Consider the following 1,138,488-nt stretch of genomic DNA (forward strand, 5'->3'; position numbering starts at 1 on the left):
ATTTTAAAAAAAACCATAATTTTCCATGTCGACTTAGCATTTTCAGGTTTTGTCATAATCCAAAAACATAAAGAGATATCATTTGTCTGATAAGATACAATAGTTAATATATATAATATTAAGAATTTTTGTAAAATAAGATACATTAGTTAATAAGTATAATATTCCTAAGAGACAGATGTCTAACCTACCACTGTCTGATCTAAACAGTCCAACCCAAACGCTTTTGCCTAAAAAGCTCTGCACATTAGCACGAATGAATTCATTTTGAGCTCGGCTGTGAATGCTGGCAAGATGACCTGCATGGTTCAATGAGCAGGCAAACTCTGCCTCTGCCCACGAGATGGAGGTGAAAGAGACGCCAAAGAAGTAGCAGTGGCTTCCATAAGGAACCCATTCATCAGTTGGGCAGGTGCCTGGGCGTGGTGCAGGTGTAACTGGCTTCTCAGCTGAAACAAGGCAAAGATATTAAACATTTATTAATTTCTATCAATGGTACAATACAATAATAATAATTAAACAATAACGACAATCCCATTAATAGAGGATCTTGCAAGAAGAAATTACTTGTCACGCAAGATTCATTAATGAAAGGGTGGGAAATAAAATGTACATTCAATACATAAAAAAATGGGTTTTTTAAAGATATTATAATGTATGTGGTTATTTCAGTACATATACAAAGAAACAAACAGTTGACATTGAACATTCTGTCTGCAGGCATAAAGGGCCTTTCACACCTGTTACGGCACAGTTTCTGTCCGGCGCTCCACACGGCTATGTGCCAATCGATAGATGGATTTGCAGGTGTGAAAGATCCTTTAGTCCTTTGTCATATATTGACCAACTGCCTGCCAACTTTGCAATTGTACAAAATGCGGTGGACTTAGAGATCATCAACTGCTGAAATTCTGCGACACCAGTTTTATAAACTTACCAGTAGTAGTCTTGCAGAGAGGGTAGTGAAGGCTTGTGCAAGTAGCATCCTCCCAGGTACCATCATCATTCACTCTGACACATCCCTCGCCAGGTCCCTTGCTAGGTTCATTCTCTGCCCAGTTAGTGTACCAAATTGGCCATCCATCTAACCACATATATTCTCCTTCCACCTACAGAAAGGAAACATGAATAATAATTATAGTTAAATAAAAGCTATAAAGGACAACATCAGTGGGCAATCAAGACTAATGATTAACCTTGGACTTCAATTAAATTTCTTTTGTTTTGCAAAAGTACTATATCCATATGCATGAAAACAGAAACAGCAAAGCCTTTTCAACACTACAATAAATTTCTATAGAAATAAGATTAGATAACATTTTATATGTATAAGAGTAAGGGATAACTAGATCGTTAGGTTACAGTGCTCGATACCATTGGTAGAGTTAAATATATATCAAAAATAAAACTTTGTTACTTCATAGTACTTTATTACAGAACAAATTTGTTTTGTATGCTAACAGGGCTAACACACTCATAAAGTGAAAAATACAAACATAACTGGCATAGCTCTACACAATACATTTCAATTTTACATTATGTAATTTTTTTTATGCGTGTTAAATTTCATGTTGAAGAAAGGGAAACTATAAATCATATCTTAAATTAATACCAATTTTAAACCCACTACAGTATTTAACAAAAAAATAAACATACTTTCATATCAATCATGCCTATCCAAACTGGCTCATTGTTATTTCCATAAACAAGTGATTCCACAAAGACTTGTTCATATCCATCAGGAATGCTCGCCAACTCTGAATTCTGGTTCTCACACAGCTGCCTGGCTGAAGCAAAGTCACGCTTTGTGGTGTCCATCATGTAGCAAGAGTCACCATACTTTCGGAAATTTGGTTGACCACAGTATTCAATATTGTCAGGATTAACGGGAAGTGTAGGGTCTGAAATATATCAATTATTAGGTGTAATTTAAGAATCTTTTGTTCTTTATTTCTCGCCATTTCTCATTTCAGTTTCTGAACTAACCTGTCTAGCTTCTACTAACGTAAAATATAGGCATATATATCATGCTTATATACTTCATTTCAAACTAAAGAAATCTCTCTCTAGTTTGACAATAAAAGTATGATGTGCTCAAATATGGTAGTGATATACCCAAATATGGTAGTAATATGACATCATCATGTCCATATATGGGCAAATCATATTTTTTTGTAGACAGAGCTTAACAGAATAAGAACTGTCTGTATTGTTTGACTTACCTAGAGGTTGTTGACAGACATATGCATTTAGACTGCTACAGTCAACATCATCCCATTTACCAGTCTGTTCAGCACTGTTCATCATCTTTACACAATCACTTGAGCTCTGTTTGGTCAGAAAATTAGAGGATTTAAGTTAAAAATGGTCCTAATGGCATATAAATGGGGGTGCAAAGCATTCCTCTTCGGGCAATATCATGCAATTTACTATTATTTTCAGCATGATTCTACACTGGCGACATACTTATGTGAGTGACCCATCTTCATCCAGTAAAAATATATTTATGTACACAACTCTAAACTTGGTTTTATGAATGCCAGGATCTGCCCATACTCTCCTCCTCTGGTTCCTGTCTACACCCTATTTACACAGAGGTAACAGTAAGCCAAAAACTGTGTAGCTTGTCCCATGTAGAATCTGTATCTATCCTCCGCGGAAAAACCAGTCGTCCGCTCTGAGCTTTGTGTAAATGGTCATAGGGAATAACATAATAACAGATTCTATGTTTTTATTACCGTTACCGCTCGTCTGTGTATATTGACCTATAGTGACCACGTTTTATATAGTTATTCGCTTAGTAAGGTAATTGCAGTATTTTCTGTATCTTACCCCATCTGGTAACACAACTCCACTCTTTGGTTCATACATAGCCCAAGCCTCAAAGTCTAGGCTTGTACCATCAACCCAGGCAAATTTACCATCAGTATGTCGGTCGTTTAGACCAGTCCAAATATCAGTGTTTGCTGTTTTTATATATGTTGACAAATAAGCTGAAATGACAACATTTTTAATGATAAATCCACATATTAAAAGTCAAAAGTCAAAAGTCTAACCCGCCCAGTGATATACTGAAATTTAATTAATTAATTTGAAACGATAAAGATGAGGAAATCTGTGAGAATGAGAAAAAGTCGCCCCAACCGAGATTCGAACCCGGAACCTTCTGCTTGATATGCAGATGTCCTAGCCCTTAGACCACTGGGGCTTTCATGGTTCAATCTCGATTGGATAGCAACTCTTTAACACTCTCGGTGTGGTACAGCGGAACAGCACTAGTCCCTCAATTGTACACACGCGCACCAGAGATCAAATTGATATCAGCTTATCTATCAGTATTATTCACGAAGCAGGATCATATGAAGTACTATACCTTGTAGTTCTTTGTTATGAATGGTGACCAGATCTGCATTCTTTGCGAGACACATGCTGCGAGCATCACTCCATTGGAGTCTGTCAGCAATTTCCGTTCCATACACTCTATAGCAACGGTTGCTGTGTTTAACCCAGCCATTCAGGCAGTTTCCAGTAGGTGGTGGAGTAGGAGCGTTTGTGATTGGCTTGATATTATCCTCCGCCTTTTTGCAAACGAACGGACCAGGAATACCACAAGCTTGATCATTCCATGCAGCCACTTTAATTTAAATATCACATATACATATTTCGTTAAATGCATTTATGGTTCATACTGCATTAACAGACAATTGTGTTCTCCGTTTTGTAAAATCTTAAATAAACTCTAGTTTACATAGATTTTGCAATCAAATGCCTGTAACGTAGGCCTATCACTCTTTATAATCCGTATGTTTTATTATTTTCTCATATAAACAATGTAAACACTTTCAAGTAACGTTTCAATCCTTATTATCTGTTTGTTATCTGCTATTTTCTTGTATAGATACTGTAACCAAACATTTTCATCATATAGATACTGTATTTAAATACCTGCATTACTCTTTATGATCTGTGTTTTTCTATAGAAGAATTGATTGTTAATTTTTGTATTAGTCTCTAATTGTATTGCAATGTATTATTGAAATGAAAGATTGAAAATAAAATAAAAAATTAGTTTATTTTAATGTTGTTTAAATCACTTGATTAGCTCTCTTTAAAAAATCTACCCTTACAATGAAAAAACACCTTAATGTGACAATTTGCAGAAGTCTCATATAATGCTAAATGGTTGTCATGACAAAACACAACACTTACATTTTTGTACTTCCAGTTCAACACATTGCTCTGCTCCATTGAAATCATTGGGTTCGTTATTGGCCCAGAATATGTAATCAAATGGCGTACCATCACTCCACCTGTTAAGAAATTGTATACATTTTTTAAAATAAAAGCGTTGTGAGGTGTTTTCCCAAATGATCGCATGATCAAAACGGTACGATCAACTACCGTTCATGTTCCCAACTAATCATCCATTCATAGAAGTACTGATGAAAAAGTCAACAATCTGTGGTGACTATAGAAGCTGTACTCGCATTCATTTTTTGAACTTCAGAATGTTTCATAAACAAAGAATCAACTTAAAATAAATCATTTTTACTAAACAATTTTTACTAAAAAGTCAATCTGTGGCAACTATAGAAGCTGTACTAAAGCATTAATTTTTTTAACTTTAGAATATTTCATAAGCAAAGAATTAACTTAAATAAAACAGAAAAAAAAATGTGCATACTTATAATCTCCTCCAGCTGCTTGTTCTCGTAGACCAATCCAGTAAGACCCAATGACTTTGCTTACCTAGATTATTAGATTATAATACAAAAAGAAAGCCAATAACATAAAATAAATGAGATAAGCAAAAGCAAAAAAAAACCATAAAGAATTCTGTCAACAACTTATTATAAATTATTACTAATATTATGATTTACTTTCATCTCATTATCTTCCGATACTGTGCAGGACCTCTTTTGAGTATAGTCACACGTGGGTTGGTCACATTTATGCATGCATTTTATATTGGTTTGCCATAAATGAATACTTCACCAAAATATAAAAAATCTACAAAAATGTGCTTTTAATAAAACATAAATATTTCTTACAAGTCTAAAAACGTAGTTCTGCTCAAATACATCATGAATTGATGCCAAGTGGCCGCCTCTACTTTTACAATAATCCTCAGCATCTTGCCATCCTTTACGTCCGGTACCATAGGCTGGACTCACGTAGTAACAATATGGTGATCGATAGACCCAGCTATTGTCTGACGGACACGGTATAGCTTTAATAAAAAAAAAAATCAATCTTTATTATTATATTCAATGTGATAGGTTAAAGCTCTGTCTACACTATCAAACTAGTTTGACAAAAAAGTGTGATGAGCCCATATATGGTAGTGATATCCCAAATGTGGTAGTGATATGACATCACATCACATTTTGTTGTCACATAAAGTTTGATAGTGTAGACAGAGCTTTATTTACTTGGATAGATCAATAAATACCAATTTTTCAGTTTAAAACAAACCTAAAATAAAATATTAGCCAGGTCCGTAGCCAGCTTGAGGCTGACGAGGCAAAGAATAAGTTTGAAACACCCACATCCTTCGGAAAAATATGCATAATATAATTTATATTCTGACAGCTCATTAAAAGTTAATTTGTTTTAATTAATTTTTAATTAATTAATTTAAAACATCATCTTACGTGCATCTGGATCAGGAGATGGTGTTATAGGAGTAACTCCTTTGGCGATTTTACAGATCCAGTTTCTGACCGTTGAGCAATCCATATCATTCCAGCCTCTCTGACCATCAAAGAACATCTCTACGCATTCCTCAGATCCACTATCATTAGGTTCACCATCTCCCCAGTTTGTGTAACCAACAGCTGTACCGTCACTCCATTCATAGCCTTTGGAAAAGACAAATAAAATACAGTAAATTAAAGAATTTTATAGGCATACACATGTGCATATTATTTCATTTTTTCATTTCATTAATTTTATTCATCAAAGAGAAATATCATTAAAAAGAATAGAATAAAATACATTAATAGATGAAAAAGTCATCAACAAAAAGCTCACATGGTTGATGAACTAAAAAACCAAAAAAAGTACATATGAAAAAGTTACAGAAGCATCGGCAAAAGACATTCATTTTTTAAGTTCCTACTAGGTCGCAACACAAGTAATTTGACCAATCAGAAGCAATGGATTATTCAAACTGTCGCTTGTCATTGGTTAATTCATTTACATCATTGCGTTGCATCCTAGTGGGAACCAAGCTTAAATAACAAGGAAACTTACCGCCCTCAATGGTACGGTCGTTTAGACCAATCCAGTAGCCTAACCAGTAAGCGTTTTCCTGATCACTAAAGCAATATAACAAATATTCAAAATTAATAAATGTTACTTATTTCTTAATAGTGTACCACAATTACTTAGTGATAATCTTAAATCTATTGGAGGACAATATGTTATTCAAAATAATTTGCTATACTTTTCAGTTTATAAACCAAATACAAAACATCTCTTTTGTGATACACTACCAACATTACCTATATACTACTAAAAATAGTTCATACTAAACTCTCAATGTGTGTACAAAAACTGAAGTAAAAAGGGAAATTGAAAAATAGTCGTAATTGTTTCTGAGTTGTTGTTTCTGTATCTGTTAAACCAAGCTGTAAGTGGCTGATTTGTTTCTGCTGTTGGTTCTGGTTTTAAAAATAAAATTAAAAAAAACTTACATAGGTGTAAATCTACCAAGTATATAAGCCTCCTCTGCAGCACTATGGAAGCTAGCAAGATCACCACCCATTTTTAAACAAGACTGCTGGGCTTCTAACCATGACAACCTGTTATTTTGACTGGATTCTTCGTTTGGCTGAAAAAAAATTATACAAAATTGACTTTGAATAGATTTGATATCAAAGATAAATTTTTAAACATATCTGCTCAAATATCTATTGTTTATTCAAAAATCACACCATATTTAATGTACATAGGTACTAAACATTATAGTCTTTAGAATGGTAGGCTTACTGTTAAACAATAGTACATAACCTTTTTTTTTTAAATTAGGTAAATATTAAATACCTAAGTGCATTGAAAAGAAAAACAAAATCTAACCAAGTCATTCAAAAATCACTTTTATTAACACCATAATTTAATGTACATTGGTCCTAAACATTATATTCTTTAAAAAGGTAAGCTTACTGTTAGTACATAACCTTTTTTTTTTAAATTAGGTAAATATTGAATATCTAAGTGCGTTGAAAAAGAAAAACAAAGTCTAACCAAGTAACAAGAGCTTCCATAGCCAATCCATCCCGGTGCACATTTCTGGTCACTTGGGGGTGTTGTACGAGGGGGGTTTGTGTGAGGTGGGTGTGTGTAACCAACTCGGCTCTTCTCACACACATATGGAAGTCCAAGAGCACAGTTTGTGTCTATCCAGAAACCTGGTGAACTCTGACCCGATGTTATAGATACGCAATCTCCACCACTGTTATCTGAAATAAGATTGTGTTCATGAATTCAATATGGTAGGAATAATGATTGTTAATGTATAACATTTTCTAGGCCTAAGCACTACACCTTAGCCAAGTAGGCTAGAGGATGCACAATATTCACGTCCATACAAAACAAGGCTGTTCATATGTTTTCACATCTGTACATTAGGTATGTATAAAAGGATGCTCTAAAATGAATTTTTTTTTTACATTTTAGGTTTATTCCATAGTTAACATAAGATAATATAAATTCACTCCAATGAAGAAACAGAAAAAATATCAAGAACAGGCTCATTATATTGTAGCAGAATATTATGAACTAACCTGGCTGTCCTTGAGCCCAGTTAGTGTAACTAACCGAAGCACCATCTGACCACACATATGTGCCTGGAGTAACAGTGTCACTCAAGCCAATCCAGTAATTGTTTCCATTTTCTAGACTCAACTCACTTTCCAACAATGCTTGACCAAACCTAAAAAAAAAAACAAATATTTAGATTATGCTTTTAAGGGGTTAAAACATTACAGTTAGCTAGAATCACTATTGCGAAGTCTAGTTACAAAATGCATTTTATTTATTTATTCAACACAATCGGTCAAGGGGTTGCGACAGCAACAATGCGCCAGAAAATGTGAGTGTCTGCGACCTCTAAATTATTATCCAGTTGGTGCTTCCTTGGGCTCGAATCTAAGACTAGCCATCAGCTTTAGTATTAGTATCACAAGCAATGTCATATTATAATTAGCGTTGTAACAGCAAAGTGTTCAGATTTGCTTAACTAACGCTTTCGTTTGAAACTGAAGTGTCACCGATACTGGGCGAACATCTGGTATGCAGAAATAAATTTGATTGTTTAGAGGTCAAAATTGTTGATGCATGACTTTTGTATCATAAGCGTCGTTCACTAATCTTGTACCTTGAGCTGTTGTAAAGAACAAAAGATCAGTGTCGAAAGAGGTGGCTTCCACTATCTTTTCCTGGTTCAGACCTATAGAGTTGTACATCGCGTACAATAGGAAAGCATAACTCCGTAGGTCTGAACAGGACCTAAGACATGTAATGAGTAACCAGCGCCCATACTTACTGATCGTGGATAGACATAAGATTTCCATTATTTGCATTACAGTCTTTTTCTGCATCTTGCCAAGTTTTTGGGCTGTTCACTATCTTCACACATCTGTACTCATGACCAATCCAGCCCTTTATTGAAAACAAAAATAATTTTTTATTTTAAAGATATATCTTCCCTCTAAAACAATTTTTTTTTTTGGAATATGCCATTTTAATATCACAAAATAGTTGTTCACTTTGACCAAAAACTGGATCGAAAAAAAAAGATTTACCTGAAAAAAATGTTAATATAAAGCAAAAAATACTTAAATTGTCTGTCAGACAATCGTTGGCTTTTTTTAAATGAAATCATTATTTTTTGAGGTTTTTTTTGTACAGAAGTGAATAACTTTATTAAAACTAGAAAATTGCCTATTTAAATTCTGATTTAATTAATCTTCATTTTTCATGTTTTTAGGGGACAATACATCTTTAAACAAAAATCAAGTGATAAGCATTAAAAAAAAAACACTTTTGAAACTTATGGTTTGTATACAGATATTTTGACTTACAGCACCGCATCCTTTGTCAGTAGGTATTGCAGTATTTCCCACATCGATCTTCTTCATTTTGCAGATAGATGTAAATGCTCCACTACAAACGTTATCATTCCAAGTTCCCTGAAAAAAAATACCATTTACGAGGATGATTAATAATCTGCCAGAAGCTGTCTTATTTTACTATAAAACATAAAATCAAATTTGTTCCCATCAGATTTCAAGAAACTGAAGAGTCAAATACTGTTTGATGCCATGACTAAAGTCAAACTAGTTTTGACAAAAAAAGTGTGACGTGCCCAAATGTGGTAGTGATATGCCAAAATGTGGTAGTGATATGCACAAATATGGTAGTGTGATATGACATCATCATGTCTATAAATGGACATATCACATTTTACTATCACATAAAGTTTGATAGTCTAGACAGAGCTCAAACAAGTAAAAAAAGCCATAATAAAAAAAGCTTACATCCCAGTAGCGAAGCTCAATGCAGTCTTCTCCATCATACCAATTATCAGGTTGGTTTTGTCCCCAGTAGGTGAAATCGACCTTTGACCCATCAAGCCAAGCAAAGGTTCCTTCATTGTTGTTATCACTCATTCCAATCCAAGTAGAGTGGCCAAAAAGATCTGAAGAAATTTATTTTGTACTATTAAAAGAACTTTTATTGCATAGGGGAAAACCCCAATATCCTCACTATATCATTATAATGCACTATTATAATTATATTATTATCATACTAATGAATATCAAATAGTGTTTCAAAAACATAAATACTCCACCTTGTTGAACAAGATTCAACAGGAAACTATTCTCTCCTACATTGTGGACTGATGCCAATTCAGCACCTGCATAGCGGTTGTGGCATTTCACACTGGAAGCATCAAAATCGGCCACTGTGTTATCAGCATAGTAGCAATAGTTATCGTATGGTTTCCAACCACTGGGGCATCCATAGTATGCGGGTAGTGTAGTAGGAGGGGCATCAGTTGGCACATTCATATCTAGTACAAAATCAAGTATAATAATACATCTTTAATGAGTTAATTTCTGAATTTAGGACTCTACACTGAGTTGTTCTCTTTCAAATAACATAATAAAAGATAATAAATAGAAGAAAACAATAAGGAAACAGAAAAAATGTAAGAAAATATTTTCGAAAGAAATAGATTTTATGTACGACACTAGACAAACATAACAAATTAACTGTTATGTTTGTAAATGTCTGTCTGATTTTTATTAGCAAATTAATTTTAAAAATGTCTTTTTATCAAACCAAAAAACTTAGACGGTAAAAAGGTTCACGAAAAAACTTCTTCAGAAGATTTGACTTTTACCATCTACGCTTTTACTTCAGTTTGTTAAAAATAAATTTAAAAATTCATAACCTCGTGTACAGTCCCTCCCAATACCAGACTCTCTGAAAACCAGAAACTCTCCCAATATCAGACTTTTCTTGAAGTCCAAACATAACAGTCCCAAATTCATTTTAACCATTAAAAACACATTCCGAAAACCAGACTTTCCAGAAAACCTATTTGGGTATTGGTAGAGTTGACTGTATATATTATTTAAATACCTCTTTCATAATGGTCGTAAATATCGCCAGTGTAAGTTGGAGTAAGCCCGCCAGCACTATCCTTGTTGAAAGAGCTTAATTGACATGTTTTCTGATTACGATTGTAATCAAAACTTAAACATGTGAAGCCAGTTCCCTCAATACACCTTTTGGCACAGTCACTTGGATAGACATCCGTCAGCACAATGTCGTCCTTGCCACTGATGAAAGCATAATGGTAGGAATCGAAGTACTTGTTGATGTATTCTGTAATTAAAGAAAAAAAAATTTGAAAGAATGAGTTTGGCATAAAAAAGGAATGTGAAAGAACATGGCAGAAGTGGAGGCCCAATTGGTGGGTAGAAAATTCCATAATAACATTTATATTACTGTGCTAGGCATACTAACATGTACAAACTAATGAAAACTCCAATAACGTTTAACAGAATAAATTTAATTTTTTTTTTTATATTGTTAATATAAACAATTGAAAATGCATGTAGACAATTGTAATATTCAATTGAAACAAAGACATTGTGAGTGTCTCATTGAAAAATAAATTAGTTTGGAGTTTATATTACAAGTATTGGTAATAAAGAAAAAAACAGTTAAAAAAAACAGTAAAAGTATTCATTCAGCAGAAATACTGTTACTTATACTGATCTTATTAGATCTCGTCAGTGTAGCTCAGATTTTAACATAAAATTGAAAAACATAATTGGCTCAATATATAGCATGAGTCAGGTAGTACAGTATGTGGAACATGGTAAACTGATTATGAACACCAGAGTACACAAACTTAACATGACCTATGACATTTTCCTTACTATCTTTTTTGCAGATATATCCAATAAAATTCTTTTCACATTTATGATCATTCCAGACTCCTTGATTTACAATTAATTCTCCACAATTTTCACCACCTGAAAATGGCCCATCGTTGTTTGGTTCACCTGTAAACAAATTATATGTAAATTACTTTAAAGGCTTGGTCAACAAGAATGCTATCATATACTGTTTTTTATTTATATTATTATTTTATAGAAAGTTGCATACACATACCACTCTTCCAGTTAAAGTATACAAATGGTTCCTTATCGGTCCATTCCCAGCCACCCTCAGTCGTCAGATCATTGGCTCCTATCCACATTGTAGGCTCAGTGACACCTCTCAAAAGAGCTATTTGAAAAAGTACATCAAAATAAATAAATACAGTACTCTGTGATCAAAATCATGAAAAAGATAATTATTATTATGTATTAAAATAAGAATTAAAAAGAATTTTCAAAGAAAAAAATTTAAATAAAAATATTTAAAGATGTATTGTCGTCTTAAAAAATTAAGATTTTACAATTTTTTTGATGAATATGCCATTTTATTGTCACATAATAGTTATTCGCTTTGACCAAAAACCGGATCGAAAAAACAATTATTTTCCTGAAAAAAATGTAATTTAAAGAAAAAAATAATCTTTATTTGTTCATGTTTTTTGGGGACAATACATCTTCAACTAATTCTCTTTTATAATTAGCTACTGTAGTTTATTCAAATTCTTCCTTTGGTTTATTTATGGGAATGGTTTAGATAATCTAACCAATCAGAGCATTTTTAGTAACAAATGTAACACGTTGATTGGTTTGATTTCCAGTTACTTACATATAAGGAAGTTTTCTTCTTCATACGATGTAATACTAACAAGGTCACCGCCTTCAATCAGACACTGGTCTCTTGCGCCAGCCCAGTCCTTATAGTCAGATGGTCTTAAAAGGTAACACTTGCCAGAGGCACTATCATACACCCAATCAATGCCACAGCGGGTGTCAAAAGCACCTGATAAAAGTTTCAAAATAATCATTCACTTATATTTTATCAGATTTGATAAGAATATACACCTAATAATATTTTTTAAAGCTATGTCTACATTATAAAACTAGTTTGACAAAAAAAGTTTGATGCGCCTAAAAAGGTTAGTGATATGCCCAAATATGGTTGTGAAATAACATCCTCCTATCCATATATGGGCACATCACATTTTTTTGTCACTTAAAGTTTGATAATATAGACAGAACTTATATGTTAATAGCTATCTCAATGACTATCTAAATATTATATTCATACAGTATGTAAACAACATAAGCCTATTAAAAATTTTTTTTTTTGTGAAACATACCAGTTGGGAGAGGTGTTGCTGTGTGTACAGTATTGTCATCAGCTGAAATAATAACCATAATAATATTAATACAACTGAAATACTATAGCAAGGCTGTTTCTAATAAAAGAATATTTCGAGAGAAACACAATAACCTGGAATACTTACTTTTAGGCTTTTTGCAGACCCAACTTTCTTCTCTGCTACACGTCAGGTCATTCCACATGCCTACTTTGTAGTAGTTAATCTCCAGATGAACACAGTCCTCATTGCCAGCATTGTTAGGCTCACCAGGTGCCCAGTTGGTGAAAGTGACCTAAAACAGTATCAACATGGCCAATTAATCATATTTAAAAACCTATTTTTTAGAGAATACCCGATGAATATTCATTAATGGCCATAATGACACCTATTTACAATGAATAGGGTGTCTCTGTATATAGGCATATCCATTGAATTTAGAGTCTCTTCACCGTTGTTCACTGGCTACAATAATCGTTGCATAATAAATGTATTGGTAACCAAATATTTTTAAGAATTATTCATAGTAAATAGGTGTCATTATGGCCATTAATGAATATTCATAGTTTATTCTCTAATTTTGTTCTTTATTATTTGGAATATGATACTCTAAAAAATGTATGTATATGTCTTTAATACCCAAACACTCAGGACGATAGCCTAAAAATTGACTATTGTGCGAACAAACAAAGCACATTTAGCAAAATTCTATTTTGCCAAGTAATACAATACTGTACTCTTAGGTTGGTTATTTTTCATTCAATACAGTTTATATGGTATTTTTCTATACGTTTCTTATTGGTACAGTTTATATATTACTTATCTATAATTTGAATTTCCAAAAATAATAAAGATGAAATGAAATAATTACCGTAGATGCATCTGTCCATTCAAAATTTCCTTCGCCATTAGCGTCATGAAAACCAATCCACATGTTGTCCTTGGCAATGTCAGCACGTACTAAACAAAATTCAAATAAAGTATTAATTTAATTTTAATGTCAGATAAAACAAAATAAAATTTTTAATGAAAATGTTGATCTATCAATTATGTTTGCATGGTAGATTTTTTAGAAAGAAGAAAAACTTTCCCACTGGCTGTCTCTGTAACTCATATGGGTATATGTATATTGTTGTGTGCTCATATTTTGACTCTAAGTATATTACTTGCTTTGTTTGCGTGTAGGTTTTTCTTGCTTGTATATAAGTTTGTTTACATAAGTTATCATTAACTTAATTTTTTTCCATGCTTCAGAATAATCGATATACAGTCAACATTTCCTAATATCGGACATCTTTGGGCCGGCCAAATATCTGGTTTTCCGGAAAATCTGATATTTGGAATGTGGTTTTAATGGTAAAAAGGAATTTGGGACATTGGTCCTCAAGAAAAGTCTGGTATTGGGAGAGTTTCTGGTTGTCAGAGAGTCCGGTATTGGGAGAGTTGACTGTATATGTTGACATCACAAAGGGTTATTAAAATCTTTAGTTATCTGCATATTTGATATTGGCCGAAATATTAAATAGCTCTCTGCATGCTTTGATTTTTTTGCTGTATACAAATTTGAAAAGATTTTAAATATTTGCATATTTACCAGACAAAAATGACTGTTCATCGGCATCTAAAATGCTTGACAACGATGCCTGCATTGATTCACACGTAGTCTTAGCTGCACTCCATGATTTAGGGTTCGTTCCAAAGTAATAGCAATTGTCTCCAAACAAAGCCCAGTTAGATGGACAACTTCCAATTTCTAGCACAATAAAAAAGAAATATTAATTCACTGTGCAGATATATTTGATTCAATATTGTTATATTTCTGGTATTATACATAATAGAAAATTTGAAATTATTATTCCAATTATGAGATGTAGATTATTGTTATGTAAATATTACTTCTATGTGACTTCTAAATCAACATTTTTTTTTATGAAAGGTTAATAATTTAAAACATTATTTTTTTAAGAACATTTTTTAAAAGTTTGATTCACACCATACATGGCAGGCACTTAGTACTTGCACAGTGTGAACCAAGGTTAAATAGAAAAAACAATCATTTACCTTTGGATGGAGGTATTGTTTGCACTGCAGCTCCTGTCAAAATAATGAAATATTTGAGATATTGATAATTTACAATTATAAATTCATAATTATTAGTTCATGTCATACTAAGAAAGAACAGTTCCCATTTGTCAATGTTATAATATAATTAAATTTGGACAAACCTGCTTTAATCTTGCAAATAAATGCTTGAAGAACGTAACAATTCTTTGTATCCCATGCTGCAGTAGCAGAGTCTAAAAAAACAATCAAAGCAAAAGTTCTTGTTACGTATTAAGTACCAACCAAAGCAAAATTTCTTGTTACGTATTAAGTACAGTACTGTACTGTACTGTATTAAGGCTTATTACAACCATACCGAATACATAGTATGGATTTGTAGACAATATCTCAATTTCTCATCTTCTCCGTGTTTTATGATGGTCTAAAGCTGTCTACACTATAAACTAGTTTGAAAAAAAAAGTGTGATGTGCCCAAATATGGTAGTGAGATATACCCAAATATGGTAGTGATATGACATCATCATGTCCATTAGGCACATCACATTTTCTGCCACATAAAGTTTGATAGTGTACAGCTTAAAACTCTGTTTGCACTTTTATGGATTTTGGTCTGCACTGCTTGGCATTCAGTTTAATTTTATGTATCATATTTTATTCAACAGTAGCAAACAAATGAACCTACTACTCAGCAAGTTACTTATTAATCTTTACAAAAAAATATTTACCTGTATAAATACTTCCACAGTCAGTTTGACCTTTGGTATTGCTAGGCTGACCTGGGTTCCAAAAATTAACTGTTATCGGTGCACCTTCAGACCATACAAAATTGCCATCACTTGCAACATCTATTTAAAAAAAGAAAAAAATCATTACAATGTGTTAAACATTATAATATAAATACATAAAATTAGTCTACTTTACTTATACAGTAGAAACCAACTTTCCCATGAAATGAACTATGGCCAACCCATATTAAGTGGCACACCTATTAAGGAGACCACTTTGTTGGGTCCGAAGGTATAAAACTGTAATAATTATGTATAGCTTAGTATGTGGCAATATCCAATTAACACTGTTCATTTTCATGGCATATCTTAAGTCAGTAAGAAGCAATTGCTGGGTCGTGTTAGTTAACCATGCGCATGTGAAGAAGTTGAGACTATTTCACGACACAATTTTGGTGGTTTCTGGGTCCAGATGACGACGACAACACATTAATTAATGCGTAGGTCGTCAGACATCTACTGACAGTTACAGAAAGTGTCTTCATTTATTTATTAGTATCTGATGATCTTTACTACAAATACTTTTTGTCTGGGATCAACTGCTTTCTCTGTCAAAGAAACTGCATGACTATTGTACATACCTGACATGCCGAACCAAACATCGGTCCGTCCAGCTTTTTTCAGTTCGGGTAGTTGACTGGTAATAAACTCATTCTCACGATCCCTAAAAAAACAGATCTATAAAGTAAAGCAATTCAGCACTGGAAATCAAGGGTAATTAAATTATTTAATAGATTAATATCATATGGTATAAATAGAATTGTCTGGGATTTATGCACTTGTCAATTGTATGACCCACTATACGACCCCGGGAAGAGGTGTGTCATTTGTCCGATGTGCGTCATACCTTATAAGTTATAAATACCATGATGCACCCGTGCGTCAAAAATGTGACTTACCTTTAGGTGACCATGACGCACCCATTTTGACGCACTGTGACCATGTTGTGTATGATATTTGAGTGGTAAAGTGATGGACATTGACACACTATTGTTCATTGATGTGACGTACCTTCTAGGTTTTTTGACGCACCCCTGCTTCAGTAAATATTTGTAAATGACACACCCATGACCCACCTCTCCCGGGGGTCGTATAGTGGGTCATACAATTGACAATTGCATTAGTGCAGTACTGATTTGACAGTATTTGGATAATTTGCGGAAGTTATAAAATTTAAAGTGAATGGTTTGCGTGTATTAACAGCAGGCAACTTACGAAAGTATTGATGTAAGGTATCCGCCTTGAGCTTCACAGTAATGTTTTGAGTCAGTCCAGGTCTTTGGACTATTTGCATTGATTTGGTAACAGTTCCCATCAAATAGTCTCCAGCCAGTGGCACAAATACCTAGAACACACATAAATATACTGTAAAAGCTAGTGAAGGACCCCGAAAGTTGAAACTCAACATCATCATTTGTTTTACTATATTTTGTACACTGCTACTCCTACTAGGGTCTACAATTATAGCCACTAGCCTGAGGACTAGGCCTACTAAGTAGGACTACTTGTAGTAAGTTATAGGCTGCTGAGCATAGGCTGTTGCTGGAGGCTAGCTAGCCAGCCAGGTCTAGGAGGCCTAGGCTAGTAGGCTAGGCTGGTAGGAAGGCCTAGAAAGGCCTAAAAACAAATTATAAAAAAACATACTGTACCTTCGGGTCTTTGGCAAATAAAACTTAATGTCTGCGAACATGGTGCAGTACTCCATTTACCAACACTGTTAACTGTGTCAAGAACTTCAGCACAATTACCACCTGATGCAAAATATCTAAGAAAAAAGTAAAAAACTAAACCTTATTTCTTCCTTTTAAATTTCGTGCGTGTGTGGTATTACACACGTGACATGCTGCCAATCAGTACGCCCTCTGTAGTTTAAAAACTTCTGAAACTTCAATTACGGTTGGTTCCCGGCGGCGGTGTTCAGAAATAGAACAAAACTACGTACGTCAATTTAAAATATAAATAAAATGAATCTTAGAGATTCCTTACTTGTTGTTGGGTTCTGTAACTGCCCAATTATTATATGATCCAAGAGATGTATCATCACTCCATTTGTAGTCACCCTCAGTGTTACTATTCTATATTTAAAAAAAAAAAAGCAAAATGATACTTATTAGTAATTACAAAGGTTCTTAGTTATTATAAGCAGGTTATAAAAACAAAAGATCGATTGTGTGTATTTGTTTTACTAATTAAACATGTAGGCCTGTTATACAGATTAAGAATAAATGAAAACTAATTGGCTTACAGAATCCGACAATCCGATCCAATAGGTCCGTCGGTAACGTGACGTTAGCACGTTTAGGTAATCCTGTGTGTCTTGGCTCTCAACTTTGACTAACTGTCCGCCAACTAATTCACATTCGCTTGCTGCTCTATCCCATGATCGCTGTTCCTCAACAAATAAGTAACATTTGCCGTTGGAGTTTGACCATCCATTTGATTCATCGCATTTTATTTCAACATCTGAATAATTTATAAGTATGCAGTTTATTACACATCTATTATATTTATCTATATAAAACACATTATATTTATCTATATAATAATTATAATCTCGAGTCACCCACAACTAACTGTGGCCGGTCATCACCATATACAGTATTACGGTAGTTATACACAGTAGGATAATGTATTTCTATGTTGATATCTGTATATCTGTATATATCATCATCCAATATCGTCACCATCGTCGCCGCCGCTGTCCTAAAATTCCTGAACGTATAAACGTCAAAATCTTGTTATCACCACAACTAATATCACCATCATCAACATCATCATCACATACTTACTTTGTTTTCTTGAGCATATATACGGTAACGGTGTAACACAGTTCTCATCATTCCAAAGGCCAGTATCCGCCCTTACTTGCACACAGTCTTCTCCTAAGAGATTATAATCATTTGGTTCGCCTGGCTTCCAACTCCTTTATTGATTTAGAAAAATTAAAAGAAAGAACAAATGAGAACTCTCACTTGATAAATAGATAAATAGAACAAACAGTAATAATAAGAAGGAATGTATATCTTTTTCTAGAATGTCATGACATTATCTTGACAAATTGATGTTTATTTAAACATTTATAGCTTGATAATATTGCAGATGTGAAAAGGGTTAGAATATCAACGACATAGACCAGTGGAGAATCATTTTATTCACTGCCCCCAAACGTAAGTAAGTTAAAAAACATTATTTTGATGTTGACTTACGCCTGAGATTGATCCAAAGCTGTTCCATCAACCCATTGGAAATTGCCCTCATTCGATGTATCATGTAATCCTATCCAGAAATCTCGGTTAGAATCTTTTATTAAACCACTTAAAAAAGTCTAATTCATAAAAAAAAACAAGAAGAATGATTAAAGTACGTTAAAGCAGATGTGTGATAAATGTTCAAAATACCTCACCCATCTCCTCTCTCCTCTCTCTTCTCACTAGACTTGCCTTTTGTAGTTATTGTTTTTTTTTTATGTTAGTCCATCAGTCGACGTTTCGATTTTCGTCTGAATACTATACTACGAATATACGTATTATACGTATGAAATGCCATATGTGCCAAAATATTTATCTTTTTACTAATTTCTGTCTAGAACATAGATTAATTCCTCCCCTTCATAATTCCCTTTTTTTTGTAACATTTGGTTGTACCTGTAATTGGAAGTTATAGCAATAAAAAAAACTTAGGCCAGACTATAAATAATGCTTTTTTTGATTTTTACTTTATTGTTGTTGTTTTTTTTTTATTTTATTTGTCAATTAGACGAAAGAAAGAAGTGTTTGTTTTTTCACTCACTTCAATTAAATAATAATATTTATTTATTTATCTCTGTAGGACCAAACTTAAAGCATTGGTTTAATGCGTCCTCCTCACACAATTATATTTACTAATTTATGTTCTATTCTGTATGTTGTAATGTGTGAAACAATAAACTTGAAACTTGAAATAGACAAGCGAAGCTTACATTAACGTCTTGTGACGGTATAATGGCAAGATCCGCTTGTAGATTCTGACAGTTTTTTCTAGCTTCATCCCACCATTTTAAATCGGACTTGATCAGGTAACACGTATCACCGTACTGTTGCCAACCTTGTCCACACTGCTGACTCAACACTACAAAAAGGGTAACAAATCATGAGGGATGACAATGCATTTTACTTATTATACATTGATATTGACTGATATCACATAATCCAGTCTATATTATGTATACAAAACACTCTTTAATATATCTTATTGATTACATCATCTATCATCTTGTATTGAAGTAACCTATTTGACTAATTTGTTACATATTGCTTTAATTAAAGATGTATTGTCCCCCTGAAAAAATAATTCTTCAACATTTTTTTTTCAATATACCATTTTAATGTCACCTAATAGTTATCCACTTTGACCAAAAATTGATCGGGAAACAAATGTATTTACCTAAAAAACTGTAATTTAAAGCAAAAATAGTCAAATTGGCTGCCAGCCAATGGGTTTTTGGTTGAATTTAACCATTTATTTTGTCATTTTATAAGTAAAAACATTCATCATTTTTTGGTTTTTTTTCTACGGAAGTGATTGACTTTATTGAAACTACAAAATAATCTATTCAAAGTCTGATTTTATTAATCTTCAAGTTTACATCTTTAAGCAGTATTATATAAAGTAGAATCGACTACAGTGGGTAATGATATCAAAACGTTTTTGTTAAAAGCCTTTATTGATTTGCCTTCAATACATTATCGTTATCTATATTTTGACTATTTGTGATTATTATTATCACTTGCTCTAAACTGCGCATGCTCGATGCTTCCCTACAACTGGTACGACAGATATCTTATCCGATTAGAGAGGGAGGAAGTTGGAACGGCGAAATATTGACAAAATGCGCTTTTCAGTTTGTTTACATTCCGAATGCAAGTCTAAAGTTTTTGTTTAAACATTTTATTTTAATATCCTTATTACAAGTTTCTTATAAATTTATAATCTTTATTCAAATATGAACTATAATTGTAAAAGGCGTATAGGCCAAATACATATTGGTATCATACCAACAAATTTTAGTTTATTTTTTTCGCGTCTATTTTATTATGAAGCAAAGATCTAAAGTTTTTCAAATTGTATGTGTCAAAAAATGTGATGTGTCCATATATGGATATGATGATGTCATATCACTACCATATTTGTGCATATTACTACCATATTTGGGCACACAAAGTTTAATAGTGTAGACAGAGCTTAATACCACTTTCACATCGCCTAGCAACATCCTCCGATGTTTCTCCGGAGTTTTTAATCACGGTGTTTAAGTGGGAAAAGGGGTCCAAGAAGCAAGAAACCAAGAAGAGTTCCTTGTTCGTAAAAAAAATGGCCTAATATATATACTTATAAACATAGCTACAAAGTTAATGATATAAAACATATACACTGGTAACCTTTGAACGAAATTTAGAAAGGAACTATTTGTTGTATAAGTAGGCCTATTAGTATTACTGTAACACGGACGTACGTGTTAATTTTGTTAAATCGTTGATTTAGCAATACTTATATAACAAGTTATTATGGAATAGTTCTTGCTGATTATTTACTATAATATATTTTTTTTTAAATATTAACATTGCGTTATACGCTTTCTGTACTCCGTATATAGGCCCTTCTTTAGCTTTTACTCAGCCTACGTTTTACTATACAGAGTCAAAACAGTTAATTTTAAAAAGTGACGTTAAGATATTAGGTCTACATTTAAAAGTCTTACCTCCATACAGAATTGATGAGAGAATCAGTATCCTTAGTATCATTTTGATGTGCTTTTCACTGTCCGTGCCCAATATTTTAAACCATTGGGAGATTTGATCACCTACTGCGGATTTTGGGGCTGATCTCTGCCTTTACCTGATAACAAAGTTACATTAAGATAAGGATAAAGCCAGGTAAACCTAGGATGGCCTGGACTTTTGATCATAATTATCATCAGCGGTCCATCTAGTTAATCATTGATATTAGGTCCAAATTCTGTGACATTGTGGTGGTAATTAACACATTGAATGCAATATTAATATATGACACTGGGTCTAATTAAACAGACAGCAATTTTTAATGTGCATGTTGTGACATAGAACAGGGAGATGTAACATCTTCCTGCATAGAATTGCAAAAAGTCTATTTGTCTTTTATATGTTTCAATTTTTTTTAGCTCAAGTATTATACGTATGAAACGCCATGTGCGCCAAAATATTTAGATAATATGTCTTTTACTAATATCAAGTCGACACAGAACCTAGACCAGTTGTCATTCATCCTTATATGGTAATATTATCATTGTTTAAAAAGTGTATGTAATCGTCTTTGGCGATTGTAATATGGGGTGGTAAAACATCAACTATGGAAAAATAAACTTTGATTCAAACTTTTCCAAAGTTACAAAAAGCAACACTACGTTAAAAAGAGTGTAATGTAAAACAGTTAACAAATAACAAGTTTCATTTATGTCTCTGTGATACATCACATTGAAAAACTACACACGTACGTAAATGTAAATTTTATTGGTTATCATATATATACAAATTACATTACATTTATTCTTTTAACTATACAGATTATCACCCACAATATTTTATTTATTGTATTCCTTTCGATTTGTTAATATTTATATTGTACCATTAAATTACTGTGATACTAGGGTAGAACGATTTCTTATGTACAAGCAATGTTAGTACTGATTTGGATTGCTTATTTTTGTCGCTTTTTCACAACCAGAACAGTCAACACAGAAGCCAGGACAAGTACACATATGAATCCAATAGTGATGCCTGCGATAGCACCTCCAGATAGAGTTCCAGCTGAGGAGAGAAAAGTATGTTAAATGATGCCATGGGATACCGTGCCATCAATACAAGTTTGACAACCGTTGACTTCGTATTTTGTATTAAGCTCTGTCTAAACTACCAAACTAGTTTGACAAAAAAAGGTGTGAAGTTCCCAAATATGGTAGTGATATGTTGAAATATGGTAGTGATATGACATCATCATGTCCATATATGGGCACATCACATTTTTTGTCAAACAAAGTTTGATAGTGTAGACAAAGCTTTACATTGTACTATTCTAAACTCTGTTTATCAAAGGCTTTGAAACCATACAATACATTAAAATGACACTTTCTGTTGAGGAGTGACAATGCCTCCAAAATCCAAAATCATAATTTTCTTCTCTATCCACCACCCAAGTGTCAATTATGTTATTGTCATATTTATTAATAGATTTTTTCTCCATGTTAGGACACAATTCAAAGTAATTTGAATATGCAGGTGATTCTATGTTAATCAAATACTTACATGGTCCATCGGTTTTACCAGAAGAGGGTGGAGTTACTGGGTTTACAGGTCCTCCACCGCTATCTGAAAAGCAACATATTATTACACAATTAACATTCTGATGGAACTATGACATCAGGTTACTCAATCCTAATATTTTCTACTTGTGTCTTGATCAATACCCAACACCCCACTCAATAATCAGTAAAAGTATCAGTAAAAAAGATGAAAATTTAAAAAGTATTAAGACAAAAATACATGCTGTACTTACTGTATGGTCGTTTACATATGTAAGGTTGATGTCGTGTACAATCCAAATCATTCCACATGCCAAGTCTGGAGTATTTACTAACGAAGCTAACACAATCTTCACCTGATCCAGACTCATTCGGTTCCCCTGGGGCCCAATTGTTAAATGATAACTGAAATAAAAACAATTTACATGTGACAATTTACTGAAGCGAAAATAACAAATACTGTATTAGTAAATACTTGGATATTTAGTATGTAATTATTCTTGGTGAAAATTTTGATTTTTACACTGTTTATTAAATTACATTCTGTAACATTATTAAAGTTATTTATAGATACTTACAGCTGATCCATCAATCCACTCAAATTTGCCTTTTGTATCATGTAAACCAATCCACATCTCAGCTCTCAAAACATCAGCCCGAACTATATGTAAATTGTAAAGACAATAGTATAATAGAAAATAATATACATAATTTGGAACTATTAAAGATGTATTGTCCAACTGAAAAATAATTTGTAACATTTTTTTTTGTTGAATATGCCATTTTAATGTAACGTTATCCACTTTGACCAAAAATTGGATATAAAAAAATGTATTTACCTGAAACTGTAATTTATTGGAAAAAATGGTCAAATTGGCTGCCAGTCAATGGGTTTTTTTTTAATGAATTTTACCATTTATTTTGTCATTTTATATGAGAAAACATTTTTTTTTTTTTTACGGAAGGGATTAACTTTATTAAAACTACAAAATAACCGATTCAAAGTCAGATTTAATTAATCTTCATTTTTCATGTTTTTGGAGGCAATACATCTTTAAAAGTTGAGAGTTAAGTTGTGAATAATTTTCAAAATTCATTTTGAGTTAATTATGTTTTGCACATACCTGAAAGAAAATCCTGCTCCTCTTGGTTAGTGATGGTTACCAGTGAGCCACCTTCATTGGCACAAATAGCCTCAGCATCCCAGTATGGTTGGAAATCAGTGGCTCTAAACAAGTAACAAGAATCACCATGCGCTTGCCAATCACCTTCACATGAATGGACACCTGTATACAAATGTAATTTAAATTCATAAATATCATTATAATTATATGGCTTGATTTCTAACATTCTTGAAATCTTAAATTTTATTTTTTTTAATGGTTATGTGTTTACAGAGTAAATGATCTTTAAGACCTTACCTTGATCTGCTGGCAGATTTGTGACAGCTCTGCCTGCTGTTATCTGGCAAATAAAAGCCTGCTCATAGTTGCAATCTATAGTATCCCAAAGCGCTGCATTGTTTCCTGAATCAAAATAAACATCATAACTAAAACGAACCATATACAATAATTGACGGTGTGGAAAGATTTAATCATTGTAAAGGTGCACATGGTTATCTTCCAATATAGTTTAATCGCTGCTGTATTTTAGCAAGTATGTTGCAAGTTAAGTGCCCGCAGGTGGATATGAGGTGTGAAATCACTGCTTGCTTTTGTATTTGTTTGTTTTTATACTGTATATTAGGCAAAGTACCAAGGATAACCATAAGTAAATTCATTCACTATCCTGATGCAGAATTATGACATATCAAGTGATTGTTTATGGGTGGCAATCTTGTTCGCAGGACAAACATGTACACAAGATGCTCTAAATAGAAAAAGTCTTAAACCAAGTCTTTGGGAGTGGAGTTGTTTTTTTGTCATGAGAAGGACTCTTGGATTGGTTGGCAAAGCTGCTTCATTCTTTTTGATACTGCAAGATATTTTAATTATAATCTCAGCAGCTGTTTCTTTTCCTGGTCTCCTTGTCATATATTTGTTTTAATCGTCTATTTCATACGCATCCAACAGTAAGTAACTCGCCAGTTACAGGATGGATAAACTATTTTATAATATATCATGCTTATGAACTAAGTCTCATTTGAGGCTTGGAAGTGGAGTTTAAAGAGTCGTGAGTTACAACCCTGCACTAGGTCAGGATTGAACCCTGGACCTTGGGATTGGAAGGCAAGCATGTTGTTGGATTTTACCTGTATTCATACTGCCACAGTCTGCCTTATTTGGTTGGTTCTTTGGATTGTCTATATTCCAGCTGGTATAGTCAAGATCAATGTCCTGCACCCATTGGAAATTTCCATCTCGTTTAATGTCTAAAAGAAAATGGAGATATCATATTTAAAATTTGTAGAAGGCAAAAGAAGTAGATCTCAAAAGGTACTGCATGAGGGGTAAACTACTGTAATTCAAACTAATCTTAGTGAAATATTCATGAGCAGTTTATGATCAGAAAATATTGGCATTACAAAAGCTAAATATGGTAACTAGGTAGGTACTAGGTGGTAATTGGCAATGGAAGACAACATATTCTTCGTAAGAAATATTGAAAACTCACTTCTTACCTGAAAGCCCAAACCAAATATTCTGTCTCACATTTCTCCAGAATTCCGAGAATAAAGTTGCAATAAACAGATTTTCACCATCGCTATAAAGAATGAATTAATGAATTAAACAACATTGCACTTTCTACATAATAACCAAGTGCACACAATAGAAATAATATGCTTTTTCATTTTTTGTGGTAATATTGTTAAATTGTTATCTAAGCTGACAAAACCTCTGGAACCAAGCCTATATAAACTTATTAGTTATTATGTAAGAAGTAATAATAGTAATACCTTGTGATTGTAATTAAATAACCTCCCTGGGCCTCACAGAAACTTTTTGCATCTATCCAAGTTCTTTTATTCATATTTGATTGATAGCACTGGCCATTGTAGTATTTCCATCCCGACGAACAAGTACCTTAAAACAGTAAAATATTACAAGAAATCTGAGCAACATAGAACAAATTTCAGTAACTCTGAGACGAATTTTAAAATGTTATAACAACTATAATAATAATGATATCTTTTGTATTATTGTCTGCCTTCAGTAATCTCGTCACATGAAATATTAACACTGAGTGTACATTTGCATTGACAACATGGTATATAGAGCTAGCCTAAGAATTATGAACCACTTTAGTGGCCTTACCTTCTTTGGCTTCACACATGTAGTTCTTTGCCAGGTAGCAAGGTGCTGTCACCCATAAACCATCACTTGATATGTCATAATTCTGCATCTGTGCACAATTTCCACCATTGCTATAGTACCTAATAAAACAAACAGTAAGGAAGATATTCTATTACTATTCTAATACTAATTCTATTGTGCAATTTTGCTTCTCTTTCAATTTTAATGACAAGTGCTTAGATATTGTACTGATGGTGGTGATAGCATCTTTTTATTTACCTGGTGTCTGGCTGGTTGTTGTCCCATTTCATGTAATCTGCAGGACTGCGATCAGTCCAATAGAATGAGCCTGCATTAGTTGACTCCTGTTCAGAATAATAATTCATTTATCAAGAATTAATAAACAAAAAGAGAAAAAAAAATTACAATTTACTAATCTATATTTTAGAATATTTACCATGTAGGACGATATTCGTCAACCTGTAGGTCGTAGCGTAAATCAAAATGGCGGCTTGAGAAATCATTAGGCCTACAATAAAAACAAGTATGACATACCTTGTCTGTTAAACCAATCCACATTCCCATCCCCTTAAATTGTTGCAGCATGTCATTAACAAAATTCTGTTCATCATCTGAATTGATGCTGATGAGGTGTCCATTGAGTAGAGTGCAGAATGTCTCTGCCTCTGTCCAAGTCTGAAGCTCAACATTCCTCCACAAGTAGCATTTATTGTCATAGTTAATCCAGCCATTACGCTCATCACATTCAACATCCACATCTAATGGTAGAATTGAAAGAGATAATAAAACACCATCATTTTTGTAAAACTCTGGAGATTTGAAAGGCAATGTGAAAGGGGAATCAAGCACCTTTATTAAAATGATTTTAGGCCACATAAACAAATATCATAAAACTTACAATCTTTGGAACAGATGTAAGACTGTAGTGTTGTAGAACAACCTTCATCATTCCACTGTCCCCCTCTTTCGGTGTTAATCTCAACACAGTCCTCACCAGCTCGATAATCATCTGGTTGTCCGGGCAGCCAATTACTAGAAAAGAAAAGTCACATAATTAAAATGTTATGGAAGGAAGCAGTTACTGTGGTTCTTGACTGAGTTGTGAATGTTATGGAAGGATCAAGCAGTTACTGTGGTTGTTTACTTGACGTAGTTGACACTTTGACAACATATCGATGAGTATAAACGGATCTAAAGGAAAAGGAAAGTCAACAATACTATAAATAAAAATAGCTATTATACATCCATACTCTTTTTCTGTTTTATTACTTCATATCGAACATGTTAAATCACCAGCTTAGGTAGTAGCAACGGGAATTTCGGGAATTAGAAAAATGAGTACCTAAGATTAGTAGTAGATAGTATAGTAGTAATGATAAACCTTTTGATTCTATGAAAACTGAAACTACTTACGCTTTTACAGGATCAAGCGGTGTGTTGTCCACCCATATAAAATTTCCTTCACCTCTGGTATCCTGAAGACCTATCCAGTACAAGGAACCAGTAAAACCCAGCAGATCTTGCAAAAATTCCTAGCAAAAAAAAAACATATGTAATTATAAGAAGAGATGCTTTCAAAAATATATTAGTGATTATAAATAAATATCTGATATAAAATTGGAGGTAAATTTAGAGATTTAGAAAAGTTGGTTGTTCTAGTAAAAAGTAACAAACTTTTATTTTAGAAATATTGTTTACTAACATTTTGTTCTTTGTTTCTGATGATGGCTAAGTCAGCATCCATTGACTTGCATATATCTCTAGCCTGATTCCAAGATTTAAACTGCTGTGAAGCGTAGAAGCATGTGTTGCCAAATTGTTGCCAACCTTCTCCACATCCTTGGCTATAAGCTAAAAATAACGTTCTTAGTTTCCTGATAAAATTAGCATATTTTTTAAGGCTGTAAAGTAAACAAACATATCAACTGTTCTATACTAAATAATATAAGTAAATGTAACTTACCATATCCAAGAAAGACTGAAAATATTACAATTCTTGAGAACATATTTCTCTAAATGTCAGAAACAATTATAGAGCACAATAAACAGTAAAATTATATATTAAGTTTGTACTACCAGAGACCCAGTGCAGTGAGGTTCAGAATCCAGAGTTCAGTATTATGATACTGGGCTGAAAGACCTGATAAGGTATTTAATGAACAGATCAGGTCCTTGTGATAAGGTGGATATGGTACCTGGTATATATTATTAATATTTTTATGTGCAATCTTTAATTACAATAAAAAGCTACCATCTTACACAAGTAATCAAAATACTATTTCATATTTATATGCAAGTTTTTTAAACACGGTTATTATTTACTATATACTTTCAATGAAAATAAAAACATTGGAGTGTTGAAAATAAATAGGTAGTTTTTAGTGGAAAGTGGAAAAGGTTATTTTTACCTATACTACTTTGACTTAATTCAGGTGCATTGATTTATAGATTTCACAAATATTATAAATCTTACATTTAAATATCATTTGATACCTTATATAAAATAACTATTATCAAACATGCATAAATCATAGACTATTTACACAAAAGCATATCGCAGTGTCCACAAAATAATCACACAGTATTTAGCCACCTACAGGTTGTATTTGATAACCTTTCATATCGACTTATATCAATTTTGATCCAGATCCACCCCTGTTCTTATTTGCTTGGTGAGTGATAGAATGTCACCAGCATCTCCAATGTTCTCTAATTAGTTATGTAATCAGATAAGTAGAATTCTGAATGCAGTATGTATACATATTCTATATATAAATCCAAAGGCAAATTACTGAAAAAATGATTAATGAAGGGCTAGTTTTGCTTGAAAGCTCTGTCTAATTTTTCTGGCTGTTTTACTTTATCATTTTGATTTAGGTTTTTGCTTATTTTATTTTGTATCTCCATTGTGATCCAGCCACTGATACCCACAGCTTTGTCATTAATTTCAGGTATTTTACTCAACACTGAATATACACTTCACATTATGTGAGTTATTTCATTAATTCATTAATAATATATGTTTTGTTTTTTTTGCTTCAAAAAAATAAAACCTTGAAAACACTGAATATACACTTCACATTATGGAAGTTATATGTCAATATTTTATAATTATTTTATTAGATAAGGTATATTCAGTGGGGTTAAATAGCAAAGTCATTCAGTGGCGTAACACAGTGGGCAAAGGTGCTGGGTAGTTGCATTGGGCTGCTCATGCTCAGAGGCCCTTAAGCTATGGGGCCCCTTAAGCTATGGGGCCCCTTAAGCTCTAGGGCCCCTTAAGCTCTGGGCCCTTAAGCTCTGGGGCCCCTGGGTTTAGCCAGTGAGCGCTCAAAGCGGTTACGCCACTATGCACACTACACAAATCTACAGTAATACAGTAGAAGTATACAACATTAAATGAATCAATAAAAGATTAATTGTTATTGACATAGATATTTTAATTTCTCATATTTTTTTAAAGGTAAACCAAAGCAAGTTTACTGTACACACAATCCACAAGGCAACATAAGATATATTATTTGCTCACATAGACTCAAAAATTTAGCCTTGACTAAAAATACTTGAACAAATAATATTATCTCAATAAAATTGTTCAAAAGAGTAATTTATCACTACATGATAAAATCCAACCTTGTTTCAATTTTTTAAATTAAAACAAATATATTTTTTTTTAAAGAATTAAATATCACTATATAATTTACACAATTCTAAGTACCGTCTAAACACAAAAAGTTAATTATTAACTCGACCCGTCCCAAACAAATAAAATAAGGGGGCAGTAAACCAAATGTGTGAGTTACAAAATGTTTGTATGGCTATCGACACAATTTATTCTAAAAATGTATTTAATTCTCATGGATTCTATTACTGTAGTTTATTTTATTTAGGCTGTGTAAAATTTAAAACAAAAACGAAAGGAATATTTGAGTTGCTGCTATAATTAATTGTGGTTGAATATATAAAATGTATATACTGTGCATTAGTATATATATAAGTGCAAATTGAATACTTGTTCTTGGCTTGTTTCATGTATTAAGGAATTTGAAGTTGTGGGTTCAAATCCCAACTGAGAACGAATTGCATATTTGTTCACAAATTGTTGAACAGTCAGTACAATTATGCAAGAGTAGGGAGAAACATTTGTCTGAGGTATTTAATATGATACATATGCACACATTGTTCCAAACTAAAAAGCTCTGTCTACACTATCAAACTAGTTTGACAAAAAAGTGTGACATGCCCAAATATGGTAGTGATATGGTCAAATATGGTAGTGATATGACATCATCATGTCCATATATAGTCACATCACATTTTTTGTCACATAAAGTTTGATAGTGTAGAGCATGAAATAAATTTACAAAATTATAATAATTAGAATACACAAAAACACAAAAGAATTATTCCACAATCATTGTGGATGCCATAATTGACTAAAATAACTTCAACAAAACAAATCAAATTAGTATAATCCCATAAGATCTTGATAAAAAAATTTGGCAACATTTACAGGGTGGGATTTATACTATGATAATAACATGGCAATATCATTTATTTTTAAATAATTTAAATCAATATATCTAATGTCCATCATTCATATTTCATTTAACATTATTTTATGAGTTGTACATGCATGCAAAATGTCTTTATTTTACTAGAGAATATAAAGAATTTGTTTTGTTCACAGACTCTGTTTAATTTTTGTTTAATTGTTTTACTTGAATGAAATATTGTTTTTTTTGGACTGGGAATAAATACAAAAAATAGAATAAAAACATTATCAAGATGGCATTATTAAAAAAGTGGGGGGGGGGGGGTTACATTATATCCAAGTGCTATACTCAATTTGCTAGGTTCTACCCAAAAAGTTCAGCAGGACAAGCACTTCTAAACTATAAACATAAATTAAAACAAACTCATTGAATATATTTAAGCACATACTATAAAATATTAAGCCTGCTTGATAGATTTTTCATAGATATCAAGTAGTTGTATTCATAATTTGGTTTATCTTACTGTTTAACATGCTCTAACATTTTACATCACTCTACAGTCCTGTTTATCTGGCTGTAATTGATGACGATACACGGTATATGACATTAATGTCGGCTAAACCAACAAAATAATATTACACATTTACTGTCTATATCTGATATACATAATGTAACACAGTATAATTTATAACTAAATAGTTTAGTTTTTCAACATATTTTATTAAACATTAAGTTAATGGAAACCCAAGAGGGGCAATTGAACCATCTTGGAGTTTATATTACTTTATGGTTAAACGCATCATCGGGCAAGAGAGCTACATTTTTCAATAAATTGGTTATTGTTGAATTACATAATAAATTCAATTATGTCGTTAATGATACAGCAACATGCCAATCGAATGACATAAACGTGGAACTATATATGTCATTATTACTGCCTTTCAATACCATCCGTTCGTATTACTCAACAAAGAGGGCAGCACAATATATATCCACAGCACCAACGTAATCGGACATTCACTCACACTGCATGAGTAATATAAACGAAAAAGGACAAACCGCAGAATTTACTGTAAAATGCACATGGAACATTGGTCATCAGTTCATAATGTCAGGGGTGTGTGGAATTTCATCGCATTAAACTATCAGCTTCCATATCAGCAGCATTAGCCTTGATATCTGTTAATGTACGTACAAATCTTGACCATTCATCCATTCTAGGTGTTGCAAAACTCTGAATTGGAGGTTGAATAAAAGGAAATTTGTTATTTAAACTAATTTATTTCAAATTTAAATTTTGAAAAGAAACCAAACAGCAAAGTGTAGACTGTCTTTTCTATCAATCATGCAGATTGAAAGCCTTTGGAGCATAACGTTTTGAGAACGGTGCATTATAGTATGATAATAGGTTTATTTATTGATTACTACCAAAGAATAGAAAGTCACTTCTTAAATACACTGAAATATAATTTATAATTTTTATAATTGTCTGTATGCATGCATGCTTATACAATGACAACATTAGAATTGTTTTACTTACTTCTCCTACATCATATATCCATATACGGCCATCTGCGTCGCCTGCTGCTATTTGATAGCCAGAATGTGCCCACCGTACTCTGTTTATTGCTGGTTGAGCATCTAAAGTTACTCTAGCACTTGGCACCTACAGAATATAATATAATGTGAAACCCCACCATAGTAATACAACCAAACATCATTAACATACGTACAAATACGGGCATACTGCGTTGAAACACCGGTTCTCGGGCCCGGTTACCATTGATCAAGGGCTTCTCTCATCCAGTGCCCACCTTGACCAGAGGAAAGGCATGGGCCAATATGTCTGAGGCAGATACTAGATGCAGAAGCTGTGCTGCATATACAGCACCCGATATTCCCAGATGGTCTCCCATCCAAGCTCTAACCAGGCTCGACATAGCTTAACATCGGTGATCTGACGAGAACCGGTGTTTCATTGTGTTACATATTTATGTCCATATTAACAAATATTGTGCTTAAGTATAATAGGACCTGTGTTATATAATTCATGCCTAAAAATATATCAATTGAATTTGTACAATACCATGAAGCCCCAGTGGTCTAATGGTTAGGACATCTGCATATCAAGCAGAAGGTTCCCGGGTTCGAATGTTGGTTGGGCCAACTTTTTTTCATTCTCAGATTTCCTCATCTTTATTGTTTCAAATTAATTAAATTTTACGATATCACTGGGCGGTTAGAATTTATTCTGTGTCTGTGATGTTTATATAAAATATATATATTCATATAAAAATAAACAAATTATAGATATATATATAATTACTAACCTCGGTGTCGTTATTAAGATTCCAGACATCAAGTCTTCCCATACTATCAACAGATGCAAAGAGTGCAGGGTGAATAGGTGACCACATTACGTCATATATATAATCACTGTTGTCTTCAAATGAATATACTAGTTTTTGTTGCTTTGAAAAATTAAAACAATATTTTAACATTAGATGAAAACAAATAATCATAGCAAATAAAAAGAATAACATTTGTTGTATATATCAAAGAAAACAAGAAGTTGTTTAATTTATAAAATTACTACTGAAATAAATTAGTAATACTTAAAAATTACCACTTTAATATTCATTCATTCATCAGTGGAAAATTACTTCCATTTATTTATCATTTGCATATAAAATATACAAAGAAATTATGTTTGCTTTGAAATATACAAAAACAGATACATAAAAAAACTAACAAATCAATTACAAAGTGTCACATCACTTTCGTATGGTACACTGACAAGCATTCAGTGCCCGATTGGCAGCTGGATAAAAGCTGTTACGAAACCGGTTTGTTCGAGAGATGATGGAATTTGGTGCAATCATGGAAACTACAATTTATATTGGGCTCTATAACGCCCATAAACAGATCTCAAAATACCTTTGTGCTCCACAGTTTAATGGTCCAATCAAATGATGACGTCAAAAACAGGTGAGAAAAGTCAATCTGCCCTTGTACATGGTTACAATCAATACCAGTGACAGGTCCTTGATGGCCTTCAAACACCTCATTAATGCCTGCCTTGCTACCGTGCCTACTGGCGTTATAGACAGCGCCCTCTTCGCTGCCAACTACAAAATTGTTCACATCGTTTGTTGGGAAATCCATGCAGGTAACTGCAACAGGTTTTGACTGTTTATGTTGGAGTTCCATGCTGTCCTACAAAATGAAGATAAATTTTTGAGAATGTTGAGATGTATGAAAAATGAAGACTAATAAAATCAGATTTTGAATAGGCCATTTTGTAATTTTAATAAATTTAATCACTTCCACAGAAAAAAAAGCAAAACCCCATTGGCTGGAAGCAGGTAAATAATGTTTTTTTTCGATGTGAGAATTTTAATTTTGAGAATCCAACAAGAAAAGTGAACCAAGTTACCTGCGGTTGAGAGAGCATGTCCAGATTCCATGAACACATTTTACCATCCGTTGACACGCTGATCAAGTTGTGGGCATTCTGAGTTCCAAGAACACTTACACAGTATACTGGATGCTGTTGAATAAATTGGTCACATTTAATGATTATAACAAAACACTATTATAAACACATTATATAACATGATTTCATCATGTTTTTACTTTGGACATAGTTAGGCCAAATGTTGTTGCAGAGGGTACAGGGGGTAGAAAGACATAGCTCATGAAGCCTAAATCTAAAAGAATCAAATGTGATATAATCTAGTATCAGTATTTTTTTCTATATTCAAATGTGTTTTTTTTTAAATCTTTTAAACATGATTGAGAGTATAATGCACCTAGACTAGACAGATACAGATTGGCAACAAAACAAATAGTTTAGGCCTGTTTTTAGGGTACATTTTCACTGCTGTGATTAGCAATGCTTTCAGCAGAATAAATTTAACTTACCGTGTGAGCAGCAGCTGACAAGGGCGTCCTCTGTACTGGTGTTCTCTTATAACTTCTGTTGTCCCATAATACAATCTGACCGGAATATGTACCGCCAACTACCAAATTAGGATGAAAGCGTGCAAATGACGCTGACATTACAGGTGACTACAAAGTAAATTAAGAATAATAATAGGTTAGGTTATTTATACTTTTAATATAAATAGTATAAATATGAATTTAGTGTCCTATTGAATTGGAAAATGGATACAAATCGTAGTATCTAATAAATACAGAATCTTTGCCGGTTCAACTCAAGCCTCCAAAGCTTTGCAAAATCTGTATGGACAGGCCATTAAAAACCTTAGGAACTTTAAGTTGCTTTAACACACCTTTTGTTACACTAAAGCTCTGTCTACAATATCAAACTAGTTTGACAACAAAAGGCGTGATGTGCACAAATATGGTAGTAATATGCCCAAATATGTTTGTGATATGACATCATCATGTTCATATATGAGCACATCACATTTTTTTGTCACATAAAGTTTGATAGTGTAGAAAGAGCTTTAAACAAATAGATAAATTTCTATGTCTCACCTGACAGTGGAAGATGTATTCTGGTGTGGTTTTCTTGAACTTCATGTTCCATATAAGAGCAACGCCATCAGGTTCATGTGGTGATTCTTCATTGTTATTATAAGATGCTACCAATAGTTCAGGATACTAAACAACAACAGATAAACAAAATACAGTAATAAATATTTCAATAATAAAATATACTCATTCAGTCGATAAGCAGTTTAGTATAAAGTGAGTGCATAGTTCATGGACTATACCATTTGTGGAGAGGGTGTTCAATATATTATATCTTGCTCTTCGAGGGGAAAGGGCTGATGTCGGTTTATCCAGGTAAGCTAGGCACGAAATAGACCTTAATCTATATATGACTTAGAATGTTGTACATTAGTATCATGAAAAGACTACATGTTTTTCTTGATTTCAATTGCAAGAATTTTTAAAGACTTTTTCAATACTTATACAAAGCTTTGCCCACCATGTTGCATAATTATACCTTAAAATTATTATAATATAATATCTTCAAATAATTTCATGGAGATTTCAGATTATTTTGTTTACTTAAAATTTAACTTTTAAATATCATATATTTTTAATACTTTGGATAGATATAACATCTGCCAATAAAAAATACATGTTAAAAATGAGTTATACCTGATTTGACCAATCTAAACTGGACACTACTCGATGCTTTGACCATCTGTCATCAAAAAACTGTCTATTAAGTGAAAGTTTAGCACTAGCATCCTTATCTCTGGGGGAGCAAAAAAGATTGAATCAAATCAAATATTCTTCTTTAAAAATAAAATGTTACAATACTATAGGCAGGAGAGGATCTAGGAAATGTATATACCGGGAGCACTAACATCATAATATTAATAGTCTGTCAAAAATAGATAACCAAAAGAAGTTATAATTTCATCCTAGTTGTCAAAGGGGGCAAACAGGTGACCCAAACACTACCCCACTGGATCCACCCCCATCAGGGGTTTAAATCTCTACCACAGTACATGGATTTTATCAACTGGTGGATAACTGATATATACATCTTTATATACATATTTTCAATGAATTCCGAACTCCGAATCAAATCACAGAAAACATGAAATAAAGATACACAAATAATAGTTTTAAAATTCACCCTTCTCTGTCTCGTTCTTCTCCTGTGTAGTCCATGAAAATGTCAGATTCTTCAAAGAGCGCCCTCTCCATGACTCGGGAAGCACGGTCGAAAAATGAAAGGAAGTCACTTGAATTAACGATCTGTTGTTTTTCATCACTGGTCAACTCTTTTACCACTAAAAAACAATACAATAGAAAATACAGGATGGAATTATAGGAAGTATTACAATTGTACAATACAATAGAAAATACAGGATGGAATTATAGGAAGTATTACAATTGAACGTGTTAGAAAAATGTATTATTACATTATCTTTTCTCAGCAGCATCAGTGTCATTCTAAGGAAAATCATGGTTAGGTTTGTCAACAGAATATTACTGAATGGGAAGACCTTAAAGCTTGATTCCCACTAAAGAAAAATTCTGCCACACTTGGTATAACAGATGCAATGTAACAATATAATCTTCTATCAATTTGCGTTGGATCCTAGTGGGAACCAAGCTCAAAGGACATCTTATACAAAGTGGACTTTGTGACCAAAATGCTTCATGTGAATTTGAATTGCCATAAGTTATTGTATCTTTTTGCATAGCACCACCAGCTGCATTCCAGCTCAAATATGACATTTCATGTGTGACAAAAACGAATACCAAGTCAAATCAGCGTGTGGAACCTAGACTGTATGTCAATTACCTTTAAAGCAAAAATTAGGTAAAGAAAAGTTTAAAGTACCTTCAGGTTCCTCTTCTTTCTCTTCTGGTTGCGGTTGTTCTGGTTCTGGCTGCTGCACAACAGGTTCTGCTATATCATCTTCATCTACGAACAAAGCATGTTCAGTTATATTATAATTTATTTTAAAAAATGTTACTTAAATTCACAAAAATAATGGTTGACATAATATTATAGAGATATACCCTAGCATGCACTTCACAAGCTCTGTCCTTTGAAACAGAATTTCAAGTTTTGGGGTTTCAGCATGGCATATGAGTTATTTTCAAATCATGGACAAAGTTTGTGTGCAATGTACTGTACAAGCTATTGGAACAGGCATTTGTGATAATACACAAACTCCTATATCATGCACATACATTTGTATTTGTGTAAACTCCTTTTTCAAAACAATACAATATATCATAATGTATTTTAAACAATATAGTCCATTGAACCGTAATAGCTTTTCTTTTTTTTACAAAAATACATTAAGGCTTTTGTTGGGTAAAACCCATTAATGATTGTTGGAAATGTTAATTGCCGACTTGTTACCTAGATTCCCAATCTACAATGCAATCTACCAATTATGAGTACATACAGTACATTTCTATTTTTCGAGGCACGAATGAGATTGATGAAAACATTATGTTTAAACTCATTTCGTAGATTGTCAATTTTCTGTTTACCAATTAAGTCACTAATTGTAACATTTCTATCATGCACTTTCATCAGCTAACAATTCGATGATTACATCCCATAATCCTTCACTAAAACACAGTGAGGAAAGCGAGCAAACACAGACACCTGTTTGACCTGTGCTGACCTTTGGTGAATCACTCTACTGAATAACATGAAGTCATAAATATATGATACTGAAACAAAATTAATAAATTAGACTATTTTTTCAAAATTAAATTTCATTCTTAATATTTGTTTTGTTTTTTGTTTTATTTAGGCAAATTGCCCATAAGGGAATTAATTCACTATCCTTCACAAGACAAACATACACACACACAAGATGCTCTACATAAACAAAGTCTGATTACAAGTTTTTGGGAGTGGAGTTATAAATTGTCATTGTCATTGTCAAAATATCCTGACACTGACATGACTTGAACACAGGACCCTTAGATTGGTAACCAAGCATCATAACCACCAATCCACAACTCCAATGTTGTATTGGTTCCAAAAATAGCATCACATAATACATTTTTTTCCGGCTACCCAAATTTAATCTTTTATCATATCAAATTCAAGTTCATGGCAATAGTGCATCTTTAATATTAAGAAGATATTTTGATAAGGACTTTAATATAGCTATAATGACTAAATTAGCAATTAATCTAGAAACTAATCATCTGTTAAGGTCAACGTTAATGACTTATTTTAAATTAGACTTTTTTCAAAGTAGTTTTCAAAGAATATGATGTAAAACTGTCCAGATGTATATTCCAAACTGAATTTGATTACAGTAGGTCCCCAGGCAACATTTTTCTAGGATACAGTGGGAACCCCTCTTGGGACTTCCTTATTAAGGAGACACTTTGTTAGTTTCCATAACAGGGGTTCTTACATCTCCTATTTCTTTATGTTTTGTGTACAAATTGTTAATACCCCCCATCACATCATATCTGTTGTTTTCAAAAGGACAAGATGCATTTTGGAAAAGAAGGTTAAAGTTCACCTTTCCATTGTGCTTCTAAAAGCTAATTTAAACAAAGTAAATGTAGCGTCCCTGGTGATTTTACTGTCTTACAGTTAAATTTTCTAATATTCAAAATCATTGTTGTTTATTAGTATATTATATTACAACCCCAAGGATTGATTTATAATTAAGGTTATTCTCAATAACAAACCTCAATTAACTTCATTACAATACCAAAACCTTGAATATCAATGAACAAACATATTGCTATCCCTAGATACAAAAGTACACTGGAATATAGATTCCAATTATCACTTAAGAAGAAGAACTATTAATAATTTAATAGTAATTTAGGTTTCAAATATGTAGGCTTTTATTTTCTAAAAATGATGATTCTGTTTAATAAATATAAATTGTCAGATCTTTGATTAAGAGAAATAGCTTCGTTTAACATATACTGTAGTAGATGCATTGGTTTGATTATTAAAACCTTTTGTTCATCTTATCTAATGACTGTATGAGATATAACGGTTTTTTTCTGTGTTTCATATCTGAGGATGCAACTGAATGTATAGAAATAGAATGGATAATCATGTAAATTGAGTTATTATTATTAGAAAGAAAAAGTTGTTAATCAGATGCTTGTTATAAAATTTAATGAAAAAATTAAAAGAGCAAATGTCAGGCAAAATCAGGCATGATTGCAATGGACATTTCAACATGCAATGATGCCATTTACCAAGCCAATCCCAAAGTTTTCCCTCATCTACAAAGCAAAAAATGATAATAACAATGATGAATGACAAAAACATGTACAACACAGTGATACGCAATGGTGATGCTAGGCCTGGGTACTAAAGATGGCATGATCAAATAAAATGCATATATATGGCAGGTTTTATTAACAGAGCATGCAAGATTTATGTTGCGGAATTATCTTTGAAATTTTAATTACAAAATTCTTCATTATAAAGGCATGAATCCTAGGAGAATTCATCACTTTCATCACATATTTCCTTGAAAAATCCGAAGGTGGTCAGTTTTTGTTTTGGAGGAAATCGAGATTAAAGGGGCAGTGTAAGATGCAAAAACACCATATTTGCATTTATTGCTTTAACAAAACACTCAAATTAACCTGAACTGCAGTAGAAGTACTATTTTGGGACACCTTTTTCAGGGGACGCACTTATTAATGGGACACTTTTTTGGATTTTGTTTTGTCCCTTAATCCTACCTGCTATTAAATGTTGTAGCAATAACATTAAAACTGACACATGTACAGATACACTCATGACACATATTCTCTAAAGTACTTTTGTTACGTTAGGAGTGAATAGATGGTAGTTTTAAGAGGCCTTATGGTTTAAAAACAACTTCTTTAAGTTCTCATAGGAATAAAAAGACCAATGCTTAGTTTTACAAGGCTTGGCATTTAACCCAATCACATCTAGATTTGTAATTTGAATCACTGCAGACTTTATAGTGAAAGTATATGTAACACAACAAATTATTGTGCTACACAAGAAATTGTTTGTCTCCAAATGTGTTATTGTAGTGATACAGTAAATTATGTTTAATAAATTATGATGATGGCAGATTTAAGTCAAAAGGGTACTTCAGTATGGCAACAAATGTTAAATGTATTTATTATACAGTAGGTCCTTAAGCTTAACTGGAAACTGAGGAAAATTTGGAATGGACAGTTTAAAATAAATACTTAATGCGCTTATCTTTTGTCATCATACATTTCATTTTATAAAAAGATATAAGAAGATATCATAACCACACATTAACATTATTTATGTTGGTTAAATGATGTTTACTTATGTTTTTCACAAAACCATAAATTTGTTAGAAAACAAGGTTAAATATACAGTGTCACACAAAAAAAACATTAAACAAAAACTGAAAGAAATGTTTACAATAAGAAAATTAAGCTACTAATAATAGCATAAAAATTCATTAAACCGTTATTATCCCTTAGAACCTATTGTCACTACCTAAAAATTTCCCTTTTGTAAAATTTAAAACTTAGTAATATAAAGGTAAATATTCAAATAGTAAAAAACAAGTTTGTAAGAGAAAGTTGAGGTTAAAAATTGATTAAAACAATCAAAACAGTTACCCAAAAAGAAAATAAACGAGAATAAATGTAAAAACGTTTTTTAAACCGTCAAATTATTTAGGTAAGCTCTGTCTACACTATCAAACTAGTTTGACAAAAAAAGTGTGTGGTGCCCAAATATGGTAGTGATATGCTCAAATATGGTAGTGATATGACATCACCATGTCGATATATGGGCACATCACATTTTTTTTGTCACATAAAGTTTGATAGTGTAGACAGAGCTTAAAAGAAACCCTACTTTGAAACAATTTTCAAATTTAAATCAACATGTTTGGAAAACTATAAATTGTTATGAATTTATAAGCAAAACGTTCTTGCTGTTCATAACCTCTTTGCCTTTGCATGTTGCATAGTTGATGACAAATACAAGAAAATATAATGTGTCTGCACGTACAGGATATTAACTAAGCACTATTACACCTCAAATTACAAATTTTGACTGTTGAAGGTAGACTTACCTTATTATAACTTCTAAGGGAACATTTCTATGGTTGGCAAATATACTTTGATATTTGTGATGCACCAATTTGCAACTTTGTAGAATCATTGATCATTGATTTTGATATAAATCGTTATTATATAAGGTGAAAACCCTTGTTCTTAGAAATGAATGATGTGTTAAGTTGGACAAAACTACCAAACATATCGATTTAAACAAGATTTGTCGCATTTTCTAAATTACAGTAACTACCGAAGAGAACAGAATTTCCCATAGCAAAATAGAAAAAGAAAATAATAATAAATACTCTATATATACCTTCAGAGGTCATGACTACAAGAGAAAACAACATAAATGAAAGAAATATAGGGAAAAAATAAAAGAGATTATAATATTGGGATTTACTGTAAACAACACTGATATATTATAATATATAAAGAACAAAATAATTTGTATTGGTGTAAAAGAGAAAACTATGTTAAATATGTTATTACTGTACAGGTAGTAGCATCTAATCTACAGTATAATAATAATATGTAGTGATAACGCTATCTAGAAGTTAAAATAAAGAGAACAAGAAGATAACAGTCATTACTTACCATCTTGTTCTTTGTCCTCCACTGGTGTTTGTGTTTCTTTAGCATAAGTGACTAGCTCTTTAGGTGGAAATCCCGCCAGATTTACTGAAGACATACCAAGCTTTAACTTTCTTTTTGGGCTACTACATAAAGAAAAGAAACATGAATTGAGTCTTTAAGTCTGAATCATGGTAACAAGTTATTTGGTGTATGGCAACAAATACACATCTTAATATCCATCCATTTTGCAATCTACTATATGCACTTTCAGATATTCCTCTGAAGTGAAATTCAAGTCATCGTAGAAGATTAAGATTTCAAATTGTCTATTTCTTGGTTCAGAATGTTAGTATAGGGGAGCTTAATAGGGGTGTCCCCTGAATAGGAGTTTCCCCTGAATAAGAGTGTCCCCTGAATAGGAGTTTCCCCTGAATAAGAGTTTCCCCTGGATAGGAGCATCCCCTGAATAGGAGTTTCCCCTGAATAGGAGTGTCCCTTCAATAGGAGTTTTCCCTAAATATAGATGGCCAAAATGAAGGGTTCTATACTGTTTATAACTCACGAAAACTGTTGAGCAGCAGTTTCATCATTCGTTTTCTTGATTTGACTTTTATTCGGACTAGCAGCGTTTACAGTTGTAGAACCGGCAGAAGCTAAACAAAAATAATACATTAACCTTAATCTTAACCCAAACCACAAACACTATACTAAATTTTAGAAAATTACAATGATAAAGATATGAAAAGTTCAGTAATGTCACCATTTTTAGCCTTTGATTGAAAACAGACCAATGGCATATCCAGCATTTTTCAAATTGTATTTCTTATTCTATTCAAAATGTCGACATGGGTGTGCCCGATTTTTAGTCTTCATTCATAATTATAATAACATATATTGCACACTTACAAACTTCTGGTAGAATGCCACGTAGAAGTTCATCTGCTTCTCTTCGTTTTCTATCAAGTTCAGATTCTGAAAGTGTTACTGCAGCTGTAGTAGCTTTAATAGATTCCTAGAAATATTCATTAAAATTGTAATTAAAAAGAAAATCAATTGAATTCTAAAGTATGCCGATTCATAAACTTAACACTATTAATTGTGTAACTTTGAATACATAATTTTAGGAGATTGTTTAATTAATTTTAGGAGATTGGTCACTTAATTTTAGGAGATTGGTCACCAGGTCATATGCACTTTTGACCCAATCTCAAGTTCTCACACCACACACCTAAAATCTCACACTTGTTTACAAATCTATATTTTTATTAATATATTAAAACAAACTTTACTAAATACTTTAAAATTCTGTTGTTTATCATGTCTAGAATCAGTTGCATAACGCAAGGGGAAAAGGTCCAATGCTGGGTAGTTGTATTGGGGCTGCTCATTCCCCGAGGCCCCTTAAACTCCCCTAGATTTAGTCAGTGACCACTCATAGCCATTACTCCACTGCCTCGAATTAACTGACTACGTTTCTACCCAGTCGGCCAGGAGGGGTTGGGTGTAAATGTAAATCTGAAGCCAGCAGCAACCTCAAACTTGGGCACTATTACAGTAGATCAGGGCCACAAAACGAGAATTTAGTCAATACATATACAGTTGTATTCATTTTTAATACATTGAAATTGATTTAGTGTAATTAGCATTAGCATTCTCATATTAATTCTGATAATTTGCATAAGTAAATAAGATGTGAATTTATTACTTCTAATCTAATTGCAATAACAATTATAAATCATATTTGGATAATGTGCATAGTACCAACATTTACATAAATGAATACAGCATTCATTTCAGTATTGGATGATTTTAGATAGCGTTTATTGATTTAAATAAAGTGTCTTGTCTGCCTATCCCTAATTGGGCATATGACAGAAGATTGCATATGGAGAAATTCAAAACTTGTTAAAAGCCCACGTCATATCAAGTCATATCACCTAACAGACGTCATCACCTGACAGAATTTGAGAACCATAAAGTGATATCAACTTGGCAAAGAAAACAGTTTGCTAAAATTTATAGTACAGTAATAAACAAACTATTTCTATACAGACAGATGTACTTTTATTTCCTTGTTGAAAAGAGGTCAAATCAGGTTTAAGTTCTAAATATTTTCTTTAAGGAAACACAAAATTGTTAAATTTGACATAAACTGCAGAGTGGGAATCAGACGATTACAGTAAACCTACTGTAGTAGGATAAGAATTGAAATGAATAAATGTGATTACTAATGTATTGACATTATTACCATGTGTGCATGAAAAGGCTTAAATGCCTGAAGGTATTCCATATTCTATAGTATTAGTAAAATCATGGCAGTTTTCATTTATGTGGTAAATTTGTACAGTTTTAACCATATTTTGACAGTTGTGAAACTTGAACTTAAAGAATTAATAATTCATAAGGAATGTGGAAGTGGCAACAAGATCATCTTACATATAAAACCACATTTTAGTATTTTCTTATAGTGAAAGAGTTATCACACATATATTGAGTAGGAGGAATTTTACTTAACTTTACATATAAAATTTACTTTTATAGAACATAGAATATCTCCTGGGGATTTCCCATGTATAGGGATTTCCCATGTATAGGAATTTCCCATGTATAGTATATTGTACACAAGGTTTTCCATTTTAGAGTACATAAGGGTTTTTCTGTACTGTTTAGATCCTCCAATCAAAGTTGACCTATAAACTACAAGTTACTCAAATGCTGACAGTTCATGAATGATTATTATATTCTTTAGTAATGGAAAACATAAATATCAAAATGTATATATATTTTTTTTTATTTATAATATTTTTTTAAACTTACCTCTTTCTTTCTTTTGTCCTCATCCTTTTTCTTTTTCAAATCCCTAATTTCCTGAAGCCTTTTCTTCTTTGCTTCTAATTCAGCTTTTCGGTCAGACATGATATCTTATCTTGGAAAAACTTCTGTGAAGAAAATCATGTAATTATTGGCGAATTGAATGTTAGCATAAACAAAGTACAGTACAGTATTCTTTGAATAGAATACTGGATGTAATTGTATTATATCATACTAATTGTATTGCATCATTGATGTGCATAGTATGTTTATTATTTGTTGTATACATATTTGGATGATTTGGGATTTATAGGTTATAATAGTATAATACAGTGACTTTTAGTATGCCTAGTATAGTAGTACTCCAGAAATAGTAAGACTATGCTTGTGGCACTGTATACTGTACTTAGTAGTAGTACTGTAATTCTGGAGGTAAAGCATGGTTTCCTGTCGACGTAAGAACACCACTTTTGTTGCGACTACGTCGATTTGTCGTAAGAAATGCGGATTTTACAGGAAACCATTTACGATCGCAAATTTATAAAATCGACACAACGTAAGAAAAATGGTAACGACAAACGATTTTACAGGAAACCGATGACCTAACAATTGTTGCGTCACGACGTTTTCTTCCGATTTTACAGGAAACCAGGATTTTTTATCTTACGCTTGAATGAACGCCGTTGCGTCACGTTTCTTACGTCTCTTACGAAAGTTGACTTGAAGTCAACTTTCGTAAGAGACATAAGCACAATCGTAACAAGCAACCAATGAGCGACAAGAGTTATGACGTAATGTGTATGACCTTATAGTGAAAGCCGGACAATAACAACATTTGTATGTATTTACTACTGTAATTTTAGCCCACTTTACGATGTTGTACACACTTTACAAATGCACAGTAGTTAGCAACAGTAGTAATCAGGGAGTTTACAACTCATATCAAAATATGATACTCTTTGTTATGGACATGCAATAAACAATCAGCATTTCAAAGAAACCGACATTCTTCTGTTCTCTATGCTCTATTCCTATGCTTTCTCTTCGTATAGTGCTACTTTTTATTACAGTATATATGTCTAGGCATATAATTATGATAATAATGAATTAAACATTTTTTAAATAAAATTAATAAATAAAATAATTAGCCTAGCCTAGTACTAGCTAGCTAAGGCTTAGCTAGTATAGTAGGGCGGCTGTAGCCTTATAATAAGCCTCCATCTATATAAAATTGTTGAATGCTTTATTATTACATAATTAGGGCATGACTATATCGTTTTTATGTTACTTGTGAGGTAGTATTTTACGAATCGCATATCTTCGATAATCCAGTATAGGCTAATTCACAATACGCAATGCTAGGCCCGATGTCGCCAGACACAGCACAGGTACCACGGTGACTGAACGTCACTCTCTCAGCCTTCTACCGGGTAGCCGTGTTCAGGGGAAAAGCATATTGGTAAATTGTAAAGCGAGTTTAGCTGACCGAGATACTCCTTACAATAACTTATACATAGGATAGGATCACGTTTAATTTACTTTATTTATTCGGTATCAATAAAGATAAACAATAGTTTAAAAATCTATAAATCATTGTTTAAATCTAAATAATACACACCCAATTCTGAACTCCTTATGCAGCCTAGGCTCCACTCTCCAGTCGCGCTCGCGCTGAAAGGTGAACGTGAGTATTAATTTGTATTTTTAGTAGTATATTTTAACCAGTTAATAATATATTTAAAATATTATATTTATTTTTAGTTTAAAATTATAAAACCAAATAATTATAAGTTTGTTTGTATTGATATATGCAATTAAAATTACAATATTCTACTTAGCATCAATATACCTTTATATAGAAAATGTTTAGCAATTTTGTCGACTGCTAAACAAAACTCAGAACAACACGATTCATGATATTAAAATCCCTAGCTAGTAAGTTAACATTTGTTGTATGTCTATGCTTTATCTAGGGTAGAAAAATGCTTATGAATACCTCAAAGGAAGATGGAGCTTAAATATGAGCTTGAAATAGCCAGCTTTAATGACGCTGGAAGTGCTAGGCCATCATCACCATACCACTACCAGTCAGTTGTGAGTGAAATACACGGCGCGGTCGTGGTTGTGAGGTGACACACACATTCCATATATAGCCTACTGGGCCTAGACCGTTTTACCAAAAAACATTCTGCATGGTGGGAAAGAAGATGGGAGAGAGTTTTGTTAAGGAGCCGATGTCTATCTACAATATTCTTTCTCCCGCTAGGTTATTTTATTTATAGACCCTAGTAGGCCTATATACCGACAGTAATTTAGGTGGGTTATCATTAATTTTCAAAGACTTTGTCAAATGAAAATATCGAAAAAGTTATTCGATCATAATGTTATCGCCATTTTATTATCTATCTACACAGCACTCACTATACTATAGAATTTAGATGATGATAAATGATGTCATCATCTCATGTACTGATGGTAAGAAGCTTGTATAAAAGGATTCTCAAACTGCACCAAGGACTTCCTATTGAACTGAAAGCCATTGGTGATCAATATGTCAAATCAGAGTTCAAGAATCACAAAACAGCAAAGGAAGAAGAAATAAAGATATTTATGGCAGAATGGCTGGTACGGCACTAAGACCATCAAACGATACTACGTCTATTATATAAAATAGTCTGGGTATATTTAACTAAGAAAGCTTGTCTACACTATCAAACTTGTGTAACAAAAAAATGTGATGTGCCCATAATGTATTGACATGATGATGTCATATCACTACCACATTTAGGAATATCACTACAATCTTTGGGCACATCAGACTTTTTTTGTGTAGACAAAGTTTTAGCCTACTATTCTATTAAAGATCTCAATCTCAATGTTCGTTTGGTTCTTTTTGTGAAGCGAGATATTGATAAATAGAAACACGTTGTAGGCCTACAGTAATCTTAAATAAAATATTTGTTATTATAAATGTAGTGCTGTAAGTTATTTTAAAACAATAATCTGTTCTATTGACCGTTAATAACTTCTCCCGCAAGTTTTTAATTGATAATAGATAGATTTCTATACAGCGCCAATATTATGTTTGTTTTAAAAGATGACAGGTGGTAGGCCCTATCCCTTGATTGACAATTAAATTGTTGCTTTAAATCGATTGAAATATTACTAAGATTAATAAAAGACTACGTGAGTAATCAAGAACCAAATTAGCATATGAAATATACGACTTCCCGCCGACAGTTAATTACTTACGATATCAAGCATTGTCCATACATTTGCATAAATTCTATTTTCTTATAGAATTACGCAAAGCACCTCGAGGAACAGTTATCTAGAAAGTCATCATTGGGCAGTTCGATAGATGTCGGCCGGTTAGACAGCTTCAGACCTGAACAAATCGGACAATTGTACGAACTCCACGAGGAAACCAAAAAACCATCACCATTTATACCACCAGAAAATTTATCATAATAAAATGAAGAAATAATATTCGGATAACATATTATGGATTATTATATAACACAAAAAAAATACATTGTGATGGTAGATTAGAACCAGTGCTAGTGCAATGATGCGACACACCTGTGTACCGGCACTGTGTACCATGGTAGGCCTGCCATTAAAGCTACAATTGTTCTGTTTCACGGAACGGAAGACGGCTCCGGGAAAATGTATATACAGTTGAACGGTGCCGTCTTCCGTTCCGTGAAACAGAACAGGCGTGAATTTAGCGTTAAGAATGGAACTATAATTAGGTTAGACTAATTTATACCTCCATGCTTTAAGCTTATTTGTTATAGGCCTAACGTATTTGTAAATGTATTTCAAATTTGAATTGTTTTCTCAGTTAAAGCTGGCTAATAGGTAATTAAGCTTGGTTCCCAACATAAATAAATAAAAACATAAGCGCAACACAAGCGAGTTGTCCAATCACAACGCGATGGATCATTGAACTGTCGCTTGCCACGGGTCATCTCGCTTGCGTTGCGTCTACGTCCTTGCGTTTCGTCTCCTAGTGGGAACCAAGCTTTAGTAATATAGCTGCGTATGACGCATGACGTCATTATATTGAACTAGAAACTGCTAAGTAAACTTTACAGTTATCTTGAGAAGTATTAATAATACTTAAAGGCTTAATAATTCCAGTAAAACTATATACGATAATTAAGTATTGTAAATCTATTTTTCCTGATTGATAAATTAATTAGGTTATGGGATTGGCACGTGGATCCTGTAAACTGTTTAGAAAACGCGATGAGAAACCGTGAAAAGAATCTGGTCAAATGGTTAATAGGAAATCTGCACATATTCTGTGCCTGTGAAGGTTCCGGGTTCGTATCTCGGTTGAGGCGACTTTTTCTCATTTTTACAGATTTCCTCATCTTTATCGTTTCAAATTAATTGATGACATTTCAGTATATCACTGGGCGGTTTAAAACGTATTGTGTGCCTGTGACGTTTATATATATATAAGTTGGGTTATCTAAAAACAATTAAGGGCTTGTACTAAGAAAAGGGACGGAAATATAAAGGGTTTGGTCCAAAATGGAGAGATCATGCCACTATAAAGGACGGATGTTTTGACCTGCGTCACTCGTGTTATCTAATTCAGAGTACGTCAATGTGGGGTGTGGTGTTGAGGGTCAAATGTGTTAATGAGGGTTGATGAAACGGAAGATGAAGAACAACATATATAAAGGTATACATTGTATAAGCTACCTGCGGGGCTACCTGTCAGTAGATAAACATTTTAAAGGAGAAAATGAACTCGAAAACTGTCAGTGATACTGAGCCTAAAATACATATAACGGTAAAGGTGGAAGAATCTGCGAGAGTGAACAAATCGCACTAAATTCTCAAAAAATAGTTTAATGACACAATAAACAATAGTAATAAACCTAAATGTTTAAACTTAAATATCCAATTAACTTAATTCATTCTGTAACAATTTTGTTAACCACAACTTGAAATGTGACGTCAACAAGTGTTGATGCGCCGGAAATGATAAATTGGTGTCATAGAAGCTGCGAATAAAGAACTATAGGGGCCTATAGATATAATGCAACATTTTGTATTCTTTGGTAATGTGCTTATTTTATCATTATGGCCGGCTAAAACGAGAGTGTTGGCATGTAGGCCTATGCTCAGGGGCTACATGCGATATTACGTCTATTATGTTTACGGAATCTGACCATAATTCGTTCAAGTTAGTTTGTAGGCCGCACTTAATCTCAAATCCCATTTCCGTGTTGAAGTGAAAATACAAGTGTTGAATACTGACTTTCTGTATAATTTACAAAACTTAAATAACTAGCACATGTAATACTATAATTCTTCCACCGGAACTAATTTTCACCGGTCAGTTTATCTATGGTTTGTAGGTCTAACTGGTCACGATTTGAGCCCACTTATTTCTGGAGGTCAATACCACGTATGGTTGGCTAGTGGGCAAAAGAAAGTTTGTAAAGTAATGGTCAAGAACGACAATATTTACCAATATAGGACCAATTGATGTAATCTGCAGGTCATTGACTGATTGATTGATTGATTGAAATAAAGCCTTGTATACACTATCAAACTTTATGTGACAAAAAAATGTGATGTTCTTTTATTTTGGAATATCACTACCATATTTGGGCACGTCACATTTTTTGGTCAAACTAGTTTGATCGTGTAGACAGAGCTTAAAAGCTAAGTATATAGGCCCCTAATATGATATGAAATTATGAAACATTAGGCATGGCCTACCATACAGAGATAGTTCAGGTCGCTCACATTCTTAGACCTTTTCTGAGATCCGTTTCTACTAATTATTAATGTTGTAACTTTAGGTTAAGTCGTATTATTGACGCTGTTAAAGTAAAAAGTTTAAAATCATAACTTTATCTATTAGGCCTTTCTTAATATTTGTCTTGACTGACCTTAAAAACAGATCAGCAAACATGCCACCTGAAATATCCAAAAAGTATACAAGAACGTTATAATGTTGTTTGAAGAAAATATTTACGTTAAGTATTAGACCTAACATCGAGTTTAGATTAACATTTTGTGAAAGAATTTAAATTACAAAGAAGAACCCGAGATACACAAATTAAAAAGATACGCAGAATTATAGATATTATAGTGGTAATTAATTAAGAACAATAATTATCATAATAGGGCCTACAATCTTTATATTAAATTAAGCGGCGAGCTGCTTATTTTCTGAGTAGTTAGCCTATTCCTATTGACCTTCTAAGATCAACAACACAATATTTTCAATAATTGACACCTACATTAATAGAATGCTTCTTTTATATTCACGTCAAGTACAGACATAATTGAAACGAGTATGTGAAATTGTTTGGACGTTTGAACTTTGATGCTATTTAAATTCATAGTTTGCCCCATAGTTATACTAAAGTCTAACTAGGTCCATTTCAATAATTGTAATAAGCAATATAACAATTGATTCTTTTCTACATAAAGTTGTAAATTGTTAACATGTTTGGACGTTTGAACTACAGCTCATCTACCTTGTCATGAAACGTTTGTACCTTGTCAAAATATAATATTGAAAAAATTATTAATTTGAATGTAAAACATAGCAGGCAATACAGAATTCCGTGGAAACTAATTTGAACGCCAACGTCTTGTCACTTCTTTAAACCACTGAGTGATGAAATTTCATGCTCAATTATCACGTACCGTAGTCATTGCCTTTGATTTAATCACATTGGCTTTTCATGGCAAAATCCTATCGTTGTTACAAATGTCACGTACGTAAACATATAATAATCAATATCAAATTTTCTTAGAGACAAATTATTGGTGCTTTAATGAGTGTTGAGCTCAACCGATGCTATTTAAATTCATTTGCCCTGTAGTTATACTATGTCTAAGTCCATTTCAATAATTATAGTAAGCAGTATAATAATTGATTCTTTTCGACATAAAGTGGATTGTAACAATTTATCACTGTACTAATTATTCAAATTAAGCCGAATAAGAATTTATAAAGAACTTATAGAAAGCTATATATACTATATATGTTCAACCTTTAAGTTTCCCAGTTACTAGAAAAGCTTTCACCAAAGATACTAATCTATAATATTAGGGACTTTCCCTTTTTAAGTCATGACGTTTTAAAAACATCATAATAGAGCCATTAACACGGTTTGTAGACTTTTATATATTCATAATATTGTAAGTACTGCGTGCGTTAAAAGTGCACCACGTATACCGATATACCGTAGTAGGCTAATACCTGTATGATCGTATACCTGTTTATCAGTTAGAGGAAAAATGGCAAAATCAGCACTGTGGTCAAAACAATATAGATTATCTGATAAAATTCTTAGAAAGTAGGAAAGCCTTTTGCCATTTTTCCCTTGACTGTTAGGTGTAGGCCTCATGAATAAAATTATCTGAAATCTGTTATCGCAAATTTGTCGCGACGCATCCCGGACCTAACTTTACGCTGGCTCATTGTTAACGTAACCATGCACCACACCTATGAATTTTAAATGGAGAATCATATTATATTTTTAATGTGAAATTTTTCGCTGTAGTGATAAAAGACTGGTCTGAAAAACGTTACCGTGCGGCCACGGCGGTAGACGTGTAATTCGGAAATTGAATGGAAATTCGCAGCTACAGAGGTTATTAATAAGCTGCAGTAAATAATGCAGGTTTGAAAACGGTGGTTATGGAATGCATTATCAAAGTAGGCCTACAGTAGTAAGGGAAGGAAATTATTATATAAGTATTAAACCACAATAAGCAAAGTACAGTTTTGTTTCCAAGGACAGTAATGCTATATGACAGTCATAATCATCTGGTTATACTTTCCCACACGTCTTACATAATATAAATTATTACGGTAGATATTTATAAATTCATATTAATCTTTTTTTTTTCTTTTGCACATAGAAGATGTTTACAACAATAATATCACGGATCCATTTAGATGGTTTTCAATTAGTGTGAACTTGATCATACCATTGACTTTTTACAAAAAAATAAACTATAAGTAGGCCTAATTGTCAAAAATTCATTTCAACCAAAACATGGAATGCAATCACAACAATTAGGTCTACACAACAATAAGAGTTAGTACCGTAAATAAAATAGATACAAATCAATCGTTATCTTATTATTATTATCATATATAGCAAATTATCAAAACAAACTATATTATAAAAACAACTAAAATGTTTTTATGTTGTAAGGAGAGCTCGTTACAACACAAACGACATCTGTCGTCGATATCTTTATCGAATAAATATTCCAGGTGTAGGCCTAATGCTTTAGATTACACTTGCAGAGGCCTACTTTGTGCGTGGGAACGAAGTCAGGGTCGCTCCCGAAAAGCAACTTATGCGATTTCATATTAGGCCTATATTTACCCGTGATATGTGTATTTAAAATTACAAGGACCAGTGTATTTACTTATACATAGGCCTTGACTCCATATACTATTGTTTCATGAGTATGATACAATATTTTTGGGTTATATATCCGTTTTAAATCCAGCGTATTGCCGCCCGATTGAGCGATTGTATACAATTGTATACAAACTATAACGTAATGACCTTCAAACAAATTTTATTAAATAAGTTATTACAAAATGACAAATTTTTTTTCAAAACGGATGATGTTGTAACACCGTCCCAGTAGCGAATCAGCGATGGGATAAAAGAACCACACCCATGAATGGGTAGCAATGTCTATTGTTTCAAGCTCAAGCTAAAAAAAGTGTGATGTACCCAAATATGGTAGCTATATGCTCAAATATGGTAGTCATATGACATTATCATGTCCATATATGGAGATTTTTTTGTCACATAAACTTTGATACTGTAGACAAAGATCTATAAGAAAAATACCTTACATTTTCATGAGTCAATTTTGGTGAATTTCATATCCTAACATTAGGACACGAATGTGATATTGATGTATATGAAATATTGACATCATTAAGATTTCAAACGCGAAATTTGTAAATACTTTCCTAAAATTATCACAGCTTTTTTCATACAATTAAAAAATGTACGTCATAAAATATAATAGTTTTGTTGTTTTATCAGTAGTAGCGTTTCACTTTCGTCACTGCAGTTAATAATAATACACATAAAACATGTTTTTATTACGTTGTTTCTAAAAATTGATTATTTTTGTTTTTATTGTTACATCACGTTTTAAAGGTATATATTATCACTATAATATCTCTGGTAAAATATAACAACACCCATATTTCCTTTGTTCCAAAATTCTACCTTTGCAAGGTTCCCACCAAACCTCTGTTATTACATGTTAATTTTTATTAATACACTAAACCTTTTTTTGTGGAAATAATAATTATTATATGCTAATTACGAACTTCTTAAAATTGAAAAGTGATTGATTGTTACATAATTATATTAATAAACTGACCAAACAACACAAATGTATATTGTGACCTTTAAATCTATTATTATTATTATACAATTCAACTTTTGTTCTTTTTCTTTATAATTTCTTTGCTTTATGAGAACATTGTTTTGTTAGATTCGGGTGTTTGGTTTTTGCGTCGCCCACACATCACTGATTTTAACACCAAAATGACTCATAATAATGCTTGCGTGACTAATCAATCAGAAGTTATCAATTTTGTAAAGAACGTAAATTTAAGTTATAATTAGAAAAGAAATTGTTCATTACTTCGAACTTTAAATAAATGAATGTATTGTTTTAATATCAATCCTCTATCACTGTTGAAGCATGACTACATTTTATTGCTTCATGCTTGAGTGCACGTCATCTCCTCTTTCTTTTTGCATGCTTACCAATCAGGGCTTTGAATAATAAATAATATAACATACTTTTTGAAGATTACTGTTTTAAAATCAATATTCTCATTACAAATCGAAAATAAAAAATTGAAATTAATGGATGTGAAGCTACGTGTGCCAAAAAAAAGACCGACGTGAGTTGGATTAAAATCTTTTACTTTCGACAATTTCTTCGGGACATTGGTGGGATCGAAGCATGTTTTAGCGTTCAGTTTAACGCAAGCTTTTACAGTGAAATCGTCGACCGATATTTTTTTTTCCTAATTTCCGTTTGCTGATTTTACAATACAAATCTATAGAGAATACAAAAAAAATGACAGTAATTGTCATATTTAAAATAATAAACACACACGTTTGGAATCTATAATATGACATGACAAATAACATATATATGGGTAAATTTGGAAACGTTCCGTTCTCTTATAGTTATCCTCTTAATTAGCTATTCTCTATGACCTAATAAAAAATGGGGTAAGTTGCTATAAAAAACAGAAATTGCTGGTTGTTTTTTCACCAATGTATTTGGACTTTTCATAAGAATGAGATTGCTTGATCATGAAAAAAAATTATTCCTCGTAAAATGATGGATATCACCACCAGGAGTGAAATCCCGACTCATAGTATTGTTACAAATACGTCACAGCCGGGTAACCGTCATAATGGCGGATTAATTCATCCATGTGAGTCACATAATCCTAAATTATTTGATTAAATCCTCACAAGCATAATCCCTGGTATTTGAGTATAATCGAAAGTTTGAATGAGGAGTAACATATAATCGTGATGACCTCAGAAATCGGGTTTGCGTTAAATGAAATAAATATTGTCTGCAACCGGAACTTGATCCATATAAGGAAATAGGCCATATTAGTACGCGTGCCTTGGCATAGAATATAAACAACACTTGGCTTCTTCTGGTGTCAGTTGTAGGATAAATCGCACGCTGCTTGGAACTCTATTGAATCTGAGAATAATTTCTAGAATTATTATTTTTGTGATCAACTACCTTTTGAAGATGAAAGTCCAAATAACATTAGCGTGTTTATTAGCTGTTGTGGTGTACTGCTCAGGAAGAAGAATTAAACGTAAGTAACACAATCCAAGTATAAAGTATAAAAATAAAGATGTCATATAAATATTTTGTTTTAGGTCACATACCGTTTCCTTTGTAGAAAAAAGGATAATAATAGTATACTGCAGTATGTGTTGGCTGATAATTCTAATATATATTGTAATTTTTTTGTGACTATTATTCTTGATTTTTTCTCTAACTTTATCCGTGAGACGTACCAGCCAGTATGTATAAAATCCTCCATGCTTACCGGTACAGTACAGATATAATAAGAAGATGCAGTCCCTTGACCTAGTAATCTGATACCGAATTCCTAACTTCATGCTATTTTTGTTTATAAGCTATGGTAATCCGTTCTGTCGTATGGAGCTATTATATGTCCAGTTATACTACCTGTACTATATTTTGTGTTTAAAACAAAAACGGCAGTAATATGCAATGGTTAAAATTCTAAATTATGTACGCATAAAAAAAACCGGAAACCGGTTTAAAAAGATACGACGTTATTACGTAATCATAGTTAGGCCTACCCGCTTCTCCAACCAAAATCTTGAGTAACATAAATAATTATAAACAATTTTGTTTATATTGAAGGTTGCCTCAATTTGCAATGTTTTACAATACATATTTCCTTAAACAAGTACATGTTTTTCGATTTCGTTTTGCTTTAATGTTTAAAAAAGGTTACAACACAGAGTATAACATTTTTTTCATAAAAAAAAGGCAGACGAAATAAAAAAAAATTAAGGAGTTTTGTTGGCAACATGAGACATGTGGTTATGCCAATGATTAATACATTTGTTCGCTGTACTTTTCTTGGTGGTTACTGAATGTGATAGGTCAATTAAACTTTGTAATACAGCCCTATTAAACCATGGACCTATAAATTAGAATTTATAGGTCCATGATTAAACATATACAGTAACTTTGTTGTACTGGTATTGTGTTTTAAAAAATATTTTAAAATTAATTTTAGAATTACTCTATTGGTTAATTTAAAGAGGGCGACAACACATACCAATATTTAAGAACTTTTGTAATTTTGTAAAGTCATGGAAGAGTGAAATAAATTTCACTCTTCCCTGGTAAAATGAAATGTAATGTTAATAAAAGACTACTGTTGTGGCTTTATTAGCCTATTGAACACTTTCTATATTTTCAAGATCAGTACCCAACTTTGGACACATTGAACTTTCGAATATAAATCTGATGGGCTGGCTTAAGTGATTTAAATCCTGATGATGAAAAAATAGTAAACTGTCTAATAAAATGCAGGGAACGAATATTAATGATTTTTTTAGTCCAACTCCTGAACCTGGTATAATACCGGAACATTGCTGAAGGGAGAGAAGACTCCATCGTATAGATGTATGGTAAATGTCATCACTGAGCCTAGCACTTTATTATAAGAAGATTTTATTTAACATTAGAAATATCAGCGCATTAGTCTGTCATTCGCTAAGTGCATTAAAATTACTAGAACTGATGATGTAGTAGTATATTACGCGAGATGTAATAATGTTTATTAATTAAATTAACTCAAAGATATATCAATTGAACCATGTAAATGAATATGATGCATCATGACTTGACTATTTTCTAAAATGGGAGGAATTCCTCTTGGTCAAAATATTAGTGTAAACTGGCTATTTTCTGGTAAATATTTATCAAGCTAAAAGATGATTTTTGGCTTCAGAATTTCATTTTTTTTTTCTTAAATGTTATATAAAAATCGTCATTTTGAAATTTATAACAACTTGTCTGCGACAATCTTGATACAATCAATGGAGAATCAGCATCATACGAGTAACCATTCGAAAGATAAGGGTACATGTATTTTAATTGTTTTTTTTTTGTGTTTAATTGATTTACTTCTATAGTTGAGTGGAGCCATGTCCGGTATCCAATAATATTAGCATCCATGGTGGAATCGAATGTTTTTTTTTTTCAAAAGATGTATCTCAAAGGCTAGCGGCCAGTGATACTGTACAGTATAATGTACTTATGGGAAGTACTTCATTTTTAAACGGTGAAGATGAGGGGATTTGTGAGAATTACAAAAACCTGCCGCAGCCCCATTGACCTACGTGATTACTTGAAGAAAAGGACAGACTAATCTATAGATGTAATCATTTGTATTTCATTCATTCAACATTTATTTACAAACAATAAATAAAAGAAGAATACATTTACAATAACTTTCTTTAAAAAAAATCATAAATGTTTTAGATATTCGATGTGGTGCATACAGAAAAGAAAGACTACTAAATGTTTTATCTCCAATAAACCCACAGTTGACAATAATATAGTGGACTATAATCATCTGTTCTATTCTTGTATATTGTTTGTCATTGCATTTTAATCCGGAGTTCCGTTGCCTTAGAGCATAATCGCCACAGTTGTCTTCATTTTCCGTCCCATTGCCAACTTGAAACTAAAAATCACACTTTTGTCACGCAATATGCCAAATATAGTTAAATACCTTATTATTATAACTAATTTATATTAATATAAATCTTTAATAGATAAGACAGATAAGTCGAAGTAGTTTTGATAGTTTGGCGTAGGTGATATATTGACGCACGACAATAGTTATCAACTATAGTATACTAATAAAAGAATTAGATGTACGCCCTTTTCTTTCAACCCGGCGGCCCTAATACTATATAATTCAATTCGAAATGATAGAGTACGTACTGTACATGGCAATCAATGTCTTGATGAATTTACAATTTCAATGAATACTGTGAGGAAATCAAGGTTATTTTTAACCATGGAAAAAATGTTATCAAACATAAAGGTCCAATCAATAATTAATAGTGCGTGTCTTATAAGATAAATAACTTGATTAAATGATAAGTTAATTAGACGAGTTGATAAACAAGGCCATATACATGGCTGCAGTCGCGTGCTCAAGTTAGTGTTTACCGACCGACCAACCGACCGACATTATAGTGAGCTGTAGTGTAAAGTACACGTAAACACAAAAGAAGCTACGAAAGTGTGTATTGTGTGTAAATCAGTTGTGAAGAGGCAAACGCTACATTTTATCTATACTGTATACTGTAGGCATGGCCAATTTCATTTCTGGGTGTAAATTAATATCTCTTGATTAAATTAATTCATTTCTAATGAGCAAACCCCAAAAATAATCTCAGTCTTTCAAGTTGTACACTCAATGGGTTTCTGCTCTGATTAATTCATAAATAACAAGAAATATTTCTTACAAAAAACGCCGCTCATCTCACGATAACTACTGTCTAAATGCATCTCAATATCCATCAGCAAAAGTGTTAATAGACTCTCTTTTCCCAGACGTGTTTTGGGGTGTGCGCAGGCCCAGTCCAAGTTTTCAGATTATAAGCTACCGCATGGTAACTGCTAATGTTTCCATTCTCTTGAATATAACTGCCTAAAGGAGTGGCGCGAAACATCACGCCACCGCACAAGTTCGTCCCGCTGTTGTCTGTGTATAGGCTAACACTAGTAACTGTTGCATGTCAACAGAATCTGCCGATGATTGAACCTGAAATCTTTATACCTTGATCATGCTATCTTATAAATTTTACCGAAGGTTTACAATTTCATTTCAGATAAAGTTATGAATTTATGACAGGAGTGATATATTGAATTGCAATCGGATGATGCTCCTTTTATCCACATCGAACCTTAAACTTACGATGTTAGGATTTGTCTATGGATCCCTTTGCCTATAATATTAAGATTACGAGATTACATGACATTACTATCTTATGATTCCGATGAAGTCTCAACGGCGATTATCCTGGTGTTAGGTGTAAAACATTTGTCAAAGTGTTATTTCCCGTTGATCCTAATCCGCGAACCAAATAAGGCATGTCCCCATTGCCTCTGTACCCCGCCGCAATAATATAATATAGGCCTAATGATAGTGTAATAAAAATAATACCAACAAACTAGGCCTATATAAGATAAAATACGATCTTTCGACAGTCAACAATTTCACGTGCGCGCGTAAAATCATTTCACGTAAAATAGAACCCGTATTTTAAAGGATCCAACAATGTTCCCCCTTAATAGGGGTGTACCGGAATATGGGTTGGCTTAGTGCTCTGTATATTTCTTCTCGTTTCACTGAAATTGTCCCCTTAATATAGGGATGTCACCCTTTCATTAGGTTGCCAAGTTAATTTTGATAATCTGTTTTTTTACAGGACCGAATTGCGATTCGTCAAATGGGAAAAAGGTAGATGGATTCAGCTGTGGTGATGGACAATGCATATGGAAAAGCTTGGTAATAATCTACTTATAACTACAGTACTGCTAGTATAAGATATATCGATATGGATCGAAGAAAACTTAATAGTACAGTAGATGAAACTGTGTCATCTACTTACGTTAAGTAACTCCGTAGAGTCAGTATTGATTAGTTTTCAGTTTCAGTCTATTTCATAAAGATAGATGTCTATTTCAATACAGTTTTAAGCTTACATTTAGTTTTTATTGGTTTTGTTATGATACAACAACGCCACTGTTGTTTTCCTAAACAAGTTTAAAACTGTGTTTTTTCAGCAATGCGATGGAAAACAAGACTGTTGTAATAGATGACTATTTCAATACAGTTATAGCTTAAATTTAGTTTTTATTGGTTTTGTTATGATAAAACAACGCCACTGTTGTTTTCCTAAACAAGTTTAAAACTGTGTTTTTTCAGCAATGCGATGGAGAACAAGACTGTTTTAATCGATTTGATGAAGAAGACACGTTATGTGGTGTTGATACATACGTTTGTAAAGAGGACGAGTTTGATTGCGGAGACGGCTCTTGCATCAGCGCCTCCAAAAGATGTAATAATAAAAGGGAATGTAAAAATGGGGATGATGAGAAAAATTGTGACGATATGTACTGTAAGTCGACTACTTAATTTTATCTCATCGATTGAATATTGTTAATTCGGTCCGACAATTTGTAATCAATAATTTAATCCGACCAATGATTTATTAACTTTATCATTATAGCTTTGATATATCTTCATTAGTACGGTGTCGCATGACATACAATGTAAACGCATACCGTATTCAGTACAGCTGTGTTAATAAATACTATTTAGGCTAAATTCTCATTGCTCTAAATTCAAATCCAATGAGAATAATTAAAACAACAAACATCTCTGCGTATAGTGGTATCGGCACACATTTCTTGATAAAATTGTAGGCCGACATTTAATCATCTTTAATGAATACGGGCCAAAACGATGTATACAGCCAAGCTTAACGTTGTTATTATTTAATATTATTTTACCATTTCAGTAATCCAACCAAATTGTGACGAGACCAATGGTAAACCTGTCAATGGAATCGATTGCGGTGACGGTCAATGCATATTAACAAACCAGGTTAGATAAAAAACATTACTTTTGTTTATGATTTACATTTCATTTATATAAAGAACACCATCTTTTTAAATGAGAGACTAACTAAAAAAACAGTATATACTCTCAGTAGCACTGTTGTTTTGTTGAAATACATACAATATACGAATAAATCCGAATGAAGATCCGAGTGACTATCCGAGTGACTATCCGAATGTAGACGTAACAACGAGCATAAAGTATATTGGTTTTTCCTCTTACATTCTCTTCTCCTATCATTTTAGCTGTGTAACGATGATTTACATTTGTTTTATATACTAAAGACCACCATCTTTTTAAATGAGAGATTAACTAAAAAACAGTATACTCACAGTAGAACTGTTGCATAGTTGAAAAACGAATAAATCCGAATGAATATCCGAATGTAGACGTCGTAAAAACGACCTGTTGAAACTGCAACAAGAAAGTATTTCTTAAAGTATATTGATTTATTCTTCTTACATTCTCTTTTCCTATCATTTTAGCTGTGTAACGATGTTCAGGATTGTTTTAACCGGATGGACGAATCATCTTCGACCTGCCCTGACAAGTATGCAAATCTTTGTACTGAAACAGAATTCCGATGTGGTGATTCTAAGCAGTGTGTACCGTTAACAGACAGATGCGACGGGAATAAAGATTGTAAAAATAACGCTGATGAATACGAGTGCCCCAACAAATCGTGTGGTAAAGGCAAAATTGGCTGTGGCGATGGTGTTTGCTACAAACTAGACAAAGTAAGTTATCCCTTAAGCTTGGTTCCCACTAGAACGTAACGCAAGGACGTAAACGCAACGCAAGCGTTTTAACCAATGACAAGCGAAGTTATAGACAGTTAGCAATCACAAACGAATAAGCTATCGCTTGTGATTGGTCAATTCACTTGCGTTGCGTTACGTCCTTGCGTTGCGTCGCTAGTGGGAACCACGCTTTAACAATAAGCTTAATGTTGGTTCCCATTAAGCTTGGTTCCCACTAGGGCGGAACGCAACGACGTAAGCGCGACGTATGAAATTTAACCAATTACAAACGATGGCCTATCTGAATTTCGCTTGTGATTGGTCAACTTGTTGCGCTTACATCCTTGCGTTGCGTCCTAGTGGGAACCAAGCGTTAGGACGCAAGATCGTAAGCGCAACGAAAGCGTATTGACCAATGACAAAGTGAGCTCTGATAATATATTGCTTGTGATTGGTCAAATTACTGGCATTACGTGGCAACCAAGACATAGTTTCCATCGCAAGGATGTAACGGTAACGCAGGTAATTTGACAAGTCACAAAATTAATCACATCTGCACAAATAGTAAAAATAAATGACCTCACAGATTTTCTCATCTTTATTTTTTCATATTATTTATCGTAATAATTGTAATTTTCTGTCTCTCCATAGTTATGCGATGGTCGACAAGATTGTTTCAACAACTCAGATGAAAAACATTGCACGCCAAATTGACGTCACTAACCTCAAATGAAGTCATTTACCTTTAACCTTTGACCAATGATGACCAGTGACTTTCGAAAGGAACTGTTCAATCAGTTTTTAGCAAACTTTGTTTTACATTTAATAATTGTACAGTGATTTTGTGGAGCTAACGTGTATATAGGAATAACGTGTCTGTCTTGTATATTTCAGTGTTGATAATTAAAATAATTAAAACACAAACTTGTTCATTCCGGTTCGTTCCGGTTTATGTGTATGTTTTCTGCAATTGTATTGTTAATAGTACTTTAGTTCCGGAATATCACAAACAATTTATTTCTTCATGAAAGGTGTTGGTTCGGAAATGACTCCTTCAGTCGACATAATAACCGGTATCAGCATGCTTCCACTGTCCCACGTGACTGAACAAACTAAGTAATTATTAATTAAATGATTTTATAAAAAGTATGCCTATAGTTTTTCCTCGAATATTCCGTTTTCGTGGGTTTACACACCCTTTTCTTCCCATCCATAAACTAGTACAGTCAACTCTGCCAATACCGGACTCCTTGAAAACCAAGAACTCCCTCAAAACCAGACATTTCTCGAGTCCTAAAAGGTACCAAATTAATTTGTACCATTACAAATATATTCGTCGATACTAAAAGAAAAGCAATTTACCATAATAGTGACCACCAATGTCTACACCGATATTATTATGGTCTAATAAGAAATTCCACGAATAATCACAATAATTGTATATTTTGTCCAAATTGTTTCCAAATTGTAAAATTAAAAAGACTTCAACTAATGCCCGCACTGTCACAGGAACGAAATGGTGTTACAGTTAGTGGTGGAAAACAAAGTATACATATTAAGAATAGGCCTAATAGTATTGTATCTACACTAGCATTACCCAACATTTCTCAACGGACACACAGCTTTTGTTTTACGCTTTGTCGGCACCTACCAATGTAGGCTGGATATTAACACATAACAGAAAACAACAAACATTGAGAAGAAATACTTTAATTAGATACATATACGGTAGGCGTGTTACAAAGAAACTGAAAACTTAACAACAAGAACATGCCGAGGCAAAAACATTCCCGTATGTGAAATCATCCATGGTCTGGTGAAAGTAGCTACACAGGTCCCATAGAGGAATCGTTACAGTAAACCTGACGTAAATCTGATTGGTATTGATTACAAATGACAGCTATTAAATGTATACCATCTGCTAACAGAAATTAAAGTTAATGATTGAAGGATAATATGTGACGTAATAATGCGTCATAAATGTGTTGCTCCAAACGTGTTGTACCAAGGTTTTGATTTATAGAATGTCAAGTGCGAGGTGGTTACACAGGTGAAAACAAACTTAAGGGGTTTAGGATGCAGATTTCCTGGCCATATGGTGTTAATCTGCTTCTGAAGAAACAGATTTGTAAACGCTTGTATGCTATGTTGTTGAAAAGGGTTAGGCCTATTATTTCCTAAAATGTTCAACATGGTTTGTACTATTATAATGTGTAGTACCTGTAATTGAAACAGTTCATCGCAACTTTGCGTCTCGATCAACCCTTCCTATTATAGCCGCCTTTATTTTTCGTTGACTTAGGCCTATTTATAAAAATGAAAATGCTGCGGTCAGTGGCTGTCGTTATATGGAGAGGCCTAAATTCGATTTCAATAATAACATCTGATTCGAAGACGAGCGATTGAGTCGAAATTGTTAACTATGTAAAAACACTCTAAAGTATAAACACTTGTTTTAACTAAACACGGGTAGGTTGGCCTTTACCTAAACATCACGGTAATCTAAACACACCCTTAGGCCAAAGATAGTCCTACAATATTAGTTGCCGTAAGAGAGGGCGCCAATGCTGAAGTATAACAGCGAATGCGGAAGTAACGACGACGACAGACAACAACCAGAGCGCGAATTTTAAAGATTAAGATCGAAACCCTCCATTTTTTGCTAAGTAACAGACACATATGGAACAAAGTTATAGATGAAAATCAGGTGTAGTCCTCTTATAATCTACACCATACAGGTTAGTTATTAGTTTATTGTTGTACTGCATTAGATTAGCCTACACAATCCTTCAGTTAATTGCGCCTAGGCCTACGTGATATATATCGTACGTTGCCTCTGCTGTAGACTTAACTTAACTGTCTTTGTTTCATATATAAAATAGTCCACCAGTCGTCGACGTTTATACGTATAAAACGCCATGTGTGCCAAAATATTTATCTTTTTAACCAATATTAAGTTGAAATATCCAGTCCAGGATAGACAAGGCCCTGCTTCTGACCTGCGACTGAGAGATGCGAGTCACTGGCAATCGAATGATATTAAAAACAATATATTTTTAATCTTCTGTTTTAATCCTATATTATAATATTCAGGTATTTTATCATGTTAGGCACTCAGTTTAAGAAGTCGCGTATGAATTTGTTTGTGTTCATGAGCCATTACGTATGGAAACGGTATGATTCATAAAATAAAGACTACAGCAGGTACAATAACATTTTAGTATTTTATTCGACATAAAAAGTGTAATAATATATATAATTTGCCTGGGAGTTAAAGGATATATACACCATTACTTAAAATACACGTAAATACACATAGATACAGCACAATTCATCATTTGCTGCTTCACTACAATAGGCCTAAAGCTATCTGCACTATCAAACTAGTTTGACAAAAAAAGTATGATATACCCAAATATGGTAGTGATATGCCCAAATATGGTAGTGATATGACATCATCATGGCATATATGGGCACATCACATTTTTGTCGCATAAAGTTTGATAGTGTAGACTTAAGCATATAACGTTAAGAAATACGCAAAACAATTTTCCTTTGGCAATAGACGCGGTTAACTATGTGGCTGCTTTTTAACTATTTTCTATTGGCATAAAAAAAGTAGGTCCCAAATACTATATATAAGTTAAAACAAAGCTGTACAAAAGTACTATTTGGTCTACTATTTGGTCTACATTGTATTTAGAAACACTCTTATTTTACAATTAATACGGTGGAATTACTGACACATTTAATATTTGTATTGGTTTAAACTCGATAAGCTGCCATGTAATTCAATGACTTTCCTATTTACAATTACAGGATATATATAGTTTATTCAGATATAATCATGATACTACACCTTCACCTTTTGAAAAACTCTCATCAAGAAGATTTATAGACAGTTTACGTAGACGTTATAATTTGCATTGTTCATTGTTCCAAATGATATGAAAATTATTAAAACAACAATGCATTGATGTTAACATGACGTCCCAAATGACGTAAGTTATGAGATTCACCTGCCTGCAGTGTTTATTGTTTCAGTATAAAAAAACATCTATTTTTATATTTTATTACTATAATAATGAATGATAGATGTACATGTCATTGTTAAAGAAAAGAGAGAAATCCGCCCAGATTTGATTCTTTTGTTGACTTTTTCATACATGTGGTTTGTTCTAGATATTGTGAACTTTCTCAATTTCGTCTTTTTCCTAGTATTAAACGCATGGTTTTAGTTAATATTGTTGACGAATTGATGGTCTCTGAGGTTGTATAATTGAATTCGCACTCGTCACACCATAATAAAGTTCTTAAAACTTGTGTCCCAAAGGAGAGAAGGCGCATAATAAACTTTACGTAGATCCATAGATAAACAGAAGAGTGCTAGCAAAACCTGTTCCGGCTTCTAGTCGGGCGCTATATATAGATTTCATATAGTTTATTGCTTCCAACTTGGATATATTGTCAATTTGTGAAGTTATTGCGTAGCAAAATACTGCCCATTGTGTTGAAACTGGTTCTAGTGTATATAGTGATAAGTCTATGAGATTAGCGCCTGGTGCCGTCGTCGGATCTATAGCCCAACTGCAAACGTCTTCTATATTCCGCGCCCATTCCTAATAAAATAAAACACATTGTGTGCATCTACCATTTTCGATACATATTTTATTATGTATCGAAAATGGTAGATGAGAAAAATCAGTAACATTAAAATGTTGGTGTTGTATGGATATGCATATACTGTACGACTAAAGCTTCGGTTTGCCCAAACTTCACGCAGCGTATGCATGACGTAAGCGCAAAGTAATTTGACAAATCAATGCGATGGTGGATTATCTGAACTGCCGCTCGTGATTGGTAAACTCACTTGCTTACGTCATTGTGTTGCGCCCAAGTTAGAACCACGGTTAAAGAGTCGCTTTAACCTTTTTTTAACGGTTATAATTTACCTGATCCATATAATGTTTTGACACGGATGTGATTGGCAAAATTTGAAGTCCAACTATACATGCGTGTCGTTCTGGAAATTGGTCTGGATTACAAGGCCAGCTTAGTGTATAATAGAATATTCCATCCTCTTGCATCTGCCCTAGTACTCCAAAGTTTTGAATAATTGGCGGGAAAATATGTTTGTTGTGTGCTCTAACGTGCCAATATTCCCTCGTTGATCTGATCTCGGTAGCTAACATCAGACGGCCAATATTTTGCATTGTTACGTCACCAAGAGCGTGTCCGAGCGCAGCCACTGCGTGGTAACAGTTAATTGCCTAACAAATAAATCAATGATGGTCAAACATTATGCGTTTACAACCAATATTAGAGAGCGATTTGCGACGACTACTAGAACCTATGGAGAAAGTTGCAGGCTGAGTCTCCAGGCATGTGATGTATGTGTTATTGTATGTTTGGTAAAATCCGAAATAAGTTGAATTGAAATCAATACAATGTGGGGGCCATAGGGGCTTGCTTTATCGCTCGATTCCTCGAAAATTATTGCGGATATAGGCCCTACTTAGGTCCAGGCGACAACAAACAACTATAATTGTGCGCGGGCGGCTACATCCCGTCGTCGCAAATCAAAAGCTTCCATATTATTTCACGGGATGGAACAACAATTTATCATAATTTGTAAGCGTCGCCGTGCATGATCAAAGTTTCTAAGTAATTGAATAAATGAAAATGATCAGGATCTTACTTCACTGGTTGATTCAGTAAGCCGTGTACCTCCTCCAATTCCCGTAGCCCAAGAATGACCCATGTACCAATCTTTATGGCGTACGGTTGGGAAGAATGTGTCATTTTTACTGGGATTTGCAACATCACGAACAAGTGCCGTAATTCGTTCATAAGTATCTAAAAGATAATTTTTAACATATTTACAAAATTGATATATATTATTCGTGTATGTATTGTTAACAAACATACATAGCGCCGCCTGTAATGTATTGTCATAAGAGGGCAGTATAGAAAGAATTCTAAAGATTATCCTCGTTTTTTAAGAGCTAGACATGGAGGTAAAACACACATAATCCACTTCAAAATTAGGTTGAACGGACATTAGAAAGTTCCCGCTAAACCACCACTCAACATTTAAGATATAGCTACATAGATTCTTCTTACGGAAAATAAATCACATTTATATATATATATATGTATATATAGAAATCCACCGAACTAACCATTTCGTGTTGCCCATTCCATGTGGTGCTTTGCATAGTAAGCTATGCCATAGATCCAATATCCAAGATGAATATGATGGTTTGAATAAGAGACAAATCCAAAATTGGTCCAGTAATAAATTGGTTCATATGTTCTATTGCTATACAGGAACATACCTCCCCAAATAGAATCGTACCTGATTAAAAAGCATATCATATATCAACCATAACATACAGTACATCTTCGAGAACCAAAAAAGTGTAGTGTGTTAAAACATACCGTATATTTGTCTCATTCATGTCTGGAAAGTCCCCTTAATAGGGATGTCCCTGTGTCCCAAAGAAGGGGTTCTACTGTAAGTGTATTATATAAATTAAAAATATATACCATATTATGCAATATGTAATATGTCACAAAAGTGAAAAGTGTTTTGGAACGACTCGTAGGCTTATAGAACTGCGTTTAGGACCTAATTCACAGAAAGTCATACCTAAATACGTTTGCTTCAGTTATTCCTTCAACTATACCAAGCCAGCGATCTAAGCAACTCCGTAATGATTCATCTAGCTTAGTATAATGATTTGTCCCAAATGCTCTGGATATGCTGGCTAATCTTGATACCATTCCAATGGATTTACCAGCCCAGTAACTTTGAGCGCCCTCACGCGTGCAGTCTTCATCAAGTGTGTGACTGGCGGCGTCCCTTGCAATTCCATTTATGATGTCCTAATCGATTAAAAACAATTTAAATTGGAATAAAGCTTTGTAAGTACATTATTTAGAATAGAACACAGCTAGATTAGTATAAGCACGATACGCTCGCTTAGGTTTACTTATGTGGTTTTTACTTTGCTCTTGTGTTTTTAGTTATAAACATCATTATTTAGTGGGAAGCTAATAATCATACAAATAATTAGACCGTTTCATCTTTTACTATTTACTGTATTTAGAAAGATATTCAATTGCACAAATTTTGCGTACAATATTGTTTTTATTGGGAATTCATCTAATTATTTACATTAAGCATAAAAACCGAAGAATTTTCAATTAAAAATGAAATTAATTCCTCGGAGAAAATAAATATATTGTAAAGACAAAAAAATAAAGTAATATATTTTGTAACCCACACATAATTTCTTACCTCTAGAATTGTTGAATTTTCTTTTATTTTCGTTACCTCTTGTGGATCTGGGTCCATTTCAGCACGAACCAGTGGCTCTTCCATTACCCATAGGTCTGATGCATAACCTTTGAACCCAAATATTGTTGGTATCAATGCGTCTTTTTCGAGTAAGACTTCCTTTGAAATAATATTGTTAGAATCAAATTTGGACATTTTATAGAAGTTTTAGACCACAAAATTGTATTTATTGGAATGTTGACAGGTTTACGATCGTTACCTTAATATTAGTCTTCTTTGAGAAATAGTATTTCTCCATCATCACTTTACTACTATAGTTACAACACCATTATTCAACTTACCATCAAGCTTTCACCAACATATTACCCAACACTACCAACAAACATTTGACATTTTTTCAAGTACTGTATTGGATCTATTCCGCGACAGATTTAGGAACATGATATTGTCTGATTCGTATCTTCAGGGAAGAGTGAAATCAAATGATGTAATTTCACTGTTCCCTGGTATCTTATGAACTTGAAAGCAATGTATAAACAGTTAAGGAAAAAATGGCAAAGAGTAAAACAATATAGATTGTCTGAAAAAAGTCCTAGAAAGTAGGAAGCCTTTTGCCATTTTCCCCCTGACTATAAACCTACATGATGCGGTAGTGTAACGATCAGCAGCTGCGGTTCCTGTCTGTTTTGTAAATACTGGAAAATATGCGTATTCCAATCCCAACTTATGTATCCTGTATCACCGAGAACACAGGTTCGAGTCCTAGGTTTGTAAGAATATATCCCAACGTGATGTTCAAGCTGTTTAACTGCTTCGAAGTCACCTTTCCCGCTTGTACCGGCAAAAGCTAATTGCATGATGCCTGTAAAGTTTTCAGATTTAGAATTGAAAAACGCTTTCCCGCCTTTTATAGTCATCGTCATTTCTTCTGAAAAGAAGGCTGCAAACTTTCTAGTGTTTAGTTTAGGGTCGCCTAAAGGTTCAGCTAGTTCTAATATAAACGAGTTGCTGCTTATTTCCAATGGCGGCTCTTGGGAAGAATTCCTGTTACTCTCACAAACAACCTGTAAATAAAAATGAATTAGTCAATTCTGGAGTTTTATTCTCAATTATATTTTATAGGTCCATGTTATCACAAAGGCTGATGGAAGATGGAAATTTATTTTCTTTTGTTCTTCAGAAAGTAAATATAGTCAAATTTTAGTCAGTTTAGTCAATACCGTACCTCAAATGGAGATCTCTTCCAATTAAAAGGAATAGGCTGGACAACATATTGACCTATAACATTAACAGCATAGACAGGTGTATCAATAGACACGGTGGCCGTGTATGTAACTCTCCTTCTATCGTATGATAACTGACATGTATTTTTGGTACACTTTTCCCATATTCTTTTGTTATGCCATTCACTTTTATTTCCATGAAGGAACTGGATCTGTAAAATAATTATAGATTTTAATATAACGCATTGAAACATACATACTATTATCCGGTACATGTCGATTTTAAAAATAAAGCCAAATTCTCCAGTGACTAAATAAATATTCAATGTCTATGACTCATTTCCACATTGTGCCATTTTTTTTAATAATAAATAAACACTTGAATGCATGTGCTTCTTTTAACATAACAAGAATTAAATATTTGTGTAAGTTCTTTGAAATTTGTATTAAATTATGTTTAAAAATAGAAAACTTAGTCATTCAATCCTGTTGAAATGTCACATTTTTTAATTTTAAAAAAGGTGTTAACTAAACATTTGAAATTTGTATTTTTAAACCTTTTATCAATCACCATTTAAGTCACAGTTTTAATTCACAAGGGATTAAACAGTAATCTTATCAATATTCAGTCATAACGACTTATTACTAATAAATGTCATCAATGATAAGTGGTACCGAAATATGTTGTTATAAGTGATAATTATGTATGATATTATATAGAAGATCTTATTGTTTATAAGTAGGCAGTATATACTTTCATCACATTTGACATATGTTAACCACACTCTGATGACTAGCAATGCAATGAACTCAGTTTGAATGAGTTTTAATTTATCAGCCTGGGTCCTAAAATCGAGGAAGATCTGTATACTGCTATTCTACTTATGAAAAAACACACCTCTTCCAATCCACCAAAAACGTTTTTTGACGTAACGATAATCTCAAGCGTGTTCCTACTACAACTCGCAGATACTGATGCACTTCCGTAGAACCAATTCGGCATCCGGGTTCCAATATTCAATTGTCTTTCAGTTTTATTGTCACATGTCACGTGCATTGGGTTCGTAATCCAGTAGCCATAATAATCGTTGCTAGGAATCATATAGCGATCAAGAACATTGATGGAATACACCATATTTCCACCATTATAGTTTGGAATGGCCATCTCCACCATCATCTTGTCATCTGACAATTTGCATATAGCATTGTTGCATGTTATCATTTCAGCGTCTGTATACCACCTGCAATTTAAATTTTAAAAACATACTTTTAACATATTTAAAAGGAAGTTAACAAACAACTCTTGTAATTCTTTAGTACATTTCCTCTTGTATTAGACTTAATGCAAAGAAAACAATTTCATAACAAGTGGAGAACAATATCTCACTCAGCCCCTTTCACTACTGCGGTGCTTTCAATATATTATTACGATACTGCAGTACGGTATTCATACTTACATATCAATTCGGGAAGCTCCCCATTGTACATCGGTAACTTCTTCAATCGGTTTTGTCATGTGAAGTGTCAAGTAGAGAGTTTCTTCAGCACTGCTACAATAGGCTTCTACAAATCCAGATCCCGTATCTGCACCTAAAAACGACCAAGTCAATAAATAAAACAAGCATAGAAAGAGTTTTTGAACTTTGACGACCATGAACATGAACCTAATCCATCAAAACTGTGTCTATAGTGAGGAAGCGCGATACCCCGCGCAGACAAGACGTATCGAGCCCTATTAGGCAGGAACGTTACTCACACTAATATTCAAAAACTTTGTAATTTCTAATCAGTAATTACTAATGTTAATTCTTACTTGACTCTTCTTCTGGGCAACCAAGTGATACATCTTGACCATTAACGGCAACCAGACAATGTGGTGTTAGAATGGGATTAGCTTGTGTGAAAATGTGCGTCAGCATTGCTGCTCCTCTAACCAAAGGAAGCTCCAGTGTTCCACCGTCAGAAGAAGTGTACAGAAAATTAGCATACATTTCTTCAAATGATGTCATTTCTGGATGATTTGTGTTGGCAATTCCAACGTGTACACCAGACAAGCCTACAGTAATTGATAACCAAAGTTAGTCCTAATTTTCCAATAAAATTTTACATTGATTGTGCATTTAAAAGCTAGCGAGTTGTTAGGGACAAAACTACCAAACAAACGTTTTTTTAAATCGTTGATAATGTAATCAATAATTTATTATTTTTGAAAAAATAAAATAGCTTTTTTGTACCTGTAAATTTGCCAAAAGGATTGCTATCTGGACCGGAGACCATCTGTTTCATTCCTGTACCAAGGGAGTCTAACTTTATCCAGGGTTTATCTTTCTTCCCCGGTGTAAGTTGATGGAATGTATCACTCCGCGCACTCGCATTCCATCTTTCTAATGTGTATGCATCGTATGTTATACCGTCCTCATTCATAATAGCTATATATGTCAAAAAGTAATCCCCAAATAAATTATGCCCATGTAAATTGATTACATTTTTATGAACGGAAATTGATGAATGTAAATGTCAAATTATTTAAGCATAAAGTCACAGTAATGCATTACTGGATGCTGGTACTATCATCTCTATCAGGCACGAATAGAGAGATTTAACTAGGCTCTACTACTTTAGATATTTCCATTACATATTTTATCATTCTAGCTATCATTTCTAACCATCATACTCGTACATAATTATCATTCAATCTCTATATATGATCATGATAATGATCGTATTTTATCGTCATCACCAAATATCATCAAATATCGTTTTCACCCAATATCGTTTTCACCCCACCATTTAATTTAAATTACAGAATTACCTGAATAGGGTATTAAGCGTATAGGAGCTGGGTTATTATGAATCGCATTGCTAGCAAAATGACCAGTTGGTAGGGCTCCCTCAGACCTCAATGTGCCAGTGTGCAATGGAGGAGCGATCTTTTCCAATATCGAGCTTGTTCCAAATATCTCAGATACATCTTCAGTAGATAATGGCTTATCGTGAAGAGTATTACAGGCTAGCGGTAAGCCACCTGACCCTGGAAAAAGATAAATCCAAAATCATTAAAGAAAAACTATAAAGATACATAAATTTCATTCAGATCTTAGTAGTTAGTCTGTCTTTACATTTCAATATCTGGAAGTAACACCGGTTCCTTGTAAATCAAAATAAGTATTTTCCTGCATATTGCGTCATACGTTACTTATAGCCAATCAGAAACCCTGATAAAAAAGTGGGCGTGTAATGTTACCGATATCTATGACGTCAGTTCTTGCAATAATTGGCTCAATTATTTACAACATTTATACACACAAAAGTGTATTCATTAATTAAAGCTTTACTGTATTTAAATGATAGAAGCGGCCCGGATTATAGTTGCATATTCGTTTATTATGCCACTTGCATTTTAAATTAACAGGAATGTTCACACCAAGAATGTAATTATTTGTTAATTATAAATGAAACTACTATAAATATTAATAAACGCCACAAATTTAATAATTTGTCTGATCGGTTCGATAAATCTTGTTGGAGACGCTTCCATTTAGGGCCTATACATATTGAATGAAAGAAGAAAAAAAAAACATTTATTAAATACTACAGTAGAATCCCTATAAAAGAGACACTTGGATAGGGGTTCCCGTTTACGCGGGAAGTAACGGTATGGTGTCCCCTAAATAGAGATGTCAGATGGAAGGGATTCTTTCAAATTGTTTTTCTTTCTTTTTTCGTATTTATACGGTGTTTGGTCATTTGTTAATGTCACGAACTTGTATAAAAACTATCAGTTTTGATTGAACGAGTTGTACTGTGCCTAAGTAATCAGTCTCGTGTCTAAGTAAAGTTTATATATTATTCGCAGGTAAACCGAGAATTTAATGTGTGAACAAATAATTTAATGGCAGGTTATTTGGAATAGTACTTATTTGGAATGCAGTAGCTTGCTTGCTACAAAATATAACCTGTCTTGATGAAGCTAAACCCGTTAATTATTTCATCTTTAATCCTTAAACATAACCAAAAGCAATGCACTCGGATAGTGTGGGTAGATTTATAGTGATCAGTTTTTCCAATTAATTTTTATGACTAGAGTTGTAATAATTGATTTTCGCAAGTTTGGTAAAAATCCATTTATTTAAAGCGATAATAAAAATAAGAGAATAATCATTTATTTTTGAGGACAAACATTAATAAACGCTTCCACTTTTCTCTTTATACATTTTAATATTTAGAGTAAATTTAGTTCATGATCAACAATTATTTTTGTTAATCAAACTATGAATTTGTAACATCTAATCTAAATCCATACATAACATTAAATATAGTATCAATTAGGCTATACAGGTTTCTTAACACACCTTAATTGCAGAGCTATATATACTGAATGAGAAGCAGAGATAAATAAATAATATGTAATAATTGGCGATAATAATAATACTAATTCCACATTTTCCAAATTTGCTTGCAACGTTTATTATAGGCTACTTATGTAATTCTACAAGTGACAGATATGACATTCGTTTATGGTCAATGGAATAATTCAGGCCAACAAGGTCAGCAAATAATATACCGGTATCTACACAGTACCAACCTTTAACGGACTCTATTGGAATTAAGTTGATTTTTCTTTCGACTTTATGGGTTAACCTTGGTTTCTTATTTAATGTATTTGCTTGTAAATTGTTTGTATTCATATTATCATGTAAACCGAATAAAATCAACTTATACCAGAATAAAAACACAAACTCCTACATTGGGCACATGCATTAATATCTAATATTAATACATCAATAAATATATATCATATTAATATAATGGTAGCACCTAATTTCCCAGTTTAATCTTCTGAAACTTACCTGCGCATGCCCGTAAACAGTTTTCTTTAGTTAAAAAGTTGTTTCTATTTCCATTACAACCTTTGTAAGTAAACTTTTTGCATGTGTTTCCGTCGAAACTCCATCGTTGATGTGTTTCGTGGCAATCGCCAACTTTAATAGGCAATAAACACAGGTCTTCTACAAAATAAAAATAGTTTCTCTGAAAATTATATTCTATTCTATCCATTTATTACTAAGACAAAGATCAACCACCCACTGGTCAGCGACGTCTATCAAAACTTGTCCTGTATAAAGCTGTTCAATTATACATTTTTGAAACGCTCTAGTTTTTAAACTATTTGGATCTGCTTAGGAACCTGTTAATTTGAGTACATCGACGCCATTTAGGCTTTAGGAATTACGAAACAACTTTGATAGATAATTCTATATAAGTACTCGTAAGCCCATATAAAAACCATCTCCTTTTGTACAGTTTAGAATATCGGTTGACATAAACCAGGAGGAGTATATAGTTCATTAAATTTTATAGGAATTACTATTGAATCCATATACACTTTAAAATTTTTGAGGAAATTAGGTTAAGGTTAGCCATCCCAGAATACCAATTATTGTCCCTTTTTAGAATAGACACACAGACTAAAGCTCTGTCTATCAAACTTTGTGGGACAAAAAATGTGATGTGCCCATATATGGTAATGATGACATCATATCACTACCATATTTAAGCATCACTACCATATTTGGTCACATCACACTTTTTTTGTCAGACTAGTTTGATAGTGTAGACAGAGCTTAAGGCCTATATATTAAACATGACATGACGTTAAAACTATATAATGGAACATTAATGCTTCATCGATTAGTTTAATAATTTCTCATTTTAAATCAATTTACCTGTCTGAACAGTGATTAAGATTGATATACAGATTACAAATTTGACTCGACCCTGATCAATAAATTAGCGATCGATAAAGATAGGTTTGTAAATTCATGTTGACACCATAACAGTTGACACCATAACACGATAATAAACTCTTAAATAATATATTGACATATCTAAATAATTAACTGTGTTTAATATTAACATTGTATATATTATGTTAGCATGTTTTTAATATCAACATGTTTACATATTTAATGCAGCAGAGTGTGCACCATGATGGCTTCCATTTTCCTAAAACAATTACAGCTTTCTACATAATTTATGAAAATGACTCTTTGTTAGTCCTAATCATTTCTCAAGATATTTTTCGTTGTTTTTTCTTCTTTTACAGGATCCTCAATAAAGTCTTAATTATATTATGTATATTATTGTTATTTTGCCATTATTGAAACTAATAAATGCTCTTGAATTGAAAAACGATTTTTTTTTTCTTTCTCGTGAACAAAGTTAACATCAAGTTTTATCTTTAACTTTTGAGATCACACAAAAAGACAAACATTGTCATCACTCTGATTTACTGGTGTCATAATTGCTCGTTTGTTGCCGTCTTATTTCTTAAAAAATATATAGAACTGAAATGTATAATATAGATTTAAAGGCATGGAATTGTTACATGTGATATTGTATCTTTTTATTTTGTTAATTATACGTATAATTATCTCGTATAGTCCTATTATTATGTAACGGCGAGAAGCAAGTATGCGAAGAATGATACATAAAATCATTATTTTATGAACTATTTTATTCTTTTTTGCATCATAATAGGTATTTCTACACTTACAATAATGACTGTGTTCAAACTCACTTTCATAATAATAAAATTATGTTATTATACTATTAATGTTATGATATTTTTTTTCTAGATCAAATAAATCGACTTGTGACTTGTGTCTGGCAATAAAAATGATAATAACGGTGCAATGTGATTAATAAGGTTAAACGAAGAGATATCTTTATTATAGGTCTAAATAACATTAAATCCAGATGCTAATTTGACATGGGTCACTAAAACTCTCAATCTCTATACACACGTGACCATTAGAATCAATAACACCGCGCTATTTTTAAGGAGCATGTCATATTCTACCTACGACAGCTATAGTTAATATTAAGTAATCTTATAAAGTTTTACTAAATGCAATTTAATTATAAGATATTATGGACCACCTACCTTTATGTTATATTATTATATCATCTACAATTAAGATGAAACTGAATATTTTATGTTGTTTAATGTACAGCCTAATAATAGCATAACTTAGAATAGAATAACGGCTGTATAAACATTAAAGTACATTATTCGTTTCAGTTACCGGGTGATTTTATTGGATAATGTTCTACTAAAAGACAATATAAGTAATTACTTCTTTCTTTATTGTTCTCTGACTGTATATGTACACTTCTATTAAAGCATGTAATAATTATTGAATGATTATTTACAAAAACCTGACAGTGATCCCGTTGAGATATAAAATCGTGCTATGTTTTATAAACCTGCTTCTTTAAAACAAAAAAAAAGCAAAAACGATTGACACGACACTTTTCATAAGATAATAACAATTTATTTCAAGAAATGATATTTCCAGCCAAGCCATTTTTGCTTTAAAGCCCAGGTGCGGGCACAACAATTTTATTGATCATACATTCTAATAATTATCGATCTATAATTTCCACTATGTTTCATAATTTTTTAGATTTTTATTGTGCCACATGATTTGTGAATAGAGAATAAGCATTTTGTTATCAGTGGGGGGATATTTCAAATTACACAGTAAAATCCCTAAAACCCTATTCTCTTGTACACAAATGTTGTAAATTTGTTTTCAATTTTTAAACAATTAGGAAAAATAAACAGTGTGGTACCAATTAGGGTTAATATCTTAGTGATTATTCGTTATAATTTAAACTATATACAACAATAATAGGTTAAACTTTTAATTCTCTATATGGAAATTGTACGGCAGTATAATAACCATGTGATCCTTTGGGAAATATGACTTTGGTAACAGAGGACAAGTTAAAACGTATTATGACAGTCAAAGCATAATGAAAAATACGTCTATTTGCTTTGATGATAATATAACCTTTTAAACACACCTGAACAAATATTTTGTTTACATTTTTTTGTAATATGCCATTTTAATAGTTATTATGTTACTGTATATATGTTTTTATAAGTATTTTAAAAGTGACACTTTAAATATTTTAAGATCCTGCAGAGGAATGAAAATAAGGCTTTTAATTCATCTTTGTTAATTTTTTTAAACAAATCTTGTTTTATTTTCCAATCTTCTGAATTATGTGTGTTTAGCCTAGTAAGCAATCGTTACACATCTTCTATACCGTTTACTATTAATGAGCATACAACATTAGTAGATACATTATCGACATTAACATATATGCCTACAAATGGCTTATACTGTAGTTCATCACTCTGTATTATGCATCATCTATATGTGAATATTCCATACCATTTAAATCAGACAGTATATAAATCATATTACCTTATTTGACGATAAAAGCTTTTAGTGTGTTCTGCGCATGCGCTTTGATACACGGCCGTCAACACTGTCAATAATTCATTTCAACTCATTCATTCACAATTGCCTTCGTTTCTATTCTTCTGGGTATTTTCGATTCATAAATTGTTACATAAATATAAATATTTTCTTTTTTTATCTAATTTTTTTTAATAGTTTGGTCTAAATCTTACTTAAATTCTTACCTTTGTATTACTTTCATTAATTAAGAAGCAAAAAGTGACTTTTGATGGATTTGCTTTCATTATGGTATATTAAATATTATGATTTGTAATATAAATATATGACAATAATATCATTATTTAATCATAGTTTAAATACAATTTTCAAAATTTAATTTCATAATCATTTATGTTTGTATTAAACAGTATAAAATTTAATTATTTTTTAACTAGAATATATATGAATATACCGGTAGGTATACATTAATTAAGAAATGAAAATTATTCAATAGGTATCACGAACCTCAACCTTATTGTATTCATAATTTCTACTGTTTTATTTCTTAATTGTCTTTTAAAATTAGACAGATTGCTATCAATAACTATAGAATGTAATGATTATTATGATGACATAATTACTTTAGGAATATCTTATTTTATTAATGCAACTTTACACAACTACTTACCTTCCTTGTTAATGTATTCTTCTCCCAAGTTTTTTATTTTATGATCTAAGAAAATTGTATACAACGCAGCAACGATACCACCAATGATCAACAAGACAGTCGCGATGACAAACACACAGCAAGTAGTTGTCTTGGGCGTTGGTTCTTTCTTAGATGGCACTACTGAGGTTGAAAGACTTTCGTTTAATTGTTCTTTTAACTCCACATCTACAAGATCAGATTTACTGTTTGCCATTTCTAGAGAAGTTTGTTTTCTTCAAGTTTCGTTCAACGTTTGAAAAAGTTCTGAAGATTAAAAGAAACTTCCGTATAGTCGTTGTATAGTCTTTCCCTTGATGTTAACTGTATAGTCTGTCTCTTGTTCAATAACTATTGGTTTTTAATTGACACCTTTTTTCTGCAGAGCTATGCATGGAATTACTAGTCGGCTACGGTAAAATACGTCATCTGGGAAATATCATACACTGCGCGGTACTGTCTAATGGACTTTAAACCAGTTGTCGAAAGCTTTCTAAAATGCACCAATTCAATGCAGCCTACATAATTCCATAACATTAAATGCTTAAAAATAAGCGCGCTTAGTGTTGATTATAGTCTGCTTTGACATGATTTGTGTGCAGTGAGTAGATTTTGGTGAAGAGTCAAATTTTATGAATTAATTAAATATTCATGTATTTCTGTAATGGTTCAAATGGTCCCCATACATCATGCTACTAAAAGAAATACACATATAATTTAAAATGTTAATCATTACAATTATACATATCGACGTAAATATAATTTGACAGGCGAATTGTGAATGATTAGTTATAAAGACAATCTGACAGTCCATTGTCAGAGTCGCCTCAAAGACAGTCGTCCCATCATCACGTGAAAATGATGGATAATAATTTCCTTGTGGAAAAGTAACTTAGTGCAACTTCACAACGTCTTTTGTATTCTATTTCAAGGCGAATCTATTCGCATGAATTATGCATTGAGCTTTGAATTGTTTCGTATGTACACCTCCACGCATGTTACACACTGTAACGATTGATTTCACATTGGAAGATTATTACGGTACTCCGCGGTTCCACTCGGACTCGTCATAAGAACAATTTTGCACTTTTGTTACCATTAGTCATGAAAATTAGTTTTCTATTAGTTAAATCATAAGTGTTCATAACTGTTCTTCTCATAATGTATGTAATAAAAAAATGCATTGTTCAATACTTATTATCCGAATCTCCTTATCTTTATTTTTTTTTTTTTTTTTGCATTTCTAATTATTCTATCTTGATTTTTGCTTACTGTTTGTCTGTTGGACGCAAATTTTGAATTGAATTTAAATAATGTTACATTCCTTTAGAATGAAATTGAAGTTCGGTTATTTAATTTAGAATGTTCCCACATGGCGTTATATCTTTTTGAATGCTATTCCTGCTATTTTGTTCTTTTTACCCATATTAAGGTCTTTATTTATGTAGTCTTTTTGTCAAGAATAAAAAATAAACTTAATAATTATATGCAAGTTGAATTCCTGTCTGTGATCATAGATGGGACTCTTGGGCTATTACAAAATAAGTTTAGGTGCGCCCTCAACAAAATCGATTGTATTGAAGTATTTGACAGGCAGTAAGGATTTCATTGCAAATTCCAATTTCTTAAAGTTTTCCTTAAATTGACCTGAGTGTGGTCATAAGTCAGTCTGGGTCGATCTTTTTCCAATTCGTGTATCCGCCTATGTGGTATCTATACTGATTAATTGATGAACTGATTATCGCCACTGAGTATACAGGAGATCTGCCAAAATATGGTAAATTAACAGTGACAAGTATCTTGTTAAATACGACAAGTTGTCATAACATTTATGTTCAATGTTTATATTAAAAAGACCGGAAGTTGTACATCCCGGTCATATAAAAATACTTCATGAATCATTTTAAGCTTTTAAAATGACAACATGGAAAATTCATCACAAAAACATTCCAAAAACTTAACTGTTATGACGTCAGTCGGAATAGTTAAATGTGACAACCACTACGGATTTTGTTCCTGATATTTCATTAAGGTATTAATTAGGCCCATAACAATACGGTTCACGTCCGTCATCTTCACAGGCTTCGATCTGTAACTTCCATAATTTTATATCATATTTTTATTTTTCTGATCCTAATATTTTATTTCTCTGTAGAATTCATAATTATCTGGTAAGGACTACTATATTATCCAGCATAGAGTGGAATTTTTCAGTGTTTTACCCTTTATTGGCTCTCAAGCAGTGTGAACCCACGCACATTAACATTTCGTTGTGATCTGGTCACACAATGTGGCACTTTTTTCCAATTTTTAGGCCTACCTTCAGCTCATCAACTTATCACACACAGAGTGACATTTCTTTAAAACTTTAAAAGTATCAACCCCAACCAGGGTGAGGTTGTACCTTACACACATCACCTTTTTATTTTCGCCTGGCTTTGTATTTGGCCTACGTAGTTTTCCAAGGTAGTTATGTTCGGACCACCGAAGAACCTTTAACATGCGGCTTGATTCCATGCCGTTATTTTGCCCATCTAAACCAGACCACCGAGTGAAATACACTTTTTGTTTTTTTCTGTTCAATTTAATTTGTCCATGGTTGTTCCACCAACACAACAACTCAAACCCTTACGTTACCTATTGGCTAGACACAAAGTCACCAGAAAAAACTCCATCCGGCATACATACATCACTGATGTTATCGACTTGTCTTAATAACATGAGATAAAGTTGATTATAACATTTACAATGTGTCATTTTGTAGTGCATGATGAATGATTACATCATTACAAAGTAATAATGAATAACGATGCATCAACCAATGTACACTCATTATTCGTTTGGTTTCTAAGACAAACGCCCAAGGAGATATTTCTCTTTCAAACTAATTATCTAGATCATAGATATTTCATTGAGATATAAACATTAGAGTACCGGGTTATCTGTCAAACATTGGTCTGTGAAAAAAAAAATTTCTAAAACATAGAGAAATAGGCATATTGATCATAGGCCTAATTATTATAAGCATTGATTATTATTTCTATCATTGTTTTATATAGTGTAGATGTTTACTTTATTTCTTTTATATAATTGTTGTTTCTTTCTTATTGAATTATTGTTGTTAGATCAAAATTTATGCATTTTGACTAATTAATTTTTTGTGACAGGAGTCAATCCTCGATTAGCGAAAGCTATTTTTTGGCTCCTTTTCAAATATTGTACTGTTTGTATGATGTGAATAAAGTTGAAAGTAAATAATGATAATGATATCGGTAAAATATATCGCCGACAGAAAGTATCTTTTAAATAATTTTGATGGTTTTTACAAAAACGTATTACGTTGGTGTGGTTAGGCCTACTACGGAAAATTGTCCAATATATCCGTGTTCGATGAAATTAAAATCTTGTTCTATGGAAAGGTAAGAATTTTGTTTACCTCACCACAAGCTCTAAATCCTTATTTTAATACTTTCATAAATTCATCAACCGTGGTACTGGTTAGTTTTATTTGTTTACCATTATTTGTGTTGCGTCGATAGGGTTTACTTTATATAATCCGGGTTTGTGAACAAACAAATGACCAGGTTTCAATCTATAGCACGTAATGGAGGATGGGAGCTATTATTAGAATATACCATTCTTTTCTCCATTAATACGTAGATAACTTGCTCGTCTGATTCTATGATTTACAGTAGCAGACGTGTGCTAACGAATTAGACAGATAAATAAATCATGTTGTATTTATCTCCGAATTAAGTTCTAAATCCAAAGGTATAGTAGGGTGTGGTAGGCCTTATAAATTGATGTTGTCAACCATGACACTGGTCATTCATGCCGGTCAGAGTCCTCCTTAGCGCGTGCATCGTCTTGAATCACTCCTGTGTAAGAAGGCTACAGTCATTCTTAAGTTTATTTAATAATTATGCTATTACAATTAATTGTATTTACCGAACTTAATTGAGTCCAAACAATAGAACCTCTAGACTCAAACAGCGAAGCAAATTGATCTCCTCACACGAGCCCAGTTGAGACCCAGCAATTTCGGTTTAACTGGATCAGTGCTGCTTCATATATAAATAGTATATCGCCTGGGTAGGTTAACAAAACCCAATTATAATGTCGAGTTTAGCGGCTAATTAATGAAAACAAACGTATATAGACTTGTGACTGTTATGGATATTTCTTGTGCACAGCCTACCTAAATATTGATTTAATATGTTGATGATTAAGAAATTTGGCTGAAATATCAGAACATTATGTTAGTGTTTAAATTGTGCATTGTACTCCCAAATCACCTGTTACTGTGTTTAGTTTAGTTTATGCTATTTTAAGAACGAAACGGTTATTTAAAGATACTTGCCTTTTGGCAACAGTTTTTGCAAGATCACATGTATTTTTTTTTTCCAAACGTCAAAATATTATTTCAAATGATGTAGAAACAAAATTTAAAGAAGAGTTTAATATAAGGAAAATTTAACAGAAAACTAATGCAGAAAGTTCCGGTTATTTTGATTTATTTTGTGAAAGGGGACTTTTTTCCCGTCATTTCTTACAGTTAATACATTAGAGAAATCATGATACCATCAAACTTTTAAGTTAAAATCAAAATTGTGAGGCATTTGATGAATAGGCAAACTGCCTTAAAATACCGTGACATGTTTCGAGAGTACTATTCTCATCATCAGACAGAAATCAACGCCGAGAGTACTTATATACCAATAACACAGGTTGTATTTAAATGAGGCAATAATTAGCAATAATTGCTAAGAAAAAAATAAAAATTGTACACTTTTATGAACAAAATATTAAAATTTATAAAATAATATTACAAAGAATTCTTTACAATAAAATACACGGCGTTAAATCTTATTTGCTATTTTGTTTATATTATGCAGCCGTTTTGTCAATAAATAATAAACTTAATATATGCAAGTTGATTTTAGCATGCATACATAATGCGATATTATATTTTATGTTATGGGGGTGTGGGTGGTGTGTGTGTGTAGGCCTATAATGTTTCCCCTTGGACGTCATCCTTATCACATTGATTTCTCTAAGCTCGAATGATGACATAATTCGTCGTTAAAGTAATGGAATGAAATAAATTGAGTAAACATACGTAATATTGATTATAATCTACACGTTCTTGCTTTAAAGCGAATTATCAATGGAATTACTCGTGAAAATAAAGATAATTTGTTCTATTTATAGCCGGTTACTGTTTGACAATGAGGGTGCGGCGCTGTATTCGTTAGTAATTTTTGTTCTATTTACTCACCACTCGGTCATTGACTTTTCAATTAGAATCTGCGATGACGGTTGTTTTTTAAGAACTTTCAAAATACGGGTTAAATCTAAGTTAAAGGTCTTTCCATTTACCATATTAATCAAATATTTTTTCACTCCAGCCTGTGATTACGTTATATTTAAAAAAAACATTTTTTATTTATTTCACTCTTGACGAGAAAATAAATGTTTACTTTTATGTAGGCATACAGCATCACAAATGCTAATAAACCAATTCATGTATTATAGTATTATAGATTTAAGAAATCTGCAGGTTGTCGACCAAACGTCACTTAAGGTAAATAAAAATACGTTATCTTGGTTCGCCCTCGCACAATAGTACCGGTAACAATTTTAATGAATTGGCGTCTAGATTTGTATATTGTATTTGTATTTATACATTCAAATGTTGGTGTGTAGATTGTTAGGCCTTGATATGAGATGATACACTTTAAATGGTTTTCCCACTTTTCTAAGTAACAGTATTCAATATATATTAAAAGCTCACGGTTATTCCCCGTCAATTCCACCTTCTTCGTAGCTAACTGTAGCTGAATTTTTTTATTTATGTAATGGTGGTATAGTTTAAATCAAGTTCCAACCCCAACATAAAATGATTGACTAGTTATGCAAGATTTATAGATCTTACGCCTTCAGACGATTTTGACTGCCAACTAAAAAGTTATTTACTACAAGTATTGTATTTCCGGTTATTCTCTGTCCGCTGATTGGGTAAATATCTTATGAATAATAATTAAGTACGCCACTATTGAGAACCACGCCTACTTAGATTGTGTAATTTTCTCTCATTTTTCTGTTACTTCATCTTTCATGATTTGCATTTGATTTATTCTTGGTATGAGCCCACGGCTGGTTTTCAAAAGTGTGTAAACAGTGATTACTCGTCATATTATATTAAGCGGTGAGGAGACCCTTAAGAGCATAACTTCAAGCTTGCGCGTCGTAAGCTTTCGTCACATCGAGTTGTGTAACGCGTTAGAACAATCGCAATGGACTACAGTTATGCATATTTTTATGTTCCATGTCTTCTATCGTTAATATTTTGTCATATTACAGAGTGCATGCGAATACCATGGCGAAATGGAGGCTCGGATTTGATTCTACAGGTAAGTGCTACATATTATCATATTATAGTACTGCAGTGTTAAATTCTTGATACACTTTGTTACAGCAATATTTTCTATTGAGACAATTTGTACATTAAAACCACTTTACAGCTGTTTTATATCTACCTCCAGCCATCCATATTTGAAACTAACTTAATATGCATTAGTTCAATACACAATTGATCATCTTAACCATCTCAATAAACTTTTCATGCCATCATTAAGGCAGGATTTATTTTTGTAGGTTTTTATATTGATATTAATCCTATGTAATCTGCAATATATTCTAATACTTGTCAAAAAAGATAGATTCTTAAGAATTTTCTATAATCTATTGTGAAACATATGATGAAAAAAATGATAATTTTGTATTTCTTGGTGATATATCTGTCATGGAAGATAATTAAACTTTTTTTTTTATTATTTAATTGCACTTACAAAAAAATGTGTATACTTTTCTAAATTGATCAAATCTATATATAGATGTATGGCAAATCAACTAGGTATTGATTGCCCTTTCTATCAAAATCGATTACGATACGAGACGAAGAGCCTACGTGTAGGATACAACGGTCACGCTTTGGTGCACGTGCGTGTCTGACAATGTTCGCCCCTTATCATCTTCAACACATTTGAGTGTTTTTGATAATTAATTTTGCAATTATAGGTCTACACACAAACATTATTATTTGCATGTTATTTTTTCCAACGGACAATGATTAGTTCATAACACCGTATAACAAAATACAATAGCGCAAAAATACAAAAATAATAATATTGAAGAAAATATGGCTTTTCTAAAAAAAAAATGTCCACCATTTATATTATATAACAACTGAATGAAAACTGTAAATTGTATTGCTAAGTTATAATATTTATTGTATATATTTGTTGTTTTTTTATATAATATTTGTTAAAGAATCTACTACTAGCTTTTACAAATAACAGAAATATTTCAATTAACATTAACAACATACAGTAGGCCTACAACACGTTTAAGAAAGAGACGGAATTTTAAATACATTCCTTTTGCTTGTAAATATAAGTCCTGACAAATAACACGTGATCTTGTAATAAGTCGAACAGTTGCCTGTATTTTGTTTGCATGCCTATCTTCCCACAATCTTACTACATAAACACCAATAAATTTGAGCAATTTGTATAATAAGTTATTGCTTTTCAGATAAAATCTAAAATTAATATGTCGCCACCGTTCCCTTTTGTCGTATGCCCCGAGAACTTTATGTATTGTTTTACTTTTGGCGTAATTGTTAACCAAGACAAATTCCGAGTTGTGGAAACAGAGACAAAATTGCCAAAGGCAAAGAGCATGTGTCTTGACTGGTCAAAATGTGGCTTGTATTATTTGCAATTGCCAAATTTGAACATTTGACCTATTTTGTGGCATACATACCCCGGGTCATGACCTAGACGTAGGGCAGATTTGAACATCAAGGTAGCCATGTGTTTAACTAATGTACACCCCTATTGCGAAGGCCGCAACCCCCTCTATTTGGGAACAATCTTTACTCTGTTGTGAGAGCCTCTCCCCTTTTCGTTGGGAACAGGTTACCCGGGCATTAGCCTACGCGGATTCCAACCTTCCAATTGTCAGGGAACAGTATTCAGTTAAGCATCCAGCTTCTGTATTGGTTAGTTTTAAAAAAAATTCCCCTTTTCAGTTTAATTGGGCTTAGAAAATAAATATAGCTTTCAATATTTGTCAAAGCTTTAAACAAAACTATTCATTGTAATTAAATGATAAGACGTTTCACGTATCCAAAATTAAGTACCCATTTATTGTCCTGAATATAGAGACCGTCTGAGAAAGGTCTTGTTTAATTTTGCTTTTTCAAAAAGATAATAAACAGTACTTCCAGTCGTTTGTTTATACTGGCTCCAAATCCAGCATGTGAAAATTTCCGTCGCTTTTTCAAAAGTGTTCACTAGCGAACATTTCGCCAGTATCAACACACAAGATGTAGGCCTACTTAGGCGGAAAACTTTCTTTTTCTGAGTGACGTCACTGATACTGGCGAAACGTTCGCAGGTTGTGTAAGCCCTGAGATGTGGTTCAGTACGGTAAGAATCCCCGCATTTTGTTCAGACCAATACAAGGGTTATTTCAGGTTGTAAAATCGATCTCTTGAACAGCAATCATGATGTATCCTACTTTTTTTCAATTTGCATACAAACGACCGACAAGAATAAACACAGAACTACCAATGACGTAGGTTGTGTATATCCATACAATAAATAATAAAACCTGGGGGAAGTGTCATCCCTACAAAAAAAGGTTGAAATGAGTGACTTAGGAGTTAAAGTAGGATTGTAGCCCTAGTTCAGAGTGTTGCAAAACTTATTTTCACTGGCTCTCGGCAAAAATAAGATATAAGACATAGGCCTAAGTCATAAGATAATTTTATTATCTCCAAATTACAAGAGCTTGCAGTCAAAAATTATATTAAAAATTGCAGATATAAAAATAGAAAAACTTCAAAAGTTAACCTTTTGTGATCTTTGCCGTAACTAACAACAACTAATACACATTCAACTGTACTCCCCATCCACTTTTAAAATATACCAGCGTCCAACAAGCAATATCAAACTCGCCCGCTTATTTCTCATTAATTTCTCTTTTGCTTCATCTTATCTTAAATAATACTTTTCTCAAAACAATTATCTTTTCAAGTAATTCTGTGTCTTTGAAAGCAGGTTTTGTATGATCAGGGTAATAAAATGTACTTTTTATTAACAGATCAAATTTTGTTGAGAAAGTGCAATCGTAAATTGTAGAAAACTGTTTCAGATTAATGAGATATATAATATACTATTAATTATATATCATCTTATTGTTGTTGTTCTTACAGAACAAAATTAGAAAACGTTTTCGATATTTATTTGTGGTCTCCACACACAATTTAACACACAAAATATAGACACTTTTATCTATTCAACATCCCAACCAATATACTGTAGGCCTAACAACAGTAAAAGAACACTTGATGGATTAGACTAAGTGGATTATACAACATTTTAACATAAAAGCAACATTTTATAGATTTTTAAAGCAACAGTTTATAGATTTTTAACTTTCCATATTTTCATAAACCAAAAGTTTTGCAAATGTACATGATTTTTTTAGATTGTACCTACTCTGAATTTTTAACTTTTATACAATCAGAATTTTTAACTTTTATACAATCAGAATTTTTAACTTTTATACAATCAGAATGTTCAGACAGAAATTGTATTTTTAAAACACTTTTATTAACATTTTATTATAGCATATTTTTCTATGTATTTTTCTAAATTTGTTTAATGTCGGTTTTATTGTATCGTCCTAGTTGACAGGGGCTGGTCAAGCACATCACAAGATGACAGTTTTATTACTTTTGCTTTTTCGCTACTCCCCTGTTATACTTATATGTTTCTTTTTTGTTATGTAGAAAGATTGAAAATAAAATAAAATACAAAACATATACTATCAAACTTTTTTTTAATACCTTGTCAAATAAAAAGTTAGAAGGATTGATAGAAAATGAATGTCAATCCCAAAGTTTTTTGGAGAAGATCCCCTCATTCGAAATAAAAATGTAAAATATGGGATGCTCCAGGCGTCTATAACTATTATTAAACCACAAATAATATTTCTGATTTTAAAATATAAAAATAAAGCATGGGACGTGTTCATTGACGTTGGTGTATTCAAAATAAAGCATGGGACGTGTTCATGGACGTTGATGTATTCTTTAGGTTAGGATAACATTTATTCCCACGTATAGTTTAAACGCATTGTTTTACATGCCACATAACAACGGCGAGACAAAATGGAAATGTGGACATCTCCATCAGTCTGATCTTTAGAAGTCACAGACTGCACTGTTTAAATACCATGATCGTTATGAAAACGTCCAAAATGATTCATCAAGTTGAAGCAAGTACATAGCAAATTATATAGCTGAGCACTTAACCGCGCGGCAGGGTAGCGGTTGTTAAAAAATATAAGCGACTGCGCTGCGTGCTGGTCTGGTAATGAAAACGATTCACGTCGCCGCCATTATCTACCATTTAACCACCCGGGCAGCAGTGTCAACCAAGGCTGGAGGGATTGCCCACCATGTCTTACCCAGTCTATGATGGTTTTATCTTTGATATGTTTTTCTGATTCTAATTAATAGACGTTTTAAGCATGCTGGGTTCTTGTATATGAGCTGAATTATGTCGAAATCCTAAGTCTAAATCGCGGCCTGAATATCGAAAGTACACGGACGTAAAAAGTCTATTTTTAAAAGGGGATCGTAAATTATATATTATTAATATGCAATATCGAGCACAGTACACGTTAAAACAACATATTAAACTGTTATGTTTCACATTGCATCATCAACGATGCAGCAAGCCAATTGTAAAATTAATTATTTTTAGAATGGGTGTTTGAAAAAAATACACTTTTTACCTAATACTGTAATTAGTTCATCGCAATAAATGCAATGCATAATTAAGCTTTTCTGATAGTTTTACGTAACTATGCTAATTTTTATTATTTTCATGATCAAGGGGCCATTTTAAATATAAATACGCTGATACATAAGTCGTTTACATTCATGTGACCCCACCTCCGCTTTTTGAACTTTATTGTGAGATTTAAATGTACAGAAAATTCATCAAATATATTAGTGTCCAGTCTGTATTATTCTTACCTTCGACCCATGTCGAGACTGTTTGATTGTTTCTTTGGTTGTTCATGTCAATTTATGTTTATTGCAATTGTTTGTGAGTATAACCCCCTTGGAACAGAGTCATTTATTTCTTAGTTCAATATCCTCATATCCCCAAATTCGGGTCAGTAAAAATGGTAGTGTTTATCGATATTGCATCTTACCAATGAATCAAAGTGCCAATGAAGGAAAGCTATAATAATATACAGTGGTTATTATGGGCTTTGAGGTGAGGATCTGTGACTATGGTGCAAATGGATCGTCCGCCGACTTCAGACGTTTTGAAGCTCATCAACTTGTCATCAAACACTATCATATAAAGCTAAAAATCTTTGATTGTTGGTATTTCCAATGTATTGAATTTTGGTGTTAGGTCCTGATTTTTGAAGACTCTGTTTTAACGAAAACTAATTTCAAGCTAGGTTCATCTACAGGTTAATAGGGTTTTCCACTCCCTTTGGCTAGCTTTAATCGATCTGACAGTGGTATCTATAATCAGAATGGCGTTAAAGCTACGTTCACGCTGAGCCCGAATTCGGTCCGATGACCGGAGAAAATTACGTTACGTAGGCCTATACATTTTGTACGGAATGCGTTAGTATGAACGGTTCTATTCTTTAAAACTACATCCATTCTTCACGATTTGTTTTATCCAGATCTGAAATCCAAGCTTAGTGTGAACGTAGCTTTAGTGTGAACAGAACAACTAATGTATATATTCAAACTCGGGGAGTTTTAAATTAAACAGTCTTACAAAAATGTACATTTTATGGAGATTGTATTTATTAAAATAATATGTGTTTATTTTGTACTATACTAAATTTGTAAAGATAACGTGTACCATAAAAAGCCAATTACGATATAGAATAGAAGTCGGATATGTTTACGTAACGTACAAGTTTATTAATATAATCTGTTTAAGTGATGCCTTGGTGATGACATTTGTTGTAAATCTTCACTTGCTGTTTATTTAACATCACACGTTAATAAAGATCCATCCAATTTCAAGCAAACGTCGTCACAATCACCTGTATATTTAGATCTGACATTTAACAACTTTAACACACGTTGAATATTCATATTGCAGTTAGTATAGGCCTAATGGTACTGTATCTTCGTACTGTCTGTTGATCCTTTAAAGTTTGTGGTAACCTTTGACAGGGTCCTAATTCGTGGAAATTAGAATGTTCATATCAGTATAATGTCGACTGTCTATTGATCCTTTGTGATGTTTGTAGTGACATTTAACAAGGTCTCAATTCACACAATTTGAATGTTCATATTAGTAGGCCTATGTTGACTGTCTACTGATCCTTTGTGAGGTTTATGACGACTTGCCTTCTAGGTCCTAATTCACACACAATTTAAATGTTAGTAGGACTAATTAGTATAATGTCGACTGCCTATTGATCCTTCGTGAGGTTTGTGGCAACTTCTGACAAAGTCCTAATTCACACAATTTGAATGTTCATACACCTGCCTATTAGTATAATGAGGACTGTCTATTGATCCTTTGTGAAGTTTCTGACGACTTCTGATAGGGTCATAATCCACACAATGTTAATGTTCATGTTAGTATAATCTCGACTGTCTATTGATCCTTCGTGTAATTTGTGACTACTTCTGACAAGGTCCTAATTCACACAATTTTAAGTATGTCTTGACCCTTTCTAGTACTCATTAATTTAAGTCTACAATTCTGATCTTGAAATGGAGCGTGCAGCAAAAAAATAACGAACAACCGTAGGCCTACCAACTCTATCCCACCATGTTTATCGGTCAGTTTCCACACGGGTTGCGTTCCCCTTGTAAATCCGGGATTGTCCAGCATGAAACCACTCACGCAATACAGACCACAGACAGTGATACACAATTGATTTAAACCGATAGTAATTATTCAATGAAACATCACCACAGTGTTATTACATTATTTTGAGCTATAATGTGACAAGTTCGCCTGTACTTTTCAATAAACTGTGTGGGCAGGTATCCAAAAATATTAGCACGCGGGTGTATCTGCTAATTATTTAAGGTTCCTCACGTTATTTTTTGTTTACTTGTTAATGTTTAACTTGAGCATGGATGAATTAGCTTTCAATTATATTTAGACTATATCATACATTCTAATAAAATATAAATTAGTTTCCATATTATTTTGGATTATTTATTAATTCGGAATATTAATTATACCATTATTCAGATGTTGATTGCATTGTCCTACGGTACGAACGAAGATGATATTTATTTAAACCAGGGAAGAATGAAATTCACTTTCCCTAATTTAGACTAGGATGGATCGGTTATTGTACACAACCGTTTTACATTGTATCTGCCTATATTAATGTGATTAATATACCATTACATTTTAAAATGTTCACATAAAAAAAATTCATTTCAATGTATGGTGAACTAACTTTTGGCAATTTAGGCCTATGTGTTTTAATTTATTAGTTGATAGACGGGACTATGACCGTGTTTACATGCCGGATTGTATTTCGCTATTTTATTTCGGTATTTTATTTATGGTTTAAGGGTTTAAGCCTTATTAGTCTGGGTTCCAGACGGAGTTTTGACTTAATATTGCCAAACAGATAAATATTTTGGCACATATGGCGTTTCATACGTACTGCTTGAAATTTTTAAAAATTAATTTTGAAAAAGACAATAAATACAGATTTAGGGCAAGTCTAAAGCCTTATATGTACTAGCCTTATTTCGTTTTTTCGAACTACCAAGGTTTATAGGCCTTTTTATTTTTACTTTTTGAAACTCTGGAATCATTGCGTACGCACGCGGCTTGTCAAAGAACTTATTTTTCTAGTCTAATATTCTAATATAAACAGCAGTAAAGTCTAGAAATATTAAACAAACGATCATGTGATTATACAACATCAAAAAACCGAAAAGACGGTGTTTAGAATAAGGTACGCACTCTCTTTAGAAGGCCATAGTGTTACGACTTTGTCACAATACATTTACATTTAAAGATCGTATAATTGAAAGACATTTCCAATATGCTATAGTTTTTTTTATTTTCTGTACAACTGAGGTGGGTTAATTGGGAGAAAAAAGAGAGAGTCTAATGAAAGAGGTTTTCACCTGTTCTTCTTTTTTACCGTCATATTTATTTACTGATCCGAACGTAACACTAAGCCCGAATTCGGTCCAGTGATAGGATAAAACTCTCTCACCTTTGAGTTTAGTGTGAACTGTGAATGGTTTTATTAGACACTACAGCTATTTTGCACGATTGTTTTTACACCCGATTCTAGTGCTGTAACTCAACCCGACAATATTTGTCCAGGGAAAAATCGGTAATACAACATCTCATGGTGTAGACCTATACTGGTGTATGTATCTTGTAAGGTTAAGTCATGGACCTGGTTAAGTTAAGGGTTAGATTATGGTCTATGAAACTAAGGCAATCTAACAACAGGACACTGAGCTCACCTTGCCAAGATAGAAACTCGTAACAGTTCTTTGATCTTTATGTCTGGCTGCGACAAATACCAACTGTACTGTACATATTGTCTGCGGCGCGCGGTGTTAGGGGGTGTGGAACTGATCGTGTCGCAGCCACAGATAAACCCTTTGATCTCCAGAGCTCAGTATCCTGTTGTTAGATTGCCTTGATAAAACTAGGCGATACATTTTAAACACATGTGATGGTGTATTAGATAATTTTCATACGATACTGGAGAAATTTAGATACAGTTCTATTCTTTATCCGGGCTCAGTGTGAACGTAGCCTTAATGTATTATTAATTATCTAAATTTGTATCTCTACAGCGTTTTCCACTTCCGCTACAGACGTTTCGTTGTCTAGATGGTCAACTAATTGATGTTGAAAATGTATGTGATGGCTATAGGCATTGCTTAGACGATGAATTATGGTGTTCAGGTACGACTTGGTTTGTTTGTTTACACGATAATAATCAATGTAACACTTCTTACGCTATTAACCACTGTAGCATTGTGAAAAACAATGCATTTTCAATTAAATGAATCGAATATATGAGAATTTCATCCACCCACGTTCTTAATAAAACACAGTTGCTCTACTTAACTATATTAGCCGCCTGGTATAATAAGATCATACGTTATTGTTAACTACGTCAATACAATCCTTCTCTAATTGATAATAATAATAATAATAATAATTATACCACATTTATATAGCGCCCTTTTCATGAATAAACATGCTAAAATGCATGCTTATTAATCACTGTCGCTTTGTGGTTAAATGCGTTAAAATTGTATTTTTGTGTTCAACTTTATTTTCCCAATATAGGCCTATTGAAACGATTTCATTTTTTTCATTCATTCATTCATATTTTCCAAATAACATTTTGTGAGGAAGCTAAATAGTAGGGGCCTATATCGTAGAGGTATAACATGCTTCAATTATTTGAAATACAGAAATTGGTTAGGCCTATTAATTACATAAATGTGAAACCTCTCATCGCCGGGATCACCCTTATTATTTATTTGCCATCAAACTTTGTTTATATACTGTGTACACTGTCACTCTTATGCTAAATTTTTATATTAAATATATGTCATTCATCGGTAATGTCATCATTAAGTCATGTGGATCAATATGTTAGTAAAAAAACGTAGAGTTTGTTTGAAAGGTGATTTAAATACGCTTACTTGCCAATCTGGAATGATCATGAATCAAGACATTGTACAGTAAAACGTATATGATTCACCTCTGGGACCGTGAAAATGAGGCCTAGGCCTATATTAAGTCATATATTATATATTATAATTAAAATACTCTGCGACTTCGATTTTTTTGTTTAGTTGACCGTGTCAAGAAAATTAAATAATGAAATTCGACTATTCAAATTATGTGAACATACACATTAATTTTATTTATATTAAGCTGATCTGTGGCTAACGATTGTTTCCAGTTATGTTCTTATATTTTAGATATATAGGCATATAATTATGTTTAATGGGTATCGCCCGGTAGGCTATACGTCGTTTAAAGTTAATAATTGGTTCATTATACATAGGCCTACATAGGCAGGTTCGTTTAATCACTCGTAACACTTCAATCCATTTGTTATATTGACTATTATTGTAAACTTAAAGACCCCTTCCCTGCAATTTTGGACGTTTTTTGGAAAATAATACATATATATCACTTTAAAAACATTAAACCATGTCATTCCTTGTCTTAAATGTACGTTTTATGGTAAATTATGATAAAAAGTGAGAAACAATGCACTACCTAAGTAGCTCGCGGCGATCGACCTCTCGTGGACGGTCTTAGGCCTAGCCTAGCTAGGCTTAGTTTTGTAGGCCTAGCTGGTAAACATCGGTAACGTACGAACATCGTACGCTAGCTATATACCTAGCCTGACGTTGTATAGTTGCTGCATTAATTGTATTTCTATTTTTGCAACACTCCGTTGATATAAATTGGGGAAAGCCCGGTATTTTCGCTGAAAAGTTAGGAGTCTTCCATTTGTTTTGGCCTCACGATCGATCGAAAAGTGGGCGAATTACAGGTGAAAAACAAAAATATCAATCCGCGCGCAATGCATTTTGGGATTTATAGCGGGCCGCTATAATTATTAGAATCGACTTATTTTTCACATTTTTAACCGTTTAAAGACGAAAAAAGTTATCGCAATAGGACCATATAGTATTATTTTTACATTAAATATAGTTTGTGATCTTAAATTAGATCTAAAAAACGTAGGGAATGGGGCTTTAATTACCGCAGAATGATATATTTACGAAATAAAATGAAATATTTAAGCGCTGCATACCTAAGAAACGGTCCTTTTTTAAAGTACTGCCAATGATTTATTATATTGCTTGTAAATACTGTTAGTTTCGTTAGTTACTTACTTGTTTTCCAACATATTCTTTTGTTTCTGAACCTTACCGCCACCGATTCAAAGGTCAATGAATGGTCAACAAATAAATTAAAAGTAATGAAATGTCATGTTTATTCTTTATTCAAAAATTGGATTTTTAAAATTGTCTGCCTTTTTGTAATTTTTGAAATACACACACGAAATGTCACTAAATCATTTTTTTTTACATAATTCCATATAAAGTTACATGGACTTTTTTTTAAAGTGTGTCTTTTTAATAATTAGCTTGTAGTGTTGGAACAAAGGATGGTGCATTATCTTGTGAAATAGACGGACAACCGACGTGTGTTGAAACCGTTCAGGTGAGAACTTAGGGGAATTTATTAGATTGTAGTTAGGCCTAGCAGGGAGTTGTACAATGTTTTACAACTTCCTGGACGCGATATTTCTTTTCGTACATAAGTTGGGGACCCCTCATGAAACGTCACAAAATAAATGAATATCCATTAGTCATATGTGTGACGTAAGAATTAAGCTAACTACAATTCACTCATGCCAACTCTTCATATCGAGCCGTCGTGTAGTCGAGTGAATTAGACTATGAACTTTATATGTCGATGTATGGGGGTAGAATACCATGAGCAACTTCTTTTTACTTTATAGGGAGAGAGAGAGATTATTTAGAAGGTTAGGTTTAGTTATTTATGAAGTAGTTTGGCTATCTTTCACTTAAGGGGTCCCCAACTTATGTACGAAAAATAACATCGCTCCCTAGGATTACTAGTCAGGGTGCCTACAGGTCACATATTGCTACACCTCTCCTTCGTTGTGTTTTGACGATAAATATTTAATGTTTTCCTATCCTATTTTAACACACTATCAATGTACTTTGCTATACTATTCATTACCCATTATCCCATTTACAATCAAATCAATCAATCGGGCGCGCCCGAACCCTTGATCAAAGCTCTCCACGTGTGCCCGTCTGCCATCGTCTGCCTTAGCTCTTCCATTGTGAGATCTGTGTCATTTTCCAACTGGGTGACATCATTAGTCTTCCTGCCTCTCGGTGTCCATGATTGGGCTTCCATTTACAATAAAACGTATACAATTATTACAATTCTGATTACTTGGGCTTATATAAAATGCCAATAAAACAACTGTGATAATATCTAAAGTCTATACATTCCCCACGGGAACAAAATCCCAGTTTAATGCGTTGCTTATGTGATGTGTTTTTGACCATCAGGTTGATTACTTGGTTATTAATTACAAAGTGCATTAGCTATGATTGTAAACATACTGATAATTTTTGCACATAATCATGCCAGCTTAACACTATTGACTTGGAAATACATCGAGTTCTGAGAAGACAGAACACTGCAGATTCCCCTTCCACTACTTTGCTTACCTTACGCCTAAGTTTATTCACAAACGTTGGCATTCAAAATTTGTCCGTTGATTTGCTATCCTGTACTGCTTTTCCTACAAAATGTCAATGACGTTTTGTATGAATTGGGAGGTTTAGTCAATATATTTATTTGCCGTTGGTATACATTTTATTTATTTTTACTTGTAAGATTTGTGATGGAAGGCGCCATTGTGACTCTGGTATAGATGAACATAACTGCGAAAAAGAACAGTTTGTGTCTACATTAGCTAGAAGGAAAAGAATGCAACAAGCATCAAAAACTAGTAAGACTCAGTTTTTGTTTCGATATAGCTAAAGCACTGTCTACACTATAAAACTAGTTTGACAAAAAAAAGTGTGAAGTGCCCAAATATGGTAGTCATATGACATCATCATGTCCATATATGGGCACATCACATTTTTTGTCACATAAAGTTTTATAGTGTAGACAGAGCTTAAGAGTACAATTGCGTACACTTTCCTCCTTCCTATTTTTACGATATTAATCTTCTATTTTTAATAGTGTCTTTAAAACAATTTCCTAACTACTATTACCAGGAAGGTGTATTGCTTCCTTGCTATTACTAACTACAGTACGAGACGTTTACTGGTCTATAAATGAGTTATGTCTATGATATCGTCAAACCAGGTGGCCAATAAAGCGGAGGGCGCTAGAGTAAACTTTATCATTCCAACCCAAAGAGTTTATATATAGATTGGCTATAAGATCTTTGGTCCAACCATGGATTCATTAATCCATGGTCCAACATGTAAAATAAAATAATTGACACTATCGTATGCCGTTAGCTAAAAAATGAACTACAAAGACGAATTTGAATTGAAGTTTTTGTGTTTTTTTATTTTGAAGGGGATCTATCAATAATTGAAAAAAAGAAGAGTTACGAGATACCTTGTCATCCTAATAGTAACAATTATTGTTGGAATGGAGGAAACTGTTTTTACATCGACAATCCTAAAAAACGTTTCTGCCTGTAAGTTAGTATTTGAAATACTGAATAATGTTGATGACGCAGATAGTGATGAGTGATGATGACAAGATGGTGACAAGGGATTAATAATGGTGTTGATAATTTTGTTTTAATTCCCAGTGCTGTATCTCCATATAATATCTATTTCCGAAGTATCATAGGAATATTTGGTAATACAGCATCATATGTGGTGCCTGTATCATGTAAGGGTTAGGTTACTCTAGATACATGTGAAACACATGTGATGTTGTATTACCAAATATTCCTATGATACTTCGGAAATAGATACAGTGCCGAGAATCGGCTGTTTAATGGTTGTTATAATTACAAGACGATGATGACGACGATGATGACGACGATGATGATGATGATATACGAATAATAATATATGATTATGAATATGATTTAATTATCTATTTTTGGCTCTAAAGCTCTTTCTACACTATCAAACTAGTTTGACAAAAAAAGTGTAATGTGCCCAAATATGGTAGTGATATTCCCAAATGTGGTAGTGATATAACATCATCATGAGCACGTCACAATTTTAGTCACAAAGTTTGATATTACGGTGTAGATAAGGCTTAACTCAATGTTCCAATTATAAATGCTTTCCCCTAACCTTCTTTTGTATGTTTTTATTTATATAATAATAATCTATTCTATTGTATTTTATATAGCTGCAAAACTGGTTTCGAGGGACCTCGCTGTATGCATCTTTCTCCAAGCGATTATTCTTCTTATTAATACGATACATTTTTTATCTTAAATCTTTATCTTTCAAAATTACGATATAACATGTGGTATCTAATCTCTATACGTGGAAGTATGGATCAGTAGAATAAATTGTTCAATTGAGATTCTGTATACTAGATTGATTTATCTATAACAATTATGGATTTAAAATTCATATCTGTAGAGTTTTTATGTCATACTACATTCGAGACTTTAAATAGTTAAATCTTCCGGTTTAAAAACTTTAAAATTTTAATCTGTGGTAACAATTGTTGTGATTATTTTACAACGCCGCTTTTCACTGAAACGAAAAACAAGTGGGTTTATTATGAATGCAGTTGATGCAAATGAAAACAATTTTAAACCCGGACTTGCCCTTTAAAGTCTTAGCTTTTTGTGGAAGTATGTTTATAAGTGCATTATTATGAGATATGATGGCGCTCTACAAATTATCATCTCAATTTGTTGTCTTGTAGTAGTAGAGAGACAAAAGGACACTGTATGTTATCAATGTATTAAGTAGCAATGTGTTTGAAAATTATTTATTTATGTTGTAAAGAACTAAAGCACTGTCTACACTATCAAACTAGTTTTACAGAAAAAAAGTGTGATGTGCCCAAATATGGTAGTGATATGACGTCATCATGTCTATTTATGGGTACATCGCATTTGTTTTTTGTTACATAAAGTTTGATAGTGTAGACAGAGCTTAACGAGACATTGTGTTTGCTGGACTGGAAGCGCCGCGTGGAATATGAGTTCGCACACACAAATTAAGTCATATGTTTGATATTTGTTTATCATAATTTAATTCTCATATTTCTGTGTGGATTATTTATTATTGTTACAGGAAAAATGAAAGTAAGAAGAGAGTAATATGAGGTTGTTATTTATGTGCGCATATTGTATAATAGTCGAGCATTGTTAACGCATTGTTGGCGCATTGTTAACGTGTTGTTGACGCACTGTTAACGCGTTGTCAACGCTTGTGTATTTCTGTAATTATTAAAGTTGACTTTGTTATTTATTTGTAAACTTTGTTAGATTAAATTTGAAATAAATTTATTGATAGAACTGCAATAGTAATATCGTATAATTATCATATACCTATAACGGTCGAAATGCCATCGTTCTAAATCTCCAAACATTTGTGGCCTAAAATGCTTTGAAGTCGCACGGTGAATTTAAACTTAAAAATTGACAAAACACCAAAAGGACCAAAAACAGAAAAACATTATGCAGTATTTTTAATTTGGTTTGAAGAGGAAAATATTTTAATTTATTGTCCGTTTTCCCACAAATGACTTGTTAAACGGCACATTCTGCCTGGTTAAGCCTAGTCTATATACATCGCAAACTCGTAACAAAAGTCAGATAAAGTTTTCTAGTGTAGACTGTTTACAAACGAATTAGTATTAAGCTCTGTCTACACTATCAAACTAGTTTTACAAAAAGTGTGATGTGCCCAAATATGGTAGTGATATGCCCACATATAGTAGTGATATGACATCATCATGTCCATATAAAGGCACATCATTTTTTTTTGTCACACAAAGTTTGAGTTTTATAGTAGGGCCTATATTTCGCGCGTGTGTACACACGTTCTACCAATCAGCGTCTGTTTCTGACTTCGTGTGTACAGGCGTTGGTGTAACGTCCGCCTTACAAGGGTAAAGTGGTTCACAGCAAGCCCCAATAAGGTATATAATAGCCCACTTAAGTCATATATAAATCTTCGATCTTCCTTTAGTCACTTATATAAGATACGCCTACCACTGACATACATTCTAACCACATAATAACCTCCTCTTCTAGAATTGAAGTTGCGTAATGAAACTATACTTATATTGTACAAGTTACATTCACTTTATTTTTGTTGTTTGGTCAGTTAGTCAGTCTGTCTGTCTGTCGGCCTGCCAAATCCTGTTCGATACAGTGTACGTACGGTACGTGGACAATGGCATAGTACTAATATATGAACTTCCGTCGGAATATGATCAATGATATGTGATGCACCTACACATCTCTACTTTCGGTTGTCTGTCTCTGTCGGCCTGCCAAATCCTGTTTGATACAGTGTACGGTACGGGGACAATGACACAGTACAGTACTAATATATGAACTTCAGTCAGAATAAGATCAATAATGTGTGATGCACCTACGCATCTCTACTTTCGGTTGTCGGTCGGTCTGTCTGTCTGCCAAATAGTGCCTGAAATAAGCCAATAGTTTTCTTACATCAGAAGTCAATGAACTTAGAACGCAAATCCAAATGAATTACAATTTAAATCCACTTCAGACACAGCTACACAGATGATAAAGTATATTTATACATTTAGAAATAAAATCACGGGGGAAATCTATTGTTCTGGGTAATTCACGCTACTTTACCATTTAAAATGATATGCAGCACTGGCGCATTAACGTTAAAACACAAGATACGACATTCTGAAGCACATTACACGGTACCAAAAACGGTTATTTGTAACGATAGTACATATCATAATGATAATAGTTCATCCTTATATAGCGCATATAAGCAAGCTCTCAATGCGCTGCACATTATTACCCCGGTCATTTTATGGATCAAACACTTATGGAAACATACTCCCAGAATGCAGCTAGTAATCAGTGCAGAGTTGTGTCTTGCTAACCGGTACCCATTTGTACACATGGGTGGAGAGAGGCAAATGTAAGTAAAGTGTCTTGAAGGATACAAGCAATACATATCACACGGGCTTGAGTACGGTACACATTTGTTGAGTTAGATTTTTTTTTTTCAATGAATAATTCACATTCCCACCTAGTATAATGGCTTTACTGATTTAATCAAAATTTTCATATTATTTTTCATTCGTACAATCTGGGTTTTCAAAGATTGGCATTAACTATACTGTGAATATAAACTACTGAGCTGTTTCTCATTATGGTATCGTATGATCTATAGTTACTTTATTTTTAAAACCCAAATCAAAATTCCCTGATTGTATAAAGCCGTTACGTGGATGTGTGACGTCACATGTCCTGAATATACTACACGAACGTTAAGACACTAACGATCAAAGTAAACAAAACTTCAGAACGAAAGGAGTACATGGTCTTACACAGTGCGGGACACAGTGCCATACATAAATTCGATAGGGTGTTGGTCGATTTAAAGGAGGAACATGAAGACTAGAATTATACTATGTATTCTGCTTATATGTATCAACGCGTCAACAGCACAGTTTTTAGGTAAGTTTAGTAAAACTATGCGTTTAATCGTCCATAATCAGGCCTATAAGGCTTATTATGTACATAGTAACCAGTGAGATAATTGAACACCTTGAAATTATATGTAACGGAATTAATAGGAAGTTACGACCTGGCAATACATCGCGTAAAAGGGCAATAACTATAGGGTTATTCAGAGGATATGTCCAATACCGTGATTTTACTGGTATCAATGTACTTTTAGTACAGCATTGTTTGTTTTTATAGCCTAAAGTTTAAAAGCATAAACGTTTTGGTTCTATTTATTAGAGGCTCACAGAAGGTATCACAAATTATGACTAGGCCTACTATAGAGAGTAATGTTTTATAAATGGTAACTCGATGGTTAAGATGTTTAATATCATAGGTCTGGGTTCTAATCTCTGTTTTCTAATTTAAAATATTAAGTACTTTTGTTATCAAAATAAACCTGCATTTTGTTAGTCAATCATACATATTTTTTCCTTGAAAATAAAGGATTATTTAATAAGCTTACACTCATGGTCGTAACATTACCGTACACAGGAAAGGTAAAATGTGTTGATCCACAAGGAAAGTATAGGCAACCCTAATAATCCTTTAATATAATTATGTTATTCCATTTAGACCTTTACAACTACTTATAAACGAAAGTCTTTTTGTAGACTATATTATTGTTATTGCTTTAACTATTTGATTCTTTGTTATACCCATAAGCCTGTATTTAATTTTGATGCATTCTCAGATGCTCTTTTAATCGGGATGTCATGGAACTTAAAAGAAACTAAAGTTCGCCAAGATGCATTGACAAACATCAAATTCCAAATCGTCGTCAATGCATCAGAAGAAAGCCAAGTTATTCGCGGCACTGGTCTCTGGGACGTGGCCGTATTTGGTAGTGCCCATTCTAGAGGCAGAGGTAAACGATTCGATGAGCGGGATAACCTTCTCACTCCATCGCAACAGGCAATCTCAACTCTACCTGGACAGAGTATGGTGTTTGACGAGATATCAACACCATTTAAACTATCAGTTCTAGGCTGTTCAGAATATAAGTATTTATGCGTTGAATTCAAGCAAGGTGATGACCCCAATCCCAGCTTCTTCTTTGCATCTATGGACTTCGAGGACACTATAATTGTGTGTGCTAACATTGCCTGTGAACAAGGTAAACACAAAAGACAATCCTTTAATCAACAAGTCCCTCAAGTTTATCAGTGCGTGTATCGCGCTACTTGAGGTGTATGTGTTTAATAATATTGGTTGCAATAATCTAAACTGTATAAAAACACTCTCGGTACTGTACATAACATTCATATGTTATGGTATGTCAACTACCTATACATTCTTTAAAACAGCATTCTTCTATTTCGCAGTATACGATATAAATTTTGTTTAACATTCTTCAGCTCATAAAGTTGACAAAGTTCGTAAATAGTGACGATTTGTTCGTTCAAAGATCATTAACAACAAAAATGATGAAACGACGTGTTTTTTTTTATTTTGCAGGAACAGGGTCGGACGACGTCATGTTAATCGGTATGTGGTGGACGGTTGACGCTTATGTGCGACAAGGTCTTCCATCAGACGTCACCATTACATCTACTATTAAAACATCACCGAATCACGGCGGTGTATCGGGAGAAAATCTTTGGAGGTAAGATTACAATATTAATCAAGCAACAACTTTGTAGGGCACTTCTACTTCAAAAGTTCTGAAGGTCTGTTGATGAGTTTATTTTTAGATAGTATTGTATTTCTACCATTTTTCAGAATGAAGCTGTTCATAAACTCACAGAATGATGGAAAAGGAGATAGTCTTCCACAACGAAGAGATCAGATTCTAAACAAGACAGAATCTTCAAAAGATATTCAGCCAGGACAAATGTTAAATATTACTGGAGCAGCCACAATTGACCTAACAGGAGTTGGATGTGGTGAATTCCGGTTTCTTTGCATCGAATTTGGTAAAGGAAGTGATCCTAAACCTGAGTTTGGTTTTACTCTAGGTTCCGGTGAGCCTTCGATGATCTCATGCAGGGAATTGTCTTGTCCAGGTAAATCTTTTGGGTTTAATGTTTCTGTAATTCTTGAATATAGCAGATTTTGTATTTGTTAGATAGGCTTATAATGATGAATCTTTTTCTTTCTAAGTTGGGATGGTGAGATGGAAAGGTAAATAGGTCTACGAAGTGGAGATTGTAAAAATAATAGCAAATGCATTTCACAAATTTAAATCACGTTTGTTTAATGTCCCTGGTCCACTAATATCGATGCGAATTTACCTTTGATATACGCCTTTTTCTGACTATGGTTGCCACTCTTTCTTTTACAAAAATTGTTACTATAAAGTATCTTTAATGGCATTATAGATGATCGCAGAGTGAAGGTACCTGATGAAATCGTTTCAGATGGAACAGCAGCAAATACTGGTGATTCTCAAGGTACTACCTTGTTCGTTAAAATTGAAAATGTTGAAGATGGCAATAAAGCAAGATATGGAGGCAATGGTTTGAATGGAAGACAGTAGGAGGAATGGCCGTGGTGATTGGTATGGTGGTGGTGGTTGGGGTGGAGCTGGTGGTGGTGGTTATGGCAGTGGTGGGAGAGGTGGTAATGGTGGTGGTGGCGGTGGTGGTAGTGGTGGTGGTGGTGGCGGTGGTGGTGGCGGTGGTTATGGCAGTGGTGGGAGAGGTGGTAATGGTGGTGGTGGCGGTGGTGGGAGAGGTGGCGGTGGTGGTGGTAGTGGTGGTGGTGGTGGTGGTGGTGGCGGTGTTTATGGCGGTGGTGGGAGAGGTGGTAATGGTGGTGGTGATGGTGGTGATAGAGGTGGAAATGGAGGAGCAGGTGGTTTTGGTAGTAGAGGAGGCAGTGGAGCAGGCGGTGGTCGTAGCGGAGAAGGTGGTATTAATAAGGGAAATGGAGGTAATGGTGGGAGAGGTGGTAATTGTAGTGGTGGTAGCGGCGGTGGTGGTGGCGGTGGTGGTAGAGGTGGTGATAGAGGTGGAAGTGGAGGAGCTGGTGGTTTTGGTAGTACAGGAAGCAGTGGAGCAGGCGGTGTTCGTAGAGGAGAAGGTGGTAGTAATATGGGAAAGGGAGGTAATGGTGGCGATGGTAGAAGGGTGGGTAACGGTAAGGAAGGTAGTAGCGATGGTACGAGCGGCGGCAATAGTTTTAGTGGTACAATAGATGATGGTATTCGAAGTAATATTAGTGTCATTAGCAGTGGTGGTGGTGGAGGCGATGGTGATTAATAATTATAATGTGGGTAAAGTTGGTGACGGAGGTAGTATTCACAATAAGAGTTATATTGCACGTAACGGTCAAGGTGGTAGCGGTGGTGATGTGACTGGTCAATATTCTGATTCATCTAACAACAAACTAACATCACAAGAAGGTGTGTATAATTAATAATATGTACATACTGACTCACAATATTCTACCATTCATTCTTATTATTCTATTTTTGCACTACTCGCATTATTAACGAATTATTTTAACGAATTCGTTGCTCTAACATATTAATCCTATCCAACGTTTGGAGGTCTTCATACCTGTCTTGCACGCACTCTACATTCTATGGTTACTGGTGCTTGTTTACAATTAGCTAACAACACATGCTACAACAATTAATATAGCCACGATGATTGTCTCCATGTCTTCTTTACAGATGGCAGAGTATTTCGCGTAGATGCCTTGACATGGGAAATGACCGCCCGAGATGTAGCCGTTGGTACGCCAAGTGATCTTATCATAAACGTCATCGTATACGTCGCAGACGACAGTGATTTCATTACCGGAAACAACCTCTGGCGCATTGGTCTTTATGGTAGTGAATCTGCAGACGGCAGTACCTCTTTACGTTCAAACTACGTGCGTCAGGTTTTACCAGGTAGTCAACGGAACCAACTATTTGCACAGGGACTGGACACAGTTATGATGGTTCGAACCATGTATGATATTAGTCACGTGGGATGTGGAAGCTTTAAGTACATCTGCTTAGAATTTACAAAGAATGATCTGGCGACACCTGATTTTGAAATAGTATCGAATATGGGTGACGTATTAAGCTCATGCCAGCAGGCTCGTTGCATTAGACCAAAGCTGCCAGTAGGTAAGCAATTATAATTATTTCAGACTGTTGATGCGTACAGTAAAACCCATCTTTTTGGGACACTCCTATAGATTCAGGGGACACGCCTGAACGAAGTGCAATCATCATACCGTATCATACTATACTGTACAGCCAAATTCTATTCTTCCGGAATCAGAAAGTGGCCCTACATAAAGGTTCTATTATATATTAGGTTAGAGGATTCAACATGATTCAATTAAATATGAATAATTATGAAGGGAGTATGTTTCCATACATGTTTGATCAGGAAAAAATGACTGGGGTAATAATGTTCAGCGCTTAGAGGTTTCACAACATTAGGCGCTATATAAATCCAGGATATTATTATTATTATTCCAAGAAGGCGTTGGTTGACAGTGTTATGTTTTATAAGAACATATCCTTTCTAGTTCTCGGATGATTTCTATGAAATGATGTTTCATTTTTAATACAGTACCAACAAGGACAATACCCGTTGCTTTGAGTGGTCTACCATCATTTTATTTGTCTTCGATGGACTGGCAAATGCGAGCTCACATCAGTAAAAGCCACTTAAGTAGCTTTTTACTTGACATTTTTATCACGGCTGACAAAAGAAGTAACGATATAGATGGAATATCTCTTTGGCGTGTTGCAATGTTTGGAAGTCGCAATCCAGATGGAAGTGGACGAAGAATGGACATTTCAGATCAGGTCAGTTTATATGGTCATTTTACATGGTCAGTTTACATGGTCATTTTACATGGTCAGTTTACATGGTCATGCGCAATGCTAAGAAGGCAAACGTTATAACGTATTGTTGAACGAAAATATCTGTGATCATTTATTGAGATTTTTCCATTTATAGATTTTACCTGTATTACATCAATCGGCGTCTTTTTCAAAGACAATACCACTTCAGTTTACTGGCATCCGAGGGCAAGAGGACATGAGAGGAATGTACTGTACAGACATTCGGTTTCTATGTATCGAGTTCGGTAAACATCGTAAACCGAATCCCGACTTTAACTTCTATGCCGGACCAGACTCGGACACACTTGCTTCTTGTCAAGAACTTCCGTGTGGTATGTTGAAACAAGAACATTATGTTGGAGAATGTTCATGTATTAGAGAGGCATGAATAAACACGACACATTTAATCGTTCATGCTCTTCCGGTTCTTCTTATCCTGTCCGCAGTTTATGCTCACATTGTATTCGATACATCATAAGAATTATTTCTGGTTTTGATATAAGTCGGCAACATACTGAATAATAACAATATGTTTGGTTTCAGAAAACCCGGAAGATAGGACGACTTCCAATAGTGCGACTGAAGAAGATGATGATAGTAATAATGGAGGTGCGGGCGGGCACGGAGCTGGTGGACATGGGGGAGATGGTGGACAAGGGAGTGGTTCGTCTAACAGGCTAGGAGGGGGCGGTGAACCAGCTGTTGGACCACCTGTTTACGAAAGAGGTACATTCTGATGGAAAAATGATTGCCATTGTTTCTGATACGGGATAATGAAAATACATTCAAATACATAAACATGTGTCAGATTAAAAGACGGGTGTCCTTTCTACTCTGGTTGACGATGACAATAACAATACGTACGTACGACCATAAATGCCACATGTATCATCATAAAATGCATACTGAGTGTGAGTACAGTAGTTAATATAACAATAGGCCTATATTAAACTAAACTTTACTTCGGTTTTGTTCTTCTTTTAGGTGTTTTAACTGCATGTACCGTGTCAGGGGTCAGGATTGCCGTTAGAGCAAATATAGCAATAAGTCCTTGTCAGACTTGTCAGTGTAGTAGTAGTGGCGTTGTTGTCTGTGTCGAACTTTCGTGTCTTCGACCCTTAACATGCAACGAACCTGTATTCATCGCTGAAAAGTGCTGCGCAACTTGTTTGGGAGAAGTTGCACAACCAAGAAGTAATCATGTTAACATATTACTGTATAGTTATTACATAACACATGCGGTATAAGATTACAAATTACAGATATATTAATTTTTACAGGTCTAAATGTTTTGTCTTGTTCTTCCTTTAGATAACTTGCCGTGCATTTTTAATGGACAAATAGTTTTACATAACCAAGAGTTTCACACGAGTGACTGCATACAGTGTATTTGTCAAGATGGCTCTATGACATGCGTTCACACCTGCTTTCAATCATCGGATGTGGTTGGCCAAAATGTGACGCTGTCCACAGTTTCACGTAAGTTATAATATTGGCATCTTAAGCAACCACTCTTCCCTTTCACCGCCCAACCAACATTTTCACCACTATGATTCCAGGTATTCTTAACATGTTTGTGTTCTCACAAACATATGCTTTTTATGCCAATGTCTAAAATATATAGAAAGATATAGGTCTAAAAGTTCAAACAAATCAACATGTAGGCCTATTCCGTTTTCAAATTTTCTAAAACTAATTTTCTTACATTTTAGCCACATTGAGAGTTCACGTGACGGCCACTGACGTACTAAACCCGCCTCCTGTATACCCAAGAGATGTAAACCTAATCAAAGTAAACATCAGAATACAGTTCAATAATGAATTAAGTACTAATATTTTGGGGGAAGATCTCTGGAGTCTGCAAGTATGGGGAAGCTTGAAGGCCAACGGAGGAGGGCCGAAATTAAGCTACTCGAAAAATGCACTGAGAATGGCACAACGGTCACAGGACTTGATATTAGATCAACCATTTGTGTTCACGGACGTTATTGTGGTGTTAGATATGTCAGATAAAACATGCAAACAGCTGAAATTTGTATGTGTGATGTTTGAGAAATCAGAAAACCCTCCTTTTGAGTTTGAGTTCAACAAGACCCATTCGAAGGCAAATGTGAAGTGCCAACGTCTGACATGTATCAGATAATTTTAGAAAATTCCATTCTAACTCAACAATATTGACCTTTTTTTCATAATTATTTGATTATGCTTATAATTGATTTTGTATTGGCCTACGCTTACTCGTTGTTAAGCTTGGTTCCCTCTAGGACGCAACGCAAGCGTGTTGACCAATGACAAGCGACAGATAGAGTAATTTTGATTGAAAATGTCGTTTGTGATTGGTCAACTCACTTTATTATAACCTACGTCGTTGCGTTACGTCCAAGTCACACCAAAGCTCACCACGTCAAATACATTATGTTTTATTATGCAATTAGAATAGTATTTTCTTATCTTTTTCGAGGCAGATAAATGACTTCTGATGATGTACCACCTACTTATATATGTTATAATGCATTTTTAGATGTTTAGGTCTACCTATATTTTATCACTCATTAAATAAACAAATGTTGATAATTTTAATGCGTTCAATGTGTAATGTACTATTAATCAGTTTAAGATAAAATACATTTAATTTAATTTTTTTTAAACATATTTACAGTATCCTATAGTTCTAGGAAGAAAACTTGTTTTGTTCTTTTGTTTTCTGTAATAAAAATGTGTAGTATGTTTTGGCCAAATAATATGTAGACTTCTATATTAATAATAAAAAAAATTATTTTGCAACGGAAAAAACTCGTTCACCAGAAAGTTGAAATTGAAAAAAAATGAGGAGCCGCCGGATTTATTTTTTTCAAACTTAATTCATCTTCAGGAACGAATTCAATTATTTATCCATTTTTAATCGAGATTCTGAGAACGGAAAAAACATGCATTTCGCCCTCATTCGGGATAGGGAGTTTGCTGCAGCACGTCCTTGAGGATATACCCTACATATATTGCATTTGCCTTGAGGTATTGCCTGTACCATTTGTTCGTGGGTGTTTGTTTTCCACTGTAATTTCGCGTCAAGTGGCGTTACTTTTGTGTTTCTAACTCCCGAAAACCGTCATATAAATCTGATAACTGTATTTTAACGCGACAGCAGCAAAAATTGTTGTTACTGCTGCCGTGTGTTTTGAGGAACGGGTGATGATGTAGGCCTAGCCCTGGGCCTGGCCTACTAGCCTAGGTCTAGAGGAAGGTTTGGCTGGGCAGGGCTTAACGTCGAAGAAACCTAGTCTAGGCTAGGCGGATCGTCTAGGCCTAGGCTAGGCTGTCTTTTCAATTCATTCATGGTATTTTTTAACTTATGTAGGCTAGCCTAGGCCTGGTTAATTAATGTTGAGCCTAGCTAGGCTAAACCTACTAGTACTACCTAGGGCCTAGCTAGGCCTTTGTTGGGGCCTAGAGGCCTAGCTACGCCTATACTATAGTGTAGGCTAGCCCTACTAGCTATAGAATAGAAGAGTGTAGCAGTAGTAGTAAGCCTAGATAGTAAGTAGGCCTAGTAGTAGCAGTAGTTTACGATATATTATAAAATGTCAAGAAGTAAATGCTAGCTAACAATACATTATATTTATTAATCAATGTATTAATAATAATATACATGTACATTTTAATTTATACATTTTTACAATTTAATGTAAAAAACTGTAAAAATACTTATTAGGTTTATTCCAAAACTGATGACCGGCATCCTCTGTGATATTAATTGATTAACTGGTTGTTACAAATGAAAAGTTTAACAATATTAAAATTGATTTTAACTTGTTTCTTGAAAGATATCCTTTTATATCATAGATTAATGTGACCACTGTAGCATCTCTTTTACTGTTAATTAGTGTTATAACTACCTACTATTAGACCTATTGCATAAATTAGATTGTGAAGTAATTATTGGTCGTGTTGTATTTAAAAAAAACACAAAATTAATTATGGTATATAATATTCATATCATACTCGTCAGAACAAGTGCATAGGTGTGTTATTTGTATACATGTTGCATACTTCTATATAGAATATTTAATTTTATGATTTTTTTTTCTTTTTACCGTAGGATAATAAAAATCAGCTGTACCAAAACACTTTCATGACCTTGATTGGACTTGCAGTCGATAATGCTGTAAGGGCTTGTGATTTTAGCCAAGAAATTCAAATACATTTTCAGGTAAATGAATTTATATAATCAAAATGTCCTACAATAAAAACTGGTGAATAAGAATGTTTAGTTTTATTTATATGATATTAAGAGAAACTTTGGCTGATATAATACTTTTGTTTTTTTTGTGCCCAATCTAGTTCCTGGTTGACATTTGATATTTGTTTGTTTCTTTTTAGAGTGTATGGTAGCTGAATTATTTTGTCTTGCATAGCTTGTTGGCTCCTTAACAAACTGCAGCATCTGTTGAAAACAAATTTGCAATGATATAAAATATCAAGGTGCAAGATGTTATATATTTGTCTGTTACTCTAAAGTATTATTTAATCGGGTCAATTTATGTACAGTATATTTTATTCACATATTATAAATATTAATATAACACACTATCAAGGAAAAATTAAGCAGTTTATTTTAGTTCCACGTCATGAACACTAATAAAATCAAGCTTATTTGAGTAATTGAATGCTGTTTAATAAAACAGCATTCAATTGCTTAAATAGACCTGATTTTTTCTTGTTTGAGTTTACTTTAGTTTCATGTGATAAACACTAATAATTTCATTCAATAAAAATAAATTTTAAGGTACAGTTACGTAGTTTCTGAGGTTTTCCTTGAGAGCGAGTTTTTTAATTAAACAGAATTCAATTACTTAAATAGACCTGATTTTTTCTTGTTTGAGTTTACTAATTCCATGTGATGAACACTAATAATTTCATTCAATAAAAATAAATTTAAAGGTACAGTTACGTAATTTCTGAGATTTTCCTTGAGAGCGAGTTTTTTAATTAAACAGCATTCAATTGCTTAAATAGACCTGATTTTTTCTTGTTTGAGTTTACTTTAGTTCCATGTGATGAACACTAATAATTTCATTCAATAAAAATAAATTTAAAGGTACAGTTACGTAATTTCTGTGATTTTCCTTGAGAGCGAGTTTTTTAATTAAACAGCATTCAATTGCTTAAATAGACCTGATTTTTTCTTGTTTGAGTCTACTTTAGTTCCATGTGATGAACACCAATAATTTCATTCAACAAAAATAAATTTAAAGGTACAGTTACGTAATTTCTGAGATTTTCCTTGAGAGCGAGTTTTTTAATTAAACAGCATTGAATTGCTTAAATAGACCTGATTTTTTCTTGTTTGAGTTTACTTTAGTTCCATGTGATGAACACTAATAATTTCATTCAATAAAAATAAATTTAAAGGTACAGTTACGTAATTTCTAAGATTTTCCTTGAGAGCGAGTTTTTTAATTAAACAGCATTCAATTGTTTAAATAGACCTGGTTTTTTCTTGTTTGAGTTTACTTTAGTTCCATGTGATGAACACTAATAATTTCATTCAATAAAAATAAATTTAAAGGTATAGTTACGTAATTTCTGTGATTTTCCTTGAGAGCGAGTTTTTTAATTAAACGGCATTCAATTACTTAAATAGACCTGATTTTTTTCCTGTTTGAGTTTACTTTAGTTCCATGTGATAAACACTAATAATTTCATTCAATAAAAATAAATTTAAAGGTACAGTTACTTAATTTCTGAGATTTTCCTTGAGAGCGAGTTTTTTAATTAAACAGAATTCAATTGCTTAAATAGACATGATTTTTTCTTGTTTGAGTTTACTTTAGTTCCATGTGATAAACACTAATAATTTCATTCAATAAAAATAAATTTAAAGGTACAGTTACGTAATTTCTGTGATTTTTCTTGAGAGCGAGTTTTTTAATTAAACGGCATTCAATTACTTAAATAGACCTGATTTTTTCCTGTTTGAGTTTACTTTAGTTCCATGTGATAAACACTAATAATTTCATTCAATAAAAATAAATTTAAAGGTACAGTTACTTAATTTCTGAGATTTTCCTTGAGAGCGAGTTTTTTAATTAAACAGAATTCAATTACTTAAATAGACCTGATTTTTTCCTGTTTGAGTTTACTTTAGTTCCATGTGATAAACACTAATAATTTCATTCAATAAAAATAAATTTAAAGGTACAGTTACTTAATTTCTGAGATTTTCCTTGAGAGCGAGTTTTTTAATTAAACAGAATTCAATTGCTTAAATAGACCTGATTTTTTCTTGTTTGAGTTTACTTTAGTTCCATGTGATAAACACTAATAATTTCATTCAATAAAAATAAATTTAAAGGTACAGTTACGTAATTTCTGTGATTTTCCTTGAGAGCGAGTTTTTTAATTAAACGGCATTCAATTACTTAAATAGACCTGATTTTTTCCTGTTTGAGTTTACTTTAGTTCCATGTGATAAACACTAATAATTTCATTCAATAAAAATAAATTTAAAGGTACAGTTACGTAATTTCTGAGATTTTCCTTGAGAGCGAGTTTTTTAATTAAACAGCATTCAATTGCTTAAATAGACCTGATTTTTTCTTGTTTGAGTTTACTTTAGTTCCATGTGATGAACACTAATAATTTCATTCAATAAAAATAAATTTAAAGGTACAGTTACGTAATTTCTGAGATTTTCCTTGAGAGCGAGTTTTTTAATTAAACAGAATTCAATTACTTAAATAGACCTGATTTTTTCCTGTTTGAGTTTACTTTAGTTCCATGTGATAAACACTAATAATTTCATTCAATAAAAATAAATTTAAAGGTACAGTTACTTAATTTCTGAGATTTTCCTTGAGAGCGAGTTTTTTAATTAAACAGAATTCAATTGCTTAAATAGACCTGATTTTTTCTTGTTTGAGTTTACTTTAGTTCCATGTGATAAACACTAATAATTTCATTCAATAAAAATAAATTTAAAGGTACAGTTACGTAATTTCTGTGATTTTCCTTGAGAGCGAGTTTTTTAATTAAACGGCATTCAATTACTTAAATAGACCTGATTTTTTCCTGTTTGAGTTTACTTTAGTTCCATGTGATAAACACTAATAATTTCATTCAATAAAAATAAATTTAAAGGTACAGTTACTTAATTTCTGAGATTTTCCTTGAGAGCGAGTTTTTTAATTAAACAGAATTCAATTACTTAAATAGACCTGATTTTTTTCCTGTTTGAGTTTACTTTAGTTCCATGTGATAAACACCAATAATTTCATTCAACAAAAATAAATTTAAAGGTACAATTACGTAATTTCTGAGATTTTCCTTGAGAGCGAGTTTTTTAATTAAACAGCATTCAATTGCTTAAATAGACCTGATTTTTTCTTGTTTGAGTTTACTTTAGTTCCATGTGATGAACACCAATAATTTCATTCAACAAAAATAAATTTAAAGGTACAGTTACGTAATTTCTGAGATTTTCCTTGAGAGCGAGTTTTTTAATTAAACAGCATTCAATTGCTTAAATAGACCTGATTTTTTCTTGTTTGAGTTTACTTTAGTTCCATGTGATGAACACTAATAATTTCATTCAATAAAAATAAATTTAAAGGTACAGTTACGTAATTTCTGTGATTTTCCTTGAGAGCGAGTTTTTTAATTAAACAGCATTCAATTGCTTAAATAGACCTGATTTTTTCTTGTTTGAGTTTACTTTAGTTCCATGTGATGAACACTAATAATTTCATTCAATAAAAATAAATTTAAAGGTATAGTTACTTAATTTCTGAGATTTTCCTTGAGAGCGAGTTTTTTAATTAAACAGCATTCAATTGCTTAAATAGACCTGATTTTTTCTTGTTTGAGTCTACTTTAGTTCCATGTGATGAACACTAATAATTTCATTCAATAAAAATAAATTTAAAGGTACAGTTACGTAATTTCTGTGATTTTCCTTGAGAGCGAGTTTTTTAATTAAACGGCATTCAATTACTTAAATAGAACTGATTTTTTCCTGTTTGAGTTTACTTTAGTTCCATGTGATAAACACTAATAATTTCATTCAATAAAAATAAATTTAAAGGTACAGTTACTTAATTTCTGAGATTTTCCTTGAGAGCGAGTTTTTTAATTAAACAGAATTCAATTACTTAAATAGACCTGATTTTTTCTTGTTTGAGTTTACTTTAGTTCCATGTGATGAACACTAATAATTTCATTCAATAAAAATAAATTTAAAGGTACAGTTACGTAATTTATGCGATTTTCCTTGAGAGCGAGTTTTTTAATTAAACGGCATTCAATTACTTAAATAGACCTGATTTTTTCCTGTTTGAGTTTACTTTAGTTCCATGTGATAAACACTAATAATTTCATTCAATAAAATAAATTTAAAGGTATAGTTACTTAATTTCTGAGATTTTCCTTGAGAGCGAGTTTTTTAATTAAACAGCATTCAATTGCTTAAATAGACCTGATTTTTTCTTGTTTGAGTCTACTTTAGTTCCATGTGATGAACACTAATAATTTCATTCAATAAAAATAAATTTAAAGGTACAGTTACGTAATTTCTGTGATTTTCCTTGAGAGCGAGTTTTTTAATTAAACAGCATTCAATTGCTTAAATAGACCTGATTTTTTCTTGTTTGAGTTTACTTTAGTTCCATGTGATGAACACTAATAATTTCATTCAATAAAAATAAATTTAAAGGTACAGTTACGTAATTTATGCGATTTTCCTTGAGAGTGAGTTTTTTAATTAAACGGCATTCAATTACTTAAATAGACCTGATTTTTTCCTGTTTGAGTTTACTTTAGTTCCATGTGATAAACACTAATAATTTCATTCAATAAAAATAAATTTAAAGGTATAGTTACTTAATTTCTGAGATTTTCCTTGAGAGCGAGTTTTTTAATTAAACAGCATTCAATTGCTTAAATAGACCTGATTTTTTCTTGTTTGAGTTTACTTTAGTTCCATGTGATGAACACTAATAATTTCATTCAATAAAAATAAATTTAAAGGTACAGTTACGTAATTTATGCGATTTTCCTTGAGAGCGAGTTTTTTAATTAAACGGCATTCAATTACTTAAATAGACCTGATTTTTTCCTGTTTGAGTTTACTTTAGTTCCATGTGATAAACACTAATAATTTCATTCAATAAAAATAAATTTAAAGGTATAGTTACTTAATTTCTGAGATTTTCCTTGAGAGCGAGTTTTTTAATTAAACAGCATTCAATTGCTTAAATAGACCTGATTTTTTCTTGTTTGAGTCTACTTTAGTTCCATGTGATGAACACTAATAATTTCATTCAATAAAAATAAATTTAAAGGTACAGTTACGTAATTTCTGTGATTTTCCTTGAGAGCGAGTTTTTTTATTAAACGGCATTCAATTACTTAAATAGAACTGATTTTTTCCTGTTTGAGTTTACTTTAGTTCCATGTGATAAACACTAATAATTTCATTCAATAAAAATGAATTTAAAAGTACAGTTACTTAATTTCTGAGATTTTCCTTGAGAGCGAGTTTTTTAATTAAACAGAATTCAATTACTTAAATAGACCTGATTTTTTCTTGTTTGAGTTTACTTTAGTTCCATGTGATGAACACTAATAATTTCATTCAATAAAAATAAATTTAAAGGTACAGTTACGTAATTTATGCGATTTTCCTTGAGAGCGAGTTTTTTAATTAAACGGCATTCAATTACTTAAATAGACCTGATTTTTTCCTGTTTGAGTTTACTTTAGTTCCATGTGATAAACACTAATAATTTCATTCAATAAAAATAAATTTAAAGGTATAGTTACTTAATTTCTGAGATTTTCCTTGAGAGCGAGTTTTTTAATTAAACAGCATTCAATTGCTTAAATAGACCTGATTTTTTCTTGTTTGAGTCTACTTTAGTTCCATGTGATGAACACTAATAATTTCATTCAATAAAAATAAATTTAAAGGTACAGTTACGTAATTTCTGTGATTTTCCTTGAGAGCGAGTTTTTTAATTAAACGGCATTCAATTACTTAAATAGAACTGATTTTTTCCTGTTTGAGTTTACTTTAGTTCCATGTGATAAACACTAATAATTTCATTCAATAAAAATAAATTTAAAGGTACAGTTACTTAATTTCTGAGATTTTTCTTGAGAGCGAGTTTTTTAATTAAACAGAATTCAATTACTTAAATAGACCTGATTTTTTCCTGTTTGAGTTTACTTTAGTTCCATGTGATGAACACCACACCAACAGTTATCCAATTTCTGTGATTTTCCCATGAGAGCGTGTTTTTTTAGTTAAATAGCATTCAATTCAAATCCCCATTTTGTAACCATGAGTGCGGGTCCATTTAAACAAGATGGGCAAGCTGTAAATTTTATTAATCTACTATGTATGTATATGCATATTGTTTACTAATTGAATTTTAACCCTAAATAACACTGTATAAGTAAGTCTTTTATAAAATTTCAGTGGTTAGAGGTTCATATTTATTATTAGGATTTTTACAGGCACATTTAAAAATAGATTAGAAAAATATGGCATAAGCAGAATTATATCATCAATAAGAATATACAAAAGGAGCGGCGTGACGGGAAGAGACCAACCGGTGAAAAAGTACCTTTAGAGCGGTCAGAACACAATTACAAATTCATAAGTTTATTTTTAGTTAATTATTGTATATATATATAGGCCTATTACAAAGTGTTATTAAATTTGACGACATTTAGACTGAAAATTAACTTTATCCGATTTTTACATCGGCCGGGTTTAACGCTAAGCCGCCTGTCCTATTCTATTCTGAATTGTACCACCAATAAGACATGCTATCAAAGTGTAAGATAAGACAAAAAAATCTCTCAGCACCAAATTTTTGGTTTGGCGGTATATATATATATCATTTTTTATCACAATTTGAGAAGAAAATGCATTCAAATTAATTGGTATATTTTAAAAGTATAGAACATTATACGAGTAGGCCTATTTATATTATTACACCACACATCAATAAAATACGTAATATCAGGGGAAAGTTTACAATAATGTGTCCGTGGTCGCTCGCCGTGACGAGGATGGGCCTATAACCATGCGTTTGTCATGATCGCAATAATTACACTTGACATGTGTGCGTTTATGAAAGGTAAACCCAATTTTCTTGCTATTGGTTGGTGGATCAGTTCAATTTTTGCACTCCAAAAAATGTTCATTAATAAAATAATTTCAAGAATCAGCATGCTGAAAAACGTTGAATTATAGATTAACAAAAAAAGAGTAACATACAATCTAAAATATTTGCATCGCTTACCGTACCAATACAAGAGGTGCCATTCATCATGAATTTTACGTGCGATAGTAATATTTCCGGCCATAGTGCCAGTGAACTAAATTTGTTTCCGTCGCAAGCACCACTAGGGGGAGGGGGGCTGTAAATACTTTGTGTCCGATCACGCCCTCACCCCCTACAAAAATAGTCTGTCCCGCATTTTAAATCTCTCAGGTTGGTAAATATGGTGGTCATCGTTAAATTGGTTATTACAACAATTAAATACTTTATAAGTACCGTAAAACGAACTCGCTCTAAAAATAACAGAAATTGCATATTTAACTTAGGACTTTGTTTATGTTTAATTTTAGGTTTGGTATATTGGAACAAAATTAGAGCAGTAAAATGAGCATTGTTAAAAAGATGAATCTGTCATTGAGTAAGATGAAACTTAAATTGAATTAAAAACCGACATTCTTAATAATCATACTTAGAGATGCAAATCATCAAAATAATGTTTATATGAAATGTAAACACTTTTATAGCCTATGCATGTACGCCTGTGCCATGTTATGCTTTTAAACAATTATCCAGTATAGTATGACCCGTGCCGGGTATTTTCTTTTTAATACCCTCGATGGAAAATTCCCTTGATCATTTTGAATTTATATCGCCATCTTTTGACCTTGTGTTATTTCTTATTAATTGTATATGGCAATTGAAATAAAACCTTAAATCATACTACAAAAATACACCGTAATTTATCAAAGTAAAAATGTGAAAGAAAACACAGTAGGTTTCTACAATATACAGCAAATAGTATCTTTAAATACCCCTTTAAATACAGTTAAAAATCCATGGAATAAAATATATAGAGGGCAGCAATCAGGAAATCGTTTGTATTATATGCAGTTTTTCAATATTTATTATAAATTTGACGTAATTACCCACAGTAAAATGGAATAGCCCGTGCTATTCTTCAACAGGCAATACCTCAAGACAAATACAATGTATGCCTCACTCTCAGGGACGTGCTGCAGCAAACCGCAATTGTTTTATTTCGGAAGAGGATGGATTCGGAGGAGTAGTGTTGCTGCATGTGTGTTGTTTTGTAGATGATAGTGTTGATGTTTTTTGTAAATTGTAAATATTTACTGTCTTTAAACACTGCAAATAAACCTCATGCACTTTTGCCGCTTTTGCTTTGTACTTGAAATAGGCGTTTTACAATCAGAAGGTCTTAAATAGATCCCCGATATGTTTAGGCCTAGCCTATTCTAAATTCCTATTCTAAACGGTGCGCAACATCGTGTGCGCCACCAACTTCTGGTCTACCTAGGCCTACCGACACAATCTTTTGTGTGACAGACGTAACGTTTTAAATCAGGGTGTTTTGATTGATTGATTGATTGATTGATTGCGTCATGGCGAATGACCCTAAAATAACGTATAACAATGTGAAGGATTTGAGACCTGGTTTGAAAAATATAAATATGATATTCATTGTATTGGATATTGGTAGGTAACCTTACTAAATTTATAAATAATAATTATTAATATATTTAATTAATGAATTAATATTATTGATAATAATATTGAATGCACATTTCCTACACCTTTAAGCATGGTTCCCACTAGAGACACACCTCAAGGACGTAACGCAACGTAAGTGATTTGACCAATCACAAGCGATGGATTATTGGAACAGTCGTTTGTCATTGATCAACTTGCTTGCGTTGTATCTACGTCCTTTCATTGCGCCTCTAGTGGGAACCAGGCTTTACTGAGTGGAAGGGCTTTTTAGCTTGTGCACTGTGACTACTTTATACCAAAATAATTATTCTACAGTCACTTTTACCCTCCACCAGATTCAGATATATTTTTTTTTACTCACAATTGAACATTCTCCAGTTTTAAATTAATTTTTTCCACATCAGTTTGAGTGGTACCTTTATTTACATATACATACATGCATTCATTCATATTTCACTGTATATGATACCAATTTTTTTATTTTAGGAAATCCAACAAAAACCAAAGATGGACATGATGTAAGGTCAATAAAAGTTGCAGACAGAACTGGCGCTATAAACTTAAGTGTATGGGATGAACTCGGTGAAGCTATTCAGAGTGGCGATATCATTCGTCTAACAAAAGGGTAAAATCTGTTCCGACTGAATAATGGCAAACATCAAAGTGTAAATGTATTAACCAAAAATATAACCCTTTTGGTTGCCTATTGAAAAATTTGGTGGGTATATAGATAGAGGTATTAAAACTAGAGAGCCCTCTAGTTGTATAATACCTCTATGGTCTTCCTGACATACTCTATCAATGGGTGATTAGTCATGTAATCTTTATAAGATCTTTTTCAGGGGTGGATCCAGCATTATAAATTAGGGAGGCTAAATATTTCATAAATGATAAAAAAGATCTGTCAGGTTGCAGAAAAACAAATAGTCATTATTTTATTTTAAAAAGATGGTTGTTTGTTAAATTTTAGAGGGCTCTTTAAAGCGTGTTTAGCCCCCACTAAAATCCGAGCCTGTTTTTATTGTTACTGTTTTAACATGTATTGTCTTTTTTTAGGTATGCATCATTATTTAGGGGCTGTCTAACAGTTTATACTGGAACAAGTGGGAAAATACAAAAATTAGGGGAGTGAGTATGAATTTTACTTAAAAGTACTAACTGACATAAATACTGTACAGCGATCAATTTGGTCACATGACAACTCATATCGGTGGATACCCTCAAATGTGTGTTAAAAGAAATGTCACTTTATTTGCAGAAGATGACATCTTGATAGTTCTTGATTGTCTGGTAAAACCACACCCTGGGGTGTTTACTGTGAAACAATCATGTTTACTGTTTTTACAGTACCAAGATCTCTAGAAAGCAAAGATCTGTGCAAATGCATTCAAGTTCCATGATATTTTCTTCTTTTTTTTAGATTCTGTATGACATTTTCCGAGGTTCCTAACATGAGTGAACCTAATTCTGAATTTATTGCCCAACAAAAAGTTGTAAGTTATTTTTGATTTCTGTAAAACATAACATAACACACCATCAATGTTAAGTAATGTTATGCAAAAAATTGTGTTTGTATGCTAAAACACTATATTTTAGTCTTTAGATACAGTGTCAGCCATTATGATTTTTTGTATGTGTGATGTCTGTAAATATGTTAAAAAGTTACTGTTTTGGTTGTCATTTGTATATTGCTGTACTTTTACCATTACACACACAAGTCACACAAGTCACAAATCAGTTTATTTGATCCAAAAGAAAAAAAAAATACAAAGCAAAAAATATACAAAAGGACCAGGGAGACTTCCATTAAGGCCAAAAGCCGCATGCATGGAAGCCACCCGAACATTTTAAATAATATATAATTCTGTATATAATATAATTTAAAAATTAACAAATCATAACATTAACAAAATCATATCAGGTCAGCTACAACCCATCTCTATTACATATATAACAATTTTGGATATAACATACATCATCATATTCTGAAATAAAATTATTTTTTAAATATGTAGAAAAACCTTTCAAAGAATGTGTATTTACCTTTTTACGTTTTTACATTGCTAGAATCTTCAAGATCAACGAAGTAATTCTCCAACGAGTACTCAACCACCAAACACGTTAGCCAATCATCCAGTAACAAGTGCCCAGAATGTACCCCCTCATACGCAGACCGCAGCGCATCCTCATCACCAAGGCCCACGTGGTAAGTCTGATCACAAAGTAGGCAGTGAATCAGATGACAAAATCGATTCTGTATTATTTCATATCTCTGGTATTGTGTTTAAATGCACAGTTAAATTTTTTCTGTTAATAAGATTAAATATTAACATTTTATTAATTATAATGTGCCATTGGTAGCCATATCGATTCAACTTGACGAAAACATTATAAATTATTCACTATTAGTATCATTATTTATGAGAAGTTGAAATCTGGTTTTAAAATTGTCTTTATTGTTAGAAGTGGTATAAAGTTTAAGGTTTTTTTATTTATATATTATAACAAGATACACATTTTTGTTTTACAGGAAATCTCCCACCAAATTTGATAAACCGGCAAACAAGTAATGGAGGAGGGCAACAGGGTCATGACCAAGTACAAGGGATGGGGATGGGACCTAGAGGCTTCCGTCCAACAAGAGGAATGCCTGGTGGCAGGGGTCGCGGAAATGGAATGCGGGGGATGAATATGGATAGGGGAAGAGGTCGTAAGAGATAAAACATATAAGTTTGGTTTTTTTTTTCAAATAAAGATACTGTATATCTTTTGAAAATGCTCAAGCAAGAATTTAATTTCGATAACATTTTTGAAATTTAGTACTGTATGTCTAACTTGTTCTAGGATTTTTTTGATTTTTTTTATAACAATACCATTTAAGGGAACGATGGGTGGTCTGCGGTTTCATCTTAAATAATTTAAGTCTATGATATTCAGAAGATAGTTTCGTTGAAACCAAAATATGATAATGAATTAATAGGAAATACTGTATACAGTATTACTTTATGGGAGAATTATGTATCTTTTTTGTTTGAATTAATGCATATTAAATATGTATTTATTTTATTTTAATAAAGTATTATTTTGTTAAATAAAGTGCATTTATAATGTGTCTGACTGAAAACTGTTTGTGTTCTTGTTTTTTTATTGTAAACTTATTTAATTTTGAGAAATATTTTGGCCATAATTGATTTATAAAGTATGTAATGTACTGTTTTATTCAAATTGATTTTTATGTCAATCAGAAAAATTAGAGTGTATTCGTATTGCGTATCTCACAGTGCGTAAATTATGCGTCTGTACAAAAAGGCTACATTCTAATCTGGGTCATGTGTGTGTCAGGTTTATTTATTATGTTCGCCGCGCCTCCTGTCGGTCGTGTAGTAGGATCGTAGAGAAGTTACGATGGACCCTTTCTAAATAAAGTAGCTTTTTCACGACCAAATCAAAGGTAAATTTCCAAATCTTAATGTAGTTTACATGTTTGAATAAAAATTGTGTATTTGAAATAGCTGTAACTACTGATCATTTCTAAATTGGAATGAAATAAATCCGTTAAAATGTCTACTCTACTTACTAGGCTAGGCCTAGGTAAGAAGGTAGGCCTAACTAGCTAGGCTACTAGGCCTAGGCCTAGCCGTCAGACAGTAGGTTACGCCTCCCTAGGCCGAGGCCATATATGCAGTAGGCCTAGGTAATAAACCCCCACTGCTAGCCTAGATAGATGGTACCATGTATAGATAAGAAAACCTCTGTAAATACTTAGAATACATTTAACATTAGGCCTACTGTACATTCACAATTTTCAAATCCCCCATAAGTTCAGAAAGAAAAGACAAGTTGCAAATGACATGTGATGGGTCACATGTAAATTGTAAGGTAAAAGCTTTTTAAAGACCAAACATCAGGAAGCAAGGATAAACACAAAATCTGGTTTATTTTATTCCAGATCTACAGACAGTACAAACCATAAAAATTATATTTCTTGTTTTTACAGTAGTTTTAGTCAAGTAATTTCAATAGTTAAAGTTGAACTCGAAAAAACTCTAAAATGAGTTTAACAAGCGGACTGACACGTTCCAGGCGGTTGACACTAGGGGTGTTTGTCCTCCTGCTGGTGGATGTTATCTGGGTGTTATCGGCAGAACTCACAGGTGTAAGTATTACCAATTGCATTTGGAATCATTATTATTAAGTTGAATTTCACATCCATTTTTATTAATTAATAAAAACAAAATTTATCTTGCATTATATTAAAGAACACATTTTAAAATGTCTTTTATGTTGACCAATTGTATCTAAAGCTCTGTCTACACTACAGTATCTAACCATTTTGACAAAAAAAGTGTTATGTACCCTGCCCAAGTATGGTAGTGATATACCTAAATATGGTAGTGATATACCTAAATATGGTAGTGATATGACATCATGTCCATACAGTATATGGGCACATCACATTTTTTTTGTCACATAAAGTTTGATGGTTTAGACAGATCATTAGATTTTGAATCGCCACCTACTGTACAGGTTAACAACGTTTATTAAATTAATTTTCTTTATCTGTGTTTGCCTTTTATAGTATACCTTTAAAGAATTCAACAAGCCATTTTTCACCACGTATGTCAAGACCTCAATGTTTATGCTGTATATGTTGGGTTTTTTATTCTGGAAACCTTGGCAGAGACAATGTATGGAGTGCATGCAAAGAGCAAACAAACCTCATAATTTGGTAAGTGTTTACTGCACTAAAGCTCTGTCTACACTATCAAACTTTATGTACAACAAATGTGATGGACATGATGATGTCATATCACTACCATATTTAAGCATATCACTACCATATTTGGGCACATCACACTTGTTTTGTCAAACTAGTTTGATAGTGTAGACAGAGCTTTAAGCAAGATAAATATAAATACATCTTGTACTACATGTGTTTTCTCATTTATATAATAATATGCAAAAGTGATCAGTTATATTTGCTACATAAGCTAATATTTTATTTATTATTATCATATCAACATTAAGTGTCATTTTTCCAGATTGTAAGTGGTGATCATTCATCCAGTGAAGAAGATTTACCTGAAGATCATACATTGGTATAAATCAGTCTTTTTAATTATTTAGATATACCAATCTGCCATATCATGGCATATGATTAAATTCCTCATGTGTTATTAAATTCCCTGTATTATTAAATTACCTATATTATTTAAATTTCCCATATTTAAATTTCTTTAGATATGACCAATCTATCATATCATGGCATATGATTATATTAAGGTTATTTAAATTTCCTATATTATTAAATTCAACATATTAAATTTCCCATATTATTTAAATTCCTCATATTATTTAAATTCTCCATATTATTTAAATTCAACATATTATTTAAATTTCCTATACTATTTAAATTTCCCATATTATTTAAATTCCCCATAATGTTTAAATCCCCTATATTATTTAAATTCCCCATATTATTTAAATTTCCTATATTATTTAAATTCCCCATATTATTTAAATTTCCCATATTTTTTAAATTCAACATATTATTTAAATTCCCCTTATTATTTAAATTCCCCTTAATATTTGAATTCTCCATATTATTTCAATTCCCCATATTATTTAAATTCTCCATATTATTTAAATTTCCTATATTATTTAAATTCAACATATTATTTAAATTCAACATATTATTTAAATTATTATATCTTATAGTTACCTATAAGGTAATTTCCATATTGTAATTATTACATTATATTTTTTAGAGTGATCCTTTGTATGTGCCTGTCAAATTTGATGATAGTGACAAAGTTAGTAGCAGAAGTGACAGTTTTAGTGACTCTGCTGACCCTTGTAAGTTAGAAATTGGTGACAATTTATCTATTAGATTGACATATGGAGCAAGTGGGTGTTGGGTAGACAAGTGGTTAGGACACAGAGAGAAATGAGTACCTGGTTGAAAATACAAGGGAAGATAAGGCAGCGTGGAAAGGAACTGGCCACCCTACCACATAATGCAGGATCTTAGTAAAATGAGCCCCTAACAGCTCATTCCCCTACATTCAGAAATGAATACGAAACTTACTTATTAATGGTTGCTTACAAGTTTCTCAAAGCGCTTGCGAAATAATACTTGCAGTGCTCAAAAAGAAGGAACTACAGTAGATCTCAAAACAGACTAGACGAATAAGCCTAGTATTGACTCCAATTTCCATGGGATTTTCACAATAATATGTTTGCTCCCCTCTAGTATATAGTAAAATTAAAGGAGTTGATTTAAAAAACTACACAGCACCCTGTTTTAAGTTTTACAAATTTGTTTTCTTCTTTCTACAGCAAAACATGTGAGATTCAGTAATATAATGGAGGTTCGACAGTTATCAGGTGAGAATGGTGTCCTTTTGAAATAGTGAAACTGGAGTTTAGTGTGTAATAATGCGCTACTGTAATGCTGTATTTTTCGTGTCGTGTGTGTCACCTTGCCCTTGATTGGACATTAGTAGCGACTTTTTTTTCACAACACAGCATGTGACTATGCAAGGTTTGAATTTATTCTGCACCTGCTCAGAACAGAAGATGACTATGAGACACAAAAGCTGCATAGTCACTTGGAACGTTATGAAAACAAATTCAATTCAATAACATTTATTAATTTCAACAATGGAAAAATAACACTACATATATAATATAATTAAAACCATTAAGTTTATGGTCCGAATTTTTAAATTGTTCTTATATGTACACTTGCCAATTTTAACAGTCTAGTCTATTCAAGGTGTGCTGAACATGTACAGTAGGCCTACATGTTAATTGTAGACACATTTAAATGTTATAACCCCATTTAATGATATTATATTACTACTTGTAGAAAAAGAGGCACACGAAGCAGTGTTGGCACGGTTGTCGTACACCGCCAGCTTACGTGCTCAGCAGGAAGAAGAAGCCAGACTTAATAGTAAATTAACTGTACCACAAGTTGCCAAAGTCAGTCTTATGTTTTGTTTAGTGGTAAGTTTTTGTTTTTTTTTCTTGTTGTCCTGTGTACATATGTTGAAATTGATTTTGACCAAATGAGTGAATGAAAAAAGTGAATAGGTTATTGATTATTGTACTGATGATGAAAACTGATTCTTGAAGCAAGTCTCTTAAATTTAAGACTGTATCGTTATTAAATGCCTTGTTATATTTATGCTCATCTGTAATTTTGGTGGTATTAAACTGTAAACGAAAACAAGCTGATTTTACGATTATTCTTGAAATTTCTTTCATGCAATGTCTTCTTTTTATTTTAGTGGTTTCTGGGTAATTTATCGTACCAAGAGGCGATTGACGATACGCAGGTGGCTGTTGTACAGGTGTTTTCATCAACCTCAGGTGAGAACAAATTAATCAAATCTCTTGAATGTAATTTCAACAAGAGTTGGTTGAAAATACTAGGGAGGATAAGGCGGCGTGGAAAGGAACTGGCCACCACATAATGCAGAGGCTTAGTACAATGAGCTCCTAACAGCTCTGCTCATTCCCCTACGTTCAGAATGAACCTTTACTTCTTTTTTTATTAGATTTCAAAACATTACAGTGTGTATTGTAACCTAATTATATTTATATTTCCTCAGGTTTATTTACTTTGATTTTAGCTGCTATTTTCCCCAGTTCAAGTGGTGATAGGTTTACAATATCAAAATTATTTGCAGTTTTATTAAGGTAAGTACCTTTATAATTCCTATCTAAATAAAGTTTTATAAAGCATGTAGAATTCGGGCATTAAATTCAAATTCCTGGACACATTGTCTAGAACGTGATAATGGTTCCCATTTCGTCATGCATAAGATCCATGACTACAGTGAGGTCCGAAATTTTCAAATTTAAAAAATGTTTTTATTTTTCTCCAGATCAATACTGATCTTCCTGACAATTCATAGCCAATGTCATTTGGTTTCATCAAGTTAGTCTGTAGGAAAATTCTGTACAGTAGTTTAAACTATAAATGTTGACAAAATTCTCTGGATGCCAATCTGAATAAATTGATGTCTCGAAATGATGATGGTGGTTTGTTGGGAGGCTCCCACCTGAGGGCATAGTTCATGGACTATACCATTTGTGGAGAGGGTGTTCAATGAAAATTTCTACTAACATGACTACCAACACCACTTTTGGTTTGTGTAATTTATAATTTTGTTTTGTTTTAGCCTTGGTGGGATTACTTTAATCAGCCTGTCAGGGAATGGAGCAACTCATGAACACTTCAAACTAGGCTCACTATGGGCACTGTGTGGCGCAGTCTTGTATGCTATCTACATGGTAATGCTAAAGAAAAAAGTTGATAACGAAGATAGAATCGATATCCCTATGTTTTTTGGTGAGTTATATACCTGCTATATATAAACCATTTATTATTTAAAAGCCTATTTTTTTATGATACTTACCATGATTTTAATAAATGTGGAAGTTCATTTCATCAAAAGGAAGCAATTTTAAAAGTACAACCTCACTTTACACATGTAATAACCCTTTTCTGAAAATCTTTAGTCCTTGAATTACAATCTGAAAATATTTAGGCAAATTCCCATGGAAAATATAAGCGAATGAATTCACTATCCTTCTTAATTGTGGCAATCCTGTTCACAAGACAAACATATACACAAGATGCTCTACATAAACAAAGTCTTATTACAAGTCTTTGGGAGTGGAGTTATAATTTGTCATTAAAAAAAATCTGACATAACAGTGCTTGAACCCAGGACACTTGGATTGGTAGCCAAGCATCAAAACCACCAAGCCACAACTTCACTACACATATTATGTATGTCAATCTACACTATTCCCTTTAGGAATAATTTGGTAATCATGCTGCAGTTGGTCTATTGTATATCTGGCACATAAATAATGATAACACCGCTAATGTTTAACATCTTTTTTTTATATTAAGGATTTGTTGGTCTTTTTAATTTTCTGATAATTTGGCCGGGATTTTTTCTAATGAGTAATCTTCACCTTGAGTTGTTTGAGCTACCTTCTAGAAAAGTGTGGTGCTATATACTTGTCAACGGCTTAATTGGTACCGTCTTGTCAGAATTCCTGTGGTTGTGGTAAGTGGTACTTTTTACCTTTTTTTTCTTTAACAAATAAACATACAATAAATACAAAGCCATGCAACGCTATAGGTATCAATACAATATCAATAAAAATAAGTAAGCAAAAAGATGAAATGACCAGGCTAATAGAAAATTAAGAATTAGATTTAAAATGCAAAATCTTCAATATAATTCAATAAATATTTCAATCAATCAAAATAACATTTATTTCCTTCATTCATAAACAAACATAAATATTATTTATCACCTTCTTTTCAGTACAATTCGGGTCATTTTGATACCCCATGTGTATTGATGTGTGCAATAGGAAATGTATAATGGACAAACGTACAAACTTTTTTATTTATAATATTTATTCAAAAGTTGGGTTTTTCAATTTGCATTTTAATTAATCTTGAGAAATACAGATTGGTGTTTTTATCTGCCATTTCACAGCACTGTGTATTTCAGTGATATTAAAATGTGTTGACAATTAGTAAAGAATTTTTACGGTTCAATTAACCCCTATTTAACATGCCATACTGAATTTATTCTTCATTAATCAACATTATGAAGAAACAATCTTGATAAGTTTAGATTAAGAAGATGGTAAATGAAAAGAATTGTGATATTGTCCAGTTAGACACGCATACATCCTGCCTATGTGTGCTAAGCTAGTCTAGGGTATCTTGCACCAGCTGTGAGGGGGTGAAGGAAGCACTCATTAGCCCTCTTATCTCTGTCTCCAGATAACTCTCATCAAACTACTTGGCTAAAGACTGTTGGCAGGTTAATATTAAAATAGTTTATTAACACTGTACATACTATATTAAAAAGATTAAAATATGCTTTCATGACAGATATATTACATATCACATTCACAAATAAACATTCAATAAAAATTAATTGAATATTGTCAAGCAACCAATTTTATATTTGAACATTCTTTGATTTGCATAAATCTAGATCAAACTTTATGTGATGTGCCCATATATGGACATGATGATGTCATATCACTACCATATTTAAGCATATCACTACCATATTTAGGCACATCACACTTTTTTTTGTCAAACTAGTTTGATAATGTAGACAGAGCTTTACCGTACACCAGATTTTGTAAGCAGTTTCTGCATGAATTGAATAGTTTTAATATTATACCCAAAATATAATCCAATGTTCGCATATCATCCCACCTCTTTTTCAGGCTTAATTTTTACACAAAGAATTATACCATTACCATATTTGGTAACTGTACTGTGGTCTGTTTATTCAGAATACAATTAGAAAAAACAGCACGTTGCCTCTAATTTTGAGGATAGTGACTTGAAAGCAATATTAAGATTACAGATACCATCCCTTAAGGTCTTTAACCTAAATACAGCCGTGACCACATTGTCACGCTTTAGTAGCTTTAAATGTCAACATATCACAACTCATCATGCCATTTCTCATTTCTTCATACCGAATGATAAAATTGTTTTCATAGGGGGTACAGCAACGCTTCCGGCAGGATGACATTGTCTCTGGTCATTTTATCCAATAGGAGTCTGTATGGACAAGCAGTCCCATTGGGGAATATCTGGGGCAAATGTTTCAAGCAACAATTAATTTGTTCTGAGCCTTAAGTTATATTAGAGAGATTTGGATTTGCAACAACTTAGGACTTTTAAATCATGCAATTTATACATCATTTGTTTTCATCCACAAATATTAAGATTTTTTAACAACAGTACACCCAAATAAAGTTTAAATGTTTGTGGTACAGAATGCAAGGTTGTCACATGTACCTATAATTGACAAAATTTTAACTTGACGAGAATTACTGAAACAAACTCAAATGCATGCACACAGTAAATTAACATGTCTTCAATCAAAATATTGAGTATTATCTTATCTTATGATCTATTATCAAGGTCACTAAAAATTTGTTAAGCACAAATTACAGCCATAAGTAAATGAAAATCAAAGATCCTTTCTACGCCATTACTACAATACAGTGAGGACATATATCGTCATCGAGTATGGCCATGTACAATAAATTATGTAATAAAGATAAGATGACCTTTTCTCATGGAAATGAAAGTGGTTTTATATCTTTGGTCTACAGTTAATAGGTAACCTTTAATATTTGTTTCATCTTCATAACAATCTTATTTTTATCCACATTTGAATAAAAATGTAATTTGTGGTGTGTGATCTTAGTTGTATTGATCGAGAACATGTGATAGAAACACTGTCATATGCTGATAGCTGGTCCAGGAATTGAAACATTATCAGCAGTTGTGTTGTCTAATACTGTAACTAGAATCCCTATAGTATTAGAGGAAACTTTTAGCACCCAACAAATTGTCCCCTTAATAGGAGTGTCCCCTGAATAAGGGTTGCTGTAGTAGTGTTGATATATTGCCTTTCTTCCCTTCACATTAAGGTGTCCCTTTAATAGGTGTGTCCCCTGAATAGGAGTTGATATAGTTGCCACTCTTCCTTTCACAGTAAAGTGTCTCCTTAATAGGAGTGTCCCCTGAATAAGAGTTATAGTGTTAATATATTGCCACTCTTCCTTTCACAGTAAAGTGTCCCCTTAATAGGAGTGTCCCCTGACTAAGAGTTATAGTGTTAATATATTGCCACTCTTCCTTTCACAGTAAAGTGTCCCCTTAATAGGAGTGTCCCCTGACTAAGAGTTATAGTGTTAATATATTGCCACTCTTCCTTTCACAGTAAAGTGTCCCCTTAATAGGAGTGTCCCCTGAATAGGAGTTATAGTGTTAATATATTGCCACTCTTCCTTTCACAGTAAAGTGTCCCCTTAATAGGAGTGTCCCCTGACTAAGAGTTATAGTGTTAATATATTGCCACTCTTCCTTTCACAGTAAAGTGTCCCCTTAATAGGAGTGTCCCCTGAATAGGAGTTATAGTGTTAATATATTGCCACTCTTCCTTTCACAGTAAAGTGTCCCCTTAATAGGAGCGTCCCTTGAATTATGGGTGTCCAATAGGAGCTGGTATTTATAGTGTACTTGGTTATACAGGGCATATAGAAGTGGTCTATTTTAAGTAGTCTTAATTGGACTGGTCCTTAATTGGAGAAAGACCTGTGTCATTTCATAAACCACTTTCTGTTTATGCAAGCAGTTACTTTAGTAGACATCTATTAAAGAATTGACCCACATTTAACCTATCGCAGTCCTTAAGTAAATATCAATAATTGTATAAAGTGTAAGAATACACCGATTGCATATTATCAGCTCCATGGTCACAATATAATATAACCAATCCATTGAATATGTGCCATATACTTAACATGTTTAGTTGTATTCTGTTTCTTCAGTGAGCTGTGCCTCTTTGCTTTTGTTTGTTTACTTTACAATATTTTCTTATCTTTTCATACTGTTTGCTTTGTGTAATTTTCTCATGGGCTTATGGTATTATGTAGTTGTTGACTTCTTTAGTGTTGACTAGTTTCTTCATTCAGTTCAGTAACATTTATTGGTATTCAGAGTATTGGTTTTTTTAATATATTTTTTGTTGTCATACGCATCTAACAGCAAGTAACTTATCAATTACAGGATGGATAAACTATTTTATAATTTATCATGCTTATAAAGTCTCATTTGAGGATTTAGTTAGCACTAAACCTGGAAAAAATTGTGAAAACCCTTCATATGAACCTAAAACACCACAAAAAAAAGTTCTAAGGGAAACTTTTTTATGCCGCTTTTTTTAAAATGGCCGCTTACAACTTGATATGCTTATATCTTGGTAACCATCAGTCACAGAGACTTGGTTTAGATCTTAAATTTTTTAGAATGGAATCGTCGTCGTTGTCCTGTGAGTCATGACTGACCCTTTGTGCTCCTGCTTATGATGACATTCCACCCATCTCTATCCTGAGCATAGCGAGCAGCTGTGCACACATCCAATCCTGTGATCTCTCTATGGAATATTTTGTCCAAAAATGACCGGAAATACCATTTCTTTTTTACCTTTGACCTCAGATTATTATATCTCAATAACTAGTGGTCACAAATATTGGATAATACTGTACTTCATCAAACAGTTTTTCATCATCCTATTGTTGGAAGCATAAATAACCAACGCAAAGAATTAAAATAAGATTTAGAAATTATTTACAATTTTTAAAAACATTTTTAGGGTTCATACAAGCAATTTCCAACCAACTGACAATAACATATTTTTTTTCAAAAATAAATCAATGACATTTTTTGCCTGAACGCACAATTAAAATCAAAAGACTGTACTGTATTGTAAATGATTTTAAAATTGAAAGTGCATTAGATTTTGATCTTTGTTTATGTCCTTATTTTGATACTTTTACGTCACATCAAACAAAGCTTTACGTGAACAATGTATTACCACAGTTTTTGTGTGTAGGCGTCATGATATGATACCGTCAGCTGAGAAGTACATGTTTTAGTCTTTATATCATTTATTTCCTTGTGAGTGTATTTTTTTTCAGACTGAATCTGACAAGGTTGTTGACTATTGTTAACTGAAAAGCAATTAAATACAAATTATAATGCCTATGTCTGATGAATGCTGGTTATGTGTGTATCATGTGTATATTGTGAATTTTTCTCTTTTATTTTTCACGTATACACTATTTACCATGTTTTCAAAGTCATTTTGAAAAAATTGTCTTTAAAAAAATGCTACTCAATATACTCAAGACCTATCGAGTGCATTTCCAAGTTTTTCAAGTAGGGTTAAAGTAGTCCCAGTAGTAGTAGTAGTCCATATTTGCTGTGGGCTGCACCTGACATCAAGGGACGTAAAATAGCCATAGACATATCCAAAAGGATTTTTGACTTCATACTTATATTTCATTGGAATCGCTTGTTTTTAAGATTAAAATGTGCAAAACTCAAGAACTATGTGACTGAACAGAATCACGAGTTGTTTTCTGTTGCACTCAAACCGACAATCCGCGGATTACCAGCCTTTAATCATATCTTTATCATAATATTGATATAACATATATAATTTGACCTTTATGTAAAATGTTTATACAATACATATAATTAAAGGGAAAGCCCTTACATTTGAGATTGCAACACAAGTGTTTGATAAAAATTGATTGGTCACCTACATTTTGAGCACTGTTATTTTACTAAAGCTTGGTTCCCACTAGGACGCAATGCAAGGACGTAGATGCAACACAAGCATGTTGACCAATGACAAGTGACAGTACGAATAATCCATTGCTTGTGATTGGTCAACTCACTTACATAGTGTTACGTCCTTATGTTGCGTCTCTAGTGGGAACCAAGCATTATGTGAGATACATGTACCTCAACTGTATATTTCAAACACTCTGAATATGAAAGTTGTACTAATGGTTAAACGTAACACATGAAAATCATTTCATTACAATATTGCCATAAAAATACTTTTCTACCAGTTGTGTTTTTATCTTTTCTGCTCATAATATCATCAGATATCGTTAACATCATCATCAGTTAATTAGCAAACTTCGTTAATTACTATCTTGCCAGTTATAATCTAATCTTGTTGCTATTTTTGTCTCGTAATCAGGGGCTGCTTCCTGACGTCTTCTCTCATCGCTACGCTCTCGTTGAGTTTGACAATTCCGTTATCTGTAATCGCTGATATTATTCTCAATGATGTAAGATCTATTTTCAGTTTTATTGACAGTAATTTTGCTTTATTATGAAAGTGAGACATTTGTCTTTTTTAGTTTCATAATAATTATGATGTTACTTTAACTCATAGTAATTTGAAATAAGGTTGTTTAATCAGTTGAATAATCAAGTGTATTTTTATTATTTAAATTAGATTTTAGTTATATATGTATTAGTCAAGTATTAATAATTAATTGTACTAAAATAATTTCACCTTTATAATCTTTGTCACTATTGAAATGAATTAATAATATTTACTTGTTTGGGAACATAATACTTAAAACCTAGTATGTAATATTACTGTAAACGTTGATCATTTTATTCTATACCCTTTAACACACACCAATCTTGCTTGTAATTTAAACAATGTATTTCATCTGTATTTAACCAATTTTAACCTTGTTAAATTTTAAACCTATTTTTGTATTTTTATGTAAGTTTTATTTAACTTTGAACAAACGGAAATAATTTCAAACCATGTACTGTATTTTACTGTGTTTTACCATGAATAAATAAAATATCAAACATTTTGAATTCTTTTTCTATCTTTAGGTTGAGTTTAGTTGGATGTTCTTTGCTGGTGCTGGCCCTGTGTTCCTCTCATTCATAGCTGTTAGCATTTTAAATCATTACAATGACTGGGATCCAATAATGGTTGGCATCTGTAAATTATTTTCTGGTATAAAAACACTAGGTAGTGCAATATTTAAAAAGCGATCTGAGATAAGGTGAGTGGATTTGATTGTCTTGCTAAAGGGTACCCCAATGGAAATAGGTTTTTTCTTAAACTTTCTTGGGTTATCCTCAGTTCATTCAGTTAATATGGTTTTCTTGTACCTTTTCTGTTTTTTTTTTTAATTTTTGTCTGTAAAATTGAATGAACTCAAATAAAATGAAATGAAAGCCATAGTGATTTACACTACAAGTATTAACAAATTATACATAACTAAAGAATCACACCTTGTATATGATTACAACATTATTATTCATGCGTAAACATAATATATAGATAGTTTGTGAAATAATCTAGATTTAGGTTAAACATATTCCCATGCTTTTACCTTTTCACACTACTCACCATTGTCTAGTGGATGGGTCCTGATGATTGGATTAGAATTCTCCGATAGCTAATTTGTATTATGTTTATGGCCTGCCTGTCCATGTTTTGGGTGTCCATAAAACATGATGATTTTTTTTTTTTTTTTAATGAATGAACTCCCATCTTTGCCCACAGTGAAAACTACAAATATAAAATTACTTATTATATTTGTTTATGCTTTAGGACACCTGAAGACAGGGAGCTGTTGTTGAATGAATGAACTCTCTTTGCCAACAGTGAAAACTGCAAATATACTATTACTTTTTTTTTTTAGGACTCCTGAAGACAGGGAGCAAAAGGAGAGTTTAATATCCATCCACGACGTTGAAAACGATGGTGAATCCAAGCAAGGGTCATAGGTCAGTATAAAAGTCCAGAATTATTCCGTTCAATGAAACGTGTCAAGTGAAGAAGAAACACATCTTGGGGGCAGGATGTTCGGAGGATCTTTGATGGAGCCTAAAGATAATCTTGCTGTCAAAGTTCAAAAGATGATTACTAGCAGATATTCTTTCGAATAAACATGAAAATAAAAGCTGTTTCTGTCAAGATAGTCATTGACTTACCAGGAACAGCAATATGTTTGTAATTAATCAGTAATGTCTTAATGTTTGGTGTATTCGTCTTTAAAAAAATATCAATTTGATCGTAAGCTATTAACGTCTCTCATCATGTGGCCTTGATGAATGTTTTAATAACAGAAAACGACGACAACTTAATTTTCACTTTAAAATTTTATATTATGTAGAGTACAGTGCTTGAATATAGGTTATGATTGGTTTGTGCCAATGCAAGTAATTGGCCTATCATAAGTGAGGGAGGAAGGCTCCTCTCTTACGATAGGTGGAATAACTTTGCGAAAATGTTTAGCTACAAGTAACCAAGTTTAGGTGATACAAATATGAAAAAGATTGTGACCCACTTTAATACCATGAGGATCAAAGTGGAGCATCTTCCTTAAAAAAGGGTTTTTTTGTGGTTTTTATGGTACTTGAATTTGTGTTGTCAACATTGTTTCTTCTAATAAGGTAGATATTTTATGGGAACAACTACCTGATGAAAAAACTCGTCCAAGCGATGTATACATACTTACGTACACAAAGGTTTAGGTCATAGTTCATTGCAGCTAATTCATGACATTCCAAATGTAACTTTAAGTGGGACAATTTACCAGGTCAATGTTGACATAAATATATGTAAACTAAAGATGATAACATTTATGACAAAAACTTGTGCATTCGGATAATCAATTTAATTTTAAATAAATTTATTTTAAAACAAACATCCTTAAGCTCTCTCTACACTATCAAACTAGTTTGACAAAAAAAGTTATGTGCCAAAATATGGTAGTGATATGCCCAAATATGGTACATCATCATTTCCATACATGGGCACATCACATTTTGTTGTCACACAAAGTTTGATAGTGTAAACAGAGCTTTATAATGTGTAACACTCTTCTATGTGTTGTTGCCATTTAAAAAGACATATCCACCTCAAATTTATACAAAAATAATTTACGTTTAATTGACAGTATAGTATATGAGTCATTGTTTACGTTATTAATACCAGTAATGCGTTTTAATATTATGACTCATTTTTAGAAATATGTTATATTTAAAATTCTGCTAAGTCGACAACATTAATGAAGTTCAAGGACAGTTAGTTTTAAAAGTAATGTTGTTTCATCAATGGTATTTTAACATTGTTGCCAACACTGTACAATAATTGGTTTATTGGCACGCATTTTAACCCGCTGTTTTCAAAAAGACTACTTTTTGTGTAGTGGTACATGATGTCAGCAAGCACAATTACAAGCACACATTTTATCCCGCTGTTTCAAAACTTTTCGTTCGGTGGTGCCGGAACATGATTTTTATAAGGCTGAAATATACAGAAATAAAAAAAAAATATGAAATAATATTGTAAAATTAACATTATTAATAATTTTTTAATGGAAAGAATTCCATAGTTTAACCATGTATAGTCTTTGTTTGTTTTTTTCACGTCCATTTGGTTTACCAGGAAAGAGTTAAATTACAATTAATAACTTAACTCTTCCCTTGGTTTACACACTATAATTGTGAGCTTTAAAACAGTTTACAATCATACAAATGAATGAAAAAAAAATGTGTTTACTTTAGAATGTATATTTCGTTTTTCACAAACAGGTAATTTTTTAAAATCATTTTTTGCTGCATCTATATACAAATCAAATAATGTAATCAATAATAGCAGACGAGGATAAGATGCTTTAAATATAATTATTAATATGAAATATGATGATCTGTGCAGGGGAATTGGGGTGGGTGGTGAAAGTTGAAAATTTCAGACAAGATGAGCACCTCGTCTGCCTCATGCTGGCTACGGCCCTGGATTTTTATTTATTATTTTATTGTTTTATATCATTTTATCTATTATTTAAATGGATTTAACATTTGTTATTGGTATTCAAAGACAATTTTTTTTCATGAAATTTAAACTATGTTGATAATAATATTGCGCATTAATTTTGATATATTTGTTACAACTATTTTCTTACCATGTATATATATTACCAAGATGTTAATATTCATTTTATTGTTCATTCAATCAATTCATGAATATTCATGAGAATATTTGCATTCTACCGTATAATTGCAATTGTAAATATAAAAAATAAAAGGTATTAATGGTATTTTGTAAATAATATATTTATTAAACTAATTATCTTCACTTTGTACATAAAATATAACAAAATGGCATCGGGTGAGAATGATGAAATAAAGTCAAGTAAAGTCCTTAAATGGGTGTAAATTTGTTTGTTTTTATGTGTGTTTTAGTTTATTTATTAATAATAATATTTATTTGATCACCATTGAAAAATTACCAGAATTGCTAAAGCCCAAATAGATTCTGCACTTACTCCATACAATACAAATAAAACCTTAGAGTAATTATAGTTAATTATAAGAACAAAACTGTCTAAGGCCTATTATTATTATGAAATATTTTTGTTGCGTGTGTGACAATTTATCAAAATCCTTCAAACTTTATTTGTCCCAAGACCAAACAAAAGTGCATGGAACAATTTACAATATAAAAAGCATTACAAACTATATTTAAAATATTTCATTATTTTAATTTAAATTTCTGATTACCACAGAATTAATTACATTAATTAAAAAAGCCTTAAGAAAAATAATCATATAAAAGTATTTTGATCTAAAAAATGAATAAATAACAAAAATTATGAAGAATAAAATAAAAAAAAAATGTAAATACAAGAATCTCCCTGAATATAAAAAAAAATCCTTTTTCCTGTTTCTTTCTTAACAAAATATTCATAAAAATATTTTGATTTCAATAATTTTACTACTAAAATACATAACAAATGCAAATACAGTACATAAATCTCCATGAATAAAAACAAATCGTTATGAAATTTGTCGCGTTGTTAAATAATCACTTTTACGCAATATGTTGAGTTTAGTAATTTTAAAAACTTTCTGACTGTGTCTTTCATCGCTGAGGTCAACGACAGGTCACCAGTCGATCTAATTAGAATACATTATGCTTGGAATGTTATAAACACCACCTGTAATACGGGTAACTGGTAGCTGCATACTCATGTCATACCCGATGACAAACCAATTATTGCTTCTTCCGTTTTCTAAATAAACATCACGTTGAATGATAAACTAAAGCTCTGTCTACACTATCAAACTTTATGTGACAAAAAATGTGATGTGCCCATATATGGACATGATGATGTCATATCACTACTATATTTGGGAATATCACTACCATATTTGGGCACATCACACATTTTTTGTCAAACTAGTTTGATAGCAGTACTTTAGGCGACATAAGCTTTCTAATACTTGATTTTATCATTCAATACATGCATAGATAAGTATGTGATCTGTTTTATTTTAAAATATTTTACTTCTATTCGTTTCTTTTCTCCAATTAAACAAGCTAGGCCTACTTTATAACAAACAAATATCGTTCACGCGAAATGTTTTCTAGGTTTCCCTACAGTTTTTTTGTAAATCACTAATAAGAAGCCAGCAGCATTATTACTTTTAGTGAAGTACGGTATGCCTTTGTTTGCTTAAATCTCTGACAAAAAAAGTGTGATGTGCCCAAATATGGTAGTGATATGCCCAACTATGGTAGTGATATGACATCACCATGTCCATATATGGGCACATCACACGTTCTTGTCACATAAAGTTTGATAGTTTAGACAGAGCTTTACGCTTCCACATGAAATTATAAATTATATTTACCTGCAAATTATTTAAACAACATTTGCTTACTCTACACCAAAATTAATTTTTAAATAATTTTGTCAATGTCGTGACTTTTTTTGTATTTAAACATCAATATTTCATTTTTGTTATGTTTTCGTTGTTTATATTTTTGTTTTATATTTTTTTAAATATTCATTTCATTTTTTGTTTTTATGTTTGTTTTTATGTTTTGTTTTTATGTTTGTATATCTTATGTGATCACATTAAAGAATTAAAATTTAAGTAAATAAAAACAAAATAGAATTCGTTTAGTAACCACGATTTCGTAATATTATCTGGATTTTTTGGTAGGCCTATAGGGCCCTGGGCTTACTTGAAAAATCTGATGTTAATCATTCAACAACTAACCAATCAGAGCCAATCATTCCCATGACATACTGTTGGCCTAAAGATGACAATATACATTTAGTAACCATGATTTCGTAATATTGATTATTATCGGGATTTTCATGTAGGCCAGGGCCCTGGGCTTACTTGAAAATCCCGATGTTAATCATTCAACAACTAACCAATCAGAGCTTATTATTCCCACGACATACCTTTGGCCTAAAGATGAGAATAAATTTATTAACCACGATTTCGGAATATTTAGGCTATTAATATCAGGATTTTTCAGGTAGGCTTATAGGGCACTGGGCTTACTTGAAAAACCTGATGTTAATCATTCGCAACTAACTAATCAGAGCTCATCATTGCCATGACATACTATTGGCCTAAATAAAAATGGATCATAATTAACATTTTTTTTTTTATTTCGCAACTTATGTCACCATAACATTCTTTTCATTCAGTTTATAATATTAAAGCACACTGCAAAACGGATTTTCTTTTTGGTACAGTATTGCAAGTTTTTTAAATTATTTCGTTTTAATTCAATAAGCACGTCCCACGTTTACATAGTATGCCCCTGTTTTACTCGATAAGGATATCTGTTGTGAAATCAGGAGAAATGATGTGAATTTCAATTCAACATTTCGTTTCTTATTTTAAAACATCACATGACAACACATATCCAAATATAAACCCGTGTAAACAAGCGCGTGCTAATTTTTTTGCTTTAAATTACACTTTTTTTTCAGGTAAATAATTTTGTTTCGATCCTATTTTTGGTCAAAGCGAATAACTATTATGTGATAAATTCAACAAATACATTAAAAAAAATAATTGTTTTCAGGGTGACAATCTACAAGTTTTCTATTTTTTCCAATATAGATTGATCAATAAACTGAGTGGCTTCATCGATTATTGATTGATTTAAAATAAAGTTTTAAAGATCGTTGTTGGGAACGTATTGAAGTCTCATACCATATTGCCGGACTGCCGAGATGTATATCTGTTTGTTTTTTAATTAGTAAAAAGAATTTAAAGAATCAATCAATTTTCCATCAAAATTACATCCGGGTCGCCAAGTGTGTAAAATATCGACATGGACTATCATTCCCATGTTGTGACATAACACTACCTAACTGTAAATTCAAATCCCAGACAACTTTTTTTTCGCCGTTTCTGAATGAAATTTGTTATTTTTAATACTTGTCTATACTATGTCTATATTAAACCTTTACTACCATAAAGTTTCAATTTCCGCTATTTTAATAATTTTTAAAAAAAAAGTTATATTTATATATGTTTAATATTCTTTTATATATTTTATTTCAGGCGGTTTTAACAAAACGCCTTATAAATACAATATAATAGACTTTATACAAAATATACTTGCAAAATACGGTAAGGCCTATAAAAAATAAAATAGGCCTATTGTGCACCTATGCCGGCCTGATAATTGTTTTAATGACGATAAGGTTTAATTGGTCTTTTTTATTTAATGTTTTAAAGTCACGTATGCAAATCATACAGTGGTATAGTTTGTATTTTTAATTGTTAATTCCGGGTCTCGTATTGTTGGTAGTCGTGACCGCCGAGTTCACGATGATGACATCATCATTATTCGCTTACTCCATGATGTCGTCATCATAATTTGCTTTCGGGTTGGGAGATTCGCAGCTCTGGAAACGTAATGCACAAATTGCACATTGGGGCATGTCATCTGATATTCAAGTGGTAGGCAAGTGCGGACTTCAATGCTGAGTACGACTTTGGATATGTTCCAATTTTGGGACAGATTATTTGCTTGTATAGGATATAAACATAATATGTTAACTGGTACTTAATTTTGAGGGATATAGTATTGCAATTATCATTATAGGTTTTAAAACATTTTGAGTTCCGCATCGTTGAGCCAGTGGCGGGTTTAGCCAGCCTCCTCTACCACCATTTCACTGCAAGGCCCAAGGTGAATCCTGTCACTCAAGCAGGTATGAATGGTTGACAACTTGTTGCTGGGTTGAATGTTCGGAAACTAAAGATACATGATATCATATAAAAATGGTAAGCACACCACTGATATTATAGGCCTAGCTTTTAGGCCTAGTATTTAGGTAAGTGTTAAGTAATACCATATATAAGAATAGCTCCAATGTCGTCATTTAAGCTCATTCTAGAGTGTAAAAATGTGACAGTCATTCAGGTCGAAACGACCGAGTGAAGATTGATAGGTAACAATAGGCCTAGACTTGTTGCTGTATTGGAACACACATTGGGGCATGTCATCTGATATTTAAGTGGTAGGCAAGTGTGGACTTAATGGAATTTAAGGCTTCACAAGCAAGAGAGCTGTGGTGTAATGAGACAGCAATGTTTACAACTTAACATATTTAAAAGAGACATTTTTAATTTTATAAAAACAATTTTAGCAAATAATTATCAAAATAAAATCAATAGAAGGAAAATTTACGTCATTCAAATAATTTGTTCTATGCATTCTAGTTTTAGGGTAGACCTATAATTGGTGATTGGTGATCTTAAAAATAGTAACCTTAAAAGATGTTTTATATTATTGTTACCATTTCTGTTTTAATTTTATCTACTAATTCTTTAAATCTATTAATCCATTAATTACCTTTATATACCTTTTCTCCTTTCAAAGTATAATTTTCTTGTTTGTTCATCAGTTTGATAATTGTGATACTGTAGTTGTATTTCTTTCCTACGGCCTCGTGAAGAACACATTTTGTTGTGAACGAGCCTCCATTTTAAAATAAAGATTTTAGTACTATTATTATTATGTCGTGTGTTTCAATGCACTAATACTATAGAATATAACTGCCTGATAGATAATATGTTTCATACCTTAACAGGATTGCCTGGTTTAAGAGTTCAATCCACACACTCTGTAAACAATTAAGTTTATTATTAAAAGTATGTTTATATTAGAGATTGGTTTATAATTAATAAATCAAGTAGAAATGGATGCATTATTAAAAATCACCAATTGCTTACTGTGCAGTAGGAATAGAATTGAAAATATTGTGCGGACAAACTAATACAGTATAAGTACATTTTTCAGAATGCATACAAAGAACAAAAAAAGGTAGGCCTGTTGTTTGGTCCACTGAATTCCGCATAGACTCTACATGTCAAGTTAGAGAAAAGCACATGGTTCAAGATATTAACAGGAAATTTAAAGTGTTTGGAGGGTGGTATTTTCCCCATCCCATTGAAAGGCTGGCGACACCTACTACATTACTACTGTATACAGTACTGAAAGAAGCAGCGCCTTCTCCCAACTGTGAATCCAAGATATGAGAAAGAACTATTAAAAAAAAATATAACTTGTGTTTTATAATATAATTTAAAAATATGGCAAATTTCAGAGCTATGTGTCAATTCAACCAAAGTGCCTTTTGTACCTGTGAACCAAGGCGTGAATGCATTTCTAACATTTTATTGATTGTTCAGGAATTTTTAGTGTCCTCCTACTCATAATATTTTACTGTATGTACATATCTGTATTTACACATTGACATAAAAAAAAAATAAACATGTGTTGGTATTTTCCATTGGTTTTACAGGCATCAGATATTGCTTTAATTTTTCTGTGGTATTTATCATGTCATGTTTTTCAAATTTATGTTCCGGATTAGAAATTGTAAGGAATATCATATTTCAAATTCATAGTACAGTAACAATGTACTGTAGTCACATACTGTAGTTAGTACAGTAAGTACGTAGCCTGATTACAATAAGGAATTATCTCATCACGTTCTTATCGTTTACTTGAATCTCGGTTATAATCGTATAATCCTGCCACAATTCAGTTTCAGTTTTGATGTGTGTAATGTTGTTGCTATTAAAATTCATCAGCCTTATTCTTTATTCTACCTTTAGGCTTAAGCGATAAAATTCAATAAACGGCAAACAGTTCTGCCTTTAAGGTTAAGTCGTGAATTTTGAATGGTAATAAATTATGTTTGTGTTTAACAAGATTTAGAGTAATAGACAGATATTCATTGGATTTAATGTGTGAATACTGTGCATTTGCCAACAAAGATGAATTTACAATTTAACAGTTAACAAATTTAAAATGTTGCATGTACAATTGTACTGTAGACTGCCCTGTACAACTATGGCGAGGTTGTACTGTACTTGAGCAGTCTCACCAAAATATAGTAAATGTACCAAGTACCATAGAAAATCAAAAATCGTAGGGCTACACTGAGTAATGTAGTCCTATATGAAGCACTTCTCATGCAGGATGCTAATCGCTGGTGTGTGGCACACTGGTATTGTGACTGTTAAAATCTACTATTTATTTTATTATTGTATTTATTTTGTTTTTAAAATATGCAACTACTGTATTTCCAATTACAGTAGTAAGTGATTACAAACTACAATTTTGTTAAATAGTAAAAGTAAATTTTGCTATATCGGCATACCGATATTAATATAGACCAATAAAAGATGAATTGAATTGAATTGATGAATACAACAATGTGTGTAGGTCTGTTACTTTACATTCAACTCATCCCAAAGCGGAAAAACTAGCTATACTATTGTACTCTTCAAAAATATATTTTTAATAACCAAACCCAAAATATGTCAGGTTTTAAGGCGATTAGACGAACAGACAAACAGCCAATCAAATTAAAACATTAGATCACAATTTGATTTGTTTTGTATACTGTACACAACAAACCTAATACTGTAGAATATATATATTATACTGTATACTGTAGATATTTATAATAATTTGCTATTCCAATGATTGTATATTTAAATAGTAATTTCCAACACTGTCAAGTACTACCTATATGAATTATACTGGCACCTGCCAAAATTTCCTATGGCTATAAAACGCATGGCATTTTAAACGAGAATTCATTCCAAGATTTATTGTACACCTGTAGTGTTTTAAATGCATTGTTGTTTACTTCAAACGAGGTTTAATTTAATAATCGAGAAACAAAATTAAGGAGTCATAATAAATTATTTTAGTTGTTTGTCGGAGGACTATACACAGTATGAATCCATCATATAAATAAATCATTTGGGAATATATTTCTTTACACACACGTTTTGTGTAATTTATTTGATGACGGCTTTTAAATTTGTTTTAAATCATTCTTTTTAAAAAAAAGTGAAATGTTTTATTTTTTTGCTTCAAATTTCCTATACAGTACCTTGAACTTTGACATTGTAATGTAGTTGAACAGTCTACATTGAAGAACAACCCCATCTATGAATGGTGCCAAATTTAGCGATGCATCATGATTGAATAGCGCCACATTCAACTAAAAACCTATTAAATAGCGCCACATACAAAAAACATACATTCAGTAGCTTAATATTCAAATAAGCACCGTCGTAAAAAAACACTAAAGTCCTACTGTAGACTATAAAAAATGCTTTATTTTATATCATGTTTAAAGTTATTTTCTAAATCTTTTGGTGACGCACATTTCTTTATCAAAAGTTGTGACAACATTATCATTTTTTTTTAAGCTGCAGAAACTATCTGTATCCGTAACATACAAACATCATCTCTGGTTATCGCGTACATGGGTTAGGGTCATGTGCAAAAATATTAATTTATAGCAAAGTGTACTTTTGAGAAATTACTTTCGATGTCAACGAAAATGTAGAATATTAAATCTGTACTATCGAACGACAGATTAAATGAATTATGTATGGAACAGGCTTTGTAAATAACACTGTATTGTGGCTGCCAGTCAATTGTACCAGGTAGTGTTTGGAGTTTTGATGGGAATCTAAACATCTGTATACGGTACAATATGGATACAGATCTATGTACAGGTCAACCTTTTGTTTACTATGATTTCATTTACTAGATTACACTGATGAAATTTACTTAGGGCCTGTTCAGACCTACGTAGTTATGCTTTTGTATCTTACATGAGAGTAAACCACCTTGATCAACATGGTATGTAAAACAACAGGGATACAGTACACGAATGATTTATTTATTTATTTTATTTATTAACCCTAAAGCGGATAACCCTAAACAGCATATGCTGATGATCAAGGGGCCTTCATACAGTATAAACATATAAAACAAACATATGAAAAAAAACAAAGGACTATATAAAACAATAATATATAAATACAACTATAGAAAAATATACAATACACTATACAAAACATAGTGATTTTGCTTTCGGCGTCAAATACTGTACTTATAAATTATTTATTGACACCGCATTTCTTAGTTTGGAGGGTAGCATATTCAGATAGGTTGGTGCTCAGTAGATAAAACTTACTGAAAGTTTTGGTTCTAGGAAAAGGGTGAATGCCAAATTGCTCTCACTGGCACTTCAAGTACATCGATTTGGAATTCTGGCTAGAGTATGATACAGTATATGTCTTTAAGCTTTATATAATTCTTTTCTGCCTACAGTAGGCATTGCGCCATCATTATTACAAAAATGACTTTCAAAAAACATGGTGAATAGACTATAATAAAAGAGTACAGGTTATTTGTTAATTCTTGACAGTTTCCCAGGCATGCAATTAAACTGTATAGCTGAAATACAATGACTACCAACTTTACACAAATAACAACCATTCCATAACCAAGGACTAAAGGACACAATATAATACCAATTGTCTACTTACAGTATTATACTTTACCTTCTCATGTTCAGTAAAGTACAGTCTGTCAGTCTCTCATAGGCAGAATAATAATACAATAATAGTATACAGTGAATGATATAAATGATCATGTACATGGACGAAAATGCTGAAAAATGTATTGATTTATAATTTTACATAAATATACGAAGAGCTTTAAAGTGAAAATAATAAATAATAAGGTTGAATTATAATTGTTATATAATACAGTACTGTACATGGATATTTGTAAAAGATTTCTTGTAACATAAATTTTATTATTATATTTACTTAAAGGGGGATTCTGGGTTTAAAATTGCTTTTAAATATCGTTTATTTATTAAATAAAAAATATTATAACAATATAGACATGTCAGAATGAAGAAGTAATAACGAGAAATTTAAAAAATTAAATTTTATATACATTTTAGGGTAAATTCATGGAAAGTCTGTTTTTCAGCAGCTTAGGGACGCTCATTAATATTCATGAGATATTCACAAAATCACGTCATCAGTGGATTCCAAACTCGCGACGTCAAGCTTGTACGTTGTGTTTGTCAACTTGCATCTCTAGCTCTCTCCAAACGACGACCACCCGATCATTGTGAAATACATTTTTTGTAGATTTTCTAAGCTAGGCCTAAAGTGTAATAATAACAGTAGTAGCATATATTTATTTGACATTTAATGAAATACAACATTTACTAGTAGTACAGATTTACTGAGTCATAAATTATACTATTTTTATACCTCGAATAGTACAGATCGTATATCGGCTTCACGTACTAGGCTAGGCCTAGCCTAAATCATTTTATTCATGGGTGAGAGCCATTTCTGACTAGGGATTCCATGCCACGATGGCTACGTTAAAACATTGGGGCCATCATGGGCCTAGCTAGCCTACTACTACTAAACGATTGGCCCATAAATAACAAAACTCAGTGGATTCCACACCCATCCTATTAACAAACTCCTAAACAATCTAAGCCTAAAACGTTCTACAAAATCGGCTGTAAATATTGAGGCAAAACGAGGTCCGATCGCCTTCCGCACGTATGGTGTCCCGATCGTCTAATAAGTAGGCCTAAAATAGGCCTAGTTTACTCTCCAAAAAAGCGGATACTGCATCAAGCAAGTAGACCAGGTAGTAGGAAGGAGACCTAGACGATCCGGCCCAGTTACAAATTGAGCTAGCTAGTGTAGTAGACCCTATGCGAATTGATACTACCAGGCCTTTTACTATAGGCTACACTTTTTAAAATTAGCAATACTTATGTTTACAAATATTCCAACTCTCTCATTCGAGCTATATTATCTATACCATTCCGGTAGGTCGAGTCGACCTTCAATCAAATACTGTACATCGTTCATGTTGTGATTATAGACGGGGTATACTCGATCCGACCAGTTTGGTATTGTATATTGTATCTGCTTATCACGTGACGATGCCAGGCATGGGCAGAGAGTGAGCACGTGTATCGTCGTCTCCTCTCCTCGCTCAGGAATGTATACGTTACGCTTCATTGATTTTGAAAGCTTTCCCTAAGTCAGTGCGAAAATCGGCAAACGTAAAGTGCAAACATATCTAATTTTTCACTGTTTTGATGGATTTTCATAAAAAATTGACTTTATAAATGGGAAGACCGACTAAAATTACATCAGATAAGTATAATTTTACAAAAGTAATTCATATGGTTAATGATAACGAGTCGTCGGAAGATTGACCATTTCACGAATTTCCTATTCTGTAACCACAGTGTGATTTTGCCGTAGCTGCACTTGTAATCTGGCCTCATTTCACAGCCTTCGTTCTGCTTCACTGGGCGCTTATATAAATTGAAACTTTTACCGTTCAAGAGACAAACAAATATATTTTACATTTTTTGCTATTCATTTTAAACCCGGAACCCCCCTTTAAATGCAGACATTTAACAAAATTTACTTTGAGATACAGTATAGTAATATACTAATAAATTATTAATTGTTATATATATATTGTAGTACTGTAGGCCTCTATAGTTTCACACAGTTGAACAATTAAGTGAATGCGCATATATACACTCTGTTTTCTAAAAGTACATTACACATATTTATATAAAATATAATTGTACAGTAATGTAAATTCTAATATTTTAAACATACAGTATATAATTTACTGTATAACGAACAGTACTCTACAGTGTGTAGGTTGAAAATAATAAAAGAATTGTTTCGTTTCTAATTTAGAAATCGTTCCTCCTTTTTTGCACTTGAATTTCAAGAGGTTGTAATCAATATAAGAAGTAATTTTTACTCTGTAGCTCATTAAGTATGCGTTAATCCCATTCCTTCCATCTTATAATTTCCAATTTTATTATGCCACATCATTCATTCCTTTTGTTACAATCGTTCCTTGTGCTTGTTGCTAGGCAATCAACCTGCCATCTTAAGTGTTGTCATGCGTGATGAGTTATTTTGAAAGTTCTTTGATTGAAGCCAAGACAGTCGTGTTTGAGTACATTTGTCTGTCTATTCCAATTGGTTTGTGTAATTTAGTCATTGCTATTAGAGAAAGATTATATTTTCCCATGTGGGAAAGCAAGTACTTAAAGTTGGCAAAATAATTTTTTAAATTTAATATTTAATTAATCAATGGTTTTCTATTTTGCTTCAGACATTACAAATAAGTATAAATTATTTAAAAATTATTAAATTGATAAATTCAAAATATAGAGGTGTTTAATAGAAGTTATTTCTTGTTTTTTAAACAATATCTTTTTTTGTATATTTTTGTTTTTGTTGTTGCAGTACAATAGTTGTACAGTACATTAATGTTTACTGTATTAAGAATTTTCACATGAATAATGTTGCATATTAAATTATAAAATAATAACAAATTATAATGTAAAGAAAGCACATTTGATTATATAATTAACCTTGCACTAATTACTTTCCTCTGTAGTATTCATTATAATTAATTTAAAATATGTTATTTTCATTTTGAGACATAAAAGCAAGTTTTACGGTGATAGCACTTAGGTTTCAACTTTCATGATTGTTCTTGACATAAAATTCAATAATTTATTCAAAATAATTGATACACAAAAGTCCCACAGGCTAAATTGATAGCTTCCTTTGCTGTTTCAATGACGACAACATACAAGTACAGTACTACTAGTATGAAGCTCTGTCTACACTTTATGTGACAAAAAAATGCCCATATATGGACATGATGATGTCATATCACTACCATATTTGGGCATATCACTACCATATTTGGGCATATCACTACCATATTTGGACACATACTTTTTTGTGTTAAACTAATTTGATAGTGTAGATAGAGCTTTAGATAATAATATTATATTTAATATTTTGTATGAAAACTATTGAAACTATTTCTATTTGACTAATTTTTTATTTTAGATGAATGTACTACTATATTAAAACCTTGTTTGTGTTATTTTTTTAGATAGAAGGCTCAAATGTTAAATTAAGTGAAACATTAAAATTAATATTTTTCATTTCATTTCAAAATTTGTCCAATGGAAACGATAAATCAAAATCTCTTACTTTAAATTTAAATAGGAAATTGGAAGGGATATATCAGTCAAGTTATTAATACGACAGCATCTCATCAGTGTACTGATAGTAGCAAGTCCAGGTGCCTGGAAGTAACCACTTAATTATCTCTTTAAAACACTGCAATTATTTGCTTGCACTTTCTCCAAAATCTACACCAGGATCACATTTTCGCTTTTCTTGTACCCCTTTCAAAGCCCTGTTTTACCCTCTCCGGTAACTGAAAGTGACATGGGGGTAATTAGGCCCCGAAAAGGATTTTCTTGTTACACGATGCAGGAGCTAGCCTTCACTGCTCAGGAAATTTAATTTTGGAATCGGTACTGTTTAGCCTTGCAGCTTGTTATGTGCATCATTAGTTTCGAATTTGCATATTTCAGATGTCTGCGTGGTAATCATGACGTGATAATTAGTTGATACCATCTTTTTTTTTACTTTGTCACTCTTAGCCCCGTTCAAGATGTATAGACTACAGTACAGCTTCCAAACTGCTTTCCAAATAGATATTTTGTATATATATATAATAATCAACAAATTTGTTTTATCCCTTCCCGAACTAACATAACCAATACATTACTATTCGAGTTATTCACCTATTAATTATCCTTTAGCCATTCTGCTAAAGACAGAATGGAAAATTGATTAGAAAAATATGATCTTTAGACAAATTTTATTACGATGGCCAAGTGTAGCATTCAATAATTCTGGGAAATTTTCGGTATGTCATAATCAGGTCAGAGAGAGGTCATCGAAAATTCACCTACAAGATGGTGCCCGTCAATCAACTTCTAGTAATTAACCAAATTGCCACTCATTATGTAAATTAGAGAGTTACTTTTAAATAAATTTCTGACAATTTTTTTTTTAACCAATAATCTGTTGACAGTTGATAAGTTGTCATTTCCTTTGTCAGAAAACTATTTTACATGCTCTATTAACTTTACCTTAGAAACCACAAAAATCAAACAATATTCATAACAATTCATAATTCTAATGGCAATCCCTCGTAGCCTTTTGTTGACACAATGCTAAGATATTGTAAAGTTATTTTTGCCAGTCCTTGGCTTTTATGAATATGAATTACAATTTGAAATAAAATGTTAAAAAATACTATAAGCTATGTCAACAGTTTTTGTTGTCTTTTTGATTTTGTTTAAAATTTATTTTTTTACAATCAAGGTTTATTGTTGACCAAAATAGATTAAGTTTTACCCATTTATTCACGGTGTGATCCGGAAACTATTTTAATCTAGTACAATTATTTCTTTAGAAATAGTTTCAAACTTGGACCGTAAAATGGAACTAAATAAAATACCAAAACAGACACTACTAGAGGGCGTGATTTGTGGACGGCATAAATGACAACTAAATAAAAACCAAAACAAACTTTTTTTTCATAGAGAATGGTGTTCCCACTAGAGGGCGTAATTCACAGACAGCACCATTATATAATATGGGTGCTCTGCTGCTATTAATCGACTATTGTTCGTAGTATAATTTAGTGACTATTCACATGTCCATGGTACAGCTTTCATATGAAAAACTTAAACTTCAGGTATACAGTATAAAAAAAATAATTTATTATTTAAAATGAATGCATTGTACTATAGTTTCCTGTTATTTTTTCCAGTTGTATCTTAAAAAATTCTTACAACCCATCGGGCGGCGGGATGAACTCACAACTGAGGTGACATACTGTAAGGCATTACTATTATTTAACTTGATACTTGAGGGAAATTACCACTACTCTCCATATATTTATGTTTTATGCCAAAAATATTTCTGATTCTAGTTACTCCTTTGATGACGTCAATTATGCAACTATTCAATAACTCAACTAAATTAACAATAGGCCAAATCTAGAATGTTCCTTTTATACAATAGTTTATAATCCACTGTCCCAAAGCTTAATTCTTATTCGTCTCAATGGTCCCAAATTCTTTCTAACTCTATACAATTTATATTATTCTAGACGTTGTATTTGTGGTTTGTTGATAGCAATCAACAGTAATTCTTTGAACCTGATGATTTCTATTTTCAAGGTGTGGTGGATATTTCCTGTTTGTACAAGAAAAAGTAAACATTTTAATACCATAGTATTGACTCTCTTTTCAGACAGTTAGTAAATATTATTTGGATATTATACTTTATTGCCATGGTACACTCCAAGAAAGGGTGGTACAATAAAAAACAAATACAATTTACACAAACAAAAAAACAAATTGTTATTAGTAAAAATAATGCAAATTCAAAACAAACCATTAAATATCAAAATGGGTCATCCAGAGAAATAGTATAGTATAATTAAATAAAATCATTTTAGAACCATATCATTTTATTATTTATTTATATTGATTACTGTATGTTTTAGCTTTTTTTTTGTTGGAGTGGCACGCCTAATTGGCGACGGAAGCTATTTGCCTCTTTTGCCACTCCTTGGCGCAATCTTTTTTTGTATCATTATGTCTATATAACTGTGTTTGTCGAAATTAATATATATAATAAGATAAAAATAAATTTTTATTTTTATAATTTTAGAATCATATCTATAATGATACATTGATATGAATATTAAACTATAAATATGAATAATGGATGAGGTTGCAACTGGCATGATGTAATGTTTGACCTTATAAAGGTCACCAAGTTATTTGATTGGAAAGTTTAATTTGAATTTTAAATGAATGAAAGATTATCTTGTGCATAATGAGATTAGTATACTGTATAATGGTAGTATAAATAGCTGGAGCCATTTTAACCTTTGAACCCTGGACCTAGAAATTGTGTTACTTTAAATTAGGTCGAAAAAAACGTAGGTCTATTGGCTTTAAATATAGGTCCATGTTTGAACACGGAAACTGGGTTAGAAGATCTTATCTGAATTGGTAATTATTATTTTACATTTTTACCATTCCTTTTTATCTCTCTTTTCAAAATTAAAAGATCCCCATAAATACCAATACAACAATACAATGATGTAAGGTATTCGCATAAAAGGGTGTAGGTCTATGATGTATTAAACAGCCCCTGTGTAAATCATCTTTGGAGTTCATTTTTATTTACAAATTATCAACTATACAAGTAATCTGTCCTTTTCATTGGCTACAATACGAAGGATCCGATTGGTCGAAATTGACTGCTTGATTGACAATCTGGAAGTGTTAATTAAATAAAACATACATTATAAATTTATTTTTTACAAACCATATAATTTATATTTGTGTAAGAAAAAAATGAAAAGATCTGTGCCTGTTGTAAACACCTGTTGAGTTTACCCATTGGGAATGAATGTGATTCATTGTAAAGCAATCAAAATATATAGATGGAGATTCCAGGCCTGCTATGTCGTCAGTAGACATTACATCATTGCCTATAGCATTTGATACTGGGTTGGGTGGAGTAATAGGGCAGTTGTGACAGTTACAGTAGTTCACATGGCTGTTGGTTTGTGACTAAAAAATCTAGTAGATCATTTTCTATATTCATGCTACAGTACGTCTGTGTGAGCAGTGGTGTAACGCACAGGATAAATTCCCTTGGTTTAGCACTCCTAAGGGGCCCACTAACGCTGGGTAGTTGCATTGTACTGCTCATGCTCTGGGGGCCACTTGAGCTCTGGGGCCCCTGGGTTTAGCCAGTGAGCGCTCATAGCCACTATGCAAATATTAATATGAGTTGTACTTTTTTTTACAGAAGTTTCAAAAAGAATTTATTCATTGAATTTTTTTCGTTTAATATAAAATGTGAACTAATAGAAATTAGTGATGATTTCAGCATTGAATAAAAAAAAAAATACATTTAACCTAACATATTGGGTACAAACTAATTCCATTTTCTCATAAACTCAATATTTCTAATTAGATAGATTGACCTTGTTTCTGAATATTACAGAAATAGTATTTCTTTATAGACAGATGTTTTTTTGCAGTCATATGGTACAAATGAATTTACATTGCCACAGTATGCAAATATTTAATATGCTCTACTGTATAATTTGCTGTTTTTATTTTAAATAAATAATATTTCTGTTTTCAAACTTTTTAATCTTTTAAATTTGTTGTTCTTACAGAAAATGCTTCAAAGTTTGCGTGGAATATTTTAGTGATAAGTTGGAACAATTTATACTGACTGCAAGCACATTATTATATTCATCAACAATACAAATACGATGGAATTTTATTAAAAAACCTTGGAAAGGAAACAAGGAATTTATATATACTTTGACTCTTTGATGTTTTTCTTAGTACTGTAGAGGATGTCAACGAAAATGACCATGAATTATAGTAAGTATATTTTCTTAAATTTATATTTTCATTGGCAATAGAAAGAAAAACATAAAGAAAAAAAATTCTCAATAAAAAAGGCAAATTGTAAAAAGTTATAATAAATAATTTGTGAAAGATTTGTGAAGATGTGTAGTTTTTCAAACTCAAACCCGTTTTTATACTTTAATACTGTAAATACAATTTCTATTTTCAAATAAAAAAATCTACAATAATTATATTTAAATAATCATATTATCTCTCACTTTCCTTCATTATATACCAAAAATGTACTAAAACACTCTGGAAATAACTAGCTGCTTGGTGTAATTAATATTGGCCTGCTGCTATAGTGTTAATACTACTGTAGATGAAGTGCTAATACTAGCGTATAAGTAATTACAATTAGACAAGTAATCACAGAAATGTTTTAAGAAAACGAGACTACTTTTCATTATTACAAAACGTTTGACTTTTGAAATACCGATTTCGGTACGCCGCATGAGCAACTTTTGCTTCTGAATATGTTTAGAAGAAATTTGATTTTAAATCTGCAGAGGTCTCCAGAGGGGATTGATAAAAGAACTTCCTTGACGTCAATAAGCTGCTTTCTTTTATGCCATTGACTTCAATTGAAAACCTGGAAAATAACTGACCCCTGGTATAGCTACTGTTTATTTGATCTTGGGAATTTTCTTTTTGTTACATAATGTATGTAATTATTATATTAAATAAGATAATGCCGTTGCAATGTGAGTTAAGGATTGTTTTAATTCAGTGCTTAATTTTGTGCTTCCAGTTTAGAATACCATATTGTATACATACATGCTATGATTATTACACTTTATTCATATCAGGAGGTATAGTATTTTTAAAATAGACCAAGTACATTACAGTATGTCGAATTTAAAAACTCTAGCTGAGACGTGCATTACATGAAAATGTACTAATGCTTTCTTTATAGTATTACACCCTATTTCACTCCATCTAAGGCTCTACTATGGAACTATTGTTCTATAGTAACTAATTGGTTAAACCCAATTTCACTGTTATGTTATGTTATGTCCAATCACTATGGAGATTGTAAATGTTTCAGTTGTGTTGTGTATTTGTTGTTATGTTGTCAGTAGTAATGTGTCAATATTTTTGAATATTTCCTGATTTGTTGCCACAACATATATACATTTATTATTTACTTTATTGGTGGAGCTTTTCTTTCTTTTTATTCAATTTTTCACACTTCAAAAATAATACAAGTTATGTGAAACAATGATAACAGGTATCATAGTGAAAAACAAAAAGGTAATCAAACTAATTTGAACAAAATATATAGAGATACTTGTAAAAAAAAACAAAGAAGTGTGAAAGGAGGTCAAATAAGTATGATACTTTAAGCTTGACCCCCTAACAAGACTGCAGGTTACGGTATGACAAAATATTTTAAATCTTTATATTAGTTTATCCAAATAATTTTTATTTAGTTTATGTTTATTATACTAACTCGAGTGTACTTAAGGACCCATATCTCATAGCTGTATATTTTTGCCGTTGTGACAATAAAGTGTTATCGTATCGTATAATGTACTGATATCATTGACAACACTTTATACATACTGTATTTACAGTTTTGTTGTTAGGGTAGGGGCTAGAAATACTCACTGTATACAGCTAGCACAATAAAGCATTACCTCACTTTATTGGTGGGGCTAATCTTTCAAATTCTCTTTTATAGGTTAGACCTACAGGGCACAATCAGTTTATCATCACAAAAGTTTATTAACAACTTTATAGTTTGTGAACAATACTTAAATACAATTGAACGTTATGGTTGAAGAATCCCCAAATACCACAAGAGTTACACAACATGTATATTTAGATTTAGTTAAAATGTCAATTGGTCGTATGATTTTTACTTTGTTATGATTATTTTTTTTTGTCATGTTCAAGTCTGATGTGACATTAACACACTGCAATTGAAACTAGTTGAATGTCTTTTAGTTCAGAAAATATTTTCTTAACTTGGTGGTCTCCAGAAATCTGCTTTATCAAGGTAGGGTTTTTTAAATTAAAGAATGATCAATGATATTAACAGATACTGTATAAAATTAATGTATAATTCTATTTGCATGGACAACAGATGGTATTATAGTACTATTGTTTCTATTTGTTTTCCTTAATAAGTATTCTCAAATTGTATAGTTTCTGAATTGTATTAAGTAAGTAGACATAGATGCAATAACTTTAATATTATCTTTAATTTAAATTGGCCCAGTTCCAAATATTGAGTATGTACGCACGTTTTTTGTTTTAAACTGGTATAAGAGTACAGTAGCTCTACCAATAACGTATTAATAGAGTTATAGGAAATGCTGTCTTCCTGTTTTCTTCTCTCAATTGGCTAAAACAAGTCATGTGGTCTTGTAGCTTAAGAGTTCAGCGACGTTACTTATAATTACATTTGTTCGAGTTAGAAGCGGTACAATGTGTCAGTAGTAGTATGGATACGGTCACGGCGGCACGTCTTATGTGGATTTATGAAAGTACGAAACCGACCACGTACATTCTTGATACGATGAAACAAGGGGACATGACGCAACAGTTGTCATTTAGTACGGCAACACAGCTCATGTTGCAATCTAGTCAATTTTCATTTGGTAAGTGTATTGTACCTGGACTTTTTGGATTATTATACAGTAAGCAAAAGGGATACTGTACCTTTAATTTCTCTGCAATTAACAGTTTTTCTTTATATTTATTCTTTGTTACATTTAAGGAAGTTTAAGTATCTTTGATTATAATACTTTGCTTTGTGTATAATTTACAGTATGAATAATATCAGTTACTAAATACAGTATAGTCTTTGTTTTTGCTTTTTTTTTCCTTCACAAAAATGTTCAAATCATGTTATATTTTGCACTACAGTTACTCAGTTCTCTGTTGTTCTCGTAGCAAATTATAGAAGTAACATGACTTTAAAAATAGGAAACATGTTTACCTACTCCGTTTTGAATTAAAAGCACTAAACGCGATCATGTACACAGTAGGAACAGTGTCACAGGATGGGCCTGTGGCTTTGCGATAGGTGCTGGAAAGGGTCTTACCAATTACCATCTAATTATATCGTGCCCCTCTTGTTGGCGTCTGTGGTTTGTTTTGCACAAACTTTGCTTATTTATCCCGCGTTCTATCTCAGTGGATATGCTCTGTATTTTATTGTCTTTGATATTTCAAAAGGAAATTAATATTGTTTTGACAAATGTTCATTTTGCAGTAAATTGTTAGCCAGCTTTTAGACAAAGTAACTATTTCATATCCTATTGTAAGTTTATCTTTTTGATTTTTTTTAAATATCATTTTTATTAAACTACTGTATTTTCTACCCCTGTTTAGGCACTGACCTGATACCCAAGGGCATAAATCTAGCTAGTACTAAATTTCCACTAAATTTAGAAGTTGCCTGTACTACTATACTACAGTCTGTAAATAATAATGTATTTATATATAGTGTTGTTTTTTCATTTTAAGCCCCATAGATACCTCAAATTGTCATACATTTCTGAGGATACAGAACCACAACTTTTATTTCCATGTACTTAATGTATTTGGTTGTTACATGAGCAAAATCAATGTCACAAACAAGCAAGTATGCTGCCTCAATTTAGAAACCCTGACTTTTTTAATACTCAAATCCTGACATTAGTCTTACTGGCTTAATCATGTGACCGGTCATTGATTGTTCATACATTATTTGTGACATTCATTCAAGGTACATCAAAGTACATGGGCATTGTCATTGCTGACTTCATGCAAATAATTAACATTTTTGTCAATTCATATTTTTATTTTTAAGTCCAATACAATTATTATTATTATTATTATATATGCTATGATCTTAGTAATCATAATCTAATATTAATGCTGCTGACTTATTACCGGTATTGCAGGATGTGGTCTAATATTTAGGTGTTTTCTGTAGGTGTTAAAAGAATGGACAACTCCACCCATCTGTACCACCCTACAGTACAGTATGTGGTTAAGAGTAATAATGACACAGTAATAATAATAATAATATCCTGGATTTATATAGCGCCTATTATTGTTGTGAAACCTCTAAGCGCTGAACATTATTACCCCAGTCGTTTTCCTGATCAAACACCTATGGAAACATACTCCCATAATGCAGCTAGTAATCAGCGCAGTCAGTCAATCAGTTGTGTCTTGATCTAACCGGGTTCCCAATTATACACCTGGGTGGAGAGAGGCAAACGTAAGTAAAGTATCTTGCCTAAGGATACAAGCAATGCGGCGAGAGTTGGATTCGAACCTCGATCTCAGTAATCGAACGTCCAACACACTGCGCAACATGTACAGTACATATGAAAGCTTAACTTACTTATTTTTAGGTTAATAGCAGAGATAGTTACAGTATAGTAGATATTATTATAAAATAAACAAAGTCAATGTATATAAATCAAAATAATTCAACGATGATGTTGTGTTTTTTTCTTGGTGGTGATGTTGGCAGATTGTATTGTTTACCATATTGGGAAAATTAAATTAATATTTTTAATTCAATGCTCCTCAACAAAGCATTTTTACCATCCATAATTTATGCTACCAACATCATTATAATTCTTGTAGTGTTTCGTCAACAACATAGTTTCGTTAATAAGATTGATGATTCCAGATTAGTTTAAATTAAATAATTAAATTACGATAGATAGTTGATAAAATAAAAGATTCAAGGAACTGATTCTCTATTTATTTTATTTCTCTTTATCTGCGTAAAAATGTTCCCTGAACTTAAAGTATGAGTGAAGAATATGAGGTTGCCAAGAGGTCACTCATGTGCCATATGTAATTCTATTATAAACAATAAATAGTGGTTAGTCACTAATTTAATAATTGTGCTTTCTACTAATTTTAATAAAAAATAAATTGGTAAAAAAACGAATGGCAGGATGCACATAAGCATTAATGGACACATCTCCACATGGTCATGTGATCCACTGCTCAACGGCCATACTGCGTTGAAACACCGGTTCTCGTCAGATCACCAAAGTTAAGCAACGTTGGGCCTAGTTGCATTCTGAATGGGAGACCGTCTAGGAATAGTAGCGGGTGCTGTATATTCCAGAGAGTGATGATGTAATGATAATATTGGACTAGCATGTGATAGGTATGGGTTCGAGCCTATCTGTATCATACTACTGTAATTGCATCTTTATAAAAGATGCTTTACTCTCATTGCCTCGTCCTTCGGATGGGATGTAAATCCGTTGGTCCTGTGTACTGTACTTAATAGTGCACGTTAAAGAACTTGGTACACTATTCGAAAAACGAGTAGGGGATTGCCTCCCGGTGTGCTGATCTGGTAGTCACTGCACTGGCCTAATCCAATTTTTCTCAGTTTCCAGTTAAACTTGAGGACCAAGAATAATACATTTAACATTTTTTAACATTTAACACAAAGAGGAAGATGAGAAATGAATCCTTGTACATTTTACAGTTTTGTTCCATTGAATATTTAACATTGTATGATAATAGGTTGTTAACAATGTTAGTAGTCTATTTTATGCCCATTGTACTATAGTACTGTACCTGGAAAAGTAACAATTAGCCCTATCCTAAAAAAAAAGAGAGATACCTATATTATGAAAAGAATGCTCAAAGTAAATGTTAATCTCTTTGAGTAACATGCATCAATAGGGGTATTGTATGTTTAAATCCAGGTAGGTGACTAACTAATGGAACTTATATACTGTATAGTTACAGTATATAAGTTTTATTAGTTAGCTCTTTTCAGAAAATTCCAAAACTCCACATTTTTGACATTCTGGGTAAATCTCTTTTTTATTTAAAATGTCAAACAGTAGTACAGTACTGTATGTCAATAGTTATAACCTTGGTATTTTATGCAAGCTTGTATATTAATAGTTTAAATGATATTCTAGTATCAACCCTGCATATTAATTTCTTGTAGTTATAGTTTTATTGTACCCATGAGATGTAGTGGATAATTGAGAGAGCAGCATATTTAACATGACATGACTGTCGAATGTAATATCTTTGTATAAATATTACAGAGTTTACTCTGCATATGGCCTTTACTAATTTAAAATGTCCTGTCCTATTTTGATGGTACAGTACTACATGGGTTATGTTTTGTTATGTTGTTTGATAATATATATCTCTTATACAATACAATCAAAAGATTGTCCCAAACCGCTGAGAAAAAAAAACAAGAAATTTAATGAGTATTTTTAAAAGTACAGATTTAACAGAGATGCTTTCCTGTGAAATGAAAACCACTATTGTCAACCCCCAGTCAAAGGAGAACTCAAAAGTATTCTTTAATATTAGGTTTTACAGTACTCTATTTTTTGAAATGATTCCAACTACATATATTTTTGTGCGTCACTTATTTATTTACCCTTTATAACCTTTTTATACATGTTGATATCTGTAAGCAAAAGAGTGTTCCACTAATTAGGTTGACCTGACTATAATTGAGATGTCCCTTAGTAGAAAGATTTCTTATAAAGATGTCCCAAAATAGTGTTCCTTTTTATACACGTTTTACTGAAGTCTTTAACTTAATTTTTTTAATCGTGTATTAGGCATAGTTTCTTTTGCTAAAATGTCCATTAGATATTTCCAGTGGTCTTAATATTTATCTGTGTAATAACATCAAGCTTGTCAAGTTGAGGATGACAGTGGATTAGGCAAGGGGTAGCGATACGGGGAAAGAGCCATGACCCGGGGTGAGACGTGTGGCGACTCAAAATTTGGAAGGGTGCATGCGAACCGTCTATATCTCTTCCTTCTCTGGAACTGTGAGAATAACAAGAGGGTTGCTAAATTAGCTAGGGAAAACATATTCGTTATTTCAGAGTCTTAATTTCTTATCTGCCAATATGCCCCTGTTTTATTAGTACAAACCAATTCATGTTCGGCTAGATTATATTTTGAACTCTTTGTTCAGTTACAACTATTTTCGGAACTAAAAAGAACTATATTGTGGTTGTTGACACAAACAAAACCAAATTTACAATTTTTGTGATGGAATATCCTAAATTATTTTGAAATGATTATTTTAAATGAAAAGTTTAAAATATTTTATTTAGATTTATTGATGAAAAATGAAATACATTTAAATTTTATAATATAATAATAACAATATCTGTTATTTTTTTACTTTTTATATTCTTTTTGTAGGCCTACAGTAAGTAAAATTATTTTTGTTTGGTTTGGCAGAAGTCAATAACTTTATTAAAACTTCAAAATGGCCTATTTCAATTTTGATTTTATCTTTATTTTTCATATTTTTAAGGACAAATCTTTCAATATGTATTCCCTATAATAGTCTTCTATTTGTAGTACTACTGTCTATAATAGATTATTTCCAAGTTCTAATTGAAAAGTGGTTTGCTGATTCCGTTTAATAATTCTTTTTTAACTTTAAAAAAAAATCAACACTGTATAGAAGTCGAAACAAGTTTTAAAAGATTAGACACGTTGGAATATTTCCCCGAGAGACTGTCCTTTATCGTGTAATTAACCCTGTCATTGATATTGTCATATAAAGGGTTAACTGGGTCATTTGGTAGATATGTGGCCATGATTACTGAAAAATGCGATAGTACAAATATATGAAGGGAAATGATATAGCAACATAGTCACTAACTTATAGGCACATAATCACTCAATTAAATAGTAGTCCTATAATCTTCCTAGTCAGACTCTGGAGAGAAAAAATGTTTATATAATTCACTTAATTGTTTGTATATACGTAACTATGTTAGCATTGTACAGACAGACTATACGTATGAATACAAATTGGTTTTTTTTTCTGTCAGAACACTATAGGCAGATTTGAATACCACCTGACGTATGTTTTATGTGTAAATAAATATCTTTGTATATTTGTGTTATGTTGAAATGGTTGCTATGACCGAAGGGCCCTTACAGACATAGGCATGATGGCTTATGCAAATTGAATGTTCATTATAGTCCTGTTCACATCACATTCAATTAGCTTACCTAATAATAAAACAAACTGTATGTTTTTAATTATTTTTATACAGTAATGTACTACACGGTGAATTATAGAGTTATAATATAAATAATTTATTTTGCTTTCAACTTTTAAAAACGTATTTCTTTTTTTACATTTATAGATAAGAAAGAAAATCCAAATGTGTTGCAAGACATAGAACAAGAACTTGTTCTGTTAAAACAGAAAACAAAACAATCGGTAAGTTTTATCTTTTCTGATTTATCCTTTAAAGGAAGTTCCTACTAATATCTGATGCTATGACCATATATGGTAGTGATCTTTCATTTCCAGATATAGCAACTCCAATTTTCTCTCAGTTTTCATAAATTAATTTATATCAATCCAGTCAATACAGATGTACAAAATATGTTTACATTTAGAAAGCTATATAATTATTATATAATAATTGGTTAGTGAATATCTATTTCTAAATGTACAGAAGATCTTCTAGAAGATGCCATTATATAACTTGTTTAGGACCAATTATGAAATTATACTTGATGTATAATATTTTGATAATAGTATAAAATTTGGAATACCTGCAATGTTGGCAATCTGAAAGAAAATTTCATTAATTAAATAAACATATTTCTATTCTAAAGAGTGTTATCAATTTCAAAAAGTGAAACAATGTCAGATTAACACTCAAATTAATTACTTTTATAGATTTTCTCTAAATGAAAGTAATGGTTAAAACAGAAAGGAAAGAGAAAAATGTATTGAAGATAAGGTTTATTTATGTACAAAAATAAAGAATATGGAGTGTACGGTGTATTGTTGAGATTGTCTTGTGTACAGTAGTTTAAGATGGAATCAACTTTTTAAAGAAATACTTCTTACAAAAATTGCCGCGCTGGCAATAAGTTCTACCATCTACATGCATCTCAATATTTACCAGCAAATGTGTTCATAGACTCTTTTTTTTACCCAGAAGTACTTTGGGATGTGCGCATGCCCAGTCAGAGTTTCCAAATACCCATTTTTTCAGCCGTAAAAGACTATAAGCTACCGCATGGTAACTGTTTCATAATGCTTCTGTTCTCTTGAATATAACTGCCTAAAGGAGCAGCGCGAAAATCTTGAAATCATTGTTTTCTTCTTGAGGAAAGTCTGTTCAATGACATGTTGAACATACAGTATTAATGTTGAACTAGTTTTTATATTCCTTGTTGATGAAATATTATTATATATTATTTATGATTAAGAATGTATTGTGTGTCTGTTTCAACAATGTTCTATTATTCACATTAACCTAGCTAGCTAGTCATCTTGGCATCATTTATAGCTAGCTTTACATTATACTTCATTTGATATTTCCTCTAAAACAAGCAGTATAGTGTTTTCCAGACATTTTAAATATCTTAATATGAGACAGTTTCAATTCTAACAAAACTCAATAATACAGGAAAGTAGACATGATTTAAAGCATTTAAAACGAACAATAAAAGCATCAAGTTGATTGCGTTTTTTAGGCTTTGGTTTGGTAAACACACAACAGCTTGTACTGTCTGTATTGCTGACAGCATTTTGATAGACTTATGGTGACAATCTATAGAGCTTTTATTATTTCCATTGCATTGTCATTGATGTTTTTTTACAGGCTTACATGCATTGTTTGCATATTTCAGATATTGTTAAATTTGTATGACATCATAGGTCCCTGGGATGCAAATGAGCCCATGTAAAATATTTCTGATTCTTTTATAGTGATATTATTTTTATCTGAATATTACATACATAGAGACTATATGGATCAACAGGTTGTCAAAAAAAATGATATCAATTTCATATTCTTACAAGTAATTTACAATCTTTAAAAAGTAGGACATTTTATGACATTTCATTTTGTGACATTACCTTGCGAACCAGGAGAATCAAGATTAATTATTCCTATTCATATCAAGGTTGTATGTATTATACTAGAAAAATACTAGTAACATGGAGCCAGAACAAAGACATGCACTGCAACTTTGGATATACTTAATCAACCTAAGTGTTTCAACCTCGGAATTACTCGAGAAAATAATCCATATTTTTAATACAGTATCTATTTTAAATTAAAATTTCATAATTACAATATTAGAAAGAGATTAGGAATACATAGAAATTATAAAATCGTTAATTTATTAAAACAATGGATGGCTTTTTACAGATATTTTATAATGATACTGTAGCTACAGTACTGTAATGAATATTTCCTTATTTGAACATGAAGAAAGATACCAATGTTCACAGGATTTCCGTTATCAGAAATATAGAAACTGAAACTACACATTAATATAGTCCAATAAAAATGTGTGTAAACAGAAAAAGTCAAATACAGTATCCATATTTGCAAATTAGTTATTCACGCTAGAGGGAGATCCGTCTTTTTAGACTTGTACGTACCCAGTGGATATATGTAATTGTGTTAGGCAAAGGTGGGTGGGATCTTCCACCTTAAGGTCTTCCACCCGCCTTAAAACTTTTTTTGCTCCCTAAAGCTTAGCCTAATTTCAACAGCACCCACCCACCCCAATAAACCTCAGGGTACCTGAAAAAACTGTTTTATTTTTTCCTTCTCTACCCTTAACTTTTTAATACCCACATCTAGACTTTTTGAGCTATATCCCTACCCTGTTGAAAAAAAATATATATAATGAAATAACATTTTGTATCTTGCAGAATATTGTTCGAGTAAAATTTGAATATGACAAAGAAAAAAGGTATGATTTTTTTTAATAAATAATATTAATATCATTAAAATAATAAATAAATAATGTTTTCTATAATTTGTGAAATTTCTAGAGAAGTATCAAAATAGTGCACAAAATATTTGAGAAAACATATTTGCATATCTTTTACAGATGTTTAGAAGTTCACAGACCTCTAAAATTCCAGGATCTTTTAAATAAAGCAAAAACAGCGTATGGTTTACCTGCAACGATGCAAGTCCATATGAGGTTTACAACACATGAAGTTAATTCATCTGTAAGTATTATTATTTTTATTTTAATATGGTATATAAAAGTACAAAACGATAGCACACAGCTAAAAATGTTTGTGTTGTCCCCTAAAATCATTTAGGGGACAAATTGGACTTTGAATAAGCCATTTAGCAGTTTTAATTAAGTTATTCAATTCCATTGAAACAAAATGGGACAAAAATGATGATTTCACTTATAAAAAGACAAATTAAACAATTAGATTTAACCAAAACCCATTGTCTGACAGACAGTTTGACAATTTTTTGCTTCAAATTACAGTTTTTTAAATAAATATTTTTTTTTGCCAATCCAATTTTTGGTCAAATTTGTACATCTTTAAATATTCTCTATTTTTATAACGGTTACTCTACAATAATAGAACTGCCAAAACCTCAAGGTTGTTTTTAGTAAAAATACAGTTTGGAGATAATATACTATCTGAGTTAATTCATTGAATAAAAATGATGTAGATGTCATGAAGTATATACAATTTGGTGAACTATTGATTATATCGGTTGCCATGGCTATAACAGTTTGTTTTCAAAAGCTTTTGTCTTGGCACATTGTTTTCTTTTTAATAAAAATTGATTATAAATTTATGAGATTGCTTTGTTCATCCAAAAAAGCTTGCATTGGATATATTGAATAATTAATACATTTATGCACAACCAGAACACCATATTTTAGGAAGTACAATGATGTATAAAGGTTATTAAAAAGAAATGGCCAATTTGATGTGTTTCATTATTATATTGGTTTTATATCATCATTATTACAATTGGGCATATTGATTAAAATTAAGTATACTTTTAAACAAAGACAAGGATATGCAGTGGTACAAACATCTGGATTGTAGAAGAGTTCAAAGCTCTGTCTACACTATCAAATTTGGTAGTGATATGCCCAAATATGATAGTGATATGCCCAAATATGATAGTGATATGACATCATGTTCATATGTGGGCACACTTTTTTGTGACATAAAATTTGATAGTGTAGACAGAGTTTAAGGAAGGAAGGATAACATGACCATCTCTACCAAGCATAATTACATGTAAAAGCATTAATACTTAGTAATAAAATAATAATAATATTAATAATTTATTTCTGTCTTTTTTTTAGATAATCATTCCAATTAACGGTCAAACAGATCTGGACCAAGCAGTAGAGCTTGTAGATCGAAATCCAAATTCCAAAAGTCTTCGAATATGTTTAGAAGCGTTGAAAACAGAGTTATACGACACAGCAGTAAGTAATATGCATGGAGTGCAATTTGTAGTCCACGTAACCCACTAATATATAACGTGCCTTACTGTACAATCAAACAAAACATTTCTTATATCCCTTGGTTCAAAAACATTGATATTTCGTTCGGAAATTGTAATAAGTTCCCCATTACAAATTTTGAGACGCATTGATGAAGGCAATTGTGCATTTGTTCTTTTTGGAAAGGTTCACTGGTACGCAATGGAGTGTAAAAATATTTTAATTACACCACCCCCTCAAAATTCATGGTGAATAACTTTAATAGGGCCAAGTTCCTATTTGTAATTTTTAAAAAGGTTTAGATTCACTCTCGGTCAAAGTCATCGTGAGTAAATTTAAGTTAAGTGTATTATTAAAGCATGCATACATCTTTTTTATGAATAATTATAATCATTGGAATAAAAACACAATTAAAGGGCCAATTTTCTACCTATTAAACAATAAAAAGTACATGTACTGTAAAGTACACCAAGTGAATTTATACTTATATAACCTACCTCTAATTTGATTGGTCATATCTTCAGATTTTAAGTGTATGACCAGTCAATTCCAATAGTGAGTTATCTCCTGATTATTAGCACCTTTTTACCCACCTTAACTGGACAAGGGGTGAATTTGGAATTTTTGGATGTTATCCACACATGTAACTATGTGTTAATTTATTATAAATTTGTGTAAATGAATAATTGTATTTTTCCAGATACGTAATAAATACCCTGTAGCAAACAGGTCACTATCAGCATCCCATGTTGTGGCAACAGTGTCTAGTAATGAAAGTAAAAGGCATTCAACGCCCGCATTAGGGTCAAGAGAGTCACCCCCACCAGGTTATGTTCCCCCAGATTACCAATTACATCAAACAAGTGATCGAGATCTATTTATTCCAGAAACTCATGAGGTAAGTTATTGTTATATCAATTATTTTATAATAATTTGTCATTTGATTCTTCCCATTCAACTCATGAAAATATTTTCCCCATTCAACTCATGGAAATATTTTTCCCATTCAACTCATGAAACTATTTTCCCCATTCAACTCATAAAAATATTTTCCCCATGCAACTCACGAAAATATTTTCCCCATGCAATTCATGAAAATATTCTCCAAATTCAAGTCATGAAAATATTTTCCCCATTCAACTCATTAAAAATATTCTTCCAATTCAACTTATGAAATATTCTCCTAATTAACTATATGTATATTATTATTAAAGTCAGTTCTGAGTTAATATGCCTAATGTAAACTAGATTCTATACACACAAAACATTTAGACGTTATGTATTAAATGGGAAATCAATTTGCATTAATAATTAATTATTAACTGTTGATGATTTTGAACATTTCTCTGTTGGATGACTCATATACCTGTATTTCTTAAAATATACTTCCAAGTCCTAATTATTAGCGCTTAGTATCACATGATTCAACTGGTGTTATTATAACCAATTTGAAAACCTTGCCACTATTGTTGATCTGACTCAGAATGAAATGACATACTCTCTGTTATAAGTGAGTGACGATTGATATCTTGGTAATAAAATATAGCAATCTGGAAACGAAGGGTATACACTTTCTGATATATCTTATAAACCTAGGATGCTTATAAAATAATGACACAAAGTTACATTTAATGCGCGTTTAATAGAAATGATTTACTGTAGTTCTATTTCAGCATCTCTGATCTAATCTTGTTAGAGGACGGCAATTTACAATCGACAATAGCTTTTAACACATAATTCATTGATGCCTTTAAGTGATTTCTAGCAATTTGAGAAAGATTATTTAAATGAAGAATATTACTAACTGTAATTATAGAAATGTAAAAAGGTTTTGAACTTATGATTGGACCATGCCATTTGTAAATTTGTTCAGCCAAAAGCTTATGTTTCCTCTGTATGTACTGAATTGTAATTTTCAAACAACTATAGCGGTACATAAAGTTTTAAATTGCAAATTTCGCTTAATGAAATGTTAACAGTTGGAATCAATAAATTATAATAATAAAATTAATATATTAAACATTATACCTGTAGATACTAAATATCCATTATATTTAATATTTAATCCTACCATATTTAAAAGAGGAAAAAATACAATATATACCTATTAACGCCCAAAAATTTAGAACGATAACTTATTTAAGTTAGTGGACAATAATGGCAAACTAAAGCACTGTCTACATTATCACATTATGTGACAAAAAAATGTGATCTGATGTGACATGATGATGTCATATCACTACCATATTTGAGCATATCACTACCATATTTGGGCACATCACACTTTTTTTTGTCAAACTAGTTTGATAGTGTAGACATAGCTTAAGAAACAAATAAAAAAAGAGAGCAAGTACAAAATAACATTTTGCCAAGTAATAAAGTGTTTGATTGAAGTTGAACCTCTTCAATCAACACTTTAGCTATTTTGACAACAAATAGATCAGATTTTATTAATAACGTATCCTCTACGATTAGGAAATAAATAAATACTACTACTTGTAGTCGAGAAACGTGTAGACATTTATAAGACAAGTTTACTGACAAACTGCTTGATTTAAGCAATTAATAGTGTCACATATATTTATACATCAATCATCTATTTGTGTATATATTATATCTTGATTTGACGGCTGTTAACTAGTTTTCTTAATATCGTGTCCTCTGGGAAGGATTTTATTTAAACCTGTTGGGATAATATTCAATTCAGTTCTGTCTGTGAATGGTTTTAATTTGAAAATAAATGTATATTTTATTAGTTGGTTTATTGTACAGTAGCACTTAAACATCATCTGAATAACAGTACATTTTCTAAGCATTAATTTAACGAACCTATAGTTATTCATGATATTCAGTGCATTTATTTGTTGTAAAATTTGAATTTCAAAACAAATTATTTAACATTGTTAACCTTTTTATCTCATTTTTTTAAAATAAATGCTTTTAAGCAATTTAGAATTTTGTATTTAATACTGATAAAAAGATATAAACCTGATCATGAATTATTTCTTCATTAATTTTTGATACAATATATTCAAAATCACAAATGTACCATTTTAGACAGGAATTTTAGTGATCTTCAGTAGTTTATAGGTTAGCAAATATTCATGTATATTACATGCCCTTGTACTGATGAAGGGCTAGTGTTGCCCGAAAGCTCTGCAAATTTGTCTGTTTTACTTTATCGTTTTGATTTAGCTTTTTGCTTATTTTATTTTTTTGCATCTCCATTGAGATCCAGCTATGATACCCATAGGATTGTCATTTTTTCAGTAATTTGCCTTTCAATGTATATATATTATTCCATATTCAAGATACATCTATAATTTAGGTTCCTTAATTGTCCAGAATTGATTTCTAAATTGGAAGAACACTGGTTTGACTGAAAATAAAAGCATAATAATAATTCCATATGTTTCAATGTATTTGATAATTTTCAAAATTCTATGTTCCAATGTATCTGATCATTTCATACAGTATTAATTTAAAGATAACATATAACAATGTATTCAGTACAGCAACAGTTGTTTGAATATCATTGAGTTATCAAAGTGATGATGTGAATTTGATTAATTGTATAAATTGAAGCTTTCCACTCAATTACAGACATGAGTCATGTAGAATTTTGAGTTACTACAGTACGTTCAATGCAGGGGATTTCAACACAGATTGCTGGATTATTGTTAACAATGACTCTGTTTTGTCATGATAATTATTCTAACTGAAGCAGATGCAACTGTGACATGTTGGTGTTCTTAATTAAAAACTTGATCTAATTTAGAAATGTGTCAATTTACAATCATTAAATTAAAATCATTAATGACATTTATTTAAAATGTTCAGATGTAGACCTATTCACCAAGTGTTGAAAAGTTTCAATAAAATAGTGCCCTCTTTTGGAATACCCTATAAAGGGGACACTTTCCAATAAAAAATCATATGTTACTTGGTTACAGGCCAACCCCTATTAATGAAACATGTTATTGCATCCCAAAGTGGTCCTCTTAATCACGGTTTGATACATTTTGTACTTCCATTTATTGTCATTTGCATATAAAATATACATAGAAATTATGTTTGCACTGAGATATACAAAAACAGATAAATGAAAAACTAACAAAAACAATTACAAAGTGTGAAAACTACTCTCGTACAATATACTGACATAATTTGAACATAAATAAAATTCTATTGATTGTCAATATTGTTATAGTATAGTGATTTAGGCCTAATGGCTATTGTTGAAAAAATGTGATTGAATGAACTCATTTATGACTACATTCATTAACCTTGTCTTTATCCATTTTCTTGCGTAAATGTTTAGAACTTAATCTTCAGGAACTTGTTGATAGACTCGCATTTAATTAGAATTGATTTATACCTTGACATGCTATGACCTCATCTTCATCTTGCCGAAAATAACCATATTTTGATATAATTTTTGTGTTTTAATTTGTGGTATATTTTTCATACAAATTAGCAACAGTCAACAAGCACAAGTTCAACCATAGAGATATTTAATATTTTATACCTTCATGGTTCAACTGGCTGATGCTCAATCTACCATACAGTAGCAAACACTAGACTAAAAACATTGTGTGATGAGGCAGTGATCAGTTATTGATAAATGGTTAATATATGTTGTTTTTTTTCTAGGATCATGATTATATTATGAACAGTCCACAGGGAAGTTCAACATCATTAGACAAAGTTAGTTCATATCGAGGAAGTGTATCATTAGGAAGGTAAGAATGATAAAAAAAAAAATGTTAAAATATTTGGAATGAATTTTAATTTTAAAAAGTCATGTGTTTTGGGGTGTTTTTTTAGTATTAATTATATACTTTATAATTAAAAATTCCTATCGTAAACTTTACTTTATTTTATAAATTATTTGTTTTACTGTTTTCAATAATCTATATTTTAACTTTTTTTTTTTCATTACCCACAGTGCATCAGGTGCAAGATTAAAAAGTTCCATTAGTCATGAGGATTTCACAGGTTCGTTTTTTTTTTCTGTTTGAACTTTTTTGAAAATGATACCATGAACAATATTTTCTATTTCCATTCAAATATTCATCAGATTCCTAACTGTAATAACTCTGGTTTTAATATTTATGTATAAATATTAATGGTTAAAATTATATGGTTAAAATAAATCCAGTAAAATCAAACATTTGTACTATAATAGAACTGCTATAGTGAACTCGCTTCGTTCTTGTCACGTGTTATTCCTATAGATACTAATTTGGTTATTAAATCTTTCACAGATTCCTGTTATGGACATTATAATAGAGATGGTAATAAGGGTAGTACATTTCCAAGCCGAGGGAATAGCACTAAATACGGTCCAGTAGATTATACAGATGGTTAGTGTTCAATTATTCAGGTCATTTTATAACAGTTTATAAAACACCTGACTGTATTCTTGCAATTTGATTGGTTAATTACGCATCATGTGTCATTCGGCATTTGCCCTACCTAACATACGGTAGATAAATTGAATCAAATTAGGTGTTTTATAAAACAAATAATTTTGTATTTGTTAAAAGAATAGAATATTGACTGCTCTATTTTTCAACTGAAATATTCTCACCATTCAACTCATAAACATTCATTATTGGTATATTTGATTGTCCAACTAGCATGATTTTCACCTTTATAACATCTTCTTGTAAGATGGCCGTCTCGAACATCGTACTAAACCTATACTGTATATAACCATGATTATTAAGCCAGCATTTAATTCATTCTGCTTATAACCATAACTATATATTGCAATTTTGTTTAGGTCGAAGAACTTTTCCAACTAGAGTACCAAGTAGTAGACCAAAGTTAAGTGCGTCAATTATCGGACACGAAACAAGTCCGCATGGTAGTGAAATATCGTTCAAGACTGGGAGTAGCGAAAGTAGTGGCATCGGTGGTGACTTGGCAAATGACGTTGGTAGAACGAGACGCGGAGATGAGATGGAAATTATTAGCAGAATAGAAGAAATTAAAATTGGAGACAATGCAAAATGTAATTTTTAAGATTTGTTTTTTATTTATTAGTTTTAGTATAATATTAATAAAGGTCAATTTAAGCGCTACTAAGCGCAAATTAAAAAGGTGAGTTTTGAATGTTGTGAGCGATTCAGCTTTTCCGATTGAGTTTAGAAGGGCATTCCAAAGAACAGCAGCTGACCAGGAAAAGGCGCATTCAACCAAAGTCAAATAAGCATTTGATATATTTTTGTAAAGCTTTGTCTACACTCTCAAACTTTATGTGACAAAAAATGTGATGATGATGTCATATCACTATTATTTGGGCATATCACTGTCATATTTGAGCACATCACACTTTTTTTGTCAAACTAGTTTGATAGTGTATACAGAGCTTAAGAGCCGCAGTTGCTTAAAATGGTCACATGTGCAAAAGATCAGCGCCAGAAATATTGGATAGTACAGTTAAGATAACAACAGTTCACATGTATTTATTTCTTAGCACCTCGGGCACCTGAAAATTGGACGAAAGGAAAGTTACTAGGCCAAGGGGCTTTTGGTGTGGTCTATCTGTGTTATGATCAGGACACGGGACGAGAATTGGCAGTGAAACAAGTAAATCTAAATGGAAACCATGACGATGCTAGAAAGGTAAACAATTCATTTGCATTTTCAATAATATAAATACTGTCGAACCCCTATTAGACGTACACCTTCAGAACAAAGAGTTAATTTTCAGGATTTAAAAAAAAAATAGACCCCAAAATATCTTAGAAATGCGATAATCAGAGTGGTTTTTATAAGGAAATCTGTTTGATGGCTTTCAAAATGAAACTGACAAGTTTGTTGCAGTACTGTTTTCAACAGTGTTAATGCGTTTTAATTGTTGGGAATTATCCTTCACGCTTTACTTTAATTAAATTAAGTGAACCACCTGTGAGACAGACTGGCGTTGTGGTTGTCTAATTATAAACGAAACAACCCAGAACAAAGCATGAGAATGTGTGGGTATGTTTGAGAGTTTGTAGGTATGTGTGCATGTACTGATGGGGGGGGGGGGTGGCTGGGGCTGTGGCTGTGTGGCATAGTATGCATGTGTGTGTGTTAAGCTCTATCTACACTACCAAACTTTATGTGACAAAAAGATGTGATGTGCCTTTATATGGACACGATGACATCATACCACTAAAGTTTGATAGTGTAGATAGAGCTTAATACACATGCACACTATGTAGAATACACACAAAGTTTGATAGTGTAAACAGAGCTTTAGATGGAAGGTACATAGAAGATTTGTGGGTATGTATACAAGAAGTGTTTGACTGTATGTGACATGTATAGTATGGATGAGAAGAAGATAGTGTATATATTTACAATCAAGAATGTTCGTATTAACAATTTAAATAGTTTTAACAGCGAAAAATTACATGAGGCTTTTATTAATATCAGTCTTACTTAATTAGTAAAAAGTAAATATCAGAGGTGTAAAGTATAAACAGACACATTGAACCCAATTTACTGCCCTGTTGCTTATAGTCTCAAAAGTAAATTCTTGCTGCAAACTCCACAGGGAAAACAAGAAATGCATAAGTTCCATTCTCAATGGAAAAGGAATTATGTGAAAATTATAACAGCTTCCGTGCACACTGCGGTACTTGACATTTCTTCTACTACAATTTAGTTGTCAAAACCGTTGTAAGATAATTCATGAATAATTTGTTTGACTGAGTGATAACCGGTCAAATTAGTTGAACCGGGCAAGCCTTTGGGCAAGGATACGATACTCTTTGACATCTACTGGTCAGGCTGATTTGTTATTGTCACATGATCAAGTTGAAACTCAAATAAAAATTTTGTAAAATAGTGATAACTTTCTTTTTTATTTTATAAATTAATACCGTGGATTGTCCTTACTTTATACATTAATTGGTACAATTTCACTATCTGATTTCCAGGCAAAAGGCGAATAGACTCACAATTGGCCAATTATATTTTAGTCCTTGTGTATGAGCCTACCCAAACCAGTTTTCTATACATTATTGATCATTCATGTTTTTTTTTTTCATTTATAGGAAGTTGGAGCATTAAAGTACGAGATTGAATTATTACGGAATATAAATCATGAAAGAATTGTTCAATACTTCGGATGTCATGAGGATTCCAATACTTTATCAATCTTTATGGAATTTATGCCTGGTGTAAGTAGCTAAAATTTACTAACTCCCGCTATTTTCTGGGTTCGTACCCTAACAGTTTTAAGTCATATCATACATTTTTAAAATATATTTACAGCAAAGGAACTAAGCCAAACAAAAACTTTATTCGTCTTTTTGGTAACTGATCAGTTGCGACAGGACCAAAAAGAAATCAAAAGAAAATACTCCAAAAAATCATACACTTTCCTAACTATATCTGATTAATTAAACTTGTCCGAGATAATCAGTAACTGCGGAAACCAAAACGATCAAAATCACGTTTTCTCAGCACTTTCCTTTCACCGTTATCACTTCATCTTGCGATTGATAACATTTCCTCAGGGGGACAAACAATTAACTTATGCTTTCTGTGATTGCTGCGTGATTTTTGTTACAGCTCAAAATTGAAAGTTCAAATGGTTTCTAAAAATAAATCATCGACGTATGTAATTTATTATAATTAGTTTTATATATATTTTTTAATCAATTGTCCTAGTTGTTTTAATATCAGGAAGATTTGTTTTAATGATTTGAATTATAAAATAAAAATATAAAAAAGAATAAAAAGACATTTTAGTTATGTTTAAACATCTTTTTTCTCTTATATATCATCTACAAATAGATTAAGAAAAAGAAATTAAAATTTGTAATATCTTCTTCCTTTTTCAAATCTACAATTTTAATTGAGAGAAAAATGACATTAACTGAAGGAATGAAATGAACTTAATACATTTCAAGATAAACATCAATTTACAGTAAATACATATTTATAATATTAAAATGTCCATATGGGGGCAGCAGACTGCTTTAAATGTTTATGACATATGCCTATTTTGCTCTGCTTCATTTTCTTTTTGTTTTAATATGCAGTGATTAAAAATAAGAATAAAATATACTGAAAACAAATTGAATCACAATATCACACTCGGTTTAGTACTGGTAATCTGTACAAACCTATAAAAGAAGTCTATTCTGCCTATTTCTAATTTATAGATGTTTTGTAACCCTTTCATTAAATGAGTACGAATGCGTGAAAGTGTTGTTAAAGATGTTGTTAATTAATACATTATCCATCATTATTTTTATATTGTAGGTTTTTTATAATTATTTATGATATGCATTTTTATACTGTTTGTATTGTATTGTTGAGGGCCCCAATGATCAGCTTTGCTGGACGGGCTACCCTCATAAAACATGGTGCAATAAAATGTTTTAAAGACATCATCATTTAATGTTTTATGTGTAAATTGTTATTTTATTATCAATAACTAATGTAATTTTGATTATTGCAGGGTTCTCTTAAAGACATCATTAAAGCCTATGGTGCATTGACGGAATCCGTAACGAGGAAGTACACCAGACAGATACTAGAAGGTGTCTCGTTCCTTCATGCTAGTCATATTGTTCACAGGGATATTAAAGGTAATGCTCCCTAAACTTTGGTATATCTTTTTATGTGTAAGGTTTAGCACTGCTTTCCACTATGGTTCTCTATTTACAAAATACATCAATGTTACACATTGAAAATTAAACAAAAAAATATCCTACTGTACATCTACATCTCATATTTAACAAGCTCTTTCTACACTATCAAAAAAATGTTATGAGACCATATATGGGCATAACACTACCATATTTGGCACATCACATTTTTTGTCAAACTAGTTTAATAGTGTAGACAGATCTTAAGGAACAACTAATTACGTTATTATCTTGAATGATTTAATAAAACTTGGACATCTTTGTAAATATAAACAAATTAAAACTATTAAATGGGCACAAATATATAAATTGGCATTTTCTTTTTACTTTTATCTTACAGGTGCTAACATTCTTCGTGATTCCATGGGTAACATCAAGCTAGCTGATTTTGGTGCATCAAAGCGGTTACAGACGATTTGTACAGCTGTTACTGGTATGAAAACTGTGACTGGAACACCATACTGGATGAGTCCAGAGATTATTAATGGTGAAGGATATGGTAGAAAAGCTGATGTATGGTATGTTACTCTCCCCATTTATTATATAAATAGTATCCCTGTACCAAGTTCAATTGCGAATCAACTTGTTTTTGTTCACTTGGAAAATATATTCCTACTGCCCCTGTGCAAAACATTGTAATAATAATTAGTTATAGACATATTGAGGGCTTCTTTACGCAGGCACCAGAGATCTGGAACCAACTTCCTTGTTCCATCCGTTACACTTCATCCCTGTTTTAATTCAAATCTCTCCTGAAAACTCACCTATTTCAATAGCTATTCTTTTCATGGAGAAAATCAAATGTGGAATGTCTTTGCATTGGGATAGGTTTTGAGAAATGTGCACAGTATGTTGATCAATCTAATATTGCCAAAGATTCTTCAAACTAATTGTTGATAAAATGTCTTTAAGAAATAACAATGTTTGTACAGATATTTTCTAAATATTCATTATGATGCCAGTCAAGTGAAGACCAACTGAATGATTTTAAATAGTTATATTAAAGTTATGTATTTTTGTTTTTAGGAGTATTGGTTGCACAGTAGTAGAAATGTTAACAACCAAGCCGCCATGGGCCGAGTTTGAAGCGATGGCCGCCATATTTAAGATTGCTACCCAACCTACAAACCCATCACTTCCTGGAAACGTGTCAAATGACGCTAAAGACTTCATACGATGTACATTTCAACAAGCGCCAAAAGACAGGCCACTGGCTGTACAACTTTTAGGTCACCGCTTCGTTAGTCAGTTTAATATGGAATAAGGAATTGTGTCAATGCTGTATTCTTCAGTAAAATATATTATGGATCCAAACAATGAAATATGTTGAATCTTGAAGCATGAAGAATATATGCATAAAAGTGACCTATAAATGCAAGCAGTGGAAATCGACTTTTAGGCTGTTGGCAGGTAATTTCAGCCTGCTTATATGAAATAGAGAATACACCTGGAATGCAGTTACAGTGCGTTGTTTCCTTATCTTATAAAAGACGCTGATATGTGCTTTATATCACTCATAGAAATTTAATTTCTTGAGTACTTCACAACAAAACATGCAGACAATATATTTCATGAAAAGACTAAATGAAAAGCATGTTTGAAAATGAAGTAAATGGAAACAAAGTGGAAACACAAACAATATACTGGAGGTGATATTATTGACAACAATTCTCAAATGAAGTACATTTATATTTCATCATTCAGACAGGTTGAAATTTAAAACATATTTTGTCTACTCACTTACATATCTGTAGCTGTTTTTGCACTTTCTCATGTTTTTCTTTATATTTGAGTAAAAATTCACTGCGAAAGTGAACTTGCTTTTATACTAAGTCATTTTATAAAAGTTAAAAATGTCTGATTCGATTTCAAGATGTTTTTGAAAACCTGATCAAGAGGAAGTTACATATGAAGGTTTCTATACAATCATTTATAAATTGGAGAGGAAGACATGGTCTATAAGAGTGTTCAGATGTGCAAATAGTAAAAGTGTTGTAGTTAATGACATATACATAATTTTCAATGCATTGGGAATAACGGTAGCTTTGAAATATTTGAAAATCTCAATTTGCTTTTTTCCTTTTGTCGATAAATGATGTTGTCCACTACCCAAGTTCGTTAGCTAAGATACCATTACAACTCGCATCTGAACACACCTGTGACTATTATATTAATTAGTCAATTAAAAAAAACATAATGAAATGAGTAAATATAAACACTTAATGTTATGTTATAATCATTGGAAAATATAGCTACAAAGTTGTGATTGGGTTATGTTTAAATGAATACCAAAAATTCATTGCAATACGTAATTTCTTATCTCACAAATTTTTTAGCTTTTTTTATGGGGTAAATCCAAGCAAGTTTGATTGAAAGTGCCTTTCTTGTTATCAGATAAGTTTTTTTAAATGAAAATAATAAGAAAAACACCTTGGAATTTTATGCAAATTTATTCCATTGAAAACGTACTATTCAAGCAACTTAGGGAGTCATTAGTTCTATGGCATATTTTTGCTGCTGGAGGTTTTTGTATCAATTTGCCAAAAAAAAGTATTGTATACAATTAGATTGTGTTTGACAATTACCAATTACATATTGTTTAAATTGTGTAATTTATTTAGTATTTTAAATGTGATATTAAGATGAATAAAATATTCCATTTTCTTTCCTGTCATATTAATTTATAATAATAATGTAGGTTTGAATTTGATTTCATATTTATTCCATTTTCATCCAAAATTAAAAAATTATCAGACTTGCGTTGTAGTCTGATCTATTTTTTAAATAGTAAATTTACATATATTTCCCAAATACTATTATTTTAAAAATGTATAAAAATGCAGGAGAACCCTTCATTTGGCCCACCCCCATTCAGGGGACACTTTCTTGATGAGCAAACAACTATGGCTTACAGTATCACGAACAATGCTGTTCATCAAAGCATAATTCCTTAACGGCCTATTGACATAATTTTTGTCGTTTGTCCGTTAATGATTTATGAATTTCTAAATAAAAAAACTATCCTCCGGACTATGCTACTTCTGTTACGCTTCATTGCATGGTGTATTAAAGGGATACTTTGCCGGGCCCCGAATGTTTCCCCTTATTAGGGGTTCTTCTGTAGTACATATGAGTTATCGATATCATTTGCGACATTTCAGCCCCTCAGTGCCTTTTCAATAAAATCATTCTTTCTCCTCCTTTATAAACTGGATATTCAATATCTCAAGAAACTGTAGATTGCCATTGTAACACAGTACTAGATTGTATACACTTGTGCAGCATCAACATTTACAGCACTGTTTTTTTTTTCACTTTCTGGTAAAATTCCTTTTTAAGTTAACCATAACAAAATATGAATTATTTACATTATTTTTGGTGATTCTTGGTACTGTATCTATAATTTGTAGAATATCATAGGCAAATTCTGTTAAACAGTCTTACGTATGTATCGCATGTGATAATTCAGGCATCACATGTGATAAATATGTGACAGTGTATTATAGAATCTGACTATTATACTGTACATATTATATAATATAGAGATATAGTATAGGGAACATGGTGTCATGATATTGCTTCACACATGGTGCTTTATGAATATGGTATTTGTATATAACATATCAAAATAGATATTGATAAAATACATGATTGTTAGTCATTTTATTGACTAAACATGACAAATAATATCGACCTTTGGATGTGGTAAAAGAAGTGATCAAGTATTTATGAATTATAGATTATTACATGTGTGTATATCACAATTAAATTATATATTAATTATTTGTTACAAAGCATTATTATAAATATTTTATTATTTTAGCTTATATAAAGTGCTATATATCATCTATTTTATTCATGATTACAATAGATACTATTATTTTTTATTTAAATTATGTCTAAATTTTTCAGTCGTATATCACTTTGATTGTTACATTATATATAATAATTATTGATAATATATAATTTATATAACAATGCATCTGCAGTAAAATAAGTATTTTTACTTTTATTTGATTGGTTTATTCAATATGATTCTTTAGAACAAAGAGAAATACCATGTGGTAGAAATCTGCGTTCTGATTGGTGTAATGAATGGTTAATCGATCATGTATCAATATTTATGCAAATTAACCAACAATGTAACAAAATAAAAATTCACCTGTAATTTAACAACAATAGTGTGTAAATTAGTTAAAAATGAAACAAAATTATGATATAAAAAGTAAATATTTGTAGTTTCCCCTTCATACTAGTGATAGACATTTGGTAATTTCATAACTTAGCCCACCTTAAATTCTCCATTTTATGTCTTTTCAATTAATTTTTTTTTTAACATTTAAACAATTATATATTCCTTTGGACGAGAAAGTAAGAATACAATTTTGGAGATATTAAGGATATACAGAGGTGTAATTCTTATCCCTTTATTTCTTGAATAGTGATTTGTCATCATTTTGATAAGTTTATCTAATTGTGCAAAGTGAAAGTGATGGATGGTTATTCCAGATTTCACTGATAACAATCTATATAACTGGTATAAAAATAAAATAGACAAAGTTCATGTTTATAACTGGTAATTGTAGTTGAATGAACCTCATAAGGTCATTTGTTGATAGTTTATACCACTCCTTGGTAAACCGTGGAGAGATTAAAAAACTATTTCCTACACCGTAAAACACAAGATTTTGCCATCTATCCCAGCGCAGCTCTTTGAAGGGTGGGGGTGGGAACATATTTGTAGGGGAAGATTGCAATATAGATTGCTTTCTTCTTACTGCCTTTGATAGGGTGTATTTGATTGACAATATTGTCTTAAATCTTGTATACTATTAAACTATTAGAAGACCATTGTAAAAATAGTAATTAACCGTAAATAAAAATTGTTCAGTTTTCTGAATTCCAAATTCTTTTTCCATAAAAAGTATTTATTGATTTTCACAAACCACCCAAGATTACAATTTATCATTGTAAAATAAAAAAAAAATGCTCGAATATTTTAATTCTGAATGTTTTGCAAATGATTATTGGATAGATAACCACATGTGATCAAATTCAAACAGAAATCTTGAATGTCGCTAATGTTTTACTCAGGTTTTTATTGTTTTGGTTTTAACAAGTACACTAAAATATACATTTACATGTTGTTTATTATCATGGATGTATTTTCTGTTGCCAATGTAACTTTTTTTTTGCAAAAAGGCATTTGAACAACTCCAAACTATTCTATTCTCTCTTAACATAGGGATCTGAGTCAAGCTTGATGTGAGCATGGACTTATAAATTAGGTCTATGATGTCAGCTAATTATACTGTTTAGACTATTGTCTAAGAATCAAGAATGTTCTTGTGTGAACAAGACCTTAATAACACTAAAACCAACAGACTTTTTTACTTGTAGATCAAGAATTTGAAAATTTTATAGTATGAATCGGTATAAAATTGTCTATAATTTTGTAAATATTGTTAAAACCAAATTTTAAGTGGTATATTGTAGACAGAAGAAACAGACATTACCAAGCGTGAAATCTGTAATTTATAATTTTGTCTTTTTACTAAATTGTATTTTGTAGATGTCTAAAATTCACTTAATTTAATAGTGAAAAGTAAGTTATAGGTAATTGTATAATTGATAATTTGAAAGAATATATAATATGTCTTTATATTTCGCTGGTAATGATATATTAAGCTTGGCCTACAATATAATATTGGCAAACATCTGCGATTAAGTATTGTTTATTCTATTTTATACAAAAGTGTAAAATAAAGACTAATACACAAATCAATTGTCTTGTTTCTTATTTCTGTGTTTTATGGATTCATTATGTTGAGTCTATTGATGTACAATATTGTATGGTGCCAATGTAGTTTGTGTTTTTGCTTGTTGATGTTGTTTTTTGAGTTGTTTAATGTTGCTTATATGTATCCCATGGTGCCTATTGTTGCAATATGTACTTGGTGTTTTTGCTTGTTTATGTTGTATTTTGAGTTGTGTAATGTGGCATATGTATGGTGCCTGCTGTCACAACTAATGTTGTAGTTTCTGTTTTGCTTGTCAACAACCTGAACTGTAGTTTCTATTCTTGTTAATAATAATTTCCATTGTCTATTGAGTTACCAAACCAAATTGTTTTTAATTTTTTAAGAAATATATTAATTATAGGGAGAAGTTTTATCTATCATTAATCACTGTCGAGGCATTTCCTTTATTTGGATATATCCAGGATTTCCTGTTAGTTTCCTTCATACCAAGCCTTGCCACCAAGCCTTGTTACCAAGCCTTGCTGAATACAAGGAAATGAAAAAGTACACAGTATTACACTTGACCGCAAGAGGAATCATACAATCAAGAATTTATTCTTGGTAAAGATGTCAATCCCACCGGTATTTTATGTGTTTGTGTTGCTACTCTTTGTAACTGGTAAGTTGTTATTGTAATTTAATTGTGTTTCCAATTGTTTGCATATGTACTGTATATTTTGCTGTAGTTTCGAACAATCTTGTCATGTTCATACAACATTGCATTGCCAAATCAATTATAATATTATCTTATTATATAGTGATAAAGATAACTTTTTTGTAAAATTTATTTTCTGTAACTTTGTTCTTTTTTAGTGATAAGTGCACAAGATTGTGCGTACAATGAAACCGAAGTAGACCGAACCGGCCGTAGATGTAATCGCGAAAGTGCGGAATGTTCAGATACAAAGAAATGCAAGGGCAAGAGACGGTGTAGGTGTGATGATATATGTGGTTCAGTTTGTATCCCAGTTTGTAAGTATTTTTTATCATTTTAACCCCCAAAAATGGGGGAAGGGATATTTTTTTACACCCATTATTTTATTTTCGAAGTTGATACATCTATTTCCAGGCGTAAATGCAATCTGCATGCTATATCTATGCCTATGAGAAGATCTGGCCTAAGGCCCTTGAAACTTAAAGGAAAAAAACATCCCTAGGTAATGGTGAGAAAATACGATTGTCAATAAAGAAGATGGTGAGTAAAACAAAATGGTACTAATGGGGTTCGAACCCTAACCTAACTCCATAGCATGATGTTGCACTGCCCATTCAGTCATTCGGCCAGCTTGCGTTACACCGATGTCATATAAAAAGCCATATAGGTGTATATACAGTGTGGATTGTACAATATTTTATTTTATATTTATTTATTCCTAGGCATAGAAGCATAGCAGCAACTTATATATTATTTTGTTCCAATTATCATTATTTAAACAATTTGAAACTATAAGAATTATTAGCACTATTATTGGTATTAATGGCACTGAATGCTATATATTGAAGGGCCTGGTTCAAATCTGGATTTGGTCCAATATCATTCGTCTCTCTAAACACACTTTCTGATGACGTAGTATACCGTCATTTACAGTTCGAGACAACTACTGTGATGTTGCTGACCTTGGAGAGCCTACTGTTGGATTGAGTGTGTCGTATTCAGATGATCGGATACGTTTTGCAACTAGCGCCACTTATAGCTGCAGCCCTGGCTACAAACTATCTGATGAATCATTAAGCGTTAGAATGTGTCGTGGGGATGAACGTTGGAGTGGTGAGACACCGACTTGTATCACAGATGGTGAGTATGATTTTATTATTATCGCTAGATATAATGCTTGGTTCCCACTAGCGACGCAACGTAACGCAATCTACACAACGTAAGAAAATGCCCTTCCAATCATTGTGTTTGCCCCCGCCTGCGTGAAATCAAACCTAAGATGTTTGCAGCACTATTGCGTCGTCGGTTCCCACTTGTGTTTACGCAATACAGCACTTTGCGTAGATACGTTGCGTTCTAGTGGGAACCACGCTTAAACACAATAAATAACAGTCAAAGGGATTGGGTTGGTGAATTGTCATTCATTCATTGTAAAGTAAGTAATTGTAGGATACTGGATTCGTATTTTGTCCTTTATACAATGGCAATTAAAGCGCAGTGGACTACTGTAGGTGTTATATATACAACCAAACAGCGCTTTTTCATCTACTTTTCAATAAACAAGATTTTCAATCAATAGACTACTTTCTTCAGTTTAATCAGTTTTGTGTTTTGACTATCTATTACATAAATTATATATGGCACTACATATGCACTATATTGCACTTGTTGTATTATTCAATTCAATATCATCCATATTAATAAACTTATAAACAGAAAAAGAAAAATCGTAAACTCTAAACTTAAGTATATAGAATGCTTCTCCATCTACAATACATTTTGGAGTTATGGAGCATATGTTTGCAAACACAAGCAACAAGGATGTTACCACTATTCAACATACGTTGCATGAAACCATAGGTAGATTTTCATTCAATAAACATTGCACTGGCACTACTACTTCTAGAGACATTAAGTATACGGCGCATAGCATTATTGTAGCATACATTAAGAGATCTAATAGTCTTCATACGATAGTTACACCAAAGGGATGCATTATCCCTATCATTGTAATTATGTTATTTACTTCTATTTTAGTGGGTTGTGGTGAACCTCCTTTTGTGGAGTATACAGTACACAATGGTACTGTAAATGGTAAAAATCGTGAAATATATGGCATTGGGGAACGTCTTCAATACACTTGTGATTATGGTTATTCTAGTCGCAAAAGAATTCCTTATATTACTTGTGAACGGGATGTATTCAACTCATCAATCGCTAACTGGACTGAGGTTGATCCGTCTGTGCCTTGTACTCGTAAGTTTTTGAAAGAGACTTGTAAATGAAATCGATAAAAAAGATCATAAATGAACATTTAGTAGTGGTCATAATTATGATAATGTTTTTTAAAATTTCATATAGGATAAAACACAAGTAAAATAAAGTTTGTCAGTTATTTTCTTCTTAAATTTATGTTTTATTTACATTCAATTTAGCTGTTAGCTGTGGCTTTCCTGGGTCTGTATCAAACGGAAGAAGAAATGGAAATGTTTTTAACTTTGGAAGTTCAGTCACATTTGAGTGTTATACAGGCTATGCGCTATCTGGAAGAAATTATAGAGTATGCCAGGCAAATGCTGAGTGGAGTGGGTCCGTTCCTGTATGTAATCGTAAGTATTTATACTAAAGTGCATTTTAGAGTATGCCAGGCAGATGCAGAGTGGAGTGGGTCCATTCCCGTATGTAATCGTAAGTATTTATACTACTACAGTGCATTTTAGAGTATGCCAGGCAGATGCAGAGTGGAGTGGGTCCGTTCCTGTATGTAATCGTAAGTATTTATACCTACAGTGCATTTTAGAGTATGCCAGGCAGATGCAGAGTGGAGTAGGTTCGTTCCTGTATGTAATCGTAAGTGTTTATACCTACAGTGCATTTTAGAGTATGCCAGGCAGATGCAGAGTGGAGTGGGTTCGTTCTTTTATGTAATCGTAAGTATTTATACTACTACAGTGCATTTTAGAGTATGCCAGGCAGATGCAGAGTGGAGTGGGTCCGTTCTTGTATGTAATCGTAAGTATTTATACTACTACAGTGCATTTTAGAGTATGCCAGGCAGATGCAGAGTGGAGTGGGTCCGTTCCCGTATGTAATTGTAAGTATTTATACTAAAGTGCATTTTAGAGTATGCCAGGCAGATGCAGAGTGGAGTATGCGTATATAAGTATCATGCATTCTAACAACATGATCATGCCAATTTAAATAAACAATACTTTTTTTCATTAGCAATTAGGTGTCCATTTATACCAGAACCGGAAGATGGTTATTTATTTGGAACAGAATATACATATGGCAAAACAATCAGGATTAATTGTAATAGCGGGTTTGTAGTGACTGGAACTAATTTGCAATTGGTTAAAGCAACCTGTCAAGCAGACGCAACATGGAATCACAGCCCACAGACATGCGAAGGTACAGTACCTTTATATAGATGATTTATTAATTTAAGTTCAGACTAAGTTGGAGTGGAGCTTTAGCTTGGTGGTTAACATGCTTGCATTCCAATCCCAGGGTTCAACTTCTATCCTGTTGTGCCAGGGTTGTAACTCACGACTCTTTCAACTCCACTTCCTAAGCCTCAAATGTGTCTTAGTTTATAAGCACCGTAATAGCACCAACAAATAGTTTATCCATCCTGTAATTGGTGAGTTACTCGCTGTTGTATGTGTATGAAATAAGATAAAAAAATTAGCACTGTCAGGTACAGTCTGATTTTTGGTATGTTCAGTCCAAAATCATTGATGTGACTTTGGTATTGTTAGCATTGTACATTTCAATGTTGTACCTTATATTATATATATAGCAGCAATATACTTCTGATGATACAGTACTTATGGTGACCAATGATACTGAGCACAATAACAATCTGTCCAGAAATATATCCCAAGTTTTATCAATTTTAATTTCAACACTCCTTGCTTCCAGCATGTCAAATATGAATCTAAGGAAAATGTGTGTAGCCATCTTTTTTTATAAAATACATATAACTGATTTGTCTATTTAAGCTGTGAACTGTGGAAACCCGGGAACACCTCTGAACGGTACACGGAATGGAGATGACTTTGGTTATCAAGGCTATATAGTGTTTAGATGTGATGATGGTTTTAGAATTGAAGGAATAGCATCTATATATTGCGAAGCAGATAACCAGTGGTCAGAGCCTCTTCCAAAATGCATAGGTAAGTACAGTAGGTCTCCCTCCTTTGCGACACCCCTATTCAAGGAACAACCATATAAGGGAACACTTTGATGGGTCAAAGCTAATAGTAAAAGTACAATGCACATTTATAAGCACAGTATGGACAATTCTCACAATTTCTCACTGCATTCAGACTTGTCAACGGACATGAATAACACCAAAGTTAACATCCACACCGCACAAAATGGCACTCTTTCCTTAAGCTCTGTCTACACTATCAAACTAGTTTGACAAAAAAAGTGTGATGTGCCCAAATATGGGAGTAATATGACCATATATGGCACATCACATTTTTTGTCACATAAAGTTTGATAGTGTAGACTGAGCTTTACACAGTTGATTATTAAACATAACATATTTATCATGCATTATTACTAATTTATTCCTCTTTTTATTTTATACAGGGCAATGCATTTTACCTGAAATTCCAGAAAACCTCAACCTCATTTCGAAATACATTGTTGGAGAACGAGTAGATGAAGGAACGCAGTACAGTATAAGTTGTAAAGATGGGTACACGTTGAACTCTGACACAAGCTTGTGGACGTGTCTTGCTACAGGACTAATGTCATTTAATCCTGTTTGTACTGAAGGTATGTAAATCTATGTTTACTTTACAGTAGTCACTCATTTATTCTTCAATAGATGTGGAAAGCATATGTACCATCAAATTGGAACATACCATGCAAGCCCAGTGATCTAACAGAGCCGAAAAAATCTGCTTCTTTCTTACTCTTTCACATTGTCATTCAACAGTACAGAGTTCTCTCTTCATACATAACCTGTTTCCATTTCAGATCCTTGTGACCCATTAGAAGTAACTGAAAACGGTGCAATAGAATATTCCAACACACAAAATGATGAAGGTTTATTTTTGCCTGGGACAGTTGCAACTTACTCTTGTATTGAAGGATATGAAGAAACTGATGGAGATACAATGAGAACTTGTCAACTGGGAAATTTCAATGGAGAAGAAGTAACTTGTACAATAAGTAAGAAGGATCATTTTAGTATGTTTTTGGCATAATATGTCTTTGGCAACTTTTAAATCTTCACTACAGAAAACATATATGTATTAACCGTTTTGCCTTCACAATTAAATAGTTTTATTTCTCTTTTCTTTCTTTCTGTTTTTCTTTTTAATTTGTTATTTTTATTATAATTATGTTTACTGAACCATTTTGGAAATCAGTACATTTGTATTGAAAGTGTAATTCAGTTTAAAGAAAGAACAAATAAATAAAATGTTAGTAGGAGATTGTATGACTGCTGCTTAAGCTCTGTCTACACTATCAAACTAGTTTGACAAAAAAAGTGTGATGTGCCCAAAAAATGTATGACATCATCATGTCCATATATGGGCGCATCATATTTTGTTCTCACATAAAGTTTGATAGTGTAGACAGAGCTTTTCATCTGATTTACATACAGCAAATGGTAAATACTCTTTACATAACCTTTTGTTTGTTTATTTTTTAGGAAGAAGGTCTGGCAAAAAACTAAACAATATAAAAAATGATTGAAAATGTGTTTGACTATATGTTCATAACAATGCATTATGTTATACTTTTATTTTACAGCAACATGTGATGTACCTCAAATTGATAACGGTTATCCAGTTGACAATCCTGTCACAGTTAACCATGACGATTACGTCATTTACAATTGTGACTCTGGATATACCGTCAGTCCCTCATCTGTAGCATATTGTTTTAATAAAGTATTAACACCTCCAATATGTATTGAAGGTAATTATAACTCATGGTACATAACATATACATAGTTCCTATTCATACAACTGGTTAAAAATGTTGACATAGATCTTGTCATAAACATGAATTATTAACCATTAAATCCTCATTTCCCTCAAGAAAATGTGTTTTTGATATTATCCAATACTATTTTGATGATCTTATTAGATTTTGTGTGCAGTGCAGCTTACGTTTCGAAATGGTTATGAATCACAGAACACTGATTATGAACGCACACACTGAATATGAGCATGTTATGCTAAATGCTTATACACTCAACTGTCCCAATAACGGACTCTCCGAAAACCCAAAACTCTCCCAATACTAGACTTTTCTTGTCCAAACAGTCCCAAATTCGTTTTTACCATTAATAAAACATTCCCAATACCAGACTTTCCAGAAAACCATATTTGGCCAGCCCAAAGGTGTTCAGTATTGGGAGAGTTAACTGTAGTATGTATTTGACAGAAAATTGATATTTCACATGAGTTCAAATGACTCTTTAGTGAGACTTAATAAAAAATTTTAATTAATAATGGTAATATAATAATTACAGATCCATGTTCCAGCCTTTCACCGATTAGCGATGGTGAAATCATATACAGTTCAACGCAAGATGCCAGCGGAATGTTTCCACCTCAAACAACAGTTACATACCAGTGTAATGAAGGCTACAAGATAAGTCCAGATACATCAAAGGAAAGAGTATGTGCTAAAGGAGAATTTTTACCAGAAAGTTCCCCAGAATGTTTGTTAAGTATGTTTTAAATTAAATTGATTATATACTTAATACTAATGTTTACAAGTTGAAAATATTATTATTTGTTTTTATAACACATCTACTATTTCTATAGTCACTTTAACTAGCTGCTTTCAACTTGAATGGAATTTCCACAAACCGTTTCAGATTTTCAACACTGTACATAGCACAGCGGCGCAGATCCGTTTTTAATAGTGGAGGGGATGTATAAAAATGAATTACTTTGCGAGCGAAGCACCAAGAAGCCCGGATCTTTCAGTCATTTATAGGTTGTTTCAATCGATTTCTGAGCACATACAAATTTGGCCCAGAAGAATACAATTATTTTGGGTTACGCACTTTTTAGGCACTGGTCCTGATGCGCCATTGGTTATATTCACGCAAAATCTATTCTTCTTAGATACTGCATTTTCTGAAATTTCATTTCAACAATTTTATGATTTCGCTGTCGAAAAGTGAGAGGGACAATCCCCCACTATAAAATATGTGGGGGGACATGTCAACCACCCCCCCCCCCCTCCAGATCTGTGCCGGTGACATGGCATGCAATTTATTTAATCAAAACTTTAAAAGATAGTAACTTGTATTCATTTATTTAAATATTTATCACTTTGATACAAAACATATCTCAAAATTGTAAAATTTTGACCTTCTTGTATCTTGTAAGTAAATTTTCCATTATGCAATATTCAGGCCTGCAGCACCTCATTGCATAACATTGCAATAGTAACCTCAATCATTGAAATGAGAGAAAGAAAACATGATACCTCGACATAACAATTAACCAAAAATGTTAAGGATACCCTTAGATGTGTAATAAAATTATTGTTCTACCCTTGATAAAATCAATTAAATTCTAAATCCAGTGGCAGTTATAAGTTTTTAAGACTCGGTCACCTACTGTGATTGGATGGCATTAACAAATAGATGTTCTTCATCCAAGTATGGTCATTTATATAAAATGTAGATAGTTTTTTAGATTAAATTTTCACAGTAACTGAATTCTTTTGTTATTGTTAGCAACATGTGATACTCAATCTATCAGTAATGGAAAAGTGGCCAATGGCACGGCTACCGTATACCACGGAATGACAGTTGAATGGAGTTGCAACATGGGATACGAGTCAGAAGATGAATTGGATTATATAACATGCTGGAATGAAACGTTTGTACCCTATCTACCAAGTTGCACAGAGAGTAAGTAGTTAATTTGCACATGTAGAGTTTGAAAAAAACTCCCTTTTTCTGAGGTGCCCTTTTTAAACTCAAAGTCTGTAAGACTTTTCAGGTGCTAGCTTTGGCCATTTCTGTCCAATAGTACTACTACTTAGGTCAACACAAAACAATGGAGGTATCAACCCAGCTTTACTGTTAGCTTATGCTAAATGAACTTTTTTTGGGTGAGACTGTGTGAAACAATCCTGCCTTGATATGTTAATGACATCATGTTTTTTTTCTAATGAATATCAATTTAAAACACATATATATGGTTAGGACATCTGCATATCAAGCAGAAGGTCCAGGTTTGAATCTATATGATATATGTATCAATTGTTCTATGTGCAGAGCCTTGTCCCGAGATTACAGAAAAGTTCAAAGTGGTATACAACCAGGGTGATAATAATGGAACCTTCCCACCAAATACAATAGCAAATTGGAAGATTACAGAATCAGAAATTGTGGATGATGATATTCCTGTATTGAAAGTGTGTTCCTATACTGCTGTCTGTAGTCTAGGCTCTTTTGATAAAACAAAGACTTGTATAAGTAAGTAATATTAATAAATTAAATAAACACTTTTTTAACACATACAATTAAAACAAAACGTAGCTGCCATTTATACATGTACACTACAGGTTGCCATATTTTGATTTTCATGTAGCTAAGTTATTCAATATGAATTCAGAGTCAAATATCAAAGTGGTATACAACCAGATGATCTAGCGTTAATCTCAGAGAATTTATATTTACTACAGCAACCTGCCCACGTTATGAAATGACGCATGCTGATGTGACGTACCACCCACATTCTGGTGAAATATTTCCAAAATCAGAACGAAAGGTTAGATGCCAGAATCCTTATAGGATGCAAGACTCATCATTGAAAAAAAGTATTTGCTTAGACAATGGAGAATGGTCAACGGAAACGCCATCATGCATTTTAGGTAAAAATGATTAGTTAACCAGCGCCTTGAGCACTTTGTGGATACTTATCCTAACCACTATAATGATCAAGGGTTTCATTTAATACTTGGTAATTGTTCATATCATAGACTGTACTTCTTCTATGAAAAAAAAAATGAAAACAAATCTTTTTTGGTTGAGATATTACAATATAATTTAACTCCCCCAATAACAAAAAGCCTTGATAGCTTCAAGGAATGTTAAAATTTTGTTGTGATCATGAACAATTTCATTTATTTAAAATCAGTTTTTATTGTATATATGAAATATTTTTTATAATATTTATTTTCTATTTTTAAAAAAAATTGTTAATTAAATTGCAGCGTATTAAGAATTTTTTTTTTTTTTTTATATGAATTAGACCAATAAATTGAATTTGTATAGATAGATACAAATATAAACAACTGTGGTTATGCTACGTATTTCTCATGTCTCATCCTTTTTCTACAGGGTGCATTGTACTTGGTCCTCCACAAAATGGTCGTTTGGTAGAAAATGTTTTGGAAGGTTATAAAATAATGGATGATAGAACTATTATTCACGAATGTTTTGCTAATTACGTCTTAGTAGGAGAAAATAAAACAAGTTGCATGTTGGATAATGCAGTTTTACACCAACCACAATGTGTACATGGTGAGTACCAAACTATACACTCACTGAGATACAAATTATCATTGGTTACAATACTCCATGGTTATAACAATAAAAAATAATTAAAGCTAAACTTCCATAAAGGTGCATTTATACTACTCACGATTGACGATAAGTTGGTAAATAGGCATTTTTCCTACAGAAATTGTAATAAATCAAAAAGGTTTTCATCCTAGAACTATAGGACAACCATTTATGCTGTCCATGTTGATTTGTAAGAGTAATATTATCGTGACAATACAAAGATTTTATTGTTCTTATTGATCGTGACGTCATTTGATTGGATACATATTACCTAAAAGACAGATTGTATAGTAAATCAAAAGAAAAAAAAAAATAGCCTCTAGTTATAGATTTATAAATGTATTATGTTTTTTATGTTTCTTTGTTTGTACAGAAAGTAACTATACTAGCGGTAAATTCTGTCCATTGCTTCACAACACAAACTTTGGATGGTATGACTATTCAGACAGCTTGAATGAGGGCAGTGTTGTACGATTTGGTTGTGCTCATCAGTACATATCGAGCATCCCTGCTTTCCAGAGGGAATGTAGACAAGATAATACTGGTCGTTTTGACTGGTACCCACTAATTACAGAAGAGCCAGTGTGCAGGGAATCAAGTAAGTAAACATCATCATTGCTAGCCATTTCAACCCACTGCAGAGTGAAGGCCTTTCCAAGTTGAATCCATAACTCTCTATTTTATGCTGTTCTCACTGCCACATTATACATTTTCTTGGGAAATTCCCTCTTGCCATCTCACTTCAGGCCTTCCTTTGGTGTCTTACACTTTCTTGGTATCCATTCAGTGACAGCTTTTGTCCATCATCTGTCTGCCGTGCTAGATGCCCAAGACCATTTCGTTAATACTGTATATCTTTCATTATATCTATAAACTTTGTGTGCCTTCAGATCCTGACATTAGATTTCCTATCGCGTTTTAATCCACATTGTTTTAGACTGCCGTGACTTAGAAGAAGACGGAGCAACTTTGTCATCTTCTGCAAGCAACAGTCTTAACAGCTGGATAAATACCCGTCATTCAGTTGAGTTTCAGCCAGATAGCACAGGCAGTGAACCCTTGCTTCAAATTCAGTTTAACAACATCAAAGCAGTGTCTGGTGTTGTGCTCAAGTCAAGTAAACGGGCCTGGGTCACTCTGTACCGTGTTGAATACAAGAGTGAGGATGGAACATGGAAAGTTATCAAGAACAATGTTGGTGATGATGTGGTATGGCAAGCACATTTTTGGATTTAGCTTGCTTAATAGAGAGGTTTTGCAACACTATGAATACAATGACAAAAACAGATACGTCACGCACACGTATTCGTTTCGTAAGCCAGTAAAAATCTGTCTGGCATTTTAGTAAATTACTTTTAGTAAATTACTTTCAATAAATCTATAATTATATTATAATCATGAATCATTCCTGATTCAAATGCAAAATGTGCAAAAATAGATCAAAAACTATACTCGTTTTGTAGTTACGAATATGACTGGTAATATTCGTCGACACAAATACGCTTTACGAATATGAAATGGTGACTTATCCATTTTCGTTATCGTATTCGTAAGGTTGCGAAACCCCCCTATTATTAACTTAAAATAAACAATACAGTTTGTTGAACAGGAGTATTTATTTTTAATTACATTAGATTTATTTTTAATTACATTAGATATGCATCAGTGCCATTCAGTTAAACAAACCACATAATCATTACTTTTTTTACTCAAATTCAATTAAAACTATAACTTTAATAGATGACCCTTTATAAATTTCCATCCAGGAAACTCTTTTTTCCATCTATGAAGGGCATTTGGTGCCAAAATATGGGTAGAAATGTGAGCACAAGTTAACATTTGCCTGTGTACTTGTTTACCAATTAACTGTTATCTAAATAAACAAAACCTTTTCTGGATAAATTCTCTTTTTAGAAATTCTTAGGGAATATTAACAAAAACATGGCTGTGGCACAAACATTTCCTCAAGACATTACTACTGACGCTTTGAGAATCTATCCACTGAAAAGCTACGATGAAATTGCCATGAAGATCGAAATACTTAAATGCCCAAGCCAAGCCACAGGTAAATACTAAACATATTTAATATATTTTTTTTTATATTATTTATTTTTGTGTATTATTAATACATTTTCCACATCCCCCATGCCAATGAAAATAAATTATTTTTATTCTTATAGATGTTATAGAGAACTAAGGACTAGTAAAGAATGTGAACCAACTAAGTCCGCATTTTGTGTTATTTGTATGTAAACAATTGGATAGAAACTTGGCAAGCATGGGAGACTTGAATTACTATTTCTGCATCCTGGTTTATTATAAGGGAGGTGTTACGTTACTCGCAGTGTGTTCTTGAACACCTTTTTAACGTTCTCTATTTAGCTTTGTATGCATTAATGGCAATTTCTGTAGGGTTTTTTTTTTACAATTGACATAGAAAATAAAGACACATGTATTTACTTCTTCTAGGTTGTTTATTTTGTTTATTTTGCGTTTTGTTAACATCGACAACAACCACAAAGTAAATTGTATTTACTAAAATCCAATATCAAATATTGTTAATATAAACACAATTGTATTGGTTATTTTTTCTAGGTTGTTTATTTATTTTGCGTTTTGTTAACAGGTACAACAACCACAAAGTAAATTGTATTTACTAAAATCCAATATTAAATATTGTTAATATAAACACAATTGTATTGGTTTTTTTTTTTTCTAAAGCTAATTTACAGTGTACACAATAATGTATATATTTTTTAGCAATTTTTTTATTTAGCACAACCATTTTACCTTTTTAACACAATGGCATTTTGATTTTGATTTCTTGTATTCCAAATATCCCAAAACATTCTACAGTACATAGTTTCAAAGAAATTTATCATCTACTAAAACTGCAAATAACCTAAATAAAACTGGCTGTTTATACAATAAATACGAGTATTAAAGATGAATTGTCCCCAAAAACATGAAAAATGAAGATTAATTAAATCAGATTTTGAATAGGTTATTTTGTAGTTCAAAAAATCCATTGGCTGGTAGCCAATTTGACCATTTTTTGCTTTAAATTTCAGGTAAATAAATTTTGTTTAGATCCAAATTCTGATCAAAGTGGCTAACTATTATGAGACATTAAAATGGCATATTCAACAAAAAAAATTATTTTTCAGAGGGACAATACATCTTTAAGTAATGCAAAAGATGTAATTACTACAGTACACTAAACTAATATATCTGCTAATACAACTGTTGATGTTGTTTCCTATAACACACAAGTGGACTTTAGCATCAAACAATTGACTATTTAAAATTTACTTACAATCAATGTTTAGTATGTGTGTCTATACTCATAATTCATTAATAAAATACTGTACTCAGCTGCAGTAACATAATTTGAAATATTTAGGCACAAATGCATTTATTTAGGATTTAGAGTTTCTCAACTACTAAAATATAATTTGTTTTTATAATATAGATATCTATTGTTTCATAAAAATAAAGTTAGTATATATATGTATATGACTTTGGAAAGAAGCAAATATTTATTTATTGGTAATTTCTTTTCTATATAATCATTTTCTACAGTAATTTATTAAAAATTCATTTTTAGCAAAATGTTGAAAAGGCATTTCTAAGCTGGTTATAGCTTTTCCAGTAGTTTGGCACACAACTGTATTGAATTACAGTATATACATAGTAATGTTCATTTAAATCATTTTTTTTACTATATTTACAATTTGAATTTAAAGCAATAAGGAGTTTAATATTGACATGGACAAATTAGGCTAATTAATGTGTATAGGTAATATTCCAAAAAGTATCACATATGTAGTAAGTCAATGGAGACAGAATCAACCAAATTGAACCCTACAAAAGAAAACCTCAACCAAATTCTTGGCATTACCACCCTAAGCTGTTCATGACAACACCGGGTCCAAGTATCACAATATACTCCCTAAAATATCATAATCTACCACTATTTACTAAACCTCATAATACTGCCTAAAAAAATCTTTCATTAGATGGAGATTGCATTATGAGACTATAGATAAATTGTCATTATCATTAATAGTAAGAAATAGTTTTGGGATGGTAGACCAAATCAAAGATAGTTCAGATAATGAGAGGCATATAAATCATAAATTACTGATGCCCATCCCCAAACAAAAGTTTAGTAACCTTAATATATTAATAACTAAAATTGGAATAAAAATATTTAAAAACATGCCTATAGACATGAAAACTAATGTTAAATCTACATAAAATGAATACAAACTCTGAATAGGTCTCTGTGTATATTCCATGTAAATTTTTAAAATTGATGTTAAAATATTTGAGAAAATATCGAACAAAAATAAATGGATTATTTTTTATCAATAAAAAGTCTTTGCAAGTTACAAACCTAATATATTCATCATCATTACCATACTTTTCAATTCACAGCATCTGATTGGATAATAACCGTGGTATATACACAAATATTGACTGGGGGTTTAAAATACAGCCCATCTGGGGACATATCCCATATAGTATATACTCTAGATCGTGGGTTAATTTGAACCATGCACCCTCACCCCAGTCAAAATTTGTTTAACATGTGCTGTCCATCGCCCACCACCACCCCCATTATAAGCCTACACAAAACAGCCACATGGTCTTATATTTTAACCCTCCCAGCAAGATTCTGTATTTATTGTTAACTATAATTAATTTTACTTTCCTAATTAAAAATTACACATTATGTAATTTAGATTTATATAATATTATACAACTATAAAATAGCCTTTTGCTGATTATAGTCTATTTGTGGCATCTACAGAAACCGTATTCTGGCTTACATATAAATTTGTCAATATTAGGTGAAATTATTTCAGTATAACCAAAGATAATATAAACACAAGATAGAGTGTAGCCTTCTGGCAGGGAAAGAAGAAGGCTGCACTGTCATAAAATCATTCATTATTGTATTTGTATACCGTAAAAGCCCATGGGCTTCTTTTTGAGGTTGGCTTCAGTGAGATTCTTTTCTAGGTTTTACGGTATCAAGTAGAAGCCACATTAAAAATACATTAATGGTGAAAGGAATCATTGTATTCATAGAAGTGATTATGATTTATTACATTATCTTTGGTATAACTTGTCACCAATAACAATATAGCTTGCAGCTCTGTCTACACTATCAAACTAGTTTGACAAAAAAAGTGTGATGTGCCCAAATATGGTAGTGATATGCCTAAATATGGTAGTTATATGACATCATCATATCCATATATGGGCACATCATATTTTTTTGTCACATGAAGTTTGTAATGTAGGCAAGGCTTTAGTCTATTGGCTGATAATATTCTGACACAGTTTGCTGTGTCAAGAATGTGGAGCATGTGGAACCGGTGCTTACATGCGGTACACTTGGAATCTGAACATTATTAGGATTGACAATAACCGGGCATGGAAATATCTGACCGTGGTTGCACGCTTCACATGAATGACCATGTCGGGTACGACGCTGACCTTCTCTGAACGGACCAATTTCTGACGGATACACCTAAGAGAAATAGAAATGTCGGTGCATAACTTTTGTGATCTTCTAGTATATGCTGATTAATATTAATAAGTACCATGTGAATTTATATAGGGATTATAATTAAATAAAATAGTAAATTGTAGTGGAGCTGTAGCTTGGTGTTTAACGTGCTTGCCTTCCAATCCCTAGGTCCAGGGTTCAATCCTGAACTAGTGCCAGGGTTGTAACTCGCAACTCTTTAAACTCCACTCCCTAAGCCTCCAATGAGACTTGGTATATAAGCACGATAAATTATAAAAATAGTTTTTCCATCCTGTAATTGGCGAGTTTGTGCTCGCTGTTGGATGCGTATGACATAAAAAAAAATCAAAATATATGTGTCAAATGTATAAATTGGTTTAAAAAAATTTGCATAACAAGCAATACTTACCATTTGACCGCATTGACTGCATCTAGCGCCAACATTGTTTCTAGCCTTCCCAGTAAAGACATTGCCACATACACACCGGTACGTCCCGGTACCATATTCATTTTCACGTGGCAGCGCTTCATATCTCTCTTGACATTTATGGCATCTGTCAATCAACATATAAATCATAAACACACACAAAATTAGAATAATAATGTTTTTAACTTGTTTACTGAGGTAGTGCGAGAGATTTGTTCAAGTATCAGATGACAATAAATGTTCATCTAGTTTGCAATCTATGAATATAGAATTTTTTTGTTAAACTGTCAAGAAGGTATTTACCATCTAATTTCGTATTTTACCATTGATTTGATAAAAAAGAAATTTATATATTCATTACCAATGAGGCACTCAATCTATATCCTACCTTGAAACTGTTTTATGTGAAGGTACCCATCGCCACCACACCTCTTTACATGGGCCACAAGAAAACTGGCGTCGGCACTCTAGTGTCTTGTTGTGACGTTTAAGATTTTCCATGGTCAAAGCTTGTATGCCTTCAGGGAGGTCTCTTTTTTTTTGCAAGCCATCCTGATATAATAAATGATTTGGATTAGTGAATAATTTAAATTTTCAAATGTATTCTGTCTCTTTATCTAGAGTTGTTACTGTTATTTTGTCGCTGGTAAATATGTAGAATAATGTTCAGATATGAATAATTAAATATTACACTAATTAAAATTCATTGAAAAATATGCAATAATTACCCTTCTCAGACGCCTTTGAATCAAAGCAATGCCTTTCTCAATAAGAGGAAGTGGACCATACACAGAGAAACGAAGCGTACCATTACGTTCAATGCTAAATTCTATGTTTAAATCCTTTCCAATATTTTCTTTTATAGCCCTGCAGATTGTGTGAATCTACAACAAAAATTATGATTTAATAACTTCTTTCTCTAAAATGGAAAAAGTATGTTATCCATCCAACCTACACCCGTTTGTGGCATACTTCATAAACTGGCTCTTTGAATTATGTCGGCATTAACCTGGTGGATAACAAATCTGATAAGGACTACATATACGTCTTTTCAAATGTTTGCATGTAACACAATATATTTTTTTAATAGAGTTTAATAACTTCCAGCAGATTATACCTTGTGGTGTTCCATTAAATGACAAATGACAGTTTGTGCATACATTTTTATAACTTTTTTTTAAACCTCAATATTTGTTTCTATATCTATTTACCTGCCCTCTTTTTTTTTCTTGGCTCAGTTCTGAATATTTAAAATCTTCATTGCTTATATAAAAAGTCTGAAATAAACCAACAATGTTACATGTAAAGTTTTTAAAATTTTGTGTTGAAAATGAGACTTGTCAATTTGCTTAGTAGTGTGTTGATTTCAGACATAGGTTCTTGTCTTGACAGCTGCAGCTAGCCTTAAATAAACCTTTATTTACTCCATGCTAGCTAGGCAGCATAGGATCCCGGTAGCATACTCTGCATTACATAGAGGGGCCTAGGTTCTAGTATCGAGTCGACTTTGTTGCCCTTGTTGGCCTACAACAAGAGGAAGAGTGGGTTTCATGCCATGTCAGTAGGCCTAGGCCCTAGGCCTAGCTAATCTAGGTACTAATAGCCTATGCTAGACAGCTGTAGGCCTAGTAGTTGATCCGAGACATTAAACTAACCTTATTTCCCGCCATGAGAATTTTTTTAGTTTTTCAGTGAAAAAATACTGTAATCTTTATGTGAAAATAGCCTAGCCTAGGCTCTAGGACTACCGGAAGTTTCTCAAATGCAAAGTGAAATGAAAACTACACCAAAACAAATCATCCAATAATAATGAGGGCGCTACAAACCAAAACAAGAACTCGTTTTTTAAATGTTAAAGGGTAATAGCAGGGAGTTTCTAATAACAACTCCCTGGTAATAGTATGGTTATTTTGTTGCAATCTAATAAAGACGTTTTATTTATGATTTTGGATACAATATATATTTTGTGACAATACGTTTTGAATATTTATTTAAGGACAGCATTCAAATTAAATTTCTTTTTATTTCATTTTGTTACAAAAAATATCAATACTGTAATAATAATGCAAAAATTTAACTACAAAGATAAAATAATTTGCAAAACAAGTTATGGATATCAATTAATTACAATTAAAGTAGTTAATTAAACCTCTTAACAAATAGTCTTTCTAAAGCAACCTTTTAAATTGGAAGAGATATATATTGGTAAGATTATTCCATCCTAAAGCAACCTTTTAAATTCGGAAGAGATATATCTTGGTAAGATTATTCCTGTAACACTGCCTTGTCATGGAAGCTGCTAGGTTCAAACACAGAAAATGGCTAGTCATAATAGTCTACAACATTTTAAACAATCAATTTCATGCTATAATTGACATAAAAAAAACATCTTTGATTCAATTCAATCATCAAGAAAAGTATTGATGAAAACATTTAAACTTTGGTATAAATCAGAACAATTGTGATACAGTTATTAATCAGATTCTTTGGATAGGAGGTTAAGCTGTTGGTTTTATCATCTGTAACACTATAGAAGTCGGAAGTTCCAAAACGTATACAGTATAACATATAAAAGTAAATGTACAATATTTAATGACATGAATAACTTTAGCTACCTTTTATAGCATTAATTATTAGTACCAGATAAACTATTAAAGTCAATAAAAATGTTTGCTAAATGTGAACTGCAGCAAGTTGTCTGCTATACGAGTCGTCAGTGTTTTGCCAATGACTATCAACTTTGGCTCCGACCTTTGTGAACCTATTCAATTTAAAGAGTTCTTTTTCATCATTGCTATCTCTTCGTCTCCTTGCTTCTGACACCTTTGTGTGTCTTATTTTTGGAGCAGAATGCGACGTTGTCTTTTGGTTTTGTTGGTCTTTGCAAATTATTTCTCTGTATTCCGTTGTGATCTTATTTTTATTCTGTGAAGAGTCTTTGTTTTTTTGTTGTTCTTGCATTCTTTGTTGATGCAATGCTTCTTCCTGTCGCTGTTTGAACCACTCGTCTTGGTAACTCATACTCATCAGTTTTGAGAAGGTAACATTTTGTTCCTTTGGTGAGCTCGACCTGATAACAAAGTAACAACAAAGTAAGTCTAAAGCCTTACCAATCTTAAGGGTATATTATTAAAACATTGTTAGTACCAAAACTGGTATTGAAGACAGACTTTCGGCATATTTCTCTAGTACTTCCATATTAAAACCACAAACTAAGACAATTGTTAAAGATGTATTGTCCCTTTGACTAATTCCAAAAAAATAAAAAATAACAAATTTCGAAAAAAGGTGGGTCATTTTGAAGTATCATAATAGTTATTAACTATCACCAAAAATTTGTCGAAAAAAAATCATTTAACTGAAATACAGACGTTTTTTTGTTTAAAAAATAACTTTGACTTCCAGTCAAAGTTTTCGATCAAAACATATCCCATAATGAAACGCGCTTGTTTGGCTACTCTGTATGCATAATCATAAAACTTCCTCACGACCTGTGTGAAAATACCTTCTCAACCGTGACGAGTTGTAAACAATCCTAATTACCATATGCATAATGCGTACTCGTGGTTTGAAATCTTTGTTTGCTTTCGCTCGCGACGATTTTCCAGACGAAATGTAATCAAATCAATTTACCTGTTAATTACGTAAACCTGTTGTTTTTGGCTCGAATTTTCGACTTAAAGTGAATAATTTTAATATTACTTTGATATGGCCAATTTAAATTTAGAATATTTTGATCTTCATTTTTTGTGTTTCAAGGGACAATACATCTTTAAATTAAAAAATGGCATAAATGGTTCATTTATGCACAATGATTTTTTTCTGAATTTTTCGTTAGAGGAATATGGGTGAGCTTTAGGTTTCAATTCATTTCCTTAATAATCATGCGGGAATAGGGCATTAATGCTACTGCTGTAGAAACATTGGTGGATTTAAGGGCAATGACATTTATTTTAAGGCCACATTTATATTTGTTATTATTTACACAGTATCCAGCAATTTAGTAACCTAATACACAGTTAATTAAACATCATACCCAGTTTTATTTTTGTCGTTCTTTCTCTGCCCCTTTTCTGTTGGTCTCACAAATCCAGCATGTTTATCCTTGCGAACCTTAAACACAACACCCTTTTTGTACTGTCTATCAACTTCGGGCAACTTAATCGTTTTATCCGTTACAGTATTTCCATCTCGTTGGAAAGCAGATAAATTGTCGTTCAATGAGTATGGAGGTCTTTTAGGCTTCTGTGAATATTCTGGTTGCTCATGCGAGTTAAATTCTTTATACACCATGTAGTCAGGAAGATATGATTGATGAGGCCTACGGAGAAAGAAAATATTAAATAACATTCTTGGAAATTGTACAGAACATTACTTAGAAAGAACATGAATCAGTATTTCTTCTTGCGAAGAGTAATTCAGGGATTGAACTCACTATGTACCACAAGCAGTAGTGAATACACTACAGTAAAATAGTGTCATTGTTCAAGGAAGAACTGGAAATAAAAGAGTTTGTGGTCTCACAGTAATTTTAATTTACATTTTATTGTTCAATGTGTGATAACTTTAATTTAACTGGGATACACACTACGGAGTAATAATATTACGTTAGATAATAATAATTACCCTAAATCTTCAGCACCATCATATTCAACATAATCAAACCACTCGCATCGGGGATATGCTTTAGCCTCTGAGTTAGGTACTTTGTTTTCTCTATGGCGGAGTAAATCTGATAATGAAATAAAATTGTTCATTAATTAATGTGGTTACATTTAGTCATAGTATCTTTATTTGTCCACTAAAACTGAAAATAACAGAAATTTGCTTTGAAAAACTGGCATATCATCATATAAAAATATAAATAAAACTGTAAAAAATACACAGAAAATTGCACAACACAACACTCTATTTCAGTAATTATATTTTACAAAAATTATTTATTATCTATTTAGTTAAATAAATATTACTGAAAGAAAACAAGTGAAAGCAAATTGCTAGGCCTAAGCCTATGTATCTAAACTTTTTTCTGTTTACCTTTCCTTCCTCCCATTTTTGCCAGCCTAATATATTTTGTGTCTGTTTCTTTTATCCATCCCACTTTCGCCCCGGTCTCATCATCAATATCTTGTGCCAAGCTGCTTAACCCAGGTATTTGCGAGACTGCAGGGTAGTCGACAGGCTCAGCATTCCTTCTGTCTGGTGCATGATAAAACCAGTCTAAATTTTTTTTTAAAAGATTAAAATAAGAAAATTCATAACATAGCAATAAAAATGTATTTATAAGGTCTAAGCCTAGGCCCTATATATAGGCATACCTAGCTAGCTATTATAGCTAGGGCCTAGGCATATATATAGCCTACACTAGCTAGCTAGGCTAGCCCTTCTACTACTAGGCCTAGTAACCCGGCTACTAGCCTAGAACTAGGCTAAGTTTAGTAGCTGGCTTCCTATATCTAGTAGGCTAGCCTATTATAGTTTAGTAGTATTTACTATTTATCAAATATTCTTTTTGAATGTTTAAAATTAAAAATGATTTATGTTTACCCTGAGTTCCTCCTCCAGCTGACATATTTTAGTATTTTATTTAGCTCTTTCTCTGAACATTCAACAAATAAAACTAAGTTCAAAAGTCTGTGAGTGACATGACATGTGTATTTTTATTATGATTATCAATCGTCATAACAACCAACCACACCAAATCGACTATGCGGGTGGTGGCGCTGTGTATTGTTACGCCCTCTCTCGGTCAGTGACAACAACAAAAAAACTCGAGCGTGTTTTTTTGCGCACTTCGTTTTCGTAATATTTTAGGCCTATTAGGTAGGTAATATAAGTATTTAGGTACCTTTAATGATAATAATAATGGTAATTATGATTACTGTACTAATCTAGGTTATTATTAAAACTAGAACTACCATCCTGACTAATAAATATGGTCCTACTAGGATAGTAGATAGCTAGCCTACTTACTACTACTACTAGCTAGGCCTACTACTACTACTTCTAGAGGGCCTAGGCCTAGTAGTAGAGGATGAGACCCCTGGCTATACTACAAGCTAGACTACCACTGGACTGTTTTCATATTTGGCGTTGGAACCGGGTCAGGCATTTCGGCCCATTCCATTAATTAAGGCATTAATTATTGACGTCTCGGACCATTTATTTTGATTTGGGAGGTTGGTTTTACAAAATGGTGACGCACATTTTATGTTTTAATAATGTTTGTTTAAATTGTTTTTTAATTAATTATACTCCAGGAATTCACACTTCTAAGTTGGCCTAGGCTACTACTAGGCCTAGTACTACGGTAGATAGAGTACTACTAACTGCAAAATCCTTTCTTTTTATATCTACAATACAGTCTGCACCAGTATGTTATCCATTAGCGATACTAAGGTGCCAGATAGTGAAACTAGTGCAGTACAGCAAGATCAAACCAAAAAAGAACCAAAAACAGAAATTGAGGTACCACCATCAGCAACTAATAAATCTGAGCCAATCAAACCTAACCAAGAATCAACAGCCCCAGTATCTAGTAAGAATTATTACAGTTTGTCTTATGAAATAGAAAAAAATATAAATTATTATATTATAAATATTTACTTCTTTAAGGCAGGATTCTATTCTGAAACTCTATTGTTTTATATTATAGTATCATCACCAGTAATAGCATCTCCAAGAGTTATAACTACTGCGACACCATCGCCAGCCTCGTCAACCGCTAGTACATTCAACAGTCCAAAGAATTTCCCAGTTTCAGCCTCCTCGCTGCTCACACCTCCCAATACAGTTGACCCTTTACAGGTAAAGCGAAGAAGCTCATCTAGGCCAATCAAACGAAAGAAGTTTGATGATGAGCTCGTGGAAAGTAGCTTAGTGAAGAGTACAAAAGCAAAGTTACCAACATTGCAACAGCCTGAGGTAGTGCCTAGTAGTAGTAGTACCACCACAGAACCAGCTCCAGTCGAAAAAAAGAAGGTAGTTTGTTTATTATTTCTTGAATAATTGACTTAGACGTCATTAAAACCTTTGGTTTTTTTATTTACTGATATGACACAGACATTTTCTATTATTTGCTGTTTCAGATTTCGAGAGCAACCACTGTAAAAAGAACAAAGAAACCCAAGGCAGTGATACCAACGTTGAAGGACGTGGGTCGCTGGAAACCTCAAGATGATCTAGCCTTGATAACAGGGGTTCAGCAGGTATTTTATAAAAACTAATTTACATAAAATAATAATATTTACTTTAATAATAATATTTTATGTATATATCTGTACTTTGAATTATTAATTGTTTTACAGACAAATGATCTGAAAGCAGTGTATACAGGTGTCAAATTCTCCTGTCATTTTACTCCAAAAGAAGTTGAAGAAAGATGGTATGCCTTGTTATATGATCCTGCCGTATCTAAGTATGTTTATCACCTCATTTTTTACTAAACACTCGTTTGGTTATTATTTTATATTGATTATGCATAGGCCTTCTTCTAAAATTATTATTTATTACATAATTGAATACAACATTCTTGCCAAAGGCTAGGCCACAAAATGAGTGAGTGATTGAGCTACTTTCTGTTGAATGTGTATGAAATAATGTTAATTAAAAAACAGAGTATGGACGACTTCAAAATATAGTTCATCCAAGATTAATTGCAAATATTTTTTATTTAACATTTAAATGTATTTCTGTTTGTTGATAATTTCTTCAGAGTTGCACAACAAGCAATGGCCGCGTTGCATCCAGACATAAAAGTCGCTGTTCTGAGTAAAGCACTCTACAGTGTTGCAGAAGAGAAGCTTCTTGGAACCATTACATCTGTGAGTTTCTGAGTTTTCAACATCCATAATTGTATTGTAATAATGAATTAACTTGACCTAACTTGTTTCTAGGTAATCTGTCTTCACAAATTGAGATCTCACTATTGACACATGTTTGTAACTGGTCTATTTCACTGTCTTATTTTTAGATGAGCCAACCTACAGTTGATATATTCCAGAACTTATTAAATGATAATCCAACTGTATTCCATCCAACAAGAACAGCTAAAATACTTCAAACTCATTGGCTCCTGATGAAACAATATCACCTTCTTCCTGACCAATCAGGTACTGGCATGGATATTCAGTGTGTTTACTTTTTTTTTAGGTTATATGCATGATATGCATATAACCTCTTGATTCTGTCAGGATCTTTACTTATTTATTTATTCTTTCCTTAGCACTATTTTGTCCGTGAATTATCTTGGCATCAGTTTCATCTAGCTAAGTCAATTTTTCAGAGTATATTCCTTATGGCCAGGAATCGATGTGGTTATGTTTTCACGGTGCGCAATCATAAATTACGCGGTCTACGCGCGATTTAATGAAATCACGTTTGTAATCATATCTTCACAAGCATGAATCACTTTTAAACAAAATTTGGTACTCATAAATTTCAGGTCATATTTCATCATATGGCAATATAATTACGTGCGTAGCGCATATAACGCATGCATACGCGCGCTTAAAAGTTTTAAAATTGTCAAAATTTATTTTCGATGAAATTAGAGTACGTTTCAGGCAATTTTAAGCGTTTAAAAAATTGCCACGAGTGCGCAGAATTTTGCACGCGCACTGCGCGTTAAACGTTAATGCGAACTCTTTTTGCCCGATTTCTGTTTTACAACCTTTCTTATAATATCATCATATTTGATTCAGAAATTGCGTTATACAAGCACGTCAAAAGTGACAGGCTACGCACGTATAAGTTAACAAAATAGTGAAAATATGCTAATTTTTAAAATTAATATATATCGTCAGAATGCGGGGGAACACCTATTTTTTATTTCATTTTTTTGAAGTGTATGTATCATATGTATGATTTATTATCAAATTAAGAGAACAAAAGTTGATTAAGTCATCATTAATTGCATATTGAATTAAAAAAAATTTATTTCGATAATCAAACAAATTTTGACATTTTCTTAGGCCGAAATAACAAACTTAACATTAACTTTCTTTCTTAAGAAGTTCATATATTAAAGTTAAAAGTATATAGTTTGACAGTGCATCCTTTTTTTAAATTTTTAAAGATGTCATCATAGTAATAAATTATAATTCATTGCGGTATGTAATAATCTCTCTGCACCAAAGTGGCTACTGAATAGTAAATACACGGAGGAATCTTTCTACATGTTTTAGTAAGTTGTGTATGGCTCGGTGGTCTGTGCTCGTGTCTATAGCATTCAAGGTACCGAGATCGAACCTCACCTTGGGTAACGAAACGAAATAAGATTTTTTTTTATTATTTGTATTGTTTGTTCAATTTTATTTCTTAGTGTATAGATTATACACATGATTTATAATGAAATCTAGATAAAAAGAAATTATTATTATGTAACAAATGTGGTTTATGACATTATACGCAGAGGGATCTTTGATCGGATTGCGATACCGGCTATTGTATTTGCGTTAGCAAGATCCTAGCATATATTATAAATAATTAAAGATTCTGAGAAAATCAATCAATCAATATATCTTTTACAAACCAATTATCTTTATTTTAATCAATGCATATAACCTATAATTCGTCATAGTGACGAATTAAATCTAGTTTCTTTTTTTTTATTATTCAAATCATCAAAAATTATATAATAAAACAAATCAAAGATGCAGTTTCCATTAAGACCGGTTTAATCAACTAGTGAATTATTCATTAATTAAGGTAAATATTGTATATGTATTATAATAAGGCGATGAGTGTACTACCTCTAAATTAATGATTGTCACTCTATTGTTAATTTATGCAAATAGGTAACTCTGGCACCTTGAAATATTTGGTGACACCCTATTTTATTTCTTTATTGCTATTTATTTTTTTTCAGTTCAACCAATGCCTAAAGGAGACCATGTCTTAAATTTCTCTGATGCTGAGGATATGCTGACAGATGCAAATTTAAGGTAAATATGATATATCATTTTATATACATTCTGTTAATTGTACTAAAATGTCCCCAAAAATGTGCCCAAAAGGCTTTGTATTTGTGGTCCTGTGCATTGTTTCCTATCCAGTTTATACTATGCATCAGGATATCTTTTTTTTTTATTTCATCTTTCATCCATTATATACTATCTATCATATATGTGATGCAGTCAGTACAAACATTGTTCAGATATTAAGTATGAATATTATGCATTAACAGACACAGTGAGAGTAAAGAACAAAGCACAGTATCTTGTCACATTGTAGATAGAGAGGGTACATTGTTAGCTATTATAACTAATTAACTTTTCACCAATGATATTGACAGTATTATGTTGAGCTTGTTTTCTCCCATTCCCCAAACATTGTTATTGTTGTTTAGGATTCTATGTTATTGTTTTTCTTATTAAGCTTTCTTTTTCTTTCTGAACTTTAGAAATCCATCAGATGAGGTAGTCGAACAAGGTAAGTTTGTCATTCTCATTTTATTTGGGAACATAATCTGTTTATGGGCTGTTTGTCTTTCCATTTGTGCGTGTATGTGTCAAGTCGAGTAAAGGCAGATAATACTAAATGTACTATGCGTCAATCAAGGCCCAAAATAAAACACAGCATATAACCCCAAAGTGGTCTTTTCAGTTATTCTTCTCTGTTCACAAGAATAGTATAAATACTTATTCATAAGTGAAATTTTGTATTAAAAATTATAGAATTAACAATAGCAGATCGACGGCAAAAACGAGAGATAAGACATTTGGAAAATGAGATAGCAAAATGGCAAGTGCTTGTAGATCATGTGACAGGTAAGCTATTATTAGCCTGGTTACCTCTTATTCACTCCTTTCAATTTTCAAAAAAAGTTTTGTAGAAAAGTATGTCGCTCAGTTTATCCGTAATTTTATTAGGCTCATCTTTCATCTAATATGACTTTCTATATTGTATTGTATTAATGGGTTCATCGTTTTGGGTTTTTTTTTTTCAGGCCTAAACTCGGTGGATTTTGACAACCAGACTTTAGCAGTCCTCCGAGGACGATTGGTTCGTTACCTTATGAGATCCAAAGAGGTAAATACATCATGTAACTCTCTAAACTAGACACCTCTGACCCACAATATACTTTTTTCTAAGATTCCATTCTTCATGTTTTCATTGTTTAAGTGTTGATTGATGTTTTGGAACAAATATGGTAGGCATTTGCACGTCATGGGTATTAAGTATAGAATTCACAATGTTAAAGACATTTTACAAGATTTAAAGTCTATTTTTTAACAGATTACACTAGGCAGGTCGACTAAAGATAACAATATAGACGTAGATTTGTCACTTGAAGGGCCGGCCTGGAAGATATCTAGGAGGCAGGGTATTATAAAACTGCGAAACAGTGGTGACTTTTACATTGCTAATGAAGGAACCAGACCAATATATATTGATGGCAAACCTATTTTGAAAGGACAGAAACATAAACTTGATAACAACTCGGTTGTTGAAGTAAGTATACACAATATTATATGTATTTGATTGTTATTACATAGTACTGTAGTACATTATAGTTGGAGTTGGGTAGCCAAGTAGTTAGGACACTGACTCGTCATACAGATAGACCCGGGTTTGATTCCCGACAACTCCCAGTCTACTCAGCTGTAAATGAGTACCTTGTTGAAAATACAAGGGAGAATAAGGCGGCGTGGAAACCCTACCACATAATGTTAAGGCTTAGTAAAATGAGCTCCTAACAGCTCAACACAAATAAATACAGGACTACCTTCTACCTACCTACATTATATTAAGAAAGAAAAGCTTTATTTTTTAAATTAAAGTTATTATTAAATTAGTTATTTCATTGCCTATACAATAACTAACTATATAATATATATAACTATAATTTGTTTATCATCTAGCTAAATGAAATTGTTTTTTCTTTTTTTTTAGATAACTGGATTAAGATTCATCTTCCTAATAAATCAAGACCTGATAAATGCCATCAGATCAGAAGCAGCCAAGATCGGTTTTTAACAGATTTTAAATTATTTACTAATTATGAACCTTAAATTGTGGCAGTACAGCATACCGATAATGTCAGTATACTGACTACACCCACCAAAGTAACGGCACACTTCAGTATGGTTTCCACTGTCTGCACCAATCACAACAGTTTCATCATAGAAAGAGCATTTGCCAAGACAAGCGCCACCAATTGTGATGAATCCAACCACTTGCTTGCTACAACAAGGCAATCTAACAACAGGACTCTGAGCTCGCCTTGTTAAAGATGTATTGTCCCCCTGAAAATATGCCATTTTAATGTCACATAATAGTTATCCAATTTGAACAAAAGTTGAATCTAAAAAAAATTATTTACCTGAAAAAAATTGTCAAATTGGCTGCCAGCCAATGAGTTTTTGGTTGAATTTGACCATTTATGCAGTGTCTGTTAAGGAGCGTAGAACAGATCGTGTCGCAGCCATAGATAAATCCTTTGATCTCCAGAGCTCAGCATCCTGTTGTTAGATTGCCTTGCTTGCGGGAACCGGGCTTGAACAAAAAAGTCTTTTTTTTTTGCGAGTTCAGTTCAGAAATCTGTTCCGACATTTTTTTTTTTTTGTGCTGTATGGAATAAAATTTTGTACAAATGTAAAATACATTTTTTAAATAATGTTGTATGGCTGCATTTTGTTGCCCCAAGTCTGCATTTATTGTCTTTTTATGTTAGTCCACCAGTCGACGTTTCGATTTTTGTCTTCAAATACAAGCTCAAGTAGTATACCTATGAAACGCCATATGTGCCAAAATATTTATCTTTTTACTAATATTAAGTCAAAACTCCGTCTGGAACCTAGACTAGCATTATTGTATATAATTGAAACACATCATACAGACAACTAGAGGAATATATATTTATTTTTACCACAAATGTAGTTGAAAATTCCTATCACAATTTAACCAAACTCAATTTAAACCCACTATCAATGTCCCATCCCCAATGCGTGATAATTAACTCGCTGGCCAATCATTCTATTACCATCTGGTGACGAAATACTTAGATATCGATTCGACGTTTGTTTCTTATAATAACTCTACCTATATCACATGTTTGTTGAATAAATAGATAATAACAATAGTAGGACTAGCATGCGTACTGATGACGTCAATGATGGACTCGCTTGCAAGCAGTAGTATGCCTATTACATTGCCCCATCACTATTATCTCCAGCATGTTATTTTTTTAAACAATACATATACAGTACTATTAATTTATGCGGTATTTTATATTCTTGACGATATTACAATTATAGACCTACGTTTTTATTGTACAGTGTTGGTGATTTTTAATATGAATTCTAAAGCTCTGTCTACACTATCAAACTAGTTTGACAAAAAAAACGCTTGATGTGCCCAAATATGGTAGTGGATATAAATATGGTAGTGATATGATGTCATGTCCATATATGAGCACATCACATTTTTTGTCACTTTATATCGTAGCAACGTAAATTCAATTTTCTTCCATCAATATTTTAATAAATCTGTTTTAAATAATCTGTTGATTATTAAAATCGCTAAAATATAAATTTGACAATTTTGACAATCACTAGTCAGCGATGTAATGGTACACTATTTTCCATTATTAAAGACGATTATATGAAAGATGGAATATGCTTGGTCACATTTTAAGGCTTGATGAAAATTCTCCACCACTCTGCGTTTGAATTTTGCATTTAGAAGCTCTATTTATCAGAACGCCGCGGAAGACACCAAATTTGTCTTTGTCAAAACTTTAAGTAACGACTTTTCTAACCGTGGCCTTGTTACAAATGATTTTGATAAACTGAGAGAAACAGCAGCAAATCGTGCACAATGGTCAAATTTGTATTATTATTATTATTATTATTCCTCAGTTTCCAGTTAAACTTGAGGACCAGTAATAATACATTTAACATTTAACATTTATTACTTGTCTATGCAAGAAAGACATTACTTATTATTTATATAAGAGAAATTTATTTTTCATTAAGAAAATGCTACATTTATTTCATTTGCCTTACCAGAAATTGAGAGTTTTTTTTGTTTTTAATGCACATCACGTTCTTTATCGATGTATTAATTTCCAATAATTTACAGTTGTTTGTTCAAACACATTGTATGGATATACCTAGCATTGAAACATTTAAATACATCGGTAACGTTCTAGTTATCGATGCAAACAAGTTAAATTTACTAAATTGATCGATATTCTCGCACCTGATGAACCTATTCGTAAAGCTACTATTTCAACAGACTTTATGATTATGATGACATAAGTGGTAATAATTGAATACACGGAACCATTGAGAAATAACTTATTTGTCTATGATATAACTTAGAATAGATGGCTATAGAATACAATGCCGTAGCGAGAGGTTAAAAACAGACGAGGTAAAAATACTTTATAAATATAAGTATTAATATAAAATAAGACAATCTATGCTGGGGAATTGGGGTGGGTATTGTGAAAATGGAAAATTTCAGAGGCTCTGCTCTGACTACGGCACTGGAATATGCCTAAAATATTTATTTTAATTAAATATCGTGACTTTAATATGCATATGAATTAAGGCGTATAAAAACAATTTTTTAATTATATAGGCTACACACTGCACTCATCTTTCTCCTTAACCAGGGAGATCCCACGAAGGTGTGGCACCACCGTCATTAGAAACACTGTACTATAATTAATTCTAATCAGTGGCCTGATTTTAGGCCTAATATATATACAGCTTATGTTGGAAAAACCCCGGCGTTCTGAGCAAATAATTCGGGGTCATCGCGATAATACTAGGACAATAACGAGATAGGCCTACCATCCTGTACTGTCGATCGATACATCAATAACAAAAATTAACATTTCTATAGATAGCATCAGATAGCCCATGTTGGCCTAGGCCCCAGCGGCACAGATAAACCGCATGTTGAAGTACTGTTGCAATACTGTCAAAACTCTCAAAGGGTTTTAGAATTGTTTCCAGTCGAGGCCATGGGGGATGATTTACGATAACCTTAGATTGTTCGCTATTGTTTAGATGAAAAATGTATTTGCATTGTGAATGACACTGATTCGCGGTGTAGATAGAACAAAAACAATCAAAGTGTAACTGTTACTTGTCGGTAGCAGGACGTAAAAAGATATACAGGTAGTAGAAAAATAATAATATATTGTTTATATTACTGTGAAGAATTGAAGAGCCGCCGCGTTGACTTTGTAAAGGTATGTTTACTTTTTTTATTCATTTATTCATATTTCAGATATTTATTTTTTCTAAATGGTGATTGATTTATTTATGACACTAATCGTCACAAAAATATCCAGATTTCTTTAAAAATTGTTCTTATATAATTAAAAAGCAAAGTGGCCTATGAGGGCTACGCGTTAGGTTCTTCTGGCCAATTTAAAAGTGGACTTTTCGGGGATAATCAATACATTGGGAGTTACCGGTACAGGTAGACCTCTGCATTATTGCGAATGAAAGTTATTTTACTGTATTTGATTAAAAATTATTCTAAGTAATTCTGCATGTAAAATAGCCTATAGTGTAGGCCTAAATTGTGTAACCATCTATAATTAAATTCACAATTTATTATGCAAATGACGGAGAGAGAATGTACGGTCGGTAATATTAAACCTAAATTAAAAATCAATTTGTTGTAATTTGTATAATGGACAGGCCTAATGAGACAAATCAGAAAATTCATGTAGGCCCCTTCTAAGAAGATGGTGGGGAGAGGGGGTGTTGGCGGGAACTAGTGGCCTTTGGCCTATACCTATGTATTATCCTTGTCGGAGTGATGTTAAATATAGATTGCATGTGCATGGTTAATGGCCATTTAAACAGATGGGTATAATCAATCTACAAAAATGAAATTCTGAAATCGATTTGGCATCAGAATTGCTGACATAAACGGAATATTACAATATTAATTAACAAATACAAGCCGCTCCGTCGCTTTAGGCTTCAATAGATAGTCAGCTGGTGTTAACAGTTTTGAGTAGGCTTAGACCTATAATCACATTTTAATAATGTATAAAATCAAATTGAAGGTAATATGCGATATTGCAGATATCTTTTTTATTTGTATAAATAACCGTTTTTTGTTGTATTATGTAGCCTATATAACAATATCATTATCTATTAAATTTAAAGTAGGACTAAAACGAGTAAATCAGACATTTTGATTACGGAGATATATCGAAATTATAATGTAGGGTGTTTTGCCTGCTTGAATATGGGTACCGTTTTTACTGTTTAGGCCTAATCATTTTCATCATAAGCAACCGAAAACGAGAGGCTATTCGCCCTCAATCGGATACCAACAGAACATGAATGCATTTTTACCAACACAATTTGATAAACAAGTGGATCAAGGCCTAAGAGACTTTCTATAATTTGATTAAAAAAGTCTTTTTTAGGCCATTTACACGGTCCATCCATGGAGGTATAAAAATAGTTTATAACTAACTCCATGGTCCATCGATAGCCAAAATAAAACTTGCTTGATAATCTTTCCAAATCTCTAATTATGCCTTAAGTACTTTAAGCCTATTTTCAAACTCTCGATATTATACGATAATTGTGGGCGTAGCCTAGCCATTATATCGAAAAACAGCTGATGCCGCTGTCAAATTGGAATGAAAGTACCTAATCAATACAAAATCGATAATTGATCATGCCGCCGATCGAAAGCGAGGCTCTCTCTCACCCCCGCTCGAGTTTTAGAAAAACCTTTTTAGACAAGTCGTAGCGGTGTGTGTGTGTGATAGGCATAAACAAGAAATAAACAGTGTCGGAAATGGCTAGGAAATCTACAACAACAGGTTCGTGAGTAAACGTTTATAGTGTAGTCTGGTAGATATTAATATTTTGTATGTATTACGACTGGCATGGGCAACTGTCATACTTTAATTGTGTATTAAATTGATGAGTTCTTTGAGAATGGCGGTAGACTAACGGTCAGGAGGTGGCGTAGCATCGATCAAGAGCAAAAAGCCTCATCATCCAGGCGAGCAAAAAGGTGCTATGTTGCTTCTACACAGGCCTGACTTTATTTTTTTAATTAGAAGATAAATGGATAATAATTTTAAATAAAAGGGAATAATGTAATATTAACAAAATATTTTTCAGGTCTACTAAGTGTCGTAGCTAGTAATATAGTAGTAGGCCGTGCTGCTACTGTATAGCTACAGTACAACAGTAGTATTACTAGGCCTAGTCTATTACATTCTAATATAATTTAGTTTATAGTGTAGGCATCATGAATCAGGACACAAATTGTCCTAGGCCTAGGCCTTGTAGTTTTGGTTGGTATTATTTTTAATAAATAGTTCCAAGTATTAAATATATCAATGTCCTTTTGTTATGGTTCAGTTGAGTAAGCATGATATTTATTTCTATGCAACAGCAGTATAATAACTATTATGTTCTATAATAACTCCACCCAATAGTGGTACAATAGATCATACCTGTCACAGACTGGTAAAATAAAGTTGTATAGTTTAAAAAGAATAATTATGACAGTCAGAACTGGGTGATATAATTGTTACCAAAAAGATACTTGTCACCTCAAACTGGCAACAAAAAAGAGGTTTGAATAGAAATTAGTTAAGTCACTGTAGTGTAAAAACATTTAAAATACCAGACTTCAGATAATTATATAAACATATGTGTAGTTCAAAACTAGTTAATTGTTATCATAATTACATTACTTGTACCCCTCCTTCCCTGGTGGTAATCTTTAATGTAAGATTTTGTTATTAACAATTGTGTATTCTTTTTCACATTTGTTATAAACATATTTATCATTGGAACCAAACTTAGTTTCAAATGATTGCTAAATTCAACATTTTAAATGAACAATTTCAACTGCAACAAAAACAGCTGGAAATGTCAATAAAGTCTCAGTAGACTACTTAACCCTTTTTAGTTGTGTTAGCATCAATACATTATTAGCTCAAAGATTTCAAAACCTTTGCTAAAATGAACACAAAATATCATAAAACTTACATGTAGGACATAGTGTACACTGTCTACACACACCACATCATAATGATATAAATTTTACAGTATACAAAACTATGGAAAATGTTTGTGCCACAAACTTTAATATTGAACTAGAACAGATTTAAGCCATTTATTCTTTAACTTTGGCACAACCTATGACATTATTGTTGCAACTTTGATGATTTCTTGAGGGTTAGGGTTGGATCAGGTATTATATCATAGTCAATAGAAAATATATTAATAATTACAGTACTAATATTTATATTGTTATAGACTTAGCTTTTTGATTCTAGTAAAAACCTTATTATTATTAATATTACAGTATTATGAAATGCCAACAGTTTTCCCTCAAGGTGTGTACCCTAACCTCATTACAGTATATTGCCTCAATCTCGCATTTCAATTCAATTTCTTTATTGCTGCAAATAATAATAATAATACAAGGGCTAATAATACTATCCATTTAAACATACTACATCATACAAACAAATACATATTTACATTTAAAATTGTTGTTATCATTACTATAGCTATTATTGTCATTACTACTGTTGTTGTTATTATTATTATAATAATCATAATAATAATCATGCGAAAGTGTCTCCTTTAATACAAGTGTTTGTTGAATTATGGACATTTTTATTTTGTGACTATAGATATTGCATTACAATTCTCGGAAATCATGGTACTGTAGGTCTACCTGTATCTTTACATTTTTTATAAAGGCTTTAAAATTAAACTTAAAGCTTTAATTAATAACTGAAAATTATATAATTGACTGTATAAAGCAAAAAGGTATTTAAATAATAACTTTCTATCATTAAATTTCAAAAAATTGCTTTTGCATTCCATAGCTGTCATTGCAAAACTCAAACCAAAATTAAATTACCAACTTTTTCTAGTTGGCACAATATGATATACTGTGGAATAAGAACGCTTGTGGCAACTTACGATTCTAGGTATGAATTGACTGAAAGTTCAGAGATTAATTGAAAACTGATGTATAGATTGGGTGTTGTGTGACCCCTGGAATTTCATTCATAACTTGTGAGAGATTATTATTTGCCAAGGCCGTGGAGCAGGTCATCGCAAGGCTAGTCTCAAACTGCTTCCTGTAATGGATCTGGAGATGAAGTGATTTTTTTATTGTAAAGATCATCATTTTAAAGCTTGCATTTAAAAAGGTTGTTGCGTTACAGTAGTTTAAGACTGCTATTTCTTGTTCAGAAGACGAGACGGTATTGGACATACAGTATCAACCATTTAAATTTAGGTATACATTTATTTTTCATCTATTTTTTTTAAACATAGAAATATTAATATCGCTAATTATTTCTGCTGTTTTTGCAATGTCCAGATTGTTAGTTTGTGTTCAGACTGATTATGCTAATATCAAATTCAATAGAATGTTGGCCTTTCTTGATTAAAGTACAGTACTATCACTTTGTCCTCCAATGCCTATAGCCTGACCACTGAATGGTACAGTATAGCTTCCTATCTAAACTAATATCAAAATTAATTTTTTCCCACATTAAATGCGTGTACTTCTAGTTTAATATTTTCCTAAGATTTTGGTGAATACAGTAGGCCTACTGTACAGTACATTCAAGTGCATTCTCCTCAACAACAATTGGATCGGTCACCCAGTAGAGTATGAAGACGAAAAATAGTAACGTAAAGGTTCTACAGTGTAAACTTCATAGTAATTTAATAGTATGCATATTGCAAGTCTTGCTTCTGTTTGATGTAGCTATTTGGAAAATGGTACAACATTTTGGCTTCCTCAGTCACCTTCCCTGATTTTACTACATACATTACTAGGTAGTTTTGTAAATAATACAGTAGTTATACCTAGCAAAGTTAAGTAAATATAGCTATTTGGAAAATGGTACAACATTTTGGCTTCCTCAGTCACCTTCCCTGATTTTACTACATACATTACTAGGTAGTTTTGTAAATAATACAGTAGTTATACCTAGAAAAGTTAAGTAAAGCTAGTTATCATTCTAACACTAGGTATCCTAAAGCTTACAGTAAGCTTTGTTTTCATTTTCAAGTCGTAGTAAAATTCTCTTTTAAAAAGCTACATAGTGTGATGAGTATTAATCTTTGCGGTTGGGAGGAAATGTTTTCAATTACGTCAAGACAGGAGGAAGGTTGTCTAACCACTGTTGTTACTCTCTCAGACCATTACACACCATAACTTGTGCGTGTGTAAGTCAGGACTACTACTTGGGTGCAATCGACTATTGGATTAAATCACATACTTTATTAATTAAAGATTGGACATATTTTTTATGAATTTGAGGTAATGTTATTGTTAAAGTAAATGTTTTTATTTTTTGTTTGTAAAATATAAAGCTTACTGTATAATAGGGCAGTGAACATTTTAACAGATAGTACCTATATAGTTTTGAAACTACTTTACAGTATCCGTCCGAAACTGTTTCAAGTAAGTTTTTATTTCAAATCACAATTTAAAGTTATAGTATTCTGTTCTATTCTTAGTATTTCCTTTTTACCTCTGATATAACAATCATTGTATGCCATGTCTGTGAACATGTTTAGTTGTTCTCAACTGATTCGTGGCATTATTAAGTTTTTACATGAAACAAAAGTTTCTGCCAATCAGGACTGGCGATTTTTTCGTCATTTTCAAATGGCAAAATGTAAGTTTTGAGGGTCATTTATTTCTCTATTTTATAGCCATATTGGATCACAACTTGTTAGACCTGTGATTCATTTTGGCCTTCTCAGAACTTTACCAGGAGATTGTTCATAAAATCCCAGATGTACTGTAAACATTTGTTTAATGAAATAATTAACAATTATTAATATTCATTTATTCAATAGTATGTAGGCCACTGGCCAAAGTACAATAATATATAATTAAAATAGTACATACATTTACATTTGAGTAGTTACTGTACTTAGTAGTACAACAGAAAGATAATTTTCATCATAAAGAAGTCTAAAGTGTTCAGTATGAAGTTAGTCCGCATGAATTACACCCAAGTTTGTTTTCAATTTCAGTTTCTATCAATTTTACTTTAAATATGTAGAAAATTTATCATTTGACAGTATAATACAGGGAATAATTTCGCCAGTGTAGCATAGCAAAAAGCTATACAAAACAACCTTACTGCTACATTTCTAAAATCGTGTAGAAAAAAATACAATACAAAACTATGTTTCTCGATTAAAAAATCAGTTTGATTAGCAATATTGCTAAACAAAATTTTATAATGAAATTTTCCCCTGTAATATAATACTGTAGCACTGTATACTGTGCTATTTACTGTATAGCAGTTTTCTCAAATATGTAAAGTAACCTTTAATATGCTTTTATTTTTTACATGACGTAAAATACCAGTCTTCCTCTAGATATTATTTTTAATTCACCTTCCCCTAGACACTTCCGTTTAAAGTATACATTAGACAATTTATTCGATGCCAAGTTTTGTAGGCTTTCCTATGGACATATTTCCAGTCGGTAACCGTTCACTGAACCTAACGATAATAGTATCCAGTTTAAAAACAGAAAGTGACAAAATTATAGTCTACAGTAGATTGTATTTTTGGGGATTAAGAATTTGACTATGCCCACCATACTGACTGTAATTAGACATTGATGATAATGTTCAGTGTTCATTTTGATTAAGCTCTGTCTACACTATCAAACTTTATGTGATGATCTGATGTGCCCATATGGACATGATGATGTCATATTACTACTATATTTGGGCATATCACCACCGTATTTGGGGACTTTTTTGTCTAACTACAGTAGTTTGATAGTGTACACTACACAGAGCTTAAGAAGTAACTCGGTGGATCACCTTCAATAAATAGGAACTGAAATAATTATGTTTTATAGTACAGAAGAACCTGTACAGTATATGAAAATGATGATGTCATATTATTATTTAGGCATATCACTACCATATTTGGGCGCATGTCATTTTTTTGTCAACAACATAATTTGTTATATGCAACACAATATTGTATGTCCATTTTACTATACTATCTTGTATGTTAATGACCTCCTGAACCCAGGTTTTTTAACAATGACACTTCATGCGTGGTATTAACCGCATGAATACACTAAATGGGCGTTTTCATTTTGGGATTTTCCGAAATACCTCTTCTTTTGTTATAAACACTCCTGTATATCCTATTCATTCTTTTGTATGGAGTAATTCATTGATAGCAAATAGAACCACAATTAATTAATACTATCAACTGGAACTATTTAAACAAATTATTTTAGAGATTGACCATAGCATCTTTGTCTATTCATACAGTATTTAGTATAGTTGTACCATGGAGGTATAACAAATTTATACCTCCATGGTTGTACAGTACATGTGGATTACTGTTGAACTACTTTACAGTACTTCGATAACTAGACAGGAAGAGAGGAAGAGTAGAATTAAGCCGTAATTTATCTATAAATAATCACTTTGTTATTTCTGTAATTATTTCTGCTGCTCTGTATAATAATCTTATTGTAGGAGAAATATAGGCTGTAACTTTAAATTAATAAGTAGACTAATTGTATAAAAAGTGTATTAGTACTGTAGATGTACTGTAACTGTTAATTCTTAATCAAACTACTGTAGTTAGACAAAAAAGTTTGATGTCCCCAAAGACGACATTGATATGCCCAAATATAGTAGTGATATGCCCAAATATAGTAGTGATATGCCCAAATATATGTACACAAAAGTTTGTATTTGCTACTAAGTCACTGCAGTAGATTTAATGTACCACACATTTAACCCTATATCCTACTTGACACTCCTAACCCAATCATTGGTAATCATTAACTGCAAGGCTTGGGTCACACTAGCAAACTTTAATCCAGATCGGGAGCTAACACTAACAGTTAGCTTAACGGATCGCATCGTGCGTGAGAACGCGATCCGATAGCTCGATCCAGCTTGCACGATCAGGATAGGTTATCCAGATCGCGAACGCAAATGGTTAGAGATTTGACCTTCGTTTCATTAATAAAATAATAGCTAATCAGCTTCCATCATTTGACACTGATATGCCATGACCATTGAAATTACCATTTACATAAAAATAAATGTAGTATTATTATTACATACATTTGTAGTGTACAGTATATCATACACTGCAAATAACTCGCCAATTACGGTAGCCTACATTAATGGTTTTTTTTGTTCCTAATTAAAATCAAGGCAAGAATTTAATTGTAATTGATAATATGACTAATCTAAAATAAATTCAATAATGGTTGCGTGCAATCCAAATTAATAGTTAATAAAATGACTACATTTAAATGTAAATGTTAAATCATTGATGACTTTAATGGCTCAACATGGGTCATGTGTTATCAATTGAACAAACTTTACAACAGCATTTTACCTTTTACTGGAAATGATCAATGTCCGAAACATAAATTTATGATTATCTGTAGTAATATAGTAATATTACAGTACACAATCTTTAAAGAATTTTAAAGCAGATTTAAAGTTGATGTCTCCTACATAAAAATACTAAATATTCTTTAGTACTGTGTGTACTTTTTTTTTAATGTATTGGAACGTGTATGTGAATACAGAATTTTGGAATACAGAATTTTGGATAACAAAACATACCCAGAAACGTCATTTGAATTTTTACGTATTTTGTTGTTGTCTACAATCAAATTCTAATTATTCTATTTAATTAATTAATATTATTTTTATGTAGTTTTACCTTTCTCAGAGACGTTTTAAAATGGTTTTGAAAATCAAATCTATTTCTGACTTCATTTTAGTAGTACAGCAACTGTAGTTTATGAGAAAAACATGAACACTTAGGGAATATAAATAATTACATTAGGAAAAGTGTCTAATGTGTGATATGAAAACGATTTGGCAATGTTCAGTATGGTACAATATGTGTGGGAGTATTGTGTGTGTGTGTGTGCTGAGGGTGACGGGAAAAGATTGTTTTGTATAAAATGTCTTTAGACATTTAAATAGTTTTATTTTCTCTAGGCTAGTCTGTGTGAAATGTACTAGCCCACATTGTATGTTTTGGCAAGGGTTGCCAATGTACTATACAGTGTTTACAGTTACCTGTAAATTATTAGATTTTTTTATGTAAATTGTTTTTAATCAGTATGAACAAATCATAAGAAACAAAACCTTAATTGTTGGAGTAATATTATACGATATTTCTGACTTACGGTCAGTCATGGTCATATCCAGTGTCCTTGTACTTCGAGTAGCCATCTCTTCCCATGAGAGTCTTCTAGTCATTGTAATATAATCTAATATTGGCACTTTTTTTACCATTTTTTTTTTCTACCCCAGAGGAAACATTCGTGTTGCATTATTACTCATCAGAATGACCAAATTTAATTTACACTCTGAATATGCGAGGTTTCATAGCCATTTTGACAACAGGGCATTATAGTATGAATAGATCAATTTTAACAGTCTATGCACCACATACTGTACACTTTCACTCACCCTATTTTTCCCTTAGCTACCTCTCATTTACGACTATGCTAAAGTCATCTGTAGTGTGTACTGTATAGATTGTAGAGTACAAAAGCATTATTGTATTATAAATAAATTGTGTATTGTGTACACTGTAAAATAGATTATTACAGTAGCAAATTGTATACAATAGGTTATGTCATTGCCAAGATCATTGCCGAGTAAACAAATATTATTATGGTTCTAGCTTTATTTAGTTGACTTTAGGGTATGTTCAGATCCATGGAGTTATGCTTTCGTATCGCAAGCAATGTCATATTGTAATTAGCGTCGTAACAGCAAGGAAACAGATTTGCTTACAGTAACTAATGCTTTCATTAGTGGTTTTTTGGGTTTTTAATAATTTTTTAAATTAATCTTTTCCTGGTTCAGACCTATGGAGTTGTACGCCGCGTACGATAGGGAAGCATAACTCCGTAGGTCTGAACAGGCCCTTAGTCTTGCCATAAGCCTCTTCATTATTGTTATTATTCATTGCTTATTAAACATGTTACCTATTATTAATTATTAAAAAATAGTATAAAACCAGTTATTTCTCCATATTTTTAGGCTCACCATCAGATGTGTTTTTTGATACAAGAACAAAAGCCGTAATGACACACGTTAGCAAGCACTCAAATGAACAACTCAAGGAAAAGGTAAATTGGTTTTAATTTAACTAGTATTGAAAATATTTATCTAAAAAGAATAACAGTTGTTGGGCTAAAAACAATTGCTACTGTAGATTAAAAAAACAGACCGAGAATAAATGAGATTTGGTCCGACGATGATGACTGCAAAACCAAACTCGTATTAACATGTACACATCATACTGTAGGTCCTATAGTAAGTTGTCACAAACCGAAAGGTCCCTAATTTAATATATTGTCAATTATTCTACTAATATTTAAAATTAAGATGACAGTAAAACCATTTCCATTTTTCTTTCTCACTTTCCTTCTACTCCTTCATGCAACTGACTGATCCCTTTCTATTTTTGTCTTCACTTAATCCCTACTTGTGTTATTCACAATTTTTTTCCTTATCTTCCTTTTCCTGTTTACCTTCTTTCCCTCTTACCATAGCTTTTCTACTTTTAACTAATCTCCTCCTACTACTTCCTGATTGGTTTGTCTATCTGAGAATTCTTACCACAAATTTCGTAATTTCTTGATTTTTTTTTCATATCTTCTGCATCAAAAAAAAAGTGAAGTTTGTATTGCCATTTCTAAAGCCATTCTCAAAAGGAGGTTCTGATATCCTTCTAAATATACCAGTATGATTTCCTATCTAGAAGGGTCATGTGGGTAAAAAGGGTATTGGCCATCCTTACAGTGTACAGTTTACACACGAATATATTTGATTGGAGGATTTTGGGTCACATGATGTTATGTGTAGGTGCATATACTGTACTATTAAACTCCTACGTCAGAGTACATATTCTATGTGTGTACAGTAGTGTCTATAATTGTTCAACTCTGAGAAAGGAATATTTTTGTTGATTTACATAAAAGGTTAAGCCTTCTGCAATTTGTATGTGACAAACTAGCAGCTTAGAAATGCCTTTTCACCAATTTCCTAGTAATCTCTTGTAGATTGATATTAAATCGAAATTTAAATGGGATAAGCTTGAACTGTCACAATGCCATATGCTACATTATATCATTATTGTGTATCTTGCAACATTACGACGCAGTCACTTCTTACTGACCCCTAAATACTGTACTCTACAGGAAACCAGACAAATAGGTTTAGACAATACAATTGCTTTGATTTATATCAGAAATATTAGGATCACAGTCTGGTGTTAAATCCTATGTAGCCTATGGTATTAAACGTCAAGTTACAGCTGGAACAAATATGAAAAGGAAACCTTGGTATTATTCAGGGAAGAAGTTTTACTTTTCCCTGGTATTAATAATATACAATAACGTACAATTATATATATATGTTTATATAAATCCAAAGGCAAATTACTGAAAAAATGACAATGCTGTGGGTATTAGTGGCTGGATCTCAATGGAGATACAAAAAAAAAAAGAAGCGAAAAGCTAAATCAAAACTATAAAGTAAAACAGCCAGAAAAGTTAGCAGAGCTTTCGGGCAACACTAGCCCTTCATCAGTGCAAGTGAAGGAATGAGTGTATATATATATATGTATTACTATTAGTTTATTTGGATGCACTTTGACAGGCCTATAATAGAACATTACTACAGTAAAGCCCAAACAAATTGTCCCCCGAATAGAGGTTTTTCATAAGTGTTAAAACATATATTTCCTTGTTCATTTCACAAGAAACGGTTCCTTTTATAGAGGTGTTCCAAAGTAAGTTTCTACTATACTGTACAATTAATAAAAAATTATGTACTAAAAGAGTATAACAGAATATATAATAAAAATTAAACCCAAAATAAACACTTAATAGATAATGGTTTGATTATTGTTAAAGTTATAGTACTACAGTACTTATAATAGTGTTGTTAGTACCTGTAGTACAACAGTATATGTAGTTTGAGTATACAGTGCATTGTATCATTCATTTGTACTGGTTTTATAATAATATCCTGGTTACATGTAAATAACACTTCTTTTACAACCACTAAAATTCAAACTACATTGTTGTTGCAACTTTGTAATCACTCTTGGAATTAATATAAAATATTGATTTTTTTTATTACAACCATAGGGATTATTATGGTAGTACAATGGAAATTTCTAAGAATTAATAATAATAGTCTATTCCATTGTATTATGAATAGAAATTTATAATAATTGTGTTATGTTAAAGATGTATTGTCCCCCTGAAAAAAACATTCTTAAACAATTTTTGGTTGAATATGCAATTTTAATGTCACCTAATAGTTATCCATATTGAACAAAAATTGGATCTTAAAAAAAATGTATTTACAGTACCTAAAATAGTAAACAACTGTGTAATTTAGAGAAAACAAGGCCATATACATGGCTGCAGTCGCGTGCTCAAGTTAGTGTTTACTGACCAACTGACCGACATAGTGAGCTGTAGAGTCGCGTCGCATGCGACTAAAAATAGTCACATTGGCTGCCAGTCAATGGGTTTTTGGTTGAATTTAACTTTTTGTTGTTGAAAACATTAATTTGTTTTTCTACGGATGTGATTAACTTGATTAAAACTACAATAATCTATTCAAAGCCTCATTTTATTAATCTTTATTTTTTCATGTTTTTGAGGGACAATACATCTTTAAATTGCTTTTTTTCTTGCAGATTGCTACTGTTCGTGAAGTAGTACCAAATAAAAGCAATGATGAGATAGTCCTCGTTTTGCAGCACTTTGATGATGATCCTGAAAAAGCTATACAATCATTCACTGAGGGTAAATTAACTTACAGTACATTCAAATAAATATAATTTGACGATTTGAATTGTGTCCAATATTCTTTATCTTTCTGAATTCCATATTTTGGAAGATTTATAGATTAAAAAAATGATACTACTGTAATACTCAATGTAAACTTCCACTTTCTAACCTTTTGATAATCTGTGACACGCAGCTTTACTGTGCTGAATTGCATAACGGTGTGGACAACACAACTTCCATCTTTCATAAAGTTACCTTCGTGTTTTTCAGTTACCAATGGCAAGGCACACATTCATATCACCTCAACGACAGTACAATTAATAATTTACGTATTTATTCGAATAAACAGTAAAAAAAAGTACAGTAATGTCAATCATTGAATTGTACTAACAAATGGAAATGTGTTGAAGTACAATATTATCTAGATAATGCATGTGACTGGGGGTTTATTCGAGAAAATAAATAAAGGCCTGGGGTGTTTATTTGAGGGGACGTTTATTATTCAAAATGATGTGCTATTGGGTGAGGTGGGGTTTGGGGTGTAGGCGAGAGGAGGTGTTTATTCAAAGTGGGGCATTTATGGTAATGGGTAAAATGTCAGACAAGGAAGTGTGTCCTCTTATTATTTAACCTACTCTATATACCATCCATGTGTAGAGTTTACAAAAAATGTGATTTATATGTAGGATACAAATGATTTCAAATGATACCAAGTAGAAGTGGCATGTAGAGGATACTGTTATGTTCCCCCTCTAAATTCACTAATACTCTAATTTCTAAATTAAAAATTCCTTTCCATAAGCGAGCAAGCAAATTCTGCTGTTCATATTGAGCTAGTGTCAATGGATTTCATATCCCTCTGTGATTGTAGCCAAACTAAAGATGTCATAATTGACTTAATACAGGGTTGTATGTAGTGACATACTTTGAAAATCAGCAGACATTGACTTGCTTCTAGGCACGTAGCCAATGATTTTTATTAGGAATAAGTTTACAGGAAAGGTGGTAACCCAAACATAATACATGATAAACTATGTCACATTCACAGATTTGTGAATGAACTTTTTTTATAAGAAGAAAAATTATAATTTAATGAAATATATTGGAATTTTATGACACCAAGCTGTGCATAATGTTGGTATAACCTTATTATAATAAAATACTTATGAACTTTGAGAAATGACACTGTTTTATGCAGTATACAGTAATACTAAGTAACCATTGAATGAAAATAGGCCTAATGAAAAGGAAACAGTATGTTTCAGTGGTTCGACATAGTTCATATAATTTTGAGAATTTACAGTATTGTAAATTCAATCATTGAAGTTTTACCCCAATCAGTGGGAATGATTTGCTTCCATCCACACACCCTGTCTGCCCTCTCGTAACCCCTTAAATCATTTTTGGCTAGACAGTCCCAGCTTCTTTTTTTTAAATTCTCTTGTTTCTAACAGATACTTATGTGAAAACAAAGTTTCTGTTTGAATCTATTGACAGATGCAGTGAATTGGGTTTTTTTTATGGTCATAATTCAATAGTTAATGTGATTCCCATGACTATATATTTTTATGTGCTTTAAGTGACTGGATTAAGGGAAAAAAGGCTCATTTTACTGTAAAAATATGACTGTTGGCACAGTATCATGTACCACCATTTATTCTTTTCTATACTGAAAAATCTTACAATAGGCTCAGTGACGAATCACTGTGTGAGAAGGCCCAGATTCAAAGCTCATCTTAGGGTACTGTATGTCCACACGGTTTGTTTGGCGTAAAGCTGGCTTATGTCGTACGTGTGAACACACCCTTAGTCTACCAAGGAGGGCCATAGAGAAAATAGTCAAGCTCCCAATGTTTATGAATACTATTTAAATATTATGAGTAGGCCTATAGTCATAAGACGGGATTGATTTTAATGATTTTCTTGGAAAGTGAATCATAACCACATTATTATCTTTAAGCCATTCACATTTCCTTTGATATCAACGGATAACATTGCTTTAAAGGAGGCAAAACAGTCATGTAAATTGGTGCTTCTATACCACAATGTAGTTAATCCAAACCTTTGTACAGAAATGTACGGTAGAAAAGAAATTCTGTGTAAAATGACAATTGTCACTGTCAGTGGTGGTTCCAGGATTTTGAATTGTTTTTTATATGTAGTCCTACTGTATGGTTTTTGGAGATTCCCATAGTTTTTTAGTCCTATTGTTTTTGGAGAGTCCTATGGTTTTTGGAGAGTTCTATGGTTTTAGGAGAGTTCTATGGTTTGGAGAAACTACTGTATGGTTTGGGGGAGAACTATGGTTTTTGGGGAGTTCTATGGTTTTTGGAGAGTTCTATGGTTTGGAGAAACTACTGTATGGTTTGGGGGAGAACTATGGTTTTTGGGGAGTTCTATGGTTTTTGGAGAGTTCTATGGTTTGGAGAAACTACTGTATGGTTTGGGGGAGAACTATGGTTTTTGGGGAGTTCTATGGTTTTTGGAGAGTTCTATAGGTTTGGAGAAACTACTGTATGGTTTGGGGGAGAACTATGGTTTTTGGGGAGTTCTATGGTTTTTGGAGAGTTCTATGGTTTGGAGAAACTACTGTATGGTTTGGGGGAGAACTATGGTTTTTGGGGAGTTCTATGGTTTTTGGAGAGTTCTATGGTTTGGAGAAACTACTATATGGTTTGGGGGAGAACTATGGTTTTTGGGGAGTTCTATGGTTTTTGGAGAGTTCTATAGGTTTGGAGAAACTACTGTATGGTTTGGGGGAGAACTATGGTTTTTGGGGAGTTCTATGGTTTTTGGAGAGTTCTATGGTTTGGAGAAACTACTGTATGGTTTGGGGGAGAACTATGGTTTTTGGGGAGTTCTATGGTTTTTGGAGAGTTCTATGGTTTGGAGAAACTACTGTATGGTTTGGGGGAGAACTATGGTTTTTGGGGAGTTCTATGGTTTTTGGAGAGTTCTATAGGTTTGGAGAAACTACTGTATGGTTTGGGGGAGAACTATGGTTTTTGGGGAGTTCTATGGTTTTTGGAGAGTTCTATGGTTTGGAGAAACTACTGTATGGTTTGGGGGAGAACTATGGTTTTTGGGGAGTTCTATGGTTTTTGGAGAGTTCTATGGTTTGGAGAAACTACTGTATGGTTTGAGGGAGAACTATGGTTTTTGGGGAGTTCTATGGTTTTTGGAGAGTTCTATAGGTTTGGAGAAACTACTGTATGGTTTGGGGGAGAACTATGGTTTTTGGAAAGTCCTGTGGTTTTGAGAAAAGTCTTATAGTTTTTTAGAAGAGTCCTATGGTTAGAGGAAGAGTCCTATAGTTTTGGGATAGTCCTATGGTTTCAAGGATTGGCATTTACAGTAGTACAGTTGGAAGGTCATCATCCTTAGTATCCGCAAAATTCTAAATAATTATACAACAATGAAACAATGGACTGCTTTAGAAAGTGAAAGAATACTCTTGTATACACAAGTAATTGAAAACAATGCTACACAACAGCTTTGTGTTAATTAACATCAATCTTTAAAATGTATCGCACTATTCTCAGTGTTGTATTGCCACATACAATACAAAAATAATTAAATGTAATAATGTAATGTAATAATGTGGGGGAATAGCTGAGCTGAATTGCGCTCAGATGGGGACGACGCATACAACAATTTTCTCTCCTAAGGTGTAGAGTGGCACCACCAAATGGCGCTCATTCATCTTTTCACAACGTGGAGGGTTCAGGGACGAATCGGCCCTGAGACGATTCGGCCCGGGACTATTCGGCCCGCTTTTGGTGGGACGATTCGGCCCACTTTTGGGCCGAAACATCCCACTTTGTGGGCCGAAACGTCTCACTTTAGACCAAATTCATATTCATTGTTTTGGGTATATATCAAGTTTTTAAAGGTGTTTAACAATCCGCATTTTATTGATATTGACAATGTTGATATAATATATATAATAAATTACTAAAAAAACGTAATTTTATATTCAATTTATTACTTCGAAAACCTTGATTATTTCGTGCATTCACCAAGCGGCCAACAGAGGGCGTAACTTGTTTACATCGTTAGCGTGACTAAAAATTGATCATTTTCGACAATGTTTTCAAAATGTTTGCCTTATTGCATCTTTATCCCTAGTAGTATTACCCCATAGTCTCTCTGAAAATAAAGTTTGGGGAAAAAGCTTATTTTATGCTTATAAAATGCATATCAAAGCCGATAAATGTAAGTGTGCCGAATTGTCTCAGGGCCGAATCGTCCCTGGCCGAATAGTCCCGGGCCGAATCGTCCCAGGGCCGAATCGTCCCAGGGCCGAATCGTCCCGGGCCGAATCGTCCCGTTACCACGTGGAGTATCACAGGAAATCCTGTTAGAGTACCGATAATCGGGGGCTAATGTTGGCTTACGTGATGATTAAAATTTAAGAGATTCACGTACTGTACATTATAATCTTACTGTAGATCGTTTTGCAAGAAAATTAAAAAGTTAAATACAGTATATTTAAAATAAAACACTATACAGTAACTTCAAATGGTAAAGGTAGATAATTAGAGATGGATTGGATTACGAAATAGAGAATTGTGAGACCTTTATTGCTATAAAATGTTTTTTGTTTCATTACAGATGGTGCTGCAGACGTATTAAATGAATGGAGTTACCAACGCAAGAAGGGAAAGGTTTGTGAAATTTTACTCATGTCAACAATTTGTTTTGTCAACAACATTTAAGCTCTGTCTACACTATCACACTTTATGTGACAAAAAAATGTGATGTGCTGTATATGGACATGATGATGTCATATTACTACCATATTTAGGCACATCACACTTTTTTTTTTCACACTAATTTGATAGTAAAACAGAGCTTTAGATTGAAACTATAAAAAACCTTTTTAAAATATAGAAGATTGATACTCAAGTTGCAAGCAAGTCAAATTAAAATCATTTTGATATACTGTACATAATCACCATCGTAGGCACAGTGGTTAATATACTCCATAGCCTTTAACTATATATTTGCAGTATGATATTTTATTATTAGTTTATTCAACTTTGACCAACCTTTGTCATCATATATTGAGTTTTTAACAATAGAATGCACATATTACAAGAATTAGAAATGGCATAAATGGATTCCAAAGATCAGAATTAATGAAAAAAAAATGCCCTTTTCAGTCATTATACCATTTTGTAATTAAGCATACACAACAAGCCATTATTTATAAACACAAAGTGCTTATCCTTATGTGTGTACTATGTTTAACCTTTTATACACTGATGGTGTAAACACTGATGGTATATACATATTCTGTGAAGTAATAAAATAATTATATATAATCTTATTTCAATCATATTATCATAATGACATAAATCAACATGAAATGTAGTCCCCTTTTCGTAAATATCAAAATGTATTAATTTTGTTTTGATCAAAAACGTTGTACAGTACCATAGAGATATCTCTATGATAGTACTAATAATTTATGCTTTAAAAATGTATATTCGCAATGCATCTCAATCTTATTCGAATATACATAATTAATAAGAAGTTTGAATACAAGTGTAAAACAACATATAAAAATACAGTGCAGTATTACCCCTATTAAAGTGTCCTTTTAATAAGGGGTCCCTAAATAGGAGCTGGCTGTAGTGTTAATTAATATTGTTCCTTATTCCATTCATTGGAAAACGTGTCCTTTTTTGTAATAGGGTTTTCTCCTATCAAATAAAACAAATACCTGAATGGAGGTGTCCCAGAAGGTGGGGTTCTTTAATGTCTAGCACCACCATGTTTTTATGGGTCATTTTATTAAGAACTTTGACATCAATGGTCTAATTTCCATACCCCCTCAATCGCTACTTGTTTCTGTTGGCCATCCACATTATTTGATGTACAGTAATAATATTATAGAATAACTACAATATTGATCTACCAATATTCAACTTTGCTATACTCTGTAATTTACCTATTGTAGGATATATTGATTATTTAAATCCACAACAAAAACAAGATAGAATAGGTTTGTCAGTCTGTTTATTCTGCATATTTATTACAAATATATTCATTTACTGGATTTTTTTTAGGTTTATTTATATGTATATCAAGGGCTGTGATGATTAAACTGATTCTTGGTCCTGTACTCTATGTATAATTTTTCTAGTATTCATTTACATACAGTAGTATGGGAGTATATGTATTACATTGTCACATATGTATCACATGTGACACCTACTGTACCGTAACCCAATCTTAATTTAATTTGACACTGTATATTACTACATCAAGCTGGAAAATTATGCCATAACACAGTACATGTGGAGAAACAGTAGGCCTATAGAGAGAATCCGATGGCAGATTATATGTTCCCAGTCACTACAGTATAGCCTTATTAAAGAGATATTTCTTACAAAAAAATGCCACTTGACTTTTTGACGTAACAGTTTTAATTGTTCTTTCGTTGACATTTTCGTAGAGTGTGATACCAAATCCATTTTTCAATGATAGGATCTGTTCAGAATTTGGTGGATTATACAATTATTCTTATTTAGTATGAAATATGTATTTATAACATTAGTAGGTCAAAGGTAATTATTTATAAATGTCAAGGTTCTCAAACCCCCCATGGAATTTCCCCATGGAATATCCCCTTTAACTACTTCCGATTGGATCAATTGTTAACCTTAGTTCTATTTTGTGTTTAAGTCACGAAACGAAACGTAGATCTACATGACATACTAAATTCACAATTTCTACTTTATTTGTTTAAAATATTATTCCTGGAAAAATATGTATTCACATTAAGATATTGAATTTTCACATTTTCATGTTTACTTTTTTGAAAATACAATATTCTATTCAAAGCCAGACAAACAGCCATAGCAGTGTTTAAATCTCATCCAAACTTGATTCTCTACATCTGTTTCGAAACATCAATAATACAACATTATACAGTATGCTGAAAATTAGCTTGTGATTAAAATCTGCAAATATTTCAACAATTCATCCAACCTTTGACCCTGGAAATTAAATTTAATTGATGAATCAAATTGGCCTTGTCACTTTTTGTCATGAACTTATAATTTCAGTCTACTTCTATCACATATACATTAATAATGTTTTGTTCGTTATCATTAAAGTCATCCTTTTTTTTAAAATCAAATTGATTTTAACATATTTTGTATTAGCTGTTGCACCGCCTGTTGTTATAATAGGATTTGTTGAAATCTCACATATTGATAGGTTTGAACATGATATCATATTTCCATAAATCTGATTTATGATGCTGTATTAAATGAAATTAAATTATTAGTTGTTATAATGGTATATTTACAATGAGTATGGTTCTTCAAAATGTTATTTATTTATTTTTTGAAATAGAGATACGTATTTAATATTATTTTAGTGGCTTAACTTTTAATTAAGACAGCTTAATTTTTAATTAAGATAGCTTAGTTTTTATATAGATATCTAAGTTTTAATCTAGGTAGCTTACATTTTAATAGAGATATTTTAAAACTTATATAAATAATCTTACTAATAAATGAAAACTTGGCACGCCATACATCGATCGAGTTGTAATAAGTGTTGTCACTATTGTTACGGTACCACCATTTTGTTCATTATGTGTCATATTGGAATTTATGGAATATGAAAATTATTATTACTACATCTTTTTATAACTCTAACCTGTTGGTTTTCTAAAGATTATTGATTTTATTAATTATATTAAATTATTATTGAATATATTACAGACAAATAGCAAAAAGAATAAGAAGAAAAAATCCAAACAACCTCAAGAAAAAGAAACCGATACGAAAATAATTGATGCAGTACCTACAGCCGCTTCGAGTGCTTCAGTTTCGGCAAAACAGTCCGCTTCTACGAAACCTGTTATTGAAAATTCAACCAAACGTAAGTTGTTCAAAATTGAAGGTTATGTTTTTTATTGTACGCTAAAAAATATTCTGAAACAGAAAGCACATCAGAATTTAAAAGATTGAGGTTTTCCTTCTGACATTCTTTTTTTAAGGAGAAACATTCCCTTTTTGATCATTATTTGGATTATCTACTTGTAAAGCTCTGTCTACTAGTTTGACAAAATAAGTGTGGTGTGCCCAAATATGGTAGTGGTATGACCAAAAATTGTAGTAATATGACATCATCATGTCCATATATGGGCACATTACATAAAGTTTGATAGTGTAGACAGATCTTTAGTTAACAATGCTTTACTAAATCCAATACCAGATTGGTATTAACATTTTTGGAATTATTTATTAAAAGTTGTTTAGTTAGTTTTAGTAATCATTATTTTAAAATGCTGTTAACTTTATATATGAATGCGCAATAAATACATTGTGCCTTGTATATGTTAAACCAAGCTGTTTTGTTTCTGCTGTTGTTTCTGGTTTTAAAAATAAAATAAAATAAAAATAACGATTACTGCTCAGTGCTAAATCAATGTAAAAGACTGATTTACTTCTGAATGTCAGCATATTGAGTTAATTGACTATATGTAGACATACTGTATAAACATCTGTTTATATTCGATTGCTGTTCAGTGTTATATGATATTAAAGGAAGAACACTAAAACAAGCTGGTGTTGGGTATATGTATCATGATCTTTCCCCTATTTGGCTATACACATGGATTTCGTGGCACACTACACTACGAAACTTCATGTGACAAAAAAATGTGATGTGCCCATATATGGACATGATTATGTCATATCAATACCATATTTGGGCATATCACTACCATATTTGGGCAAATCAATTTTTTTTTGTCAAACTAGTTTTATATTGTAGACAGAGCTTTAGATTGATACTTTTTTGTCTTGTGTGTAGATTTAAACTTAATGGTTAAATTGATCACATACAAAATCATAGTTTTATTTTATTATTTCTGAAACATAGAAAATATTACAAATGGGGATTCGCAATCATCTGCTGGCGATAAGAAGCCATCGCCTGTAGTAAAGACCACAGAAAGCAAAAGCTTATCCGCAGGGTCTGGTGATGGAGCTCAACGTCCAGAAGTGTTGCCGGTTGAACATGTTACGTCGACCAAAGATCATCGGAAACATCATCATCACGAAGGTGGTAGACACGCAAAACGTGAAAGAACCATCAGTGAGAAAAGTACATCAAGTAACAAAGGCGATGAAAAGTCTGAGAAAAAATCTGGTAAGTTGATAGGTTACCTCAACAAGGCAATATTGTATGTGTTTTAATATAGGATAGTAGACATTGTTTTAGATCCAGAGTCATTGATCTTTGGCTTAAGCTCTGTCTACACTATCAAACTAGTTTGACAAAAAGTGTGATGTGCCCAAATATGGTAGTGATATGATGTCCATATCACTACCATATACAGGCACATTTTTTTCACATAAAGTTTGATAGTGTAGACAGAGCTTTACTTACGGTACTACAATAACTAAACAATTTTTTCCATAGTTGGGCCATGGTTTATAAAAACAAAATCATTTTATTATATTAAAAAGAGAACACAGGACATCCTTCTACCAGACCACAGCGATACTCAATTAGTATATTTTCCTATAAATAGTTAAAAGCAACTTTTATCTTTAAACTCAGACTTGAACTTAGATGCGCTTGAATTGTGTTATCAGACATCTGCTTATATCCATACGTCTATCGCTTTCCTTCACTTCTTAAAGCTATGCTTGAAAGAAGTATAGAAACTGCAAACTCACTCTGCTGTTTTCATTACGTTTACTCAAGTGTTGAATTGTGGTATATTTAATAGAAATTATAGTAAGGACGAACCAATTACCGCGGTTAACTAAGACAGGACAAGTCTTTTCTGTGGCCAGCGGCACTAGCAAACTTTGAAATCATGACAGAACATTAGTATAATAAAATTCATCAAGGAAACGTTAATTATATATGGTCGTTAAATATATCATTCAAGCACTAGATACTTCAATAATACTCTACTAAATGTTGTGATATAGACTCATTTTGACATTCTGTTTTAACTTTGTAAGGTGTTTGGATTATAAAATAATTTTATGTTATCAAAAAAAATATTTATATAATTATATAAGACGTGCTGTTCTCTCTCGGTTGTAAAATGAATGCTTAAACATTGACGCGCGATATACAATTAGGGCACTAGTGCTGTTCTGCTGTACCACGGCGAGAGTGTTAAAGAGTTGCTATCCAATCGGGTTTGAACAATACCATGAAAGCCCCAGTGGTCTAATGGTTAGGACATCTGCATATTAACAGGTCAAAAGGTCTGGGTTCGAATCTCGGTTGGGGGCGACTTTTTCTCATTCTCACAGATTTCCTCATCTTATCATTTCAAATTAATTATTATATATTTTTATTGAAAATAAGTATTGCATTGTATTGAAAAATAAAATTTAAAGATGAAATCTAGAGAGTCTTTTGTTTAGACCTTATGTGTTAAAAAGCACCCTTTCTTGTTTATAGTGTAAAACACAATAAAACCTGGTGCTAATATTATATTGAAACACATTTCTATCTACAGATAACTTAAACCAGTTAAATAAACAATTTATGTACAGTATCTGACAACTGTTAAATTTTCAAATTGAATTATGAAAGAAAAAAATAATAATAAGCTTTGAGGTAAACTGTGTGTTTAAAAAAAGGAATTAAGTAAAGTTGAGAATATCTTGATGTTTTAGGTGTTATGCTATTGTACAACTTTAATGTCATTTTGTAAATGCTAATTGTAAAATGTAATGTTATTATAAACATTAATGTTTATGGGGTTATGTATCATTGGCCTGGAAAAGTGACACTATCTCTGTGTAAAGCCTTGTCTACACTATCAAACTTTTTGTGACAAAAAAATGTGATGATGTCATATCATTTCAGTATTTGGGTATATCACTATCATATTTGGACACATCACACTTTTTTGTCAAACTATAGTTTGATAGTGTAGACAGAGCTTAAAAGCTAACTTTTTTCCAGTTTGTCTCTGGTATAATTTTAGCGTGGGCTTATTTGTTAACTTTATTGACCTTAAAATGTCTTATATGATAAAAATGTTGTATGTAAAACATACTTAGTTAAATGTGTTTTATTAACTTTGTAATATCCTTTGTCAGGAAGGTAGATTTACATTGAGAATGTCTGAGACCACAGGGACCATTAACCTCAAATCTTATTTAAGCTTAGGTTTAAAATGGCTACTGAATTAATTATTTAGATTCACGTAAAATAAGGATTTAACAAAGAAAAGAACGAAATTCAACGGCCACATTGAATAATATTGCACTTGCATATACCGAAATTGCATGGTTGATGATGTCCGAGTTCAAAGGAGTAGTTAATTAGTATCATGTGACCCACAATCCTTCAATCTATGTTTATAGTGTTTAGGTCTGTCTTATTCTCAAAAGTGAGAGGACACCCCTATTAAGAGGACACCCCTTTTAAGAGGACACCCCTATTAAGAGGACACTCCTATTAAGAGGACACTTTGTTGTTATTCTGATGTAAGACTTCAATGGAATAGTTATTTAATATAACATGACTCACAATCCTTCAATCTATGTTTATAGTGTTTATACCTTAAGTGAAGAAACTAAATTGTCAAGTAATTTAAATGTTTTCAAAAGTAACTTTAAGGCATTACTGTAGTTTAAGTTCTATTATGTTACTGTTATTTTTATATTTTAGTTTAAAATGTACTATTGTACCCAGGGCCCCAAGGGAGACCAGTCTTTTTGACTGATTGGGCCACCCTGGTTAAATATTGTTAATAAATAAATAACTAAATACCTGTTTTATGCTCAAAAGTGTGAGGACACCTCTATTAAGGGTTGGGTCCCAAGGGTGTCCCTTTAATAGGAGTTTTATTGCACTGTATGTTTGTCAAATGCTAATAAAAAAAAATCTCTTTTTTTAATCAGGTAGTGCACTAGACAAATCAGCTAAGGATTTACAAAGGACGTCTGTGTCTCTAGGACATCATCGTAATAAACATTCAGAAGAAATGGACAACGCCTTCAAGAAAATCAAAGACGAATTTATTGAGGTTCATAAACTGTAAGTAATAATGTTCAGAATTGTATAATAATTGTGACAATATCCAATCAACATTTTAAAAATCATTTTGTTTTCGATGTACCTTACTTGGACTGTGTAAAGCTCTGTCTACACTATAAATCTAGTTTGACAAAAAAAAGTGTGATGTGCCCAAATATGGTAGTGATATGCCCAGATATTGTAGTGATATGACATCATCATGTCCATATATGGGCAAATCACATGATTTTGTCACATAAAGTTTGATAGTGTAGACAGAGCTTTAATCATACCTGCCACTGCATGTTGTCATCGCAATTTCCTCATTCAATACAGTAACGTTTATTATCTGTTATTAGTATCAATATACTTGATAGAAATAAGATTTTTAATATCACAACCCTTGTCCCTGCTGAAACAGTGGCGTAACGCAAAGGCCCTTGGATTCGGAACCCTGGCCCTTCAACGCTGGAGACCTCAGGCATTTTTAGTCTTTTTCGACATATTTTAATGCCTGGCTCTGGGGCCTCTGGGTTTATCCAGTGAGCGGTCATAGCCATTGCATATAATACCCTGTCCCCACCTAAAATTAGCTACATACATTTTACAAAAGACAGTCTAGTTATTATACAGTACTTAGTAAAGGAAGTATGATTTGAGTGAACAGTAATGTAAAATCAGACAGTCTCAAATAACTCCCAAGATATTCTTAACTACAGCATTACAACTATAAATGTGTTCATGTCCAGTCAGACAAGTTTTACAGGTTTCCGTCTCCCTGCTGTCCTAATAAAATTAAATTCCTGTCTGTCAGCATTAAAAGGGAAGAAAGATAAGTCTATTTCTAAGAAAAAACATTTAAGTAGCTAATAAAAAAAAAATATTGAGTTAACATCTAAACAATGTCTAAATACTGAGTTTCACAGGTTTCCATTTCTTGTCTATCCATAATAAACAGAAAAAAACATTTTTGAGAAATAAAATTTATTAACAACAAATGACTAATTATTATTGTCTAACACTATAGAGTGTAACAAAAAATATTGAATATGGTAAGAGACAAAATAAGTTCATAAAAATGACCTAATAAAAGAATTTCAAACTGACCTCTAGTGCAATATTCATAGCATTGACCACTAGTATTAATTCCATCTGTTATTATATTCATAATTGGATCCCTGGGATATCTATAGTGCCTGGTATTTATTGTGATGGTCAACAAGCAATGGTCAATAAGCATTGGTCAACTTGGTATAAAACCTGATAATCGTTCATGTTGCAACCCAAGCCATCAAAATAAATCATATATCAGAAACATTACAGTGCATATTCATGTGTGGTGTGTACATGAAATATTTTCTAACTATGGGCATGTTTAATTATTTACCTGTGTGAGGTGGTTTCATTGGCCATTTATCGCTAATTTTGGTGGGTTGATTACCAACTTACCAGAGTAAATATCTATAAGCCTAAACAGCCCTATTTTGTATCATGTATACATGCTTTATCACAACATGATCGTGAAACCATATGGTGACATTTTTTGTTTGTATATGTATAATATTTTGCTTTGTATACATTTTGACCACTTTACTGTCATTAGGGAATAAAGCTAAAGCGCTTAATAATGTAATTTTTGCGATGAATAAATTAAACCAATTATTGCATACAATTTCTATAAAGTCTGTTGGATGAATATATAATCTCTAAAATTAAAAATGTACAAAATAATACCATTAACTTCCTCCACACATTTTGGGTTTTTCCAAGATGACATAATACTAATACATGTCATATGCATTATATCTGACCAGAGTTATACTTATAGTAATGTTTACAACTACTGTACTTTGACAGCTAAATAGTAATACTAAATAGTAAATCTTCAAATTTATAAAAATAAGCAGAACACACACAGACACTAAACACAGATGTTGTACTTATATGGTGTGTTCAATGAGATATATGTAACTAGGATTAATATACAAGGTGGGAATTTGACAAGGGACGTACGGGAAACAGAGGCTGTATACAGATACAGGAGGCTCAGGAGAAGGTTATTGCAAAACTACCATATATGTAATTTAGTTTAAAGCTTTATTTCAGATGAAAATAAAGGACAATTTAAATAACAAATTATGGAGGAAAAAAAATTGATAAATACTGTATATTTATTATAATTAATTTCTTCTTTTAGACTTGATACTCGTGAAGTTCAGTTGATGCGAGACCTGACGTCAGTCAAGAAACAAGCTAGTAAGATATTTTCTATATTATAATACTGTATTAATAATTATTAAAATGTAAAATCACAAACTAATCCTTATGTCTTCATTCAAAATATGTAAATTGTTTTCTACTCGGACCCTTATCGCTCCGGTACATCAAATTTGAGAATACCACTCAAATAGCGTCATATTGTTAGTAACACAACAAATTTATCTGCGTGAACTATAATTCCTACTTCATAAGGTTTATAAGCATGCGGGTTACAGGGGCACTATTTGAATGAGTGCTACTGTAACAAACAGTCATATTGAATCATGAAAATGCATGTGTTCAATTATCTACAACCACGTTCAAGACATATTTCATGTGTTCAATTATCTACAACCACGTTCAAGACATATTGCATGTGTTCAATTATCTACAACCACGTTCAAGACATATTTCATAAGTCAAGTGTTTAATTATGTTGCATTATGGGAGTACGTTTCCATACGTGTTTGATCCAAAAATGACCGGGGTAATAATATGTACAGCGCTTTGAGGTTTCACAACATTAAGCGCTTTAGGAATCCAAAGGATATTATTATTATTATTAATTAGGAACAATAACAGCCATACTGTCTCTATACAGTATATTTATAACTACAGATGTTGTTTCATTGTTCAAATGGTCATTCAAAAGATAATATCCTAAATGTGACCTTCTAGATTTTATGTAAAAAGTGACATGTGATTAACCCTTGTGTTTACATTAAGCAACATATCATATCTCCTATTGTTATAGACCATTCTTTTATCGCCAACAGTCAAATCAATGTTTATGTTGGCATTTATTTGTATTGCATAACATTTCATAATATCATATGATTATAATTTTTAATAATCAATTATTAATTCTTTCATTTCTTGCTTGCTGTGTTTATTTCATAATATTTCTTTACGTTATAATTTTGTATATTAATATTTTGTAATTATTTATTTTAATTTATTTTTATTTTATGTTTTTAAAATGTACCTATTTCATGATGATAATTATACATTTCAATTTTGTAAAAAGAGTAAAATCTATTTTGATTGATAGATTTTCTCATTTCAATGTCATCTAATTTCAATAGATTATACCCTATATTATCATTATCATTCAAATGTTATCATCACTTATATATTGTTTATAGGTTTGCATGGCTAAATCAAATGTTGATATAAAGTTTGCGGTACACCACGTATATTAGTTCTAAGAACTGTTGAAACTCTCGACGTTTCGAGAAACTAAACAAGCATTACTTACAAACCACCTTTGACACAAAATGTACCCCCACCCCCTTATACACATTGCTGGATCCTCCCCTGTATGGTATAACAGAATTAGTAATATGATTACTAGCCATTCATTTAACTATTGTTTACATTATTTTGACTTTTTATTTTCTGTTTAGCCTCGATGTTTGATGAACGACAAGCTAAAGCTGTTGAATTAAAGCGACGTGCTGATCAAGTAAAATTTCTCAATGATATGGAACTGTTGGAGTTAAGGGCTGATATAAAGGTATAGCCAATTTATTTTAATAACTATACCTTTTACTTCTATACTATATCTTCTTCCCTCTAAATATGTAAATTATATTAGCATAAATATCAAAGGTCCACATATATTTCACATCATGGATAAATGTAGGCCAAAGCCTCATATGGCCAGTAATATTTTTGCCATAATATAAAACATGTTGTTAGATAATTTTATATAAAATGTAATAATTAATATTCAAAAAGACAAAAGCTCTGTCTATACTATCAAACTAGTACATGCCCAAATATGGTAGTTATATGCTTAAATATGGTAGTGATATGACATTATTCATGTCTATATATGGGCACATCACATTTTGTGGGGTTTTTTTTCAAGTAAGAGATGACATTTTTTTCCAGCATTTTGTGTCCGATAGAAAAGTTGATGAGGCATTAGGAAGGACATCTAGATTCCAAGCAGATGCATCTAAGTTAGAAGAGGTGAACATATTATTTGTAATACTTGTATATATGAAAAATATGTTATTTACTAAATATTTACAACAATTATAAACAATAAACAAGATACCATGTAAACTTATCAGGTCAAAGTTGACATTAATTTCTACAGGTAAAACATTTTCAATTCACACATCTATTTTTTCTACTGTAGCAAATCAATTCTTTCGGTGAAGTAACCGAAATAACGAGTAAATATTCATCGCGTCGACCTTCTTTGACTTCACTCAGTAGTACCATAAGTCGATCTACCTCTGTCAACGAATACCCTCTTAGCCCTCACGGTAGGACCGAAGTTTTCGTGGATGTTGCGAATGGACCGTCGTCAGCTGGTAAATCTATTCCAACTGCTGTTCCTGGTGTACAAATGACGGCTGCTGAGATGGGTGAACTACAAAGTAAATTGGTTGAATCGCTCAAAGCTCAGGTATGTTCTATCATTCTGGATAACAAAATGATAATGCATTTAACATCGTAACATGCATATATATATATATATAAATCCAAAGGCAAATTACTGAAAAAATGACAATGCTGTGGGTATCAGTGGCTAGATACTCTCAATAGAGATACAAAAAAAAAGCGAAAAGCTAAATCAAAACGATAAAGTAAAACAGCCAGAAATTTGAACAGAGCTTTCAGGCAACACTAGCCCTTCATCAGTGCAAGTATATATATATATGTATAGAAATTGGATTATTATAATTTAACAATGATCTATAATTTGTTATTTAATTAATGTATTTTTAAGGGGGAAACCTCCAAAAAAATTGATTGAATAAAAAATAAAAATATGTTGACCCAGCGTACAACTTATCTATCATCATGCTTACAATCTTACTACGAAGTTAGTAAAGAGAAACATGCATATTTTATGCCTAATGAAGCGTGAAGCCCAGGAAGGGTCTCGTCTGCTTGTTTCTTCTCATCGTTAATCAAATTGTTCACGTCCTGTGTTTTGGTTCATTTAAATCGCGGAGATAAACTTCTCATTGCTAATATTGAGAATTTAAATGTATTTAAAATGCAAATGCTTTTGAAGAACAAATTTGAACACAATACAGTATATTTGAAGTAAAAAATTTAATTTAAGTAGGATAAATTCTAGATAATGGTATTTAATACAATATAATACCATTATGACCAATGGTATATTGTTTTATAATTCATAATAAAAAATATTATCTTTTTAAATAAAAGCAATTTATTATATTCTACAGGGATTACCAATACCTAAGTCACCGCCACATAGAAATAAGGGACGCAATGCTAAAGGTCCAAACCAGATTAATAAGTTTCCAGAGAACAGAAACAGAAAACCTAACTATGGTCAAGATAGAGCACAAAGTAGGCAGCAGGACCAAACAAATGATAGGAACAAGCCGAAAGATAAACAACAAAATGATAAGTTACAAAATAGGCACCAGAATCAGAAAGATAGGCACGAGAATCAGAAAGATAGACATGAGAATCAGAAAGATAGGCACGAGAATCAGAAAGATAGGCACGAGAATCAGAAAGATAGGCACGAGAATCAGAAAGATAGGCACGAGAATCAGAAAGATAGGCACGAGAATCAGAAAGATAGGCACGAGAATCAGAAAGATAGGCTAAACGATAAACCAGGTAAGCAACATGACAAACAAGATCAACGACAAACAGAATCTCAAACAATAAAAACTGTACGAAGACGTGAGCAATACAGACGCCGTAAACGAGAACGAGAATACGCTGAGATGGACGATGAACGAGTTACTTCAAATGACGCAGCTGAGAAGGATTCGGTACGAAGTAAAGAATATGAAACAAAATCTACGAAGCCTAACAGAAGTCCTCGTACAAGGAATGATTCACCGGAGAAAAAACAAGGCGGACAAAGTAAGAAAGATATTACACCTGAAAAGAAAGACACTGTTGAAAATAATATAGCACCGAAGAAAGATAAAGTAGAAAATGTTTTAAAGAATAATGAAGATAAAGCGACAGAAGGTTCACAGAACGAGGCTGAAAAACAACCCAAAAACAACGTGGAAAGCAAATCACTGGAAAATGGCACGACACCGGTATCTAAAGAGAAGCGTGCCCAACGATCACCGCGTCGAAAACCACGCCCAGCCTCTGTACCAAATGGTGTTATTCTCAACGGTCAGGCTGAACATGAGAAAGAAGACATGACCAACAATAATGAAGATAATGCCTCTATTAAAAGTGTTACAAGTACTGATTCAAATGTAAAAACGATTGAACAGCCACTTCAAAACGGGCATGTCAATGGTTCTGTCGAGGTGGATGAGTGAAAATATTTAAATCATTATCATAACGATCCCTAGTATAAACCTGGAATAGAAGACCACACCCAAAGAGTTAACTTGGTCCAATCTGTCATTTTCAAGGAGGTGGGCTTATAACTGTGTCTAAAACTAAAGGGACCAAAGTGAGCTTGATTTTTGATTAAGCATCATCCAATGATAAATATAGTACTATGAAACTTAATTGGATTTGTTCTGTTATTATATACAGGAGAATGAATGAATTGTATATATATTTGTAGACTAATGAATCCGTTAAATTTGTGTCAGGTATACCTACTGAACACAGTTAAGAAGTACTGTATAGATATATCGAAATTAGTAAATTAATGTGCCTATACAAAGTGTTACTTGATAATTTAAACATCTTAATTTAAGTTTTATTTGTACATTTGATCAAAAACTGATGATCACGACTCATTATAAAATGTAACTGTTTGTTTTAAGATAACATATTAAGCTGCATAATAAAGTGTAATGTTATTGTACTATTATAAAAGAGTATATTTTTTTTCTTAAATATTATACAGAAATTATAATATTTTCATTTTTTTATTGTTATTAGTATTGTTCACCTATTGTATATTGTAGAGGGTATATTATGTTAAAACCCATTAAATTCATAATTTTAATGCAAGAAAAAAAAAGTTTTGAAAACAAAAATGTATAGATATAAATCTAAAAATAAAATACCAAATATGGTGTGCCTTACGTATATGTTAATGTACAATTCAACTTTTAACAAATGATACAATTGGGAATCTTCTTTTTTTTTCTTTTTCAAGAAATTACATATTTTCAGAATTTAAATATTTTATAAAGAAAAAAACTATATTGTTGAGAAAACCATAAATGCTGACTACTTATTTCTGTCACTTATACAAAGTCTTCCATTAATTGTATTTTTTTTAATGTACTGTAAATAGAAAAGGGCATTATTGAAATTGCTTTAAAAACCTTTTCCCCCTAATTTTTCTTCTAGTTTTTTTATAGTTGAAAAATTTGGGTTTTGTTGATATGTAAATGAATACTTGACTGGTGACAATATTGTGATAATCATCCGATAAAGTAACTGTTTCATCTTCATGTATTATAGAAAGAGAATTGTTATGCTTACGAGTTGAGTGTATGTAAAATATTCACACATGAGAAATTCTCATAAGAAATCCATATAATGAGAAATCTGTAGGCCTATGTGAGAAATCTGTATATGTGAGAAATCATATATAAGAAATCTGTATAATGAGAAATCCATATACTGTATAAGAAATCTGTATATAAGAAATCCATGTATCAGAAATCCATATAGTGTATCAGAAATCCATATACTGTATAAGAAATCTGTATATAAGAAATCCATGTATCAGAAATCCATATACCTGTACTGTATCAGAAATCATACTGTATAAGAAATCCATGTATCAGAAATCCATATACTGTATCAGAAATCCATATACTGTATAAGAAATCCATGTACTGTATCAGGAATCCATATACTGTATCAGGGATCTGTAGGGCTATATATGAAATGTGTATATGTGAGAAATCCATATACTGTATCAGAAATCCATATACTGTATCAGAAAACTGTAGAGCTATATATGAAATGTGTATATGTGAGAAATCCAAATGAGAAATGTGTATATGTGAGAACTCCATATGAGAAATCCATATGTGAGAACTCCATATGAGAAATCCATATGCGAGAACTCCATATGAGAAATCCATATGTGAGAACTCCATATGAGAAATCCATATGAGAAATGTGTACTGTATATGAGAAATCCATCTTCACCCAGTATTAGCAGCTAAGTATCTTAACCACCAAGTTACACCATCACTGCTTATACTGTATGTACTATGTAATTAACATACAGTATAACATACTGATTGTGTATGTAATTATCATATACTGCTTGTACTGTATGGCATTATGCTAATTGTAACAATCATTCCAGTCAGTCGTTTATTTTTCTCGTTTATTCTGCTCTTTTATTCTCTTCTAATTTAAGTATATTTGTTAAGTAAGTTTGTGTATTCAAATAGTTTAATAAATGTGTTGACTTAATGTTCAGAAAACAACATTTAAATTGTGATGGTAATTATGCTTTTGTAAATCTTCAACTCATATTTTTCATTTAACAAATAACTTGTACACATACTTCTTACTTTTACCTTTGAAAATATCATCACTTATTTTAGTCATGTATTATGCCATAAAGGTTATTTTATAGATAATTTTTTTAAAGATTATTTTAAAATTATTATTTATCTTTTAGTGGAAAGGTAAATTAAAATATTTTACACGTTTGTTTTTAGAGAGTATAATACAATTGCCAATCTTCAGGGTTAACATATTTTCTGACCAAATATAATCCCTCCCCTGACCAAGGAATCGAGGAATTGAACCGTCCCCGACTTGTTCCCAATTATTCAATGACGCTAGGAATATACAAAAATGTTATTTAAATATTGGTATGATAGTACAGCTTTTTGTTATATTCTTGGATTAATTTCCCCCAGGGTTTAATGATTGTAATCCGATATTTTCTGAATTCTTTCAAATGTTAAGTTTACTCGTGTAGAAATAAGTTTTCCTTGGTTTACTAGATACTACTGTATATTGTTGCAACATGTCATGCATGCACTGTCGTAGGTAATTTACTATGTGCAATAACGCATGGTTCGTAACGAAAAGATTAAAATCACTGCATATAACTTACCTCTGAAGTACAATATGTATTAAATTAGGAAAATTATTTTCTTCATTTTTTTCAAATACAATCCTTGATGGAAGTCCATGTTAGATTAATAAATGTAAGATTTGTTATTTGGTATCAGTACTTTATCAGGTTTGGTTATAACTTGTCAGTATAATCAAGGCAATCGTTAGATTGTCTTGGTATAATGAAACATTTGATTAACCAAACCTACCTATAATCTAAAGGTTATAACTATAGCAATTCACTTTTGTTTAATTGTGAACGTCTTTTTCAAATACATAGTATCTTGATGCTGCAGACTAAGTACTCATTAGATAACTGCAAACCTGTACAATTGTTCTTTTATTCGTATGAACTTTAATACATCTTTCTTATAAATTCTTACAGACTTTAGATATCATACATATTTCTTATAAATTGTTCTTACTAACTGATGATAGGTTAAGAAGAAGAGTTAATATGATTATATATTTGGATTGTACGCTTCGATTCAGTACTCTCCTAAATTGGATTAGTTTCAATAAAAAAAAACCTGTATATTCTTACAAGAAATAAGGTATTTGCTGTTTCCATTGTTTTTATTTCCAATTGTCCATTTCTAGTGCTTGTATCAATTATACCGTTTCAGTGGGGGTACGTTTCTTGGTGACGCGGTTATATATTTACTTGATTTACTTGATGTTGAGACTCGCAAAGCCGTAGCTCAAGTGTCCCTCGACGTGTTTCTATATCTTGTCTACTATAGGGGCATATGCGCGTTAAAATGTTGATGAAGATTGCGTCAACTTTGTGCTGCTTTAGGATGTCGGGATGTTACCGAAGTTTATGCAGTGTGCGACAGCGTTGCTTCAATAAATTTAGATCTGTGAGAGAAAAACAAATTTAGGCCTACGTTTATCATATTATAGGCCTACAATTATGTATAGCTAGTAATATACACCTTCAGTTTGGCCAGAGAATTTACCACCAATCTTCAACATTGCAAACCAAACGTTTGTTCCCCTACCACCGGCAAGACAATGTGTAGCTAGTGAATTTGCATAATACATTCGGAAATCCAGGTGGTCATTATTAACTCATCAGTTCTATACCTCTCTGAACTGACCGTAGATACTATATTGGTTTCTTTAGAGGTTGTGTAGAGGGAAATTAAGCATCATTTGGCTATTGCTGAGATTTTGCTTTAGCCTTCCAATAAAACCAATTAATTCTGACTAATAATGAAGCCTTGCTACTGTTCTTCTCAAAGTAATACAACAAATGTTAAAGATCAAATCCATATTAAATAAAATTAAATGTACCATATTTTCTTGTCACGAAAAACGGCAAATGTTGCATCTGTCAAATGTTAAAACCAACTGTTAAAACTGAGCAAATGTTTAATCTGTTATTTCAATGTCGAATATATATATTGTAAAGAAAATAACGACTAGTTCACCACAATACTAAATTTAAAAAAGAATTTATTGCTACAACCTGTTAAATGTACAGTAATTTGTCTACAAATTGAAAAAAAATTGAAACAATATGTTAAATGTTAAAATATTAACTTGAATCAAAAGTAATTAACATTTAAAAAATACCGGTAATAATGATAACACCATAGAGCAGCAAAACTGTGATTTAAAATAAAACATAATTATTTGTTTTAAAATTATAAAATATAAAAACATTTTCTTATAATTATATAATTATTTTCTTGTAATTTGTAATACAGTATATCATTATTTTTTTTAAATTATTTATATAATTAGCAAGTGATCGGCACTCTCTCCCCCTCTGTAAAATGATGAACACATTTAAATTTTAAATCTTAAAAACAATTGTATATATAAATAAGAATAATACCGTTACATAAAAAGGATCACCGTATTGAACAATTTAATTTAATGTCCATTAAAAAATATAAGTACAGTTTTTTCTTAGTTTAAAAACCAAGCAATTAATTAAAAGTTGATAATAGTAAACAGAATATGATACTGTTTCCTTAATAAAAAATAAGATGCTTAAAGTTTAAAACTTAAGTACAGTTGAACATGGAAAACATGGTAGTAGGTGGTAGAACATTTCCTTTACTGAACTGAATTACTGAAATATGATTTCATTTATAAATGAATACATTTCATGTTTGTATTTCATAATTTGATTTGATTATTTATTTACTATTTAAACACACTATACATTTCTATTTAAAATTATCTATCTAGAAAAAAAAATTATAAAAAGTAGGTGATATACATTACAAATTGATCACTGAAAATTATCATTTAGGAAGTTGTTGAAATTGAATAATTAAATTAAATTTGTTGCGATAGTTTAAGAAAGAATTAAGTATAATACAAGCCCATTGGTGGTGAAAATGATAAAAAATTAATTTAAAAAAACAAGAAAACTAACCAATTAAATAGCACACAAATTAAATTAGTACACAACACAATAAATAATTTGTTAATAATAAACTCTTGAAATAATGCTGGTTTAAATTGAAATTTGACGTTGAAATGGCCATACGTTAAATTGTCACTTCACTGCCTGGATAGTGTGGCGGAGCAGGCTGGGTGCCCCCACCCAATCAAATCTGCCTATGTTCATTAACAATTCAATTTTTAACGGAGTATACTAATACAGAAACATGACGACACATTAATTTAATAAAATTTAAAAGAATAAAAATATGAAAGACATCATCAATTACACTATAATCCTAAATACATTTGGTTTAAATTACTGTTATACGTGTCCTTATCAACCGACTACATCAACCATAATTTAATTTGTTCCGAAGACCTTGATTTGACAAATTTGATTCTGTTCATACGAATTAAACTTGATCTTTTTAAAGCTATATCAATACTGTTTACATGATAGATATGTAATTACTTACATCCGATAACATTTTACCATCGTATTAACGAATGAAGGTATATAAAGGAGTTGATACTTATTTTAATATATTTCAATTAAAGCTTCAAAAGTTTTAGAATATATTTTACCTCTCAAAACTTATTTAACTTAGAAATAGAGTTAATTTTTAAAACCTTATTTACATATAATATATTATATCTATATAAGAATCCCAATGCACAAAATATGCTCTATACAAAAATGAATTTCTATATAAAAGCAATCGTACGTGAAACTACGATTACAAATTCTATAAATCAATAATTGTAATGCTGTACAGTAAATGATTTGTTAATTTCTTAAATAGTATTTATTTTTCTGTTTTACATTTAATATGTTATGCATTTACAACTTCATTTGAGCTCAAAGTTATGGGATAGAATTATTGCACCCTCTTTATTACTTCAATTTGTTCATAATTACCTCTTTTTTTTCTTTCAATTTTCTATATTTTTAAATAATCTGGTTATTTGCCAATTGGAATGTTAAGAATCTACAAATAATTCTTAAATATTAAAATTATTAATTTGACAAATTGCCATGACTAATAAAATAAATTCAAAATGTAATTTTAATGCTTTAAAAGGTATGTAAAACTATAATCAAAACTTATATTGAAAAAAATGTCTTGGACCTCTCATTGTTTTAAGCTCTGTCTACACTATCAAACAATTTTGACAAAAAAAGTGTGATGTGCCCAAATATGGTAATGATATGCCCAAACATGGTAGTGACATGACATCATCGTGTCCATATATGGGCACATCACATTTTTTTGTCACATAGTGTAGACAAAGCTTTAGTTTTTTTTCAGTTGTACATTCCATTGATAAGGTAGTCAACTTTGGAGTAATGACGTCTCTGGTAACCTTCGTACCATCTCTTACCGAGTAAAACACAAATGGCACACGCAAATAGAACACCAAAACATAACGATGCTATTAGAGCTCCTGTAAACATAAAATATAGTGATGGTTATAAATGATAGAAAAGAAACAAAAAATCATTTTTCCAGTTAAACTAGCATGACATTTGTGCATCGTCATCTTATACACAATTTTTAAGTTATTGTCCTAAATTTGCCTATCGATTTTCCGGACAATCGATATATTTGTGATGACAAAATCTGATTAAAATCTAGAGTTATCTATTTATTCAACATGGGGTAAAGTATTAAAATAGGACGTCCTCTGTCGCTCTCTGTATTTGGCCAGGTGTAAATTTCTGAGAGCTAAATTTATTCTATTGTTGAAAATTGTAATTATCCGTATATACACTTACCATTTGATGATAACTTATTGTATGCCACCTCGCTATTAAGGACCACGTTTGATACGTTCTGAGATTTTTAAAAGAATAAATAAATGTTAAAAGGAATAATAAAAAATTTGTAAAAATTATATAGAGACATGAAAGACATGTACTGTAAGGCTATCTCTTGAAAAAAGGACACCTTTCACATCCCCTACCAAGAGTAGGGGTTGGTGGTTGGAGTCTTAAGCTCTCTGTCTACACTATCAAACTTTATGTGACAAAAAAATGTGATGTGCCCATATATAGACATGATGATGTCATATCACTGCCATATTTGGGCTCATCACACTTTTTTTTGTCAAACTAGTTTGATAGTGTAGACAGAGCTTTAAAGTAAACTGCCACCTGGGCAAAAGATATTTAGGTTAACCCCTACAGCATAAACTTTGTCCCATGTTTTTCCAGGGTCTTGGGGTTAAAACCTGTCAGATACTATTTTTTTTTCTTGTGACAAAACAACTCCACCCCCAAAGACTTGTAATAAGTCTTTGTTTATGTAGAGCATATTGTGTATTTGCTTGTCTTTGATTATTTAGGTAGAGTTTTATTAGCTACTAGCCTAGCCGACTATATGGCTATCTGGCCTCTACAGGAAACTCTCATAAAAAAATTCATTTTAATTTAAATTAATTTATAAAAAACTTTTAAATAACTTCAGTAAACTTATCGTACCTTATTTGATTTAGTTGTAGCATCTGTAAGCAATTCAGTAACTTCAACATAGCGTGTTTCTGTTGTTGTACTTTTCGTGATTTCTGTAGCAACTGTTGTAGTTTGTCGATTAGTTGTTGTTGGTTGCGACGGTTGCAGCGTGGTTGTTGGTGCACGAGTGGTAGTACGTGGTGCAACAGTTGTCGATGGTTTCAGTGGCGTTACAGATCCATCTAAGGCAATAAATATGTGGAAAAGTTGATGGTGATGCATTTGCTGTTAATATTGTAATTTTGTAATGAAATTAATAATAGGATGTACGCCTACAACATCAACCGTGGTTACATGAGTGGCATTATTTTTCTTATCTGTCAATTTGTACATTTAATTTCATTTCTGATTTTTAAATTACTTTTATTATTATTTTCATTATTTAAATCAAAACTGAATAAAATAGCATGGAAGGAAGTAGGTGATGTAGTAACAAATATAAATGAAAAATAAACAAAGTGAGCAAGTGATCATGTAATAAAGCTCAAGCTTAATGATGAATGGCTGATCTCGGTACTTGCTTTTATGTCTCCATGCTCAACAAACAAAACACACCCTCTCTCATAACCCCTAAAAATGGTGTACAGTCAAACCTCCCAAATCATAATTATCTCAAGCTAATGATGTCTATCATATCGTGATTCGTTGTGCGACAGCACAATTTATTTAATATACGGTCAAGATAAATACAAAATTATAATGTGAGTTGCAAATAAAACCAAAAAAAGAAGAAAAACGTTTTTTTTTTCTTGTCCTATTAGACCTTATATGCTATAAAAAAATACAGATAAACGATGTTTGTATAAGAATGAAACACATGCATATGGATAGTGAATATTGTGTAACAGGTTTAAACAATGTATTCTTAATTATTTTTCCGAAAAATAAGGGTGTCTAAATAATATTGACATAATTGCTCAAACATGCATAAAAAGACTAGTTAGAATGAAGGCATGCAAGAAATAATAAATGAAAAACAGATGCAATGGATAATACATGCAAAGACTATACTAATACCTTGTATCCTCGGGTATAATCCCACTTCTGGTCTAATCCCACCCCCTACTTTATGTCTGATTTCACAAACAGGCATCCCTGGGTATAGTAGTATTGACATTTGGTTTGGATGTAGGCTTTATAGCCAGTTCAGATGAGTTTTTACAAGAAATGCTAACACATCATTTTGTTTCTATCCTGGATAAGGGTTTTCTTAGTCTTAGTCCTGCCACCCCTCAAAGTCAGCCCAATCTTTTGTTCTAGGGGGTGGGATTATAGCGGAGGAGGATATACGGTATACCGCCTGGATAAGGTGGTCTAGATGGTAGATCATCATTTCAAATGAATTGGTTTACAATCACAACTGTGCTTTATTCATGCATGATTTTAATTATTAAATTGAGAGGGTAGAGTGAAATAGCATAAACATGACACTTTGTTCAATATAAAACATGCAAAAACCAACTGAAAACAACATATACCTGTTACAGTGAGAGAAGAACTTTCACCAGATACTGATGTAGAGGAAATTTCACCAGATGTATTAAGCACCACAGATGTGGAAGAACTCCTATCGGTGGTTGGGGTTGTAGAAGATTTACCAGATGTATTAGGTACAACAGATGTGGAAGATTGCCCAACGGTGGTTGGGGTTGTAGAAGTTTCACCAGATTTCTTAGGCACCACAGATGTGGAAGAATTGGAAACGGTGGTTGGGGTTGTAGACGATTCAACAGATGTATGAGGCACCAGAGATGTGGAAGATTGCCCAATCGTAGGTTTGATAGCAAGAGGAAGATATGTTGTGGTTGACAAAGGTTGAACAGAAGGATTTGAAGAGGTTTCTGAAAGAGACAATGTGGAAAGCTCTATTGGTGTAGATGTTTGTTTTTGTATGTCAGATGATTCTGGTGGTAATGTTGTCATTATTTTGATGTCTGTAATTATATCTGTTGTGGTTTCTAGCGTGGTTTCTGGTGAAAGTGTTGTTTTCAAAGGTGGTAATTTTTCTGGAGAGGTTTCTGGAGAGGTTTCAAGGTGAGAAGGGGTTGAAGTAAGAGATTGAATAGAGGTCAAAGGTTTACTATTTGGCGTTGTTGCTGCATCAGTGTCATTTTCCATTGCAATAAACAATTCCGGCCAAGTCATTGCAACATAGTCCTCTTCTGGTAAGTTTTAAAGGAAATTTAGAAGAAAAAAAAGTTTATTCTATCTATGATCAAGATACACTGTATTATTATACCAAATATGAGACACTGTTAAAATGTAGCTATAAACCAAAGATAAAAAATAATCATAACTTATCTATAATAAAGCCCATATTAGTAGCTTCTAATTAGAATCCCCTTTAATAAAGGATAAACTAAATCAAATCTTGTTATTAAATGTAAACAGTTTCAATAGAGATTGTTTTACTATGTATTCTGGCCAGCTGATTCAGGCATATCATTAGTGCATTATTTGGATCAATTGTAACAACCAAAATTATGAGCATGTACATCGTAGATATACAGATAAACATATTTTAGCTACATTGTTTATAACATAATAAAACACACACAACAAAGAAAATCATTTATCATTTTAACTTCTAGCAGCTGCTCATGAATGAAATGAAAATCAAAGAAATATAAAAAATAAAGATTTCACATTCCTTTTATCATATTGTTTGAATATCGTAAGATAATCATTCATTCCATATTCACCAATCTCAACTCTTCACTCGCATTATAAAACAGAAGATTATTACTGTTTTATCACATATCAATCATGTAAAGAAACATATCCATACACTATCAAACTTGTTGGCCAAAAAAAATGTGATGTGCCCAAATATGGTAGTGATATGCCCAAATATGTTACTGATATGATATCATCATTATCATATATGGGCACATCACATTTTTTGTCACATAAAGTTTGATAGTGTAGACAGAGCTTTACATCTGTTATTACACATGATACTGAAACATATAAGCAAACAGAACATAATGAAAAAAGGGCCAAAACAGAAGTAATTATACCGTGACAAACTAGAATCCATTTCGTATTGATCCAACTTATATTTTGCTCAGCTGTTAAAGTCAACTACTAGTTTACGGCCAACAGCTGTTGAGATAAATATCAACTAACATGCTAGGACAGAGTGGATGAAATTGCAAGGGGAAATCCTTGAAAAGATATCATTTTATTCATGTGCTATAGATGTTCTGTTGCCATTCCTCTTTTCACAATTTATAATGTAATTAGTACTTTTATTCATACACTATAGTTATCGAAACCTTGGTTTAACCTTTCATATTAGGACTTAAAGAAACATGATATAATGAAATAATTTTAAAATAAAAGAGAAAGGTAACTCAAAGTGTGAGTATTGTTTGAAGGGTTGCATGGCGAAATTAAATGTTGATATAAAGTTTGCGGTACACCACGTATATTCGTTCTGAAAAGAACTGTGAATTTCTCAACATTCCGATCAATATGCTTTGATCGTCCTCAGGAGTGATAACACATAGTGGTGGTCGGATGGACCCGAGTGGTGGACACACATTCTGCAGTTCAATCAATAATCAACCAATCCTGGCTGTGGTGAGTCTATATGTCTCACATTTTTCCGTTTTTTTAATTATTTACCTTTTTAAGATTTAATTTTAATTTTTTTTTTCCATTGAAAATAAGTCGGCCACTTTAATAAATTGTTATGCAGACTTAATAGGTTACCCCGATGTTCTTTTTAAATATTTGTATCAAATACAATTCTACCAATCATGTAATGTACAATCATTTTTCTGTGCCAGCCCTCCTTGCCAGAAGCATTAATGTAACATGATGTATGTCATTAAACAATAATTAAATCAGGACAAAGTATAGCAGATTTTATTTAAACACTGCTTTGACATGCAGATGACATTATGTGCAGAATGTTCTGATTACATAATGTCTTCTTCTGCCCAATGTATCGATTGTTAAACGCTGCGAATCTGGACAGACTGGCCTTGGAATGTTACCGATTGATTTTTAGGAAACAGGTGTTAAAATCAGAAAAATTAAGAAAAAAAGATTTTGTTTAAAACAGTCATAATTGGGTTTAAGTGAACTTTAAATGCCCCTTGCTCGTATAGCTTACTGGCAGGATGTGATGTGTAACTAACCATGTACCGTACTGTCTACATGGGTTTCAAATTGGCCCACTAGGCCTTCATCTTTCATGATCAATTCAAGGTCATAATTTGGGCTTCTCACGGTACTACTACTGACTATGTAAATTATATATTTCATAAATGTTTAAATTTGACCTATTTGGCTTACAGTAATCATTGTCAACAATCATCAGTATTACACTGAATTCTATACAAAAGGAGGGACTGGACTTTCTTTAGCAATGTTTACTTTGTATTCTTGAACATTAATAAACACTTACCATCTGTATCTGTATCTATTTGCCCATCATCTGTAAATGACAGAGATAAAAAAATATTTAAGATGCAGAATTGTGAATTATTGTTGAATTATGCAATAGTATATGCTTTATAACAGCAAAACATAACTTTTTGAAAATTGGAGTGCATGATTTTTTTAAATTAATTATTCATTGTATTTTATATATTATACAAAAGGAAGGGTGGAATTGATATGCTTAAAATAATGTGGCGTAAAAACAACAAACCTTGGTCCAGGCCCTATTATGACTAAAGGTTTTGTATATAAATAAATTATAAATACCTGTAGAAACCACAGACACGGAAAACGACTCAAGATCTGTATAGGAACAGACTTCAATAGGATGACACCGTATCAGATAACAATTCTCTGACGCGTTTGTCAAATGAAAGAGTGCCAATGTACAACCTAAAAGATACGTAAATTAAGAAGTAAATACAGTTTGTAATATTAGGGATATCACACACACACATATGCATATCATATCGGTGCTTGTGTGACCAGTTAACTCTTGTACCTCCTTGTTAACTCTTTAAGATTGATACGTTATATCACACACATTTAAATGCGGATGTTACATATAAATACGGACATTAAACTGATTGCCTCGAGATGTTTACCTCCCAAGAGAAAAGAATGGTTTTTTGTTGTTTTGTTTATGTCATTTATTATCATTATGGGGCAAATCTTTGATTAGCGAAAGCTATTTTGTTTGCTCCAATTTGCTATTGGTAAATAAAGAAAGAATAATAATAATGTGTGTAAACATATACGATGGTATAGCATAATACATTTAGACTAACACCCCAACATGTTAAGCGAGATTAACTAGATCCTATCCAACAACTTGAAATACTGTGACTAAATCTATCAGCAGATATATTTTGGAATTAAAGCACATTCTTTTGTTCCATTACGAAACTTGTCTACAAGAAGCATCAACATGTGCAAGAAAGTGGGGGTTTCATTTGGAATCTTTTGAATATTGTGGATGGCTGACTTGGGGAAAAGGTATGGATAAAAAAAGGTAAAATGCATATGTGAATACAAACCATCACGTTGACAACAACTTTCTTGGCAGCTGTCTAAATTATCTTTGGTAACCGCGTCTAAGAGTTTAGCGCCTCTCTTGTTTGATTCTTCAAATTCAACTGCAACATCTATGCGCTGTTCATACGTACAAGTTTGATCTACGTGTTGCCGCTTTTTGGAAGCTCGTCGTGAATTGCCAACATCAACACAAATAAAAAATGCCAAAAACAACAAAACGTTTCTTTTTAACATCATCACGAAGTACTGTAGCTAGAAAATAAAAATGAGTTTCATAAAATGATAATAATAATATTCTCTAGTGTGTATTATTTTGATATAAAACAATGTTATGTTGTGTAAAATTCATATTTATTATTATTATTATTTAAATATAACCTGTGATCCAAATTTAAATTTTGAATATCTGATAGTAATTTACAGTTTCACCAGCATTCTAATCACAGGAAAAGGAGAGCAAATAGACTTACCTTTATTCAGTCCCACTGCGCAGTGCTAAAATTACCCAATGTCTTATACCACTTTAGGGTTATATTGTTTATAGTACAGTGTTTTCTACACAGGGTCCAGGCATCAAGTGAGCTAACTACAGTAGCCTATTCTGGTTATGTAGGTCAGCCATGCATTTTAACCGGCTGATTTACATGCAAAGCAAACCAGACAGTTTATTCAAGAGACCAAGTTTACCATAATTGCGAGTATAGAAAAGACAGAAAGGTTAAAATACTTGCGTATTATTATACATTTTTTGGTCAATTCATATACAAAGTTAAAATGCTGTTTTGATTGACAGTTGGATGACTCAGTGGTGAGGTTTTATGGACCCGACTTCGATTCTCAGACTCTGCATGATAATTATTTTAAACTTTCAGGGCTGAATCGTCTCAGGGCAGTTGTCCCGTGCCGAATCGTCTCACTACCGTTTTTCTTTAAAGTTTCAAAGGTCAAAGGCATGACAGGTTTTTATGCTTTGTGTGAGGACCAATCACAACGCAGTTAACATCTTTGCGCTAACGGAAAGTGCTTCGAAATATTATAAATATAATTATCCCCTCCTTACTATATTATTACTACTAGGCTAGAGGCTCTATAGCCTCTACTACTAAACCTAGCTAAGCTACCACCATATAAAGCTTTAGGGGAGGGCTAGGCTATACCAACACAACAGAGTCTAGAGAGGGAGATGATGATGTAACCCGGTCCCTGATGAGTGGTAGTTAGCCTAGCTAGGTACAGTAGGTAGAGTAGGCCTACCTAGGCCTAGCCTATTTGATAAGGTATAATACTGTATTGCACTCATTTGTAATTTATAATGAAAGTACTTACTTGTCGTTTATTTATATGAAAAATTTTTAAAACTCATTTGAAATAAATTCATGGCATTTGCCTCTGATTTTACATTAGAGGATTGTTTTAACTCTCTTTCTTCTGACTGGTAGCTATCTAATGTTTACCTACTTTTTTGTGTGCGCATGCAACGTATGAATTATCTGTAGCGCCACCTAGGCTTATATTTATCTTTGCTTCCGGTTTCGTTACGCTACGTGTTTCTGACATAATTCGCGCGATTTTAAGAATTTGCGCCAAAAAATTCTTGCACAAAAATTTCAATGAAGGCTGCAATTTTGATACCTTATATCATCTTTGCTTTGGTGCATTTTTTATACTGCCAGTCACAAAATAAACGTTTGGTTTTATTTTGCTTTGAAACTTTCCTGATGTAACAAAAAATCGATGTAGCGCCCTCAGTAAAAGATCACATTCACGCAAATCGTCTCCGCCGAAAAATCCCCGTTTTTTGTGTGTGTTGGATATTCATCCATGGCGGAAAGGAGGCCGAATGAATGCAGTACATTGAACGGTAGGTTTTTGACACGAAAAATACTACACTTGAAAGTTCACTGTCCAGTCGTTCATTCATGCAACATTTTGCGTTATTCAAATGAAACAGTTTATTCGTTTATTATGATTAGTATGTGAATAATAGATATAATACTAGGTAGTGTTCTGTTAGCCGGAGACGATGTGTAGTCTGAATAATCTAGCCTAAGTTTGGGAAGTTATCGATGAAATGAGTTACGGCGACCCCTGGACCGAAGTTGTCCCTGGTTCAATAACGTCGCCGGATAGCTTAGAATGTGCTGCGGCCTAGAATGCTTATACCGGTTTATTATTATGGTCTTTTAATCCTTGAAAAGATTGACTTTATTCTGCTATTATATGGGATGGATTTATTTATCCAGAACTGTGCATGAGAAACATACTTATTGTGCTTATTAGAGGCTAGATTATTAATTTAAATGTAATTTTATGTGCTGACATTTACAGTAGACTATACTATACACTGCATGCTTTAATGCAAAGTTTTTGATTGACAGTTTTGTGTGTATTTACTAAAACACTTCTTATTGCAAGTTTTTCTGTGAGATATTTCTTAATTTAGGTTTATGTTCATGTAAGTGTAGGCATAGCGTCCTACCAAAAACTGCCTGCACAATGCTCTACGGTACGGGGGACCCAAGTATTCTCCTGGGCCCCCGGGCCCAAGTATTCTCCTGGACCCTGGCATTCCGGCCATTTCTGGTAGGACTGGACATACGTATACTGTACATTTGTTGTGACGTATTGCACCGTCTCTTCTCGGGACAGCCAACCAGTGGCCACACTTACTGTAGGCTAGTGAAATATTTCTCTTCTAAATACAAAGTATTTAACTTAAGTCAATAATTATTCAAGGATTTCCCTTTGTTGTATTTACTTTTTCACCCTTTAGCCCAAGTGTGAATGATGAAATACGGCCACTGGTCTTTGACTCAAAACCATGCTAATAATAATATTAACGCAGCATTTCTAATTATTTTTAGTATTGAAAGTTAAAAACACAAGCGATTGTACTTTACTAATGAATTTCCACATTAAAAATGTATCAAAAGTAACCTTCAGAATAAAATGTTTTCAACAAAGTAGCTCTTTATTTCCTGAGGCTTAATAATTTAACATAAATGACTAATGAAATTTGTTCAATGAAACTTTATAATTAGATTAATATAGTAATTATGATTGAATGATGTAAAATGTGTCTTTGGTTTATTAGAAATTAATGTTTTAAAACTATAACAGTATACAACAATGTTTGTTTCACCATCCAATTAAACATTCACAATTATTCATTTAATATTATGACATTCTTTGACATACTTTAAAAAATTAAAATAATATACAGTATTTACTGTAATTTTTTAAACAAATGAATGTGTAATGCAGAGGCCTGGGTTTAAGAATGCTATGTGGCACTTCAATGCTGGATGAATCGCGCCTTTTTCAAAATATTTTAAAGCCTGTTGTTTTCTCTAGACCCTGCTCAGGGCCCCCATAAGCTCAAGGGCCCCTGGATTTAGACAGTGACTGAGAGCTCATGGCCGTTATACCACTGACAGTAGTTACAGTCTATGGAAGGTGGGAAAAAAAATTGTACTTTCAGGTACTGTAAATAGAGGCACAGTATCTTGGATGTGTTGTGTGTGTGTTGAAGTTATGCTGTGTGGAAGATTTTGAAATTTGTTTGGACTGTGCGTGCCTATGTCCACCTAGCACAAAAACATACATCTTAAAAATACAACAATCAGCATCATAATTTGGCATTGTATTCTGTTAAAATAATGTAGTTTTTTTTAATTACCAGTTCCATCAATTGTTATTGATGCTTTTAATGGATTCTAAAAACCACATAATCCCTGTGTGTAAGATTTTATTATGCATATTGATCATACCTTTTTATCAATATCAGTGTAGAGAGTGTAGCTTTTGATCAGGTATGCTGGACAGGCCTGTAAAACCTGTTCCGTTTTTTTTTAGAGAGTAAATATGTTTACTACAGAAAATGTCTTTTTTGGCCAGTAAAATTGAATTTTGACCAGTTAGAAAACTCATCTACTGGCCTGATTGGTCAGTTTGATATTCATAGTACAACCCATTAATAATAATGCAACATTTATATAGCGCTATTTTGATCAGAGCGCTTTGAGTGTATACTGTCTGTATGATGTGTACTGTAACACATGGTATGTGAATGTGTACATTAGGAATACATATTACTATACAATTAGTGCCTTAAATTGAGGAATATAAAGAGGTGATCTGTGGAATGCTATCAAGAGATCAGATTTGATATTCTCATCAGCCATTTTTAGTTAGTGAGCAGGTTGTTTAATGTCATGAACCTTAAATAGTGTGCTGACAAGGTCCTTGTCATGTTATCCTATTAAATTGTATTTAAAGCCATTTAAAATAGCTTATCCTAACTTTTCTATCGCGGTTTAATCATTTTGTGCAAGGGAAACTTAAAAAATTAGTGGGACATATTGTAAAACCAACTATTAACCAATCAGATGGCATGAATTTAGATAACCTTCTTTGAGACCTGGAGAACTGGACTTTTCACTCAATACTAAAGACTTGCTAGGTTCTACTAGTTCCTACTCAATAGCTAAACTACTATTAGTACTACAAGAGGTACGTTGTAGTGTATGAAAAAAATGAACAGTTTTTGCCATTAGTTATTTACAGTATTTGTTGTGTAAAATTGTTCCAACCATACAGTAGTATACAGTATGTAGTGTGTATAGTTTCAAACAGTTTACTGTATATTACAATGTTTGTTGGATTTGATTAATTAAATTGGCAACGTTTAAATTAAAAATGTCAAAATTGATTTAGAAATCAGTCTCGCACAAACGTGCGTTAGGAGTTTTATTAAAAACATTTTTTACGTATGCAAGTGCATCATTGAACTCATCAAAATTGCGAAGGAATAAGTTAATCAACAAGAGCAGATGTTTAAAAATTCTGATATCACATGATTAGATCGACCAATAACAGCGAAGCTAACATAGAAATAGGATCTGACTTGCTGTAAGGTTTTGTCCAAGGTCATATATGGGTCAAAATCTAGGTCATCATAAAGTAACAAAGAAAAAATGTATTTTATTTTAGGATCTAGTTGAAGGTTATGGAATTATAATTATGATGGTTAATAAAATGATATTGAATGGTTGAGCTTAATATTGAACATGTACTGACAGCAAAGTGATTGACAATCTATACAAACATATTTACACTATAAAATATATTTTTAAAAATAAGATATGGATTGCCTACCAGTACAGTACTAGCAGTTAAATTTTTCTGTGTTTATTTATTTTTTATGTATTTTATTTAGAAGATATTCGTTAGTTATCAATATATGTACGGTACTAGAAGTTATTTATTTATAGTACAGTATGAAATTAAAATGGTCTAAACAAATTATCAAACTGTATAATTTTAGTAACTTATTTTATAAACATCAGGGCGGTAATAATAATATAAAAAATGATAGCCGATATTTTTTATCCAGCCTAAACTTTCACTTCTCTAGACATTGAACCAATACCATTTCATAGGGTTTCATTTCTTACTGTGAGTTTGTGCAATTTGACCTACTGTACTGTATCAAACATCTTTTATTCTCTATGGATACAAAACAATATGTGATATATTGTTTGAACTTGAGAAAATCAATACTGTACATGTTTTATAGGTTACTGTATTGTATAATTCCCTCTAATTGTTCAAAAACATATTCTACAATTTTCTCTGTAGTGTACTGTACATCAATAAATTAAATTTTATTTTGGTCAAACACAGTGTCTTGAAATTTGCCTTAATTGTCAAAGAAAACAAGATAAAACATTTTAAAAATATGATAAAATATCATAAACAGATTCAAAGCTATTTCAATTTCTGTGGATACAATATTAATTTAGAAATTCTTTAAAAATTCAGATAATGTTTTAGATTTTTGTAAAATGTTCCCTTTAATACCGGTTAAAGGTGAATTTATAAAGTTTTTCCCACCTTTACAATTTCCATGGATACAATGTGTGGCATTTTCTCTGAACTTTGTTAAGATCAATACGTGTTCTAGGTTGTTAAAATCAATAATTTTCATTAGAGTCAGTTTATTGTTTATTGTGCAATATTATACTTCATTAATTCCTTATCATTGATCTCTTTACTACTGTATGGTATGATCTCTATTTTTTTGTTATAATTATAAAAGATGTATTGTCCCCCAAAAACATGAAAAATGAAGATTAATTAAATCATACTTTGAAGGCCATTTTGTAGTTTTAACAAAGTTAATCACTTCTGTAGAAAAAAATTAATGTTTTCACTTTTACTAAAATGACAAAATACCAAAACCAAAAACCCATTGGTTGGCAGCCAATTTGACACAGTTTTTTCAGGTAAATCATTTTTTTTCTGATCCAATTTTTGGTCAAAGTGAATAACTATTAGTAATGTGACATTAAAATGACATATTCAACAAACAAATTTTAAACAATTATTTCTTCAAGGGGACAATACATCTACTAATTGGTTTATATATTTGTCCCCTTGTATTGTACAAGAATCAAAACCAAAAATAAAATATTGTTCGTTTTTTTATGTATTTAAAATTTAAACGACTGTGTATCCAGTATTGCTAGGGAGGTAATTTTTTTCTAACCATTCCAGCCCTTGCCTAATTTCAACATCTAAATAAAACATTTGGCGTTTAAGTTTGGTTCCCACTAGGATGTAAAGTAAGCACAATGCAAGTACACGAGATTTCATTGGTCAACTCACTGCATTGCGTTGGTGTGTCGTGTCCTACAGTAGTGGAGACCAAGATTTAGCGATACCAATACCATGTTTTCTGTCATCCTTATCCAATTTTGTAGTTGGTGGTTCAAATTTTTTCATACAATTTTGTCTTATGCAACGAACAAAGTTCAATTTTAATAGATCTTTCTAATGTTAATTGCTATGCTCCCAGAATATTGAGATGCTAAATTGCGTAATAGCTAATATCAGGTTTCCTCATTAAAATACATTGCATTCAATTTCATTAACTGTATTTCATTGTACAGTAACATAGAATCTCGTACCTTGGTAATAACAGACAAATTATTTTTTTGTACTCATCATCATCATCTTCCTGCAGAACTTCATTTGAGTATAGTCATACATGGTGACTACTGTGGAAGAAAACAAATATGTGTATTGAATATTTATTTATATTATATACTGTAGATCCTTCTTTTGATTTCTAACCATTTAAAACTAAAATTCCTTTTTTAAAATAATTTGTCAAACATACTCATCATACCATGAATACAAAGAAAAATATGTTCACACTAAAACACAAACGTGTTTATAATTTAAAGCTAACACAAATAAGAACCTCGGTTCCCGCAGGGGTCTGGTTTAAATAATCATCTTAATAGCAATAATTACAATAATGATTAAACAATCTTTTATTTAACCTATTTTGATACCAATAAAGAAAAATGTTTTTTTGAGTTTCAATAATAAAATTAAATTGAAAAACAGACTTATACTGTACTAAATGTACTGTTCATCAGAAAGTAATAATTTTTCCATTTTAATATTAACCGTAGTTTCATATCACAGCATTGAGTATCTGATTTCCATCATATCGTCTTAGCAGCAGGGTTTACCTGTACTTTACTCTACAACGCCTCTGGCTACATACAACCAATGAAAGCATAACAACGAGAGGTATCCATGCTTATGGGCATTTCTCGTAAAGTGGTATTTTCACAATTTTTCTCGTCGTATATGTGAAAGATAATTGTAAAATGGCAATTCTACTTTCTCAAGGTTCAATCAGTTAGCAATGTGTTTATTTGGTCGTCTTTAGTCAGATTGTATGTTTTTGTAGATAAATACCATTCTATTTTTGTTTTATAAAATAGATTTTATTAAAACTTATAGAGCTAACTTATAACTAAATACACACTCTGGAATTCACTCCCCGCACAAATTAAACACTATTTAAAAAATTGCTTAAAACTTATTTTTTCGACCACTAACATGCATAGCGCCATTGATTTTGTACCTCGGTCTTTGAATTGACGCTTTATAAATTTTGATATAATAATAATAATAATAATATACTCTATCAGAAAATTTAGTAGATATGTACTGAAGTTATGTTTAACATAAAATAGTCATACGTGATGGTTGAGTGTTTTAAATTGCCAGCCATGGAGAAACCCTAAACTGCCCAGTTATTTATATACTGGAAATTAATTATGTAAATAATAAACGATAAAGATGAGGAAATGTATGAGAATTAGATAAGCTGTCTCAATTGAGATTCAAATCCAGAAATAGACTTTTTGGGTTATTTATACTTTATACAGATTTGATTATTTCCACAAGGACCAGACAGTATGTATCATACATTAATGAAACAAAAATTTAAATCCTTCCTACAGTAATTGTTGCCACAGATCCTACTTCTCCTAATTTAAAATAATTATATTGGACTTCATCAACTAGTGGTAACCCCTCCTTTAGGACACCCACTATTAAAAAGGAAAGGGAATGTTCAGCAAACCCCTATCTAAGAGACATCCCTGTAAAGGGCAATTTACACAGCCAAGCGGTAACGGTAAGCATGCTTTTCCACAAAGAATCTGTATCTATCCTGATCGGGTTTCCGCTCTTCCTGCCCGTCTGCTCCGTGTTTTGTATATGTGGTCATAAGAAATAATATACATTCTATATTTTTGTTTTCAGTTTACCACTTACCGTTACCGTTCCCGCTCGTCTATGTAAATTGGCCTTTAGTTTAAGGAGACACTTTTACCGTTACCGATTGTCTGAGGAGACACTTTTTCAGGTTCTGAAGTCTACGATATTGTACAATTTATTTTTTTAAATGCCAGGTCATTGCAAATGTTGAAATGGTTAAAAACTGTTTTCAGATTTCTACGTAATTATTATACATTATGCTTGCATACTGTAGCTGTATGTGTCTGAAATTGAACATTAAACAGCTAACCATGCAAAACATGTATAAAACGCATTTCAAATCTGTTAGCAATTGATGCCTAGAAATTTTAATTTATTCATGGGCATTTCTTCACACAAGAATGTGAAAAATATACCTAACGCTATTTTAGTATTATAAGTCCAGGCATAATAATATTGTCCAAAACTGCTAGGAAACATGAAATGAAATAATTATTTTATTAAAAAATTAATTGAGAAAATTAACTAATATAATGTATGGTGCCGAATGCCTCATTTAAAGTCAAATTTATTCTTCCCCTTCCTATCATCTGTCGTTAATTATTCATTTTAAATAGACTGTTTACTATACATACACGCAAATTTGATGAATATTAATGGTAGTAAAGTTTAAAATCTGTTTCCAAATAAATATTCATTATAGACTGTCTAGACTCGGATTACTGATACTGTAATTCTCATCCCCCCTCCAGAACATAGTGTGTGTAGGTTGGGTTAATATTCGGTTAAAAAAGAAGTGGAGATGATTGGAGGGAGTACTTACTGTACTTGGTATGTTATAACAATAAATGGTACTACTGTTTGCAGACAGAAAATTCAATATATGGACATTATGACATCATATCACTACCATATTTAAGCACATCACACTTTTTTTGTCAAACTAATTTGATAGTGTAGACAGAGCTTAAGAGGGAGTTGGGGCGGTAAACTTTGAATTCCATACCTGGGGAGACATTCAATACTATACTGAGGAAGGAACGGGGGAGATCACTTCCAAATGTCTTACTGTATTTTGTGAGAGAGGAGTGGGATGAGGATAGAGACAAAGACTCCTAGAAATAATGTGCTATATAAACACTATTGTAATGTCATTAAAGTTCATATTTTCTGTTTTTATAATTCTTTACAAAAGAATGGTGAGTCATTCTTTACATTCGACACTAATAAAATGTATGAATTCTGAATATGTCTTCCTATCTCTAGTAATTCTCCCGAGATATTGTAAACTTGTAAAAACGTAAATATTTTATAACAAGAAGTGTGTCCATCCTGTAGATTTATAATGTTTAAATTTGTTTCTTAAAATAATAATTGAAAATTAGCTAATTATTAAAATTATTGTATTTTTTAAAGTGCTGGAATGTGATTTTTTTCTTACTTTATGCTGTCGTAAATTTAATGTCGACAAAATAAATTGTGTAAATATATTGCGTTCTTATTCAGGAGATTTCAATAGAGTAAAAAATGTTTATAAAATAACACAAATAAGCCTAGCTTACCTGGATAAACTGACATTGGCCTATTCTCGCCGAGGAGAGCTACAACTAGAATATAACATTTTATAAAACACTCCACCAGATAATGCTACATTCCTCTTTGGCTTGTGTAATCTTGGGTAAGTACAAGCTGGAAAATTCTCCACACAAACTAGACAAACATAGAAATGATGATTTCCCCTCCCCCAAACCCCCCTCCCCAAGAACATTATTTTTTTTTTTTTCAAATTATATCCCCTTCCCGCATATACTGTAATTGTGCTTTGTATTATATAGATTCAAAATGAGAAAACATGAGAGAACATTCCAGTGTATGATTTTATTTACTAATGATTTCACATCCATTTATGGCTTAGACAATAAGGCATTTTTTTAATGTAATGGTTCAAACTATCATTATCTCCTGGATGTCTTTGTCTAGTGGACTGCTGTCCTTGAGGCCTAATCCACCAGACCGTCTCCCATTAATGATGTAAGCTGCTCTCCCCATTATAATAATGCACGCTGCTTAATTATGAAATTTTCTTTTTAGAAACTGAAAAAAATTTTATTCAAAGAAATTGTTTGCATTTCATTTGTTTTTATGTATGAATAGTGGACTTTATATTTTTGCTGTAAATTTATGTCATGGTAACTTTAATCTACTTTAATATATACCACCATGGAGGTATATAGTATACGTACAGTAAGGTGTAAAGTACAGTACTGTATATACTGCACCATTACCAAGAACATTTAAAGGAGGGATCATTTTGTCAGGGTAAAGTACTGTTGCTTATGATATTTTGGTCAGGGACAGATTTAGGCGGGGGATAAACAGGCTTTAGCCCCTCCCCTCCCCTCCCCCTCCTAAAATTTAACAGCCATGTTTTTTTTAAATAATGATATTTTTATTTTTCTGCAACCCGATGGATCGTTTTTACCATATATGAAATATTTATCCCCTCCCCCCTAATCTATAATGTTGGATCCGCTCCTGTTGGTCACAAGCTCAAATATGTTTTAGTTTGTAATAATAGTGTAGCAAGAAAAAAAACCCAAAGCCCATCCTCGTTAACCTTCAATTCAATGGTGAAATCTATTTTCCTTCAGGTTCCACTTGTTAAATGATCAAAGTTGCTGGTCTGAACATCTCTACCTTGTCCACCCACTTTACACAGTATCCATTTCAATATTTGGGATTGTTTTTATATTGACATTGACAATGTATATTTACTACAGTATCTTCTTATTTGTGGTTTCAAAGCTCCCAATGTGGTTTGTGGTTTTGTAAGTAATATGTTAGTAGTGTTATTTTTATGTCAATATGGAAGAAAGTTGTCCAGTACACCAGGATGTTCATGATATTCTTAAATGTTATTATTCATACACAAAATTACTCCCTGTGTTTACAATATTTTGTTCGATATTCAGGTACATCAAAGCCCAGAAATTCCTCTTTGCCGGAAAATTTACGTCATACTTATTTACTCTACCACCAGCCTAACAGATTTACTGAATATTGCGCTAGGAATAACACAAAATAAAGATATTCTCAAGTTTAAATATGCATCTATTGTTATCCATTGTTGTTTTTTATAACCATGTAAATCATTTTCACTGTTGCAGTGTATTGTTAGGCTGTCCACATTATTATTCTTAGTGTAATTCTCTTTGTTTGCATCATTTACTTATTTTCAATTGACTTTACAACTGAATCATTATTTGTCTTGTTTTTTATGTTATTTGTATAAAACATATTTTCCAAATGATATTTTAGTACTTTATAGTAATTCATACGCTACAGTACATGTATTTTTTTAAACCTCTCAGCTTCTCTGCACATTCCCCATCCCCACACATTCCTTATCCCCAGGCTACACATTTCCCATTCCCACATTATTCCCACCCCCACATATTTCCCACCCCTACACATTTCCCACCCACATATTTCCCACCCCTACACATTTCTCCATCCTCACACCTTCTCCATCCTCACACCTTCTCCATCCTCACACCTTCTCCATCCTCACACCTTCTCCATCCTCACACCTTCTCCACCCTCACACCTTCTCCACCCCTACTGTATATCTTCTTCATGCTCACACTTTCTCCACCCCTACACCTTCTCCACCCCTACACATTTCACACACCTTCTCCACCCCTACATATTTCCCACACCTTCTCCACCTCTACACATTTCCCACACCTTCTCCACCCTTACATGTACACATTCTCATCCTCACCTTCTCCACCCGTACACATTCTCATCTTCACCTTCTCCACCCTTATACATTCTCATCCTCACCTTTTCCACCCCTACACATTCTCTATTGTACATCCATCTGTATGAATTATGCAAGGTACAGCATCATGCTTTGTTATTCATTATTATGCTGATTAAGGAGATACATTTTCTATTATCTTGCTCCCTCCTTAGCCTAAGGAGGATATTTATTCAAAATGGCAATATTGCTCAAAAATTAAATTTCTTTCAAGAATATACATCCCTTAAAAGTGTAGAGAATTTCAAACTTCAGTTAATATCTAAGTGCGCTTTTAAATCCATTAAATAAGACGGATAAGGATCTGAACATCCAATCGGAAATGATATAATTCGCAGTGACGCCCCTTCAGTATTGACCAAGCTAGGAGTTTAAAACAACGTGCAGTATGTTTGACAGACATAGTTATTCAAACTTCTATTCCCAATGTAACAATCGTTTCCTTTGTGATTTTTAGAGTGATCATTGGATTTTATAAACAAAATTGAAACTAGGTCAAAATTTACAAAGTTGTCTTAACTAAAAAACGCATTTGTAAAGGCAATCCAATTATTATGTATCCCAATGCTACAAATATATATATAATAACGAATATCAATCCAAAGGCAAATGACTGAAAAATGACAATGGTTTAGGTATCAGTGGTTAGATCTCAATGGAGATACAAAATAAAATATTAAAGCAGAAAGCTAAATCAAAATGATAAAGTAAAACAGCCAGAAAAATTATCAGAGCTTTCGGGCAACACTAGCTAGTGATATAACGAATATCATGCAATTTATACTATAATGTCCAGTTCACATAGTCTTTTTGCACAATGTTTTGGAATATCTGAGAATAGAGATGTCTCCTGAATGAATAGAGATGTCCCCTGACTAGAGATGTTCCCTGACTAGAGATGTCCCCTGATTAGAGATGTCTCCTGATTAGAGATGTTCCCTGTCTAGTGATGTCACAAAGGAGACTTCTATTGTATTCATATTATCTACAGTATAAATCTATAATTCTTACTACAGTGTGCTCACTGGCTTCTGTTTATTTCAAGCTTTTTCTCAATAGCCAAAGCCACTATACAACATACTTTAATGTAAACATTTTTTTACTTCGTCACTTTGTTATGCTTTGTAAATTTACAGTAGTCTCGTGGAATTTGATGGTTGAACTAGATTTCTACTTCAGGTTATGTAAATTGGCCTAGATTATCACAAATAAAATTGTTATAACATTTCATATTGTAGTTTTTAGCAGTAATTTTTACTAGAAACACAGGTTGGACGCTACTTATTCCTAAATTATTTAAATTCATTTGGTATTTATAATACAAAAACACCTTGTTCGATTGACTGCAGAACAATTTATATTAAGTCTGTAGCTACAGTACATCTGTTTTGACTATTCGTATGTTTCAACAGCCCTCTTGGAAAACAGTCTTTGACTGAAGAGGCTATCTAGTATAAAGAATAAATAAATAAATATTTATCACATGTGGCACCTTTAGCAAGTTAAGGTTAGGGTTATGACCATGTGTGACATGACAAAATATAGCACTGGACCAATTATAACAGCACCGAGAATCAGCTACCCTACCCTTTATTTTGGCCAGGTGATTCAATTCAAGATCGGTGTACATACAGATCGAATTTGTTGGTATGTTTTGTAAGTCTTTGCTAGTTGAACTTTGAACGCCTTTAGGCCATAATAATCATTTTGCAATGTGCATATGAATGAACTTCCTTGGTCAAAGATTAAGACCAGCCAATGGGTTTCTATTTTTAACATATACATAAAAGTAATCAGTAGGATTTTCGACCTTGAATTTGTGAGAAAATGTAGTTCATTTTGAAAGCTTAAAAGATTTAAAATGCTAAAAATATATTACTGTAGTGTAAAGTGGGAAAATGTTTTTTTCACCAAACTTTCATACAAATTACTTTTTATATTTCAACAGATTTGGTTCATCTTTACTTACATATTTAGAAGTCTTCTCAAGTTTCCTACTAAAGTATTTGGATGAGAATCTAATCTGGTAGGTAGAGTATTACACCCTTTACTAAAGACCCTTTGTATCTACAAGTATAAAGTTGGCACAGGTTGGGAAACACACTACAATCACATCTGGAATACTTGGAAGTTTACTCCTGTGATAAGTGATCAAAGAACACAATTTAGATGGGGTGAAAAGGAGGGTTTTGATATAATATACCTTGCTCTGTCTACCCTCACCTCCTATTATGATCTGAGTTAGATTAAGCAATATCAATATGTAGGATTTTCAAGCACGAAAAGCCTGCTTTCGCACTTGTGTCAAAACAAAGCGTAATATCCTCTTTCCTTCAAGAATCATTCTGCGCACGCTCCTACTGTAAGCATGTACGCAGAATGACTATACATTTTTTATTAAGACATTTTATCAAGTCAACTCTGCAATACGATTCTGAGAATTTCAACATTCATGTATATATTCATCTTGTTTGTTGCTGGTATTATCAATGTGTTTTAAAACCTTTTAGTATTCAAAGCAGAGTTTTTGTAAAAACATGATTAATATACTCCAGCTTGTGTTATTCCAGCTTGTGTTATAAACTATAGAGGGAGCTGTTTTCTTTTTTGTTGCTTAGAATGTCTTGATTGCATTTGAAAATGAGATTTAATATACAGTATTCCCTATTTTTTGATGATTTCATTTTGGATCATTTGTGAAATACGGTATTGGAATAATTTCCATATTTTTCCTATTTTAGACCCGAAATATATTTGTTAAATGTGAACAGGGGCCATCTACATTTTTTCAAAACTTTTAAACTTTAATTTTAAAATATATTTTTGTATGTATTTCGCCGATTTCTTCATAAACATTTTAAATTTTTTATGACTATATTACTCACTGTACCTAACAGTATTAATGGTTTTGTTAATTTGTGTGTTTTTAAATTAAATTAATTTTAAAGAATCTTTTACCCACAATTATTTTGATTTTCCATTTGCTCATGTTGGTAAATTATATATAAAGATAGAAAACACATTTTTTCCTACTAAAATGTAAATTCAAGTAAAAAATATTTAAAATACATTTTTAGTTAGATTTAAATTTAAATAAATAAAGATAATAGCTTTTAAAAATGCAGATAGTGCAGTATTTAAAGAATCCTGAGCCGTATCTGTAAAGCTCTTGAAAGAATACACTTGAAATAATATCAATGACATAATCTTCTTGTCTCTACAGCCTACTATGATATAAAGTCAAGCTTTAACATTTCACCTTATGAACTTATCAATCATTCTTCTATTCTCTGTGTAATATGCAATGTATATCATCAGCATTTGAAAATTTTATTGAGTAAATAATATTTATATTTTCATTTAAAGCAAATACATTATATATAAATTAGTGGAGAGAATTTTTATTTTTTGTTAATCCAATCGATCGAAAAGATCTATGTAAAAATGGTACAACGTTTTGTAAACATTCAGTTTTTTTAATTGACCTTGATAAAGGAACTAAAAAAAACAGTTTGCTTTCTCAAGATTATGAATTAATGGCGGACTCTTCCTTCACAGCATTATTACTTTTGTAATTAGAATATTATGCATCAAAGGAGACGTATCAGATATAAGAATTTTATCAAACAAATGCAAAAATGCTTGTGAATGTCTGTGAATAGTGACCTAAAGCCTTGTCTACACTATCAAACTTTATGTGACAAAAAATGTGATGTGCCCATATATGGACATGATGATGTCATATCACTGCCATATTGGGTATATCACTACCATATTTGGGCACATCACACTTTTTTTGTCAAACTAGTTTGGTAGTGTAGACAGAGCTTTACTCCATAGGATCTGCATCACTACATAACAATAACATAAGCTTGTATTGTAGGCCCTATAGAATTTAATTAGAGGTAGGCCCTGTGTCTACCAAAGTAATACAGCAAAAGTTAAAGCTTAAAATAGGATAATTTCGTTACACAATACTGATTATTTGTCTGTTAATATGAGTGTGTTTGTTACACTGAGATCTCTATTGACTAAAATGTCCCAACTGCTAGTGACACAGCCTTTGTAATGACCAAACCTTTTCTTGATGTTTGTTAGCCTATGCAGTAGCATTGGTGTAGTGTAATCACAGGGTCAAGTCCTATTATCTAGAGATCGTTAAAGGAACAGTATAGTTACAAGGTCTCTATTGACCAAGATCTATGTCCCCACTGTCATCCAAATAGCAAAGGGACAGTGTAATTGCAGGGTCTCTATTGACCAAGATCTATGTCCCCACTGTCATCCAAATAGCAAAGGGACAGTGTAATTGCAGGGTCTCTATTGACCAAGATCTATGTCCCTACTGTCATCCAAATAGCAAAGGAACAGTATAATTGGTGGGTCTCTATTGACCAAGATCTATGTCCCCACTGTCATTCAAATAGCAAAGGGACAGTATAATTGGTAGGTCTCTATTGATTAAGATCTATGTCTCCACTGTCATCCAAATAGCAAAGGGACAGTATAATTGCTGGGTCTCTATTGACTAAGATCTATGTCCCCACTGTCATCCAAATAGCAAAGGGACAGTGTAATTGGTAAGTCTTTATTTACCAGGATCTATGTGCTCACTGTCATACAAACAGCAAAGGGACAGTGTAATTGCTGGGTCTCTATTGACCAAGATCTATGTCCCCACTGTCATCCAAACAGCAAAGGGACAGTGTAATTGCTGGGTCTCTATTGACTAAGATCTACATCCCCACTGTCATCCAAATAGCAAAGGAACAGTGTAATTGCTGGGTCTCTATTGATTAAGATCTATGTCCCCACTGTCATCCAAACAGCAAAGGGACAGTGTAATTTGTGGGTCTCTATTGACTAAGATCTACATCCCCACTGTCATCCAAACAGCAATGGGACAGTGTAATTGCTGGGTCTCTATTGACCAATGTACTGTAGTAATCTTGACTAATATGCTGGTGGTGGTTATATCTGTCATAGTGATTGATTGATATGACAGCAACTGTCATATGTCAATCTCATCCTGTAATAGTAGGCTTTACAGTCAACTTTGATAACTGAGTGACCATAACAGTTGACAATGCAACCACACTACAGGGACTGTTCTATGAATTTCCAAATTTGTTAGGGTTAATTAAAAACTGATTAGGTTTGGACACTGTTCACCTTTTTTAGCTGAAAAATAATAATAATAATAAAGTCAACTACGGTAAGATCTTGACCATTTGACCACATGAGTGTACAAACCAGAGAATAATTATAATAATCAAGTATGTGTACTTGTATCTTTTTAGGTTGAGTAGCTTTTGTTAGCCGACTTGTTTACAATTCCCCATGTGTGATTCCAGTACCAACGGAATGACGTCTCCAGTACAATCGCCATATCCAGGTAGGCGTTTTTCAAGTTGTTTTTTTTATTTTATTACCGTACCGTAATAATTTTATTCAGGGCTCCTGAATATCAACTGGCATTAATTTGTCCAGCTGGAAGGGTAACGCTCTATAAATAAAGTTGAAATAAAAAAAAATAAAAATATTCATTCTTATATAATGCTTATTGCATAATGCTCCTAAGTGCTTCACATTATTGCCCCGCCCATTTTTTTGGATCAAACCTGTATGGACACATATACTACCATACGGCAGCTAGTAATCAGCGCAACGTTGTGTTTTGACCTATACCAGGTACCCATTTATACACATGGGTGGAGAGAGGCAAACGTAAGTAAAGTATCTTGCCTAAGGATACAAGTGCCACATGCCCTACTGGCGTTAGTTACACAAAAGATACCCTGCAACTCTTGTAACAAGAAAAACACAATGAAATACAAACTATTATTATATTACAAGATGAGGCAAGTGAAAATGCATTATATGATACTCATCAGCACCTCAATTCTGTGTACTGGATGTCGGTAAACTTTGAAATTTCAGCATCAGATTTTAATTGCATCAGCATCTTTTATCTGAATTGGAAAGGTTTTATCTTATGAAATTTAAAAGCGTTTGGGTGAGCAAATGGTTAATTATTTAAACGTCATGAATTTACGTGGATATTATTAATTATTGCTACTACATGATATTGAAATATGACAAATTAAATTTAAAATATTGAAGAGAGAACCAGTGGAACGTTTTAAGGTGTCATAATTGATTGGATCCTGGACACTACTTTTTTAAAGATGATGAACATGGTTTTCTGTTATGGTCTATTCTATGAGCCTGATGATTACATTAATTTTTAACTTCATTTAAAATCAAAAGACTTTAAGTTTGTTAATATTTTTTCATATATTTGTTTATAAATATGGTGAATATTTCATCTGGTTATAAGTAGTTGTTCTCGATTAATAAATGGAAACTAAGAACTACAAATAAAAAAGACAAATACAATTTTAGTTGCAGAGTAGTATGTAATAATCAAACTTCCTGGAAAAGTAATGCTGCCCTCTGTTTCTCCAGTAAAACAATGGCAGAAGTTGGTGGCAGCATTCATTTGATTGAAATCCACAGTCAACTTATTTTACCATAATACACAGTGGTCACATAATGACAGAGTGTTTATTAATAAACATGTTTATTCACAGAGTTGAAGCTTAGGTCAAGGCTGGCATTGCAGCCAATGCCAGACCAGTGTGATGGCTAGTACGCAACACTACTGCAATGTTACAGCTGAATTCATTATCACCGATCCGTTCACATTAATCATACGTAGTATGTCTGCATGATGGCGCAGTCCCTAATCCGCACATTTCTTTAATGTTACACCTCGTTTGTGTCTAAGGTTGAATAAATAATAAGGCTTGTCGTTCTATAGTAATCCTAAGCTTACGTGCCAGTATGCTAAATTTATCTTCATAGATTTAATTTTAATAAATTTACATATTATCTAATTCTGTAATAGCATAATTTGAAAAATATTTTTGATGTTTCAAAATCATACAATTACTGTATTAATTAATTATATATAAAATTACTGGTAGTCCTTTACACAATAATGGTACTTAAATTCTACATCAACAAACTAAACAATTTATCACATAAATTTAATAATTTTAGAAAATATACTGTAGTTTCTTTCAAAAAAACAAAATAAGTATTGAATTTATTTATAAGAATGGGACTAAAATAAAACGATTAATAAAACAAAAATGTTTATTCATGTATGCAATAATAATAAAACCACACAAAGAAATTCTATTTTAATTTTACATTATAATATATTTCTGATACAAAGTGGTTTCAATTGTCATTTTGACCCAGTTTGATTTAACTTTGTACGAAGAATGCATTTTGTTAAGATTAGTAACAAAGATAACCTTTTCTGTGTTATTAGACATGGTATGCATTTACATGTTTAACAATTGAATCATATTTTTAAATTAATATCGTTCATAATATTAGCTTTTTATACAACATGCAACTTTTTTTTAGCTAGTCACATTATCTCTCGTAAATCCTTTTAGTCATGGCACGGTGTTTGCGTTTTCATTGTACGATGATATATATTCTATGGACGTTTATTCTGAGGAACGACAGTTACGAGCATATTGCCTTCATTTTATTATCGCTGTCCAGCCCAAGTTCGTTCAGCGGTTAATCCCGAGATTACGGACGGCAAGTGTGTGAAGGCCAGTCCAGCTGCTGTTGTGTTTTTGGTTTCCATTATATAGATTTACTTGATTATTGGGACTTTCTCTGGACCATACATTAGATCAGTTGATAGTTTAGCCAGTTCAAAACATCCCGTTACTAGGCCAAGTGGGAAAAACTACTAGTTTATCACTTGAAACGGACAATTATTTATATAGCAGCAGAATTTCATTTTTTTTTAATTTTTTTTTTTCAGCAGAAAACGAACATTTATTTGACGTTTTATGATGTTAAAAGTTGATTTAATATGACACACTGTAGAAATATTAACATGACATGATTAACTATATTAAATATACATATTTTGTATCACCATTAAGGTATTTTCATAAAGGTTGCAAAGTTATTGTACACATATTTTAATTTATGAGCAATATTGTATTCATTTTCTTCAATAATATATTGTAAGCATTTAAATTCAAAACATACAACATTATTTTTATCTCTGAACATTTTTTATCAATGCTTTATAAGTACAGGTGTGTCATGTTTAGACAACAGCCGGCAATTTCCTGTCAATTTTATTCCTTCTCTTTTCATTTTTTGACCTTGATGCTGTTTTCCTCAGCCTAATCGGCTTACAAATTATGTTCAATTTTAAAATGATACCTCACTGTTAACCCCCACTCCCTCCCCCTTACCCTACTGTAACCTCTCCTCCCCTGTACATTCATAATCATATTTGTGATTATGTTATAATACTAAATGAAAAACGTTTAACCCTAAATTTATTGTTGTTTTGGTTTTGACAATTTCATACTTTTGTGATATTAAAATGTTTTCAATAATCATTTAGTTGCTTAATACATGGAGTGAAAATTAAATGTTAAAAAATATCATCAGTAAATACATATTCCTAATATATTAATAGTATCCTAAAAAAAAAATTGGGGAAAAGTATTAGGTGGGATAAGAAACAAATATTTCTTGTCGATTGGCCTTGAGCTGGAAAACACACACTCTCTCAGGACTATATTGCCTAATCCACCTAGGAATGTTGGCAGCGAAATGCAGGTCTAGGCCGGGATTAAGGTCTTGGATTTATGGGCAAAATTGCGGAGTGGGTCATTCATTGAGAAATCCTCGCACGGAATTAGCTCATACGTACAAGCTTTTGATATCTTGTGTAATAACGCGAATCGAAATTACCTATTTAACTATAATTGTAATTTATAATATGCCCAGAATATTCTTCTTAAATTAGCTATATATTTTTTTCAATCACACATGGATTAGGATTTTATCTTGAGTTAAATTCGCTAAATTTTCTTATTCATGTTTATTAATAATAAAATGCTAGAGATTTTAGAAAAAAATTAGTTTTTTCAACTTCAAATATATTTTATTTACTGAATGAAATACTGTTTAAATGTAAAATTATTCCACTTTTCTCTGTGTTGAGCATTCTTTCATATTGTTTCAGGTATAAACCTACATATTATTGACTAAAGCTCTATCTACACTATAAAAAAAAGTGTGCTGTGACCAAATATGGTAGTGATATCACATCATCATGTCCATATATGAGCACATCACATTTTTTTTGTCACATAAAGTTTGATAGTGTAGACAGAGCTTTATTACTACCGGTATACAGTAGTTATATTAATACCACTGTTTGGTATATTCCCTTTTATTGTGTGTTCACACAGAGTACAAAATTCATACCGAGTTGCAAGGAGAATTTTGATGCGATTACAAAGAATATTCAATACCTGTACAATTAATTTAATTTGATCTGTTTATATACCTTTAGATGATTTTGAATTTTTCTGCTTTGAGTATGATTTATATTTTTGTGAATGCTAAGAACTTCATCAATTTAAAAGGTTTAGTTTGAATTGAACTGAGATTTTCAATAGAACCTTTCTCTTTTGATCTCTTTCACGCATAATGCCAGCTCAGTCCTTTTCAAGGATGGTTTATATAAAGCAATGTGCAATCAGTAAAGTAGACTCTGACCTGGATGGGTCCATATTTAGAGTACAATTATTAGATAACAATTAACCTCCACAAAACACTTGCTGTTGGGTGAGACAATAATAATGAGGAGCTCTGCTTCTAGATAGATTCTAATCGTCGAAAATGAAGTTAAAATGATCAGGATGTTTTTGGTAAACTAATAGGACAGAATGACTTTAAATTTGCATTTAGCCCTTCGAAGGGGACATGATAGTCTATACAAATTTCCTTTCGTTCGTGTAACATCTTCAGAAAAATACAGTGACCTAATTTTTTGGGTGTTCCGAGCCTCCTGTGGCCAGGCTAGCATGACCGGATGACCTTAGGGTCACAATATAAAGGAAGTATTTGACTGATAAGAGATATTGATATAGAATATTTTACTTTCTGACCCCGTTTTTTGCCCCAGAGCTGAACCTAAGAATATTTGATTGAGTTATGTTTGGATGATTGCCTACACCTATTTCCGTTTGTAAGCCTTTTCTATGTTAATATTTTTAGCAATTTAATTGCTTTTCTAAAGCGTTATAGATTGGTATCTGTGGTAAAATTGTGTTTTACTGATCATAATAATAATGTAAATAATAAATGTTAAGTTTAAAATAAATTAAAAAAATAATCTTATCTTGACTTATTTTATGAAATTTATCCTCGCTAAATTCAATATTATCTTCTTTAAAATCAATATTTGCGGTATTCGTTTTATTTTATAATACAGTAGTATTTTATTGTTAAATATTTACAATTCTATTTTAATGACAGCCTTTCAATAGATAACAATAATAAATTTTATTTAGCTATGTGTCAGCCATATTCACCGACAAAAAAAGTGGATTTACTCCGTCTAGTTATATAACCGAAATCTACATAATTAACGGTTTCATCTATAAAAAGTTACTTCACATAGTCAGGCTTATCTGTAAAGAATTATACAAAAGAGGATAAAAAAAGGAGTAATCACTCTACCATTTCATTCGTTAGTGTGAGTACCCAGTGGAGAATAATCTTTACCACAATGTTTAAAATATTTTCAAGGCCAATAGAATGAGCATATTGGGTCTGTTTCTGCTGCAGAGAATAAACCGATTATTTCAAAAAATGTAATTTTTATATTTGACTGCATTTCTGCTCAGTTTTTGTTCCAAAATAACCGTTTAAATCAGTGGGTGGTCGTTGACAAAAATCGTTAGAATTACCCAAAATGCAATTGGTCCTGGCAGTTAATTCAAATGTTACTGCAGTGTAGTTGACTCAAGGTCAGCGTCTGTCAATCAAATAACCATTATTTTGTATTGCAGCTAAAAGTTGCCCAGCAACAACCGGTTAAATGGCATTCTAACACCGAATTGAATGGGTGTTTTTAACCGGTTATTTTGCGCTGCCTTTTAACCAGTTACCACAAAATTGTCCTGTTTCTGCTCCGAAGAAAAGGAAGTTAATTTATTCACACCGTTTTTAACCGGTTATTTTTTTGCAGCAGAAACAGGCCCATTGTGTCTGTTGTATTCTGTTGAGTACTGGTTATAAACACAAGCAAAATTAAGCAAATTAGTAACTTTAAAGGCCCATTTACACTGGGGTGAAAACGATCGACGATAAATAGACAAATATGCATTTTTTTAAACATAAAACAAAAGAAAATAGAAAGGTTTTCGTTCTAGAACTATATGATAATCATTTATGCTGTCTTTGATAAAAACAATATTTTTAAAATTCCATTAAATGATGTCATGATAAATAAAAACAATTAAATCGTTGTATTGTCACGATATTATTGCTCTTACTAATCATGACGTCATTTGATTGAATGTGTGAAAATATAATTTTCATCAAAGGAAGCATAGATGGTTATTCTATAGTTCTAGAATAAAACGTTATATTTCTTTTGCTTTATGTATGAAAAATGAATATTTGTCTATTTATCGTTGATCGTTTATCTTCCTAGTGTAAATGGGCCTTTAGGGCTGACAATATTTGTACTTTAGCACAATGTTTTTTTTACTTACATTTTAGTACTTACTTACTTTTAAGTTTGTGTTCGATAACGTTTTATTATTTTTGTATTATGTTTTCTGCAATTAAGTATACATAAAAAAATTATTTCTTGGCACAGAATTGTGATGGTACTGTATGTTTAAACTTTTAAACTTTGTGTATAATGTTCATTTTTAGTAGCATGTTGTCTATTTTTGTATTAAAAACTCAATACTTTGGAAATATTATTTAGGTTTATTAATTTCAACATAAGTTTGTTGACAATAATTTAAAATTGCAATTTTTTCCCAGTTCACCATATTCACAAAAAATGTGATGTGCCTATATATGGTCATATCACTACCATATTTGTGTATATCACTATCATATTTGGGTACATCACACTTTGTCAAACTAGTTTGATAGTGTAGACAGAGCTTTACAGTGAGATGGTATAAAGTCACGCATTCCTGCTGAAGAAGCAAAAGTTGCTCCAATCATATAAATAGTTTGAACTGTGAGTTTATTGTTTGACATGCAGAGACCCTTTCCATTAGACCACTGGGCCTTTCATATTAATTTTGATTGGAGATTGATTCTATATATTATTAGTAAAGATCCTTCCCATTTCAGGCTGCATCCGATAGAAGTACTTCTCCTCCTTGTACTATCCTGCTACTGTAGTCTCAAGTATTAGTGGTGTTTTTGATTTGGAAGTGATCCAGATCCTATGTAAATTTGTCTAATTTCTTTGCTCCTTCTTTGATGCTGTTCTTCACATCTAGATTTTTATCATTCATCCTCATTAGGTCCATTATTTACTGTACTCTAGCAACATACTGAACTAGTAGTAGCATTTAAACATTTCGGTTATTTTTACTATGTTCTGAAGAAAAAACATATCAATGTCAATTGGTTTTAGATGCCGGTACATTATGTTAAGGTCAACAGAATATCGGTCATTTAAAGGGAAATAACAAGCATTAAATTCAAGAAACGACTTTATACTGACTTCATAATAAACATATAAAACATTTACGAAGGTCATGGAAAAAAGTTTCGGCAAAGCAGCGGACAAAAGAAAGTGAACATGATCAGCCGGGTAAACACCTGGTGTTCAGCTAAGTAAAGGTGCAATTCATATACGGTTTATTAATAGCGTTTTTATATCAGGTATTTTGCTATGGTAACAGTATGTCTGAATAATGTTAAGAAAGTCAAGGTCTATGATGCTCGGGGACAAGACACACTAGACCTTAAACTTAATATCCTGTGGTGTTTCCTTTTGAATATTATTTTATGACTGATATAAAATCGTTTTTTAAAAGAAAGAGTGAAAATAGGATAATAAAGGTGTATATTATAATTCCGTTTTAAAGCTTTTCTTAGAATGTATACACAGAATCATGTTGTAGATATATACAAAACAATTGTATACAGTAGGTCTGATCTACTATAAACAAGAAATATTTCTTACAAAAAACGCTGCTCGACATTTTAAAATTAATCATTGTTCTTTCTTCAGATATATTAATAATTTATAGAAAACATGTTTTTTTTTTTTTACCATGGAAATGTGTAACAAAATAAAAATATGTTGGTTAATCGGAAAAATACACAAAATCTAACATAGCTATTTAATTATAAATCACATCACGCCCATTTTGGTGGGTGTTAGTAATCTGGTTGTATTTCATTGAATAATTGATATTTCTCCTAATTTTCAACAGAATTTGAAAGAAGACATGTGTACCTTTCTGGCTGGGTCACCCTTGTGAAATATGGTTGAATAAATAAATAAATAAATGTCTAATTACTAGCCAATCAAATTGATTCATGCAATTGGTGATCGCCCTATTATGTAGACACTTCTGTTCAAAGAAAGTGATTTACCTACAGTCTGAACATACCCTTAATACTATTTGAATCATAACTCCACAGGTCTGAACATACCCTTATTTCCATTTGAATCATAGACCTTCAACAGGAAGTTGAATTTAATAGTTTGTCCTCTGGCCAATTTCGAACCTACGACCTCTTGCAATATTATATGATCTATTCGACATTCAAAACCTAAAGCCCAGGATTGGTTATATCATAGAAAGATCTTGGCGGAAGTACATAAAAAATGTAATCATCGATATAAATCAATCTCCAATTGAAGATAATCAATCATTTGCGAAATGAACCATTTTTTTGCTGCAAATGTTTAAATTCAAGTTATAGAATCAGAAAACTTGCTCTAAAATATTTTCCTTAGGTTTTCTTTTCCTTAGATTAAAAAAGTAAGATATTGAAATGGTAGAAAGACACAATTTAAAGGCCAATTTTACACAGACGAACGTTACGTGGTAAACCACATAGCTTGTCCCACATAGAATCTGTACCTTTCCTGAGCGTAAAAACGTACGTCCGCTCCGCGTTGCGTGTAAATGGCCATAAAGAATAACATAGATTCTATATTTTTATTACCGTTACTGCTTGTCAATGTAAATTGGCCTTTAGAGTGTATGTTGTCCAACTAAAATTGTTTGCATTGTTATTCTGCCACCCAAGAGATAGTAAGCACGAAGGAACCTCCATGATACAAGGCAGCAAATAGTACACATGCAAATTGCACTTCCTTGCATGCTAAACGCCCTAGGGGTACAAATATGATTATAATATAGCAGGGATAGCAATTGTTAGATTACACGAAAACCACAAAGCCGCATCTAAGATTGAAAACATTTTACAAATAGTTTTGATGATGTAATAAAGCTTTTGGGTACTGAAAATATTGTTTTATTCTTTTGAGATGATGATTTTTTTGTTTTTTTATCACAACCATTCTGACAAAAATAACTTGGTTGATTTATGTATTAAGAAAATAAAGTTTTATAACTGCTCATAAAGTTTTCAAATTAATGAGTAAGAAAAAAGATGCAAAGCTGATGAAAGACTTTACTGATTCAGGAACAATGTTATTCACACTCAATTTCACATATTTTGAAATCGTCTTTTGATATACAACCCATATTTAAGTGGACACCTTCGAGACAAAAAAAAGTGTCCCCTGTATTAAGGAACACCTTATTATAGGAGTATATTTTTGTAACAGGGGGTTTCTACTTGTATAAGCTATGCTTCCAAGATTCTCCCTTTCCATTCTTTTTTTTTCTCATTGCACATTCCCTAATTGCACATTAGGGGGAAGGGGGTGTGGGGTATTTTCTCTGCAGTACTATCTGTATGTGGTGTACCACTGCCTTATGGTATATATTTAAATAAATATTGAACTGATGAAGAGCTAGTGTTGCCCGAAAGCTATGCTAATTTTTCTGGCTGTTTTATTTTATCGTTTTGATTTAGCTTTTTGCTTTTTTTGTGTGTATCTCTATTGAGATCCAGCCACTAATACCTAAAGCATTGTCATTTTTTCAGTGATTTGCCTTTGGATTTAAATAAATATTATAAATATGTGTCCCCACCATGCAGATCTTAATTAAAGCAATACAATATTATCCTTATGGGCCACTGGTCCCCAAAGAGGATTAACTTGGTCATTAAGAAAACTGATTGATTGAATGATTAATTGGTTGATTGATTTGATGATTGACTGATTTAATTAATTGATAGTGTGCTATTTAGTTATTGTAGTCGTAATCCTTTACAACAATATCTATTCTTGAAATGTCAAGGTCACCTTCATTTCAGAGAAAAACAATGGCTGCATTGCAGCTGGTTCTTCATTGTAGGAATAAAAAAAACCTTATAATTGATGATACTTGTGATGAAAATTGATTTTCATTGATAACTTCGATTTTTGTTTCATTTAAACTACAGTACAGTTCACATTTTACTCTTTCATTAATTTGTAATAGAGTAGAATCCTATTAAGGAACACATTTGGGACCATTACAATATGTGGAGTGTCCCCTAAATAGAGGTGGTGTCCCTGAATAGAAGTTGGTAGTATTTTTTAATATATTGTTTAATTTAATTAAACTTAACATTTGTTTCTTCCTTCAAGAAAATGAGGTAAACATAATAAATTCCAGTAAAATATATAACTAGTCAAGAATGAACATTTATCAATAAAAGGAAGTAGGCAGTGCCCAAGAAGATAGAAATCTTGTGGCGGGCCAGCCTATTTACAGACACAGGTACAGTAATACGGACTAAAATTCAAAATAACAGAATTCAAAATACATTCATTTCATAGCAAAGTGTTTTTTTTAATAGGGTTGTCCTAAAATAGGAGTTTAAGGGTACTGTACTAATTACATGTTTGTACATTATTTAAAGAATTGATTGACTTCATTTCTTTATTTTATGCTCAAATATTTTCAATTAAATTGTAAAGTAAGTTTGATTGAAAAAAAAAATATATTTTATTTTTGAATTTGTAAAACTATACTTGTATATATTATGGAGGAATAAATGAATAAAATAATTAATTCCTCCATTTATATTAACTGTGAATAATCATTTAAATTACATTAGAACAGATCAATCTTTCTAAAATTATTATCTCGATTAAACTGTTTTAAAAAACCATGTGCATGCGATTAATTTGAGCTCCTTGAGGCATAGACAGGGATTCTGTTTCAATCCTACATGCTCTACCCAATTTTCCAACTTGACCTATATAACATGACCTCTGTATCGTCGTCAGATGTGTACGGGCAGCGCTTGCAGGCTGGATGGCCTTGACTCAGTTTCAGCGATTCTGCGGTACTCTACACACTGTTTCCTCCCGCCCACTTTAATTAATACCAAAGCTATCTTATTGAGCGATTCCTTTCCTATGTTCATTAGTTAATAAAACTGGTTGCAGAGCTGGTTTTAATTTGATTACATCTAATCATCAAACTTGTGTTGATTATGTGCATGTAGTATGCTGAATGCACAATATACATTTAATTGATTAACCTTTTATGCAAGAATAAACATTCAAGCAAATGTTGACCTTGATAAAAAAAATTTAAAAAACATCTAATATTAAAAAATACATAAAATTAGCATTATGATATTGTTGCTATACTGTACTGGTTGTGGCTAGGGAAAATGGAAGGGGCGTGTATTGGATTAGTCAGTGTCCATGGTTTGCCTCCATGCTACTGCAGTACCATACCATACTACTGCAGTACCATACCATACTACAACCATCTAATTTTATACTTTCGTCCACTTAATATGACAGATCCATGTTACTAATTTTGCAAGAAATTACTACACATTTGGGAAGGAAATTTACCTTGGGGTGTGGATTGGTATTATACCCGCCATACACTTTATGACCGAGATCCATGCTTGAGTATCACCCATTTCCTAATTTATGCTAAATATGGGCACAAGACAACTCCTCCCTCTTCCCCTGAAAATTGTTGCCAAATTTTGTATTCAGACCCCTTGGGACTATACCTGGTCATATATGGTTAATAGCAGTAGTTCAGTAATTTAATTATAAAAATCTAATGATAAAATAATTTTAAGGGAAAAAATAGTAATTCCACCAAAGAGAAAAAAAAAAAAATAGAACATAGTACAGTACCAGTAAACATACAAAATATATCTTGAACTGTAAAAGTACATAGCCATTTAATTATATAATACATAAAATGATGTGATAACCATACTTGTTACAATTATTCTGAGCAAGTATATTCTTTTAAACATGAATTTTAAACTCATTAATTTTGATATCCGCATGTTTATTTTATTGGCAGGCTTTCAAGTTTACTCTGTTTGAAAAAAAATATAATTCTAATGTATTCAGTTCATTTAATATATTTTGATTTATTAAAACATACTCAAGGTCTTATATTGTTACATACTTAACCACCTTTATGGTATAAAATAAATCATTTTGGAAAGTATATCATCTCCTAATTGAATTTAAATGATTTCCTATAATGAAAAAAATACATTTTTTTAAGAATGGTATGATCAGTTCAACTTTATATTTCAACTTCTTTCTAATCTTTCACTCCCTATTATTAATACCTTTTGCTTCCCAGTCTTAATCCTCTTCTCACTGGTTTTTGTCCCCATTAATAATCCCCTTTAATAATCCCCTTTTCCAAATTGTACTACTTTTCCCTCCTTACTCTCTTTCTTCAGTAACTATTCCCTCTTAAGCTCTGGCTACACTATCAAACTTTATGTGACATGTGATGTGCCCATACAGTATATAGACAGGATGGTGTCATATCATTGCCATATTTGGGTATATCACTACCATATTTGGGCAGATCAAATTGTTTTTGTCAAACTAGTTAGCTTTAGAAACTAGAATAGACCACATTTTGGAATAAGTGTATAATTAATAATATAATTCCTCATTTATGTACAAAACTATAAAAACTAAAAAAATAAACCTAATAAATCATCATGTGATGCATTGTGGGTTTATCACATTTTTAACTGCTTTATGCGATAGTTGATAGTGTTTTATATCTAAAAATGTTGTCTGAATTATTTTACAAAATGTAGACATAGGGTTTTAAACTACATCTGGAATGGAGTCTGTGGACTACAGTATGTAAAACATGAATACTAATTTGTATGCTTTATATTTCATCTGGTAGCCAATATAATTTCTTGACAAATCATTTATTAATATTCCATAATTTGTTTTGAATTTGTTTCATAATTTATCACCGAAAAAAAAAAGATCTGACCCTATAATAATAGTTTGATCAATTCTCAATATCCTAAATTACTTTATATTAATAATGATTTATTTTTTCAAATATCATACAAACCAGTCACTTTCCATTTAATAATAGCTTTAATAACAAAGATTCTTTATGATTATTATTATGTTTCAGAATAGCAATCATATTTTCTTATATTTCCTATCCAATTTGTTTCAATTATCTCCGTATCTCGATCGGTAATTCGTCGGCAGAAATTAAACTTGACATTCTAGATAAAAGAAAAAAGCGATTGGTCTCTAATTAGCAAGGCTCGTTTTACAATGTGGTTGGCTGGCTATAAAACATCACAGTATGCGACAATCTCCACGCTGGTGTTTTTAACAGCATGAGTGAACATGGCCTTGCCACATGCCTACAATGCCATACACAGATTTTTTTATATGTAATGATTGGTTCACGATAAATGGAGTTATTTTACGCATGTACGGTTCTCTGTTCTGCGAGCATACACACATCGAGACCAGTTGTGTAAATACAAAAATAAATTGATGTAGATTTCGTGACAGTAACTGTTTTTATATTAGTTTCTACTTCTTAGTGCACTAAATTATTGACTGAACTCTTATTTTCGATATAAAATTAATTTGAATTTAATTTGTAATCGTATATTAATAAAACTGGCAATTAATGTTTTAGAAATTATCAATTATTTTCTTCAATTACTAAGGAGATAAAAGCAATCTACCGCTTGGATAATATTTGCAATTAAAGAGATATAAAGATACATATATTAATTAATTAGCAGAATGTACGGTTAGTAGAAAACTAAGTAGTAAATATTAAAGCATGTCCTGTGTTGGATTAACCACTTAATTTATACGCGAAGGGGAAAGAGTGTTGTCTACGATGAGAGGTGTGATATTTTTTAAAACTTGGTCGTGTTTGTCAGTGAGATGAACAGCAAATGTGGTGAGTATTTATACTCTGCATTTATATTTGTTGGTGGATTTGACAGTTTTGATTTGAAAAGTGCAGTTCAACCAATTTAATTCCTATGCATGTAGTTGCACACCACCTTCTGTGCAATGGAGCGTGACTCACATAGACCGGTGCGCATAGATAATGAGAAACAAGGGTGGTGAAGTGATTGGTGATACAAGGCTAATGAGATTCAGTTGACCTTTATTTGACCTTGTGGCCATTCAAGGCCAGCTAGTACTCATGTAAGGAATCAGTGTGGAGTTAGCTATTTCGGTGTGAAGCCCAATGCTAAATATCTCTGCAGCATTAATAAGTATAGCCACCACTCGGGAGGGCACAAGGCCTGTGTAGTGTAAGTCATTTCCGCCAATCCGTGCGTCCTTGTAAACTGTCTGGAAAGTACGTTGCCTGCTGATATAGTACCCGGTGCAGAATATTGGAGTTCGCCTTCAGGGGCTTGTTACGTTGTGCTTGAACTTGGCGTAAGGTGTACTTTTATTTTCGCGTGTGCTGTACATAGGGAACTCATGGACTACTCTCATGGCTTCACGCAAGTTTATACATCAGGTACGTTTAGATTTTTTTTTTGTTCGTGTCTTAGATTCTGCGGTGTATGATGTACGTCTAAATTGTGACAACTTAATACTAGCATATCAGTGTGTTCCAGTTCTTTGCGACCCTTGGTAATGCCGTATTAGGAGATTCTTTTCGCATCAAAAACTGTCAGAATAAATAACATTTTACTGTTATTTGACAGCTGTACATTTAATGTGGATAAAATGATAATATGAAAGATTACATTGATAAAATTATTGAAATATAAGATAAAAAGATGTTTTTGAGTTTGATATGACATACAGTCATTATTTCAATTAAGAGTAGAATAATAGTAGTAATTCTATTGCCATCGAGAAAAAAAACTAGATATTTGTTTTTAAAATTATGCATACAAAACAGTATAATAATACCAACCTATGAAAATAAAAATTTAAAAACTATTACATTAAAAACAAACAGTGAAACATGCCAAAACTTATTAAATCAAATCTATATTTAGAAACAGTATAGGATTGTGATATCTCTTATAAAGTATAAACATACAAAAACAAAACCGACATATTTAAATATTTCATTTAATTATGTCATCTATATGTCATGTTATGTCATCTTTTCTAGCATATTATGAATGTCCAACTATTTTTAAAAATGAAAATATAACCACGATTTTTTTGCTAACAAATCTGTTTATCAAAAAATACTCGTTAAAATTCAAATTATGACGTATTTTGTGCAATTCTGTTTTTCAAAAGTGGATGTTTTAGTCTTCGAGGTTCCAAACACGATGTTAAGAGTCGTACATAAGTGGTGTTGGAGATTTATCGAGATGATAGACATTTTAAAAGATTGTTAGATTGAATCATAAGGATCTCTCGAACATAGGATGTCTACGAATAATTTTATATTTTTGCCTCTGGAGAGTAGAAGATATGGTAATAGAAAGGTTTATAACCAAATTAACATACTTAAGTTTTCTGCTTAAATCTGTTAATGTAATGTAGTTTTTTTTTCTATCGATCAAAACATTTTTAAAAGTTTAAAGGTGGATTTTATATCAGTAACCGTAATGTTTACTTGTTATATCACAGAAATGTACACAAAATGAAATAGACAATGATTGACAGGTTTTTTTTAGTATGTTTGATTGACCTTTGAAATAGCTTTGCTTATTTTAACTTTGATTTAAATTTATATATAACTTATTTTAATTAGTTAATTTTGACAGTTGTATTTTATCATATAAACAGTAACTTTAGAGAATGAAATCTTATTCGGTGATGAATTATTGAGAGAAATTTATTATTATAAATTTTAATTTACATTTTTATTACAATTGTTAACTAGGCAATTTATTAGATATTATGAATGAACAAAAATGACAAAAATATGTAATATTTAGTAGGCAATTTATTAGATATTAATTTATAATGAAAATACATGATTTCTTTAAAGAAATAGTTAATTTCTACATAGGATTGTTTGAAAATTATATAGGTTAACAATAACATAAAATCCATATATAAAATACATATACATTTTCATCATGACGTATTTATAAAAAGCATTTAAATTATTTCTAAATAAAACTAGAATTCTTTAAAATGAAGAGAAATTGTTCATTAAAACCAGAGTAGAAAGAAAAGAATTTCCAATCTGTTTAGAACAGCACACAAGCTATAGCGGTCAGTTGATTGTAGATTTCATTATTGTTCACTGCTTCTGCACTTTACAATTTCCAAATTCAATACGCTTCTAATTCTTTGAACAAAAAAATCTTGAACAACAAAGATTGAAATTTGTTTTGGTTGACTGCTGCTTTTATTAAGCAAAATAATTTTCTTAAACCCTAATACAGACACACAGTCCACTCACATACAAAATCCTAATCTCCTATACAAGTGTTTGCTATTATTTTTATATCTAACATAATATTCGGCAACTAATTCCAAGTCATGCCATATTCAAAACTAATATTCTAGAGATTTCGCGTATAATGTGTATCGTTTGATCTCTGTTTTCACCCGCACTATGTAAATCCAACTATGTTTTCATATTTAGCAGATACGCTAAGCTTCGTATTCTTAAAATATTGTTTTCGTTTGATTTTCCATACAAATGAACGGATTTTCAAAACAGGTGCCTTTAGAACATTATTGGTATGCAAAGGATACTGTGTATGCTATGGAATTATGTTTAAATTTATTATGTTTTTTTTTTGTTAGGGCTTAATAACAAGATCCTTTCATTGGCTTTGTTCGCTTCAAGGTTCACAAAAAGAAAGGAAAACATAACATAATGTTATTTCAAAAAGAAAAAAAGATTAATCAGCTTGATAAAAATTATGTACAACACGACTATGAACAGTTTTAGAATCGGAATTAATGGTTTGAAATCGCTTGACCGTTTTAAGAATTTAAATCCTATTTAGAATTCAATTACTGTACATCATCTTTATGTCCAACATCTGTTCTGTTTTATCTGTTCTACATCATATTCCTCATTAAATTAAATATGGTGTAATCCCTTTTTAAAATATACTATTAATATATACCATCTTCATACCAATATAACCTCTTACAGCATTCCGAACATTCTGAAATAATTTAAATTACATTTTTTGCAAATTGAAAACAAGACAAAAACAGGGATTGGTTTTCTATAGGTGTTGTGTCCTCCATATTTATTTATTTATTTTATTTATTTATTAAGGTATAAAAAACATCAAATTCCAACCAGCAGCAAGAGCTGAAAAGGTTGGATTACAATCATAAACTGAGAAGAAAAATACATCATATTCACCTTGGTTTATGAGTACACCATTTTTACCAAAATTAATTAATTAAAAACTATATATTATTATTAATCTAACATAATTTTGCCAAATATATTTCTGTAGCATGTTTAATACATTTCTTTTAAAAATACTCAGAACATGCAGCTCACATTTATTTATTTTTTTTTTTTTAAACAGCATTCATTTAAAATGTTAAAAATATGCAGTTAAATATTTATATATAAATAGAAAATTCCGTTTCAAAGAATTGAGTTTAGGATAATGTAAGAATTAGGACAATTGATGTCTAGACTGAGCATAATGATTTATGTGCGCATTGTGGTCATTTAGTTTTTTTATACAGCATTCCTGGTTTGTTTTTCAGTTTGTATTCTGTATGAACTGTGTTTGACCATATCACTCATTAATATATGTACAAAATGTAAGATTAGATATGTGTCATTATTATACACATTTGCCATCTGATATTCTACACAGCCATAGGCTCATTTTTGTTATGTGTCCGCAATATATTTGGTCAGAATATCTCTTGTTTTGAAAGGAATTGGATTGCATGGATGACATATATTAATTGGTAATAAATCCATGTGAATAGTAGAAATTTGTAAGTCCTTTGGAAATAGGAATAGTTAACTGGTCTGTTATACTATCACCTTCCCATCTGTCTGTCCATTTATAGTTTTTTTCCTTAAAATCTGAAATTGTATACATACAGTATTTTTATGTTGTATTGTATCCATCTTTACTCTCTCTTGTTTTATACATTTCTCTCCATTTTTCCATTGGTCCTATATTATTATTATATAGTTTACTATATAGTACTTAGAACCCAAATTAAGGGGACATCTTCAGAACTCCACAAAGTCTCTTCTGCTTTGGCTATTGACATTATATTTGTCACTGTTCATATCACAGGAAAATACCACTTTAAGGGTGTCTCAAAGGATAGATTCCGCAATGGAGGGGTTCTACTCTAAAGCACTTATTTTACATTTTACTAAACCACTGAGTTGGTGTAATTTATTCTTTTAAAAACAATTATATTCCAGATTAAAAAATATATCTTTAACATTTTTGTCAAGGTCTTTGTGTGTGTGAGGTAATATTCTGAGTATTGGTATTTGTATGCTAATTTCTACCGCAATTATATAATAAAGAAATGTGGAACATCAGCATGGTATAAACAACACAGTAATTTAATTTCTTTGAAATTTGTGCATATACACATGCTGCTGTTTGAAGCATGTAAGTAGCATATATACTGTAAATGATCAAATAAACCTATTTGAATAGGCACGTCTCTCAATAGAAATCAAATAGTATAATATTGTTGAGAATATCAAAATTTTAAGATATAATTTATAAAAACATTGATTTTTTTTAAATGATCTGCCATAAACAATGTCAAAAATGTGAATCATATCAACCCTTTTAAGGTCAAAAGTTAATCAATGACAGGCTCGTTTTAATGAAAGTAATATTTCCAGTATTGTAATTATAAAGGCAATATCAGATATTTTAATTTCAAACAACATTGACAATGTTCAATTCTAAATACAGTGATATCAAAGTCATACCCATAACATTAATTTTAAATTATAAACATGAAGATTAAATTTTTCCGGTTAAGATGACACATTTTGTTTTAACTTTCTGCTTCATGTCATTAATCATTGTACCAAATAGCTCTTTAGGGATCTCCAATCTCTTGACGACAGCTTTTGATAAGAGCATGTATGTGCATGAGAGAGATGCTACCTTCGAGAATATCTTGCAATGTTTCGTGATTCAGTCTTCTATGTCACGTTTAATCTTGGTTGAAGTCGTCGTGTCAAATAGCTAGCTCACCTTCTAAACAGTTTTAATATCAGCTTTGTGGAGATCTGAAGGTGATCGATTGAATAATATGAGAAAAAAGACAGATAAATGATTGAAGATTTTTTTTTCAGAATTTTATAGACCTGTGTATTGACAAACCTATCATATATGTTACATAACTAATGATTTTAATTACATATTTGACTTTTAAACGTAATCAACTTTTTTTCTACTTAAACTTGTTGAAGAAATATGGTAATTGAAGAGACTATAAAACAACATTTAGAAGTGTTGATTGATAATTAAATTATTTTTTACACCAAATTGTTTCTCCACTTTTCCAAAAAAATTGGGTCGAACAAACAACCTTTTTTAGGCTTAATATTTAACTATTATAGCACTGGAGTAGGGTCAGGTCATATCCTAATCTATTTGCCGTTCTATATAATTTGATCATATAAAAAAGATAGTCATCTCTTAACTCTTGAAAGAAGATTGTTCTTTATTTTATTTTTAAAACTTTGATAATATCTATTTTCGACGCCCATTAATCTTCGTGCTTCTACAAGATATTGATCAGTTTTCCAGATCAGTTGTTTTTAAAGTTCGACCTTTATTTTTCAAATTCAAAAGTTGAACTTGGATTCCGGCTTAGTGAAATGATGCCTTGTAGAGTAATAAAGAAAGATCAACTCCTGGCGTGAGTGGGTATGTGAATTTAGTGGGACATCGTCGATGTATAATATGGTTGGCTTGACTAGAGTCTTATTGCAGACTAGCCTAGCTGGAGACGGCAATACTTCTCCTAACCTTGATGTCACCCTTGGTTTTCCGCATACCGCTATCGCAGCGAGTTATCTACATGAGAATAAAGAAAACTGTTATGAATAAAATTAATTTTAAGGCTAATATTATTTCTAAAATAACGTTTTATTTATAATATTTTTGACCTTCATTAATGATGTCAACGAGTATGTTGTGAAAAAGGATTTCAAACTGTGTTAATTTAAAGTGGAATATTTATTTATAAAGCAATAAATTAGGATAACAATACCATTGACAATAATGCTATTCTTTTCCCTGATTATTCCATACCTGTAGTTCAATAGTACAAATAATTCAATAGCAATCAGGTACACATAAAAAAAAATTGTTTCGAATTGTTAATATAATGATCTAGTTATATTTATCAATCATCTTTAAAAATAAGTACAGTAATGGTTCATTCTAATCTTATTTAAGTTTCAGTTTTGTGTTTTGAAATATTTACTCCATGGTAAAAGTTATTGTGATGTAATCTTCATATTTAATCGCTAGCATTCAAAAGAACTTTTAAATTGACCCCATGTCGTGAGTGTTTTATTGATTGATGTGCTGACCGCTATATATGATTCTATCCTGGTGATTGTACTATGTACTTTTGTTTATTTAATTATCCAAGTTGGTTAATTATTGTTGAACTTTAACACAAATTACTTGCACGTTCAAATTACTAGGAAACCTATTTTGTCAGTATAGTCAATTTTGTCACCATCCAAGAAAATATAATATGCTATAATAAATAAATATATATTATATACATATATATATTTACAGTAATTTAATTTAGTATTCGCTGATATTATTACTATTAGTATTCGACCCAGATATAAATTGGTATCTATGAAATAAAATTAGAATATGGAAAAGAATAGTCCATTGTGGTAAAGATTTGGGCTTGAGTTTACAATAAAGTTTTTTCAATAAAGTACTCACCCATTTACGAGTAGCACCTCATATTCTACACTGTTTTAAAATCATCTATTTAGACACTTACTTTCCAGCCCCTTGATTTCCGTAAAATTTAAGTTCATTTTATCAAGTCTGCCATTACTATTAATTCACATACATGAGTACCACCTATCCTACTCTGGTGTAAACAACTCCTTAAGAGTACGACCTATCCTACTCTGGTGTAAACAGCTCCTTAATTCAACTTACATGAGTACCACCTATCCTACTCTGGTGTAAACAGCTCCTTAATTCAACTTACATGAGTACCACCTATCCTACTCTGGTGTAAACAGCTCCTTAATTCAACTTACATGAGTACCACCTATCCTACTCTGGTGTAAACAGCTCCTTAATTCAACTTACATGAGTACCACCTATCCTACTCTGGTGTAAACAGCTCCTTCATCTCAAGACTTCCTTGAACTTGACGACAATTTTCCAGTCACATTATTTGCATTCACCCATATCATGTCAACCTTGATTCTACATTGTGATTTATGGTATAGAAGGTGCTACTTGTTTATTTGTTGACATTTTCTGTAACCACAACCACAAATTGTAACCTAACCATAATTCCCTGGTTACATAATGCCCTATGGGTGAAACCAAGATGAGAGTAATAATGGAACTTTAAGGATGACACCAGGATGGGTATATTTGTAATTTTAGTATACCGTAAAGGGGATTCTTAATCTTAAAATGGAGTACTGTAGGTAGAAATTAAGCTAGGATGATTGAAGATCTTAAAAATAAAATATGACATTTTGTTTTTGCACATCATTTGGAAGTGACCACCTACAAGGTTGTATGGTATCTCTTGTTAATGATTAAAAAAATGCCACACAGCAATATATTATTTTTCGTCCTATTTATAGTATGTTTTCACCGCTAGTTCCTGGACCTGAGGGTATTACATGTAATTCAAAATCAACAACACATCTACATTTACATGTTATGAATATTCAGAAACAACCCGTACTGAATAACTACAGGGTAGTATTGAATACCACTGCAGGGTAACCATAGTTGTACTGAACGTTTCCTTGTATCATGTTTATGCAAATTAACGCAACACCTATCAATAATGCAAACATGGTAAATGTACTGTTTACACACACACAAGACACAGTATCAATTTGATTACCATGTTTGTGTACAATCAGTTTAACCATTTCCTTGAGTCTGCTACTTTGTGGCTTTTAATTGGCTAACTGGTGACCACAACAAGTGTGTCTGAGGAAATGTTGACATTCCCAGTGTATAAGTAATGTGTCTTCCTATGTAGGCTAGGTTTAACAATACCAAATTGTACAATAATGGCCAGTATAACCTATTAAATTATTATCAATTTGGCCTATTTATTTCTGCTGTTATGTCAAATAATTTTTGACCTACAATATTAAAACTTTATTGTTGAATAGACTACAACATTTGAAATCTATCATTTAATATAATAAATAATAATAATAATATTCATAAATAAAGCCAAATATTTTTCAGAAATATACTGTAAAGTAGGCTTAGTTTTTTAGTTATGTAGATTTGGTACCGTTTCTCAACAGATTCAGATTTTTAAAAGTAAATTTCAAAAAATATTTTTTCTGTCATAGATCTAAACCTGTGTCATTAGGGAGGTTTCGCAACGCTACGAATACGATAACGAAAACGGATACGTCATACATTTATGAAACTTTTGAGCTGATCCCCATTTCATATTCGTAAAGCGTATTTGTGTTGACGAATATCACCAGTCATATTCGTAACTACAAAACGAGTATAGTTTTTGATTATTTTCCACATTTTGCATTTGAATCAGAAATGATTCATGATTATAATATAATTATAGATTTATTGAAAGTAATTTACTAAAAGTAATTTACTAAAATAACAAGTCGATTTTGATAAATAGCAGTTTTTAAAGTGCTCACTCGCTTTGATGTTACGCTAGGCCTAGGCAGCCAAGCAACACGTACCTGCTGCGCTTCGAATTTACCGCAGTCACATTTTTTTTTTTTGGATCGACGGCGCCCTCGATTTTTGCAGGCTTACGAAAACGAATACATGTGCGTGACGTATTCGTTTTCGTTATCGTATTCGTAGCGTTGCGAAACCTCTCTATTGATATTCCTTTAAAACTTTTAGTGTTTATTAAAATTTCAATTATTTTATCTCAGACCTATTCTTTTATCTTTTACGATTTTCATAAATTTAATTTCTTATGTATCTCTGTATCTGTATTTTTTTTTTTTTTTTTCAGAAAAAATTTTCATTATCAATAATTTTGCCATCAATTACCTTTAATTTATTTCTGGATTTAATGATATGAACATCCATTAGTCACTTTAAATCATTTTTTCTGAAAATATTTTCATCCTCAACTCCATTAGCCACTGAATATAGAATGTATGTTGTCTTTAATGTATGAGGATTAACTTAACAAGACCTAATACGATATTTTCATACTAAACATTATATGTTTTTAATCTACTCCACTATAAAGCCATTTCTTTTCCTGTCTTAAATTGACGTAAATGTTATTTTTCATGTATTCATAATCAGATTATGAAGAGAAAATGTTAAATTTAAGATTCGATTAAAAAATGAATAATTAAGATTAAATTATTCAATATCCCAATGGAATTTATAATAATTAATAGCATACAAATCAATCATATTTGTAAAATGATCTTTCTATATTGCACAAGGAAATCTCACCTTGATATTAATCGATATATCAATCATTCCATCAATCATTCAATTATTGATAATTCATTCAATCTTATCAGGTAATCATTTGATCTATAATCGATTGATTGATTGTTCAATCATCTATTAAACTATCCATCTATTCTTCATTCATTTATTCATTTACCCATTCATTCAATTTTTCAACATTATATTCTGTCATTCAATCATTCAAATAAAAATAAACAATTTTATAAACAATAGACAATTTTTCTATACTCATAAATTGTTATTACTATTTATAACATATTCTTTAGTGGATATTATAAATGTAATATAATTGATTTATTAATTTCAATTTAAAAACTCCCATATCCAATTACAAAAACTTGTATCTGTCCCTCACTCACAGTTTTATGTGAAATTTAAACTGAGTGATGAAATAAAAACTTATTTAAAGATAATAAAAGAGAAGGGATGTGTGTGTTCATGGGTTGTGTGTCTATCCAAAAATATATGTTAAACTTTAAAAAGTTTTCTTCTTTTTCTTCAACATTAAACTAGGAATAACACCATTATTAAAGTTTGTAAAGAAAAAAACAATCTGGTTTTACAAAACATCTACAAAGAAATTAGAATTAGAAAAATATGAAAAATAACCATTATAACAATACACTGGAGCGTGGAAATCCAATTGTTACGTTTCAATGATCTTAATCAGGCTTTACTTTCAAATGAGTGCACTCTATGGCAGGCTTTATTAAGTTTGCAAGCGCAATGAAAACACTAGTGGAGAATATTGAGTGAGTTTGCACATTGTGATTGTCGGAATTGGCTCTAAGACTAGGGCAACTATTGATCATGATTGCATACCTACCATGATTACGGTATTATAATATATGGTTAACAAAACAATTGGTAAAGGTGAACAAAGAAAACAGTGGCTGTTTAAAATTGAAACGTGAATGTGATTTGTGTTGATGTGTACTAGTAGTAATGTGTGTTTTGGACGTAAGCATACTAGAACAAAACATCTATTACACATACATTGAGTTTTGTTTTCCTAATATTTTTAAAACTTTATTTTATCACTAAAAATAATTTTTTTTGTAGATGCATAGTAAAATGTTAAACAATTAATGCTTGCGGAAATACATCTATAATAATTATAATAATAAATCAAACATTTATAATTGCGGCAATTCCATGATGATCAAAAAAGTATTGTAGTCTGAAATTTGCTAAATAAATGGGTTTTAAAATTAATTTCAAATGAGTGGGTGAAAGTCTTAGAGTATAATTTCTCTCAAAATACATAGCGTTTTGGAAAGAAAACAAATCCATTAAAAAAAATGATGCAAGGTGCTGTCAGTAATTTTATTGTTAAGTTTAAAATGATTTGGTATTTATTATTTATAATTTACATAAAAATTTACTTCATTCATAAAACATAGTGCATTATTATTAAAGTATACAATAAGTGTTGTATTTACGGTTTAGACATAACCTTCAAATAGTAGTTACATAAATAAGTTCACAACATAATAAATCAATTTCTTTAACAAAGATTGCATTTCTGTTGCCTATTTTACCACAAGTTGTACTTGACCCTAGTCAGCGCTTTTTCTGAATAGTATTTATAACAAGCATAGAATATGTTTTTATTGGCACGGCATATCAGTAATATATTGAACAATTGTTGTGATGAAAGGCGTTCACGTCGATTGAACAAGCTTTGTGTCCATCAGGTTTCACCGTCAATTGATACAGGAAAGTGTGCGCACTAATTGTGCAATATCCTTCTACGTTTTGAAAGGATTTATATGCAGTCTGTAATCTTAGATGATGTATTGTAAATTTAAACCTGTCTAGAAAAATTCTAATTCTAAGCATTACACATCGGTACAAGATCAAAATATATATTTTAAAATTTTCAAGATGAAATTCTAAATTGTAATTAAGTTTTCAACGGTTTGTATTCGAAAGATTTTAATAAAAGGAATTGATTTCAGTACAAAAATATAACATACTATGAAGCAGCACCCTCTCCTCCTTCTTTCTCTCTCCTTCCTTTTTTCCCCTTCTTTCTCTCTCCCCTCCCTTCACATGAAATGAGGGTAAAGTCACCAAAATTTAAAGTCGGCCTATATCAGCCGTATCATTTGTAACAATGTATGTGCTGTACTCTTGTTCATAAAAAAAAAAGCTTTTTGATAATGAAAATGTTACAATGGAAAGGAAAACAATAGATAATCCATTTGTTTAAAACCAGAATACTGATTAAATATTTATTTTAAATGTATTTAGTATAATAACAAAATGCCTTTAGTTCACGATTTCGTGAATATTTTGGGCCATGACCAAGATCCTAATGATGGCACACATTTTGTAATATTCCCAAAGTTAAAGTTGAAATCAGCTATCCATACCAGAAATTATTACAAAAATCTGTAAAGCCAAAAATAAAATGCTTTGTGGGTCAAGTGTTTAGGTAGAAAATTATGTAAACAACTTGTGTAAAGATAAAGTAAAGAATTAAAAACAGTTTTTTCTATTTATTTTTTCAAATATTGTACACAATACACGTATATGTATCCATAAGGTTCAGAGCCATTCAGGTCATAAAAAGCACCCAGACAACCTCTGTCAATATTTTCCCGATAACAAGCAATAATACTTGACTTTAGATTCACTGGTATGGTAATTTAATCATGTTTTTCTATCTACAGTCTGAGATATTCTTTAAAAAAAGAAATTTCTATGAAACAAAAAATAATAAATTGAAATTTGTAGTTGGACTATGCATCCCACCAAATTATTATGTGCTATTAATATTATGTATTATTTAGCTGTCTACACTATCAAACTAGTTTGACAAAATAAAGATGTTGATGTGCCCAAATATGATAGTGATATGCCCAAATATGGTAGTGATATGACATCATCATGTCCATATATGGGCACAACCAATTTTTCACATCAAGTTTGATAGTGTAGACAGAGCTTTAGAGTATTGTACAACTAGAGAGTCAACTAGTCACATACATAGATTGTTTATAGAATATGCATTGATACGCTCAACATGTGGATAATGCGGTGTATGACTGAATAGGGGCCACAACTTCAACTGGTGTGACCGATTGAGGAAGCACCCACATTTAGTGGGTCTTCTCCCAGGTGGACCGCTGTTGTATAAAACTGCTATGACTGGACCATATTAAATATTCTTTTATCAACATAGTCGTGGACAGTTGTAGGTACAAGTCCTTGGTGTGTCGAGCGTAATCAGCACTGATGGTCGAACCAACTAGCCACTGCCGGAAGGAACCAGTCGTGGCGTTAATTTACCTGTTAATTGCAACTGAAAAGCTACACGATGAATTACATGATTTTAAAGACTATCCCAGCTGTAATCTTTTGTGTTCAATACTTTGTAATTGAACACGACAGTTTATTCAACATTATGACAGTTTAAAATATTCAATTAAACATCCTGCTTAAGGTAGTTGAATCAGAGAGGTTAGGAACTGACAATCAACGCAGTAATTAAACGAAAACGCCCTCCGTTGACAGATGGCTGACAACTGTCGTCAAACCACATCAGGGGGGTCAAACGATCAATAAATTGGGGCTTACGCAGATCATTAGGGAATTTAGGATTTAACTGATGACGTGGACAAAATCATTTGTATCGAACCTATTTTTGACTTTGTATAGCAAATATATATAATATAAAAAAAAAAAAAAATAAATTATATATATATAAGTCGGATTGTGTGCTCAGTTTAATCCCCATAATACTATATAAGCTTTATCATAAGGCTTCCTATTTTTTAAATCGACATTAGTGTATATTAGTACAGTATAAATAACAAATGTCATTTACATACATGTGCGTCCCAACAGTTCATACTTCAGATTGTTACTACTGTATGATACTATCAATATCATGTTCTACTTTGTCCTGAGGAGTCACAAACAAGTAAACATAGCATCAAGGATCATTTTTTATGGCATGATATTCACAAAACTTCCTACCGCCAATGGCATTTATAACAATAGACCATTTTAATGTTTATAATCGGGAGATACATGACAACAAATACAAATATAGAGCAAATGTGAATCAGCAAAAGATCCAATTAGCTAAACAAATCCAGATGAAAATACTCTATTATGAAAACAGAGAATTTTCATGTTTGTATGAAATACATTTGTGTAGAGTAAAAATAAAAATATGTAGAATAAATGTGAATCGGTAAAAGGTGCAAATAGTTACAAATTGTAGGGGAAAATACTCTAATATGACAACATTTAATTGCTTGTATGAAATACATTTTGTGTAGAGTAAATGTGAATCGGTAAATTGTAGGAGAAAGTATGATATATTTATTTGACTGATAAACTTTTAAACTTTTAAAAGGTCAACTAAGTGAGAGGGAGTGCAGTGATTAACGCAATCAGTGTTTAGCAACAATGTTTTTCGGTACACCCTATATCAGAGGTCATGTAAGAGATATGTGGGGATTAACAAATCATCGGTCACAGATCCTCTCACTTAAAAAGTATACTTAAACTTTCCAGTACACCAAATTAGAGGTCAAACACGAGAGGAGATTAGTGGCTCATTGGTATAATGGCACTCGTGAGGAAGTGGTCTTAAATTTGACATTTGGCTTGTAACCTGTTACAATTTTTACTGATTATAAATTTTATATGAAATGAAAATTTATTTCCTTTAAAAATTATGTTTATGAAAAGTTTTTACCCAAATTTATCCTTTATTTAATAACCACTGTTATTTACTACTTGGATAGGATTTGGACTTTCATAAGTCATAAGTGTATTATTATTGCAAATATATTGCCGCGGGATATAACCACCCTCCCCTTTTGCAGTAGAACTCCTCCATTGGGACACCCATATTCAGGGGACATCCCTATTAAGTTGATACTTTACCATGAAATGATCGAGAGGGATGTATGTTTTAACCCACCCTTAGAAGCACCCCCTGAACAATTAAAGACTTTTTATTTCAACCAATGTTGGATAGTATGTGTAGCGATTATACGATGTAAGATAGAAAGCTTATTAATATTATAGAAATATGCACTATAAAGTGAAGGGGACCTAGAAGCACTCCTATAAACAATTCAAGACTTTTTATTTAAACCAATGTTATGACAATATGTGTAGAGATTATAAAACATAGAAAGCTTATTATGGAAATAAGCACTATAAAGTGTTAATGAAGGGGACACTTTATTGGCTCCCGAAGGTATTCTACTATATTTCCAGCATTCAGGATAGGGTTTATATTGAAGTCAGTACAGCAATTGTGATTGAATGTCATCCCACTTTCCATTCAAACTGCAGCTCACCTACTTAGGCTGTAAAGTTTAAACATTGCGTGCTGCATTATAGTACACTCATGTTTGTTTAAGGATTTACTGAAAGTTGTAAGCAATTGGAAAAAAAAAATGAAATGCTTGCACAACTTGGCTCTGGCTATACAAACAGGAAGAACAGAAATCTAGTTTTGTTTGACCTTATCGTGGTCAGATCCAAATTGTTATTCAAAAAGGAAAGCTTATTTCGGTTGCACTGTAGTACAAGTCAACCTTCGTAGTATCGCTAAAAATAAACTTTTGACACGCTAACAATGTATGGTGATGCAGTACATTATATATATATATATACATTTTCATTTTTAACTATTTTTTGAGATTATAAATTGTTATTCACTATCGTGAGAAAAGCAGTGGATTAAACTTCCAACTGAAAAACAAATACATTAAAATATTCTAAATGGTTTTTGTAACTGTATTTTCAACTAAAGTAAAAATACATGCTATTTGATTCATTGTCATTGTTTATTAGTTTTATTCATTAATTGAGTGTTTAGGTGGTATACATACGTTTTAAATATCTTATTTGTATCTGTCTATGAAAAATTGCACAGATTATCGCAAATATAATTTTAACTGTCAAAATACGTCAAAAATATAAACTTGCTGTTATACAAGCTATCGCCCCTCGGTTGTGATGGTTATCAGAAATTATACTCATCAGGTTACATAATTTTGATATTTGTTTGATTTTTTTTTATTGAACAAAAGTGAAATATAAAATGAATGATACCCATTGTATCTTTGAACTTTTTGAGTCATCTCATTTGAAATCGTATTTTCTTAATTCCCAATTGTATATTTTATATAAATTTCCATTCAAATTCAAACACGCTTTTTTATGAATGGTTCAACTTTAGTGCATCAGCACATAACAAAGGAACGAGGGATCTATTAATGTTTAATTTTCTTTTGTTTTTCTTTGTTTTACCGTAAACACATAAAGGAAAGAAACGGCTCTATCGTATAGTAAAAATTTGCATAATTACTAAAAGATCTATTTGTGAACCATAAATTGATAGATTTATTATCGGTTGAGATGCTTCGCACAAAGCTTCATAATGTTCATCGGGTCAAATTCAAATACAGTTGTGCATGACATTCAACGTGATCGGTCTCTTCCACGATAAATCTAGGGTTTGTACGATTGATAATCATTTAAGTACGCTAAATTAATTTTGAAAATCCATCCTCTCATATAAAGGACTTTTTTCGTACGTTATCGTTTATCCTTTTAGAGTTAAACTCGTAATCGTGGACATTTTTAGAGTCAAACGAACATTCAAAGTTTGATGTCCTTCTCGAAGTATGATGTTTACGTTGTAACTAATCTAATCATTTTGTTTGGTTGTCTGCATCTAAAAATAAAACCAACTTATTGATTATCTTACTCAAATCTATCCTAGCACTACATTTTACATTTAAAATGTAATTAAATTGTCCAAACTCTCTTTTTTTTGCGCCTTTTAACTACAGTAGTATTAGGGAAGTCAATAATTAAGCCCGATTACAATTAAATGTATGTATATATATATATACAGTACTTCTAGGAATAGTACCTGTCTTTGACGGAGAGACTTGCTGATTAACAGATTTCAACCGAGAAAACTTGTCAAACTCATGTTATAACTTGAACATTTTAATTTTTTTAACAATTTATTAACATTTTTCTAATCGATCATACACTATTTAACTACCAATTCAACGGTCTAGTCTTTAAACAAACAGGTCGAAGTTGGTGTGAACCGCAGATGGCATAATGGCTTAACCTTTGTCCATTCTTTCCTCTATTTGTCCACTTGATTTATTGGACATTTGGATCAAATTTCTAACCAGTAGCCTTCATTATTCTGACCATTATACTGAGATAATGAAGCGAATGACTTTTTTCTTTTGACGCAAGATTCAAGCAAGATGTTGCAATTTCCTTTGAGGAGTTCATTTATACCTGGCAAGGTTAGCCAAATTAGTTATATAATTGATCCTGTTCTTTAATTATTATATAGACAAAAATGATGGTACTTACTATGGTAGAGTACTTCCTTTCCATGCTGCCTTTATTCTTCCTAGTAGTACTTCCCAGCATTTAGTAGACTGGGAATTGTTCTTATCTGGAACCCCGGTCTTTCTGTATCTATTGATAGTTAAATATTTGTAGGGGGGTTGCGGAAATTAACATTTTATGGCGCAACCCCTTTACCAGTTCTGTCAAATAAATAAATAGAATTTAAACAAATTTTAAAAAGTAAATGTCCAAACACTACAATTGTATATATATATATATATATATATTAATGTCCCATTGTCTGATAAATAAAAGGGTAAAATATACCTTTTCATGAATTTTTCAAATAAATTTTAAAATCTTTATGTCAATCACCCTTTAAGCATTTTCATACCAGTTAATTACTTTTTAGATTGGTTTATAATTATTTTTTAAGTTACTAATAACAATACTAAACTTTGTATGCAGTCCTATTTATAGTACACCTCTTAATCAAAACCTCCATAAACTGAATTTAATAACAAAATATAAATAGTGTTTTTGATAATATTTTTTTTTAATTAGTCAGTCTACACTGTCGCATCATACAAGATATTTTTAACACACCTTGATATGTTTACTATGTTATTGCCATTCACACTTCATAAAAATTCATAGGTTTTTTTTCCAATGTTATTTTGTCTAAGTGGCTTGTCTCGTTTATCAATTAGAATGCTTTAACCAACTTCATATCAAAGAACTTAAATCACTATGTGTACTTTCTTGCTTTTTAACTAATTTTTTAAGTACTTTTTACGATGCTTTACTTTTTTCAAATTTTCGTTTAAAAAGTTTTGCATGAAATCTCAAAATACACTCTAGTCCCTCTTTCGTTTTGTTTTTCCATGGTAGAAGGAAGATCAATTTCTATTAAATAAAGCTTCACTGAAATTTAATCTTGACAATAAACAGAAGAAATGATCTCACTCATATGAATCATTAGTGGCACTCGGGTATGATAATTGATCAACATGCTAGGGGTTTGGTTCGGAACTCAGGATCCTTCAGAGGAGAGGATTTTGCACCAAACATGTTTAAAAGAATCGCTTGTTTTGCTTTAATTAGGAGCACTTAAAGTAAAACTTAAATAAAAACATCCATAGACCTACTTCATAATAATGTCTACATCACTATTATTAATGAATGCAAGTAGGAATATCACATAGTTATTGAGGTGTTGTGTACATTCAAGGACAATGTCTATTATGAAGATGAAATCTAGGATTGATTGCTTAAAAGTTGCCAGTCAAACATACTATCTCTGATTGTGCATGTTTCTGATACATTAATAAACACATTATGGTGTTTATGTCAAACATAACGGTTTATGCGTTTATACATCAGCGTTACGCATGAACCATTCTCGTAAGCTCTTGCTAACGTTGCCCGTCTCCGAGGTGAGATTCTGTAATGTGTTTTGCAGAAAATATAAGTTTATCCCTTTTTATTAGAAAATACGAGAGTAGTTTTGCAATGATGAATCGCAAAGCGCACGCCAAGCATTTCTGAATGTCAAGGTGAAAGCTGTTAAGTAATTCTGATGTAGGCAAATAGATTACTAGATTAATGTATTTTATGTAATGGAAGTCTGCTTCTAGTCTCTCATTGGATTATTTTATCTATTTTCGTGTTATTGTTATGCTCGGTACTTTTTACATTGTACATCGTAAATAAATATAAATTGGAATTTCCTACGAATATAAATTTGTTAAATTAAAGTCTTTTAAATTATCATTATTAATTGTTGAATTTAATATTCATATTTTTTGTTACAAATTATATTTTTGGAAGAAAAAATATGTTTGTTAGGACAGATAAAAAACCTTTCCGTCTCAAAGTGAACTTTTTTGTAATATTCAATTAACTATTAGATTAAAGTCTTTTAAATTATTATTAATTGTTGAATTTGATATTCATATTTTTTGTTACTAATTATGTTTTTCGAAGAAAAAAATATGTTTGATAGCGCAGATAAAAAAACCTTTCTGTCTCAAATTGAACTTTGTAATATTAAATAATTTCCTTGTTATTTAAGAGGTTTGGATTCATCACCTGTCAAAAGTTGTCAAGAGAAAGTAAAACAATGAGGTCACCCAATAGTACATCAAAAGGGTCGTACCAAATCTTATCAAATGTATCATTTCAAGTTCAATTCAGATTTTATAAAAAAAAAAATGTAATTCATTAATCATCGGTCAATTTTAGTATTAATTTCAAAGTTCTCTTCTTTTTTTTTTGTTTAAGTTCTGTTAGGAAAGTAGTGATTCTGTATCCTGTATGAAATGTATCGAAACCAGTGATATAATTGGCAAAATAACTACTCGCCATATATTGTAGTTGTTGTCTTATGACTACACATGCTTAGATTGTTTTTATTAGAATTGTTAGTGATATTTCAAAATTTAGTACGATTATATTTCAAATTCATGCCTATACCTGTGCTTTAAAATTCAACATAAAAAGTAAATTATTTATGAACAAAATACCAGATAGATGCCAACTTTTGGCATGTATATAAAGGGAAGCCATGTCAGTACCTTAGTCATACTTGATTTTTTAAAATAAAATTGTTGTTGACAAATTTATTCTCCTGTGGCGTTTTGACCTGGTACAAAAGGTCCATGTTTTAATTACTTACTGTCATCGTGTTTTTATTTAATATAATTTTGTTTTGAAATCTTTACATGAATTAAAACAATACATATTGACAGATGACAATTGTAATTGCCACCAAATAAATTTGACGTTTGTCATAAAAATTTGTCATGAATCATTTACATGTTTGCGACTTGTTTATGTAAGGGAGGTTTTTTTTTAGTTTTTGAACTTGAATTTTGAAGTATTTTTTGTAAAAGATTATGATAAATCAACTGCTGAATTTTTAAAATATCTGTCAAAAAAACTTTGCAATAATGTTCATGTCACAAGAGGGCAGTATACTTTTTCTTGCAATAAACATTTTTCCACCAATACACACAGAAGAATTAAGAAAACTAGATTATTTCATATCATTTATTTATTCAACGTCAAAAATGTCCTGGGACCCCAACAGCAACAAAGTCACCATATGATAATACGTCTGGGGCCTCAGAATAACTTAACTACATAAAATTATTTATCAATATACAAAATACATTTAAAAGCATATAAAACTGGTTTTGACACTGTGTAATGATAACAAATTAAGTTTATCTTAGGAGGAGATTCTATCCCTCTTTCTAACAAATGTCTTTTATACATTTTATAAAAAAGTACTTCCAGTGATTATTGTTTTGTTGCTCATAAATAGTTTCATTTAGTAAATTATGTTTTCTTGTTTTTTTTTCCAACATTTTCTGTTTTGTTTCTGGGCCACACTGAATTTTGTGAGTGCCACCGATTCAAAGGTATTAAATGATAAAAAAAATAAAGTACAGAAATATTACTTTAGTGCAGTGTTCACAATCACAATGAATACGTTGTAGTAAAAAAAAAACTCTGTACCACTAAATGTCATAATCATTCAGTTAATTTGTTTTTCTCAACAACTTTTCCCAAATGATTTTAAATGACCTGTCTAAAACTTGAACATTCTTGCAATCTACATTTTGATTGCTTTTCATAGTCGTTTACTTTGCGCAGCAGCGCTATAACGCGCTAATAAGGATTACCAGTCTCCTGCCAATGTCGTAACTGACGCGAACTTGCAATCTCTCATCTATTTTAATTGTATATTGCTTCAATTTTATGAGTTAGTCATTGTATAAAATTTTCTAGATCGCCGTACTCCGATCCTTAGAGAAAATAAGTTTAACCCTTAACTTAATTTTATTTGAAATAATAGTTCTTAAATTGTTTTTGAACCAATGTCAATAGAAACGCTATCAACTAAGTCAATATTTTCCTTTTAAGCGATATACTAAATTGGGGCGCCATCTACCCAGCTACCCCTAAGGGATTAGTGTCATTGTCGTTGATAATCTGGTCGTTCACCCCCTTCCTAAGATAGGAATACCTCTATCCATCCAAATTGGGTCAATGGTTGAATAACCTCAAGTTTATATAGTCGCTGAATATTAGATTTTCTGTTTTATTTCTCAGTAGACATTATATAATTCCAAAATGTGTGTTTACACAGTGCAGATTTTCAAGGTCATCGTAATGTCATTGATGTTATTGTTTAATAGCGCCTTCACATAATAAAACGTTTGTTCTGCGTTAATAAAACTTCCTAATAATGTTGTTATCTTTTTTAATTTCTATTTACTATCTTTTATATTGCTGTATATTAATTATATTTAGAAAATTATAATTTTTCATATAATATTTGGAATTTCTTATAAATACTATAGAGGGAGACAAACATATCCACAATTTTATATATTTTTAGATAATAATAATTTATTCATATAACTATAGTATAGTTTATAGTTAATGAATATTTTGTTTTTAACGCTGTATACTACTACTATGGCGATTGATGTACTGAAGATTTAAATTCATTGAAAATTCTGTATTGCAGTCTACTGCATTGTAATTATGTCAAGACATGGTCAAGGTTATAAATACATTATCAATAGAGCTGCTATGGTGTTTACTATAATTGCACCTATTTGGTACATTTGTTATGTTTTTATACAACATAAAATGTGGTAATTAAACCTCAAGTACTCAAACATTATGGTCAAATAATTTACCACATAGTTTTTAAAGAACTATTTTTGTTGATTGATGCCATTGATTAAATGAACGTTAGGTTTTGTTTTGTGTGTTATTTAAAAAGCATATTAAAGAGTAAGTATAGTTAGTTGAAATTCCTATGTTTAATGATAATATAAAAAACGAGCGGATAAAAGAAAACGGACTCCAAAAAAAGCCTTTCATACATCTTGTTTTTAAATTTTTTATTACTATACTAAGTATATAGGATTTATTTATAGTTGTTGAATGAATCATTTATGCCTCAAAGAATTAGCCTTGCTGTTTTGTTTTCTTCTGTTTGTTTTTATTCAGTCGCCTTGAGTTGACTGTTATCGTTTTTTTCGGCTATTGTATACCAATCTCTCTGCTTCCTTTTTAAATCGGAAGTGGTTTTCAGCGCACGAAAGGAACTAGATTGTTGGTCTTAACAGTTCTGTGAATTGAATTATCTGTGAATTAATTTTTGATTTTAGATACGTAGAATTATTACCATCTTCCATATGTTATCAATCATATATTAATCATCTACAGTATAAACTATATTAATGACATTTGTGGTCTTAACAGCCATTTCAGAAATAATTTATAACTCTGTTCACACCACATTGGAACATCCATCCCCTGGTTCCTTTATATATTTTTATTTCATGTCAATTTGTTGGTCTTATATTGGCAGCAATGTGTATTGTTTTTTTTTATATTTTACTTTATACTGCTCATTTTAATATCTAAATAAATCCTTTTTATTATGGTGTTTGCTTTTCCCATTTATACAATGGTGCTTACCCAGTCAGAAATGTTTAGTGTAAAGGGTAGTTAGGGATATGAACTGCTAAGGACAAGGTTGGTCTATTCCACTTTTATAATAGGGGTTTAAGATATGGGCTGAAATTATGTGCAAATATTTTGATTATAATGCTTATAAATACCATAAATGTTTTACATGTCTCCCTCTCATCTGTTTCTGCTGAAAAAATCAAAATAATCGATTTTTTCCAGTCACCGCAAACCACAAAAATAATCGCGTTGCAATTGAAAATTGCTACGACTTTAATCGGTTATTCAGGTAATCGGTTTTTAAAATCACGTCATCATTCCCCCACAGCGCATTCAAGTTATGAAAGGCCGATGAGAGTTGGTTTGTTTACATCCTATCGCTGCCTAAAACTCTCACATGTAGGATTAAAAATTACTCTTACGTAAAGCTATATTATTTGTAAAACAAACATCTAGGCCTACTGTACTACCGTACCACATACAACAGAATAATGATGTTATATTAATAAAGACACGTCGGCGAGAAAAGTTTGTTTCGCCGTTCGTTGGTTCTACCTTCGGCCTGCTAGGCCTATAGGCTATATATTTCTACCGAAACAAGTCAACAGACAACAGGCCTAAAAAAGGACATGTAAAACATCGTTAGCCTGGACTGGTGGGATGTAACGGTGTACTTGTAACACAGAATCTTGGAGTCTCTCGGTATAATTCTCCCCCACAAAATAATAAAAATCAAATGTTTAACATTTGATTGTTATTCGGTCCACATCGCTGATCGTCGTCGATCGCGCAAATAAACAGCATGCTTTGTGAAATGAGTTTGCCATACTCTAGAGGTCAAAGTGGGGTCAATAATCGCTATTTGTGTTGCAGCTCAAAACTGCTCCGCAATAATCGGTTAAAACAAGAAATAATCGATTAAAACACGCAATGGATTGAGTGTTTTTAATCGGTTATTTTATTTTGCGCCGTTTCTGCTGCCCAAAAATAATCGATTAAAAAAATAAACGGTTAATAATCGATTATTTCTGCTCTGCAGAAACAGGCCCATAGAACAGAAACTGTTTATTAAAACCAATGAAACACTTTCACAACATTTTTCTTCATCTTTTATAAGCATTTAGTATTTATTTCACAATTATTTTTAATATTAATAACAAACTAGACATGAAACTCGTCACTTTGACGAGTTAGTTATCCGCACCACGACAAACGCCACGTGCACGTCATACGTTGGAATATTGCACACAGATAAAGATTATGGCATTATGACAAGAACTGAAGAATATGACATGCTGTTAGTGCTGAATTTTGTGTCATATAGTATATACATGCAAACAGTATAAGCTGTATACATATTACATACAGTGTAGAATAGGTGAAATTACGGGACCCGCCATTTATTCCAATTTTTAACATGGCGACGGTATCAAAATGAAACACTTAGATAGCAATTTCAGAAGGAAATTATCTCAGGAACAACATATTAACGTGTAGAAGAAATTTGAATACGTAAAATATAGATGCGCACCCTTTTAAATGTGATGAACTATTACGCAAAATATGAAAATACGACTTTTTTTATTCAACTGGCCATATGATGACGTCACAACATCCGATTGGCAAAATGTTTACATGAATTCGTATCTACAATCCAATAGCTTCCAGAAAACGTTTTAATCGTGATTATCACATTTTATTCTTACGAGCTATTACAGATTAAAATTTACTGTAAAGATGAAATTAATGACCCACGTAATTAAAATTTTTAGGCATGATGACGTCATAAAAATTAAAATATTTTTATCTCATGCTAAAGAAAGTTGATTGACCTACACAATATATAAATGTAGGAGAAAAAGGAATACAGATAAGCGCGATGCGCTCCATTGAATGTGATGAGCAATAACGAAAGAGACAAAAATCCTATATTTTACATTCGTGTGGCCATACGATGACGTCACAATGTTTTTTTAGCCTTATTGATGCATGATCCGATATCTACAACTCATCAACTTCTAGATTTTGTAATAAAAATAAACGGTTAACGGTTTACTTTAGAAACTATGACTGTTTAAAAAAAGACATAATTTTGACGATTTTTTAAGCTTTTTCATAAAAAACGCGCACGAATTGTCTAATTCAACGTGTTCGTATGGCGTTATTTAAACTGGAAAAGGTCTAAATTGTTTTCAAAATCACTGGGAAAGGCTTGAAAAATATAATTCAAGAGAAAAAAATATGTTTTTAACGCTATGTGCGCACCGCGCGCATAAAAAATTGCGCGCCCGTGGGAATTTTTGACATGCTCAAAATGACAAGAAACGCGTAAAAAGTTGATTAGAAATTAATTTTGCGCATTTTGAAATTTTAAATGCGCGTGCGCGCGTAACTTCTTGTCAAACATGCCATTTTTAATCCGTAGAAAGTTTGCCCCTGATATGACTTAAATTTTGTCAAAGTGTCAATACTAAATGACTTTTGGTTTTTAATCTATGATCAATCATTGAAATTCATAAAATTGCGCATAAGTCACGTTGCGCAACTATGACGTCATTCAAAAATAGGAGGTGCACAACTTCACGTAAATGCCCATATGTTGTCAAAGTTATGAAATGTTATGTTTACACATTTTAGAGGAACACGACTCACAAAAAGGAAGGAAGGAAAGAAGAATAATACAGAAAAAAAATATTGATCTCATACAATTACAAGGAGTTATCCGCTTGGTATACCAAGCGGATAACTAAATAGCCAATTAAAAATAACAATTGAATTATCGGCTCCTAAAAAATTCTGACCTTAGTAAAAGAAGACCTATATATTTTAATAGTTGTGTAAATTTTGCTGTGAGGTTATTTTATCATTTTTGTATTGATACATAAATAAATATTGTACATTATCAAAGTTTTGATTTAAATATATTATTATTAGGTTGATATAATTGACTTTTAATGTTGTGCTATTTCTACAAAAAAAATTTTTAGAAACAAACAATTTTTATCTAAAGCATCATTCCATTTGTTTTCAATTTTATGTAACAATTTTATTCAATTACTCAAATAACACTAATTGCATACCGATGTATTCTTTTAACTCAATACATATGTTACTAATAACAGTTTTATGCATCCTAAAAACTTTCACATTTTTTTTGAAACTTAAAAAACTTTAATCATATTTACAACTGGGGCATAAAGTGACTATACACTGTGTAAGAATGCCTAATATTAGTTTGAGGTGAATGCCCGCTCGGTCGTTGAACTTCACCACATGCGGGGTGAATTTCTATACTATTAAAAGTAGTACAGATTTATAATGTACCTGTTCTGATCACATGACTATACATCCTGGTCATATAAAATCATAAAACTGACACAATAATATTGACTTTAGACATGTCATACTAAATATGGATAGTGATCTCATTAATATTCATGAATATATAAACAAACCCACATACATGTGGGACAGTATGTACAAAGTATAAACAGTTAAAGATTGAACAATCAATAATGTGAAAGGTATAACAAATAAAATCTTCTTCAGTCAACAAAATCATTCAAGTACAGAAAATAAATGTAGGAAGAACCAGAATGAAAATGAAGAATGCAGCTTGTATTTCTTTTAAATTTGATTTTAAAAAAAGAAGTACAATTCAGTAAAGGAAATAATAATAAAGAGATGATGATAAAAGATGCTAAAGCTCTGTCTACACTATCAAACTTTATGTGACAAAACAATATGATGTGCCCATATATGGACATGATGATGTCGTATCACTACCATATTTGGGCATATCACTACCATATTTGGACACATCAAACTAATTTGATAGTGTAAACAGAGCTTAATATTGAAATAGTTTTTCATTGAAATGCAACAACTTCCAGTTAAACTATTCCCCCTGTGTAGTTCCTTGAATGCTACATTGCAGACTGGTGTGTCACTGTTTTTATTAGCTGACTGTTTGAAATAATTTAAAACAGTCGCTGTTCAATCTATAAGCATGATTGTAATTATATCTCTTCCTTATTTTAATGATCTATTTCTACTACCACAAAATGATAACTATCAATAATTGGTTACCGGTAATCTGTTATTTTGGGGCTGTAGAAATGGGTGTTGAATGGCAAATAATATCCTATTATAAAAGCTGTGTTTTACCTTGTTAAAAATAAATTTACTTATCATGATTTTGAAGTACATTTGTGTAATGAAAATGTATATATATAATTATTAACTACTCTTAAGCTCTGTCTACACAAACTACAGTAGTTTGACCCAAAAAAATGTGATGTGCCCAAATATGGTAGTGATATGTCCAAATATGACATCATCTTGTCCATATATGGGCACATCACATTTTGTTGTCACATAAAGTTTGATAGTGTAGACAGGGCTTTAGTTAGTTTTCATTTCACCAGCATATTAACCAGGTAGCCCCTTCTCTTCCTGATAAAAGGTAGTGCACATTTGTAACAGTTAGTATGACCTTTGAGTTCAACAGTAATTACACTTTGACAACTTGACATTGTTTATTGATATTTTATTTGATGTCCAGTTAACATAAATTGGTCTCTCAATAAAGAAATCCATTTGCTATTGCTATCTTCTGATTGCCAATGCAATGTTGAAGTAGGTTATTTTACAGCTGATCATAACCCGGACACCATTTAATTTATTCAATCATATATTATATAATAATGGTCTGGTATAATAATGGTTCATAATCTTTATTATCAGATTGAGTATTGACCTGGATTATTTTGTTTGTTTATTTTCGACATGACGCTTATGAGTTGACAAAAACGAGAGACCAATCAGTCTGCAAACCCATTCATATTCAACCTATGTATCATACGACACTTGAATTGTTTTGTTGCTAATTAATAAATATTATGCATGGATGCGTCTTGCTAATTTTATGACAGTCATAGCACATATTAACAATACTAGTTACTACTTGATTCAGGATATTTTAAAATGTGTTCATATCTGATAGGGCGACAGATAGTGTGGGTACCAAAGCTTATAAGGGTGGGTGGCGTGTTAAGCCGTTAATATTTTATTGTTAAAATTAGTAAACAAACAATTCAACTTTAATACACAATCCATTTCCACAAATAATCATTATTGTTAGAATATGTCATGGCATATCAGTGGCGTAACGCATAGTTCAAAGGCCCCTGATTTAACCCTCCAATGCTTCAGCTCTGGGTTTAGCCAGTGAGTGCTCATAGCCATTACGCCACTGTGGCGTATGGCAGTTATCTCTTAGAGGATTTGCAACTGTTTATGATTTTTTAATTTATTACTGAATCTAATACAATACAGATTGAACATTTGAATAATTTGTAAGCATTTTGCGTTCCCCAATATCCCAAAATCTTGGATCTGCCACTGGGTATACAAAAGTTCTTGAATCTGACGAACAAAAGTAAGTTACTATTTTTAACCGTTTAAGTCTGTTATAAATACACTATATGCTAGGTAGTTTTACATGCAGTAATCATTTTATAATAAGAAGATTGATAGTTGTAATTGCCATGCACATACGTTAGTAATTGTTATAGGATTAAATACAAACAAGCCGAGCATTAGCTACCACCTACACAAAATGACTACCCACCTAATGTAAAAATCATTTCTTTAGGCCCATATTTTGTGATGTTAAGTAGAAATATTTAGGGTTCGAAATTGCGTATAATGTTTGGCTACTTTTCAGTATTCATTTTGTAAAAAATCATGTTTTTCCTCTAAAATGATAATTTTTTATTGACATTTAATGTATTGTTATGCTACTTGAAGATTTTATTTAGATAGGATTGTAAGTAAAAAGTAATTAAGTAATTAAGTAAATTTATTGTCATTTGTAAAAATATAAAAACATTTACGTTGAAATGAATTGATTTGATATTTCCATATTCTCCAAAGTTATATACTTATAAAGTAACTTAATATTTTTAATCTATATAAAACAGGTTTGTACTATTCTAGAAAAAGGGGTGCCTAAAAAACCAACTAAGTATTATCTTTACTATCACTGAGGATGTCACCTTAATTTTACCCCTAATACATTATTAGTTGGTGAACTTGTAAACTTTCCCAGCCAAACTGGCCTCTTAGGGGAAACGTGATTGGCCAGGTTCATGATGTTCGATAGATTTTTAGTTGGTTAGCTTCCTCTTTTGGAGGCCTATGCTCAGTTGTATCTAGCTGATCAGGCAGTGTCAAGTTAGTGTCAATGCCCTTATGTGACCTTTTGCAGTATTAGTTCTATGGCTGAACGCTACACACATCGAGCACATCTTGAAACAACAACTATTGTCTTTATTAACTTATCATGGGACAGACATTGAACACAACTACTACGAGTAAGTTAAGCATTTTTGTTTGATTTTAACTGTTTCTTGTTGGTTAATCATATAAACATAAGTATGATTGTATTGCTAAACGTTTCTTTAGGCCTAGGCTAGGCCTGTTGTTGTGTTTGTTGACAAAGTACAGGTTGAGGTTAGTTATGGTGTTTATTCTTTATACACTTCAACAGGTAGGATTGACTATCCTACTGTACAACAGTCCAGCCCAATTATAGTGAATGTTATTGCTAATGCTGGCAATACATTTATCATTTATATTTAACTATAGTATGTTATAATTACTTATGATACTAGAAGAGCCAGTAGTTAATAGGTGAATCTTTCGATTTTGTGTTCAATGAAAACATTCAGTTATTTTAACATAGCAACCATAAACAAATTTCCATTTGAAGGCTCTACTATTTTGAATGTTTAATGTTTTCTAATACAGGAAGTCTATTTTAATTTTTTTGTCCGTATTAAATGATAATATATTTTAATAATTTCACATTTTGATATAAATAGTAGATTTATTAGTACACTTTCTTGCCATATTGGCTAATGTAGCAATTATTAAATAATGTTCTCATTTGAATAAAATATTCATCAATCATGTTTCATTAAATTTAATAAAACTAATAACAAAACATATTTTATTCTGATTAATATTTCTTATTGATTTCACACTTTTAATGTCGCTTTCTGTAAAAATTCATATTCATTATTATCGGTGAACATACACTTCATTCAATATTTATTGATTTTGAACATTCACACGATTCTGAGTCATCAGTATAGAATGCTAAGTGATCTTGTTTTATAGTACAATAAACCCTGTGATTTTAGGAAAGTCTTGTATAATATAATTTAGTATATTCAATATATTCTACTACAGTATGTTGTTTAATGTCATGAATTCATCACAACACCGTGCAGTACACGACATCGTGTCATGGTTTTAATGACATAAAGCCAACACTCCAATAAATAAAATATGTGATGTTGTTTTTTGATTGTAGTATTTCTAAAATATTTTTTACTTTTCAAATTAAAGAATGTATAAAATTAATTGTGAAATAAACATCTTCATTGTTGGAATTTAATATCACAGCATATATTATGTAATCATTGAAAACTAAATGGTGGTAATAAAAGTCTTGTGATGAGATATAACTATGGAAGGACATGATGGCATGTATGTCCAACATTACATTAATAAATCTTAATCAGTAAGGCTGTTGGATTGTTCATTACAATATCAATATCTTCTTTTTTTTTCAATGATAAATACACAGTTTATTATACTGCTCTTGGTTACATTCCAGCATGTACAGTGCAGAAAGGTCTATAAGTTCAATTCTAACAAACACGAATAAATTACAGCAGCTGCTATGATTTTCCTGTGAACTGGCGTCTTTTCATTTGAATGCAATGTTTCTACATCAACTGCTACAAGGGACTTTTGGGCTTAACCCTTGCATCGACCCTGTTCCCTTAGCAACCGTTTCCTATCTAATTGCAAGCACCTTGTAATGTTGACCACACTGTTTCCCTTTTTAATGGCAGAAGAATTATTTTCCAATGATTCACATTTTTTTTGGTGATTTTTTTTGTTGATGAAATGTTTATAGAAATTATAATTCTACAGTTACTGATAACATCTAGTAGTAGTGTCTATATAGTCATCAAGTCCAAACTCCAAACCATGTATGTTGTTTTCTCATGCTAATTATTTCATTAATTTTATACTGAGTTTATAATATTGTAATATCAAAAACAATGGCAATAATAATAATATTCTATTTATGCTATATATAATGATGGGTAGACTAAATGCAAGCGAAAATGTTTTAGTCTCAACGATTATAAGCAACGTCTTAGTTAATTCGAAGATGCTCTCCAGGTGGAATGCCATCCTGAGATGAGTAGTAGTATTTTGTCTTGTTTATTTTATTTCATTCATGTAATTTTTACTTTCTATGGACCAGAGGTTCCGAAATAAAAGATTGAATGAATGAATGAATACAAAATTACAGAAATTGGAGTTAAAATAAGTGCCTACGTAGCTGAATGATGCATAAAAATATTTTTAAGCACCCAAGACCGGAAGATCCTCAAATTTAGTAAGATAAAAAGCACCACCAGATTGGCATTTCACATAGAATTCACATAACATTCTTTCAGATATCTGAAAGGCCTGTACAAAGTCCCAAATGATTGGCATATATGATATACATTTCCAGGTCTGGCTTCTGAAACCACACTAGATGGACAGTCATTTCATTTAAACTTTTTTATGGAATGATTAACCAAGTTATTCGGGGACATCTCCGAATCTTGTTATCCGGGACGTCTCTATGAACTTTGTTTTTACGGGGACGTCTCTAAAACTTCCAAGTTTCGTAAATACGCACATTAGGAATAGTGCAAGCTTTACACTGCCCTCATCCTCATGCTCTCTGTGTATGTTATTCTTTCATAATTGTTGAAATACCATAGTTAGAATACAAATTGGGAATTATATCAAAAGGTATTGAATAAAATGTATAAATCGGAAAAAACAGTAACTTGCCAATAGCAGTTTTATTTAGATTATTACCAAAAGGCCAAATTTAAATTGTGTTTTACAAACAAAATTCCTATAGGAAGTTGTTAGGAAGTGGAGGAAGAACGTATTTGACCTGGTATATATGCCTCATTTCACCTGATTGGTTAAAAAAATACAGTTTAAAGATTGTAGATAAAGTTATAATATACAATATAACTTAGAAATATTCACCTTACTATGAATGTATACTACAGTATTAAGAGGGGTGAACAGGGTCACCCAACCTAAGTTTGACCTGATCTGTTTATAACCCGCTATTAACCGTTTAATGCTAACCTGCGATTAAGGTGTTTGACTTATTAATCCTATGTTTAAAATGTTGTCATACCCTTCAAGGCCTTGCACCAAATCGCCTTTAATATTTTTTTGTTTTAGGCCTGAGTATCACATCACATACTCTATTACGACATGTTTATCGAGGTGTTTAAATTGTTGTTTTCTACGGAAACACAAATAAGTTGATTGAATATCTGTACTTTAAGATGACCAATTTATTATCATTAATGTTTTATATTTAGATGTTCTTTTGATGGGATAATCTACATAAACTAATCCTTTAAGATTAACATTAATACTGATAAAAAGCCAGTTATTCTTGAAGTTTTTTTTCTGTTTTTGGATTAATAACTTTCTTATTTTACATAGAAACACTTCATCTGGTAAACTACAAAATAGGATAACATTACATTTACAGATGTTGAATTTCACAAATGAGTCTATTTTGGCCATTCAATTAAGAAATATTAACAAATGTATTACTGTATATCCTCGGGTATAATCCCACTTCGTGTTTCAAACCCCCTACTTCACAAACAGGCATATCCCCAGGTATAGTCCCATTATTAACTTTTGGTCTGGATGTAGGCCTCTCTCTAGCCAGTTCATATGAGTTTTTACAAGAAATGCTTACCGATCATTTTTTTTCCTGAACCAAGGTTTCCCTGGTTAAATAGTCCCACCCCCCAAAGACGGCCCAATTTTGTGTTCTAGGTGGGTGTGATTGTACCAGAGGATATTTGTTTAGTTGTTCATTATTTCCATAAGATACATACAACCAAAAGATTTTAATGTGAAAAGTCAATTTATACAAAAGATGCAGATACCACCATACTAATTTGGATTCCTAAATCTAGTTTGGATGTTGGGCTTACCCTATACCTGCCTACAAAGATCACTTTACTACACAAGGTTTAGACAATAATGTAGGTTCATGTTTAGTTAAGCCTAACAAAATGCTATACGCATTTTCTTAAAAGGTTTTACTAGCAAAATGCCATACTCTTTTTCATAAAAATGTTTAGCCTAGCAAAATGCCATACGCTTTTTCATAAAAATGTTTAGCCTAGCAAAATGCCATACGCTTTTTCATAAAAATATGGCACATAAGATACTTTCTTCAATCTTTCTCATCTTTTCTCCTCGCCTCATTATCCGCCTCTTATAACCAGGTTTGTTAAATTTGTCTTCAAATACATCATGTATGACATGATCTATGCAACAATTCACATGTTTTAACAACACATTTTAACATTTATAAGATAATTGCGTCAAACAAACCACAACCTTACTGAAACAGGCTAGGCCTAATCCAGCTGAAATCTGTTTGTCTTTTTAGATGCTGTTTTAATGCTAATAATATCCATCTTAAATCAACCATGATCAAGTCTCCTCTTAGAAATCTACTTAACAGCGTCATTCTACGTCCATCATTTGCGTATTGATTGATTAATTCTTAATTAACAGATTTACCTTAATCGTCCGTTCAGAGCTATTTCCATTTAACTTGGTTTTTAAGTAAATGGACATAACATTTTTTTTTTTATATTTTATAATGTAATTATTTGTTTTAAGCATTATGATTCTACTTTATTGTTAAACATTTTTTATAATAAATTGAAAAAGACATTAAGCTCTGTCTACACTATCAACTAGTTTGACAACAAAAGTATGATGCGCCCAAATATGGTAGTGATATACCAAAATATGGTAGTGATATGACATCATCATTTTTTTGTCACATAAAGTTTGATAGTGTAGTCATATAGCTTAAGGTTGTTTCACATGGATGGATGATTGTTTATATAATAATAAATTATCCACATAGATTATTCCTTATACATTACTAATATTATTAATGGGCTGATGCCAGGGCAGTCCAAGTCCATTTTCGTGTTCAAATCATCAATGCTTAATAGTATTGATATTACATACAGTAGTTATATTTACTTTAGGAGGTAGTGCTATGTATAAAAAAACTCGCACACACTCACTCCTATTATAAGCACCCCACGTTTGTTGATATCTTTTCTTCAACTTGCTATATAATACTGTACAATGTTCCAATCACGTTCAATGAACTATACGTCTATTTGAGGTCCCATTCATGCATTGATAATACTGGTATAGAAAAGCTAGGCAGGGTCTACCAAGTAGCGCATACTCAATTACCCAGACACAATAATGCAGTGAAACAGCCCCACATTTTACCTTGCGACTTTAGTGTGATTTCTCACACCTGATGCATGAACCATTCAGAAACAAATGGCAAGTTATTATGTACATAATGATCTGCTGGTTACAATTAGTATTATTTTCTATTCTTTTTAAAATAATGTGATGAAATTTGTATACCAGTTTAGTTTAATAGTTAAGTAAAGTTGGTTTTCATTTAAATACATTGTGTTGAAATCAGTTATCAGAATAGAACAATCAAAATTTCATATTGTATGCATTTGTTCAAACATTCTAAATTATGTACTCCATACATTCATTCGTCTATTCATTTGTTTATTCATTAATTTCAATATTTCATTTTATTCATCTCGCCACTCGCTATCGTATTTTCAATTTATTTTTTTTTTTAGTATTTTTATATAACATTTTTCTTATTTTTTCCTAAACTTATTTTTCCTGAGTAAAGTACAAGGACATATATTTGATGACCTCGTGTCTGTGCATTTATGACATTCTATTAATTGATGTAACATTTTTCATTGCGATTGTACTAATTTGATTACGATGTATCAATGTAAGGTGTACCTCTTCCTGTAATATCATGAATCTGCGGGTATGTCGTAATTGAAAAAGCGGACGGTACTTTAATCTGGTTATACGCGATTCGATCCGATTACCAGACTGTCTGTTAATCCTGTACGAGCGTTATCAAGGAATTTGATTAAAATAATTCTTGGATATTTTTGTACTATTATGATAGTATTTGAGATTTATCTGTACTGTATTTTGTATTGGAACGTTGGGTACAAATGTTTGTCTTGTAAGAGATTATTCAATGTTGGCTTTTATACTCTTTTATTCAGGCTTTATCCTAGTATCTTAAAGGTCCAGTCCAAGTACAAGTATACCCACATTGTCACAGCTTCTTTGTTCCTCTGTTCCTTGAATGTACCCCTGCCCCTTTAATGTTCCCCCTCCCACACATATTTAGATGAAATCGCGTCTAGACGAGCACTTTTGTTAATTATCATGCCACCTAGGCCAAGGGTATTTAGTGGTTAAGTTTACTCTCAATCTTACATATAGTTGGCTGTAGTTAGAGTTTTCTAGCTAAATGTAGAATTATGGATAATATCCAAATATTATGTAAAATGTATGGAAAACTTTCCCAAAACCTACAGCGCTTTTCCCAAAAGTATTGTATTTGCTAATTTGTCGAATGTTATGAAATAGTTGGATCTTCAGTGGTAAATGATTAATTTTATCAAGCTAATTAGTATTCCAAATATTATTTTTATATTGAAATCAAAACATATTTTACGTTTGCTTCTCTATTATGTGTCTATTTATAAGAGAATAAATCGATATACTAACAATATTCCCAATGGATTAGCATAGGTTTGATGTTGACAATGCTAGGCTGCAGTGGAATGATGTGATTTTAACCAATGTTTCAAACCAGCTGCCTTACCAGTGAACTTATCACCACACTGTAGCCACCAGAGGAATTAAAATACTCACCAATAGTACTTATTAGATTCTCTCGACGTTATCAATCTGAATCGTCTAAAGAAATCATTCAGGTAGAAAATCGTAATGAAATTGAGGCCCGTGTGTTATCGACGCAGCAATTTATTAATCGAAAGTGCTGTGAACCGGGTCAAAAAAGTAGACCGCAAGAAGGCTAAGATAACAGCACCACCTCTGCCCATGTTGAGACGAAAACATTAGATGATAAATGTATTGATTATCTGTTCTTATTCCAGTCATCTGCGTGTAATTAAACTGGTTTAATTTAATAATTATTAAAACTGGTAATGGCTTTTTATAATCATTGTATAATTGTCTATGTAGTAAGTAATTAATATGCTAAGCAAACCACTTAAAAATCATTGGTTCCATCTGGAAAAATGTGTTACCTGAAGGAGATCGTGTATAACTAGATGACTGTAATCGATAGAATAAAAATGTTCAGGCATATATTTCAAAAACAATATTTTCTTAACAAAAATATTGTCAACATATTTTATTTATAATGTTTGATGGAAAAAAAAGAGGAAAAAAAACTTTCTTCATCTCTTTCTACGAATGTTCGACATTAATACTGTAATAACTCATGACTCTAGTAGAGAAAACAATCCGAAAATAAGATGATTAAAAAATAAGTTTGTTAAAGATTGCTGTCTGGCTCCTAGAGCATGATGGGAATGATTAATCAAGATAACCGAGACAGCTGACAACACAGTGGCAGCGTTCAAAACCTGCTGATTCACAACACAACAAATTAATGAAATCTCCAAACACATGTTGTTACTGCACAAATAAGTGTTGATCCTATAGAAGGCATGGGACATCCCATTTCGTTGTTCGCTGTCCTCTCCACGGAGTGAATTAATCGGGTAGTGAGCTATCGCTACCATCACAGTGAAGCACCCTAATCAGGTGGTGAGATGACACTGTTTGTACTAATTGATTTATCGAGATGGATTGAATTTACCATACATCAGACAGCATGTTGGATAATAGTTTAATACTCTATGTGAATCATGCAGCATGTTTTATAATAATAGTTGATGTCCAGTATTTAAGTTTCATTTCGATGGAATTTATACAATTGATCGCGGAATGTATAATCGATCTATATTTACCAGAATTACAGTTGATCCATTTTAACTTAACCTAATGTGCAAACTGAATGGAGAGAAATTAAACAAAATATATTTTAATTGTAAATAGATAAAAATCACAGTATATCAGGGATATTTTAATTAATTAATATTATTTTTTCACCTCCCTGCTAACAAGCCCTGATGATGGGTTATGGCCGAATGTGACATACATTTGATTTGTTTGTTTATAACTTAATTTCTTTTTATTACAATTAAAAAATAATAATTTTGTTGATTAATAATTACATTAGAAAGTGTTATATTTTCTATTGTATTGAACAATAAACATTATTTTGTAGCTAATACATGAATACATTAAAGTTCAAGTAAAGTTTAAGACATAATCATTGTCTAAATCTTTCAATCAATTTATGTTCTTGTAAAGTTACAATAACCGATCTCTGATATATCTACTTGATCAAAATTAGTAGCCTAGTATATACTAGTATTAGTAGCTGTAAGTATGTGAACCTGTATGTTACTACACTAGCAATGATAAGAATAGCTTACCACCATAGGAATAATGAATGTTACAGTAATGTAGAACCTGTTCTGTCCCTCTGAACCAATCAGATCCAATCTTTTAGCCAAGTTAGTGATCACATCATTTGCATAATAGATAGATTTTCCTGATGTTGTTTATGAAGAATCAGTTACAAGGTCCTTAGGGTATTCTAGACAGTTGGCATACTTTTTTTTATAAACCAACAAGGGGTATATAAAACCCATCGAGGCTTGTGATTGTTGGTACCAAACAGACAAGGGTAATAGATTTTTTTTTGAGGAGATACAACTATGTTGAAAGCCAGTATGTTACCGAGTTTTCAGAGTTGGGCATCTAAATGTGAGTGGACCGGTGTTTAAGAATTTTATTGGTGCAGAATGTTGTCTGCAGTTGGTGGTAACCATTTTTCTTTTTATACCAATTCCATTAGGCATACTTCAGAGACTTAGAAACACCCTAGACATTGGAAATGTGCTTGCATAAATTTGCGTGGTGTTATTTATAGTTTAACTGAAATGTATTGTGTGCATATACAGTAGAATGTAGACTAAACATTGAATATAAATCATTTTCTATCTGCATGTAAGAATAATTAGAACATTAAAAAGGATACTGTTTGTTGATATTTGAGCATGCTGTGTTTAGTGATTAGTAGATGGATCTTTGGTAGATACTTTAAACATAATTAATACTGTTTACCTCATCTTGTATCCTGTTTTATGTCATTTGAATACTAAAGTTGTGGAAACACCATGAACGTATAACAACTTAAGAGAAATAATGCAACACTGTATAATCTCAATCTCATTACAATGTAATTACGCAACAATCAAAATTCGTATTTGTATATGAAATTAATAGTATACTTGATATGATTTATCAAAGTTTTGATATTTGTGGCAAAATTACTTGGTCAGCTGGTTGCAGATCTTGTGTGATCTGACTGTTCTGGCAAAATTATGTTTGGTAAAACCTACCACTACAGTTAATAAATATAAATGGAAATCCATGACACCCACAGTGTATCAGTTATCAGTGAAGTGGGAGCAGCCGATACCTCAATATTTTGAATAGTGTACAGTGAATCATTTTGTTTGGGACCAGGGAGTACCGATGTATCTCCGTGATAGAACAACTTTATGTCCGTTATGTATAGAATATACATTTTTCTAAAAATTATATAGTTTTTAGAATGTAAAGTTGATACCCTATAGAATAGTCTGGTATAACGGATTCCCTATAACATATTATATATTAAACATTAAGAACTGCAGTACAGTTATATAGAATATTTTGTTAAAACTGGCTCTCATGTCTTCAACCTTGAACTCATGAGGTAAAGAAAGTGGGTTTTACAGCACATATCCTATCTAGGGTACCTTAATGCTCATGTCAATTGCAACCAGATATACAAGCTGAATATTCCAGCTTCCTGTCAGAGGCATAACTTCATAAGTGATTTATCCAAAGTTTTTGGAATTTAAGAGCCAGGCCTCATATATATGGGATTAATTTATTGATTTATAAAGATTGCCAAAGAGCCAGGCCTCATATATGGAGTTAATTTATGGATTTCAAGTTTCGTCACCATAGTACTCTGCACACTATTGCGTTTATTTTATACTGAGGCATCTCTGGGGTTTTAATTTCATGATAAAATCAGTAAAATACTCACTTACCATCATATATTTTGGGGAAATATCTTGATTTTGGCATCTCTGGGGTTTTAATTTCTGGATAAAATCAGTAAAATACCTAAATACTCACAGCCCTATATGTTGGTTAACATCTTGTTTTTTTATCCACTTAAAATAACTTAATGTTAAAACAAAAAAATTAAGAACTTTTACATGAAAAATTTAGTAGATTTGTTATTGCAACATGAACAGACATTGTTATGTTCAGTATTATTTCCAAAACATGAAAATGAATGATGTTTTTATCAACTTTTGTCAGTTTCCATCAGGAGTTCAAAGATCATAGTATTATATTTTAGTTCAGTATGAATGTGTTATAACATGGCAATAGATAATACTGCCCTACAATACTGTCTTGTGTTCACCTATTCCCATGCAACAGAAACAGTGATTAAGTATTTATTCTTCCCCTGAGGTCAACTCAAGAGGTCATGTAACGTTTACAGTGTTATGGATCATCACAAACTGTGTGTTCTATATGTTGGAATTGTGGGTAATATTTTAATAATGAATTTGTTGGTTAATATGTAAATGGCATTGAAAATGTAAGATGGATTATTACTGGACATAAATCATTACTTTTATGATGTTTATTAAAAAAATATATGGCTTTATATACAAATTACAACATATTATATTAAAAAGCAAATACAAATTACCACGTGAGGCTTATTTGCAAACATGTTTGCGTTATTTCTTGCACGTCTCGTACTGTTTATATATTTTTATTATTTCATTTCCAAAAAAATGGTTTATTTCTTATAGCAACTGTATAATACCATTTTGTATAAAATTTCTTAATAATCTGCACTTCATAAATATTGTCATTTCATACAGTATAGTTTCTTTATATAAAGTTCACAGAAATATTTAAACTATTAAATCTAATTTTTAATTTTTAGCCCAAATCTTCATGCAAATGTTTCTATTTGAGCATGGGATATAATATTACCCATCAGTATTGCAATAATATAAATATAATAATAATAATCAAATGTTTAACTAAAAGTAAACTAATTTTTTTATATAATAATAATAAATCTTTCCGGTGTATAGTTTCCCTCTTTCTTTATTTCCATTCATCATACACAATCATAAACATACAGTAAGTAAGTATAGCAAAGTACAAAGACAAAAAAAAAGAATGGAAATGGGGAATCTCGGAAGAATAGCTTATACGAGTAGAAACCCCCTATTACAAAACAATATATATAGAAATATGATTAAAATATGAATTGAAGCATGATACATTTTTGCAAAATGATATTAATAATCTAAACACCTTTATAAAATTTATATTTTACAGATCCTTTGACGCAACAGGTGAAAAAAGAGCCTCCAGATGGGGGTTACGAAACGTTTTCCTCATATCCCCACCACGGGGATATGAGGTCAGGGGGAATAATCCCTGCATCTCAAGTTTCCCCTTCTTCTACCTCACAAACATCCCCGATGATGGATGGACAGACGATAGCTAAAAGGCGGAAGGGGCCGGCACCACGTATGGACCTAGAGTTATGTTTAGTCTGTGGTGATCGCGCATCTGGGTTCCATTATAATGCTCTAAGCTGTGAGGGATGTAAAGGTACTATATATCATTAATGTTTTTTGTATGTTTCTGTACAAGTATGATTGTGACAACATTTGAGAATTTAAAACTATTTTAGTATGTGACATTTACTATACTTCACCACCTCTCTGAATCTCCTCTCATTTCTACTCCCTCTTTCCTCACAAATTACTTTTTATTCCATCTTTCTCACTTTTTCAATCCATTCTACACCCATTTCCTATTCTTATGTTTTCTTTACTGGTCTACAATTATTTACCACTCAAAATATGTTCCTAGCTTGTTCACAACATTTAAGCCTTAATGAATGTTTTAACCATTTTCTTGAGCAACAACCGTAGATATAAAGTTGTCCTCATTTTAGGGGTTCATTGTTTATCGGTGCAAGAAGCCGAACGAAGCAAAGAAATTGTTTACACTAAACTTTAGAAATGTTATCACACATATGTTGTGATGTTACATTCATGTGTATGTTTCTGAAAATTATAGACATAAAGGTTAAAAGTGAGTCTGAGTATGTTATAATACCTTGGAGATGCATAAATTTATCTTATATCCAAGTTGTCTTTTACATTAACCAAAATAGCAAACAATGTATTTTATTCTGGATTGGCCACATAAAGTGTTACAGTAAAATAAAATAAATTTTTAATTTTAGTATATTTTGCAATATGATTTATGATTTTATTTAATTCATTTGGTATGTACATGGATTGTATTTGAATATATTCTTATTCTTAAATTTATGTTCGATTTGGAAACAAGTTTTTTGTAAAACTTTATATTTAATCAAAAGGTGTGTTTTTAATCTAGGTTTTTTCCGAAGAAGTATCACAAAAAATGCAGTTTATAAATGCACAAGAGGAGGCAATTGCGAGATGGATATGTATATGAGACGGAAATGTCAAGAATGTCGTTTACGAAAGTGTCGCGACGTAGGGATGTTAGCAGAATGTGAGTATAGCATGCCCTCGGCATTGGTTAGTGACAGGAAATGCTACAACGGTTCTTTACATAATTAAGTGATAGTGTTTTGAATATAGCATTTAGATTTGTAAACACAGATATGAAGAAGATATTTTAAATGCTTACAGATGCGCTTGCTCTATAGTCATTTTATTCATATAATATTCATACATCTGGCTCATGTGCACTTTAAAGAACGTAGTACATTTTTTTTAGATGAGTAGGGGGTTACCCTGGTGTACTAGTACATACGCACATGCCACTGTCACATAGCTGGGCTCTCTGGGAGAACAGTCTTTGACTGAAGAAGTCACTCGTTAGTGAGCCACACATCCTTCAGGCGACAGTGGGTTTCCTGATTTTGCAACTCCCGAGCCAACATACGAATAAATAAAATTAAAATAAATAAAAATATTATAGGGTAGGCGTTATATATACGTGATGACATTTTTTTTTTAAATTGTCCATGATACAGTAATACCTAGAGGATTTTTTTCCACATTTATAGCAATTGAATACTATATAAATTTGTTTATATTTCAGGTTTATTAACAGAAGAGCAATGTAAATCAAAACGACAACGAAAAATGCTTAAAAAACAGCAACAATCCTTTGACCTACCATCTCCGCAGCAGAGTGGCGAAGACATTAGCGCCACCATCTTTCAACTATCTGACGATCAACAACTGATAATAGAAACGTTGGTGAATTCACACAAAGAGTTAGAAATTCCAGGACCGGAGGACTTGCATAAAGTTACAGTGAGTAAATTTGTAGCTCTTCCTTAAACATATCCCCCTCCCCCTGATAAATGTATTTGTATTGGTGGTATATGATCAGTTGCACAAGGTATGATTTAATGGTAATCTTATGTATTAAATTGTTCTAATCTAACAAATTTATTCTTTATTTGTTTTTACTTTATTGTTCTTATTGTCTAATATTATAAAATTCTAAGTTTATAAACAAAAATTAAAAAACTTTTCTAAAAATAGATCCATTTAAAATTTTGCGATTTTCAAATATTGGTAACAATATTTATTCTATTGCAATTTATTTCAATCCTCCAGATTTGAAATAAAACTTATGCCATTTTGAATTAAATTATAATAATAACCTTATTGATTGTGGTTATATTATATCAATTAAAATTGTAAAATGTTTATTCTAAAGCTATTTGTAATTTTTAGTCTAGTAATTTCAGTAATTGTCTAGTAGTTTACGCTTTATATGTATTGGTGGACAGTAGTGGTGGTGGTGTCTATTTATTCTTATCAATATTGATGCTATGCTTGGCTTTATATTATTCCTTTTTACACAATACAGTATACACCTACTATAACTAATTATTAAATAATGCGTGTTCATTTACATAAAGTTTACGCCAAACTAGTTTATATAAATAATATTTTATATATTATAAAATATATTAATAAATAATTATAGTTAGTTGATGGTAGATGTTTGTTGTGTATTATACTAAGAATTACTTTTTATAAAAATCTACTGAGACTTAGAAAGAACTTCATCAAAATGTATTTCTTGTTTATGTACACTTCCCTTAATTCAATTTTTTTTTATTCATAAAAAATATGAAATTTATTAGAAATTATTTTTACAAATTTAACACAATTTATAAAGATAACTAAACATAAATGAAAACAGCGAACTAAATAAATAGTATTTTATTTTGAATATGAATAAATTACTGAGTGAAAATACCAATAGCCTTTACTTTAATTTTTGCTTATTATTTTTTCTTATTTTTAATGATCAAATCACAGCTTTACACTCTACCTACACAGGTTTACTTTTTTGCAATATAAATTTATATGTTTTCTTACAAACTGTAGTTTCTTTGGTAAATACAAAAATCACTTAGAAATATTTATGTCACACTTTCTGTTTCCTTTGTTTTTTGTGTCTTTTTTCCTTCGTTTGTGTCTGTGGCACTTTTGCTTCAACTTACTCTTTGTTTTGTCAATCAGCCATGGTTAGAGACCAATAGCTGGAAAGGGAAATTACAAGGTTCAACCGAGGTGAGGTTCATGAATATTAATATCATAATTTGTATGCATGTGCTTTTTTATGGCATGTTGATTTTTTTTACCGCCCTCTGTTGGTGGTATATCATGGTGAGTAAATCTTTTTTTTTCATGCATGACCCATTTTGCCTGTTACCTTAACATTTATAGAATCTCGCTCATTTACATATTATGTTTTTCTTTTGTAATTATTTTAATCCATGCACAACAATGGAATGAAACTATATCATGATTTATGCATAATTATGTATGTATTGTTTAACACTAAAATAACTATATAGTACAGAACACATAAATTAACATGATATTAATAGGAATGTTTGCCATTTATAACAAATATCATTTCATCCCATCATGTGTTATTATGTAACAACCTGAATCATTAATGCTCAGAGGTTACAAGTTGAATTTACTGTGTGCGTGCGAATGCTTTACTGATTCTATCAAAGACGAGTGGTCGAGTGGGTGCATATCCACTTAAATATTACAGCAAGAGAGATGAATATCACATACATTTATTTAGATTAGACCATAATAAATATTAGAATATTATGAAAGAGATGGATTTGTGGATTGGTGGGTATATTTCCAAAGTGGTTTTCAACATGAATGTTGTACAAAGTGAAATGCAAATTAACCATTTTATACTAAATCCTCCAAAAATGTGCTTGACACTGGGACACTGAAGGACACCAATATGTGTGTGATATTGTTTAATCATTTTAATAGCAACAAAAAAGCTTTGTTTATACCTTATAATAATTCCTATCAACATACTTAAAATCATAAATGTATCCACTTTGATTCAGTAATAAGAATGCTTTCACATTTAACCTATGACCTTTGACATCATCCTCTGCATGTGTGTGCATCAATTTCATATTACCATGGATTCAAGCATCTTTTGAGATTTCTTTGCTGCAAGCAATAGTACATTAATGTCTTTTTACAGGTTTGAGTTTGAATAGTAACAATACCATTCTATAGTTGGGATTAAAGGATCTTCCAATCCAATGTAAATACATAATATCTGAAAGGTTACGGTATACGATTCCCAGAAAATTACAACCATAGAATTCATAGAATTCTAAGAACACACAATTTTTTTGTAAAGAAAAATTTCATTTTACCATATTTTACATAGAAATAAAAGTTATGTACAACGTACATAAAGAGGCTTTATGTACAGCTTTTGTACTTGCTGTGTTATTAAATAATCCATTTTTTTTTCTCAGCCTTGGCTTGAAAGTCAACAACAAAATAATACTCCTCTCCCGTCAGCTCTTCCCAATTTACAAAAAGTGGATGGAGAAGCACTTCAATGCCGTTTTGCACATATTACGGAGCTTACTATACTCACCATTCAGCTGATCGTAGAGTTTAGTAAAAAGATACCAGGATTTTTGGAACTCAGTCGTGAAGACCAGATAGTCCTTTTAAAGGTTTGTTTGTATATTTGTTAATTATTTTTTTTAATTCACTATTTCACCCAGAGGCTCCTCACAAGACACAGCCTTAATCTCGAGGAGCCTCTGCAATATATAACAATTTATTCAAACCTGTCCTGACCCTAGTAGTAATTAAAGGTGACCTATGACTGATTTTATCTCAATGTTTCTTTTGTTTTTTACAATAGGGCTCTGCTATTGAAATTATGCTGCTGCGTACTGCTTTAAGGTACGATTCGGAGAATGATGCTATTATGTTTGGTAATGAACAGCCTTACACACGAAAGCAGCTTCATGATGGCGGAATTGGAGATCTTGTTGATCCTATGTTTGATTTTGCAAAAGGGATGTCCGAGTTGGATTTGGATTATACTGAATATGTCCTGTTAATGGCAGTTGCTATACTCTCTTCTGGTAGGTAGTTTTACAGAATATGTTCTGTTAATGGCAGTTGCTACATTGTACTCTCTTCTGGTAGTTTATAAAAGATATGTTCTGTTAATGGCAGTTGCTACAGTACTCTCTTCTGGTAGTTTATACAAAATATGTTCTGTTATTGCAGATGCTATTCTCTCTTCTGGTAGGTAGTTTATACTGAAAATGTTCTGTTAATTAATGGCAGTTGCTATTCTCTCTTCTGGTAGGTAGTTTATACAGAATATGTTCTGTTAATGGCAGTTGCTATACTCTCTTTTGGTAGGTAGTTTATACAGAATATGTTCTGTTAATGACAGTTGCTATTCTCTCTTCTGGTAGGTAGTTTATACTGAATATGTTCTGTTAATTAATGGCAGTTGCTATTCTCTCTTCTGGTAGGTAGTTTATACTGAATATGTTCTGTTAATGGCAGTTGCTATACTCTCTTCTGGTAGGTAGTTTATACAGAATATGTTCTGTTAATGACAGTTGCTATACTCTCTTCTGGTAGGTAGTTTATACTGAATATTTTCTGTTAATGGCAGTTGCTACAGTACTCTCTTGTGGTAGATAGTTTATACAGAAAATGTACTGTTAATGGCAGTTGCTACAATACTCTCTTCTGGTAGGTAGTTTATACGGAATATGTTCTGTTAATGGCAGTTGCTATACTCTCTTCTGGCAGGTAGTTTATACTGAATATGTTCTGTTAATGGCAGTTGCTATAGTACTCTCTTCTGGTAGGTAGTTTATACTGAATATGTTCTGTTAATGGCAGTTGCTATAGTACTCTCTTCTGGTAGGTAGTTTATACTGAATATGTTCTGTTAATGGCAGTTGCTATTCTCTCTTCTGGTAGGTAGTTTATACTGAATATGTTCTGTTAATGGCAGTTGCTATAGTACTCTCTTCTGGTAGGTAGTTTATACAGAATATGTTTTGTTAATGGCAGTTGCTATACTCTCTTCTGGTAGGTAGTTTATATAGAATATGTTTTGATAATGGCAGTTGCTATACTCTCTTCTGGTAGGTAGTTTATACAGAAAATGTTCTGTTAATGGCAGTTGCTACAGTACTCTCTTGTGGTAGGTAGTTTATACTAAATATGTTCTGTTAATGACAATCGCTATACTCTCTTTCTGGTAGGTAGTTTATACAGAATATGTTCTCCATATGATATCCTATTAATAGCAAAACAGTGATGAATACTATGGGGGTTTTTTGTGTACTATATTCCAAATTTTAGCCTGCAAAGCTTGTCTTAATTGAGTAACAATGTTGTAACTTGAGGTACACACAATGTGCTAAACTTGGCACCCATATATCTACATTTAATTTATTTTCATTATTCATTTGTGAATGTTTGCTATTTTTCTTCAGATCGACCGTCTGTACAAGACAAAGAAAAAGTTGACGAAGTCCAAGAGGGTTATCTTGAGATTTTAAGATCGTATTTACGTATACGACGACCGAAAGAGACATTATTATTACCAAAGGTTTTGATGAAACTTACAGAATTAAGGACACTAAACAACAGTCACTCAGAGCTATTGTTTCAGTTAAAATTAGCTGATCAAAAGATTCCTCCGCTGCTGTCTGAGATATGGGATGTAAACGCTTAATGTCCAGCGCCCTCTTTGAGATGATGACGGTACATGCATATTGTGTTTTGTAGCATTGGCTTACAAAATGAATATTGAATGATGGGAAGACTTGCCTCTCTCCAAGAAGAAAAAGTAAACATCAGTTTTATTGACAGCAGAGTTTTTGGTCTTGTTGTTGAAGAGCATGAACAAGTCTCTCCCTGCTCATGAGGGTTTAACAAAGGTGTATAAAGTTTTAAGATGTACAGATGAGATTTAGCCCTCAGTAGATTTTTTTAAAATAATGACCTATTTGACATAAAGAACCTTCTAACTGTTACTCATACTGGTAATTTCTTAATATTCTTTTTTAATCATATTTTTAAACATTCGTTTCATCAAACTATTTTCTTTCTCTTCAAACTATTTTCTTTCTCTTCAATTTGGATTGAAACTTTATAAAACAAACTAAAAATAAAAAAAAGTGTATGTAATCTCATTATTACTGTAGGAGCGAATAAATGGTTACAACTATCAGCACACTATGCTATGATCTTTTGCATATTCAAAGTTCTGATTCACTCCAAATTTGTTCTGCCATCAATGTGGCAAATTTATCAAAATGTACTAAAAGCATTTAATGTTATTTTTTTAATAAAGATATTTAATTTTTTGTAATTATTATGTTTAGACAAATGTAATTGACTATTGAGCATAGTTCTAAACAAATTCTTAGTTGAAAACAAACAAACAGTAAGATATATACGAATAATAGAATTTTGAAAGGAGATGATATCATTAGGTAATAAAAATACACTGAATAGCAAAACAATGTTTAATTTTTTAATTGTTTAATTATCTTAAATTAGTTTTTTGATAATTAATAGCAAAGTTAATGGAGGACTTGGTGTGGCCAATCCATATCTTTTTGCATGTGTAATTGTTGAGTGACTGTAGCCAGGCAGGAAATGTGCGAAAATCCAAAGATTTGCATACAAAGTATACACATGTTAATAGTTATGGTATAAAATAATAAAACAAATAACACACACAATGTTTGCCAAAACATATATAATTGTCAAATACTATTTTAGTGCCACGAAATATCTACTTCTATATCATTTAAATTCTCTGTATTTCTTTATAATATACCAAATATCTGAGAAAGCAAATTATTAAGTATGTTGTGTATATTTATGTATTGTTTTGATAGACATCTATATTTCAGTTTTATTTTATCTTCAAGTGTAATGTTCTCTGTCCATTATTTTTATCTGCCTTCTCCTATTTTTTGCTGCAACATTTTTCTTTTAAAAAAAAAATTATTACAGAATTCATGTATGAGAGTGTGTGAAAATTATTGCAGAACTAATGTTATTATAAAATTACAGAGAATTCTGTAATTGTTAATTGTAAATATTGAACAAATTGTTTGTAAGAATAGAATTCAGTTTTTAAATAAAACAAAAGTTTAGCTATAAAAGAATGATGAATCTGAGCCGGGAATTATTTGGAATGATTTTCTAGAATTCCTGTTTCAATATAGTTTCAAATTGTTCAGGCCGAGTTTAAGTCTTTAATGTATTGATTTTGAGTTTATAGGTACTGTTTATTTTCTATATCAATTTTAGAATTTTTAAAGTGCAGCTAATTTACTTCAATGAATGTAGATTGTGATTATGAAATATTTTCTTAAGTATCAAATTGATTTTTAATTAAAGAATTACGGCTTTAACAATGTGCAAATAGCGCCAGCAAAGGGCATAAAAAATGGCGTTTAGTTTTAAAATTCCTAAAAGACAGTTTGCAACACTGTCAGCTGCCAAATTCTGTTAATGTAATATCTCCAATGCTTCTTTTTTTTGTTGAACAAAGTATGGGCAATATGAGCATATAATATTTTAAAACTCTTACAGAATTGTTCCATAATACAAAGGCAGGAAAAAAAACTGAGGATTTTTAAAATTGCACATAATTAAGTTTAAATTAATTAATTAAAGTCATGGACAGCCCCCATATGATTCAAAGTATTTCCACATCCCACACGAATGACTAATGAGCGCTCAGAGGCGGGTCGTCAGGGGCCTTTTAGCCCCACTGTCCCACACCCCAAACAATCTTACTCCTACCCAAGCCACCCCTCAAAAAAGATTTCCACCTATTTACACCAGTAATCGCAATTACTTATATGGTACAATAAATAAAATGGTTTGTAGTTGACATTTAGGAGGATCTTATTGAATAACCTTTTGAACAATGTCAACCATCTGACTTGTTGATTGATTCTAAACTGGATTTCTACTAAGTGGCACCCACTGTATCAATAAAACAGCTTGACTTTTTATAGAGATTATTAATTATGGTTTTGCTTGATAAAGTCCAAAGTTTGTCAAAACTAATTTGAGACCATATCATATCGTACAGTTTGGAGCAAAGGTTTTTTAAATTTGTCAAAATATATCATAGTTTTTTAATCGAATGTTTATTCATTTCTTAGTGTGTTATCTTCGTTACCTATATCATCACCCAAAAGTGTTATTATTTGATGATTTGGACGCCACGAGGGTGTCAAAATAAATGAGTGATGGTGTACATTTCTTTGTCGACTTTAGTTTTATTTTTTTAATTGTTTATTTTAACATAAGAATCAATAGATGGTTCCACGAAAAGCGTTATTCACATTCTACTTGTTTCTGTGAACTGATAATGAAAACGATTTTAAGATTTCAAATAATTGAAAAACGATGCAGAAGTTACTGCCACTTAAGGCCTACAAGTGGTAGCAGTGGCGTAACGGCTATGAATGCTCTCTGGCTAAACCCAGTGGGGCTTATGGGGCCCCTAAGCAGTGCCCATACGAAAACAATTAAAAACGCCTGAGGCCTCCAGCATTGGAGGGCCACTTAGGGTTTCTAAACCAGGGCCTCAGACCTCTGCGTTACGCCACTGAGTGGTAGAAGGATATTAGATTTAGAAAGTCTAAAATACAATAATGGGTAAATGACAACCATTGTTGTGAAGTAGCAATTTGGGATAGCACCTTAATCTGATGTGCCCTATCCTGCATTTAAATTTCATACCTAAGAGCATACCAATTTCTAATAGTTCACACATAGTCATTCTGTTGTGGACAGACACAAGAGAGACAGACCCTTAGCGGAGAAGCATGTACAGTAGTACCAAAAACAATGGTGGTAGCCCACAGTGCCATGAGCAATGATGAATGGTAGTATCCAAAATGGACATATCATCATCATGCTGTTTAGGCCGCAAGGCATGGCTCTGTATGTATAAATCTATTACTACAAAGTCATTGCTGCAGTTGGCCGACATTTAAACAAAAATTGGTGTATGTCAACGTTCCTGCCATGATATTCACACACATTGTTTGATTTAGATTCCTTGGTAGAATCAAACAGTTTGTCAAGATGTGCTGCTCCATAACCAACATGCAAGTACACCTTGAAATTAATATATAAAGCTTAGCATTTCTGATATTCTTTTTGCACATTTTAAATTTTTCAGATTGTTGAACTATTCATGTAAAACATGTTGTACAAAATAGATCTAGACACTGGGAAAATGGTTGGGAAGTTTGGTACAAAATGAAAGGCCACTTTTTTTCCCTTTGTAGTAAAACTATTGACATTTGTGGTCCCTCAATATATGCTTTTCATACTTTAATGTTCAACTTTTGCACAGACGATTTCGATTTTAAAAATCTTATTTTTCTAAAAAAACCCTATTTTTTTCATACTACCTAAAGTGACTAGATTTAACTATGTCAGCTGCTAGGTCATTAAAAAAAACAGGTCAGGTGATCAAATCCATTTGACCTTTACGACCTCAGAGTCAATGCTGTCCTGTTTTTTTGCTCTTAAAACTATGCTCATCTGTTCAATAAAACACAGAATTTTACTTCTGAGAAAACTTTTAATGATCATTATCGATTTGTAGCCGCCATTAGTAAATAAATAGCTTGATCCCAGAGTTCTGTAGTAAAATTTAGAATCATAAAATTGTAGAAGTAGGTCTGAAATTCTGACACATTTCTCAACAAATTTAAGAAGTGACTTATTTAATTTTAGCATTGTAAATTGTTTATTTAAATTTACTTTTCTTTATCCTTCAGTCTTCTAGTAACTAACCCTCTATGATCTGATCATAGAGGTTTACCGCCATAGTCAGATCATAGCGCTATACCTCCATGGTTAGATCATAGAGGTATACCTCCATGGTTAGATCATAGAGGTATAATACCTCCATGGTCAGATCATAGAGGTATACCTCTATGATCTGACCATATAGGTATACCTCCATGGTGAGATTGGTCTCATAATAATATATTGATTTAATGCTCCCTGTTTCAACAAGGTTAAGTATTTATTGATGCAAAAAAAAACTATAAAAACATATATTATCAAAGGATTTATTTATCTGAAAATAATATTACAGTTTCTGTATAGCATAAATTACATAAAAATATCATAATTATTTAGATTTGTTGTCCAGTGGCAGAGTTTACATGCTTTAGTCTTGTTATAGGCCTAAAGCTAGGTGTCTGCCTGCAGTCACACTATCAATGCCATAAGCTATTCAGCCTAAAACAATATAAAATATATACACTACCAGTGCACACATTTTAAACCCATCAGTGACATCCAACATAAGTTTCACTGTATAAACCTATTTCTCTTTACAATTATTTACATAATTCCAAAATGAATTAATTTTAGCGTTCGCGCATACAGGATTCCTTGTTATATACAGTCTGATGACATCACTCAGATCTACTTCTATTCTATTGTCATTAATGCAATGAAAGTTTTATTTCCAACATGTACAGGTTTTCTGAAGTAGCTAATGTACAGAGCTGAAGGTCTATCTACACTAACAAACTAGTCTGACATAAAAAGTTTGATGTGCCCAAATATGGTAGTGATATGACATCATTATGTCCATATATGGGCGCATCACATTTTTATCACATCAAGTTTGAGACAGTGTAGACAGAGTTTTAGACTATTAGAACAACATAAACAATAATATTTATTGTACAATAATAATATATTATTCATAGCTCTGCAAATGTGTTTGGCTTTTTTTTACTTTATCGTCTCATAGCTCATACTATTCCGTTCATGTGTCGATGTCCAGGACTCATTTCTTGGTCATCAGCTTTCTTTCCTTTACTGTGGGGCCGTCTTCTCCCGGCTGGACCTTTAGCCCTCTGATACCCAGTCAGTTGTGGCTTGTACTCCTTATTATTCTAGAAAAATTAGAACAAGAAATTAAGTAAAAGCGATAAACTATATTTTACCAATTGTAAGATTCGATAATGTTTACAAAAACAAGGTTAATATGGCAACATTTTACAAAATGTAACACAATTTTTCTGCAAACGTTTATCTCTAATCATTTTATGTAGGACAATTTTATGAAATCTGAAAATAAACGAATATACTATCATGATCTATAGTATTTTTTTCGAAAGTCATAAATTTTGATTGAGGAAGAAAGTGATCGGCGCCTACCAAATATAGGGCAATCATAAAATATTATGTGTCAACGTTTTATTTTATTTCTTAAACATGATTTTCTTTCATGGCTGCAATAACTGTAACTAAGCAAATGCACTGTAACCATAGAAAATGTCAACATTAAAAAAAATGCTTTGAATATAAATATCCTTTTTTTAAATTAATTTTTTCTATTTAACAATCTATTTATGGCATCTTTATTTTTTATTTATTACGACTCTGATTTTGTAATTAATTTCTTATGATATGACATCAACTGATATCAGGAACACATAAACAATTTTTGTCATTTTGACTGGCGGGTGTTTCTCAAGCCTTTCATCATAATAGGTTTCTTTTTTCATTGTTTTTGCTGTTCTTGCCTATGATTGATTTTCATAAATTAAACTCTCTATATTGGGTTCATAGGTATTTCAAAATAAGGTCTGTGCTGTGTAGGGGGTAAAAATTTAGGTCATTTGTTATCTGTTCTGCAGTAGAGGGTCACCATTTAGATACTTCATAGTGTGTTGGAGTACAGAAGGGGGTAAATATGTAGGTCATTTACTTGTCTGTTCTGGGTAGACCCCCACTATTTGGGTCATCCTCACTCTGCTGGAGTAGGAGATAATAACTTACTTCATTGCTTGCTAGAAACATAACATTTATCTATGATACTGTACATGGTAAATTCTAACAAAAAAAAGTGTCCCACAAAGTTACTGTATACAGAATTCTTCAAAATTAATTTAAACAAATTTTCTAATCAGATATATAAATATTGTTATTTTGATCAATTTTTTATTTAACTTGTTATTTCTTTCAGGGACAATAGGAATTGTATAATATAGGAATCATTGACTGCTGGCTGGTAATTATGACCATAGCTACCTTAATTTTTAACTGAATATAGTTATTTAACTTTTCACCAAAATCAAGTTTCACGAATGTTGCATAAAAAAAGTTACATGATATAAAAATATGGAAATAAAAGTCTTACCTCATCAAAGTATGGAATGTCGCCATGGTGATGAGTACTGGTCCGACTGTGTGGGTCCAGTTTCCACTGTGACTGCTGCATGAAAGGCGATGAAGCACGACAATGTGGTGAAGATGGTCGCGGTGATGGCGTCCTTCGTTGCGAAATAGGAAGTTGAGGCAGTGGCTTACTTGGAGTTGGAGAACGTCCTCTTGATGGTGGCGGCACCGGTGAACCACCTTCAACGTACGATAAAGGTTTGCGGCCAGGTTTAGGAGCAATAGGCGGTGGAGCTTGGTGCCTATGTCTGAAAGAAATTGATGTGTGATATTGAAAATTAACTCCCTTCAATATTAGCATTGATGAAGAAGGTCAAAAAGAGGATATGACAACAGTTTTGTAAGATTATAAGAAAACAATATAACTGTATCAAGTGTGTGAATGGATAGTTGGAACCTATGACTTCCTTAGTTGCTTATGGATTGTTCTTAGGTATATCCGGCAATGTGTTTGTTTGTTATACTATAACAAGTTAAGAAAACAAATAATCATTCTCAACAAATTTTATATAAAAATAGTTGCAACTTCTAAAAGTTTGATTCTGTAATAAGTAGGCTCTTTGTGTAGATACCTCCATGGTTATACAGTATGTACTTTTCTGAAGCACAAAAAGTGACAGTCTGTGGTTTGTGGTAAATAGGCCTAATTAAAGTGTTGTGTTATGTTTGAACTGTAAACCACAAAGTGGTCTATTTGTGGCATTTATTGCCCAGGAAAGTTTTAGTTTATTATGTTTACTGAAAACATTCAAGAACAACATATTATCTCCAATTCTTGCAGTGAATGTGAATCTAAAACCGATGACATCATACCTGTCATCATCATGCATCTTCTGAGATGATGTAAATTCTCCAGACTTGGTCAGATCTATCCATTGTTCTTCTTCACTAGATGACCAATCACTACCACTTTCAAAACTACTGATCACTATTATAGTTTTGGAAAAAGTGTGATTTAGTCTTTCTTATATGAATGCTTAATTGTTATGGTCAATTAAATAATATACTTTCATTTCATGTATACATAATGCATCGTCGGGGCCCTCATGATACTAGCCTTCGCTTCTAGTGCGGGCCCAGTTATTATTGTTATAACTGTGTATGAATGAATATAATATATGCTTTGTATTTCTTACCTATAGATGGAGTGGTGTGTAAAGGAATTGGTTTCTTTCCAGAGTCTGTGAAAAGAGACTCAATGTCTGGCAGATCCAAACTTGAATTCTTCAAATACTTTGCCTTACCCTTGTCTTCATGTTCTTGTGACTTTGACAAAAGTTTATCAAGAAACCCTTTGGATTTAACTGGTATTTGTGAACTGTTTTTAGATTTTACATGTTTTTCTTTCTTCTTGGGTTTCTTCTCTTGTTTCCCCTTCGGTTGGTCTTGCGTACTATTTTCAAACCGGTCAAGTTTTTCTTGTATTTTCTGCGATCTTTCCAGTTTTCCTTTTGCTTTAACATTCTTCTTCTTCTGTGACATTTGACATGATGAATCTCTGTTAGCGAGAAACGACTTTGATTTTGTTTTTCTTGGAACCAGAGTGGGTTTTGTTAGCGTGGCTACGTGTGATTTTGATTTGATAAGGTTGGATTTTGTCTGTGCCTTCATGACAGTCTTGAAGCTTGGAGGTGGAACTGATGGTACCCTCCGACGTTGCTGAAATAAAAAGTTTTTTTAGTTAAAGTTGAAAATATGTTGGAATCAACTCTTTCAAAAAGTATTACAAATACCATTCTTAACAAAAGACCACTTTTGAACCAGTATAGTGGTATTAAGGCCTAATATTGTTAGCATCAAATTAGCTAGTTATAGGCATATGGATATTTAGTTAAATAATCATACAGATTATTATGTTCACACTTAATTAAATAACATGATATCTATCTTGAAATTTTTAATACTACAGTTTATTTTAAATACATTATAAAATTTTCTATTTAGCTTGGTTTGACACTTATATTGAAGAGGACAAATTCATTTACCAAGTCCATGCTTTTTCTATCGGGATCTGTGCTAGACTTTCTTGCTGTGGTTCTGTCGGTTCTATGATCTTCACTCTGAGATAGAAAATCTGGCCTGTAACAAATATTAATTGATAATATATTTTATTGTGTGTTATGTTTGATCGATTTATAATTATAAAGTATAATATAATAAACCGGTATTAATATAGTATAATAGATAGTTTTAAACACTTAAAATGAGAATTTTACATATTTCTAATTTTAAACAAAATTGTATGAATAGAAAATGAGCAATGTAAAATTATACTAGAATGAAGTTGTTTCAAAAATTGCAAATTAAAGATGTTGCTCTTTGTAGAGCTTGAACAATGAAATTGCTATTCATTTTGTATTGTTAATATTCTATAAGAAGATGTGTTATTGATTTATAATTTTTTTAATAATTTTTAATGACTTACGCTTTTAATATTCTGTTTGCATTTTTCAACTTCTTAATTTCTTCTTCTGCTAGTGCTAATTTACTTTGAAGTTCTAAAAATCACCAAAAACAAAAATCAATAAAAATTTAAAAAAATAGTAAATAACAAATAACAAGTGCCTCCTCCTTTTTTTTAAAATTTCGGACGAGAAACATGTATATTTTATTATTTGGTCTAAGATAAAAACAAACACAAATATTTTAGTATTGGAAATTGTTTGGTTATTGTATTAAGTCAAGTTCAGTTTTTTTTTCCAAAATGAGTTTCTTAATGCTTTTCATATGAGGTTATTAAAAAAATATTAACATTTTCTTTTCATTGGTTTGAAGCATGATTCATAGAATGGTATTTATGCATTGATGTTGTACTAGAGAGGGAAGCAAACATGTTTTACTGGAGATGCAAATAATAATTATGTTTCTCCTCATCTCATCTGTAACTTCAGGTCAGTGAAAAGCTAGGTTTAGATTATAATATTGCCCACAAATAAGAAAGATAACACTTCGCATTTGATTGAGCACTTTATGTCTAAAGCAATAATACGCTGTACATAAACAGGCTAAAAACGCACAAGAAATTACTATACATTGCTGAAATGGGTTCAGAGAAAAAAAGAAAAGGACATTTTCTGGTTTTTTTTTGTATTTTTAATGTTATTATTTGGCATTATTTCAGATATTGTGTTAGTAATGAATTTGCTATTATTAGAATTTAATAATAATATTTAAATTTTTCACAGGTGGTACCATGGTATGTGAAGTTACAACTCTGCCAAGTATGTCAGATATGTAATTGAATTTTTTAAATTTTATATTACAGCCAAATTCACTTAATGTTTTATGCAAGAAATAAATACCTCTAAAAGTATTAATTTTTACCAGATGATTAAAAGCATCATCCAGTTGTTGTTTGAAGTTGAAAGGATGCCAACTTTTATATTATTAAACATAAGTATTATAAGGGTAATCCATTTAACCATTACATTTTAACAAAAGCTTTTAATTTCAATTTCATTTTAACATTAATGACAATGAACAAAAATGCATTAGTTGCAGAATGTGAGCAGTTGAGCATAACATGACTTCCTAATGCTTCCTAATGACATCAACAAAAATGATCAAATTGGAACATAACTGTATGAATAGAGATGGCTTCTGATGGGATTTGAACCTGTTTCTTTCTGCTCACAGGCCAATTATGAACATTACACCAGATACCTTATATCTGCTACATCTCACTGTGAGTGAGTGGCCGAGCGGTTAAGACAGTGGAACCGTAATTACGTAGCCATAATATCGGCAGGGGTTCGAGGCTCACTCCATGGTTCTGGTGGTAGAACGAGTCTTCTCAGATAAGGACTATAAACCGTAGGTCCAGTGTACACAACAAGCTCGTGTACACTTTAAAGAACCTAGTACATCTTTCGAGACGAGACGTAGGGGGTTACCCCGGTGTATTAGTACATCACAGCCACTGATCACCAACTAGGCCCTCTAGGAGACCAGTCTTTGACTGAAGAGGTCGCTCAGTATAAAAATAAACAAACATATCCCTGACATATCTAAATCTCACCTTTTACTCTAGCTTTTGATTTGCTTAACTTCGCATGAGCACTTGTGAGTTCTGCTTTGTTGTTTTGTTGTCTAGGTTCACTATAGGATAAATAATAAACAAATGAGATTGATATTGATGCACTTCGAGCATTTACAATCTTTCTAAAAAGACCTTTACGCACTGATCAACAATAACAACATAAAGCCCAACAAAAACCTAATAATTTAGGTATGTAACAAAAAATGAAACAATTAATTGTATCATTTTCTAGATTAAGATAACACAAACTTCTTCATTTTTGGCTTTACATTATTATTATTACAATATATAAATATATTTTTGCTATTATGAAAATTAATGAAATATATAATTACATAACACCACCATTGAGCTGTTGGACCCTTTCCTCTAATTCTGTAATCTGTGGAGAATAAATGACAAAAATCATTCAGAAAAATCAATGTCAACATACTACGGTAGTTTCAAACGAATACTGTCATTTGATTGGTTGTTCAGGTATCTGATGATTTTTAAATATTTTATCAATGATAGTACTTAAGTACTTTGTAAAATTAAAAACATTTATAAATTAGCCAAACAGTACATATAACTAAATCTGAAATAGTGAAATATTGCCCCAACCAATTCTTAAACTTTGAACCAATTGGGCAACAGGTATTTTTCCCCTTGGTGTGGTCTCTTTATTTTTCCTTCCAACATCATTTCTTTCAGCACTGAACTTTTAGGATTTCTCTCTAAACTATTGTATTTACTTTGATAAAATACTATTTCATTGTTCACACTTTTGTCTGATTTATTAATAGGATTGTATTAAACAATCATCTTATCTTCATTCTAAGCTTAATTGCTGTTAAGAAATGGTAAATGCCACGACCTGTATTTGCAAAGTGTTTTTGGTTGATTCCATGTTGGTGACGTAAAACAAGTAACCACACTTTCATTTTAATGTTGATCGTTACAAATTGAAACCATGATGAAAGGTTGATAAAGTTTAATTCTTATTAATTGTGGGTAACTGTTACACAAACAGTAAGTCTATTACGTACAAATTGGCACTTATTCTCATTAACTACAACTTGTGACTTCTCAATGATTTGGGTTTTTATTTCTTTTTCATTTGTAGTTAAAAGTACTGAACTACTAGTAAACATTTTTCAAAATAACTACTGTAACCACCGAGTACAATCACATGCTTAAACCCACAACCTAATTTAGGAACAATTTAGTCACAAGATTTTTGGTAAATCTATTGATAATGCGATCTGAGCATAATCCTAAAATCCCCGCCCCCCAAATTTGTTTCAACTGTTGTACCCTGGGACTAAAACTCAACCATTGTATTATTAAAAGTCATTACATATCAGCACTAATATAATACTTAATAATAAATATATTTAGTAATCTCTGTATGGGAGCTTGAATAACATAACAACAACTATTTTATTAATTATCAATTCTCAAATGGTTTAAAAAGTAAATCTTTTTAGGAAGTAAAATCTTAGAATACACACACATTTGACTATCGCTTCAAATCTTGCGGACCAGACCAGTATATCCCACCAACAATAATGAAACACACCGCAAGGTCACATCACGTACTGGTCTGTACTTAGTTTTGACAAAAAAAACTGACCTTAATTACAAAATTGTTTTCTTAAAATAATTTTACTTTAATCTTGATCTAACAGTAGTGTTTATTTAATTATCCTAATTAATTAATACTTTTTCCCAAATGTAAATATACAGTAGGCCTATAACTGTCTTTTTTTTCTATATTTCATTTTTCCAAGATAAATTTTTCACAAAAAATGCTATCCTAACATACAGTAGCTGCATAAAATGGAAATTTATGGTACCCCATCTAAAACGGTGCAAGCTTTTGGTCACAATGTTTAGGAGGAGATGGAGTAACAAATTTTGGATTAGTCTTGTGTCAACATTTTTCCTATAGCATAAGCTGATTTATTTTGGTCTTTTTTGTCATATTTGTTATTGAAGTTTTTTATATGTTATTATGTTATGAGAGTGACAAAAAAAGTATTTACACAGATGTACATTATGCTTTATAATTGTAAAAACCATAAAATATTTTGCTTAATTTATAGATTTTCTCCTTCCTACTGTGAAATAATCAATGGCTTGTATATATCCGCCTATATGGATAAGACGAAAACTACAAAAACCCTAGACATTACCACTTCAACGTGACTTAGGTGTTTTCAAAATGCATATCGCTGTGTTCTAATAATAGACATCCAACTTGCTACAGGAATTGGGTATAATCTTCAATATAAGCCTGGCAATTATTTGAAGAAGTTATCAGCACCTTGACACTGGTGTAATTATGTTCAATTTTAATGAGAAGAGGATGGTATGGTTTCCTATCATGGATAGCAGTCCACCAATGTTGTTTCTTTTACCTACAAGTTTCAGGTCAGCGTAAATAAGGTCGAGTATGATATGAATATTCATGATATCTATCAATCTTTCTACATTGGAAAGGTCATTTATAAAGGATACATTCAATTTAGAATCAATTAATTTACGCTTTATTACTTATACTGTTTTGAAACTGTAGTATAAAAGTTAACTTAAAATTTCTCAGTATGTGTTTTAACATTTATGGACAACCCCTATTTAAAGAACATTTAACACTTTGTTGGTCCCTAATAAGGGTTCTACTGTTATTCAAATTGGGTTTCGTTCGTTATCATTATATGCTTATATACTTCTTTTGTAAATATGAAAGTCAACTGACAATATCCAGAAATTCCATGTTTAATAATCCATAAGCAATTAAAAAGTTTGGAAATTGTGGATTCGTCTAAAGTTTGTTATCTTACTCTTAATCTTGATGCCTCTGCTCCCTCACAGAGCAACTCGTTCTTTGCCTTGACGCAGTTTGACGTGCTCATAACCCTTTTTAATTCACCCTGAAAAGGAAAATGAAATTTTTAATTGATAAAATTGAATACTTTTTTACTAATGTATCTTGTATGTATAGGAACTAAAATTGGAAAAAAGATCATTTCCACTAAAAAAGTTTTTTTTTTATCTTTTTGAGTTTTAATAATTTTAAAATTTGTTTACATTGCTCAAAATATTTTGTCTGTAAGAGTAATTCTTGACATGATGATTTTGATATATGAATATTCTAATTAAACAAACAATTCCCTACAGTCTTTCCAATGGAAGACGGATGTTAACAAATATCCTTTAGTACTTTTGATGATACATGCTTTTGATGTGGTGATTGGTACCTCTTCATTTTCCGATATCCTTGCAAAAAAAGTTTTAAGTGGAAACCCCCATAAAATTTAAGAATAGCTATTTGATGGGAAGTTGATATGTCTAATTAAATTATTATCTAATTATGTTAAACAGCTGTATTAATCTGTATTATGTATATTAGAATCAAATAATCACTTAATCATTTACAAATATTTAAGTTTTTTAAATAAATAAAATGTTTGAATAAATTAATTATTATTAACAAGATTTGTATCATATGTGAATTTTACAAATATGGCATTCATTGGTAGATACAAAAAATTGAAAAACGAGGATCTGTATGTCTTTGAAAAGTGTCATTTAAATCAATTATGCGGTTTCAGAGCCTTCCTTTTGAAAACACTGGAATGGCATGTCTTTTTTACCTGCAAGTTTGATAAGTCAGCCTCAATCTTTATAACATGTGTCTTCTCAAGAAATAACTGCTGTCTAAAATCAGCTGATTCGGTTTCCGCAATATTTGCCAATTGTTCTGCGTTGATACGCACGCCACGTTCTTGATCGACCTGCATCAACAATTTATCAATCTCCTCTTTCTGTCTTTGCCCAATCCCGAGTAGATTATGACATTTCTGGCAATCCATACAAGCTCGATCCGTTTGTGTTTCAACGTCACTTTTTGCTTGCGTGTAGAAGTTACTCCGTCCACATTGAATTTCTCTCGTTGCACCATTGTGATTTAGAATTAATTTCTTCTTGTTAAAGAACAGCGTTGAAAGTTTACTATTTGACATCTAATGAAGAAAAAAAGAAGGAAATTATTGTTTCATTAACAATACATTATTACAATCAATTCTACTTATCAGTGATGATAAATCTTCATCAGATATTTGAAATATTAAAGCAATTCTTTGTTGATTAAATTAAAATATTTCTGGCAGAAAATCAATAAATAAAAATTAATAATGATTTCACATTGGAATGAAAGGAAATGAAAAAGACATAAAATGACTATACCAGGAAAATCTAAGAAAGTCAAGATCGTTGCATCCCCAAAGACTTGGACTTAGGTACCAATGTACTTTAGGGTCAGGGTAAAGTTAAGCTGGAAATGGTACGAGTGAATACGATTGGCAACTGTAAAGTATGGAAAGAAACTGAGTAATTTATGAAGAGGAGAAAACATATGCAGGGCTGCTGTCACAAAAGTGGTGCTAGGTGGTCGAAAAAAAAAATGAAGAGAACAATCTTGTGTGCAGGTCACAGAGTTGTCAAAGGCCTCTGTCTAGTGTTCAGGTTGAAACTTTACCAGCTGTACTAGTAGCTACAGCCCTGATATGAAAGGCAAATGTTGTTCCAATAAAGAGTGAAAATTGTGCCATTGGAACACTGCGGCTGTCATTCAAGTTAAATGTTAACATGACATAATTTACACACTCATTATTATATGCACCCATTATTTCTTATATACAGTACACCCATTATTTCTTCATCAGTAAATAGGGAGTTTTTAATTTGCAATGACCAAGAGCTTGTGTAACTCTTTAAAACCTGATATTCAATTTTTTTCATGATAATAATAGGCCTACACCCAAAATAAAATGTGTTAAAAGAATCCAAGGTCGTTGTCTGGACCGAGCATTGACAAAATGCTATGTTACAATGATGAAAATAAAGTCACCAACCAAAAAAAGCTTTTCAAAGAAGAAAATATAGAAATACTATATAAAAAAAGAAATTTACTTGGTTGGGGTTCATGCTCTTGGTTGGATGGTATAAATATTTTCTTAAAAGTTATACAAAAAAGAATAAAATTGCTGATACAGTATTTAAAAATTACTCACTAACAAAAATCTATAAAAAAAAAACATCTGTTTTTCAAATTCAAAATTTTATTCGTCATCAATTTCAAAATGTACAAATTTCATGTGCTTCAAATGTGTGTTATGGACAAACATGACACATACTGGAAATCTCACCAATTATAAAAGTCAGGAATAATGATGTGAACCTACATTTCACTGTCGTTGCTGGCTTAGATGCACTTACTGTATCCAGGTGTTTGACTGACTGAGTGTTTTCTTTTAGATAGCAATCTTTATGTTTAGTCATGTGGGATAATTTTCCCCGGAGATGTGGTGATGGTACGAAGTTAGCTAGGGATATTAGTTTATAATTGCCATGCAACAGTCTACTGTAAACAACAACAATAAACTGACTTGATTAAAAATGTTTGGTTTTGAATATCCATGAGTTAATAGCTCTTTTTTAAACTGACTTATTTATAATTATTTTAATATTTAACAAAATGTTTTCTGTTTGAATAATTTGATTCATAACATTTAGGCTAGGCCTTGTATCGCTTCTTTTACCCCCAATAGGTCATAATAGTGCGACATAAATTCTTTTAATTTAGGAAGGGAACGGTAAACAATTGCCAGTTTCATGTACAATACTTGCCCCTACAATTATAATTTGATCTTGGTCTAGTACTGTATTCTTAATTTTTTTTTTCTTACCTTTTAAGTTTAAAATTATTATTTAAAATTAATTTTCTAACAATAAAATAAAATTGCAAATCATATATAATTATATAAATATAATCTTACATTATACAATTACGGGGTCATTAACATTTAATTGTAAAATATAAAGTAATGAAACAAGAAAAACAACAAAACAAAAATAAATTTAACATTACACAAATTATTATTATTTAAAAATACAATGAATTTAAAATATTAAAAATATCAGCTTTAAAATTATAGGATTAAAACTTAACTGTATAAATTGAAAACAAATAATTAGCCAACAAGATCGAAGATATAACTAAACTTACCTTGCAAATCGAAATACAATATATGTATTTCAAACATACAGGATGACCCAAAACAACAAGTCTACGGTACAGCAGATGAAATCTAGCCTGACTGTATGACTGGGACGCAAATCGGATATGGTCCGGTGGAACAGAATAATCACATGCGCTGTGAATTCAACAGGAACTTGCGTTTTGGCTTGAGCACAACACTTTAGACGCTAAAGTGAGTCACCCATTTTGCATTGTATACGGTAAACTTGTAACGGGTAGTGATGCGACGACTCACACGACGACGGATAATGACACAACAAATCACAGTCAACTTGTAATGACATTGACATGAAGGCTACCCTTGTAATGAATTATTACTTTAGGTACATCCAGTTTCCAAGTCTATTCTTTGGTGCTCCATTTTATTCAATATTTTTCTGAAACAAACAAATAAACTTAATTCATTCAATGATATACCGGTACAGTAGAAACCCTCCCCTGGGACACCAATAATCAGGAGGTACTCCTATTAAGGGGACACTCTGTGAACAAGGGAAAATATATATTTAAAACCAAGGCTAGTTCCCTATTCAGGGGAAGCCCCAATGGGTTTAAACTACATTATACATTTATATTTGTTTGTGTGCTATTGTTAATAATTTAATTTCTCGAAAAATGTAAAATTAATATATGTAAAAGAATGAGACCGGACACAAAATTTCTTTATTTATCCCTCCCTGTTTGACCTTTGTTAAATTCAGAATTCATACATATAACGAAAAAGTATAAAACTAGGTTATTTCTTTACCTGGAAGTACAGGCACATTCTAAAAGAAGTATGATAAATTGAATTACTGTAAAAGATAACATCAGTTTATAATTATATGGACAGCACATCTTTCAATAAGTTGTTAAGATACGTTATAGTTTATAGACAGTATATAACGGAAATGAACAATTACACTCATAGGACAGTAGGCCTATAAATACATTAGAAGAATTCCTATTAAGGAGACACCTTCGAGACCCTACAAAGTGTCCTTCAACCATAGTGTTGATATATATATATTTGCTTGTTCATTTCACTGTTAACTGTCCTCTTTATGGATGCACCTGAGTAGGGTGACCCTTATATTATAATAAGAATAATATCCTAGAGTTATATAGCGCCTAATGTTGTGAAACCTCTAAGTACTGAACATTATTACTCCAGTCATCAACATACTCCCATAATGCAACTAGTAATCAGCGCAAAGTTGTGTCTTGATCTAACCGGGTTCCCATTTATACACCTGGGTGGAGAGGCAAACGTAAGTAAAGTATCTTGCCTAAGGATACAAGCAATGCGGTGAGAGTTGGATTCGAACCTCGATCTCACGACTAGTAGTCGAACGTACAACACACTGCGCCACACGCCCTTAAAGAGGTAGGTAGTGCAGAAGGAGGTGTTGGTGGCTATAGAAGATGTTCTACTGTAACTCTATGTCCAAACTTTTGTACAGTGCTCTACCCAGTCTTCATGACATGAATCTGAACTAGGGAATGCTTGTTCATTGCTTCAATCAACAAACAGCTTACTTAATTGGTATACTTCCCACCTTGATGTCAAGCATTAGGCAACTTATAATGTTCAATAATAATATTTAAAAAAATTCAGGTTCTTCTGTATTTGTCTATTGACATCATACATGACGGGTGCTGCAATTATTTGACTGCAATGCTTCTTCTATCTTTAACAATAATCTAATCTAATACAAGGTTTTAAAATGGCAAAATAATAATGTCATTTTGTAACTGTCAGTATAATGATAATTATTAACAAAATTCATGACAGCTTTGTGGCACATGTACAGAAAAATTTATCATTACTAATCATGATTTTTATCTAAAATAATTGGTGATTTCCTGGCCGTCACTTGAGTAATCACTTATATATGATTACATATATTCTTTCCTTAAAATTCTACAAATTCTTGAGTAGTAGGTTTTTTTTATATAGATGTCGTTTATGTTTAATGTGTGGACTATTATCCTATTAAACATTTGCAGTCATTCCGTCCTCAAAATATTAATAAACAAACATCAAAGTTTTTTGAAAGATGTATTTCTTTTCATTGTTGAAGTCATTGTGATGCAGAGTGCAGACCAAAGCACTTCCTTTTAGAGAGGCTCAAGGTGTAAGCCTCTTTCATACCCATTATATTTATAGCATTTTGTAAAGCTTTGTGGTGGGCAGACATTTGATACAAAATTACTTCTTTTTCAGAGAATGTACATCATATTCAGAGATGCGTTTGCTGTGTTTATATGTTATTGTTGCAAGTTCTTTAAAGTTTGTGTATTGGCATTTATAGAGGGCAGTAGACATAATTCGGTCATGTGTCTCTGAAAATGTATCTGCTGCCCTCTATAGGTTTTGCAACTTCTTGTGATTATTTTGAACACCTGTGTTGGCACACGTGTTCAACCTTTTCAAACGTCATTTTACATAGATGAATAGAAATTTGCTTAAATAAGTGAAAAAAAAATGTGAGTAATATTTATTATTTATATGCTCTAGCTAGTAGTAGCCAGTTAATTAGGCCTACCTAGGCCTAAAGACAGCGCTATTTAGTATTAATAAGAGGGAGTGAGTGACAGTGGGTGACCCTACCTAACTATCTAGCTAGGGTATACTAGGCCTACAGTAGGCCTAGCCTTAATACTATTATAGAGTAGAGAGGAAATAAATAGGCTTAGGCTTGGCTATAGGGCCTAGGCTAGGAGGAGGATACCTAGACTGGGCCTAGCTAGGTTAGGCTAGCAAGGGCATTGGTGACGCATACAAAAATAGCTAGGCATTGCATAGTATATTAGGGTCATCCAAACTGCCACTTGTTGTGTTGCACCTCATCATATTGTCTTGCGTCCTCGTGTGGGAACCAAACTTAAACATAAGGTTGCAGCACACATACTTTATTGAGTTATTGAAATTCACTTACAACATCTGTGATGATGTGACAAATGTTGCTGCTTTGACCTTGACCTGGTTTTGTGTAATATTACTGTGACAGACATTATATTTATTAAAGTTACAATTTATATTCCAGACAGTTCTTGTAATGTAGATATAGTTTACAATATTGCTTCAATTGATAATAATAAATATAAAATAACACAGGATAATTAATTAAGAAAATGTTACTGTTTAAGTTTGTTATTTCAGTTTTCTGCAAAGATATTTATTTTTCCCTAAAGGTAACCATCATAAGTTTGTTTAGTAATAAACTTAAGATTTAGCTAGAAGAATATACTGTATGTTGTTAGTTATGGAATATATTACTGTATCACACAATATGTGTAACTGTACAGTAGGTATATTATTATTGATAATTTATTTTTAATGTCAGAATATTTACCCGATATACTGTTACTTAAACTAAACAAAATTAGTCAAAATGCTTTTTTTGTGAGATTTTCCATCATGTTGGAATAAAAAATATATGCAATTTAAATTTGCATTATAAATCATTGAGATTTTTTTTCCAAGACGCCAAAGCAACATGTCATTGATATGTTCGAGTGATCTATCTAGTACAATTTGATTAGATTTCATTGACTACTTGACTAAATGTAATTCTGTTTCTACAATTCCGACGTTTTATGAATATATGCATGAAAACGATTTTAAAATTCAGAAAGCAAGATCTTCAGATTGTCTTGCGATGTCATTCTGTTATTTATATTGTATACTACACTTTATATAACTGCGACGAATAATTCCATGATAATTCAAGGGTTTTATAAATTAGGTTGATGGGGTGGATAAAAAAAAGGCTTAATATCTCCAAGATCTGTCTACACTATCAAACTAGTTTGACCAAAAAAGTTTGATGTGCCGAAATATATGTATGTAGTATGGTATGTGATATGACATCACTTTTATTTGATTATGTACAAGTCTTCTAAACTAACTCGTAAAGTTGTTTTTGATATGGTATTTTTATACAACTCTTTAAATTCTGTTTATGATTGTCCTCTTGTTGCTTTGTTTAAGTTGAATATACCAACCCGTACTCGCAGCAAGTGTTTGCTTCACGTTCTTTGTGGTCGTGTTGAATGCACAAGATGAGGTATTTTTCAGCAGTTTAATAGTGTGCTTGTTACTTGTTTGGATATTGATTTATTTTATGATAGTTTAAATGTATTTAAAGGGTAAAATTGTTAAATCTCTAAAATAAAACATAGTGTACTCTTCATTCACAGGAAAGTGTCCTCATAATAGGGGTTTCTCCTGATTAGGGTGTACCAAAGGAGGGATTTTACCGTATTAATACTTTGACTTTGTTCTGTGGTCAGTGATGTAGCCACGAGAAATAAAGTGGTCCGGTTTTCGCAAGAAAAGGGAACAATCTCTGTTCAAGCCACTGGGTTCTCAAAGAAATTCCTCTGCAGTGTATATAAGAGGAATTTCTGATGATTTTTTTTATATTGGACCAAATAAAGAATAATAAAATAATAGTGTTTGTATCTCATATCTACCACCCTCATAAAATATTGTTGAAATAAAAAGGCCTCTGTGAAAAGTGGTCATGTTGAAACCTTACCAACCGTACTGGTGGCTATGGCCCTGCTTAATAAGGACTAGTGCATCTCCCAATAGCGCCTAGGTGCTTGTTTGTAGTCCACACTTTTCAGTCAAGTAGATTTTATCACAATAACTTTGTTTCATATGCTATTAATTTACCATCAAGGAACCTTGATTGTGTACTGTTACTGTTTTGTTATCAAGGACCTATTAATTAAGTGTGTGTATCTCATATCTACCATTCAAGGAAACGCATCTAGCATCTATGCCTGATTGAAATCAAAACTCTTTTAGTCAGGCCTAGTTTATGACTTCTTTACTCAAATATTTCCCTGGATAATAGGATCATAATTAGTTCAATAGTGATGATACCCCCTAATTAAATACCATTATCTAATGATGTGTACTCTAGCAATTTCAGAAGACTTAAATATGCGGAAAAACACTTAAGGATAGATCAATATCTAATTTGAGAATTATTTCCCTTAAACTTATCTAATCATTTACTGGCCAAGAGAAAATGTAGTTAAGTTGACTCTTTGGGGATTAGGCTACACTGTTCTTTTGAGTTACTTCTAAAGTCTACACTATCAAACTTTATGTGACAAAAAAATGTGATGTGCCCATATATGGATATGATGATGTCATATCACTACCATATTTGGGTACATCAAACTTTTTTTTGCCAAATTAGTTTGATAGTGTATAAGACAGAGCTTAAAATGTAGTAATATTTTGTCTGGTTTTTATTTATTTATAAAAATGTATTAAGCTTGTAGAAACTGAGTGAAATATTTGCCAAAATGCAGAGAGCGTCAGACTCGTTATTTATTATTTCAGCCCATATTGATAGAGATAAAGTCTCGATAAATGATTAAAAAAAGGTTGAACATTGTGGAAAATCATGCAAACAAACATACAAAGAAAATGATACATGTGGAAAACTAATATTATTTGTTAGTTTACAATATTATTTACAATAATATTACTAAAATCTATTTTGATTTCAACTGATTCTTAATCAGTTTTAATAAGCTAAATATAGCTTTCTGTATTTTGTAATCATTTTAAAAATTTTATTCCATTTAATATCTTTTTTTATGATGTTATAATAATTCTTTTTTTTCCCAAACACTACCTCCTGTTCTGTTTTATGTGCATATAATTTTGCTTTTTTCAATATATATACAATTGTAACAGTAGGAATACAATATATTAAGATGCATTGTGACAGAAGTAATGATAGAGAACCTGTATTTTTAAAATACTACTACTACTACTGTATTATACTGACATCATTCAGTAGGATGTTGCTAATGAACAATGATGGGGACGCAGTTAATAGTATTCATCTATGCAATATTATTTGTATTGATCTTATTTGTGTATTCTAAAAATGTACCAGCTGATGAATGTTAAAATCATCTGTCCTTATTATTACATTATCTAGAATATTTTTTTTGTATACAAATGTCCAAAATAATTAACTGTAATAAACCATCTCTGATATAGGCCTACCTTTAAACGAACAATGTCAAAGTCAAATCTTTGTATGGATTTATGTATGTATGATCAAAATGATAGTAAAAGCCTATATCCTATAAATAATCTTGAATAAATGTTTTATAAGCTCTTTTTACACTACTGTATCAAACTATTTTGGCAAAAAAAGTGTTATGTGCCCAAATATGGTAGTGGGGCCCAAATATGGTAGTGATATGACATCATCCATATATAGGTACATCACATTTTTGTCACATAAAGTTTGATAGTGTAGACAGAGCTTTGTAAATGCCATAAACAAATTTTAAAAAAAACATGCATACTGTAAACATTATCAATTGTATTTTTCCTATTTTTTTTCGTTATTTTTTTACAACTAATCATGTGACATCATGTGAATTTATTCGTATTCTATTGATTTTCTATTAGCTTTTGAAGATATGAATATTCATGATTTCAATGTTTTGATTGCTAACGGAAAAACAAATTATAGAAGGAAATGTAATGGCTTGTGGTGTAAGACTGACTGATACCTTTTAGCACCTGTGTAAATCCCACAAAGATCGCATCAATTGATTTTATGATTTAGTTTATTTTCAATCGTAACAACTTAAAAATATGTTATCAAGCTTTATAAAGGGTTATATCATAGATGAATTTCTCCATGATTATATAAATGTTGTATAAAAATGTGTACAGTGTCTAAAATATACAGTACAAGAGGATCCGCTTCGCTGTAAACAAATGAGGGGTAATATATGTTTTAACACTGAGGCCAGCCCCTATTCAATGGACACCCTCAAGGTATCCCCTTCATAGGTTTTCTACTGTAATAATGTTTAAATAAAGCTTTGTTTCAGTCAACCCAGACCTTCGGGTACCACATTACATTAGTATGTTGTTTATAGTGAAAATGTACTTTTAACCTACTAAGATTTAAAATAAAAATACTAGTAAATGATTTTTAAAAATTAGAACTCTCTTGTAACAATTAACCTACTGAGCTTAGCAATTAAATTTTCTACAGGTACAGTAGGTATGTTCCTATGTTTGGATATATCATTAATAATGTTCGCCCTACTGTAATCTCATCATAACCAGCTATTTTCGGATCAATGGCTTTATGATCTGTAATTTCTGCTGGCATGGATTTTTATTCCCGAAGGCACCAAGGTGAGGCAAACAATTATGGAAATATAAATGGGAATGAATGATGAATGACACACTGTAGAAGAGGACATTCAAAATGATAACCTAGAAAACCATCGTGACCTATTTTTAGATCTTCAGTAGATTGTTGTTTTTGGTTATGACTTAATTAAAGGTATGTAATCCCACTATTTAAAAGCTCATAACCAATGGGGTTTCCAACACATCTTCTTTCCTTAAAGTTTTACACTACAGACTGGTAGTGCTTGCTTATGATTGCACTTTCCCTTTTGAAGGGAAAAGGAAACCCCATGTAACAATCCTGGATAATTATATAACATTTTATTTGATAATAAGAGACCAACAAGGATGACCCAAAACTACATAGATAAAAATTATAGAAAATGATATGAAAAGACAAGTCTGTGCATACTTTGGCCAAAAATCTCTCTTATTGAAGAAGAGAAGTGCGCTATGTCGTAAGACGTTCAGCATTTGTGATGATGATGATTTGATAATAAATTGGCAGATGTGATTGATTGATACACGTAGATACATACAATAAAAACATATAAAACAATTATAAAATCAGTACAACAGGAGACTCGAGTTAAAAAGATATTCCAAAAAGTAAAATACTTATACTTTGTACAGTACAATCTCAATTTTATCTCTACAATAATTTAAAGATAATTTTGTTTTATTCAAAGTTGATAACATTATATTACTGATCAATTAAAATTTGTTTTGTTGAGTTGAGTTGTTGAGGAATAGTGTATCTTTAACTTACTGTCCAAAATAGAAAATACATTATGATTACACTGGCTGGTGGATGGTTGACTTAATTAGCATAGTTGAAGTTCATTAAGCTGCTTTAATTGTGTTAGCTGCAAGATTATGTTCTCATATTAATCTCATTTCTCACTTTAGTTAATCTTTGCAAAATCAATAATAAGTTAATGATACAGTATTTAAATAGGTTTATATTGCATTCACCAATTTATTATGGCTGACCAAGATACTTCTACTGTATCTTGACTCACAAAGTGACTTGTGGGCTAGCTACATAAAATGGAAAATTTACAGTTAACTTACTCTCTCCCCCAGTTAGTATTCAACCAATATTAAGCCCTGTTATACAGATATTATCTTTAAAATAATTTTAAACAAACAGAATTAAATGGACACCATCGGAACCCAACAAAGTTTCTCCCTTAATAGAGGTGTCCTCTGAATAGGGGTTGGATGTAGTGTTAAAATATATGTTTATGTCATGGTAAAGTGTTCTCTTGGGTGTCCACTAAATAGTGGTCTCCCACAGGAGCGGGGTGGGGGGTTCTACTACCGTAGACATGTTTTTGTATTAATTACAAGGAAAAGAAATTATTGTTGTTATTATTTTATGAAGTATTTTTATGATACTAATGACATTGAGTGTGTTTTTACTGGTAGAGATAAAGGGTTAGTCATCCCATAAAACGTGAATGACTCAATATTAATAATAAAAATACAAAAAACATGATTTTATATTACCAAACAAAAGATTGCTGTATTATTTTGTCCTGTAATTTAAAATAAACTCAATATTTGAATCAATAATTATTTATTACTTTTATTTATTTATTTATTTATTTATTAAGGTATAAAAACATCAAATTCCAACCAGCAGCAAGAGCTGAAAAGGTTGGATTACAATCATAAACTGAGAAATAAAATACATCAAAGAAGATCTAAACTAAACATTAAACTTAAAGGATTCGTGCTAAGTGTGGAATAGTAGACCGCCTATATCTTTCAGTGCGACATCTGCAAGAATCCAACTTTGAACTAGTATTGCTCCTTAACGATCTTGAATGCCTATCAGATTTATATGCTGGTAACATATTTCTAAATTTGGTAGATTCTAAAAGACTCTTGCCAAAATTGAGAAGAATCTGCTCTCTACGGGACTTTAAAGAAGGCAAACCTACTTGCTCTAAGGCTAATTCATAGCTAACATAATGTGGGCTCAAAATTATGCGCAAAGCCCGTTTTTGAATTTTTTCTATTAAATTAGATTGCTGAACAGTTAATGATGAATGCCAAACCTGGCAGGCATATTCCAGCACAGGTCTGATATATGATGTAAATACTGTAACCAGGTCACTGACTGGTGCACTAGACCTTTTCAGGATACATAGTGAAAATAGTCTACGTGAGGCTCTTGATGTTATATCATTAACATTTGAACCCCATTTGAGGTCATTTTGGATTATTACACCAAGCAGTTTTAACTTACTAACTATTGGAAGATTAAAGTTATCAATAGTGTAAACTAAATTAAGCTGCCGTTGCTTTAAAAAGTTAAATTCAATTACTTGGCATTTAGCTGGTTTTGGTAGAACATCATTAGATGCACACCACTCACTGACACTATTAAGGACACTTTGTAAGTTAGAGGAAGCACCACATTTGGTTACTTCCCCTAGAGTCAGGTCATCCACAAATTTCCAACGTCTACAACTTTCAATGGCAGCATCATTTACTAGAACCAAAAAAAGTATAGGTCCCAGTTTGGTTCCCTGTGGTACTCCACAAGAGATTGATTTGGTGGAAGAAATGTGCGTGCCAAGTTTGGTAGTATGAGTTCTTTCACACAGAAAGCTGCAGACGATGGAAACAATGGATGACCTAACTCCAAGTTTAATTAATTTATCTATAATAATTGTATGATTGACTCTATCAAATGCCTTAGTAAAATCAATTGTACAGAGTTCAACTGATTGTTTGGGCTTGTCAAGACTTTGATAAACATAATTTAACATATCCACAAGATAATGTATAGTAGATGAACCTTTTGTATTACCATACTGCTTAGTGTCTAATTTATTGTCAATATCCTCAATAATCCATTTGGCAATAAATGCCTCAAAAATCTTAGCAAAGACCGGCGTCAATGATATTGGACGAAGATCATCAAAAGAGCGGATCTTTATGATATTAATGCCGTATTCTATTGTATACTGGTTGTGGTAATACCACCACTACGATTTTAAAAGCCAATTCTTTTCTATTAAATTAAATTAAATTTCATAATACAATTAAAATGATAAAGCAATGCTAAAAATACAAATACTTTTGTTAAGATTTATTTTTATAAATTCAATTCATACGTACTAATTAAAAGTTGACGTTCATGAAATGAAATGAAGATGAATATTTCATCCAATAACATTGTTTAAAATTTTATGAAATAACATTTAAAAAATAAAAATGTTATTTATAAGATCGACACTGCGATAATAAGTTGTTTTGCGACTCAGTAAATGTTAACATTTTTAATTTTTCTATCTAAAAAATAACTGATTAAATAAAAATTAATAATTATTAAGCAGTTATGTTGTTTGTCAGTGGAAACAGGTCATATATGCATCAGTACAGTGCAGATATTAATTGCCGTTACCAGGATTCGATGGAATATCTTTGGGGTTTAGTCCGATCTTTTTTAATTCTCCATCGTATCTATCAATGTCAGTTTTTTCATCCTATTTACTTGCCATTCAACCAATCATAAGTCACTTTGTTACGGTAGATTTTTAAAAAATCCTTGCCTATGGAAATAGAGTCTGCTTGGCATAAATTTCAATAACATCGAGTGTTAAATTAAAAAAGACTACTGTATGAATACTGTATGTTAAATTGTCTGAATTGTAACCTGGAAACTACCTTTATCAGGCTTATTTTTAGCCAAATAGTTCATAAATTTAAGATTATTATTAAAACATTTATTCAATAATTAATACAACTAGAGTTTAGTTCCATGAGGAACAAAAAAAGACAATTAGATCTGACAAAGGAATAACTATAAACAAAAATAACAAATGAGATGCAGTTGAAATGTTTTTACAGATTTTATAAATTTACAATTTTCATTCAAATCTTGTCACCAAACTATTAATCTTTGTACCTGGCACTTGATGAACCTAAAGCTCTGTCTACACTTTATCAAACTTTATGTGATAAAAAATGTGATGCGCCCATATATGGACATGATGATGTCATATCACTACCATATTTAAGCATATAACTACCATATTTAAGCATATCACTACCATATTTGGGCACCTCACACTTTTTTTGTCAAGCTAGTTTGATAGTGCAGACAGAGCTTATTAACTATTAAACTGTCACTATTTTGGTGATAGAGCCCTCTAGAATCGTAAGATAGTATTATTAGTGCCTACACATAGAACTTTTACAGTACGTTTATTCAAAGCATTTATTATTTCTATACCCAATCAACTTCTTAATTTTTAAAAATTTACACTTTTCTCTTTAAACCACTTCTTAAACATGTCTATGTCTGGTTTTAGATGCTTATTGGTTTGTTTAAACAACATTGTTTTCACGCTGCTGCTCTAGCCCGCTACGTCACAAGAGATGACTCATTTATTAGATGAAAGCAAGCAGCAGTTATAATACTAGACACTGACATTTTTGCGAAAAAGGATTCTCGACTATAAATTATAGGTACCAGCTGCTGGACCCAAAAAACGTCTGGGAAAAGGTTGAACGACAAATCCCAAAGCATTTCTGGTATTTATGAGTTCCATGATATTATATAATACTGTAATTTGCTGTCAGATAATCATTGAATTATTATCAAAACAGTCCATGAAAGTTTTTGTTTGTAATAGGATACTGCACACTTGAAGTATCTAGGTGTGATGAAGTGACTTGACTTGACTTGACCTAGCAATAAAATAAACTAAATTGAGTCTGTGTTTCATATCAAAGTTATTCACTTCTGTAACAAAATTCAGAGAAAAGAGACGTTTAATCATAACTAAAAAACCATTGTCTGACAGACAATTTAAGTATTTTTTGCTTTAAATTACATTTTTTCAGGTAAAATAACTATTATGTAACAATAAAATGACACATTCAAAAACAAATTTGAAATAAAAAAATTTTTTCAGAGGGACAATATATCTTTAAAACTGTTACGTCAATAAGCGAGCAGCGTTTTTTGTAAGAAATATTTCTTGTTAGTTTTATATTCTGTATGTGCCATACTATGTCACAAGACTACAACATATAAAAAAAATTCTAATAAACTTGATTATTTTATCAGTGCTCTGATAGTCTATACACCAATGTTGGCATTTGGTATAGTTACGTTTCTTGTGAGCGTGTGCAGGTGTTTCTCATGCTCTATTGTTTATTTTTTATGCTCTATTTTTTTTTTTTTGTAGTATACCAATATTTGTATGACAATATATAGCACCAATATTTAATGTACAAGTTGCATTAAACCATAGTTTAACCATTTAAAAATGTGATTATATAAATATCAATAGATTTTCTGTTAAGGTCATAGAATTATAATCAAATTAAATTGTGATATTGAAGGTCAGTATAATCAATAAAATGATTAATCTTTTTATCTGCCAATAAAACTTATTTTAATAACGTTCAATTGTGAATTTTCATTTTGAATATTTATTAAAATTGTAGGGTTTTTTTTAACAAAGAAAAAAATATAAATCAAATAAACTTGGATAAAATATTATTTGCACAAAAAAATCTCATAACAAAATTAATTAGTAAAAAACATACATGTTGTAACAAGATTGGACGCTTCCATTTTTTGTACAAGGGATGCTTGTCACTAATTCTGAACAACCTTGATATTACATCACGTAAAATCACATTGTCCTTGCTTCAATTTAATATCATTTATACTTGGTTTTCATTGTCGCATGACTTTACCTTCATCAAATTTCCTTATAAACACGTCTTGATGTGCCGTTCTAAGTTAATATTTCCTGTGCAAATTTATTTATCTCCCTGCCATGCAAACTCCGAACATAATATTTCTAGGAATTCATTCAATCGTAGAGTTAGTGTCTTTATGATCCGTTTGACAATTTAGGGTGAAAGAAAAGTATTTTGTGTAGCATTGCATTCCTGTTTGGGTAGTCGGCTGGTTTTAGGTTTCTTCTTGATGTTACAAACTAATTATATTGGGAATAAATCTTAGGTGAAAAATAATACAGTATATGATGATGTGTATAAACTAATACAATACCATGAAAGAATGTACATGAACAGAATCTGTCATGACATTTAAAATAATAACATTAAAAAAATATTACATAGATAATTTTTGTTTAGTTTGACAAGTTCAGCTATGTGTCATTATCTATTTACTGTACCATAGGAAATTATGTTTATTTCTATACTTCAATGGTTTCAGAAAACAATTTTTATATTCTTTTTTAGTCAATTACATTACATTATTAGCAATAAAACTAGCACTATTATATGGTAGTCAAATTGTTAGGAAATGATCTCTACTTAAACAAACCCTACAAACATTATGGAACAGTCCAAATATTACCTTCTGAATTTGTTGCTGTCTTTCAGAGCCATATTTACTTTCAGACAGCTAGGAGCCAGCTGGGAGACACTGTGTACAGTAGTTGCAAGCCAAGCTCTGTACATACCTTGAGAGTTGCAACATCTTCAGTGATCTTCTGATAGTTGTTCAACCAAGGAGAGTATCAACAATACTGCCAGATTTTGCTTTGTTGTCTTGTTTTATACTGTCTGTGTTTACTTGGATTTTGCTCAAACTTAGCCACTTCAAGATTGTTAATATATCATCATTTCTTCTTTCATCTGTGTGAGGCTTAATTATTTATTATTGATACATCAAAACATTAGTTCATTTCTCAGGATTTCAATAGTAAGTTTTTGTTTTGTTTTACTTTTATTATCGCTTAATATTTGTTTTATTTAGTGGACTGGCTATTAAATATACTAGTGTGAAGTTGCAACATTACATCAACAGCCAACTAAATACATAATGTTTTTAAACCTGTCGTCATTTTGAAAGTACAGTACATTATGTTTTGGGCCTATTCTAGATAAGCTTTTTCTTATTTTCATATTCATACAGTAGATAAACCGATTGCAACCCACCTCTTTCTGGTATGCCATTAGACAGAAACTCCTCTGTTTTTGGAAAAATGGATATGTGTAGAATGAAATACTTTTACTGACTCCTAATTTTATTTCTAAATTTGAGAACTATCTGTGAAAAAAACACCCAGAAATGTGCGTGAGATCATTTCCTGATTAATGGTAAAATCAAACAGGTACAGACTGAGTTTGGTCTACCTGCTCCCAACTTGCCATCCAATTCAATGTGCAATTTTAGACAATCTTATACTTGTTACATGAATTGAATTAGTTGCGTCAGTGGCTGTGAAAACATGCCTTTAACAAGGTAAATTTAGATAAACAAAACTGTACCCACAATTCTAAACCAATGTTAACATCTTCCTTCCAAGGTCACAAGGTCACATAGTCTTTAGTTTCTCTTGGGATAAGTTTTTTTGGAATTTGTATGAAGGTGAACATTTCTTGTTTTCTTTAAAGATTTTTGGAATTTCTATATGATTGATCCATAATTGATAAAGATGGAGAATATTTGTTGTTAGCTCTATGATACTGTGTGGTAAACTTATGAATTTATAAATGTGTTTGTGAATATTATACAGTCAACTCTCCCAATATCGGACTTTTGTAGAGGTTCAAAGTTTCCAAATTCTTTTTTGCCATTAAAAACACATTACGAATATCAGACTTTCCAGAAAAACCAGACATATTAGGCCAGCCCAAAGATGTCAGGTATTGGGAGAGTTGACTGCACTTAAATGTTTTTATGTTATGTAATACTTGCACTGATGAAGGGCTAGTGTTGCCCGAAAGCTCTGCTAACTTTTCTTGCTGTTTTACTTTATAGCATACAAATGTTTACATTCTGCTTTCAAAACAATCTTTTCCTGTCAGGTTCTTTTTCTATTCACATAGTGCATCCTTATTCTTAAAATGTTCACAATAATGCTTTGAACAGGTGTAGAGTACATTAACCCTTTAGATAATGTACTGTATAAGATTCATCATGATTTTAATAGGGTTTGTGCCTATCTTTGTTACCTTTAGAATGAATTACCATCTTAGATGTCTCAATTGATTCCGATTTCGATCGGCAAAACTGTTGAAAAAAAGTTTCTGTGGACCAATTTTGGAATGCACATTGCAATTGTTTGTAGTCTCAATTTAACCTCACCATTGAAAGATTAATGAATGGGCAGGGGGTTGGGGATGGTGATGTAAACATACTTTCCCTAGTGCATAATATTGATACAGTACTATAAATGATGTCAAACACTACAACCAATAACTATGTTTTTTTAAAGTAAAAATTAACTTTCCATGTAATCTTTGTTTATAAACAATTTTACTGGTGGTATGCATAGTACAGTACAGTACTAAAAAAGTTGTTATGTAGATTGTAATATTTACTGTTGAGGATTGGGTTTTGGCAGCATGTCAGAATAAAATATACTGTACTCTTTTTTAGTTTGTAGTTCCAATAATGTTATGCATGCAGAATTGATTGTTTTACCTAGGCCTACCAAAAAAAATAGTAAAAGGATTTCCAAAAACTAAATTTCATAAATAATGTTTATTCTTGTACTTTGAATGAAAATCATTCTCCATTTAGAGTATACTCATTTACTTAATTAATATTTGTGACATTATGCAGCTGTTCGGTTGAATCATAATTTTTGCATTTATCAATATTAGTTGTAAAGTACAGTAACTAACCCTAACCCTTCATTAATAATTTGTTTATATATTATAGATCTTAAATTTACATTTTTGGAATTTACATTTATTTTAATTTTGTTGGAAAATATAAGGAAAATACTGTAATAAAACTTGGTATATTTATCAATATCCTTTCATTTTAATTCATTTATGGAAATTTATTGCCAAAGCTTTGTGCCCATACAATTATTTATCATTCAAGCGTTTTACATAGAAATTGAAATTTTAATGAAAATTATGATATTTTTAGAATAATTAATTTAGAAAACCACTAGAAAATGATATCAGTCCAAAAACAGGATTTTTTAGGGTGTTTATGATAAGGAAAAAAATTGCCTTTCAAAATTAACATCATTGAATTTAAATTAGGTATTGACTGTTTTTGACAATCTTTAGTGCAATTAAAAAAGTACAGTAAAAGAAATTCTTAATAATACTACTAAAATGTTTACTGTATTTGTATGATGTACTGTACTGTATGTAATTGTGCTGAATGGAAATGGGCAGGGATGTATCACTAATGTAACATACAAGGGACACAAACAATTTAAATTTAACCAGAAACCCATTAACTACTGTATTACGGTTTTTCAAACGAATAATATTGTTTTATTAAAATCCAGTGAATAACTAGTGACATTGAAATGACATATTCAACAACAACAAACAATTTTCATTTTTTCAGAGGGACAATATCTTTAATCGCAAGTAGTATACAGTTAATAGACCGTTTCCAGATTTGTTGTAATGTAACGTCTATCATATTTTATTCTGCAAGATAAGCGAATGTTAAAGATCTCTTAGTTTTCTAGTCAATTAGACTAGTATGATACATGAATGATTACTAAGGTGACTTGGATGAGTATCGTTAATACGTCTCATCAATCTTATCTTGTCATTCAACTAATGAATTTCAATCTTCCTCAAAGGATATAAATTTTCTATTTATTGATCCATCATTTGGACTACTTTTTAAAACAACTTAGGATATATAGTGAATAGACATTTGTGCCATTAAACTCGTAATGAGTAGAGTTACCCTGCTAAAATGTTTTTTTTTTACAAGTCCAATGTCTGGCCTTCTGCTCTCAACATCCACTGTTTTAAATTTGGTTGCTTTTTCTTATTACTTATTCCGAGGCATACCCGAACTTATATGACTAGATTCCTTCATAACTTCCTATCTGCCATTGTGACAGCCAGTTCCTCTCTCTGCATACCAGTATCCATCTCTAGTACATCAATGTATGTGAGTGCTGGTCTTCCTTGTTTTGCAAGCCCATGTTTTGGCTGCACATCAGAACATCTGCAATGATTAAATAATAAATAAATTACAATTACTTGCAATTAATAAATTAAGTCAAATATGGTAAAATATTTGTAAAAACCTACGGCTCTTCAAGAGTACTGTTGAATGAGTATTTCTATATGGATCAGAAAGTTGGACCATTACAAAGAAACTTGAGAAAGCAATTGATGGCAGTCACTCACTACTACAGTATGTGCTGCTATGGGAATAAAATGGCAACAAAGAATCAGTAACAATGTACTATATGGCTCTTCGGTCATACCAAAAATTACAGAAACAATCAGAAGAAGTGAATATAAAACTGATATTAAACTTCTATTCAGAAGTTTAAACAGTATAATGACAGCAGTCAGAGTCTGGAACAGGATTTATTTTGTTGTTGTCAATGTCAGTTTGAGAAAGCACATTTTGCACCAAAAATGAAATTTATTCATTTATTTCTTTAGTTTCCATAATTAGAAATAAAATCAACCTTATTTCTTTAGCTCTGTCTACACAAGTTTGACATAAAAAGTGTGATGTGCCCAAATATGGTAGTGATACCCAGATATGGCAGTGATATGACATCATCATGTCCATATATGAGCACATCACATTTTTTTGTCACATAAAGTTTGATAGTGTAGGCAGAGCTTTATGAGTTACAGAGGAGGAAAAGGAAGTAAAAACTATATATAGTTTTCCCTAAAATAGTCCTTGTCATCACCCTATTCTCTGCCAAATATCTTGAATTAGTTGTGGGTGTTCCTATTACATTCTTCTTTTTGTATTAACAAAGATTAAGTTTGCTGTTCCACTGTTGACAAAATGACAGAATGTTTGCTTTAGATTTGTATTTCTATATTTACTTTTATATCTTTGGAATTGAATTTAAAATGATTGTCATACTGTACAAGCTTCTGTTGACTCTACGCTACTGGTAGTACTACTTAATACCATGTTCTTTTAAATAGGAATTAGTGAGATAATAAGTTACTGTTGTCTATTTCTGTTCTTTGCTAAGTCCAGTTACTACTTTTTACTGATCCTATAGGCAAGGTGGTCCAGCTGGCCCAGGCCCCCTAAATGTTGACAATGCAAAAGATAGGATAATCGGTGTCGGTTTATTACAACAAAATACACTAAGCTATACAATAGTACGAGACTTTAAATTCAGTGTCACTGTCTACCAATTACAGTATATAGAGAGGTCTCGGTCAACCCCCTTCCCACATCCCTAATTCAAAATCCTAGATCCACCACTGTCTGCTAATGACTTATTCATTTAATAAATTCATAACTGGTAGTACAAACTGGTTTTTTTTTAAAGAAATGTTAATATCAGAGTGTTCTTAATGAATACCAGTGGTGGCGCCAGCGGGGGGGCCAGGGGGGCCAGGGCCCCCCGTCGGGGAAAGCTGGCCCCCCTGTCGGGGAGTATTGGCCTTATTGTCGGGGAGAAAAATATGATCATCCCTTTCTGGTAAAAAATAAAACCATTATTAAGTGTACTACTATATATTTTAAGTAACTGCGGCATTCTATTTTTGACGTACATACGATACACTGACAGCGAAGTAAACAGTATGTGGTACGCATTTGTCTGGCGGTGTCTCTTTGTACGAATCTTTCATGGCCCGGCCGGCTCACTGCGGTATACGCGTCGACATATCTGGGCTGTATCATATTACATCCAGGGACCAAAATGTGTATTTTCCAGTTTCCAGGCGAAAATCGGAGATTCATTTGCAACTACGCATCGACGTACGTTCATACAGGGATAAAGGTACGAGTTATGTTCCCACGGTTGAGTTTACGAATTGTTTCAATTTACCAATAACCATTGGTGTACCGCGTGTATGTTCGCTGTCGATTAAAGGGGTTTGGGTGGGGGTTCGATTGGGAAAGAGGAAGCGGTTGGCCCGAACCATAAAACAGGGTCTGATCACGTTTCTTTTCGCGCATAAATCTCGATCTAGGGGGTGAATAGGGTGGCTAGCCACCCACCTTAATTCTAAAGGGGAAAAAAGATGCACCAAACCCGCGACCGTCGCTAAACGCAGATTCGACGCACTTGACTCTTTTAATTAAGAAGAGTAGGCTAGAGCTATAGTTGTGTAAATAGGCCTACTTAAGTGAAAGAGCTAAGAGTTTAATTACTATTTATGAATTCAAGAGTTTAAAAAGAAAACGTGATTTAAAATCTTCGGAAAATACCCACAACCGAGTTATTTTCAAAACACATGCACTCCCACTACCAGCATCACGTTGTCTTAGCTCGCTCCTCGTGTGAATGCTGACGTCATCACTCTCCAAAAATACACCATTTTCCGCCCTGGTCCGTGTGCAAGCGTTAGCGTGGACCTGTATATTTACACCCCCGTACAGAGTAGAGGGTAATATCGTGAACTTTTTTCTCGCGTATGAAGGTTTTTTATATAATGGTATGCAGTATAAACAATAAAAAACGAGAAACATGATGTTCTTTTATTATTATTTCATAGGCATAACATAAACATGAAATGTCTTGTTCTATGTACACGGGCGAAAAAACGTGTGTGGTGATTTGGCATTTTATTGATTTGTGTTATAGACACGGCGATTACGGCAATCATTGTATACTAAATTACATTGAGTTATTCACCCGGCTATAGGGTATATATCTGAGGTTAACAGACCACCAAAGCACAGTCGTACACTAAACACATGCACTATCGAGGCATTTTCGGAGTGCCGCATTACCAAATGTTCATTTCGTTTGAAGTGTTTTTCGATCAAAGTTTATTATTAGTTCGTCGAAAAAGATCCGTATTAGAGTATTTAGGAAGGATTTATTTAAATTTACATTATGTAACATTGTTATTAAATGTAATGGAAACTAGTTGCTCTAGCCTATTAAACAGTGTGTAAGCATCTATTTTTTCAAAATTTTCTGAGGCTCAGGAGGGGGACACCCCCTCCCAAACCCACCCCCTCTTTCGCGCCTACGGCCCCGCCCCCCTACCCGGTCGGGGAATTCGGCCCCCCCGTCGGGGAATTCGGCGCCCCCCGTCGGGCAAATCCTGGCGCCACCACTGATGAATACCAAGATGTTTTGCCAAACTCTGATACCAATTTGTACTTTATACTACTTGAATGAGTGTTTATTTTTGCTTCTGGTTCTTCTACTACTACAGCTATTCCAATGCTATTAAACTGCACATTCTATACTTAATATGTGCTATAATATTTCTGTTTGTACTACTGTACAGCCTTGGTGTAACTTTAGAAGTTGCATCTTATTATTAGTTATCCGCTTGGTAGAGCGGATAACTCCTTGTTATTGTATGGGATCAATATTTTTTTTGGTTATCCGCAACCGTAAGGTTTTGCGGATAACCCTTGTTATTGTAAATATCTTTTTTTTTTTTCATCTTCTTTGTTCTTCTTTCTTTCCCGGAATTTTGTTGCACGCATATCTGTCATCCTTGTCAACATAAGATTGTATAACTTTGTCATAAGATTGACCTGTAGCTGTAGATGTGCAGGAAACTTTGTTATATGACGTTAGAGTCGCGTAGCGCAAGTTACGCGCGATTTTATGAATTTCAATGATTGGTCATAAATTATAAACCAAAAGTCATTTTGTATTGACACTTGGTGAAAATTTAAGTCATATCAAGGGCAAACTTTCTATGGATTAAAAATGGCATGTTTCACAAGAAGTTACGCGCGCACGCGCATTTAAAATTTCAAAATGCGCAAAATTAATTTCTAATCAACTTTCTACGCTGATCATGACATTTTGAGCATGTCAAAAATTCCCACGCGCGCGAAAAAATTTACGCGTAAGGTGCGCACGGAGCATGAAAATCATGTGTTTTTCTCTTGAATTATGATTTTACAGCCTTACCTAGTCATTTTAAAAAAGATTGACATCATTTCAAATTAAAATGACGTCATACGAACACGTTGATTTAGACCATTTGCGCGCATTTTAGTTGAAAAGGTGACAAAATATTGTCAAAATTATGTCTATTTTGAATCTATTATAGCTCTTCAGGATCATCCATGACCCCCAATTTTTTTAATTTAATATGTAAGCAGATATGTTGTAGATATGAATTCATGCAGAATCTTTACCCCTCGGATGTTATGACGTCATCGTATGGCCACACGAATGTAAAATATAGGATTTTTTACTCTTTCGTTATTGCTCATCACATTAAATAGAGCGCATCTCGCTTATACGTATTCCATTTCCTCCGATATTTTAATACTGTCTAGGTCAATCAACTATCTTTTGTATGAGTTAAAAATATTTTAATTTTTATAACGTCATCATGTCTAAAAATGTAAATAACGTGGGTCACTTAATTTCATCTTTACAGTAAATTTCAATCTGTTATAGCTCGTCAGAATAAAAAGTGATAATCATGATTAAAACGTTTTCTGAAAGCTATTGGATTGTAGATACGAATTCATGTGAATATTTTACCAATCAGATGTCATGACGACGTCATATGGCCAGTTGAATTCAAAAAGTCATATTTTCATCTCTTGTCTAAAAGTTCATTGCGTTTAAACGAGAGCGCATCTCACTTTTACGTGCCCAAAATTCTTCAAATTTGTAATGTAATTAATTAGATAATTATCTTCTAAAATTGTTATTTTATATGTTAATTTGATGATGTCATCGTGTTAATAATTGGATTTAAAAGATGGGTCTCGTAATTTCGTCTATGCTACACTGTAAATACTGTAATATGATGTATGCTACAAAATAGGTACAATTCAGCACTGTAAACATATTTATTTCATGTCATAGGATGGCATAATAATTGTCGAGGTTCATATAGTTTAAAGTATGTGCATGTTGCGTTTGCGCGGATAACCCGAACTCGTCAAAGTGACGAGTTCAAATCTAGTTCTGTATTATTCTTGGATCCTTCCTTCCTTTTTGTGAGTCGCGTTTCTCTAAAATGTGTAAACATAACATTTCATAACTTTGACAACATATGGGCATTTACGTGAAGTTGTGCACCTCCTATTTTTGAATGACGTCATAGTTGCGCAACGTGACTTACGCGCAATTTTATGAATTTCAATGATTGATTATAGATTAAAAACCAAAAGTCATTTAGTATTGACACTTTGACAACATTTAAGTCATATCAGGGGCAAACTTTCTACGGATTAAAAATAGCATGTTTCACAAGAAGTTACGCGCGCACGCGCATTTAAAATTTCAAAATGCGCAAAATTAATTTCTAATCAACTTTTTATGCGTTTCTTGTCATTTTGAGCATGTCAAAAATTCCCACGGGCGCGCAATTTTTTACGCACGCGGTGCGCACGTAGCGTTAAAAACATATTTTTTTCTCTTGAATTATATTTTTCAAGTCTTTCCTAGTAATTTTGAAAACAATTTAGACCTTTTCCAGTTTAAATAACGCCATACGAACACGTTGAATTAGACAATTCGTGCGCGTTTTTTATGAAAAAGCTTAAAAAATCGTCAAAATTATGTCTTTTTTTAAACAGTCATAGTTTCTAAAGTAAACCGTGAACCGTTTATTTTTATTACAAAATCTAGAAGTTGATGAGTTGTAGATATCGGATCATGCATCGATAAGGCTAAAAAAACATTGTGACGTCATCGTATGGCCACACGAATGTAAAATATAGGATTTTTGTCTCTTTCGTTATTGCTCATCACATTCAATGGAGCGCATCACGCTTATCTGTATTCCTTTTTCTCCTAAATTTATATATTGTGTAGGTCAATCAACTTTCTTTAGCATGAGATAAAAATATTTTAATTTTTATGACGTCATCATGCCTAAAAATTTTAATTACGTGGGTCATTAATTTCATCTTTACAGTAAATTTTAATCTGTAATAGCTCGTAAGAATAAAATGTGATAATCACGATTAAAACGTTTTCTGGAAGCTACTGGATTGTAGATACGAATTCATGTAAACATTTTGCCAATCGGATGTTGTGACGTCATCATATGGCCAGTTGAATAAAAAAAGTCGTATTTTCATATTTTGCGTAATAGTTCATCACATTTAAAAGGGTGCGCATCTATATTTTACGTATTCAAATTTCTTCTACACGTTAATATGTTGTTCCTGAGATAATTTCCTCCAGAAATTGCTATTTAAGTGTTTCATTTTGATACCGTCGCCATGTTAAAAATTGGAATAAATGGCGGGTCCCGTAATTTCACCTATTCTACACTGTATGTAATATGTATACAGATTATACTCTTTGCATGTATATACTATATGACACAAATTGACAGAATTCAGCACTAACAGCGTATCATATTCTTCAGTTCTTGTCATAATGCCATAATCTTTATCTGTGTCCAATATTCCAACGTATGACGTGCACGTGGCGTTTGTCGTTGTGCGGATAACTAACTCGTCAAAGTGACGAGTTTCATGTCTAGTTATGTTTATGTTTCATGATTCTCAAATAAAAAAGAATGAATAAAAAAAGAGTAACTTGAGTGTTGACACTTTTTTGTCGAATCGTTAAAATTTGTACTGTCATCAAATAGCAGTGTAATTCCGACAGGATCTCAATTTACTTTTCCCATTTACACTGGGGTAATATTTCAAAGCTGAATTCGATAGTCATTAACTTCTATCATCATCTTCATAGCTTTCCTATCAAGAGAAAAGAATTGTCATTGAATATATCACGCTTAGTTTGTTTTTTTTAGAGAATTCTCAGATAATCCTACAATATGAATATTGCATCCCGAACCACACCCGAAGATGTAAAATTCTATTATGACTTTTTATCCATAATCCGAAACTGGGGATGAAGCGCTGATGCGGAAACAGACTTATTAAATATGATATTGTTGGCTTAGTGTGTTTCATAATGGTGATTACCAGAGGTAATAACCAGTGCTTAGGAATTCTTATTGATCAATATTTGCTCTGTGACTATTATTTCCCAATGGGATGAACTGATACCTCCTTTGAGATTGATTGAATAGTAATTTGACATTATTACTATACAGAAATCATTGATAATTATACAATATTATAAAGATTAAAATGAAAGTAAATAATTATTATTAAGTATTTTGGTGCTTGTCTGGTCAATAAGCCTGATCTATATACTTGACATTACTTTTACTTTTACTAAAGAATAATGCTTATTTTACCCTATTTTAAGCAAAAATTCTACTTTTATTTTAAAAGAACTTTCTTTTCATTTAATTCATTCTTTCATAGTTTATGTAAATCAAACTTTTTATTGGAAATATTGACTATTTTTAGTTCATGTTGAGAAAGTGTATGTTATGGATCTGGACTGCAGATCTTTTTGCTTAAGTCAGGAGTTAAAAATTGCTTAAGTGAAAACTAAAACTTTATTTATAAAATCAGTTTGTATTATGGTATAGAATGGACTGGAGAACAAAATGTAATGGTATTTGGTTTAAAGCAAAATCATTGACTTCCAACATAGTTAAAGCATGTTTTATAAATCTGACTTCTGTTCCGTAAGCTTCTAGGATTTTCCATAAATTTACAATTTAAACATTACAACTTAGTTCAAACGGCACATGTGGATTTAAGCTGTCATTGATTTTTGTTTAGTTTTAACTCAATTTGGATCAAGTCAGTTCTAGGACCTGAGGAGCCAAATCAGTATACAGACACAAATGCTATGCTATGATTCCGTTTCCGTTTTAATTTAAAAACAGACAGATAACCTTCCTCTAGCCGTCTTGTTTTAGCCAAGACGTGTATGCCGGACGAATATTAATTATTTCACTGTACTGAAGTAACTGAAAACCATATTTCCTAGTAAAGAAAGGAAACAATAGAGTTTTTTTAAAATGTTGATACGAGAAAGAGACTTATTTTTGCTTTTTTATAAAAGAAAATTGACTGAATAAATGAGTCGTTTTCTCTGGTTATACTGTAAATAACGTACACATTGACATGGCTATGTAATAGTACGTAATTAAACTTCAATTTAAACTAATTTTGGACTGTGAAATTTGATAAGATTAAGAAAGCAATTAATTATAATAATGGTCTTGGGTTTTATTGCTTCTGGCAAATAAATGAATCAACTTCTTAAAAGATTATACAGTATTATGCCGTACTGTGAATTCTTCCGTTTCGCAATGCAATTGTGTGGATAAACTAATAAAACAAACAAACAAATTGTCGTTTCATGAGTTAAAAAAGTAAGTGTTTACCATGGGAATTTTAGCATTTGTTGAACATTTATTTAAATTGTTCTTTTAAGACCATATACCTGCAAATAAAAAGTTGATTACATACTTTAAAAAAGTGATCTAATATTTAAAACTTCATTTTTTCATCTTCAGGAAATTTCATTGAAGATGAAAAATGAATCTGATGAACAAATAAAGTTTGAAATATTGAATCAAAATGGCCTGCCTCACATTTTTATCAATATCAATCCGTTATATATGCTTGCTTTCTAAGATATGGTTTTTGCAGTACTGGTTGGAAAATGGGATTGTGAGAATATTATAATCCATTTAGCTCCCCTAGAAAACTACTCCTGAAAATATTTCACAGACTGCCAATACTTTAAATTCATCAATTGAAAAAGTTGCCAAGAAAGATTGTCATTGGGCAGTTTGCCATACAACGTGAAGGAATCTGTCACTACAACAACTACTGGTGCCACCATACACACTGAAGATGCTATGTGGTCACATTAAAATATGTCTAATAAATTGATCAATTTTTCAAATATTTGTGCTAGAATTGAATTTTAATTTTAGGTAATTGTTACTAGTTTTCACCAGCATGGTATCGGTAGGGTTGACGCCTGCGGCTGAAAGTGACCCAGTTGGATGGTTTACAGATTTAAAGACCAAATTATGAAGATGTCGGTTGGTCCAGGTGCAAGGATAATTGGCAGAAACATGTGATATAATTATCAATTAGTTCACAATTAGACTGTCATCAACTGTTGATAAAAGAAGAAAGATTATTAGGTGGTTTTTTAAAAGTGTAGATTTTTTATTTATCATAAATTAAGCTTTAATTCATAAGGATAATTTTTGATTGATTACTACGAATCCGTACAAAAACATTGGACTATTAAACTAAAATTATTTTCGAACAATAATGATAATTAATATTTGTTGGATAATCAGTGGTAAACATTTAGGCAATATCTAAACTGTGCATCCAAAAAAAGGAAAGTAAAAACTGTAATAATGCAGCTATAACACACTAGTGTAATATTGTATATCAGCACAACTATTGGTATATAAATCATGCATACATTTTTAAAAATAGAATACAAAATAATACTGATAACTAACAATAACATGAATTTATGAGGGATTGGTAGCTGTATGGATATATGCTGTAACTCATGCATTGTGTATCTATAGGAAACTATATTTAATAGTGTACATATTTTAACATTGCTTAGTTGATACTGTATAGGCACAATGATCTTCTAATAATAGTATCCCTGTATCGTACTAATCCATTACCATGTCTTATGTCCAAAAATCATAGCAGACATATGTGTTTGAAATCTTAATTGTCATCTCTGTAGGCTGTCCTGTCATTTTAATTGACAAACAAACAGAGGTATTCCAAAATAAACGTGATAATCAAACAGCCACGTCCTTCCCATACCTTTTCACGGCAGCCGTTAAGTGTTCTTTCGTTGCGTGCCTTGTTGGAGACGACATTATCCACAGTCATTCGCAATCCAGTTGTCAATACTAATAGAGTATTCACATCGTTGTCATTCTGTTATATTTAGTGTTTCTGCTATACCATACCAATTGATTTAAAGAAATCTAGATGAAGAGGTAGAAATTGTTGGGACTGGGTATAAAGGGTGGTACCACTGGCACCTTCCTCAAAATTTACATCTGCTTTTATTTCTACCTAAATATGATAGTGATGCTTAAATAAGGTAGTGATATGACATCATCATGTCCATATATGGATAATATATCACATTTTGTTGTCACAGAAAAGTTTGATATTGTAGTCAGAGCTTTATACTATACAAAGTTTTAAGTATAATATCTGTACAATGATTTCTTAGTTTAGGCTTATTTACTTGCTATGAATACATTATATGATCATGGTATTCTAAGAAAAAAAGAAAATATATACAGTACCTATAGAAAGAAGTATTTACATAAACGATAAAGACCACTTTCTTTATTCCAATTCAGCAAATTCCATCCATGGTTAAATTGATTCTAATAGAGACCAAATATGTTTATAACAAGACATAAGAATAAATAAATAAGATACCAATCAAAATGTAATGATCCCTGTATAAAAACACTATACTATATTGTCATGCTTAGATGCATTATATTTATTATATGCATTATTATTATTATTACCTGTTTTAGGTTGTAATTAGACCTATGGGCTATTCATAAATTGTATTTTTAAGTAGCTTATACTTTTGCTTCTTTTGCAGATAAGCTATAATAATTTTACCTGATCATAATATTAAATAAAATTAAACCTGTACGTTTACAAATGCAAGCAAATTTCAAGTGCAAATTTATTTAACGTCAATGATTTTTATTCCTTGTATTTCGTGAGATAAACCCTAATGAGTTTGGCTTTGGCATGAATCTTCATTAAGCACTCTAGTTGACGTTTGCTGGTGGCCGCTATATTGCGCCTATTATCTGTGACCCTGACTGGATAATATAGCAATCAGAAAATATTTATACCGATATTATTGTTATGCATTATTATGGGTATAATTAGTAAATAATAATATATGCTATTAAACATGTTCAATGTTATATTAGTCCATTGAGGTTTGAATGACTGAAGAAGGAATCAAATTATCTTAAAAGTCATTTATGTCCCGTTAAATTGATTCTATATTGAAGTACTTTTGTTATGATTTTATTTACTTTGCAGGTGTGGAATTAAAGACATGTTATTTTTATTTACAGACAGTGAATAGAATGAATCACTATTTGTTTTATGTTAAGTTCAAACATGTACATTCTATGAGCCAAGTAATGTTATTTCTGCAATTATATTATATACCATTCTTTTGTAAAACCAGTATATTATCGTCTTGATGATATATGTTAAAACATAATATGATAAATTATAGCATAAATAAAAATCTGTACACTCTATGAGCCGATTAATGTTATTTCTGAATTTATATTAATTTATATACCCCATTCTTTTGTAAGTCAGTTTATTGGCGTCTTGATATACAGTAGGTTAAAACATAATAAATAATATATAATAAAAAATATAGTCCTTTGTTTACTAATATAAAATTTAAAGAGCTTTTTTATATCCTGAATTACTCATATCATTATTATAATATAGTATATATTGCAATTATATTATATACCCCATTCTTTTGTAATGTGAAATAAGTTTATTACTGTCTTGATATAGGTTAAAACATAATATGATCAATTATAGTACTGTATAAATGAAAAAGTGTAGTCCTTTCATTACTACTGTAATATAAAATTTAAAGAGATTTTTTTAATCCTGAATTACTCATCATATTATAATATATACTAAATTATATTTTATACTAATCCGTAGGAGAGAATATTGATGTAAATGTAAAACTACAGTGGGAAGCATGGGCATGAATTTCAATAGAATTGGGTCACTATTCCATTTTAAAGGTATTTTGTTCATTGAGGCAAACAAATTAAGGATAGAAATTTGTGATGCTTTGTTTGTATGTTTATTGTTTAGATATATTGTCACCCTGAAAAAAAATATTGTTAAATGAAAAACTATTGTTTGCTAAATATGCCATTGTCATCACTTTGAACGCCTAATTTAGCGAAATTCATAGATTCAGGCTATACAGTACATCTGATATTCAGTGGTGTGACATTTTACTGTTGTGTACAGATAGTAATAGCAGTCTTGGGAATTCAACCTGTGTGTGGATTTCCTGTAAGTAATACACAAGTACATAAGTATATTTACTGTAGGTAGCTCTTCAGTCATCACAAAATACAAAATAGTTAATTTTTGTTTTACTAGCTATGTTTTTTAGCAATGGTCCTACACTAGGTCCTAAGCATGTAAAAAAAAGCAGTTATTATAGTGATTAGCTTCATAGGGAGTGATTGCTCAAGAAGTTGAAAAAGTGAATCGGTTAGCGTGGTGTATAGAAAGGTGTTAATTTATTGTTTGTATTGGGTATTGATGCTGCAATTGAGGTGACTTGTCAAAATCTGAATGGATAACCACATACCTGTTTAGTGTTTAATCTAAATTTGAACAATGCAGTAGACAAGTCCTACACAGGTAAGCTGAGACCTACAGTACATTATTATATCATCATTCATTTTGAATGTCTTGTAGTGAGTGATTCTATAAAAACTATTCAACTGGTAATGGTAATTCTTTTTAAGTTTAATGATGTGAATAGTTTTTCCTTAAAATGTGTGTGTGTGATATGTATTTTGTCAAGATAGGCCTGTTGAGCTTTATAAGCCTGTGTTGGTTATGTATAGCATAAGTACAAATGTCATCACAGTTGTGGACCTGATAAGTTTATAACACACACCAAGCGAACAGCGAACAGTTTTTCCTTAAAATGTTACTGTGTGTGATATGTATTCTGTCAAGATATGTAGGCCTGTTGAGCTTTATACGCCTGTGTTTGGTTATGCATTGTTCCACACTTGCAAAAAGTACAAATGTCATGACAGTTGTGGATCCGACAAGTTTATAACATACACATACCATAAGTTTAATGTCATTTTCAACCATTGATATTGACTGTCCCAAGAATTGCCTATCCAAAATATGTCAGCTAACACATACTAGGGCGTTGCACACAACTGTCGTTTTGTAACATGATTAGACGAGATCAACCCATCAGGTCAATATTTCAATATTTTCTTTGATACATGCAATTGTCATCTACAGTATGTGTTATTGATATATTGCAAATGTCTTTAAGTTCAAGTTTTTATTTATTTTGCTTGCGTCATTAGAATTATATTAATAAACATCTGATAAGGATGAATGATGGTTGTAAACTTTATTTGACAAGTACATCATCAATTATACATTTATTAATGCATGTCATGAAATGTTATGTAACTTTTCTGTCATCAATGAGCGTTTTATACTATACTCGCTATATATGTTTCCCTTTGTATCAACCAACAATCAGAGTTCGCAATAACACTGGTCTTCCGACCAATGCCCAGTTAAATGTGTGGCGGACCAGTTAAGTTGTAAAATATCAAGTACGCTCACTAGCAATAATTTAACTCAATTCATCTCTTCATGATATTTCATACCTGGTCTAAATGTAAACAGGGTTGATTGTCTCTACGGGTCTGTTTCTGCTGCATAACGCAATTTAACCGGTTATTTTAAAATAGATTAAAAATAGATAACAATAACAAGACCGCGTTTCTGCTCAATTTGTGCTCCGAAATAACCGGTTAAATCTATGGGTGGTCGTCGAGCAAAACGTCATCATTACCCAAAATGCAATACACTCAGACGGAAGTAGTAAGTTGGCTGTTTGTTTACATCGACGTCAGTACACACGTGTGTGATATCGCCGAACATCTCAAACATCTTAACATAATAAAATGTTGTCTCCAGGTCTAGAAGTTTTGTTTTTTGTAAAGCCTACTTACCATCACTAATAAAATTAATTCTCATGCCGCCTTCAATAAACATGGGGAGGGTCGTGCAGCGCCCGATCGCCTAGGATAATTATTATCTAGCCTAATTCCTCAAAAAGGCGATTGTCATACGGCCCTTCCCACGTGAACGACAGTTGTCTTTCGCGAGCGCGGTCCTACTAAACACCAAACGGAAACAAAAACGAGACTCAGAATGTTGCAATACCTACCAAACGAGAGTATATAATTGTTAATTAATTATGAAAACCCAACTTTTATAGCAAAAATCGTCCGAATTTATGTTAAAAACGATGAGTTTAGCCGCAAAAACTTAAATCAAACGAGAGTATCCAAGTCATAGAATATCGCACGCATATAGTGCCTTTAATAGAATAATGAGTGTTGAACATTATTTCGTATATTTATATACTAACATAAATAATAGCACATTTCTATGCTTAATAAAATCATATTTAATATATTAACAAAGGCTCTGATAACCTTTGTTTTCGGTCGATGTGATGTTTTTATAAAAAATGATGATGTAAAACCCCTGTAAAACGATCAAAATAAGATTGTTCATTGTTCTCCTATTAAAGGCACTAGGGGCGTGCCATAAATACGCTCGTTTGGTTTCAGTTTTTGTTGCTAAATTCATCGTTTTTTAACATAAATTCGGACGATTTTTGCTATAAAATTTGGGTTTTCATAATTAATTAACCATTATCTATTCTCGTTTGGTAGGTATTTGCAACATTCTGAGTCCCTTTTGTTTCCGTTTTGGTATTTATAGGACCATATCCTTCGCGAGCGTGTATTAACGCCTCAAATTGTTTAGCTTGGGTAGTCCGGAACTCCACCCCGAATTCCTCTTTTACTTTCGCAAAAATGTTCTTATATATCTGTGAATCTTTTTTATTGCCTGCCATCCTTCACCGTACTTTCTCTTCCCCCCACAACTGAATAACATATCTTGTGATTTCATTCAACCACATACATGTTCATTTCTTCGTTCGACTGTCAAAACCACGAGGAAAACACACATGGTACGCGACGGTATCTGACCCGGGGTCACAACTGTCAATCAAATAACCGTTATTTCGTGTTGCAGCTAAGAATTGCTCAGCGATAACCGGTTAAACGGCGTTCTAACACCGATTTAAATTGGTGTTTTTAACCGGTTATTTTGCGCTGCCTTTAACCGGTTACCAAAAATGTGTCCTGTTTCTGCTGGCAAGAAAATGGAGTTAATTTATTCACACCGATTTTAATTTATTCACACCGATTTTAACCGGTTATTTTTATGCAGCAGAAACAGGCCCTACCTCATTTTGACTTTTTAAAAGTTAATTGAAGGCCACTTCCTAGGCCCATATTTTGTGACTCAGTAAACAGAGTGGAGGACCAGTAAAATTCTAATTTTACTGGTCCTCTTGTCTAGTTAAAAAAACCTTAACCCCTGAACAATAAATTATTTTTATAATTTTGCTTTGATTTAAACTGTATTTTTTATTTTAACAAGATCGTCTTTGTTGTAATATATTTGGTTGAATAAATATTTCACCATTTTTGTAACATTTTGAATTTATCTATTAGTAAATAAGTTATTCAATATGTTTAAGATTAATATTTTAATAAATAATTAAGAAATGTATAATGAAAGATCATTTCTCAATAATGTTTGTCCTTCTGTGTCTGTGACGATGACGCAAATTGCGCTATGATTTATCAGCTTGATAGGTATAATTTTGCATCTGGGAATCGACAAAGTTTGCTAATATCAACCTTAAACATGCAGTGCATGAAATAATATAGTTATTGAATTATTAATGATTGCCAGTGGGGTCATAAAATGTAACATTTCATTGTTGGTTTCTTTATCTGATATGATTAAAACAATGAAAACTGTTATTAATACGTTGTTATTCGTGTAAATATTGTTTGTCTATAGACAAAAGTTGGTTGTCCTCTTGTGAAAATGAAACAAAACTATAATGTTTATTATGAAGGAAATTGATTGTTTACATTAAAGTAGTACTGAAGGGCTATTGCTAAACTACTGAAGTGTTTTTATACTATATAGTTTGAAATTGAGTGAGTATAGAACAACTTGTAATTACAGACCTGTACTTCTATTGTTTATAATGGAATCAAGGCAAGTTACTACTACTACTGATTATTTATCAAAATATTTCTAACTATGAAGATGAATTAAGCTCTTCCTACACTATCAAACTAGTTTGACAAGGTTTGATGTGGCCAAATATGGTAGTGATATGACATCATCATGTCCATATATTGGGCACATCACATTTTGTTGTCTCATAAAGTTTGATAGTATAGACAGAGCTTTAGAGAAAACTGTAGATTTCAGAAAATAAAAATGTTATTACAAAAATACTACTTTGACTTCTTGTCTATAGAATGTATTTATATCTTATTATATGTTTCTAATTATTTGTTTATTTATGTATAGTATTAGGTGATTTAAGAATTTCTCAGCGATAACCGGTTAAACGGCGTTCTAACAACGAATAAAATTGGTGTTTTTAACCGGTTATTTTGCGCTGCCTTTTAACTGGTTACCAAAAATGTGTCCTGTTTCTGCTGCCAAGAAAATGGAGTTAATTTATTCACACCGATTTTAATTTATTCACACCGATTTTAACTGGTTATTTTTATGCAGCAGAAACAGGCCCTTAGTATTGAGTTCCTTTCCTCTTTCTTTTCTCTTCTTTTCATTTTCTTTTCTCTTCTTTTCATTTTCTTTTCTCATTGTTTTCTCTTAAACAATATTTTTCTGTGAAATGTGTATTTTGATATCACTGAAGAATTTGTACAGTTAGTAACACCTTTAAATCCACAAGGTACAGTGGTGATTAGATTTGCTTGAAGTATCTGTATTGTACAAAGATGTTGCAGTATAGTGTCAGGCTTGGCCTTAGGGAACATGCATAGAAATTGTTTTTTTTTTCAAAGGGGATGAAATAAAGGTCATCGAAAGAAATCAACAAAAATGACTAAAGCTCTGTCTACACTATCAACTTTTATGTGACAAAATAATGTGCCCATATATGGACATGATGATGTCATATCACTACCACATTTGGGCACATCACTTTTTGTTTGATATTCACATAAAGTTTGATAGTGTAGACAGATCTTTAGAAGTGGATTTTATTCTTCTTCCTATTCTTTATTTCTTCCTGTGTTTCACCAGACTTTTGTTTTCATGTTCTACTGTTGGCAATGAAATATTAAAGTTTTAAATAAAGTAAACATCAAACCATTACAATGCAACTGTCCAGCAACTGGCAACCCACTTTATAGTAGCCCTTTGACTGCTGAGTGGGAGAGTGCATGGTCATCCCCTATAGCAATAAAAAACCACAGCAAAGGGCTACAGTTTAAACTACGGATTAATTCCCCAGAACCATAAGTGTGTAGTTAAGCCGTAGCAAAGCTACCAAGTTGCATTTTAAATAATTAAAGATCAAGTTGGCATTATTGATTACACCACTATTTCTAGATTATTGATTTTTTTCCTATCTAATATTCTCAATGCTTTTAAATAAAATACATTATATGAAATGGTTATTTTATTGCTATGAGATACAGTGTGCCACTGATGTACAAGTGTAATTTTCCAAATAAATTATTATTATGACATAGTCTTTGTTGCTATGTATACCTACAGGTGCATAATTTTGTTTTGTAACATTTTAATTAGTTTCCATATAGGTTATTAGATCATTTAATGATGAATTGTATTGACAATGTATATTATTCATTCTTGGTTGCTAGTAGAACTGTGAGAATATGACGTGCAATGCGGGCTCAATGTTTAAAGTCTCGGATACTCTGTCCCGATTCTGAACCTGACTTATGCAATGCTAATTAATTTATTTGAGTGCATTTTAGTCAATAGGCAACTTATAATATTAAAACTAATTCATTACATTGTCATTTATTAAAATGTATGAATTTTTGTGTGTAAATATTTTATGAATACAGTTTAAAAATTTGGTACTTTATATGGGTTTTTTTTTTGTGTTCCCCCTTTTTATAGACTTTATTCAATAATATTTTCTATTAATACATACTGTATTGTGTTTTACTTATTTTATTACTTTTTTTTACAGTATTTTTTAAATGCCAACACCTTAATAATAAGGGTCAAATCGAGGCTTGTGTTGTATTTCCTATTTTCGTCCCTACCTGCTGTAGCCTGTAAAATACTCAGGTCATTATGGCAATGATCTGCCTATATCAACAGCCAATCCTAATAAACAAAGACACATTAAGGCATACTTTAAGCTGGAGTTCAGCTTGCCCTTTTCATTTGGATTTGACATTCTCATTGGGTAGGAACTTGTCTCTTTTACTCTACTTTGTGTTAGTTGGGATCAGGCTAGATTTCTTAGTATAAGCTGATTAATATAAAGACTTAGTTTTGAAAGTGTTCTAAAGGTTTATGTTCATAAATCTTGTGGATATTATGTGTTTTTAATATTAGGGGTTGCCGAAATACTAGGTATTCAAGCAGACATTATTTAAACATTATTTTTTTTACTCCTTTTGTAAATGAAACTACTTGTACATGCCTAAAACTCTGTCTACACTATCAAACTAGTTTGACAAAAAAGTGTGATATGCCCAAATATGGCAGTGATATGACATCATCATGTCCATATATGGACATTTTTTTGTCGTCATTTAAAGTTTGATAGTGTAGACAGAGCTTAATACTTTTTACTCTATCAAACCCGCAATATGCAAAATAGAAAGGACAAACTTTGAAAAGGAACCAGCTAAAGTGAAATGTCAAAAGAAAGGGCAGAAAAAAATCAATTTGATTTAGCAAGTATAATGTTTAGTTTATTGTGGATTATGCAGAGGCACAGATGAGAGGACAATTAACCATCGGATAATTACTATAGGGCAAGCAAACGTCCATTCAGACGTTTTAATCAAGCGTCATCATCAACAGATAGTGTTACATAGTTTTTACAATTGTTGGTGTTAGTTTTGCTGATGCTGGAGCCTTGTTGTCTTTTAGTTGTGTTGTGGGAACTACTGAGCTTGGTAGGAAAAGCTGTACTTTAGGTAAAACAGATAATTAGTGTAAGTGTAGTGTCAGTAGTGTATTTAAACATAGGTATATATGACACTATCATTTATATAGTATTCAAATAATTTTTTCTTTTGGATGATCCAAAGGGAATAAAGCCGTAAAACTTTGGATCATCCAAAAGAAAAAATTATTTGAATACTCATTTATATAGTTCTTTTCAACAGTATGACATTTTCTGATAGTACAGTATAAGTAGTATCACAGTAGGAATGCCAGAGAAACTGTGTTCACTGTTGATTGGAACCAATTTTCAATGTTCATTTTACATTTTCCATTTTGCTAACTGTTAAGTTAGGCTTAGTTGTTTCTACATTTGGTGTGTGTACTGTTTCTGATGGCATGTTAATTCACATTGGCTATTCAAGTCAAGTTTAGTTTTTAAGTGGGACTGTACCACAACATTGTTGCTGATATTCACCTGATGCGTGTCAATAAAAACTATTTTTACACATTTTTTTTTTAGTTTTCCCATCACCAGGCTTGATGATAAGGGTAAATTCATTCCAATATATATCAAGTACTATAAATTTGTTTTAAATTATTCGATATTGACCAGGGCGTGTCTAGATATTAACATGGTCGAAGCCCAACACAGTTTTGGAACGACAACTTATGTGAATCATGATTGTTGTCTGTAGTTACTTTAATGTACAGCACAGTTTTTAGTTAAAATTTTGATGGTAGGGTTTTTTGAACAAATACTTGGACAGAAATGAATGATCTAGTTTCTCGCAAAGATCAGTACATTAGCTGAATATAATACATATTTCACTTTAATAATAGATCTAATTACTTTATTGGCGATAAAGTCAGAAAACCAGTACAGGTAAGAAAAACATTAATAATTAAAAACAATACATATTACTAAAATCAATATAGATTTCTTTAAGCATTAAAAAATCAATGTATTAAATTTATAATATCCTGATTTTAATATTCAAAGTGAGAACTTTAATGCATTATTTAAATTCCATAAGAAAACCTGTTTACTAAATTTTTTTTCATGAATTGAAACAGACCGTTACAAATTGGTTCAGAATTTTTAAAGTAGTTGGATGTCTTATTGAAAATTGATCTTTAATGAATTTTAGTTGAAGGTATCAAAATACTAGTAAATATTCAGTAACAACAAACAAAAACAAAACAATTACAATAATAAAAAATCAGTAGAAATCCTCTTTTAGGACACTCCTTTTCCGGGAACACCCCTTTTCAGGGGACACCCCTATTCAGGGAACACCCTCTATAAAGAGATACTTTCCCATGAAACAAATTAGAGGAAATAATGCTTTAACTCTAAACAACCATATTCAGGGGACACCCTATCAAGAGGACACATGGGTCACATAGATACAGTATCCCCTTTAGTAGTAAAATTATCAATAGTTCTTCACAAAAATTAAGAGCTTATGAAAATATGACTAAATAAAATATTTCTAACATTTAGGACCATTAAACATATTAAATATAACACCATTTGTATCGGCTTATCGTTAAAAGGAAAATGCAAAATATTTTATATCAGTATTAGAAATATTATATTTCATTCTGTTTGAGTACTTATTGCAAATCATTATTAACTTCTTTCATTTTTTTTCGAACAGTAGACATAAAATGTTATATTTGAATGAGAATAACAGAGATTTACATTATTAGGTATATTTATAATTGAAGCAAAATGTAAAATGTTGAAACATCAATTATGTCATATAGTATATTTTTAGGTCTATTGGATTGGAAAAGTAGATTTATATACAAGCTGTTTTTTGCAACAGTTTCTATTTTTGATTCTAAGTTACAATAAATGTATTATGTGCGTTCTTTGCCACAGAAGTGTTGTTTCAATAGACGACTATTTTTGTATTTGTGATACTCATAGCACAGAGTTGTACTAAACATTTACTTTTAAAAAAACCTTTCTGAAAATATATTGCAAAGTATATGAAATAGCTATACTGTTGTCTTTATGTTTCCCAATCTACTGTCGTGGAATTTAATAAACATGTGATAGTATACAAATAATGAATGTTTATGAGTGTAATGGTACAAATAATGGCATGAGGTGAATGATGAAAGGTTATATCAACGAGGCAACGCCGAGTTGATGTAACCTTTCATCATTCACCAAATGCCATTATTTGTACCATTACACGAATATTAAACATTCATTATTTGTTTTATATAACATCTAAATAGATTCCTGTCATTTGAATCAAATATAAGGTAGCCCTAGCCACAAGAGGCCTACATTTCATTCAGATTGATTAAAACAGTAATATTATAATATTAAATGTTAATGTTATATTTATATGGATTTTATAAACACACCTACTTTAGTGTTAATTATGTCAACAAACAACCAAATAATCCTATGCTTAGCAAGGCTAAAACGCCTAGGCTAGGCCTAGCCTAATACTAGCAGGCCTAGCTAGGCTAGACCTAGTGTAGTAGTACTAGATTGGCTGAAAGGCAAAACTTCGACAGACAATTGGAACTTATCTTGACTAATTATGGTTTTTTCAACGATTCCACGTCTTGTAGGGATGTCCCCATTAAGTAATCAAAATCCTAAAAACGATCTAAAGCTATTTTAAATGCCTTTTTGAATGAAATTAGTACATATATATCTCCAAATCGTACACAAAAATCTGCTGCTTTTGCATATCTCGCGGTGGTGTTTACAAACAGAGGCAGGACGACAGGTGGCGCTGTTGTATTTCAATGTAATTTTTGTATTCTAAATTTTTTTTCATCCGCGAAACGTTTTTTTTTTTCGTACACAAAATGTTTAAAAAAGTACTATTAAACGATCGTTTAATAGTGCGTACTATTGCACGCCATGTGACCCACAATCGTCCAATCAAATGACAGGAATTTATTTAGGTGCTATATAATATTGTATCGTTAATAATACATCCATCGTGATACCATCTTAATAGATATTATTTCTAGTACGAGATGTTATCAATATGCTATTAAAGGATCCAATTTGCTTTGAGTCGATATCATTTGATGATACAGTGTTGAATCGCAAAGTGTTTTATGCTCTTAAAATATTCCTGATTAAGGCTTGAGTTGTCACAGTGGTAACTGCTCTAAATGGAATGGTTCTCGTCTCAGACCGACGGCAAAGAATTAACCCTAAGTTATCAGTCAATAAGGTTAGAATGTATTGGCTGCGAAACTGATTAAGTCGAAACGTTGTTAATTGGTGAACAGTTTGAGTACATTTTTGATTGGTTAGGTTATTATGCATTCATATTTCGATAAGCTTCAGAAGACTGGTTATTTTACAGTTTGTTCATATTGTGTAATTGAGTTTATTTTTCTGACAGATGGTAAAGAAATAATACCTTGAAATAGCAATTTGTTTTGAATTGTACGTAGTATCTTATGTACTTTTAAATAGGTTGATTACAATATGCATATTGCTTTTAAATATTTTTGGTTTAGTAGTGTAAAATTGTAAACTAGCTTTGTGTTGATTTATGGAAACTGTGTAATCTTTGAATTTATTTTTTTATTTTACCAGAAGCTTTGTCTAACAAACGTTCTCTAGCTTCCATGTCTTTTATTTCTCAAGCCAGTGGGGTTGGGGGTGGGATTGGCGAAGATGAAATGAAGTGTTGATCTTAATCTCATGGTCCTAACTATTGCATTATAATTGTAGAGGCCGGCTGGGCCCTCCTTCCTCTACCTATGCAAACTAAAAAATGCATATTGAAATGTTACTTCTTTGTCATAACTTTGACTGTACTTTACTATTATTTTGAATGTTACTAAAATATGTCATTAAATAATTATATGGTTCAGATATCAGTAAATAGTTTGGCAACATACTTTGACTTTGAATATGATGTCGGTAAATGGGTGACAAATCAAGCATATTTCCTTTCTATGCAGCTTCCCATGTTGATAGATTTATAATGAAAATAAAAATAAAAAAGTTAATAAGTAACTTAATTTAAATGGCTTTACAGTATGCTATGTGACCTAAAAGTATATGTGGTCAACTAGCTAGTGTGATTGAAGTAGGCCTACTCCCCTTCTCCAGTGATTGTGTTAAGCACCTCCCCCCCCCCACCCCTTTCCTTTGTGATTGTGGTATTCCCATTGCCAAATGACTATAGCACTCTCTTGCCCAATGACTGTGGCACTCTCTTGCCAAATGACTATAGCACTCTCTTGCCCAATGACCGTGGCACTCTCTTGCCAAATGACTATAGCACTCTCTTGCCCAATGACTGTGGCACTCTCTTGCCCAATGACTGTGGCACTCTCTTGCCAAATTACTATGGCACTCTCCCAATGATTCTGGTATCCCGCTTTGCCAAGTTTCATCATCTCAGATTTTTCATTCACAATTACAGATTTCTTTATATATACATATAGATCTCAGTTTTTCAGATTTGCACCTTTTAATCTAATGTTAATTAATTTATTGTTGATGCATTGATATTTTTCTTTTTCACAGATTAATCAATAATAAAATTCAAGATGGAGGACGAGGTAGAAGCACAAGTACCTTTAACAAATACAAAATTACGCCGTGTGTTGGCATGGTTCAGACAAAACTTACTCCTGGTCTTTACAATTGCTGGTGTCATTCTTGGTGTTTTCTTTGGCTTAGTTTTACGTGTTGCAAATCCAAGTGAAGAAGCTATTTTGTTAATTGGATTTCCAGGAGATGTATTTCTTAGACTGCTTAAAATGTTGATTCTGCCACTCATCGTGTCCAGTCTGATAACAGGTAATATAATTGTTTTATTATCTCTCTTATTTTTTTATTTTACAGTAGAACCCCTATTAAGTGGAAACTTTAGGGACACAACAAAGTGTCCCATTAATAGAGGTGTTTCGTGAATGAATAGAGATGTTCTCTGAATAGAGGTTTGGTCTTAGTGATAAAACATATGTTAGCCTTTATGTGTTTCACAGGGGAGTGTCCCCTGAATAGAGATGTCCCAAAGATGGGGGTTCTATCTACTGTATTTAATATTGTTAATTATGTTCTGTTAAATGAGCTTGGGGGAGGAACTAATGTTAAACCGACCTGCCCTAAAGGTTCTTATTAAACATTGTAAACTGGACTAGTACTAAAATCGAGACACATATAAAGTACAAAAAGTCGCCCTTTTATGTGTAAATCTGTACTGCGTTAACAATCAATTCCATATGTACAATAGCCTAATTCAGAGTATTTCTGAGTTACTTTGATCTCAAACACTTTGGTCAATATCCTAAGGGTTGTTACATGCTTCAATTAAGCAAGCATAACATGATGAATGTGGCGTTAAGATTTCAAGAGGGACTTTCTGTTGATAATTCAATTTCAAGTAGGCTTAGCCGGCTTACAGTGGCAATTTACTTTTATTGAAGTGAAAAATAAATAAGGTTTGTAAGATTAGTTTATCAATGAGGTTTTGTGTGATTTATAGAAATGAGATTGAAAAATAGATAAACAACCAAATCTCAAAATAATTTTTTTTTCTTCAAATATAAATTGTCTTCCTTCACCTCACATCACACAATACCCCTCCCCTCCACCCCACTCCTCCCCTCCACCCAATCCCACCCCTCCCCATCATATATTTATATTCTTTCTACTTAATGTTTGTCCATATCTATTTCTTGAAAATGAATATACCGTAGTGATTTTTATTTTAGAAAGGTACGTAATACATACGTACATAATAAAAAGTCATTGTTGTATAAAAATCAGGAAATAAATTAACAAGGAGGGAAATCAAACACAGATTGGATCAATCGTTTACAACCTATTTGAGCATGTGCCAACTACTTACTGCTTAGAAAAAAACAAAATGAAATAATACTCTATACATACTCTATTACTTAAAATAAAAATATATACACAATATTAAATTAAAGATATATTGTCTCCCTAAGAAAATAATTTGTTTAATTTTTTTACAATGGATTTTTGGTTAAATTTAACTGTTTATTTTGTCTGTTTATAAGTGAAATAATTGTTTTCCATTTTTTTTCTAGTGAAGTGAATAAATTTATTAAAACTGCAAAATGGCCTATTAAAAGTCTGATTTTATAGATCTTTATTTTTCATGATTTTGGGGGCCATCTTTTGTATTGTTTACATCATTCATGGAATATTTAAAAACTTTGTTTAAAACTGAACTTTATCCAAAATTGTAAAGTTGGTATGCAAGCATTAATATTAAGTTTTTATTTTTAAGTGTTGACTGGTCTTGATGCCAAATCCAGTGGTAAAGTTGGGATGCGAACATTATTATTAAGTTTTTATTTTTAAGGGTTTACTGGTCCTGATGCCAAATCCAGTGGTAAAGTTGGGATGCGAACATTAATATTAAGTTTTTATTTTAAAGGGTTGACTGGTCTTGATGCCAAATCCAGTGGTAAAGTCGGTATGCGAACATTAATATTAAGTTTTTATTTTTTAAGGGTTGACTAGTCTTGATGCCAAATCCAGTGGTAAAGTTGGTATGCGAACATTAATATTAAGTTTTTATTTTTAAGGGTTGACTGGTCCTGATGCCAAATCCAGTGGTAAAGTTGGTATGCGAACATTAATATTAAGTTTTTATTTTTAAAGGTTGACTAGTCTTGATGCCAAATCCAGTGGTGAAGTTAGGATGCGAACATTAATATTAAGTTTTTATTTTTAAGGGTTGACTGGTCTTGATGCCAAATCCAGTGGTAAAGTTGGTATGCGAACATTATTATTAAGTTTTTATATTTAAGGGTTGACTAGTCTTGATGTCAAATCCAGTGGTAAAGTTGGGATGCGAACATTAATATCAAGTCTTTATTTTTCTTGACAGGGTTGACTGGTCTTGATGCCAAATCCAGTGGTAAAGTTGGTATGCGAACATTACTTTATTATTTCTGTACGACAATGATTGCTGTATTAATTGGTATTATATTGGTACTGACGATTCGTCCCGGTGAGTCCACACAAGCGAAGGAGAAACTAGATACGGGTGATGTGAAATCAGAAATAACTACTTTGGATGCTATATTGGATTTACTGAGGTAAATGAATGATCAGTGATAGTAAAGCATTAAGCTCTGTCTAAACTATCAAACTAGTTTGACAAAAAAATGTGATGTGCCCAAATATGGTGGTGATATGCCTAAATATGGTAGTGATATGCCTAAATATGGTAGTGATATGACATCATCATGTCCATATATGGGCACATCACATTTTTTTGTTTGATAGTGTAGACAGAGCTTTAGTTTAGATTTATTATCACTTTTTCATTAAGGCCATGTATCCAAAATTGTCCAAAAAAGTGAATTATCAAATAACGATAAAATATACAGTCAATCAATACTTAAAGCTCTGTTTACGCTATCAAACTAGTTTGACAGGTTGATTTTTGTCACATACAGTTTGATAGTGTAGACAGAGCTTTAGGGGATGATACCAACATACTATTAAAAAATATTGAAGAAACAGACTGATGTATCTATACTGTAGGGGTAGAGAGAGTTTGTATGACTGTTCATTGTACAAATGTAATTTATTCTGATTGGAGATAATAGTGTTTTCTTGTGTCTTATGTCTGTATGTCAAATAACATTTAACCACCTGGGACTGGTATCTTTACTATATTAATATTATCACAAATGTATAGCAGATTTTACTATATTTTTTTTTCTTTTTTTTTATTCAGAAATCTGTTCCCATCAAACTTATTGCAAGCCTGTTTTGAGCAAGTAAGTGGTTTTATTTTAAAACACAAAACAACAGGAGATATTAAGTAACAAAATGCACAATATTAAGGATTCTGAATCAGTTATGTACTTGACTGGATTTTCCAAGAATCCAGGGCTTTAATGATTTTCACCTTAGGTAGAAAATTACAAAGAAATGCTGTTTTGACCAGATAAAGAAAAAGTAGTAATATAAACATTTTTCTTAAAATGTTAGAATAATTTGTAACTTGAGTGTGATAATTTAAAAAGGGTGGTTTTTTTTTCTTAAAATCCAGGGATAAAAAAAGTTATCCATTGCATTTAATTGGTCATTGAGTCATGAAAATTGAGTGGGAAATTGTAAAATTAATTTGATTGGTTGATTATTTTACAAGATCTAGTTGTTAAATTTCCTGTTTTCTTGTTCCAAATTAAAAAAAAAATTGATAAAAAGTGATGGCCTCAAGGGACAATCAGTGTTTATACATAGATGTGCATATATTTGCATAAATTATAATAATTAAACAAATATGCTAAAAGTACATACATTTATAAATATTAAAATAATACATACATAAATTTTTAAAACTGCATAGAAAATTTTTTATCTATACATTTCAAGACATATGGTTAATAATAAATTTAACAATAGGAACAGTTGTTATTGTTAGCTTAATAGGTTTAATTATTAATAAAAAAAAAAATGATCCCCTATATTTCTTTCTAGGCAACAATTAATTCTCTATTAAATAATAAATAAAATTGTTTTCAAATGGTTTTTTGTGTCAACTGAGGTATCTTAATGCTGTATCTACACTATCAAACGTTTTGCGACAACAATTTGATGTGCCCATATATGGACATGATGACATCATATCACTACCGTATTTGGACATATCACTACCATATTCGGGCACATCACACTTTTTTTGTCAAACTAGTCTGATAGTGTAGACAGAGCTTTACACTATATGAGAAATAATATATTTTTGTATAAGAATTTTGAGTTGTATGACTAATGAACATGAATAAACATTAATATTGAATCTGTCAAAGCCGAAACAGCTTATGGCATTAGAATTAAGTGGTATTATCAGTGCTTTTTACATTAAATCTTCTACAATGTATTATGGTAAACATTGTTTCCTCTTTAAGTGGAACGTGACGATTTATTTGATGATGTCTAGTGTCTGATCTAGGTGAACTCGTGTTTAGTCACAACATACACACCAGACCGGGAGGGGCTGAATAAACAGATCCTTTCAAACTTCTAATTGACAATTTATTTACATAGATTTATTAAACCATCATCACTTTCTGCCATGTGACTAATATTGCAGTTTATTTAAAATATGATAGAGTTCTGTTTTTTGAATATTTTTTAAAAACAGACATCTAAATTATAGAAACAATGTTGGATTGGAAATAAAACAATATATTTTATGAATTTCAGAAATTATTGATAACTAAATATTAGTAATTTAAAATATGAATTATTTTCAATAAAAAAGATCTTAATAAACAATTTATACATCTATAGTAAAAGATTTTTTGTTGAATGAAAGAAATATTGAAAGACTTTTAAAGTATATGCATGTTTTTTTTCAATTAAATGTCAGTCAAATTATAAAAATGATCATCTATAATTCATCAAAGTGACGAATTAAATTCTAGTTATAAATGTTTGATGTAATAAAAAAAACTTTATTTATTATTTTTTCAGACACAAACATATTACGAACCACAAGATATCTATGATACTGTGGCTGTAAATGTCACCGCTGCTCCGATCACTCTAGCCCCAAATGTCACCCCAGGTGTGAATATCACCGATATTGTACCTTCTTACAACGAGACTACCATAGAGGTCTTCAATCAAACAATCTCTATACGTAAAGTTGGATACAAAGGAGGCATGAATGTGCTAGGTAGGTGTTTCTTTCTACAGTATACAAATAATGAATGTTTATGAGTGTAATGGTACAAATAATGGCATGAGGTGAATGATGAAAGGTTATTCTCGCGCTATTTGGAGGACATTCCTATTATGGTAAAAATTTCTGTGGAAAAACAAGGGGCAATACCTGTATTTGTGCTAGGTATATACACATTGAGGAAATATCTCTTTTAACACTAAGCCTTACAGCCTAACCCTATTTTATAAGTAATATTATAAGTGGTGGTTATGATCCTCGTCTACCAATCCAAGGGTCCTGGGTTTAAGTCCTGTCCCTGTCAGGATTTTTTCTAATGACAATTTATAACTCCTCTCTCAAAGACTTGTATAAGACTTTGTTTATGTAGAGCATCTTATGTAATGTTTGTCTTGTGAACAGCTTTGCCACCTTTAAGAAGGATAGTGAATGAATTCGCTTATGGTTATCCTTGGCAATTTTCCTAAATATGTAAAAACAAAGCAAAAATGTTTAAGTGTCGTATCTTAGCTAGCAATTTAAATTATTCTCTCACAGAACCCAACCAAGTAGTACTAAATATAATATCTAACCATGCCTGAATAACTGTTCTTGCTTCATTGAATACTAACCTATTAAAACTGTAATTGAATGAAAACAGAATATGATCATTGGGTCTCATCAACAATTGGCAAGGTTAATGTCGGTCATCTTGGGAGCAAGAAGAATTTCACCAGAAATACTCCCTAAAGCTCTGTCTACACTATTAAACTTTAAGTGCTCATATATGGACATGATGATGTCATATCACTACTATATTTGGGAATATCATTACCATATTTGGGTACATCACACTTGTTTTGTCAAACTAGTTTGATAGTGTAGACAGAGCTTAAGAAAATGATTTTGCTTATTTGTGTAGATTCAGAATTTAATCTATTATTTAATGTATCTTTACTGAAATACATTTGGAAAAAAAGGTGGGTGTTCGGTCCCTTTGTGGAATATAACAATCCGACCTAAATCCAGTGTCTACATGGGTGTATATTTTATACCAATTGAAATCAAATGACCCAGGTAATTGAGGTTCCTCTCGTTGACTGTTGTTTCCAATCCAGAGCATCCAATAAAGAACCATGTAATGTTCAACTTTTGTTTCTCTTCTTGAAAGTTGTACTGATTGTCTCTTCTGGGATAAAAAGAAATCCTTTCTTCTTGGTGATTATACTATTAATTGTTTTACGACCACACACATACAAATTTAGTTCTGTTGATACTAAAAATATAACAAAGCATAATAAAATAGTGCAATCATGGAGCTAATATATAGGTCCATGGTTTAAAAAAATAAAATCAAATCTGATGTAAAAGAAGAAGGAGAAGTTTTGAGAAGCTGTTTGAAGTTTTTGTAGGAACTTGGTTGGCAGAGCCCAATCATCATCATCATCATTATTGTTCTATGCTTTTTACAGCAGAGGTCTAAAGTGCATTTAAATCCAAGTGACACTTATTCCCAGAACTCATTATTTCAGACTTTATATTTATACAGTCTGTTTAAAAACCTGTCCTTCATAAAGGTTACTCCCCTGTTTAATGCTTGTAAAATGAAAGGGTTTAGAGTGACAAATTTATTATAAAATTGGCTGATGAATCACATTTTCAGCTGTTTTATTATTAGTCAAAACTGGCAAAGAATTTTGAACATTTGTACAAGACTATTTTGCATTTGAGAGAGTTTCCAACAATTCCAATTGTGAGAAGAAATGTCAGTTTGACAGCGATACCGCCTATCATCATTGGTTTTGCTTTGATCATCAGGTGCGGATTTAGGTCCCCCCCCCCTCCTAATCCCCTATAATGCAGGATCCGTCCCTGGTCAGCTACCATTTATTCATACTTTCGTCCTTTCCTTTAAACCACTGTATTCTGGATATTATGATAATACATAAAAATGAAAAGGTATATCAAAGTAACTTAATGATTATCTCTATTGACAATGTTGAATATATGACATCAAAAAAAATAATTGATTACCCTTCGTTTATGTCTGATTAATGACCTTGTAAACTTGTAATGCATCACAATTGGTCTCTTGGTAATTTAATTTTTTTTTTTTTACATTCAGATATTGATTATCTATCATATGAAAGATTTATTGTTTATTACTTTATGTTGAATTATAAATTGATAGTTATTACGTCTTAATATTTTTTCGTATTCTAACTCAGACGCCAAACTATCAGAGTGTCTAATACATTAATAATAGTTTTGTCTGCATTTAAGCCCTCAACATTTAAAGATTATGTTTTAGACAGTTTAAAGAAATTTGTTTTGAAGAAGATTGATAATGGCGTAATATATTTAAAACAAGTGATGTAAATACCTCATTGAAATTTAGGTAATTGTGAATAAATCTTGCTGTATTAACAAAAAACAGTAAATCATAATTAATATTTGAAAAAGGCAAGATATTGAAACAAGAATTTGGCACTTATTCAAGCCTGAAGTAGGCAGAACAATTTATGATACTGGTACATTTTTACACTTAATCAATGGTCAATTTATGACCCATGAGCATTATAAGTGACCAAACAGTTCAACTTTTTTATGCCTTTGGTTATAGTTCATGGAGGTATAAAATTACACCTCCATGGTTAGTTGTACCCAGGTCAGTAAAAATACTAAATGCAAAAGTTTGTAGGTTCATTTAACAATTTAAAACGTTTCCAGGCAAAATGTGTATTAATATACTGTATTTCAAAGAAACTTTCAAGTTAGGTAAATGTACTGTATTGATTGTGTTATGACACACATGAACTTTATGACGGATGTAAACATGACGGTCACATTATGAACATTTTTAAAATTATGGTACTATTGAAAATGTATTTTTTGTTTTCTCTTGTGTTTGGCATTTTATATTAATTCTGTAAAATTCTATTTTGACAGGGTTAATTGCATACTGTATTCTGTTTGGAATCTTGCTGGGCCAGATGGGAGAAAGTGGGCAAACAATGGTTAATTTCTTCAGTATTTTGAATGATATTACCATGAAGATGGTCTTACTTGTCATGTGGTAAGTAATATTTTCTCAAATAGAAAAAAATATAGAATTATTTTTTTTGGGTTAGAATGATCTTCAGTATACTAGACTATGTACCTATCGAGTTGAAAAGTCATTCTACACACGGTCAGAAACATATGAGCATGCACAGAATGTGTAATCGTGTGGTGAAGAAAGCAATGAAAGAAATGTCCCAGAATGTCACATAGAAAGAGTGTTTGAATAAACAGAATGATTTTCTAAGATACAACATGACCGCAACACCTTACAAAATATCCCACAATGTCACATAGAAAGATTGTTTGAATAAACAGAATGATTTTCTAAGATACCACATGACCGCAACACCTTATTAAATATCCCATATTGTAACTAGAAAGAGTGTTTAAATAAACAGCATGATTGAAGAATTACTTTATATATTTATATATGTATAGCAGTGTAATTAATAGACATTATTTATTTACATATTTAATATTTTCTTTTATAGGTACTCGCCCATTGGTATTCTTTCACTCATCTGTGCTAAGATATTGGCAATGGATGACCTTGCTCTGGTGTTCTCACAGCTTGGTCTTTACATGTGCACTGTTATCATTGGTCTTCTCATCCATACCAGTGTTCTGATGACAATCTATTTCTTGTTTACGAGAAAAAATCCACTGCGTTTCTTCCAGGGCATGTTACAAGCCTGGGTGACCGCTCTGGCAACATCGTCAAGGTACTATTTTTAATGAGTTTTATGTACATGTAGTGTTATAATTGTTCTTGTGTTTAACTGGAAACTGAGGAAATTTCTGTTATGTCCTCTTCAGACCTACGGCAAGATCAGCACACCTGGAGATGATTCTCTGCCATTTTTTTTGCCATTATTATGGCATCATTAATATTCATTTATTCCAAGTGTATACGTTATTTGTAGAAAAATTATATAATTTCAGCGGAAATAAGCTAATAAGCTTTTTGGCCTATCCTGGGAAATCTTTTATAAATGTAATGTCATTTATTTATGTTATCACTTTGTATGTTTATTTTTATAATGATTTTAAATAATAAAATTAAATCAAATCATATGTTACTAAATTTCTTGATTCACCAATTTGAATTTAGACTGGCTTATTATTTAAAAAAATGAAATTAATTGATAAATATTTTGTATTTCTCAGTGCTGCAACCCTACCGATTACGATGAAGTGTCTAGAAGAAAACCTAGGTGTTGATTCACGTATCACTCGCTTTGTACTGCCCGTAGGCGCAACAGTCAACATGGACGGTACTGCGTTATATGAAGCAGTTGCCGCTATCTTCATAGCGCAAATGAATGGAATCCCCATGAATCTAGGCAAAGTGATAACCGTCAGGTATAAATGCTGTTATTTTTAATTTAACATTTATTTAATGGAAGGAACCTATTGTTTATCAAAATGATAATACCATAAAAATGATACCATAAATGATAAAACCTTGAAAAAAGCCCATCTTTTCAAGATGAGATTACTTTTGCAAACTAAAAAGGAAGGCTTCTTTTTCGCAATGAAGGCTGTAAATTTTGTGAATTGCTACTACAAAAAAGATTTGTGAGACATGACCTGCCGAGTTTACATATTTGTGAAAAAAAAAAATGTTTAAACTGTAAAGTGAATGTTCGATATAAACTTGATCATACATTATACCATCCTTAATTTATAATGAACTTTATTATAAATTTAATATTATGTTGCATTATAAAGACAATGCAAACAAATAATAGATAATTAAAGATAAAATTGTTTTTTTTGCTAGCTTGACAGCTACCCTGGCATCAATAGGAGCAGCCAGTGTACCTAGTGCTGGTCTCATTACGTTACTTCTTGTCCTCTCTGCAGTTGGCATACCTGCACAAGATGTTAGCCTCATCTTCTTGGTTGACTGGTTTCTGTACGTATTATTCTCAATACTATTTTGTAAAATATGTATTATATTGTTTGAAGGTTTGCATGGCAAAATCAAATGTTGATATAAAGTTTGCGGTACATCGCGCATATATATAGTCCTGAAAGAACGTATATATAATTCTTAAAAGAACGTATATATAGTTCTGAAAAGAACTGTTGAGTTCATTCTCACTCCTGAGGACGATCAAAGTATATTGATCGAAACGTTGAGAAACTCAACAGTTCTTTTCAGAACTATATATGTGTACCGAAAACTTTGTATCAACGTTTAGTGTATTTTCCAAATAGACTGCCTTGGGATTTCTCTGAGCCAGATTACTACTACTATATTTTATTTGTTTTTTGGCTATTTACATTTTTTTTTTTCTTCTTCACCAATACTTCTTGCATTGCATAGTTATCTAATAGTTCATGGTGATGATTTTAAAAACTCTCATATTTTCCGATCATTAATCTGAATTTGAATATCAAATGAGCTTTTACTTAATACTTTTTTATTTTTAGCAAGCAATAAATTATAGGATGAAGTATGAATTTGTTTAGCAATACATTTTAAAAGAAGATTATACAAGAATAAAATATTAACAGATTTATTTTAAAAATATAATTATTTATTATATCTCTAGAAATAATTTATTATTTTTTTATTTTTAAATTGTTTGTTGAAAATGTTTAAAGATTTGTAATTGTTATAAGAACTCTGTTATCTTTTTCATACAATAGTGCTTAATAATGAGCTGTTTATGTTTATTAAGTATTAAAGTTATAGAATGTATCATCAAGTTTTACTGATATTCTGATAGGAACAATACTAATAGCAAGTGTACATAACCCTGTATAACATTCTTGTGAATGAATGATAGGTATACGCAAGCATTCATTCTTTTCATAAGTTAGGAGCATTCCTATTGGAATTAAAAATGTTTTCCGATTGATGACTCGCCACAAATTTTTTGACATGACAATTAAAAAAAACATTATGTTGTGCGGCGAACAGCTAAGCATGTCAGGGCGGATGTGCGAGTGTTCAAGTTTAGCCTTCAACCATATCTCACAGGACATTTTTATTCTCTTTTTCTCTTAACGTATTGTCAGAAATTATTTATTCTTGATTGATACGCGAACCTTGACACTGAACAGATTCTTTTCAAGCCTGACAGAAAAATGTAATCTATCGTAGAACAGCTTGTTTTTACAAAGAAAGTTTTATCCATTGAGGCTGATTTGTGTTTCATTATCAGATGATTGTATACTTGGTATTAGTTTATGTATCATTTGGGAGATTGTTCTTTTTCCATGAACTTGTTATTTTAAAATGTCAGAATATCATAAGGTGATATAAACCAATATAAAAGACTGTAATGTTTTTGTTTACCACTATTATTATTGAAATCTATTACATTATTCTATTACAAATTTTTGGAAGGTAGTTACATTTTTTTAAATAATAATCAAGGATGAAATTTAATTATTTCAGGAATGTACAGTAACAAAATGTAATTTATATTTATTTATTATTATTATTATTGTTTATTAGAAAAAAGATTAAAAAAGAATTGTTCTTTATTTTTAAATTTTCAAAAAAATGTTGAACTTCATTTGTCCTAAGCTCTGTCTACACTATCAAACTTTATGTGACAAAAAAATGTGATGTGGACCTATATGGACATAGTGATGTCATATCACTACCATATTTGGGCATATCACTACCATATTTGGGCATATCACTACTATATTTGGGCACATCTCACTTTTTTTAACAAACTAGTTTGATAGTGTAGACAGAGGTTAAGTTTATATTTAAATGATGAATACACATTACCTGTACGTTCATTATTCATTTAACTCTCTACTCAACTTTGACCCTCAGTGATCGCTGTCGAACATCCATCAATGTACTTGGAGACTCGTTTGGTGCTGCAATAGTAGATCATCTTTCAAAGAAAGAAATGAACGCAGTTGAAGAAGGGATGCAGAAGTTGGAGGAAGGGGATGCTAATGAAATGGATGGCCTAACAAAGCCGAACGAAGCCGATGGCATCGATGGAGTACGATCTGATAATGGAAGTAAAGATACAACCTTGTAGTGATTATATACCAACAGTTAAGGCTAATACTAGTATGTAATGGTTCGCCAGAACACAGAAAATATATTGTTGGTGTAACTTGTAGAAAGATTCGGTTGTGGTATTTCTATAATTTTGATCAGAAGTTTCTTTGATAATATGTGGAGAAGGTCACACAGAGTTGATCTTGACGTAGTGATGTATGTCTGTACAATATTTTATTATTTTTAAGTTTAAACAATTGTTATGTAATCTATCGTTTGGAAGAAGTAAAAAATGGATATGTGTGTTAAAGAAGAAATGTATAGAGAAAATTAATCGTTGAATATCAATCGATTTTAACCATTGTATGATAAATTTATATGAAGCATGTTTTGATGAAATGATTGTATTTGTAGCTTCAAATATCAATAATGAAAACTTCAATGAAAATGTAAATTTATAAAATTGGAAAAAAAAAACCAAATGAAATCCAGGCCGAGTTCAACTTAAAGGAACATAATAACAAAAAGAACAAAAGTTATAGATAAAGATCTAGTTGATTGATCTTCAATCCTTTGTTGGATTCGGTTTCAAAGACAATAGTACAACTGTCTAATTCAATGAAATATCTGATTCACAAATATAACTGATAGATACCAAATGTTATTTGATTGACATTATTTCAAATTTATACCGACCTAGATCTGGTTGCCGGACAAAAATCTAGACTTTATGAATTACAATAGACTGCAGTTTACATGGTTTTTCACCAGGCTTGTTTTAAAATGGCTTTAAACAAATTATGGAGTAAACAAATGCAATATCTTAAAATAGTTGATTGCCCCAATCCTATCCAGGATTTACATATCTTCTTATCTTGTACATGAAAGTGAATAAAAAAAACCAACTTTTTTATTCAATTACGTTAGGTACATGAATCAAATTTTTAAAAGAGAGCTTACATTGAATATGTTCAAGTAGCTTTTAATATATTTTAATTTTTTATTTATTTCTTTTTCACAAAAATAAACTAGTAATTCATATAAACTTTCATACCTTTATATTGAAACTTTTATATATATGCAGATTCTGTACCAATGTTCAAACCGAATATGGTACAAGTTTTTAACAGGGTATAATATAATAAACAAAAGTGTTTGCTGAATACTGTAAGTCTTTGTGTAGATGTTGATATACAATTTGGTTATAATAGCTTAGAGGAACCTCAGCCCCCGCAAGGGTTTGGTTATCAATGCCTGTGAATTTATATATGCACATGCACTGTATTTTTTTGCCCTAAATATTATAAAAATATTGGGCTAGAATAGAAAATGTTTAATGGGTGTTTTATGGGTGTGTAATTATTACTTTGTGAAATATGATGAGTGTTCACTGCAGTGTGTCTATTGTGTACATCAGAATAAAAACATTTATTGTACAACTGCATTGTGTCTATGGTATTTGTATCCTATCTCCGAGATACATATAGGTATTTAAAAAAAAAGTTAGCACAAGGGTTTTTTAATTGAGCGTGTACTGTAATTTTATTTATCGATGATGTGCTACTTCATTGATATTATTTTTCTCATAGCATTTAGTTATTTCTTTATTTTAAGGAATTTCGAACAAGTATCTTAAGTTAATTATAGGTCTATAACATTAGATAGTGATTATACTATAACCACATCTTTTTGTGGTTAATGAAAATGCTTTTAGAAATCAGGTGTTGAATTTAAAGTTTTGTAAAAAGTTTAAGTCAATAAAATATAGTATGTACTCTATGAAAATAGCATGTAAATCAGTAATTAATAATCAAGAACTAATTTGAATAACACTTAATTTTACTGTATATACTTATTGAGAATTGATTTTACACTAATGAATATTTATGAGTTATGTTTAAGAATATCATGAATATTCATTATTGGTTAGTCATATGCTGTATGTGTAATATTATGTGATCATGAATATTTACTATGGGTTGTAATTTTAATACGAATATTCATGTGCACATTAATATTTTAGTTTCACAAATATAATGTATATTAATTATGTACCCACCAGATATAAGAATCTAGTTAATCAAGAACACCCTAAAAATGTATTTAAATATGCCATTTTCCCACTGATATATTCATATTTTATGTTAATATGTTAATTAATTTGATTAGTTTTCAGGAGTTAGTGATTGCATATTTCAACTGTACATTATTTAGGTCTACAATAATTGATGTTCTGCTAATATCTTGTGATGTCATTTATAATAAATACTATTAAACTCTATTTTAGAGTTTCCATTGTATTAGTACTTTATACCTCTGTATAAAAATCTTTATACATTATTATCATCATTTTATACAGAAAACATTGTACAAATACCTCGCAACATGTATTGACTTAGAGCCCTTAATAGGGTATAAGCCCACACCCAAAATTGTCATGAAAAATGAACGAATGAAGAAATGTTACGGTCCTTGATTACCATTAAACTTTAGGAAATGTATGGTATGTGTGGGTGTGGGTTTATACCCAGGTCTGTACGTAATATTATACTTGTACATAAGTTGAATGTTTTAAAAATATAGTTATACTATAGAGAGAATTTGATATCTTCTGGTGTTTCTGTTTATTGTTAAGATTCATAGAGCTTATTGTGTATTGGCTCTGTTACCATATTACAGTGTAATTAACGATATCACAACATTTACACCTAGTTCTATATGTAACACATTAGTTAACATTTAGTTGTACTGTAGTAGTTAACTTAATTAAGAACAATACAATGTTTTTGTTTAAAACCAAAATACATTTTTTTTAGACAAATTCAATCTTTTTTTGTTTAATTTGTCACCAGGGCATTGTCACAGAAGCAAAATGACAAGAACAGTAATTGGAACTTATGTAAGAAATTTGGAGCTAACTTATTACTGCACAACTAACTTTCACTTTTTTGAGTTACAATTAAGTTTTGTTATTTCATAAGAAGCACAATTAAGTTTTGTTATTTTATAAGAAGCACAATTAATTTATAAATATTTATAAATCCAGTATAACTTATTCATAATTTGTTGATAAGCTCAGGGTACATTTTAGGAGCGAGAGGTTATTAAAAACAATATCTTGATATTGTAAAAGCTTAGCTAATTCAAACATTTTCAATGTCACAGGATGAACAACATTAGCATTAGGTCTGACATGAATTTTGAAGAGTTAGCTTTAGGCAAAGATTTTGTCCTTACAGTCAATTCTGTCTTGTGATATCAATGCTGAATACAAGATTCTTTATGCATAACTGGAGTTAGCTAATCCATGTAGCAGTGGTTTATATTAATCCACAAACAGAACAATCTGAACACTGCATACAGTTCATAATTCTTGTCTTAGTGGTAAATTCATATGAATTAATTTGTTTACATTATTGCTGTTTTTTATATTTTGCAGTACAGTACTTCCTTGGAAAGTTAAAAACAAACTATAACAAAATCAAGTAGGCTACTTTGCTAGAATAATTGTTCTGTTTGAATAATTAAATAGAAAAATGAGAACACATTCTGATCCCACATCCATCACACATCCATCGCCTTCACCAGGTGCCAACAGTGTCCATTTCCAAAATTATCCCAGATAAACTAAACGTGTTTGTTCCATCAAATGAAGTTTACTCTTTCTACCTTAGTTTCATACACATTTATTCAGTTATAACAATAATAACTGGGGCCCGCACTAGAAGCAAAAGCTTGTCTCATGAGTGCCCCTACCTTAGATTGTTTTTTTTTTATTTAGATTGTTTTATATATGGACTAGTGTATTGTTACAGATATTGTTTTAAAGGATGTGTATACAAGTTGTAAATGGTAGCAATCCAGTGAACAATACAACTCTTAATATGTATTAAAAGTGACAATTTGTGAAATTACGGTTGTTGTCGGTTTCATCATTTTATCACTAATAAATCCATTGTTTTGTTAACATTAATGCACCTTAATATCAATCATTTTAATCGTGTATGCGTATGACATTATGGTTAGTTTTCAGTATAGAAGAGAGCTTCTATAACAACTTTTTCATTCATTTAACATTTGTTTTGCGTCATATAAGCCTCTGTCTACACTATCAAACTTTGTGACCAAAAAATGTGATTTGCCCATATATGGACATGATGATGTCATATTACTACATTATTTATCATATCACTCCCATATTTGGGCACATCACACTTTTTTATGACTACAAACCTGTTTTGTTGACTATCACACCATTTTAACATATGTACTAATATCTTTTAAAAAGTCACACATCAAAGTTTAAATTGGTTACAGCAACAATCTTAAAGCTCTGTCTACACTATGTAACATGTGACAAAAAAATGTGATGTGCCCATATATGGACATGATGATATCATGAGAGATCATATCACTACCATATTTAGGCATATCACTACCATATTTGGGTACACTTCTTTATCAAACTAGTTTGATAGTGTGATCAGAGCTTTTGTTTGCAAACGTCGAGTTTGAGAAGAAACGTTTTCTAGTATGAAGCATTTTTACCTTGTAAATTAATTGAGAGAAGACTACTCACCATAAATAAATATTTCAATAATAATTCCTATGTTCTAATAATTATTAAATTATTTTAATAGTCCAAAGAATGTATATAGAAAACATACACACATCAAATGAGCAACACATATGATTGAAATAATGCATTTATATTTGCATTTGTTTTATTTATTTACAAAATGGAATACAATTATAAATTGCACATCAAACTTAGATGAATATTATAGTAAAAAATAACAATTATTTACATTTCAAATTACTAATCCGAACATTCATATAATACATTTAAATTGATTGAAAAAAAAAGTTATACAGAAACAATAATAAGGATCAATATGTTTCGTTACACTTTGCTACTTTTGAAATTGCAGTGAAACATTTATTGATAGAAACATAACTAGTTTAATGAATGATAAATGATGAATAAAGTTGCTCATGCATGACAAAATTATGTAAATTTATTCAACTGAAACAATGTAAATTTCAATGTTTCAAAGGTAGTAATTAGGTTTGAAGATATATCTTTTCTAATTTGAATTTTGAGTGATTTTTTCACAAATTAGGTTGAACGCAAGTATAAAACCATGGGGAGGAGTGACATTAAATGGATTATCAACATGTTTATTCATGCATAAATAATGTCTTTACTGTATAATGTACCCATAGAGATGTTATTATCTCTATGATCTACCATACCATACTGATATAGACATTTCTTTATTTGGAGTAATTTCCAACCAAAATGATGCAATGGGTATTAAAACTATATTTTTGTTCTTGAGTAAAAGCATGAATGTGTTGTGTGTTTTAAGAGTGGAATGGTACAAATAATGGCATGATGTGAATGATGAAAGGTTATAGTTGAAATATAACCTTTTAAACATTTTTTTTCGTAAGTGAAACATTTTTTTCTGTAGGCAAACAAACATAAAAAAGTACTTTTTAACGATCGTTAAATAGTACGTACTATTGCATGCCATGTGACCCACAATCATCCAATGAAATGACAGGAATTGATTTAGATATTATATAATATGTTATATGTAACAACTTAATTAATAGTTTCTAGTTTTCATGATTCTAAACTAGTCATTAATACATTTGAAATTTACACACAGGTACACAGCCTATGGTGAAATTCAAAACAACTTCACAAGTTTAAATTAATCATGTTTTTTATTGCTTTATACAAAAGTAATAAAGAACTATTTTTGCCAAGACCTGTTACTAAAACAGGCATTTTTATTTTAACATTTGATATAATAATTTGTCTTCAGTTTTCTCTTGAAAGGCAAACAAAAACTGAAGATCATACTATAGAGGTAATGGATGAGTGTTAACCATACCCTGAGGTATTGCGACATGCGCCGATGAAAGCTTTGATGGATCGTAGGCACACAAAATAATTTCCCTTCCCTATGGATATCTGTAGCATTTATGTCTCAGAAAGAACATATGCGCACATTGATGTATTCTTGGTGTCAACGCGCGACACATAAAATCAACGCTATAGGGGTTTTTAAAGTATGATACATCATTAGATTTCTCTGAATTGACAACGGGATAATTATGGGATTAGAAGAAAAAAACCTCTGGCTTAATGTAACTTTTCTTGTTTCTTCAAAAAACTCTTTCATATTGTGTTTCAAAATAATGTAGAAAATAAATTATGTTTAGGGAATTATATATCTAGTCTAGTTGTCCCATGACCTAGAGGATCGTAGGGGTGTAGCAGATGAGATACAGTTCACCAAGTCCTTCCATATAGGGAAATTAGTAGTTATATAAGTATAGTAGTATATAGTGTATAAAAAATGATAAAAATGAATGTACATAATTGCTCTTTACAAAATACAGTTTCAAATCATGTTCGAAAAACAAATCTGTAGTGTGCACCAAGGCTCTACTCTGTCGCCTAATTCAGAGTGGCAAACTCTTTTGATGGTCCAAGGGCTTAGCCCTCAACATTCACAGTAAGTATAAAACAATTTTTTTTCTCATAGAATGGATACAATATGTTCATTCATTGAAACATAATATTTATACACTATTGCGCTATTTCATTCCTCTTTGGTTATGTCTATTTTCTCGCACACACATTTGTTTTCAAATTGACAGTATATTGCCATGGAATAATTAATAATTGAAGGTAATTTAATTAGGCAATATAATAGTAAACATATGTTGAATTACTTGTAACATAAATAACTGCTGTCATTACCTTTAGAATATATTATTAATTCATATGGAATATTAAGTACTGTTAATGTTATATAATATATTATTAATCCTACAAAATATTATATTACTGATTGAATTACTACATTTTATAGTTTATGATTTACACACTTTCCAATTTTATATATAATGAGATATAATTTGATGATTGAATTGAACTTTGCTAGGTCTAGTGTCAAGCATGCCTGCCAATCCAAGCTTTCCAGCAAGAGGAATTTTCATCCGCCCACACGATGGACAAATTATTCCATGAGTGTTTGTGACCTTGGATGTCGGACAGAACTAAATTTGATCAAGTAAAGGTATACAATAGTAGGTCTACTTTTAAAGATCGCTTCTTGCTTCTTCTTTTTTTGGTCAAAGACCAGTTGGAACTTGGACCAGTTGGACCGATTGGAAACGGAAAATTTCCTTTATTCAACTGGTTCCAGGTCCAACTGGAAATTAGACCAGTTGGAACTGCGACCAGTTATCCAACTGGTCAAACTGGTTCCAGTTCCAACTGGGTTGTCTAAATAAAAAGTATATGCCCTGTCTAGGCTGTTGTTCAAAAAGTGATGGACAGATTGTTTTCCCCTTGTTATGATATAGCTAGAAAGCAGGATTGCCTAAACAAATAGGCCCCTTAACCTGTTGCAATAGTACCTAATTTACCGCCTTAGATGCCAAATTAAGTTCGGTACCTAATTTGCAGTGGAACCTAATTTAGCGGGACATCTGTGCTTCATTCAATAATCCTAGATATAAATTCATCATATGATATCTTCCCGTCCATGTTTTCATCAAACTCACTGAGAACATGATACAAATCTTCATCATCTATGTGGATCTGCATGCTGCCAGTGAGAATACTCTTGAACTCCACAATACTTAGAAAACCATCGTTGTTGAGGTCAGCTTTACGAAAAGCCCTGCGCAGGCTTTTCCAGTTTTGTAGAAGCTTAAAATATAAAATAATATTGACATTTAAATTAATCTCGTAGTAGAGAATAGGCACAAGCATTTTTCAATCTTTCTATCTGTAATGTTATGACTTATGGGAATAATGACTTTAACAACGCAATAGACGACTGTGTAAACTTTTATAACTTTTAATGCAGAAACTCCAGAATCAAGATGGCTGTCAAAACCATGTGCACGAATTGTGCGGTGTGGGGGCGCTGTACACATTACGGTTGTGTTCAGGCTTACAATATCATTACATCCCCTTTACTGAAAGATGGAAGACATATGTATCAAAATGTGATTTACTTTTAGACATAATAGATAGCTTGAATAGATGCTGGATATCTTCAGCATGAGTATGAATATGAGAAAACTGAATAAAGACTATTTGTAAAACAAATGTAACTTTTAACTTTGTTTATAACTATCAGTTCAAGAATCAGTGTCTTTGTATCATGTTTATGTATTATTATTAGAGTTATTCGCGAATCTTGCGGGCTTCCTAATATGTCGACTACTTCTTCGTAGGATTGATCCATCGGACATTTCGACGTCATATGATCTCGGTTCAGCGCGTTTGTTTTGAACTGTTCCGGGTTCCCATTTACAATGATTTGCTTCATTCTTATTCACTCTAACGCTTTCCCCCTCTTTTGGGTCTTGCGATTGTTTCGCGTGCTTGTTATAGTAGCGTTTTTGCGTTTCTTGACGATCAGCGAGTGCGTTATCAACTTCGCTATGGCCATCGGCGATTCTTACTGGCATGTTTGATTTGTAAATCCTTTTGTTGAGGATCTCTGCGGGAGATGGTAGTCTACTGTCGATTGGGGTTGATCTGAGTATCAAGAGTGCGCGTTGCGGATCTTCTTTGGACTCGATAGCTTTCTTTAGCGTATTTTTGACAGTTTGTACTTGACGTTCTATGAATCCATTTGATTGACTGTATCTTGGCGATGTTTTGACAAGAGTGATGCACCAATTTTCTGCAAATCGCTCAAACTCCTCGGAGACAAATTGCGGACCGTTGTCACTAACGATTTCGTCTGGGGTACCGTGCTCAGCGAATATTTCTTTTAACACGTTGACGACTGTTTTAGATGTGGTCCCACTGCGTAGATTCTTGACGATTGGGAATTTTGAGTAGTAGTCGCAGATGATGATATAGTTTGAGCCGTTTAGTGCGAACAGGTCTGCTCCTAGTCTTTGCCAAGGTCTAGTAGGTATTTCATGCTGGATTATTGGTTCCTTCTGTTTTCGTCGTGCGTGTTGCTGACAAATTTCGCAGTTTTCAACTTTTGTGCGTATTGCGTCGTTCATGTTCGGCCAAAATACCGCTGTGCGTGCTCGCAATTGGGTTTTTGTGGTGCCAAGATGTGCTTCGTGTAGCTTGTCGAGGATGTCCTGTCTTAAGGACTCAGGGATCAGATAACAAGTGCCTTTGAGGATGATTCCATTTGCTACAGAGAGTTCATCGCGATATGACCAATATTTGCGGATATCTTTACAAACTTCCTTTCGCGTCGTTGGCCACCCTTCAATTATAGTGTCGCGCAGCTTTACAAGTTCGTCATTATCGTCTGTCGCTTCGCGGATGGTGCACTCCTTCGCTGCGGAGAAATGTACGTTATCGACCCTTATGTCTAGCTTGATCTCGTCAGCGTCATCTTTGTTTGGCATTCTGGATAGACCGTCTGCAAGTGGGATCTCTTTCCCTGGTCTGTATTTTATGTTGCAGTTATAGCGTTGGATGCGTAGAAGCATGCGCTGTAGCCTTGGCGGTGAAGCTTTCAGATTTTTCAAACTGATCATTTCCAGCGGCTTATGATCGGATTCAATGATGAATGGCTTTCCGAATACATATGTATGAAATCGCTCACATCCGAAGACGCATGCTAGCATCTCTCGTTCAATATTCGCGTAGCGTCGCTCAGTTGGCGTTAGGCATTTTGAGGCGACCGCGACTGGCTTGCCATCTTGTAGTAGGCAGGCGCCTAGACCGTATGAAGAGGCATCTACCTGAATAACGCTATCTTTGGTTTTGTCAAAATAGTGCAGTTCGTATGAAGCTGTGATTGCGTCCTTTATGCGTTGCATCGCTTGACTATGACTTTGCGTCCACTCGAATATCGCTTCCGATTTAAGTAGGTCTCTGAGTGGTTGGGTTAGGTCGGCTAACCTTGGGACGAATGATCCCATGTATGTAACGATGCCTAGTATAGAGCGGAGTTCAGATATGTTGGTTGGATCGGATAAGTTCGTAATCGCTACAAGTTTCTTGGGGTCTGGTCTGACACCAGTATCGCTGTAGATTTGGCCGAAGAAGCCGATTTGTTTCTGTTTTATCGCGCACTTTTCTGAGTTAAATGTGAGGCCTTCCTCTGCAGCGACTTTCATAAGATTGCGCAGGTTGGCGTCATGACTCGCCTCTGAGTCGCCGTGTACACCGATGTCATCTGCTATGCCAGCAGTACCTGGGCAGCGTTCAAGAATCTGGTCCATTTTTGCTTGGAACACGTCCTGGCTCATTTTCAGCCCGAATGGTAGTCGCTGGAAGCAAAATCTGCCAAAAGGCGAGTTAAATGTGGTAAGCGGTTGCGAGTCTGGGTGCAGTTTGACTGCCCAATAACCATTTTTCGCGTCAAGCTTAGAAAAATGTTTGGAACCTGCGAATTTGTGCGAAGTTTCTTCTAGCGTTGGCGTATGGTGATGCGGACGTTGGATCGCTTTATTCAAGTCTTTGGGGTCGAGGCAAATACGAAGGTGACCGTTAGCTTTGCGTGTGTAGGTGATACTGTTGACCCACTCAGTCGGCTCAGTGACTTTGCGTATTACACCTTCCTTGAGCATTCTGTCGAGCTCTAGCTTTATTTCGTCGTGAATTTGGATTGGGCATTTTCTAGACGAATGGATTACTGGTCTGGTATTAGGATCGAGAACGATCTTGTATTCACCCTTAAAGTTGCCTATTCTATCAAACTGCTTCGGGTAGATTGTTTTCAGTTGGTCTACGGACTCTATGAATGAGTTGCTAACAGTGTCGCATTTAATTGATACTAGATCAAGCCCTCGCAGTGATGGTAGTCCCAATATAACCGGACCATCACATTCAGCAACGTAGAAGTCGGCTTTGTGTTGTACGTTGTTGTGAGTACAATCAATAGTCAGAATACCATGATGCCGGATTTCGCTACTGTTGTATGCAGTGAGCTTCGCGTTTGATTGCTTTAACATGGTGTGCATCCGACGCCTTGGATACATATTACGAAATGTTCTGACAGGAAGAACGTTACCCTGTGCGCCCGTATCTAGCTTGACTTTTAGGGTGGCTGGCGTACCATCGATAAGAGAAATGTTGAGCGTAGCAAACGCTTCATCGGTGCTAAGCGAATTAATATGAATGCTATCAAATTCTAGTACGCTATCTCCTTCTACGGATGTGGCCTGTAATTCTACGCTTTTGTTGTGCTTTTTTTTCTCACAAACTTTTTCCCAGTGGCCTTTCCTCTGGCAAAAGTTGCATATTGCGTTATACGCTGGGCATTTGCCCTTCTGGTGCTTTTGGCCACAGTATCGGCATGGCTTGCCTGTGTGTTGGGGTTTTGGATTGGGTCTAGGTGGCGCCCTCTTATTATGCCGCTTCATGACGTGCACCTGTTTGTCAGGGTTTAACACTGACATGCTGGCCTTTGTTGCCTCATGTGTTCTGGCTGTGTCTATCGCTTTGTCTAGCGTTAAATCGCTGGAAGCTATAAGCTTCTTTTGGACCTCTGTGGAATTTGTCCCAGTGATTAATTGCTCAATGATTCGTTCATCGAATTCTGAGAGATTATTACTTACGTTTTGCCCGTCGTTGCTTGCGACTGCGTGCGTAAATTTGCACTTCTGTGCTTGCAAACGTAGCCTGGCGACGTAATCGTCCACCTTTTCACCTGATGCTTGTTTGAGCCTACCAAACTCGAATCTCGACAATCTGAAATTTGTCTTGGGTGTGAAATGTTTCTCCAACCTTTCGAGTATTGACTTAGGCGTCTGATCATCCTGGTCCATTCCCCATGAATTAAAAATTCTCAGTCCTTCTTGACCTAGCCAAATCAAAATGTAAGTCACCCGTGACGGATCGTCCTTGCATACCTTGGCGAGAGGACCCTTGAACAGCAGCTCGCAATATTGCTTAAAATTTGCGATTTCTGCAGACATGTTGCTAGCCTGGTAATTGATGCTTGGCTTGGTGATCGAATCCATTTGGCTGCCACCATGTAATGTTATGACTTATGGGAATAATGACTTTAACAACGCAATAGACGACTGTGTAAACTTTTATAACTTTTAATGCAGAAACTCCAGAATCAAGATGGCTGTCAAAACCATGTGCACGAATTGTGCGGTGTGGGGGCGCTGTACACATTACGGTTGTGTTCAGGCTTACAATATCATTACACTATCTATGGCTTAAAGGCCAGGTGCGGGCAAAAAATTTCTATTGATCATACATTCCAATAAGTATCGATCTATAGTTTCCCCTATGTTTCATAATTTTTGGGATTTTATTTGTGTTACACGAGCTTGTTGAAAATAAGCACTTTCTTATCAGTGGGGGGATAGTTCAAATTACACAGTAAAATCTCTATTCTTTTGTACACAAATTTTATAAATAGAGAGGCATTTTAAAAAGCTATGAAAACTAAACGTTGTGGTAAAAAATGTTATCAGATGACTAAATATAGGTAATATAACTTGAATTTTACATTTCTGGTATTTTTATTCAACTTCAGATTTTTATTTTCATGTTATAGCAAAAATTATCCACCGTATATCCACCATCCTTTTTCACCTTCTAGGGAGTCACCAGACATGTTATTACATTAGGTTAACTACCTAACTACTGAAAAAAGTCTTCTTGGTTTTTATGGCAGAATTTTGCCAAATTTTGTATTTGACCATATTAAGGAAAATTCATGTTTTTTTGTCTTGATTTCTGTTACAAATATTTGATTTATGTACAATTAACCAGATATTATATTTAAAATTCATGCCTGTACCTGAGCTTTAAATAATTATGCTGTTTTTCTTAGGAGAAAAATGTGCCTACTGTGAGCCAGGTTTGGCCAAAGGACAATGGGATGTAAAGTTTTTAATGGCTGGTAGTCTGAACTTAGTGGAACTCTGGCAGCTGGAATTGATCCATGGTGCACCGGTCCTGCGTAGTGACCATTTATGATATTCTATGCAAATCATGATATTTTCACGCAAACATTTTAATTATCTTGTGACATTTGGTTTTTCAAAAAGAAATTCTGGTTATTTGGTGCCTGCAGTATGTTCGGTGCTTACAAAGCCTGTGTGAGCATCTTCCAAGATGCAAGAGTTTTAAGAGTTGAAACTACTGTACTAAGCTACCATACTATGAACTACTTCTGTTCTTCCACAGATTTGCATTAAACAGTTGATTACTTAGAAGTACAGTAGCTGAACATCAATTCTCAAACATGATTATGAAACTAAGTCTGTAAGTTTATATATAACTTTATAAATCACTTTGATCGCACCAGATTTCCAGAGGATTTTGTATTTCTGTGTGTTACCACATTTAGTTTAGTCTCAGTTACTCATTTTTCTTGTCTGACATTCATCAATATTGAAAGGAGATTCTTACCATGTGCGATTGCATTGTCTCTAATCTATTTCTTACAGTTTACAGATTTATAAGCTAATAGTCATATTCCCCAAGTTCGTAGGTAATTTCTCTAAAGACATTGCAATATCAATACCATATCTATGTGGGCGAGATTGGCCAGTTAACAAAATAGATTCTACTGTATGTCTGAAATAAACTCAATAAATATTGGAAAAGACTCGGAAACCTTGTCTTGGATTAAAATGAAACTTTAAACTATTATATTAATCTGCTTTATTGTTGCAATCTACTACACATATTAAAATATCATTGTTATCCTATGCTCTTTTAACATTAAGTAATTGACTAATCAAGGTAATACTGTATATTACAATTAGGTAGATGAATATTCATGACTAAAGCTCGGTCTACATTAGTTTGATAGTGTAGACAGTAATGTGCCCAAATATGGTAGTGATATGTCTAAATATGGTAGTAATATGACATCATCATGTCCATATATAGGCAAATCACTTTTTTTTCACATAAAGTTTGATAGTGTAGACAGAGCTTAAGGTAATATATTGCTATTTTATTCTTATTCTCAGGAAACAAAAAAGGTTGAAACTATTATTGTGATTTTGTAGCAATGTGGTACCTTAACCAATAGACAGGTAAAATTCTGGTGATATTAATATTTAGACACTTCCCTGTGAGACATTACCCCCTGAACAATGACTTTGAGACATTACCCCCTGAACAATGACTTTCAAAACTCCTAAATTGGAAACATACTAACCTTCTTCCTGAGAGTCAACATTGCAGATGCGACTGTTATGTGTGCTTCATTATCCTGAGAAAACAAAATGGCATAAAAAAAGTTTTAACCATTTCAAAATCGTGATTTTTTTTGTTGTCAGTGACATAAACAGGTCAAGTTAGTCGCTTAATTTGATTTGATATTTGGACCCTCAGGATATATAATACCCTTCCGAGAACTACTTTATCCATGGTACTATGCCAACAAGTGGTTATAGTTTTAATTTTTTTTATACTAGAATGTCATAGGAATTTAAATAAAGTAATAATTTAAATGCTTAAAATTATTATTTTATATAAAATACAGGGGTTGGAGAAATCAATGGAAGATAAAAATGAATGGTTTATTGTACATGTCTAGATGATTCACCTCACCTTTCTTGGTATGGTGTAAGTATACTTATTATACTTGGTAACTGAATGCTTTTGTACTGAAGGCTGGCCTACAAAAAGCTGAAGAAAATCTAAGTAATGAAACCTAAAAAGAAAATAAATCAAAATAAATCAAATAAATGGAACATATTTTAAGTTTATTCTTTGTAGAGGTCCAATAAACTTACATTGGAAGCTGATAGAAAAGTATATGGTGCTATTTATCAGCTACAATTATACAGAAAAAAAATTTAAAAAAATGTCTTTTCTTAGTTATAGGAAAAACGAATACAGTAGTTACACATTTTTACAATATATTTATATGTTTATACATCAACCATTTATTAAAACTTGTTGCCTCCGCAGGTAAACAGTTTAATAGAACAGAACACTTTTAAAATTATTTAAAAATACATTTTACCATTTTATCTTATGCAAACACCATATGGAAGGTATTTGTTTACAATACTCATTACAATATAACTATGAAACACCAAATGGAAAAATGAAATATGTGTGTTTGGTGTTCGACTTACAGTCCATTGTGATTAATATCAAATCTGTCACTCAGTTCATCCAGTTCAACATTTGATAAATTTAGCTTTAGGTCATGAGACAGACTCTGCAAAAATAAGTAAAAATATGCATAAAGTATGTTTTTTTTTGGTTTATGTGAATTATTTTATTATAGTTTGAAAAATGAATAGTAAAATATATTGTTTGAAAAATGAATAGTAAAATATATTGTTTAAAAATGAATAGTAAAATGTATTGTTTAATAAATGAATAGTAAAATGTATTGTTTAAAAAATGAATAGTAATCAATCAAATCAATCAATCAATCAGATTTATATAGCGCCAGTATCCATAATAATGTTCAAAGGCGCTTGACAAAGTAAAATGTATTGTTTAAAAAATGAATAGTAAAATGTATTGTTTAAAAAATGAATAGTAAAATGTATTGTTTTCTGGGTATCATTTAATTCAATGGGTTTGAGCTCCGTTCTTAATTACATGATATATTTTATAATTAAGATTGAGTAAGAATGCCATTAAGAAGTGAACTTACATGGAAATCTGAGATTGGTACACAAGTTGAACCCTGTGGGTCCAATTCTCTTAACGTTTGCTTGATATAGCTCCAATTTTTAACGATCTGGAAAAAAAAGAGATTAAGAAACTTAGAAAAAATTACAAAAAAATATTTAGCTTCTTCAAGACAGGCTCTTCATTTAGTTGCAGCATTTAAAATTAAATTAATAATATGATAAATTACACCATTTTAAATGTACAACTACAGTATACAGTAAGTTTGGAAATACCAAAACAATAAAGCTAAAATCTACCCAAGGAATTTTAATTTGACCAATAAAATGTTGTTTGTCTTCTAACAGGAAACAAAAAAATATGAATACCGGTGCGTCGTTATGGTTAACACACTTTCTACCCGGAAACCGTCTTATTCCTACAACGCATACATGTGGTACGTATTAGATAGCAGATTTCCGTTGATTTATTTTAAACAACATTCAGACTGTTTTGAAAGAAGTCTGTTTATGAAGGTGTAAAATGACAGATAGAATGACATTTATAATTTGTGACCTGAACAAGCATTAGCAGTAAAGCTCTGTCTACACTATCAAACTAGTTTGACAAAAAAAGTGTGATGTGCCCAAATATGGTAGTGATGTGCCCAAATATGGTAATGATATGACATCATCATGTCCATATATGGGCACATCCCATTTTTTTGTCACATACAGTTTGATAGTGTTAGACAAAGCTTAAGAGTCTTTTATTCTGTGCACGATCAGGAACATTTGAGAAAACGAAAGGTCGCTATAGTAAAAGGTCGAGTTCCAAACTATTTTAATATCATTTTTTTGTTAAGGTATGTTTTAATGATTGTTATGAAAATGAAGTTTAAATTTTCATGTGTACCCTTTATATTTCCTGTAGCCATCACAAGGGACACCAGACTCAGGCATGGAAATGAGTTTATTGGCAAATTGCCATAATATCAAGAATACTCTTGAAAGAACAATAGACTAGGTGTCTCTTGAGAACATGGGTCAAGCAATCATAAAGAGTGAAATCAAAAAAGTGTTGAATATAGAAATGTTATACAAAATAGTTGTACATATGATACAAAAAGACAGCTGCAGTCGTGTAAATAAAGGTATAAAGAATGGTATCCAAAAATTTGGGAAATTTTTTTATGAATATGTTCTGGAAAAATCCCTGCGACAAAATAAAAATCAAAAAAACATCGACAAAAATGGTTACCTTTGGCGATATTTTTTTGATAATACTTGATTGATATTCGAACTGTTTTTTGTTTGTAGAATCATCATCCATCTTGTTCCCAACAGAGTTCAAACCCAAAGACTGGTTGCCCTTCAATGCGCCTACAAAATAAAGTAACTTCGTATTAAAAGCTCCTGTCATCAAAAAGATGGAGAATTTGATGATTCAAGTTCTTTCAAGCACAATGGATTTAAACAAAGTAAAATGTCATCCAAACTAGAACATTATAAATACAGTGTGAACAAGCCTCTAAAGCTCTGTCTACACTATCAAACTAGTATGACAAAAAAGTGTGATGTGCCTAAATATGGTAGTGATATGACATCATCATGTCCATAGACAGAGCTTAAGTTATACACAATTCATGACATAGTGTAAAAAAACAATGATTAAATACTAATAATCATAAATATGGGGGGATTGTGTACTAATACACACTAATATGCAATTGTGTCATTTTATTTCTTATAATATGTATATATTATAAATGGTGACATTCAATACATACCTGTTTCTTTTTTTAACGATATAAAGTATGCATAGACTTCTGCATAATCAACCACACCATCCTTGGATAGGTTCATTGAGGTCCATAGATGCTGTAGTTCTGTAGGATGTAGCTGAACGCCAAGCCTAAAAACAGTAAGACAAATTGGTAAATAAATAACAGTATTGTCAAATAATTAAAATGTTTAAAAATTTTTAATGCAGTTATATTGTCAAAATTGTATATTTAAAAGATCCATCCATAGGACTCATGATTCAAATGCATTATTCGGAAATAATTGACATCTTAACTTTGTTCGTACAGCTTTACCTGTAGGCATATAAAGCTCTGTCTACAAAAGTTTGACCAAAAAAAAGTGTGGTGTGCCCAAATATGGTGGTGATATGCCCAAATATGGTAGTAATATGACATCATCATTTATATATATATCGTTTATATATTTTTTGTCACATAAAGACAGAGCTTAATAATAATAATAATATTTATTCGGTCACCAATGTAAAAATAACCAGGAATGAGAATAGGCTAAAGCCCAAACAGATTCTGCACTCACTCCATTAAAACTATAGTCTACAGCATCTATCTATTTTATTACACTCACTTCTGAAGCCAGCAATACATCTGTGTTCGTGACATCTTTCCAGTGCACTTGGTATCTAATCGTTGAAAAGCCTCTAGGCAAATTGAGCTTTTATGAATGGCCCCTTGAATTAGATAATTCAACTAAAAAGATCAAGATTACAAAAAGGTCAATAACATTAAATATACTATGATACATATAGTTTAAAACAAATTGAAAATTAATACTGCCACATTACAGTTGTTGAATCTGAAAAACTTATTTAGCCTCTTTCACATTGCTTAGAAAAACTCTGGAGTTCACACACTGAGCATCAACACCGGGGTTTTGCTAGGCAATGTGTAAATGGTTCTTAATCCGACACAGTTCTAGATCTATTATCATTTATTTATTCCTTTCAGTGAAACGTAAAAAAGGAGCACTGAGGAGAGACAAGAGCTGTCAAAGACATTACTTATGCATTTTTTAATTACTTATTTTGGAATTATTCAACTATCAAACAAACCTCAGTGACTGATCTGTATCTAGTTTCCATTTTTTTGCTCTGATATTTGGCTTCAAACTTTACTTCAGGGCTATTTACGTGTCTATCTTCTTGTTGTTTTGGTGATTGTCTTGGACTGGACTTTCTTTTATGTCCTGATTGCGCAGTAGAATGTGTAGATATAGATTGAGGCCTATAAAATGAAAAAAGAAAATGTTAAAACAGTTTAACACTATAAGCTATGTGAAGAACACCTTTGTAGTGCTTCAAGCTTTTCCATGTTAAAATAAAGTATTTATTATTATTATTACAAATATAAAACAAACTCCGAAAAAGTGAGGCAAGCCATTATGGTTCTATATTTCAAACTTATTTGTTTATCTTCAGGAATAAAGTGATCATACATCAAATTAATTAGTGGACAGAATTTATGATAAGCTATGTAGAAATGCTACTTAATTATCTAATAATTCTTTTACCTCTTTTTATTAAAAAGACCAAGAAATTCTGGATAAGGTACAAGACCATCTTCTTCCAGACTGAACTGTAATAGGATGCTTTTAAGATCCTCTTCTGTCAGTGATATATTGAACACCTGTTCAATTGTCCTCTGAAACAACCTCTTGTTAACAACTTGGATATTTGCTACATCAGCTTGTCTGCAAAATAATGGCATGAAGTTTGAAGATTTAGAAGAGGTTAGTTATTAATATTAAACACTTAACCGCTAAAATGAATCACAGGTTTTGTATACTTCTTTGGTAGAAGGGCTTAGACCAGAAACCTTCCCTCCTTCATAAAAAAAATTGCACTCAACATGGCAGACTAGGGCCTACAGTTTATAGTGGTTATCATAGATGATCTTCTACAACACAAGTATGCAAGTTAAAACAGAGGTATTGTACCACTGTAACCTAATAGAAACAGATTGTAATTTAAGATATTACCTGAAAGCAGCCAACAGCCTTAGAAAACAGCTATGCAAGACCTCAACAAGCTTGGCTTCAGCATCCTCGGCAGATAAATTACCTTTAGCAGGTCCTGTTCCTATATTGAATCTACAAACAAAATAATAGTAATAGTTATAATTTAGAAAGGAATCTTAGTTTAAAGATATCAATTATGTATTTGTAACAATGTAACCACACATCATCAAGTAGATTCATTTTGTGTATAGGTAAAAAGGTTTATGGCTATATAGAGAAATATCAAACAACAAATAACTGTTGATAAACTCAAAATATGTTTGGTGCCGGACATCAGCAGTTCTTGTTTCTTACCTGTGATTAGCATTCGACATCACCTTGTGGGCAATGCCATGTTCAGATCTCGTCATGAACATGTACAGAAAATCCTTGTAACTGGCATTTTCAGTTCCTCTTTTAGCTCTGCATCTAAAAAACACACAATATTAGACACATTATTAATTTATTGAAATATAGATTAATGACTATTCATTTCCCTTTTGAGCAGAATGTGAGCACAATTATAATTCCAACTCTATGAATTGATTTACTTTGAAAATAACTGACGACCAAAAGGAACTTACTTCTCTACAAGTTTGTCCAATTCTGTAAGAGCTACTGGAATGTTGTGCTTTCTGAGGACAGTCTTGAGATTCTCTAAAGTGATGCTGCCATTGCCATCAGCAAGATTTTTACAAGATGTCATCATTGCTAGGAAGTTCTCCTCAACCTACAGACATTGTACAAAAAATGTTACTAATAATATGTTCTATTGTATAAATTATTACAGTACTAAAAATATTGAAATAGGTTACTTGATTTTGCTATTGGCCTGTTAAACCTAAATGTTGTATATTGTACTGCATTGACTCTCTAGTAATGTAGTAATAACTGCTACTTTTTATATTCCATAGTAGCAGACCTTCATGTACATCAACATCCATGTCTACTTCATTAGTTCTTTAATTATCTTCATTTACTATTTTCTCCCTATCTATGTGCATGAATCTTTCTCTAATATTCCCTTTTCCTCCTGCAATATTAACGATTTTCTCATTTTGCTTTATAATTGTTTTTTTTTTGTCATATAAAATAAATAGAATACTAGAATACCTTGCTGAAAATGAACGACATAATATCATTGTAAGGGTACCACTGGCTGTTGAAGACACTCTTACTCAGGCCATTCTTAGGCAACTGAGACTTGCGGACATTCTGATTGTCATTGTGTTTTCCAATGTTATTCTGTAAAATAGAAAAGTCTCATTTTTCACATCGATAGGCGTTGAGAAAACCTAAACCAACTGGATACTAGAAATTAATGAATTTATCAACTGTGAAAGTTAAGATATCTGTGAGAATGAGAAAATGCTACTCAAAGCAAGATTCAAACCCAGAAATGTTTGCTTTGTTCAATGGTTACCTGGAGTGGTATGCTTTGATGGTCTATTGCATATGATGATACTGTTGATATTAGGCTATGTTTAGTCTTTATCTTTCCTTTGGCATCCAAACCCAGCTTGTTAAAAAATGAAACTGAAGTCAATATACCAGTGTTTTCTACATCGTATCTAGAAAAGTAATTACAAAAATGGTTACTCAGTATATTAGTTATTATTTGGGTCAAATTTCTTAGTTGCATATTCAGGAGAGTTTAAAGTAGACCTATATAGACAAGAACAGTAGACAAAACATTATAGTAATTTTAATTCTCAATGAATAAAACAAAAACATAAATAACATAAAAAGGTAGAAACATACACTGATACAATGCAGAGAAACATAACACAATGAAATGACTGATCAAAAGACATTAAAGCACAAAAATGTTTTGCTTTGCTTAAAAGATGTTTATTTTGCATACTTTTCCCATAGTTTTTGCATTTCATAATCGTCAAGCAATACACCAATACTTGCAAGGCACTCTTGAAGTTGAGGGGGTAAGATTACTGCAGATTTATCAAAACAGGATGGTGCTAAATGGTCCTTTAAGTTGAAATCACTGAAATAAAAAAGGTAAATACACCATCATACAGTAGAACAAATAAGGGGAAACTTCAATGAGAAAGTGTCCACTTAATAAGGGAGTCCCCTGAATAAGGGTTGGCTGTGTTAAAGCATATGTTGCTCTTCATTCCACAGGAAAAGTGTCTCTGAATAGAGGTGTCGCTAAATATATCTTCCTACTGTATAAAAATTAAATACTGCAACAGAAAATAATCATTTTAGACTAGAACCTACACTATATTGCTATGGCTACTGTGAGTCCTTACTCATTCAGCCACTTGATAATGATAATATAGTCATTTAAGAGACATTGCTATATTTAATAATAAATTAATAGAAGTCTTTATAGTCTTTAGAAATATGAGAGGTTTGTTTTATTATCAAATTTCTAACAATTGTTGCATATTTCTTAATTAAAGCTCTCAATGGAAATTCTTTATGTACCGTAATAAACTCATACTACTGAGATAATGAATTTATTAAAATGACAAAATTGTGTTAATTTCATGGCTGTTCATTAAGTGTCTATACTACACTTTAATTTAGTGAGATTATTCAATTGTGATTGCCATGGTAACAGGTAAACACTTTCAAATGCTTTAATAAGGCGGATGATATTAAATCAAAAAGAATTTAATTGAAGGTTATTTGCAACAAGATAAAACTATTATGTAATCTTAATAATCTGATATAATGAATAAATTAATAAATCTATAGTAATAATAAATCAACAACTGGTGTTCATAGGGTATTAGTAAATAATCAAATAAAATCATTAGCATGTTGTGTGGTTTATTTTGTGGCTTATGGTTTGTGTACTTCATGCCCCTAAAGCTCTGTCTACACTATGAAACTAGTTTGACAAAAAAAGTGTGATGTGCCTAAATATGGCAGTGATATGCTTAAATATGGTAGTGGTATGACATCATCATGTCCATATATCACACATCACATTTTTTGTCACATAAAGTTTGATAGTGTAGACAAGGCTTAACCCTAGACTCGCCCCTAATGAGGGTGTTATAAACCATTTTTGTTAGATATAGCTCATACCTTCGTTTGCATTTATCTTTCAGAAGAGCATTAGCATACGTAGCTAATACGTAGTCACCATCTTCATAATGGTTGCCGAGTGTGCGATCTCGAAGATTTTCTTCAGGCTGGTCTCTCTTGCGTTGTTGGGCGTACACCTCCTTACGTTTACATGGACTCATCCATTCTCTTCTCACGGTCTGTATTAAACATGAGATATTGTAAAATTAATAGCTAATTGGCTTGGTAGGTATTTGACTCTCATTTTGTAGTGGCTTTCTTTTTCAAATACAACTGGCCACTGTACTTAGTCGAGTTAAAATTAAACTCACCTCAGATTCTTGGAAAACTGACAAAAATTCATCAAATGAAATTAGATTTTTAGATTCAAAACCAAGCCTGGAAAAACAAATATTCATAATAAGAACAATAAGCCAAGACAAGTAGGAAATTGAGTATTTAAATGAGTGTATATTAACATTGATATTGCCAAGACAAAAAATAAAATAAATAAAACAGAAATCTACCATTTCAATGGTTATAATTTATTTAATCATTTTATTATTTTCGAAAATCACAAATACAGTAATAAACAGACAACAAATGGCTTGATAGCTTCTGTCGCCAATTAGTCATGCCACTCCAACATTGATATGATAATATATGATAACATAAAATAATCTCACCTCTCAAGAAGTTTATGAACTTGTTTAGTTGTAAGATAACCAACTAAGTGATATAAAATTCTGCACAGTCCCGCTCTTGAAATGACCCCTGACCCTTGAGGATCATTTGCTTTGAAGAGTTGTTTGACTCCATGGAGACCAGTAGTTAGGCTTTCTTTTACTAGTTCATATAACTGAAAATAACGGCAATTTTTTAAATTAAAAAACTTAAATTAGAATTGTTTCAGCTTTCCAATTGAGAAAACTTTCAAGTAGATTACATACTGGTCAATAGGTCAGTTGATTGCCATTGAGATGAGTCAATTGATTATTTGACGAGTGGACAGAACAGATAATAAGGATTACCGTTAATCTATTCTTTAAAATCACATATCAAGGTCTGACTTGTTCTAATGTTTTCCATAGTATTATTATGGAGGAATTCCTACAAAATACAATAGTGTTAGGGTTTTTGAAGTACTGTAAGTCTATATTATAGCCACGTTTAGAAAAATGTGTACTTAATTTGATAAACAATTTTTATATAGTAAATTTTGTTGTTGAGGAGAGTCTGATTTTTAAGTTTTTTAAAAATTAACAGTTAGTTCTAAAGTTCTAAGGGAAGAGTGAACCTGATTGTACCAAACAAATAATACAGTCCTGTAGACTGCCTCTTAGCATAAAATAGACTTAATGTGTACTTAAAGATCCAACAAAGTTTTATAAACTTAATTTGATTAATAAATGATAAATTAATTTGATTAATTCGGTTAATTTATACAGTAAATTCTTCTTTTGGGAAGCATCTAGTTTTTAAATAAGATTTTTAAAAATAAACAATTGTTACCAGGGAAGACTGATTGAACCTGATTGTACCAAACAAATAGTATACAGTCCTGTAGACTATAGGCCTCTTAGCATAAAATAGATATACAGTACAATATTGTGTACAATATTAGTATGCTAAATTCAGTAATAAACTTTTTCTTAACATGGCATGGACAATCCCCAAATCGGCCCTCAATAGATAACCTACGACCCAACAAACACAATTTGTTAGTATGAATGGGCTCAACATTAAGAGTCTGCCTACTACACCAAAGTTTATCTTTGCTTTTTGTGCCATTTAAATGGTTGTGCCTGAGATAAGTGTTTTCAATCATATTCTAAACCTTTGAACATGATTAAACATACTGACTATGGCTACCATATTAATAATTGATTTTTAAATGTTCTCTATCTGATCATGAGTTTGATTCTTTTATAATTCAAATTCAAAAAAATTATGATGATTGCTCATCAACGGATGACGAAAAAGCTATTCTTCCTAGATGACAAATGCTCGAAGCGTGGTAGAAATACGAACACGTTATTCAAACAAGTTTGAAAATGTTGGAATGGTCAGACAAGCCTTCATTAACAACTCGAAGGCCCGTTTATTTTGAATCGGCATTATTTATTATATGCCATCTAGAACACTCTGTCAGAGTTAGAGATTAAATTTTTATATTTTATATATATATATATTTTTTATTGTAATTTAATTTTGATGGTAACTAAGATCAAAACATGGAATAATAATTTCTCTTTTAGTATTTAATGTTTAAACTTTAATGTCATTTTAAAAATATGATTTGATTCTCTTTAAAACCTGTTACCTCTTCTGAGCTGTACTTGCATCGTGGAATGCCACTAATCATGGTTTGTCTTGGTATTTTCGCTGTCTGCTGTCCCGCTTTGACCTCATGAACTTTAAAAGCAATAAAATAATTGAATTGAATACATAAAATACAAATAAATAATTTATGAATATTATTAATATAAAATACTTTTCTTTATAATTGTGTCAATATTGTACAGTATTGAAAAATTTGGCCTAGGTGAAAAAAAAAGATTCAAGAAAAAAACATTACAATGCAAAAGATAGATCATTAGGTTTCAGCACTGGTAGTTTGGTTAGGTTATATCATACCATAGACCATTTTGGGATGTTGGGAAAGAAGGGGAGGTGGGTGTGGTTCGAAGAAAGAAGATATACAGAATTTATGTAGGTTTACACTGCCATCAGTATAGTATAGTATTGCAATAGGTTTTTAAATACATACATGTAATACTTTTAGTTGTATAAATAATACTTTAGTATAAATATGAATGTCCTAATGCTTTTCATATATATTGTTTATTTGTCAGTCCATTTGGTTATTTGTTGACCCATATACTTTATCATAATTCCAACAGATATTTGTGCTATTGACACAGGTTATATGCATGATTTCTTGATAATAATATGATAAAATTGATAATGTAATATAATTTTTTCTTTACTTAATGCATTTATTAACATATAATATTACTATATGTGGCAGCTAATATAGTGGCTGGATACCTTACCTGGAGGCCATGTTAACATACGATTATGTTTATGCAGGGGACAGCTTTCAGGGCGTAGGCGTAATGCTGGCAGCAGATCTGTTCGGCTCCGCCCAGAGTTAACAGACATCGGCCTAGGGCTGCCATCTGATGTTGATAACCCAATGACATTCAGGGTATTGTACTCTCCTAACCTGCTCTTGGGATGCTGAATGACGGGTAGATTTGCAGGCCGTGATGGAGATTGTCTTGGCGATAATGAAGGCATCTTTCTGTATATATATAATATTACATAATATAATTGTTTGCTATCTCTTAAGCTCTGTCTACACTATCAAACTAGTTTGACAAAAAAAATGTGGTGTGCCCAAATATGGTAGTGATGCTTAAATATGGTAGTGATATGATATCACCATGTCCATATATATGGACACATCACATCTTTTTGTTTGATAGTGTAGACAGAGGTTTGGAAAAAATGTAATTTTGGCATCACTAAACAATTTTAAGTGTTTAAAGGTTCAGTTAGCTAGACAATATTATTTATTATAGGCCTAATTTATTTGTTGCTCTTACTGTATCAATATAATATGTTATGAAAAATAAGATTTAAACAAAATATGAAAAATTATGATTCAATTAATAATAATATAATTGATTCAAATATGTAGCCTCATTATCCTCTTACATTTTGTGTATATAAGTAGGCCTACTTAGACTTTAGTACCTCATGAGCAGACATTGAATAAGTGTCCTCTACTCTAAACTTAAGTCTGATATGATAGCCTAGCTAAATATTAGACATTATGTTGCTGTTTGTATGTTAAAATTATTATTAAAATGTGTGACTTACCTAAAATCTTTGCTTTAATTACATCATAAAACAATCGGCAGACAGTTTAAATATCACCTTCCCGCAAACTGAAACCAACAAATCACAAAGAATTGATTGAAATTTCTGATTGACTTGGTCACGATCAACACATACACGTTTGTTTAGTTTTACAGGAGCAACCACAACAGTTTTAAAGGTAAACAAAACTATCCGGTAAATTTAAATAATTACACTTATCACTTTATCAGAATGTTGTATGTACTACAGTTAGAACAAGTATTATTTTTTTAGAACAATATATAATTTGTAATTAAAATAATCAACAATTTGAAAGAAACATTCAATGATGATTAAAAACGTTAAATAAAAAGTCACCTAATTAAAATAATAAACGAGTCCATATATTGCTAGGTTACCAATGAATTCTTTGTGATTGGCCGCGGTGGGGGATTCCCTTTGTGGTGGAAGAGTGAGTGACGTGTGTGTGAGTATGTACTTAAAACATAGAGGGCGCTATTTCACTTTCTAGTTTTGTTTGTTGTTTTTGTAAATTTTTAGCATGTGGGGAAAGGTAAGTCTACTTAAAAACCTGTTTTATTTCCTAACGTGTACATGTAAACATGATTTGACGTTCTAATTGAATTATTGTATCACATTTCGTTTGTTAAACTCTCATTCTAGGCGTAGCTAGCTATATACCTAGGTCCTAGGCTAGGACTAGGTAGGGACAGGCCTATACTTAGTTTTAGCCAGGCCTAGAGATAACCTCTACACTTCCCCACAGCCGGCCAATCGGTTATCCGAACCCGTCCTTTGCTATTCTTAGGCCTAGGAATTATTGTAGGTAATAGGTAATCATTATATTGTATTTTTATTAGATACTCTCTTATAACTATATTATGAAATTGCAAAATTCTTTTTTCATACCCTATTTTTTACATTTGTCCAAATCATCCCAATAAATAATATAATACTACTAGCCTAGTATTAGTAATATTATTTGTTTCCAAATATTTTAAATTTTAGAATGTGAAATCTGCTAACAGTTGGGAGACAGCTGATCTGGGAGATGATGCAAGACGTGATAAATTCCTCCGGTTAATGGGGGCTAAAAAAAAGGTACATAATAATGATTAATTCAACAGAACAGACATAAAACAACTGCTATACGGAGAAACAAATGATTATAATTTATTATAACTAAAATGAAAAATAAATTTTGATATCATTAATTTATGAATGTATCTTTCCTTTCATAGAGCACTGGAACTGCACAACAGTCAGAAACAGCTAAGCATACAAGAACAGGTATATTATTGGTGATCAATTAAATATGGATGATATACACCCAGCACCCTGTGACCGCTCCACCCAGAACCCTGGACCTCTCCATCTAGCACACTGTGACCTCTCCACCCAGCAACCTGTGACCTCTCCCTCCGTCCAACACCCTGTAACCTCTCTACCCAGCACCCTGCAATTTCTCCACCCAGCACCCTGCAACCTCTCCACCCAGCACCATGAACCTCTCCACTAACCACCATATGGCCGCTACACCCAGCACCCCTAGTTCAAGAAACATTTATTTATTCAATAATGGCATATTATTGTACAGCATAACATAGGTGTGTACAGTATTTAAATGAACAAGGTAATAAACCATCATGTTACCTCTCCACCCAGGGACCTCTCCACCCAGCACCATGTGACTGCTCCACCCAGCACCCTGTGACCGCTCCAACCAGCACCCTGTTACCTCTCCACCCAGCACCATGTGACCGCTCCACCCAGCACCCTGTTACCCCTCCACCCAGCACCCAGGGACCTCTCCACCCAGCACCATGTGACCGCTCCACCCAGGACCATGTGACCGCTCCACCCAGCCCTCTGTTACCTCTCCACCCAGCACCCAGGGACCTCTCCACCCAACACCCTGTGACCGCTCCACCCAGCACCCTGTTACCTCTCCACCCAGCACCCAGGGACCTCTCCACCCAGCACCCTGTGATCTCTCCACTTAGTCATGTGATTGTAAAGTGTTATTGAATACAATAACTATTGACTATTAAAATTAGAAAACATTTATTTTTCTCTCTTCAGAGGATGAAGAAAAGAAAATGCAGACAGAATTAGAGAGTCAGTTTCAAAACAGTCTTGACGCTAAATTAGCTGGACGAAGTAGAAGACGTGTTGGGTTCGGTTTCCAAGAGGAAGAAGAAGAGGAAATAAAAAAGAAAAAGGAGCTTGTGAAGCCAGAAGGAAAACACACACGTTTTGACTCAGATGATGAAGACGACAACAAGGATAATAAAAAAGAAGAAATTAAAGTTGAACAAATTAACGAATATAAGAATAGAAGTGAATCTGATGAAGAATCGGAAAGTGAAAGAAAAAAGAGAAAAAAGTTGGAAAAGCGCAAAAAACGGCAACATTCAAGTGAAGGTAATGATACAAAGTGTTTGGTCAAAAATTGACAAAATTTACAGGGTTTAAAATTATAAAACCGTAATGCATCCCAAGTACTATTTTTAAAACCCTTGATATGATTACTGCTTATTTTTTAACAATTATTTTTAATTCTGAAATTACTAGAAGAAGAAAGTAGGAGGTCAGAGAAGAAAAGAGAAAAGTCATATACAGCGTAAGAAGATGATAGAGAACTAAGCAGTAAGAAGAAAAAGGATAGAAAGTCATCAAGTGATAGCGAGACTGAGAAATTATCAAGTCACTCATCAAAGAAGAAAAAGAAGAAGGATAGAAAGTCGTCAAGTGATAGCGAGACTGAGAAATTATCAAGTCACTCATCAAAGAAGAAAAAGAAGAAGGATAGAAAGTCGTCAAGTGATACCGAGACTGAGAAATTATCAAGTCACTCATCAAAGAAGAAAAAGAAACACAAAACGGATAAATGAAACAAATTAGGGTAGATGAAAGGTCTCAACTGAAGTTAAGTCTTAAAGATTAGTTCTCACTAGGATGTAAGTGAATTGACTAATCACAAGAGATGCATTATTCAAACTGTTGCTTGTCATTGGTCAACTCGTGTTGCGTCTACGTCCTTGCATTACATTTCCTGTGGGAACCACGCTTAGCATTGAATTTATATTAGGAAAGTGTCACCTGGGAATGCAAATTTTCCCATAGTTTGAATTTGCTTAGTTAATGAACTTTCCATATTCAACATTGATTGTAATATTTTTTTTAAACTGCTACAATTGTTTTTTTTAATGAACTTTTAATTAACTGAAAACCATAAATTTTCAATAAGCTAGTAAGGAATTAATTGGTCATATGTGTTTAATTTGTTGTCTCTATGTCTCAGCAATTCTTTGATAGTTCTGTTTTTTGAGCAAGAAAGTTTGGCTGAAAACATTCAAACCCAGATGCAAGGATTTTGTGCGAATGTCATAAAGAATTATGATAAAATAAAGCAAATTGATTTAATGAGGACATACTAGAAATAAAACAACAATATTTTTTACCTTTTTCAAAGAAATACATTTTTATGATATTGTACAATTTATGCAGGGAGCCCTCAACCACAAATAAGTACACACAAACGAATTGAATGGAAAAAATACGTTTTAAATAATGAATTTTATAGGCCTATATTTTAACTGACCTGCGGTAAAAGTGAATAGTAGTCAGGTAATAATTTGTTTGGGTTAATTTTTCCGATTTTTTTTTTGCCGTACATATGTAATGTAGTGTAAATTTGGACCTCTCCTATTCAATTTCGGATTTCGCGCACTCGTCCGGCCATCTGCTGATTACATAATTACAATATCTGACAGATTTCGAAGTCCTGCATGCTGTTGAAAAGATTAAAAATTACTGTAAAAACTTAAACCCACACATAAGCTGCATCGCCGAAATCTAAAAGGGTAAATTCAATTTTAATTGTTTATAAAAATGCATTTTTAGTTGTCATTATTTAGTTACTAGGCATAGGTCACAACGATTGAATTGCCTAGGCTAGTAGGTATACTCTCTGCTACGGTCGATTTGTTGTTGAACTCCAGGCATTTTTCGATTCTTCCTGGCTGTTGTTGGATCAGGTGCCGTTTTCGGCCACCTCGACTTGTATGGACTATACCATTATTATGATAGGGGTGTGGTGTATTATGTTTTATGTAGAGAAGGGTGTCTATTGAATGGGAAGACAATACAATTGTTCTGTTATGTAACCTACAATACAGAACATCAAAAACTAGCAAGCATGTACTTTTTATAAGGCATGTTATTATTAGGTACTGTGTTACGGAATGCCAGAATTTTGTAACAATATTAACTATATAAGTAGGTATCTTACTTACTATATATAAAAACTAAACGAAACACTACAGTATAATCAAAATTAAAACATATTAAATACTATGTTATGCCTATCTGGATTTAAACACATTAAATTTTAGTACAATAGGATTCGAAATTAGAAAATCTTAAATACTAACAGTACAATCGGAATCAAAACATATTAAAAACGACTACAGTACAATCGGAATTAAAACATCGATCCTAAATACTACAATACAATCGGAATTACATGTTAAACTACTGTACAAAACAACTAAACTAAATATCACAATCGGAATTAAAAAATCTTAAATACTACAGTACAATCGATATTAAAATATCCTAAATACTACATTACAATCGGATAAATTACCAACACTCTATAATGTTGTGAAGTATGTAAAAGAATGTTGGCAAATGTATTCTAATCGGCCCAATCCTATCGGTAGATAAATCATATTTTTTATTTGCAAGGGATAAATCCCAACAACATGGATTTGAACCCAAGAACATGGAATCGGTAGACGAGTATAATTGAAGATTCATTGACATATAATTATATGTTTTTTGTTTGTTTTAATACTGATCACCTGATACATCTACATTTAATGCTAAATGTAAAACGAACTGTAGATACAGAAACCATGGAGAAATTCCTCCATGCAGAAACAAACTGGTAACAGATTCATTGACATAATTATATGTTTATTTGTTTTACTGACTACCTGATACATTTAATGTTAAATGTAAATAAATGAAACGATTATGGCAACAATTTTCTTGAACTAAACATAAATAAAACGAAAGAAATAAGGATTGATTTTCGAAAACAAAATTGGTCTGACAGTATACATTAATTAAAGGAAAGGAAGTAGAGATTGATAAGTATCTGGGAGTGTTTTTGACTAAAGCTTAAATGGGTGGACATGTTGATCATAGTTAAGGAGTTAAATACAAGGCTGTACTGCTTGAGGAAACTCGGTTCTTTGGGGTAAAGCAGGATATTTGTATTATAGAATGTTTATGTTTTACTAATCAGTGATGTTCTATTTGGGGATTGTATGTTGGGCTGGGAATATCAGTAAGGGATTGTAAGGGGGATAAAGACCGAATTGAGAAGGTGCTGGGTAGAGCGGGGAAAGTAATTGGTTTGTCTATGCAAATGCTTGACTCGTTTATACAGCAAACGGCTTGCCCATGTATTCCATTCTAGACACCAATCATTCTCTTCATGGCGACATTGTCAGCTCCGTTTTGCATTCGTTATTATAACGTTTTGATGCAAAAGTCGTTCAATTAGAACATGTATTTCTAAACAGAAGATGTTTAAAAACGTGTTTAAAACGTTTTAGAAAAACCAAACCTAAAAACACGCAATTTCAAACGCTCTGTTTTCTGGGAACAAAATGGTACAGATTCATTGACAAAATTATAATGTTTATTTGTTTTACTGATTACCTAATAATCAGTATGTGATAGATCTTATTAAATGTACTACTGTCATCTTTGTTAAATATGTACTACTGTCTTATCGTTAGATAAATTATATTTTTTATTTGTAACTGGAATAAAAACTAATTTCTTTATATACTTTCTGTATCTATAAATCCGTAAACATTATTCAATATCCACCTTAGGGAGTCCACCTAATATCCATTTTAGAAAAGGATACCTACAAATTATATAGAAATAAAGAGCCATAATATACTGTATTAACTTGAAAACTGAAATTAATTCTACAGCAAGCAGGGCGTAGTTGTTTTCCCTTGTTGCTGAAACATAATGCACTAAACAAAAGAACAAAAGCAGCAGTATTTTAACACATTAGCACACTCAATTAATAAATAGGACACCCCTATTTTCCCATCTTTTTATAATGGTATAGTCCATACAAGTCGAGGTGGCCGAAAACGGCACCTGATCCCTGTTGTTTTCCTACACACTTATGTTACATCGGGCCTAGGCCTAGCCATACTAGGCCTAGATTACCTAGCTAGGCCTATTCCGTACATGCATGGTAATGATTCTTTATTAAATAATATTAATAAGTTTTTAATTCAGTTTATTTAGACAAATGTAACAGTAGGCCTAGGCCTAGGCCTAATGCTTTTTGTATAATAATCTTTTCCCACTCCCCCCTCATCATCTCACATGTCTAATTCCTCCCTGGCATAGGCCTAAGTACTACTGCTAGGCCTGCCTATGAAGGCCAGGTTAATATTAGGCTTTTTTTTAAATATTATATTAGGTTTTCATTACGTTCTTGAGCATTTAATTATTTATGCAATTTGAAATTGCAAATTATTACAGTACGCATAAAAGACACACTATTTTGTTTTTCTTTATACTCAAGAAACCACACAAATATGCCATGTCCAAATAATTGCTCTCTAAACTTTGATTAGAAGTTGGTTTGATCGCATTTTGATGATGGATCAAAACTGTATAGCATACAGTATTATTGACCATGAGATGCTTAAAGGTTGCGTGATAGTAATGTTGACCTCAAGTCCTTGTTAATTGCAAACAAATCAAAGTGCCTATTTGAATAAGAATTATTATTGAATAAACTTGGGAATAATGTACATAATTATCTACTTGAATGTTTATAGTAGCTTTGCCTATTAATTATCGTTATCACCTTGAAAACAATCTATACTTGCTCCACTAGACCTGTGATAAATAGGCCTTAGTAATAATAGTGTTAACTGTTTTTGCTACTGTATTACTGTAGACCACTATGTAAGGTTTTACTAGCCCACGATCTCTACTGTACTCTACATATTAGTATTTTTTAAGCCAATTATACATTGGGGCTAGTGTGTGTGTGATTGCTGGTCACACATGGTTCTAGAGGTAGTCGTATCAATTATTATTAGGGATTATAAACTATTTATTTGTGTGAGCACTTTTAAACGCGCATCTTTCAAGATCACTAGGTTAGCCCAATGTGGTCCAATATGCCCTCCCCTCCTGTTTTGATGAGAAAATGATTGACTGCATTGATATTTTTCTCATAATTTGAACATGCAATATCTTGAGACAATTTTATACATTATAACAAAGCCGTTCGTAAAATTATTTTTGATAAGAAAAGAAAACTTCTTATAGGCCTCTTTCCTATAGGAATAATTTCACTCTGTTACACAGGTAGTGGCGGGTTTCCCAACTTTTGAATGTGACTAAAAATAAATCAGTTGAATTGAAGATGTATCATTTTTAAAAAACAATCTTATAGATTAAAGCTCTGTCAACACTATCAAACTTTTATGTGACAATAAAATGTGATGTGCCCATATGATGACATAATGATGTCATATCACTACCATACCATATTTGAGCTTATCATTACCATAATAGGCACATCATACCTTTTTTGTTGGACTTGTTTGATAGTGCACTGTATGGAAGGGTTTGCAAGCAATACTTTAAAGGAGTCCCCTGCTATTGATAAAGGTTGGTAGCACATAGAATAATGTTATGTAGCATTCAAAGAATGTTGTGTCAAAGGTCGTTAAATGTTGTTCAGATGTGCATGCTTCTTATATATTCATAGCAATAATTTAAACAAGCATGATTCTGTAATACAGTACATTCATATATATACACCACATTTCTTGAACTTCAATAAATCAATGCCACAAAAATAGAGCGACCGACATTAGTATAAAAACTAAACTTGTTTCTGAGTATTATTAGCAATCAGTAAATTGTGTCCTCTGTGGATGATTATGATTGCAAAGTTTACAAAATGTAATTTATATTTTTCGGTTTATATCATAATCGACAAATACTTTTCTTATACAGTATTTACAAAATCAGTTTGGAATGTAAAATTGGAAGGCAAAATTAGAACACATAAGACAAATAAAAGCAAAAATCAATATTTTTCCTTATAATTGCCATCACTAATTACCATGTTTTACCATAAAATAGTCCCCTTTGATTTATTATATCAATGTCTGGTACTGTAGTATATTTGAAAGCAAAATTTAGAAATTTTAGGCAAGAAGCACATTTTTATGTTCTCCCCCCACCCCCCTTCCACCTTTGAAATACTTGTGCAAGGGTTTTTTTACATCCTCCTGTCTACTATATTGGTAATACTGTATAAAATTCCAATTACAAACATATATGTGAATTTAAAGCTACTGCAAATCATTATTTAGATTATGAAATAAATGAATACAATTATTCATTCATTATACTACTAACTGTAAGGCGTTCTGTAGTACTGTACATTAGATGTCATTTGTGGCATTCTTCAACGAGCTGACAATAAAATCAATAACATACATGCCACCATGATGCTAATGAAAAAAATAATGTAAATTATGCTCACTTGTAGCAATTATTTATGCAGATACCGTTAGTAGTGCCATGAAGAAAATTAATGTCGTACATAATATTTTGAAACTATAAAAAGTATGAAATTATAGTATGATAGTGATACACATCGTATTTAAACAATGCTTGCGGTAACACGTATGTAGTTCAATAAGAACAGAGAAATCCAAGAAGTTTCGGTCTAGAGCTCTGTCTACACTATCAAACTAGTTTGTGTGTGATGTGCCCAAATATGGTAACGATTGCCAAAATATGGTAGTGATATGACATCATCATGTCCATATATGGGCACATCACATTTTTTGTCACATAAAGTTTGATAGTGTAGACAGAGCTTTATAATATTTCTACATGATTCAACTGTAAATATTATGAGTGATATTGCCAAAATACTATGTTTAAAGGGGTAAATAAAGGACCAAAATATGAGTAATAAGCAGTCAAAACATTTTACATAGAAATTGCCCATCATATCTCAGGATATTTTATGTATTTTTTTTTAGCTAACTTATTCTTCCTTCCATGATTTGCCCATCAAACGTGCGACATTATTTGGAAAGTGCACCCTCTATAATTGTTTTTAGACACTACCACTGGCATATCAAATGTATGTTGAAAGAAAGCATACAATGTAAGAAACAAATTAATAGTAATTTGAGGGCAAGAAAAAAGTCTCTCATACATAGTCATGTAAGATTCAATTGAGGACCTTGTACATTAGGAGCGGGAAAGTCGCACTTGGTGTCTCACACTGTGATATGAGTTTGAACTTCCACCAGAATTATGTACATAGATTGAGTATCACTAAAACTGAACATTTTAATTGAATCAATAAACCTTTTTTAATAATTAAAAACCAGGCTTTAGTTTCATATAAAATTTGTTATATCATAGTACCAAATTACTCTACTATAAATTCTCTTATCAGAATAAATATAACTAATGTTAATAGGCCTACAGCATTTTATATTGAAAATAAGGCTTTAAACATGCAGATGGCTAAAAGATCCATTAGCCCTAAAAACTCAAACATTTAAGATATAAAATTCCTTGAGGTGAATGGAGTATTCTATTGATTTTGATGTTATAGTACTGTATCTTTTGAAATATAGATGAAACCTACACTGGCAAGCATTCATTTTTTTTCCAGAATTAAATAGCAAAGCAAAATCAGGAAATTATTATTTATGTTGAAACAGAGGCCTGGTAAAGGGAATTTTACATTATGTACAGTATAGTATGCAGGGCTTGTAAAATGATGTACTCGATGTGAAAGGAACAACCATACTCTGTTCAAAGACCACTTTTTTATGTGTATATTGTAGTATATTGTAGTAGTCTAACCGATTCTAACTACAGACCAAAAATGGCAGTCAAATATGGTTCAAATTTATAAATCACACCTCCAGACAATATTATGAAACGGTGAATAAAAAAGATATATTTTATAAAGTAAAAAAATGTTGTTAATAATTAATCCCTTCAATTCAAGTATTCTTATTTATTGTTATTTTATAATGCTTTTATTTACACAATTAATTATTCTGTTCAGTGAGTTAATTTATTCCTACAAGTCTAAAGCTAGCTCTGTTTGACAAAAAAGTGTGATGTGCCCAAATCTGGTAGTGATATGGCCAAATATGGTAGTGATATGACATCATCAAGACCGTATGGCAAACCAGCTTCAGGAGGGCAGTGATTTCAGATTTGTACTTTGTTTGTTTGAGAGGAGGTCTGCTGTACCCTTTTGAATATAAATTTTTACCAGTTAATCTCAATGTTTTATTATAAATAGAATCGACCTTTAATTAATTGAGCACTGAGAGAGGACACAACTTTAAAATCTTGTGGTATTTCTTTATTTTCATTTGATATTTGTTTCATAAATCACCAACTGGGATGTGAACAGATGTCAAGACTCCTGATTGGTATCTTTGTGTGTAAACACACAGTAACACACAGTTGCAAGTCCATTTAATGATTAGATTCTATCTAATGAAAACATTGACCTCTGACCTGGTACGTTATGGTTTTCAATAGCTCCTCCTTACACCAATATTATGATCTTTAATTACTTGAAAGATTCGAATTAATTAAGGCTCTCCTACCTCTTATATTAATACTATTGCACAGTCGCAGGAGTCACATACCAGAAAGAAAGAAAGAATATCATTTATCAAAATATAGAAAATATGACTTTGATGGTTTTCGTTTTTATCTGTTTTAACTAAATACAGTAATTATTTGCTTCCAATATTTTAAAATTTAAAATCCCTTTTTCCTTCCACCCGTCTATGCTTATCAGTGCAAGCTATTCTACAAGTTAAAAAAGTCATTGACTGCGGAGAAAAATTAATGAAAATAATTCATGAATCTTAGAGAAGGAATTTAATTAGAAAAGTAAATGAAGACAAGATAGGATGATGACAAGCTAAGCAATTAGCAGCTGAGAAGAAAGATTATGAGAAAAGCTGTATAAAAGCCTTATAGCGCCATAGAAATACCATCAACAGAACGCTGTCTCCTAAATTGCATTACCAATGTAATATCTAGGTACTTATTACATCTATAAATATCACCTGCCGATAGTGAATATATCCTTTAGAAATATTTGCTATATTGTCTGTTGTGTTAACATAGATTTGTCTTACGGTCATTGAAGTTGTATTATGTTTTGCTATATTTCTGTCTGTCTGCATTTTTCTGTTTTGTAATTAATCAAAATAATTTGGATACTACTTTTATGAAACAAGTTTATCTGTCTCCCTCTGGAGTAGGTTGAGACCATCCATGTTTTAGTTGTATTCGTATGAATGAACTATTCTAGACTATTAGAGTATGAAACTTTTTAAAGCGAGGTACTCTCACTAGTATGAGACTGAGAGTCTTCCCTTCTTAAAGTGTTTTGTCTCTTTCAATATGAGTAAAGACACTCATCAAGGGTTTATCAGTATCAGCCTACTGTACCTTGACTGATGATAAAAACCCACTTGAGTTCTAGGTACAATTGCCTAGTGCTCAGGAAATTTTCATAATTAGGTCAAGCATTTTTATTGATCATAGGTTTTATTTAAATAGAAACTAGCCATATTCAATATTGGACACATAATATACATGTATTGCCTGCTTAGAGGCTTTATATAACATTCAACATCATCCGAGGGAAAATTAACTATATAATATTTTTCTCAAGGGATTATATTATCAAATATATTTACATATCTGTACAGTATCTATGTAAATAAAAGAAAGTGATTGGTCAAAATGGCAAAACATTACATTTGACCTATTGGTCCATGAAAAGTGTTATATTGGCTTGTTGGTTTAATGTCACTGGAATACACCCAATGAACATGCTTGTGGACATTCACTCTCACTCACTGTTGTTAGCAACACTGCTGTTTTGCTGCTATAGCCTACCATTCAACTTTTCATAATTAATTTTGATTGATTAGGTCTTGTTAATTATGAACCAAGCAGGGGAATGGTCAAAGAATGAAATATCACTTTACATGGCTGGTAGGGATTAATTAAGACTTGTTAAACAGTTGTGTGATATCTGTCAAATTCTATTTAATATCAATGAATGGTCATCTTAACAAGGTACTGTACTATGTAATGGCCCAAACCAACAATGCCAGAATCCACCTTGGAATGTGTCTGTGTCTATACCAAAATCTTTTTTACCATCATTTTGCATCATTTTATACCTCCATGATTTTATTCTACTGTACTTGAAACGGAAGAATGAGTGAACTTTTGGCCTCTACCACTATACCAGGAGAGATATCGTCTTTCCAGCCTGGTGGTAGATAGCTTTACTCTAGTCCCACAAAATGTCTTCAAGAGGAAGACGTGTGTTAGACAACTACATGTATCTGCTTTTCTTAGCTACAGTATACTATTCCAAGTTAAAAAGTCAATATTTCTTTTCAAAAATGAGAAATTGATAAATGGTTTTTTGTAGAGGCTTGGCATTTAAAATCCTTATTCTACTAGATAGTCACACGTAGCTTAGCAACACATGTTATTATTCGTAGATTATAAATTAATTTCATTTGATGATCACACCTGCCTTGAGTATGTGAATGTGAATATCACGTGGTTGTCGATCGCATCATTAATGCTGTTCATGTGAATAAAAATCAATTCTTTATTATAGTAACTAATGTAGTATAGAAAATCCATTCTTTATTATAGTAACTAATGTAGTATAGAATATCCATTCTTGATACAGTAATGCAATGTTCTCAAAGGCTTATTATTTATCATAGGCACTGAAACAGCAGAATGGATTGATATAACACTTTACAATACACACAAATCCTATATAATATAATGACAAAATGCACATTTTTCATCTAAATCACATTTTGACGTTTATTTTATTCATTATATTAACAATAGTATATATTTCCTTGACAACTAGAAACAATACGATGTGTCAAGTTGGTTACTATTCAAGAAAAATACAATAGACTAACCACAACCATATTGTATTTTCATGTGGTTGTATACTTTAGCATTGCATTCATAGATATTTTTGAATTTCAAAAAGGTACCAAACTAACCAGTTGTAATGCGAGTACTGCGTCATTTTGATCCGAATCCTAGTTTTATTTTGTGAAACCATGCATAAGTTCAACCAAAATAGTTTAGGAAATTGAAATACTGCCCCCTAGATTTATACATTTATGGTAATGTAATAAGTTAAAATCCTATGAGGTTTACAGAGTTGTACATGAAACTTATTTGGATAGAGTGCTGTAATTATATAATAACTATGTTGTGTGAATTATTTGTGAAATCGTGTAAAGTTCTAATGATTATTAGTGGAAAATAATAATAATTGTTCATTTAACAATGATCCTTGATATTGAAAGAGGAACACCATTATGTAATTATTATAATGTTTAAATGTAAAAAGACAATTTATAATGGCATATATTTATTTTTTGAATAATCATTTTTTTTAATTTAAAGAAATTGACAAAACAAGGTATGTGCAAATATGTAAGCACTTTCACTAGAAAGGGAGAATTAAATTGATCAGATATTGTATTAAACTAATTAAATTTCTAAGCCCTGTAGATCGCAGATCAAGTTGTCATGATGCAGTGGTTTTAAAACATCAAATGCAAAGGCATGAAGATAATCCTCCTCGTCTGCAGGGCGATTTAGAATAATCACCTTTGTACAAATGAAATGTTGGTTTAGAAAGAATATTTTCTGTATCCTAGTATTCAAGATAAATATCTATATTCTCATAGAAATATATTTTTACATCTCTATAATTATGATGTTAAGTACAGTATCAAACAAACAATTTTGCAAAAATGAACACAGTGGTATCAAGGTTTACAATTATACATTGCCATCCATGGTAAAATGTAGCATTTGTCAGAGAAATTGTTGAGTAACCAACCTTTCTACAAATACAGTAGAGCAGCCTGAGGAAAAAGGGACCAGGAAGGTGGGAACCTGTGGTAATGGTTCAGCTACAATACTATGAATCAAGCACATCAGTACAGTAGCTTAAGACAAAGGTAAAGTTTGTGGTTTCCAACCTGCTCTTCTTACTGAGCAGAGAAAGAAAGTTTAGTTGAAGCCACATCTACGAGCTGAAAACATCTGGAAAGTGAAGATGTCTTCTATGAGCTGAGCATAAGTGGAGATCTCTGGTTGTCAGAGAACAATTTGCTCAGGGAAAGTGGATGTCTGTGGTCAAAGAACAACCAGCTCAGGGAAAATGAAAATCTGTGGTCAGAGAACTATATCGAGATAAGTGGAGATCTCTGGTTGTCAGAGAACAATTAGCTCAGGGAAAGTGGATGTCTGTGGTCAAAGAACAACCAGCTCAGGGAAAATGAAGATCTGTGGTCAGAGAACAACTAGCTCCAGATAAGTGGATATCTGTGGTTGTCGGAGAACAACTAAATCAGGGAAAGTGAAGATCTATGGTGTGTGGTTATTATAGTTACTGTAGCCAAAATACTACTGTATGAGCATGGGAGGAGCACTGTAGTAAAAGTGGAGATCTTTGGTAACCAACCTTCAATTCGTTGAGAACACCAGAAGACAGGAAAATAGAAAAGAAGAAAATACACGTTGTAAAACTTAAGGTGTCAACTACAACTATTTAAATAGAAAGATTTTTTCTATGTTCATCATTAAGATTTGTGAAGGAAACAATAAAAGTGTATTTAATGAGCCTCAACTTTATGTAGTGTGACTACGCTATACAAAATGTTAACATTTCACTGACATTTTAATAATAATAATGTGTCTAGTTACAGTCAATTATCAAATCATTATAAATCACATCTTTGTTTATCCCATTATATTCACAATGTTTTCTTTATTAGAGTCTCCTCGGATGAGGACTTTAAACTTTAAGTCCAGTGTACACATCTGGTTCAATTTGATATTAAAAAGAAACAATTAAAAAATCAATTATATAAAACTATTAACATTTCAAAATGAAAATAGAATATGGTATAAAAAAACACTGAAAAAAATATAGGAAATTGTTAAAGGTTAAAACATCGCAAAAACAAAAAATCCTCTTGGCAAAAAATTGGCAACCAAATTTCTAAAACAGCTTTTCCGAGTTGATTAATTTGTCTGTGTCAGGGATTTGTCTAATCTCATCTCTTAGTTTTATATCTAGTCTATACTCCAAACCATAAGGTTGTTTTAAATACTGTTCTAAAAAAATGTAATATAATGCAAGTATAGTTTGTGATTGATTAATATATGATAATTAATCATGAAAATACAGAAAATATAATTTATATTTATAATAATTACTTTTCCATTGTTTTCTTTACTTACAATCATTGAAACCACAAATGATAGGCTTTAGCGAAACCAACATTGTTTTAACGACCTATTTTACTCGCCAATTACTTCCGTTTTTTATAACTTTACAACCCACAACCAATAGCTATGAACATGTTATAATGCCCAACAACTTCCTGTACCATACTTGTAATGGAAGTCTTAACATTCACTACTTCCAGTATTAGCTCATTTTTGTATTGATATAATAATACTTGATGTATTTTATTTTTTGTCAACTTATAATTATAATTTGTTTTATTGTTCAACTTTCTAATTGGTGCCTTGAGTACCGATGAAATAAAATAAACAATAAAAACAAGATTTTTATTTATTTCTTGCTCTTAAATTGTAATACAAGTACGGAGACTTTAGTAGAATAAAATAAATCTCTTGTTAATAATAATAATTTTTATAATTTGGGAAAAAAAACTTGCTCATAAGAAAGTTTGTATCATTTGGAAACAAAAGCAAATATTTTTTCAGTGAAAATAAAGTTGTTAAAAATAATATGAAAAAATAAGTAACTATCAAAGCAAAGTGTTCTCTGTTCTTGCCAATTTTATACTTCAATGTATATTTCTCTAAATCTTAAAATATTGAATTAAAGTTACATCGCATAAAATATACCAAAGCAGAGCCTATAAAGAAACTTTGTTGGGATATTTGTCTAAATTCCAAATATGTTTTTAAAATAACAAGTCACGATTACAAATTAATAAGAAAAATATACAATTTCTTACGTTTATGGAATAATTCAAGAGATTCTGTAGCAAAATAAATTGCCTTTTGGCTAGAATTTCACATTTTTTATCCACAGAGAAATGTTTCTTCTATCATTGTGTTTGGAACTTTAAAGCGATTCCGGCTCATTAACAGAAATGGATCAATCTCTCCCACTATATAGTATTGTACCATAGGCACAATAACATCATTTTGTCTACTTTGAAAAATCACCCAATACCATAGGGCATTCTTTGAATGAAAAAGTGTAATTATTATGAAATGATACATGCTTGTTTTCATTTTGACAATGGCACTGAATATTAAAAAGGAACAAAAAACTAAAAGTAATTTTGATAAGTGCTCTTGATTTTTTTAAATTTTATTTTTTTTAAAATATTTGTATAATATTCAGTATTTTTCAAATGTGTATGTATTGGACTCAAACTATGTGTTATTTTGTATGCTGATCTGTGATCAAGGGATATTGTAGTCAATACATCACTTCCAAAGCATTTAATTTTGATTTGAAAGGCAATATTCTTTTTTCCCCTTTTTGTTAACAGTTCTATTTGCAGTTGTGGTGCGTTTTAACTTACACAGTTGACATTGTAGTTTCTAAGAGCATGTGGGCTTCATTACTATAGTGCCACATCAAATGTGAAATACATTGTTTAAAATTTAACTGCAGCGGTGGTGTTTTACTTTGCCTCGCAAGTTTAAAAATAAGAATTTCACTAAGAAAATATTCAGGTCATTCCCAATAAATTTAAAGTTAATCTAAAAATGTTATTGATACTATATTGAAAATTATTATTGTTTTTTGTGATTCTTCATAAAAGGTTTTACTAATATATTGAAAAAAAAACCAGAAATGGTGGCCATTTTGTAGAATATCACTTTGCTGTGGCATGATCTAGCCTTTGGCAATTATGTTTTTGCTATTATTACCAGTATTCTATCACGAGAAAGGTAAGCTTTAGGGCTTGAAATATTATGTTAAAATATTTGTAGGTCTACAAGACTAAGTGGTTATGACCTCACCACCTGTGCCTTCTTCTCTTTAAAAATACATTAATGCTACTTGTTCTTTGAAATATCAGAATATGGATGATACAAAATAATAAAACGTTCCATGATTGCGGTATAACGGTGCTATGTACGCTTCACTTTAATAATAATAATAATTCCTGGATTTATATAGCTCCTCCTGTTGTTGGATCAAACACGTATCATGGAAACATACTCCCATATTAATGCAGCTAGTAATCAGCGCAAAGTTGTGTCTTGATCTAACCGGTACCCATTTATACACCTGTGTGGAGAGAGGTAAACATAAGTAAAGTATCTTGCCTAAAGGATACAGGCAATGTGACGAGAGTTGGATTCGAACCTCGATCTCACGATCAGTAGTCAAACGTCCAACAAGCGCCCCACGCCCTTACTTTAAATGGAAACACAAAAACAACCGCTAACAAAACGGACCGCAAACAGACCTGCAAATGCATCATTTAAAAGGAATCCAGATATTTATAGCTTCAATTTATAATAAGAATATATTATTTTAAAACACAGTATCCCTTTATGCATGTGTTCAATGTTTAAATCTACTCTACCCAGAACGAAATCTTGAAATTGTTGTTAGTTTAATTGTTTCCTGTCCGTCCAAATTTTTACGAGGCTGTCGTTAGTTTCGTTAATCCACCTACAGACCAGACTATAATGAAAGCCCTAGGGTTTATAACGCAAGTCAATAAGTTCAACAAATTGTGAAATGAATGTTATTTTTATGCATTAAGTTGCATATCTATCGCAATTTCAATTTTTTTTATGGATGCTCGGTTAATTTCATGCATGGCTTGTATTAACTTTATAAATTAGTATTTTGAACATTTTTAAAGTTTTATTTTTATATATAAAATAACTATAAAAGTATAGCAAACATGATCAGATTCATAGGCAGAAAGTTGCATATGTCTGCATTCTTTGAATACATGCCCTATTATTATAGACCACCGCTACTGTAAGTCCTAGTTAAAACAATTTGAAGAATTAGTCTTATTTAAATAAAAAGTTTATATTAATTATTAATTTATCGCAAATTGCTTGATTTCGTGAGGAACGTCATTGCACAATGCATGATGGGAAGAGTTTGGGAGCAAAGGTCACGATGCATACGCACAAACAACAAATCACGTAGGTACGCATCATGATGTTTGCTCCTAAACCCTTGCCACCATGCGTCGCACATGCTATTATTTGCGATAAACCTTATTTGGATAGAAAATATATTGATTCAATGGTTTTATCAACTATAGGTTATGTATACTACTGTATGTAGGTGTAGCCAAATCCATATCTAGGAAAGTTCGTAGTATTATATTATAAATATTAAAAATGTAGTAAGCAGCTGAAAAGATTATCTATTGAAAATTACACGTTTCATAGTTTTCCTATAAAGACAATTTCTATTAGCGATATTTGTTTCTATTTTTAAATTGAACTGAAGACAGGAAAGTACATTTAAGTATGTCTGCTCTAAAGAAGTGTTTTATGATATTAAATTATAATTAGAAATGAAGGCACTTAAGATCTGTTTACATGAAAGAGAAACTCTGGGAAATTTAATTTGTAAAATATAAAATTTTATAAATAGGTTTTCCTAATAATTTTTTTCTAGTTGCAAACGTCGCATTAAAACATTTTCCAGACTTGTTTGTTTTTCTTTTATTTTTAAAATTTGAAGTTAAAATGTTATATATTTACGTTTAACTGTTCAGAACGAAACTATTTTTCTTAAAGAATTATTAGTATTTTTTTTATTATTGTAATTAAATAAAGTAACCATGAATAAACTACAAATGTAAAAGGTATTGTAAAATTTTTATGTTATAAAATTATAGCACTATTAAAATAGTAATGGCATCTCAAAGCCTTTAAAGCAAGTTGGACGGAATTATATGTACAGCACCTTTACTTAAAAGATGGTAGTATTTTCACGCTAAAAATCGTATAAAAACACTTAAAACACGCTTAATTTTGAAATCACTCACCCTAGACCTTTCCAAAAACTGCTTCACAATTTAATGATGTCAAATAACTTCTGTTTTGTTTTTTTTGTAAATGGTAGTACTAGTAGTACAGAATACATTTCCTAAAATGGAAAATATAAAAATATCCCTCCACCCAATTGATTGACAATATCTTCTGATATTCTTAAAAGAATTTGGAAACTTTAGACCTCAAGAAAGTCTGTTTTTTTTATAGAGTTTCTGGTTTTTATAGAGTTTCTGGTTTTCAGAGAGTCCGGTATTGGGAAAGTTGACTGTAATGTAATTATAGTGGTCATGAGGCAACACAGAGTATTGATATGCTGTTAAGAATATCAGTGTTTAAACACATTATAATGGATAATGTAAGATTATTTTACTAGATGGTTTCAATGTTTGATAAATTATGTTTAGAAATTGTATATGACAAGATAAATCATATCTCAACTAATCTTTACATCTTAGGTACTGCTAAATTCAGATTGTGTTCCATAGATATAAAGATTGACGAATAATGTGTCTTTGTAAAAGAAGAATACATACAAATATGGGAACTTCAAACTTGATAGGTCTTGCAGAAGCCATGGATAACTTTAACAAAAAATAGAATTACAAAATTACTGTACCTACAGTAATACCGGATGTAGCAGGTTCTCCATTTTCGTAGAGTATGGTCTCCCTTTTCATATTGTACTGTAGGTGGGTCCCTTCCTTTTCATATTATTTCTCAGTTCTCGGGGTCTCGGGTCTCTCTACATTCGAAATACCCGTACCTTACCCAGCTGGAAATGCAAGTTTTCTTGAACTCCTAAAAAACGCTCAAAAAACTGTATGATCAAAGAACGATAGTATTCTAAGCTCTCATAAAAAAAAAACTTGGAAAAGTTTGTAAAGTTGAGCAATTACTTTGAAGTCATTAGAATTATGCATGCAATGTTGTCTAATAAATCTTGTTTTAATTACATGTGACATCATAAATCCTATAAACTCAAATAATGTTTCAACAAGTTTATATGTTTAGAATTTTAAATTCAAATGTGTTTGATCGATAGTAAGAAGAAAAGGTAGTGATTGAAAAGGTGAGATTCATGAGAAAAAAAGGGGGTAGAATATTTATACATTAAATGCCGTCTTTTAAGCACTGCTACTGCCATGAATTTCAGATATTCATTTCTTTTTTAAAAAATAGTCAAATAAAAAAAAAATCTGCAATTTTTCATTAGTTAGGCCGTTCAACTTGATGTTACCATATTTCTCTGAAAAAAGATGGTCAACAAAGTTGGTGGCTATATCATGGTGGATGATATGATATGGCTAAATGGCTAAATCTTATAAGTTGAATAAAAACACCAACAATATCTGTAACTTCTGTAAAGTTATGCATATTTTTAGGCATTTGATACTTTGTTTTCTCACTTCATTTATTTTTCATAATTTTTTTTCAATACCTCTCCATTTATAACATTATGTACATCGTACAAAAGAATAGAGATTTCACTATGTAATGCCAACTATTTCAACAAAATCTTTTAAAAAAATTCACAATTATGAAACATATTGGTAAATTGTTTTGGAAAGAATTTAATTTCTGTGACATCTGCTTTAAAAAATTGTTTAAAAAAAGGTGAACATTACTTCTTCAAAATTTTTCCAATCCTAGTGGAAATCCCATCTGCTCTTTAGAATATATTTCTCTTTCCGAAAAGATAAATTGTATTTATGAATTGTATGTGACAGCCTAAATCCTATGTAAAGTTAACATATATTAAGAGATGGCTCAAGATTACAATTTTACGATCGAGGAGCTGGGTGATTGTCTTGTACGGGTGACATATATTTTGCTACCTACTTTGGCAATAGTGTCAAGTATGGCTAGTAGTAAAAAAAAAGGATTTTGTTGTGAATCGGATATGTTTCATGTAGAAATAGGTTTTTTTTTATTATCATACATAGATTTTATATCTAAAAACATGAATGAAAAATGCAGGGCTATTTGAATTTTAAATGTGAAAAACAAGATAGAAAGACAGTTATAGTAACAGCAAACCAACACAGTTTTTTTGTTGTTCAATCTTTATATTATCTTCATAATGTGAAATTCTACAAGATTTCTGAAAAATATCAATATCATGTTTTTTGGAAGATAACAATTTTGTGAGAATAGTAGTATTATGTACAATAACAAAGGATGTAGTGTTGATTGACAGTTATTTTATACACAACTGTATTTTGTAGACAATCTTGTACATTTCAAATCTCTTTCTTTCTCATCATGAGGAGTCCCCTCATTCATAAAACAATTAATGGTGTCTGACACATTCAAAAAATTTAATTAAAGATGATTATGACTATAAATAAGATCACCCGCCTCCAAGACTCGAATCTTTCACACCATCGCTTAAAGATGTCCACTTTGACCAAAACTCGACAAAAAAATTATTTACCTTAAAAAAACTGTAATTTAAAGTAAAAAATAGTCAAATTGACTGCCAGCCAATGGGTTTTTGTTTGAATTTAACCCTTCGTTTTGTCATTTTATAAAGTAAAACATTTTTTTTTTCTACAGAACTGATTAACTTTATTAACATTACAAAATAACCTATTCGATTTTGATTTAGTTAATCTTCATTTTTCATGTTTTTGGGAGACAATACATCTTTAACAAAAATAACAGATCCCATACCATAAGATATGGACAAAGTAAATACGTTTTCATAAGTCCATTATAAGTAAATATAATTAAGCCATATAATATCCTTAATTATATAATTTATAGCACTTGACAAGTACATTAAAAAGTGGGTCATGGATGTACAGATGTGTGCTATATTTAGTTTATGTCTAATATGTATTATGTAGTTCATTTCACACATCAGCTGTGTTGTTGATGAAAACGCCTTCTATTCCAACAGTATAAATTATCCTTCAACTCCCAATTGTAATGCTGCTATATGACAAACCTGGTCAAGTCTACCTAAACTACTGAATGGTTAATTCCACTATACAAGTGAAATCACTGATGCTTACTATACTACAGAGATTCTTGCATACCACGTTTTGTGCTTGAATGACCGTGTAGAGACTGCAAGTTCATTTACAATCTATTTATTCTGTATTTTAGGAATGTCAGCACTGTTTTGCCGTGTGTAACGCCGTGAATGAATAAAATATCAACGGGAAAAGTCAGGCTAGGCTAGCTGTACAGTATTTACATTCAGTGGCAACAACCAAGCAGAATTAAAGGAAGTCTGTGTACTGATATTACAGGCTAGTTGAAATAAAGAGGTCTATGTTTAAAGATCTTATCAGATATTCAGCGGAGTCAAGCTGAGTTGGACATTTTCTGTGTTGTATTTGTCTCTATAAGCGGGAGAATACTGCTTGATGGTTTTTTTCTGAACTGTGTACTCATCCAAAGGTAGGATTTTTTATATTATACTTGATTAGCCTACAAAGATCAAATTAATTACCATTATAATTGATTAGCTTATCCAATTTGTGTCTGATTAAATTCAAACACCAGTTTATGAAATGCATTTAGTACCTATGATACTAACCCCTGGGATGTACTGCATTGTACCAGTAATAGATGTTGTAATTCGATACATCCGTATTCTTTTCCAAATTGTAATTAAATTTATTAAAACGGTTCTTTAAATTGGTTATCAAGACTATTGTTGAATAAAGAAGGGGTGTAATTTGAGCACTCTCTTTCGACTGATTGATTGAATGTTGATAAATTGAAAACACATCAATTATATTAACAGTACTAGTACTACAGTATAATGAACTGTATTATGAACAACAGTTAATATAATAATATAATAAAATTAATTAATTTAATAATAAAATGGACATTTTGAATGTGGATAGATTCCTGGCAAACACATTTTCGCTTAGTGTGGACATGTACACTCACTATCACAACTTGGAAGAGTGATGAGTATGCAGTAACACATTGTACTTCTAGTACGAAACATGTTATGTTATGTTATGTTTAATTCGAAACAGCTATTATTTCCAAAAACCGCAGATCCGACAAGGATCTGATCGACAATTGGGATAGATGTGTATGCTGATGAATAATAGAGTAATTCAACAGATTTTCTTCTAATGTACTTAGTACTACCATCTTTTACTAGAAGCAGGATACAAGTGAATTCATTAAAGGTTTTGCTAAACAAATTACCTAGCCTTTACAATTGTGCTATAGAATTTCTTTTGTTGTTCTTTAGACCCTTAAATCTAGAACATTACAATTAGCAAATCATGTCATAGAGGTAGATCAAATCAATTTTAAATATATTGGTAAACAAAACTGATTTGATCCTGACCTTTACAAAATCATAATACCCCATTGAGTACTTGGTAACACCCAACCACAACTACAATAACTCTACAAAAGAGTACGTGAATTATTACATTAGAACATTAGAATTAGCAAATCATGTCATAGAGGTAGATCAAATCAATTTTAAATATATTGGTAAACAAAACTGATCCTGACCTTTACAAAATCATAATACCCCATTGAGTACTTGGTAACACCCAACTACAATAACTCTTCAAAAGGTACGTGCACAAATATGTAAATAGACCATACATAAACAGGTAGCGTTAACACAGGAGGTGCTCTATAGCCGAAAGCATTCTTGAGAATCAGATGATACATGTTAAACATTTTGATACTGTTTACTACTTTCTGTTGACAGTGATAGTAATATTATAATTTGTGCGATGCTATTTCTGAATCTTGTAAAAGGATACTAAAAAGTCAGTTACAATTTTGCTGGAACATCCTAAGCAAATTAACAGCAGCATCATGTACTTATACCATTTGGTTTTTATTAAACTATTTCGTGCTTATAAACTTCAGGTAGGAACAGTCATGAGTTACAACCATGGCACTACTGTATGTCAGGATTGACTGGGATTGGAAGTAACCACCAAGCTACCACTCCACTACTCCAGCTACAGCTCTATTTCTGTACTACTAATTTACGTCATGAGTACTGTAGGGTATGGATGAAGATTTACATACAAGTGACACAATTTCTAATTTCTTTTTTGCAATTGTAGACACACATAAATGTGTATGGTTTCCATTCATTTTAAGAGCTTGTATATTTCGGCATGATTTTTAGAGAAACCTCCTATAATGGTTGCAACTTTAGAAGCTTTTACTTGTCAAACAACAAAAGTATCATAACCATTAATTTAAAAGTCCAAAAAAGATGGCATTTAAGGCTTGTTTCCGAATGTTATAAAAAATCTAAAATTCTCGGTGAAGAAAATCTTGTTGAATCTAATCAATGGCGACAATATTGAGTACTATTTTTTCTGCCGCCTAGTATTCGGGCCAACATCGACTCCATCAATCACACTAGGTATAAATATTTTACCTGGATTTAAGTACATCTGTCACTGTTGAATATTACGTTACTGAGTTCAAACAAAATGTCGCCTTTAATTCGTAACATCTTCAGCTAGACAGATACTAGGAAAGGAAATGTGTTCACCTTTAAAAAAGGGTATTTTTCTCTTCAATATTGTAAATCCTTGTATGTGTTGTTGAGTATGCTGTAGTGATGGCTACTAAAAAACAATGGTGCTACAATAGTTCGCAGTTGAAACTAACCATGAAATAGAAGATGGAGTTGAGTTGATGACATGGTCTGTTGGGAAGGAATCGTATTCATGTTAAGTCTTAGATCAAGAATTGTGCCATTTTGAGTTCTTGTAGGCTAAATGGTTTGATTGACTCATCCTTTAAATGTTAGCTGTTCTGTCCGCATACACAATAACTCTTATTACTGTTAGTAGCTTACGCTATGGCATAAGAAGGAATCTCTGACATAAAGGAAGCTGTTCAGGCGTGTATTTAGATGCTTATGAAAAGAAAATGATTTATTTTATGGAATGAATATCAGTCAGAATGAATATGACAAAAATCTGTATGTTTATTTTCTGAAAAATGAGAGAGTTGAAAGCCAAACCTGAAGAAATGAACTCATCTCTATTCATAGTATAATCTATACCGAAGTGCTAATGGTTTATACAAATGTCAAGTGTTTAATAAAATGTGATATTTTATATCAATATTTCCATAAGCAAGATTTCAGATAAGGTCACTGTATACTTGCCTTTGCAACAAATTATAAAAGTACAAGATATTGAGATTGAGAATTTTTTCAAAATTCATGTTTTTCAAGTGTTTTTATATTGGATTACCATCTAGCGTCACAACTCGCTTTAAAGTGTGTTATTTCTACAACAAGCTCAACCGGCTTCAAGTTCAAACGAGATGAAATAGAGTTTTTTTCTTTACAAAACTTTCTTATTATCATTTTGATTAGTTTCTCCATTTGTTATTCTAGAATTTATTCTTCTTTGAACCATTTTTTATTAGTTATTAGCTTTTTTTTCTTTCATTATAAAGTCATTAGATGCTACAATGATCTCAATGTAGTACTGTATTATTCTGAAAATAATAATATTAATAGCCAGTTTCAAGTGTCATGAAGTTTATATTTTATCTTTTTTTCTTGTAATGGAAACTTTTCATTTGGGAAATATGTTCGAAAAATCGGCATTTTTGTTCTTGTTTTTTTTTCATTACAATTTCATTTCAATATGATGAATGTTTTATGTTTATGTTATTTTATCTATTTTTCATCAGAAATATTCTGTTTCACCAAATATATTTTATTTATAATAAGTAACTTTATATCTATATTCTTTGGTATCCAAAATTAAGACTTGATTTACATTTAAATGTAAATTTATCTTTTTGTATTCTAAATATTTTGATAATAATTTATATGTAATTTATTCTATTTATGAAAAGAAATATTTTATTGAATATTTTCATTTTAAACATAAAATCCTTGTATTGGATATTTCAGGTTTAGTGAGAAAAAAAATCAATATCCATTAAAAATGATGCAAATAATAATAGTAATAATATTTTTTTCTATTAAGCAAAACAATTTATAATTTTAAATTGTAATATATTGTAAAGGGAAGCAACAATGACAACACTTTAGATACGAGAACCAAGAGAATGTTGCAGGAATAGTTTGGTCAGCTGTTTTGTCTCTCCCTTCTTTTATACCCCAACATACCCTGCTGTTAAGTCTGCTACTGCCTGAGCTTAAATTTACCGTACGACAAGTTTAATGAGTGTATGTAACTGAAGACGTTTATCTAGCCTGGGGCTGCGAACATTTTATGGGGATCATCTTATACAATTTTTTATCACATATTTGCTAAGCTAACAAACCAGTTTAAAGCTCATCCAATATTGCGTTGTCTGATGGTAGTCTTCTAAAAGTTTGCATACTTCTACTTCTAGGTTAGTGGTTCACCATCTATCATGTTTCCAAGCATTGTTGAAAGCATTTTGCATCACTTACTACATTTTGCCAAAGATGGATCAGGAATTAAAGAAACTAGTTGTAGATTTATCTTCATTAGATTAATAAAAATAATAGATAAAAAGAGTTTAGAATAATGACAAATCTCAAGATAAAAAGATATTTTAAGTTGTTGGTTTAAAAATGTTTTAGAATAATTGTGAAAAATTTATTTTATATTTCTTATTAATATTTTACAGTAAGAATGATAATATAGCCTTCAGGGAAAAATAATTTGGTATTTTCAATTTGTTATTATTATTTGCATATTAGACAATGAACTCCATGGGGATAAAGTATGGAACAAATGTCTTAGTCTTTGTTCACAAAGACCAAATGAGAATGAAAGATTTATGTTTATAAAGAAAGACAATAACGTTAATAGCCAATTAGTCATCATCAAATCATATCAAATGACGTAAATGCATGCAGACTAGTTTTTTATTTTCCAGTACAGTATTCAAAATAATTTTGTTGAAATTTGTGATATACTGTAGGAAAAATATAATGAAATTCAGTTAATTAAAATGTCTACTGTAGGAAAAACTGGTTATCAGAAAATGTCAGTTACGAATGTATTTCAAGTATAAATTCCAACTCAAAACTTTCAACAAATTTAGTATATCTAAAACAATAATTACTGCAATGTATGTATTGTTGCTACTGCTGCTACTGCTGCTAAACACACTTCTCCATTAATCTTGTTTTAAAACTTGTTTTCAAAATGTATGTTTTCCGAATGAATTTTAGTAGTCTTTAGTCAGAAAATAATTTAGCAAAAAGCTATACAAACTACCTTCTGCTACACAATAAACTGTGTAGCAAAAAATATAAATTACAAAACTATGTAACTACACTTAATTTCAGTTTGATTAGCAATATTGCTAAACAAAATTTTAAAATGAAATTGACAATAAATTGTTCAAAGTATCCAGTCTTATTTTTTTAATGCATGTGAAAGTACATTAGATGCAACTTAAGATGTTTTCTTTATCACACCGAGTCTTTCCAGTAATCCTTCAACTGGCTCCATAGTATTAAATAATGAGTATTTAATCTTGTCTCAAAGGTTACTGATTTTGATGACATTTTAGTTTTGACGACTTTCTAAAGCGATAACAAGTATCAAACCTGTGGGAAACTGCTTCTTTTTTTTTCTCCCAACAATTTTTTAACCTTTTTGTTGAGTTGCTGTACTGTCAAAGTTTCTTTAATGTATTATCATTGTCAGCCGGTAAGTAAAAAATGTTTATTATATACAGTTAACTCTCCCAACACCTCTGGGCTGGCCTAATATGTCTGGTTTTCCAGAAAGTCTGGTATTCCGAATGTGTGTTTAATGGTAAAAATGAATTTTGGACCTTTTGGATCTCGAGAAAAGTCTGGTTTTGTGAGAGTTTCTGATTTTCAGAGAGTTGATAAGAAAAAAAACATTGGTGCTGATGCTTGGGTGGCATTATAAACTTACAAAACTAGTTGTAGAAGGTATTGTCATTAGGGTAGTATAATCTTAATGAAAGAGAGAGAAGGGAAGACTGCCAACAAGCCTATAAAGACTTTTGCAGGACCAAGTTAGGTCATATTGATTCATTGTACACATGCAGAATTGTTGGCACATGCTTTCCCACTAGTATTCTTTGACACAGTTTTGTTGCAGTAGTTTCTGTCCAGTTGACGACCGGTGACATCATCAGTACATACAGTAGGTCCTAGTCGTTTGGTCCAATATCAAAAACTTCCTAATATTATTAACTACCTATGTACATTTAGCTCTCAACAATAAATAATTTGAATGTTTAGTGATAGCATTACATTTCCAAATGGATCTAGTTTTCGACATTTTGTAACTTAGCGACTTAATAGTGACAGTTAAATTAAATGTAAAATCTGAAAATGTATAGATTTATGTGATTTTTAAAGTTTTGTTTTAAAATTGCCAAAAAAGAACAAACATTGCTTTTGCAAATGGATCTTGAAAAACCTGCTAAAATGGAATTGTTGCTGAAATTCCTGTTTTATTGTTATTTTACAATTTGTCAACATTTCCATTTTCAAAGTTTAGAACTGTCACTGTTAAGAACAAGATATATTTATTGGTGTTTCTTAATGCTTAAAACGAAAAGAAGAGTAGACATAAGAAATGCACAGGTTGCATTTTATTACTTAGAAAAATATAATTATTTTAGAAAGCTTAAGTCTGTTGACTGATGATACTAATACAACTTTTGCACATGTATTGACATTTTCATTGTTTGTCATCAATTTGCTAAAGTCAAAAATACTAGGGAAGTGAAAAACATGTATTTTTTCTCTCTTAAATGGAATAATTGATCCAATCTGAAATGCTGTATTTTATAAAAAGATTATTGACATTAGAAGCTTGAAGTTTGATTATAACAACAGTAGAAACTTGTTTGGTCATGTTATTTTGAATCTCCTTCTCCCCTAACATTCTCAATAACCGGAACATTGAGGTGTTCCTAACAACTTTTTTCCTTTTGAAAACCCATGGTGTACCGCAACTTTTTTGATAACATTTTCAATAGAACCGTCTTGACTTACAGTATTTACATCCAAGTTTCTAATTGTAGCATTCTCATTTATAGAAATGTGTTCATTATTTTCCAACATAAAATATTTTGAAGAGCAGGACATAGAGAATTCAGGTGTTTGGAATGTGGAGTCAATTCTCTTCTAATATCTTCTCAGGTTTTTCAGTTAAAAACAGATGTTTTGACACATAATAATTACTGCGCTGAACAATTTTGTCAAGTTTAATTAGAAAAGAACATAGAAATAGTGTGAATAATTATTAATACAATATAACAAATTTGGAATGGAATGAAGAATAAAAAAAGAAATAATACAAATTTTACATTTTAAACAGTACTAAAAACTATTATTATATTATCTGCTAAAGTAAACTTTAGATTATGTTACTGTATTTAACAAGAAGAGTACATGTTGTATATAATTTTATGAGATATTAATTTTTATAATGGTGAAAGTTTAAACATAAAACAGGCTAGAGCAATCTTAAGCAATATCGGTTAATGATTTACAGTCTTCAAATGTTTAGATTGTTCAGTAGTATCTGTTAAAGTTATTAGGTTGTAAGCACTTACGATGATATTTTATTTATATGAAATAATATTAATATTATCAAATAAAGTAAGGATTTTACCAAACTTGAGCAATATTTTAACCAAAAAATGTCCCTTTTAAATCATGAATTCACTTTGATTCTCAAGTTTTTAGAAACATTTAAGAGACCATTATGTAGTTGCTGTTGAGGAGAATACACCGAGGGCACACTTCAAACGATGAGCAATATTTTCTATATTACGATCAACCGCTATTGACATCACTATTAGGAGGTACTTTGTGGGGTCCCGAAGGTGCCTTCTTAATGGAGGTTCTATCATTACAAATTATTTGAATTTTTCCAAATAAATAAACCATCCAAATTTGAAGCACTGCAGCTAAAACAGTCATTTTATTTTGTATTTTTAACCAGCAGTCTTGTTTCTAATTTATATTAGAAATACTTCAGATTCAGATTTGATTTATTTTATGTCATTCATACATAGTACAATGATAATTGTTTTCTTGGCAGAAAAACACAAACAATACACACATAATATTTACATTCATGTACATTCATCATACAATACTTGTTTTTATATAAAGTAAAAAAAGACACTCTATGCATGACCTGTTCAATGTCATTCAACAAAATGTACTACACAGTTTTGACATGGCAGCAATGTGATAATGTTTTGGTAATATAGATTAATACAAATCCCAAATGCATTATATGTATCATAATAATTATGCCCAGATATGGGTAATATAGTCTTGTATTCAATGTTCATATACAAGAGTGTAGTAGTAGTAGTAATTTGTTACTGCCGTAAGTTAAAACAATAATTATATCTATATATAAGTACTATTATAGCAGTAAATTATTTCATATTGTGTATTGTTTTCTTAAAATTAGCCACTATTATGTAACTTTTATTAATATAGACAGAACATGTGAATAATCTTGTTGTGATTGTAGGCCTACTAGCGATATTTCTTTTCGTACATTAGTTAAGGACCTCTCATGAAACGTCAAAAAATAAACATGAATATTTATTTAATCTAATAATAGTCATATCCATAAGGTGTGACATAAGAATTGATCTACATTTCGCTAATGCACATGCTTTCCTTTTTCGAGCCATCTGTGTAGTCGAATGAATTAGACTATGAACTTTGCATGTTGATGTATGGGGTTCGAATCCCATGAGCAACGTCTTTTTACTTTATAGAGAGAGAGATTATTTAGAAGGTTAGATTAAGTTTTATTTAGAAAGTAGTTCACCTATCTTTCCAACAATTTTGCATACAAATAAAAAAATTAAAAAATCGTGCCCTGCTAATGGTGGGCCATTGCATATTACAGATAAGTTTAAGTTTCAAACTTGCAAACCATTTATAAGATTCAAACTTTAAACATTGGTCTTGGAAGCTTAAATTACACCTAAAATGCTATCTGGCATCCACTATAATATTTCATGAATGTATCCCTGTAATTTTTAAACCCGCGTTCTCACATACACAAGATTGGATTTAGATAAGAACTTGCTAAACTACAGTGCTACTAAGTTTATTTATTAGAAGACGATACATCACATCATATAGTTTGTCTTTTACTAATGAACATTAATATTACAAGAAATAGACAGTGTTGGAACGCAAATTAGAATGTAATACAATTGCAGAAAGCATTTAGAGTTATGATAAGCATTTGAGACCAGACAGCATTTTTACTGGCATTTAATATTGGCCTTTATGCCTGATATAAAATTATACAATCACTATTTTCAACTTATGACTATGAGAGCTACATTAACGATATGATTATTATTATGATACCATCATATTTGAATGCAGACGATATTGAACATTTATTATCCTTGTATGTTGTGTATGTTATGAGAGGTAATTAAGCAAAATGTAATTTATTACCCAATCAGATTACAACATCATAGATAGAATGACACATTAAGCCATGTTAGGTCATGAACTCTAGTTTTTCATTGCAGAAATCCTAGCTGCTAGTACGCCATACTTTGAATACCGATGTCTTAGGGACAACACACCTCGGTTGCCTACAACACCATGCTGAGATCTTGCTGAGACTGCATTTGCGTTAGTTTTAGGGTTGATTAGGATATTCTTGCATGTAATTTTAAGGGAGCGGTAATCTATGGTTATAACATTAACAATGATTATATTAGTAACTATATATTCTGATGTTCACTTTTCATTCCAAATTTTGTTAATTGTGTCTGAAGAAATTAAGATATATTACAGACATAGTACAACATTAGCTTTTCAAAGTCCTAAATTTTACAACAAAATAATGGCCTTGTTATCTATGATAAACTACAGTACAATAGCATTGCGAAATTAAACAAAACTTGCTTTGTCATATTTAGCCCCTGAAAATTGAAACACTGTAAATTAGGTTTGAGGATTTTGTTTGAGGTCATAAGAAAAACATTTTGATCTTTCTCTCTCTGTCTTGCTCATTTGATCGGATGTTAAGCCCTTGGTCTTATGTACAAAAAAAGCACATGTGCACGAAAAGTAGACTAGGAGTATACACTATTTATATCCTGGTGTGCTGTGGCTGTCATGGGTCTATACTGGGTCTGTGTTAATTACCTCCTGTGAATGCCGCGGATAATACAATTATTACATAGACAAAGAGAATGTAAAACCTTTTGTTTTGTGTTGTAAATATTTAAACAATCAAACTTCTTATTCATAAAAGATGTTTTATGAAATTATTTTCTATTTCTTTAAATGTTCTAATAAGGTATGCAGATAACTTAAACTATTGATTTAGAAAAAAAAAAAACTTCCAACAGCTGTGAATTTTGATTTTTAAAGTATGTCATTCTCCAATGTATCAGTGAATGAATGTAGACATTATTGCATGTGTTGTGTGAGGCTTAAAAAGGGTTAGATTCAGTTCAAGTAGGCATTTTTGCTGATGTCCATTAAGCTCTGTCTACACTATCAAACTTGTTTGACAAAAAAAGTGTGATGTGCCCAAATATGGTAGTGATATGATATCATCATGTTCATATATGGGCACATTACATTTTGTTGTCACATAAAGTTTGACAGTGTAGACAGAGCTTTAGATTTAGTTCAAGTAGATAATTATTTCCCATGGCATATCTCAGTCTAGTTTCTCATCCTAAATCTTTGCTGATGTCCATTAGATCCCACAGAATTTACTAGCCTTATTTTACTATTATATTTCTAGATTTTCTCTTCAGCATTTGAAAGGATAAACGGTTGGGATAATGTTACATACATAACGCACCTCCTTGCCATTTTAGTGGTTGATTTTGAATCATGGTTATTTCGTTACATCCAATGGGGAAAGTTCTGTTGAAGAATTTTGGGCAATGCTCAGAAAAAAAGATATGTTTACAGAGAACTAACCCAAAGAGTGCGCTGTTTAAATTACAGTCAATCAAGTAAATTTATTGTCATTTGTAAACATATAAAAAACATTTACATTGAAATGGGATTGGTAAAAAACTAAACCCCCGCCGGACACCATTTTGGTATTTCAAGGTTTCGGGGTTGGTAAAAAATTAAATCCCACCGGACACCATTCCGGTATTTCATGGTTTCGGGGTTTTACTCTGCCCTGTGTGAAAAATCTGAGCACCACTTTTTGTCATGGCCTAGCTTCAGATGTAGTGGTGGATTTTAGTTGATGAATTAAATAAAAAATTACTTCATAGACTTGTTTGCTGCCACCTCGTTGCATAGTACAGTCAATCTTTCAACAAATATTCTCTTTATTCAAATTGTACAGTAGACATACATTATTTGTATACTATTTTTAATCTTCATTTTACTTTGTCATTTTGCACAAATCAAGTGTTTCTTAAAAGTATTTTCTGTGAATGATAATTTCATACCTGTCGCGTTACAGAAGACGATGTCGCAGACGATCAAAGATCGCATATTCCACTCTCGGAAATGGAACAGGTGTGAATGTACCTTGATACAGTTTATCTGAAAATGATTTATTCATGAATGTAATGTTTGCATTTTTATTATGTACTTGAAAAAATGTATTCATGAATAAAATTCATTATTAGATTTTACCTGGTTGTGGCCTTTAGATTTATTGAATATTATTATAAGTATTTGTGAATAATATTTTCAATAGACTGATTCTGTCGTGCATAGTGTGTATTGTTCATGTAGATCACACATTTGTTGAATGTATATTTATATTCACAAATACTGTCCTAATAATATATATAATAATCTTATGTGAACACACTTAATGTCAGGTACGGTTTAGAAAAATAGAAAAATGTATTGATACTTGAAACTGTAGCAGGATTGTCAGTATACTGCCCTCTATCTTTGGTTTAGTATCCTTCATTACACTTAAACAGTAACACCTTCACAGTAATTAAAATGATTACAATACATTGAGTGGGGTTATCTAAAAAAATATAATGCCTTTAATGTTTCTATATTGCAAAACGCAAACAATTTTTTGGACTATTAAAAATAAATGTCTTAATGATAAAAAGTCGCGAAAATTGTTATGAAATACTGTAGTCGATAAAATACATTATATACCATTAACTTATGAATTATTGCAAGTAATCTTCTTAATATAAACATTCAAAGCACGTCTTGTTATTTCTTTAATCATGAAAATTACTTTGCATTATTATATTAAATTTTATGAGAATATATCGTGACTGAAATATATCATAGACTATTAAAAGCTATATTAGCATTTTTTCATATTATTTTCCTCTGTTATGCAATTTTTTGTTCAATTATGGAACAAAATATACATTAGCAACCGTTTAAAAACTGTTAAAACCCTTTTTATATTATTTTCCTATTGAATAATTATAGATTACGTCCATGTCACATGTTAGGTCGACTATAAACTTAACCTTTGCAGGCTTAACTAGGCAGACGTGCATTGCTTACATTACATTTCAAAGATTTAATGAAGTGTATAATTAGTGTACCAATGAATTTGCTACTGTAGGGAAAAAGAAGAAGCTGCTTAAAATATTAACTACTGTAAATTCTTTGGTAAATGGTGAAAAATTTCCATACCAAATTTGATGTTAAGCCACTGTTGAGTACCGTATATCCTCTGGTATAATGCCATCCCCCTAGAATACAAATTTGGGCTAACTTTGATGGTGGGACTATACCCGGGGAAACCCTGATTTAGGAAAAAAATGATCATGGTAAGCATTTCTTGTAAAATCTCATCTGAACTGGCTATAAAGAGGCCTACATCCAGACCAAAAGTCAATACTGGGACTATACCCGGAGTTATGCCTTTTTGTGAAATTAGACCCTAAGTGAGATTATACCCGAGTAATTGAAAAAAATGTACAGTAGAACCTCTAATAAAGAGACACCTTTGGGACCTAAAAGTGTAGTGTTACTGTTAAAACATATTCTAATTTCTCCCTGAGAAAGGGAAGGGTTAATGGGAACAGACTGGTAGAACTGTTGAATGGCATTCTAAATTTTACCAAATACAGACATTGTTATTTATTATTATTTTGTTTGTCTGCTAATATCAATTTATCCTTTACAAATTAATTTCCTTCTTTAGGCAAATTTAGTAGCGGTATAAGGTCATTGAACTTTATTTTATCTCAATACTACAATTATTCAATGCTGAACAAACACTAATCAAATTTCAAATTTGTTTTTGATATCTGTAAGAATTAACGTCAGATTTCTACGTAATTTATTATTAATTATAAAACCCAGATATTTGATATTTAGATAAGTATACAACGGTGAATTTATGAATGTAAATTTAGATTCTATGTAAACAGCTCCAAATGGCAATGAAATATTGTACAAATTTAGTATCATTTTTTTAGAGACTGCATATTACAGTACAAAGCACTCACTGGCTAAACCCAGGGGCAATAAAGCAGCCCAATGCAACTACACAGGAGTGCTAAAACAAGGGCCTTTGCCCACTGTGTTACGCCACTGTGTATTAATCTTTTGAAAGAATATTATGTATAATATCAATATTTCCATTTCTTTATAAATCTGGATATTATATTAGCTGTGTTGTACTGTAGATACAGTAGTAGCACTAGATTCAACTAGAAATGTTAATGACAAAACCGTTATAAATTATTAATAGGTAGGTTTTTACTATCTTAGTTTTAATTTCCATTTTGCGAACGGTTAAAACAGATTTACAATTTTAACAATTCATCATTTGGTAGAAATATGGTACTTTAGAATATTATAATGATATTAAATATAAATGTTAATATTTAATGATGATAAATTGCACTAAATAAAATCTCTTTGGATTGAACAGAGCCCCTCCTGTAGGACACCCCCATTCAGGGGATATCCCTATTAAAGGGACGCTTTAACCATCCCTGCTTTAACTTTCCAAAATGTGCTTTCCATATTTACAGTAGTTCCACAAATGATAACATTGTGTAGAAACCATTACAATATTTTCTTATAGCTACAGTACAGGACTGTCAATGATAAAACACACAACAATAATAATATTACAACTAGAATTTAATTCGTCACTTTGACGAATTATAGGTGATCATTTTTATCATTTTACTGAAATTAATTTTTTTTAAACATGCACGTACGTTAACATACGATCGGAAAATGTTGATGTATGCCATCCTATTATATGCTTATAGTGCTGAGTTGTGCCTATATGCCATATACAATATGTACAGTATATACTGCATATCTATATACAGTGTAGCATAGGTGAAATTACGGGACACATGTTCTAATTTTTTGGCATGATGACGTTATCAAACTAAACTTTAAGATGACAATTTCGAAAGATAATTAATTGAGCAAAAAAATATAAGATTTGGAAAAAAATTTGGCACGTAGAAGCGCTGTGCGCGCTCTTTGAATTGTGTATAACTTTGACGAAAAATATGAAAAAACTACTTTTTCACTTCAACTGGCCATATGTTAACGTCACAACATCTGATAGGCTTAATTTTTATATGAATTAATATCTACATTTCATCAGCTTTCATAATAAATTATAATCATCAAGGTAACCTTCAATTCTGAAGAGCTGTAAGATATTCAAATTTACTGCGAAGGTGAAATTACACGGCCTACGTTATTTAAGTTTTTACGCGTGATGACGTCATTAAAATGAAGATAGTGTCAACTCATGATAAAGATAATTAATTAAGCAAGCACATACTGAAAGTTGTGCGAAATTCGAGCACACATAACCAAGATGCGCTCTGTTGAATGTGATAATCTACACAAAAAGATAACAAATCCTAATTTTTAAATTCAAGTGGCCATTTGATGACGTCAAAACATTTTGTACGTAAAATGTGTACATGAATTCATATCTACAACTCAATGGCTTCCAGAATAAGTTAAAAAAATCGGGGGTCATCTTGCATTCTGAAGAATTATTTTCATTTTAAAAAAGACCTATTTTTCACCATTTTCAGAACTTTTGTAAAATAAATGTGCGCATTTTGTCATTTGTAACGTGCTCGTATAGCGTTATTTTAAGTCGGAACTGACTCAAATTTGGTGAATGTACTAAGGATGGTGAGTAGAATGAGATTTTTAAAAAAAATTCATATTTTTTACGCTTTTTAAGTATCGCGCGCGCAAAAACGCATTTTTGCGCAGTAATTTTTTGAAACACGCAAATGGCCTAATTCATGCTCTAAATTGATCAAAACTTAATTTTGAGCGTTTTAAATTTTTAACGCGCGATATCACGCGCATGAACCTACGTGCGCGTGCGTTTTTATTTGCTAATATTTTTACCCTTGATCTGAAGTTTACGTGTAGTGAATTTCATTAATATGTGATAATGAATTATGGAGATATGATTGATAATGTGATTTCGCAAAATGGCGTATAAATGTCGTCACGGATGAGTGATCACGCTGGAAAGCTTATTAGGATTAAGTTGTATTATTTGAAAGATATTCTGAAATTTTTGTAATCATTGACATTAAACTTTTTGAGATAATTATTACACAAAATAGTGTACAGAAACAATAAAAAGAAAAAAAATAATAAAAAAAAAAACTAGAATTTAATTCGTCACTTTGACGAATTATAGGTGATCATTTTTATCATTTTACTGAAATTAATTTTTTTTAAACATGCACGTACGTTAACATACGATCGGAAAATGTTGATGTATGCCTATTATATGCTTATAGTGCTGAGTTGTGCCTATATGCCATATACAATATGTACAGTATATACTGTATATCTATATACAGTGTAGCATAGGTGAAATTACGGGACACACATGTTCTAATTTTTTGGCATGATGACGTTATCAAACTAAACTTTAAGATGACAATTTCGAAAGATAATTAATTGAGCAAAAAAATATAAGATTTGGAAAAAAAATTGGCACGTAGAAGCGCTGTGCGCGCTCTTTGAATTGTGTATAACTTTGACGAAAAATATGAAAAAACTACTTTTTCACTTCAACTGGCCATATGTTAACGTCACACCATCCGATAGGCTTAATTTTTATATGAATTAATATCTACATTTCATCAGCTTTCATAATAAATTATAATCATCAAGGTAACCTTCAATTCTGAAGAGCTGTAAGATATTCAAATTTACTGCGAAGGTGAAATTACACGGCCTACGTTATTCAAGTTTTTACGCGTGATGACGTCATTAAAATGAAGATAGTGTCAACTCATGATAAAGATAATTAATTAAGCAAGCACATACTGAAAGTTGTGCGAAATTCGAGCACACATAACCAAGATGCGCTCTGTTGAATGTGATAATCTACACAAAAAGATAACAAATCCTAATTTTTAAATTCAAGTGGCCATTTGATGACGTCAAAACATTTTGTACGTAAAATGTGTACATGAATTCATATCTACAACTCAATGGCTTCCAGAATAAGTTAAAAAAATCGGGGGTCATCTTGCATTCTGAAGAATTATTTTCATTTTAAAAAAGACCTATTTTTCACCATTTTCAGAACTTTTGTAAAATTAATGTGCGCATTTTGTCATTTTTAACGTGCTCGTATAGCGTTATTTTAAGTCGGAACTGACTCAAATTTAGTGAATGTACTAAGGATGGTGAGTAGAATGAGATTTGTAAAAAAAATTCATATTTTTTACGCTTTTTAAGTATCGCGCGCGCAAAAACGCATTTTTGCGCAGTAATTTTTTGAAACACGCAAATGGCCTAATTCGTGCTCTAAATTGATCAAGACTTAATTTTGAGCGTTTTAAATTTTTAATGCGCGATATCACGCGCATGAACCTACGTGCGCTTGCGTTTTTATTTGCTAATATTTTTACCCTTGATCTGAAGTTTACGTGTAGTGAATTTCATTAATATGTGATAATGAATTATGGAGATATGATTGATAATGTGATTTCGCAAAATGGCGTATAAATGTCGTCACGGATGAGTGATCACGCTGGAAAGCTTATTAGGATTAAGTTATATTATTTGAAAGATATTTTGAAATTTTTGTAATCATTGACATTAAACTTTTTGAGATAATTGTTACACAAAATAGTGTACAGAAACAATAAAAAGAAAAAAAAAAATAATAATAAAGATTTTATACAATAACAATAGGTGATCATTTTATTCTAAATGATCACCTAATAATAATAAAGATTTTATACAATAACAATAGGTGATCATTTTATTCTAAATGATCACCTAATAATAACAACAACAGTAGTAATGACAATAATAATAGTAATTTTAATGTAAATATGTATATGTTTGTATGATGTAGTATGTTTTAGCGGATATTAGCCCTTGATGGCATTTGCAGCAATAAAGAAATTGAATTGAATTGAATTGAACACATGATGATGGTTGGCTATTAACTGGAATGTATTGTATACATAAGCACAATACAGCAATAGTATTTTTTATTGATTTATTTATACTTTAACAAGGTGTTTTTTACAAAACCACAAAAGCGTTATTTCCCAAGGTCAATATTCTTTTGCATACCAATGAATTATTATTAGATTAAGTCATGAATTGAACTTTTCTTCAGAAGCTACTGTATAGTAGTGCTACAGTGATTCCTGCTTTGAATTAGAATTTGTAAAGAGCTTTTATATTGTATTCTTTTATCGCTGTGTTAACGTTGAATATGATATTGTGTTTGCTATAATTATACATTTTGACAGTTTCTGTTACATTTCCAATAGATTTGTTTGTGTTTTAGATAAACAACGGCAACGGCATGAATACAGTGGTTGTTAGTTTGCAGTATCCAACATTGTTACTATTATTAGCATGTTTCCAAAACCATATCTATAAATAGGTACCAGTATACTCGCAGAATCTATCATCAGATGAAGATAACATTCACACTGGCCGTACCAATCTAAATGATTACTTTTACAAAAACATTAATGTTAGCCCTTGTTTACTTTATTTCTTTTATAATAGTAGTTCTTTCTTATTGAATTATTGTTGTTAGATCAAAATTATGCATTTTGACTAATTTATTTTTTGTGACAGGAGTTTCGTTTCGTTTCGTTTATTTATTTTTTCCACTCACTTATATATATATATAATTTACACAACATATATTAAATGTGGGTGGATGGAGGTCACAGTAAGTTCACTGAACTTTAAGTCGTGACCCCCGTAGGCCTATAAGTATACCAAAAAAAAAAAAAAAAAAAAAAAAAATATAATTATAGAAGTTAAGATAAACCAGGCAATTATATAATATAATAATAAAAGGGATAATGATAACAATTAGAGTACAATATGAAATATAATTAAATATGGTATAATAACAAGTATAACGATAACGAGTCAAACCTCGATTAGCGAAAGCTATTTTTTGGCTCCTTTTCACATATTGTACTGTTTGTATGATATGAATAATAAGTTAAATTTAAGTTAAAATAATGGTCTCTAGTTAGAGTTAAACATTTTCAGGTTGAAATATGATATCTTGTGACTGTACAAGCTCCCCGAGTTTGATTTATTGCTTGTATATCAACTGTTCGATTATTAATAATCAATAATCGATGTAATATTAACTGTACAATGTCATGAGATTGATTTATTGGTTGTATATCAACTGTTTGATTATTAATAATCAATAATCGATGTAATATTAACTGTACAATGTCATGAGATTGATTTATTGGTTGTATATCAACTGTTTGATTATTAATAATCAATAATCGATGTAATATTAACTGTACAATGTCATGAGATTGATTTTTTATTGTATATCAACTGTAAAGTAAGATTATTGTAAATGATTATAATTTGTAGCTTGGCATTTCACCTTATTGAATATCTCTAATCTTAATTGATTAACCCTGCCAAAGAGCAATTACTAAAGTAAGCAATTTTATATTTTTTTAAATGGAAACCCATAAATATTTTGACTATAAAAAGCATCATTTAAAAAAAGCATGTGATCTTTTAATTGCACTGATGATACGTGTAGTACGCTGCTATTGATTTTTAGCAGTTTTTTTTGTAACCTTCAACCCAACATAATCTGTCTCTTTTATTTAATTATTAATGTAGCTGTTATAGTATTCATAGCAAATGTATAAACTATATAATGTATTCTATATAGATAGATAGATAGTCAAGTTCTTTTATATTCTTCAACCATTGCCAATTATAAGATGCTTTAAATAAATCCACGTCTTCTAAATTAAGTCTTGATGTGAGACGATATTAATGGCTTGATATCCTAGTGTAGCAGAAAAAATACTTTATTTAAAAAAACACAAGTAGAATATTCAAAAGAAGTAAAATGTTACTTACAATACTGTTTTTAAATTAAAATTGTCTATATTCACACAAAAAAATAGAAAAGAGAGAGTAGAATCTAGAATGTTACCATGGAATGCCTTAAATTTAATTTAAAGTAATAAAATTTTTGCAACCCAATGACTCAGCTCTCTTTATACATCTTCGTATTTGTTTTCTCTATATATTGTATAAAGTATATCTTGCTTTTTAAAATTATTATTTAACATAGTAAGTTAAATACTATCATCATGCAAACTGTCATATTTAAAGAATGTCTTTACAAGCCTAGTTTGAGCACTTTAATCTTTACTTCATATCCATGTCTGTTAATTGACAACTATGTGATAGTATGATGAGTACTCAAAATGAAAATCATACTTATCTAACCACTAGCAATGCAGAGATGAGCATTTCACTAACGTGTTAAGACCTTTTATGAAGTTCAAACGTTATTATACTTAAATGATAGGCGGTTTGATTGAGATTGAACATGATATATGTGAACTGGCACTTTACGATTATGACAAAAAGGGGAATTGGATGCATTTCTTTCAATTCTAAGCAAGGCACAATACCAATATGCCGCTACTTGTAATACAGTACCTGTATTGACATGAACAGATGCACCAAACGATATTTTATGTCATATTAAATCTAATTCTTGGAAATTGGACGGCACACCTTTCGTTTATCTGACTGTCGACAGATGTTTCACTAGTGTAGAATAATTGTGTTGAACCGAAGAACTTAAAATTTAAAGTCGGGCCATTTGCCATCAAGTCACAGGTTTAAATGGACAGGTGTGATACTGATAAGATCAAACATACATACTTGCAGTATTATAATGTTCAGGCACTTTACCATTACGTCACAATGCATGTTTAATAATAATAAATGGCATGAACAGGTGTTGAAATGAAAATGGAATAATCCAATATTTTAAGTAGCATTAGGTGTTCTGTGACTTGTATAGTTTGCTAGTGTCGTTGGGATATACGTTGACATTTAAAGATTAATATCTATTGTAGATACTTTAGTCAATTTGCCTTGCCGCATTTTGTTAAGTTTCTATTCAATGAACTATGTTCAAATTTCTCACAATCATTGATCATCTCTCCTGTGTAATATTAAAAAAGAAATTTCTTCGATAATAATTTTTTTTAAAGAAACTCACCTAAATTTAAATAATTAATTGTATAAAAAATATTTTATACAAAATGTTGGGAGGCCTGTAAAATGTTGATTGTCTTTTAAACAAATCTTCAGATTTCACTCAAGAGTGCAAGAACTTGGTTATCGCAACATTTAGGGTTGTGAAACTTTATAATACATATGATCTAACACCTTTAATTTATTATCACCTGCGGTGTGTTTTTAGGTTGATGCCAAGGTTGGGTTAGACTTAATTTAATCTCAGCATCCAATTAATTAGGTTGATTTGCGTTTGCACGTGTTACTTAATAAGAACACACATGTGCAAGGGGTCAAGAAAGATGACCTTACTAATATGTGTGTACATACATTATTGTAAATAGGGCATGGTCAAAGGTCAGGAAACAAAATTAATATAATGGGGGGCCTAATTGTTGTTAGCTGTGATTGTTAATGAGGATGAAAAACTGTGATAATAAAGGATAGTTATAAAAAAAATAAAATAATATAGTTAAAGATAGTAAACTGCACAAGAGGGATAGACAACATTAAAAAACAGGAGGCAAAATTGTCTGTAAAATTTATCCAAAATTGATTATACAAAAGATTACAAACTCTAAAATTTATCCAAAATTGATACAAAAGATAAGATTACAAAATGAAGGAGATTACAAAATGAAGGAAGATTTTTAAAAATCTCATTAAATTTTGATTTTATACAACATGCAATGAACTTCTCACCTCATGGTACATCTGTATGTCATCATTTATACGTAGAATGACCACACTGAAAGCAAGTGTTGTAATTAACTAAATTTATTTTCTGTTCAAATTCAAAATCCTGTATACATTGTAAATGTAATATAAAATTAGATAGTATCTTAAGATCAAAGCTTTTTTGAGCGATTTTAGCATTTTCAGCCCCTCTATATAAAGTAATAATAATAATACCTAATATCTAACTTATAAAGTTTATATTCGTATACTGTAGTTTAACCACAGAGTAAATAATTTGTATCAGCTCAATAGCTTAAAACAAATTCAAATATGTATTATCCTACTAAAATAATTCTAAATTAATTATCTTAGAAATTCTAATTTATAATATACTACTAAATATTCTATTATAGTCAGTGCGCCCTCTAGAGATGAGAATTTATCTTTATGGTATGCCAACTTATATTATAAATTGCTCGTTAACATAACTTTTTCAGTGTTCTTCTTCCTTGATTAAAATGTAATGTTGCAGTACATTATGCTCTGTGGTACATGTACTACATTTATTTGGTCTTTGGATAAATTTGCAAGTTCTAATAAATTCACTTGTATTCACAGTTAGGGTCAATGAATGAAAGTTTTTAACTTAATTAATTTCATACTTCAAAGTTAATTAAGATTGTAAATGATAGTAATTTAGATACTGTATACTTATTGGTCATCTGCTGAGTTCATAGGTTAACTATACGACGGTCTGATCCCACAGACCCCCTATAGGTGACCAATTCCATCTCATTTGTACTTGCGTGCGTTTTTTCATTGCTTTGGTATGCATGTGGTATAGTAGTTATCTGTACTTTGATACTCGTTCTTTGAGCATGGCATGTAATGGAATGGTCGGAATGAATGAACGCTGGATCGAGCCTTCCTTGTCGCCCGCAAGGCCTACATCGTCTGTAAGTTGACAGATAGAAAATTTGTACTTTCTTTTGTTGTTAAAACGTACTTACATTTATTTTAATTAGCCTAATGTTTTTTTGACACCATTACTTTTTTAAAGTATATATTCTGATTAACAGTATGATTTTCACTCAGTATAGAACTCTGTCTACACTATCAAACTAGTTTGACAAAAAAAGTGTGATGTGCCCAAATATGGTAGTGATATGCTTAAATATGGTAGTGATATGACATCATCATGTTCATATATGGGCACATCACACTTTTTTGTCACATAAAGTTTGATAGTGTAGATGGAGCTTAAGATTATATACATTAATAATGTAATTTGAAGACTTTTGTTAATATTTCTTAAATTATTATACTTCATATGTTATATTATTAAACATAAACAATACCTTTTGCGCTAGAATTTAGTGATTTATTAGATTTGAATGAACATTTTCATATTATATTGTTGGTTATTCTGTCTGGGTGTCCAAATAAAGTCCAAAGGGTGTGGGTATCAAAAGGGTATTTTCAGATACCAAAAGGATTCTTAATGTTGATGCTGTGGTGAAATTAGGAAACATGAAAGACCTTAAAGCTCTGTCTACACTATCGAAATTTGATGTGCCCATATACTGTAAGGGCAGGATAATATCATATTACTACCATATTTGGGCGTATCACTACCATATTTGGGCACATCACACTTTTTTTGTCAAACTAGTGTAGACAAAGCTTAAAATACACCTTTTCATATCTTTACTCACTTCCTCCCAGCATAATTACATGTGTGTATCTTTGATGCTCATCACTTAAATGATTTTATGAACACCATCTCTCTATTGAAGCCTGGCAATTACCACTTCTGATTAGTCCAGTAATGAGCAGTATTATTTACTTTGAGAGATATTTAAAGGTTAGATTAATTAAATATGTTTTAATGAATTCTAAATATGAAATTTCAAATAAATTAAAATGTCTTCACTAATTTTTCTAGGTAAATGAGTATAAAATAATTATGAATAAAAAAAATCTTTGAAAACTATAGCCAGTTAATTGGTATTGGTTTCTAATTAAAACATAATTTGAGACTGTTATGTTAATAAGGAACCACTTATGAATGTGGTCTTTAATTGGAAGAATTCATTAATTTATATATATTAATTAATTAATATATTGATGCACAAATTTAATAAATATTATTTTATTACTGGGTACATTTTAAAACAATTTTCTAACAAAAACACATCCAATTAATTGCATGACAAAAAGATTTTTGCAAAGAAATTTTATTGATCGTTAATAAAAAGGTTTTTTACTTTTTTAAAATTATTGAATGTCTAATAGTATGTGACTATCAATATAGTAAATATACATTAGTAAAGTAGTATGGGCTGAGTTCTACTTTAGTCGGTCATACATAAAAGGACAATTATGTACATAGGTAATTTAGCAAATACTATTTATTTTCTTGATGGTTATGAGAAAAATAGTACCTGTCATCATTTCGAAAGCATAAGAAATTGAAAGTTTAAAAGTAGGCCATACTTTATGTTCAGAATTGTCCCAGTTCATAAAGTGATTGAAGAAGTAAAACTGGGATTCTTTTTCTTTTATTAAACATGATACAGATGCACTGGCCTTTAAAACTACAATGTTCCTAGTTCAAATCCCATTTGAGTTTGGTTGTTACTTTACTTAAAAGTAGGCCATACTCTATGTTCAGAATCGTCGTAGTTCATAACTACGAAGAAGAAAAACTGGGCTTCTTTTTCATTTATGATACAGATACATTGGCCTTTAAAACCATGATGTTGCTAGTTCAAATCCCATTTGAGTGTGCTTATTATACTACTTTAGTTTCCATCACTGTAGCGTGCCATAGACTAGGATTGCCATAGATAGAAATCAGCAGTCTTTCATCAGATGATACTGTTTGATATTATATACCCTTCAGCACCACACATCTTTATTGAGAAGAGTTTACAATGTTTTATTCAAAAGTATTGTAGTCATAATACTTTGCCAATGCAGCATGTAAGCTTAATTTGAAATTGTGAAAATGTAACATTTCCTCTGGCTAAGACTATGGTAAATAACTTGAAATTTATTCCATTAAATCAGTCAAAATGCCTGTTTTTATATTAAAGTACTTTGTAAATGTACTCTGCTTATCCCTGCTGGTAAACTATAGTCTCATAAAAATACATCATTCTTCACTTTAAAGTAAATTAAGGCATAATTGTATAGAGGAATCATCTATTACTTTCATTTCTGTGTGCTACAAAAGCATAAAAGTAAACTTTACTTTGATTATATAGTAGCATAGAAGACCTCCTCTGAAACCAGCATTCCAGTTTAAAGGGTTATCCTCTGCTATGTCACATTTTGTTTATTGTAATTCTAAGATATATTGAGTTCGTCTTGTGTTATAATGTTTTGTTGTATGACATAGTAATAAATATTACAAACAATGACATCATTGCAATATTTTCTCAAATTAATTATTATTATTATTAAACTTAAATATCCCAAATAAGGTATTAATTTTTCATTGGCACTCTTAGCTGAAGTACTGACTGGCCGGACAAAGAACTTTCCCAGTATGCAGATCATAGTAGGCGCTGCAATGCAATTGTTCTGGGTCTGTAGAGGGCCTATTCCAAATCTGCTGAACTGACAACAAATATTAATACATTTACATATAAGTAAAATTGTTTAAGAAATGTGTGGACAAGTTTATTTTGTAACGTTGAAACGACTTATCATTTCTTTACTTACCAATAATAAAATGTTAAAGGCCCATGTGTTATGTATTATTATTACAAGCAAAATGCAATCCAAGAGATAATTTTATACTTTCAAACTAAACTTTCTATTCAAGATTAATACTACTCTGTCTTGTAATATAAAGCAAGTTAAACTAAATTGCAACACATGACGATGAGACAGAAAATAGATGAAAAATAAGTTTACTGTTCGTGTGCACGCCATCTCTGTCGACAAATTATCCACAACTTGAAATTGATCTTAACTCACTCGGAACTTGTAAATTAAGTGAACACATATAAGACATGTGTAAACTTAGCATGTGGCAAAAGTAATTTGATTTGATTTTCTTGTTCGACGTCATACTGTAAAATCCAATGCGTTTTAATCCTATTTCAAATAGAACACATGTTTGCTCGAAACTTTAATCGAAGAAATACTGTAAATTATCACGTACGTAGTGATCTATGTTAGAGTAAGGAAGTTTTTTTTTTTATGATTTTTGTGTTTTGATCGTAGAATCTCAGCCAAGATTGATCAATTGATCAAAGTATATAAATTTACTACAGGAAGAGAGAAACTCTATCCGCCAATTGTAGACACTGAACGTTTTGCAATTTTTCAAATAATTAGAATCAACTATATGGACTTGTTTAAGTAAGATGTCGTTTTCAGCAATGTCATGGATAATATTACAAAACTTTTGAAAATTTAATTCAACATAGTTTTAAATAAATTTTAAAGAAATAAGACATTTCTGTGTGATAAAAGCTCTGATTTGTAATAGCAAAAAGTTTTGTTCTGAAGCTAGCAGTTTGGCAAAATAATTTGTGATGCCCTCCATCAATACAACGCTGCTATGGGCATTGTTGGGAACCAGTCTTAACTTAAAGTAGAAAAATGCTTTTTGTACTTCTTGTTTTGTACAAAAAGAAAACATCACATGAATGTGATTAGCCTTTAGACTTAATTATATATTTGTAATGAATATTGATGACGTTGAAACACCATCAAATAAATTGTTATTGAAAAAGGAGAGAAAATAACTCAGCAATATGAAGGTGCAGATTAGTATTTGTGATATATTGGTATGCAGTACAACCATCACCAAATTACTAAGCTAATAACTACACTTGAAATGAATAGTTAATTAGATGTAATTATGTTTTCATTAACGAGAAATCCACTTAACATCCCCGAGAAATCAATAATGAAGAGCGAGTTAGTGGGCTTCCTGCTATGTAACAGTATTTTTGTGATGATGAAAATTAAATACAAGTTTCTTTCTTTTATAAAATGTAAATATGTGGGAATAACCTGTGTTTCGCAGCTTACCTTTGCTGAAGGTGTGGACAATGTATACAGCAATCATCTCAGCTCATCAATACAGCTGTCATTAAGCGGCGCTCATTCGAGATGGACTAGTATACCGGGGTAACATCATACTCTTCCAAAATATGCACTGGGAATAGAGAAGTACTTGCATGCCACAAGTGCACACTGGACCTCCAATTTTAAGTCCTTATCTGAGAAGACTTTAGAGAGTAATAGACAGCAATCTCAGCGGGCAAACCTGTGATTTACAATACACAACAATGACAATTAAATAAAAGATAATTATAGAAATTTAAAAAGTTTATAAAAATATACTGAATTATTATAATTATTATCATTATTTGTTAAGATTGACATTTATTTATTTATATACAAATTCAAGTAAGCCATCTTTTGCTGTTCTACATCTTTTGAGTAAAGGCAAACATTAGAAAGATATTAAAAATATAATTAGATAAATTTGAGTTTATAAAAATATAATGTAAAAATGTAAAAAATATATATATACAATGGCACTGATCGGTAGGCCTATACTATCTCTTAATAACCTCTCCTAAATATACTAGAATACAACCTGTAAATAGGACGAATTGAACCACCGGCTAGACCCTCATTTTAAGTTCTAAATCATCGCAAAATTACCAGTACGGTCTTGATTCACACCCCTGTCACAATATACAATTAATAGTTATCTCAAATTCTACCCTTAAGCTTCTATGTGACAGTAGTTATTAAAGTTTTCTTGTTCAAAGATTAGATATAAAGGAATATGTTTGTCAGTCTCAAAATTGAAAACTTTAATATAAATGTCAATACTAGAACCAGGTCAGTGCTTTCATCATTCCTAAGTCATCATAACAATTGATATATAATTTTTCCTTCATACAGGATTATCGCCCAAGGGATATTAAAGGAATGGTATCTTGTAGACAAATGTCTGTCTACAAGATTACATGTAAGAGTTTTGATGTTGTTAAATTATTATTTTTTTGAATTATCATAGTTGTATCTTGTTTGTGCATTTATGTCTTATAACAGAAAATAAGATTTATTTATTTTAAATAACGAATTATGAAAATCTATAGAATGGAAAAACATGGACTTTCTTTCATGTTGTGTTAAAGTTTGAATAATTAATAATTAATTGATATATAATATTAAGGAAGGAAATTGTTTCCGAATCATTTTTAATTGAAAAACACATTCGGTTGGTCAGATTTTTATTGTTTTTTAAGCTGATTTTGTGTTTATAAACTATGTATGCTTGCTAAAAAAATACACTGGCCAAAATCTCAGACAATAAAAAATAGAGGTAGCTACAGTGGTGCCTAGTATATATTTGTACTATAGTATGTTAGATTAACCAGTCAATACAATACTACTACTTTTAAACAAATGGAAATAAGAAATGGAAATTCCCAAACAATTTTAAAAGGACTGTTCTCTAAAGCTTTGTCTACACTATCACACTAGTTTGACAAAAAAAGTGTGATGTACCCAATTATAATAGTTGTATGCCCAAATATGGTAGTGCTATGACATCATCATGTCCATATATGGGCACATCACATTTTTTGGTCACATAAAGTTTGATAGTGCAGACAGAGCTTTATACTTTAGATACTTGTTTTATAGGATTTTTTCATGACGACGGACATTTGTACAATATACCTATCCACACTATAGGTTTATCACTTTGACAGAGACTTTGTTGATTAATCCGTAGGCTATGCAGAAGGTACCAGATCAATGGATGACACTCTAGTAATCGTTGCAAAGTGAAAGAACTTTGATTGTCTCTCGTTTACGTTTGCCTTCGAGTCCTTTATGGCACCAATTCTATTAATTACACAGTCATAATTAGATCAGTAGAAGCAGATAATTTGTATAATTCCAGCTAAACTGATGAAAACAGAATGTTGGTGATTATTTGGGAATAGGATATGGCATATTATTAAAGAAAACAAATACATTATGTAAATTATGTAATATAATATGTAGTATTATTTGATTACATTCACAATTGTAATTAATTTATTTGTTTATTATTAAATACAGTATATTTATTTATATTTTATGATTAATCTCTGTACTATATGTACTTTCTGTGTTACAGATGATAATTATGATATATTTTGTCGCCAATGAATAATAACCAGGAGTAAGAAGAGTCTTAAGTTCTGTCTACACTATCAAACTTTATGTGACAAATGTGAAGTGTCCATATATGGACATGATGATGTCATATCACTACCATATTTGGGCATATCACTACCATATTTGGGCATGTCACAAGTTTTTTGACAAACTAGTTTGATTGTGTAGACAGAGCTTAAAGCTTAAACAGTAAAATGATACAATAGATATATAAAAAATAATAAGAATAAATAATTTTTAAAGTAGATACAGACTTAATTTAATGAATAAATAAAACTTAAAAATGTATGTTTAAGGTTAAAATTGAACCTGTCATCAAGAAAATGACATACATGGCAATACACAAAAACATGAAGTTATTAACAACATTATAGAAATGTCAATGAAGCGAACTAAGCACTATACAAAAAATCACCTTTTAACAGAAATAAATTTATTATCTATAAATTAAAAAAGGAATAAATTATTAAGGCAAGAGAATAGTTTCTGAGAAATTTGATTTCAAATTCATTGAAATTCTCAGAAAGAATAAGATCATGTTTGTTGGAGGAACAGTAAAGATTGAATAGAAAAAGTGAAGATTGAAAAGAAACAGTAAATATTGAAAAGAAACCGTGAAGATTGAAAAAAAACAGTGGAGATTGAAAAGAAACAGTGAAGATTGAATAGAAAAAGTGAAGATTGAAAAGAAACAGTAAATATTGAAAAGAAACCGTGAAGATTGAATAGAAAAAGTGAAGATTGAAAAGAAACAGTAAATATTGAAAAGAAACTGTGAAGATTGAAAAAAACCAGTGAAGATTGAAAAGAAACAGTGAAGATTGAAAAGAAACAGTGAAGATGGAAAGAATTAGTGGAGATTGAAAAGAAACAGTGAAGATGGAAAGAATTAGTGGAGATTGGAAGAATCAGTGAAGATTGTAAAAAAAGCAAAGATTGAAAGATAAAGCAAAGATTGAAAAGAAACAGTGTAGATTGAAAAGAAACAGTGAAAATTGAAAAGAAACACTTCAGATTGAAAGAAAAAGTGAAGATTGAAATCTTATTTTTAAGACAGCAAATAGGAAAAAAGACATCCAAATCGATAATACGGAGTAACTTCATGTTTTGGTTGTATGCTAGGTATTAGGATGATGTATTGTGAATTTCTAGGGGCAATCAGTGCAGCTGCTAAAGTCTATATTGCCTTTAGCTACTTAAACTTTAGCTATTTAAACTTTATACATTGCATTGTAAAAAAAAAAATGGATTGTTATATTTAGTATAAAATCTTTTACAGAAAAATGATACCACAGAAAGTAGTTTCACCTCCCTGGTTGAAGCTTCCCACTTAAACACAACATTGGATCAAGTCTGGGGGTTGGACTTGTATTAAAGCTAAAGTTTAATAGTGTAGACAGAGCTTAAAAAACCAGAACCAACAATATAGTCTAGGGCTTTTATTCAAATCATATAAACGTAATGACATATTATGTGAAATATAACTAATAATAACTAATTTTAGCCTAGTTTATACAAGAATACAAAAAGTAAACATTCTAGAATAATGGTTCTTTGTAATTTTAATTTGTTGTAATTTTGTTAAATAAGTCATTTGACCGTGAAATAAACTCTTTCTTCAAAAATCTTTGTATAAAACCACAATTATAGCAATAGTTTAACAGTCCTAGTGACCTTTAGTAATTCTACTGCGGTTATACCACCAGATTTTCAATTGCAGTTTAAGCATTGTTAGTCCCAAGGTATTTGCATTTTGGTTATAATATGTCTTCTTCAAATTAAAGATCACTTTTGCTGTAGTCGTACTTGTCAGCTGTTGTTATCTAGCTAATAGTATTCTTATTATTCAATACTATCATTTATAATTGGAAAAAGGAATTGAAATAAATGTATTGCATTTGTTGTAAATGATCTACAAAACTTTATTGACAACATGAAAAGACACCAAGTAAGTATGTGCAAACACACTTTCACATCGCCAATCAAGTTCTTGAATTTACACAAACTGCGTTTTGTATGGTGTGTGTGTCCCGGTATGTGAATAAACTCTTGTCAAGCTCTTTCTACACTATCAAACTAGTTTGACAAAAAAAAGTGTAATGTGGCCAAATATGGTAGTGATGTGCTTAAATATGGTAGTGATGTGCTTAAATATGGTAGTGATGTGCTTAAATATGGTAGTGATGTTCTTAAATATGGTAGTGATTATGCTTAAATATGGTAGTGATATCACATCATCATTTTCATGTGTCACTTTTTTGTCACATACAATTTAATAGTGTGGACAGAACTTTAGGCGATGGGAAAGGGTATCTACAATAATATATGTTTATAATAAACAAAATAAGTTGTTTTCATGATTCAGAAGAATGCACAAAACATTTAAGAGCCAAAATTAGCATTTATTCATGCTCTTTATTCTCTCTGCGATGGGCGGGAAGGTCCTTTTAGAGTTTTTTTGTGACCTACCACCGCATACTAATTATTATTTGTGTTTCTACATGCCTAGTTTGGCAAGAGCTTCCGAGTTAAAATAGTGCATTTGGTATTAATTGCCACAGGCAGAAAAAATTCATTTCTGAATCGCCGTGAACCCAGGCAGGGAACAAATGCAATGGAAATGTATTTCTCACTGACCTTGTAAGCTTTTATGCACCGTTTATTAATCGATACCCGTGCCATTTTCTATAGCATTCAATGCAAATAATTGATCAATTTTATGTTTTTTTCTCACTGTTGTATTTATATAGTCAGTGTGTTAATTTCAAAATATTAAAATATTCTCTATATTTTAACTGAAATATTTTTCTGTCGGTAAAATATAAGATTTAGCTGGTGCATTTTAGTTACAGCAATTTTACCAAACGAAGCTGCCTCTGGCCAGCATCTTTTTATGATATGATATATGTAATTAATATTATGCTGGTGGAATAAATAAATAAATGAAACAAGTAAAATGCAATTATGTAATTGCCTTTTCTATTTATGGATAACTGTTAACCACAATGTAAATATTTGCTTAAATTTACAATAATAGTTTATAATCAATTAATTATGTAGAGTCTATTGTTTGATAAAGCATACTAACTATGGTTGTATGTATACAAATAAGTAAATTGTTTAAACATGGTGAATTAGTGTTTCAATTATGTCTGAATTTGTAGCAAATTCCTTGTCAATTAGACTACTGTAAGTTATTTTACATGCTAATATATTTGATATTAAATAGTTTGAAAGGTATCATTTACAAAAAATATCAATTCTAATTTATTGTGATGAGGAAATACAGTATTATTATCAAGTATTATGATTGAACCACAGAAGTTTACAAAAAAGCAATTTCAATTATTTGGTAGTTAAAGTATAATAACTAATTTGCATAATGCATAAGTTAATGCATATGATTTGCATATTTTATTTATTTATTTCATAATCTCATTCAACAGCGGGAAACCCGCCCCTTACAGAATGGAATAAAATAAATATCTTAAGACCTATACAATTATTAGTTAGTATAAAGCCAGTTTGCATAATTAGGATGTCATTCCGTTTAATATTATTACAGTATGTCAGTATGTTTAATTTATTTGACCTCCCATGTTGTTTTTAGTTATATTATTTTTCTTCATCAAATGTGTGTATGTATTTGTGTAGGTGCGATATAACATGTACTCACAGTTGGTAGTAGATTGACCTAATTCTTATAAGCCTAATCACACCCCTGCTATGAAGGGTTTTCAACGACCTTTGACCTGACCTATGAATGTTACTATATTCAAATGTAACATGTTAGTGAAAAAATCTGGACAAAGTTAATAACAATTTTGATATTAAATTTACATATTTATATTTTAAGATTTCCTGCCAATTTATGGCAATGTGTCATTTTAAATTTGGTGAAAAGACAAAGATATTTTATAATTCTGTATGAACTTGACTATTATATAGTATTAATCACTTTTGATTAAAAAAAGTGTTGTAAGTAAACATTTTATTGAATTTATTGCATGTGCGGATGGTAAATCAGCATGTAAAAATTGTATGTAAATCTCTAATCTAACGTTCAAGTAAGCACATCTTTGATCAATCTTATATTTCACTTACTTTCATGCCGGTAGGTAATGATATTCCGGGCATTGTGCAATTAAGTATAGATATCACACTGTAATCGGTATTATGCGCTCTTTTTCAAAGCTTTGGTTACATATAGTTATTATTGTATTTTGATTAAGTATTGTGGAACGTGATGAACTGACCACTGGCAAGTGCGTGTACTATTCATTCTTAATAATCTGCTTTCCTTATTTGACTTGTCCTGATTGGGTCATCATATTATGACAAATGAGTTTGTCGATGATGTTGAGAAAGTCAGTTGGATCATCGTTATTGTCACCATCAATATCTTGTCACCAACATTATCATCATAATTGTAACCAGTATTGTGACAAATTAGTTGTAAAATTTGCATAATTTGTAATAAGATTATTGAATGTAGTATACAAAAGCAAAATTTATAATTGTACTAAAAAATTTAAAAAGTTATTTAAAGTGAATATAAAATAATATTTCCATGGTTGGTCATTTATCATCTTGCTTTTAATGTACATGACATTAGTAAATGAGTATATTGTAATATCCTTGAAATAGATAACTACTAATCTAAAGCCCTGTCTACACTATCAAACCAAATACGGTAGTGATATACCCAAATACAGTATGGTAGTGATATGACATCATCATGTCCATATATGGGCATTCATATAAAGTTTGATAATGTAGACAGAGCTTATACTATTATTATATAGGGATATTTGTTCTTTTGATGTACTTCACCCGGATAAAACATGTTATACGTCAGAGCAGAGCATGCTCAGATGTATTCATCATTATTGCCTCATGTGAATATGTATCTCATTTATTTGAGTACCCCTTGGGCTTGACATTTTATTTCAATGCCTAGTGGATATTCCAATAATGCTATTTTGATATAATTATAATAGCTTCTATAAGCATTTATCTCAAGGGTGTTTCTCCCTCCCAAAGGACACCAATCTGTGTAGTGGAGTGGGGGTGGGAGTCACAGGGGATTTGTGAGAAGCACGTCAACATGCTATCTGGGCTTGAGTCAAATCTTAAGTCTAACACTATCAAACTAGTGTGATGTGACCAAATATTGTAGTGATATGACATCATCATGTCCATATATGGGCACATCACATTTTTTTGTCACATGAAGTTGATAGTGTAGACAGAGCATTACAGGTGTTCTATCAAATGTGAAGAGACCCTATCCCCTCACAAAAATTTAGGGACATATATTTATATATGGTACTGTATATAGAAAACAAAACAAGCAGCCTTTGGCCGGCTGAAAACATTTGTTTACAACAGAGAAGAAAAATATGTACTGGAATTTAAAAAATATGCTTTGTACCTTAGCTTTCTACTAGACCTCACCCCTCCCCCTATCCCACCCACTTCCAATTTTGTAAAATTGTTGGTGTACAATGCTAATTGAAGATACTGCCAACTACTCAGTGGCTCTTGTATTTCTACAGTGTTAAACATGCATTTTGATAATGTACAGCAATGTTTGCAGTTTTCAAATGATTAATGGTTAATATAGATAAGTATATTGTAATACCCTATAGATTACAAACATTTTAATAATAGATTATAATTTTGCCACTGTTGATTAAATATAATATGTTTATTAATAGAATTATTATCATTATCATATTATTATTGATTGATTATAATACCCTGATGGAATTACTTCAGTTAATTTAATTGTCAGAATAAGTTATTGGTTTTCAATGAACCTGGAGTCTCTAGGAAAATCCTGGACACTAGGAAATAGCTCTAGCTAAATATAGACACAGTTTTAAAATACCAGAATTTTTTACTATTTAAAATCAGTAGAGCAAGTTCAGTAATTGAAATCTTCAGTAAAACAAATATTAATTGCACTTTCAATAAAAAAAATATAAGAGAATGGGGTGTGAAAGTAATAATAAGTCAATATTAAAATAAAAGTAAATGTTTATGGATTCTCTTTATAAAATCTAAAAAAAAACTATTAAAAATATGTCTACATATTAGAGTAGTTTGCAGTAAATACAGTATACCTCACATTTTAAAATTTAATAAGTTTTTTTTATTATTTCTACTATTGATTTCATAGCATCATGAATCAAAATATATTCCTATATACTAATAATTTATATTTAGCCTGCTGTCAGTTTAAAAATTAATTTTAAATTCTTTCCTTTTTAATGTCATGCGGTAAAAATAGTTACAATTATGTAATGATATGCAGAGTGAATGCTGAACTTCATTGAATAGTATGAAACGCTATATGAACGAATGTAATAACACCTATTAGGTAGATTTGATTATCATTGATTTTTGTTGTCTACATTTACAATTCTAGTTTTTATTAGTATGCAAATCTATGCGGTGCGAGTTAGTATTGATCTGAGAGAGCTCTGCAATTATCTAAACACAATAAGTACCCTGTCAACATAATGGTACGATCCAGTAATTAAGGCTCAGCTATTCATTGCACAGCATTGTGTGTGTGTATAGAGAGATTGTAATAGCACATGGTAAATTGCTGTAGTGAGCTGAGAGTGTGGGCCTACATTCTTCTTGAAAAGCATTGGAAACGTATATAAATCTTTATTTTTGGTGAGTTCTGTTAATATTCTATCATATTACATATTTCTGTAGCTGTGGTACAGGATTGTTTCTAAACAAACAATTTACTGATGATATTTGTTGTGAAACCGGAGAATGCTTGTTTATTAAAGTGCAGGCTTATCTTCATTATTCACCGTGTGTATGGCCTGCAGTCAGCAAGGCAGCTTTGCATGACAAAACAGTGTGGCTAGGCCATGCTGTGTTGGTGCCAGAACCATGTGGACAAACCAATTTACTCCTTGTTTCCTAGACTCAAATTATTCTATATTAGAAAGTGCAAGATTTGTCACCATTGGTAATAATAGTGACTTGAATTTATTAAAATTCCTACTGTAGGTCTTGCAAATGTTGTCATTATTTGACACTGCCCACACAAGAAAATAAACTTTACTTTATCTCTTCAGCCTAGGCCTAGACTGGATTAGTAAAATAGAGCAGCCTAGGCATACTACTACTAGGCCTACAGTAGCTCTATATTTTCTATGTGAAGAAAAGGATTAGGCCTAGTTAGATAGGATTGTGGAAGAATTTGCAGTCTAGACAGGCAAGTGAGTGCGATATCATGGATTGCCCAATAAATACCGTAGCATCTTCCAGAACCTTGTTTAAAAAGTAGTTGTGCACATGAGTTGGTCACATTTATGTTTGGCTATGTGCTCATATTTGTAGTCTGTAATAAAATGTTTTAAATGCTAATAGCCCTAGTACTACAAGAGACCGTAGATGTATTAGCAACAAATTATTATTTCATCATTAACAATATAATTAAAATAATATTAAAATCAATGTTGTTTTTTTTTACGAGTTATTAATGCAAATAGCTCAACTTGGATGGAGTATACTGGTACTATATAAATTTTCATTTATTGTTATTATTAAATATTACTATATTTAACAAAAAAAATGTGTTGATTTATGTGTATAATATTAGATTATTTTTTGTATACAATTATAATAGAGGATGGTGGCCATTTTGAGAGTCGTTTTCTGATGCGTCACTGCTCTGTCGACTCTAGAAGTTGTAATTGAAACTATAGTTTTGTGAAGTTACTTGAAAATGTATTATTTAAAAATGTCAAGCTCGTTCATGATACATTCTGTTCACGATGCAGTTAATTAATCCGCATAATCGAACTGAAAACGAAAATGTAAATTTGTAGCCTAACATTCTATTTTCTAACATCGATGATCTTTCGCTAGTTGTTAAAGATCCTTTTCCATTTCATGGTAAGCTCCCTGGAAGCTCATATCCTACAACTAATAGCGTACTAATAATAAAGTGAATGAATAATACAATGCACAGACCTATTCATACTTTCCGAGCTTGTATAAATTACATTACATCCCCACGGTTAATATAATATTTTCTATTATTAGCATAAGTGGTCTCATGTGCCCTTTTGTGGGTCATATATTGGATGCCAGATTATTACGTTTTTATTTATTACCCAGGTCGTATATTTCTATCGAATATTCTCGGTTCCCATAATGCAATTGGATGCACATGATCGCGATGATTTCTAACCATAGGATAGGAGTATAAAGTTTACTCGTAATTCTGTCAACTAGTTTTAAAGTTAATAATCTAAAATGTTATCGTGTGAATGGTTATCTATCGCGTGATAATTTTTGTGTTGAAAGTTTTAGGAACTGATGAACCGTTGATAGCAATAAATAATAGTAACACATGAAAAATTGTGATTTTTTAAAATTTAACAATAAACCACTGTTCGCTGATTTCATGGGATTTTCATTCAATTACATTGCAATGAATTTTCATTATTTTGTTAATTAAATTGTCAATGTATTTTAAGCTATATCAAGACGAGGACATTAACAAGTTTCATTCAGATTCAGGGAACATGTACTTTAAACTAATAATTACTATCCAACTACAAACTGATTGATAACCAGTAATTTGAATCATAATATAATATAAAATTAATTACTAGAGCACAAATCAATATATTTATTGTTAATTACATACATACCATGGATTATGAAACAACTTTTATTTACATATTTTACTGTGTGAATGATACTTTAAACAAAATAGTTTTCAGAAATAAATTGTATGTTCGTTTTATCTAGCATACCTATAGTTACCGCAACAATTAAAAAGTATATGTTAGTTTGTTACACATGTACACTGATTTCACAATAGGGTTGTTTGTTTGTTTGTAATATTTATTATTTCTCATAAAAAGTTTCAATTCTGTTCAGGTTGTTTTAATATTCAACATCAAATACTGTAAACATAAATTAACTGTTACAGTACAAACATAGGAACCAATGTATTGATACTCAGTTCCCACACACTTGACGTAGTGATAGCCTTGTATGTTCCAAAAGTCTTTACATTCAAACATTATGAATATTTATTGGAATAGGCATTGAATTACTTATGTAAGTAACTCAATTTCCAATTTGTGTAAATAAGTTTATTTAACAAATTATATTACTTAATCATAGAGCAATTATGCAAACTGCCTGTCATTGTTGGATCATTGTCAGAAACTTAATTAATTCACTACGTTTTTTTCCGAGGACATATTCACTTATGATTATAAACGTTTGCGTCAAAGTTTGGTTGAATTTATTGCATTTAATAAGATTAATTATCTAACATCAAAAAGATGATATTTTCTGTAGTAGTAATAACCAAAAATACAACATACTTGTAGAAGATGACCAAAATATTCTATTCAATATCGTATTATGAACCAAATGTTGTTTACGTAAGCAAACTTGTATGGTATCAATGTTGCATGTAAATATTTTAATGGCACATTGTCATTTATTTTATCGAGCGCATCGCCCTAGAGTGTCTACAGAGATCTCTAGTAATTCCTTAATGAGTCGTTTTATTTCCTTCTATTGTAGTAATGCGAATAAAATCAGTCAGTATGCTTGCATTAATATGATGTAAAATATTTGTGTTCTTATTCAATGTTCTTGGCCTCCTATGTCATGGATCCTAATTCTAGCCTCATGATTCTTAAATTTTGTGTACACTAGTATCAAACTAGTTTGATGTGCCCAAATATGGTAGTGATACTTAAATATGGTAGTGATATGACATCATGTCCATATACTGTATGGGCACATCACATTTTGTTGTCGCATAAAGTTTGATAGTATAGACAGAGCTTTAGTTTGTTTAGATCAGTATGTCTATAAAAAGTTAAATATCAACCTTAACTTATTGTCTTTTTTCAGTAAGGAATGAAAAATAAAAACGGTTTTAATTTACGCGGTTTATGCTTGATTATTCAGTTTCATTTGTTCCATTCTCGATTAATTTCAAATTTTTGGCTGGGTCGGCAGGGTTGTGTGTGCATAGCATACACCCCATTTCACAGGCAGTGCTTGCATTGTGAAACGTAACAAGCACATCACAGTTGAATAGAGCTTTTGAATACCTTTATCGGGTTTGAGAATATTGTGCCTAATAAGCCTTGCGTCACTGTTGCACTAAATAGTACTTATGGAACAGTGTCTCTGACAAATTATTGATCTCCATGTTGGTATTTCTCACTGGGCTTTATACCCAATTTGAACAGTGTTTGTTCTAGGCTTGACTAGTGCTGTTTTAGTCATCAAAATAATCTTTGTTTTAATTGTTTAGCCTAATGATCATTGTTAAAAGATCTGTGATGTAATGTGCGACAACAAATGTTTCTTTTCAAATATTGTTCCTGATCACAATAGCTTGCTCTCAACAACAATGATGGGTTTGGCCAGATGATTTGCAAATAATATTTTTGAACTGTAAATTTAACTTTCTTAATTTGTAACCGTTGTTGAAGCCAATCACTAAACGAAAGAAAAGATTACACCGTACAACCCTATAAAATCTGTATTTGGTTAATAGTTACTGTACTGTAGATACTTGTTGTATGTTGACAATAAATATGAATTCCAAAATACAGGAGTGATATTTTATTTCTAGGAATAAAGTTATCCCAAATTGTTGCAAGCTGTACAGTAGTAGAACTTTATTTTTCTTTATAATATCTTTCTATACTATAATAGAAAGCACAAGAAAATAACCCATCAGTGTGTTTGTGTGGTGATAATTTAATTATCTACCACATAGAATAGCATTGGCAGATGTGTTGTACAATACATTATAGGAACATTATGCGTGATTAGATACGAATCTTTGATATTGATAAATTAATGTTTCTGGTATTAATATTTTATAGACTTGTGTTATTACACTTTTTGGTATACTATTTGTGTGTATTGCCTTCCTGACTAGTGTATAATCTCCTTATTGTGTTATTGACATGTCGTAATGAACGAATGTACAGTAATTTACGGTATACCTGTACAGTTTGTTTATTAATGCAGTTAACACTTGCATCTGTTCAATATATATGCATGGATTAAACAGAGAACGGACTAAATTACAAAAATAAATAAAAATGTCAAAAATCATGGGATGATTATAAAAGGCTTAGCTGGTATTAACTTTTAAGTATAATAAAATAAATTTTTTATTTAAAAACATGGTTTTGTTAAGTGAAGACTAAATGAGTTTAATAAATAATCCAGATATTGTTGATCTATTTATTAATTTGTTGACCAATTTCAATCTAAAACAAGAGGAAAACCCTGTGGAAAACAAACAATTCAATTAAATTCACTTTTTAAAGATATTTTGACACACATGGCGTTTCATATGTATAATATTTGAGCTGGGATACAGACATGAATTAAAATGTTGAATGGTGGTAACAACATGCAAAAGACCTGGGGCAAGTCTAAAGCCTTCTATGCAAAGGACACAATTTTGGCTAGACGTTGAGCGCTTAAAACCACATTATCCTGCAGGAGACATGGTCTTGATGTAGAAAAAGAACATGCAACAAGATGTATTTAATTAATTATGAGGTTCAAGTAGACTGGCAAATAAAGCCTTGATGATGACGTCATTGCTTTTCGTATTTTTTTCCATAACCTGCCGTGTAATTTCTCAGCTGATATCTGATACGAGATATATGACTATGCGATTATATTTATAAAAATGTATAGTGTATCAATATTGGTCACTATCATTTGTTAGGTTTACTTATATTAAGGAATTATTATACTTTGATGTGGTTTTATGAAAAAATGGATGGGTTAATATATGTGAAACTGCTTTTATTTGTTGGGTAGATCAAAGTAATAACGTTTTATTTTCTGATTTAACTAATAAGTAATAGTGCAATGCGCACATTTATGCTAGTTTGTGAGGTACAGTACTGTACATTTATTTTGCGCTCAAGTCTACCACCACACATACATTTATGTTTATTATTTTAACAATGTTTTGATGTTTCTGTGTTCAAGTGTTGTGTCTGTCATGGTTTTTATGTAATATTTCTTGTCATTGTTTTATTTATTAGTTTTGTATTATTTTGTACCATTTCTTTTAATTTTCAGATATATATGTATAACAATCATACCATGATGGACCAAGGGGTTCTAGGAGACCCAGTGCATGGGCATCCACAGTCACCGCAGCCCGAGCCAGACTCTGTCAAAATGTTTGTGGGACAGATCCCAAAGGATATGCCCGAAACGGAATTGCGAGAAATGTTAGAAACGTATGGTGGGCCCGTATACCAGTTGAAAGTTCTCAAGGATAAAGATACAAATGAGAGTAAAGGTAAGCTGGCTGATTGGGCAGCTTTGAGTGCGTGAGTGAGTACTAAATATAAAAAAAAATCTAAATGTTTGTATTATATAAATAAGCAACAAAGTATGTGAGCCTCTTTGTTTACTTTTGTAACACCCTGTTGTTGGATACAATAGAATGCAGTGCTGGTGTGTTCTGCGAGGAGAGTCATCTCATAATTTAATCCGTTCCATTTGTCTATGCCATAAAGAAATTAAAAGCATTAAGAGGGCGTGGGAAAACTATAGACTTCACAGATAAATTAAATTTAAGAAATAAAAACCTGCAGTATCATGAAGCGTGTATTTAGTTGGTTTGTGTAGTTTTCCAGGCTAGACTACTGTACAACATCAATTCATAGCATTCATTTATTTATTAACAATTGGAAAGCAATACTTACAGTATTGTAATAATATACATTTATAGTGTGATGTAGAGTGTGTAAATAGATAGTGATTTGTTGTTTTTTAATTTCTTTATTAAATGTTTCATGGCTTGAATGCATATTTTGTGGAATTTCTCATCTGTTTTACTATAGACCATAGATTTATTTGCCAAAAATGTAAAGACATTTTGCAAAAAAAATTTAGTTATTAAATTGTTGCAGTTTGAATTAGTAATTAAGAGTAAATCTGTAAACTACAATACAAAACCTACATTTTTGTATTGGATTCACCTGAAAATTTATCCTTTGAATACATTGACCAACATTAAAATATGATGGTCTATTTATAGACAAAAGCGCTTCATTGTATTCTTTGTTTCGACCTTGGATTCATTATACATTATTCAGAAGTATTCTCATAGTACACAATATCATGTCTGTATTCATTCATTAGAACATTTTCTCTATTTAAATAGTGAAATATTAGTTTGTAAAGAAAACAATATTCAAGATCTAGAGTCCAGTTAGTAACTCACTGTTTTGACGTTGACAGTGGCACAGTTTGATGAATCGCATGAAGTAGTTTGTGCGTTATGGGACGCTACAGACAGGCCACGACCTTTATTGAATAGGTTGCTGGGATGCTTATAACTTCTTGACCAATACTGTAGTTTTAAAAACATGTTCTAGGTGCTCTTCAAGCATGCCGCGATGATTTGAGTGAATTTGAGAATGGTAATTTCTTCGTTAGATTAGATCGATTTAATTTATACAGTAACACAGTGCAATGAAATAAATGTCGGAAGGAATACACTACCAATAGACATCAGAAAACGTCAACACCTTCAAAATACGACTAACTTTGTCAAGCTCCTTTGAAAATTATTTTTATGGATAAGGGTACCTTCATGTCGGGCTGCTCCCAACGGCAATTATTTGTTTTGTAGACGTGTGTAAACTCGTATCCTTATCGAATAAGACCTACTGTACTGTACCTCCAGAACTACAGTGTGGGTGAGGAGAGCCTTGAACCTGTGCAGATTTTATGGCTGTGAATTAATCGCTTGGTGAATCTAACAGTGTAATATTGTGTGATATTGCCAATACAGTACAGAAAGAAATTACTGCTTCGTATCTACGCGTAGCCTTTCGTAGCCTACGCGTAGGTAGATCGTAGGTCATTGTTCTCTCCTACGATGTATTGTTCGTAGCCTACGATGTATTGTTTGTAACCTACGATGTATTGTTTGTAGCCTACGATGTATTGTTCGTAGCCTACGATGTATTGTTCTCTCCTACGATGTATTGTTCGTAGCCTACGATGTATTGTTCGTAGCCTACGATGTATTGTTATGATAATTATCTAGGCGCGCCTACGTAGGGTGGTTCGTAGGGCTAGTAAACACCATTGTTATCGCCTTTAGAAGCATTGACAATGCAGACAAACAATGTATTGTTTGCTAATTAAAATCCTATCTAAAGATAGTAGACGTCAATTTTTGTAGCCGCCCTAACAGGTTATCCTAATTTGAACGGAAATCCGCCGACGAAACGACATCGGGCCGGTGGACCTCAGCTCACGTAGAGAGAGTCGAGGCTAGCCTGTTTCGGCGGCCTACACTAAAAATTATTTAATCCTACCTTGGAATACCTACGAATTATAAAAACAACGACACCTAACCCAACAAAATATATGCAAAATAAATATATATTCCATATTAAGATTTAACATAGGCCTGGCTTAGGCCTTTTAAAATGATTACGACATGTGTAAAGAAAAAAGCCGAACAGAATTTGGAGTGGAAAAAACATGTGAGCAGTTTCAGAGAGAGAGTATTATGTTTCATGTCATGTGACACAAAATCCAGGTACACGATCTTAATATTAATCGTCGTCAGACCGGCAGCCACCCTCTTGTACTAAGTTAAAAAAAAACACGTGGAAGATTGCGGTAAAGCAGAGAGTATCGCGTTTCATGCCATGTGACCAAAAAAAACTAGGTCTGTATTAATTACGGTCTTCTGTCGGCAGTCTTTTTGAGCGACCGATTGAACGTTCTGATACTATATTTAGAATGAATTGTTTACGATCTTTTTTTTCTCGGCATCGTTTCTGGATGGACTGGACGTTCGCTATATTATTATTAGTTGGCCTGTTCGTTGCGGTTCACCTGTGTTGGATCGTGTCTCTACGTTTACATCGTGGGAAATTTATATTCGCCGTTGAGTAGGTAAACACGCACGAAGGAAAAGATTACGATTAAAAAATATTATTTATTTTTTAGTAATTTACAACTTGGTCCTCCGCCAGTTAAATTTAACACATTAATTTCACACCTTCTTAATTACTTCACTAAGAACATCGCAGGGTTGTTTATATAGGTTACGAACTCCCTACGAAGTTCAGAACGTAGCTCATTGAAAGTTGTTTATTGAGGTTACGAAGCCAAACAATGGAACCTACGAAGCCAACAACGTAGCCTACGTTCTATCTACGAAGCTACTTCGTAGGTAAAGTTGCAGTACTTTCTTTCTGTACTGTAGCTTGTGCAAGTTTTCTTAAAGATTTTACACGCTACTTGGAGAAATCTGTAGCCATAAAGTTGAATGAACAGGATTCCTCAGTGGACTAGCATTTCCTTGAAAACCAGGTTATTGTGTTATTTTTCATCAGTTCTGTATTGGAGTTCTTGCACTTATGCTAGTAAAATCCATAATTAAATAATAAAATGTTGTGAAAATACATGCAGAATTGGTAACAGAATGAAAGATTTGAGTTATTTAATTCTATGTTCGCACTGGAGTTATATAGCGTATCTAGCGTACAGCAATAATATTTAGGTCAAATTATACTCCGCAGAGACAAAAACAAGATGTTCAGACACAGAGAAGCTTATCGTTATCAAAGAAGTACAGTACGTCATCAAGCACATTTATTTTTGCATATTTATGAGCTCATGCCCACGTTTTATTTATTCTTTACACTGTACTCTCAGCTCTCAAAATTAGTGTTAAGATAAAAAATTAGTCTTGCACTAAAACGCTATAATGCCATAGGTATGAACAGGGCCTAAGAATATCAATCTCCTCCAGTCGCAGTGCCATTGTGAATTCAACTTTAACAAATGTTCTAATGTCTACAAAATACAGACATGACAAACAACCTGTTATACCTGAATTCCTATGCAATTAACAACAATTATCTGCTTGATTAATTATGCAAATGTACAGTTATATTGTTATTATTGTTATTATAACTTTTGTGAATTTAATAGCAAGACCTTTCTTTGTGTATTGTGGACTAGGAAGCAATTTACTATGTTCTTTGTGAACATCAAGAAATTCAAGAAATGAATTTTTAGATTAATTTCCAGTTCATTTTATAGAGGATTAGTAATAAATTATTCTGGAGTGGAATCGATGTATAACTTAATTTTCATTCTGGATACAAATGAATCGTAGTAACTATATTTTTTACGTAAATTGCACATCTATACGAACTGGCATGACAATACTGTACATATTCTCAGTAAATTTTATGTTATTACATAGTTATACAATTATTACATAGTATACAATGTATAATTTTAATCTTGCACAATGAAATACAAATACGCATTTAACATCCGGTAGATATCTAAATTAGGAATACCGTTAATATTCCAGTGAGAATTTCTTTGTAACTTACACGCACAAAAAACACTTTCAAATTAATATCGTAGAAGCATTGTGTGTTCTTGCACATATCCAATCATTTGACAAAGTGATCCAGACCCAGGCAGAATATTTTCAAATGAATTGGAAACGTGCTGTGCTTAAAAAACAAGTTGTATTTTTATAATTGAACCTGATAGAAAAATATATATTTTTTTATTAAAAAAAAATGGATTTTAATAACAAATAAACAACACAGATACATTTATTTATTTATTTGTCTTCCTATATAAAATATAGACACTGTAGTACTGCTGTAGTAAAACAATGTTTGTAGTAAAACAATGTTATAATTTGTCAAACTTCAATCATAACATTTTATATCTGAAATCAATTTCATCCATTCAATTGATTTGAATTATGCAATCAACTAGTTTAAATGTTTTGTTTTCTATATTTGACATTTGACCTGCTGTTTCATTAAACTAAAGATATTAGGTTAACAAAGAGGGCGACAAAATCCTTGTGTAGTGTACTCAAGTATGTTTATGGAAAATGTTGATATTAAAATTAATTTAATTGTGAATTAATTATTTTATTTAATTGCCAGGTGTATTATTTTAGATCTTTTTGTCTATAAACGGGCTCTTGTTTATATACAAAATTACAATAAAAGTACAAGTAGTGAGTTTATTTGAGCAACTTAAACATTGTTAATTAATGTGTATATTAAAAAATGATCCAATTGTAATTTTAAGAGAAGGCCAGAATCCTAAAACATCACCACCAAAGGGCTCCAAATATCAATATGAAATTATTGTTCAGTAGAATAGCAATTTTATTTTAATATATCGGACACAAATGGGAATACCATAGTAACGACGATTTCGTCATGGTAACCAATGTCCATTTATATTAATCGGATTGCAAAATGATCTATATAAGCAAGATATAAGTACGAAAGTAGGAGTACAATTTGTTATGTAATTTCTTGTACAAGATAATAAAAACAATTAATTATCAGACTTGTGGCATGAACTGTCTTGGCTAAATGCAAACATGTGATTGGTTTGACCATTCAAATGACCCTTCAAACATCTTGAATTGCTATGAAAATGTATTATAATTTCTTCTTTTAAACCAATGATGATGGGAATATACAGTATACTGTACTTCCATTATTTACATACATTATGTACTGTAGCTTTCCATACCTGCATATTTCATCTATGGGGTGCTATCCCATTGCTCAGAAATGTATTTATTTATCTCAAACTATCTGTTGTACAATATTAACTGGGGTTTTCATTACTCTACTGTACATGTGAGATCACATGTTTCAGAAATTCCAAACTTGTTTTAATTCAACATGAATTAATTAATCATCATTATTTATTTAGGATTTAAAATTGTTTTTTCTTTTTTTTTTTAACTGTAAATGTCTAATGTACTGTGATTTTTTTTTTTGTATTTTTCAGGTTGTTGTTTTGTCACATATTATCTTAGGAAAGATGCCTTAGTAGCAAAAGAAAATTTACACAATAAGAAAACACTACCAGGGGTAAGTCAACAGTCAACCCTCCAAGTACAATCCTTATATGTGTATAATCCTATGCTTGTTGAGAATAATCCAGAGAGATGTAATAAGAACACTAGAGGGCGTACTCCAGACTGGAGGGGGAACCAACAAGATGGCGGCCGTAAATGTATAATAATAATGTATAAAAAATAATAATCTAATATAATACATTAAGACCACATAAATTACAACACATATTCTTGTCAAAGCACAGTGAAGTTTTTATAAAATTTAGTATAATTATTTTTAATCGCAATAGAATAAATAATTTCTTGGTAATCTATTTGTATACGAGGATCATATAGAATGCGTTCATGTTTATACGCTTAACGTATCGTTCTCACACAGATAGGCTCAACATAGGCGTAGCAGTGCGTACTGCGTATGGCATATCTGATTACCATCTTGTTGGTTCCCTCTCCATGGAGAATCACTTTTGAACTGCGATAACATTAAAAGATTGCCATCCAGCCTTCGGCTATTACAAATCACTGGAATAATCTCACCCCCTAAAATCAGGCTAAATTTGGACACAAGACTTTAAACAATTCCATTGTTAATGTAATCGGAGTGCAACTACACCTTCCAATTGTCACATTTCACAACTAGGCCGCCTGGAACTATACTCAATCATATACGGTAATATAACAAATACATGTGAATTATGAAAGCAAAGTAACCTTTTCTTTAGGCTTATGTTGATCCAAATATAGAGGGTGCTATATTATCTAGATATAAAAAGTAGATCCAACAGCAATCAGGCTGTCAACTGAAAGTAGTTTGTTACTATTTATTTTTAACTATATTTAAAATTGTTATACTTTTTATTACTCAAATTATATCATTGTCCATTAGTGTTATTAAAATTTGTTTTGGGCTTGGCATTCTTTGTTGTGCCGAGTTACTAGTTAAGTAAAAATGATTGAGTTTTTTTGGGAGTAAAATCTAGCTTGTTTTATAATAAATTACATGTATTGTTTGAGATGAAACAATGTCGGCTTGTTTGTGAAATAGTTCAACTGTAAAAGAAGTTAAATAAAGTATTCATAAATGAAACAATGGCAGCTTATACAGTAAGTAAAAAGAGAATATTGTAGGTTTTTTTATGAGCTGCCATCGTAAAACTGGGTGAAAGTCTTTGACTAATCTGTAGGCTGTGAAACCTCTCCCACCTCACATCAGCAAAATTACATCCCTGGGCCAGTATTTCGTTTCAGTATTTTACAATCAGCAGTCACAAGATAGATCGTTCGTTTGATTTTACATCTGAAGTGAGTGATTTTTATCTTTATCGACACATAAGTCATTACAAGCACTGGATCATCCGTCAGAGGGAAATTGATACGCACATCTCTGAACATAAATTCTGTTAGTTGATACTCAAATAAAAAATCATGATCATCATGGGAGAAACTTCCTATAAAATAGATGATAAAATTAAAATGGCTGAACAAAAATGCAATTATTAAAATTCACAATTTCCTGTAATTTTTTTTTTGTCTAGAAACTATATTTCATGCCTTTGACTAATATCTACGCAACTTGATGTAGCTTATTGCTTAGTCAAAAATCAATATTTTACCATGGTTACTAACTCTCTATTTCCACCCTCAATCTCATATTTGCCAACATTTTAATTGGCATATATTAGCGTCCATTAATCATCTACACTCCTCAAATTTTCTGTTGATTAGGTTCAAATTAACGACGGCACAACTGCGACCTTTAGAGATCGCTTTCCCTCGTTGAAATTTGATATTCTAGTAATAATAACAAAAAATAAGAAAGAAAAAGGACAACTCTGATGTTTTGGATTGGATTAAAGATTGTTAGTGTTACTGGACATCAATGCTATACTTGTTTCAAGCGATATTTACAGATGCATGTTATGTAAAATTTTCACATTTGGTACTCTATAAAATGTATACTTATTCATGCTTGATTACATATGTTTTATTCACATTCCGGTAGTTTTATTTTATGATTTATCACGTGTGAAGTAATCGCGTTGTTCTTTTCTACGTGCATACTAAATGACTTTTAAAAGAGAGGAATTAAACAAACAAAAGATAAAACATGCAGATGCTTTTGGCTGGCTGACTCATTCCATTTTAGTGAAATCCCAAACTTGACCTACTAAATTGGTTAAAGGGAATACTTGATGTACCCAAATTACCCAATGAAAACAAGCACAATATAAAAATTTATTATGAAACATTTTTTTTTGTATCTTTTCAGATGAAACATCCGGTACAAATGAAACCAGCAGATAGTGAAACGAGAAGTGGTAAGTGTCGTACTTGATGACCGATAAATAATGTTTTTATTTATATTTTTACATCAAAAATTTTGTGGTTAATACCCTTCTCTGATCATATCATTTTCTAAATTTCTAATAAATATAAATACAAAGTTGCAGTACAGATGGATTTAGTACATCCTGGGCATACCGTAAACATCTTATACTGTAGAGAAATGTTTCTACAAAGTAATCTTATTCTGCCTCTTACTAAATTCTTAGTACTGTATCTAAATATTTCTAGTATCTTAGGCAAATTTCATGATACAGCATATCATGTGTTTAACATGTGATACCTGTATCATAGAACCTGACTTACGCTGGTAAGCTTCCATAATACCGACACCACATGTGATACACATGAGATACTGTAATATGAAATTTGCATATGATACTGGACAAATAGTTTTGTGTGGCAAACCTAAGCTTAAGTAGCCTACAGTATCTAAATTTAGCAGTTATCTTTATGAATAATTGTAATTATACAAATTAGAAATTAATATTTATAATTGCAGATGGTTACTTTAAATGTACACTTTATAAAGTGTATCATGTGTATCTCATGTAACTTAATTTACTCTCTGGTATTTTTTTTTTGGTTGTCAAAATTTTCAATCACTCATGTTTCGAATTTGCCTTTAGCATTTCACTTTTGTCAAAGGAAATTGGTTTGAGAGCGTGTTTTTGTTGTGAATTTTGAATTGGTTACAATCTAATATTGCGACTTGTCGGTTCGTTACTGTCACGTCGTGTTTGATTCTTCTGAAATGACTGAAAATGGCAACGAATAGTAGAACATCCTATCAAAGGAAAGGAATAGGCTAGTTTTATTAGATAATTGTAACAAATGTCAATGTTTGGATAGTGTTCGATTTAGTACTGGTCAATGGCTTATAAAACCTCCCCATTACATAATGTTTTGGCCAGTACATTTTTCGCAGAAAATGTTTACTACTACTACTAAAACATACTACAATAATACAACATCTTTAAAACAAGGTTTGTGTTAAAATATTGATGTTCAACGAAATTAAATTAGGGCAAGCATGCAAGTTTTCTTACGGATGACCGCTGGTTTATGGCCGGATGGTAATGAATTATGGTTTGTTTGTATGGTTGGAATGGCTCAAAGCTTATCCTACAGATACAGTGGGAAGTTAATGTACTATTATTCCTTTAGCTTATTTTGCTTGCTTGAGCAAAGATGTTGATGAAATAAAAAAAAAAATTCTGACCATTTATCAAGATTAAAAAAAGGATGATTATTCATTTAATAGCTAAGTATAAAAGCTTGGAAGATTATATATTAAAGATTTTCTTCAACAAGGCCAATGAGCAATTTCAATAAATTACTTTTTCTCGAAATCTTGAATGAACTCAATATTTGAAAACGATAACTTCAATTTCATTCGTGCACGTTCAAGATTGTCGTATCCTTGTGTTTGTGTTGTCGCACAAACATTCTCTCTACATAAATTTGAACGAGTCTGTAAATCTTCCTATATATGTACTGTGAAACTGAAACGACTTTAAAATGTCTTGAAATCCTTAAAATAATAATTTATTAAAATTATTTTTTTATGTAGCGTTTAAATTAAAAATGAAAATGATAATGACATTTATGAATGAAATATGAAATACCCCGTCCACCCACTTATCATCTTTAATCTTTCTATATTTAGTTTGCCAACATTAATAAATGACTTTTGTATAATTGTCATATTTTATCAAACCGTCGCTAGTCTGCAAGATTTATTTCACCCCCTAGGAGAGAAAATATATCATGTGAATTTAATTCATAACTAAAAAATACGAAGGGAGATACTGATTATTAAGAATGTCTCCATATTTTTAATTTTGAACTGTTAGAAGCAAAGAATATTTATAAGTCTGAAAGAAATAATTTATTTTGATTATTTAGAATAAATTTCGGATATCCATGAGATTATCAATTTAATTGACAAAGTAATCCTTGTTTCATGTTTTAAAAGACCAGCATGAAAACATAATGTTCAGATTTAGAATTTAAAAAAATCATTTAAATTCACACCAGCTTTTGGCACAATGTATTGAGAACAGCTCATTACTAATATTAATCAAATTTGAATAATGTAATTTAAAATATTCAAAGTTTTTAAGAAGGATTGAATTGAGGATTTGGTATATTTTCCATTCTTTTCACATCATAAACTTTCTATTTTTAATGTTGAGAGAAGCCCAATGACTAAAAGGCAACTTCAACTCAGGGCCGTAACCAGGTTTGACGGCGGGGTGGATCGTTAAGTTCTTTAGCGGAACTCAGGAGCGGATCCAGGATATTGAAATAGGGGTGGCGTAGCTTTGCGAGCGAAGCGAGCAAACATTGGCTGGGGGCCAGGGGGCCGCCAAGGGCCCCCGGTCGGGGTCCAGGGCATTGTAAGTCGTTTAAAACGATTTACAAACATCTCATAATGTCATTTACCAAACACTCTAAAGCTCGCAAATTACGACATGTGGAACATGCAGCTGATACTTACCTAGGGTACCAAATGCAAGCTAACAACTTGCATGTACTTTACATCTAAATTTTTACAACGCGACGATGTTTGTTTTTATTGTACTTAATAAATGGGCGCGTAGTATAGTAGCACTGACCATGTTATTGTTATCTATTTTTAATCTATTTTAAAATAACCGGTTAAATTGCGTTATGCAGCAGAAACAGACCCCATGTGGCTTCATCAACTCTATTGATCGTCTGAGGTACCGCTATTCTACAATACGGGAGTGACGATCACAAAGGATGCCGACCTGCTTAGTGGAACGCGACCAAGCTCACCACATGGCTTTTATCAACTTGCTCCTTTTACACTTAACTGTGACGCTAGAGATTGATAGTACACAAAGGATGTCGACGTATGCTTGGTGGAATGCGATCAAGCTGACGATGTGCTCCGACGTACTATTTTCAATATAAAAATGTGCAAACCATCGGTGATTGATGACCGTCGAAACGATACGTGTTTTTAAAATCTATTTAATTTAAAAAAAAAAAAAAAAAATCTTTAAAAAATAGGGGGGGGGGCGGACGCCCCATACACCCCCGCTAGATCCGCCACTGGAACCATACAATCGATTTGTTTTTCTCTATAGGCCTATGGCCGCAAATCGCATTTCCGGCTATTCTCTTTTGTTTATGAACTATAAGTTGGTGTAATTTCCAGCCCACACATTTCAATTGCCGACCTTATATTGTCAGAGGACGGCATTCTCTTGCCGACCGAAATTAGGCTAGATCCCTCCTCCTTTCAAGCCTCCTAGCAACAACATGGTACATTAGGGATCGTATCATTGAGACTTTAACAGGCATATTCACCATCATGTGGTGTTTAGGTAAAAAACCATGGAATTAAGATGATCTCTGAATTCACTCAACCGTTGCATCTTGCACTTGCGTGTGAGCTGCATGCTTTCTCTATCAAGCAGCTGGCTGGGCACGTCACACGCACGCGGAGACCTGTGTAGGGGAATACCCTGTTATGTCAAGCAAACAACTATGCTCTGTGTACAGCTCGCTAGAGCTCCAGAACCACGATGTTCAGCAGTTATCAAATAGAACTTATCTTGTAAATTTTAGTGTTAGGTTTTTATATTTTAGTTAAAATATATATATATATATTAATTAAATTTATTAAGGCTTGACTAGGCCTGTAGTGAACAATCGTCGTGTTGTGTTAGTATGCCCAGCAAAAAAAAAGTGGGAGGCCAAGCGGAACTCGCTGTTCAGCGGGGGGGATCGTACGATCCCCCCGATCCCCCCCTGGTTACGGGCCTGCAACTAATGCCCTTTTCACATCACATATTACAAGTTGTAACACAGTTTGATCTCCAGACTTAATATGTTTCACACACGCATACGCGAACCGTGAGAAGTCTCTGGAGAAAGCATTGCGTGCATATTTGATTACTATGATTGGTCAGTTTAATACTAGGGTAATACACAAACGTGCAGTTAGAACTCTGGACATCTCAGAACAAAAACCGGCACCTTATCGGTGTGTTTTTCTCTCAAGATTTCTAAGGGGTCCCCTTTCTTTCTCCACAAAATTGTATTCACACTATGCACTGGTTACAACTTGTTACATTTTGCATGTGAAAAGGGTATTACTTTTAAAGTAGCCAACTATAGAGTTATACAGTACAGTTGTTTGTTGTTGACAAAAAACATGTGCGTTACAAAATGAGTGTGTAGGTAGGATAGTCACGCAATATTAATGTTTCATGAATGTGTGAAATGAAAAGATTTCTTGTGTTAATGTTTGAAATAAACATTAATGTGATCAGATTCTAGTATCTTAATTCATTTTCTATGAATACTGTCATAGTCACGCTGTAAAATGCACAAAAAATCTTGAGTTTGCTACAATTAAATTTGAAAAACATGTTCTGTTGATTTCTAGTTTAGTTGCTTGTAAGTTGCCATCTATTCAAAATGAAATCTTTTTTTTCTCTGCATGTCCAACTTTCATTAGTTTTTCTCGGAAAAATGTTACTACTGTAAACATTAAGAAAATCAGGTGAAGAGGTTCAAATAAACGTTTAATAGTGTAACCGATTCAAAGAATAATTTTAATATTTTTTTAGCATCATTATGTAAAAATGTCCTTATGAATATTATAGGCCTGTAATACTATAATAATAGTTAATAGAAATTTATTTGTGTAATTGATGATGATTCTTGTGGTCACTATGTCACCATGTAGGAATAATAATAATAGTACCGAATATTAGATGAAGATTTTCCATAGTTTATATTTAGAAATGCCATATTTATATGATCCAATGTCGGATTAGTGGTTTGCTGTTAACTGATCTTCACAATTCTCTCTCCGCCGATTTAATGTCAAAACGATTATTTGGATATTGAATTCGCATGTAAAACTTGATCCCGCTCAGCTCGTAATACGCAATAACATCGATATGGACCTCGCCAAACACATTATCTGAAAGGAAATCTTTAAAATAATTGGTATTTCACATTGTTGTTTCTATAGGCAAAGCCCAGTGTTTTTGTTTTCTGTATATAGCCACTAGATGTTGTAAGATAATGAAAACAATTTGGAATATAATTACCATCCGTTAATATTTTTGTTATGTTATTGTTCATACGTGATAAATGCACATCAGAAATGTATCGTTCACATTTCACTACTTTCGTAATTGAACCTGGTAAACATATTTCCATATGATTTTTTTTTTTGTTTTCCAGCTGAAGAGCGAAAAATTTTTATTGGTATGATTGCAAAGAAAAATGATGAGAATGATATACGGTTAATGTTTGCGCCATTTGGGACGATAGAGGACTGTACGGTGTTAAGAGAAAACGGAGGAACTAGTAAAGGTATTATTAATCAATAATCTAAAAATGTTTTTTGAATGGAAAAATAATTAATTATTTTTAATTGAGCAATGTCACTGGCAAAACATGGTTAATGGATTCGTAATTCCATGAAAAGTTTCGCACAAATTCATTAAATTGTTTGTAAAGTGTATAAATTGGGACTTGAATTCAGATAGCGTGTGTGTAACCTATCCCACAAGATGAGCATTTTAATTTGTGTACGTATTCTGAAATTAAATCAGCGTTCCATTTAAAATATAATTAGTTCGTTTAAATTGAGAATGCTGATTAGGAATGTATGTCAGTCAAGGTCACGTTCTACTTTACATGGACAAACATTTCTTTAAATGTTTACGAGAGTGAAAGAAACATTTTCCATGCACTTGGGAGAATGTTTCCTCTCATAGACGGTTTGAACCAATGCATGTTTGTCTTTAGTAATTATCCAGATGTTGCCACCCAGTAGTGTTGGCTACCTCTCATCACATAAAATAATGATATAGATAAAATTAGGTAAATTAAATTTGTTACAAATTACATTATGCATCCCTGATCATCTCCGCCCAACTATTGTACATGTATGCTAAATCATTTGGTTTTAATAGATAGTGAAATTGAATCATATTAATTTTTTTATTTATTCTAAATTTGTAGTTTCAATATTAAATTATCGTTAGATTATTTACAGTTGACTAAATGTTATCCTACATTTAGAAAATCCTTTGTGAATGTTCTAAATAAAAATGTTTTATCGGCTAATATAATCGATAGATATAAACTTGGCTGACTTTGTTTGATTAAGCATATTATTAATTGCTTATCTTGCTCAATGCATTTTAAACAGAAAAGAAAATTCAGCAAAGTGATATTTAAAAACGTCCTTATGTAGTTGATGCCCGGTACAAATTAATCAGTAATGGTATCTACAACATTTGGATAGAGGGGCTTTCTATCCAACCGAGACAAATATTGTTCAGTGAAGGAAAAATTAAGCTTTTTATTGTAAAATATAAGTAATTCAAAATTCATCAAGACAGCCAAGATTTGAAATTATTTATAATGAAAATAAGAACTTGTCGTGCAATGAAAAAGAATTTTCCTAAACCAGACTCGAGCCCAGGCTTTCTGCTGTCTACAGTACTGTACTGTAGGTCTTGGAAACGTTCTATTTCAACTTGGGAAGAACTTGATCAAGATTTGATCTGTACTGTATAAACAGGTACACTACTTTGGAAAATATGTGCACTCTGAAACATTTATTTGAAATGTTGCTGGAAGGGTTGGGATAACTAACAGTTGCATTAGTGCACACAGTGAAGTAGAATTTGTCAATTCTGGGTCTATTTTGAAGTGTTGTCTTTAAACAAGTGTTGATGTGCTGCTGCTAAAATAAATTTATTAACATGAGGATGAGAGTTCGTTTATAATTGCATTGGGTGCTTCTGGGGGTAAACTTGATTATTTATTCTTGTGTGTTAATGTCACATTGTTTCAGGGTATATTTTGTCATCAGTTTTATCATATTGGTTTAATGTACTAAATACTAAACTGTTATATCGAACAGGATGTTAAAATTGACTTTAAGAATAAAGGCTCACAGAATTGGATGGAGAGTGTAAATAGGTATAAATAGATTTTTAGTACAATTATCACATGTGTCTGTGATATGACCGAAAAAACTTCATAAACCACATAATTTGTTATTTTGCCAAACTTGTTTAGTAATTAAAATAACTTTAGTAGCACAATTACAAACCATCCTGCCCAAAATATGGAAACAAATCGTGGAAAGCATAATGACGGAAAACGTTTCAAGAGAGGAGGAGAAGATCTAAAGTTACACAAACCAGCAGTAATTAGTTACTGTAAGAACATCAATTTAACCATCATTATCGTATTGTCTTTAATTAAGCTTTCTTTTTCTTTATACTAGTAAAGTTGCTAATTATGATTGATTAAAAATCATTGAAAAGTGTTTTTTTAACATACAGTATTGTATTACGTTAAATATTGAGATTTCTCGTTAACTAAATCATATGTGCAATTGGTTGATTAGTAGGAAACCATGGACGTTGATGATTTGATTATTTAACCTTATGTATATATTAAATTATCAAATGTTGTAGGCGCTGAATAAAGGTTGTGCTTATTGCTGTAATTGGTCCAGTGACCTTGTGTAGATATTAAGATTGATTGAGTTTTAAAACATGACTAAAAATTCATATATTTATCACTTTGCTTCTTGTTATCACTGTTTGCTTGTATTATTTCAGTATATTAGCGTTTTTTAAATCAGCTTTTTAAAAGAAAAGAAGAAAAAACACCAACCAAAAAAATGATAAATAATTGTGTAAATGCTGCTATTTTAAAATTGATTCAAAATCAAATACCTTAATATTCCATCTATATGACATTTAAATGTCAGAATTAAAAATAATCATAATTTTAATTTAGTACCTTGGTCCAAGTTCAGTATCGTTCTGGGAACCTGATTAGTTTGCATGCCTTTTGGCTGATTTTAAAAACTAGGCTAAATGATCTCATAGGAAGAAAAAAAAAATGAAATTACTGTTTTGAAAAGTGTATCATGTTTAATTTAATACTTTTTGCGTAGATTAATTGTACAATCTATTTCATACTATACTTTACCTTGTCAAAGAACATTTTATTTTTGATAAATTGGTTGAACATAAGCATTAAGTATAATAATATTATAATACAGATTACTTGATTATTTTGTTGGGAAAAAAATAGTTTTCCCTCAATTGATTCCATTAGTTTATTACTTTCGACTCAAGTTTTATTAACTAGAATAAACTCTATAAAATTTTGGATAATTGTTTTGTGTGACATACATTTTGTAAAAGGTCATACGCAAGAAAAGAGAGAAATTATCGATTACAGATTTCACTAAAAGCTGTAGAACATTAACTGTAATTTTGGAAGGCTGCTTTTAACATTACAGTACCCACACCCTAGACAAATTACTACATTTGTCCCGGTGTTTCTACTACTGTAATTTTCTATATTGATGCAGAGTTTGTGACCTACTGTAGAAACCAGAAGGGCACAACGCTTATAGCGAGTTAAAATGGACCTGAAATGGATTTTCGATTTTTTTCATTTTAGAATGATGTTTTGGGGGCTATTAGGTGTTGCTAGAATGTATATTGTTACAAAATATAAATTCGCCCTTTTGGGGAAAGCCCCATTTGAAAATCAAAAAAATTCGCGGGTGACGTCACTTTGCGAATATATTCCTATCCCTCCAATGGACAATTTGCAGTTTTTTGGCTATAACTCTTGAAATATATGGAGTATTTTCTAAAAAATGCTTGTGCTTTTGCAGAAACATATTTAGATTTTTTTTAGATAAAATTATTACCGTATAAACGGTTATTCACCGAGTAAATGACGATTTAAAATCTCCAAATCAACGGTTTTTTTCTGGCAATACCGACGTTAGCCTGGCAACGTTGTCCGGGATACAGCGCCGTGTGCAATGATGCGTATCCATATTTTTCCGTTCGTGTATTTTGTATATCGTTCGTAATTTATACTGCTAAAAAGTTTCTTTAGTTTTTAGTTTAGCAGAATTAAATTAGTAATATGAGATGATAATTTATTTGTCACGAATCAGGCAGTTCGAAAACGAATTTGATTCATATTTTACTTTGGCTTGACAATGAGTAGCAAGTTGTTGATATCGCTTTGGATTCACATGAAACGGAGCCTCCCATGGGTGGGTGGTGGATCGACTCCGCGCGCTGGGGCCTAGGTCTAATAAAGGTTTGGGAGGTAGGCCTAGGCCTTCTAAATTCGGGAGAACAAAGTACAGTACATTTTAGAGCATTAAATTTCAACAACATTATATATTTAATAAATTAGTATTAGTGTCAACGCTTCGCGTATCTTTCCAGGCCGTCGATCATTCACGGACTATCGGGCGGCATACACGCTCTTGATATCGTGTGTATATGTGACGTCGTGAATATAGATGCTCCCGACGGCCGTTGAAATAGAATATTGCAATGGCGTGAGTAATTTTCGCTAATTTACCAAGGTATCTTAAAATTTCGTTTTTTTCTCAAAATACTATACATTTTGTTTTTATTTGTATGGACTTGTGTTAATTTGATACATTTAAATAACATGTGTGAATTTCTTGAAAATCGAAAGTCCATTTCAGGTCCATTTTAAAGATATACATTGTCCCCCTGAAAAAATAAATTTTTTAAGTGTTTGTGTTGAATTTTCCATTTTAATGTCACATAATAGTTATTCACTTTGACCAAAAATTGAATCTGAAAAAAAAAAGATATCTGAAAAAACTTAACATTTAAAGCATTTAACTGTTTTTATAAGTGAAAACATTATTTTTGTAATTTGTTTTTCTACTGTACGGAAGTGATTGATTTAAAATTAATACCTAACATTCTTTTTTTAATATTCATGTTTTTGGGAGACAATACATCTTTAATCTGAGATCCTATCTTTAGATACATGCTGGACATTCAACTCATAGCTTACTGTACATTATGTACTGTATAGTTACCTGAATATTCCAAGTGCTAATAGAAAAAATTTGTCCGGGTTAACAACATTTTAGATGAAAACACCCTGAAGCATGTGAAACTAAATTGCATTCATATATTTTTGTAAACTGTAATTAAGTCATTTTTTTTCCAGTTAGTTCAGTCTACATGTCTTTTTCTATTCTGAATTGCAAAACACACAGGGGCTAGTGTGCAATTCTTGTTTTCGATAAATTTATCTCACTGAAAATAAGAACAAAGCTGGCTAGCACTGAACTAGTATTATTCATACAGTAGACCTACCTACATTAATGTCATTGTTATAGTATAATATGGTTAAAAATTCAAATTCTTAAATAATGCAATCTGGTAATTATGATATTGACATTTAAAGGCATTTTTAAGCAATTTATATTCTCTTGATAAGTAGATTTAAATGCCAGAAAAGATCAACCTTTTATAATGTGTAACGCATCAATAACACCAGTTGGAGCTAGCAATTTCTTTTGTTTCACGTCTTTGCAATTGGACATGGATAGTCATTTTAAGTTTGATACTCTAGGCCAGACATAATTGTGTATATTCCAAGCAAGCTAGACCATCCTGAACTACAATGTACTGTACTCCATGGTCTATTTATGATATTTACCCTTTAAATGAGGGATCACATGAGAATGTTTAAAGTCCTATTCCCTACGCTTTTTAGATCTAATTTAAGGTCACATACTACATTTAATGTAAAAATAAATACTATATGGTGTTATTGAAATAACTTTTTTCGTCTTTAAATGGTTAAAAATGTGCTAGCTAGGCTAGGCCTAAAGACCGCCCACGAGAGGACATTCACAGCGAGCTACTTAAGTAGTGCATTGTTTCTCTCTTTTTATCATAATTTACCATAAAACATACATTTAAGACTAGGAATGACCTGGTTTAATGTTTTAAAGTAATATATATGCATTATTTTTACAAAATGGGTCTTTAGAAACTTGAGGTGTGGCATTAATTTGATTTTTATACATTACTATATCAAAACCATTTGCGGTAACCTTCCTTAAAACATCATGTTCATGTGGAGATTCATTGGAACGAATGTTGTGATGACATAAGTGCAAATCAACACGCTACATGAATCGCACCGTAAAATTGTCGATAACACCAATATTATACATGCCACAACTGGCACTTCTTTCTAACAGTATTTATGCTATTTAGTCGATATAAATTCAATTAGTGTCTCGCGTTTTGGATCTCTTGCGGTTACCCTTTCCGGCCAGTCATTTAAATTTTATAAACATACAGCACTACTCCTTTCAATTCGTGTTTATTTGATTTTGATTTTTTTGAATAAGAAGAAATTGAATTCTGTCGTTTAAAACAAATTTCACAGCCGAATGATATATGGCGAGTATAGTATATGATTGGATTATCATTGATGTATTTTGTCATCTCAAGGTTGGAGATAATAATTAACCCAAGGATTCTAGTCTGCGATAAGGAGCTACTTAAATCACGGACGAAAATGTTTTTGAAATGAACAAGCTTTTTTTTATATATACCATTTTTGGAAATAAATGTTATTTTGATTGATTGATTGAACTTATTAGATTTGAAAATCTCAATAAAATATTTTGTTACACGGTTTTAGAAAAACATTATAGGTATGTATTGTTTGAAGGTTTGCATGGCGGAATCAAATGTTATGATATAAAGCTTGCGGACGATCAAAGCATATTGATCGAAACGTCTAGAAACTCAACAATTCTTTTCAGAACTAATATACTTAGTGTACCACAAACTTTATATCAACATTATAGGTACATAACAAATTAATTACTGAAGAATTGAAGGATTATTAAAAAAATTATATATCAAAAAAAATTAGATTTACAAATATTAAAGTCGTTATTGATGTTTTCAATGTGAATTTGTACACCCTTTCCCTCCCAACACTTTGCCTTCACCACATATTTTGTATTTACCATAATATTAAAACACTTAAGTAGTTGGCGGTTATCTCTACACAGATCGTTGCTGAACGTGATCATGTCAAATGATGCATATGTTGCATCAACATACATAAAGAATATGTCGCGCTGAAATCCTCCTCATCCGTCTACTCGTCATTAGATCGTTATTTTCCTTTTCCCCCGTCTTCAAAATTATCCATCTTCTCGTTTCTTAATCGACTAGGTTATTTGATTTCTCGCTCAATTTGTCATTGAGCGTTGCAATCAATACTTCAATTCATCAATGGTTGTTACTCTTATCTAGGTTTTTCCCCTCTCCTGGGATTTTGACTTGGCTGTACCAAAATACCAGTAGCACCTATACTGTATACTACATGTTTTTATTCACCTGGGATTACTGCTAAATGGCCTGCCTACTGATATTCCAAAACATGGGTATATGTTAGCGTGTGTTGAATCGCCTTGTTCATCACCTTGCAGATCACCTCGAAAAGTTTTGGTAGTACTTGTGGTTTAAACCTATAGTACCATCAAGTTAAAAGCCCATCCTCTAATGTGAAGTGGTTGGATGTTTTCTATCCCATTACTTTTTAGTGCTTGCCAATGCCACCCACAAAAATACCCAATATGGTGTTTTCACAAACATACGTACACTATATTACCTCATCATATTTCAGTTTTGTTGCTATTACAAAATGTATAGCAAATGTAGATATTTCCTGAATGTATTATTTTTCAAGTTTAACCTTGATCATATATTTAAGGGCATTCAGTTTACTGAAGAAAATATATTTTATGAAATATGATACGGAAGATATATCAGAGACTGTAAATTTAATCTTTTTTTTATATAAAGTTAAATGGTGCAACATTTCATCCACTGTACATTAAATTATACAGTGTTTGTTTATATATAATGTAATGCAATTTGGCATATTCAGATCAGGTAATTCCTGTTAATTCACCATTGACTTTTTTATATTTTTTTGTAAGAATTATTTATCTTCGAAGAGGGTCGGAGGTCAAGTTTAATGTTACCCATCAATCAAATTTATTGCCGATGCACACATTTCAAATTCTCTGCACAAATGTAAAAGGATTTGAATTTTAGATAACATTTATGAGATTTTAATAGAGGGCGCTCTAGTTTTATTGCCGATGTTTAAATTAATGATGACATTGGGTAAAAGTTTATGTTCCAGTAGATTAACAGGGCGACAGATTTATCTTTTAATGTCGTTTATAAAAAATTATAGACGTACAATAAAACTACCTGACTAGTTTTTTATTATTTATATTCGTGTATTACTATTTTCTGATCTTGCACCCATGAGCAAGATATTTTTTATTCATAACCAATTTAAAGAACTGCTGTCTTGAATTGATTGAAAACAGAATCTGAGGTTTGAGTTGATGTCTTATGAATTTTAATCATTTAGTCAACACTCCCAAAGAATATGTGAACTGCCATAATTGTTTTTAAATAAAAAAAAAAAAAAACAATTATAAGAACATTCTAAAATTAATTTGTATGGATTTAATTTGTATATATTCTTCAACTTTTTTAAAACTTAATGCATATAGAATAGTGTTTTTTGTCACTATTAGTATTATAGTTAAAATGCCAAGTCTTTTTCCCCCTCTCTTCAAAGACCGTACAATATATACTTGCAAAGCATCTCATTTTATTCACTTTATACATGGTGTATCTGCCTTTTATCTGAGTTGATAGACTTACTGTATGACTGAACTTGATAACTGCCCAACATTAATGTATATTTCAGTTCTACATGCTTTTTTAATCTCGCCCATTTCAATGGTGTTTTTTTTACAGTGCTGTGGTTAGGCACCAGTAAATGGTTTTGTATAAATGTTGGTTTGATTGCGTACAATGAAAATGAAAATGTTATATTTATTTGTTCTTTCAGGTTGTGCTTTTGTAACTTTCAGTACACGGCAAAGTGCCTTAAATGCAATCAACAGTATGCACCACTCTTCAACAATGGAGGTAACTACATTAATATCTAAAATATACAGTAAACAAATATCATTTTTTTAAAAAGCACATTCATTCATTCATACACATTGATTCAGTTTTAAAAATAATAACTGGTTCCTGCACTAGAAGCAAAAGCTTGTCTCATGAGGGCCCTTAAAATATGAATAATATATGACAAGAAATATAAAACAAGTAAAAAAGAGAGAAAATATTGAGCAAAACAAGAATAGGATATGTGAAAAAAAGTACAGCTTGCATTTTTTTTCTTATAATCCACCGAGAACAATCCAAATGGATATAAATTGAAAGAAATTCAAATAAAAGGTTTTAGCAATTTAGATAATTCTGTGTGGTTTTGTACTAATTTAATTATGGCAATGGTTTGCTTTTGTGAAAAATACAATTTGTAGAATAATATATGAAAATGGATGAACGCTGATATCCAAAATAGCGTGTGAACACTACAAAATATATGTAAACACTGTGCAAAATGAAATGTGTAAACACTGTACAGAATAATATGTGTGAACGCGGTATCCAAAATGAAACCGTATCCAAAATGAAATGAGTGAACACTGTACAAAATGATGTGTGAACACGGCATCCAAAATTAAATGTGTGAACACTGTTCAAAATGAAATGTGTAAACACAGTATCCAAAATGAAATGAGTGAACACTGTACAAAATGAAATGAGTGAACACTGTTCAAAATGAAATGAGTGAACACTGTTCAAAATGAAATGAGTGAACACTGTACAAAATGAAATGAGTGAACACTGTACAAAATGATGTGTGAACACGGTATCCAAAATGAAATGTGTGAACACTGTTCAAAATGAAATGAGTAAACACTGTACAAAATGATATGTGTGAACCCTGTATAAAATAATGTGTGAACCCTGTATAAAATAATGTGTTTCAAAATGAAATGTATGAACATTGAACAGAATAATGTGTGTGAACACTGTACAAAATGATATGTGTGAACACTATAGAATGAAATGTGTGAACACTGTATAGAATGCTATGTGTAAACACTGTACAGAATGCAATGAGTAAACATACCTTTTAGAGTTGTATGAATAAATGAAAATGACATATTGGTTTTACATGGTTGCTCTGCTGTTTCTGCCATTTACACAGCTCTAAAGAGGAATTCCAAAGAGAAATAAATTAATGTCCACCACTACGTAAATGACAGATACTAAAACTGATTCATGGTGATATTAAAATGATTCGAAATGTGAATATCATGTAAAACTATATTGGTAATAAAAGCGTTATCATAGTGTAATATTGGACGAATATGAAACACAGCATTGTGAGCATAAATGCCAAATATAAAGTACACAAAATGAAGGATTATACATTGATAAGCCTATCTAATCCAACATTATTATAAGGAGCTAAATACAAGACTATTTGCCAGATATAGTGCCAATAATTAACTAACAGTAATTCCATAATGAACATTAACCTAGAACAAAATGTCATAATCAAATTTTCTTTCTCTCTTTTGGGTCATCGTGCGCTTCTTGTGGCTTCAATTTTTAACACTCAGTGAATAGAATAAGCGCCAAAGTTAAGTTAGAACCGTAAGCGTCATACATGCTCACACGAAACGTTGTTTAATGCAAGTGTTGTTATTTCGAATAACGTGTGACAATTGCTCTAGTTTTTGCATTGAACTTTATATTAGAAATGCTAAATTAATTTCATTTTGAACATTTTGATTTGCGTAAATACTCGCATTATATACCGACACAACTGTTTGTACCATGGAGAATATTCATTTGTATCTACCATCATTTATTTGAAGTATCTGGTGTATGTATTCAGAATACATTGGATTAATACAAATGTGTGTGTTTTATCTTCATAGGGCTGTTCAGCACCGTTAGTTGTAAAGTTTGCAGATACAACCAAAGAAAAAGAACAGAAACGATGGCAGAAGATGGCACAGAATCTAATGAGTTCACAGGCATTTGCAACGGCCATGATGGCCACACTATCCAATCAAAACTATGTAGGTATATCGCAGTACGGTTGCAAACATAAGAACGAACAGTTCTAAACTTGCACTACTAAAGATTTACGGATCATGACTTCCTATTAAAATATACAAATTCAAGATTAATGTTTATTTTCTGTGAAGAAACAAAAAAACAATTACAAGTTTACAAAAATAGTAAATTATAAAAGATTAAATTGTCTACTTTATGGAACTACACATCTGTAATTTGCATTTCCTAGCATTCAAAGTAAAATACTTTTTGGAAAAAATCATTGACTTCACATGACTGGCTGACCTAAATGTATGTGTTCTATGTTGCTGAAGCTCTGTCTACGCTAGTTTGACAAAAAAAGTTTGATGTGCCCAAATATGGTAGTGATATCCCCAAATATGGTAGTGATATGACATCATGTCCATATATGGGCATATCACATTTTTTTGTCACCTGAAGTTTGATAGTGTAGACTGAGCTTTACATATTGCCTTATGATTACTTAAACAATTTGAAGGATTAACAGTAGGATTAGAAATGATTTGGAAATTTCCTTCAGATTAGTAAGATTAATTTTGTCAATTGTTTTACGATTAAAAGGTATTTAAAATTCAAGGCATTTCAATTTGATACCCTCTGAAGGTCTGAACAGGTCCTAAAATATCTCTTGATTTGTATTATGCAAAAGGTTTCATTAGCCTAAGTGATGTAATTGGATTATCTTGGATTTAAATCGGTGCATTTGATCAGTTGGATTCGGATAATCTTGTCAATTAGCAAGGATTTACAATTATGCCTTGGTTGGACATAATTAAATTTAGCAATTGTGGTTAATAGACACTCTGTGGTTTATTATTGCCTTTCTAAGAATTCTGTGATGGGTTATATTGATTTGTCAGACCAGCAAGGCTAGGATAAAAAGTGGATTAGCGGGGATTATTAATTGCGCCTGTAGGTCGTTTAACATTACGAGTTGTTTTAGAGTAATTAGAAACATGCATTTTGTATATCTACGTGAGTGAGACATTTCTCGCATACTAAATGTTTAACAGTACATAAAGAAGCATTTTTTCCCCGTAGCCAATTAAATACTTAATAACACACAGGATGTTTGCATACATAAATCACTAAAGGATAGCTCGTTTTTAATGAAAAATGAAAATTACGAAAATGCCTCTTTAATAACACCTGCCATTTAACTTGTTGTTATCACTCCCAAATGATGTCTTCAAATAATAAAATTAGATTTACGTGCGGCCAACATGTAATTCTCATTAATAGTTGATTTTGAGTATACAAGCGTGTATGCCTTTACTGTACACGTAAGCGCCTTCACGCCTCTCGAACATGCTTTCGTACAAAGTACATCTCATAATTTTCTACTTGGATGATGCAAATAGTTATAATGATATAAATATGGGCAAGGTTGTTTTTTAGTCGTCTTCGCCAAGCATTCATACCCTACCTTAAAATTTGTTAATATTTTACCATCTAATTAGGTGTAAAAATGTATGGGGTCTTAATGACTTGTAGCGTTAGATGTATAATTACCCTCCTTGATCTGTGTAATTTCTTGTCTTCTTTTATGCTGGAGGCAAGAAACAAAATAACATAACTTTTGTTCGTTATTCCATTTGTCTATGGTTAATCGTTGAAACAAATGTTGAAAATTAATAATCGCATCTTGAAAGTTGTACATCCTCGGACGTGCTTGAATAATCTGCATCATAAACCGAAACAAGCTTTATGATTCGTTTTCATTATAGAATTGACCAGTTGAAATATCAAATCTTTATTGCATTGAACATCAAAATAAATGAATAATCATTCTTTGTCTCATTTGGTCAACTCAACAAATGAAGAGAAATTGTAAAGCGTGCATTCAGACACGAATGTCAGCTTGAAGGCATTTTCATTTTAATAAAGACTTGTGGTTGTGATGGGCAGTAATGCGATGATTTGAGAACTTGGATGATGGGTTTTGTAGGTAACAAAGATATATCATAGATCGTTAGTTTATGCAAATATACTGGCGTCCGTATGTCAAAGGATGGTATCCGCTAAGCCAGCTCTAAGCAATACTGAACAAATGTATTGCATTAGGATTGTCTAGTAGCATACAGTAGTGGCTGGTTTAAGATAAACTACTGTTCAGTAATGGTGTACGCACAACTATTCTATAGATGGTTTAAGCTAATCTACTTGCGTGTTCAGACAGTACAGTATGTATTCCAGATCAGGATGCTATCCTTTATGATGTTGGTAGCATAGTGCGTGGTTTAAGCTAATCTACTTCCATGTTCAAACAGTATGTATTCCAGATCAGTATGCTACCTTTTATGATGTTTGTAGCATAGTTGGTGGTTTAAGCTAATCTACTTCCATGTTCAAACCGTATGTATTCCAGATCAATATTCTACCCTTTATGTTGTTGGTAGCATAGTGGATGGTTTAAGCTAATCTACTTCCATGTTCAGACAGAATGTATTCCAGATCAGTATGTTACCCTTTATAATGTTTGTAGCATAGTTGGTGGTTTAATCTAATCTACTTCCATGTTCAAACAGTATGTACTCCAGATCAGTATGCTACCATTTATGTTGGTAGCATAGTTGGTGGTTTAATCTAATCTACTTCCATGTTCAGACAGAATGTATTCCAGATCAGTATGCTACCCTTTATTATGTTTGTAGCATAGTTGGTGGTTTAATCTAATCTATACTTACGATGTTGGTAGCATAATGAGTGGTTTAATCTAATCCACTTTTATAAAGTTTAAAATAAATACAAATAATAATATTGTTCATTTTACTTTCTCCACAGGGTATGCAACCAGCAGCAGCAGCTGCAGCAACAGGAGGAACAAACACTAACCCAATTCAACAGCAATTAGCCAGTAAGAGTTATATATACAGTTTGAACACACCTTTAATAATCAAAATTTAGTCTCTGTTCACAAACAAATTCGGACTATAAAAATTGTATTTGCAATTGTGTTTGCTGTCAAATAGCAGACTCTTCACTCATCATCCTCTGACTTGAATATTTAGCAGGTTATTATGTATTCATATACGGCAATATAATTAACTGCAATTCAATATAGTGCTTTGATGATGATGAAGATTTATCTTGAACGATATTTTATATGAAAGATACAAATCAAGTGAGAATTTGCATGTAGATTAGATGTCAGTATATTGATAATACGATTGAAAGTGATGGGTTGTTGTTTATCTAGTCCATACACGATGTAGAATTTGGGATACTCTGTACCTCTCCACTCTTTCTCCTTCACTTTAGAAAAGCATAGTGTGATAATAAAACTTTATTTTAACTTTGTTTTTTTTCCTTGTCTGGAAAAATTGATTAGACTTGTATTGCAATGGTTGTAGACACCAAATTTTTGTCAGGGTGATATTTAACACAAAAAAAAAATCATACTTTATGGGTGCAAATACAAATATTGATGCATGTTTATTGTGGCCTTTCAAAGTTTAAGCCACTTTGACCACCTTGAGATCATAAAGTCTTGACCATCAAAAGTTCTCTAATGTATTGTAGTTTTCTATGCCATTTCAAACTGACCTAGCTGTAATTTGGTTAGATATTTTTTCTTAGTAAAATTGAATGTTGCCTTTAACATGGAAGTTGCATTTTTTAATGTTTCAATTTCAGGAATAACCTCTGAGTGACCTAAAATAACCTAAATTATACTTTGGACCACATTATCATTTAATTTTGCATCTATATATTTGTTAATTTATTTTTCAGTCCCAATATTAATTCTAAATAATGTTGTTTTTGCCTAAATTTAAACTACGCCCTGATCTTAAAATTAATGTTTATCTTTTTGAGAAAAAAACACTGTTCCTTTAAGCGACGTTATTAATCGCATCTATAAATGCGTAATCATCATCATGTTTTTCTGTATTCATTTTATGGCGCCACATCAAAGTATAGCTGAGTTATGAGCCAAGGACATGATAGATTACTACTTTAAATTCTAGCACTTGATAATTTTAAAAGAAAATAACAAATTGACTGAAAAAATTAGGATTAGGTTTTTTTCATTTTAGTCTTAAAGAGAACAATTGCTATGACGTGGCTTCAATAAAGTTGGTTGAAGGTTTGGGGCTTGTGCCCAAAGACCATTAATCAACATTTTTTACATGTACTTAATTCTAATTGTGGTGGTAGATTAATATATAGTCTCTACAAAAATTGGTATTCATTCAATCTTTTATTTCGCAATCTCTGGTCCATAGAAAGTAAATTACGTATAAATTGATAAATTTAAAAAAAAAAAATGATAAAAAAATAAATAAAAGTATTATTAAACTAAAAATTAATGAGCTAAAATAATGCCAGTTTTACTTAAAGATTTGTACTTTGTTATAATATGATGAACACTATTGTACTTATTATTACACAATTTATTTTTTTGTCAAATATGTAGATGTAAAAATGCAATTACCAAGTACTTTGATTTAGTTAAATAAAGAAGCAATTTCCCCCAATTGAACTTATCAAAATAAATGTAACCTTTCAGTGTTAATTGACGTCTCTCATAGAGTGGCATACATTGACCTCTGACCTACAGCTAGCTCGGTGTGTTCTAAATCGAGTGTTTTGTTGATGAGTGGTGACATACGAACGAAACATGAACATCAATCATTTAAGAGAATTGATTCTATATTCCTATAAGTGAAGTGGCTGATGTAGAGTTGTATAAAGCAATTCAAGCCGATATTCTTCCCCGGAGTATCTAAAATATTGATATAGGAAATGCGATAGCAATAGTAAGAGAAAGTAATTGATCCGCTTGAAAAACGAGAGTCAAGTCCCAATGAATAATGCTCGAGATTCTGCATGCTTTGTAGATGTGCACAAATTTCGGCCAAATGTGTTGTTGATGTATGCAAGGTTTTTGCGATTTATTTGGATGTCGTCTATACATAAGCCGTCATTGTGTTGTGTAATAATAATTTCGAACATTTATAAAGCGCTCTTATAAGGTCTTTAAGGTGTGTGTGTGTATTGTAGGTGTTTGTAATATATCTGACCCCAGGATTTGCAAAGCATTCTTGTCAAGAACTAAATAAATCTTTTTTTTGTGTGCGATTTCTTTGAATGCCTTTAACGGACAACTTGACTGAGAACCATATTTTAACGATGTATTAAGGATGTATATACTATTTCAGCGCGAACATTTCTAGTAAGCACATAAATCTTAAAAAATATAAATGTTGAATTTTTTTTATTTTTTCTTTTGCCTATCTGGATATTGTTTCTTCAAAATACCAGACTACATTTTGGCAAATTTAAGCCCAATACAGGTACCTATCTCTTGTATGTTAACAACAGTGAAAACTCATGAGGTAGATTTTGCCATGTACTTGTGATGTCACAGCAATTTACGGTGACGGCTGTACGGTGAACGCGCACGGCGATATCGTAAATCTCGTGATTGTTCTGAAATCATATGTACATCCCTAATACATTGTTGAAATATGGTTCTCGGTCAAGTTGTCCTTTAATTTCAAATTTGGATGATATCAAAGCCCTAAATCCAACGTAAAGTCTGACAAAGTTATCTACTGTGGGTAACATAGGTTAATCAACAGGTATTCTAAACAAATATGTATCGCATGTGTAACATTAGTATATTTGTATATAAGTATATACTTGTATTTTTCTTTTTGCAGCATTTCAGGCAATGCAACAGATTTCAGCACTAACCAGTGGTGGTCAGGGCCCTATAACGCCCACAGGAGCAGCGGCTGCGGCAGCAGCTGCAGCAGCAGCGGCACAGCAGCTTCAAGCATCACAACAACTACAGGCAGCCCAAGCACACAACAGTTTCCCAGGATTATCAACGGGTAAGGCATCTTTGTTTGTTATACTCCTATCTTTATTGCCGTTTGATAAGTAAGTTGAAAACGCTTTAAAAGAATTCCCTGCTGTTAGGACATGGAACAGGTATAGTAAACTGAGTGGACAAAAGTTTAGATTATCGAGAGGTAAGGTATTTTTTAAGCAAAGTAAAATTTGGATTGCATTGGGCTTTGTAAGATCGTAAGGTGAAATATTTTATGGATAAATTAATAAATTGGTTTCTTGGGTATTTAAATGGATAGTTTTATGTTTTTATTCCTTTTAGTAAACTATGAAACATCCTATTTACAGGATGATAAAAATATACCTTAAACAAAGAAAGTTAGCTTGGTAATTATTTTAAACCATGAGAAAAATCGGCTTAAACAGAATCAAATTTTCAAGATGCTGAAAACAGTTAATATAGTTGTTTCGTGATTAAGCAGTAAGAATCTTGCACGATGTCTTCATGATTCGTTGGTTCTCTTTTTTCTCTTGTTAAACCATGCACAACTAGATTAACGCTGTCGAGGTTTTCATCAATCTTGTTGTCGACTACAGCGTTATGATAAGCATGTGACTGTTTGCCATAGGGTAGAATTTAATTTAAAGAAAATGCATGCGATCTAATAAAAAAGAGTTTTACTCCGCAGAAACTGTTAATATATCAGTGAATTTTGTGGGACTTTTTCTCAAAATGATTGTGATAAAAAAAAGAGTGTTTTCTTGATTAGCTTTCACAAATTGACAAAAAAAACCTTCCAAAAAATGGTTGACATTTCAGACTTGCTTTGCATAGGGTAAATAGATATTCTATCACTATGGAAGCCATTTGATAATTGCTATATCTGTAATTATCAAATGTGAATTTGAGGGTTATTTAAAAAAAAATGTGTTTTGCAATGGTGATATTGATGATGATTGTTCTGAAGTAATGAATTATTACTTATTAATAGTGTATTATCCTTATAAATATATTCAAGCTGACACAAAATAATAATGTTGAATATCTCAAATGGTGCTATTTGCTTTTTTTTTGCAATAATATACAAATATAGTATTACGATATAGTATATACTGTAGTGTTGCTTTATTGTAGTGAATATTTTGTTTGCCTTTTCGTTGCTTGTTTATCGTCCTTCGGACATTTTGACCCTTGATTTCTGTAAATAAGATGTCGATCACAGTTAACATCAAACGGTAGATTATAAAGAAAAGTTGGCCTACTTCTGTGTGTTTGCATGCATAGCATGTATTTCAAAGCCCTAGTTACTTCACAAGGTACAACTTACTGTAAATAAGGAATCCTTCTATGTATGTGTGTATGATTGAATGTGATGAACTTGTAACAATGTAAAATAACATTAACGATGAATGTTGAAAACACTTTTGACAATAGAATTATAGTCATGTTTGTTGGCATACATTTTTCACAATGATAATTATGCTTAGAGATAGATATAGATAAACAAACCAATCTTTAAATCTGCCAAAGGTTTAATAATACAGGCAGGGTAACCCACCCACTTTTACCATCTATATCTGGTTCTTCTTGTAGAATAGCAATATGCATGCATTGCTATTTAATCATGTTCATAAATTGTTTGTTTTTATTATCCTTACTTTAACAAAGTCTTGGTTGTCATGTGCTTTGCTCTAATCACTAGCTTTTTCTCTCCACCGAATAACTCGATACATAAAGAGAACACGAATATTGAACTTGTATTAAAATGTTATTGTCGTATGCTATCACTGTTTCGTGTTTGCTATCACATGTGCTTTATTGTTTGTCATTCCAGGATCGTCGCCGACGACCACTTTGAGCAACAGTGCAAACGCTACTAACGCACTCAATCTTCAGGGATACGCTTCACAAGGTCTGAATTTTAGTTTCGTCCCGCTTTTTAAAAAATACCTTGATGCCTTTTTCTATTAAGTTTCAGCAAATTTGATCATGAAGATTCAATACCGAGATAAATCCATTTAATTTACAACATAAATTCTATATTTTTTTCATTTCTTTCTTGTACAGCGCCAGTGAGTTTACTGAGCGCTATATAAATATAATAACAAATAATAATACATTTAGAAAGCACTTGATCTTTACAAGTCTGTAATCAAAATATTCAAAAATATAATTACCTTTAATGGTGTTTTCACAAACCTTGTAACAAATGTAGTGTAAACATTTTTCTAGGATAGATTTCCTACATGTAGGTTGAACAAACCAAGTTAAAATTCTAAACTCTATTGTATTGAAATTTCTTTTTGTTTCAAATTGTTTTAGCAGCAAAGACTTTTTGCAACGAAGAAAACGTGGAACTTTGAAAAAACCACACAATTTTAAAATAACTTGTTTTTAACGATTAACGGTAGATAAATGTTATTTTGTCACCTTAAAGGGTACCAGATAAAACGAGAAATTAAAACTGAAACGTATCACCCAACTTTCAACGATATTGCATCCTGTACGGAAAAGTTTGATTTACATTTTTTCTATAAAGTAATTTATTCCTTGCTAACAAGTTTTTTTCCTCAAACTAGCGACATAGATTTTAACATTTTCAAGCACCCTGAATTATTAACTATCTTGCACCTCGTCAAGAATGAACAGATCTTTTTGAATAATTGACTGTTCTCGATTCTCACACATTTCTCGCATTCTTATTTACTTATTACGTTACTGCACATTCCAGTATTTATGTGGCTTCATACATTCAAATTTTGCTAAAAAATGAACGTTCATCTAATAATGTGTTTCAGATTGTTTTAAGTAAAATGTCCATGTTCGTTTGTGTTAATTTGTCACTTATGACTGATTATACATCATTTCATTTACAAGTTTGTTTTATTTTTGTAGGTTTTCTTATTATTTTATATGTTAAAACAACAACTTAAATTTTTCATTATCATTTAATACTTTCTTTTGAGAAACTTTCTACCATCCTTTATATTTTTTTTTATTACACTTATGACGCATATCCAGGTTTCATAATTTTAGAAATTTAAATTTCACTCTGTCAATTTTTTAATTGACTAATTATTATTATTAACATTACAGCTTTGTTTTGGTTATTTATTTGATTGATTTTGGCAAACAAAACAAACAAACAAACTTTTTGCGCCATGAAGTTACAAAATGAGGCAATAATTTTTTATCGCCGATTAATTCTGCACACCCCGACAATATTGCCAGAACATATAAAAAAATCAATCAATACAAGATTACAAGTTATATATATCAACTGTTAATATTTTATAGAAAAAGTAAAATTACCTGTTAAGCTCTGTCTACACTATCAAACTAGTTTGATAAAAAAAAGTGTGATATGCCCAAATATGGTAGTGATATGACAAATAAAGTTTGATAGTGTAGACAGTAGCTATAGACCAAGATATTTAACCTCAATAGATCAAATTCTTTACCAATTCAGATTGATAAATTCATCATCAGGATCAGATTAATATATTATTTGTACTAATCAGTGTATATAGATTGTTTTATATGCATACAGACCTAGATTCCTTTACATAATTTCATATGTGGTGTGAAATTTCACTTGCGCCACAAAATTCAGGACAATATATTTATCAATAATAGATCATAGTTTATCATTTTCTTACATCTCATTATTTCATAATGATTTTGTTTTCATTCACCATACTTTTATATGTATTGACAATAACAAATTGTTTTTCTATTCATTGTAACCCCAAGATAACAAGCATAAATGTAAAAAAACTGTTTTTATAGTATGCTTATGAAACTAGGCAATAGTGACTCAAGGATAAATTAGAATTTTATTATAATTCTGTACATAAATATTACTTTTACTGATCTTCGAAGGAAAATTAGTGTTTATTTCACAATATGGAGTAAAAAAATCAATAGATCGTAACCGACATTATGTTCAGAAACCATTCCGACTAATCAGCAATTTCATGGTTTCTTTGCGAACCCGCATTTTTGTAATCGCATGAGATATAATCATAATACATATGATCTGTGTAGTTCGAGTCATTTTATTTGGATAAATATCTGAATGATTCGGTATCTGTTTATACTTGAAATATCAATGTTTATATTGGTAGATCACAAGTATATCTCAATGATTTCTTGTACAACTAATTCTAACATCCATCAAATTTGTTAAGCATGTCTGTTGTCGATGTTTCATATGTTAATGACGCTACTATAGTAGATTTATATCTGAATTAATGTGTTTAATTTTAGATAAATCTGTATATTAAGTAATATTATGTGATAGTTGACATTGGCACACCAACTGTCTCGTGTCATTTGCATAGCTTTGTATGTATATGCTATCTTGCTTTGTCGTGCTAACCTTTGCATGTTTTTTTTCTTTGCTTTTAACAGTGGTATCCGCAACTCAGACTAACAGCACTAATTCCTTACCTGGACTTGGACTACAATCGTTAACAGGTGTGGCATTTATCTTTATTAAATATTTAATGATTTTCATTCTACCGTGGTCTAAAGTGTGTCTGACTACACTATCAAACTAGTTTGACCAAAAAAAATTGTGATGTGTCCAAATATGGTAGTGATATGCCCAACTATGGTAGTGATATGACATCATCATGTCTATATATGGGCACATCACATTTGTTTGTCGCATAAAGTTTGATAGTGTAGACAGAGCTAAATATACAAGCCAACCCCCAAATTTAGGAGGAATTTTCAACATGGTCTGAACACATTCACACGAACAGAACTGTAAATGTGCTATGTTTTAGGGTTGAAACATGGCAGTATCCCATTGAATTATTAGATTAGTAATCCCGTAAATAAAATTCTACCGCCATTAGGTGGGAGTCATTGTTAGTGCAATCCAAGTATAATCCTACCCCTAACCATGGAAGAGTGAAATTACTATTAATTGTAATGTCACTCTTCCCTGCCATAAATCTTGCAAAATGTTGTAACCATGTATTCTGGGATTTATACTTTGTTATAATGACAATACAAGTATATTAAAAATACACATAAAAAGTATAAAATCAAATATTTGTATAAATTACCCAAAAAAATTATTTGACAGTCCGATTTGCTGTTTCTGTTATTTACTAGAGTATCTTTATGAGTCACTTGTAATTATCGTTGCAATACTCCTTAATGAGGTTTAATACATGTTGGCAAATGTTAATAATGGTCATCAAATATTGATGAGCCGCCAATGGTTAACTGTATGCGACACTCTTCTTGGTGAAATTGAATAATACACACTGCAAACCCCATCTAATATTGACAATTACAATATTGTATTATTCATATTACATCCAAATTATTATCTAATTATTATTATTATTATCTAAATAATGTTATATAATGAAATTAGATGATCTGAATATACTAATCTAATGCTCTGTCTACACTATCAAACTTTATGTGACAAAAAAATGTGATGTGCCCATATATGGACATAATGATGTCATATCAATACCATATTTGGGCATATCACCACCCTATTTAGGATCACACATTTTTGTCAAACTAGTTTGATAGTGTAGACAGAGCTTAAGGAAGGATTCAAAATAGGCAATTATACATATTGGTAGAGACAATTACAACGTTGTAATGAATAATGTCTTTTTGCAGTTGTTGTAAAACATACTTAAAAATAGAGCAAAGTAATTTATCAAATTGTCACAATGTTTTGGTACCACAAGCAGTCCGACTTTACAACATATCGCCTCTCGCAAAACCATTTTGTACAACACACATTCTACTGTGTTCTCATTTTTATGCTGATACTTTTGGAAACATTGTCTACACTTAATAAGAACCGCCCATAAATCCCGCAGTTGGTTTTTAATAGTAGCCTATATCAGTTTAACAATCCTATAATGAGAATGTGTATTTTGATTCTAGTTAGATTTTGTGTATTATACAACCAATTGCATAATCTGGGTACGTTTTCCCGTAAGAGTAGGATCTTATTTTGTTTTGATTGAAAGCAGCTTCGACCATAATTCTTTAGAGCAAAACGTTTCAAAGTGATTAGTAAAGTGTACTCACTGTAAAATTTAAAAACTTAAAATTAAATCAATATTTTTGATTTCTTAATGTGTATCTGAGTTTTTAAATGGCAAGACAATTCCCAACGATCACCAAATACTAGACAAATTATTTCTATTAGAAACTTGCTTGATATTCTATCAGTTCTGTATTTATATCGTTGAAGCGGAATTTATGTCGGGTTGAAGTAGAATTATGTCCTTTTTTTTTAAGCCGTTTAAAATAGATAGCAAGTGAAAGTGATACTTGTATCTTGTATTGAAGGCCGTAATTGTCTTGGAATTGCATTCTAGTGACAAATATTGTCGTAAAGAACGCAATTAATTACGTTAACTTGAGTTTCTGTCAGTACTGGTATTTTTAAAATTCTAAATTTAAAACGAGTCGTTTGTTAATATTCATGTGTTATACTGTACCTTTTATTTTACATTTTATATTTTTAAAATTGCATATTGCACTATAAAGAATTTCAACAATTGTCAATGTAAAAAAAAATACAATGTAGAAACCGCTAGTAGTAGCTGTACACGTCAGGTATAAATGTCTGGGGCACATTAACAAAATGTTATGCATTTAGTTTGTGGAGATATACCATTTCAAAATCCTGGATGTATCACTTAGTTTAATTTTCTGGAAGCAAATCCATACCTCATCATTGCTATTCAAATTATGCATAGCAAGTCAATCGTCAACACAATTTATGTGGAATAAAAAAGTAATATTGCATTTTGATGTAAATTCTAATATATTTTGTTATTACTGAGGTTTAAATCAGATTTGTAGTTTTTGAGCGGATGTGTGAAAATCGTGTCGTTAGAATAATGACTACCCTCATTTATAATGTATTTTTTCTTAATATTTTTCTCTTCGGTTATCTAATATGTTTACAAATTGTATAGTTTCTAGTTTTGTTTGGTGATTGAAACTGATTTATCGATTTTTAAATTAAAGTTTAAAAGGAAACTATGCTATAAATTCCAAGGTCTATTTTTTAATATGCGATGTTATTAAAAATATTTTTAGATGTGGAAGGTATTGGCTTGCAAATTCAGCTTGGTTTTTTTTTTAGTTCAGCCAAAGTTCTTTGCTTATAGTTTAGTGTACCCACTAATTTAAGCATGTCTTGAATTAGTGGATGCCCCGTCATTAATTTTATTAGAATTTAAACATAATAAAAATAAATTTCTACAATTTAAAACATTTTCTAAAAAATTCACTTGTTGTAAAGTTAAGAAAAGCTATTTAATGTTTTATATTAATAAAATGTAATCTGCTCACTCATCACCCTTTTGTACTTTTTATAAATTCTTTTTATTTATTTCTTTTGTTTTATTCTGTCATTTCTTTTTCCCTATTCTTGCAGCCCACTTACAGGGACAGAGACCAGGTATGCTATACCCCTTATTATTTATTCTGCCTGTTATATTCCATGTTTACCTTTCTACTAATATTTTTGTTTAGTTTGTGGAATTGTTTTGTAGTAGTAGAGTCCTTCTGCCTGAATTTCCAAATTCCAACTTAAGCTCTGTCTACACTATCAAACTTTATGTGACAAGAAAGTGTGAAGTGCCCATATATGGACATGATAATGTATCACTACCATATTTGGATATATCACTACCATATTTAGGCACTTTCTTTGTCAAATTTGTTTGATAGGGTAGACAGAGCTTATTCTTTATGTTTTATAGATTAATATTGAATGTAATTTTCCTTGTGTTTTTTATAAAATGTGGGACATAATTTTAGCTAGAGTATATCTATTCTATGTGTGTGTTAATTTGGTGTATAGTATTTGGATTATTATATACATAAGAATGTAACAATTGATTGTCATCATTTCTATTAAATATATATTTAATAGCTATGTAAAAATTGTTATTGTATTAACATACTATTTTGTATTTGTTATTTACTGATTAGTTTCTGTGATTGCATTTAATTCTTTATAATTTGTAAAGAATTGATTAATGAATGAATGTTTTTGGTGATTTGGTATAGTATTTTGGTTGGTTTAGTAAACTTTGTATTATCTGATTTGCAATAAGGTGTATTGTATTTATGGAATACTTTATTTAGAGAAATAGCTAATTCCCCTTAGTCCTTTTGTTATATGTATATTTGTTCTTTGATATTAATTTGCATTAATATATGAATTAAGTATTATTACGGTTTAGATATGAATTGAATTCTATTTGAATAATGGTTATCATGACCACGCTTTTATAATTAGAGAAGATTTATGTGTTTGGGTGTCTGAACCCATCTTCTGCATGTTCATACTGTACCATTGAATATTTCTTGTGGGAGGAACCAGAAGATATTATGAATAACAGTAGATATTACAATAGGAATGGAGAATAGTGAAAGTACTGTATGTAGTAGGTTACTTGAATGATATATAATGCTTTATCTCTCTTTTTTCCCCATATCTGGTAATTTAGGTACAGCACCCAATATATCAACGAATAGTGCACTGTCAGGGTTAGCAGGGCTACAAGCCCTAAAAGGTGCGCATAGCACGTTTAATTTACCACTTAAGTGTTATTTCTCACTTTTTGAAATTGTGTTGCACTTTCAACCTGGCCAGGTGTCTAATCATAAACTGATTATTAATATTATTATTATTATTATTATTATAAATTTTAAAGATATTTTGTTACTTATCTCTTTCCAATTAAAGACCATTTCTATGTCATTTTAATGAACAAAACATACAAGTGCTCTTTAATTAGAAGGCATGAATTTGAAATTTAAATTTGGATACACTTGGCCAATACAATTTGTCTTTTGGGGAAATTTCTTCATTTTTTTTATAGCATGCCTCTTTTATAAGTTGTATTATCTTCCACGTTGCATGGTTCCGGATTCCAATTTGGTTGCTAGTTTTGTCCTCTATTCACTATCTATTTGCACCTTGTAGTCAATTGAATTGCTGGTTGGTTCCACTTCACTATTACAAATTGTGTTTAAACAAAATCATATTAAGTAGAATAGTATTTATGTTGTTGCAGACCAATTTATAATTGATAAATTCCGAATTTCGCAATGAATAGTATATTGACACAGGTTTAAAGCCATAACATGGGTAATTTTCTTATACCATTGTTCTTGCTGGTTTAGGCAATGCAATTATAATATATATATATAATTATGACTAAATTCAGGTGGTGGTATGATAATGTGGGTCAGTATTATTATGTCTTCTTTGACATTTACATATTTTTATTGTTTGCGTGATTCACATTGTTTTATGCATGCATTTGACACATATTTTAATTATTGATTTCCCTCTCTTATCTTTCAACTCGCATGTTTATCATTCATTTTGTACATAAATATTGATATTAATAGTTTTGTTATTATTAGAATAACGACTTTGACAGACAAACATGCTTATAACAATGATTTTAATATACATTAATCTGTCATTGAAATGGTAAAGTGTTGTCGTCCTTGAAACTACTCATCAAACTAATATAAATCCTTTAGTTTGAGAGTATTACATATAATTTTTTATGATCACTCTCAAGCTGATATCAGCCAAAGATATCAACAAAAGTGAAAGTAAAATTATTTTTAATTAAAGATTTTATAAGAACATAGTAAAAGCAACAAAGTTTGAAAATTTCATTGATGATCATGATCATATTGAAGTCCAACTCAGAGCTATCTTTGCTATTGCTAAATTTAAAAGCAAAAAAAAACATGGTCATATTGAAGTCCGGCTCTGAGCTATCTTTGCTATTGCTAAATTTAAAAGCAAAAAAAAAAATGATCATATTGAAGTAAATGGCGGGCTCCCTGCTGTTGATTGCAAATTGAAGTAAAACATTTTTAAAAAGTCCAACTTGGAGCGATCTTTGCTATTGTTAAATTTAAAAGCAAAACAAAATATGGTCATATAAATAAGAATAAATAAATATTGAAGTCCAACTCAAAACTATCTTATGAATTTAAAAGTAATGTACAAATTGTGGGATTATTAGTTTCAGCAATATTGCTGTCCAGTTTCTCTGATAATGATGTATTATTATAGCCTTCATTATTTTCAATTCAATTTTTGCAGGAATCTCTTTATTAATCCAGTAATTATAAGCATTTTCCCCTATCTTTATGTGTAGGTTCAATAGGCCCAACAAATACATCAAATGCGCTTTCTGGTTTGACGGGATTACAAGGATTAGCAGGTAAGTGACCTTTGACATAACGTCTGTCCAGCTACTGTATCAGACTTGAGGTTTGCTATGTTTTGCAATATAAAAACTGAAATTGGTTTGTTCCATATTTAGAATTTTTAAATTTTTTAGAAGCAACAATAAAGTAAAAAATACCAAAGAAATAATTTTCCAAAATAAAATAACTTTTACTCACAGCAATTTCAATTCTAATTTCATATCTGGTGATATATTGTTTTTATTTCATCCTATTAAAATCTGAGGTTGTTTTACAATATGTATATATAATTATTTTTTCTTTGCACTGAATGCAACATGGATTCTATTCACATCCAACTGTTTGCACAATTATACTGACACTGTTCATCAGCTATGGAATCTATACCAAATTCCTTTTTCATTTTTTTTGTTATCATGAAGACCCACTACTAATTATCTCTTTAATCTTTGAAAAATCGCCACTACTCATAAGACAATTAAAACAAAAATTATATTAGCCAAAAAAAAAAACATTTTGTTTTAAACAATATTTATTTAAAATAATATTTTTAAAATCACCACTACTCATAAAACAATAAGAAACAAAAATTATATTAACAAATAAAAAACAATTTTTGTTTTTAAACAATATTAATTTAAATATTTGGTTGAGTAAGTGTTTAACAAAACAAAAGGTAAATTTAGCAAGACATTGCTTAGCAACACATAACAATGTGTATCCTATGTGACAGCTGGTCATATTCTCAAGGATGTACATTTTGCCACATTCATGTTAATATCAACCATAACATAATGGATTTTTTTTTAGATTTATGATAATTATTATAATAATCATATATATTTCAGATTTGTAAAATGAACAAATCGATCAAAACAATTTAATTTTTATATATACACATTTATTGAAATTTATATAATTAATAAAAGAGATAGTGGGTTTTTGTAATTAAACATTTTATTTCATAAAGAATTTAAAATAGATTCATCATACCCTGCTTAAACCTGATACACTGATTGCTGTGTTTAATCAAATAATTACTAATAACAAACTGATTCTTTATGTATATACATACAAATAACATATATGTATATATATATATATATGCTAATTAGCCTCTTTCTTTTTTTTTATGTTCATAGTATGATAACAAACTGTGTTTTTTTGGTTTATTTTGTGCAACCCTTTTAACATTCTGATAACAGGACCGTGAGGTGAACGTCCCCTTTAAATAAAACCGAAAAGAAAATATTCGATAAAAATTTGAGAATATTTTGGCAACACATTTTAATGTAGTGTATTATTAATACAGTTTGTGCTTCAGCTATTATGTGTTGCCAGCTTTAGGGAGATGTTTGCCCTGGTTTTTAAACGTCTTTTTTGAAAATGATAATTTTTTATTAATTATTGCCATTATTGTTGTTTATTGTTATTACTATTATTATTCTTGTTATTATTGATGCATGTTGTTGTGTTGACCTATGAACTTTCCACTCATGACCTTTCAACTTTGGAAGGTACAGGAATGACGAGTTTGACCGGGGTGAATGGATTTGGGACGCCTTCCACTAATGGCGCAACCGGACCTAGTGTAGATCTTTCCACACTATCACAGGCCTATTCTGGAATCCAACAATACACAGGTGCGTTTTTTCACTCGGCCAGTTAAAAAAATTTGGGTGGCGACGATGAGGACACAAGACGCCAGTATGCCTTCAACGGGTGAACGTAACAAATCACAATTTCCACACTGATAGCCAACAGACATGTCGTACAAAGTCTAATATATCCTGAAAATGTTACCAAAGCAATCATTTTAAGTCTCAAGAATAATCAAGTGTACCAAATCAAATTCAATGAATGTTTGTTTTATTTTATAATTTATACAAATTTCTCAATTTGGTCTTCGTTTGTCTTTTGTATTTTTAATTTTTCATCCAAAAACACCCAGTTGTTTCATTCCTGTACAAGGCCAAAATTTTAATCCAGGGATAAAATCCTAAAATAAATTATTCAAATCCAAATTTTTCAAACATTAAAAAATAATAATAATTTTGCCCGATTATGTATTTATTTTTCCTGGTTACCCGTTTCACCTCGCTATTATTTTACGTTTCTTGCATGTTAGTTTTTTTGTGTACATTTCCTTCTTTTTCCGTTTGAGCTTATTTTTTCGCTCTGCTCCTTTTATACTCTGGTTAATGCATGGACGTGTTGTCGTTGGTTTTCTAACAATGTTGACGCACTGTTAACGCGGACAAGTTTATGTTTTAGTTTGCCTTGAATTATTAATCGATTGCTTGGTAGCCAATCACATTTGCGGTTTTTTTGTTTTGACATTCTCAAACATTATTCTGCTCTTCTGCTCCGAACACATCTTGCGATGTTTTCTTCTGAAGAAAACTGAGCAATTGTTGTACGGAGCGAGACTATTCGTGTGTGCGTGTGAATCGTTTACCCATTGTGGATGGCGCCATTCTTTATAATCTTTTTAACTTGGCCCAAAACAACAAATATTAACACTGAATCCTATTTAACACCTTCATATTTATATTATTTTATGTGATAATGATTTATATATTTTTATATTTGTTAATAGTTTATTACAATTGGTTATATATAGTCTTTATAACATACTACTGCTTCTCTTATTATCAACCTATCATATTCCTCCTAATTCAAAACTGGTTTTCTTATATACTTTTTCTGTTATCCAAATTTCTCTGAACTGTACTATATTTTTTCTGGTTTAAAAACAAATTCAAGAAGTATATGGTAATTAGATAAGTTCTTCAATTAAAGATACATTGAATTAAAGACAACTTTGGATCAATCCATTCTGGATCAACATTAAATAAAGCCAATTAAAAAATTATGCATTAAAATTGTTAAAAGGTACCCTGAATGACAGTATCTTACTTTGGCACAAAGGTCATCTTTGAAATTGAAATTAAAACTGAATTAAAAAATGAATTCTGGTCTTTTATTGGAAGCCAGGATGTGTAGTACTTGGCACCCATAATCATAAATGGGTACCAAGTTACTTTATTATTATTATTGAAAACTCAGTTCTGGGTTCATCATAATAATCTTTATAAATGACTCGAGGGTTTTACAAATAATATTCATTGATATATTGTAATAATAAACTAAGTGATGAAAGGCCATAAAATATACCGTAATGACAAATTGTTGTTGTGATGGTCTCCATGGCAACAAATGTACTTTCAACTATACTGTTGCCATATTGCTATTAAATAAAATGCTTTCTTTTTGTCATTATTTTTGGTACATTAGCACAATTTCCAAATGGCTTTGGAACAACATTCACACAACAACCTGTGCCAACAAAACAACGAGAAGGTTAGTGCGATCAAAGTAAAATCCATTTTATATTTGATGGATAGTATTGTAATAACACATGTCACTTCAAGTTTAAAGCAAATCCAACTTTATGTGACAAAAAAATGTGATGTGCCCATATATGGACATACTGATGTCATATCACTACCATATTTAAGCATATCACTACCATATTTGGGCATGTCACACTTTTTTTCTAAAACTAGTTTGATGGTGTAGACATAGCTTTAGAGCTGCTCTTGTAGATGTAGTCGCTATTGGAGAAGGAAGAAGCAAGAATTCATTTTGGATACCATCCAGTAAAGTTTATACCCCATTGTTTACTCTGGTCGCCAGACCTGGCCAATAATCAATGAAATTGACAAAAAAAAACAAAAAACGACAAGCAACTAGCCTTAAAGAATTCACTGATAATTTTCTAATATCTATCCCCATCTCTAAACAATTCATACAACATTTTGTTGCAAGCCCTAAGAGATTATAGTAGGTCACAAATATATAATACTATTTATACATTCGTTGCCACCTTGCATGCAAATTTGTATTCACATTTTTTGGCCTAGTTTTTTTTAACTAGAGTTCATAAACCCAGATAATAATTCAACAATTCCATACACATACGCTATGTGACGCACATAGCACACTTAGTTGCAAAATGGCCAATTATTAAGATTATCAAATACATGTTAGAGAAACACGAGGGAAAATAAATGATTACAATGTATACAATTTTAAGTACACATTATTTACCGTGATTAGTTCTAATTTAAAGGTAATAAATATATAGAATTAGTCATCAATCAAAATTTACAAAACTCTGTATAATTCTCGTAAGTTATTGCATATTATACATAGTTTTACAAGAGTTTGTCTTTCTCTTGATAACGTTAAGGTTTCACAAATATATTTTAAGAAATGAAAAAGTCGTGAAATATCTATATTTATCCCTGAAAAAAAGTATATTACCGTATTATTCAGCTAAATATAGTGCTATTTGGTATAGAGAGCTTACAACATGAAATGTTTCATAAGAAGTACACCTATATCTTTTATACTAATAATTAACCCCTACAATTGCTATAGCACAGATCCAAAGCTTGTCACTTCCTCGCACATAATAGTTTAACCTTATATTTGATGTGCCCATATATGGACACAATGGTGTCATATCACTACCATATCTGGGAATATCACTAGCATATTTGGACACATCAAATTTTTTTGTCACATAATGTTTGATAGTATAGACAAAGCTTTATATTAATTTATATAGATATTTATTTAATATTGTATTGTATTACTTTTATAAACAGAATTTCAGAATACTATTTTTAGTCCCTGTTCCCAATTACCATAGTGTAACAATAGGATTAATGTACCATACTATTGTATAGGTAGGCAGTCTGGAATTTATTTTACTATTGATGCTTATTGTCACATTAAGGAGCTGCCAATTCACGTCACTCAAGTCCCCAGATAGTGCATATTCAACAACGTTCCACTGCTCTCTGACACACAGTCTACTTTTGCTGACCAGTATTATTTTCAACCTAATTGAATATATTTTATGTTTGTTATACAGTTAATGGTATGGTGTTTTTTTTTTCGTCTACCTCCAGGGCCTGATGGTGCCAATCTGTTCATCTATCACTTGCCACCAGAGCTCCAAGATGCCGACCTAGTTCAGATGTTTGCACCCTTTGGAAATGTTGTCAGCGCAAAAGTATTTATAGACAAAAAGACAAACCTCAGTAAATGTTTTGGTAAGAAGTTTTATCATTTCATTTTTAAAAATACTGATAATACTGTAGTAGATACAGCTGAAATGAATCAGGCATGATCTAAATAGGAATATGATACAATAGTTGCAAAGGTCTGTGTGTGTTTAGAAGCAGCATCTATTGTTTTACCTATTATAATATGGTGGGTTTACTGCTCTGAGACCAAGCCTGAGTACTCGTTTGTATTCTACGAACTTCCCTTATTATGACATGCCATTTTCAAACTAGGAAACAGCAGTCAATGTGTTAGTAATCCTGACACTAACAGGAAAATTTCTTCTGCGTTAGACTGAAAACAATCCTTTTGTTCAGAACCCCATTTGATCACCCAGTCCACGATAGTGCTTGCTTGCGCTAGCCTTCCCCTTTGAGGGAAAAAGAACCCCTAACAATCATCCTGACTATAGGCTTGCAGTTTGAATTACAGTTCTGGATATGATTAACTTGTAACTCTACTGTGCCCAATGGCCATTTCTCAATGTTTAGTTGTACAAGGTATAATTTGTACTTTTTACAGGTTTTGTGAGTTTTGATAATCCAACCTCAGCACAGTCAGCAATCACAACAATGAACGGTTTCTCAGTGGGCTCAAAGAGGCTTAAAGTGCAATTGAAACGTAACAAGGAAAAACCATATTAAACCAGGTAAGTCTACGATGAGAAAAACAATGTACTACTGTCTATGCCAGAATCTACCCCATCAGTGAAACTATAGAGGGGGTGCTTCAACTGAGATGTGGAACCAACATCATTTGTGTTACCAACCAAAGATGATTATATTTTTTTAATGAGTGTAACTGCCATTTTGCATATCAACAGCTGCATTTTTCATGTGCAATATTGATTATAATATAATTTAACTATGCAATAATAATGATTACAGTATATTATCATTATCTCTTCCTATTTTGTTTGGTGATTTTGTTTTTTAATAATTATTATTTTTACAATCTGTTTTGGTGTTTTTGGGTATTTCTGAATATTATTAATTGCCAATCTTTTATATTTTAACTTTTATTTTTTGGTGAATATGATGAATTATCCTTCTCTGTGGCGTATTTTTATGCATTTTTAAAATGAAAAATCTGTAAATTTAGATTTATTTTAATATTAATTCATTTAATACATTCATTTTTGTAAGTTTTAGGTGGAATAAATCAATCATTCAATGTACGTCCAATTTTTTATTCTAAATTTTGTGAAACAAATAATTTCATGATTACACCAATCAAATTGTTATAATCAACTTAAAATATGCCGCAGAATTGGATTGTTTAAAACGTAGAACCCATACAAATAAAATCCCCTTTTACGGTTGTTTTTATTATTGGTACCTTTGAAATTTTATTTTTGAAATGGACCATTTTTACAACTTGTTTTAATTATAAACTTGGACAGAAGTAAATGGGAGATATGATAACTACACCTAAACACTAAACTAAGATTAAGAATCGTCACTTTGTTTGTATGGGTGTCTAATTATTAAGTTCATTTTGTACTGTTTTTAATATGGTTTTGAAAATGCATGCAAGATGGAATTTAATTTTAGAATCATAACTTATGAAATGAGGTAACAAATGTATTGATATGCTTCTAATTATCATGAACAAATTTAAGAAATAAAGGAAAAATGTTTTGTTGTTAAAAAATTTGAGATGTGGACATTGTTGGCAGGAGAGAAGTTATGCATTTATTTTTTATGCACAATAATACAAAAATGTTTGTTTTTGTTACCTCATTTTGATAGGTTTGGTTCACAGAAGTGTACAAATAGTATCTCAATTTGTACCAGTGATAATCGTGAAGAATAGTTCAGTGATTAATTAGTTGATAAGTGATAATAATTATTGATGGTGCGACTAACTGGCCTTAAATAACAAATATTTTACCAAAAATGTGTTTTTTAACGAAAGAAACAAAAATGTATTACCAGTTATTAAAGTGAAGTAGGAAAGTAAAAATAGGTTTTTAATAAATAAATAATTCCAAATTTATTAAATTTTTTTTTGTAAAAACAATTGTTACAAAAAGATTCAGTACAACTTTTGGCAGTATGATTGATACGGTTGGAATGATTTTCAACACAGATGATTGGCGCTTGATATTGGATCATTCCATTTTTATGTGTGTGTGTTTTGTAATATTTTTGTGCTTAATGTTTTGTCGTCACTGCCTGGTGTATTTGTAGTTTTTGTAACCATTGTTTTTAGCTACTGCTAACCTGTTTTTGGAAAAACGATTGTTAAAAATAGGACATTTAAATTTGAAATAATTTTTTTAAAAGTTAATTGTAAACAAACTTGACCCATAAAATTTCTTTTTATTACAACAAATTTGGTAAAAATTGAATTAAAATTCCTTATACTCCCAAATTAATTTCAATACAAGAGCTTTAAAGTTTAACATTTAACAAAATTAATAATTTGTAAATTGCTAGTGTATCATCTTTCTTTGTATGCGTTTTCAACATAGTTTTTTTAGTTTCATTATTATTTCATATTTTTTACTTTATCTTTTTAATTTAGCTTGCTTTTTTAATTCATGCATGCTGTTAAATTATTATATGTGCTCCCTATAATTGTCTTTAAAAATTGTTTTTTGGAAAACGAGGAACAAAAAATGTAATGATATGTTGTATCTTCCTATCAATGTAATGTTTGTTAATGATACATACTGTAAGTACTTTACTGTGTTTTTCATTTTGTTATTTAATTTTACATCTTTTCATTTTAGTTGCTACTTCCATTGTGGAAGTTTCTTCTTTACACTCTTTTCATAATTTACTAACTCCACAATTTATCTGTCAATCCATTCCTATGTTTTTTGTTTTTTTGTTTTCTTGTTCTTTATAATAGATGGGCATCTGTGAAAAAAACTCGTACCATGCCCGTTTTGCGTGATGTCTACGTCTTTATACAGTTGAATCTGGCATCAGTCACGTATCGTTCTTCTTTCCTGTCTCGCACTTCTGTTTATTGCCTCGTCACGTGCGTGTCACGTCTTTTGTCTTCATCATCCAAAAAAATAGTATAAACAAAAATCACGGATAATAAATTAATTTGATGCAACTTCTAGTCCTGTGTTGTATACATACATATATACCTTTGTTATATTAAACCAATCAGCTCTGTTGATGTTCAAAACAATCAAGTTTAACTGTTGCATTTTAAAAAGAGATTGAAGTTTTTTTTTGTGGTATTTGGTTGAAACACATTAAAAAGTAGTTTTAAAAATCTAGTGCTGTACTGTTTTTAAAAAAAATTTAAAATGTTTGTTTTTTCCCCTTTGAATTGAAAGTTACTAAGCTCTTATCATGGCGAAATGTTGATTAATAAAATGAGCTTTATTTAGTTTGTGTTTTTTCCCCTGTTTAACAGTTGTCAGAATAGAAAAAGATGTTTTCTATGATTATTATTATTATTATTATTATTATGAATGTAGTATAGATGTTAAAAATAGAGTAGCTAATTTTAAAATAAAAACCAATGAATTTTTTTGTTCGCCTGATTGTGTTAGTGAAAAAATGAATCTGGAATATATATGTAGTGACAGGGCTTGTAAAATATTATTAGTAATAATTTTGGTTTTTATATGTTAATGTAAAGAGAATTGGTTGAATTGTACTGGTGTGCTAACTGTTGTAGTGTGCGTTGTTGATACTTTATAGATAACAATCGCACATTGGTTATTTCTCTCTTTATTTCATTTAATTTATTTTGATTCTTAATATGCAGTGGTATATGTCGTCAAGCCAAAAGATATTAATTGTTGTGTTTTGGGTTTTGTTTCGTCAGTTTTTTAGGCATTTTAAAAAAAGAAATAATCTTTGTTTGGCTAAGAAATTTGGAAGCGTGCAAGAAAAATAATTGTTTTGTGTTAAATTATAAATGCTGCCCTTTATCGTAGTTTGTTTTACGAAAAGACAGTGAATGTTTTGGTCGATTGATTTGTTACAGTATAAAATAGCCAAAGGATGATAATAATATGTTTAATTGTAATGATTAAAAATCTACTTGATATTAGTTAATATACAGTATGTGTTTGAATATTACCTTAATGTTAAACCAAGTATTCACTCTTGGAGTTTTAGTTCTGTTATGATTGATATTATAATATATGTAAATTAATACATAACTAAAACACATCAGCGTGTGTGTGGGTGTGCGTGCGTGTTGGTGCGCCTGCGTGTATGTGTGTGCGTGCGTACGTTAGGATATCTGTAGCAGGTAATACTATTGTGATTTTGTAATATAACAGTTTTAATTAATATTGTCCCAAAAGTATAACAAGTGTGGGATTCCTGATGACTTAAAACTACGGGTATTTAAAAAAAAGTCGTGTTGAATATGGTATACCTAATATTGCTGTGTTTAATTGTGTTTGTTTGCAATTCTGTTATAGAAAATACTTAATTCTTGTGAGAAAAAAAACGACAGGCAATTTCAATTTATGTATAAAAAAAATGTGTTCACGAAGGTTTACGACTGTGATAATCAGTATATTCCTTGATAATTTTATTGTGTTTAAAAAACGTCATTGGATGACAAGAGGTTAGACAGCAGGGTAGAATCATATATAATTGATTTACATTGTTGTTATTTAATGGCAAATCAGGGTAATGTTTTAAAGCAATTAAATTCTGTTGTACGATGACCTGCATTTGTTTGTCGTCGCCTTGGCGATGATGAACACCATATCAGTTTTCACAAAGGACAGGTAATTGACAATACTTACTGTATATTTTACATCTGCTATTTTTCTTACTTTAGAAAATAATAAAATATTTAAAAAACAATAAAAATCATTGACTTTTTGAATTGCTAAATGGCGGTTTTGTTGCACTTGTTAAGTATATTACCGCACCTTGTCTCTTTGTTATGTACTATTTTGTGATTCCTTGAGTTTTTGTCTTTGTTATGAGTATAGTTACGTCTCGTGTTAAAATCTTTAGAATGTTTATCGGCCAGATATGTTTTCATAATCCCTATTGTATTCAACAATATTAATATATTAAATATAAACAAATATTTCACTTATTTTAAAATAATATACTGCATGTATGATTCATTAATCAGCTTAGCATCAGAATAGCATCATATAATAATCAAATATTATATAGGAAGATTATGCAAAAAAAGTACCCCCTTCCTAAAACATATATTATACATAAACTATATGATAGACAATATTATAAATTTAGTACAGTATCGTGAATTCCTCATGTAATTGTAATGGTGTTTTACAGTGTTTTTCGATGTAAATGTTGTTTTTTTTCTGTTACATGCACTGTTTTTGTTTGTTGAAATTTAATACATAGACACATAGCTCTCAAGCACGCTTTACTACGGCTTTGGGTGCAAAAGATAGAGCCAATTATTTTAAAATTACTGTTTCTTTAGGATGCGCATTTCATTTATTAACAAATAACGTCACATTTGTGTTTTAATTTTTAGAATATAACCGTGTTATGTATGTATCTATGTTTGTTGATTTTTAGACATGGTATCGTAAATATTGGTTTCCATTTATGTTTTTTTTATTGCAATTTTAGCGAGTTAAGATAATTTTAGCTTATTATAAAGGCAGTTAGTTTAGCCAGCTTTGTTAGATAGCACACTTCCTAAATTCAATTTTGCACCTTTAATGAAATTAGTAATTTTAATTAATTAGTATAACAAGTACCTCTATATATATAAATATATGTGCATGTCATTGGTCATTATATGTTATGTATTATATATAAAACACTACTATATCTATTACGATTATATCACTGGGTGAATACACTACATTTAATCATTCTCCTACACCTTTCCAACCTTTAAATATTTGGGGTACCAAAACAAAAGAGAATTTAATATTTAATTTGGACATGGGGATGTTTTTCTTATTTAAGGAAATTAAATAATATATTTATTATTTTTAAAATCAATTTTCCAACTTTTGATTATTACAACACCAGTGGATGAAGAGTTTCCAGTTATATAACAATACTGTTAAAACAAATAGTAAATGTTTAATAAATTGTTTTGTCTGTTCGCCCTGTTTTGGGGTTATTATGTAGTTACTTGGTTGTGAGTTTTATGGGATTGTTATTCGTTAAATTACAAATTGATTGTTGATATTATGTCTTTAATGTAGTGTTTAAGTGTATAGTATGCTGTTGGCCACAGCCTCTGTTTCTTCTGTGTATTACTCACTGACGCATAGTCTCTTGTTTAAAAATACTTACTCTGTCGTTTTATTCTTGATACGAACCGTATACAATTAATATCGTTGTTTAAAAACTATTCACATCTTAAATTAACATCACCTTGAGGTCCATCAACGAATCACTCGGCAATTGTAAGAAACTTTTAACGTTACTCATTCATGTTATTATTAATATAACACAATGTGGCTATTTAAAGATATTTGCATTTATAAAAAAAATGATTTTAAGCTGTTATGATAAAGTAATTCCTATTTGTACGAAGAAATAAAACCATTTAATTAATAATGAATATTCATTCTATTGCTTTTGAAGAAGAAAAATCAAACACTTTAATTTGTTGTTGAAACAGTTGATTTTATAAGAGGTCAGAGGTCAGTCTGTCCAATTGTTTTCCTTAATTAAACTAAATCTAAACAGGTTTTTGAGATTTAGTGGTAAAATAAAACAACATTTTTTTGTTTAATGTAACTATTGTTTTTTCATTCAGAAATCTTTTGTGTTCTATTCTGTGGCCAACACAATTTGTGAGTGTATTATACTCTGATGATTAAAGTTGCCATGTCTGCACCGTTTATGTGTGTCCCGAGTTTCTATGTTTGTCGCTGCTAAGTGTCTACGTTGCTTTGTTTGTCAAATGTTTTATGTCTCTTGTCCAGAAATGTACCCATTAATAAGTTGTCATAATAAAAAATGGATTCATTTAGGTAACGTTTTGAATAAGATATTTTTTTATCTTCTAAAAACGAAAAGCAAAATCCTTCAAACAAAGTTACTATGGATGGACCTATTGAATTGAAATATTTTATTTATACTGGACGACCTCTTCCGTCAAAGACTGGTCTCCCAGAGGGCCCAGTTATGATCAGTTTCTGTGATGTACTAGTACACCAGGGTAACCCCCTACTCGTCTCAAAAGATGTTCTGTAAACCAACAGAAGAAGCAACTGTAGAATCCACTGGAGGTGGCGAGTAACCAAGACCACAGGATTTAAATTGAAAAAATTGACTGGTTTACGAACATTCCGTCCATATTTAATGTCAATTCATTTATGCAGCACATTGCAAGTGAAGGCACCCATGTTTAATTGTATATTATTAATATACATTTTTATTTCTAGCACATGAGCTAGATGTGCACACTGGACCTACGGTTTATAGTCCTTATTCGAGAATACTCATTCTACCAACAGAACCATTCAGCGAGTGAGGCCCGAACCCTTACTGATGTTATAGCTACGTAATTACGGCCACTTGCTCGTAAGTATAGCATCCAAACAGGATATGAAAATGGTCCAATGTTAGTGAATTAACATGTGCATTGTGGGAGACACGTTAACAGCCGCTAGAAAGAATGATTGCATTATCATTTCGTCGTTTGCAAAACTGGAACAGCAAAAAAAAGGACATAGAAAATATTCAGTCACATATTTAATCAACCTTCATATATAAAAAAAAATCTTCCTTTGATGTTTGTCAACAAAAGAATTCAAAGACCACAAATCATTTACAATTTGTCATCAATAAAATATTTGTTAAGAGGAAAGAACTACATAACATATATTATACTAAATTAATTAATTTTCCACTTTAAAAATAGACAAATATTTACACCCTTGTGGATAACTTAATCTATATATCACTAATTTGCACATCAAAAATAATTACATATTTTCTTTCTGGACAAGTAGTACACAAAAACACATACTCGTAGTACTAGTATCAACACTCTTTTTCTTAATTACGGACGGAGTTAAATATTTAAAACCAAAATATGCCATTCACATCTTATATACAATCGAGTGAACAAAATTACAATGAAATAAGGAATGCCAGACTTCATTGTGATCCAGATAATACAAACAAGTTTTGTGGATTTCCAGATAATTTTTTTCTCATAGGTAAACGATACAGAAATCACAAATTATTCATTTTCTATATGAAAGAATTACAAAATAGCCGATGTACTAAATATAAGTTAACCTAACCTTCTAATAATCTCTCACTATAAAGTGAAGTTGCTCATGGGATTCGACCTATGTGCATTCGACTACATAGATTACACAATGGAATTCTTGTTTCGCTTGCCTACGAAAATTATATTACCATCCACATTCACATGCAGAAGATCCCTATTTCTGGTTGGATGGAATATATTAACTTTTGTATGAAAACCACAGATAGAAAAGGACGGAATATTGTGTTTGCATCCAGTAGAAGTATAAATGTTTATTTCTTAGCATTCAGTACACGATCTAACACTAGGAACTGTTTCCATTTTTGGTATTAAGTATTTATACAGAAAAAAGCTATATTAGAAATGCAGTGCATATTTTGTGTACAGATCGATATTTTTACCCCAGTTATATAAGCTCCTGTCTGTTGAGAACACAGGCCCAGTATTGAGTACATGTTCAAAACTAGCCACATAACCGGCAGTAATGGAAGATTGTTCAGTACTTCATCAAAATGCTAACAAATTCTTGGATTTTAACCTTTTCTTGGTCAATAATGCTATTCTATCCATTAAAAATAGAATATATAATTGCAATTTCTGTCCAAAAGTGGTACGAAACGACTCGCCAATTGAATAAACCTCTTAGGATGTTGGAACAACACAAGTACTGTCATGTCTACCGTATTCATCAACTAGTTCCACCAGACTTCTTCTTTGTTTTATTACTACTATTAGAAGTTGGTTTAGGAGAGGTCGACTTAAGACTTGATGATGGTTTTGACGGAGTGCTTAACTTTGTCCTCGGTGAACCTGCAACTATAGTTGGAAGTGGTCGTTGTCTGTTGGTTCCTGCCTTTGGTGTGTTCAAAGCTGACCCTGACGACCTTCTTGGCGATGCATCCGAAACCTGGATAATCAAATAAAATTCACTTAGTTCTTTTTAGAATGCAAAATAAATCTGCAAATTAATTGAACTCAAAGCTTAAGACCTTTATCATCAGCTGGGACTTTAACTTTACCACATTGTTGTGTCAATGCTCCATGAGAATCTAATTTGTGATGTAAACCGACGCAATATAAGATTTCCTTATTGTTATTATATTGAAAATCAGAAACTTACATATGGTTTTGTTACTGGCACTGCACGTGGTCCCGACTTTTTTGGCGGACTTCCAATATTTCCTGTTGAGCTTCTACGAGGATTTGCCATCTCAATCTAAAAATACATAATAGGTTGAGCAAAAAGAAGAAACATCAAGCCATAATCAGGGCCTCTACAAGCAAAGGCTTGCAAGATGTACAGGTATAAAATTAGGGAGTTTACAATTTGCAATGACCTATGACCTACTGTACACATCGATGTTGTATGTCGTCTGGATCTAAAAACATCGAAAGCAGCAACGCATAATTTCTCTGAATGCATGGATTAACATGACTTGTCTACATCATGCCATAACACTATGGGCACATCAAACTAGTTTGATAGTGTAGACAGTTTAAAGCTTCCTATTGTTATAATTGGTTAAATTAATTGATTAAAATCTATATTAATTATATTAATTTCACAATTACCTTGAGTTTTTTGTCATCTTGTTTATTTTGGTCCTTAATATTGTCATCTACATTATTATTATCATTTATTTCATTTGTTCCATTCATTAGTTCACCTTTCTCCTCCAGCATCATCTGTTTCATCATCTCCAGTACATTTGTTCGTTCGTTTCCTTTTAGTTTCTCTCCCAGCATCCACGGATGATTCAGCAATTCATTGGCCGTTAGACGGTGAGCTGGATCGAGTTTAGTCAGACCCTGGATTGCATTTTTGGCTGAAATATAATATATAAATATAATAAATAATATGAAGTTAAATTAATCGGCCATTTTTGCATTGGAAAATTGTTATGGTGAATCATACAAACAGGTATGCTGGACCTCTGTGTGATCTTAATGCGTTAAGATGACCAAGAATCGCTGACCAAACATCTGTCTAAAATCGCAGTTCTTCTGGAAGTTGGTGTTCTAGCATGTTCGGTCCCATTGTTTGGAAGAAGAAAAAGGCTGGCTTCAGAACTATTATAATATAGATACATCATATCGTATATGGTGCTAATACTCCATAGGAATCCATTATAGTTTCAGGAAACATTGCGGATTTCTCATTCTTCATTATCTTCAATTGACTCAACCATTTACTTTGTGCCAACATTAAACATCATTAAATTATCTGATTAACCATTACCTTCTTCACTAACATCCTGCCAGATTGGACCACTGAAGTCCACCTCTCCTTTTCTAATAGCTGTGTACAATGACTCTTCATCCCTACCATTAAATGGTGGTGCTCCAGATATTCTACAAGAAAAATTAATGGATTTGTTTGATTTTCGTCATAACCCTACCTTTCATATACCTACAAAATGAAAACCAACTAATACTTGTACACTACCATCTAAAAGATTACATAACCACCTGTATGCTTGTTTATGCAAATTAACTTTACTTAAACCATGCATTCACACTTCATTTAACACTCTCATATACCCCTACAGTACTGTACTATAATAGTATACCACAAGATGGTAGTTAGCTGGTACAGAAGGCTTGCTTTTGATATTTTCTTTTTGTGGATTTATACTAATAAACTATCTTGGATTTATATTGACTCTGTTATTTACTTGGAATCTTACAAGATGTGATGAGTTCTTCAAATAACCAAGTTACAAGGTAAGATAGCAGTAGCTGCTTAATAGCTTGAACCTAGGCCTACAGTGGCACAATAATGCAGGTAGTAAGGGCATAGAGAGATTGTCTTGGTAGGCCTGTGTAAGACCTTGATCAATTGTGCTGTAGGCCTAAGATAGTTATTTTAAATAACTTACAATAGATATGCTATAACTCCTATACTCCATACATCACATTGCTGGCTATATCCTTGATTATTGATGACTTCAGGTGCTGAAATTAAATGATTTAATAAAGTGTTTAACATTAAGTCATCTTGGTAGACCAAATATTTTCTTTAAAAATGTGTTTAGCCATACCTGTTTATCAATCAAAATTCAGAGTAGAAAGTATAGTATTGCTTTATTTTTTGGCTGCACTGTTTGATAAATGCCTAGCAATGAGTTTGTATTCCTGCGTAATACATAAACCTTACCCATATATATTGGTGTTCCACACATTGTCTGCATCATAGCATCACTACCAACTCCACCTTTTACTATTGATAATCCAAAGTCTGACAGCTAAGAAAATCGCAAAATTGTGTTAACATTTCAAATGGGATTATAGTCGAACATGGGAGTATACTCGAACATGGGATTATACTCGAACATAAGATTATACTATACAAATCCTTACCTTAATGTTCAATTTATCTTCAGGATTATCATGATCCTTACTTAGCAATATATTTTCAAGTTTTATGTCTCTATGGACAATATCTGAAATATGAATATTTATTTGATAAGTCATTGTGTAACTGTAGATACAGTATAGCTCTATTTTTTGTGTTCAATATGGATTTTTGTTGTGTTAAAATCGGTTATCTTATCATTAAAGCCTTTTTGGTTAACAGCATAGAAATGTAACTGACACATGGCCATCACTCATTGTATGTACAATATGGTCTGACAATTACAAATATTGATTCAGCACAACAAACAATCGTCTGCAATAATGTTAGTCTGTGTTCATTCTGCAAAAATACTTCAAATTGTCTTTCAAGTCGGATAAAATACCAAAAACAATTCTGTTACTATAGTTTTGCGGTATTTAAAGCCTTTATAATTAATTTTAGTGAAAGTAACCGGATATAATAATTGGCTAACCATTTTTATGTAGATATGCCACAGCACTAGACAATCTTTTCACTATGGTCTGTGTGTCCATTTCAGTAAATGTTTTAGAATTGTCCAACATTCGTTGAAGATCTCCTTCTCCACAGAATTCCATAACTAGATACATTTTCTACAGAAAAATGAATATAAATATGAATTTAAACAGTTGTAGGCCTACAGTACTAGACAGGTGGTTATTCCATCCATCTTTATTTTCAACAGGGCATAGGCCTCTTAACCTAGGCTGTAATACTGATCTTTCCACTCAGCTTCAACTTGTTGTTGCCAACTTAGGCTGAGGTGCATCCTTGATTTGCTCTGATAGAAAATTGAAGGAACATATTTCAGCGAAATTCCCTGAACACATTCCTCAGCCTACAACTAACACATGGTTATAGTACATTAGTTATTAATCAACTTTGGTAGTTATTTATAACAGCTTACCTTAGATGTTTCATAGACCTCTTTTAGATGTACAATATATTGATGCTTAACTATCTTCATAATTCCAACTTCTCTTTCTAATAACTTTATTGCTGAACTACCAGCCTGTTGGGTAATGAAAACAAAAACATTATTTCTTGTTTCATATCCTAATCCTACCAATTGTACAGGGTGTAAACTTTGTAAAGCTCTGTCTACACTATCAAACTAATTTGACAAAAAAGTGTGATGTGCCCAAATATGGTAGTGATATGCTCAAATATTATGGTAGTGATATGGCATCATCATGTCCATATATGGGCATATCAAACTGTTGTCACATAAAGTTAAGTTTGATAGTGTAGACAGAGCTTAACTTGGTTGCCTGCAATTCATTTCCATGACTAACCTACAACTTAATCTACTTTTATTTGGTAAATTGTTGGTACCTGTAGAAAAATATACTGTAGGCAATACAGGAGAGTGTACAGTACTGTACCCAAGTGTCAAAGGGGTTGCACTTACAGGGATCAGTTTCAGAAAAAGTTTTTTTTTTTGTTTCCCATTGTATCAGGACTTTCTTTCTTCATTTAACGCTGCTTGAAGCGAGTGTACTAAATTTCCAACTAATTTATCTTTCATGTACAGTATCTGTACTTCAGATCACTTTTTAGCCAAGGTCCGTACACTTGATACAGAACACAGCACTGGACAAATCAATATTCAGTAATTATTTAATGGTTCAATCAAGACTCGAAATAATAATTTATTTTAAGTGACGAACCTTGAATTTGAGTATATGAAATCGACCTCGAAGTATAGTATGTTAAATTAAAGAGGAAAATAGTGCTAATTCTATTACAGGAAAGTTACCAACATTGTACAGTGCTTGCATTCATGTCAATTCAATCAATTTTCTAACTTTCATGCAAACTCTAATAGCGTAATTATTTTCAGTATCAATTTAGCGTCTGAAACAAAAGCATTGTTCTCCAATAAGTAACAAAATACTGTACGCTCCGTGAGAATTATTGATGCATACATTAACACATCAGTTACTTTAAAACTTGGGCATAGAACCTATTGGCTGGTCCTTTACTATGCAAGAATAAAATTGTCTTTACCAACTCATGGATAGATCATTAAGCATGTCTGCACGATTTGTCAATTACAATTGTCTATGAAAGTGTCATTTACGCGAATGAAGTTCAAAAGTCAATGACCGATAGTTCATCACACATTTCTTTTTTAAATTGTTGCCTTCATCATTGGCACGTTGAGGAATATCTAAAAGACAACTAGCTGTAACATGTGTAGATTCTTTTTTATTTTTCTATCTAATAAATGATTTGTAATATTGCTGTTTATTATTAAGAAATGCCCATGCCCTGTACAGTATTCTATAAACCAAATCTATGCTATTTTTATTTAATTTAATTATTTATTTAATCTATTGTTTGCTGAAGATGTTATTAGTTTCTTGATCTTTAAATAACTTTATGTTTTTAATTATTTATTCATAGTGCTTATTTTTAAAATGTGCTAAATTTATAAACCTGTACAGTAAGCCTGGTTGTTTTCTAGGTTCTTGATCTATAAATAGCTTATGTTTAATTATGGATATGCATGATTCTTTTTTTAGAATACCACATGCAAACTACTATGAAAGGCTTATAGCATTGATACCTTTACCAAATTCTTGCTCCGGATATCTTATGTTTATTTATGCATACTGTACTGTATATCCTATTTTCAAACAAGACCACATGCCTTGTATAATAAACCATAAACTCAGGTACAGTACTACTCTATACTCACTATATGTACTGTAGTTTGTGATAGTTGTCGTTAGTTGTTATAGCAACCAAGCATTGTTGCCTTATGAAAAGAAATCACAAACCATGTTCAGAATTGTTAAAAGGGAATTAAATTTAATTTTGTTCAAATTCAATTGAAAAAGGTTGAAATAAAACTTTGTGGATATATACCATTGTCTTTTTTTCAATCATTAAGGGACTTTCCCATTTATACAAATTGATTCAAATTTCTTGGTACTATTACTTATTATCAGTTAATATATCATATCATCCACTTTGAAGAACAATTTATATCCCGGTTTCAAAGATTTTAGCAGATTTAATCCATGTGGTTCAGAGCAAAATAAAACAACATTTGCCATATCGAATTTTTGCCATATGTGTCCATATGTGTCCCAATCAAATATTTAATCATTTTTACTGATTTTTTTCTAAATCTGAATTAAATCTTGATTATTTCCTACCTTTTCTTTATTTATAATTTTAATGGCAACTTTTTTATCTCTGTTGATCTGCCTTGCTTCGATAACGACACCAAAGCTTCCAGCTCCAACCTTCTTGCCAAACGCATACGTCTTCTCAATGACGGATTCATCTTCGATGCGCGTATGCGCAATCTGTTTCTCTGCACTTCCTTTACGAGTTTTATTGGCCATATTTTGTGTGTTTTGTCGTCATTGTGTTTACCACCTGAAAAACAAAATGGATAATGATCTCATTGAATTTGATTCCAGGTACTGTTACTGTAGAGTATCAAGCAAAATTACACATGCATTATCTTGTGTTGGCCTCATTTTTTTTCTGTTTTATAATGTCACTAAATAAGCAGACACTTGTGCTCATCACTTGAAGTATTTAAATGACGTTTTTATCATTATTATATTTGTCAATTAAAGAACCTTTGAACAAGTCTGACACAATATTGACAATGTGATTCAATAGCAGGGCATTGATCTCCCAAGCAGTAGGTACCCAACACAGTAGTTACAGTTCTATTTGTGTGTTAAACCTCTCTGTTAAGTTTATTGTACAGTAGCTAGAAACTGTTGAGCCTTGCAATCCTTAATTGTGAGAATAGATATTAATAGTGATAATCTTTATTGGTATTTGTACAAGACTACTGTACTTACACAGTATGTACAATGTGGTATGGAAAAACACACATTCAGAGAATAAAAACTTTGTAATAACCCACATTACAATGACAGTTCCAAACCTCAAAGTTTTGGATACATGACTCTATGATCATAATGTGGCGACCAGAATTCTATCATAAGTTTGTTCATGAAGTTGTTCTACTATGACTATGATTACCAAGGTATAATCACATTTTAATCTGTACCAGTACACTTTTTTTTCTATTTCTATGTTATATCATATTGTGTTTCTTTTTATTGTTTAAGGGTTACGTTACCTTTATCTATTAATTTTGTATTATGTATGTGTTGAAATGAAATAAATAAAAAAAAAAAATGTTATATCATAGAGAATAACTAATTTCTCCATGATTATAATAGTCACTTTTTAATAAAAATTAAAATAACTTGGGATAGATATGTTAAAAAATTTGATCATTTATGCATGCATGTTCCCCTTCCATTTTGTCATTTTATTACATTGTACCTACGTACTACACACCATAAAAAGGATGGGTTGAAATACTGTATACATAGTTACAGCATAGCAACCAGACATTCGGTTTATGTACACAGTAGGAGGATATATAAATAACGTGAAAAAGCTAGTGAGAGTGAAACAGAATAAAGTAAATAAAAGGACACAGGGTCAATTACAGTGTCTTATGAACCGACCCATTTACTGTAGAATGAAGATATACTGTAAGAAAGACGATCGATTTCTAAAGTAAACTTCAATTCTGTGCATAGCGTCATTGGATACCACGTTGCTCTAAAGTTACCGAAGCCACTGTGCAGTCGATGTACAGTAGACAGAGACTACTTTCAATTCAGAATCATAAAGCTGTAGAATCATACAGTACCAGTGTATTGTTGAATACATTTAAGCTCTGTCTACACTGTCAAACTTTATGTGTGTGACAAAAAATATGATGTCCCCATATACTGTAGACATGATGATGTCATATCACTACCATATTTGGGCATATCACTACTATATTTGGGCACATCACACTTTTTTTTGTCAAACTAGTTTGATTGTGTAGACAGAGCTTTAGTTTTCCCTTAGTATTTAACAAAACTATGGACATTACAACTCGCCACCGCAAAAACATGTTTTTAAAACTGTAATTTCCAAGCCAGCAGCTTTTTGAAGAATTCTATACAAAAGCTACTGACTGTTTTAAATGTCATTGCTTCAACTCTACTGTGAACAATGGTTAGTGCGACATTAATACAGTACTCTGTATTAATGAATACAAAGCTTAAGTTACAAATCATGTGTAATTTAGACAACTTAGTAATAGATTGGTCTACTTTAAGCCGTTATTCATCATTAGACAATATTGCTATTTATTGCTGTTTGTTTTGTTTAATATTTTATGGACAATCTAAAGCTCTGTCTACACTATCAAACTAGTTTGATAAAAAGTGTGATGTGCCCAAATATTGTAGTGATATGCTCAAATATAGTAGTGATATGGCATCATCATGTCCATACAGTATATGGGCACATCACATTTTTGTCACATAAAGTTTGATAGTCTACTGTACTGTTCTGAATCTGTATACTGTAGAAAACCTGACAATTTTGTATTTTTGTTTCTTTTTCAAATCTGCAACTCTTGGGAGACCAGTCCTTGTATTGAATTGAAGAGCTATTCCAAGAAAGATTTGTATTGTGTTCATATACATGTCAGGCCATTTGAATATTTTCTTGTTCTCCAACAATTGACATTCAATAAGTGTACCACATGAGTTTTTTTTCGCAAATGTATTAAATAAGAACTAAATAACACCATGTAGGATTATTACACAAATAAATTTACACCCAATAATTGGCACCCTGTGGTTAGATTTTCACTTATAAATCATAAAATAATAACAGCACCATGGGTAGTCTTTTGATATGCGGAAACGTTCATATTCGGTTTAAAATTGGCAAAGGGTAAATCAAATTAAAGTATAGCCACTTGTTGGTGAGATAGGTCAGGTATCAAATAACGGCCCAAACCATATGCGTGCTACTATCCTAGTACTAACGAAGAACTCCTCGCTCTTAACACTTGAGTTTATGGATCGTAAAAAAAGAACTTGATGGTTAAATACACCTGTTCTCTATCTCAAAACTATGATGCAAAAATACAGGTACAGTAGTAATCTACTGCAATATACTGTACAGTAGTTACAGAGACATTTGATGAGGCAGTTTGAACAGGGAGTGCTTACAACTCTCTGGTTTGAAGTCCTTGTTTGCAAGTCTGAATATTTGATTAAATACTAATAAGAATTGTTAATAGCCAATTAAAGTACAATTAAACCTTCAGTTTTGACCAAGTGGGAATGGATCTTTGCTATGTCAGTGTTTTATTTTAAGTGACAGAAGTTAGTGTAGACAAATGTATATTATTTGAATTGATACAAAAACAATATACTGTACTGTTATATGCTGATGTGCACCTGGATGTTACAACAGTGATGTAATGTCTCCTAATCACATTAATAGTCAGAAGTTTAATACTGGCCACAGGGTTGGCGCCAAAATGGTTAATGTGTGATTCACATACAAAACATACAGTATTGCTGTAATATTAGATTCTGGTACCTGTACTGTACATCAATTGGAAAATAAAATCCACCAAAGTTAATGTTACAGAACTATTTTGGAAGGTTTTGGTGGTATTTTTTAGTGGTCTTAAATCCTGGTACAGTAATTTCATTCTGGATTTAGTTAAGGATTTTTTTTTCATGGGAAGTCAGTGTTTACAATAATTTTGCTGTGTATTTTGTCTTGTCGCCTTGTGGGGTAAAATAGTGATACAAATATAGACTAATTACATTTGAATTCCATATCCCATATAATTAGTATTTGATGGCATTGCCAATAGCCAACACGGCAGTTTGAAAACAACTAAATGTATCAGCCTTTTCTGAGTAGAAAAATGTGACCCCCAAACACAAAAGACCATTTATTGATTAAAAAAGCCTCATCTATTCTTTACTTTAGAAGTCTAAAGGCCAAAGGTTACTTGAAATGCCATGTCTTTAGTTGTTACTTTGAGGAAGGCTAACTAAAGTGATCAAGTAATACAATAAAATGAAACAAATTATCATGCAGTAAGCTTGTCGTAATAATGAAAAATTCTAATGTATATTTTTCTGCAGTAACTGCAGTATTTAATCTTTATCAATTGTTCATTTAATAGCTTCATATCAGCTGTTGCTGGATTTTATAATCCACTTGGATGTATTTAATCCTTCACATAAAAAAAAATAATAGAAACGGGATAAAATCAACCTGTCGTGGGTTTGAAAATGACTTCCGTAATGATTATTTCATGGACATTAAATTCTAACATTACATATAAACATTGCTGGTGTAAGTGGGTATCACCAAGGTAACATGAAAACAAAGTTTTAATGTTGACATTTAGTGAGAATTTGAAAGCATATTTTTTTAATTTAAAGTATTTTATAGAAATTACACTACTGTTAACAAATGTTACCTCCTCAAGCTATGTATAGGCATTCAATCTTTCTTGATCTAGAAGGAAGTACTGTGGTTGTGTGGGGCAGAGATGTGTAATTTTGTCCAGCCTAAATTTCAATCATCACTTAAATTTAGAATCTACTGTAGATTAAGCCTCTTGAAAACCCCAAACCAAAGTTATCCAGCCTCTAATAAGACTTTTAAAGTACATTGAAATCTTTTGTTTATGAACAAAACAACTAATGAGTTCAGTGTTTAATAGCTTTTGTTTAAAGTTATTCATATATTACAACAATATAGTACATTTACTGTGCAAATCCATGCAGTGTTAAATCATGAAAGAGGTTTAGATAATACAGTAGCTGATGGTACTAAGCTGCTAAATTTATGTCATGAAAGGTAGTATTGTTGAGATAATGTAGTATTGAAGTTATAGGATTACAGTAAATAGCAGCCAGTACAGGCTGATTTCAACCCCATGTCAAGAACAAACCCCTTGTCGCTGTATGCCTTTTTAAAACTAGAGACTACTGTACCAATACTAATAATTAATAGTTTGAAGTTGAAATCAAGGTTCCGGGGTTAATTAATTCAGATTAAATTATTTTAAGTGACTATACCATTTGTGGATAGGGGTGTACACTGAAAATTTATACTCTTCGAGTTATATCTTGCTCTTCGAGGAGAAAGCGCTATTGTCGGTTTATCCAGGTAAGCTAGGCACGAAATAGAATTTAACGCACAACATAAGTAGAAAAAAAATATTATGATGAATATGATGCTCAATAACTAATATTTGTAACCATTCATTTTGATCACCATACTTTACCACAACAAAAAAAGCATCACTCTAGGGTAGATGTACCAGACCTCGGCAATGTGCCAAACCTCGGCAGGTTGTATTTATATTAGTTATAATTAATTAAATAATTGATATTTTTTGTTTATCTTAACGTATAATATACTTTATTTATAGGTGGTAAATATAAACCACCGATCGTTTACTAGACACCAGCGAAACATGTCTGCCAGTAGCCATAAAAACTGAAACCTGAAAACCGGAAGTGACATTTCAGCAAAATAGACCAATGAGCTAACACGTGACTGTTCCATTTAAAGTTCCAGGGCATGAAAAATTACACACGAGGGACACGTCTGGGATTGAAATAGGCTCCTACTGTAGTGTAGCAACATTCCAGAATATTCCATTTTCAAACCAATGAAAAAATATAGGGTTTATGAGGGGTGTTAAGATGTTTGGTTGATAATTAATGATATGTGCCAGACTTCGGCACCTAACGGAAATAACTAATTAAATTAAATTATTTGCAATGTTGTTTATTAAATTTTATTCAAAATATAATTGTTGGTAAAATAAATTTAATATTGCTGTTTTTTGACTCATTTATTTCACATCTGGCCATGGCTAGGCCTAGCCTAGCTAGGCCTGCTATTTCATCGACGATCGATTGCGCAATCGCTCGCGCGTAATTCCAGGGCTTGCTTGGGCAGCGTATGCCGAGGATTGGCACACACATGCCGAGGTTTGGTACATAAATAAAAAACACATTTTTTATTATTGTTTGTTAATTATAAATATTTATTTGATAATTCACACTGTATTTACTACTTATATAAATACTAAAAACTCTACCAAAAAATATTTTGTGATGCTTTTAAAAAACACACGTAAATAACGAATTTCCCTGTAACCTGCCGAGGTCTGGTACATCTACCCTAGTCTAAAGCGGAATGTTATTGTTGAGTCAAATCAAAAAACAAAAAAACTTCTTGTAGAGTGTACTTGATAACAAAAAATGGTGAGTATTAATTTATGAATTTAGGCATTCATTTATAACCGGCTGAAATTATCTGATAATATCGGGCTACAGTAGGCCTAGTCTTAACTTTATATTTAAGAGTACTACTAAGTTCTATTAACATCACATTACTGTCACACTACTGTACTGTAGGCCTACCGAGCCAACTAAATCTAAAAAGTCGGTTGCATGCACGTCTGTTTTCCCGTGAACTCACCACCAGGTAGCAGATCGATCAATGACGAGAACACACACATCCGGCTAGCCTAGCCTGCTACAACTCTTCTTCATACAGGTGGTTTGCTACTTGAAAACTGACTTGAATATGTTCATTTAAATAGAAAAATTATGAATAGAATTGTTGAATGGAAAAACAAAGATGGTTACTTACAGATATGTTTGGAATTTAAACGGATTTCAGTATTGTTGACAATCGGTTCTTGTGTGTGTTTACTAAACTTCGATCAATCCATCGTTTACGCTTGCTAGGCAGCGACTTACAATGCGCAAATTCATTTGCGCAGAGACGTGTTAACGAATGATTGTACGGTATTCGATTGCATTTAAAAGAAAAAGACAATTGAATATGGAACGCCGTTAATGCCTTCGGCCTTAATTAAAATTCATATTCAGATTTATTCAGACTTTATATAGCAAAACAAAATTAAATTAAAACAAATCTACTGTACAGGATGAACCCAATCAAAAGTTGCAAAGTAACTATCAACTAAGATGAGGGTGATCATGTTTAAGAACAATGATATAACTTTTTCTAACATTTTCTGTTATCAATCTATGTCTTCGTCCATGATACGACATGCCTTATATCATAAATTAGACTTTGGAGTTTACATAAATCGGATGATTGTACTATATATATAGAATAAAACTGCACTTACTATAACAAGTGATAGAATAAATTAATAATTCCAATTTCTTTTATAATACATCCCCACAAAGTTTAGTTTGTCATCAATCATCATCCATACTTATACTTAAAGATGTATTGTCCCCCTGAAAATATAATTCTTAACAAAAATTTGTTGAATATGCCATTTTAATGTAACATAATAGTTATCCACTTTGACCAAAAGTTGGATAAAAAAAAAATGTATTCACCTGAAAAAACTTTAATTTAAAGCAAAAAAATGGTCAAATTGACTGCCGCCAGTGGGTTTTTGGTTGAATTTAACCATTTATTTTGTCAATTTATAAGTGAAAACATTATTTTTTAATTTTATTTTTCTATGGAAGTGATTAACTTTATTAAAACTACAAAATAACATATTCAAAGTCTGATTTAATTAATCTTCATTTTTCATGTTTTTGAGTACAATACATCTTTAAGTAATCTTTAAGAGTAAAGAACTCCATGCTTGACACAATTTTCTCGGACAAACTTGTGGCAAGGATCAAGTTTTGTAGGAAAACTTTAAATTGATCGAACTCTTTCACATGATACGCCATACGTTAATATTCAGAAGTGAGGGAGGGGGTAGGGGTTGCTATATGGGGATGTTTACCAATCGAACTCTTTTGATATTAAATTTAGAGAGGGCGCTATCTATATTTATGAAATATTCGCTGACTGATGAATGATTTACTTTTCGATGATTGCGTAGTGTGATGAGTGTAAACGAAAGCAGAGCAGAACCAGTGTATTTTAAATCAAGATTTTAAGAATTACTTTACTTGTAAGTTAGATAATGCAATATTTTATAAGCTTTGTTATATCCGAACAATGTTTAGATGAGTGTTTAAAACATGTGTAATATTACAGCTGTAGAAAGATTCTCTCTGCCACCGGTAGCTTGATGATGGATCGGATGGCCAGCCAGCAGCCTAGCTCCAATGCCCTGGTGGCTGGTATGCGTGGTATTGTTTGTAGTGGTTACGCCTATTTTTTTCCCATCATATCTCCGGAGAACTGTAATAAATAGTAGGCCTAACGAGGTTTTTTTTTTTCATTTCATTTCAAAAGACATTTATTTTCCTCCATAGCAATACAGTACAAAATAATAAACAAAAATGGTAAGGAATATAAAAAATGAAATAGATGTTTGTTGGATAAACAACAGAAAAGTGAATTTTAGAAAATTGGCTATGGAGGAAGGCATAATCCCGAGAAGATGAGGAAATCTTGTGCTGGGTATGCCTATGCAAATAAAATGGATAACAAACAAACAAGACAAAAAAACGCACACAAAAGGAAAAATAAAAATAAATAAATAAATAAATTAATTTAAAAAAAATAAATAAAATAAATAAATAAATAAATAAATAAATTGATAAAAAATAGATCAATCAAATTGTAGAATCAGAAAATAAAACTCAAAAACCACAGTAGATCAATGTTCAGCAGCGTAAATCAAATTGCGACATTCGATTGTTGTCTTTTTAATACTTTAACATTAGGTGTTGTTTTAATTTTTTGGAAAATAAAGAAATTGAAACAGCATTTGTAATTGGGGGTGGTAAACTGTTCATCATTGATGGACCGGAGTATCTAATACTGTTTTGAAAATAATTGGTGTTGTGGATAGGTATGTGTATATTAGTTCTAGAACGTGTAGGATAATTGTGAATAGAAAAATTCGGAATAAACATATTGTTTAAATGATTTGGAGAAGTGGAATGCAGGGCGGAGAATACAAATTTGCCTTGTTGCATTATGTTTATATCAATGAGTTTGAGGAGATTAAGTTTGGAAAATAAATGGGAAGAATGGGACCGCGGTGGAGCGCCAGATATAATCCTGATAGCCTTCTTTTGTATAATTTGCAGTTTACTGAGGTTGGATACGTAAGTATTGGCCCAGACAATGTTACAGTAGCTCAAATAGGGAAGAATGAGGGAGCAGTAAAGGGTTCGAAGAATATTAAGGGGTACAAATGAGGATAACCTAGAAATGATACCAACGCTTTTGGAAGTTTTATTCTCTACTTCTTTAATATGATTTTTCCATGTTAGATTGCTGTCCATAACTACACCTAAAAACTTAGCTGATTGAACACAAGGTATATCATGGTTGTCAATGGTAATTCTGTTGGCTGATAAGTCAATAGATTTTAATAGTTGTGGGGTCCCAAAGAGGATGAAGCTACATTTTTTATGATTAAGAGAAAGTTTATTAGCTGCAAAATATTGGGACAAATTTATCAAATTGGAGTTGACTGTATTGAATAAGGATTGGACATTTTTGTTAGAATAAAGAACTGTAGTGTCGTCAGCATAAAGGAAAAAATTAAGGAGCTTTGAAGAGAAGTGAATATCATTGATGTATAGAATAAATAAGAGGGGGCCAAGTAGAGATCCTTGAGGGACGCCGCATGTGATAGGACTAAAAGTGGATATGGAGTGAGAGTATTTGGTACATTGGGCACGATTGGAGAGGTAACTATTTAAGAGATTAATTGCAGATCCACGGATTCCATAGTGAGATAATTTGTGTAGAAGAATACTGTGGTCAATAGTATCAAAAGCCTTGGAAAGGTCTATGAAAATGCCGATTGCAAGATGGCGGTTTTCGAAAGCGTCTATAATTTTATTTGTCAGGTCGATGAGAGCCATTGACGTGTTGTGTCCCTTTCTGAAACCGTATTGTCTGTTGAAAAGTATGTTGAATTTGGTAATAAATGAAAATATTCGGTCATAAATTACTCTTTCCAGGGCTTTTGAAAAAATGGATAGAATGGAGATGGGTCGATAATTAGAAAGATCAGATTTTGGACCAGATTTGTAAATAGGGGTAACGCGCGCTAGCTTCATCCTCTCTGGGAACACACCGCTGGATAAAGCAAGATTAAAAATATGACACAGGGGAAGGGAAATCAGGTCAGCAATGTATTTAATGGCCTTGGTATGAAAGTCATCAATACCTGGAGATTTATTATTTTCAAAAGAAGTTATTATTTTGACTATTTCAGACTCATCAACTGGGTTAAGAAATATTGAATTTGGATTTGGATTCGGTAAGAATTCTTTGAATGATTTGGTAACACGGGGAATTTGGTTTGCAAGGGTGGGGCCAATTTCGACAAAGTATTTATTAAAAGCATTAGAAATTTTCTCCTGATCTTCGGTCAATTCGCCATCGCAGTTAAAGCGAGTATTGGATTGTTGTTTGCTGTTGTTTTTGTTAATCAGAGAATTAATTGTCTTCCAAGTTGCCTTGATATCATTTTTATGTTTGTGAAATATATTTTGGAAGTAATTAGCTTTAGAAATTTTGATTACAGAATTCAATTTATTGCGGTATAGTTTATAAGCTTTTTCATTTATGGGAGTCGGACGGTGAAGAAATTTGGCATATAATTTCTGCTTATATTTTATAGATTTGAGCAAGCCGTCAGACATCCATGATTTTATTTTTTTGTCTTTTTTTTCAAATAATACATAGTACATTTAGTATGTAACTTGAACTGATATAATATCATTTAATTGTCAAGGTAGACATTTAATATGAATTATTCTAAATTGTATTTATCATTACCATAATAACAAGACAGTAACAGAGCAGATAACGTTCCATATAGGAGACACAAGTCTATGCTGTTATTGACGAGCTAAATGATTGTCAAATTACTATTGAATGTTCAAACATTAAGTCGCACCTAATTAATATTGTCTTGTATCATAATCTAACAGTTGCAATAAAGACGCCGCCGACGTCCTCCACCAGTGTGAACACCTAATGGCAACGAATCTTGTGTAACAACATCTGAACTCCAGTCACAGTTCATTGTACTTCTGTGTGTGTGTGTACAGTTTCCATAGCGACAGAATCAATGTTTGATAGGACAATGACTTGAACTTCATCTGACTGGTTTTTCACATTTACATCTCTCAAGGACTGTAAGTACTGAAACCCCACTAATTAACATTAATTAATTCTTGGAACTTGCCGGCCTTAATGTCATATTGATGACAACAAAAGTTCATTATGTTTGTGCGTTATTGCTAAATCTGTACTTAAGTAAGTTTATTATGGAAAGTGTTATGAACTTGTGATCACACAACCTATAACCTATTGATTAATAGTAGTTTAATATGATTACCATATCAATTTAATTGTGAAAATTGTGTATTTTGTAATTGCTGGAGTGATAGAATCACGTAGTCAAGATTGCCACCAAACAATGTGTAGTTGATGTACAATCTTATATCCTTTAAAATTTAACTTTTTCCTTGGTTTTTCCTTGGGATATTACCACAGGAAAAAAGTTTATATTTTAAAAAAATTACGAAATAATTTATTTTGTAATGTCATTTTCACTACTTACTAACAGGAAATAGTTTTATTTTTATGCAAATTAAAGGAATATTTCTTGTTTTTGCCTATGGATTTTACCGTAGGAATGTTTATAATAATAGTTTATATTTAAAAAAAGTTACAAAATAATTTATTTTGTAATGACATTTTCACTAATATATTACTAAGAGGAAAATAGTTTTATTTTTATGCAAATTAATAAGAGTATTGTACTGTATTGCCTAAGGATTTTACCACATGAATGTTTAATAAAAGTTATATTTAAGAAATTACAAAATAATTTATTTTGTAATGACATTTTCACTATTACTAATAGGAAATAGTTTTATTTTTATGCAAATTAATAAGGAATGTCCGATTCAATAAATATAGTATTCCTGACACAGGAACAGGAAAGCAATTATTTAATACTCAAGTTTATGAATTGATCCTTTTATACGGAGTTCTTAAAAAATCCTTTTTTTTTTTAAATGTACTTTACTGTAGGTGAAGGTGCACTGTAGAATTAATAACTGGTGAATCACATTGGTATAGAATGTCTTATGAAAAAAGATTTAGCCTAAAACTGTAATTGTTTACACAACAATGGGGAAACTCCCCTGTTACATTACCTGTTGTGTACTGTACATACACAGTATTTGATATCAAATTGCTAATATTAAAGGCATGCTTGAATATTAGAAGATTGATTTTAAATTGCGTCACAGACAATAGTCGGCTTATCACACGATTTCATTGTTCAATGTTTACTTTCTGACTATCCTATCTTTATAACAATTTCGTGATTTGAACTTCTACCATACTAAATGCTGTTTATTTCGATTACTTACTTTCTGTTATTGGTTGCCATACCAATAATTGAAACATTGCATGACAATGAAACATGAATATTGTAATAAAATCAATTATTCATGTTTTAAAATTGGAAAATGGATTAAGAAAAATTAATTTCCTGTTCTTTACGACACATTAAAATTATTTTTTAACCAGCTAAGTACAAAAAAATCCGTCCTGCCCATGACAGAAAAAGCTTCATATCTCAAGATGAGAGGCGTAACTGATAACAATTGATTCTGTCTCTTTGGATTTTGTTTGTTAATTTTATTATTTACATTGTTTACTATTTGGTAATTACATTTTCTACTTCCTTCCATTAGTCTAAATTTGTTAGAATGGTTGTAAATTGTATGCACTGTTGGTTTTTTTATTGGAAATATTGAAGTGACATTTGTTTCAAGGTCGAATGACCGGAAACAGGACATATACAGTACAGTACAAACAGTGAAGTCGCAACTATACCTGACATTCAGGATCAAGAGGATATTAGCAGGATCTTGCTAGTTGCATTGTTTACATATTTGCATGGTCCTCTTTTAGTCTGTATATGTCACGTTCGTATGTTGTAAACACAATTATTGGAAGGGCATTTTCTTACAGTATGTTTCGTAGGTTGTGTTATGTTGCGTCGCTAGTGGAAACCAAGCTGTAGGTTTTGTATAATTATTCTGTAAAGTATTTGAAACTATTTAAAATTCATCAGTATGTTCAATCAAACAAGAAAAGCTATACAACGTAGATCCTATATGACGGTATTTAGTACACTCCATTCAATTTACTTAACTGTTAAATTATTAGTACCTGAATGAACAGTAACAATAATATTAAGTTTTTGTAAAACTACACCTTTTGAAGTAAGGGATTTGTGATTTACCTTTAATTATTTTTAGAACTTATTGGATCATTTGTCAAAATATTTAAAGTAACAATAGTAGTGAATGATAAAAGCAGCAGGAAGTTGTCACCATTTTTGTAAGCAGCAAGCTACGTAATTTACAATATTGTTCCAAGGCTTGGGTAAACAGCAGTCATATATATTATTAGAATCGTGTATATTCAAAATTTCAGTGGCATTTTCCAAGTAGATTTTTCCTTATGAGATAAAATTACAAGAATAACCAGATGTATCCATTCCTATTATATTTTGCTTCCAATGTTTATACATTACAGTGATGTAACAGCTATGAGCGCTCACTAGCTAAACCCATATTGTTCCATTGTTTGGGTAAACAGCAGTCACATATACTATATTATTAGAATCATTCAAAATTTCATTAAAAAACATTAGGCATTAAAATATTTCGAGAAATGTTAAAAATGCCCGAATCCTCTAGCGTTGTAGGACCACTTAGGGTTCCTAAACCTGGGGCCCTAGGCCTCTGCGTTACGCCATTGAGTACTACTTCAATTGTATTATATTTGTCTTATACTTATGAGACGATTTGGTTTGGAACATGTAGCCACCTGTATAAAATTAGATAAATTAATATGCTAATTTTATAGCTCCATGGTTTGAATTATAGAGAATTATGGGAACTCTTACGATCCACAATTGTCTTTTTCAAATTGCACAACCAAGTTACATACTTACAGTAAAAGGAAATTCTGTTTCTGAGACAGCTGACTTACATAATCTTTAGAACACAAAAATCTATAAAAACTGTAACTGTGTATGGTTGGTACCTTGGTAACAATGTCTGTTTAGCATGTGATGATGGTGCAATCTTATTAACATATGTCACATGATGGAAATTAATTCATCTTCAATTGTGTAAAATGATGTTGCAGAATTTTAGTATGAAATCTGCATACTTATTGCGATTAATTTAGTTTGAACTCTTACTTACTAATTAAATTATATGCATTATCATGCAATATAACTTATTAATTGTTTACCTTTTTAATTGTACTGAAGAATTTCATGTCACATTACTATCACATGTCACAGAACTAAATTTAACTATTGATTAAAAAAACATTATTTCTTAGAAATAGTTAATGATGACCAGTACATTTATCTAAAAATAATTATTCAGATACAATTGTACAATTAAAAATCTACTGTGCAACAAAGTAACTATTAAGAATAATAAAAATCATAATAATTGGTAATCATTGTTACATATTATTAGGGGATTTATCTCTTTGTTGATATTTGTGTAGGTTGATAATCCTACTAGTAACCTTGATGTCGTGGTTTAGTCAATATTTGTCTGAGAGGTTTTTTCTGCATAATTTACAGATTAAGTAGGTAACTGTTTAATGCGAGTTGGTTAACTGGTAAAATAATTGTGAATTTTATCTGTTGTTTTTCTAGTATTTGAGAGTACAATGTAAACAAAAAAGAGAACAATATTATTTAAATAATTAGTGTATTTTTTATCTGTCATTTTTCTGATTAGTATTTGACAGTACAGGTACAGTACAATGTAACAAAAAAGAGAACAATATTATTAAAATAATTGTGTATTTTTTATCTGTCGTTTTTCTGATTAGTATTTGACATTATGATACAGTATGTAAATAAAATAAAAAGAAAACAATATTACTAATATTAAATATTAATTAAATACTGTTTGGCTGGGATTTCACAATTTGTTATTTACAGAAAGAGGAACAAACAAAGAATGTCAAATAATTAGGTATTGTTTCCGAGAATTCATTCATAGGTGTTGCCAAGGCTTTGTGTGGTTTAAATGTCTCCTTGGTAGAAATAGCAGGAAAACATCCTGGTGTAAGCTACAGCAGACTCTATCTATAGTCTGACGACCTCTAACAATAAAATGTATGGATGACTAATCAGACTAGAACAACAATGAGTTGCTCAGTCTAGTTAAATACAGCACTCTCTCGCTGTCCTGTTTACTATGTGTTAGCTATCTGTCGTACGAAGACTTGACAAGCCCTATTTTTAAAGATCGTGAATTCAAACACTGATACATATTCTCTATTGTGATTTATTTATTTCATCTTTATCGTCGGTAAGTAATTTATTGTTTTTTCCAGACATAATGGAATAAATTACTTTAATTATTTTAATAGTTGGTAACAAAAGCTATGGATTTTTTTTCTTTTCGGCATGTAGCTGCGTTTATTTTTGTTAGATGGCAATTGATCAACCAGGTGTTTTAATGTGACAAAATAAAATTGTCAACTAGTTGCAGAAAAATCAATTTCATGTTAAATTGGTATGAATATTAATGATTGATGTAGTATCGCTATTTGACCTATAGCAGTGATATACAGTTATAATCTCATGTGGCAATTTGAATGATATTAATTATAGGATCAGATTAATCTTGAATATTGTAAATTATGTTTGAACTTTAATATAATAATTAGGATACTCTACTGTAGTATAATACAGAAATACAGACATTAAGTTTTATAATAATGTGTAATTTTTTTATTTTGCTTCAATCCCTACCGCTTTGTAAATGTTGTGATTGTTAAATAGTTAATAGTTCTAACTATTATAATTTTGTGCGAAGAAGACATTTCTTTTATCTCATTATTTTTGTAATACTGGTAGTGGTATCTAATGTGATCTCGCGTTGTTTTAATTTCCTACTTTAGTAAAATCATCCTTTATTTCAAATAAAAAAACATAAGAATTAACAAACATCCCAGTTCACACAGCTTGGAGGACAAGCATATGCAGGGCAAACAAATACAAAGTAAGAAGGTAAAAATAGTATAGAACACATCCAAAAGGCATAACATTCAGATTGCTATTTATTACATTATTGAGGAATTCCCACGTCGGTATGGTATATAGCTACATACCAATGCCGTTTTGCTTATTTTTTTTTTATTCGTTTCATTTATTCTGGCCACATTTTGTTGATATAACCCTTGGTCTACTATGTAATTCACCATTGGACTTTCAGTGATACATTTTGTATCAACCCAATAAAGTAGACTCTCGCTACATTAATTTCAGAATTGCGTAATATTGTAACATAAACAGAAAGCTATTAATTTTTTAATTTTATGCATTTAAATTTTTAGTTGCTACTTCAAAATTGAATGATGTTAAAATCATATTGGTCTCTCTATATAGAACAGTGTCTATTTCGTGCCTAGCTTACCTGGATAAACTGACAATAACCCTTTCTCCTCGAAGAGCGAGATATAACTTAAAACAAATTTTCATTGAACATCCCTCTCCACAAATGGCATAGTCCATGATCTATGCCCTCAGGTGGGAACTGCCCCATAAACCATTTCTTTTCGAGACATGAGGGAGTATCTTGCAGAAATTGTTTGTTCTATCATAGAGATATTATAATATCTCTATGGTTCTATCTACAACAGTAGATAAGTGGTCTAGTCAGCTTTAGATTTTATCAGCACAGGTTGTGTAGACATAAGCCTTGTTTATTGAGCCTGGTGTTGGCGAGAATTTAGTATTTAATTTGTGTTTAAATGAAGACAAATTGGCTAGCCTGGCGGCTGTAGCATGTTTTAACAACACAGCAGACTTGCACTAAATAGAGTCATGCAAATTAAACACTTATTCCATATAATCAACTTTCAATTTATGGATCATGGCCAAATCAAAATTATAATGTAAAAAATAAAACAATGTTTAGCTGTTATATCAATGGTTTATACAATACAAATAAATATATTTTGAACTGATGAAGGGCTAGTGTTGCCCGAAAGCTCTGCTGATTTTTCTGGCTGTTTTACTTTATCGTTTTGATTTAGCTTTTTGCTTATTTTATTTTGTATCTCCATTAAGATCCAGCCACTGATACCGACAGCATTGTCTTGTTTTTCGGTAATTTGCCTTTTAAATTTATATTAAATGTATGAACAAATACATTTATTCATCTACTGTAGAGTAATTTTTGTTTGGAATTTGAACCATAAATATTTATATAACTCATCACTGCTCTGGTATTTTTTGTTTGATATTATTATCAGCCCATTGTCAATGTCATCATTGCCCCATTGTGTAATTGAGTGCTGGTCCATTGTTATAGTGATGTTTACTACTTGGTACTTCCTATTGTGTTTTATAGGCCCACCACCCTTTATATGTTCTTATTGTTTTGGAGGTTTGACTCAATTTGTTGTTGTTTGTTATGATATTTATAGTGTTATTTAAATAAATAATAGAAATAAAGGTTTTTTTTGTTGACAATTTAAAATTGAGTTGTGTCAACTATTGTATGTCATTTTGAAAATAACTTTCTTGTTGTTATTTAGCTTCATAGTTATTTCTACTAGTGTGAAGGAACACTATGTGTTTGCCTTGTTGTTATCCTTAAATTGATTTTCTGCATTGCATTTTAGTACAGTACTCATTTTAGAAAATTAATATTTTTCTTCATGTAAAATCTGTTGAAAATTAAATTGAAAAAATTCAATTGATGTATTGTTGCTTAAATAATATTATTATACAGTATGTATCCCTAAATTAAAACCATTTTGGAACCGTATGGCAATTATTGGTCTGATATTGATACAGAGATTCCCAATTGTTTTAATGATTGTGTTTACCAAATTTGTTTAAAGCACATGGAACATGTGCTGCTGTCACCAGAAAGCCTGGTACTACATCCTCAAATCTAGTTAGCCAAATACTGAACGGCGCCAGATAACAATTAAAATTTGTGTGCGAAAGTAGCATGATTTGCATTGGTCAATACACAGTCTCAATATAACGGTGTGTGAACTGCAATTTGCTGGGTTTACTCCGACCCCCGAAGCCCTATCTCCAAAAAATCAAGACGGACACACTAAAAACATTACGGAATGATTAATGATTAATTACCGAGTTATCCAGGGACGCTCCCCAGAACCTCAAGTTTAATAAGCGTACATAATGATACATTTTAACTTTTAAGTAAGAGGTACAGTATGTAGCTGGATTCCATAGTACATGTATTTGCATTCTGGTCAAAATAGATTTATTAAACAAATAAAAAATAATACCAACACCTGTTTTTGTTATTTTTAACCACAATAACACACAATGACTGTTTGATGCATAGGTTGTGCAGGTAATAAATTTTATTTCATCACTTTTTGATGACTAATGATAAACATTATTATTAACAATGTCTCATTATTATTTACCTACCTTCTCAAAATTGTTCAGAACCCAATCAATAACATTAAGTTATATAACGTAGGTTACAATTAATTATAGTTTGTGATTTTTTTTATTCGCATGACTAACAAAATAGATTATGTATTAAAACGCTGTTTATACCAGCCCTATTCCATAATCATTAGTCTTCTTCACAGTTCAAATAAAGTTTACAATTAACTTTTACAAGGGCGGTGATTAAAAAAATGTTGAATTTTAATTTAATGTCGTCCTATTATGACTAATATGAATCGATAATGTATTATAATGTGTGGGATATCTTATTGTGATCATTATCAAACAAGAGTTCATAGAGAGTTTATTCTTAATATGTGGAGCTGTGACCAGTTTGTTATCAAGTAGTTGATATGATACTACTTACTAGTGTGTGGGCGGAACTATTTTTATCTGCCGGGTATTTCTCATCATTTGCTAAAGAGTCAATTAGCTGTTTTCTAAACAACTGTTAAGACTTATTCTGCTTTTGTTGTTTTAGAACTTCAAACTTGTTAAAATGGTTTGCACTTTCATAATTGTTTTGTCTCAATTATATTATTATTTAATTACTTTTTTTTTTCTCTCTTTTAATTTTTTCTAATCCTTGTGCAGAGAAATAAGGATAACTCACATTTTTAAATTAACAATAAAAATAATTAACATTATAACATAAGTAAACCATAAAATACAGTAGATTTTTTCTATTGTCTTCAACAAGTGAAGGATAAAGTAGTGTCTTTAGTATTCCTTGGTTTGGAGTAAAATTAAAATAATTTATTAATATTATAGTCAGTTTAGCCAGACTTATTCAATAATACTATTTATAATTTTATTATAGTCTAATAAAAGTAATGCATGAAGTGCTTTTCACTATACTGGTATTTAAGTGGGCTAGGACATGCTGGTATGTTTTAGATTCATTCATAATTGTTATTGTCTAGCAAAGGTATTTCTTACTATGGTATGCACATCTTACAGTAAATAGGTCACAATCGAGTGGTATGTCTAACTTACCGGTAGGCCTGCTGTGTACCCATAGTGTATACAATCTGTACGAGTGAAAATGGTGAATGACGCTCATATTAGGATAAGGCCCTGTTCACACAGTGTATAATTCTGACAATTTTGATGTCCATAATAGTCTTAGTTTTACACTGTCAATTGTACCATTTTAGTGTACTTCTCTGAGGTCAACAATTTACACATCATACAAAAACACTTATTTTATTTAAAATTACGTATAATGTTATATACATTAATATTCCTTCTTTTTTTTTCTCTAATAATATTATATTTTAGTCATAGTTGGTTTATAGGCTACGCTACTTTACAATTCACATATTAAATAATTAACAAGTTTAAGATTGAGCAATGTTTGGTTTTGTTAATTAGTAGCCGTCTTGCAGATCCAATGACCTCCAAAGCAATGATGCGATGACATCATCAACGTGCTGTTTCATTGGATAGGAATTCAACAAAAACAACACAGACCTTGCTTGCGTGCAGCGACTCATAACATTAACTTATCAGTGGTTGTAACAATAGGACAATGACCATCCCAATGTAAACAAGCTTTATAAATATATGACATGGATTTTTTTATGGCATCGTCTGAAAGTGAACGAGCCGCGTCTTCTAGTTCAATTATTGATTTTTAAGTTGTCATGGCGACGCCGGGATTAGGATTCAGCCAGGTGGCGAGGACATGCATTGTATGTTAATGAGCATTTTTTTAGCTGCCTCATTATCGCTGATGAGTAATCGGAGAAACCTGAATTGCTAAAGTATTTTTTTTTAATATGGGGAGACAAGAAGATTATGTTTACTGTGTTCATCAAGAAAACTACAATATTGAATTACATTATGGTCTTATGATAATATGCCATGAATAATTTTTCACAAAATGTATTATTTTGTATTCATTAAGTAAAAAATAACTCAACTTAACCTTTTATGAGCGTTAATATCAATATATCGATTTTCCCCGAAAATCAATAGGTTATGATCTGTCGTTATACTTATATATATACATATATTTATATATTTAAAAAAAATTAAATTGTCGACAAACAAACTTTAAATGCAAGTTATTTACATGAAATTTGCTAATCCCAATGATGTTAATATTTATAACATATTAGTTTACAGTAATTTTATAAAATAAATTTATTATTTCATACAAAAAGATAATTAGTTTCGCAGTTTTGGTCTACTAATAGCATTTCTGATGTGAGAATATCGTCACTTAGATTTGATGGCTTGATGGACAGATTGTAGACTCTCTAAGAACAAAGAGTTTTCAGTATATACTGGCTTTATGCTTTTTGTTTTTTTACATAATATTCATTTTCATCATATTTTGTGTTTTTCAGAAATACACAAACTAAAAGTGGATTGACAATAACGCATAATGGCAGCTTGGGCTGGTGTAGGTAATGATGGTGATGCTGTTACACCAATTGGAGAGCAGTATCCTTGTATTTCTGCTGGAGGTAATGATTTAACTGTTCCTGATCTAACACATTCACCGTCCATCACGCCACAAACTAGTACCGACATAGAACTCGAAGAAACTGACCTAACACTCACTAAGAAAAGAGTGAGAGCGATGACACCACCGGCACCTCACACATCCCCTCCGACACCGATAGATGTACCTTACACGCTGAAGAAAGGAAAAAGTGTTCCTCTCGTGAAACGAGAGACGGCCAAAATAGTAGACTATTTTCTAAAGCGACGGAGTGTGAGCTTATCAAGCGCTGATCTCTCAGAAGATTACAGGAGGATTAGAAAACGAAATAAAAGGAAAGAAAAAAGAAATAACACTATTTCTGTTACATCAAACATTAGTAGTGATTCAAACGTTTTTTTGCCGCGGGAAAGTGATAGCTTTAGTAGAGAGGTAAAGAAAAAAGATTATGACATTGATAATTTGAACGCAGCGCATGAACCGATGGATTTAAACCGAGCAAAATCAAACTCTGCTCCGTCTACCCTTCGGTTCAAAGCAAAACCGTGTGAACAAGACTTTGAGAAAATACAAAGAATGAAAGATGAAGGATTGTTAGAGCCTTCAGACGATACGCAAATACAAGAAAGTAAAGGAAAACATAAAATAAAACGACGCAAAACATTATTGAATCGTGCTAGAAGTTTTATTGGCTCTCCGACATTTAGAGAACGCAAAGATATAGTGGACACTAAGGAGAAAGAAAACAGGTCAAAAGTTCATCATGAAATGAAAAAAACTGGTTTTGGGAAAAGACTTCGAAAAATGTTTGGTATTAAAAAGCATAAACATGGATCTGTAGAATCTGTTGAGTCCCCGGTTACAAATGGGTTTAACTCTACTAGCTCTTTAGATAGCTTTGACAACATTCCCAGAACAACATCACCAATCACTCCGTCCCGTGATGAACGTAGAAAAATAATAAAATTTCCAAGTTTTCTGCGTAAGAAACCACGAAAGGAATCGCCACAAAATGATGAGAGAACCCCTCATTGGCCTTCCTCAACTGGGAATGCGACAACGTTTTTCAGCACGAATGACTTTCAATACCGTGATTCTCATCATTCGGAAGTCATCCGATCTTCTTCGCAACCAAATCATATTCAGTCATCAACGTCCATGCAAGTTGCACCGCAGAGGTCAATATCGCGTCCAACATCACTTGGTCTAAACATGTCGTCTTTGTCAGACCCAACCCGAGGTTTTAATGGTAAGTTTTTATTGTTTATGTTTATTATTAATATATTTTTCCTGTTTTGCTTTTGAATGTTCTTTGGCATTTGGCACATTTCCAGATACTGTGTTTTATAACATCGTTATTGAGGAAACTGTAAAATTTATTTTGTTTTCCTCAAGAAAACCGCTAATTACCAACCACCATTTACCAGCCACCATTTACCAGCCACCATTTACCAGCCACCATTTACCAACTACTTTTTTTTCTTTATGAAGAAGTGCTTCACATCAACAGTCCACTGAGACCTGGCATTGAACTACGTGGTAGTGGGCAACAACGTGACAGTGGACAACAGCTTGCCCGACAGGCCCCACTAGCCAGCATTGATGACGACGACTTAGAGGTTGATGGTCTTAGTGGTGATGATGAAAGTAAAGGTTTGTCAATATATTCTATTATTACGGTATTTTTCCTGATAATGATTTGTAGTATTTGTCAAGTAAGTCTAAGGGATTGTTCATAGGACTTTTGATCCAGTAATCAATCCAGTAAATACAGTTGGTACCAAGGCCTTCTTATAATCATTGTTTCTTACACAGACAACAAAGCATTCACAGACAGTGGCTCTGTAGACATATCATCTGCTAGTGCAGCCTCTGGTGAAGAAGATGACGATACCAAATATCGTGAAGTGGCAGATAGACTTGCAGAGATGGGAGACAATATTGTTGGTGCTTTTGGAGGGCGCAGTGGTGGTACTTCCTCACTGCCGGGAACATGTACAGGTACTGTATAGTAATTGTATAAATTCTGATGATGTAGAGATTATGCAATTGATTATGATTATTACTGATGTAATTATGATTGATGATGTAATAAAAAGATGTTGTTTATTCATCACTAAAAATATAGCTTTTTCTAAGGAAAAAGAACTGTTATCATTTTTTCCTAAGTAAATTATGTATAGCCAGCAGAAAGCATAATTATTTCTTTTCTACTTGTTTTTTTTTCTAGATGGTGCATTGGTTGATCCAGTTGTTTTACAAGATATCTCAAACCATGTAAATATGCATTTTAATCAGCAGTTTTCAAGTGCTTATTTTGGTTTAATAGAATTTTAATACACAATACAGTACAGCCCTATAGGATACATTTTTAGTCTCTCCAAAGTACATGGTTGGCCATGTATTTCCACATTATTTCACAGGAAAGTGTCCCCATAATAGGGGTGTCCTAACATGGGGTTGTACTGTACTATATATTAACTATATATAAATGTTGACCAAAGTAAAATTCAGAACAATTTACAATTTAGAGGGTGTTGCTGAGCCATATTAATATGGTTATTAATTTTATTGAAAATTCCATTAAAAAAATGTGTTGTTATTCTTGTTATTATTATCCTCAAATTGTTTATATTTTTAAAGGCAACAAATAATTCAAGGTTTTCTGAAGACACAGTAATACGGGTTGTTCTGGACACCACCTACCATGCCTTCTCCACCACCGTGGAGACTCTTATTGGCGATGATCAAGGCTGGAACCAGGTGGCGTTGGTGCTAAGATTCACAAAAGTTGCTATGCAGGCAGCAAGATCGATCGGTGTACATGCTACGCAGATCAAGAACAATAGTATAGAATATATTTCAGATCACTTTGCTGAATGGGTTGGAAGTCAAGGTGGATGGGTAAGGAGTTTACTATATACGGTATATACATGCACCCCCTTCCCTCATCCCTTCTTATATTTCACTTGAAAAAATTACACAAACTTTACCCCCAGCCTTAAACTCAATGCTGAATCCGCCCCTGCATCATAAATGCCCTTTAAGATTATTACCAGAAACAAAATGTAGCATGACAATCTAGATCATTGTTGTCAATAGAATTAACTGTACCCAAGGACCAAAATATACCAGCCAATTCTCTGTACTGTATCTATTTCCAAAGTATCATAGGAATGTTTGGTAATACAACATCACATGTGTTTCACATGTATCTAGTAGTAACCTAACCCTTAACCTAAACTTACATGATACAGGCACCACATGTGATGCTGTATTACCAAATATTCCTATGATACATCGGAAATAGATAGTATGTGGAGATACAGCACTGAGAATTGGGTGAATATACTGTGACATGATACAGGCAGCACAGGTGATATGTATGAGATGTTGTATTACCAAATATTCCTATACCTTGAAATAGATACAGTAGTATAAGGAGATGCAGCACTGGGAATTGGATGAATATACTGTGTCAAAATCTATTGTTGATATTGTCTACAAAGAATATGACATTCCAGACAATAGAATGTTTTTATGCATTGAAAAAAAAGAACAGTAGAAAAATAACAAAAGGAATTATTTTGAAGAGTTGACAAGCTTTTGTTCTGGCTGTAATTACTGTATTAAAACAATCACAATATGACAGCCTGTGAAAAAATAGGTTTTATTTTTAAATCCATGTCATAAATTTTACAACCGTATCAGACAAATTAGTATGGTTCAAGGTCCTATTAAGTAGGTAGGAGTATAATTACAACATTATCTTTTCATAATTTTTTTTTCGCAAAAAGTTGATTGACACATTGTGTTTTTTCTTAAAACAATAATGTGTGTGTCTGTTATGATAATTTAAAAGTGGAAATTTATTGAATAGGAATAAATTAGACTATAATCACTGACAGAATTGTAAAAAAAATAAAGTATGACAGTAGCATACAAAACAATTTATTGTGTATGGTTCATAAATTGGAAATATGTTATCAAATGGTACATATGGCAGCTACCTTTCTAGTCTTAAACATTAATTTAAGTGGAGTTGTGGCTTGTGCCTACCAATTCAAGGGTCCTGGGTTCAAGTCCGGTCATATCATATGTCAGGACCCCACTCCAAAAGACTTGTAATAAGACTTGGTTTATGTAGAGCATCTTGTATATGTTTGTCTTGTGAATGGGATTGCCACCTTTAAGAAGGATATTGAATGAATTCGCTTATGGTTATCCTTGGCAATTTGCCTAAATATGTAAAAAAAAAACTAAATTTAATGTTTATTTTCTTACAGGAATCCATTATTATTGACGATAGTGATGGGCAGGAATCTGAAATTGACTAATGATACAATCTGTGCTGCTGGGATGGTGCAAAAGGCTATTGACTGTGCTCTACAAAAGACGAGCGGCTGCATTTTTTACAGGAAGTCGTCATGTGATGGTCGTGTGCATAATTTAGTAGTAATTTAAGATAATTTTTAAAACAACCATACCATAAATGATTGATGAAATGCTGCTTTCACGTGGTCTTTTACTTTATAAATATTGGATAAATCTCTTTATAAATAATGGAGAAACTTACAAAGTTTGTAAAAAAAAACGCGGTTTACAACCATTGGTAATTTTCCTTCATTATAGGCTTGCTTAATCTGAAATAAATAAAGCATCTTAAGGGGTCTTTCACACTTGTTCCGGCATGGTTCCAGTCCGTTGAATTGAACGTCAATGTTTTGTTTTCATGAAGCTCCATGCGGCTATACGCCAATTGATATGTGCATAGCTGCGTGAAAACATTGACGTTTGATTTGCCAGCGCTGGACCGGAACCGTGCCGGAAAGGTGCACAATCTCCTCACCGCCTAGTAAGGCTCCCAAGTTATATGTACTTAAATTTTCATGTGACTTAAGCCAGTGCCAAGTTTTCCTAGAAGTAATTTCCTAATTACATTTCTTTTTTTAAGTTTTGGATTTTCCCTTTGATGCTTGTTAGGACAAAAATGTTTTAAAAAAATCTTTTAACGAAACATTCCGGTATCAAATTAGTGGCATGAAGTATGATAGTAAAAATAATTTTATGGTATTGTTGACAACTTATTATAATTTATGAAGACAAAATAAGAAATACAATTTCATTTGTTGGATTTGGTAATATATAACCTTTCCAACTTCGTCCTTCATTTGGTGCAAAGACTGTTCCAGTTTTTGGAACATTTAATGATTTGTAAATATATTTAATGTTTGTTTGATATCTTTTATATAATATTTTACGTTTTGCAATAATTTTATAGAAGATATTGATTTTATGTTACAGTCATTCCTAAAGAAGTTTTAAATTTGAATTGTAACAAATATTGTTAGATGACATTTTTTTAGATTACTAAATTTGTAATCATACTTAATCAAAATTAAATTGAGTTGTACTACCTTGATTGCGTGAATATGTTGAACTGACAAACTTGAAATTGAATGTTTTTGAATTAAACAAAGAAGTGTATAAAAGATGTTTTTAAATTTTAAATGAAATACATTATTCCATGAAATGTGTCTTTGGTTTCATTCTTCTGTGTATGATTTTATGAATTTATATTTGAGGACGATTTGTACAGAATTCAAGGATTATAGTAAAGTATTAAGAAATATATTTTTACTGAAAAAATTATACTGTAATTTTTCCAACAGAAAAGGCAATGTGACATTTATAACATGCATGGGCTTTATTTTACTTAATGGAGACATTTTTCATTTTGATTTCAACGTTAGTCAAACATTTCAGAATCTGAATATGCATGTTATTTGAACATACACATATTTTACTAAGAAACAATCGAATATAAAATTTGTACCCATGAAAACAGATTTCTGGGTTTTTATTTAGTACAATTAACAAGAAAAAGAGTTATTTTTAAAATCAAATTTGGACATAGACTTTTTGAAGTAATTATTTTGAAGAATGTCTTTTTTAAACTTTGTTTTACTAAATTTAGAAAATTGTATCCATGAACAAAGTGTATTATTTTTATTAGATGCATTTATCAAAAAAAGAAAAAGATTATAATTCTGTTCCCCACTTGAAAGGGAATAGCGCCCTCTATTTTAATTTCAATTTATTCCTGATTATAATAGCAACTACAGCTGTATTGCTACAAATATATATCAAATACGTTTGACAAAATTTAAGAATTTCAATAAACTTGACAAAATATATTCTGTGCCGATTGTGAACATTGTTAATACAAGTGTTGTTGATAATAACAATTTCACATACCCACTGAAAAGTGCTCATAAAGTAAAGTTATAGAAACGGTATATTGATCTATCCATATGTTTTTTGGATGGTGTCATGAAAAAAAATCATGACAAATATAGTACTGTAATTACAAAACACACAAATGCCTACTACTCTGGGCATTTACTGATTGTTATTTTTATTTAAGAAAACTAATAATTTATATATAGATTTCTTTTTGTGCATTGCGTCGATTGTGTCTATAAATAGAAAATGATTCATGTCGTTGGTTGAACTACTGCGCATGCTGCTGCACATAAATACGCCAAAAAACTAGCGCAATCGCGGGAGATGCAAACACTGAACACATATTCGACGAAACAAACACGGAAATTCACTGAGTTTTATCCGAAATCATTCTTGTTGATTAATTTAATCGAACGCTAACTACTTCGAGTCAATACCTTTTCTCAACTTAACCGATAGTATAGTAGTAGAATCGGCTAGGCCTAGCCAGCAAAACTTACCTGTCTGTAGGCCTACATAATAAACGACGTCCATCCAGCTCAGTCAGTTATAGTACACTAAATCGCTTTTTGTCGTGGGGCCTGAGTAGCTTAGCTAGGCTAAAGTACAAGTACAGTAGGCCTGACTACATCACCTATCATCAAGCATGTCAGATCCGTTGGACCACATTCTTGGGTTTTATTTTGCTGATGTATTGAAAGAATCCGGTAAGATATACATGTTGTATTTATTTTATTATTTAATGATATATTAATATACATTATTTTTTATTTAGGCCCTATTTATTATTATTATTTTTTTTTTAAATTTATTTATATGTACATAGTAGGCCTACTCTAGGCCTAAAGGAGCTAGAATAGCCTATGTTAGGCAATATTAAATGTTATACCCTCTCACAATTTAATTCTTGATGGTTTTTTACTTAAAAATTAAACAAATAAATATCTAAAAATGTGATACTACAATACACATGGTATAGGAGTAAACATTTTTTTTGAAAAAAAAAGCCCACTATCCTATCCTTAAGTGTAACATGGGTAGCTGTATAGTAGTGATTAAATCTAAAAAAATAAATTAATTTAATTGCATCATTTCACTGTAAAATATTTACAATGTTAGAAATTTATGCATTTATTATGATGCAAGTTCGAAAATATTTTTTTAACTATTGTGATTAATTATGTGGCCTTGGTTTGGCCATCTGCCTAGTTGTGTTCATTTCAGACAACATTGTTTTTATGGCGCATAAATATTTTCTCTTTCAAATAATTAGTCATAACTTATTAACTTTCAGTGCATTTTGGTTTCATACCTAAATTAAAATAAATAATGATAATATCTTTTAAATATTCTTTGATTTCAATTATTTGAACCTTGTGAACACATTATCTTATTTTAGTGTAATTTCTTAACAAGCTACTACTATGCAGCATTGAATTAGAATGATGCTAACTGACTGCCCTGGGCCGGCAAGGCTTTACAGCTTACCTGGGAAGTACTGTAATATTATCTCAATGTTAATGAGTATATCTAATTCATCCAGGTATATTGAACATTTTCAATTGGTTCACTAAGAGATTTCACTCTTCCTTGATACACTGGATATAAATGAAATATGTAAAGCAAACAAATTAACATTCTCTAAAACATAATGTTTACACCTGCTCTCACGCAGGAGGGCCTATTTTTTTTATGCCTCATGCACACGTGACTATTTCTCACGCATCCATAAAAAATATTCAGAAAAACATTGTTTTGAAATTAACTTGCCTATTTTGAACGTTATTTAAATTAATTTGCACATAATTAGCCTAGGCTAAGTATTTTATGGTTGGGTGCTATATATAATTTTGATTTAATGTCTCATGCATTGGCCACTGAAAAATGTGGCAGGTACAGTATACTACACCTGAAATTATATTCACACCTAATTTATAATATCAACTTTATATGAAAAATTAACTGATAAGCTGATATTGATAACAGCAAATGAACGAGTGCATAGTTCAGTACTAGTTACCATAGATACACAGTGTGTTTATTATGTAATAACTTGCCCTTCATAATAATTGTCATTGATTTTAACAGCTTGGAAGGTTATTATGTAGATTTTAAATGTTGGATTTTAGGTACTAATTCAGGAATCTGAATTTTAAATTTCTAGTTTTAAAAATATGAATCTTGGAATACTGTATCCCTATTTCCAGTGAAACAAACTTGGGAAAGTAATGTTTAACACTTCAGTTAACCCCTACATTATTCAGGGAACACACCTATTTAAGGAGACACTTTTTTGGATTCCAAATCATAAATGTGTCCTCTTAATATGTTTTTACTGTATCATTTACTACTACACATTGCTACCTTTATTCAACATTGGTGGTGCAAAATTAAGTATTGTAAATAATATATTAGTTTGTTTAAAAAAACAAAAACAAAAAAAATCAATTTTAAAATATAGGAATTGTCTTTATCTACTATTAGTAGATTTCGGCACATATGGCGTTTCATATTTATAATATTCAAACAACATCACCTACTTAGCACATAGGAATACTAACATTGAACAACATAACAAAGACTATACTTGGGGCAAGTCTAGAATTGTCTGTTTACCGTAGGTTTTCTATCATGAATATAATGCATGACTCTCTTGTGCCCTAAGGACTTTCAGACCTCACCATAGACATAGTACATATACCAACACATAGAATAATGTTGTGTAATAATCTACCAGTAGCACGCTACAAAGTAAATATTTTTATCCAAAATTAGTAGGAAATGAAAATTATTTATTTATCATATCTTTACAGTTAAATAATTTAAAATTTACAGTTACTTAATTCTAAAAATAGTAAGTAATTTCTCTCAAATGCCGGTCAATGCTTTATATTGTTTCTTTTTCCAGGTATTCTTTTGTTAAACTTTCTATAGAAATTCTAGATATAATAATAAAGGCAAGGAATTTTATTATGAGAATGAAAGCTTAAAGCTTAATGTGTTATTTACCCTAAGAATTTTTATTGTGGTTTATTGTAACTAAATGTCATTACTAACTAGAATCATTATTATTTCTAAAAACTGTTTTCAGCATACTCACCTGATCATATTATATTTAACTACAAAACTATAACTATGTTTAACTGTTTCAACAAACAGGTCAAGATTGTCCAGATGGGATGGGTTATCGAACAACGAACCAAAACAGTATGAACATGAATAACTCGGCCACATCATGGCTACAGGTGGGTGGAGGCGGTGGAGGCTATGACATGGTGGATGGAGACAATAATGTGGAAGAATCGCACGATGATGCCATGACAAATTTTGAAGGTACAGTAATTTTTTTGATTAAAATGCCCCAGATATGTATGTTGTAGCCAACATTTTGGCGTATTTTCATCTGGCCAGACGTGACGCAACACATGGCATACTCTAGTTCCGAAAAACTCTGGTTTTCTTTGTACTTCTCCCAGCTAGCTCAATGAAATCATTATATGGCACCCTTCCAAATGATTTATTATCCGACTTCTTTGTCTCACCTAAAGTCCACACAGGTTTGACCATTATTCTTTTCCGCTCAAACATGAAAGTTTTTTTTTGGGTATAGCGCAAGATATCTTCAATTAACCTTATTTTGTAGTGTATATTTCTTCCTTTAACAAAACCGTTTTTTATCATTATTAACTAATAATGGATAATAACTATTTTTAGGCTCACTGATAAGCATTTGGTTAGAAATTTATAGTCTATGTTTAAAAATGAAAGTTAGTATTCACATAGTAGCTATTAATAATTTCAGATGTAGCCAAGATGCTGGCAAAAATTGGAGATAACGTGAACGAAAAATATAAACTACCAAAATTCAACCCAAAGACGAGCTTCGACAGCCAGGTTGATAGTTTATTGGCGGATCGAGTGGGCGACTCGGAGGATCAACAAGTCGCTCTTGTTCTACGCTTCACCAAGGACGTTTTGAAGACCGCTGCTAATCCTGAAAACATTCTTAGTAAAACCCGGAGTTTTATCGCAGGACGTTTTTCAGAATGGGTCCGACAGTATGGCCCTGTTTCTGCTGCCAACTAAATACCGTATATTATACGGTATTTTTTGAATACCGTATATATACGGTATATTTTTGGCAGCAGAAACTGCGCTCATAAAAAATATACCGTATTTTGTATACCGTATTTTCCCCACAAAATTTGTGGATAAAATACGGTATTTACAAATTTATACCGTATTTTTTGTACCCGTTTCTGCTGCCAATAAAAAATACCGTATTTTTTTTTTACATGACAAAAGGTCACCATTCGTGTTTTTATTGTCTGTCGCTGTTAGCTGCTTTACACACATGTATAGATATATTCGGCGAAAATGTGGAGCGAATACGTCACAGTTTTACTAAATAAATGTGTGTGGGGAAGCTAAAATGTCTGACCAACTAAAAGGTAATAAAAGGGACAACCACATTTATAAAGACATTTCTAAAAAAATAAAGCAGGAGTATGGAATAAACTTGTCTCCAAAGCAAGTAAACTCAAAGGTGAAGAGCCTGCGAAAGCAGTACAACATTGCAAAATACAATAACTCGGGGAGGGAACGAATTAATTGTCCCCATTACGATGTTTTCTGTGCTCTCACAACATCTCTATCACTAGGGCTAGGCTATTGAAAGTGAGACGTAAAACTTCCTTTATTGCGACTTTTAATTATCGATCAAATAAATGAATGGCAATTTGGGTAAAAAAGATGAAATTTAACACGACCACCCAAGAAGTATTGTTAGCAGAAACGGGGTACTAAAAAATACGGTATAAAAAATACCGTATTTTATACCGTATTTTTATACCGTATTTTGAGCAGTTGCAGCAGAAACAGGCCCTATGAAACATAAATGACATTAATTTGCTGTATCCGATTCACAGCTTCTAAAACAAAAAACATGAATACAGAATGTCCCGGCATAACTGTATGCTTTCACAATGTGAAAGTAAAGTAATTGCTGTGTAAACAAATTAGAAAGATACACCCATTTATCTGCGTTTTAGATTAATGGAATATTTAAAGATTACAGACTTGTTTTGAAATTTGACATTGAAGGTACCAATGTAACAATTTGTTGCGTGTGAATCAGAGTTGTGGCTTGGTGTTTATGATGCTTGGACGCTAATCCAAGGGTCCTGGGTTCAAGTCATTTCAGAATTTTTCTAATGACAAATTACAACTCCACTCTCAAAAACTTGTAATAAGACATTGTTTATGTGGAGCATCTTGTGTATATGTTTGTCTTGTGAACGGGATTGCCACCTTTAAGAAGGATAGTGAATGAATTCACTTATGGTTTTCGTTGGCAATTTGCCTAAATATATAAACAAAACAAATAAGCTCTGTACTTTCCAAGATTCCAATTATGGTAAAACAGGCATGACTTTAAACGTCATGTTTTAGGTGCTTTTGCTATCTATTCTGAAAGCTTTAAATCTTGTAGGCAAAGTAAAATTTGAAATGTATTGTAGAAGAAGCAGTAGAAGGAATCTGGGATTGTTTTCTCTTAATACGTTCTTTGCCATATTTATTTATTTCATAGTATTTATATAAACAATCATGACTGTTTAATTGACTGTATATTTATGATGTTGTAGTAATGTAATGTGTAATTTAATAATAGTATAAAAATTTCTTAAAGCTGTTATTCCTCAAAACTGTTATAGTGGGCAAAAGTCCCTGTATACTGTATTGATAGCATTCCTGAATATTTTAATTCATTATGCAATTATTTTTAGACTAATTAATATTTTTTGTTAATTAAATTAATTAGTTGATAATTAAGTTAATTATTATATATCTGCAAACATGCTCAATAATTTCCAGCCATGTTAGCGCTGTGTATTTTATGCAATTTAGTAGGTTTTCCATTGTTTAAAATCAAGAAACTGTAATTTAATCTTAAATCATGTATTTCGAACGCATATATTTTATATATTATTTTATGAATTACTTTTTTTTGTATAAACTAAACAATGTTTACTGAATCAATGCTGCATACCATCTCATTACTTAATCACATGGAGTTTTAATACTGTAGAGTTATTGTACTGTATTGAAGATTGAAAAGGCTGAGTAAATATTGTATGCTATTAAGTCATTTTGGGATTTTACTAGAAAATTTGGGAAACCCACTTAAGTGAGAAATGCACCTCTTACCAGTGATTCTATGTGATCCGATGTAAATGTTATGTCAGATTTCAGAAATGTTGTTAAAGTATCTAACAAAAATGTGTCCCTGTATAAAACTTAAATACAGAAGAATGAAATAATTTTTTCATTACGATTTTACTTTATATTTGTTACACATTATGTAGTTTCGTTTGTTTTATATCGTGCTATATGTTCCATTATGTCTGTATTGTTAAAGGATTGCGAATCCAATATGTACTTTTCCGTTTTTAGATTAGTTAGGCTTCTGTTTTGTCTTGTAATACATAGTCCCTCTTATAAGGGAACACTTTCCGAGATACGAAAAAGAGGAAGATATAAAATACTACGGACAACCTCTATTCAAGGGAGTGTGGCCGAGCGGTTAAGACAGTGGAACCGAAATCCATAGCCATAACATTGGCAAGGGTTCGAGGCTCACTCGCTCCATGGTTCTGGTGGTAGAACAAGTCTTCTCGGATAAGGACTATAAACCGTAGGTCCAGTGTATATCTGGCTCATGTGCACTTTAAAGAACCTAGTACATCTTTCGAGACGAGTAGGGGGTTACCCCGGTGTACTAGTTCATTCATACACACACACACACTGTCGTGGACAGACGAATTGGCGCCGTAGTTGGCTGCCGATGTCACAATGGAACCCTTAGTGGAGCAGTAGCCTTCAACTATGAAGTTTGCTCCTAAAAGATGAAGAAGAAGAAGAAGGGACATTTTGTTGGGTCCCGAAGGTGTCCTCTAAAGGCCAATTTACACAGACGAGCGGTAATACAAATATAGAATCTATGTTACTCCTTATGACCTTTCATTTAGCTGACGGGTGGTTTACTCTGAGGATAGATACAGATTCTACGTGGTAGTAGTGGGACAAGCTACGCGGTTTTCCGCTTATAATAACCGTTACCGCTCGTCTGTGTAAATTCGCCTTTATTAGTTTTGTTTGTTTTTAATATACCGTAATACTGTTAAAGGATCGTTAGATACACCTTTCCGTTTTAACGTAAGATGTGGAAAGAACCGGATTATGTGTGCTTCCGTTTCTCTTTTAATAGAACTCTAGGCCTATAATCTGGTTACACAACAGTCAACCTGTCTATTACGGAAACATCCAATAGGGGACACTTGTTGGGGTTTTCCCTTTTCTCTACGACAATATAAACAACAAAAATACTAGAAAATGTGAATACGTCAGAAAAATGTTATTTATTTTTGAACAAAACTAAATACCGCGTTGACAATCATTAGTCCTACTGTTAAATGATTTTACTTTTATACCGTATATTAAATTGAGCTGGTGCTTATACCTAACGAGTTTAGATTTCAATCCAACTAACTTTTGTTTTATTAATACGAATACGAATCATTTTTATTGCAATTTAAAATCATAAATTGAAGTTTAAACTTTAAAATACTAGGACTAGGCCTATAATCTTAATCTAACCCTCCGTTAAATACTGATGTTGGAATGTACATGAAAACTGGGTGTTTCAACGAAGCAAACGAAATAAAAGCAAATATTGAATACTAAACCGTATGAACTAAGTTTATATTGTGTAGCAGTTAAGCAACCCTGTAGAAAACACCACGTATACATTGCAACGCATGTTTATAGTCAAGTTGTAGTCCTATTATCAAGATACAGGAATTTAATTCACTTAAATTGTAAGTTAAAATGAACACTCTTTTTTACTTCCAGTATGTTATAAGGAACGTAGTTTAATTACGCAAGAAACAGTTTTTTATAGCAAAAAATAGCTATGCGTCATCCAATTATACAGTGCTATGTGAACGCACCAAACATTATTTTAATATGAAAGTCCGTTGTTTGTATTATGGGCTGAATCGTAACTTGTCGATGGTATCCATGTCAATGTTGCTCTCGGAATTTCGCTTAACTCCACGGTCTCTTTTGACGCAGACATTGTAAGATGAAAAAAAGCTGAAAGAAATAACCAATCGAAACAATCAAATACCTAATTATTATTTAAGCTTGGTTGACACTTATAGAGACAAAGATGTAACGTAACAATGTCCCACATCGTCGGGAGTGCACGGCACAAAAATGTATTAACATTTGTCGAGATTTTTGCCTGTCAATTTTTTTTCTTCGGAACAATGGAAAAACTATTAAAATAAAGCCTAGAAATTGTCGTTAACAAAAATTATAGTGTATCAAAGATTATCTAAGCGTTCGGTTTAAATTCGTCGATTTTGTTCGTAAATTTTATGTGACGCAATTATGATGTGTGGAAAACCGGCCTAGTAATAATAGGAGGCCTAATAGAGAATTCATTTATCTGCCATCGGTGAAATAAGCCATCATTAATATATAAAGTCTCTCAGTTGCAAATAAAGTACCGGTGTTATTTATATCTTTATAATATACGGTACCTACCCGACATCTTCGCACACCAGCGAGTCTTCACATGGACAGTCAGTCGGTGGTGAATTGGGCAAAATAGAATTCAACCAACTCTGAAAACCGGAGTCACAAAGTTCACCCGTCCGGGCAAGCGGCTTGCAAACTTTTATTAATGAATCTTTGGAAAACAAATAAAAGAAATGATGAAAACCAGGAATAATTTGTTGCTATTTAATGCAGTAGGTGTATTACATCGAAAAACTCGCGGATTCTTGGGGCTGTTCGTTTTCGTCGTTGACAGCCCTTCGCTTCGAGACGATAACGTCCAGAACCGAATCAACGCTAACCCATACCAGTAATTAAGTAGGCTAATTTGGCTAAATAGGCAAATTAAAATAATATTACGTAAACGAACCTGACATAGCGGCACAGCACATGTTGTCGTCACAATCCTCATTCTCCATACAGGCGGCTCCGACATCGCCCGCCACTTTGTTGGAATTGCACTGACCAAAGTAGCAGATAGAACCGGCGCAGCATTGCTCATGACGATTACACATGCCGTCCTCGATGAGACAGCGCCGACACTCTGATCCGTAGAAACCGCCGTCCATGCAAAAGTGATCGTCAGTGCAGTCTGCATCCTCGGAGCATTTCTGAATTTAAAAAAAAATCGTCATCATCAACGTCATTATCGTTATTTGTTATCATTGTCATTGTTTTATTTATTGTCGGCCATCAACCTCAATTTCTTTTTCATCACGTCGGGTTTGTTTCTTTGCTGTTTATCGTTGCCATCCCCATCCTCTCGTTGGTTTTACCTGTCATCATCATCGTTGTCGTCGTCGTCCTCATCATCGTCTTTTTCATCGTCGTCGTCGTCATCATTATCATCATCAGCGTCGTCATCATCATCATCATCTTCATCGTCATCGTAGTCGTCATCATCATCATCGTCGTCATCGTTGTCGTCATCATCATCATCATCATCATCGTCGTCATCGTTGTCGTCATCATCATCATCGTCGTCGTCATCGTTGTCGTCGTCGTCATCAGCACGAAACACGGATCACATTGGGTCTGTCCGGTTATCCAGTCATCGGTCGCTCGTTATAGTCATTGCAATGTTACGGCTTTCGGTGAAAATCGAAATTTTGTTTTACGCATTTATGTTTATTAGACTATTGTTGGTGCAATGCAATTAAAAGTCGTTTCAAAGTATGTATTAAAGCTTATAGTAATCGTACGGTGGTGTTTTTTTTCTCTCTAACATTTCAGTCAAAGGTCCGTATAATACGTAATTTTATTTCAGACAAAAGGAAAATTAAAACGTACGTAATCTGCGTTTACATTGTGAACCTCTTCGGACATAATCAATGATTTGCTTCCATTTGGTAGTTGCATAATAATTACTGATGTATTTGTTTGAATTGTGTAATTTCCCATATCTTTGGTTACTGATGTTCCGTTTATCGTATAGTTTCCTATGGGAAAATCGTCATCATAAAATTCTATCCATTCATCATCTATAAAAATAAGAACATTGGTCGTAAGTTAAAAATACCGACACACAGCTTCTGGTATGATTATATATTTTTTGCCTGCGATGACACGTTTAATATTTTAGTTTAAATAAGTTATTCACTTCCGAAAAAAACCCAAAATAAAACAACACACAAGATTTATAAAAAGAATTATAACCAGTTTGTTGTTTCGTAATAAATTATTATATTATAAATAAATATTAAAATGGCATATTCAACAACAACCAATTTTCAGGATACTATTATATATATTTACATTAAAAAACCTGTCTATCTATAATATACTACATGTATTTTCGTGGCGAACGAGAAAGTTCATTTTTCTACATCTTAAATTGAAGCAACTTCTCACCACCCTTCCTCACAGATTGTTTCTTCCCTTCAAAATGACGAATGCAACATTTTGAAACAAATTTATAAAAGTAATACAATCATTTACCTTCGATATCGTCCGGTACTTCATTCAATTTACTTAGAAGCTTGTCCAACCTCTTCGATATTATATCAAACAAACTTGATCCTAAATTACCACCATTAGCAATGTCCGAATCAAGTTTACCCCGCCGTCCACGTAGAAGATTTGGCCCAGCACTAGCTACATTAATGACAAGTGCACAAAGTACAAGAACACCGCCGAAAGATCTCACTAAAGTCATCATTGTATAAACGGAGAGAAAAGACTATAGGCCTATACTTCGACGTTTCTAGATGTGTGTTGTTTAACTAAATAAAGTAGTCTGTGTTATTTATTTATTCTGGTGACAAACATCAGCAATCTGATGACGATCAACAGATGTTACAAATTATTAATCAATAATTATTTTCGATTGAATATTGTGTTTTGTTATAAATTGTCGTGTTGTTATAATTATACCCATTCAAATGCAGCCAGTTGGTTCAATGATTCGGAATTACGTAGAGATGCCCATTTTTATGATGTGTTTCCTTTCAAATATCTAATTAGGTTAAATGCAAAAATGTAATTAAATGACTGAGTAAAATTGGTCCAAAATATCTCCTATAGAAACCCGTCCAGGTACAGCTGACCGTTTTTATTCATAAGGTTGTTGTAGGCCTAAGTAAGCCTGAATTTAAAAAAAAAACAAAAATGATAAAGAACTTTTAAACTCAATTATCGAATTTTGCAGATAAATGTTTGCAATTTGTTAGGCGGCTAGGCCTATTTATTTAGGTAGACGGAACAAATTAATAAACGGTATTATTAGAATTAATTCTTATTAGGTGTTATATTATATTTTGATCGTGTGACGTAATCATAACGTGTGTAGGCGCCAGATGATGGCGATTAAAATAATACAATGCTTGACCTGTTATCATTTATACGTGTGTACTTTTGAGTCGTTAAATATATATCAGATAATTTGTATGATTAAGTTTTAAGCTTTAAGTGATCAATATCTGTAATGAATAGGAACTAAAATCCATTAGAATTAGTCAAGCTAAGGAAAACTACATTTGATGACGTTAATAATATAGGCTTAAATATTTGACCAATCAGAAACATTCGGAAGCACTATCATCTTGTATACGTTGAGTATTTAATGTGACGGGCTAAGTGTGTTATAATCATTATATGAATCAAATGTTATATTTATTCAATAAAATGAATACGTATAAATAAAACAAATATCCTAAATAGATACTATAATTGTAGTGATTAAGGCTTCTCAGTGTAGTTAAGTACTTTATTGAAATAACCACTATGTTTTCTTACTGTTGTTTTCTTTTCATGTTGGCGTTCCATAAAACAAGTACAAGAACCAAACTCAAAAAACGGGGGAAGCAAAGTTTCTGATTAAGAATAGGCCTAGATGTAGGTAGTAGGCCAAACTGTGACTTTTTATGGTAAGTTTAAATAAAAAGATACAGCGACGAACCCAGACAGTGTAGCTTTTATTCAACTCCAATTTTTGCTAGGCCTAAACTGGGCTAGGCAAAAACTAAATGGGCTAGCCTCTAGTAGGCCCTCCTACTAGCTAGCTAGGCATGGAGGCCTAGGCTAGGCCTAGTCTGGACTCGAGTATTAGGTGGCACTAGCCTAGGCCTAGCCTGTAGCAAGAGCAGTAGTAGTATCAGATAGGCCTGAGCTTGAGTTAGTACAGGCCCTAGCTAGTCTACTACTAGCAGTCGTAGACATAGCCTAAAATAGGCAGTACGGCATGCACACTAGAATAACATATTCATACTGGCTGCATCTACACCTCCTACCTACTAGGCTAGTCCTAGTCGTACTCGTAGATACAATCTCAAGAGTATATCTACGCCTTATTATAACTTAATAATAATATATATATTTTTATTTCCAGAGAAGCAAGTTAAAATTAATTAAACAAATTATTTTTAGTTTTTTAAACAAAAAATATCACATCACAGTTTTGGAATAAACCTAATCAGTATTTTACTTAAATTACTCATTTTGATTTAAAAATGTATAATAATGTATACAATTAAATATTAAAATAACAATTGAACATTAAATATAATGTTATGATGTTCTTAGTAACTTTGTATATCATAAAACCCTACCTTAACTTGTATTATTTACTAGTCTATACTTTTTAGGTTCTAAAAAAATGGCATACATTCTTTTGCTGTTATCAATTATATTTTGTGTGGGTGGTGAGGAGGACTATCCGTTCCGCAACACATCTCTCCCATGGAAGGACCGAGTTGATGATCTTGTAAGCCGATTGACATTAAACGAGATAATACTGCAGATGACACGAGGGGGCGCTTATAACAATGGCCCTGCACCAGCAATTGATCGTTTAAATATAGATCCCTACAGCTGGAATACAGAGTGCTTACGTGGAGATGCTCAAGCTGGTAAAGCCACAGCATTTCCGGAAGCTATAGGCTTAGCAGCTACCTTCAGGTAAATTGTATTTCCATATAATAAGTAAATTTTGTTTTTTATTGTAGTAGAAAAAAATATAATGAATAGAGAATTCTTAACACAGATAAGCCCAATCCAAACTTGATTTTACTTTAAAAAAAATGTTATAATTAAACTTTTTTTAGCACTGATATTGTGTTTGACATAGCGAGAGCAACAGGAATTGAGGTACATGCAAAGTATAATAACTATACCCAGCACAAGATCTATGGAGACCACAAGGGGCTAAGCTGTTTCAGCCCAGTTATCAATATAATGAGGCATCCACTATTGGGGAGGAATCAGGTAAAGGACCCAAGGCTAACCATCAATTGTCATTAACAATTCATAACACAGTCGTTGATTACAGTTTTGATGATGAGAATAAATTTCTCTAAACATGTCACATAATTTTAAGTCTGCATTTTCATTAAATGCCTTACGATTTTGATTCTCACTTGTAACTTTGGTTGTTATTATACATGATTAATTATAAATATACTTTAAGAAAATATGTAGAGAAAGAAGATATGATTTAAAAAATATCTTCAGTCATCTTCTTTTTCAGGAAACATACGGAGAAGACCCTTACTTGACTGGTGAACTTGTAAAGGTGTTTGTAAAGGGACTTCAAGGCGACGACCCTCGCTATGTGTTGGCAAACGCAGGCTGTAAACATTTCGCTGCTTATGATGGGCCAGAGAATGTACCTACTTCAAGGTTCTCTTTTGATGCAAAGGTACCTTCTTCTTTTATTTGGCAAAAAACGAGAAAAAATTTACAAACAGCAAGACATGGGCAGAAACAAATCCCAGATATCTTTGCCAGGATAACCCGTAAAAGTTTCCATCAGGGTTCAAAAAGGTTATCAAAGTTAAAACCATCTGTAACTTGGTGGTTAACATGCTTGCCTTACCTAGTGACTCTTTCAACTCCACTACCAAGCCTCAAATAAGACTATTTAGCGAGTCGCTTGCTGTTGGATGCGTATGAAGTTAAAAAGAAAAAAAATTAGTGGATTACTGTATATAAAATTAGTGGATTATATATATAAATAGATGATTCAGGTTTACTGTACTTCATTTGTATAATCATTTTTCCTCTTCTCCTTTTTTAAATTTCCAAAATGTAAACACTGAGGCTGATGTAAATTTGGTTACATTTGTATTTTTTCCAGGTGTCTGATCGTGACCTCTATATGACCTTTTTACCCGCTTTTCATGAATGTATAAAAGCAGGAACGTATAGTGTAATGTGCAGTTACAATAGGTATGTAGAAAATGTCATTAGTAGAGCTTAAAGAGCTAAATCGAACTTTATTATTTATTTTTTCCTATGTAAGATCAAATAATGTATTTATAACACCTGCTGAAACAGTTATTACCGTAAATAAAACAATGTTTTTTTTTATTTTAGGAGAGAAAATAGGAAATGACAAAAATAATAATTATTTGCTGGAAACAAATTGTAAATTCAATTTCCAAATTTCAAATATTTTTAAATATTTTCTTTTCTCAGTGTGAATGGGATTCCAGCATGTAGCAACAAACACCTTTTAACGACTATCTTACGAGATACATGGGGTTTCAATGGATATGTCGTAAGCGACCAAAACGCATTAGAGGACATATCATTAGCTCACAAATACACTAGCAACTACCTTGAAACTTCCATTCTAGCTGTGAAAGCTGGCTGCAACCTCGAACTCAGCAACTTCGTAGACAATGTCTTCACGCAACTTAATAAGGCCATCGAGAACAAGAATATAACGCAGTCTGAGCTGATAGACCGAATCAAACCCTTGTTTTACACTCGTTTTAGACTAGGTGAATTCGATCCAGTTTCTATGAATCCATACACTAAACTTGATCTCACAAATGTTCAGAGTAGCGAACATCAAGAACTGGCAGTTGTAGCCGCTGGAAAAAGTTTTGTTTTGCTAAAAAATGACCAGGCTGTACTACCTGTGAAAAAGCTAGGTAACCTCGCTGTAAGTTGGTGAAGCATCTAAATACAGTGCATAAAGCTCTGTCTACACTATAAATTAGTTTGACAAAAAATTGTGATGTGCCCAAATATGGTTGTGATATGCCCAAATACGGTAGTAATAATAATATAATAATCATCATATCCATATATGAGCACATTACATTTTTTTGTCACATAAAGTTTGATAGAGTAGACAGAGCTTTAGCATAGAGGTTAATAATAATATTATTTATTTGGCAAGTTTAAAAAGTATATGATTTGCCAAGCATGAGCCCAAATAGAATAACTTATCAATCATTAACACCAAAAAAATACATAGAAAGTATTACACATAATATTTTTATTAACAGTTATGTTATTAAATAATAATAATTCTGAGTTTTACAGCTCTTATAGTTAAAAAAACATCTAAGCGCTGGACATACAAAAATAAGATTAGGTTAAAACTTCAATAAAGCAAGCAAAATCTTCATCATTCATATCGGTTCTGTTGATCTAAACTATTTTTTTATTTCCTAGATTGTTGGACCATTTGCAGACACTGAAAGCATTTTATTCGGTGACTATACCCCAACAATTGACCCAAAATACACCACTACCCCTAGGAGTGGCCTCAGTCACATTGCTGTGTCAACTAAATATGCAGCAGGCTGTAGCAATGCAAAGTGTATCAAGTATGATGCAAACGCAATTAAATCAGCCATTGAGGGTGCTGATGTCATTGTGGTGTGTCTTGGAACAAGTGAGTATCTCAGTTGTCTTCAACTTAAAGACCATCTTTTTTTTATTGTTTAGTAGTAAACATATCTTAATTTAAGTCTTCTCGAATAATTACTATAAACCAGTGGTCCAGTCTACACAGTTTGTCCGTGTGCACCTAGAACCTAGTTGATTTTTCAAGACCTCGGTGAACTGGTTAACAAAATAGCCCCTGTGTCAGGGGGAATACCACCTATCTGATAAGACAGTGATTAATTAACTATAAGGTAATCCTTGGTCACATGTGCCTAAATACATAAAATAAAACAAATTGAGAATCTTATTTATGTCACTTAATTAATTCTTAATATTAGTGTTATTGAAGTTCTGTAAGTAAATGTGATTTTTAAAAACCTGTTTTACAGTGTGCTGTAACTAAAGTATTGTGAGGTAAATGATATTTTGGTGGTTACTTGTTTTTTTAGGCACATCTGTAGAGAAAGAGAGTAATGATCGATACAATCTCCAACTTCCAGGCCATCAATTAAATCTTCTTCAAGATGCTGTAGCTGCTGGTAAGTCTGTTGCCCCCTATGCTAAAAGCTGAAGCCTATTAAAGGAAGTGCTCAGGCCTAGTTATTTACCAGGTTGGTGTCATGGGCCAATTATCGCTACATTGGTGTGTAGATCACAACTTATCTAGGTAAACAACTAAGCCTGAACGCACCCGAAGTGGGTAAATGTGTAAAGATGAACAGTTATTTAAAAAGTTAATCTGTGATATTATTCATACTATACACTAGCAATTTTCAATGTGATCTACTTGATTGCCTTTTCTTAACATTGCAGATGGTTGCTGTGCGATACAATCTATATTTTTTTTATTGATATATAAATTAGCTTATTACTTTTATGTTATGAAATGATGCATATAATGGAATATATGATTACTACTAGTACTTAAAATTAGAATTCAGTGTAATTGCTTTAATATTTCGCAATGTCATACATTTCACTACTAGAAAAAAAATGTACTTTGGTTTCACGAGTATACTGGATGACCGCGACCCAACTGGTGCTGACCGGGGTTCAATTAGACCGATCCCTGGTTAGCGACGAAGGCGTATCCCCTTACTTCGGTTTGGGTTTTTTTTGGCATGGTTGGAATTCCCTTTTATCGTATTAGTTAATGTACAGCGCTTAGAGGTTTCACAACATTAGGCGCTATATAAATCCAGGATATTATTATTACTCTCATGCTCTTGGTATATCTATTTCATGATAAATTGAGAACTCCATTTTTAATGTTGTATGAGTATAATCTTATCCACACATTTTTGCCAAATTTCGCACTTAGTCCCATGGGATTATACTTGGTGAAATATGGTAGTATTTTAAAAAAAATTTGAATGATTTTATCTTGGTTTTATCAGCTAATGGAAAAACAGTTATTCTTTTGCTGTTTAATGCTGGACCGTTAGATGTCAGCTGGGCCGTGTCAAGCCCAAGTGTGCATGTGATTGTTGAGTGCTTCTTCCCAGCACAGGCCACTGGTGAAGCGTTGCGGAGGTTGTTTGTCAACTATCCACACTCGAATCCTGCCGGAAGACTGCCCTCATCGTGGCCAGCTTCTATGGATCAGGTTTAATACTTTCTTTACCTTTCTAAAGTAATTGTTGAGGTCTTCATTTGAACCAAAGCTTCCAATACCTATCACTGTTTTTCAACCATCCACACGCAACCCTTACTTATTCCCAGTAAAGTGTAAACATAAAACCATCCTTCCAATATATAACAACTAAAACACATTTTCTTCATCATAACCTTTTATTTCATCTTATTACAGTTTACAGTTATTTTTTCTTTTTTAGAGCACCACTAGTTGTAAAACACTTTTTTGAATGTTTTTTGGTTGTCCCTGTTTCATTTCTTCTCAGTTTCACTATGTTACAAATTTATTTATTGTGTTGTGTTTGAAATGAAATAAAATAAATATCAATCAATATCAGTACAGGTGTACCATAAATGCAGAACTTATTAGAAAATATTTTTTTAATTTCTCCAAAATCTTTATACTAGGTGCCACCAATGACAAACTATAGTATGAAAGGCAGAACCTATCGATACTTTAATGGAAAGCCATTATTTGAATTTGGTTATGGACTCTCCTATACAACCTTCCAATACACATCACTGTCTATCTTATCGAGCAAGGGTAAACCATGTGACAATGCCACTGTCATGGTAACGGTTGCTAACATCGGCAACTATTCTGGTGATGAGGTTAGTATTATTTGTGTATTTTATTTTGAGAGTATTGATATAGTGGGGTGATAGGGTGTAATCAAAGGCAGGGATAAGATATTGGGAATGTAGAGGCAAACAAGGTATTTTTCTCCATTATAGTGGAAATTGGAGTGATGTAGGAATAATTGTTGATTAAAATTAAAATTTTTAACACAGTTTTCTTGTTTTAATTTTAAGGTGATACAGTTATACATGCGCTGGAAGAATGCGACTGTACCGGTACCAAGACACCAACTGGTTGGTTTCAATCGTACTGAAATCCAAATAAACCGCTCTGTGAAAGTTATGTTTACGGTTCCTCCGCGTGTCATGGCTGTCTACACAGACAGTCTTGTTATCGAACCAGGTGTTTTATTATTTCAAGCAGGTGGCCAACAACCACAGTCGTGGACAAATTCTGTAAGCTTTGAAATTGTTGGTACAGTGACAAAACTTTCTGATTGTGCTTTTCAAGGTTGAAATACAGTAGAACCCCTGTTAAGTCAACACCCTCAAAAGTGTCCCCTTAATAGAGGTATCCTTGAATAAAGGTTGGCTGTAGTGTTTAGACATATATATCTCCCTATTCATTCCATGGAAAGTGTCCCCTTAATAGAGGTATCCCTGAATAAAGGTTGGCTGTAGTGTTTAGACATATATATCTCCTTATTCATGCCATGGAAAGTGTCCCCTTAATAGAGGTATCCTTGAATAAAGGTTGGCTGTAGTGTTTAGACATATATATCTCCTTATTCATGCCATGGGAAAGTTTCCCCTTAATAGAGGTATCCCTGAATAAAGGTTGGCTGTAGTGTTTAGACATATATATCTCCTTATTCATTCCATGGAGAAGTGTCCCCTTAATAGAGGTATCCTTGAATAAAGGTTGGCTGTAGTGTTCAAACATATATTTCTCCTTATTCATTCCATGGGAAAGTGTCCCCTTAATAGAGGTATCCCAAAAGGTGGGTTCAACTTATTATATACTGTACTGACAGGTGTGGTCAAATGACCATTTAAGCAGTTCAGTGAAAATTGTAATACAGAATACTATGCTTCTCATTTTAATAGACATGGTTGGTTTTGAATTTCAGGACATTTTTTCCGTGCATTACTATTATTTAAATCCGGGAAGTATTTTCATAAAGTAAAATATTTGTATAGTAGCCTCTGTAATCTTAATTTAGACTGTAAATTAATAGTATGAATGGTGATGGCTTATTGAATGTATTATTACAGTTTGTGTTATATTTTTATATGTTTATTTTTATATGTATTTTTATACAATTTGTAGTTTTCATATTTATGTAAATATTATATTTCAGTAAAACAGGAAAAACCCCTGTGTGTAAGAATACACTTAGCCTAAATAGGCTGTTGTTTAAATGGTAGTTAATACTATTGTTATTCATGACAGATATGAACACTACAAGTTCTTTGGATCAACCGGTTCAGCTACAGTGATTTAAGTTCACTTAGGTTTGAGTTTCGTAATATTTATTCAACCAAAAAACATATTATTTAACATAAATATTAAACATTTTAACATAATATTTCTACTTATTTTTTTTTTTATTATTTTTTTTTTTTTTGGCTGGGATCTGGTTTAGAAGTATTTTTTAAACTTGTCTCAATCAGACCCCTAACAAAACAAATATTAGAAATAGTTTAATAAGGAAAAAGGTATACGCCTTATTTAGACTTCAATTTTTTTTTGTCATGTATATACTGAAATAGACCGAATAAATAATGAGATAATGAAATGAAATCATGTACAGTTTTTACTATAGCCATCCATATTATGTTAAAATATTTGATTCAAATATATTTGTACAAAATATTTTTATATTATATTAAAGTATATAGACAATTTATTTTTTATATACTATTTACATTTTAAATGCTGCAGTATAAATAATTCAATTCTTAAAATTGTTTTTTTTTATTAAAAGAGAGTTGTGCAAAACATAACGTGTATCTCCCATTTTTAGTCGCGTGGACGCGACTCTATAGTTCACTATGTCGGTCGGTCGGTCGGTCTGTTGGTCTGTCTGTCGGTCCGGTATCACTATGCATTGTAGCAGGCGACTTAATGGCTCTTGGCCTTGTTTTAAATAGAGTGAGATTAAAGATATATTGTCCCCCTGAAAACATATTTTTTTACATTTTTTTTTAATATGCCATTTTAATGTCGAATAATAGTTATTCACTTTGACCAAAAACTGGATCAACAAAAAAAATTATTTCTCTGAAAAAAAAATGTAATTTAAAGCAAGAATTACTCAAATTGTCTGTCAGACAATGATACGAGTTTTTGTTTAAAATCAACTGTTTATTTTGTCTTTATAAGTGAAATAATTTTTTTTTTTCGTTTTTTACTATAGAAGTGAATAACTTTAATAAAACTGGAAAATGGCATATTAAAAGTCGGATTTTATTATTCTTCATTTTTCGTGTTTTAAAAGTTTTAACATAATAATCAACTATAGAGGGCGTTAACTAGAAAGAAAGTTTGAATTTTACTTTCAATGCCTGTTCGACATTGGTACACAGAATTTGGAAGAAAAAGAAATTTACGATATAATATGCCTGTGAACCGTATTGAAAGTAATAAATGCATACTTGAAAGTGATATTAATTTATATCAGATCATATGCCTACATCTGTCACAGACTGTCGGTAGATGTATGGTAAAAACGTTTCCGATTTAAGCTCCCAAAAAATGAAACCGTAGATATTATTCCACACCAACATTACTGAAAGATACTATGTTGATTATTAAGTTTGTTTATTATAAATTGTTGACCATTATTTAACTTAGTTCCATAACTAAGTTCCATTGCAACTATCTCCCCACAAAATTTGCTGTATAAAAATCGTTCATAAAAGTGTGATCATACACCCAACTAAAGAGGGCGCCACAACGCAAGAAGTTTGACTACTCAATTGCCAAGTATTTTTACCAGCCGTGAATATTTAGATTATGCAAATTAGGAACATGTAAGATTCAATGATGCGCGTTTAATACAGTAGTCTTTATTGTGCATTCCTGGACATTAAACAACTGTCATGGAGACTTTGCTGACTTTATATCTGTCATGGAATCATCCGGGAATGAATACTCTTAAATTGTTAGTGATTACATAATATAGATAGACCGAATAATGGATAGCCCTAAACTCAGGAAAATCTGATTGCTGGAAGTAGTAATTTTGTATCTGTGCTTTACTGTGTACGTTTGACTATACTTTGTTTTCGTTTTGTGTATTGGATTAATATGGAGCTGAGACAACTACTTTGTAGTTTCAGATATGGAATAACATGAAGTGGATTTTGTCGGGAATATTACTTTATAGAATGGTAAGAAATATTTTATCATTTGTCATTCAATCCTATGAGTACAAGGAATTTTGTGGTATTTCTACACATGTTTTCAAGTTCAATCATGGATTAATGAATAGATCTATTCATTATTCCATGGTTAAATCAACACCAAATAATACAAGCGTCCAACCACCTGTCACCACCTGTAATGCGCCAACACATCAGACTTTATTATCATTTTCCCGTTTAAGCTCAAATAATTGTATTTATAATGCCACACCTGCTAGTTATGTTTACCATAAATAGAACATTTTTTTTAACTTTAAGAGAGAAAATAGGAAATGATATAACTAACAATTTATTCGCTTGAAATTTGTAAATGCAATGTCTGGAAGAAATTTCCGTCTATTAATGTTTTGAATCGTTTGTTTTCTCAGTGTGAATGGGCGCTTTATTTTACAAAATACATCCACATTTAGAGGGCGCTATTAATTGTCCATCTAATATCGTCACTATCTTTCAAAACCCAAATATAAACTGAAACATAAAATAAGAATTAAAAAAAAACGCCATTTAATGCTGTAAAAATGGGTAGGCATACTTCAGTGACAAATATTCTCGAATCGGATCATGATCAATACGCACATCATTCTCCTCATAACAGAGTAGAAGTGAGGGCGTCCTAATTGTTTAAAATATGGAATAACAATTGACTATTTCAGTAGGCCTATAGTATATTTAATAATACGTCAATCTTATACTTTAGGCGCTTAACATTACCCCGGTATCTTTTGGATCTGACACGTCTGGAAACACACTCCCATATGTTGCAGCCAGTCAGCGCAATTGTGTTTTGACCTAATACCAGGTACCCATTTGTACACCTGGGTACGGTCGACAGAAGACTATTATAAGTAAAGTATCTTGCCTAAGTAAAGTATCTTGCCTAAGGAAGCAATTCCAAATACGACGAGATTTTGATTCGAACTGCGCCACACGTCCTGTATTTGTTTCTATTCCGTTGAAATTTGTCAATGAATATCATTATTATTTATTTAACCACAAAAAACAGTAGAAAGGTACGAAACCACCAAATTGCATAACATAAGACAATGACAAATTTGATCAATTACAAATGTCAATTATTTTCAATGTTTTATTCTATCGATTTTTTTTTTTTTTTTTTACAGCTCACTATGTCGGTCGGTTGGTCGGTCGGTTGGTCGGTAAACACTAACTCAAATTTGAGCACGCGACTGCATGCAGCCATGTATATGACCTTGTTTTACTGTGTGTTGAATTGAACCAAATTAAACACTCTACCTCATACCATGGAGAAATTAGTTAGCAACTAATTCCTCCATGCTAATACTAACAATAATTGTCATACATGACACCGTTTCAAAGGAAAATTTTATTGTTAAAATATTACAATATATAAGATGCTGAAGAATGTAGTTATTTGTCTAACGGTATCAACATTATAATAATAGTATTGATTGTTAGCACATAATTCTAGATTATTATATCACAATTAACATCAGAGCAACCCTGATAAAAGCCGTTGCTACAAGAAATACAAAAGCTTTAGTTATAGACAAGAAACCATGGCAACAAGAACTTAATAAACATTGGTATCGTCATAGCTTCATTCATTTATCATTACTTCATTTTAAATAACGTAAATTTACATCGCATGAAAATAATTATCTGACTAAAGCTCTGTCTACACTATCAAACTAGTTTGACAAAAAAGTGTGACATGGCAGTGATATGCTTAAATGTGATATAGTGATATGCCTAAATGTGGTAGTGATATGACATCATCATGTCCACATATGGGCACATCTCATTTTGTTGTCAAATAAAGTTTGATAGTGTAGACAAATCAAAGATCATTCTTAGAGTAACAAATTCGGGATTTTTCTTTCTTTTTATTTACCCAAAAAAGGTAATCATAATAAACCAAGGTAAATATAAACATACATCTGGAAGGTTAAACATTTAATAATTTATTACATAATTACATAATTGATTCTATATTAATACTCTATCTTTCTGTATATATTTATCAAATTATGACCAATTTCTGTATGTTTGAACCATTTACTAATTTTAAACCTTGACAAGTAGTACTACGTTACTAAAAATACAATCGAGACAATTAAAAATATATATATAAAATTATAAAAAAAAAAGATAAAAGAAATAATCACATGAATATCACAATGTTTATAAATAAAATATTTTGTAATAATATTGTCTGTCTGCTGAATGTCATCGCGCACAAGTACCAATAGTACTCGAATTTAGAATTCGCACATGCATATGGGATATCGTCGTTATAATCATCATGATCAAGACATTTCAGAAGATAAGCCGTTTATAATATAAGCCTTAAATTGATAAAATGAAATTGACGACAAAAGTATGCAGAGAGCTATATAAATCAATTCGGTCAATTTTGAGCTTGCCACTTTTCCCAATACACTATGCTCAATGCTCTGTCTCTCTCTGCTCTATCCTCTGCTCTTCTTTTTAAACTGAAGTGTTATTGTACACAACAATTGTACCGTTTTGTTTTGTTGCTTCAGCTTTTGGTCGTGTAGGCAAGACTCGACGAAACGTAGGCATACACGGCAGCGTCACAAGTCTTTGTAAAATGCAAATACAGCCGATAAAAAATGTAGTAGAGAGAATCGAAGCTAATGACAGTACTAGAAAAAATCCATCATTCCAAACAAGATCTACACAATAATTATAAAATAACATTGTTATATTATAACTATATTGTTTTATACTACTAATATCAATTTCTAAAAACATTTTTAAAGATGGTGGAACCAATTTTCAAAGAACCATTTCCATGTAATTTACGCCGTTTTTAAAAGTATAAACACATTTCCATCACCATAAATGTTTCAAAAGTGGAGGTTCAAACCGAAACAGCAACGCAAAGTTAACAGATAAGCAGTATTTTACCATTATTTATATACTGTACACACATTTGAATTGAAATATTTATTGAACGAATATCACCTTCAATTTTTTCTGTTACTTCTGCTTCTATAGTTACAGTATCTGTTGTATTCACCGTTTTAGGAGCCACTGTATATTAATAAATATATAATTATACCAAGTTATCAACCATTAATAAACAAGCTAATGACAGTACTAGAATAAATCCATCATTCCAAACAAGATCTACACAATAATTATAAAATAACATTGTTATATTATAACTATATTGTTTTATACTACTAATATCAATTTCTAAAAACATTTTTAAAGATGGTGGAACCAATTTTCAAAGAACCATTTCCATGTCATTCACGCCGTTTTTAAAAGTATAAACAAATTTCCACCCGCCATAAATGTTTCAAGCAGAGGTTCAAACCGAAACAGCAACGCAAAGTTAACAGATAAGCAGTATTTTACCATTATTTATATACTGTACACACATTTGAATTGAAATATTTAATGAACGAATATCACCTTCAATTTTTTCTGTTACTTCTGCTTCTATAGTTACAGTATCTGTTGTATTCACCGTTTTAGGAGCAACTGTATATTAATAAATATATAATTATACCAAGTTTAAAATTTAGAAAACACTCAAAACATTTAAAAATAGAACCGAATTAACTTAATTAAGTCGTTGAGTTGTTTTTCTACCATGCAAGTTCAATATTGCAAATTCAACCAATCAATAATCAATCAATATCTTATCTATTTCACGTAGAGGAAAAGATGTATTGTCCTCCAAAAAAACATAAAAAATGAAGAAGAAATTCAGACTTTAAAAGGCCATTTTGCAGTTTTAACAAAGTTATTCTTTTCTGTAAAAAAAAAATTAAATTTTTTCAGGTAAATAATTTTTTTTTTATCCAGTTTTGGTCAAAGTGAATAACTATTATGTGACATTAAAATGGCATATTCAACAACAAATTTGAAGAAATTGTTTAGGAGGACAATACATCTTTAAGACTTGTTTGCTTACACAACAGGATTAACTAACTACTAATATAACTTACCTGCTGTATCAATGTTGGTAAAAAGCATCAACAATAGGAAGGAATTCATAATGTTCCTTAACAACAAAATAAAGTAGTAAACAAGGTTAAGTGTTTAAAATTAAAGTTATGATGTATTCTTTTGAATCGAATGTTATCTTCATATTTAAGGCAATCGTAAACTACAGTAAAGACGATTTGCAATAACGAGCAATCTTATCAATTAAATAAATCTGGTTCCGAATATAATTAACTGAAAAAGAGACTACAGCCCATCCCAAATAGTAGTAGTAGAAGTTGACAGCATGTCAACGAAACGTCACTAAGGTATTTATACCATTTGTATATTTGGTTCAACAAAAAAGTAATACTTTTCCAGTTAATGATCTTATCTATCTTGTTGTCAATTGATCGCTGCTTGGTTTTTTCCTCTCTATTTCACACTTTTTAAACAATTTTAAATCAATTTGTAAAATTATTTTCTTTTACAAAAAAAAAGCCATTAGAACTTTCGTTTAAAAGAAACCAGTATCAATTAGTAGTTGAACTTTGCTAAAATAACATTAATCTCACGTAGAACAAATGTCGTCTGCGTATTTTTCCGGGCATTATATCTATATTTATCGGAAATGTTACCCGAGTTATCATCCTAGTACCCATTTCGCTCGAACGATTACGTGCGAATTAGAAGTAGAAACGGATACTAATTCTCGTAAATAATTTAATAAAGAATTGGAAAGCGCCGTTTTCTGTTCCGTGAAAAATTCAAAAACGTTTAGTAAATTAATCATCTGCTCTATCCTTATATAACCCTAACCTATTCCTACCTTAATATTGTTACTAGATGTTATCCAGTAATATGCAATTATTCAATTATTGCAATTAGTAATAACTAATATCATCTCCATCATCATTATTATTACCTACTTGCTTGAGTGTTATATCAAAACAGTTCCGTCCACATAGCTTGCTAGTGATGATACCAGAACCGTATTCTACGGTAGATCAATATTTTTTTTTATGATCGTATCTAAATTCTAAATTTTAACTCTCCTCACGTAAGTCCATTGAAAGGAACAACAGAGAACGTGCTGTTGCTTATATAAGCGAGGAACTATACATTCGATATTTATATGCAAATTACAGGTATAAGTATTCATGTTGCCTTGAAATACTATATGCATCTTTCTACCAATAGAGAGAAGGGATCTTTCAACCAAATAAAGAGCAAAATAAAAAGGTGATCGATTTTTAGTGTTTCTATAATAAGTGCGTTGCGTCTCTATAGTGGGAATCAAGCTTTTTTTTAAAAATCTTTTATGGGTCTCTCCCATCTTTATTCATTCAATAATATATATACAAAAAGTGGGAATCAAGCGACCCTAGCGACCGGACAGGACAACAAACAAACACAAATAAACCATCATTGAATGGAAATGTCATTTATTATAATGACGAATACTTAAATGTGTATAATTGGTAAAACATGATGAAAGTGATTCGTCTACTGGCTAGTATAGGAGTGGACAAACACTTGTCATGAGTTAGATCCATTTACTGTTTGAAAGGGCACTTAATGAAAAAGGGAGTTCTTTCGTACCTTACGAACCCACCCCGCCTCCAATTACGCTCTTACAGTACACCAATTACATAAACAACATATTTATTTACTTCCATAGTTTGTTCTCCTCTCTTAAATATACATCAGTTTACTGTGCCTTATTATTCTAGTATAGTTGGCTACTCTTTTAGTACAGTGTTACTGTACACTCGGTCACATTCTTCTTTCACATTTCTTTGGCGCCTCAACTTCTGGTGTATATGAAACTCGACGAAATCTTTTAGGAATTTTCACCAAGCTTTGTAAAACGCAAATAAAGCCAAGAAAAAGACTGAAAACTGCAATCGATGTTGTACACAACTTTAGAATAAAATCGAAGTTCCAAACAAGATCTACAAAAAAAGGTTGCTGGTGTTGAGATTGTCTGCCTCAACAGATAATTGTTAAGTAATTTGATGATGATGTTTCTTTCTTTTGTTTTTTTGTGTGTGTAGATGGTCTAATGGTGCAGTAATCATTGTAATTGTCACAATAAAAGCAAATTATGACACTTACTTCGATACTTTTTACTAGTTACTGTGAGTTGAATAGTACCGGTGGTAGACACATTTCCCTCTACAGTTGTGGTTGCGGTTTCTTTAATAATTAATTATGATAAGTAATTAATAGTTATTTCAAACATATAGGCCTATTGTATGTCATTCGTGACTTTTTCTTGTATTAAATTTATTTTGAAGACATTCGACATACCTGCTACATTCCCTGCCGTGATATGGAATTCTGTTGCAGTAATAGTGTTCATCAGATAAGTATTCTGCTTTGATATAGCAACATGTGCAGTGGACAGTTGCGGTGCAGTGGACAATTGCGGCGCAGTGGACAATTGAGGCGCAGTGGACAATTGCGGCGCAGTGGACAATTGCGGCGCCGTGGACAATTGCGGCGTAGTGGACAATTGCGGCGCAGTGGACAATTGAGGCGCAGTGGACAATTGCGGCGCAGTGGACAATTGCGGTAGACTAGTAGGCCTATGTTGCATTGAGGTTGCTATGATAGTTTCTCTCCTAGTTGCGGTAGATGTAGTCAAATGGTTAGTCGTCTGAGTATCAGTAGTCAGGGGCGCTGTGTTTGAACCAGTATGTACTGCAACATAATCTGCACAGTCTGCAACTGTGTACGATGAACATCCACAATTACCGTAGTCTCTATTCCAAGTACAATTGTCTGGTGCTAGGATACACGTCATCTCTCCCAGAGAATTACCGCCGCTAACATGACATTGAGATCCCAAATCTACATAACAGACACAGATTTTTGATTTTGATGTTTAACTAAATACATTATTATTTTATAAAAGGGTTTTATTGATGGGAATTTACTTTCATTTAAAACGATTCACTAGGCGATATATGTGAAATATGTATTACGAATTCTTCTGGTTCTTATTACTGGAGAAATCTACTGCTGATAAAGTAGAATCGGGTGTGTGGCTCACATTTAGAATTGCATCCCGTGGTGGGAAATTAGCCTATTTTATTTATTTATTTCAACAATAGTTTACGAGGTCCATCCAGCCGAAGCTGATCATTAGGGACCCTCACACAAATACAACATGACGAAAACGATAATGTAACAATAAAAATTAAAATAAATATAATTTAGATAAAGTAAAGCACAAACAAATTAGAATCAAACATTAAATGAATGAAATTTGTTTGTGTTTAAATACCCATACCTAATTTGCAATCTGACGCATGTACATTTACGTCGTACCAAAAATATCTAGGCAGAAATGTTGCAATTGGTGATTGAACGATCACTCCAGATCCGTCTGTGTTGTTAACATAAAAAATGCCATTCTGATACGTTATTGTAATGATGTCCGTCAGGATATCAAAAGCGTAAAACTCCAGATCTTGATCGTAATCACATGTACTTTTGAATTCGTAAAATCCAGGTAATAGTCTCTTTACATTGATTTCATATATAAAGGCACCTCCTGTAAACTCTGACGTAAATATGTACACGTGATCGGAATAGACATTTACGTCACCGTTAATACTAAACCGTTCTAGATTCGCGGGAAGATAAATGAACTTGTATAAATGGTTGTCAGTACCACAGCCTAGGCCTATACAAAAAGAAAAATAGTGAGCGAAAGTTATTAAGCAACCAAAAAACACTACCATAGTAATATCTATTTATCATTAAGGTATAGTTGAAAATAATGTAGCCAATGTGGATATCAAAATTATTATTTTTAAACGAGGCGAGAAATAGATCTATTTATATCTGAACATTTTAACATTAAATAATCTCTCTTTACTCATGCAAAAACATTTACTATTAATGTTTATAACATACCTATTTATACCTATACCTATCTACTGCTTTCATCTTTAGCACTAAAAAGGGAGCGCTTGGATTTTAGCCAAAGCGCCGCATACTGTTGTGTTTTTTTTAAAGTCACAGCCTGCGAATACCAAGGGCTACAATTTACATCATTATCCAGAAAAAAAAACCCCGCACAATTGTATACAAAACACGGAACCTAAAGTATCCGTTGCGGGATTCGTTGCTACATTCAAGACGTTTAGTGGATGTTTGAATCAAACCTAAGCTACATGACTTTTACCTTCATTTGCTTCAGTCAGAGTTGTACAACTTAAGAAAAGTACAACGATCGGAATTCGTATCATCATCCTTATTGTTTTTCTACAAAAAAAACACAACTAAAACATTTTTATTGTGAAAAATTCTGTCCTTGCACCCTACAGATATAACCTGCTGACGGAGATAAAATGACTAGTATCTAACTTCCTTGCAATAGTCAGTCAGATATACTACATAAGCCCTTTATCTAACCAAGTAGAAAAGTTGAAAAATACATACATAAATCTCCTGCTATATACTATACAAGCTCTACCATTTTCTTCATTTTCTATTAAAATGATATTAATTTCTTACCCTGCAGTTTTAATATAACAAATTCAAATGTAAACACGATTAACTGCGTACATATATTGCAAATTAGTTTCATCACTTTGTGTTCGTCTCTGCAACCGTTACCGAAACAAAACGATATTGTACATGCTATTAGTATTATAGATGAGTAAATCAGGTCTCTAAATCGTGTAATTCGAGATTATCTTTTGAAAATCATCTTTAATGAAACACACTGTTTAGGTACATTGTTGGACAGGTAATGATGGTACCAATAAGCAGTAAGCTGCGCTAGCTATTGTGCGTTAATGCACTCATCTCAACGTTAAGGGTCAACCAGTTTCTATAGGATCGAATAGCCTATTATAATTAGTAATAGTATCGTCGTAAAAGTACCAATTAAGCAAGTAACAATTTGGAATTGGCGGCAGGTATCAACAGGACACTTTAATCAACATCTTTTTTTCTTAATTTGGTAGACAATGGCTTTTTTTTTCACTCGAGCTCATGTGAATAGTCGGCGTTTATTTATCATTATGGGAGCTGCGCTTCAAAGTGTTGGAGAACGGAGCGTTGTAAAATGTTTCCTCTGTTTTCCTATTTGGTTTTGGTTAGCTTAGCATGTTTTATTTGATTTCTAGTCGCGTGCAACGCGACTCTACAGCTCACTATGTCGGTCGGTTGGTAAGTCGGTCGGTTGGTCGGTAAACACTAACTTGAGCACGCGACTGCAGCCATGTATATGGCCTTGTTGTGGGTAAAGCACTTAGAAACATTGTATTAGGCGCTATATAAGACTACCATTAAGAATCTATTTTGCCAGAAACCAAAGACACGGCAGATTTAAAACTAACATGGTTGGTGATGTGATATTCGATAATTCTGCAACGCATGTTTATTTTATACCAAACAGGGAAGATGTGTTAATGTTCAGTTTTGAAATTGACAACTTAGGCCTAGATGAACTTCCGTTGATTTAAGATTTAATCATTTCCATTGTTTGCGTAACCATACTTTTTAGTCGCATGCAACGCGACTCTACAGCTCACTATGTCGGTTGGTCGGTAGGTAAACACTAACTCAAATTTGAGCACGCGACTGCAGCCATGTATATGGCCTTATTTAAGGTAATACGTTGCGTATACTTGGAATGACCAGGGACATTAGTTAAGCTTAGCCCCCTCATTTGACCATTTTAGGCCCTAGCTCCCCCCCATCCCCACCACCCTATTTCAAAATCTTGGATCCGCCACTGATGACAAATAAATTAAGCGCTTAGAAACTGAACTGAAAATACTTTGTAAAGTGCAGATTGGCAGAGGGCGCGCTTATTTGATATTTCGGCTTATATTGAAGATACAGATAACCCATGGAGATAATAACTGGATATATTAATAAGCTTTTGTGACGTCACCAATATATAGTTTTGTCTCTTTATATGTGAAAAATCAGAAAGACAATTTGCAAGCAATACCAAGACACAAAAAAGCAAGATGAACAATATGTCTTTGAATAGTTTTATTTAATCTTCATAAATAATTAAAATACTCTCATAAAATAATCTTCATATATAAACCGTAGGTCCAGTGTACACATTTGGCTCATGTGCACTTTAAAGAAACTAGTACATCTTTCGAGAGGAGTAGGGGGTTACCCCGGTGTACTAGAGGGCCCCTTGATTGTCAGCATACGCTGTTTAGGGTCACCCTCTATAAATAAGGTGTAATAAATAAATAATAATAAAAATACATTATTATTTATAATAATTCTCAAAAATAAATTCTCAGAATATGTAAATAAACGTTTATTTGAATTGAATATTGTATGTAGTTTGTGTTTTTAAAACCATTTTGACTTTTGTATAATCTATATTATACGTTCGTAATTACCACAGCACAATCGATTGTAGGTGCTCATCGTGCCAAAGATGATTGTCTTCAAGTAAATAGAGAAAAAAGCGCAATTGTGCAACCTCATTCCAAAAATAACCTTTTCACTTTGATTTGACGTTTGTCGGTGTTACAGTATTCATTTAAAAAGCCATGTGACCATTTGCCATGCCGTACGTGTCTTTTCCATTTGGTGCAGAATACAAGAATTTAACAAACTACTAAACAGCACAACTTTTTCTAAACGCAATTTGACGATTGAAAAACAGGACTATTTGACATATTACAACTAATGTAGTCCTATTTGAAGAAATGTTGGTATAAGACGTTGAATTTTGTTAAAATGCTTTAAAGTGGCCTAAAACGAACCAATTAGACTAGCCTCAAGTCAGTATTTATTGTCGTTTAAAATGGTTTTATTTTGATTTTTGTCTGAAAATACAAGTAGTATACGTATGAAACGCCATATGTGCCAACATATTTATCTTTTTACAAAAACTCCGTCTGGAACCAAGGCTACGAACCAATATGAGACGAATCTGAGCATTGACATGCGGGCGCTATTCGCTTAAAAAATGATGAAAAATAACACATACGTGTCACGTTCCATCGAAAACGCCTTTTCGGTTGTTGTAGAATTCAAAACAATTACAGCAGAACAGAAAAACCCTTTTATTGAATATTTTCTTGAATTATTTCTGTGCGAGCTGCTCTTCCGGCGTTACTTTACGTCTTTTTCTTTTTTTAAATAGCAGACCGTGTATCGCGCAAATACATCCAACCAGAAAAGCTACAACTACAGCTGCGGTCAACGTTGTCATAATTAAGAGACCTGTTGTCCAAGAATGACCTGAAAATAAACGTTTCGCATTATTTAAATCTGTTTTTGTGGAACACAAAGAGGATTACAGCCTTACGGTGTGTCCTATACTAGATGAGTTTTGTCGACTTGGTCTCTCTTTTGGAACAAGATTGTTATCATTATAACTAGGCTCGTACACTGGGTTGTATGTGGAAAGGTGTTTTTAATGGAAAAAACAACATATATGTACTATCAAACTTAAATTTTTGTAGTACCATTCTTCATTTACCAATACCAATACCAATACCAAAAACCAGTTCAGACCCTGGACCTAATTTAAATAGGTCCATGTTCAGACTCTACCGACGGTGAATAGCTAGCTAGAGAGAAATATAGATAGCTATATTTCTCTCTATAGGGCCTGGAAAGCCCGTAAATAGTATCAATAGGCTGTGTCTGGTATATGTTTTGTTTGTATGGAGAGAAACAAATACTGCCAATACGTTGCAAAGTTATGGTGCAGACTGCTCATTTGTATCAAAGAAAAATAGTGAGGATTATCACAATCGCTAATGTAGAACAATCCACCGCTAATGTAGAAACACCAACAGTTTATGTAGTAACAGGAAATTGCCTCCCAGGCTAATGTAGCTGTTGACCGTTCTACATTAGCTGGTGTTGATTTTTTATTTACTACATAAGCGGTTGGTGTTTCTACATTGCTGGCGTTTTCTATACATTAGCGATTGTAACAAGGATTATTGTTGGTGTTGGCAATCATCGAAACTTACTAGGCTTGAATTCTTCCGTCGTGGTTGCGATAGCCAGTGTGTCTGTGATGCTACTACTAACATTAGTCTCAGTCATCATTCCTACAAACAAATTAGGCAATCGTTTAAATATCCTCTTTATTTTAATTTATTTCCTTTATTTTAGTAATCACGATAGTGTACATGGACTTCACAAATAGAATTGAGATCTGTGAGGTTCATCAGTTAGTCTCCAATGAGCAACAACCTATATTTTTTAATTTAAAGATATTGATTAACATCTTTAGAGAAGACTTATGGTTCATTCATTCATTTATTTGGTAAAACATTACAATAACAATATACAAGAAATAGTATGAGAACAATCGTACGACGAGGCCCGACGAACCGTCTCTTTGGGAGAAACTAAACATGTTGTGTGTAAGGGCGTGTGGCACAGTGTGTGTTGGACGTTCGACTACTGTTCGTGAGATCGAGGTTCGAATCCAACTCTCTCGCCGCATTGCTTGTATTAGGCAAGATACTTTACTTACGTTTGCCTCTCTCCACCCAGGTGTATAAATGGAACCCGGTTAAATCAAGACACAATTTTGCGCTGATTACTAGCTGCATTATGGGAGTATGTTTCCATACATGTTTGATCAGGAAAAAATGACTGGGGTAATAATGTTCAGCGTTTAGAGGTTTCACAATAAATCCAGGATATTACTATTATTATGTTTAATGTTCTCACGACGACCTAAAAACCCAAGACCACTCGTCTTGTCGGGCGATGATGTCTGAGCTGGCTTTAAGACAAAGCTCTCGATTCAGATACAGATGAATCCACATTTTATTACGTTTTTACAGTTTTGGAACTGCGTATAATGTTTATTGTTGAACATCTTTGGAAAATCATTATTAGTTGCTAACTTATCACATCAATTAATATTTGAATGATTTCTCTTAAGCTCTGTCCACACTATCCAACTTTATGTGACAAAAAAATGTGATGCGCATGAACATGATGATGTCATATCATATATTTGGGCACATCACACTATTTTTGTCAAACTAGTTTGATAGTGTAGACAGAGCTTTACGATACGGTACTTACCTTGTGTATTTTCCTCAACTGTGTATTGAATAACCGGGTTTGCCGTTTCACGATAAACTGTGTCGGTTGTTGTCACTTGTAAATAATAAGAACATCAAAACTATATTTAATTCGTCACCAATTGCATATTTTTTGCCAATTACTATCGCTGAATTAAAAATAATTTAAGTAATATACGCGTCTGGAAGGTCATAAATCATATTTATAATTAGAATATTATATAGAATTAATCTGTTGAAGTTTTCTTTGTAAATGTGACCTATTGACACATTTATGCTAGTTGATCGTCACTAAAAGTCATTTGCTGTCAAATTTATGTTATTTTTACATATTAGTAGAGTAGAAATATTATAATATAACCCAGTACTGTAGATTAGAAAATGAGTTTCAATGTTTATGGCCACCATAGACATACAAATGAAGATATTATCGAAGTTTTTAATGTTTTTGAGATTAAAGATATATTTTTTGTTGAATATGCTATTTTAATGTCACTTAATAGTTATTCACTTTTAAAAATTATTTACCGTGAAAAAATGTAATTAAAAGCAAAACATACTGGTTTTTGCTTAAAATTAACTATTTCTTTTGTCTTTTTATAAGTGATATTTATTAAAACTACTGGTCTACAGGTCTGATGGTCTGATTTTGTTAATCTTTATTTTGCATGTCTTTGGGGAACAATACATCTTTAAAAGAAATACATTTTAGTAATACAGGCCTACACTTTAGTTAATTGTGTTGAATATTACTCGGAATTTATCCAATAGGCTGCGCTTTCAATGTATTATACTCAATTTATACCCTAGTATCATTGAGATAATGATTACGTCAGCTTACACAAGAAGGTCATGTTTTGTCTTCTTTCTCTTCATACATTATATTTACAGTTTGTGTGTAATTTAATTTTACCTTCATCACTCAACGGCGCTGTCAAGTGTTCGCCGTTGGTTTCAGTGGTATAAGAATCGGATGAAGTAGTTTGATCCAATCTTCTAATCTCTGTTGTGCCTCTCTTTTCAGTAACACTTTCGTCAAGTACAGTCATTGTTTCAATTTCAATCCAATCCTCCTGAGTGGGGTTACCAGATTCTCCAGCCGGATTATGTTGAGGAGTTGAAAACACATCAGATGTAATTGGTACGGTAATTGGATTTTCAATCATATCATTTGTTCGTGGTGTATGGTGATTTTGCATTAGTCCCATATGCAGTGATCTATAATGATCACAGTCAGCAAGTATGTGTGCACAGTTTGTACAATTCTCAAGTATTCCTTGTTCTTGTTCGAACTGCCAAATGCAAGGATTTAGTACACAATTTGCCTCAAGATTCTGAGTTTCGTTACCAACTTCCACCATGCATTCACTTCCAAATTCTTAAAAAATAAATGGATACAATCTATTACAATAATAAGTGTTGTAAAAAAAATCTCTGTAAAGCCAAAATAAATTTTTCTTGAATTTGTATTGATACTGCGCACAATAATTTAGCAATTGAAATATCAACCGATAGGATCCACAATCAGTTTTTAGCGCGGCTGGCGTTCCATAGATTATCCCCTTTCTATCTATACGCCAGCCATAACCGAAATAACCGAAATAAATAAAGTATTGTTTTAGTTCAGTATTGTTTAGTTTATGTCATAGTTTCATATAGATTAATTCGTTCAACATCATTTCCAATTATAGCGCACAATTGTTTTTTTTCCTAATAGTTTTTCATAATATTTCAAAATTCTCGCTTTAACATAATGGATACATTTCTAAATAACATTTGCTAGTTTTAGTTATTTTCATACCTATTTTGCATCCTGAAATTGGTATCCCCGCGTCATACCAAAAGTACTTCAAAGTTTTTGTGAATTCAAATACCTTTATTATGCTCCCATCCATATTTTGAACTTTAATAACTTCATTATTCATATATGAAATTGTAACGTTTTCAGCTGTAACATTTGTTATTGTGTTAAACTCCCCATTCTGTGAACATTTAAATTCGTACACCATTGAATCAACTCTTCTTATTTGAATGTCATATACAGTCTTTTTTGTAAAATCTAACGTAAAGAATAAATGCAGATAACTTGTGTCATTTGTAGTCAAATCCACGTCAATGTTAAAGTTAGTATTCGTCGGCAGATGAATTACGCCGTATTTACGGTTGTCAATTCCACATTCTAAAATAATAAACACAGTTTACAATTCGGTAATAGGGAGATAATGAGGAAACACAGGTTGGCTTTAAGATTTAATAAAGATTTAAATAAGATATTTGTGTTATTCAGTTGTTATTTTGTTAATACAGTATTCCAAATATAAACAATTTTTACCCTTTGCTTCAGTATTGAAAAGACCATTTATTAGATTAAGAAGAACAACCCACAAAATCGCTTTCGTCACCATTATCTGTGTAATACAAAGTTGATTCGATATTAGCAAATAATTATGCTAAATTTACACACTGTAGGCTAATATGAGGAAATTTTGTATGGTTTGAATAAAGTTCAAAGTCAATGTATTCAGGCAATAATAAGCAGTTTTTACCAAAAACCTTTTGACTGTAAGGTTTGATCACATTTTTATCAAAGTGAATAAATATTATGAGACATTAAATTGCCCTATGCAAAAACTGAGTCGGACAATACATCTTTAATATGTTATATTTTTTTCTTTGTTTTAAAGTTGTTTCATTGCAGGACCATATTGAAAAACAGAAATTGTGTGATCTTTTCTTTTCTGAATTATGTTATCCTGCCTAAATATGTTTTAATAAAATAAATAAATAAATCTAATAGAAACCAAATCACGCACAAACATGTCGGGTCAAAGTACGAAAACATCGAGTTTTGATTAAAATCTTTACTAATTTCGGTGTGTTCCATATATTATAGAGAGCTTGCTTCTTTCCAATTACAAATTTCTTACAGTAATTCACAAAGTTTGTTATTGATATAATAACAAAACCTATATTATTATGTACCCTTAAAAATAATACTTACATTTTGTTAGGTGGACACATATTAGGTACATACTCCATTAAAGATCAGTGTGATGTGTTATAGTCGATGGCGATGATTGTGTTTTATGCTATCAAGCGCGACTGTAAAAAAGTAGTTATTTCTAATTGCCAACATGTACTTGATTGTTACCGTCGGAAGTTAGCTGTAACGTAACAATAATCTCAATATCGATTATCAATTTAAAGAATAAGCATTTAATAAACATGACCAATACCATGTGCTATTCTGTAATCAGTAAGGTTATATGAGGATTTATAAATTAATTGGTTGCATAGAGACTCACTTTATTACTCAATTGTTGATTGTTGATCTATTTATAGTCTTAAGAAAAGTTATGGTGAATTGTCTGGATTTCAATAGCAGTACATTTAGCAAAGAAATTTCTAATTATAAAAATTGGAATAGACGGGTTTCTGATTTAAACCTGAAAGAGATCCGCGATATTATTAATGCTTCGTGACCGAGATTAAAATATATATAAAAAAAAAGTTATAATAAAAATTGGATGTTAGGAAAGTGCACTTTTTTCTTGTCATTTCAAGAAAATCTGTTTTCATACAAAAAATGAATGAAATGAGCTTTTGTTTTTTTTAGTAAGTCAATGTAAACTGTTATCTATATTGTTAAGCAACTTTCATTAATTATGTACTGTTTATGCATATGAAGTCCGAAAAAAGAGAGATGAAGTGAATAGAATGTTGAAATGATTAGTACCGTGTGCAGATTTATCGGCATACCCGGATTTATCTTTCGTCACTGTCAGCTTGCGATACCAAGTAGGCCTTCCTGTCGGAGAGTTTGTTTTGCTGTGGCAGCTTCAACATTGTGGAACTACCCACCAATTTCAATGCGACTTTTTTCTATAAGACCCAACAGAATATTTTTCTTTTCAAAAAAGATTATTCATTAAATCCAACAATTTTGCAATTTCCTGTTACTTCAATTGAGAGCCTGTTTATATGCGACATTATTTATTAATATGTCAGTGGTATATTCGATAGAATATTACAGGGTCACACTTGAAAATATATTAAAGAATTCCGTTATTAATGGTTTCATGTCTTATTATTGAAGTCAAACACACATCACATGATTTTAAATTGTAGGCGTTTGTTGAGTTTAAAAATACAGAAAGGAAGGAAAACCCCGGCAGGTCACAAATGTTGTTTCAGCAACTAAATTCACTGTTTGCTTAAAAATATAGTTGTATACAATCATGTATAAATAAAATAATAATACACTATAGGCCTACTATAGTAGTGCCAACTTTCTCTAATATCTATTTTATTGTTAATAGTTTTTTATGGCCAGAGGCCTAGGCACAAATAAAATGGATTGAATTATAATTATTTTATATATTTTTTTTTTCTTTCCCTTTTCAGGGAATTTATCATTTCAATGTATATTGGCCTTTGGCCCTAATACAAACAAATAAAAAATAACTATAACTTAAAAATGGTTTCTTCTTTCAAAAGCAAAGTAGACGTATTTTCCTAAATTATAAGTAAAATTTGTGTTGGAAAGTAATAAACATATCTTATTAATAGAAGGAAAAACACGAATAAATCTTGGAATAAAACTTTTTCTTAAATCATTGTAAAATGTGCATTGCAAAATAAAATGATATTCATCCTCAATAATGTTCTTTTTACATAATTTACACGTTCTCTTATACCTTTCTACACCCTCCCATCTGCCATTTTCAATTTCTAGCTCTAATATCCCTAAACGTAACTTAGTTAATAATCTTCTTTGTTTAAAATTAATGATGTTGGTCAAGTGATAACTTAAACATATTTCTTTTTTATAAAGATAAAAGAGCTTTAACTTATTATGTAAACTAAATTTTTGAATGCATTTTTGTTTTTCAATATCACATAAGCGCAACTTAAATTCTCTCAAAAATAAACCTTTACTATTAACATATTGTTGTAACCATATATAACCAAAACCAGTAGAAAAAAGTAAGTGTTTGACCTGTTGTGCCCAACAATTCTCATTACGGGTAACTTTTCTAAGTTGAAACTCATAACACTTAAAAATGAATCTGTCATGATCTAAAGTAATAATATGTAACCAAAATCTTATAACTGTAACTAAACAATCCAAAGAAAGTGGTAATCTACCTAACTCAGAAGTATATATATTATAATTATAAACAATATTTTTATGTTAGATTATCAAACTGAATGGATTATTGTAAAACTAATTATTTTGTCATCAACCTATCCTGTTCTCGTGACAATACAGTGTAGTTTTATATTCGAATAAAAAAATAATAACAATGATTGGTGGCGATACAATTTGATATTTTTAATCTTTTTTTTTATTGTCAATTGAGACATAATGAATATGTAGGCAATTGAGTAACAATTAAGTTACATTATCATATAAATTGAATGAATTTTGTATAATCTTATTATTGTTTCACAATCGATCTTGTTTCCATGACAATACCATTTCAATTTCTGAGATAAACAACTTATTTGGATGGATAACCGTAAGAGCGAAGCTCGTTACAATAGTGTACATTAGGCCTACAAATCGCACTGGTGATACTATTTGACATTATCTAATCTATTTTATTATCATTGATTATACATTAGGCATAATGCAGGGGATAAAATTGGTAATATTTTATATTACATTATCAAAATTAAAAGTTTGTCACGCGACAGCCCCGGTTAGATAGTATAAGCAGGGAATAGTAATTTACTAAACATACATTAACCACCCGTTAGGTGCCGTAGTGCTCTCTTTCTCTTCTATTCAGGTCATACACACATACACATTGTAGGTTAATATATAAATACAATTAAAATACAATGAATTCAACTTCTAGGTTAAAAGTTACTTAAAACGGTTCCAAAAAGTATGTAGAAACCCCAGAAATTACAAATCAAAACCAACAAATTTGAGTTTACATTAACGTTTCCGTTCATCGTAGATGAAAGAAAATAACTTGTCATCCTAATCTATTCGTTTTCCATTTCGAATAAGCTGACCTCCCGGATTTTTTGACAAACTACAGTAAGTATTTATTAAGAGAGTTGATATATAACTGTTTTGTGTTTTCCCAATAGCAGTGTTTACAATTTCATTATCTTTTTACTAGGCCTACTTATAGTTCCAATTTTTTTTTATCAGTCACTTTTTTATAACCATAATTATTTTTTCGTATTCTGTTTTGCAACCACCACCACCACAAGTCTATTGCATGCATGACTTTCTCTAAACGTCTTGAAAAGTAGAGTCTCTGATTATCTTTGTAATAAACATGCATCGGAGTTGTTAAACATGTAGCGAAGGAAGCAGCGCCACCAATACCCATGTCACGATCATCATTGACCGCTTTCAGTTTTGTTTTTGGAGAAAATACTTGAGCGCCCTCTTTCCACTGCACACACAATAGGCGTGAGAACAAAACATTTTATGCTCCGGTGATCATACTGCACCTCCGCCCATAATGAATGAAAACCACAAAAGCGTTCAATATTAAACCGTGGGTTAACAATAATAAAACGTACACAAAAATACAACGCTAAAGAATCAACACAAAAACTACTATGGACTGTGACTGTACATCTTCACAACAACAGACATTGAAGAAGGTGTGAATGAATTCTATGTTGTCCATGTGCTGCTTAATTTTGAGTACTGTAACTACTACTACTAGTATCTACGTTAATATGTAGGCTGTGTAACTGATAACCACGGTAACTAATCGAATATTACGGTATTAATGGTGATATATTTCGGAAGCGACAGGTGAATGTGGACAAAGTCATAACGCGTTAGCAATATGTGTAAACAGTTGATTTATGCGTGCTAACATTATGATTCTATATCATAAATGTTGTTTCAAGAACCATGTACGATATTAATAGGTCTATGTATCTTCGCTGTGCGAAAACCGCATTATTATGATGACAATGTAGGCCAGAACCTGAGAAATGCAATACGGATTCTTTCTTTCATCTAGAAATGAGGACAGGCAATTTTTATGTTACAGGGCTTATTCAAGTGGCTATGTTTGTTACTGCAGCAGCATACCCTTATGGGGCACCCGAAGACGCTTGTAGTAAAATGTCTCCTAATAAGGGTCATAACAATTCAAAACAGACATCAGCAAGTCCTTATACAATCTCGATGTCTTCCGCGTATTATTCACCTGGTCAAATAATTACAGGTAAAACATTGTATTTAGTATGTTTTGTAAAAGTATATGGTTATTGTCGTTATACAGTATTTTGTTTGTAATATAACATACATATCTGTTCAATTAATTGGTTAAGGCTAATATCATGTTTTAGAGTAGGGCTTGTTGGTAATTAGGCCTATTAAATAGCATTATTACGTACTTAGTGTAGATATCGAATATTCAACTTGCTATCATTATCTGTAAGTTGTAATAAAACGTAGCACACAATCATAATCTTACAATGCCTTTATATAGTACAATAGAAAAACAGAATATTCTTTGATGAATCAGAACAGGTTTTGATTTAGGGGTTTACACCCACACAAAGGTAGCACAATACTAACATTATTATTCATATTTATTGCAGTTACAATAAGTGGGACCGATTATTTTAAAGGTGTAATGCTACAGGCCAGAACGACCGGTACAGAAAACTCCATTCCACAAGGAAGTTTCAGTCGATTACCGGAGACGCTTCAATACCTTACGTGCAATAATATATCCAATTCTACAGTTACTCACACAAATGCTAGCGATAAGCAACGCATTGAAGTAGATTGGGTTGCTCCTCAAGAATTTATTGGAAAAATTAAATTCTAGTAAGTTTAAGTGCTTTTTTTGTGAAAACATCATCATAAACGTTCTTTTCAACATCGTCAACATTCTCATAAACATCGGCATCTTGGCATTCTCTGAATAATAGTCACTCATCATCATCATCATCATTATTGATACCACCATCATAATCATCATTTCATACAATATTTATAGTTGTTCAAAATTGAAAAATAATATCATTTGTATTTCTTTACTTTTAAGTGCAACAATTGTAAAAAATGTATCAATATATTGGGTACGAGAGAAATCAGACGTCCTCAAGGAACAGGTTGTTGAATCGACAGACGAACCATATGTAACGGAAGTGTATCAGACGTCAATATCAACTGAAACATTTGAACCGATTATTCCTACTGTTCATATCACAACCGAAGATGATTCAATAGAAGAAGAAACAGTTACACCAGTTGATTTGAATAATTCGACTCTAAGATATACAGACTATTTATTAAAAATTACAAATAGAACGTTTCCGCCATCAGAATCTATGAATACGACAGCTACTACGTATTCTATAGAATCTTCAAACATTACTGAAACTACAACATTACCAAATGTCACGATTTTAACAACGATAATAACCGAAAAGCCAGATACTACGTCTGATTACTTCGAGGATCTCTCCACATATGTACCGGTACGTCAAGAAACCCAAACGCAGGTAACTACTGCTAAAGAAATACCCTTTACATCGACCAAAAACGACTCTGAAGTCATTCCTACAAATCTTTCAGTGATTAGGTCTACGTTCAATATAACTGATGTTACATTTTCAACTCAGTCTACCGAACAGACCAACTATAATCTCTCTGAGACGAGTCTTCCCCCTGCTACTAATGTGCAAGAAAAAACAACTTTTGAAGGTAGTAGGCCTACAACAGAATTAACCACAGAAGTGATGCAATTTTTAGAAACAACAGTAGAACTAGAAGATTTAATAACTGAGGTTGTATCAGACTCAACGCTTTATGATGATAAATATTATTCCCAGACAACAACTCCTCCTATAGCAACGGCAACGATCACCGCCGACATTGAGATTCACGACGGAAATGCCAATACCATGGTAACCAATCTTGTAGGTGAGTTGCACCTGTCGAAAGATAAGCTTGATATTAAGAATTTTTATTGCGCATTTGAATTGTAAAAATGGTAATTATTATAAACAAATTTGCCTAATTTGTGTTAACCTTTGTTTGTAAGAGCTTGCTTAATACCCCGCCCTCGCTTTTTAAATACATCTCAATGGTTGAAATCCAACAGTATTTTGTCGGCCATTTTATAATGATGATAATCTTTAAATTTAATTCGAATTTCTGTAATGTTGGAAAGCACAAATTGGCACTGACTGTATTTGCGATGTGTGTCTTGTTACGTCAATGATTATCATGCTAAACATGTGCAATAGTCATAATTGATCGAAGTTATCTAGCTGTTTTCTTGTTACGATAATTGTTTGCAATCATCGTTATATTTCCTGTAATCAAGTATAATAATACGTATAGGATATTGAGAATTAATAAAGTTTATTTTTTCATTTTTCAGATACTTCCGTAGTTTTTAAAATGACTATTACAAGTCTAGAATTCACAGATTCGTTGAACGACCCAACATCAAATGAATTCATGGAGTTAGCTGATAGCCTACAAACAACGGTGAATATTATTTTACAATAATATAAGTTTGAATCAAAATAAGTGTGTAAAGCTCTGTCTTCACTATCAAACTTTATGTGACAAAAAAATGTGACGTGCTCATGGTAGTGATATGGTCATGATAGTGATATGACATCATCATGTCAATATTTGGACACATCGCATTTTTTGACACATAAACTTTGATAGGAGATCACCATGTCTTCCTGCTAAACGTTACAGGAACCACATATAGCTTCGTAACGTAATAATTCATAATGAATATTGTTCTGGTTTTGTGTATTGTTCACAAATCATTCTTATATGAGTATTTCAATTTCAAGTATATTGATAAATAGGCCTAGTGCATTGATGATTCTTAAAAAGGTTTTCAAGAGATGAATGTTTGGTGGAAAATCATTTAGTCATGGCAGACAAGCAGAAATATATTGACAAAAATAACCTGCCAGGACATTAATATTATTGTAAATAGAGATCATGTATTGAAAATGCCAAACACCTGCATTTTAAATAATGGATTAAACTCATCTACATAGCTTAGTTAGAAAACCCATTACCTGTAACGTACACGTTTTAATGCATATATTAATGTACTATTATTCATTTTATTCAGTAAAATTAATAAAAACGTGCATATCATGATTTATTTAACAGTTTTTGCTTTAATCAAATTGAATTAATAAAACTAATTTTGTTTTAGATGGAAGACGTCTATTCAACGTGGGAAGGATTTCAAGAATGTAAAATTATTGGTTTCTCGTAAGTTGAAAACTACACACTTTTCAGCCTTATATTTTCCCCTATTCAACGAATACAAAACATTTATTATTTGTTTATGAAACATCTACAATAACAATACAATTTAGTTGTTTTTCCAGTCTGATTGATTCGATCAAATTTTCAAAGCAAAAAAAAAAAGAAAGAAAAAAAAACCCCCAAAAAACAAACATTAATAGGCCTTTTCAATAAGAATCGCACTAAATATTGCTATGGTATCTTGCGATACACCTACCAGCTATTACATAACATGAAACAAATAAAAACTTGCATAACAAAACATTGTCAACAAAAAGAAGAAAACTGGTTTAATGTGTTACATATTTTAACGTTCGTACATAGAACTCCGTTTGAGTGACTTTTCAACTCTTGCAAATAGTATTTGTTTAGAAGTTCATTTATTTTTACATTTATTTTGATTCATTCAAGTGTGTTTGTTTCTTTATTTCCATTCACAAAAACATAAACATACATAAATAATCATTACAAAACAAAAGAATGGAAAGTTAATACTCTTTTTTATTTTTGTCTGCTGTATTTCTCACATGCTATTTTTTTTGCATTTATTTTGCTTCATTTTAAGTTATTATTTGGACGTACCTTTATCATCAAAGTGTGCCACTGTTGTAAAAGTGAAGTTTCCAATAGATTATTATTATAACAAACATGCTATATTGACGATCGATATCTTATATCTTTATTCCGGAATTGGCAATGTTGGTACAGTAATAATATCTGTCGCACTGATTGACATTTTAATGATTTTATTGTTATTATTCAACAGTCTTAGTTGTCATAGTTTACCTACCGTCATACATTGATTGATGATGATCGTCTGTATATTCAATATATCCAGTAATTACAATAATCCTATAGATTTAATGAATATGTAATTTATACTGGTAAATAACTTACGATGAGAGTTCGTAGTGGAGGGTACCATGCACAAAATGAAACAACGTCATAAATATTGTTCTTAAAATATGTTAATAATTTGGCCAAATATTATACATTCTCCATACAAATAAACTAAGAGGCTATTATTCACAATTGAATGATAATCAATAGTTTTCTTCCTATGGAATTATTTACACTATTGCACCTTCTTTCAAAAATATTTTAAAATCATCAATGTCATAGCACTTTGTTCAAAAGAGCAATAATATGTCCCTCCATCCGCCTTCTGATGGAGATCAACAATCCTTTCTTTCGACAATGATTTCTTTCTCAAGTAGAGCTTATTGAAGGAAATTAACTCGAGCGGAGTATTAACATACAACATGAATCCATTAAACCTCAAAATTAAAACCGCCCTCTTTAGTTTGTATTGATGAACAAGCGATCAAGACCGAATAATGAATTCCACCTGTGAATCAGTTTGTTGTGTGAATTTTGGAGTTCCATTTTGTTTAAAAATGTAATATTAACAATTCGTAAATGTTTATACAAATAAATTCCTTTTTAAAATGTGTTTTTTCTTAACAGAAAGGGGAGTGTAATATCGGAAACAGAGCTTGTATTCGAAAATGCACTCAGTGAGGAAGAAAAGACTGCTACTGTTGGCGAAATATACACACTGGTAGAAGAAAATGGCGGTATAGGAAACTTCACAGTCTCAAGTATACAGACACTGAGCAGTGAAGGTATAACTTATATTCACTCTTCCCTGGTATGATTTGAAAAAACGGCGATTAATGGTTCATGGGGCGTGGGGAAGTAGGCCTACAATTGAGGTGATATGAATGAAAGATGATTTGGCCGGTTCACTAAAAGTGGATATCAAAAAAGAAGTGATTTATAATTAATAACAAGAATACGGTACAATTGTCAAATATTTTATGGGGAGTTATTTTAATGCAGGTAAAAGATAATTGAAAACATTTTCAACATCTTGTGTTTTGTAATAATCACACTAAGCATGGTTTTACAAACTAGGAGTTACTTATGTTTTACAAAGTAGGAGTTGCTCGAGTTTTACAAACTAGAAATTGCTTGAGTTTGCAAACTTGTTTTCTGCAGTTTGTCAACTGGCCTACACACTAGAAAACTGTAATTTTATTGATTTATTTTACAGGTACATATGAAGATGTGGATCAGTGTTCAATTCTTCCCTGTCCAGTAGACTTAAATTGCTACGTAGAAGATTCAAAATGTGTCTTATCTTGTCAAGAAAATGCAGATTTTTGTCAAAATGGAGAATGTGAAGTTGACGAAGATGGCAAAAACTTAATTTGCAAGTACGTTATACGTTCATACAATAAATACATCGAAACCGTTTATACCCTTCGATTATATTAACTTCTTTTTTTATTCGGTTAAAAATTTATATTACGTGTAAATTCAATATTGCAGGAACACCACAGTCGATGTTGAACCAGTAAATACAGGATGTAAGTAAAGTATAATTCATCTAACAATATCTTGCCTAAATATTAAGCGAAGATTTTACTTTATAGTCGATTGTGATAGTAATTTGGATTTTAGGATTTTTAGTTTCTTTTTAAAAACTATTTGAAATGTTCTTTTTATGTTAAGCCTTACTGTTTAAAATGATAAATGTTAGAAAGATGTACTTATCTTTTTAAATCGAAATTTCTGTATATCAGAATAAAGTTTCTTAAACCAATCTTTAAACATTATGCTAACACATGAAATTCTTAACTTCACATGTAGCATGTAAACTACATCGGTTTACACAAACGTTAATATTTTATTGAATTAAATGTTACAGCCAATGAGACGGTAATTGCAATGGTGCTAATTGGAGCAAGTTTTTTCCTGATTGTACTATCGATAATATTGATTGTGTTTATTTGTAAATTGTGGAGAAAACGACGTCGGCGGTGGCGGTAAGTTAAATACTTTATTTACTTAAACATATTAACATAATTAACATCATTATGACACAAAATGATAGGCCTATCTAAAGTACAACACTTAAGAATCACTAATGTAAAAGAAAAAAACAATTGCATTTGTATTTCCTTATTGTTATCGCTTAAAAATTGTGAAATAAAAAATGTATTAATCTAATTCTTAGGAGGAGACAGAATCAAGACATTCAGTTGTTCGGTTTTGAGGACAACAAACACACGCGTCTGAATGGCGGTATCCCTGTCGCTGATGTATCAGCAACACGTGGCCGTTTTTTTGTCAACAGTGAACTAAACGAAGCACCATTTTTTAGTAGTCATCCAGCAGAATCAAACTTAATGAGTGGTCGAGGGTCAATAGGCTCCACAAGTCAACATTCGGTGTTTGACCGAGCATTCTCCAGTGCTGCTCACAGTGATATAGATGAACCTGACTATGATTATGACGTCATAAATAGGAACAGAAGTGTAAAGTTTTTGGATACTCCTCAAATTTTTGGTGATGAACAATCGGCTGAAGAGTTCGGAATTGAAAATTTCAGTTTCGGAGTACCGAAGTACGTCGATCGGGAAGACGATGGTGGTAGTTATAGAGTCCGGTGGGATTTCAAGGTCGATGATCCTGCCGTGCAGGATATGGATATAGCTCTATAAATAAAAGACACAATTAAAACATAACAAAACCCGCCGAATTAACACCGAAAACACCTTGATATTCAATGTTTGTATGTCATATATTTTTAACTCGGAATTGTGAATAAGTAATCAAGTGTCTGTGAAAATATCTTAACTTTTATATTCAGCAATGAAATCAAAATTACTATTTGAAAAATATAGGTTCGGACGTAGCAGAACATTTCGTGTTTTCGTGACGGATATATGAAATGTGATAAGATCAAATGTTATTGTTGACGTTGTTTCTGATGTTATCTGATTGAGATAATTTTAAAGTAATTTTTTTTCAGAATATAAATCCGCAAGTAAAAAAAATGTAATAATATAGGCCTAAAAAAGAATTATTTCATCAGTAGTTGGGCTTGCAGCAATATATATTAAATATTTATTAGAATTTTTTAAAATTAGCCTACTGTTTATGTTTTTTCCGCCTTATAAATAATATTCAATGTTTGCCTCATATTTTCACCAATACTTACTTATGAGGAACATCGCCAACGATAAATGGACAAGACACCTACAATTATTACTTTCAATGGTCAGTTATGATCTACCTAATGACAGCAGCTGAATCAGCTGGTACAATACAGAAAAGGAGATATAAGCCCGCATGGAAGCTACTAGAGTGTAGTATCAACAACGCTTTATGGTAATTGTCATTAATCATTTATTTTAACTCATATGAATATTATTTTACTGTTTGATCGATAAAGAAAGTAGGCCTATCACCCATTTGATAATGCATTTAGAATTAGTAATGTTCATACACTTACGGGAAACGTCAAGTGAATGATTAAGGAACCACAGCGGAATGTGTTGTGTCTTGAAGAAGGGCGTAACCCCCAAACGTCTTAAAATAGACATGATCTGGTACGTTGCAGAATAATATTATTAGAAAATTAATTTGTTTGTACTATTTATGGGTTTTAAAAATAACTCTTTTCTGTTACAGTGTGCAGACCCTCTCAGTCAGTTCCATTTTTATTGTACAAGTAATGTTTTATAATACATGTATACACTTCTTGCTTGTCAAAGTCGTTTCTGGGAATTACCAGAAGAGAAAGTAAAACAATAATACGAGTTACTACGAGTCCCGAGGCTATACAGTTTGTCCTACTTTTCGATTGCAATTTTACTTATTTATTTTATACAAATAATACCCATGCAGAAATACTGTATTAATAATGCTTTCTGTGGGTGGGTCATGATTCTTTTCTTATAGTCTAAACCGAAAAAGTGTTACAAACAAACAAACCGTAAACAATTCAATTCTTTATTAATACATCAAAACAAAATTGATAACATTAACATCAGGAAGGTAAGCAACAAGACAAATAAACAACATCAGAACTTTCAAAAATAATTAATTATATGTAACGTAATTGGTAACAGGCAAAATAATATCAAAATCATGTGCGCATAAGAAAAATTTGAATTTGTCATTGCCATTTAAAAATAATCAAAATAAATACCTCCCTCTCTAACATTGTTATACAAATCATAACGTAAATCAGAATAATAACGAGCATTTGATTAAAAAATCAAATAATTCGTCTTCAATTTCGTTTCTATTGCAAAAGGTACATAGTCTATCAGAGGGCAAAATATGGGTACGGCGCCCCTTTTCAATCATCAACGAATGTGCACATTTAGCAACATGTGAGCGCATCTCAACAGTGATTAGTCGACAATAATTTTCAGTGAAAAAATTATTTTTAAATAGGAAAATAAGTGCGCATCTTAGACTGATTGTTTTTGATATCATTAAGCCAACAAAGCGAATTTGTTCATAAAACTGGTCATTGACCGTTCTTTTTAACTGAGAGGCACTAAGTGTATTGGGTTTTGTCCAGACGTAACCTAGATGACAAAACTTAAGTAGAGAATTTAAATAATAAAATTAAATAAACAAAACGCTCTCAAACGGACATTTATAAAATACAAAAAGTGTAAGCAATGCATCTTCTAGAGTTTCTGAAACTCTTGAAACCCTAAGCGGAAAATATTCAATTCCTTTATATTATCCCTTGGGCTTACGTTTGAAACTTACCGCTTTCTATAAGAATGACATTGCATCACCAGACTTTCACAGAGTTAACAAATTGCAACTGTGTAATTCTATCACAAAATGATATGAAATCGATAGCAGATTGAAGCCAACCACGCGGATACTGTTCATCCCGGATCATATCCGTGATAGGGTTTTCCTTTTTAGATTATTAGGAACAAAGGAGAATACGAGAGTTTTCTGTTTTATATTAACAGAATAATGACTGCGATCGTCGGCGCTTTCTTAAAACCCAAGAGTAATCGCCGACTGGAAATTAGTTAGTACTAACCATTTTCAAGATACACGTCATGTCTGATGATTTTCGGCTGTGGTTTTCTTTTTTTTGAATGTCATTTAGTTTGTGCGCAATAAATGCTTTACTTAAATTAGGTGAAGAGTAGTTATGGGAGTTGATTATTATTATTATTACAGGTTGGTTATTTTAGAGTAATTATATAAATAGCGTATACGTACTAAGAAAAGTATTAAACTCCCATTGCTTGTTGTACAAGAATACTACCACCCGATTTAAAGTTTGTTTGTGTAGGCCAATACATTGTATTTTTGTGCATTCTAAAAAGAAGTTAGTGGTTCATAGTACTGATTAAAAAGAAAATTCAGATCAATGCTTAGAATTACAAACAAAACATATTAACCATCAGAAAGTCGGAAAGCAAATTTGCATAAAATAACACAGCTCTCCTACCTCCTAAAAAATAGTAACAATCCCGATAAAAAAAATTGCTTTGTTACATCCATTTTCAGAGGACACTCCTTGAGTGGACACTTTCATTATGAAATAATTATGTATTAACAAGACATCAGGGGTCAATCATGGGTCAATCCATAAGAGGACAATTTGTTGATACCCCCATGTATTACCCTAATAATACATGGATTCTACTTTATTTATCACAACAAGTCATATATAGGACTTTAGAAGATAAACGGTACCAAATTAAACTTAATTTTAGTATGACTCATATTACCACAAGGCGTCCTGTATTCACTCGGTTACACGTGACGCACACTAGTTGGTAGGCCTACTCCATTATGTATGTCACCCGTGGCACACATCTCAGATAATATTGAGAAATGATTGAAATCAAGAATACAAAATCAGTAACAACAGGAAATAGTTTATCTTTATGATTCATTGGAAAACTTAAAATTTAGCAAACGAATAAACCGAGAAAAATTACAATTTACATCATTATTTATTGATCATTAGTCCTTTTTGAGGTTTTTGCTTTCAAATTATTTATTTTATTATTTGAAGAATTCTTAGGAAAAAAACAAATCTTGCTGTTGAATGCCGAATGAATTTTCATTGAAGCCAAAGGGACATCAACATCAGGCTAATATACGCCCATCATTGAAGATACAATGACCTAGATCAAGCATCTTAAAGGTTTCCAGAAACACTTTTCAGTATATTTGTCAATCGTCATCTTGGTTGAAGCAGATATCAAACGTAGATTACGTATTGGGAATTGTCCGGAAAGCTATGATATGAAAAGGGTTTAAGCTAGGCTATTAAGTTCAACGAAATATGGGTTAGCATATATGCTATTAATTTTTTCTATCTATTACCTGAATTGCCTTGTTAAAAACTCGGGAGACTTAGGGTGGGACCATCGTGGGAAACAGACCGCAACGTGAATGATGGATGACTAAGAGGAAATAGATTATTTGTATTTTATAAGACAATAACTGCTGACATCTTGTATTGTTTGGTTCTAATAAACAATAACGTTTTGACAAATGAAATTCTCTTCCTTTCAATGAAACGTAATTGTAAACAAATTCTGGTAATACAACACATTTAGCAGTTCAATCATATTGCCAACCCTTTTATTTATTGTCATCATACAGTAGCACTCATTATCCGGATAATCATATCAATAAGTAAAGTAAAACGTAGATTTAAACAATTTTCCACTCTCGAGAAATAACATTTACTGGATTTTGTTCAATACTAACATTTAGGCATTTATGTTAATAATTATAATTTTAATAATATAATTATACATCGTCGATTTCGTCATTATCATCATCAGCGTGACCATCAGTAATCATGTTTGTATACAACATATCTTTTTAACTTAATATCAATATAGGGAAATGCTGAATTAGAGCCTATTTTGGTAAAATTACAAAGACTGTGACGATAATATTGTTAAACCTGTATTGTATTGTTCCCTCCTGTAAGTGGTGAACCATGAGTTCACTGTTGGTTGGGAAATGAAATAAATAAAAAATAAATAAATAAATAAATAAAACCCTGGTAATTTTTACTGTATAAAGCTCTGTCTAACAAGTGCGACGTGCCCAAATATAGTAGTGATATGCCCAAACATCATGTCCAATATATGGGCACATTCCATTTAGTTGTCACATAAAGTTAAGATATGATTGTATAGTGTATTTGCATATATGCATTCAATCATTAATTAACTAAACATAAAATCATATTCATATAAGGGAAAAAAAATTGTAGACTCTCTTGTTCCGTTCTGTAAACTACATATAATCATTTTAATTAACATAATCATTACGATAAACACAATTAATAGTTGACTATTCACTATTCGTATAAATTTCATCACTTTAACAACTTAAGGATCTGTGTTATTAAAAAATTAGAAATCATTTCAGCAGAAAATAGAATAAATTTGTCTGTAGAAGTCGTTTGAAGACTGATTAGTAAAATGTTTAGGAAACTACTACTGTAGGCCTACTGTAGTTTTAATCAGGCCTATACTGAATCAATAACCTCAAGCTTGGATCGATTGAGTTTTATTTTAGAGCTGTAAGTAAAAATGTTAGTGACATAACTACTGCATGATTTACGAGCAACAGATCTGTCAGATGTATTTCCCTGTGGTCTGATTGAATTCTCGTTAAAAGCAACGCCACGCATGAGCAGAACGGGGTGCGCAATCACTAGAGTGTTTTAGCAGACTACAAATATATCAGATTTGATCATTATTACTGTCAGTATGAATGTTTTCGGTATTGAAGTATTTCGTGTAAAGTACAAATTGTTCTCGTGCGGTTGTTGTCAGCTTGTGAGAAATAGACACTTGATTTAAGTGAAAGTGGATGTAACTGTGAAAGATGGTTAATGAACGCGTGGTTGTTCTACCCGTCAGACGATGCAAATTTGGAAGTAGGCAGAACATGGTCAAACCCTACTATATTATCGTTGTTTTATTCTTAGATGTTAGCCTGCGGAGCTTGGCAGCTGGAGGTAAGTTTATGGATTTACTAGTAACAAATCCCAAGTAGGCCTAATACTTTTTCCCAACACTTAATTTGGTTCTAATCACATAGAGATTATCGTATTTTTTAGAACCTATTTTCTGTTATAAATTTGTTGATATGGAATTACATCTACGTCATTTTTTTTTTTTAATATATAGTTGAAATATAAATGGTTTATATATTCAGAAATTATTTTTTAGTTTAAATGACTAACTATACTGTGCGTACTGTTTACTATTTCTCTTTCAGTAAGGCCTATTATTTTCAAAATACATATATATAATTATTAGTAAATACATTACTGTATTATTTTATTGAAGTTACTTTGGTATTAGACCAATCATAAGACTTGCAAAGACCCTGGTATTGAATAGGCCTATAGGGTCATATGTAAAGTAAAACGATAGGTAGGTCAAAGGTCGATGTATTGAGATTTTTTTAGAAAGATTTTATAAAAATTGTTTTATTTATTCTCTTTATTGTCGGCCTATTTTTATTGATACAGTATTAACTTAATATTAAAAATAATCAGTAATAAAAAAATATTTGATGTATGTAACTGTTTTTATAAATTGATTGGATCGGAACCACGTCAATTAACGATGTGCGCTCGTGGTGAAACCAGCTAAGTACTGGCGTCATGGAGGTCGTTTTCAAGAAAAGGAAAAAAAAATGTTAATTTTGTTTTGGTAACATACGCTAAATGTTTACGGCGGCTAATTGACTGAAATGGATGTAATGACATGCAGTGATGAGAATCATGAATATAATATGTCTCTACTACAAGATTACCGTCTGCCCAACAAAACAAAACGCGCGAGAACAATGATGTACTCATACGTGACCAATCCCGTGGTTGCGTATATCGCTTGCGGAAAGTAGAATGACTGTGAGGCAAGTTGTAATATTGTTTTGACAGAATAATATGTAATAATGCTACCTTTTTGCAAATCTTGGCGAAAAATCACCAATCGACTGCGCAGACCTACGCCAACGATAAGGCAATATCATTGACTTGATTGGCCAATATTTTGGCAGTTATGTATTAGTGAGATGAAGCCAACGGCGATGAAGCTATTATTTCTGCCAACTCCAACGGCTATTTTCATAAATAACAGTACGCGCTGTGATGAACTTTCTTGTAATAGTGTCAAGTTTTGTTCTTTATAGTTCTGTACAAATGCGCATCTGAGCAGTCATGTGACAAAAAATATTATCTGTAGGTGAACGACCCTCAGTTAAAAAAATGACGTTATTACACAGTAGGAGTTACGGACAATTAGAGTATGATGAGTGTAACCCTCATTTGACACGTGCTTGGGGCACTGAAACTTTTCAAACTGAAAATACCCGTAGGCCTATTGTTATTATCCATATTAAGCTCTGTCTACACTATCAAAGTTTGTGTGACAAACAAATGTGATGTGCCCATATATGGACATGATGATGTCACATCACTACCATATTTGGGCATATCACTACCATATTTGGGCACATCACACTTATTTGTCACATAAAGTTTGATAGTGTAGACAGAGCTTAAGTTTAAACTATTTTGTCGTGTTTGTTTAATCAGTAATTATGATGCTGATATAATATGCTATTACAATTGCTACTTCATTGATTTACTATTAATTTTCATTTTTATTATCGATGCGATATGCTTTAAACATGCAATGGTTTAAGTACTTATTTTATATTTACAGAAACATCAGTACACGAAGATAGTCAAAGTAATTTGGAACTTTTTTCAATAGAAAATGTTCCTCTGTCTTTAATTGAAGAAATAGGAAGCATGTCCTGGTCGTCTGTGCTCAGTGATTATGCAGCAGAAAACGGTTCACTATACGAGGGTTAGTACGGCAGTATATACTGATAACTCTTAAAGATTGGTTCCCACTAGCGACGCAACGTAACGCAATCATCTACGCAACGTAAGCAAATGCCCTTCCAATATAAATTGTGTTTGCTCCCGCCTGCGTGAAATCAAACCGATGTTTGCAGCACTATTGCGTCGTCGGTTCTTAAGCTTGGTTCAAACTAGAACGTAACGCAAGGACGTAAACGCAACGCAAGCGTTTTAACCAATGACAAGCGAAGTTATAGACAGGTAGCAATCACAAGCGAATAAGCCATCGCTTGTGATTGGTCAATTCACTTGCGTTGCGTTACGTCCTTGTCTTGCGTCGCTAGTGGGAACCACGCTTTACTTTTGATTACGCAATACAACATGACACTTTGCGTCGATACGTCGCTGCGTTGCGTTCTAGTGGGAACCACGCTTAACCAATAGGCCTAGGCCTATACAATCCCGAGACACACTTTGAACCATGAGAAACAGTAAATGGTGGAAACTATTCAGCAACAAGCAAAGAGTATTCCAAAATGTAATGTAATGTCTGTGCCAAATGTTTAGGATAGAAGATTGAATGTGGATTTGAATCACATGCCTCAAACTGATATTTACAAAATGTTAACTAGGGTATTTGACTAAACTCTAAAACTAAATTAAGTTCCTTTTTAATTATAACGTAAATTCGATATTCTATTCTAAAGCTCTGTCTACACTGTCAAACTTTTATGTGAAAAATGTGATGTGCCCCCCACATATGGACATGATTCATATCACTACCATATTTGGGCACATCACATTTTTTTGTCAAACTAGTTTGATAGTGTAGACAGAGCTTTAGAATAAAATATCGAATTTACGTTATAATTATAAAGGATCTCAATTTACTGTAGGCCTCGTACTTTTACTGCTGTTTCCAATGTGAACTAGGTTATTTTTCATTCAAAATATAACATATTATAGGCCTTTAAGTAAAGTTGCAAATATTGTTTTTGTGTTGGTAGAGGTCGATCAGGATTATATGAATCTTCACTTCTCAGTTGGACCCGACTCAGGCCTTGATCTTCAACATATTCAGGATGAAGTTCTTAAGCAGGTAATGTATATCTGAGCTTCGTTGTACTTAATATTGTATTTATGACATTTCATAATTTTCAAGTCACGTTGGCCTGCAGATGACCGTCAATGTGCAGCTTGAAACAAACTCATTTCATTTAGGTCTACACTAGACTTACACTAAAGCTTGGTTCCCACTAGCGACGCAACGTAACGCAATCTACGCAACGTAAGAAAATGCCCTTCCAATCATTGTGTTTGCCCCCGCCTGCGTGAAATCAAACCTACGATGTTTGCAGCACTATAAATTGCGTCGTCGGTTTCCACTTGTGATTACGCAATACATCACTTTGCGTCCGATACGTCGCTGCGTTGCGTTCTAGTGGGAACCACGCTTAACTTCCTACTTTGTTACCGTAGGCAAATATTATGCTTAACACTTTTGGTGTACGCATAAACAAACATTTAACGCATGAAACCCCCAGTGAATGAAACGAATTGATTGGTGATCAATTTATAGATTGATCATTTGTTTTGTGTATGTATTTACAGTGAGGTTACTGGTATTTTTTAAATCATTATCAGATTAGTGAGTTACTTGGTAGTGACCAGTCATTCAAGTCAGTTGCCTTGATTGCGTGTACGTAAGTAATAACTATACAGTTATATTGTAACAAAGTAAAGTCAATCTTTAAAGATGTATTGTCTCCCAAAACACGAAAATGAAGATTTTAATAAAGGTATTCACTTCTGTAACAAAACAATAACAAAACAAAAACAATTATTTCACTTAAAAAAGAAACGAAACGGTTAATTTAAACAAAACCATTGTATGACAGACAATTTAAGTATTTTTTACTTTTATTTACATTCTTTTTAGGTAAATCATTTTTTTTTCGATCCAGTTTTTGGTCAAAGTGAATAACTATTACGTGACATTGAAATGGCATATTAAAAAAAAATTTGAAAAACGATTTTTTAGGGGGACAATATATCTTAAGGCGAAAATTATTTACACTGCAAGTCAAGTGTATCATCGATTTTATCATAATTATACTATATATATTAAACAATTTTTAAACGTTACCTTCTTGAACAGTGGAAGAAAAATTTAACTAATGGCGTACAACATATTTCTGTTTTAGACAAGAAGATCTTGTAATGTATTTACAGCTGAGGTACGCTATTACATTAGACTACGAACACCAGAAAAGGGTTATCAAAACAATATATAATGCAGTAGAGTTAGACGGCTATCTTGGTCAACTCAACGTCTTCCACCTGTACGTGCAGAACACCAGAGGTAAGCCTACTGTGTAGTACTTCTAATATTTATTCCTTTAAATTTAAGTTTAGAAAACGTGTTTTATTGTACTTTGTTAAATGTACGTTTTTTTTAGGCCTATATTGTTTTTTTACATTGTAAAGTGTTTAAATTTAAAGTGTTTAATTTAGTATAATAGATAATAGATGTTACATACTTTATCACTTTAAAGAGGTCCCTGGATATCAGCTGGCCTACTGGTTTAGCTGGAAAGGTTACCTTCTCTAAAATAAAGTTGAAATAAAAAAATAATAATAATTTCACGTTATATTTCTAGTGATGGAAACGTTTTTATACATAGTTATGATGTAATAGGCCTAATGCAATCTAAAAAATATGCATGTGTATCAATAAATTTTGTAATTATTATTGATTAATCAATCAAATGGCAACGATGTATTACAAATGACCAAGCGTGTGCGCGCGCATACAAACGCATTATGAGACTTATCAGTCTTTCTGATCTAGGTAGCGTCATGGAATATCTTTATATTACAGGATTTTATATACGTATTGATGATGTCTGTGACTTTGAAGGATGTCAGAGTGGAATTACGTGTGTCCCTACAGAAAATCAATGTACTTGGAATTGTTCGTTAAACATTGGATACTGTCCAGAGAATTCACAGTGTATTGATAAACAGACAAACGGCTTTATATGCAGGTATTTTGTTTCATTATGTCATATAGAGAGACCCGGGTTCAACTCCCATTCCACTCAGCTGTAAATGAGTACCGGGTTGAAAATACTGGGGAGGATACAAGGCGGCGTGAAAAGGAACTGGCCACCCAACAATATAATGCCGAACACGGGACTCACGTCTACTTCATCATGAAGGTCGACTATGACTTTGGTGTCAATCAAAGACACTACGATATCATCAACAATCATGGCAGATTGTTAAATAACACATTTATTTTTTATTCTAATAAATAATTTTTAGATGTGATCACGATACGAAACATAGTAGATGTGAAAATACGACTCAACCTATACCAACATCTGTCGGTACGTTAACATTTACAAATTGAATGTATAAGTATCATTATCGTAAATGAAAAAATGAAAAAGATCAGGTAAATATGTACAATAGTAGGCCTACATTGTTTTATGTGAACGCTGTTTGCAATTGTATTTAAATTATTCTCTCAGAATCTCCGTGGACAAAAATAATATTCAGTGTTACAGGGAGTGTATTACTGTGTGTTTTAGTCGTGTGTATTACGGTAAAAGTGCTACAAATCTACTACAAAAAACAGACAGGGATGTGCAGTGGGTGAGTAAAATTAACATTTGAAATGCTAGTAACCATCTAACCCTGACATCTGTAGGCTACTAGAGGCCACTAGAGGCCAGAGTAATATCAATACTTTCGAACCAAGTAGGCGTAAAACAAGAACAATTAAAATACATTAAAACATTAGCATTGGCGTTCCCTGTTATCAAAAACCGTCAGAAAAAAAAAGTTGATTTGTATAGAGGGCAGCATATATCCGGTTTAATTTTCCTTGCATCTTGATTGGTAATTTTGTTCCATTGTGACGGAAAAAGTCCTAAATGTTGTGTAAAAAATAATTACAAATCGCTTTGAATTTCTTAATTAAAAAAAACATGAATAATGTGCTGAATATAGTGATATATTTTAACGTAAAATAAAGATCATTTGATTTTAGAGATCTACATTTTTGTGTTCATTGTTCAACTTTCAGAAACCACGAACGAGTCATTGACTTCCAAAACAATTGTATAGCAACGACTGCTGCTAGTGAGACGGTAGGCGTTGATATATCCTGCAATCACGGAGAGTTTCAGTACCTTCTTCCAATGGAGTCAGACGTTGCAACGTTGCTTCCTACCAACAGAAACTCTTTAACATGCGAAAATGGAGAAATCAATAACGCTTTTCTACTTGTGGACAATCATGAACATTTTTGACGTTGTAGTCACATGACGTGAATCGCTACTGAATATCCTCCTTAAGGAGCTTTCCGACGAACGATGACCTGGGATATATATAATAATTCATATTGCGCATGCGTCAAAGTTTGGACGTTCTTCTTCCCCTCTCTATTCCTCAACACACTCTTTTGTTTCTAGGTCGATTTTTGACGTTGTGGTCACATGACGTGAATGTTCAATTACTCAATATCATTCTTGGGTAACTTTGCGACGAACGATGACCTGGGAGTTATGTTATATTAATTCATATTGCGAATGCGGGGAAGTTTGAACGTTCTTCCCCACTCTATTCCTCAACAAACTGATTTCTAGGTCGATTTTTGGGCTAGCAATATTTAAGATTGGTTATCTAGTTTAACGTTTGAAAAGAAATTTAGATACATTCGTAATTTCATGCTTTAGAGAATTGATGACTTTCGTCAAATTTAAAACTAAATAATAAGTCATAGATTTTATGTATATGTAAAAGACTAAATAGTGAATTACAAGAAATGTGACAATTGAGGGATATATACTTTTCCCTCGGCTTGATATAATTTAGTTGATAGACTGACGGAATGAAAGAAAAGTAGGGTGTTTTATAAATTATATTTATTTTATTATGAACGTGTATTATATAGTAATAAAGAATCATTACAAATCGAATACAAATACCTTTTTATTTTTATAAAGTATCCGAATGGTGTTGGGGTTGGGTTCCTAACTTTTGGCAAAAGTAATACAAAGATTTGTTTGATAGCATTTCATGTTGCAATTTTAAACGAATATGAATTTATATTAAACAAATGTAGTAGGCGTAATATAATTTATATAATATTAATAAAATATTATAAATATACGATGCAATTCTATATCTACACTATGTAATGTTTTGTACATAGCGGTACCATTTTGTTTTACTACTGTACATGGTATTGACCGTTGGCATCGTGTTAAGTTCATATTATCATTATATATTTATTTATTTTATCAGTACAACTACTACTTATTTTCTGCTACAACCTAAACCTATATGTTAAGTTGCAGACATTGTACGGTACATATTATAATACGAAGTGAGTAAAAGAAGCCACACTTTCAATTCGCTAAATGAATAGACGATAATTAAATGGTGACGTAATTAACATCTTCTCTAATATACGGCTTCGTCGTTATAAAATAGAGAAACTGATTACTTTTTGTTTCATTAGCAGCATGGCAGTCGTAGACTTGGAATTGATATCGTAAGTTACAGTAGATTATTTTTACATATCATAAAACGTAATATTTTTAATTCTATAACATTTTGAAAGTAGGCCTTCCTACTAATAATTGACGTAAATGAATTCCATGTCATCAGTGAACTATAGATAATTTTTTGTTGATCAATTTTTTACTTAAAAAGCTGATTTACTTCTTAATATTATGTAACTTATTATACTTTTTAAACTCGTGATATTATATAATAATAATGTTTTGGCATTTCAGGCGTACCATCCCATCCCGAACCACAAGTTTTGAGTCAATACATGAGGTAATTATTTAGTTGTAACATTGTAACGAAATTTATTCTAAACCTTTTCTAAGATAATGAACAAATTAAGAAACAATATAAATAATTAGGTGCGAAAGTATTTAGTGTATTTAATATTGATTCTTTTTTCATTGTATGTTGTTTGAAAGTTTGCATGACGAAATCAAATTTTGATATAAAGTTTGCGGTACACCACGTAGTTCTGAAAATAACTGTTGAGTTTCTCTCTCTTTCTCATTGTATGTTTCTCTCTCCCCCTCCTTTTATGTTTCTCTCTCTTTCTCATTTTATGTTTAAAACGAATCTTGATTAGATTATTTAAACCATTTCAAATAATTTATTAATTGTAGGTTGTTGGTACGATTGAGGGAAGATGTGACGGAGCAGCGCCTCTAACACCGAGTGGTAAAAAGAAACACATGGTTAAAATGCTTACTCTGATTCTGCTACCAATCATTGTACTGACAACGTTAGCTATCGCAGATTTCATTACAACTGTTCGACACAGTATGGACGCTACAGAAACATACAGAAACGTTCGCTTAAGTCAACAGGTAAATACAATTCTTTTATTATTTAAAACGCATTTAATTGTTATTGAAATATCTAAAACTATATTGTGCACTAAAGAATAAATAAATAAAGAACAGTTTTAATATTAAAGGTAAGTGAAATTTAGATTTTGTATTGCAGTAGGTCTACAGTATGTGCTGACGGAAAAAGATGTTGAACAAGGCCATATACATGGCTGCAGTCGCGTGCTCAAGTTAGTGTTTACCAACCGACCGACCGACCGACCGACATAGTGAGCTGTAGAGTCGCGTTGCACGCTACTAAAAATCCACTAAAGAGAAAAATTAACGCCCAATAAAGAAAGCATTCAATTCAGTCATGTATACGTTAATTAAAATGTTTGGGCAAAAAGTGTGCTGTGCCCAAATGTGGTATTGATATGCCCACATATGGTAGTGATATGACATCATCATGTCCATATATGGGCACATCACATTTTGTTTGTCACATAAAGTTTGATAGTGTAGACAGAGCTTAACACCACTGTTTCTTGTATAGATTGGTTCCCTTGTGCATAGTTTGCAACGAGAGCGTGACATGACTGCCCTCTACATCAGTTCACTATTGGGTGAAAACGGACCGGAACGAAAGACTTTTCTGATCAACACCTATCCAACAACAGACGAAGTTCTGCAGAGTATTGATGACTGGCCAGTGGAAGGAACAACGGCACATCAGACATTTCATAATAAAGATGCTTTCATCAATTACCTTTTTAAATATCGCCTCACCCTGGAAAACCACAACATTACAATTTACGACGTAATCCACTTCTACACAGACACGATTCAGATTTTCATTAATTGGCTTTCTCAAAGTGTTCGAAGATCTGGAGGACAAGGTATTTGGGAAACGCTGGTTGCCTTTCAGTTTGTGATTGTTGGTATGGAACAAATCGGCATTGAAAGAACACTAGGTGCCGTCTTCTTTACAAAAGGTGGCTTTGACCAAAGAGATTATCTTTGGTATATGAAAAAACGACAAGTCGGAGAAAGTTGTATAGGAACGTCTAAAATATACTCGCCCCTTGTAACTTCTATCTTAGATGAAAAACTGTCTTGGGTCGTTTATGATTTTCAGACAGCAATATCGAAGATGAGAAAAGAAGTTGCACAAAATAACATCAACAGACTTCCATCTTGGCAGGAGGGGACATGGTGGTTTGAAAACATGACTATGTACATCGACACGTTGAATGAGATCCAAAGCGCAATGGCGGTGATTATTCTCTCTAGACTTGATGCGGCAGTGGAAACCGATCGAGCAGATTTAGCAATGAGCATCAGCATTTTGGTCGTTGTAATTAGTATTGGTATCGTTATAGTGAAATCAGTCGAAATTCTAACAGCTTCCTGTCAAGGTTATACGCTTAAACTTGCCGAACAAACGCATTCTCTAAACCAGGAACGCAAACGTACAGATACGTTGCTGAACCAATTGCTGCCTAAATCTGTTGTGAAAAGTCTAAAATGTAATCAAAATGCCATGCCTGAAGCGTTTAGTATGGCGACCATTTTGTTTTCAGACATCGTGGAATTCACTCGGATTTGTTCCGGAAGCACTCCCATTCAAGTCGTGGACATGTTGAATACTGTCTACACAGTATTTGATAGATTTATTGGAAAGTATGATGTTTACAAAGTTGAGACCATCGGTGATGCCTACATGATTGTATCGGGTAACTATCTTGTCCATAGTAAATTATTAGCATCCATCTTTGCACCTCTAATTGGGTGTCACCTCTTTTCTTATATATTAATTATTTGTATTATATTTTCAGGAGTACCAAAGCGAAATGGAAACAAACATGGAAGAGAGATCGCACTGATTGCGTTAGATCTGCTACAAAGTGTAAAAAGCGTTGTGATACCACATAAACGCGGTGTCGCTATGACTGTTCGAATCGGTATACATTCAGGTATAGATGTTTGAATTATTATACACAAGAATGGAGAGAATATTTTCAGGAGTTGAAAAAATGGCTGTTCTATTCTAACTTGGCTTGTAAGACAATCAAGCATCCATCGAATGAAATGTGCTTCCTATTTAATAGAATCACTGAATAGAATCTTTACCAATATAACTAATACTGAACGGCACGTGATCCAAAATTAACCAAAGTATACACTCAGTCGTGTTATAATAATATTTATAGATAATATAAAAAATAATGCTGATTTCATGTGCGTACTGTACAACATTTAATATTAAGAATGACAACGTTGAATATATCTGTACTCTGCTGTATTTTCAAAGGTCCGGTAGTTGCTGGTATTGTTGGTTCTAAGATGCCCAGATATTGTTTGTTTGGCGAAACTGTAAACATGGCTTCCCGGATGGAATCTAATGGACTTCGTAAGTACAATAACTTCATTAGGCATAAGCAAAGAGCGCTTAATTAACAAACAATTACCAAGTACTGTTGGTATTGAGATTTGTTAATTATAAGATATAAATACTACGTAACTACAAAATACAATAAGCAGTGATTGGCTTGGATATGATTAAAATCGAGGTAAGCTTTAATGGTTTCTTTGAAATGGAAGATAAACTGATATTTATGATATAATATTGAATAAAATCATCTAGTTGCGAATGATATTTTGTTTTTATTGTTATGCTAAACCAATAAAACTTTATTCGTTTACCTGGTTGGTAAGGACGTAATGGTTAGAAATGTATTAATCAACTGAATAATGATTGTACTGTATTTGTAGCAAATCGTATTCAAGTCAGCGAAGCGACGCACAAAATACTTTCAGATGTCGGTGGGTTTTCAATGACAAAGAGGGGAGGTGTTTTGATAAAGGTAAGGGTAAACACGAATCACTTATATTTCACCAGTACCATATATATTTATACATAACTGAAACATTTGAAACATTAAAACTAAATTCTTTCCAAGGTAGTCAAAATTTACGTTGAATTTACTTTAAAAGTTGGAAAACTTTTATTATATTCAACGTGAACAATTGGTTTTGAATTTCTTTCATAATAACGAAAACATTTTATTACAAAGAATAACTTGATTATTATTATTATTTTTATTCTATTTTAGGGGTGTGGTCTTGTTAAGACTTATTGGCTGCATGGGAAGCAACAAGATGAAGAGAGCCAGGGTGGACAGTCTTCACAAGGCGAGTTGAATCTACCAGGACAGTGTGTGGACGATAACAATGTCTAGGCCAGGACAGTGTGTGGATGATAACAATGTCTAGGCCAGGACAGTGTGTGGACGATAACAATGTCTAGGCCAGGACAGTGTGTGGATGATAACAATGTCTAGGCAAGTTTCTAATCCACTTTCCATGTGTCTGCAATTGATTCAGTCCACTGGAAATAGACTTTTAAATCAAACTAACTGCAAGAAATATGTTTTATAAAGTTTTTCCTCTGTGTTATTATTTAATTTACCTACATTAAAACACCTGGTTTTGTAGACTATTTTAGTTTTTAAGCGTTGTGTTTCACTGGAACTGTCACTGACCATCAGGTGCCTGTGTCATCATTTACCAGACAGTGGTTCCCGAATATTATTTTAGGGTTCAAGAATTCGCGGAAAACATTAAATAAATAGAATAGGTATGTTGATAAAGTATACCTATTAATAGTATGAAGTTATGCATACCTTAGAACGAAATATGGCAATTATGTACTGACTATTTAGCATTCCAGACCCATAATACCAGTGTTGTAGGTACTTACAGGATTGGTATAATAATTCTTTCGAGTGTATATCGTGGTGTCCTAATGTCAGTGATCTTTAGTGTTTCTTTGATTATTAATTTTTAATTCGATAAATTATTTTAATAAACAATAGGCAAAGTGTCTGTCGATACAGTATTATTTATATTTAGATTGAAAGGCATGACTGATGAAATATTGTACTGAAGGTTTTTGAAGATGATATGCCATTGTAAATTATTTTTGTATTTTTTGTAATTTGATGTGCATAGTTATAGACCACACGTTACATAAAACAACAAATAAACACCTTTTAATTGTTGCCACTATAAAATTATGATAACCCAATACATGTTAACACTATTTCGTAATAATTAGTTAAATAAAAGTTTATATTTTGCCCAATTTCAGAAAATTCCTGTACTAAAATAGTAGGCCTACAGATTTTTTTCTCGACAAATGTGACTCTTTTATTTTGTTGACATAACTTGTTACTATATCAGAATTTGACTTGCGCAGACGAACATAATGTACACTGCGCATATTACCTCAATATATTAAAAAATATAGATATATTGGCCATTTTAAAATTTATTTTGCGAAAAAATAAAAGGGTCGATTTTTCGAAAAATTCCCTGTACTAGGCCTATGGTACAGGGATTTTTTCAAAAATGGCCAAAATATCTATTTTTTAAAATTCAATTATTATGCAATAGTATTGCCATATATGCGCATATTATGCGTTATCATCATCTTATAGAGTCATAGCAATCAGTTTTGCGAAAAAATAAAAGGGTCGATTTTTCGAAAATTTTCCTGTACTAGGCCTATACTTACAAAGCAATATATATACCCAGCATATATACCCATATTATTGCATAATAATTGAATTTTAAAAAGTCGATTTTTTGGGCATTTTTCGAAAAAATCCCTGTACTATTAGTACAGGGATTTTTTCAAAAATGGCAAAATTTCGACCCTTTTATTTTTCGACAAAACTAGTTAATATGGCTCTATAAGATGCTACAAAGCAATATATGCGCATATATACCCATATTATTGCATAATAATTGAATTTTAAAAAGTCGATATTTTGGGCATTTTTCGAAAAAATCCCTGTACAGGGATTATTTCAAAAAATGGCAAAATTTCGACCCTTTTATTTGTCGACAAAACTGGTTAATATGGCTCTATAAGATGCTACAAAGCAATATATGCGCATATATACCCATATTATTGCATAATAATTGAATTTTAAAAAGTCGATATTTTGGGCATTTTTCGAAAAAATCCCTGTGCTATAGTACAGGGATTTTTTCAAAAATAGCAAAATTTCGACCCTTTTATTTTTCGACAAAACTGGTTAATATGGCTCTATAAGATGCTACAAAGCAATATATGCGCATATATACCCATATTATTGCATAATAATTGATTTTTTAAAAGTCGATATTTTGGGCATTTTTCGAAAAATTCCATGTGCTATAGTACAGGGATTTTTTCCAAAAATGGCAAAATTTCTACCCTTTTATTTTTCGACAAAACTGGTTAATATGGCTCTATAAGATGCTACAAAGCAATATATGCGCATATATACCCATATTATTGCATAATAATTGAATTTTAAAAAGTCGATATTTTGGGCATTTTCGAAAAAATCTCTGTGCAGTACCGGGATTTTTTCCAAAAATGGCAAAATTTCGACCCTTTTATTTTTCGACAAAACTAGTTAATATGGCTCTATAAGTTGCTACAAAGCAATATATGCGCATATATACCCATATTATTGCATAATAATTAAATTTTAAAAAGTCGATATTTTGGGCATTTTTCGAAAAAATCCCTGTGCTATAGTACAGGGATTTTTTAAAAAATTGGCAAAATTTTGACCCTTTTATTTTTCGACAAAACTGGTTAATATGGCTCTATAAGATGCTACAAAGCAATATATGCGCATATATACCCATATTATTGCATAATAATTGAATTTTAAAAAGTCGATATTTTGGGCATTTTTCGAAAAAATCCATGTGCTATAGTACAGGGATTTTTTCCAAAAATGGCAAAATTTCGACCCTTTTATTTTTCGACAAAACTAGTTAATATGGCTCTATAAGGTGCTACAAAGCAATATATGCGCATATATACCCATATTATTGCATAATAATTGAATTTTAAAAAGTCGATATTTTGGGCATTTTTCGAAAAAATCCCTGTGCTATAGTACAGGGATTTTTTTAAAAATTGGCAAAATTTTGACCCTTTTATTTTTCGACAAAACTGGTTAATATGGCTCTATAAGATGCTACAAAGCAATATATGCGCATATATACCCATATTATTGCATAATAATTGAATTTTAAAAAGTCGATATTTTGGGCATTTTTCGAAAAAATCCCTGTGCTATAGTACAGGGATTTTTTCCAAAATTGGCGAAATTTCGACCCTTTTATTTTTCGACAAAACTGGTTAATATGGCTCTATAAGATGCTACAAAGCAATATATGCGCATATATACCCATATTATTGCATAATAATTGAATTTAAAAAGTCGATATTTTGGGCATTTTTCGAAAAAATCCCTGTGCTATAGTACAGGGATTTTTTCCAAAAATGGCAAAATTTCGACCCTTTTATTTTTCGACAAAACTAGTTAATATGGCTCTATAAGATGCTACAAAGCAATATATGCGCATATATACCCATATTATTGTATAATAATTGAATTTTAAAAAGTCGATATTTTGGGCATTTCTCGAAAAAATCCCTGTACTATAGTAAAGGGATTTTTTCAGAAAATGGCAAAATTTCGACCCTTTTATTTTTCGACAAAACTAGTTAATATGGCTCTATAAGATGCTACAAAGCAATATATGCGCATATATACCCATATTATTGCATAATAATTGAAAAAATAAAAGGTTCGATATTTTGGCCATTTTTGAAAAAATCCCTGTAGGCTACTATTAGTACAGGGAATTTTTCGAAAAATGACCAAATTTCGTTTATATTTGGGACATTAAATTTATTGCGAGTGCATAATAAAATTAATTTTCTTACCGATCTATATAAATCGCAAAAAATCTATATTATCTTGATACTGAACTTTTAATATTACTATATATATACTACTATTCACTATTTAATGTCCAGATTTTATTTAAACTATTTGCATTGCCGTTTAGGATACGGTTTCTTAAGCAAGTAAGGTGTTCAGATGCTAATAATAACCTTTGATATGTCAAGCGTGAAAGTATCAAATAATTATATTCATCCTGATATAAACAATAAAATACAAAAATATTTATAACAATAATAATATCCTGGATTTATATAGCGTCTAATGTTGTGGAACCTCTAAGCGCCGAACATTATTACCCCAGTATTTTTTCTGGATTAAACACGTATGGAAACATACTCCCATAATACAGCTAGTAATCAGCGCAAAATTGTGTCTTGATCTAACCGGGTACCCATTTATACACCTGGGTGGAGATTCAAGGCATACATAATCATTACAGTACTACAATTATTACTGCTCAGTAGAGGGCACTTAGTTTGCAGAAAATTAATAATACTACATTTACTTTTTAAATTGTATCAAAAAGAAATGCAACGTTGTAAATTAGTAATACAAATAATTATGAAACATCTTAAGATGAATTGGACGGATTTCATTATGCCTAAAGTTCTTAATATAAATATTAAATATCATAATTTGATGATTATTGTAATAATAGGAATGCACAATTTTGCACCATTGTGTGCTTTATGATTATTATAAAATTAGTAATAAAAATAATTATAAACATCTTATTTAAGATAAATTGGACGGATTTAATTATGCTTATAAAGTTCTTAATATAAATATTAAATATTATAATTTGATGATTATTGTAATAATAGGAATGCAAAATTTCGGACGGAATATAATATTAAAATAATTATAAAATATGTTTCACAAACATTTACATACTATAAATTGGACGGACTTAAATATATAAAATATAACATATAGAGTTGCCATAAACTTGACTATGCATCTTTATCATAGTACGAAATAATTAAAAAAACGTTTTCTGGTGACTGCAATAAAGTCAGGTTTGCAGTTTTCCAAAAGAATTAAAGTATAGTTGAGAATGCCTCGACGTTGTTTCAACTATAACTAGAGAACATTTATATCTATAACTAGATACAAACATGATTGTAGATTTTAAATAAGAATCAAAAACTTAATCAATAAAGCGAAGCAGCAAGAATGGATTCCGGAATATGATTCCGGAGTATTGGATGTTGCACCTGAATATGCAAATTACTTACAAATGAACTTGGTGCTAACTTACCACACAAACCTTACTTTGGTTGGATGTGGATTTTGTATGCATGTTCATGACACTCTCTGCTCGTTTGTCACGTGCGTTCATGCGTATCTGTTCCGATTGCATCTTAATGAGTTCCTGTTGCAAGTGTACGACCATTGCATTATTATCCTTCATTTGTTTCACCTGATTGTTTAGTTCTTCTCGTAACAGTTCAATTTCATTTTTTAAAGCATTTTCACGAACCTATTTAAAATAAAATTGTGTTAAGCTCTGTCTATACTATCAAAATTTATATGTGATGTGCCCAAATATGGTAGTGATATGCCTAAATATGGTAGTGATATGACATCATCATGTCCATATATGGGCTCATCACATTTTTTGAGAGTGTAGATAGAGCTTTACTTCATCACGTTTTAATTCTCTTTTTGGTTTGTTTTTTCTTTGTCTACATAAAAGGGCTTGCAATAACAATTTAAGAAGGAAATAAACTTACCAAAGCAGCATTACTGGCGCCCTCTATCAATGTTTTTCGCTGCGCTTCATATTCTTGTTCTATTTCTTGAAGCTTTATTTCTGCATATTTTTTCTCTTCTTGTAACTTTTGCACCTCAAGCCTCAACTTAGCTTCTTCTTCTTGGTTTTTTTTCACCTCTATCATATTAGACTCTTTTTCTTTCATAGGCTGAATTTTGCCATCAATACTCCAAGAGCTATAATATAAAAAAAGTGCAAAGCTAAAGCTCTGTCTACACTATCAAACTAGTTTGACAAAAAATAGTGTGATGTGCCCAAATTTGGTATGGTTATTTTCTTAAGAAATTGTTCTAATTTCCAAAATTAATTTCTTTCTCCATTTTGTAGATGTGGAGAACAAGTAACAAGTAAAATAATACCGGTTTCTATCAAAATTTTGAAAGATTATTGGAATAGGGTAAAGGACAATATTGTGAAAGCATAGCAATTTGCTCTTTATAATTTAACTCGAAAACGTAACCATCATCACGGTTAACCATACCTATCTATTTAGGCAACTTAAAAATACTTTACCTTGTTCGTCCTCTGCCTCTACCAGCCCTCATTCTCATTGGTCGATGTGCTCCAGGGACTTGGACCTTTGACTGCTTGTAAGGAGTTCCTCTATTTGGAGGATGTCTAAGAATAAAAAAAATTAATTTTCATAAAAACATGAAAAACAAATCATTCGTTCTATTTCTTTATTTTTTAAAACCTCAACAAATAGCATCACAATAGGAGGGTTTATTCAAATAGACAGACGAAAAACAAATCAGAAGCTAAGAACTTTGCGCCAAAACAAAGTAGATCATCTTATGGGTCACTCACATTGATTTCTGGGGTCCAAATGTTAAACGGTTATGTCCAGGCAGCTGACTGAAATGAACAAAAAAATTGGTTAAATCCACTCAAATAATACCATATATGGGGAGATGGCCATGGCTAAGTAAGGAAATACAGTTAGTACAAGTAAGTAGGTAAGTTATTAAGCTATTCTATCGGAGAAGGTTCAAGGCTTGGATAACTTGTCCTGACACCAGATCTATAGTGTCTCAGATAACAATTTTAAAAATGGAGGTCCAGTGTACACATGGCACAATCACTTGAAAAAAGACAAGGGCATATTTTGTGATGAGAAGGGGGATACTCCAGGTTACAGCAGTTTCTAGCCATGTTGTTGCTTGTTGTTTGAGCTGGGACTACTCATAAAGTTGTACATTGATATGCAGTACATACCTATTATTGTTAGATTGTTGGGAGACATCAGTATTGTTGGGTCTCTCTTGGTTGCTTTTCTTAGATGCATTAGTTGAGTCATCCGATTTCTAGTAAACAAATTAAATGATTGATTTCTTTATAAAAACGCTGCTGAATAAATGTTATTATAATACATGTTGGCCACTTGTTTACTAATATACTAGAGCAAATACACTATACTCAACAACAAGATACTAATTTTTTAATCTGTGCAAGATACTATCGTTGACTACATTGCAGATTATTTAATTAATTAAAAACTTGTTGCGCCTACTTTTCTTTTTCAAAGCAGTTAGAAAGTAACAAATAGCATAATGAGACTAGAATTGTCGAAGTAAGGGATTTGGAAGGTGAACATTTAAATATTTATGCCTATCAATCAGAAGCTTTCGAAAGAGCCCTAATGACACAAACTGGAAATGCTGTAGATGTTTTGATATATTGGTTGTGAAATGGATTCTTACCTCTCCAGTGTTGATGTCATTGTCTTCATCTACATCTTTCAAACCCCTAGGTTTCTTTACACCTAAAAACAAACAAGCACAAACATTTACAAGTGAATGAACAATAAAAACCAACCAAGTAAATAGTTGCTATACCTTCACATGTAAGCAATGAACAAGTTGGTATCATTCGTTATCCTCTACATGTAGTTTACAAAGTGATGTGACAATGCTATGTTATGTTTCCTATAATAATTATAAAGTAATTGATTCTTTAATGCAGTGCTGTGAGAAAATTAAAACTTCAATATTTTGGTGCAGATGTCTTATCTTGCTGCTGTGAAAAGATTGACGGATTTGGTACTAAACTTACACACTATTGACGATAGCAAGTACAATCCATTTTGCATCTAACCTAATGATTTTTCAACATAGAATAATCTCTATTTCTCTTTATTAACCTAATGATTCAACTATTATTAATGTTTCTTCATGTATAAATTGGAATTGAACTGATTTGAAGCAGGCTAATTGTGAATTGTGAAAACAATAATCTTCTACAAATGCGTAGTACATTAAAGTCAGTGGCATAACGGCTATAAGCGCTCATTGGCTAAACCCAGGGGCCCAGAGCTTATGGGTGCCTCTGAGCAGTGCCCAGAGGGAAAAATAGCCATTAAAATATGTTGAAAAAGGCTAAAAACGCCGAGGCCTCCAGCGTTGGAGGGCCACTTAGGGTTCCTAATCCAGGGGCCTCAGACCTCTGCGTTGGAGGGCCACTTAGGGTTCATAATCCAGCGGCCTCAGACCTCTGCGTTGGAGGGCCACTTAGGGTTTATAATCCAGCGGCCTCAGGCCTCTGCGTTGGAGGGCCACTTAGGGTTCATAATCCAGGGGCCTCAGACCTCTGCGTTGGAGGGCCACTTAGGGTTCCTAATCCAGGGGCCTCAGGCCTCTGCGTTGGAGGGCCACTTAGGGTTCCTAATCCAGGGGCCTCAGACCTCTGCGTTGGAGGGCCACTTAGGGTTCATAATCCAGGGGCCTCAGGCCTCCAGCGTTGGAGGGCCACTTAGGGTTCATAATCCAGCGGCCTCAGGCCTCTGCGTTGGAGGGCCACTTAGGGTTCATAATCCAGGGGCCTCAGGCCTCTGCGTTGGAGGGCCACTTAGGGTTCCTAATCCAGGGGCCTCAGACCTCTGCGTTGGAGGGCCACTTAGGGTTCATAATCCAGGGGCCTCAGGCCTCCAGCGTTGGAGGGCCACTTAGGGTTCATAATCCAGGGGCCTCAGACCTCTGCGTTGGAGGGCCACTTAGGGTTCATAATCCAGGGGCCTCAGACCTCTGCGTTGGAGGGCCACTTAGGGTTCATAATCCAGCGGCCTCAGACCTCTGCGTTGGAGGGCCACTTAGGGTTCATAATCCAGGGGCCTCAGGCCTCCAGCGTTGGAGGGCCACTTAGGGTTCCTAATCCAGGGGCCTCAGGCCTCTGCGTTGGAGGGCCACTTAGGGTTCATAATCCAGGGGCCTCAGGCCTCTGCGTTGTGTCACTGATTAAAGTGCAAGCTGAGATTTTTGACAATGAATCAGTGGCAGATCCAGCAGTGGGAAAAGGGGGCAATAAATAATTTATAAAATAATAAAAAAACAAATTATTTCAGGGGAATTTTAATTGGTGAACCCTATCCAAAGTTCAAGCCAAAGGACAAATCCTGGATCAACCAATGAGTACAGGCTTTCTATTTACAGTAAATGGTACATTGCATGCTTTTTTTTATTGAAGATATTGAATTGATAGCAATGTGTTACCTGCATATAATATCACCTACAATTATATTGTGTATAGGTTATTAAGCCTGACTATTCTAGTATTTTTTAGTTTTAATTAATATACTAGATTTCTAGAAGGCAATCATATACTATATCAAATATATACGGATTACTAAATTAGGAAAATGTAAATGTAACGCTAGTATGCAAATTTATTTGCGTGATTTACTATTTTTATAAATAAAAGTATCAAACACCTGTATGATAATGATATGTAAACAACGGGATGCAGTGGATAGCATTATGCGGTTGTACCATACTAAAACCAACATACAATAAAACATATAAATTTTATTTCCTATTAATTAATATGTAAATGAAGCAACATGCAATATACACAATAGAGTTACCATTACTAGAATCAAGATGGTTCGAATCGGGAAGTTCACAAAGGTCTGCATGCATAATAAAAGATTAAATATAGAAATTATAATAATTGATTACAGTACACACATAGAAGAAATAAATTGATTAATTGTAATAATAAGTATTAATATAATAAAGATAAGTATTTATGATCTTATGGATTATAATGTTATATATTAAATCCAAAGGCAAACTACTCAAGAAATGACAATGCAATGGGTACCAGTGACAGGATCTCAATGGAGAAAAGGAAAAATAAAAAAACTGCCAGGAAGAATGGCTAATGAGAGAAATGCCACTTAGCACTACAATAGAATGAGAAAAGAAAGTGGGGAAGGGCAAGAAAAACCAGGACTTGAGAAGACGTGAAGAATATTGGATACTTTCATCACAGAACAGAAGGGAATGAGGTTAGAATGTACATATAGGCGATGTAACCCAAAGGCAATGGGGTGATGTCATATATTTATAATTTTTGCAATTTAAAAAAAATATAATCAGGGAAAACTCTTCCCTGATTCATATATGGTGGAATTTATTAATATTTAAAAACACAATATTAAAAATGATGTTTTTATATAGAAAGTTAGATGATTTGAAAAAATATGATTTAAACTTGATTATTACATACCTTTGAGCGCTGCAATGTCTTTGTTTATTTTAATGTTTGCCATACTAGCATCGGGTAATAATGCCATTGTATTGCTTTCATCATCACTATCATCAGCATCATTATCATCAGCAATCTCTATAGACTCTTTCATCTCCTTTTTTAGCCATGTAGGAATCTACACAAAATTCCACAAATGGAAAAAAAAGAAGAAAACACAGTATTCAGACAAGCATTGCAATGGTTGGAGCAAGTGTATAAGCAAAGATTCGGTTGTTTTTATTGTTATATTTGAGGAGTACTGTTACTGTCCTTGTAGCAGTCTTGTTCTGAAGACCCTTGGCTGTCATTGACAAATACATTGTATGGTGTTTTTCAATATTTATTTATTTATTTTATTTCAACAATATTTTACGAGGGTGGTCCATCCAGCCTATTATATATCATGCTATAGACCTTTATAAAACTTTTAAAAAAACCATTGTTTTGGCTCTTTGAATTAGATTGTTTTTTTCTGCCAACTTAATTACTCCATGAACTTTCTTGTGTTGTATGTTTTCCTTGGCAATAAAGAATTATTCTGTACAGTGCGACAAAACTATTAATGAAATAACTGAACTAAGAAGAAGACAAACCGTTCCCAATGTATCCGCTTCAGAGGTTTCAGAGCTTGTGTAGTCATCTGCTGTGTATGATTTACTTCCATTCTCAGACTGAGAGTTCTCTACACCTGGTTCTATAAGAGTCTGTCCACTACTGTATATCAAAACGAAAAACAGGTAAGAGGTATAATAAATTGCTTAATATAAAAAAAAAGTATAATATTGAAGTATGTTTCCAGATGTATTTGATCCAAAACTTTACTGGGGTAATAATGTGAAGTAACATAAGATCGACATATTATTGTATTATAAAAAGGAAATGTACTTACGTCCGCCTGGTCATACCCTTTTTCTTTTTGCGGGATCGTCGTCTTGGTGGTGGGGGTGGTGCTGTTGTCTCAACTTGAAGCAGTAGACAATCGCCATGACCTAACACATTGTTGAGCACAACTTGAAAACTTTCCCCTGTCTCAGCACTTTGTGAACCAGTGGAATCAAACCTAGTACACAGAATTATGAAATAAACTTAAGGTAGTATATGGGCAACTACATAGATGTTTTTGGTTTCAAATTTATCAGATTGTATAGAACCAAATATTATTTTTTAAAGAAATGTCATGCTCTGTTTTAAACTCAATAATGTATCTGGCAGTATAATGTTTCAAATAAACTGAAAAGACTTACATAAGGATTGGTGTTGGTTGTAAAATAACCTTTGAATCATTTTGTTTATCGTCACTAGTGGTGCTTCCAACACTCGTCACTGTCTTTCTGCTTACTGAACTTCCTACAAAAATCAATAATAAAGAAACAATTTTATAACATTTATCAAGAGCTAATCTGCCATAAAAATTAGAGGAACATAAAGCTTTGAGGAATATTTTATTATATTAATATCATGTATTATAAAGCCCTTTGACAATAATATCAATTATATTTTACAAATACTGTTATTAAAGGAAACAATAGACGATTTTTTTTAATGAAATACATTAAGATGTGATTATTGAGCTTCCATGAATACATTACTTAATAATAATAATAACAAGATATATGCCGTTGATAGGCATAGACAATATTAAACAAACAAATAATTTAATGTAAATTTTTTCTTTGAGAAAGCTTACAGAAGATAATAGCTTTTGCAATAGAACATTTATCGCATTGTATTGAAAGTTTATAAAAGTTGTGATGAACTTTCTAATTGTCTGTCAAACCATGTGCTGAAAATACTCAGTGCCTGTAAAATGCATTTTTTGTGGTTATTTATCATATTAAAATTCCACTACCATATTATAATACAGTTAACCATTTAATAGACTACTTTATATCAGACAGCTTTCACACACATAGGAGGATTAAAGGAGTGAAATGTCTGTCACAATGGACATCTGAATAGGAGGTATGAAAGTAAAGTTAAAGGTTTTTTTAGAAAATGTATATTGCTTTTACATTTAGTGCAACATAGTTCCCTAAAACAAAATGCTTCACGTCAAAGTTATAAACCAGCACAGATACCGACTAAACATCAATACCAAACAAACTGTGCATCGTGAATCTTACCCTTTCGTAACTTATTCCGTGGTGAATCCATTGGCCAAACAACGGATGCTTGTAGTAATAATTAATAATAATAAATAATTAAACAGAGTAGTATTATTATTATTATTTAAAAATTGATTTTGTGTAGTTTTAGGTGCTATATGATAATTTGATGTTATAATAATTTAAAGGATTTTTCACATCTACAATCTATAGTTATATTTAGAAATATAAACTGCCTAATAATATCTTGGAAAACAATTAATTTTTAAACAGTTTAATGAGGAAATTTATGAGAATAACATGCAAACATCCTACAACATTTATACAGTCTAGGACCTAAGAATTGAGGACACCCTTAAAGCTCTGTCTACACTATCAAACTAGTTTGACAAAAAAAGTGTGATGCGCCTAAATATGGTAGTGATATGCTCAAATATGGTAGTGATATGCTCAAATATGGTAGTGATATGACATCATCATGTCCATATATGGGCACATCACATGTTTTTGTCACATAAAGTTTGATAGTGTAGACAAGGCTTAAGAAATGATTGTATTGTATTTGCATATATGCATTCAATCATTTAACTAAACATAAAATCATATTCATATATTAAGGGAGAAAAAAAAAATGTACCGGAAGGTCTTCTGTCGGTCACTGGTAAAGACTCCTTATCAACAAACAGGTTGTCTCCACTGACAACACGTTGACGACTTACAGGTGTACTTTTTGTACCTATAAAAAAGAAAATGGTAATGCAATAAGAATATCAATTTTAACTGCTGTGTTGAGTGATCCATAAATCTAATAGTTATTTAATCACACCATGAATTGCATTGCATGTTCTAAAAGGTAATTTATGACATTTATAATAGTAGAACACCACATTACACTGATGAATAATTTCAACATATACCTCCTATCTGCCTTCAGGTTAATTACTTTACTATGGTTTCTATTGGTTAGTTTAATTAATTATTAATTAATAATTTGTCTCTTAAATTGTAAAGTTTTTTCGAGAAATATATCTATATATTTCATTAAGATGGTGATAAGCTTAGCTAATAGTTATACATCACTATTTGTCAATTATTTTGTTGACAAAATCTTGTAGGAGAACACAAATTGAATGGACATTAACATAGACTGGGTAGACAAATTACAGGCTAACTGGCTGGCTAGCAACCAACTTCCACTTAACATAAGTAAGGCTAGAAACACATTTTTGTTTACACAGGACATTGTTCTTTTCTTCAAAACAGATACTGTATGTTATTATAACTTAAAAAACATTTAATAATAATAGCAACTGACAAAAGCTAATACTAATACAACAATTTAAATATTGTTTTCATTAAAAAAGTTCCCTTGATCAACCAATTATACAGGATTCATGACAGCAATTTTCTGTCACAGAATTTTAAATAATTACTAGAGTAAAAACCACTTGATAGTTTATTGGTCAATCCTTGCAAATGTATCTTCCTCGTTTGTCAAGTGAAATGTATATTGCAATGCGTACAATAAAACAAAATATTTAAAAAATATATATAAATAAAAATATTGTAAAGCTAATTGTTAAAAAAGCAATATTTATATTAACATTTTAAAAATACAAATGTGTGAGTCTAGAAATCAATTTATGTGTAAGTGTGTCCAGTATTATTAAAAGAGAAATTACTTTAAAAAGTGACAATGCTGTGGGTATCAGTGGTTGGATCTCAATGGAGATACAAATAAAATATTAAAGCAGAAAGCTAAATCAAAACAGTAAAGTAAAACTGCCAGATAAAAACCGCCAAGCTTCGTCGGGGAATGTAGTAATTTAAATTTTTTTTTAAAAGCAAAAATATAAATACAATATATAGGACTTGTAAAATCTATCAAGCTATTGAGGTGTTTATTTCAGTAGAAACCCTCAATTGAGACATTCCTATTTAGGGGACACTTTTCTGTGAACAAATGAGAGGTACTATCATGCCCACCAGAGGGGACACCCCATTAAAAGGACACTTTGTTTGGTCCTGAAGGTGTCCTTGGGTTCTACCGCATTTGTCAAGGTCAGAATTAAACCAGTGCCCTAAATATTGGTACCATGATGACCATTAGGGGGACTAACTATCACAAATATCACAAATTATGAAGATATCTTTACGCAGCTAATAACAGTAATTTGTATGTGCCTTTAGCTTGACAAAATCAGTTTTCAAATAACATACCATTTGATACATAAAATGCCATCATATCATCAATCTCTTCTAATTATCGAATGAAAATATGTGCAATAGAGCATGAATAGAGTAAATGAAAAATATATATTGAACAAGCTTTATAAACAGTATATTATAATAAATATTAGTTTTCATAATACTGTATATCAATATTCAGATTTCTGGATATATTATGTTATAGTATTCATATATTACATTTACATATTTTAACTATTTGTTTTTATGTTCGATTGTTTCCTTTATTTTACTTGCCGATATCCGTTTTTTAATAAATGCTATTGAACTTATAGTCTTTTGACTGACAAATCCTTTGAATAAAGAAAAAGAAAAGGGAAGAAAAAACACAGGGAGGTTCAAACTGTTTTATTATCTTTACCCTAAAACTTTTAATTTTTATAAAATGTTATAATCAAATATTATATATATAAAATCTAAATCAACTGCTGTATATCATTTTGTTTAGACTTAATAAAAAAAAAAGGAAAAATGACAAACCTTTTCCGTCCGAGTACGAACGATTGGCATCATTCAAATCAAGGTTGCTACACATAGACGAAAGAGATTCAACACTAGGACTACGCACTGGTGGCTTTTCCCCTATAGGCGTGGTCATCGACATATCGTTACTGCTTTTAGTGCCCTCATCACTGGTAGGGGGCGAGATCTTGAAACCTCTACCCCACATGTACAGATGATTATCATCTGTGCCAGCCACCGTAAAGTGTTCACTACAGGTTATCATCTAAAATAGAGCATTATCAAACTAGTTTAACAAAAAAAGTGTGATGTGCCCAAATATGGTAGTGATATGCCCAAATGTGGTAGTGATATGATATCATCATGTCCATATATGGGCACACCACATTATTACATATTTGTAAAACTTGATAGTGTAGACAGAGCTTTACTTGAAAAAATCTAGTTCTATGAGTTTTTGATTTTTAACCTATCTAAATTGAAATAAATTCTTTACTTTAACAGATTTATCAGCCATTTGCCTGACTTGCGCTGGAGCTGTCCGTGATTTCACGTCCCCTGTACCAAGTTGACCGTCACTGTTTTTTCCAAATGTGTAGACAATGCCAGATTCAATGATAACTGCACTATGGTGCTGACCTAGCATCATGTCCAAGACGCGGAACGTTGACAACGGTTTGATAATAGTTGGTACCTTACGGCCGTCAACTTCCGTCTGAATAAAACATCAAATCATAAATCATTTTTTAGACTACTGTTCATATTTAAACTCTTTATAAAATAAAATCTAAATAAAATCATAACCATGCAAAAGCTTAATTTTGCTTGCTCTGGTTTGAACATCAAAAGGAAAACAATAACAAAAGTTAATCTAAAAGAAGCACACACACTTAAGATCTGTCTACACTATCAAAGTAGTTTGACAAAAAAAAGTGTGATATGCGTAAATATGGTAGTGATATGACATCAACATGTCTATTATATGGGCACATCACATTTTTTTTTGTCACATAAAGTTGGATAGTGTATACAGAGCACAAGATTGACATTATGTAAAACCAAAAATATGAAGGGTTATATGAACTTACTTTAGTAAAAATATTTTTCATTGCCATAAGGAAGCCTTGCCTGTTATTCAGTCCTAACTTGTTAAACTCATTGTTTCCACAGGCCAGGAGAGATCCCATGTCTGACAAGAACATCGTACCATCCCTACCACATTTAACCATACGGATATAAACTGACTCTCCAGACAGGTCAACAGCTTGCGGTTCACAGTGGTTTTCTTCATCTCCTAGGCCTAGCCTTCCATCCTTGCCAACACCCCAAGAGAACACCTCTCCATCAGCTCCGACAGCCACGACATGATGTGGTCCACAGTCTATGGAGGTGACATCGATGCTTAGAAGAACTTCAATAAGTCTTGGTCTGGAAGCATTGCTCCAGTCACCATGGGCAAGACATCCTTTGCTGCCATCTCCACATGTCATCACGATGCCATTGTCACTGGCAAACACACTAAATCCATCCCCACAGCATGCCCTGTAGATGAAAATAATAGAAAACATTTACGAAAACGACACATATTTGATGGGAGTACTTTTTAACTGTAATTAAGAGACCAAGTTCAGAATTTGAATAAAGTAGAACCCACTCTTTGGTACACCCCGGAGGAGAGAACGTTTTTGAATTTAAGGCGTTTCCTTAGTGTTCTACTAATATATTTGACATGTTAGTAACTAATACTTACTTTGTGATAGATTTTCCTTTCAGAGATTCAACAACCTCAGGTGACTGTCTAGATTTCAAGTCTCCATGACCTAGTTGACCTTTATTATTTTCACCCCAAGTAAACACTGATCTTTCACACGTCACAACAATCATATGAGTGGAACAAATCGCCACCTGTGAACAAAAAAAAAAAAAACAATAAAAATAATAATAATAATAATAATAGAAATAATTATACAGTATTTCAAATAAATTTTAAAGACCAGATTGAAGAAACTAAAATAAGATTTCAATTGTGCATATGTTATGTTTTACAATAACAAATACAAAAAAGGCCCCAAAACTAGAATTTGGACATTGAAAATTAAGCCTTTTCGGAAATACAGATGTTTCAGCCCAACTCTTGAAAATAAGTGATAGATTACAGTAAATACCTGCTTAATTTTAATTCTAGATGGAAGATCCACTGGAAACATACTTAGGGTGAGTATATCAAAATGATATAAGACAGACCTGGGAAAGAATAAAAAACAAACAAATGAAAATATAATTAAAGCAATACCTACTGTAAAAACACACAAGTACAGTAGACTAAAGGGGCTTTCACACCTGGTGCGGCAGGGTCATTGTTTTGTTTACACGCGGCTATATGCATATCGATTGGCGCATAGCCACATGGAGCGTTGTGAACAAAACATTGAAGTTTGATTTTTCTGTCTCCCTTTGGATGTTGCTTTTAGGCGCAAACATATATTTTGTATATATTCAGAGGAATGTTTTTGTTACTTTATACAGTGTTATACTCAACTATTAAACTGTACGTATACATAATATGTGCAGAGGTATTAGTAAATCATTTTTTCTTGTAGAGCTATATTAAATAATACGACAGCATTCACTGTTCAAATTACCGTGTTTTAGGCCTATGCCCAGTATTATTGCTATCAGTGGTGGCCATCATATCATCCTCAAACTCTGACAAAGGGTCTTCAAACTGGCTTAGCAGGATTGGTAGACGTGCCAACATGAGTTCATTAGCAGACGGTCTGTATTCTGGTTCCCTTTGTAACATATCTTGTATTAAGGTCTTGAATACTTGGCTATAATTCCCCTTCACTGGAGTGAACTGACCCTGAATGTTAAATGAATGGATGTACAGTAACATTTTCAGCATAATCTAAAGTGGAGTGGAGCTGTAGCTTGGTGGTTAAATTGCTTGCCTTCCAATCCCAAGGTCCGGGGTTCATTCCTGACCTAGTGCCAGTGTGGTAATTCACAACTCTTTCAAATGAGACTTAGTTTATAAGCATGATCAATTATGAAATAGTTTATCTATCCTGAAATTGGCAAGCTATTCGTAGCAGTAGTATACATTTCTATTATTACACCTACAAAATTCAAATATACAAGAGTTATAGTTCATTGTGAAAATAATGGCATTGTAGGTCTATACAGAATCCACTTCAATCCAGTTTATTTAAAGAAAAATCAAGAAAAAGTTTTAATAATCAATTGAAGGTCAAACGAAAAAAAATCTTACAGGCAACAGAAAATAGTCATTCAATCCATGTTTTTTTTTAAGGGTGCCATATTTTACCTTCATTATTTTGTTGACAAGTGCTGGTAAGTTGGTTCCTTCAAATGTCTTTTGTAGACATGCCATTTCATAGAGTATACAACCTAAAGCCCATATATCGGATTTTTCATTGTATGGTTTGCCTTCACACTATCAAATAAATAATAATATACAAATGTATATTGAAGATATAAATATAATTGATATCAATACAATATCAGAACTATGTATCCACAAACCTAACATATTAATAATAAATTGAGTTTTTCATTAATCCTAATAATTAATCATTATAAGCGCCTTGAGCACCTTTGGTGGCGAAGTGTGGTCTAGAAATCGTTATTATCATTTTAAAGGTTTCCTTACAATTTCAGGCGAGATGTAGTAAGGTGTTCCAAGGACTGTATTTGCCCCTCTGTTATTGGAAGACATCACTTTTGCAATACCAAAGTCACCCATCTTGATGATTCCTTCTTTGGTTAGAAATATATTGGCTGTTTTTAAATCCCTGTTGCAATGAAATTTGAAATGTTAATAATTTAATTTCATACAATATATATATTTTAACATGTGTTTGCCTAACTTTATGGAGTGTTTACACTTACCGATTGTTGACCCTGGGCTGGCCAAATCGTAAGTGTAAATGGGGTCTAATAATAAGTAATTTTTTTGTGCAGCCAGGTTACTTACCTGTGCAAGACATTGTGATCATGAATGTATCGGATGGCTGTCACCATTTGTTGATACATAAGTAAAATCTCCCTTTCTTCAAGTTCTCGTTTTCCCTGCTGGTTGTTCAGAAACTGAGATAATGTTCTAGAAAAAACATTGATCTAAATTACTGCATCTTTTTAATGAACATTTTAATTAAATAAGTAAGAGTTTCATATTTCATAATTTTTATTATCAGTCATATAGTTGTCATGTTGATGTGAAGTGCCATTTTCAGTCATAATTTTCAATATTATCACACATTTATTTGATGTGTGTGCAAGCATTTACACTACATTATATATCATGTACCGGGCTGAGACATACAATTATTGCCAGCCTAATGCCTGTAATTGCTACCATAAAGTCTACAGTACTGTAGAGTAGGATCAAAATTGTGTACTTGTTTTGTGTATTGTTGGCCGGGAGCCTTGATAATGATAATAGTTAAAGTGAATTGTTGGCCCGGAGCCTCGATAATATGTGTGTCCATGATTGTGTTTTGTACTTACCCACCATCAGCATATTCCATCTCTATCATCAGTGTACCATCTTCTTCAAATGAATCATAGTAACTGATGATATTAGGGTGATCAAGCATACTCAATACTCTAACCTGCAAAACAAATTGAAATAGAGGATTAAATCACTTGCTATACTGCATGTCAGAGCCACTTCAGTACTTCCAAACAGCGATATCTGCTATAACCCCATTCCGCTTATCATAGCATTTATGACCCATGATGCATTCTGTTTCTTACCTCATTCTGGGCCATTTAAGAACCATGATGCATTCTGTTTCTTACCTCATTCTGGGCCATTTAAGACCCATGATGCATTCCGATTCTTATCTCATTCTGGGCCATTTAACACCCATGATGCATTCTAATTCTTACCTCATTCAGGACGATTTATGACCCATGATGCATTCTGTTTCTTACCTCATTCAGGGCCATTTGTCTCTCTACTGCTGTTAAATCATGCATGTTTATTTCTTTTAAGATAACTAAGGAGTCATCATCTTTTTTGCGGTATAGGACTGCAGCTCCATAAGCTCCTGTAAAAAAAAGAACAAATCTCTTATAACTGAGAAATAATATGTATAAATCAAATCATTTTCCTACAAAATATAAAATTGTGGCCTTATTTCTGAAAGGGACTATTAAACTATTAAAACCTAGCTGCTGAGCTGTTTATCTAGCATGGAGATGAGAATTACCTATTATTTGTATTATTGTTTATAGTCTGTATTCTAAATTTAAACTATGAGAAAGAAGTTTAAACTAGCAACAATGTCAATCAAGAAACAGCTTTGAACTAAGATTAAAACTTGTGACTCCATCCAATTGATATGCAGACAATAGGACTTTGCTAAAAGGTGCAACTCTTTACACTTTCTGATTGAACACACACAAGCACACAGAATAAAGATATAACTTGAACAAAAGGCATCTCATAGGTATAAATAATCTGTAATTAAAATAATTAAATACCTTTTCCTACAGTTCTGATTTTCTCAAATCCAGCTAGTGTCTGTGGTTGAGAACTCCAATTCTTCAATTTATCTGTCTTGAAATAAAACTCACCAACATTTCTAAAAACCCAACAAATAACACCATTATAAATTGACTGAGGAGTTCAACTTCATTATCAAATGGATTATGTTACTATAGCACTCCAATTAAAATTTAAACAAAGGTGTTATTGTATATGAATGTGGAAAAGTGAAATATAAGAAAGATATGAAATGAAAGTAAAACAGCCTTAGGGTGTTAAAATAAAATATCATATTACAAGTTGATTTTAATAAGCATTTAGCATCGTACTGTGATATGTTTTTACTAAAATTTAATTCAAGAATTTCTCACCTTTTAACAGTTTCATTGCCTGCCTTTACATGAATGTCATTGCCATGGATCTCACGAGATATACCAACTGGCATCTATGAAAAAGGACAAGAACTGTCAGATTAATTGGCTCTGAGCTGAATAAATACATTTACAGTATGTACAATTTTGTTCATTAAATTGTTCAAAAATTATTAAATAATGCCAGAACTGATGTTCAGAGCGACGTTAATGCACTTGTCAATTGTATGACCCACTATACGACCCCCGGGAGAGGTGCGTCATTTGTCCGATGTGCGTCATACTTTTGAATACCATGACGCACCCGTGCGTCAAAAAGGTGACTTACCTTTAGGTGACCATGACGCACCCATTTTGACGCACTGTGACCATGTTGTTTATGATATGGTGGGTGGTAAAGTGACGGACATTGACACACCTTGTTCATTGATGTGACGTACCATCTAGGTTTTTTGACGCACCCCTGCGTCAGTAATTATTTGTAAATGACGCACCCATGACGCACCTCTCCCGGGGGTCGTATAGTGGGTCATACAATTGACAAGTGCATAATACACATTGCTCGTAATACCCCTTTCACATTAAAACTGCGAATAAACTCTAGAGAAACACCAAAGTGTTAGTATGCACCATTCACATGAAACCATGGATAGATCCCATATATAATGGAGTTTTGTAATAAACCCAAATAATAAAATTAAAAATACTGCCCTATATGACGCTATGAATGATAAATACAATAGAAGTTCGGCTGAGCTGACCTTTTGACCCTAAAACACTAGTGTATAACAATCATAGCTTGTGAAATATGGTTTGAAATTTATACAATATAAAACACCATAAAAAAAGATATGATGAACCCCTCATGCACCCTCACCATTTATTTAATGGGTGTGGTACTTACCAATACAATTTTCTCTATTTCAGCTGCAAGTTGCGCAATGTCTGGCGTATGTAAAGCATGGCATGCTACAAAGTCTATTCGTTTATTATTTATTGAAGCATCGATGTAGTTTGTAGAAAGATTTGTAAAAAATTGCTTGGTACTTTCCGATGGATTTGTTACTGAAAGAGCCTGAAAAAATAAAAACAAAAGATAAGAAGCCTAGGCCAAGGGAATAATATTGTAGACAAACTCATGCCAAAGACATTGATACACTTGACCGCACAAGTGGTCACAGAAGACAAAAGATGTATAGTAACAGACGCTTCCATATCGCAGTTTACCCGCATCGCAGGGAATATCCATAGTAATATTATTTAGGTCTTGAGCAAGGCTGGCTGATGCAAGCATGTGGGCTGTTCTGAAAGAAAATCATACTAGTACATGGCATATTCCCCATATATTTTTGGAAGAACTGAACTGAAAAACAGTACAAAACAAACCTCTTTTTGGTCGCCACTACTGCACATGACAATAGCACCTGGCTTTGTATGAACTGCACAAGCTACACTGTGCACCCGTTTGGTCCCTAACGTCTGGCTCACTTGATGAATAATTGCATCCAAAGATGTTCCCTCGTAACGATATTGCACTAATTTAACATTTGGAAGTATTGCATTTGCTATGGATGAGTAGTTTTTAATCTTGCTTGAGAGAATCAATAATCTTAAAGGTTGATCATGTTCTTGGGAAGGCCAGGCATCATTTACTTTATCATCTGGGCTTAGTCCAATTGTACTCGAGTTTGTATCTTGGTCTGTAGTTAGATTTTCATCAGAGCGGCTGAGTGATTTTGACTCGTTAATTTTTCCAGTACTTCCCATCGATGGTGCACCTGATTTTCCCGAAGCTCCTCCAGGGTCATACAAGGTGTTCTTTGATCCTAAGCTGCCTCTGCTGGAACATTTTGACAACTTTTGGACAGTTTCCGTATCACTTAAACTCTTGGTAGACATGACTTGAGCCTTTAAGATAAATAAATAAAAACAAGTTTATTTTGTCTTTCCATTCACTTACCATTTATTACAGGACTCCTTATAAAACAGGTTTTTACTTTTGACAGAGGACCGGAGCCATAACATAGTGTGTCGTCTAACACTGGGCAGTTGCTGTAAGTGAATATTTCTCCTATAAAAGGCCTAGCTAGTCTAGGTAAGAAGCCAGACATATTATAATAATTATTAATTTAAAATAAAGGTTTACTAGCTACTCGGCCCTAGCCTAGGCCTAGGCCTATCCTATATTATTCTTTAAAAAGCTATTTTATCCTATTAAAATTCCTAATATTATTACAATAAATACTTACTTGCTTTATATTTACTTCATTTCATATGTCACTTTTTTAATTAGGCCGCCTATTACTAGCATAGCCTAATTATATTAGGCTTAAGGCTGGCCCCAGCTAGCTAGGCCCTAAAGCAAGGCCACCGATATTCTCAGTTTGTCTGACGTCGTGTGCATTCATGGATGTGGGAGAAAAATCCATGACAACCAATAAACAACCTGACAGTCTGGCCTACAAAAACAAAAAATAAAAGTTCGTGTTTTAAATTTGTTCTCTGAACGCACTTTTTACCGTAATAAAACCATTTTAGTAGATTTTGAAAAACATACCTTCTAGTTCATCTTCTATGTTGTCAAAATATCATTAATCGGTTTATTAGGATGAAAAATAATTAGGAATAAAAATAACAAACAAATTCTAATAACATTTTCGTACTGCTGGAAACGAGTAAATACAATAGCGCCCTCTTTAAAGAATATAACTTCATCTCTGAGAGCTGTATTATTGTCTATTTATTATATTATATTATTTATTTATTAATTGATGGGTATTGTTATCTGACAGACTTCATCGTTAATGCTTTTAAAAAGTAAAAAAGCAATATTTATAAAACCATTGAAAATTGAGGAGGCAGGAGCATTTGTTCTTTTTTAACTGAGAAACTGTCTGCGGAGCAGATGATCAGTATATTTCCCTCAGATCTTTTTTAAATGGGAGTTTCATGGAGTAGCGCATCAAATAGCAGAAAAAAGAACAAAACAGTAATAATCAATTTTTCTTTTGTTTTACTACAAACATTCTTTTACTTTATATATAGCATTTAAGTCAATAATACACAACCATAATAATCCTTTAGAATTCTGTAAAAGATTTCCTCGCAAAGGAATAATAATAATTATAATTCACATTGATTCATTAATTCTAGATTTAAAAATATTTATATATATATATATATATATGAGATTCAATTTCCTTTACTAGGTTTATAGATATAATTATTAATGCCCTAGTTTTCTGTATTTTAGATATAAGTAATTTAAACCAATATAAAGCCATACAGTATACGAGTATATACATAAATATTATTATGGTGCATTTGGACGTACTGTTTGAATAGTCGGGCAAGTAGCCTAAACTTAATGAAATATTTGAACAATATTCTCCAATGCTACATTCAGACCCACAGAGTCATGGTTTCTTATCTTACACACAAGGTGTAAGGTAATCCATGGAGTTAAGTCAGTCAACGATTCTAGTTCTGACAACATGGATCGCATTGGACCAGCAATAATTTTAATTCCAATAAAATTTGCTAGGAATACAGATAATTGTGAATGAACCAGTACTTATATATATATGCAATATGTGTAATGCAGTATATACATTTTAATGTGAACAAAAATATTCAAAAGGCAAAATTTATATGTTACACCCTCAGTGGCAAATCCTTTTACACAGGGGAAGGCAAGAGAGGTAGTAGTGGGTAGGTATAAAAGAATAAATATGTATAAAAATTAAAACTAATAAAAATATGTACTATTAAGAAAATCTCATATTCAGAATTGAAAAAACAAATTGCCTGATTTATAAGTACCTGTAGAGATAAGTGGGAGGGGAGAATACGCCACTGAACCATTACACTATTAGTTATCCAAAATGCCATTTACAATAGGAACATTTAGAAAAGAACCACTCAAAATAACAAACCAAAAAAATATCTCTAGCCACCTCACATTTTACAAAAAAAAATCACACCATTACAGCTATACTGGCAACAATAGAGTTGCCACACAATTGTCTCAATGATGGTAAATTAATGTAGCTTAATTATAATGCAATGGTTGATAATTAAAACTAACTAAAGGATAAAACTATCTGGGTATTTAATATTAAATATTTAAAGTATATCGCTATTATTTTAAACATCAAATAGACATAATTGAAATTGACGACTCAATATATTCCAACAAAACCATATATGGTATAAACCCTGAAATACAAAGCAACCTCGTAAAATTGTACTTTGAATTCAGCTAGTTTAGTTTTTGCCTCCAAAAATGGCGAGGATGAAGAGGAAGATGTACACAATATCGATGTACAGAGTGAGGGCGCCATAGATATGTTCTTCGGGGTCAAGCTCATGACGTTTTCCACCCATAATCAACTGAGTATCGTATGCTAAGAACTGAAACAAAAAATATAATAATTAGCAAATAAATATTTTGTGTAAAACAAAACATAATGATACTCAGAATATGGTAATCCAGTCTAGTAGAATCAGCTGGTAATATTGTAAATAAATATTACTAACGAAAATGTATAAGTCATTTGTGCAATCTGATCACTCTATTGACATGTTTGTGATGGCAATATTATTTTTATTAAGGAGATTTATTTATTGTAGTGCCTCATTGTCTAGTGTTTTACCTTTTACCAACAGAATTACAAATGTTAAAAACTTACCAAGCTGAAAAGAACAGCTCCAAGCCAGGCATATACTGTGTACAAAATCTAATGAAAAAATAATATATACATAGTTAAGTATTAAAGATGTATTGTCCCCCAAAAACATGAAAAATGAAGATTAATTAAATCAGACTTTGAATAGGTTATTTTGTAGTTTTAATAAAGTGAATCACATCTGAAGAAAAAAAAAGGAAAAAAATAATGTTTTCACTTATAAAATAACATGATAAATGGTTAAATTCAACCAAAAATCCATTGGCTGGCAGCCAATTTGACAATTTTTTCCCTTAAATTCCAGTTTTTTCAGGTAAATGCATTTGTTTTTCGATCCAATTTTTGGTTGAAGTCAATAACTATTATGTGACATTAAAATGGCATATTCAACAAAAAAAATTAAAAAAAATTATTTTTCAGGGGGACAATACATCTTTAAATCTAACATTCCTAGAAAGATTTGCTTAATCAAACTTCAGCATATTGCAAAGTCAATATTATATGTAGCTACATTTTAACAAAACAGTATTTGTTCTATGTAGACTCTGTAATGTTGTGCTGTACAATTCCTTTCATATTTATTGATCATAATTGTCATATTTACAGAATCACTCATTGTCATATGTAAAGTATATAAACATACAATGACAAATATATTCAACAAATCTTCACTTAGCATTATAATTTATTAGTATTCCTGATATAGAATTACTGATACATATGGTATATAATAATTTATCTCATCTGTTTTGAAAGTTGAAAACTGATGTGCAATGGGTGTGACTGATCAGGAAGTTGTCATGTGTACTGTAAAACCTGCTTGTTCAATTAAATTTAATTCAACAATAAGCTGAGCTGTTTCTTTTGAGAATTTGTCCATATAAAATCTGGCACTGCAATACTTGGTACAGTAAAGTATTGAAATCTGGCTTATTAAATGTGGAAATGTAAGCTCTCTCATTTCCTAGACGAAAACTCATGATTTCTTAAAAGTTTTTATGATGACAGGTTAAATGTCAGAGTAAAATCATTTTAAATAGTGTCCAATAGAAAATTGTCTTCATCTTATCTATATTTCTTTCTACAAATTTGTAATGACTTATTGAACATATGTTGCTCTATCATGTACATACATTAAACCTATGATCTTACCTCATTGTACGTAAAAATGGCAATGAATCCGAAGATGAATAGAGAGAGACTGAACATGAAGAGAAAGCCACCACAAAGGGTGAAGTCAAATTTGGTTTGCATTGAGAAGATGGTTACGCCAACAGTGATTCCCTACAAAATATCAAGAGAATAAAACAATACTATAACGTATTTATTTTTCAAATTGTAAATTAACTTAATTTAAAAGGTATACAGTCAACTCTCCCAATACCGAACACCTTTGGGCTGGCCTAAATGTCTGGCTTTCCGGAAAGTCTAGTATTCGGAATGTGTTTCTAATGGTAAAAATGAATTTAGGACTTTTTGGACCTCAAGAAAAGTCTGGTTTTGGGAGAGTTTCCGGTTTTCAGAGAGTCTGGTATTGGGAGAGTCGACTGTACTAATACTGCATTGATAAATATAATCTGTAAAAGTAGAAACAAAAACAGCATATTCACATTGAAAATGATATACAGTACTTACACATGTGATTCCAAAGGCAATCAGGACAGAGCTTATGTCATAAAATCTAGAAGAAATATCAATATAGTGTTCAGTACATTGTAATACGATTAAAACTTACATTAAAAAATACCTCCTGCAAACAGGATTACTCTTTTATTACTCTTTACATACAATTTCTCAAATTTTCTATAAAATTATCCACATTTTTAAGTAGAGTATCAATTGCAGTTTATTGGTCTGAGCCATGGTTAGCGACGAGGTCAGATACCTAATTATTTCAGTTTGGGTGGTGGCATGGACGCTTACTTGAAATCTCAATTTTTCTTGAACAACTTTCACTTGTTTTTATTAGCGCTTCAAACCTTTTTGTCGTTTTGCACTTTTTAAAACTCAAAATCATTAACCAGCTTGGCCTTTGATATGGAGAGAGAGGAGGAGCAGTACCATTTTTATGAATAGAGGCTTTTAATGCAATCAATTCCATAAAATCTTTTTCTATTATTATAAAATTAAAAATTATACATACGTAGTAATCATCGCCACCATGTAGGAAAGTGCAAGTGTCTGAAAAAATGGTGTAAATTAATTTATAAAAAAGTTACATAAAGTTTATACCTCCATAATAAAGGGAGGAGTTGGCCAACGATAACTAATGGGATTTTCGAAGCAAAGGCTTCGATGTGCCTATATATAGACATGATGATGTCATAGCACTACCATATTTGTGCATATCATTTCCATATTTGGGCACATCACACTTTTTTGTCACATAAAGTTTGATAGTGTAGACAGAGCTTTAGACTATTAGCTAAATTTCACAATATGTTTCAAATTTGATTAAAAATCTTTTTACAAAAAGGAAGAGCTACTTTATGTTTTCATCTCTGTATTTAATAATAAACTGCCAAAAAAAAAAAAAAATACAGAAAACAACATCAATTATATGCAAACAAATTACTTACAAAAATAGAGAGGGCGATGATATTATGCGGGCTTTTGCGACGGACACTGCTACAGCAGACAAGTGCTATATAGGTTGACAGAAATACCACGCTAAAATGAAAACATTGAACAATTTTATATTATTTTATTTGGAAATCGTACATAAATATTTAGGTGCCTGGCTCTGAATTTTAAAAAGATCGAATAAATAATAATATAGATTTTTTCATTTTTATGTAATAATTAACAACTTACTATGACACATAGTACATCCAAATTCCATCGTTCTGTACCCAATCTTTGACACCATCACTACAAGAATAACAAAAAAATATTACCACATGTAAGTAAGAAATAAAAGAACTGAGGGGTTGTTAATATAAATATAATAATAAATCGTTTTTTGTTTGTTTCAGGTCAGAATAATAATTTTAAATATACACTTGATCTTATTATTTGATGCAGTATGCTTAATATAGCTTTAATTTGCACCTATTGTACAAAATTGTTACACAATGTGCATACAGTGATAAGGAAACAGTAAGCTTAAGTTAAGGCCAACTCAGACAGCGCCATACAACGAATCATCTCATCAGGAGAAAATAAAACATGTTTAATGTTCTCATGACGACCTAAAAACTGTGCCCAGTGCTACAGTATCTCAAGACCACTCAATCTTCAACAGCACGAACGAGTCAAGACGTTTCGTCCGGCCTCACCGTACGATGCTGTCTGAGTTGGCCTTTAGCTGGTTCCAGTCCCTGTACAGTATATAAGCAAGTCTAGTTTTGTTTAAAGAGAATTATGTTGAATATAGCACAAAAAAAACATGTTAAAGATATGTTAATATTCCAATATAAACAAGCCATAAAAAACTTACATAAGGTAGACCAAAGCAGTTATTCCAAATGTCACTAGCAACTGAATGCTAAGTGTTATATATACCTAAAAGAAATATTTTTTAGTATAGTTCTACAATAATAAGTAATATTCATGGGGAAAGGCCAAGATGTTTAGAGAATGCATTAAAATATTACAATTAATTAGTTGTACAGTATTATTATTAGTGTAGTACTAGTACTGTAGTTCAGTACATTAAGATGGAATCATAGAAAAAAGATTTCAGGATAGTTTCAAGACAAAAGAAAAGTGTATTTAATAAGGTTTATTGCAAATAGCTTGATTTCATGAGGAACGTCATTGCACAATGAATGGTGGGAAGGGATTGGGAGCAACAGCACCACCGTATACTAAAAACTTTATATACTGGTGGTGGCGGTATTGCTCCCAATTCCTTCCCATAATGCAAAGCTCATGCTATTTGCGATAGACATTATGAAGAATTACCTTCCGAATGAACAACCGCCTAACAGCCTTGTTGTCAAAGTTGCGACTGGTAAAACCACCAGTTTCTGCATCAGAAGAGGACACTGGGACGTGGGTAGGTGGAGGGGCCGTTGTTGCTCCTATTCAGAAAAAATGAAATTTAGTTATTATCTTTTTGTAATAACGAGTAAGGTTGTTGTTAGTTAGTCATGTTTAAAGCTCTGTCTACACTATCAAATTAGTTTGACAAAAAAGTGTGATGTGTCCAAATATGGTAGTGATATTCTCAAATATGGTAGTGATATGATATCATCATGTCCATATATGGGCACATCACATTTTTTTGTCACATAAAATTAGTGTGGACAGAGCTTTAGAGTATTTACAAAAAACTAATTCAATGTATCCATGTACACTCAACATTAAAGTATATAATAAAAATAATCATTTAATTATTTGGATTAATTATAAACGATGGAGTTTAAACAATTAACAAAAAGTGGTTCAAAAACAATTTATTTTGTGATTGACGGCACATCATTCAAGGAGCAATGATAAAGTGTATAGCGTGCATGAATATTTAAACAATACAACTACAGCAAAAATGTTGTTTTAATCTATCATTTTGCCAAAAAAAAAATGAAAACCATGGAACTAAACATAATGAATTGACCTACATGTAATAATAATTTGCTGAATGTGAATATGTATGTCTTTAAACATTGTGTGTTTACATTAGTAATTATTTGTAATTATATTTGACGATGTTTGCCTTTCATACTTGATTGCATATGGCCTCATTTTACTGGTTGTATCTTCGTAGCAGAATGCGCAATATCTAATTTTTCCTAACAAAAGCATATTAATTTTTATTTTATTTCATTAAAACTTACAACACGGGTAATGAAAGTTAATGTAATGCAAAATACGAGTAAAACATGGTTGTCTCTCAATTTATACATCTGTTTCACACACTAAAAAATTAACGAATCATGCAAGACTAAGCTGATGACTCATGAATAATTCATGAGTCAAATACAAATATGGATTAAATATAAATCAAGTCATTATAATTTGTCTGAAATAATAATTGAAACATCAATGACAATTAAAAAGTGAAACTTTATAATATTTTTTGTTTCATCTATTTCACATTTATTTTTATTGTATATTGTAAAAAATTCTATTTTTATTGTTTATAAATGAAGGAAATAAATGTTATTTTGATTGATTTAATCAAGTTTTTGATAATACTGTACTATCGGTAAAAAACGTACATGAATTAACTTAGCATGTAAAGCTTGTGCAAATGTCTGAAAAATATTCATGAGAATTCAAAGGTAAAAATAGCAGTGTAGCCGACTAAACCACCGACAACCTTTGCCGGTCTACAGCTCTGTGCAAAATAGCATAGCAACTTTTTTTTACACTAAGATGATTAATGATTAATACAGTAGAACCACTCTTTTGGGAATCCCTAATTAAAGGGACACTTTCCGATAAAACAATATGGCCAAATCCCTATAAGAGGACACATTGTTAGGTCCTAAAAGTACCCCTTAATAGAGGTTCCACTGTACTTGAATCTTTTCTTGTTAGCATATGTATATATTAGTTATAATCTAACATTGGTGTAGCAGCAATATCATTTACCTGTAGATGATTAAAATGAGAATGTATTCTAGCCAGTAGTACAGCATGAAAAAAAACCCAAAAAACAAGCTGCTAGCCCCTGTGATACAGTACAGTAGCAATGCTGTGTTAGAAGGGGCTACAGTAATTGGCATAACTCTTGCAATATTCCTGAGAGTGAAAGAGTTGTCGAACATTGAAAGTAATCATGTGTTAATAGCTTAGATCTTAACTCACTCACACAAATCATATGAAATTCTGTTTATTTATAGGTTTATTATTTTGACATTAGTGAGATTTATGGATAATTTATAGGTTGAATTGAAATCTTAAAATCCGTAAATTATAAAATGTCTATATAAACTATGGTAACTCTAATGGTTTATGAGTATGTTTAGTGAAAAAATGTCACATTCAACATCAAAATTGTACAAAACATGTTTATATTACCAATACACTTGTTGATTAATGAAGTTAATTGCCAATCATAAAATCAGATGCTAATAAAAGTAAGGACAGACAATAATAGAGTAACTAAAAAGTGCAAGCACTAATTTATTTATGTTAAGGTTGTAGCAGTTCTTACCTTGAGCTACAGAGGGGTAAGCAGGATCACCTTGTGGGTAACAGTAGGAAAGCAGATAAGAAATACAGTATGTAACACAAAAATATCATTTTATTCCATTAAGGTTAATAAGGCATAAAAAAGATGTTGATAGAGCTACTGTTGCTAATCTTTTTATTTTTCCATGATCGAAATCAAAATATATGGTTTGCTTATTTTTTAGGCTGCCTGTAAACTCAAATGAGTATTTAACTACTCACAATGGTTGGTGTTGCATCATTTAATTTTATTGATATACAGAAAGTTACTGTATAATGGAGCTTATGATGTCAGCTACTATACTAATTTGGTTTGGCAATTGTCTTTTTTGCATATGATGTGCAATTGAATATTTTTTTTGGCTTTGTGCAGAAAAAAAATGTTTACAGCTGGGCTACGACTTGGACAAACGGCATAATGCATTATTTACTGTTCTAGGTCTCAGGTCATTGTAAATCAAAAGCTCCATATTGTGAAGAAACAAATAACTTTCTATAGGAACATAATTTGTACTATATGTATACAAAACAAATATTGACTGTCAGGTTTATGGTTCAAATTATACATCTTATTCTCTTTTGGGTTATATTGTAATTTGCACACATGCCCTTCAACCTAGTATAAATATTTGTATGATGACTAATAATACAATTTAATTTCTGTACAATTGAATGTACTGTAGCTAGTCCTATGCAAGTACTAATCAAAATTGAAATAAGTCAAATCAGGATTAAGGAGGAAAACAAGTTATCACCAGCACATTTATAAATTAATTAAAAGAGGAAAATAATGTTAAAAATGTATTTAAAATAAAATGTCAAGAATACAAAAATTAAACAGTAAAATCATGTTTTAAAACCTACCATAGCCTTGTGGAGTATAAGGTGTGTCAGAGTAGGCAGTGGGTGGATATGCGGCATTTGGTGGATATGCAGGATCAGAATACCCGGCTGGAGGATATGGCGCACTTGGGTAGGTTGGGCCGTAACCTTCTTGTGACTGCTCATAACTCGGAGGCTTTGGTTCAGTCATGGCTGACCTTTGAAAGAAAAACAAACGGTGATTAAAAATTAAATTATATTTTAAAAGTAAACTTTAATTTATTATTAAGCTTAATTTGAACTAAAATGCAAGAACGCAAGTGAAGTGACAATGCAAGGAATTTGACCAGTCATGATGATGGATCCATCGCATATGATTAATGTAATGATACTAGGCATCTTTCTTTATCAATTTTAAATTAAATTCTGTGTACAATTCGGAAATGAAATGGAGCCAAAAAATGTTGTTACAGATGAGATGAATATGAAATGAAATATACTGTGAATTTGAGGCCTAATCTACTTAATACTCCATAGGCGCTAATGCACTTTTTCACCCCATCCTCAAATCAAATTTATAATTATTTTCCAATTTTTTTATATAAACTTGCTGTACATATAATATATTATAATTATTTATATAACACAGTTTACCATACTAAACTTTACTTTTCGTCCTTTGATATAGTAAAAATAACGTTTATTTGCGCAACATTTCGTCTCGCCCATTTTTCAAGGCCCTAGATAGGTCTGGTCAGGGTTTAGTTAGGCTAGCATATCCATCCAGACCTAGGCCTACGTCCTAGGCACTCTAGTCCGACCTTGCATAGGTCCTCTAGCTAGGTCTAGCCTTTAGTAATAGGCCTAGATTGTAAATAGTGTAATAATAAAATAGGCTAGGCCCAGCCTTACTGGACCCTTACGGTTTGTTGGCCTACGTTAGTAGTGTTTTTGGCCTAAATATGATAGAATATAACATACATTATAAACATACAAATTAAATAAATCTTCCTACTTTGTGTTCAGATCCGTTTTCTACCAAAATAAGGTGTTTTTTACGGTTCGACTTCGAAACGTTTTCTGGAAGAAAAAAAATACACGGTCGGCGGCGGTAGAAGAGATATTTGGCCGAGGCCGCGCCCTCACACGTCAAAAAGGTAAATTGGTATACCATTATGGAGCGCCGAAAGTGCCGTCAGAGCTCTCTGTCTACACTAAAAAAATGTGATGTGCCCATATTTGAGCATGATGATGTCATATCAATACCATATTTAGGCATATTACGACCAACTTTATATCACACTTTTTTTTGTCAAACTAGTTTGAATGTAGACAGAGCAGCTTAAGGCCAGGTATAGATACAGAGCAGATAGAGCATGACGAAGTCGTTGATGTTTACTAATTATTTATTTGGATCTACACCTTTTAATCGGTGACAGAGGGCAGACTATAGTACAAAGGTGTATCCTTCAAAATAACAATACAACATTTTTTTTTTTAATTAACGAAAGCAATGGCGAAAAGCAAAATAAAGAATACAATAATAAAAAACAGTGGATCGATCCAAAAACAGTTGTACAACTCCATGTTATAACTACTAAAACAACCCATTCCCACCCGGTCCTCCCAACACATTTTAGTACTTTTACAAATTTATAATGTACATAAAAATTGTTCACAAATAGTGTAGAAAGAAACAAGTACATCAAATATAATAATATTTAAGGATTTCAGTGACTCCAGCACGAAATTTCCATTCTCGGTTTTTTAGTACAAAAACTATCAACAATTCACACTCTGTATCAATAAAAGATCTCAGCATCCCAAAATATATTTGTCATTTTCATAAGATGTATAAAATGTATCAAACAGCTCTTTGTTGCCACTTTGATAGGACCATGTATAAATGAATAATTCTTCATTACTATATGTTTATGTACTGCTTAAAGTTGGACAATTGAGGACGAAATGACAAACAGAAGGCAGTAGAAGCGTTCCATACTGTACGTCAAAAAGAAGAGCAAACTGGAGAGGGCGGATGCCACTTCCTTCTTGAAATTTCATTTTGTAAACATTAATAGGGCGAGTGACGTGAATGTGTGCACGTGGATACAATATTCATATTGGTAATTTTAACCGGTAATTTTGGTAGGCCTAGGCCTAGGCCTAGTGTAAATAAATCCAATTTGGAAGTGTACATATATAGGCCTAGTTTAATCCTAGATAGCTAGGCTAGTATCTAGTAGTAGGCCTAGGCCTCTAGCTAGTTTTAGTTTTAGCTAGGCCTAGGCTAGTCGGGATCCAGTCAAGTCGCCCCATCGCAAAGTCGCCTCATACAAAGTCGCCCAATACAAAGTCGCCCCATCGCAAAGTCGCCCCAAAACAAAGTCGCCCCGGCACAGTCGCCCCATCGCAAAGTCGCCCCATTACAAAGTCGCCCCAACGCAAAGTCGCCCCATCGCAAAGTCGCCCCATCGCAAAGTCGCCCCATCGCAAAGTCGCCCCATCGCAAAGTCGCCCACGGTTTTATTTCTGTATGATTATGAAGCGCCGCCGCTAGTAGTACGCTGTTTTAATCATATCGGTTGCGTTTGATATCGATTGCGTTGTTACTTTGGTCGCGCTAAATGTCGCATACATTATAATGTTTATCCTATTAGCCTATATACATAATTTGTGTTTTAATTTTTATTTTACAGGTTTTAATGGAGTGATGTGCTTTTAAAAATCATTAAAAAAATACTCCCTTGTTTGAAAGTTCTAAAAAGATTATCCCTGATTTATAGTTTCGAAAATGTTAATTTAATATGATTTTAAAATTAGTTACCAGAGCCACAATTACGAATCTTTCTTCAACCTACGCGTGGATACCAGCTCAATTTTTAGGATAATATAATAAATGTATAAATGTGTAGTAGGCCTTCGTATAGATTTACAGTAGTTAAAACAATAACAGTGTTGTAAGACAATGAGTGTTATAGGCTACTTGATCATTTTGCATTTATTGACAAGTTATGTGTCTTAATTTTATGACTTTTCAAAATGAAGAAAAAAAAAAAAAATTTCATCGCCGATATGATTGTTTTACATGCAGGTATTTTAGTAAAATTTAAAACGCTACATATTGACCATGGAAAAACCATCGTACAGTATCGTGTGCGTGTTTTTTAAAAAGGGGAATCCCCGACGGTCAGCAGAAAGACGTAGCAGCTGTGAGGAAACAGATACCAGAAGGCGCAGCTCCGATTGGTTTCAGAGTTTCAGATGGCGAGTCGCCTTTTATTCAACAGCACAATGATCATTTTACTGAAGAAATTCTTTTCAACCCTTTTGGTTATAGAACATTCTAATTATCATGCCTAATAAATATCCTCATATCGGGTGTTTATTTAATTTTAATTTAAACAAGACAGAGACACGGAGTAATACGTACACGGACGTACGACGAATACACACACGCACGTCATCATTTACGACATATAGTGGTGATATGATGCAATTTTATAATGGATATAATGATGGGATTGCCTTTCAAGGCTTACAATCAATGTTCATTGTAATACTATGTATATAATAGTAAACTGAATGTTTATAAATAAATTGTTTTACGTAATTTGTTGCATATAAAATAAAAGACACAGACGCAGCCTACGTTTCCTATAAAATATTTCACATTTAAATAATTATGTACTGTTAAATGACATTACATTATGCTGGATAATACTATAATCTTAAACTATGTTTACAAATTGTCATTTTTTAAGGCACACATCTTTCTCATCATACTGACCTGTAAAATAAAAACAAAAATCAATTATTAATATAGGCCTAATAATAATAAATATTCATCGACCAAAGTAAAAATAATCTAGATAGTATAACATCATTTTATCGCGACCAAAATTAAACGCGACCGATTTCGAACGCGACTGATATCATCGTAAAACTCCGGCGGGGTTTCCCCATCTTCAGATGATGCGTTGTAGTGCGACAACGGCGGAGTAATTACGGGGGTTTCCCTCTGGTAAGCTAGCACGTTAGTGCGACCGCGGAGTGATTAGTCGGGGTTTCCTCTCTGATGATCGGGGTGCGTGACGATCGTGTAACCTGAGACTACATGGCGGGACTTCCCCTTTTATGCATATACGTTCCGTGTTATTTTGTGTATCATTGCGACATTTTACGCACTTGTAAACTATTTTTTAACGTTTTGGGGCGACTTTGCGATAGGGCGACTTTGCGATGGGGCGACTTTGCGTTGGGGCGACTTTGCGATGGGGCGACTGTGTCGGGGCGACTTTGTTTTGGGGCGACTTTGCGATGGGGCGACTGTGTAAGGGGCGACTTTGTATGGGGCGACTTTGCGATGGGGCGACTTGACTAGCATCCGGCTAGTCTACACACACGGAGTCTACACACAGCATCAGCACACTACTAACTCTACTTATACTACCTCTCTAGCTAGCGATCTAGCCTAGTAGTACTAGCCTAGGCCTAGTAGTAAAGAAGGCCGGATGTAGGCCTACTATTAAAGTCTACTACTAGTTAACTAGATAGAAAGTCTTCGGATAAGTCTTCTACCTAGAGAGGTTAGGGCTTCAATTTGTTTTCTTATTAAAAATTTGAGTATTAAACGCAATCTGTATTGTATGTATTGAAAACTTTTAATTATAATTTATATACATTCAAATACCCGTTTAAATTATTAATTAAATATTAAAACCTCAAAATGGCATGTTTCAGCCTAAATGAACAGGACATCTTACCCCAACTTGATCAATGTCCCCATATTGTTTTTATAGGTGTGTGCTCATTTTCAGAATAATGACAGAACAAACTGAGAAGAATTCAGCTCCCATGCCAAGTAGAGCAGAACGCAGAAAACAGTGAGTTCTATGACTGAAGATTGAGCAATACAATTATCAAATGTTCTTGCCTATTAACTTACCTAATTAATGATTAAGTTGATGTGTCACCAGTGAAGTACATTAATCCATTTGCTAATAATGACATTATGGTTAAAAGTAGAATTGAAAGCATTTCAAATATTATAATATTTATTCTTTTTTTGCTATTAGATGGTGGTCTGCAAAGAAAAAAGAGACTACAGACGGAGAGGAATCAACAACACATACGACGGAGATTGAATCAAAAGTTGAAAGTAATTACAGTAATATTCTGCATATTCTTGCTGTCATACTAGGTTGATTCTGATATTAATTTAAATGGAAAGACTTTAAAAATGAATTGAGTGTGATTAACATAAGTAAAAATGCAGTGTGTGATATCCGATTAACAACAAATTCCAGTACAAAATTAATATTTATTTCATTTTTGCTTTTAGATAACAAAAAAGTGAAACATGAAGGTATGGTGAAGAAAAGCCATAAACATTATTGCCTTTTTATTGGTAATTTACCATATGGTGTGACGAAAGAAGAAATAGAAAATCATTTTGAAACGGCTGGTAAAATTCTTACTAACAATGTTTAGTTTAATACTACAAAATGTATGAAATGTTTCCATTATTTAAACCAGGATTTTGAAAGGGCCTAAAATAGTGAAATGAAGTGCTTAAATTCATTAGATTTCCTATATTTGCATTACTATTATTACAAATTTATAGATAGGGGGTCCGGGCTGGCTGACACCCCCCTCGAATCTGCCCCTGTAAACCTCCAGATTGGTACAGTATATTGTGAATTATGTTCCCAAAAAATATTGGTTAATATGAAATGTTTGTAATGTAGTGGAATAAAATTTAGAAAGTTACCGATTGAATATATATATTTTCGTTAAAATCTTAGGAACCGTCATAGCTGTAAGGCTAGCTACAGAGAAGGCGACAGAGAAGCCTCGAGGGTTTGGTTACATAGAGTTCAAGACATCATCTGAATTTATGGTAAGCAAGATGGATTTGAGCAAAAAGACAGCTCAGGAGTATTATGTGGAAAATAAACACTTTAATTCAGACTAGTTATTTCTGAGACCCCATTTCACATCTTTTTTTTGTGATTTGATGAATAAATGTATTTACACATGTAAGTTGGTACCTACCCAACAAAGTTTGTGATAACTGCCCACCATGAAACCAACTTGTCCAGTTAAATAACCAAGCCTCAATTAACAGACCCTATGTTAGCCACCTTTGTAATTTTTGGATCCCAAAACATGACCATGCATTACCCACTCTGCCAAGGCCACTAATATTAAAAGATATTATTTTAAAATGTTCCTTTCAACAGAATGCTCTCAGTTTACATCACACAGTATTAAAAGGAAGGAAGATAAATGTGGAAATGACAATGCCTGGAAAGGGAACCAGTCAAATGAGAAAGGAAAGGCTAAAGTGGAAAAATAAATCAATGGATAGATTTAGGAGAAAAAGAACACATGGCAACCAAGGTGGTGGTCCGAATCGAGCAAAGATGCAGAAAACATGACAGTGGTAGCATTATTTGATAAACTGTAGTCTGTATATTTACAATATACAGAATTGATCAACTGAAGTGAAATAAATGATTTATTTAAGAATTTAGTGATGTCAAGTTTTTGAAAATGAGTTGCTTTTTCATTCTAGATCAACCAAAATGGTGAACATTTCTGGTTGCTTGAACCGGTGATATAAGAGATTCAAAATTATATCATTTAATTTAGCAACATTAGAGATGTACTCATGAGGACAAGTGATCTAAACAACAAAAATGAAGAGAATTTTTGCTCATCAGTACTGCATATTCCACATTCAGGTCTAAAAACAATGCACTACACTGTCTAATCACATTTGAAAGCATAAGTCTATTTTGGGCTAAAATTAAAAAACAATATATTCACTTCACACCGTTTATTTGATTGTTATCAGACATGGAATAAGATTTGGAATGGCTAGTACAGTGGGTATAATATTAGTTTATGGAAACAAGGTCGCTTCTCTCTTTAGACCAATTCCACACAAATTTACTACTGTACAATAACAAATTGTCCATATTACAATCAAGTTGTAAGCTTGTTTATTCTACTGTTTATGATTGGCTGCGACAAAGTAAAAAGATAATAATTCTACAAAAGTGTATATTGGCGGTAAAGTTTATGTTTTCACTTCTACAACATACTGCAAACCTTTAATGCAAGTGTAAACAGGCCAAAATAAAGCTACTAATGTTGTGAAAGTCATTAACAAATAATTGTGATTTTTCTTTTTACTGTATAACAAACTCCATGTTTTCTCGTATATGGATTGATAATGGCAAAAATAAAGCTGCTATCATTGTAAGGAAACGTCATTAAAAAATACTGTATCCCCAAGACTGTTCAAAGTCTACAAACATTGTATTCTTATACTATATATATTGTGTGCTAAGTTGTACTGTATAAAATTAGTAAACATCGGCATATAAAAATGAGGAAAGAATTGGGGTGTTTTTTTGCCCTTTACAGTTGTTATACATTATTATGTCTGCATGCTAGCCAAGCTTCTACAGTTGTCTTGTTTTGAGTTTTTTTTTAATACGTTGTACCGTTCTTCGTTAACTACTCGTTACTACATCGTTAACTCCTGTAAAATAAACAGAATGATGATGTTTAATAAGCCATAATTAAAAAAATCTGACATAGTCAACTGGAGCTAGCCTGGCCACAATATCCAGTTTTCCTAAAAATGTACTTTATCCCATAAATTGTAAAATGCTTGCAATATAAGAGCCTTTGGATCAAGAATCCGGTTTGAGGTGTCATAGTTGGTTCACCAGGATCAAAATTTGCGCATTCGTGAATAATCAGCAAATGTTTTTATTGATATTCTGTTCTATAACCAGCAACCGATTTTGTTTCTATACCGGTTTGTGAAAACACAATAAACTTGAAATAAAACTACTTACCATAATAGCATTAACTATGTCATTTTGATTGTTTTTCAGTGCTTTTACTGCCTTTCCTTTACTAACATTGGCTTGAGAAACAACAAGCTCAACATCTTTTTGTTCAACTCCTGAATCGTCAATCTAAAAGATAAAAAGTGTAGAACAGTTAAAACATCAGCAGTAATACTGGTGATTGCTTGTAAGCCAATTGTTGTTGTTTGTTTACTACATCTTTTGTTTTTTAGGCAAATTGCCAAGGATAACCATAGTTCAATCACTATCCTCCTTCTTAAAGGTGGCAATCCTGTTCACAAGACAACATATACACAAGCTGCTCTACATAAACAAAGTCTTATTACAAGTCTTGCCTTGTAATAACTGGCAAGTATACCCGCCCAAAAAGTGTGATGTGCCCAAATATGGTAGTGATATGCCCAAATATGGACATCATCATGTCCATATATGGGCACATCACATTATTTTTGTCACATGAAGTTTGAAAGTGTAGACAGACATTTAAAAATGCTCAATAAATAGTAAAATACATACATCTTCTTCATCACTCTCCTCCTGTATCGTTGGGGTAAGAGCTGCTGCGGCATCGCTAGATAGCGCTTGGGCTGCGTCTGGTGCCTTGAACTTCTCTGCGGCATTGATTTGTGCTTGCTGACTCATATCTTCAATCTAAATAAAATTTAATAAAACGTATGTTATTAATTTACTTATTTATTTCATATTATATTTTCCTTAAGCCCGATTTCTATTTTTAATATCAAGTATTCATTTTGTCCTTTTATCACTTTATTTCAGGTTTTCTCTGGGGCAGATCAAGGATTCTTTAAACAGGATAATGCTAACATAACAATATTAACACTCTGTCAAAACTAGATATCAAAAAGAAGTTCATAATAGTTCATTTTAGCTGTCACAGTGCAATACAAACCTTAGCTTCTCCAAAGACCACATATGTATCTGATGCAGGACTTTTATATACATCTGGGTCTTGAATGACAAAAAGAATATTTTTGGACTTCTGTATGGTTACCCTCTTTACTCCAGAAATGGCTTTTAATGATAGTTTGCTCATAAATTTCCTTGCTTTCTTCTCACTTCTACTTTGTTTTGCTTTACTTACAGGTTCTTCGTTGATTCCCATCTGAAAAGAATTTAAAAAAAAAACTTTAGCAAATGACAAAATATGCAGTAGAATAGAATTTCAAAATCTGAGCTGTCCACTAACCAAATTAAGTACAAAACATGCTCTATTCAATGCTATCATAAACAAGCTCATTTACGGCCTTCAGGACACAAAAAGACTTCAGTAAAGAAGGTCTGTCTACACTATCAAACTTTATGTGACAAAAAAATGTGATGTGCTGAAATATAGTAGTACAGCACATTTATTTGTCACATAAAGTTTGATAGTGTAGACAGAGCTTTATTGGCCAAATGAAATGATTTCAACTTAGAATTTACTTGTGAAGACAGTTGAGAGACATTTCCTGCTGTGTCTAATCCTCCTGTAGATTCATCACTCTCAGATTCAGTTCCAGAATCTGCAACTAAAAAAATACATTGGTTATTGAAAATAGACATGTGGATGGTGTACGAAACACTGGAAAAACAATGGTGGTTGAACTAAAGCAAATAAGCAACCACAGCTTGTTCTTGTGGGCTTTCAGATGGTTTTTATTTAAGATCTATTCTATGCCTGGAAAGTATTGTTTAAAAGAAAAATAGTGCTGTGTTGAAGTTAGGCTTGATGGAAGGGTGAAGGATCAAGTTTTCCCTCCAAAGACAATTACATCCATGTACCTTTTTTAGCTGATTCATTTGCCACAAGAGATACTTCTAATGGGACCTTATTGTCACAAGTATGGTACTTGTCAGAGGATTGGTATTAAACAGTAATAGTAATGTTTCAACTTATCTTATAATTAACAAAACAAATTTTAAACAATGGTACCTGGTTCTTTTGTTGGCTCTTGTTGAGTGGTTGCTTCCGTTTCTGCAGGCATTGTCTATGTTTATTGTTTTATCTGAAGAAAATAAGATGGTCACCTTACAATAAAATAAATTACAACAAGGCCTAGGCCTAGAGGTAGTACCGATTTACAGTCTTACATTGATGAAATAGAAAGTGAAAGGTTTTATAAACGATATGATTTATACTGTAGCCTACCAACATACTTAGGTCTAGCTAGGCCTACATACAGTACAGTACAAATTTCAATATAGGCCTAGTAAAATATTAGAACTGTAGTTCTACTACTAGAGGCCTATATATTTACTTCTTTCACACACACACACCCACTCCCCCGACACTCTGGCTTAACTGCCAAATATTTCTTTTATTTAATATAAAGAGATTATCTTTACTTATTATGTGTAGGCCTACTAGAATACATAGTAATAAATAAAACGCACTACAGTAAAAGTAGTCTGTCTAGTACTAGGCTAGGCCTCCGCTACCTCACTCACTCATGGTTTTACACCACCATCAGCAGCGGCCATGCTAACCATTATGCAAGAATGATGATGGGATTATATTTTTATTTAAACAAGAAATTATGAATACATTAAGTTACAAACAAATAACTATCATTTCAATTTGTATTTCTTGAAAGTTTTATACGTAGATTATACTTACAAATACGTGATATAAAGCAGATTTTAATCAACAATTTATAACGAACCACAACCTTGTTTTCGTTAAAGTTTAAAGGTTATCTCAACAATAGTCTTTACAATCCAGCCAGCTAACGAACTATTTAATGTGGTGACGGACGGCTGTACCAATCGTCTACCATTAGCATACTGTATGTACTGTAGATTTATATCGGTGGATTGCCGTTTTAAATACATTATATAACACTGTGGGCCTACAATAATATTTATAATAAGACTATTGAAAAATAATTAAAAGATTCTAGTCATAATACAATAAAATAATCACCCACCCGAATTTGAGGCGCCAAGTAGGCCTATAATTAAATCATGGAGGTATAAAATTAGATAATTTTAATTATACCTCCATGATTAAATTAATATTCAGTTCACTGGTCCAAGTTCTGGAATAAACGTATCATCCTATCAAAATTGACTTACGACAAATTTTAATAAATAATTATGACCAGAAGAAGAATCATGAAACCATCTCATAAGACTAAATGTCAATCATTAATAAAGGACAAGAATTTATTTTTTAAACATTTAGTTAAAATGGAAGCAGTAGGGGTCATAGGTACGGGCCAAGATTACATGTTTTTAAAATACAGATTTTCACAAAGAGTAATATTCGGAAGGGTGTAATGTTGTTGCAGCTGAAATGGTGAACTAAAAAACTTGAGTGTGCATTTAGCCGAAACTTTTCTCACTTACATCAATTCTGCCTTAGGACTGTGATGCGCATATTAAAATAATTGGTATCAAAAAGTAATAGATGTATTGTCCCCCTGAAAAAAAAAATTTAACATTTTGTTGTTGAATATGAAATTTTAATGTTACATAATAGTTATTCAATTTTACTAAAAACTTGATCGAAAAAAAAAATATTTACCTTAAAAAACTAAAATTTAAAGCAAAAAATATTCATGGTTTTTTGGTTAAATTTAACCGTTTATTTATAAGTGAAAACATTATTTTTTTGTATTTTTTTCTTCTACGAAAGCTGCAAAATGGACTATTCAAAGTCTGATTTTATTAATCTTCATTTTTTATGATTATAAGGGACAACACATCTTTAAAGTTTAACATCATTTTCACATTATTCTACAATGGCGGCCATTCTGACAAAACCGTCGCTTATGATACATTTCCGAAGAAAATGTCTTATCACTCACGACAAATATTATTCCTCGCATCTTTAGCTTACGTCAGGATATCCAAGGAAACATTGTGCTACATATATGTTTGCTATGAATAAGCCATTATCATTATCATATAGGGGTTTTGAGTCTTAGGTACACAATTAGTTACATTTTAACCAGGTTTCAACCGGACTAAATAAGTCACATGACAGGCGGCTGGTAATACGTTTCAAAGTTCAGTCCTCCAACAACCAAATTTACTTAGGGATTAGCAGAAGAATATACATTTTAAAAGGTAAGAATATTGTAAAATAATTGAAGAAATATTCAATATTGAAATATAATAATTTCGTAATTTTGTGTAGACCATGCTTTTGGATGGTCCGACCGGCAATACTGTATGTGTGGTTATAGGATAAAAACGCCTGCCCACTAATGACACACTTTACACATTCAAAGTCCATTATATGAATGGATAAGATATTCATCTGCTCAAAAAGTACAACGTCGATTTCAACAAAATGGAGAAAACAGACCGATTCCTTAGTCTAAACTCTATAAAGGTTACGGAACTTCAATGTGTCGAAGTGTATTGAAAAGGTTGATATTATAAAAGAAGTTTATTTCTCTAACATAAATCATACAGTCAGTCTTTATGATAATATTGTTATACCAACAATAATGTATGATCATTAAAATGACCATGTGCCCGTTGAGGATTTGTAAGTTAGTTGCTACCCACCAAAGTTAGCGATAACTGTACAAAACCAATTTTTCCGGAGTCTCGGATCCATAAAATAAGACAACCCGTTATATAAACATTTTATATAATAGCTACAAATATTAATGAAATGATCATTGAAATACATAATGTAATGTAGTGTATCAATTTTTTAAAACTTCAATTAATTTTTTTTGTTTAGATGGCTGATCCAAACACTGGATATCCTCCCCAACCAGCTTATGGTCAGCAACCCCCACCTTATTCACAGGGGTATGTTCCTCAACCAGCCTACAATCAGCCACCACCCCAACAATACGGTCAACCTCTTCAACAATACGGTCAGCCACAACAACAATACGGTCAACCACAACAACAATACGGTCAACCACAACAACAATATGTCCACCAATATGGAGCACCAAACCAAACCGTGGTGTCCGTATCAGGAGGTAAACGGTTTAGGTTTACTTTTGAGAATAAAGGTGTAAGCAATGTACGATTTTTAATAGTATGCCAATATTTTTTTTTTTTACCATATTTAATGAGGGTGATCCATCCAGCAATTGCTGATCATTAGGGACCCTCAGAGGTTCACAAGACAAACATATACACAAGATGCTCGACATAAACAAAGTCTTATTGCAAGTGGGAGTGGAGTTGTAATTTTGTCCTTAGAAAAATCCTGACATATGACGGGACTTGAACCCAGGACCCTTGGAGTCAAGCATCATAACCACCAAGCCAAACTCCATAAGGGAGAGCTCCAATTAAGAAGTCACGGGCTTCCAATTCATTGTAGAGGAGGCCACTGTCTACCCACGAATTGTTCATAAGGGGTTGTTCGATATATTGAATAATATATAAATGTCTAAATAAATAAATGAGATTAAGGTTTCTCTCCCAGTTTCACTTCTGTAAAAATAGACATGGTTATTATAATTTAGGTACTACTAGTCAACCGTCAGCGCAAGATGATGAAGAGGAGGGTGGATTTTCAACTTCATTTAATGACAGTAATACCAGACGAATGTTCATAAGAAAGGTTAGTTTCAACTATTAGGCCCAGTAATATTTTATCTTGTATTTTAAAATGTATTCCAAATATGCCAGTCCAAATAGGTGGCATTTTCTTTACATTTCACCAATTCGGTACAAAAGTATCATATCTTTTTTTGGTGAAGGGATGTGAAAATGGAACTGAACATTGATTGAAAATTTGATCATTTTTTTCTTTCTTCCCTTTTTTATAAGGTATACATTACTCTGTCTGTCCAACTTCTTTTTACCTTCGGTATTGTGGCACTGTTTACCTACGTGTAAGTATTTGTAATTATGGATTTTGTGATATGGGTATTGTTGGTGTTTCTGTTTTCTTTTATTTCTATCTTTACATGTTAATACTTTTTTTTTGTTATTTCTTTGTTAATTTCTTACAAAATGTTGAAATAAATAGACCAACACAACTTCCGATTTGCTTACTATACGTGTGTGTTCCTTGTATTTGCTAAAGTTCTCTCTACACGATCAAATTTATTTGACAAAAAATGTGATGTGCCCATAATGGACATGATGTCATATCACTACCATATTTGGGAACATCACACTTTTTTTTCAAACTAAATTGATAATGTAGATAGAGCTTTACTCTAATTAGAACTTAAACAATTCTAAATCTAACTAAAGATACGTTTTAGTACTGGTACTAATACTATGGACCATAAAATTAGATATCATGTCTATGCTAAATAATATAGGCCTACTAACTAATCATATTTACTTTTTATCTGTATAATACTAGTTTGCTTTATCTTGTTTAGGCAAGACATTGCCGATTGGGTCCAAGCTAACCCAGCAGCATATTATACTTCATAGTAAGTATACAGTATAAAGTTAATTTCGAAGATATCATTTTACGGGGCGCCGTTTAGAGCCTAAATATTTACATGGGATGATCATTCTTCCAAAAACAGTAATGTTCTAAAACGTCGTTTACTAATTAAATTTTCGATTTATGACGATTCGTATGTTTGAAGACCGGCAATAATTGTAATATAAAAACCTATAAAACGCATACAGGTTGGGGTATAACGAAATGTTGGGGTGGTGATGGTGAAGATAAGAACGTGAGAAGGTCCATAGTTTCTTTTTACCATGATGATAAGACAATTTTTAAGATATTGGAATATTTTCCTGTTCATAAAGGCAAAAATGAAAGCGATGATACCAGATTAAAAGACTTACATAAACAAACTTAATAGTTACCGGTACTCTAAGCATATATATGTTTATTTTGTTTGTTTCTTTATGATAATAGTTTTGTCTTCTTGGTCGCCTTCATTGCGCTGGCATGTGGGCGAGAACTTGCAAGAAAGTCCCCAATCAACTACATCGCTCTCACTATTTTGGTAAGTATGCCTTCAAACGTCCAATATGGAGCAATTTCTATTTACAAACGATATTATAAAGTGGGAGAAAACAACCATGAAACCTAGACCAAAATTTCATGTTGCATCATTAACATTAGACAGCATGGCAACTCGTGCAATTGATAATGCATTTTCTTTTTATATAGACGTTAAGTTTGACGTACATGACTGCTACTATTGCCAGGTAAGTTACTTCGTTTCAATAAAGTACCTCGTCGTGTCCTTTTTGTTTCAATGTTTTTTCAAGTAGCTCTTGCTGCACCCTTCCCTCGATGATCAAACTAACAACTGTACTTATAATAGTGATATTATTTATTCTTAAAGCTTTTATGAAACGAAAACCGTCTTCATCGCCATGGGAACTACATTGGTAATGTTGTTATTTGTTTCTTGTGAACTTGTGTTTCTTATGAACTTTTATTCAATCAATCGTGAATTCATAATAATAACCATAATAACAGGTGTTATTTTGTTAATTACGAAGTTTTCTTCAAAAATTCAAAGATGTTAATCGAACCTAGTGGTTGATTTTTATTTTCATAGTGTTACAATATATCCTTTCATTTAGCTAAAAAAGAAAAGAATTTATTATCGAAATAATTTTTGTTTTCCTCCTCAGGGTATAACAATTGCAATAACACTGTTCACAATACAGACCAAGATCGATTTGGAAAAAATGGCGATGTTCATTTGTATATTCGCTATGTCTTTGTTCATGTTCGGCTTCTTTTGCATCTTCTACTACAGTGATGTACGAAATGTTTAATTTATTTTTATTTCTACATGAGCATCTATTAAATATTCATACGGAATAATGTTGCTTGTGCTATTAAAAGCTAAGCTGATTTTTAGAATAGTAAATACTATTATTCTGGTAAGATTCAGAAAATTAAAGTAAGTCAATCTGTAGATCATATTACTATTATTAATTTATACACAATATTGTTTGTACAATTAAAATCTAAGCTAAGAATATTAGAATAGAAAGTAAAACGTTTCAATACTATTTTTAAAATAGCAACATGGTGCATCAATGACCAATAATTCTACTGTTCACATTCTACCTTTTGTATAGGTCATGTATGCTGTCTACGGCTGGCTTATTGCTCTTCTCTTTGGAATGGTAGGCCTTAATATTACATTTTGTTTTGTAGTTTGAATTGCAAAATATGCTAAACATACAACATTGTAAAAACATCGTATGCAGTTCACCTCAGTTTTATATGTAAATAATGTAATGACAGCTTCATTAATCCATAATTAATTCAATCAATCATTCTGTTTGAACAGTACCTGATGTTTGACACTCAACTGATAATGGGAGGAAAGAAATACCAGCTAAGCGAAGAAGAATACGTGTTTGCTTCTCTCATACTGTACATTGACATCATCTACCTATTCCTCATCCTGCTAAGGTTGTTCGGCAAGAACTAGGATAAGTAGGCCTAGGAATCTAGACACTATAGAGACGATTATGTATTGTCAGATATTTCAGTAAAGCTTCCTCCGTGCGAATCAATAAATACCAAATGAAACAAAACAATGTTGAACTGTAGAATAGGAATTCTTACGTATGCATTATTTCAGTATAAACAATTGTTAATACAAGTACCCTAAGATTGATAAAATTATTAGTTTGAAAAAGTTAAAAACAGTGATCAAAATTGCAAAATAAAATGTAAGCTTACTAAAGGTTGAAGTAAAAGACAACAATCAGTCAGTCAACGGTACCTGGCTAACGAATGCAAATAGCTTACTCAAGTAAAGACGAGTAGCACAATCATAATTAGCATACCAGGTGAATGTGAAACAAACAACAAACAGTGGTCTATTGAACTACACTGTATGTATACAAACATTTTACAATCATGGCACCTAAAATAAATATTATTATATTGCTTCAGCAATTATTGGATTAGAATTAGGTGTTGATTAGGTTTAAGTTTATGTAAATGTTTTATGAAATTGTTTGTACTGAGGTTTGATTGATTAAATGACATTTTTTGGTTCAGCAGGGGTCAGATTTACCAAAGTGCTTAGCAAAGAAATAGGCCTAACTTTATTTTAGAATTTATTATTGATTTTGGTTAAGTTTTTTTTTCAAAGATAATTATTAGATAACGAAATCGATTCTTTAAGATAAATAAAAAAAGTTTCACTTCACTACTTCTAACTACCTTACCTTCTTGACTTAAGCAAACAGATCATTACCAGGAAAATGAATCGAACAAATTATCACCAATTCGATAGTGAAAGAAGAACAAACAAGTTTTATGTTCATTCTTATTCATTTAGTGTAGGGTCTACAGCAGTTGAGTGTAAAATAATTATGTAAATCGATAGTGAAGTTGTTAGGATAGACTTGTTGTTGCAGTACACGCTGATATATCATGGTATGTTTTTGGTAAAATATATTAGGAACAGTTGTATTTTTCGATCATCTCAAAATTAAATAATAGTTTTTGTAATCTTTTCAATTTTGTTTATACACCTTTATGTTGTTATAGTAGTATAGTAGACCTAACCCACTTATGTAATTATTACTTTGTATGAATATGAATTATTAACTGTAACTGTGTTAATTAAAGGATTGTCTCTATTCGGCATATGATATTTATGTTGAATTATGAAATGGAGTAAATAAATTGAAAGGTTACAAGTATGCATCAAATTAGACATTTCTTCGCATGTAACCAACTTATGTAATTATAGTTGTCTTATAATGAATATGAATTATTAACTGTAACTGTGTTAATTAAATGATTGTCTCTATTCGGCATATGATATTTATGTTGAATTATGAAATGGAGTAAATAAATTGAAAGGTTACAAGTATGCATCACTTCTTCGCCACAATCGAAAACCCCGAAACATGCTACTTTCTCTTTTAGTGTCATTACCTAACAGTAGGGACGTTATGAAACAGGACGGGAAGCCACATAACGGTGCTCATGAATAATTTATGCGTGAACTTTAACAAAGTGGGCGGAGCTTAGCGTGAAATTCTGTCGTCTTTACTTTTTGAGGACGATAAAGTTGTCATTTTCCCGTTTACGGAGAACGACTAGAAATAATGTACATAATATAACCTTAAATACACAGTTCGATTGTCGTCGTCTTCGCACAAGGGTTGCGTAACTAATAAAACGGCTATGTCGACTGTATATTATTTTACGCTCCAGCGAACACGTGATGTCCGTCGTCCTCTCATAACCGTCCTGTTTCGTTAAGTCCCTAATTTAACAAGACGACTGAGTATATATTGTACATTTAAAGAAAACCGAGACTAACATGTCACAATATATTGCACACTTTATTCTGGTCCTTTCACAACTCCCTTCATAATGTAACGTATACAACAGTTCTCTTTTCTATGCACATTGATTCGGTTACCGCACTATAACAATCGAAATTAGGAAATAACAATTTTTAAACATAATTATACAATGGAGGAAATATTTGTATTTTTATATTTTTTGACACAAACTACGATTCGGAAACAAAACATTCTTACTTAATAAAGAAACATGAATTTTGCTAATGCCGATAGTTTGAAGTGACCATCATTCTTTTAAAGATGTATTGTCCCCAAAAAACATGAAAAATGAAGTTTAATAAAATCGAACTTTGAATAGGCCATTTTGTAATTTTAATAAAGTTAATCATTTCCAAAAAAGAAAAAATGTTTTCACTTATAAAATGACAAAATAGGCTAAATGTTTAAATTGAATGAAAAACCCATTGGCTGGCAGCCATTTTTTTGCTTTAAATTACAGTTTTTCAGGTAAATATTTTTTTTTCAATCCAATTTTTGGTAAAAGTGAATAACTATTTTGTGGCATTAAAATGGCATATTCAGCCAACAAATTTGTAAGAATTTTTTTTTCATGGTGACAATGCATCTTTAAGTAAAGTAAATAAGATATTCTGATAACACAGTTCCCCTTGCTGATACTAAATATTCAGGAGTGTCACCCTCCCTTACTGAGAACAAAGCGAACCCTAGATAACACGATCTGCCATTCTTAAAGTTTGAAATATAATTTGGAGAACCTGTCACGATCAACAAACGAAAAACAATTTATAAATATTTATTTGTTCACCTCTCTCTGATAAAAAGTAGCGAATTGTTATATATTGTCTAACTAATAATATTATTACCATCGTTGCAGTGTACAGCTTCTTTTTCTGTTCTGTCTACACTATCAAACTAGTTTGACAAAAAAGGTGTGATGTGCCCATATATGTTAGTGCTATTCCCAAAAATGGTAGCCATATGATATCATGTCTAATTATGGGCACAGCACATTTTTTTGTCACAGAGCTTTACTTAGCTTATCACCATTACTCCAATACTTTTAATCAACCGCGAATATGTAGCAATGCATAAATATAGCACTTAATGGCGAATAGACTATTAAGTAACCAAAACAAATTAAGTAAAAAGAAAAAAAAATTGCAATATAAGTTTCCCTAGTAATCATATAAAATAGAATATTATGAAAATACATTATTTTCTTTACAAATCATATTTTGTACACATATACTATTTATACATTTTATACACATCGCCATCTACAGTATGTACTTTACATGAATTGGTTTTATACCAGGGAAGAGTAAAATTAAGTGTAATTTCACTATTCCCTGGTAATTACCATATCTTAATATACGATCAATTTCCTTATTTGTATACAATGTTATCAAGCACCTTATAACAACAACCTGTGCCGGCATAGCGGAAACAAAACTATCGTGATGCAAGCTAAAGCCTGTTGACAAGTAATAGTCCAGCATAGGTCTAGTGAATACAACACACAAAGTACTGTATGCTATTACTAACTAAGTGTCACATTAAATACGCTTTCGGTTAATTGTTTTCTGACTGGAAACACATTTTTTCTAACATTCTTCCAAAAAAGACATAACATAATATTCAAAATAATACCTGATAGGCTCTTAAGCACAACATTTAATGCAAGGGAGAAATCACATTTTTATAAGATATCTTGAAATCTTTTTTCCTCGACAAAACACATTTTGAATAAAAGAATGGAAATTTTGCAGTATTAAGGAATGTTAATATTCAAAGCTGCTGTGGGCAAAATAAAAGCAGTTTGTTGATCAGCCATAATGTCGACCTTTAGTATTAAAACTTGTAGAAAGTAAAGTTTGAATTGCAGGATTAATTATTTTCAAATTGGTTAACCAAACGACCCCTACAGCCAGATTATAGTATTTGGAACAAAAATGTGATTATGTGGACCACTCTTGAGCTGGTGGTGTGCCAATAAGTCAACCTCACTTTTTCATGTGAAAACTAATGGTCAATGGGGAAGGGACCAGTTTTTAAACTCTAGAGATGTTGCTTAGCTCGACACAGACAACCTATTTCAAGTCAACCTAAAAAAACTAGTTGCACTCGAGCCCTCATGCCAACTTTTGAAAACTAATAGATATTTAAAGTGACCAGTCCTAAAACTCTGAAGGTATGGCTCAGGTCAACACGGAAATCAACTCAACCTATCTCAAGTCAACTTAAAAAAACTACAATAGTTGCACTAGAGCACGTATGTCAACTTTCGAGCAAATGATCAATTGTGCGAGCGCTCATGTCGATGTGGAACTGATTACTAAACTCACTAGTCTTGTATTACTAATATCAAGGTTTATCATATGGTTAATTCTATACAAAAGTTACATTATGAAAGAACATGAAATGTATGAAATGCAGAATTGGAAAATATGAAAGTAAACAATTTAGGAATGAGATACAATACTATAAAGGAACAGTTATTTTACTATAAACATAAACAAAGGATTGTATTGTATAATCATAGGAATACTGTATGAAATAAGGATGTATAAACAGGCTTTAAGACAGTCGTCTGTAGTCTGTTCATTTTTAAGGCCCACCAACACCCCCCTCCCCCACAAAATTTATTATTGCGTTAAAGGAATAACAGCAACGCCAACTCCTCCTTCATGGACTGTCATCGGAGCTACGTACTCCCAAACATTTGTAACCGGATCATACGTCTCCATTGTACTAAGATTTGAAAGTCCATCGTAACCTCCGACCGCATACAACCGTCCTCCATTCGACACAAGAGCTACACGACTCCGACGGCTTTGCATCGATGCAACATATTCCCATGTGTTTGATACCGGATCGTACACTTCAACCGAGTCCAAGAATCGTGAGCCATCGTATCCACCACAAACGTACAGTTTACCTTTAAAGGCTACAACACCTAGACGACAACGTTTCGTCTGCATTGGTGCAACTAATGTCCAACGTCCCGTGAAATGATTATAGCATTCAACCTTGGAAAATGAAAAATAAATAAATAAAATATCAGCTTTAGTGTAAAGACAAGCCTATGGACTGGCCTAATAACAATTTACCTAGTTTCCCGTTAGGAACAACCAAATGATTTCTCCAAAAGGTTTGAATTGTTTGGGACAATTTTTTAATGAAGTAGAAAATTATGACAGATTGTTCAATATGAAATAAAAGTGGGTTGCTCCCACGAAAGTGAGAAAAAAAAAAAAATTATGCGTCAACTTACTGAACTAAATATTGAAAGACCATCGTGTCCACCAACAGCAAACAGCTCACCATTTAAAACTGTTACTCCAGCTGCACTACGAGATTTGGACATGTCCGAAACTATTTGCCATCTAATACAAATGAAATTTTGATTGTAGTAAAACATTCGCAATTTTAATAATGCTTTATGACAACAAGTTTACCTTCACTATAATTCATGAGATATAACAGCGTTTTTTACATAAATAATAATTTAAAAAACCACCTACCTGTAAAGTTTTGGGTTTGGTTGTAACATCAAATTTACATTCATTATTCATTCAGATATAAAATTAAAATTAACAGTTTTACCTTTTTTGAATTAATAATTAAATAACAAATACCAACCTGTTTAGTTTTGGGTCATAACATTCTACAGAACTGAGAGACGATATGCCATCATAACCACCACAAGCATAGACACGGCCATCTAAAGACGCAACTCCCAGAGCACTACGCCTACTATTCATTTTCGATACATCCCACCATTCACCACTCAGCGAATCAAACACCTCCACCGTATCTAAACGAACACTGCCATCGTAACCACCAACTGCGTACATCTGACCGGATAACACCGTGACACCAACACGACTTCTTGGCGTTGACATAGACTTGCCTAAATGCCATGTGTTTGAAATTGGTTCAAAGAATTCAACAGTACGTAGTGACTCGCCTGTAAGGAAGGGGTCTGATAAAAAAACACATTTTGCGTCAACTTTAAGAAATACAAGAGAATTGCTTACCTCAACGAAGAAAACAGTGTAGATTTCATGCAACGAGACATAGCCATGAACAAGTACAAAAACACAATACAATAATACAGTAGCTAAACACCTATAAACAACTACAGATAGCAAGCAGAAACAGAATGGTACAGTAGTATGGAATCTACAGTAATAATCAGTTCATTCTAGTTTAAAACAATGACACTGGTGATTTGCGAGAAGAGAACCGGCGTCAATCAAGCCCTGATTGGTCGGGTAAATAAGCGTATGAATGTACAATTTTGCAGTATTCATATGAAAAGTTTAAAACCGAGATTGTTGACTGATTGGTTGTCATAATGAAGTGATTCGGGAGCTTGGGTTCGATTCTTAGATGCCTCCATTTTTGTTTTTGAACACGTGTGAGAACTAATCATGGGTGATGTTTGTTCTCTAATGGAAAGTACAGACTAGGCTGTTAGGTCTCTCTTTTTTTTTTTTATCGTTGCTTAACATCCTTAGCCTGTGCTGTATGACCTTACATAGACCAGGTCGTGTTTTGTTGTACCAAACTATGTCTAGAAACACATCATATTCGATTACTGCAAGTACCGAATCGTGAAATCAAAGTCACTATTAGTAAACTCATTATGAGTATTTTGCTAATGTTATAAAGAAAACGTTTTCGTATTAATGTTAAGTCAATGCTTTAGGCTTTCATTGCATGTACTGCAGTAGGGCAAACATTCAGAATGTACTAACACGTAGGAAGATGATTAATCTGAAAAACAGTGTTGAGTTCAACTAATATTGAACATTAATGAAAACCAGTTCTATCAATTTGAAAATTACAAAATGATTGACGTACTGTAATACTTACCGTCTAATCATATATAAAGCATACATACATTTGCATTGATGACATGTACAGGTCTGCCAACCATCACGTGTAATACGTGAAGTTTTAGACATAAGTATATTATTAAGGTTCATTTTAAACATTTTTTTATCTCACTATTATTCCACCACACCAAAGCATCAAACTTTTGAAATAACCCTCCTAAATTTTACAATTTGTTTTCTTTATCACTTTAGTAATTAATTTGTTGACAAACATATTTGTTTCCACCAGAAATATAAACAATGCTGTACAAACCAAGCAAGACTGAATAATTAACCACAGTAGCAATGTTGGTCTTTTATTGGAATTATAAACAGAAATCAAATCATTTTCATCATCATAATGTATATATTTCTAAAATAATTATATCTTACAAAGATATTGTATAAATTTAAACAAATCTTTTTTAAAAAAATAATTCTGCAAATTATAAAACATTTAATTGACTATTACCTGCTTTTGTCAAGCCTCCAACAGCATAGATGACACCAGCAATGTCATTGCAACAACGAGGCTTGGTTCGTGGACCTTGTAGCAATGTACGTCGTTCAGGCATTAGGTGGTAGTCTTTGGCTTCATCAACTAGATCTCTATGTGAACAAAATAAGTCAGTAAACACTGCATTTCAAAATGGGCGTAAAAATTGTCAAAATCAAAATTGATGTTTACATTGCTTACCTACAACGATGGCAAGATTTCACTAAGTCTTCTGTTGAAATTTTATCAGTTAGCACTTGAGGTCGTATGAGAGGTAGACGAACGGTAGCTAGTAAATGTGGCATTAGAAGTCTTCTTTCTTCTAAACTATAACGAACCCAGTGTATTAAGGCATCAAAAACCTGCAAAAGACAAAGTTAATTCTTTTCAATTAGGTATGTGGTTAAACTCTAAACACATTCCCATCTGGATCGACAAAGATCAATGCAAAAATTAAAAACAAAATATGCAAACACTACTAATAGTTTTTAAATTATTTCTCATAATCAATGTTTTAACATTGTATATGTATAATTAGTATAGAAATAAACTTAAAAGTTCCACCTATATATGTACATGGAAGATGCATATTGGAAGATGCATATTTCAAGATCTGTGCTATGCAGCACATAGCTCTTTAAGCTATATGCATCCCTATTGACAATAAAACAACCCTGGAATATATAATTCAGTAAATTCTCTTGATAACTGACCTGTTCTTCTCCAGTAACATTTAATTCATCACTGGTCAATATCTCTTGTACTTCTTCCTGTGTTAAACTCAAAAACTCTTCTGACCTGTACACGTCTGTAAAACGCTTTTGGATGTAACTACTGGCAGCGTTGAACAAATTACTACAAACCATTGTGTCTGCAAATCGTTTGATACCTAGACAATTATTTGGATGTAACCTGTAAAATGAATGTAATAAAAAGTATAAAAAACTGTGGAAGAGAACAATTCCTTTAAATGTAAAAAAGTATCACTAAACTTTTGCCATTTCTTATTCTTTTGTAACACCAAGAAACCTCTTTGTCATTTCTTATTCTTTTGTAACACTAAGAAACCTCTTTGTCATTTGCTATTCTTTTGTAACACTAAGAAACCTCTTTGCCATTTCTTATTCTTTTGTAACATTAACCAGAAAAACTCTCTGCCATTTCTTATTTTTTTGTAACATATTAACAAGAAAACCTCTCTGCCATTTCTATTCTTTTGTAACATTAACAAGAAAACCTCTTTGCTATTTCTATTCTTTTGTAACATTAACAAGAAAACCTCTTTGCCATTTCTTATTCTTTTGTAACATTAACAAGAAAACCTCTTTGCCATTTCTTATTCTTTTGTAACATTACAAGAAAACCTCTCTGCCATTTCTCTTCCCTGTACAGACTACAGAAAAAAATGAAACTGTCTAATCTTTTTTTCTTCTTCTCTGAAACCAATTTCTGGACATTGTTTTCTAGACCAAGGATTATCTACATTACTTACTCCTTGCAATATTGTTCTAGATATGCCAAATAAATATTACTATTCCATTTTGGAAGAACTGTATTCAATCAAGTTATCATGTGTAGCTTTCTCTAATTGCGACATCAATGAGTTGCCATTTATAGTTGTAACATTTCTTAAAATATATGAGGACTTCTATGTCAAGTCCTAGCCTGTAGGTCAACTACGATTGAAATTCCTTTTCTCAGAGGTAAGTAATAATGTAAATGGTAGCCATTTCATTTCAAAATTCAGGTTAATTAAGATGTTATATATAGTGCCTTTCTAACTTGAACATACTGTAACTTCAGAAACAATATGACAAAGTATTGTATATAAAGAACAGCGTAAAACATAATTTGTTAAAATTATCTAGTAAGGTGGACAGTATAGTTTTGTATGGACAAAATAGTAATTAGAGGTTAAAATTAGAAAGAATGATGATTAATGCAAATTTATATTTATATTTTTAATCTCGTCATAATTAATTGTTCATGTTGTAAAGAGTAAGAAATAGAAGCCAGAATTAGAAAGAACTGTTTTGATTCAATCCAGCTTTAAAATAAAAAGTTCCAAAACTCATGTTTTCTGAAAAACAGAAAGTGAACTGTAGATCTTTCAACTGATATAGGCCTACAGTAAGCTTCACTAGTCCGCCATAAATAGTTCATGGACAAATACTACAAACAACATACAATAATATAAATAAAATAACATGATTACTTCAATACTTTAAACCTTTCATCCTTCATCATAGCTTTCAGATTTAAATTTAATACCTAGGTATATATTAAAATGTCTCTAAAGGATACTCTAAAATGAGTCATTTTTAATTATAATAAATATAATTAACTATTAACGTATAAATTGTAATGACATCTGCCAGCAATACAATCATACCTATCTCTTGAGTATTTATGAACACCAAGCTACAAATATAGTTTAGTTTTGATTAAAAACTCCCTTTTCAACTTGAAATTAAAAGATATATACAGTATAGAATTTAAAACTTAGTGGAACAATGTAAAGGTAAATGGAAGAATAGTGGAAAAAGTGGAAGATATTGCACGTATTAGCAAGAAGCAGCGTACAGTACAGCTGCATTAAAGTTAAAAAAAAGCATTTAAACAGCGTTGAACACATCCTGGTTGATTGACCACCATTCGAGGGATATATTTAAAATCTAAAATCTAACAGTCTAACTATAAATCAGCAGACAGAACTAGTATGAGGAGATAAACCTGACCTCGTTTTATTTTCATACTAATACAAAAACTTTAAACCAAATCCAGGTCACCGTAGCAATTCAACTGAACGGAGGCATAACAACGCACCAAGGACCGAAAAGCATCAACTTCATACCTTTCATTATAGAACACATTAATAAGGATCATTTAGTTTGCACTTCAATCAGTTACATATTTAAATTCATCATTTCATGTCCTCCATTGGGAGTCTGCAATGTGACTTCTAATTTAGAATGATTTGATTTGAACTCATCTTTAATTCTCAAATAGTCTTTAAAAAAAAAGAAGTATAATTAAACAACAACACAGGGGATTTTACAATACTATCTTATTATCATCCACAAATAGAAAATAATAATTATTTCTTTAAATAAAAAAATATTCACAGAAAACAGTTTGATTGCTAAAGTAAGGTTTGGGATTGATCGCTGCGTATGTTTTCAACTTTTCAAATATTTCAAAATTAATAAATTATTTCAATATAATATATTGAAATAAGGTATTAGGTTTTATTTATATTTTTTAGATCTGGAAATGACAAGTTTAAAGAATCATTTGAAGCTGATAGGGGGGAAAACATTTCAGCAAAAAGAGTGGGATAAATTATCAGTGATAAAAAGAATGCTATGAGCAGAAATGAGTTATGAATAGAGTGAAAAACTACTAAGATCCATATTGTGTTTGTATCTAGACTAATGGTTTAGTAAACTGCTCATTACAATATCGCTCACTGATAATTTCAGGTGGAAAAGATCAAAGAACTTAGTTTTACTGTGTATGTGTATAACAGGCCCCAAGACGATAGGTGTTTTTATTATTTTTATATATTAGGATAGGGTTTGCAAACATAACATTGTGTTTGGCTGAAGATTAAAAAAACTTGTTAAAATGTTTTTTATGTAACAACAAAGAAATTCATCATTTTGGAAATGTCAAAAAAAGAAAGAAAGCAAAAATTTGTTTTTAAAGGGAAGGGAAAATGTATTTAGAGCATGGGGAATTACATTTTTTCTTGGTGACCTTTCATTTTACAGGTTTGAAGCATGTCTGGAAAAGATTATAGATATTATGTTTTGATACTGAAAATGACACCTTTATAAACCACAGTTACTTGATTATTTCCTATGAACACTCACTATTGATCAAATACAGTAAACAAACGAAAAATATATAAATTATAATTAAGAAAAACAAAATCATTCTTCTTTCTAATTATGGTGGAAAAGACCAAAGTGGAACATCACAACAACATCTTTGAAGAAAAAACCTACAAAAAAGTATACAGTATGTTGATAACAGGGCTCCAATAACATTTGGTATCTACTGTATTATTTAATTACTTGTTCACTTTAAAACTTTTAAATTGAGAGTGTGTTGTTTCTGTTTCTTCAGTCACAATTACCATGCTCATACATTAGAACATGTTCTGGTGAAACTTTTGAGCAGAGGAAATAATTGAATTTTACACAATAATTTAACTACAAAACATTGGAGCATTGTAGCAGTGGATATAAAACAACCAATATAAATAATGGAATTGCATTGGCAGTGACAGTTGCTACACGTACAAGTTCTAACTATTAAAAATTCAATTTAATACACAGAGAGAAAACATAAACAATTGTTGAATGTAATGATACCTCAGAGGGCTGTTAACAAATAAACTAGAGCAAAAACAAATGGGATGAGGATAACAAAACTGTAATAAATTCTGATTTGAAGTGATCTAATCACAAAAGGCATGAACCAGAAATATTTTATTGATGTTTGTTAACCGAGATAGATTGGAATGAAACAAAAATCATGAAAACATTTTTTTTATTGATGTCTGTATGTTTAACCAAGATAGATAGGAATGAAACAAATTGTCTATTGACCTTTTAGATGTAAATGACAAAATATCAAATTATGAAACAAGTCTAATCAAGAGACAAAATGGAACCTGGGAAACACTTAAAAAAAATGCTTTGCTGTTAACCCACACACTAGTGGTCACTAATTGGAGGGCTATAACTGTAAAGATCTTTAATTAGTGCCAAACCTTGGTGTGTAAAGTTTGATGGAACTTTTGCAGAATAGGGAATTATAAAAAAACACTTTCAACTCCATATTTCAACACAGCATTCACTCAAAGAAATCACTTAATAAACTGTGATATTTATTTATCTTTTAGTTTCAAGAATTTCAACTTAAACAAACTTTCAAACCATGTATTTGACAAGAATAAATAATGAATGATTTAAAGGCTATATAAGAGAGCAACATTGTCAACGCTGTGCAACTTCTATACTTTGTTTTACACACGTTTAAATAATTAATACAACAAGCAGTTTCTGTAAGCGTAACAATTTAAACTTGGTGAATGTAGTTTGTTCAAACAGTCACGTTTGCAATCAACGTCTATGTAGTGACATACATATTAAGATTTGCCATCATTAACCTTTCTTTGATGTGCCAATGTACAGAAACACTATTAATTTTAGTTAAATTGCTCAATCTTCCGGCTGTAATCTGTACATTAATTTATTGGCATGTACCTTGTTCTCTACTTTACATTGTAGCTCTGGTGGTGCAAGCTTACGTATTATTTGGAAAAATCAATACTAAAAAATGACAGCATTTTACAGTCCATGTTGTTGAGCATGCTCACCAACAATCATCTATATAATCTCAAATAATATTTCATGGAAAAAGTACAGTACATCAACAAAACTGTGCCTATTATTATGAATAAACAATACTAAACATTTTTAACATAAAAAAATATTAAAATATAGTATTAATGAAAAAATACAAACTTATACTGTAATAAGTACTAACAACAAAATTGTTTTCTCTCAATTCTCAACAAAAACTTTTTAAATTGATATTTTTGTTAAAAGAAGGTCTCATCAACAGAAGGTTGAATAACGCTATAAATACTGAATAGCATGTCCGGCTCGGAGCTCCGGTTGTCTCGTTCATTACCGGTTATCCACTTTACCTCGTAACCTATATTGAAAACTTTGCAATGAAACTCAGGAATTCATAGTCATAAAAGCTACAACTGGTGACAACTTACTTACATCGTTTACATTGTAAATTTGTTTCTGCAATAAATGTGAAAACGAAGAAATTGAATTTTCAAGATGGAGATGAAGTTAAACGGTTTTTAACATTGATAATGTTATTTTTTTTTTAGAAATAGTAGGGTGGTTAAATCCTGACAATAAACACACTCACATGGTTATGTTGATATCTGAATCGGAATTGACAAATTGCAGCACAGATCCAGTACTTTCGCAATAAGCTTTTATTACGCATGACCATGAATCAGAAATAGTACGTTTCACAAATTATTACATTCGATCACAGCAAGTTGACCCATCTAAAGATGATCTCAACCATTTCGTTGGCTGTAAAGTGTAATGGTTCTGACAGGGCTTCATTATTTTTTATGATATTCATATATTGTATCTTTTTCTTTCAAACTTTTTTTGTTACTGTACTTCACTTTTTTTTGGGAGCCTAGGTTTATATAGGTTCCCTTCCACACATACTATGTTTTTTATTAATTAGGCCTACTATTGAACATGTTAATATAATTATTATTTTTATGTGTGGAGAATATTTATTGAATAAACAAATAGCTGTTTACTCTTTTATGTGCACACAAGGCAACCCTGGACATTTTTAAGTTCTTTTCCGAGATAAGTTTTCAACAGAACTATGGTTGAGGAGTGCCTTCAATGATATTATGGCTATAATAGTTCCAGTGCCCTGCCTTTGAAGACTACAGTCTGTATAAATTCAACTGTGTTGTTTGGTACAATAGTCTAATGAGTGCTAATGATTAAAAGAAACTTGACCGTACTATGAAAACTGCTAGTAAAATAATAGGAAGGAATGTCAATGTTATCGACGCAGTTTACAGGCGCGATGTTATTAGCCAAGTTAAGAAAATAATGAAAGATAACTCACACCCATTGAATGATAAATATGTTGTTAATAAATCAGGTAGAATTCGTCCTTTAATGTGCAATACCATGTGATGTAGGAAATCATTTTTACACAACTCTATTCATGTTTCCAACTCAACATTTCAAAGATAGTTGTTTTTTATTCCTTCTGTAAATATAACTTGTTTACTATATATTTTTAATGTATTGTATTGATATTTTTAATGTTTTATATATTTTATATATATATATGTGTTTTTAAGCATCAAGGAAAACCAATTTCGCTTGTTGTGTTCATGACAATAAAGATTTATCTTATCTTATCTAAAATGTTTAAGGGCACAAATTACTTCTAGGTTGGTCCTCATTTTATGCTTTGTATAATTTGTATGGCACTTGATGAAATAAATGTTTTCTGAATTTGAATTTGATATAGTTTTCAAATTACTCAGACCAAGGTTGAGGTGAATTTAAAAAATACAGTATATCCAAACTTTTGGAAAGAAGATACTGTTGATATTCAAATATCTACTGTAGAAAAATAAAACATATTTTTCTGTTGTTAAAGAACTTTGAAATGAGAGAGATGTTGTCGTAATAAAAACATGATATGCTAGGTAAAATATCAATTTTAACTACTGTGGATAATGTTACAGTAATAACTTCTTAATATCTGATTACTACTACCACATAAATGTTGAAATGGCAAGAGGAAACGACGAGGAATCAAAAACTACTGTACGATAAGTATCAACATAACATTACAAGGCCTATGTCTTGCTTTACTGTATATTGTTTTGTTTTCAGGTGTTTGGTAGTGTTGATATGTCTGCCTTGAATGAAAATATTAATCTGGTTTGTTAGATTCAAATGTGAAAAAACACAATTATTTTGAACTGTTTACAGTAGGTTTGTTTATAATAATTACATAATATATTATTTTTTAAGATTATAGGCAACGTCTTATAAGAGAAAGATGCTCTCCAGGCTGGCATTGCCATCTTGAGATTAGTAGTAGTAATTAGTACAGTATTATTTATTTTTAATTAATTTATATGTAATTTTACTTTCTATGGACCAGAGATTGTGAAATAAAAGATTGAATGAATGAATGATTATAATTCAATTTTGGCAATTGTTCATGATTTCATAAATGATTTCCAGAATTCTTAATCAGCACCAACTGCTGCGTCAACCCCAAGACCGTTGTCATTACTATAGTGATTTGCATAAATACAAAATTATTGTATAAACATATTTTGTGCCCTGTTTTCTAAAAATGTGGCTACACAACATACTGTACAACACATCCAAATGTATGTCAGACAAACATATTGTATAAAACATATTTTGTGCCCTGTTTTCTAAAAATTTGGCTATGCAACATACAGCACATCCAAATGTATGTCAGACAAACAGAGGGACCATAAAATGTTGTAAAGTCAAAGCAGAAGAAAGCTATCAATATTTGCTATCTATATTAAAGCGTGTCAGTATAGCCTCTAGACAATACATTGATACTAGCTTACTATACGACTTGTATTAATTGCAACAACTACCTACACTTTGAGGTATGTTCAGATAAAATGTACACAGAACAACTTGACTGGCAACAGATGTTGCTTTTAAACGCAGTTGTTTCGGGAAAATGACTTTTATACAGGGGATGTTATTCTCAAAGTAACATTCCACTTAAGTGCATAATTGTACAAAGTTTACGCTTGCAATCAATTTTATTGTTTTGATTATTTTAATTGTAAATATTACTTCTTTAAAATTTAATTGTACAAATGGGTATTGCATGCAATTGAAAATAAACACAAAAGTGTCAAATCTAGTAAGTGTGTGATGTTGTATGAAATTATATTAAACAATTCTACTACAATGTGTGATTGAGAGAGCAGCGAGTCACTACCTGCTACCGGATGGAATGGATTAGCGATACACACATTATAATCTAAAAGGATATTTTTGAATGTGAATGTTTCAATGTCATATCTGGATACACTAATCATCATGCTCCATCAACAATTATTTATTCCCCATGGATAATGAAAATAAGTATTAACCTTAATGTGAGCGGAATAATATGGGAATAACAACCTACAATCCTCTCCCTCTTTTTTTTTTATTCGCGGTACTAGACGTACAATTTATTTTGTATCACCAGAATATATATATATACAGTATTTCTTTTACAAGAATATTTCTATAAGTTTAATCTAAATCATAATGAACGGAAAACATGGTATTTGGTACAAAATGGGTTATGCAACGAGTTGCATTGGTCTTTTAAGATGAAAAACCAAATAAAAAAAAATGTTATTTGGAGCCAGTTTTATACTATGTTATTTAAATATAATCAGTGCATCTATTGGTTTTTTATGAAAAAAATGTATAATCGTCTTCAGGCATAACCTGGTTTGTTCTTCAAAGGACCTACAGTAGCCATCAGGGCAGGGCCTACCCAGATAAAGAAAAATCCCCTACCCTTTTTGAATAGTACCAAGTTCTTGTGCAGTGTATGATTTAGAAGTTATGAATTAGGTCAAACTTATGATCATTCTAGGCACAACATGATCTGGAGCAAGTAGAGGCGTCAATGTTTTTATCATATTCCTACAGGTGACAGTAAGAAACAGGAAACTCAGTTCATACATATCACTTTCAATTTTAATAACTTGTTTAATGTTACACACAATAATATTTATACACAACTACAGTAATACGTTTATAAAGTTATAAAATAAATTTAATAAAAATAGTTTAATTTGATACTATTAAGTTATTAAAACCAAGAGAATACTTTCATTTATTTAATGGACATTTATATGAATTAAGCATGGTTTCCACTTGGACGCAACGCAAAGTAATTTGACCAATCATGACATGATGAATCACCCAACAGTCACTTTAAGCTTGACCGTCCTGAACGCAATGCAGCGACGGACGTAGGTGTACCGTAAGCGTTGAAGTAGAACCCAATCTTTATAAACAGTTTTAAGTTCCTCCTTACGATTGCTTTTTACTTCATTTTGAGATGCTCATTTGTATTTTTTAACAACAAAAGTTAACAAGTCTGACATTTGCATCCAATGTTGATCAACTGAATAGAAATAATATTGATCTCATCTAAAGCTCTGTCCTACTGTACACTATTTAACTTGACAAAAAAAGTGTGATGTACCCAAATATGGTAGTGGTATGCTATGGTAGTAATGTGACATCATCATGTCCATGACATGGCACATCACATAAAGTTTGATAGTGTAGACAGAGTTTAAGTCCCCAACCTCATACAATAAAAAATGAAAACAAACTATTTGTTTAAAATGTATATCATGTTTAATCTGCGACGGCCATACACGCCAATTGCCACATACGATGCGATTTAATTTCTTTGTTATGCATTCTCTGTAACACTTACCTTTCCTTAAGGAAGTCACAGCAAGCCTCTTTGACTGCTTGTAATTGAAGAAAGTTTGCTCCAACGAGGATAGCTTGTACATTTGAACGACTAAGCTCTACCCGACCATTATAAGCATAATTCACTAAGTCTTCAAGTGCACTAATCAAATAAAAAAATTAAATACATTTAAAATTCCTGTACCGGTAATTTTTTTTCATTTCCTTTCATTTATTTCACTATCATCATTGCAGCCTTAGCTGAATTACAAAGATATTTACATTTTCTCAATATTAAAATTTGTATAAAAGTATAAAACCAATGATAATTATATATAAAAAAGGAGGCAATTTACACAAGAAATACAATACAGGAACATTCAACAAGTTTAGCATTAAAATATTAAAATAGAAAAAAAAACACCAAAAAGGACCAATAAGAATTGCATAGCTGTACTGGGTGATATATAATGATTATTCATTTAGAAGCGAGATAAGGTATGGTATTGCACTTTTTCTATATCTTTCAACTCTGCATTTGGGTTGTTGATACTTTACACGTCTTAGTTTCATGTTACTTACATTCTTCACTGGAAACCATTTTCCAAAATGAATACTTTTTGAACAATTCAGAGCAAACTTATAGCATAGATTACGCCTTCTATCAGATAAAGTGTCTAAAGAAAGATCATTGAGTGCTTGGTCATAACATATGTAGTCATTACACAATATTATTCTGCAAGCCCTTTTTTGGACAGATTCTATCATATCACTTTGTTTCTTAGTGAGACTAGAATGCCATACTGGGACAGCATATTCAACACTTGGTCTTATGTAACTCTTAAATACATCTACAAGATCAAATTTCGGAAGATTGAACTTTCTTAATCTACACAATATATGCAGACGTCTGCTGGCTTTGGATACAATTTCTTTAACATTACGGTCCCATTTGAGGTTGGCTTGTATCCATAAACCTAGTAACTTAGTTTCATTAACGATTTCAATTGTAGCATTACCAATCAAAAGGGGTTCATGTTCATATTGATTTCTTTGAAAGTTAAAATACATAGTTTTACATTTAGTTGGGTTAAGTTTTAGTTTGTTTTCATTAGACCATACATTCAGTAAAGCAACATCATTCTGAATTGAGGAAATTTCATCCTTTTTTACTATCTGTCCTATGCACAAATCATCTACATATTTCCAAGTTTTACATGGCGAGTCTTGCATGGCATCATTAATTAGAGCAAGAAAGATCATAGGCCCAAGGAGTGTGCCTTGAGGGACGCCACATGTTAGATTAACACTCATTGATAATGTGGATTTATAGCGTACTTGTTGGGTTCTGTTTGACAAATAAGTTTAGTTTTACTGTGTATGAGTACATAAACAAAAAGCTAAAATGATTTCAGTTCCATGTAACTCAGCACCACCTCATTAAACAGAAACATTCTATCCACTCATATTAAAAAATGTATCCCCATTCATTTCTTTTACAGTACCTTGGTTCAATTCCTTGGATCATGATCTCATCTTGTTTGCTTTCAACCATGTCTGTTGTAAACATGGCATGGAAGTATGGCACGGCAGCTGCTAACACAATTCGATGAGCTGTGAACTGTTCATTTCCAACCTGAAGAAAAAGTCAGGTAAATTTCCAAAACTTTTATTTTTACAAAAAAAAACCTTAAAAAAATATGTTAAAAAATATGCTTTTCACAGTAACAATCCATACACAGATAAATAATATAGTTCTTAACAAGAAGCTCATTTAGCTAGTGACATTTTCCACTTAATTGTTATCTCATACCTAGACCTAGCCTATCTGAATGCTCTTTTTACCACCCTAGGCCTAGCCTACATGACTAGGCCTAGCCTACAACAAATATTAGAAAAACGCCCACACGTACGTACGCCCGCACCTAGCTAGAGAGGCCTAGCCTAGCCTACGAAAAATATACCTTTAATGTTACATCACACAGTTTTCCTTGACGCCTGATTTCTTCCATAATCGGATAACCAAAGAGTGGAAGATTTGTATTAAGGAATAATTTTGTATTTTCGAGGCCATCTTCACTACCAAAACAATCATAATTCGCCATCTTTCCATCAATTTTTTTGACGTTGATGATGATTTTCGCTCTGTTGTTATTATTAATTATAGAGGGCGTGCTTCAAAACGCGAACATTTCTCTTTTGATGGTGACGAATTTCTTGGGGGTACTTTATTGGTCAAAAGTTACAATACAAAAAAACCCAGTTGTATGATCACAACTCTTTTTTCACGCAACACAATTCAATGTCTTTGATTTATTGAAAATAACCGTTTCGGCAACGAATGATTCTGTGTTCCTATGCCTTGTAAAGTAGACCTACACCTCACACGCATTGGATTATTATCTGATCTTAAGAATTGTTAACGGTATTATATTTTCTTTCAAGATATGATATGTTGTGAATCTTTCCTATCCGGTATATTTCTGTATTGATCTTTCGTTCATATGATATCACTCAGTGAGATAGCTTCTCTAATTAAGTGAGATGTTTTCCAATCTAATTAACACAATTGATAATATATTCTCAGGTTGAGTCAGAGATAGAATGATTTTCGAATAGTTCAATTTATAAAGTACAAGTATCGGTTTCAATACTTGTATATAGTTATCAATGACACTATATCATTTGCCAGTGACGTCACCAACAAAAGATAATAATTGACACAATTTTCCTGCACCCGAATGCGTCACTTGTTCATATCAATGAGTGACAAACTTTAATTCCATGTAACACTCGAAATCGTAAATAAACTTTATTACGTAATTGACGCCATTTTAATTTTTTTTATTTTCATGCTTTAAAAACACACGTGAATCAGTTACAATTCCAAGAAATAACACGTGACACATCGATAATTAAAGTCTACATACAGAAAGTTTTTTTTAAACTCGTTAATATTAATTTATACAGTTTAAGTCATGAATCATCAAATGTTCGTTAGTGCTTCACACCATCTCTAACACTCACCGTTCTTAATTCATGAGATCTATCTCTGGATATGGAAATGAGTGTTGACGTTCGCATCGTGTGCAAGCAAGTAAAATTACTATCTCTTCCTGGAAAAGTGTGGGATCACTGTTCCCTATAATTACATGGTGGAAAATAATTAGGTCATAAATCTAAGGCCTTTTATAAGTAAATCGTGAGTCAATTCAATAGAGTATTAAATATTTAAAAAAATTAACAAGAGAAGTCCAGTGGCGTAACGTATTTAGACCCGAGGCCCCTGGTTTAGGAAACCTTACGACATAGTTTGTTTTCGTCTGGGCACTGCTTAGGGGCCCCATAGATCCGGGGCCCCCGGGTTTAGCAAGTGAGCGCTCATAACCGTTACGCCACTGGAAAAGTCGAAGGCGCTTGGTATCGACTATATAGTTATATTATAATCGCAATATTTATATTTATGCGCATTCTTTCAAGAGAACATGCTCCTAAATTAATTTAAATGCAAAAGGACGGTCGTAAGATGTGAACAATCGCAGAAGATGGATGGATAGCTTAGCCAGAGAAAGTGACAATTTAAACATACATGAATCATTGGTGTAGGCCTAAAAAAACAGACATAAATAATTGGACGTTGAGAAAAGAGATGTTTAGACTTGTAGGAAAAAGAATGAAGCAAATCATAATAACAAGCGATTATGTTCATAAAACAGTAACACTAATGATAAAATACAGTAAAAAAGTACAATGCCAACGGCAATACATGCTGCTATCGTTTTGAGATTCAATATTAACGATATATGTATTACAAATGACCTATTCGTATAAGATTAGATGAAGCTATTTGATTGGTTGCTACTTTGACGTAACTTAGTATCCTAATACGCAAATTCAATACATGCTTGCGATAAACCTTTGATGTTGACGATTATTGTAAAAAGTCCTCAGGCGCTCTTCTTAATAATATGGACATAGCCCCAGAGTTTTTTCTTTGAAGTTTAATTACATAAATATTCGCTATGCGTCTTCTGATATTTCTGCATTAGGTTCAATCGGGCACTATCCCATTTCGAATTTAATTACAGTGGCAGTAAATGTAAGTTTACAAAATGTTTTCATCGAAATATGTTTTCACATAATGCTCCAATGAAAAATAACAGTTGAATTATGACATGACCTGAAGATATTATACGTTGTTTGCTGAAAGACAATGTACAGTACCGGCTTATTACGATAATTACAAAATGCATTGTCAAGCACACAAACAAATATTAATTAATATTAGTTATTCTTTTAATACCAAGAAATATTAACATTAGTTAATGTTAAAGAAAAAAGAATATTGTAATATTTTTATAAGTATTAGTTTAACATAGGCGGTAAATATGCAACAAAAACTAGAAGACTCGACAGAAGATCAGCTGAATGCACAGGTAAAAGAAACAAACCAAAAGAGGGCGTGCTATTTAATATTTCAGTCCATTGAAGATACAGATAACTCGAGATTTTGTGCTTGTGATTTATCACAATTATATCGATTACCCTGAAAAGGAATATGCGTTGCTTGTTATTATATAACTATTTTTAAACAAATAATCAGGACAATAACTTGAAAATATAAACGTTATCGCGCGCAAATTAATAGTTTACATACAAACATATCAAGTATTTTTTCAAGTAAAAAGCATTCTGCTTCTAGTGCTAATTGACATTTTCCCGGGGTCTGGGATTACCATCACTTTCTTTAACCACATGAGTATAAATGAGAACTGTAATGTACAAATGTCAACGAACTGATTTAGTTTCATCATTATGCAATGACGTAGACAAAATATCAATGCTTAAAATTACGAGATACTTCACGGAGAGTTTAGAGCTGATCAGTGATAGGCAATATTATCAGTTACGCTACAATATTATTAATATACGTTTTGCAAGCATTGTTTTAATGTTACCATCAGGAAAGAATGACACACCTTGGTTACCATATATTCTTTTAGTTTTTGGGCAAAAATACTTTAAGTAGAACTTTCAAGTGACGTCACATGTGATACATGTGACATAGACTGAATACACAGTTTATATAATTGCCGTTTTATAGGTTAAGAAATATATCATAAGCTCCTTTAAAACATGTTTCAAGCTTCATTTCGCTGCTTTTTCAGGTCTAATATTAATATCAGTTACACGAACACAGCTGTTTCTGACTTTTTAATATCACACTTAATTTATACAGAAGTTAGTAGTTCTGTCAAATATAGGTTGCTAAGTGTATGTATGCCATCAACACATAATCAAACTAAATTCTGATAATATTCATGTTTTACATCAGAATTACATGCAATGAATACTAAAGATATCATATAAAGTACTCGTTTTTCAACTTCTGACATTATGTTCTGTTTAACAGCATTTCTAGAAGTGCTAACTGTTACTTTACTGGTCATTGATGTAATGCACATTAGTGAAATGAATACGGCCTATTACGCTTGTACTTTCCTAATTATGTTTCGTTTATAATATTTCAATTGTTTATGCAGTATCTCAAATAAGTAAATTGAAGTAATAAGTTTCGTACATCAAGATACACTACGTGATACAATATGATACGTCTTGTTACCAGGAACGAATAGTTGGGCAGATTATGGTCAAAAAGTCATCTAGAAAAAGTTGAGGTGGCAATGGTAGTACTACCAGCTAATTTTATTATAGGTCTTGGGAAGTTCACAACTCAAAAATTTCCAAAATTTTCAAAAAAATATCAAGCTGGTAGTACTTCCATTGCCACCTCAACCCAAAAAATAGCCTCTAATCTGCCCACCTAGAAGATGTATATTGTGGTCATTTGGTCATCGCCCGAATTAACCAAAACTTAGGGAACACAAATAGTAGGTCCAGGACATCGCAAATCAAAAGCTATGCTGTGACACTGCCGAGGATAATGTTGCTGATATATTTTTCTAAATAACTTTTAATGTTTGTTATTCACGTTGTGTTTGTTACTGCATCATGTTTAGAAATAAGCAGAGACAAGATAATTTTAACATATCACATTAGTTAATAATCATGTTGATGCTTTTACATCGTTTCGTTATTGTACGTTTATAAGTCATAACATTAGACAAGATAAACTTTAATATTACATAACATGTCAGTTAATATATCATATAATAACATCTAGCATTCCTATAAAACCAGTTTATCTTGTAAAAAGATCTATATATAGCGGTTGAACTAAAAGCAAACAGAAGATATAATTATTAATATGAATATCTTGCTGACATTGCTAAGCTCTTTCTACACTATCAAACTAGTTTGACAAAAAATGTGATGTGACCAAATATGGTAGTGATATGCCCAAATGATAGTGATATCACATCATCATGCCCATATATATGCACATCACATTTTTTTGTCACATAAAGTTGTAAGTGTATTGTAGACAGAGCTTTAGAATAATAATTTATCGATATAGAGTTAGAGATAGATAAGCGCATTGAAATAATTTTTGTTCATTATCGGTTTATGATATTGCAATTATATAATATTTAAATGTAAAATAAAAAATGAGAGAAAGTTAATACAATACTAAAATACATTACTCTGATGATGAAGTCAAACGTGCATTAATATTTAACATTTATAGTATACATTTCAACGCGAAATTGAATAATTTTAAATCGCTCATCGATAATGGGATGGAATACCTTCCATGGTGACGTAATTGATTATATTGTTGACGTGATGGTTTATTATTTTTAAACATCAACTAAAAAATGTTTTGATTTAAAAAAATGAAATTTTCCTTTTGAGTACAGTATTGAATTTCTGTTTGTATTTGTACGTTGGAGTACCTTTCATCCGAAAAGATACAGGCTACATCACTGCGAATAATTTCATTTATTAATTATAAGCCACAAAAATACAAAAATACACAATCTGAGAAGGCAAGGAATAACCACAGTTTAAAATAAAATTTACTCGGGCACTCGGCAGTTCGCGATAACCAACTCGTCCTGGTGAGGTAATTATTCTCATTTTTTAACGACAAAATTAGAAACTATTAATGAGCAAACCAGACACCTTTTAAATACCAAATGCAAATGTTGTATGACGTATTTCTACTTGTCTTATTTAAGTATAGACGAAGAAGAAATATTGATTGTTAATTGACAACCTTGTATCATGGAAGGAGATAGTGGTATTTGCGATGACAGATATGGACGTAATGAAATAGACAAAAATCAATATATGACAGATGACTAAACGTTATTAATTATGATCAGCGAAAGCTAAATGATATGTCTGGCTGTAATATTTTAATACACATTTTATGCTATATTATTATTATCTTTAATATTTATTTATCTGTTTATTTATTTATTTATTCTGTCTTTATACAGTGCTAAAGCATTGATTTCCAAAGTGGTTCAGTAGAGAACATTAACAATATAGTAAACAAAATAGGTCTTTCCGTAAGGCCTACGTAAATAATTTAAGCTCTTTCATCAAACTATGATAAAACGTGACCAAATATGGTAGTGATATGCCCAAGTATGGTAATGATAAAACACCATCAAGTCCATATATGGGCACATCACATTGTTTTGTCACATAAAGTTTGATAGTGTAGACAGAGCTTTAGCCATGTTAAAAGAGTATTCGTCAGTAACACTCATAGTATTACTCGTGCAACATTATAATGATACATAGGCTATCTAAACGACAAAAGCCAATCCAAACCGTTAGCTCATTTTGCTCCATAAACATAAATTCTGCCTAGTTTGTACATTACTGAATACACGTGGGAGTCACCTGTCGAGAACATGGATTGCAACGCACTTAGATATAGAACAAGTGGTTGTTTTATGGTACAGAAGTGCACCAGGAGGCAGGTCATTGTAACCAATTTGTTAGATACATTAAATACATCATCAGAAGACATAACATCCATTTAAGATACAAATACTGTTTTTTTTTTCCAAAATTGATTTACAATATATTTCATATTATATCAACATACAACTGAAGTGATTTAGGTATCGGAGTTATTTCAATTATTTTGGAAATTTCACGGGAAAACTAAGATGTTTCTATACATTCAACAACATTTTGTCTCTTCCTGTGAGAGTCAAAATTAAAATAAATATTTCTTCCTTGAAACATTTAAATCGATTAATTAAACCATGATGAACTGCCAAATTATCCATCTGTACTAGGCATATACTTTGAATTGATTTACTAAACTGATGTAGGTTCTGAATTTAGTTGGGGTGGAGGAAATTTCGTGAGTTATGTGAGACAAATCAGACAGTGCTTTGAAACCGTGAGCTTTCTTCTACGGGGTGCCGTTTGGGACATTGCAATTTCATAGTGTTAAAATGTTTTTTTTTTTATTTGTGTTTTTATGTACACGACCCCAGAAAAGAGTTCCTCTTTGGAATTGTATTTGTTGAAAAAAATTACAAATGGCGCCCCGTATTTTTACATTGCGTTTATAAGGTTTGCTGAATTACAATTAGTGTAAATTGGATTAGAGTTTCATTTGCTTATTAGGCTTTTAATAAGTAATTTATTTGCAAGGATCTTATTCACATGTCAATTATTCTAATAATTATATTGGAATGTGAGTCAATCAAATTAACGGAGATAAGATAAGTTTTCAAGGAACGACAACAAACGTTCTTTTGCTGAGATAGATCCAGCTGCTAAAACGAAATAAATCGAACTTTCAATGAAACAATTTTGTTATCAAAGAAAGTGCCTCGGGTTTAGGGTGGTTGCTTTCACATTTTAGTAATGGTGAGTTTTTGTAAAGATCCTCGATTTTACTATGCAGTAGGCCTGCCGTATATTGTTAAAGTTAAGATTGAAAACCCTCCTATTATAATCGATCAACCCAACACCCCAACACCCACCCTGATAAATGTTCCATGTCGAGAGAACTGGGGAAAATTCTTTGACTAAAAACTCTCTCTATATTTGGGTTATTGATATTAAACACTGTAGATGAAAATTAAGATAGATGAATACAACAAATATTATCAAATAAAAATTAATGATACATTATATAACCACCCTGATTTTAAAATAAGTTTCTTGACGAAACTAGGTAATGTTGCAGAGCATATTTAATCTCGAGTGGATGAACTATATGTCGGTTGTTGCTAAAAATTAAGATATAGTGGATGCAAAATGTATTATCAAATAAATATAATTGATTGATTCAATATATAATGATAATATTTGACCGGTAGGGGCCTAAATCTAGGCCTATTAATATAATAGTGTGTCTATTGTTGATATAATAGTCTGTATATTATTAGCCTATATATCGCTAAAATAAAAGAATTTTATTTAAAAATAACATTAATAAAATGTATGAATGTACGTGTCAAAGTGATCAATCTATCTATGATTGTCCTTGGTTTATAGTAAGAAATTAATATTTCAATATAGTAATTGTATTCATTTAGCTGAATTATGAATAAAGCAATTATCGTATGTATGAGAATGGCAACACTTATTGGCCTCAATAGCATCAATTCTGAGCAGACTAGACATTTAATCCAATGGCGACAAAGTTAGTACTGCATATAGTCTAATATCATAGAGTTATTATAACAGTATGTTTTTTTGCTCTACTTTTATTCAAAGTCAACTTTTTGATTTATGACTTATACGTTTTAATTTAAATATTATTATAATCGCGTAGATCCAAGATTCAACGATTTGAAACATTTTATTTATCCTTCTTCAAAGAGAAATTACATTGCTGCTCGCATTATGCTCAAAATAGGACATTTTTAACGTAAATAAATTTATTTTTCGTACGGTACACAAAATAACAATATTATGTGTTCTTAAAATGTAGAAATTAAGTAAATGTAGAAATTAAGTAAATGTAGAAATTAAGTAAATGTAGAAATTAAGTAAATGTAGAAATTAAGTAAATGTAGAAGTCGATTTATGGTTCACCTACTGTTCCGAAACGATGTTGTTTTTAAAAACTCTAAATCTGATCAATATTGATATATCAGACACAGAAGATAATTTGTTTTACACAACGTGTAGGCCTAAGAGTCTGACAGGCAAATAGTGATAGTTGCTGGTTAACAGATGAGACCATAAGGTAAATGAACATAATATCTTTCAGACAAAAAGATGTATTGAGACACTATAGTTCTTCAATAAAAAACCATGCCTAAAAAAGACTTACTTAAGCTCTGTCTACACTATCGAACTTTATGTGCCAAAAAAATATGATGTGCTCATATATGGACATGATGACGTCATATCACTACCATATTTGGGCATATCACTACCATGTTTGGGCACATCACACATTTTTTTCCAATCCAGTTTGATAGTGTAGACAGAGCTTTAGAAATGTTCGTCGACCCGAGCATGCGGAGGTGTAGAAGATAGGTTACTTATCAGACAATGATTACCGTAATGAACTCTGCGTTCGCCCCATGGGGAAATCTTTGACACTCGGTAAATTCAAACGTGCCTTACAGTGGCATGAACCGTACACGTCAATACGTTTTTGCCACGAGGCGTACCGTGCACACACGCGTGTCTACGACCGAGTGCACGATCGATGAGTTCGCTCTTCGGTGCCTTTCTTTCGTTACTGACACCCGATTAAATTCATTACCTTAATTGAATGAGAAATGTGTCGATAGTCGATTTTGCATTATGCATTGGTTGTTTTTACCTGTATTTTATAGGAATTTGGCTTTCAGGTAGTGAAGTCCAAGGCCGACAGTTAACAATCAATTCGTTTAGTTTACTCAACGTGTGTTGAATCGAGGAGCAAATAAATGTATACCTCTTCACGTGAACGAGGTGAAAAGAACTTAAGCTTTACGTTTACAGTACATAGTCTTCTAGTAGTGTACATAATAATGTTGGTTGTTAGAGCTATACGAAGCCAATATATTCTTTCCCTAGACATTCCTAGACCAAGTTCCTATGCTATAAATAGAAAGAAATAAATATATATAGGAAGACATATCAATAAAGCAAAAAATGTGTAAGAACTTACAATATTGACATTTTGACACATAACCATTCCTAAATCGTTGCCTATTAAAATGGATCGTTTCTGTTGTGCTTTAATAATTAATACGTGAGCAAGTCCACCATTTGTACACAACTCTACCAACCTAATAGATATACTCTATCTGGTTCAGACCTATGGAGTGGTACGCCGCGTACAATACGAAAGCATAACTCCGTAGGTCTGAACAGGCCCTTATATTGTGACCAAAAGAAACTGTAAAATAACCACAATGTAAACATAACCACAAAAGTATGCCACTTATAATTATGTGCTGGCATGGGGTGTGCTTACGTCTTAATGACGACAAATACAATTTTTTTTCTCAAATGTCTGTCATATTTATTTACTCGGTTGGTTTCATGCACAACTTCGATGGGAAGGAACCAACTAATCTAAATAACTAGGCCTTCGCGGGATGAATCTCTCACATGATTTCATTGTCAAGAATGCTGAAACGCTCCATTATAAACATAGAGATTCCTCTAACGAATGCATATCTTCATTCATAAGATCGATCATTATTGACACTCAATTAATAATTACGCATGGATAATTTACATCAAATTGTGCTTTCTAAAGTATCAATAAGGTGCACTGTTTTTCATGTATGCATAGAGATATTATAGTGATGTATGTAAAGTTATTTCTTTACGAGGTGACTTAAATATCTGCTCTACTTCAAGGTAGGTTATTCTTTATTATAGGCCTTTGTCTATATTCTGCATCTGCTCAGAGGGAAGCATAGAAAGGGTTAGGTTCAGAAATATAATTTGTTCTGCTTACGACGAAGCTTTTCTGCTGAAGGCCAAGAGTCTATCTTCCGATATCATACATTTTTGTATGATATCGATTACAAATAACGATGAATGTCTGTTTACTGAACTGAATAATGACATTCGTCGAATTTAAACTACGACCATCAATTTGACATTTTCTCTATGATTCTATTCTATTCTATTCTCGTCAGTATCTCATCGTAGGCCTACACATACGTGCGGCAATTGGTCCTGCGTACAGTCTTACTAATATAGTTCATTTGTTACTTACCCTCTGATAAATTCTTTTGTTCTTTATAATGCCATTATGTCCATGTCGTTACTGCAGGCCTAGTGTACATAATGAAGTTATTTTGTGTGAAATTGCTTGTACAGTTTGTCTGATATATTTTCTCGTCTTGTTTTTTCAATTACGTTTCAACAAATAATATAAATATAGGCCTAAATTTCGTTGTAATTTCTGCAACTAACCCCATATGAAAGTATTGTATTTCATAGGAATCACATCCCACTCACCCGATATTATTGGATGTGTGGATATTAAATAGATGTGAAGATAACATCTGAAAGTTTTATGTTTTTGTAAATATATATAATGGTAAGCATTTGCCTCCTAATGTATCTTGCATGTTTTCATGTTACCTCGTACTGAAACATCGCCATCGGAATAGAATTCAATAGTTAGATATAAAATATGTCATCTTCAATTATTGATGAAATATCGAATCATTTCAATATGCCAATGTAGGCTAGTACGGTACCTTCATTTTATAACGTTTCAAATAATGTAGACCTATAATGTTTCACCGTAATGTTGATGCAGTAGGCCGTCGGGCTTTCAACTATAAGCCTAAACTATTATAAATGAAATCCTGATTACAGTTAACCACTTGTTTGATAAACACGATCTTTCTATAAGAGCCAATAATGATGTCGGCGACCTAAAAATAAGCAACACTGAAAACAGTTTGTTTGTCCAAGATTTTTATTTTATTCTTTGCACCATATAACATAATTGTTCCTCTGCCTAATCCATGGGTATCAATACAGTAGGCCTACACGAAGGAGCCAACATACGTCACTTTGCTTTATAGCTTATACCGCCACCTATCTTCACTTGAGTAAGCTCATTTGTATATTGGCATAGCCAGGTGCATTTAACTGAGACAGAAGTCATGCCTGCCTATTGTTTGTTTGGTACTGCGAAACTGCATATTTCTAACAGTACAGTAAAACTGCATTCCACTATGATCGACTACGTTAGCTCCTTGTCTTTTGGTCCAAGAACGAATAAAGTAAGTGAAGTTTTAACAATGTTTTGAAATCTCAAGCTAAGGACACGATACTATAATAAATAAAATAGTACTAACTGCCCTATAACTCATGCAGTACACCTTGTTTATCGTCCTCTTATCACCTGTTTTAAAGTACAAATTCTTGTTTAAGCTTTTAAACTTACAGGTATCTTTAATATAAAGTGCGTAGTGGGTAACCAATGTACAGGAATGTTGTCGAAAATGGCCAAAATGTACTTCGATTTAGACGATAACTTTGTTTTTATTCAATTTCCAAACGAAAAATATTTACATAAGTAAAAGAATATGTATCGACTATTAGCGATAATATTTTCTTGAACATTAGTTCTACATATACTAATAGATATAAATATCAATATAAAACAACTGTTTTCTAAACATTCACATTAAGCTTAACATTCAACCATGTCTTAATATATGTCTATATTATTGAACACATGAGCTGAATAACGACACACAGCATATATTCCGTTGACTTGACATTTGGTGAAATTTTATCGAGAATTTATTGCTAATAAAGTGAAGAAGATAATGATTATGGTGATGAAACTATCACGTATTGCGATGATGATGTTTTCTCGTCGTTACACTGTGAAAATATTCTTTATGTATAGGAGTAAAATGTAGATGAATAATGTAATACTATTTCTAAATTTACGTTTTAATTTAATCTTAGTTGGTTACGGTATCTCACTATTTGAAGTTGATTTATTAACTGTTTGAATGACTGGTTGGGTCGTTGAATGCTAGATCGTTGTTATAGTTATTCCTGTTCGTTCACTCTTCCGCCTGTTTATTTGTCTACTTGCTCCACCGTCCATCTCTCTTCTAAACCATTTCTTTACGTTGTTGCTTATTCTTTCTACTTTTTCAGACACCTCTTGCTACGTAATTGGCAAGATATTCATGATACCAGTAAAAAAAAACAATTTTTATTTAGCTTATAGCCAATTTAAAACTTCTCTTCATTTAGCAATGAACACACTTTAATAACTCGAAGAATTTTGTAGGCCTACATAAAATGCTAAAATATTTTTTCCGGTTAAGTAAACATGTCTCTATCGTAACAACTTATATTCAAACACCTTTCTCCAGTGCATTACGTATGCACACGTCACACGAAAGCATTTATATAAAATTACCTTTATATGTCAAATATTAATACCTGTAATATTATTGAAATTGTATAAATTATGCAAGAATATACGTTATATCATACACCGATATAATTATACCAGTATATCAATGACAGCTTGTAAATTATACTAATTAACCTACTATTCGTAATGATCACGGAGGGAAGCGCCAAACCACAGCTGGTTTATTAATGCAAATATTATGCGAAGAGAAACAAAATCTCTTGCCATATTGATGACAATAAAAACTATCTCATGAATAACAAGTTCTATCCAGACTGACAAATCTAGACATTGATTACATGGCCATCGTAAAAACGACATATTATCCATTCCATTGCAAAAGTTGAATTTCTCACAGGTAGGTGAAATAGAGCTAGAGATATATAGACACAAGGTTGTGCATACTGTATACGGAAGAGTATTAATATTTGGTCGTTCTGTGTTCAGATACGTCGATTACTGTATATATTTAATTGATCTGGATCCGCCAGAAGATTACAGGTGAGACGAGTTAGGTTACGATTATTATAATCTTTTACTATTCCCTCGTGGCATCAATACCTGGCTTAAATGGATCATCGTAGGTAAATAATGACAATACTGTAGTTTTATATCTTAGAAAAATATAGTGAATACTATACTAATCGTAAATTAGTAAATGTTGGCAATCTCAGCGTAAGCAACATTTCAAAATATAAGCCTATTGGGAAACATCATGGTAGTGACCATGTATCATAACAGTACTACATTTTAAATACTAAAATTGGAGAATTACAGGCGTTCAAAGAGTGTTCTGAGCACTTTGTGGGTGGGAGAAGTGCGCGTCACAAACCATTATTAAAGAACACAATCTAATATTAAGATATTTTATCTCCTACAGGATAATTTAAGCAATGTCATGATTAACTATAATTTTATTAGCTAAAAAATGTCAGACGTTGGGAGAATTTTTAATCTTATTTCAAAGTATTACAGCAAGTAATAACTCATTCTTCCTTTCATGTTTTGTCTTTTGACAATCCTCAATTGTCTTTCTTTAGTCCAAGAGAGCATTTTCTGTGAAACGAATCACGAGGGCTTTAAAACTACAACCAACCCCTGGGGACACCCTGTTCAGGAGACACCTATTCACGAGACTTAGGTTAAAGATGTTTTGTTCCCCAAAATCATGAAAAATAAATATTTATAGAATCAGAATTTTAATATAGGTCAATTTTCGGTTTTATTGACTTTTCCAAAAAAAATGTATATTTTGCTGTATCCTACTGTGAGGAAATAAATATTAATTAATAATTCAAATTAAATCATTTAAAGTTACTTGATTTTTGCTTTAGTTATACAAATATATTGCTACAATAGGATTGTAAAAATTATAATGCAATATTTATTGGCAATAATCATTGTCCGTCCGGCAATATTTTTTTTCTTGACCATTATTTCAATCTCGTAACGGTCATTAAACCGTGTGGCATGGGAGTTTGGATGATTGGCTATCGGAATGACCGTGTGTATTTTAATAAATGCAAATTAATAACGATAGTGGTAATAGTATTAATTTGTCATGCCTGTGTTTTTAATGAGCAGTAGAATAAATCATACCATGTCAACAAACGTACACAGCAATACGGTTGTTGTTTGAGTTTGTTGAATTTTCAAAACAGACGTTTTTTCCCAGTAATGAAGTTGAATTAAATTTATTCCTTGCAAACAAATGATATACAAATTTAACATTTCGAATGACATCCGCAAAGAATTGTTTAAAAACCTATCACGAATCTGTCTTTTATTTTATTCCATCGAAACCAACAGCGATAATTACCGAAACTAACAGGTTTGATAAAAACAAAGTCAGGACTGTTTAAAGCACCTTGATTGGTCCTAACATTGATCAAGGGCTTCTATCGTCCAGTGTCCACCTTGACAAGAGGACAGGCATGAGCCAATACGTCTGAGGCAGATACTAGATGCAGGGGCTGCCATTACTAAAGCACTAATTTAATTACAACGTGATCGAACAAAAAATGCAAATTATACGGAATTGCGCTTACGAGTTTTATTATGTCATGTGCGCTCATTGAGTAATTATTACGGATACCTCTAGTTTACATCAAATAGTGCAAGTTGCCATTAAAAGGTTCACATAGTGCACTCGTGTATGGAGCGCCATACTTATGTACATCTGTAAAACTACATTATTAATTCAATACAAAACCAACATTGCATATATTATTGTCTTATAAATACAGAATTTACCATCACACATAATGTATGTATTATTATACATCTATTAAATTCCATGCTTTTAATAAATAAATAAACCTTTATTTTCCTTAGATTTAAGTTACGTTCACGCAGGAGCCTGAATTCGCCATGCTGCGGAAAAAACGTTTTTCGACCAGTACATAATAGTGTGAACGGCTGGTTGTTATTCTTATAAACAATAAAATTCTCACGATTTCTGTCCGGCTCAATGTGAACGCTATAGCTTTGTTTGATATAATATCTGGTATTTGTGTCGTATACGACAATTATTTTTTGAAGGATTTCGTTTTTTATAATTGATAGCCTCGACTAATAAAGTCATCAATACTTACGTAACAACATTCTTAATTTATTCAACAGTTAAAGTAAATTATAATTAACATGTATTGTTATTAATCGCAAGGACTATGACATTTGTATGGGTTCTCTATGAACGGTACAGATACTAATAACATTGCCTATAGCTATGCACATTATTATGTTAAGTAGAACAATTAAACCAATAGAAATGGCTCCCATTACCATTAGTAGACAATCGTTTTAATGGGTCGTAACAGTAATGTAATTAAAGCCTATTTTGACAACAGAATGATTAAATGTATAAACACTGGCTGTGATAGATTGGATGATGTTAGATTATAGTTTGATAATTACCCGTTAACGTCCCAGGGCTTCTGTGTGCTACCAAAGTTATTTCTCTATTAATTCCAGTGTAAAATACAAGGATGATATTACAGAATCGCTGAACATTTCGTATAGACCTAATGATGTTTCATTCAATTACAGTACATAAAATAAACATTTAAAAGTCCACATGCATATCAAAAATATGCTTTTTCGAACTGATGGAAATATAAGGCCTAAGTAGGCCTACGATATAAAATTGTTTAAATTACAAAAAAAAAAGTTTTATTTTAATAATAATCTTTTTTTTTCTGATAATTGAATTAACAGTTGATTATCAATATAAAATAGCAGTAATACATTTTAAAATATGAATACAAGATACAAGATACAAGATACAATAATTATAATTAAAGTTATTAAAAAAAATAACCATAATATATAATATTTAACCTTAGCATTGTTATTCATTATTAGAATCAAAATTATTGCTGGTTGTAGTATAAAATAAAGGAATGAGAGTTTGTGATACGAGTGATCTTCTATCTATATTATATAATCTTACACAAATACTAAAAGAAAAAGCTAGTGGAACTGTCTATATTTGTAATATGAATACAGTATCGTATTACTCAATACATTTCTATTCAGATTTTAACAGCTTCTCAATCATATAAAAATGGCGGAACATTGGCTCGTCTGAAAATGCTTGTCTGCATTTTGCAGAAAATACTTCTGAATACATTTTCAATGATAAAACAATACTTTTCAATATTTTAAAATTAATGTAAATTCTTTCAAATATTCTAAAAATAGGTCTACGCTACAGTTTTAGTATACACAACTGATTATATTTGAATGCTTCGGTCGTATACGCCTACGTTGTTTAGTATAGGAGAATAAACAAAACAGTGTTTTATATTATGATTGTTTAAAAAAGCATACTATTAATACATTGACATTTGTACAATTATCGACCTATCATGGTATAATAGATCAGGGAAGGAATAGATTCATTATTAATAATATAACGTCACAACACATATGTTCACAGAAAGATAGAACAAAGTTAAAATGTTTAAATAGACCAGAAAAGGATACATGTTAATAAAATGTAAGTTAGTGTAATGTAAAATGTAATAAAAATAGCAGTTAAAAAATTGAAAACATTTTAGGACAGTGATTAAATAAACCAATAGAAAAAGCCTGTATTTGTTAAAAATCATAACAGTATAAGTATACTGTATTACAGTTTACTTCATTCAGCCAAAAAAAAAACCAAACAAACAAAAAAATGAATCTTGCTTATTATAATTGCTTTTTGAATAAGACATTTTGCCTAATTTATAAACAAAAAAAGTATTAGATATTAAAAATAAACAAATCAAATAAATTAAAATAACTACATGTTTAATCAACATAAACATTGACCTGTGAACAAAGAAACATGGAAAAACACGTAAGTAAATCATGAACCGTACTGAAAGAATATAGACGACCTTATAATCACTGCATATGATGAATATTGAACTTTAATAATTTATAGATCTCTTGAATGTGAATCTTTCAAATTAAGCTAAATCATAGCGCTAAAATATTGTATTCGGAAAAGGGTAATTTCTTCACGAGGAGTTAGTGCGAGCACCCATGCGCAGCCACTGTTAATAATGAAACATAGAACACGAGTACCAAGGGATATAGGCAGTTATTTTCTGTCGGTAAAAATACAATTTATTAATCTGCAATTTAAGCATTGCCTTCACACTGCTTTATATACAAAACATAGCATAGTTTTTATTTGTCTGTTTTGGGTTGACTAACTATAACATATTTACCAACAGTTTGGTATTTCCTTACATTTTATATCTTTGTTTTTTTCGCACTTAGCAGACATTTGAATAAACAAAAAATAAATAAATAAATAAATAAAAGGTCTATTATTACTCGGTTCAAACATAAAATGATATACATTATGTTATAGAAACGTATTGTACTATGGAACAACATAACTACATTACGTTAATGTCTATCATAATTGGGCGGGATTAGTTCGACATTTCCATTGACAATAATAATGAATAAAAACAAGGAAAGTTCTATTAAAATGGATTAGCATTAATGTGTTATGTTCAATATTAACATGAGACTAATTATAAATAGAATACAGAACTCATGAAGAATAATCTGGCATGAGTAGAGTTAGGTTCAACATTGTATTGCTTGTGAGTCCGGGAAATCTAATTTGTTCGCGACTATAATGATAAGTGTGGGAGTGTAAAACGTGATTGGTGATAAAAAATGATGGATATTTTGTGATAAAATCAGAAAGATGTAATTATATTTCTACATCTACATGATATTATGGCTATTTTTTTTATGAAATAATGATGATTTGGTGATAAAATTGTGATGGTTTGGTGATAACATGATGACGATTGTGTAATGATGGAAATTTGTGAATCAGATGATGACGATATGTTGATAACATGATTGATAACAATGATTCTTTAATAATGATGGAGTTTGGTGATAACAAGGTTATTTCGTGATAACATAACGGCAGTTTGGGGATACCATGGTGGCGAGTTGGTGATACCATGGTGGCGAGTTAATAATGCCAGGGTGGCGAGTTGGTGATATCATGGTGGCGAGTTGGTGATAACATGATGGCGATTTGGTTATGCTCATGGGAATGAAGATAAGCAGGTTCGTTATCATCGTTACAAAGATTAGTTGGCCTAACCATAATTACAACAATGTGAAAAGGCCTTATGGTTATGATGAAGATGATACTTTAATAATGAAACGACAATTATTTAAACTAAAGGTTTAGTGTATTATAATATCTTCGTTGTAATACAAGTTAAAGAATACAACAGCAGTTGGAATACCGTACGATAATGGTATGATAATATAAACTATATAAATAAAATACATAATTGGATTTTAATATTTATGAAACAATAAAAATAGAGGTTATGCATTTGCTGCACTATATTGTGTTCATCCACAATATGATGCAGTAGTCCGTTTAATGTCACTACCGTCTATGTCTTTAATTTTATAATATTGCAATAAAATAGCGATATCATTAGAGATTTGTTTCTATCGTGATGAAACGACTTTTGCTCTCTACACGACACCATTGACTACAAATGCGCATGCGTATAAGGTCATTGTTTTTAGTAGAAGGAAATTCTGGAGGATTTTTTTTTATTGAGCAGGAGATACTCTAGTAGATTATATTTACCCATCAACAGCCTTCACTATTTACAGAGAAAGAAATACTCTTTTAAATACAATGTTTAAATTTAAAGAGGATCATTTTACAAGAATAATTTTATTAGAAATTGGATGATTGAAATGTATAGACAAAGACAAAGTATGAACAATGAAAGAAAAAATCAAAAAATATACTTACCAAATTATTAGTTGTAGTCATGATATTTTCATGACTAACATTGAATATGCAAATACAATTCTAGTACACATTGGACATGTATGGCGTTTATACTGATTAAAAACATGTATTACCGTGATTGAAATTGTATATTAGTGGTAGGCTAATTATGATAGATGTTCGTTCCTCATGCAAACCAACAGATAGATTGATGAAATAATTTTTTATAAATACAAAAAAAACCAAATGATTTATGTATGTTTTACATGCAGCATACGAATTGAAAAAGCAAAATCTTCTTTGACATGTTTTAAATTTGAAATAGGCCTAATTCAAACTACCTATGTTATATATTGGAATGATGTTATGTGGAATGGATTTAAACAAATAACGTAATATTATATAGCATTATTTAAATCATGTTAACATTTCGTTTTATATTGTCTACTTCACAGACAATTTTTCAGCGACACGTACAATGGATAGTTATTAAGCCTGTAGTAGCTCATACAAGTTAGGGTTGCAAATGTCTGCAATTTTTTATTACGAATAAAAATTAGAGGAGATTGTGCAGGGAGGTAGGATACTTTCATCTAGGCCTATAGATTCATAGGATCTTTAAAACCATTGGTTAGATTTTATCTTAGCGCAAAAAGTCAGTATATTTTGTCACATCTTAGATGACGAAGTCTATTCCAAAAAATAAACTTTTTTTTCACTAATGCATCTCTACTTTTTTTTCACTAATGTACCTCTATACTGTTTTTTCGCTAATGCACACCTCGGGTCTATCTTGAAATAAGATGAAATATTGATATGTGCCAGCCCAGGTTATGTGTTTTAATATTGTTCTTAATCTAGGAACAATTCCATCTGTCGTAATAAAATACGGCAGATGCACTCTGAATCAGTGACTATTAACTTGTAATCAATATATAAAGTTATCGAACCGAAACCACTGCCAATAACCATGTTGATAATTACGGGATCCAAGGCTCGAAAAGCATTGAATTCTCATTACCATTGCAAGTAAAGAAGTTAATGAGGTTTTACATAATTAGCTCTTTCTTCATATACCGGTATAGAATGTGTATTATTTAAACTTCAAGCAACAGCAAGGAACACAAGATATGATGAAATTGACTTAGCTATATGTTATTAATGTTTTACTTTACTCAGAAGAAGAAAGTTAACTGTTTGTTCACAGAAACGTATAAAGTATTGCATAAGTTATGGTAAGTTTAAGAGCTTGTATGGTATTTAATCACCGCAGGTCTGTGATAGGTTAGATTCGATCTATGTTTAAATTGCGTCTTATTTTTAGTAGCATAGAAAAGGGCAATACTTTTAAATAAGATTTTGTTAAAGGTTGTTTTATACTTGATAATATTTCCAGGAAGATCATTGTAAATACTTCATCGGTTGTGGCGCCATGTAAAGATACCAATTTCATCATAATAGATTTATCTTTCAAATAATTTTTTCTTTTGGATCATCCAAAAGAAAAAAAAATTGAATACTATACAGAGATCCAGATGGACCTTTTTTTCTAATAGATTTACTTTCAATTTCACGTTGTAAACGGTACAAGTTGATGCAAAGCTTTCACACATACTGAATCGGTATTTCTTTGGCTTACAGTTGGTGAAATACCTTTAGTAGATCTACATTGTATGGTGTAAATCTAACGATAGATATCTGACATCGAGAGGTCCCGTATTTGAGTCATATTTTATAGAGCGTCTAATTGAAAATAATTTGCTTGCTTATTTGATTTGAATATTTTGTATATTGCATAATGTACACAGAGTATAGGTCTTATCAACAAATTACTGATAACCAATCGAAGAAATTTGATATTAAACATAAATATTTGATTACTTCATGTATAATGTATAGACTACAGAGCATGACCCTACACTGGTCCTTTTCTACATATAAAAGTGTACCAAATGTAAACTCTTCAATCATTTATATTCAGTCATGAGTAAAAAGTCGAAGCAAGGAAGAGTAAAATTATTCACTCTTCCCTTGTCGAAGTAAGCGTAACATTGCCAGTATGTATGACGTCAGCACTCACGTGTAACACCGTCCATTACCATCGAAAAGTCGTTTGATATTGTAATTATGAATTGTATTGAGCTTGTGATCATTCGATGTTTTTAGAAATCTCAACACAAAATCAACATTATAGTAAATCTTTTTTATATACAAATATTGGCTTTATTTATGTGGTGTGTGTGTGTGTAGAGGTGTTGTAAACACACGTGTGCTGTTGGTAATTGTAATCAGTGGTCTGTCAAGCATGCAAAAATTGAACTGTTTATCGTTATTACTACATTATTATGCTATTTTTGTATCTTCACAGACACATCTTTGTAGTGATGTATGGAGATTCTAGAAACAGTAGAAAATGGGAATGTTATTGAGCAGATCGGTCATCGAGTATTGAATGCTACCTGTCGGTCAATAGTAACACTATTTTTGCTCATCCTGTGTAACGATTTCTTGCAATCTGACAATCGATACGTTTTAGTTGATCTTTGCAAACGTTACATGCTAATTTATTGAGGCATTTCAATTCAGTTGAAGAAAAATTTGCAAATTTATTTTGGCGCCTGTTTGCTGGTTAGTAGTCTTACACGCGGTCGTCTCCGCCAATCAGTTAATGGACATTATTGAATCATTTGAACGACGAGAAGTGAATTTAAAGACTTGATTCAGATGAGTTCCAGCAGAGGCTATCGTGCACCACGCTTTATTGAAATGGACCAGGCAGAGACCTATGCCGGTCTTGGCTATAGTCCACCACGGTTTATGCATTCAGGACAGGGAGTAAACAGTTTCCCAAACAGCAAAAAAACCAATTCAAACAATTCGATATATAGTTTGAAATTGAGGAATAGTAATGAATATATAAAAGACAACGAGAGTGATGAGAAGGATACGGTGTCGTTTACTAGATGGGCCCAGGATGTTAGTGATTGTCATGGCTTGAAACATGTTTTTAAGCAAGAATCATCCATCATTCGCCGCGGAATCTGGTTTCTTTTCTTGATTGCTATGCTGTGTCTTCTATTCTATCAATGTTATCTATCAATGGATGCTTACATAGAACACGAACATATCACCAAGTTCGATGTTGAATATGAGGAGAGGCTTCTCTTCCCCGCCGTAACCATTTGCAACCTGAATATGTACAATCTTAGTGCAATAACATTGAGGGACATTGCTTTCGTTGGACAGCCACTTGGTAAGTTACTGTATCTATTTTTTTCCCAAAGATGTAGGCCTAATGTAACATTTTGTAATGCTTAAAAGGCTAATTTGGATAAAATTCAGAAATACTGTTAATTGTCGCCAGACACGATGCAAGGAGAAACAGGCACTGTCATTAGAAAGCAGCATATAACTATACTAGTATACGAATTGGAGACATCATCTCATTAAAATATAATCAGTGTTGATATTTCCAGTTATTATATGAGTATAATTTCTATATAATAGTTATATCGCATATATGGTGTATAGTTTAATAACGTATCAATTAAATGCAAAATTATATTTTCTTAAATATTGACTACTATGTATTATATTTCCAAAGTAGCAAAGTAGGTTAATAACACATGGTATAGGTTTTAAATGTTATACTTATCAACTTGCACTGATAGTTATAAAGCCATGTTCGTCTTCATAGAAAAGAGATGTTAATAATTTGTAACGATATTTTGCTAACCTGAATTTTGTAAACGAGAACAAGGTGAAACGAATTACTTATGTCATCTTATACATGCTTTCTAAAATAACTTTTAAGCCTATAATTAATGTTATAAACTGTTTCAGAATCGTCTTCCTACGCTTAAAAGACATCTTGCTTTTATCCTTAAATTTATCTATAATACAACCTTTTGGATGCGACGGATAATGCCCGATATATTACTCAAGAGCAGTGCATACGTTCTCAAATTTCATATAAATACTGAAATATTCCATCTCGTGTATTACCGTACTGTGCTACTCTATCCCTGAAGGGAATGATATTTCATAATTTTAACTAAACGATCTCACCGTGACGTCACCATTTTATACTTTCAAACCGAATTATGATCCTAAGCAATGTTCCGGTAATAATTGAAATTGGTTTTATGTAAAACATAACTCTACACTTACATACATATTTTTGACAAATATTTTCAACTTAACGATGCATTTGAGCGAATAAATCTGATTCTCATATATAAATCATGATTTTTTATAAAAGCTTGAAATATATCTACAACCAGTAGCAGGTATAATTAATATAAAGAACACTTAAATGTCTGAAGACACGAGGAAAAGTAAGATTTATTTTGTCATTATTATGAGTAGATATGTGCAGTAAGTATATAAGCTTAGGTATATATTCGCTGGATTTGTAGTAAACCATGTGTATTAGTAAAATATATACTGTATTTAGAGATGAACCTATTGAATCATATTGCATAATAAGCATCTCTAATAAATAATAGCTAATATAGAACGCAGATTTATATGTGGGGTGTAGTCTAGTATCATCGATGATGAAACGATAGACATTTGTGTGCGTTCAAATGACGTAGTGATTAGGAGAGTTTATTCACGACATATCATATATCGTAAATAACTGTAATGTAAAACAAGAGACAGAATGTTACCAAGAGAAAGATAATGCATTGATACCGTTCAATATAGGTTTATCGGTGATTCTAAAATAACTTATTAATAGCCTTCCTTGAAGATGTAGAAAACGAGGCTTTACTGGGAGTAATTAACCTCATTTGGCTCATTTTACTGATTCTTCATTATACTTTAAGATACATTTCTTATGAAACAAACTAAATAGAAGTCTGTATTTTATCATAGTGAGAAGGATAGAAATCAGACGGTAATGATGTTTCACTTTATTTAATCCTTAAGCTCTGTCTACACTATCAAACTTTATGTGACAAAAAATGTGATGTGCCCATATATGGACATGATGTCATATCACTACCATATTTGGGATATCACTACAGTATTTGGGCTCATCACACATTTTTGTCAAACTAAGTTTGATAGTGTAGACAGAGACTTAGATAAGCGCATGTTTTCAATCCTATCTTTCATTTTTACAAAGTCATGCTTTTCATCTTTAGTATGCTATATGCTATAGTAGTATTCTATAGAAAACATTACAAGTATGAAAATATAGACTATAATAACAAAAAATAGATAAAACAGAATGCTGTAATTTGTTTGAATATAGACACATAACTGAAGAAATAAAAGTGTGATGAATCTACAAAAGATTTACAACATTAGGCCTATTCCATCAATTCCTCTTTTCTATTCCAACTACCTTTTTTACTATGTGAAACGATGCCAACTGTCACTAGAAACTCCGCAACTTTAACAAAACAATCATTTATTATATTCCTTTGATTTTAATTTAAAAATAAACTTGTCTAGATAATTATAAACGTAGGTTATTACAGAAAAAAAGGTATTTTACAACTACACATGCAATGATCACGACCAACGCCAACCCCACCCCCACTTTCCCATCCCGTCATTAAGATTATAATCCTACCATACAAAGCCACATTTTTAGAAACTTCACACAAAATGTATCAAATTATGAATAAGTAAAAATCCCAATGCAAAATCTGGGTCCACCCCTTTACGGGCCCTTTACCGTTATTTCAATGATTTATTACAATAATTTACCATGCCATGATCCTTAATATTTCTCTTCAAACCATCATCAACATCACTTGTTAACTTCATCTTCATTATATTACAGTTGTCGTAATTCTTGAAACTGCATCACTTATAATAGGCCTAGTTAACTTTATTGTCTATTATCAACTTAACTGATACTATTTATATATGTAACGTATTTACAGGTTTGATATAATATTGTGAGCTTTATGCATCAAAATAAATGATATATTGCATGAAAAGTCTCGTAAATTTGTATAATATCGCAGTATGCATCGATACGAATAATTCCATATGTCAAATGTTGATTTATGGTATTATTCTCTCTTGTATACATATTTTGAATACTGTTTATAAATTCTTAAAGTTTTTGAATAAATGCATTGATTTTAACACGCATTGATGTATATTTGACATCTTTTATAGAATTAAATGAAATGTTTATAAATATGAGAAAGGATTGAGCACATCAATTGACCAAAATACACTTTTACATGATTTATTTATTTGTATGTAATCACATTCGTACAAAACATCTACAAGAATGTGACCAACTACAAACACTTTCAACATAAGTTGAAGTAATTGAATAAATTGTTGAAAAATAAGTTTAATCTTAAAATATGTAGATGAATTTGACATCGTTCGAGGAGAGATTGTTTTTTACTTCAACCTAACTTAAACTTCAAATTATTTCCAAATTGCGGATTCTTCCGAAGCGCGACTAGTGGCAGAAATGGTTGGTGGTGCAACCTTATTTTTAGTCGCGTGGACGCGACTCTATAGTTCACTATGTCGGTCGGTCGGTCTGTCGGTCTGTCTGTCGGTCCGGTATCACTATGCGTTTTAGCACGCGACTTATGGCTGTTGACCTTGTTTGTTACAAAGCTGCTTGAATAAAAATCGCATAGGTAAATATAATAACAATATTTCCCTAAGGCAATACTGTATTACGTTTTTGAAGTCACGTGATGTCATTTCTACTAATCGCATCCTCGTAATTTACATAGGTTGTGTAATAAAATAATTTTGTGTGGTTCACTCTCATAGCAGATGGAAGCAATCTCAACACATTTTATAGAATATACTTCACCCGTAAAAACTACGTGTGATACATATTAAAATGTGTTCAACAAAAATTGAGTACGAAATCATGATTTTCTGATAATATTTACATATGGAAATGAAGCATTAATAAATAAAAGTGTACTGCCAGTAATGTGAATTTAATTAGAATATTTGTTATTATAATTAGGCTAATCTGTCTGGTACGTTTCCCCGAACAATTCGCGACAGGCTCGCAATATCAGTGGTATTAGAGGCCTATTTTGTCACTAAATTGTGTAAAACATCCTTTGATGTATCAGTTTAATGTAATACATTATTAACTTTAATAGCAATTAAATACAATCATATTTTGTTCATTGATTTTGCAGTAAATATGACTTTAAAACATTACCATACTGTACGTACATTTTGAATACTAAAAGTAAGGGTATTATGGAAATATACAACCACTGAATGTCCTATTTATGTCACCAGTTTTCGAAATACAGATGGCCATTCATCTGCAAAATAGAGCTATATTTGCATATAGATATATGTCTCTTATCTGTATAGACATCAAATAATTGTTTACTTTATTTTTAGAAACAATACATTGTGTTGTATTACATTCAACAATCTAATAAAACGTACGATTTTTTCTCAAGGCTACGATATTCATAGAAAGCAAGGCGGTGTGTAATAAACAAGAAAAGTAGTTCCCCCAACGGTTTGCTCTGTACCCAATACAATCATGTACGTATGTTATTTCTCTCTATTCTTCATAATGATTTTCTATTATGATATTTCATAGGATGCAGTGTGAAGTTGCCTCTATACTAACCCTCAGTATTTAAAATGTTATGAAAGAAACATATTGAATTGTTGATATTATTGAGAGAGCCTAATTAGTCACGTAAGAAGAAGACGAAGTCATTGGGCTTTATTTTATTTCCATGTAACTTTCAGTTAAAGCTTAATAAATATTATAGTAGGTAATAAAACAAACGTATAATTGTTTTAAGGGTGTAATTTGAAATGAGATAACTTTATTTTGGAGAAAGTTCAATTTATTTTGGCTTACACCACATCAAACTCACACTCGGTCCGGTGGCCGTACAAACGTCGTTTGTCACGTAAGAAATCCACGGATTTGATTTGAACGATTCTTTCACACCTTGATCCAGACAGATTGCTTTCAATACTTTACATCAATACCGTGTTTACTGTCGTAACATAATTTGAAGTAAGGATTTTCACTGTATTGTTGTCACCCACGGAATACTAGGCGCAGATAGGTTAGTGGATATATATATTTCAAAAACTTGATTGATGGAACTTTCAAAATAGGTAATTATTCCAGACAGTATTTATGTCAATAACCATCAATCAAAATAACGTTGTGTTTGTAAAGTAAGGCTTCCTGTCTAGAATATCATAATCTCACAATTTTCTTCTTTTCTAATTTAGGTAAAGTTTACTCTAAGTAAAGTTTGTTAAATAGACTAAGAGCTGATAAAATATATACTATAATCGTTCACACCATGGAGTAAGTATCACTCCAGAGTAGAAAAATAACAGAAACAAAATGGAAAAATTAAGTATCTCACCATGGTTTCAATAAATTAAATTTGCACTGTATTTATTTGGAAATCGTTCGCGCTCATTTTTGTTTTAATCTTCTTTCATATTAAAACATAGTTCGTCTGATTTTTTTAGGTTATTCAGAATTGTTATTTTACAGATGAATCGTATTAAAGAAAAGGATTATTTATCTTAGTTATCTAATTTCGGCATGAAACAAAAATTACAAAGAGCATACAACAGATAGTAAACAAGATATCAAGGGGGTTTAAAGGTGAACTTAAACAATGTAAGAAAACTTTCCAATTTCAATACAATTATCATGCATACCGTAAAACAATTTTCACGCTGCTGCTCTAGCCCGCTACGTCACAAGAGATAAATCATTTATTAGATGAAAGCAAGCAGCAGTTCTAGTACTAAACACTTACATTTTTGAGAAAATGGAAACTCCACTATAATTTATAGGTCCCAGCTGCTAAACCCAAAAAAACGTCTGGGAAAAGACGGTTGAATGACAAATCCCAAAGCATTTATGAGTCCCATGATATTATATAAAACTGTAAATCAAAACAGTCCATGAAAGTTTTTGTTTGTACTACTGTAGTGACAGAAATTGAGTCTGTGTTTCAAAAAAATAATATTTATTCACATATAAAAATAGAAAATAAATGTTTAATTATAACTCAAAAACCATTGTCTGACAGACAATTTAAGTATTTTTTGCTGTAAATTACATTTTTTCAGGTAAAATAACTATTGTGTGACAATAAAATGACACATTCAAAAATAAATTTGAAATAAAAAATATTTTTCAGAGGGACAATATATCTTTAAAACTGTTACGTCAATAAGCGAGCAGCGTTTTTTGTAAGAAATATTTCTTGTTTATTATCATATTTTGAAATAGTTCACACCCAATGTTAATCTGATTATTCATAAATTGCATTTTGCCAATGAATTCCGGCATGGTTTCTTTAGCGCTACATATTTAAGATTTATATTAATTTTTACTATGTAAATTTGTTCTCGTTTAGAATTGTATGCCCCCGAGATATCGCAACATTATTTTAATTTCAGTTCATCGCATATTATAAATCTAGCACACTGGCCACAGTTAACCTACTCATCGATTAGTTAATAAATTCGGACTAATTAATGCCACATCTTTTTAACTAGCTGTCCAGTGATAAATTTCTGCAATCATTTAAACTTCTTCGAGATTTAATTTCTTATAGAAAATAGTTTTTGCGTTGTTTTCTATGAAAATGAAAAGTGAGTGGTGACATCATCATTTCAGTTCTCCCACTCACCAATTACGTCTCGCTTATTTTCATCTAGGTTTTCCATGGCTTTAATCACAACATTGACTTAAATACTACCATGACTTAGTACGATTCATTCTATGTAATAGACTTTGCTATGACTATTGTTGTGTTAAAAATTAAAAAATGTTAACGTACATTTAAAACTATACTCGCAATCTTGGCTTTTAATATTAATGCATTGTATTTGTGCAAAGTTCACCGTACACACATTTCTGAAGAAAACTCATTGTTCATTTCATTAATCTTGTAGGCCTAATTTTAGGAATTTTAGAGAACTTCAACCGCTTAGTGTTACATATGTGAACATTAAACCTATTATTGTTTCTGAAAAATGTTTGACAACGCCTTTAAGTAATACATATGCACTATGTACAACTTTTCCACTCACTTTGCTTCACTCTAATTCAGGAGTAATGCTGCTATAGATTGATGTGATCAGCGATTTGTATTTATTAATTCTTCATAAGTACAGTATGAATATTTCAAATCATTTTGTTTTATAAACTGATGCATTAATAATGCTCAACTGTATATATTTGTTTAATTAAATATTTCAGTGAAAATCCAACGTAGCATCACCTCGATATACATCTTATGAAAATGTTAACAAATGCAACAAGATATTGCTGTGCCGCTTTTAAATCTATATCCAGCTTGGGCTGTTTGTAATCACAGAGAAAATATTAGTAGTGCTATTTGAAGTTAGTATACCCAATGTAAATGGATAGGAACAAAATACAATTTTCAAGTTATGGTCCTGATTATAAACGTAAATTAGAATCTCGAGTTATTCATATCTTTAATGTGGGCCGAAATATTAAATAACACGCCCTCTATCGTACTCTGCATGAATTTTGCCAAGATTTTCGCTAGTTTCAACGTTTAATCAGTACTATATATTTTTTAAGTATATTTTTTCCGAGTCGTCTTACTATACCTACGGACTATGGAATTGATTTTTGTGCACAACATAACGCAGTACATCAAACAGAATTTGCATTCTTTTATATATCGATTGACTTCCGTATTCAAAGTCGTGTTCTAACATCCTGATTTCTCTTTTTTTTTCAGTCTAATATTTAATTTTTATGATAGATACAGGTTTATAACATCGATATCCAATTGACGTAATACATATTTTTTCAGAGAAGAGTAAAATTACACCATTTTACTCTTTCCATTTTACCACTCCCCTTTAATTAAAAAAAACCTTCTTCGGGTACAGAAGTCAGCCTAAAAATATTCTAAAGTCTATTTATGTTTATATTAAAGTCTTGATTTTATTTATTTTAGTTATATTTATCATGATGCATTCACCATTCTTCCTAAAGTATAAATCTTAAAGGGCAGATGCAGATCTAAATAACAAAATATAAAAAATAAATATAGCGGCAAAAAATCATCAAGCGGTATTTATGTTCTGTTCAAGCGGTATTTATGTTCTGTTCATTTTCAATTTTTCTATATCAAATACATCTGAAATTCTTGCCTATATAGGTGACCTTTAATACCTCTTCTTACCTCTCCAGTAACATTCTCACTGCTGCTAAATGTATTATTTTAATATACGTTTTAGACATGTAGTTTTAAATTTTAAGAACGTACCGTAACTAAACTCATCTTGGTTTAAAGACGTCAGATTCGATCTATATGCCCATTAATATCCACGTAGCGATCAAACATTGAGCGAGAAAACTGTGCGTGACGCGAATACCTAGACGTCTATTTTAGAAAAAACTCGACAATCTTTTGACGGCGTAGAGGATAGTTTTCTTAAAACGTTTTAAATGTTGTAAATTAATGCGCATAAATGTTATTTAATATATTAACATTCACGAAATGTGTAGGCTTTAGGTTATTTCTCATGTTTTTCTTGCGCAAACGTTATTCTTAAAATAAAATATTCTCGAATTGCAGACGTTCATCTATCGAGTAATGCAATCACCATGAATAAAATGTATACAACATCGTATATCTCGTGTTACAATTTATTAAAGGAAATGTATTTCAAAGAAACTACTGTGAAGAAAAGATAATGAAACAAGTGTAACTTGTATAGCCACAACGGGTCCATATCACGTAAATAGAATACGATAAGACTGAAGCAACGTATTAAATAACTTTTGCAACTGGCGAATTAGTTGATTATACAAGTAGATGCCTTTTTATGGAAAGGTACAGTCCGTTGAAATGTGTTATACTGTAATCACTAAATCATTTATATGAGAATTTGCTATAATATTTACACCAAATGTTGGAACGCCCTTTACTTCATGTCTAGCCTAATATTGGGCTAGTCGTTTCAGAAAACCTGGACCCGACTGTCGCTATCATAGAAGTCCCACTTGCGAATACACTTAAACTATCATTACATTTTCACTTTATGCTTCTTATTTAACTTTACTACCTGGTAAAACCCATGTCATGGTCTTAGCATGTCAGGTTGTTTAAACGGATACTGTACATTGAGTACCAGAAACATTCTAAGCAGTTGTGCCAAAGGTTTTTGTATTGTGTTTTTCGGCATCTTACATTACTTCTCTGGATAGTAGACATTATGACGTAGGGTGTTTAGACTTTAAATATGGATGAATTTTACTGAAACTGAAGTGAACATGTACTGGAGATTACAGTTTCTTTTTGTGTGATTTCAGATGATTGTCAAGATCATATTTACTTCATGTAGTCTAGGCCCATAAAGAGATTTCTTTTGCACGGTGACGATTAGACAAAGAGGGTGACAATAGCGACTTAAACAACTATCGGGGAATTGCAATCTCCTGTATTTCCAAAATGTTCAGTAGTTTAATCTCAGATAGCATTTAAAAATGATTGTCAAGATCATATTTACTTCATGTAGTCTAGGCCCAAAAAAGAGATTTCCTTTGCACGGTGGTGATTTTATTTTTCATTTTAAAGTTCAGTCATATACTTACCCAATCGTTCAAATCCTCCGCAAAGAAATATAAAAATAAATCATCAAACAAAATACTGTAGTTAAAAGTGTCGGGTGGATCAGTGTGTTATTTACTGTAAATTTAATAAGAAGACTAATCACGCACATACTTCTGTTTTAAAATAGTTGATCATAACATTTTACCTGCGTTGGGCCTAGCTTTATTGAACATTACATGTATCTAGTACAGTACATCAGAACTGTCGATAAAATACTCGCTCTGTTTGACAGAAATACAGTAAGATAAGTTTCAATATTCAAGGATCTGTTCCCAAAGGCTTTCCGCAATAATGCATTACAACAACGTAAGATTCGTTTTTCGTATTCTTGTTTTGTACAATGGGCCTCAAGCCAAATGAAGCGCGAACGCACATCGACTGTAATTTATCATTTCTACCAAGATTATCAGACATATACAAATTATATGTCACCTATACATATTTTAAATTATTATGATAAGATAAGTATTTATGAATATAAAGTCTTTTTTTTTCTAATCCAAAGATTATATAAAAATAAATATATTCTATCTAATTTATTAACTGGGAAATTATGCAGAGCATTTAATTCTGACATTAGATATGGCCTTAACAATAATCTTTAAAGTAAATATTATCAATATTTAAGTGATTAAAGTTTTCAGAAGGGTTATTATATATTGTAATATATCGTAACTCTAATCACACAAACTCATAATAATACCACAAACTCAGTACCGAATTATAAAATAATTTAACTGTGTCCTATAGTCAACATTTTGTTTTTCTTCATTCATATGCCATCTCATTCTTCCCTCCAACTTTCCCTATTAAATAATGATTGTTCCAGTTTTTCTTTCTGACCAAATTTCAATAAAATGCAAATTCTGTTTCCTGCATTTTATGCCTTTTGTTAAACAATTGTATATGTCCTCGTCAGCTTAAGAACTTGCAGGAATTGCATGTTGGTATTATATTTGCCCACACCTGAACAATTTATGCAAACATTAGTTCCATAAAATAGCCATTGTCTACGTCTCTCAGCATTTTTCTGATGAGCCACACAGTACGGTTGATACGATATATTATTTTTTTATTTTATTATTATTTTTTTTTTTTAAGTACATCCCGGAAATTAGTTTCAGCTTAAAACAGATAAGTGGTCTCCGGTATTTAATAACCTCCATTAATTTCCTTCAATTCTGTACATTTCTCATAGTAAGTATTTTTAGATTCCTTTCTTCTGTCCCACTGGACGACCCCTCAACACATTTTAATTTCAAAATGTGTCTATCGGGAAACATTTATGCCATGTGATACACGAGTAACATGTTTCATCTCGTTATACTCGGCCTATCAAGCTGATAACAATAATGATCCATTTATTCTAGCTTTTAAAGTACCTGGATGATCATGTGTTCTGTATTTATATAAACGTAAAGATACTCTTGATGCAACCGAATGAGTTTGAACAGTCATAAAAGCGTTACAAACGGAAATTTTAGCTTTCGATGAAGATACAATTTGAACAAAACCCTTTTCTTTAGTATAATATTTACATTTCTAAATAAAATACACTGTCACATAATAAATAACAGTATGGGAACATGTTGACAATAGCAATACTAATACAGTAATAGGTTAGGCCTACTGAACCAAATTAGGAGAATGTGTAAGTGTATTTCTTAATATAGCAACTATACTTATAGTAGATCTGTTCCTTTTGCAATTGAGTATCAATTGTTTTTTTATGTTATACAATATTAATGAATTATACAGGGGAAAAAACGATATAAATGTAGAAATTATCTTAACTTAGTAACAATTAGTGTTGATGAAACAGAATAATGATAATTAATGAAGGTTCATTTCAATCAGTTATTATAATGACAAACATGCCACTGGCGAGACTCGAACCTGCGAACTGTCAATTACAAAATCATAAGTAATCTACCCACACCAACCTACGTTTTCAGACGCGTACATAATTCAAAGGGTTAGACAGAGCATGGACAGAGTATACACTCAAAGAATTGATAATGTTGTGAAAAAATGGATGTGTCCTTTATTCAACTTCAAGTTTTACGTGCCGGTTTCATTGTCGTGTGTAATGAATCCAATTCAATGATACATATTTTCTTGCAAATAGTATAAATATTATCCTTATAGGCTGGCATGTGAGTGTGAGTAGTGTTTGTTCAAGGTATTCAAAATCATTTTAGGAAAATACAGACATGTCAGGTATCCAAATAAGTAAGAGAAACCGTTTTATACCCAATGAAGCTGAAGAAAATAAAGACTAATTTTAGTTTGATTTAAATTCAAGACAAGTGAAGAAATATTATAAGTCATGCAGGACTAACAAGTTAATGAAATCAATCATCGTTTTGATATTGGTAAATGGCAAAATATGCATTGCCACAAACTATACATGGTCTATATATTATTTAAATCTATATTATTAATCATCTTTCTCGTCTGAAAACAATATGCAAAACTCAAGTCATGTGATATAAACGCAATTGAAACTTAACTAAAGTTAAGAAATATATGTGTACCACTGATGTAAGCAATTATTCAAGATCTGTTTTCAGACGAATTGCTTCAAGCAATGAGTTTATGTTGTTGTAGAATGTGTTATTCACACTCGAAGTTATAGACCATTATTGTAAGGTCTATGCACTATTAAACATGAGATTATTACCATTTATCTGAACCATTAAAGTTTCTAACAATTTACCTTAAAGAGAGTCGTTAATCTTGCACAACCGAGTCTAAAGCTCAAAGACCTTTTGGAAATAAACAGAAAAGAAACCATCTCCAGTGTATTACCTTTGTTAGAAACATATTTCAAATGTTGTACTTGTGTGTATGAATATTAAAATTGTTTACTAAAACCCTCATCACATCATAGAAATAAACCCCTTTAGTGGTAATAGAATAGTATAATTCTAACCATTAAAAACGTCACTAAAATAAATTACCCTTGATATAATGGTACAACCCACCATTAAAAAAAATCTTAGTTTTCTAGATCTAGAAAACTAAGATATCTTAGGTCTTAGTTTTCTGAACCTTAGTTTTCTAGACACCCATCATCGGATCTAGAAAACTAAGACCTAAGGTATCTTAGTTTTCTAGATCTAGAAAACTAAGATATCTTAGGTCTTAGTTTTCAAGATCTTAGTTTTCTAGACACTCATCATCGGATCTAGAAAACTAAGATATCTTAGATCTTAGTTTTCTAGACACCCAAAAGAGAGTCTATGATATTTCTGCGCCTGACAGACATATTAGATAGTATAGTCTGTCTGTTGTAGACTAATTGTCCAAATAAGCAGGGTATAATGAATACGAATAAGGGTATGTTTATTGTAAATACATAATAGGAAAATAAAGAACCGTGAAAGACGTTTTTACTCCATCATGGGGTCATTATCAAGTCCAATGAAGAAATTCTAAAATGCAACTAATTATATAACGTAAATCAAGGGTCAAAGTTTAAAGATGTATTGTCCCCCAAAATCATGAAAAATAAAGATTTTTAAAATCGAAATTTGAATAGGCCATTTTGCAGTTTTAATGAAGTTGTTCACTTCCATAAGAAAAAAAAACGGGGAAAAAATTATTTCACCTATAAAAAGACAAAATAAACAGTTAAATTACCCAAAAACTCATTGTCTTCCAGACAATTTGACAATTTTTTACTTTAAATTACATTTTTCTTAGGTAAATACATTTTTTGTCAGACCCAATTTTTTGTGAGAGTGAATAACTATTATGTGACATTAAAATAACATATTCAAAAAAAAAATTTAAAAAAATATTTTTTTAGGGGGACAATATATCTTTAAGTAACAAAAGACCTATTATCTAACATCATTTTCAGAAGGAAATGAAAGATCTGTACTGCTAAAGAAAATTAAGTAAATACATGTGCCTTATAAATAAAAGCAGAAATTACGTTACAATATTTAATAGTACACATCGTGTTAAAGTAAAGAGTAACGTAAATTTATCGTTTATAACCCTTATGAAAAAATTCTATTTTGAAACTAGAGAGGGCGTAATTTCAACCTCTTGAATTTGGTCGCCACATTTTAACCTTTGACTGGGTTTATGTTCTATCTGAGTGTATTCTTAAATGTGTGTTTAGAGAACTACTTCGAATAAATATCTTCCCACAATGTTCACATTCATGTTGTGTTTTCTTTCCTGAGTGTATTCTTAAATGTCTTTTCAAATGGCTACCTCGGCTAAATTTCTTCCCACAATATTCACATTTAAATGGTTTCTCTCCTGTGTGTATTTTCAGGTGTCTGCTTAAAGTATTACTGCGAGTAAATTTCTTCCCACAATGTTCACATTCATATGGTTTCTCTCCTGTGTGTATTCTTAAATGTGTTTTAAAATTCCCAATCTGGTTAAATTTCTTCCCACAATGTTCACATTCATATGGTTTCTCTCCTGTGTGTATTCTCAAATGTGTGTTCAGAGCACTACTTCCAATAAATTTCTTCCCACAATGTTCACATTCAAATGGTTTCTCTCCTGAGTGTATTCTCAAATGTGTGTTTAGAGAACTACTTCGAATAAATATCTTCCCACAATGTTCACATTCATGTTGTGTTTTCTTTCCTGAGTGTATGCTTAAATGTCTTTTCAAATGGCTACCTTGGCTAAATTTCTTCCCACAATGTTCACATTCATATGGTTTCTCTCCTGTGTGTATTCTCAAATGTGTGTTCAGAGAACTACTGTGAGTAAATTTCTTCCCACAATGTTCACATTCATGGAGTTTCTCTCCTGAGTGTATTCTTAAATGTGTGTTCAGAGTACTACTGTGAGTAAATTTCTTCCCACAATGTTCACATTCATGTGTTTTCTCTCCTGTGTGTATTCTCAAATGTGTGTTCAGAGAACTACTGTGAGTAAATTTCTTCCCACAATGTTCACATTCATGGAGTTTCTCTCCTGAGTGTATTCTTAAATGTGTGTTCAGAGTACTACTGTGAGTAAATTTCTTCCCACAATGTTCACATTCATGTGTTTTCTCTCCTGTGTGTATTCTTAAATGTGTGTTCAGAGAACTACTTCCAGTAAATTTCTTCCCACAATGTTCACATTCATGTTGTGGTTTCTCTCCTGTGTGTATTCTTAAATGTGTTTTAAAATTTCCAATCTGGTTAAATTTCTTCCCACAATGTTCACATTCATATGGTTTCTCTCCTGTGTGTATTCTCAAATGTGTGTTCAGAGCACTACTGTCAGTAAATTTCTTCCCACAATGTTCACATTCAAATGGTTTCTCTCCTGAGTGTTTTCTTAAATGTGTGTTTAGAGAACTACTTCGAATAAATATCTTCCCACAATGTTCACATTCATGTTGTATTTTCTTTCCTGAGTGTATTCTTAAATGTCTTTTTAAATGGCTACCATGGCTAAATTTCTTCCCACAATGTTCACATTCATATGGTTTCTCTCCTGTGTGTATTCTTAAATGTGTGTTCAGAGTACTACTGTGAGTAAATTTCTTCCCACAATGCTTACATTCATATGGTTTCTCTCCTGTGTGTATTCTTAAATGTATTTTCAAATTTCCAATCTGGTTGAATTTCTTCCCACAATGTTCACATTCAAATTGTTTTTTTCCTGTGTGTATTTTCAAATGGGTGTACAGAGAACTACTGCGAGTAAATTTCTTCCCACAATGTTCACATTCATGTTGTGTTTTCTCTCCTGAGTGTATTCTCAAATGTGTGTTCAGAGTACTACTGTGAGTAAATTTCTTCTCACAATGTTCACATTCATGTGTTTTCTCTCCTGTGTGTATTCTTAAATGACTTTTCAAATTGCTACCTCGACCATATATCTTTCCACAATGTCCACATGCTTGTTCAGTAGGCATATGTTTAGTGACGTGTGTATTTAAATGTTTTTCCAAAATGTCCTTGCAATGGAATTCCTTTGCACAATGTCCACACTGGTATTCTTCTCTGCCTTCTTGTAACAGTAACCCATTGCTGTGTGTTTGGTTATGTAGCTCAAAATCATCTTCTTCGGAAAATATCTCTCTACAATGTTCACATTTAATTTTTTTACTGCATATATTATGTATACCTAAATGTATCTTCAAGTCAGCGAAGTCAAATTTTTCACCACAATGTTCACATTTATACTTCATGATTTCGTTGAACTTCCACCAAAAGAAAAGAGGTTGTATACAGTACAATATTCAGAAATAAATATCTTCCCTTAGTTCTGGCTAGCTACCTGATGTATTATTATACAGCAGCAGCTGAACGAATAAGAATAGATTTGGATAGAAACAATTCAAGTTTTGTTTACCTGAAAATGACAAAAGGAATATTATAGTATTCACAATTTACTAGCTGGAAAATCCTACTTTACAGAATTAATAATATTAATAATATAAAACATAAATATATTAATTATCAATATATATATATATATATATAAACAAATCAGGCAAAGAACATTAATTCTAAAATATATATATATATTTATATATATCGTTTCAAATTAATTAATTAAATGTCAGTATATCACCGGGCGGTTTAGAATTAATGTTCTATGCCTATGCGATATACTGACATTGTATTAATTAATTTGAAACAATGATGAAATCTGTAGGATGAGAAAAAGCCGCCCCAACCTCCATTTTACGCACGCTCATCAAAGATCAAATTGATACGCCCTCATCTTTCAGTATTTTATTTACGAAGCGGGATCTCTGAAGAGATACTTTTATCACAACTCCCTGCTTTTATTATGTTAAACACAACAGACATAGAACAAATTCTAAATCGCCCGGTGATATACTGAAATGTTATTAATTAATTTGAAACGATAAGATGAGGAAATCACTGTGAGAAAAAGCCGCCCCAACCGAGATTCGAACCCGGAACCTTCTGCTTGATATGCAGATGTACTAACCATTAGACCATTGGAGCTTTTATAGTATTGTTTAAACTCGATTGGATAGCGACTCTTTAAGTTTTAACACTCTCGGCGTTTAACACTCTCAAGTTTTGCAAGATTTACCGCAAAGGTGACTGCCCAAATTTTGGCTGTCATGAGAGTTAATTTCACTCTTAAATTTGGATCTGACTAATATATCACGAAGGTTGGAAGGTCTACGAAATGCAATAATGGATGGTTCCGGAAAAACAGTCCTGAGACGTTCTGGTGGACTGTCGAATGGGAATAGCCCGTAATGGAGTCAACCTAGAGTGATAGGTTGTGACAAATGGCACTCTGGTCGAATTTGGCTGACGTGGTTTGTACGTCAGTATCTGAATTCGAAGAATATCTTTTCCTTTCTTTATAGCAGTTTCGGTGTATTCCTTCTTGTAATTTCTATTCCAGAGATGTCTGGTTAGTTCGTGTGTACGATTCTGAAAATCTAAATCTGAAGAACAGATACGTCGGATACGTAATGCTTGACTGTACCATATGTTTTTAGTACAGTGTCAGGGAGCAGGTACATATTTGTATCCGTAGGTTTATGGAATAGTTCGGTTGACTGTACCATTTTCTATGATCACTATAGTGTCCAAAAAGTCAACGCTACTAGTGGATTTAGTACCTGTAAATTTGAAAGTTGGGTGGGCTAAATTAATATTTGGAAGAGTACAGATTATCTTCACCGTGGGTCCAAATCATGAAGATATCGTCAATGTATCTAAACCAAACAAGTAGCTTATTAGGTTTGCGGGACAGAAAATTGGCCTCAAAGTGTCCCATAAATAAATTTGCAAAAGATGGCGCCATTTTTGTGCCCATCACTGTGCCATGAATTTGGAGGTATAAATGAAATTCAACGTTTTCAAAATACCTTTAAATATTGTATAATCATTCCGTATAATAGGTGTGGATTCTTTATCATTGTGAGGTGCTGTTTCTGGCTAATATTCCTATGCTAATCATCTAAAGCAAGGGGTCATTTGTCTAAAGAGGTCAAGTTGCCATGGTAATATGCATGTTCGGCTGTACCTACAATTATATGAATGTGGGTTAGTCATATAACTCATACAGTCCTATACTTGCTGACAAAGTGCGAGGCAGCGAGGCAAGCTGACCATTTCCAAAAAGTGCGAGGCATATCTTAACGTGCTATACTATCCAAAGATATTATATAAATCAATTATTTATATTTTTATAATATCTAAATTGATATGCACAGGTTCCTCAACCATGGCTATGAGGGTACTCCCGGTTTGGAAATAACATTCCTAGTGGTTAATTGCTTTATATTTCAAATATGGCAGCACAGACAGTAAACTGTAATTCGAAACTTCAAATAAAAACAGTGAATATGCTGCTGACTGTCGGAAACGCATACGCCTAAAATGTCAACTCTCTTGTTTTGGCAGTGAGAATTCCTTATTGTTGTACTGTAATTCAATTTTGTGTAATAAACTCATCATGTTGTTTATTTTCATGATTGCTTTGTATTTCATTCAAGTCACTTTCCCAACAGTGCCCCAAAAACGTGATTCATTTCATCCGTATGCGAAAAGGTAAACATATGCTATTCTAAATGATAACTGCTATACACTATTCTAAATTAATTTTATATCTTTAATAGCGATATACTGTACTTTTTAATTGTTATAAAATGTCAACAAATGTATATGCATCAATTATGCCTCTCTATGCATTAAGACTGGAAATTAATTAACAAAACATCATTCTCAACTATAGACTGTAATTGATGTACAGCTAGTACTATACAAAATAATAGTAACCCGATTAAATAGTATAATGTCCTAATTAACAGGTAAAATAATAATAAATTAGCATGTACTCACACACTGTGATTCTCAACAAGAATTGAAACTTGCAATCAAAACGAGTATAACAACTTGTTGACCTTTCTCAGTGAATGCTACTGCAGTACTAATCCCTGTACAGTACAGTATAGAGTATACAACAAAGCCAGCCAATGCATTGCCTTAATGAGAATACAGTGTGGTACCTAGGTCGAAACTAGAAGTAACCAGACTAACAATTCAAGATTTTTTTCAACGCGAAAGCTATCTACGGCTGACAGTTTTGGAATTGTGTAAACCCGACTAATTAATAGGTCAATGCCGCTCGACCAAAAATAAGTCTGGGAATAATGTATTGACATTCTTTGAGGTTAAATAAAAACTCTTGTTTTATTTAATGCCCTGGAATATGTACATAATACTGTAGCTTAGCATATGATTATATTTTTGCTCTGTACAGTAGGCCAGACTATATTAACACACAACTGTTACTACTGATTGTTAAACAAAAATAATTGATATAGTAACAAATCATTATATCTGAAGAAAAAACAATTATTAAAAAGTCGAGCGGCGTTTTTTTGTAAGAAATATTTCTTGTTATTATATTAATGTTACACTTTACAGGTAAAAAATCAAACTCTGTGGAACATGTTATGTTGCATATTCAAGATCTGACTCTTTATTGACCAAACAACTTTATACATTAACAATCTAATCACTACAATTAATGTTATACTACATAGTACATAAGATTAGTATATCATTCTTTTACCTATACTGAAATTCCTATCTACTTCTTGGCATAGCAACAGGATAGTTCTAATGTATAAGCAGAGCCTATAGTAATTAATAGCCAAAAGTTCAAGGTTGGTAAATGGTAACTAGTGTGGTAAGCACACAGTCCATTTATATGCAGTTATACATTAATGTTCACCGTGTTATACTACAATTCATTGTATTTTCTTCATACTCACATGCATTATGAATTAATTATTATTTTATTTTAATTAACTAAGGATGACACTTTGTTTAAAATTTAGTTTCTTCAGTTATCATATTTTTTGAAATCTGACATTTTGAAAAAAATTCTTTAAAATTAGGAACATTTGATTAGCGTTAAGATTATGCGCTAAATGAGTTAAAATACGCAAAAAAAGGCACAATTATCTACAAGATTTGGTCATTGTTCTTAAAATCTCATGGTTGTCCTAATGTATTAATCTATTCTAATGTGAGTTCATCACATACAAAGTATAACAAAATGTATAAGAAAGCTATTAATAACATATAGTATAATATGGGCTATTAATACGTCTATCAATCAAGTTCTAGTAATTAATAATTAATATTAATAAAAGTTTCATTTAACAAAGGTAGCTTACCTGTGGAAACATGTTAAGTTGTATATTCAAGATCACAATTCAATTGAGTTCACCAATTTTCCCCAGAAACTAAACGTCCAGTGAAGAGATTGACCAGATTTTTTTCATGACTATACCAATTAGTTCCCTAAAGAAAACAGCTTATCTGACCTTTGACATCGTAAAACCATTGGAGATTTTTCATTTGACAACCATTATTCATCATTGTATTACCTTGAGACATCGTTAATCAACGGTACCTGGATCAATTAGAAGCAACAGTTAAGCTCAAAGATGATGTAATGACATATTATGCTAATGAACAGAAGATGTAGAATTTGTTTCACTTTAATGTTTGTACTGTTTATGGGGTTTATTAAACATTGAAACACCATAGACATTCTTAACTATACAAAAAGGTGAATAGTGTGTACAATTCTTAATAGGGTACAGCATACTTTAACAGTCTTGGTATTAATTTGATAAATGGTGAATGTAAACAACATTGATAATTATCTTATATTTTGCAGGTATACTTGATTCAAATTTTACTCTCAAACAAGCTGAGCTGTATCCTGCGTGGTTTCAAGACAAGGTGGCTAATATTACAGACTGGGAGAACCTTCGTAGAAATGAGGATGGTGATAAGGAAGAATGGTTCAATATGACAGAGTTCATTCGAAATACAAGCTTCCAGATTGATGATTTATTACTCTATGTAAGTGTTTCGGCTACTATGTCATTGTTACATGTTCATTTTTTAAACGTATCGTATAACAACCCGTTTCAAAACTCGTTGTAAACGAATGAAAACGCGTTTCAAGATTTGCTGCCTACACATTGTATTAGAAACGCGTTTCAAGATTCTGAAAGATAGAATTACCGTATTCAAATCATTTAAAATAAGAAACTTTTTCTGATTTATTCTTTAATATTTAATATAACGTTTGGAACTAAAGAGACAAAGTACTAGAATGTTACCGTATGTTTTATTAAATTCCCTATCCGAATCTCGCCAAAACTGACCATCCAAAATCTCCACAGAGATAGATTTTGATTTGGGATAATTGTATTGTTTGATTTTTCTGAATTTTATTCAGCAGAATTAGCAAAAATATTGTTTTTGTTATCAGAAATCATTTAGCTACGTCATCGATTCATCATCATAATCATAATAACATTCTTCGTCATCACCACCATTGATTTCATTTTACCTATTCGATTCCTCTTGGTCGTTTCAATCCTCCTGATTGATTGTAAATCGATCATTTTATTGGATTGAATATCATTGCTGGAGTATTCCACAGTGTTGGGTACACCTCAAACATCAATTGGTGTCTCTCAATACAGTATACAAAGAAAAGTCATATGACGTTTTCATGATTATGTATTTAGATATATAATCAATTTAGCATAAACATTTTCTTTATTTAGATTTGAATGAATTTCAAATAGAAGTTAGGTTAGTAATATCATGGAGAAAGAAATCAACTTATTTCTTCATGGTTATATTATCTAGGCCTTGAAAATTAGTACCGCCCCCTAATACATGCAACAACGTTCCAAACACATGATTTCTTTCCATTTAATAACCTGGTCATTATCATATTTCCTTATAGTCAACTTTAATATTATCAATGATAATACCAAACGATCAATAAAAATAACAGAAAATGAGCGCTTTAGCTTTCACACAATTTAATGGTCAGTTTAGCTTATTGCTTTCTTCGCAATAAATGTATTTCTGAGAGAAATAAAAACGATTGAAACTAAGGAAGGCATCATTTGAATAATGGTTTGCTGATGACGTGAAATTACGCGCAATTGTATCGAATGTCACATGAAATTTAATACATTTTAACATGATCAATTCAATTTTTGTTCAAACTAAAATGTGTATTTGTTACGCACATAGTTTTGTGTTTTGTTTTTAAAAATTATATTGACCATTTATAGGTATATATTTAAGATCTTAACTCGTAGTAATATATTTTGTATTCAATATAATATGAATAAAAATGATGATAGTGAGGGCGTATCAATTTGATCTCTGGTGTGCGTGAGGGACTGGTGCTGTTCCGTCGTACTACCCGAGAATGTTAAAAAGAGTCGCTATCAAATCGGTCATACCATGAAAGCCCTAGTGGTCTAATGGTTAGGACATCTGAATATCAAGTAGAAGGTCCGGGTTCGAACCTCATCTTATCATTTCAAATTAATTAAATTTCAGTATATCACCGGGCGGTTTAGAATTACTGTTCTATGCCTAATGTTTTTATATATATAATAGAGTTGAATCTATATGTATTTATTAATTTAATCCACTGTTTTCTAGCCATTCTTTACTTTACCTTCGTTACTCATCCTATGATTATCAGAAGAGTGTTAAATTATTATACATTTCAATTTCCAAACATCAATTTATGTAGTAATATAATGTATGATTGCTTAACGTGTTAACTCATTAAAATACCTATTATTATTAATATCATTCGTATGCACTTTTAGATTAATGCACGTTTCGTATTTTGTATACTGTAATTTGAAATGTGAAATGTTGGGAATGTACGGTACATGCCAGTTTTTTTTTTGGGTGGGAAGAGTAATATATACAAAGTATATCCAACTGTAGTGGGGCTGTAGCTTGCCTTCCAATTCCAAGGTCCGGTGTTCGATTCTGCCAATAACTTATGGCACTGTCTACTCCACTCCTTTAGCCTAAAATGAGACTTTTATAAGCACGATTAATTATAAACTATAGTTTATCCATCTTGTTTGGCGAGTTATTCGGTTGCATATGAAATAAAAGAAAAAAATAAATAAAAAATAAAGTAGGGATAAAAAACGAAAATATGCAAATTCGATTGCTATTATTAGGATAATATCCGTATTACATATTTCACAGAAATGTGTTTAGTATATGGTGGTGGTGACACTGAGAAATAACAATCTTTGAAACTGGTCGATGTTAAACTGACATTGTATGATTTCAATATCAAAACGATATTCATACTTCAACTGAATATGCAAATTAGTAATGGAGACTCCTCGTCACGTGTGATTGCGTCTTTCTAATGATCCGAAACTAGAATTCTGAATTCATCTGCAATGAACCGCTACCTGATTGTTATCAAACAGTACTTGGTGATGTTTTTCACAGTTTTCAATCCAAAATATTATGAAGATGCAATCAATTCTCACTTCTAATGATATTTTAGTTCATCTCAAGTTACTGTGTTTGGCTCGTTGCAATCATTTCTTATCTTCTTAATGTAGCAGTTTTCATTAAATTGATTAGATATATTTATTTATATTATATTTATATATTTTATTTACAATTGTTTATTTTGTTTTATATTTTTACGACTTGTTAAGTGCAGAATTATGCTTGATGAGTAAATGTTTGTGTGTACCATGAAGATAAATCATGAACACAAGCGCAGCCTGTTTTCAACCTGTTTTTAGTCGACAGCTCACTTTGTCGGTCGGTTGGTCGGTCGGTTGGCCAGTAAACACTAACTTGAGCACGCGACTGCAGCCATGTATATAGCCTTGTTTTCTTGTTCACTAGACTAGATTAGAATTTTCTGGATGTGGACAGTTGAAAGGTGTGTATGGAGAAGAAACACGTTACGAGGGTTTTGTGATTCCTTGAACTATAGACAGACGTGTTGGCTGAACATAAGAATTAAAATGCCTCCACGTGAGATATCTGCATTATTTATGTCTTTATCAATCTCCGTTTTGCAATTTTCCCTCCGAGTTTGGTAACATTTGTGGGCTGTTGATGGGTAAATCAGATAGTATCATCAATCAAATCATGTATTATTTGAATTTCTTTTGCCTGAGTATATGTTTTAAATGTATAACGTCAGATAATCTAAAAGCATTGAATAATTGAGTGCATGCAAAGTCAATAGCATTTGCTGTGTGCCATATTAGAAGCCTCCACTCATCTCTCACCCAGTTATAACTTGTCAAAAACCGTTAAAGACTGATTTCTTTTGGGTACCGCTCTGGGCAAGTTAAGGACCGTTACAATCGTAACATCTCTTGGTGTAATTATATTTAAAATTGAATCAGAATTTGGAATTATTTTGGAAAATCTGATTGCACTCTCAATCAACCTCAGGCACATATTAATGTTTGCGTCGTAGTTATGTAAAATTGCAATACGCGGATAACGTAATTATGGCACACACGACAGAAACTTATTAAGCCGCAAATAAGTTCCAAAGTGTGTAATCAGCATGACTTTTTAAATAAATGACAATTTTTCAGTATATGGACATTTTAAACAAATCAACAAATGTTTAATAATGTTCTATGATGGTCGATCTCTCTTTTTGTCAATAAATTTAAATTATTTGCCTTTGTTTAAGAATGTTTCACGGTTGTTTTCAAGCTAGATAGTTTCAATTAATTTGACTGTGAGTTGTTTTAGCTTTCACACATAGGCTAGTTCTACTCAACTTACTTGTTTTATGGACTGCCTGTATGCACTCCCTAAGACGATTGAGAACTCATCTGTTTATTAAAAAGAAGAGTGTAGTTTGGAATTATAGGAAATACTTAAAGATAATACTCCTGCAGTTATTAGATCATTGCAAGTTCAGTGGTGTTGAAAAAACATATCTCACTTTTGTGGATATGAATAAATTAATGTTTCAGAAGTGGATATAAGAATATCTGAATGTCAAGCAGAATAGGGCCTATTCAAAATTATACGTTTGTCACATAAACAATTTCTTCTAAATTCTTAAAATGTCTTTTAATGTGGAAAACATTCTCCCTTTTTGATGCATGATTATGTTTTCTTCATTTCAATATGATATGATTAACAAGCAATTAAGTACATGATTGGGTCGTTAAGTGTTATGCAATGATCAATCACTTTCTTATTCTCTATTTTAGTGTGAATTTCACGGAGAAAAATGTGGAAGAGAAGATTTTGATCATGTGTTCACCCATCTGGGGAATTGCTATACTTTTAATAAATACAGAAACGATTCGGCATTAAAGTATTCCAAGAGAGCAGGCGCGGGTAAGCAATTTCTGTTCATTCCTAGAATATTATAAAACTCTGTCAACTGTCTAGTTTGACAAAAAAGGTGTGATGTGCCTAAATATGGTAGTGGGATGCCCAAATATGGTAGTGATATGACATCATCATATCTATATATAGGCACATCACATTTGTTTGTCACATAAAGTTTTATAGTGTAGACAGAGCTTAATAGAGAAAAACGAAAAAGTGTTGTTAACTGTTTAAAAATGTAATCAAGTATTACTAAATTATGTGTAGGCCTGCAATTTTGATAGATGATAAGCAATTGATCTATCAGTCCTAGAAAAAATGTTCAGTGCAAGGATTTAAAGTGCATAAAGGCGTAGGCAATCTGAAGAAGTAACCGTATAAAGCGGGCATTGGATAATTAATAGCCTTTTTAAATTATATTGGACGTTTCCATTGTCGATACAGACTAATCGAAGTATTAAGCCAATATTATGTCAGTATATAAAATACATAAGTATAAATAAACATAATTGAACAAAATAGTACCAAATAATACTTTGTCTATATTGTTTTTCATCTAGCTGACGGTTTGACCGTTGCTTTAGACGTCCACACAGATAAGTACACTCCAATAAGCGAGGGTAAACAAGTGCCATCGGATGTTGGAGTGAAAGTACAACTTCATAATGCAACGGAACCACCTTATGTTTATGAACAAGGCGATACTATAGAGCCGGGGACGCACACACAGATAGGTTTCACAAGAGAAGAGGTAAAGATATTTCCAAAGAATCTATAGTAAATTAATATTAATTATATTAATTATTATTGTAATATATTATTATAATTATATCGATTTTGAATCCCTGTCAACGTAACGAAGACAGTCACGTGGTTTTCGATCCGCCGACTGAACAAAATATCGTTATTCTATTCCAATTATTGTGAGTCAGGAATATAGTGTTCCATTAAGAAGAACGGTCAACTTTCAAGGCAGGTTCAGATGAATGCTTATTCTGATCTTCTCGATTTTTTAGCACGTAGGTCTCTAGTGTCTTGTTTTTAGCAATTTTAATTAATGTATATTATTCTCATATTATTTTTTTTCTTAAAAAAAAAACAGGTCATTGCTTTACCAGAACCATATGGAACATGCCACACATTAGGGGTAACTGAATATGGCTACTTCGAACATTTTAGTTATTCCGGGTGTCGTATTGAATGCGAAACAGAAGCAGTTCGTCAAAAGTGTGGTTGTAGGCTGGTAGAACAACCAAGTAGAAATTCAATACCAGCAGTGTGTTCTATAGAGAAATATGAATGTGCTGTTCAAGAACTTGGTGAGTTCTCATAGGTGGATTAAGGTAGACAAACTTTGAATTTGTCACAGCCTCAGTAATAATAAATAATATAAAACCATTATATGAATGCTGGACCAATCCGCGTGGCATAACGCAGATATTAGATGGCCACAATTCGACTCTGGTTTTATTGCGAAATGTAATGTCTTTCAAAATATCAACTTCAATCAAATATTTGTAGTTCGAATACCGGTACATATAACTATTATAGTAGGACTAGTTCAAGCTAATTCAGCCTTTGATAAATTTTTGTTCATAAACCTATACATAGATGGTCTGCTAAGATATATCCTCGAGGGATATATTTTCACGAGGTCTTGAGAGACTACTGTAAATTCGTCTATAGGGTCATAGCCATTGGCTCTGTATAAGGTGTAATCACAGCGCTGTCTATAAATCGATTTGGACAAAAATAGATCGCCTCTGGTCTAATATCACTACTGTATAAAACAAATTTCGCTAGAAAATATAACTTTTTTTATCTTTGTGGAAGATATTGTTTAATACTGAAAGTTGTAGAGCCGCCTTCAAGAATAAAAATTAGCTATTATGCATAGGATGGATTCAAATTATACGTGGGCTCAGTATGTTTAATCTGTTCTGAATGAAATGAAATTGCGCCCTCTGTTGATTTGAATATAACAGGAATACATCTTTTTTTTCTGAATTTGTAATTTTGTAGTTGTAATGTATGGTATTTCTAATCTGCAGGGTCAAATGTCAAATCAGGGGTTATTCTGATCGAATTAACTCATGTTTACATTATCATATGTGATTATAATATTTCCTTTTATCAGGGATGTTTATAGAGCCTGCCTCACTGTTTTAATCTTTGATTTATTCAATAGATAACTACACTTATGGACATTCAGATTTTGAATGCAGTTGCCGACTACCATGTTCTTCGGTAGTCTACCCACTCACGTTGTCCTCGTCCAGACTTAATCCTAGCTTTATGAGTTATGATCTAAAGCAACGTTTCCAAGATGAAAAGTACAACGAATCGTATGTCGAGTAAGTAAACTATATAGATGGCGCTGTAGTATTTAAATTATAAATACGAATAAAAATCAGATCTTGCAGAAAACCGGTTAACCTAAGCTCTACCTGTATTGCGCCCCCTATATTCATAATAAGATATGATAATATGACTCTGGGCGCCCTCTAACTGATTTCTTTCATAAAAAAAGTTTTCGCAAACAGCACAGACCTCACCATAAGTTTTTTTTCTCCGCCAGAGCTAATATTATGAAAGTCAGTGTTTATTACAACCAACTCAGCTATCAACGAGTTCTGCAAGTTCCTTCTCTTGACTTTTTCACTCTCTTATGTAAGTATTTGTGATTATTATATCTTTTTATTTTCTTTATTACAAATAAATTGTTTATGTAATTTTTTCATTTATTGATCTAAATTAAAAAATCCAAGGGGCTATATTATCTAAAAAAAAATTATTTCAGAGCTTCAAAACCTGCTTCGTTTTATTAAAAACAAAGATTGTCTTCCTCGTTGATATATTTGTTTTAAAATCATAATAAAAAGAGGTAAACGAAAACGTTTTAGCTTGATGTTTAAATTGTAATCATTTTATTTACACAGCTCAAATTGGTGGTAGTATGGGATTATGTGTTGGGGCAAGTTTACTGTCAATGGTACAATTGATCGATTTCTGTTTTGACGTCATTAAGGAGAAGGTCAGAGGTCGACTCATAAGGAAACGACAAAACATGGAGGACTTATGACATCAGATGGAAAACATCGAGCTGTATTTAAGAAAGTGACTTTAAATGGAGCATACATTCAGGGCAAATTATTTAAAGCGCCCTTAATTGTCATCGTGTTGCATCGTGGTGTGTCTCATCGCAAGTCTGTATTTGAATGTTTCTTGTGGCTCTGTGTTATATTTTGCAATAGTTTGAAAACAAAATACAACTGTCAAAGTTTGATTTTGTTTAAATTGAATTAGCAGTTTGCAGAAAGTGCTCAGAAGACTTCATATAAGTTGCTACTCGTTGCTACGCGATTGAGTTGTTATACTGCCATCAACGGCTGCTGGTGAAAGAACGCACCCATCACCCAATCTCCATTTCATTGCTCGATGTTTTCATAAAAAAATATTAGTTTAAAATAATATATTGATTAGCAATGTAATAGTTTTGTATTATACATACGTATTATGTTTTCGTTAGATTTGGAGTACTATGACGTCAGTGTCCATGTCGGGGCAATAGTGTAAAATAAAATACAGTCTATTGACTGGCATCATGGGATAAACCCCAGAACATCTATCAGAATAGTATTAAACATGTATTAATATGTACATACGTAATAGATAGTAACAATATCTTATGCACAATTATGTATCTATATAATAATGTACCTACAAAGACTTATGTCCTTAGTACGGTAACCTGCAATATTAAATTATTTGAACATTTTTAGTGGCCATTCTCTAAAACTTTAGTCCTTTAGTTCTTTTTCAATTTGTTTGTTTATCTATCTTTTTTATTATTATTATTAGTGATCAGTTAGTTATCTTTAGTACCAATTATAATTTTTCTCCGGGCATAGTTGAAATACCTTTCCAATAAACCTGTATAAATAAGTTAAATTTAGCAACATACTTCCATGTTTCTACTTAAGATGATATTATCATTTTAACGTCTTCTGATATCACTTTTTTTTGTAATTCTAAAGTTATTTTAATATTGAATTAATTAAAATAATCAGCAATGTTTTATATTCGTTGGATAGACCCAAATATATAACTTATTTTTCTGCAGTTGCTGCAGTAACTACATTGTGTACAACTACAACGTAAGTTTCAATGTGGTAGTTTATGAGGCAGTAACTGCAGTAAAAACAATGTGTTACCAAACAATCTTGCTAAATATTAAAATAAAATGATTTAATATTTATTGTACAGCGATGCTACCTGTATATGAATGCGAGTATATAGAGTTTTAATTATATTAAATCAGTTTCGAATCATGATTAAACTACCGGTATGTAAAACCAACAAAAGGGGAACAGGTTTACGTTTAATTCGAAAACTAGCACAGATCGTAGCTTTTACAAATTATATAATATTTAGATTATATAACCAGTTGAAATAAATATCCCGTTCTTCCTGTAGGCCTATGTAAACAAAAATCGGCTGGGCCGATAACTCCTTTTGGGATGTATTTTCCTGTCCAAAATATAGGCCTACTAATTTACGCTAGCGTAGACCAGGCTTTGTACACCGCACATTTACACAGTACTTTAATAATAATTAAAAATTTGCTAAATAAATTAGATAAACATGAGTTTTAATAATCAATATACTACAAAAGAAGACGTTAGTTTCTGAATAATTAAGCAATACAGTATATACTTCCCTGTAAACAAACAGTAAAACCATTAGTAAATTAATGAATTGTTTTAAAGAGTTGTAACTAGAATTGATATGTAATAGGTTGCCATGAAATATATACATTTATAACTAATTGTTAATGTTAATCATTGTACAAAGGGATATGCCTGCCTACACAACTTACTGAGGACATTTGATAATCGAGCGAATCTTTATGTATACCCCAATACATGGTCAGCATTATGTGGTGGAATAATATACCTTTAGACCTCGGCTACAGCTCATACACAACATTGCAGTGATGGCACATGGATTTAACATTAGGCCTAGAGTAAGTTTGGATAATAGCCTAAATACAATTGCCTTAAAACAGCAATTTTCAACATAATCATATTAGTAGTGTGCTGTGGATGATAAGTATAGCAAGATGTGAATTGCTGGTACAGTATTAAAGTATATACTGTCGATCGAAACAGCAAAAGCTCTCAAATGTTGTCATTAAGTATATACTGTACCTACTTCAATAATTAAGTTATCATTATTGATCAGTACAGCAGCCGTTTAACTCATCTTCACACTGCTGATATTGTCATTAGGGTAATTGATGGAGTCGAACCACCGCCCAGATCGTAGACCAATCGAGTTTTTAAAACGGGAAAGAACTGGCAATTCGTTAAAACAAAGCAAACTCGCTAAAAATACAACCTACGCCTTTTTCAATAGTGTAATCCTTGAGGGACGTATAGTGAAAGATCACTCATTTGATTGTAATTTATACATAATAAAGATAATTGGATTAGTTTCAGATAATCTCGCCACGCCGCATGAAAAAAACAGAGGCGTAAATAAAAATATAACCTCTGGACTTTTTAGCGTCTTGTTAATTAATTGGTTATTCATTAAGGTAAAACAATCGTAAATCTCCATAGACTGTTTTTTTTTTTATTTTTCCATGCTTTGTTGTCATTACAATGTACTAACATTGAATATGTATTTGTTAATAATCATACTTGTGTTGATATAATTAGTATTTTCAATATATCTATTGGTTACTGGTAATAACATTTTTACAACGCAATAAATAGTTTTAATGAAAGAGAATATTTTGTGTAAAAAAACTTTTTGCAAGCCCAATGAAGTATATACAACTATGGCTTTATTTATCGTAGAATACATTAATTGAATATTAACTGAAAGAGTTTTTTTTAATGTGTTTTCAACAGAAAACTTGAAAACGTAAATTATTCATCAATGTATAGGTCAATGGTTTATTGGTGTTAGTTAGTGTTCACATGGTGTTCTAACGAACCTTTCTTGGAGCGTAATTGCTCAGCTGTGTTTCCATACCACCGTACTAGCGGTCACATCTTTCACATTTCCAACTTACGTCAGTGTGAGTTTCGCATTATATTATTATAACACTGTCTGTGTTCACATGCTTGTTGTGTGATACCGATTTCGAGCTCACATCACATTGAGTGTTCACATGCTTGTTGTGTGATACCGATTTCGAGCTCACACCACATTGAGTGTTCACATGCTTGTTGTGTGGTACAGATTTCGAGCTCACATCAATGTGAGTGTTCACATGCTTGTTGTGTGGTACCGATTTCGAGCTCACACCACATTGAGTGTTCACATGCTTGTTGTGTGGTACAGATTTCGAGCTCACATCACTGTGAGTGTTCACATGCTTGTTGTGTGGTACAGATTTTGAGCTCACACCACTGTGAGTGTTCACATGCTTGTTGTGTGGTACAGATTTCGAGCTCACATCACTGTGAGTGTTCACATGCTTGTTGTGTGGTACCGATTTAGAGCTCACATAACTGTGAGTGTTCACATGCTTGTTGTGTGATACCGATTTCGAGCTCACATCACTGTCAGTGTCCACATGCTTACAATGTGGTATTGATTTCGAGCTTACATAAATGTCGATGAATTAACACGGTTGTTCAATCGACTAGGATTTGAACTAATTAAGAAGCAATTAAAAATATATAAACTGTAACATTGTTATTATAATTTTGGACTGAAGAAGAACTGTGATTGTGATATCAATCATATTATTTTTTGACAATTGAAAATAATATTATGGTGCATGCAACAAACGCAATAGATGTATGTAAAATAACTGCAAATTATTTTAAAAAGTACTGTAGTTTATATGGTAAGTATTGTGTGTATAACCTTCCACTGGACATAATGCCATAATCATTGTAGATAAAGAATATTAAGAATCCCATTGGACGGATGGTTTATCGCGTCGTGATTGGTCAAGTTACGATGCGGTATACGTCATTGCGTTGCGTAATTTTTATAAATTGTTGTTATCTTGCTCAACTTCAATGAGATGTTTGTTAAAATTGGTTATGTAAAGGCAAAAATTATTATTTTTTTTAGCGTTTTAAAGAAAAGAGCATTTTGTCTTCAGGAAAATCAAAAGTATTTTAGATTAAAAAAGACAATATTCTTTGAATTTTCTCTTCATTTATTATTGTTGTTAAATAAAAATTGTTGAAAATACACTGAACGATTTTGTTTTATTTACTACGTGTTTGTTTTGCATACTTACTCCGTAAACGCTCAATCACAGCACAAGAAAGACAGATGGATTCGGTTAGGACTGTCCGTCCGCCGGTCCGTCGACTTCAACAAGCATAACATAAGAAATAACCATTGACTGGTTTTTCAAAAATAATATTCACATTGATATAAAATGACATTTCTTAAAATTACGTTTAAAAACACTTAGATGTTATACCAAATATTTAGACTATATAGGCATACACAAAAGTGCATTGTTAGTTATTTGATTGGTATGCAATGAATGGAGTCAATTAGCATACAGGTTCCAGTGAAAACAGATTGAATGGAGGTATTCAAGTTGAGCCACATGTAAGTACCAACAGACATACAATCTTAGTTTATATTAAAATCTATAATAATTATTATGATGGGTTATATGAATTCGTTGAAACAGAGATTTTGCTTTCATCATCTATAAAAAATAAACAGTGGGTTTGTTGCGTACTTAACCAGACAGGGGAGAGTGAAATTATTCAACCTGCTGGCTTAACAATACCAGATTGCGTATACCGGCACAGATCTTCCGGGGAAGCATGTCCTGTTCCACGCTTGACATTTAAGCTAGGCCTGCATGGCCCAATAAAGTTCGTCACAAATAAATAGAGTAATTTCGTTATATAACAAATCAACCAGTTCTGAATCCCTATTTACATTGTTAAAACTGTGAGGGTAACATTGCTAAATAAAAAGGTGAAGGTTAAATCGTAAAACATTTGAGGGTTGATTGTATTTGTAGGCCTAAAAGGGGCATAAAAGCTTTCAGGGTTGAAATGTAATAGTCTAATTTCTTCTTTTACATAATTACAATATTTGATATTAAAGTCATGCATGCCTGATCAAACTGACTTACCGTACAACTAGCTTATGACAAGTGTAATAGAAAACTTGTGTTTTTCTCTTCATTAGTCGTTCTAGCAAATATGTTTACCATGATGAAAATATAGTAATTACTTGTACGATGAATATCAAATCCTGTTAAAGATTAGCTTTCACAATCATAAATGGTTTTTAAAGGCCACCTCACGGACAACCATTTAAAGGGAGTAGACTAGAAATGTAGGATATCCAATTGTTTTCTACTGTATTAATAATTTGACCTATATATTTTGGTTGAAATATTGATACAGTAAAGCCTACCGACCAAACGTTGGTGATGTTTAGCGATCTAATCATTAGGCCTAACTTCCCAAAAAAGATGCATTTTAAAGTGGTTCTACGACAATATCGAGATCCGTTCCAGGTATAATCTCCAAACTTTCTCCACTAAATAATATGTTATGTTCCTTTTCTATTTGTAACGAGGAGAAGTGGAGCATTATCGACATATTGCACTGTACCATTTTCAGTCTTTAGGTATTGAAAAGTTAATAACTCTTCCCTGCTATAATTAATGTTTTCCTTTTTTGTGTCCTAGTATATTAGGAACACATTAACTAATTTGGTGAATTGCTTAAACAGTGATAACGGATTAATAGATAGACTTGGCCTCGGGATCCCGGTGTAAGATATTAAAAATTGACCGAAATAGTTTAGGCCTGATGATGAGCTAGTGCTGCTGATGTTGCTAGTGATTTAAACACACTTTCGATGAACGAGTAGAGCTGTTTATTCAATTCAATCGTTTTCTTGATTACCCTGTTTGATGATGATGACTGTTTTTGATATCCTTACTCTCTGTGTAATCATCATCCCATACATTGTAACAATCATTCGCCTTGTAGCTTTACCAAAGGCTACATTAACTTTGAAAAATCAGTATACATTTTTATTCAGCTTTTTGGAATTTAACCGTTTTGAAATATCAATATCAATGTTTTTCTATAGGATTATACAGGCATTAGCAACACTACTAATGGGTACAAGTGACTTATTTTCGATGAAAATGGGTAAGTTTGAAAAATAATAATTGACACAGGTAGACTCTGTAACCGATGGGACAAAATTATTATTAAGAATATAAACACACCTTACATAATAATTTATTATATAAAGTAAAATTTAATCTTGTATTCTGAAACGGTTACGTGTGTTAGCCGATATACATTATATATTTTATGTTTTGCTACAATTTCATTGGCTGTCATTCTATACTGTATACGGTGTTTATTCATAATTTCCACCATTCTATCATCTATTGAATCATGGCTTGCCTCTCGTTATTTGGAGTAAGTTTTATACTATGTTACTTAAATATAATCAGTACATCTATTGCTATCAATACAACTATAGTTGTTTAACTTATGTTTTAGTTTTAGAAACGTTGTACCTAGATATATACGGCTTTATTACAAGACTGTGATTTTAAATTGGTTTACAATTGATATCCTTATTGAATATAAAAATAATGTAGAGAGTCTGTGACCACGTTATAACAAATGTAGATAGGCCAAGACAATTTATGCGCTATCATTTTTATTTCTTCGTTATTTTTTTTTTCTTCGTTATTTTTTTTTTTTCTTAAAATCACAATGAAATAGTGAAATTGTTTCGGAATTTATAATTAATTAATTAATAAATCATCGAGTGATACCAAAAGCAATATGGTCGTTTTGGTGAGACGGAGAGTGTCGTCGCTAGGCTAGGCCTACCCTTTATTTCGTCTTTGAATCGGATTTCGGATTTTGATCGGCAATGCGAATCTATAAATGACATACCCCCTCTATAGTATGATGAACTACAACTCTTGAACAAACTTTTCAAACAAAATCAATAGCATAATTTATCGTTTTTATATTGCTACGGCTTCGTAAATAACTGAATAAGAAAATTACATCACTGTAATTTAACGTAATCATAGATAAATAATTATTCAATTGTGGTTTTTTGTGTGTGATGTAATTGTGTTGGTAGTTAGTAGTGGTAGCTCGTATTAGGCCTATTGTTCAGTTGACATTGGTTGCGTTGCCTTAGTTGGTTTGTTGCTAGTTTTTTATTTGAGGTGGAGGTATTTTTATTCTTGTTTAATCACCTGGTAGTTGTTTTTCATCGAGTATAACTGGTGGTGGTGTTTTTGTCTGTCACTTGGTTTATTTTTTTACTTAGTTGTTTATAATTTATTTGTTTGGTAATATAGTCACAAATAAGTATTATTGTTGACAAAACACACGTTAAAGCAAAATTACCCCTTAATTTATTGATTGTTGAAAAACTTTACATAAAGTTGGTGATCTTTTTATGAGTGTATTCCGCATCAAATTAACTCTCAGTTGAGCATTGGTTAAGCGGTCGTGGTTCGCGAATTCAACGCGTCAACCAAGCATGAGATACCAAAAACATGTTGTATATTGCACGCTAGGCTGCCCGATCACTAGCATTAATATGAACACCGCTTTATTATTAACAGAACATGGCGCTAAACACTTCATTAGTTTTTGATGGTTTCATCTCGTTTGGTTAATTTACACATGGAAACAATATGGATATTAAAGCGTTATAAATCTCACGAGAATCAGATTAAATACTTCATGTCTGTTTTCGATGAATTTTCATCTATATGATTCAAAAGAATATTTTGTATATGAAAGAATTCATTGGTACACTCATACTAATAATATAATGCATAGATAAAAATAAATAATACATTTTAATATTTATTGTATTATTGTTAACATTGTACAACTGTTGTAAGTTGCTTTAGGATATTAGAGGGGATTCAGAACGTGATTTTTGTCACATGATACAGCATGTGGTCTTGTACTGTATAATTTTTAACTTTCAAAGAACTGTAGTAACTTTTTGACATAACTAAATATTTGACATTAACCACACCCGGTACAATTACCACCACAATAATACTCACCCGGTAATGTAATGGACTCCATCATTGTTTGATAGACTTGTTTATAGCTCGACAGAAATAGTTTACCTTGTTAGTTTCTATTACTGTTTACACCTTCAATTAAATTTCCACTTTTCATTTTTTAATGCATTTTAAATTGAGTGTAGGTATTAAAAGAAATCATGGTTAAATGCCTAATTTGTAGATTTATTTGTACTTTAAGTTATTGGAATTACTGTAGTATTAGTAAGATAAGGAAGTGAAAGTGTATAGTAATTTGAATTAAAATATTATAGTGTAAATCGAAGGTGTATAAAGTAACACTAATTCTATTGTAGAATTATAGAAACAAACCCATCCAACCCCAACACTATCCCACAAGCGTATCTGAGTCTGACAATGGTAAAATGGTTTAGCCGGTCTGTAACTGTAACTGCTTTCTATGACGGGGATTTTCAACATTAATTAACCTTTTGGGTTTCTTTATAATTTGTTCTTACATAAATTTGTAATGGTTATTTCTTAATTTGTATTTAAAAAAAAAATATTAAAAGTGAGTGTGGCCCACATTTGTCAGATACCTATCGGGTTATCCATAGGATGTAATGTACTCCTGTATATCGAAACCTAATAATATAAATGTTCATCAATCGAGTGTTCATTTGTTAACATGATCACTATAAACTTCGTTAATAATGTTTTTGTTCGTGCCTAAATGTATTTATTTGTATTTTATGAGCCATGATCCAGGGTGAAATGACAAAATCATAGGCCCTTGACAGGTGAAAGAAGATTTATTGAGAAATGTGACGCTTGCTTCCGTGCCTCTGAGCATTTTGACAGTTTAAATTAAATTGGGATGCATTCCAAACCCCATGATTTTACATTCTATATTAAGACATTTTTATAACAATACCCCCATTGTTATAAGAATGTATGAAGTCGTTATTAATATCATTTCTTTTCTATTTAATAACTCGTTATATTGTATTAATCATTTGTAATTGATAATTCCGTGCTATGTGATAAGATATAACTTAAACAAGCTCTTTTACATCATCAGTGGCACACGTTCTTGAAAAACAAGAAGGAAAAATTAGGTCTACACCTTTTTATATTAGGACTGTGTACAATTTGGCTTGGCTCATTGTTATTATTTTTAGCTAGTCGTTTATTTGTTCTTATTTCATTCATAGTGTACAGTATTAGACAAAAAACTTTAACAAAGTTAAAAGCAAGAAAAAACCTTGGCTAATGTAACAATCAACAATTTTGCATACATTTTTTAAAATTTATATAATTTTTAAAATGTTCTACCGTAGTACAGTCTGTGTCCATGTTAAAATTTGTTTTCGAATAAATTTACTAATTAATTGATACGCTTCTGAAACCAAGGGGAGAGCGCCAACCCCCCACAGCTTAAGTGCAGATTTAAGAACTGTCTGTCTACCAAGTTAAAATTAAGCTCGTAAATTAATCAAAAGTAAAAGGAAATAACACTTGACTGTGGGTTTTTATAATAAGGTTTCATGTCGTGTTAATTTGTTTGTTCCATTTTTTCCTCTTGCATTGTTTTAAATTCATTCGTTACCTTTATTTAAGTTACATATTATGTGAAAGGGCGACGTTCGTTGAATATAGTAGGCTACAACATACAAACATATTAGGCCTATTAATATTACAATATATAGGTCCTAAATAGGAAATGCCTATTTATATAACACAATACAGTAGTATAACCACTATATAAAAGTAAAATATACAATATAAAGTATTATGAAGGTGGAGGGGACGATAAACAGTTACATTGTTATTTTCATTCATTCATACACATTTATTAAGTTATAAGAATAATTAAACTGGAGCCCGTACTAGAAGCAAAAGCTTGTCTCGTGAGAGGGACCCTATACAATACAAATATGTATATTATATGCCAACATGAAAAGAAATATAAAACAATAAAATAAGTAAAAAAAGAAAGAAATAAAATATTGAGCATAACAACTAAAAGTTATGATTGTTTAAATGTCTAATAGGTAGCGTTTTACATTTTTGACCTTTAAAAGAAATATTATCGTGTCAAAATTAAGCAAATTATACATTTGTCACTTGTGTTGTGAAACTTCTGAAAAGAACAGAAAGTATAAGAAAGGAACGATAAGAATAAGAGACGAATAAATTGGACAAACAAATATTGAGCAAGGAGAAAATGTTACTTTTATTTTAATGGTAATATTAAATTTATATGATATCCGAATAAATAATTTATCTAACGTTTTATCAAGCGAACTATACGCTGATGTTTTACTCATTTACGACTACTTACAGCTATGGTTTTAAAACGCTTTAATATTGCAATTCGATCCGTTCCTATTACAAGTCTAATGAGAAAAAGATATGTTCAAAAGGTTTATAAAATTAGGTTGTGCGCGTGTTGCATGCTCGGAACCCCGTGCTGAGACATCACTGCCAGCAACATCTTGTTTTCTCATAAAGTTTAGAACCCGTACTGAGGGTCTCTAAAGTTAATATTATAATGATGACAACACGTATTTGGTAAATAAAAATTACACCCAATATGAAGTAGATTTGTCATTTAATAATAAATAATTTGAAACGTCAGTGTGTGGTTTTTAATACAGTAGATTATAGATATGAATTATAGCACGTATACAAAATGTTGTGTTTCATTCGTGATGTACACTCTACTAATACTTTTTTTTGATAGAAGCACAAATCTGAAACCGCAAGACAACAATGGGGCTGAAATAAATAATTGTACGCAATTAACATTTGATTATAAACAAACAGAAATTGCATTTGAACTTTTTTTGATTTAATAAATCAAATTTATTTAAAGAATGAAAATATTTAGTTTAACTCGACATATAGGCCTATATATAATATGTATTGTTTATATTACCTGGAGTATCTTCAAAAGGAGCTGATTAACTCAGCCTATGTTTTCAACCCTGTCTGCCGACTTGCTTGTTTATTTGTTTGTGACAATAATTGTTATCCGAATCTCGCCAAACTTGGCCATAATGATCTGACCCAAAATCTCGACGGAGTTCGAAATTTGAAGGGGGGACGGGTTAAGGGTCAATTTCATAACCTACAACAAAACTATATCTTTATAATTATTTATCACCAAAAGAGGCATAAACTGAAGCATAATTATCCATGTTCCATCATTTAGGGGTGTTTTAATTTTGAAGGGGGAGGGTCAAAGGTCATATTTCACAATTTTTCCAATTTGGTATTTTTGCTGTCTAGTTCAGATTCAAAATGTTATTTTTGTTATTTGAACGAATCAATTTTTTTTGTTCAATCTCTAAACTGCCTTCTCCTCCTCTCGTAAGCATGGATTCATCAACTGACCTTGGCCAATGAGTTCTGTACAGGTGCCTCTCGTTACCTGTAAATCGACAGGCCCTTTAATATTATCGTCGGCTGAGAAGCTTAGCGTTTTATGTGAGGTCATTTATCAATCTTAGTCGTAAAGTAGCAATCAATTTAAAGGAATTTATTTTAAAATTATGAAAAGAGCATTTTGACAGTGATAAAATGCAATGGGCCTTTCTAGATAGTATCCCTATTTTAAGTCTAAAAAGGGCCAATCTGGGAAAAAATTAGAAACAAGTGTTTCTCAACTGATTTGAGTTATATAGGTTCTATATATCCACCAAAAAAAAGTTCCAGTTCATCTGGCCTGGGGAAAGCCGCCATTTTGGATTTTTAAAATGGCCGCCATAAAATACATATTTTTGCTCATATATCAGCTTCCACATCATGTATGGATATGATTTTGGTGGCAAAGTATATGTTTTGAGGGTCAATGAATCCAAATACAGCATTTTGAAGTTTACTGAATGTCCGCCATCTTGTTTTTCAAAATGGCCGCCATAAAATACAGATTTGTACTCATCTCAACTTCTACATCGTGTATGAACGTGATTTTAGTGACAAAGTGTAGTTGTGAGTGTCAAGAAATCGAAAAACAGCATTTTCGTAATTCACTCAATGGCCGCCATTTTGTTTTTCAAAATGGCCACCATAAAAATACAGATTTTTGCTCTTATCTCAGCTTCCAATCCATATAATGTATGGAAGTGATTTTGGTGGCAATGTATATATTTTGAGGGTCAAGGATTTCAATTACAGCATTTTTTTTAAGTTCACTTAATGGCCACCATTTTGTTTTTCAAAATGGTCACCATAAAATACAGGTTTTGCTAATTTCGTAGCTCATATACATAATGAAGACATGATTTTGATAACTAAGTCTATGTTTTGATTGTTACAGAATAAAAAATCAGCATTCTAAAATACAGAGTCGGAAAGTGATCAGATCTTCTTATTCCATTTAGGACCAAACTTCATAGTTGAAGGCTTCTGCTCCACTGGCTTTAGATGTTGCTTTTTTTTAATACAGTTTGTTAAATACAGTAATAGTTTTAAAATTCCCAATCAAACTGGCACAACATATAATAATGACAACATTTATGTACAATCCCCTTTGTCTAGTCTCCGAGATCTATCGCTATTACAATCCTCATTATTACTATGTCAACGTCGTGAGTTAATCACAAGATCGAGTTCCATACTGATTACGACCAAAGAGGTACACAAGAAGATACCAGAGAGTGTACTGTAACTATCATTCGCGAGAAGAAACTAATAAACAAGATATTCTAAAGAAGTTACATAGACATGTAAAGATATTTTCCAAATATAAAGAGAAGCATGGCCAACTTGCAGTTAAAAGTACAACTTATGGATAAAGCAAGTAACATATCTTAAGAATACATGGTAATACACTGGGAGATCAACACTAGTCACCCTAAATGGTCTGCATTTATGTTTAAATCTAGCTGCTTATCTGCCATCCTAATAACCTTCGATCAACCAATGTGACGTAAAGTAATGCAAATAATTAGAGAAAGAAAACTGGCATTTGTCGTCAAACTCGAAAGATTCTTAAGAGCTTTCTGGGAAAGTCAAAAAGATATCAAGAACATTTAAGCTGTGGCTGTATCATTAGATGGTATAACTTTTTAGGCATGATTGTGCAATTGGGAGCTCCAGGTTCAGATATAGCATCTACAGTATGCTTTCATATTTGCAGCAGCTGGTCATGGCCAAAATGCCAAAAGTGGAAGGCTATATCTGGAAATGCTGAAAGACAAATTTCAAGATACATAAGGTTTTCTCTATTGTCATGTGCTCATGTCTGAAAACTGATTCTTCACCATTATAACACGTTGCATGATATCCATTCTTTTGGAACATCTTGTATTGTATGTATATGGAAATTTGTCGTTCGGGCATATTGGCCATCATGGTCAATTGTCCTATACTGTGTCTATATCTGGAGACAAAATGGTACATCCTCATCTCGTGTCATCATTATATGATACATAGCTGCATCTTCTAAGATCTTTAGAATATACAGCTCTCTTTAAAGTAGGTTATGCACAACTTCAAAACCTCAAGCCACCAGTATGTCCAATATAACCAAGAAAGCTCCTGAAAAGATAAACTCCTCCGTGTCTGATTATTATGACTGGTAGATGAGCAGCTAGATATACGTTTTCAGAGTGGCTGTACCATTGTATAAACTGTTGACATGTTAATTGGATAAAAAAGAATGATCGGCATAAACTATCGTCGATTTGTCCAGTTATCGCATTATACCTACATGCATAAATCCAGACCAGTTATGGTGAAGTAGTGTTAGTCCCCAGTGTATTAGGTAACCATACATTCAGTCACATAAGATATGTTGCTTTAAATTGCTTTATCTATAATGTATCTGATTGGAATATGCTTAACTAAAATTGGCCATGCTTCTCTTTAGGATTTGGAAAATATCTTAAAATGTCGTCTAACAAACTTTTTTAGAATATTTTATTTTTAGGTTCTTCATGCGAATGATATAGTTACAGTACATCGCTGATATCTTCTTGTGTACAGTATCTCATGGGTCCATAATCATTGTGGTTCCCATATATTATCACCAACATATTGACTTATTCTCGTCATCACTTTCCAACTGTATTTCAAAAGCTGAATTTTGTTTTTATTCTGTAACCTTCAAAACATAGGCTTAGCAAAATCATAATCATAGTAGCTCATAAATTAGGAAAAACCTGTAGCTTATGGTGGCCATTTTGACAATCAAAATGGTGGCCATTGAGTGAACTTCAAAAAGCTGTATTTAGATTTCTTGACCCTCAAAACATAAACATTGCCACCAAAATCACTTCCATGCACCTTCCATGTAGAAGCTGAGGTACGAGGACAAATCTGTAAATTTTATGGCAGCCATTTTTAAAAACAAAATGGCGGGCATTAGGTGAACTTTAAAATACTATATTTGAATTCCTTGACCTTCAAAACATATACTTTTCTACCAAAATTACGTTCATATGATGTAGAAGCTGAGATATGAGGAAAAATCTGTAAATTTTATAGCAGCCATTTTGATTTTTAAAATGGCGGCCATTGGGTGAAATTCAAATTAATGCTGTATTTGGATTCCTTGACCGTCAAAACCTACATTTTGCCACCAAAATCATGTCTATACATGATGTAGAAGCTGAGATAAGCACAAATCTGTATTTTAAGACGGCCATTTTGAAAAACAATATGGCGGTTATTGAGTGAACTTCAAAATGCTGTATTTAGATTCCTTGACCCTCAAAACATACACTTTGCCACCAAAATCATTTCCATGCATGATGTAGAAGAGGAGATATGAGCAAAAACCTGTATTTTATGGCGGCCATTTTGAAAATCCAAAATGGCGGCTTTCCCCAGGCCAGATGAGCTGGAACTTTTTTTTGGTGGATATATAGACCCCATATGACACAAATCAGTTGAGAAACACTTGTTTCTAATTTTTTCCCAGAGAAAGTGTAAAATGGGGATACTAAGATTCCTTCTATACGTAGTGTGTGTGTTTAAAATTTTGTCTGAATGACATTAGTAGACTATAAACAATCACTAATGCAGTAGGGCCTATGTTAATTAATTGGAATTTAACATAGAATGGAGGTATTTTTATGCCTTCATGATTTAAACATAGTCTATGATGTCCTCCATGATGAGTCAAGCAACAAATGATCTATCTTTGATTATGTGGTTAGAGAACACTCTTCCCTCTGGTTAGATCATAAGAGATTAATATCTCCCCTTTTTGACCATTGTTTTTTCACCACAATGGTCGCTTTTGTTCTCCATGCGATGGATTTCATTGGTCGTTTGGTTCTTTACATGAGTAATGTCAATTGTGGTAAAATGAGTTTTCTTATTAACATTATACCGTTGGTAGTCTGTATATTAGATTATTTGATGTGCATCTTTAAAACATTCATTGGTTGGAGTCTATCCGTCCGTACACGTGTCAATAATGATCGTTTTCGTGGAAGCACGTTCGTGAGAATAGCTCAAGAAATCCTACTGCCAATTCAAATCATTTGTTGTGATCAGAAATCTTGATATTCTGTTGACCTGCCTAACCTCCTAGGCTAATAGTACTTATCCATCACAGTTTGTCATGACCAGCAAATGCCTGCGGTAACTACCCAGCTTCACGCGGTCTTTACTAAATCCTTGATGGATTACCAATATGGGGCTAGCTCTGTTATACTTTTATGTATTCTCCCACAACATATTAAGAATGTTTAACTTTACTTGTCGAAATTTTTAGAAAGCTATTTAAGATGATACTATCATGCGAACATTTTTTAATCATGTATGTTGTTTTCCACCAGGCTCCTATGTTTCCATGCATGGCCCTAATATAATATTTTAGGTAGGCCTAACTATTAAAATTTACTCGAATAAATATTTAAATGATAGGCCTATACACATTACAAGAATAATTGTCAATGTCTTCTAAAGATATAACAGCAATTTCCTACATTACATATACGGTCTAATTTTAATAATAATTTCAAAGCAGTTGTATTTAGGCCTAAATGGTTAATATTTAGAAAAAGGTTCAATATGCTTTTGCTGAATATTATTGTGGGCCAGTGGCCGTATTCACCATTTACACTTAGGCTAAGGCTAAGGGAAACACCCTTAAAAAAATACAAATTAAGGGAAATATTAAAGTTAGACAAGAAATACATAACATTTAAGGGACATATCTCACTGTACTAAATTAAGTATGATTGGTGAATACGGCCACTGGCCTACTGAGTTTTCTTCTTAAAGGATATTTTTTTGTATTATTAAGAAAAGAAACGCACCATTTGATATCATTCATAAAAGTATAGACAACTCCTCGACAGACAATTCGTGATTCAAGTGAGAAATAAAGAAAGAACATAATAATCAAGGTTTCTAAAATAAACAGATTCCTTATTAAAGTATACTGTACTCTCCTCCGGTGGTAAAAACTACCAGATTATTTAATTCATCGGATTTCGAACAAGGTCTGAACTGATCCTAAATACCCTTAATTCGTGATTATTAGCTGGTTTAGGTCCCCGAGCGTTCTTTTAACAAAGTGTCTCCCCCTTCAGTATTTTAATAAATGTGTCCGCCATTGAAATGTATTAAGAAAAAGTACTGTCTGGTACGGTCATCATTGTTGAGACCGGAACAAAAACATATTCCATGGCTTATATTTTAATTGATGAATTTTAAAAACTAAATTATTTTTTTTGCAGATGGTATAGTATATAGTATTATTGTATTGGCGTGTTTTAAAATGTAATAATAATATAGGTAAAATTGCCTAAAAAAACTATCGGATTCTTTTTTTAGTACTGCATATAAACGAATTAAAATTAAAGCTCCCGCGTCTAATTTATAGATGTTTTATTAATTATATTTTTAATTCATGTTTCGTAAATAAATTTGTATTCTGTTTCTACTGTATACTCACTTGTAATATTGTAGGCCTAAAAGTATATTCATTCTACTGTGTTGTGCTATCTTTCTAGGCCTGCATCCAGCAGTGTTGTACGTCAGACATCGCTAAAATTCCGAGAATCTGCCCTCTAGAAATAGCATATTGAATTCGAATATAGTTGTTTTCTTTAGAAAATCATTACCCCATTTCCATCGTCTATGTAAACAGTTAAAGGAAATCTATCCAGTAAAGATGTAGGCCTAATGTTACGGTCCAAAACTATATATGTAAATAGCAATATACTTACAATATAAATACACCATTTTGATCAGCTTCCCTGGTTGTGATAAACTACACTGTACTCTGGTACTCTATATCAATTTGTGTAGTAGTACACAATACAAAGTAGTTTCGTAATATTCATTCAACCAAAAATATATAACCGTTCTTAAGTATTGTATTGTATAATATACTGTCATTTTAATACATTGTGATTAGTATCTGATTTAAGCATGTACTTGTCTCAAGTATAGCATAGGCCTACCTCCATGTAAGCTATTACGAATGCCCAGTATTAGGCCTACGGCCCAATTTTCATTTCTAATTTTGTTTCATTTTTTGTCCTTTTTTTAGTGTTAACAACATGAAATGCATTTAATACAGTTAACTGCATGACATACATTTACAGTCAACGTTTACCTATTTAATTGTATAACACATTACCGGTACTTTCATTTGCTAGCTCTACGGTTTATACTGAATACTTTTATTACTACTTTGTGACGATTTGCTTGTTGAATATTATTTCAATACCATAACTTTTATTATGTTTGTTTTGACTGTTGATTTACTGTATTTCTCGTAATTTACGCATCTAACAATTTTCACGATATCTAAGTTTAATCGATAGGTGATGATAAAATGAAATAGAGCCCATTTGCTTTTTACATGATTACGGTTAACTTAATGTGTTTGCCAGATCCCAGCAGTCTCATTAAATAGTCATGGAAACCGAAGCCGAAGCAACAGAAACTTCGTTTTATCCTGACTTTACAGACTCTAGATGTTTCTAAATTTGAGTTAAAAAACCACGTTGATTTTAATTATTCAACAAACATCAATAATTTGTTAATTCTGTCGCAAAAACAGTAGCGAGCATACAGAACGTTTATAAATAGATACAACCAGTTGCATGATACATTAAATGACAAATATTATTAACAATATGCCTAAAACATTATGGAGTAAATTTGTTCAATGTTCCCGTTTTTTATGCCCGTAACCTTAACTAAAATTGATTTTATAATTATTGTTTTAAAATAGAGCAGATATATTTATCTTAGTATAAACAATCATAAAGTATACTATTACTATTGAGTTAATGGTTTTTAAATTAAATTTGTTCAATGTTCCCGTTTTTTTAAGCCCGTAACCTTAACTAAAATTGATTTTATAATTATTGTTTTAAAATAGAGCAGATATATTTATCTTAGTATAAAAAATCATAAAGTATACTATTGAGTTAATGGTTTTTAAATTTAAAAATGTCCCAAGAGCATTCATTAACTGTATAAATGTTCATTTGTTCTTGTTTTATGTTGTATTATGTTATTATAATCTTACTTTTGTAGATTTTAAACAAAAATATATATATAAAATAATAATAATATTTAATATATAAAAATATAAAATTTAATTTATTAAATCTAAAAAAATAGATCCACGTTTTGGTCAATCATAGAACGAATTTCAAGATCAATTAAAATAAAATACAAAAAAAAAAGAAAGTAGGCCTATTTAACTTACAGACTTTTATCAGGGAAGGGTTAACTCTTCCCTGTTATTATAGACAAATCACAGTTACGAAATATAATCTAAAATGATAATCACACAAATAAATACAAATTAACAACGTATTAAATAATTAGATCCTCTACTAAATTAGATAAACAATTTTCTTTGATTAAGACCGATTGTTTGCATAGGTTTAACCCTTTGATCTGGAGCATTTCCTCGGTTAAGCAATATAACAATTTGATTAAAGATTTACCGACCAACACTTGTAAAATGTAATCCAAACAAAATAATCATACTCAGGAAATAAAATAATAATGATAATAATTACCTTTTTTTTTAAATTATCTATAATAATAATAATAATAATAATATTTATTTGGAACAACACTTTTTTAACAGTGGCACACATGTGTAGATGGTGCGTCCATACCAATTACAAAATTCAATACAAAAACAATGAAAAATAAAAACTGAAACGAAAATAAAACATATTTGAGATAATGACATAAAATTTGACTCGACGCTATTACAAAACTTATTTACAAACTAAAACTACACTAATACAACTACTAATTTTGCAACAGCAATGGAAAAGAAAACACTTTTTTAAAATAAAACAGTTCAAAGTTGTAATACAATTGCATTTCTTAATTTCCAAGCACGGCTTGTGTACATTTTACAATAACTGTCAAATACATATATTGATTTATATATATGATTTTTAGATTTAATGGAATCAGGTCTCTTCCCTGATGAAACCAATGAAATATAAAATAATATTAGTAGAATTAACACTCTAATCTGATTTAAATATTGGCTAAAACATTCATTTTTATTAATTCATTCAAAGTTATATATATATATTTCTTTTATAATAATAATGTATTGAACATACATTTTGTAACAGTCGTACAACATTTACTAAAAACCACATTACAAATAAACTATAACATTTATAACAATATCAATGTAAAAATGTAATAATAATGATAACCATTATCCTGATATGTACAAACCATACCCTCCCGCTTTAGGCCTACGATGATTTAAATGCTGTTGTCTAAGTTGTTTGCATCCGTTTTCTGTTTCAATTTCTTCTCTTATGTGTTATAGGCCTACTTATGCAATATTAGTTTAAAGAACTCACCTTTGTTGTGTTATCAATATCACCTTTAATACTTTATTGTGTTCATTTTCGGCCTTTGTCTATTATCTATTGTTAATGAGTGATAACTCACTTATCTTTGATTTAATGAGAAATTCAAACATTTTATTGTTAATATTTCGTTTAATGTCGTCTTGTTAGATTGCTATTATCATGGAGGAATTATTTCTTCCATGCTATTATCTAGATCGTTTAAACTTTTATTTACATGTATTAATGATTTATTTAATGAGGCCTCTATCATTTTTTATATTCGTTAGGATTTACCTTTGTATAATTATGAATATTATACAAGACTTTATTTTATTCATTTTAAGTCGCCCTGAACATGATCAAACCTGTCTAAGTTTTTACTTATTTGTTTGTATGATAAATAAATATTGTATTATTGATAATTTGTTATAGGTTTTAGTTGGTTCCACTGAAGTGATTGGCCATGTGTAGAGCGCCCCTCGTTCGTTACGAGAATGTGTCCCAACCAAGGAAGTGTTAAACGCTATCCTCATAAGTGCCTGTATTGGCAACCTACCTCGTTCCCACGTCTCCTCATTTCTGCCATCAACAACCTAACATGTGTCCACAGACTTCAAACGCAACGCGCGTTTCGGCGTTAAATACCAATTGAACGGAACACGCAATGTTTGATTCGTTTTCAAATAGCTGTCAACGGCATAAGAATAACTTTCTTGTTTCGTTTAATTACCATTCAAGAGTTTAGTAATCTATTTAGAATTCGAACTATCCAAAAAACCTGAGGGTAATTTGTATCGTTGTATCAGAGACGAATGTCGACTAGTTACCCCATATCCTGGTCTGAGGCAAACATGTTTGTTATCAACAATGTTTTCTTTGACTATATACGTATAGTTCAACATCTTCTATACCTTTTTTGAAAGTTAATTATTGATATTTAAATTTAGAATCAGGTTACTGTATATGATGGTCCTCTCTCAAGATCGTTAACTCGTATTCACCATTTTAGTATATATAGTATAATATTATTAACAAAATTTACATGGTTCTTCAAGTGATGTCAATACAGATGATGTTTCGTTTCATAGCTGCCGAATTTATTGTTAATTAATTTTGACGAATTCATTGTCGAATTCAATTTGCCGAATTCAGTTGGGCCGTACAGTTTGCCGATTCAGTTTGCCGAATTCAATTTTCCGAATTCAGTTTGCCGCATACAGTTTGCCGCATACAGTTTGCCGAATACAGTTTGCCAAATTCAGTTGCCGAATTCAAACCCACTTTTATTTCATTTCAAGTTTTGTTTCCAAAATTGGGTAGGCATTACCTGCGCTTATGCCAATGACACAGTACACGGTATAGGCATATCTAAAGACCTACGTATACTATTACTTATAACAAAAAACAATTGTAACATTTCCTCTTATTTTTTATGCTTATGTTCCTTACATCCATGATCTTTCCATGGAGAAAATAGTACATTGCTTACAAAGACTCATAAAAATCACGGTGGGGTTTCCCTGTGCACAATAGACCCCTTTTGTGTTCATCGGCTGAAACGGGAAGTGTAATGTCTTTGGCGGCTCATTATCTCATCGGATCCTTTGACTAATCCTATTATCCTAATCAAGCAGTAAATGAATAATCATCGTGGAATAACAATATAATAGTTATAACAATATTTTAAGTAGCCTATTGACACGTGGTCCCAGTAACTTGTTATCCATAGGGGTCCATACTTTGACCACCGTGTGTGCCTATCTGATATAACTCCATGACCAAATCAACTCCATGAGTTTAATAATCACCGGAGCCCTCTATCTTCCACTATTGTCAACTTTCTTACAAAGTTAATCTTATATTTTAATTGAATTTTTAGTTATCTGCTTGGTATACCAAGCGGATAACTCCTTGTAATTGTATGAGATCAATATTTTTTTTCTGTATTATTCTTCTTTCCTTCCTTCCTTTTTGTGAGTCGTGTTCCTCTAAAATGTGTAAACATAACATTTCATAACTTTGACAACATATGGGCATTTACGTGAAGTTGTGCACCTCCTATTTTTGAATGACGTCATAGTTGCGCAACGTGACTTATGCGCAATTTTATGAATTTCAATGATTGATCATAGATTAAAAACCAAAAGTCATTTAGTATTGACACTTTGACAAAATTTAAGTCATATCAGGGGCAAACTTTCTACGGATTAAAAATGGCATGTTTGACAAGAAGTTACGCGCGCACGCGCATTTAAAATTTCAAAATGCGCAAAATTAATTTCTAATCAACTTTTTACGCGTTTCTTGTCATTTTGAGCATGTCAAAAATTCCCACGGGCGCGCAATTTTTTATGCGCGCGGTGCGCACATAGCGTTAAAAACATATTTTTTTCTCTTGAATTATATTTTTCAAGCCTTTCCCAGTGATTTTGAAAACAATTTAGACCTTTTCCAGTTTAAATAACGCCATACGAACATGTTGAATTAGACAATTCGTGCGCGTTTTTTATGAAAAAGCTTAAAAAATCGTCAAAATTATGTCTTTTTTTAAACAGTCATAGTTTCTAAAGTAAACCGTTAACCGTTTATTTTTATTACAAAATCTAGAAGTTGATGAGTTGTAGATATCGGATCATGCATCAATAAGGCTAAAAAAACATTGTGACGTCATCGTATGGCCACACGAATGTAAAATATAGGATTTTTGTCTCTTTCGTTATTGCTCATCACATTCAATGGAGCGCATCGCGCTTATCTGTATTCCTTTTTCTCCTACATTTATATATTGTGTAGGTCAATCAACTTTCTTTAGCATGAGATAAAAATATTTTAATTTTTATGACGTCATCATGCCTAAAAATTTTAATTACGTGGGTCATTAATTTCATCTTTACAGTAAATTTTAATCTGTAATAGCTCGTAAGAATAAAATGTGATAATCACGATTAAAACGTTTTCTGGAAGCTATTGGATTGTAGATACGAATTCATGTAAACATTTTGCCAATCGGATGTTGTGACGTCATCATATGGCCAGTTGAATAAAAAAAGTCGTATTTTCATATTTTGCGTAATAGTTCATCACATTTAAAAGGGTGCGCATCTATATTTTACGTATTCAAATTTCTTCTACACGTTAATATGTTGTTCCTGAGATAATTTCCTTCTGAAATTGCTATCTAAGTGTTTCATTTTGATACCGTCGCCATGTTAAAAATTGGAATAAATGGCGGGTCCCGTAATTTCACCTATTCTACACTGTATGTAATATGTATACAGCTTATACTGTTTGCATGTATATACTATATGACACAAAATTCAGCACTAACAGCATGTCATATTCTTCAGTTCTTGTCATAATGCCATAATCTTTATCTGTGTGCAATATTCCAACGTATGACGTGCACGTGGCGTTTGTCGTGGTGCGGATAACTAACTCGTCAAAGTGACGAGTTTCATGTCTAGTTCGTATTTATTTCAGTATTTGACGTATATCTAATTAAAATATTTACTTATTCCTGATTTTAATGAAAACAACAATATTATTTTAATATAAAAGCACTGATGAAGGGCTAGTGTTGCTAGCTCTGCTAACTTTTCTGGCTGTTTTACTTATCGTTTTGATTTAGCTTTTCGCTTTTTTTTGTATCTCCATTGAGATCCAGCCACTGATACCCACAGCATTGTCATTTTTTCAGTAATTTGTCTTTAGATTAATATAAAAGAGTATATATATATTTACAGTACAATATAATAAATAATATTACCAGTGGCGTTTAGTTTTAATAACTCCATATAATATACTAGGTTAATTCTGAAATTGTCTTATACAGTACTAATAATAACTAGAATTTAATTCGTCACTTTGACGAATTATAGGTGATCATTTTTATCATTTTACTGAAATTAATATTTTTTAAACATGCACGTACGTTAACATACGATCGGAAAATGTTGATGTATGCCATCCTATTATATGCTTATAGTGCTGAGTTGTGCCTCTATGCCATATACAATATGTACAGTATATACTGTACAGTATATCTATATACAGTGTAGCATAGGTGAAATTACGGGACACACATGTTCCAATTTTTTGGCATGATGACGTTATCAAACTAAACTTTAAGATGACAATTTCGAAAGATAATTAATTGAGCAAAAAAATATAAGATTTGGAAAAAAATTTGGCACGTAGAAGCGCTGTGCGCGCTCTTTGAATTGTGTATAACTTTGACGAAAAATATGAAAAAACTACTTTTTCACTTCAACTGGCCATATGTTAACGTCACAACATCCGATAGGCTTAATTTTTATATGAATTCATATCTACATTTCATCAGCTTTCATAATAAATTATAATCATCAAGGTAACCTTCAATTCTGAAGAGCTGTAAGATATTCAAATTTACTGCGAAGGTGAAATTACACGGCCTACGTTATTTAAGTTTTCACGCGTGATGACGTCATTAAAATGAAGATAGTGTCAACTCATGATAAAGATAATTAATTAAGCAAGCACATACTGAAAGTTGTGCGAAATTCGAGCACACATAACCAAGATGCGCTCTGTTGAATGTGATAATCTACACAAAAAGATAACAAATCCTAATTTTTAAATTCAAGTGGCCATTTGATGACGTCAAAACATTTTGTACGTAAAATGTGTACATGAATTCATATCTACAACTCAATGGCTTCCAGAATAAGTTAAAAAAATCGGGGGTCATCTTGCATTCTGAAGAATTATTTTCATTTTAAAAAAGACCTATTTTTCACCATTTTCAGAACTTTTGTAAAATAAATGTGCGCATTTTGTCATTTTTAACGTGCTCGTATAGCGTTATTTTAAGTCGGAACTGACTCAAATTTGGTGAATGTACTAAGGATGGTGAGTAGAATGAGATTTTTAAAAAAATTCATATTTTTTACGCTTTTTAAGTATCGCGCGCGCAAAAACGCATTTTTGCGCAGTAATTTTTTGAAACACGCAAATGGCCTAATTCATGCTCTAAATTGATCAAAACTTAATTTTGAGCGTTTTAAATTTTTAACGCGCGATATCACGCGCATGAACCTACGTGCGCGTGCGTTTTTATTTGCTAATATTTTTACCCTTGATCTGAAGTTTACGTGTAGTGAATTTCATTAATATGTGATAATGAATTATGGAGATATGATTGATAATGTGATTTCGCAAAATGGCGTATAAATGTCGTCACGGATGAGTGATCACGCTGGAAAGCTTATTAGGATTAAGTTGTATTATTTGAAAGATATTCTGAAATTTTTGTAATCATTGACATTAAACTTTTTGAGATAATTGTTACACAAAATAGTGTACAGAAACAATAAAAAGACTAGACATGTAACTCGTCACTTTGACGAGTTTGGTTTTCCGCCGCGCAAGTGGTGCAACATGAACGTGTAACGACGTACCTTTTAACATTAAGGGATAGGTTGAGGACAAAAGGAAGTGTTCACGTTGGCATTATGACCTGAAATGAAGAATATGATATGTTGTTATTGCTGAATTCTATTATTTCGATTCATATATAGTATACACAGTATAATCTGTATCCATATCACACAGTGTAGAATAGGTGAAATTACGGGACCCGCTATTTATTGCAAATTTTAACATGTTGACGGTTTTAAAATGAAATGCGAAGGTAGCAATTTCGGAAGGAAATTATCTCAGCAACAACATATTAACGTCTAGAAGAAATTTGAATACGTGAAATATTGATGCGCGCTCTTTTAAATGTAATGAATTATGACGCAAAAGATGAAAATACGACTTTTTTCATTTAACTGGCCATATGATGACGTCACAACATCCGATTGGCAAAATTTTCACATGATTTCGTATCTACAATCCAATAGCTTCCATAAAACGTTTTAATCGTGATTATCACATTTTATTCTTACGAGCTATAACAGATTAAAATTGACTGTAAAGATGAAATTAATGCCACACGTAATTTAAATTTTTAGGAATGATGACGTCAAAAAAATTAAAATATGTCTAATTCATGCGAAAGACAGTTGATTGACCTAGACAATATCAAAATTTGGGTGAAAATGGAAAACGGATAAGTGGAGATGCGCTCTATTAAATGTGATGAGCTATGACGAAAGATACAAAAATCCTAAATTTTATATTAGCGTGGCCATACGATGACGTCACAATGTCCGGTTAGCCATATTAATACATGATCCGATATCTACAACTCATTAACTTCCAGAAAATGTCATCCACAAAAAGTTGACCGTGCAGTTTAGAAATTACGACTGTTTAAAAAAAGGCATATTTTAAACGAATTTTTTAACCTTTTCATAAAAAACGCGCGCAAATTGTCCAATTCGACGTGCTCGTATGACGTATCTTTAAGTCGAAATTGCTTAAAATTTGGTAAAATTACTAGAAAAGGCTGGAAAAACATAAATCACGAGAAAAAAATACGTTTTCAATGCTACGTGCGCACCGCACACGTAAAAATGTGCGCACGCGTGGGAATGTTTGACATGCTTAAAACGACATGAAACGCGTAGAAAGTTGATTATAAATTAATTTTGCGCATTTTGAAATTTTAAATGCGCGTGCGCGCGTAACTTTGTGTAAAACACGCAATTTTTTTTCCACAGAAAGTTAGCGCATAATATAAATTAAACTTTTGCAAAGTTTCAAGTTGAAATGTTATTTGGTTGTCGAGCTATGTTAAATACGAGAAAATCGTTAAATCGCGCGTACGTCACGTTGCGCAATTGTAAGCATCATGAAAAGCTTCGCTTGACGACGTTACATAAATGTCAAAATGTCAACATAGTTAAAAAAATGTTATGTTTGCAAGTTTTAGAGAAAAGCGTTACACAAAAATCATACAGAAAGAAAGAAGATGAAAAAAAAGACTAGACATGTAACTCGTCACTTTGACGAGTTTGGTTTTCCGCCGCGCAAGTGGTGCAACATGAACGTGTAACGACGTACCTTACCGTACCGAACATTAAGGGGATAGGTTGAGGACAAAAGGAAGTGTCCACGTTGGCATTATGACCTGAACTGAAGAATATGATATGTTTTTATTGCTGAATTCTATTATTTTGATTCATATATAGTATACACAGTATAATCTGTATCCATATCACATACAGTGTAGAATAGGTGAAATTACGGGACCCGCTATTTATTGCAATTTTTAACATGTTGACGGTTTTAAAATGAAACGCGAAGGTAGCATTTCCGAAAAGAAATTATCTCAGCAACAACGTATTAGCGTGTAGAAGAAATTTGAATACGTGAAATATTGATGCGCGCTCTTTTAAATGCAATGAATTATGACGCAAAAGATGAAAATACGACTTTTTTCATTTAACTGGCCATATGATGACGTCACAACATCCGATTGGCAAAATTTTCACATGATTTCGTATCTAAAATCCAATAGCTTCCAGAAAACGTTTTAATCGTGATTATCAAATTTTATTCTTACGAGCTATAACAGATTAAAATTTACTGTAAAGATGAAATTAATGCCACACGTAATTTAAATTTTTAGGAATGATGACGTCAAAAAAATTAAAATATTTATAATTCATGCGAAAGACAGTTGATTGACCTAGACAATATCAAAATTTGGGTGAAAATGGAAAACGGATAAGTGGAGATGCGCTCTATTAAATGTGATGAGCTATGACGAAAGATACAAAAATCCTAAATTTTATATTAGCGTGGCAATACGATGACGTCACAATGTCCGGTTAGCCATATTAATATATGATCCGATATCTACAACTCATTAACTTCCAGAAAATGTCATCCACAAAAAGTTGACCGTCTAGTTTAGAAATTACGACTGTTTAAAAAAAGGCATATTTTAAACGAATTTTTTAACCTTTTCATAAAAAACGCGCGCAAATTGTCCAATTCGACGTGCTCGTATGACGTATCTTTAAGTCGAAATTGTTTAAAATTTGGTAAAATTACTAGAAAAGGCTGGAAAAACATAAATCACGCGAAAAAAATACGTTTTCAATGCTACGTGCGCACCGCACACGTAAAAATGTGCGCACGCGTGGGAATTTTTGACATTCTTAAAACGACATGAAACGCGTAGAAAGTTGATTATAAATTAATTTTGCGCATTTTGAAATTTTAAATGCGCGTGCGCGCGTAACTTTGTGTAAAACACGCAATTTTTTTTCCACAGAAAGTTAGCGCATAATATAAATTAAACTTTTGCAAAGTTTCAAGTTGAAATGTTATTTGGTTGTCGAGCTATGTTAAATACGAGAAAATCGTTAAATCGCGCGTACGTCACGTTGCGCAATTGTAAGCATCATGAAAAGCTTCGCTTGACGACGTTACATAAATGTCAAAATGTCAACATAGTTAAAAAAATGTTATGTTTGCAAGTTTTAGAGAAAAGCGTTACACAAAAATCATACAGAAAGAAAGAAGATGAAAAAAAAGATGATGATGATGATTTCGTACAATCACAAGAGGTTTTCCTGCAACTTCGTTGCGGAAAACCAACTAGACATGTAACTCGTCACTTTGACGAGTTTGGTTTTCCGCCGCGCAAGTGGTGCAACATGAACGTGTAACGACGTACCTTTTAACATTAAGGGATAGGTTGAGGACAAAAGGAAGTGTTCACGTTGGCATTATGACCTGAACTGAAGAATATGATATGTTGTTATTGCTGAATTCTATTATTTCGATTCATATATAGTATACACAGTATAATCTGTATCCATATCACACAGTGTAGAATAGGTGAAATTACGGGACCCGCTATTTATTACAAATTTTAACATGTTGACGGTTTTAAAATGAAATGCGAAGGTAGCAATTTCGGAAGGAAATTATCTCAGCAACAACATATTAACGTCTAGAAGAAATTTGAATACGTGAAATATTGATGCGCGCTCTTTTAAATGTAATGAATTATGACGCAAAAGATGAAAATACGACTTTTTTCATTTAACTGGCCATATGATGACGTCACAACATCCGATTGGCAAAATTTTCACATGATTTCGTATCTACAATCCAATAGCTTCCATAAAACGTTTTAATCGTGATTATCAAATTTTATTCTTACGAGCTATAACAGATTAAAATTTACTGTAAAGATGAAATTAATGCCACACGTAATTTAAATTTTTAGGAATGATGACGTCAAAAAAATTAAAATATTTCTAATTCATGCGAAAGACAGTTGATTGACCTAGACAATATCAAAATTTGGGTGAAAATGGAAAACGGATAAGTGGAGATGCGCTCTATTAAATGTGATGAGCTATGACGAAAGATACAAAAATCCTAAATTTTATATTAGCGTGGCCATACGATGACGTCACAATGTCCGGTTAGCCATATTAATACATGATCCGATATCTACAACTCATTAACTTCCAGAAAATGTCATCCACAAAAAGTTGACCGTGCAGTTTAGAAATTACGACTGTTTAAAAAAAGGCATAATTTTGACGAATTTTTTAACTTTTTCAACAAAAACTCGCGCAAATTGTCCAATTCCACGTGCTCGTATGACGTTAATGTAAGTCGAAATTGTTTAAAAGTTGGTAAAATTACTAGAAAAGGCTGGAAAAACATAAATCACGCGAAAAAAATATGTTTTTAATGCTACGTGCGCACCGCACACGTAAAAATTTGCGCACGCGTGGAAATTGTTTACATGCTTAAAACGACATGAAACGCGTAGAAAGTTGATTAGAAATTAATTTTGCGCATTTTGAAATTTTAAATGCGCGTGCACGCGTAACTTTGTGTAAAACACGCAATTTTTGTTCAACAGAAAGTTAGCGCATGATATAAATTAAACTTGTGCAAAGTTTCAATTTAAAATGTTATTTGGTTTTTGACCTATGTTAAATACGAGAAAATCGTTAAATCGCGCGTACGTCACGTTGCGCAATTGTAAACATCATGAAAAGCTTCGCTTGACGACGTTACATAAATGTCAAAATGTTAACATAGTTCACAAAATGTTATGTTTGCAAGTTTCAGAGAAAAGCGTTACACAAAAATCATACAGAAAGAAAGAAGATGAAAACTAGACATGAAACTCGTCACTTTGACGAGTTAGTTATCCGCACCACGACAAACGCCATGTGCACGTAATACGTTGGAATATTGCACACAGATAAAGATTATGGCATTATGACAAGAACTGAAAAATATGATATGCTGTTAGTGCTGAATTCTGTCAATTTTGTGTCATATAGTATATACATGCAAACAGTATAATCTGTATACATATTACATACAGTGTAGAATAGGTGAAATTACGGGACCCGCCATTTATTCCAATTTTTAACATGGCGACGGTATCAAAATGAAACACTTAGATAGCAATTTCAGAAGAAAATTATCTCAGGAACAACATATTAACGTGTAGAAGAAATTTGAATACGTAAAATATAGATGCGCACCCTTTTAAATGTGATGAACTATTACGCAAAATATGAAAATACGTCTTTTTTTATTCAACTGGCCATATGATGACGTCACAACGTCCGATTGGCAAAATGTTTACATGAATTCGTATCTACAATCCAATAGCTTCCAGAAAACGTTTTGATCATGATTATCACGTTTTATTCTGACGAGCTATAACAGATTGAAATTTCCTGTAAAGATAAAATTAATGACCCACGTAATTAAAATTTTTAGGCATGATGACGTCATAAAAATGAAAATATTTTTAACTCATGCGGAAGATAGTTGATTGACCTAGATAATATAAAAATCGGGGTAAAAATGGAAAACAGATAATTGGAGATGCGCTCTATTAAATGTCATGCGCTATGATGAAAGATACAAAAATCCTATATTTTATATTCGCGTGGCAATACGGTGACGTCACAATGTCCGGTTAGCCATATTAATGCATGATCCAAAATCTACAACTCATCAACTTCCAGAATGTGTAATAAAAATAACTTTCACCGTTTAGTTTAGGAACTACGAATGTTTAAAAAAGGGCATAATTTTGACAAATTTTGACGATTTTTTGAACTTTTTCATCAAAAATGCACGTAAATTATCCAATTCGAAGTGCCCGTATGACGTAATTTTAAGTCGAAATTGTTCAAAAGTTGGTAAAATTACTAGAAAAGGATGGAAAAACATAAATCACGTGAAAAAAATTGTTTTCAACGCTACGTGCGCACCACACGCGTAAAAAAATGCGCGCACCTGGGAATTTTTTACATGCTCAAAATGACATGAAACGCGTAGAAAGTTGATTAGAAATTAATTTTTCGCATTATAAAATTTTAAACCCGCGTGCGCGCGTAACTTCGTGTGAAACATGCCATTTTTTTTTCACAGTCAGTTAGCGCAAGATATAACTTAAACTTTTGTTAAGTTTCAATTTAAATTGTTATATGGTTTTTGATCTACGTTAAATACGCGAAATTCGTAAAAACGCGCGTAAGTCATGTTACGCAACTCTGACGTCATTTACAATAGCAGGTGCACAACTTCACGTGAACGCTCATATGTTGACAAAGTTATGAAATGTTATGTTAACACGTTTTAGAGATACGCTCTGCACAAAAATGACAGAAAGAAAGAAGAATACAGAAAAAAAAAAAAAAAGATGATGAAACAGGACAGTTACAAGGAGTTATCCGCTGAATGCGGATAACTAAAAAAGATGATGATGATGATTTCGTACAATCACAAGAGGTTTTCCTGCAACTTCGTTGCGGAAAACCAAAAAAAAATAATAAAAAAAAAAATAATAATAAAGATTTTATACAATAACAATAGGTGATCATTTTATTCTAAATGATCACCTAATTATTGTTACCTGTTTAATTTGTTTTAATACTGTACATATGTATGGACCTATATCATCAATCAAAGGGAAACTTGTTTTAAGATTTCCTATTAATAATACACTGAAATTTCTCTTCACATTTTCAAAATTAAGAAACAGTTTTCCTCAGAATTAGGCGTTGTTATTTTTTGCCTTTCTTTTATCTTTTACAGCATTTATTTTAAAATGTTGTTTCCCGCCTTAAATTAGTTGTTGGCAAGTTGCAGCTTTGGTATGGTTTTAGTTCTGTTTCTATTTCTTGTTTGTTTTTCGAGTATAAAACACTTTGAAATACATTCCAGCTCAACATCAGTTTATTTTGTTTTCTCTTTTTGGCTATTTCAGCATTACGTTTCTTCTTGGTGTATAAAAACAAGAAATCAAATCAAAATTGATACCACAATTGATGGTAATGCATAGACAATAAAAATACAATTTATTTATTTGAAAATTTTCGACCATGTATCTTTTTCACAAATTTGAAAGACTAGAATAGTCGAAAACGTTCCTAATTTCCAAATAAAATAAACTTTATTGTTTTTTTGTTGTTGCATAAAACAAGTGTACATTTTGCTGTTTTCTTTAATCGTATTGACGATAGATTTGAGAAGACTTTATCGGAAGTGTGAAAAACAATACTGTTAACAAATTAGTTACAATACTTTTAGATAATTTCTACTACAATGTTTTTAGTTTAAATTATTTCCACTGTGAAAAAAAAAATGTGTATACATACTGTATAGTATTGATTACATTCTTAGAATTTAGTAGGGAACAAAGGAAATTAGCTTTTGTTTATTTCAAACATTGTTTTAAAGTTGCTAACCACTCCCAACAAGTAGTGAATACAACATTATTTGCACGTGACTTTTATCTTCGCTAAGTTAAAACTTAATTGAGCATGCTCAGTACTGGATATCTGCGCATGCTCACAAACGTTAACCTGTGTTTTGGTGACACCGCCTGAAGTGTTTATGAAAACTTGTATTTTTGGAGTAATAGTGAGTTAGGCCATTGAATGACTGACACAGCAAATAGCTCATCAATAGTTAATTGTATCATGATGATCTTCTGGCTAGAAATCAAGTATTTTACCTTATGAAACTGGTCTGGAAATTAATTGTTTTAACTTTTTAATATCTACTTTACAACGGTGTAATACTGGAACGATACAGTGGTAACAGCGTTTATCTGTCTACCAATTGACTGAACTTTAATTTGTGTAACTGGACTGGGGTAAACTCTTAATTTATTATGGAGCATCCCTTGTACGGTGGTGTAGGAAGTGCTCTTCATCATTATCCTGCAAGTTTACAGTCGGCTCAACATTCACCATATCAGGTAAATAAATGCTAAAGTGTCTAATATTTTTTATTTTTAACTCAGGGTTTGTTAAAATGCACGTAAAAATAGTAGTAAGCTATACCTAATTTTGCTTAATGATTATCTTATAATGTGTTTATGCCATTAATTATTATCTTTCCCTTTTATAATTTAACGTTTTTAAAGGTAGATAAAGTAACACACAGTTAGAACAATGTAATGATGCACTAGTGTAGTAGTGCTTACTTATCCCCGCTAGATTCAATAAACGGTAATTATTAGGATAGGAAACGTACAGCTCTAACTTTACAATAGTGTTTAAGATATTCTGGTATATAAAACGTGGGTCTGGGGTATAAGATAGGATTGTGATACATGCAGTATATTAAATATTATAGAGATGTTTTTTAGGGGGGTTTACGACCGTACGACGTAGACACGTCTGTGAGGGGTAATTAAAGCACGTGCTTACAGTTCGAAAGTCAAAAGTGAATATTAAAATAATGAAAACTTCAATATAATGTGATTCAATTTGTATTGAGTTCAATTGAAAGTAAGTTGACAGATGTGATTAATGGTGGTATCAATTCTTACCATGTGCTTACAGTGTATTCAACGTAATTTTTTTTCTCAATATGAATTTATGATAAAGATATTAACAATACCATAACAATTATCAATGAATATAATTAGGCAATTTATTGATGCAGATGACAACTTTTGGTTAAGGTATAAAAGGTGACAATTAGGTGTGAGTACAAGTTTTCAATAATATAGGCTATTGTTATTCAGGTATAATAATTTCAATTCATCTTTTTTTGGTCTACTTTATATAAAAATAAAAATCAGAAAATCTTTATTAATACACTGCAGTTAAAATCAAAAATGTAAAAAACAATAAAAAAAAAGTGCAGACCATATTTAATTAAAAGTTATAATAAATGATTTGTATATACAATAAAAAAACTTGGCAAAATATAAAAATCATACATCAAATTTATAGTTCAAAGTTAATTATAATTCTCTTCTTTAAAAATACTATATAATCAATCAATTAATATATAAAACAACTACAACAGGCAATGGTAAGAATGAGACAACTTTTTAAATTGGAACCCATTGAATCTTTTTAGTAACATTATGCCTCATTGGTTATCCACAATTATTAAAGATAAACAAGCTGATAATGCGATTAATCATTTGTATAAAAAAAGAAGAAAGGAAAGCAACAATAGAAATGCCTAGTTCTTTGTTTTTAAATCCTGTATTACTTTTGGTACAAGCTTACAATTTGTACATAACTTAGTTTAAATGTTCTTGTAAATAGGCCTATTGTTAAATCACTTTATTTTACTTTTATCTTAATTACTCTGGACCAGGGAATTGTGAAATTATACTCTTCCCTGCTCTGGACGAGTCTTTTCTCAAGAAGTGTGCCACAGTTTCAAAAGTATAGCTTCTAAAAATAAATTATATTTAATTACAATATTTTTATAATTATATTAAATAAACAGAATAAAATTTATTCGACAATTTAGGTTAAGATGGCGTAATTTAAAATTCAGGTAAATATCTGACATTATATTGTATTGTGAATGCAATGGAAAAAAAATTGTTTTTTCAAGTGGTGGTACAGTTAATAACAATAATATTTATAATTCAATAACTATGCCGGGAGTTAAAACATTAAAACGTAATTACCGACTGACACTGAACCGCGTGTACTTTTTTAGTACGTGTTTTTTTACGTCCACATCTTGAAAATTAATTTACTGTATGCTTTTTGGTTAAAAGAGGTAAGCCTAAATCCCGTGTTTCCTCCTTCGTTATAGGCAGGTCCCCAAACGCAAGGACCGGTGATAACGACGTACAAGCCGCATGCTGGCGAGCACAGCTGGCAGGCTTCAAGTCGTTATTGGTAGTTAAGTAAGGTTGATCAAAGAAAGTATCGTTATTATTTTGATGATAATTATCCTCAATTGTATTAAATACCAATAAACATTTGTTCAATATTTTTGTTATTGATGAATTGTGTCTGCAGTTCAATTAAAATTGCGGACACAATTTTATTTATTGCAGTTTAAAATGTGTTCGCTACTATTTTAGGCCTAAACTTACTAAGTTTACTTAAAAGATTCATTTTCACCGCCTACAACAGTCAGTCAATGCTTCTGTTTGCAGAGATTTTAATTAAACTTTGTACACGACACGTGTTTTTTAGGAACCTCTTTTTTTATTGTGGTTAAATTTATTCCGGGTTAAAATCCTAAAGTAAAAATGAAATATGTATTGTTCGATTTTTTTTTAAAATGTGTTTTTCTGATAATAGTTTGAAAAGAAACTTATTACACAGTTAAAACATTACGTTTTAAATATACCTGTAATTGCATTAAAACATTATAATATTAAAATAAATATTATTGTTTAGAAACACGGTACAAAATGCTTTAGACCTATAGTTCCTAATAGTAATAATTCGCAAGGTTTGCAGTTTGATAATTAAAATATATTTACAATTAACTTATATTGTTAAATCATGGAGGAAATAGTTAAAGTAAACAATATGTTTTTATTATTACTATAAACTAAAGCTAAAGGCTATTTCACAATCACAACTGTCTGACGCGTGTACGTATAGATACATAAGTATCATATCCATAATGATAACAGCAACACATGAGATAGATATTTCAAACAAAATATGAACAGTAGGTACAGTATAAAGTAAATTAAATAAACATTCAATATGTTAACTGGTATTAATCCATGAATTCAGTGAATAATGCTAAAAGATATATTGTCCCTCTAAAAAATAGTTGTTTTCAAATTTGTGTTGAATATGCCATTTTAATGTCACATGATAGTGATGATAATGATTTTACCTGAAAAAAAAATTATTATTTTAATTTATTTAAAGTAAAAAAATACTTAAATTGTCTGTCAGACAATGGTTTTTGGTTAGAATTAAACGTTTCTTTTTCTCTTTCTATAAGTGAAATAATTTTGTTTTTTACAGAAGTGAATAACTTTATTAGAACTGCAGAATGGGCTATTAAAAGTCTGATTTTGAGGGACAATACACCACATAACCTTCATTGTTTATTTTGTAAAAAATGCATATCGGTATACCTTAGTATAGTATTTGAGTTCATCTTAATGCACGTGTTTGTTTACAACTCGCCAATGACTGTCTGGCCTAATTTTTTTTAAATTGATAATCCTCCAATCGATTTTCCTCAAAACCAAAATGAGATATCCAGATTCGAATTATACCGACGCAAAATGTCACTGGAAATCAGCACGTGACCAAACAAATCAGTTCCTTCTTGGATGAAAACAAAATAGATTTAGGCCTAAACATTTTGGCCAATTAAGTTCTGCTTGATTCCAGTTCATCGCCTTGATGCATTTCTAAATGGCGAATCTAATTATACCACGTTGTTTTACACAGGACACATTACATTGTGTACACAGCGAACTGTTAATAACTAGCCACCGGTAAAATTCTTAGTTGGTAAATAAAAAACCCTTTTCCACGTTCCTCATCAAAATGACAGAGCCGCATGCTTACTTAATCTATTGTCTATTTAATTTTAATGGCTGTAGGCCTGTTGTGTAACAACATAATAGGAAAACAAATTTCAGTTTACTATAAATACAGTCTATCAACATTGCTTGATAATAATAATTTGTACATTTTTACGTCAAAAGGCTGTATAAAGTATATTGTTTGTACAAATTTAAAACGATATTTAGCACATTAAGCTTATTTACATCATTTTTATACATCTTTTTATCAGGTAAATTTCTTTGTCGTCTGAATTTGTGTCTGTTTTTATAAATCATTCTTGTTCAGAGATTTAAAAACCTTAATTCTATAGCAGTACCAAAAAAGTTACGAAACATAATTTTCTACTGCATTTTGCATTTTTTAAATAACATTTTGAACCCTTCACTAGCGAAATGATGTTACATACAAATCATGTGTGTAACACATTCTTAACAAGAAAATGCGAGAAAAACAGATTTAAAGGCAAATTCATGAATTAAAAAAACAAACAATTTAAATATCATTTTTAATTTATTTTAAAATTTTATAAATTTCAGTGAATGTAAATTAAAATGTACTGTACTTTTTATTATCTTACCGAAACCATTGGACATTTATTTGGAAATGTTTTATAACTGTAATATTATATAACAATGATATTAATAAGTTTGTTTTCGTTAGTTTTCACATGAGTCGATGGTCGTCGTTATATCCCTATTGCTATTGCAATCGCGACACATTCTTTAACGTTATATAATTGATATACGGTAATAATAGAATATTCTTCTTTGTCTTTTTCACATGAACGTTGTATAGGCACGTGTTCCAACGTGCGCTATACGTAGTGGCAATAAAAGAGAACAAATCCGAGTAGTTAAACTATTACAAATTAACCAACTCGATAACAATGAATAGCGCCTATAGTTCTTTTGTCAGTAAGACTGCTTTGTGTACACAGAGTACCCATTGTTAGTAAAGGTTGTTCACTTTATTACAAACTATTTTATATAAACAACAATGTGAATCGCAATAAACAAGTCTTTATCCTTAAAAATCAGTCAGTTCCCTTCAACATACTGACGCACTACACATGTACTTTATGAAAACGTTGGAAAAATATGACCAATAACCTGACTATTCAGTGAAACCAGTAAAAGCAAAATATATCCCAAGTAATGTATTCACTGGTTTTGGAGTATATAATACAATACGAGGGTTTTGTTACTATACCTAGGCCTATCTCATAAAGCAGATTTTTTTAGCAATACCAAGGTGAAACAGCAAATAAAGTTCCTCTGGCATATCGCCTGCCATAAAATGTAAATAACCGTACATCTGGTTTGGTTTTATCCCTCAAAATCGTAAAAGCCTATAATCAATGAATTATTATTCCCATACAGTTTAAAAGCTGCCGCTAATAATCAATTGGTCCGTGATTAAACATAAAACTTGCGCATCAAAGTGTTACTTGCTAAGTTTACCTACAATTCTAATTTAGTCCTACAATTCTGATACAGTATAATAGTATTAAAATTTAAATAACAATACCAATACAGAAACTAATAATTCGATATCAAACACAGATAGATCTGAACTAATATACTGGTTTTTACAAAGTCCGAACATTTTTTTACAAAGCGCGACAGTGGTATACCGTACAAAGTACGACAATGGGTATATTACAAAATGCGGCAGAATTTATTACAAAGTGCGGCAGAATATATAAAAAAGTGCAGAATGTATAATACAAAGTGCGGCAGAAAAAGTGCGGCAGACTTTATTACAAAGTGCGAAAAATATATTGTGCGACAGTACACTACCGTATAAAAAGCAAAACATTTTTAAACATTTTAATTTTCAATTTATTAAAAAAAAACACCTTTAACGTTATTTTGGATCTGGAAATTTTAAAGTAATAATACCCAAATCTACAGGACAAAAGATAAATCATTTTATCAACAAGTACAAATAAGGCTCAGAAAATGGCTGCCTTTGACACAATAAGAACAAGGCCTGACAAACACTCGTTACGATATTAAAATTTATAGCGACGCCAGATTAGACAATTTCTCTGATGTCGAATTCTGTAAATAATTAATAAGGCTTTTTTTTTCTTGAAGCTCATTGGGTCACAAGAACTTTTTATTTTAAAGTTGTTTGGTTGTTTAGTGTGTCAATACCCGAAAATGTCACTTTGGTTTTATTGTTGCGTACAATCTGCACATGTGTGTACATCGTGGGAATTGTAATAATTATGTTTAACGAATACTGCACTTTACTTAGGGCCAATATGGTAAACTGTTCTTTATTCGTTCGAAATTGTTTCTGGATAATAGTTGATGCAATTCAGAAATTATAACTACTGTAATATAGGCTTAAGATTGGTATTAAATTGTGCTGATTTGTTTATTGTTATGTGTTTGTATCTATAGAACCGTCTGATTTGAAACTAACAGAAGATATTTATGAATGAAATAGTGTACAGTATATGATACTTCCTTAACTTATCCATAAAAATGAAAATGCTATTAAATAGTAATATTATAAGAGACGAAAATAAAATTTTTCATTACAGAGAGCAATGGGAGGGATGCATCATATATCAGCCATGGCCTACAATCCTCACACCGTACATCAGACCTCGATGCAATACCAGCCAGAATGGGGTATACCAAGCACGATGCCCACGGGCACGACGGCACACACCGTCACCGCACATACGGGTATACCACCAGGAATGGGGTTGTGTCACCCCATACACAGCAATGAATATCTATCATCACCCCCTCAGTTAGAAAGCAGTAAAGCACGGGACGTGGATTCCTCACATCATGATGTCGATGACTTATCGGTATCTACGAGTCCAGGCGGCGGGATCGATAGTGACGGAGCTTCATCACCGACTAAAACAAACGGTTAGTAAACATTTAACTACCATACGACATTAAAAAAATACAAGTACCAACGAAAGTAATTGTACAGTATTTCTTAACGTTTATTTTACGTTTGCCAGAAACACTTTGTGTATGAGAGGGTACAGTGGTAAATCCAACATTTTAAAATAGAGGGAACAGTGCTTAATTTGTAAATTGAGGTGATGAGATCTATCTTTTGCATTTCTTGTTTCGAAATTAGGAGGTGTGTGGGGGTGCCCGCCTATGAATGGGGAACTATCGTTAACTATTGTCTCCCTATTCTCGGTCTCTCTCTCTCATACGGATAATGTAGTACGGTGTATGATATTTTAAGTTTCCTTATCAATATGAAACTATTCATGTGCGAATACAGAAGCTGGATAATACAGGAAACCAATTGAAATTGTAAAACGGAAATCGAAGTTTCTGCATCTATCTATCCATTGAAATTTAAGTCTATAGTATTTAGAGTGAATTTATAATTAAAGGTTGATTATTTAGTAGTGCTATAAAACTCTTGAGTGAGACAAAAACCATATTTGGCCTATAACATAGCAAGACCCCTTATCGTTTAATTCATGCTTGCTGACGATCATCTGGGATTTTGAGGAAAAAACATTTTTTTAAACGAGTGTTTAGCTTTAAAGTAAATGCTAGTTTCCGTATACTGTATAGGCCTATATCTTTTATTTCAATTCACGCAGCTACATAAAAATGAAACTGTGAATATTTAAAGTATTAATATTAACAAATTAATTGAAAATGTATGATTTGTTGTTGTCTAAAAAGTATCGTAGTAAAAATGACCTTCCAGTTATAAATAACTCAAACCAGGAGTTGTGTTTGGAAAATCGTTTTCATAATTTTTTTTATCAAAATGAAGTGTTCCGCACTTGATGCCTATTTTAATGTTAATGGATTGAAAAGCGCACAGAACTGACAGTTTTAACATAAGGTTCATGAACTTCGTAGATCATTAAATCACATTCCTCATCGACGATAGTCCAATCGGGTTCACAGAAACACCATGAACATATTCGTATTAATCCCCCAGAACCCCAGAGGTATCTACAGACAAAGCCGACTTTATCGTCCGAAAGCGTTCGCGACACATGTGCAGCCCGAATGCAATTCGATTGTTATCGTTGACTTGGCCTTTTTGTGTTAAAAGTTTGATATTTTATTTTATGAACAAACGTACCGGCGTTATCTTTGCCGTTTGATTGGCTGATTCATCTTCACAATTTACGTAGAGTACATTGCACGCTCGAGTTAAGAAGAGTGTGCAAAACGGTAGGCTAGGGAAAAAAACCCAATATAAACTCCACTTCGCGGTCAAATTCCGAGCGCCGTATTTTTTAATGGGCCAAGCCATTTGATTTAGAATAGAAGCGGCAAATACAAACGAATACAAATAGGTGTGTTTGAAACATAATAAATGGTGGAATAGACAGATTATTTACATTCATTGATTAGTTATTTCCGTTTTCCAAGTAAAAAATAGTCTCTCCATTGCACTCAAAAACATTGACCATTAATTTTGTATAATATAAAAATAAAGCCAACTTTGTAAATTGACCCTTTAATAACCCTTCTTGTGGAAAATCTCGATTTTGATTCCTGGCATCCGGATCGCGCGCATTTGGTAGGAAAGTAGGACATCCATACAGAGGACACGAATTGTGAACCGGAAGTACTTCAACGCGTACACAATGATCCAATGCCTTTTGTTGAGCATAAAGGTCCTTGGTGCCTTCGATGTTAAGGCAGAGATAAGATAAAACCAAAGTCAATCAAAAGTGTATTGGCCAGAAAGGGGACAGAAACCCCAATAACGAATACCCTCTGCCGCCTTACTCATAGGCGCATTATCTTTGAAGTTTGTGTTCGACGCAGGATGGGGCTCTTTTTGCTTGCATAATGCTTCCTTTTGTTACACCGCAAGTTATCGGGGTCATTGATCAGACATGCGCAGATAATATAATCAGTACATATAATGCCTACACCTGTTTTCATTGTATTTACACCCAGTTCGCTTACATAGATATTTGGGAAGACCCATGTATAGCCGGAGTTAACGCAACTCAACGTCCATTCTGAAAGACGAGATACGAATGCAACCATTTGACCTATCGCAAGATTAGTCAAGTAAAGGTTCTTCGATGCTGCTCTCGATTGATCTTTCAGTGGGTGAGAGTTAGTCGCCAATGAACGGTCTAATATTGTCAGACCGGCAGCCCCGAGAAATTTGGTCGAATGCGAACTAGTAGTAGTCTAGGTTCTAGATCGAAATTAGTAAGAAGATAAATATTTTAGTAGAGGGGTATACGGTATAGTCAGTCGTGATTATAACAATGGTTAACAATGGGGATGGTATAAGACAATAGAGTATATCATTTGATGAATTAGTTGCTTGTGAACAATTGGTTTACAATGGTTGAAGTCAATAGGTGTTATGTTTGGGATATAATAATACAATGGTTAACATTGGGTAAGGATGTAAAGGATTGTTGGCGGTAATTTTAAAAAGGGTACAATAAAGATGCACCTGGTTAATTAAAACTAGTTAATTGAGGTATTTGCTTGTTGTATGCCGACATAATCCAAAGACATAAGTTATTTGATCCGGATATTATAACAATGACTAAAACAAAAAGATAACAATGAATGAAGTTATTTAATAAGTATGTCTTGATTGAACTATACCGACAGGTAATTAACCATCTTCCGGATTTGATAACAAAGGGGAGAAACACAGGGTGTTTGACATACTAAAGTTTAATGTGTGACGTCATGATGTTACTTTCACTATTTTTTTGATGATTTTTGTTTTCCAATGTTTAGTTTTATTTTCATTTAAATTGGTTACGTTTACGAAAAGATTTCTTTGTTTCCTTTTAAAATAAAACAAAAAGAGGGGTAAAGAGGGACGCTACTGACATCATGCATAAATTATTTTAATGTGTATAAATATATGGGTAAGTTTATAGTGAACTCATCAGTACCAGTTTTACAACGCACTAAACTCACTTCTACATTCTTGATTAAGAGAATTTAGTACAGTTTTCATCAGCATGAACTTCTACAAACCAACAGCTGATTACACCGATTCTAAATTAGCTGATAAGGCTAAGGCTACTATGCAGCGAGTTATGAGGTCTAGCAAGAGACAGAGAGTAGAAGATGAACCAAATACAAGCGCTTCTTTTCAACAAGATTGTCGACCGGTGGTAAAGAATCACTTTTTTAAGAATGATAGTCGAATTACAGTTACAGCTACTAAACGTATTAAACTTAGTGAAACGAGGCACGTCGTTGCTCAACGTTGGGGTGATGATATGTACGTATGTATCCGAGAATACTATCAATCAGAACCAGATGGTAAATTTAAACCTGGGAAGAAAGGTATTAATTTAACATTGATGCAGTGGAGAGATCTAATGGAGCAAAAGGACATGGTCGATGAAATGTTTTTAGAATTGGATGGATTTGACGATTGTGGAACCGGTGTAGACATGAATGACAATGGAATGCCAGAAACACAAATGACCAAAAAAAGCTACAAGAATGACAATTACGATTGGTTAGAACAGTTCCCGTAATTACATTGTAATCTTTTAGAAAACGGAACGGATTGATGATCTTGAATTGAACAATTTTGGAAATGGGAGTACCCACTTTGAATGTGCATTTAAACATTTTAACCTGCGTGTTATTTTTTTTTGGTGTGGTTTTTTCAGTACTAAATAACATGCTAGTGTATTTGTAAAAGTAATTAAAAAAAAAAAAAAAAAAATAATTTAAATTATCATTTGAATTAATTTGTTATTTCTTCATTTCTATTTAAAAGTTATTTTAAAATAAATTTAAATGTTTTTTGAGTTAATGTATTTTGTTCTTTCTGTCTAAATAATATGTTAGTGTATATATAAAACTATTTTTTTTCTCTATTTAATTGTTATTATGTATTTTGAATTTTATGTTTTTTAAAGTGTATTGCGTGTTTTGCAATAGAATGTGTATTGAAATAAATTTTGTTTTTTAACAACAACAACGAAAATGAAATTTGATCTTTGCGTGTTATTTAAGTATTTGAATTATTTTTATAATTTTTCATTTGGATGATTGAGGGTAATGAGTATGGATGAGTACTTAAGAAAAGTATATTACGATCCTAAACACCCCGGTAGTTTTGGTGGTGTGGACCGACTTCATCAAAATGTAAAAGACGATTTAAATATTACCAAGAAACAAGTTCAGGAATGGCTGAGCAATCAAGATACATATACATTACATAAACCAATTCAACGAAAATTCAAGAGGAACCGTGTACAAGTAAACGCTATCGATGAACAATGGGAAATGGATTTGGTTGACTTGACTTCATTAAAACGTTACAATAAGCAAAATACATTTCTTATAACATGCATAGATGTCTTATCTAAATATGCGTGGGTTATACCGATAAAGAACAAGTCTTCAGATACCGTATTAAAAGCTATGAAAAAAATGTTATCAGGTAAAAGAAAACCGATTAAAATTCATACAGATAAAGGTACAGAATTTATAAATAAAAAAGTACAAACGTATCTGAAATCTAAAGATATACATTTCTTTACGACAAACAACGAAACGAAGGCAAGCATAGTTGAGCGATTCAATAGAACTTTAAAAACGAGAATGTGGAAATTGTTTACAGCAAACGGTAATAAAAAATATATCGACGCACTTCCTAAATTAGTTTCCAGTTACAATAATTCAAAACATAGATCTATAGGAACTGCACCGATTCTCGTTACAAGCGACAACGAGCACGAAGTGTGGCAGAAATTGTATGGTGAAAGAAAGCATCCGGTAAAACGTTTTAAGTTTAAAGTCGGTGATCAAGTGCGTATCAGTAGATATAAGATGATTTTTGAAAAAGGTTATTTAGCAAACTGGACAGAAGAGATATTCACTGTATTTAAACGTAAAGGAACATCAATGCCAACGTATCAAGTAAAGGACTGGAACAATGATATAATCGAAGGAAATTTCTACGAAAAAGAATTACAAAAAGTTTCAAAATCTGATAAAGATGTATATCGCGTCGAAAAAGTAATTAAAAGGCGAAAGCGTGATGGAAAGACAGAATATTTCGTTAAGTGGTTAGGGTACCCTGCTAAATTCAACAGTTGGGTTCAGAATCTAGTCAGATAAACACGAGCATCATGTCATCTCAGTTTCACGTCTCACTACCGAGCAATAGTTCATTGAATTATTTTCCTGAAAATACACTTACAAGTTACACTACAAAATTAGCCGAGTCGATACGATTAAAAGGCGAGTGGGAAGTTGGTTTAACTGAAATACAGTACCCACATACGTGGTACAATGTAGACGATACAAACAATAAAATTTGGGTACGATTAAACGTTTCTCAAATAGAAACAGCAACGATGGAATACAAAATCGAAATTACAAGCGGATATTATAGTTCAGGTTCGAAACTGATTGATACGATAAACTCTGCTTTAAGAAAAAAGAAGTTGGATGATAACATAAGGTTTAAATTCAATTCTGTATCGGAAAAAGTTAATATTTCAACCGATATTCTGACATCTATAACGTCGTTAGGAGGTATGCAAACGTTATTGGGATTCGACATATCTTCGATTCTATTAAATTCAAATGTTACAGGAAATCATCCGATTAATCTTCATCATCGTGTACCTGGTTTATACGTTTATACAGACGTGATCGAACATCAACGAGTTGGAGATGTAAGCGTTCCTTTATTGAGAATTGTACAAACCAAGGAGAGTCAAATGAGAAACGTTACTTCTCACGAATACATGATGCCTCACTACAAGCGTTTAATAAAAAAAGAAATTGATACCATTTCGATAGATATAAGGAGTGACACTGGTGAGAAAGTATCATTTCAACGTGGGAAGGTTTTAGTGAAGCTTCATTTTCGACAGAGTAGATCATCGCATCTCATTTAATCATGCCTAACGCGTATGAGGATTACTACGTAGGTCAAGCTGGCGGTTTAAGCCTACCTGTATTTCATGGATCATCTAATCAGAGAGGGTACGGATTAGGTGGAATGTTGTCTGGTTTGTTTAAAAAAGCTGTACCGCTTTTAAAAAAAGGTGCCAAAACTCTAGGAAAACAAGCGTTACGAACAGGAGCCGAAATAATGGAGGATGCTATAAGTGGACAAAATATCAAACAAGCTGTAAAACGTAGAATTACGCAAGCCGGTAAACGAATTGTTTCTCAGAATGGTAACGGAAAAGTGAATAAAAAGAGAAAGCGAAAAAGCAATGAAGTCAGTCGAAGAAGAACTAAGAGAGCGAGAAGATCCTCCGATATATTTGATTAATAATTACTATGGCGTACGTACACAAACAATCTTGCGAATGTTTAAAGTCAGAATTGGATTTGTTTTCTGTTCCACCGACTCAAACAAGTATAACGAAGGGACAATGGGTTCAGTATCATCCTTTCAATAGTATTACCGATACAGGACCGGTTCAATTTAACATTCAAGGTTCCACCGAAGAATACGTAGATTTATCACAGACTATGTTACGAGTTAAAGTTAAAATTACAAGAGGCGATGGAACAGATTTGCATGCTGACGATCCTGTCGGACCAACTAATTTACTACTACAGTCCTTATTCAATGAAGTTGACGTTTCTTTGAATGAGAGATTAATTACTCCATCGAATAACACTTATTCGTACAGAGCGATGATTGAAACCTTGTTAACGTACGGTGCTGACGCGAAGGAAACTCACCTTACAGGTGGATTGTTTTATAAAGATACAGCGGGTAGAATGGATGTAGCAAATCCAACTTTAGACGATGCTGCTGCGAATCAAGGACTTAAAAAACGATCTCAGTACATACGAGGAAGTCGATTGGTTGATTTGATAGGACCTATTCATTGCGATATATTCTTTCAAGATCGTATGATGCTTAATGGAGTTGACATTAAATTAAAATTGCATCGAAGTAAAAACGCATTCTGTTTGATGTCATCCGATGCGCAAGCTGGTTATAAGTTACAGTTAGAAGATGCATCTATTTACGTACGAAAAGTGAAACTAAATCCATCTATAGCGCTGGCTCATGCAAAAGCGCTGGAGCGCGGGTCAGCTAAATACCCTCTTCGTCGAGTCGAGGTTAAAACGCTGTCGATACCGCGGGGGAACCTTTCCTTTACCCGAGAGTCGCTGTACAACGGGAATCTACCGAAACGCTTAGTGGTAGGATTAGTAGGAACCGACGCTTTCAACGGTGATTATAGCAAAAATCCATTTAATTTTCAACACTTTAACACCAATTTTATATCCTTATATTTGGACGGTGAGCAAATACCTTGGAAACCATTAAAGCCTAATTTTGAAGCAAACGGTGAAGGAAGTTATATTTTAGCCTATCAAAGTTTATTCTCCGGATTAAATACATTATTCGACGACACGGGAAATCAAATATCCAGAGAAGACTACGCCAGAGGATACACGTTGTTTGCATTCGACCTTACACCCGATTTATCAAGCAGTGGACATTTCAATTTAATTAAACACGGCAATATACGTCTTGAAATTCAATTTGCTACCGCTTTGGTTGAAACAATTAACGTAATAGTTTATTCAGAATTTGATTCATTAATAGAAATCGATAAGTCTCGTAACGTAATTTTAGACTTTTAAAAAAATCATGGATACTGTGCAACTTTTAAAATTAGTTAAATCTGATCCATTAACTCAAAGATACTTTCGAGGTGTATATCCTTCAGATTTGTTACCTAAAAGAATAAAAAGTTACCCTAGTGCTTACATAGCAAATGTTGATGATAGTAGTCAAAACGGTTCGCATTGGGTCGCTTTTTTTCTAAACAATATTAACGAAGGTGAATTTTTTGATTCATTCGGACATTCGCCTCAATATTACAGTAATCATTTTGTAAATTTTCTAAATCGTACGGTAAACACGTGGACTTTTAATGATACGGGTTTACAGGCTCCATTGTCGACCGTCTGTGGTCAATATTGTATTTTTTATATTGTTCATAAATGTAGAGGTATTGACACCTCAAATATAGTTAATATGTTCACTAAAGATAAGAATACTAACGATGCACATGTTAATGATTTTGTAGAACGTAGATACGATGTTAACCTACCGGTGTATGATAAGGAGTATATAAAAATACAATTTGTCAAAATGTTAACTAACATATTTTAATTAAGTATTGTCTTTTTCATATTGGTATTAAAATTTAAATGTTGAAAAAAAAAAAAATATGTGTATGTATCTTTATTACGCGTTGGTTAGTAAATAATGAAAGAAAGAAAACAACAAACAACGAAATAAATTTGAATAATGAATACATTTAATAACTGAAAAAAACATTTTATAAAATTGATTAGAATCCAAGCCATTTCGGTTTAGTTTTAGTACGTTTCTTTTTAGTAATAGTATATTTTTTATCTTCATCGTCATCGTCGTCATCAAATCTTTCAAGTCGTTTAGATTTTGTAGATGTGGTTTTTGAAAGAGGGCTTATTTCACCAGATTTTAGACGTTGCAACATGTTGCGTCGTGTAGCATTTCCAATCAAACTTTCTGGCGTGTTCAACTTCGCCAACACCGATATAAATTCTTTCCACCCCACTGGTTCAAATCCTCGCCTTTCTTGTATCATATCTTTGGTTAAATCAAATAAATTACTACCCTTTAGCAATTCTCCTTCGATGATCATTTCACCGTATTTTGTCCAATCTAAAATACCCATATTTCTGTATCGGTCTATTCGATCTAAAAATGTCTTAGTTTTTGATTTTAACGATATAGGCATGCTTTGCAATACTTCTTTTGTCATCGAATCATCCTTGATTGCTTCTGTCGATTCATCATTCTTGTCTTCGTCATTAAGAGGTCCATGCATATTTATGTTCATAGGTGAAGGGTTGTTAACGGGCTTCTCTTTATTTAAAAAACGCTGAAGTACTTGATTGTACATTGTGATTTTATCGTGATCGCTAATATCCTGTCTATTAAGAATAGTCTGCATAGAGTCATCTAATCCGTTAGTTATTGTTTTGTGCTTTTGTTCATAGTGCTTGCTATGTAGCAATGTATTTGCCAATTCTTGAGGAACTACAATCAATTTTTTTGTGTGCTCCATTTTATTCCAAAAGTAATCCGCCCAGAGTCTGTAATATAGGTTTCAAAATAAGACCAAGAAATCCTCCCTTTTGAAGTAGTATACGCTTACGTCGAAGCGTAGGTATAGCTTTATTGGAAATATCACGCAAGTGTTTCCTATGCTTCGCCAACTTCTTCTTATGAGCACTAGACACCGGTACACTACCTTTTAAGATGTTCTTTGCACACTCACAGATTGCTGTTACTAATTGACTGTCGGCATTCTCAAGCAGGGCCTTTCTTTGTTTAGGCGTACATTTAGCTAAAAACTTTAAAGTTTCTGCGTTCTTTTTGATACGTTTTGACATGTTGTGAGTTTGTATTGGAATGAATAGAATAATTTCAAATCACATGTGTTATACTTTTGGTACGTAAGCGTAATGTTTATCTACTGAAAAGATATTTGTTCGTATTCTCATTTCTTCCGACGTATATGGTTTGAGATCAATGAATAAGTATCCGTACGATTCACGCGTAGCGTCATTAAATGCCTCTTGTAAGAACCGCCCTTTGCCAGGATACATTTGTTTCGATAAATTCAATATTTGCGTTTTATCCCGTGGATTTTTAAAAAGTACGATATAATGAGCATTCAAAGTAATGGTACGGATTTCTTTGGAACCGTAGAAGAAATTTTGCATTATAAATATCACTGAAATGTTTCTATGATGAGAGCCTTTGGTAAACAAATTAACGACTCTTTTATCGCTACTGCATTCTGTCATCAAATCATCTATAATTACTAAATGATTTTTACTCGAATCAAACGCATCTAATGTTTCGATAGGTATACCTTCCATAAAACTTATATTTGATACAGCTGTACTTAATTCCGAAAATAAATTCTGATATTCACCATAGCACCATGTAATATCGTCAAAGGGTTTATTGAAATAATTATTTTCAATCAATTTCCTTACAAAGACGGATTTACCCGAAGATGTCGGACCGCTAATAACTGCGGTGAAAGGTGTTATCAAAGGACTCGCCATTACAATTATGATGGTAATTTAGTTAAATAATTGCGTTTTATAACATCTTATTTGACACGAATTAAAACAATAAAACTGAATCAATGTTTAAAACGTAAATCTAAATCTTTATTCATATTAACACTAATGCGTATTTGTTTTTTACATTATGTACAGTAAATTAATCAAAGAAATTATTATTGTACAATTAATATAAAATAGATATTTCTCATTTGACTCTCCTTGGTTTGTACAATTCTCAATAAAGGAACGCTTACATCTCCAACTCGTTGATGTTCGATCACGTCTGTATAAACGTATAAACCAGGTACACGATGATGAAGATTAATCGGATGATTTCCTGTAACATTTGAATTTAATAGAATCGAAGATATGTCGAATCCCAATAACGTTTGCATACCTCCTAACGACGTTATAGATGTCAGAATATCGGTTGAAATATTAACTTTTTCCGATACAGAATTGAATTTAAACCTTATGTTATCATCCAACTTCTTTTTTCTTAAAGCAGAGTTTATCGTATCAATCAGTTTCGAACCTGAACTATAATATCCGCTTGTAATTTCGATTTTGTATTCCATCGTTGCTGTTTCTATTTGAGAAACGTTTAATCGTACCCAAATTTTATTGTTTGTATCGTCTACATTGTACCACGTATGTGGGTACTGTATTTCAGTTAAACCAACTTCCCACTCGCCTTTTAATCGTATCGACTCGGCTAATTTTGTAGTGTAACTTGTAAGTGTATTTTCAGGAAAATAATTCAATGAACTATTGCTCGGTAGTGAGACGTGAAACTGAGATGACATGATGCTCGTGTTTATCTGACTAGATTCTGAACCCAACTGTTGAATTTAGCAGGGTACCCTAACCACTTAACGAAATATTCTGTCTTTCCATCACGCTTTCGCCTTTTAATTACTTTTTCGACGCGATATACATCTTTATCAGATTTTGAAACTTTTTGTAATTCTTTTTCGTAGAAATTTCCTTCGATTATATCATTGTTCCAGTCCTTTACTTGATACGTTGGCATTGATGTTCCTTTACGTTTAAATACAGTGAATATCTCTTCTGTCCAGTTTGCTAAATAACCTTTTTCAAAAATCATCTTATATCTACTGATACGCACTTGATCACCGACTTTAAACTTAAAACGTTTTACCGGATGCTTTCTTTCACCATACAATTTCTGCCACACTTCGTGCTCGTTGTCGCTTGTAACGAGAATCGGTGCAGTTCCTATAGATCTATGTTTTGAATTATTGTAACTGGAAACTAATTTAGGAAGTGCGTCGATATATTTTTTATTACCGTTTGCTGTAAACAATTTCCACATTCTCGTTTTTAAAGTTCTATTGAATCGCTCAACTATGCTTGCCTTCGTTTCGTTGTTTGTCGTAAAGAAATGTATATCTTTAGATTTCAGATACGTTTGTACTTTTTTATTTATAAATTCTGTACCTTTATCTGTATGAATTTTAATCGGTTTTCTTTTACCTGATAACATTTTTTTCATAGCTTTTAATACGGTATCTGAAGACTTGTTCTTTATCGGTATAACCCACGCATATTTAGATAAGACATCTATGCATGTTATAAGAAATGTATTTTGCTTATTGTAACGTTTTAATGAAGTCAAGTCAACCAAATCCATTTCCCATTGTTCATCGATAGCGTTTACTTGTACACGGTTCCTCTTGAATTTTCGTTGAATTGGTTTATGTAATGTATATGTATCTTGATTGCTCAGCCATTCCTGAACTTGTTTCTTGGTAATATTTAAATCGTCTTTTACATTTTGATGAAGTCGGTCCACACCACCAAAACTACCGGGGTGTTTAGGATCGTAATATACTTTTCTTAAGTACTCATCCATACTCATTACCCTCAATCATCCAAATGAAAAATTATAAAAATAATTCAAATACTTAAATAACACGCAAAGATCAAATTTCATTTTCGTTGTTGTTGTTAAAAAACAAAATTTATTTCAATACACATTCTATTGCAAAACACGCAATACACTTTAAAAAACATAAAATTCAAAATACATAATAACAATTAAATAGAGAAAAAAAATAGTTTTATATATACACTAACATATTATTTAGACAGAAAGAACAAAATACATTAACTCAAAAAACATTTAAATTTATTTTAAAATAACTTTTAAATAGAAATGAAGAAATAACAAATTAATTCAAATGATAATTTAAATTATTTTTTTTTTTTTTTTTTTTTTAATTACTTTTACAAATACACTAGCATGTTATTTAGTACTGAAAAAACCACACCAAAAAAAAATAACACGCAGGTTAAAATGTTTAAATGCACATTCAAAGTGGGTACTCCCATTTCCAAAATTGTTCAATTCAAGATCATCAATCCGTTCCGTTTTCTAAAAGATTACAATGTAATTACGGGAACTGTTCTAACCAATCGTAATTGTCATTCTTGTAGCTTTTTTTGGTCATTTGTGTTTCTGGCATTCCATTGTCATTCATGTCTACACCGGTTCCACAATCGTCAAATCCATCCAATTCTAAAAACATTTCATCGACCATGTCCTTTTGCTCCATTAGATCTCTCCACTGCATCAATGTTAAATTAATACCTTTCTTCCCAGGTTTAAATTTACCATCTGGTTCTGATTGATAGTATTCTCGGATACATACGTACATATCATCACCCCAACGTTGAGCAACGACGTGCCTCGTTTCACTAAGTTTAATACGTTTAGTAGCTGTAACTGTAATTCGACTATCATTCTTAAAAAAGTGATTCTTTACCACCGGTCGACAATCTTGTTGAAAAGAAGCGCTTGTATTTGGTTCATCTTCTACTCTCTGTCTCTTGCTAGACCTCATAACTCGCTGCATAGTAGCCTTAGCCTTATCAGCTAATTTAGAATCGGTGTAATCAGCTGTTGGTTTGTAGAAGTTCATGCTGATGAAAACTGTACTAAATTCTCTTAATCAAGAATGTAGAAGTGAGTTTAGTGCGTTGTAAAACTGGTACTGATGAGTTCACTATAAACTTACCCATATATTTATACACATTAAAATAATTTATGCATGATGTCAGTAGCGTCCCTCTTTACCCCTCTTTTTGTTTTATTTTAAAAGGAAACAAAGAAATCTTTTCGTAAACGTAACCAATTTAAATGAAAATAAAACTAAACATTGGAAAACAAAAATCATCAAAAAAATAGTGAAAGTAACATCATGACGTCACACATTAAACTTTAGTATGTCAAACACCCTGTGTTTCTCCCCTTTGTTATCAAATCCGGAAGATGGTTAATTACCTGTCGGTATAGTTCAATCAAGACATACTTATTAAATAACTTCATTCATTGTTATCTTTTTGTTTTAGTCATTGTTATAATATCCGGATCAAATAACTTATGTCTTTGGATTATGTCGGCATACAACAAGCAAATACCTCAATTAACTAGTTTTAATTAACCAGGTGCATCTTTATTGTACCCTTTTTAAAATTACCGCCAACAATCCTTTACATCCTTACCCAATGTTAACCATTGTATTATTATATCCCAAACATAACACCTATTGACTTCAACCATTGTAAACCAATTGTTCACAAGCAACTAATTCATCAAATGATATACTCTATTGTCTTATACCATCCCCATTGTTAACCATTGTTATAATCACGACTGACTATACCGTATACCCCTCTACTTATTTTGCCACATATGGCGTTTCATACGTATAATACGTTTTCGTTGAGGTCCTGAAACAAATTTATCAGATGATTCCGCCTATTTCTACGGAAGACGGCTCCGCTCAATTCCTTACAGGATTTTTCACATAGGCCTACAGTTTGGTAAAACGGAGCAGACTTTTGATATGATTCGTAAAACACAACCGATCAGGCTAAAGCTACAATCACACTTGTTCACCCAACAAAAGACGGCACCGTTCAATTATTTATATGATTTTCCATTATTTAATTACACGGCACCGTCTTCCGTTTGTGAGTGTGAATGTAGTTTCGGCAGTCCGCGATAATATCGGAAACACGCCACCGTTTCGTTTATTTCGTGCGTTCGAGTTCGATCTACATACAACTACCGGTGTTGACCACTATCTTAATTGTATAATCGATATATTCTGGCTACACATACAATGTTAAAGACGATGTTACGATATTCAAAACCAAAATTGTAACCGAAATATTAATATCAGCGATCATTGTGACGTGTTAAAAATGTTATGTACAGTATTCGGTTTTAGGAGGCCAAGGCGGTTTGTATATGAACATTCTGCAGTTAGGTCCATTTGTGTGACCTAAAAAAGGGTTTCCTTTTGTGGTAATAAAATTGTTTTGTTGTATTTCTGGTCTGTTTAATCCGTACACATTGTGGTTTCTTTCTTTAGTGTAACGTAAGAAAAAAAGTCAGGAAATAAGAGGCTTTAGAAAATGCATGGACCCATCTTGATCTTTATTATTTTAATTTATTGAACGTCGGTATAAGTTCATAATCTTGTATGGTTTACCGTATCCGTTAGGTTATAACATGGGTCGTATTCAAGCATTCACACTTGTTGGAAGGGAAACACCCTTAAAATTTAAAAATCTCCTATCTAATAGAATTTACTATCTCACCAAGTGTGCTTTGTGAGTATATGGCCGTTACACCACTCCATCATATAGATTAAGTATTGTTCGATCTGTAAGATTATCTTGTTTTTACTATTTCATTTTACTTGTATGATTCGCTTCTTATTTAAGACTTAAATGTTATTTATTTATTTGACTTTTGTTTTTATATTGCCTTGTACGTGTGCCGCTGATACAAAAGCGTTTGTTCAATAAACTTAAAGTTTATCTTTCCCCAAGTCTGTAGTTATTTCGAGGCTTTTCGATGTTTGTCTGAAATATGCAGTTTCAGGCTTAAGTAGCATACGTATGGAACGCCATATGTGCTAAAATATTTATCTTTTTACTAATATTAAATAAGTCAAAACTCCGTCTGGGACCCAGGAGGTATACCTCCATGATCACACATACGGCAAAGGATCAACACTTGAACTTAAACATTAATAAATATAACATGTTCCTCTACCACTAAGTTAAGGAGAATCCTATACTATTGATTGGCTTAATTAAAAATACAACATGTTTAAGGGAAATATCTCGATCTATGTGATTTAATACGTCACTGATCCACTAGGCATGGATAATGTACTATGTAATGATTGATAGACTTATTCACAATTAATATACGTGGCGAGGAAAGGTGCTACCACTCCAACTACCTATACCATACACCTTTCAAATCACATTTATTATGAGGAAATGCAGTAAATGTGTGCAGATATGTGCTGTGCTTTGTTGTGACTTTATTTCTTATCTCAAAGGACATGTCGGCCACAAATTTACACTAATTAAGTTTTAACGAGCGACTTCAATTATTGAGAGGCAGGTTATTATTTTTCATAGATGAATAGTTATGAAATGTTAAGCGGCTACGTAGCGTTTGTGTGAGATTCTTCATTCTGCACTATTAGTCCCTAAACGTTCAAATAGCTTATCGTTGAACCAACATCCGTATAAAATTCCCCCGACGTCTTCTGGTAGTTAATCAAATAGTATGCATTGCTCGCCACAATAATATATCACAATTTCGACGGAGAGAGGATATTTTGGCAACCGGAATCTGCCCCGGTACTTTAATGATCTTAACCCATCAGTCGTCAATCATTTTGCAAAACAAAGGCATCCTAAAAGGTATCTCCCGAGAGTAGACTATCCCTAATCATTTTGATACCTAGTATATAATTTGACTATACACGGGACTATACACGACAATTTATTTAATAATACACCTGGTCTAGGCTGAGAGTTCGTAATTAAAAACGTATCCAATAAACGTAGTAAATGCGTCCCACTATGTATAATTTACATTCTCTCTCAAACTACGACGATGAGAAATAATGACAGTAATTGGTATATCTTCTGTTAATGTTTTGTTTATAATTGTTATGACTCTATATAGGGTGTATGCAAGTAAGCCTAACATCCATTTTATTCAAGAAGTTTATCATTTTTATTGAAAAAATACATTTGTAGGATTTTAAGAACCAGCAGAAATCTAAATATCGTTTAACATTCATTTAAAAAAGCTACTTTGTGATGCATTATAAGATAATATTGACCTCCCAACCTGGCACTTACCTCCTAGTCAAAAGATGCGCTCGTATGACATGCGGTCAGAGCTATTACAGCATTATAAACTTTGAAATATGACGGGATTTATTGTTTATAACGGGCCTAGCTGTACAACATTCTAGCGGTGCGACCCACCACAACGAGCGGAATGCACTAGAGGTTCAACTTCGATACGGTAACTAGCGTGCGACATTCTGGGTACCATACAGGACGACTAGAATAAATCACCTATAAACGTAGGCCTACTGTCCACCCCCAATTTCTTGGTAGAAAACTCCCCGTACAAGCTAATATATTTTATGTAATTTGTTTTTTAATCGGCAATAAATAATATTTTTTCAAGATAACCACTTAATTGTTCTCCAAGGCCTATATGTTCTTATTTCTTAGCCGATTTCAGCTCGGCATGTTTTGTTTACTTCTTGTTATATTACTTTCAAGTACAATCTTAGAGGAAGTGCGCACTTTTAGTGATGTACGCACTTTTCAGTATTTTACAAATTCTACAATTTACTTTAGCCTCAAGTCGTTATACCCAACTATTTCGGCTTAGATGATAACAAAAAAATGTATTTTTAGTTACCTATAATTGCACGCGTAAATAAGATTTAAAATGCCCTATAGTTACTTTATCGTACAGTATAGTATAATTATTAACTTTCTATACAAAACTTAGACATTTTGGCGCAATTTTTACCGCAGTCAACCAAACGTCAATCATCAGCTCTCAACAATGGACATGTTTGAAATTAATTACAATTATCCATTTACACGGACTATAAATTATTTATAATAAAGTTGTCTAGTGTATTGTCAAAACGCAACGGATCACATCCTTTTATAGTTTAAATCTGGTTAATATTTAAAAGATATCAATAAACAATGAATACTGATAAACTCGCTTGAGATATAGATAAAACAAAAAATTATTATTCACCGCATGCTAATGTTATACATAATTAGGTGAAGGAACGGTTATTTCCCATAGAATGATTTTCATTCATATCCATACGTTAAACTCCAAAAATTACGATAAAATTTATTTAAGACGAAACAATAGTTCACATAAAAACAGACAAAGAAAAAGTACAATATTAAAAACTTATTAGAATGGATAAAATATATAAATATTGCAATAGGAAAGGAAAAGCTTCAAATAAAACTTGATACTTGATAGCTTGACCCTTTATTCCTGGGAAAAAGGGTCCTCAGTCTTCTTTTAAAAGATGCCACATACGTAATCATTTTTAGAAAAGGAGTAAACTCCAAAATATGAAGAAAAGACTCCTCCATTTCGTCATCATTTATTAGAACATTGTCGAAAATAAAGAAAATCCATAATAATAATAACACAATTTGGCTTACTAATAATAGATATAACTTGGAAAGAAAACACAGATTAAAGACTGACTACCAATCATATTCTTACTAGGGTTGTTGGTTATAAAATAAATAATGTATTTTTTCAAAACCGCTGTTTAATAATCAGTTATTTCCTTTTGTTTTATAATTTTTGTTTTGTTTTATGTTGATCTTTCACTTCTCGATTCTCATTATATTGTAGGCTATACTTCCTTAAAAACCAGATAAATTTCTATTCATTGATACCATATATTATTAATAACTTGCAATATTGATATCAAACTAAATGGATAAACCAAATGTTATATTCATCTAGAAAGCATAGATCTATAGCCTGGGAACTGTACTGGAAATGTCATTCTTGATGTAACTTTATATTGATGTTAAATGTGAGCGGCCATTGATTTGAAGTGTTTCCAAGGGTAGGGGTGTCAACTTTGACATGGGTCTTGTCTTTTAAAGTAAAGACATGACCTAATGAGGTCTTAATGTTGAAAGCTGAGTGGCAGATTATTTATTTTAACTGAAAAGTTGAAAATTTATTTGAAATAGAATACTAACAGCGGATCAATAGTTGCAAATGGTGACGTCATCGTCCTGTCCTGATTGTTCTCTGACCTGGCGAGTGTCCAAGCACCTGTATAACAGATGTAGTGATGGATTGATGGTACTTTGCGGCATTAAACCTCAAGCTTTCAATTTCGGCGTATTTTTAGCGTTACTCATACTACCCGTACATCAGTCATATTGAAAACGTGCGCTGTTATCATGTCACTAAAGAATGCCGGATTACTATAAAGAAAGAAGTTCATGTACATAAAACTATTCCGAGCATATACAAACTAAAGTTTTTAAATAAACGAAATTTCTATTTTAATCATGATCATCGTCGTAGGCCCTATGCATGACCATTCTGCCGGATTAGTTTCAACACAGATCGATTAAAAAAAATCCATTATTTTTTATTTAAAAAAAACCTAGGTCAGATAAGATAACCAAGTAAATTTGAATAGACTAGGTACCATTGAAAAACAATTTGTCATAGGTTTAGTTTTCATTCTCATTTATTATATTTCCAGTTTAGTTAAGCTAATTTCTTTATTCTTAATGATTAGCCATGTTCTTATTTCGTATTTGTCAAATGTTGATATTATCGTAAACTAAAGGTTTAAGATTGATAAACTGTCATCATCATTAGCCGGAATAAATCCGTTATTAGGCCTAATCACCATAGTTTTAGTTTTTGATAAAATATAACCCTAAGATCAAGAACCTAGACGTGGGAAGAACATGTCTCGGAGCTTAGAATTGACACAGTGTCCTTTTTTTCTCTCCCAAAGGGAAAATATTTAAGATTTTCTGGTATCCATCTTCGCATTTCATCATAACGATACGATCTCAAATATTTCTCATCATTTCTCCAAAAAAATTGAAGTAAAGTACTTGCGTCACAGATGTTGCCGAACTTAATACTGTTTAATCCGTTTAATCCGTCTAATCCATCTTCATATATCCAACCATGGCGGAAATCCCTAGCTCTTACCTTTTATTTATTTCTGTAAAGACTTGTATCCGTACATATTAAAATCTCATTAGGGTTTCGCAGCAATTAAAATATCGTTATTATACTTTATAGTTACTCCTATTTACACGACGGATTTAAGTGGATTTGTTTGGCGATATGATCTCTGCGTGCATCAATTTAATTCATATGGCCTAAAACATGTTAATATCGATAATTAACAGAAATCAAATTGGGTTTCGGGATTATTTGTATAGGGATCAACTAGTACTTATTTATCATGTCAGAAATGTGAATTATTGCCTTCTAAAGTTCAATATTAATTGATGATGGCCTCTTCAGGAGGAGCGGACCTTTTTTTTTTTTAAATAAGCGGTTTATTTGGTGCAATGCGGCAGAAACAGGCCCATAGAAACGGAATCAGCAACACGAAGTTGACAGTTTAATAAACCCAAAAATATATAAAATATTATCAAAAAAAACTACAAGCTGAGATATTACATAATAAAATCACAGTATTGTCTCCTTACAATTTTACATGTTTTGCCAGAAGAATAGAACAAAATACAAACATTTCTCGGGCTGACTGATCCGAACAAATGTGGCATTCATTCTTAAATGTCTGGAAAAAATACCTATTCTATATAGACATGGCATTTAGAATTTACAGAATACTTAATTCGTTTTCAATTAGAATACAAATGTTGACAATTTACTCCGTAAGTAGTTATAATTCGATTAACCTAAAATGTATTTTAGTTCAAGTTCATAACAATTGTGTATCAATTAGCATGCAGTTATAATCGTCTAAAATGTTTATCTTAACAATTGTTGCTTGATTATGTTTTACTTTGATGCTGCAATGTATATGTGACATGCGGATAAGTTTCGACATAGTTAAAAAAACTTAAACAGAGCATTAATGAATTCTATATATAAAACCTAAAACAGATCATTTCATCTATCTATATTAAGTACGGAAATTTTATATCAATCTAATGACATTTTAAAGAGGCGTCTAATACAGTACAGTACAGTTTTGTTCCTCCCACTGATGCCAGTCGCATCCTAGAGGCAGTCATCTCTAGCATCCAAATATATGCTTGGTCCGACTGTTGAAGGGCTTCCTTGACTGGGTTAGCTTCTTAGATTGACTAGGATCGCACTGAAGGAGATTGCTCTGTCTACACTATCAAAGTTTATGTGAGAACTTAGTGTACCAATACATCTTCCTTCCATTGTTTAAAAAAGCTTTGTTAATAAATAAATAAAATGTTTGTTTCTTAAAATAATTGGTTTGTTTTATTATCAAAATTATAGATAGTAAACACCTTTTCACTTTATTTTATAATAACACGGTAAATCTTGAAATTTCCGAAAAGTTGCGGTGGTTAACCAACGGTTGAAACAGGCATGTAATAAGAACATGATGAGCTTGGCAAAAATGTGATGATTATGACCCAAAAGTTTTTTTGCACAAAATATAAAAGGTCTATTAATTTAATATAAAGTTATAAAGGTCAATGGAACAGGAAATGGTGTCAATGTTAGTGACGAAATTGACGAAATGTTTTGCCCTTGAGAGTTATCGCACTGAGAGTTCATGGAGTATTAATACGATTGCTTCCTTCAATTGCAAGATCTTTGCTACTTTTATTACTGATTAAAGTATTGGAATCTAAATTTGATACCTATAATTGATTTAGAGGCATGCCGTGCAGTAGTTAACTATGCATTTATTAGTTCGTAGTTTTTATGTATATCAAAAACTTTCAAATTACTCCTGTACTGTTCAATTCGTTCTATAGAGGTACATTAAGGGTTTAATAATAATAATAATAATAATAATAATATTAATAATTAATAATAATTTTTTTGGAAGCTATACTTTTGAAACAGTGGCACACATCTTGACTGAAGGTGCAGAGTAAGTAAAATAAAACAGAAAATTTAACAATAGGCCTAGTAAACTAAATTATGTACAAAATAACATTAACAAAAGTAATACAGGATTTAAAAAAAATTAATTTCCTTCTCTTTTTCCATGCCCATTGGTGAAACCTTTACAAAATCTATCGAAATGTAACTTCAATTGGTAGGAAGATCATGTACAGGTGAACCAAGAACATACATTCATTTTTGGTCTATACAGTTACTGTATGTGCTTTAGTCATTTAATTTGCGTTTAAGCACTCGATTCTCTGCCCGATTCTCTGCCCGATTCTCATTATGTCTAGAAACAGCACCTGAAGTTTCTTGTTTTTGCTGACTACAACCTCTCTCCCACATTTGTTACTGTTACTCCTGACAGTATACATTGCATTGAATCTCGGGTATATCTGAAATTGTCTGTAGATTTCAGTTTTCTAGTCAAAAGAACCAGAACAATAATGTTCTTTTTTGTTTGTTTACATGGCATGCTATTATTTTCTAATGGTTGTTTAGTGCCAATGTATTCCGTTGGTCGGGAAGGAAGTAAAATTGTGATTTGCTTTGTTAGTTAAATTGTAATACTGTACTTTTCACTCCGAATATATTAAAAGAAATAACATTGTGAAACATCAGGTCGTACGTTAACTTTAAAGAATGGTTTATGTTTTGTGAACTTCTGACTTTCAATCCTATGGGAATTTCAATGCCATTGATTTTTTCTTTCCTGGTACTGATTCCGTTTTCGGTGCTCCCGAACAATTGTTAAAAAGCTTTCTGCAAAAGCATTGTATTCTGCCACTTGTGGTTTTTATTGAAGAAATAAAATATAAGTGTATGGTTTAAGTTCACGTGCTTATCGGATAATTATTGTTATTTAAGTGTATCAAGAACAAATAAACTAAAGGTGGAAGGATTACTAATAGTTAAAATAACAAAATATAAAACAATCAAAACACCGTGATCTACATTGTGATACATAGTGGGCGTGTAGTTCTTTTTCAAAAAATGAACCACTCTTTTGTTCCCATGCTCAGCTGTTCTATCCTTTTTTACCCATTTCAGATTCTTCATTTTTTTACATTGCCCTACATACAATACATCCTAATATCTTCACTCTCGTAACTTCCATATTATCTCAATTTCAGCCCGATTGTTGTTCTTTTTATAGACTTGCCCCAAGTCTGTATTCATTGTCTTTTTCTTAATTTATTTATTTCGATTTTTGTCTGAACTCAAGTAGTATACGTATGAAACGCCATATGTGCAAAAATATTATCTTTTTACTAAAATTAAGACAAAACTCCGTCTGGAACCCAGACTATTCTTTTTGGTGCGCGCAAAGAAAATGAAACAGTTAATAAATGTAACTTTGTATTCCCAGGTCGATGTTTTTACCGAAAACTGGTGTTTCATATTTGAAATATAAAAACTTTCCAAGCATGCAAACTAGCTAAACAAAATAATTATAGCAAGTATAGCTAGCTCTTCCTAAGCTAAACTGGAGAGGATCAATTCAGCGCCAGGTTCGCACGTTCTCCATTTGACAGTCAAAATTAAATTATGAAATTTTACATAAATTATAACTTCATGCTCTTTTTTTTGTGTGACCATATTTAATGAGGGTGATCCATCCAACAATTGCTGATCATTAGGGACCCTTAGTCATAGTACTACCGCTCCCCCGTTTCAGAAATCCTCGATTTCCATAAAATTGATAAATATTTAGGTCATTACAATTTGTTGAATTTGTGTTTGTTTGTTCTCTAATATTCCGTTATTATAATATTTTCGGTGATCAAAATGTGTAACTTTACAACAATTTGTAATTACTCATGTTATGTCATTGTTCGGCGTTTCTATTTAATGGTCCCTGGATCTGTAATTGTTCTATTGTTAATCACGCCCATGTGCCTATCAAGATTGATACAATACTTTTCTTTCTACCTGGAGCTTTCTATCTACAGCCAATATTCTTTTCTTGTTCACTGTAACTTTATTAGATTGTTGTGGTTGTGGGTAATTATTAAGTGAACAAAATGGATTTATTGAAAAGCCACCAATTCTCCCGGCTCTTTTCCTCACCTTTTAAAATCCAATCTATGATTTAAGCTTATGTATGTTGTTTTAGATAGTTCAGAATGCTGAGCATTACAGTTTAGTTTAAACGTACTTTGGTCTTCAAGTGATGCGCAACAAAAATTATGTTTATAGAGCAATAATTTGACAAATCCTCCCAACGTGCTCGACAAGGATTCCCCTTGATGGACCAGACCACGCCGGAGCCCAGTTAAAAGTTCTTCTGCCGACTTGTAGACCTAGGCCTGAATGTAAATCACAACCTTGAAGGCAGTTAGGTTGTTTTGATGACTTAATGAGAATACCATATGTACTATACCATTGCCTTTTCCCATTGCCTTTTCCCATGGCCTTCGGATATCGTCAACCGCACTTTCCGTCTTGTCACGTGACCGTTTCTTTCATGTTCCAGCCAAGGGAGGCACTTTGTAATAAAAAATAAAAATTACCGGTCATGCTTGGTTTAACCTAAATTAGTTCTTGTTTAATAATACTAAGAGCATTTTCTTCCAGAAAGAACCAATAGGCCTTGTTCAGCTATATTCTGTGTGGATATGTAATGCTAAAATGTTGCCCTAATTTACTAATCCTACCAAAAAATTGAGGTGATAATAATATCCATGGCGGTCAAGGATTTCAAAATGCGCAGGTGCTAGAAATGCACCTATTTGAAACCAATACAATATGGGATGCACATGGGCCTGCTCAGATATGACGCATTATATCGAAACTAGTGATTAATTTCTTAAATTTAACACTTAACTGTAACAATTATAAACACTGCCAGTACAACAGAATGGAAGCAAACCTTTGTAAACGGAAATGTGAGTGGTCGCCTGGGTATTTTGTAATCTATTGGGATTTCTTTCCTAAACCTTTAAAAAAACACTTCTCATTCTTCCTTGGCCGTTCATTTCCGTACCGGTATTATGTACCGGTATACATTCGTTTTATGACGGGTATAGTATCTTACATAGTGGTTGTTTTTTTGCAGTTTACCGGCGTACCACCAAATTGGGATTACCTCTTTAAAATATTTAGGCCTAACACTGAATAATATAATAACGTCATTGTAAACCTTGGTTGTGTAGGCATACATTATATTATCATTTTTTTTTTGTGGGACCGGAACCTGTCTCCCAACACCAACTGTAACAGTAGCAAGACAATTATATAGAGAGGGCCTGTAGTATAGTAAAAATGGGTTTCCTTTGTTTTGAGTGACCGTTTTTATTATTGTAGTTGTACAAATAAAATTAACTTCAAAAAAGTACATCATAAAAATACATAAATTGTAATAAGACTTAAGTACCAGTTTGACAAGTTGATGTGATGTTACTCATCTTCTGGACCTCTCCCACAACAAAAATATTTAGAGGATTTTTAGTTAACCCGAATTGTACGAATAAACCATTTTGAAACTGTATTGAAATTACATTTTAAAAAGAACACTACACATTAAACTTGAATCATTCTTGACACCTTGCGTAAATTAGGACTACGATACGATAAACATACTATTTAATTTAATATGAAAACGAATCTGTGTAATTTACTATAATGATATTATTTTTATATTTCTAGGTTCGTCAGAACAAGGTTTTAAAATTGATATAAACACAAAACCCAGGAAAGAGAGGACGGCGTTTACAAAAGAACAAGTTCGTGAATTAGAAAATGAGTTTCAACACCACAACTACCTTACACGGCTACGGCGATATGAAATAGCAGTTACACTTAATCTTACAGAAAGACAGGTAAGTGTATACAAAAGTATGGTACCATGTCTGGAGACAATCAACTGCAGGGATATTTAGTGTCAAAAGGTGGTAACATTACAGTCCCATCCATAACACGCCTATGTCAAAGATGGTGTCAAGAAACATACAAGAGTAACCTATCTGGTAGAAAGGAAAAAGACATTTTATAACCAATAGAAATAATTTAAAATATCTTAATATTATTAACAATTTAAGTGTTAAATAAAAACAATATATATTGTTTTATTTTTAAAATTAGCGCCCTCTATTGAAAATCTGGGAAATTCCTGCTTTGATGTGGAATATTTATCTAAAGCATAATATGTTTAATTAAATGAAAATGTTGCCCCTGGTAAGAAATTAGTTCAATAATATTGATAAATGGTTATATTTAACAGGTCTATATTTTTTTTTCACAAGCAAGGAATTCGCATGTCATGTTCCCAGAATAGTTTTAGTTGTTTAATTAAACCATGGAACTATAATATAAGATTAAACGAATGTTAGGCTTAATGAGATTGACAATCCTTCATATGGTTCATTAACATCACTATAGTAATGTCACGAGAAGCTTATTATAAACGCATTTAGACCGTAATGTTGACGCGAAAATCCGTGATTGATCCAAGCCCACCATCCTAACGACTGATTCTGAACAGCAAACAGACAGTTCACATCATCTTCAAGGTGTGCTAAGGTGAAGAATGGTCACGATCTTTCAGGTCCAACGGGCAGGTCGTGTGTCGGTTTCAAGAATTGGTCATTTGGAAAAATGCCCGATCGTTTCCAAATGGTTCCTGTATTGCCCGCAGATGCCAGAATGTATAGGGGTGTTTAGTGAAGCTTAATGCTATAGCTGACAGATTAACATGTAAACATGTGTTTAGTTGGGAAATAATCAATATCAAGTTTAAAGACGTCTGCTTCACGATTCACCGCCGGATGGCGCTACGCCATGCACTAGTGTCACGTCCCTATATTTAGGCCTGCTCTTTTTACCCGATTCTCAATGTTGTATATCCACATACAACTTGCCCAGTATTATAGGATTATTTGGTAATGCAGCATTTCACTTGCATCACATGTTGTGCCTGTACTTTAGTTATGAGTATATGATTTTTGGGAGATCCACATAATGTGAAATATTCCTATGATGATACTGGAGAAATCTAGATACAGTTCCGAGAATCGGGTGGCCTTGTTTAATTTAATCGAACTTTGAAAGTATTCTTTAAATAAACCTTCCAATAACAATTATTATATATTTAGCTATATGAAACTGCATACCAAATAGTTACTAAACACGTAACTGTTTATTTGCGACAAAATGGACTCAGAGCCAAAGGGGGAATTTTTAGAGAGTTTCGGGGTACCTACTAGGCCCACTTGACTACCATAGTTATTCCTTGTTTCAACGGCACAGAAACGCGTTTCCTTTTAGCGCAATCATTAGCAAATACTATAATATAAATTCTATCGTCATAGTTAAAACCGTAGACGGTTAAAAAACCTTAGTAAATTACATTGGTGTCACCCTTTGAACTGATTTTACAGTAAAGCATTTTTCTGAAAGGGTTTAGCCGACACCGGTCAATAAATGCTTCCAAACCAGACAGAGAAACAAATATACGGAACGCAAATATTGGTCTATTGCTTCCGATGCCATTCCTTAACAGACGTTTGGCGACACCTTAAAGGTTTAGTACCTTTCTTTGGTGTCGGAAAAGTGATTTTTGCCTGTTTTAAATGCACGTTTGAGACACATTTTTGGAACTTGATAACCACTTAGTTTCGAAAACACGAAATAGGTAGTTAGTGTAACTGTTATTTCGACAACGAAGTGTTAATAATGTACATTTAAGAGACTTGATTACCCGTTTCTACGTCGCACTTCGTAAAATAACAGTTCGTCGCATTGATCAGTAACTGTAGCAGTTTGTTTACACAAGTCCATTGTATATTTTAATACCATATTTATTTCATCTTAAAATAATTACTAGAAAGAAAAATGTGAAAGAAAATGTGCTTCAAGTCACCCTTGTTATAGAAAGTGTTGCAAAGTTCGACAGCTCAATGTTTTACAATTATTATTAGCCTAAAAAGTGCGACAAATCAGTTATAGTACTTATTTCACCAAATTTATTCCATAGGCCTACTGCAGTATTGTTGTGCATGTTTCTTGTGTATCTGTTCTCAAATGGCCGCCATTTTTATGTTCCGAACATTTGTTTTAACATTAAAATAGCGTTTATGTTGTTAAATTCCTAGAAAATGATTGTGTAGATATAAATCAAAGTAAATTAACTCTTAATTTGAATTATTATAAGCTTACCCATAAATATAGTATGATTTATGTCGATTTATGTCGCTTCATCCAGCCGTTGTCGTCATCATATCTTATAATATATTATACCCAACACATTAGTATGTACTCAATATCGCGTATGGCTGTCATTGATTTATACCCTAAGTGTGTTCTTATGTGGTCATTTTGAAACGCTCACTGACGTTTCTTTCAACTATACTGTACTGGTATGAACTTTGATGCATGTGCTCCCAATCATATTCAAGTTGTCTTGATATTCCTGTGATTATTCAATGTAATGCACGGCAGTAGGCCTACTTACAATATTGATTATTTTAAAACACTAAAATCTTATTCTTTCTCGTATATGTACCACCATGTTTAACGACAAGTCAAAGGCCTGCATAGGCCTATAGTGTTTGCTGACGGCAATCCATAACAGTAACACTTATAATTTTAAATAAAATATTTGTCTTATTTGTATAAATGTAAAAATCATAATCATCATCAGAATAAAACAATGTTAACTAGATTTAATTCGTCACTATGACGAATTATAGGTTATATGCATTGATTAAAATAAAGATAATTGATTTGTAAAAGATATATTGATTGATTGATTTTCACAGAATCTTTAATTATTTATAATATATGCTAGGATCTTACTAACGCAAATACAATAGCCGGTATCGCAATCCGATCAAAGATCCCTCTGCGTATAATGTCATAAACCACATTTGTTACATAATAATAAAGACATAAGTTTTTTAATCTGTTATAATACTGCACGTTTTAAATTGTTTGCAATATTGTTGTTTTAATCTACCAAGCAAAGTGAATTTCCATTTTTATGGACAAATAAAATTTCTTGAATCTTGACATAAGTTTCTTTTTATCTAGATTTCATTATAAATCATGTGTATAATCTATACACTAAGAAATAAAATTGAACAAACAATACAAATAATAAAAAAAAATCTTATTTCGTTTCGTTACCCAAAGTGAGGCTCGATCTCGGTACCTTGAATGCTATAGACACGAGCACAGACCACCGAGCCATACGCAACTTACTAAAACATGTAGAATGATTCCTCCGTGTATTTACTATTCAGTAGCCACTTTGGTGCAGATAGATTATTACATACCGCAATGAATTATAATTTATTACTATGATGACATCTTTAAAAATTTAAAAAAATGATGCACTGTCAAACTATATACTTTTAACTTTAATATATGAAATTCTTAAGAAAGAAAGTTAATGTTAAGTTTGTTATTTCGGCCTAAGAAAATGTCAAAATTTGTTTGATTGTCGAAATTAATTTTTTTTAATTCAATATGCAATTAATGATGACTTAATCAACTTTTGTTCTCTTAATTTGATAATAAATCATACATATGATACATACACTTCAAGAAAATGAAATAAAAAATAGGTGTTCCCCAGCATTCTGACGATATATATTAATTTTAAAATTTAGCATATTTTCACTATTTTGTTAACTTATACGTGCGTAGCCTGTCACTTTTGACGTGCTTGTATAACGCAATTTCGAGTTGAAAAGTGAATCAAATATGATGATATTATTAAAGAAAGATTGTAAAACCGAAATCGGGCAAAAAGAGTGCGCATTAACGTTTAACGCGCAGTGCGCGTGCAAAATTCTGTGCACTCGTGGCAATTTTTTAAACGCTTAAAATTGCCTGAAACGTACTCTAATTTCATCGAAAATAAATTTTTACAATTTTAAAACTTTTAAGCGCGCGTACGCATGCGTTATATGCGCTACGCACGTAATTATATTGCCATATGATGAAATATGACCTGAAATTTATGAGTACCAAATTTTGTTTAAAAGTGAATCATGCTTGTGAAGATATGATTACAAACGTGATTTCATTAAATCGCGCGTAGACCGCGTAATTTATGATTGCGCACCGTGAAAACATGACCACATCGATTCCTGGCCATAAGGAATATACTCTGAAAAATTGACTTAGCTAGATGAAACTGATGCCAAGATAATTCACGGACAAAATAGTGCTAAGGAAAGAATAAATAAATAAATAAATAAATAAAGATCCTGACAGAATCAAGAGGTTATATGCATATCATGCATATAACCTAATTATGATGATGAAATAAAAATGGTAAATCCACAAAAGACAGAAACAAAATATTTGTCTTTGTTTCAAAATAATGTTATAGTTTTAATTTCTTCGACAAAATGTTACTGTATGTGTAACATCTTCCATTTAAAAACGGTATAAGTAGTTAGCTCAGGCATGATGTCGAAGTTATTTTATCAAATATGCCAAAAAGCAGTGTAAACTTTGTCAGTTTCATTAGTTTAAGTATGTTCGATCGAGTATACAAGAAAAGGGAGAAATGTTACTATGAATAAAAGGACCTGTGTTCTAATTTCAGTGACATTACCGTATTTAATGTATAATTTCAAACAATGCCAATACTTTGTTAAGTAATAAATGAATTGTTTATATTATGATATAGCATTTACACGTCTGAAAGCATCATAATATAACGTCAATGTATGTAACTTGACACGTATTTATAAACGGTATGTTTATGTTTCATGAATGAATGCTGCTTCATTTCCAAATATACGCATCATTTAAGTTCCACGATTTCTACATACATTTCAGCGGTTCCAAATAAGTACCTTCAAAGAAATAACCAACAATATAACAATCGTTAACAGTCACATGTAATGTTGGAAAATCTTGTGTAAGTTTCTATAAGTTTCCGTTAAACGACGACTTTCTTTTTAAACTTCAAAATGTCATTGTTTTATAACATACATACAAAAACATATTGTTTATTATATATTGAAATAAAGTACATACTAAAATGCATTGTTACCGAATTTTATCAATATTACATATTATTACAACATTTTATTTAAAAGGAGTAACAATAATTTCTGAGGTACAGATTAAAACTTTGTTCTTATCGTTACATTTATTCAAATGTGTCTGATGGAAATCTAAAGAAGTGCGATAAAAAAGAAATTACATGATAATAAGTCCTAACAAAATTGTAAAATTAGATATTAAAATTTATTGATACCGACTAAATTAATTAATTTGACCAATAATTGCATTTCTAAAATAGGCCTAAAACTAAGTATACATGCATTACCGGTATCTGTTGAAAAAATACGGAAACCATAGGTGGGTGACACAATAATATATTAATACTCTAGATCTAAAATCAACAATCCATTTTGAAATAACTGGTAACCGTAAATCTTCCAGTTGTGAACTAAGCACGGACTGACATTCTGGTCGTTTTATTTTGCTTTATTGGTTGTCATTAAAATCGTGTTCATTTTGCTGCTCATACTTCACTATAATGATCAATAAATTCAACATCATCAGTAGACAATTTCCATAATGTCCAATCTGTTATAACCTTTGACCCAGGAAAAAGAATTATGACAGTTTTGGTTAGCATTCCACCTATTCATTCGGGAGTACTTATTATTAAACTCTGTTTAATGTCAACACTTTTGGTGCTTTTTCTGTCAAGACGGGGTAAACTAGATTGGCCCCAAGATGGTATTGCGATGAGATCAGCAGTTATTAAGACATAAATCAGTAGCCTCTTCTATAATACCATTGCAACTTTAGACGTAAAGTCTACCAATGCAATTGCACCGTTCTTTGTATACGGTACCTACTACTCAAAATATTGCAATTTTTTGTGATTTGTCATGAACACTAAACTGTTACTGTAGTAGCGTTCTAATAATTAAAGGGTTTAAGTAAATTAACAGTTATCGAAATTATTACTAATACATTCAAAATAGCGTTTACAGTTCATTTGTATTAACTCAATTCTCAATACAGTACTATGTTTTTTAATACAAAGTGATAGTAATATAATTGTATATAGTAACATTAACAAGAATCAGCTTAATATTATTAATAATAATAGTAATAATATATTTTAATACACATAAATATGTCTGGTTCTTTGTATAAGTTTAAGTTAATATGGCAATTGATTTATATTATCAATCAATTCAATTGTTAATATTGATGACATCTTACTGACTTTTTAGAAACTGCCAAAAATACGTAATTTACGTAACGGTACTTGTTATATATAAATTAATGTTATAATATTTTTGTGGCGTTTCATAGACCATGTTATATTGATTATCATCAAGCGTGTCAAAACAAGTCATTACTTTATAACTGTGTACTTTAGTGGGGTCAAGTTGGTTAAATTATACAAATTAAGTCGAGTTTATTACAATCGTGGTTAGCATTATACTACAGACGGGCTGGTTAACCCTTACACAATCCCAGCTTTGTGGGGGTTGTAAAACTCATAAAAATCACTAATTATATGATATACTCACAAAATAGGAGCTGCTCTCTCGTGTACTGTAAACTGCTATGTAGAACAGTATTTGTTGCTACGTTACAAGATACAGGAGAACAGATTTTCCTACTGCAAACATTAATGGGTTTTTACCGGTATCTTGTATACTAGACTGAGATTCAAATTAGATTATACTGTACATAATAATATGAGCGAACAGAAAAACAATGCCATAAAAATAAACTTTTGTTAGAAAACATGTTTAGAAATAGCTGGAAATGCGGTCCCCTTTGTTGGCTTGTGTCAAGTTTGAAATACGTGTAGGCCCACAGTACAATACCAGAAATTACATTTCTGGAAACACATGAATATACATACAGTACCATATAGGACTAGGACTATTTGTTAATGACTGGAATGATGTTTGAATGAATGGTGTTTTTGTTTCTCCATAGGTAAAAGTTTGGTTCCAAAACCGAAGAATGAAATGGAAGCGTTGTAAGGGAGCAAGAGACAAGGAAATCGCAACTAAAAGATTGCATGCCATGGAAGCAAAACTTGGTCTACCTCCTGGAAGCACCAGCAATCATCTTCAGGCGACTGATCTCAATGGCAATGGCCTAGGAAATATGGTAAATGATGGTGAAATGTCACCAAGTCCAGATATGAATCCAAATATGACTGGTTATAACGCCAATGATAACGTTATTAGTAGGCCAAGGCCTTTGGACATGGCCAGCCATCATGATACCTATGGCACACATCCAGACAACGACTATAAATAATCTACCTATCTGGATCCATAAACGTCTGGTTTCTTGAGTCTACTGGATCCATAAACGTCTGGTTTATTGAGTCTACTGGATCCATAAAACGTCTGGTTTATAGAGTCTACTGGACAGTGCTTAATGAGATTTTTCAAAAAAACTAAGCCTTGGCAGAAAGTTGTTTTCATGTTGATAAAATTAGCATTGGTAAAAAACGGTGTATTTTTTCTGCAAACATTATTAACATAAATCAGTTTGGTGGCAGTGTTTATCGTGGAGCCAACATCTGGTATGGAATGGGTAAAGAAACATTATTAATTTGTCACATCATAATGCTGCCGAAGACGGTTCTACTCGACGAAGAAACAATCGTCTACGTTGATTACACATTAATTACTTTAAATGGACTCTTATATGTATATTATTTTATCGCCATTCATCGATATTAAAGTAGGCTACAGAGATCTATTATATTGTAGTTTTCTGTACTCTTCTATTTAATAATTTATATTATGTTTAATTTAAGTTAAACTATTATCACTTGCTAACCAATAGTGGCTATATTATGGGAGTATATGGGTTATTCCATGCAGATCATCATCATAACAGATCACGTTAGGATTTCGCTAAAATATTTGTTTTCTAAATTTTGTTTTCTGAAGTTTGAATCATTGCATAACTATGCGGCGCACATTGTAATCTTAGATGATGATTCTGGAAGGAAATGTTAGAAATGGAATATCACCCTTATTTTCTGTTATCCTTATTTACTGATCACGTTCTTGGTTCACTTCGCAATAACATACCACTTGAACATAATATTCAGATTTCCGGATAGTGCATGCCTAGTTTTTCAACAATAGCATGATCCCAATGTTGTTATCAATATCTTAGTACTTGTTTCGTATTTTATTTCGCTATGTTATTATTTCTGATTTCATGTAAACGTCAGTATGTCGTAATTTATTACCTTTTGTATACATTAATGGTATTATTTAGTCATTGACCACTCCCTTAAATATCAATGAGTAAGAAACATTTAGATTATAGAACGTGGTTGGCCGCATGAATAATATACATACTATTTAGACCTTGCTTATTTTGATCTTTTGGGTGTGGTTGCTGCCCCAAATAGTAAGATAATTTTTCTGCAAACAGGCTTGCGTGCCTCAATTACCTGCCACTGTACTTACTTAAATTAACTTATATTATCATTAGTAGATATATGATATTGTATACCATCCACTGTTCCTTGCTAATGTTTTATCTGTAACTATATTTAATGTTATATTATGCGTACTATTAATGCATATTATGTATCATTGGTACAGTACTGTAAAATTCATTATTTGCTACAATAATGTTTTATTGTTACTTTTTTAAAAATATTTATAATATTACTGTTTATTTGAAAACATATAAACAATGTATTCGTTCATTCCACAAATCAGTGACACACACGTGCGTTGCGTTTGTACGTGCGCGTCCGTCAGCGCTGTTGTTTAACACTGCTGATGCAATTTAATTGCGCAACATCTACAGGGTCCTATAGGTTAACAAAAATAAGGAGCTTTCGATTTTTGGACGTATGACATCGCATTGGTTTATCGATTTTTTTTCAAGTTGTCTGGCCCAATTTCGTCGATCGATTCTAAATCCAGATATTATTTTTTTAGGTGTACGGTCGGCGAAAATTTTGGATTTTTTTGGTCAAATGACGTAAAGCCTAATTTACATACATCCTAGGTCATAGGTCGTCGAAAGCTCCCTATTATTTTACAATTTCCATATTAATAACATTCCATAATTGAATCAGTCAACTTTTTCGAGCTCAACTTTATCAAGAATTAGACTTTTCCAATACTGTACTGACAAAAAATGAAAGTATCGATGTTTTATGTGTATGCCTAACATTTCAGCAACGTATTTCCATTTAACCTGGAATTCTTTTCTTTTTAATTTTTACCAATGAAGTATATATGAACATGTTTCAGTTTTTGTGAATTTAATTAGTATATCTTGCAATATGTTGTCTGTTATATGTTTCGAGATGTGTTTATCATGTGTTATACTGATGGTAGAACTGGTGATGTACCTAATTTAGGCATTACAGTATCTACATTTGGTGCTGCTAACTGACTGTTATTGTATTATCTTTACTTTAAAATTCGACTAAGTTCAGGGATTAGCATGAGTAAACCCAAACGAAATTTAAAATTACATTTCGTGAATTAAAAGTATTAAAGGAAACAAGAAAAATAACGGTGTATATGATATACGTTTTATTTGTATTAATTATTACTTTGAAATCCTTGATACTAAAGAATTAACTTAATACTTACGTACCTGGTATAATACCAACAAACATTTTAGTATGGTAATAGAAAAGTACAACATTCGTTTTATTTGTCATGTGTGCCTTTTACTTTAACTGGTAGTGATGCACGTTGCATCTTATTTTATCAGATCAATTATAGGTATGATCAGAACTCCTCAATATTTAATTGTTCATTTTATGACAGTGAGGGCAGACTTAGCAGAAATTGGATTATGAATATTCATGTATGTTACGACACCAGTATTCAAATTCTATGTTTTTGTGAACACCGTATTTTCTGAACTTTGTTCTGCATAATAGCAAAAATGTTAGTCATACCATGGAGGTAGTCATACCAGTGAAGAGTGTAATTTAACTCTTCCCTGGTCATACACTTCAACCACTAGGCCTACAATGTACAATGTACTGCATGTCGGGGGTAAGTCGTGGAAACTCCTATGTGAAAATGAAAATCTAACCCTAAGTTTGACAAGTAGGATAGGCCTACTGTTAAACTTAACACAAGACAATTGTATTCAAACTTTAGTTTGTACGTAGTCCTTCAATGTGTGGCATTATTTTCTCTTTTTAGGCTTAAGCGACAGAAGCATTAGGTTTCAAAGTGTATTTTAAGGTGTATGAAATCTTAGTTGTAAATACTGTATACTTGTTCTTCAACATTGTTTTATATCGAAAACGAAAATTCGTATTAAATTGTGCTATCATTACAAATGTATTATTCTCCCGTGTACTTTTGTATATTTTTCTGCGTTATGTATTGCTTTCTAAATAATGCTTAGATCACAGTCCTACTGCAGTAGCTCTACATAGTATGCGAAATGAACTGAGATATATCTCTAGCCCAAAATAGTGTCACAGTTTAAAAATGAAAGCATTGCATAATTAAACTAAATTATGCCTTAAGTCCTATAGTAGCTATAGTATGCTAAATAAACTGAGATATATCTGTAGCCCCAAATAGTGTCACAATTTAAAAATGAAAGCATTGCATAATTAAACTAAATTAGGCCTTGTTAATTCGAGTGGTCGAGTGGTTAAACCATATCATAAGTTCAAGGCACTCCTCGAGAATTTTTCTGAAGGTAGAAAAATCTTTTCGGATAAGACTTATAACCGGAGGTAGGATGTCCAGTATACACATTATGGCTCGTGTGCAGTTAATCTTTCGGAAGAGTAGGAGGTTAAACTGATCCATCTCTGCTTCTGACGTTGTGGAAAGACGAAGGGAAGGGGAGGGACGTTAGTCGGCATCTGCCGACACGAAGGAACAACTGTGCGCAAATATTTGAGGTTATTCCCCAACATTTACATACATTTATTGTAATAATAATAATAATCATTATAATATTAATAATTGCTTATCGAACCGATCGGGGAACGTATGAAAAAAGATCGTAGACGTTCAGTCCGATATCTCTGTGAAGTGTGATGGATGTTGCTGCCGAAAGGATGGATACAAAAAAACTGATAAAATAAAAGTAATTATAAACTTTATTTGAATAAATTTGTGTAATATTATATAATTATAACCATGAGTTTTAAAAATAGATAACATAAAATGATTAGGTATAGGCCTATACAGTATATACATTGATTACAGTATTATTATGATATACCGGTTGGTCTCTGTGATTTATAGATACTGTGTACATATATCGATTGAAACAACGCCTCCACATAGCTATAATGTACTTTTCATCCGGGAAGTAACTGCAAGTCGTTAGGGGCGCTAGACCAGATATCCAGTCCTTCAGAAATAATTATTAAGTACAGTATTGAAATTTTAAATTTACACGAAAATCAGATCGCTTTAAAAAACTATTTACAATACAAATAAATTCTTTTTACTGCATTGCTATTTAATCAGAAAAAAAAACCCGGATTCAATTATTATTATTATTATTGTAACTAAAAAAGAATAGGAACAAACCGTATGTTTTTTTCTTAGCCAGCTTAACATGCCATATCCACTATGGTATAAAAGAACAAACACAATGATGAATTAAATACAATTTGCATTTCGAATTCATGAATTATCATTATTATTAAATTATTAACAGTCGGAAATGATTTGTGTTTACGCCGAATTCTATTTTTTAAAATTTACTATAATATTGTGTGTGATGTTGCAATAAATTCATATAAATATCATATATTCACATACCGTACCTATATTATATTCCATGCACCTGTATGTAATGTGTTTAATAAACGGAAACGCAGAAATCTCCCCAAGGAGAGTGTGAAAATTTATGGAAAGAAGAACTACAATGGTTAAAATGATTGATTCCCAAACAAATCCAAACTCAACTTAAGGACGGTGTAAGCGCACCGCAAGTAATTCGACCAATCCTGACGCTCATTAGATCATCCGAAATGTCGATTGTGATTGGTAAACCATGGATAAAATAAGTACTTGCGTTGCACCTACACCATTGCGTTGCGTTCCAACCTTTATTTAATCCATGCTCTTCTCTCTCATCCCCCCCCCCCCCCCCCACCCGTCTTTATGACGTGTGTTATCAGAAAGCGCGCAGAACTTGTACGCTCTTCCGCTTCGCATTTCCTGTTTCAACGCATGCGTTATACGCAATATGTAACCAGGGAAACTCACTCCCTGACAACAAAGACACATGATTGTTGCTGATCTTTAATAGATAAAAATCGCACTTCGGATAAGTTAACTTTAATAATAGGAAATAGCAGAAGTGGTTAATAATTCCCTTACTTATAGGCCTATAGTTGTCCGATTGCCTTGCTTAGGCTATATTAACTAAGAGTCAGCGCTCCCACCATCCGAACTTCGCGCCAAACTTTCCATGCCTGTAGATATACAGGAAGTACTGCAGGCGCGCCTAAGTATAACATTTGTTGTCTACATGGCAGTGGTTACAAGTTCTCACATGAGAGGTTATTTGCAAGGTAGCTGTTTACACGACATCGGAAGGGAGAGAGAGAGGCACACACTACAGCTAACTGTCAACTAAATAATACTAAAATGACATTTTACTGAAAAAAACACTTAGAATTAGACTGGAGGCCTATTGCTATTCCAGACGCGCGGTCCCTTTTAAAAGCTGTGAAAACATGTTCGGTGGGGGATGTAGGCCTACACACTCCCTCAATCGGTTTACTACCCAGTGCCACGCCCTTTTTAAGCGTGCCTGGTATTTACTCCATTAGGCTATTATGATGATATTATAAAATATCTCTATGGGTCTATCGAATACCAATTTTCGATACTCTACAAATTACTAAAACAATGTCTTTTTTGTTTGATAAGAGGCATATTTACATCTTGATTGAGAACATTTGATCCACCAGTGTCTATTAGTAATATAGAAAATCATTCGCATCCGGACATATAAAATAATCGCCGACTATTTTATCATTTCATAAATTAATTTTAGTCATTAGCCTGACTATAAGTTAATGTAGGTCTATGGAATTGTGTATACACAGATTTGAAAAAAAAAACCAGCTTTGAATTGTTTGTGAAAACTGGAAGATCATCAATGGATGGGGAAATCGTGGGAGGGATGGGATGTAGCCTAATAGGCCTAATTAGTAAAAAAATTAAGAGATCCCTGAATATTGAAATGATGTGATAATGCTTTTAATTAATGGTATACTCTTTATGCACATTATTGTATGTGCCAGGACATCGGGTACAGCAGAATAGTATTGGCAAATTTCACATCCCCTTTCCAAATCTTCCGAAACCCCACCCATCGTCAACGGACCCCCAACGACGTTTAAAAGATTGCGTTGTTTGTCATTCAAGCGAGTCGACAAATTTGACCTCTGAGGAAGTAGCGTCATTAGTGTACTAGATTGCGAGGTAAATAAAATTAAAGTAAATATTATTCCGCCAGTAGTAATTTAGTGATTCACTACCTATCTACTGTAAATAAAGAAATAGTTGTTAAGATGGAAATAGTATATAATGTGCACGCTATTAATTAACTACAAAAACATAATAATGGTTTATGAATTTAAGTGCTTTTTTTGTCAGAACTACTTTACTATGTTCTTCCATTCATCCCCGAGGTCACGTTAAGGTAAATAACTTCCAATATGGCGGCCGTTGAAGTGAATCCGAAGCGAAAATGAAGCGGAGATTAATGCCTTTGTTTCAAAATATCAATGCATTTCCGGCTTCAAAAGTGTTCACGATGGTAGGTAATAATTTTGTGCTTTAATTATTTATTGTCTGGATATTTAGTTATAAGTGATATGCATGCAATAGATTCAAGCTATCGCTCGGAGTTTTGACTGAGATGATGAAAATGCGAGAAGAAGAGTATGCTAGTTCTATGCGAGAGAACAGCAGAAAACGAGCTACGACAGCGTCTGTAGTGATTGATTGTTGATTAATTTGACGCCTTGCACATGCTTGGGATATTCTTATGCAAAACTGCATTAAAATGGGAGGGTATTTAACTCTTATATAAAGATTATTTTGTGCATTTTTGCAATAACAAACTTAGACTTAAAACTAATTATGCTGATGCATGATGATACCGACCGAGCCGAATCCATTTCTTTCCGAAAGAACCAATCATCAATGGAATTGCCATCATCGTTGTTCGGATGTCTTTTTCGTTCAATATCTGAAAACATACTGTAAAACATAATACAAATTTGCAATCCAATAATTTAGTGTTCATTTATTGGTCATATGATTATATTTTAACCAAGGTGTAGCAGTAGGTCTTTTTTAAGCTTCATCAGCATCAGTACACATTTTTGCAGAAGGCTAAAACTGTGTGTGTAGTTATATGTTCTTCACTAAGCCTGCCTAGCCCCAGCCTGCTCACAAGTCTAGGCTTAGGCCAACCCAAGTGCTAATAATAACAGCCTGTCTCATCTGATAATGAAGTACAACTGCAAGTAAATATCAAATGCATACTGACATGGCCTAGAAGTAGATGGCATGTGAATACGTGTACTTTTACTGAACTGAATGCCATGTAAAATAATAATAATACGTAATTTAATTTATTCGAGGGAAGCGTATTTTTGTGGGAGGTGTATTTTTTTGGCTGGTAACAATGGTAATATGTATGATAAAATGAATACCCCCTTAATATGAAGTACATCGCAATATCAAAAAGTGATTAAAGAAATACAGTAAATATTGTATCAAAATGCATTGTAAATTGTAGATCAAGGCACTAAATGAATTCTACAATTACAAATATAAAGAAAATAGATAATAAAGAAATGTGTAGTAATTAATACAAATTTGTGTATATAATGTATAGGGGCGTTTATACAAGGAAATAATGAAACTCCCAGGGTGTTTATTTGAGGGAAAGGGGAGCGTTTATCTGAGGAGAAGGGGAGTTTATTTGAGGGGAAGGGGAGTTTATTCCAGGGTAAGGCGGGCGTTTATTCCAGGGTAAGGGGGCGTTTATTCCAGGGTAAGGGGGCGTTTATTCCAAATGATGTTCTATGGGTGGAGGGTGTTTATTCAAAGCAAGGTCGTTTATTCAAAGCAAGGTCGTTTATTCAAAGCAAGGTCGTTTATTCGAATAAATATGCTATATATTTAATTTTAAATCAGTAATCAAACTGAAATAGGGATATTGTAAAATCTATTACAAAAATCATGGTAGTTTGGGGTATGCTGTTTTTGTAAATGTAATGTGTGAAGAAAAATTATTTCTAAAATTTATGCTTATGATCATAATCAGTTTTTAAGAAGTACCATATTTTATTGATTGGATATTCGAACAGTAAATTAATTAGTTATAAATGTACAGAACTTTTCAAAAACAAATGATTTAATTAAATATTTTATTTTTTAGATGTGTGATTGCACTCGGATTACATATTGAGTTTTTATACAAGATTGTGGATACAAACTTTTGTATTATCAATCAACGAGACAACGTTTTCAACATTTAACCTCTTAGAGGTCATGTCAGGTTTGTTACATTTAATTCAATCTCATTTTTTTCTGATTATATTACAGTGTAATATAAATAAATACATTTTTCTTTAAATTAGGTTTACTGTAATTAATCAAATACACATGTATGTAAAATAGAAGTTCTTGTTAATTTACTAAGATAAAAATCCTCTAGACCTGTTGTTTGTGCAGTAGTGTGGGTGACTCGTTCTTTGTATGGTTGTGGTTACCCATTTGTACCGCCTTTCTTTCAGTTTGTTGAAAACACAAAGTAGTAACACTATAGACATACAAAACCTGCTCAAAGTTGATTATGTTGAAAATTATATTTACACTTAATCAACATGATAATGGTAGTACTGCTAATATTGTACTGTAACCATGTGGTATAGTAATGTACACAAACACATACTGTATATTATAGTGTAACATCATACAGTAGTAGTCCTGTCCTGTTTACTGTCATATTTACCTCAGTGATTTTATAGGAAATCCCAATCTAGTTCTAGTAGACAAAAAAAATACTGTAAGATTGATTTAGGTAAAAGTGGTTAAGGAATGGGCATACTATATCCATAAAATTGACACTAGGCTCAAGATGTTTTTGACCAAGTCTACAGTAAAGCTCTGTCTACACTATCAAACTAGTTTGACAAAAAAGGGGATATGCCCAAATACTGTATGGTGGTATGGCAGTGATATGCCCAAACATGGTAGTAATATAACATCATCATGTCCATATATGGGCACATCACATTTTTTTGTCACATAAAGTTTGATAGTGTACTTAAAAAGAACTAGATGTCTAGTGTGCATTTCAGAAAGAGTAGGAAGTTACCCTGGTGCACTGTTTCATCTCATCCCCTGTCGTTAATGCTAACTGCAATCAATAAAAAATATTAATATCTCCCAAAATGCAATGCTCTCAACCGATCAAACATTCAAAATTGACTGACGGTCAATAAAATAATCGTTATTTTGCGTTGCAGCTAAAAGTTGTAAAGAGACAAGCGGTTACATTGACTTCCAACATCCAATCGTTTTCATTATTTTTAGGCTGCTGCGCTTTACAATACACTGGTTATTGTAAATTTGTCCTGTTTCTGCTGCAAATAAATTAGGGGTACAGAAATTTATTCGTGCATGGTGTGGTTATCAGTTATTTTTTTCGCAGCAAAAACAGGACAAATACTATATTACAGTAATGTTACTGTACTTTAGTATTCAGTAGGAATAGGTAATTTAACATAAGAAAATAGAAATAAATGAAATAACACAATGGCAACTAATCAACTTGGCAATTAATCAGTTAGGTTTTTGGAATTGATAATTGTACTGTAAGGCATAATTTTTATAACTAATTATTTTTATTATAAATTCACCTGAGGGAAATTAACTTACAAATTGAATTTTATTGTCTACAGTTTTCTTAAATGAATTGAAATGTTTCTTTCAATAAAATCATCATTTAAAAATTAAAAGGATTGCAAATAACACAGTTACAGTTTAGTTTTATTAGATGTGATTCCAGAGCCATCATGCTTACTATGTTTCTTGTTTTTCAATTAAAACATCATCTAATATTTGTGGTGTATTTTGTAATTATATGATCATATAAAATGTACAGCATTGATTTTTCATACAATGCCATTCATCATAAACTTGATTCAATTAAAATATTCAATTACGTACAATATTACCACCAGACTGCAAAAGCAGATAACGTAGTATTGGCCGAAAAAAAAACAATCAAAGTATATGGATAATAAGAAATACATAAAAAAAAGCTAAAATCAGCCATGCGTAACATATTGACAGATAGCCAAGTCACTGTTCCTATAATAAAAGTTGTAGTATAATGGACAAATAGGGGTTGTTGTTAGTTTAGTAAATTGTATTTTGTAGGTAATTTAGTATTTTTCAATTCATGATACTATCCTTTATTTCAGGCCGTAAAAAGAAACCATCAATAATCAAGCCTAAACCAGATTTAGATCAAGTAAGTTTTACTTTTATAATTACAGTAGTACCTGTTTGTTTGTTGTTTATATGTTATGGATTTTCATTTATGTGGTTTAAATATTTCTCCTTAGGTTCCATCTGATGAAGAGAAAATGTCTACAAGAAGAAGAGGAAGACCAAGAAAAAAGCAAGTTCAAATTTATTGAATTATTAAATCTAATCTATTAATTTAATTAATCATAATTTCCCATTGTACAAATAATATTCCATGCTATTCTACTGTAATTTTACTGATGAATTTAGTCTTTAGTTTACTTAGTACTTGTACAGTATTGTCAGGCCTTGTCTTTTTAAAATTGTAGGTGTGCTACAAATTGCACTCCTCAATATGCTGTAGGTGTGCCGTTTGTATTTTGGTGTGTAGAAGTTTACCAAATTTAAGTGTGTTGTAAAATCACACTCCTCAAGGGCTGTTTTAGCACTCGCTCACCTCACCTGCATTGTAATATTTTATGGGAGCGAATGCGAAGCAAGGCATAGTAGATACACAAGTTTTTAGTCATATTTTTATTTCTTCTATCAATTAAACAAAACCTTATAACAAACAGTAATATGTTATAGATTTTTTTAATGATGATAATCAATTATATATTAATCAAAATTTGTATTCGTTTTATAGACTTGATTCCTACTCGTGTAGATTAATCAGCGGTGGGGAAGACGACATAGGGGAAGCCCTAACACCAGCTTCTAGTACAGGATCTCTATCTACAGACCTACCGATATCAGCCCCTGATAGTCATGATGACAACCAGCATGATGAAGGCTCATTGTTAGATCCTATAGACATTAAAATGGATGATGATTTGATGATGGACAATACAGACATAGGTCCTAAAATGAGTGATGTTGATATGATGTGTGATACGCCAAATCAAGTCTATGAAAGGAGTCTAGTGGATGATATGAAACCGACTGGTTCGCTCTCTGTTGACGAATCAGACCCGTAAGTTGCACAATCAAATTATAATTTTGCTGTTTTTGTATTTTATTTGTGAATTGTACGCTTATTTCTGCTTTTAAGTATTACAATTTATCTTCTGCGTTAAGAAAGGGTATTTTAAACGCTTTATTAATAAATCTATTATCCAACTTTTACACTACAGCACTAAGAACAAACCTGTATCTTGTCTGATAAATTTTCCTTTTATATACTGCTTCCCACTTAAGTTCTTGAAAGAAAGCAATGTGAAGTGAGGAATTTTATCAAATTCAGCGTACTAAGGAGTTAAGAAAGAAAACATTCCAATCTTCTACAATTAGTATCAAAGTCTGAATTCTGAAAAACAAGACTGAATTAATTATGGACTACTTGATTATAGGTTTAAAATGAATGAATAAATGAATATGTGCCATAGATATTGATGTACAGTAACATATTGACCATGCTTTAATTTCAGATCTGAACCAGTGTGTTCGTTATGTTGCTGTGGTGAGAAGAGTTTGCTCGGCCAAGGGGATCTCCTTAGGTTTGATCCTACGCCAGGTTTTAACCCGTTTAAGAAAATTGTTCCCCGTCGTAAGACGAGTGAAGATGACTCGATGTACGTACCTAGTGAGAAGAGCCCCAAGAATGTCACATCAAGAAGGGTGAAAGGTCTAGCAAAAACCAGGTATGTTGTTATTTTACACAATTTATTTCCATGCATGTAAGTCCTCAAATATGTAAATTCTCAGCTTTGCTGCACATATATTTATTTTGTGGTCTAACAAATATTAAACTGTGTAAAATGTATACAAATTATTTATTTATATATTTATTTTTGGTGTAAAATGTATAATGGATTTGGTATATGAAAATAATAGTATGCAGGTTTCTTGTAATCATAACTTAAACCCTTTTAAGTGTTAAATGTTTTTTAAACTAGCATTTAATTTATTCATAACATTGGTTTAAGTGTACTGATGTTTGTCTACAGGGAAAGTAGCCGGTCTCCAAGAGGGAGTAATCCAGCCATTGTTGATAGAGCAATGCCTGGGGTTGAGTTTGATGAGTTAAGTTTAGTCGGCTATGCAGATGAGCCAGATGTAAACCAGGTCTTTGAACCATCAGGTAACACCGAACATACATTTGTTTCTAGTAATTTTAAGTACTGTGAATTATAATAATATAATATATTATGGAAAATAATTAAATGAAACAAAACAATAATACTGTTTAATTCACCAGATTTTATTATTTCTTTTGCCTATTACACCTAGAATAAACATTTGGTTTGCAGTTAATTTAAAAGCTTATTTTTTATTTTATAAGTTTTCTTGATTATTTCCATTATATTAAATGAAACTTTCTTTTACTTCTGTTGTATTTTTGTTTGTCAAAATATTTGACATTGATTGTGTAAAAAAAAAAATATGTAAGTTTTTCTACCTACCCACCCACAGTAAATAATTAATGAAATTAATAATTAAACCATGCTTGTTTTTTCCCAAGGTCATTGTACTGCCCATCATTGCTGTGCTGCCTGGTCAGAAAATGTTTGCCAAAATGAAAACTTTCAACTGCTTAATGTTGACAAAGCTGTGTTCGGTGGACTCACGCAACGCTGCTCGTATTGTAGGCGGTTCGGTGCAACAATTAAGTGTCGGGTATTGAGGTGCACTAAGTTTTACCACTACCCATGTGCGGCAAGTTGTGGAGCCTTCCAGGTAAATGTTAAAATATTGACATTGTAGCTTGATTACTAATTCTATGATCCCGAGTTCACATTACCTGGATTTTTCTCATGGCCAAATCCTCATGAGTTACTTATTTTAAAATAGCATGGGTTATTTCAATCCCATAATGTAATCATGAGTAACCACATATTCTTGCATGCATTCAGAAAACTTAGCCCAGACATCATGAGGAATAGTAAAACATGAGCTATCCTAAAAAAGGCCTGAAGTACGCATAGTATCGGTATTGGCTAGGGCCACAATTTAAATGTGTATTGAAATTCATTCATTTTCACATTTTGTCAGCATTGTTTTAATATCCTTTACAAAAAATAACAAAAGTTACATTAGTGTAATCATTACATTTTTTTTCAGGATATCAAAACTATGTCTTTACTTTGTCTCAACCATCTGGATCAAGCAGAAGATTTAGGTAAATAGGTTTTTTTAGAAACTTGGGTAACTTAACATATTTATACAGGATAAAAACATATCAGGTATAGATGTAGCACCTGTTTTACAAATGGTCCTGTTTAAAGAAAATAAAAGGTTAACAACATGCATAAAAATTCTTTCTAAAACAATAAAATAACAATACAAAAGACATTTAAAAGGATTGAAAATACAAAATAGAATAAAACAAATTTGTCATTGACCTAAGCAAGGATATAGTGACTTAAAAAAAGGCAAACTTGTTTATATATTTATAGTATTTACATGGATATGTAACTCAAAACAGATTAAACTTATCTAGTTGCTGTCTAGACTTAATTTCAGTATTCTGTGTAACAAAACACTAACTAATGTTTTTCTTTATACTTATTTAGTTGATGAAGAAGAGTTAAGTTGTGTCTTTTGTAGAGCAGCTGGTAACATAATAGAAATGTTGTTTTGCACAAGTTGTGGACAACACTATCATGGGAACTGTCTTGACCCACCCGTTCCTATTAATGCTGTTGTGCGTGCTGGTTGGCAGTGCCCTGACTGCAAGATATGTCAAACATGCAGGTATGATTCTTCACAGTTTTAAAATTTAATGGTTTTTTAATTTTTAATTCATTTCTTGAACATTTATTTTGATCATAATGACATAAGATGATAAAATATATTCCATATCTCCCTTATCTTTCCGTCGATGTCAATTTTATCTCCAATTTTGGTATTTAAGAAATGTCAATCTCCTCTGTGTTCCTTTAGTAGAGTCAATGTACTTAAAAATGGTTACATTAGTAGATTAAGTTTGTCTTATAATAGTTTAGTCAAGGCCCATCCCCATATCAACATTTTTAATTCCAGTCTTCCTCTATTTCGTCATAATTTAAGTGTTTCTGAGTTGTTGCAGATTTGTTTCTGCTATTATGTTTATTTTAAAAAATAAAATGAAATAAACTAAAATAAAAAAACATATAAGTACAAAGTATATAATGAATAAAAAGAACATTATTATCATGGGCCCTAGTAAAGTAAATAACAGTTGTCTCACTAGGATCCAAAACAAAGATCCACAACTATATTAAGCTTAAGCTAAGTGTTGAGTAGGTATGTCTCCAAGTACTGAAAATACTTTTTAGTTTAAATTGTATTGTGTAAGTTTTTTTATTATTCAATATTAAAAGGTCTTAGTCTGGCCAATTTTATAATAGGAAATCACATTCATTTTGCGCATTCTACTACTTCTAAATATATTATTTGGCTAAACATTTTTTTATATGACTGTTTGTCATGGTTTGTTCAGGGAAATAAATTTTACCGCAATGATGATAATGACGTATTTAATTAATGGTTAATATCAATGTGGGTTTGCACCTTTTTCATTTTAGGCAACCTGGAGATGACAACAAAATCCTGTTGTGCGATTCTTGTGACAAAGGCTATCACACATTCTGTCTGAAGCCGGCTATGACTACAATTCCTAAGCATGGCTGGAAGTGTAAGGTAAGAATTAAAACAACCTGTATTGGCTACACTACACGATAGACCAGTTTGTAACTGTAACATACATTTTAACACTGCGTCTATAATGCAGCTTTACCTCACCTGTACTGCCACGTTAAAACTAGAAAATACTATTTTTTATAAATTTTGGTCAACATCCAGAAATTTATAAAAAAAAAAAGTCAAACAATTGGCTGCCATCCAATTTAAGAATATATCCATGAATTTTAGGTTAAGAAACTGTTTCTTGGGAAAGATTATTTTAATTCCAACTTCAGGGAGTTAAAATAATTATAAGTTATACTTAATATTGCATTTCTGTTTAGACTAGAAATTTGAAATAGGATATATCTCAGCAAAGTCGTCTGTGTCTATATGTTTGCACAGTTGACACAAAAGATTTTTTATTCCCATTTTAATACGTATTTTTAATAGAAAAAAAAACAATAATTTCAATTGTAGAATTGTCGGGTTTGTGGTGACTGTGGTTCTAGAACTCCAGGAAGTGGGCCCAGCTCACGATGGCATAGGAATTACTCAGTGTGTGATAGTTGTTATCAGCAGCGTAATAAAGGTCTATATTGCCCGATATGTGGCAAGGCCTATAGACAACATGCAACTCATAAACTTATGGTACAATGTGATCGCTGTACAAGGTTAGTACAAGAGATTATATGTAGGAATTTTTTTCCTTATGGCCAATTAGTGGCCGGTAGATTTTTTGATAGGATATGGTGATTCTATTGAGCCTTACTATGAAAGAATAGTGTTCTGTTTTCTCCTAGTAATTGTATTGTTCATATGAATTGCAATAGCCTATAAATGTAAATTAAACTAAAAAGAACAGATTTATTTAAGTGACCTAAATAGCATTCACCTTATGTCTGAGAATCCTATTCCGTTTCAGTTGTATAAATTGTACACGTCATTTATCATTCCTTAGATATGTGCATGCAGAGTGTGACTCTAATGATGTAATAAGTGCTTATCAAAAGGCCAAAAGCTGCGGTCAACCAAGCAACTACTTCTGTCCTGATTGCCGCAGCAAGCCATCACCCTTTTTGTCATCATCTCATGTAAGTTATTTATCTTAAAGCTCTGTCAAATTATGTTTGTGTGTTTAATTAAATTGAGTGATATATAATATACTTAAGCTCTGTCTACTCTATCAAACTAGTTTGACAAAGTGTGATGTGACCAAATATGGTAGTGATATGCTTAAATATGGTAGTGATATGCTTAAATATGGTAGTCATATACTTAAATATGGTAGTGATATGCTTAAATATGGTAGTGATATGACATCATCATCCATATATGGGCACATCACATTTAAAAAATTATATTATGACTATAATGGGTCACAGCACTGGTACCGTAATACCCTCTATGAATTCATATTTGTTTATGGCCTCTCTATACACATTTAATTAGTGAGTTACCAACTGCTGAAGTGAGTTCTAGTAAGTTATATTTATGTTCATATAATATGATAATAATTTATTTTTTTAGAATTCATTGTTATCGGAGGATGTAAATTCTGGAACAGATACAGAACCAGAAACATATACACAAGCAGCACAAAAAGAAACCCACTGTACGTATAAACATGTATTTTGGAGGTGGCTCAAAACATTTTGTTGCCGATTACTATTTAAATATCTATCTAAAAGAAATATTTGTCTAGCGTTTCTTTCATAGTTTTGTATCTATACATACTAAGTTTTATCTAAAATTTAAATAGTATATTTGATCTGTATATGTTGCTGTTTATCTAATTATTATATCTAATCTCTGGTTTTTGTAACGGTGCATCATGCATATAATATAATAATTCCTTCTGTTTTCAATGGTAATCAGTATCAGTAACTGCTGTAAGGACCAGTTCAAGACACATCTGCCCAAGGATATCATTAGATAGCGTACAGTTTGATGACAACATGGATATATCACAAGATCCTTTGTTAGGCTCACCAACAGAAGACATTCAAGCCAGTATGGATCTTGGATTTATACCGGATTATCATACCCTTTCCATACAGGTTTGTGGATTAGTTTATCTTACTGCTTTCGAACATGTTTATTTTTATTTATTCTGGTATAAAACTTACAACAAGTAGCCGCAAGGCTAAAAACGTTGCATTTACAAAATTACTATACAATATACTTACATAATAATAAAAAGGATGTAATAAAAATGAAATAAAAAGTACAACAATATCACTCTGTCGCTTTGGCTCATGAACTATTGTTTAGCAAATTAATTATTGTAGGGATGGGTGAATTTTTAAATCTTTCGGTTCTCGGTTTGTATTGTTGATATTTGACCTTGCCATTGCTTCGGAGAACATGAGGAATACTACGGATAGGGGGAGCAAATAACTGAACTTGTCCGAGTTCGACAGCTTCTTGCCAAAAGTCAGTACAAGATTATCACGCCTGACTTTTAGCAACGGTAAATTTAAAAATTCTAAAGCTAGTTCATATGAATTGTAATTAAGGCCAAGAATAATTTTTAGGGCCCTTTTTTGAACCCTTTCAATAAGTTGGGTATGAAGTTGTGTAATGGCACCATGCCATACAGGGCAGACGTACTCCAATATAGGGCGAATGTAACTCAAATAAATACATGTCATATCGTCAACTGGGGCATTAGCCCTACGTATATATATATTATAACCCCTACACCTTCAAAGTTCCCCCTGAATAAATGCCATTGTGATATAACACAAACATATTGCAACCCCATTTTCATTTCAGATGAAAGTCCCTCCCTAATAGCGGTATCCTTTAATAAGTGTGTCATAATGAGGGGGTATACTGTATTTTCTAGGTTGTATTTGCCGAGTAATCATTTCCAGACATTCTTTGCCCCCCCCCAAAAATAGAAATTAAATAAATAAATAACACATTTTCCAAGATGATTTAAATAACACAGATGGTTATTTTATTTTTGCTCTTATTAATATTCTAGTTTAAATTATTTAAGTGAAAGATTGATTTTTATTTATTTTATTTATTTCAACAATATTTTATGAGGGTGGTCCATCCAGCATCAGCTGATCATTAGGGACCCTCAAACAATACAAACAGTAAACACAAAATAAACTATAAAAACACAAAATTAACAAAGATATAAAAAAAAATATAAAAAATATATAAAAAAAATATAAAAATATATATATATGATTCATCTATAAAGTGAAAGATTCATTTATTTTGAATAGTGGGTATTTATCATTCAGTGCAAGTAGATGCAGTAACAAACAACAAATTATAGCATTTCAACATCTGTAAACTATAAATATGAGAATATATAATATATGAATGTTTGAAATTGTTTATACTTTGTTAGATTTTTAAAATATGTGTTGCCTTGATACACTAATATATTAGTCTCGACCTGTTGATTTAATACACACAAACTGTGAGTCACAAAGTGATGCTTGTACAGCGAGCAGGAAGCCATCAATTATGCTAAAAACTTAGCATAACTTTAATACCAGCATGTAGTCTGCTCACTGGTAGTAGCTTTAAATTAAAGTATAAAGATAATTGAACTTGAATCTTTAATATAATTGAACTGTCATCTTTAATAATTTAACTAAAGAAAAATCACCTATAAATATTAGAAGATAAAAACTGTTTAAAGCAGTAGTTGATTTAAATTTATTTTTACTTCTTAGGAGGAAGCATTTGGACCTTGTTCTACACCATCTTTGCAGGCCCAGCACAGTGCTGTATTGGGTGCATCATCCTTCTTTCCGTCTTTAGGCAAGCCAAGTAAGAAAAAGATTGGAGCTGGTAGGCCAAGGGTAAGTTTTGTTTACTTTTCATATAAATAAAACCAGAATGAACAAAATAAACAGATGATACAAAACATATTTTAACTTGATTAATTAACTGATAAAAAGACAAAGGCTAAATGTGAGGTGATATGTATAATAATCAGGGTGTCTATTAAGTTTTTAAGCCTGTTTTAGAGTAGGCAAATTATTTTAATGAGAGTCTGGAGTTCACCCTCTAGCCAATATATAAGCTCTATTCTTAAATCATTTTTTTAAACATGTATACAAATTATCCAGGGGATTGGTAGCCTCGAATTGATTTGTCAACTCATTATATAAAAAACAGTCATCATTGCTAACTAAAAAAATCCTGTTTGTATTTCTTTAGGGCAAAGGCAATTTGGGAATAGCGGGACGTAAACGATCAAAACCAGGACCAACTGGAGCCAAACGTGGACCGAAACCAAAATTAAAATTAGGAATGTACTCCTCAGGTTTACAATCTGTAAGTCATATCTTCAACTACTACATTTTTTACGGTGTAACTTAAAGTTCTGAGCAATATTTACAGAAAAAACTATATGTTATGCTTAACTGGATAAACAGTTAGCCATTCTCCTTCTGATGAATAACTAAATCTGGAGAAGTTTTGGTTTGAACACCCCTAAAAAACAATGGTGGTGGCAGCGAATCTCATCCTCTCAGGGTGACCATGTAATCATCATTTCTTTTGGGACTAAGACGGCATTTTTATCAACTATTTCTTTTTTAGATGGGTCTGTCTTCAAATCAAGAAGTTTTAGGTCGGCGGAAAGATGAAGATGAAGAAGATTCAAACATGCATACAACAGTTGTACTCTTCTCAACAGAAGACAAATATACATATTCACAAGTTAGTTACATTTAATATATTTAAAGGATGGTTCCTAAAATATATATATTTATTAATAAATGTCAAACTTAGTTTATTTCATCTTTCCAAAGTTGGTTACTTTATAAATAGTAAATAAAGGAAATATTATACATGTACAGTATTCCAACTCTACGCACTGGGAAATGGTTTATCAAAATGTGAGTTTTTTATTTATTCATAATTTGTATACTCTTTTATAGGATATGTGTGTAAGTTGTGGTAGTTTTGGAAAAGGTGCAGAAGGTCGCTTATTATCATGTTCACAGTGTGGCCAGTGTTACCATCCTTATTGTGTCAACATTAGAGTAAGTGTTGAATTGTATCAATTTGAAAATGACCATTTTTCTTCAACATCCACTTTGACATTCACAGTGACTGACACAGACAGTGGTTCGACTGCAGTAGACCACATATCTGGAACCTAGTCACAATTGATTTTAATATCTATTGGTGGGTTCTATCTACCTAAATTTAGAACTTCAGGTCATGTCTACAATAGAACCCATCCTTTTGAGACTCCCTAGTAGAGGACACATTTCCATAATATGTATGTTTTAAACCTCTGACACCCCTATTAAGGGGACACTTTGTTAGTCCCTTGATAGTAGTTGTAACTCCAAGTTAGTTCTATTTTTATAAAGATGTTAATTTCAAGTCATTTTGCTTTTGCAGATAACTAAAGTAGTGTTGTCTAAAGGTTGGCGTTGCTTGGATTGTACTGTTTGCGAAGGTTGTGGTAAAGCAACGGATGAGAGTAGGCTACTTCTATGTGATGACTGTGACATAAGTTATCATACGTACTGCCTTGATCCACCTCTGATGACCGTCCCTAAGGGAGGGTGGAAATGCAAATGGTAAGATTCAAAACATAAATATTAATAGATAAACAGTTAGGATAATATTTATATTTGGGGTTTTTTTTTAAGCAATAAAATATAACTGTTTAATCAATTATTTAGTTTTTAGACAAATCAAGGATAAGTTGAAATTATTCTATTTGTCTTTAGCTCTTGGTTGTGTCTTTATTGAGAATAAATTCTGACATCTGAAAGGATTGAACTAATAACTTTCAATTAAGCATGTGTTCTGCTATTAACCCTGTCAAAAATACCAAACTCTTGTAACACAAATTTGTTTTTGTAAAGCATCTTATTTGTATTTTTATTCTGTGAATGGATTGGATATTTCAATAGTGATTGCCAGTCCTAAATAAACATTTCTTGAGTTTATCATAATTGCTATTAACTGTAATTTATAAACGCATTCTCTTTCAGGTGTGTAAAATGTTTACAGTGTGGCGCCACGACACCTGGTTACAATGCAGAGTGGCAAAAGAACTACACACTTTGTGCTCCATGTGGCAGCTGTATAAATTGTATAGTTTGTTTTAGGACGTACAACGAAGGAGATCTTATTATTCAATGCATACAGTGTGAAAGGTATAGTTCAATTTTTTAGTCATAATAAAACTAAATAGTAATTTCAGTAATCTTGTGGTGTACCACAGACCTTACTTTGCTAATGTTTCTTCTTTGTCAATGTACAAACTTAAACAATACAGGTTTATGGTCTTATAAAGAATATGTTTCTAAATTGAAAAATAGTTATAATAATATCACTAATAATAATAATTACAGTATCAAATATATATTTTTCCTTATTTTCTAGATGGTCACATGCAGTTTGTGATGGTTTACACACTGAAGATGAGTTAGAAAGGGTAGCTGATAAAGGGTATCATTGTACGTGGTGTCGCCCAATGAAACCGCCCTCTCCGCTACCTATTGAAGAAGATAAATCTCCACCACCATTGCCAAAAGTTATCATTAAAATTCCAAAAGAAGGTAAGTAGTTACAATAGAAATGTTGCGAAATATGTTCAAAGTAAATGCAATGTCTCCTTGGCTTATAAAGAAACAACAGTCAAATCGTTACTCATGGCATTTTGTACAGATTAGATTGGTTATGAAAACAATTCGCTATAATACACTTATTATTCGCATCGGATAGTGCAATCAAAGTTTCTTTCACAATTTAACCTTATTTTCTTTCATAATTGCTGAATATTTTATCTCAATCAGTCTTAGGGTATTTGAGAACCATTAAAACTATTGAAATTGATACTTAATCTCATTTTACATTTACTTTTTTCATTGTTATATTCAATCATATTTTTTTGCAGATATTAAACCGAAACAGTATTCAGTAGAGGGTGTGTTTCTGACAGAGTCAGGTTTCCAGCAAATCACCAGTATGTCGCACCATAGGAAAAAGTCGCGGAAGAAACGAAAATCCAGTCACGGCTTCTCACTTCTAAAGAAAATAGGTGATCCCAACTCAGAACAAACCAAAGATTTCCCTAAGCATTACAATTCAGACGGCTCAGAAAAATGTAAGATTTTGTTTTTATTACTGTTTTTAAAAGAAGCCTGGTTATTTGACAATACTTGGTAAGGGATGCCTTGTTAGACCTAGCGGTGCATAGATCATCAACTACACATCTCTCTCACATGGTACTAGGTGATTGGTTCCACCTCTGTCTAGTTGTAACCATCCTTGCCCAGTTCTCTCTAAGGTTTTCTTGGGTGTCCAGTATCTTGAGGTTCCATGCCTAGTGATGTGTTTTGGTCTCTTTAGTATGTGACCAATTCATCTCCATTTCCTTCTGCCAATCTCAATTTCTATTTGCTCCTGTCCAGTCATTTCCCATTGTTATTCTTTCAGGCTACCATATTCTGAGAATCCTCCTCAAACATTTATTAATGAATTAATACTTTACTTTTCTGTATTTAGATCATAAAGAAAGATCGGCTGATGAAGAAGAGAACAAAGTAGTTGACGAAAGTACAATGTCAGATTTAGCACACAAAAAGAAAAAACAAAAGAGGAAGCCGTATAGGCCAGGCATCGGCGGCTTCATTGCAAGACCGAAACGAGGGGGAGGACTTGGACCATGTTTGGCCCCAAGACAACCCCCACCAGAGCTAAAAACAGATATACCAATGTTAGAAGCTCCTCCTGGCATGAAGTCACCTACAGAGAGTGTCCCTGAAGGTAAATCATATGGATTTTTACATCTGGTTGGAATGTCTGAAAATAATTCCTTAGACTGTGTAGGCCAGTGGCGTGACCTCTATGAGCTCTCACTGGCTAAACCCAGAGCTTAAGGGTCCCAGAGCATGAGCAGTCCAATGCAACTGCCCAGTCCAATGCAACTGCCCAGCATTAGAGGGCTCATAGGAGTGCTAAATCAAGGACCTTTGCCCACTGTGTTACGCCACTGGCGTAGGGCAGCTAGGTATCCACCCAACACATCTATATCCTGGTTAGATTACTCATACTTTTCTTTATCTTAGGGCAACCAGATCTTGCGGAACAAATGAAAGAAGAAACCATTCAATCTCCTTTAGCTGAAGGGGAAAAACCAAAGAAGAAACGTCGTGCTAGGAAAAAAAGCGTACTTGAACAAAAGTTCCCATCTTACATCCAGGTAAGTTTCAAATTCAAAAGTGAATTACTACTTGTCATAACAATGTCATTTATTTACCAAGTAGTTGTACCCATTGGAGTCCTATAATGTAACATTGATTATCTTAGCTAATACCTTCATTCGTCATGGCACCATACTTTCTTCAGCTGTGGCTTTTATTGCTGCAGGGTGACCACGTACCCTCCCACTCAAAAGGACTACCAAGTTTTGCCAGTTTCTGGCCTTCAAATTTTACCTTCACTATACAAGTATTTAACATATTCATAATCTCTTGTTTCTCAGGAGGCATTTTTCGGCAAAGAGCTACTGGTTTTTAGCAAAAAGAGGAAAGGATCACCAGGAATCTCAGATGAAGAAAGTAATTCACCAGTAGTAGCGAGGCAGAAAGACACTGAGATTATCAAACCACCAGAATCTGTGACATCAACAACTAATGCCACTGGTCAAGGTGTTGGCCCTGCTGCCGCTACAGATAATGCACAAGTAAGTCATCCTGGGACATGTGGTCTTCACATCCTCTGCCTTTCAGATGTGCGTGTAGTAACAGGGTTATTTGTTATAAATTTGAGCATTTTCTTTTATCTATTGGTACTATTAGTTAAAAATAAAGACATATAGTTGACCGTGCATATAAAATCCTTTAAAGATGTATTGTCCCCCTGAAAAAATAATTCTTAACAAAAATTTGGTTGAATATGCCATTGTAATGTAACATAATAGTTATCCACTTTCACCAAAAATTGGATCGAAAAAAAATGTATTTACCTGAAAAAACTGTAATTTAAAGCAAAAAATGGTCAAATTGGCTGCCAGCCAATGGGTTTTGGTTAATTTTAACCATTTATTTTGTAATTTTATAAGTGAAAACATTTTTTTTTTTCATTTTTTTTTTCTATGGAAGTGATTAACTTGATTAAAACTACAAAATAACATATTCAAAATCTGATTTAATTAATCTTCATTTTTCATGTTTTTGGGGGACAATATATCTTTAAGTTACATGCACTGTTGTTAGCCTCATTCTTATTGAGAAGTAAATCTGATTTTATAATGTGGGCACTATTTAATCTATTCGTACCCATTTATAGTCTGATAGCATTGAGCAATGGCTTGTATGATTATTAGTTTTAACAAAGTGTTTGTTATTTTTTAGGAGCAACATGATCTTGGTAATGCAGAAGATGCTCTTAAATTGTTTACTCATGATGATGAGATATTGGGGATGCTGATGGCTGATGGTTTAGACAAGCATGGTGCAGGTAAGCATGCTGTCCTTAAACAACATCAAATAGAAAAAAATACTATTTTAAACTGTTTTGTTTTGTCCAGATAAATTAATAATTAACTTAAGAAACCACTCTTATACTTTGTATATCAAATGTATTAAACTTAATAATAAGTATCTTTCCATTTGCGATGATCTAGAACTTAAACTGTTGGGGAATCAATTGAGGAAGCACATTCCAATGCACACAATAAGATGTTCCAAGATCCTTGCAAACCGAAAGTTCTCTAATATTATAGAAAAATAAGCACAGTACAAGTCTGGTAATGCATTGTGTTTTTAATACTAGGTATTGATTTGGATGCAGTGGCAGCAGAAGAACCACACCAGAACACTGGTACAAATCCTGACAATTCAGAGCACAATGCTCCTACAGAAGACTTTGATTCAATATTAAATTCAAATCTTGGACAGATAGATCCAGGTGGTAAGTTATCAATCAAGACATTCAATGATACTCGCTTGTGTGTGTGCATGTATTTGTGGAATAAGTAATCAAATTATCAAACTATTTCTGGTTTTCAGATTTGTCTCATATCGATAGCAAAGAAGTAATAGATCTATTTGGTAGCGTGTTAAGTCCAACAGACCACCAGCCTCCTCCTACCACCAATAGCCAAGTGACAGTTGCAGGCACATCTGTCAGCGTGTCATCTGCAGGCCAGATGCCACTACCCTCAAATCAACCATCAATACCAACCACTGTGCAGCATAAAATACCACTTAACAGACCACCTGTTAATACAACACCACGTTTAGTAAGGTAAGGCTATGCTGCTTTTTTTAAAGGAATAGAACAGTGCACACAATTTCAACATCTCGGGTGTTCAGAAAGCCCCAACTCAAACATGCTCTAGCCCTCATGTGCACTTTAAACAACCTAGTACATCTTTTGAGACGAGTATGGGGTTACCCCGGTGTACTACTACTACTATATACACAGCCACTATCACACACACACTCATCATAACTCATCAAGGGCCCTTGATTGTCAGCACACGCTCTATAAATAAGGTGAAATAAAATAAAGTTTGTTGGTTACTTAGTTTCATTGATACTACTTTGCTACTGACAAGTAAATGATTGTGTTTTTGTTTTGTACATGAAGCTTTGTTTATAATATAAATCGTTTGTTCTTTTAGCCCATCATTTAGTCCAGATTTTACAGCACCTCCTTCACCTTGGCCATCAGGAGAGGCAGAGACCGAAGGAATGTCATACACCCAAAAGGCCATTAAGAAATGGGAGAAAGACGAACATCTTGGCAACATGGCCACAATCTCACCAGTACTCTATGCAAACATGAATTATCCAGATTTAAAGAAAGACTTTCCAGGTAAAGTGTCATCATTTGTAAACAAATAAATGAATGAAAACTCTTTTTTTTTTTCTATTTTTATTAGTAGGCAAAATTGAGATGACCAATCACACGTGTCAGTTCGGTTGATCAAAGCATTATGATTGGTCAAATTACCTGCTTTGTTCTTACGTCCTTGCGTTGCATCTTAGTGGAAACCAAGCTTTAGCATGTACAGATTAATTGTCCTCATGGATAACCACGCCCATTTCCGAAATAAGCATACCTCAATACCTTATTTTCTACAGTATAATCCTTCAGTTTTTATCTAGATTATCACATTCTCATTTCATTTTGAATTATTTCTTTTAGATTGGCCATCAAGGGCAAAGCAAATACAAAAACTGTGGAGAAAGGTCACGCCTGAAGAGAAGCAACCATTTTTGGTAAGTTCCTCTAGCCATTATCACAATGAGATTGCATTCTATTCATTTCTATACATTAAATTTTTATACATAAGAAGTTCATCCCAAACACATTTTGCTGTAAAGTGTATTTCACAACAATCAATCCATTTCGTCTGAAAAAAAAGCACTATGCAGCATAGGCCCATTCATGAGTATAATCAGTTTCCATTGCGTATCAATTTCTATTTTATGGAAATGAAGACAAAGTCACATGATGATGACTAGAATTCACACTTGTGCATGCTTTGATACAGTGCACAGGTATAATATGTTGCTTTGATGTAATGGATCTATAGCAACTTGTTTCTGGTTCTAGTTATGTAGTCATTGTTGAGAAAGTTGTTTTGTGAGTTTGACAATCCAATACCTGCTATAGGAAAGGCAACTGCATGGTAGTGTTATCACATCCCCATTATCACTGCAATCACAGCTTTACACCGTAAAAACGGACAAAAAGAAATGTGCTTCACAAATAGGGACCTATGCAGTACCCAAACAATGATTGAAAGCATAGCAAACATGTTTACGTCCACAAGATAACTAAAAATGTGTTGATAAATTACAAAATAGTAATACTTACTAGGCTTTTTAAAAAAAATTGACAAGTATTGACTTTACCATGTGCATGTACCAATAAGTATCACACGCCACCCATGCTTAACACCATGCATGTCTAATTCACAGCAATATGCTAAGGACAATCGATCAACTCAGAAACTTAAGGTTACTCAAAAGGTACGTTTTCATTATTTCACTCACTCCGTATACACACTCAGTTCTCTGCCGCATTCTTTATTCCACCATTTCACATTGGTTTTGTTACATTTATTCATAAATCAAGATATAAACAATGTTTTGTCCAACTTCTTTCTTCAGGATTTTGCAAATTAAATATGTTAAAGTAAAGTTAATTTGAACTTAAGAACATCAATAATTTGATCTTTTTCCCCCCTACATTGGACTGGACTAAAGTGCTTTGGGGGATCCAATGAATTGACATCCTTAATACTTAGCAATTGATGTACATAGGCCCACATGCAAATGTACTGCATTATCATAAAAAAAGAGATGTCTTGTATTATCAATGAATATTCAAAATTCAACACATTTTAATTGAGCTTTTTACAATGTGGATAACCTAAGTAAGACACCAATACTTTTATTACTTGCTTACAGTTAAGTGAAGGAATATTAAGGAAGAAGATGGAGGGTACTGCACCGGTTTTTAATAGAAGCATGTCAGCTCCGGTATCTGTAAACCATGCCTTATCAAGTGTTGTTGGTTTTCCTGGACAATTAGTACCATCTCCAATGACCTCACCCATGACTGAAAAAGACTTAAAAGATGTCAAGTTACTGAAGGAACAGGATCAAGATAGAAGGTGGAAACAGCTGACGAGGATTGAAGATCACCAGCAAACTTCAGGTTGGCTCTTTTAATCAATTTAGATCTTGTTAGTTAATTCTTGATCTCAACATTTTTAATAATCCGCATCTATTCCTGTAAATTAAGTATGTAATTATAGGATTGAAGAAAAAAAATTGTATTAAGAACTATCAGATGCAATTTACCAAATTATATTTTCTATGAAATGCATCATAGTAAAAATCTGTTTCATCTCTCTTTTGTAGGTGATGGAAGGAATGTAATGGGTGCTGGAATGCAAGAGAAACCTGATCAAAATATACCCGGAGTAATGATGAACGTTTCTATGTCTGCTCAGAGCCCAATACAATCTCGTTCAGGCGCATCAACTCCACAACACCCTTTCCCGTCAAATAATTTACCAAATCAACAATCAATACTGTCTTCACCTCTGCCAAACAATTTGCCACATGGACCTTTTCCTGTGATGGATCCGCAAACACCGGGAGCTGTAAGCCATCCATCAATGGAACATTTTCAGTCTGAACCAGGAATGTCTAATAAAGTCAATCTGGGTACTGTGCCTGGATCGTCGTTACCAGTGACACATAATCAAAGTGGCATAATGCCAAACACTGTTCCAAACAACTCGGGGACACCGATGACAGGAATGCATCTACCTTTGCAGCCTATGTCTGCAGCATCAGTAACATCTGTTCCTCCAAGTCCAGTACATGGTGAACAAATGATGCAAACAGTTGTTACAGAGAGTCAGATGCATCCACCTGTGACACCTGGTCATGAAACATCAAGTGGACAACAGTTTAACCAATTTCAGAACCAAAACCAGCATTTAGCAATGTCTGATGAAAAATTTCAGAATAGGCAGCACTTGAAGGAATTATTAATGCGAAGAAAAAAGAGAGAACCACTCACACAAGGTGTAACGGCGCATTGGCAAGGGGATGACGTCCAGCGAGGTCCACCTCCTCCATATCCTAGTGGAACTATGAATCCAGGTGTCCGACCACCATTTCCAGGTGGAGAATTTCCTCAAGGATTTGGCCCAAGAATGGCATTTGACAACTCATTGCAACCTCAGTCTGACATGCAAAATCTACCTAATCAGCAGGTGATGATGCATGGTAATGCACCAGGTGGGTTAATGCCTCAGTGGAAGCAACCAGGTCAGTTTACTGGTCCAAGAATGCCAACAAATCAACCAGAAAGGCCTCAAGGTCCTTACATTGAACTCAAACATGGAGGAATTGCACGTGCAAGGAATCCTCATATGGCAATCTTACATGAGAGGTTACAACAAAGAGCTGTTAGTGCTCAATTCCAGCAACCTAGAATGCCATTGAGACCTACAATGGATGCACATGGGAATTCTCTGGATCCATATGATCATCTTGTGCGACAGAACAATGCCAATCAAGGAATTCAATTTCCTATTAAATCTGAACCTCAGATTCAACATCAATTGCATAGAGCCCCACATGCAGGCAGCTCGTCTGTGCCTGTCACACCAACTAGCAGTACGCCAACTGCACCATTCGGACAACCACAAAATCAGCACTTTCCAAACCAATCGATAACACGTGTGCAAAGTCAGCCACAAGGTGGTGATCATGGACAGGAAGATCACGATCCACATTTAGATGATTTATTTCAGAATGGAGAGTTTAATATCCTGGATTTGGCAGATCCTCTTATTGATATCAACAAACATTCAGAAGATAACCAGCAGCTATTTCGAGACCTTGGCATTGGAGATGACCGAGAGGATGATTCCAAAAATCCACAAAAGCAATCGCAACAGAAAACATCATCAACATCACAACCAGTTGATAATTCAAGCAGCATTCCACAAACACAGAATGAAACCGATACTGATAAAAGTAAATCAGAGAGTACTACAACAATTAATGAAGGTGAAAACAAAAAGGAGGACATCATAAAAGATGAAAAACCATTAGATAAATTATCGACAAAAGAAAGTGAAGAAGGGAAGAGAGTTGAAGCGTCAGAAAGTACAGAAGGTATAAACAAGGCTGAAAGTGCTACTACAAGTAATACTATCTCTAATGACAGTTCCACAACTAAAGCAGAGAATGCTACTAATAAAGAGTTAGTGGAAAAACCTCAGGACACCAAGTTGACAAGTGATGAAACACACACCACAAAATGTGATGGTATACATGGCTGTCCTGGAGATGAAGACAAAGCCGGTAAATCTGATTCTGATAAATCAAATCAAGAAACGGATCTGAATCTTAAATCCACTTCTGATAAAGATGTGAAGGAACAAACGAATGAATCAAAAGATACCAATCAGGTGCCTGGTAAACAAGAAGAGGTCGCCAAGACTGGTACAGAGAATAATGATCTGCCTGCTAAAACTACAGAAGAAAGTAAAGTTGAATTGGAAGCAAGTACTGATACAAGGGAAACTAAACCAGTTATTGAAGTTAAAGAAAGTTCTCCAGTGATTAAAATTGAAAACAAAACTGACTGTTGTGGTGGTGGAAATTGTTCGCCAAAGCAAGACAATAATCAATCGCATGGCGACCTTTCAAATAAGAATACTAATTCACTTGCAAGTACATCTCAAAAGCAAAGTGAAGATTTGAAAGATTTTTCTACAAGTAAACTAATGACAGAACAAGAACTTGAAAATACTGATGGCGACATGGTAAAGAATATGGAAGGTTTTTCAATTCCACCAATCCAACCACCTAGTGCAAAAGACCAAGAATCCTTACAGGCTGACACGATACAGCAAATAAAGACCGAAAAGAGACCGTCTTTGCTAGAAGAACAACCTCTTTTGCTACAAGATCTTTTAGACCAAGAGAAGCTTGAACAGCAGAAACAGCAAGATGGAACAAGTTCACAAGCACCAGCTGTTAAAGCACCAACGCCTGACCCCTTTCTGGAGTTGGATTTTGAAAAGCTAAAAGCTGAAGTACGACAGTTCGCAAAAGGTAAGCTGTCAGTTTTGAGATTATTTACATACTTATGTACAAATATAAACCATTTTGTATCCAATCTTAACTTGAGGAAATAATCAATATAATGAATTTATATTATTTAATTAAAATTCCACTGTCATGTCATGATATAATAAATATTGATAACGAAGTGACATTTATTATAAATAATGGTATCTTTTTAATTTACGTGTTTGTATTTGTGTGGTTTGTCATCAGAATATTGTTATACATAATGCATATATATTATTGTCATGACATTCCTAGCAGTACAGTAGTATAGATTTGCCAAAATGTAGTTTTTAAATTCTTACAATTTGTTTCAGAAGCTGAACTAAAGGCACCTGGTCCTCATGCTCAACTCCTACAAGCTATGAACAGACAGCATCAAGAGCAGCTACAGCAACAACAGTTTCATAGTTCCGCCCAAGCAGAAACATCAGTTGTAGATCAGCTGGTTCAACCAGAACCTCCAGCAAACCAAAGGTTTCCACGTATGCCGAATCCTGACACATTGGTTTCAAAACAAACTACATTCTCACCAAATCCTCAATCAAGTATGGTAGGACAGAGATTTCCTTTGCCAGCAAGTGGACAACAGTCACCAATGGTACCAGGGCAAATGGCATTGCGTTCACCACAACAGCCAATAACGCCTGGACAAATGTCTCCAATGAATTCTGCTGGTGTACCAAGTCCAGGTGGTCCCCAGGTGTTTTCAGAAATGCAAAGACCGCCTGTTCCCAGAATGCCAGGTGTAATGCCAAATCAGCATGTACAGGGTCCTTCACCCAGTCCTATACCACGTATGATGGGTAACATGATGGGTCAAAATCAAAGAATGTCTGCATCACCTCTAAATAGTGTTCCAAGGATGCCTGGTGCAATGCAAAACCCAGGAGGAAATATTGGTATGCCTATGCCATCACCAAACTCAATGCAACGTATGCCTGGACCTCAAGGACAACAGATGGGGGATATTCCACTAGGAATGATGTCACCGCAAGGTTTGCAGAACCAACAGGCAAGGATGCAATTAGGTGGACAGAGACCACCTCTTCTAGATGGACAAGGATTCATGCCTCCATTCGCAGATGAACCTGCGCCAAACCCGCAAGATAGAGTTCAACATCAACAGTGGCTGCTTCGAAAAGAGCAACATTTGCAAATGCAAGTCAAGGCTCTTGATGCAGAAATAAGTAAATACAGAAAACGTAAAAAGGTTTTATCAGCCAGACAAAGATCGTGTAAAAAGAGTGGTCGAGTGTTTCCTGAAAGTGATGTCAGAGAGTTAGATACATTATCTCAGCAATATAGTGTTATTACAAAGAAGTTAGAAGCAGCCCGGAAACTTGTCCGCCAACATTCTTCTTTGATGGAAGAATATGGATTAAAACCTCAAAAGGCAATGACTGGTCCTGGAAATATGATGCAAAGACCGCCTTTTCAAAACCAACAAAACATGATGATGGGTGGAAATGGTCAGATGCCTTTTATGCACCCTAGAGGTATGATGACACCTAATATGATGATGAGACAACAGATGCTTGGGAACAATCCTCATATGATGCAAGCTAATCAGGGACAAATGATGCCAGGGAAACCTGGTGCAATGATGCAGCATTTTCAACAGGCTGGTATGATGCCACAAGGTCAAACACCAATGATGCAGCTTGGAGGTCAACGTATGATTGCACCAGGTCAGCAATCACCAATGATGATGGGTGGACAGCAGATGCAAGGGGGACAGATGATGCAACCAGGACAGCAGATGTTGCAACCAGGACAGCAGATGTTGCAACATGGACAGCAAATTATGCATCCAGCAATGATGCAAGGTGGTATGCTTCATGGTGGTCAACAACTTCCTATGAACCAACAAGGAATATTACAACAACCAGGCATGATGCAGAAACTTGGAATTTTGCCAATTCGACAACCAATGATGCAACCTGGTCACCAATCACCAATGCTTCATCCAGGTCAACAATCACCAATGTTACAACCAGGTCAACAATCATCTATGATGCCTCCAGGTCAGCAATCACCCATGATGCCTCCAGGTCAACAATCACCGATGATGCCTCCAGGTCAACAGTCACCAATGATACCTCCAGGTCAGCAGTCACCAATGATGCCTCCCGGTCAGCAGTTACCAATGATGCCTCCAGGTCAAAATTCACCTATGATGCTTCCAGGGCAGCAGTCGCCAATGATTGCACCAGGTCATCAGTCACCTATGATGCCTCCAGGTCAACAGTCACCTATGGTTCCTCTAGGTCAACAGTCGCCTATGGTTCCTTTAGGTCAACAATCGCCAATGGTTCCTCTTGGTCAGCAATCTCCAATGATGCAGCCTGGTCAGCAGTCACCAATGATGCAGCCTGGTCAGCATTCGCCAATGATGCAGCCTGGTCAGCATTCGCCAATGAGGCAGCCTGGACAGCAATCGCCAATGAGACAACCTGGTCAACAATCACCAATGATGCAGCCGCTGCCTGGTCAGCAGTCACCAATGAGACAACCTGGTCAACAATCACCAATGATGCACCCTGGTCAACAGTCGCCAATGAGACAACCTGGACAACAATCTCCAATGTTGCAACCAGGACAACAATCACCTATGATGCAACCAGGACAACAATCGCCAATGGTACAATCAGGACAACAGTCCCCAATGGTTTCCATGGGTCAACCATCACCATTAATACCATCAGCAGGAAAGTTATCTCAAATGCAACTAAATCAAATGCAGACATCAATATTGCAAAAGCAACCAGGGTCAATAATACAGTCTGCACAAATGATGCATTCAGAACCATTATCTAAGTTGGATCAAGTGACCCCTGCTTCAACACCATCTAGAATAGCTCCAGTACCACAAGGTTCTCAAATGGTTCAAATGCAGTCATCTCTGATTACTGGAAATGAACAATCTTCAGCAACTCATACAGAAGCTCAGTCCCCTCTGGTTCCATTAGAACATAAGTCCCCGATTGTTTCTCAGAGCCAGCAGTCTCCTATAGTACTACCAAACCAGCAGTCTTCAAATATAGTACCTGGTCAACCATCACCATTGGTGCAATCTGAGAAGCCACCAATAACTGGGCAGCAGTCGCCAATAGTTTCTTCTGAACAGCAGTCTCCAATGACTGGACATCAGTCTCCAATGATAAAGCAACAGTCACCACAAGGAAGCCAGCCTTCACCTGCACAGGAATCATTACCACCAATGGTGCCATTTCAGCAAGGTGCACAATCACCAATAAATCCAACTACTCCATCACCAATGTTGGGAAATACTTCAAAATTTCCAACACCTCAACATCCAGGAATACAGCAAAATCCAAAGCCACCTATGTCACCACGAGGAGCACCTGCAGTGTTGTCCCAGCAACAATTACAGCAGCAACAGCAGCAAATTGTTCAGATATCTATGATGGACAACAACCCATTCAGTGAGGCATTCCAAGCTAGAGAAAGACAAGCTAAATTGGAACAACAGAATGAAAGACAGAGGATTCAGTTAGTTCAAGAGATAGCAAAGATAAAGCAAGCCCAGAATCCAATGGTTAATGTACAAAATCGCTCTAAGCCAACACAGGGAGAGGCATCCTTTTTCAACAAAGATGCACTTGGTTTTCCAATGACAGATCAATTTTTAATGGAAGTACAGTCTACAAATGAAACGTTAAATCATATCCAACAAGTCATTTCACAACAGGCACCACAACCAGGTATGCCCATAGCTGACAGCCTGCAAATGCCACCACCAGAAGGTTTCCCAATGCCTCCAAGCTATCCAGTGTCTCAGGACAAGAAAGAAAAACCTAAGAAGAAGCAAAGGCGCAAGAAAAAGAATGCAGATTCAGAAGATGCAGATGGTAATGTACTGAGCAATGTTCGTCCTGGACGACCTCTACCATTGATGCCTCTTGAAACACCTCAAATACCAAATGATATGATGGTACCTAATATGGGGATTCACAAACCTGGTGAATTAATGCAGCACTCTAGTAGTTCTAGCATTATTAATCCAGCCAACACTAATATCCCAGTTGAAGATCTTCCTATGCTCCCTGGCCTAGATGAACATGGTATGCAACAGATTAATACTCAAGAACTATCAGGAGCTCAGAAAACCTTCCTTCAAAACCAACTTTTGAAACAGTTATTACAGGGACCAGCTTTATACGGCCAACAAAAGATTACCCACATTCCTCCAAACCTTGCTGAACTAGCTCTTGCTAGTGGTAATCAAAATTCTGAACAGCACCAACTAGACCTTCCAAATGGCAACAATGTACCTGTAAGAGAACACGAGGAAGATGAAGAAGAGATCAAATTAACACCAGAGCAGCTAAAGCAATTGGAGATGTTGGAAAAACTTCCTTATGTCATTAAAAAGAAGGATGGAAAACCAGCTAAAAATGATCATGAAATTTTGATGGAGATTCACAGAGAGGAGATCCAAGAGAAACAAAAGCAATTAGAAATAGAAGAACATCAAAAACAAAAGAAGAAAGATGGTGTGAAGAAGAGCCCCAAGGAAAGAGCTCCTCGGAAGCGCAAGAAACTTTCAAAAACTGAAGCAAAGAACCAAGACACCATTATGAATGCACTGAAACAGCTTCCTGTGTTAGATCTCTGTGAACCTGATGTTGTTATTAACTTTGCTCTTTGTCAGCCAGTAGGAAGCAGTGCACTAAATGGAAAGAACAAACTTCTAGGAAAATATGGCTATGCATTGATTGAAGGTGTAAGAGATTTTTATAAGCATTTTCCAAATGGTGCGTTGGACTCAAATAACCCTCCTACTCCACCGTCCTCGCCTCCAATTAAAAAGGATTTTCTTGTCAATGGGGAAATGCATACAGAAGATATCTCCAAGAAGTTACTTAAACAAAAAATTAAGTCAGGTAAGCATAGAATTTATGAACAAGTAACTTAGTCTGTTTAATTAATATTAAAGTACATAAATGGTGTTATAGTAATATTGGTGTAAATATTATTTCAAGATTGAATATTTTAGAGTGCATATTTAATTTGAGCATTTTGTATGCATGCATTTTCTTTGGTTTTTGTGGCAGGAAATAAATTGCTACAAATATTAATTTTTTGAGCATCCCTGAAATGTTGGTATTTTATTTTACTCCTTTCCTTTCTGTTACCAAGGTGCCATGCCTGGTCTAAGAACAAGCCCTCTATCCTCTGTCGTTCCTGTATCAGATGTAACACTAACAACTGGAGATGAACTTATACGAGAGATGCAATCGCATCAGCGTACAATAACGAGAGCCACAAATCTAGCGTATAGTGGCGTCAAAGTACCGCCATCGTTACCAACACCACCACCGTCAAACGCCAACTCTGCTGAAGAGGTAAACCGAATGCGGATTAGAATGATGATGTTGCAACAAGATTCAAACGTGCCTTCGTCGTCGCCAGAACTAGATGATACTGAACCTGTACGATACAAGGGTTTACGTTTGATCACAGAAAATGCAGAGTCACTCTGTAAGAAAGAGAGGTCCACCTCACCAGCATTTGCTATTGTAAAACCCACGCCTAGGAGAGGTAAGTACCAAGCGCCTCATTCATGCACCCACCTATTCCTGCCCAGATTTTGATTTTTTTTTCTTAAAGCCATATTCAATATTATTATGATTTATTTGCATGAATGAAAATATTATTTTTGTTTATATAATTGACCTACATTTACAAATGATGGTTGCATGGTTATTGTTCGTATACTTCATGTTATTTAAAGATCATTGTTAGTGTCATAATATATGAAATTTGAATAGTCAATAAAAAAGGGTAAAGAGAGAAAATTGCCGCCCCATGTTCTCCAACATGTCATGTATGGCTTGATAATTTACATATTACAGGGTCCTCCTGTTATTCAAAGCACAATATGCTATTGTTTGCTCTGTTCGGTCACAGCTGGCGTTGCTGAGACGTGTCTTTAGGAACGCTAATAAATGGTTCTCTATGAGAATATGTTATTGTTGTAAATTTTCATTCTTGTGCATTATGTAAGAGGAACCTTGCAGACAAGAGAATGTAAGGTTACGTGTTTTTGTGTTTTATTCAGTGCATCCTGCAGTTGCAATTTCCAAGAGCAGTAGTGTATTGTCTCCAGGTGCGAAGATGTTAGTAGCTGGATCGTCTGTCACATTAACACTCAATCAACATGCTGGTGACCCACATAGTATTGTTGCCAGTTTAGCCGAAATTCTCAAGATACCTGTTCCGTCCATCATTCAGTTGAATAACTTGAAGCAAGAACATTCTTTAGGTATGCATTTTGGTTTATCTTTTTCTGTCTGTTGTGCTTACTCTATGAGGTGTGTTTCGTGTGGATTGATTACTGCGAGTCTACTGTTCAATCTATGCATGAAAGGTTTTTCTTTTAAAAGAATTCCAAAGCAGAATAATTATTTTCTGTTTATCTTTTAACTACATATTTATCACAATTTTCTTTATACTGTTGTTGTATTTTGTAACCATGTTCAATCAGATGTTTATCCTGAAATGAAGCTTGTTTATGAATTGTTTAGATAAAAGAATTCAAAGTTTGTAGAAGTGAATTTTCACCAATATAACTTTATAATCAATTTTGTTTTGCTTAACATTCAAGGTATCAATAAAATGGATCCTTCTGTGAAAGAAGCGCACAATCTATTGATATCTGCTTCATCTAGTAAACAACGCTTCTGCAAGCACTGTGATGTCTTGATACTTGGAGAAGCCGTCTACAAACCATCAGACTCTACTCCTCCTGGAAAGTCTCCAGATCCATCATCCGTATTCTGCAGCACCAACTGCTTCATGCAATGGACCATCTCGCAAAGAACACAAACTCAAGTTGAAACTCAAGAACTTACTGGTCCCGTTGTCAACCATCCAAGTCATGAGTCTCTTTTGCCTCCAAAACTTGTATCTCCAACACAGTTAAGTCCACCACCTGTCTCACCAGGGCCTCCGCCACCACCAAAGCCAGAGGTAAAGGTGGAAGAAGTCAAAATCTCAGACGTGAAAAGGGAATACAAAGAAATTTTGAAGGAAGCAAAAGAGGCAAGTGCCTTAAAGGAAGCAAAGGAAAAAGAAGAAGCAAGACTAGCAAAGGAAGCTAAAGAATGGAAAGTGAAGGCTCAGATTAAGAGAAAACTAGCGGAAATGCCAAAACCAGTAAGTTTAATTTTAATTCAATTTCAATTTTGCTTTTATGTCGGATTCATGTTTAAAAAAAATATATTTAAAAAAATAGAAGAAAAAAAATTTTTTCAATCCCATTCGATTGTCAGTGTTTTATAATGAAAACTTACCAGTTAGAAAATAAATAAAACTGCAACATCAACAAACCACGATACTCCACAAGCAATGAAATATGCATCAGGAATCTGTTACTGTATTCATTTTATTACCTTTAATCATGTGTTTACTGCTTGAATGTTTACTTATATTTCTTGAATACTTTGATATACTTTATTTGTTATTTTAGCAACCCAATATGAAGAAATGGAGAAACATTCGGTACAAGAAATGGTCTATGTACTGTCTACCACCCAAGAAATACTCGGATCCAGATGAAGAAGATATTGATGTTGTAAGTTAACCTTTTACATATTTTAAAAAGGTTGATGTCTTTGGAATTAAATATTTTGATCACCTCATGGAATGTGGTTTAAAAATAAGTAATACTAAATATAAAGTAAATATTGAAAGTTTAAGCAGGTTTATATCAAATGACATCTGTTTTTTCCTGCAACGAACAATGTGATATTGATGATAGAGCCATTTCAGATACACTCCTATGAAAAACATTTTCATATGAAATTATAATTAATTTTCTACTTTATTGCCATCTATCAAAGTAGATTAGGATTAGGTATATTTCTTGCTTACACTGTTCTGCATAGGATAAACTCCATTAAATATCAGTTACACTGAAAATCTTTTGCAGTTTTTTTTAATAAAATTTCAGATCAGTAAACATTTTAATTTTTTGCAATGATACAAATGCATGTTTAATGTTAATCTTTACACAGTTAATCCAGAAACTTGGAACATCATTGCGACCGGAATCTGGATTGGAAGACGGAAGAAATTGCATTCTTTGTTCAGACCATGGAGATGGTGAAACGAATGGCTCAGCAAGGTATTGTGCCTTACCCAAGAAACTAAATTAACCGAACCTCTCCTTTGGGGACACCAGTATTCAGGGGACAACCCTATTAAGAGGGTACTTTCTCATGAAACTCTAACACTACCGCTATTCAGGGGACACCTTTTTTCAGACGACACTCTTTTTGGATCCCAATGTTGTCGCCATATACAGATTCTACTATACTAACAATGAATATCTATAATTTATTTATCCGTGAAAAAACTGTAATAACCAAATCTGTCTCTTTTTTACAGATTACTTAATTGCAACGTTAACTCATGGGTGCATCTCAACTGTGCACTGTGGTCTTACGAGGTGTATGAGACGTTAAACGGCGCCCTCATGAATGTTCATACATCGATCAAACGAGGACTTTCCAACAAGTGTTGCTACTGCAGCAAGTTCGGAGCTACAGTTCTATGTCAAAAGCTTAGGTGTTCTAATATCTACCATTTTGGCTGTGCAATGAATGATAACTGTATGTTTTTCAAAGATAAGGTAAGAATAATAAATATTAAAATGTACTTGTTAACTTTTTCTTGACATTTCAATATATGAATATGACTAGGCAGATATTGTTAACATTTTACAATATTAAAAGAATATGAAAGTTTCATTTAAGTCCTCCAGTCTGGAATTTGGAAACTCTTATTGTTACTGACTGTATCTCACTTCTTTTTTCAGACTATGCTTTGTCCTCTTCATGCACCATCAAAGAATACAGACAACACGCTAGAGTCGCACATTGTCTTTCGTCGAGTGTATGTTAGTAGAGATGAACACAAACAAGTGGCGAGGTAAATATCTTATGTCATCGTTTTCAGTCAGTCATCAATTATGATCCAATGTCCAAATAATTTTTTATATTTTCCTTTGAGCTTTATTAAAGTTTACTTAATGAGGAAAAAAAAATTCTATACTATATACTCATTTCCAGCTGTTTTAGTTATAATGTTTTTGTTTGTACAGTATCTCCATTCAGATCCACCCACAGCATTGTCATTTTCAGAAATTTAAATTTATATTTAAATAATATGATAATTGCTTATTTCCAAGACATTATTTGTCTGTATTGTACCTTTCTTTGTCTTAAGTTCTATCTACACTATCAAACTAGTTTGACAAAAAGTGTGATGTGCTCAAATATGGTAGTGATATGCCCAAATATGGTAGTGATATGCCCAAATATGGTAGTGATATGACATCATCATCTCCATATATATATATATCACAAAGTTTGGATAGTGTAGACAGAGCATTATGATTTATATATGTATTCTGCTTACAGGGTGATGCAAGACAATGAATGTCAACGAACACTGCGTGTTGGAAGTCTTGTGTTCAAATGCATTGGTCAACTTCTTCCACACCAAATGCAATCATTCCATTCAACAACTGCTATTTTCCCAGTAAGTTGACAGCAACTAGTAAAACTTCAATATGTTGAAGGGTATCATTGAACTGATGGGTCATTCCATGTGAATTCAATCCAACCACCCTGTTTCATCGTATCAGATTTTGATGAAACTTAAAAATATATCCAGTATGTGAAAAACCAACAAAATATGTAGTTTTAAAATAAGCAAATTCCCCAAGTTTGAGTTCAATTTAAACTTATAAGTTATCTTAGCTTAAAGTAGCCATTTTGTTCAGTGACACAGGTTTTTTTTTGCTATTTTTTGGTTCACCCTGTCTCCATACAAGAGGAAATATATATATCCCTATCCAAATAAAAAAATATATATTCCTCTTAGATGTGGTAAATGTACTTTTCTCAATTTCTTACAGGTTGGGTTTGAAGCATCACGTTTGTATTGGAGTATGCGATACACCAACAAACGATGTCGTTACATATGTTCCATCGGCGAATCCAGCGGGAAGCCATTATTTACAATCCGTGTCCAGGAGCAGGGACATGAAGATGTCACTGTACAAGATACTACAATTAGGGGTAGATTATTTTTATTTAATTCACAGATACTAATCATGGACGGATGGAAAAAATACTAAATACATCACAATCATGTATATGATACAACGAAAAGATTGTAATAGTTTTATCAGTTATTTTGAGTAATTTTAAATGTATTAAATTTCAAATTAGGCCATCTACATACCCATGGCATCCTCGGTCACAGCGCACAAAGAGATGATCCCCTACTCTTTTCCAATAGTGTACAAGTTCTTTATCATGCACTTGTGTATTGTATATACACATGATCAACAGCTTTACTTTTCATCTGAAGGACAAGTCTCAAACCCATGCCTTTCACGTGCAATATCCCTTACCATATGTAAAGTATGATTACTGTTTAAAACTACTGTTGTAATTATTACTAAATGATAATGTTTGTATACTTCAGGCGTTTGGCAGAAGATTTTATTACCTATTGAAAAGCTACGCCGTGAAGCGGACATGCTCAAACTCTTTCCAAGATTCATCAGTGGTGAAGATTTGTACGGTCTGCAAGAACCGGCCATTCTAAGAGTACTTGAATCGGTAAATATACAGATAATAGTTATCAGTATTTACATAAACAACTATTTTAACAGTGTTCTGTCTGGGTCTGTAAATATGTTTTACCTCATTTGGTTCAGTTTAGTGTATTTGTATTCAAATTGGCATTATGTACATGTCCTAGTAAACACTGATTAAAAACACGTTTATTTTATTGAACAAGTTTACCATATCTACCATATTAATATTATAAGCCTAGTTTGACACTATTTTTGTGCAAGTGTAACTAGGAATATTGTCACACTATAATGTGAATTACCTAAGATCAAGGGGTCAACACAATGGTCAAGTTGACTTATAAAATAAAAACATGGATAGACTTCACAAATGGCTGCCTTAACTAATCGAAAGATTTTGATTTTAAAATATCTAATTCAACTTGTCTTCATCTATTGTAGCTTCCTGGTGTTGAGCTGATCCAGAACTATCAGTTCCGCTATGGAAGATCTCCATACTTGGAACTTCCATTAGCTATCAATCCATCAGGATGTGCTCGCACTGAACCCAAGATGAGAACCCATGTTAAAAGGTAAGAGATATTATACAAGCAATGAATGTTTATGAGTGGTATGGTACAAATAATGCCAATGATGAAAATTTATATTTCAAAATAGATTTGGAATTACAGTAATGGAGAATTTTTTTTTTACACAAATAAAAAAAAAGTATGATTTAACAATTGTTAAATAGTGCGTACTATTGCACGCCATGTGACCCACAATCCTCCGATCAACTTTACTGCAAGTATTTGTTAAAGTTATTGTTGTCCTTCTTTTCTCAGATCTCACACCCTGACCAGCAACACAACCTCACGTTCATACCATCAACCATTGGTTACTGGTGATAGCATATATCCATACAAGACCTTTGTACACTCCAAGACATCTCAATATCGCAAGATGAAAAGTGACTGGAAGTCAAATGTTTATCTGGGCCGCTCACAGATTCAGGTAAGGAAAAGAGTGCAATTATAGAAGTTTTTAACAATTTTTCTTTTTTTTACATATGAATGTATTGTCATGTTTATTAACTTTTTATAGTTTGTGTTGAGTTGTGGTAGCTGACACTTGACTATCATACAGAAAGACCCAGGTTCAAATCCTGATCCAGGTTGAACAATACAAGGGAGGATAAGGCAGTATGGAAAAGCTACTATCCATAATTATTTTTAATCTGTAGAAATTATTTATTCTGAAGCCCTGTCTACACTATCAAAACTACACTTGTTACAAAAAAATGTGATGTGCGCATATATGGACATGATGTCATATCAGTACCATATTTGGGAATATCATTACCATGTTTGGGCACATCACACATTTTTGTCAAACTAGTTTTATAGTGTAGACAGAGCTTAGCTTAACCATAAGAATGAACTGTGTACTGAATCACACTAATATTCACCTTCTCATTGGTATCTCAGGGTCTTGGACTTTATGCTGCCAAAGACATTGAGAAACACACAATGGTAATCGAATACATCGGTACGCTAATCAGAAACGAGGTTGCTAACCGTAAAGAGAAACATTACGAAGAATCGAATCGTGGTATTTATATGTTCCGTTTGGATGATGATCAAGTGATCGACGCAACGTTATCCGGAAACCCGGCTAGATACATCAACCACTCGTGCAATCCCAACTGCGTTGCCGAGGTCGTCAGTTTCGAGAAGGATAATAAGATTATTATCATCTCCAACAGGCGCATCACCAAAGGCGAAGAGGTAAATATATTTAATGGTAGTGTTTGTACACATATATAGTCAGCCTTGTATAGTGATTTATGTATGCTGGGTGCATCATGTTAAGCTCTGTCTACACTATCAAACTAGTTTTACAAAAAAGTGTGATGTGATATCATCATGTCTATGGGCACATCACATTTTTTTGCCACATAAAGTTTGATAGTGTAGACAGAGCTTTATTAAGATAACTTGTATTGTCAATTTGCTGTACTATGTACACTTGGTTGGTTTCAGCTTTTATTGGTTGAGAAAATGTAAATATTAAGATCTTATTACTCAAGGTTACTATTTTCAAGTGAAGATTAATAATAGTAACCCACTACTTTAATAGTACCTCTAAAAACTCCCAGTATGTAAATTAGTACTTTCCTATTTTTGCAACCATAAATGTGTTCTGATATTACTACTAGTATTTTTCTTTTGTGTACTCATTTCTTAACCTTTTTTTTTCTTTGTGTAGCTTACCTACGATTACAAATTTGACTTTGAAGACGAGGACCAAAACAAGATTGCTTGTGGCTGCAAAGCACCAAACTGTAGAAAGTGGATGAACTAAGCTTCACCCTTGTTTTACATTCAAGTGGTCATGGCAAATGTACATATAAAAACTAGAGAGACTAAGCTTATGGCTACGACTGGATCATGGAACAATAGATTGGTAATAGAGCAAGTACTACAATTAAGCTTTTTTATTGTATTGGATCTTTGAAAATGATAGTAACATCATAGAAAATCACTGTATGAAAAACTACATGACCTAAATAGAGCTATAGAACAGTGTATGGTTTTTCCAATGTTCTTAAAAGATCATTGTTTTTCTAAGGATTTTTCCACTTTACGGTGTTTGGTATTCCACACTTGCACATTAAGAAATTACTGTATTGGTAAGTATACAATATTATATTGTGTACAGTATAATGGATATAACCAATAGTAAAACACTGTAGTTCTACATGGAGGAAACATCAGTAATACACAGTATACCTACATCATATGAATACAGTGTTATTGATGTAATAATACAAGAAAAACTATAGATGATATGTAGATATTGTAATACTAGGAATAGGTAGTGCATTAACAATAACAGCAGTACTAATACATCAGCGCCCACATTTAAACAAATCATTTTGCATGAAAACAAACTTGCAAACACAGCATGCATTGTAGTTTCTTGTGTGTCATCTCTCGAAAAAATCTGGGAAAATTTGAGTGGCCCTACATCCAGATTTATGGAAAAACCAGTAGAGTAGAAAAGAATTTGGGAAATTCCTGGTTTTGTGGGTGCCCGGTTATTTTATCTATATCTGCAGTATTATTCAATCAAGACTGAATGACTTCCATCATTATAACAACAATTACTACTGGACCTGATGAGAAATAAGGGGTCTATACTAAACAATCAATCACTAATGTTATATTACAAGATTGTATTGTTCGTAAACAAATTTTAATGGCAATAATTTTTAAATGTTTATCAAATCAGCAAATTGTAACTTGTAAAAAGATTTTTTAAATGTTTGTAAGACACGGTAAGTCATCCAGTGTATTTTATTCATATTTGTTAAATAATTCTGTCGGAATTTAAAGACAAGAATTATTATCTGAGAAAAATTACTTATGTTAATTGAAATATCCATTGTAAAATTCCACTATTTTTTTGGCAAAATACAGATTAATATATAAATAAGTCAGAGTAATATATTGTACACAATTCATATTTTGAAATATTTTAAAGAAACTGTAACAAAAATAATGATGATTGTATGAGAAATTGTAATTTATATGTATGTAATTCACAAACATTTAACAATGGGGAATAATAATAGATGTGATTAAACAGTTTACATGGTAAACTTAATTATATATGTCATCTGTCATCACAACATTAACGCATAAGAAAGGGCTTATAAAGAATTTAAAGATCTGTTAATTTGTCCTTCATTGTAATGAAATGCCTATTTTACATTCAAATTAAACATAGGATACCTGATCATAATCAATTTAATGCTAGCGTGTGTGATGTCAGTCGACATATGTTAGATGATAATATATAGGTATACACCTAATGTCCTAAAATAAATTGTATCTATCTTTAGGCTACCCATGAAGAAAGTCAACAAATTATTGTAATGAACATTACAAAATGTAACTGTATATTGTATAGATGTTAATTGCCAAAATTGTTTAAACCTTGCAATTCTATAGTGTTTATGATGCCAACAAATAGGCTAGTGTGTAGATTTTTAAAATATATCTTTTTAAACAATTGTTTAAAATCAAATTTAACACCTTAGAATGAAATGGAAATTGTTTAATCAAATTCATAACTTATCCACCAATGGGTGTCTTTAGCAAGCAGCTGTTAAAATTTGGAATGAATTTTGAAATATTTCTGACACTGCACAATTATTTTTCGATTTATTCTGTACAAAGTTTACAATTTGGTGCTTAAAATAGATCAGGTGTCATTATTTTTTTCTTTTTATAACCCAATTTAATGAGTAAATTCTGATATTTGAGCATAAAAAGTAATTAATTTTTGTATTAATTACATGTATATTTCTAGGATACAATTAATTTATTTCTTAACCACTGTTAGCCGTGTATGGAAAGAGTTAGAATACTTATAATTGGAACAATCTCAATCTAGAATGTAATATAAAAGATTTGTAAAAATAAAATAAGTGTATTGTATTGAAATGATAAGGAAAACTTTCAAAATGTATTTCTTTCCTAGTGTCAACCGAGATGTAAATTTAACATTATTTTGTACTACTACTACTATATTGAAGAAATTTGTAGAGTTTTTGTATGATAAACAAATGATTATTATGTAGTATTCGAATGACTCGTTGTCGTTAGGGTGCTACGAATGCTTTCTTCCAAGTCTTGTCAATGCTTTGCCTTTTTGTAGCCCATCAAGATCAAAGCAACATGTAAATATTCAATGTATAGAATCTGTTTTATTTTCTACCATTTCTGTAAATTACTTCTTTGTTTATTAATATTATTGTTGTTATATCAGTAATTCGTAAAGATCTCTATATCTCTGACCGCAATGGCTTTGTTTGCATAGACAAGGAATATTCTTCTTTGTGATCAAAGTTGAAATCTGTTAAATAATAACCTTTTATACTAATAATTACAGAGATGTTGATCTAATGGGCCGAAATTTAGTATCGACAGAATAATAAACTTGTATTTGAGGTGGGGTTTTTCTAGAATTATAGACTAAGTACAGTACACCTATTAAAAGGACACTTCCAAACAAACGAGAGGAAATAGATATTTTACCACTACGGCTAACCCCTATTTAAGGGACACATTGTTTGGGTCCTGAAAGTGTTTCTTAATAGATAGTTCTACTGTACTGTTTTACTTGTGTTTTTTTACAATGTAAAATTGTACAGTTACTGATAAACTATTAAAGGTAAAACAACAATCTATTATTTTTGTATTACAATTTTGATGATTCTACTATACAATTAAAAACACTTGTCTCATTCTCTCATCAATAATATTTAACTCAATAGGTGAGAATTTTGTAGAATACTGTAGAAATACATTTATTATAAATATGTGTAAATTATTCAAAATGCACTTATAGTTAAACTCAATCAAGGACATATTGTTATAAGAATACTCTATGTAATATTACAATAATTATTATATTGTTAATACTATTTTTTTTGTGTTTTCAACTATAGAGCCGACACATTAGGTTTTGTATATAATAGCTATCCAGTACATAAAGAATTATGATAGGGTATTTTTCGTCTGTTGTCTAACTCATTGTGAATAAACTGTCTGTGCTGTGGTTCTGCCAATAAATGTTTTATTCTCATAGAAATTATATTTTCCGTTGTCACGCAAATTCTGTTCTTGTAACCCGTGTTCACACGATCTTGAGTTGAAACGTTATACCCGGAGAATGCTACTTTTTAACTTAAAGGGTAGCTCAGGGAAGACATTTCTGGTCTTTATTATAAAATACCTTTGCAATATAGCATTAATGTAATAGTATCACCCTACTTATTTTCCGTCCGTCAGCATTAAAGCAGAACGCGCATCATTAAATAATCACCCCCACCCCCTTTTGTTAAAAAGTGGTGTAACATAATGTTATGTGAACAAATCGCATATACCCCTCAAACCTGAAGCAAGGATGGTGTGACGTGTATGTTCTTTGTGTAGCCTAAAGTTGAGTGGGCCTTCTTACCTCGATTTATATATATTTTCTCTCTGTATGAAATGGCTAAACTTTTTACATTTTATATTACCATAGATTTTTAAATCCAAAGCTGTCATTTTAACGCATTTAAATCTAAATTAATGTGTTTAACTTACAGAGCAGTGTTTTCCGTGTTTCTTCTACTTGAACTTAACCATGATTTGTTTGGTTACTAAGTATGTGTTGCCAAGAAATTAACACAGCAACACAATCGCGCGCGTGTAATAAATTGCGTGCGTAGAGACGGTAGAACGTCATAGCGCGCATAAAACATGTGTGACGTTGTTAGGGTTCGAGTGCGTGACGTGTGCAAAACAAAGTGAAGGAGAATACTAATATAAAGGGTCTTTCACACCTGTTCCGGCACGGTTTCCGGCGCCGGGTGAAGCGTTGTGAAAACGAAACATAAAGCTTGGTTCCCACTGGAACGTAACGCAAGGACGTAAACGCAACGCAAGCGTTTTAACCAATGACACTGCGAAGTTATAGACAGTTAGCAATCACAAGCGAATAAGCCATCGCTTGTTATTGGTCAATTCACTTGCGTTGCGTTACGTCCTTGTGTTGCGTCGCTAGTGGGAACCACGCTTTAATGTTCGATTCGCTGGACCGGAACCGTGCCGGAACAGGTGTGAAAGACCCTTAAAACTGGGTAATATTAACATCCGCGTTATCATATTAAGGCAACTCTACAGAAAGCTTTTTTAGTACCGTACAATTATATTGTATTATTAAAAGTACAGGAGGGGTACCATTACTGTAGTATCGATTGTCGAATTGAAAGAAAGAAGTCAGGAACTTAAAATGTCCTATCTTTTGAATTTTTATCTAAATTGAGGGTAGGAGTGGGCCGACCCCTCCTTCTCATTGTCATTGAGAATCCGCTGCGCCTACCGGGCAGTAAAAACAAATTAGTGGAATCCGATATATAAAAATTGTTGAACGGAACTAACTTTATCGGACACAGCGCCCTCTTTTTTTCCTTTAAACAAAATTTGGACCGTGTCGGTTCGTAAATTCAATAGATCACTTTTTGTGTCACGAGATTAAAATTCTCAAAATCCATTGTTTTGATGATGTAACGCCTGTGTCCGCGACTGAAGGACTGTACAGCTTTTTTTACTCGGCGCGGTGTAAACGCCAAATTAAACTTTCACAATCGTTTGATAAACGAAAGCAAAAGTCATGCTATAAGAGAATTTCAATTCTTTGTTCTAAATAATCACTAAACATATGTTGTTTTGGTAAGTACTGACTGTAATAACGACATTTAGCCTCTCTCAGCTAGGCCTATTCCACATCTAGCTAGCTAGGCCTAGCCTAGGCTATTGGGAGTATGGTCGAAGCGGCCGCCAACCAAAGCGGCCGCCAGTTTAATATTGTCATTTGTATGGAACGCCATGTGCGCTTTAATCTTTGATTGTCGTTGTCAACACCATGGCCTATGGCGAGTTGAGTTACAGCTGTATGTATGGTCAAACCAATAAATATAAGCCAAATCATGTACTATCGAATCTTTATATTTCTATAAAAATTAAGTTTGCCTGTCGATAAATTAATATTAACTAACTAAATATATTTACATATACTATCGAATCATTAATAATTTACGTTTGCATCATAATCTACGTACTATTGAACCTTTATATCTCATTTACTATTTATTTATATCTCTTTTTTTTTTAAATATTGGCAGTGAAGGGAAAAAATAACGTTGAACTAACCCGACGTTTCTCGAGCACTCTCCTATCGAATATTTATACATACGTATTGCATTAATAATTTACGTACGGTATTGCCGAATCTTTATATCTCATTTACATACTATCGAATCTTTTTACAGTATTGCAATAATAATTTACGTACGGTATTGCCGAATCTTTATATCTCGTTTACTTTACTATCGCGTCTTTATACAGTATTGCAATAATAATTTACGTACGGGTGTTGCCGAATCTTTATATCTCATTTACATACTATCGAATCTTTATACAGTATTGCAATAATTTACGTACGGTATTGCCGAATCTTTATATCTCGTTTACTTTACTATCGAATCTTCATACACTATTGCAATAATAATTTACGTACGGTATTGCCGAATCTTTATATCTTGTTTACTTTACTATCGAATCTTCATACAGTATTGCAATAATAATTTACGTACGGTATTGCCGAATCTTTATATCTCGTTTACTTTACTATCGAATCTTTATACAGTATTGCAATAATAATTTACGTACGGTGTTGCCGAATCTTTATATCTCGTTTACTTTACTATCGAATCTTTATACAGTATTGCAATAATAATTTACGTACGGTATTGCCGAATCTTTATATCTCGTTTACTTTACTATCGAATCTTCATACAGTATTGCAATAATAATTTACGTACGGTATTGCCGAATCTTTATATCTCGTTTACTTTACTATCGAATCTTCATACAGTATTGCAATAATAATTTACGTACGGTATTGCCGAATCTTTATATCTCATTTACACTGTACTATCGAATCTTGATTTTTTATTGATTAGTAATAGGGTGTGTTATACATTAAGTGTTATTCCATTGTAATACATTGTTTGTGTTTTCAATAAAGCAACATGGGGACGAAAACGCGACGTTCTCTACAGCACTTTTCCTGGCCGGCCGTGTAGTTATTAGCAGAAATTCGCTTAATTAATTACCGTACCGTACAGACACTTGCATCTTTTTTTAGTATTTAAAACTCATTTTAAATTGATCAATATTTATATATCTGAAGGTATGAAATAATTTAGGATATTAAATAAATAAATTGATTCATCATGTTATTGTAATTATTATGATTGCGAACACTACTACAGTAGTTACTTTACTAATTAATTAATATACAATAACAAATATATATATTTTGATATACTTTATTGAAAATATATATATATTATTCTTAATAATTGGCTTATTATATATTATATTAATATACAATACAAACACCACAATGTATTTTATTGACTTTATTAAACATATCATTTAGAACAGTTAAAGTAAGTAATCATCGATTCGCCATTTCGTTTAAAAGAACGTATCACATTCAATCTGTAAAAAAAGAGAATAAATTACATAATAATTTAGATTGTTATTTACGTCCGAGGTAAAGAAAACCTGTCGAAACAATGGCAATCAAAGATTACAAAACAACGACAATCAAAGCGCACACGGCGTTCCATACAAATTACCGTTATTGAACTAGCGGCCGCTTTGGTTGGCGGCCGCTTCGACCGTAATCCGGCTATTGCTGGCTAGTAGTAGTAGTGCTAGCCTAGATAGAGGCCTACAAGTACTGGGCTCTCCAAGGTACATGACGGATGATTTCTGCAGACCTTCGTAGGCCTATTTTTTTGACAGTGTACACAGACAGATAACTAGCATATGAAACTTTAAAACAAGTTACTGTTTTGTTTTTTTTAGGCCTAAAATTTACTGAAAATTGTTTTATTGCTAATTATTTTTATTTAGGTATCAGTAGGTGAAAATGGAAAACACAGAAACTATGGTGGGAACCATACACTATTCAAATAATGGACAAGTGATGCTGAGAATGATATCAGAACTCATCAGAAAAAATGGTATGTAATGTAAATTAAAAATAAATTGTTTTTGTATAATTTTAAACTGCTTTACACTATTATTAATCAGTATAGTATGGTAAATATTGATCATCAATATCATAAATTTATTTTTTGCATGGTTTATTTTACGTAACTAATTAATTTACAAAATAATAACAATCCAATGTTATATATAATATTGAATATATATACTATAATATAACAAAAATACTGGTTATTTTTTTTGCAATCAAATTTTAAACAAAACCCCATTGACTTTACATTTATTATTTCAGTTTGTCTTTATTTTATTTTACCTTTTTTCCACAGAAAGACATATTCTTCGAGGTGAAAGTAAGCTGTCCTTAGATACCCTATCCTTAGCCTGTCTAAATCAATTTTTTGCTGTGCATTACGAGGGTCTGGGGACAAGCTCAACAAACCGTAATGGTCTGAATAAAGCATGTGTAAAAGATGTAGAATTTTTATATCAAATTGTTCAGAAGACTCCAGTTATGAAGGTAATGTATAGAATGCAGGAGTGTAGCCAGATAATTCGGGGGGTAGGTGGGAATAAAATGAAACAGTACTTTAGGTATCTAGAGATAGATTTATTTGCTGGGTGTTATGTTGTAATACCTAAAAATAACCAATACTGTAGGGTGGGTGTCTCTCCTCACCCCCACCCCACCCTCAATTGCATCCATGCTAATCACAGTATAGTCGACATTCACATTGTATGCATCACTCTCCTTGTCAGTTCGAAACTCAGCATTTCTAACACAAACAGGAACCATCACCATTTTTAAAATGGTTATTATTAATAAAAAAAAAAAACTTCATAAAATATTATTTTAGTTTTACTGTGTAAATAAAAGAATATGGGGCGTTGAATAACAATTACTCATTTCCTAGATAATAGCATGCAAGCAACAATAGATTTAATACAATTTAGCCTCCATTGTCTTAAATCTGTATTGTCTTAAAAATAGAAACTCTTAAAACCAATTATTATATATGAAAGGTACTCAATTATTTCCTATTATTCACACATTTTGGGCAAGGCCAAGAATGTTGAAAGACTTTATTATCTTTATTATTTCAACTGAAATACTTAAATGTTTTATTTGTCCATTTCAATAAAATAACAATAGAAATTCATCTTAAAGATTGGCAAATATTATTATAATAAAAAAACAGATAAATACTTTAAAACAAAAAAAATCAGAGTATACACACAATAGAAGTTAAAATACGATAAAAATGCATAAATAAAATGCTTAAAAGGTTCGAAATTGATAAAAAAAAATTCATTTACATAGTCTTAATGTACCGTCTTAATTACAGTGCAGTATTGATGGTGAAGTGAATTAAGTATGGATGGCATTTGCAACAAAAGCTTATTTTATCTATCTGTTAGTCTTAGAGTTATTGGAACTTGTATTCTACAATGTGGTAGCTTATAGTTTACTATGGCGGAAAATTGGGTATTGGAAACTCTGACGGAGCAAAATGAAAGCATTTGCTGATAAATATTGAGATGCATGTAGACTGTAGTTATTGTGAGATGAGCAGCATTTTTTATAAGGAATATTTCTTGTTAAATACTAATACTGTAGTGTCCTTTCTCAGCTTGTGCATGGTACTAGTACATTGCAAGGTACAGTGGACATATCCCGATTTAACAACCTGTCTGAGCTGGAGATTAAGAAAGTGCCTGTTCACCTTCTGTCAGGTTTAAAGGGACTGCGTCACCAACTGAAGGTTCTTTCTTGTACCCGATGTATCAACACACTACAGGTATGCATTGTTACGCTCTGTCTACACTATCAAACTTTATGTGACAACAAAATGTGGTAGTGCTATAACATCATCATCTCCATATATGAAGTAATTTGATAGTGACATGTATACAATGGTTTACATTATTATTTTAGAATTAGTTGAATCAGAGAGTGACACAATTGTGAATCAGACTGAAATAAGAAATAAAAACTACCTTTTGCATTGTTTGTGTATAACTATTAGATAGTTTTGACAGGAGGAAGTAGGTGAAATATTTTTCTAATGATCATATTTAATTAATATTTATTCAGTCACCAAAGTACCATAACCAAAGTGCAAACAATTTTGTTAATAGAAAATTTAGAATGAAAATGATAATAATATTGTACAGATAATTATTACCTGTTTACAGATAGATCTATATTTTCGTATTTTCATTGTTTTTGGAAACAAGCCTTTGAGCCTAAAGGATTATCCCCTGCTTCCCATGTTTAATGTTTTATGTATTTTTATTTAAATATTATGCTGTTTTATAAATTGTACTGTTTTTGGAAAGCAATAAATATTACTTACTTACAGGTGTAGTATAACATTTTTTTAGGAATTATTATATTTTTATAACTAAATAACTAAAACTATAAAGTAGTAAAATTGTTTATTCATATACTAGCTTTAAATTCCAAGACAAGAGAAGTCAAAGTTGAAAGAATTTGCTCTGTATTCTAAGATGATTAGAAGTCTGAAAACAATGACTCTATTTTTCTTTTCAGGAAGTGTTTGGAAACCACAGAGACGGTGATACTGTACTAGAATACTGGCCTCATCTTCACACCCTGGATTTGAGCTTTAACCACATTGAAACATTAGGGGAATTAATGGTAAGTTGTCATGTCTATAATGAAACATTAGGTGACTTAATGGTAATTTCTAATATCTCTATAATAATAAAACATAAGACTTAAAAATACTGTACACTGTACCCAGTATAAGTTTGATTGCCTCCGACGCTCGTTGCAAATGTTTTCAATTTTGCTGCTTCTCTTTTTTTCTTTTTTATTTTTGTCGATTTTTTGTATGAAATTGTTTGTTTTGATGTTTTTAATTAAAGGCCTTTTTGGCTGCTATGTATTTTTATTTGCCTCAATGAATTGTTTTTGATTTTTGAACGAAAGATAGCAAGATATATATTGTGTGCTTTCACTGTACAGTCATTTACATAGAAACATTGTAGAGGTGGCATTGTTTATAAAAACCAGCATTTAGCGCACATTTAAGTATATATTTCAGTATAACATAATTTTTGATGATTTTTTTATTTCATTCTCACAGGAATGCTTTCCAAATCTTAGGTCTCTGGATCTTAGTCATAACAATATTGTTTCAGTAGAGCAATATTTGAAGGTACGTATTGTCACTTAATTAATGGTACAGTCAGCAACACTATATGTTTTAATACTAAAAAAAATGCAAGGGTTCTTGCCAACTCACCCTTCCATTAAGATTGAGGACGTACAACTAAGGCAGAGCCTGAAAAAAACAGTGCACTACCTTTACTAGATGAACCAGGTTCATTTAAGTACATACAAGCCAGATGTGTACACTGGACCTCCAGCTTAATGTCCTTATCAGAGAAAACTACCAAACCTACTGTAAGGTTGAGGAGTGCTTGAGCCTGTATGTTTTGCGGCACCCTGCTTTAACCGCTCAGCGGCTTGATAAACTGAGACTTAATATACAAAGTGAACCATTCGCCAGTCACACAAGTATATTTTTCTCTTTCAGTGGCTACCCAAATTGATGTATCTAAACATGGGTTACAATCGCCTGAAGAACATTCCGGAGCTCGGCATACAGGGAAAGCGATGTCTGATCTCGTTGGTCGTTCGGAACAATAACCTGGACAATCTGGATGGGGTTGAAGAACTTGATGCGTTGGAAGAGCTTGAGGCTTCACATAATTGTATTCACGATAATAAATGGCTTGAGGTTTTTTCCCAGTTAAATCACTTGGCCATGGTAGGTACCTCTAAAGTTTGTACTCATAATCATATATATTAATAATAATATCCTGGATTTATAAAGCGCCTAATGTTGTGAACCCTCTAAGCGCTGTACAAATTATTACCCTGGTCATTTTTGGATCAAACACGTATGGAAACATACTCCAATAAATTAAGGATTGAACTGCATTTTGAAAATATTTATCCTAATAAATGTCTAAATCATAATAATCTGCTTTTAATTATGAATGATAAGTCAATGATAATAATACCAAATTTCAAAACTTTGATATCACTTTTGAGACTAGTTTATTAAACATAAACAGTTTTCATGAGAATAATCCATTTGACCTTTATTCAATCAATGCAATGCTACAATTCCTCCGAATTTAAGCTTTTAATTAAATTAGTGTGCCACCTTGACATGATAACTCTAAATTTTTGGAAGAGGAAATGCACATTCGATCTCCTCAAGGTGACAACAGACATCAGAGTGATTTCATGCTGTAGTCCACTCTAAAACTCTGTCTACACTATCAAACTTTATGCGACAAACACAATGTGATGTGCCCATATATAGACATGATGATGTCATATCACTACCATATTTGGGTACATCACTACCATATTTGGGCACATCACTTTTTGTCAAATTAATTTGTTAGTGTAGATAGAGCTTTATACAAAAATGGTAGTGATTTTATTGAAAGCTCTGTCTACACTCTATGATCAATAAGCAACTATATACAGCTGAAGCTAACCCCTATCCAGAGCAAACTCCACTTGTGTGGGTCTCAAGGTGTCCCCTTAATAGAGATTCTCTTCCGTATTTTCTTTTAGACTTATTTTCCTTATTGTATATTTCCTAAATAGGTGAACTTACAAGGAAATCCATTCAGTTATGAGGCGCAATTCAGAGCAAATGTAATTGGAAGCATGTCAGCAAAGGCAGTAAAAAGATGTGTAAGTTTCCCCACAATCTTTTAGTGAGTTTCATCACAATAATAATATGTTTTGCTCAACTTATTATAATTTGTGGAGTTGAAATTTTATTGATATATGCTCACAATTGATTTCAGTATTTCACTGCTTTCTTGATGGACTCAAATTTTACCAATTTAGCCAATTAAGAGCAAGCTTGGTGGTCTAGAGGTATAAACTAGTGGTCTGGAGGTGAGGTGTTTCAGCCCCACCCAAGAACATCTTGTAAATTGTTTTGAGTGTAAACTTCCTTAAATTATTTCCTCCGTGCTAAATGAATTTACTTTATGAAATGTATATTATCTAAACTTATAGATAATAATAACAAGAGTTTCCGCAAGAGCTATTATTAATTAAAACCTCATATAGAAAGTAAAATTAAAACTGAATGTAAATAATTTAATTACTGTATTTGGCCATCAGTTTCTATGGGATTTTAAATATTATAGTGATTGGTGGTATATAATATATATACTTAAACTTAGCTTGAATCTAACCCCTAGCCATCAGCGCAAGCCCCTTCGTCTACAGGTATGAAAGCCAGGCTAGTGATCTGGGGGTCATGGGTTCGAGTCCCACCCGAGAATTACTTGCATATTGCAATGTACTTGGTGAAGTACAAATTACATCAGAGTAGGACAAACATCTGGCCAAGTACTCAACACCCTGACACAAAGCTACTCCTCAGTAGTTACAAACAATTACAATCTAATATGATTAACACAAATTATATTATTTATTCCTTTTATTGCATAGAGCCAACAATAGTGAAGTTCACTTAGTAAAATAAGAAGAAAAGGCATTTAATTAACAAGGTTCACAATATAGTATTCCAAGAAAAAAAAAATATATATATATATACAAACTAGTTATCTAATTACACTTAAGCTTTTTTCCATATATATTTTTCAGCCTATAATTGATGAAACACCAGTCAGCAAAGAGGAAAAGATGGTAAGTTGGATATTACCAACTAGTAATCCAAGTTCATTTTAACTTTATAAACTGTTTGAAATTAATCTAAATTAGTAAATCAGTTAAAATAATTAATTAATAAAGCTACTTAACTTAAAGTTATCCGATTTATAATATTTTTAAATATATACTTTACATACTATTATTTTCAGCTTGTGAAAAAGAAAGTCGGAAAGCGGCCTCTACAAAAATATCGTCACTCTGCCGATTTTCTAGAGAGTTCTTACAGTCCGTCTCTGACCGATATGAATGCTTCAATCAATGACAGTCCTAAATTTGTATCTAAAAAAACTGATAACAAGTTGAAGAAACCAAAAAAGGTTCGAACTCCTACCATTAGCAGCAATAGCCACACAAAACGACCAAAGAACAAAGGTAATGTACTATTTAGACACTAATAACCTTTTCACATCTGCAAAAAGTAACAGTGTGAAGTAGAAGTGTGAAGACTATTTATAGGAATTTAGATTTCACTGATGAAAGGCCTGTTTTTTTGTTCCGAGATGTCCTGAGTTGTTATTGCGCTTATGTGTATTGCACAGGTATTAAACTGACCAATCATAGTAATCAAATAGTGCGCAACTATGCTTTCTCCGAGATTTCTCACAGTTCACGTACTGTATGTGTGTATAAAAATGTATAATAAATTGGCCGATCAAACCTGGTTAAAACTTGTACTAATTTATGCAGATGTGAAAAGGGTTACATAAATACGAATCAGATATCAAACTTTTTATTTTAAATTTTGAAAAATAAAGTATTATTACTAATACACCCATGATATTTGCTCTTGTGAAATCTTCTGGCAAATATACTTATTTTGAATGAACATTTTTATAGCAAGAGGTTATATTTCAACATTTTTACCATCCTCGTTACAGTTAGAAACATACCAAAATTATTTATAATTCACACATATAATAATGCAGACCAACTGTAGAATAGTTTTTGCCATAGTTCCTAAATATATATTATTTTGAATCTGGTTAGATAAACTTACACACGAAGCAACAGCATCGGATTACCGATCAGAGTTAGACAGAATGCGTCAACATCATGGACCTGATTGGCTAAATGCTGTCAACATAAAAACAGATGAATCGTCAACAGATGATGGAATATCAAATAAAAAGTCAACGAAAGATAAAAAGGCTGCGAAAGATAAAAAGACCCAAAATGGAAATGATGTACCAGATGGACCAAGCAAGCTACCTTCACCCCAGATGCAAAAAGAACGAATATTGTCAGTAGATGAAGGTAGAGTTTATTTGTTTGTTGACATGCTCAAACAATTAGATTATCTACTGTCGTAGTTTAGATTATTAATCTTATCTGCCATGTCTTTATTGCAGGTGAAGATATCTGTGGTCCACTTCTTGTACGAATTGAAGATCGCACCACTGGTAGTCTAAAACACGTTTTTCTGACAGTTCGAGATGTGTTTATCCAAGAAAAAGACTTGGATGGAGAAATAATAGACAAACTTGATCTTAGAGCATTAAAAAGGTGAGTTAACACCCTGTCAAAGTTAGCTAATACCCTTTTCACATCTTCATAAACTTGTAACCATGTTTGATCTCCCGATTTATTACATGTTTCATACACGCATGCGCGAACCCTGAGAAACCTCGGAAGGAAAGCGTGGATGCGCGCTATTTGATTACTATGATTGGTCAGTTTAATACAATACAATACATGTGCGTGCAGTAATAACTCGGAACAACAAAAACAGGCCTCTCATCAGTGTGTTTTTCTACAAAATAGTATTCACTCTATGCAAACCTGGTTACAAGTTGTTACATTTTGCAGATGTGAAAAGGGTATAAGATACACAGTTAGTTAGTAACATTGTTGAGTTGAGAAGCATAACATATAGCCGTAAAATCAGCTTTAAAGACCCCCATAGTTCTGGTAGAACTAGTCTTCTTGGATAATGAGGTCCAGTTTTACACGTCTGGCTCATGTGCACTTTAAAGAATCCATTGCATCTTTTAGAAGAGTAAGGGATTACCTCAGTGTCCTAGTCCATCTCTCACTCTATCATTTTGGACAGGCAAATGAGCCCTGATAGGTGGCTGAGCCTGCTAAAAGGCACTCTTAGGGAAATGAAAGTAGCTTTTTGTGTTACATCTGTTCCATTGAGCTTTGAGAAAGTTTTCACTGTTGAAAGTATGTTAAAAGAACAAAACCATACAATTTAAATTATAACGACTTGATAAAGTGTTAAAGTAGTCAATCAGAAATTTCAATTGCTCATTAAAATATTTCTGTAGTACTTTCAATCAATTAAAAATAACTCTTGTTGTTACAGTATTTCAAGGGGAAATGAAACAGTACTAGATGAGGAGTCTGGCAGACATTTGATAATTCCTTCAGTTCACTTAGCATTAGATTACACAAGGAAGGACAGGCAAAGGCGTGACTACCTTATGGATGATGTTAATGATAGCAAGGTAATGGAGCCGGTTTATAACCACAGATTATTTGAATGATCTTTTTCATAAGCAACTACTAAAATCTGAAAGTATACACATTGACTTAAAAGGCTGCAAAGATTTCATGTTAAATAGATCAGTATAAACATGTTTCTAGCACATCCATTACAGTAGAACCTCTATTAAGGGGACAGCTTCAGAACCCCAACAAAGTCATTCTAAAATAAGGTGTCCCCTGTCGATTGGCCACATGAACTCATTTACTTGCTTGCTTGATACTTGCTTGATGGGGAGATTAATAAGCTAAATAGCTTATATGACCCTTCCTTTCTTTCCAACAAAACTATAAAACTAAATACTATTAATTTTAATCATTATACTATTAATTTTAATCGTTTAATTTCAATTGTTTTCCCTAAAGAACATTTTATCATCACACAAGTCTTTATATATTATTTAAAAATTGTGTTTATATACTGACATTTTATTTTGATTATGACTACTGTATTTATTAGGTTTTACTGGATGCATTAGAACCAATGCTAGAACATAACCAGATGAGTGTGATCATTAGGGATCGAATGCAGTGCCTAAAGTGTTCTTTAGAGTTTAATAAATGTGATGCTGATAAGGCAGTACAGAAGAAAAGGAAAGACAAGTCACTACTCTCTAATGGTGAGTTTGTTAATAACAATCAAGCTTGGGCATATTTACCAGCTTCCTAGATCTCTTAGGTCAAGTGGTCATCGACTCCAAAGATTTGGACATCTACCTCTGGTCAGAGCACATTGTGGAAATCCCTAACAATTTCAATTTGACAGAGTGATACTATGAACCCAGCTGAGACAGCTAAGACCCAGCTGAAGACTTCTTTTCCAACAAGCTTTTTCAATTATTTAATTACAATTTCCTGTTTTACTTCAGTATATGTACAGTACATTGAGAGCCTGCTTATTTGCACTATAAAGCTTTGTCTAACACTATCAAACTAGTTTGACAAAAAAGTGTGATGTGCCCAAATATGGTAGTGATATGCCCATATATGGTAGTGATATGACATCATGTCCATATATGGGCACATCACATTTTTTTGACAGTGTAGACAGAACTTAAGCAACTATTAGTATTTAGTATTATTCTCATTTTGTATTTAATTTTCACAGATATTGACTCCATCATTGAGGTTTTTGTATGCCCAACATGTAAAAGTGACCTATTGGTTGAGATGGACACAATGCAATGGGAAGATCAAAGGCTTCCAGTGTCAGCTAGCAGCACTCCATTCGGATCAATTACATCTATCAATAGCGCCCTCCCGTTAGCAGCATCGTCCCCATGGAAACAACCTGGGTACGTCATTTGTATTTGTTAATTTTCTTTCAGACTTATTTTAAGTCAGATTAGCACACATATCAAGTGTTTTGCATTACTACATTCAACTCTCCAATGCCACATTTTGAGATGGTCCAATATGTCTAATTTTTTAAATAGTAAGAGCAAATTTGAGACACAACAAATCTTCTTTTATGATATTTTATATACTATTTGTTGTTTATTTTGGAAATATTATGTTGGGAATTTGAATTTTAAAAATTTAATATAAATTAGGTGCTTTAAAATTTATATTGTGATGTAATTGTTATTGTATTTATTTGTACTTATGATGTTTTCTTATTCATTTGCATAGTCCATCTATATTCTGCATTTATTAACATGTTTTTTCAATGTCTAATTTCTCCACTATGTAACACTAAAATTGCTACCATAAAAACTGTTATCATTAATGTAAATAAGGGATACAGAGGCTCTGTCTACACTATCAAACTTTATGTGACAAAAAAATGTGATGTGCCCATATATGGACATGATGGTATCATATCACTACCATATTTAAGCATATCCCTACCATTTTTGGGCACATCACACTTTTTTTGTCATAGTGTAGACAGAGCTTAAGAACAACTTATAAAAAATAAGTCATACTCAAATTTTGTCGCTTCTCATCCCACAATGCAATGAGTGAATTCATTTCATTTTGTATCCATTCACTTTCACAGATCCTCCGATCATCCATTTGTTCGTTCATTGGACAGTGCATCCACCGACTTCCACACACCAGATAGCTCACCCGTTTCCAGCTTTATCCCAAATAACCGACCTTCTTCTTCTACGGTTACGCAAACGCACGTTAACTCGCAATCAAACAAAACTAACAGCATGAATCATAACGATACGGAAGTGTTGCTGGAAAAGGAATGTGCCCCACTTGAACGTCAGCTAAAAGAAGAGATAATTCATCACGTGCCGAACCTTCCTATTCAAGACATTCCGGAATATCCGCATGAAAAGATCGAAGAACTCATAGAAAACAATAAGAAAGAGAAATTCCACAGTCATTATTCTTTAGTGCCGTCAAACATTTTAGGATCTAATACGAGCAGTCGGCAGAGTTCTAGAAGTAATTCTGTTAACGAAACTCCTCCAGTTGTTCATCAAATACCACATACTAATTCAGTTTCGCAAAACAGTCGTGTAAAACATTCTTTATTTGGAAAAGATGATGGAAATAGTGGACGAAATAGTATTGATAGTGATATAATGGTATTACATCAAAACGGAAATGCAGTGGAAATAGACAATGGTTTACCAATAGATTTGGCAAGTAGTTCCGGGCTAGTAAAAGCTTTGAACAGTGGTTCAGAAAACCATTCTGACGATTTGGAAGCAAGTACGTCGTCGGGCAACACTCCGTACGGTTCGCTACTTGAAAGTTTTTCAAGCAATAGACCATTTATATCAGATTCAGAAAATGGAGACACCAAAGTTGTTCGTCCAAGTGGTGCTACTATTAGTTCAACGTGCAATAATAACTTAGGAACTTACTCGCTTGAAGCAACACCTTTCGGTACCCCATCCAGCATCAATCCGTCCACTCATGAATTGGGTGGGTTATCTGACTACCTCAGTGGAACAGAATCACAGATAAACAATGGTTATTCAACTGCTAATTCCGATCCGGATGATCCATCAGGTTTATCCGTAGCATCCAAAAAGCTGGAAGATGACGAGGAAGAAAGTGCCATAGCTGTTGATGAAAATGATCATAGCTTCACAACAATCGACCATCGACTAAAGCTTTACTTTTCTATGAGTTTATTTGGTGATGTTGAGGAATTTGCTTGTATGTTAAAGGTAAGTTTTGTACACTCTACCAAGTTTTTCAAAATATAATAGTGATATGATGTCATTGTGTCCATATATGGGCACATCACATTTTTTGTCACATAAAGTTTGATAGTGTAGACAGAGCTTTATATATCTTATAACATGCCTTTGTCTCATTCTTTCAAGGTGCCTCTGTCATTCAGACAGACTATCTTCTAGTAGATTCCCCTAAATCTCTGTCTACACTATCAAACTTTAATCAAACATGATGATGTCATATCACTAACATATTTGGGAATATCACTACCATATTTGGGCACATCACACTTTTTTTGTCAAACTAGTTTGATAGTGTAGACAGCTATTGTAAGGGCGTGTGGCGCTGTGTGTATTGTAAGGGCGTGTGGCGCTGTGTGTTGGACGTTCGACTACTGATCGTTAGACCGAGGTTCGAATCCAACTCTCGCCGCATTGCTTGTATCCTTAGGCAAGATACTTTACTTACGTTTGCCTCTCTCCACCCAGGTGTATAAATGGGTACCCGGTTAGATCAAGACACAACTTTGCGCTGATTACTAGCTGCATATATGGGAGTATGTTTCCATAGGTGTTTGATCAGGAAATGACTGGGGTAATAATGTTCAGCGCATTGAGAGCTTGCTTATATGCGCTATATAAGAATGAACTATTATTAAAACTAGATTCCCTTTTGAGTCTGGTACAAGATGTCCAGCTCTCCAAAAATGTTTAGTATGGCTTAGATTTTTCATTTGTTAATAACAAAATTGTCATTGTTAATAACAAAGTACACTGCATTACTCTACAGGGTCCAATATTTCAACACAACAAGTTGATAGAATTTGCTGGTCTGTTGGTAGTTTCAACAAGTACTATTTTCATCATGAAGATTACCAAAAAAGAAAGGTAAGACATTACAAAGATTATGGGTAATACGATAAATTAAACTTTAGTTACAAGCTGGGTAGAAGTTTAATTCAACACAACTGTTTATTTTTAATTTTGAAGTTTACTTAATGTTTCAGTGACAATCCTTCTGATTGGCTGTTCAAGAAATCTCAGCATCCAATTAAAGACCTTCGTCATCTTCACGTTGGTCTTGGAAGTCAGTGCCTTCAGTTGGAGTTCAACACTGAGGTTTCAGTTTACACAGTACAAATCAAGGATAGAATACGCTGTGAGCAATTTGTACACTGTTTGCTTGGTTAGTATTATGTTCTTTTATATCAACTCAAAATATATGCCACATTGCTAGCGACGTATGCCACTTTTATAGCCCATATGCCAACTTGCTAGCTAGCAAACTTTCTAACTCACATATGCCAATTTTAGAGCCCATATGCCAACTTGCTAGCCATGTATGCTACCTTTAGCCCATATGCCAACTAATGCTAGCCCATATACCACCTTGCTAGTCTATATACCAACTTGCTAGCCAATATACCACTTTTCTAGTCTATATACCAACTTACTAGCCATTCATCCAACTTGCTAGCCCATATGCCACTTTTCTAGTCTATATACCAACTTGCTAGCCATTCATCCAACTTGCTAGCCCATATGCCACTTGCTAGCTATGTATGGCACCTTGCTAGTCTATATACCAACTTTCCAGCCATGTATGCCATTTTGTTAGCTCAAATATGCCAATTGCTAGGCCATATGCCAATTACTAGCCATGTATGCCACTTTGCTAGTCACACATTCCACTTTGCTTGCCACTTGCTAGCCCATATTTGAACTTGCTAGCCATTTATGCTACTTTCTAGCCAATTTTATGCCAATTGTTAGCCCATATGCCACTTTGCTAGTATACTATTCACTAGCCCATATAATATTCCATTTCGCTAGAGTAATTTTGGCAGTGGAAATTGATGTGTGCTAGTAAATTGAATCCTCTTTGTCTTGAGTCTTATAGATGAGATGTAACTTTATTGCAATGTTTATGTTTTTTTAGATACTATTGAAAACTGTAGTAATGCAAAGCGCTTTGCAGGCGTGTCCAGAGATGACGCACTGACGTCTTTAAATCTCCTTGAGGCAGTACACTCATCAGATGCCAATGAGTCTATAGATGAAGACAGTACATTAAGGACATATCTAATTGGAAATTTAAAAACATACCAAACAATTAAAAATGGTTAGTTTTTTTATTTTATTGATTTAAAGATGTGTTTTCCTGTTATGTTAAAGTTATAATTAAAAATAAAATGTCTAATTTATTGTATAATTTGAAAATTCACAACTTGACAATATAAATTAGGTTTAAGTTATGTCTACACTATCAAACCTCATGTGTGAAAAAAATGTGACATGATGATGTCATATCACTACCATATTTGGGCATATATATCATATTTGGGCATATATATCATATTTGGAAACATACTTTGTTGTCAAACTAGTTTGATAGTGTAGACAGAGCTTTACAAAATAACCTGATTAAGTTGCCTGAACAACAGCTGTTATTATTTAGAACACTATCAAATCACATTAGTTACTGTTTATACACTATCATCTGTGATAAATTTTGTTAAAATACAGCACTCTTAAATAAATTTAAGTAAAATGAAAATAATTTTGACGATGACTTTGTTTGTATTGCAGTTTGTCAACCTGTTGAGACAACCAGGAGTATAGTGGTCACAACCAATGAATTCTGCCTGTTAGATGAGAATTACTTTTGGCCATTGAATTCCAAAAATAGCATTCCACCAAAGATGGTACAATTTACAGTGAAACAAATTGAGCTTATCAGCAATATCTCGGGCATTGTAAGAAACAATTGAATTTGTCATTTATTTATACTGGGTAACCTCCCAGAGGGCCCAATTATGATCACTGGCTGTGTGTGTACTAGTACACCGGAGTAACCCCCTACTCATCTCGAAAGATATACTAGGTTCTTTAACATGCACATAAGCTAGATGTGTACACTGGACCTACAGTTTATAGTCCTTATCCTAGAACACTTGTTCTACCACCAGAACCATGGAGCGAGTGAGCCTTGAACTCTTGCCGATGTTATGGATAATGGCTACGTAATTATGATTCCACTGTCTTAACCGCTCAGCCACTCACTCGCACACTAAATTGTCAAATTAGTACTTTATTTAACATAGTGCAGTACATGCCTTCAGATGTTGGTGGTTTGTCCGTTAGGGATGATCATGATAGCTGTTCTATTGCTAAAACATCTTTGCTTCGTTTGTTTTTTATTTCTCACGACAGTCCTAGTAGTGCTAGCATAACAACATTTAATTTCTCCGCTTTCTACAGCCTTACTCTGTTAAATGTTGCAAATGCTTTCAAACTGACCAATAACATTACATGTTTTCAATTCTATTTAGGTGTTATATAAAGACAGTGAAAATGACATCAGTGTAGGATTCTTTAATGAGGTAACCATTTATTTACTTTACTAAGGGAATCTGATGTTCAGAAATGAATAAATTGTGTGTTAGATTGTCCTATGCACTTATTGATTGATTCATCACTTTATTTCAGAATAAAAATTCAATATAATATACAACAAACAATACAAAACGGAAAATCACACTAAAATAAGATTTTCTCCCATTTAGTGAAAAGATTTGAAGATTGTAACAGATAGTTCTTAGTACACATAACAAGATCATTTTCACTATTCAAAACATACAGTGAAAGACAATACCATTATTGTTCAATTAAATTAATTCTAAATTCAGATGGGGAAGGTGCAAAGGATGGATCTCCCGCTTGTAAACTCATCTTTAACCAGAAAACCATGTTTTTGTTATCTTTTTTAGGGATCTGGTGAGGAAAGTTATTGGCATTTGAAGATGGAAACTAAGTCATCATTGAGGTCTCTTATATCAGCATTAAAAGAGCCTTGGGAGAAGGTGTTTGGAGTTGATTTACAGTGCACTGAATATCCTAGCATTATCATCCAGGTAAGCAAAATAACCCCTTAATTTATTAAGGTGGTTTCTCTCCACTTACAGAGTGAAAGCAATCCGTATTCAAAAAGTCTTGTTATAAGGTTTAGGTAGTGGCACTGTTATTGTCAGGAAAAAAAATCTTGGCACAGTTCCAGAGCCAGCACTTCACTCCATGACGCTTTTATTGGAAGCCAAGTATGTTTAGCTCAACATCCTGGTACTTTGATAGTGCTGTGGTTTGGCTTAAACATTGTAGGCCAAGCATGTTTAGCTTCTGGTACTGTGCCAGGGACAGGACTTCAACCCAGGACCTTGGGGTTGAAGGACAAGCTTGTTTAGCAACAACACCTGGTACTATGCCAGAGCTAGGACTTCAACCCAGGACTTTCTTTCCACAAAAATGTTATACCATGCCAAATTTGTTTAAACCACTGTCTCCTTTCAGTTAAGTTTATTTTACTTATTTTCTGTCATAACCCATCATTCCTTACGCTCTTATAATTTTGATTTCAATTTCTTTTTCAAGGAGGAAATGTGAATTCTCTTTGGCTGTTGATGCAACCAAGTTACTTAAAACCAAAGATATACTGGGGCCTTCAACCATGGAGCTATAATAACATAATTGTATAGCTCCATGCTTCAACTATTATATGTGTAAAATTGTATGTGTATCAGTAACCAATTGTTTGTATAATTTTGTATATAACAAAAAGCACAGCAACATATCTTTAAACAATTAATGAAGCCAAAATAATATAAGACACAATTTTAAAAGCCTCAAAAATAAAAATCGATCTGTAACACACTAACATCTTGTTAATTATAAGGTGTAAAGTGAATTTGAATGTATCGTACATGGTTTTGTTTACTACATAATGTTTGATATATAAATACACTGTACTAATGCAGTCCATAGTCCGTTTTCCTGCTAATTTATTAATGCAGATAGATACAGGCTATTATGCTACATTTTTGTCCTATGCTGAGTCTGTAAAATTACTTTGAAAGAATTAACCTAATTATGAAATACAGTAATTATGTTGGTGTTAAAGTTGCGCAAAAATACAAATATTTCATTAATGTGTATGAATAATAGATAATAATAATTATTATTTTATTGATTGCGATATCAGATACAGGTGAATATTGTTATTTAAGACTGAATTCTGTAGGATGGATAAACCTGTGTGGCCGTATTAACCAATCACATTTAAGTGAAGATATTTCCCTTATATACTAAGTATTTCACTTAAGTCAGTAACTATTTGAGTATTTACCTTGAGTGGAAATAGAAAAAGTGTTTCTGTTGGCGATTAGTGAAAAAGACCGGACATAGTGACTGCATCTATGAAACATTATTTGTCTTTATTTATTTTAAATTAATGAATTTCTAATTTGAAATTTAAGCTTACATTACTGCCAAATTTGCCTGTTTTGAAATATTTTAAGATTTAAATTTAAAAATTGTTCATATCATTTTTGTTGGTGCTTTTAATTACTATGTGGAACATTCACGCAAATACTAATCCAAATTGGGATATTGCTAGCTATCACAACGCAGATTCAAATGGTGAGAGTTTTTATACCTCACTAATATTTTCTTCACAAATGCCATAAATAATGAATGTTTTATTTTACAAATCATTTAGACCTATTTTTATAACAATTGTACATATAATTGTTCATAATATCCGAGTAATATAATTTGTATTTAATATGTCATCTATATAATGTGGAATAAATGTTAACCTAATATTATTGACAAAGGGAAACATATAAAATAAAAATGTATTAAATGTAATTATATCTTCGGATACCAGATTCTTGGTATCTAGGCCTATTTGTAGAGTATCATAGGCATATGTAAAGGCTGTATCATGGCCCATACTGTAATAACATAATACAGACGCCAATACAATGATGACACTGTATTATGCTATAATGCAATATGTCAAAATTCAGGCATCACATGTGACACTATATTATGATATAATACAATATGTGGAAATACAGTACAGGGAATCTGGTGCATTTCCAGAGCTCAGTCATATCCAAAACTGCCTCAATATAAATTTATCATCATCTTCCCAATTAATACAACTGTATAGTCATCTGTTTTCTGTACTTAATCAGAATTTAATTATTGTGATTGATCAGTATGCAGCACAACTTAATTTAATTCTAAGTACATCTTTGTATACCACCTTTATCATTTCTAAACCATTTAATTAATTTAATTTAAAATAATCTTTGTATTCCGATTTCTTTTATGTAAATACTAACGCCTAAATGTTGCTTTATTTTTATACATAGTATTATGGATTATGCGGGTTTCGTTAATTTTAGTATAATTTTATTTTTTTACAAAATACATTATTATTTTAATGACACTGATTTTTCCATCATGGAAGAATGTGTTTGATGGAATTAGTTATTACACTGATATACAATGCATATCATATGAAATCATTCAATTGTGTTTATAGTATATATATTCTCTGTTGTGAGTGCGTAATTCTTAAGATCTAGACTGTACCACTTTTGAAGTGATTTTTTTTGTTCAGTCTTGCAGAGTTTGTTCACACATTGGCGTTTTAGAGTTTCTGTCCGTTTAATATGTATTATTATTTTTCTGCTATACCCAGCTGTATTTTCTTATATACTTTTAATTATGAATATTTGTTTAACATTTATGTGTTGCAATGCATCATTCAACTATTGTTATAATTTTTTTATTAAGATTTTTTTGTTCGTACAAGAGAATGTTAGTGTTGTGATTGGTTGCAATATTATTATTAAGCAATTTATTTTTAAAATGCACTTTAAGTTAACCTTAAGATTTATTTTTACTAATAAAATTAATCATTAATTAACCCGTACAATTTGTGCGCGAGGTTATTTACTGCAATATTGTTTACAATTTTTGTGAATAATGATAATAAATTGAAAATACGGAAGATGTATTTGCGGGTCATATTTGTATCATTTTTAGTATCTTCATTTTCAACATTAACATATCGTATATTAGTATAAGGTACTACTATATGCCTAAAGCCTTGTCTACACTATCAAACTTTATGTAACGAAAGATGTGATGTGCCCATATATGGATATGATGATTTCATATCACTACCATTTGGTATATCACTACCATTTGGGCACATTACACTTTTTTTCAAACTAGTTTGATAGTGTAGACAGAGGTTTAGTCGAACATGGTTATTTTACTCTGTGTACAGCGCTTTGATCTTTTGGAAAGCCGCTTAAGATCTGACCATTGACGCCTAATTAGTAGACGTCAGTACATTTCTTATTTTTACCTCTTTTCGTTGCTCCTCTTCAGCACTCCATCTGTTATTCTTTTTACACAACAATGAATGTGTTTCGTTGTCCAAAAAACAGGACTCGATTGTGGTATCGAAGAACAAAATGCGTATGAAACAATGTCTCCATGGCAATAGTGCATCATCTGCGTTTTCCGCGGTCGACGACGACAACGCTGTTGCATCTCTCTGGCAACAACCGCGTAAGATACAATTTCCATCGTTACTGCGCGCGCATTATCCGTGTTCTGTTTTGACAACGAACACGTACGCTTGTTGTGTACGTGATATGAAGATGACCGTTGTATGTAGGCTGCATTAAATCGATAAAATTAAACATTAACCAATTTAATTGTTTTCAATAGTAAGTAGGCATATATTATTTTTGAATTGTTATTATGTATGTTGTGCTCTTTATTATTATTACTCTGTAGGCATATCAACTGTTTCAGATAAACAGTAACACGTGGGTTCGAGCGCATAATTAATTAGGCAAATACTCAATTTGAATAGTTTATCATACACCTGTAAGTAACAAAACGACTTGTTACATACAGTACTGTAGTACTGTTAACTGACAACAGCTTGTACTCAGTAGGCCTAGCCTAGTGATTGCGCAATTGTAAAATATGACGGTACAGGTATCATTTTAACTGGAAAAGGTAATTTCTTATAATTGTATTTAAGTACATCGACCCGGACAAAGCTTTAGACAATGAATGAATCTCTCTTGACATCACTACACTATAGGTAACCGTGCATGTAATTCGTACTGTTTGCTTTAACAAATCTAGGCCGCTGTGATCAATTCAAAATTAAGATTATAAAACATGGGCCTCTTTGTCAGTCAGCTGACTGACTGGACTTTCATTTGCTATGGATGGAAACATGACATGAAAGAACCCCACGGTTTAATATAGCCTTTCGCTTAATATCACTTCCGTGAAGTTTTGATTGTGGTTTTTCTATGATTCAATCTTCATCTCCCGTGGCGATATCAATATCTTCTTCATTCCCTTTAAACCTGCTGTTTTCCAACTAACACACCAACGATTTAAAATGTTATATTGTTTATTCATTTTCATTTTTACAGTTAGTTCGTTTGTGACATACACTTATATATACACGTAAAAGATATGAAAAATAACGATCCGTTTATCTGTACAATATATTACATGCATTTGTTAATGCATAAGCACCTAGTTCATTTACTCATACAAAAATAATATAACGTCTACTAATATATATTTTACAAAATTAATAAAGACGATGTCGTATCTACTTTTGTTCAGTTTAGATTTATGATAGGTATGAGTTGTTGATGAACGCCATCTTAAAAGTGTGATGTGCCCAATTATGGTAGTGATATGCCCAAATATGGTAGGGATATGACATAATCATGTCCATATACATTTTTTTGTCTACTAGTTTGATAGTGTAGACAGAGCTTTAGACACATAACAATACAAATAGTATTGCTATAACAATCCGTTCTTCGTTATAGAAATCAAGTACAACCACACCCTACGACAGCATATTGTCAGTGCGAAATCCAATATCTCCTTTATGGATCTACAAGTCCATAGTGAATTTCATATTATTACCGTTTTAGTAGAGGTACTCGCACTTAAGTATTATATAATATAATTACATTTAAAGACAAATTATTACTAAAAATAAATTTAAACAAACTATTGATAAGCCTTAATAATACTAAACAATTGTAAACAAAACATAATTAATTGCAATTTTATAATTACTATACGATGCAAATTTAATATAACAAAATACATTATAAATTGATTAGAAAAAAGATTGCCTTGCTACTAGAACAAATTAGGTACAGTAATTCTTTTCAATAGTTACACAATGATGTTCTATTGCGTTACAAACGCGTCGTCACAACTAGGAAACGTTACCAGTAGTAAGTCAGTAATCGTCGTGGAAAGTTGTCACCCGAATACGTACTATGTCTATTGTCAAAATTTCGGAATAATATTATGAACACTTTCTCTTTTGATACACGTCATGTCTTGTCTATTTCATCGTCACTTTTCTGTAATTTACCAATTCTAAATAACATTTTTTTTAGGAGTATGCATGGTATTGTATGACCCACACCTGGGTCCAGGAACTTGGATATTATTTAATAATGTTAGTATAATAATATTATACTAAATATAAATTCGATGTGAGCCCTGAAACAATTAACCTGGCTGTAATAATTACAGTATACTAAATATAAATTAGATGTTGTAAAAGTGTGTCTCCTAAAATAGTCGCCGTCATGTATTACATATAAGGCTATATATGTTAGTCTATGTCATCATCTCAATCTGTCATTATTATCATCATCATCATCGTCATCATCATCATCATCGTCGTCGTCAAAAATGTATTAAAAATCATTTGCGGTAACGGCGGTAATTTTCGAAGGTTAAACCACATTGTCCACCTGTTTTTGACGTTCAATCGCTCAAAACAATAATGTTTACGATGGGGCATCATTCTCAGTTTCATTGTGAACCATCGATTTCCACAATAAGAATCTAATATTCGCATGCACCATCTATAATGTTTCAAAACAGCGTGTTAAGTTATGTTGGCATGTACAGGCATTGAGTCATTCATCAATCTTAAAGTATCTTTACGCAAATTGTATATCCGACTGACTCAACCACATTAACCAACCTATGTTCGTAAACATATCATCTTGGAAACTCAGAATTCCTGCCATTAACTTCGGCCGATTGGTAAAACATACATGCGTTGTTAATTATTAATCCTTTTTACGACGTGGAAATTATATAACGTAGAGTTCGTTTCCTTCGTTATAGGCCTAAAGCAACTGTAAAATATATTGACTCAAAGATATATTGACAGTTTCCAAATATCAAGACCCGGCCCGGGTGTGATTTTTTCCTGTTGGTGCATGTTAGTCTTGCACCGGTCGTCCGTTGCACCCGGCCCAAGGCCAGTTTGTTTAGATATTATGGAGTAACAATGATTATTACTCCAATGAAGGAGCTTTTATCCATGCACGGTCTTTGACCAATGTATAATGGTCTACTTCTCTTATACATCATCATAACCATAAGATTCCTTGCAATTTCCCTCGTTTTTAACGTCTTTACTGATCATCAAGGTTATTGCAGAAGGTGTCATACAACTGTGACTGGAGAAGATTCGTCTTTTTCGACTAACTGACGTCCATTTATAAATGTAGACAGGTCGTAGAATCTAACCTCGACGCACGATGCTGATAGACGGGCTTCCGGATCATCATCCCAACCGTCTTGAATTGTAGCTGAAACAATTTTCATACCCTGAAAAGGAATTAGAAGAATAACGTTGTTTATTGCCAGTGAATGGTTCTTGTTGTCGTCTCTAATTCCTTTCTCAGAAAACAGTTACGGTACTAAAACACGTTATGCTAGCCTATAACAGCTTTCAAACCATTGATAGGATTTGATCTTGTGGGTAGGAAGGATACTTGGATCACTTACCTGCCATATTCAAAATATTAGAAACGTAATGTGGTAAAAACCTTTAGATTCATTACCTTGCATTTTCATATTATCATGAAATCCCATATGATTTTTTTTTAACAAATTGTTTTGTTTTAATATACAATTTTCAAGTACGTGTATAGTAACTTGTCTATATTTCTTATAAGGTAGGAAATAGCACAATTTGCCTTTACTTACCGTAACAGTGGACCATTCCTCTGGTATCGGTGGTCGTAACCGGCTGTATGCCACTAATGTTTTCATTTTTTCCATCGACGGGTGGCCGGATACCTTATCTCCAAACGGTAGCTGATGTTCATGGGCATCTAATTGTAAAAATAATATAAAATATGAGAAATAGTCAAAACGGATTTATCAAAAGTGCAGAGCCTACTTAGTTTACATTTTGATCGTATATGGCATATTTATCCAACTCTTTTCTGATCATATCGTCTTTACCGTTTCATAATAATATTGCAGCGTTATCTTTGAGAGGTGGTTTCTCTCTTTCTTTTACAATTACAAACGGTTACATCAGTCTTGTTCCTCAACATTAGTCAATCTTATTTCATATTTATGAAACTTACATCCAATGACGTCACATCTCATCGCCATCTCCCACAAGATCAAAGCCATCGAGTATGCGTCCATTTGTTTGAAAGCTTCGATATCTCGCAGGTTAACCTTACACTCTAGTGCTTCTGGTGCCATGTATCTTGGGGTACCAACCTAGAAATAATGCGTTCATACTAATTAACATAGACCTAATAATGTTTGTTCTAACTATTTTACCTTTTAACATTTAAAAAAGTAAGGTTTTGTTTTGCAGCGTAACCTTAACGGTGAAGTAAAGAATGACTTACTGAACAGCTGTTTCCTACCGGTAGTGGAAACTTGTTACCGAAGAGTTTTTATTAACTCTTTGGTGTTACCAAACGTTTTTATTAACTCTTTGGTGTTACCAAACGTTTTTATCTATTATTATTATCTTTGGGATAATAAAAGCGAACGCGACTTTTGGGCGTGGTGCGCTTCCGTCTCCAACTACGCTTTTCCGACTGGGTGCATACGCGCGCGTGTGTATACATACGCTATGTTGTCAAGGCAAGCGTTCTTTGGAAACAAACAAAACCTTAATTTATATTTCTCTATCTGAAGTGAGATCGAGAGTACCGTACTTAACAATAGTACTTTGAAGACGATCGATAAGTATTCACTATTTATCATTTTTATTAAATTCCTTAGAAGCAAGTTTAGCTAGGTGGCCTCATGCAGTGTTTCATTATTCTATTCATTTGTTTATTTCGTATATTAGCTACTGTATGTTTTCTGAAACTTGGGATGGCTCACCCTGTACCTATCTCTCATGTGCTTATTATCTCTTCTGAAAATCCTAATACAACATATAATGTATTTAAAACCCCAATTTGTGTTTCACTGTTTAACAAACTCAGTGTGAAGCACCGATTAATATTGTGGAACCCTAATAATATGAATTGTAAAGTCAAGCGGTTCATCAGCCCTATGTACAGTAACTTTAGTTGATCAAAGCTAGAGATTGGATTGATGTGAGATGATGTAATTAATTTTAAAGTTCACTTTATTATTTTGGTTTTTCGTATAATCATTCGAAGCACATAGGGTAAATGTTGAAAATATCATAAACCTAAAAATATACTATACCTGGCCATTGTTAGCCATCTCATCGGTAGACGAGGTAGGATCGAGTCGAACCGCAAGACCAAAATCTGCTATAGCACATGACCCGTCAGGTTTTACCAGCACATTTGAACTTTTCAAGTCTCTATGAGCAATTGGTACTTTCCGCAAACCATTAGGAGAATAATCAGAATGTAGATGAGCAATGCCACGGCAGAGCGTCAGACCCATCAGGCAAAATTGTTCCCAATCTAATGTGTTAACTTTAATATAGTTCATCAAAGAGCCATTTTCATAAAAAGTTGTAACTATCCACAAATTCCGTGTATAAGCCTGGCGTCTTTCTTCAGCAGATATAAAACTGACAATGTTTTCATGCGCCAGAGAAACTGACGCGTCTGTGAAGAGGTCTTTCTCAACATTCCATGACGTTGAATCGAAAGAGTGGAACACCTTGACGGCAACGTCTTTGATCTGATCCCGTTGTTTCCATTCTGCTTTCCATACGGCACCGTAGCGCCCTCTTCCAATTATATAGTCTAACGTTATCCTCATGTTTTGATTATAATCATGAATCGGACTCTCTGGTGGTGTGTCGGCTCCAATAATCTTCTGATCACTTCCTTCCGATGTTATATCAACACTTGTGCTTTCTGCGTTGCTTGATGGTCTTCCATGTTTGTAATCTTCCATAAGACGGCGACGTTGTTGAGCAATTTTTATGCCGAAAATTGCCAGAATGATCAATATGATTAAACTACCCATTACGATCCCACCAATAACATAACCGCTTATGTTTTGTCCCATTTTTTGATTAGATATTTTGAGAGTACTAATGGTAGTAGAGTCTAAGAAAAAACAAAAGACACAATTAGTGACGTCAACATAAAATCTAACAAACGGAAATTGTTTTAAGCAAAGCTCGACATAAGATACAATTCACGACAATGTTCAAACCAGTAAGTTGTTAATGAACAACTCTTTGTTCAAACGAATAAACATATTTGGTAAAATACTTCAACAATTTTTGCCATGGTAATGTCACAGTTATGGATCGAAAATATTAGTTACTTGATAAAACTGTAATTTAATTAAACAAATAGTCAACCGAAACTTGGATATCAAGGGTTTCTGGTTAAATTTACTTTTATAATTGTGAAACCATTATTTTTGTTAATTGTTTGGCCGTTGAAAGCTAACTATATAAAAAACTAGAAAATGGCACATTATATTCAAAGTCTGATTTAATTTTTCCTGTTTTGAGGGACAATCATATTGAAATAAGAAAGAAACAAACTAACCTGAATAATTTGTACGGTCTTTGTCCGGTGGAGGTAGTGGAGGTTTTGGTGGTGGTGTATACCCCTCTGGATAAACTATAAAGTCGGACGTACAATTTGTAACAGCACATTGGCAACTGAAGTCCCCGTAGTCATGATCAATGGACTCGGAGCACTCGGTATTTCCAGTGTAAATCTCATCTTTGTTATCTACTGGAAAACATCCAGCAAAATAAGAGCTTTCTATAACAGTTCCATTATCATGGAATCCTGATAACAGCCAACACTCACTGTCCGCATCGCATTCTGTTGACGGACAATTTGTCAGATGACATTGAATAATCCCATCTTGAATAGTATTACATTGGATGGTACCTGTAGAATCGCATTCCGGGCACCAAATACTATCGCTGACTTCGATTAGGCAAACTGAAAAAGGAAAACAAGAAAGAAAATACTTTAAGTATCAGTATGGGTTGAGAGCAAATGGAATAGATTCTAAGTTGGTTGTTTCAATTGGTTGGCTCATAGTGGAGCTGTAGCGTGATGATTAGCATAGTGGAGCAGTAGATTGGTGATTAGCATAGTGGAGCAGTAGATTGGTGGTTAGCATAGTGGAGCTGTAGATTGGTGGTTAGCATAGTGGAGCTGTAGATTGGTGATTAGCATAGTGGAGCAGTAGATTGGTGATTAGCATAGTGGAGCAGTAGATTGGTGGTTAGCATAGTGGAGCTGTAGCTTGGTGGTTAACATAGTGGAGCTGTAGATTGGTGGTTAGCATAGTGGAGCTGTAGCTTGGTGGTTAGCATAGTGGAGCAGTAGATTGGTGGTTAGCATAGTGGAGCTGTAGCTTGGTGGTTAGCATAGTGGAGCAGTAGATTGGTGATTAGCATAGTGGAGCTGTAGATTGGTGGTTAGCATAGTGGAGCTGTAGATTGGTGGTTAGCATAGTGGAGCTGTAGATTGGTGATTAGCATAGTGGAGCAGTAGATTGGTGATTAGCATAATGGAGCAGTAGATTGGTGGTTAGCATAGTGGAGCAGTAGATTGGTGGTTAGCATAGTGGAGCAGTAGATTGGTGATTAGCATAGTGGAGCAGTAGATTGGTGGTTAGCATAGTGGAGCAGTAGATTGGTGTGGAGCTGTAGATTGGTGGTTAGCATAGTGGAGCAGTAGATTGGTGATTAGCATAGTGGAGCAGTAGATTGGTGATTAGCATAGTGGAGCTGTAGCTTGGTGGTTAGCATAGTGGAGCAGTAGATTGGTGATTAGCATAATGGAGCTGTAGATTGGTGGTTAGCATAGTGGAGCTGTAGCTTGGTGGTTAGCATAGTGGAGCTGTAGCTTGGTGATTAGCATAGTGGAGCTGTAGCTTGGTGGTTAGCATAGTGGAGCTGTAGCTTGGTGGTTAGCATAGTGGAGCTGTAGCTTGGTGGTTATAGCATGCTTGCCTTCCAATCCCAAGATCTAGATTTCAATCCCGACCTAGTGCCAGGGTTGTAACTCACGACACGACTCTTTCAACTCCATTCCCTAAGCCTCAAATGAGACTTAGTTTATAAGTTACTCGCTGTTGGATGTGTTGTGATGAACGAATACAGCATTTTATCGTGTCATCTCATTTAACAGAGATGTAGCATGCCGGGATTTGAAGCATTGCCACGGATCACTAGACTAGAAAAACCTTAGATGATCCTGGCCAGGAAAGAGTTGAGTTAGTTTCTCAATGTAGTCTCACGCTCTGATCCGCGATAAATCGAATGAGGAAACAAATTACGTACACATTTTAACGTGTAATACTTCATTGAACCCATTTGATTTTACCCACCAGCCACCCCACTCCACTTTTCAACCTTAAACAAATTGTAAGGTTTGTTTGCCACACAGACATCGGTTTGTTTTTAGGAAAGTTTAAGAAAAGTATATCTAATAAGGATCATGAGTTTATTTTCATTAGTCATTTACAACATAGCCTGTATTGTTATCACAATCCTTCATATGAACTTCAAAACTTTCAGTCTCCAAGGTTAAAATGGCGGGGCGGAAGTTTCAAACGTCATGGTCAAATGATCAATTGGCAAGTATTGGGATTTTATTGGAGGCCTACATTGAACGACAGACGACGCTTTCCGCATCAGTTCCTGTACAATTTTACATTAGTTATCTCTTAAACTCATAATTAATTTGCCAGACTAAAAAATCAAGAAGACGTGGATTCATAACTTATAATGGCCTACTCGTAACGGAAAGAGGAAAACTCAAAATGTAGTGATCAACAAATAGTTGAAAAATAAGTTGAAAACGCCGTCTCAAGCAGAGACTCAAACCTTCTAATTTTACAGGGTTAAGAATGGGTTGTAATATAGGTAACAGAACTTCGTTAAACAATTATATTGGAGGCCGCTTTAAAAATCATGGATACAACTTTTCACGTTTAGGCCTACATTAGTCCATGGCCCATCATGAAAGGGCTATGTTTATAGATATCTACAGTTAATATTTCGCTTCTTATCAATTGTTTATGTTGAAATAATTAAGTTATCCCCGCTCTAAGTGTGTTGGGCCCGGTATCAATATCATTTTACCCGTAAATGAAGAAAAGTTCAAATGTCATATATAATAAATAGTACAACTGTAACTATAACAATTTGTGCATAGTTTCATTATAGTTTACATTATTTTCAATTTTCGATTGCTTAATGCCCATGCTTGTAACGTTGTAATTTGACACATTATACCTGTTGGCCGATACAATTCCCCCTCTGACCCCGTAATTGTAACTCAAGTTTATGTTTATACAATGTATGACTCATGTGAAGAATTGGTTATTTCCATTAAAGTATAGATTTACACTAAAATTGTAAAAAAGGAAAATATTAAATCGTAATAATGTACATAACAAAACATCATACACAATAAAAGGAACGGACAATGACTCATGACGGTATCCGAATTACCGTATCTGAACATTTAGATAAAAATACATAACAAAATTGCCATGTAGGCCTATTGAAATAATTCTGTTTTAAAAATTGCCTGCTTTACTACGACAGTACACTATACTGTATTTACATTTTAAAAATGTTTTTTTTTCTATAGAATTTATCAAAGTATTGGTATATTAGGAGGGGTTTTACGGAAATAGAAAATGGCGCTAGCTATGAACGGTTTGTGTCATCAAGGATATAGTTGAAAGATGAATTTTTATTAGACATTGATTAATTATGTGTTTATACTTTCACAGGCCATATGCACGTAAATATCTGAAAACAATGGTAGGGGTAAATTCTCATATTTCAGTTTGTCAGCACGCTTGGAAAACAAGCATGTGTAGGCGTCGAGTGGTGAGAAATAAACATTGAAAAAGATCTTATTTCACAAAGTTTTACTGTTCGGTATAATCTAATTTAGGTCGAGTGTAGTTTACTTGCATGGATTGTATACCTCTCCTATTGTAATGTCATCAGCAGAAAACGCAGTGTCTATCAGACAATATTCGTAAAGTTAAGCCAGGTCGACTATAGTTTACTATTGTGATCAAGACAACCGTAGTGTCTATATTAAATAGAAAGTATTCGTAATAAGTTAATCCCAAAGTTACAGTTTTGTATTCTTTGAATCGTTTCTACAAACTGTATAATTCTTTTATTATACAATTATGGTTTATCAAGATTTGTGGATAGTTCTTGTCCGCTACGGCTAGTACAATCCTTTGACTAATTATTTGTAGAATGTGTGAGTTCAAGAGTTTTAGAATGGATTTTAAAACTCAAGTTTGAAGAATTTGTATTAATAATAATCTCTCATAGTTTCATATTTACCATAGGCTTCACAATTGTTGATTTCTTATTAAAATGTTACATTCAAATATGTTAATTTTAAAGAAAAATTAATGGAAATTGTCGAAATGTTATAATAATCATTACAATTCCATTGCATCATGCATGTCAAAAACAATCATGTATTGTATATTGTATTGTTTTGATATTAATTTTGCTTCTTCTTCTGTCCATTTTTTAAGGCTTTATTATTAATACGAATAAATAAATTCAGGATATCAGTGATATTTATTATATTTATTAAGTTAAAATATGAAATGGCATTGCACAATTGGGTAGTGTTTTTTCCCAAGCAAGTTCACGCAACAAAACAATAAAACAGCTGAAAGTTCAAATCGACCACGCATGGGGTTTGCAATAATGTCACGTTATTCGACCAAACTTGCTGCACTCCATCCGATTCCACCTGTATCAATGTATTCTAGTATCTAGGGCACATTCGATTCTACCTGTATCAATGTATTCTAGTATATAGGGCACATCCCATTCTACCTGTATCAATGTATTCTAGTATATAGGGCAATGTGCACGTGTTCTTTAGGGGTTACGGATGACATTTTCTATAATATACAGTAGTGAAAATGTAGCGTACATCTTACAAAGTACATGGTTTGTCTAGATACAACACCAGAGTCAATATACTAAGAGAAATCAGTTCTAAGTTGTTTTTTTTATAGAAAGGCCTATTGAAACACATTGTATTACATATTCCGTAAAATAAAGAACATGAGTGCTTTGTAATAAAATATTAAATTTAAAAAATAATATTTTCTTTCCTGTGTCGTCACAGCTTCAATCATATCATACCACCTCTGTTAGGACTATACGTGAATTGAAATACTGAATAGATTGTATAGATACAAATCATTGATAAATAATCCAAAGAGTATTGAAACATTTCATTGGTAATTATTTAATTATTTTGCGTTACTTTCCACTTGTGGATCGAACTCCTAATAGTAATATAATTACTAAAAAGTAATTCCTTCGCAATTTATATTGTTTGCAATTAAGCTGTTAAAGTGTTAAAAGGTCATGAACTAAACAAAATTGGGCTAAGCCATATGTTGATTTTTCTCCATTAACTCAAGTTCATTAGTGCAGTTAACATATCATTATCATGTGGAGTTGAAAGAAACAAATTAGATTATTTCGGTTGCACGAACCTGCTGCTCGAATAACAAACTGGACTGGTTTTGCCCCAGTGACTAAACAAGTGACCTCGATTCTCTCTAGGCGTCATCTTTGACACTGAAGCTAAATATGATTGGTGACATTGTAGTAATACATTCATTTGAATTTAAAAACTGAATTATATACAAACAAATATTTAAACATATTTTATATTGATTTAATTCGCACATTGGTTTTTTTTAATTTGTTTTATTTACGGAAGGAAAAAATTATCTTTCTATTTTTTATACAAATGCAAAACAGGCCTAAAGCTGGACAAACTATTGTGTGAATTGTAGCAAGTGCAATCTTACACTTTATACATGGATAATTGCCTTTCTGTCACTAAATATGCCAAGCAATATGTCCCAGGGGAATGTACCCATATATAAAGGTTTCCTAAAATCATAACTAAAGATCAATTCTAATTTCAAACTCGCTTTTATGTAGGCCATCTAGAACCTGTATTATTGCAGGGAGATGGCAAGGATTGTTGTATAAATACAACTTAGAACATCAAGTTCAATATAGGCCTAACATTTGCCGGATAGAAGCCTAGTTAATATTATAACTTCTCTCTGGGACTGGAATTCAACTCCTCAACTCATAAAATGGAAATCAGGTCAAGAGATTTAGCAACCCTATTCATTATTATTTATCTTTTGGATTTAACAAAACGTTTAAAGTTTCAAAGAAGCAGAACACTTTTAACAATAGGTCTACCTTTATAACGAATACAGCTTTTAGTGGTCATAATATGTACTATTCAGTGCTAGTATAGCAGGTGGGAAAGCGGTAGTGAGTTGAGGATTCGTTTCAATTTCGCGTTAAGCTAGAAACATGTGTGTATTAAACAATGTCATATTACTGTAGGTTACGGTTCTATCTGCAGAAAATATATAGCGTGAATATGTGTATTACATTTTATACCTCTCAAGTATACCTCTCTGTCAGCAAATAGAACCGAATTGACATAGATATTCATGTATTAAAAATTGTTAATACACAGAGACACATTTTAGCTGACTTTCAATAGTCAGTTAGAATCTATTTCATGACAGCTGCAGAATCGAGTGACTAAAACCCTCACTGCTGATCATCCACAGTTTATTGTACAACGAAACATCACAGAAAAGTACAAACAACCTTTCTGACCTATGAGGAAGTAGCGCTTACAATACAATTTTATATTAAGGTAATATTGTATTACCTTTATATTGTATTGCATAACATGGTAAGTGCTGCTTTGAAAATCTATTTTTACGTCAGCATAGCAATGGAAATGTTTCTCATTCCAACTTGGAACGATTGCATTGTTCCTAATTCTTGCCTCTTCGTGCGACAACTTGTGTGACCGATAGGGACAATTTTTTTTATTAGTGACAATTGGTTTCCTACTGTTGGCAAAAGGCCATGTGAACGGGTGATGAGAACATTCCAAATCCGTAAACAAGCTGTAAACTATATACACAAGGCCATCATCAACGAAAACAAATTTATAATACAGATTATATTAAGGCTAAACAATTACTATGGAGTCATATACAAGCTCAGCTAATTACTAATTAAACATAGTATTTCAACTAATGTCGTGTCTAACAGGTGGTATAACAAGACTACTATGGACTATACTAAATAGTATTCTGCTTAAACTTTTTAATTCGATGGCTTCTTGCTTGGAATTTGAAACGCATTATGAAAGTTCAATGTGTTAGTAAATTCATTGTTACAACAAAAGATTTCGTTGCTCTATGGTAGGAAATGTCGACACAAAATACGAGTACAGAGGCCTACTTCTGATTTCAATTCCAGCCATCATATAATCAGAATTACTTTAAACGATGCCAAGAGACGACACTTAATTCAATAAAATACGAGACATCAAAACAAATATTAATTCAAAACTTTAGTCACATGATTGTCATGGGGACAATTTTGGGACAATGAAATTCTCCGAGCTATTTGTGATAATCTAAGCCAATATATACAATATCGAGGGAATTGTCTGTTGCTCTAAGTATAATTAAAGCAAGAGGCGGATTTTTTTTCTCTCTATCTGATATTAATCAAATAATACTGTATATTTCATTTAACATTAAGTAAATTTCTGAGTTATAACTAATATTATTTATCTTGGGTACATAAGAGGACTGGATTCCCTTCTTTTCATTGGACCCCCGCCTATGAGCATAGGCCTACATTCCACCTGTTTCGTACATGAGAGCTTATTGCAAACTTGAATCTTAAATTCCATTTGCTGCTCTTTTACAAAAAATATTTGTTAAAACAAAAACGATTCCCGTGTAGTACCACAGCAGTCTGTTCTATCCTATGTTTATGTAATGTTATTCGACCTTTTTGAGTAATTTGTTTAAGGCCTATGGGGCACATCCACGTCAAATAGTGATAATGGGAAATTAAGTGTTCCGAGAGCCGTTTTAATTTAAAAGTTAGCCAGAGCCTTTTTCGATAGGCTATAAATAGAAAGTTACCGAACATTTCGAGCGACGCGAGTTCTGACTTCCGTATTTTATAGGCTGTCTAAATTTCCTTTTTAACTCGTTTATATTAAATTATATTGCTGTTTAATTGATTTCTGTGTATTAGGAACATTTATATTAAACAAAAACCACAACAGTGCCAATTTTTGTTGATTATGGATTCATTTATTCGAATTCTAAGATAAACATCTAAGCCAAGTGTAAGCGTAAACAAAGCGAGTCATACGACGAAAACAAGAAAGTGAAAACTAACTAGTTTGTTAAAATAGTTAACATTAATTTGGAACTTTTAAATGAAATTCTGAAAACGGTATAATATAGTCTTATATGTATTTTCTAAGATTTCCAAAAATAAGCTTGGTGTTATTTTTCAAACAAATTCTATAAGGAGTTGAATATAGGTCTGTTTTAAGCGAAAGCACGGTGCGCGTAGGCCTAGGGAGACGCGGCAGGGCTGGAATAATCGTTTTCTTAGGCGAAGAGAATGAGGGAAGATGCGCTTCATCATTGGCCCCTCGATTGTTATTTTTGTTAAGTGGCTGATTCATAATCTTAAAATATGAGGACAAAGGGCTTATAAATTTTGAAATAAAGTGTTGAACTTTCATTTTTCTTAAAATTATTAAGCATTGGGTGAAGTGGGTGGGGGGACTGTCTGCAAGCTAGGCCTGGACTGTTTAAATTGGTAAAATACTATAAAATCAATACATTCTTGGGGCTAAATAATTAATGAAATTTCACGATTCCCTTCTTTTTATTATAATAATGGAGCAATAAATGAAATACACACCATTTAACATAAAACTTTTAATATTATCACAAATTACACAACAAGTTTTGTATATTAAATTAACATCTTTTGTACTAGGCCTTTTTCTATTTATATTTATAATGATTATTTATTGCCGATTTGGAAATCACATTTAAACTTTATAACAATTACCGCACAACAACCAACCTCCGCTTGAACCTTTAAATAAGTAAATTAGGAAAATAACAAGATTTTAAAAATTAAATGTCCTTTGGCAATAAAAATCTGTAGATATCCATAATTACTGTATGTGTTGTTTCACATATGCCGGTAAATTAATGAGGAATTGTTGTTGATTAATGCTATTTCTATTGTATTGAAGTATGCAAACAGCTTAAGAACATCCCTCTGTGATCTGTAAAAAAAACAACATTAAATTAATAATAATCAATATTTAGTTTTATTTGTAATCATTTATTTTTATTTCCTTAGGCCTAGGCCTATAAATACGCGCGCCCGACAATGAACACGCGCCAACAATACACGCACTACTCCACTATAATAACAGGCTAAAGCCTAGCTCTCCTAACTGTAAACTAGGCCTAGACTATATTGATTTTTGAATAAAATAAAAGAGGCTTTGTAAAGTTTTATGATTAAAAACAGCTTTCCTATATATTATATAATGTTCTTATTATTTTAAAAAGCAACATTTTTAATCTTATGGTGTAAAAAAATGATTTTAGCTACAACCATGTGTTCCATTTTCAGCAGTAAAATAACCAAAAAGGCACATGTTTAAGCAGCCATTAAAAAAAAATAAAAAATAACACCAACGAGATTTTTTTATTAACTACTATTGAAAAATTAAATATCCAGAAAATATAAAACCCACCTTCTCAAAAAGTTAGGTTGTTTTATTACAGCCTCAACAAATTAGACGAAATTTTAACATTCGAATACCCTAAAATTGTTTAAAAAACATCGGTGTCATTCACCCTTGTTTGACACAGATATAATGGCTTTGTCGATAAAAAAACAATATCACGTGGTTCGTAGATGCTGTGTCAAAGGTTTTCATGAATTATTCATTAGTAAATAAAACCAAAAGTTCCAATTGGCCAATTTGCAAAAACTTAATATTTATTTTTAAAAACAAAGTTGCTTCCGGGTAATTATTCACGCTGTCTCGTGTGCAAAAACGATTCGCTGCCGATAGAGGGCTCACTACTTTTTTTCCCTGGTGAATTGAATGTGGGGGAAATAAGGAATTACATATTTAGATCATGTCCAGTATGCTTCGGCACCGTGAACAGTATAATATATCACGTTAAAATCTATATTTACTTGTTGTTAATCTTGTCAATATATTGCGTACACTACCTGGATTGTAGATGCAGTTTTTAAATGGTCCTTCAAATATTCCAAGTCAGGGAAAAATGTTTCTCTGATTTTGTTTTGTTTTTACGTGCGCGTGTGATGCTCTTTATCTACCTCGTAATTCAACTCTGAGAGATGTGCATCATTCTACAATATTGAAACTAAAAATAAAGCATAGTTTTTGCTGATTTTTTCGACAGTAGGCCTACATAAATTACCAGGAATTAATAGACATGAGTCCAAAGGTATCAAATCACTAACACAAATAAAATATACACAACATGTCTGTGAATCTTATACTCAACATTGCTGAAACTATGCTTTTTAGTGTGAGATCCATATTTAAAAGATAGGCCATACACTATATTATTTCCGCATAAAGTGACTATATTTTAATTTCGTAACTCTATCAAAATAGAGTTGCGAAATATTGCTCTCTGTAGAGTGATGAATATAAATTTAATCCGTTAAGTGAATAAAACAATTGGCGTTTTGCTACATCAGTTAAATTAAGCGGAAAGGTCATGCTAATAATGGAAATAAATAATATATGAATTGCTTCCCCGAAATAAAAAAAAAGGAATTTATTTCAATCATGTCAAGGTGACAAAATAAATTCACAGGGCTTAGAAGTTCAGAGAACGAATCTTGATATTACACAAGTAGGCCAATGTAACAATTAAGTTATTGGATCATTTGATAATGTCATGCCTAACTAAATACATACATACTTTACCACAATTTCTATGAAATGGGTCGGATGATCAATCATATATGTCGACAGAACCATTATTAATTTTAGTTCAATGCCTACTCGGGTTACAAAGATGTTAAACGCTTATGGTGTATTTGTTATCTTAACCACAGAAATTATTAAAGAATAATGAGGAATTAGATGTTGGTATTAAGGTATATGAGTCACGGACTAGAAACAAGTAGCATGATGGCTTCGTGATACCTTGAAATTTGAATAACAACAATTATGAAATATGAAATTGGGAAGACCAAAGGGAACTTATTCACAGCAGTTGACCTAACCTTAAAATAAGAAATTTGAAACACATAATAAAACGAACCAATAACATCGGAATAAGGAACATATTTTTTCCAAGAAAAGGAAGGGCTTTCCGGATATAATAAATGCAGTACATTTCAATGATTGAGTGGAGAATGTCAATATATTTTAATTTTCCCAAAATATGAATAATCTCACCAACAGATAGATTAATTTTAATTCAAAAGGGAAAATCATGGTACAGTAACTTTTTTTCAAATGTGTCACTACAATTTGTAGTACAAACGACGACCACATAAGTTAGGTGGTATTATGATCTTTTTGAAAGTGGATCACTCTGGGTCATTCATTTAGGCCTATTCTATTCTATACGTCAAGTAAGTGTACGGTGTAGCCTGGAGATGTCATACTTACCAAAAATTATCCCTACAATAAGCAATGTATAAATCCTCTGATGCGAATACATTTTTGTTTCAGTGCTGAGCTCCACCAAGTATAATACAACTACAACAAAAGTTCATCTATTTTGTATTCCTATCTGTCGCTTTATTCAATATTATTTAACTCCAACCTACAGCATGTCTGTAAAGCGAAACCGAGTTTACGATTGTTTTGGATAATAATAATATCCCAGAGTAAGTTATTACTAATATTTACACAAACGCTATGATTAATAGTCTTCTATTTATAGTAACGAAGATTCCTTTTGAAAAAAAACTATCTTTGGATTTTCTCAAAAATTTCAAATACTGACTGACTCTAGTGTGTCTTTTTGGTTTCGCTCCTTTGAAGAAAGTAACAGGAATTGAAATAATCTTCATTAAAGAAGATCGGGTGACTTCTCAAAGACTGGTGACTTGTGAAGTTCAACGGTCTTACCCGTCTTTGACAGATCATCCATCCACTAAAACTGTTCAGTTGAATTGAATATGAAACGCCTCCCAACAGAGGGATTCCTAAGTGCAGAACATTCTATTTTTAAAATAGGGAAAAATCTTCAAGCATTACCAAACAATTTTAGTTTATATTAGCATTATGTGCTTACTTTAAAGCAAATTATTGTTTAGTATTATTACATAATATACATTTATGAAACTATTTTATATAGTATCTGTTTTTATTACAAATGTGATGTTATTCTTCGTTGCAGAAAATGGATTATTCCATATGGCATGCCAAAAGGGTGACTAGCAGCACACTGGCACAAATCAAACGAAATGAAACGCGTTGGCGTTTGACATCATGACATCACATCCTGTTTACTACTGATATCAATATAATAGTGTTTCATTTTTTTAGAGAAAGTTTGTATTTTGTGTTTTGATATAATTATGCCTATTTTATGTTTGACAATTTTAAAAATGTGACGTGTACACAACATAAATACAAAACGTCACAAAAATGTAGGTCGCTTATCGATTCAAGGTCTATTTTGTATTTAAATGATGACCTTCAATAATATATTGAAGCGAAATCAAAACCTGGATCGAAAAAGAAAACCCCGTTTCTATGTATGGTTGTCTTATTATAATAATATAATGAAATACTGTCTTCATAGTGTAGTACTAGTAGTAGTAGGTTCTGCTGGAAAAATTCACTATAGTATTATTGAAGATGACAAAGTACACTTTTTATTGTCAAATTGAATAAACGTACTATTGACTGAGATGGGTCTGACGACATAAATGATGCACTTCAATAAAATAAAAAGATTACAAAATGACAAAATTAAAATACATGAAAAGTTTCATTTCTAATTTTGTTTTTTTTTGTCTTTTTTCTTTTTTTTCATTCTTCTTTTTTTCTCCTATTTTTCTTTCTTTCTTATCATATTTTTTCTATAACAAATGTTTATAAATTTATATATTTTATAACTTTTTATAGTTATTTTTTTAAATAAACCTAAGTACACTACTACCATACTGTGATTAATGTTTTGGAAGTGATTTTCATCATAAGAATTGACCGTGTACGTTTACGTAATCAACATGGCAGATGGAACAGAATCTCCTGAATATGACCCTACAATATCTGTGGGTAGTGCAACCGTTCCCGTTACAACCGATGTCGATGAGCTATCTAAAATTGCAGCCAAGGTATTTATATATATCTATGTGTAATTTAAATGATGAAACCTCTTTATAATATGTAGTATTTTAGATTTAATTGTCCCTTAGCTAGGCTCCCTCTATTCTTTCGTCATAACCAGCAGCAACAGTGTTCGACCGTCAGCGGCGCCATGAACTCATTACTAATGACATTAGCCCTGGCTGGTTGCAGTCATATAGACATAGGCCTAGGCCAGACTGAGACAATCCTTTCAGTATTCTAAGTGCATAGAGACTATAGGCCTATGCTAGTCCTATTTAAAAAAGTTTTTTTTTTAAATTACAATAATGATATTTCAATTTTTGACATTCATGAATCATCATTTTTTAATTCATTAAAACAAACTCAAGCGGAATGACGGCTTTTTTAGATATTACTAGAAAAATAATAATGCGAGTTCCAGATCGATCTGAAACTATCTAAACTTAAAACTCACCTATCATTGTCAGAGTTTTATAGACCGTACTGGTTCTAGTGTAGCTAGTATAGTATCAAGGCAAGAAGTGGGAGTTGTAGTTTTATGTTGTAATTTGCCTGTTTTTTAAATGAATTCTTTTGTATTTCAAGAGTTTTTGCTAATTAAATGTATCCTCTGCTGTTTTTTTCCCACTCTTTAGATTCGACAAGCAAGGCCTCCCAGACCCTGTGTTTATCTCACTGTCCAGGTAGCATTTAGCATGTTTGCTTGCAAGATTCAATTTTAATGTTATATAGACAGAAAAGACATGGTAGCTATTGATAGTCACTCAAAGAGCAAATTACATTAATAATGGGATTAATAAATAGTGAAATTACTGAAAATAGTTTGAAAAAGTGAATTCAAATATTAGCTCAGTAATCTTTTTAAAGTTCCATATTTTTTCAAACCATAAAATATAAAATACTGTTGTTTGCAATAAAAAAAAAAAAATCAATCAATACTATCAATACAAATCAATACTAATAAATAATAAAATAAAACAGTGGATAATATTTGACAAAATGCAAGTTTAAAAGTATTAAGGTACCACTGACAAGCCCTAATTTAAAAACATGCAACAGGTGATTTGACATTTGCCTCCTCTATCTCTATTCTCTTTTTTTTCCGGAGTCTAAAGCTAATGTTTTTGGTGAAAATGTAGTTAACAAAATGTTAAGGTGTTATTTATTATGTTTGAATTAGTGGCTAACAAATCTAACTTTGACTAAAATTATTGCACTTTATTAACATTTGCATCATACGTTGACGCACATCTGGCAATAAAAAATGCAACCCTCCCTCTTTCTGTTTTAGGCAGTTTAAAAAAACATGGGACCTAGTATAAACCTGGAAAAGATATAGGAATATCCTGGACAATAAAAGCTTGTGATGTGGTTCTATTTGGATTTTGTAAACTATAGTTTCACCTCCCTGACTAAGTTAGATGCACCTCCTTGTGCCCAAATTAGCACACTCCCTGCTGAGGTGTAACTGTTATAAAGTAACTACTCTGTAAAAGTTTCTTTCAAAATTTCTGTAGATTGTCAATCTAATTCATCTTTTAAAATATGTGGATTGTATTCAATTCCAAGAAATAATTACAATTCATGTTTTCAAAAATGTTTGTCTTGTTTGTTCATCTTGAGAACTGAGTATACTGTTCCAGAAAAAAATATGCAAAGTTTTCCTTCCTATTTTTTTTATTATATTGTACTGTTACTATTAAACTGTGATTTTTATTATTTTTTAACTTACTGATTGCATGCATGAATGAATTATGTTCCAGCAATAAGTTGCGTACATATATCTGATGATCTGTATGTATGTTTTCCTTTCTTTAATTTAGTGAATCTTTAATTTAAACAATATATTATAAATATATTTGTACATATTTATTTATCATCGTCTTTTTGGAAGTCATTTAATTTCTTTTTTACTTTTCTTTACTTTGTAAGAATTAAGATATGTATTAATATTTAATAATCATTTTTTATTTCTTTTCATTGAGTCATCATCTCACAAGTTGAGATTAACAACATTTATTGTAGTTTTTGTTTTTGGTTGTTTTGACAGTTACAGTAGTGTTTGCATGTTTAATATTAAATTGTGTCAGTGATTTGTATTGTGATATTGTTGTAGGGAGTGTGCTGGGGTTTTTAACAATTTACTATTCAATGTGCCAGTATAAGAAATGAAATATGCTCAGTAAGACACATCAAACTTCATTTATTTCACTAAGCAGTACAGTTACATAAATGCTGTCAGTTTAAAACCAAACAAAAAAATCACAGACTGTATATAATTTCTAAGCATGGAATATATACTCAATAAGAAGAGCTGCTAGTTAATGAAGTTAAACAAGTACACTTGCATAAATTCTGCAGTATAAACCGAACAAAAAAAAATCACAGACTGTATAATTTATAAGCATGGAATAATATGCTCCATAAGAAGAGCTGCTAGTTAGTGAAGTTAAGCAAATACAGTTGCATAAATTCTGCAGTATAAGCCGAACAAAAAAAAATCACAGACTGTATAATTTCTAAGCATGGAATAAATGCTCAAAAGGAAGAGCTGCTAGTTTATGTTCAGATGCACAAACACGCTGCACATAACCTGGAACTTGAATTTAGAATACCAAATTCATTTATAAATATTGATTTGCACCTGAGTGAAAGCCCAGATTGTTTTCCAAGAATACCACTAAAATAGTAATTATATTCTGTATATGGTCAACAGATCTAAATCAGATTACTGAAATAGGCTCTGGTGCCTGGATCACAAGTCAAGAAACTATGCAGTATGAAAACCTTTAAGAAAGAGAAATAGCACACAATTTTCAAGCTAATGAGACTGCTTGATTTAGTATACTGTAATCATATTCATCGACAGATAAACCAAATCAAGACACTGTTCCACCCCAGTCAGTCTTTGTGATCCACTACCATCACATTTTAATAATAATTTGCATATTAATTAATATTGATTTAAATAGATGTATGCTGTTAAATTACAGACTGCTTTGTGTATACCAATGCTGGTATAAATACACCTGAGGATAAACTGTTGGTTTAGCAGGGTGTTGTAGTAAAGAACAAGCTATTTAAAGCTTGTTTCCGTCTGATAGTTTCTGTTGTGAATGGGTGAGTGGATACCAATGACAGGCTTTGGTGATTTCTTGCAGGATGGCACTCTTTTGGAAGCCATGGAGATAAACGTTATCGAGCAGGAAAAGCGTACAACTCAAACGTCTATGGGCTTGAAAGATGTCTACACGGTGTACCTAGTAGAAACCAGGTAAGTAAAGTATTGGGTTTATTTGCGTTTCTAGATGATATCCTGTAATCTTTAACAATACAATTCTAGGATTCTATCTGAATTAAACATCCATCTTTGGTGGTGTGTGTCAATGTCCTATATTCTCCTCATCAGTTGCATTAAGCAGGGAAGGGTGAGATTTCTTTCCTGCATTAAGTATAGTAAACAGTATGTATACAATGATTAATATTAATATTAAAACGTTTTTTAAGGTTTTTTCTTTAGTTGTTGTGCAGTATTTTACTTGCCTTTATCACATTTAACTTGTCCCAACAAAATGTTGTGTATAGAATTGGGTCGTGATTCTATCATTATTTTGATCATTTTTCATGGCACTAGTTAGTACTGTATCTTTCACACAAATATTTGACTTGCCCTTGTCTGGCGACTGTTTTAATGTGTGCAGTTCTTAGCATAGTGACTACTGCCAGTTTGTCTAACTGAAGTAGATAAACTAAGTTGGTATGTTTTACGAATGAAATAAGTAATAAGTAAATTGTCTCTTAAATAAAATAGTTATTGCACAATTAATTTCGAACATAAACCTACTAGTTTATGCTGTACACAAAAATATTTTATATAAAAATTAATAAAACTAATTTTAGTATAATTATACTTTCATTGTTTATAATAATTAACGTCTTTGTTTTGTAGTGTGATTATACATTAAAACTAATTGTTTTTAGATTATCGTGGAGGAAGAAACCGCATACAAGTACCAATACCACAATTTCCTTTGTATTTGATTAATTCTAGGCCTGTACTATACTTTATTGGACCTTCCCACATCCTATGCATCCCTTATCTCTTTCAACTTGTGTTTTGATTTGACCGTCAATGGTGGGTGATATCGTGGAGTATTATTCTTATTTTTTACTCCATCGTTTGATATAGTAGGCTTTTTCAAATCAGACATTATCAATATCCAATCCATTCTAACAGGGGTTCATTAAAAACAATGTTTATTTATACTAATAACCTACTTCTAAACAGGTGTTCCTCATAGTGTCATTTAGCTAAAGTAACATTGGAGACAATCGTCTGTAGTGGCTTGTTCGAATACCACAGTAGTTTGCGTAGAATGTTTGTTTGATAATATTCATTCTCAATATTCCATCTACGGACCCATGGGGCAGCCACGGTGCAGCGCCAAACATGAATATTTATGGGCCGAGATGGACCAGTGCACAAGGGTATAACACCATTGACTCTTCTGAAAGATGCCCTGGGTTCTTAAAAGTCCACAGAATCCAGATCTGTACATAATTTCTATGTATATTTTATATGAAAATGACAATAAATGGAAGTAATTTTTCGCTGATGAATGAATGAACCTTCAGAAGCATGTCTGAATTTCATAGTAAAGCCAGATTGTGAATTTATTTCCTGCCTATTAACTGCCCAAATGTAAACAAAACCTGATTGCATACATGGTGTTTATAAATTATCAAAGGCAGCCTTTTTCGGGCTACATCAACGTCATTATTTGACTGTATTTTCTTTCATTAGACAGTGTTTTTTTAAGCTGTACTCTGATCAGACTTGATTCTATGCACTGTACTTTCAATTTCAAATTTGATCATGTTCTAGTACCGTTGTTAAAAACATGTCAATCAATCAGAAACATGATGTCTGCCTAAAGTCTAATAACTAGGTCGTTTCCAAGTAAAATTTAAATGTTAACTACAAGTGCTTTAAATGTATAGTAATGTTGGAGAGATTTATACAAAATAATGTTCTACTCCGTGGCCAAAATCGGAGACTTTGGGCCTTTTTTGATTGGCTGAAGCAGTGGATTAATTAATTAATAGAAAAGTAGGTATGTTATAAAACAAATAATGACTGTTTTGTATTTGTTGAATAGGGAGAATATTTTCATTCGATGAAAGCCTTACAGTACTTTTTATTTTGTTATAATTTCATATTGTTACTGTTCTATTTAACTTTTTTACGTGTTGTGATATGATGTGCCTATATATGGACATGATGACGTCATATCACTACCATATTTGGGTATATCACTACCATAATTTTGTACATTTGTACACTTTTTTTGTCAAACTAGTTTGATAGTGCAGACAGAGCTTTAGCTTTGTAAAACAGAACAAGTCAGTCCTAGATCCATTCAACTTAACATTATTTTTTTGTATTGGTTAATAATACCACTGTACGGTTTCTTTAATTTTTTGACACAGAACCAAAGATGGAGCAAATAAAGCATTGGGAGAAGAATCAACGTCCCTATGGCGGCGATACAGTGAGTTTGAGCTACTGAGGAACTACCTTCTTGTCACATACTCTCATGTTGTTATCCCACCACTGCCAGAAAAGCGGGTAAGTGTCTTAAAAATGAATATAACATGATTTCCTTGTTTATATATTTATAGCATTAGGAAAATCACAATGGTGCAATATTGTGAATTTGTTTTACCTCGAAACTGGTATTGATAGTTTATTCAATAGAACCAGTTCAATTGTGTTATGAAAATATATATATTTTACTCACAACACTGTTAGGCACAAGTGCAACAACTACGATAACTGACAAATGTTGGTTCTGTTTTCAGTGAGTTGACCTTATACTCCCAAGGTTGAGTTGAGGTAAAATTGAGGCTACTGTTGCATTGCAACTGAAAATATACTTCCCTGAAACTGGTTTAAAAACCGTTCTTGGTGATTCAAATCAGAATTAAATAAAAACCATTTTATTTTTGTGTTTTTTTTTTGTGTGGACCTATTTCTTATAAATAAGTGTGTGTAAAACAGTATTCTCTTAGTCAATAGAAACGGGCACTAAAATCCAGTTATATACAACTGTTATCGAAAGACATTTTTTCTTGCGAATTATTTAATTGAAATACAATGGCACACCTAATAAGGACCTCGTTTCTGTAGCCCGAATGAACAAACACGTTTAACTGGGTCTTTATATTTAAAGGACACCATATTGCAGCGAGCCTGTCAAAAATAGTTTAACATTTTCAATAATCATATTTGACCTTCATTGTCTCAATTTTGTGTGCTGAAAACGACAGTAGACAACGTTTCAAAAAAAGACAGGATCAATCGTGGAAATCTTTATATAACTTTTACAGGTGTAGAATTAGAATGGTGACAACATGCGATCTTTATCTCGTTGCTCAGATTTCAAAATGTAGGTTTCCAGATGACGGAAATCTATTCCATTTTTTTTAGAATGTCTTGATGATCATCATCAATCGCAACTTAAAATCTCCTTAACATTTATAGACAATTATAATATAAAAGCTTCAAAAATTGCTTTTGTAGTTATTTGTTGTTTTGTACAAGTTAGTTTGATATTGATATAAAGTTTGTGGTGTACACTACGTATATTAGTTATGAAAAGAACTTTTGAGTTTCTTGATGCTTAGTTTGATAGTATCTTGGTGGTAAAGATGTTTGGCTACCTGATTCCTTTGGTTCAGAGATGTGAGGATTAACTTTGTTTGTGTTTGTCATGAATGAATTGTCACTTGAACAAATTGTTTCGTGAATGAATTGTCACCTGTACAGTATATCAGGACAGTGATTAGTACTAGGCAATGTACCTAAATAAAATAAGAAACACAAAATACTATAGAATCATGTTATTTACTTAACAAGGACTGATGTCGGCCTTAAAGAACCACTGTCATTTAAAACTGATTTTAGAATAGTGTACAGCTGTATTTGTTATAAAGAGTACAGCATAACATAGGATATATTGTATTTAGAAGCATTTAATTCTTAACTCTTTGGATTACATGTTGATAAACAAATGATGGTATTATTCAATTTGTTATAAACATTTAAGTACAATTCATAGCTTGGCAGCTAAACATTGCCACATTTTTAACTCATTGGCATATTAAGCCTGTTTTCCACTAGGCGAATATATTTGTGCGAATCAAAAATCGTGATTTTTGATTGGCTTGCAGTTTTTCACATTACAAAAAGTAGGTGAAAATAATAATACGCATGTGCACTAGTCAACATTTTTCATTCGCGCGAATAATTTCATGTTTTAAGCTTTGCTGTCAAGTGTGAGAAAGAAACTAAAACATGTTTTTTACATTTTCTTGTTTTTATAGTAGTTTTCTAGTTTATTATAATAAGCAAACGAATCAATTTCAACATTTTAAACAATTCTGTCACTTTTGTCGTGTATTTCAAGTCTAGTTTTTCAGTTTACAGTATAGTGTGATTTTGGGCAATGTCGAGATGTTATTGATTATAAACCGTCGTATTTAAGTATATAATACAATTATAATATCCAACCGAAGCATGGTGTCTAGACTAAAACAAAATGAGTAAGAGATGCTGTCTAAAATGTTTAAAATAATTTTGAATGTCAAAAACTGAAGCCTGTATTCTGCTTGGAAGAATGTTTCTTTTTTACAAAACAAGTAGGCCTATGACAAAATAGCAGTTAATGTTTTCCGACACTTTTTTTTGGTTAGTTACTTTGGGAATTTTCTTGCGATTTCTAATAAATGTATTTAAGAGATCTGTCTCTATGCGTCTATCTGAAAAAGGGAAACTAAAAATGGACTTTTAAATGTCAAACTCGCCACTAATTAATAACTTATGCTACGCCAGAGAGATTAGACGTACAGTAGTTTTGTGATTGTGGTTGAGAAAGTGATTTTTTACGTCATAAACTTGACCAATTGTGGCAGGAAAAGGTCACTATGAATAATTTAGCACAGTTTTTCTAATGGTCAGAAACATATTGAGCAAGAAATTTCCTTTTGTGTATGAATGGCAACATTGTCATTAATGTTGTATTCATAATTAATGTTTCAATCAACCTCCAATTCTGTGTAGTCTGAATATTAATATTGTTTTCTTCAAAATGTTATACAAATCTACCTCCACCCGAACTGAACAGAGATCATGCCACTATAATTTGTTAACAAAATCTTGGAGTTTGCAAACACGGGTTGCTTTAGTAAACCTACTGGGCAGACAGTAAACTGTACAGTAGTAGCCATGCCTTATAATTAATGGGATACTTTGTTGAAAATATCTCTTTAGGGGTTCTAAAGCTTTGTCTACACTATCAAACTATAAAGTTTGACAAAAAAGTGTGATGTGCCCAAATACTGTATATGTTATTGTTAGTGATATGCCCAATTATAGTAGTGATACGACATCATCATGTCCTTATAATGGGCACATCACATAAAGTTTGATAATGTAGACAGAGCTTTATGTAATAAAAGACAAGGATGTACACAAGCTACAGTTTAAATGACCAAACTTGTTGCTTACATTACAGTGTATGTGGCACTTCAAAGAAAAAAACAATATACAGTATATAATTTAGAGGAATGATCTAGCGGATGTCAACAGCCAATTCATTCTGTTTTGGTTTCGTACAAGTATAAAATGCCCCACCACTGAAACATGACTATATTGTGTTTAAGAATAGTAATAAATTGTCCTGTTTTATAATTCGGAAAAGGATTGTTCCTGAAACTCTTCCTGTTGACGACATACAGCGCACACCCATCCTTTATATTTGTTGTTCATTGTGAAATACTTTGATATAGGGTTTTGTATTACATCAATTAAATTGTCAAAAACATCCGTCATTTATACTTTATTAGTTCTTTATGTTTCATTATTGTAATGTTGTTTACATTATTATCCATTTAATTGGGTCATGAAAACTATCACTTGTATTTTACTACACTACGATAAAAAGTCTATTCTGGTCTGGTACTTTTTTTTTTTATATAGATTATATATTCAACATTTATTAGTTTCTATCAATGGTAAAGCAATACAATAAAAATAGTGGTAATTTATAATAAAGACAATACAAAAATACCATTAATAGAGGATCATGCAAGAAGAGATTTCTTGTCACGCAAGACCCATGAAAAGAAAAAGATACATTTGTACAGTATATAATTATATATGTAAAATAAAAATTCATGACAAAAAACAGTTTGAAAGTCTAGTTTGAGTACAATGATAATAAATGATGATAGGCCAAACAAGCTTAACCTTCCCCCCCCCCCCCTAAATTTTAACAGCCATGTCTTTTTAAAAATAAAATAATGTGTAATAATGTAATATTTTTATTTTTTTTCAACCCGACTGATTGTTTTTATCATATATGAAATATTTAGGGGCCCCATCCCGCCTAATCTATAATGCTGGATCCACCCCTGATATCCAAAACATTTTTTTTTTATTATTATATCATTTCAGGCAACAATTATGTGGCAACAGTTATCAACAGTTGATAACTTTGATAGTGAATTTATTGAACGGCGACGGACTGGTCTTGAGGGGTTCCTGCGGCGGGTTGCTAACCACCATAAGCTGTGTCAAGACAAGATATTTCATGGTTTCTTGCAAGATGAAAACGGTTGGAAAGCTTCAGTGAATGCAACTGGATTCCAGGCTAAGGTTTGATTTTATTTATTATTTTCTATTATTAGATTATTTTCTTCTATTAAAATTGTTAATCCTGTACCATGGCAATCTAACAACAAGATGCTGAGCTCCAGAGATCAAAAGTTTTTTCTGTGGCTGCGACACGATCAGTTCCACACCCCTTAACATATACCGCGCACTGTGGAAATATGTACAGTACATAGTACAGTACTGTGGTATTTGTCGCAGCCAGACATAAGATCAAAGGACGGGTTCCTATCTTGGCAAGGCAAGCTCAGTGTCCCTGTTGTTAGATTACCTTGCCTGTACCCACTCATTGTTGTGTATTGCCAATTGTAAATAATATCATCAATGTAATTTAAAAAGCTCTGTTCAACTTTAATCGAAATATTTGTTTGTTTTATGATTACAATAATATAAACAGATAAAATAATTATATAAAGATGCTATGATATGCAGTTTATATTAACTCGATATATACTGTAAGCCATTCTTGAACTTACTGTGGGCTTTAAATAGCACAGTAACATGGACAATATTGAGTTACTGTAGTTTTGTTAGTCTAGACCTAGGCTTCTAAGCTAGCCCTACAGTTATTGTCATCTTTCCAATATTTGCCGTACTGTGTACAGACGTTTGAATATAGATTTTGTTGTGAACTACTCAAGCTGTTGTACAGCAAATTTCTAGGCTGCATGAAAACAATTGTATGTCATGTAGTCGATGTTACAACACAAAATTACTGCAAATTTAGACTATTTTTTAGCAGTTAGCAGTTATTTTCAAGGCAAGTCTTCGTGAGACACAATTCCCAGGTTATTTTTTTTTTCAAGAAAAAAAAAACAGAAAAAAAAAGCCAATTCTTTTGGGACTGGGAGAATTTCTGACTAAATTGTCTGGGTGAATGTACAACTAACTCTTATCATGATGATCATCTCGTACAGTAGCTGTTCATTGTGGTTTTGTCTTTACCACAGTTGTAAACAGATTTTGATCTAACCACACACTCACACAAAATTCTTATATTTTTTACAATTCTATTTTAATTTAAACAGCACTAGTATAGTATAAGTACTAATAATTATCAATCAGTGATTTTATTATTATAAATTGTAACAATTTGATATGGTTCTTCTGATTTCCTTGTATTAAAAGTTTGTTGGTACATATCCAAGATATTCAGATAGCTGTCATTGTCATCAGCATCGTTGCAGGTCATTACTTCAATAAGGAAATCCGTCTGGGGGGATTTTGACTGTCTAATTATTGTGACCCAATTCACAAGGACACTTGGTGCTTTTACGTTTACAATAGACGCAAACTTGGATAGATTCAATACTGATATAAATTAGTAACATTTTAAAGCTACACTATCAAACTAGTTTGACAAAAAAAGTGTGATGTGCCCAAATATGGTAGTCATATGACATCATCGTGTCCATATATGGGCACATCACATAAAGTTTGATAATGTAGACAGAGCTTAAAGTACAGTACAGTGTTTACACTACAGCTTAATAAATTGTTTTTACTTTTAGTATTTATTCTATGTAATGGTGGATCCATATTCATAAATTCAGTATACATGAATATAATTCATAGTAATTAAGTCCCTCCGAAGATAATTTTTGGAATTTCCTTGTTTATTAAACTGTACCCACCCAATTTTATTTTGAACCCTCAAAATAAAAGCTCTGTCTACACTATCAAACTTTATGTGACAAAAAAATGTGATGTGCCCATATATGGATATCATGTTCATTTTACTGTAATACCATATTTATGAATATCACTATCATATTTGGGCACATCACATTTTTTTTGTCAAACTATTTTGATAGTGTAGACAGAACTTTACGATCTCAATCAATGACAACAACTGCTGTTGTGTCAAACTACTGATTTCCAATGACGCCAATTCCATTACAAGAAGAATACTACTTGCAGTTTGAACTTTACCGATTTGTTGAAGATTAGCCAATTGTTCCATCCTGCCAAACTTTTTAAAAGATTGTAAGAAGTACATGGTTGTGATTACGAAAAACTTCAGTGTGCTTTCAGATGCAGACTACAAGGGACAGTGCATTAGTCTCTGATGTTGACAACAGGCCATGGAATAGAGCCATGACCATTGGCAATCATTCACAAAATTTGTTGCAATTTTTTCTTGTCAGACTGGAGGTGTAGTAAACAACATCATGGTTGATTAGAAGTGGGTCATTTTGCGACCTACTACAGCTAATTGCCAATTTGGACGTTGGCCCAAATCTTCTTTCAGACATACAGTCCCTAGTATGCCAAAGAGTAGTGCCAAAGTTATTAATAAACCCCGCTAGCTCAGCTTAATTATAGTAGATGACATTTTTTTCCTCTCACCATGAAAACAAAAAATGTAAAAGTGCATTATGTTAAAATTGTGGGTTTAAATATTTCAATAAGGATATTTGTAACCACATGAATTGTTAACATGTAATGCTATAGTTTGGTGGTTAACATCCTGGTCCAGTGTTCAATCCTGACCTAGTGCCAGGGTTGTAGCTCACGACTGTCATACTCCATACTAGCTTAAGCCTCAAACAGGCCTGACTTCAAAGACACTTTTTAGTTTATAAGCATAGTTTATCCAATTGTTGAACTAAACTGTTAAGTACTAATTTATTGAAATGAATTGAATGCCATTACTTTTTATAGACCTATTAACTGTAATCTGTATTATTTTTACGAATGCAATAAATAATTTAAACAATTGGTGAACAAAACTGTTAAGTACTAATTAATTGAAATGACTTTTTATAGACCTGTAACTGTAATCTGTATTATTTTTACGAATCCAATAAATAGTTTAAAATAGTATGAAAGGAAGTTAATTTTCCACATTAGCAAATTGTGATGATTACACATAAACGAAAATTGACACCACAATATTTTTATTTTCGATAAAATAGATGAAAATCTTACCAGGATCTGTTAACGTGAACAAGGTACCAAGTGTTTATTGAGTGTTTGTTTGTGTTGATATTTAGTGAGCTTTGAATTTTGAGACTGAGTACATTACATTAGTTTCCTATTTGTCATGCAACAGTAGTTTTAGAAACCTCACAAAACAAGAGTATGTGACGTCATTTCTCTTCCGATGATGTTGAGTATTTTTTCCAATGATTTCCGCACTTCAAAACTAAGTGACAAAATTGCATTATATATAGTCTCAAAATTGAAAACTCCCTAATCTAGCTGTTGTATTGTGAGCATTGTGTTATCACCAAACACTACACTACTGTAGGCTACAATGTCAATGGTGGTAAATCCAGTCTATGAATAGAGTTGTGGAGAGAAAATGATGGTTGAGATGATGCCAGCATTCGTCAAAACCAGTCACTGACTGACATTGCCAGTGTTCATCACCACACGCCACTGACTGACATTGCCAGTGTTCATCACCACACGCCACTGACTGACATTGCCAGTGTTCATCACCACCCGCCACTGACTGACATTGCCAGCGTTTGTCACCACCCGCCACTGACTGACATTGCCATTTTTTGTCACCACCCGCCACTGACTGACATTGCCAGCGTTTGTCACCACCCGCCACTGACTGACATTGCCAGCGTTTGTCACCATCCGCCACTGACTGACATTGCCAGCGTTTGTCACCATCCGCCACTGACTGACATTGCCAGCGTTTGTCACCATCCGCCACTGACTGACATTGCCAGCGTTTGTCACCACCCGCCACTGACTGACATTGCCAGCGTTTGTCACCACCCGCCACTGACTGACATTGCCAGCGTTTGTCACCATCCGCCACTGACTGACATTGCCAGCGTTTGTCACCACCCGCCACTGACTGACATTGCCAGCGTTTGTCACCACCCGCCACTGACTGACATTGCCAGCGTTTGTCACCATCCGCCACTGACTGACATTGCCAGCGTTTGTCACCACCCGCCACTGACTGACATTGCCAGCGTTTGTCACCATCCGCCACTGACTGACATTGCCATTTTTTGTCACCACCCGCCACTGACTGACATTGCCAGCGTTTGTCACCATCCGCCACTGACTGACATTGCCAGCGTTTGTCACCACCCGCCACTAGCTGACATTGCCAGCGTTTGTCACCACCCGCCACTGACTGACATTGCCATTTTTTGTCACCACCCGCCACTGACTGACATTGCCATTTTTTGTCACCACCCGCCACTGACTGACATTGCCAGCGTTTGTCACCATCCGCCACTGACTGACATTGCCAGTGTTCATCACCACACGCCACTGACTGACATTGCCAGTGTTCATCACCACCCGCCACTGACTGACATTGCCAGCGTTTGTCACCACCCGCCACTGACTGACATTGCCATTTTTTGTCACCACCCGCCACTGACTGACATTGCCAGCGTTTGTCACCACCCGCCACTGACTGACATTGCCAGCGTTTGTCACCACCCGCCACTGACTGACATTGCCATTGTTTGTCACCACCCGCCACTGACTGACATTGCCATTTTTTGTCACCACCCGCCACTGACTGACATTGCCAGCGTTTGTCACCACCCGCCACTGACTGACATTGCCAGCGTTTGTCACCACCCGCCACTGACTGACATTGCCAGCGTTTGTCACCACCCGCCACTGACTGACATTGCCATTGTTTGTCACCACCCGCCACTGACTGACATTGCCATTTTTTGTCACCACCCGCCACTGACTGACATTGCCATTTTTTGTCACCACCCGCCACTGACTGACATTGCCAGCGTTTGTCACCATCCGCCACTGACTGACATTGCCAGTGTTCATCACCACACGCCACTGACTGACATTGCCAGTGTTCATCACCACCCGCCACTGACTGACATTGCCAGCGTTTGTCACCACCCGCCACTGACTGACATTGCCATTTTTTGTCACCACCCGCCACTGACTGACATTGCCAGCGTTTGTCACCACCCGCCACTAGCTGACATTGCCAGCGTTTGTCACCACCCGCCACTGACTGACATTGCCATTGTTTGTCACCACCCGCCACTGACTGACATTGCCATTGTTTGTCACCATCCGCCACTGACTGACATTGCCAGCGTTTGTCACCACCCGCCACTGACTGACATTGCCAGCGTTTGTCACCATCCGCCACTGACTGACATTGCCAGTGTTCATCACCACCCGCCACTGACTGACATTGCCAGTGTTCATCACCACCCGCCACTGACTGACATTGCCAGTGTTCATCACCACCCGCCACTGACTGACATTGCCAGCGTTTGTCACCACCCGCCACTGACTGACATTGCCATTGTTTGTCACCACCCGCCACTGACTGACATTGCCAGCGTTTGTCACCACCCGCCACTGACTGACATTGCCATTGTTTGTCACCACCCGCCACTGACTGACATTGCCAGCGTTTGTCACCATCCGCCACTGACTGACATTGCCAGCGTTTGTCACCACCCGCCACTGACTGACATTGCCAGCGTTTGTCACCACCCGCCACTGACAGACAATAATGCCAGCGTTTGTCACCATCCGCCACTGACTGACATTGCCATTGTTTGTCACCATCCGCCACTGACTGACATTGCCAGCGTTTGTCACCATCCGCCACTAGCTGACATTGCCAGTGTTCATCACCACCCGCCACTGACTGACACACAAAACTTTCACACAAACGCAATGTTTCAGCCTAGACCCTTGCTTCCCTTTTGCACATTACATTACAACAAACACAATACATAATTGTACAGGCTTTAGTGAGAATTAAACCATTGAGCAATTTGTTTAAGAAACTTTTACAATCTACAGTAGCAAGTAGCCAAGTTTTGTCTGTCAACAATTTTAGGGCAAAGCACAAAAAACAACTGTTACTAATTGTATTGTTTAATATTACAAATTCAGTAAACCTGTTGTATTTATAGTTATTTTTTTTGTCTGTACTGTGCAGTTATTGTATGTAGTGAATTACACTTTAATATAAATGCATTAGTACTGTAGAACTCCTACTTTGGGACACTGTGTTAGGTCCCTAAAGTGTCCCCTTAAAAAGTGTTCTACTGTATTACTGTACACTGTTGTGTTGTCTGAAATTTGTGAGTAGTGACGTGATTGTGCTGTAATGTGATTCCATATTGTCTATTAAAATATGAAGCCATATGGACATGTAGAAATGCTTGATATTTTGCAGCTGGCCTATGACCTACCTGTGATGTACAGACATTGTAATGTAATAATATTAATAAAGTGAAATAATTTTCTCTATTGTATTTGTATTAACTGAGTGTACAATTTTCTTGTAATAGGATTCCCTGTGTTTCATTTTGATGTTTTAGGAAGTTTTGAATGCTGTGTATAACTGCCCTGTACCAGTTATTGATACAACTTCCATTGCAATGCAACTATCCACCATGTTTCCTCGGTTTAATTGAACTAAAAAAACAAAAGGAAATTCAGATTAGGTTCTTGTGGTCCCACATAAGCCACAAATGCAGAGACTACCATGATTTTTTTCTTTAAAAAAAGTTTGTTATTGTGCACATGTACTGTATACATACTGTAGGACCAAATTCTACTGTCTACTGTACTCTACTGTAATAACACTTATCATCTCCTATGTTACTACACTACAGTACTGTACTCCTAATCTAGACAGGGGAAGCATTAAACATTCTGATTGGTTGGTGTGTAGAAATGTACAAATATTCAACCTTTTCAACTATTTGTGTGTAGATATTTTTACAATTAAGTATATTTTTTTTATATTTATAGCAAGATTCTCGATTGAAGAGCCTCAATGCTGCTTTTCGTCTCAAGAAACCAGATAAGTAAGTATGAGATTTCAAATACAATCTACAGGAGAACCTGTATTAAGGGAGCTCTTTGGGACCAAATGAATAGGGGTTTCCCTAGGCTAAATAAGGGTTGGCCATAGTGTTAAAACACTACTTTGTTTCACAGCAGTGTTTTAATTTAATTGCAATTATTTCATTCTTCTGCACCTGAGAAAGTAGCTGTATTCTATACAAAGGTTATTCAGTAGCAAATCCATAAAATCCATAACAATAACCAGAGTTCATGATTTACAATGTTGTTAAGATTTACTGGTATTTTTACCTTCACCTATGACGAATGCCTCTGCCCTCAACCACCATGAAATCGATAAACACCCAATTTAAAACTTGTTGTGTACCAAACGTTTTGACAGTATTAAAACCAATGCCAACAGCTAACATAAAATCACACACATGCAACAGAGATGTCATGACACTTTACACTTTAAGTAAAGATGTTTGATTTGTTTGTATCTTGTGAACACACCTTATTTATTTTACACAAAAGTCCTTTTCTGATTTACGTATCAGTAATATATAATAAGCCTGTGTTCATACCACTATGGTTTCTGGCATATTCCCATTCAGTCTTTATATAATAGGTAAGTTTAGGAGTACATGACTTAAACTAAACTAAAGCTCTGTCTACACTATCAAAACAATTGTGATGTGCCCAAATATGGTAGTGATATGACATCATCATGTCCATATATGGGCACATCTTATTTTTTTGTCACATAAAGTGTGATAGTGTAGACAGAGCTTTAGAATTGGTTTGTCACTTGTCTCTGTATGAAATAGGCTTAATTTAATTATTGTTTTTCCCTTAAATGAGGTTTATAAAGGCAAAAAAAAGTTTTAAAATATGAAATAGAAATTCTCACGGTCAATGTACTTTATACATTTGATAAAAATGTCCCTAAGTTGTGAATGTAAAGGACTGTAGATCATTATATATTATGGGAGTGTAATTGTATTGTGTGGTTTTAATCATCTTAAATGCCTAATTAGTGGCAACTTCATGATTCAAGTAATTAAATACAAAAATTGGATAATAGAGTTAGACGTCCGCTTTTGTACTCTGTCAATTTGCTCTGGTGTTGAATAATGAATTTGACAACAGGATGTCATGGTGTCTACCCACTCGCAGCTCATTAAACATGTAGTATTTTCAAGTCATTTTGAAGAATATTTATATGAGAAACCTGTAAGTGAAAACCTTTCCATGAAACAAATAAAGAGGCAAAATAGGTTTAAAACTAAATCATATTTTATTGGACAATGCATAGCGTAATAGGTATTAGAAATCTGACTAGGATCAAAATAGGATCAAATAGGTAGGGATACACAAGGGACTCTCAATGTTGGCCATCTGATTCCTGATCAAGACTATGTTTACCCAATGGAAATGGGTAACAATTGTAGTAATGCTGATTAGTACTGCAGGGTTGTAACTCACAACTCTTTCAACTCCACTCCCTTAGCCTCAAATGACTTTATAAGCATGATAAATTATAAATAGTTTATCCATCCTGTAATTGGCGAGTTACTCGCTGTTGGATGCGTTTGAAATGAAAAAATCAAAGAATTACTAATAATATTCTTATAATATAGGATACTGACAGAGTTTGACATTTTAAACCCTGTTGTCATTGTTTCATCAGCTGACTTTCCTAGAAACACTGTAAACAAATCCCTTAAAATCTGGAAGAGGTCCAATGTTAAATTAAACATCTAGGTGGTAGGTCAGAGGGGATTTGAAGGTTTCCCTTATTCTTTCAGTTTTACAATACTCCTGTTAAAAGATAGCAAATTATTACTACAGTTTCGTACTATCTTTAAAATTCAAGATATTAGAACAAAACTTCTTGGTTTTTCTTCCTAATGCTTGGTTTGAAATCTCTTTTAAAAAGTTAGAAATAATAAAAATCCTCTGATCATATTCTTAAACTATAACAATGCTCTAATTTTAGGTATACTAGCGAACAATAAAATGATAATTATACCACTACACACCATTGCACTGTGACAGATGAAATTCATTTACAACCTTGTTACAACTTATTTCTACCTTGTTTTTTAGATAAGATGAACCATAGAATTAATTCTGTTTTTTAATAATAATATATAAACTTATATGTAATGTATGGCAATTGTCAATGGTTTGTCAGTGTCAGTGCTGTACATTTAGGCCTACACCACCAGGTGTCGTATAAATCTTTAAAAATAGTCAATTGAGGAATTCCTGAGGATACTGGTAAGTCTTAAAGGATTTATAATTTTATCCTAAACCGGACATATTCAGCAGATGGAAAACTAGTTGCTTGGTGGTGTCATCACTATATTGTAGCCTCACTGCTAGCTAACACAGTAGCCTTAAGCATATAACCAATAAGGAGGTCTTTTTCTTTTCACTTTTCTTTTTGTATCCGACCTTCATTGTTCTGTTTATCAGTGTGTTTTTTTAAAATGTTTTTTAAATGTGCAACAGTGATTACAAAAAGCTGCCGTGTGATAGAACCATTCAATAGACCATTTATCGTGCAATAGAACGAATACTGAGTGGCACATAATAATAAGATAAGAAACTAACTAATCAAATGGAAAGAATACACTCAGGTGTGTTATCTACCTCTCTGAGAAAACTGATTCTTTTAGTCATATGACTCTTTTATTGTTTAATGCAGAAACACTGCACTTTAAACTTTCTTTCAATTCCTTCAAGGAATAGAAGTACTAGACCTGCCAACTTTCACACATTATACGTGCATGAACTTTTCCCACGCAGTTAATACAACATACGACTAAAAAAATATAGTTGCTCCAAGCTCTTTGAGTCATACATATCTTTACTTTATTATTGAAAACAAAGCCAACTGCACTACACAATCAAATTTTAACTTTATACGACTTTCTGTCAAAGTTTTCTGTACTTCTTCAACAAGCTCACAGATTGTGTCGTGTAACCAACAAATAGAGGGTGCTATAACATGTTAAAAATAGCAAAAATGTCAGTATTGTCTTTAGGGAAAATAGTAGATTTTTCTTGTACAGTTACTATTACTTAAGTTCTCAAATTAAATCTATTCCTCATGTTTTCAAGTTGCCCAGTTTCCTGTATAATGTTTTGTCGTTTGTTATCAGTGTTCAATGTGCGTTTATTATTCAAACAAAATGAAATTGAAACTTATAACAATAAGATGAGATCAAGGAGATTTATACTAAAGATGAGTAACAGTCACACTTCAGAAAACTGAAAGTAACAGGCTATAAACGAGAAAAAGTGACACAAAAGCCCCTTGCAAGAGAGAATTTAGCATTTCCCCAAAATTTTTATTTTCTATTGCTCAAAATGACCAATTTAGATTTATATGATAGAACGAAATTTCAATATAAAATTTAATGACAAAAATGTAGATCAGCATTTCGTTACCATCAAATAACCATTTTCAAGATCAAGTAAAAAACAATGAATGAAATTTGATTATTAAGTATACTGTAACAAACCTGAACATGACTTTTTTCGAGATGGGCTGCTCTTGGGCTTTTTTTCAAGGTTTTACAGTTATTTTTAACAGTTTTACAGTCACTCCAAAGCATGTAGTCTCCCAGACCTGTTTTTAAATGATTTTATTTTTATTTTTCAGACGTTTCGAAGACCTTAAGAACTATTGCACTAATCTGCAAAGTAATATAACAGCATTGTTAAAGTTGAGAGCTGTAAGTACTCATTTAAATGCTTCAATAATGTATGGCACCATGAGACACTATACTTGATAACAAGTTAACTGTATAAAATAATTTTACTAAATAAACCTATTCCAGTACTTGCTACGTTTCGGCTATTTTCAGTATCCTTGGTCACACAAACGACTCTGTAATGACCTTCTGTCACTCGTCATGGCTCGGTGAAGTTAACTGACCTACACTGTTAGCATTTTAAACTTAACTAGTTCATGTATTCATTCATGTATGTGTGTGCAATTCATCGCTAAATGGCCCCCCCTTTTCTTGAAATTCCCCCCCTTTTCCTGAAATGCCCTTTTAAAACTAGAGGAGATCACCAGTCACAAGCTTATGACGATTTAAGTGTGGTCCACAGGAAAACAATTATTTTAATCCACCACATGGTTTTAAATATTCATTAGCACAAATTGTAGGCTAACCATGTATTACAATGGTTGATACACATTTTCAGAAATTAGCTGACAGACTGTATGGTATCCATAAAATCCATGGTAACTATGGGCGTGTATTCAGTGAGTGGAGTGGCATTGAACACGAGATGGGAGATGGTCTACAGAGTGCTGGTCACTATATGGACTCGTAAGTAAACAATTTTATTTCTACTATTGTGTGCCACAAAAATTACCCCTTCCATACACCTATAAAAAGTCCAGAGTTTACAGTTTACACACAAGTGTCATAACCAGCGTTTCGTATGGTGTTTTGCTAAGTGATTTGAAAGGCATATAAATGTTCTCCAGGGGAAACACTTGTACCCTTAAAATTTAAACAAATCTCCTATCTAAGTGAATACATTTAAGGGAAATACTATTTATTGAGTTAAATGTCTCACTTAAGTGTGATTGGTGAATACGGCCACTGGACTGTATCTGTGAGTGAAGTGGGATTGAAACATAGATGGCAGATGGTATAAAAAAAGTACTGATTGCAATGTATGAACACGCATTGGGAGATGATGATATTTAGATTTTAACCAGCCTATTAGTGGCAAAAATTTGCTGTTTGATTGGAATGAAATAAATAAATACATTCTTCAGTGGTCTCATAAATGGACACTTCTATGGGACACCATTAGTTTAGTTCTGATGAGAATTATTGAGTGCTTGGTAGAAAATCTCAAGAGAGTAGTTTATCATGGTCTCATAGTTTCTTGGCTTTTGTTCTTTCATGTTTCTTCACCTGTGCAATAGTTACTGCCTTTACTAGTAGTTACTATCTTTTTTTTGTTGAAAAGTGGTGACTACATACAGTATTATTTACAGGTTTTCAGTGTACACACCAGTTTCGGTGTCCTTATTGTAACTTCTCAACACAATGCATGTTCTCACCCTTGAAAGTAATGTGTCTCGACTTTCTTAACCTTGCCCCAGTTATTAGTCCATCTTGAGCTTATGTGTATTGACTTTAACTACCCACTTCACATTTACAAGGTATGTATAATTGGAGTTGCAGACTCAATTATGAGATGATGTCATAGAAAACACAAAGGTGATTGAGGAAATCCACCTAGGCACCTGTTCAGCACATCCTTACCTGATGGCTATATCATCCTATTGTTCTTAAGTATTATCCAACATTACTTCCGCTGTGAAGTATAAAAAAGTTAATCTCCACCCACTTGTCACGTTACTGTTTTATCTTAGATCATCTCTGGGTGAGTATTTTTAACCCGAAATGACAGGGCTGAGATGACTAGTACACTAGGGTAATTAATCCTCCTACTCATTCTGAAAGTTGCACTGGATTCTGAGTGCACATGAACCAGATATGTACACTGGGCCTCCAATTTAAGGTCCTGAGAAGATTTGTTCGGGCTAAGAGGAGAGGCTTGAACCTGTGCCGATTTTAAGGCTGCCTCAACCACTCAACCATGTGATGTCCCAACTGATCTAACCATCTTGTCCCAACTGATCTAACCTCTTGTCCCAATACTTGTCCCACAGATTAGAAATTACAGTTAGCTATACTTTTGTTTTCAAAGCAAAATAGAAAAAAAAATGCTGATGATATAGATAAGATGGAGGCTTATAATAGAAACTGATTCGGGTGGGTTGTTTCCATGAAAGGTCACAGGGATCATACACAGCGCCTAGCTGAAGCACATGCCCACTGAGTCATTCTATAGACTAGACACTTCATTAGCATGACATCAGATCAGATCTAGGTCCCTTCTGCTTTCTATTTATTCCGAGGCATTAGTCTGTAGCCAATGAGTGACACTGTCTTATTCCCTTTCATATGATGTTTACTCCACAGTTTAATTGACCCACGATGACCCTCTATCTATGCACCCCTAGCTTGATTCTAATTGTAAAGGCTTAAATCTAAACCCAACCTCACGTATATCGATTCTGTCTCGTGCGTTGATAGATTAGGCGACAACTGAATCCCTAGGGAATATAAACTCTATATAAATCTACATGCAGGATTAATGTTTGCCATTAATCATACTTTTCCTAGTAAATATTCTCTTATTAAAATTTTGAATTACTATCCAAGGAAATTCTACTAATTTGTACCTCGTCAATGTACCAATACACAATGCACAGTAGCCCATAACGGTGGGTCCGCATGCTATAGCCTCTTTTGAGATGTTACCTAAATGGCCACAATAAAGAAATTGTATTGTATAAATACAAAAGATTAAAGCGCAGCTATGCTTTGCAAGATAAGTATCTGTTGCTACATCCTATTGCAGGACACTCTCCAAATTATCCCATGGATGAGTTCAGTCAGATATCATTATCAGTGATTATAATTATTGTCTATTTTAATTAATAATTACTTTAGTACAACATATTATTAGCAATTATCATTTAATTATTTTTCAGTTACTTTCTAAATTTACCATAGTCATCCAAGATTTGTGTCTGCTCGAATGCCATGTAGCGACGCTTATATAATCTTTGTTATTATTACAGTAGGCCACAGTGTATGTACTGGGGACAGTCTACCTATACTTTTAAATTGCTGTGTTATAAACCAATTCCATTCGAAATATGTAAATAGTGTAATTGATTTTAACAAATTGTTAGTGGTGTTTATGTCCAGAAAGCTAAGGTTTTTAGTATTTTCAAACCATATACTTGAAAATAGTAATAACACACCAAATGCCAAAATGTTTACTTTTTTAAAAAAACATTAACATGTTAAAAAATAAATCAAAGCCATAAGATTTCAATCAATTTCTTTATATCAAATGCCAAGTTAACTTAAGACTTTCTAAAGTAACTTGACATGATTTTTCTGTCTGGCGTCCTTGCCCCTAAAATCTAATTTTCGGTTTGCATGTCCCGACGACAATAACACAAGTGCAGCGATAGTCTAAAGATCAATATGCATCTTGAGTCATGGATTGCTTCCTGTTTTCAATGTCACAATTCAAGTAGTTTTAGATTGATGGTAATGTTGCTCGACGATGGTAGTGCGGACGCGCCAGCTTCCTGTGCATATCCTGTGTGCGTGTGTCCAATGATGTATTCCCACATAGCTTTTGGTGAACAGACACCTGGGAGCCGCATTGATCGTTCTATGTCAATGGAATTGTCAGTAATTACACTTTGTGATGAATATTGATATATATTGTTTCCCATTTCATTACATTACATTGTGATATGTCTGAATAGGGTATGAAAATATAATGTTAGTATTATAGTACTGTTTTTAAAAATTATTTTGATCTATCCTGTGGATTTATGCATTGATGTATATTGCCGTTTATCAATTTATTTATGTAGCTCAACTGAGAGCTGTTAGTGACAATTTTGCATTGTGAGCAATCTGTTGTAGTTGCTATAACCAATAGGGTCTGAAAATCTAATACACATATGTGGCTTTTAAAAATAGTCTTTGAGAATCAGGGTCGTAGCCAGCATGAGGCAGACGATGCGCTCGCCTTGTGTGTAAAGTTTCAATTTTCACCACCTACCCCAATTCCCCAGAAGAGATCGTCATATTTTATATTAATAATATTATATTTAAAGCATCTTTGCCTCATCTCTTGCTACAAATGATTATGATAAGTGTCTTTAATAGGGTATGTTAAATGCTCCAAGATTACAAATAAAATCTTCAAGACGTGATTGCTTTCTTTTCTTTATAATTAGGTACAAAGATTATATTGATGATTTTATGGCAGAAGAGGAGCTAATTGCAGATCAGTTGAAGGAATATGCATGTTTTGCAGATGCTGTTAGGTAAGAAGGCTAACAAAATACTTAAGCTAAATAGAGGGCAGTAGACATTACTATAAGGTGTTGCATTTGCCTTGTACTTTAAACAACTCAACGTCTTCCCATTATCAAGCACGTAAAACACATACATTCTCTTCCACACACTATAGTATCCCTATTTTAAGTCTAAAAAGGGCCAATCTGGGAAAAAATTAGAAACAAGTGTTTCTCAACTGATTTGAGTTATATAGGTTCTATATATCCACCAAAAAAAAGTTCCAGTTCATCTGGCCTGGGGAAAGCCGCCATTTTGGATTTTTAAAATGGCCGCCATAAAATACATATTTTTGCTCATATATCAGCTTCCACATCATGTATGGATATGATTTTGGTGGCAAAGTATATGTTTTGAGGGTCAATGAATCCAAATACAGCATTTTGAAGTTTACTGAATGTCCGCCATCTTGTTTTTCAAAATGGCCGCCATAAAATACAGATTTGTACTCATCTCAACTTCTACATCGTGTATGAACGTGATTTTAGTGACAAAGTGTAGTTGTGAGTGTCAAGAAATCGAAAAACAGCATTTTCGTAATTCACTCAATGGCCGCCATTTTGTTTTTCAAAATGGCCACCATAAAAATACAGATTTTTGCTCTTATCTCAGCTTCCAATCCATATAATGTATGGAAGTGATTTTGGTGGCAATGTATATATTTTGAGGGTCAAGGATTTCAATTACAGCATTTTTTTTAAGTTCACTTAATGGCCACCATTTTGTTTTTCAAAATGGTCACCATAAAATACAGGTTTTGCTAATTTCGTAGCTCATATACATAATGAAGACATGATTTTGATAACTAAGTCTATGTTTTGATTGTTACAGAATAAAAAATCAGCATTCTAAAATACAGAGTCGGAAAGTGATCAGATCTTCTTATTCCATTTAGGACCAAACTTCATAGTTGAAGGCTTCTGCTCCACTGGCTTTAGATGTTGCTTTTTTTTAATACAGTTTGTTAAATACAGTAATAGTTTTAAAATTCCCAATCAAACTGGCACAACATATAATAATGACAACATTTATGTACAATCCCCTTTGTCTAGTCTCCGAGATCTATCGCTATTACAATCCTCATTATTACTATGTCAACGTCGTGAGTTAATCACAAGATCGAGTTCCATACTGATTACGACCAAAGAGGTACACAAGAAGATACCAGAGAGTGTACTGTAACTATCATTCGCGAGAAGAAACTAATAAACAAGATATTCTAAAGAAGTTACATAGACATGTAAAGATATTTTCCAAATATAAAGAGAAGCATGGCCAACTTGCAGTTAAAAGTACAACTTATGGATAAAGCAAGTAACATATCTTAAGAATACATGGTAATACACTGGGAGATCAACACTAGTCACCCTAAATGGTCTGCATTTATGTTTAAATCTAGCTGCTTATCTGCCATCCTAATAACCTTCGATCAACCAATGTGACGTAAAGTAATGCAAATAATTAGAGAAAGAAAACTGGCATTTGTCGTCAAACTCGAAAGATTCTTAAGAGCTTTCTGGGAAAGTCAAAAAGATATCAAGAACATTTAAGCTGTGGCTGTATCATTAGATGGTATAACTTTTTAGGCATGATTGTGCAATTGGGAGCTCCAGGTTCAGATATAGCATCTACAGTATGCTTTCATATTTGCAGCAGCTGGTCATGGCCAAAATGCCAAAAGTGGAAGGCTATATCTGGAAATGCTGAAAGACAAATTTCAAGATACATAAGGTTTTCTCTATTGTCATGTGCTCATGTCTGAAAACTGATTCTTCACCATTATAACACGTTGCATGATATCCATTCTTTTGGAACATCTTGTATTGTATGTATATGGAAATTTGTCGTTCGGGCATATTGGCCATCATGGTCAATTGTCCTATACTGTGTCTATATCTGGAGACAAAATGGTACATCCTCATCTCGTGTCATCATTATATGATACATAGCTGCATCTTCTAAGATCTTTAGAATATACAGCTCTCTTTAAAGTAGGTTATGCACAACTTCAAAACCTCAAGCCACCAGTATGTCCAATATAACCAAGAAAGCTCCTGAAAAGATAAACTCCTCCGTGTCTGATTATTATGACTGGTAGATGAGCAGCTAGATATACGTTTTCAGAGTGGCTGTACCATTGTATAAACTGTTGACATGTTAATTGGATAAAAAAGAATGATCGGCATAAACTATCGTCGATTTGTCCAGTTATCGCATTATACCTACATGCATAAATCCAGACCAGTTATGGTGAAGTAGTGTTAGTCCCCAGTGTATTAGGTAACCATACATTCAGTCACATAAGATATGTTGCTTTAAATTGCTTTATCTATAATGTATCTGATTGGAATATGCTTAACTAAAATTGGCCATGCTTCTCTTTAGGATTTGGAAAATATCTTAAAATGTCGTCTAACAAACTTTTTTAGAATATTTTATTTTTAGGTTCTTCATGCGAATGATATAGTTACAGTACATCGCTGATATCTTCTTGTGTACAGTATCTCATGGGTCCATAATCATTGTGGTTCCCATATATTATCACCAACATATTGACTTATTCTCGTCATCACTTTCCAACTGTATTTCAAAAGCTGAATTTTGTTTTTATTCTGTAACCTTCAAAACATAGGCTTAGCAAAATCATAATCATAGTAGCTCATAAATTAGGAAAAACCTGTAGCTTATGGTGGCCATTTTGACAATCAAAATGGTGGCCATTGAGTGAACTTCAAAAAGCTGTATTTAGATTTCTTGACCCTCAAAACATAAACATTGCCACCAAAATCACTTCCATGCACCTTCCATGTAGAAGCTGAGGTACGAGGACAAATCTGTAAATTTTATGGCAGCCATTTTTAAAAACAAAATGGCGGGCATTAGGTGAACTTTAAAATACTATATTTGAATTCCTTGACCTTCAAAACATATACTTTTCTACCAAAATTACGTTCATATGATGTAGAAGCTGAGATATGAGGAAAAATCTGTAAATTTTATAGCAGCCATTTTGATTTTTAAAATGGCGGCCATTGGGTGAAATTCAAATTAATGCTGTATTTGGATTCCTTGACCGTCAAAACCTACATTTTGCCACCAAAATCATGTCTATACATGATGTAGAAGCTGAGATAAGCACAAATCTGTATTTTAAGACGGCCATTTTGAAAAACAATATGGCGGTTATTGAGTGAACTTCAAAATGCTGTATTTAGATTCCTTGACCCTCAAAACATACACTTTGCCACCAAAATCATTTCCATGCATGATGTAGAAGAGGAGATATGAGCAAAAACCTGTATTTTATGGCGGCCATTTTGAAAATCCAAAATGGCGGCTTTCCCCAGGCCAGATGAGCTGGAACTTTTTTTTGGTGGATATATAGACCCCATATGACACAAATCAGTTGAGAAACACTTGTTTCTAATTTTTTCCCAGAGAAAGTGTAAAATGGGGATACTACTAATCTATATTTGTTATGAGGAGCTATGGTGATAGAATGTAATTGTTACTATTTCATTACAGATCTGTTTGTAGCAAACAAGAAATGTTGCAGTATGAAGTTGAAAAAGCAGAGGAAATGTTAGCATCTAAAACTCAACTAAGAGATCAGCTTCAGGTTGGTAATAATAGTCATTGTAAAGCTCTGTCTACACTATCAAACTTTATGTGATGTGCCCATATATGGACATGATGATGTCATAGCACTACCATATTTGAGAATATCACTACCATTTTTATTGATGGTGATTGGCCTAGTAGTAAACATTTTGAAATTTATAATATTAATAATGAAATAGAGATCTATACAAATACAACTTACGTGTACGAAATCGTGTAAAAAATCGTTAATTTATATACTTGTGAAAAGGGTATAACATAGAAACTTTGAATTCTTTTTATATTGATTATAGGGTACCGCACCAACAAAAACCTTCTCCTGGCGGGGCCTTAGTAGCAAAGTATTTGGTCCTGAAACAGAACAAGTGAAAGAGACTAAGTTAAGACAGGTCAAAGATCAAATTCAAGAAGCAGAGGAGAATGTGACAAGAACACAAAAAGAAGCAGAGTGAGTTATATTTTGATTTAAAAATAAGTAATAGTACATAGCCTATGTAAAATCTTATATTTAACCTCTAAAGCAGTCAATATCTGTATAATAGTACACCAATATTATTTTATTTGACAGTTTTTGTTACAAACTATGAGCAGTGGTGCCTTCAACATAGGCATTTATTGGTGAAAATCATTTCAATTTAATGTTTTTCCTATTTCAGGGAATTTGTAGAAGAGGCACTAAAAGAAATAGATGCATTCAAGAAAACTAAAACAGCAGATCTAAAAGAAATATTTATCAATTTCTCCGTTCTTCAAATAAAAATTGCAAAAAGGGTAGGTGATCACATTCACATATTAACCTTTTATGTTTTTCTTTTCACCACATGCGCTGATTTTGTTGTCCGTTGGCTTATTAGATCGGGGGTCGCCACTTCTTTAGCCATCCTTTCAACAGATCTGGGATGTACTAGATCACTGGGGTAACTCTCTACTCTTTCTAAAAGCTCTGGGTTCTTTAAAGTACATACAAACCAGATGTGTATAATGTATACTCCAGTCCTTCTACCGCCATAACTATGGTCGAGGGGTGCCTTGAACATGTTCCAATATTATGGCTACGGTTTACAGTGGTCTAAAGCTCTGTCTACACTATCAAACTTTATGTGATGTGCCCATATATGGACATGATGTAATATCACTACCATATTTGGGCACATCACACTTTTTTGTCAAACTAGTTTGATAATGTAGACAGAGCTTTAACCACTCGACTTGACTATTGCAAAATGTAGCATTGTTGAAATAATGTTATTTTTTTTTTACAGGGAATTACAACTTGGACCAATACAAAAGAATGTTTTGAAAAGATGTAACGATATATATTGAAGAATATTTAGAAATAATATTAAAGGTAACCGAAGGATAACTAATGCTGGACTTGCTTTTAAGCAAGAAAAACTAAATTTATAATAATAAAGATCTATTTTAATAGAGTATTTGATCTTCTTTATTTTCTATATCTCTTTGGAAATATCTGTTATTATATTTATATTATGTTTCAGTGATGTAGTACTAGCATTAGTTAAACTGTATTTTCAATATTACTCCATTCGTTCAATATTTGTAAAATTTCTGTTTTTAGCCTCTAATTTTTTTTTCTTGGTTTTTTGTGTTATATATTTTAAATTTAAAATTCTTGTAATCAAAACACTGTAGTACTATTAATTATCACTATTCACTTCTCTATTTACTCTTCCCTGGTACATACTGTATAGTTAGTATAATAATATATTTATAATATTGTAGCATTGATGACTTTATTTATTTCGTTTATATCCAATCAATTATAGATTAAAAGGCCCAGGGAGATATAAAATAAGTAACTAACCAACAATAAGGATAGCACATGCATGGCCTGAGACAAAATTAAGAATTGGTTTAGCCAGTGGACTTTGTTTCAATTTTGAGCCTACAAATTTGGGTTTTCTGAACAGTTCATTATCAACCAATAGTGGGTTGTCATTCTAGGTTATAGGTGACAATTTAACGTAATGAAACATTTTGGCACACATGGCATTTCATAGGTTAAAAATATAATAACTAGACCTGATATTTAGACTTGCCCCAAGTCTGTAGTTATTTTCTTTTCTATGTTAGTCTACCAGATCGATTTTTGTCTGAATACGAGCTCATGTATTATACGTATGATACGCCATATGTGCCAAAATATTTATCTTTTTACTAATTTCGATCTTAAATCTAGACTACCTGGAATTGTGTAATGCATAATCCTGCCATATTTTATTTATCTGTTATTTCTTAAATATGAAAGTATTTTTTGACATAAAGTGCACTTAAATGGGTTGCTTTTTTTACCCTGAGAGGCTATAAATCGATGTTAAATATCATAATCGCAACTGGTAAAAAGAATTGAATGACATTGTTTTCAATTTTGTAATGGAACAATGGGTGAATGTATCATTAATAATATAAAATTAATGATTTAATAAATATTCAACATTATATTAATAATTATTATATTAAAAGAAATCTGATTGTGCAATGCTATGGACAGCACACAAATTGCAGTTCAGCATGTACTGTACAATTTTATTACTGTTTTTTAGATTAATTTATTTAAACTTTTGTTCAAGTTATCTCATGCAATAGCAGTTTTAAGCCATGCAATAGCATTTATAGTAATTTGAATGCATGAAACATTAAAAATAATGTTTATTTGTCATGTTTTATTACGCCTTGACTCGACCAGTTACATGGCGTGCATAAGGTACAGTCAATGTTGTATTTTCATACCACTGATCTGGCAAGACCTTAGTATATTAGTGCTACACATTTATCTAATGTTGTAGCCAAAAATGAATCTATGTTTCTAAAGCTCTGTCTAAACTATGAAACTAGTTTGACAAAAAAAAGTGTGATGTGCCCAAAAAATATGGTAGTAATATTCCCAAATATGGTAGTGATATTCCCAAATGTGGTAGTGAGATGACATCATCATGTTCATATGGGCACATAAAGTTTAATTTTAGTTTGAATAAAAATGTTCCCTGGTATCCGTTAGATGAATTAGAAAACATATCCCTACGTACATTGGACCTTCTGTGAGGTTATTTTTTAAATTCTAATTTGTAATCAAACTGCCAGTATGTATAGTATACCTGTCAATAATAGTAATGATGTATTATAATCTGTCTTATCATTAAGTATAGTACTAGTAGACAGTTGTTGGATATGTGTCTAAGTTTTGGTCTGTATACTAATGGAGTTTCAACTCCGGAATGGGTAAGTGGGGGGTTGGGGGAAAGGGGGAGGTGAGAGTTGGGAGAGTAGTTAAACTTTACAGTCAAATCATTCCATTATTAGTGAATATTTCTGTATTTTATTCAAGTTGATTGAAATCAAATTATATATTTCATGTTAATGTGTAATTTTGGTACAATACTTGTTAATTTCAATTATGTATTGGGTTGCAAACCAAATAAATTATTTAAACAAAAATTACCATTTCACGTTTTCTTTCTGTTGAATTAAAATAAAATGTTTCTACAGCATACTAAATAGGCATTCTGTATTATCATATCATATTAAATTGTCTTGTCATGACCACAAATATAGGCAAACATGACATTTTCTGAATGTATATAATGTTCAATGCATGGTTAACATATTTACTGATGATGAAAATCTAAAACTACAGGAATTAATTTACATGGCATACAAATAGCAAAACTTTGAAATGAAGGGTTTCAAATGCCTACTGCATTATCAGATATGATTTCCTCCAATCCAATGACTTGTTTCATTATGTAAGATTGGAAAAGCACAACCAATTTATTCACATAACACATGCATTTGATATGGCAGACGATTTATTATAATTGTAACACAAAATGTCTGTTAATATTTACGGAGTATTGAAATAAAGAACGTAGAGACAACTCATCGTCGAAACTCAGCAAATCAAATGAGGAGACGCACGATGTGAAGAAAATATCAGCGTCAGTAGCAACCAGATGCAACAAGCATTTACGCAGCTATTGAGTACAACAGTCATTCTGTTTCTGAGCGTGTCCATAATGGCTTCAATGAAGAGAAATTTCTGCATGTAAAAAAAAGCATCCAGTGTACTGTTTGATTAGTTACTGTACATATAATGGTTACTATAATTTGGCAGATTTGGCGTCCCATACATGTGTGTATGGTTTGTTGTTTTTTTAGTGTTTATAGAATGAATGAGGAAGTGATACGAAAAATTGGAGATTTTAAGAATTAAGATTTGAATTCTGTATCAAGGTAGTGGACTTATATTTTAGATGTGCTTGAATACTACACATTGACCTATATTTTATTATTAAGTTAAAACATTACTCACTCAGATTTTTAAGCTAGGCCCTAGGCTAGTACTAGCCTAGCTAGGCCTACTACTAGCTAGTCTAAGTACAGTAGTAGGCCGCAGGCGCGACTTAGCTTAGTACCCTCTGCATGCACCATGGACCCCACCCTAGGTGTCGTAGCCTAGGCTAATCCAAGAGGTGGTATCCATGGTATTATTAAGTACATATTGTAGTAAACTGGTGTTATTATACAGTATGCCTAGTATTAGGGATTAATTTAGCTTTTAAGAAGTTTCAAGTTCATATTCAGTTCAGTTTATCGGCACGGTTGACAGTAGTGACACTGCTTTTGTAAAGTATTATTATACCGTGCTAATTAATAATATTTGTGGTGGCTATAAAATTTGTCCATTGTTTCATACCTGCAAGGTCAATCATGTTTCTGGTGCTTTGTCTTCTTCTATTAAAATTATCAATCGTATACAGTAATTAGCTTATCATGCTGTCAGTTTGGTAACTTATTTGATGTATGGAACCATATTAACATAATTTTTTAGCCGATAACAGATAAAGATACCGGATACTCATTCGTTAATTTACTGATAAATTATTTTTTTATCTTTCTTTATCGTGATTATATTCGACAGCCTATTTTTGTTAATTAAATCTCAAGATATATTCTTTCAATTTGTAACAGCTTGTTTTAATTTGGTCTTACTTTGTGGTAAGTTGTGTGTATTGTTCTCCATTTTAATATCAAAATAAAAAGCTAATAAATATAGATACAGTAGTAACAGTATGTGGTTATTATTATAAATAGTAAAAGTCAATTTAAAAATTGCAGGGATTCTGTGGGTTTGCTGTTTGTATCTTGTTGTATAGAAGTTGAGTGTTCCGTAAATGACACACCTCAACGGCATTTTAGGTGACTGTTACTGTAGATGTGTGATCATGTGTCGCTCACTCAAAATTTGCAGTGGACCTATGCCTACTGTACATCATTATTATGATAAGCTATAGTATAAGTTTTGTTGTTTATCAGGAAAGACGACGGAAAGACGAAAGAAAGAAGTAGAGTAGAATGGCCGAGAGCTCAAGTGAGCCATCTACAAATATCACAGAAGATGTGCCTGCAGTGGCACTTAGCGTTGGATCACGCAACAAACTCTCTCGTAACTTAAACTATGCCCAGTCACTTGGAAACAATTGGAAAGGCCTTGCCGATGAGTTGGAGTTTGAATACGTTGATATATGTAACATGGAACGAGAGAGCGATCCAACGGGTGAACTTATATGCGCATGGAGTGGCAAGGAGGATGCAACGATAAGCGCATTAATAAGAGCTCTACAAGAAATTCAGCGCTATGATGTTTTGACTGCTGTGAAAGATAGCTTTGGTAAGTTTGTTTGTTTAATGTAGAGCTAGTCCCCAAAAACCGGTCCATTTTCAACAAATGTAATAGCCTCTTTGTCCCCATATAGTGATTCACTGTATCAGGGAAGAGTGAAATTAATTTTACTCTCCTGACTGTATTTCTAATTAAATTCACTAACTGTAATTTGCAAGATGATGTAAGTACAACTTTTTGCATAAATTTAATCAAGAAAAATGTCTCTTTTGTCTATCGTCGCAAAATCCCAATATTATTTAATTACTTTAGGACATTAATCCTAATGGGTGAAATACAGTATATCTTTTCTGTTTTGTAGAAAAGGATGCTAGACGTTGGAAAGAAAAACGAGTGCAAGTACCAGATGGTAATGTTGTTTTTATTTGATCATGATGATTTTAACTGATTATTGTCGTCATTGACCAGTGATATTATCATCATTGACCAGTTATATTGTCATCATTGACCAGTGATATTGTCATACTGATCAGTGATCTTGTCATTGACCAGTGATATTGTCATCATTGACCACCAGTGATATTGTCATTATTGGCCACCAGTGATATTGCCATCATTGACCAGTGATATTGTCATCATTGACCAGTGATATTGTCATCATTTACCACCAGTGATATTGTCATCATTGACCAGTGATATTGTCATCATTGGCCACCAGTGATATTGTCATCATTGGCCACCAGTGATATTGTCATCATTGGCCACCAGTGATATTGTCATCATTGGCCACCAGTGATATTGTCATCATTGGCCACCTGATTGGCTATCAGTGATTCACTATAATCTGTTTTCAGTGTTATTATATTAGCAGTCTTTTTATGGTACAATCTGATCTAATTCTACCCTTCTTGCATTATTCCAAATTACTGTAATGTCTGTGTTTGTACTTCCTATAACCTGTATTTGTGTAACCATTTTTGTATTTTGTATTTCAGTTTCACCTGGAACACTGGAAGAGGGTAAGAATTTCATTATTTTTATGAGTTTTATCATGGACCATACAGTATCATAGTTTTCAATTGTGAAGCACTGCCTTGAGGAACTAATTTTACTTACAACACACTCAAATAATTAGAGAAATTAATATCCGTTCAATCAAGCGAGCGGTTAAGAGAAGGGTGCCATTACCGTACCTAAAGAGCCAACAATATTGGCATGGCTTTGAGGACTCGCTCCTAATTATGGTGTTGGAAAAATCTTCTCGGAAAAGGTCAAGTGTACACAGTTTGTCGTGTGCATATTAAAGAACCCAGTTCAACATTCGAGATGAGTAAGGGGTTACCCTGGTGAGCTGGTTTACAAAATAGCCCCTGTATCAGGTGGATTACCAATTATCAGACAGGACAATGATTAATTTACTATTGGTACAATACAGAAAGAAATTACTGCTTCGTATCTACGCGTAACCTTTCGTAGCCTACGCATAGGTAGATTGTATGTCATTGTTCTCTGAACGTAGCCTACGAAGTATTGTTCGTAGCCTACGATGTATTGTTATGATAATTATCTAAGCGTTGATCGTAGGGTGGTTCGTATGGTTAATAATCCTTGGCCACATGTGCTTAAAAGACATAAAATAAAAAATACTTCTATGATGATGTGCAAATAAGTATTATTATTTTATTATCAGGAGAATTGTATGATGCTTTTATCTGCTACACAGAGAAGGATTATCCATTTGTCATGCAGATGATGGAAAAGCTAGAGCAATCGCGTAGTCCATCGGAACCACCACTGAAACTATGCGTTGATTTCAGAGATATTTTACCCGGTGAGTCATGGGCAAATGTATCGGTCAACCTTATTGATAAAAGGTAAGTTTAATTTTTAGGTGGCTTTCTTTATTCAGGAATCATGCATTTAAGACATTCCATCCAGTTTAATTTCAACACAGCATTGCACCAATGAAACCACTGGATAGCTGAAAGTACTCATTTCTTTTTCATTTTTTTTGTTGCCTTTTCTACAAAACAAAACTTAAATTCAGATCTTTATAACATTCTGAGCATTAAAGTAATTGCTTTTTAAAAATTGTCTGCACAAGACTTGTATTTTCACTCACACAATATACGTAACACATGTGTATATATATATCTGTATTTTTTTGTTAACTGTTTTTAATGTTGTATTGTTTTATGTTTCAAACCTGTTAGTAGTGGTAATTATCGCTGTTGGTTTTGATTGAATAAAATAAAAAAACATACATACTTAACATAAGCTCTTTTTCTCACAGAAATGTGAGTCGCTCAATAGCTTTCTTTTATACAAACCAGCCTATCTTAATTAATTATTACACTTTAAGTATTAGGGCGGTCCTTTTATCGCATGTGAAGATTATAATTGAAACTTTGAGATTGTAATCGCAAAGAGTTTAGAAACCAACTATTTATTGCTTCTGATCTTCCTATGCTTGCATTGAAAACACAAATATTAAGATTTTACAATTTTACATAATAAAATTATATTCTTAGCTTTTATTTTAGTCAAATAACAGCATTAATACATTTACATTTATAAAACAACTACAATTGCTGTTATTATTGTTTAAGAGAAGAATATGGTTATTAAATTTCAGATCACACAACTGCTACACAAAAGAGCAACATTTTAAATTTCTATTTGATTTTATTATTGTGGAAAATGGAGAAATAATTTAGGTGGAAAATACTCAAAATATATGTGAAAATAATATGTCAATATAATGATTCTTTCATATTTGATCTACAATGTTGGTTTGTTTTTCTATATTTTATTTATTTTTATAGATAAATTAATTATACATTAAGAGGATTCCCGAATATAATGCTAGATTTTCCACTAATTTCTAATTTCCATTTTTATTTCAGATGTAAGAGAATGATAATAGTATTATCACCAGACTTTGAAGGTACTCCTCAATGTGACTTCCAAACTAAATTTGCACTTTCATTACCACCAGGTGAGACGAGACAATTCATTACAATAGTCCTAGCCCAAAACTTTATCCCTTCCACTTGCACCATTTGATCTGGGGCACATACAAAATAAAAAATTGTGTAACTTATAAATTTATTACAATAGTCCTAGCCTAAAACTTTATCCTAAGACTGTTGTGCAATTTGATCTGGGGCATATACAACATAAAAATACAATTTTTTTTTATAATTTTGTAACATAAATTTATTTTTAAATGATTGCAGTTAAATTTTAATAAGGCATAATGTTAACAGAAAAAATTCATTTTACAAACATGAGAAATTAATATTGAAGGGTTATAATGATTTCTTTCTATTTTTTAAATTTTATATAGGATCTCAAACAAGACGTATTGTACCAATTAAGTATAGACAATGTAATGTCCCTCAAATTTTAGCTCACTTAACTGTCATTGACTTCACAAGAAGAGAACTTAGACTGTGGTTCTGGGAGCGTCTGGCACAGACACTACGTCTAAAATAATTGTGTAACCAGCGTGTGATTCAGATTTAACTGCTTGAGATAAATTTCCTGATGATTGATCAACTAGCATTCATGTTTCAAAGTTCCAGTCATCCATTTGTAAAAAGTACAGTACCTGATGAAGAAGTCTACCTGATGAAGAAGTCTACCTGATGGAGAAGTGTATCTGATGGAGAAGTGTATCTGATGAAGAAGTATATCTGATGAAGAAGTGTATTTGATGAAGAAGTATATCTGATGAAGAAGTGTATCTGATGAAGAAGTGTACCTGATGGAGAAGTGTACCTGATGAAGAAGTTTACCTGATGGAGAAGTCTATTTGATGAAGAACTCTACCTGATGAAGAAGTCTATGTGATGAAGAAGAAGTCTGCCTGATGAAGAAGAAGTATGCCTGATAAAGAAGAAGTCTACCTGATGAAGAAGAAGTCTGCCTGATGAAGAAGAAGTCTACCTGATGAAGAAGAAGTCTACCTGATGAAGAAGAAGTTTTTCTATATATAGACATATATATAAATCCAAAGGCAAATTACTGAAAAAAATGACAATGCTGTGGGTATCAGTGGCTGGATCTCAATGGAGATACAAAAAAAAAAGCGAAAAGCTAAATCAAAACGATAAAGTAAACAGCCAGAAAAGTTAGAAGAGCTTTCGGGCAACACTAGCCCTTCATCAGTGCAAGTGAGGGAATTTGTATAAAGTCATAGCATATGAGTTGGCAATATAGACATATATACTGTATATATGAACCTAAGATCTGACTTACTTTGACTTTTATTAGGTAGAAGATTTTGAAAGAAAAAAGTTGTACAGTACATCTAACAATAAAAAACCAGACTGTGCTTCAGATCTAACTACTTTCTCAGAACATTCCATTATAAGATGTTGGGATTCTTCTGAATATATATTTTTTTAAATATTGGATCTTATATTATGATATGCTATTTTTTTTTATTAATATATACCATAATTCATTCTATACAGTAAGCATACAATTCATTATTTTTATTTATTTTATTTAATTTTCAGGCACAAAAAAAAAACAAAATACAAAGATTTAAAAATTGCGAGGCATCAAATTGAATTGATGTAGCTCATAGTAATAGGATATATTACAGGATTTTTTTCAAAAAATGGCCATAATATCGACTTGTAAAATTCAATTAATAGGGTTGAAATTTGACTGAAAAATTAATAATTTTATAATTGATATTTTGGCAAAAAAAATTAAAATGTTTACCTTTTTTAACTGGTTACTATATGAGAATTTGAGATGCGCTGACTCACATAATATGTTCTGAGCATGTTATCTCAATATATATTTTGAAAAGTATATTATAAACACATCAGGCAAAGAACTATTAATTCTAAACCGCCCAGTGATATATTTAATGGTTAACTATATTATTATTTGACACGCGCAGACGCACATAATGTGTTCTGCGCATATTACCTCTACAAGATACCTTTACAAAACTGGTTACTATGACTCTACAAGATGAATATAACGCAATATATGCGCATTTATGGCAATATTATTTCATAATAATTGAATTTAAAAAATTCGATATTTTTGCCATTTTTAAAAAAAATCCCTGTACTATACTGCCCTGTTCATGGAAGAACGACTCAACTGACACATTTTTCAAAAATCACCTTGTGGTATATTCAGATATTCAAAATTTTAACTAGAAATATGAAATTTAAAAATCAAAATACCACTCAATTACAAGTGTGTGTTGCTATTGTCACCAAAGACTAACTCAACTACAAATGCCATGAAAGACTCAATCATATTAACACCTATTATGTCATAGGAAACCCATTCAAGTGCAATGGTGTTAATTGCACAGCAAGCTGTGTAATGTTGTTTTAAACATAAAATAATTTGGTACTGCCTTACGAATAATTGTCAATAATTAAGTAAGTAACCACTTGACATGCGCAGAACCCATTATTCGGCTCTGCGGATGTTTATTATGCTATAGTAACCATTTATGTCAAAACTGGTTACTATAGCACAATTTACATGCGCAGAACCCATTAGTCGACTCTGCGCATGTTTATTATGCTATATAGTAACCATTTATGTCAAAACTGGTTACTATAGCACAATTGACTTGCGCAGAACCCATTATTCGTCTCTGCGCATGTTTATTATGCAATAGTAACCATTTATGTCAAAAAATAAAAGGGTCGAAAATCGGCCATTTTTCAAAAATTTCCCTGTACTATAGTACAGGGATTTTTTTTAAAATGGCCAATTTTCGACCTTTTTATTTTTCGATAAAACTGGTTACTATAGCACAATTAACATGCGCAGAACCCATTAGTCGACTCTGCGCATGTTTATTATGCTATAGTAACCATTCATGTCAAAACTGGTTACTCTAGAACAATTGACATGCGCAAAACCCATTATTCGTCTCTGCGCATGTTTATTATGCAATAGTAACCATTTATGTCAAAAAATAAAAGGGTCGAAAATCGGCCATTTTTCGAAAATTTACCTGTACTATAGTACAGGGATTTTTTCAAAAAAATTGCCAATTTTCGACCTTTTTATTTTTCGATAAAACTGGTTACTATAGCACAATTAACATGCGCAGAACCCATTAGTCGACTCTGCGCATGTTTATTATGCTATATAGTAACCATTTATGTCAAAACTGGTTACTATAGCACAATTGACTTGCGCAGAACCCATTATTCGTCTCTGCGCATGTTTATTATGCAATAGTAACCATTTATGTCAAAAAATAAAAGGGTCGAAAATCGGCAATTTTTCGAAAATTTACCTGTACTATAGTACAGGGATTTTTTCAAAAAAATTGCCAATTTTCGACCTTTTTATTTTTCGATAAAACTGGTTACTATAGCACAATTAACATGCGCAGAACCCATTAGTCGACTCTGCGCATGTTTATTATGCTATATAGTAACCATTTATGTCAAAACTTGTTACTATAGCACAATTAACATGCGCAGAACCCATTAGTCGACTCTGCGCATGTTTATTATGCTATAGTAACCATTTATGTCAAAACTGGTTACTATAGCACAATTGAATTGCGCAGAACCCATTATTCGTCTCTGCGCATGTTTATTATGCAATAGTAACCATTTATGTCAAAAAATAAAAGGGTCCCTGTACTATAATAGGGATTTTTTCAAAAAATGGCCAATTTTCGACCTTTTTATTTTTCGATAAAACTGGTTACTATAGCACAATTAACATGCGCAGAACCCATTAGTCGACTCTGCGCATGTTTATTATGCTATAGTAACCATTTATGTCAAAACTGGTTACTATAGCACAATTGACATGCGCAGAACCCATTATTCGTCTCTGCGCATGTTTATTATGCAATAGTAACCATTTATGTCAAAAAATAAAAGGGTCCCTGTACTATAATAGGGATTTTTTCAAAAAAATTGCCAATTTTCGACCTTTTTATTTTTCGATAAAACTGGTTACTATAGCAAAATTAACATGCGCAGAACCCATTAGTCGACTCTGCGCATGTTTACTATGCTATAGTAACCATTTTTGTCAAAACTGGTTACTATAGCACAATTATAACGCAATATATGCGCATTTATGGCAATATTATTGCATAACAATTGAATTTTAAAAAATCGATATTTTTGCCATTTCGAAAAAATCCTGTACTAGTACAGAAACATTTTCGAACATTGTTATGCGCATGTCAACTCAATATAGATATGGTATAAAATTTGCATATTTAAAACATATTTTTTAATGAGTAACTAATTTTTAAAATAATTGGTTTTAATGTTCATGATGAGATATTATCGGTTTTGTTTTGGGGTTTGGCGGTTTTCCCTGTGTATACTAATGGAGATACAGATTACTACGCTCTCAATAAAATAATAATAATAACATTTAAAACTTCCGTAAAAGGAAATACGAAAATGAAAGTGACTTCTGTTTATTTATTCAAGAAAAGTTTTCTTTGAATTAATAATAAAGTTTATTTTATAGTTTATTTCCTTATTGATATCCTACCGTACAGTTACTGACGTGTTTTTTAAAGATATATACAAGCGGACAAGTTGCATTTTTGATAAACAAAAATGGGTAAGTAATGCCTACCTTCAATTACATACGAATAGTTTTAATTTAAAGACAAGGGTTTACATTACAAAGATTAAAATAAGGAAGAGAAGGAAAAGAATGTATTTTTAACAACGAATAAGTGTTATTTTTTATGTTGTATTACTATATTGCTGTTAGGTGATGATGAAATAGAATAAGACAACAGATTCAATTATAATCATTTGTTTTAAGTATAAAAAGATGTATGATTGTTTCAGATATGGATGCCACTGATACAACTACTAACATTGCCAGTACATTTGGAAATATAAACGACGAACCGGATAACAAATGGCTGATAACTTTACGGTTTGTTGTCATAGGCATTGGAATTATGCTGAATGTTGGCGTCACTGCAGTTTTCCTGTACATAAAAATGTACAAGAAGTCTTTACTACATGGTTTAATCTTTCAACAATCAGTTGTGGATTTGTTCGGTTGTTGTATGTTTCTGTTCTTTTACAACCAAGATGCGCCAGACGGAACAGGAGGGCGTGTCTTCTGCAAAGCTCGAGTACTGTACTGGTTCGGAACGTATACCTCAGTATACAACCTTGTGATGATCACAGTTGAACGTTACATTGCAGTGGTACATCCTCTGACGTACAGAAACAGAAATATTGGCAGAAAATCAGGCTTATTTTACACAATTCCGTACATTATCGGTTTCTTGATCTCCTTTCATCTTGCCATAATCGCCGATGCCAACGAAGAGCTTCCGGGAGAGTGCCGTTATAATGAGTCCAGTAAAGCGGTCAGTGTTTTTTCCGGATTGCTGCAGTTTCTTCTGATATTCTTCCTACCTGCTGGTTTTATGATCTTCTGCTACTGTCGCATTCTGTCAAAGATACATAGAAGATCTCGAGAGAATAAGCAGCATACTAGCGGTAGGAAACAACCGTATGTCTCTATAAAAAGAAATCTTGTGTTTACGATGTTAATCGTTGTTATTGCATTTATCATCACTACAGCACCAAATACCATTATGTACTTAATTTATAATATCTGTCAATGCTTTGCTTTCAGCACCATCATTGAACACGAGTTTACAGTGCTCCTTAGCACGTGTAACATGTGTATTAACCCTATAATATATGGGGCAAAGATGGACAATTTCAGAAGCGGTTTGCGCAAAATTTGGCGTCGAATATTTAGATTACGTTATGTCGGTGATGAGTCTAGCGCAGTGAATACTTCTCAAAGTATCACAAATACTGGTGTTTAATTTTATAATGCAGTATTTAGGCCAATTTAATGTCGACTGTGTAGACCCATCAAATTTAAACATTGTTCGTAAATATAACAATGTAAATTATTGCCCTTAAATGTAAAATTGTTAAACGCTTTTTTTTAATCGGAGTTAAAGGACAACTTTACCGAGACCCGTATGTTGACAACGCATTTGGGATGTACATAATTATGATTTCAGAACACAATTGCGAGATTTACGATATTACCACGCGCGCTCGCCGTACAGTCGTCGCCGTAAATTGCTGTGACGTCAAGTGTGCTTAGCAAAATATACCTCATGAGTATAGGTACTCGTCATTTAAATTTCTAATTTGAGATTGTGTGATTTTTTTTTAAAGGTCAGTATCTAAGATGCTCTGATTGGTACCGTAAACTTTATGAAAATGTGGCTCAGTTGACACTGCAGCTGAAGTAGTATCTTCGGGGGTGTTTCGAAAACAGAAACCTAAAAAACAGAGAGACCAGTTACCCGGGTCTACATAACGTAAATATTAAGCCGTTTATGTTGAGGCCTCTGTTTTCGAGAAATCTCAAAGACCACTTATATAACGTAATAGGCATATTAAGAAGTTTTTGTTGGGGGCTCTTTTTGAGAATTCTCGAAACAGACCACCTATATGACGTAATATTGAGAAGTTTAGTGATGGTGTCACATTGGGTCACTGGCCTCCGTGTTTTAGGTCTCTGTTTTCGAATCACATATTATCGTCCGTAGAAAACCATATGAAAAAGAGATAGGCGGAATTAAAAGTTTCAAATATACATTTACTTGTATATTGTAAAGTGATTTCAAATTTCCTTGTTTATTGTGTTACCTTTTAAGGGAAGCACAATTCTCTCATATTTTAGATAGAATTTAGAATTGGGTACTTCCCTATTTGCGTCATTATTGAATAAAATGATATTTGACACTATATTCATTTCTGTGTTGTTGTGAGAGCCATTTGTCAAGTGTTTTCTAGTTTAGTTCCTTATTATTGATAGCTTCCGTACTAGTAATGACGTGTTGTTAAAGATATACAAGTGGACAAGTTGTGTTTGCTATCCCTTTACTTTAAAGATTACTAGAAAATCGAAAAATGGGTAAGTAATGCCTACTTACCCATTTTAATTGTTTTAGATATGGATGACACGGATACAACTACTAACATTGCCAGTACATTTGGAACTATAAACGACGAACCGGATAACAAATGGCTGATAACTTTACGGTTTGTTGTCATAGGCATTGGAATTATGCTGAATGTTGGCGTCACTGCAGTTTTCCTGTACATAAAAATGTACAAGAAGTCTTTACTACATGGTTTAATCTTTCAACAATCAGTTGTGGATTTGTTCGGTTGTTGTATGTTTCTGTTCTTTTACAACCAAGATGCGCCAAATGGAACAGGAGGGCGTGTCTTCTGCAAAGCTCGAGTACTGTACTGGTTCGGAACGTATACCTCAGTATACAACCTTGTGATGATCACAGTTGAACGTTACATTGCAGTGGTACATCCTCTGACGTACAGAAACAGAAATATTGGCAGAAAATCAGGCTTATTTTACACAATTCCGTACATTATCGGTTTCTTGATCTCCTTTCATCTTGCCATAATCGCCGATGCCAACGAAGAGCTTCCGGGAGAGTGCCGTTATAATGAGTCCAGTAAAGCGGTCAGTGTTTTTTCCGGATTGCTGCAGTTTCTTCTGATATTCTTCCTACCTGCTGGTTTTATGATCTTCTGCTACTGTCGCATTCTGTCAAAGATACATAGAAGATCTCGAGAGAATAAGCAGCATACTAGCGGTAGGAAACAACCGTATGTCTCTATAAAAAGAAATCTTGTGTTTACGATGTTAATCGTTGTTATTGCATTTATTATCACTACAGCACCAAATACCATTATGTACTTAATTTATAATATCTGTCAATGCTTTGCTTTCAGTACCATCATTGAACACGAGTTTACAGTGCTCCTTAGCACGTGTAACATGTGTATTAACCCTATAATATATGGGGCAAAGATGGACAATTTCAGAAGCGGTTTGCGCAAAATTTGGCGTCGAATATTTAGATTACGTTATGTCGGTGATGAGTCTAGCGCAGTGAATACTTCTCAAAGTATCACAAATACTGGTGTTTAATTTTATAATGCAGTATTTAGGCCAATTTAATGTCGACTGTGTAGACCCATCAAATTTAAACATTGTTCGTAAATATAACAATGTAAATTATTGCCCTTAAATGTAAAATTGTTAAACGCTTTTTTTTAATCGGAGTTAAAGGACAACTTTACCGAGACCCGTATGTTGACAACGCATTTGGGATGTACATAATTATGATTTCAGAACACAATTGCGAGATTTACGATATTACCACGCGCGCTCGCCGTACAGTCGTCGCCGTAAATTGCTGTGACGTCAAATAGTGTGCTTAGCAAAATATACCTCATGAGTATAGGTACTCGTCATTTAAATTTCTAATTTGAGATTGTGTGATTTTTTTTTAAAGGTCAGTATCTAAGATGCTCTGATTGGTACCGTAAACTTTATGAAAATGTGGCTCAGTTGACACTGCAGCTGAAGTAGTATCTTCGGGGGTGTTTCGAAAACAGAAACCTAAAAAACAGAGAGACCAGTTACCCGGGTCTACATAACGTAAATATTAAGCCGTTTTTGTTGAGGCCTCTGTTTTCGAGAAATCTCAAAGACCACTTATATAACGTAATAGGCATATTAAGAAGTTTTTGTTGGGGGCTCTTTTTGAGAATTCTCGAAACAGACCACCTATATGACGTAATATTGAGAAGTTTAGTGATGGTGTCACATTGGGTCACTGGCCTCCGTGTTTTAGGTCTCTGTTTTCGAATCACATATTATCGTCCGTAGAAAACCATATGAAAAAGAGATAGGCGGAATTAAAAGTTTCAAATATACATTTACTTGTATATTGTAAAGTGATTTCAAATTTCCTTGTTTATTGTGTTACCTTTTAAGGGAAGCACAATTCTCTCATATTTTAGATAGAATTTAGAATTGGGTACTTCCCTATTTGCGTCATTATTGAATAAAATGATATTTGACACTATATTCATTTCTGTGTTGTTGTGAGAGCCATTTGTCAAGTGTTTTCTAGTTTAGTTCCTTATTGATAGCTTCCGTACTAGTAATGACGTGTTGTTAAAGATATACAAGTGGACAAGTTGTGTTTGCTATCCCTTTACTTTAAAGATTACTAGAAAATCGAAAAATGGGTAAGTAATGCCTACTTACCCATTTTAATTGTTTTAGATATGGATGACACGGATACAACTACTAACATTTCCAGTACATTTGGAACTATAAACGACGAACCGGATAACAAATGGCTGATAACTTTACGGTTTGTTGTCATAGGCATTGGAATTATGCTGAATGTTGGCGTCACTGCAGTTTTCCTGTACATAAAAATGTACAAGAAGTCTTTACTACATGGTTTAATCTTTCAACAATCAGTTGTGGATTTGTTCGGTTGTTGTATGTTTCTGTTCTTTTACAACCAAGATGCGCCAAATGGAACAGGAGGGCGTGTCTTCTGCAAAGCTCGAGTACTGTACTGGTTCGGAACGTATACCTCAGTATACAACCTTGTGATGATAACAGTTGAGCGTTACATTGCTGTAGTACATCCTCTGACGTACAGAAACAGAAATATTGGCAGAAAATCAGGCTTATTTTACACAATTCCGTACATTATCGGTTTCTTGATCTCCTTTCATCTTGCCATAATCGCCGATGCCAACGAAGAGCTTCCGGGAGAGTGCCGTTATAATGAGTCCAGTAAAGCGGTCAGTGTTTTTTCCGGATTGCTGCAGTTTCTTCTGATATTCTTCCTACCTGCTGGTTTTATGATCTTCTGCTACTGTCGCATTCTGTCAAAGATACATAGAAGATCTCGAGATAATAAGCAGCATACTAGCGGTAGGAAACAACCGTATGTCTCTATAAAAAGAAATCTTGTGTTTACGATGTTAATCGTTGTTATTGCATTTATCATCACTACAGCACCAAATACCATTATGTACTTAATTTATAATATCTGTCAATGCTTTGCTTTCAGTACCATCATTGAACACGAGTTTACAGTGTTACTTAGCACTTGTAATATGTGTATTAACCCTATAATATATGGGGCAAAGATGGACAATTTCAGAAGCGGCTTGCGCAAGATTTGGCGTCGAATATTTAGGTTACGAGATGTTGTTGACGAGTCTAGCGCAGTGAAAACTTCTCAAAATACCACAAATACTGGTGTTTAATTTTATAACACAGTATTTAGGTCAATTTAATGTCGATCGTGTAGACCCGTTAAATTTAAACATTGTTCGTTCGTAAATGTAAAAATTAGGCCTTACAATTAATGTAAACTATTGAATTTAAATATAAAAGTTCGAACTAAACTACTAAACCACCCTGAAAAAAGTAATAAAGCAGTTTGGCCTTGATAGTATATTTTCAGTATAGGCTTCGGGGTAAAAATAAAAAGCTCATGCATTATTTAATTTCTTCATAATCTGTTCTATAAGGATATGATTGTGTAACACAATTTTAGATAATTTTTAAGGGAATATATTCCGTATATTTTAGTAAATGAAATTAACTTAATAAATGTATGCGAATGTTCAAATTAAAATATGTTATATATTGCAAAATTGGTCATATCTGTGTTAGGGAGGGGGTTTGGAGATTAGTGTGTTATAAGATAAAATGTAATTTGTTATTGGTCACAGCATCTAAGATGCTCTGATTGGTACCGTAAACTTTCTAAAAATGAGGCCAGTTATTACTGCAGCTGAAGTAGTATCTTCGGGGTGTTTCGAAAACAGAAACCTAAAAAACAGAGAGACCACTGACCCCGGGTCTACATAACGTAAATATTAAGTCGTTTTTGTTGTTGCCTCTGTTTTCGAGAAATCTCAAAGACCACCTATATAACGTAATAGGCCTATTAAGAAGTTTTTGTTGGGGCCTCTGTTTTTGAGAAATCTAAAAAAACGGAGAACCACCCCCTATATGACGTAATATTGAGAAGTTTTTGTTGGGCCTCTGTTTTTGAGAAATCTAAAAAACGGAGACACCCCCTATATGACGTAATATTGAGAAGTTTAGTGAGGGTCTCACATTGGGTGTTAGGTCACTGGTCTCCGTTTTCGAGGTCTCCGTTTTCGAATCACAATAGATCGTCCGTAGAAAACAATATGCAAAAAAGATAGACGGAATTAAAAGTTTCAAATGTATACTTTACTTGTTTATTGTAAAGTGATTTCAAATCTGCGAAGATTTGTCTATTTCCTTGTTCGTTCTATTACCTGGTATTTCCCGACAGCATTATAGTTTTTAATGAAAGAATGCACACCACAATAGGTAAGTAAATATAATTGTATCAACTTACTAGTATTGTAAATACAACTCCTTTGAATCTCCTCTTCCTGAAATAATTGTCTTTTATATAGTTTATATTTGATAAAGTCGGTTGTTATGGGGCTCGGTGGGTAGTCCAAAAGTAGTACCTTATTACAAATGAACATACAGATTACCACGCTCTTAATTCACTATATAACATTCCCAACTCCCGAAAGGAAATACGAAAATGAAAGCTAGGCATATATTTATTTATGTAAGTGCTATCAAGTTTCTAAACGCATAATTAGGTGATCATTTAGAATAAAATGATCACCTATTGTTATTGTATCAAATCTTTATTGTTATTATTGTTTCTGGGCATTATTTTGTGTAACAAATATCTAAAAAAGTTTAATGTCAATGATTACCAAAATTTCACAATGTCTTTCAAATACTTTAACTTAGTCCTAATAAGCTTTTCAGCGTGATCACTCATCCGTGACGTCATTTATACGCCATTTTGTGAAATCACATTATCAATCATATCTCCATAATTCATTATCACATATTAATGAAATTTATTACACGTAAACTTCAGGTCAAGGGTAAAAATATTAGCAAGTAAAAACGCACGCGCACGTAGGGTCATGCGCGTAAAATCGCGCGTTCAAAATTTAAAAAGCTCAAAATTAAGTTTTAATCAATTTAGAGCATGAATTAGGCCATTTGCGTGTTTCAAAAAATTACTGCGCAAAAATGCGTTTTTGAGCGCGCGATTCTTTAAAAGCGTAAAAATACGATTTTTTTTGTAGAAATCGCATTCTACTCACCATCCTTAGTACATTCACCGAATTTGAGTTCGTTCCGACTTAAGATAACGCTATACGAGCATGTTAAAAATGACAAAATGCGCACATTAATTTCACAAAAGTTCTGAAAATGGTGAAAAATATGTCTTTTTTTAAATGAAAATAACTCTTCAGAATGGACGATGACCCCTAAATTTTTTAACTTATTCGGGAAGCCATTGAGTTGTAGATATAAATGTATATACACATTAGACGTACAAAATGGTATTACGTCATCACATGGCCACTTGAATTAAAAAATTAGGTTTTTTTCTCTTTTGTCATAGATTATCACATTCAACTGAGCGCATCTCGGTTATTTTGCGCCCGATTTTCGCTCAATTTTTTGTATATGATTGCTCATTTAAATTATCTTTCTCATGAGTTGTCAACATTTTTATTTCGATGACGTCATCACGCGTAAAAATTTGAATAACCTAGGTCGTGTAATTTTAGCTACACCATACATTTGAATATCTAATAGCTCTTCAGAATTAAAGGTGACCTTGAAGATTATAACTTATTATGAAAGCTGTTGAAATGTAGATATGAATTCATATAAAAATTAAGCCTATCGGATGTTGTGATGTTATCATATGGCCAGTTGAAGTTAAAACGTAGTTTTTATATTTCTTTAGTCGAAGTTATACAAATTTCAATGAGCGCGCATTGCGCTTCTACGTATCAAATTCTCTTCCAATCCTTATATTTATTTGCTCAATTCATTATCTTTCGAAATTGTCATCTTCGAGTTTATTTTGATAATTCCATCATACCAACAAATTTGAACATGATGTGGGTCCAGTAATTTCACCTATGCTACACTGTATATAGATATACAGTATATACTGTACATAATAGGTACAACTCAGCACTATAAGTGTATATGCATCATGTCATAGGATGGCGTACATCAGCTTTTTACGATCGTATGTTAACGTACGTGCATGTTTAAAAAATGTTAATTTCATTAAAATGATAAAAATGATCACCTATAATTCGTCAAAGTGACGAATTAAATTCTAGTTATTAGTTTAGTTCCTTATTGATAGCCTACCGTACCGTACTGTTTTTAAAACTTTAAGTTGTGTTGCTATCACAGTTTAAAGAAAAATGGGTAAGTACCTTCTGTAATAAAAAAAACTTCCACTTTTAATAATATATAGGCCTATATGGGATGTTTTAACTCCTGCTTTGTGTCCCTATTAATTAATAAACACTGTGAATTTTCGTTGCTCTCAAATAATACAACCAAACACGGATAGAAGAAACTGGGTGTTACATACCTAAATATACTTTAGTCTATTCCTAATTATTTCTTGTTCAATTACAAACAACCAATAAATTAAATTACAAAGATTAAACTGTTGTAACTCGTGTTGCAAATTAATCGAAAAATGGGTTAATGTCTTGTAATAAAAATGTCACATTATATAACACGGGTTGTTTCAATTAAAAACAACGGATTAGATTACATAAATAAGAAACTGTATAATGTGCTATCAATATTATCAAGTCAATCGGAATACACAATAATATTTATGTTTAAAACAAACACGACTTGCATAATATAACTTCAATCTAAAAAATGATTGTTTTAGATACGATGATTAATGGAAATGATACAACTACTATTATTGCAAGTACGTCTGGAACTATAAACGATGAACGTGATAATGGATGGCTGATAACGTTACGGTTTGTTGTCGTAGGATTTGGAATTCTCTTGAATGTTGGCGTCACTGCAGTTTTCCTGTACATAAAAATGTACAAAAAGTCTTTACTACATGGTTTAATCTTCCAGCAGTCTATTGTGGATTTACTCGGTTGTTGTATGTTCTTGTTCTTTTACAACCAAGATGCACCAGATGGAACAAGAGCTGGACGTGTCTTCTGCAAAGCTCGAGCGATCAACTGGTTCATAACGTATACATCAATTTACAATCTTGTGATGATCACAGTTGAGCGGTATATTGCAGTGGTACACCCTGTTATGTACAGAAACAGAAACATAGGCAACAAATCCTATTTATTTTACACAATTCCTTACATTATCGGTTTCGTGCTCTCATTCCATCTTGCGATAATCGCTGATGTCAACGAAGAACTTCGTGGCGAGTGCAGATATAGCAAGGCAGTCAGTCTTCCTTCTGGAATATTGTTGTTTCTTCTAATATTCTTCCTACCAGCATGTTTTATGATCTACTGCTACTGTCGGATCGTGTTGCAGATACGTAGAAGATCTCGAGAGAATCAGAAAAATGCTCCTGGCTATAACAAACGACCACACGTGTCCATAAAAAGAAATCTTGTGTTTACGATGTTAATCGTTGTTATTGCATTTATCATCACTACAGCACCAAATATCACTATGTACCTAATTTATAATATCTGTCACTGCTTTGATTTCAGTACCATCATTGAGCACGAGTTTACAGTGTTGCTTAGCACGTGTAATATGTGTATTAACCCTATAATATATGGGGCAAAGATGGAAGATTTCAAAAACGGCGTGCGTAAAATTTGGCGAAAAACATTATATTTACACGGTGTTGGAGATGAGTCGAGTGTAGTAAATACATCACAAAATATTTCGAAAACAAGTGTTTAGTGATTGTCAAGGAAAGGTATCCGCTGCTGGGATGTCTTTCAACATCCACAACCAATCCGATTAAACTTTAAATAAATTAGTCAGCTAGATTTGTTTGCTAGTCTAAAATAAAATAAGAAAGTTATGCCAAATTAAATATTTAGTAAATAACTTTCGGCGCTGTGATCGGCGGAATTTCTATGAAACTTGGGTTTTAAACCAAATTTGTTTTATCTCCACATACTACAGTATTTGCCCAGCATCATAGAAATATTTGGTAAAACAGCATCGAATTTGCATCACATGTGGTGCCTGTATGATGTTAGGATAATGGTTAGGTTTTGGTATGTGATGTTGTATTACCAAGTATTCCTGATACTGGAGACATACATCATCTAGATTATCTAGCCGATACTGTAGGCCTATTATTGTACCCCAAAAACATGAATCAGAATAGGCCTTTTTACAGTTTTAATTCTCGTCTGCAGAAAATAAACGGAAACAACATTTTAACTATAAAAAAAATCTAATCAAAAAATCTTGTTGCTTTAAAATACAGTTTTTCATAAGGACAATTACAGTTTTTTTATTTTATTTTCTTGATTCAATTTTTGGTCAAAGTGAATACTATAACGGTTATCCGACATTAAAATGGCATAAACAATGGGGACAATACTGTATACTGTATCTTTAATTAAAATATGTTGTATTAGTTCGAAAAAATATAATTCTTTAAATATCAATTTGACGTGTATGTATTTATTAATATTACTGTATATGGTATATTATGATCTTTACATTAAAACAAAAATAATCAGATATGATTTTTAACTTTCTGAATTTACATAAATGTTGGCCAGTGTAGTTGAATGTACTTTTATCAGAAAAAAAAAAGAAAATAAAAACCAACAGACGAAACTAAAAGTTGCTAATATATTTTTAATCTGTTTATTGTATTACTTAAAAGTACAAAAGTACTTGTCTACTGTAACTTCCTAGTTTATTTCAAGTATAATACAGCATTATAATTATAGTTACGTTTTATACCTGAAAGTGTGAATTATACAGTTCCCAACACTTAGTTTAACAACTGCAAGCTTAGCTAACACTGGGTAAGTAAATATAGTAAAAATGTAACTACTATGGATACTACAGTACTACTGTATTATTTTTTTTCCAACATCAACAGACATAATGATTGTTTTTAGATGCAAAGATGGATGCAATTTATACTACTATTCCTGCTGTGACATCTGAGAGTACAAGTGAAGAACGCGATAATGAATGGTTGATAACGTTACGGTTTGTTGTCATAGGCATTGGAATTATGCTGAATGTTGGCGTCACTGCAGTTTTCCTGTACATAAAAATGTACAAAAAGTCTTTACTACATGGTTTAATCTTTCAACAATCAGTTGTTGATTTACTCGGTTGTTGTGCGTTTCTGTTTTTTTACAACCAAGATGCGCCAGATGGAACAGAAGGGCGTGTCTTCTGCAAAGCCAGAGCTTTATACTGGTTCATGGCGCATACGTCAATTTACAATCTTGTGATGATAACAGTTGAGCGGTATATTGCAGTGGTACACCCTATTATGTACAGAAACAGAAACATTGCCAGAAGGTCCTGTTTATTTTACTTAATTCCATACATTATCAGTTTCCTGATCTCATTTCATCTTGTGATAATCGCTGATGTCGATAAACAGCATCCTGGCGAATGTCGTTATAGCAAAGCTGTTAGTCTTCCTTCCGGAATACTGGCTTTTCTTCTAATATTCTTCCTACCAGCATGTTTTATGATCTACTGCTACTATCGGATGGTGTTGCAGATACGTAGAAGATCTCGAGAAAACCTGCAACTTAATCCTGGCTATAACAAACGACCACACGTGTCCATAAAAAGAAATCTTGTGTTTACGATGTTAATCGTTGTTATTGTATTTATCATCACTACAGCACCAAATACCATTATGTACTTAATTTATAATATCTGTCAATGCTTTGCTTTCAGTACCATCATTGAACACGAGTTTACAGTTTTACTTAGCACTTGCAATATGTGTGTTAACCCTATAATATATGGGGCAAAGATGGAAGATTTCAAACATGGCGTGCGTAAAATATTACATTTACACGGTGCTGGAGATGAGTCGAGTGTAGTGCAGACATCTCAAAATATTTCAAATGCGAGCGTTTAAATTTGTGAGCCTGACCACATGTCTGACAAAAATAACTATGTTTATTGGTCAGATTTTTGCCCTAATGAGACGTATTATAGTATTCTCATAATAACCAATAAACTTAGCTCCCTGACACAAGGTACTTCAAAGTAGTTAATTCACTTATCATCACTTTAATTGTAATCAAACATTTTATTTATGTGTCTAAATTACTTTCATCAACAAATTACCATTAATTGTTTAGTATTAGTGTGAAAGTGATGTTACAGACAATGTATACAACACATCACTCACCGGCATAAAATAACAGAATAAAATGGTTGAATACGACTTAACGGTGACTAGCACTACCCATCTTGCGTTTACCGGCAAAAAGATGTTTTGGCATTCTGTCGGGAATCTTGCGATCAGACTCGCCCTTCTTGGCGTGCTTGGCAAACTTGCGTTCTTGAATTCCTTTTGCGAGTTTCCTAACTTTCTTCAATTTCTAAAAAGATAAAAATTTTATGAAGAAATTTTGACTAGAATGTGGATCTAACCACACTTACTTGAAACAGTACTAGAATTTAGGATTTTAGGTATAATTATTGAACATGGTATATAATGTCAACTAAATAACAAGCAAGCATATCAGCGGACTGAATCTAAGTACATGCATTTATCGATCTCAATATAAAATAAAAAGGCATACATCGAGGGAAAAATGATTATTATTATTATTTATTCTAATTTATTATAAGTCATTAATAGTAATTTTCCATTCCAAAGTACATTAGCTAGACCAAACTTACCTCTGGATCACGGATACCAGAAACATCACGTGGAGGTCTTGAACTGCTCACTACACGGCCCAACGAATCCATACGTTTCTTCTTCGGTACAACAGCACTTCTACTACGAGAACGTGACTTTGTGTAGTGACCCTATGTTCATATAACAGAAATAAGTAAATAATTATTAAGTCAATTTTGTTGTGACAATAATGGCATAAAGCTTTGTCTATACTATCAAACTAGTTTGACCAACAAAGTTTGATGTACCCAAATATGGTAGTGATATGATGTCATCGTGTCCATATATGGGCACATAACTTTTTTTGGCACATGAGGATGATAGTGTAGACAGAGCTTAAGGATGTTTATACTTCATTTTATACATGTAATATGGCAAAAAGCTAAAATTAAACCTACTTCTTCAGCAGGGTCAACACCAAGGTCATCCATTTGTGTTTCAAAGTGTTTTCTCTTTGTCTGCAAATTTAAATAAACAAATGAAAAATAATTAATTATTTAACCATAATGAAAACTACTACACTTTCCCTGTAATTATTGTTTGGTAAAAATAATGCATATATAGTCTTGAAAACATTAAACCAGGCTTAGGTAGTAGGTAGGTAGTGAACATTTGAATACTGGTAATGTGCGAGAGCAAGGAATTGTACCAAGAACCCTGAGATTGTTACATATGTAAACCCCCACCTAATATGCCTTGCAATTAGGGAGGGTGAAATGTTAGAAGCAGCCTAGTTATGATTTTATTTAAAACCAAAAAAACAAATAGTGATGTTTCTTTTTAACATAAAATGAAATATGTCAAAAGTGGTGCCAATAAAAGAAATTTTAACTTTTAACAATTCACTTTCCTTATCTTAAATTATTGAACTCTTGTTAAAATTTTTCTGCAAAAGTAATATAATATTTATTTATTATTAATTGACTTACAGCTCTAGCCTTTCTAGGTATCTGAGGCGCTCTGATTCTGCGCTTTTCACGAGACTCCTGAATCATCAAAGTTCTTTTTTCACGTATCCTAAAACAACACCACAAAAAAATGATAACGATAAATTATTAATACAAAACAAACATACATTCATAATACATACATATTATTTATTTTCATGTTATTTATCTGTTAGATCCAGATTCTCGTAAATGCATGTCTCCATTTTTGCATTTAAAATTAATTCCATATATATTGCCTCAGTCTGTGATTAATTTAACACACCACCACAAGGGTATCATTACCATTTGATTGGTTGATTTCATATCATAAACAATGCATTAATATTTATATTTTTATACCCACAATTGGGGATGCATTGCACTTTTACTACAAATTTTAGATTGAGAGACGCCAGTGGCAGGTGAATAATGCACAAACGAAAAAAATTATCTTTTTTTAATTGAACAAATCTGTGTTATGTATTTGTGGATTGGAGAATATACTTTAATTTGATTTAAGATGTATGAAAATATTGTCTTCATAATTTGTGCAACATCTGCTGTTGACAAATCTCATGTGGAAAATTCCACATGAGATTGTATAACAAATACCGGTATGATATTAAAGATGTATTGTCCCCCAAAAACATGACAAATGAAGATCAATTAAATCAGACTTTGAATATGTTATTTTGTAGTTTTAATCAAGTTAATCACTTCCAAAGAAAAAAACTGAAAAAAAATAATGTTTTTACCTATAAATTGAGAAAATAAATGGTTAAATTCAACCAAAAACCCACTGGCTGGCAGTCAATTTGGCCATTTTTTGCTTTAAATTACATTTTTTTCAGGTAAATACATTTTGTTCTATCCAATTTTTGGTCAAAGTGGATAACTATTATGTTATGGCATATTCAACAACAATTTTGATAAGAATTATTTTTTCAGGGGGACAATACATCTTTAAAGGAAAAAAAAACCTGGGTAACTAACAAAGTTGCTGTTAATTTTAATTCTTATATTATTACATACTACTATACAAATGATAATACATGGTTGTTTACATGGAATACTAAACAGGAAATGTTAAACGGTGAAAATAGACAGAAGAATAACATTGCCTTCTGTCTGCTATTTCACCTTTTATATTTACTTTAGTCCATAAGCGAAACTCAGAGGCTGGGAGTGCAGCCAATAAGTATTAGGATGGACATACTGAATACCAATACAATAATAATATTCATTCAGTGTAGACAAATTATAAAAATTATTTTTTTTTCAGATATTAATCAGTTTGAAAATGATTTATTCTTTATTACAAACATTGGTCAACCTATTTATTATTTTTGGACAATTTATGGATTTAATCTGAATGTACTTGTCATAAATTATTAACTTAATTGTAATAACTTACATTGCTGCAGTTTTTCGAATCCCTGCCATCTCATCATCTTCTTCGGACTGAAAAAAAAAGAAAACATTATCAATATATCAACAGAACCTAGAGAAAAATCATTTAGAAAATGGTTGATGCATGTATACATTATATAGTAATCTGCGTGCTTGTTAAGCTCTGTCCACTATCAAACTTTATGCGACAAAAAAATGTGATGTGCACATATATGGACATGATGATGATGATGATCACACTTATTTTTTATCAAACTAGTTTGATAGTGTAGACAGAGCTTTAGACAAAAACTAAATATTAATGTATAAATGGTATCCAATAAAAAAGCAACTTTCTGTTTTTTAGGACTAGAAAATATTTTATAAAAATTTCAGAATTGTCCATGTTTTCAATTACCCATATGAAACCTGAATCCGAATCAAATTAAGAAATAAATAACAACAAAAACATCTCCATGCTTTAGGACCATTTTTTAATATGAGCTATCTAACACTTATGTATGGGCTAGCAAAATTATATTGGAGCCACTAAAGTCTAACTAGACCAGTAAGATAGAGAAAAAAACTCCCCAAAATTAACTTAGGCCCACTCACTGAATCCGAATCATATACACCAGCAGCCTCCCTCATCTCTTCCTCTTTCTCAAGTTCTGCTAGTTTTACTTCAATTTCGGGGTCAACATAATCAGCAATATTATGCCCCATCCATATTTCTGGGATTTCATCGTATTTCTCATCTTCCTTCACCAACCAATGCTGACGTAAATCGAAGGTGTAATCATCGCCCATTTCAAGTTCAATGTCGCGCAACAGCTTGCGAGCTGGTTTGTCGGTTTCCATTGATTCACGTTTCTTCCGGATAGCTTCTGGGATGCACGGTGGTCTAACCTAAATGAAAGAGATATATTATAAAAGCGTTATCATTCATTTTTGGTAGCTGGAAATTTAATCACATTATAAACTTTTATTTACTTTTATTTATCTTATTTCCAAAATGTTTGATTAACTACAATTTAAAAAACAGAAACAAACAGACCATTAATAATATGTTATGATTAAATTATGTACTTGAATTGAAAGAAATTAATCAGAAAAATTCAAAACAATATTAAACTATTTAAAAACTAGGATTTTATTAATTGAAAACTTCCAAGCAAAAAATTGATGAATGTCATCTCATTCTTATATTATTACACACTACTATACAAATGATAATACATGGTTGTTTACATGGAATACTAAACAGGAAATGTTAAAAGGTGAAAATAGACAGAAGAATAACATTGTCATCTGTCTGCTATTTCAGCTTTTATATTTACTTTTGTCCATAAGCGAAACCCAGAGGCTGGGAGTGCAGCCAATAGGTATTAGGATGGACAAAACATACTGAATACAAAAACAATAACAATAATTTCAGTGTAACTAGGATTTTATTAATTAAAAATTTTCTTTGAGCCACTATTTAATATATTGTACATACAATAAATAACACAGCACTAACCTTCTGATCTCTTGGAGTTGGCATGGCAACATGAAGCCTGTTAAGTACATCAGGAACTTTCTTTCCTCGCATCTTAACATCAATTCGTTGTGACAACAGTAGATTGCATGCCTGAAAAATTACAATTTAATACTAATAACTATTTCGTGATAAATTAACATCCGTTGGCTTAAGATACACTATAAAATTGTATGTAACAACAAAATATGTTATATATGGAGATTATGATGTCATATCATTACTATATTTGGGTATATCACTACCATATTTTGGCACATTACACTTTTTTTGTCAAACTAGTTTGATAGTGTAGACAGAGCTTAACAGTAAAAAATTGAATACATGGAACATTCTAGGAATATAAGAGACAACAAAGAAAAGAACTTTCTAGTTGTAGTATAGTGAGAATAAAAATAATAAGCCAATTGGATAATATGATAGGGATGATGATACTGATGATGGTGATAATACTGATGATGATGATGATGATGATGATAATGATGATGATAATAATGATGATGATAAAAAGGATGATGATAAAAAGGATGATGATAATGATGATGATGATAATGATGATGATGATAATGATGATGATAATGATGATAATATTAATAAACTTTTATAAAGCGCTATTTACAGATGTCTCACAGCGCTAAAAGACTAACAAGAATTATTGAAAAAGGTGATATTTTAGATGTGACTTGAATTGATGATGATTGTTAGTAAATGAATGATGGTTACCTCAGTTTTGACATCCATCACACCTTCTTCGGTGACTGTACTCATCATCATTACAGGAATCTCTTCAGATTTAAACTGTTCTAAGAGTTTCTAAAATGATACAAAAATTGATTCCTTACTTTATACATAGACTGTAGTTTGCAATTTTTTATTTAACATTAAAATGGTGATCAGACAGTGCTAATGGATGCTTCACTGGTGTATCCAAGTTAGTCAATTATCTACAAGGTAATGGGACACGCCCCAGATAAACTGCCCACAAATAAAAAAAAGATGCAAATGTGTCTCATAGATGATCAATCTTATGGAATTGCTATTATTATTCAATAACAGAAGTCAAACTCAACAAAAAAAAGTTAATGTGTGTCAACATCTGTTAAATATATGTCGGCATTTTATTCTAGAGATAATTATTTTAGTTCTAATTTAAATGACTGAGCAATGGTACCCTTCATCAAAATGTTTTGGTTACTGTAGGTAAAAAGACAAATAGGGGGTTACTCCGGTGTACTAGTTCACACACACACTGTCATGGACAGACGTGATGGCGGCGTAGTTGGCTGCCGATGACACGATGTGACCCTTAGGGGAGAAGAATATTGTTGAAAAGGTGTAACATCTAAGTCCACAGCGCTCTGATCTTCATGAAATAGCGCTATATAAATGTCGCATTACATTACATATGTATTTTGCCAATGAACTGAGCTGAAAACACAAACCTGCTTTTCAGGAGAGAGTTCGTCCGGTTTAACAATATCAATCTTGTTGATAACTACTACTAATGGCTTGTTAGAAAACAATGGCTTTATACTCTCAAATAATTCAATCTAAAAAAAGAAAACATACTGTAATACTGGGTATGGGTATGAATACCCAATCAACCAGTTTTAAACGACTATTTTATATCCAGCATAATCACAAGATAACTAAACAAACCCCTTCCACCTTTAACTCACACCAACAGTTCGGTGTTTTACATTTTCATTTTTCAAATAAATTGTATATTATTTTCATTTTTCAAATACTCTCTGTTTTTAATAAAAATTTAGTGAAATGCAACAATTGAAACCTCGTGAATCGTAAAAACTAATGCTGTCACTTTGAAATTTGACCCTAATTGGAAGTGTCTCTAATTGCATTATCAAACTCTATTTTGCCAACATTTTAAGATTTATTTTTCTTTTATTTTATAATAATATTAATAACAACTCTTATTCATAGTTAAGTTAGGTTTGCGGTACACCATGTTTTTCCAAAAGATAATAAAGTATGGTTGAGAATGTTTTGACGAACAGTATTCTGGAGAATTCTATTCTTACACAAAATACTTTAAAAATCTTTCTAAAAAATGTGTTTCTACTGCAAGATGTCTTGCAATAACTTTGTAACTACTGTAGGTACACTTACCTGCGATTCTATCGAGTGTCCACATTGTTCTGAAAGATCCATAAAATACAAGACACAGGCTCGGAGGTGAGCAAGAGCTGTAATGGCTTGCATCTCAATTGTGTTCCTCTCTTCAAGAGGGTGATCTAGTATTCCAGGGGTGTCAATAACCTGCCAACGCAGGTAACGAAAGTCCATGTGGCCTACAAAGAGAGACTTTGTTGTGAAGGCGTATGGTTCGACTTCAACGTCTGCTCTGGTCACCTGAGAACAGCAAATCACAAGTACATATTAGTACAAGTATATATCAAAGTACACCCAAAATGTCATGTACAAATCTTAAGCTCTGTCTACACCATCAAACAAACCAGTTTGACAAAAAAAGTGTGATGTGCCCAAATATGGTAGTGATATGCTTAAATATGGTAGTGATATGACATCATCATGACTGTCAATATACGGGCACATTTTTTTGTCACATAAAGTTTGAGAGTGTAGACAGAGCTTTACAAGAGAAGACTGGCTTAAAGTTAAAGATGTTACTTTTAGCTCAGGAATAGACATTATGACACAAGGCAGTACCCCACTAAAGGTCACGCTGTGTACACACAAAAAACTACCTACCATCAAATTCTACATCCGCCACAACAATTTTGTAAAGTTTCTGTAAAATGTGCATAATTATAACAATATCCAAAGAAGCCTACAGCTTCTCAGAAAACCATATTTTGTAGGTTGAATTCAGTTTTCACAAGTGATAGTCTAGGATGGCATAATTATTCATTTCTGCGCTCTAACGTCTACCGTATGTATGTGTTACGCATGTGCTCAAAACACTAATTATTTAATTTTTTTATTTTAACAGAGGAGTCTGCTTTCACAAGGTAAAAATAGATAAGAATTAAGAATTAATTAATTAGCCTTCTTGTCACCAGATAATATTAAAAATATGTTTCTGTTTTAAACAAAGTGGTTCTATGTCTAGTATAGTACAGTGTGTGTAGCTCTCACAGGGTTCGTACACCTGTGAGCTAGTAAAATTCCAGGACATTTCAAGCACATTCAATGTCAATATTTTAAAATTTCAAGGACATATACCTAAATATTAAGTTCAACAGATTAATAAAAAAAAGTTTAAGATTGAAGAATTTCGTAGTTACGATGTTTTTCAGAAATTCAAGTACTGTAGCCACTAAAAAACATACAGTACTGAAAACATAGGCGTGGAAAATCAAGTAACATGACACGTAACAGTAAAAGCCTTTGTGGAACCGCGCCAGACTTCCTCCTGTCGAGGGTAGTCACGGCGCGTGCCGTCACTAGCGGTATTGAACAAAGGCTGCCGTTTCCATAGTCACCGCACTGTCGACGATATTTGGTAATTTGATACTATAGGATGACGTTCTACAATTCGGAATCACGTTTAAATGCTGTTTCTGTATATCATATGTTTTTTTAGAAGGTATAAATGAAAGAAATCAAACCATATTCTAATTCACTCTGAACTTTATTCAAAACGATCATACCCTTTACAAAAAGCTGTATACAAACATATACGATGTTTTGTTTATGTTTCGTATAGGACGTCCACTTCGTATACGAAACGTATACGTCAATTCTAAAGTTCCTGTCCGCATAATCAGCATATACGAACCGTATACGACAGCGTATTTGATCATTTCTAAACAAGTGCCTCCGTATACGATACGACCCCAACTGCTGCATCCTGATATACTAGAACGAACGCTTATTGTTCATTTTGTATATATTTAATAATGTATGAAGGTAATTTGCAAAAAAAAGAAATCGTATCTGCATGCAAATCTGTACCAAATAGTTTACGTAATAAATTAATAGCACAACAGGGATTGTGAAACTGTCGATACGGCAATGGAATTCGACTAGAGAGTGAAACACACGTGGTAAAGCCTTACCAATTTTTGTCAACAAAATCGCCGCTGAGCGAGCTAGCTACTAGACTGTTGATTTGCCAAACCGTTTTTCCGATTTTTTGAAATACTATTTTGTGGATTTTTTCCCTTATACCAGAGAGGTGCGTGTACGTCAAATGTAATTGTTTTTTTCAATTCGCGATTCGACACGCATCATACACGTACACACGTGGTAATTTCTTACTAGGAGGGTGCGTGTACGTCAAATGGAATGTCCACAACAATCGTTCGGCTCGCATGAACACGTCACACATGGTAATTTTCTTAAGTGGTGCGGTGTACGTCAAATGGAATTGTTTTTCCAACAACCAACCCTGAAGCCTATTTCATGTATGAGTATTTATCGGCGGCGGGAACGGTCGGCACGTACAAACGTTGCTATCTTCCATGTACTTTCATACTTAATACTTTTATTTTTCAGTGTTTTCAAAACTTTATTAAAAAGAATTCATATAAATTTATTGTATTTTAACAATTTTCAGGACATTCAAGGACAAATGCCAATTTCAAGGACTTTCCAGTACTTGAAAAAAGTGATTTATTTTTCCATGACTTTCAAGGAATTTAAGGATGCGTACGAACTCTGCTCTCAGAACCACTCATGCAATGGAAACTAAAAACATCCCCAAAGCTATCTGGGAGTTACCAGCTTGACTAGTCTGTCATTAAGCCCTACTACAGGCAGCCAATCACACCTTTCTGTGGTGGAGTGACTGATCAATATATTCTTTCATAATTAAAGGCTCCACCTACAGCTGGCCAATCACAATCAGTAAAATGTATTTCTTTGCAACTGCTGACCAAATAGATTCTTTTATTCTTCTACACATCCAACAGCGAGTAACTCGCCAATTACAGGATTGGATAAACTATTTTAAAATTTTTTGTGCTTATAAACTAATATTTGAGGCTTAAGGAGTGGAGTTGATAGAGTCAATAGTTGAAACTAGGTAAGGATTGAACCCTAGATAAGGATTGAACCCTAGATCTTTAGATTACAAGGCAAGCACCACTACGACAACCAAACCTTTTTTATCATGAAGCCCTGCCTACTTCATCGCAACAGGGTTCAATGTATAAATTGATATTACACAGGAATAAAAATTTGTTTTATTTACATCCGCTAGGTTATTTCGTCCCAATTTCTAGGGCTGTAGTGTAATGACCATAACTAATAATGATAATTTGTTTTCACAGATTTCTTCACTTCAATATGTTGCAGTTTTCATTAAGTATATTTATATTGTTGGTATTGTATTTTCGGCCTATCTGTTGTACCACACATTATACACTTAGCGAGAGACCAACCGACACAAATGTGACAATTGGATCAAGTGTGCTTTTCAAATGTGAAAGTAAAGACATAGCCTACTTGAGGACTTTGATATGGATAAAACAAAGAGGTGAACAATCTGAAAATATTGCCTTTCGGAGGTGTTGTGGTTTTAATAAGGATTCTCATGAAATGAAACCGCGTTTTTCATATGATGGAGGTTGTAGTGTGAGTTTTTCTACAGGTATGAAATACTGTACACTGAATTTAAAAATTTCAGGAGTTTTATATTTTGACAGGGGTACATATGAGTGTATTTATAGAGAATTGGATGGTAAAGTTGTAAGATTCAAGCCTCCTGCTGTAGCTCATTTGATTTTGATGGTAATTAAAGAACCATCTCACCATTGTTAAGAATGTTGAAACCGAAAAAAACAGTAGAAAACTGATCATGCTACATCGCAGGAAAGCATGTCTCTTTTTAACCAGTGCGACCATCATTATCTTTGCATGAAATAAAAATTCTTGGATTGTGTACATGAATAAATTCACCTACCTTGTTCATAAAACTAGACTTTCCAACATTAGGGAAGCCACAGATGAGCAAGGTCCTCGTCATAGGGTCAATGGCTGGCAGACGCGATAGATGTTGTCTTACTTGCTCCAAGTACTGTAAACTTTGATTTTGACGTTTCATTATTGTGCACATTCGTCCCAAAGCGGCTCTTTTCAACTGTTTGCAACGATACAACGAGTCTCCATATTTCATCAGTCGTACATAATCTCTAGCCACGCTAGAAAAATTAAAACATTTTTGGACATTTAAAAAGAATTACTGGCAAAATTATTCAGGTGTAATCATTTTTCTTTGTGACATAGAATATTACTGCAAATGGATTGCTACTATTTCAAAACTGATTTAACAGTTAGTACAGTACTGAAAAACTAAAACAAATTTCTTAAAAGCAAAGTAAGTTTTGGTACACATTGTAATTTGCTGTACACATGGTACTGTCATACTGCAAATCTTACATTGCCTAAGAACTTTGTTATGTTTAAATAATTATGCAAATTAAGTTCTCTACAATCAGTTGAAGATGAATATCACTTCATTTTAGTCTGTCCCTTTTATTCAGATATTAGATTCTAAATTGTTTAGATTCTAAGTTTTCCTTTTATACAAATAAGCCCTATAAATATATTTCTACTTAATACTGATCTCATTACTATGCTTGGAAAATATTTTTTTTCACTTCAGAATACATACTTGTCTATAAGATGGCGAGCAGTGTTTATTTGGCCAAGTGCCAACTTGTAGTGATCTTTATCATATAACACATTCATCAAATCTGCATAAAATGGATGAATATCCTGTAAAATAGAAAGAAAAGTAATTCACTGAAATAACCGATATATAATGTTATAGTTGGGATTAAAATGTTCATGTTGATAAAACCTTTTTCTCTAACAATAATTTATATTATTGTAGTGGAGTTATGGCTTGGTTGTTATGATGCTTGGCTACCAATTCAAGGGTCCTAGATCATGGCAGGATTTTTTCTAATGACAAATTACAACTCCACTCTCAAAGACCTGTAATAAGAGTTTGTACAGCATCTTGCAGATATGATTGTCTTATAAACAGGATTGCCACCTTTAAGAAGGATAGTGAATAAACTTATGGTTATCCTTAGCTAAACAAAACATTATGACCGACGATTTATTTTGATTACAATCACAGAGCTCCCAACTAGAACAACAATAATATATATCTGAATACAATAAAGTATGACCAAAATATAGAGGGTGCTATAATTGTTTTAAAATTAAGAACATAGAGGGTGCTATTTAAACAAATATCAGGCATGCATCTAAAATAAACAATGTATTGCAAAACAGGAAAATGTGTCAAACATATTTTCTTTTTAGTTAAACCAAACATGGCACTATCAGGATGATTTCAGTATCTAAAATTGTCTATCAGGAGAAATTGCACCTTTAATGGGGTGATAACTCAACTCAACTTCCTGATGACAAACAAAACAATTACCTCTAGTTTAGGAAAATCATTAATAATCTGTGTTAGTTTATCATGGTAATTCTGTTGTGTATACTTGATCTTGCGCATATAAAACGCTCGAATACGGCTGATCTTGTAATGCTTGTGGACAACAGTTGGCGTCTTTCTCTGCGTCTTCGATAATACTATGTCAACAAAGTCCTACAAAAACATAACAATTTAATATGGTACTGTACATCGGTATGTCTCTTTTTTACTATTATTGATAAATGATTACTAGTATAATATATTATTTTATATACATTAATGCACAAATAATGATATTCTATACAATTTTATCAGTGGTATACACTATATTAAGGCCAGGCCCCCTTATCATTATTAATTTTATACAGAATCATATTAATTAATATATTTCCAGTTACCAATAATTTGATTGTTTTTGAATGGATGTATTCACAGTGGACAGAAAACATAGTAGGCCTGGCTAGATTGGATTGCCCTCTCTAGTCTAACTAGGCCTTAATTAAACCATCTAACCAACTAATAAGACTTATCAGTCAGGCCACCTATACTAGCTAAGCCTCGTCTCCAGGCCTATTCATTTCAATCGGTTATCAGACGATCGGGACCACGGATGATCGGGCCCAAGACGATCGGGCCCAGAAAGTGTGGTCCCGATCGTCTTCAGCGTTGGGCCCGATCGTCTCATGAATAGGCCCAATGAATGTTCATTTAGGCCTATATAATGTATATAATGTTTGTTTTAAATTTCGGTTGCAAAAAGTTTGTGAATGTGTGCTCTTTGAAAATCATTGTAAAAATGTTATTTCTGAAAAAACAGTTAAAATAGTTTATAATTAGTAATAGAGTATTTATTACCAATGTTCTTTCTATGCCTACAATACAAGTGAATATACTAGAGTACGTGTTTTAGGGTAGGTCTATTATAAACTAATATGTTGATTGAGGAATGAATCGACACTATGGATAGAAGAACCAAAACCAATCGATTAAAAAAACATGACCGATATGATAACAATTGCATATCTAGACTAGAGACAGAGTGGCGCGCGCCAACATAAAAAATCCAAAAGTTTAATTGCTACCAAAATAAAACGTGCCCGATCGTCTTATTAGTTGGGCACGATCCGATCGTCTCTGGTCCCGATCGTCCTAAAACCTTGTTAGGCCCGATCGTCTCCCGCTTTGGTCCCGATCGTCTTAAAATGGGCCCGATCTTCTGGGCCCGATCGTCCGTGGTCCCGATGGTCTGGTCCCCGCCTATAATAATAGGCTATAGGCCTAGGCCTATAGGCTATATTATGTTTAGACTTTTTTTCGTCAGCTAGCATCTGGCCTGCTTTAGATTACAGTACTTTACCTTCGATGTTGGCACAACTGTAATTTTCTTAAAGTTGTACATCGCCATATTTACTAATCTATTTATTAAACTTGGTTATATAAATATATATTTTATGTTTAAAATAATAAATTGCAAAATTCTAAGCTCTAGGCCGCCGAAGTCATCACTCCACGTCTCCTCTGGTTCGTTTCGTCTCGCTTCTAGTGTGGTGGCGCTGTTCGCGTATGACACATGTGGACGAACCACGTGCTTTCTGATGTTAAAATGTCATTTCCGTTTTTAGAAAAATTATTTTTAATATAAATATAAGTACATGCTTATGTCACAAAAGTTATGCTAATTTTTATAAAATATATATAATAACATATATATAATTATTAGTGTCAATTTAGACCTTCATATTTTTTATTATAAATATAAATATATTCGTAATTTTTCAATTTTATCTCTTGAACCTTAAGAAACAAAAGGTTATTGATTTGCGCAAAGTTCAACCAAGTGCGTTGTAGAAGTTTCCCGCCGTAAATTTTAAGGTAATTCATTGTTAAATCTTTCATTTTAACACATTATGATTACATTGGTATATTTTTAAAGGTGTTCCCTATATTGTAAATTAGCAATATAAAAGGTTGTTTGGCTATTATCCTGATTTTCCAACAAACAAGATAGACAACCAGTGGCGCAAGAGTGAGTGTTTGGTGGTGGTGGGGGTGAGTGGTGTGGCTAAGTGTTCTGTGGCTTGCTAAACTAGGCTGGCTGAGTAAATCGTTGTGATGATGAAATGAGGGCAGGAAACCCTCGTTCATGCCTGCCTGAATCTGTCGTTCCTGCCAGGCCTGAATAATACTCTAATCTAGGCCTAGCCAAAAAACTTTTATGTTATGATTGTTGATTTGAATTTATTTATCAATTATTTTAATTTTTATATTGTTTACAGGTTTGCATGGCGAAATCAATAAAATGTTTTCGGTACACCACTCATGAGGCCCTACCTAGGCCTATATAGTTCTTGACGTTTCGGTCAATAATATACTTTGATCGTCCTCGGGAGTGAGAATGCAGAGATACTGCTGCTAGGACAACTATTTTGTTTGTTTATTTGCCAGCAAAGATGTTTTTTATTCTCCAAACAATGTTCTGCTTATTAAAGATAAATATGCTACTTTAAAAATGATTTCCTTTTTTTATTCATCACAGTGCCACAATAATCAGAAAGAAAAATGGGAAAAATAAAGGAAGAACCAAAGGTCGCTGATGAAGGTGAAGAAGAGGAATTCCAGGTAGAACGTGTAATTAACAAAAGAATAGTGAAAGGAAAGACAGAATACTTCCTTAGATGGAAAGGATATACAGAGTAAGTCACAAGGTTTATCGCAAATACCGATCGAAAAAGGGCAGTGGGTGGCAATCTCTCTACGCCCAGCATAGTTGTATTGCTAAACCCACCTAGATGCTGTAGTAATAGAAACTGACCTTATCACTAACGTTGCCTGATAATACAGTAACTAAACTTAACAACTGTCACTCACTGACTCAAGGGAGTGGTGGGTGAGCAGAAGCCGGGCTATGTAATCATGTAAAACGATATGACCATGTTAATTTCTTTATTCTTTATCTCGCAAGTTTTTATACCCCAAAGCCTTTACCTTGTAAACAAACATAATATAAAAAATTATTTTATACAGTGTGGATAATACGTGGGAACCAGAAGAGAATTTAGATTGTCCAGATTTGATCAAAGAATTTGAAGACAAGTTGAAAGCAACAACTGAAAAGAAGAAATTAGAATCTACTGAATCTTCAAAAAGGAAAACGGGTGTCAATGGTTCAGAAGATACAGTACAAACAAAAAAAAAGAAGAAAGATGAGGTACAATAGAACCTCTATTAAAGGGACACCTTCGAAACCCTCTTAATAGAGCTGTCCCCTGAATAGGATTTGGTTGTAGTGTTAGAATATATATTTTTTCTTTGCCCTCCTCTTAAAGATGTTTTGTCCCTTAAAACACAAAAAATGAAGGTCAAAATATTCTAAATTTAAATTGGCCATATCAAAGTAATATTAAAGTTATTCACTTAGTCGAAAATTCAAGCCAAAAACAACAAATTTACGTAATTAACAGGTAAATTAATTTGATTACAAATCGTCGCGAGCGAAAGTAAACAAAGATTTCAAATCACGAGTATGCATTATGCCTGATGCTACTAATTAGGATTGTTTACAACTCGTCACGGTTGAGAAGGTGTTTTCACACAGATCGCGAGGAAGTTTTATGATTATGCATACAGAGTAGCTAAACAAGCGCGTTGCATTATGAGATATGTTTTGATCAAAAACTTTGACTGGAAGTCAAAGTTATTTTTTGAACAAAAAATTGTCTGTATTTCAGATAAATGATTTTTTTTTCGACTAATTTTTGGTGAAAGGTAATAACTATTATGATACTTCAAAATGACCCACTTTTTTCCGAACCTTTTTTTTAAAAATTTTTTTGGAATTAGTCAAAGGGACAATACATCTTTAACAGGGGTGTCCCAAAGGTTCTACCAGGTTTCCGTTGAAACAGAAGGATTTATAATGTAGTATGTGGTAATGTCACCTTATTCCCAACAAATAATAAAATGTTGTTTGTTTTTATAATAATATTTTGGTGGTAAAGAAAATGCTCAGATAATCTAAAAAAAAGTGAAACATTTGAGATTATAAATTAGTCGGAATTCACAGAAACAATTTTTTTGAAAAAGTGTTAAAAGTATGACAGATTTACTTCAAGTGTACCCCTACTGATAGCAAAGATTTGACATGACTATCTCTTTTTTACCACCAGCAGTCTTCATCAAAACGAGATGATGAGGTGTCATCATCCAGTAGTGCAAAGAAAGCGACTGGATTTGACAGGGGCTTAAAACCAGAACGGATTATTGGTGCAACAGAATCAAATGGCGATTTGCTTTTCCTTATGAAATGGTGAGAATGCAACTTGAATAGTTTCTCTAAAGCTCTGTCCACACTATCAAACTTTATGTGACAAAAAAAATGTGATGTGCCCATATATGGACATAATGACATCATATCACTACCATATATGGGCATATCACTACTATATTTGTGCAGTTCTGGATCCAAATATTAGCCTTGGTTAGAATTGCTTCTTCACTGAATCCTGCGAAACTATAAGGAATTACTTTTCATAAATAGTACTCATTTACAATTAATAAATAAATTACTCAACTGAATGATCGAAATTAAATGTAAAATGAAAAGTGTTATACTTGTGAGTGAGTGAAACCGCCGTATATAATAAGGAAGAAGATATACTTATTCCCTTACCTGATGCTTATACATTTCTGAAAATGATCCAACCTGACATTCCTATTATCATTTAATTCATGTGTTTTTAATGAACCCTCAAAATACTTGGTTATTAATTCCAGGACTGGTAGTAATGAGGCAGACTTAGTACGTGCCAAGGAAGCAAATACTAGATGCCCACAGATTGTGATATCATTTTATGAAGAACGCCTTACCTGGCACGAAGAAGACAAAGACAAGACAAAGAAAAGTTAAGGCATCCAACTAAACAAAAAGAAAACCTACTATTTGTAAAAATGTAAAATAGGCACTCACTTTCCAGAATGTGCGGCTCCATAATGGTTTTTTAATGGCTTAACGGTACGTATTGTAAATCGTGTCTGAGATTAAAAAACAAAGTAGGAAACGGAGACATTGTATTTTTTGCTGTATTTCAGTGTTTGCCAGAAACATTGATAACTACATTGTGGTTGTAATGTGTATTCTTTGCTGCGTTATTAAAACAATGACAATGGTAATTATTTTTTTGTATCGTAGGTCACAATTCAGTAATTCTAATAATGAACGATGCTCACACTTTTTACTGTAGTAGTCGTTTTTTGCTTTTAGAGACTGCCTATTTAGAGAGTCATAGAACATTACCCTGTATATACCAATACTGTACTTCTTTTGTATCATATTTGGGATATGCATGTACTGTATTAAATCTTTAGTCAGTTATATTTGTCTTCCCATTGTTTCTAATGGCACCTCCTTGTGTTTGTACAAATAATACTAGCTATTACAGAATGTATGCCTAGCTACAGTAGAACCCCTATTAAGGGGACACCTTCGATTAGTGGTTTGTCATAGTGGTTGTGCTCCTTGTTCATTTTTCAAGTATAGCCTAATAGAGATATCCCCTGAATAGAGGTGTCATAAAGGAAGAAATGATAGGACGGTGTTTGTATTTTTGTAATTATAGAATTATTTTTGTGTTTTATTTCAAGAGTGTGTTATAGGTTAGTTACTTTCTGTTTAATATTTTAGCATGTCATTTTTTTAACATTTAAAGGCCAGAAATATTTATTTTTCATCCATTATCTGTAAAATGTTGTTTATTATTCATTAACACATTTTTTTTCTAGAAACTTTATTTCAAAATTTTGTTTTATAGATTCTTGATTCTTAATAATAAAAAAAGATAAATACCATATATACTATTTAGTATTGATTTGTTTAGTTTTAATGTAAATAATTACTGTACCATGAAGGACATGTAACAGATTAAACCTGGTTACAAGAATCGAATGCAAGCACGCAATTTGACCAATCACGACTTGATGAATGATGATCCATCGTGTCTTGATTGGTCAAATTACTTACTTTTTACATTCTTAAATTGCAACCTAATGTGAAACAAGCTTTAAAGTGAGAATAATTGTACAAACTAGCATTACCTTACACACAAAATAAATCTTTCATATTAACTATAAAATGCATTAAGACTAGAATCAGTAGGCCTACAGTATAGCATAATTGATCAGGTACAGTATACAGTTTACCATGCTGAAGCTCTGTCTAAGCTATCAAACTTATGTGACAACAAATTTTGATGTACCTATATATGGACATGATGATGTCATATCACTGCCATATTTGGACACATCACACCTTCTTTGTCAAACTAGTTTGATAGTGTAGACAGAACTTATTGTAGTTATTATATTCCCATCCCCTGTGACTCCATTCGGTGTCAGTGGATGTAATTTGAATTGCCTTGCAGGGTCAATTCTTAACAGTCCCAAAATTGACATTGACAGACATTTAAGAAACTATGCTTACTTATCCTACTGTAGAATCTTAAGCTTGATTCCCATTTTGACGCAACACAATAACGTAAGCGCCACAACTAATTTGACCAATCACGACACAATGGATCATCCGAACTGTCGCTTGTGATTGTTCTAAAACCTTGGAAAACAGCTTAAGGATTTTAAAAGGCATCAAAGACTAATTTTTGCCAAATTTAATTGCCAAACCTCATGGGATTAAAATTTGTTAAATAAGGTATTATATTTACAAGTGTACATAATATTATGTTTGTCCTAACGTTGATCATACCCACTAAATGGTGACTGGAATATAATCCACTGTCTTGGTTTATGTTATACTCTCTTTAATATACTGTAGTTACTTAGAATTTGTAGAACCTAATTAATCTATTAATATAAGTGTTTGTAAATGCTGGATAATTTGTATTTCAAGGGCCAAAGCCAATATATAGAAGTTGTCTGGTTTTATCACTGAAATTGCATGTTGTACTGACATGTTATGACAGAAAATCTGGTATTTTACATGCATTACTACAGATAGTTAGTTTTAGCTTAGTTACTATTGGATAAGCTTGTTATCAAAAATTGTAGAGTGTTACTGGGATGCTTTGTATGGATTTATTCAAAGTTTAAAAATATTGTCAATCTGTTTTACATTCATACAGTAGAAACCGTTCCTGTAGTGACACATGTAGACTGTTATGTAAATATACCTGATTTGCATGTTGAAGAGCCAAGCTTTGAATTCCAGGTGCTTCTGTGTATTTTGGTATTATTTGTATCTTGCACCTTCTAATTCTAATTTAAGTACACATTCACACTCGCATTTTTTTGTTTAATAGGACAGGTTTTCAACCATAAACTATTTACTAGTAGAATTAACTATCGACTAGAATTATGTAAATCCCATAACAGTAATATTGAGAAGTGAATGTTATGGTTATTCGTTTTGTTTTTATTTGTACAAAAAATGATTTTTTTCAATCCAGAATAAAAGGATCTTGATGTAATTTTTACCAGTTTTCTCTATTCAGTTGTGTGTTTATTAAATAAGCTATGATATGTAACTATACATTACAGAGACCTAATGTTCATACAGTAACTGGAATATATGAAGTATATCCTCTCTGAGATAACCAGGTACTCTGAACATTACAATATATTTCAAAGAAAGTGACCGTTTTTCGATATCATATATGAGAATCCCAAAATGTCCTGTGAATTCGTGGAATTGTATAGTTTGCTATGTTGATGTACTGTACAGTTAGCATTACAATATTTAAGACAGATAGCTGTATCAGCTTATACGGATTTACGTTACAGCGAATAGCCGGATACTTTTTTTCCGCAGATCTGATGATTATCTTTTTATCTTTACAAAAAACTTGACAACATTGTTGTCTCAGCCTATTAATTTCTTTTGCTTTCGATCCAGTCCATGAATACGGTACAAATATCCACGTAAATTATGATGATGGTGGGGGTGGAGGGGGTAGAGCAACAGGCTTTTTCTTTCGACTTGACTTCTTTGATAAACCATTATTGACTGCAATGGCTTCTTTCGGCCAGTTCCTTTGTGGTTTTACTGGTGGTTTTGAACTTATATTCTGGATTTCATTTGAAATGTCTCTGTCTCTCGCGGGGTCTCTCGCTTTTTGGAGTCGTGGTTCAATTTTCGGAACGCTTGGCACGTTAACTTTGACTAAACGTAACTTCAAATCGGAAGCAAACGCTTGGAAGCATTCTGACTGGCTCGGACGTTTCTCCAGAGGTGGAAGTTCATCTGGTCGTGGCGGAGGTCGGTGTTCTGGAGGTGGTGGTATTTCTTCTTCTTTTACCGTACGAACAACATCATTGCTTAGCTTACGAGAAGGTCGACGGTTTTTATTAGGGATTTCACAATATTCTGATTCATCAACGCTACTATGTTTGCTGTTTTTACGCGATCCTATAAAAGTAGAAAGTAATACGTGTTATCTGAATATACATAGGCTACTCAGAGAAGAGAAACTTTTGGAACACCTTTCTGTATTCAGGCGACACCCTACGGGGACAGAATTTTCCTTTAAAACTAATAAGGGGAAATGTATGCTTTAACACGTCTACGACCAAGTCAATAAAACGAAAATGTAGCTACCTGAAGAGTCGACGCTATCTTGCTGAAATACATCATCTTCTTCGTCCGTGACCAGATCTTCATCTTCACTTTCTGGACAAAAAAAGACAAACGTGTTAAAAATTAAGCCTATGCTACTCTAGTTTTGACTTCTACAGACATAATCAACCTCTAGGAGCATTACAATCTTCTGAATCGTACATGCAGTACTAGACTCCAAGTCTGTATTTATTGTCCTTTTTAGTTAGTCCACCGTGAGCCGACGTTTCGATTTGTGTCTGGAAATATCTTTTTACTAATGTTAAGTCAAAACTTCGTCTGGGACCCAGACTAATGCAGTACCAGTATCTGAATTGAGTATCTAAATTTACGATCCCAAAGCTTACAAAAACATGCTGATTCGACAGAAAGCATTCCTTTATTTATTCTGAAGAACAGAATAAGAATTCTGTGATGATGTACGTACCGCTTTCGCTAGACTCGACATGCTTATTAGTTGCTATTTGTACTGCTTTCATCCATGCGGTCAATGCTGGTTGATCTTCGGCCACAAACTTAAATAGATCAATAAATAAACAAATTAGTTGATCCTTTTATGATACAGTGACGTTTATAAATTAAAACGATATTTTAAAGATGTCACATGAAATTAGAAACTTTGCTCCTTTCTTTTAGAACATTGCGTTGTCTAAGGAGTTTTAAGAGATACTTAATTAAGCGATGGTTGGCAGTGGTTGATCCAGGAGTCGCCACATAAAAATAGCTATAGGTAGTATATAGCTCCCCTAAGATGGGCCATATATTGATAACTACATAAAAAAAACTGTAGTGTAAATTCATACCGTGCATTACACACATCGTCATAAACAAGCAAGTACTGTACTGTCAATTATTATCTATGTTTTTTTACCTTATAATGTCTTTTTGTTGGATGTATCAACTCAAATGCATACTCTTTCTTCTTGTCGTCTTGTAGGCCATCCTTCACCAAAGGTCGAGCTATATAACCATCAAGAACAATGGCACCCGTCTGCTTCTTGTCTTTTCTATTTTTATAGTAATACAATATATTGTATTTTATTACACAGTAACGAACATTCTTTTGTAGACCAAAGCCTTGTTTTTTCTTCTCCAGCATGCCCACCTTTGTTGGGTCTTTAAGTTGTTGTGCCGGTATAGCTTCTACTTCGTCTTCTCCAAATTCATCTATTACACCTGCCATGTCACCCTCGTTTTGGAGATCATCCTCGCCTCTACAACCTAAACAATGACATTATCACATATAACATTAACGGAGATGATACATTGAGGAAATAAAATTCGATCAGATAATGTTCGGCAGTAGATGAATTACAAAGTGTTATACATTTAGTAACGTTTTTGATCTTCGGTCTCAAACAATTGCTGTATAATAAATTAATATCACTAATGATGTTACCATAGTTCCAGTGTTTACCAATACAATACAATACAATTCGTTTCCTCCTGATTGTTACTCAAAACTACAAGTATAAATAATAGCGTAATATCAATAGAGTAATCGAAAATAGGTGGTTTCATAATCGAATACCTCCTGCGCATTACCTGAAACGTCATCGAGTTTCTGAAGGAACGTTGCAATGGATTTAACAAGGGTGTTCTTCTGGTTTTCAGCATCTTTCTTTAAATAGACACGCTTTAAAGTTGAATTCATAAACGTTTCTATACCTATAGAATAGTAGTAAGAGAAAATACACCGTCATTCAGAAACTCAATACATGAAATAGAGATACTTATAATTATTCTAATGTTAAACTAAGCCAGAATCATTGGTATGATGCATATAACCAGAACTTCGTTTCGTTGATCTTTTCTTTTAAATTCAGGTATGTAAAGCAGAAAATATTTCTTATATACAGTAGGCCTATATAGACAGCTATGATGTTCAGATTAGGCATAGGCCTATAAGGAATGGAAGATTACAAGTAAATCTAAAATGGTTGAGAAGACCATAGGCAGTTCGAAATCTAATGGAGGGGTATCGGTAATAGGTGAAATCAAAAGTTATGTCAAAGGCATGTTACATCCATAACAAGACCTGACGTAAAGCACCTTATGAATAACCTATGATATGGTGTTTGGATTTGCAGTAGGAACGTAGTCCTTATAATAATGACAGTACTAAGGACATGTTCCAATCATGGGCTTAAATTCGAGTATGACGTTTAAATGCGCTTACCCTTTAATAAATGTTTCAAGTCTTCCATTAGCTCACTTTCCATCGTTGTTCAAGAAAGGTCCACATACAAACATAAGTATCAGCTGGGGGTCTCTTCTATTAGTATTACACTTATTTTTTTGTAGACGGGGCCAAACGCTGAATTTCCTGGTTGACGAACTTTAAAGACCTTATTGTTGTTGACTAAAGCCGTGAAGCTCATTTCTTTTATTGCATTGTATTTACACAGACACGCACTGTATAACACTTTTTATTTTAGTATACAGTTTTTGAAGAGGCTCTAAATAGAAATGGAGTTACACAACGCGAGTCTCTACATTTCAACGCCAGTTTCAATCTGCTATTATTATAATATTACCTGTTATTAACGGATGTTAAGGAAGTTTTCGTTGGAAATTAATGTCAAAACTGTTCATGCAGTATTGATTGTAAGGCCTAGCTATTTAAAGAAAAATTATATGGAAAACGTCACTAGTTCTATCTATACTAGACATACTAGGACTAGCTGCCCATTTCATGATATTCCTATACACGTTAAGTTAAATCACAAACGAGAAAACAAAACATGAATATATAAAATAGCATTTATTTTTGCACAAGATATTGCATACATTAAACTGTACACAATAATATACTTCTTCTTTTTATACCTCAATTTATCATTAGTTTAGGCGATTTCCGTGTGGTCTCGTGTCTAGCGACGATATACAGCATGCAGTATCGTGTCTGCAGGCCCATACAATACAATTTGACCATAAAATATTAACTTTACCCAATCCTTTAAATGAACAGTACTGTTACGGTATCACATATTGGTTGAAGACTGTTTGTCATATGACGCGATATTTATTGTCAATAGAGTTGATACCGAGTTTCGGTAGTAGGCTTTATATCATATAAAAGCGTGAATAATATAAAATATAAAAAATGTTATATTATTTTTCATTATACATATTAAAATTACACATGCGTTGAATTTCAGCTTTATAGTCTGTTATAGTGTAGGCCTACCATAAACAAAATATAATTATCTACTTTAAAAAAAAATCAAAATATACACTTAGTATATAATATTCTTTCAATCTTGGTTACTACTAATTTGCTTGAGTATATATTATGTTGACAAATATGGATGAATATGTATTGAATGTTAGTATTGAAGTATAGAAATATTGTAAAACAGCAAATGTTTGTCTATTAGTTACTTTATATTACTGTACGAATACATCTTCGTAACAAATCAACATAAGGCAACATTCGAATTCTTAATTTAGAATGCAATGAAAGTTTTTAAAAATTGGTGAAACCTTATGGATTATAATTATGAATATTAATCTTTATATTTTGTAAGCTTTCATGAGATAGTCTAGAGGAACAAGTCCAACGGTGAGATTCTTTTCACCAATCCACCACCCATAACTATCATATTCACGACTTAATATATGCACCAGATCGCCTCTTTTCAGAGACAGTTCATCACTACCAGACCCTTCACAATCCCATTTGGTCATGTAGATATTTCTGTAATCTTCATCCCATGGTTCACTGGTTACATCTCCATTGGTCTGCTCACTCGGAAGCGAAGATGTCGGGGATGGTACGTTTTTAGGTTGGACACTCGAGCTGTCCGCTGACACAGGACTCCTAGAAGGAATGGCCGGGACACCAATTTGAGGTTTCTTCTGGGCTGGTGATGGTGGTTGCGGCGGTATTTTGGGAAGAGGCTTGCTGGCATCCTTTTTCGGTATTGCTGGGGAGGATGGTTGGATATCTACATCATCATAAAGGCCACCAAAATCGTCTGCATTTTCTGTAACAACTGGCTTAGGAGGGAGTGGTTTTGCAGCGATTGGGGCAGCAGTAGGTGGTCCGGAGCGGACAGCCTCTTCTTGTTTTCTTCTTGCATCTGCATAGTCAGATTCAACTAACTCATACACATCATCAAAATCTTCAGATGTTTGGTTTTCAATTGCTGATAAAGTAATTAAATTAGTTATACAGTATTATTTAAATTTCAATTGCACTAGGTGACTGTGCATTTATATATGCTGCTCTAAAACTTTGAAATGCTCTACCTGTAAAGCTTTGTCTACACTATCAAACTTTATGTGACAAAAAAATGTGATTGCCCATATATGGACATGATGATGTCGTATCACTACCGTATTTGGACATATCACTACCGTATTTGGCCATATCACTAACATTATTATATTATTATAGAAATACCACGAAACAAATTAATAGAAATATAATACCAACCTGTATCGTCATATGTTTCCTCTGCGACTAAAAATAAAAAATAAGAATTATAGAATTTGATTGGTTAATATCATAATTTGAAGCCTACAAAAAATATATACATACTATATACATTCATTTACAGGCATAAAGAAACACCAAACCACCCAGTGATAGATATACTGAAAATGTATTAATTAATTTATAAACAATAAAGATAAAATATGAGGGAATATTATGATATAAATAATATGCAGGATATTAAAGGATTTTTGTTTTTGTATTTATGAATGCAAGAACTAAAAATGAGCGAGAATTTGATGAAATAACAATGAAATAATACAATATTAATAAATATAATAGAATATTAATTCATACTTGCTGTATCCTCATAAAGGGCATCAAAATCTTCTTGTTGACTAGGTGGGCTTGCTGCCGAGAAAACAGAAAGAGGAAAATAAGGTTAGACAAAATAAAGGCCAATTTACACAGACGTATGGTAACGGTAAGTGGAAAACCGCGTAGCTTGTCCCATATATAATTTGTATCTATCCTGAGCGGAAACACCTGTCCACTCCGCATTGTGTGTAAATGGTCATAAGGAATAACATAGATTCTATATTTTTATTATCGTTACCGCTCGTCTGTGTAGATTAGGAAAATCTGTGTTGCTGTCTATTTTATTACATTGATACTATGCTGCTAGTTTGAATGACCAGATTTGATGGCATTGCAATAAGCCAGCCTGTCTGCAGCATCAAGGTTTTACAAGTAATCTTTTCCATCCTATGTGATGGTGGGAAATTATAACGCATAATGTATGTATTATAATTTCCCCTTGTCTGATAGTAAATAAACATTATAAGAAGTTTATATAGGTTTTATATAAACTTACCCGTGTTTGTTGGAAATGGCGTTACACTTGCTTTGGCTACAGCATCTATCCAAGAATTCATTACTGTGCTGTCTGAGGCAATAAACTATATAGAAAAAAAACAAAGATGAAGGAGAATTTATTTTCGTTATTATTTTTTGGTTTCTCCTCTGCAAGCCCCATCCTCTATAATCATGTAGTATTTATCAAATTTACAGAATTTATTTAATTCTTCATGGTATAGTACTAGAAATTACAAATGAGTGATGAAAGCAGAACTGTGGACATACAATTAATGTTTTCAAACAAACATGATTTAAAACGCCGTGGTTTCTGATGAAAAGAAAGAGGTGGGTGGGGTGGGGTGGGGTTGGGTGTCAAGAATTGACTGACTGGAGTCCAGATGCAAATCCCCAGTCAGTTGGGGTCCAAGGGGAGAATCCCATGGAAGCTATGGCATTCTAGCATGTTTAGTGTTTCAGTTTTTATATTTAACTGGTTTACCAATAAATGGAGCCAAGTATTATTACTTATCAATAATTATAAAAATGTACCTGAAATGAACGCTTAGTTGGACACACAAGCTCGAAGTTACGTTCATTTTTCTTTGGATTATCCAGGTGTGGACAGGCCCTTGCTTCATAACCATTTAACACAATGTCACCTTGTTGCTCACTGCTAGTCTTTTTCTTATAGTAGTAAAACGCGTTATCCTTAATCACACAGTAACGTGTTTGCCATGTTTTTCCAATCAGGTTTTTGCTTTTCTTTTCCAAATTGCCAGAAAACGTTGGATTTATCAATTTCTCTGCAGCAATCTGTCCAATCTTCGTTCCTGATCCTCCATATCCATAAGGATCATCAGCTTCTTCCAGCTTTCCTTCTTGGCTTTTTTTACTGACGTTGTCATCGGTTGCTGCTACTGGTTCAGTGATTTCGTAAAGTTCATCGCAATCGTCAGGAATTGGTTCAATTTTTTGTATATCAACATCGTCATACATTTCTAAAAGATTTAAAGAGAATGGGTAAAACATAGAATATGGACATTTAAATTGCCCACAGTCTTGTAAAACCACCTTCCTCCTTTACAATAAGATTTTCTTTAAAATGGAAGTTGCATAAACTAGGCCAGTAAATTAAGTTTAGTTACCATTTTCTAGTAATTTTCTTTGACACCAGGCCTCCAAAGATTCCAATAATCATAGGATTTCCAAATATTTTCCTCAATAAAAGCATCCCGATTTTGTATAAATTTATTATTTAGGCACTACTGGAAAGCGCTTGGCCTACCTATTGATTACTATAGCTGCCAAAGTCTTAAGGTCTGTCTCCATTATCAAACTAGTTTGATAAAAAAAGGTTGATGTGCACAAATATGGTAGTGATATACCCAAATATGGTAGTGATATGACATCATCAAGTCCATATATGGGCACATCACATTTTTTTTGTCACATAAAGTTTAAGACTTTAATAGAATTCTCCACAGTTTGAAGTTTTAACAATATTTATTGTGCCTCGCTTTTGTGACTGTGAGGTTTGTTATGTAACCTGAGGTCATACCTTGTACTTCCTCTCCTTCAAGTTTCTGGATTACATTCTGTACTGAATTTACCAACTGAGATTTCTTTGAAATGTTATCTTTATTCAAAGAAGAATTTTTTATGGCTTGTGTCAAGAAATTTTCAACATCTGAAAAGAAAAGAGAATTGTGCGTTATCACAGCCCAAATATAATGTTTCTGAAAAGGAAGGGCTTGAATAAAGGGTAAGGGATAGAATAGAGGGGAGGAGTTGAATAAAAGGGGAGGGGATGAATAAAAATGGAGGGGTTTGAATAGAGGTGAGGGGTTGAATAGAGGTGAGGGGTTGAATAAAGGGGGAGGGGTTGAATAAAGGGGTAGGGATGCATAAAGTAGGAGGGGATGAATAAAAAGGAAGGGGTTGAATAAAGCGGGAGGGGTTGAATAGAGGGGGAGGGATTCCATATAGTTTATAAATACATTTTCATCTCAACAATCCAAACATAATACAAAGGATTGTTCAATTCCAGAGTTTCATTTTAAATAGCTTCCATCCATCACCATTCATTTAATTATAAATGGAAGTTGTGTCATACTCGACTACAAATTAATGGCACACTTGTGGAGTCAAACATGCCGCCGATAGGAAACAATTAATTTGACACCAAAAAAATTAATAAAAATATGTAATACTGTATATACACTAAATAGGCCCTACCTAGACTAATATAGTAGACTAGTCACTCTAGACTAGGCTATGTCAAAGAATAATATATTCTTGAATGAAAATTAAAAAATAATTATCATTATCAATAATTAATACTTAATAATATCTAGGCCCTACGTACCTTTAAGAAGATTCTTGATTTCTTCTACCAATGCAGTATCCATTATTTTAGGTTTTATGTGCAATATTTGACGACTATCTAGCTAGGCCTAGGCTTATTTTAGGGAAGAGTCTCTATTTTCCTACATCCGACCTTTAAATGAATGAGCCCGTGTTTTGATATTATTTACATCCTTGTATTTTTCATTACGTTTCCTGGTTCATGACCTTTGACATTAACTTTATAAACAAACGGAGATCCAAACAAACAATCAACAAGATCATCGCCGGTAAATATTATATAAAATAATTTGTTTTTATAATTATTACTACATTGCTCTAGGTCCTTTTAGGCCTATAATTAATAAATACAAACGTTTAAACTAACTAGCCTAGCTAGGCTCAAATAGGCCTACGTCTAGCTAGGAAGAAGTACATTCTAGCTAGCCTAGTCTAGGCCTAAAATGCCTAGCTCTAGGCCTAGACAACATACAGTATAGGAGGCTGAGTAGAGAATCACTATCACAGTAGTAAGTAGGCCTAGCCTAGGTAGTAATTGTTAAAACTAACCTGCCTAGTCTATTTCATGCTCTGTAAATGTATAGGTTGCCTTTAATAAAGAAAAGTTATTTTCATTTATTTTTTAGCATTAATTATATTATTAATTTAGTTTTTGTTGTAGGTTATGGATGAAATGTCATCGAACGAAAGGAAAAGAAAGTATGAAATAAATGAAAGACAGTCAACAACAAATGCTGAAGAGAATGAAAATGCAAGCTTCATAACACTTTCTCCATACTTTCAATCTGGAGACTCAAACCCACATAAAGTAAAAGTAACCGAGAAATGTATTTCAGAGGAATTTCTAGACATTATGGATACTTTGTGCGAAAAACTATCTTTGTTAGAGTTCATCGATCCAGTTCAGTATATTTATAACCCACTGGAGTATGCAAAAGAAACACACGAATGCTATGTGAAAAAATATTGCAATTCTGAAAAGAAGGTACTTTTTTTAGGCATGAATCCAGGGCCGTTTGGAATGGCACAAAACGGGGTAAGAATATCAACAAAATAAAGTCGATGTTTCATAATTTATATACAGTAATTGATTACCTGACTTGATGCTAGTGATAAATGTAAACCAAATGTGTGATATTTTATTTATTTAAAGATGTATTTTAATTTTAGTTTTACAGAAGGGATTAACTTTATTAAAACTACAACATAACCTATTCAAAGTCTGATTTAATCTTAATTTTTAATGTTTTTTTGGGGACAATACATCTTTAAAGAAGCAGTCAATTGATCTTTTATTTTGGTCCTCTTGGTTAACTTTGAAGTTTTTTCACGTAAGCTCCTGTGTCACTCTTTCCTTTTTTTGTGTGTAAAGCTTAAAATTTGTATTAACTGCTATGAACAACAATAATTACTGTATTATTTTTTCAGGTACCATTTGGTGAAACTAATTTTGTGAAAGACTGGCTTGGAATTGTAGGTAATGTTGGCAAGCCGCCAGTGGAACATCCCAGTAGAAAAATCGTAGGCTTGAATTGCACCCGTAGTGAAGTTAGTGGTTCCCGATTCTGGAATCTATGGAAAAACATGTGTGGAACACCGGAAGTTTTTTTCAAACATTCGTTCGTGTACAATGTCTGTCCGCTTGTATTTATGAACTCCACAGGCAAAAATGTAACGCCTCCTACAATACTCGTTAAATATCGTAAACCGCTTTTGCAAGTATGCGATGAGGCACTATGTGAAATAATCAAGCTGTTGGGTATTAAGGTAGTTGTTGGAGTTGGAAAATTTGCTGAAAAACAGACAAAAAATGCTTTAAAAACTGCAGGGATTGAAGGTGTGGAGGTTGTTAGTATTCTGCATCCTAGTCCTGCTAATCCAGCAACACATAAAGGCTGGGAAGGTATTGTTACAAAGCAACTTGAAGAACTAGATTTAATTAAATATTTGAAACCTCAACAATAAAAACTATTTTGATTTTATACGGTGTGACCATAAGTAAAATGATGTGTATTGATGCACTGCATTTTTACGATTATTATATATACTATTTGTATAATGTTTTACCCTTTGTAAATTAATAAATTTTACCTCATTTTATAAAAATTGATGTACTTACTGTACAGTCGTACTGTAGGTTAGATAATGTTTAGAAATTATATAGGCCTTCATTTTACATGAATGGACAGCCAGGGTAGGTAGAAATTTTCATCTCATACTTTACTATTTAACATCAATTGTGAGTTTTCAAAGTGAATCTATTATTCTGCTAACTGATATTTCATCTTTCTGCCATACAGTATGTATCTATAGGAGTCCTCCTTATGGGTTAACAAGTGGGAAGGGGGGAATTCACCCCTGAACGATAGATCTATCACATGAAATAATGACAATTGTTTATTTATACAAAATTAAGTATTCTTTATTGCACAAAATAAATTTCAACCGATGGCATTAAATTATTTCTTCTAATTCATGTTTAAAAAATAGAACTTATTAGATTATGAATGATTTGCAAACAATTATATCAGTGGAAGAAGCTGTCATCTTGCTATAGTTATAGGCAGTAAGCTTGAAGCCAGGATGTTAAAAATGTTAATTTTTCCACAAAAGGAGCAAAAACTGTCATTAGCAAAGCTAGGCTATCACTAGCAATGTAATTATCATTGTGGCAACCAAATCATGGACAAGCAAAAACAAGTTAGACCGTTTCTAAATACATTGAGAGATGGAAACTGGTGTGCAAAAAATTATACGCATTAGTGACTCAGCAACCACATTTTAAACAAAAAAAACTACATTTTGTTGGAATGTCGAGAAGGCTTAACATTGGAGACTTATATCATACAATTTATGAATCAAATATAAATAAATAGTACTATGTATATATATATATAGTATTATACAAATAATGAATGTTTATGAGTGTAATTGTACAAATAATGGCATGAGGTGAATGATGAAAGGTTATATTTCAACAAGGCGAAGTCGAGTTGAAATACAACCTTTCATCATTCACCAAATTTTCAGCATTCACCACATTTTTTTTTTCGTACACGAAAAAAAGTACTATTGAATAACCATTCAATAGTGCGTACTATTGCACATCATGCGACCCACAATCGTCCAATCAAATGACAGGAATTTATTTAGGTGTTATATAAATATCACTAGGAACCTACCACAAATCTATAATACCGGAAATTGGCTTCACAGCAAGACCACTTCAATGACATTTGTTATAAAATTCTGAACTCCCCATATTCTTGTTGTATTTCTTCGTCCGTTTTCTCTTCCATGTGAAACTTTCTCCACCAAGGTTGTTGTAAAGATTGTATAATAATATCGTGGTCGGCTTTTGCTTTGGCCGCGACTGGTCTAGACTGACTTTGAAATTGATGTATGTTGCGTTCATTAGAATCCTGTAATTTTGGAGCATCTGAAAAACGCAAAGAAAATGGTGGAAATAAAACATTTAAAGCTCTGTCTACAGGGCCGTAACCAGGTTTGACGGCGGGGTGGATCGTTAAGTTGTTTAGTGGAACCATACCCTCGAATTTTTTTTCTCTATAGGCGCGCCTATGTATGGCCGCAAATCACATTTCCGGCTAATCTCTTTTGTTTATGAACTATATAATTTGGTGTAATTTGCAGCCCACGAATTTCAATTGCCGACCTTATTGCCGACCTTAAATTGTCAGAGGACGGCATTCTCTTGCCGACCGAAACTAGGCTAGATCCCTCCTCCTTTTAAGCCTCCTAGCAACAACATGGTACATTAAGGGATCGTATCATTGAGACTTTAACAGGCATATTCACCATCATGTGGTGTTTAGGTAAAAAACCATGGAATTAAGATGATCCCTGAATTCACTCAACCATTGCATCTTGCACTTGGGTACGGTACCGGGTGAGCGGCATGCTTTCTCTATCAAGCATCTGGTTGGGCACTCTCACACGCACGCGGAGACCTGTGTAGTGGAATACCCTTTTATGTCAAGCAAACAACTATGCTCTGTGTACAGCTAGCTCCAGAACCACGATGTTCAGCAGTTATCAAATAGAATTTATCTTGTAAATTTTAGTGTTAGGTTTTTATATTTTAGTTAAAATATATTTTATATTCTTATGTCGATTTATATTAATTAAATTTATTAAGGCTTAGTAGTAGGCCTGTAGTAAACAATCGTAGTATTGTGTTAGTATGCCCAGCAAAAAAAAAGTGGGAGGCCAAGCGGAACTCGCTGTTCAGCAGGGGGGGGGGATCGTACGATCCCCCGATCACCCCCCCCTGGTTACGGGCCTGGCCTACACTATCAAATTTTAATTTATGTGACAAAAAAGTGTAATGTGCTCAAATATGGTAGTGATAATCATGTCCATATATGGGCACATCACATTTTTCTCTTTATATGGGTTAACCTTGTTTTATTTTATCTAAAATTATTCATTGAATTTGATGTATTTTTCTCTGTAGTTTTATTGTCTTAATTATTATTAAATCCAATTACGTATTATGTCATTTATATTTATAGATAGTGTAACTTACTTATATAGAATCTTAAATGGTGGAAATTTATTTGAATTTATATCAACATGTTACTTAATTTTAATAATGTTTTGTGTTTTTAACTCCAGTTTCGTATTACTGTATGTCATTAATGTTTATAGATATTGTAACTTACTTATAATAAGATCTGCATCTGTTTCCAATGCTGCTAATAACGCACGCCTTCTTTGCTCTTTCTTGCGATCAACACCACGCAACATCAAATGTTTTGATAGAAGATCATGTGAACGTGAGTGTAGTTCCTCCATCTTCTCACGGCTACGTTGTTTAGGCTGGGAAAAAACCCCGAAAATTAAAATATGTAAATGTTGACAAGTGTCTGAAATAAATTAACTAAAATTGTATGAATAAAATAACAAACTAAAAAATGTTAAAAGTAAAAAAAAAACATAAGCTTACACTTACAGGGTGATTTTCTCTATATTTGTCAATAACAGCCTGTAACTCCACCCTTCTTTCATCTGATAGGCCAGGTGGCAAAGTGTATAGTGTAATATCCATTCGATCTTGTTCACGCTGTTTTAACCATCGCCTCACCTAACCCAGAAAACAAAACAAAATCAGTCAACAGACATTCGAAAACAATACCACAAAACAAAGCATAATCATAAAATATATGTCATATACAAGAAAATGTCTAAAGCTCTGGCTACACTATCAAAACTAGTTTGAGAAAAAAGTGATGTGCCCGAATATGGTAGTGATATGCTTAAATATGGTAGTGATATTACATCATCATGTCCATATATGGGCACATCACATTTTTTTGTCACATCACTGTATTTTATGTGTCTAAAGACATAAAATACATAATTTACAATAAAATAGCCCCTTTCAGTGTCTAGGAAACATTTATCGATACAACATCCAAAAAATCTTAATTCTGTCAAATAGCCAAAACTCTACAGATGTGCACACAGTGTATGATGACATGAGAGAGTGCCTTAAAGTGGCTGCACTGACATGACCCTCAGGGAAGAAGCATGTAGTTGAGAAGTGTAACATCTGTGTTGACATCGCCAAGCAAAGATCCATTCTCTGGAATTTGGCGCTATACAAGAACTCGTATATTATTATTATTATTATTATTACTTAAAAAAAAGTGTTACAGTACTTACATATGACTGTATAACCATTGCTGCTTTCACCTGTTGAGCCGTTGCTTTTCTCAAGCCAAGCTTTTGTCTCTCTTGGTATCCTTTCCAATGTGCTTGTATCTTGACTGCAGCATTCACCTGAGATTTCTGTAAGTACTGATTCACATCACCTAGATGAAAGAAAATGTTATGTGTTATCATATCATACAGCGTTCAGTATATTTCTCATGATTGGTTCTATTCAACCACCAGCTTATTTGTAGATTTTGTTCCATGTGATAGGCTGTTGAATAATGTGACCGAACAGGGGCGGATTTAGGCGGGGGCTAAAAAAAAAATTTGACCGATCGTTTTAATCATTTATGAAATATTTAGCACCCCCCACCCAATCTATAATGCCGAAAACCAACGTATAAAGTGTGCCGTCTGTAATTGCTCTCTGAATCTGCATTCTAAATCTGTAAGTCATCTTCCTGCCATGGCCTAGCCTTTCACACCAGGCTTTGTGTTGATAATTAAATAATAATAATAGGATAATTGACTAATCCATTCAATGACGTTCCACCTTATGGAATGGAACAGTCTTACAACTCATGAAAAAATTCACTATTTGTATATTATTTTTACAATATAGGTCACAAATAAATTTTTTAAATATTATTAATTACTTGGATGAAGCGCTGCTATCATGTCTAGTTGTTTTTGACGGGAGTCTCTTAGTGCTTGTCGCCTAGCAACCAGTAACTGATGGTGCAGCTCTCGCTGACGTCGATCTCTATCCATTTTACGATCACGAACTTCTTGCTTGGCACTGACATAAAATGAAATGATTTAATCTAATTTAAGTAATACTATTTCATGTGGTAGGTAGGTAGGGCAAAACATTTGTACACTGTACACAGTATTGAGTTATGAAGGGACCTGGCTGGATAACTCTGTATTTTGAATTTTTTATTTATTTATACTGGGTAACCTCTTGTCTTCAGTCAAAGACTGGTCTCCCAGATAGCCCGGTAATGATCAGTGGCTGTATGTGTACTACTACACTGGGATAACCCCATACTCATCTCAAAAGATGTACTATAGGTTCTTTAAAGTGCACATGAGCTAGATGTGTACACTGGACCTATGGTTTATAGTCCTTATCCGAGAAGACTCGTTCTACCACTAGAACCACAGAGCGAGTGAGCCTTGAACCATTGCCAATATTATGAATAATGGCTGCGTAATTACGGTTCCACTGTCTTAACCGCTCAGCCACTCACACCCTACTGTAAATAACATTACTCGATTAAATTGAATAAAACTACTATATAACATATAAAATGTATTGACATACCGGAATGTTTTTTGAAAATTTGTAAAAGCATTATCAGCTTTTTTGAGCTGCTTCCTTGATTTGTAGCCCTTCCATATCGCTTGAATTGTTACTGCAGCCCGATGAAGTCTCTAAAAGAACAGTAACTAATTATTTACTGTAACAGGAGTTACAAAAGTTTGAGCTATGATGACATTATTTACAATATATTGAAGTGCTTAAAGTAAATAGTAATAGTTTAACTTACTAATAATTGAGCCTGGTGTTCAGATCCAGCATCTAGAAGGCCAAGTAATTTCTTTAAATCTCTGCCAAATCCCTGGCCTGTCCACCGGCTTAAAAGTGGTCGTAACCCTCTAATTATAAAATTGAACAAATACCTTGAACAGAAACTCAATGGCTAATTGAATTTTTCTTTGCAAAACAAATACAAAATAAAAAATATTTTGAAATATAGAAATATATAAAATATAACAATTAAAATAAATTATATATGGTAATTATGATACTTTATCACTAATTGCATCCCTTACTTGTAACGATTGTAGAGGAGCTGTATAAGAGGCGGATGCACATCAGCAATGTTGACAAGCGCCCTCGTCGCTGCTGCTCCAACCTCCGCATCATTGAACGCCGACAGTTTATAAATCATCTCGTCCAGTAAACTAAACACAACCTTGTCAGATACGGATTGTAGGACCAATCTATAAAGACACAGTACATCAGTATTATTATTTTATGAAAGCCAAATATCATCAGGTAGTTATCCAACATGTTTTAGTTGGCATTATAGACAAATCCAAACAGGGTTCCTCGGTTTTTATATTATCATTAAGAACCACAAGGTAGCTAATACATATCTCTAAAGCCTGTTTTCCTGTCGACGTTATTCGATGCTATCGTTAACAATAATCGGCAATCTTCTACGAAAATGTTTAACGATTTACAGGAAACTTGATCGTTTTCAAACGATCGTCGTTGAACTGTTAACGATTAACGACGATAGCGTCGAATAACGTCGACAGGAAAACAGGCTTAAATAACTCAAATTTAACCATAATAATTTTACATTCTTACATCCAATAACTTCACTACTTGCATAAAGCTGTCCTACTATAATTTATCAATCATGCAAATTTCTCTATACAGTACTGTACCTACAGAAACACTAGTATGTATTCCTTTTAATTTAACAACATTGCAAACAATATCACATAGACTACTGTAATTGTTAGGCTCTAGGTCCCTTATTTAAAATCCTGGATCTACCATTGGTAAGAAGGGCAATTATGTCATTTAAAAGAATGATTTGACTTACACATTAACTCTTACACAATTTTGAATGAGTCCTAACAGTACAATGGATGTCTCCTTATCATCAGTAATGAGCATTTGAAGTAAGTAATTGGAACGAAGTACTAATATGGGAAAAAATGAATTTGCAATAAAATTAAACGTTTATAATACAAATAAAATAATATTACACATTATTCCAAATAAGTTTATGCTACCAAGAAAGCTGAACATTAAAGATGTATTGTCCCCCTGACAAAATACTTCTTAAACAAATTTTTGTTGAATATGCAATTTTAATGTCACATAATAGTTATCAACTTTTACCAAAAATTAGATAGAAAAACAATTTATTTACCTGAAAAAACTGTAATTTAAAGCAAGAATAGTAAAATTGGCTGCCAGCCAATTTTATTTGAATTTAACCATTTATTTTGTCCTTTTATAAGTGAAAACATTATTTTTTCCGTTTTTCCCACCACAGAAGTGATTAACTTGATTAAAACTACAAAATAACCTATTCAAAAATTTATCATGATTTTGGGGGACAATACATCTTTAATAAAAATGCAAAAAAAACAAAAACCAACCGTGTGTTGTCAAGAAGATGTGTGCACTATACAGACATCGCAGTGCTTCCATCACTTCTTGAAAATCTTTTATCAAATCATCTTTCAGTTTCAAGGTCTTCTCTGGAATCTTGGTGTACCTGTGCTGGATGTTACGACACAAAATCAGCAGCCGTTCACATGACTCAGGCAGAAAGATAGCATAGAACTCATGTGATTCTGAGGGATCCAAACCAACTGAGCATTGTCTGGAGTATAGAGAAAAATAATGAGAAATGATCAAATTAACTTTGAATGATAAGTGAGGTGTTCTCAGTTAACATTGATGGTATTGACATGAAGAAGAAAAATTGTAATAAAGAAACCAGTTTAATAAAGATATATTGTCCCCCTATTTACCTGAAAAAAATGTAACTTAAGCCAAAAAATGCTTTAAAAAATAATTTTGTTTTTTTTACAGAGGTGACAAATATTAAAACTGCAAAATGGCTTATTTAAAGTCTTACTTTATTATTCTTCATTGTTCATGTTTCTGGGGGAAAATAGAAAAAATTGGCTGTTAAATACTAACGCTAATATTTTTGACAATGATGCTGCTGTGTCCCATTTACCAGTTATCTGTGAGAAATCTTGTTTTAATGCAATGAGCACACTAGGTAAAAGATCTAGCCCCCAGATGGTCTTCTTAATGGCAGAAGCATTTGCTGATCCAGGTACAACTGTGTCAAGAATATCTGAAATAAAACAATTTAAATTTAAGTACAATTTTAATTACAATTTAAATAACATAGCGTGGCGACCATATTTTCAGGAGACAAGTTCAAGTATTAACAGTCAGTCATAGAGTGAATTATGATAATAAGGTTCCACTTTATGTCTATAGACTATGATTTGGTGTAATTTTTTGCATGCAGAGCAAACTGACAAACTGATTTTCTAGAACAATTTCAAATTGCGAAAGGAAATCCTTGCCTTGATCAACTTCAAATAGGCCTAGCGTGAATCGTTCAAATCATGCATAACCGTTCCTTTTAGTAAAATGTCTGGAGGAACTATTTTTAGGCGGCCGCTCAACTTCGCAGCGGCCGATATGACAAAAAAGGCCTATATAGGCCCTAACTAGCCTCTGGTAGGCCAGGCCTAACTAAGACTTAAGTGTAGCCTAGGCCTAGTAGTAATTTATAACAAAACAAACAACATTTTCACCTTGTAGTCCTAAGAGCAGCAATGGGACATTTCGATCAGACTTTTCAGCTACAACTTGTGCTGCAAGGTCTTCTACACGCTTTATTTCAAATTCTTCGTTTTTCGATAAATTGGACATGTTTCAAATGTCTTGCTAGCTTCAAAAAACAAATAAATCTAGATACATCACCCCCTCAACGCGCGGTACTGAATTTAAAATCCAGACGTCAGAATTAGACAGATTAGAGGGTAAAGGTAGATGTCTGGATAAACTAGACTACATTATGGTACAACGGAACGATGCCGATGGTGGCGGAAAAGATTTTGGAACTGTGAAAAAAAAGCATGTCTCGTTTAATTTCTTTATATTTAAGAAAGTTGCAATGTTCAATACGGAATTTTGATCGGTGGCTACAATCAATTGGCTCCGGCCAACCCCCATTAGGTAATGAGACATTATTCATGGTTGAGTTGCATTCTTTGAAGTTAGGTTAGGTCTAGGCCTCTCTGTCTGTCTCACTCTCTCCTATCATCAATACAAAAGAGAAAGACCGACGGTGGGTGAAATTTCTGGTCGCTTCGTCCCCAAGCTGCAATTCAGAGGTTCAACAGACTTTGACCATGTAAAATAAACTTGATTATTAACTTGTCCTCTTGTTGTTTAATTGGCATTTATTTGTTTATTTTCATTAATGATACATAAAACTACTATACTTTAAATTCCTTTTTTTTAAGGTGGTATTCCAGCATTAGCCGGAGTCTCAAATCTTCCTTTACAAACACAACCACTACCAGACTATAGCAGTATATTTGATGGTATATTTTGGGCTGTACCAAAAAGACGAAGATCAATTCAAAGAAATCGTACTCGAAGAAGAGCAATTGAAAAGAAAATTGTACCTGTTACAGATATAATTCCATGTTCAGAATGTGGCCATCCAAAAAGGAAAGAATATTTGTGCAGGTAAAGTATTAACATTTTACCAGTTACTCTAAAGAAAGAAATGTACTGTAAGATGAATTGAGACTATAATATATATATTATAAACATATTTCTTTACAGTCATTGCTTGATAAGAATAAGAGAAGAAACCAGTGAAATTCAAAAACAGATGTTTAAAGATCTAGAAGAAAGCGGCGATTTACCAGATAAAAAGATTGTGGTTCTATATGAAGGAGAGGAAGAAAAAGACGGGGGCGACGGTGTTCAAGTAGTGGAGGTGAAAAAAGCAAGACCATCCTGGTTTCCAAAAGCATTATTATTAAATGTTGGTAGGAGGTAAAGCTCCATTTGCACCGAAAAACAACTTTTCTTCAATTAAGGAAATCGTCATTTCTATATTTGGTTTAAGAAATAAATCTTAACTATGGTCACTTGTTCAAACAGAGTTTAATATCAATTGTACATTTTACGAGTAATATCAAATTACATTCAGTCACATGAAAAAATATAATAACAATAAAATACAGTTACTACTTTAAGTACTGTCAACATATGTTATGATAAATGCTAAAATACATTTTTTTAAATGCAGAGTTCAAATGTGTATGTGTAGTATTTGAAAGTTGTAGCAATGTGAATAACAGCTGCTTACAGTAATTACTATGACAAATGAATAATTACGATGAAGATTTAAAACCACTACCATAGATGGTTAACTAAGTTTTTTACTGCATCCCATATTTGGCTTAATTATTTTCATAATGCGCTATAGGCTATCATTTTATTATTTAGGCAAAAAGTCTCAACCATTTAGATCAGTCGTTCATCTCAAGCTAAAGTTTTGATGGATGCATTTTTTAATTATTAAAAAGCGAAGTCCATGGCGACTAGGCTGTAAAGTAAAACTAAAGTAAATACTGGTCTTGCGACGACGATTTTAGGTCATACAACGTCAACTTATGTTATTTCGGTAACACCAACACTACTGGATATGTGTTTGTTATGAAACTTCCTCCAAGCCATGATGACCTATTTAATAAATAAAAGTGTATAAAATAATATACAATAAGTACATACTTATGCCTAATACTTATTGTCTAATTTCGGTATAAGAAAATCACTAGTAAAAAACCTACTAAATTTAAAAAAACAAGAAAACGTAAATAGAAAAAAATACCATTACTATAGAACTAGTGCACACAAATCTGTATTGCGAATTTCATTGTAATGCTTGGTTCAGACGCAACATAAGTACGCAACGTATATAAGTGAGTTGACCAATCACAAGTGATGAACTAATTCGAACTGTCGCTTTTCATTGGTCAACACGCTAATTGCGTTGTGTGAACCAAGAATATGGTGACTCAGCAGAATTTAAAGGATTATGGTTTTGTTTTATTTATGGGGAAAACTAAACGATATCTTTTATTTATTTTATTTATTTATTTACATATATTAGAAATGTTACCTCTTTGCTCAGAAAACACTGTGTAAACCAGATCAGGAATCCTTGCAGAGAGGTTGACAACACAAACAGGTACAGCAAAACACTGGAGTCATTAAAGAGAGTTAGAATACCGAATATCCACGTCAGTCCAACAGCAGGCGTCAGAAGAAGAATTCTATACAGGAGGTTTCTAAACCCAAACGAAAAATTAATATTCATTTTCTGAGTTATTTGTTTAAAACGATAAATTGATAAATATGAATATCAACATATTTTGTTGAATTACCTAATAAATGCCCCATTTACACTCATGGTTGGATTATAGGTTAGTACAATAAAACCATGGTTATTATAATTGACTATAACGAACTACTGAAGTAGATACAGATACCGAGAATCGACTTCCCACACAAGAATTAGGCTTAGGCACACCTTACCGATTGTCGTAGTTGTTAATTGAAAACGTTAGGATTTAAGTAAAACTTACCGGATCTGTCTAAGTTTACCTATTTCTTCTTCAGATTGGTGAGGTGTACGAGCTTTTTTGTATGCTACATATCCTATTTGGCTCAGTTGAAGAGAAACAATCTAATAAAAGACACATTCATTGAACGTTAAAAGTTGTTGAACAAATGCTGAAATTAACCTAATCAACACCCACGGATAAAAAAAACAACAAAATGGATATTATTTCTTCCGTTTGAAATATCTTACGCTCAACTTTACGATATCAAGAGTGACTTTTTAACCATAGTTATAGGCCTACATACCGTTATCGATAGAATAACAGGAACTACGAATGTCCACGTGACTCCATAATCAACATTTAACCAGCAACTAAAGCAATAACAACAAAAACACTTGATTAAGTTTTGTATTCAGTTATCATTCGATGAATTATGTTTCATTAGTTAGAAATAAAGGTAAAAAGCGAAGTGAACATAAAATGTGACGTTATTAATGTTTACAATAAAAGTATATTGCGCTCATACATGCTGTACGAAAATAGACTCTACTGAGTAAAAAGTAATAATGGAGTAAAAAACAATAATGGAGGAAAAACAATTGTCACCTCTCAGATGCATAGTTCTCCCTCATGACACCGACTGTAATAGCGACAATTGAAAGAGGAAATATCCAACCAAATATTCGAAAAAATCTGAATCTTTTTTCAGAATCATGAAATACATATTGGATAGACATGTACATGTCGGTAGACAATGACGTCATCCAAGTAAAGGCCACGAGCAGACAATAATGGAGACAAGATGCAATGATAGAACAGGCGATCTAAAGAGAAAAGAGCGACAAAGTAACATGTAAAAACAACGAATTATTAAAGAAAATATTCAATAGGTTTACACGCTAATTATTATTATGACTGGTGGTAGATATGGGAATTCGAGCAAAAGTAGACCTATAGTTTACGGCGCATTCAGTCTATTCTCGTACAACAGCCAGAACCATCGCTACAATATCACATGACGAATGGTTGCTGTTAGAAGACGTGATACTGCATGCTGTTTATTGTCACTAGACACGATACCTTTACCTTGTTTTCAATTCCAAAGACAATACAAGTGAACAAACAGTTTGCACAGAACAAGGATACAACCAGATTGCCTAACAAATGGTAACGCCGTGATCTTCGCAGGTCACTATAAATAAAATGAAATTTCAATTTCAATATGTGTTAGGCCTAACATATTCATTCAAAGTGTAGCCTACATTTCTGCAACAATATCAGAGAATCTACTTTCACGTGGAGATGAGCCCTTATACTGCTGAACATACTTTTCATTCTAACATACACTATATAGGTCTACAACAATTGAAAGAATAAACACAGGTTTCATCAAACCTTAAACATATAATGGTTCCAAATGTAAACAGTAGAAATATATTTGATGAGCACAACCCCATATAGGTGATCAGATGCAGACCAATTCCATCTGTCTTCTCTTCTTCTACCTAAAATATATCTCCACAGATAGAACTATTTTGTCGGATTACTCGTGGAATAGAAGCATCGCGACACTTTAAAGATGTATTGTCCCCCTGAAAAAATAATTCTTAAAAATTTTTTTTTGAATATTCCATTTTAATGTAACATAATAGTTATCGACTTTGACCAAAATTGGATCGAAAAAAAAATGTATTTACCTGAAAAAATGTAATTTAAAGCAAAAAATGGTCAAATTGGCTGCCAGGCAATGGATTTTTGGTTGAATTTAACCATTTATTCTGTCATTTTACAAGTGTCATTTCACTATGGAAGTAATTACCTTTATTAAAACTACAAAATAACATATTCAAAGTCTGATTTAATTAATCTTCACTTTTCATGTTTTTTGGGGACAATACATCTTTAATGTTTCTGTTGTACGCGGAATAGATGTGTTTTGTTGAAGTTTAGGCATTTTACTGTTTGTAAATTCTTTCTTTATAAGTGATGTGACATGTGAACTTCTTGTAAGAGTACTGTACATAACCAATAAATGAAACGTATTTAGGCCTACCTGCCTAGTTCTCATTAAGATGGCAAATGTTGTAAGGTGTTTACATGAGCAGGTTATGCCGTGTCTATGATAGTCGCCATTAATTATTGTATCACATCCTTTTGTTGACCATTCCCTAAAAAAAATAATACATATTTTCATTAACTTCTAGACACATGTGGTCAAGAGGTTATTGCGATATGCGACGAATGTGTCCGCACCCCTACAATCCATCATTATTTATCAAGATTTCGATACCTTCATTCCATTTTATTTGCTCATTACGGTGTTATCTCAAAGATGTACATTAACCAATTTTCTTACCAGGGAGTTACAACTTCATTGATAAATACGCAGACGGGTTCTAATAATGTATTTGCTTCATATTTTATCTATCAAAAAAATTTAATTATTATTATATATATGTATATATACTGTATTCGAGTATATTCGACACGCAACATTTCATTTTGTTGATAAAATACATTTGATATTCCTACCTGTGTCGGTGGGTAAACAACCTTTGAGTTTACTTTTGAAATAACATTACCAACAGCATCGTAACAGACCAGAGATACTAAATCACTTGCAATAGAGACATAGTCGCCGTTGACCCTACAGAATATGATAATTTCCAAACATTTCACACTACTTATCAATGAATAACAACGAATACATGGGTTATTACCGTACTTTCAGAAATAACCAATCACACAGAAACATACTGTACACACCTTAATATTAGCGACAAGACGGATTCCAATTCCAAAACAGACGTAATAATACTAACTGATCCTAGAAAGGAGTAAATTAAATGTTAACATAGTTGACAGGCATACGGTAGGCCCTACATTCATGACCGAGATTAGAGAAAAGAAGGTCTTTCGTGTATAGGCCTAATGTGTCTGTATTTTGCACGTCCCCCGAACTTTGAAGCCATAAAAACCTTTCTGTTGTGTTTTAAATAAATATAAGCAGTAAAACTATAGACAATCATACCATTAGTACTACTGTCCATCTGCAAAGAAAACGCAATGCTGTCTGGATCAGTTGTAATAGATGTCAGATTAACTTCAGAGTCTGCCGTTTTGAAAAGCAATACCTCTGAAAAATAATTATTACATTTTGAGAGTTTCAGCAAACATTCCTTTCATCTTTAAAGGTTTCAAAAAGCCAAAGTCTTATTCAATATTCATCTATTCAGAGTTCATGATCTCTAATAAAAAGTGTTTACCTCCTTGGTCAGTTGTAATATATTTGTATTCATCTTCATTGAGTTCATCAAACTGTTCCAGATATTGATCATTGAAATCGTTTACAAATTGCAGTATGCCTACGTCTAGTAAAGAAGTTAGGTGTGACTTAAATTAATGATCAATCAATGTAAGGTTATACTATTAAAATGGTTCATTGATTAAAAAAAATTCAGAAAAAGGGACACAATAACACGGTTCTCTTTCAAAAGAAAGTCTGCAAATGAGATAGAGTTGAATATTGAAGTAAATCTGCACAACTCGACCAATATTCTCCTTTTGGGAAAACAGTACGTGGAAGTTGTCGACAGCTTCTGTATATTATTGGAGGCATATTTTTCCTATCGCATTTATAAAAGTATAGGCCTAATGAGAATGTTATAGACATATTATTAGTTTTGTAGAACGATGTGAGTACATAAAAGAAGGAAAAATGACAATCGCGATTTAGAAGACATGTTGAATATTTTGCTCTAAAATCATAGCCAATCATAATATAAAAATAAAAAAATAAAATTACCAATTTCCTCAGGTGTTGTCGGACTCGTTGGTTCGTTGGATGAAAGTTCTGTGACGTAATTATGTATATAAATTATTTAAATTATTACTTTTTTACCGGTTTGTCTATTCACAAAATAATGAATAGAAAAAGAACAAGTTGTAAGTTCGTAGGATATTTTTTTCAGGAATAAATGAACTGGACTGAGTTATTAGTATTATTTCTCATGGTTAGTAGACTAAAACGAGTAAACCATAAGCGATACCAGAAAAAGTTCATCTTAGCCACATAAAATACTGGTAGGACTTTTCTCTCAACCTCGCTTGTGTACCTACATTAATTTATTTATAAAGACTTTAGGCTAATGCGATAATACTTAATAGTGTGATATTTGTTGCGGGTGCAACCGACATCGTCACACTTATAAATAGGCCTATAAGATCACACCTACATTGTTTTTTGCATCCCTCAACCAAAAACACATGTAAATACCAACACTATTAAGGTTTCCTTATTTTTCTTAAAAGCCATATAGACTTACCAATTTTGTGTGATAAGGCCAAACTAACAATTACATTTTTGCATTGGTTTTATAATATCTATATTATATTAATTTAATAATATTCCTCTAAAGTGCTAAAGTATTTAACTTCTCATCGAAACAACATACCCCAAGTGTTATTATTTTCACACACAACACCGGCTATTCCGTCATCAGTCCCACAATCGGACCACTCATCTTTGTCGAATCCACTATGAGAACACTCGCTAAGTGTTGGTTCTCCTCCTTGGCATTGCATGAATTTAACCAAACGATCATGTTTATTCTCGGGTAGAAACATCGTGGCATTTGTAATTACTTCTTTTGCAACACTGAATCCTGCTTGATAGCAAGCTACGTCGGCATCATTTTTCTCCCATCGAAAGCCGCATATATATCTCCACTTTCCATCATACAATAATTCTACTCGTCCTTCAGATGGTACTTGCCCATTTATCAATCTAATATCTGAATAAAAAATATCCATTATATGTCATCCCCGTCGATGACAAAACAAAAATAAATACATAATAATAATATTCGTTTTTTATATAGCGCTTATTGCACAATGCTTCTAATCGCTGTATATTATTACCCCAGTCTTTTGGACCAAACACGATGGAAACATACTTCCATAATGCAGCTAGTAATCAGCGCCAAGTAACTTTTTAAATCATCAAACATTTAGAAATATATTGCCTTTAATTCGGAAATGATCTATCGATAAAACAAAATGAAATAGCTTACTATGATAACTTTTTAGTCGCGTGGACGCGTCTCTATAGTTCACTATGTCGGTCGGTCGGTCGGTCGGTCTGTCGGTATGTATGTCGGTCCGGTATCACTATGCGTTTTAGCACGCGACTTATGGCTGTTGGCCTTGTTTATATTTGGCTTATGTTAAATTACTGCAGGACAAAAGAAAAGTTATTATCCACTCCCCCTTTCATCTGGTCACAGATTAGTTTAATTAGAAACCTTCCGGACACGTGGGGGTTCACGGGGAGATAACTAGCCCACTCAAAAGTTGCGTTCACATCGAACTATGGTTAGTTAATTTAACTAGATTATCTATAATTTGGATTTGAACGCTCAATTATGTCCCGATGATGGTTTTTCCCCCATAAAATGTCCTAACAATTAAATGAACTATATCTGACGAGGACAGAGGTCTAATAAAAGACAGAAAGTAAAATGATCAATTTTTAGTAATCACAAGTTAAAAGTAAACAACATACAGGATAAATAAAAAAGAGATGATTTTATACATAAAATAGTATTTAAAATCTCCAATACCAGGTTTTTATGAAATCATACTAGACATAATTGTACCAAAAAACGAGATTTGTCAAGGTTATTCCAGTTAGTAGAAAATTGTTAAATTTCACTTCTTCTAGACATAGTTCCATGTGAACCCCACTAAAGGGTGTTCTATCTTATTAGGTCTTACCTAAGGTATTGTTACTGCAGTTTACACCATCCACTTTTCCATTTAAGATGCATGGTGATGTTACAGATACATTTCCAAGGCCTTCGTGTTGACAATCCATTAGATTATTTTCAGACCCCTTACATTTTATACTATCTAAAGCAATAACGTTGTTGGTGATATACTCCGTCGTGTACACTTCATAACTGAAGCAGTTGTTGTAACCCAGTGAGCGACAAACAACTGAACACATTCTGGCGCGTAATCTCGTTGCTTCCATTGAACAGACAAGACCGAAGTTTCCGTTATCATATATCCTTATATAACCTTCATTCGGGGTGAAGCCACCTTCAATTATTACATCTGAAAATTGCAAAGGCAAGACGATTTTATAAATGTGCATTTTAAAATCATGTTATTTACTAAAAACAAAACGTTTTGATTATTTGAAAATTATTTATTTTCTGTTAACAAAAAAGAAAAAGTAAAATTGACACGGTGTGGTAGGCCTAAGTTCTGATTGGTGGTATCAATAAAAGCAATATTGATCATGAAAACAACGTGCATGAATAAAAGATTGGGCTGAACAAAATATTCCTTTTATGTTTTCTAAATTACTTGAATTAAGGACTGAGTTTTGTTTAATTCAAAAAGTAATTATTTTTTATTTCTTGGAAAAGTTAATTATTTTATTTTGCATTTCCTTCCAATATGATACGACATACATTATCAATAAATTATCTACCTGTAAACTTTACCAATTACCAAATAATAGGCCTATACTTACAGACAATAGCCAATAGAACAAAATAATTTTCCATTTTAACAGGCCTATACGGTGATCTGTAATAATAATAATATATTAATAAAAATAATGGGATTGATACGTAAGGGCAAATTTCCGTAAAATTGTGTGCTAGAATTTTCACACAATAATATAGAAAGTTGGTTCATAATTCTATACTATTTCGGTACTGATTGTATCACCTAAATAAAAACCTAAAAATGTTGATGACTTTTTGCGGTTACAGATGCAATTAAGAAAATTTTAAAAGAACAACAACTTACCCAAATGAATGCAAATATTAATATTTACCACCAATAATTTAAACGTTTCTTAGTCTTCTTTTGGCAAGTCGTTGCAACCACAATGATTGACGTTGAAGTAATGTTAAATTCACTCTCAAATATAGCATTTATAGCATCTCAGAAGAATTGGAGGAGGAATGCATGTTTAATTATAGCGTATATAGTCTCTAATAAGACACCAAATTACCTCACAGAATGGCTATTTTGTGATTAAATTTCTTTCAAATTTGATCTTATTTATACACACCTTTTTCGAAATGAATTGCATATAATGTTGAACAAACTTGTTCTTTCATTATAAGTATCAAATTATTCTAATGTACATATTTCATAAACTTGTTGATCAATTTAATTTCATAATATATAACCTAAGGCGTCCAAATAATTTAGAAATGCAGGGCCTCAAAATAATTCAGTAGACTTGTGTCATCAGCTAAATTAGAAAAGAAAAACCTTCTTACTGTAAATTAAAAATATTGATATCAAAAAATGATAATTAAAAAATAGAACTCCCACAAGACTTGAGCTACGAATACTAATGTGAATGTGTGGGCCTGAATGATTATAAAGCCTCCGAATCCGGTATTCGAAATGCATCATTTATGCGAAAAGGCAGTTCTGTAAACGGTAGGTAGGCCCTCTGTGCAATTATTAATACGGTACATCAACTATAATACATTATAACGCCCTCATGAATGTTCCTATAGCTGCGGACCTGTGGAGAAATGGAGAAATGAGTTATAATTTCAAATCGTATTACACTCTGTATTATATTTATTTTCTTAGATGTTTAGAAATCGAATGATGTTTGTTGTAATTGTTAACTACTGATTAGATTATTTTTGCTAAAAGTTACCTTTTTCATTTATTTCTATTCGCTTTAGCGATTGTTGTACAATGGTTGTTTCGTTTAACCACGGCGGAATTAGTTTTAACAATACAATCTATCAACAGTATGCTTAGCTTCAGAGATCAAAGGATGTATCTGGGGCTGCGACAAGATCAGTTCCATGCCCCATAACAGACACCGTGCGCCGCGGAGAATTATCTACATTATTATAGAGTACTGTTTGTCGCAGCCAGACATAGATCGAAGGACTGTTTGAGTTCCTATCTTAGCAAGGCGAGGCTGCCAGCTCAGTGTCCTGTTGTCAGATTGCCTTGGTTTGATCTTATTTATAGGTAGGCTTACTTTATACAATCAGTGACAAACTGTGACGTACCATGATACATCATTCTACTTTGATAGAACATGAAAATCCGGCTGATATAAATTGTTGTTTTTCATTGAACTTTTGGTAGTTTACTTAGTAAATATCACATGACATTTTCATCCCTTAATCCACCTCACCATAATTTGGATGAATAAAAATGAAATGCAACTCATCACAATGAGTAGGCCCACTGTTCTAGTTTTCTAGGTTGACCCCGGCTTAAACGGAAAAATACAAATCATGATCGAAAAAAGCGTGATAGTCAGTCATGCTCTCTGAATCGTATTCTAAATGCCTATTGGTTGAATGAGTGAAACTGTCATCATAGGAACGTTCCATTTTCTGGATTAAGCAGCAGAAAAAACATAATGTAAACTAAAGATTACTTTAATAGTGAATAAGAATAATCCAACTTGGAACGTTATTTCAGACTATAATAACTGTAAAACAAAACTTTACATTAAAAATTAACATAATGGTTTCCAGTCATGTGCATGATACAGACAGAAGTTTGGTTGCATATTTTCATTTATTTTCATATTTTGAACAAATTGTGTATATTACTAATAATGATGTCGTTAGTTTCTCATTTTCTTATGATTTTCGTATTGACATTTAATTTAGATTAATTAAAAAGTAACGAAATAAAATTAGTGGTAAAGCAATGTAACTACACAGTAAATCACAGGCTGCTTGTTTACTTCTAAATGCATGGGTATAGCATGTAGCATTGTACCAGGGAAGAGTAAAATTACATTATAATTGTAATTTTACTCTTCTATCAAACAACGATTGGGGATTTCAATATTTTATTGTAAAATCATTTTCTCGACGGTCTTTTAAAGATGAATATGCCTCAGTCAGTCAGTTAATAATGATTTAAGTATAAAAATGGAGGAAATATTCCTGCATGGTATAAAGCCCTGTCTAACATCATGTGGCAAAAGAATGTGATGTGCCCATATGGACATGATGATGTCATATCACTACCATATTTTGGGCATACCACCACCATATTTGGGCACATCACACTTTTATTTGTCAAACTAGTTTGATAGTGTAGACAGAGCTTAACACCTTGTTGATTAGGCCTTGGAGTATTAGTTGCAATAAACAATAACAACAGTTTGTTTACGTTTTGTTGTTACTACTACGTTTTTTTTATGAATGAAATGCGTATTGTGTAAGCTCCGCCCACAAAACAAATGGGGATACGCTTGAATGAATCTTAGACTTCATTCATTCAAGAAAAAAACCTTCAGACAGAGTGTGAGTGTAAAGCGTGTTATATCGAAGACAGTCTTTACACTAAAAATATCCTTTGTTGGAACCACTAAAAATATGGAACTGTTTGTGTATATATACCTACTGCATCTACTGGTAAGTTGTAGATATTCTATTGTGAACATAATATTGATTTGTTAACGATCTACATTATGGACAGGTTGTTCAGTTGTAGGCTAATAATTTATGCTGAGATTCTTGTTGACTATCGACGCGCGGAATTACGTAGTCGTCACCCACACAACGATAATATTATTCTGTTATGATCGGATGATCCGGCGTGTAGTATTTGTCATCCACGCCCATAACAATATTGTTGTTTATTATGAATAATATAAGAAATGTTTGTACGTTAAGAATGTACCGTGGATTATATTCTCAGTCAGCTACTACTAAAGCAATTTTATAGTACTGTGTAGAGTATAAATAACTTAAATTTAATTTAATTTAATTAAAATCAAATAAACGTGCAAAGCTGTGTATGACCCAGTGCAATATATCAATAAACCGATGTATAAGTAGCAACCATTTTATAATTAAACTATGTTAAAATACAGTACAGAGTTACTATTATTTTAACAAACTATAATTATTGTGCAAATAAAAAAAAAAATCTTAATAAATATAGTTTTATCTACACGTGTCGATCATTGGCATATTTGAACAAGATTAAAATTAAAGTCCACAGATGTGTTTTATTGATATCTACATAATATTGTTTACAACATCTACAGTGTTTTTATTTTATCAGCTCAATTGAATTTTGTACATACACATGAACATTAGTGCATTTTAAGTATAGTTTTCTTAATATAAGACATGCTATTAAATTGTTTTTAATGAAAAATAATTTAGATATTTGTATTGTATAATAATATTAATATTATGATAATATTACAAATTCTAAAGTGGAAACAATTAACAACATTTGTCTAGAAATTGTTAATTTAAAAGGGAATAGGCCTAAGCAAATAATAATTTTCACATGTGATCTAAAGAACATTATATGATTTAATAAGGATTTTTCATATTATAGTGTTGTTATACATAAATCGTATGACATACATTTACAGTATCTACTGTATGTGTGGGAATTAGTAAAGCAACTATTGCATCATCATGCTTGTTTGCAGCCATGTGTACTGATGTATTCATGGAGAAAAGTATCCATGATGTATTCAATATACAGATGGTGTCATCAAACAGAATGTCTCAATTGTAAATCAACACTACCGTGCCCTACTAGCAATTTATTTGCACATTTGTCTCCTTGGAATCTTTCAATTTAAAATAAATACATCGAATGTTTGGCCTCGAAAAAACGTCGGACGCGCCATGGGTGCGATGAATATGGGTCAGTGACCTACTAATGGTCAAGGATTTACTTGGAAGAAGAACCCGATGGGGGAAGCTTAAATTGTTTAATTGTGTCGTAATCGATTAATCTAAATCTTGGATTTGTTTCTTAATGTGAGATTGAACTTAGCAAACAAAACAATAATAGGTCTATTCAATCAGGTCCATGGTCCCTTTCAGGCCCAAAGTCTACTACATTCAGACCGTAGCCTTTAAAATAATAAGTACAGTAATAAGGCCCACAGGGCACATTAGGCCTACTAATTACAACACACCTTCGTACCACCGCCGATAAATCAATGGATTATAAATGATAAAGGTTACTACCAGGGTTAGGTATACGCACATTGACGAAAAGCTCACTGTATTATTGTATACCAAAGCAGCCAATCCGTTTCAATTCGCGCCAAATCCTATTGACTAATATTATTATAAAGACATTTCTCTTTGTGTTCATCGCATTCATTGAGGTTAACCAGAAACTCGGGCATGAATTCTTTTAAAATCAAGTCTTTGCTTGTTGAATTGGCTGAATTCCAAATGTTCATTTTATAATAATAAGATCATTTTGCTTTTTTATTTATAACCATATATTTAGGCCTTTGGAGGAAGTTAAGCATATAGATGTATTGCCAAGTCTACATAAAAATACTATGCATATAGAAATGAGATCCATTCACATCGACACATTGGCTTTTAGCCTAACTCCTTCTTTCCTGTATTTTATTCAAATTAAATTATTGACCCTATAAGTAGAAAGAAACAACATAACGGATGGCACTGTCCTTTAGTATTTTTGGCGCAACTTCAATGTTTTCTACTGTACTTAGGCAGGTGTATGTAATTTTGTATCAGTTATAATACCATAAAGCAGATATACATATTTATATTAGCAATCGTTTCATGTTTCCTGGCGGGGGAAATTTAGCAGCGTGAATCGAATTAATATTTAGTACAGTAGCCTATAATAATAATAAACAATGTTCCGGTCCATAGAGCAGATATACACATTTATACAGTATTAACAATTGTTTCGAATTTTCCTGGCGGGGGAAGTTTAGCAGCGTGAATCGAATTAATATTCAGTACAGTAGCTAGCCCTATAATAATAATAAATAATGTTCCGGTAGCCTTCTTTAAGCATTATTATTATAGAGAGAGAGAGATCCTGTGCGTGATCAGCTCCCTGTGATGATGGTCCAACCAGAATGCAATCGGGGCAAAATATCATTATTGTGTTCGACGCCTATTTTATATAGTACTTTAGGCTATAAAACATAAATTCTTTGATTCAATTCAATACTAATCTATTATTTAGTTTGATCTAAAAAGTATATGAAACCATTTATGCCAAAAAGTATATGAAACCATTTATGCCAAGGGAAACAATTATAAACCTCAGAATGAGGAAACACAGTACATGGAAAGTTAGATTTTCCACTTCACCTTTTATATTAAACAAATATACAATAAGTTTCGGCTACCGGTTTGTTTTGTACATAATCTCTGTATTCTGATTAATATCACACAATGTAAATCGAGCATTATGATTTTATTTTGATAAAGACAGTTCTTTCTTTATCCTTCTTTCTTCATTTCCATTCATCATACACATTCATAAACATATTTAAATAAGCATAGTAATAGTACGAAAAGAAGGAGAACAAAAAAATAATGGAAAGGGGGCGGGAATCTCGGAAGCAGTTCAACCATTAAAGTTCAAGTTTTTAGGGCACACACCTCTCGATAATTTATTTGATGAAAAAGATCCCTGCCCAAAGTGAACAAAAGTGGCTAAATTGTGGTGTAATTTATGTAAAGACCATCAAGGCCGGTGGTCAGGCTATAGTATAGTGAGAGGTGGTAGAAGATATATTAACTTTAGAGATTATTATTATTGGTGATTACGTGCTTTGTGTGAAGCTCTACAAGAATTTGTGGTTTCACTTTATATGCTTTGTAAAGCCTTTTAATTATTCAACACACGATAAGGTAAACTGTAAATTGCATTAACACAAGTGTAAATATTTGAAATTCCAGAATCGAATCTTTTTTTGATGAACGATAATACAATAAAACAAATATGTCGATACCAGGCTGTATCATTATACCATGGAGGTAGATGATCTCCCTGATTATCCGTATTTTGTACAAGTATTTGTTTCAATATAATATATAATATAATGCATAAGTTACGTTCACTTCTTTCCAAGTTGGAACCATGTATCTGAAGTTATAAAACTGGTTAAATTATTTATTAACATTTATATTAAGTCATTACATTTCAATAATACGAAAGTATGTCCTAAATCACCTTTGCTAATTTGACAACCTATTATATTAATATTATTAAAACAACTGTAAAATTATCGACGAAAGCGAAATCTTTATGTTTTCTTTGAAAGTTGGAATAAAGAAGATTTATTTCTTGGAAAATTGGTAGAAATATTCGTCGCGTTATTCTGGCAACTACGGACCTTCATGATTTGGCCTATGGTGGAAGAGAGGGGAATTTTTAGGAAAGTAACAGTATCCTGGGTTGTAATGTATCTTTGACTTTTTCAGTCGTATACGCGCAACTCTAGTTGACCAATCACAAGTTGGATAATGTCCGGATAATGTCGCTTTGTGATTGGGTCAAATTATTCTGCGTTGTGTGTACGTCGTGTTGTTGTGGGAACTTCAACATTTTAACAAGAATCCACTGTAATGTAGGCGTTGGTCGGAAGGACAAAACCACACTATAACACCTTTTCGGAAGTGGTTGTCCTATCTAATCCTTTGGCTGTTATACAACTTTGTACCATTCTGTAGGCCTATTTGAAATGATATCCTTCCTGAAACGAGTGTACCTGCAGCCTCACTCACACGTGAAAATATTTCCACGCTCCTGGTGCTCAAACCACATTGATCCCCAACCTCCCCTAATTTAATTGTTCCTAGCCTAGATCCACTTTTGTATGAGGACAACGGACAGAGAAAATTGTATACAAAATAAGTGATACCGATACGTCCTTGGAATTTTATAAAATATCCAAATTCGTCCCACCCCCACCCTCACTCCAATATTTCAAATCCAGCATCCTCCACTGATTCAAGACGGTATTGATATAGGCCTACAGTGTTTCACACTAGAAATAACATTCCTGATTTATTCTGTCATGACATTATGTGTAATTGTATGTATATGGTGCCACATAGTTAATATTAATTGTTTATATAATTTATTCAGTTTGTAGAAGGAGTATTGGGAACGGTAACAGTTTCACTAAAACTAAAGAGCTACAGTAACCGAGCAAGCAGAGAACTCGATGGTGATTGCTGTGACAACTTGTGGGGCAGCTGCAGCAACAAATGCGACAACTTCTTCATTATATGTCTTGATAATTATGGCAGGTTTGTTACGAATCTGAATTTCTATTATATACCGTATATGTTTTTATCAGTATTATTGACACTGGTAATCTTCTTTTAATCATACTCATTTTGTTTGTACTGTATGTGTGCGATCTGTAGCCAAGAAAACTCATTTTAGGAAGAATGCAGGCATACCATAATTACTGTGACAATTTGAGGCTATGTGCCTTTGTGGTCATTATACTCCTGGGTTAGACCACACAATATGCATGAATATTCATAAAGGAAAATCATAATAAGACGTCCACGTGTATAATGAATGAATAAGTCGTGAAGGTATTTTTTTTACGATTGTCAGTGGCCTGATACTAATTATTTCCGTGGCGTGACTGGCCACTATACTGAATGGACATTTGGATGATCATGTGACATTTTATTCTTTTAGTTCATTCGAATAACCTCATGATTAATATTTTCCATCGAGGTAAATTAAAACTAATGATATATGGTCGTCATTATCATCTGCATTCGTCTTATTTCAACACTGAATAATCGGGTCTATTTCACCTCGTAAATATACATTTTCGGTTTGCATTTTAATTTTTGGCGGTATTTCGATGTAGGTTTGAAACAAATAAATTCATTGTCATTGACTAGTTAATGAATTATCAGGTACCGGTACTGGATATATAGATACGGCATTTTACAAACTCTTAATACTGATAATACGTAGGCTAAAACTGAAAGTTGAGATGAAACAAAAAAATGTTTTGCCCTCACGAAAGAGAAAAACAACATTGATAGGCCTGTAACAGTATCACCACATTGTTGTCGAACTTCGATTGTCTTATTTTATTATCGTTATCACTAATCGTTGAGAAAGATTTCACAAAGTTGAAATAAACTGTTGTCGCCTTTCCTTATTGCATTCAAACATATTTAACCTTTCAACCATGGACCTATAGATTGTATAGGTCCATGCTTCCACAATCATCGTAAGCCTCCGTTACACGTCGATCAAAGTTGATGATAATATAAGGTAAAACGAGAGACTAATTTATATAGAACCTAAATAATACTTCCTTTAATACTACTTTTAGGGCCTATAAGGATAATGAGGTATTGTATAATAGGAAACTCCATGATATTTTAATTTTTATCGTTTGTTCAATACTTCCTAAGCCGATAGATTAATAGCTTTTCCCATTTCCTTTCCAAAGTTCATTTAAGGAAACCAAAATATTGATTATACCCGGATATGACGTTATTTCTAAAAGTATTATATTCTTGTTAATTACAGTCTCAGAGGCCTGTGCAAATTTACTGGTATGATAATCCCAGTCACCTGATATATAACCGTTAAATTTATGAAGTATCAGGTCGTATGTTATGATCCATTCAATTCCAATAAAACAGACATTTATTGCCAAATATCACACTTTTTATGCTAATTATAAATACAGAAGTATGGCACAGCCTACCATGTTTTACGGGATAAGAACGTAGCAAAAACGACACCCCGTTTGCTTTAGCAATGTGTAAATTTAATGTGTAATTTTAATATGTTATAGTAGTAAGTTTTAGTTGTTTGTTTATAAAATGAAGATTGTCACATAACAGTATAAGACCTATACGCTCTTCCCGTCAAATGAGACTCATGTCTTTATTCATTATCATAAATTACATTAGTATTCATTTCTAGCCAGCAATTCTTTGCCACTACAACACATGTGAGGCCTACACCGCACTTCCACCGTATTGTCCAGAAAACACTCCCCAGTATCTTAAACCAGCAACACAACTACTTCAGTAGTTTGTGGTTTAGTGCCAGATGTATGGAAAAAAGACGTTTCATTATCTGCTTAATCCATCCTCTCTCGGGATGCACTTGCAGATGTCCGCTTTCTTTGTCAATTATATTCAAAACGGAAGTATCATCTCTCTGTTCAATTAGCATTTTATTATTAATAATAATTATTTAAATTAACTCGCATTTCACTTGGATGCGTTAGTAGAACCCGTTTCTACAATGTACGTTTTTTGTGCAGCCGGCCTTCTATACTTATTAAGTACGGTAATCTTTCTCAAAACACCTAAGTCTTCTGGAATATGAATATCGTTAAAAGCTAGCTCCTGGTTAATTATAAACCTTTAGGCCTACAACGACGTGAAGCAGAAGATCGTCGTGAAGAAAGCCTTCTTTTTAAAAAGTGTTGCTACAGAACTCGGTCGGGCTATTATCAATGTTGGTGCAAAGGTTGATATTTTAATAAGCAATACAACTTTTAAACCCTTTAATCATTATAATGTTTTATTTATGTTTTCTTTATTTAATTTTGCATGCGCCTGAACATCAATGTTATAAACCAAAATCTTATTTACGTGTGCGTGTTTTTAAAATGTATATAGGTTTATATATTTCTTATTGTTTGCCTTCTAGATCAAACAACATAAACACATGTCCAAAGGGACGTTACAAGACGAACAAGATTTTCTCCGATGACGACGTGTTCAACTTTCCAAGCGTTCTACCAGGAAATGTTGCGAATCCAATTGTGAAATCATACGCAAGCTGGCCAGTAAGTGTTATGATAGGCCTACTCAGATCTAAAAAATGGTTATGGCCCTAAAGGCGAAATTCGCTCGTTTACTTCCATGCCATGGCGGTGCAATCGCTACAATATTTGTTCTGAAAATGGCGATCGATTGCAGTCAGTACCGACACGGTGATCATGAGGTATGGAGGTCCTCTGGAAACATTTTTTAAGAGCGGAGGTTTTCCCAGAGCCGGCTGAATTTTCCTATGCGAAATAGGCTTACTGGGAATTCCAACAGCAATTGATACCTACAGTTACCATTAAAAAAAATGAAAGGTAATCTGACATGTTAATGAGTATGTATCCAGGTAGAAATGTTGTCAGTTGAATTGACTATATAAGACATGACATAAATACCAATAATATAAAACTAATTTTATATTTATTCGTCATTTAAACTGTAAATTGCGTGTGGCCTGGAGTGTCATGGGTTCAAATTCCTAGGAATTTCACAATAAATGATTTTTGTCACATAAACGATAACTTAAAGTTAATGTTTATGTATAATAAGGGAACCAAGTTGTCGTTAACATTTAATATTTTGATTATGAATTTGATTATAGAAATGTAACAATAATCAAATTTGTTTGTAACCCAAAGATAGATAAGTGTGAATCTATCGCGAACAATTCTTTCTAATTGTGGTAATTATGATAAGTAATTTTAAAATTGCGAGATTTTGTTTTCAACGGGACGCATTATTTTTTTTACTATTGGGTTAAGGCAGAAATCATGAATCATAGTAATCATGAATTATTAATGATTTCTGCCTTAAACTCATCATAGAAGAAAAAATAATGCCACGGTCTGTTAAATTACCGTCGTCGTATGCCATATAATTAGGCCTTATCTAATTAATATTTACTGTTTATTGCAGGGAAGTATACGTGTGAAAATCGAGGTATGGGATGATGATGGCAATTCTGATGATAAAGTGGATTACTATGCCATGAACATAGTGGCACCCGCTGCCAAAGACAGTACCCTTGCTACAGCTACTAGTTACATATTTAATGGAAGAGGCACCTCGGCGTAAGTCATTTTATTGCTCGCCATATCATCGACCAAGTAATTGGATATATTACACGTTTCTGCGTCGAGATAGCCCCAACCCGTGATGTTGTTAGCCCCAATTGCTAGGTGATTGAGATTGAAGGTTCAATCTAAGCATAATAATAATAATATGACCTATCGATGAATGTTTTTTTTAGTTTGGTAAACAAAAAGTTGGAAATTGTTACTACATGATGATGCTAGTTAGAAATTAGTCATAATATACTTTGTTGTTCAAAAATTAGGTGTAGAAAGTATGATATTAGTCATACAGATAATTTCACATACATTTTAGTTATGATATTTCCGTCTTACAATGGCTAACATACACTTGATATACAGTTGGTAAAAAAAAAGTCTAAAAAAACTATTTTGTTGTTTACATTCGTCCACAAATTGATACACTTTTATCACTCTTATTGTCATTGTTTATGCATTCTTGATTTTACCAGGGTGGTAAAAAACATCACCATGTTTCATTTACGTGTTGCTAAATGAATCCTAATTAAGTTTAGTTTTATAATTCGTCGGTACCGATACCGATTCTTTTATTGTCCAATTAGTGGTAATTATAATTTTGATAACAATAAAAACGAAACTTCTAGTCTATTCGACTCTCAAAAATAATCATTGATTGTCGGCAAAATCAGAATAATTTTGGTTGTAAATATACCAACAAATTTCTAGTCCTTACTCTTTTCTTTTGATTTCTTAGTTTTTAACTCATTACTGTAAAATTACTTAAATTTTGTTTTATTCTTCTAGTACAACCGTCCAATTCAAAGTTTACTGTGATGCAAACTATTACGGAGATGCGTGTGACGTATACTGTGTACCACGTGATGATGCTAGAGGACATTACTTGTGTGATGATGAAACTGGTCAAAAGAGATGTTACGCTGGGTATACTGGCAGTAACTGTAACGTCGATTTTAACGAATGCGGATCAGACCCGTGTCAGAATGGTGGCACATGTACAGATGGTCTCCTGATGGTCACGTGTTCATGCCCATCTGGATTTCTTGGTGAGCATTCCGTAAACGTTATTTACTAAAGCTCTGTCTGCACTATCAAACTAGTTTGACAAAAAAAGGTGCCCAAATATGGTAGTGATATGCCCAAATTTGACAGTGATATGCCCAAATATATGACATCATCAGGTCCATATATGGGCACATCACATTTTTTGTCACATAAACTTTGATAGTGTAGACAGAGCTTTAGAACTCTGAATTCAGCAAAAAATATGTTTTAGAATAAGATTAAAGAATGATACTGGAATACATTTTCAAATTGAACAGTTCCTAAAAATATTTGTGTACTTAGCTACTGCCAAAGCGTGCATTTCCATACGCAAACACGTTCTTGATACCATTATTTGTTCATTAACATAGGCCTAAGTAAGGCATAAGCTAGGCCTAAGTAAGGTATAAGCTAGGCCTAAGTAAGGTATAAGCAAGGCCTCAATAAGGTATAAGCAAGGCCTCAATAAGGTATAAGCAAGGCCTAAATTTTAAACAACAATATAACCCCGTTTACGAATCACATTATACGACAGACGGAGGCATAATCATAATCAGATCAAATCGTATCTGTCATTTATAACTCATTAAATGTTTTCCTTCAACGGTTTATTATATATTCCATAGATTTCAGTTTGTTATATATTTTTTTAAAAATTACTGTATGGTATGTAGACCATGCCTAAGGAGTGTTTGAATCTAATTTGTTAACTTATTAAAACTATAAATAGGATAATGGAATCACATGATTGTGAGAAAGTTATTTTGTTTATAGTTTGCATTATATCTTCTGATCTGTTTTTAGAACTGTTTAAAATACAATATTTCAATCAATCAAACCCAAATATTTGACAATCTGAAAGCGTCCGTCTCTCTGTCGTCATGTTTGAACACAAGTCCATTGTCATGAAATTGTTTCGTCCAAATTGAATTGAATTGTGTCTTTCCTAAACATTTCACTTATTTATCGTTACAGTTTTTGTAACTAGAAAGCCACTCCGAGAGTGCATACCTCCGCCTACTGTAAAATTCTCCTACATAAGATTTCTCCGGTAAAAATATAAATCGTTACAGTTTGTAATAAATACAGTAGTAACTCATTTTTCTTTTTACGCATCCAACAGCGAGTAACTCGCCAGTTTCAGGATGGATAAACTATTTTATAATTTATCGTGCTTATAAACAATAACTAAATCTTAGGCTTAGGAAGGAGTGGAGTTGAAAGAGTCGTTAGTTATAACCCTGGCACTAGGTCAGGATTGAACCCTGGACCTTGGGATTGGAACTAGCATGTTAACCACCAAGCTACCGCCCCACTACACATTTAATATATAGGAACACTGATGAAAATTATGTTTCTAAGTTGGGAAACTTTAGCATATAACCAGCGGTCAACTGTAGTATGTATTATTTAAATCTATGATATCACATATTCTGTTGTGCCTCATCAATAACCTCATCAATCCGTTTTTCTTGCAGGATCGTTGTGTCAGATTGATATAAACGAATGTGAAAGTTCGCCATGCATGAACGGTGCTACATGTGTGGACGACGCCGGCCATTACGCTTGCCGATGCGTTCCAGGTTACGACGGCTACAGTTGTGAAAATGAGATCGACGAATGTCAATCGTTTCCTTGTATGAACAACGCCAACTGTACAGATCTACTCAACGATTATGAATGTTCTTGCGTACCTGGATACGACGGAAAGAACTGCCAGGTTGACCTTGATGAATGTGAGAGTTCTCCATGTCATAACAACGGTACCTGTACGCACGGCATTGACACGTTCTCTTGCGAATGCCCGTCTGGCTTCACTGATGATCTATGTCAAACGGAGATAGACGAGTGTCAGAGCGCGCCATGCCAGCATGATGCTACATGTGTGGACCTTATAGATAAATTCATATGTAGATGTGCTCCGGGCTACGATGGAACCACCTGCGACATCAACATAGACGAATGCAGTAGCGACCCTTGCTTTCACAACAGCACATGTGTTGATCAGGTTAATGGTTTCGAATGCGCATGTACTGGTGGTTATTCTGGTGTCCTATGTGAAGACGAAATCAATGAATGCTTGAGCGTGCCTTGTTTGAATAATGCCACCTGCCGTGATAATATAAACTCTTATGAATGCGCGTGTCTAGATGGGTTTTATGGCGTAAACTGTGGTTTCGAAACCAATGAGTGTTTGAGTGATCCGTGTTTTCATGGAGGCTCCTGTGTTGATCTTATAAATCACTTCCAATGTAAATGTGTACCAGGGTACATCGGAGAACGATGTGAAACTGACATTAACGAGTGCGCAAGTGCCCCATGTGAGAACAACTCTACGTGTATTGATTTGATTAATGAATACACATGCTCATGCGCAGATGGGTTTAGTGGTGTTAACTGCGAGGTGAACATAAATGAATGTGCAAGTCATCCATGCTTTAACAACGCCACTTGTGTGGACATGGTGGACGGATTTCAGTGTGAATGTCTACCAGGATTCGAAAGCATATTGTGTGAAATCGAATCCAACGAATGTGAAAGTGACCCATGTGTCAACAATGGAACGTGCATCGATAATATCAATTTCTTCTCGTGCGTTTGTCTAAATGGATTTACAGGAGATACATGCGAGATTGAAATTGACGAATGTGCTAGCCAACCATGCCAAAATAACGCTACGTGTCTGGATTATGTAAATGAATTCTCATGCACATGCGCACCTGGCTATTCCGGTGTCCACTGCGAGATCAACACAGATGAATGTGCAAGTCTACCATGTGGACACAACGGACGGTGTATTGATTATGTTAATGGTTTCCAGTGTGAATGCGCATCTGGGTACTCGGGTGTCGTATGCAAAACCAATATAAATGAATGTGAAAGCGCGCCATGTTTTCATAACAGTACGTGTATTGATGGATTAGATCGTTTCAGTTGTACGTGTCTTGCCGGTTACGAAGGGCGGCAATGCGAGTTTGAAATAAATGAATGTTTGGACCACCCATGCCAGAATAATGGAACTTGTATAGATAAACTAAACCACCACCTATGCGTATGTGCTCCAGGGTTCAACGGAAGCTTGTGTGAGGTTGATATCGATGAATGCGAAAGCAGTCCATGTGAAAATGGTGCACACTGTAATGATTATGTTAATGGATATGAGTGTGAATGTCGTGCTGGTTATGCAGGTACCACATGTGAAGAAAACATTGACGAGTGTGCCAGTAACCCTTGTGCGAACGGCGCTACATGTCAAGACCTTATTGCTGGGGTTAACTGCACATGTATGCCAGGATTCACAGGAAGAGTATGCGACGAAAACATCAATGAATGTGGTAGTTCTCCGTGCCAGAATGGCGCTACGTGCCTTGACGGTATCGACGGGTTTACGTGTGATTGCATCCCTGGCTTTGAAGGCGAGTTTTGTGAGACGGACATTGATGAATGTTTAAGTAGTCCATGTTTTAACAACGCAACTTGTATAGATCATGTGAACAGATTTGTTTGTTCGTGTCATCCGGGTTATTCTGGAAGTTCCTGCCAAACTGATGTTGATGAATGTTCGAGTCTTCCGTGTTTAAATGGTGCACAGTGTTCTGATTTTATAAATGGATACAACTGCGCATGCTTGCCAGGATTTGCAGGCTTGAACTGTCAAGTTAACGTGGATGAATGTGCAAGTCAGCCTTGTCTTAACTCAGCAACGTGCATTGATCTAGTGAACAAGTTTCTTTGCGAATGCGCACCTGGTTACGAGGGACAGCTCTGTGCAGTTGAAACCATTGAATGTCTGAGCGACCCATGTCGAAATAATGCTACTTGTATAGATAAAGTCAACGGTTTTGAATGTACATGTCTTCCTGGGTTTTCCGGGATTACCTGTGAAACAGAGGTGAATGAATGCAACAGCTTTCCCTGTCAAAATGACGGTGAATGTATAGACCAAATAAATAAATATCAATGTGCGTGTATGCCTTTGTATTACGGTGAGAATTGCGAGATGAAGACCGATCCGTGCTTAAATTCCACGTGTGGTGTTCATGGAACTTGTGTGGAAGAAAAACATGGCTTCCACTGTCAATGTAATCCTGGATTTAAAGGAAGCAATTGTGAAGAGGAAATAGACGAATGCGGTAGTAGTCCCTGTCAGAATGGAGCTACGTGTACTGATGACATAAACAGCTATTCCTGTACTTGCGTGGATGGCTTCAATGGTGATAATTGCCAGAAGAACATCGATGACTGTATTGGCATAGATTGCAGGAATGGAATTTGTATTGATGATATTTCAGCGTTTAGTTGTCGCTGTTCTGAAGGGTTTACAGGCGAGTTTTGCTCTCATAATGTCGATGAATGCAAATCTGATCCATGTTTTAACAACGCCACGTGTATTGATGGCATTAATGGTTACAAATGTGATTGTGACACTGGGTTCTATGGTGACCATTGTGATTTGACGTCACCTCCCACCACACTGGCTCCTGATTGGTGTGAAGGAATATCTTGTCGGCATGAAGGAACGTGTGTAAAATTGGAATCCACTTTCAGGTGAGTTTCATGCAGTAGATTACATGGTAAACGACAAGTTTACTACAATGTATAGATAGACATGTGGGGTTTACATTGAGATGGCAAAACTTTTAGAAAAATCCCATTGCCGTTATGTTTGGATATTCGAGGCAAAGGTATAACGTACGTAAACCAAACAAATTCAAAGTAAAACAAACGAAAATAATATACTTATTAGAATTGAATAACTTTCACTTATATACAATACAGCAGAACAATCATGCCGAACTCTACAGTCGTTTGACCATACCAACATTTACAACAAGAATACTTTATTTTATTAGATGTGATTGTGCGACTGGATTTGTAGGAACCTTCTGTGAGACGGATATCTGCCAGACGTCACCATGTTTCAATGGAAAATGTACAAGAACGGAATCAAGTTTAGGTTTCCGTTGCACGTGTCAACCAGGTTTCATAGGAACATTCTGTGATGCTGGTAAGTATCAAACGAGTTTCGACTGATGACTTGCTTTGTTTTCCAAAATGTCTCGGTGTGAAGAAGACATATTGAACACAAATACCAAACCATTTTTATGTACTATCATTATATCGTACTTTTATTGTGGTGGTCCGGTTACTGGCTTTTTTTACGAACTTTAATAAACAGATATTGCTTCTGTAGCTAGCTGTATTGTTACTATCTCAATTATTTTTTTTCAGAATCAACTCTGAATTCATACGCAATCATTTTGAAAGTTGCTGGCGGTAGTGTTAATACTACAGAACTGGAAAATAAGATTGAATTACTCTTAGATCCAAGTGGATCAGATGGAGTCAAGGTAGAAATTGTTGACATCATCGAATCTAACAGTGTACGAAGTAAAAGAAGTTCGAAGTAAGAATGAAATGCTTCCCTTTGGCCTTCAATCGAAATAATTGTAAAAGAAAGAGTCAGATTACTGTAAAATAATCCTCAAATATGTTACGAAACTGTTGCTTGGACTGGCAACTACCCAATTTTGTTTCACCTTATGTGGTAATATCAACCAGAAAAAGTTATTTTATTTACTTTATTCAAAACAACAACAATACATGGCAACGGTGCAACACCTGGGGGATTGGCACGAGTGCTAAGCACTATCGAATTGGCTTTCCATACTGCTTTACCTAAGATGACATCAAACAAAATATAATAATGAAAACACTCCTTTTAGTTCAGCCATGCTTCCTAATCTTTTTATATATCATTTTGCAACAGACTGTTCATAATATTATATTTATAATTTTTTAGGAGTTCCAACATTAAAGTTGTTTTTATTGCAAAACGTAATGGAAGTCTGATGAAGACGGACGAACTGGACAGTAAAGTTACACAGCTGTCTGTCACTGACTTCAACCGTGTGATGGCACCTTATGAGATATCTCCAGATACGCCTACCAATCAAGAACAATCAGCCCAAGATTCAACATTTGTAAGTTGATTGTTTCTAAAATTATTCAGCTTCCTTCTATAACTTGTGTACTAACGGTCAGCATCATGCATCCACTCCTTTGTCCTACCTTATAAACGTTTTTCCTACCTTATAAACGTGTTCCTTCCTTATTAAACGGTTTTCCTACCTTATAAACGTTTTTCCTTCCAGTATAATAAACGTTTTTCCTTCCTTATAATAAACGTTTTTCCTTCCTTATAATAAACGTTTTTCCTTCCTTATAAACGTTTTTCCTACCTTATAAACATGTTTCCACCTTATAAACGTTTTTCCTACCTTATAAATGTTTTTCCTATCTTATAAATGTTTTTCCTACCTTATAAACGTGTTCCTTCCTTATTAAACGTTTTTCCTACCTTATAAACGTTTTTCCTACCTTATTAAACGTTTTTCCTACCTTATAAACGTTTTTCCTTCCTTATAATAAACGTTTTTCCTTCCTTATAAACGTTTTTCCTACCTTATAAACATTTTTCCACCTTATAAACGTTTTTCCTACCTTATAAATGTTTTTCCTATTATATCATATAAACGTTTTTCCTATCTTATAAACGTTTTTCCTACCTTATAAACGTTTTCCTTCCTTATTAAACGTTTTCTTTCCTTATAAACGTTTTTCCTTCCATATTCCACGTTTTCTTTTAATAGTAACCTTATTGTGAAAGTGCATTATAATGTTTTATCATGCATGAATTTTATTTTGCGATTTGCTTTCGAATTAAATGACAATGGAAATTTACAATTGTGTTATCTTTTAGAAGTCATGGATGTTAGGAAATTGGCAAACCATTGTATTTGCATCCGCCGGCTTCCTTACTATTATGCTTATCACAGTTCTACTGATTATGAAGGTCAAAAGGTAAGCCAAAATACAGTATTATTATTATTGTTTTTAATGCAATTGATTGCATTATAGACAAGAGAAATAACGATACAATACAATCGACTGATAGTCTTCTGAAAGTGAAATCACATAATTGTATGTCTATAGAAACAATCTTATGTGTGTGATCTGAGAACTGCTAAACAATATTTGCTATTTGTTGTGAACTCCAAACAGATATTTTCTAAATCTATCAAACGATAGATCTAGTTTATAACGTTTTTTTTTTCAATAAATTTTTAGGAGGAGGAGAGAGGAAAAGGCACTGAACCCAGTTGTTCGTGTTGAGAGTGTAAAATTCATAAACCCCGTGACATCATACTTTGAAGGTGCAGAATATAACGGAGGAAAACCAAACATGTTTCCGACAGATACGTTACTAACCGAAGTGATGGAACTTGACGATGATACAGCGTGGGATAGACCAGAAATGGAAATGTCGACATTTAAACAAGAATAATGCGTCAACTTTCTTTGTAACGCGTTCCATAAAACGTAATCGTTTTCTAAACAAATCTTTTATTTTAATTATATGAAATATTAATTTTGATTCTTTGAAACTGTACCAACATTATGGTGTTAATGTTAAAATATGTGCCTAATTTACTTGCCAATGTATTGTATATTTGTATATATTTATTAAAAATGATGTTTTGTAATTATGAAATCTTATATAATAAGAAATGTAAATCTTTGTTTGTTGTATTATATAAAGATCTTATTAATTATAATAATTAATATATTGCTAATATTTATAATTATATTTTGGTGTGCTTAAGTTTAAACTCTTAATATTGATTGAAAGTTTTCATATTGAAAATGAAGAAATAACCATCTGACTGCCGTCAGATCAACTGTTTATCTGTAGACGCCCCACGAAAATGTTTGTAATAGGAATCCCAAACCATGAAATGTGTATATTGTATGTTTTTTGTTTGAAATGTAAATATGTTGATCTTGTAAATATTAATAAGTTATTTAATATAAATCAGTGAGTTAAAAACTAAATAAAGGTGCAAAATACATAATTTAACCACGGACCTATAAATTATAGGTCAATGATTTGATTAACATAATTGGGGTGACAAAAGTATATATGTTGTCAGGGGAGGGTGGATGTGTGGGGGGTAGGGTGGAGACTGAATTCTATAGTATTTTCATTATAGAGAAACATCGTTGCTGTACACAGGTGGTAAATGACAGTACGACATCGATGATACACGTGTATTTATGCAAATTAGATGTACGTCTAATGATAAATCTATGTCTACACGTAGGCCTACTTTACTGTAGGCACACGGATAACAGGGTGTTGGCTCTTAGAAGCTGTTCAAGCACCCTTCATCCGTTAGACGACTGAAATTTCACTTCTTACAATTATTATCTGAATCAGTACTGATATATGGTATTTTGATAGACTTTACTTTTGTTTGATTGAGTATATGCATATATGAAGCAAAATTATAAATGAAGTGATTTCACATGTGGTGTTGCAAGGTAGTATACAATGGGAAGAAGGATGTGTTCGGTTGCTAACTTAACTACATTCCGCTAAACTTGATTTATTGTTTGTTGAAGCAATACTAATTTTATACTTAAATTTACTAAAAATTGTGTTGTCGATGTATTGACACTTAAAAGTGTGTGTGTTCATCGTAAATGTTTTACTAATGATAGAGCTACGTAAACTTTTTTGTATTGAATCAGAAAAGGCTGGGATTAGCTATGCCTACTTGTTGAACTGCATATCATGACTTGTATTTATATTATGTGGAGGGTTATTTCTGAGCAGCCCGCCACATAGTAATTTGCTGTCTGTGTTTTATGTTTAATTTAAGTTAACAATTACAATTTATTTCAGTATATTGAAGAATAAATGTTTCAATGAATGAATAGTAATATTTCTTTTATGTTATGTCTTTGGGCACAAGGATTATGAAGAGTAAATTAATCACTTTCCTATTAGTATTAGATACGGGTGGTAATCACTCTGATACAGGAGGTATTTTGTGAACCAGTTCACCGGGGTAACCCTCTACTCGTCTCGAATGATGAACTGAGTTCTTTGAAGTGCACACGGGTTATACACTGGACCTATGGTTTACAGTCCTTATCCGCGAAGACTTATTCCACCACCAGAACTAGGAGCGAGTCGGCCTCGAACCCTTGCCGATATTTACACGATGTGAACGAACGATTTATATAAAGTAGCTTTGTAAAAGATGACTTGACGTAGATAGCATGGTAGGCCAAACGTTGTTGGTTAGTTGATTGGTGAGGGGTTAAGGAGGCGTCTTCTTGTATATTCCTCTCATTGTTACACAATTCAGTAGTGTTAGTTAAGTTTCCTTCCACATTATCGATATAGTTTGAGACAGAACTCATATCCGCTCTTTTCCTTCATGACGCAAAGTCGAATTTGAAGCAACCACCATCACCGTAAACTTAATACAGTAATTTACCATCAAAACTCAGTGACTCGAATATAGCAGTTTAAAATGTATTAATATTAAATTTTGTATACATACAAATACATATACATACATTTTATGTGTACGAAGAGCAAAAAATAACTAGCTGTAAAAGTCGCTCAAGGTCGTCAAACATGAATGTCATATAGTGCATAATATAACCAGGGACATATATACTGTATATGTAAATCCTACTGTCAAATTATTGAAACAGTGCTCATATTCGGAACATGATATATATATAGGGATATAACCATCTACATCTACATCCATCAACGGCATTTTTTTGTTTGATATCAGCTTAATAACGCATTGGTAGTTGTAGTAGTTGGTTGTTATAAAATACTCTTATTCATTATATCCCATAGAACTAGCAAGCAAAAGTTTTACAAAAGAGCAAGAACTCACTGAGAAACAGAATGTGTATAACGTGTGTAAACTTGTCGTTTTACTCTATCAGCGATTTGAAAGCATTTGGGCACAATGGTTTCGAGAACTGTGCATTACAGAGCAATAGATGATTTATAGAAAACATATACAGTAAACGAGTTAATCATTCGAAAAGTATCTAGAAACAAAATGTTTAAAAAGACTTATTATCTCACATTTATGAATAAAAAAAAGATGTATGAAATATAAAATAAAACACCTTCAGAATACATAATATATTCAGATTGAAAGGAAAGAGGTAGGAGAGAGGTAGCACTGGAGTACACAAGTCTACAGAATACCCTATTTCTACGCACATTGATTATTCTACACTATTTCCATTAACATGTATGTGATTGTAATATTAAATTGTGAAAAAAAAGATAAAGTGTGCATTTACAGTCTCATCTTGCTAGTGTCAAACTAAATTTATATAAAATCATTCAAGGTATATTTTAATTAGACAAATGTTTAAAGAACCATACATATCTAGATTAAACTTGTAATCTTTTACGAATATAACTATAAGTACAAAATAATAAATAACAATAAGTACATAAAATTCAGCGAATAGGCCATGGAGGTATACCTCCATGAGTAGGCTTCGAATTTGAAGCCTGAGATACTGGTTTCTGTAGGCTTCTTTTTGCTATCGCTAGGAATGGTTTAACAGCCTACGCTTAAGTTTAAGATCTCTCTATTGCAGTCTGCCATTGCCGCGGTGTTGTTAATCATCAGACTCAAACTGTTTTAGCTTCTCTCTTAGTTCTTTAATTGTCTTGTTCTTGTTTTGCAGCATACTCTTCAAGTTCTTGTATGCTCCTGTTTGACTGAATTTCTTATCAAGTTCCTGGAACAGAAAATAACGTTAATGTTTTAGTTCATACAATGTCTCACACAAGAAATGGTATAGAATACAGGGTTTCCCATCCTGTAATTTGAACAAAAATTTAAAAGGTCTATAATAAAGAGTGTGGTACCTTTTCTGTCATCCTTAATTGCTCTTGCACCGCCAGCAGTTTGTGAGCTGTATCTGCTAGGTCACCCTGGAGACTGTCAGCTTTAGCAGAACTTAAAATCTTATTCTGAAAAAAAATGTAGACAGATTTATTATTTATATAAGTACTGTATGAGTACTGTAAATTGAATGCAAACGGACATTATACTGTTTAGGTAAAAACCCCTGGAGCATCTAACTACCTCTCAATTTAGATAAGATGTTATTGCAGACAGGTATATATCACTTTTTATTCAGTTAAATTAAAAACATACATCTAAATGTAACATCTCGTGGCCAGAGGCCAAATTGCTAGTTACAAATTACATGATATATATGATATACATTTTGGCCTTTACAAAGTTCAATCAATCATTCCATCCACTTAGTGCCATTCCAATGTCATCGTAGTGCCCTGGAGCTGCTGATGAGTGTCTAAAAGGTAGATTGTTCAAGAGCCTAGGTTCAACAGAAATGAAAGTCCGATCTCCATAATCTCCATCATCCAAATCTGTGGTTTATTCCTAATAATTACCTTCTCCATTTCTGATTGGGCAGCATTTATCTGATCTTGTAGACTACTTGTATCATACGGTTGATGATGACTTTGGTTTCGTGCCGCTCCAAGTTCATCTTGTGTCTTTCGTAAATCAGACTCTAACTTTGACTTATCACTGAAAGCATCAGATGCCTATTAAAAAAAAAAAGTTCTGATATGAGAAAGAGTAGTTAAGTATCAGCAACTTGTGCTTACTTTTTAAGTATTTTTTTTAAGCGCCTGAGGGGTTGCCACTGGTAGTGAACAGAGATAATGAGATTTGGAAAAGTAGTATACTAAGGGCATTCAAATTGTCAAAACATGGCATTCTAAGTTCTGTATCACCTCATCCCCTATAGATTTTAGCATGGATAGAATATTAGGTTAAGTTCAGCACTTAATTTTAGGGCATGGAACACCATGTGTAAAAATTGCGGATAGATATAGCACTAAAGAGAGAGAGAGGAAAAACAAAACACTTTTTAAAATATCAATTTCGTTAACCTTTGCTTCAACTTGTTGCAGCCTTGTTTTCAACTTCTCATTTTCTGCTGTTAGTCTGTCAATCTCATTCTGCAGTAGCTGCACTCCTCCACCTTCCAATGGATTCAACTTTCTCATTTCAAAGGTCGGTTTTGAGGATGCCTGCAAAACAATCGCAGTAGTTGACAAATCAATCTGTATGCTCACAGACCAATCATGGATAATTTTATACCTCCATGGACCAATGTACACAGGCCTGTCACAAGCATTATTTTATTAATGCAACAAAATATTTTTATGAAAGCATAACAAGTAAAGGATATAGCAAGTCTTACCGCTTTTCCAGAAAATTCCAGGTCCTCAAAGTCTGCAATCATGTCTATCAATTCCCTACAAATTAAAATCAACATGCATATTTATATTATTCACAAATAAAGCAATTGTAAACACCCCAACACAGTAACCATGGTATCTATTTGTCAAGATGGTATTATAGCAGAGAAGATATATCAGTCTGGATGACTTTATAACCTTGGCAATTTGCCAGGTTTTTTGTTTACATACAATACAATGTTAATACAGTGTTCATTCAATTTCCACAAGTAATGTAATTTTGGTCTAGAAGATGTCACCTGTTTTCTAATTCTGAGATGTTGGCTTGCAGAAGTAAATGCCATTTTTCTGCCTGTTGAAATAGCTGTCTCAGCAGAAGAACATTTGTATGGGTGTTGTTGATAAGTTCTGTCTCAACTTCTCCACGCAGCACAACCTGAAGGCCATCCAACATGTCAGTTACTTCATCAGCTGTAAAGGTGTCCTCAGTCAATCTATTCATCAAAAGGAAAGAAGGGTATGATGGGATGAGTCGGGTATCCTATTTTAGGTTCCTGGGGTAAAATTCTTGCTGTATGTATTGGCTATATTAGCATGGTATTAGCAGATCAGGAAGGGCTAATTTGACACAGCAAAATTTATCCTCAAACCGTTTCAGATTCTGAACACTGTACATAGCATGACATTTATTTAATCAAAACTTTAAAAGATAAGTAACTTCCTTGTATTATAATTTATATAAATATTTATCACATTGTATTATTTAATTATTGTACTATGGTACAAAACATATTTCAAAATTGTAAAGATTTTGACAATAAAGTTGACTTCATTGTATCTTGTACTAGAAATGACTATCTACCATACAGCCTTGTGAAAGCAAAGTTTAATGGTTTTTAGATTTTATCAAACTAATTTTTAGTTTTATAAAGATCCTTTTACAGCTATTCTTATTAGGGTGCTATACAAATGAAAATTATTGTTAATAAAGAAGAATAAAAAACAAGAAATTACCGGCTATCTTTTAAATCTTGAAATCCTGAGTCCACAGCCTTCAGGTTCTGAGTTCTAAGGTAACGAGCAAATCTCATATAATTAACAACCACTTCATGATGATGTTCATTCAAACCAAGATCCCCAGACTGTTGAAAGAAAATACAAACAAACAAATCAAACAAGGAAAATGGAATTAAATTGTTACGATTGTTGTTATTATTGAGTTAAATAATTACTAGCCTCCTACAACAAGGACCTGCGTCAAGGTGCCAGCCTAAGTCGTCAATTCTGAGATCAAAAAGTAGAGCCTAGGCCTAGACCCGGGCCGTAGTCTTGGTCCTGGATTTAGACTCAGTGTGCCTGAGTAGGAGCTAGGGCCTAGGCGCTAGTGTGTAGTAGAGAGGCTTCCTCTAAAATAAAAGGCCTAGGCCTAGCTAGGTAGCCAAAATAAACCCAATAGGTAGTCATAGATCCAGTGAATATTCATAAAATGTAAAGATCAAACATTAATTATATAAGCCTGTTACAATAAATGAATAATAGTTACCATTTTGAGCGTGTAGATGGAGGTTTTTAGAAATTAGTATTTACACAACACACCACCGCCTATTATATTGACAAAAAATGAATTAAACAGCGTCACCGTCGCTATAGTACAATTTTTATGAAACGCCGTAAATGCATAAATAATTATACTTATTTAGTATTTGTTATTGTTTATCATGTGTTTTACATTTAGAGTAGTAATGAGCTCCAATTAATTTAGTGATATTACATAACTTTGTGATGTGAAACTTAATTGGAGCAGCGCATGAGCAATTCAAAAATACATGTTACAGTATTTGTAAATGAGTGCGTGCCACAGTTAGATAAATATTTTTATTAGCGAGTGCGACTGGTACTTTTGAAAATACGTTCAGTGAAAATGAAGAAAATGCATTTCTCTTTGGAAAAGTTGTGTCTTGATTGGTATAACTTCATTTAAAAAAATATATTTTTCTATATAAAAATATGTTTTTAAAAAATGAATTTTTGCAATTAATTACTTTTAGAGTTTAAAGTTTATAATCTAGCCTAGTATGTATGCAATGTAATTCATCGATTAATAGGTCTATGTTTCTGTTTATGAATGTCGTTTTAGGATTAATATAATTTTTTTTTAATTCAGTGTCTATTTTTTACGGTTTTTAATGTACTACAATTACACCTTATTTTATATATAGGCATACAGACTTGTCTACAAATATCATTAATATATTTTTTTCATAGTTTTGATTAAATATTTTCCTTTTAAGATTATTTCAGAAATTGTTTAATAAATCATTATTTTCATCAAGTGATTTTTTTGACAAAAATATTAATCGAATATGGAGCGGCAACATCAAACAACTGTGGAACTCTGGGAAGGAAAGGACAAATCTCACGCATGCTGGAAATATCCAATATGGCTTCCGCGGGTAAGGTTTTTGATTTATTTTTCTATTATTTTTACATTTTGTAGCTATTAAAACTATTCTGATTTCATTTGACGTTGCAATACAATTGTACTTTCGATGTGTGTCATAACGATTTTAGCAATTGTACCTGATAAATAGTAGATCACGGTATTTATTGTGGGCCAGCCTGTCGATAATTTACAGCCAGCAGCACAAACACACACAGTGCACACATCAGGGCGGTCAACGTGTCCAGGTTTGGCACAATATTCGCTCAGATCGTAAACTCAGCCTAGACCTATACTCACAAAACTATAAATAGTCTGAAAAATCTTAGTCTTGCTTCTTGTCAGTTTGTGAACTTAAAGAATACTGTAACATTAATTAAATAAAGTAAAGACCATCATGAATGAATTGAATTAATAAATGTCAAAATGTGTACACACTCTCTCCCCCAGTCTCACTGGGTTCAGGGACGATTCGGCCCTGAGACGATTCGGCCCGGGACTATTCGGCCCACTTTTGGTGGGACGATTCGGCCCACTTTTGGGCCGAAACATCCCACTTTGTGGGCCGAAACGTCTCACTTTAGACCAAATTCATATTCATTTTTTTTTTATTTATCAAGTTTTTAAAGGTGTTTAACAATCCGTATTTTATTGATATTGACAAAGTTGATATAATATATATAATAAATTACTAAAAAAACGTGATTTTATATTCAATTTATTACTTCGAAAACCTTGTTTATTTCGTGCATTCGCCAAGCGGCCAACAGAGGGCGTAACTTGTTTACATCGTTCGCGTGACTAAAAAATGATTATTTTTGACAATGTTTTCAAAATGTTTGCTTTATTACATCTTTATCACTAGTAGTGCTACCCCATAGTCACTCTGAAAATAAAGTTTGGGGAAAAAAGCTTATTTTATGATTATAAATGCATATCAAAGCCGATAAATGTAAGTGTGCCGAATCGTCTCAGGGCCGAATCGTCCCGGGCCGAATAGTCCCGGGCCGAATCGTCCCAGGGCCGAATCGTCCCGGGCCGAATCGTCTCAGGGCCGAATCGTCCCGTTACCTCTCACTGCATCCACCATGCAGAGAAAGTTAAAGTCAAGCAAAGTTTTTTATTTTATTGTAGGCTGTCTATCATCAATTTTCTAACAAATTCATTGATTTGGCACAAACCCTAGATATCCTATATGATGAGTGACCTCTCTACCATACATTAATCCAGTAATTATAATAATATTAATTATTATGATCACATATGAGACGGGAGTTTCCCAATATTTATTAAAGTTTTGTTCCCAATAGGGCACTAGAATGCAAGTAGGACGTAAGCGCAATGTAATTTAACCAATCACGTAGTGATGTGATGGACATCAACCTTAAAACCTCAATCAATCTCCAGATTGTTATACAAAAAAAATCCACTAATATTACATCAATTTACCATTTTTTAGACACTAATGTACTGTATAAACTTCTTAATAATCATTAGCCCATTTCAATGTAATTTACTGGGGCTGTATCAACCAGGAAGCTGATACTAGCTCTCTAGCCACTATGTTCAATCAGGGAAGAGTTAAATTAATCTAACTCTTGCCTGGTTCAATCATGGAGACCTATGGTTCAATTATGTATGCTACATGGTGGTTTGTTTTCTTTTATTGTAATTCTGACACTATCTTCATACAGTAGGTAAAAAGAAAGGAAAGGTGAAGGGGAAGAAGTTGAATTTGAATGAATTCCTTGGAAGTGAAAGTAGCAATGCCCCTGGTAGTAGCTATGTCCTCAGCCAGAAGTCTTGGGCTGATGCTTCAGAAGACATAGATGATAATGGTAAGTTCTTTTTGTAAACGTCATGTAACAAATTACTAAACATTTTCAGCAGAAACAGGCTCTACTTCTGGTTAAAAAAATGTGCATTTAAAAAAATTGTTTAACTTTTAAATATTGTGTATTACAGTATTATTGTAAAGGTAAGCCAATTGATACTGGATTGATTATTTCAAAATGTTAGTTTATAATGTTGATCAATTATTATGTTACATTTTAGGTGGTGAATGGGCTGATGAAAGCTATAAAAAATCGATGATTAATAGGTCTTCACTGCCTACAGCACCAAGGAGTGCCCAGCCAGTTGAAATTGACAAAAGCATGCTTCCAGATAAACCTCCCTATACAGTGTTTATTGGAAATCTGCCATACGACGTTGAAGAAGATGATATTGTAGCATTCTTTAGAGGATGTAATGTAAGTATATCAAGGTTTTTAAATCCTTTGTCAATTCAGCGACCTTGATTTGTTTTTAATTTCTTTTGATGTGTGATTATAAAATAAGAAAGTGACCAATATTGCTAGGGTGTGTCTCTCCAACCACAACTAACTCTAAAACAAATAATACACCCTTATGAAGTACTAAATTTGCCAAACATTGAATATTTATTCGCTATTCACTAAAGCTTGGTCCACACTATGAAAAAGCGCAATAACATAAACATGATTTATTCACTAAAGCTTGGTCCACACTATGGAAAAGCACAAGAACATAAACATGATTTATTCACTAAAGCTTGGTCCACACTCTGGAAAACAAGAACATAGACATGATTAATTCACTAAAACTTGGTCCACACTATGGAAAAGCGCAAGAACATAAACATGATTTATTCACTAAAACTTGGTCCACACTATGGAAAGTGCAAGAACATACAGTACATTGGCGTACTGCACATGCAACCTTTAAGTAATTTTACTATTCACAAGTAATGTATTATCTGAACTGTCGCTTATGATTGTTAAATTACTTGCGTTGCATGTGAAGTACATCCATGGGCCCTGACCTACTTTTTGAACAAAACTTTCATGCACTTTATTGCACATCAAATATGTTAAAATTTCAATCTAAGTAGAAATCCATATTTTTGATAAACTGTTAAATTTAATATTCTCTTTCAAGGTAACGCAAGTCCGTTTGCTTCGAGATGGCGACGGAGGTCGTTTGAAGGGTTTCGGTTACGCTGAAATCGGTGATATGGAGTCTCTTATGGCAGCGCTTAAACTTAGCAATGAAAATTTGCGAAACCGGCGAATACGTGTCGATCTAGCAGGTCAGCAAGGAGATGGTAATCGAGAAGATAGAAGTTCGGATTGGAGGAAAAGAGATGGGGGAGGATACGGTGGTAGGGGTAGGTTATTTAAATCATTTAAACTTCCTTATGGCGTAATGATATGGAAATTATGCTAGCATGTGAGTGGCATGGGTTCAAGAATTGTCTATGCCATATTGCTTGTATCCTTAGGAATTGGCTCATATTTTGGAAGTAAAGGCGCTGGTCCTCTATGTATATAAAATCAAAACGATACAAAAAACTTGGTAAACTTGTCAAAAAGTAGTGTAGTGAACTAGAGGATGGTCTCCCAGTGTGTTGATCATGGTGGGCACTGCACTGTGGCTACCATGAGTTCATCAAAGTTTCCTCAACTGAAGACGAATAATACGTTTACATGTCAAACTATTACTTAGGAACTTATATGCTAGGTATAGTCAGTCTGCCACTAATGCAATAGCATATCATGAAATTGTAATTAGTTTGTACCTTATATGTTGTGACAACCTTTTCGTTCATCAGTGATTCACTATACATTGATCATTTAACAAATATAACAAATATCAATTGTTAATACTCTTTATATTTTTTATATTTTTCAGGTGGCGAGGATGGTAAGTTCTTCATTATCATTTTTGTTAATAACTGATAAATACTATGAAAAGCTGATTTATAACAATGTTATACAGTATGATGCTGAACCTTAACAAAAGAATTTACATGTGACACACATACAGGCTGTATCTCTGAATTCGGCTATGATACTGGACTGGAGATTAAAGATACAGTACAGAGAATCAGGTTTTAGTTTATCTGTTTAGTATGATGCTCTGATGTAGTGAGTTGTTACATATTACATTTGTACTTTTCAATTCAAAATCCTTGCTAGTTTTGATTTATTTTTCATAGAGCGGGCAGGTCGAAGTGAGGGATCATGGGATAGACCTACAGCAAGTGCCGACAGCTATGATGACGGTTTGTATTTATATTGTTTTAATTTACTGACATTGACCAGGTTACATGCACTTTGAATGCAAATCCGTGACAATGTTGTATTTGATTAGGTGTGGCATTTTTATGTGGAAATCTAGAGTAAAGTCATTACTGCCAATAACATAATTGTAACATTATTTAATACATATGTTATAGTTAATTGTAATTGTCTAATTTTATTTAACTATATTCTGTACCTATTTCATCCTTAAGGGCCACAATGGAAATAAGTTTGCAAGCGATGGGAATCATCTGAATTTATTTCACTATGTTTAATAAAATTTGCTTTGTTTTATTGCAATGTACTTTAATTTATTTATTTTTGATATTTGACAGGCCCTTCACGAGGTGGATTTAGGGATGATCGTCCGTATGAAAGTCGTGGTGGTTATAATAGAGACAGGGGTGGTGGCGGCTTTGACCGTAGCGATGGAGATGGTAATACTATATTAATTTTTAATTTAAATCCAAAGGCAAATTATTGAAAAAATGACAATGCTATGGGTGTCAGTGACTGTATCTCAATGGAACTACAAAAAAATAAAGCAAAAACCTAAATCAAAATGATAAAGTAAAACAGCCAGAAAAATCAGCAGAGCTTTCGCGCAACACTAGCCCTTCATCAGTGCAATTTAATTTCTAATTTAAGTATTTTTACTAGAGTGCCTGCGTCTCGGGCAGATTAATAGTTAATTTATATTTAATTTGTGTTTCTTTTTATGACCTTAACCTTCTCAAAACTCCACAATTTATATATTATAGACTTGAACAAATCTATAATTTTCATTTGGTTTTTACATTTTATTGGATTCACCTTATCAATATCTCGTAGTGTGCCAAGTAAACTGAGAGTGCGGTACAGCATATTATTGGGAACAACCTATATTTTTTAATAGGTATTGACTATTACCAAATTTGGTTATACAGGTTATAGAGACGGATATAGGGACGATCGTCGGTATGACAATCGAGGTGGTTATAATAGAGACAGGGGTAGTGGTGGCGGCTATGACCGTGGCTACGATCGTGGTTATGACGGAGATGGTAAAAATTTTTAATTTCTATGAAATTGATTATTAAATTTTTTTACTTCAGAGGTGTCTAGGGGCTTGAGTTTATAATAGGTCAAACAAACATTTAGGATGTTGCCCTTTAGATTATTTATAGAAAAAAATTTGCCCTTTGAAACTGAAAAATGTGAACTGAATAATACATATAGAGTAGAATCCCTCATAAAATATGAATAACATTTAACTGAATCATGTAATAGAGATAGTGTCAAATATTAATAGTACAGAGTTGAACACCTCCTTTAGGACATGCCTATTTAGGGAACACCTCTAATGTGAAAAGAATGGGGAGTAATGTTTAACACTTTGGCCAATCCCTATTCAGGTGACTGATTATGCAGGCCTTGTCTTTTAAGGCAAGTGAGTGCGACCACTCACCTAACACACTCCTAAACTGCCCTTGAGGTGTGCGATTTACAACACGCTTAAATTTGGTAAACTTCTACACACCAAAATACAAACGGCACACCTACAGCATCCCTGAATATATTGAGGAATGCAATTTGTTGCACACCTATAGTTTTCAAAAGACCTGGGGCCTGATTAAGGGGACAGTTGGGTATGAAGGTGTCCCTTAGTAGAGCTTCTACTGTACTTGCTAATTATAATTATAGGTTTTTGGTGTAATTTTCAGGTTACAGAGACAATGGTTATAGGAATGAATATGGTAATGGTGGTGATCGTTATTATCGAGATCGTGGTTATGACGGTAACATAACTAGCCATTGAAAAACCATCTAAAAATCAATCCTACAAACGATTTTTTTTAGTGAATATTTACATTATTATTTATTAGTAGTTTTATTATGATATATATATAAATATTTGTTTAGTGCTTTTAGTTACCTAAAGGTGCAATTTTATTTATTGAAACAATTTTCCATAACTTAGAAAATGTTCCTTAGACTGAAAAATTGATTGAAATTATTCTATAGTTTAAATAAACAAGATTTGTTTTAATCATAATCTGAAAACTGGTAACAAAAACCAACATTTGTTTACAGTCTAAATGTTCACATTTTGGACTACAGTACTATCCTTTAATATGTAATGTAATTTTGCTGGTTGGAAGTGAGCGGAGTCTTCCACCAAGTCTAAAGCTTATTTTAAAGCCTTCCACCCTAACACAACACCCATCCAAAACCACTTTATGACAGTTCGTCCTACCCACCCCGAGATTGTTAACTCCCGTCCCTAGACTTTTCCAAGTTCTACATCCCTGTAGAATGGCTGGTTTTGGACGCATTGTATTTTTACTTTTCAGAATTTTGTCCTTTTGCTTTGTATTATTAATGTAAAACAAATTTCTTTTCAGGTTATGGAAGCAGAGACCAGGGATATAATAGGGACCGATATGGCGGTGATAGAGGTTACGGAGGAGATGGCGGGTATGGTGGGAACAGGAGCTATGGACGTGATAGGGGCTACAGAAACGATAGGAATTTCGGTCGGGATCAAGGTTATGGAAGAGATGGTTATGAACGAGACAGAAGAGGGTTTGACGACCAAGGTAATTGTGGCATTAACAATACATAAAACACATTAAAAATATGAAATAGAAAAGAACTGTCCATGTGATAAGATTAAACAGATCTCTCATAATTGAAGGAAAAATAGAAGCGAAATTAAGTCTATGAGGAAAGAAAGAATACTGATCGTGAACAAAGAACTTCAGGTGGAGATGAGGAATAAATGTAAAAAAATAATAATAAACAACTAATATATATATATATAAATAAATACAGAAGGGTTAGGGTTGCTTGCGGGGTTTAAAACAATGAAAAGAATGCTTGATAGTATTAAAAGGATTGTTAGAGTAGTGGCTGGAAAGATATTTAATGCCTTTGCTGTAGTGGATATTAAATGAGGTATTTACACCTATTGCTTGGGGTTTAATCTTCATTCCACACTTCAGATTTAAGTATTCAAATGACCAAAAAAACATTGGGATTCACTTCCCATGAAGGATCTCCCTAGTGTACTGTACTTACATTTTAGAAGCTTGTTATTTAATGTAAATAGGTAGTCGTGGCTATGGTGATAGAGACGGTGGATATCAGGATGCACCTAGTGATGGTAAGTGCTGTGACATTAGGAAGCTTTCACACGTAACGTTAACGGATGATGTCAACATTCTACTCATCTGCATAACAGCGTAGTTCAGCGAACAGTTGCATTTATTGTTTGGCTTAATTAAAAACATAACTTTAAATTTGCCATTTGTTTTCATAATTATCTTACAGAATTTAATGATTCTTCCATGTTTCGATACCATTCTGACACTATTTTTCAGAAATAAGGTTCTAGACACGTAATTAAAGTTGTTTGTAATGCTTGTGCTCGCACAGATCGATTTGTTTACCAAGTGGGTGGAGCTTATGCGTTGCATGTTGGGAAATAGCGTTAAAGTTAACATTTACGTGCTCCTGTGAAAGCTCTCTATTAAAACTCATTGTTACCCTCATAAATGTATTATTCTTTACAATTGGAGTGTTAGATTGAATTAGATGAATGGAGCATCAACATTTCAAGTGAGAAAGTCCAACGTTTATTAGATCTTAACATAAATTTTAATTATTGAAAACATAAATTTATATAATACATTTAGTGAACATTGTTAAACTATTATTCTAAATTAGAACCTGTACGAGAGAGAAAAAAATTAGTTTTAAAACCAAGAACACAACCAATTGAAACACCTGCGGCTCCTCCTAAGCAGCCTGAAGCGAAACCAAGCCAATCTTCAATATTTGGTGGTGCTAAGCCAGTTGACACGGCCGCTAAAGAGAGGCAAATAGAAGAAAGATTAAGGCGAGAACAAGAATCGGAAAAGGCAGAAGTAGAAGAATCAAGACGAAACCGGTAAAACATTTATTGTTTTGGGTATAAAAAAAACATAAATGTATAAATTTACAATTTAAGTCCGGCAAAAAAAAACACCCTGTACTTTACTTACTAAATAAAATAATCAGTTATGTTGTACTTGTTCATCTGATTGCTAATATTCTTAAAGTAACAGATACAAAATATTCAATAACAATATAATACAATCTATTTCATTCCAGACAAATAAATCGGGAGAGACCACGACGAGATAGTGAAAGGTCAAATGACGAAGGTCGAACAAGGCATAGCAGTTCAAGTTCAACTGGAAAAGGACCAAAGCCAGGTTTGATTTGTTTCTTTCTGATAAAATTATTTTTAAATTCTCTCAAAATATCTGGTTTGCCAAAATTTCTAAGTATAGTAGACTTTTGTTATTTTGGTTTAAAATAAAATAAACTTTAATTCTAATGTAATATTTGATATGCAATTTTTTTCTTCTTTAAAAGTTATGCTAAGGAGGGAGAGTGAAAGGTCAGATGATGAATCGAAGAAGGATGATCAACCCCTTTCCCCAAAATCGCCGACTTCCCCACCCCCTAGGAAAGAAGATCCTTCTAAGGTGCTAGTACCTGCTCCAGCACCAAAAGAAAATGTTTGGGCACGTCGAAGTGAAGGTGTAACCTCACCAAAATCGGAAACAGCCCCTGCACCAACATCAAATTCTTCAAGTTCAGGGCAAAGGAAAGGTATTTGATAAACATATAATATATGTAAAGAGTCTGATTTGAACAATACCATGAAATCCCCAGTGGTCTAATAGTGAGGTGTTTCAAATTAAGCAGAGATTCCTAGTTTGAATGACAATCTCTGTCAATTTTACAGGTTATTTTTCTTATTCTCATATTTACCATATTTATTTATAATTAATTTCCCATATCTGGGCACACATTGCCTATGTATATATATAAACTACACTATATTTCATTCGTATATGTTTTTTAGATTATAGGCCACCACAAGGCAGAGGTAGAGATCGCAATGATAGAGATCGCAATGACCGCGATCGCAATGACCGCGATCGAAATGACCGCAACATGAGTGATAGAAAACCACCACATAGGGATCAGACTCGGGAGATTCAGAAAAAAACTGAAAAAGTCAGAAAACCAAGAGAAATCCCAAAATATGAAGAAAAATCGGCACCAGTAAGATATGTTTTAAATATTTTTATTTAGTATCTACTTCAATTCAAAGTACAATAAAAATGAGTTGGATGCATATCGGCCACTTTAAGATGTATTTTCCCCCAAAAACACGAAAAATTAAGATTAATGACATCAGACTTTGAATAGGCCATTTTGCAATTTTAATAAAGTTATTCACTTCTTTAGAAAAAAAAAACAACAAAAGAAATGGTTAATTAACCAAACACCATTTGTCTGACAGACAATTTAGGTATTTTTTGCAAAGTGAATAACTACTATGTGACATTAAAATAGCATATTTAACAACAAAATTAGAATAATAATAAATAATACACAAATAATTGGGCTAGGCTAATAGGTCTGGTTTTCCAGAAAATTGAATCGAAAGTGTTTTTAATGGTAAAAAATGGTAAAATAGAATTTGGGACCATTTTGGACCTCGAGAAATGTCTGGTTTTGGTAAACTTTGTTTTATGTACGATTTTCTAATTTTTGTATGTCTTCTTTTTTCAAAGGATTTTGCTCAGAAGAATAAATTTGCTGGTTTAGAACAAGATGACAATCTGTTTGAAGACGATTGAACAGTGAATCGTAAATACACAAGTATGGGAAAACAAGTTTTTATAATAGAAATCGAAAAAAAAAATTAACTTCTTAATGGTAAAAATATAGCTGTACAGTTTTGACTGCTATGCTACTACAGTATATGAATAAATAGGGAAAGTGGTCTGTTCTATTATATAGTTCCCTAATTATTAAATTGTTGGGATTTGCAAACTCTTGTACAACTATCTTAGAGTTTTCATTCGGGAATAAATATTTTATTCATTGTAATAAATAAGTCTGTAATTCAGAGTCGTGAAATCGGAAATTACGCGTGTTTGATTATTTAATTCATTAGTCTTGAAATCGATGTACATTAAATTGCATATCTGTATATGATTATTTGGATCAATTTTGTCTTTTTAAAAGTCAGAAATAATGACATCATTATTGAATAATCCAATTGATTTAGACGATAATTTGTATTTGATCTTGTTGATAAGTGAAATTTATCTGTAACCTGTGCATGTTGTCTTCTTTTAAATAAATCAAGTGAGCTAATTAAAAAGAATGGTCTGTCCTAAAGGGTCTATTTCTATTGAATAAAGTACCGCAAACAACAAATTTATCCTATGTTGCAAATAAAAAAAACATGGAATCGGTTATTTGTTGTACAGTAATTGCTTTTAGATGTGTGCTATCCTTAATACCACAATATAGTTCAAATTGATCAGGATTTTATAATTATTATTTCTAGTCTATTCTTCAAAAGCAATCTTCAAAAAAAAAATCTTGATACTGTATCTAGATTTCTGCAGTATCAGGAAGATTCCATAATACAGCATCACATGTGTTTTACATGTAACGCATATTATAATAACCTAACCTTTGACCCAACATTCCATGACACAGGCACCACATGTGGTACACATAAGATGTTGTATTATAAAACTTATGATAGTTACTGGCCAAATTGTGGATAAACCACTAGTTGACCATTTAAACCTGTTGGGCAGACCTGAATACAATGCAACTTGTACTTCAGAATGTGTCCAGTGGGTGCATCAAAATAAGCCTATTATTGTAATCATCTACACCAAATGAATTTGACTACTGCTGTATTCTTTTTTGCTTGGCATGTATGCTGCAATATACAGTATATGCATTGTGCTTTTCAATTTTAAAAGAAATTTTTTAAAACTAATCCCTATTTCACAATCTTTACAATAAATCATCTTTTTGTGATTTAATAACCTTCTTGCAAATTAAATGGATTACATAAAGTTTAATATAAGTTTGTTTTTTTAAATCCATTTTCACAGTAATTCTTTGGGGCACCTCTAAACAAAACCATCACTGGTCATAAACAATAAACTAAAACATTCTGGTTCATGGTAGGAACACAACATATTTATGTAAAATTGATTTCAGAAATTAAAATAATTCAGAGAAAACTTAACTTTATACATAATTAATTCGTAATTGCTTTATAAAACCTAATACAGTATAATAATCGCTAATTTTTAATAAAGTTTGGATGAAACGCAATGACGTAGGCACAATGCAAATGAGTTGATAACCAATCAGAAGCGACAGTTTGGATGGTCCATCGCGTCGTGATTGGTCAAATTACTTGCGGCGCGCTTACGTCCTTGCTAGTGGGATCCCAGCATTTATCACCACAAGTGTAGTGCGTTTCACGACGACGTTATACTCGTTGTAAAATAAATCTTAATAATGTAAAAGGCTTTATGTATTACCCATTTATTCAGCTGCTTAAAATGTTCAATTCAGAATATTGCACGATTTGTGCTTTAGAACATGATACGTAATAAATCACATCAGTTCCAGTATCGATTAGTCTACGATAGTTGATGTACGATATGTACGCGACTTTACGGGGAATATTGCTGCTGTGGTATGTTTTGGTGGGAAACTGACGAAGGAGGTAGGCCTTGATGGACAGCAGGTACAGGAGGTAGCTGATGGTGGGAGCTTGGCATCATAGATCTTTGGTTCAATAATTGGCGAAGAGCGTTCGATTCTTCTCTCAGTGTATTTAACTGCGCATGTAACATGGCGTTTTCTTTCTCAAGAAAGCTAGCCCGCATCCCGATATGTTCCTCCCGTATCTTACGAGCGTCTCTTGATCTCTTCGCGGCTAGATTGTTCCGTTTCCGACGTTCAAAGTAACGGTCGTCTTTGTCGTCGTCGCATACAGCTCGTTTGTTATTTCTTCTTTTTGATCTCTTTTTGGGACCTTAAATAAAAGAAAACGTATTTAAATCATTGGTACTATTCTCGATATATAAATATTTAGTTAACAGAAAAAAAAGAAAGAGACAAAGCCCAACCGAGAATGAAACTCTTCTTTAACACCGGAATCGAGTGTATCCGTTGAATTGACACTATATACATTCACATACATTCGTTGCCGTAAAAATAAAACTCCCGCATTCAATTGCAACTTTTCTTAGACCTTTGACGAGTTGAAAGGTTACATTAATGTTCATATAGCTTCTTATGATTATTATTCATAAATTAGTCTCACCAGCCAGTCTTTCTGGCGACTTATATTGCCTATACAGTAATTGAAATGAATTTTAAATACTGACAGCGACGGAGAGTGGACTGGCATTACCATCTCTCTTTCATTGAACACTTACCAGGGACGTCGTCGTCATCATCGTCCTCCTCTAACATCTCGTCGTCTAATTCGTCATCAAGTTGCTGTTGGTGCATGCCATGAACCATGTGGTGGTTGAAAGAATACGATGACGATTCAGGACCCGGATGTGGAATCTGCTGAAAGCTGTTAGGTTGTGAGTTGTTTTGTGGTAACATCATCATCTGCGAAGCGTTTACTGGACCGGGCATGTTTAACATGTTGAATTGAGATGGTAGAACCATGTTTGATGAGTTCGAAGTTTGTCCAGACATCATGCCATTGTCAGGAATCATGTTTAATAAGATACGTCTCTTGTCTTCCTCTTGATCTTTTTCATCTGCCGACTCTATTAAAATAGAATAAAATATTGTAATAAATACATATAAAAATCATGCAGTTACTGATCTATCATTTCATGAACAAATTGTAATAACTTTTTAATCAATACTGTAATTAATATCAATCAATAATTATCAATCATCAGTTGTCGTGGTGTCATCAATCATCGTCGATAACTTCCTGTACAATGTATTATAGGAATACTGTAAATATCGATTACCATTATTGAACTTGTAGAAAAGGCGTTTTCCATCTATCAAGAAATAGTTACTTACGTGACTCGCCAGGCGGCGTAGGTGGCATTGTCTGCTGCTTCTGTCTATTTTCCATTGAATGCGGCACAATACCATGTGGTAAATTAACTGAATTTTTTATAATTCCATTTGGAACCGGTATCGGCATTTGCTGCTGCTGCTGGAGACTTTGATTTGCTACCGTCTGATTTGCCTGTGAAAGTCTACGCGCGGCCGAGTGTTCATCATCCGCGCCCATGACAACATTATAGTTTTGTGACGTTGCATTTTGAATGACGTTCGTGTGGACAGACTGTGCGTAGTTTTGCATATAGTAACCATTATTGGTACCTTTGTTTAAAAGAAGAACATGTTAGTTAATTTAACAATCATATACATAATTGATATTGTACTGCGAATAGATACAAATTCATTTCAATATAATACAATACAAGAAAACGTATTTGTCTTCATAAATAATGTTGGATGTACCATGGAGGTACAAATGTAAATTTACCATGTTTTTTTCTCATATTGTAAAGACATTTCGATTTTTTAAAATACGTCATTTAAAGTTTGCGAAATAATAAAATGGGTCTATAAATATAATTATACAGATTAAAGCACGAAGCCATGTCCGTGAAAGCATGGCGAAACATACTATTTACATTATTCAAAGATACACACCAAATATCGTATGAAACATGGAAGTACACAAGGTAAAAATTAATAATGTATGATCGAACTATTTGATTCAGTTTCCAGGAGAACTTGCTAATTCATAATAATATATATTTACTGTATATATAGTTAAAATATTAAAGATGTATTGTCCCTATGGAAACATAATTATTGAAACATTTTTCGTTGAATATGCCATTTTAATGTCACATAATAGTTATCCACTTTGATTTGACAACAAAATATTTCCTGAAAAAATGTATTTTAAAGCAATGAGACAATGGTTTTTGGTTAATTAAAATTTTGTCTTTTTATAAGTAAAAATAAAATAATATTTTTATTGTGTGTTTCTGACAGAAGTGAATAACTTTATTATAACTGCAAAATGGCCTATTTAATGTATGATCTTCAATTTTTATGTTTTTGGTGGACAGTCTTTAACATCTTTAACTATTATAAAAAAAGACATAACATTGGATTCAACAATATTTGTCATTGAAAACTCGGATGAGAAAGAAGACGAATGAATTGGTACTTGTTTATGGTAATGAATACATCGTACTTTATTTACGTATTCGCAGTTGGATGTTATGTTATAGCCATGTACGTAATAAAAAAAGTGTACTACAATCAGTAGACAATGTATACCATGCAAATTACTACCGTTTAAATGTACAGCTGAAATTAAATTTGTTAAATCTATTCAGCGTGACCATCTATGACGTAACAATTTAAATGGACAATGTCCTTCAAACAATGCGTTCCACTTCTTAAATAGGGGTATAAACCATGTAGGCCTAAATATTTGTTTAAATAAAGAATATTCAGAATTAAAGGTTTTAAATAGAATAATTTTTAGTTTTTAAAAGATTTTGTAATATTAAGTATAAAAGAAATAATATTTAAAAATGTTTGTAAAATCTATTTAAAAAATGGAATGTTCCGGTATGCTTCACTTGCATTCTAAATTTTGCATTTTACCTTTTTTTTCTTAATAATTAACGTTATTTCTTGAATTTACTGTACATAGTATTTTATTATATTCATTGTACATCATTAACACATAGATAATACTTTAGAACCGACCTAAACGTAACAAATATATTATCTTTAATAATTGAAGGCGTCGTTTAGAAATCGGCAAAGCGTCTCTCCTTTCATGTATTGTACAACATTACGCAAGATGGCGAAATCTGTTTGCATAGGTAATTACACTGTATGGGTGTTAGTGGAATGTACTTGAAAATTACGAAAACTTACGTAATGTGGTAGTTTATATATAAAGCAGTCTTAACACTTGAATGAAACCAGACACAACATAACTCTTCGTGCGATCTGACCAAACATTATGTGTACTCTTAAAAGTGTATATAATATACTAGTAAACGATTTTTTTTTAACTTCTCAACTCAGCGTTAGGCCTTTTGACTTCGTAAGGCCATCTGCTTTGTTGTTGTGTTTTTTTTAAATATCAAGTGAATTCTTTTCGATTCCGAAAATGTGATGTTTTAGGCGGCCTAGTTTGTTTAACGTAGGCGCTATTTATGCCTCTATTATTAAATTAAGTAACAGTAGTACGAAATCTTTGTAATACAAAAAATGCGATCATAATAAATTCCGTAATTGTAACCTACCTGATACGTCCATTTCTGGGTTTATACCGGCGTAAGTTTGTCAGTTTAAATCGTGATTTTCTATGTCTTCTTCGCAGGAATTGTTATTTCTAAACTGTAAACTAAGTACTTTATATAACGATGTTACTTAAACATAATTGTTAAAGTTGCTAATATTAATATTTCTCCAATAAATTTACGACGTGGCCTTCAATTGTTCGTTGTGATATTTCCTTTCCATTGGTGCAGTGTTGCTCTACCGACAATTAAGCTGAATGCGTAATGACTGGTGTTCATGTGATTACGTAATAGGTGGTGTGCTTCAAGATAAGCATGATTTAGACAAAGGGCTGCATTGAGATTTCCTATTCTACAGTGCAGGCTTTACAGATGTATTCACACACACTCGGAGGTGTCAATTAATTCATCACGAAGTTAACGAGAAATGTGTGGGTAGATTTCTCCAATAGGCCTAAAATATATAATTGAAATGATTGATATAGTTATGTTAAATCATGGAGTAAAGAATTTACTCCATGGTTAAATGGTTAACATTGGTTGGAGAATTGTATCTGTTTTATTTATATATATTTTAAAAAAAAGAAATTTGTATAGTTTGTACTTGTTTGTGTAAATATGATTTAAAATGATTTTAAATACTGTAGTAGCCTATGTTGTTGTCTGAAAAAAACTTATTTAACTGTATTGGGGGCGCCATTTCTTTTACAATTGCAACATGGCGAGGGATAGAATAATTCTTATTACAGAAAGTAAGTAAATGTTTTTATTCACTATCTAAAAGTAGGATTATCAGTTATAAAGTACAATTTGTTATTGACCGTAATTCGTTTTATCATATCGTTTTAGTAGCAAACTTAGTTTGATCAATTTTGGAAAGAATTTGCGCTATAACCCGGAGGCCTAGATTAGCCATAGAGTAGGCCTAGGCTCTCTCCACTGCATACTGCCCTCTTCTCTTCCTGTGTCTGTGCGGTAATTTGTAAGGGTAGGCTACACAGTGCTTCGGTATTGCTCTCATCTTCCAGCAGGTTCAAACGATAAACACGTGATTACATACCTAAATTAATTACTTAAAACACATACAATTTAATAGACCTTTTTTGAGGATGGATGTAAAATATATTTTAGTAAATTATCAGATTTACCAGTTTTCATTAACAATAAAAATAATCTTTTGAAATAGGAAAATGATTATGTGACATTTGGACAAGAGGTTATACAGTTTAAAATTGCAGAAATCGTAACAAAAGATAAGAGTCCTATTGAACAATGATCTTCAAACGTTTAAACCGCTGGTTTTTGTCTCAGAGACTGGAGCAGGTAAGTTTAATGTTGAACTGTACACATTTTTGCATTATTGTGCTGGTTAAGTACGAGGATTAACTAACTGCACCTATTAAAATTAGCACAATGATAAAACAAGAAGTAGTTAGAGACGGAGTGCCATCGTAAATTTGTCCGAAAAGCTTATTTTTAAAATGTATATGTATCCTAAGTGTTCTGATTGGACTACTGCATCAATGTTTGGCAGTGCTATTCAAATCATCTCATGAATCAAATGAATATGACAACTGTTTATTACAGTACCTTGGATTTGGTGCTTTTTAATTTCTTATACATTTTAGTAATGTAAGGTAATTTATTTTTTTATTTCCCCAGGCTCCAGAGTTTGTGTCTGCTTACAGGATACCTCGTACAGCAACAACCGTTATCGTCCTCGGCCTGGCAATCTCGATCTTTAGTTCACATAGATTATCAACAACATGTAAATGCAAACTAATCAAATCAGAATAGACAATGGTGATAAACAAAGCGAAATCTCAAAGGAAAAATGATATAACAGGAAGACATTGATTAGTGGAATCATAAAATTCCATTTTGATTGTGTCAGGATGCTCCCAGATTGCTTTTCTAGAATGTTTAATTTACCGTTTTTATGATATTTAATCAAAAGAAACCCTAAAAGAAGATGCCGTAACAGCAATATGTTTAGTGAGAGAGTGATTACATTATATTTGGATTGTGCCTAATACTGTATTATGTTCCTAGCTTGGTGTGGTTGGAATGTTTAATCTTTTGTTTATTATATACTTGAATCATAAGAAATCCTAAAGGAAAACACAATAACAGAAAGATGTTAAGTGACGGAATGATAAGATTTCCGTAGGGTTCTTACAGTTGTATGTTCTTATCTTATTTTGAAATCTACATATTGCCACTACAATTAAATAATGAAATATTTTGTTTTTAATTAGTACTAAAAACTAGCAGCTTAAGTACCTTTATATTGAATTGGTGAATTTAATTTTTCTTTTTGCATATTTGTTTTGATTAATTCAGTAAGACATCAGCTGACTGCACTGCCAGGCAAATTTGAAAGATTAACTTCTCTAAATATGTATCTTTGTTTATGTTATCTATCATGTTACCAATTTCTTCACACTTCTAGTCAAAAAAGACTTTTGTTTTCTGTTTTATTTGATACTATGATTTTTGGTTTTATTTGGCCAAGAAAAATATACTAAAAAACAATCCCTTACTAAAATCTAATTGTCCATACTTAGTCAATAAAGTAAAATAGACTCTCGGATATAGGTTATAATTAATTTTTAAGGTTTTACCATATAGGATTTATTTTAAAATAATTATAATGGTAGTAATTTCTATTTTCAGTTAGTGTTGATCTCGCCATTTTTATTATAATGTGTTGCATTTAATTAAGCTCATTAACTCTGTACCTATTGTTTTCACATTCAACAATGTAAAACAGACTCTTCTACAAAACAAGATAGATAGTGATAAAAGTTTGTGAAAAGTTCTAACCATATGGTTTGTGTAGAAATATTTTTCTGGAACAAAGTGGGGATAAATACAAACGATTATGTCCTTTCTCAAGACTAAATTAATAATTTATATTTAGGCTAGAGACAAATGCATGTCATTTTGTGCCAAATACTATCTAACTTACTGTACCATACAAACCTTGATTACAATGCTTTACTGGAGTAATTTGGCCCAATATTAGTATCGTATATGACCTAGTATAGTCCCAGTGGGCTTGTATTTGGTGACAATTAGTTTGTTTGATCAGGGAGTTGTTATTAGATAATAATAACAACTCCCTGGTTTGGTTATACTCCGATTGTATTAACAATGGATTTACTTCAAGCCTACATTAGTGTGGGATTATAATTGAGCATGGGATTATACTTGGTCATATACATTAGTAGCTATGTTTAAAATTGTTTAAAATGTCATGTGTTTTTTTTTTATGATAATGAACTGATTAAAAATACTAATTATATTTATTATTATTATCAAAACAAGTTATTACCAATGAATGAACTATATTAATCACATGTTATTGGCTGAATGAATTCTTATTGTGGGATCCCCTTATTATAGGGTATTAAAGGTCCGGTGTGTTAATCCCATTTTCATGTTGAGGAATGTTAAATAAATTATCAGAATTGGCAAATAAAGTTTAGAATTTTCTTTTTAAATTTTTTTTTTGGTCACGCAAACAAAACATGAAATTGTCTGGATAAGAAAGTTTTATACTGTATCAATGTCGCATTATACAGTAATACGGTAATATTATGTATATAATGTATATATGTATCTGATATTTGCTGGTATAGAGGGCGCCTGTTTCTTTGTTATACAAAAATCGCTCGTCTGTTTTCTTGTTACCAGATTTGTGTAAATAAAATGTCATCTAAACATGTTCCTCTTGCTACATTTGGTAAAAAACCGGATACCTTTAGGTTTGAAGAAGGAGGGGAAAGGTTTATGATTGGTTCTGAGGTAATTTGTTGTTTTATTTTTCCTATAAATACAGCTTGACCTAAACGGCTAGCTAGGCCTACTATACAGCTCTATGAAATTATAGGTACTTCTCACGAGCGATTATTGAGGGGATTGTTCACGAGCGAGCCGGTGTATGCCGAGCCTACCAGGCCTAGCATTACAAGGCAAGCATAGCTAGGCCTATATGCTGATTATAATTAATATAGTGATAATCTCTGACTGTTTGATGGGTGAAAAAAATTCATTTTCTATCGGCATTATAATTTATAATGGTTACTGTCTGTATGTAGTGACCGTGTTACTACGTACGTGTTGTTACTTTTACAGTAGTATCTAGACTGCTCTTTTTATATCAAAATCTTGTAGGTTGGTAATTACTTGCGTATGTTCCGAGGTTCACTTTACAAAAAATATCCATCACTATGGCGACGTTTAGCTTCCATGCAAGAAAGAAGAATGATTGTCAAACTAGGAGAGCGTAAGTTTTTTAAATAGTATTTAATATTCATTACTATATTTCCAAAATCCACTATTCATAGTGCATTTTAATTATTTTCTAAATGTTCTCATGATTTTGTACTGTGAACTGCCAGCAACGAATAAATGACTCAAGCTTACTTCAGAATAGCTTTAAAACTCTTTTTTTCCACTTTTGAATAAATTTAAACTCATGCTTAGAATTGTGACAACAATTTATGATAAAATGCACAAAAAAATGTATTTCTTCCAAAATCATTTGGAGGGATGACGGACAATGATCGATACTGTGAGTACAGTATGTTATAAGCTGATGAGGCGAAATAAGAATGAAGAAATTAGGAAGGTTGACTAGTCTGGGTAGACAAGAAGGTTCCCAAATCACACCTATCCTTCTTTGTTGTTTTGTAGGTTTTGGTCAACATGGCCTGGCAACTAATGTTACTTTACTAAAGGCAATAGAAGTAGAAGAAATACTGGAGGGAAATGAAGAAAAATATAAAGCTGTTTCAATAAACACAGAGTTGACACCTCTCAGGTTAGTGATACAATTTAAGTAGTAGTCATGCCATTATCAATGTTACCATCTTTCTTTAATTTATCATTTGTGTGATATGATGCAATTTCAATTAATGAATCGTCATAATGATATTTATGATTAATTAATGCCCTTTGATTTCTGTAATATTCTAGAGACTCAAAACAGAAGCGAAGTCGTGACTGGGTTCCTGCTGTTCCTAATAGTTCTCATCATCTGGATGCAGTGCCTTGTTCCACTCCAATAAGTCGTACTAGAATAACTGGTAAAAGGCAACGTACATTTCCATTATGGTATGTGGCAACGTGCAGTTTCTACTACTACCTTTGTTTGTAGAATTAAGCTTCCATTAATGGAAATTACTGTGGGATGTTTTAATAATGAGTTATTACTTTTATAAAAATTTACTTGTGTGTACGTAAACAGCCAAGTAGAATTTACTGATATTTGCATCTCAAAATAACCAATGCTCTTAAATACAATTTACAAACACTGATATAACAGAGGTGTATGTAAATGAGAGATGTTACATTGTGTTGGTGCTATGCATGGCTAAACCCAGTGGTGTAACAGCTATGAGTGCTCACTGGCTAAGCTAGAGGAAAAAAAACTGGCATTAAAATATGTCGAAAAAGGTTTAAAATGCCCAAGGCCTCCAGCATTGAAGGACCACTTAGGGTTCCTAAACCAAGGACCCCATGCCTCTGCGTTATGCCACTGGCTAAAACATTGTGCCATGAGCCTCTGTGTGTTAACAGTTATTGCCATATATATTTCTATTACTATAGTTTCGATGATCATGATCCATCTGTTCATCATGAGAATGGTGCCAACCAGGAAGTACTTGTGCCAATCCGATTGGATATGGAGATTGAAGGCCAGAAATTGAGGGACACATTCACATGGAATAAAAATGGTAAGTTTAGAAGTTTATTTTATATAGTTATGAAACACACAAATGATGGTTCAATGGTAATTTTTATTTCACAATGTACTAGGGAGTTTACACATAACAGTTGAACATGAAATAAGCTACGCCCACAAATTGATGATTGATTTAGATGATGACAACATGTGTATCCAAAACAAATTGTAATTTAATATGCTTATTAATTATATTTTCCGACCAATTTGTTTATTCCTATTCTTTTTAAACAATAAATAAGCAAACTATCTTTAAACATTTTCTATCATAAAAATAATTCTTTTGCTTTCCTTGAGCAGAACATCTCATTACACCAGAGATGTTTGCAGAGGTGCTCTGTGAAGATCTTGAACTTTTACCTTTGAACTTTGTTCAGCCAATTGCACAAGCCATTAGGAGTCAGGTTGAAGCCTTTCCTGCAGACAACAGTATTCTTGAAGCTAACACTGACCAACGAGTCATCTTAAAAGTAAGTGACTAGTGTGTATGGAGTTGTATATTAAGGACTCTACAGTTATGCAATTCAATATTTCACATAATACAGACCTTCTTTTCTACTTTGTGTCCATACAGACAGAATCTTATTAATTTATAACAAGTGCTATGTAGATCAGTGCATTGAGGCAACCACCTACTCATATACAGGACAGTTATGCCCAACTGAACCTACTGTTTATTATCCTAAATAAGACCTGTTTTACTGCCATTTTATTTTGTGTGTTCAATTGTTGCTATTTCATTGGTAACATAATTTTATTTTTTACTATATTCCATTTACATTTTATAATAATTATTTTAATATAGTATTGTATTTAGTGTATCCTGTAATTGGCCTTTGGTTTTAAGATGTAAAAAAAGATGAAAAAAATTATATTTGTTTACTTTTTCTTTCAGCTCAATGTACATGTAGGCAATGTATCATTAGTAGACCAATTTGAATGGGACATGTCAGAAAAAGATAATAGTCCAGAGGAATTTTCACTCAAACTGTGTGCTGAACTAGGCCTAGGAGGAGAGTTCATAACAGCCATTGCATACAGTATTCGTGGTCAGTTGAGTTGGCATCAGAGAACTTATGCATTTAGGTAAGTTTCTCTATATCTAAATTTAGCCTGTAGGGAATTTTTAAGGGCAGTAATAATTGGAGAAGTAGTCCACTCCGGCTTAAATTGTTACTCGGCTTAAATGGGCAGAGTGTGATGCAATCTGTATTTCTGTATAGAAAGAAAAAGAAAAGATGTTGAGTCCTGTGCCTGTTTGGTTGATATTTAATTTGTGTTTTAAGATTGTAAATAGGTTATATCGTTTGATGTTTTTATCTGTGATTTTAACTGGTTATTATATTATTTGTTCACTCATAAGCCAGAATTCGCTAGCCTTGTAGTGAATCAACGGTGATTATATAAAAAAAAAATAAATATATTGTTTTGCACTTCAGTGAAGCACCGTTACCTACTGTAGAGATTGCGATTCGTAATCAAGGGGAAGCAGACTCCTGGTGCCCCTTCCTAGAGACGTTAACAGATGCAGAAATGGAAAAGAAGATAAGAGATCAAGACAGAAACACAAGGTAATACTATCAGGAATTTATAATTCTTTAATATAATATACCACATTTATATGGCGCCCTCTTCATGAAAAAACATGCTCAAAGGCGCTTTACATAGATACATCAAAAAACAGACAAAAAGTTACATAGATACATAGATATATAAAAGTATGGATACAGTTTTAAATAAATCTATTTAAAAAGTTAGTTGAAATTTATATTCGGTTTCATTATTAAAAATTTTGCTTATTATATACCGTTATTATAAATTTCTTCATTCATATAGTGTGATATAAAGTGTAAATCATACATGGCTATGTTTTACTATTCTTTATTATAACCTCTAAAATGTACTGAAGCAATACCAACATGTATAACTGTATTCTCATTCTTTTTAAACCCCAATGTATATATGTACGAACTGTGCATTTCTGAATTTAATACTGTATTCATTATGAAACTTACCTCTGATAACTCATATTTTAAGCTCTCTGTTAAAGATGTATTGTCCCTTTGACTAATTCCAAAAAAATAAAAAATAAAAGATTTCGAAAAAAGGTGGGTCATTTTGAAGTATCATAATAGTTATTAACTATCACCAAAAATTTTTCGGAAAAAAAATCATTTAACTGAAATACAGCCGTTTTTTTGTTTAAAAAATAACTTTGACTTCCAGTCAAAGTTTTCGATCAAAACATATCCCATAATGAAACGCACTTGTTTGGCTACTCTGTATGCATATTTCATAATACTTCCTCACAATCTGTGTGAAAATACCTTCTCAACTGTGACAAGTTGTAAACAATCCTAATTAGCATATGCATAATGCGTACTCATGGTTTGAAATCTTTGTTTACTTTCGCTCGCGACGATTTTCCAGACGAAATGTAATCAAACTAATTTACCTGTTAATTACGTAAACTTGTTGTTTTTGGCTAAAATTTTCGACTTAAAGTGAATAACTTTAATATTACTTTGATATGGCCAATTTAAATTTAGAATATTTTGACCTTCATTTTTTTGTGTTTCAAGGGACAATACATCTTTAAATAATCACCTGACTCACTGCCCCCCCCCCCCCCAACCTACCAAAAAAAAAGTCTCTAAGAGTAGGCTGCGTAGAATTTCAAAATCATTTTTGATTATGAATATTATTAGTTATTTTTATTATGAATTATAATAATTTCTATCAAATAGATATTAAATTTTGTGTTTTTAAATTTTTAGACGAATGAGAAGACTTGCAAATACAGCCCCATCTTGGTAACAACTACAGTCACAGAAGTTAGAGAAAAGCTACAAACCTCACGTTCATGTTTATGATGCATGGGCATTTGGACTGCAGGAATTAAAATACTTTGTACAAATACACAAAATAAAAAATACAATGTAAATTGTCAATGATGACAGTGAAGACATACCACGATATTGTTACATTCATTAGTGTCGGTATATCTGCAGTATATACAAAGTAATTTGGTTTAATCACAGCAGAACATTATACTAACAAGTGTGTTGAAGAGTTGAGAATGGATAATTCGAGAATGAAAGAGAGAATGATTGAAAAGTAGTATTACAAGGATACAAGGATACAAGGAAACTTTATTCGTTTCAAATTGGGAAATTGTGTTGCTGTCTTATAACAATGCCGTAAAGAAAAGAGAAATGATAGAAGTATGATAATAATAATAACAATAATAGTGTATCGTAAAAAATTCCCCTATCTTTGATATCTTTCATTATAGTCTCGTATGCCCCTTGGGAGGAAGGAGAGACGATGGCGTTCAGTGGATCCCCGTATTGTACCTTTTCTTTAGTAACTTAAGTGGGTGACCTCAAGTATTTGACATACTGTATCTGATGTCAAAGTGAAGAATTCAGTGCTCATGGCCAACATTAAAAACCATTCAAGATGATGTCATCATGAGCCGATGATGTCATTATGAGCACATGATGTCATCATGAGCACATTGCTGCTTTAGGCTGATAAGCCTAAGTCTACTTTCAATTGGAAAATCTCTCAACTTCATGACATCCACAGCACTGAATCCAATGTAGTGTATAGTGGGTCTTTTTTAATAAAACCACACGAATTTCAGACAATGTGTACATAATGTTCACACTGTTGTTACCCCATTAATGGTTCTACAATGCTAGCTTTCTAATGCTTATACTTTTAGAATGTATCACACAAAACGCTTCTACAACTATTTAATATGATTTTGTATAATAAAATGTTCAGAACCAACAATTTGCCAATTCTACTTCTTAACAATCGGCTAAACAATGCAGTTAACTTCCAGAAAACTGCACATTTTCCAATGCATACTGTAGTTGTAGTTTTTCAAATACAGAAGATCTAAATTCTACACTAGGCTACTCAAGAATTTTTTTTCGAAAAATGTTGGTGCCTTCTATTGAGAGAGTTGGCTGTATACAGTATGTGGTTGGTAGGCCTACTAGGGTCATATGACCTTTATCCCCTGATAAATCATAGTTTTTGTTGAAGACATTATTTGAAAAAAGGCACTCAGGTATTAAATTAGAAGAATTGCTATTTTTATTATTATGTATTAAATTTTATTTTGTTTATGATAAGGGTGAAGCGGGGAGGGGCCACAATACTATCTGCCGCACGGAAGTAATATTCAAGTTGTTCAGGTGCATTTTTCAGTTTTAAAAATATATTGTCCCCGTAAAAAAAATTTTTTTTTTTTTTTTTAATTTTTTTGTTGAATATGTTATTTTAATGTCACATAATAGTTATTCACTCTCACAAAAAATTGGGTCTGAAAAAAATTTATTTACCTGAGAAAAATGTAATTTAAAGCAAAAAATGGTCAAATTGTCTGGAAGACAATGAGTTTTTGGGTAATTTAACTGTTTATTTTGTCTTTTTATAGGTGAAATAATTTTTTTTCCCCGTTTTTTTTCTTACGGAAACTTAACTTCATTAAAACTGCAAAATGGCCTATTCAAAGTCCGATTTTTAAAATCTTTATTTTTCATGATTTTGGGGGACAATACATCTTTAAGGGTTTGTCTGCATTTACTATCTGTGCCACTTGATAAGTTTCAATGAAAAATTGGCTTGAATTCTCTAGCCTTAAAATTCAATTACAAAATAATTATCGATTGTGTTGCTTGAATGATTATACACAACTAAATAACTTACATACGTATTTAATTAGTGATATAAGCTCCATGGTAACGGAGATCTTTGCTATAGCGATGTATTGTAACGTAACGATTGGAAATTCCAGTTTTAAGAAAAAGAACGGAACGGCGATTTATTCTGTTTTTATTATCGAAATTATTTATCATAAAGTAAGTAATATTCAATCTTAGTTGTTTACTTGTTTAATCAACAACTATTAATTGTCATTACCAGCCATGGAGACATTATTATAATATCACTCAAGTCACACAATTAATATTACTTTTTATTCAATAATAGATGGCATCTAAATCAAGTTTGTTTGAAGATGCAGATAAAGATTTCTTGACCTGCTCCATCTGTAAAGAAATCTTCAACCACCCAAAGCAACTGAAGTGTATGCACAACTTTTGTCAAGATTGCTTAGATCCTCTATTACAAAAGGGAACGCCATCCAAGATCAAGTGTCCTCTTTGTCGAGAAGAAGTTGAGTTGGAGGTAGACACAATTTCTGAGCTGGAAGATAATATTTTTCTAAGCAATTTATGTGATCTCTTTGTCGTTGCTAACATCAACACTGTTGATGTATTGTGCTCTTTTTGCTCTGAAGCATTGAAAGAAGAAAATGCCTCTCGATGTATCGATTGTTCTGATAACCTCTGTGATAAGTGTTCAAAAAGCCACACGCTTACCCGCCTAACAAAACATCACCAAGTGGTCCTAATGTCAGAGTTAGAGACAAAAAATCTTGTGAAGAAAGCAAGAGAGGGAAACATCAAGACTCCGTGTCAGAAACATCCCAACAACCATTTGGAGTACTTCTGCCAAACTTGTCAAGTACCTGTCTGTCTTGGATGCACTGTTGTAGATCATGTGCGTCAGAGTGGTCATAACCTCTTGAACCTACAGGATCATGCAACCAGAGACGCATTCAAGAAAAAGATAACTGAACAAATAACAAAAATGGAAGAACTGGTGCCTTCCTTTGAAAAAAACATTAGAATTGCTGATGAAACCGAAAGAAATCTAATTGAAAGTCTTGAAAAAACCAAAAAGGATATTCAAGAAACTGCAAAGGGTCTTATTGAAGAAATCAAGACACATACAAATTCACTGATTGAGAAAGTGAATGAAAAAGCTGAAGCTATCCAGAAAAAAGTTGAACATCACAGAGAAGCTGCTGAAATCAGAGTCATGAGTGCCACTAGTCTCAACAAGTTTGCTACAAATCTCTGCAAACATGGTTTAAATGCTGAAATAATGTCATCAGCGAAAGATCTGCTGAGAAGAATGACTGAATTACAACAAGAGATGAAGGACCTTGAAGAATCTGGAGAATTACGATTTATTACAGAAAAAGAGTTCAAATTAGGAAAAGTTGAAGAATGCCTAATTCAGGTTGAGTATTGAAATCAATATCATATTTTCAAATTTGACTCAACAACCTTTAATCCTAAAAAATGAATCACTTAAATTACATCCCAAAAAAGAGTTTGTGTCATTTTATTTTAATAGGGAATATTTAATATCAGACAACAGTAACAATATTATGAGTCAAACACAAATTTATTTAGGTCTTCATGAACCTGAACATCTGAATAAAAATTGCATTCAGTTATTTAAAAAAATAATGTATCCGCTAACTGGAACAATGCACATTGTGTTAAGTAATATGTAGACTTTCACTAAGTGGATTCTGTTATAATGTTTATACTTGTTTTTATTCATTTAGAATCGTGAGGAAAAAAATTTGTTGACAAGGTATGCTGAAACTGACATGGCAGTTGGTCATCAAGTTAAAAGAGGTCCGAATTGGCCAGCAGGTTATGACAACTATGATAATAATGGACAATATCCACATAACACAATCCAGAAAATTCAACGGAATGGTCCGAATGATATTCAAGTTCAAGTAAACTTTCCAAGAGTGGGTGCAAACCTTGATTGTAAAATGAATTCTGACGAATATTGGATACAGCCAACACAAATACATGGACATTACCAGGTATTGTAAAATCATTATTAGTAGCAAAACTCTTTCAAAAACATTTGCCAAATATTAGGCCTACTTTGATTATCGTTCTGATTATTTATTTATTTTTTTGCAAATAAGGTATACCTGCAACAGGTATTTTTCTAAATTTCTGAGCGATTAATTTGTTTTAAATTGATTTGATCTCTAGAAAAGAACTATATATTAGAGAAGTCACTACTAGCTTAATCATCGTTATAAAAATCAAGGCTTTGATAGCCACACTTTATAGACCTGATGATCATCATAGTCATCGAGTGTATGTCACCCTTATAGCAATGGTGACAACTATTATTGATATTAATATTATAACAATATTAACAGGAGTTGTGTTATAAAACAAATAGTTAATATTTGTAACTCGAACATTCATTATTTGTATTGTGTATTAGTCGTAAGTGGTGACGTTGCATTTTACTTTTGTTGTTATCATATTTAGTTTGTTTTAGTTTTTTCTAGATAACTATGTAAAGAATATCATGGCGATTGGAGATGAGGTAAAGAGAGGAATGCATTGGCCTCCTTCATGGATGAACCAAGACGACAAGGGTCAGAAGTCTGGAAAAATCAAGGAAATTAACATAAATAATGACAATGCAACTGCAGTTGTTGAGTTTGGTCCACCGCCAAACGACGCCATTCAATGCCCAATGTATATTGGCGCTTATTATCTTTTGCCACTTCAACCATTTTCGATTGTAAAATGGGACGAATTCTAGCTTAAAAAACATACATATTATGAATGAGTGTTAACTGTTAACCATAAAAATAAGCATATTAATACTGTAGGTTAACTGTAAATGTAAAATACTATAAGCAAATAATAATAATCAAATTTTGTGTGTGGAGCAGTATTTAACACATGTTGGTGCTTGATTGGCTGATTAGCTATTTCATTTAAAAGGGTATTATATTGAAATACGTAATCATCTCTCTTAATTATGTCTAATTATCTAAAAATATGATAATCAACATCAGGTTGGGATAGAGTGACTTTGCTTACTCCCTACTAAATGCATATGATGTATGTTAGGATATTAATCATACTACAGTAATAAATAAAGTTTGTATCTTTGTAAGATTCTACTTTTTGCAGATTTAACATTACTGTGTATTTTATAGCTTACTATACATAGATTTAGGTCATTACTTAATTGTTGATACTATTAGGATTAGGCCTATGTATTCACACTTTCATTAATTCAAGCAAAGTTAGTTCATAAAATAAGCAGTTAAGATTAGGTTAGAAATGTTTAAGTAGAGCAAATTGTAGTTTTACTCTTCCGTTAGAAGTAGTAAATCCTTGTATGTTAAAATAGCAGAGGGAAATTGTATATTCAATCTACCCTGAGTAGATTGCCAAGTTACAGAGGCAGTGATACTGTATTTTATGAATAGCTTGTTTTCTCGTTTGCTAAATTTGATTTTAATTTGTCTTGCTTGATATAATAGTAGTAGCACCAAGAAGGAAAAAATAAACGTTTTCTCTATTGTAGAACGTGCAGAGCGTATATTTAAATCACCCTTTTTCTTTATTTTAAACTGAGTTGAAATTCGGCTGGGGCATGTCCCTCTCACAGAATTTCTCATTGTTATCGTTCCCCATCATTTTATTTTCGCATCCCATATGTGCTAATAACTGCAGAGAAGATAGTGCTGGAATTGCTATTCATGCAGACTTTTTATAAAAATATCTACATAGAGTTAGTAGCTCACAAAGACCAGGTGAAGGAATACAAACGCTGATTCGACTGATATATTCGTCTGCTCGAAGTTCAATTATTGATATCTATTGAGCCTTCTTTAACCAATACAATTTAAAAGTTAACGCCTATGTAATCAGTAGCATGTTTGTACTAGTGATAAATGCAAAGAGGTTACAGTTTTGGTATGATAAATAATCATTTGGAAAAACCAAGTGGATGAAGACGTACATAGATCAACCAACTGCCTTATTAATATTGATGATCTTTATTGTATAATTATTTCTGTCTTTACACAAAGTAAGTATCAATAATTTCCTACCGTTTATTTGTATATATTCATTTTCTTGTTGATTTCATTTTAAACTAGTAGGGCACTCCGACTAGGCACATGGAAGTTGAATCACGTGTTCCCATACACCTATGAAACCGTCATTTAAAATCTTTTTAAAATCGGGCAATAACTATTTGAGAAATCCTGCTAACTAACAAATATAGAAACACATCTGGTTGACCTCATAGCCTCTCGCTATTCTGGCGTAGGTAACAAAGTAACTGTTATTGTTTCATAAAGTTAGTATTGTCAATGCATTTTATATATATTTAATAGATGGCTTCAGAATCGAGTTTATTTGAAGACGCAGATAAAGATTTCTTAACCTGCTCCATCTGTAAAGAAATCTTCAACCATCCAAAGCAACTGAAGTGTATGCATAACTTCTGTCAAGATTGCTTAGATCCTCTATTACAAAAGGGAACGCCATCCAAGATCAAGTGTCCTCTTTGTCGAGAAGAGGTTGAATTGGAGGTAGGCACGGTTTCTGAGCTTGAAGATAATATTTTTCTGAGCAATTTGTGTGATCTCTTTGTCGTTGCTAACATCAACACTGTTGAAGTATTGTGCTCTTTTTGCTCTGAAGCATTAAAAGAAGAAAATGCCTCTAGATGTATCGATTGTTCTGATAACCTCTGTGATAAGTGTGCAAAAACCCACACGCTAACCCGCCTAACAAAAAATCACCAAGTGGTCCTGATGTCAGAGTTAGAGACAGGGAATCTTGTGAAGAAAGCAAGAGAGGGAAACATCAAGACTCCGTGTCAGAAACATCCCAACAACCATTTGGAGTACTTCTGCCAAACTTGCCAAGTACCTGTATGTCTTGGATGCACTGTTGTAGATCATGTTCGTCAGAGTGGTCATAACCTCTTGAACCTACAGGATCATGCAACCAGAGATGCATTCAAGGAAAAGATAACTGAACAAATATCAAAAATGGAAGAACTGATGCCTTCATTTGAAAAAAATATCAAAATTGCAGATGAAACTGAAAGAAATCTCATTGAAAGTCTTGAAAAAACCAAAAAGGATATTCAAGAAACTGCAAAAGGGCTTATTGAAGAAATCAAGACGCATGCAAATTCATTGATTGAGAAAGTCAATGAAAAAGCTGAAGCTATCCAGAAAAATGTTGAACATCACAGAGAAGCTGCTGAAATCAGAGTTATGAGTGCCACTAGTCTCAACAGGTTTGCTACAAATCTCTGCAAACATGGTTTAAATGCTGAAATAATGTCATCGGCAAAAGATCTGCTGAGAAGAATGAGTGAATTACAACAAGAGATGAAGGATCTTGCAGAATCTGGAGAATTACGATTTATTAAAGAAAAAGAGTTCAAATTAGGAAAAGTTGAAGAATGCATGATTCAGGTTGAGTATTGAAATCAATATCATATTTTGAAATTTGACTCAACAACCTTTAATCCTATAAAATGCACTGAATCACTTAAATTACACCCCAAAAAAGAGTTTGTGTCATTTTATTTTAATAGGGAATATTTAATATCAGACGACAGTAACAATATTATGAGTCAAACACAAATTTATTTAGGTCTTCATGAACATGAACACCTGAATAAAAATTGCATTCAGTTATTTTAAAAATAATATATCCGCTAACTGGAACAATGCACAATGTGTTAAGTAATATGCAGACTTTCACTAAGTGGATTCTGTTATAATGTTTATACTTGTTTTCATTCTTTTAGAATCGTGAGGAAAAACACATGTTGACAAGGTATGCTGAAACTGACATGGCAGTTGGTCATCAAGTTAAAAGAGGTCTGAATTGGCCAGCAGGTTATGACAACTATGATAATAATGGACAGTATACAATTAACAGAATCCAGACAATTAAACGGAATGGTCCGAATGATATTCAAATTCAAGTAAACTTTCCAAACTATGGTGCAAACCTTGATTGTAAAATGAATTCTAACGAATATTGGATACAGCCAACACAACTATATGGAAATTATCAGGTACAATCTGTAAAAATCATTATTACTTGACAAAATACATATTTATATAATGGATTTGGTTGTTTGCAAGATTGTTTTGTAAAAAAGGTCATTTAGTCAACTTTTATTTCTATGTTTTAAGATTTTGAAATTCCGGAGTAATATTAATTACAATTATTATATACCGTAATTATAAATACTAGATGGTACGCTCGCGTACCATCTAGGTCGTGCCCACAGATGGTTCTCGGATAAACAGTAATTTCAGCGTAAACAAATGTTTTTTTTTAATGTACGTACTGCAGGACTATAATAGTTATTTTCGTGTACAGAAACGAATAAATAGACACGATGATTTTATGTAGTCAACTAAAATTAGCACCCTGGGAATTACTTCCGAAAGAGAAACTTGTCACAAAATGAGTCCACATTTTTTATTTGAAAACTCAATTTGTGTTTTGTGTGTAAGATTAGGGTTGGGGGATGGGGAAGAGGATATGGGTGCAAAGAAGAACAATTTTTAAATTTATTCTTTATCTACTCAGTTACGAAATATGTTTTTCATGTTTTATAGGCCTATCAATAATATATCACTTGATACAGTAACACATTTGCGATGTTAATACTTTGTTAAAACTGTCACTGCCATAGTCGATTGAAATAGAATAGTACATGTAACGATACACCACTACAACGTTTATGTTTTGTGTAATTATTAATTAATACAAACGTTGAGAAGCAACTGTCAGTAATTTTATCTGTAGTAAGTTTATTTGTATATTGCGCGTTTATATATATAACAGTAGGGCCTACTCACACTCACAGTAATACGTTTATTTGTACATGCGTTTATAATTATATCTAACAGTACCCACACTCACAGTAAATTCAAATGACGACCAAAATGGTTAATACGTATTTACAGTAATGTCCAAGTACATTGCAATACTATATCTATATAGGTTTTAGGTTAATTCCCCAAGTGCCAATAAATTTACCTACAGCTGGTGGTACTTGTGTTAAACCAAAGAGTTATATTGGAATGTTCCATTCATCGGAAATCAATACATTTGTATAAACGTATATTAAATCTATCAAATAGTATTTTTTTAAAGAAAATCGGCCTGTCTTCAACATTATGATACGTACTCGAGTTGTTCAACCGGTTTTCAGCTATTAAAAACAAATATCGTAGGAGGAGATAGGAAAATGCAAAGCATCCTCGTATTATTGTGTGCAGGTATTTTTCAAGAGGACATCCATTAGATAGTGTATACCACGATCGGAAAACACCTTTATTTGGGGCAAATCGTTGAACCTAAATTCGTTTTAATTGTCAATAACTAATTATCGAACTCAATTTAATTAGTAAACAGGGTTACATCAGGTGGTTAAAATCAGTACCGAAAGTACGAACCAACTTTATATACCATCGAGTAAACATTCTGGAAATAACGCGCGATTTACCGAATTTTGCCCTTACGTAAATTTATATATAGATTATTTATAGGCCTTAAATGAATAATACCATTTTAGAAACTTCAATAAGTAGGTAATGATGATAATACAATATTATGTTAAAGTTATAAAAGAATGTGCCTGTATTACATTTCCATGATTGTTTCATAAACATTTATCATTTTTGTAGACATTTCTTCACTGCTATGTTAAGAATATCATGGCGATTGGAGATGAGGTAAAGAGAGGAATAAATTGGCCTCCTTCATGGATGAACCAAGACGACAAGGGGCAGAAGTCTGGAAAAATCAAGGAAATCATCATAAATAATGGCAATGCAACTGCAGTTGTTGAGTTTGGTCCACCACCATACGACGCCATACAATGCCCAATGTATCCTGGTGCTTACTATCTTTTGCCACTCCGACCATTTTCAATGATAGATTGGATCGAGTTCTAGTCCCAAAATATGTATACTCATTTTAATTACATACCAATTCATTTTTCTTGTGTTTTGTTTTGGAATTCTATCATATCAGTGTATTTAGAAATACCATGGTAGTATCCAGGATTTTGAAATAGAAGGGGCCCATAAAAATAGTGAAATGGTTTTTTTTTTTGCTTAATCCTATTTCGGACCGACACATACATATTTGAGCCACGCTATAGATGGTCTGAAATAGGTTATCTTTGTCTACAACAAAATGCACATATTTGAACTAATCATTCACAAAACTCGACTTAATTGACCAATCGGTTCCATCCATGTAACAATTTGTGTTTAGTTTCGAATTTGATTCTAGTGTGTGATGCTTTTTTTAAGGAAGGTAATTTATATTGATATTAGAGGGTTTGTGTTATATCATTATACTGTATGATCAACAACATGAATACCTAGTTAATTGAATACCTAATTGTTTTTACGTATTAGCACTATGAATTATAAATCATTCGAGCATACTGTTAATAATAATTTCTGGTATAAAATCACGGAAGTGCGTTATTGTTATAAGTCAACAATAAGTTGCATTCAAAGAAACTTATCTTCCATGTTAATAAGACTTTGTTATTCATAATGGTAGTACAATGTGACGTGGCGATAGCACCATTTTGGAAATTCCACTTTCATGTAAAGAACAGAGCAGATCGCATCACAAATTGGCGTAATACTCAACATTTTGATTACCAAAATTGACTTTCATTTGCCATCTGATCTGACCGGCGCGTATTAAATAAAGTAAGTATCCTTTCGTCCAACTCTTAAGTTAATAAAATTCAAAATTGTGTAAGTAAAGTTAGGAACTCGAAATTCCTTGAAAATGTGTAGGCCGCGCCTATATGAATTATTTGTCATACTTTATTGTACAATCGCAGCACAATATAGGATTGTGAAATTGTGGGCTATACGATGTGTTCTGTTCTACATACTCTACTTGTTAATTCCTATCTGTTACATGAACTTATAACTTAAATATAACGTTGTAATATATAACGTTGAGTTGTAGAATTGAATTCATGTAAAAGGATTATGATTTCACCATAAATAAATAAATGTGCGTACTTGCTTAGTATCTAGCGGAGGATAATAATAATACGGTACAAATACAGTAGAACCCCTATTAACGGGATATCTTCGGGACCCAACAAATTGTCCCCTTAATAGGGGTGTCCCCTAAAAAAGACTTCCAAAAAAGCAAAATTGTCCTGGACAATATTGATCTGGACTCAAGAAATTGAGAGGAATTAAAAATTTGGCAGCCAACGTTTCAACAATGAAAACTGTCAAGCCAGAGAAAGTATCATAATTATTATTATGATATCCATTATTGTATTAATAATGATGAATACAATTTTATTTGGTTTTGTTTTTGTGCCGCCAAAAACTCAACAGTGTCCCTGGCCCATGAATAGGGGTGTTCCCTAAGGGGTTGGCCATAGTGTTAAAACATATTTCCCCTCAATTGTGTCCTAACATGAGGGGTTCTACTGTATTTTTTTTTTTCAAGAAACTTGATTGATATTCAAGTTATAAATTTTAGAAAAACGTACTATAGTATTTCTTATTTTTAAAGAAAAATAAATATCAGATTTTGTAAATTGACTTTGACATAAAAATGTATTTATATGATGCGCTGAGGGGTTATGAGAGTATTAACATTGGTTTAGGCATTGTACGATACTATACTTTTATTATCAAACAAAATGATATAATCTTCTAAATGTTTCTAAATTGAATTCATAGAAATGTATTAAATTTGATATGGGATTATAGAGTATAAGCCTATTAGTGTAGTTAGTAGTAGTTAAGTACAACAAACAGGTAATGAGATATATATTGAGTTGATTAAAATAACAAATGTAACGCTACATCATAATTCAGATACTTTATTTTCTTTGAAGCATCATTGTTATAGACTATAATAAAAAGTATAGCAAGGAAATTTAATATTTGAAGACCTTGTTACGGTGACGCAATTTGGTGTAGCGTGACGATAACTGCCCTGACAATTCCGGTAACATGCAAGCGAACAAAACAGAAATTCTATCCAGCTTTTCTGATCATTCCATTTACGAATTTCTTTATCTTCCGACTGCCGCGTATTAAAATAGTAAGAAGTCTTGTCTTAACGATATAGCCAATGTATTTGTTAATTGTTGTTCGTTATTATGTGCATTTCTAATTTTATTAGACTCAGACTCAGTCTTGCACACTTAAGCCCATAGGCTTATTTTCATTCCGCAAACAAGCAACAATAAATATAGTTATTTACACAAAGCAAAAGATAAGTGTTATATCTTACGGCAAAAATTAAAATAGACTATGCAAATGCATCTTAGGTAATGATTATCTTTTTTATTCGGCTGCTTATAAACTTATCTCGCTTTAGAAACAATAAGAAAAAAATAAGATATGCAAATATTTTGCTGGTAAAGGTGCCAATTCTAACTATTATATACACTGGTTTCCTATAGAAGTATACAGATTACCCCGGGAGAGGGTGGGAGGGGAGAGGTGCTGTTATTAACTTAACCATGAAGCAATTACCAGGTACTATTTTGTATTCATTTCTTTCTCCATTATTTAATAGATGGAATCAGAGTCAAGTTTATTTGAAGACACCGATAAAGATTTTCTAACATGTTCCATCTGCAAAGAAATCTTCAACCACCCAAAGCAGCTGAAGTGCCTTCATAATTTCTGTCAAGATTGCTTAGAATCTCTGTTGCAGAAGGGAACTCCATGCAAGATCAAGTGTCCTCTTTGTCGAGATGAAGTCGAGTTGAAGGTGGACACGGTTTCTGAGTTGGAAGATAATATATTTCTGAGCAATCTATGCGAGCTATTTGTCGTTGCTAACATCAACACTGTTGATATCTTTTGCTCTTTTTGCTCTGAAGCATTGAAAGAAGAAAATGCCTCTCGATGTATCGATTGTTCTGATAACCTCTGTGATAAATGTGCAAAAACCCACACGCTAACCCGCCTTACAAGAAATCACCAAGTCATCCTGATATCGGAGTTAGAGACAGAAAACCTCGTGAAGAAGGCAAGAGAGGGGAACATCAGAATTCCATGTCAAAGACATCCCAACAACCATTTGGAGTACTTTTGCCAAACATGCCAAGTACCTGTATGTATCGGATGTACTGTTGTAGATCATGTACGTCAGAATGGCCATAACCTCTTGAATCTACAGGATCATGCAACCAGAGACGAATTCAAGGAAAAGATAACTGGACAAATAAAACAAATGGAAAACCTGATACCTTCTTTTGAAAAACACATTATTATTGCAAATGAAACTGAAAACAGTCTAATCAAAAGTCTTGAAAAGACCAAAAAAGACATTCAGGAAACTACGAAGGGCCTTATTGAAGAAATCGAGACACATGCAAATTTATTGATCGAGAAAGTAAATAAGAAAGCTGAAGCTATTCAGAAAAAAGTTGAACATCACAGAGAAGCTGCTGAAATCAGAGTTATGAGTGCCACTAGTCTCAACAAGTTTGCTACAAATCTCTGCAAACATGGTCTCACTGCTGAAATAATGTCATCGGGAAAAGATCTGCTGAGAAGAATGAATGAATTACAACAACAGATGCTGGAACTTGATGGGTATGGAGAATTACGATTTAATATGGAAAAGGAGTTCAAATTAGGAAAAGTCGAAGTATTAGTAAAGGTTCAGGTTAGTAGCACATTTAGTTTATTATTACCATTTCATGATAAAATTAATGTATGTTCAAATTCTTAAGAAATAAAAAGAAAATGTTAACAGTATAGATACCGTATAGCATTTTATGTGTAATAATTATTGTAAAGTAAAATCGATATGAGATACTTTTGTGTATTACGTACTTATTTACTTAAGCTAAATCTTACTGAGGGTTTCATCTTAATTAAAATAAGTAATAATAATAATTAAAAAGTAATTCAAGATTTAATCAATTTAATTAACTGGTAAAGAAAGCATGTTCTTGTTACGGAGCTAACTTTATTATTTTTCACCGGTTTGCATTACTTTAGGACCGTGAGGAAAAACATATTTTGAAAACTTTTGCTGAAACTGAAATGGCAGTTGGTCACTATGTTAAAAGAGGTCCGAATTGGCCAGAAGGTTATGACACCTATGATAATAGTGGACAGAATGCAAATAACTCGATCCAATCAATTCAAGGAAATGGTCCGAATAGAACAGCCCAAGTATATTTTCCATCATACGGTAATGTGCAGTGCACAATGAATTCCAATAATTATTGGATACAGCCAGTCAGTCAAATTGGCAATTACCAGGTAATAACGAAATACTTCTACACGGAAACATAAACTAGACCACCATGTGTTTTATTCAGTTATCTGCCCAATTTTACAAAACAAAACAAAAAGCCCATTAAAAGCTATATGATCTAGAGATAGGTCGTCGTTTTGATTTTTTTTTAAATGTTTCATGTATTCAGTATATTACATCCGAGTTGGTCAAATATCAGCACAATATCTAGAAGTATGAACTCTGAATAATCAATAATTATGCAGATATTGCCTGCTTATAGGTGTATTATAGCATTTGAGATCCTCCGAGGTAATTGCATTTCATTTTAGGAAAATATAGTCAATCAATTACCAACAAGGATCTCCAATAACCAATAACGAAAAAAAAGTAAATCTCTGTTATATTAGGCCTATACATAGCCACCGAAAAATAGCACTATAAAAACAATAAAGTCATTTCTTGCCACAATTGTTAAATATACTTCATTAATATATACATGTTTGAACAAGAAATATGTCTATATGGATACTTTGATCGATACAGGTCAAAGATCAATAAGAATGTTTCAAGTTACTTTCGGGAAAAATGTTCATTAGAACAAAAATATAAACATAAATTCTCTGAAATTGCATCCAATGTCTCAGGCTTACTTGTTACCGTGATATAAGGAGACAAGGTCAAAGTGACACAAATTGTAGTTTTTGACAAAATGTTCTCGTATACTGGCTATATATTAGTATCATCAAGTAATTTCAAGTTTTGTTTAATAAATTATCATTTTTTATTAAATACTATTTACTATATTTTTAACTCTCATTCTTTTTAATCTTTGTAGATTCGATTAGATTACTACGCAAAGAATATCATGGCGATTGGAGATGAGGTAAAAAGAGGACTACATTGGCCTCCTTCATGGATCAACCAAGATAACAAGGGGTACAGTACCGGGAAAATCAAGGAAATCAACATAAACAATGGCAATTCAACTGCAGTTGTTGAGTTTGGTCCAGCACCAAACGACGCCATACAATGTCCAATGTATAATGGCGCTTACTATCTTTTGCCTCTTCGACCATTTGCGATGTTAACATGGTTTGGATTCTAGCCCCAAAATGTCATTTCAATTACGAATTAAAATCCTACCTTTTGTCTCGCATGATAAGGAACAAGGCCATATATATGGCTGCAGTCATGTGCTCGAATTTTAGTTAGTGTTTACCGACCAACCGACATAGTGAGCTGTAAAAGCAAGAGTGGAGGTTATAGATTTCGATAAAATCAATACATAAAAGTAAAATTAAAAGTAAATTTCGGTCAAATCAATACATTAAAGATCGAACCAGGTTAAGTTCACCAATTTTTACTAGGCCTATAATGGCCCTAACCACACAACCCCCTTTCAAAATTCTGGGCCCGCCACTGAAATACACTGTTGCTTATCTTTGTAAATTTAGCATTATCCCCTTATTGAATTTATCATAATTACATAATTCAGTGTGACGTCTGTGTAGTAGGCCTCAGTAATAAATATGAAAATAGCGTCATGTAAATAATAACATAATAATAACATTGCGAATGGTTAGTAGTGTAGTGTCTAATACCGGTAATAACATTTTAGTATCGTCATATATTCATTTATTATAGGTAAGCATTTAAATGTTGTTTAGTATTATAGTAGCGTGGCATAATGTGTTTAGTATTATATGGCGTGGTATAATGTGTTTAGTATTATATAGCGTGATAGCGTGGTATAATGTGTTTAGTATTATAGTAGCGTGGTATATGTGTTTAGTATTATATAGCGTGGTATAATGTGTTTAGTATTATATAGCGTGGTATAATGTGTTTAGTATTATATAGCGTGGTATAATGTGTTTAGTATTATAGTAGCGTGGTATAATGTGTTTAGTATTATATAGCGTGGTATAATGTGTTTAGTATTATATAGCGTGGTATAATGTGTTTAGTATTATAGTAGCGTGGTATAATGTGTTTAGTATTATATAGCGTGGTATAATGTGTTTAGTATATATAGCGTGGTATAATGTGTTTAGTATTATAGTAGCGTGGTATAATGTGTTTAGTATTATATAGCGTGGTATGTGTTTAGTATTATATAGCGTGGTATAATGTGTTTAGTATTATATAGCGTGGTATAATGTGTTTAGTATTATATAGCGTGGTATAATGTGTTTAGTATTATATAGCGTGGTATAATGTGTTTAGTATTATAGTAGCGTGGTATAATGTGTTTAGTATTATATAGCGTGGTATAATGTGTTTAGTATTATATAGCGTGGTATAATGTGTTTAGTATTATAGTAGCGTGGTATAATGTGTTTAGTATTATATAGCGTGGTATAATGTGTTTAGTATATATAGCGTGGTATAATGTGTTTAGTATTATAGTAGCGTGGTATAAAAAAATTGTTGTTTGCAAAAATTACCTTATCGTTCATTTAGTATGTATAATGTTAATAAAGTATCGTTTATCACTATTGTACTATTACCACACATATTAGAAAACTTGATCGAGCTCTACACTTAATTTTTAGAAATATAATCTAATAATTTTCCTTGAGCTTACAATCATAACATTCATCTAGTCTGTTAAGTTCTAAACTGTGAATAACATTGCTTTATAGGTACAAAAATGTCAACAATGAAGTTAATTTATTGATCAGTATAGTTTTTTTTTCATTACCTAATACAATAACAGTATCTAGGAATGTTAGCGACATTTATGGCGCGTCAAGCTTTCCCTTTATTTCAAAATAATCCCAGTTTTAAACAAAACTATCGTAAAGTTTATCACTATAATGATTAGACAGATATCTCTTTTACCGTACTAGAAGTTACTTCAATAGAACTATTGACCGTAGTTTTCAAAGATACTTATACATTTTAATAATTAATTTCTGGAAAAAATTCTCAACATGTTTAGGCTACAAAAATCTGGACGTGCATTGGCGCCCGTTAATGATTAGCATTAGATGTCATTTTTTCGTTATAGGTAATAGAGAACGACACGTGATGCGTAATTACCAACCAAAATGTCAAGAATATGTATTATAACAATACGCATCCGTCATAATGCGCTGTAATAAATTTCAATTAAATAATAAAAAGCTTTAAAAAACAGCCTTTTTCTTTTTTATTCATAATATTAACAATTTAAAATAGATTAATAGGCCTAAAAGTAAAGCTGAAAATGTTGTTTCATTCTTCCATGAGACTATAGAAGTAGTAGTAGTGCTTGCTTGATTAAATATGTACTTATGCTTAATATAGTTAAAGTGGTATATTTTAGCTTACTAATTAAATAAATGTAGATCAATATTGTTGTATATCAATATAGAATACATTTCAATTAAATATAATATGCTTCAAATATTAATAACTGAACAATTTAAAATAGATTAAATAAATAAAATTATGTTGATAAATTGTTGTTTCATTCTTCCCTGAGTCGGATGTGTTGTCAACTATAGAAGTAGTACAAATATACTTGCTTGATTAAATATGTTCTGCATGCTTAATATAGTTAAAGTTGTATATTCACATTTGTAGAATATGGCGTTATTGATATATTCCATGTAAAAGAATAATTCTGACAATCCACGGCAGATATTTCTCACAAAATTGTTGGATGATTAGTGATCCATTGCTTTTTCCAAACGACTTATATTCAGACACGGACTGTAAAGTTTTAAACATGATAGCATCGAAATTGCTGATGAAGCTAGCGGAAAGCAATCTCATAAATCCCACACTGCACTCTCCGCTCCCCGTACAAGGCCGTATATATACATGGCTGCAGTCGCGTGCTCAAGTTAGTGTTTACCGACCAAGCGACCGACCGACCGACCAACCGACCGACATAGTGAGCTGTAGAGTCGCGTTGCACGCACGCGACTAAAAATCTGAAGCTATCCAGGAAACAAAATTAAACATCGTAGAAAAGGTGCTGAAATGAGAGAAAAGAAAACTACAGTATAGGCCTACAAATCGAAAAAAAAAATGTTTTATTATAGTAATTGAAAATCAGTAAAGTTCCTATCTGATTACATTATGGAAAATCCCATCAACTTTTTTTTAAAGTGCCTTATTTTACGATTTTTTCCACAAAAAAAATGCTTCAAATTTACATAAAAGTTTGCGAATTTTCTCGTTCTGCTCATCTATTCATTAATCCATGGTTCTGCTTTACCGCTGACGAAAAATTAGTGGGGTTATCAAAGTAGGGGCCTATATGTTGCAAAGGTTTATATTTTATAATAAACATAATTCTAAATCTTGTCCTAAAGCACTACATGTTAATAGCATAGAGTAAAGTAAATATATATTCTTTACTCCATGCTAATAACCTATTAATCATTTCATGTAATAGTGGTCGCTTATTTTCTCAATCCGCACTCATAATTATTACCTCTATGATATTACCAAAATGTGGTTATCGTGACGTCATTTTGGAATGTAATTACAATAGCATGCCACGTTGCCACGTTGAAACATTTTGTAGAGGTTTTTTTTCTTAACACGTGGTATATTTGGAAATTCCTGTATTCACTGGTGAAACCCCATCGTATTCTAAATGTGAGTATCATTAGAGCATTATTTAAGTTTACGTCTATATTATTAATTTATAATAGAGTTTAGACCATATATAGAACCACGATAGGGTCAAATTTGGCATTTAAACTAATTATTACGAGTAGGCCTACTTAGTCCTTAGGCCTGTGACAAGCCGTGTCCGTAACACGTGAGCTTGAGGGACTCAACTGAGTGTAGGCCTATACATTGTATTGTATGGAGTGAGTGCAAAACTGTTTGGGCTTTAGCCTATTCTCATTCCTGGTTATTTGTACATTGATGACCGAATAAATGTTATTATTATTATTACTTGTTGACTTGTTCCTGAAAACACATGCTGTCTGTCTAATTAAGCAAAAATAAATCGAAAATATCTAGATTGCCACTTCAACAACAATAATAATAAATTCACTCAATATTAAAATGACGCATAATAAATTTAGCTTTATTGGTCGCTACTTTTTTTTTACTTTGTTTCAGTAAAAACATACATAATTAATTATCAAATAATGCATTCTGTATTATTTCAATTTATTGGTGATTTTTCCGAATTAAATTACATATAATAGAAGACGACCTGCATTAATTTAAAACCTTTCTTTATGTTATTTCTATTATTCTATATAATACAGATCAAAATTCTGTTTCGTTATCATAAATATCTCCTTAATCAACTTGTTAATTCATTTTTCAATTTTTTCAATTGCTTTTAATAACTAATGGAGGATGGACACACATAACATATTGTTATTCTTCATACTTTTTCTAAATGTGTATAGTAGCGTCTCGATTCATTTTATAGATCAGACCTATTTCATTAAAAAAACTATGCTTATAAGTGTACTTTTTTCTCCCTGTTGTTATGCACTGTTGTACCATGGAGGTACCTCCATGGTTGTACTTTGTACTGTTAGGCCTATATAGGCTAAATTAAATCAACAAGTAGAGTAGACTGTATTATGTTACGAATAACCCGCAGGGTAACGATGTTTACAACAGAGGACGTTTTATCATTGTTTAATAAGTGATAGGCCTACTTACTGCATTATATCATGCACAGTTATCAAGGCCATCTCGTTTGAAATTGTGCGGTCTTGATTTAGTAGATTAAAAAAAATATATAACTCGATTTGTGATCCGCGCAAATGCAACGTAACAAATTATACGTCGGTATTAAATACGTGGGCCAAAATTATTATCCTACGAGGACCTCTGAAGTTCATGTTATCCTACGACCTGGAAGAAATAAAACAGAAAATTCGTCGTTAATTAATCGAAATGAATGGAATCTTGTAGGGCATAAAACAAATACATGTAATCGGCAAACCGGTTTTTCTGTGTGCGCAACGCGAAAATTATGGAAAAGATCCAGAATGGCCCGATTCGTGCTCTAAATTAAATATAAATTGATTTGAGCATTTTAAATTTTGTAGCTCGTACGCCCCTGAAAATAATAGAAAGTTCACAACAGTACTGATCAAAGAATTAAACATTTATAAATGTGCATCAACCAGTATAATTCGGAATCCGTACCGTACCAAATGTAGGCCTACAATTTACCATACCTCATTTTAATTTGTGTCAATGTTGGCCTGGAACTTTATCAATCGCTCGGGCCATTTATTACATACATAATGCATAGTTCACAGTCATGTATGGATCGACTAATATTTGTAGTGACGATTGATTGATGTATTCATTGATTAATCGTTTCTAGTTGTTAGGTATTATTTCCCATTGTTTTTCTAGATGGAAACAGAAATGAGCGAGTTCTTTCAAGACGTAAATAAAGATTTCTTGACCTGCTCCATATGTAAAGAAATCTTCAACCACCCAAAGCAACTGAAGTGCATGCACAACTTCTGTCAAGATTGTTTAAAGCCTCTATTGCAGAAGGGAACTCCATCAAAGATCAAGTGTCCACTATGTCGCGAAGAAATCGAGTTGTTAGTTGACTCGGTTTCAGCGCTAGAAGATAATGTGTTTCTCAGAAATTCATGTGAAGTGTTTCTGACTGCTCACCTTGACACAGCTGATGTTTTGTGTTCGTTTTGCTCCAAGGTGTTAGAGGAAACAAACACTTCCCGCTGCATTGAATGTGCTGACAACCTCTGTGCAACTTGTGCAGGAACTCATAAGTTAACACGTATAACACGCAATCACCAGGTTATCCAAATATCAGAGGTTGGAAAAGAAAACCTTGTGAAGATGTCAAGAGAAGGAAGTACCAAGACACCATGTCAGAAACATCCAAGTAATCATTTGGAATTCTTCTGCCAAACATGTCAAGTTCCCGTATGTTTTGCGTGTACTGTTGTAGATCATGTGCATAAAAATGGCCACGATCTGAAAGATCTACATGATGCCCCGACCATCAAAACCTTCAAAGACAAGATAATTGAGCATATTCGACAACTCACAGAAGTAACAGAAACATTCAAAGAACACATTACCTTTGCAGATAATGCTGAAGAGCGTCTCCTCTTGAGTCTTGAAACGACAAAGAAAGATATTAGAGATTCTTCAAAAGCTCTTATTGCAGAGATAGCAGCTTATACAAAGAGATTGATTACGAAAGTTGATAAAAGAGCAGAAACTATCCAAAAAATAATTGAACATCACCGAGATGCTGCTGAAATCAAAATTCAAAGCTGCAATAGCATCAATCAGTTTGCTCAAAATATATGCAAGCATGGACTTAATGCTGAGATAATGTCATCTGCTAAAGACCTACTGAAGAGGATGGACGATCTGCAAGAGGACTTAGATGACATTGGCACTGGCGAATTAAAATTCATACAAGAACCGAAGTTTAGACTTGGAAAAGTACAAGAATGCAAGGTAGGCCTATAGCAAATATACACGCTAGTAAAGTTAGTTAGTTTCTACAGAAAAAGACGGATGTAGCATAAACACCAAAACGTCGAGACACACAAACCTTTTACCAGAAGGAAGTTACAATTGGAATTGACATTGACAAAACATTAGTTGGGCGGCTGTATCAAAATTGGAACATATTAATAAAAAGTATTAAGGGTAAAATTGTTAAATCTCTATAATGTTCCGAACTTTGTTTATGTTATTGTTGCTTATATGAATTTATTATTATAGTTTATTATGTTCAGATTCAACCTGTTAGTGGCGGTTTCATCGCTGTTGGTTGTCAACTGATTAAAATAAAAGAAAATAAAAGGAAAAGGAAAAATATAATACATAAAACAAACACGAAAAGATACGCACGTGTAACATAAAAAAAGAGGAAACACAAGGTACAACATTTGGACAAACCAAAATACAGAAGTAACAACCCTCTCTGTTACACACGCTATTCTTTCCCGCGTTTTGTTCTTTCTGTTTTTGTGCTTTGACATTGTGTACGATTTTCATTGCAGTGAACGATTTTGTTCTTTTCGTTCTTTTTTATTTCATAATGCAAAAAACAGGAACACAAGGAGTACACTTTGTTGGATTATTATACTAAGAAAGAGATGAAGGTTGATGACGTCGTAAAACTTGGCCCAGACTTTCCAGTTGGTGATCCATATGACAGTTATAGAGGAAGGTATTCGAACGGCACAATCCAGAAGATCAAAAGAAGTGGTCAAACAAAAATGGTCATGGTCAAGTTTCAAAATGGATCAACACTAGAATGCAAAATGAACCGCAACGAGAAATGGTTACAGCCTGCAAAGCCATCTGAACTGTATATGGTAATGTAAATTATTGATTCTCGAAATCCGCGTCTATCCGTCTAAATGCATCAGTCTAAAGCTCTGTCTACACTATCAAATTTTATTTGACAAAAATGTGATGTGCCCATATATGGAAATGATGATGTCATATCATATACCATATTTGGGCACATAACTTTTTGTTTGTCCAACTAGTTTGATAGTGTAGACAGAGCTTTAATTGGAGTACTTTTGACACATGAATTCATAGATTCATCCAGAAGTATAACTTCCTTAATAGTGTATAACTTATAAACTATCTTTTTATAGCCCATAAGCTTGGTTCCCACTAGAGACGAAACGCAAGAACGGTTGCACTGGCCCTGGAATCGTTGATTGTAGAGAGACGGAACGCAATGACGTAACTCAATACAAGGGAGTGATGACGAGCGATTGTTCGAATAATCTATCGCTTCTGATTTGTCAAATCATTTGCGTTGCGTTGCGTTGCATATCTTAAGCGTGGTTCCCACTAGCGACGCAACGCAAGGACGTAACGCAACGCAAGTGAATTGACCAATCACAAGCGATGGCTTATTCGCTTGTGATTGCTAACTGTCTATAACTTCGCTTGTCATTGGTTAAAACGCTTGCGTTGCGTTTACGTCCTTGCGTTACGTTCTAGTGGGAACCAAGCTTTAAGCGTGGTTCCCACTAGACGTATCGACGCAAGTGCTGTATTGCGTAATCACAAGTGGGAACCGACGACGCAATAGTGCTGAAAACATCGCACGTTTGATTTCACGCAGGCGGGAGCAAACCCAATGATTGGATGGGTATTTTCTTACGTTGCGTAGATTGCGTTACGTTGCGTCGCTAGTGGGAACCAAGCATAATTTGATCCAAGCTTTACGTTGCGCTTAACGGCTCTGAGAACCAGGCATTAGAGAGAGGAACACCATTTTTATTCTATACTCTTGTACGATAATTGTGTTTAAAAATTACATGTACTTTCTTTTTACACCAATGTTCTTATACATTCACCAGAATCGATTAAAATGGTATGCTGATAAAGTGATGAAGGTTGGTGACCGTGTTCATCGAGGCGTTCATTGGCCATCTGGATATGACGGTTACGATAATTATGGCAACAAATCGGGAGAAATCACAGATATTAAGCGAGATTCTTGTCAAACAAAAGTTTTTGTTAACTTTAATTGTCAAAAAAATGATGCCCCTCCTTTAAAATTGTCACGAAGCAATGACAATTATAAATTTTCAATGTATGAAGGTTGTTACTCGCTTTTACCGTTGCAACCAATTTTTTGGAGTGAATGGCTTGACATTTAAATGTTAAAAAGGTAATGTCTTGTAAGTGGCTTAGAGTAGTAAGTGTTAAAATGTAAAATTGTTCTTATCTGGATCTAATCAAGCTTGGGCATAAATAACTATATGGAGCGTCTGCTTAAAGTAGAATTAGATGCGCCAAAGTTCGAGTCGTTGAGGCGTTGATTCGCTTTCAAGTCGAGATTTTCATCGTTTTTTCAAAGTTTTCGGAAGTTATTGCTATATAGTTTAGTGTGTGTGTTGCTCTTTTTGCAAGAAGTTCAATTCCAAAATTAGTGTATATAATATCGTTTATCGAATGAATGATATATATATATTCTTAATTGACTGATAATTAGATTATTGCAATGTTGTGTGCTCTTTGCAACAAAAATATAGAAAATCTTCAGGTTAGGTCTCATCCTCCTGTTTGTTCAGATGCCTTGATGCAATCAGTGTATTTACTACGGTAAATATTACAGAGATTGTCTTTGCAATAGCAAATGATGTATATAAATTAAAGTGTTATAGTATGTCGTTATAGATAGGGTCGAGTACCATTATACCGGTAAAAGAAGCCATGCTTTATATATGTTTTTTTGATTAGTGATAATAATTAGACCTATAAGAAATATGCTAGTAGCAGTAGTCATACATGCGTTAATGATATTATCAAAGTAAAATAAACGACATTTTGCTTTTAATATTCTCAATTGATATTATTTTTAAACTGCGAGATTTTTCGTAAAGTAGGCATAAATTGTGCGTCTACAGCAGGGAAGAGTGAAATGGTCTACAGTGATACTGACAACACTTAAATAATTAATTATGAGTCTTGAAAAACTATGACCGAAATACCATTCCGTACTTACAACTTTTAATTTTAGCAGGTAATTTAATGCAGTACACCTAAAGCCTTGTCTACACTATCAAACTTGATGTGACAAAAAAATGTGGTGTGCCCATATATAGACATGATGGTGTCATATCACTACCATATTTGGGCACATCACACTTTTTATGTCAAACTAGTTTGATAGTAGTGTAAACAGAGCTTCACGTGACAAAAAATATCTACTACGCCCTCTTTGTTCAGCAAACTTTTTATTCTGGGAGGCCTCTTTTTGATTACCAACCGCACACACGACACGCGATAAACAGGTAAGGTCGATCAAAGTACGGTCAGCTCAGGATAAAAAATACACAAAACAAACGTTATAACTGTACGTTGTAAGTTGTAAGTACAGTACTACTACTACTAGTAGTAGGCTTAACTCTGGGTTTAGCGAAGTTGAAGGTATTAAAATGAGCTTAGTTGAAGAAGCAACAATATTTACGGATGGAGAAAATTGCAAGCCCGCATGGTCGGAAGCCATGGCATGCTTCAGTGGAAGCGGGAATACACACCTTGAAATCATGGGGAAACCTGTAATGGAGCGATGGGAAACCGATTTTATGCACAAACTAGCCGACATCGCTAGCTCTAAAGGTAAGTCTAAGAATCATTATTTGGATTTCTCATCTAGTTCTAGATATAGGTCTGGCAGCCCCAATTAGTATCAAAAACCAAATCGTAGTTAATAAGTAGAGAATAGGCCAATAGTGGGGTGCCTTCAGGGAAAAAATGATCAAAAATGTTACACGGATGACAAAGTTTTCATTTTTTGCACATATGTTCACTTGGACATACAGATTAAAAAAATCACTGTAGCCAAGAAAAAAATGTATTTTATGACCATATTTGGAGTATTTTCAAAATGGCCGCCAAAACAAAATGATGGTCCATATCTTAGACAGTAACCGGTAGGGGTACAGAGTTCATTTTAGTGTTAAATTGCTTAGAACACATATATTTCTATTCACTCTAGTAGGCCTAGCCTAGGCCTAATACAACATTTTATTAGAAAATGGCCGAAATCATCATTTCCGGAATTGTGACCTTTGACCCTAATATGGTCATATCTCGAAAACTACTCTGACAGTAGAAACATGAGGTTGGTCTTAAAATATTCACAATATACATGTTAGTATTTGGTCTAACGAACTATTTTTCCCAAAAGTGACTGGAAATCATAATATTGACCTTTGACCCGATAACCTCAAATTTCGTTACCGAATGCGCATAACATCAAAATATTGGGCTTAAATTGTCAAAAATGTATATTTTTGTATTAATTAAGGTAATGACTGAATTTGTCAATTGACCAGAAGTAATGATATTAACTTTTGACTTAAATTTTGTTTTATATCACTACAACTAACTTCAGTGTTATAGAGAAGCAGTGCCTTTTCGACATAATCTATTTTTTAACATTCCAAAGACCAGTTAAAATAAATCACAATATTTGTTATAATAGTTTCTATTTGAGAATAATAAATACTAATAATAACAATGATTTCATTATTTAAGGTCCATAGAACCCCTTTTATATACAATCAATTACTATAGTATTACCTAGACAAAGATTTCCCTCCAAAATGAGTATTCATAAAATCCGGCATTCTGATTGTTGACAGTAGGTGGATAATTGCTAAGTGGTAAGTATTTTTATGCTTATAAAGCAGTTGTTGATTTCAAACGAGTGTTTTTATTAAATATATATATTGATTTACCACTTTAAAGCACTTAGGTTACCATTAATTTACTTTCTTGTTTCTTTTAAGCATTTAAATTGATTATCAATTAGGCTAACATAGGCTCGTTGCTAGGCATACCTCCACGGCGAAAACGACTGTGGCAATGCAAAGCGGATGCCTCTCATATGCCTAGCAAATGCTTAGTTACAGGGAGTCCCAAGTGTAGTTTTGTGAAAAATTATATTGCAATTACACGTCATTATTAAATTTAACTTTAAATAATTTTAATAATTACAATTTTTTTAAATAATTTTAAATAATTGATGTAGGCTATAGGTTTAGGACCCATAGGTACAGGAATTTGATGCGCCCATATATGGACATGATAATGTTATATCACTACCATACTTGGATATATCACTACCATATTTGGTAACATCACTTTTTTTATATATCACTACATTGTTTGTACATTATATTACATTTATATTGTAGGATGCATTACTTCAACATGTGAAAAGAGCCATATATCAAGGAGGTATATAGGCCACTTGTCAGAATGCTGAACCAACTATTCCTACTCCAGAAGATTGGGGTTGGACATTAGAAGACACACATTGGAAGCCAGTTTGGATGACTAAACCAAAAGCAGCCAAGGCCTGCAATGAACTTATCAAATGTGGCTGCAAATCTGACCGTGGTTGTGTGACTTGCAAATGTGCCAAATCCAACCTCCCTTGTACAGAACTGTGCAGCTGCAAATGTCCCAGATAATATTACTCGTAATTGAATACAGACGATCCGTGTCAGAATTTATTATTTCTAAGACATAGTTAATACTTATTATTATTATTTATTTTATTTTTTAATAACTGAGGTTTGAAATATAAAATGAAGAAATGTAAACTGTAAATATAATACACTGCAAAACAGTTATATTAATTTATTGAAGCTTACAACTTGCAGAAAATAATCTGGAAATGTAATCACGCATAGTAAAATGTAACATTCCTCTACACATAACGAGGTAGGCCATATCTCTAGATACAACAATCTGAATCACTCTAAACAAACATTTATCATATGAAAAAGTAATTGTTTAAATTTGTTGAGAAAACAATGTACGGTATTGCGTGAAAAATAAGTGTTTGACGATTGACTGCCAATGTTGTAGTGATATAAAACAAAATTTAAGTTAATATCATTACTTCTGGTCAATTGACAAATTCAGTCATTACCTTAATTAATACAAAAATATACATTTTTGACAATTTAAGCCCAATATTTTGATGTTATGCGCATTCGGTAACGAAATTTGAGGTTATCGGGTCAAAGGTCAATATTATGATTTCCAGTCACTTTTGGGAAAAATATTTCGTTAGACCAAATACTAACATGTATATTGTGAATATTTTAAGACCAACCTCATGTTTCTACTGTCAGTAGTTATCGAGATATGACCATACTAGGGTCAAAGGTCACAATTCCGGAAATGATGATTCCGGCCATTTTCTAATAAAATGTTGTATTAGAGTGAATAGAAACATATGTGTTCTAAGCAATTTAACACTAAAATGAACTCTGTACCCCTACCGGTTACTAAGATATGGACCATCATTTTTGTTTTGGCGGCCATTTTGAAAATACTCCAAATATGGTCATAAAATAAATTTTTTTTCTTGGCTACAGTGATGCCTAGCTAGCTTTGTTTGGACTCTGGCCAATTTGAACACGCATAATAAATGTATATTTATATACTGCAATGTATACTGCATAGGCCTAGGCTAAATGTGTATTATTAATATTAAATTGTTTTTGAGGCCTCATTGTTTATATTTGATGATCATGTTTAATACTTTAGTAAGAACAACAACATATTTTTAAGGTCAAAATCTCCTTCCATCTGTCCTGCCTATAATATTATTACAAATATGTACACAATTTCTTTGCAGGTGGAAAGGTTCTTGAAATAGGGTTTGGTCTTGCAATAGCAGCGACAAGAGTCGAAGAGCACTCGGTAGATGAACATGTGATCATTGAATGCAATGATGGCGTATTCAAAAACCTGGAAGAGTGGGCTAAAGATCAACCAAACAAGATCACTCCTTTAAAGGGAATGTGGGAAGATGTTGCTCCAACCTTATCAGATGGGACATTTGATGGTAAATGACACGGTTGCAGTGTGGGACGAGGGAACAGTTGCTCATGCAGCTTACATGACCCTAATATTTGTGAAATTCTGTTCGTTGTGCTGATAGAGTACTTTGTTACCACTCTTTGGCACTGCTTTTGTGAAACTCTGTTTAGTGGTTCTGTTACAGTTCTACTACTACCCTCACCCTGCTAGAGCTGCTGGTTTTGTGGCGTGTGTGTGTCTGTTATCCTGCTCTTTTACCACCCTGCTAGCTACTGCTTAAATTGTGACTTGTGAAAATGTACAGGCAGTAATGATATATGCAATTGTTGGTTGAGACATGGAAAAATCATAATTTATCAATTTTATAATACAGTAGTACTGTATTGGTAAAATACCATATGGTTGAAACCATAATGAAATGATTATTAAATAATATAAATTGTAATTGATGGTACGTATGAAATATATAAGTTAAAGATTTGCATAGCTTATCGAAGTATATTATATGGTTACACGTTGAACCGCCATATACATTTTCACCATTCAGCATATTAAAAACAATTTTCTAATATTTTGTCATAATTTAATATTTTAATAAAGTACCGTCGATGATAGGCCTACTGGTGAATCAGGATGCCGAATTATTTGTGATCACAATTATCATGAGGATGATGTGACCAAATGCTGTAACTACGGTTTAGAATTTTGTAGGAAAACGTAGTCTAATTTATTGATGTCGATTATTATTACACGGGTCTTCTTTACAGAAAAATAAGAGCTGAAATATGAATGTAGATAGGCCTACGACGCGTAGAAAGTTCTATAGCAAAATCTTTGATATACTGAAAACTGGCATGCAACATAATAAATGAGTCATCGGTCTTTTTTAAATGGGGCCTTACTGTGTAAAGGTTGAAAGTATTGAGTAGAAAGAAGAATTAGTTTGTGAAACTAAAAGATGATGACGATGATTTTTCAAAGAGAGTTGTTACGAGTGGGTGGGGCGGTTGGTGTCGGGTACCCATCTGGTGTTGTTAATTTAAATTTGTGTGCAAACTGTACTTGTTATTTCGCATGCTGCTAGCTGAGAGAAGTGTTTGATTCGCAAGATCACATTCTTTTTAATGACTCGAAGTCGATGTTCATAATTGTTTTTTGTTGTATATTTTTTCCAGGTGTACATACATATTACTACATTACTCATGCTTATTTTACGCCATATAATCCGGCCTTTTTCTTAAACTTGGTTCCTACTAGCGACGCAATCTACGCAACGTAAGCAAATGCCCTTCCGATAATTGTGTTTTTCCCCGCTTGCGTGAAATCAAACCTGCGATGTTTGCAGCACTGTTGTTGCGTCGCAATTATTACGCAATACAGCACTTTGCGTCAATACGTCGTAGCTTTGCGTAACGTTGCGTCGCTAGTGGGAACCACGCTTTAGCAATACGCTTATGAAATCATATTTTTTTTTTGTATTAAGGTATACTGTATGATACATATCCGTTATCAGAGGAAACGTGGCATACACATCAATTCATGTTTATCAAACAACATGCCTTTCGACTTCTAAAGCCAGGCGGCGTTCTAACATTCTGCAATTTAACATCATGGGGTGAGCTTTTAAAGACAAAATACACCAATGATGAAAAAATGTTTGAGGTGAGAGAAACTATTTCCCTTTCAAACCTTCTAAATCATTTCGTTTACTTACCAAAAAGAGAGCAAACTCAACTTCAGATATTAACCGATGGGTCGCAATATGCTTCGTCAAGAAATTTGTATTGCAAATGCGTTGGATCTAGTTCAGTCGTCATAATTATACGATATGTGACGTCATTTATTGTGCGTTTAAATTGTCGCCGCCCAATTAATTTTGTCTATTCTAAAGCCTGTTTTCCTGTCGACGTTATTCGATGCTGTCGTTAACAATAATCGGCAATCTTCTACGTAAACATTGAAATGTTAACGATCGTTATCATTTCAACTTGATCGTTTTCAAACGATCGTCGTTGAACTGTAAACGATCAACGACGATAGCGTCGAATAACGTCGACAGGAAAACGGGCTTAACTTACACTGTTAGCACCTTTCAATATACGCATTTCAACCACTTTTTGGGTCGTTATTATGGTCGTGAAAATCTATTGTAGTGGACGACGACTTGGGATAAATGACGTAGGCCTAATGAATTATTTACATAAATCCTATCGTCACAAAACTCCCGGTCGATCATTTTATTGTCATCCTTTTTATTTCAGCAAACTCAACTACCGCATCTCCTAGAAGCAGGGTTTAAGAAAGACAATATCAGCACCGAACTTGTTCCTATGCAGCCGCCACCAGAATGCCGCTACTATGCTCACAAGTCTATGATAGCGCCTACAGTTATTAAAGCGTAAAGTCGCCTACAGATATTTAATAGATATGCTGAAATATTGTATTCTTTAAGACACTAATTGGAGGCTTGTAGCAATTGCTTTCAACCATTAACTTGGTGGACACAACGCAACGAGTAACGTACGCAGTGCAATTCAGTGACCACATCACAATTAGCGACAGCTTATGATGATCGTACGATGCGCTTACGTACGTTCTTGCGTTGCGTTCAACAAGTGGATGCAATGATTTGACATCCATTGATCCGTACGAGTTTTCTCATAAGGAACATTGTTTAATATCTTGCAAAACAAATTGTTTAAACTTGTTTTAATTTTTTGTTGAATAAAATTATAAAGTACAGGTTGTAAAAGAACATACACACACACATTTCATTTTTTTGAAAAGGATGTCTTTTTTAGTAATTGATTTTATCTAAACATCTATCGGAAATAGTATAATTGAATTCATTATTAAATAAAGTAAAGGCACAGGTTTATTCAAAGCAGATTGAATGTTTGTATGTCTTTTATACAGAACACGCTTGTTTCTATACTGTAAATTGTAAGTAGTAGACGGTGATTAACTTACTTCACTAACCGTAAGTAAAGTACTTTACTTGCGCTTAGTGGACGATTACTAAGATTAAAGTTTCAACCACATAAAGCCAATTTACACAGACGAGCGGTAACAGTAAGCGGAAAACCGCATATGTTGTTCCCGGTAGAATCTGTATCTAACAGTATCCTGAGAGGAAACCTCCCGTCCGCTTCGCGTTGTGTGTAAATGGTCATAAGGAATAACAAAGATTCTATAATTTTGTTACCGTTACCACTCGTCTCTGTAAATCTGCCTTTATTCGGCAAATGGCAATTCGGTTAGGGCAGATTTATAATAAACATCATTTAAAATCGGGCGTGGATCCATCTGGATTGTGACAGATATCACATAAACCTGTACCCTTGACAGAGTATGATCATGATTAAAGATTAAAGTAAACGAAGTCATTGTATGCCTATATAAATTAACACTATTAGTGTTCAGGGGGATTTTTTAGCGGGGCGTTAATCGAGGAAGGCGTTTATTGTTTTGGTGTAATGGTAACATGTAGGCCCTATAATCAACCAAATAAATACCCCTAGATAAATATACAATTCCACAATATCGAGAAGTGATAAAATACAGTAAAAAATGCTTGGTAAATTGTATGTTATATCAATCTGAATTCTACTACAAACAGAATGTGTTGTTATTCGAGTAAATAAAAAAAGACACCGGGGCGTTTATTCGAGGGGGCGTTTATTCAAAATGATGTTCTACATTGGATAATAATTAGACAATACTGTAGTAAACAAACAATATTTGTTAAAACCCGTGAACAAAGATATAATTACTAAAATAGGTTTACTTTTAATCATTTTATCCGGGTGGTCGAACGGACCAGCAGAGAGTCGTTTCAAGTCGCGATTGAACATTTCACCAGTTGTCTTAACTCAGTTTGTGTGACGACACGGTTGTCTGTGTATTTCCCTTCTTATCGAGGATGCCCCTGACTTCGATTCGGTTGTCGAGATGTATTTGATTTCGGAATTTAATTTCAATTTAAAACCTTAAAAGTTCGTCCGGTCGTGAGTGTGCTTTGATACAGGTTAATTGAACGATACATGGCGTTGCATGAGTGAAAGTCTGACATAAATTTCCGATAAATTTCCGTAAGGACTAAATCTGAATCTGATGCCCGAGGACGATTAATAATACATTTACAATGCGATACTTAGGCCTCTGAGTTACGTATATGTCTTCTTCCTCTCTTTCGCTTTCTTTATTCGTTTTCCTTTTCTCTCTGATTAATTTGAGTTGAGTCAAGTAAAAAAAGCTTAATTGCCTGTTCTTTTGTTTATTAGTTTGACTGTTAAAAAGTGAAATAATATCTTCACATTAGGCATACTCTCGTAAATAAATACCGGTACACAGTTAGCTCATAGCTGCGTAAAGAAATAAAAATTTTCTAGCGCCCTCTAATGTTGTTTTGAAACCGGTCTTCCAATGCAAAGTGTACGTACTTAACTTACAAACAATGCTCTGTTGCTTGTTTGATGCATTCCACTCACTTCTATACAATTAAAGAATACTATTATATACTAAACGATTAATATTTCGATAAACATAATAAATATATTGCATTTTAAAACTCATCTTTTGTTTTTATTTCATCACCCGGAAACGTAACCGGGCGTTCACGTTTACACACAAGATTTTTTACACCTCGAAAATGCCGGATGATTAATCTTCTTGGTGTGTGACGTAATACATTGAACAACAACACAACAAGGAAGGAACGAAAGTGTTTCTATATTGACGTTATTTTCTTCCTAATTGCTGGTTTCCAGCAACAGTTTGATGTGCTAAGATGTTGCCTAAAATAGTCAGCCAAATTTTGTTAATTTTCACAACGCTGTGTATTGTCAAAATTAGTAAGTAAACGGTTAAAATATACAAGTGAGCTAGCGTAGGCCATCCGTTTTGTAGTCAGCTGTAAATTTGGTTCAGCGACTCTACTGTCATCTGCCAAACCCCGTGTGTCCGATTGTGTTGTCTGTACAGAGCAGCCTAGGCCTAGGCTAGCCGTTAGGAGAAATCAGCAATATATGTTCCCAAGCTTAAATTACATTTGGTATTTATAGTTGTGTAATAATGAACCTCTTTACTTTATACTCAATTAGACATAGTGTAGGCTAGGCTTCTATATCAGTGTCTTCTTTTTTTGTTATTTTTAATTTTTGTCATTAAAATAAATAACTCTTTTACTTACTGTTTTTTTTAAATGTTATACTTTTTTTTATTTTCTAAATTAATAAGTAAACATATACTACATAATTTAGCCTAGTTACGAATGTACTTTGTAGGCCTAGGCCTATTGTGTATTTTTTGTTTAAATTAGTTTGATTACCTTAATGTTTATTACTATGATACCTGTTATCATTGTTTCACATAACTTGTATTATTTTTGAAGTGTGAAAAATTGAATAAAAGAAAGAAAAGAAGAAGAAAGAAATAAATACTAGATAGAAGTAGGCCTACTGCAATCTGGCCTAAAATGATGGGAAATCACAAATTTTTATGGATAATCCCAAATCAACTACTGTACCATAAAAAGTTCTGTTTTCGTATCTTGAAAATCTTTTATGTATACTGTATGTCAGTAGTATATTAGTGATTCTAAGTTCTTTTATGTAGGCCTATATATCTATGTAATTTTAAATTACAGTATCATTTTTATTTCTATAAAAAGGAGCTGCAAGGTTAAACCAGTTTATTAGTCACTTTGAAACATTGGATTATAGCAGATCAGAGCTGAGCAAAAAGCATGAGCGAGCAAGACGATCTGTCAATCACCCCAACCTTTTCTTGGAATTTCATGCTCATGACAAGTAAGACAAATATAGTTTCTTGGCAATTACATAATATTTTTAAAAGTCAGAGTTGTAATGTTTGTTTCCCTATCACAACCACTTTAAAGGGTACTGTAACTCCAGGTATAAAGTTTATATTGTTATAAAATATCAACCTTTGCTGCAACATTGATACAGTAATAACCCCACATATTTTTCTTCAGCAATGTACAATAATTAGTTATCATTCATGTATTAAACCTTCGTTTCGTTTTGTAATATTTATTCAACTAAAAAATAGTACATATTTTAACATAAATATTAAACATTTTAACGTAACATTTCTCCCTTTTTTTGGTTAGGATCTGGTTTAGTTAGAAGTAATAAACTTGTCTCAATCAGACCCCTCGCAAAACAATACTGTATATTAGAACCTTCAGTTCAATTATAGTCGAACTTTACTATTGTATAGTTTGTCAGTAAATGATTATCATTCCAAAACAGTACGGTTGGTGGTCGATCCTCCTCACGTTTTAGGACTAGACTATGCTATAGATAACTTACAAAATTTAAGAGTTATTGAATGTGGTGTGTACAGTATGTGTGTATTTCAAAACTGTGTAGTGGATTGTACGCTTTTCTATGCAAACAACAAGGTACTACAGTACTAGGTACTTAAACAAGGCCATATACATGGCTGCAGTCGCATGCTCAAGTTAGTGTTTACCGACCGACATAGTGAGCTGTAGAGTCGCGCGTTGCATGCGACTAAAAATGTAATGTGATCCTTCAAACATCACTAATGACAATTTAGAAATCATTGATTACTTAATTAGTGGAAATAAGTTGAGTAATTCACTTATGTATCCATCACCAGAAGGATTACAATTACTGCAGTATGGTTCTGTTTTGAATGATAATTCATTTTTACCCTCGACACATCGGATCAATATCACATTTGAAGGCCTATTTCTTATATTAATCTCATGGTATACTGTAAGTACTAACTCTTACCAGGGAGTTGTAATATTAGATAAATACATTAACAACTCCCTGCTCTTACTTCTGACACATCCTTTCAAATCTCATTTTAAAATGCATTATTATTTATTTGTATCAAAATAAACAATTAAAATACAAATTGCACCATGTTTTTGTATTGAATTCAAACCTACAATGTAGCAGTTGATTCAATGTTCTACATCAATACTAAAGTCAGTAACTATTAGTGACGATTGTTAGTGTGTTTGCTTATTATTGTTGACTGGACTTTGTTCAACCAATTGACTTGAGTGCATCAGGTGTCATAAAGGGTGTGGCTTAACAGCATCCTAGTATGTGCAGTAGATTTAAGTGAAGTACCAATCAAATTTAAACACTGTTAAGGCCACTGCCTTAGCTGCTCGGCCCCTGGACTGATATTTTGGTCCATGTCAAAGAATATATGTCCATGTTAAAAATATACATAGGGCGTGCTATTTAATATCTCGTAATGGAGGATAAAGGTTTATTCAACAAAATTTTCAGAATGATAACTCGAAAATTGTAGACAAATAAACAAAGCAAGTACTATACTTGGCAAAACTCTATTTTGCCAAGTCAAAAAACATACTAATTTAAAGACTTAATTTAAAAATAAAAGGAGTACTATGAAAAAAAGCTATAGGATTTATTTTTTCATATGATACTTACTGTATCAACAATGTTATTCATAATTGTATTGACTACATAGATCTGTACAAGGTCAGTTGATATGGAGGATTACAATAGCAATGTCATGACTCATTGTCTTATATTCTATACAAATAACAATACATGGATTCAATCCTTAGGCTACCACTAATTCTATTGAGTATTTTTTTTATAATAAACAAGAGCATGTATCTAAAACTACAGTACACAATTTGATAATAAACCAACATTTATATCACAAAATTGTAAACAAATCATGGATATGGTAGATCTGCTAACAGATACTATGCTTTTTGTTTGTTACTTTTTATTAGTTATTAAGCCTTGACATGCGTACATGACATTAACAAAACAATTGATATTTTCAATACAACCAAGCATAATACTAGTTCAGTTTATTGGCAAAAATGTTAAAAAATGAAACAAAATTCTGTTAATAACAAAATAACTATTTCCTGTTTATTTTCAAAATGCCAAATTAAAAACTGTTGCCTAGTACCAAGATAACTATTCTTAAATAATTCATTATGAAAGCAATGAAAAATGTATTAATTTGTCAGTAACTGTAGATAGAACAATAGGCTCTGTTTTTATAAATAGTAAATCAATATTCAACAATACTATGCAACTGTTTCTACTATAGAAACTGTACATACTGTACGTACATATATTTCTAACTAACAATCATGCATTGCGTTTTGTAATGCTGTAATGGTGGGGGTTGGAAGAGGGAGGGGGGACAACAACTGTAAGATACTTGGGAAGTTTAAGAAGTAAAGGTTTCATTCAAATATATTGAGTGACTTACTGTTTTTAGATGGATCCTTTCGGACAGCCTAGATTTATAAAAGTATTGTGGAGTAGTGTAGCTACCCAAAATATCTTTGAAAAAATAAAAAAATTTCTCTACAGAGAAATTTAATTTCTAGGGGTGGGTGTATAAAAAGGGATAGTTGACCCATGAGAGGAAATATATATAATAGTTAAGGTCTCATGCTTTTGGAAGAGTTTGGAAGTTTCTCAACCCACCTCTGTTCTGCATAGATAGGGCATGTATTATCTATCTATTACTAGGTCCTGGGAGAAATGCTTGTATCTACAGTATTCATATCTGCTTAACATACTGTACAACTCTGACTTATATTTGGTCATTATATATATACTCAATTTTTTTTTCAGGCATTTTAAACTCAGGATGAAGAGGGATGCTCCAATGTTCTCTAAAAATCTAGTGGTTGAAAGTAGTGAAGGAACACGAAGGTATACTCCAGATCATATATATGTAGGATTATTAGAAGGTAAGGATCTATGTCACCCCCTATGCTTCTACAAAAAGAAGGTGGCTTTCAATCATTTCAATAAGTACATGGAAAACACAAAAAACAGGAACAGACAAAACGGTATACTGTATGATACTAGGCCATATACCGACCTTCAATATCTAGCAGCTACTGTACTGTAAAGTCTGGGATAGATTCATCTTGACCCTCTTGAAAATACCCAAAATAAAATCTCACACTTTGTACAGTATTTAGTTTTAAGGCTTATCCAAATTAATATACCTTATTTTAAATTTTTGTCCACTGGTGGTACTGACGCAGGTAAAATTAGCATCCCATTCATATACAGTATGGCCTATAACTGCAGTATTCCCATAAATAATGTGTGCTTAATTCCTATAGTATGTCTATAATAGCTATGTGTTTACCCATGGGAACACTACAATTACTTGCATTAATTTACTCGCACAAGAACTGTATAGTCATTTTCTAAAAGACACATTTATTATTCAAATAATATACATTAATACAATAATTGCCTAGTGACCCGTTCGATAAAGTGACCTGACCATCATTTTGACTTGATACAACGAGAACACTCTCTAAAACAAATGAGGTCTGCTGTAATAAGTGAGCATTGTAATTGAGCTAAGCACTGCTCTGATTTGTAAACAAAATGAAAGGTTCTTTGTTCCGTCAAGAATAGTGGAGATTATTATCCTTGTTTAATTTAATATTTTGTTTTTTTATCAAATTTTTTCAGATGATCCTAGTAGCAGCTGTCATGGTTCAATAATCAACGATACATTCCGCGGTAGGATAAAAACAGGGGATGATGAGTATTACATAGAACCAGCTCATCGTTATTTTGATACCGAAACAAACTTTCATTCTGTAATATATATGGGCAAGCACGTGGAGCCACCGTCAGAGTTATTTGGATGTGGGGCCAAGGACCAAATACACACTCGCATGCAAGATTTCTTAGCAGAGAATTATAAGGCACAATCTGTAAGATTCTATTTCAAATGTCTATTCGTTGAATTTTCATGTTTTATTTTTTCTTAGAAAACCATTTGGGTTCTCCAGTATTTTATTTCCCCATGCTTACAACCTTATTTTTTTTAACTCTCAACTATTTACAATTTTAAGAGAATTTAAGATCAGCCTTCTTGTGTTTCAACTCCGTTTCGACATTCTTATTAAGGGGACAGTAATAAGATAGGCTAGAGTACCATTTCTTCTAAACACATGACACACTCAAATATAAAAAATATATATTTAAAATGATTTTACTTTATTTATTTTAGGTTTTTGATGAAAATGAAGAATCTCCTTCAGAGAAGTATTCTTCCTCTCAACGTCATAAACGAGCGACAGTCAATTATAACAACAAAGGCTGTCCATTGTATCTTCAAGCTGATCATACTTACACCGCGCTCTTTAACAATGATGAAAACGAGGTGATCGCCGAGCTCCATGACCATGTCACGGCAGTAAACAGTATTTACGAAAACACACGCTTTGGGGATTGGGGAAACGGTATCGGATTTGAAGTGGATAGGATACGCATCAATGGCACTCAAGAACAAATCGACCCATCAAACCCGTTTGGAATGGACAATATCGGTGTTGAGAAATTTCTTGAATTGAATTCTTTACAAAACCATAACGATTATTGTCTCGCGTACGTATTTGCTAATCGTGATTTCAATGACGGAGTTCTTGGGTTGGCCTGGGTTGGATCTGCTGGTGGAACCTCTGGTGGTATTTGCGAAGATTTTAAGAAGTTTACTGGTGGATCTCAAAGTCTTAACACAGGTATTGTGACGGTTAAGAACTATGGCCAAAGGGTTCCGTCAAAAGTCTCTCACATCACATTTGCACATGAACTTGGACATAACTTTGGATCTCCAGTAAGTATGGTAGCAATAATTGTAGTCTACTACTCAATATAATCTTTCAGTACTATTGCCATAAGATTTGTCACTACATTTTTAATTATCATCCACTATTAAGTCAATAAATAACCAATAATTTAAAAAAGAAACATTTATTTTGTTTCCAAAATAAGTTCAAAATATAATCACCTCATCTTTGGTCATTGGCAAATTTGTTATTTCATCTCTATAAAAACTTTATATATCAACATTTATTGTAGATTGAATTTGGTACACATGTTTAACAATAGTAAAGAGAAATGAAATTTAAACTCATTTTAATTTATTTATTTCTTTTTGTAAACAAAGTTGACACACTATTATGGTGTGATAACCTGCAATGCAAATAATCATTTTGTTTGTTTAACAAGATAAATATAAACTGTATTTCAGCATGATTACCCATCAGATTGTCGGCCTGGCGATGGAGCTAGCTCAGATGCACGTAAGCGCGGTAACTACATCATGTACGCAAGCGCAACGTCTGGAGATCGCACAAACAACAACCTGTTCTCATCATGCAGTATAGGTAACATGACCAAAGTGTTGGATGCTAAAGCCTCAAAATGTTTTGTTCCAGGTAAGCTGCACCAGGAAATACATGAGTTTTTGTTGTCTTTTCTCATCTATGTAAAGGGAATGTGAATGTATTGTTACTGGAATTATTTCCGGCAAATATAGTTACATTAAGCGTCTTTCACACCTGCTCCGCCATGGTTCCTGTTCGGCAAATCAAATTGAACGTAAATGTTCAACCATCATAATCTACCAAGGATGGTCCATTACAGTCCCTCTGCAAACCTCACAAAAATTTCAAAAAACTATAATTAATTTATTTTAAAATGTTTCCTCAAGTTCGGCTATTCAAAACGATGGACAGTCAATAAGGCACCTAAAATTAACCTTATTAAAATGATTTTATCTATTAGTTACTGGTGATCGTGAAGTTTGTGGAAATCGTATTGTTGAAGGCAATGAAGAATGCGACTGCGGTTATGCAGATCAATGCGAGGACAAATGCTGTACTCCACGAAGTGAGGGAAGCAGTACAAGTGGGTGTACACTTGCTATCGCTGCCCCCATCTCAGCGAAGTGTAGCCCTTCACAAGGACAGTGTTGCAATTCAACTTCATGTGATTATGTGAGCATTGATGCCATGTTAACATGCCGTAGTGATTCGGATTGCAGCGGAGAAGCACTATGCAAATATCCTTTAACTTTTATCTATACCAAATCAATTTAATATTCTAAATTATGTATGGCCAAGGGACAAAAATGTTGTTGTTCTCATCAGCACTTCTCAAATCACAACCAATACTGTTGGTCAACATAGCATGTAGTTTTTAACAGTCTTTCATACATAATACAAATCACAATCAATACTGATGGTCAACTTATGTAGTTTTTAACAGTCTCTCATACATAATACAAATCACAACCAATACTGTTGGTCAACATATCATGTAGTTTTTAAACAGTCTCTCATATATAATACAAATCGCAACCAATACTGTTGGTCAGCATAACATGTAGTTTTTAACAGTCTCTCATATATAATACAAATCACAACCAATACTGTTGGTCAACATAGCATGTAGTTTTTAACAGTCTCTCATATATTATACAAATCACAACCAATACTAACCAACATATCATGTAGTTTTTAGTCAAAGTAAAATTGTTTGCAAGTCATAAACAAAATCTCTGTTTGTTCTCTACAATAAAAAAAAAGTAGTAGAAGCAGGAACAGGAACTTTTTACTGCTGAAACAAGTGGAGTTATTTTCAATTTAAAGGCACATTTTATTTATTTATTATGAGAGAGAGAGAGAGTTTGTGTGTTTGTTTCCTGCAATGAAATACATAGTATAACAAAATTTTAAACTACATTTTGAAAACCACCCTGAGACGGGTATCTTTCCTAGTATATATAAAGTAGTATAAACAAGTTTAAACTTTACAAAGAATAAGTGCTTTTTCCTTGACTGCATTCTTCCTACTGGTGGCAGTGCGATATGTCCTCCTTCAGAACATAAAGCCAACCAATCATTTTGCAACAACTTCAAACAGATATGTTATGATGGGGTAAGTTTTCTGTAGCTAAAGGTTCCTCTTAAGCCTGTAGCTTAAGCTAATTTCCACTGGATTGGAGGTGTAGCTTGGTGTTTAAGATGCTCGGCAGCTACTAATCCAAGCGTGCTGGGATCAAGTCCTGTCATTTGTCGAGATTTTTTTTTTACTCCAAAAGACTTGTAAAGGCCAATTTACACAGATGAGCAGTAACAGTAAACGGAAAGCCGCGCAGCTTGTCCCACATAGAATGTATCTATCCTGAGCATAAATCGTCTGTCTGCTCCGCATGTGTAAATGATCACAAGGAATAACATAGATTCTATATTTTTATTACCGTAACTGCTCCTCTGTGTGTAATTGGCTGTATATAAGACTTTGTTTGTTTTGAGCATCTTGTGTAGGCCTATATGTTTGTCTTGTGAACAGGATTGCTACCTTTAAGAAAGATAGTGAATGAATTCACTTATGGTTATCCTAGCAATTATATAAAAGAGAAGAAGAGAGATATCCCTTGACTTTGTCTGTGGATATAGCATAGTCTTGAGTTTGGCAATGACGTAAATTTATAATTATAATAATTATTAGTAGAAATTAAAATGTAGAAACTTACAAATGAAAACATCCATAAATTTATTATTGCTTCTTTTATGTCATGATATGAAAGCGTAAAACAAAAATGTTTCCGGCTGTCTATTTATTGACTACCAAGACTTAAAAAAAAGCTTTATGTTCATTAGGCCTACCTATTTTGCATAAATATATATTTTTTGCATGAATATTTATTAGGAATGTTCCGGATCAGTTTGTGATATTTTCGAGGGATTTGAAGCATGCTATTGTGGTCTACCAGCTAGCCCAAGTGATGAGGACAACAAGCAACTTTGTCATATATGCTGTCAGCAAATAGGTAAGGCCTAAAAATTGACAATTGACTTTCATGTGCAGACCCAGGGACTAGCACTTGGTGTGTGCCCATCGTCTTTTTGACGGCCAAAGTGGAATTATGAAAATTTAATTGTGACTGGAGAAACCGTAGAAGTTTATTTATAGTATATTTATATTATTATCGCATTCATTTTTGTAAGATTCTTAGATAGTTTGTGGAGTCCACTGCAAGAAATGCTGTACTATGCCTAACCTGCAAGAACGTCTATGTGTTATCATTTCTGAAAAATAAAATATACTTGTGTCCCGTAATTTACTGTATATACTAGTCTCTATATAGTTCTAAAGGCAAATTAAAGAAAAAAAATTACAATGCTGTGTGTATCAGTCGCTGGATCTCAATGAAGATACAAAATAAGAAAAAAGCTAAATCAAAACGAAAAAATAAAACAGCCAGAAAAATAGTCTAGTCTATATATAGTATACACTGTATAAACTATATGACACAAAAGAGACACAATAAAGCATTCTAAACATAAATGTACTCACTTTATTCACAGGTCAGGAAGACACTTGTAAAAGCAGTACACAGATACCAGAAATGAGTGACATTATCACTGATTATGGTGAAACGTATCCCGATGAAAAGAACAACGAGGAGAAGGTTCTATTCCAACCTGCTGGTACGCCATGTAATAACTTCAACGGTTACTGTGATGTGTTTTATAAATGCCGCGATGTTGATTCTAGCGGACCTCTGTCTCGTCTCACTACTGCTCTTTTCAATCCGGAGCTTTACCAGGATATTGCCGATTGGATAAAGGTAAGCATTGTTGTTTCTTTAGTAAATTCAAGGTTTTGACAAACAACAAAGCCATGTCTGCTTTATTTGGATTACGAAAGCAAATACAGAACCCACTATTATAACCAACAATAAGAAGATAGATCTACGAATTTGAAGAGAATTTATCATTTTATCATTAGTTTTTCGTTCATGCCTGTCTTATTTATATAAGAAAAAATATAGTTTATATTGCCTTACTAGGATAGGAGGCACCTAAGCTCTGTTTTGTTACATCACTTTGATGTTTCCACAGCGATTTACACACAAATTCCAACCATTATTAACAGTTATAAATATCCATGTCCATTTTATAGAAACCAAGATTTATTTGGGCTCGCCAAATGTTGGACCATTTGGACTACAAATCATTTTTTTTAATTTCTAGTTTCAAAATGTTTTCTTTTTCAATCAATCTTACTATCTGCTGCAGTACAACTTGCATTGGTTTATTGTTAAAAAATAATACATTTTAATATTTATTTTCTTCAGCAAAACTGGTGGGCGACAGCATTGATAGGTCTCTGCATTGTACTACTAATGGGACTGTTCATTGCATGTTGTAGCGTGCATACACCGAGCAGTAACCCTAACATGAAAAAAGCAAGGGACCTACCAGGTGCTCAGACGCTCCGCCGGCGACGTAAACCACAGGGTGCACCTTCTCAAGGTGGGAGGCCTCAGAGCAGGCCCCAGAGCAGACCCCAGAGTAATCCTCAAGGCAGACCCCAGAGTCGGCCACAAAGCCGACCTCCGCCATATGCGTATGGGGATTATGAGATGGCTTAGGTATTTGCAGTTATATATTTTTTTGTCTATGTATTAAAGGGTTTTTGTGAAACTCAGATTTATGAATCGTTGAAAAATAGATCTATTTTCTTAAAATGTATAATTTGTCATCAATTTACTAGCGAGCTTTTTTTAATTAACTCTCGGTAAGAATTTGAATTGCAAATGAATAGACTTTTTAAATAGCTACAGCTTGTCAATTGTCACAACTTACTTTTTATTTAAGTGTAGGTAACAGTGGCATAATGGCTACAGAGTCCTGTGGCTCCTGGTTTAGGAACCCTAATTGACCCTCCAAACCTTTTTCGACCCCATAAGTTCTGGCGCCCCTGGGTGTAGCCAGTGAGTGCTCATAGCCGTTACGCCACTGGGTAGGTAAATAATGTACCATGATTGATCGAATAAGCCTGTCAGCTGATTGTGTAGAACAGTCCAATAAGCATTGCAATTTTTTAATGCTATGCGTTGTAGTTTAAACCTGAGGCAGCAACCAAGTGACTAAGCAAATAAGCAGCGATCAAATGAGAACTTCTGACTGTGAGCACAGGGTATAAACTCACCTTGGCTGCTTAGTTTAGGTTGATGAACACATTTGCCAAAACGCTTAGACATCACCTAAACCGGAACGCAACAAAAACAATGTCCCAGCTTATTTGATCATTTACACTCAGTACTTATTTGAATAGAAGTTACTTTTTTTTTGATAATCGATTACATTTTTAAGTCATTTTAATTTGATTGACATACTTTTGTACATCTTACTTTACTGTATTTCATTTATTGTATATTTATTGATAGTTAAATGCAATTTATGAATACCCTTGATCCAAATATTATTTAACTTTCTTTCAGGCAATCTTTGTTTTGTAAGATGGATAAATAAGTGTGTATCATCCATGAGTATTTTATTTGTTAAATCAAATCATTAGAATTGATTCAATAAATGAAACTTATAATGATGTATAATACTATTACAAGCCAAATATAACGTTTACTTTTAGTTAATATTGACTGATCATAGAGGAATAAAATTCCTTGCTCGTATAGAATAGTATACATCACTGGGTCTGCTGTAGGCCCAAGTGTTATCAGAATATTTACAAGAAAGCACTGTTTAATGTAAACCTACACCAATATATAATTATATTTTTATTACATTTTTTTAAAAATTATAAACATTTTTTCACTTCAAAGATAATGTATTCAATGTAGACTTTTTTGGAGATGAGCAAACTAAAACAAGAAAAACTTAACTTGTAGGTATAGAATGACCAGTACACTTCAGAATAGGTATACTACTTGTATGTAGATTTTAGAAGAAGGTAATGAGGCGTAACCAGTTTAATTGGTCAAAGAAATTAACATGAGACTGCATGCACAGTAGAACCCCTATTATGGGGGACAACTTTAGGACCCGACAATGCAAAGTGTCCCTTTAAAAGGGGTATCTATAAAAAGTGTTGTCGCGAATGTATACATTAAAAGAATGGATGAAAACAAAAGATAGTACAAACACAAGAAACTCATTTCACACTAATAAACTAAATACTAAACAAACTGGGAAGTATAAACACTGCTAAAGCTCTGTCTACACTAACAAACTAGTTTGACAAAAGTGTGATGTGCCCAAATATGGTAGTGATATGACATCATTGTGTCTATGTAATATGGGCACATCACATTTTGTTGTCACATAAAGTTTGATAGTGTAGATAGCTTTAGGTCTGGACTAGGAACATTTCCATTAAATTATATAAATTGATTCCAATATAATTACTGAAATATGACAAATTAGGTACAAATATATTAAAACACTGAATTAATGAAGAAGAATGTCCAAATGGTTCAATAACTTTTATTCTTTTATAGATATATGTTTTATACTTTTAATGTTTGACTCTTTTTTTCTTGCATGAAGGTTGCATAAATAGATTTTCAAAAATCAGGGTGGTTATAATTACATCTGAATTGTTAGCATAGTAGTATTCACTATTAAGCTATTTTGTGTTTATATTATCTTTAATGAAGACATCACTATGTATACAAAAAAAAGCTTCTGGGAAAGATAATGGCATTGTGGGAAAAAATTGTCTTCCTGGTGTATACGAGGTATGAACTAAAACAGCAAGAAAGGTTGTATGTATGTAGTACTAATGTGGTTAAGAACCATTTTGTTTTAAAGAAAATGTACTTGGTATGAAGTGTAGCTGTCTGAGGTATGCAAGTCTAAATCTAAAGCTCTGTCCACACTATCAAACTTTATGTGACAAAAAAATGTGATTTGCCCATGTATGTACATGATGATGTCATATCATTACCATATTTAGGCATATCACTACCATACCAACTAGTTTGATAGCATAGACAGAGCCTAAGAAGACTATTCTGGACTACTAAAGTACTAACTGTTGTACTTTGCCTCAGGAGGGTTTGGGGGTGGGGGTGTATTTGACATTAGAAAGAGGCTTAGAATAAACTGAAACTTTAAATCTAATAATGTGTAATAAAACGTTTAAAATTCTTCTGTTTCTAATTGTAAAGATTTCATAATATCTATATGATTGGTTACAGTTTTTATGTTTTTTTTTAAAACAGAAATTATGACTGTCTTGTTTGATGTCTATGACAATACTGTAAATTTTTTTGAGGACAAAAATGTAAAAAAAAATGAATAATTGGAGTGTTTGTGATTTTACTCGCGTTACTTTCCAATAAAATGTGTACAATTCTTGAATATTATATCTAGCCATTATTGATAAAACTTTCATATTTGTATTATTCATATTTATATTTTATTATTATTACTGTATTTTGTTAATCTCATTATCGTACTGTAGTCTAGTTTGTATTTAACAATATGCATTGTATCACACTTACTCAGGACTTGTTTTTGAGAATGTAAATGAATCACAATTTTGTTTAAAATCTGAGTGGCCTATACCATATTCATTCTATTAAATTCTGAATATTCGTTACCTCACTTCATCATGATCAGTAACAGGCCCATCATAATTAGCAACAGGCCCATCATAATTAGCAACAGGCCCATCATGTTCAGCAACAGGCCCAACATGTTCAGCAACAGGACCATCATGTTCAGCAACATGCCCATCATAGTTAGCAACATGCCCATCATGTTCAGCAACATGCCCATCATAGTTAGCAACAAGCCCATCATGTTCAGCAACATGCCCATCATGTTCAGTGATAAGCCCATCATAGTTAGCAACAGGCCCATCATGTTCAGCAACAGGCCCATCATGTTCAGCAACAGGCCCATCATGTTCAGCAACATGCCCATCATGTTCAGCAACATGCCCATCATGTTCAGCAACATGCCCATCAGATATCACAAATGTTGTAAAAATATTTTGTAAAAAATGAAAATTAGGTTTTCAGATTATTAAACACTAAACCTTGCAATGTAACAGTTTAATTATTGTTATTACAATTATTTTATTATTTAATCAAAGTGGTATATACTGTTTATGTATTTGATATACTTTTATATAACTACTGTACTTCATTGACTTTGTGTTTTTAAGTTGTTAATTTTTTTTTTATTATTGGATACAACACACTTTGAGCACTTGCGTTTACCATATATATTTTTAGAAGTTGATTTTTTATGTTGAAAATAATACTTAAATACATTGATTAGCAAAAAAATAATGTTGTGTATGTTGTTTGATAATAAATAATAACAGGTTTTCATCATCTTTTATTTTTGACGTACAGGAATTTTTTTTGAAAATTACAAAACTTTGACACTTTTATTTGATGACATAACTGGTTACTATGGCTCTATAACATGAAGGTGATAACACAATATATGGCCATATATTAAAATATTATTGCATATTAAAGATGTATTGTCCCCCAAAAACATGAAAAATGAAAATTAATTAAATCAGACTTTCAATATATTGTTTTGTAGTTTTAATAAAATTAAATTAAAAAAAATAATGTTTTCACTTATAAAATGACAAAATAAATGGTTAAATTCAACCAAAAATCCATTGGCTGGCAGCCAATTTGACAATTTTTTGCTTTAAATCACATTTTTTTCAGGTAAATACATTTTTTTTCGATCCAATTTTTGGTCACAGTGGATAACTATTGTGTTACATTAATCTGGAATATTAAAAAAAAAATTATTTTTTCAGGGGGACAATTATCTTTAATTGAATTTTGAAAATGGTCATATTTTGGCCATTCTTTACAAAATCTCTGTACTATTATAGTACAGTGATTTTTTTCAAAAATTACCCCAATTTTCGATCCTTTTATTTTTTTACATAACTCGTTTCTATGGCTCCATAAGTTGATGATAATACAATACATTGGATATTATCATCGCATAATAATTGAAAAGGTCATATTTTGGGGGAAATGCCAAAAATTTGACTATTAGTTAGACAATGCACAGTATAGTATAGAAAGAATTCCCTTGCAACAGAACGTAAATACATTTAATTGCTCAAACACAGAATTTAAAATAATAAATCTTTATTATTGAAATACAGGTACTGTATATAAACAGTTCTATTACAATTCAACCTCTTGAATAAATAATATTAAATTCAGCCTGATTAACATATTCAAAATCTAGAACGGATTTAAGTATCAAAATGAAAAGAAAATAAAAAACCCTAATAACTACAGTTATTGTAAGTACTGTTGATATGTGCTGTGAAAGTAGAAGTAGATGACGTACTTATAAAAACAAAATATGTATAAATAATAACACTAAATTTTTATCATATTACAAGAATAATTTACATTCAGGATTGAATAATGTTTGTGTACGTAAAGTCGATATATTTTAAGGTAATGTAAACAATTCAATTGTTATACAGTAGCTAACTGGTTTTTATACCACACATAAAGTTATTTTAAATAACAGTATATTACAGTGTAGTAGTATTACTGTAAACACACAAAAGCTCTCACCAAACAAATAAATATTAGAAATGAAATAATTAAGAATATCTACAAAATATTTATAAAAAAAAAACCCTTAGTTTTAGAGAATATGTTACCTATAAAATATTTATCTTTGGATAGAAATAATGGACACACATGCAAGTCGAACCCTGACAGAGGAAAGGCACTTTGATACTATACCACTTTGCTACAATGTATATTTACTGTCGAAATTATCTCACACAAGCTGCATAGATTGTCAAAATTTCTATTCATCATTTTATAAAATTGAAAGACTGAAAATAATAATTTAAAAAATTGAGAACACACTATCAAAATTATCATTTTTTAAATATATATTAACTATGAAAAATGCAATCTTTTTTATTTTAATTTTACAATTAGATGAACAAAAAATAAAATTCTCGTCATGCATAATATTTTATTCTTACTGTATATTCCTAATTCTACATTGCATGCTCAGTCAGTCTCTTTATGGCACACGGTCCAACAATATCTTTCAATATTATATACATATTTTTAAAACAATATTTATATTGTCAAGGTTACTTATAATTGTATATACTGTCAACATTTTAAGTTATTGCCACAATTATCATAATGTGATTACCAATGTACGACTATAGAAAATATATGACTACATATTACTGTAATTTGCCAAAATTGATATAGAAAATACATGACTATGTTTTGGCAAATTTGTATTTTAAAAATTTCTGACTATAAAAGGCACCTGTAATCACGTATTTATATTTTATTTATTTTATGTTTCCTACACAGCTGACTACCCCAATGCTAGTTTACTATTTAAAGTGCATTATGAGAGAGTTTACTGTATACTGTAAGCTACTGTTTTTATTTTCAAAACAAATGTATACATTCTGATGAAAAACTACTTAAAAACTAATAATAATAACCTACCTAATAAAATGCCATTTAACAATATTTCTTGAATGCAATAAAGTGAATATAATTACCTGTATTCCTAAGATGAAAACATATATTATTTGGTTATCCATAAACATTCATAATTATGTAAAGGCTCTTATTTTCAAAATTGAACACCATTTAACCTTTATTCCTGCAGTATTACCGGGCATAACAAATAAATAATGCTTTTCTTCGTTACTACAGGGGGCTTGAAAATAATAAATATTTTCATAATTTGTTTTTTTTTCTCCTCGATTGACACAACCTCTTTTCCCACCTTAAAACAAAAACAAATTTCAAATATTTTCCCTTTTTTTCCCGAACTCTTTTTCTCCACAAAGAAATCGGATTCACACAGTGCGATGAGAGGTTAATAGGGAATACACTATAAAAAGATGTAAAACAGTATACAAGTATAGGCCACAGGTTATATAGTATATTGAAGCACACACTTTCGTATGAAAAAAATAACTATTCAAAAAAGGGATTGTTCAAACTCCCCACCCCCCATTTCCCAATTAGCACAATGTCAATCTTCAGCGCTAAAAAATTACTGTTGCTATAAAGCTTTTCTTAAAATAACACATTGATAGTCTAAAACCGTGTAGCTTTGTCTTCAGCCTGGTCAGGGTGCTGGTCAGTGCCAACAGGGTGTCGGCCTGGCATCTGGCTCCCTCTGTACTTGCGATTAGTAAACTTGACCGCCATACTGCTTCTCTGCTTATTTTGCTCCTTTTCACGTTTATGAGGATTATGGGTAGGTATGACTCGTTGACAGAAGAACACAGTTGCTACCATGAAGATGACTAACACTATTATACCGATGAGTACCACATACCATTGGTCCTGCAAGCAAAATAATTAAATTACAGTATTCACCTTAATTTACCAATACGGTACTTATCTTCCCTTATTTGGAATATATTATTTCTATATATTGATGATGTCACAAAAGCTTATGAAAGTATTGAGTTATGTTATTGTATCTTCAATATAAACAAAAATAATAAATAAGACATCCTCTTTTGCTCACTGCATTTTGCGAAATATTTTGTTCTGTTTCTGAGAGCTTAATTTATTGTTTTCATTCTTGATTTCAAAGAGCAGATTAGTAACTCAATATTATACCACTGCTCTATGTAGACAATCTACTGTTTGTTACATATATTCCAATGGTAATTTACAACATGTAATATGATATGTGTAAAGAGATATTTCTGGTGGTTAACCAGACATCTACAGACCATCATAAAGCTCTGTCTACACTATCAAACCAGTTTGACAAAAAAAGTGTGATGTGTTCAAGGAGTGATATGCCCAAATATGGTATGAAATCATCATATCCATATATGGGCACATCACATTTTTTCTCACATAAAGTTTGATAGTGTAGACAGAGCCTAAAAGTATTTTAATGCCTACCTGTAACCATGTACCAATCGCATCAATAACAGAATCTTCGTCACTGAAAAATATACGTTTGATGATACTTGCCAACGGACCATCCTCGTCAACATTCAGACACTCGTTGAATACGTCACAATATCCACGAAAGTTTCCGTCCTTGTTATTGCATGCGGATCCAATCGGCATGTAGATGACGTTGTTGTACTTGTCTAGGATGTTGATGTCGCTGGCAGGAACGCAAGTAGCTGGTTTACCAACGTTCTGACAGCAGACTTGACATAGCTCTGAGGAAGGCGTGTTAGCGGTCACCTCGCATAAGCATGGGTCAAGATGGCCAAAGGCATTGCATATAGAACCGCTACATGTTCCACTACTACAGACCATGGTACCATTGTTGCATTTCGTGTTGTCAGCAGTTCTTGAGCCCGAAGGACAGTTTACATTACCAGATGTAAAAATAAAAGTCAAGGTAAATAAGAAATAAGACATTTTATGGAGAATCCCCATTGTTTTTACAGAGAAACGGCTTAATGTCATATCCAAAGGATGAAGCAATGAGAGAAAATCATACCATGATACAATGGCTATAGTTCAAATCCTGAACTATAATCATTGTACCATTGAAAAGCTATGTACAAACTGAGCCAAAACATTCTCTTGGGTGGCCTAGAGAAAACTTTGGGCTTTCTTACTGCATTCACACACACTCATCTTTTGTAATGAATTTGAAATAACACTACACACATTTTTTTGTTTATTCAGGCATCGGACCAGAATCTGAGCTCAGTTTGAACACAGCTTAAGTGGCATATTTATACATAATGAATAACTGTAAAAGGATATCTACACGTTGACTGCTGCCTGCATTCAGTTTGCGGACTACAAACGTAATTATTGGAGCGATATTGACACATATTATTGCAACACGGCCCTTGAGACGGACTGCAAACTCCCATTTGCAACTTGCACGAGTTTTGATTGTTATGCTGCTCGTTTTGAGGAACACAACACTGCTCGTTGCAGTCGTTATTTTCTTGATAGCCACAGTCACATTGTTCTCCCGCTTCAATGATTTTATTACCGCAAAGTGATACCTGAGACATAGCTGTATTGGGAGAAAAAATGAATGTATTTCATTAGAATAATTTGTTTAAAGCTCTGTCTACACTATCAAACTTTATGTGATGTGCCCATATATGGATACGATGATGTCATATCACTACCATATTTGAGCATATCACTAACAAATTTGGGAACATCACAATTTTTTTGTCAAACTAGTTTGATAGTGTAGACAGAGCTTAAAGCCTTGTCTACACTATCAAACTTTATGTGACAAAAAAATGTGATGTGCCCATATATGCACATGATGATGTCATATCACTACCACATTTGGAAACATCACACATTTTTTTGTCAAACTAGTTTGATAGTGTAGACAGAGCTTAACAAGTTTCTATTTTTCATGCAAAATAAGTGCTTTTTCTATCCGCTGATGAGATCTGCAAAGCCAGTAAACTAGAAAAAAATATTTCATATGATGTATTTGTTGGAAAATGCATGCACTGTTCATTTGGTCAAATCTCCTTTCATGTCTAACTAGTTTGACAAAAAAATGTTTGCCCAAATATAGTAGTGTTATGACATCATAACATATTTTTGTCACATAAAGTTATATAGTGTAGAAAGAGCTTAAAGGGCATATCCATATAAAAATATCTTCAACCATGTCCTACAAGCCAGTCAACATTTGTATAATAACTTACTCTTGAAACAATTTGTTTTGCCATTGCTTTCCCTAAAGACAGCATTTAGAACGAGTGAGATATTACCCACTGAACATGATGAGAACCTGTCATTATTTGGTTGGTCAGCGTTTGAAGAATACGCATACATCAAATAGTTACCATTAGGCATTCCTGGTAAACATTCCTGCCGGGCATCATGCTAGAAAAAAATAGAAATCAATAACCAATCAATACAAATCAATAACCAATAAATACAAATAAATAACCAATAAATACAAATCAATAACCAATAAATACAAATCAATAATCAATCAATACAAATAAATAACCAATCAATACAAATCAATAACCAATCAATACAAATCAAAAACCAATCAATTAATACAAATCAATAACCAATCAATTACAGATTATACATTAAAGTAGTTAGTAGTGTTTTGATGTCTTTTTCTCTTTATAATGAATAACATAACTTTTATTAGTATACTTCATTTATGTCAGATCCAAACATCAAAATGAGTGCATCCATTGTAAGTGATGTTCAAATACTAGGATGGTATTAAATTTTGCATTTAACACTACAATAACTACTTGATAAAATCTATTTCTATTGAGATAACAATATAATGCTTTTGTTACAGTAGGATGGGGCTGGATTTGGTAAAATCTCCTTTTTAGCTGAAGTTGTAACAATAACATTATTCAGAATATTAGGCTAGTTTTGTACATTCCATTACAGTATAAACTATAAAATCAACTCACGGGTGATCCAAAACTATGGCCAACCTCATGTGCAAAGGTCAAACTGGAGATTCGGGACGGAACGTTAGCTCCGTAGTTATTTTCTGTTACAATACCGGTATTCAATGATTTTCCACTTCGGTATCTATCACATATTCCACCACTCGTTCCACTACTGGGACTCGCAATCCATGCTAAGCCGAGTACGCCATTGCTAAAATCACGATTGGCAAAGGTGTAGGAAAGGCAGTATTTATTGTGGTTTTCACTAGAAGCCAAATCTAAAAATCTCTCAACTCCTATGTATTCTTCTGAAAACACATTTCCATCAGGACTGGAGAAAACCTGTAATATTAAAAATTGATTGTAAAGCTCTGTCTACACTATCAAACTAGTTTGACAAAAAAAAGTGTTATGTGCCCAAATATGGTAGTGAGTGATATACCCAAATATGGTAGTGATATGACACCATCATGTCCATATATGGGAACATCACATTTTGTTGTCACATAAAGTTTGATAGACTAGTGTAGACAGATCTTAATGTCAACCAGCATAACTCTCTAACTAGGGTCATGATAATAATGCCCTTTCCTTTTTTTTTTCGCATATTTTGTTATCATTATGTCATTATTTTCTAAACAAATGTTATAAATTGAATTTAACTTAAAACTGTTTTAACCTAGATAAAGTATTGGTGGTAATATTTGGTTAATGACTTTTTCGAAGCTGAATGGCAACTGAACATTACAAATACGCCACTAAATTGATAATAAACATGAACTTCTTCCTGGCCAGGTTAACTCACAAGTGCAAAGCAAAACATATAAAAATAAAACATCTTATTCTTACTTTGATTCTGGCAACAGCTAACTGGATGCCGGTGTAACTTCCAAAGGTGGTCATTCTAAAGATGACGTTAGCTGCTTCAACATGTTCTGATATGGCTGCTACTACAGCTTGCGTTGAGCCATACCTAGAAAAAATGGCAATGGGGATGAATGTACAGTACATGGTAAATAAGAAACAGACGTAGAAGCAAAATTTGGGTCAATTATGATGTCTTAATTGCATGAGAACAAAACAATACACATGGTACTCAAAAGTTAGTGTGGTCTTATCAAGTTCATTCTCAATTATCAGACTATCTTGTGGAGCTGTGGTTTGGTGGCTATAATGCTTAATGCAAGGGTCCTGGGTTCAAGCCCTGTCAGTGACAATTTATAACTCTACTCCCAAATACTTGTAATAAGACTTTGTTTATGTAGAGAATCTTGTGTATATGTTTGTCTTGTGAACAGGATTTCCACCTTTAAGAAGGATAGTGAATGAATTCAATTTGCCTAAATATATAGATATACGTAAGCCCCTATGAAGTGTAAAGCATTGATACTGCAATTTCAATTCAACATATGTTAACCATGGTTTAACTTACTTGTTATAATATGTATGATCAGCTTTGATATATAAGGAACATGTTCTTCTATTAGACTGTCGTCTGACTCTTCTTGACTTTTCCTCATCCTTTAATTTCAAGAAAATAAATTAACAAAATTATATAATAAGTTAATATTAGGTAAGTATGTCTTTCAAATCAAAAACTACAATACTGCTAGGTTTCTATGGAAATTATAAACAGTTTTGTACATTGTTTTTGTGCTTCTAACATTCAACAAGAGGACAATCTTTATAAAAAAAAAAGAGAAGCAATTATTATATACATAAAGCTCTGTCTACACTATCAAATTTTATGTAACAAAATGTGATGTGCCCATATCACTACCATGCGTGCATATCACTGCCATATTTGGGCACATCACATTTTTGTTGTCAAACTAGTTTGATAGTGTAAACTGAGCTTTAGTGAAAACTTTACCTCAACTGTCTCACTTGATGTCTCATCATCAACTGGAATCTTCAATTTCTGCTTCATACGTTCATATACCTCATGACCAAGTCCACATTTTTCGCCTTTTGTATCTTTAACATGTTTATCCATGTAGACTACAGAGTGAAAATCTACCTCGTTAGGCTTGAAATATCGCTCAGCTGGTTCAACATAATACACACTGCCATTGCTAATAACCTGACCCTGAAAGCGACCATCTAGAACTGAGCCATATACGTGGGATGAGTATCGTTCATCTAATAAAAAAAAGATAATAGTTAATACTCACTAATTGTATATTAAATAATATATGGGATTGTTGCAATGAATGGGAATATTACAATGCATCATGGGAACAGTGCAATGAATCATGGGTGACAAAATATGTGATAGTTAATACTCACTAATTAAATGTATGGGATTATTGCAATGAATTATGGGAAGAATGCAATGAATTATGGGAACAATGCAATGAATCATGGGGTGTGCATATATAATATAGTTTTAAATAGCTATTATGCAACTGTTGCTATGTGTATGGGTACTAATTAGGCCTATTAAATTATGATAAGATAAATCGGAAACCTCGAAATTCTGGTTACAATTAAATATATATCCTTGATAAAGAATTGATTGATTTTGTCTTGGAGAAGTCTATATTGTATATACCTGAATAGGGACATCAAACTTAAGAGTTACCAGGCCTAATATAATAGGAATAATCTAGGAATAATAATTAACCTAAGGGCATGGTTTAGAAAGCAAGCCTAAAAAAAAGTGGTTTTAACTTAAAATAGTTATAGAAATACACTACATTAAGTTTGTTATCCAATTTGTTTGTAATAAACCTTTAAGCTTTAGAAATTCAATGAGCCCATGAATAGAACTGGACCCCATAACAAAGGCAACCCAATAGACAATGGAACAAGTTAAGGCATTGAAAGCTTTTTATACCAACATGGATATTACCACACAAAGAACTGGCCAGGACATGGGGCTATTGGATTTACAGTATACCAGTTGTAAATAAATCAATCAATCAAAATTATATATTTGTAATGGGTGCTCTGGTCACTTGGTATATTAGTAATGTATAAAGAAGAAATAATAAAATATAAATTAAATTATTATATTAGTTATTGTATGTTTATTATCAAAAACAAATATCCAGCTTATAAATATCTTTTTTAAGTGCCAGTAAGTCACCGATCAAAAGATATGTTTTTTAAATACAAGTATTTCACTAAAGTTAGTAAATATTAAATAAGAATTTGCTCTTATAAAGTAGAATATTTTGAAATTTTAGTCATCATCATTTTTTTCATCATCATTTCAATCATTTTAATTGACATTGATCAAACAGGTTTTGAATAGGCCTACAGTATTGTACATGAATACATTTAATACATTATTTACTTACAGTACTACTTATATTATTATATTTATTTTTTATTATTTACACAACAGACAAAGAACATTAATTCTAAACCGTCCGATATACTGAAATTTAATTAATTAGTAAGATAAGAAAATCTGTGAGAATAAGAAAAAGTCGCCTCAACCGAGATTTGAACCTTCTGCTTGATATGCAGATGTCGCATGGTATTCAAACTCGATTGGATAGCGACTCTTTAACACTCTTGGCGTGGTACAGCGGAACAGCACTATTATTTATAAATCTGAATGGTGAATATGCCCATTTAGGTTCTGTATACAGTACTTACCATTTACATAGCCTGTGCAGACATAGTAAGGAAAATGTGAGTCTTTCTTCTCAGTTGTATCTACCTCAAATCCTTCAGCAAAGATGGAATTGTCTCTCCGTAATCGTATATTAAAATTACTATATAAATAAAAAATCATATATGTTTACCATTATGCTTCTTAATACACTTTATGAATTACGTATTTTGTATAGCACTTCATAGCGGCACTTACTGGGGAGGTGCAGGGGGGATACCCATTGGCTGAATGATCCAGGATTTTGAAATAGGGGGCCCAGGGCCTAAAAATGGTGAAATGAAGGGCTGAGCTTAATTTGATGTTTTATCTTTTGCATTACAATTTAAGGAAATTAAGGCGGGGGAGGGGGACGGACCCCTGATACCCATTCCCCATCTTTTCCTTTATTTTTTCTGCCATGAAATTAGGGAGGTGTCGTGTACCAAAGACCAATGGTACAGACAGATTTTGCCTATTATTGAACCATAATTATAAATTTGTCATCAATAATTGATTTCTCTTTTTTATTTATGCATAATAAAAGACACTATATTTGTCTAGTGTATGCCTACTAAGTCTGTATGTTTACTGTACAATATTTAACAATGTGGTCCCTGAAGGAGTAGCAATGGGATTCTATATTAGATTTCGTTGAAGACATGCATCAGTAGACTTTTATAATATAGTAGTAGTAATTCAATAGGGTGTAAAATCTAATCATGCATTGATACTGACAACTGCTGTAATGAAAGCATATTAGTATATACATCATAGGGTATAATTTGCAAATTCACTGTTGACGGTACAATAACTTAAAGCTCTATCTACACTATCAAACTTTATGTGACAAAAAATGTGATGTGACCATAATGGACATGATGATGTCATATCACTAGCATATTTAGGCATATCACTACCATATTTGGACGCATCAAACTTTTTTTTTTGTCAAACTAGTTTGATAGTGTAGACAGAGCTTAACTAATAAATTAAAAAACACATTGATTGAGGGTGAAAAGAATTTTCTATCTTCCTTTGCAAAATTGAAAGATTTACTATAAATGTTTTCAATCTCATAGATAACTGTCTATAAAAACAATCATTTAGTTTCTTACCGGTTAAATGCGCTGAATTTTACGCTAAAAGACTGTCCAACATCTTTAACGGCGCGAGTATGACGTGAATGAATCTCGCTTCTATCATAGCTAAGTTTCTCAAAATCAGATATAAATTCGTTTAACTTTTTATCTGCAAAAAGAAAAAAAAAGAATTATTTTTGGCTGGATCTTGATTATGTATTTCTCAAAATTGAATGAATTAAAATTCAATCTTCAACAAAACATCAAAATGTCAGTGGAGTGACTTTACCATTTGATATAATAATAATAATAATAGTTCATTCTTATATAGCGCATATAAGCAAGCTCTCAATGCGCTGAACATTATTACCCCAGTCATTTCCTGATCAAACACCTATGGAAACATACTCCCATATATGCAGCTACTGTAGTAATCAGCGCAAAGGCCTAAAGATCACACTTTTATACCAAGTGGGATAACTATACAGTAATTTAGAATACTATTATTTTATATTGTTTGAAGGTTTGCATGGCAAAATCAAATGTGGTACACCACATATATTAGTTCTGAAAAGAACTGTTGAGTTTCTCAAAGAACTAATTCAGAACTAATATAAGTGGTGTACCGCAAACTTTATATCAACTATTATTTTAATTATAAAAAAAGTTTATTTTGTGATGTTTCTTTATAATAGCCAAAATGAGCCAATTATAGCTACTACTGTATTACATTCATTAACTTCTTAAGAGCTACTGTGCCTATGCTACTTTTGTGATTCAATTCATAAAATGTTATTATCCCAGTACACTCCTGGGAAATTCATTTGGTACAAAGATTCATAAAGCGTTTAAAAAGTACACAAAAAGGCAATCAAAATAAAAATCTAAACTATGTTAAAAGATACAATGAAAAACAATGAGCAGTTTGTCACCACAACCTGGTCGCCACCATTTCTATTAATAGAAAATAATGAGCCAATTGTAGTTACTGTACTACTGTTAACTTCTTATGGACTGTATAGTACTGTGCCTATATGCTACTGCATAATACATTTCACATAGCCAAGTACTATAACAAGTAGCACTTGAGTTTCCTCTGATGTCATTGTTAAAATATTGACAGTGAATTTTGTGAATAGTCAGTGTGCCATTTTTGCTCGCACTGTATAATTATAAGTACTCAACTTATTTAGTAAACACAGTTGAGTAGGTCTATGCTGTGATTCAATAAGAATAAATATAATTAAATTATTTTTAAGAAATATAAAATTAAAATGTTAATAACAATAAACACAGGATCAACGTTTCAGAACCATCATGGAACTAATTTTCAAGAACAAAATCAAAATATTGTAAAATAATAATAAATTGTAATAATAAATGACATAATACCATAAAATGAAAGGAAATTACTTGGCAATTTTAACACATACTGTATGTTTCAAATTTGCATTTTAAAACGTTCTTAAGGAATTGAAAGTGGATGTTGTATGATTTGTGACGTAAAGCAACTAGCAGTCCAGGATGAGTCACAATCTACACAACGTTCAATAAGCTACAAAAGGAAATTAGCCTAATTAATAAACAGATATAGCAAATTATTAGTGGGAAAAATAATAAATATTCATAGTGTTACAAAAGCCTCTTTTCTTTGTTGTGATTTGATCAATGAACAATAGTTATGGTAATTATTTAATATCTAAATTATTTATTATCTAAATATCCTATGAAAATCTACAGTGATTTACAGTACTACTGTAACCAATGAATAAATCATTGATGTATATATAGTATTACCTCCATGCTATAATATAATATAGACAATTGGTTAAGAGTATTGTATGGATAAAAATATTAAAGATGTATTCCCCATTTTTTTTCAGTCTATATGGTCATAATTGTTTTGGTTTTTTAAATTGTTAAAAATTGTATGCATTATTTTTTACAAAATTGCAGGAAATATGACATACATGTACTGTTTGATCTTGAGGAAGGTATATAAAGTTTTTTTATGAATTTTGTAGTACATGATAAACGGAAATATACAGTAAACATTACAATTTTACAAACAAATTCCACTGTACAAACAAATGGCCTATTATTAATAATATTCTTTTTACAACAAGCTACTAATTATTACTATACTTTCAGGAAACCATAGGCCTACTACTTGGTTAAAGAAACCCACATTTTTTTTAGCTAAGGGTTAAAAATGTGACTAATCACCGGTGAGCTACTGAACGACAAGCTAAGTATATACTCAGCTGTGTGGGTAGCTAGTCTTTTAACAGTACAGTCCCTTGTTGAAAAAATACGCGTCGGGCGTCTACACAACAAAGCATTCGAACTTACCGCTAGGAATACCAATTGATGTCGGTATTAAACACAAGAGTACTAATAACTCTGATAAGAACATGATTTGTTTAGTTTCCAGGGGACTTTTTCTAGTGTTTATCAGCAGGCAGACTTTAGACCCCGTTGTATGTATGCCTGAATATGAATTTCCAATACAAATCGATGTGTCATCAAAGACACTGTATGCAACAACTGTTGCTCTTGTGTTGATAAGTGCACGCCCAGCATCTCAACTGAGGGCGCTATTATGCTTTCATTTAAAATCAAAGGGAAAAGGGGTAGAGGGAGGCAATATATGTATTTAAAATTGACAGTCAAACCACAAATTATATATCGAGCTATTTATTAATATTGTTCAAAAACACTGTACACATATTATGGTACATAAGAGAAGCCAACGACTGAAACAATTCTGCTTACAAAGTACCATAAATTTCTTAAATGATTTTTAATTTAAATAAAAAAGGTTGAGTTGGCTCAAAAAAATAAAAATAAAATCTAAAAAACATTGCTGTAATTCAAAATAAGTAGGAGTGTTTAGAAACAAATGTCATTGTGGATACAAAATGTAAGTTATCATAAATGATAAAATTGATTTTTAAAAAGATGAAACTGTTTTTCTTAAGAAAGCAATTTATTTTATTGACCTGAATCTCAGCATTAGTATTTTAATAGAAAAGCAGGTAATTATCATTGCAGTCAACTACTCCCTAACCACACCCCAACCAAACTCAAAGGTTTTGATTTCTTACTACAGCTTGCAATAGTAATTGATCAATGAGGGCCTACTTAGAGGCTATTCCTTACATTAAACATGTGAATGTGAAAATTAAACAAACTAAATACTGTATATAGAATTATCATTTACTTACAAAATATATTTGATTTATTGATTTGATACAAAAATAGTAAATTAATTTTATGCTAAAAATGTAATTCTAAATGGAGGATTTTGTTAATGAGGAAGACCAAACTGCAAAACATGCATACAAACCAAAAATGAACACAATTAAGTTTAAATAAGCATCCCTAACTAGACTGGAACTCCTAACTT

The 1,138,488-nt window shown here is 32.4% G+C and overlaps 71 protein-coding genes and 4 long non-coding RNA genes across 127 annotated transcripts in view; 45 read left to right on the top strand and 30 right to left on the bottom strand.

Annotated features, from left to right (window-relative positions):
- Window positions 1-13,749, bottom strand: part of LOC144843155 (macrophage mannose receptor 1-like) — a 16,268-nt gene extending 2,519 nt beyond the window's left edge. The window contains exons 1-25 of the mRNA XM_078699920.1: window positions 13,674-13,749; window positions 12,950-13,097; window positions 12,803-12,844; window positions 12,289-12,462; window positions 11,695-11,811; window positions 11,460-11,585; window positions 10,654-10,899; window positions 9,857-10,078; window positions 9,543-9,703; window positions 9,087-9,194; window positions 8,549-8,664; window positions 7,788-7,936; window positions 7,249-7,463; window positions 6,699-6,835; window positions 6,256-6,320; window positions 5,655-5,861; window positions 5,052-5,230; window positions 4,685-4,749; window positions 4,210-4,310; window positions 3,374-3,634; window positions 2,833-2,993; window positions 2,223-2,328; window positions 1,657-1,901; window positions 938-1,109; window positions 192-449 (exon numbers count right to left, since the gene is read on the bottom strand). Of these exons, the coding sequence (XP_078556046.1) occupies window positions 192-449; window positions 938-1,109; window positions 1,657-1,901; window positions 2,223-2,328; window positions 2,833-2,993; window positions 3,374-3,634; window positions 4,210-4,310; window positions 4,685-4,749; window positions 5,052-5,230; window positions 5,655-5,861; window positions 6,256-6,320; window positions 6,699-6,835; window positions 7,249-7,463; window positions 7,788-7,936; window positions 8,549-8,664; window positions 9,087-9,194; window positions 9,543-9,703; window positions 9,857-10,078; window positions 10,654-10,899; window positions 11,460-11,585; window positions 11,695-11,811; window positions 12,289-12,462; window positions 12,803-12,844; window positions 12,950-13,097; window positions 13,674-13,736 (3,844 nt within the window). The 5' untranslated portion in view covers window positions 13,737-13,749. The remainder of the gene's footprint in view (window positions 1-191; window positions 450-937; window positions 1,110-1,656; window positions 1,902-2,222; window positions 2,329-2,832; window positions 2,994-3,373; window positions 3,635-4,209; window positions 4,311-4,684; window positions 4,750-5,051; window positions 5,231-5,654; window positions 5,862-6,255; window positions 6,321-6,698; window positions 6,836-7,248; window positions 7,464-7,787; window positions 7,937-8,548; window positions 8,665-9,086; window positions 9,195-9,542; window positions 9,704-9,856; window positions 10,079-10,653; window positions 10,900-11,459; window positions 11,586-11,694; window positions 11,812-12,288; window positions 12,463-12,802; window positions 12,845-12,949; window positions 13,098-13,673) is intronic.
- A 627-nt stretch (window positions 13,750-14,376) lies between these two features.
- LOC144843218 (C-type mannose receptor 2-like) lies at window positions 14,377-21,431 on the bottom strand. The gene is made up of 13 exons (XM_078700041.1): window positions 21,389-21,431; window positions 19,610-19,758; window positions 18,858-18,976; window positions 18,441-18,574; window positions 17,897-18,114; window positions 17,638-17,726; window positions 17,301-17,416; window positions 16,867-16,996; window positions 16,233-16,315; window positions 15,592-15,711; window positions 15,028-15,099; window positions 14,864-14,896; window positions 14,377-14,555 (listed from the first exon to the last, which is right to left on the bottom strand). Exons 1-13 carry the CDS (start codon window positions 21,429-21,431, stop codon window positions 14,377-14,379), a joined length of 1,485 nt encoding a protein of 494 aa, XP_078556167.1.
- An 812-nt stretch (window positions 21,432-22,243) lies between these two features.
- Window positions 22,244-27,491, bottom strand: LOC144843490 (macrophage mannose receptor 1-like). Its single transcript, XM_078700310.1, has 14 exons — window positions 27,487-27,491; window positions 27,116-27,249; window positions 26,752-26,975; window positions 26,476-26,561; window positions 26,218-26,336; window positions 25,860-25,986; window positions 25,584-25,666; window positions 25,215-25,334; window positions 24,385-24,489; window positions 24,088-24,249; window positions 23,542-23,624; window positions 23,218-23,368; window positions 22,968-23,030; window positions 22,244-22,472 (listed from the first exon to the last, which is right to left on the bottom strand). Exons 1-14 carry the CDS (start codon window positions 27,489-27,491, stop codon window positions 22,363-22,365), a joined length of 1,572 nt encoding a protein of 523 aa, XP_078556436.1. The 3' UTR covers window positions 22,244-22,362.
- Window positions 27,492-27,560: 69 nt separating this feature from the next.
- Window positions 27,561-28,838, bottom strand: LOC144845463 (CD209 antigen-like protein D). Its single transcript, XM_078702871.1, has 4 exons — window positions 28,815-28,838; window positions 28,294-28,412; window positions 27,920-28,118; window positions 27,561-27,749 (listed from the first exon to the last, which is right to left on the bottom strand). The coding sequence occupies exons 1-4, from the start codon at window positions 28,836-28,838 to the stop codon at window positions 27,627-27,629; spliced, it is 465 nt and encodes a 154-aa protein (XP_078558997.1). The 3' UTR covers window positions 27,561-27,626.
- Window positions 28,839-29,632: 794 nt separating this feature from the next.
- LOC144838785 (cytoplasmic dynein 1 intermediate chain 2-like) lies at window positions 29,633-46,283 on the bottom strand. Of its 2 annotated transcripts, XM_078694270.1 has the most exons (16): window positions 46,249-46,283; window positions 44,637-44,758; window positions 42,726-42,831; window positions 42,382-42,472; window positions 41,841-41,962; window positions 41,560-41,574; window positions 37,051-37,134; window positions 36,337-36,493; window positions 35,850-35,949; window positions 35,217-35,342; window positions 34,638-34,784; window positions 34,150-34,263; window positions 33,651-33,929; window positions 33,044-33,184; window positions 32,254-32,379; window positions 29,633-31,947 (listed from the first exon to the last, which is right to left on the bottom strand). In XM_078694270.1, exons 2-16 carry the CDS (start codon window positions 44,733-44,735, stop codon window positions 31,843-31,845), a joined length of 1,812 nt encoding a protein of 603 aa, XP_078550396.1. In that variant the 5' UTR covers window positions 44,736-44,758; window positions 46,249-46,283; the 3' UTR covers window positions 29,633-31,842. The 2 variants fall into 2 exon arrangements, with proteins under 2 accessions (XP_078550396.1, XP_078550403.1); XM_078694277.1 differs by lacking the exon at window positions 41,560-41,574.
- Window positions 46,284-46,500: 217 nt separating this feature from the next.
- LOC144839147 (succinate dehydrogenase assembly factor 3, mitochondrial-like) lies at window positions 46,501-48,290 on the top strand. Of its 2 annotated transcripts, none has more exons than XM_078694462.1 (3): window positions 46,501-46,565; window positions 47,045-47,255; window positions 47,931-48,290. In XM_078694462.1, the coding sequence occupies exons 2-3, from the start codon at window positions 47,079-47,081 to the stop codon at window positions 48,099-48,101; spliced, it is 348 nt and encodes a 115-aa protein (XP_078550588.1). In that variant the 5' UTR covers window positions 46,501-46,565; window positions 47,045-47,078; the 3' UTR covers window positions 48,102-48,290. The 2 variants fall into 2 exon arrangements, with proteins under 2 accessions (XP_078550588.1, XP_078550594.1); XM_078694468.1 differs by lacking the exon at window positions 46,501-46,565 and adding an exon at window positions 46,617-46,946.
- Window positions 48,291-55,291: 7,001 nt separating this feature from the next.
- On the top strand, window positions 55,292-62,575 carry LOC144852698 (uncharacterized). 2 transcript variants are annotated; one of them, XM_078710656.1, is made up of 7 exons: window positions 55,292-55,527; window positions 59,708-59,787; window positions 60,208-60,397; window positions 60,472-60,481; window positions 60,810-60,888; window positions 61,389-61,640; window positions 62,295-62,575. In XM_078710656.1, the coding sequence occupies exons 1-7, from the start codon at window positions 55,458-55,460 to the stop codon at window positions 62,355-62,357; spliced, it is 744 nt and encodes a 247-aa protein (XP_078566782.1). In that variant the 5' UTR covers window positions 55,292-55,457; the 3' UTR covers window positions 62,358-62,575. The 2 variants fall into 2 exon arrangements, with proteins under 2 accessions (XP_078566782.1, XP_078566773.1); XM_078710647.1 differs by lacking the exon at window positions 60,472-60,481 and having other exon boundaries at window positions 55,305-55,527; window positions 60,208-60,400; window positions 60,803-60,888.
- A 1,669-nt stretch (window positions 62,576-64,244) lies between these two features.
- Window positions 64,245-100,318, top strand: LOC144852710 (uncharacterized). 3 transcript variants are annotated; one of them, XM_078710672.1, is made up of 7 exons: window positions 64,265-64,381; window positions 85,494-85,543; window positions 94,054-94,165; window positions 96,384-96,460; window positions 97,679-97,793; window positions 98,378-98,501; window positions 99,176-100,318. In XM_078710672.1, the coding sequence occupies exons 2-7, from the start codon at window positions 85,499-85,501 to the stop codon at window positions 99,240-99,242; spliced, it is 540 nt and encodes a 179-aa protein (XP_078566798.1). In that variant the 5' UTR covers window positions 64,265-64,381; window positions 85,494-85,498; the 3' UTR covers window positions 99,243-100,318. The 3 variants fall into 3 exon arrangements, with proteins under 3 accessions (XP_078566806.1, XP_078566798.1, XP_078566792.1); XM_078710680.1 differs by lacking the exon at window positions 85,494-85,543 and having other exon boundaries at window positions 64,245-64,381; XM_078710666.1 differs by lacking the exon at window positions 64,265-64,381 and having other exon boundaries at window positions 85,291-85,543.
- LOC144851731 (uncharacterized) lies at window positions 64,914-79,347 on the bottom strand. Its single transcript, XM_078709330.1, has 15 exons — window positions 79,113-79,347; window positions 75,020-75,178; window positions 72,982-73,200; window positions 72,404-72,598; window positions 71,983-72,225; window positions 71,627-71,759; window positions 71,068-71,410; window positions 70,172-70,381; window positions 69,588-70,010; window positions 68,947-69,105; window positions 68,296-68,531; window positions 67,826-68,001; window positions 67,342-67,499; window positions 66,596-66,913; window positions 64,914-66,262 (listed from the first exon to the last, which is right to left on the bottom strand). Exons 1-15 carry the CDS (start codon window positions 79,345-79,347, stop codon window positions 65,999-66,001), a joined length of 3,471 nt encoding a protein of 1,156 aa, XP_078565456.1. The 3' UTR covers window positions 64,914-65,998.
- A 2,006-nt stretch (window positions 100,319-102,324) lies between the features above and the next one.
- On the top strand, window positions 102,325-109,849 carry LOC144852737 (uncharacterized). Its single transcript, XM_078710703.1, has 12 exons — window positions 102,325-102,464; window positions 103,207-103,629; window positions 103,971-104,118; window positions 104,235-104,518; window positions 104,834-104,905; window positions 106,132-106,575; window positions 107,030-107,268; window positions 107,423-107,639; window positions 107,851-108,033; window positions 108,292-108,501; window positions 108,619-108,786; window positions 109,020-109,849. The coding sequence occupies exons 1-12, from the start codon at window positions 102,398-102,400 to the stop codon at window positions 109,448-109,450; spliced, it is 2,886 nt and encodes a 961-aa protein (XP_078566829.1). The 5' UTR covers window positions 102,325-102,397; the 3' UTR covers window positions 109,451-109,849.
- Window positions 109,850-110,022: 173 nt separating this feature from the next.
- On the top strand, window positions 110,023-112,095 carry LOC144851749 (uncharacterized). The gene is made up of 4 exons (XR_013614221.1): window positions 110,023-110,029; window positions 110,180-110,319; window positions 111,404-111,514; window positions 111,685-112,095. It is a non-coding gene; the product is annotated as an uncharacterized LOC144851749 (long non-coding RNA).
- Window positions 112,096-119,628: 7,533 nt separating this feature from the next.
- Window positions 119,629-123,212, top strand: LOC144852747 (SOSS complex subunit B1-like). The gene is made up of 6 exons (XM_078710712.1): window positions 119,629-120,089; window positions 120,591-120,729; window positions 121,161-121,232; window positions 121,525-121,597; window positions 122,172-122,310; window positions 122,635-123,212. Exons 1-6 carry the CDS (start codon window positions 119,996-119,998, stop codon window positions 122,823-122,825), a joined length of 708 nt encoding a protein of 235 aa, XP_078566838.1. The 5' UTR covers window positions 119,629-119,995; the 3' UTR covers window positions 122,826-123,212.
- A 275-nt stretch (window positions 123,213-123,487) lies between these two features.
- LOC144838798 (solute carrier family 35 member F5-like) lies at window positions 123,488-138,718 on the top strand. Its single transcript, XM_078694290.1, has 14 exons — window positions 123,488-123,555; window positions 124,102-124,260; window positions 124,684-124,833; window positions 125,147-125,203; window positions 125,873-125,960; window positions 126,444-126,491; window positions 126,976-127,115; window positions 127,400-127,481; window positions 127,724-127,811; window positions 128,297-128,466; window positions 129,037-129,196; window positions 134,741-134,831; window positions 135,400-135,575; window positions 136,221-138,718. The coding sequence occupies exons 2-14, from the start codon at window positions 124,156-124,158 to the stop codon at window positions 136,303-136,305; spliced, it is 1,440 nt and encodes a 479-aa protein (XP_078550416.1). The 5' UTR covers window positions 123,488-123,555; window positions 124,102-124,155; the 3' UTR covers window positions 136,306-138,718.
- Window positions 138,719-142,309: 3,591 nt separating this feature from the next.
- On the top strand, window positions 142,310-182,953 carry LOC144838848 (mitogen-activated protein kinase kinase kinase 2-like). 3 transcript variants are annotated; one of them, XM_078694364.1, is made up of 16 exons: window positions 142,310-142,632; window positions 154,841-155,054; window positions 163,214-163,290; window positions 165,757-165,797; window positions 165,939-166,062; window positions 167,181-167,306; window positions 168,025-168,222; window positions 171,978-172,066; window positions 172,273-172,322; window positions 172,592-172,690; window positions 173,113-173,343; window positions 173,809-173,957; window positions 175,379-175,504; window positions 176,794-176,923; window positions 177,324-177,501; window positions 178,010-182,953. In XM_078694364.1, exons 2-16 carry the CDS (start codon window positions 155,027-155,029, stop codon window positions 178,245-178,247), a joined length of 1,884 nt encoding a protein of 627 aa, XP_078550490.1. In that variant the 5' UTR covers window positions 142,310-142,632; window positions 154,841-155,026; the 3' UTR covers window positions 178,248-182,953. The 3 variants fall into 3 exon arrangements, with proteins under 3 accessions (XP_078550490.1, XP_078550499.1, XP_078550483.1); XM_078694373.1 differs by lacking the exon at window positions 142,310-142,632 and adding an exon at window positions 142,808-142,940; XM_078694357.1 differs by lacking the exons at window positions 142,310-142,632; window positions 154,841-155,054 and adding exons at window positions 157,023-157,083; window positions 157,505-157,687.
- A 348-nt stretch (window positions 182,954-183,301) lies between these two features.
- LOC144838815 (sushi, von Willebrand factor type A, EGF and pentraxin domain-containing protein 1-like) lies at window positions 183,302-195,466 on the top strand. Its single transcript, XM_078694314.1, has 19 exons — window positions 183,302-183,403; window positions 183,598-183,756; window positions 184,373-184,579; window positions 185,477-185,695; window positions 185,875-186,048; window positions 186,665-186,850; window positions 187,444-187,617; window positions 188,042-188,230; window positions 188,435-188,629; window positions 189,218-189,385; window positions 189,945-190,145; window positions 191,169-191,345; window positions 191,715-191,915; window positions 192,125-192,313; window positions 192,783-192,965; window positions 193,381-193,605; window positions 193,945-194,216; window positions 194,922-195,072; window positions 195,188-195,466. The coding sequence occupies exons 1-19, from the start codon at window positions 183,352-183,354 to the stop codon at window positions 195,202-195,204; spliced, it is 3,339 nt and encodes a 1,112-aa protein (XP_078550440.1). The 5' UTR covers window positions 183,302-183,351; the 3' UTR covers window positions 195,205-195,466.
- An 81-nt stretch (window positions 195,467-195,547) lies between these two features.
- On the bottom strand, window positions 195,548-200,753 carry LOC144839137 (shiftless antiviral inhibitor of ribosomal frameshifting protein homolog). The gene is made up of 6 exons (XM_078694453.1): window positions 200,632-200,753; window positions 200,188-200,253; window positions 199,705-199,860; window positions 199,365-199,528; window positions 198,959-199,103; window positions 195,548-198,549 (listed from the first exon to the last, which is right to left on the bottom strand). Exons 1-6 carry the CDS (start codon window positions 200,644-200,646, stop codon window positions 198,328-198,330), a joined length of 768 nt encoding a protein of 255 aa, XP_078550579.1. The 5' UTR covers window positions 200,647-200,753; the 3' UTR covers window positions 195,548-198,327.
- A 226-nt stretch (window positions 200,754-200,979) lies between these two features.
- Window positions 200,980-204,635, bottom strand: LOC144839128 (uncharacterized protein C7orf57-like). The gene is made up of 5 exons (XM_078694444.1): window positions 204,524-204,635; window positions 204,014-204,196; window positions 203,603-203,708; window positions 203,013-203,297; window positions 200,980-202,046 (listed from the first exon to the last, which is right to left on the bottom strand). Exons 1-5 carry the CDS (start codon window positions 204,546-204,548, stop codon window positions 201,650-201,652), a joined length of 996 nt encoding a protein of 331 aa, XP_078550570.1. The 5' UTR covers window positions 204,549-204,635; the 3' UTR covers window positions 200,980-201,649.
- Window positions 204,636-204,745: 110 nt separating this feature from the next.
- LOC144839028 (microspherule protein 1-like) lies at window positions 204,746-211,586 on the top strand. The gene is made up of 13 exons (XM_078694418.1): window positions 204,746-204,799; window positions 205,341-205,514; window positions 205,632-205,957; window positions 206,065-206,184; window positions 206,284-206,393; window positions 206,691-206,799; window positions 206,949-207,087; window positions 208,845-208,920; window positions 209,379-209,407; window positions 209,653-209,745; window positions 209,925-210,007; window positions 210,215-210,430; window positions 210,872-211,586. Exons 2-13 carry the CDS (start codon window positions 205,352-205,354, stop codon window positions 210,953-210,955), a joined length of 1,548 nt encoding a protein of 515 aa, XP_078550544.1. The 5' UTR covers window positions 204,746-204,799; window positions 205,341-205,351; the 3' UTR covers window positions 210,956-211,586.
- Window positions 211,587-214,123: 2,537 nt separating this feature from the next.
- On the top strand, window positions 214,124-248,767 carry LOC144838832 (uncharacterized). 3 transcript variants are annotated; one of them, XR_013611713.1, is made up of 13 exons: window positions 215,710-215,789; window positions 224,040-224,128; window positions 226,717-226,825; window positions 231,425-231,477; window positions 234,553-234,712; window positions 235,718-235,987; window positions 238,720-238,855; window positions 241,032-241,090; window positions 242,500-242,609; window positions 242,990-243,070; window positions 243,243-243,515; window positions 244,309-246,953; window positions 247,032-248,767. XR_013611713.1 is itself a non-coding variant. In XM_078694349.1 (12 exons), the coding sequence occupies exons 2-12, from the start codon at window positions 224,084-224,086 to the stop codon at window positions 245,383-245,385; spliced, it is 2,373 nt and encodes a 790-aa protein (XP_078550475.1). In that variant the 5' UTR covers window positions 214,124-214,184; window positions 224,040-224,083; the 3' UTR covers window positions 245,386-248,767. The 3 variants fall into 3 exon arrangements, 2 of the variants coding, with proteins under 2 accessions (XP_078550475.1, XP_078550463.1); XM_078694349.1 differs by lacking the exon at window positions 215,710-215,789 and adding an exon at window positions 214,124-214,184 and having other exon boundaries at window positions 244,309-248,767; XM_078694337.1 differs by having other exon boundaries at window positions 244,309-248,767.
- Window positions 248,768-251,724: 2,957 nt separating this feature from the next.
- On the bottom strand, window positions 251,725-259,962 carry LOC144839044 (uncharacterized). Of its 2 annotated transcripts, none has more exons than XM_078694420.1 (8): window positions 259,854-259,962; window positions 258,530-258,779; window positions 257,760-257,885; window positions 257,458-257,487; window positions 254,519-254,881; window positions 253,011-253,222; window positions 252,306-252,363; window positions 251,725-251,974 (listed from the first exon to the last, which is right to left on the bottom strand). In XM_078694420.1, exons 2-8 carry the CDS (start codon window positions 258,762-258,764, stop codon window positions 251,835-251,837), a joined length of 1,164 nt encoding a protein of 387 aa, XP_078550546.1. In that variant the 5' UTR covers window positions 258,765-258,779; window positions 259,854-259,962; the 3' UTR covers window positions 251,725-251,834. The 2 variants fall into 2 exon arrangements, with proteins under 2 accessions (XP_078550546.1, XP_078550545.1); XM_078694419.1 differs by having other exon boundaries at window positions 254,519-255,202.
- A 377-nt stretch (window positions 259,963-260,339) lies between these two features.
- Window positions 260,340-339,614, top strand: LOC144839070 (oxysterols receptor LXR-alpha-like). 4 transcript variants are annotated; one of them, XM_078694421.1, is made up of 10 exons: window positions 260,340-260,388; window positions 272,885-272,962; window positions 276,237-276,331; window positions 330,295-330,573; window positions 331,372-331,512; window positions 332,068-332,285; window positions 333,513-333,563; window positions 334,805-335,011; window positions 335,206-335,431; window positions 336,815-339,614. In XM_078694421.1, exons 3-10 carry the CDS (start codon window positions 276,277-276,279, stop codon window positions 337,054-337,056), a joined length of 1,419 nt encoding a protein of 472 aa, XP_078550547.1. In that variant the 5' UTR covers window positions 260,340-260,388; window positions 272,885-272,962; window positions 276,237-276,276; the 3' UTR covers window positions 337,057-339,614. The 4 variants fall into 4 exon arrangements, with proteins under 4 accessions (XP_078550547.1, XP_078550550.1, XP_078550548.1 ...); XM_078694424.1 differs by lacking the exon at window positions 333,513-333,563; XM_078694422.1 differs by lacking the exons at window positions 260,340-260,388; window positions 272,885-272,962; window positions 276,237-276,331 and adding an exon at window positions 290,180-290,723.
- LOC144839116 (serine/threonine-protein kinase 33-like) lies at window positions 319,827-561,786 on the bottom strand. 2 transcript variants are annotated; one of them, XR_013611733.1, is made up of 12 exons: window positions 561,676-561,786; window positions 555,303-555,528; window positions 553,043-553,147; window positions 552,590-552,728; window positions 552,120-552,202; window positions 551,917-552,004; window positions 551,639-551,714; window positions 550,999-551,111; window positions 550,332-550,585; window positions 549,880-549,975; window positions 549,065-549,666; window positions 319,827-319,836 (listed from the first exon to the last, which is right to left on the bottom strand). XR_013611733.1 is itself a non-coding variant. In XM_078694427.1 (11 exons), the coding sequence occupies exons 2-11, from the start codon at window positions 555,492-555,494 to the stop codon at window positions 549,448-549,450; spliced, it is 1,365 nt and encodes a 454-aa protein (XP_078550553.1). In that variant the 5' UTR covers window positions 555,495-555,528; window positions 561,676-561,786; the 3' UTR covers window positions 548,343-549,447. The 2 variants fall into 2 exon arrangements, 1 of the variants encoding a protein (XP_078550553.1); XM_078694427.1 differs by lacking the exon at window positions 319,827-319,836 and having other exon boundaries at window positions 548,343-549,666.
- Window positions 341,481-353,775, bottom strand: LOC144839012 (uncharacterized). Its single transcript, XM_078694416.1, has 11 exons — window positions 353,666-353,775; window positions 351,252-351,620; window positions 350,439-350,528; window positions 347,949-347,995; window positions 347,593-347,672; window positions 346,000-346,072; window positions 345,560-345,653; window positions 344,711-345,233; window positions 344,388-344,502; window positions 343,537-343,822; window positions 341,481-342,286 (listed from the first exon to the last, which is right to left on the bottom strand). The coding sequence occupies exons 2-11, from the start codon at window positions 351,618-351,620 to the stop codon at window positions 342,143-342,145; spliced, it is 1,821 nt and encodes a 606-aa protein (XP_078550542.1). The 5' UTR covers window positions 353,666-353,775; the 3' UTR covers window positions 341,481-342,142.
- On the top strand, window positions 367,291-410,156 carry LOC144838805 (excitatory amino acid transporter 2-like). Its single transcript, XM_078694303.1, has 10 exons — window positions 367,291-367,587; window positions 394,058-394,333; window positions 396,402-396,612; window positions 397,260-397,302; window positions 399,005-399,209; window positions 402,144-402,270; window positions 402,749-402,979; window positions 403,425-403,619; window positions 404,041-404,175; window positions 406,063-410,156. The coding sequence occupies exons 2-10, from the start codon at window positions 394,081-394,083 to the stop codon at window positions 406,277-406,279; spliced, it is 1,617 nt and encodes a 538-aa protein (XP_078550429.1). The 5' UTR covers window positions 367,291-367,587; window positions 394,058-394,080; the 3' UTR covers window positions 406,280-410,156.
- LOC144838824 (EF-hand calcium-binding domain-containing protein 6-like) lies at window positions 413,696-432,682 on the bottom strand. Its single transcript, XM_078694326.1, has 22 exons — window positions 432,562-432,682; window positions 431,730-431,980; window positions 430,997-431,088; window positions 429,360-429,532; window positions 429,006-429,072; window positions 428,695-428,873; window positions 427,499-427,636; window positions 427,058-427,205; window positions 426,748-426,879; window positions 426,219-426,364; window positions 425,950-426,063; window positions 425,617-425,727; window positions 425,149-425,328; window positions 424,691-424,862; window positions 424,207-424,328; window positions 423,606-423,730; window positions 423,077-423,198; window positions 421,860-421,946; window positions 421,327-421,412; window positions 420,794-420,896; window positions 420,399-420,452; window positions 413,696-413,980 (listed from the first exon to the last, which is right to left on the bottom strand). The coding sequence occupies exons 2-22, from the start codon at window positions 431,974-431,976 to the stop codon at window positions 413,765-413,767; spliced, it is 2,814 nt and encodes a 937-aa protein (XP_078550452.1). The 5' UTR covers window positions 431,977-431,980; window positions 432,562-432,682; the 3' UTR covers window positions 413,696-413,764.
- Window positions 433,001-435,822, top strand: LOC144845710 (uncharacterized). Its single transcript, XM_078703174.1, has 5 exons — window positions 433,001-433,114; window positions 433,570-433,662; window positions 433,803-433,851; window positions 434,644-434,985; window positions 435,193-435,822. Exons 1-5 carry the CDS (start codon window positions 433,103-433,105, stop codon window positions 435,453-435,455), a joined length of 759 nt encoding a protein of 252 aa, XP_078559300.1. The 5' UTR covers window positions 433,001-433,102; the 3' UTR covers window positions 435,456-435,822.
- Window positions 436,307-547,377, top strand: LOC144838865 (CUGBP Elav-like family member 2). Of its 15 annotated transcripts, XM_078694401.1 has the most exons (21): window positions 436,307-436,427; window positions 454,921-455,217; window positions 495,317-495,542; window positions 501,068-501,150; window positions 503,407-503,455; window positions 508,716-508,847; window positions 517,281-517,360; window positions 519,235-519,378; window positions 522,182-522,254; window positions 525,064-525,237; window positions 527,032-527,109; window positions 527,635-527,700; window positions 529,611-529,676; window positions 532,636-532,659; window positions 533,717-533,782; window positions 535,397-535,462; window positions 536,966-537,091; window positions 538,746-538,811; window positions 540,431-540,574; window positions 541,110-541,236; window positions 543,447-547,377. In XM_078694401.1, exons 3-20 carry the CDS (start codon window positions 495,323-495,325, stop codon window positions 541,229-541,231), a joined length of 1,779 nt encoding a protein of 592 aa, XP_078550527.1. In that variant the 5' UTR covers window positions 436,307-436,427; window positions 454,921-455,217; window positions 495,317-495,322; the 3' UTR covers window positions 541,232-541,236; window positions 543,447-547,377. The 15 variants fall into 15 exon arrangements, with proteins under 15 accessions (XP_078550527.1, XP_078550510.1, XP_078550531.1 ...); XM_078694384.1 differs by lacking the exons at window positions 436,307-436,427; window positions 454,921-455,217 and adding an exon at window positions 476,807-476,928; XM_078694404.1 differs by lacking the exons at window positions 436,307-436,427; window positions 454,921-455,217 and adding an exon at window positions 489,621-489,871.
- A 1,093-nt stretch (window positions 561,787-562,879) lies between the features above and the next one.
- LOC144839160 (uncharacterized) lies at window positions 562,880-582,057 on the top strand. The gene is made up of 8 exons (XM_078694477.1): window positions 562,880-562,978; window positions 565,932-566,138; window positions 575,866-577,212; window positions 577,455-577,616; window positions 577,779-577,964; window positions 578,194-578,240; window positions 578,607-578,867; window positions 580,250-582,057. Exons 3-8 carry the CDS (start codon window positions 575,904-575,906, stop codon window positions 580,298-580,300), a joined length of 2,016 nt encoding a protein of 671 aa, XP_078550603.1. The 5' UTR covers window positions 562,880-562,978; window positions 565,932-566,138; window positions 575,866-575,903; the 3' UTR covers window positions 580,301-582,057.
- Window positions 582,058-582,528: 471 nt separating this feature from the next.
- On the top strand, window positions 582,529-589,579 carry LOC144839223 (uncharacterized). Its single transcript, XM_078694539.1, has 3 exons — window positions 582,529-582,916; window positions 585,369-585,542; window positions 586,012-589,579. Exons 1-3 carry the CDS (start codon window positions 582,856-582,858, stop codon window positions 586,293-586,295), a joined length of 519 nt encoding a protein of 172 aa, XP_078550665.1. The 5' UTR covers window positions 582,529-582,855; the 3' UTR covers window positions 586,296-589,579.
- A 33-nt stretch (window positions 589,580-589,612) lies between these two features.
- On the bottom strand, window positions 589,613-593,210 carry LOC144839213 (dickkopf-related protein 3-like). Its single transcript, XM_078694528.1, has 5 exons — window positions 592,770-593,210; window positions 592,122-592,312; window positions 591,202-591,442; window positions 590,820-590,964; window positions 589,613-590,363 (listed from the first exon to the last, which is right to left on the bottom strand). The coding sequence occupies exons 1-5, from the start codon at window positions 592,987-592,989 to the stop codon at window positions 590,255-590,257; spliced, it is 906 nt and encodes a 301-aa protein (XP_078550654.1). The 5' UTR covers window positions 592,990-593,210; the 3' UTR covers window positions 589,613-590,254.
- Window positions 593,211-594,136: 926 nt separating this feature from the next.
- On the top strand, window positions 594,137-602,104 carry LOC144839169 (uncharacterized). The gene is made up of 11 exons (XM_078694486.1): window positions 594,137-594,196; window positions 594,914-595,226; window positions 595,373-595,532; window positions 595,795-595,965; window positions 596,404-596,495; window positions 596,745-597,216; window positions 597,735-597,957; window positions 598,400-598,489; window positions 599,348-599,556; window positions 599,994-600,197; window positions 600,399-602,104. The coding sequence occupies exons 2-11, from the start codon at window positions 594,925-594,927 to the stop codon at window positions 600,678-600,680; spliced, it is 2,205 nt and encodes a 734-aa protein (XP_078550612.1). The 5' UTR covers window positions 594,137-594,196; window positions 594,914-594,924; the 3' UTR covers window positions 600,681-602,104.
- A 3,956-nt stretch (window positions 602,105-606,060) lies between these two features.
- On the bottom strand, window positions 606,061-608,474 carry LOC144858642 (uncharacterized). The gene is made up of 5 exons (XM_078714742.1): window positions 608,365-608,474; window positions 607,559-607,614; window positions 607,020-607,088; window positions 606,564-606,632; window positions 606,061-606,271 (listed from the first exon to the last, which is right to left on the bottom strand). Exons 2-5 carry the CDS (start codon window positions 607,605-607,607, stop codon window positions 606,063-606,065), a joined length of 396 nt encoding a protein of 131 aa, XP_078570868.1. The 5' UTR covers window positions 607,608-607,614; window positions 608,365-608,474; the 3' UTR covers window positions 606,061-606,062.
- A 5,387-nt stretch (window positions 608,475-613,861) lies between these two features.
- LOC144839201 (uncharacterized) lies at window positions 613,862-618,638 on the bottom strand. Its single transcript, XM_078694519.1, has 5 exons — window positions 618,399-618,638; window positions 617,511-617,975; window positions 616,599-616,673; window positions 615,524-615,604; window positions 613,862-614,780 (listed from the first exon to the last, which is right to left on the bottom strand). The coding sequence occupies exons 1-5, from the start codon at window positions 618,604-618,606 to the stop codon at window positions 614,623-614,625; spliced, it is 987 nt and encodes a 328-aa protein (XP_078550645.1). The 5' UTR covers window positions 618,607-618,638; the 3' UTR covers window positions 613,862-614,622.
- Window positions 617,714-642,567, top strand: LOC144839179 (uncharacterized). Of its 5 annotated transcripts, none has more exons than XR_013611735.1 (10): window positions 635,450-635,721; window positions 637,442-637,588; window positions 638,592-638,683; window positions 639,229-639,287; window positions 639,789-639,946; window positions 640,466-640,631; window positions 640,912-640,976; window positions 641,121-641,244; window positions 641,678-642,065; window positions 642,240-642,567. XR_013611735.1 is itself a non-coding variant. In XM_078694501.1 (10 exons), the coding sequence occupies exons 1-10, from the start codon at window positions 635,589-635,591 to the stop codon at window positions 642,075-642,077; spliced, it is 1,170 nt and encodes a 389-aa protein (XP_078550627.1). In that variant the 5' UTR covers window positions 635,450-635,588; the 3' UTR covers window positions 642,078-642,567. The 5 variants fall into 5 exon arrangements, 4 of the variants coding, with proteins under 4 accessions (XP_078550636.1, XP_078550627.1, XP_078550622.1 ...); XM_078694501.1 differs by having other exon boundaries at window positions 641,678-641,895; window positions 642,070-642,567; XM_078694510.1 differs by lacking the exon at window positions 635,450-635,721 and adding an exon at window positions 617,714-617,738 and having other exon boundaries at window positions 641,678-642,567.
- Window positions 623,164-630,896, top strand: LOC144852816 (uncharacterized). Its single transcript, XM_078710801.1, has 10 exons — window positions 623,164-623,808; window positions 624,188-624,419; window positions 624,640-625,520; window positions 625,984-626,093; window positions 626,794-626,852; window positions 628,356-628,513; window positions 628,945-629,107; window positions 629,223-629,260; window positions 629,602-629,719; window positions 629,911-630,896. The coding sequence occupies exons 1-10, from the start codon at window positions 623,604-623,606 to the stop codon at window positions 630,395-630,397; spliced, it is 2,451 nt and encodes an 816-aa protein (XP_078566927.1). The 5' UTR covers window positions 623,164-623,603; the 3' UTR covers window positions 630,398-630,896.
- Window positions 642,568-643,121: 554 nt separating the features above from the next.
- Window positions 643,122-647,197, top strand: LOC144846046 (uncharacterized). Its single transcript, XM_078703520.1, has 8 exons — window positions 643,122-643,150; window positions 643,395-643,440; window positions 643,791-643,994; window positions 644,512-645,691; window positions 645,794-645,931; window positions 646,270-646,368; window positions 646,731-646,822; window positions 647,072-647,197. The coding sequence occupies exons 1-8, from the start codon at window positions 643,122-643,124 to the stop codon at window positions 647,195-647,197; spliced, it is 1,914 nt and encodes a 637-aa protein (XP_078559646.1).
- Window positions 647,198-650,627: 3,430 nt separating this feature from the next.
- LOC144839232 (uncharacterized) lies at window positions 650,628-670,421 on the bottom strand. 3 transcript variants are annotated; one of them, XM_078694548.1, is made up of 30 exons: window positions 670,338-670,421; window positions 670,030-670,239; window positions 669,167-669,688; window positions 668,685-668,855; window positions 667,781-667,854; window positions 667,406-667,506; window positions 666,854-666,969; window positions 666,425-666,528; window positions 665,892-666,017; window positions 665,568-665,709; window positions 665,223-665,351; window positions 664,537-664,757; window positions 664,060-664,138; window positions 663,645-663,799; window positions 662,983-663,436; window positions 662,391-662,609; window positions 661,913-662,159; window positions 659,823-659,921; window positions 659,204-659,251; window positions 658,325-658,427; window positions 657,970-658,140; window positions 657,674-657,794; window positions 657,060-657,216; window positions 656,413-656,457; window positions 654,257-654,318; window positions 653,772-653,860; window positions 653,364-653,411; window positions 653,070-653,174; window positions 652,516-652,732; window positions 650,628-652,262 (listed from the first exon to the last, which is right to left on the bottom strand). In XM_078694548.1, the coding sequence occupies exons 3-30, from the start codon at window positions 669,677-669,679 to the stop codon at window positions 652,032-652,034; spliced, it is 4,347 nt and encodes a 1,448-aa protein (XP_078550674.1). In that variant the 5' UTR covers window positions 669,680-669,688; window positions 670,030-670,239; window positions 670,338-670,421; the 3' UTR covers window positions 650,628-652,031. The 3 variants fall into 3 exon arrangements, with proteins under 3 accessions (XP_078550674.1, XP_078550689.1, XP_078550682.1); XM_078694563.1 differs by lacking the exon at window positions 659,204-659,251; XM_078694556.1 differs by lacking the exon at window positions 656,413-656,457.
- A 404-nt stretch (window positions 670,422-670,825) lies between these two features.
- LOC144852818 (protein lifeguard 2-like) lies at window positions 670,826-680,513 on the bottom strand. 2 transcript variants are annotated; one of them, XM_078710817.1, is made up of 12 exons: window positions 680,426-680,513; window positions 679,453-679,628; window positions 678,572-678,601; window positions 676,375-676,493; window positions 675,908-675,972; window positions 675,283-675,339; window positions 675,048-675,138; window positions 674,612-674,649; window positions 674,104-674,149; window positions 673,621-673,752; window positions 672,472-672,519; window positions 670,826-672,193 (listed from the first exon to the last, which is right to left on the bottom strand). In XM_078710817.1, the coding sequence occupies exons 2-12, from the start codon at window positions 679,619-679,621 to the stop codon at window positions 672,047-672,049; spliced, it is 942 nt and encodes a 313-aa protein (XP_078566943.1). In that variant the 5' UTR covers window positions 679,622-679,628; window positions 680,426-680,513; the 3' UTR covers window positions 670,826-672,046. The 2 variants fall into 2 exon arrangements, with proteins under 2 accessions (XP_078566943.1, XP_078566952.1); XM_078710826.1 differs by lacking the exon at window positions 678,572-678,601.
- A 951-nt stretch (window positions 680,514-681,464) lies between these two features.
- On the top strand, window positions 681,465-685,944 carry LOC144839528 (uncharacterized). Of its 5 annotated transcripts, none has more exons than XM_078694953.1 (6): window positions 681,465-681,536; window positions 684,213-684,296; window positions 684,489-684,571; window positions 684,755-684,877; window positions 685,218-685,312; window positions 685,656-685,944. In XM_078694953.1, exons 2-6 carry the CDS (start codon window positions 684,235-684,237, stop codon window positions 685,851-685,853), a joined length of 561 nt encoding a protein of 186 aa, XP_078551079.1. In that variant the 5' UTR covers window positions 681,465-681,536; window positions 684,213-684,234; the 3' UTR covers window positions 685,854-685,944. The 5 variants fall into 5 exon arrangements, with proteins under 5 accessions (XP_078551079.1, XP_078551063.1, XP_078551096.1 ...); XM_078694937.1 differs by having other exon boundaries at window positions 681,483-681,549; XM_078694970.1 differs by having other exon boundaries at window positions 681,483-681,536; window positions 684,231-684,296.
- A 459-nt stretch (window positions 685,945-686,403) lies between these two features.
- Window positions 686,404-690,706, bottom strand: LOC144839558 (nascent polypeptide-associated complex subunit alpha-like). 2 transcript variants are annotated; one of them, XM_078694990.1, is made up of 7 exons: window positions 690,651-690,706; window positions 689,236-689,308; window positions 688,746-688,831; window positions 688,213-688,425; window positions 687,819-687,953; window positions 687,288-687,410; window positions 686,404-686,965 (listed from the first exon to the last, which is right to left on the bottom strand). In XM_078694990.1, the coding sequence occupies exons 2-7, from the start codon at window positions 689,285-689,287 to the stop codon at window positions 686,951-686,953; spliced, it is 624 nt and encodes a 207-aa protein (XP_078551116.1). In that variant the 5' UTR covers window positions 689,288-689,308; window positions 690,651-690,706; the 3' UTR covers window positions 686,404-686,950. The 2 variants fall into 2 exon arrangements, with proteins under 2 accessions (XP_078551116.1, XP_078551108.1); XM_078694982.1 differs by lacking the exon at window positions 690,651-690,706 and adding an exon at window positions 689,920-690,060.
- Window positions 690,707-697,522: 6,816 nt separating this feature from the next.
- On the bottom strand, window positions 697,523-715,117 carry LOC144839255 (kelch-like protein 18). 2 transcript variants are annotated; one of them, XM_078694581.1, is made up of 9 exons: window positions 714,952-715,117; window positions 714,493-714,623; window positions 713,010-713,150; window positions 703,619-703,817; window positions 703,107-703,267; window positions 702,882-703,018; window positions 701,169-701,496; window positions 700,801-700,912; window positions 697,523-700,555 (listed from the first exon to the last, which is right to left on the bottom strand). In XM_078694581.1, the coding sequence occupies exons 1-9, from the start codon at window positions 715,090-715,092 to the stop codon at window positions 700,172-700,174; spliced, it is 1,734 nt and encodes a 577-aa protein (XP_078550707.1). In that variant the 5' UTR covers window positions 715,093-715,117; the 3' UTR covers window positions 697,523-700,171. The 2 variants fall into 2 exon arrangements, with proteins under 2 accessions (XP_078550707.1, XP_078550700.1); XM_078694574.1 differs by having other exon boundaries at window positions 701,169-701,511.
- A 10,873-nt stretch (window positions 715,118-725,990) lies between these two features.
- Window positions 725,991-768,608, top strand: LOC144839272 (acid-sensing ion channel 2-like). Its single transcript, XM_078694591.1, has 9 exons — window positions 725,991-726,129; window positions 735,944-736,828; window positions 756,873-757,060; window positions 761,257-761,386; window positions 761,941-762,131; window positions 762,483-762,699; window positions 763,569-763,734; window positions 763,959-764,050; window positions 764,320-768,608. The coding sequence occupies exons 2-9, from the start codon at window positions 736,300-736,302 to the stop codon at window positions 764,460-764,462; spliced, it is 1,656 nt and encodes a 551-aa protein (XP_078550717.1). The 5' UTR covers window positions 725,991-726,129; window positions 735,944-736,299; the 3' UTR covers window positions 764,463-768,608.
- Window positions 750,301-752,367, bottom strand: LOC144851757 (uncharacterized). Its single transcript, XM_078709360.1, has 2 exons — window positions 751,656-752,367; window positions 750,301-751,568 (listed from the first exon to the last, which is right to left on the bottom strand). Exons 1-2 carry the CDS (start codon window positions 752,365-752,367, stop codon window positions 750,301-750,303), a joined length of 1,980 nt encoding a protein of 659 aa, XP_078565486.1.
- Window positions 768,609-768,904: 296 nt separating the features above from the next.
- Window positions 768,905-837,233, top strand: LOC144839491 (homeobox protein MOX-2-like). 2 transcript variants are annotated; one of them, XM_078694883.1, is made up of 5 exons: window positions 768,905-768,973; window positions 770,489-770,550; window positions 803,549-803,888; window positions 828,763-828,935; window positions 836,050-837,233. In XM_078694883.1, the coding sequence occupies exons 3-5, from the start codon at window positions 803,555-803,557 to the stop codon at window positions 836,377-836,379; spliced, it is 837 nt and encodes a 278-aa protein (XP_078551009.1). In that variant the 5' UTR covers window positions 768,905-768,973; window positions 770,489-770,550; window positions 803,549-803,554; the 3' UTR covers window positions 836,380-837,233. The 2 variants fall into 2 exon arrangements, with proteins under 2 accessions (XP_078551009.1, XP_078551001.1); XM_078694875.1 differs by lacking the exons at window positions 768,905-768,973; window positions 770,489-770,550 and adding an exon at window positions 797,091-797,441.
- A 5,369-nt stretch (window positions 837,234-842,602) lies between these two features.
- LOC144852836 (uncharacterized) lies at window positions 842,603-846,767 on the top strand. Its single transcript, XR_013614344.1, has 4 exons — window positions 842,603-842,877; window positions 844,513-844,632; window positions 846,566-846,615; window positions 846,710-846,767. It is a non-coding gene; the product is annotated as an uncharacterized LOC144852836 (long non-coding RNA).
- A 573-nt stretch (window positions 846,768-847,340) lies between these two features.
- LOC144839282 (histone-lysine N-methyltransferase 2C-like) lies at window positions 847,341-883,123 on the top strand. Of its 2 annotated transcripts, none has more exons than XM_078694600.1 (45): window positions 847,341-847,584; window positions 848,039-848,251; window positions 848,558-848,691; window positions 849,073-849,287; window positions 849,672-849,729; window positions 850,124-850,304; window positions 851,117-851,231; window positions 851,694-851,887; window positions 852,175-852,307; window positions 852,744-852,828; window positions 853,092-853,273; window positions 854,918-855,046; window positions 855,408-855,524; window positions 855,792-855,911; window positions 856,133-856,237; window positions 856,605-856,786; window positions 857,207-857,371; window positions 857,601-857,776; window positions 858,115-858,324; window positions 858,726-858,986; window positions 859,289-859,422; window positions 859,705-859,905; window positions 860,576-860,681; window positions 860,997-861,134; window positions 861,233-861,470; window positions 861,850-862,043; window positions 862,377-862,450; window positions 863,156-863,206; window positions 863,648-863,897; window positions 864,104-866,824; window positions 867,157-871,749; window positions 872,006-872,407; window positions 872,928-873,131; window positions 873,474-874,024; window positions 874,338-874,442; window positions 874,885-874,994; window positions 875,258-875,501; window positions 875,688-875,800; window positions 876,292-876,412; window positions 876,792-876,954; window positions 877,367-877,503; window positions 877,920-878,050; window positions 878,303-878,471; window positions 878,945-879,244; window positions 879,726-883,123. In XM_078694600.1, the coding sequence occupies exons 1-45, from the start codon at window positions 847,433-847,435 to the stop codon at window positions 879,819-879,821; spliced, it is 14,673 nt and encodes a 4,890-aa protein (XP_078550726.1). In that variant the 5' UTR covers window positions 847,341-847,432; the 3' UTR covers window positions 879,822-883,123. The 2 variants fall into 2 exon arrangements, with proteins under 2 accessions (XP_078550726.1, XP_078550734.1); XM_078694608.1 differs by having other exon boundaries at window positions 867,160-871,749.
- Window positions 883,124-886,994: 3,871 nt separating this feature from the next.
- Window positions 886,995-905,344, top strand: LOC144839378 (serine/threonine-protein kinase 11-interacting protein-like). The gene is made up of 22 exons (XM_078694698.1): window positions 886,995-887,109; window positions 887,422-887,612; window positions 888,724-888,891; window positions 889,647-889,754; window positions 890,206-890,277; window positions 890,659-890,892; window positions 891,750-891,839; window positions 892,770-892,811; window positions 892,985-893,207; window positions 893,823-894,089; window positions 894,185-894,338; window positions 895,144-895,285; window positions 895,783-895,942; window positions 896,431-896,617; window positions 897,325-898,459; window positions 899,259-899,356; window positions 899,476-899,654; window positions 900,408-900,590; window positions 901,058-901,224; window positions 901,801-901,851; window positions 902,239-902,382; window positions 902,897-905,344. Exons 1-22 carry the CDS (start codon window positions 887,016-887,018, stop codon window positions 902,906-902,908), a joined length of 4,101 nt encoding a protein of 1,366 aa, XP_078550824.1. The 5' UTR covers window positions 886,995-887,015; the 3' UTR covers window positions 902,909-905,344.
- Window positions 905,345-907,860: 2,516 nt separating this feature from the next.
- LOC144839435 (TGF-beta receptor type-2-like) lies at window positions 907,861-923,383 on the bottom strand. The gene is made up of 6 exons (XM_078694794.1): window positions 923,215-923,383; window positions 912,163-912,570; window positions 910,886-911,709; window positions 909,790-909,931; window positions 909,401-909,528; window positions 907,861-909,019 (listed from the first exon to the last, which is right to left on the bottom strand). The coding sequence occupies exons 1-6, from the start codon at window positions 923,264-923,266 to the stop codon at window positions 908,855-908,857; spliced, it is 1,719 nt and encodes a 572-aa protein (XP_078550920.1). The 5' UTR covers window positions 923,267-923,383; the 3' UTR covers window positions 907,861-908,854.
- Window positions 923,384-924,784: 1,401 nt separating this feature from the next.
- On the top strand, window positions 924,785-956,472 carry LOC144839453 (sorting nexin-4-like). 3 transcript variants are annotated; one of them, XM_078694815.1, is made up of 14 exons: window positions 924,785-924,896; window positions 925,527-925,574; window positions 928,053-928,165; window positions 930,382-930,520; window positions 934,409-934,609; window positions 937,543-937,578; window positions 941,366-941,421; window positions 945,075-945,147; window positions 945,626-945,753; window positions 949,281-949,370; window positions 952,927-953,020; window positions 953,316-953,470; window positions 953,679-953,793; window positions 954,285-956,472. In XM_078694815.1, exons 1-14 carry the CDS (start codon window positions 924,789-924,791, stop codon window positions 954,330-954,332), a joined length of 1,404 nt encoding a protein of 467 aa, XP_078550941.1. In that variant the 5' UTR covers window positions 924,785-924,788; the 3' UTR covers window positions 954,333-956,472. The 3 variants fall into 3 exon arrangements, with proteins under 3 accessions (XP_078550941.1, XP_078550948.1, XP_078550955.1); XM_078694822.1 differs by lacking the exon at window positions 937,543-937,578; XM_078694829.1 differs by lacking the exon at window positions 925,527-925,574 and having other exon boundaries at window positions 924,786-924,896.
- A 734-nt stretch (window positions 956,473-957,206) lies between these two features.
- LOC144839298 (myeloid differentiation primary response protein MyD88-like) lies at window positions 957,207-962,617 on the top strand. Its single transcript, XM_078694618.1, has 7 exons — window positions 957,207-957,273; window positions 958,357-958,711; window positions 959,025-959,072; window positions 959,659-959,682; window positions 960,354-960,537; window positions 961,570-961,661; window positions 962,013-962,617. Exons 2-7 carry the CDS (start codon window positions 958,396-958,398, stop codon window positions 962,159-962,161), a joined length of 813 nt encoding a protein of 270 aa, XP_078550744.1. The 5' UTR covers window positions 957,207-957,273; window positions 958,357-958,395; the 3' UTR covers window positions 962,162-962,617.
- A 1,490-nt stretch (window positions 962,618-964,107) lies between these two features.
- LOC144839310 (uncharacterized) lies at window positions 964,108-965,557 on the bottom strand. 3 transcript variants are annotated; one of them, XR_013611737.1, is made up of 3 exons: window positions 965,382-965,557; window positions 964,266-965,213; window positions 964,108-964,173 (listed from the first exon to the last, which is right to left on the bottom strand). It is a non-coding gene; the product is annotated as an uncharacterized LOC144839310 (long non-coding RNA). The 3 variants fall into 3 exon arrangements; XR_013611739.1 differs by having other exon boundaries at window positions 964,115-964,173; window positions 964,461-965,213; XR_013611738.1 differs by lacking the exon at window positions 964,108-964,173 and adding an exon at window positions 964,235-964,264 and having other exon boundaries at window positions 964,461-965,213.
- Window positions 965,558-966,258: 701 nt separating this feature from the next.
- Window positions 966,259-968,406, top strand: LOC144846205 (C-X-C chemokine receptor type 6-like). The gene is made up of 4 exons (XM_078703533.1): window positions 966,259-966,262; window positions 966,499-967,167; window positions 967,870-968,029; window positions 968,099-968,406. Exons 1-3 carry the CDS (start codon window positions 966,259-966,261, stop codon window positions 967,944-967,946), a joined length of 750 nt encoding a protein of 249 aa, XP_078559659.1. The 3' UTR covers window positions 967,947-968,029; window positions 968,099-968,406.
- Window positions 968,407-968,563: 157 nt separating this feature from the next.
- LOC144839338 (somatostatin receptor type 2-like) lies at window positions 968,564-972,338 on the top strand. Its single transcript, XM_078694656.1, has 2 exons — window positions 968,564-969,320; window positions 970,805-972,338. Exons 1-2 carry the CDS (start codon window positions 968,654-968,656, stop codon window positions 971,809-971,811), a joined length of 1,674 nt encoding a protein of 557 aa, XP_078550782.1. The 5' UTR covers window positions 968,564-968,653; the 3' UTR covers window positions 971,812-972,338.
- On the bottom strand, window positions 971,284-992,083 carry LOC144839320 (GTP-binding protein 4-like). 2 transcript variants are annotated; one of them, XM_078694646.1, is made up of 15 exons: window positions 991,904-992,083; window positions 990,550-990,720; window positions 989,767-989,870; window positions 989,056-989,293; window positions 985,296-985,538; window positions 984,608-984,715; window positions 983,889-983,978; window positions 983,148-983,258; window positions 982,241-982,534; window positions 981,651-981,697; window positions 980,237-980,324; window positions 979,706-979,765; window positions 979,307-979,438; window positions 978,810-979,002; window positions 971,284-971,424 (listed from the first exon to the last, which is right to left on the bottom strand). In XM_078694646.1, the coding sequence occupies exons 1-14, from the start codon at window positions 991,949-991,951 to the stop codon at window positions 978,847-978,849; spliced, it is 1,890 nt and encodes a 629-aa protein (XP_078550772.1). In that variant the 5' UTR covers window positions 991,952-992,083; the 3' UTR covers window positions 971,284-971,424; window positions 978,810-978,846. The 2 variants fall into 2 exon arrangements, with proteins under 2 accessions (XP_078550772.1, XP_078550764.1); XM_078694638.1 differs by lacking the exon at window positions 971,284-971,424 and having other exon boundaries at window positions 977,145-979,002.
- Window positions 975,332-976,354, top strand: LOC144846466 (somatostatin receptor type 1-like). Its single transcript, XM_078703552.1, has one exon. The coding sequence runs from the start codon at window positions 975,332-975,334 to the stop codon at window positions 976,352-976,354; it is 1,023 nt and encodes a 340-aa protein (XP_078559678.1).
- Window positions 992,084-992,356: 273 nt separating the features above from the next.
- Window positions 992,357-998,027, top strand: LOC144839587 (chromobox protein homolog 3-like). 2 transcript variants are annotated; one of them, XM_078695020.1, is made up of 5 exons: window positions 992,357-992,418; window positions 993,083-993,239; window positions 993,571-993,754; window positions 994,713-994,852; window positions 995,320-998,027. In XM_078695020.1, exons 2-5 carry the CDS (start codon window positions 993,106-993,108, stop codon window positions 995,450-995,452), a joined length of 591 nt encoding a protein of 196 aa, XP_078551146.1. In that variant the 5' UTR covers window positions 992,357-992,418; window positions 993,083-993,105; the 3' UTR covers window positions 995,453-998,027. The 2 variants fall into 2 exon arrangements, with proteins under 2 accessions (XP_078551146.1, XP_078551154.1); XM_078695028.1 differs by having other exon boundaries at window positions 994,716-994,852.
- Window positions 997,557-1,031,308, bottom strand: LOC144839469 (src kinase-associated phosphoprotein 2-A-like). The gene is made up of 7 exons (XM_078694843.1): window positions 1,031,298-1,031,308; window positions 1,001,346-1,001,440; window positions 1,000,712-1,000,834; window positions 1,000,038-1,000,387; window positions 999,594-999,681; window positions 999,149-999,220; window positions 997,557-998,959 (listed from the first exon to the last, which is right to left on the bottom strand). Exons 2-7 carry the CDS (start codon window positions 1,001,386-1,001,388, stop codon window positions 998,478-998,480), a joined length of 1,158 nt encoding a protein of 385 aa, XP_078550969.1. The 5' UTR covers window positions 1,001,389-1,001,440; window positions 1,031,298-1,031,308; the 3' UTR covers window positions 997,557-998,477.
- On the bottom strand, window positions 1,001,916-1,006,987 carry LOC144839444 (src kinase-associated phosphoprotein 2-like). Its single transcript, XM_078694805.1, has 7 exons — window positions 1,006,831-1,006,987; window positions 1,006,024-1,006,152; window positions 1,005,015-1,005,463; window positions 1,004,482-1,004,566; window positions 1,003,965-1,004,018; window positions 1,003,608-1,003,634; window positions 1,001,916-1,003,317 (listed from the first exon to the last, which is right to left on the bottom strand). Exons 1-7 carry the CDS (start codon window positions 1,006,871-1,006,873, stop codon window positions 1,002,683-1,002,685), a joined length of 1,422 nt encoding a protein of 473 aa, XP_078550931.1. The 5' UTR covers window positions 1,006,874-1,006,987; the 3' UTR covers window positions 1,001,916-1,002,682.
- On the top strand, window positions 1,007,062-1,009,288 carry LOC144839504 (single-strand selective monofunctional uracil DNA glycosylase-like). 3 transcript variants are annotated; one of them, XM_078694895.1, is made up of 3 exons: window positions 1,007,062-1,007,098; window positions 1,007,479-1,007,865; window positions 1,008,258-1,009,288. In XM_078694895.1, exons 2-3 carry the CDS (start codon window positions 1,007,494-1,007,496, stop codon window positions 1,008,792-1,008,794), a joined length of 909 nt encoding a protein of 302 aa, XP_078551021.1. In that variant the 5' UTR covers window positions 1,007,062-1,007,098; window positions 1,007,479-1,007,493; the 3' UTR covers window positions 1,008,795-1,009,288. The 3 variants fall into 3 exon arrangements, with proteins under 3 accessions (XP_078551021.1, XP_078551037.1, XP_078551029.1); XM_078694911.1 differs by having other exon boundaries at window positions 1,007,075-1,007,098; window positions 1,007,491-1,007,865; XM_078694903.1 differs by having other exon boundaries at window positions 1,007,081-1,007,338; window positions 1,007,491-1,007,865.
- LOC144839428 (IQ calmodulin-binding motif-containing protein 1-like) lies at window positions 1,009,377-1,017,143 on the bottom strand. Its single transcript, XM_078694781.1, has 12 exons — window positions 1,016,883-1,017,143; window positions 1,016,248-1,016,410; window positions 1,015,698-1,015,924; window positions 1,015,133-1,015,232; window positions 1,014,348-1,014,518; window positions 1,014,062-1,014,170; window positions 1,013,836-1,013,945; window positions 1,013,165-1,013,307; window positions 1,012,518-1,012,666; window positions 1,011,805-1,011,936; window positions 1,011,515-1,011,671; window positions 1,009,377-1,010,268 (listed from the first exon to the last, which is right to left on the bottom strand). Exons 1-12 carry the CDS (start codon window positions 1,016,998-1,017,000, stop codon window positions 1,010,069-1,010,071), a joined length of 1,779 nt encoding a protein of 592 aa, XP_078550907.1. The 5' UTR covers window positions 1,017,001-1,017,143; the 3' UTR covers window positions 1,009,377-1,010,068.
- On the top strand, window positions 1,017,138-1,018,397 carry LOC144839603 (large ribosomal subunit protein bL32m-like). The gene is made up of 3 exons (XM_078695039.1): window positions 1,017,138-1,017,306; window positions 1,017,597-1,017,825; window positions 1,017,925-1,018,397. The coding sequence occupies exons 1-3, from the start codon at window positions 1,017,207-1,017,209 to the stop codon at window positions 1,018,142-1,018,144; spliced, it is 549 nt and encodes a 182-aa protein (XP_078551165.1). The 5' UTR covers window positions 1,017,138-1,017,206; the 3' UTR covers window positions 1,018,145-1,018,397.
- LOC144846782 (uncharacterized) lies at window positions 1,018,727-1,026,292 on the bottom strand. The gene is made up of 17 exons (XM_078703576.1): window positions 1,026,259-1,026,292; window positions 1,025,493-1,025,834; window positions 1,024,172-1,024,510; window positions 1,023,523-1,023,570; window positions 1,022,984-1,023,088; window positions 1,022,749-1,022,853; window positions 1,022,484-1,022,544; window positions 1,022,250-1,022,364; window positions 1,022,074-1,022,141; window positions 1,021,771-1,021,885; window positions 1,021,113-1,021,222; window positions 1,020,804-1,020,909; window positions 1,020,324-1,020,541; window positions 1,020,022-1,020,088; window positions 1,019,739-1,019,839; window positions 1,019,273-1,019,441; window positions 1,018,727-1,018,833 (listed from the first exon to the last, which is right to left on the bottom strand). The coding sequence occupies exons 1-17, from the start codon at window positions 1,026,290-1,026,292 to the stop codon at window positions 1,018,762-1,018,764; spliced, it is 2,175 nt and encodes a 724-aa protein (XP_078559702.1). The 3' UTR covers window positions 1,018,727-1,018,761.
- On the top strand, window positions 1,029,045-1,047,225 carry LOC144839368 (uncharacterized). The gene is made up of 11 exons (XM_078694687.1): window positions 1,029,045-1,029,154; window positions 1,033,647-1,033,810; window positions 1,036,212-1,036,350; window positions 1,037,246-1,037,400; window positions 1,038,187-1,038,446; window positions 1,039,923-1,042,992; window positions 1,043,298-1,043,452; window positions 1,043,677-1,043,851; window positions 1,044,248-1,044,428; window positions 1,045,208-1,045,308; window positions 1,045,576-1,047,225. The coding sequence occupies exons 1-11, from the start codon at window positions 1,029,116-1,029,118 to the stop codon at window positions 1,045,790-1,045,792; spliced, it is 4,656 nt and encodes a 1,551-aa protein (XP_078550813.1). The 5' UTR covers window positions 1,029,045-1,029,115; the 3' UTR covers window positions 1,045,793-1,047,225.
- A 586-nt stretch (window positions 1,047,226-1,047,811) lies between these two features.
- On the bottom strand, window positions 1,047,812-1,052,218 carry LOC144852859 (leucine zipper transcription factor-like protein 1). Its single transcript, XM_078710889.1, has 8 exons — window positions 1,052,127-1,052,218; window positions 1,051,598-1,051,725; window positions 1,050,883-1,051,077; window positions 1,050,586-1,050,640; window positions 1,050,272-1,050,412; window positions 1,049,765-1,049,920; window positions 1,049,213-1,049,317; window positions 1,047,812-1,049,082 (listed from the first exon to the last, which is right to left on the bottom strand). The coding sequence occupies exons 1-8, from the start codon at window positions 1,052,127-1,052,129 to the stop codon at window positions 1,048,960-1,048,962; spliced, it is 906 nt and encodes a 301-aa protein (XP_078567015.1). The 5' UTR covers window positions 1,052,130-1,052,218; the 3' UTR covers window positions 1,047,812-1,048,959.
- Window positions 1,052,219-1,052,945: 727 nt separating this feature from the next.
- Window positions 1,052,946-1,063,168, top strand: LOC144846938 (eukaryotic translation initiation factor 4B-like). Its single transcript, XM_078703589.1, has 16 exons — window positions 1,052,946-1,053,036; window positions 1,054,718-1,054,861; window positions 1,055,079-1,055,275; window positions 1,055,982-1,056,264; window positions 1,056,735-1,056,746; window positions 1,057,042-1,057,107; window positions 1,057,462-1,057,563; window positions 1,058,053-1,058,169; window positions 1,058,830-1,058,904; window positions 1,059,511-1,059,705; window positions 1,060,218-1,060,271; window positions 1,060,835-1,061,057; window positions 1,061,261-1,061,364; window positions 1,061,528-1,061,767; window positions 1,062,024-1,062,226; window positions 1,062,742-1,063,168. Exons 1-16 carry the CDS (start codon window positions 1,053,006-1,053,008, stop codon window positions 1,062,805-1,062,807), a joined length of 2,112 nt encoding a protein of 703 aa, XP_078559715.1. The 5' UTR covers window positions 1,052,946-1,053,005; the 3' UTR covers window positions 1,062,808-1,063,168.
- A 993-nt stretch (window positions 1,063,169-1,064,161) lies between these two features.
- LOC144839484 (uncharacterized) lies at window positions 1,064,162-1,068,633 on the bottom strand. The gene is made up of 4 exons (XM_078694863.1): window positions 1,068,325-1,068,633; window positions 1,066,052-1,066,360; window positions 1,065,436-1,065,783; window positions 1,064,162-1,065,029 (listed from the first exon to the last, which is right to left on the bottom strand). The coding sequence occupies exons 1-4, from the start codon at window positions 1,068,335-1,068,337 to the stop codon at window positions 1,064,665-1,064,667; spliced, it is 1,035 nt and encodes a 344-aa protein (XP_078550989.1). The 5' UTR covers window positions 1,068,338-1,068,633; the 3' UTR covers window positions 1,064,162-1,064,664.
- A 387-nt stretch (window positions 1,068,634-1,069,020) lies between these two features.
- LOC144852867 (uncharacterized) lies at window positions 1,069,021-1,071,827 on the top strand. The gene is made up of 3 exons (XR_013614351.1): window positions 1,069,021-1,069,073; window positions 1,069,508-1,069,644; window positions 1,069,984-1,071,827. It is a non-coding gene; the product is annotated as an uncharacterized LOC144852867 (long non-coding RNA).
- A 170-nt stretch (window positions 1,071,828-1,071,997) lies between these two features.
- LOC144852874 (SWI/SNF-related matrix-associated actin-dependent regulator of chromatin subfamily B member 1-like) lies at window positions 1,071,998-1,077,698 on the top strand. The gene is made up of 9 exons (XM_078710913.1): window positions 1,071,998-1,072,131; window positions 1,072,501-1,072,612; window positions 1,073,023-1,073,149; window positions 1,073,305-1,073,442; window positions 1,073,938-1,074,065; window positions 1,074,374-1,074,543; window positions 1,074,969-1,075,159; window positions 1,075,513-1,075,644; window positions 1,076,851-1,077,698. The coding sequence occupies exons 1-9, from the start codon at window positions 1,072,036-1,072,038 to the stop codon at window positions 1,076,888-1,076,890; spliced, it is 1,134 nt and encodes a 377-aa protein (XP_078567039.1). The 5' UTR covers window positions 1,071,998-1,072,035; the 3' UTR covers window positions 1,076,891-1,077,698.
- A 1,382-nt stretch (window positions 1,077,699-1,079,080) lies between these two features.
- On the top strand, window positions 1,079,081-1,081,861 carry LOC144847095 (E3 ubiquitin-protein ligase TRIM56-like). Its single transcript, XM_078703604.1, has 3 exons — window positions 1,079,081-1,080,178; window positions 1,080,513-1,080,785; window positions 1,081,262-1,081,861. The coding sequence occupies exons 1-3, from the start codon at window positions 1,079,081-1,079,083 to the stop codon at window positions 1,081,529-1,081,531; spliced, it is 1,641 nt and encodes a 546-aa protein (XP_078559730.1). The 3' UTR covers window positions 1,081,532-1,081,861.
- Window positions 1,081,862-1,083,125: 1,264 nt separating this feature from the next.
- LOC144847253 (uncharacterized) lies at window positions 1,083,126-1,086,731 on the top strand. Its single transcript, XM_078703616.1, has 3 exons — window positions 1,083,126-1,084,223; window positions 1,084,562-1,084,834; window positions 1,086,462-1,086,731. The coding sequence occupies exons 1-3, from the start codon at window positions 1,083,126-1,083,128 to the stop codon at window positions 1,086,729-1,086,731; spliced, it is 1,641 nt and encodes a 546-aa protein (XP_078559742.1).
- Window positions 1,086,732-1,087,411: 680 nt separating this feature from the next.
- Window positions 1,087,412-1,092,689, top strand: LOC144852882 (E3 ubiquitin-protein ligase TRIM56-like). 2 transcript variants are annotated; one of them, XR_013614352.1, is made up of 5 exons: window positions 1,087,412-1,087,508; window positions 1,089,361-1,090,461; window positions 1,090,800-1,091,066; window positions 1,091,879-1,092,231; window positions 1,092,303-1,092,689. XR_013614352.1 is itself a non-coding variant. In XM_078710925.1 (4 exons), exons 2-4 carry the CDS (start codon window positions 1,089,361-1,089,363, stop codon window positions 1,092,146-1,092,148), a joined length of 1,638 nt encoding a protein of 545 aa, XP_078567051.1. In that variant the 5' UTR covers window positions 1,087,412-1,087,508; the 3' UTR covers window positions 1,092,149-1,092,689. The 2 variants fall into 2 exon arrangements, 1 of the variants encoding a protein (XP_078567051.1); XM_078710925.1 differs by having other exon boundaries at window positions 1,091,879-1,092,689.
- Window positions 1,092,690-1,095,621: 2,932 nt separating this feature from the next.
- LOC144852891 (E3 ubiquitin-protein ligase TRIM56-like) lies at window positions 1,095,622-1,101,331 on the top strand. Its single transcript, XM_078710941.1, has 4 exons — window positions 1,095,622-1,095,639; window positions 1,097,386-1,098,477; window positions 1,099,080-1,099,346; window positions 1,100,355-1,101,331. Exons 2-4 carry the CDS (start codon window positions 1,097,386-1,097,388, stop codon window positions 1,100,655-1,100,657), a joined length of 1,662 nt encoding a protein of 553 aa, XP_078567067.1. The 5' UTR covers window positions 1,095,622-1,095,639; the 3' UTR covers window positions 1,100,658-1,101,331.
- A 553-nt stretch (window positions 1,101,332-1,101,884) lies between these two features.
- LOC144852899 (guanidinoacetate N-methyltransferase-like) lies at window positions 1,101,885-1,108,234 on the top strand. The gene is made up of 4 exons (XM_078710956.1): window positions 1,101,885-1,102,122; window positions 1,105,163-1,105,372; window positions 1,106,831-1,107,009; window positions 1,107,609-1,108,234. Exons 1-4 carry the CDS (start codon window positions 1,101,939-1,101,941, stop codon window positions 1,107,747-1,107,749), a joined length of 714 nt encoding a protein of 237 aa, XP_078567082.1. The 5' UTR covers window positions 1,101,885-1,101,938; the 3' UTR covers window positions 1,107,750-1,108,234.
- Window positions 1,108,235-1,110,033: 1,799 nt separating this feature from the next.
- On the top strand, window positions 1,110,034-1,123,374 carry LOC144839347 (disintegrin and metalloproteinase domain-containing protein 10-like). Its single transcript, XM_078694665.1, has 11 exons — window positions 1,110,034-1,110,200; window positions 1,111,019-1,111,157; window positions 1,113,990-1,114,108; window positions 1,114,854-1,115,101; window positions 1,115,401-1,116,006; window positions 1,116,424-1,116,610; window positions 1,116,960-1,117,236; window positions 1,118,030-1,118,114; window positions 1,118,889-1,119,009; window positions 1,119,548-1,119,810; window positions 1,120,321-1,123,374. The coding sequence occupies exons 1-11, from the start codon at window positions 1,110,137-1,110,139 to the stop codon at window positions 1,120,615-1,120,617; spliced, it is 2,406 nt and encodes an 801-aa protein (XP_078550791.1). The 5' UTR covers window positions 1,110,034-1,110,136; the 3' UTR covers window positions 1,120,618-1,123,374.
- A 2,607-nt stretch (window positions 1,123,375-1,125,981) lies between these two features.
- LOC144847377 (disintegrin and metalloproteinase domain-containing protein 10-like) lies at window positions 1,125,982-1,137,592 on the bottom strand. The gene is made up of 11 exons (XM_078703724.1): window positions 1,137,432-1,137,592; window positions 1,135,116-1,135,248; window positions 1,134,003-1,134,121; window positions 1,132,267-1,132,535; window positions 1,131,826-1,131,914; window positions 1,131,243-1,131,366; window positions 1,130,412-1,130,735; window positions 1,129,668-1,129,848; window positions 1,128,716-1,129,006; window positions 1,127,917-1,128,485; window positions 1,125,982-1,127,340 (listed from the first exon to the last, which is right to left on the bottom strand). The coding sequence occupies exons 1-11, from the start codon at window positions 1,137,493-1,137,495 to the stop codon at window positions 1,127,089-1,127,091; spliced, it is 2,415 nt and encodes an 804-aa protein (XP_078559850.1). The 5' UTR covers window positions 1,137,496-1,137,592; the 3' UTR covers window positions 1,125,982-1,127,088.
- Between the last annotated feature and the right edge of the window lie 896 nt (window positions 1,137,593-1,138,488).

The sequence above is a fragment of the Antedon bifida genome, chromosome 1, assembly GCF_963402885.1.
Source record: "Antedon bifida chromosome 1, ecAntBifi1.1, whole genome shotgun sequence".
NCBI classification, from domain to species: Eukaryota; Metazoa; Echinodermata; class Crinoidea; order Comatulida; family Antedonidae; genus Antedon; species Antedon bifida.

Bases quoted from the DNA above. Each gene is read 5' to 3' on its own strand.
- LOC144843218 (XM_078700041.1), bottom strand. From the start codon at position 21,431: ATGATACTAAGGATACTGATTCTCTCATCAATTCTGTATGGAG. The intron at 17,417-17,637 runs GTAAGGAATCTC...CTTTTTTCTTAG, and splicing joins GTTACAGAACCCAACAACAA to ATATTTTGCATCAGGTGGTA. The intron at 16,316-16,866 runs GTAAGTTGCCTG...CTGTTTTTTTAG, and splicing joins TACCTTACATCAATACTTTC to GGATCGTGAGAATGAGTTTA.
- LOC144843490 (XM_078700310.1), bottom strand. The intron at 23,625-24,087 runs GTATGTGCAAAA...ATTTACATATAG, and splicing joins GGAGCAGGATTTTCTTTCAG to TTCGGGCTGATGTTTTGAGA. The intron at 23,031-23,217 runs GTAAGTACAGCA...GTTGCTTTTCAG, and splicing joins CATATGTAAACGACCATACA to ATAGCGGTGGAGGACCTGTA.
- LOC144845463 (XM_078702871.1), bottom strand. From the start codon at position 28,838: ATGAAAGGTTATCAAATACAACCT. The intron at 28,413-28,814 runs GTAGGTGGCTAA...AATATATACCAG, and splicing joins AAGGTTATCAAATACAACCT to GTACCATATCCACCTTATCA. The intron at 28,119-28,293 runs GTAGTACAAACT...TTTACTTTACAG, and splicing joins CTCACTGCACTGGGTCTCTG to CCTTAAAAAATATGCTAATT.
- LOC144838785 (XM_078694270.1), bottom strand. From the start codon at position 44,735: ATGTCTGACCGAAAAGCTGAATTAGAAGCAAAGAAGAAAAGGCTTCAG. The intron at 42,832-44,636 runs GTAAGTTTAAAA...GAATATTTCTAG, and splicing joins AGGACAAAAGAAAGAAAGAG to GAATCTATTAAAGCTACTAC. The intron at 34,264-34,637 runs GTAAGTTAAATT...TTTATTCAACAG, and splicing joins TGTCAGCTGCTGCTCACACG to CATCCAGTATACTGTGTAAG.
- LOC144839147 (XM_078694462.1), top strand. From the start codon at position 47,079: ATGATGTCATCATCTCATGTACTGATGGTAAGAAGCTTGTATAAAAGG. The intron at 47,256-47,930 runs GTACGGCACTAA...ATTTTCTTATAG, and splicing joins TATTTATGGCAGAATGGCTG to AATTACGCAAAGCACCTCGA.
- LOC144852698 (XM_078710656.1), top strand. From the start codon at position 55,458: ATGAAAGTCCAAATAACATTAGCGTGTTTATTAGCTGTTGTGGTGTAC. The intron at 60,889-61,388 runs GTTAGATAAAAA...CTATCATTTTAG, and splicing joins AATGCATATTAACAAACCAG to CTGTGTAACGATGTTCAGGA. The intron at 61,641-62,294 runs GTAAGTTATCCC...GTCTCTCCATAG, and splicing joins TTTGCTACAAACTAGACAAA to TTATGCGATGGTCGACAAGA.
- LOC144851731 (XM_078709330.1), bottom strand. From the start codon at position 79,347: ATGGCAAACAGTAAATCTGATCTTGTAGATGTGGAGTTAAAAGAACAA. The intron at 72,226-72,403 runs GTACAAAAAAGC...CAATTACTGTAG, and splicing joins TCCTTTTGGCAAATTTACAG to GCTTGTCTGGTGTACACGTT. The intron at 70,011-70,171 runs GTACGGTATTGA...TTTTATTTACAG, and splicing joins GGAAGAGATCTCCATTTGAG to GTTGTTTGTGAGAGTAACAG.
- LOC144852710 (XM_078710666.1), top strand. From the start codon at position 85,427: ATGGACTACAGTTATGCATATTTTTATGTTCCATGTCTTCTATCGTTA. The intron at 94,166-96,383 runs GTACGACTTGGT...TTTAATAATTAG, and splicing joins CGATGAATTATGGTGTTCAG to CTTGTAGTGTTGGAACAAAG. The intron at 96,461-97,678 runs GTGAGAACTTAG...TTTACTTGTAAG, and splicing joins CGTGTGTTGAAACCGTTCAG to ATTTGTGATGGAAGGCGCCA.
- LOC144852737 (XM_078710703.1), top strand. From the start codon at position 102,398: ATGAAGACTAGAATTATACTATGTATTCTGCTTATATGTATCAACGCG. The intron at 107,640-107,850 runs GTATGTTGAAAC...GTTTGGTTTCAG, and splicing joins TTGTCAAGAACTTCCGTGTG to AAAACCCGGAAGATAGGACG. The intron at 108,502-108,618 runs GTAATCATGTTA...TTCTTCCTTTAG, and splicing joins AGAAGTTGCACAACCAAGAA to ATAACTTGCCGTGCATTTTT.
- LOC144852747 (XM_078710712.1), top strand. From the start codon at position 119,996: ATGGCGAATGACCCTAAAATAACGTATAACAATGTGAAGGATTTGAGA. The intron at 120,090-120,590 runs GTAGGTAACCTT...TTTTTATTTTAG, and splicing joins ATTCATTGTATTGGATATTG to GAAATCCAACAAAAACCAAA. The intron at 121,598-122,171 runs GTAAGTTATTTT...TTACATTGCTAG, and splicing joins TTATTGCCCAACAAAAAGTT to AATCTTCAAGATCAACGAAG.
- LOC144838798 (XM_078694290.1), top strand. From the start codon at position 124,156: ATGAGTTTAACAAGCGGACTGACACGTTCCAGGCGGTTGACACTAGGG. The intron at 125,961-126,443 runs GTAAGTTAGAAA...TTCTTTCTACAG, and splicing joins TAGTGACTCTGCTGACCCTT to CAAAACATGTGAGATTCAGT. The intron at 135,576-136,220 runs GTGAGTGGATTT...TTTTTTTTTTAG, and splicing joins AAAAAGCGATCTGAGATAAG to GACTCCTGAAGACAGGGAGC.
- LOC144838848 (XM_078694357.1), top strand. From the start codon at position 157,531: ATGGATACGGTCACGGCGGCACGTCTTATGTGGATTTATGAAAGTACG. The intron at 168,223-171,977 runs GTAAGTTATTGT...TTTTTTTTCTAG, and splicing joins TTATTCCAGAAACTCATGAG to GATCATGATTATATTATGAA. The intron at 177,502-178,009 runs GTATGTTACTCT...TTTTGTTTTTAG, and splicing joins GGTAGAAAAGCTGATGTATG to GAGTATTGGTTGCACAGTAG.
- LOC144838815 (XM_078694314.1), top strand. From the start codon at position 183,352: ATGTCAATCCCACCGGTATTTTATGTGTTTGTGTTGCTACTCTTTGTA. The intron at 188,630-189,217 runs GTAAGAAGGATC...TTTATTTTACAG, and splicing joins AGAAGTAACTTGTACAATAA to CAACATGTGATGTACCTCAA. The intron at 194,217-194,921 runs GTATGGCAAGCA...TTCTCTTTTTAG, and splicing joins ACAATGTTGGTGATGATGTG to AAATTCTTAGGGAATATTAA.
- LOC144839137 (XM_078694453.1), bottom strand. The intron at 199,529-199,704 runs GTAATTATTGCA...TTATTATATCAG, and splicing joins TTCAAAGGCGTCTGAGAAGG to GATGGCTTGCAAAAAAAAAG. The intron at 198,550-198,958 runs GTAAGTATTGCT...TATTTCTCTTAG, and splicing joins GCAGTCAATGCGGTCAAATG to GTGTATCCGTCAGAAATTGG.
- LOC144839128 (XM_078694444.1), bottom strand. From the start codon at position 204,548: ATGTCAGCTGGAGGAGGAACTCAGG. The intron at 203,709-204,013 runs GTAAACAGAAAA...TTTCATTATCAG, and splicing joins AAAAATGGGAGGAAGGAAAG to ATTTACTCCGCCATAGAGAA. The intron at 203,298-203,602 runs GTAATTATTATT...CTTTCTCCGTAG, and splicing joins GATGGTGCTGAAGATTTAGG to GCCTCATCAATCATATCTTC.
- LOC144839028 (XM_078694418.1), top strand. From the start codon at position 205,352: ATGTTATCCATTAGCGATACTAAGGTGCCAGATAGTGAAACTAGTGCA. The intron at 207,088-208,844 runs GTACTGGCATGG...ATTTTTTTTCAG, and splicing joins CCTTCTTCCTGACCAATCAG to TTCAACCAATGCCTAAAGGA. The intron at 210,008-210,214 runs GTAAATACATCA...ATTTTTTAACAG, and splicing joins ACCTTATGAGATCCAAAGAG to ATTACACTAGGCAGGTCGAC.
- LOC144838832 (XM_078694337.1), top strand. From the start codon at position 215,765: ATGGCTAGGAAATCTACAACAACAG. The intron at 243,071-243,242 runs GTGAACATATTA...TTTCTACTGTAG, and splicing joins ATGCATCTAAGTTAGAAGAG to CAAATCAATTCTTTCGGTGA. The intron at 243,516-244,308 runs GTATGTTCTATC...TATATTCTACAG, and splicing joins TTGAATCGCTCAAAGCTCAG to GGATTACCAATACCTAAGTC.
- LOC144839044 (XM_078694419.1), bottom strand. From the start codon at position 258,764: ATGATGTTAAAAAGAAACGTTTTGTTGTTTTTGGCATTTTTTATTTGT. The intron at 257,886-258,529 runs GTTTGTATTCAC...CGTATCTTTTAG, and splicing joins AAGTTGTTGTCAACGTGATG to GTTGTACATTGGCACTCTTT. The intron at 257,488-257,759 runs GTATTTATAATT...TGTCATTTACAG, and splicing joins CGTGTCTGTGGTTTCTACAG to ATGATGGGCAAATAGATACA.
- LOC144839070 (XM_078694421.1), top strand. From the start codon at position 276,277: ATGTGTGATTCCAGTACCAACGGAATGACGTCTCCAGTACAATCGCCA. The intron at 331,513-332,067 runs GTGAGTATAGCA...TTTATATTTCAG, and splicing joins CGTAGGGATGTTAGCAGAAT to GTTTATTAACAGAAGAGCAA. The intron at 332,286-333,512 runs GTGAGTAAATTT...TTTGTCAATCAG, and splicing joins AGGACTTGCATAAAGTTACA to CCATGGTTAGAGACCAATAG.
- LOC144839012 (XM_078694416.1), bottom strand. From the start codon at position 351,620: ATGTCAAATAGTAAACTTTCAACGCTGTTCTTTAACAAGAAGAAATTA. The intron at 347,673-347,948 runs GTAATTATATAT...TTTATCCTATAG, and splicing joins CAGCTCAATGGTGGTGTTAT to TGAACCTAGACAACAAAACA. The intron at 345,234-345,559 runs GTAAATGAATTT...TTTTTATTTCAG, and splicing joins ATAGAAAAAGCATGGACTTG to CAACGTCGGAGGGTACCATC.
- LOC144838805 (XM_078694303.1), top strand. From the start codon at position 394,081: ATGGAGGACGAGGTAGAAGCACAAGTACCTTTAACAAATACAAAATTA. The intron at 397,303-399,004 runs GTAAGTGGTTTT...TTATTTTTTCAG, and splicing joins TGCAAGCCTGTTTTGAGCAA to ACACAAACATATTACGAACC. The intron at 404,176-406,062 runs GTACGTATTATT...TTTGACCCTCAG, and splicing joins TTCTTGGTTGACTGGTTTCT to TGATCGCTGTCGAACATCCA.
- LOC144838824 (XM_078694326.1), bottom strand. From the start codon at position 431,976: ATGCCTTCATTATCGCCAAGACAATCTCCATCACGGCCTGCAAATCTA. The intron at 428,874-429,005 runs GTGAGTTTAATT...TGTTTAATACAG, and splicing joins CAGTTTTCCAAGAATCTGAG to ACCGTGAGAAGAGAATGGAT. The intron at 425,329-425,616 runs GTAATATCTTAA...ATTATTTTGCAG, and splicing joins AGGCTGTTGGCTGCTTTCAG to ACAAGCTGATGTAGCAAATA.
- LOC144845710 (XM_078703174.1), top strand. The intron at 433,852-434,643 runs GTATATTATTGG...TTCTCTCTTCAG, and splicing joins AGCTAAGCATACAAGAACAG to AGGATGAAGAAAAGAAAATG. The intron at 434,986-435,192 runs GTAATGATACAA...CAGCGTAAGAAG, and splicing joins ACGGCAACATTCAAGTGAAG to ATGATAGAGAACTAAGCAGT.
- LOC144838865 (XM_078694384.1), top strand. From the start codon at position 476,851: ATGGCATGTAATGGAATGGTCGGAATGAATGAACGCTGGATCGAGCCT. The intron at 508,848-517,280 runs GTATTATTAATC...TTGTTCTTTCAG, and splicing joins AAACGGAGGAACTAGTAAAG to GTTGTGCTTTTGTAACTTTC. The intron at 535,463-536,965 runs GTAAGTGACCTT...CAACTTTGGAAG, and splicing joins GGGATTACAAGGATTAGCAG to GTACAGGAATGACGAGTTTG.
- LOC144839116 (XM_078694427.1), bottom strand. From the start codon at position 555,494: ATGGCCAATAAAACTCGTAAAGGAAGTGCAGAGAAACAGATTGCGCAT. The intron at 552,203-552,589 runs GTTAGCCAATTA...TTCATATTTCAG, and splicing joins GGCATATCTACATAAAAATG to ATATTGTCCATAGAGACATA. The intron at 550,586-550,998 runs GTAATGGTTAAT...ATTATATTTCAG, and splicing joins GCAGGATGTTAGTGAAGAAG to CCAAAAATGCAATCCAGGGT.
- LOC144839160 (XM_078694477.1), top strand. From the start codon at position 575,904: ATGGCAGCTTGGGCTGGTGTAGGTAATGATGGTGATGCTGTTACACCA. The intron at 577,617-577,778 runs GTTTGTCAATAT...TTTCTTACACAG, and splicing joins TGGTGATGATGAAAGTAAAG to ACAACAAAGCATTCACAGAC. The intron at 578,868-580,249 runs GTAAGGAGTTTA...ATTTTCTTACAG, and splicing joins TTGGAAGTCAAGGTGGATGG to GAATCCATTATTATTGACGA.
- LOC144839223 (XM_078694539.1), top strand. From the start codon at position 582,856: ATGTCAGATCCGTTGGACCACATTCTTGGGTTTTATTTTGCTGATGTA. The intron at 582,917-585,368 runs GTAAGATATACA...TTCAACAAACAG, and splicing joins TGATGTATTGAAAGAATCCG to GTCAAGATTGTCCAGATGGG. The intron at 585,543-586,011 runs GTACAGTAATTT...TAATAATTTCAG, and splicing joins TGCCATGACAAATTTTGAAG to ATGTAGCCAAGATGCTGGCA.
- LOC144839213 (XM_078694528.1), bottom strand. From the start codon at position 592,989: ATGATGACTTTAGTGAGATCTTTCGGCGGTGTTCTTGTACTTTGTGCA. The intron at 592,313-592,769 runs GTAAATGATTGT...TTATTTTTATAG, and splicing joins AGTACCGGACGATATCGAAG to ATGATGAATGGATAGAATTT. The intron at 590,965-591,201 runs GTTCGTTTACGT...TGTTTTCCAAAG, and splicing joins GTGCTGTGCCGCTATGTCAG to ATTCATTAATAAAAGTTTGC.
- LOC144839169 (XM_078694486.1), top strand. From the start codon at position 594,925: ATGGCATACATTCTTTTGCTGTTATCAATTATATTTTGTGTGGGTGGT. The intron at 598,490-599,347 runs GTAAGTCTGTTG...TGGTTTTATCAG, and splicing joins TCAAGATGCTGTAGCTGCTG to CTAATGGAAAAACAGTTATT. The intron at 600,198-600,398 runs GTTAGTATTATT...TTTAATTTTAAG, and splicing joins GCAACTATTCTGGTGATGAG to GTGATACAGTTATACATGCG.
- LOC144858642 (XM_078714742.1), bottom strand. From the start codon at position 607,607: ATGAATTCCTTCCTATTGTTGATGCTTTTTACCAACATTGATACAGCA. The intron at 606,633-607,019 runs GTGATATTCGTT...ATTAATATACAG, and splicing joins AGTAACAGAAAAAATTGAAG to TGGCTCCTAAAACGGTGAAT. The intron at 606,272-606,563 runs GTGATATTCGTT...ATTATTGTGTAG, and splicing joins AGTAACAGAAAAAATTGAAG to ATCTTGTTTGGAATGATGGA.
- LOC144839201 (XM_078694519.1), bottom strand. From the start codon at position 618,606: ATGGTGTACGAATTTAAATGTTCACAGAATGGGGAGTTTAACACAATA. The intron at 616,674-617,510 runs GTAAAATTAAAT...ATTATTTACAAG, and splicing joins AGCGCCGTTGAGTGATGAAG to TGACAACAACCGACACAGTT. The intron at 615,605-616,598 runs GTAAGTACCGTA...ATTTGTTTGTAG, and splicing joins AGTTGAGGAAAATACACAAG to GAATGATGACTGAGACTAAT.
- LOC144852816 (XM_078710801.1), top strand. From the start codon at position 623,604: ATGAGGACAGGCAATTTTTATGTTACAGGGCTTATTCAAGTGGCTATG. The intron at 626,853-628,355 runs GTAAGTTGAAAA...TTTTCTTAACAG, and splicing joins TGTAAAATTATTGGTTTCTC to AAAGGGGAGTGTAATATCGG. The intron at 629,108-629,222 runs GTACGTTATACG...TCAATATTGCAG, and splicing joins GGCAAAAACTTAATTTGCAA to GAACACCACAGTCGATGTTG.
- LOC144839179 (XM_078694496.1), top strand. From the start codon at position 635,589: ATGGTTAATGAACGCGTGGTTGTTCTACCCGTCAGACGATGCAAATTT. The intron at 638,684-639,228 runs GTAATGTATATC...AATCATTATCAG, and splicing joins AGGATGAAGTTCTTAAGCAG to ATTAGTGAGTTACTTGGTAG. The intron at 639,947-640,465 runs GTAAGCCTACTG...TTTATATTACAG, and splicing joins GTACGTGCAGAACACCAGAG to GATTTTATATACGTATTGAT.
- LOC144846046 (XM_078703520.1), top strand. From the start codon at position 643,122: ATGGCAGTCGTAGACTTGGAATTGATATC. The intron at 645,932-646,269 runs GTATAGATGTTT...GTATTTTCAAAG, and splicing joins TCGAATCGGTATACATTCAG to GTCCGGTAGTTGCTGGTATT. The intron at 646,823-647,071 runs GTAAGGGTAAAC...ATTCTATTTTAG, and splicing joins GGGGAGGTGTTTTGATAAAG to GGGTGTGGTCTTGTTAAGAC.
- LOC144839232 (XM_078694548.1), bottom strand. From the start codon at position 669,679: ATGTCTACCAAGAGTTTAAGTGATACGGAAACTGTCCAAAAGTTGTCA. The intron at 659,922-661,912 runs GTTTGTCATTTT...TCTTTTTTATAG, and splicing joins TTCGTACTCGGACGGAAAAG to GTACAAAAAGTACACCTGTA. The intron at 657,217-657,673 runs GTTTGTCTTCTT...AATTTTGTGTAG, and splicing joins AAGCGGATACATTGGGAACG to ATTCCTACATGGCTAAAAAA.
- LOC144852818 (XM_078710817.1), bottom strand. From the start codon at position 679,621: ATGACTGAACCAAAGCCTCCGAGTTATGAGCAGTCACAAGAAGGTTAC. The intron at 678,602-679,452 runs GTAGGTTTTAAA...GTTACCCACAAG, and splicing joins TTATACTCCACAAGGCTATG to GTGATCCTGCTTACCCCTCT. The intron at 675,973-676,374 runs GTAATTCTTCAT...TATTTCTTTTAG, and splicing joins GGCGGTTGTTCATTCGGAAG to GTATATATAACACTTAGCAT.
- LOC144839528 (XM_078694937.1), top strand. From the start codon at position 681,506: ATGTGTGCACGTGGATACAATATTCATATTGGTAATTTTAACCG. The intron at 684,297-684,488 runs GTGAGTTCTATG...TTTTGCTATTAG, and splicing joins AGAGCAGAACGCAGAAAACA to ATGGTGGTCTGCAAAGAAAA. The intron at 684,572-684,754 runs GTAATTACAGTA...TTTTGCTTTTAG, and splicing joins GATTGAATCAAAAGTTGAAA to ATAACAAAAAAGTGAAACAT.
- LOC144839558 (XM_078694990.1), bottom strand. From the start codon at position 689,287: ATGCCTGCAGAAACGGAAGCAACCACTCAACAAGAGCCAACAAAAGAA. The intron at 687,954-688,212 runs GTTTGTATTGCA...AATTTTATTTAG, and splicing joins TGGTCTTTGGAGAAGCTAAG to ATTGAAGATATGAGTCAGCA. The intron at 687,411-687,818 runs GTATGTATTTTA...TTTATCTTTTAG, and splicing joins AGGAGAGTGATGAAGAAGAT to ATTGACGATTCAGGAGTTGA.
- LOC144839255 (XM_078694574.1), bottom strand. From the start codon at position 715,092: ATGGCGAATTATGATTGTTTTGGTAGTGAAGATGGCCTCGAAAATACA. The intron at 703,268-703,618 runs GTCAGTTATCAA...TGTCTTTTGCAG, and splicing joins ATGTTACTGGAGAAGAACAG to GTTTTTGATGCCTTAATACA. The intron at 703,019-703,106 runs GTAAGCAATGTA...TTGTTCACATAG, and splicing joins AAATCTTGCCATCGTTGTAG to AGATCTAGTTGATGAAGCCA.
- LOC144839272 (XM_078694591.1), top strand. From the start codon at position 736,300: ATGAGTTCCAGCAGAGGCTATCGTGCACCACGCTTTATTGAAATGGAC. The intron at 761,387-761,940 runs GTAAGCAATTTC...TTTTTCATCTAG, and splicing joins TTCCAAGAGAGCAGGCGCGG to CTGACGGTTTGACCGTTGCT. The intron at 764,051-764,319 runs GTAAGTATTTGT...TTATTTACACAG, and splicing joins TGACTTTTTCACTCTCTTAT to CTCAAATTGGTGGTAGTATG.
- LOC144851757 (XM_078709360.1), bottom strand. From the start codon at position 752,367: ATGAAGTATAAATGTGAACATTGTGGTGAAAAATTTGACTTCGCTGAC. The intron at 751,569-751,655 runs ATGAATGTGAAC...AGAAAATACAAC, and splicing joins ACACACAGGAGAGAAACCAT to ATGAATGTGAACATTGTGGG.
- LOC144839491 (XM_078694875.1), top strand. From the start codon at position 797,355: ATGGAGCATCCCTTGTACGGTGGTGTAGGAAGTGCTCTTCATCATTAT. The intron at 797,442-803,548 runs GTAAATAAATGC...TTTTCATTACAG, and splicing joins CTCAACATTCACCATATCAG to AGAGCAATGGGAGGGATGCA. The intron at 803,889-828,762 runs GTTAGTAAACAT...TTATATTTCTAG, and splicing joins ATCACCGACTAAAACAAACG to GTTCGTCAGAACAAGGTTTT.
- LOC144839282 (XM_078694600.1), top strand. From the start codon at position 847,433: ATGGATGATGATTTGATGATGGACAATACAGACATAGGTCCTAAAATG. The intron at 861,471-861,849 runs GTAAGGCTATGC...TTGTTCTTTTAG, and splicing joins ACAACACCACGTTTAGTAAG to CCCATCATTTAGTCCAGATT. The intron at 862,451-863,155 runs GTAAGTTCCTCT...TCTAATTCACAG, and splicing joins AAGAGAAGCAACCATTTTTG to CAATATGCTAAGGACAATCG.
- LOC144839378 (XM_078694698.1), top strand. From the start codon at position 887,016: ATGGAAAACACAGAAACTATGGTGGGAACCATACACTATTCAAATAAT. The intron at 887,110-887,421 runs GTATGTAATGTA...TTTTTTCCACAG, and splicing joins AGAACTCATCAGAAAAAATG to AAAGACATATTCTTCGAGGT. The intron at 895,943-896,430 runs GTGAGTTTGTTA...TAATTTTCACAG, and splicing joins CAAGTCACTACTCTCTAATG to ATATTGACTCCATCATTGAG.
- LOC144839435 (XM_078694794.1), bottom strand. From the start codon at position 923,266: ATGTATTCGCATCAGAGGATTTATACATTGCTTATTGTAGGGATAATT. The intron at 912,571-923,214 runs GTAAGTATGACA...TTCCTTTTTCAG, and splicing joins TATTGTAGGGATAATTTTTG to TTTGCCTAATCGAAGTCAGC. The intron at 909,529-909,789 runs GTAAGTTTCATA...TTTTACAATTAG, and splicing joins GAGATGTGACGTCATTGGAT to ATGCCCATGAACATCAGCTA.
- LOC144839453 (XM_078694815.1), top strand. From the start codon at position 924,789: ATGGCAGATGGAACAGAATCTCCTGAATATGACCCTACAATATCTGTG. The intron at 930,521-934,408 runs GTAAGTGTCTTA...ATATCATTTCAG, and splicing joins CACCACTGCCAGAAAAGCGG to GCAACAATTATGTGGCAACA. The intron at 941,422-945,074 runs GTAAGTATGAGA...TTTATTTTTCAG, and splicing joins CGTCTCAAGAAACCAGATAA to ACGTTTCGAAGACCTTAAGA.
- LOC144839298 (XM_078694618.1), top strand. From the start codon at position 958,396: ATGGCCGAGAGCTCAAGTGAGCCATCTACAAATATCACAGAAGATGTG. The intron at 959,683-960,353 runs GTAAGAATTTCA...TTTTATTATCAG, and splicing joins ACCTGGAACACTGGAAGAGG to GAGAATTGTATGATGCTTTT. The intron at 961,662-962,012 runs GTGAGACGAGAC...AATTTTATATAG, and splicing joins TGCACTTTCATTACCACCAG to GATCTCAAACAAGACGTATT.
- LOC144846205 (XM_078703533.1), top strand. The intron at 967,168-967,869 runs GTAGGAAACAAC...TTTTTTTTAAAG, and splicing joins GAATAAGCAGCATACTAGCG to GTCAGTATCTAAGATGCTCT.
- LOC144839338 (XM_078694656.1), top strand. From the start codon at position 968,654: ATGGATGACACGGATACAACTACTAACATTGCCAGTACATTTGGAACT. The intron at 969,321-970,804 runs GTAGGAAACAAC...TAATTGTTTTAG, and splicing joins GAATAAGCAGCATACTAGCG to ATATGGATGACACGGATACA.
- LOC144846466 (XM_078703552.1), top strand. From the start codon at position 975,332: ATGATTGTTTTAGATACGATGATTAATGGAAATGATACAACTACTATT.
- LOC144839320 (XM_078694646.1), bottom strand. From the start codon at position 991,951: ATGGCGATGTACAACTTTAAGAAAATTACAGTTGTGCCAACATCGAAG. The intron at 990,721-991,903 runs GTAAAGTACTGT...ATGTTTTTGTAG, and splicing joins CAGTTGTGCCAACATCGAAG to GACTTTGTTGACATAGTATT. The intron at 979,439-979,705 runs GTAGGTTTAATT...ATATGAACATAG, and splicing joins GTGTTGACCCTGCTGAAGAA to GGTCACTACACAAAGTCACG.
- LOC144839587 (XM_078695020.1), top strand. From the start codon at position 993,106: ATGGGAAAAATAAAGGAAGAACCAAAGGTCGCTGATGAAGGTGAAGAA. The intron at 993,240-993,570 runs GTAAGTCACAAG...TATTTTATACAG, and splicing joins AGATGGAAAGGATATACAGA to TGTGGATAATACGTGGGAAC. The intron at 993,755-994,712 runs GTACAATAGAAC...TTTTACCACCAG, and splicing joins AAAAAAAGAAGAAAGATGAG to CAGTCTTCATCAAAACGAGA.
- LOC144839469 (XM_078694843.1), bottom strand. From the start codon at position 1,001,388: ATGGAAAGTGAGCTAATGGAAGACTTGAAACATTTATTAAAGG. The intron at 1,000,835-1,001,345 runs GTAAGCGCATTT...ACTATTCTATAG, and splicing joins CTTGAAACATTTATTAAAGG to GTATAGAAACGTTTATGAAT. The intron at 999,221-999,593 runs GTACGTACATCA...TTTTTTGTCCAG, and splicing joins TGTCGAGTCTAGCGAAAGCG to AAAGTGAAGATGAAGATCTG.
- LOC144839444 (XM_078694805.1), bottom strand. From the start codon at position 1,006,873: ATGGATACTGCATTGGTAGAAGAAATCAAGAATCTTCTTAAAG. The intron at 1,005,464-1,006,023 runs GTATGACCTCAG...TAAATCTTTTAG, and splicing joins TGAAGGAGAGGAAGTACAAG to AAATGTATGACGATGTTGAT. The intron at 1,003,635-1,003,964 runs GTATGAATTAAT...TTTTATTTTTAG, and splicing joins CCTTTATGAGGATACAGCAA to TCGCAGAGGAAACATATGAC.
- LOC144839504 (XM_078694895.1), top strand. From the start codon at position 1,007,494: ATGGATGAAATGTCATCGAACGAAAGGAAAAGAAAGTATGAAATAAAT. The intron at 1,007,866-1,008,257 runs GTAAGAATATCA...TTATTTTTTCAG, and splicing joins TTGGAATGGCACAAAACGGG to GTACCATTTGGTGAAACTAA.
- LOC144839428 (XM_078694781.1), bottom strand. From the start codon at position 1,017,000: ATGTCCAATTTATCGAAAAACGAAGAATTTGAAATAAAGCGTGTAGAA. The intron at 1,015,233-1,015,697 runs GTTGGTTTTTGT...TTCCCATATTAG, and splicing joins CATCTTCTTGACAACACACG to TACTTCGTTCCAATTACTTA. The intron at 1,011,672-1,011,804 runs GTAAGTGTAAGC...GTTTTTTCCCAG, and splicing joins AATATAGAGAAAATCACCCT to CCTAAACAACGTAGCCGTGA.
- LOC144839603 (XM_078695039.1), top strand. From the start codon at position 1,017,207: ATGTCTCGTTTAATTTCTTTATATTTAAGAAAGTTGCAATGTTCAATA. The intron at 1,017,307-1,017,596 runs GTAATGAGACAT...CTTTTTTTTAAG, and splicing joins CTCCGGCCAACCCCCATTAG to GTGGTATTCCAGCATTAGCC. The intron at 1,017,826-1,017,924 runs GTAAAGTATTAA...ATTTCTTTACAG, and splicing joins AGGAAAGAATATTTGTGCAG to TCATTGCTTGATAAGAATAA.
- LOC144846782 (XM_078703576.1), bottom strand. From the start codon at position 1,026,292: ATGGAAAATTATTTTGTTCTATTGGCTATTGTCT. The intron at 1,025,835-1,026,258 runs GTAAGTATAGGC...TGCAATTTTCAG, and splicing joins TGTTCTATTGGCTATTGTCT to ATGTAATAATTGAAGGTGGC. The intron at 1,021,886-1,022,073 runs GTAAGAAAATTG...TATTTTTTTTAG, and splicing joins AATGAAGTTGTAACTCCCTG to GGAATGGTCAACAAAAGGAT.
- LOC144839368 (XM_078694687.1), top strand. From the start codon at position 1,029,116: ATGGAACTGTTTGTGTATATATACCTACTGCATCTACTG. The intron at 1,036,351-1,037,245 runs GTAAGTGTTATG...TGTTTATTGCAG, and splicing joins AATCATACGCAAGCTGGCCA to GGAAGTATACGTGTGAAAAT. The intron at 1,043,453-1,043,676 runs GTAAGTATCAAA...ATTTTTTTTCAG, and splicing joins AGGAACATTCTGTGATGCTG to AATCAACTCTGAATTCATAC.
- LOC144852859 (XM_078710889.1), bottom strand. The intron at 1,051,078-1,051,597 runs GTAATTTCTTGT...TTTGATGAATAG, and splicing joins CAAGATTTAAAAGATAGCCG to ATTGACTGAGGACACCTTTA. The intron at 1,050,413-1,050,585 runs GTAAGACTTGCT...ATTGTTTTGCAG, and splicing joins TGGAATTTTCTGGAAAAGCG to GCATCCTCAAAACCGACCTT.
- LOC144846938 (XM_078703589.1), top strand. From the start codon at position 1,053,006: ATGCTGGAAATATCCAATATGGCTTCCGCGG. The intron at 1,061,058-1,061,260 runs GTAAAACATTTA...ATTTCATTCCAG, and splicing joins GAAGAATCAAGACGAAACCG to ACAAATAAATCGGGAGAGAC. The intron at 1,061,365-1,061,527 runs GTTTGATTTGTT...CTTCTTTAAAAG, and splicing joins TGGAAAAGGACCAAAGCCAG to TTATGCTAAGGAGGGAGAGT.
- LOC144839484 (XM_078694863.1), bottom strand. The intron at 1,065,784-1,066,051 runs GTAAGTAACTAT...CTATTTTAATAG, and splicing joins TACGCCGCCTGGCGAGTCAC to AGTCGGCAGATGAAAAAGAT. The intron at 1,065,030-1,065,435 runs GTAAGTGTTCAA...CTTTTATTTAAG, and splicing joins TGATGACGACGACGTCCCTG to GTCCCAAAAAGAGATCAAAA.
- LOC144852874 (XM_078710913.1), top strand. From the start codon at position 1,072,036: ATGTCATCTAAACATGTTCCTCTTGCTACATTTGGTAAAAAACCGGAT. The intron at 1,073,150-1,073,304 runs GTTAGTGATACA...GTAATATTCTAG, and splicing joins ACAGAGTTGACACCTCTCAG to AGACTCAAAACAGAAGCGAA. The intron at 1,075,645-1,076,850 runs GTAATACTATCA...TTAAATTTTTAG, and splicing joins GATCAAGACAGAAACACAAG to ACGAATGAGAAGACTTGCAA.
- LOC144847095 (XM_078703604.1), top strand. From the start codon at position 1,079,081: ATGGCATCTAAATCAAGTTTGTTTGAAGATGCAGATAAAGATTTCTTG. The intron at 1,080,179-1,080,512 runs GTTGAGTATTGA...TTATTCATTTAG, and splicing joins TTGAAGAATGCCTAATTCAG to AATCGTGAGGAAAAAAATTT. The intron at 1,080,786-1,081,261 runs GTATTGTAAAAT...AGTTTGTTTTAG, and splicing joins AAATACATGGACATTACCAG to TTTTTTCTAGATAACTATGT.
- LOC144847253 (XM_078703616.1), top strand. From the start codon at position 1,083,126: ATGGCTTCAGAATCGAGTTTATTTGAAGACGCAGATAAAGATTTCTTA. The intron at 1,084,224-1,084,561 runs GTTGAGTATTGA...TCATTCTTTTAG, and splicing joins TTGAAGAATGCATGATTCAG to AATCGTGAGGAAAAACACAT. The intron at 1,084,835-1,086,461 runs GTACAATCTGTA...TCATTTTTGTAG, and splicing joins AACTATATGGAAATTATCAG to ACATTTCTTCACTGCTATGT.
- LOC144852882 (XM_078710925.1), top strand. From the start codon at position 1,089,361: ATGGAATCAGAGTCAAGTTTATTTGAAGACACCGATAAAGATTTTCTA. The intron at 1,090,462-1,090,799 runs GTTAGTAGCACA...GCATTACTTTAG, and splicing joins AAGTATTAGTAAAGGTTCAG to GACCGTGAGGAAAAACATAT. The intron at 1,091,067-1,091,878 runs GTAATAACGAAA...TAATCTTTGTAG, and splicing joins GTCAAATTGGCAATTACCAG to ATTCGATTAGATTACTACGC.
- LOC144852891 (XM_078710941.1), top strand. From the start codon at position 1,097,386: ATGGAAACAGAAATGAGCGAGTTCTTTCAAGACGTAAATAAAGATTTC. The intron at 1,098,478-1,099,079 runs GTAGGCCTATAG...TGCAAAAAACAG, and splicing joins GAAAAGTACAAGAATGCAAG to GAACACAAGGAGTACACTTT. The intron at 1,099,347-1,100,354 runs GTAATGTAAATT...TACATTCACCAG, and splicing joins AGCCATCTGAACTGTATATG to AATCGATTAAAATGGTATGC.
- LOC144852899 (XM_078710956.1), top strand. From the start codon at position 1,101,939: ATGAGCTTAGTTGAAGAAGCAACAATATTTACGGATGGAGAAAATTGC. The intron at 1,105,373-1,106,830 runs GTAAATGACACG...TTTTGTATTAAG, and splicing joins ATCAGATGGGACATTTGATG to GTATACTGTATGATACATAT. The intron at 1,107,010-1,107,608 runs GTGAGAGAAACT...TTTTTATTTCAG, and splicing joins ATGATGAAAAAATGTTTGAG to CAAACTCAACTACCGCATCT.
- LOC144839347 (XM_078694665.1), top strand. From the start codon at position 1,110,137: ATGTTGCCTAAAATAGTCAGCCAAATTTTGTTAATTTTCACAACGCTG. The intron at 1,116,611-1,116,959 runs GTAAGCTGCACC...TTTATCTATTAG, and splicing joins CTCAAAATGTTTTGTTCCAG to TTACTGGTGATCGTGAAGTT. The intron at 1,119,811-1,120,320 runs GTAAGCATTGTT...TATTTTCTTCAG, and splicing joins ATATTGCCGATTGGATAAAG to CAAAACTGGTGGGCGACAGC.
- LOC144847377 (XM_078703724.1), bottom strand. From the start codon at position 1,137,495: ATGTTCTTATCAGAGTTATTAGTACTCTTGTGTTTAATACCGACATCA. The intron at 1,135,249-1,137,431 runs GTAAGTTCGAAT...TTCTTTTTGCAG, and splicing joins ATCAATTGGTATTCCTAGCG to ATAAAAAGTTAAACGAATTT. The intron at 1,132,536-1,134,002 runs GTAAGTACTGTA...TTTTTTTATTAG, and splicing joins CTGCACAGGCTATGTAAATG to ATGAACGATACTCATCCCAC.